Source organism: Eulemur rufifrons, chromosome 4 (assembly GCF_041146395.1).
Source record: "Eulemur rufifrons isolate Redbay chromosome 4, OSU_ERuf_1, whole genome shotgun sequence".
Lineage (NCBI taxonomy): Eukaryota > Metazoa > Chordata > Mammalia > Primates > Lemuridae > Eulemur > Eulemur rufifrons.
In genome coordinates, this window is record NC_090986.1 from 24,051,613 (window position 1) to 25,089,039 (window position 1,037,427).

General features: G+C 37.7%; 3 protein-coding genes and 2 pseudogenes across 3 annotated transcripts; 3 read left to right on the forward strand and 2 right to left on the reverse strand.

Moving 5' to 3' along the window:
- Positions 1-4,557: 4,557 nt before the first annotated feature.
- Positions 4,558-681,123, reverse strand: HS6ST3 (heparan sulfate 6-O-sulfotransferase 3). Its single transcript, XM_069467086.1, has 2 exons — positions 680,420-681,123; positions 4,558-5,266 (listed from the first exon to the last, which is right to left on the reverse strand). Exons 1-2 carry the CDS (start codon positions 681,121-681,123, stop codon positions 4,558-4,560), a joined length of 1,413 nt encoding a protein of 470 aa, XP_069323187.1.
- Positions 381,059-381,114, forward strand: LOC138383089 (U7 small nuclear RNA; annotated as a pseudogene).
- A 36,263-nt stretch (positions 681,124-717,386) lies between the features above and the next one.
- On the forward strand, positions 717,387-922,661 carry UGGT2 (UDP-glucose glycoprotein glucosyltransferase 2). The gene is made up of 39 exons (XM_069467087.1): positions 717,387-717,622; positions 727,238-727,320; positions 735,108-735,238; positions 735,706-735,818; positions 745,694-745,868; positions 763,945-764,041; positions 765,557-765,626; positions 769,059-769,159; positions 775,076-775,175; positions 776,713-776,773; positions 788,266-788,357; positions 794,706-794,856; positions 822,204-822,323; positions 823,176-823,261; positions 823,852-823,987; positions 828,340-828,471; positions 831,807-831,971; positions 832,317-832,440; positions 832,536-832,634; positions 835,168-835,262; positions 846,979-847,185; positions 851,939-852,070; positions 857,335-857,459; positions 857,988-858,083; positions 863,828-863,930; positions 866,677-866,756; positions 869,684-869,873; positions 873,699-873,857; positions 874,208-874,293; positions 886,762-886,846; positions 890,556-890,641; positions 893,088-893,183; positions 894,200-894,284; positions 894,677-894,859; positions 896,566-896,726; positions 897,377-897,491; positions 902,361-902,477; positions 906,699-906,825; positions 922,429-922,661. Exons 1-39 carry the CDS (start codon positions 717,465-717,467, stop codon positions 922,449-922,451), a joined length of 4,545 nt encoding a protein of 1,514 aa, XP_069323188.1. The 5' UTR covers positions 717,387-717,464; the 3' UTR covers positions 922,452-922,661.
- On the forward strand, positions 917,676-920,028 carry LOC138382864 (ATM interactor pseudogene; annotated as a pseudogene).
- A 6,440-nt stretch (positions 922,662-929,101) lies between the features above and the next one.
- On the reverse strand, positions 929,102-1,018,953 carry DNAJC3 (DnaJ heat shock protein family (Hsp40) member C3). The gene is made up of 12 exons (XM_069467658.1): positions 1,018,762-1,018,953; positions 1,001,526-1,001,636; positions 987,447-987,571; positions 985,743-985,817; positions 967,294-967,446; positions 965,253-965,434; positions 964,657-964,776; positions 959,568-959,673; positions 959,363-959,483; positions 935,248-935,380; positions 934,269-934,417; positions 929,102-932,451 (listed from the first exon to the last, which is right to left on the reverse strand). The coding sequence occupies exons 1-12, from the start codon at positions 1,018,841-1,018,843 to the stop codon at positions 932,294-932,296; spliced, it is 1,515 nt and encodes a 504-aa protein (XP_069323759.1). The 5' UTR covers positions 1,018,844-1,018,953; the 3' UTR covers positions 929,102-932,293.
- Between the last annotated feature and the right edge of the window lie 18,474 nt (positions 1,018,954-1,037,427).

The window sequence follows — 1,037,427 nt, forward strand, 5'->3', positions numbered from 1 at the left end:
GAATAGGTTTGGGGTCAAATGGGGTGTTTCAATGTCTCCCCTGAGTCTGAGTGCTTCTTGGCCTCCCCTGCAACATCGCCCATTTCTCGGGCATTTCATTCCTAATAAGAGACCCCTCACTGCAGGCAGGAAGCTGAGAGTCAACGTGACCAGTCTTTGGTGTTTTCTAAGTCACTGCAGTTTCACACAAAGGTAAGGGAAGATATAAATCAATAAAGATTTAGATTTCATATTTTTGCAATTCCCAGTCCCATACCGATGCTGAGCAGCATAAAGTAGCAGGAAACGCTACAAAGTCAAAAGACTGGGGCTCTGAGCAACTTTCTTGCTAATGAATTAGAATCTTTGAGACATCTCTCAGCATGCCTGATTCTCCATTCCAAACTATCAAATGGAATAATGAATAGAGGTCCTATTTAACACACAAGATTTTAATGAAGATCAAATGAGCTACTAAATGTAAAAATGCTTTAAAACCCATTAAATGCTATACAAAATGACAAATTGTAATTCTATCCTTCGCAAAATATATGATGAAGTCAATGACATTGAAAAGACTTGAAATATTTTTTGATTCCCTTTTGTGTTGGATAATGATAGTTTTTAATCAGCATTTTCACATTGTTTCTTTAATAATAGGACTCCCACACTTATCAAGGCACGTGACAACCAATAGTAAAGACACTTCCTTCTTTGCAGCTAGATGTGGCTGATGTCTAGGGTCTAGCCCTTGAGATGTGATTGGAAGCAACATGTACAACTTCCCTTCACTTCCTCTGGCCTATTGGAAATGTACATGAGATGGCAGGAGCTATGGCAGCCATCTTGGTCCAGGAAACAGAGGCTGCACATTAAGATGAAAGAGTAACAAGAGGGCCTGGGCTTCTGCAATGTCACACACCAGGGCTATCAAACCAGTTTGTCCTTCAATCACAGAGAAACAGCTTCAATCTTAAATTACTATTATTTTGAGTTTCTCTATTAAAACCACTGATTGGGAATCCTACCCAATACATTCATATATTTAATTTTAATGATCTATTCTAACCTCCTTGCTAGGTCTATCTTGGCAACTTTCTTCCCAATATTATTACTATCTCCACTCAGACTTTTGAAAAAGTTACTTTAAAGGCATGACCAAATGCATCTTCGTATTTCAAACCTCTGATCGAACTGTTCATGACAAAGCTACCTCCTTTAGATGAGAAGGAACAAGTCTGTATAATTTTTAATAAAACACATGATATCCCTCACTGCTATCTGACACTGATTGTTAATATTATCAATTACTGGGGCAAGTATCCAGATAATTCTCAGGGCAGTTTTCTCCAGGTCCCAAAAAGCTAGAAGGAGACAGAATAGTGTGTATCTTAGTCCTTAATAAAATTTAAACACACACACATGCACATACACACACGTACACAAAGACACTTCATCCCAATGTGTTCACTGGCATTGCCATTGCCAAGAAAGGGGAAGGCATATCTGTCTGGGAAATATAGGGGTTGATAAGATTTAGGAACCCCTGGGGATTATTTTTTTCTTTTTTTGCCTCTCTTTGGGCTTTTGACACTAATGTATGTAGAGCTGATTTGGTTTGGAACTTGAGGCTGCTGACTTCCATGGATCCGCAGGCCCAGATGCCTTTCGCTGGCATCACTTCCCTGGCATCACTCCGCGTGTAGGTGGGCAGTCAATTTGCAGAGAACAAACTGCTTCCCTACCTCTCCATTTCTACCAACATAGGACCCCAGGGATATGACAAGCTTGCTGCTTTAGAATGAAATGATATGAGGGAGGAAGCCCATGTCAGTCTTTTTAATTTGCTCCACACTGGCCTAGGGCCAACACAAAGAGCTAGTTTCTCCTCTGAACATCCCTATACCTGGTCTCCAGTGGAGCACCACACATCACACCTTCAGCAGAAGGCAGTGGAAAGCCTTTGATATAAATCGCGAGGTGCCTAAGGAACAGTGTGGAGTTAGCAGGAGCTACCTCCAAGTCTCTGCTATGCATGAATTCCCTGCCAAAAATGTAAAGTGAGTTAAAAAGAAACAATTCGAGTGCTTTCTAACTTGTTTTGATTTTCCACATGACAAAACACTGGGTTGTTATTGTGTGTGCATGCGTGTGTGTGTCACAGTGGCAGGCAGAAGGATAATTTGCAGCCCTGCTATTCTAGGCAGAACATTAGATCCTAAGAACAAAATGTGAAGGTAGAGAGAGAGAGAGAGGGATGCTCACTAATCCCAGCCACAATCCCCCTTCCCTCCCTACTTTAGGAACAAATCATCGGAAAGGGAGACACAAATAATTTGTGAGCCTAATCTCTACCAACTAACAGGCCATATTTACTTGGCCTCCTTTAAAACTCACCCTTGTGTATGGCTTAACAAGCACAGCTGCCTGAAAAGTCATCACTCTCTCAGCTCATTGATGGGTCAGTGATGTGGGGGGCGGGGAGGGGGGGTAGGACTGACCCAAGGCAGCACAGTGCTGGGTCACTGTTAGCTTGTTGCTGTCACAGTTGTGCCACCCAAATGGATTACAGACAAACACTTCTGGGCAATCACAGATGGCTTCTTGCATGATTGGCAGGAAGCTTTAGGCAGCATGACCCCTTAACCCATAGGGACAACGTGATGGACTACAAAGAGCTTGCACCTTGCGATCAGCTAGACCTAGCTTACAATCTGCAAGGAAGCCTCCTGCCGTCTGCGGGCCTCACCTTTCTCATCTAAGAAATTGGGACTAACTCTACCTACCTTGTTGTGCAGAATGTATTTAAGGTAAGAAAAGGGCCACCCTTGGTTCCTGGCACAAGGGAGCCACCCAATAATGTCTTCCCTTGCAGCACAGATGAGCCAAGGGCAGTGAGGGAAGTCCCTCCAGAGCTCTGTTTGATGGAGATACTTCTCCTCCCCGCACCCCCCACCGTGCAGGTCGACAATCCTTGAACGCTTGTGGGTTGACTGACTCAATCCCAGAGAGAGTATTCCGGAGGCTGAGAAGTGGCTTATATGTAAAGCTGGCTTAAACATCAAACATGTGGGATATCAATGAAATAGGCTTTTCAATCTGATTGAGGAGTTTCACTCATTTTGCCTTCAGCTCCTTGAAGGGATTGATCAGATCAATCTGTTGTGAAACTTTCCACCTGCTCTGATCCGCCTAACAAATGCTCGGCAAAGGCTTTCTCGTCCCCCTTCCATATTTCTTCCTTATTATTCAATTACTTTCTTATGATCGTAGTTGTGATTGGGAAGGGGTGACACTAAGGGGCACTTGGCAATGTAGCACATTTTTTTGGTCCAGTTTTAAACACCCTAGCCTGATTTGTTGGCAGCAGCCACAGTCTGACAACACATAAAGATCATGTAGAAAGACAAAAAGCTATCAGGCTGGAGATATTCAACATGTTGGGAGGTAGAGTCTGTCTCAACTCCTGGGATAACTGTCCCATTAACAGTGTTCCACGTCTCCTGGCCTACAGCAGAGTTATTATGCATTTAATGACCTCGAATATATTTTGTATACACGCTAGCTAAGCTCCTATTCTTTAGGTCCAGTTCTTTTTAAACACCTTTTCCTCTGTGGTAGCAGAATTTCAAGCCTGGCAGAACCATATCAGAGAAGAAGACTGCTCTAAAGATGTTAAACTCTGGAATATTCCTTTAAAAACTCAAGTTCTGTAGCCAGTTTGGAAATGTTAGACATATATTGACCCTCCTGATAATTTTTCTCTCTCTTAATTTTCAGTCATTACTCACATTGAAAATAAAAATCCGTAAAGTGTGATTTCCTTAGGCATGAGCAAATCAGCAAGTTTTGCCCTAAATGCCCCCACCAATGTTCGTTTCTCAGGAGCCACAACCTCCCCTGTCCTTTATCCACTCCCTGTTCCCTAAAAGATTGGGGGTCGGGGGTAGCATGGCTTAGGATGTGGGTCTCTAGCAATGGTCAATAGTAGGGTCATTTTGTTTAAAAACAACAGCAACAACAAAACACATTACTTTTGTTTTAAATCACAATCAAATAGAGTTCAAAGATGAGAGCCGATGGCCAATAAGGGTTGCCATAAAACCTCATCTAAGGGCTGAAATGTTCTTCCCTTTCTCTCTCTTTAAATATTCTCATGACGGGACGGAGACAGTAGGTCATGGACCAGTCTCAGCAGAACATCCAAGCTGTAATTTGGGTTTTCATGTGTGCTTCTGTGGGTCCCAGTTACCCAAACTATCACTTCTGCTGGTGCAGAGATCACAGGGAATGTTTCCTTTTTGATGCTTCTCTCCTTGACCTTCCAAAGTGGTCTGTATTGGATGTATTCCTACCCTATTTAATATCACTGATTGAAAAATGTCAAGAAAAACAAAAGAACAAGACGGATAATCTCCAGCTGGATAAAAATGCAGACAAAGAGGAAGCAAGTGTCCAAATCAAGCACATACAGCCAGATGTCCTCAGAATGGCCCAAGTGCTCCAAGGTAACGCAACAGAAGGTCAGCGTGCCCGCTCATCCTCCCCTTCCCGAGAGAGAGAGGAGAGGGCAGGGGGTCACCATCTCACCACCTGGCTGTTGTAGTCCTCAGTGACAGTCCCCTCTGTGGCCCCATCCTGTTTCGGCCACCGGTGGCCCCTGTGCTCCCGCTGCAGCCTCCGCTCCTCCCGCCTCTTTTGGCGGTCCCTCTGGTGCTCTAGCTGCTTGGTGTGGTGGTAGCGCTGCTGGAAGAGATCTTTTGCATACTCGTAAAGCTGCACGTCCAGGAAGTTTAGCTCCTCGATGCGTTGGCGGGCCCCCTCGTTGATCTCCACGTTGGAAGCCCGCGTGATGTTGAACTGCGTGAAGGGGGAGATGAACTTGAGGTTGAATGTCCTCTCAAAGAGAAACTGTGTCTTCCTCTGGAACTCGGTGAGCCCGAAGAAGGCCATGTTCTTCAGGTTGTTCTTTGCGCTCTGCAACAGGATGGTGTTTCTTTCACTCTCGTTCATGAAAGTCAAGTTGTAGCAGCCCACCAGGCTGAGGTCGGCCAGCATGCGTACCTGGCGGTTGTTAGCCAAGTTGTAGCTGCAATCCATGAACTCCCGCAAGCTGACTCCAGACCAGTCGTCCCCAGGGTAGCAGGTGGGCAGCTCATCGGGGGTGGGGCTTCTTCCGTCACACATATGGAGAGAGGTTTTCCATGTGGCCCCTCTCTGGACGTGTTTCCACTCACTCAGGTAACGCGACACTGGATCCCGCAACATTGTGATGTAATAGAAATTCCTGCAAGAAATTAGAAGAACAGTGTCAGTAGTCGAAAACTCTAACAGGTGGATTCTGAACTTCTGTAGTTTTGTATCAGCATTGAGTCAATGGGCTCTTCTGCTAAATGTTCATGTGGGATTGTTTGCCTGGATTTGTGCCTGTCAGGTGCATGTTTTTCCACGGTGATGTATGGACTGGTTTTCAATACTAAGTCTGTTGGCCTTTTCCTCCCTGATGCAGTGAGGGGAAAGTTGGGGTAGGAGGAGTAGATTATTCATTCATGCAACAATTATTCACTGATAAATTACTACTGGCAGTAACAACATTTTACATTTAGGGAAAACACCATGATTTTAAAATTTATTACTCATCTGCTATTTTATTTGATCCTTACAATAAACCTATGTAGTAGATGGGATACTATTTGACAGGGAAATGTGCAAAGAGGTTAAGTGATTTATCCAAGTCATGAAATTAGAATTGACAAGACTGAAACCCAATTTTCCTTAATCTTATCTCATTATACTGCTATTCTGGATTATGACATGGGTGGGGCTGGGGAAAGATGGGTTGGGTTTGGAGACTAAGCTTAACTGAGCACCTGCTATATGCTAGGAACTGTGCTACATGCTCTGTGGATGCTAGCACAGATAGTCCTTAACACAGCTTTGCCAAGTGGGTTTTATCATTATTTCCTTTTTTGTTTGTTTGTTTTTACAAAATCCGAGGACACAGAGGATCAGAAGAATGAAAAATAGAGCCCAAGATCCTAGAGTCCTAGAGAACTTAATACTTGACCTGAAATCGACTCTAGGTCTATTTGATTACAAAACTCTTTTCCTTTCCTGAGCACCACATGGGTATTTCCAGAACTAAATTTTAACTTATATTTACTGAGTGCCTATTAATTGTCAGGTGCTCTGGGTATTAGAATAATAGATCTTATCTCATTCTTATCTCATGACATCTAATGGAATATTGAAAAGAAATATATTTTTAAGTTGTTATCTTCCAAATGACTACAGAGATCAGGAAACCTCTGGTTTAAAAGGGCAAGAGAAGCATAAAGAGGTAGAAGGAAAGCTGGAGATGTTGAGAGATAGGCAGAATAACAGGAGGAACCGGAGGAAAGTAAATATTGGTTCAAAATAAGGAAAATTCTTCTTAGAATTTGAGCAGCCTACCAATGGAATGGGCTTCCCACACCAACCCTGTCACCAGGAGTGTTTGGGCAGAGACTGGAGGTCCACTTGCCACAGAACCAAACTTCATAGCTTAGCCTCGCCTACCTTAAACGTGCTCAGAACACTTACATTAGCCTAGAATTGGGCAAAATCATCTAACACAAAGCCTATTGTATAATAGAGTGTTTAATGTCTTGTATAATTTACTGAATGCTCTACTGAAAGTGAGAAACAGAATGGTTGCATCCGTACGGTTTCTACTGAATGTGGATCGCTTTTCCACCATCATAAAATTGAAAGATCATATGTTGAACCCTCCTAAGTCGGGGACCTTCTGCAAATTTAAATTGAAGGATGTTGTAAACTTGCATAAAGAACTGAAAAAAGAAAGTTGTAGGGGATGGAAAATCTATCTGGCCCCTTTATTCTCACACTACTCATCTTCACTTCTTAGTTAAAGATTGAATTGTGCTGCTATAAACATTCGGGTGCAGGTGTCCTTTTTATAGAATGACATTTGTTCTTTTGGGTAGATGCCCAATAATGGGATTGCTGGATCGAATGGTAGGTCTACTTGAATCTGTTTAAGGTATCTCCATATTGCTTTCCACAGGGGTTGCATTAGTTTGCAGTCCCACCAGCAGTGTATGAGTGTTCCTGTCTCTGCATCCACGCCAACATGTATTGTTTTGGGACTTTTTGATAAAGGCCATTCTCACTGGAGTTAAGTGATATCTCATTGTGGTTTTGATTTGCATTTCCCTGATGATTAGGGATGTTGAGTATTTTTTCATATGTCTGTTAGCCATTCTTTTGAAAAATTTCTATTCATGTCCTTTGCCCACTTTTTGGTTGTTTGATTTTTTCTTACTGATTTTCCTGAGTTCTAAATAGATTCTTGTGGAAAAATAAGCACCACATGTACTCACCAGCAAATTGGTTTCCCTGATCATCACCTAAGTGCACATTTAGGTGCCACCAACTGGGTATCGGACAGAGGTGGAGGGTGGGGGGAGGAGATGGGGGTATACCTACATGATGAGTGCGATGCGCACTGTCTGGGGAATGGGCACGCTTGAAGCTCTGACTCGGGGGGATGGGCGGGACATGGGCAATATATATAACCTAAACTTTTGTACTCCCATAATAGGCTAAAATAAAAAAAAAAGAGGTTGAGGCTGTCACATCACGACGAGATCTAAGTTGAAGAGAGCTGCTTTGCCACCCCACTCCCCAAATGGCTTTGGTAAGGAAATTTTATTGTTGCTTTAAAAGGAATGATGAGGAAAGAAGAGGGGAAAGAAAATTATGTCACATTTTGAGTGTGTGTGAGAACTAAGTGTCAACGGAGACAAAAAGAAGCACAACAGAGGCTAAATCAATGGAAAAGAACACTTTCTTGATTCCCGAGGAAGAGAACCTAGCCTGTAGAGGAGCTTGAGAAATATACCAGGAAAGAATAAATTGTTGAAGGCTTATATTAGATTTAAAGGAGATACTTCATCTTTCAAGTCTAACTAATCACTGACTATCCCATATAGGGAAAATACTTTTTTAAATATTTGGGGGCAAAAGTTTTTAAGTTTTTTAAAAAATTGTGACAATACAATTTTTACTTAGATAAACTTACTGAAACGCTTGGATGCCAAGTGCTTTCGTATAGCCTAGTGCCTAAGACCCTTGATGTTGCAAACTTACTAGATGCCAGGCTTGGTGCTAAGGGTATAGCCCATTTCAAAATCCTGTGAGGTGAGTGTACGTTACAATTTCTTTTTTTCACTTAGTGTTGAATAAGCTAGGATTTGGAGAGATGAGATAAGCTACTCAAGGTCACACTGGTAGTAAATTACAGAACTTGGATTTAATCAGGTTTGACTTACTTAAAAAAATGATCACTATGTTATAAAGAGAAAAATCTCATATTTTATAGGAATAATTCAACCTAGTGCTTGTTCAACTTGGCCAAGCTAATCTGTGTAGCAAAAATACAAACCTCGTAAAAGCAAAGAAAAAAAACAAGGAAATTATGGGTGCAATATTTTTGATTCTGCTTTTTAAAAGGAATTGATGAATGGTAATATTTAAAACTATGCATTTTCTATATTCTGTTATTTTGACCCTCTAGCCTTACCACTAGATAACCAGACAGTTTTGAAAATATACTAAAGAAACTTTAAAATCTTATGTAATACTCACTTCCCTTTCAATCAGGAGGAAGAATTTATTGAAACCGTTGCCAAGGACAGATGAGCCCGAGCTCTTGCTTTTGACAATCACCATCTTACACGACTCTGTTGTCTTCCACTGTGATGGAATGACAATTCCATCAGTGGAAGAAAATTTCCCAAAAGGTCAGTCGGGAAAGCAGAAAATGACTGACACTGCTTCTGGGCTCCATAAGGAAATATTGACGATAAAGTTTTTCTCAGAGTGGATGTTACTATTGTTGAATATGATATGACATGTCATTATTAACCCTGCTGTAGTCCTATGCTGGGATTTATTCACATTTCAATTCTACCAGCAGAGACTGACTTTGTTTCACAAAACAATTGCATAATAAGTATATAAATATAATAATGATAGTATGATTTAGTGGGTGAAGGATGCCAAATGATTTAAGAATTTAAATCAGAAAGATCTTTGAATTGGGTCAAATAAGACCACAAATGGAAAATTTCTAATTCCCCTGTTAATTGGACAAAATAAAAGACACAAAAGGCTTTAAACGAACAAACAAAAAAAAGCCTATGGCAATTAACTGGTAAGTCTCAATCTCAATTATGTGTCTCAGATTTGACATGATCCAGATTTTTAAAATAATCATAGGGTTGGACGATTTGGGGGCTGTGAATTACAAACGTTGGTGACATAAAGATTTAACTGGAAACTGCTGGAATATGAAGGAGAGGCTTTTGCCTCACTTTGGAAAATTGGCCATAAAGCTTCTGGTATCTCCATTCCACTGGAAATCTACATAATCTCAAAGCTGACTGAAACTGGTTTAAGTTTAAAATGGTCCTGATTTCAAATTGAACTTTATTCAGTTTAGCATTACATTAAACAATGGCTAGCTACATTGAGGGTGATATTTACATGAGCAAAATTAAGTCCCAAATGTCTTCAAGTTCTACTGGGTAAAGGGGCCCACTTGAAACTAACACTGACATCAAAACATAGAAATGTACTAGTGGAACATTTATGATGATGAAGTACAAAGTCATCCCACCTTATGGTTAGGGACCCAAGTGGCTAAAAGCATTCGGGAATTGCATTGGTCAGACATATTCTTATGTATGTTTTGTTTGTTTAAGTCCTGCAAAGCAGCCAAAATAGAAAGTTAGAAAAATAGTAAAAATAAACCAATAGGATTGAAGAACACCCAACTATTGAAGAAAAATCAATTGAAAATGTGATTAATTAAATCATTTTTCTCATTCTCTGTTTTCTTCCCTCTGCTTTCGTTTGCGTCTCTACTTTCAGGCAGAAAACTACAAAAATGATGTTTGGAGAAATGATGTCCAACTATATTTTTGCACCCATTTACCATCTCCATTTTATCCCTCCTGTCCCTGCCACCCTTCTCACCCACCCTGTAACCATCATTTTACTCTTTATGTCTATGAGATCTACTGTTTTTAATATTTAGCTCCCACATACGAGTAAGAATGTGTGAGATTTATCTTTCTGTGCTTGACTTTGATAAATATGCCTTTCTTTTCTCTCACTTAACATGTGGTTCTCCAGTCCCATTCATGTTGTTGCAATGGTAGGATTTCATTCTTTTTTGTGGCTATATAATAGTCTATCATTATATGAACCACCATTTCTTTATTCATTCATCCATTGATGGGCACTTAGTTTGATTCTATATCTTGGCTATTGTGATAGTGCTACAGTAAACTTGGGGGTGCAGATATATTTTCTATATACTGATTTCCCTCCTTTGGATATATACCCAGCAGTGGGATTGCTGGGTCATATGATAGCTCTATTTTTAGTTTTTTGAAGAACCTCCGTACTGTTCTCCATAGTGGTTTCCCTAATTTACATTCTTACCAACAGTGTAAGAGGGCACCTCTGTATCCATATCCTTGCTGGCATTCGTTATTGCCTGTCTTTTTGATAAAAGCCATTTTAACTGGGGTGAGATGATTTGCATTTCTCTAATGACTAATGATGTTGAGCATTTTTTCATACCAACCATCATCATTAACAAGTTTTGCTTCAGTTTCACGAATCTTCTCCCAACCACAAAACAATGAAAACTCATCATCTTCTGCTCCTGTAACTCCCAATCCAGTCTCTAATGAGGGGACTCAAAGGATTCAGTATTACTGAAATCTGCAACTTTATTTTTTAGGTCTTATTTGTTCAACAGCACAATAGAGGGGGAAAATCATTTTTAAATGGCTAAAACAAAGAATAGAGAGGAAGGACTAGCAGCACCCAAGGGCTACTGTGGCCAAGACAGAGGACCTTCTGTTCCTTTTAACTCAATCTTCTAAGCCTAGACAGAGCATCACTTGTTCATATATTTGTCCTTATAGTTAACCTAAACTCTCCCCAGATATAGAGAAAATGAAGAACTAAACTATTATCCCCCTTTTCACCTATCCATTCATTCATTTATTAATTCTCCAAACTTTAATTGAGCCCATCTATTTAGCAAGCACTGGGGCCCTAGGCACTGGGGACTCAACATTTAATAACAATGCCCTCAGGAAGATCTTGGGCAACCAGCTGTTTTGGTAACATGAAAGAAATGAGAGCTACTAAGTAGGGAAATGTTCTTCCCATCTCCCTGGACCAGAACAATCCCAAAGACAGATGACTTTGTTCAGCTTGGAAACAGATTTTCCATTTACCACCTACGTCATCAAGAGCTTGGGTGAATCCACTTAAAAATGTGTGTGAAGCACTTGCTGCACTTTAGGATTGTCATTCTTATGGCCACAGTGTGATGACGGCAAATACTTGTGTATTCAGAAAAATGAAGGAACAAGGTGCGTGGGTTAGTCCAATAATCACTTTAACTGATAATTACCACATGGGCCATCAAGGCTTAGTAAAGTTCCATTTGTTTAAAAGGAACACACATTTTTCCATGGCTGGTTTAGAACCACTTTTAGTATCTTGCTCTGCTGTAGTCATATTAAAAATTTCTAAATACAACACAAGGGCACTCCTGCCTTCTCTCACTCTGGAGGCCTTTCCATTTCCTGCGCCCACTGGTGTGCTGCTCATGCTTCCTGGCCCAGGGCAAGGCTCACGTCCATCTTCCCTGACTTTCCAGCTTAGAGGGCTTACCGCTTCACTTACCATACTTCTAACTTGCAGGTGAAAGCCCTGGCCACATCCACCCCCTACGTACCTTCTTGATAACTGTACCTTAGGCCTTGTGTCCCAAAGCACCTCCTGCAAAGTCCTGCTCACAGCAGATGTCCAATAAATGATTGTTATGTAAAAGAAAATTATCACTTATTTCTTAAGTGTATTTTATAACTAAGGCTGATAATTGCCTTTGATAAATATGCCTTTCTTTTCTCTCTTAAAACTAATCTGTTTTTTAATGTCTAAAATGTATGCAAAGAGAAAAAAATATATAATCTTCTAAGGCACCTGTCATTTGATGGCTGATGATACGTAGAGAGAGACAGTCAACACAGACTTAGGGCAAAAAGTGGAATATTTCCGATAACAGGCAATTAGTTGCAATGAGGTTTATTTATTTATTTTTAAGATTAAACTTACTGGGTTTCTTCCCTACTGTTTCAAGAACCTATGTTTCACTGAGCAGTTTATTGTAGAATTTGTTCCCTTCTTTAATTAGCAAATCATTTAATTAATACATGCTTGCTGAGGGTTTGCTATGTGTAAGGAACTGCTTTACGGAGAACATAAGAAAAAAAAAAAAAAAGAATAAAATGCCCTCAAGTATTGTTGGCACAGGTGTGCTAGGGTAGAAAAAGACATTAATTAGGAAGTTACAGAGGTAAGGAGGGGACAGAGAATAGTTAAGGGAGCTCTCTGTTCCGGTAAGAATGCACGAGAGTGGAGAGTGGAGAAGCCTGACTAGACCAGGAAGCTCACCTTGTATATTTCACCAAACATTTGTTTAATAAGTGAATGAATGGAAAGGAGGGTATAAACTGGAACAGGATGTGGAGACCATGTTGTCACTGGCTCTAAATGCAACTGTGAGTTGCTAAAATAGGCAGTGTTGATTTAGAAAGATTCATTCAGCCTGAGTATTAAAGATGTACCACAGTAGGAAGAGACTAAGAGTGATTCAGCAGCCATAGTAAGAGACCAGCAAGGGAAAAACCCAGAACTGGTTGTGTTGATGAGACAGAATCAGGGACCGATTCAAGAAATAGCTTACACCCATCTGTCATTGCTTCCTCCTTGTCCCTGACTGTGAGCTTTCTCTACACTACTTTTTCCACCTGTCTATTTCCTTCTATTGCATCCTCCCCTTGCAATACTGTGGTCAATAAGATGCAGGACTAGTATCCTCATCAAATGGTGGAATGAGGAGTGTGAGCCACCAGAATCACTTTGCCAGTGGTGATGAAGAAAATAGTCACTTTTATAAGGCTATGACTTGCCTACCCAATGAGAACACATAATGAAAGAATTTACAAAAATGCTAGGTTCACAGAAGTTTAATAAATATATTCCTTCCACCACCAGCTTAATTCTCATAAAATGAAGCAACAAAATTAATAGCTCCATACTTCACAGTTTAATGCATTCATAAAAACCAGATCGAGTAGGAACTCCTCCTTCCAGCCTCCTCTGACATCCTCAGGGGAAGAGATTTCTCCCCCTGCCCTGAAACCTGAGTTCTCCTCATACTTTATTTTCATTCTGGTGGCCAGTAAAATGTCTTACCACATGAACAGCCTTTATGCAATGAGAGAGGGAACCTTGCCTCACTCACATGTGATTCCCCACAGCATTAAATACATGACCTTATACATCATGGATGTTCAGTTGTTCCATGTTTGTGGAATGAATAAATATATAACATTTATAAGCCACTCTTTCAGGGAGTCTGTGATCTTGTGAAATGCACGGGAAAGAATAAATTTCTCCTAATTCCTCTTGCCCTGAAGACTTTGAAATGAGTTTGCCCTATATAACCAAGTTTTGCTAAAGCTCAGTGTCTCACGAAGAACTTCGTGAGCTATCGTAAGGCGTAGACTTGGGGCATCTGAAGGAGAGTGTGGGTCCTCACCATAGAGGATGCATAGGTTTAAGACCAGTACATCCTAAACCTAAACTGATGCATGCATTTTTAAAAAGTGAAACTTAGCTGCTTCTTCCCTGCTGTGCTGTGTGGTGGAGTCATTCTCCAAACGTTCAGAATGGAATTAATTTCTTGACTCTCTTTAGTGCCGCACGCTCGTCGTTATCTCAATAGAGTATTGTCTGCATTATACTGTATCTGATGGCGTGGGGGATTGCAGCAGCAAGAGCTTCGCAGTCAGACTGCCCTTTGACACAGCGATGAAAAGACCTTTTATTCAAGCCTTAGAAATAAATTAAGGAATTTAAGAATGATGTCCTAAAGAAATGGGAAACTGGAGACTATGAGTGCTAAGTAGCATAACAAAGAAATTGAGGACGCCGAGAGTGGTGTGTGTCAGGGAAATTGGTTCCAAGGATGTCCAGTATTGTGAGGAGAAAGGGGAGACACTTGCCTGTTGTTCTCTTACCTCACACAGAGGCCATGCATTGTGTCACACCAAGCTGCCGTGACCCCCTCCCTCAGCGTGACTTAGGAAGCAGCCAGACCCCTGTGGGCAAGGCATTTTTATTTCACCTACTACCCAGAGATCTTGACTCTTTCCCATTGGTAAGACAGAGAGAGAGGATTCCTACAGGAGGAGAAATCGCCGCAGCTCTCTCCTTACTTGTGCACCTGATAACTTTAAACAAAGGAGAATAATTTGGATTTAGCTGGTCTTTTTTTTTTTTTTTTTTAATTATTGACTGTCTTTCCTCCAGTTAGAAATGCAGTACCTTGTCATTATGAGAAATGTGGGAAATGCAGAACAGTAAAAATGAAGAAAGTAAAAATTACTTATAATCACTTCACTCAGGTATAACCACAGTGAAATATATATATATAAATATATATAAACAGATCCGAGATCATCATGTATGTTATTTTTTAAACTGTGTTTTTAACTTAAAAATATGTTCCCATTTTATTTAATATTCTTCCATAAGAGCATGTTATTCCATAAGAGCATAATATTTCAATTATGGATGTGCCATAGTTTATGTGAGCAATCTTCCAGTTTTGGACAAGGAGGCACATTCTATTTTGGGGAGGTTATTACAAACAAGAATCTGATGAACATCCTAAGCCATGGATATTTACACAGAAAACTCCTGAGTCAAGAGAATCGCTCTGATTTCATTGTCAAAATGCCTAAATATAGTTACTGCCAATGTATTCGACCACAATCAGAGTAGGAGAGGACGTGGCCACTCCACGAGGCCTGACATTTTTGGGCGCAGGGGACATGGAAGCCACTTAGAAGCCAAGGGAGGGCCGTGTGACAGTCTCTGCTCCCCCTAACTGGACCAGGAGGGTGCCCTGCAGGGAACACAGGCCTGAGAGGGACATTGCAGGACAGCCGGGTTGGGGTTTGTGACATGATGGTGGGGAAACATTTTCCAAAGAGATGTGTTTATTTTTCATTTAATGAACAGCTGGAATATCAAATTAGACACTAAACATTTGTGGAATCAAATCCCACTCATCAGGGCTGCAGCCATGTTAAAGCCAACATCTGGATCAGAAAGATGGAGGCCCCTCACCCCATTATATTTGGTGCCAGTCCTCGAAGAAACAGCCTCTTGGGATGAAGTCTGCCTGCAACGTCTCAGTGTCAGCTAACTTTAATTATGGGAAGCCACACATGATACTGAACCAACCAAACAAAAGCATGAAATAAGAAGCTTCTAGAGGATACAGGTCATTTCTCAGTGCTGATCAGTCGACCCCCTATTTCCTAAAGGAAGAGATAGTATTTATCAATAAGATGAAATTTTAAATCTTGTCACGTCCCTGCCTTATAGTGACAGGAAGCCTATGAGCATCAGACTCACTAAAATGCCACGATTTTCGGGTGGTTGTCACATTTGCTTTCACTTTTCCCCAAGTGGCTGCCGCAAGAATAAATTTCAGGGAATGCATGTTCCAGGGGCTTGTTTTTGCTATCTTGCTGAGTACAGTTCCTCCCAGTACAGTTTCAAATGTGCCAGAGAGGGTCCTGCTCTCATGCATTATTCAGGCACTTCCGTGATTATTTGGTTCAGAGGCGCCCTGCTCTGCGCTGCATCACTGGGATTTGGGCACGAGGACGTCTCAAGGCGTTCTGCGAAGCTGTGGTTTATGCATGCGGGTATCCACCTGATGCCTGGAGCCGCCCTGGAGTGAGATAAGGCCCAATTCAGTCTCACTCGTGGCTCTAATCCCAGCCGGGCAAAGCAGAACACCAGATAGTACACTCAGATTGTGTTATCAGGCTCTCCGTGTTCAGCCATGCTCTCTTCCCAGCTAATTTCTCAGGCGCTGCTTTTAGGGAGTGTGAGGATCACACAAGGTAGAAACGCTGGGGTGTCTCCATTGTAATTGTTTAGTGCTGGCCAATTCGGACAGGAAAAGAAGTAAATCAGGATATTTAAGAGCAAGGCATGTGTTCCAATATTTAGATCTGTCTTTGACAGCATTGTCTCAGATTTTGGTAAACCATCCAAGAATGTAAAAAAAAAAAAAAAAATCAATTCTGTCTAGAATCATCTGTTTTTGGATTTTCCTACATTCTGCTATCAGAACTGGGCAATCATTTAGCATATTAAACAAAATACCTAAGCGATCCTAACCTGATTCTACTTCTTTCCAACTCTCAAACAAAGAGTGCCTCAGAGGTCATCTCCTAGATGATGACTAAGAACAAAGCTAACTAGGAAAAGTTCCATGTGAAAGAAAAATTGATATCAATAACTAATAATAATAATAGCCAACATTTGTTGAGTACATACTATGTCCCATTCTAAGTGCTGTGCTTGTATTAACTGATGTGGTCATCAAAACAACCCTTTGAGTTACATAGGCTTTTAGATGGTGGCTGTAATTGCACAACGTGATGACAGTTTTGACAGTTTCCTCCATCTTCTTGTAAAAGTCAGGCTGTCTTGGAGATGCAGTTTGTGACTTAATGGTGCAGTAGCCCAGGCTTTGTTGAACTCAAAGCTCCAGAGGCAAAATGAGCATCTCAGGGTGAGGGGTTTGTGTTTACCCGCGGGAGGCAGCAGGGGATGAGAGCGGGACAGTGCATTGCAGGGCCAGGGCTCAGTCCAGTCTTAGCCCAGGAGCACATGAGTCCAGAAGATGCTCTGGATATTTATAGCTTCAAGAAGCTGTAGAACAATTTTTCTGAGCACAGCACACCCACAAAACTGCATAACAAATTTACATGTGAGGAAAGGGTATTAGAGACAAGGGCGAACGGCTGCAATTGCATTAGTTTTGAACACTCCCAAGGAATCTAGAAGCCAAAGGCTATAGCAATCTCAGAACAATAAATGTAGGAAATAGCTGTGCCAGAGAATTCAGATAAAGCCAAAGCCTGTGCAACGCCATGGTTCTCCTTCTGGCTTTCAAGTAGATCTTGTTTTTAATACAATGCTCTAAAGACTCAGAAAAGTGTTCAAAGAAGGTTCCTGGATCCCGACGTTGGCTGTTCCAAAGCCTTCATTCAGGAAGAAAAGATTCAAGGAAAGTATTGAACTCTACTCATTTGGACAAAGCATGAGTGTACAATTTCAAGCATGCTGAAAACTCCTTTCAAAATACAGTGAAAAGAAAATGGATTTGAAGTCAGAAAGATGGCAGTTCCAACTTCAGACCCACCTCACTTCTGGTGTGACTTGGTTAGCTTATATATATGACCTCTGGGAGCCTTAGTATCCCCATCTAAACGGCCAATGTATAAATGCTTATTCCATAGGGTGTGGGAATTACTGAGTAAGATAACGAGCATAAGGGACCCAGCGGTAGCTGGTACACAGCAGATCCTCGACATACGTGAGATGCTCCACACTTCACCATTCTCCCTCTCTCCATGATTACCAGAGCCTCAGAAACCATCCACATATAGTGAAATTTTAAATATTAAACAAGCTGTGTTAATGAATGTTAAAAACAGCCTATAGTGCTTTTTTATTTGGATAACATTTTTTTTTAAGTTTTCAAAATACTTTCCTCACCCATTATTTCATTTTATCCTCACTACAAGATTGTGTCAGAGGCAGCAAAGGAGGGATTCTCATTCCAATTTGCAGATGAGAAAACGAATGCCCAGAGATATAAAAGGATTTTCTGAAGGTCAACAAGTAAGGAGTAGCAGAGCTGAGACATCTCTTTTCTTCTTCAGCTCCTGTACTTGTTTAGCTTATTTATGTAAACGTATGTGTTGATTATGAACTTCATGCTAAGCACTATGCCAGGGACCGTTGTGCAATCACACAAGGCAGCCTGACCTCAAGGAGCCAAGTCATCTGTTGGCTGCCCTACACGGTCTCATTTTGCTCTAATATAGTTAAGAGTTAGAAAGAAAAGGTGAAATTAGCACTTTATTCTACAAGTTTGGAGGTTTCACTGATATGTATATTAGCTCATTTTCTCTTTGAAACTGACTGAGAAAGAGGACCCCCTGAGAATGAGCCAGAAAGGCCAGAATATTTCTGGTATTCTTCCAAATTGTAGAAGAATCATTGTGAAACAATAAACTCTTATTTTTAAGTAGGCAGTGTGGTGGACTTCAGTCTGGAGGCACACAATGTCTGGTGGTCTCTCTTCGTGATGCCAGTAACCACGGATGATCATTCATTACGGGCTTGCAAAATAGTGATATTCTAATTCCATCATTTCGTTTTTCATTTATTAACTGCGTGCTTCTGCAAAGAGAAACTTTCCCTTATCAGCTATTTAGTACTCTGAGGTATTGTTCATATAGGAATGGAAGAGGAATGTTTGACTCGTTTTATTTACTGGTTTTCAAAGTAATGGGTTGCTTTCCTAGAGTCCTCCAAAGGAGATTCTTGTTGCTGTTTGTTTTTGTTAAATAGCATTATAAGCTCGTGACTCTAAATACTTTTTAATAAGTTTCAAAACACTGCAGTCATTATCTTTACTGATGTTCAAATTACCTAGTTCGTGGCCAATGGGAGCTTATTGAAGATGGATCCTGAGTCCTTTTCATACAACCTTTGTAGCCTTTTATGCATATTCTTAAAGGATCTTGCAAAAGCATTATATCAAAATAAGACCAAGAAGGATGGTGTTAGAGTTTGAAATTTTCTGCAGTTCCTGAACAGCAAAGGGATTGTTGCTTAGCATCCCACCTTGGCCAGCATTACCTGAGCACCCATCTCCTTCCTTACTCGCAACTAGGTGGTGAAACCGATGTTTGTGCTAATTGCACCTGTGCATTGAAGGCAACGTGGAACAGACATCAACTTTCAACTTCACATGTTCTATCTAGGCCCAAGCATCAGGGGTTTCCCCTCTCATTTTTTCTTCTCTTTTTCTTCTTCAGCTCCCATCTGTAATGTTTTTTTCCATGCTAGGAACAACAGGCAGGGCTAGCAATTCATTTGTGACTAGATGCCAGTTGTCACTCCACAAATTCATCTAGAGGAAACCAAATTATGCTGGAAATAATGCAGAACCCTAATCGGGTTCTCTCCAAAATCCACTTATTCATGATAATTAGCAAGAGTTCCTTCCAGGAGCCCAGCTGACCACATTGGGCCCTTGAATGGGATCTTTCAGCTGCAGTGGGCTCCAAAGCACTGCTGCAATTCTGCCTAATTAATAAAGCAATGGCAGAAATTTAGAAAAATATATGCAGAATAATTTAAATCTCTCAGAAAAAATCAATTTGTTCTGTCTAAACTTTGCCTTGGGTGCTCCCTTCATCAATTCAAGTGTGAAGCACAGTGACCTTAAATTGCAAATATTTTTCTTCAGGCATGATTGAAGCATCAGAGAGGTAACAGCTTTCAACATTCATTTCTTAGAGATTTTTAAAACAGCCAAACGAGGACACTTATTTTCCCACTTTTTGCTACTACATGTAAATCTGAGTAAATAATCTTAAAGATTCTCAAAGTAAATGTAGCTTGGGGCAGCTAGAGGTAGCTTTTTCATTTGTGTAATCAATACGTGTTTAAAAACAGAGGGCGGCATCCCTTAAGAAACAGAATAATGCAACTGTAATTCTCTTCCTTGGTGAACTTCCCTAAACATGCCCCTCTGCACTGATTATTTCTCTTGGTGATAATCAGAAAAAAGTCAACTATTCTTTTAAAATTGGGTACCTGCTACCATCTCTGCATTCTCTGTGGAAATGGTTTGTATTATGTTGATGCTAATCTAAATTTTAAAAAATTCAACGCATAAAGCAAGCAAATAGATATAACCAAAAGAAAAGAAAGGTGGGTGGTTGGGGGGAAACCCATCAGCAAAAAACAATGAAAAGCCAGCTAAAAGCTTTTCATTGATTTTCAGTTTAGGAAGATTATAGCCACAAGGGGGCTCTCGAATCTTCCCAAACACTAGGTAAGTGCTGAGAGCTGTTTTTCTAGTAATTATAATAATTTCCACAAATCAATATTACCTATTAATGTACGTTACAGAGACAAGCTACAGACTTCTGACACTTTACACTCAAGTTAAAGAGAGAATTTCATATAAAAATTCAAGGGGCCCTCAGTGATTGTAAGTCAAAGCCGAAATTAGTTGCACCTGTGATTTCCTGTGTCTGCTCTAGCATAAAAAATCCCAACACTGCAAATTTCATCAAAGGTTAAAACTGAATTTGAAGCACTGTGTATATAATGGAATACATTGACCTCCAGTGGATTTTAAAGGCTGTCCGCCTCCTTCTGCCGTGTCGTGCATCCCCCAAACAGCCATGGAGGGTGACGCAGCAGCTGAAAGGCAATGACCCTTTCCTGGGGCAGTGGGAAGTTGCAGCAGCCATTAGTTCTAGAGGTATTCAGCACCTGCTGAGAGCCTGATGGTGCTGAGGGTGTTTATAGCTTGCACCACAAAAGACACCACGCGGAATGCAAGAGGGTGTTTTAATTTTCTGTTCAAGCCAGTAGATAGGGCAGAATCTAGTGCCACACTTAGGCAGATATAGGAGGGTTCAGCAAATAAGGACAGACTGGAAATGCAGCCCCAGCAGAAGAGAGAGAATCCTGACTGTCTTCCCTACCACAGGGAAAATGCAGGAACCAAAGGTGCCCCCCAAACATTCTATCAGAGTGGTTAAAACACCAAAATTGCCTTTGCACAAACTCAGAATGCCTCTCTGTGCTTTGATATGAAATGGCTTTTTGATGATTGCCTTTTCTCTAATCTAATGGTAAAATAGTCCCAAAGAGAGGCAAGGATGGGTAACAGTTTTCTCCCACAGGGCAGGAGCACGTCTGTGGCATTTCAGGGATGAGATCCGTCTCCTTCTGGACAGCTTGGTCTCCTAGAACCCAGCCCCTCGCATAGGGGTAAGGGGGATGGGGCATCTGCTGGGGCCGTACAATTGTCCTTCCTGATCAGGGTCTTCACATGTCATGTTCCAACGTTCGTTTGATTTTTGAAATTAGGAAACATCATCGTAGAGCAAATCCCTGGCTCAGGAAGGCCAGGGTTCTGCCTCTGACTCTGGCGCCCAAGAGATGTGTTCTGGAAAGGCAAAGTTTTCTCTCATGAAATCCTGCCTAGCTTGGCACATGCCCCAATACAACATGAACTAAACCTTGATGTCAACTCCCTGGATTTTGAGCCAGTGCTTCTTAGAGTTAGTGGTTCCCCAAGTTTAATTCCCAGTTGAAATAAATAGCAATAGCCCTTCTTAATTTGTCTCAACCATTTCTCTTTAGAATGTCAAAGGTGCCTTCTAGGATTCGAGGAACAAGTCTAGTCTGGTCTGGACTTCCATCTAAATCCTTCCTCTTAATCACTTTATAAGTCACTTTTGTGCCTTCCAGCATCTGATCTGGAGTATTTCTCTCATTCAAGCACCATCAAATGGTGACCTTCTAATGGGGCCTCCCCTGTCAGAGCACACCAGCCACAACATGGGGGTTAGGTTTAGTCCAGGGCTTACGTGTACAGACAAGGACCCTCTGCTCAGTCCCGACTCAGAGTCCTGCCCCTCCAGAAGGGCGGCCAGGACTGACCCTTGGAGGAGAGGGGCAGGCAGACAACATGCATAAACACCCTGATGCTTAACAGCTCACAGGGCATTTTGTTTTTGGACAAAGCACATCTAGTCAAGTGTAAGCATATTTCTTTAAAATAAATTTTGACCTTAAAAAAAACTTATGTAACTTAAGATTATAAAGAGGAGCAACTTCCGACCTCTAAGCAGAATGGAAAGGTTGGTGTTATAAAGAAATTAAGTGGTCTCCTCCTGTACCATCCTCCCCCTTCCAAATGCATCCGGTCACAATAGCATTTGACCAGGTGAAAACCAACGAGCTGCTCTCTGGAGAAATTAAATGATTAAATGACCTACTGTAATGAGGTGGGGTTAGGCGTGGGGCTTCAGAGGACTAGGCTTTCTCAATTAAGAATGGACCAGCCTAGGTGCTGGTCTTTGCTAATCCGTACAAGCCTCATCATTGATATCCCACTGAGAGGTGTTATGGGGTGAGTTGTGCACCCCACAACCCTGCCAAAAAAAGATGTCTTAACCTCGTGTACCTATGAATGTGACCTTATTTGGAAATAGAATATTTGCAGATAATCAAGTTAAGATGGGGTCATTAGGGTAGGCCCTAATCCAATATGATGGGTGCTTTTATAAAGAGGAAATTTAGACACAGAGACAGGTACGTCTGCAGGGATGACGACAATGTGGAAACAGGGAGAGAACACCGGTTAGGAGGCGAGGAACACCCAAGGCTACCAGAGCTAGGGGAGTGGTCTGGAACAGACACTCCCTCACAACCCTCAGAAGGAACCAACCTTGCTGAAACCTTGACCTTGGACTTCCAGATTCCAGAACTGTGAGAAAATAAATCTTGGCTATTTAGGCTACACAGTTTGTGGTACTTTTGTTACGGCAGCCATTGGAAACCAATACAAAGGATATATTTATTGGAGTAACAGATGAATATATGGCAGAGGAGACCCGTATTAGCTACTCACATTAATGAACCTAGTCTTGATCTATAAATATGAATGGACCATCAAGGATTACTAAATATTTGAAGGAAAAAATGAATAAACAGAATAACTGCCTGGAAGAAACAGGGAATTTAGGAAACAGAAGACAGCTTTTAAAATACTATTATGACTGTCCCAAGACATTATTGCATAGATTAAACAAAAACAGGAGAATAGGAAAAAGAACAAGAAAGGAATGCTTACAAATTAATTTACCTTCACATATATGATGAGCCTGAAAAAAAAAAAGATGAGATAAATGGGGGAGGGAGACATGTAAAAGATGAGAAATTAATTTAAGAGACAAAGAGATGGATTCTGCAGGTCCAATACCCATCTAGAAAAAAATTCCCCGTGGAGACTAAAGAGAAAAAAACAAAAGAGAAGAAATAATAAAAGTAAAAACAGAGTATTTCCTAAGTCTGACAAAAAGCGTGTTTAAGTTGAAAAATCCTGTGGACCTTAAGGAGTTGAAATAAAATTTTAGAACCCCAAAGATAAAGAGAAGTTCCAAAAGCTTCCAGAGAGGAGGAACCTGAAAAGAGATTAGCCACATGGAAAAAAATCAAATTGCCAATAATCTTCTCATCAGAACTCTGAAGTCTTGAAATAATGGATCAGTGGCTTTAAATTTTCAAGGAAAAATGAATGTAAATGTTGAGTTGTATGCCTAGCCATATTATCAATTGTGTACAAGTAAAATGAAAAATATTAATGTGCTCAGAAAATTTGCTTCTTCTATATGCTCTGTGGAAAAAGAAAATTATATTTTCAAAAACATCCCAGCATAAGTAAGAAGGAATCCATGAAATAAAGGGTAGGGCTCTGAGACGCTGAAATTAACACAGTCTGCAAGGAGAGGATTTATATGGATGACAACTCAGACAGCTTTAAGAAAATACATGTGAGAAGAAATTGTTTGCCTTTCAACAAACACCAAAAATCATAGATTGAATATGCTAGGAAATTAATAATGAAAGAGGCATACAATTCTTCTCTCCATAAGGTAAAAGAAATACGATTAGTAACTCCAAGAAAAACAAAAGGCTGAAAGAGAAAGTTACAACCAGATATGAAGCAAACTAAAACGTGGCATTATTTTAAGGACTAGATGAAGCAGAAGAAAGTAGAATCCATCTGACCCTGGCATGGGTTAGGGGAACCAATGAACGTTCCATTTTTTGTCAGTCCAGTCGCACCACTTGTGAACATTTACATGGGCACATTATGCATGTTGTTTATTGGCTTTTTAATTTTTCATTTTTAGAATCATCCTAGAGAACAAGTCCAGAAGTCTATGCTGCATGGAAGGCCAGATGTCAGTGTTCAAAAGCCTCACAGACAGAATGTCAGGCCAACAGACCCCGGGGGTAGAGTGAATGGAGGGGGTTGCTGAGGGAACTAAGTGCGCACTAACCTCATTTTTCATGGTGGAGAGTCAAGGCTTTTGGGGGCGATAGAGAAGGAAATAAAGCATTTATTCCTTGAGTAGCAGATCCTTGTTGGGCCCCAACAGAGCAGAGGCAGGAGTGGACACGGCACAGCAGTGAAGAGACTGTGGTCCAGGGGTCTCACCCCTTGTCGTGCAGTGACAGTGACAATATCAGTGATGGGTGCCTGCACAGAGCACGTCCTTCTCAAGAAGGGGTGTCGCATGTTGCTGCCTTTTGACACCATTCCATTCAGTCCAAACTGCATTTTGTGGGACAGATTCTCCTACAGTTGGATGTAGAGTTTATACCAGACTCTTTTTTCTGTTTTTAATATCTTCCTTCCAATTTTTGCTTTTATTCCTTTTTCTCAGATCCTAAGGTAGCTGTTCGGTTAGTAAACCTGCACTCTGCTACTATCTTTCTGAAGGTAAATTGCAAAATTGATCTTGATACCCAACTATCTCTGAAGCAAGGGCTTTAAATATAGTTGCTCTGCCAGCCCAGAAATATGATTAGAGAGCAGGCAGAGCTGACCTCACAGGGGCTGTGATCAGAGCATCAGAAGGAAGCGGGCCCTGCCATCACCTGAGTCTCTGGTCCTCGGAGACTCTAATGATAAGAAGCTGATAACCCTATACCAGATTCCTACAGTTTCAAATCATCAAGAGTCAGTGAAAACATGGAACTTTCCAGCAAACCCTAAATTAGGTATCAAAGATATGTCCCCATTGTCCAACACCAATGCCTAAGGGGTGTGTGTGTGTGTGTGTGTGTGTTCACTTTTAAATACAAAGAAAATTCCTCATATCAGGAAGGGGAAAAGACACTATAACTGGTGGACAACTTTGTAATGAGCAGTGTAACACTTAAGAGTTGAAGTAACAAGTATCCCAAAGCTGGAAGAATAGAAAGTAACTGTTGGCAAGCTAACAACTGATGGCAGGCCGACTGCCCTTCTGTGTAGATCACCACTGTCTTCATAATTCTTAGTTAGGGGGAGTCATGTTAGCATTGGATTACAACAAAGATTTTATTACTAGTGAGGAGGGAAGAAAAGTTGAAAGGTTATTTTAAGAGTCAAGTTCAGAATTCCTTTCAGGAGAGCTGGTTTGCTCAGTAGCATATTTACATCAGTGTGTGTTTTTATCTGGAAGAAGCTCTGTGCTTAGAGTGGAAGAGCTAGGGCCCGCTTAAAGCAAGGACTCAAAAACTTTCTAGAAGGAGCTAACTTCCATTTGGAGGCAGGAGAAGTAGAAGGGAAACAAAGGCTGTGAGAAAGAGAAAGGTGAAAGCATGTGGGGAAATACTGGCCAGCAAGAAATCTCTGGTGACAGAGCAGTTGAGAGATTTGGAGAACAGAGATGACCAGTTTTATATAGTAATAAACTGATTTCTGTGTGATTACATCAGGTAAGTTCTGCCAAGCCATCAATAAGGTCTGCTATACAAACAAACACCTTGTGCAGGTGGTAGATTGGGGTAAAGGAGGGAAAGAGATTAAGTTCTTTAGCTGGGCCAGGATTGAGCTGTTACTGAATTCAGGATGTCAGTGTCAAAGATGACCTTGAACAGAAATGAAATCCGCACAGATCACAGAAAATTAGGGGAAGGTAATGTGCCCCCCACCAGTCCCCAGGCCTTGATTCTAACTCCACCACCCCAGCCCACCTAGTAGACTTCAGCCTCACCCCTACCCCCAGCACATCCACTATTTGGCCAAGAATCCCTCATTACCTAAGTCTGTTTTGACCTTATTCTTTCCGATCTAATAGAAATTGAGTTTGGTGGATTAGCTGTGATTTGGGCAGGAGACCCAGCTATTCCTGATTCTTCCATCTTCCATCTTTGATTTCAAGCCTTCCTATATTAAATAATGCTTTATTTTGGTGGTAAAACACTAAATTACAATGGTAGGTACAAATGGCTATTTGTTATATGTTCTCTACTTTCTAATTTGTTTTTAATGAGGTCTCCTATTCATGTTTTTCAATTCATTAATTCATTCAACAGATCCTTAAATACCTACTATGTTGCAGCCACTGGATGTTCTATTCTACATAATAATTCCACCTTTTTGTACTTTGTAATAAATGCATTTGCTTCCCAATATAGCAAAAGTTGAATAACATTAAGCTCTTCTTTGATACTCTTTTCACAAATAACGGCGCTTTTCCTATTTACACAGAGCTCAAGGCATTCACTGACATTTTCCAAAGATTCTTTAACACTCCAGCCAAGTGGGTGAAAAAGAATTGCTATTCTGATTCAAAGATGATTTAGGAACTGGGCCCAAATCATATCAGAAGTAGAAAAGCCCTTTAAAAATAGGACCATTTCTTCTTGGTCCTCCTGCCAAAGCAGTGCAGGGCATAGTCTCCTCATGTTGCCTTATCACTTCCTAGCTCACATGCTAAATGGAGAATTCCTTTGCAGACCCGAGGTAAGGAACAAGAATGGCTTTTCATTTCTGATGTTGGTTTTACACCAGTACAAATGTTCATTTTACTTCATTAATGAGAAAAAGATTCATGGTGTCAAGGGGCCTTCTACTCCTGCTACAGAACATGGTTTCCTTATCACTCGTCCTAAACAGACCCGCTGGAGTTGGGAGGTCTCTAGAGAGCTTGTTTGTGAAGGGCTCCTATTATTGGGACTTAGCATATTGTTCACAGCACAGAGGGCTGGAATGAAGACCACAGGAAAACTTGAATTATAATTTCTTATTTTTGTCCTAACACAAGTTAAAGAAAAATCGACTAAGCTGTTAGGCTACATTTGTTGTTGTTGTCATTTGTTTTGTGTTTCGTGGGCAGTTTCCCATCAGGTAAAAGCAAAGCAGATCTCCTCACCCCTTAACACACACCCGAGCTCCAAGACAGTGGCAAAGACCCCACAATTAGGACAATTCATACTTTACCTCTATTTTCAGCTCATCTAGAAATCCATTCTTAACACCGCCCTAAGATTTGCTCGTTAGACAGCTGCAAGCTTTGACACCATTTACTTGAACAAATTATTTAACCTTTCTGGAACTTTCCTTATGTATAAATGGTGATAAAAATAGTGCCAACCTCAGATGGTTTCACCTGGGAGGATTCACTAAGACACAAATTGGAAAGTTTAGCACAGAGCTGATCACGCAGGAAGCACTAAGTAAAGGTCAGCTATTCTCACCATTCACAAAATTTTAGGGTAATAATGGTATTAATACCTAATAACACCCCAAACAAGTGCCTTTTATGGAGCACTTGTGATGCACCTGGTGAAGAGAGGAGATAGGTCTGCTTCCTCCTTCTCTCTTCTATGCCTTTGTCTTCCCCCCTTACAGAAGGAAGGAGAAGGGATCTCTACTAATGTTGGTTAAAGCCCAGGACAAAATGGAGCCATGGTTTTCTGATACGATGGGCTACTAAACCTTCAAAACAAGTCACCACGGGGGGCTCCCCTGAACTTGCTTCTTTCATGCTGGGGATGTAGGGAGCCTCACTGTGCCCTCCAGCTCTAAACCACATTCTCCAAATCCCTTTTTACCTGATTTCAGCCTTGGAGGGTATTGGATTCTGTCTCAGCCCCTAATCAAGTGGAACTTCAATTCCTGTTCGGCACTTTTATTCCCTTGGTCAAGGAATTGTAGTGCTAGCATTCTTGTGTACTGGCTATAACACCATCATAGCAGTACCAAAATCTCACTCCAAATCCCTGGCCTCAGGCCCCGTGCCAACCTGTGTGGAAATATAACCTCAGGTAAGCCTCATAAGCCTCAGGGAGGAAAGTGTCATTATCTTCACCTTTCAAGAGACCAAAGAGGTTACAGCTCTTGTCACAGAGCTGGTAAGTGTTACAGCCAGCACGGAAATCCAGGCCTGTCTAACTGCAAAGCCGGTGTTCTCAAGTCTCAGATAGCTCTGCCTCATATGGGGAGGAATTATAAGCGCCAGGGAAACCAGATAAATAAAACACAGCCCCGCCCACGCAGAGCTCACAGGCAAGTCCCGGAGCTCACAGTCAGTATGGTGTCCCTCCCAGTGGGACTTGCTCATCACCTGCATGTCCCGAGCTGCTCCTTAATGTGTGGGCTCCCCACCCTCCCCCACCAGACTTGCTGAATCAGAACCCTTCGGCCGTGGACTTGAGGATTCTGCACTTGTCAATGTGTCGCCTGGCCATTTTTAAAGAAATTAAAAGTTGAAAACTACCAGTTCCAATTTTAAAAGTAAAAAAACAAGACAAGATGCAAAATAGCATATATTTTTTTTTTTTAGGAAATCCTCCTAAAATATTTATCCATAAGAGTGTTCTTTTTGCCAAACTTATCTTTCTAATTTCTCAGCCTGAATCTTTTCTGAGGTTGCTTAAATCCACCAGACATAATTCTTAGTTAGGGAGAGTCATGTTAGCATTGGATTACGACAAAGATTTTATTACTAGGCGCCACTTTAAAAAAGAAGAATACATTATTACAGGGCTAACAAGAACCGTAACTCAAACACGATGAACGTGAAATCTAAGGTCCAAGAGCCTTCCCCGTGAGGCTAAGATATTGGAGGCGAGTCTGTGAATTCTCTCCAGAGTGACATATATTTTGTTTTGCTCTGTTTTGGTTTGAAGGAGGGTAATGCCATCAGTTTAGAGAAACTTCCTGTCCCATCACATCCCATCTGCACCGTGCAGTAGCCTGACTGGGCTCTTTTCATTCCTGTCCCTTCTTTCATTCCCAGAACGTCTCTTTCCTATTCATCCTCGCGTTAACTTCTTCCACCTGGCCTCTACTCAAAACCAATCACAGGCTCCTGAAAGCAGTTCCGACTTCTTCTAAGACTGACATGTGAAATGCACCGCAATCTGGGCTGCCTCGTCTCTTTTGTAGAATCTACTTCTTTTCAAAATTAAGCTTTTCAAAGAAATGACTTACTTGTGACTCCTACATTCCCAAAACCACCCTTTCACTTTTGCCTTTTCTCCTACAAGTGCTGAATCAGTCAGAATAGGCTGAGTTACCTGTGGTGACGATACAGCCCCTCACGCTCAGTGACTAAACACAACCAAGGCTTATTTTGTGCGGGTCCCGTGCCTATCCTCCGTGAGCCTGGGGCCAGCTCCCTCTCACGTACTACAGTCAGCCGACCACGGGCCGTTTCCAACACTGCTGCCCACCGCGCCGGAGAGCAGAGTGAGCTCTGGAGAGACTCACACAGGCAGTTACAGGCTCTGACCTGGAAGCGACACACGCCACTTTCACTCTCTCCTCTTCCGTAGGAACTAGTCACGTGGTCCCACCCAACCACAGTGGAGCCAGGGCTACAATCCCACCAGGGGCTCACAGTCATGCCTAACAAAAGCACTTTTTCAAATCCTACTGATACCAAAGGCTGAGCTCAAATGCGCCCTCTGTTGCTTTTCCAGCGGAGGAGGCCCAGCTGGATAGCAGGGCTCTCTTTTCCTTCGTTCTTACAACTCTTACTTTCTGTTCCATTTCTTCAGCACTGTCTAATCGAAACATATTCTAAGTTATTATGTCATGTATATATGTCTTATGTCCCCCGAGGCCAGAAAGTGAGTCTTTTTGGAAGTCATCCACCTGATCTACCACAGTTAAGAGCACATAATAGATATTTAATAGCATATCTAGGCATTGATTGCCTTTCTAAATTACAGCTAAAATATGGCATCTATAACACTACACTTTCATCCTGTACCAAGGATCTATATGCTCACTGCACATTAGAGCTTTGAACTCCTTGTTTAGTTCGTTAAAATTCTTAGGATGATCATCTCAAATACTATTTCCTCAGTTGCTTTGTAAAGCATTTTCAATTTATCAAACACTTGTTAGATATTTTTTAAATGTTTTGCACGTATCCCAAATGCATAGGACAGTGACTGACCAAAAAATAAGCCTCTGATACAGATCTTCTGAATAACTCATTCTATATCCAAAAATGACCCTAAACAAAGTAAATTCATTTTACAGATGAAGAAATTGATTGTGGCTTAGGGAAGTCTGGCAAAGTCCGGCAAACAATGGAACCTAATATTCTTATACAAAAGAAAGCTTCTTGGATCAAAACGATTAAAAGGATATTGTTTTGATTTAAGGTAGAATTTATATTTTAGAAACTTTTAAGCTGTTATTCTTGCTGGGTTTGTCTTAGCAATCAAGAAAAGCCAACTCTAGCTGGCTTAAGCAAAAAAAGGACATTTGTGGGGAGGGAAGAGGGAGCAGGTAGAGAGTTTGTAGAATTGATGAACGGACTAAAGAATTAGGCTTGGAAGGGAAAATCAGGATCTAGGGAGCAAGGCACAGGTGCAGCCCCATGGCAGGAAGCCTGCGGAGGAAGCCACCCCTGGGCTTCCTCCCTGCTGGTCCCGTGCCTGCTGGACCTACACCCACTGCAACTCTCTGGCCACCCTGACTCTCCCTTGACTTGTGAGTCACTGCGTCAGGAACATGTGGGCTGCATCAAGCCTAGCCACGCCTTCTCACGTTTTGTGTCACAGACGCCTAATTGTATGAGATGGGACCCCGCCTCCCCCATACTGGGAACCCTCAAAATATTCATAAGAAGAGCAGCCAATGAAGCAAATTTCCAATGCAATTATGTGGAGTTGATCAGACTGTGTGAGCTGGACTGATATTCCTGACCTCAAATCAATAAAATATGATCAACACTTGTATCAGACCTAGAGTGTAGAAGGTGCTTCCACATAAATTATTCTCAGCGGGTGGGTATAACTGCCACCCTCATTTCACAATGAGAAAACCGAGTCTTGGGGAGGTTGCCTGACTGGACAATAACACGGAGTAAGTTACTGGAGGAGGACCCTAAACTGAAACCTTTCTCTCTCCAGGCTCTGTTCATTTTATCGCATTATATTGCATTTCAATCCATATTGGAATTCAGGAAAGGTGAAAAATGTATTCATAGACGGGAGCAACTTTTCTTTATTTAGAATGCTGCTCCCCAACTCCTTCTTATGCAATGGTGTAGACAAGAATCATTCTTGTATATCCCATGGGGATAAAGGAATGAGGCTGCTCAGGGCCAGTGTTCCAGTTAAAACCAGGCTCTTCTAGGCTCTACAGAAGGCTGAGGGCATCAGTATTTCAGGTCACGCTGTTGGGAAGCTCTGATTTATAAAATAGCTACATAAAAATAATTATTATAAAAAGCAGTTTCTGTGAGTATATTACTAACCGACATAGCCTGTAAGCAGGGATAATCCCCCAAACACTAATTTCACAACCACTATGGTCCAGACTGAGTGGTCAGGGCAGAGAATGGCATGTCAGTACTCATGCAAAGCTCAGATTTTCACAGGAGGGACAGACGAGTCAGCAGGCAGTCACTGTGCAGTGTGATGGAGCCACAAGTCAAGAGATGCCGGCAGCCACCACATGCTGGAAGAACCAGGGAAAAGATTCTCCCCAGAGCCTCTGGAGGGAGCACTGCCCTGCCAACACCTGGATTTGGGCCCAGTGATACTGATTTCAGACTTCTGCCCTTCAGATCTATGAGAGAATAAATTTCTGTTGTTTTAGGCCACTAAATTTGTGGAATTTCGTACCACTTGAGATATAGTGTTTTATTGTCAAATTGGGAGCAAGAAAAAACAATTGAGAGTGGAGCAAATCTCAGAATCCCTTTCTCAGTATGCTTATAGGTTAGAATTGTCTCAATATGAAGTTATTCGAGACGTGGGAGGTGGACAGAGGCAGCAGCAGTTACCCTCTGAAGTCACCGTCGGTTAGGTGCAGAGGTACAGGCCCTGGGTCCGTGTTTGTGCCCCCTCTTACCCACTCTGCACCCAGAGCCTCTTGCCAACAGCTGGCCCTGCTGAATGAAGCACAGTGCCTCTGGACACACGAGATCCTGTGCCAGGAATCTACGGAGCCAATGCATAATGCATGAGTGGGCAGCAGCCTTCCGTAGGCTTCTATTCCAACCACTGTCAGGGTCCCCATGTCAGCTGCACATACCTTGCTTATTCCTACATTAAATTCCTTAATATGCACAGTGGTTTTGCTTCTCTGATTGGCTCTTGACTGACCCATATGGATGAGCTGAGCTAGGCCTCAGCCAAATGCACAGGGTCTCAGCTAAGGTGCCAGATGAGAGGCAGGGATGGCTAAGTGCAGGGTCTGCATGTGGGAAACGAGGGGTGAAGGAGAGGTCTAGGAGGACTCCCAGGTTTCTGCCTTGGGGTTGGGGTGTGGGGCAAGACACATCAGTTTCCCAGGGCTGCCATGACAAGGTACCACAAATTGAGTAGCTTAACAACAGAAATTTATCATCTCACAGTTCTGAAGGCCGGAAGTGGAGATCAAGGCTTCAGCAGGGCCACACTCTCTCTGAAGGAGGGGAGGGGTCTGTTCTGGGCCTCCCTTTTGGCTTCTGGTGTTTCGCTGGCAATCTTTGGTGTTTCTTGGATTCTAGCTAAATCACCCCAATCTCTGACTTCAGTTCCCATGGGGTTTTCCCTGTGTGCATGTCTGTGTTGAAATTTCCTTTTTTTTATAGGGGGCCCACCCTGCTCTAGTATGACCTTATCTTAACTAATTACCTCCAACAGCCCTATTTCCATAGAAGACCACATTCTGAAGAATTGGAGGTTACAACTTCAACATATGAATTTTTAGGGGACACAATTAACCCATAACAGGGGGACAGTGATTTAGTGAGGAGTTCGGGAGGACAGATGGGGGAAATAGAGTTCAGTTTGTCACATAATTGGAACAATAGCTGCCATTGTCTTTTCGGATGCTTGCACCAGGAACTGTGTTCATCACCTTGGGGCTCTGGCTCCCTTATTATTCGTAAATGATTCTTACCAGGTGATTAGAATTAGCATTTCCACTTTCCAGAGGCTCAGAAGTTAAGTCATAGAGAATTTAAGTCACTTGGCCAAGGTCCCACAGCTAATGAGGAGCAGACGTAGACTTTGAACCCGGAACATTTCTGATCCAGAACCCTCATTCTTATCCTCTATGACCTTCTTCCTGTGAGGAAGCCCAGGAAAGAGGGTATCTGACGCAGTTGTACCAGATGAGGATACAGATTTGGCAGATATTGGCTTAGAAAAAGGTTGGACATGTTAGAATCTGTCCAAATCTAAGAATATATAAATCTCACTCGAGATTGGATAGTCAGCATTAAGCTGATTCATAGTTCATTTATCCCATGTGGGTATCAACCCTGTCGTTGCCACAGGCTACACATGACAAACTGATCACCAAGAATACTGAAGGTTCAGTGGCTGCTTTACTGGTGGAGATTTTTTTTTTTTTTTTTTACTGACCCAGGTAAATATTTTGTAATATTTTCTTTAATATGTTTTTTCCAAATGGATGATTGTGGCCATAACCTGACTAAATCCTAATATTCTTTCTAATTTGTACTTAAATGACATTTCCTCAGGAAAGTCTTCTCTCACTGGTTCCCACCAGGAAGGAGATACACTTCCACACACGCCCAGTGTCCACCAGTCTATCCTATCATGGTTCTACTGTGCTTTATTTTAATCACTTATTTAATTATCAGTATCTATTACTAGATCATATACTCAGGGATGATAGAGGCCAGGCTATTTTGTTTCCATTATGTCTTTAATACATGGCCATGGCCAATACAGTTTCTACGAGTGCAGGAATATATAAATTAACTGAACTTTGACTACACATTATTCTAGGACTTGGAAACAATTCAAAATTGTTTTATAGGGAATATTTTGGATCTGCCCATGGATATTCTATGAGTGAAGTTACCTGTTTGCTTATTTGTCCTTGTTAATTTCCACCGCATTTATGAGATGGAATCAATCCCACCTCTAGTAGTGGACTGTACTTGACAAATGATACAGACACCCCCAAGTCCAGGTATTTGTTAGGGAGCACACATACCTACTAAAAGCCCTGAAATAGAATATGATGAACATTGCTTTGAGGATGGAACTACTCATGCCTCTAGATACCCTAAAATATATCTTTGGGTTAAGCCCGAACATCAGAGTTCTACATACCTGGAACAAAATTGTGTAGCTTCTTACAGATTTTTTTTTTTTAACTGAACTTCACTTGGAAATAAATGTAAAGGAACAACTTTATGTTTTTCTAATGCTAATTCAATTAGTGTCACCATAAAGATATTTTGGGGATATTGGTCACTACATTGCAGTGTGAACTCTTGTTGGTGATTCACAGAGAATTATCAAGTCCCATATTCTATTTCCTCTGTAAAAATCTGTTTATCATTTGGTCAGGTCTTGGTTTCCCTACCTGAAAGATGGGGGGGTAATAAGGTATCTACCTCGTAGGGTTTGAGAGAGAATGTTAAGAGGTTAATGCCAACAAAATGCCTACTTAGCACTGTGCTTGGCATATGCTAAACAACTAATAAGTATTGGCTCTTTGTCCCATCATGACTATCATTTTCATCATCATTATCTCCATCATCATGATCATCATAATCTTCCTCTTTTGGCAATTATGACCAGACAGCTCCAAGGTACATTCATAGCCATCTCTACCAATTGAAATTGCTTTTTGTCCAAAATAACTTTAGCTTCCTTTTATTTTTTCCAACCCTAATTTTTCCCTTAAACCAGTTTTCTCATCTACATATTTCGAAGTTCATTTTTGTGCATACTTTTAGACACTGGCTTACAACCTTTGTGAAACAAGGTGAGCTATTAATACATACATACGTACATTAGTTTTCCAAGGGGGAGATGGATCACAGAGAGGTGAAATGACTTGTACTAAAAGTAGCAAAGGAAGAATGATTCCTATGTTCTAAATCTTAGCTCTTGGCTTTTTGTGTCTAGAAGACCACTGAAGCTTCTCTTTCGCTGAACTTTTACACAGTCTCATCAAAGAGTTTGATGTGGTTTCTATCGTATTTCATGCTGCTTATTGTTGAAATGAAAGCTTCCTTTCTTACTTGGCACGGAAACTGCATTAAAGGAAGGAAGGACCCTGAGAGAACAGATCACAATAGCTGGGTGTTGGGGGGAGATCGCTGGAGTGCTGTGTAATGCCTAGGTAACCTAAATATCACACAGTGAATTGATACAAGCTGGGATTTTAATATTACTTTTAAGGAAAGAAAAAGTTGATCTCTCTTTATTCCCAATAGTTGCTGTGATTAATCTATGGGGGTAAGAAAAGGCAGCAGCCAGAGACAGAGCCCTGGAGGATTTATGGCTCTGTATATGTAATAAGCACAAGTTTATAAATACATTAGTAAGCCCCAGGCTTCACCCTTAAAAACTCAAGGCACCTTCCTCCTCCCTCTTTATACCACATGGCCTCAAAATCCACATAAAGGACATTTGGGGCTGCCACCTGCACCAACATTTCTCTACAGAGATTGGCTTTTCTCTTTTCCAATAAGTTTAGGTGTGTATCTTTCCATCACTACCACTACCACCCCAACCTCTGGCCTTACCGGATTTGGTAACTCCAAATCATTTGTCTTGGCACAACAGAACTGGGAACCCTACGTGGAACGCTGACACAGGCAATTGTTCCACTGCTCTAGCACACAAGTTTGTAGACTGTTAGCCCACATTTTAGCTGCTACCCCCAGATCCCTGCCAGATTCAACTAGAGTCAGAAGGAGAGATGGGTCCTAAATACTTTTCCTTCCGATGAGCTGCAGGCTGTTGTGGGCCAGACCCACCTTACTCCCACAGTCTGTCTGGTTCCGCCGAGCACGAATTGTGTTAGAAATGTCTTTTTTGCACAATCCCTCCCCTCCCCAACACACATACCATCTAGAGATATATTCCACACGATTTACTAAGTGCTACTTAAGCACATTATGGAATAGAAACAGAATCCCAGTTTTCCTTCCCTGCTATTGAAGACTTCAGATGCTAGAAGTACCCATGTCCCAGCACAAAACTCCTTGCCTCCCACTCTCAGTATTGGGTCTAAAACTATAAACAAACCAACAAACAAATTCAGGCAAGATTTCAAATTTGAACACAGGGCTTTTTGCCAAGAAATACTGAGTTCCAAACTTGGCTTTAACTCAGAGTCTCTTTTTGGTTTTAAAAGAGAAAAACAAAACAAAACCCATTTTCTCATCAATTTGTGCAAAGTCATTCTCACCTGCCCCTCTGGGTACTGTGAGGATTAATGGCTTCTATTTCCTAGTAATACCCCAGTTCCTCCCCGGTAGTAAGTTAGGGATATGGGCCTATTAGCTGCAAATGTTGCTCCAGTGGCCTTAAAGGATTAATATACCTCCCAAAGCCCTGAACTTACTGGTACAAATCTGGCTCAATGACTTAATGGGCTAATTAGTTAATTGTCAACTCTGCAAAGATGAGAAGTGTTATTATTTTACAGTTTATTAAATTTTCAAGAATTAACAACTATAGGGAGTAGATGCTAAGAGGGTTTTAAAGAGGCTAGAAGATTTTGATATGCAAAACTGGCGTCAAAAACTCTTGTCCAGCTCCCACTGGGGGATTGAGGTGATGGTGCCATGAATTGTATCCCATGGGTAACTCTGACAACCACAGCAGTTGGGAAGAGATTGGAATCCATCCTTTAAAAGTCCTTTTGATGTGAGAGTGCCTGTCATAAAGTAAAATGAAAAGTCAGGGTAGTAGAATAATTGTCTGTTTCGTTGTTACTGGGCATGAGCGAGATTAGGTATTGATGTGTGAACTGGGGCAAGACTTGATCTACAGCACAACTGAATATGCAGAATGGTTAGGTACTTTATAGTGAGGCTTTATAATGTCACTTGAAAATGTGGTTTATGTTAGATCCACAGGAAATGTATTTGAAAATCTGAATAGTTTACAAATAAGAGTCAAGTGAGACCAGTGCAAGGCATCTGAGTCACAGATACTATTCACAAGCAAAATTCATTGAAAGATGTTCAACTCGTTGGTTATGATCAGAGGTTATATAGCTCAGACAACTTGTTTCTAAGAAGAAAACTTTAAAATTGCATGAGCGTCTGGATGATTTGGGAATGTGTTCAGTGCCGGAGCATACCAGCACATTTTGAAGAATTGAAAGTTTTACACAGAACAGTCGCAGACCAAATGATGGATAATTAAGCTTTCGTGGTACCACAGGAAGCATGTTTAATTTAAGACTCTTGCCAACACAGTAGCTAATGAGACTTTCGGAAAAAAAGTATGTGTAAAGAACAGCTGAAAAGTTTTTCCTCACAGAGTGAGTTTTTGTTAAAAGAGAAAAAAAAAAAGCTTCAGAATGGAACACACAAACACAGATGTATAGATATGTTCATTGGGCCTGAGTTAATCTTTGAAAAATGAAGTAGACTATCTCGGGGCTGTCAGCACAACAGTCACTCTTCCTACTTTCACTCTGCCCAAGCTCTGATTTTTTTCTGGTTTCCACTTTTCCATGAATCAGGTAAATCCTGGTAGATCTAAGCCATAAATGATGGATCCGCTGCTGCAAACGACTGGTTTACAGGTGGGTACAGAGCCAGTCTTTCAATGAGATGGGAGAGAATGTCTACTGGGGGCTTCTGCAAGTTTTCCTTCCTGATAAATTGAAATAAGTCAGAACTGCTTCCTCTTCTGTTGCTGGATAATGTAATTTGAAGTGCTTCTGCAACTACGCCAACCGTCTGGCAAGGATAAGGAGAAACAGCCTTTCGATGAAGTCAGCACAGAGAACAGCAAAACAGAGCCTGAGTCCTTAATGACATTCCCAAGCTACTGATCTTACTGTGACCGACCTCTGGACTTCTGTCCATGCGAGATGACAAATTCTGTTATTATTTATTCCAGCTCTCTCTGTTGTTTGCTGCCAAGACATTCTCAAGAATCCAAAAGAAATGGCCATGGGCTGCCCCAATCCCTGTTTATGTTACATGTATGATTCCATGTTTATTTAGAGCGCTAGCAAGAAGGACAGGCATGGGGTTGCGTCCTGAATCTACTATTGACTATATGAATTTGAATATGTCTCTTAAACTCTTTAAGCCTCAAGTTTTTTTTTTTGCCCCAAAAGGGACAATAACCACTATCGTATAAGGCAGTTTATGAGATCAGGTAAGAGAATGCTTGCAACGTGTGGACTCTCAATAAGGATATCTAAAATACAAACAAACACTCACCGTTTCAAGGCAACTCTGACAGCTGTTATCAAATAGGAAAACAAATCAAGTGAGAAAATAAACACCATTCGAGCAACAGGATAAATAAACCTAGAAAGACATATGGTATATTGGGCAGCATCTGTGTATGGGACTCAAAGCCGATGTTTTTTACACCGAATCTAGAATTAAGTGTAAAAATATCAGTATTTTTTTCTCAGCTCTTTTAGGAACATGAAATCTGAGGGGAAGAGCCTTTAGGAACCTGGACTCTGAGAGGAACTCAATGTTCTGCATCCCTGAGATTGTCAGAGAAGCATTGAACAAGCAGACTGAGATGGTGCCGCTCATGATGTAGGTAGGAAAAGAACAACCTGAACGTGCTAATGCAGAAATCAGGAGAAGTGTTCCTGAGGGACAGAGTGCACAACAGTGTCGCACACTGCTAAACGACCAAATAGCCTGAGAACAAGGAAGCGAACGTACGGATTTCTGTGGAGGTGCGAGATGAAAACATGATTGGATTGGGTTGAGGAATAAACAAGGTCTGAGAAATCAGGGAATAGCTATATCCATCTTCTATACTTTACTAGGATAGGATAAAAAGAAATAGACAGTCAATAGAGGGCCACCAAAGGTGTTTTTTCTTTCTGTTAAGAAGGAGATGACAGAACATATCTATATACTGATGGGAACAGGGCACAAAAAAGGCAGCAATTGATGAATCAGAGAGAAGGGAGATGAAGGCAGGACTCCAGTTCTCGAGAAGGGGAGATGATGATGAACTATTTGGCCTTTGGTAGGATCTGGGAAACATTATTCTTTAAAACAAGATGAGCAGTGAGGAGGGGCAGACAGACGCAGCTATGTTGGTGGATTTGGTGATGGGATGATTTCTTTCCGTTGGCTTCCAACATGGGCAATATGATATAAAAATCAAAAGATAAAGAATTTCCAAGCAATGGAAAAGTCTTATACATTTACCTTGCTCCAGATTTCAAAGTTTTGACCTTGGGATAAAAGCAGAGAATTCTGAGGAAGAAGAGTAGAATTTGTCTCTAATTAGAGAACCCTCTAATTGTTCAGACACTGCACTGCTTAGATGAATAGTTCCTTTAAAATAGGTGTAGTATAAATGCTTTGGGACGGGATAGTCATGAAGTTAACAGGAAAATCAATTCTATTCTCTGAACATTGTCCAAATACTTGGTGGCAGCACAATGTGATAGAAAGAAAACAACTTGGGGTCAGAAGAAATGAGTGGAACTCCCGGCTTGATAACAGACACACACCACATAATATTTAGCAAGCATTTTACTTTTTATGTACTTCACTTTTCCTACCTATACATAAAATTATTACAATAATAATTTGCATCTTATATGTGTGATATGAAAATAAAATTATATGAGAATAGTAATAATGATGATGCCCTGAGAATCATAAGGGCTATTACTTGTTGGATGTCTACTATGGGGCAGTAATTCTAAACTATTCTCTTTCTCTCTACATAGATATATGTATAATATGTGTGTGTATATGTATACACACACACATATATACAGATATATATGTGTGTGTGTGTATATATATAGAGAGAGAGATTTTATACACACACACATATATACACACACATACAGTTACGAGCTGAATTGTATCCCCCCCACTATTCTTCTCCTTTTTTTTTTTTTGTGGTAGAGGCACTCACTATGTTGGCCAGGATGCTCTCAAACAGCTATACTCAAGTGATCCTCCTACCTTAGCCTCCTAAAATGCAGGGATTATAAGCATAAGCCACCATGCCTGGCCCCAAAATTCAAGCGTTAAAGCTCCAATACTCAGTACTTCAGAATGTGACTGTATTTGGAGTTGGAGACAGAGTGGTTAAGTTAAAAGTCTGTTAGGGTGGGCCCTAATCTAATCTGACTGTGTTCTTATACAAGGGACAATTTGAACACATAAAGAGACAGTGGGGGCAAGAATACACAGAGAAAAGACTATTTGAGGACACAGTGAGAAGGTGGCCATTTGCAAGCCAAGGAGACAGGCCTCAGAACAAACCAACCCTACCAACACCTTGATCTTGGAATTTCAGCCTCCAGAACTCTAAGAAAACAAATTTCCGTTGTTTAAGCCATCTAGTCTGTGGTGTTTTGTTACAGCTGCCCTAGCAGATTGCATATGTATACACACACACACACACACACACACACACAGACCTCTCTTGTCCTTACCCTAACCCTACCAGGTGGGCACTGCTATCCTCGACTTACAGATGAGGGCACTGAGGGTCAGAGATATTAAGTGACTTCCTTAAGGTCACACATGGCCCGTAAATGCTGACAAAATGCAAAGTAATTACAGGATCCCTGTGATAATGCGAAATATATATTTGGTCTTCGTCCCAGTCTTGTGGCATACAAATCCTAAAATCCTTGGACTCTTCAAAGTGACAAGTGTCTTTCTGAATGCCACCAAGTGGACTGTTGGCTGGCAGCCCCCAGGTAGCTTCAGGATGGGGCTGAACACTGGAAAGACCAAAGCATGATTAGAGGTTGTGTGCAGCCCAACCCCCAGTGTCAGAAGGGTGAAGGGGGGCTGAAGATTGAGTTATTTGGTTTATTCAATTCATGCCTACATAATGAAGCCTCCATTAAAACCCAACAGGACAGAGTTCAGGGAGCTTCTGGATAGCTGGACACAAGAAGCTTCCTGGAGAATGGCCCACCCGGGGAGGTCATGGAAGCTCTGTGATCCTTCCCACATCCCTTGCCCTATCCACCTCTTCGTCTGTATCCTTTGTAATATCTGTTATCATAAACCAGTGAGATGTTTCCCTGAGTTCTGTGGACCACTCTAACAAATAAACTGAACCCAAGAAGGGAGTTCTGAGAACCCCAATTAATAGGTGGTCGATCAGAAGCACACATAAAACAAACTGGGGCTTGTGACTGGCATCAGCATGGTGGGGGACAGGCAGTCTTGGGGACTTGGGGACTTGGCATCAACTTGTGGGGTCTGATGCTATCTCCAGGTAGATCGTGTCAAAACTGAATTGAATTAGAGGACACCAGCTGCTTTCTGCTGCAGAATTGATCGCCTGCTTGTTAGTGAGGAGAAATACCCACACACTTCCTGGTGACCAGAGGTCACAGAAGTCTTCCGTGTTGACTGCTGTGGGGTTACAGTAGAGGAAAAACAGTTTGTTTTTTTCTACATAATCCCATTTAAAGGTAATTTTGAAATATTAAAGTCATAGAAACAGAAATTTTTAAAAAATCCTTTAATTTGTTTCCCATACCACATTCTTAAACAGATTCCTAGTTAATGTGTTATAATTTCATAGCTCTGTTGCTGTTGTTTTCAGAGCTCCAAGACCACTATCTCTTCAAGGTTTATTAGAATTTTTAAACATCCTTCTTATTGCACCTTTTATTGGTCCCTTATTGCAATTCTATCATTCAAACTCAATTAACCAAATTGTTTATTCTTTCTGCCTTTGTTTTCATCTCAGCTGGAGTTACTCCAGGGGTTTACAGCTTGCCAGTTTTGCAATGAAGTGCTTAGATCAGAACTCTGAGCAGGACCCCGTTCACTGGGACAGTACTGCGATCAGATGGTGCTTATATCAGTGCAGCCCGGACCTCACAGCTTTGCAAACATCTGTGCTCTCTGCTTTACCCTCCAGCATTTCACTTCCATTAAAAGTGGAGCCTAAAATCTCCCTTGTGCATCCTTGCCTGGGAACTGGGTGACTTCCAGGTGAAGGGTCAATAAATATAATTAAAAGTCTCATCCAACTGGATCTCTTTCTCTGAGTGTCTTCCTTTGAAGGGCCAACCCTCTCCATCTCATAAATGGATTTTTTAAAACATGAGGGCTTTGAAAGGTGGCAGATGTCCTCAGCCTATTGATTTGCATAGTATGATGTCTGGGAAGTTGTAGTCGGAGTCCTCAGGCTCATAAGGACACACCCTTACATGCAGAAAGTTAATAGATAATGTTCAGTGCATTCTCACCTGACCAATAGTCCTCTACTACAGAAATGCTCAGACACTCACCTCTCCTCTCAGACACATAATAATGTCATGAGATATTATTCCCAAGAGGAAAAACAGTGGTAGCCAGTTTCTTGAAGAACTGTTGTATAACATGATATTTCTTTGTATTCTTGCATTTATTAGTCCTATTTTTGACAATAAACCTGCAAGCTGCCAGTTGTGACTTCTCTCTTATTATTAAAGAAACCAAAGTTTGGCAAATTTAAGTAATGTATCCAAGGACTCATAATTATATATAAAGTATCTAAGATTGTTTCTCTATCACCAAGGCCCATGTCTCTTCCCTCTATTAAATTTTCTCTCAGCCAATCATCACTGACATTCCAAAAATATGAGATTTCTTTGGAAAGTTAACCTTTGAAACGTCATTAAGGTGAATGGTGCTTCCTCATCCCAACAGCCAGAGCTGCTCTTTTGCTTTAGAAGTCTAGATGTTCAGTGATCCTTTGAATTATTGGTTTATTGTCATATTATTCAAAAGAAATGACAGTATGGTTCATTTTAAAAATTTCTTTTGCGTCTCAGGTTTTGCCAAGATCTGTTTATCGCTGTCATGTGGAAAAGGAAAATATGATGAGACTTGAAATGTTCAAATGTGAAGCTTTCCTTTTCCCATTCAAATAAGGGCCAGCAACAAATCACCAGGCAAGATTTCATTTTCAATGATTGACTTAGACAAACTAAAGGCTGAATAAATTCTGGGTAAATTAGATGTGGTGACTGATGCTTAAAATCTGTGAATCTTAATGCTTCTAAAGGTAACAGACAGATTGGAAACAGATCTTCTATCAATACTAATGATAACATCAAAGACTGTGATGATGGTAATTTGGGCTTATGGTGCCTTCTTCCTTCCAGAGTTCTCAAAGCTGTCAACAGATGTATCAGGAAACAAAAGCACAGCTGGACACGTACAGTGAGCACGACTGTGCTGGACCACTATGCTTCACCTCCAACAAGCAGTGCCTCAAGGAAGTTCGGTCCCTTGCCATTTGGTGAAGATTGCAAAGGAGAATTCAGGCAGATGGTTGTTGCCATGGGGATAAGAGTAGGGAAAAAAGCTCTCCAATGGAAGCTGGTCTCCCAACATAAAACCCTTTCCTTTAGATAGGATTCTTTTTGGGCTCTCTGGGGGCCAGGCTGGAAATAGTTTGCAAAAAGTCAGAAATGTGAATAAATGAGAGCATAACTTTTAAACATACTTTTATAGTTACATTCCTACTGAATTTTTGTTTGAAAAATATAAGGCAGATATTAATTAATGAGAACTATAATCACCATATTAATAGAATTTTGGTAGCTTATTTAAGAGAATGATGGTGGGATTCAAAAAGACTAGTTTGCAAATTCTGCTACTGCCACTTACTAGCTGTGTGGCCTTGGGGAAGTGACTTAACCTCTTTTGTCTTTAGTCTCCTCATCTGTATGATGGACATAATTGTGTTTAACTTACAGAGCTATTGGAAGAATTAAGAACAACAATAAATATCAAGCATATTTCAAGTACCTGGCCCAGAGACCACATTAAAAATTATAGTTCTTAATATCAAAATTGATTATGAATATTATTATAGTATTGTGATGATAAGACTGGGTAAAAATGTGATCAGACAGTTCCAAAGGCAGGTTTATAACATATACTTTCAAAGACAGCAAAGAGAATGAAAGAGAGTGAAGGGTTTGAGAGATAATAAAAGGGCTTGTGCTGGAATGACTTTGACATAAGCAGATTTTTAGGGGATGAAGTATTTTAGAAAAAAAAAAAAAACTAAGCTGAACATTTTTTAAAACCGACACAGTAGGGTACCAAGGTGGAAGTCACAGATGAAAATCAATATGCTTTGCCAAAAATATAAATAAGAAAACCCATCAGCTGGAAGAAGCATTGCTACAATGTGCATGTTGCTTCCATCTGGAAGAAAAATGCTAGAAAGAAACTTAATATTCATGACTGACACATTTTCTTTGTACTGTCAGTCAGCTGGAACCAAACCACACAGCTGGTTAGAAAGCCCATCTCTACTTCATGTTTCATCTGATGACCTTATGCATCAAATCAAGAATTGTGGGCTGAAACAACACTCTTTATCCTGGTTTATTATTTTCAGAGGATGGTATAGTGACCAAAATCTGCCACAATGTAACCTGTTTTCCTTTCTTTATCTTTCAAGTTCTTATCAGAAGTCAACACCAGAATTCAAGAATATAAGTCCAATTATCAACCCCCAAAATAAGGGAGAAAAATAAAATACACCCTGGATCAAATATCTTCTTTGCAGGCAAAGTAATTTGTCAAGTGGAAGATTTACCTTTATTTTCAGAGCACTGAAGTTAAATACAGATACGTTTAAATCCATGTTTTAAAAACTTGGCCATAAATATTCAGGAAATGTAAATGTTAAAAAGAATTTTCATTGTTAAAATATGCCTATTTTTTAAAGATTGTAAATTTCTACGGTCAGATCCTACCTTTTATGATACAGTTTTCTAGAATTCCAGTCTGCACAGAGGAGTATTTATCAGATGTGTTTTGCACATACATATAATTGTAAGTTCAAGGTTTGTGATTTTCACCCAGGAGGTGACTGTCCAAAGTTTTACTGTTTAATCTGTGATCAGTGATTCACAAAAGGAATTGGCGCATGAAGGATGACACTGATGTGTCTGGACTCTTAAGAAAAAAGAAAATCAGTGGCCCATTGGCATTTGTCTGAGAGCACGAAAGGTCTCATAACTGCAAAATCAGTAGAAACAAAAAGCATGCCTAAATCTTCCTCAATGATTCCCTTCTTCCTTAGCATGTCACAGTATTCAATCAATAAGAAAATATTTGGGTGATGACAAAACTAAAATAAAATGCATCGGTATCTTTAAACAATATTTTATAAGGGAGATAATTCTTAGAATCATATCAATACCCTTATTCCCTCCTGAGGGACTACATAAAACTAGCATATAAGTCCCGGAGCATTGTAGTAGAAATAAATCTCTAGCTCTTTAGCCTTCTGAGAATTGATTGCAGATTTATACATTTTTGCTTTTTGGTATGGAGCATACTCTAAGTATCCCAGGATGACAGAGTGTGGTTGTGATCCTGCGGTATGAGAGATTTAATTAGACATCAAATGTGCACTGCCTAATGATGGTTGTTTAAATTATCAAGGTGCACACTGCAATCCTCCAACCCACAAGCCAGAAGGAAGCATAAGGTAAAAATACAGTAAATCCCCTTTTGACATATTGGATGCAGGGAAGTATCCTGTTACCATTGGTGGGCTCACCGCTCACCAACTCTCCTCCTCTAATAGTCTGGGCCGTTGTGTATTTCACAGATGACTGCTGCTTCTTTCCTGTCTCCCAACTACAGGTCTGCCTGCCACCACATTCATCAATTTAATACCTTGGCTAATTTCGCTCCAGAATAATGTTTCTGTTTATAGAAGTCTGGCCTCTGTGGCAAGCGACAAATACACAGGGGTTTCCAGGGAGCAGTGATAATGGATGCTGGGATGGCGAGGAGAGCCTCTCCAATCAAAACGCAGCACCCACTTCCATTGCCTTGTCAGTCCTCGCCCTGGCAAAGTGGTGATTAGAACCCTGCTGTGTGCAGCTGTTCTCACTGCAGCCCGGCAGAGGGAGAGGATGCAGAAAGGGCACCTCATTACCAGGACTTTGAGACCGTAAGGGAAAGAATCACATGAAATGGATCCTCTCGATGAAAGGTCAGGGGCTACCAGGGTATGTCAGTGAGGCACAAGCTCACTCCCTGCTCAGGGCTAAGCAATTTGTCTCATTTCCCTTCATCCTTCTAACTTATAAGGCATGGGCCACACATGACCAAAGAGAAGCAACTCTGAGTCATCTCAACAAATTGGTGTGGTGCCGAGAGGGAAGGAAAACTCGCTGATTAGAGAAAGATTGATGACTATGAATGTTTCCCAGGTATAAACCATCTGGGCAGGTGTCTTTTAACTAAGATTAATAAACATATGTTACCACAAGTTTCTCATTACAAGAGGCATTGACAACGGAGAGTCAAAATTTTCCAGTCATACTGCCAGGCTGCTACGGAGCAAAAATCTCTCTCCAGGTAAACAAAGCCCAGCACTAGCTCAGATAGGAAAAGCTGCCCTGACTGCACCTGAAATATTTCCTCCCCAAAGTAAACAGTCCTCCTTCTTTCTGCAAAAGCAAACAGGGACCAGAGGCCTCTCTGTCTAGGCCAAAACACAGGTTACAAAATGTCCTTTCAACTGGCTACCTGTACTCATCTGAACCAAAAGCAACATCCTGGCCTTTATGGTAATGTCTGAAGCCAAGTAAGAGACTGTTTTAGAGGCTCTTCTCAAAAATTTTGGTGGCCAGGGGACTAGAGAGATCAGCAATTTCCAAGGGCAAATATACAAAAGTTGAAGTCTATGGTGACAAATACAGAATGTGTCTCAAGGAGCACCAGAGGGGCCACACGGTCAATTTAAAATTCAGTTTCTCCCAGAATGTCAAAATAGGCTAGGGCTGTGAGCTCCCGAGAAGCCATTAGTGCCATCGTTTCGAATTCAGGATCAAAGTATATTTCCATTCTGCAGCTCACGTGTGTAAATCTACCACTGAACATTAGTTTAAATCTTGCTGTGAGACTGCGGGCAATCTCTTTTCACAAAGGCTGCAAAGTGCTCAGAAAACAATCTCCTTGTGCACAAAAGATAATTTTTAATTTTTCCATTTGCTTGAACTTGGAATGAAGTGACTATTTTTCACTTTAGAGCTAGGGTAATGTGTGTGCATATGTGTGTGTTTAAAATATGCATATATATGTACATAAAGGTATATGTATATATACATGTACATATTCTATATAATTCAATATATGTGTTACCACACATATAGTGTATATGTATATACTATTTATATATAAAAATATATAAAGACACCAGGAAATAAGAACCATAATGGTTTGCCTCATAAAACCAGTATGTCAATGAAAAGGCAAACCCTTAATGACTTATAGGGAGTCACCATTAATTGAAAACAGTTATCAGGAAGAGAATGTCAAAGAGCTAAACCACATGGCATCACTAGAGGATGGCACAAACTGTGAACTCTGAGCAGGTAAAAGAGAAAGACATACAAAGGAAAAGGTGGACAGTGTTGTATTGTCAAGATACAGGTATTCTTTCTTGCTCTACCTGGTCACACTCATAAAAATTTCTCACATGAGAATGACAATAGGTGTTATTTCCCAAATTATGTACATTATTACTTTTTATGGCCTGGCATAGTTATGGCAAATAAGTTTCATCCCATGTGTCAAGTGTGATGGTTTGGTACAGCTACGCAGACCCTTGTGTCTAGAAAAATTCTGAGGGTACCGCTGGGCTCAGAGAGACCAGGGATAATCAGGAAGATGGAGATGACACAACATGTACTTGCTGTGTCTCACCCTATACCTAACACGTACTTATTAAATGTTTATCATTGCTCATGAATAATGGAAAATTAGCATGCAAGACACCAAATGATCAAAGGCCAGAAGTTAGGGCATGGCGAAAATCAGCACAGCAGAGAGAAGCTTCCTAATGAAACAGGTTCATCAAGGTTCAATAATTTGGAAAAAATGATTTCTTCTGCATGAGGGAGTCATCTCTCAACCTAAGCAGAATCTATCACAAGTTGCAAAACTTGAGGACCTGGTACTAGAAATACCCACGGAAGGCTAAAGATAAAAGAAGCTTCCTCAGAACTGAATCTAATATCAGCGGAGGTATCAGGGTGGAAAAGACCTTTAATAACACTAGTTTGTGATTAACAGTAAGAAATGAAGGAATCAAAGTGCACGAGATCTCTTGTAACACTACAGAGATATATGGGGAGTGGTGCATTCAAGGGAAAGGTAGGTAAACATTTGTCAGAATTCTGTGAGGAAATTAATTCATGAGGCAGACAAAGAAACTCTGAATCAAGGCTGGTGTCAGAATCACCTGCAGAGGTGACTGTCTATCAAGCCATATTATGCAAACCTTCGTGCACAGAACTCAAGGATGTGCATTTTATGTTCTTCCCAGAATTCTTATGCATAGACAGTGTTGAAAACCACCAAAGTTGAACAGAATGTCTTCTGAAGTTCAATTTGGATAGATAAGATTTTATAATAAATAAATAAGTAAATAAATAGAAAATCACGTTTGTCTGAATACTTGGCATAGTACTTAATGTGCAGTAGGAACTTAAAAAATACTGGTTGAATCTGAATCTTAAGTTAGAATAATTTCAGACTTTCTGATTTTCAGTTTTCCCCTTATTTCCCACATCATAAATATTGCATACAGCATGTTACTTGACATGCAGAAAGAACTCAATAAGTATTGGTTGAATTTGAATCTTGGGTTAGGTTTCAAGACTTTCTAATTGTAAGTATTGTCCCTGTAGAGTGAGTTCTTGGGACTTCCTAATTTTATGTTTTCCATCATTTCTAACAATGACTATAAAAGTTGCATGTAGTATAGAAGAGGTGTGTGTGTATGTGTTTTATCAGGCAGATTAAGGAAGGAAAGTGGACCTCAACATATCACCAATTCAGTGGAGAGTTTCCCAATATGTTTTTGCCTCTGGTTTCTCCTGGCCTGCATTGAAAAGCAGCCTGAAACTCCCAGAACTACCCACTGGGCACAAACAGAAACACCTCTAATAGGAGCCCACTTTTTATTGTCCAAGGAGTGGGAGAGGAGGCCCTAGTGGGTAAGAGAGAGTGGCGGGGGGTCACTTTTATTTTGCTGTTGTTGTTATTCTCTCCTGCCCACACCTCCAGGAAATATTGTGGTTTAGGCAATAGCCTGAAATGTGAGAAGGGAACCCTTCCCTCTGACCAGAGAAATTGTGGTCCTAAGAGCACGGGAGAGAAATCCCCATTGGTTTTATTTTGCCACTTGGTCCCAGAGGCAGATGCAGTCACAGGAAGTATGTGACAAAGGAGCAAAATTAACTCCTGGGTTTCTCCCCCAGAGGCCATGAAGGGGTGGCCCTGGGAACAAGAGAGTATAAGGGAGACCCCAGAGAGGAAGAAACCAACTAAAGTGATCCCACAAAGTTGTGTATGAACTCTGGGTCTTACTACTGAGCTATGCATGAATGATTTAAATCTAGACAGCATTCCAAAAGCTTTGAGGACTAATCTGTGGTGTAGACAACTGCCCAAGACCCACACTGGCCACAAGGAGGCCCATGTATGAAGCAGATTCAAAGAACATGGAAGATTTTTAAAAAAGAACCACAGCCCACAGAAGGTGGGTGGGAACTTTTGGCCTAAACACAATAAAGTCAATTTCCAGCTAAATAATTTGTTTTAAAAAAATCAAAATTCTTCATATAGTCTCCATAGAATCCCATAATATAGTATTCCAAGTGCCTAGGGCCATGTCCTAAATTACTCAACATATGAAGAATCAGAAAAATCTCAACATGTCCCAAGGAAAAAGACAATCAAGAGATGCCAACCCTGAAATAAAACAGACATTGGAAATGTCAGGCAAAAACTTTAGAACAACTCTTATAACCATGCCACAAGAAGGAAGAGTGAATATTATAGAAATGAATGGAATGATACAAAGTCTCAACAGAGATATAGAAGATAAAAGAAATGACCAAATGAAAAGTTTAGAATTGAAAATATAAAAGCCTTAAAAAATACAATAAAACTTACTGGGTGGACTCAATGGAAGAATGGAGATGACAAATAAAAGTCAGTGAACTCGAACATAGATCAATAGTAAGTATGCAATCTAAAAAAATTGGAAAAATTGAAAATTGTGAACAGTGCCTTGTGTGGACCCATGGGACAATACCAGAAAGTATTATTAGAAAACTTAGAATCCCAGAATGAAAGGAAAATGTGTGGTGCAGAAAAATTACCTGAAGAAATAATGGGTCAAAAAATCTTGAATTTGATAGGAAACAAACATAGAGATTTACGAGGTTCATAAATCTCAAGCAAGATAAACTGAAAGAAATCCCTACCCAGATGCATCATAATCAAACTGCTAAAAACTAAGGGCAAAGAAAAAATTCTTAAAAGCAAGTATAGGAAAGTGTTGTATTACATACAGAAGAAGAATCATTCAAATGGCTGTGGGTTTCTCATCAGAAACCATGGAAGCCAGGAGGCAGTGCAACAGCATTTTTTAAATGTTGGAAGAAAAGAACTATCAACCTAGAAGTCTATTTCAGCAAAAATATACTTCAGTAATGAAGGTGAAATAAAGACGTACTCAGAAGAAGGAAAACTAAGAGAATACATAACCAGCAGACCTGCTGTAAAAGAATAAAGTTCTTCAAAGGAAAGTGAAATGATCTGAGCAGGAAACTTGGAATAGAAGTCTGGTTAATATAATAGACTATTTTTCTCATCTTATTCTTTAAGTATGAATGATTGATTCATTAACCAATGGATTTAATAACCATTTTAGTGATAATTGAAAACAAAAATTATAACATTGACTGGGGTTTCAATGTATATAGACATAATATATTCGATGGCTACAACATAAAGGGAGAAAGGCCAAAGGACCTCTATGGTGGCAAAATTTGCATATTCCACTTATGTGTAATTAAGTAATAAAATATTAATTCTAAGTAGACTATAAAAAAGTTAAGTATATATATGTTGTATTCCTGGACAAACAGTAAAAATCAATACAAAGAGAAATATTTAAAAATTCCATAGATAAAATGGAATAACAGAAAAAGATTCAAGTTATCTAGAAGAGAGGAGATATGGGGAAAGAAAAGATTGGAAAACAAAGGGAACAAGAAAACCAAAAAACAAAGAAACATGGTATATCTAAATCCAAGCATATCACTAAATGTAAATAGTCTATACATTAATTAAAACATTAAAAGAGAAAGATTCTCAGAATGGAAGATACAATTATATGCTGTCTATAAAAAAACCTACTTTAAATATAACAGTATAAGTAACTTAAAACTAAGAGGATAAAAAAAATTCATGCAAACACTAATCAAAAGAAAGCTGGGGTTGTTATATTAATTTCAGACTTCCAGAACAAGAAAATTACCAGGAATAAAAAAGAAAATTTCACCATAATAAGAGAGATAATTCACTAAGAATTCATAATAATCTTCAATGTGTATATACCTAACAATAGTACTTCAAAAACCACGAAGCAAAACTGATACAACCAAAAGGAAAAATGAGCAATCCACAATTCAACTCATTTTTCTCATTTACCACTGTGACAAGTAAACAGAAAATAAGTGGGGATATAGAATTGAAAACACCACCAACCGATGGATCTAAATGACGTTTTTAGAATATTCCATAAGAAGCAGCAAAACTATGTGCTAAAAACTACAAAGGCTGATAAAAGAAAGCAAAGAATTAATAATTGACCTGATATACCATGTTCATAGATTAAATGACTCAATCTAGTTAAGATACCAATTCTCCCCAAATTGATCTATGCATTTAATGCAATTCCATTCAAAATCCCAGGAGGATATCTTGTAGATACAGGCAAGCTGCCACTGGAATTTAAATGGAAAGGCAAAATAGCATAGCAAAAACAATTCAGAAAAGGTCAATGTTGGAGGACTCCTATCTGAATTTAAGGCTTACCATAAAGCTATAGTAGCCAAGACTGTGTGGTTTTGGTAAAGGGATAGACAATGGAACAGAAAATAGAACCCAGAAATAGACCCACACAAGTATGTTCAACTGGTTTTTGACAAAGGTGAAAAATCAATTCATTGGAGGAAGGATAGTGTTTTCAAAAAATGGTGCTGGAATAACTGGACATCTTTAGGCCAAAAACTGAAACTTGACCTAAACCTTTTTATACAAAAATCAACTAAAAATGGATCATCAACTTAAATATAAATGTAAAATAAGAAAATGGACAGATGAAAACAGGTAAAAACCTTCATGACCTTGGGTTAGGTAAAGAGTTCTTAGATATGACACCAATAGCATGATCCGTAAGAAAAATATTGATAAATTGGACCTCATCAAATTGAAAATTTTTTCTGCAAACACTGTCAAGAGGAAGAACAGACAAGCTACAGGCTGAGAGAAATTATCTGCAAATCACATGTCATTCAGAGAAGTTGATTACAAAAGATATAAAGATCTCTTAAAAATGCAATAAGACTATTCAATTAAAAATGTGCAAAATATTTGAACAGACACTTTAGTAAAGAAGATACACAGATGAAAATAAGCCTATAAAATATCTTAACATTATTGTCCATTCAGGCAATGCAAATTGAAATCACAATGATATACTAGTACACATCTGTTAAAATGAATAAGTACATGGATACATACACGCATACACATATATACATACACATTAGAATGGCTAAAATAAGTACATACATACATAAATATACACACATACATACATACAATCATACATGCATAAAAGATAATGCCAAATGCTGGTGAAGATGGGGAACAATTGTAATTTTCATATATTGCTGGTGGGAATGCAAACTGGTACAGCCACTCTGAAAAACACTTTGGCAATTTCTTAATAATCTAAACATGAATTTACCAATCCTGTAATAAGAACGACCTGACCCAACCAACTTACTCCTAGGTACCCCAGAGAAATGACAACTTATGTTCACAGAGAAACCTGTTCACAAATATTTATTGCATTCAATCTGTAATTGTCAAAAATTGGAAACAACCCAAATGTCCATCAACAGATGAATACATAAACTGTGATACACTCACACATTGGATTATTACTCATTCCTAACACAGAACAATTAACATACACAGAAAATTGGATAGACCAGAAGGGAATTATGCTAAGTGGAAAAAAAAAAAAAAAAAAAAAAGGTCTGTCTTAAAAGGATCCATATTGTGTGATTCCAGTTCTGTGACATTCTGAAAAAACAAACTATAGTGATGGAGAACAGATTAGTGATTACCAGGGGCTGGAGTGAGGTAAAGGTTTGGCTAAAAAAGGGGAGCATGAGGGAGACTTTGGGGGTTACAGAGTTATTCTTCTGTGTCCTGCTTGTGGCGGTTGTCACAGGAATCCACACATGTGCTAAAATTCATAGAATTATACATCTAAAATATCAATTTTACTAATATGTAAATTTAACAAACAAAAAAACTTAAATCTTTTTCTATCATATGTCAAATTATCCTAAATTTGTAATATTATCCCATGCAAGTATGAGATTCCTTTTGTGTGTGTGTGTGTCACCGCTGTGTGGAACTCTGTTTATCTCTGTAACCACCCACTGGAGGTCCTAACAGCTTAATAAAGGAACACATGCTTTAGGGTCAAACCTGAATTTAAATGCTTGCCCCAAAACGTTACCTATTTATTAGTGAATATTTACTGAATACCTGCAATGTGCTAGGCACGTGCCAGGTTCTGGGAATAGAAGGATAAATAAAACAGATGTTCTGACATTAAGGAACTTACAGTCTTGTGAGGGAAACAGCCACTAGGCAGACAAGCCCTAGCTTACACAAATAAAGATAATTATATACCATGGCAAATGCTATCAGGAAAATAAACAGGGTGATAAGCTAGAGCAGAATGGGGCAGGGGCTGCTTTAGTTAGAAGATCTGGGAGGAACGGGACATTTGAGACCTGAAGGATGACAACAACCCATCACGCAGAGGCCTAGGGAAAAGGCATTCCTGCTGGGGAAACGCAAGTGTAAGGAAGCAGAGTTAAGAGAGGGCCCGGTGTGTTGCAGAAACAAAAAGAGAGGCAGCATGGCTGGAGTGCTATGAGGGCTGGAAGGGAGAGAGGTGACGTAGCTACGTCCTGTAGAGCCTCATAGGCCGTGGCAAAAAACCTGGTTGGTTTTAAGAGCAATGGGAAGCAGCCATTGGTTTTGTTGTTGTTTTTATTTTTTTTTTTAAGCAAGGAGGTGGCCATGATCTGGTTTATATTTTCAATGTGAACTTTAGGAAGTTCTTTTAACTCTCAATTTCAGTTTCTGCATATATTAAGTGGGATAATACTTACAGAACAGTATTTTTATGAGAATTTTATATAGAGAGAAGTCTAGAATTGTGCAAGTCACATAGTAGGTGTGCAATACAATATAGGCTTCCTTTCTTTCCTTGTGTCTCTCTCTGCTTGTGTGTGTATGTATCTCTTTGTTGCTTTTCTGTTTGTGTGAGTCTGTCTGTTCTGTGTCTGCCTTGTTGTTAGGAGTCCATCCTGTCCTTATTCTGTCTGGCCCTAGAAAGAGAATCTAGGCAGGTCCTTAAGCACACGGCACAAGCACATGCACAAGTGTCTTTGCCCACTTGCAGTAGGGGACTGGGAGACAGGCAGCTCAGATTCTACTTGGTTCAACCATGTGAAATGCCTCTTTTTGGAGATCACAACCAGTAGAATTAGGTTCAACTGGTTTCACGTGGTTCAGCTTTGCCGCACACTAAAGTGTGACCTTGACTGATCTGTTTCTTCATTTGTTGAAGATTAGATTATTTTTGACACCCATTACAGTGCTATAGTCTGTGATTCTAACCAAGTCCATGTTCGCCAAATGCGCACCCTTTCTCACTAGTACAAGTGAGCATCCATCTCTCTTCACACTGTCTCTATCACTAGAAAATTGCTAGAGGTTTTCTTTGAAGTCACACCACCATTATAAAAAAAAAAAAAAGAACTTTTCTGAATATCGAATTCTACATTAAAAACATTCAATCCCTGTTATCTTTTTATTAGGAACATTTTATGGCTTCATTTTATGGAACTCTATTTCTTTATTTTTTTATTGCTTGCTAACATTGTCTAAGCACACACGCATGGAACACTGTTTCTATCACTTCCTTGAGGATGGGCTGGATAGAAGGTACAAGGGAATTAAGAGAGTCAAATCTAACTAATCCAGCCAATTCATATGGTTCTAGTTTGCATGTTCAATTTGAGGCACCTAATTTATAGTTCCTTGAGGATAATATATAACATCCATAAAATGCATTTGGAACAATATTTTTAGCTGAGTAATTAGTTGTTTGAAATAGAAATTCATTCTCTCTCCACTGCTTTCTAAGCAAAGCCAAACCATTTTATATGTCCACAAAAAGAATGACATTATCATGCTCCAGGTGAACACCATCCTAATACAATCCCACAACATTGTATGTGTATGTGCATAACCTATGTTAGCATACGCTATTTTATCCACCTGTCTACCTCTCCATTGACAAGAATAAAAAGATAGAAAATAAAAAGCTTTTTAAAAAGTTATAAAAGGCTCATTTCCTGAAAAGCAGATTGCAACGTCCTCTCTTTCCTCCCTTTGTTGCTACATCTATCTATTCACCCCACTTCTTAAAGCACCAACTTTCAGCCAGACAGGTCAGGTAGGTAGGTCGTATTTATTTCTGAAGGGTTTTCATTACTGTCATTAATCTTTCCCCAGATCCTCACGAGGAGATGAAGCAGATATCAATACAAATAAACACGCTACTTATTTATTCATATCAAAGCTCCTTTCTTCTCAGCAGGAAGTGAATTTCAGCTTCAGTCTCCAATCTCCCAGTGGCGCTCAATCAAAGGGCTACAGCCGGAAGAGCTCAGAAATATTAAGATCAAGAGAGGCCTCCAGGACCTCGTGTCCTCTGCTTTTTCTACTGAGCATTTCTTTCTTCAGGGTATTGTTATTAAACCCGCCGGGAAGCGCTGGGGTGCAGCATGGTGAGAGTTTCTGAAGATCAATGACACACCAAATATGATGGTTTTAAGGCACTCTCTTCTCAAACTAATCAATAACAGCTTTCATGTGATCTTGTGATGCCAAGTTCTTACACACATCACTGCCAGGATCTGTTTAATCACATCTTGTCTTCCTATTCAAGAGTTCTCATTACTGAAAATTGCATCAGTCATCCCCCAGGAAAGGAATTGGTTTATAGCATCTCAAATTGCCTGGCAAACCTGCATTGGCTCCATCCTGTCCATGAACTGGGGTATCAATGGCTATGCCATGAAAAGACACTTTTCCTGCTCACACAAGACAGAAAAAAAAAATAACCTTTATTTTTCTAATACCCCATCGTTGGGGAGGGGAGGGGACACTGGTAATCAGTGGTAAGAGTCACAGTTTCTTATTAGAAAAATAAGAAAACTGTTTTGAATTTGAAACTTCAAGACAATAACAAAAATTAAGACAAAGTAGAGTGTAGCAGAGGTTGCTGCTGTTGTGTAATACTAAACTATTGGATAAAAATGAAAAATTCAGCCAGCCTCTTGATGTTTAGTTTGTAGGGTGTCAAATGCCATAATAGAACAAGAGGTAAGGAAAGCAGAGTCATAACTCAATATGGGGACAAATCGGCTCAGTTCCAGAGCACAAAGAGCCTTCTTTAGCTGTTGGATTCCTAGGAAAGAAATGGTCCTAACACACAACTCAGTGCATTGAGGCAGTAAGGGACTGGTCAATCCCATACATTCTGTTTTTATATTTTTGTGTCCTGTCCATGTATCTGTCTACGATGATTCATTCCCAAGACTACTTGCTCCTTCAACAAATATTATGCTCTATTTTGTTCTCATTTGATCCCATGGCTCGAAATAATGTACTCAACTTCTTTATAAATTATTTCAGGTCTGATGTCTCTGCCTGTTCTTACAGATCACTTCCCTGAAAGATGGGCTTGATGAAAGGCACAAGGGGATTAGAGAAAGTCTAACTAATACAGTCAGTTGATACGGTTCTAGTTTGCATGTTTGATTTGAGGTACCTCAAATTGAAGTTGGATTTCCAGCTTCTCAGAATTCATCTTTCCTGCCACAGATAGTGTTTACTCATTTCCTTCCCCTGCCTCTCTAATAGGGACCCAGAATTTCCCACTTGAGGTATTTGCGGGGAGAGGGAGCTTTTCCTTTCTCTACTTAGAATGAGTGCGTTTAAGGGAACATCGGTCGAGCCTTAGAGAGGGCACGGTGTGTGGGCAGGAAGGTTCTCCTCCACGCAGCCTCTCTCTCTCTGCTTATTGGTGGAGTTACAGGCTGCCTAAATTAAACTTTTCCTTGTAAAGGCATATCCTGTTCAGATATTTATATCTCAGTATGGATAAACTAATGGCAAGGACATGTCGTGAGAAAGCAGTGCACGAGGAACTTAAGGGCAAAAGAAAGCGTACATCACTAGGGTCATAAAAGAGCACCAACTTCGCCAACTGTCTATGCCAGCTCCGTTTCTGCAGAGGATGAGTTGCCCATTTCCAGTCTAAACCCTTGTTTAATAAAGCCTCCCAAACTCCAAACCTCCCATAGTACGTTCCCTGTCTTAGATCCGGCAAATGGCCGCTTAGCAGCCCACAGTGTCACATCCCTGTGCAGGGAAAGACTTCAGACCTGAAGAGGGACAAAGAAAGTTGATCTTATCTCACATTCATGGGCTGCATTCACCGCAACCGTTTTGGAGAACGTGGAGAAAACTGGCAGGCCATAACTCCGGGATGATTTTTACTCCCTTCAGTTTCTTAAATAATTCAGTGGCCTTCTTTGCTTGAACATTAACATATATAACCAGAGGAAATTGAGGGCAGCCTTAGGGCTAGATTGGTAAATTGATTATGTTCTCTGAAGAAAACCATCAGACTCTGGGAAAAAAAAAAAACAGTTTAGCTGAGACAAGCATGAAAGTTCACAATCAATACGGATGCTAATATATCACAAAATATGCCTTATCATTTCTATTTGTTTTCATAACTGATTTCTAAGTCATCTACAACCATTCCTGTTTTGCACGAGAAGTTTACATTAAGGCTAAGTGGATATTGGACATGAGACAATTTGGGGGGAACGTATTTATGAAAATAAGATTACTTTTTCAGGGTTTCAGTCCCTGATTTTTCCTTCAAGGTTTGACAACTGACTAATAATAATGCCAATAAACACCAACAATAACATGTTTGTCATTCCATTCCGCTGTAATAGCTAAGTGGAAGCAATTTTAGCTAAACATGATCATCTCTTGAAAACAAGATTTGGATTTACAAGAAATGAAAAAAAGATTCACGTTTCCCCTAATAATGGGAAAGAGATTATCTTTGAGGCCCAAAGACAACATAAGTTGTTTTGAATTGGGCTTCATCTCATTATTGATATATTTTCATTTGCTGAACTGCTGCAGAGTTATGATCTGCCCTGGTTTCCTGTTGAGAGTTTTATCTTTCCATTTTTATAGTACATGCCTTTTCAAAAGAGTAAACTTCCAGAGCAATTTGTTTAAGGAGATACAGCTACTGAATATCAAGATCATTGAGAAACTGCCATGAATACATACAGCTTTTCCAGAGAACAAAGCTTTGCTGCTGGCTCTTCAACTCGGATGGCATTTTGGAGGGTTTGGCTCCAGGCTGCTATGTAGAGTTGGGCAGGTTGCTCACTTCACAAGGGCATCTGGCCAAGGGGGAAAGGAGACCGAGGTCCAGCCCGTGCACTGCTCACTGAGCCATGTGCCCTGGCATAGGGCTGCACCCACCTGGAAGAAGGAGTGCCTCTTTCTAATTCACACGGAGGCACTTTATGGGCTCGTGGCAGCCCTATTTAGCTTGGCAGCTAAAACGAAATAGGAAAACTCTAAAATGTTAAGATTAATTTTTGCTCTGTAAAGGGCAGGAAGAAGAGAGTGTCTCCACAAGTAAAACAGGGACACTGGAGAGAGGGAAGGATGAACTTCTTCATAGTCAGACAGGCACAGCTCTATGCTCCCAAAGACAGTTAATCAAAATTAACTTCTTCTACACCAGCAGTCACCAACCTTTTTGGCACCAGGGACTGGTTTCATGGAAGACAAATATTCCACGGTGCTGGGTTGGGGGTCGGGGGAGGCAGAGCTCAGGCGGTGATGCAAGCGACTGGAAGTGGCTTTAAATACAGATGAAGCTTCACTTGCTCACCCCCCAGTCACCTCCTGATGTGTGGGCCCCTCCCTACCTAAGTTTCATGGAAGACCATTTTTCCATGGATGGGGGGTGGTGGAGCTCTGCGGCCCAGTCCCTAACAGGCTGTGGGTTTGGGGACGGCAGTTCTAGACTCAGTTTCCACACCAGTACATTTGGTGTAATAATGTTTACACATCCAGGTAAAGTGTATAAAATAGTAGCTGGCACTTAATAGACCTGCAATGCTTGGCAGATGTTGTTGTTGTTGCTGCTGCTGCCGCTGCTGCTTTCTTGGGCTGCAATCCCTTCCATCGCCTTTCTTCCCAGTAAGAACATCGCGCTGCCAGAACCAAGCTCATCTGCATGTATGTGTGCAGCTAAGAGTACTCAAGAGGTGAGGACACTAGCTCAAATCCACTCTGTCTTCTGTCCACTGTGCATATATAAGAAGGAGGCAGAGCTTTTGACTCTCCCTCAAAAGCAGTTAGAATGTGCTGCAGAAGAGCTGACTTATTCTCATCCTGGAAGAGTGTTCTCAGCCACAGGTCTGAGGGGAGCCTGTGAACCCGCATAACTACAGGAAATACTCGAGAGCTATGAGCCTTTGCAGTTCTCTGAAGAGTGGGTCTCTAGCATTCACTCAGTTCTCAAAGTCCCCCATCCAAAGGTTAAGAACTACAGCTCTAGACAAAGGAAAGAAAGAGGAAAGATTACTTCTGCCTTGTCCCAGAAATGGAGTTCTTATCTGGAATGAATGTGTCAAGAACTGCCTTGTCCAGCACTTTGCCTCCTATTTATCTCCTTTTATAAGACTCGAGCTGTCCAACTAAGGCTGCTGGTTCTTGCTAATACAGGAAAATCGGTCCTCACTTGAGCTGAAGCAAATGCTTGGCATAATATCAAGAGTGTTCATTGTTGCTTTCTACGTGGGCTGTCAGTCTCTCTGCAAGGATCCCCAATCCCCACTACCCATTTTCTCTCCCAGATGCTTAGTGCCTGATACCTGTTTATCTTTTCCTTGGGTACTTCCATTCTCCCCTATTCTAACTGATTACAGCTCCAGTTCCGAGCCCTGCCTTAGCAATGGAGTTCCAGGCCTGCTGCTGAGACCAGTCTCCCCACCCAATGTCTCTGCCCGCTCTGCTTTCTGACCTCCTGGTCCTAGGTCTTGGCCCTAGTCTCCTGCCCTACTCGCACTGATAGGACCAAGCTCAGGATTTTGAAAATAGTCATGTCATTCAACCATACATTCCAATAACAGCATGTGCCGTCTGGGACTGACCAACGAGCCACAGGGTTATGACCCATCTTGGCTTTTTTCCAGTTTCTCAACCTGAATTGTGATCTTGGTAAGCTAGACAAGGATTCAAATGCCTCTAAAGAAAAGCATTATAAGTAATAAAAGTGGTTTTTAAGGAGCAAGTATACCAGCTGAATCTTGGGAAAAACCCAAAGCCAAAGAGCCATGAATCGTCTCACTTGTGTCCATTGATCTGACCTCATGTTCACTCTCACATAGTGTGCAGATCACTCCTCAAGTCTACGTTTTCATCTCTGCTCTTTTTACATACGTGCATTTCCAACAACGATCACATCCATCCTGGCAAGGATGTTCTGCCAGCTCCTCAGATGCAAAATGCCCAAACTCTCACTTCACTGTCTTTCTCCAAAATGACCTCCAAACTCAGATGCAGTTTTTTACATCGTAGTCACAGGGATCTTTCTCAAATTCAGCTATGATGTCATTGTTGACTATCTCAACAAGTTTCAATAACCTCCCTTCTCATAGGACAAATTCCCACAGATTGAATTCTGTTTTCATTCTCACAGAAGGAATTCTAGCAGATTGAATTTAAACTTCTTCCATTCCCATAGAACAAATTCCAAATTTCTCCAAATAGCATTCTGTACTATAACCTACATGAGGGGAAAGACCAAGCTCTAGCCAACACTACAATAACTTTCAGGGATGCTCTCCTGGTTGAATGCTCATTACACACCCTTCATAAACACTGTTGTACCTGTATACTCAGGTGAATGTCTTAACATCCCTTAGCCATTGTTTATATGTAATGCTCCTAGCACTACGGTTCATGGAAGATGCTTAATAAATATCAGTTTATTTTCTCATACCTGTGCTCTTAGGATAATTTTTCAGTATATAATTCTAACACAGAATCTTTTATTTCTTCCTGTTTATGTCTATTGTAAATATATTTATATTACAATATTCTGAGAATTCAATAATCATGGCCCCAAAACTACATGGCTTTTCTGTTCTGGGGCTCATCTTCTGCCTCTGTCCAATATATTAATAACTTTGCTCTTCTCTTTGCTCTTCTTTAACTGAGTTTGTTTAGAGTACAGAAAGCACTGGGATCTATGATCCACGTTGCTGGTCTGCAGTGGAATGAGGCATACCACAAACTGTATTACAATAAGGCAACCCTCTTTGCCTCTACAGGTGAGTCACCAGACAGGATGGGTAGGAGGCCAGAGCCAGCTGGTCCAAGTTGCACCAATTCCGAGAGCCCTACCCCTGCCAAGTTTCACTCCCCACTGGGGTGACTCTCACTTCGACTTCCCGGCCTGCACCAACAGCTGCCAGAGGCATTCTATTTCCCCTATAAAACTCTGGCCTACTCTCAACCCCAAATATCTTCCCTTGCAATCCCTTAGCAAAGGTGAAACACTGTGAAATAGAAAAGAAAGAAAGAAAAAAAGAAAGAAAGAAAGAAAGACAGACAGACAGACAGACAGACAGACTGGATACAAAAGAACATAAATACAACAAAGAAAGTCCAAGAGTTTAGAGGCATAAACTGAGTCACAGTTATGCCACATAGATCTGTGGTATTTCACAGTATTTCATAGTCCCTGGTCAGCCCTGTTAGAAGTAGAAGTTAAGGAGATGAGGGGAAGATGGCCTCCCTGGCAAAACACATTTTATCTTTTTCTTTTGGCACTTTCTGGTAGTCTCTTTTCAGGTCGATGCCTAATCTATTCAGGATTTTTTTCAGTCAGGTTGTGATTATGAGTATCAAAGGCAGTCATGTCAGGATCTGCTAACTGCCTGGGAGAGAATGGGATGCCTGCTGTGTAGCAGGACAAAGCTGCCAAAATCTCGGAAGTCTTGGCACCTTGCAAGAGGAGATAGCGCACTTTGTTTATTACAACATTCCTAAAATGTGCGTATGTTTTCTCAATTCTGGGATCAATAGGTTCCTCCTCCCCTACCCCCTCAGCCATTTTTGGTCTGCTTATTTTATAGTTCTGTGAACAGTAGGGTGATTGCATCATTAGAATCCTTATCTAGTTTCCCTGAATTCTTTCAAAAGATGCCTCTTGCTTTCCATATATCATCTTATCTGCCTGACCCAGCAAGACCCCTTATGCCAATGGACTGACTGCCTGCTATAGTGATGCCCTCCTTGCAGAGACAGTAACTGATTAAACGTGTGCAACCTCACCAAGACTACCCTTGATGGAGCACCTGCTCACCTACAGAGAAGACCCACAAAGGGTGACCATAGATCTAAAAATGGATTCCAACGCAAGCTTGATAAAAGTGAGTACAGTTTCAAACCTCTTCTACTGAATTCTGATGGTTACTACCCAATAATTAATCAATCCGTAATTCAATATCTATTTATCAAGGGCACACTGTGCCACAGAATCTACTAGCTTTCTTCTAATATCTCCTTTTATTTCAACTCCACTAAGAAAATCAAGCACTCTTTGTTTTGCATTATAGTTTTCTATATATTGCCACAAACAAAATTTTGCTTTATAAAACCACTATTCATGTCAAGTAAATACAAGATCCAGTTAAGAATCATTTTCCAAAAAGCAAACATGGAAGTAGAACAGGAAAGTGTTAGGTCTGATTTATATTTGTCTAAGTTTCTGTTTATTTAAAACATGAGAACATGCCAGCATTAAAATACACTCAGGAGAAATTGTTTGAGAATTGGTAAATGGCAAAAAATAAATAAATAAAATAATCAGGATCCATTTTCAACTAATAGGTCCATCCACGGGAGCTCCAGACTGGCTTCTACAAATAACTAGACTGCATTGGTCAGGGAAACCAACATTCAGAGCCAATAGCTGTGCACACGTAGTTCTGGGTGATTTATTATTCTGTACAGTAAATGGCTGGGCCATAATTCACAAGCTGAGAGTTAATGAGAATATCTGTCCCTAATACCCATAAGAAAGATAAGGACTGGTATAATGTGGTTTATCCAGTACTTCTGAGCCTTTCAAGGGCAGGAGTGAAAGCCACTGACAGCAAAATGCAAAAAGAAATATTGCACTGACCTACAGACTTCTTCCTCTGCCATCAAACCAATCCATGTGTAGAGGCATTAAGGAACAATTCATTCTGAATAACCGCTCCCAAATAACTAGATTCTTTTAACTTGCTGGCATAATTAACTTAATGACGTAATTGTGTAGCTCCAAATAAGAAAGGAGTTGAGTAGGGGTATTAATTTACTTCTTCCTTATAGCAAAACTAGCATACGTGCACACACACACAAACACACACACAGAATTAGGGGTGAGAAACAAATTAAACAGGGGAGACGTCCCCCACAAGACTAATTGTTTATCAGTTTATCTGCTTTTACTACCAACCTTTCGAAAGTAAATATATGCTGGGGGTTTCATCAAAGCAGTAATAAATATTAATAATTACCAATTGATTAGAGGTTTTAAATGGTCCTTCTAAAACAATGTGTCAGCAATAGTCAGTTCCTAGCAGGCACAGAATGGATGTCTGCATTAATGGCTTCTCCTTTGTTCGGAGTTTTAAAGTCAGGGATGTTCTCAACGGTCTATCCTAATGGCTCTCTAACTCTCTCTGCTATTTCCTTAAAGGCAGCTAAGATGTCTTGTAAAGAAGATAAGTGTCACTACCTTGTGCTGAAATGAACCTACCAAATCCCTTGCCTTAAATAAAAGCAGACTGTGTGTGTGCACGCGCATGTGTGCTCACCCGCGCATGCGTGTTCTTTTAGGTGCCTGGTCGTGGGGTTATCAGGGTGGGCCCTTGAGCTGGGAGCAGCTCTCTTCACAGTGACTCACAGACCAGCAACATCAGCATCACTTCAGAGCTTGTTAGAGATGAAACAATTTTCAGGTCCCTCCCTTTGCCAAAGTACTAAATCTCTGGCGTGGAGCCCAGGAATCTGTGTTTTACAAGCTGTCCAGGTGATGTTTTCTGCTCACTAAAGTTTCTGAAGGATGGGTGTAGAGTTTTTCTTGATCTAAAGAGGACAGCTCAATATTGTGGTGTGAATAAAGTGGGTATAACTAAGCAGACAGCAGAGACTAAACAACATGAATGCTGCATTTTAGATTGTATAGAAACGGCTCGCAGGATCGATGGCATCATTTGCATGCTAACTGAAGAGTACGTGCGTTGCTTTTTTCTGAAGGGCATGCTTGTGGGATCCCAACAAGTGAAGTGGTATGAAGAGTCTTTTTTTCCCCCTCCTGCATTGCGGTTTACGTGGCAGGAAGGAACTCATTCTGTTCTAAGTTTAATCACACTTCAGTTAGAGTACAAGAAATGGAGTTTGAGTATTTCATGTTAAAATTCTATACCCTAACAACTGTGTCTGAGGAGAAATGAAGAAAAAGCTAGATAAGAATACAAAAGTGACATAGTCAGAGTTTGTGATCATTTCCTAAGAAAGGCTTATGCATGTACTTAAATGTACTGCCTGCAAAACGCAGGCCCCAAATCACTGTTGGCAATTACTTTTTTGCACGGTCAACTAGCTGAGGGAGTGACGCTAAGCATTCTCCCCTCCGCATACACAGTATTCATTTCCTTTTCCCTTAATCCATTGCTTCAAAGGCAGTTAAAAGCGGTGTCTGCATGCTAAGCAAGTGTGACCTACCTTCCAAGCATCAGCGAGGTAAACAAAGACAGGATGAGGTTGGAGCTAGTGATTGGAAAAATAATGAAAGCATTCTTCTTTTCAGGCTCTTGGAAAAGAGCTTGAGTCTTTAAGACTCTACTGTGTCTGCCTGAATGAGAAGAAAGAAAAGAAAACAAGGTGGTGTGACCTCGGGGATGTTTTCCTTTCCAGTCTCTGGCCCCATTCTTCCTGGCTAAAACCGGGTAGAAAAAGTATTACTGCTTCCAGTTGGGGCAGAAGAACAAGAAAGTTACCTGAGTTTAATATTAGCGCCTTTCAAGGACCCAAGACACCCCCGGTTCTAAGCCAGGCTTGGTAGATGGGTATCTCTTCAACAAAGAGACACTTTTCTTTTTCACTTTTAGCTCAGAGTACAATTTCTTACCCACTTAGCAATGAATTTCTGGGCTGACGGAGATTTGGGCTGCTTGTGAATTTGGCTGGCTTTGTGTTACAGCCTGCATTCCTCAGTTTCTGGTCTAATTTCTTCATCCTGATCCATCCTACATGGCATCAGCCACCATTTATCACCAAACAACACCAAGACCTTCAATGGGCAGAAATTTTGCCAAAACTGTATTTCCCACAGCATCCACAAACCCAGCTTTATTTCAGGGTTGCAATTCAAGAGTTTATCAGACCACCAGTGAAGCTGTGTACAAGATGCGTAACAGGTTTCAAACGGGCAAGATTTTTATGTTTTTGAAATTCTCACCCCAGCACACACAACAAAGCCACAGTTTCATAATTGCTCAATATCACACATTTTTCCAAACCAGTGGGTAATGAGAACAAGATGGGCAGAGCTTTGATTGAGACATAGGTGACCTCCATCTGCTTAAACCTGAAGGATGGATTGATCGCATGTGTGTACGCATGAGTGTGCACAGATATGTGCATGTCAGTGTAAAATTCCACAATTAAGTTAGTCACATTGTATTGCACATAGGAGGCATTTGGTAAATGTCTGTTTAATGAATTATTGAAAATAGCTATTGAATACTTGTTATGTAACTAGCACTGTCCTGTCATAGAGATGAAACAAGGAGCCCATGGATAGGATTTTGATGTGGGGCTAAGGATTCCAGGTATAATGAAGTCACTGTAGGCTCACAATTAGTGGTTATTTATTAATAATAACTTAATAAAGTATCTCAAAGACTTTGATGAACAGGTGCACAATATATAGAAAGAAAGTAATAATTATGCTCTGCATAAAAATACGCTAAAGTTGAACCTGTTTAAGGCAACTTACTCAGAGATTAGGTTTGCTCAAAAGCGAGCTACCCTTGAAGTGAGCCTGTTTGTTAAGTATATCAATTCTTTCAGATCAGAAAGATTGTAACAGGACAAAGTTATTACCATGCATAATTTCTTGCATGCAACTAGAAGAGGTCTCAAATAATCTATCGGAGGGCAAACATTGTAGCTGTGGATGGCCTGGTAGCTATAAATTGTGTTTTGATGACAGAGGGGAAATTATTTTCATCAGAAAATAAAAAGACTGAAGCTGGTGCAAGGTTGCCTCAGAAATATGTCTCTGTGACACCCCAAAGGAAGCTTATCCTTAGAGAAAACTGCAATTCTTTTGATGGATTACAAGTGAAAGGATTCCCCTTAAAGATGTTAGAGACTTTCCAAGTCCCACAAACAATTAGCTGCAATCATGTAATCAGTCATATCCAAATGTTATCCCACCTAGGCTCATAAAACTTCTACTTAATGATTTTGTCAGGCAACTTACCCTCAGGGAATTTCTGCCTGAAGAAAGAAGGGGCAAAATAGACATAGCTAAAAATCTTTCTAGTTAAGGGATTGAAATAACAAGCAAAAGACAATTAGCACATATCATCAGTGCTTTGGAAATTTGCCACATTCAGGATTTTAAAATTTCCCTTTTCAAGATGATTAACACCATACCGTCACATTTACTTTTCAAAGTATAAACAGAAATTCCACATGATATGATTTTTTAAAATCATTTGTTTTATTTTGTAAACTAAGGTTTATAAATGTTTCTCATGGGATAATTAATTGCTGCCGTTTCATATACGTAGTGAGAAAGGAGAGGTAAATTCTAGTCTCTACAACTTTAACCACTATTTTTCTTACTCTTTTTTTTTTTCTTACAACTTCAAGGCTACCAAAAAAGAATGGATCAGAGATCAACTTAATATTTCTGTTTGACTGACAATAGGTTCTACTGCCCATTTATGCTCCAATTTGTACAAGAAACTTTGGAAGAATTTACCTCATACAATCAAATAAAAATCAACTGCTATCGTGATTTCATTAACTGTAATAGCATTTATTACAGTGTCATTTCTACATCTCAGATAAAGCTTTTATCTCAAAATAGAATGTGTCCTCATCTCTTTCTAAGACCTGTTTCATAGTAAAACACCTGCCAACACTCATAAAAGGAAAAAAATGCTCTTTAAAACTCTGAGTCTATATTTAGTATACAAAGCTTTTGTTGAATACATTACCATATTCTTTGTCAAGCACTTGGTTCCAACATATAAGGTGAATATAAGAGAGGTATACTATGTTAGATGAGAGAGAGAGAAAGAGAGAGAGAGGAAAGAGAGGGGAGAGAGAGAGAGAGAGAACATGTGCTCTGCCCACAGAAAATTTCAAGGGTGAAACCCAAGATGGTAGTCCAAACCCAAGAAAAGACCCGGGAAAAATCACAGCATGCTAGTGCCAGAGAAATCTTACATTCATCTAATCTAATTCTTTCCATCTAGCAATGAGAAGGCTAAAGGTGAGAGAGATAATGTGTGGCTATTGAGTGCTTAAAATATGGTGAGTGCAGCTGAGGGGCTGAGCTTTTAATTTGACTTTCTATTTCAATTACAGTAAGCTCCCAGGGCTAACACCTGCCCTATTGGTCAGCTCAAAGTCTCTTCCCGCATATGCTTCTCTTCGACTGGGCTTAAAGACATGGCCAATGGGTTAAACTCAAGAGAATTAAGAAGGCAAAAGTCATTCACAATTAATGAAATCCACAGAACCTTCTGAAACCAATCACAAACACAACAGGCATTCCAGGGCAAAGTGATCAATAAATCAAAGACCAACAGAAAAGCACAAATACTTCGGAGGATTTAAGTTCTTGCCGTGGGAGCTGAAAGGATGAGGGAGAGTTGAAGGGGCACAAAAGAACAGCCAGGGAACAGGTATGTCATTCTGACCTCTCGGGGAGCAAGGATTCTGCCTGAGAGGGAAGTGTGAAGGAAAGCTTGTCTAGGTGCAGTGAGTGATCAATACAAAGGGACCACTAAGCAGGACGGTGGCGTTGGAAAGACATAGGCGATCATCCTGCCCATTTACTTTCTGCATCACGCACCGAATCGATGCCAGGAGGATGAGTGGGCAGTGGGCGCTAATCAAGTATATAGGATTTTTATCGCTATGTTAGCAAGTTAGCGTGTGACCTTGGGAAAGACACTTAACTCACTATCTCTCTTGCTTTATCTATTTAAAGAAATGATAATGAGACTTGGTTTCAGGTGTTTTGGGAAGCCTGAGATGAAAGTGTAAGATATAATCATCACCTTGTTCCTCTTTTCCTTTTCCATCAGCCCCATGCTTCCCTCTCCAGTTAATAAGACTCTGTCGCTTTCAAACCACGGTCTAGTTTCTAGTTATAGAATTGTTCTTTGAAAACAGTCCAGCTTAACACTTTTTAAAGCTTCGTTGGAATATAACAATTGGAGCTAAAATTAGCGTTCACATACGCGGTAGAAAAGGCTTGACAATATTTAACGGAGGAGCACGATTATGTGAAGAAGTCCTCAGAATTTAAAGAGGTGAATGTGAGTAAACGTTAAATTCAGAATACTATGAACCGTTCTTAATTAAGCTACAAATGACTACGATTCTGTAGGTATAATTGCAAAGCCATGGTCAATTTTTTCATTTCTACTATTTTTCTGCATACCACAATGTTTTTTGAAAATCTGCTTAATTTTCTAACTTCAAGCTTACTCAAGAATAATTATGCCTGAAAAGCATAATGTGTTGCAATATGACTTGTATCTTTCTTTTTTGTCCAAATTTTTCGTATTTATTTTTTATTGTATCTATCTAGAAAAACTCTATATATTGCTTACTATATATCCAGCACTATACTAAGCAGATTACAAATATGAATTCATTTAATCAGCAATGTTATGAGGTAGGTACCATTATTACCTCCAATTTGTATCACGGAGCTCCTAATGGTGGAGCCGAGATTTGAACCCAGGAAATCTGGCTCTCTTAACCATTAGGTAATGCTGCCTTCTTTTATAAATAAATAAATATTTAACATATAAAACATATTAATATGTTATGTAAATACATTATATATTACATAAATACTTAATTTATATTAAATATGTTTATATTGTGCTTATACTAATTATGAATATATTCATATCAAATACATATTTATAGTAATATGCATATATTTGTATTAAATATTTATATATTTATGGCAAATTTTAAAATAATCTTTGTAAAATTGATTGGCTTGAAAAACTTTTCAGTAGGCCACATTTTATTCTCAGGGCTGCCTCCCCACACCCTCCGGCTGGCTCAGACCTCACCTCCAGAGAACCAGAACGGGCAGTGAGCCCCTCATCTCATACATGGGAGCCGTGTCTCTCAAGAAGAGTTAAATCACCCTGTGAACAAGAACCACTCGGGGAAAGAAAGCTGGTTCCAGTCTCTCTTTTTTATTTTACTGTTTCATTCTTCCTGAAATTTGAAGAGCAGAAATGGAGAGAAGACAGACTAAAAGGACGGAAAGGGGAGGAGACACATGAACAGGAGAAAGGGCCATGGCGGGAACAAGGGCGTGTAAGGAAGACCCGTCAGCCTTGCAAAGCTTCCTAAAGCGTTCAGTTCTCACAGGGTAAATGCTATAGAATTTTCATTTACATGCATATTATATTGTGAAAAGACACACATAATTTTTCAAATTGCTTGATTTTATTCAGTTCCATATTTTTGAGATACATTTACACTGATCACAGGCACACACACGTACACACATACAGAGCATTCATTTTCTGTCATTTCATTGTGACCTTGGGGGGAAAGAGATGTACACTGCTCAGTGCTCTACCTTGAACTCTTAGCCTAATAAATAATAAATAAAAAAGTAAAAATTTATAAAGCGTGAATGAGTATAGAATTTTAGTATGTGTATATACACACCTAGCTGTACATTTACTATATTTAAGTATTTTCTATGTTTTAAAGTATATATGTGTGTAAACTAGATTAGAATTATATTGCTTTCAATTAAATTCTGTAGATATTTAGATGTATATATCCTCAAATCAGAGTAGAAGAGTTATTTAAAAATGTTCTAAATATTGAGTTTGTTAGGACATAAATTCTAAGCCTTTCCTATTGCATTTCCCCAGCAATGGAAGGTGAGGTTTTCAGTGGAGCTGATTTCTCTTGTGGGCTGGTTCTGTGTAGACTCCAGACGGAGCCTTATTCTCCGGTCTTCAGATGTCCTTGCCACATTGTGAGTAACAGTAACAAAGGATTATTCGTTGGCTCAATGGCCTTTTTCAAGACTGCTTCTTTCTGGAAGAATAAGGTATATTTGTTTGAAGACCAGCCTGTTCTCCAACCACTCAAGTCACTGACTTTGAAGAATGTGTAGTTACCGCATTTACCCTGTGAGAACTGAACGCTTTAGGAAGCTTTCCAAGGCTGACGGGTCTTCCTTACACGCCCTTGTTCCCGCCATGGCCCTTTCTCCTGTTCGTTGATCTCCTCCTCTTTCCGTCCTTTTAGTCTGTCTTCTCTCCATTTCTGCTCTTCAAATTTCAGGAAGAATGAAACAGTGAAATAAAAAAGAGAGACTGGAACCAGCTTTCTTTCCCCCAGTGGATCTTGTTCACAGGGTGATTTAAGTCTTCTTGAGAGACACGGCTCCCATGTGTGAGATGAGGGGCTCACTGCCCATTCTGGTTCTCTGGAGGTGAGGTCTGAGCCAGCCGGAGGGTGTGGGGAGGCCGCCCTGAGAATAAAATGTGGCCTACTGAAAAGTTTCTCAAGCCAATCAATTTTACGAAGATTATTTTAAAATTTGCCATAAATATATAAATATTTAATATAAATATATGCATATTACTATAAATATGTATTTGATATGAATATATTCATAATTAGTATAAGCACAATATAAACATATTTAATATAAATATTTAATACAAGTTAAATATTTATATAATATATAATGTACTTACATAACATATTTAATATATTTTATATGTTAAATATTTATTTATTTATTTATAAAAAATAATGAGAGCCAGATTGCCTGGGTTCAAATATCAGCTCCACCATTAGAAGCTCCATTGCTTGGACAAGATTCTTAACTGCCTTTTGCTTTAGTTTCCTCATACAATACTATATAATGTTTATGAGAACATACAAAATAAAATTATGAAGATATGAACTAAGACGGATGCATACCTAATTCACATGAGTGAGTGCCACTGGAGAGGAAGAAGATTAGATTGCGGAGGGGCACACAGTGGCCTTCAATTCTATTTTTTCTTAAAAAGTAATAATATCTGAAACAAATTAAACTAGCTGCTAATTCTGGCTGGTAGACACATGGATGTTTATATATTTCCTTAGTTGAAAATATATGGAATAATATTAATGGAGAAAACAAGTAGGATATATACAATCCAGCAACAGAGGTAAGAACTGTCTCACCCAAGGGAGTCCCCCAAACTCAACAGAGAAAAGAACTGTCTTACCTAAGTAAGCCCCCAAAACTCAATGAAATTATAAAATTACAAACCAAAAGAATATTAGGAGTTAACATAGGAGAAAATTCTCAAGATAATTAATTATATAACTGCTTTATGAAACAGCTGGACCAGTTGGACCCCACCATGCTCCTTGATAAAATATTTCAGCACTTCATATATACAGAGAAAATCCTAAAAGTTTCCAGAGAGAAAGGACTGGGTTCCTTACAATGAAAGAGGAAAAGACTGACATTAGCCTTTTTAGCAAGAGCATCGGATGCTGAAAAGTAATGAAGTAGCGTGCCTTCAAAGGGCAAAGAGAAAATAAATTTTAATATAAAACTATGTACCCATCCAGTCTACAAATGGAGTGTGAAAACAAAGACAAAGCACACTTCTAAAAGCACAAAAACTCAGTAATTTTATGACCAATATTTCCCATGCTTAAAAGAAAAAAATTCTAGAGATGTGTAAAAAATTAAAAATTAAAAATAATAAAGTAATTTAGCAATATGGAATTTAAATTTAATAACAGAGGATCCATTAAACTGAGATGTTTGAATGATTTTCCTTCTAGCAATTTCATGAGAGATGATGCATGATTTAACGATGTTAAAGTATATGATTATATTATCTTCACTATCCATTGAAATACTCTTCTTGGTTCTACAATGAATAAAATTCCCTTCTGTAAGCTTAATGCTATAAGCACAGAATTTAAAATAATATTTAAACTTTTAAAATCACCCCTTAGACAAAACATAAAATATTTAACCATTTTTACAGAACAGAATGTAAATATTATAAAGCTTGAAAATGCAAACATAATCATTTAAATTAGTACATAGAAGTACAATGGAGAGACAAATATGAGTAATAAGTTTGTCAACTTTCATGCAGGGAGTCAATAATTCTATATAAAGTCATTAAATCAAGTAGAGATATTAAGTAGAGGTAAATAATTATTATATATTATATAATTATTTATATATTATTATAATTATATAATTATTATATAATTAAATACCTCTACTATTAAGTAGAGGTATGTAATTAAAGTCATAATTGTAACCATAAAAAGAGAAAACATTCTGTAAGTGCTTATATCTGAAGATTGAGGAAGAGAGGCTTTTATTTCTAACTTTAGATCCTTACAATTAAAAAATATTTTTCCCATGGTAATGTATTACTTTAATAAAACCAATTTTTTTTTATTTTACTCTTTTGTTTGTTTGTTTGTTTCTTTCTTTCTTCCTTTATTTTTTTTTTTTTCCCCCAGAGACAGAGTCTCACTTTGTCACCCAGGCTGGAGTGCAATGGCCTGATCATAGTTCACTTTAACCTCAAATTCCTAGGCTCGAGAGAGATCCTCCTGCCTCAGCCTTCCAAGTAGCTGGGACTACAAGTGTGCACAACCATTCCTGGATAATTGTTTGATTTTTATTTTTTGTAGAGATGGTGTCTCTCTGTGTTGCAAAATAATTGACAACTTCGATGAAATAAACTTCTTAAAAACAACTTTTCAAAACTGACACAAGAAAAATAGAAAATTTAGCTTCAATATACACTAAATGAATTAAATTCATAGTAAAAAACCTGTCTATAAAGAAAATTCCAGTCTCAGGTAGATGAACTGGTCACAATTTAAGGCAAAAGTATCAATTTATACAAAATGTTTTAGAAAATAGAGGAAAAGAGTATACATCTCTATATATGTTATGAGGCCAGCATAACTTTTGTTACCAAAATGTAACAAAGATGTTTCAACAAAAGAAAATTTGAAATCAATATTTTTCAGGAACATCAATACATCATACAAAATACTAGCAAACTGAATCCATGACATATAAAAAAAGATAACACATCATGAACAAGTGTGGTTTGTTCAGAGAATGGAACACTGGTTTAACAGTTGAAAATCAATCAATGTAATTCACTATATTCATTAAATAAAGGAGAAAAAATTATATGAGCCTCTCAATAGATGCAGGGGGAAAATGACAAAATTTAAAATCCATTATTGTTAAAAAGTCTTAGTTGTCCATATGCTCATGCCTGTAATCCCAGCTCTTTGGGAGGCCAAAGTGGGAGGATTGCTTTAGACCAGGAGTTCAAGACCAACCTGAGCAACACAGCAAGACCCCTGTCTCTACAAAAAATAGGAAACTTAGCTGGGCATGGTGCCACACACCTGCAGTCCCAGCTACTTGGGAGGCTGAAGCAGGAAGATTGCTTGAGCAGGAGTTTGAGGTTGCAGTGAGCTATGATGATGCCACTGCTTTCTAGCCTGTGCAACAGAGTGAGACCCTGTCCCCAAACACCTCCCACCAAAAAAACAAAACAAAACAAAACTTCTCAACACACTTGGAATAGAAGGGAACTTCAATCAGAGAAAGAACACCTACAAAACCTGTATAGCTACCAGCATATTTAATGGTAGAATATTGAAACCTTTCATCCTAAAATTAAGAAAAAACATAGCACTTTTATTTAATATTTTATTAGAGGTTCAAGCGAGTAAACTAATTAGTAATAGTATGTGTATGTTTTGTAAAAACCCAAATATTGAAAAGGTAGAAATAAAATCATTTCTATTTGCCTACAATCTTCCCAAGTAATCTATAGATTGCCTCTAGAATTAATTTATGACTGGTAGAGAGATTTCAGGGATCCCCATAATTTGCAAGCCCCCCAGTAATTTGCGTTACAACCTCATGTAATTGGCTCTTCTTATGGGCCAACCCAGTGACTTGCTTCTAACCAATAGAATGCAGCAAAGGTGTTGGGATGCCACTCCCTTGATTACATTACATTAGATGATGTGATGGGGCACGATTTCTGTGATTACATTATGTTATGTAAGACTCCATCTTGCCAGCAGACTCACTGTAGAGTCTTTCCTTTCCTGGATTTGAAGAAGCAAGTTTGCATGAGTTCTACAGCCAAAAGAAAATGAATGGGGCCATCAACCATGAGAGCAGAACTAATACAACATGCACATAGCAATGTCACAGAAGACAGGACAATTTAGAAATTTCAATTAGATAAATATGCACTTATGCAGAAAACAAGTGAAAAATGAAATTTGCAACTATTTCACTTATAATAGCATCAAATGACAGAAAATTCTTAGGAATAAGCTTATCAAATTTATGAATTCCATAACAGAAACAAAAAAACTATACTGAGACGAGATTTTAAAATGATACACTATGCCTATGCATTGAAAGACTTTATTTTGTTAAGATGCAATATTTTCAAATTGATCCATAGATTAAATAAAATCCCAATCAAAATACCAGCAGGCTTTTTTTTTTTTTGTCAGAATTAACAGGGACTCTAAAATTTATATGGAATATATCAAACTAAGACTATAGTGTTTTTAGAAGAAAATGTAGGAGAATATTCCTGGAACCTTAAGTATGCAAAACTCTCTTAGAGTTTGAAATACACTAAATATAAATTATTAAGTTCAATTTCATCTAAATTAAACATTTTTTACTCTTCAAAATAGAACATTAAGAAAATAAAAATGCAAGCTACAGACTGGGTGAAAATATTCAAAATACATAGATCTGACAAAGAACATGTATGCAGAATACACAGATAACGTTTATAATTCAATACCAAAAAAGAAAACATAGCCCAATTACAAATGGGGGAAAGGCTTAGACACTTCACAAAAGAAGATATTGAATTGGCCAATAAGAATATAAAAGTGTGTTCAACATCACTGAACAATAGGAAAATGCAAACTAAAACTAAAGTTGAGATACCATTTCACACATACTAGAATGGCTAAAATGAAAAATTAATAGCCCTCAGGTTGGTGAGAATGTGAAGCAAATGGGACTCACACCCTGCTGCTGGGAGTGTCAAATGGTAGAACCACTTTAGAAAACTGTGGTGATTTTTTTATCAAGGTGAACATTCACCTACTGTGTGACACTGTAATCACTCTCCTAGGTATTAACCCATGGGAAATGAAAGTATATGTCATAAAATGACATACATGAATGTTCTGAGCAGCTTTATTCATAACAGAAAAAATGACAAAACCCCAAGTGTCTAATAATAGGGAAATGGGTAAAAACGTTGGCTTACACTTCTTCAATGGGATGCTCCTCAGCAACATCATGAGTGAACTATTGATATATGCACTTGCCTGGGTGATTCCCTAACACATTATCTTGGGAAAAATAAGGCAGACACAAAAATCTGTTAACTATATAATTTGATTTATATCATGTTCATGGATAGGCGAAAATAATTTATGGTGATCAAAATTAAAATAACGGCTTGTCTACTGGTGGTGGGAATTGACCAGAAATGGGCACAAAAAAACTTTCTGATATGAAGAAAATCTATATCTTAAGTTAGGGTTGGTTCACAGATATATGTACATTTATCAAAGATTGACAAATTATATACTTGAGATCTGTACATCTCACAGTCTTAATGTTAGTGCAATTTAAAGAAAAACTAAGAAAGTAAGAAGGAAACATGCCAACATTAGAGAAAATGATCAGGAAAAAACAAATGACAGATTTAGACATAGAGATTGCATATGTTAGAATTATTACTACGATATATAATATATATGTAAATTATACCTGTAATGTAGTTTGTAATATTGATAGTATGTAATGAGATAAATAGAAAGAAATCCATTTTTAGACATATTTTAGTGGAATTGAATGATCCCAAAGAAAAAAAGACATCCAAAAGAAAAAGAATACAGATCACCAAAAGGCAAACCAATTAGAATGACTCCATACTTTAGAGTCATGAATTTTATTAGAAACACAGGAAGCCAGAGATAAAATATTTCCAATATGCTGAGAATTAAAAACTATCAACCTAGCGCTATATACCCATTGAACTTTTATGAACTTTTCTCTCAAATAAAGACATCTTCAGGCAAACAAAAATGGGATAGAAAAGAAGGGAATGTGATCCCAGATCATTCTATGGAGTTATCTTGCCCTTATTACTAGTACATGAATCCTGTGCAAGACAGGATAGTTGCAGACCAAGCTCTTCCAAGGCCATAGACTATCCTAAACAAAATATCAGCAAACACAACCAGTTGTGTAAAAAAGATATGACCATCTAGCATTAGGTATGCTTAAACTGAGTTTACCCCAAAATTACAAAAGTGATTTGGTAGAAGTCTTTAAATACAATTCACCACATTAATAGGTAAAAGGAGGGAAAAAAGAATCATAAATTCTCTCCATAGATGTAGAAAACCCGGTGATAGCATTGATTTATTCATGACGAATATTATTAATAAGCTATAAATAAAAGGGAATGCTTTTTCCTCAATAAAGTGACACTCCAAAAGCCTGGGTGAAAAACATCCCTAACAGTAAAATGTTAAAAGTAATCACTTCCAAGTCAGGAGCAGGACAAGTATGTCTGCCATTTGCTTCTATTTGTGTTGCATTAAAGGTCCTTGCTTGTACAGTAACATGAAGAAAAGAAATTTAAGAATATAAAGACTAGAATAGAAAAAAAAACCAAAAAACAAAAAAAGGCACTTTCCACAGATGATATAATTATCTCCACAGAAAATGCAAAATAATTTATAGAAATGTTATTAGAATGAACAAAAGAGCTTAGCAATTTGACTTAAAATAAGATCAATGCACTTAATTTTTACACCATCAACAATAATGGAAAAAATACAGTTTAAAAAATAGATAACATTTAAAATAGCAGCAGAAATACACAGTATCTAAAAACCTAACACCAGGTGTAGAAGACCACTATGGATACAATTGTACAAATGTATTGAATGACACTAAAGAAGTCATAACTAAAGAGAGAGAACATATTCAGGGTTAGGTAGGCTCACTATCATAACAGCTACAATTCTCTTCAAATCCACTTCATCAGATTTGTTTTGCTTTGTTTTTAAGAAACCGGCCCAGATAATTCTAAAATGCATATAAGAAGTCATCAAGGCAAAAACTACTGTAAAAGATTGTTAGGTTGTGAGAACTTGCCCTACAACACAGATTTAAAGTTGTAGCAATTAAAATATTGCATTAATAGTATTATTAAAATGATAGATAAAAATACCAATGAAACTGAATAGAGGCCAGACAGTTGATTTAAGACAGAGATGATGGACACAAATCTCTAGGAAAAGATATGTATCTTCAAGAACATGCTCTGGGACAATTGGTTAGTGACAGGTAGGAAGAAATGAGCTTTAAACATTACCTTACACCGTTTACAGTATTCTTGGAGTTTGGAAAGAATTTTTAAAGGACACAAACAAACAAAACATAAAAGAATTAATAGATAAATTTAATTACATTAAAATATAAACTTTAATCATCAAGAAACATAAAGAATGAAAGACAGGCCCCAAACTAGGAGAAAATATTTATAACATATATAACTGAAAAAGTATCTAGAATATGTACAGAAATCTTAAATGTTATTAGGAAAAAGATAAATGATTCTGTAGAAAAATGAACTAAAGACATGAATAGGCATCTTACAAAGTGGGAAATTCAAATGATATAAAACACATACTTTTGAATGTTCGACTCAGTTATTAATCAGGGAAATGCAAAATAAGATCATAGTGAGATTCTATTTTATACTCACTAGACTGGAAAAATAAAACTGTCTTGTACTATCAAGTTTTGGAGAGGATGTGGTGCAACAGAAAACTTGCAACACTGTTGGTGGATGTGTTTAAACATTGGGAAACAATTTGACATTACCTTGCACACCTATACATGTGGACACCCTGAGAATGTGCAAGGCCATTATACAACGGTAGATGTTCAAGCATGTTAGTAAACAGCAAGTCCTAGCAAAATGCTACAAATATCTCTAATATCCACCAACAGAAAAATGGATACACATGAATTTAGCACATGAATGAATCTTAGAAACTTTTTGAATGGTAAAAGCATATCGAAAATTATTACACCCACTGTGATATCATTATATTAATATAATCTCACAAAAGAACAATAGAGTATTTAGGGAAACTTAAGTATTAAAACTTTTAAAAAATAAGAAATGATTTTTTAAAAAGTCAGAGAGTAGTTACATCTGAGGAATATTCAGGGGCATGTGGGAAACCATAAAAGTGGCTTCATCAGTATTAGTAATAATGTTATTCTTTGGTGGAGAGAGTCTTTGCCTTTAAATTATTTGTGTGAATTTCATATGAAGATATATAAAATAATTTTTAAAGAAGGAAGCTACAGTATGCAATATAAACACAACAGAACTTTTTCTTTCTTAAATACAACATTGAAGAAAATCATCTCATTACCTATAATTAGTTACATGTCTGCTGTTTTGGAACATATTAGGAATCTAGGCTTTACTTAAAAATGTGTCCACGTATATAAATTTTCATGTGTATACAGTATATTAATTTTCTAAAGTTGCCATAACAAATTACCACAAACTTAGTGGCTTAAAACATCAGAAATTTATTCTCTCACAGTTCTGGAAGCCAGAAGTCTGAAATGAAGGTGGTATTGCATCTGTGCCGCCTCTAAGGGCTCTAAGTAAGGTTCTGTCCCTTGCCTGGTACAGTTTCTGGGTGTGGTCACCATTCCCGGCCTTGTGGCTGCATCACTCCAATCTCTGCCTCTGTCTTCACCCGCCCTCTCCTCTGTGTCTCTCTGACTTCCCTTTGCCTTTCTTATATAATGACAAAATTGGATTCATGACCCACCCAGATAGTCTGGGATAGTCTCCTCTGAACATCTTTGACTTAAATATGTCTGCACAGACCCTATTTCCAAATAAGTTCATAGTCACAAGTTCCAAATAGGCATATCTTGGGAGGAGGAGTACCCTTCAATCCATAACAGCAAGCATATGTGTGTATGCATGCGTATATATATATATATATATATATGCATACATATATCTACATATACTTTATTTTAAATATTATTTTGATACCTCAGAAAACATTCAAAACATATAAGGGGAAAAAAGAGTTACTGTGATTCCTTTAATGCAAATATTTAATATATGGATAGGGCTGGGCGCGGTGGCTCATGCCTGTAATCCTAGCACTCTGGGAGGCCGAGGCAGGCAGATTGTTTGAGCTCAGGAGTTCGAGACCAGCCTGAGCAAGACCCCGTCTCTACTAAAAAAAAAAAAAAAAAATAGAAGGAAATTAGCTGGACAACTAAAAATATATAGAAAAAAATTAGCTGGGCATGGTGGTACATGTCTGTAGTCCCAGCTACTCGGGAGGCTGAGGCAGGAGGATTGCCTGAGCCCAGGAGTTTGAGGTTGCTGTGAGCTAGGCTGATGCTACAGCATTCTAGCCCAGGCAAGAGTGAGACTCTGTCTCAAAATATACATATACATAAAAATATGGATAAAATAAACAGAGACATATGAAAATGGTATTGACCAGATTATGATTCTGTGTGGAACAAAATAAGCAATTTTAATTTTATATTTTTCTATATCATGTGAAGGTGTTTTCATGAGACTAATTTTTAAAAGCAAGAAAAAAAGTTAAGCTCTTTTCATTTTGAAATCAAAATGCTAGTGACACGTTTCTTTTTTATAGTTTTAAATCTTCACTTACATTTCAGCTTAGGCTGACAGAATTTTAAAGGGAAGCTAATGATATTTCACAGTTTGATATGTCATGGCTGGTCTCCTGCCTGTTGGGCAAAGTTTCCAGTCTTTCTTGAATGTCTACATGGCTAATCGCTTCCTCTCAACGGCAGGCATGGGGTCAAACTTATATCTGAGTCTAAGGACAGTGGAACATTTCTTTTTTTGAAACAGATTCTTTTTTTGTCAAAGACATATAAAGTTTTTTAAGACACTTATCTCATCAGCAATCACACTCCTGTTTGTCTAATGAAAGAGTTACTGGGAGGTGTGACATATGGCTTTATATTCATTTCACTGTCAAAGACAGACAGCCGTATTGAGGATGGGTTGTGGCTTGTCTAGGCTACCTGGCGAGGAAGGGGAGGTCTGGAATGGGACCAAAATCATGGCCACCAATATTGTGTCACTGGAGGCTGCCACAGTACAATATCACGTTTCTTATAATCCCTGCTTTTCTCTGGGGCTTATGCAAACCCTGGTGGCATATCCAAAAGATGGTAATTTTTTTCTTGGGCAGCGTAACTATCACCTTGTGACTTTTTCGCCAAACGCCAGCCTGGCATTCCTTGGTAACTGCTACCAGGTCCCTTCAGTGGCCCCAGGGTAATTTAAATATGTGAATGAGGGAATTGTTGATTATTTCACGTGTCTTCCTGTTAAACTGATGGCATTGATTAATGGCAAGACATTTGTGGGAGATCTCTGTAGTTACTAAAAACTCTTTAAACAAAATAATATCTTCTTCAATTTAATTATATAATACTATACTGAGTGCCAAGAATTTTAAGTGTGATGTGTTCTCATGCCTATGCATTAGGTAATTGATCAATTTCCTTATTACTATAACTAAGGGTATTATTAGTTAAATGATAAATTATTGTTATTATTATTATCATTTAGAGACAGGGTCTCACTCTGTTACCCAGGCTAAAGTGACACAATCATAGCTCACTGCAGCCTCAAAGATCTGGGCTTCAAGCAATCTTCCTGCCCCAGACTCTTGATTAGCTGGGACTACAGGCATGTACCACCACACCTGGCTAGTTTTATACAAATTGTTATTATTATTTGTAGAGATGGGATCTTGCTATGCTGCCCAGGCTGGTCGTGAACTCCTGGCCTCAGGCAATCTTCCAGCCTCAGCCTCCCAAAGTGCCGGGATTACAGGCATGAACCACTGCACCCAGACCAAATGATAAATTAAATGTAGCAAAATAAAGCTAAAGAGAGCAGAGAGGCAAATTTATGAAAGATAAAAGTATAAAATAGTGAAATAGAAAACTAAAAGACAGGAGAGCTGAGTAATTAAAGTGTGAAATATACAAAGTTTTGGCCAATTTAATAAAAAGAGGGAAATATAAATATTAGAAAAGTGACATTGTACAGATAGGTGATTTTAAAAATGTGAGAGAATACTACGCACAATTTTATACAAGTACATTTTAAAATATATGACAGGGACAATTTTCAATGAAAATACAGATTACCCAGATTGGCTCAAAAAGATTTAAAATACTTCAATGGACAAATGACTGCAAAAGAAATTAAAATTTAGTCAAATATCTATCTCTAATTTAGACTATAAACCCTGATAATTTTATAAGCCAACACCAAAAATAACAAAGCAATGAAGAATATTTATCTTAAACTATTCCAGAGTTTAGAAAAAGATGGAAGGTTTCACACTCATTCTACAATGCTCGTATAACACTGACTCCAAAATTGGGCTAGGAGACCACTCATGCACACACACATACAATATAAAATTAATCTCTTTTATGAATTAAATGCAAAAATCCTAAATAAAATATTAGCAAAATAAATCCATGAGTTTACTGACAAATTGTGTGTTTATATGTATAATGCTAATTATATGTACATATATAGATATAATTATATACATAATTACACATAAATAACATGACATACTGTATATGTTACATTTTTTTCACTTAAAATGTGAAAAAATATTTTGACTTCTTATCATCTTCAACAACAGTAGTTTATTAGTTGCAAAGTATTTTGTTGAAATCACCACTTCAAGGCAAAATAAGAAAATAATTTACTTGTGCTGAACACAGAGCACATTTGCAATGGTATTTGGGGGGAAAAAATCCTAAAACCTGACAATTGTTCATTTTAAGTCAGTTTCAATATCTCCTCAAATAACTGTTGAATCAGCTGTTGATTTTCTACTTTAGTAAGAAACAAACACAGCAGAGAAAAAATGCAAAGGGAGAGGCTATGACAGGTAAGTCTGATGAGCCAAAAGGCTTTAACTGTTTGGGCTACTTATTTCCTAAACTAAAGGGTAATAGGGAAGGCAAGAGTTAAGAGACACAAGGAATTTGTAAGGTGTTACCAGGTGCTAGTATACATGAAGACAATAAAAATGGCAAGAACTTGTACCATTATAGGGCATTTTAGTGCCAATCAGACTGTACTGGCTGCTCTACAAAAGGAGGAAAAATCATGATTATTATTCATTTTTTAAACATTTTTGAGAGTCTACTACAAGCTAGGCAGAATAGTAGGCAAGACACAGTCTCTTAATGAAGCGTGAACATTTACGCTGCAATGCAGAAGGCCAGGCAAAACATTTATGAAAAAGAAGGCATCCAAGGAGGGTATGCAAAGATTGCATTTAAGATATTTGCAAACTAGCTTAGCTCTGAGTGGCTAAATATTGTACAACTGAATGAGTTAGACTGATCGGTCCTGCATAAGATTAGCCATGGTTAACTAATTAGCCAGGACCAAGAGCTCTTCTCCATATTCACTGAGGACTTTTGATCCTGGGCTTGAGGTCTTCCTCCCCAACTATCTTAAAAGGTTGCCCTCCGATTACTCCCCTTTTCATAACACCCCACATCTTGAAGCACAGGGGTGCACCAACCTAACCCAAGCCTTGTCTAGCAAGCATGGGATTCCAGTTTCCCCACCACAGTGATTGGTCCAGGGGAGGATACAGGCTCCAAGCAGAGGTATAGACAGTCATGTCCTGGGAGTTGTACGTGGGCTTTGTAAGACACAAGTTCTCTTTACACTCGGCTGCAGTAGGAAGTTGGAAATCTGGGGATGCCCATGGCCATGTTCCATGCCAGATGGAAAGTGCTCGTTTGCAATAGCAGGGGATGAAGTAAACACACAAGTGAAAGAGACTGGCTGACATGAGAGATGGATCAAGAAAAATACCCTACATCATATGTGAAGTGAGATTCACCTCCAGCCTTCTCACTTACATGAGCCAAAGAATTTTATTTTTGTGTTAATTAAAATTCCTGACACTTGCAATCAAATGTCCCCTGACGATATCTCCCTAAAACCTACCCTACTTCTGAGAGACTTCCATATGGGAGTGATTCACGCATCACCATTTTTTGATCAATACTATCACCAGTTCCCTTGAGCCACTCCAACCACCCATTCCCACAACCACAATCAGACCTTTCTCATGACCCAGAAATGCCCCACTATGAAATGCTATCCCCTAATATCCTAAGTTTTATTAACTATAGAGACATACATATTCATTAGTAGCTGGGTTATGGAAAAATAAACAGCCACAGATTGTATAACATAATTAGATATAAAGTCTATTAATTATCAAGTTATAAAAAGCATCATATAAATTACACAAATAAAATTAGCTATGAAGTTTTTAAAAGATTCTTCTTATTTGGGGTAGTAATATTTAAAAAAGCTCAAGTTTTCTATATAATCTCTAGCTAAGCATATGGGATATAAAAGAATAGATCTTGTAATGATTTTCATTGCACCTATTTTAAAACACATGGTATTCTTATATATTGATCAGTCTTTAACCAAAATAGACAAAAAGGAAAACCGTATCATTCCAATACCTCCAAAAGCTAAATATAATTGATCTTTTTTTTTTCCTTCCTATTTCTTTCAGCCTTATGCTGCATTTTTAGGAAGCATGTAGAATTAATTGAATCTGATGAGCAACTGAAATGTTCTGAAATGGCGTTGGGATAATAGAGAGGTAAAGAGCTGGGCCACTGTTAATCATAACAACATCCCACTTAAAAGCTGGAATGCATCAGCAATCTGCTGTTGCCATATTGATTTTACTTAGCCCTTCTGGATGGAATATCTGGGAGATTTTCCAATGTAGAATCAAGACAGATGGTAGGGAGGTTGAGAAAAAAAATAGTCTCGCAGTATAATGGAAGTCAAAGCAAAGCTTTTTGAAAAATATTATTATAATTCCCTGACAAACAACTGACATCAAACCAAAAACATCTATTAGTACTATGACAAAAATCAATGGCATAAGAACCTTGCAGCCTTTAGTGACGTTCACTAGTGGTTTACTTTTTATCAATGAGATTAGATCTTGCAGGACCATTGATATGATGGCCATATAGGTGTGTTCCTAAAATCACTTTATAAATCACATGAGATAATACCATTAATAGATTAGTGCTTTAGGGGATATCTTGACCTAAAAATGAAATCTTTAAAGTAACATTTAATTACAGAGCAAGTGTTTAAATGTTATACATTTAATTTTAAAATGATTATTCGCACTCATGAATCAAACATTTACAATGATGTTTCATGATTTCATATGGGATCAATATAGAAGCCAAAATTATGTTATTCTTGAGATGCAAAAAAGATGGAAACCCAGTCTCATATGGGAAGCACATACACTTTTCTTTATTCTACCCAAAGCACTGAAGCAACTAGTGTAAACTAGTTAAGTATATAGTTACTACATTCTACATTCCTCGTATATATCTTTCATTTACCATCCTTTTTGATCCTGGCATCTTTAGAATTTGGGGAGAAACAAAGGTAACTGCTATTTTATGTTCTTGTTGAAAGAGATGGTCTGGTGAAAATAATAGAATTTTGGGGTCAAGAGTTTTAATCCAATTCTGCCACATATTAAGTCTATGACCTCAGATAAGTTACTTAACCTTGTTAAGCCTTCAATTCCTCAATGCAAAATCAAAATTATATTAAAAATGTTAAAGGTTATTAAGAAGGTTACATATTAAATACATAATTATATAAAAGTCCCTGGATTAGTCCCTTACTTTTCCTTAATCTTGACAAGAACATACACTCTCTTTAGAGTTGGAGCTGGATAATTTTTAAGTGGGGATTTTTGCACCTTCAATGAGTCTAATGCATTACTTGGGTATAGTCCTGATTATGACTGATATCACTGGGGTATTGACTCATTGCTAATTCTATTTTTTTAACTAGATAATTTATGACTGCAAGGAAAACCAGTTCAATCAGAAACTGCTTTCTACAACACATTGGCTGGGTTTTGTCCTTCTGTAGCAACGGGAAATCCTGAACACGAAAGCAAGGCACCAGGAATAAGGTCAAGTGCGTAGATGTGGGCTCAAGAGGAAGTTTGTTTGCACATCATGGCCAGCAGCCAGGCAGCTGCAAGGATAATATTGGAGTCAAGGCAGAAAGCTTCAGGGGTGCGTTTCCAACCACCTCAAAGTGTGAGTCAAGCTAGAGCCCAAACTATTAATAATTTAATGCACTGACATGCATTCCGAGGTATTGAATATGCATGAACTTGTAATTGACCCCTAGTGGAAATTCTTTGCCCTCCACAAAGAAGTCTGGTCTTGGCCATTTTCTCCATGCCCAAGCCAGTTTCACTGAGGGCACCTGTGACTCTCTCAAGGTCACTCTCAAGACTTTCGGTACAGTGTCAAAACAATGCATGGTCTCCAGCCACGCCCTGGCACAAAGCTCTTGGAGGCTTGATGACCTTGATGACCACCCCTTTTAAGTGGTCATGGAGTCATGTATGTCTTTATGAGATGAGAGGTCATCACTTTTACAGCAACGTGGCTGGGCACTGCCTTAAATCCTAACGCTTTGTCACTACCATTGTTTTGCACTTTATTTGTTCTCTTTTGCCTCTTGATTTCCTCCAACATCCTCCTTTGTAGTTTGAGAAGTAGGCTCAGGTTGGAGATAGATTAGAATAACCGAGGCTACAATGTTTAAGCTAGCAGGTGCATTCGAAAATATTTATTTAAATTTCCTCATTTTTGCAAATGTCAAGAGGTCAGGTGACTTGCAGTGACCACAGGACTAGTGTTAGAAATTGGAGCAGAATTTAGATATCTTGAGTGGTCCTTTGTCCCTAAGAGGTAATATGTCTTTTCTTGAATATGAGTGAAACAAATTTCTGGGCACTTAGTAGGGCTTTAGAAATAAACGTTGGGTTCCTACTTGTCCAACAAGTAATTGCCATGTAAAATATCTGATCAGTAAGAAACTGGATTTTTCCGTGAAGTTGACGTACAGTAGAAAACAATTTGATTTATAGGTCACCATGTTCTCCTTGTGTCTTCGGATTCGAGAATAGTAAAACAGCACAAGTCAGTGGAAAGAGCTTAAGCAACATGTGCTGGCAAATACGTAAGCGACAGATTTGGTTTTGATGGGCAAATCTGGTCACATTTTCCCTTTTCGTCTTGGCTACCTTGCCACCTCAAAAAGCTCTGCCCTCTGGACTACAGTGCGTTTGCTTATGCAAAGTTGATATTAAAAATCTGGTTCATCCAAAGAGGAAAAAGATGATTGTCACAAGGGGAAGGCTTCTCAGAACTGAAAGCAAGCTGCTCCTTTCCAACTGAAAATGTCAAACACTTATTCATACGGTTCTTACCAGACTTGATTTATATGAGCAACTGCCAGTCCTTAACCTCCCCCTCACAAAAGTGCAAATGGGAAGCCTGTTTGTTCAGCCATTAATATCACGTTAGTTTTGTTTTATATCCTGAATAGAAAATCATTTCTTCCCTCCATGTGGGAGTTATTGATTTACCCTGTTGTTTGCTTTAAAATCTTCTAGTTTCTAAATATGCTTGTTGTTTACCTGTGGTGTTGTAAAAAATATGATTATTTTCTTTATGGTTTTCTAGAAGTTTGGCTTTAAAAACATAAACATTGCTTATAACCTGACTTGTAATTTGAATTCATATTCTCCAAGCCCCGTGGAAAATTATACTCTTTATGGAAAGAGGAAAAAAATCAAAATAAGGTAAAATTTCATTTGTATCATGTTTCCAAGTGATAATGTGTCTTATATATTGAAATCTATGCATTTTATGAAATACTCAAATTTTTAAATTTTTTTTTTACATTTTTGCATTTACTAGATGATATGTGACTTATAGAAATACTCTTTAAATGAGAATTAACAGGAAAAAGAACATGTATAATGTTGGGGCAGATTAAAACCAAGATTCAAGCGAAAATTTTAAAAACAAAGAAAAAGAAAAAAAGAACAAGGTTGGCCCCACAGAATGAGTCACTTATTTCAGAAGGGGGAATCAAAAAGCATGATTTATGGTACCACACTCCAATAAATCATAGCCAGGAAAAAGAGCTGTAAGGTACAAAATATTTCCTGTGATATGCCTCTTCAAGCACCAGATTGATAAATCTTCAAAAATTAGACCCTACCCCAAATGTATATGACAACAGAGAGCCGTCTTGGAATCTTTCGATTCAGAACACCCTCATTGTCAAACTAACAAAGAAAAGACCACAAGCTGTGCCTTGGTTTCATTTCATGCAGCACAAGGACTAAGAGCTCCAGAAAAAACTACAAAGACACATGCCCCCGTTTCCTCACTTCAAAAACTAATAGAAAGAGGAGTTATTCACTAAGCAGGATTTCCATCGCCATTATGGATTTTACTCACAGTGTGCGACGCTCCTACAAGAGAAGAATAGGGGATGCTTAATGACCATGTTCTCCAGGGAAGCCTGGGTCATCTTAGGGATTCTCCTTCCCAATACAAATGCGCAGTCCAAGGACTGCCGGCAAAGCCAGAGCAAGTCAATAACAGGATCGCCCAAATGACTGCTCAATATCCTGCCTATTTTTTGAGCACAAATTTGAACCTCTCAACTTTTTTCTAGCTCATTTTTTCACATGAAAGGACTTTCTTTTGAGGAACTCTTGATGACTAACTCAGCAAAAAACAACTTGAGACAGCCTTTGTCAATCACCGGTTAGACTCTAAGGAAACTCATCGTATCCCCTAGTATTAATTAATAAAAGCAGACCTGATGATCCCAGGTTGGCAAGGAAGCGCAGAGGGCACTGGAGATTCTTTGGCGGGCTCACACTCATCCCTGCTGCCATACGAGGAAATGTATTACCACTTTAAAAAATCAGCCATGTTTCCTACAAATCTTGGAGGATAAGAAAAAGGTTACAGCGCATATCACCCACCTCCAGAGAAGATTCTCTCACTACCCCAACACTGGCAGTCTGAACTGGGTTTTATTGAGGAAGTTGCTAGTTCTCAGCCATCCCTTGATTAAGATTTCACTGGACTGAGAGTGCAGTTTCATGATGTTCAGGTTCGTGAGCTATCGCGAAAACTGATAGGATGTAATTTCCTACTGAAACTTATTTCAGATAGAATGTGTCTTCAACTACAGCATTTTAATAAAAATGAAATTAACATGTCTAATTATAGAAATATAAATTTATGTTATGGAAATAAACTTATAAATTGGCATTTTGCTATGGGAAGAAAAAGACCTCAAAATTTAAAACAAGCCTGAATGTTCAGCTGAAATATCATGCACCTGAAATCGTGGTATTTAATTATGTGCTCTTGTTCCTTTACAATGTGCAGGAGTCGGAAATCTTACAGCTACGGGTAGCAGAATAACCCTCAGCCACAAGTACGTTTATTGTTAACATTTGTCTGGGATATTTTTTGAATCCTTTCACTTTCGATGTTTCTGTGTCCTTATGTCTTAGGTGTGTCATTTTACATGTGTCACTAGTAAACAGAATATAGCTGAATTTTGGGTTTCTTTTATTCAAAATAATACCTCTAAATTGAAACTAGAGAGTTTGACCCTCACACCTATTGAGTTTATTGATATATTTGGAATTATTCTAATAATCTTACTTCATTATTCCTATTTGTTCTGCTTTTAACTATGTTTATTTTTTTTTCTCCTTTTCTGCCATATTTGGTATTGAAAGTTTTAAATTCCACTCCCCTACCTTCTGCCACTGGTTTGGATGTGACACACTCTCCCTCTATTCTTTAATATATTTAGTAGCCATGTATATTGAGGAAGATTTGCTCAAAGTAAGTGAAGCACTTTGTACATTTCTGGTACATTTTTACCATCATTGTAACTCCCGCCGTCACACACTCCCTTTCAATAGGATGCTGGTATAACTTCAAAGATGACAAAGCCCACTCTTGCTTGCAGAGACGGGATATTTCATTAATCTTGTGAAACCAAAGAATCACATAGAAGGCAGTCAGAGCATGAGTGGGAAAAGGTAAAAGAGCGAGTATAAACATCATGCTCTTGTATTTAGTCTGTGCTGAGTTCATCCAGCCATCCACGAATTCAATGAGCAGACCTTTGTGGGGAGCCTCTCATGCTGCAGACATATGGCTTGTTAATAAAATCAAACTGCTTTATTTCTAAGGAGTCTGTCCTCACTGACTACATTGTACATGTCAAAGGAACAAATACTTTATCTTCTTTTTGTTTTCCATCCTCTTAATCAGAAGTTCTCAAACCTTAGTGAGCATTAGTCACAGGGCAAAGCTTGCCAGTCAGTGAGGATACCTGGGGATTTGCATTTGTAACAACACTCTCTCTCAGATGAAGTATGATCACACTTGGATGGCCTGTCCTGTCAACTGCGATGACAGGAGCAATGATGCTCCATAAATGTTCACCATATTGAGGTAGGTAGTCGCACTAGAACAAAGCGATGTAGAATTCTACAAAAAAGCTGTTCACATTAAACCAGTAGTTCAGGTATTAGTCAAGAAGGCCTTGGCAGTGTGGTGTGCAGAATAAAAGTTAATCAAAAGTAATAATGACCATGGTTACATTTTATCTTTATATTAGTCTTATTCATTTAATCCCATAATGTTATACCAAGAACCTGACTCTTTCAAAATCATCTCTGGCTGAGAAGCTCTCAAAATAGATTAAGCTAAGTAAGACAGCAAGAGAATCTTCGGGATTATGAAAATGTTGCTCAGTGGCAAGAAGAAAAAAAGAGTGCACATTAAGAGATTACAAGACTTTAATAATGCCACAGAATGTCAAATGGCAGCCAATTATACATTTTTCTAAAAGAAGACATTTCTGGTGGCAGTAAATTGTTTTCAAGACAAAAAGTTACTTTTAAAAATAATAAAGAATGGATTGTTTCCCCTTGTGGATTTATATTTCAGTTGAAAGGGAAAATGCTTAATGCTAACAAAGTGCCTTTGCTTAGCAACATCATAACCGCTACCTCTAACCTCCCACAATTACGTGCCAGCTAGGATCTGCCACTTGTTTAATCAAGTGCTTGTTCTGCCCCAGCCTCGCTGCCAGAGACTCTGAGTTGGTCCATTTTCTGAGTCACTACCCATCTGCCAGCCTAGGCTGACTTCTGTTTCCTCCTTGGAGGAGAAGATGAAATCTTGCTGTGGCTCAAGCGCTAATTTGACTTTGATCTCAGGAGCCATACCTTTCTGAACACTACTTTTCCACAAATTCTCTTAAAAAGTAGAGCAATGGAATTACAAAGAATGAAGTGGTGATGGAGAATATCACTGACTCTCTTCCTTACTGACTTGTATCAAATAACCACATGACTAGCAAAGAGCGTCCAGAGCAGAGAGCGTGATCAGTGACCCCATGTAGGCATGGAATGCTTCACACCATGGCTTCGAAAGCTGTTACTCCATCCCAACGCACAGCTGAGATAAGAGCCTCTGCCTAATATTTTAAAACAGGTCATAAATAATTGAATTAGATTGTTTTAAATATGTAACACAAGCATAAAATTCAGAGGTTGAAAATGTGGGGAATAAATAATAGGTTTCCCTTCTCTACTTGTCCCCCAGAAATTTAGCTCCTCTCCACAGAGGAGCCTTTGTGTTCACTCTCTTGTGTATCCTTCTGGAACTATGCCATGAACATATAAGGTGCTGATAACCCTTTCAGCAAATATTTATTGAGCACTCAATATGTGTCAAGCATTGAATATGGTGCATATATCAGTGAACAAAAGAGTCGATATTCCATGCCTTGAAGGAGTATGCATTCTAGTGTGGGGAGACAGACAATGAATAGGATAAATACACTAATTTTCAGTCTATTAGAAGATGATTATTGCTACAGAGAAAGAAATGAAACAGGAAACGGGGATAGGGAGACTTGGGAACGTGTAGAAATAGGTGGCAAACTTTAAGGGTGATCAGAAAAAGTCTGACAGACACAATGACATTTAAGCAGACTTGAAGGAGGAGAACCAGTAAGTTCAGAATGTTCCTGAAGAGCATTTGGGAAGAATGAGTTTGCCAGCAAACAGTGAGAAATGGGAACAAGGTCCACAGTGGACCAAATCAGGCTGGGATTTGTCATGGTAATAAACTTGGCTGTTATTCTGAAGGAAGTAGGGAGGCATGGGAGGGTTTTGAGCAAAGAGTGATGCGGTCTGACATACATTTTGGCAGGATTTTTTGGATACTTTGCTGAGAATAGCCCGAGGACGAGTCAGGGTGGAAAGACCATTCACAAGAGCATTGCAATAATACAGTCAGAACACAGCGACTGGTGGCTTAGACTGGGATGGCAGGGGTTGGTGAGAAGTGGTCAGCTTCTGGATGTACTTTGCAGGCAAGATCAACAAGAATAGATCATGGCTTGGAGGTGGGGATGTGGGCTGTGAGAGGAAGTCAGGAGTCAGGGGTGACTCTAAGGATTTTGAAAGAGTGGCAGTGTCATTCCCTGAGGAGGGAAAGACTGAAGGAGGAGTGAGTTTGAGTGCAGGGGGACGAGAAGTTCAGTCTTAGATATCCTCAACTTGAGATGCTTATAGATAGCAAACTGGAGATGCTGAGTAGGAGGTCGGATATACCAGTGTAAAATCAGAGACTAGAACTGAGCTGAACGTACAAATGTGAGAGTCAAAGGCATGATATTTGAAGTTGTGAGAATGGAGGAGAATCCCCCAACACACACACACACACACACACACACACAAGCAAATGTAATAGAGAAGAGAAAGGGAGTGGAAATGGAGCCCTGGGATCCTCTAACATTGGCAGTGAAAGAGGCAGGAGTAAAAGCAAAGAGGCTAAGAAGCAGCAGCCATGGGAAAGAGGAAAAGCAGTGTGTGGTGTCCTGGAAGCCAAGGGAAGAAAAATATTTCAAGGAGGAGGCATGACAATTGTGTCTAATGCTGCTAAATGATTTACCAAGATCACAGTCAATGGTAATATTGATGAGAAGAGTTTTAGAGGGACAAAAACAAATTAAAATGGATTTAGGAGTGAGAAGTAGAAGAGTAACCAGGGAAAATAAGTATAGATTAGCTCTTGAGGAGTTCTGCTATAAAAGAAAGTCAAGAAAAAGGGTAGTAACTAGAGGAGGAAATATGAGGAAGGGATTTTTTTTTTTTAAATAGGAGAAATGAAAAGCTTTTTTGAATGCCAACCATAATGATCTAATGAAGAGGGAAAATATAAGTGTGTGTTTCATACATTTATTTTGTTGCATATATGATACATAAGTTATACACTAAACTCAATTTTTTTCCATTTAACTATAGTATTTCATCAAATTTAAGTTCTCACCAACCACAAGACACATATTATTATTTTTCTATTATGAAAGGAAAAGAAATTCTGTCATTTAAACCACGAAAGGCCATTATTTGAAAGACACATCCTAACTTCAAAGATGTTAAACTGTTTAAGATTAAAACAAAAAGTGCCTCTCACGAGCAATGAAACTTGATCTGCACCTTGGAGATATTTTTCCATCCCAATACAAAGAGAACAGCACCAGCGCAGTCCATTGTATCAGTGTACCAGAGCTTCCTAATCCCAATCTCTTTTGATAATGAGTCACTTACTCTCAATTCTTTGATGTTACAGAAATGCTGCAGTCCGTATCCTTGTGCATGCTATTCATCTTTACCATGTGTAAACGTATTTATAAGAGAAATTCCTGAAAATGCAATTGTAATCTTGTGGATAATCCAAATAGCTGTGTGTAAAGCTTTTGCCAGCCTCAGGCCATGTCTGAGGATACCTGTTAACCCACCCCCTCACCGAACAGACGATTGATCAAATATATTATCTTCAGTAATATGGTGTAGGAGGCAGAAGAGCCGCCTTCCAGAGGTGCCTACATCTTAATCCACAGAACCTGTGACTATATTATTAATACTTTCCGTGGGAAAAAGGACTTTGTGATTAATTTAAGGATTTTTCTTTTCTTTTTTTTTTTTTTTTTTGACCAAGTCTTGCTCTGTTGCCCAGGCTAGAGTGCCGTGGTGTCAGCCCAGCTCACAGCAACCTCAAACTCCTGGGTTCAAGCGATCCTCCTGCCTCAGTCTCTGGAGTAGCTGGGACTACAGGCACACACCCCCACACCCAGCTAATTTGCTAATTTTTCTATTTTTAGTAGAGATGGGGTCTCACTCTTGCTCAGACTGGTCTGGGACTCCTGAGCTCAAGCCGTCCTCCCGCGTCAGCCTCACAGAGTGCTAGGATTACAGGCGTGAGCCACTGTGCCCAGCTTAATCTAAGGATCTTAAAATGGGGGGAGACCATCCTGGAATATTAAGGTGGCCCAATGTAATCACAAGGGTCCTGTAAGGGAAGAAGGGAGGCAGATGACACAGAGAAGAGAATGTGAAGGGACCTCTAAGAAGCTAAAAAGGCCAGAAAATAGATTCTCCCCTAGAGATAATAGCTTTATTGAAATAACATAGAAACTTTCCTCTTTTTTGCATACTCTGAAAGAGTTTGAACAGCACTTGAGTTTTCCCTGACTTAACATTTCAATAAAATTGTGCTTTGAAATCACCTCTTTCAGAGAAATTTGTCTGTATGGACTTTCTACATTTTATATTTCCTGGCAAATGCATCCTCCTCATCCATATTTTTCATTGCTTGTATAGAGTAGTCTCTTAGGATTCTTCTAATTTCCACTGCATTTGTACTTATCAATTTTTTAGAATTTTAATTTCTTTTTTCTCTGTTTAAGTTAACTAATAACTTGTCTTTTATTTTTGTTAACCAGCTTTTTGGTTTACTTACTAGGTGAATAATTTTTCTGTTTCTAATTAATTAAAATCTATTTTTATCCTCCTAATTACTACTTTGCCTTTCTTAGAAGTTTAAATTATATTTCTTGTTTATTAGTGAATTATTTAGTGCTGTGATTTCCTTTGTAAAGCATAACTTTAGATGTATAAGTTCTGGCATATCATGCTTTCATCAATCTCTTCTGTATATATTACAATTTGGGTTTTGATTTCCTTATTGTCTCCAGGGGTGTGAGAGAGAATTTTTTGAAAATTTCCACATGGCTATGTTTTTAATTGTTTTTAAATACTTATATTTTAAAATTTCTCCTTTCATTAAATTTGATCAAAGAATGTTTTTGGCTCTATTTCAGCTTTGGAGAATTTGCTAAAGTTTTATTTATGGCCAGTATATTAATTTTTGCAAATGGTCCTTATGTATTACTACCTGAAAAAAAAGATATTCTCTGTTTTGGGGGTAGTGAATTTGATATGTATACAAATTAATACACTTTGTTAATTATGTTATTTAGATTTTCTATACACTTAATTATTTTTTTCACATTATGTATGTTGATGACCATAATAAATAACCTAAGGTCTCCCATTTGCCTTATATTTATGATGATTTTCATAACAATTTTTGATGCTGTATTATTTGGTGATCAGAAACTCTCATTGGAAGAGCTTCATTGTGAACTGCACTCCATATCTTTACAAAGTGTCCTTCTTTGTCTAGATTTGGCCTGGATTCAAATTAATATACCAACGTTGTTGGTTGTTGTTCATGCCATGCTTGTGTTTGCTTCTGCCTGGGGTGTGTTTGCCTATCCTGTGACTTCTTCCTTTTGCTGGTCATTTGGTTTTAGGAGTCTTCCTTTTACACAGCATACAGGCTTTGTGTTGTCTAAGAGTCTTTACCTTAGCTGAGTGTAGACAGCTCAAACCTATTTTTATGATCTATCTATCTATATCATATACTAGATATATCATATATCAATGTATCTCCACTTTTACTGATTTTAACTCTAAATTTTAATTGCTTAGTATATGGTAAGAGCACAGTTTCCATTCATTTACTGCAGAGAACTCAGGACATTTGGGGAAAGGTAGACAGGGCCCGCTCTTAAATGCCAGGACTGAAGATCTTGGGTCTGTCCACTTTTTCTTTCTCAGAATACGACACTCTGTTTTCTGACCCAATATCCCAATATCTTTCCTATGTTTTGAACAAGGTTTTGTGCTTAATATTCCCCCTCATATATGTTGATGCCTCCTTTATAGTGGATACTTATAATGACAGTGGGTATAGGTAACACCTATGATCAGAGTTATTGACGTTTCCATGCTGATGACTTTCCAACGTGCTTCTCAGCATTTCTGGACATGCACAGTTCCCTTCCCTTACTCTTCTCCCATACCCAACACACAAAACACATCAGCACTCCTTGGATTTTTAAAATAAAAATAATTTTGCCCTTAGAGATTTTGTGTTTTCCTTTTTCTTTCAGTAGGTGATTTTTTGCCATTTATCATCCTAGGCTCTTTTAAAAAAAAAATTGTGCCAGTAAGTAGGACATTAGAATCTTTTGGCTAATGCTTCCAGCTGAGCAGTCTACTGCATTCTACAATTGAAGGCCTGATGACTTTACTGTCTTTGTCAACTTAGTATACTGTGTTCCTAATTTGAATGCATATAAATGTCAAAATCTAGCGTCCAAAATAGCCCTGCAGCATCTCAACCTTCAGCTTTGGGAAGAATGTCAGAGATTTTTCTGGAAGATGCTTCTTAACTGCTAATGATTAGCACCTCAAAGCATGAAGGCACTCATGACTCCTCATCTGAAAAAATACCCATTAGCAGCAGCTACACTGGTGTGTGTCAATGAAGGAAAGCAAATTTCTCCAGACACCGTGTCCTGGTGAGAGAATCAAACGGTGGGTGTGCCGTCACTTGATCACTCCCTGCGTTAATGCTGCTTCAGGCGTTGCTCATTTCAGCTTTGCATTAGCAAATAATCTTATTAAAGAGATGCCCACGATAACGCTGATTGATGGAGAGGAAGCATGCCTGGTTTAAAATACTCATAATTTATAATCAACTGTGCTTTAACAATGTAAAAATGTCATTTAAAATGCTGTGTATATTTAATCTATTTCTGAGGGAGCAATTACATCTACATGAAATTCTAATGATTTGAACGTAATATTCATCAAAGGATTCTCCATTTTAATTTCAGATCCCTCCACTTTAACAAATAGTTACTTTAATCTATGAGAACTGTATTCTTGAATACTCAATGATTATTAAGTGTCAGAGTCTGGATAACGAAGGTGGGACCAATGTAGGAGCAATCATAATTTCACCATATCTCACTGCTAGACGTCTTTGAACAATCTATTTTAAAAACATTGACTTAGGAAGAAAGTCTATGACCAAGCTGGGAGCAAACCATCTTTCTTTTTTCTTACAGCAATCGTGTAGAGTATTTCCTTCATCCAGAAAATATTTTTGATTACTTCCTGTGTGTTGGGAAACGTGTTGAATACTGCCGCTGTGTGCTGAAATAACAGATCAGTTCTCTGCCTTCAAGAAGCCTGTGGTCCAAGGGAAGTGGCCAGATCAAAAACAAATAAGGGATATGGATTTTATTTCAAGGGCAATTAAAAATTCCTGCAAGGTATAAGCAAGGAAGTCGCAAAATCTGGTTTGTACTTTCAAAAGATTAAATCTGAATGCTCTATAGGTGGTGAACTGGAGGAGGGCTAGGCTGAAACAGGGAAACTTAAAGCCCATGCAGTAGCCTGGGGGCAAGGCTGTGGTGGCAGTGAGTGGAGCTAAGATGTATCAGAGGCAATGGGTCTAGTTATTGAGTCAATGTGGAAGAAAGAGAGGAAGTCAATCAAAGTTCTCTCCTAGGTTATTGGCTTGAACAATGGGAAAGAGAGAATCATTTTTTTGTGATTTGGGAAATAGGGCAGGAGTTAAGCCCAGAGCCAACAATAAGCTAAGAGTTTTCTCAGTTCTTCACATTAGCTATGGAAGTCACAACACCTCATCCAGTAAAGTGTCATTATACCCATTTCATTGATGAAGAAATCCCTTTAGGAATTAGATAGGGTTACGAAAGCATTGATTAATATTAAAGTTCCTATAGAATATATATAGTACTTAGATATCTTGCTAGTTTTTATTATCTACATTAGCACCTGGATAAATATTCTATATAAACCATCAAAGAAATGTAGAATCCTTAAGTATTTAAAATGACTAGAGAAAGTAGCTAAACACTGCTTTTGAAAGTCAGGCACATGTGGTACATTAACAGAATGAAGGAAAAATCATATAATCATTTCAATAGAAGCAAAAATCATTCGACAAAAATTGAACAACTTTTCATGATAAAAACTCTCAGTAAATGAAGTATTGAAGGAATGCACCTTAGTACAATAAGGGACATAGATCACAAACCACAACTAACATTCTACTTAATGGGGAAAACTTGAAAGTTTTTCGTCAAAGATCCAAAACATGACCAGAATGCCCACTCTCACCACTTCTATTCAATAGAGTACAGGAAGTCCTAGCCAGAGAATTAGGCAATAGAAAGAAATAAAAGGCATCCAAATTGGAAAGACAGAAGTTAAATTATCCTTGTTTGCAGCTGACATGATCTTATACATACAGAAAAACCCTAATGCCTTTACTAAAAAACTGTCAGAAATAATAAACAAATTCAGTAAAGTTAAAGTTTACAAAATCAACATATAAAAATCAAGTGTTTCTGTACACTAACAGTGAACTATATGAAAAAGAAATCAATAAAACAATCCGATTTCCAATAGCTACAAAAAATAAAACAAAATGCTTAGGGATAAATTTAATCAAGGAGGTGAAAAATCTCTACACTGAAAACTATAAAACACTGATGAAAGAATTTGAAGAAGACATAAGTAAATAGAAAGATATCCTGTGTTCATGGATTGGAAGAATTGATATTATTAAAATGTCCATTCTACCCAAAGTGATCTATGGATTCAATGCAATCTTTATCAAAATATCAATGATAGTCTTCAAAGAATAGAAAAAAATAATCATAATATTTATATGGAACCACAAAAGACCCTTAATAGCCAAAGCAATTTTGAATAAAAAGAACAAAACTGAAGGGATCACAATCCAATACTTCAGAATATACTACAAAGGTATAACAAAAATAGCATGGTACTGGAATTAAAAACAGACCCATATACTAATAGAACAGAATAGATAACCTAAAAATAAATCCACATATTTAAAGCCAACTGGTTTTCAATGAAGGCACCAAGGACCAACAATGGGAACAAGACAGTCTCTTTAATAAATGGTGCTGGGAAAGGTGGATATACATATGCAGAAGAATGAAATTAGACCCTTATCTCACACCATATACAAAAATCAACTCAAAATGGATTAAAGACTTAAATGTAAGACTCAAAACTATGAAACTATTAGAAGAAAACATAGAGAAAAAGCTTGATGACATTGGTCTGGGCAATGACTTTTTTGGATGTGACTGCAAAAGCACAGGAGATAAAAGAAAATAGACAAGTGGGATTGCAACAAACTAAAAACCTTTTGCACAAGAAGGGAAATAATCAACAGAGTGAAGAGACAACCAACAGGATGGGAGAAAATACTTGTAAACTTTACATCTGATGAGGGGTTAACATCCAAAATATATAAGGAACTCAAACAACTCAATAGCAAGAAAACAAAAAACCTGATTAAAAAATGGCCAAAGACCTGAAAAGACATTTCTCAAAAGAAAACATACAAATGACCAACAGGTATATGAAAAAAATGTTCAGCATCACTAATCATTATGGAAATGCAAATCAAAACCACAATGAGATATGATCTCATATCTGCTAGAATGGCCATTAACAAAAAGACAAAAAATAATAGTTTGGAAGAAGCAGTGGAGAAAAAGATGTGGAGAAAAAGGATGTAGAGAAAAGTCACACCACACACTGTTGGTGGAAATTTAAATTAGTATAGTAATTATGAAAAGCAGTATAGATGCTTTTCACAAAATTAAAAATGTAACTACCATATGATCCAGCAATCTCACTACGAGGTATACATCCAAAGGAAATGAAAGCAGTATGTCAAAGAGATATCTGCTCTCTCATGTTTACTGCAGCCCTATTCACAATAGCCAAGATATGGAATCAACCAAAATGTCCACCAGTGAATAAATGGATAAAGAAAATGTGGTATATACACACCATGGAATACTATTCAGCCACAACAAAGACGGGAATCCTGTCATTTGCAACAACATGAATGGACCTGGAGGACATTACGTTAAGTGAAACAAGCCAGGCACAGAAAGACAAATACCACATGATCTCACTCATGTGGTGACTATAGTTAATAAAGACATATTGTATTCTTAGAAAATGCTAAGAGAGTAACTATTAAGTATTCTCACCATAAAATTATAATTATGTAAGGTAATACATATGTTAATTAGCTGGATTTAACCATTCCACAGTATTTATATACTTCAAAATATCATGCTGTACATAATAAATACATATAATTTTACTGGTCAGAAAAACAGTCTATCACAAAAGACATTTTTTTGGTAGGGTTAGGGAGGACCAAACACAAGAGGATAAAGGTAAGGGCTGCCTTGTTGACACAATTGATTCTACTAATGTTTGTCTAGTGCTTATGTCCAAGGCAATCCACAAGATTCTGAAAGATTAATAATAAAATTAATTTTAAATGGCTGAATTTTAGAAATATATGGACAATTATAAAGTGGTTAGCAAATCCTCAAAAAAAAAAAAAAGAAAACTATAATAAAGGCTAACATGTTGAGCTGCAAGACGATGACCAGAAGAGAGCCATGGGAGTGGGAATGAATGTCAGGTTCGGTTTGAGCTACAACTTTATTAATGATCTAGAAAAAGACCTACATTAATGAAATTTCCAGATGACACAAAATAGGGAATTGTCAAGCTCACCAGTGAAAGCAGAGAGATAATATTATGTGCAAAGGCTAATAATAGCAAGAAATGAAGGTTAAGTACACAGAGAAGATATAATTGCATGAAACTTAATGGCCTAGACTTCTCCACTATGCAATTCAGCCTTGTAACAGAAAAACACCTGTACTCTCTAAACCTATTTAAATTTTAAAAAAAACATTGTATTCTACATAAAGAATAAAAATTCAAAAAATAAATAAATGCTAATTGAATTGAGCATATATCAGGGGTGAAAGAAATCAGTAAAACAATAAAATTCAGAGACCAAGGCACCATATATATAGAAAATGAAGAGGAAATTGGAAAACCAATTGCTAACCAAATGGACTAAAGATATTTTGTGTTGTTTTGATATAAAAAGTATAAGTCATTTTAAAAAGCCTCAAACAAGTGCTTGAAGCAGAAGTCAAGACTAAAAGAGTTCATTGAATTAAGAAATCTTAAGCCATCTAGATCCTGTTCCATCTCCCTGTTTTCTTTAATTCAGGGTATAGGATGGTCCATGACTTCTCTCTGACACTTTGAAGGCAGAGCCTCTTTTTGCATCCACATCAGGGGTGAGATGATGTAAGGAAGGACAGGACTACTTTTTAAAGTCATCAAGTGTTCTTTGCTTAGAGCACCTCTGGAGATTAGATTCCAGCCCAGAATAGGCATTTTACTTAATACCCTAAAGGAGAGACACGCCCACCCCCCACAATGGGCACTGTCATTAACCACCACAACTGGAAACCTATTTTCCTCTCTCTCTCTCTCTCTCTCTCTATCTCAGAAATACTATTTTTATTATCTAAATTTGTCCTTGGTCAATGAAAGGAGGCTTCAGGCTTTGTTCCTCAAGCATCTCCTGTGAATTCTTACAGGAGGGATTCACAGTGCTTGATAAGGCACATATTACTCACCTAAAAATGAAAGCTTGTAATTTAATATTAGCAAGACTTCTGGCTCTTTACCACCTACACCAAATGGAGGAGGAAGGTCATTTCCATCACCACTAGCACTCTGCTTTATAATAGTTTGGTTGGAAGCCGAATGGTAGAAGGCACTTCATTTAACAAGATCCAGAGAAAAGAAGTGTGGCTCTCCCTTGAACATGATTATTTTTCATGTATCAGAACAAGGATGATTGATTAAAATTAGGATTGTGGGAAGATTCCACATTAACTGGGTTCTCAAATAATGCTTTTCAACATTTGAGCTTGTCATACAATGAGAATGTGACAAAAAAGAGGGTGAGATCTTTGACCTTGTAACTCTGAACAAGACTCACTATTATATTAATATTTTGCATAATGCAACACTTAGAAAATTACTCAAGCAGTGGGTGAGTAGAAGACAATGTTCAGAAAAAATATTAAATGTTAGAAAAAATAACATTTTCTTTATAAATATTTAAGGTGTTTCTTGAATTATGTTTAATCTCAATTCCAGAGTTTCTGTCTCATTTATATTTTAGGAAGTCAGAATGATGCCATGGAAAATAACCTAATATAAAACCTGAATCCTGAATTTTAGATATGAGTCTGACATAAATTAGGTAAATGAATGTAATATTGAGCTTTTTTATTTATTAGATAAATATTTATGGAGCAACAACTGGAAGTAATCTCTCTTACCTCTGAACTTATATGATGCTAAAAGTGTACCTCATTTATTTATTTTGTATTTTCAATATTTACATGCTTGTTCTTCCTACTTTCTTTTACTCATGTATCCAACAAGAATTTATTGAGTGGGTACATTTTGCCAAGCAGTGTGATAGGTGGGCATTGTCCTTGCCTTCAAGAAGTTTACAACCAGTGGAATAGACAGAGAAGAAAATAGAGAATTGTAAAATCAGCCTAACTGGAGACATGGACTAACATGATTGTATAAGATATTAATATACAAAAGGGCACCTAATCTGGACTTGGGCAGTCAGGGAGATTCCTGTGGGGATGGCAGCTGAACTGAAACATGAAGGATGTGTAGAGATTAGCCATGAACAGTATACATAATGCAGGTGTTCCAGGAAGAAAGAGCATGGGAAGAGGCTGAGGTGAAAGAAAGCATCACTCTTTGAGAAAAGAAAAAGAAAAAAAAAATTTATTAGGGCTGAATAACTGGGCATCATTGGATGGCACTGAAGTGAGAAAAAGTTGCCAAAACATGAAGTATGCGGTAAAGAAAACAAGGCACAGATCACTAAGTAGTTTTTGAGCTAAGTTGGTTATTCTGCCCCTTTCCTGGGAGGAGTTATTTCTTTTTTGTGGGTGAGATGGCTGTTAAAAGAGTGTATGATAAGAACAATATGATTATAATTTTTATTTTATATGGTAATAAGCACTTTAGCTTCAGTATAGAGAACAGACTGTAGGAGGAAAAGAGCTCAAAGCCACTGTAACAATCTAAATGAGCAGCAACGGTGAGTTTACCTGGTGTAGTGGAGTTTGAAATGTTAATGATAAATGATAGTGATAGTGATCGCCATAAGAACTAATGCATATTGAGTATTTCCTATGTGCCAGGTACTACGATGAATATTATTCATGCTTTTTCCTTTTATTATTCACAACCATCCTGTGAAATGGGCACCATTATTATCCACATTACAGATGAGAAAACCAATACCTTCTCACAATCTTTTACTTTTGTAGACAAATATATATGACTTCATTTATTAAGTTCCTGGTTTTATGCCAGCCGATATTAGGTGCTGAGTAAAGAATAGTAAAGAAGATAGACAATGTTCCCTTCCCTTACAACCGATTGAGAAAAAGACTTTAACCAAGTAAGTGAATAAAAATCTTAAATAGTCATGATAATGCTTTGTAGAAAAATACAATTATAAAATTACGTGGAAAAGGGATCTAAGAGAAGTTAGCAGTGTGCCTGATACCACCCAGAATAGTATCAAAGTAGCAAAGAAAGCACTTGAATCTAGACCTATCCACTATACAGCTGTGAACTTAAAACAGAGCTCTGAGCAGCACACCATGTGAAGTACTGGCTGCCATGTAACATACAGAGGAAAAAGAAAAGAATAACTTCAGATTTCTCACTGAAAATAATGAAAATGAGAAGACAATGGAATAACAAGCTTAAAGTACTGAAACAAAAAAGAAAGAATAGCCAGAGCTAATAAAAACATCTTACAAAAGTGAAGGTGAAATAGTCTTTCAGTTATACTAATGACAAAATAATCCATAACCAGCAGAACTTCAATCCAAGAAATGTTAAAGGAAGGCATAAGGAAAATTATATTAGAGGGCAGTATGATTTGACATATAGGAGAGAAGAAGTAAAGTTGTTTTTATTCACAAGTGACATTATTATCTATGCAGAAAATCCAATGGATTATACAAGAAAAGCTACAATAATAATTGAGGCCAGCAAAGTTGTGTGATAAAAGATCAAAATTTAAAAATGCATTAGTATCCACATACTAGCAACAAAAACATGGATTTGAAATTTAAAAACAGAATCATTTATAATATCACAAATAGATTAATATAAAATACTTGGGCATCAATCTGACCAAAATGTGGAAAAGCTGTACACTGAAATCCACAAAACATTTATGAGAGAAATTAAACGGGGAGTTGTATCATGGATAGAAAGAATCAATCTTGTTATGATTTCAATTCTCCCCAAATTGATCTATATATTTAACACAATTCTAATCAAAATCCCAGCAGGAGCTTTTGTAGAAATTGTAAAGCTGTTCTAAAATTCATATGGAAATGTAATAGACCTAGAATATCTAATCCAACTTTGAATAAAAAGGACAAAATTGACAGATTAACGTTACATGAATTAAAGATTTTTTTATAAAGCTACAATAAGCAAGGCAGTGGGGTATTGGCATAAAGACAGGAAAATATATTAAAGAACACAGAAGAGTCCTGATTCTCTCTCTCTTCTTTTCTCTTGATAGATGGATAAATAATTTCACACAATCTCTCTCTCTCTCACACACACACAGAAAATTCAGTGGAGAATTCTCTTCTCAACAAAGGGTGCTAGAACAAATGGATATCCCTAGGCAAAAATAAACAAATCCTAAATAAATGACCTGTCTACATCTTGTATTTATACCAAAATTACCTTGAAATGGATTACAATGCTGAATATAAAACCTAAAACTCAAAACTAATAGAAAAAAAAGCACAGGAGAAAATCTTTGTGTCCTTGGATTAGGTGATATTTTCATAGATATGACCAAAATTATAATCCATCATATTAAAAAAAGATAAACTTTACTTACTCAAAATTAAAAGATTCTGATCTTTAAGACATTGCTAAGAGAATGAAAACACAAGCTAAAAATTCAGGGAAATTCATAGCAAATCACCTATCTGACAAAGGATTTGTATCCAGAATATACAAAGCACTCCCAAAACTCAAGTTGTTTACTCAGAAAGTAAACAACTCTATAAAAATAGTCAAAGATTTGAAGAGATACTTTAGTAAAGAATATACATGAACAGTAAATAAGTGCATGAAAAAAACTCTCAACATTTTTAGCCATTAGGGAAATGAAAATCAAAAGCACAATCACATGCCACTATGCATCTATTAGATACTTTGCACACCCAAGTGATGGCGACAGTGTGGAGTGAGTGGAACTCTCAGATGCTGCTGGTTGGAATATTAAATGTTATAGCCACTTAGGAAGACAGTTTGGCAGTTTCTGAAAAAGTTAAACATATGCCTACGATATGATCCAGTCATTCCATTTCTAGGTATTTATTCAAGAAAAATAAAAACATATGTTCATGCAGGGCTTGGATAGAAATGTTCCAAGCAAATTTATTTATAACATCCCAAAACTGAGAACAACCAAATTGTCCACCAGTAGGTGAGCAGATAAACAAATTATGATAGATCTATACAGTGAACTATCACTGAGCAATAAAAATGAACGAACTATCGGTACACACAAAATATGGATGAATCTCAAAATAATTATGCTGAGTGAAAGCAGCTAGACCAAAGAAAACCCCACAAGAGTATACAGTTTACGATTTCATTTATATAACCGTCTCCAAAATGCAAACTAACCTACTGTCACAGAAAGCAGATCAGTGTCTGCTGGATGAGCGTGGGAACAGGAAGCCAACAGAAGACGTTACAAATGACACAAGGAGAGTTCTGTGGGTGATGGATATGTTCACTGTCATGACAGTGGTGATGGTTTCATGGTGCATACATCTGTCAAAATTTATGAAATTATACCCTTTAAATATGTGTAATTATTGTATGTCAATTATGCTTCCAGAAAGATGTTTTTAAAAGTTACAGATATGATCAAAGACTCCCACCTTATCCCATTTCCCTCCTGCCTGCGGATATGTAATCACTATTAAAGTTGGTATGTATCTTCTCAGTGCAGTTTTTAAAACTTTTTCTACGTTTTTGTGTACCCATATAATATATACTACTATTTTGTGTGTGTTAAGTGTTCGTCAATGTTAATATAGTGTGCACATTAGTTTTTATTGGCTTTAGTCTCTCCGGAGTGTTGTGAAAGATATATGAGCTTCACTCGTGAAGCTGAGGAGCCTGCTGGGAAGAAGCCAACAGGATCCCAAGAGGGAGATAAAGCAATGCAGAAAAAAACTTTTCTAAAATGAAAAAGAGAGACTAAAAAAAAAAAGAAAAGAAGAAGAGAGAAAAGACGTAATGAAGAAGTTGAAAGAGAAAAGGCTAAGAGAAAGCCCGGTAAAGTATTCCACAATGAAACATCAAACGAGTTCTAAAATCATAAAATAGGAATTAAAGGAATTTAAGATGAGACCATTAAAAAGATCTTTAAGAGGCTGCCGGAAATGAAAAGTAGGATAAAACAGAAATGTCATGTAAAATGCCTTATGTTACAAACTGCTGGTTAAACCAAAATCATGTTGAAGAGGAGAGAGAGAAAAGGGACCTGCCAGGAAGGGTATGGGGAGGAGGTTGTCCACAGCTTGGCTGTAAATGCACCGCAGGATTTACCCAGTAAGCCCAGACTGGAAGGTTAAGAGCTGCAAAGAGAGTTTAGAGGTGCCAATAAAAAGCAGATTGTGTTAAGAATGCAACATTTAATTGACAGCTTTATCAGTTAGAATTAGGTTCAGCTGTAGGTACCAGAAAACTCACTGTAATAGTGGCTTAACAAGGTGGACTTTGGTTTCTCTCTCACAAGAAAGAAACTGAGGCATAGGTGGCAGTACAGGGCTGGAAGGCTGGCCCCACACAGTAGTCACGGTCACACCCAGGTTTCTTCTGCTCATCACGCCACCAACCCTAGGGTGATGCTCTGCATCATGGTCCAGGTGTGTCTGCTGGAAAACTGGATGGAGATCCCAGGGTAGACCAAGAAATAAAGAAGAAAGAACAAAGGGTACATGCCCACTGTCTCCTCAGGTTTCCTGGAAGGTGCCACCCAGAACTTCTGCTCTCATTTCATTGGTCATAATTTTGTATCATGACCATACCAAGCTGCAAGGAAGGCTGAGAGATGTGGCCATGCACCAGCTAAAAATCAACGTTCTGCATTAAGAGAAAAGAGAGTAACAGGGGCATTGGAGGCACAACTAGCAGCAGTCTTTGCCACAAAGTTCCTTAGGTTAAGCACTCTTGCACACACGTGTATATTTCAACCTTCACATACACCCTACAAGATAGATGCGATTATTTCCCATTTTAGAGGTGAATAAAATGAGGTTCCAAAAGTTCAACTAAATTATTGAAAGTCACAGTAGGATTAAAATCTAGATCTGTCTGGATCCAAAGCATATGTTATTTTCACTGTTAAAAATAGAAAATTTAAGAGTCATGACCCTGGAGGGAAGGTGTCTCGAGAAAAACATAAATGGGAATTCAGAAAGGAAGCAGGTGACCCAAGCAGAATGATTAAAGACTTTATGAAAAACAGCACAGTAAGGGGACGATTTCACGAGGTTGTTTTTATAATATGGAATTGAAAGGTGATTTCTATGGAACATTTTCGACTTTTGCTAGTGAAAACCTGGGCTCCTAACATATATTTTGTATAGGTTCACCATTCCTTACTTAAATGCTAAAGCCCCAATCTCTGAAAACCAAAATTTTCCGCTAAATCATTTTTTGGCAAAACTTGATTTAAAGTGATGTGAGCCTCTTTATATTTCAGTTATTTTGTATGACTATTCATAAGTTTTGTTGTACCAACGTTAATGAACTTTGTTGCAGGCACTGCCACTGCAGCCTCAGAATGCCATGTCCTGTATAGCACACACACAATGTTATCCTGAAGTCTGTTTTGCTTAGAAATATATCTGTCTCTATGATTCAGATAAGGTAACACAGACTATATAAAAATATTTCTACTATTGAAAATCAAATAAGGTGATACCCGTGAAAGTGCTGGGGATGACTTGAGAAATTCTTACGTGTAGAATATATTATTATTATTAGTCCACGGCTAGATTGGCTGGCTCATTTGCATTTAGCTCAGTAAATCAATAACTGAGGTGTATTTTCTTCCGTGAAAAGAACGTGTCTGTAAATATACCTTGAACATAAATTTCTTAAACATTATTATTATTAGATAACTATTGTGATTTATGCAAACATTCTAATTAACTTGGTCCAATTTGGCTGTAGAAAAATCTTCCTCAGAGACAACACTTTATTTGTGGTAAATCCCTGAAGACTCCTGACTGGAACACAAATCACCCACGCACCAGAGGAGACGCAAATATGAGGTCATTAAGTAGATAAAGATATAAAAATGCTGTGCCTTGTTCTAAAATAATATGTCTAAGCACCTCGCGCTCAGGTGATATGCACCATAAAAGCGCATAAACATCTTGCTTTTCAGTAACAACAGGGGTGATCATTAGCCATGGTGTAATCAGTATGGGAGGGTTTTGAAGAATTTAAAACTGTGCTGAGGAGTCTCCTTGTGAATTCACTATTTCTAGGTCTCCACTATCTACTCACTATGAGTCTTTCTGCAAATTGTATGATTTTTCTCCAGGTTCCTGCGGTGTTTATCATTGCATAGTAGTTCGTTGAGCGGTTATAAAGATATGCAAGGAAGAGAGAACAGGAAGATGTGCTAATGGGAATTGTTCTTTTAATGACACCTTAAACATGCGGTATGAGTGACATAAAACGCTATTTCCTAAGTGAGCAGCAAACTTCAAAATACCGCAGAGCACATCTATGTCATCGTCTTAGGAGCCAGAGGCCCATCAAGAGAGAAGGATTATAAACAGAAGAAGAAAATCTTTATTTCCATATTGCTTTGCACCAACAGATGAAATTTCCTTTCGGCAGTACGTGTTGCTTTCATTTCAAGATGAGGATAAAGGCAAAGGATGATGAAATAGCAGCAAAACAGGATCTCAGGAGCTGAATCAGTGATGATAACTACAGCTAACTGGACAGGGTAGCTCACTTTAAAAGTTAGAGAGAAAGTGGAAGACCACTAGCATGTCACTGAAAAGCTTGCTATTTGTTCATTTTTTTTCCCTGACCCCATAAGCCTCCAAAAGCAAGTGAAAGCTAGTGCCAAACCCACGGATGGCAGGGGAATGGGTATGTGTGTCTCCGGGCTTGCTTCCCTCTCTGGGTGCTTTGAAGGGGCTAACTCAGACCTAGAAGAGGCATCCCGTAGGGTTAGACCCTTCTCCTTTCTGGACTTAATTACCACCTACTATATCCAAGTTGCTATACATAATACAAAAAGGGGGACGATAGCCTTGGTCTTGTGCAGCTTATAATCTATTTTCATGAGATCAAAGTACACAAACAAAACAAATTCTACAGAAGGCAGTGCACGATGAGTGACAACTGGGTCTCAGAATCTATACACAGTACAGGCATTTAGAGGAGGTGGAGATTATATGAGACTCATCTTAGGAGTCCAAGAAGAAGAGAGAGTTATACTTAATCACTGCCTTCAGTGTCCAGATGACCTAAAGAGGAAGATGAGAGAGAAGAGGGGTTGGGGGAAAAAGCAGGTGAACTAAAACTGATGCTCTGGCATCTGGAGCCTGCAAACATACACACACCCCACAATTTGTTAGCACCTTGTCAGTGAGGGTGAGAGAGCACCCGTTTGGCCCAGGGAGAGAAGTGGCGGCCTGTGCACGTGTGAGTTCTTCAGCAGATAGGGGAGAGGAGACAGAGACAGGAAATGAGTCCATCAGAGAGACGGGGCTCTCCAGGCAGTCCAGGGAGTGGGTGGGAATTCTTGTTCTGTGCTTAACTCAATCTCCAAGCCAATTTAGTGGAAGATAGATTCACAGTTATAGGTAACGAAATAGGTGCTAAATTATTTAACTACATTTTCTTTAGTCCTGCGAGCAAGAGCACCATAAACCTGTAGAAAGACATCTGATTCACTGAAAAAGCTGAGTGCAGATCATATAATGTAAAACAGTAATTATGCTGGCAATTACTCATTTTAAAGTCTAAGCAAGATGGCTTTAATAAACCACAAACCACATATCACCAATAGTCTCCTTTTTATTACAATAAAATAGCACTTTCAAGCTTGTAATTGCTTTATAGACCTAGAAATAGAATGTTGATGAGATTATTTCCACCGGGTTCAAATATTTATGAAAATACTAATTAATAATTTTAAAAGTCAAAACACAAACATCACACCCCAAAGCATGAACTAAAACAGGCTCTCTGGCTTTTTTTTCTGTTGTCTTTAAACCAAGGATAAACACTGTTGATTTAAAGACATTTTCTGGTTTTTTGAAGTAGGAGCTTTTTAGCTGACATTTCAAAGATTGTGTGAAGAAATCTGGATAGTACGTACCTAGACTATTTCTAAAGGAACAAGCTGCTTTATAAAGGTCTATCTTTACTAAGGCTTTTTTACTAAAAAGTTTTATTATTATTTAAAGAAACATGTTATAGCCGGAAGGAGAAAAGGTGATAAAAAGTAAAAGAGAAAGGACAGAGATAGTTGATGCATAAAGTGGGAAATAGTAGCCACAATGGCCAACGCAGGCATTTACCAAATACAGGCATCCATTCATCCGTTCATTCATTCTCCCATTTAACACATTTTAATTAGGGCCTCTTCTGTGACCAGCATTATTTTTTGAAAGTTTTATCAGTTATTATTCAATTATTTTTCAAATTAAATCTTACACCACATTTAACTATCTAAAACAGATTAAAGAGGTATTTTATGAAACTAGATGTATGTCATAAGTTGAATTTTATAAACCTTATTTTATACAGTAAATCACTAAACAAATATGGTTATTTTGATGAACACCTAAATTAGAAATTGGTAGTTATAGAGGTCAGCGTCCAATTTATTTTTTGCCCTTTTTGGTTGTTGTTGTTGGTTCCATCACACAGGAAAAAAAAATCTTGACTCATGCTGAAAAGGACTCACAGTTGGTAACAGTTCCTTAACAGCATGACAGCATGTCCTATAATCTCAGAATACTCTTCAATTAAAAAGAGATGGAAGGAAAGCTTTGATCTGAGGTCTGCACAAAAATGATTTAACCTGGCATTTATTTATAGATTTACTAGGTCACCACTAGAAATATAGCGGTGAGAAAACGTTTGCTACCCTCGTGGAATTTAAATCTGGTGGGGGAGATAGACATTAAACAAAATGAATTACACAGATGATTATTTAATAATTATTGCAATAAGTGCTACAGAGTGCTTTGCAAATGTGCAGGTGTGATGCTGAGCCAGACTGGGGCATTTAGGAAATCTCCTGGGTTGCATCATCAGCTGGGTGTGGAGGGCTGAGGAAGAGGGAGGGGTCATGAACCCCTGAGTGCAGTTGGAGACAGGGGGCCCTGGAGTGGAGTAGGTTTGTTACTATTATTTTATCTTGCAAGGGAGGGGGAGGGAGTCAAATATGGGAATCTCCAACATGTTAAAATTTGGACTATCACACTTCAGAGTATATTTTATTACATTTTTAACATAGAGCCAAATGAGCTATTAAAAAATGAAAATTTCCTGCACACACGTGGAACTGCTAAAACACCTCTATGGGACCCTCATGCAGTCGTCTTGTAAGATAAGTTCTTCGGGACGCACACCAGAGTCAAGCCCAAGTTCACCACTCCTGGCTTGACACTAGGAAAGTTCTGTCTCATTTCCGTGTTTTGATTTCCTCATGTGTGAAATGAAAGCAATAAGCCCCACCTCATGGAGTTGTGATGAATAAATAAAATTAAACATGAAAGGCACAGTACTTATTAATTAACTGCCACGTGATACATGTTATATTTTCATTTCTTTCTTTTTTCTTTTTCATCCCTCTGCAAACCAGGAATAAGGATACACACTTGCAGGGTTAGCATGAGAATAAAGTGCCCTTCTTTATGTGAAAGTATGTAGTATGAGGTATATTCTCAGAAAGTATTAGGAAGAAAATAAACTGGAAAAAAAAACCCATGAGACATACGATACTTCACACTTTCCTGGGACCAGACACTTTTATTCTTCTCACAACCTGCTCCCTCCGAGAGCATAATCTATCAATTCGAGAAGGGCCAATGGGCTACTCATCTGCCTACCTAAACACTCAGGCACTGGAATGCACTGTAGGAGATTTACGTCATGCAAGTGGACGGCAAAATCATATGGTCTGCCACAAGGGCGTCCCTACTCTATAAAACTATACTTTCTTTCTCTTCCTTGACTACATCCTTTTTCGATTTATTGGTTTAAAAACTGAGTGGTATACACTGCTCACAAATTACTCCTGGATGTTCACTGACATCCCAGGCACAAAGGGCTAGATATGATCTTGCTGCCCGGTTTCTGTGCAATTTCCCATCTGAGCTCCACACTTCGCAGGTCTCATTAGCTGCTGGACCAGAATGTCAGTCTCCTCTGAATGGAGGAAAGTGACAGTAGGCATTCTTCCATTACAGTCCGGCGTGACTTCACTCACTCCCTTCCTGGCTAATGCTGGCTTTTACACTTGGCCCGCTTACCCATACTAATGGAGGAACCAAGAGCATTTGCTATATTTACCTATGTTTTTCTTTTCCTTTTCACTTTACTTGTACTGTATGCTCTCTCTTAAAAGTCTGAAAACCCCCTTGCGTGCTTTCTGGAACAAGAACAGAGATAAAATAGCTAGAGACAGGCATATATTTAGATAGATGGATGGCTAGGTAGATAGCTAGATAGATAACAGATAGTGTTGTGGGCAGATTCCAAAGACGCCCCCAGCCCAACATCCCCCTGCCTTGGTTATTCAATGGAGCATTAATCTAAGTGCTGTTGTGAAGGGATTTTGCAGATGTAACTGCAGCCCCAGCCGGGCCTGATCTAATCACAAGAATCCTGTGAGCAGAGAGCTTTCTTCCACTGGTGGCAGAAGAAAAGTCTGAGATTTGAAGTTTGAAAATGAGGAGGCTCCATGAGAGGAAATGTAGGTGCCCCCTAGGGCCAACCCCTGGCTAACAATGGACAAAACAATGGTGTCAGATTAGGTAGTCACTTGGGTATGAGCAAGGGAGGAGGGGACAGAAAAGTGAGTCCACTGGCTCAAACAAACAGCCCTTGAACGAACAGACCTGAGGGGAAGAAAAGAGCCATTAATTTCCCAGCGCTGCACAGGTACAAAGCAACCTTTCCCAGTTGCATTATATCACAACTGCAATAGGTTAACATTATGGTTTTGATCCCCCCTTGTGGGAAAAACAGGGGAACTATGAGTGAGAACAGAATGAACACTGACTGCCCAGCCTTCTTTGACTCGAACAAAAAACAACAACCACTGGGGGTTCCAGGCAGTTGCTCTTTCTGAGCCTGCCCACTCCCCTTCCTGGGAGTGTGCTCTCACTTCTGCACAGAGCTTTTGGAAGCCTGGCGGCTTCTCACTCAAGAAACTTGTTGCTATCGCTGGGTCGGTCCAGTGTGTGTCCTGAAATTCCTTCCGCTTCCTTAGGAAGAACCTTTACGCTGGGGACAATGGGACCTCATTTCTTCAACCACAAAGAAGCAAATTTTGTCCACAATCTGAATGAGCCTGGAAACAGATTCTTTCTTGGGGCCTCTAGAATAAGAGTTCAGCCCAACTGACCCCTAGATTTGAGTCTCATGAGACCCTAAGTAGATGCAGCAACATAAAACTAATTAGATTAGATAGAGAGATAGATAGACGATACATAGATATTGCTGTCAGCATTTTGCATTAATTAAAATATTAGAGAGTTGAAGTTCCTTAGTGACATGTCATAGAACTGTTCGATCATAAGTCAAGGTCAAGAATACCCTCTTGGTTATTGCTACAGATGGAATTTAAGTTATGCTCTTGGTTGCTATTTCTTCAAGAAAGATTTCAACCCCCGTTTAATATAAAGCCAAAGACTCAAAAACTCTTGTAATTTAAAGACAATGGGTTATGCTTTCAAGTATTTTCTTTCTCCTGGGCTTCAGACTTCTAGTAGGTGATTTGAGTTATCTGTTTGGATTAATTTCTACCTAAAAAGAATCTTTCCTAATCATTTCAGCCCCTCAGTGGAATACTTGATATTATGGGACATTTGAAAAACTTGAGGACATAATAATGATAGGTAATTCAAGAAATGAAAGCAATTAAAATTTCCAGGAGAAGCAAAAAGCAATATGAGAAAAAGAATAAAACCACGATTCACTGTTAAACGTGTTTTAAATCACTTTTTAAATAACCACAATACTATAAATATTCCTTACTGATTTTGATCTTTTAGAGTTACCTCAGAGACAAAGCACAGAAGATTATACTGTGATTGTGGAATGGAATGTAGATGTTATTAACCTGAATAATGTAAAAGCACAAAAGAAAAAGTCTCAGAGATGGAAGTGAATGTTAAGCAGTAAAATGCCCCCATCTTAGAAAGAAGAGGGATAGGAAATACTATCTATAATTGATGGAACAAGAAATTGAGATTTAGGTATAGCATGTTTCTTAAAACTCAATCTGAACCAATAAAAGAACTAAAAGTCTTGTTATGACTATGTATAAAAATTGCTGTGGGGAGGTAGAAAGTGGTATAAGTGAGCACAATTATCAACTTTTATCATGGGAAATACATGTTTCAATTAGTGGAATATTCACCTTAACTAGAGACAGAACAGTAAGTGCTAGAAGAAACAACTAATGGTAGTTAATAGTTGCCTCTGGGAAATGGTGCAAAGAATGGACGGGAGTCTGGAAGGGACCTATTATGTTCTTTTAAATTTTAGACTAGAACTATTTCAAGACTTCAAAAAAGTATAGATAATAACATAATAAATATCCAAGTCTACTCCAGATTTATCAAAGTTAGTATTTTTCCATATTTGCTCTAGCTTTTTTAACTTAAAAAAGTTTTTAAAAGGTATTTTTAATTAAAAAAGTAAAATACAATTGAAGAACTCAGTGTACTTCTCTAATCTACCATCTAGACACTTTTCCTACGTTGAATAACTAGCTTGACATTAGTGTTTCATTCCTGTGAATGTTTCGTTTTTCCCTTCATAGGTATATACTCATAAAATACATAGTGTTTTTTTAACTTCACAACTGGTTTGCCATTTTTTCCTGTAACATTATTTCTTTAAGATTTATCAGTGTTGATATATGTAGCTCTAGTCCATTTGGGATTTTTATTTGTTTGATTTTGTTTAGCATAGCATGCTATGACAACTCTACAATTTATTTATTACTCCTTCCATTAACAGACAGTTGAACCAGTTTGAAATCTTCACTATTATAAATAATCATGAATATCCTTATACTTCTACTTATGTATTGATATACATGTGCAAGGGTTGTTCTAGGCTATGTAGCTAGCATTGAGTTGCTAGAGAGTAGGGAATGCACGCCTTCAACTTTACTACATCATGCCAAATTAATTTCTGAAGTAGTGATATCGGTTAAAATTCCTACCAGCAACACATGAGTGTTTCTGTTGCTTCCCAAACTTTCTAACTCTTGGCATTCTCAAACTCTAATTTTGCACACTTGATAAGGTAAAATGGCATTGCTTTCCTTCATTCTGCCTTTACTTGATCATAGTAAGGTAAAACATCTTTTCATATATCTTTTGGACATTTGAGTTTCCTCTTTGATGATTATCCTACTTCTACCATTTGCCCATTTTTCAATTGTGTTGTTTGTGGTTTTGTGGTAATACTTAGAAGTTACCTATGTAATACTAATCCTTTGTTGTATATACATAAAAATGTTTTCTAGGTTATCTTTCTACTTTGTGTATGATGTATTTTTATATAGATGTTATGCATTTTAATATGTTTAAATGTATCAATCTTTTCTTTTAAGGTTGGAATGTTTGTACCTTAAGAAATCTCTCCCTGCCCTGAGGTCATACAAAATTCTCTAATATTGTCTTCTAAAAATTTTAAACTTTTTTGTTTTCACATTTAATTATTTAACCCACATGGGAGCTATCTGGGACATAGTGTAAGGTAAAGGTCTAATTTTATCCTTTAAATTGGATAACCAGTTATCTCAGCATCATTTGTTGAACAGGCCAATTTCCCCCCATTGGTTTGTGTGTTACCCCTGTCATACCAAGTTTCCATCAGGTGAAAGACGTTGCTAGGCTCTTTGCTCTGCTCCAGTAATTATTTACTTTTTATCATTAAGTCTTCAGAAATATTTATTTTACCACACATGTATATTCACTTCAAAAAATAAATATTAATAAAAATAGAAAATCTAATCATTTTTCACTGTAGAGAATTTTTTCATTTTTCTTTTGAGGTTTTATAAGAAAAAAAAGCACTTTTGTAAAACCATGTCTGGCTGCTCCAACAAAGCACTACCCAAAGCAAATTACTTTTAGAAATAGTCACAAAATTGTTGAATGCATATGCCTTAGAAAATATATTTTATTTAAAACATTGGGTAAATTACTCAGTAGCATAATCTCTTCCCTTGGTATAAAATAAAATTCATATATGGGAGGTGTTCAGAATCTATTCTTGGAAAGGAGTTAAAAATGGGCTTAAATGCATTTTTTTGGAGCCATTAAGCCTTGCCAGGTAAATAATGTGTGTTTTAAACATCTCTGAATCTATATTTACAGTCCTATGATAAATGGTAATGGCTCCAAAGAGAAACGTTAAGATCTAATGGACATTTAAAACAGCCCCTCAATATGTATTTATGCAAGGGATCCAAGGAGACTCAAAAGCAGTTTAGTTCTATTTGATCAATGGCAATCAATGGTTTTGAAAGATGTAGAATATTTAGAGTCCATATTTAAAACTCCCATAACAAGCAGTCCTACAAGCTTATGGTTATAAATTCTTCTTTGTAGCTTGGGGCAGATGTGGAATTTTGAAAATATCCCATTAACATCAACACCAAAAAAAGGCCAAGAAAATTTAGCACAGAAAAAAGATGACATTTCACAATAGTAAAGTTGTGGTACCAAACAAGAAGAGATGGTGCATCTTTTTATATCCTCAAATGGATTTTCATTTTATGTTACCCAGTAGGAGTCATTTTGAAGACAATTTCTTCTGAAAATAAGTTTTGAAGCTTTACTGTTTTTAAAAATTCCATTTTGATTCAGTTTGCACAGGCCTTGGTTTCTATTTCTGTTCTTTTTTCCCTTTAGAACCACTTGTATTTCCATTGCATTGTTTGAATGAAAGAATCGAATCACACCTACTGAGTTCTTCAGATGCACTGGGTGTGTGGGGAGGGAGCCATAGAACCAGAATTTGCATCAGATTCTTGGAAAGCCTTTCTTGGCTAAAAGAGTGTCAGGAAACTGTAGGAGACTTTTGGAAGCCACCCAACAGTTGCCTATTGACGTATGAAATGAAGTCACCTTGACTGCTTTGGATGTTAGGCCAACTATTCTTACCCTGGAAAAGTTGCTATTTGACATTCCTGATGCATTAAAATGCAGTCCTGGTGGCTAGTTCATTCATTATCTTGCTGTTTGGCCTCAAAACACCACCTCTCAACCCCCACCCTGGAATAGTAGGGACCTTATGCTTTTGCTTCTATGAGACTGGGATCTCATTGAGTTCAGCATATGGAATTCCAATTTAACAATGTGTTTCACCCAGAAACTCAAAATTCCATAGCTCCAAATTATCAAGTGTTGTACAATACATCTGTTTCTTTCTTTATTGGTCTTGCAAGTTCTTACAGGCCTTTAATACCAGGAAGTATTTACAGAGATACTGATGTCAAGACAGATGAGTATGTATCTCTTACATTATCATTCATGTCCTAAAACCCCATCTAATTCTCTCTGCCATTCACCTCAGTTTGATGCAGCCATTTCTCACAAATCTAGGCAGCCTTCCCATGATCTACAGGTCACTGGGTAAAGTAAAGAAAAATTAGCACTGGTTCATACAATGGATAAGAAATGAAATCAGATCACTCTTGGCCTATGTATCATTGGACAAATACGCCATATTAGAGCAAAGCATGTGTTATCCCAGAAAACTGGAGTCTACATAATACAACATATTTTATATACTACGCGGCAGAGAATCATAGGAAATCCTAATTCACAGACAGAATACTAATTGACCTGCTCAAATTATCGCAATTATATTCAATGTCATTCTTTTTATAGAACATATCAGAGATTATAAAATAGTTCAGGTTGATCATGGTCTGGATCATAAAATCACAATGTAGAAAAATAAATAAACACGGACCCATAAAGAATAACCCACAGGGACAGTGTGACACAAAATGTATTGGGAAACACATGGAAAGTCTGGAATGAGACACGCAATGACATAAATAGAAAATATGTGGGAAGGCAGCCCCTGAAAAAGTCCTATGGATATGCAGGTGCTTAATTGATGCTTTGGATGGTGGCATAATAAGGAGAAGCTCCTTAGAAGCTAGGAGAAAAAAATATATATATATGTGCACAAAGAGGAAACTAATGAGGTTCATAGAAGGACACAAAGTGACAAAGGCCAAAAGGAGTGAAAACAAGCACAGATGAGGACCATCTTGTCATAATCACTCATATTCTACTTTCACACAAAGAATTGCTTAATAAATTTATATATTTCCTACATAAAAATGACTCATCTAGATGTTAAAATGTTATTTACTTATTATTTTATTATTACAGATTACTGTATTAATAAATTATGCATATATTTAGGAAGTTATACATTATGCATCATTAGAGTGCCTAGTTACTTTATTGTCACCAAATTATGATGCAACTGCTGACTGCTAGGGTGTTCTGGCTGGCCAGGCTCTGAGAAGTTGGGAGGTTGGGATGCTCAGGCCGGGCATGTTGGGACTTATAGGCTGAGGTGTGGTCACCTGGCAGGGAGACAGGTCAGGCTGAGGTTACTGGACAGTGTAGATACAGGGCTAAGAAAGATGCAAAAGATGAGTAAGGAACACAGTTGCTCCCCTCACTTTGCACCAGGCAGGTTACACATAACGTAAGTGCAGATGGAGGACAAACTTAGGACAAAAAATAGTTTTTTCTTGGTAAGACCAATCAGGTTTGGCATCACTAAGAAGCCTGAGAAAAATATGCTATTCTAATACCAGCATGGTCCATCCAGGTCCAACTTGCTAAGTCCATTCTGAGATCGCTCCTATTTCTTCTTAAGAATGGGGTCAGTTAATTTAGGGCTGCTTTCCCAGGGCAGAAGTTGATTTACCTCCCACCCAGAATCTTCCATGACGCCCTCATCACTCCTAGTGAAGCATTTCTCTGCACACAGATGACATCCTGGTCACCAGGCCATGAGCAATAAAGTATCACATCAGGGGCCTCTCAGCTTGCATTTCTGAGGGGCAGGCAGTTGCCTTAGAGACAGCACCTGCTCAGGAGGCAAAAGCAATGACTTAGGTCCCCCTGCAATTTTCACGCCTGTTCTCTGGGGGACCCATGACAGCAGGGTCAGTCTGCTTCTCTTCATGGCAAGAGTGGCTAAGGGTAGAGACTGTGCCTCGCACTTAGTAGGTATTTAATAAACATTTACTAGATAGTGGAAAGGATGAGTTAGGTATTTAACCTGTGCATTTACTTGCAGAGAGAATTTCCACTGTTATTTGTGTTCACCTGAGAAAGTCCAAGGCCTGATGTAGCCCAGTTTTATCACTTTAGTTTCTGGGCCTGGAGGCAGCCAGCTCCAGGTAGGCTGTGCTCAGGAAGCCCTCCTGTGGGGTGTGGGTGCAGAGACACCCAGAGCCAGCTGCCTTTAGGCAGAGCTCCGCTGAGTCAGGCCCCCAAATGAATGTGGCCAGTGCAGCCTAGCACCTGCTTTATGCTTTGATTTGTTAATTTATTTTTTGATGACATTGCATACTACTTCATTCTATTTTCTTTGGCTGTCTCTTTTGGCCATTTTCAGAATCTTGAGTTATACATTTAGTAGGCCATTTTACATAGTAGGAAAATTGGAATAGTAGACATTACAATAGTAATACAACCAAGTGATTATTTACTGTGCAATGGGATTTATTCACCTACCTTACCCACCATTCCTTTTCCAGTGATTGAGAAGCAGCACACAGCAGCCGTTAAGCACGTGGACTACAGATGTGGGTTCAAATATAGCTCTGCCACCGAGAGCTTTTCTTTGAGTTATACATTGGTGTCTTTACATCTTCTCCAGGTTACAAAATGGTAATCATAATAAGCAAGATGATGGAATTTTCCATTTCACTTTACCACTTCATGTGGATATTCAAATTAAAAAGTGTCTTGAAATGCCTCACCTTGAGTAACCTATTTGACATTTATTAATTGCTCACTGTCTAAGCCAGCCCAGGCTGCTGTAAGAAACTACCATAGACTGAGTGGCTTAAACAACAACATTTATTTTTCATAGTACAAAGGCTGGAAGTCTGAGATCAGGGTGCCAGCATGTTCGGGTTCTTGGTACAAGCCCTCCTCCTGCTTTACAGACAGCCCCCTTCTTACTATGTCTCCCATAGAGCAAACAGAAATCATCTCTCTCTGGCCTCTTCTTACAAAGGCACTAATCTCATTCATGAAGGCTCCACCCTCATGGATATTTACTTTCCAAAGGCCCCGCCACCAAGTACCATCACAATAGGGGTTAGACTTGTGACATATAAATTTTGGGAGGACATGAACATTCAATCCACAGAGCTTACCATAGGGCAAGCCTCCAGGGATATAAAGATGAATAAGACACTGTTGGCACTCAGAAAATAATACTCCAAAATGAAGGCCTCAGAAGCAGCCTCAAAAGCAAAAGTTTTTCTCTGACCTTCTCCTGCCCTCCTGTCTCTCCGTCCCATTCTTCCCCAAGTCTAGCCAAGAAACTAGAATCCCTCTTCCCCAAGTCAGCTCATAGAAACCAGAACCCCCTTTCCCCAAAGCCATGCATAAAACCTGAAGATATTACTCTTACTTTCCCTCTGCCTTTATGTGTAAAAACTGGTCTTAAAAAATCCTCTGATCTACCTTGCTTGACTGCAGATCATAAGACCCCCATTCCAGGGAGAGTCTTGTCCCATACCCAGAAGGAAGGAATGACGAGGCCAAGAAGAATCTAGACAGGCCTTTTTGGCCTTCCCCACACAGTCTCTTAGCATTAGATCATACACTTTTTGTACAATCATATTTCTACATATTTCTGTCCATACTTTGTTGAACCTAAGCATAAGAATGGACAATTTCCCCCGTATCTTTGGTCTTCATTCTGAAAGCTCTCATAAATTTGTATGCCTTTTCTCCTATTAATCTGTCTTTTATGACTTGATTTTTCAGTGAACCTTCAGGGGGCAAAGGGGAAGCTTTCCCTTATCCCCTATAACACAAGTCCTAAACTCAAAGAAATTGTGTGTGTTTGTGTGTGTGTGTATGTTTGCATGTTGAGAGTGAGAAAGAGAACATAAAAGAGAGAAAGAGAAGAAAAGAAACAAAAAGAGAGAGTGTTCAGGAATAGGATGGGGAGAGGGGTATCTAAAATCATTTTTTCTTCTATCCTTTCTTCTATCCTATTAACAACCAAACAGCACTCATTTTGCAACATCACCTTGCCATTCCTTTGTCCTCCATTGGTGGGCTTATCATTTTGCATCTTCTCCACAATATGCTGTGTCAGAGAAGTGTCCCATAGATGAGCTGAGGAGAACTGTGTTCCTCCCAGGCCAGCAGGCGTGGTCTGGCCAGGATCCTTGGCATATGCTTCCTCTGTGGACCCACATTTCCCTGGAGCAAATTAGGTCTCAGGCTGTGCATGAGGGCTGCTTAGTTATGTAGAGGCCTGGCCTATATATACAAAGAGGACTGGGGCTCTATGACGAGGGGAACGAGAGAGGACAGTAGCAGCGGTGATGAGAAATAGGTGAAAGATGTGCTAAGCAAATTGAATATTATTGATTTCATACATCAATATTTTATGACCTTCCTCCATGAGACAATTGGCCTGGCAGAGGCCAGACAAAGAGACCAGGGTATTCTCAAGTTGGACTATCCACGCTTTGGAAAATCAGAATGCTAATATTGAAAATTCCATGATACATGCTATAGATCCGAGGTCCAGATTTTCATATGGTCTTGTATTTTTTCAGAAACCTAATCCACAGCTACTAGCCACACTGAAGTAATTATGGAAAAAGAGTAAGGTGGCTTGTTACAAACTGCAATGTTTATTCATTTTCCACAAACATACTGTGAAGTTGAGAACACATGAACGAGAGTCCCAGAATAATTTCTGGCTGCTGTTTTCTTGGACTCATGACACTAGCAGTTAGTGCTTTTCTGCAGGATGGTTGAAAGGTGCACAAATCCAATATGCCCAGGAGCTACTGCATTAGATTGCCTAACTTTAAAGCCCATCTGGTATGCCCCTATTCCTTTGCAACTCTTATTGACTGGCGCCGATTATGCCATCAGCAAACAGTTCTTCATTTAGATCATTAATGGTCAATAGAGGGTCTGTGATGGTTCACGATTAATTTTTCATTCAGAGGACTGGTGTTGAATATTTTTCCTTTGTTTTATTGCATGCTTCGCTTGGCTCTTTATGGGAAAAGGAAGAAGAGTATGAAGTACACAAATCCCAGATTCTTCCTCCATTCTTCCTACATGTACATGAGGATTTCCAAGGCATCTTTATATGAGCTGAGCACACAGACTGCAAAAGAGAAAATATCTGGTGTATACAGCTCCCAGTGCACGTATGCGAAGGCCAGAAGGAAGTGCAGTCAACATGAACACTGCCACCATCTCTGCCTCAGTGGTTCTCCAGTGTCAGTCCTTGGACTTGGGCCTGGATGGATGCCTCACAAAGTCATGGGAACGCTTCAAGATGCAGATTCATGGGTCTCACCTCTAGAGATAGTGATACAGTAGGTCTGAAGTAGAGCCTAGAAATGTGTGTGTGTGTGTGTGTGTGTGTGTGTGTCTAGCCATCTTTAAATATTGTTTTTTTAAAAACATGTGTCTCTGGGAGACACAGAATGTTGGATAGGGGATGGCAGGAGATGGCGGACTGTGGGGGGCAATGCCCAGTCCTACATTTCTTGCCCTGAGAAACTCGGCTCTCCCATACTCATATAATCCCCTCAGGAAAACAAAAGCCCTGTAGTCAAATAGGCCCACCATCCTGAGATGAGAGCTACTTGACCACTAGTTGTCTTCAAAGCCTGCCTCTTGGAAGCCCAACTACCACCCCAAGTAACTCATCACCTATACTTCTTAAACCACATGGCACTTTCCCTGGTAAATATATAATTTTCCCATGCTGTTACATTTTCAATGATGTTTCAGCTTCCAGAGATTCTTTCCATGCCTTTTTGTTTGGAGACTCAGGCCACAATAACAGCTCTGCCTGCTCCTCAGTCCATCACTGGGAGTAACACATGACTCCGAACACAGCTTTCAGGAGCTGCCTGGTCACTTCTGGGGAATATGATCTTGGGGTGAAGAGCAGTGTGCTCATTTCCCGTTTGCTCTTTGGGGATAGATATATTTTAAAAAGTAAAGGGAACAGGTAGAAACGGTTTCACTACTTACAAAGAGTAAAAAGACAACTCAAGATAACGTTTTGTGGTAAGTACGGTGAAGGAGCCAATGGATTATTCAAAAACAAAAGATCAGATGATCCTGGACTTGACAAACCTTGGTAATAAAAATGAAACTGGCCTTTATAAAATTAATAAAGGTCCACAAGGTGACAACTGTGGTAGGGAAACATATATATATAACCAGCCATTGTTCTCGAGCTTGTTCTCCTATAATTGCTTACTATTCAGGAGTCATATAGCTGATGGTCATAAAGATTCTTAGCTTTCTTCATTGCTCCCATAGACATCACCCTTGTGAACCTAAGGCTAGGTTTTGTGATATCTCCTAAGCCCTGCATAGCTGACCCACCCAGACCAGTGGCCCATCCATACCAAGGAACTTACTCAATTGGTCTTCTGACCCCACCCAGGAACTGACTCAGTACAAGAAGACAACTCTACACCCCTATGATTCCACCCCAAACCCAATCAAACAGCAGGCTCAATTGCCTGGCCCTCTGCCCACCAAACTATCTTGAAAAACCCTTTCTCCCAAATTCTCAAGGAGACAGATTTGAGAAATTCATCCCATCTCCTTGCATGGTGCCTGTGATATTAAACTCTTTCTCTGCTGTAACCCCTGCTGTCTCAGCGTATTGGCTTCCTCTTGAGCATTAGGCAATGAACCTGGTTGGGCTGTAAAAAAAATAAAGGATATTCAGATATCTAGGAGAAAAAGAAAGTGAGAGGCAATGAGAAGTGTCTGTCTCTGTTACCTTCCCTTGGATAAAATAAGCAAAAGTTTAGTGATGGAACCCACAGCTGGAGATGCAGTGAGACCAGAGTCCCCTGTGCAGGAGTGCAGAGGCCAGCGGAGCGGGTGGATGGAGCCTGCACAGGCTGCAGGGAGAGAGCAGCCCCTGACTGCCTTGGGCTGATGGGAGAATATGATTTTTCATGCCCATTAGATTCCCCTTGTGCTGCAGGCTTGCTTTGGAAAGGAATACACAAAGCAACATTCGAGGATGTGAAGCATGGAAAGGACAGTGGAGCTTGAGCCGCAAACCACCCACCTTCGAGTTTCACACCTGGCCTCATGAAAGGGCCATCCACATTTGGGTGAGACGGAGGAACAGAAACAATGAGAGGTTGGGTGGCCCAGTGAGTCCCAGCATCTTTCTTTGCAGCATGCTTATACAATTTCTGATTTCCAACACTGCCAGAAAGAGAAATATGTCAAAATACACTATCTTATGAATGATATCACCTGGAAGAATTTGAGTAAAAATCACATTGACAGAAGAGTTAACCTGACTCATACTATTTTACCTTTCTAAAAGTTATCCTTACTTTTGTTCATGCGAGATTTATAAAGTCCCAGGAGACTGGGGAAGAGGGAGGAATGATCAGGCAAAACAAAGGATTTTAGGCCAGTGAAACTATTCTGTCTGATACCATAATGGTAGATACATGTTATTATATATTTGTCCAAACCCATAGAATGTGCAACACCAAGAGGGAACCCCAAGGTAAACTGTGGACTCTGGGTGATGGTGCTGTGCCCATGTAGGCTCATCCACTGTAGCAAATGTACCACTCTGGTGGGAGATGCCAGCAGCAAGGGAGGCTACACATGCATGGGGGCAGGACATATATGGGACATCTCTGCACTTTCTGCTCAGTTTGTCTGGGAACCTAAAACTGCTCTAAAAATAAAGTTTATTTTTTTATTTTTTATTTCAGTATATTACAGGGGTACAAATGTTTAGGTTACAAATATTGCCTTTGCCCCACCTGAGTCAGAGCTTCAAGCATGTCCACCCCTCAGATGGTGCATGCTGCACCCATTAGGTGTGAATATACCCATCTCCTCCTAGAGTCTCTTAACAAAGTGATCTCGTTTAAATGGTTTCTGAAAAGAGACCAAAGAGCTCCCTCATGGAATTTGAATCCCTGGCAACCTGGACCCTTAACAGCTCCCTGCATCCCTGCTAGAGAACTCAAGTTGCCTATAAAGCATAGTTGCAGGCTCAGACACTTAGGAACCTGGGTGAATTTCTACTCCTTCCAGTCCTCTGACTCCATCTCCCTGTGGCCCAGTGTTCCAGGTCTCAGAGTTTTTGTCCTGCTCCCTCACATACCTGGCTTCCCCTCTGCTAAGCCCTGTGAGACCAGCCTGGGCCTGGTTTCCTACTTTTCAGTCCAGACCTCTAGAGCAACATCTCAATTCCAATATAGAATTTTAAACATTGCTTCTATATAAATTCAGCAATCTTAATTTCTGATTTTTGCTCCTCATCAAATTATAACTTATTAATCTATAATTATGTTCCCAACTGAGGCATCCATATAAATGTGGCAGATCTAACTACTGTAGGGTGTTTAGGGCAGACTATACACTATCCAGACCAGTTCCACATTATGTGGAGAGAACAAAAAGACTTCCAGGTTGGGACTTATTCTAGAGACAGGGCACAGCACTAAAGGAATGTCAGGTGCAGAATTCCAACTGCTCTGCTCTAGGTTGTTTATAAGTTGACCAGAGACAGGGCTCACTATCTGCCGATATTATGACTCACTGATCTCTATTTGCTTTGGGGCAAATTATGGAGCTGCCTGAGATATTGGGGTTAATTAGGAAGTGCTTGCCTGGGACTACTTTGGGGCCAAGGACAAATAGCAACATGTTTAAGCCAAGCTCTTACAAAACAGAAGATAACTAGAATCCTTTGTAAAGTGCCCCGGTAGTAACATAAGTAATCCCAACAAATCCAGCAAACTGAACATAATGGAGCGATTGTCAGTAAGGAGTGGTAGCAATGATGCCTGCGAATTTACTGCATTCTCTTTGTTATTCCCACTTTAGACATATGAAAATATTTGCAGCAATTTTATGCTGAACAAAAAGCAAGTGCTCAATCAGGCTAAGTGCCTCTGATGAGAGCACAACATTATTTTCATTCTCCATTTTTAATTAGGATGCACGAGAAAATTACAGGTTGCTTCCTCTTCTCACAACCTTAACAAATGTAGATGAGCAGAGCTGCTTCTCCGGTTAACACTAAAAGTTCTCAGTGCCATTGGTTAAATACAGTTCTTAAGCAAGCTGAGTAAAAGCATCAATGATGGGTAATGCCAATGTCAATAGATCATTTAGAAAAGTTAGTCTTTAGTGGAAGCTATCTCATAGATACATATCATTTGCTTCTTAGAAGCAAACACTCTTCCTGGTAACACAGCTTTTTCTGCTCAGTATTAAAGTTTGATTTTAAAGTTAATGTAAACAATTCATAGAGTACATATGTCCAACATACATGAATATTTTAGATCTCCAAGAGACTGGGCTTTGGAGAGCCTATAGGTCCATCATTTTATTAGACAAAGAAAGAAATCTTAGAGTAGTTCAATGGGCTAGCCCAAAGTTACAGAGCAGAAAACAACAACAATAATAACACCTTATGCTTTATTAACTTCTATAGTTTAAAAACACTTTGAAGTGTATTATTTCTGCTGTGGAAATTGAGGCTTACAGAATTTAATTGACTTACCCAGGTCACTTAATCCCTTCATTTCTCACCCCCTTTGCTCATGTCCTGCTAAGATGCCTTGTGAGCTTGAATATTCACAGTATTTCATGTGAGATATTCAAAAACTCCTTAAAGAGGTTTAAATCCAGTGATCTTACTTTTCTTTCTCTTGGACATCTTTCTGAAATTAAAAGATTGCACCCTCCAAAGTTCCCTCTTTCTGTGCATACAATTAATCAATTAATTCATTTTGTGTATTTGCAATAGAGAAATGGACAGTGGGCTTCATACAGCTGTACTGATGCCCAAGGTAGTACCAGCAAGAAAGGAGTGAGTGATCTTCACTGTACCCCAGTAGGTTCGACATTAGAATTTAGAAGCATGGTAAAAATATATTATTAGTTAATGTTATTCATTTGGCTCATTTGCATACTCATTGATAGTATTTCCTTTAAAAAAAATGCCAACTGAACTACACAGACATATTGTCCCCAAAGTTCCACTCTTGATATGGGACAGCCACAATGGTTTGCTGGGAAAAAAATAGAGATTATGAATAAAGGCAGGGAAATCACTACAGAAAAACCAGATTCCTTTTGCATTGTCTTACTGGGATGGCCACAAACAGCTCTTGACATAAGGGGAGTGGACAACATCCTTTTTAATGGTTTCTTCTACATCTATGATTTTTCCCCACAACTAAAATGGAACAACAACAACAAAAAAAAAAAAAAACAAACAAACAATGTTTCCTCTAATTGACCTCACCTATATATTTAATTTCGTAAATGTTGCACAGCCATCCCACTGTTCACCTCCACCTCCTCCTCCTCCTATCCTCTCTCAGCCCATCAGCCTTCACCCAGCCTCTATCTTTACACCTGTCGTATATGCTATACAATGTTTCTTTGAGCTACCTTGGTTTATAGGTCATTTCTTGCATCTTTTTTGTCTCCCTCATTAAATGATAAACAATTGGGCTATTGGAACATTTTTTAAAGCCCACTAAGTACCCAGTATACAGCAGAGTGCTCTGAGTATCAAATTTTGACTCACTTTCATTCCCAGCGCTGTGAACTCCATAGTGTTGAATTTTATTTCTGTGCCCAGGGGGGGAAAAAAAATCTAAGGCAAGTTAAATATGTATATTTAACCACTTCCAATAGTTATTTAAAATCCAGCCTTTTCTAATTTTATTCTTAAATACCATAATTAGGATCTGTCTATACAGAACGTAGAATCTCAATGAGCTACCGCATTATTCGATTAGTCATTCTCTACATCTTCAGACCAGTAATTAACATTTCACCTGTCTCAAATTGAGCATAGTGCCTCAGATGAAATGAAAACAAAGTGAAAGCCTGGTTTTAATAATACACCGTGCCAGTTGTCATTATAGAAATGTTGTGACTTTGGTAAGTATAGTACTTCTTTTGTTAGATGATAATTCTGATTGATAGATCAACCCAACTATTTAAAATAGCTGATTATTATCCAACATGTTTCTTCTCCCAAAATCAGCTAAAAAAAATTGTTCTGCTTATGAAGATGATCAGAACAACTCCATGAATAAATCCCTCACCCTTAAATTGTGACGCTGTTATTCTGAGATCAATCTCCACTGGCTGAAATGTCACTTCCGGTGAACTAAAGGAGACCCGAATGTCCCAATGCCCTTGCCCTCCATGAGTAAGGAGTTTACACTCATTAAGTCATTATCAAGTCTAAGGATTAAATCTAGTGAAATAAGAGTGAATCATTCACTGTAGGAGAAGTGTGCCATCTATTTTAGGCCAGAAGGAAACAATTTTGCAAATGACCTTTTCCAGTGCGACAGGCATTCCCTTTGGAGCCAGGGGGAATTAAGGCCTATTTCTCCTTGCTGCGGAGGTGGATAATATTTCCTCCTCTCCCACACAGACCTGGATTCAGTCAAATGACAAGAAAAGGCCTTAACTTACTTCTGTTAGCATGAAGACTAACAGATTAGTTTAGTTTTCATATATAAGATAAAAATCAACATCCACAAAAATGTCAACAACAGACATGATGGCTGTTCACATAAAAAAAAAATTTAAAAGGAATAATGTGCTAATAATGCTTGGCACATAAACAAGCAAACACAAAATAAATGCTCAGGTCCTGAGCAAGGGAGAGATATTTTAGGACCACACAAATGAAAAACATTTTAGGGGCCTAGATTGCCAAAAAATTCATTGGGATTCCACAAAACTAGTGTCACCAAAAAGGCTAATGAAGTTTTAGCCCATCATTCAGTAGAAATGAAGGATTTTTACAGAATTATGAAATAAACTTGCACTATTTAGCACTGATTAGGCTATATGTGGTATTTTGTGTTTGCTTTTGTGTATCACTTTTCATTTTTTTTAAATTTCAGAATATTATGGGAGTACAAACATTTTGGCTACATATAATGTCTTGCATTTTTAAAAATAAAAAAACATATTACACCAGTCTCTGGAAAATATTAGAGAATAATATAAAAACACTCCAAAGACAAAGGGAATAACTATTCCCTCCACCACTGAAAGATCACCATTAGCTGGTAGAATTTTGGTTTCAAAACAATTTTCCCTTACACTTTTAATGTAAAGGCATTGTAGCATTGTCTTCAAGCATCATTGTTGTTGATTAGGATGTCCTTCAGAGGTGAGCTGCACTTTTGATAAAATTTTCTATCTGGAAATTTTTAGGATATTTTCTTTATTCCCACCGGCAATGTGTGAGAATGACTATTAAACTATCTGAGGGGCAATGACAACTTCAACATGTGGAGACTGTCCATCACAAAGAATAGCATTAGAAGATGCCTTATATTCAGAAATACTAGGGATGATTGACCTAGAGAAGACTCAGTGCTACATGAAAGTAGTCTTTAATATTTTGCCTCAAAGAAGTCAACTAGAACTAATGAGAAGAATCTAACGAGAGAGCGTTGGCTTTTTTGTTGATTTTTTTTTTTTCTGGCCAACATAAGGAAGAACATTACATAAAAAATAATTTTTAAAAAATCTACAAGAATACTCTTAGATGAAATGAGCTTTCTCATCACTAGATATATTCAATCACTTAGCTAGTATGCTATCAAGCATCAAATAGCTGGAACATTTGGACCAAAAGATTTTTAAGGACACTTTCAACCCTGAGTTTCTATACACCTGTGTTTCTGTGAAAGTTAGTGTGTGTGTAGGTGTGTGCGTGTGTATGTGTGTACCCACGTTTTGAGACATCAAGTTTTGTTGGTTATTCCCACCCTCATAAAATTTAAAACTATGAACAGGAAAAAAAGATATGTGTCTGCAGATATGAGAAGATATGACCACTCAAACTCAGCTGCCTTTAGAGTCTGAGGTCTGCAGGTTATAAACTGTTGCTGAGAGCAGCAGTAAATGTGAATTAAGGGTCAAAACTGGGCCCATGTAACTTTAATTTAAAGAGGAGTCTCTGTGACAAGGCTAGAGCCAATTCCCAAAGGAAAGATGTTCAGAGTTTGAGAATGTGAATATGAAAGTGTTCCATTCTGGCTTTAACCTTTGTGAAGAATGGTCTCACACCACTCTGCCTAATTTCCTGCTGGGTTCTGCTCATAGTCAATCATCATTTTACCATGAGAATAAATAGCTGAAACAATTTGGATTATGCAGTAACACCAATGCAACTATAAAGAATCTGGCCAAGTTAAAAAATAATGGCATAGCAAAGTCATGTACACCAGACATTAGAGAAGGTTGTTCCGTATTCAGTGATGATCTTGGGATCCATTTGTATATTTTCATTAAGATCAGGTAAAACAGTACAATCAGCACTTTTTACCCATCACCTGTATAGTAGCGAAAGCAGCCTTAGCTACCTAAAGAGAAGTAACAGAAGAAGGGTGAGTTTCATCATAGAGAACTAAAATGAAAGTGTGAATTGGGATTGTACATGAACATCAACCCCTGGGGGTCATTGTACCTGAGTATGAAGCTTAAGTTCTCAAATGAGGATCATAATTTAGCCACAAATGTCCTTTTAAAACAAAACTTACAATGTGAGCTTGGTAAAATATAAACTGTACAATGTCCCTCAAATAGCACATTAGAAAATGCACCAATCTAACAACATATTTTCTCCTACACAGTAATTTTTGATAGTAGCAATTGGATTTGTTTAATTCTGAATGCAAGACATAAGAGGATAAATAAAACACAAAAGAATTAATAGAAGACCAAAATTAGCAAACAAGTGAATGGAAAAATATACATTTTTTTTTTTTACAAATTCGACCAATAATAGCTATTCCAGAAAAAGAAAAGAAATGAAAAATGAACATCTGTTATTCTATGAAGCTTTATTAATATTCATATAGAAATAAATGCTGCTGAATCATTCAGTATGGAATCTTAATGTAGTTTAATTATTTTCATCTTCAGGCTTTGCACAAGCCCCCTGAAAGCAATCTGTGATTAAGGTTCCCAACAGATTTGGGAACATAATAGTGGCAAGTGTCCTTGAATATACAGTCGGTTCTCTGTATCTGTGGGTTCCACATCTGTGGATTCAACCAACCACAGATTGAAAGTATTTGGAAAAAATGCATCTGTACTGAACATGTGCAGACTTTTTCTTGTTATCATTTCCTAAACAATACAGTATAACAGCTACTTACATAGCATTTTCATTGCATTAGGTGTTATAAGTAATCTAGAGATCATTTAAAGTATATGGAAGCACGTGTATCAGGGACTTGAGCATCTGCAGATTTTGGTATTTAAGGAAGATCCTGGAGCCAATTCCCCATGGATCTCATGGGATGAATGTCCTATGAAATCAGCAAGGCCCCCAAAGCTACATAATTCTACAGAAATGAAGAAATTATTTCTTTCCTAGAAATACTTCTTGTTTGAATGAATCTAAACATTTCAATCTTACCTAATTACCAAGTGATAAATCTTCAACATTCTAAGATTAGTCTTTCACTTAGTCATAACTAACATGATTTAGTTATAGCAGCTGGAGTGTAAGTACAGTGCACTATATTTAGGCTTATGCTCAAGTCTGAATGCTATTTCTCTCACTTGCAAGTTGGGAGTCACTGTTTTTTCTACTGTAGAATGGGCACACTGATACCTACCTAATAGTGATTAATTGGCATAAGAGTTAAATGGGATGAAATAGCGCTTTGATTAAGAGCTAGCTAACAACAAGTATTCATTTAAGAGTTTATTTCTTTAGGGTACGCATCCACCAAATTTGCTATTTCTCCATGCTGAGTGAGTGCTCAGGTTGTTCCAATGATGTAGGATGAGTCAAGGAAAAGCAAGAAAAGGATGGGAAGAGAAAGGAAGGGGGAAAAAAAGGAAAGGAAGAGAAAAGAAAAAAAAAGCAAAGAAAAGGAAAAAAAGAAAAGAAAGGAAAGGAAAGAAGAACTGCTCAGAGTTGTCTGAGCTGGCTAACCATCTCTCAAAATGGGCTGGGCCAATGTTGCCATCTTACAAAGTCAAAAACCGAAATCATAATCTTTATTTAAATTCCAACCACTTGCCCTGCCCTTCTGTTCTCCTCTGTAAATAACTGCCAGTGGTAAGAAAAGACACAACAGGGTTCTTCCAACTGGTCAACACTTTAGAGAGACTATGAAATTCAAAGGCATGAGGGCCAGAGACATATGGAAGCTGACTATTATCTTCTAACACAGCAGTTTAAATCCCTTATCTTCAGTAGCCTGTCACCAGAGCAATCATTTACACATGGCCCTCTGACAATGTATCAATCATGAGGCAGCTGCAAATTAAATATTTTGGCTGAAAACACCCCCTCCTTATGTCAGGACACATTAATTTGAAATAAACATTTTGCCGAGATGTGAAATGAAGCAGATCCATTAAAGGCTACTAGTCATGTGTGTTGATTTATTACTTTCTGCTGTGGTATTTGCCGTTGTGCAGACATAGCAGTAGTTGACCAGATGGATTCTCTATGGGACCGGGAGCAAACCCGAAAGCACTGGGCCTGCTGTGTGCCAAGGCCTGTGCTGGACACTTGACTTTTTACATTTCTCTATCAGAATTGATTAGGTAGGCATTTGTTCCCAACGTAGCGACTGAACATTTTTAAAACTATCATAGCCAAGCAGTGACAAAAAGAAGAATGAAAGCCATATTTAGATTATTTTCTTATATCTCCTGGGTGTGTTCATTTCACAAGTGATAAGACAGACCTTCCCCTGTGATCAGAATGGATTTTCTTATTTCCCTAGCCCTAGGTAGTTTCCCTGCAAAGCAATGATCACTGCACAGAGGCACTTTTATGAAAAGTGATCAAAAACTTCATTTCCCCAAATTTAGAAGTCCTTGACAGTGCTTGAAGCGTAATCTCTGTCCAGGCACGTAGAGGTAAATATTACAAGGTTCAAAGTCAAGAATACTTCCTTGGCATTCATTCCCTCCTTGCCTGGGAGACGACTGATCTCAGATGATCCATGCAGGTCCTGGGGCACACACTAGAGAGGTCTGTGTTGTATTTATAAGATATCCCATTATCTGGTTTCAAATACCAAGTCAGGAGAGAGTCATGCAATAGTGTCTAGAAAAGCTTTTGTTATGAAAACTCAAAATACCAATCTATCAAACAAAGATGACTTGATTGCATTTGGAATAGTAAATCATACACAGCATACTATGTCTGCATATAAATTATAACCTGAGTAATGAAACCAAATGTTCTCATATTCTTGCACTTTTGCCCACAGTTTGCAGTCCATCAGTTCTTTGTTTCCAGTATTTTTTAAATGATAATTTTTTCCTTTAAGTTTCTATTTCATTTAATTCAAAAATTCATTCATGCTTTTAAACCTAATTGTGCATGGATGGAATGGTATGAAACCCAGGTCTTAGCTCTGTTCAGTCCTTAGAAGGTGATTCCTGTGCCAGCATCCATCACGGCTTTTCTTCACTGCAATTTAAAACATGAGCATTTAAAGGACACCTAGGGCCTTCTTCAAAATGGGCCAATCTTTCCTACTTGTACCCCTCTGCTGTGAATCTCCCATCAGTCTACGATGTAGCAAAGTTGTCGATGTTAATACAATGTCAAAACCGGACACTGTGTAGTAGAATAAAAAAGGAGCTGCCCATGGCCCACATCACACAAAGTTAATATATTTCTTGACAAACAAACTTCAGGAAGCTGAATAAAGAAAGAATAGCCAAGGGAGCAGCCTCTCTCTTTTTTTTCATATCTATCTGTCTCTAAAAGGCAACCACAAGTTGTCCTGTATCCTCAATGCTTATGAAGTAAGTGTTCTTATTGCCATATATCCATCAACTACAAAATTACCAAAAAAAAAAAAAAATCAAAAATTGCAAACACAGTTGGTGATCCTGATGACCACGCAACAAATTAACACATTTTTTGGAGACCCTCTTATCATGTGTAAGCCATGAATGTGCGCCTGTCCTTTTTTCTACTGGTAATACAGTTGGGGTTATGGGGCATCTGCATAAACGATACCAGAATATAGTGTATCATAAATGTTAAATTTATTACAGATCAATATTTTAGGAGTTTAGATGGGGGCAAGATACGGAAAACAGAGAACAGCCTGGACTTTATTGTCCTCCAAATTTAGATTTAAATCCTAGTTCTCCGACTTACTAGCTGTAGAGAGGTTAGTGGTACCCACCTTCCAGGCCCCTAACGAGGAGTGGAAGTGGCAGTAATTTGCTGGGTGCTGACTATGTACACTGTACTAACCTTTATAGACACCATTTCATGAAATCCTCAGAACATTCCTGTGAAGATTGTACTTGATATGTTCATTTTAAGGACAATGAAACTAGGACTCAGAGAAGTTAAATAACTTGCCCCAAGTCACACAATGGTTAAGCAGCAGAACACAGTGAGACCACAGAGCATGAGTCAATACCCACTTCTCTATACCATCTCACCACTGGCTTTCTAGCCAAATACATGGCGCCTAGCACAGGGCCCAAATAACAGGTACTCCACAGATGGTGCCTCTTTGGACGGGGCTGATAGGAAAGGCCTCAAAGAGGACAGATATTAAGCAGTATTTTGAAGCATAAGCAAGATTCAAACAAACAGCAGTGAGGAGGATGATCAAAATGAGGGGCCCTGGGTCAGGGAGGACTGGCAACACATGGTTAGCATACCTAAGCTGACCACGGTGGCCAGACAGAGGATATATCCCTTTGCAGGGTAATAGGCCACTTATTTAATGAAGATTATAAATATATTCCATCATGCTAAATAGGTCACCTTAGAGGAGAAGGAGTTCCCACACAACTGACAGATTCATAAGTTCAAGAAAAACTCATTAACGAAAACACTCTTAAATTTAGAGGCTGTGAATTTGACAGCTGAGGGGGTTAGAATAAACCTCTATATCAAGTGAGCATCTTGTCTCTATTCTTCCTTCAGCACGATCCTTCATAGGACCTGTGAAGGTGCAGGCAGCGATTAAAAGCAGAAGGAAGAAAGCTCTCTTCGCCTGCTGTCCTTTGGATCCAGGCTAAACTAATCCTGCCTCTTCACGCTACCAGTTGGAAGAAGTAACGTAAATCACAAATATCAAAATCCATTTAAAAAAATAAAACAAACTCATAAAAGCACAGCATCCAGTGGGGCTCCCTCAGCCTAGCTTAGTGCCACCAAGGGGAGGTTTGAAAGGCATTGGTTGGCAAATTTGGAGCCAAAGTTAGCGAATTCCTTTCATAGATTTATTTATTATCAAAATTATTCAAATGAAGACTAAAGCAGTGTTTGTCTCACTCATTGTGTTAGCCAGGTTTTAGTGAGAAATTGCAGTATGTCAGTCATTATGCCTCATGGGCTTTTTCGCCTCATTTGTCTATATGCCTAGAAGGACAGAGGGTCTCAATTTTGACAACCCCCTAAACTTTTACTACTCTATTCCCAGTGCCACCCACCACCACGCCTGCCCTCATCTGCAATAACACTTAGATACATCTCGCATCCAGCCTGCAGTGTGTACTGCCTCCTGGATTGATGCGCACACTACCAGATCATTTTAGAGATGGAAAGTGCTTCCAATTTTTCAGAGATTGGCTGATATGTGAGTTGGAAATATGTAATCATTTCTGCCCTTCATTTCCTACAAATCTAAGATACCAAAGTGAGCTCAACTGTGAGCATGTTTAGAGACATTCTGCATATTGTAGTCATTCTTTAAATTCACCCTGTCTAGATGTGTTACAAACATAAGTTGCCCAAATTCAAAGTAATTGACTTTCAGCCAACTGTGACCAAATCACACACAAAAAAGAACACACCATGTGTTATAGCACAAAAACCCATCCCAAACTCAGAAGTTTCCACCGCGAGAAAACTTTTAATAGCCTGCCTTGAAACCACACAAATCTTCTGCTGTGGAAAAAATAATTTATTCACTGGGGGTGGAGAGTGTAAATCTGTCTCACTGCACAGATTATTTTTAACAGAAGTATTTTGTATATTTGTTATACTGAAAATATTCACAAAGTGAACATTTTGCCATCATATTTGTAAAAAAAAAAAAAATAAGGGTTCTTCTGGCTTTTTCAGTATATATTTGGTATTTTCTCAGTATTTCTTTAACAAAAAAGGAGACAAGGGAGCCTGAGGAAAGGGAGAAACAAGCATGCACCAAATAACTTACACTTTTATCTCCAGTGATTATTAAATACCAAAACCCACATTTTAATATATGTCTGATTATTACATGCATCAGACTGTACAATGGGGAATAGCATGAAAAGTAACTGTAGACCATCGATGCATAATAAAATGTATCTGAAACATATGGCCGTGAATCTCATCCCTCTTCACCAAAGTAATACAGGGTTATCTTCTAAGGCTCCTTCTACAATGGTGAAAGGAAGCTCCATAGCTGTACAGAGACCATGATTAAAGGACTGGTACAAACAAATGACATTTGAACTTTTCTTGACCTTAAGAGTACTTGCTTTGTCAGTAACACTTTCCATTTTAAAATTTAGCTGCATAGATCATGAACTTCTTGACAAAGTGCTATCTTGATCATTCAGTGTCTTAAGGATGATAATATTATTAGATGCACTAAATTCAAAGAGCAATAATTAAAAAAATGATGATCAAAACTTCTCACACGAGCCTAGCCAACACAAGATAGAACACTGAAACTGTTGAATAGGTTCAGTTCCCTTGCATTCAACAGAAACTACAATAACTCAAGACATTTTTTAAATGGCTTTGGCCTCTGAGCTGTACTAAGCACCATTTCAGCACTCTTTACACAGGTAATAAACTATAATTATTAAGGGGAAATAAAGACATTGCTGTGAAATAAACCACAATCTGGTCTTCACATCAATAAAAATATCTTTTCACTTGTGACAGTTATTTTCTTGACTTGAAAGGTCATCATTTGCTTGAATAAATAGGCGAAGAGAAAGCTTTCCAAGCGGTGTTTGTAAGGAAAATGAGACCCCAAATTGGAGGAGACGTGAATGGTAATGAGAAAGTGTGATGATGAGTTGTGTGAAACTGCAGGCAAATGCCTTCCTCCCTGTATGAAAATTTAATGATGGGTTACTTTTCCAGTGAAAAAGTAATAACTTAGGTGAATAAAGTTGTACACTCCAAAAATGAAATTATTTTCAGTTTTAAAATATAACCCCAAAGCTATATACCTGTGATTTTGTCTGTCACTGTCATTAAGTGAGCATCTAAAATGCATTTTGAACATCTCATTCTCTGAATTACTCTCTGGCCCTTATGATTTGGTAGGGAATCTAAGCAACATGACAGGAATGTGCATCACATTTCTCAGCTCCTCGGAAGTTTCGGGAAATTATTCTAGGTAAATGAGGGAAAACAGGAATGAAATGCAGTTGCTGTTCTCTTTCCCATTGTGTGTCTGTGTTTAAGAGATGATATATTTTCCACTTGACATATAATTCTACTTCATTTCCCTTTTAGTCTCATCGTGAAAGAGGTATACTGTTGTTGTGTGGCCATAACACATTTACATTACATTCCTGTAGAATGGAACGTTCCAGCTACATGATGCCTCAGATTTGTTGATGCTCAATATATGTTCATTGAATTAGTGAATTAATGTCATGTTTATTCTCTATGTAGTATCTAAGACAAATACATGATGGTGGTATGAAACCTGACCCACCATACAAATGCTTGATCAGAACCATAGATATGTGTTTATGATATAAACTTGAGTATGGCAACAAAATATAATGTGGACTTTGATCTTTCATATTTCCATGACAAATATTTAAGAGTTAATACTCCTTCCACAATCAGTAGTCCTATTTCTCTCTTTTATATGGCAAAAAGATGAGGCAATAAGAGAAATAAACTATCTGCATATAAATCCTTTTGACTTAAGTAAAAGAATCGATATCTGATCTACTTAATGTCAAAATGAATGGTCTGACCTGCGTTATCACTTTTCTTTGGTTTATTTTGGAATCATGGCAGAGAGAATAATAGTTAAATGATAGTTATCTATTAGAAATAGAAGACTGTCAGATTAAGAGAACCAGCCACTGCCAAATAGGTCATTTCTCTATGCTGTGTGCTGAATACTCATTTTATCTATTGATCATTTTTTCACCCATATGTCTTTGCTGGAAGCTAAAGAACAAAATCATAAATGCTTTAAAAATAAGTTTGTGTTGTTTATATACATTATATCTATATTTATTCTATGCATTATATATGTATGTATTATACACACACCTATACACACACAGCATGTTTCTCTACTGTCACTGTCCTCAGAAGTAGCTCTTAAAATGCATCTAGTAACTTCTTGCTTGAATGGGTCTTCTGCTGGCACCCTCGCTGTCATATGCCACTGTGAAATACATTGTAATTGGCTGTCTGTTTCATGTCGTAGAGCTGGACTTCCCAGTGATAACAGGTTAGGGCTGTCAATTCAAGTATCAGGAGAGTGAAAGGATATTGAGTGCAAGGATGACAACACAATGGGAACATTTCAGATCCAGAAGTCATTCAAAGTTTGGTCCTCTAGCAAGCAACAGGCTTGCAATGGGATCTATGTCTAGGATCAACTGGCCTGCCTCCCATCCTTCACCAATGCATGTGTAATGAGGAGTTTGTTCCTAGGCTTGAGTTTTGGAGAAGCCTCTAAAATTATGCACACAGGTCTCCCAGCCCTGATTCCACTTGCATTCTGACTCCAAGTGAAGACTTTCTTTCAAAGGTATTGGATGTCAACCACTAATGCCAACATTTAAGTTAGGTATTTAAAGCAGTTCAAAAATTAAACATCTCCCAATGCTTCAGAACATGGTGTCTCTGGATTCAGAAATGTAGTGTAAAACAGACCAACTTTTGAAGCATCCAAGTAGAAAAAAACAGTGAAAAGATACATTAAAAAATATTAAAATACAAAAGAGAGAAGAAGAGAAAAGATCATTTATTTTACCCAGATTCCTAGAAATTATATATGGTAGAAAATATAGAATATTTTTCCTCTGACCAAATAGTTCAGTTATTGGGGCAATGCATCTATGTGTGAAATCAGTGTTTATCTGTGCTACTCAAAACAGCTTTCTGCAAAACTACAACTGCTTAACTATTTCTCAATAAGTAAATGTTAAAGGACTTGTAGAAAGTGACTTAGCTCTCAACTTCACCTTTTAGATTTCCCCGTATACAAAGATCATTTGAATTAGAGAGGCATGCAGAGTAATTTGGCACTGAAATACCTACTTATATTTAAAAACCAAAGACTACCCTCCAAATCCATCTAGCCACAGTTTAATTGTTTTCAGATTCTAATTTTGTGATTTGTAATTTTCTTACCACAAAGTTTTTTAAACTTAAGATACAAGAAATTGTATTCTAGTATGCTAAGGGACAAAGGATTTGTTTTGTTTTTGTTGTTATCATTGCCAAAGTCTTTACCCCCTACAAAAAAAAATGCAAGCAAATAATACTTGAGTAACACTAATAGAAATTAAACACATAATGAGAGAATATTTCCCAAGAACTGATGATTATTTTACAACAATGAAAGGGCTTTGTCAAATAAACCAAAATCTATTACTACGGATGGCTACCAATCCTCTTTCTACAGTGCTTTGGCTAGCACTTGCTTGGAACAAAGTGACAACAATAAATGAATTATAAATATATTAAATCAATGATGAAATAATACCTGCTAGAATTCATGTTTTTATAATGTCTTAATAAACATACAATAAAAAAGAGACTGCTTTGGAGATTGTCTCCATCAGTAAAAATTCTGCCAAGGCACATCCAGGTTTAATTAAAACATCAAAATGTGGGAAGAGACACAATTTGACAGATAAATGTGAATATCATGGCATTGTCACTGAGCTTTTCTAATGAGATTAGATTCCTTCTTTAATTGACATTTCCAACTGAGGAAATAAGACAGATTTAATGGGAGCAGTTATATATAGCTGGACTGTAGCTGGATGAAGGAGTGTTTGACATTTAAATATCATAAACGATATATTATACACTCCCATCTCTAACACACTGTCAATAGTAAGAAGGATAAGCAGATACTTTAAGTATACAAGGAACAGAGAATAGCACAAGTAATGCAAATAAATCTTTTGACAACACTGTTACATCAAATCTTCATGAAATAACTTTTATTCAATGAATGCAAGGTCTTATATAAAAAAGGAAAAGTCTCACATAGAATCCCTAAAGGTAATTTATTGTTTATAAAAATGAATAGGAGGATCTAAAGTTGCTTTTGAAAGCATGTCAATGATTTTCTTTTTCCAATAATGCTAATAAGGTGCTTTTCTGGAATTATGTTCATTTGGTACTAACAAAAGACATGGGAAAAATCCATCAACTGATGCAAGATTGCATCACGGTCTAAACAAAAGAAATAAACCCATCATTTATTTTAAAATACCAATATAAGAGCTTCTTTCTTTATTTGCCTTTAATGAGGTTTCCACTATGGATTCACCTTAAGCACTTTAGCTTAATGAACAAAATTTGCTATTATGAAGTCTCTTTTGTGTCAGGTCTATAATCCAGGAACTGCAGCTCCAGGATCTACTGCATTTAGTGCCATAAGAGTCACTGGTGGCCTTTGGAGTCAAAGCCATTCTCTTACATTTGCCCAATTTACAGCTGGAATTCCTCTGATAATTCAGCATGTATCAAAGAATCATTGTTTTCCTACAAATCTTTAAACATAACTTCATAGGAACAAAGGGTGGACTAAACACAGAAGAGGAATAAAACATTTAGCTTCAGGAGGCAAGATTTTACTAAGTATGGTGAATACCAAGAGAAAAGAAATGATATGAAGATTGTTTGCTTTGAAAAGTTATTATGCTGCCTAAATATTTATGCACACATTTCAGTAAGTTCAATATGTATTTGTGGACACAAAGAGGGCATATATACATTTATAAATACATAGATGTCTGAATATGGACAAGCATACTTAACGTCTAAACTGAGCCCTGGTCTCGGAAGATTTTTCAGGGAAGAAAAATAATTAGTAAATTTATGAATTGTGTTTTATTAGCTCCCCAAATATTTATGATGTACCCACTATGGTCCAGACACAAAGGTAAATAATACGTTTTCCTTGGCCTTCAGCAGTTCAGTCTATGCAATAGATTACAATATATCCAAGCAATAATTTCAAATAGACCCTTGATTGTGCCAGGTAGACCCTTGATTTTGCACAGGCTTTGCACCAGGGGTGGTACTTGAACTGAATACTAAAGGACGAGGAAGTATTTTTCACACAGATGGTGTGGAAAAGAAAGGAGAAGAGGACATTTCCGGATGAGGCATGAGAGAAGAAGGACTATTCAATAAATGGCCACAGTTCAGCAAATCCAGATTTAGTGGTTTCAAAATTAGGCTGCACAGATTCTCTTGCTGCACGAAAAAGGGGGAGGGGGAAGTAATGGAATAAATTGTGCTCGAGTTCCAGACCTCCACCCTGGAGCTCAACCACAACATCCCAGTTTTATTCATTTTCCATATCAGTCTTTAAATTGGATATTCTTTGAAGAAATATTCTACTGCTAAGAAAATACATTTTAAAATGATTTCATTAGAAGCACTCAGTCCATGTGGAATGTATGAAGGATGGCACTGAAGAGAGTCTAGGTTAATTAAGGGCCTTGCATGCCCACCCTCTGCCAACCTAGAACGGTAAGTCCAATGAAGGGCATAGTCAGGTAAGGGATAGGATCAGTTTTGATTTTTTGGAAGGTTAAGTCCAGTAGCAGGAGGGTTGAGGATGATTTGCAGGGGCCGGGTGTGTGTGGAAAGATGGAAGCTAAGAGATCATGAAAGGCTACAGCCAAGGAAACCAGATGGAGAGAGGTCTTGCCAACCGTTTGAGTGCAGGGGATGGGAGAAAAGGAGCAGTCTCCACCCATTTCCCAGATCTGACAAAGGTCACGAACAGACATAATTGCTTATTTTCCTGGCTGAGCATGACAGGAGCTAAAAAAATGAATAATAATAAAACAATAATTGCTTATTAACAAAATAGTCTCACCTTGATCAGCATAAAGCATATTGTTTGTGGCAAGTTTTATTGCCAACATTTATGCTTCAAACCAATCCAAACAAAATTTATATGATCAAGTGTTATTCTTCTTGTTAGAGCCAGAATTGTGGAGAACCCTATACGCAGAGTCCACTATTTCAACTAGGCAAAGGAGCCAAATACCTACATGGCACATTCTTGAGGATTTTAGGAAACAACAATTTAATGATGTTAAGTAGTTGTTTTCCCCCATTTTACTGATTTTAAATTGGAGGCCCATAACACTTAAATAACTTGTCCAATGTCATGTAACTAGTCAGTGGTGAAGCCAGCATTCCCAGCCACGTGTAGGTGGCTCCAAAGCCATCGTGCTCTTTCTCCTTGCCCTCCTGCCTCACCTGCCTGCTCCCAACTCTCCCCTCATGCCTGTGATTCCAGCAATGACTCTTATGAAGTATACAGTTCCTTGGAAATTTAACTATCCCTGGAGTGGGAAGAAAAATTGTCCAGGGTTGGAGGAGGAGACATTTATACCAAGATGGTGGGTCAGCCCCTAGTCTTCTTCACAAGCTGGCCTGTGGGGGCCACATGGACATAACCCAGAGCTGCAGTCTCATCTCTTGGGAGTATGGTGGTGTGACACCAGCTGTGCTAGCACATTGTCTACACCTCTCCTGAAACATGGTTTGCTGTACTTGGGTAACGGAGGTGTCCCCTTCCCATCCTCTAATGACACTTAATCCAAATTCATCCTCTCTAGCCCTCTCAGAGAAGTCCAGTGGTCTCACAGAGCTTACAAATGTGGGGATAGGGGACAGATTGCCATTTTACCCATTTCCATACTGCAGGGGCTGGGCTACAAGGCCATCTCTTTAGGTCCAGGGGAGGTTTCTGACCATGTGCTGATGACATGGTGGTGTGACAAGGTTCCTACATGCCATCAAGTAGTGCAGAAAATGGTTAAAAGGCCAAGGACAGTGACGCAGCCTGCTTGGGTCAGTTGTCCCCCAGAGAGAGATGCTAGGATGGGCCCAAGGTCTTTCAGAGTAGCTGTCCCCCATCCATAAACACTGGCACCTCCCAGGTAGCAAACCTGTCCCAGGGGCTGTGCTGGGAGGGGCTCAGGGTCTCTTTCTTTGCAGCCCAGACTGGTACCCTTTTTCCTTCCTTTGACTTCCTTCCCCATGTTTCTACCACTTTTGTTTTTAGGCTTGCAACAGAGCCTTTGGGGTCTTGGCACCCCTATTTCTTCTTATGCCCAAAGTCGTTGGACAGACTAAGGCCCTCAAGACCAGGGCCAAGTCTCTTGGATGTTTTGATCCCATTACTGCATCTCAGCACATACCAGATCCTTAAATGTTTGATGAATGAATGTGTGATGTCTACCTCAAAGAGCAATCTGCTGCATGCGGCACTGTTGCCACAGTAACCAGCAGGCAACCTCCATGGAGGAAGGTGTCTGTGGGGGCAGAAAGCTGGGGGAAAGAGCAGCATTCCAGTGAGCTCTTCCAACTGAAACAAAAGCAAGAACGCTGGAAAGACGGTGCGGACCTGCACATGCTGGGGAGAAACTGTCTTTGGCTCACCTTGTGGCAACTGCTGAGGCAGGCGGGAGTGTGATGTGCGGGTTGTGGCACGGGATGAGGAATGGGAGGGTAAATAAAGGGGACCAAATGCGCGTGTGTGAATGTGTTTATGTTATCGTTTCACATTAAGGAGCTACACAGTCGCTGGGGGCTGGGCAGTTAGAAGCCCAGGGTCCCAGTCTCTTGGGTTAAGGCAATACGAATGCGGCTGTGGGCTTTAAACAAACTTTCTTAGGGAGTATTAAGGAGATGCTCACGTTTCTTTTCATTAATTCATTAACTAACTAGTTCAGTCATCAGCCAACTTTTGACTATTACGTTAGGATGCCAGGATGCTAGCATCCTACAATGTTGTCGATGCCAGGAGCCCAGAGACAAGCGCTGGCCGTATGCAGCCACCTAATAAGGGAACATGTTGGTATTGGACTACTGTATCACCATGTGGATGGGAAATAACAAGCAGAGAAAAATTTTGCTGAGGCAAGCCAGACAGTGAGGGTGTAGTGACTCAGAGAGCGGGCCCGTGGCACTAATTCCCCTGGTTCCTACAGGATTGACTTCTTCCTTCCATGACCAGCTGAGGAGATACATGTAATTTTCCTATTATCTCCGCACCCAGGGTGAGTTCTGGGTTGACGTTTTAATGCATTGTTTTATAAATAATGAAAGCATCTGTCTGAAATTCTCCCCACTTCGTTCCCTATGGAGACCTTCCTCATGCTGTAAGGGCTGTACAAATAGCTGAATTGATAAGAAAAATAAAAAATAATGAACTGGATAGTATGGTAATTGGTAGTCACGCAAATAATGAGGTGAATCAGAATCTAAATCTAAGCAACACTATTATTATTGCCAATTCTTCACATTGCTTTTCAGTCAAGAAGGCCAATCTTGCTTTTATTTGGTTTTAAATATTAGTCATAATGCTATACTAATGGTCTTGGTTTGAATGTGTCCCCTAAAAAAGCATGTGTTGGAAACTTAACCCCAATGCCACAATGCAACAATGAGGCCACCAGGGCAGAGTGAATGGATGGATGCTGTCATCTTAGGGGTAGGTTTGCTAGGAAAGGACAAGTTTCACCCCCTCGTGCCTCTCTCTCACTCTCCCTCACCCTTCTGCCTACCACCATGTGATGACACAACAGGAAAGCCCTCGTCAGATGACAGCCCCTTGATCTTGGACTTCCCAGCCTCAGGAATCATGAGCCCGTAAGTTTCTGTTCATTATAAATTACCCAGTCTGAAGTATTCTGTTATAGATGCACAAAATAGACTGACAGAAAATATGTATTAAAGATAGGAGTATTACCAAATATTATATGCCCAAGTTCTAAAATTATTTCTCTAAATTAAAGAACTCAGTATGAAACAATAAATAAGTAAACATTTTGGCCAAGTACAATATTTGCTGAAATATCAAATAAGATTTATTTGAGTCTAGTATGATTCAAATTCAAAAGGAAAGAAAAGAGATGTAATCAAATATTTACAACACAATGTCATAAGACATATAAGAGAAATGAGTGCAAAGCAACATGGGCACAGCATTGCTAATAATATCTTGAGAATAAATCTTTTTATAAAAGAAATACAGCTCAGGGAATTAAAATGATATGTAATCTTCTTTTTCAATTTAATTTTTCTTGAGCAAAAATTGTGTGAGATATATACACATATACATATATAACATATGTGTGTATATATACACACACATATGCATACACAACGTGTGTGTGTGTGTGTGTATACATGCATACACAACGTGTGTGTGTGTGTGTATATATACACACACATGCCTAAATGAAATTTAAGATGCCAAGAAATACGAATGACCATTGTAGGGAGACCAGCTACTGACATCCTATTAATAGAAAGGCCTTCCATCAAGCCAGATACCACATCTGCAGGCAAAAAAGTGGAGGGACACAAACCAATCAGAATGCAATGGACAGAAATCTGACTCATTTACCTCCTCTTTTAATAGTATTTCTTATCTTTTGTTTCATCTTTTTTGGTAGAGAAAATGTATCCTATCAAAATGCAAACGAACCTAAACAACCTGCAGAAACCTTTGAATCTCAAAAGACAACAACATATATATTCTTACATTTTACTTCCATATAATGTAACCTAAGGCCCAATGGATCTGACAAGTAATTATTTCCTTTAATCTGGAAATCTCCCCATCCACCCATAGAGATGACCCTGGCTCTATCCCAGAGATTTGCTGCACACGTGGTGATGTAGTAGGTATTTGAAAATAAGCAAGTAAAAAGCCAACTTTTCTCTACTTACTATGACATTGACACTCCTCCTGTTTCTAGTTCGCTTGATGAGATTTTCTAACTAAGCACCAAACCTGCTGATAACCACACCCAAGGAGAAGGTGCTGGAAGAAGCAAAATAACTTTCTGAGGAACAAATCACAGCCATCGAAATTACTCCTTTGACAGAGCAATGGATCTTACAGATGAAAGGGAGCAGAACGTGCCATTTATCTTGACTTCATAAGACTTGTCAACTCTTCCTGGTCTTTTCTGAAGAAAACATTCATAAATAATTTAGAAAATTATGACTTAGACCTCAAACACTTTGAGGTAGACTCCCATAACCTGGCACTGGGGACTTAAAAAAAAATAGTTATTTGTATTTTTTGGGATGGAATGGGGATCATAAAGCCATCCATCTGGGAAATGTGTTGAGCCTGGTCCTACCTACAATTGATATGAGTGGCTCATATCTTGGATAGTTCAGTAAATATCCGTTTGTTTAATGGAACTGTAATGGTAATGAACATGGCGTGGATGTGGCGGTGATGGTGTTTGCAACCTGAAATTCAATTTCTGGTTCAAGCGGCTCTGCCCACAGACAGTCTGTTAGGGGTTAAATTGTGTCCCTCGAAAATCCACAAGCTGAAGTCCTTACCCCCCAGTACTGCAGAATGTGTCCTTATTTGGAGTAGGGTCTTTAGAGAGCTAATTAAAGAAAAATGAGGTCATTAGGGTGGGCGCTAATCCAATATGACTACAAGTGTCATTACAAGAAGAGGAGATTTAGACAGATCTGCACAGAGGGAAGACTGTGTGAACACACAGGGAGAAGACGGCCATCTACAAGCCCAGGAAAGATGCTTGAGAAGAAACCAACCCTGCTGACACCTTGATCTCAAACTTTCAGCCTCCAGAACTGTGAGAAAATAAATTTCTGTTGTTTATGCTGCCCAGTCTACTTTGTTATGACAGCCCTAGCAAACGAATAGGGATCCCTGTTCCAAGAAGTGGCTCTGGGCTGCCTGTGGTACACAGGTGGCTCTTCCTGGACCAGGGATGAGCAAGGGACCTGAGGGGACTCATCAATAGGCTGACTGACCCTATAAGGTGGCCAGGAGCACAGGTCGCTGCCCAGTCGGGCAATGGTCGTGAGCTTCCCAGCCAGGCCAGCTGGCTTCAGGAGTCCCACTGGTGGATAAAGTGGATTGACGGTCAAAATAAAAAGAAGGATGCAGATGCACAGAGAAAGAAGTGACAGCACAGGGAGAGGCCACGTGGGCTGTTAGTGGAAGCTGGAGAGAGAGGTGAGTCCTTTAGGCTGCTTCGGGCTGATTTCCAAGTCTGATTCTAATCCTCATTTAACCTGCCAGTAATTTCTCCGGGCCTAACTGCTTTTGTTAAAACACTTTTATGTAACTAGATATCCAGAGAAGACTTAATCTTACGTTGTTTTGAAATTAGGAAAACTGTTATTTCAAATGGTAGAAGGTGAAGCTTCCAAATTGAAAACTGGATTAGCCTTTGGGAGAGAACCCTTTATTGGGAGATTTTCATTCTGCAAATATGAAAACATTCTCACCCATTTTTTTCTTGAAGAAGCCGTATACTCAACGAAATAACCCAAATACCCTTTCTTCTGAATGAAATAGAAAATAAATGTATCTTCTAGTATTAGAAATTGAGTTATGTGTATGTTATTCCCCTCTCAAAATGAAAAAATATAGTTTCTAATTTTTTTCTAAATCTGGGTTTAGATATAGATTTAGGGAGATCAATTTTAGAATTAAATTTACATTTACAATTACCATGTATACTCAGGAAGTGTATTTGTGCATGTGTGTTTTGTTTGTTTCTGTTCACATTCTTGTCCAAACATTAGCTCTGCAAAGATCAGGAGTGCGGACGGAACTTCTGCGACGAAGGCATGCAGGCCTGAACTTTTCATCCTCTACACTGGAAGGAAGACTGGGCATGGCACAGCAAAAGCTAGAATGGATTATTTGGATGCTACATTTACTGCTATTTCAGACCAAAGTTAAACATGGTAAGTTGAATCCACACATTTATCTCTGCTTTCTCTTGAAACATGACAAAGAAAACGGTCAAGGAATAAAAAGGATCTTCCTCCTACATGCCACACATTTGTATTTCAGCTCTGTTTTCAGAAATTTTGTTGACGTCTTTTGCTTGCTGTGTTTGCCCCTCCCATCCTCAAGAAGGAGATCTTTGTGAGGAACGGAGATGGGGCCAGACCAAGAGGTGAGCAGCTGGGCACTGCTGACCCACACAGAGGCTCAGAAACGGGAGGGGTCCTGTGTCTCTAAGGCACTTCCTCCATCCTGAAGAAGGGATGTGAACTTTGTGCTGGGACTGAATGGGAGTAATGTGAACTCAGGAACAACGAGTCCATCTGAGGGCCAAGCAAGAGAGGTCTAAGAGAGGGGCAAAGTAGAAGGCGGCTTTCAAAGGAGGAGAAGCCCTGCCCCTTGCCTCACCCTGCTCCCCAGAGTACTAGCAGCCCAGCTCACACCCCGAGGAGAGGCTTGAAAATTTCTGAGAAAAAGAACTTCCTACACACACACACACACACACACACACACACAAGACGTAGAGAAATTGACATTTGAAGATCACTCAGCAAAAAAGCTGACTCATTTTGATCACACTTTAAATTTGTATCACCTCACTATTAAGTATGAGCAAACATGCAGACATTTGAGGCAATCTTCCCACATGAAAGAAAGAGGTAAAAACAAACAAACTGAATTTTTTAAAAAACTTGGAAAAAAAGAGATAATACAGAAAGTTTTAAAAAACCTAATTAAAAACATCCTCAGAAATGAAAAAATACTGTGGTAATGAAACAAGAATGGGATGCCATAAAGAAGAAGAACACTATGGTAGATATTAAAATTTTAATATCAGAAATGTAAAATCAATAGGACGATTAGAGGATGTAAGATAAGTTGGAGAAATATCCTAGGAACTGGAACAAAAAGTTCAAGAAACAGAAAGCACAAGAGGAGATATAAGTAAATCAGAGACTCTACCTAGGAGAACCTGGGAGGGTCAACAACTGACTAGTAGCAGTTACTTAAAAAGAGAACAGGAAAACTATAAGAGACTAAAGTTCAAAGATCAATAAAGAAAATATCCCTGAGATAAAGTACACGAATTTTTAGATTAAATTGCCCTTAAAGTGCCTACAAAGCAAAATGATTGACAAAGACTAACACCAAAACACATCATCTTGAAATTCAGAGAAGAAAGCATCTACTAGCTAAGAACAATGAAATACTAGTTTTCCTCCCATATATGGCTGAATAATGGCTACCCAAAGATATCAGTTCCTAATTTCTAGAACCTGTAAATGTTATCTTATTTGGAAACAAGGTCTTTGCAAATGCAATTAAGGTAAGAATCTTAAAATGAGGAGGTTACCCTGGATTGGCAAGTGGACCCTAAATGCCATCGTAAGCATCCTTGTGAGAGAGGCTAAGGGAGATTCGGCACATACAGAGGAGAAAATGATGTGTAGATGGAGGAGACAGACTTGAGGATGCTAATCTTGAAGACTGAAGTGATTGGGCACAGACACAACAATGCCAGTAGCTACCTGAAGCTGGAAGACAAGAGGAGAGGTTTCTTCCCTAGAGCTTTGGAGGGAGCATAGCCCCGCTGACACCTTGATTTCAGCCCATTGACACTATTTCAGACTCTGACTCCAGAATGGTGAGACAGTAGATTTCTGTTGCTTCAAGCCACACAGTTTATTGTCGTTTGTTACAGCAACCAGAGGAAATGAACACACCTCCAAAAGGTCAAGACTTAAGAGTTGCATCAGGATTCTCATTAGCAAGACTAAAAGAGAGAATAGCTTGGAAGAAGGTCCTACAATTCTCAGGGGAAACGAGAAACGATTTAAAATCCAGAATTGTAAACCAAATAAATTATCAGTTAAGTACAAGGGTAAACTAGAGTCATATTCAGGTATTTAACATTTTAAAACAGTTATGCTCTATGCACCCTTTCTCAGGAAGCCACTGGAGTATGAACCTCCATCAAAATGAAGGAGTCAACCAAGAAAGGAGAGGGTTGTGATCCCGGAAATGGGGGAGCCAACGTAGGACAGTGAGGAACGGCTTTCTCAGGCTGAAGCTGGAGGACATGGCTGTAAAACAGTCACAGAGTCCAGCTGAGCCTGGAAAGGGAGGGCTTTAGGAGAGCTGTTGCCAAGGAAATTAGTGGGATGTGGGGACGACCTGGTATGTTAGACTACACTGACGGGACGCTGCAGTCAGTACTGTCAGAACATTTGAGGATGAATTAGTGATGGGTACAAAAACTAAGCAAAGAAACAAAGCAACTGTAAGCTCTACATACAACAAAATATAGTACACAAAAGGAAATATAATGCTTTTGTGGATCAACTGTGAACAATACATAGTAATAATAAACACTGACTGACCATCTGGTAATGTATCTGCTTTGGAGGGGAGCAGGAAGTGTGTATGGAGGGGGGGGGTCCAAGACAGCAAAATCTCCATAATCCAAACTGTGGAGCCCATGCATAATTTTTATCATGACAAATACGTGGCAATGTGGGCATGGTATTTTGAAATATGAGTATAAATGACAGAAGAAAAAAACATGTGAAAGTGGCTACCGTCAGGGGGCAAATATTGCAACTGCGGCTGGCGGGGCCAGAGAGCATTGATTTCATCATGTCATGTAATACTCTTCAACTTTGAAAACTATTTTTTGTTTGTTTTTAAGTATTACTGTGTTAAAATATTTTTTAAGATTGAGTAAATCATAATTTGGTGTTAGGAACTAAATCGTGTCCCTCCAAAACTCACATGCTGGAGTCCTAACCCACAGCACCTCAGAATGTGACCTTCTGTGAAGATGCTTTAAAGAGGTGATTAAACTAAAATGAGGCGATTAGAGTGGGCCCTAATCCAATATGACTGGTGTCCTTACAAAAGGGGGAAATTTGATCACAGACACACACATGGGGAGAACGTGAAGGCCATCTAGGAGGCCAAGGAGAGAGGCCTGGAACAGACCCTCCTCCCACAGCTCTCAGAAGAAACCACCCCCGCTGACACCCTGATCTTGAACTTCTAGCCTCCAGAGCCGTGAGAAAATAAACTTCTGCTATTTAAGTCCCCCAGTCTGTGGTCCTTTGTTATGGCAGCTGTAACTCACTAATGCACATGGCAACCAAATCATGGTGATTGTCCTATTTAGGACATGGATCCAAAACACGTCCTTGCAGTTAGTAGGGCATAGTTTCAGTCGAACGGAATTGCCACTGTCACTCACATTGGGAAGAGGGTTAAATCCTGGTACAGGACATGAGCAGTCTTTGAAATACATAAGGAAGAGGAGACTTCCTTCTGATTTGGGTTCAAAAGAATTTGGGGGAAAGTGAATGCAGACATTCGAGCCTGTCTACAAAGTTCTAATAACACTTGGAGCATTCCCAGCAATGAGGTGAACTAGCTACCCCCTACCCATGGGGAGGCAGGAAGGAAGCTGGTCTAGCAAAGATTCTCTGGAGGTCAGGTTTAGACTGAGGGAGTCTCTTCTTGTCACAGTTGTAAGTTATCCCTGAATGCTCAGTAAGTCCTGCTAGAGTTCATAGCCTGTTCTTGGTTGCACTGGGGGTCTAATCCCAGGTATCAGAAGACATGGCCAAGGAGCAGCTAGAGTGGGATATCAGGGGTGGACCCCCAAAGAGGACAGCTATGCCCACCCAGCAGGAAACACTTATAAGGCCCCTGGCTGCACATACAGCAAAACCTTCTCCATCTATTAGCCAGTCATTGGACAATGACCATTTGGCACAACAGGCCTCTTCCAAGGGCCAATGGGTTGTTTAAAGGCATAAGAAAATATTTCATTCCACGAAACCAAATTTGATTCAAAAATATAAAAAAGAACAATTCAATATTTTATTTGATTAAATCTCTAAACTTCCCTCCATCGTACCCATACAATCTAATAACCATCTAATAACCACAGATGAACTCTCTCCACATGAATCTAGGATCAATACTCCTCTCGTGTACTGGATACCATCTCCTCCGTGGTCCTTCCTTTCTCTCCAGCGTCATCATTTCTCCTTTCTACTGAATTATTCCTACTAAGCATACATTCCTGCTATAAGACCTCATATCTTAAAAAAATTAACTCTTGATCTCATGTCCCCCTCTGTTCTCGCCCTGTCTTCTTACCTTTTTACTTTAAACTCTCTGAAAAGGATGCCTATGTTCACTAGCTCTGCTTTTCATCTGCCATTCTCTCTTGAATCCACCTCAAACAGACTTTTGTTCCTATTACACCACGAAAATTGTCTTTGCAAAGCCAACGGGGACCTCCTCTTTCTCAACCTCAACCTCTAAGCAGCATTAAACACAGCTAGCCACTCCCATCTTCTTAGAGCATTTTTCTTTATTTGGTTTCCAGGACACCACATTCGTCTAATTTTTCTCTTTCATCTCTGACCTCCCTTCTCCTCAGTCTTCTTTGCTGATTCCTCCGTCTTTTCAGACTTCTAAATACCCTGGTGCCCCGAGGCACTTTCTTTATTAACTTTGTTTTCTACATTTACCGCTTAGGTCATCTCATCCAATTCCATGGCTTTAAAAATAATCTGTAAACTGATGGCTCTCAAATTTAAATTTCTAGCCTCTGTCTGTCTTCTGAACTCCACATCGGTGTATTTTAGGCTGCTTAAGCCTCAATTTCCTGCTCTTCCTTAAAACCCCATTTCTCTCCTATTTTGCTGTGTCTTAAGGAACAGCAGCACAGCTGACTGCATCAGTATAGTCTGTGATGACAATTTCCTACCACTTTTGCCTTAGGACAGAAGGTCTTTATTACGTACCTCTTTTATTAGAGAACTTTTCCAACTTTTAAACACTCTCTCTTTTAGTGCAGGATCCAGAGTGAAATAATGAAAAAAATATATAAAATTAAAAGAAAAAAGTGCTAAAGAGAAGAAAAAAGATTACTTCTACCCAAGAATAGGAACGTTTAAGGACCCATCAAATCCTGCATATGCTCTGGTTCCCAGCTCTCCAGAAATTAAACAAGATAAGGGTTTAAGCCATGGCTGGAGAGACTGAGGGAGGCAGGAGGGGAGGCTTCCTCAGTGTGAGCTGGGACGGGTCCTCGCTACAAATGGGCCACTGAGAAAGGTCCTTGTGCATCTTCCCTCCAAACGCTCACAACACTTGGGTAGGCAACAATCTGTTCTGGAAAATTTCAAGACTTGTCCTCCCTGGAGGGAGGAGGAAGGATCCAATTCCCCGCTGAGGGCCCATACAACTCCTAGATTTACAGTTTTCCAGTGCACCATCCCATTGCCACCACTCTCTGGCGACACAGTGCAGTGAACACGCAACATGAAACCAGTCACCATCTGGACCTTTCTTGGCCTAAGCAAACTCAGCAGCCACACAGGGCTTATCCCTAGGAAGATGTTCACACGTGTGTGTCTCCAGCACGGTTTATTTTATTTTATTCTAATACACAGTGCCCTTCAAGTTTCCTTTCAAGTCTCCCACAAATAACAGGTTTTAGCACATCAGGTGATATTTTGCTTCCTGAAGCATTTAAATTAATTTTCTATTACCAATGCAAATGTGTACTTTCCAATTTACCCACTGCACAATAAAACCTAATTTAAAGCAATTAATGTTCATTAATGGCCCCATCTGCATGTTTATCGCTTTATCCTTAAATACTTGAGACATGGTATCCATATTTTATAGCTCACTTCTTATCAGCAAGAATTCTTATCCTCAAGGGTAAATGTAAGACTGATGTGGGAGGATATCATATCTTTATAGGAAAAGTATATTGCCTTTCTTTTTTTTTTTTTTTTTTTTGAAGAAGCTAGATGAACAGGTTGAATGTGTATAATAACAAATGTACCTAATACAAAAAAAAAAAAAAAGATTTGTACTAATGTGCCCAGCTCTCTCTGTTGTCTTCCTCTTTCCTCAGAACTGGCACAACACAGCAGTGACTACACACCGTCAGTTCTTCAGCCTCTTGTTAGGATTTTGCCAGGAATGGGACGGACCGCAGCGGCAGGAGCCCTGTGAGGTTTCCCTATCTTGTCACCATCAGAAGGGCACTGCCTTGTAGGGAATGGACAGGTGAGCCAGCAGGTCTTACTATATCTCGAAGTATTTTGAGCATGAGCTTTAGCGTCAGACGGCATTGCTTTGCCACTTATTAGGTATATTAGTTGTGTGCCCTTGTGAACATTGTCTAATCTTTTTGAATGTCAGTTTTCTCATCTTGCCTGATTAGGTTTTTCTCAGGACTGAATGAGATCATATGTTGAAAGATAAAAGCATGTTATGATGAACAGACCTAGCTCCACCGGACCGTATTGCCAGGGTTCACATCCTGGCTTCACCCCTCACCAGTTATGTGTGTACGATTTCTTTGTGCCTTGGTTTTCTCATCTGCAAAATGGGCATCATAACAGTATCTATAGTATCCCAAAGGGTTATAATGAGGATTAAAATGAGTTAATATGTGTACGTTGCTTATAACAGCGCTTGGCAGATAGCAAGGACTTGGTGAATGTTAGGGGGAGAAAAACAAAAAACAGTAGGTACTTTGGAAATAACAGCTATTTTTATTAAAGCTTTTCCCTGGAGTCACAGTCTGTGGTGCTAAAATGTGGCTTCTGGGCTTAGAGACAAGATTCCTGGCACAAGGGCACAGGCAGGTGGCTTTTTCCACCACCCTTTCTCCCAATCTATGGGAAGGCATAGTAAGTGCCCCTTCTGTGACACTGTTATGTCTAAAGCCTGACAGCCAAGTGCATGTATAATTCTTGCAAAAAAAAAAAAGAAAAAGAAAAAAAGTCAATAATATGTTTACACCATTTTAACAAGAAAAGCACATCAGTTTGGATGAGATTTTTTACATATAATATTGGTGAACAAAGATCAACCCATCTGATTTCTCTATTCCTAAAACAAAAAAGAGTTAATAAATGTTTCCACATGGGTGGTTTCAATGAAATTTACATTTACGAGTCATTATCATTTTGGTGGAAGGCAAAATGATACTCGGCTTGTCACTGGAGGGGCAGATGGAGATGGAGTTTAGGAAGATGACAAGCTAGCTGACAGAAATGAGTAAAATTTACGTTCCTACCAACCTAATGGCAAGCAATTATTTCTCAACCAGGATAACAAATGTGCTTTTTTATCCTATAACTTGACATGTGTTATAGAAGTTTCCAGAAGGCATATTTTCTGTAAAGAAGTAACTGCTTCTGTATTCAACATTTAGTACAAGAGTTTAATTGGATACTGACCCTTTCAGAAGATTTTGTTACAACTTAGATATTAAGAGAATAAAAAAATCTACCTGAAGTTGTCTTCTACTTTCTGTTACCTGTTTCTCTGTTTAAATATTGCCTTACAAACATAGTTTTACTTCATATTCAATACCATTTACAGATTTTGGCATTAGCAAAATATAAATTACTCTATGCACAATCTGTAGGCATACTATTTTATGAGTATCATAAATAAAACAAATACAAGTGGGACATTTGGTGTTTATCTTGGCTTGAAAGACTATCTTAGCATGAGAAAGACATTTTTGATTCCATGATTAAATAACATCCTACATAATAAAAATGGGCAAATTTTACTAGTGTAGTTCATCACAGATGACATTATACAATTAAAATGCATTAAAATAAAATATTAAGACAAGTTAAATGTCATAGTGTGAATTTTGAATGTTTTGACTTATAAATTTATTCTACATAAAATAATAACCAAACTAGATGCACTCTTCTACATATAAATTGCATATCTTGAAACAAACGATATTTGTATGAGTTATTTTCATTTGCTTATTTTCATGGAGGCATAAACTATAAGTAATATTTGATAAAGAAATAAAATTTTGAAAATTAAGGTACACAGAAAGTCCAGACATGTACATTCACAACCTGGTTGTGGTAGAAATGACCATACTTATCGAGTTCAAATCCCTCATTTCAGAAATAAGGAAGCCAAAGCTCAGGATGTTGCTGTTACATTCTAACTGTGGTACAGAAGAGCAATGGTAAAAAGAAAAGGAAAATATCTTTGACAATTTAAAAATCATGCCTGTAATCTTAGCACTCTGGGATGCCAAGGCCGGAGGATCGTTTGAGCTCAGGAGTTCAAGACCAGCCTGAGCAAGAGCGAGACCCCCATCTCTACTAAAAAAATACAAAAGAAATTAGCTGGACGACTAAAATTATATAGAAAAAATTAGCCAGGCACGGTGACGCATGCCTATAGTCCAGCTACTCAGGAGGCTGAGGCAGGAGGATCTCTAGAGCCCAGAAGTTTGAGGTTGCTGTGAGCTAGGTTGACGCCACGGCACTCTAGCCCGAGCAACAGAGTGAGACTATGTCTTAAAAACAAAAAAACAAAAAAACAACAAAAAATAATCAACCACAACCCTATTTTAACAGTATAATAATCTTAATCTAATAACAATAATTAACAAATAACCCTATTTTACTAGTATAATAATCTTAATCTAATAACAATATTGAAAAGTATAGCAGAAAAAATCAGTATGAATGTGATGCCTTGCAATGAATGGATGATGAACTTGTCAGATCCAAGGGAAGAGAAGAACAAAGACATAGAAAAGAAATAGTATCAAGGACCTACTATATACCCAAATCATGGTAACATTGTTTACTCAAAAAGACTTAGTTTAAAAATCTATCTTAATCACTAGTCTGTGTCCTTGGGCCAGTGAAGTCCTGTGGGTTTCTGATTCCACATTTAAAACTGGAGGTGGTAATAACTAGAGCTCTCACAATGACTGAACAGAATAGTGTACGCAAAGAATCAAATTATCCATGCAGTACAGTAAGACTATATCCAACTCTTGGACCTTCAGACGTGTTCTGTGACTTCATGTTTGTGATCACACCATGCCACAGGGTCAGCGACAGAGCTGAGATTCAAATCAGGCCTGTTTCCTCCACAACCCAAGCTTTTCTCCTTCAAGACCTTTGTACATTTTGGCCTTTCTGCTAGGCATTTTTCCCTACTCCTCTACCTTAAATCTCTAACTGCCTGCTAACCCTGTTCAACCTTCAAAATTCATTTACATACAACTTTTTCAGCAAATTGTCCCTGTGTGCTTCTCTTATATGTTCTTTTAGCATTTTGACATTTTTTAATGCTGTACTTATTAATAATTAAATTTAGTTAATTATTTTCCTAACTATTTTTGAGTACTCTTTCTCTCCTACACCGTAAGCTCCATGAGAACAAGGGCCGTCTCTCCATTGCTAACCATCATGTCTCCAACCTCTAGCAAGGTATGTGACACAATGTAGACATTCAAACAAAATGTTGAAGACAGCAATGAATGCATGGATGGCTAAATGGAGAACGAAGAGGAGCCTTGACTTGGCAAATGTTTTTGTTTGGCTTTGCTTATGAATAAGAGAATGTTGAACCAGAAAAACAAGAGGTGGACAAATATAAGATACATTAGAGATATTATTATGAGAGATGGGGGTAAGGTCCCTGAGAAAATCAGGGGACTTGATCCAGGGCATGGAAGTAAGAAATGCCCAAGAAAAGGAAGAGGAATAATTCTGACACTGTAGCAGGAGAGAAGATGGAGGGATAGTTGTAGATGCAGACATATTTTCAAAGGAGATCCCATCACAGATACTGTATTCTGTGTAAAGTTGGAGGTGGCATTCACATGTCAGAGTGAGAGGAGGGAGATGGGGTTGTGAATAAAATACCTAGGAATATATTTAACTAAGGAGGTAAAGGACCTCTATAGGGAGAACTATGAAACACTGAGGAAGGAAATCGCAGAACATGTAAATAGGTGGAAAACCATACCATGCTCATGGATCGGTAGAATCAACATTGTTAAAATGTCTACACTGCCCAAAGTTATCTACAGATTCAATGCAGTCCCTATTAAATTACCAATATCTTTTTTCACAGACATAGAAAAAATAATTTTACGCTTTGTATGGAACCAGAGAAGACCCCGTTTAGCAAAAGCAATCTTAAACAACAAAAACAAAATGGGAGGTATTAATTTGCCAGACTTCAAACTATACTACAAGGCTGTGGTTCTTAAAACAGCCTGGTACTGGCACAAGTGCAGGGACACAGACCAGTGGAACAGAACAGAAAATCCAAATATAAAACCATCCTCATATAGCCATCTAGTCTTTGACAAAGCAGACAAAAACATACTCTGGGGAAAAGATTCCTTATTTAATAAATGGTGCTGGGAAAACTGGATATCCACATGTAGAAGACTAAAACAGGACACACAGCTCTCACCCCTCACAAAAATCAAATCACGGTGGTTAACAGACTTAAACCTTAGGTCAGAAACTATTAGAATTCTAGAAGAAAACATAGGAAAGACTCTTATAGACATTGGCCTAGGCAAAGAATTTATGAAGAAGACCCCTAAGGCAATCACAGCAACAAGAAAAATAAATAAATGAGACCTCATCAAATTAAAAAGTTTCTGCACAGCCAAAGAAACAGTCACAAGAGTAAACGGACAACCTACAGAATGGGAAAAAATTTTTGCATACTACACATCAGATAAAGGACTGATAACAAGAATCTATTTAGAAATCAGGAAAATCAGCAAGAAAAAATCAAACAACCCTATCAAAAAGTGGGCAAAGGACATGAATAGAAATTTTTCAAAAGAAGATATAAAAATGGCTAACAAACATATGAAAAAGTGTTCAACATCTCTAGTCATCAGGAAAATTCAAATCAAAACCACAATGAGATATCACTTAACTCCAGTGAGAATGGCCTTTATCAAAAAGTCCCAAAACTATACATGTTGGCATGGGTGTGGAGAGATAGGTACACTCATACACTGCTGGTGGGACTGTAAACTAGTGCAGCCCCTGAGGAAAGCAATGTGGAGATACCTTAAACAGATTCAAGTAGACCTACCATTCGATCCCGCAATCCCATTATTGGGCATCTACCCAGAAGAACAAAAGTCATTCTATAAAAAAGACACCTGCACCTGAATGTTTATAGCAGCACAATTCACAATCACAAAGATGTGGAAACAACCCAAATGCCATCGATTCATGAATGGATTAGCAAAATGTGGTATATGTATACCATGGAATATTACTCAGCTATTAGAAATAATGGCGATATGACATCTCTTTGGTTCTCCTGGAGAGAGCTGGAAGCCATTCTATTAAGTGAAGTATCCCAAGAATGGAAAAATAAGCACCACATGTACTCACCAGCAAACTGGTTTCCCTGAGTGCACATTTGGGATTAACACCAATTGGGTATCGGACAGAGGTCAGGGCTGGGTGGAAGGGAGGGGTGCACACCTACATGATGAGTGTGATGTGCACTGTCTAGGGAATGGACACAATTGAAGCTCAGACTCGGGGGGATGGGGAGGCATGGGCAATGTATATAGCCTGATCTTTTGTATCCCCATAATGAGCTGAAAAACAAACAAACAAACAAAAAAAGAGAATGGGAGAAGGTACAAGTGAGAGACACAGAACTCCCAGGAAGCATCGAGCATTCAGCCAAAGTTATAGACTATGACTTTTCAATGTTTTTAATCAACATTGGCTTGGATGGTATTTTCTACTGCACTACACAGCAACTGGGGTCTGGGAGACGGAAACACAGATGGTTAAACTCAATATAAAGATGACAATGATGATTATGATGACGACAATAGTGACAAACATTGAAACATTGACTCACTGGTTACTATGTCAAGCACCGTGCAAAACCGTTTCTATGGATTTTCTCATTTCTTACACACACACACACACATACACATACACATCCATACTGTATATATATCTATATTTTACAGATTAGACACCTGAGGCTTCTATACAAATTTATTAAAGTATAATTTATATACTGTACCATAAAATATACCTATTGCTTATGTAGCACTAAATGATTTTTAATAAATTTATTGAGTTGGCAACCATCACCAAAAGTCAGTTTTAAACCATTTTCATCATGCCAAAAAAATTCCCTTGAGCCTGTTTCCATTTAATTCTGCTTCAACCCCTAAACCTCAGGCAACCACTGATCTGCTGTCTTGGTAAGTGTGCCTTTTATGGATATCTCATAAAAATGGAATTATACACTATTAGAGATTGTTTCCTTTTGTGTGGCATCTTTCACTTATGATAATGTTTTTGTGGTTCATTTATTTGGTAGTATGCATCAGTATTTTGTTCTTTTTTTATTACTAATAGCATTTAATTGTATTGATATATCACATTTTGAAATTGAGGGACTTAAGGATTGGACTATTTATTAATAATGCTGCTGTGAAAATTCATGTACAATTCTTTATGTGAACATATGTTTTTTATTCTCTTCTGTTGATTCCTAGAAGTGAAATTACAGGGCTGTGTGGTAAGGTTATGTTTAACTTTTTATGAAACTGTCAAAATGTTTTCTAAAATAGGTGTAGAATTATATATTCTCATTTGAAATACATGATAGTTCCAGTTTCTCCACATTATCACCTACACTCTGTCTTCTATTTGATTATAGTCATTCTTATGAATATATAATGGTACCTAATTGTGGTTTTAATATACATTTCCCTGATGACTAATGAAATTCAGTATCTTATTATGCATTTATTAGCCAGTTGCATGACTTCTTTGGTGGAATGTCTATTACTCAAATCTTTCGTTCATTTTTAATTAGGATTTTTTTCCTCTTCCTATTGAATTGTAAGATTTCTTTTTGTATTCTCAATACAAATCCATTATCAGATATATTAAGCCCAGTCAGTGGCTTATTTTTTCATTTTCTTAATAATGTATTTTGAAGTGCAAAAGTTTTTCATTTGTTTTTCATTTTTCTCTTTTAATGTTAATAACTTTAATGTCATTTCCAGGAACTCTTAAGTTCTTAGAATTTCTAAGTTCACAAAGATTTCTTCTGTTTTTTTCTCTAGAAGTTATATAGGTTTAGCACTTATATTTAGGATTACTATTTATTTGGAGTTAATTTTTTTGTAAGATATGAGGTAAAAGTCTTAAGTTCTTTTTTTCCCTCCATACATGGACACCCAATTGTCCAGCCCCATTTCGGTTGTCAAAAAGATAGTTTCCCTATTGACTTGCCTTGGCACATTTGTCACAGATCAATTGACCATAAGTCAAAAGGTCTTACTTAAGGATCCTTCATTTTGTTTCATTGGTCTATATGCCTATGCTTATACCAATGTTTTGATTATATAGCACTATAGTAAGTTTTGCAAACATGTAGCTAAGTCCTCCAAATTTTTTATCAATTTAAAAATTATTTTTCCTTTTCTAGTTCCATTGTATTGCCACAAAATGTTTAGGATCCACTTGTCAATTTCTAAAAAAAAATCATCTGGGATTTTAATAGGGATTAGGTTGACTCTATAGATCAATTTGAGGCGAATTATCATTTTAACACTATTGAGTTTTCCAAACCATGAACATAAAATGTTCCTCTATTTATTTAGATTTTTAATTTCTTTCAACAATATATTGTAGTTTCAGTGTGCAAATCTTGAACTTCTATTGTTCAATGTATTCCTAAGTATTTAATACTTTTTGATGCATTGTGAATAGAATTGTTTTCTGAATTCTTTTCCAAATTTTTCATTGCTAGGATATAGAAATATAATTAATTTTTTAATGTTGATCTTATATCCTTAAACCTTGCTAAACTTGTTTATTACTTCTAGTAGGTTTGTTTTGTGAATGGATGGATTCCTTAAGATTTTTTTATCTTAAGGATAAGATATGTTATCTTATATAAGATTATGTTATCTATGAGTAAAAAATTTTTCTTCTTCCTTTCCAATCTAGATGCCTTTAATTTTTTTCTTTTCTTTTGTTGTTGTTGTTGCTGCTCTTTGTCTCATTTTACTACCTGGAAGCTGCAATACAAAGTTGACTAAAAATGGTAAGAGCAGACATTCCTGCCTGTTTCTGATCTTGGGGAGGGGGGAATATTCAGTCTTTCACCTTTAAGTCTGGAGTTAGTTGTAGGTTTTTTGAAGATGTCTTTTATAAGGTTAAGGAAGATTTTTGTATTCCTAATATGAATTATTTTTAACAGGAGAATTTTCACCATAAATTGGAGTTACATTTTTATCAAATTTGTTTTTTGTGTTTATTGAGATAGTCATGTTGTTCTTGTCCTTTATCCTATTAATGTAGTATATTACATTTTCAGATGTGAAATCAAACTTACATTATTGAGATAAGTCCCATAAGGCCATGGCATATAACCCTTTTTATATGTTACTATATTTGTTTTGTTAATATTTTCTTATGAAATTTTTGTGTTTAGAGGGATATTGGTGTGCATTATTATTTTTTCTTTTTTTAATGCTTTTTTGTCTGGCTTTGTTATCAGGGTAATTTTGGCCTGAAAAATTGAAATGAAAAGTGTTTCCTCTTTATCTATTCTCTGAAAGAATTTATAAAAATAGGTATTTCTTCTTTAAATATTTGATAAATGCACTAATTAAGACATAAGAGCTGGAGATTTTCTTTGTGAAAAATTTTTAGATCACAAATTCAATTTTTTTCTTGCTCTAGGTCTTTTATGATTTCTATATTTCTCTTTAAGTGTGTTTTAGTATTAATAATTTGTAAACATACAATTTTCTGCTCTAATCTTTATTATATCTTTCCTTCTCTTTGCTCTTGATTTAGTTTGCTCTTCTTTTTCTGATTTCTTAAGGAGAAAGCATAGGTTATGAGGACTGGAAATTTTCTTCTTTGGTGACAGAAACATTAGGGTTATAAATTTGCTTCTAAGTACTGCTTTAGCTGCATTCCATAATTTTTATCTATTTTACTGTGGTGTTCATTTAACTCAAAATAGTGTTTCATTGCCTTGAGTTTTGTTCTCTGATTCATGGGTGACTTGGAAGTGTGTTAATACCCCAAAATTTGGCATTTTCCCAGCTTTCTATCTGTCATGGACCTGTAATTTAATTTTGTTGTGGTCAAAAAACATACTTTATATTATTTTAATTTTTAAAAATGCATTGAGAATTTTTGTGTGGACCTACATATTGTCTATCTTGGCAAATATTCCATTCCAAAAAAATTTGTATTCTGCAGTTCTTGAGTGAAATGTACTAGAATGTCAGCTTAGTAACATGGGTTGATAATATTGTTCAGTCTTTTATACCCTTGCTGATTTTCTGTCTAGTAACTTTTTATCAGCTGTTGGAGTGAGGTTCTGAAATTTTTTAGTTTTCTATTTGTCCTTTCTGTTAGTTTTTACTTCAAGTATTTAAAGGTCTCTGTTATTAGGTAACTATACATTTATAATGTATCTTTCTAATGCATTAACCTTTTAACATTATGAAATGTTTGTCTTTGTTTTTAATATTTATTATCTTATGGTTTATATTATTTGATATTAATATAACTATTCTAGCCCTATTATGGCTACTGTTTCATTAAACAAAAATCATTGCCAAGCCCAATGTCATATAGCTTTTCTCCTATGTTTTCTGGTAAGAGTGTTCAGTTGCAGGTCTTAAGTTTCAGTCTTTAATTCATTTTGAGGGTTTTGTGTGTGTGTGTATCTGTATGGTAGAAGATAAGGGTCAAATTTCATTCTTTTGCACATGGATATACAGTTTTCCCAACACCATTTATTGAAGAGACTAAGACTTTTCCCATTGTGTATGAACAAATATTGACTAAAATAATTTTATATTTGTCAAACTTCTATAATTTATTGATAAAAAACATGTTTTGTATAAGAATTTATAATTTGCAAAGCACTTTGTGCCCATTAATATGTTTTATTCTTACAATAATTCTGGGAGGTAGATGTTATTATGTCCAAATAACAGCTGAGAATTGTTCTGTACAGTTGATACATGGCAGACTCTTGACTGGAGTTTGGTTCTTCTGATGTATTAATACATTTTACACTATATAACAGAAGTTTTCTTCATTAAAAATTTAATTATTTTGTTATTCCTATAGCTTTTGTGTGGAATGAGGATGTATAATGATTTAATGTACTTAGAGAAACAAACTTAATAATTGAGTTCACAAGCCATAAGGGATTAAATAAATATTAGTGCATCTATAAATTAAATCCTATCTATCCATTAAAAGTGGCATTATGTTGAATGCTTATTGCATAAAACTATAACCATAACATCATAAGTGGAAAAAAGTTATAAAAGACTACATATAAACAGAAAAGACAATCCAGAAATAGATGCACACATATACAGTCAATTGATTCATGATAAAAATGCCACTAAAATTCAATAGGAAAAGAATTTATTTTTAATAAATGGTTCTAGAGCACCTAGATATTGATATGAGAGAAAAATGAAACATGCCCCATTATTTCTCACCATATTTAAAAATTAATGTGAGATGAACCATGAATCTAAATGTGGAAAGAAGCAATAAAATTTCTAGCAGAAAACATGGTATCTTCATACCTTGGGGCAGAAAGCTGTTCTTTCATTTGTATGCAAAACAATATCCACCAAAGAAAAATAATAAATTTTAGTTCATTAAATTTAAAAAGTAATTTATTAAAAGATAGCATGAAGAGACTGAAAAAATAATCCACAAACTGAGTGAAGATGTTTATAATACAAATATCCAACAAAGAGGTTATATATAGAATATATCAGGAATTCTTACAACCTAATTTAAAAAAGACAAATGAACTTATTTTTTTAATTGGACAAAAGATTTTAAAAGGTACTTTGCAATAAAAAATATAAAAATGACAAATCGACAAAAATCAATCACTAGTGGAATGCAAATTAAAATTACCACGCAATACTACTACATCCCCCATGGAACAGCTAAATACAAAAGACTGGTAATGCCACTTGTTGGCAAGAATGTTGGGCAGCAGGACCATCCTATCTTACTAAAGGAAGAATTAACTGGTGGATCAACTTTGGAAAATTGCCATTGTCTACTCAAGCTACATATACATTTACTCTATGATCTAGCAATCATACTTCTAAGCACATGCTCAAGGGAAATGAGTGCATATATCCATCAAAAGACATGTACAAAAATGTTCACAGCAGTCTTATTCATAATAGCCACACAGAGAAAACAACCCAAACATTTATTAATAGAATAAAGTGTGGCATACAATAAAAGAATACACAGCATTAAAAAATTAACAAATAACAAGTACCAATACATACAACAATGTGAATAAATCTCGCAGACATCATGTTGAGTATCCAGACACAAAACAAGTTTGTATGGTACAATTCCATTTATATAAACATCAAGAATAGGCAAAATTAACCAATGATGATAGAAGTCCAAAATCATTACCTCTAGTAGGAAGGGGTACAATGGAACCTTCTAGAATGCCAGAAACATTCTAAACTTTTTTGGGGGCATAGGGGGACAGAGTCTTTCTCTGTTGCCCAGGCTAGAGTGCCATGGCATCAACTTAGCTCACAGCAACCTCAAACTCCTGGGCTCCAGTGATCCTCCTGCCTCAGCCTCCTGAGTTGCTGGGATTACAGGCATGCACCACTATGCCCAGCTAATTTCAGAAATATTCTAGATTTTGATGTGATAGTTACACGTAATGGCCAAGTCAAGTATTGCCTGAGTTTGAACGTGCTTCCTTATGGCCAATGTCTCCTTCCTTGCTGTTTTATCATGTTAAAGTCTGACTTCAGCTACTATCTGTGGTGTGCTGCCTTGTTCCTCACCATTTGTGGAGGTAATTTTGAATACTGAATTTTCACTGGTTAAAACAAGTTTTAGAACAAACATTCTTCCATCCCTCTCCTTTCTCCTCTTCTTCCACTTCTGCTGCCATGTCAGATTCTGAAAGATCCCACTGAGCCTTTCTGGTGTTAGTGTGACCAGAAATACTGGACCAGAAAGATAATCCACCATAATCAAATGGGTGTTATTCCAGGGATGAAAGGATGGTTCAATATATGCTAATTAATAAATGTGATTCATCACATAAACAGAATTGAAAACAAAAACCGTGTGATCATCTCAATAGATGCAGAAAAAGCATTTGATAATCTGGGTGATGGGCACACTTATAACTTTGACTAAAGCAGTACAAATCAATCCGTGTGACCAAAACATTTGTACCCACATAATATTCTGAAATTTAAAAACAAGCATTTGATAAAATGCAGCCTTCTTTCATAATAAAAACTCTCAACAAATTGGGCATAGAAGGATCATGCCTGGCAACTTCTTTTCAAAAGCTCTTCTGAAAAAGCCACCAATAGCATCTTTAAACCACTAGCACTCGCAGAAAATCATTTTTAAAACTTCTAGAAATTTTTATTTGAAATAATGTTGGCAGGACACACTTGGGCCTATGTGTTCTGATCTTAAACATCTTAAAGGTGAATGAGTTCTAGGTTGGTAAGATAGTGTCATTTTTTCTTTTCTTTTAAAAAAAATCTCCTTGTTATATTTATAATTTTGCTTTGCAACAAATAAAAAATAAGGAAAGAATATGTCTCTTTTTGTTTGTGCTAAATAAATATTAGGGTGGTGATTCAGCCTTTGTTCATTTCTTGCTTTGTAATTTGATGCATGTCCCAGGGAGAAAAAAAGATGCATATGCATTCTCTCTCTCTCTCTCTCACACACACACACACACACACACACACACACTTAAAAGAAGTCAGAGTAATCCATTTAGCCATGACACATACAGGTTTCCACAACCTGCATCTGGCGGTGACACATCTCAAATATGGCTTTAGAGAAAACCATAAGATTATTTTGTGTATAATTTCATTAAACAAATCAGTTTGATACAAAATTTAAGTTTAGAACCTGCCTTAAGCTTGGAGCTCAGGAATGTCAGTCCTGGTTTCTCAGAATAGCCACTTTGTTGGAGGATCCCACCATGATTCTTACACCACTGTTTTTGTGGCTCCTTTTCCTTCTCCCCTCCTCCATTCCACTACAGAAGGACTCAGAGCGGAGCAGTGGCAGAGGCAGAAAACTTTAGTGTGCTCCTGTCTTTGAGCCTTAAGGCTTGGTCTTACACACACCTCTTCCAGACCACCATATTTTGCTTTCATCATCTTTCTAGTTCTCTGGCACTTATTCTAGTCCCAAAGTGAGCAGAAGTTTGAAATGTGCTCAGAATTAGTTCCAACAATGTAGTTCTAATCTATGTTTTTGAACATGAGTGCACTACATAATAACTTCTGAACCTGAACTTTTGATTTGTAATAGGAATAAAATGAGGTTTCCCTTCATGAATGAATGGGTATGTGACATAATTGGAATCTTGAAAAGCATCCTGAGAAATCATGGATGTAAGGCATTATTGGAGAGTAAATCACCAAATTGCTTTAGTGGCCTGCCTGACTCAACTGAGCATATAACTTTAGACCTGGCATCTAGAACCATTAATGTAATTTATTTTTCTCATACTTTGAAAATATCACATTAGTTATTTTTAATAATGCTTCCTCAAAGGTAAGCCAAAGATAATCTTCATAATTCTCTTAGGTGATGAACAAAGGCACAGAAATATTAGTCCAAACTGGAAGCTCTTGAGGGGACTATATATATTATGTTTTATACATTATCTAATTTCTTCTTGGCAACCACAGATTTTGAATTATAATTGTGGTAATCATGAGAACAATGAAAATGAGTGACGTCTTTTACGCCCATGAACTACGCTCAGCTGTGGTTCTTGACATCCACAACCTCCTTTCTGAAAGAAGATGGGGAGCCCGGTTTTCCTCAGCATGAGCAGTAGTGATATTATTCAACAAAAACTCAGAATTTTGTTTTCCTGGAGATGGCTCATCCCAGATATATCAGAGAGTCTTCAAACAATCTTGTAAATAAAAGAATGAGTTCTTTTACACTGGCTTCTAAGAAGACCATAACTATTTTGGGATACATATAAATGAAAAGATATAAATAAAAATCATCAATCCTCCATTTGACAGCCTCACTCACAAGTTTTGAGTAAAAATTCAAAATGATGATGGTATTTCCTGTTGCATCCACCCTGCTGGAAATAAGGTAGTTTCTTGTGCATTCCAACACTTCACTATTCCCCACTGAACTGGAGTCTGACACACGTTTCTAACACATCTGAAATGTCCCCTGATTTACCCTCTTTAAGGAAAGTTGACGAGTGACTTCAGGGGTTCACTGTCTCTCTGGTCCCTGTCATCAAGAATGTGTTAGATTGAGAAGTTCGGTTGAGCTGAAAAGCATAAAATAAGGAACTAAGGTGCTCATTTTGCTCTCCCCTGACAGATACTGGCAGAGAGAAAATATAAACTTAACAATGTCCTAAGGGCTCAGGTGATCTTTTCCCTTCACTTATAAACACCTTAAAAATAAGGAAAATCTCTGGTGAGCCAGCCAAGAAGTTTCTTCTTCAACATCTCATAATGTAAACTCTTCGGGGGAAAAATTGGTACTGCCCTTGTCAAGATAAATAATCACTTCAGACATGTTAACTCCGGGCTCTTTTTTAATAGTGATGGCTTTAGGAACAGGCATGTCTAGTATGTGTGAAAGCAATGCAGATAAGATGTGTGTTTTTAAATTGATGATTAAAAATGAACCATAGAGAGTCTGGTTCACTGTAGATTTCTTTATTTCAATCAGGATATTTGTTTTTTACAAGTGGTGGTTTTGAAAGCAAAAAATTCAAAAGATGCTATCCATTGCCTAATATTCTTTGTTTCTTTGGCAGAGAGTGGAAGATAAAATCAAACATACACTGTGAACAGGCAATTGAGGTTTTCCAATTCTCAGAAAGTCCCTCTTGGTTCAAGACTGGGCTGAATAATAAAGTGAAGTTCTCCTGCCTTTGTATCCATACCAGAAAAGATTTTAGCAAACACAAGTCCTCCAACAACACGGACACTAAATATTTTTAAATAAAACATTTTCTATTTTCTTGCAGAGCAAAATCATCAGAATTTGGTCATCAATTCACTGATGACTATTATGGTATGATTTGAATTTTGTGAAGAAAATAAGAAAATCCTCTCCCCTTGCTCTACAAGTCCTCCTTGTTTTTATAGTGTGTCTAAAGAGCAACCAAAGATGAGGTTGAAGATGACCCAGCAGCACTTTTTAAAACGTCCATTTGGAAAGTAACAATGAGACCTAGTGCCGCCTGCAGCAATGTTCTCAGAACACTTTTCCCCAAAAAGGTCCTCAAAAACTGGAGGCATATAATTCACATCACAGATTACTAAACACCTAGGTTACTGAATTCAATCTTCCTTTCGAAGAAAGATACAAAACAATTTGTTCTGATGCACTGTACAGTGAAGAACAAATAGGTGAGATGCTTTCAAGCCATGAGCCTGTATATCCACAACTCAGTACAAGGTTACAAGGCGATGATGGTTGTTTTAACCATCATCTCCTTTTATTGTGCTACCGAGTACACCAAAGCACAGTCATATCCTAAAGATCGAAACCCAGAAAGCAAGAGGCAAATCGAAGGAAGCAGGAAGGGAGGGAAGGACATTAGGAAAGGAAGAAAGGAAAGAATAGAGGTAGTGAGGACAAAAGGGAGGGAGGGAAGAAAAGGAAGAAAGGAAAGGACAGGAAAGGGAAGGGACTGTGCACCAGATTCATATCCATATCTATGTACACACACACGTACACATGCATACATGTGCATACACCAGTATACAACACAGATGTGTGTTTGTGTACATCTACATCTATAGAGACTGTATTATATATAATAGTAGAAGTTTAATGTAGTAAAATATATATGTACATATATGTATGTGATATATATGTATAAGGTACATAGTAGAAACAATATAGTATATTTTATATACACACAGATGTGTGTGTTTATAGTATATGACTGTATTATACATAATAGAAGTTTAATACAGTAATATATATACACATACATATGTACGGTATTAAGATTCTATATGTCTGATATGTGTCATGCCAGAAACATACAGAGTCAAGCATGAATACATTCATTCATTCATGCCACAAACATGAACTGAAGACTTCGCTAGTAACAAAGAATGGGACCACGTACTCTGGGAATAGAGAGCCACGGTTAGAACGTGATTCCTGCAGTCCGAAGGAACTCCAATTTTAGCGGGAAAAAGCATGTAAATAACTAATCGAATACCAAGCAGTATGAAGCAAGTGCCCCGACTAGATACAACCAGATGCTGAGGAGGACTGGAGGAAGGGGAAATACTATGATATGGCCCACGGCTAGGAAGAACATAGGAAAATGTTTCTTCATGGAGATGATCTTTAGCTCATTTTCACAGCTTGAGGAGAAGAGTTCTGCAAGCCCATAGAGACACATGAGCCACGGCGTCTGATAAAGAGGGCATAGCATGCTCAGGAATGCGATTCGATTCAGGTACCTCGAGTGCAGGGTGCAGTGAGGGATCCCAGCTGCAGACACCGGAAAAGACAAGATTGTCTATGGTCTGGATGCTGCACTGAGTCTAGACATGAGGATAGGGCGGTCACTAGTATGGACATGATGATAATGTGGAATAGAAGACATTGTAACCAATTCATGAAAGATAAATATAATTTCTATAGTCAGAAGTGAGATGAAAAAGAACATTCCAAGAAAAGAGGATGGCATTAGGAAAGGAGTGGGAATAAGAACATATTATGTTGATTTTAGGAATGGATTAGGATAAGAAACATTTGCTTACTTTCTAGCACATAGTAGGGGTTCAGTACAGATATATTGAATGAATAATTCATGCTACAGGCTATTCCTGTGATTTAGTATCTCAGACTAAAGTTAATAGGGACTTAGGTGGTAGGTGGAATCTAACAGAATGAATGGAAGACAGAACTATGTACCTCTGTTGAATAGTTTTACCAGACTTAACTACCCACACATAGCAGGTCTTTGCAGGACAAAGTACATGCCACAAGACTTCCTGGCCCACCTGTGGCCACCGTTTGAGCCTTCACACTCTTTTGGCTGCCCCTGCATCATGCTAGTACATCAGTCCTCTGACCCTTCAGCTCCACTCCCTGTTTCAAGTTAAGTTTCCATATGCCTCTTGGACTTACAAGTAAGTTCTTCCTTCCCAGTTTGACATCCAATGCTCATCCTTGTACTCTTTCTGTTCTTGGTTGTTCCAAGTACACACATTCCTCATCCCAGTCTCAGCCCCTGGACCAAAAGTGACCCCCAAAGTGACCCACTTGTTCAGAACTCACCCTTTTCCCTGAGTCCCTTGGAGGTGACCCACCAAGAAAGGACTTGCAAGAGGAAGGACTTCAGTATAGGCTGGATATCGGAAAGAAATGAAAATCAAAGAGGAATTGCCTTTGCAAGCAGATCATTCACTCATAGATATTTACAGAGTGTCTGTTTTGTGCCAGTCACTGCTCTTCGAGCTTGACATAAACCAGAGAACAAAAGAACCACCATTCCTGCTATAGCGCAGCTTAACTGCTAGACACGACGCACAATAGTCATGACAGATATATAAATTATACAGTATGTTTGAAGATGTCCGGTGCTATGGGAAGGGCAGAGCAGGGTGTGGGGCCTGGTGTGGAGGGAAGAAGTGGGAACAGGCTGCCATACCGCCCGGACTGTCAGGGCCGGCCCCACCGGGAAGGGGAATTCGCCAAGTGAGCACCCAGGGAAGAGCATTTTAGGCAGAAAGAATAACGAACAGGAGCACGTCTGCAAGTACAGTAAACAGCAAGAAGGCTACTGAGGAGTAAGGAAGAGGGAGTATGGTAGGAAATGAGACCACGGCAAATCTGGGGCAAATCCTGCAGTATTGTATAGGCCATGGGAAGGACTTTGGCTTTTATGCTGTGTGAAATAGGAGCCATTGGAGGACATGAGCTGAGGAGTGACACGATCTGACCTACATTTTTAAGGATTATTCTGATTATGCATGGAGGAAAAACTGTAAAAAGGCAAGGATGAAAAAAAAAGGGAGTGAGAGGGAGACTCCTAAGAAGCTTTTGCAGTAATTCCTGTGGGAGATGATGATGGTGCCACCCGGACACAGTAATGGACATGGTGATAAGTGAGCAGAATCGAGTGATATTTTGACAGTAGAACCAACATGATGATTTCTTCCTGACAAATTGTCTATGAAGTGTAAAGGAGAGAAAGGAGTCAAGGAAACTTCAGAGGATTTTTTTTTTTTTTTTGCCTGAACAACTAGAAAGATGGAACTGCCATAAAGTGAGGAAGACCGTGGGTCGGGTAGGTGTGTGGGAAGATCTGGAGTCCAGTTCAGCACATGTTGAGCCCCCTGACATGTCTGTGAGATTCCCAAGTGGAGATACTGAATAGGTAATTGACTACAGGGGTCTGCAGAGAGGTCTGAGATTGAAATACAAAGTGGGAAGTGTTCAGCATATAAACTGTAGGTGAAGTCATGAGCCAGGATGAAATGACCAAATCAGTGAGTGTAGATCTGGCAGAGGGAAGAGCAGGAGCAAGGACTGGGTGCTGAGGCACTGAGCATTAAGACATTAAGTGGAGTGATGCTGATGTCCCTAGGGGAATAAGATAAAAATCTAAGTGTGGGGAGAGATGGTCGGTTAGAAAAATGAGTTCTATTTTATGCACATTGTATTTGAGGTGTAACTGTGCAATTCAGGGGACAGCCAATGCTGTGCTGGTAAATATTTATCAACCAACTCCAGAGGAGGGAGGGGAGTGTAATTTATAGTATCTGCCTATTTCTCTGGTGTAAATACTCCATCATAGCTAACTTTAAACTACCAACTTGAAGGCACTGCTTTTAGTGGCAGCTGGAAATATAGAACTGAAAATCAACAGGAGATTTATGAAATATATTTTGAGAAATCATCTCTAGGGAGGGGTAAAAAAAGCCATGGGAAAGGTTAAAAATCTTTGGAGGATATAGGGTAATAAAGAGGAGAAAACCAAAGGCAGGATGTGGGTGCATATCCATATTTAGGGGCTCAGAAGATTTTCAGGTAAAGAAAGAAAAGTAAGAAGCTAAATTCCAGAATGGTTTTTCAAGCTAGGATCATTTTGCTACTGTTGCGAAGTATTTTTTCTTTGCTTTTATTCTACTTTTTTTCCCCCTGTGAGAGGAAAATATATCAGATTCAGATAAGAACTTTTCCTTTTATCCTTTCAGAGAATGGGCACAAGTTCTTCATCATAAGGGTGTCATCTTGAACTTTTTTAAGAATAATTTTTACTCACTTTCAGCTTTCCTTAAAAATATATGTCATTATGACATCTACATACTCCAATACATACACCATTTGATTTCCCAAATGGTCAATGCAGTTTCCAAGACTTGCTAAAAAAAAGTTTTTTGTTTAAGCCAGCTGGCCTTTGGTACAAGACATTGCACTTAAACAGCCAGAAAGGCTGTTACACTAACAAATACTAAAGATGAACAAACAAAAAGCCATCAGGACAGCATGAGTGCATCTAGACAATTTGCTTTTTCTTTGTACAACTTCAGTGATGAAGAACAGAAATCAAAGAGTATGATTAATTTTTAATTATTTAGACACAACTCATGTTAAGGGTAACCAGACATATGATATAACAGCAAGACATATAACTTTTTAAAAGCTCTATTTAGATTTAAATTACAGCATATGTAGGGTAATCATATTTCTAGGATTTTCCAGGGCAGTCTCATTGTTCTTATAAATGTATTTGTAATTGTCAAATAAGTATTCTGATTTTTTTTTCACTTGAAAAATATGAACACTGGTAGCAGATTTGCCTTGAGCTAAATTAAATTTAGATTCCACCCCTGGTGTCAGCTGGGTGGTGCAGAGAAGCCCACCTAAAGCTAAGAATTCTTGTGGAAAAAGCACTAAAAACCTAACCCACACATTCACTGGGTCTGTTCTCTCAGGAAAGCTTGGCTAGTCTTAGCTTGCTGTAATACTAAATGTTTTCACAAATTGCAGTTGAATGTTTGCCCTAGATCTTAGAAGAGGCCCTGAATCTAAGGAGCACTGAGTTCTCAGGACATTGAAATTATGACTTGAAAAGAAAAAAAAAGCCATTTATTAAATTTTTCTCCTACTGAAAACCCAGTTGAAGATAGTAAAGCTCTTCTAAAAGGCAAAGCTCTGTCTCACGGTTTGGGGTCCTTGTGCAGTCTCCCTCAGGGCCCATATGTGAAATGAGGACAATACGGAGACCTATGCGTTCACATAATTGATCCACTTTCATCCACATAAAGGGATGAGAAAGTCTCAAATTATTAACAGTCCAGTGCTTTTACAGCTCCCACCTACCGTGCACTTATCACTTTCAGATTTCCCCTAATTGAATTACTGAGAGCAGACCAAATGACCTTAGTTGTCCAAGCACTATTTATCACTTTTTATTTCAAATGAATTACATTTTTAAAAGAAAATATTCTCCTAATTTATTTTCCATCTTATAGTAATTATATCTTTATCGTCTCAATTTTTCTGTGACTTTTCTTTTCAAGAAATAACTATTAACTTTTCAACATAGTCAGTGACCTTGTTTGGATGACTCTGTCCCCTCAGGTGACCTTGAAGCAAAAATTATAGAAGCATCAATTGGCAAGTTCAACAGCATCCAGCAAAGTATGAAAAGGGTAAGAGCTCTTCATTTCCCAGCACTGGCATTCATCATGGAAAGACACATAAAAAGAAAGGGCAAATTCCAATGACATGCATCCAATAAATTGGAGATTCTTGTCACAGTAAACGCCAATTCAGCAGTTCATAATCACAATGCATAACATGGCTACATTACTTATTGTTTAACCCTCTATACTGGGGCATTTATTACTGGTCCTTCCTTTTTTTTTTTTTTTTTTTTTTGCCTTTGTAGCCTTAAAAATTCCAGGTTTTATCTGCTATGAGATTATCTTTCTGGGTCTGTTGAATTTCCTCTTGGTTATTAGTAGCAAATATTTTTTGTAATAGCATCCAATCAAAAATCATAGATTTAAAACATCGGAAAGGTTTCTTAGTTCCAGGTAGACCATTGTGCGAACAGAACTAGAGGGGAAATAAACCAAATTGTTTATGAACTATTTTCAGTACAAGAAATTCAGAACTTCTTTTAGCAATTTGTGTGGCATTTCATCCCCTTTAAACTGATAAATGGCGTTCATATTCCAAGTAGCATTCAAGATGGATCACTCCTAAATTTATTTATAAACTAAAATGGTATAGTTCAATACAGGCTGCATCAGTGTCAATAGAGTGTTCACATTATGTGATATTTCCTATTGAATGTGTTTGATTTGTTTCAGATAATATAAATCCTCTAACTGAAGTGCATGTAATAAAGTCAAACACACTTAGGGAGATTTCTATGCATGTCCAGTCAATATTGTATTTCACCTAGGTGAAATGTGTGAAGTGGAGCAGTAACATGGAACAGATGCTGGACAAAAGGAGTCACTTTATGGGGTTAAAGTCCAGCTGACTCCTATAAATTCCATTAGACAGTCACCCAGACTTTTGGACCTTAATTTCCTCATTTATAAAGCTATTTCTGAAATCATATGATCCTAGAAGGTCTATATGGCTAAATGTAAACATCAGATTAACAGGATTTTGCTCTCAATTCTCCTAAAACAAAATAAAAGAAAACACAAAAAACAGGAAAGGCAACAATAAGAAACCTGGCTTTAGTGTGAACCTGAGATGGTGCTGAATTTTGCACGTTTGCAATCCTATGCCCCAAGCATTGTGAGAGTATTCATCAGAAGTGAGGAGCACTGCAGGGTTCACTCATGTTCTGATACTAGTAACCTTATTAAACCATACATTTAATTTTTAAAAAAGTATCTTTAGGTCTCTGAATCCCTTCCTGGTTTATCTCTAGTGACCTAAGCACATATGTTAGAATTTGAACAGTTAGTATTTCTGGTACAGTATTTTTATTCCAGGTTATAGGACAGAATATTTACTCCAACTAAAACAAATTTTTCTTTGAGATCATCCTTCAAATAATTGTCATTTATGAAAGCCATTTTATCTCTGCATAAAGTTCCATGGGAAAAAAATTTCCAGAGGTTTTTTTTTTTTTTTTTTTTTTTTTTCCCTGAAGCGTGGTTTGTCTATTTGCCATACCACCAAGCAAACAAGAGGATCTGACAATTTTATTTCCTTGGGTAACATGCTCCTATGACATTTCTGATCCTAAGGTACAACCATGGGTTACTGCTATTAATTTTCATATCCTATCTTGAGTTCACTGACTGCATGTTATGAAGCCACATCCCACCACATCCCACCATGAATGTCAATCAGTTTCCTAGGCTGCTTCTACTCTCTGCATGCTACATCCCCATCCCCGAGGCAGTGCCCTAATCATCTCACATGAGCCCTGGTAGATCTCGATGCCCACAGGCAATGGTGGACTCTAAACTAAACCCACAAACCAGACTTAGGTTTACTGTCCGTATGATGCCATTTCAGGTATTTCAAGGGCTTCCTTGACTTAAAAACATAATTCCACTTTTCTTACTGATGCTTCAGATACCTTTAGGAGAATCAAGACATTTTCGACTCAGTATACATTTTCCTGGGAGAAGTTAACATATGACCCAAATCTATGTCACAATTGATTAATATCTAATTTTTTTCCTGAGAATGGACATGAATAGGGAGCCCCACTGGCAGCTGAAATAGGACAAATGCAGTAAGAGGAAGTAGAAGATACAAAATAGTTTGCTTCCTTTGTGCTTCATTATAATTTGTAATATGATAATAATAATGTTCATCTCATGAGGTGGTTTAGCTAATTGATAACAATAAACAAACATCATTTGTTGAGTCTTTCAATAGCCATGGGTGGCATCAGTGGAAAATACTGGTAAGGACATCCAAAAAAACTCTCCTCCATAAAAGCAATGAAAACACTGGGAAAAAATTATCAGAATCTACCTTTTTGGAACTCTAGAAATTAACCCAAAGGCTTGCAGCAATTCACAGAGTCCTCTTCCCAGAGAATTGATCATTATTCAGCCTGTCTTGTGATTCTCTAGAAGATCCTACTCACAAGGCTGCTTTTATTTTACCTGACTTGAAGCTCACCCAGTGTAAAAAGCCTTATTTTTGTGTGGGTGCACATGCACACACACTCACAGATAAACACAGACACACACACAAATCAGAGGCAATTGTTTAAATTCCACCTATCTGAGGCAGCAGATAAAAGTTGAAACAAAATACTAAACAAAAAACTTAAAAGGAAAATCTGGGTAATAAGATGTTCATAGGAGGCTTTAAAAAGCCTCCATTTATTCCTGGAATCTAGAAGCCACGTGCATGTTTAGGAATGTGCATATGCCTGAGGATGTGTGCATGCTCAGGAAGATCTAAGAAAGTCTGTCTTCTCACTAGACTTGAGGTTCTGTGCAAGCAGAAAATAAAGGCTAAGGAGGAACAGGCTAGCTGAGTATTGAAAGCATTCTGCAGTACACAGAGTGCTTACCAAAGACTGGGAGACTTATTAGTTCCAGACATTTAAGGAAATTTCTGTCCAAATATTAGCTGACCACTAAGGTCACCCAGCAGGGACTTCAGTGGGTGCATAAAAAAGAATACAGACTTCACAGAAATTTCTCAGAAAAAAATCACTAAATAAACAAAAAAAACAGCAACAAATCCTGGGGAGTGAGTAGAATCTAATTTCCAATGTTGCCACATTATATTAGTTAGTATATTTGGTTTTCAACAAAAAAATTACAAAACATACAAAGAAACAAGAAAGTATGCCCTATACACATGGAAAAAAAAACAATCAACAGAAACTGTTCTTGAAAAAAGCCATATGGACTTACTGCAAAGATTTTAAATCAGCTATCTTAAATGTGACCAAATAACTAAAGAAAACCATGCTATAGAACTAAATCAGAGTGTGAGACTGTTGTCTCACCAAATAGAGAATACCAATTAAAAATATAGAAATTATTTTTTTAAAAAAGAACCAATAAAAATTCTGGAGGCAAAAAGCAGAATAATTGAAATAAAAGATTCACTATATGTCTCAACAGAAGATTTGTGAAGGCAGAAGATAAAAATTAGTGAGCTTAGGCCGGGCGCGGTGGCTCACGCCTGTAATCCTAGCACTCTGGGAGGCCGAGGCGGGTGGATCACTCGAGGTCAGGAGTTTGAGACCAGCCTGAGCAAGAGCGAGACCCCATCTCTACTAAAAATAGAAAGACATTATATGGACAACTAAAAATATATATAGAAAAAAATTAGCCAGGCATAGTGGCACATGCCTATAGTCCCAGCTACTCGGGAGGCTGAGGCAGTAGGATCGCTTAAGCCGAGGAATTTGAGGTTGCTGTGAGCTAAGCTGACGCCACGGCACTCACTCTAGCCTGGGCAACAAAGTGAGACTCTGTCTCAACATTAAAAAAAAATAAATAAATAAATAAAAAATTAGTGAGCTTGATGATAAATCAATTAAAAATAGCTAGCTAAGGAACTGAAAGTAAAAAGAATAAAGGAAAATTAAAAAAGCTTCAAAGACCTGGTAACACCATCAAGTGAACCAAGATACATAATAGGAGTCCCAGAAGGAAAGAAGAACTGGCAGAGGAAAGGAGCAGAAAGGATATTCAAAGAAGTAATGGTTGAGACTTCCTGAATTTGATGAGAAACATTAATCTACATATCCAATAAGCTCAACAAACTTCATGTAAGATAAACTCAAAAAGATCCACACTGAAACACTGTAATCAAATGACAGAAAGTTCAAGAAAAGAAAGAATCAGAAAGTAGCAAGATAAAAGTGACTCATCATATACAAAAGTCCTCAAGATTAACAATTTATTTCTCATTGGAAACCATGGAGGCAAGAAGAAAGTAGGATGATATATTAATAATTAAAGTGCTAAAGAAAAAAGCTATGAACCAAGAATTTTACATTCAGCAAAACTGTCCTTCCAAAATGAGGTAGAAATTAAGACATTCCCAGATAAAAACTGAGAAATTTTATTTGCTTTGTTTCCTGCCCTATAAGAAATTCTACAGGGGAGTACTTCAGGTTGCAATGAAAGGACACTAGACAGTAGCTCAAATCCACATAAAGAAATAAAGAAAACTGATAAAGGCAACATCATAGGTAATTTTTTTAAGGTATAAGTATATTTTTAAATTTCTTTTTATCATATATGATTTAAAAGACAACTGCATAAAGTAATACCTATAAATCTGTGTTAATGGGCACAAAATGGGTAAAAATATAATTTCTATGACAGTAACAGCACAAAGGAGGGAGAAAGAAATGAAGCCATATAGGAGAAAAGATTTGTCTAGTACTGAAATTATGTTGATATAAGGTCAAATTAGATTGTTACAAGTTATGATGCTAATTGTAATCCCTAGGGCAACAACTAAGAAAATAACTAAAAAATATAACAAAAGAAATGACAAGGGAATTAAAATGGTACACTAGAAAATATCTATTACAAAAGAAGACTTTCATGGAGAAGATATTAGAGATATAAGACATATGGAAAACAAATAGCAAAATGACAGATGCAAATCCCACCTTATCAGTAATTATATTAAATATAAATGGATTGAATGTTTCAATTAAGAGGCAGAGATTGGCTATGGATGAAAACACATGGTTCAAATATATGCTGTCTAAAAGAGACACACTATCAAAGATGTGAAAAGGTTGCAAATAAAACAATTGAAAGAGATATATCATGCAAACAGTAACCAAAATAGTACCTAGTGGTTATACTAACATCAGACAAAATAGACTTTAAACCAATAATTATTACTAGAAACAAATAAGGACACTTTATAAAGATAAAAGGGTCAGACGCATTAGAAAATATAGCAATTTTAAACATATACTCACCTAACAACAGTCTCAAAATACATGTAGTGAAAATATAGAACTGAAGGGAGAAACAGAAAATTTAACAATAATGGTTGGGAACTTTAATAACACACTTTCAATAATGGATTTAAAAAATTATCAGAGGACTACAAAGAAAGCAAAAATCTTGAACAACTCTATAAACCAATTAGACCTAATAGAAATATATTGAAGATTCCACTCAACAACAGAAGAATACACATTCTTCTCAAGTACACATGGGACATTCTCCATGATAGACCATATATTAGGCCATAAAATGAGTTCCCCAAATTTTAAATGTGTATTGCTAAAGTGGAATGAATTAAAAATCAATGACCAGGAAATCTTGTATTTGTATACCATATTTTTATTTAATTCTCAAAAGTACCCAATGATTACGTGTGATGATTATCCACTTATTACAAATGAAACTACAGTAGAGAGGGTATATAAATTGCCTAAAATTAATTATTAAGAAACAAAGGTGCAGGTTAATCTTAATGTCCTTTTCATGTTTGAGTTCTCAACTCAAATGTTGCCTCATTAGAGATATTTCCCACCTAATATATACAAGGTCCCTACTCTAATTCAACCTCATAGCATCCTATTACCCTTCTTCAGAGAACTTTTCACAATGTGAAATTTTATATTTCTGGGGCTGAAGATGAACAAGTGGATAAAATAAATAGTGTGAGCAACTCATCCCAGTTTACTTGAGACTTTCCCAGAGTTGACACTGAAAGTCCCAAGTGCTGGGAATCCTCTCAGTCCTGGGAAAACCAGGGTGGTTGGTCACACTAAATAATACAAGCTACAAGCGTTTCTTCACTGATGCCAGACAACTGGGTGTTCTCTCCATAAATAAGGGCTATTACCCAGGAGATAAGAGCGCTCTGACCCTCTCCCTCAACAACCCTAAGTGGCTTGTAAACCAGAAGTGGATCTCTGTATCAGCCCAGTATAAGGCACCTTTTTCAGGCACCATGAAAACACCGTGTAGAAACAAAACAAAGACTGCATTTTAACCCAGGTTTTGAATAAAAACAGAGACTCTGTGAGAAGGTACTAGCATTTCAAAAGGAAGGGAGAATGTATTACTATTTGTTTATTTTGCTTCCTCCCAGAAGCTATTCAGTCCATAAGGGCAGGGGCCTCATGTTTTTTGTTCACCACTGAATATAGAGCACCTAGCAAATCCCTGGCACCTGGAGATTATTCAATAAACATTGGTTGAACCGAAGACCATGTGACTTCTAAGGCCTTGCTCTTAATCACCATCTTCCTGCCTTGTTGAGCTCTTGTCTTCACAGTATACAAGCGAACAGAATGAACTACTTGCTATATTCCAGCCTTGATGTTATTTCAAGTGATCAACGGAACAAGCTTTTGAAGTAAGTATCCCATTTTTCAGATGAGAAAACTGAAGATAAGAGACACTGAATAACTTGTCAAAGACCTCAAAGTTAATCTCTATTTCACATATATGTGCTGTATGTTTTCAACTCTATCATCCTGGCAGCATGAATTATTTCTAGATTCACACAGTGTGGAGAACAAAATATCAGGTGCTCTACAAGTGGTCCTTACACAGAACATTTTTCCATGCCTGCTCCCAGTACTGTTTATCATACCAATCTGTAAGCTAAATATCTCTCCTATCTGACATACAGGCAGTCTCAGTGGGTAAAGTTCAAACTAACACAGAGTCATGTAAGGCAACGGTCATGATAATAATAACTTTTGAATTCCTATCAAGCACCGGCAAATTTTGAGTTCACAAATAATATAATTTCCTGATGTTTTTTCTTCTTCTAATTTCTTTGAGGCAAACAAGAAAAGCATTTTCATTCTTTTTCTAAAATTTTTATGTTATTTTCTCTTTGTTCATAACCAATATGTTTCTAAAAACCTCCTTTTTTCTTTTTTTTGAAAAGAATCCTCAGGTGTACATGTGTGATATTTAATATAAACTCCCTAAAGCTGAATATGATTTATCTTCAAACAGCAGCATGGAAAAGAATAGAGCAGAAATCTTCAAATATATATATAAATTAAATTCATAACTAGCTTCTACTGAACTCCTGCCCTTGTCAACTCCTTTAAAACACAATTTCCCAAATGCCACTGCTTTCTGGGATGCAAGGGAGTAGAAGAGAGTACTTTTATTTCATTAGATTTATGTCAATTCCATTCTGAGTTTCTAGCAATAGGGACTCCTGGAAAAATATGTCGAGCTTCCCTTCAGAGCTGGGCTGCTGTGACTTGGCACCATGAAGCACCAAAAGTAAATACAGTGACTCACAATGTGTTCTGGGCCTGAGGGGCCTGAGAGATAGCTGAGAAATCCATTCGATTTGCCCAGACCCTACCTCCGATGGCATGCTGCTGATTTCTCAATAGTCAGAGCCGCAGCCACAGCCAAATTGCACGCTCGGAGCCAAATCCTCCTCTCAGCTCCACGTAGGCAACTTCGTCCAAAGTCGGTAGGTATGGAGTGTGTATCTCAAAATGACGTCTGGCAATAGCCGCACTTAGTTCTCTTATCAGCCACATACTTACTACGCAGTAAGTGCCTTTCTCCCAATTTCTGCGCAAATGTGAGCCTGTTTGCTATTATCAGATGGCAGTGCTTGCTGTACCGTTTCCTCACTTTTTAAAGCTTTTTGTGTTTTGCCAGTCAGGAGCACATTTTGCAAGTCCCTGGCAAAGGCAAGTGTACTCTCTTCTTGGCTCAAACATTCGCAGAAGCCAGATGAAAGAAATGGCTCCCCGGGAAAGCTTTGGATTTCATCACACCGTCGATGGAGTAGTCTGCGCCTCCGCAGTCGGGTTTTTAAGGGATTGTGTTTCTTTAACTGAAGAAGTAAAAGTACAGAAGAGGGTAAGTGCAGAAAAGAGCTGAAGCTGTAGATCACGAGGAGGATGTTCTGATCCTCCCTGGGCTTGCTTCCCACAGGCTGAGTCGGCGGTTTCCTATCCTGTGTGCGGTCTCATCTCACGTTCCGGTGGGGGTGAAATTTTCCAGGTACACAGGTCTCCCCCCATCCAATGTGAGCTCCCTGAGGCAGGGCCAACACAGCATTTGCCTCTGTATTTCTGGCATATAGTAGAGGGTCTGCCTACTCTGTATTCGGCTCTGCAACTCCTTCATGGAGAAGATGAGGCTGCAGAGCCTTCCCTTGAGAAACGTAGATTCTGGTCAGGACCCGAGTGCATAAGCATGATTCTTGTGCACAATGGGATTGGAGGTTACATAGAGATATAAACAGGGTACTAAAGTGAACACAGCAAGATGGGTATATAATCCCGGTGGTATAGCCAGGAAGACTACTGGGAGAAGACCATGTCAGAACTGAGTCCTGAAAAATAAATAAGCACTAAGTCATGAGTTGGTGGAGAGGGGAGGGGCTTCGAGGCAGAAGGGCGTGGAATAATAGCAAGGGTGGGTAGGGACTTACAAGCAGTTTACTCTGCAAATTTCAAGGGCTACGCAAGGAACAAGCAGACCACCAAGACTGGAGAGGTAGGCAGTGTCTGGGCAATTGGGGACTTATTTTTAAAACTTTATCATTTATGAGAAAGAAGGACATAGAAAGATTTTAATCATAAGAGAAACAGGCTCATATCTGTCTTTGAAATAGTTTAAACCTGGAACATAACAAAAGGAGTGGATTTTATTTGTACAGGACTGAAAACAGAAAACCCAACTAGAAGGCAATTTTAATAATATTGGTCAGAGAACATGGGAGTCTATATTAGGGCAGTGTTATTAAGACTGAGACGCAAGAAATATTGACAAGGCAGAACTGGAAGGATATTGCGCTTGGTTAGGGATGGGAAGTGAATGGCTTGAGGTACTCATTGGCCCTTGGGCTATGTGAGTTTGAAACTCAGAGAAGAGTCAGAGATTACGATTGAATTATGTGACTCATAAACCCACAGGAGCAGAAATAATCCTTGAGAGTAGATGAGATTTCCTACAAAGAATTTGTTAAAAGAGAGAAGCAGTAGCTGAGAATCTTTGGGAAGAAAAGAACACCATTTAGGGGGTAAGCTGGGAACTGGGTTCCTCTGAAGGTGATGGGAAGAGATTTCAGCGACATACATGTGAGACAGTGTGAGTTCCTGGAGGCTCAGTAGTGAAGATTTTCATAGAAAAGGTAGAAAACAGCGTTAATACCACACTGCAGTAGACTGAAGCCAATGCAGAGCAATGTCTGATCTTTTTGGCAATAAGGAAATATTAAAAGACTTTTCTAGTGGCAAAGACACTCATGCATATTGTTTAATAAATACATGTATCAATGAATGAGACTAAGCCTTCGGAGACTCTATTACCTTAGAATGTGAAGAGCGAGGCTTTGTTTGTTGGACAAAGGTTGAGTTTCAAAGGAGCCCAAATCTCTACCTTTAAAAATCCTTATTTAGTAGTGGTGACACAAAACACGCCATTCTGTCTCAAGCTTTTCTTCTTGACTTCTCTTCTCCACACCTCCTTGCCATGCACATCGGCAATGACAAGTGAGGCAAGCACTCAGGTGCAAATGTAGAACCCAGGGATAGGCTCCCCTCTTTACTTGTCACAAATAGGTCTGCTGTAACAAAGTGCCACAGACTGGTGGCTTATAAATAACAGACATTTATTTCTCACAGTTCCGGAGACTGGAAGTCCCAGTCCAGGGAGCCTGTATGGTTGAGTTCTGGTGAGGGCCCTCTTCCAGTTTGCGACTGCCTCACGTGGCAGATGGAGCGCTAGAGAGCTCTCTGAAATCTCTTTTATAAGGGCACTAACCCTACTCACAAAGGCTTCATCCTCCTGATCTAATTGCTGCCCCAAAGCCCCACCCCCAAATGCCATCCCATTGATTAGACTTCAATATATGAATCCCGGGGGAGAGGCAGACACAAACATTCAGTCCATGGCATCCACTTCCACATTTACATGTATATTTGGGGTCACAGGTGGGCATCAAGAATATCAATGAACACTGGAAACATCAAGAACTAGATGCTACAAGGTCACAGTTTTAGTACCAGTTCTTTCATTGTACTCAGTGCCTACAGCTAAATCCATTATATCTCTGGGCCCCAATTTCCTTATCTTTGAATTGAAGTGATAGGCTAAGAGACTTCTAGATTTCTAGTTTTTATTCCACTTTAAAGTTTTTCTAGAGTCTCCATTCTCTAATGCCTTTGGAGCATGTCACATTCAATCAGTGCTCAATAAAGGTTTCAGTCCCTAATCCATCCTTTTGTGACTAAAATTGTTATTCTTAAAGCAAACAGAACTGTGTACTGTTTGTTCCTGAACCAAGCTGAGATTTATTTTGTTTTGTGCAGTTGCTCTTCATTTCTGCTCTCCCTGTTGTGCTGGTACATATGCCTTCACTTTATACTCCTGCCTTCCTATGTGCAAGTCTGAGGAACACTAGTCCCTGCCAACGTGCACACCCATGCTGACTGGTTCATCTAACGGTACTGGAATCCACTCCCCCGTATTTCGACTCACTGCAGGGACGAGGCACACTGCCAAGTTTGCTACTTCCAGCGTTAGAGGCGTGACAGGAAAGCAAGATGAAAGAAGAGGGAAAGGATTAGAAGAGGTTCTGATTACAAGTGTGGCTTGCAGCACAGTAAGAAGAGCAACACGAACAAATGACCTGGCTGATTTCACTGTAAATATACACATTGCATTCACGTATTCCCAGATTTTTACATCTACTAATGTCTTGCCTGGTGTATTCAGATGATGCACCATATGGACAGAGGTAATGTTTTCCTTAATCCTTAGTGTAGTGTACAGCATGAACTATCAAAGTTCCATCACCAGCACCAACCATAAAAAGAAATGGTATTGCCACTTAAAAACAGTGACTCACTTTCAGTATGGAAGCTGCTAAACACTGGAATACTATTTATGCTACATACTGTTATCAGGCAGTAGTTAAATGGCAAAACCATTGATCTCATCTTCCTTCACTGATATCATACTTTGAAGCCCTTAATGGTAGCCTAAATTCCCTGCGTTTCCAAGGGTTGGTGCTTTGGGACTTCCTTGCAAAGGTATTTAAAAAGATTGAGTTGCAGAAAACAAACACTGTTTTGAAAATCAGAAATCAAGTTATATTAGCGGATATTTTGAGGCGCCCAAAACAATTGTTCAGCAGTTGATATTCTTGAATTAACAGAGCTTTCTGTTAGGTCCTGTCTTAGTCCATTCTTGCTGCTATAACAAAATAATTTAGACTGGGTAATTTATAAAGAACAGAAATTCATTTCTTATAGTTCCGGAGGCTAGAAATCCCAGATCAAGGCACTAGCATACAGTGTCTGGAGAGGTCCTTCTTGCTGCATCCTCATATGGTAGAAAGAAGGGCAAAAAGGGCAAAGGGTTGAATGCTGTGTCCTCACATAGCAGAAGAGATGGAAGGGGAGAACTCACACTCTGTAGCCCTTTTATAAGGGCACTAATCGCACCAATGAGGGTGATGCCCTCATGGCCCAATTACCTCCTAAAGGCTCCACCTCTTAATACTGTTGCTTTGGGCATCAAACTTCAATATGAATTTTGGAGGGGACACCAACGTTCAAACAAACCATAGCAGGTCCAATCAATGGAATGGCCCACTTACCCCTACCTCAACTAATCTGAGCTCTGCCTTGCATGGATTTCCAGATATATCAGCATCAGGCTCACAGAATGGCAGCCCTTCCCCCTCTACTTTGGCATTCAGTGTCTCCTAGTTTAATTTCAAGGATGTTTCATGAACCTCATAGCACTGGTTCTGACATTCTATCATTACTGCAAATGTTTAAGAAATATGTGACATCCCTACCAATGTGAATTGAAATTAATTAGGTTTTTGAGAATTTTGCAATATTATCTGGAGAAAACGTTGAGCTGATATTTAAGAAATATGACAGATAGCCAAAGTGTACTGTAGTTAATTGCATTTTGGGAATTTTGCAACATGTCTGGGATATCAGTAGATAACCATGAGATGATACAGGCTGGAGCTGAGAATCAGTCCCTAATGATAGCAGAATCTTTCAGCAGAATGACTGGTCATGATGGTTGTTGTAGAGAACAAGAAACATGAAGTAGGCAGCGATCTATTTTTCCACACAAACCACATTGTTTATTCTTAAAACCTTTTCGTTTACCTCATTAAATTTTAAGACTAGTAGACAAAGTCAGTGTCTTCTGTTATCAGTCTTTTGAGAACAAAATTTACAGCATTTATGGCTGATAGTTCATGATAAAAAAAAACATTTATTATTCCAATGCTCTTTGATCTAAACAGGGCCAGAGGCTTTTAAACTTTTATTTTTAGAAATAGAGAACAATTTATAGACAATACTAAGGTACAAAGGGGAGGAAAAGTCCATAATCCAAGCTAGAATAAAGCCACTCTGAACAACTTAAAAGTTCTTGGGAAAAGATGCACTGTTTTGTATGTGCCCAACCCTGTCCTTGAAACTGAAGGTGACTGTGTGAAATACTGTCACCACCTTCCCAGCTCATTTGATTACAACCCAGTTCTGTAGACCCTTATTTTCTCCTAGGAAATTAGCAGCAATCTATCCCTATGCATTTGCACTTTCACATGGAGAATGTTTCTGCCTTTACGTTACATTGAAGAGTACTGAAACCCATTGATTTCTAATTATAATGATGAGCTGTACTTCTAAAAAAATGTAAAACTCAAAATTTTAATTTTTATTTATATCCCTATTCTAGCAGGCATCATAGTAAAAGCCAACTTAGGACTTCCCATTTCTGAAAATCTACATGTTTTCAACAACCTTTCCTTTGAAAGCTTCCAAAAGATTAAATAAATATAATCATTTTTAAAATTTATACATTTAAAGCCATCTCTGAATTGGTAAGACAAGGAATCCAAAATGAAGCCAAACCCCACGATGAAGTGAAATCCAAACCCCAGAAAATTAAGCCAGCTTCGATGCATCAGATGTCCTGAGGATACTAGCCAAACCCTGTGATCTGGACTCTCTGTTTGGATTCATGAAAACATCCTTGAAATTAAACCAGGAGACACTGAATGCCACAGTAGAGGGGGAAGGGCTGCCATTCTGTGAGCCTGATGCTGATATATCTGGAAACCCATGCAAGGCAGAGCTCAGGTTAGTTGAGGTAGGGGTGAGTGGGCCATTCCATTGATTGGACCTGCTATGGTTTGTTTGAACATTGGTGTCCCCTCCAAAATTCATGTTTGGATGGTTTGTCAGGGTATGAGAGGCAGGAGATAGTGAAAGCCGGCTTCAAGGTGAGGAACTTCATAGGGCCCTACATAAAGCTGAGACCCCAAAGTGGGAAACTAAATGATAAATAATCTTCACTTTCAGGGAAAGAGAATAAGGGAATTTGCCACTAGGTATGAGAAAAAATACATCTCCCCAAGAACTAGCAATGATATGTTAATCATTATGAGGAATAAGGAATTTTTAACCCACACTCACTTTCTCTGTGGATTGGAAACCTAAAGCATAGAAAATAATCAAACATATATCCAGTGGTGGTCCAGGACATCCTTTCTAGAGAAACTCAAAATCAAGCTGCAGAGCAAATAGTTCTCAAAATAATTCTAAGAAAAACAAGGAAACTACAATTAAAAAACCACAACACACACAGAAACAGTACACCAAGAATGAGAGACAGCAGAATGGTCTATGAATACCTCATACCCTGAATACATATGTAGTCATAATATAACAAAAGTTTTAACATGGTCCAAGAAATAAAAGAAGTCTTGAAAACATGAAAAAATAATGTATTTTAAAAAATAAACCAGTTTTTAAAAGAACACTTTGGATGTATTAAATATTTTTAAACAAAATTTAAAATACAGTAGGATAAATTAACAGTAAATTTAACACACTGAAGAGAGAATTATTGAATTTGAACATAGACCTGAAGTAATCAATGCAGAGAAAAAAATATTGGAAACAGAAAATAGTGGAAAAGAGAGATTAGACTGAGAAAGTTTGAAATGGCATTTTAGGGGAAGCTAATAGGTAAAATTGGGAGGAAAAACATTGAAAAAGGTCATGATTAATAGTTTCAACAATTTTTGAAAGACACAAGACTTTAAATTCAAAAAGCTTAATGGCTTCCAGGTTGATTAAATGGGAATAAATCACCTCTAGAAATACTGAGAATGAAAGTATATAACACTGAAAATAAAGAACAGATATTTAAAGGAACTAGCAGAAAAAAATGAATATCACTTACAAAAGAACAATTATACTGATGGCTGACTTCTCAACACAATAATAGATGCCAGAAAACAGTGTGTAATGCCTTGACAGAAAGCAACCATCACCCTAGAATTCCATATGCAACAAAACTAACTTTCATGAACAAGGGCAGAATAAAGACATTATCAGAAAAGCAAACCTGTGAGTGTTCATTACATACAGACTATCTCTAACAAATTCTAAAGGATATGCTTCAGGAAGAAAGAAAATTAGTCCAGATGGAAGGTCTGAAATGCAAGATTGGTTCTGAGCAAGGATACTGGCACATATATGATAAATACAAACAAACAATGATGTATAAAACAGTTTAATTTGTGAGAATTAAAAAAGAACAAAAGTGGAAAATAATAGTATATAAGTTGAGAGGGTAGTGATTACAATTAAAGCAACTTGGAAGGAACTGGAGACCATTATCCTAAGTTAAGTATCTCAGGAATGGAAAAATAAACACTGCATATACTCTCTAATAACTGGGTGCTGATCCATGCGTACACACAGGCACAAAAAGATGTAAAGATCATTGGAAGTCAAGAATGGGGAATGGGGAAGGCAGGAGGGGTAAAAACCTATTGGGTACAAGGAACACTATTCAGATCATGAGCACACTAAAAGCCCCGACTTAAGCATTATAAAAGGTATCCATGTAACAAAAATATTTGTATCCCTTAATATTTTGAAATAAAAAAGTTAAAGCATTCTAAGGTTTTTGAATTATTTGTAATGAAAGTAAAATAACGGCTAACTTTAAACTGTGCTAATTATGCATGTTAAAATATCCACAGTAAAAACTAAAACATAGGCATAGAGAGTAAACTTCATATGTATACCATGGAATATTACTCAGCTATAAGGAATAATGAAGATACGACATCTCTATGGTTCTCCTGGAGAGAGTTGGAACCCATTATATTAAGTGAAGTATCCCAAGAATGGAAAAACAAGCATCACATGTACTCACCAGAAAATTGGTTTCCCTGAACATCACCTAAATACAAATCTGGGAACGACACCAATTGGATATCAGACTGAGGTGGGGGGTGGGGGAGGGGATGGGGGTATGCCTACACTATGAGTGCATTGCGCACCGTTTGGGGAATGGTAACGCTTGAAGGTGCTGACTCGGGAAGGGGGGTGGGGAAGGGAGGGATATATACCTACATGATGGGTGCAACGCGCACTACCTGGGGAACAGACACGCCTGGAGCTCTGACTTGGGGGGAAAGGCGGTACAGGAGCAACATATGTAACCTGCAATTCTGTATCCCCCATAACAAGATGAAATAAGAAAAAAAAAAAATAAGTACACAGATAAAATTCAAAAGGAGGCCAAAAGTGAGGAAAAATTTAAAAACAAGACAGGACACAAACTGAACAAGAGAAAAAGGTAAAATAAGATCCAAATGAAATAAACTATCCGGTATTTTAAAAGAAGATGATAGAGTAAACATATATATACACAAACACACACAATCTGAACATATGAAGATGCAAAAGGATGAAAACAGTGATGCCAAACAAATACTAACTCAAAATATCACAGAGAATAGACCTTAAGGGGGAAAGAAAAAGTATGAGGAAAGATAAATAAGGTCTCTTCATAATTATACAAAGTTTAATTAACCAATTAGACATAATGATTTTAGACTTACATGAAATGTAATAATGTAGCTTTGAATTATATACATTGAAAATTTACAGGCACTCAAGGAGAAATTGACAAATTTACCAAAATAATAGGATCTTTAAACACAATCTCTCACTAATTGATAGATTGGGCAACAAAAGCCAGTAAAGAGATAAAGATTTGGAAAGTATTAACTTGTTTATTAATAAATAGACCAAACAACACCAGAATACACCTCCTTTTAAGAACATATTTATGAAAATTGCCCACATGAGAGGCCTTTAAAACATATTTCAATATATTTCAAAAAACTGGTATCATGTAGGCTGTATTCTATGAACATAAAATAATTAAGTTAAAAATCAAAAACAAAATGATATCTAGGATAAGAACTATATATTGGAAATTTCTTTTAAAAACTCATGTACTTCTGAAAAACCCATGGATCATAAAGGAAATCATGGTGGAAAATTTTAAAATAAATTGCTGAATGATAATTAAAATACTGCATATTAAAATTTGTGTGATTAAGCTAATAAATACTGAAAGAAATTTATAAGGTTATATGCCTATATTAAAAAGGTGGAAATTTTTAAATTCATAAACTATGAATCAAACTTAAAAAGTTATGGAGAGAAAAACAGAATAAGCCAAAATAAAGAACAATTTATAATAAAGAACAATAATTATAAAACTAGAAAACAAATATACAATAGAAAGGACCAAAATGCCAAAAGTTATTTCTTTGAAAATACCAACAAAATGGGCAAATCACTGATAATATTAATGTTGAAAAGAGAAATTGCACAAATAAACGATAACTGAGATGAACAAGGAGATATAACTTCAGATACAGAAGAGATTTAAATAATGAAAGGATATTAGAAACACATTTATGCCAATACACTTGAAATCACAGATAAAATGAATAAACTTTTAGAACATACAACTTACCAAAACTGTCTGAAGAAAAACTGGAAAACCTAAATAGTAATATAATCATTAATGCAATTAAATTCATAGTTTAAAATATTTTTATAAAGAAAATATCAGGCCCAAATAACTTTACAGAGAAGCTTACTAAACATTCAAGGAATAAAAAATAGAAAGGATACAGAAACTCTTTTAGAAATAGAAAAAGCACATACTCTTTAACCTTTCATGAGAATAATATAACATTAAAACAAACAAAATAAAATAGAGTATAAGAAAATAAACTAATGGACCAGTACAAATCATGGATATACAGTAGTCCTCAAATTCCTAAATAAAACATTAGAAAATAAAATCTAATGTGATATTAAAAAGATACCAGAGCCAAGTTGTCTTTACTCTATGAATATAAGATTGTTAGAAAATTGATTAGTTTACCATATCAAAAGATTAAAGTAGAAAAATATGAATTTTACACAGATGCATAAAACCACTGGTTAAAATTCAATATACATTATGATTAAATTAAACAACAAAATATCTTGGTGATGATAATAGCAAAAAATACCATTTACTTATTAGAGGAGCTTTGCAAAAACATATAATAAATATAATATTTTGAAAGTATTAACTTAGAGGTCAGAACTGAACAAGGATGAATTCTATCACCCTTTCTTTTAAAAATCATTGGATGAGAGGTCTGCCTACAGTAAGAAAATAAAAATCCAAGAACCAGAGTGGAAAACACAAACCATCCTCATTTGCAAAAGATATGAATGCATTCATAGCACACAAAAAGAATATACAGATAAAGTGTTATAATTTATAAGAGATTTTTTAGCAAGACTGTTGCATACAGAATAAATATTCAAAATTATCTGTATTTCTATACTCCAGCAACAATAAAATAAGAAACATAATTTTTAAAATATACTATTTAAAATAGCACCAATGTTTAGTACCAAGAAATAAATCTAGCCAATGATATTTAACACTTTTCTTTAAAAAACTACTCATTTTAAATAAAAAACTAAACTCAAAAAAATAAAAATTAGATAAGAATGTCAATTTCATGAATAGAAAGACCCAATATTATGAAAACAGAAGTTCTTCTCAAATTTTTTTATAACCAAGTAGATTCAGAAATATATGGAATATTACATGATTAAGAATAGCCAAGATATAACTGAAAAAAATAAGATAGACTATTTGTCCTACCATAAATCATTATATATTACTATGATAACAGTACTTGCTATGTTACATAATAAGACAGTAAAGTACTGGTTCAAGTACACTTAAATAAACCAATAAAATGTATTGAGAGCTTTACAACAGATCCATAAATGCATGGAAACTAATAACTGACAGACTTGTTTGCAAAGCTGTAGAGAAAGGGTAGACTTCTCAATAAATAGTGCTGGAAAATTAGTTTTCTATGTTAAGAAAATGATATTATATTCCATACCTCATACCATACATAAAAATCAAATCTAGGCATGTTAAAAGACAATCTAGGAGAATTATCTTTGTAAAACTGCTGCAGGGAAACATTTGTAGACAATACACAAAAATGGCAAAATATGAAGGAAAATATCGATAAACTGAACTATGGTAAATTAAGAAATTCTCTTTACAAAGAAAACCGCAAAAAGACTAGTAGAAATTGGGGCAAGTTCTTTGCAACTCATATATGTACCAAAAATTAGGATCCACAATATATAAAGAATTAAAAATTAATAATAGAAACATAAAAACAGGCAAAAGTCACAAATAAGCATTGCACAAAATAAAATATACAAAAGGCTTACAAACACAAAAACCTACATTCAATCTTACTAGTATTATAATTAGGAAAATGTAAATTAAAAACATAATGAGATTGATTTAATACCTAAATAGCAAATACTAAATGGGCAAAATTTAAATATTAAATTGGCAAAAATTTTAAAAATTGAATGTTGGAAAGAGTATGGAGCTATGGAAACTTTCATACCATTCAATGGCATATTCTACAGTTGTGCAAATGATCAATACACCAGCTGCACACACCAGCACGGTGAACCTAAACACAGCACTGAGAAAACAAAAGCGAGTTAGAACAAAATACCATATTATTCCATTTATGTTAAATCCAAAACCAGGGCAAACTGAAAAAGGTTTTGTTTATGGTCACATATACATATGGAGGAATACAGAAATTCATTGTTATTAATAATACAAAAATCAGAGGTGCTATCTCTGAAGGAATTATGGTTTCTATGATTAGATAAAAAAGGCTTCTAAGCTACTGACACTATATTATTTCTTAAACTGGGTAATGGTACACAGACTTTAATTTTATTATTATTCTTTAAGATATCTATACAGGATGTCTCAAAATTGCCATACATAGGGAAAATGGGAAATTGTAGCTAAATGTACCTTTATTTACAAAATATTCATTACAAATTTTTATGAATATTTTCCTTTGTAAGGAGACTTTTGGGACACCCTGTGTGTGTGTATATATGCATATTACATATGCATATATACAATATATATCATATATATAATATAATATATATATAATATATATATACACACCCCTATATATATATAAAAACATATACATAGGTATATGTATATATATTACATATATTCTTTTAATGGAAGTGAGGTCTTTCTGAATAAGAAGTGTAATTATGCAATTTTCACCAGCCCAGGGCCATTTCCTATCATGGAACAAAATAGGCGCTAAATAAATGCTTGTTGAATTGAAATAAATTAAAATATGTGTAAAACAATAGGCAAATATGTGACGTCAGCCACTTTGAGTTGTCCAGCTTGGCCCTGCTTTCTTGGCAACAATATCCCACTTTTCATTTGAATTTCCATTCCTTACCTAGGCAACCTACATGCTGCTGGGGAAGGCGATGTCAGTCTCAGCAACTGAGATGAGTTCTGATTGGTTTAAGACAATCAATATCTCCCAATCCTTAGCAACACTGTTGAGTTAATGAAATATGAGCCAAACAGATACAACAAAATAGAAGAAAAAAACTAGGCTTTCTGAAAGAGCTACTCAGAGAGAAACTCACCCTGTTTGTTGGACATGAACAAGACTGGCAAAATATCCCTGTCCCTAGAAGCCACCAGAGCCACCTCAGTGACACCTAGAGAGAGAGCTTTCAATTGAATCCCAGAATAGATCAGAGCCAGCCCTTCTGGCATGTCATTGACTATTTCCTCTCCTGGGTCTGGACTTCTCAGTGTCCATGAGCACATGGGTCAATTGATCCAATTCCTTACACTAAATCAACTAAATCTCAATATCTCTGTCTCTCCACACACACAAACACACACACACATATTCTATTCATTCTGTTTCTCTGGAGAACACTAACACAGCTTGCTACAGGACACTTAGAAATACCAAGTAAAATATAACAAACATCCTTTTAAGTGACTAGCTGAGCCCATAGAAAGGGAAATCTCTCGTCAAAGTGAGGTGACGAGAGTGAAGTCATCCTCCCCAGAAGCATCTAGGCTGATAGGTGAGGGATGGAAATCCAAACGAAGAGTAAAATGAAAAGGAACTGAAGACCGGAGCAGAGAGGCAAAGCTGGGCAGGGGGTTGGTTGCCATTCTCCATGACCACAAAGCTTGCAGTTCTAGCTCATGTGGACATAGGAGGTGCTGTCTTTGGTCTGCAAAAAATCAGAGAGCTGTAACTGGGTCCCTCTGTAAAGTTTAAAGCCTAACACTCTGAAAATTTTGCATTAAGAATATATATCTGTCCCTGCCCCTCAGCACAAGGAGATATACAGGGGACAGGCTGAATAAACGTTTCTCTGAGAAAATATACTTAGAGATAACCTCTCAAATAGATTCAGGGTCTTTACTATCGATAAAACAAAAAGAAGAGATCTTTAAGGATTTTGGATAATAGAATTATGAGATCTAGAATAAAAATTAAGTACATTTAAAATGATGGAGGACATAAAAGGAGAAATGGAAATTAGGCCAAAAGGATAAGTGCTATCACAAAGCCAGGCAGACCTGAAAGATAACCACCTGGAATTTCTAGAAATAAAAGAATTAAAATATAAAACCCCAGAGAGAGATTAAATAGCTAAATAAGACCCATCTGAAGATAGAATGAGTGAACTAAAAGACTGACATAACAAAATTATTAAGAAATTAGGACTGAGAAAAAGTGTGTAAAATATGAAAGAATTAAGAATTATGAAGGATACAATGGAAAGGCCAACACTTAATAGTTATGAAATTGTAAAGAAGCTATATTTAATATGCAAGCAAAGTGAACAATATGGAGGGCTATGGGAAGGGGCAGAGGTAAGATATTTAGTGATTTTTTTAAAGCTGCTTGATCAAATCTTGCCTGAAGCCCTTTCCATTCTTTGACTTCTCTGTTGTTAGCCCACACATTTTCTTAACTACTAAACCCCATTTATGTTGAACATTTTTTCTTTGCAAACTAAACTTTCTTAAATGTATGAGTAGTAAGAAAATAAAAGTTAGTTCCACTGAGAAAGTAAAAAGATATACCTGGCCATTCAACAAGCTGGAATAATAGACACAGACAAAGCTAGATGACAATTCAACAGAAAACAATATATCTTCCAAGTACATATTACAGCTATAAAGTGTCACAACAATCCCCCTTTTTGGGTGACTATTGCTTTTTTACTTACTGAGATACTTTGTTCTCTAAAATTACAAACTATCAGAAACTTCGTTTTTTTGGAAATTATATCAGTAAAAATGAAACATCCCATTCTGGACCATACCTAAGTCTCTTTGACAAAGAAATCAGCCTCAATTTCAAATCCAGGTGTAGAGTTTCAAATAAGGGGTTTCTGGACACAACATTCTACATCTATCTTAACCGTGTAGTTTCCAAGGAAACAGGACCTTAGATCCACTTCACAGTCCAGACTTAATGTTAAACCCTTTGCACACAGCCCCGCTTTGCTTTGAGCCTATCCAAACACCGCTTTATTTAAATTTCACCTTTACTTCATTATCCCTCAAAATCCTATAATAACCTCTATTTTTCCCTTTGTTTGGTGAGACACCCCACAATTCCCCCAGCGTGTGATCTCCCTCATTGCATGGTGCAGGAAACCTGACTTTGCTGAATAAGAATTCATTTCTGGTGATCTTAGGGCTGATTGGGCTAGGACAGGAAATGAGGTAAAGCAAACCAAAAAACTAATATATAAAATTATATTTGCAGCGTTTGCCTAAAAGTCACACAGAGAGGAACACCAAGTAGATAAGAGTAATTAGAATAATTTGATTGGTCTGAAACTAAACAGAGAGGGTTTTGGTTGGTGATAACCTCTTGGAGAAGGCCAGTCCTGAAGAGAGAGGGAAAGAGGTTCACTCAGGCCCCATTAAGAACATGGAACAAGAGTCACCGACCAGTGTTTAAGGAAAATAACCCCATTTCTCCTGTTTGCAGCTGCACGTGCAATGCTAGACAGGGAGCGTTCCTTGTTAATTGCAGGCAGGGCAGCCCATAAAGCTCCCAGGCAATTCAGCACAGCCTAAGACAAGTGCCAAAGCACACCCTGGGATCCAGCTGCCTCCTGGGTCTAGGGCTGAGCTCCTTGGCTGTATTTTCAGCAGTGAACTGGCAGCCATAAATGTCAAGCCCTGATCAGCATAATCCCTCTAGTTCTTCAGCTTAGTTCGCCGTGAGTAAAGGTGGCATCAAGAAGATTTCCTATTTTGGAATACAATAATAATTGCTGAACTCAGACTGGCATGATATTAGCAGCATTAACGTTATCTATGGCTTTTATCTCCAGCAGGTTAAAGATCACTGAAGCATTTGTGGAATTAGATTTCTTTGTAATCAAGACAAAATACAATATTTCAGTGTCTTCTCTGATTGCTAGACAACATGATCTTTTAGGTAGGGGAACAAACAAGAATATGTCTGGTATAATGCCACAGTAAAAAGAAAATAATTAAGAAATAAAGATAGTGCTCTGAGGCCCTCTGTGTAAGAAATTGCCTGCCGTCCTCTTGCCTTCTTCGGGTTACATGGCTGCAACCTTGAACATCAAATGTAAGGCAGACATTCAAGGCCCCGGTAGGTTCCTCACAGTATCTCGAACTCAGCATACTTGTATAAGTAAACACTGAGGAAAACAACACGTAAGCTAAGCAAAAACTGCACTTGAAATAGCTTGAAAACTGCTCTGCACCTAACAGTCCATTTTCAGATGACTGTAGCCTCCTGGGCTCTAGCGGTCCATTTATACATTTTCCCAAGCATTAAAAACAAATCTATTTTCTTGACTAAACTATACTGCATAGAAAACCATCAAAGCAAAGGGATACAGGGAAGGTTCTAAATCAAATATTGGGAGATTGTTTAAAGAGACAACTTTCTTTTACAGCAACAGGTTTTGGTGCTTTAAATAACTCAGGTCAGTCATGCATGGGCACCCCTCATTCCCAATGAATAGCCTCATCACCAAAGTCAATAAACTTTGCAGAGGATACAGAGCATACCCGTCTGCCAATCTCTACAGGTGTCAGCCTGGCCTGACAAACTTGACAATCAGCTTCTTAGAAGGGGAAGGGATCTGCCAATTCACCTACCTGTATATTTCACAGACAGGAAATTTTAAAATGTTTCAAGACCCAAAGTTTGGTTGTTTACACCGATCCTGCCATTGATACGTTGCTGGGGCCCGCCACCTGTCAACCTTGTCCAACCTACCCAAAAAGGAAGCTGTAAGGGTGCATGTGCTATTACTGTAGAATATGGGATATTAAAATAAAAAATATTCCAGCTCTTTGATTTCTTCTGATTTTGTGGGTAATACAATAACCAGAATGAGATAGCTGAAACCAATAAAATCTGATTTATAGCATTAAAGGCAATCTTTATAGCACTTATTTATGGTACATTACATCTAAAATCCAATTTCACAGGCTGCTGTTTGAAACTTTCTGTTCAATCATAAATACACTACATACACTGCACCTCAGCACCATAGAGTTAGATTATATAAATGTCTGTATCCCCAGAAGGTATTAAAATTCGGTTACTATGGTGGTGAGTGAGCTTGACAGTAATTTTCCTAACCAACTCTTCAACCAAAAAGATACAGTCAGCATTTGATAAATACTGAAAATGCTAGCACTACCCTCATTAAACCAAAATTTTTAAAAAAAAAAATTATTGAGATAACTCTACATTCTGGAATAAAATTAATTGAAAAGAAGTCATAGAAAAATGGGCTAATTGATGATACTGAAGGATACTTGTATTAATGTAGTGAGGTACATTTTCAAGCCAATGAGCAAAGCCCTTCCTTGTACGACACCATTGATATTAACAGGAGAAACATGGCTAAGTCTATACATGCTATAGTACTTTGAAAATATAACCTTAAGTGTCTACATTCACACACTTCAATGGAGAAGACTATATTCTGTTCAATTACTATAATCATTGTCAAAGAGAGGGCAAAGAATACAATTCGACTTTCAAAGAACTGTCATCTGAATCTTAAGCAATTTCACATTGGTTTAAAAAGGTTTTTGCCTTTAAAAAACATCCAACTTTCCATATGCTTTGCTTGCCAGGTATTAGATAAAGGCAAGTGGAGAAGCTGGAATCTTCTCCTGACCTGCAAAGCACACACACTCTTGCTTTATGTGAGATTACACCTCTCAGTAGCTAACTTTTGTTTCCTAAATACAGTTCAACCTCAGGGTTGTGCCCAAAGGCCTACCAGAGGTCCATCACATGCGTCATGTGTTATATTGGTAAGTTTTCCAGAATATAAGGCAAGGCTCAAATGTAAATGATAAAAAGTGGCAGGAATAGTGAACAGACTCAATATCAAAGTAACTAACACGTATTAAGCCTCTAGCATGTGTTAGGCATCGTACTATGCCAGGAGTACGTCCGGATTCTGTGGGGCCTGAAGCTAATACAATTTGAGGGTCTTCCTTAAGTTAAAAGAATATAAATTTCAAATACAAAATTAGGTTCCAACTTATCATTTATCAGGGACCTGTGCAAGTGAGGGCCCTAAGGACACTTAAGAATACTTGAGCTTCCTTAGCAACGTGGTGAAAGCAACTCTGGTTCTTGTTTTTCGTCAATCATTTCTAATCCTCACAACAGCTCAGAAAGGCAGGCATTTCTCTGAAGATAAAGAACCCGAAGCTCAGAGGGTTGCCCAAGATGACTGTGGTGCGAATCTGCTTATTGGAGCGCAAGCCCAAGTTTGGCTGACACACAGACCCATGTATGCTGTTGAGTTTCAGTTTAAGTTAATTGAGATTTGTGTTGTGTTACCTGGACTTCCCTGAAGTGAGATATTATGCTTAGTTATTTTAACCCCCAGAGAATCTTCCATTTCAATCAGAAAGCCTGAGGCGTTGGTACTGAAACTTTAGTATGCATTGGAATCACCTAGGGGCAGGGGGGCTTATGAAACCAGGTGGCTACATTTCATCTCCCGAGTTTCTCATTCTGTAGATCTGGGTGGGGTCTAAGAATTTCCCGGGTGACATTGATGCTGCTGGCCTGGGACCATCCGTTGGCAATACTGTCCTAGAGAAACTCAGTTAATTCCAGCATCTTATGCATCCCTTGTCTTCCTCCAGTGAAACCATAATTAGTACAACTAGGCTTACTTTTACCATCTCAGCTAAACTGGAGCTAAACCCCATCCCTTCGTGAAAGCCTTGGGCTGGATGAGCAGCAGCTGGAATCCAAAAGATGCTGAGAAGGGAAAAACATTAGTGAATGATTGTGTTGGAAGTACAGACTGATTCTTAAAATGCAATTCGACCACCATAAATTCAATATATTTAAACTAGCTTCACTATTGCACAATTTAAAATTAAGTAACTGTAGTTAATATAAACTCACAGAAATACTCTAATTTTTCTGTAAAGTAATAGAAAAATAGAATCAATAAATATGGAGAGAGGCCAAGGAAAGGGATTCACCATGTAGGAGAAAAAAAAAAAAACTAAGAGACTAAGGGAATGAAATGTCACTTGAAATTGAGTTAGTATGGTTTAATCAAGGTATTTAAATGCATTCTACAATAAAGTACAACTTACATTCTGTATTTAAGTCGGATTCAATATAATAATGATGGACTTTTATTACAGGATAGCTATTCAGTGATGCCTATGAAACGATTGTAGACAAATTATCTTCATGACATACTACAAAAGTCATATCCATAAATTAGTTTAAGATGCCAGCACTAAGTATATAAAGGTTCGGAAGGCTTCAGTTCACTTTGAACTCTTATGTCTCTTGAACACATTTATGGAAAGAAGAAATGACCTTTTTATCACTATTATCTCGTGAATTATTCTGTAAGAAGCATCTTGTGTATTTGTCCTTTGGTTGGAAACCTATGAGGGCCTTGGGTTATTCAACAAAGATTTACTGACACCTACTAGATGCAAAGGAAATACAAATTGATAAGATACTGATGTAGCCTTCAAAGAATTAGCCAACTTCTCTTTATCTACTTTACTTGAAGAAATGAAATAAAATTAATACAACTATGTAATAAGCCATCTCAGAGATATGAAGTAATAATTTGAGCTTTGGGGTTCATGAAGCTCTTTTTCTGATAGTTCTCTGTAATCTATAGAAATGGATGGTCAGAGATCCATAGTTTTCTCATGTAGTGATCCCTGTATTGGAAAACAGACTAATTTCTACAAAACACTAAAAATATGGGCCTGGTTAGAGTATCTTCTGGCCCTACGAGCAGAGGTTCATAGGTTGGGTTTGTGTACATTGGCATCTACATAGGAATTGTTGTAAAGAGTGGAACCTGGGTGCAGCTCTCATAATGAGAAGGAATTAATAGTTTTACCAAGTAGGAACACAGATTTTCCAAAAAGGAAATTTCTAAGGAACTGGTGATAAAATGTATCTTTTATCTAAAATCTATCTATCTAAATAGATAAAATCTATCTAAAATCTTTAATCCAAGATGATATAAAAGCAAGTTTTGCATTTCCCTAAAAAAAAATGCACCATTGGTGGCAATAAATCTTAGCTCTGATCTCCAGTCGATTATCTAGTTTAGAGATCAGTACACAAGAAATCAACGAATTCCCAACAATTACCATGGGACAAACATGCCTTTATATATGAGATTCGATGAGAAAATGTATATATGCTCTAGAATATCAACATTTGATACCATTCCTGCTTTCTAAAATGGCTTCTATAAGTTTTCGTACTCCACATTTCATAGGCAGATGGCTTAGAAAATACTGTCTAACCAAAAACAAACAAACAAACCTTTTCCTAGCCAATGTCAACTGCATTTCCAATAATCCACAATATCTGAAAATAATTCTTTTGATCCTCTCTCTAGATTTTTAGCAGAATACTGTTATTTACTATAATTAAACAAAAGCAAATCTCCCTAATAGATGCAGGTGACTTCAATGGAGCAACTGTCTTACCAATGTAAACTCAGGTCATGTGTATCAAAAGGTACCAGTGGGGAGATGAAGCCAGCATTTGGTACAGCCCATGTGAAGAGATGTGCCCATTTGTAGAATGCCTAGGATGACATTGTCCAAATGCACTTTGTGTCACAAGGTCGTAAAACCTTCATGCTTCAGCAGAATCTTTGAACAGATTTCTTCTAATGGTTGTGTTTATTCTGCTTCATTTACTTTTGAGTTCACATCAAGTCTCAGAAGTTCAAACTAGAAGGGAGGGACCCTAGAGATGATTTAGATTCTTCCCTTCCAACTCATTTTCAGATACGATTTATTGAGACCCAGAGAAGTCCAGTGATATGTACAGGGTCTACACCCGGGTGATAAATGATCCATAATTGACGGAAACCTTGACCGTATGACCTCATCCACTGATGTTGCTCTCATTATGCCACTTGATCAATGATCTCACATGCTGCCCTGACATCTTTTCTGGAATTATGTGCTCTCAATAGCTATCTGCACTCATTGCATCCAGTCATTTAAAGGGTGGGTAAAAAGAGAATCAGGGACTTCTACATGGAATTCTGAACTAGCTATCCTTTCTGTAACTCACAGGACTATTGCTAGGATCAACCAAAACAAAGTAGGTAAAGTGTTAAAGCAATAGGCTTTGTAAACTATAATGCATGATACAAATGTAAGAAATTTTCAAAATCATAAAACCTAAGATTATGATTTATGTTGTTATATAAAATGTTTTTAAAGAAAAACCTAGCTGTCTTATTAAAGATGTATGGAAGGGTGGATGTGGTGGCTCACACCTGTAATCCCAGCACTGTGGGTGGCCAAGGCAGGAGGATTGCTTGCGACCAGGAGTTTTAGATCAGCCTGGGCAACATAGCAAGATCCTATCTCTACAAAAATTTTTAAAAAATTAGCTTGGCATGTTGGCACATGCCTGTAGTACCAGGTAGTTGGGAGGCTGAGGTAAGAAGATTGTATGAGCACAGGAGTTTAAGGTTGCAGTGAGCTATCATGATGCCACTGAACTCTAGCCCAGGTGATAGAGCAAGACCCTATATCAAAAAAATTAATTACTTAATTAAAAATTTTAAGAAGATGTATGGAATATCACAACATGCCTATGCCAAATTTTACCCACAGATAAACTGATTGGATGCATTTTAAAGATATATCATAAATAAATATAAAGAATAATCTTACTACAGAAATGTATCTAAGATGGAAACAAACCTGAAATTCAGCCAAATTTACACAGCATTTGTAGAAATTTTGTTGCTTTCTAAAACTATACCAAAACATCTATTCTAAGAGGAAAAAGTTAAGTGAAGCCATAATTTCACATTTCCATAATTAAAAGGAAATACATTTTAAAGTGCCTGTAAAATGATAACACATTATTTTCTGTCAGCAATTTTTATACATATGCAGTTATGAGCCTTCAATAGTCTTGTAGCAATTTATGGAGATAATAAGAAATTGGACTTTCACAAATTAATAGACTTTTTCTCCATGAAAGACCAATTCATGGAAAGATTCACAACAGGAGACATTTCCATCATTCGTGCTTTTCCCTCTGTCTAGAAAGCCTTTGACCCACCATGTTAACCAAAACCCTCTGTCCCTACATCACCCCCAACTCTGTGTTGGTTTTACAAATTCCCAGTAACCTTTTAGGACACCCAACATCCTCTCCTCCACGAATCCCTTCTTGTCACTTCTCCCTCTCTACCCAGTTCTCCACACAGATAGCTCTCTGCTCCTGCTGTCCCCTAGTGCTAACTTTTGCATTTGCTAGTCTGTCTCCTAGACAGTGAACTCCTTAGATGGAGAAATGCCGTGTAGGCCTTTACACTCACTGCCTAGCACAGTGCTTGGCACTGATCATGATCAATATAAGGTTGCTTGGTTTGATTCAGCTAACACTCCTCATCAAATATTTTATTGACTATTTCCCACAGTGCAATTAAAAGGAGGAAATTTTAGAGACAAGCTTTCTTTTGATTAATTGGCTAGACTCAGCCAGTGACCATAAGAAAAAGCAGTCAAGTATATAATATTTAGTGTTTACTGCTGAGTTTACAATAGCTGTGTTTTAATAGAAAATGGAATCCTGCAGACCGATTTTAAAAATCCACAGAGCTTTAAAAAAAAAAGAGAGACTTAAATGATATTCTTAGAAGAAACAGTATATGATAATTGAATAAAAGCAAACTTTGTAATTGTATCTTCCTATATTTCTATCGGTGTCTGAACGTGACAAAGAAATACTGTATCACCACCTCAAATTAATATGTCCAATGTTTACTTATTTATCATATACAGAGCCAGCCCACATTCTATAACATAATAAGTACCAGGGAAACAGCAGATAGTGAAAAAAAAACTTAGTCTTTGGTTTCAAAAGACAGTAAAACTTGTGGTGGTGGAAAGGCCAGACTGCGTAAGTTTAAGTCCCAGTCTACCACAAAGGAGCTGTGAGATCTTAACTAATTTACTTAACCTCTCTGTGCTTCAATTTCCTAGTCTATAAAATGATACTACCTATGGCATGGGGTTTTTATGAATATTCAATGAGTTAACACTCGTAAATATCGTACAAGAACTCCTGGCATATGTGAAATGTTTGACAAATAAAATTTCAAGGTGCATAAATTCTACCAAAGAGAGACAAACATGAAATGAATAGCTATCCAATAAGTCACGTGGTAGTAAACGTCGTGAAGAACGTAAGGCAGGCAAGGAAATAGCAGAGAAAGGTAGTTTACACTGCTCTTTTAGACAAGGTGGTTCCTCTGGTAGTATGATTTTTGAGCAGAGACTTGAGTAAGTGAAGGCGGAGGTCTGCAACTTGCTCTTGGAAGAACATGACAGAGAGAGGGACCAACGAGTAAAAAGGCCCTGGGGAGGAAGACTGCGTGGAGTGTCAAGGGACACTAACTGGCACTGCAGATGCAAAGCCAAGAGGAGCTGAGTGGCAGGAGGCCAGGTCAGAGTGGAACAGAGACACTGATCACACAGGGCCTTGTAAGTCACCGTCAGGACTGTGCATTGTAGTCTGAGAATTCAGAACAGAAGGGGAACTTCATTAGACGTCTGTTTTAGCAGGATTACCATGGCTGCTACGTGAGAGTCCACGATGACTGTAAGAGTTTTGGTCCAAGCCTCTTTGAACAGTGGAGCTGCTAGCAATTGAGATATGCAAACTAGGGGAAAAACAAGTTTGAAGCATAATCACGACTTCAGTTGTGAGCATTTTAGGTGTGAGATGTCTATTATATGCCCAGTAAGCCATAGAATGTCTAAGTCCGGGATAAGGGTGGAAAGCCTAGAGCTGGAGCTAAAGTGACTATATCCGGAGGTAACTTTTGAGCCATGAAATTGGGAATGAGTGGGGACACATGAGTTAGGAGAATCAATTACTCAGCATTAGAACATACCTACAGGGAGAGGTGGAGAAGATGCAGAAGCTCCAAATAAAGACCCTAATAAGGAGGAGCCAGTGAGGTTGGGGTAACCCAAGCAAGAGAGGGGTCTGGGTGCCAGGGAAAGAATGTGCAGAGAGAGCACAGCTCAACCAGTCAAGTAGACTCTCAGGGCCCAAGCAGGCACCTCCCCTGGGCTTCCTATTTCAGTTCATAGCTGCAGTAACATCCCCGTACTCCAAATAGGAGACATCTTCACCAATTATTCCTCCCATTCTTTCTCCACCACATCTGCCCTAGCAATTGTACATGCCTAAGTTCTCCCATGTCAAACTCTCTTTCCCTAAAACCCTTAGACTGCATTAAGTCAGACCTCTATCATCTCCTAGATGGACTAGTCAGGGTAGTAACTGCCCACCAGCTTCCACATTGTCACTTCTGGAATCCATTCTTGCAAATGTCATCAGTTACTGTCCTGCCACAGGCCAGACCATTTTCCTCCTCAGACACCCTCGATGACCTCTGCCTACCTTGTCAGGCCCGGTCCCCAGGTCTTGCCTGTTGATGCCTCAGTCTGATCTCCAACCTTTCTGTCCATGCTCTTTCTGCCCCAGCCAACCTGAACCCTGAATCTAGTCCCACAATCTTCACAATTTGGTGACTTTTTTGTGACATTCTTTTTCCTGGAATGCATTTTCTCCTCTTGTATGCCTAAGAAAAGTCTACTTAGTCCTTCAGTGATTAACGCAGAATCCCAACTTTCTGATGGGGACTTCTCTAATACTTCTTGGCAGAAGGCTTTGGGCTTTGTACTCTTGTCACCCATATTTCATTTCGCCTTAATTATTTTGTGTAGTTGTTCACTTTCTTGTTTCACTGAATAGACTAGAAGTGCTCTGAAGGTACAGATCATATCTTGCCTATGTCACTAAGGCCATGGTTCCTAGCACACTGACTGCATTAAATAGGCATCCCTATTTTTGTTGAAATAAAATTAATATGTTTTATCTTAAAATTATCCTTTATAAAAACAACTACATAATCTCTCCAAAGCTCTCTTTAAAATGTTAATTTTATGATTTTGTTATTTTTATTTCATCAAACAAATACCTATTTTTTATTTTCTTCACTTATAAAATAATAGGTAAATTAGAAAAGAAGATAAAGGAAAAAAAGGAAAGGAAAAAGAAAAGAAAAGGAAGAAAGCTAACAATGAAAATGAGAATTGAAGTGTCTCTGGTGTTTTTCTTGTTTTTAAGCCTGATACATTTCTTTGGCTGATCATATAGGTAATACCCTTGAGTTTTCATGATAAGATTAAAAAACATTTCTATGATATCCCAGTGTATAGTTCAGGCAATATGCCTGAAGTTTTTATTTTTATTATTTTTATTTTATTTTTTATTTTATTTTTTTTAACACAGCTACAAGCTTCTCTGGGGAATGAGCTATAAAGCGAAGATTTGGTACTATCTGTCTCTTCCATTTCAGAAAACTACAAATTATGTGCTGTGAGACATGAAGAAGTAAAACATTGATTGTATAGCACATTTCCAAAGAGAAGAAGGTATTCTAATTAGCATGATAATCAACACAGGCCTTTTCATTGGAACAAATAGCATAATTAAATATTCTTTATGGATTTTGATAAACATACTTTACTTTCTGATGGATTTCAAGCTACTGGTGCTATTTCTCCCTTCTGGACACCAAGGTATACAACTAAGGCAAAGGAACAAAGGAATAAGCCAACATGAATTTAAAAATTACCTATCAATTGATTGATTACACAGGGGAATAATACCGGTTCCTGACACTTCTGGGCGCTGATAAGAATAAATCCTATTAGCGGCACTGGAAATCTTTAATGCCCCGAGAAATCCTCTAGCATTTTTTATATTCATGCATAAGCTTTAGTCCTCATCCTAAATTTTTGCTTATAAAGAAATAAATAATTATAGCTAGGACAGGAACCATTATATGAAATAGTTACCATTTATTTATTGAGCACAAACTCTACCAGGCATGGAACTAAACATTTTATATATAAAATATTAACTTTTACAATAACCCAGAAGTGTAGCTAATTTTAAACCCAAATACATAAATTGAAGCCTGGAGCGATTAGGCCATTTCTCCAAGACCACAGAAGCCATTAAGCGCAGGAGCTGGGATCTGAACCCAGGCTAACTGATAGCAGAATCCATGCCCAGAGTCATGCCTGTTTATTAGTTCTATTTTCTGAAATCCTCCCATGTGCTTGTGTCCCCTGCACTGTGTCATCACCAGGGGTACAGCGATGAGAGGACAAGCACAACAGCTGCTCTCATGAAGCTCCCCTCAAAGCTCCATTAAACAGAAGGGAAAATGGCTCTTATCACATAAGCTTCCTTGAAGATTTAAGGAGAAGGCTGTATTGACCTTCCTAGTTCATTTTCCATCATCAAATTTTATCAGAGACATTAAGGTTTTGTATATTTTAAATTAAAGCATGCTTTAATAGAATTATTGCCATTAAATTCACAGGTAAGTTTTCATAGAACATAATGATTTTTCCTTTTATATTCCTGTTTCACAATTAAAGAAAATGTTCCTATGATCTTGAAGATATATAACTCTACCTGAGAGGACCCACTGATCGATCAACTGGCACACGTTGGGAGACAGCATCAGTTGAGGTTTTAGTCTGGGCGTTGCCTTGACTGACACAGTCCTCTTCTATAAGATATGCATCATGTGTGTGCCCCACTATATAATGCATTGTCATCAATTATCTATGCTTTGTTGTCCCTGGAAACACTGTGCAGTATCATTTCTCTGAATGCAGGTTTCCCAAGACATCCAGAGTCTGTTTCAAAACTAAATTTTACAAGAATGGGGAAAAAATGAAAAGTATATAAAAATCCTCCAAGGTACAACCAGCAGAGCAAACCTCTCTTTGCAATTTGGTGCCATCCATCTAAGTCATTTTTATATTCATATTCCACCAAACAGAAATCCTTGACTTTTTATATGGGACCATTTATAATAAAATATTGACTCATTAAATTTTTCTGAGTTTCTTTTTTGGTTGGTCTTTAAATTTTAATGGAACCTTCTCTTGAAAAAACGTATAATATATCATCTATTTTACACATTGGAAAAGAAGAATCCCAATTATACTCGATACTCTGGTTAGCAATATGGGGAAAAAATTGGATGTAGGAAATCGTATGAACAATGTGTGGGGACCAAGAGACTTAAATATATAAAAGTATGTGATAGTTTATAGGAAAACTCTATAGAGTAGATAAATAGTTTTGGCTTTAATTCACCTACTCCAAAAGGAAGAAGATATAAATGAAATCTCATGGGATTAAAATGTGTGCCTTTAACGTAGTTCACCTATTTTAGACATAACGATTAATGAGATCAGTCATAATTTTCAGAATTTAGGCATTCTTTCAAAATAATATTAATGTATTACAGGCTCCTCTAATCCATAGGAATATTGTTACTAATTATTCACTATTCTTTACTCTTTATCTTTAAAGGGAATAATATATCTCCACTGATAGGTAAGAATACCCTCAGGTCCCAGAACTGATAAGAACTGAAGTGGAAGCTTTTCAAAATCTGTTGATAAATTATTTAAAACTGACTTAGCTGGAAAATCACCAGAAGAGAAAAAAAATTGACAAATGATGTAGAAATCTTAAAAATCATCAATACTAGAATATTTTAAAACCAACTTGCTTTTCTTCTTCACCTCTCACTACACACATCAGGTCTCCAAATGTCAGCTTGGACCCTCTGGTCAAATCCTGTTTTAGGGAATCTACTTATGGAAGTGGCACAGCAGGCATTAAGGAAGCCATTAAACCAACATCTGCTCCCGGACACATGAACCTTAAATGGCCTGAAAGCATACAACATGCCATGCCAACTTAAGAGAAATAAAAAGACAGAAGCAATAAAAAAGAAACAAAGTAAAAATACACTTAAATTAAATTTTAATTAAAATGTGTGCAGATGTGCGTGCACACACACTAATACATTCAACTTGTTTTAAATTCATAGCATTGAGTACAGAATTGGAATACTATAAGCTCAATTCTGATAATGACATCTGTTTTACATTATTTTTAAAGAACTAATCCTTATACTCTTTTTGTCAAAGTGTTATATTATTAATATCATGGATGTCATTTATATCTCTGCAACCCTTGATCATACAAAGGTTCTTTCCTTGTTCTTTCAAAATAATCCCCAACAAACATATCTTATAAAATAAAGATATACATCACTTAATATACATTGTCATCCCAAAGAACTGAAATTCTTTTCCCAACACTATGACCTAAAAGATGCTGTCAGCATCTCCATCTCCAAAATACACTTGAAATTAATGAAAAATTGAATTACACCCACTGCCTCTATTTTTAAAAATATTTTTACAAAGTCGCAAATTGTTTCCACTCAGTAAAAATGATGGATTATTCTACAGTGTAAAAAAATTAATGAGCAGATGGAATACAAACCCATTATTCATTAAAATATTGCACTGGGTTAATTCAGCAAATAAAAATGGAGAATAGAGCAGATGGCCATTTATAGTTCTCTTGATTTCTTAAACTACTTCTTTACAGCCAGAAACTGCTCCTATATTTAACTTGAAATGCACAGCTCTTACCATATGCACAGTAAGCAAGCATTCATGTGACCTCATAAACTTTTCATATAAAACAGCAATGATTTTTATGATTTAGTTAAAGGAACACTATACACTTACAGAGTAAGTTATTCCCATATTCCCAGTATTCTGAAGATAATTTAAATTTCCTAGACTCAGTAGATCCTTGCCATCATTATCTGGTCTGAAGTAGGTTCAAGTAGGCACATGGGTAAAATTTCACAAAGGAAAGTGATCAGCTTTGTTATAAACTCTGAAGAGTGCTAAGCATACATGAAATTATTACAGAATAGGTGGTGTTTCTCTTATGGCAATGCTTTTCATAAACTAATCCTGTAAGTTACTGCATTTGAAAAAATTCTCTTCTTACATAGAGAAAATGGAACGCTCATGCAAGTAAATTGAATCAACCATTCTGGAAAACTGTTCAGCAGTGTCTATTGTATCTGCATACACACACCAGATGACCCCGCAATTCCACTTCTAGGTATAGACCCCACAGAAATGCATACATATATCTACAAATGACATGGATATGAATATTCACGGATGCACTATTTGTAAAAACTGAAACCAATACAAAACCAAGATAGAATCAATAAATACAATGTGACATATTTAAACAATGGCATAATATGGGTAATGAAAATGAGTGAACTACTGGAAGAAGAACAACACGGGTGACTATCACAAACATAAAGTTGAGCAAAAGAAGGCAAACACAAGAGCAAATACTGTATAATTACATTTATATGAACTTCAAAAGTTGGTAAGATCACTCTGTAATGATAGAAATCAGCATAGTGGCTGTTTGGGGGAAAGTGGGAATGATGAATGAGATAAAATGGGGCATGTTTAGCCATGTTCTTTTTCCTAACCTGGGTGATTCTAACATGGGTAGATTCCTACTGGGAAATGCATTGATGAAAGAGCTGAAGGAATATGGCAGATTAGGACTCTCCAGCAATCATCCCTATACAGAAACAGCCATATGAATAATTATACATGCATGAAAATACCATCACAAAAGCTAAGAAAACCAAGTGAGAGATCACGGTACCTTGTTATAATAATAAGAATCGACACATTGAAGAGAGTCACAAAGCAAGTTTTATACTGCCCATCTCACCCCTCCTCCAATCCCAGGCAGCACAGTGTGGAGAGAGATACTGTGTGCTTGGGGGGAAAGAGAAGGAATTGAGCAGAGGACTTTGACTTGGATCCCAACACTGGGCCTGATATAGTAAAACTCAGTAGCAAGTATACTCCCTATGGCCCTATATTACAGGCTAGTACCTGTGGACTTAGGCTCCAGACCCACCCCTCACCATGAGAAACCACATAGCTTCAGTCTCCAGGTTTATGTGGTGAACTTGATCTCGGGGCCACAACACTGCTTGAATAATTTTAGCAGCTGCAAGCTTCAGATAGCCTTCAGCTACCTGCAGTCCTCAGCAGCCCTAGGCTTCTGGTGTGCCTTAGAACAGTGCTGGCCATATCTGCCACAGGATTCTGGCAGTGTCACACCAGCTGCAGTGGTCCCCAGGCTTCTGGCCTCCTCCTACACCATGCCTGCTGTAGTGAGCCCCAGATTTCTGACATGCCCCAGCACTGCACTGGTTGCAGCTGCTTTTGGAATTCTGGTATATCACAGTGCTGTGCCTGCTGCAGGGTTTTCCCAGACAAAGCCAGTCTATGAAGACTTGAATAAGTACCTACAGCTTCAAATGCATAGACATCAATGCATAACCACAAGGATCAAGAACAATCAGGAAAGCAGAACATCACCAAATAAACAAAATAAGGTGAAAGTGACTGACCCTAAAAAAATGCAAATGTACATATTGTTGGATGAAGACTTCAAAATAACTGTTGTAAAGAAGCTCAGTGAACTTCAAAAAGATACACTGAGATAATTCAACAAAATGTGGAAAACAATAAATAACAGAATGAGAAATTTACTAGACTGAAATAATAAAAAAAAAAATCAAACAGAAATCCTAGAGGTGAAAAATACAATGAAAGAAATGAAAAAATGCAATAGGGAGCATCAACAGAGAATTGATCAAGCAGAAAAAAGAATCTGTAACATTGAAAAGAGGTTATTTGAAAATATACAGTCAAAAAGAAAAAGAAAAAAAGAATGGAAAGGAATGAAGAAAGCTTACATAATTTATAAAACAGCAAATATTCAAGTCATTGGAATATAAGAAGAAAAATGAAAGATAAAGTGATAGAAGGCTTATTTAAAGAAATAGAGGTAGGAAAATTTCCAAATCTGGAGGAAGATATAAGTATTCAGAAACAGGAAGGTCAAAGGTCTCCAATTAGATAAATCCAAATCAGACTACACTAAGATATATTATAGTCAAATAGCCAAAAGTCAAAGACAAAGAGAGGATCTTGAAAGCAACCATGAAACAAAGAAGCAAGTAACACATAAGGAAATTGCAATAATATGTCTAGCAGCAGACTTGTCAGCACAAACCTTACAGGCCAGGACGGAGTGAGATGATATATTCAAAATTCTAAAGGAGAAGAAACTGTCAACCAAGTATACTGTAGCCAGCAAAACTGTCCTTCAGAAATTAAGGAGAAATACTTTTCAACATAAAACAAAAGCTGAGGAAGTTCATCACCACCAGAACTGTCTTGCAACCAATGCTAAAGGGAATTCTTCAAGCTGAAAGAAAATGATGGCAGTGAGTAATAAAAAAATATCTGAAAGTATAAAACTCAATGGCAGAATTAAGTATAAAGTCAAATTCAGAATATTCTAGTACTATAATCATGATGTTTAAATCACATATATCTTCAGTATAAAGGTTAAAAGATAAAACTATTAAAATAATAATAGCTACAGAATTTGTTAAGGGATATGAAATTTAAACAATGTAAATTGTGACATCAAAAATTAAAAATGTGGGAGAAGGGGCTGTAGTAAAAGTGCATAGATTGTTTGTGTGTGTGTGTGTGTGTGTGTGTGTGTGATCAAAGTTATGATCAGCTTAAAATAATCTGTTATAACTATAAGATTTTTCTGTGAGCCTCATGATAACCACAAAGCAGTAACAAAGACACATGTACCCGAATGTTTATAGCAGCACAATTCACAATAGCAAAGATGTGGAAACAACCCAAATGCCCATCCATACATGATTGGATTAGTAAGCTGTGGTATATGTATACCATGGAATATTACTCAGCTATAAGAAATAATGAAGATACGACATCTCTATGGTTCTCCTGGAGAGAGTTGGAACCCATTATATTAAGTGAAGTATCCCAAGAATGGAAAATCAAGCATCACATGTACTCACCAGAAAATTGGTTTCCCTGATCATCACCTAAATACACATCTGGGAACGACACCAATCGGATATCAGACTGAGGTGGGGGGTGGGGGAGGGGATGGGTGTATGCCTACACAATGAGTGCATTGTGCACCGTTTGGGGAATGGTAACGCTTGAAGGTGCTGACTCGGGAAGGGGGGGTGGGGAAGGGAGGGATATATACCTACATGATGGGTGGTGCAACGCGCACTATCTGGGGAACAGACATGCCTGGAGCTCTGACTTGGGGGGAAAGGTGGTACATGGGGAACATATGTAACCTGCAATTCTGTATCCCCCATAACAATAAGATGAAATAAAAAAAAAAAAGAAACCTATTGTAGAGACACATAAAATAAAAAGCAAGAAATCAAACTATAATACTAGAAAATATCACTTAGCCACAAAGGAAGACATTAAGAGAGGAAGAAAAGAACAAAAGGGCTACAAGACAACTAGAAAACAATTAACAAAATGGCAGTAGTAAGTCATTACCTATAATAGTTACCTTGAATATAAATGGATTAAATTCTCCAATCAAAAGACACAGAGTGGCTGAATGAATAAAAAGAAAAACAAGATCCAACTATATGCTGCCTACAACAGATTCACTTCACCTGGAAGGACAGATCAATTAAAGTGAAGAAATGGAAAAAGATATTCCATGCAAATTGAAGCCAGATGAGAGCAGGGATGGCTATACTTCAATCAAATAACATAGACTTTAAGTCAAACCTGTAAAAAGAGACAAAAAAGGTCTGATAAATGGTCAATTCAGCAAGAGGCTATAACAATTGTAAATATATATATATAACCAATATTGAAGCATCTAAATATATATAGCAAATATTAATAGATCTAAAGGGAGAGATAGGCTGCAATACAATAATAGTGGGAGACTTCACCATCCCACTTTCACCCATGGACAGATCATCCAGACAGAAATCAATAAAGAAACATCAGAGTTGAGCTACACTCTAGAGCAAATGAACTTAATATACAGATTATTACATTCAATGGCTGCATGATATATATTCTTCTCAAATGCACATGGAATATTTTCCAGTATAATCATTGTTTGGCCACAAAACAAGTCTTAACAAATTTAAGAAGCTTTAAATCATATCAAGTATCTTTTCTGACCACAATGGTATGAAAAGAGAAATCAAGAACAGGTGCAACTTTGAAAAATTCACAAATAAATGGAGATTAAACACCAGGCTCCTGAACAACCAACATATCTATGAAGAAATTTAAAGAGAACTGAAAACATTTCTTGAGACAAATGAAAATGGAAACAACATACTAAAACCTATGGAATATAGTAAAAGCAGTGCTAAGAGAAAAGTAATAAAACCTATATAAAAAAAGAAGAAAGATCTCAAAAAACAACTTAATGCTAAAACTTAGGGAACTAGAATAAAAAGAAAAAAGTACACCCATAGTTAGTAGAAGAAGGAAATATTAATAATAAACATCAGAGCAGAAATAAATGAAATAGAGACTAGAAAAACAATAGAAAAATCCATAAAACTAAGAGTTGGTTTTTTGAAAAGAAAGAGATATCAACTTTAGCTGGATTAACTAATAAAAAACAGAGAGAACACTCACATAAATCAGAAATGCAAAAAGAAGACATTACAATTGACTCAACAGGAACAAAGACTCATAAGAGACTACTATGAACAGTTATACACCAAAAAATTAGATACTTTAAAAAATGGATAAATTTCTTGATGCCTACAACATACCAAGGCTAAAGTATGAAGAAATAAAAATCTTAACAGACTAATAATGAGTAAGCAGATTGAATCAGTAATAAAATCTCTCACCAAAGAAAAGCCCAGGACCTGGTGGCTTGACTGCTGAATTCTATCAAACATTTAAAGAAGAACAAATACCAATTATTTTCAAACTCTTCCAAAAATTGAAGAGGAGAGGATATTTACAAACAAATTTTATGAGGCTAGCATCACCCTGATACCAAAGACAGACAAAGGTGCTATAAAAAACCCCCCAAAACTTTAGGCTAACCCCCCTGATGTATGAACATAAATGCAAATGTACTCAACAAAATGCTAGCAAACTGAATTCAACGTCACATTAAAAGATTATTCACCATGACCCAGGGAGGCAAGGATGATTCAATATATGTAAATCAATAAATGTGACACATCACACTGACAGAATGAAGGGCAAAAAGCATAGACTCGTTTCAATAGATGCAGAAAAAGCATTTGACAAAATTCAACATCTTTTCATGATAAGCACTCTCAATAAATTAGTCATAGAAGGGATGGATTTCACACAATAAAGATCAGAGATGACAAACCCACAGCTAACATTATACAAAATGGGGAAAAGCTTTTCCTTTAAGATACAGAGCTAGATAAGGATGCCCACTCTCACCATTTCTATTCAATATAGTACTGGACATCCCAGCCAGAACAATTAGGCAATTAGGCAAGAGAAAAAAGTAAAATGTATCCAAATTGGAAAAGGAAAAAGTTACATTGTTCCAGATGCCATAATCTCTCATAAATATGAGATTACTTGGTAGAAATAATAAACAATTCTGTAAAGTTTCAGGACACGAAACCAACATATAAAAATCAATAGTATTCTATACACCAACACCAAACTATCTGAAAAAGAAGTAAAGAAAACAACCCAATTTACAATAGCTACAAAAAATAAAATACTTAGGAATAAATTTAACCAAGCAGATGAAAGATCTCCACATTGAAAACTGTAAAACATCGATGAAAGAAACTGAACACACAAATAAATAGAAAGATACACTATGTTCAAGAGTTGGAAGAATTAATATTATTAAAATGTCCATACTACATGCTATGTTTTGAATATGGTTTGTCCCAAAACCCATGTTGAGGCTTGGTCTGCAATGTGACAGTGCTGAGAGGTGGGGGAACCTTAAGAGGACTTTGGATGATGAGGGATCCACCCTCATGGAGTGATTACTGACATCTCTCAGGAGAAAGGGACCTCTTGCTCTCACAGCACTGGATAAGTTACTGCAAGAGTAGTTTGTTACAAAGTGAGACTACCTCTTGTATTTGGCCTTTTCTTGGCACATGCCCACTCGCTGCTCTCACAGGTACTCTCATCATGTGATGCCATCCCCCTTGTTATGATGCAGCATGAGGTGCTTGCCAGATGCAGTAGCCCAATCTTGAACTTCCCAGTCTGCAGAATAATGAACTACATGAACCTCTTTTCTTTATAACTTACCCAGTCTCAGATACTCTGTTAGAGCAGCACAGAATGAACTAAGACACTACTCAAACCAATCTACAGATTCAATAAAACATCCTTCAAAATACCAATGATATTATTCATATAAATAGAAAAACAATTCTCAAACATTCATATAGAACCAAAATCGAACTTGAACAACCAAGCAGTTTGAGCAAAAGAACAAAACTGGAGGCATAACACTACCTGACTTGCTATAAGAATAAAAACAGCATGGTACTGGCATAAAAATAGACACATGGACCAATGGACCAGAATAGAGAGTCCAAAAACAAATCCACACATTTTCTTGTAATTGACTTTCGTGCCAAGAACACAAAAACAGGTAAAGAAGAGTGTCTTTAATAAATGGTGTCAGAAAAATGGAATATCCACATGCAGAAAAATGAAATTAGACCCTTATCTCACACTATATACAAAAAATCAACTCAAAGTGGATTGAAGACTTAATTGTAAGACCCAAAATGTAACACTATTAGAAGAAAGCATAGGAAAGAAACTCTAACATTGGTGTGGGCAATGGCTTTTTGAATATTACCACAAAAGTTCAGTAAACAAAAGCAAAAATACACAAATGAGATTACTTCAAACTCAAGAGCTTCTGCACAGCAAGAGAAACAATAAATAGAGTGATGAGACAATCCACAGAATGAGAGAAAATATTTATAAACCATGCATATAATAAGGGATTATTATCCAAAATATATAAGGAACTCATACAATTCAATTGCAAAAAGATTTAAAAAATAGGCTAAGCACTTGAACAGACATTTCTCCAAAGAAGACATACAAATGGTCAAGAGGTATATAAAAAATGCTTAACATCACTAATCATCAGGGAAATGCAAATCCAAACCACAATGAGATGTCAACTCACTCCAGTTGTAATGGCTACGATCCAAAAGACAAAAGATAAGAAGTGCTAGTGAGGATGTGGGTAAAGGAACACCCTCATACACTTGTTGATGGGAATGTAAATTAGCATATCCACTATGGAAAACAGTATGGAGCTTCCTCAAAATATTAAAAAATAGAATTGCCATATGATTCAGGAATCCTACTACTGGGCATATGCCCCCCAAAAATGAAATCAGTGTGTCAAAGATATCTGTACTCCCACATGTGTGGCAAGATTATTCACAATAGCCAAGATTGTAATCAACCTAAATGTCCATCAATGGATGAACAGATGAAGAAAATGTGGTATATATACACAATGACATACTATTCAGCCATTAAAAAGAATGAAATCCTGTCATTTGCGACAACACAAATGAATCTGGAGGACATTAAATTAAGTAAAGTAAGCCAGGCATGGAAAAACAAATACCGTGTGATCTCACTCATACAGAATCTAAAAAGGTTGATTTCATACAAGTAGAGAGTAGAATGGCTGGGGGTTGGGAGTTTGGGGAAGTTGGGGGTAGAGGAGACATGCTGGTCAAAGGGCACAAAATTTCAATTATACAGGAGGAATAAGTTCAAGAAGCCTATGTCAAAATGTGGTGACTATGGTTAATAATATATCATATTTTTGAAATGTGCTAAAAGAGCGGATGTAAAGTGTTCTTGCCACAAACATGATAACAGTGACAGAGAATGGATATATTAATTAGCTAGAGTTAGTCACTCTACAATGCATATATACTTCAAAATATCATCATGTTGTACATGGTAAATATATACAACTTTATCTGTCAATTTAAAAAAATAAAAAATGCATTGAGTTGCATATTTATGATTTATGAACTTCTTAGCAGTTACTGCAGACTTTAATTTACAGTTTACTTTAGAAGATAATTATACACTATGAAAGAAAAAAATCCTGTATATCAGTGCCAAATATAGTCCAGAAATTATGTCATGATTAGTAGCAAGTATTATATTGCATCACAGTTAATGCAGTAATATAATACAACAAATATTGTCTAAATAGATACTTTTCCATAAAATTTTTCAAGCTCCGTGTTCAAAGAAAGTCCTTAGTAACTTCCTACTGATATAGTACCACATTGTAAAAGACATGCACTGTTTTTCTCAAGTATTTGACCATCTTCCTTCTGCTAAGAATACCCAAATTCCATCTCTGAAACTCCCTTCCTCCATTCTCCTCCACATGGTTTGTGGCCAGTGACACTATCCCCACCTCTGCAGGTGAACCCTGTGTGGATCAGCCAGTGTTTCTCTCAGAGGTAATGTTCTCATTGGGGCAGGGCAATTCTTTGTTCTATTGGACTGACCCATGCACTGTAGCATGGTTAGCTTCCCTGGACCTTATGCAAGATGTCTATATCCTGTAGGGCCTGTGATCCAGGATATTGGAGTTCAAGACTGGTCTTCTCCGTAACGCACCAAAGCCAAGAAACCAGGGATAACATCTTGTTCATTGTTATTCCACCTAAGCCTAACAGTGTCTGGGACATGGGAGCTCTTCAATAAAGGTTGTTTGAATTTGGCATATATTCAAAAAATGTTCATTGAGCACCTCTAAGTGCCAGGTATGATTCTAGAAAATATTGATACAGCAGTAAATAAACAGACCAAATCTTGCACATTTTAAGTTTTCCTTCTAGTGTGAGAGAGAAAAAGAGATGATGTGAACAAGTAACAAATGCAAATAAGTAACTGCAGATAGTCAGTCTGAAGTGCTGTGAAGTTAGAAAAATAAGATAATACGATAGAAATAAAGTGGAAGGGGCTGATGGCTTCCATGATTCTCAACCAGGGATGATTTTGCCCCTGAGGCCATTTGGTGACGTCTAAAAATATTTTTAATCATCATGAATGGGGGCATCTAGTGATTAGAGGCCAGGGACACTACTAAGAATCTTACAATGCACCAGATAGCCAGTCGTCCCCAGTGCCAAGGTTGAGAAACTCCACTTTAGATAAGAGTGATCGGGAAGACCTCCTAACAGGGAGGTCCTACCGGAGTTGAGACTTAAATGACAATAAAGAACCAGGTGAACAAAGTTTTGGAAAGAGACATTCCAAGTTAAGAGGACAGCAAGGGCAAAGCCCTAAGGTGCAAACAAGTTTGAGTGGTTTGAATAGAAAGAAGAGTAAAGGGGCTGAACTTGCCCAGCATGTACATTCAAAATGAAGGGGGCTACAGAGCATGGACTAGATCATTGCAAGTCAAGGTAGGAAGTGTGGGTTTTATTTTAATTACAAAGGGAAGCCATTAAAAGTTTTAAGTAAGGAGGTGACATGATTGGTCCAGAAGTCATTAAGAAATGACCCTGACTGTTGTGTGGTGAGCGGTGTACAGCAAGGCAAACGTGGAAACATAGGGGTGTGCTAGAAGACTGCTTCTGTGAACCAAAACAGGATGATGACCTGGAATGCATCCACGCACAGAGCTGCTAAATAAATACAAAATTCCTGTTAAATTTGGATTTCAGATGACCAATGAATAATTCTTCAGGATAAATATATCTGATGCAGTATTGGAGACATACAAAAATTATTTGTTGTTTATCTGAAATTCAAATTTAACTGGTATTTCTGCATTTTTATTTGCAAAACAGCAACACTATACATGCATGAATGGACAAATATTTGCATATGTAATCATAGAATGGTACATATTTGGAAAATGAGCCAATCTACTATATTTCCCAAGTTCAAAAATGAAAAGTTCTGCATAAATGATCTCTATATGTGGAAGAGGAATGTGGACAAACATATATTGTTCGTACAGGAGATCAGTTAAGTACCTAATCAATTTTGACATTTATATCTCCCTCTCACTAGTTCAAAATTTCTAACTAGCTTCAGGATATCCCCAATATCTCAGTGAAAGCTGGAACACATAATAAATTGGTTCTCATTTCCCCCTAAGCCAACAACTTTCCATTTTCTTTCCCCATCAACCTGGAGCCTTATGTTCAAAACCTTGGAGCAGGCTTCTTGTCCATGAATTTTATTTTCATATGTGAACTAATAACATTTCCAAGTTCTGTCAATTCTTTGGGAGTTCCTCTTAAATTAGACCCTCCTTTATAGTTTCCATCGATCCACTTTTGTCTATATCTGATTCCTGCCAATTCTTTGCATGGTTACCAAGATCCTCTCTCATTCCCTGTCACCATCATATCAGTCTCAGGTTTAAACCTTCCAATAGTCCTTATCATTGTGCAGAATTGTAAACTGGTCATTCTTGGGCTATATCAGGCCAGCAGATATCTTTAATTTGGCTCACACAGCAGTTTTAAAAAATGAATCATCATTTAACATTAAGAGCATTTTCTTTAAAACCTTGGTGTCTGGATGCCTTTGAAAAATCTGAAGATCTGGCCTCATAAAACGTGCGTTTGTTCATGGCTACAACACATGGAGTGGAATAGAAACTTTTCTCTTTAGAGAGAAGTTATGTCTGCACTCGCTTAGGTGACTTGGCTGGCACCTGAAGTTATGACCAGAATTGGATTACATCCAAACGTCTCTCCAGCCAGCACTGAAGACCTCCATAAGCTTCCCTGTTCCCCACTTCAGTCCAAACTCTCAGTTCAGTCTATGGCCCCAACAAGCTCACTTTTGTTCTCTGTTCTATTGGCTTGGTCTTTCTTCCTACACTGCTAGTAGCCATGAAAGCCTGAATCCGCATTTCCTCTTCTTCCACCCAGATTTTTGTCTTTATTTTGACATAGTTTTTAAAATTGTTTTTGCACAAAACTCACCAACATTGTTCATTACCTTGCTTTGCTTTCTGAAAGTTAACATGTGTATATTCTCTAGGTGTTGTTAGGTGCGTACCTCATCTCACCAAGACTACTGTGTCAGCTCTCTGAGGACAAGAGCCTTTTCTGCTACTTCTTCTAGCAGTTCCAGTCATCCAAAAAGCACTCAAGAAGAAGTTGTTGCATGAAATGAGTATACTACAATCTAATCAGCATATAAAGAGAAAAGTGAAGGAGAATTTTTTTTTCCTTTTTCAAATGGTATACTAGTATGGTTTGAAACTGGTAATTTTTCCTGAAATCAACTAATAAAAAAAAATAGCATGCAAGAAATATAAATTAAGAAAGCTCTTTTAAAGTTTCTGTTTAAAGTAATTTGATAAAGCCCCTCTATTAAACCACACTATCTCATTTTATTTCACAGATAAATTTGATTATATGACGAATAAAAACTAAAACTTTCATTCATTTTGCTTCTACTTCTTATGAGATTATTAAAACTCAGAGATCTGATTTTCCATCATTTTAGAAAGACTGATTATTTAAATGTTAAAGACTTGAAATAAAGAAATAAAGCATTCTGTGGGTTTGTATGTATTCATTAAAACATAAAGGAATAGATGAGAAGCCTGAATTCTAAGAAAAATTTTCTGACTATGCAAGTAGATACCAAAATCTATTTAAACTAGTACATATGAAACAGTGAGTTTTAAATAATTTATTAAAAAAGAATAAGATTTAAAGAGAGAGATCCAAACCGATATTTGCTTAATAAAAAAAATCTTTCTATACAATAATTACCTTCAAAGAAAATTTTTAAAAGGTTCAAAGTCAAAAACTAATTAGTAAGAAAGCCACTCACACTAGGGATTAGCAAACAATCTGTGTTTTCCTAAATCAGCCCTTCTTGATGTGTTGTCAGGCTCACGAGGCATAAAAAATTTTAAATGGACTTACTGCTGAGAACTCATCCATAAGGTACAACCAATTTGAAAAAAAAAAATATTCAAAGTATTGAATAAAGTAGCAAACATGCATGACTTAGCTGCTTTCATCAGAGTTGGTTAGTGAAGATGAAAATTATAATGTTATAGACAAATCTTTTAGGAAAGGCTCATGTTAATATGCTCTGTGAAACTAAATGCTGAGTATGAATTACATGCTTCATAACTTCACATGTATGTGGCTTGGAATATCCTTGTTCATTAACAAATAAGAAAAAAAAATTCCTCAGTCAGATTGACTCTTTGGAGGCAGTTTAGAAGAATTTGGGGAAAAAAATATTTATGTAATGACACTAGTTGCTTATTAGACTAAATCCTAAGTTATTATATAGTGAATAAAAGTCAAAGAAAATGTGAAGAATCTTTCAACAGAGAAAATTAATTATCAATGCAAATGTAAGATAGCAGCACTTAATTATCCAAAGGAGATTATATTGTTAATTACCCAGCATATGACTTACTTATGTCAAGTCATTTGTAGAGAATCACACCATATCACATTAGCACCCAGGAAGGATCATAGTGAGTGTCTATGGCTTCTACCACTCTAGAAATACTACCATGGGAACCCAAACAGTAATGTATTCAACTTGTCAATGACAGAGAAAGGGCTAGAACTTAGGCTTCCTAGTTTAGAAAAAAAACATTGATATTTCTTGAATCAGCTGAGTCAATTTTTGTGCCCTGAAGACACCTTGCCTGGCATTGGCTTGTTGATTCTTTTCTCATTTAAATGAAAGGCTAAGCCAAATATTCTACCTATTCTACAAAAGTTTTGAGAGAGGTTAAAAAGGCATTTTGGTCAGTAATATAAAAACACTATTTCCATCAAAAGCAGACTAGGAGATATTAAGCAGGGGATAGGATTAGGAAAATGACTCCAAGACATTCTAACTTTCAACCTTATCTTAATATCTGTAAGCAAAGTGAGGTTTAGAGAGGTGACACAACCTGCTCATGGTTACCCAGCTCATGGGTGGCAGGAATGAGAGTACAACCCCATACACCCACCTAGTCTAGAGTTCTTTTCTCTGTACCTTGTCCTTGAGTTATGTCTTCAGGGAGAGGCTTCATTGTAACATTGAAAATGATTTGTTTGTTGACTAGGATAATCATCATGACAAATACAAATGCAAACACTATACTCCAAAGTCTGATGTAGATGAATGATTTTTGGATTATTTGCTTTTATACAATATGTCTGTCATTTCTCCTTGCAATTATAATGGATAAGGTATAGTTCACCAGGACATTTTTCCAATATGCATTGTAGAAGATGGAAAATCATTGTCTTGGAATATTGGCCCTGTGTCTTGAATGCAATAGTTCATCATAAGCAAACAGAGACTCACAGACTTCAGAGTTAAGACTGGTTTCAAGCACTGAATGAACTAATTCACCAAAGATTCATTGATTCAGAATATTTGGGAGGAATGGGGTATGAAGTGGGGACAAGTGAATTGGTCAAAAAAAAAAAAAGAAGTCTAAAATGAAATTCTTTTGAAGTATACAAATCAATCATTTTCAAGTACAATAAGAAAAAGTAACCACTAAAATATTACAAATATACATCCTGTAGGGCATATTTTAATAACTGAATAATTTATCTGTAATTAGCAAATTATTTATATGCAAATGGCATTGGGAAGTATTTGAAAATATTTTTGCACATTAAAAACGTGCTATTGAATCACATTTATTTCAAAATTTGCATGGCAAACTTTTCTCTACGGAGAGTAGAGGGGTAAAATATAGTCTAGCTCTATTTAAATTTTTGAAAAGTCTCAGGAACAATGCTTTTACTACTACAAGGATTGATCATGCTAGCAATAAGAATTCACATTCACTCCTCATAGCAAGTGTATTCTAATTTGTGTCCCAACATCGCTCTGTGCACTGAGGACAAACAGAGGTTAAGGGACTTGCCCAAGATCTAGCAGCCATTAAATTCTCTAGCCTGGACTAGAATCTAGGACTTCCGACTCCCTGTAACACTCCTCCACGACGCTCTCCCTATGCTGGACCAAGTCCTCTGGCTTCTCACTGCCACGGTCTACAGTTCTGTGGCTTTATGTGTACTCTGACCTCAAAGCAAAAGACACACATGATGCATATGTGCAATGGGGGCTTAACTCTGCTGGATTTCAGGAAGTGTGCATTTCCCTTCCATGGGTAGTTTTCAGCATTTCATGGATCAGTACCTGTGTTCAATACTTTAAATCCTTGTTAATACGAGGTGGGCATAAATATACAAACTGTCTTTGGTTCCTCTGACTCTTTTTCCTAAACTCTATGTTTAATTTGTAAAAGAAACTGAGACAACTATCCTATGCCCTTCTAATGGCAAGGAAAAATGGTAGCTCCTTCTCTACCATGAACATTACTAAGACCTAGACTTGTGAATAATCTCCTCTCAAGCATTAATTCCTGTGACCTAGCTTTTGCAAGGATAGCAGAGACCCCAAAAGAAAGAATCGTGGAGATAAATATCTTAAACAGAGAAATATATGCATGATATGGAAAAGTCTTTCTGCTATTAAGTTATCAATATAGAAGAACTTGACACAGACAGACTTGTATTTATTGTTCAGTAGTAGAATCCCTTTACCTCATCCTATTCCTATTTGTTTGCTAATATTAAGTTTATTATTGACCTTATTTACGTTGCTATAGATGTAATGCTGAACATGGCTCAGTGTGGTTTCCTAGCAGAGAATGTAGCCCCTTATTCTTTGTATAGTATAGAAGGTCAGTCTTGTTTGATGATGTACGTGCACCTGTGTGATGGTCTAGCTGTAGCAGATTACAACACACAGACTACCTGACTGCCTGGTAACTGATCAACAAGCAGAGGTGGCCAACATGCATGGAGAGGAGGACAGAAACCTTGAGCTTTAAATAATACTGTGAGTGGATCAGGTGAGCATTCCTTACATGCTTCCAACAATCCTTTATCATCTAGATTTTTCATCTTCGTATCTCACCATGCACATCCCCACCCAAGACTTCCCGAACTACATACTCATGGTTGCTTCACCAATAATTTTCTTACCACTATTGCCACCATGAATAATGTTTTCTGGCCTAGAATACCTCTATTCTCTCTTCTCACTTCCACATACAGAATTCAACTCATCTTTAAGATTCAGAGAAGCCTCAAGTGAACGTACCCTCATCTATTCAATGGTACTTTGGTCAGACCAGCACTATAGCACTTCTCATAAGGTGCCCCAAGACTTGATTAGCTATCTCACCCATTAGATTGTACATTCCTCAAGGGCAGGGTCACTGTGTTATTCCTTGTTATATTTCTACCACACCTTGGTCACTGCCTTTAATTTTACCCCTGCTAACATGCTTCCCAGAGTCTTGCACATTGTTGGGCATAGATAGGTGCTTGCTGGCTGAACCAGAGTAAGAGTGGCCAATGGACAGCCAGGATTGAAAGGGTGGTTAGGTTTGTGTGCGATGAAAATTCCCCTAAACATAATATGTTGACCCAAAGTCTCAACTCTGATCTGTAATTTAGGCTGCAAACCAGAGTGAATGCAGTTTTGTTCATCCTTTTTAATGTGCTATACACTTGGATTTCAGCCTCGCATTAATCTGGGATATTAATTCCACCAGCACTTCTGATGGAAGGCATAATTTATATCACTGAAAAATCTTTCTGTGGCTTAATATTCAGAGGTATAGGAATACAAATGATATTAAACATTTAGAGGTATGAGTAAAGAAACTGTACAGCGTAAAAATTTAGGGCCAAAATTAAGACCAAAACATTTCACAATTAAATCAGGATGAAATGAATAAGTGTCATAGGTCATGCATTAATCAGAAAGGATGTAAACCAAAACAGAGACACATTTATTGCCTAAAAAATATCCTCAACTCCTTAAAGTGCCTGTAATTATTAATTATTTATAAACACTAGAAGTGTTGACATTGTATATTTTTATAAAATGAAACATAAAATAATAATTTCTCCATGTTATACAATTCCTTCAAGTTACTGATGCAGTTTCGAAAGGATCTTGTGAAGTTTTAGGTGGGCAGGCATCAGTGACCACACAAAAGTGGTAGCTGTCTTATTAATACCTCAATATCCTTGCCCCATTGAATACTCTTTTTGACACTTAATCTCATATACAATATGAAGTGGCCAAGAAAACCTTGAGATCTAATCCTGACATGCCAAAAACTTGCTGAGTGACACCAGGTGAAATTTACATTTTTCTGGGCCTCAAGTTCCCTATTTAAATAAGTGGGCTGGAATAGTCAGTCTTAACTTCCTTTCAACTTGAGTATTCAATCATTTTTATTTCTAAGGTTTATTTGATTTGTTTTCCCTGATCTTACCCCTCACTCAGAGGAAAATGTGGGTGGTATGAGGAAAAAAAAAGTACAATTTTTAGCTTATTTGATAGCTGAAAAGTTCATTTAAATTTGTATCAGCTATGATGCTTCCAGGCTCAAGTAATAGAAAGTTTAACCTCATGCAAAAGTATCTTCTCATATAATAGGATATCCAGAGAATGCATAGGCTGAGGGTTGGATCAATGATATCACCACCATCCCAGCTTCTTTCTATCTCTCTGCTGTGATAGACTTGGTGCCAGTTCCTTCTTTAGCCTTGTAGCAAGGTGGCCGGCTGAGTCCCAAGGGTACAATGGAGAATATAAAGAGCAGACCCATAGTATCAAATTTCCTATGAAGGAATCATCATTCTACTCCCAGTTAACAGCCAATAGTTCAGCATGGTAACTTTTCCTTTCTGTTACATTCCTAAGGTAATTTGGCTAGTAGCTCTTGAACACCTCGTAGAAGCCCAGTAGGATTCCAGAAACTGCTAGTGATTCAATGAAAAGATGCATAAAATAAAACACATTTAGTTTTTCACTATGAAATCATGACTAGTTCAGAAAAAAAATGAAGTGTATCTGCTTTAGAGACATAAAGCAAGACAGAAACATTCTTTCCATGAAGGTAACGCAAAAAGGAGATTCATTCCTTCAGTACTTAAACAATTATTAAATAATTTGTTTGATAATTACCTTTCCCTTAGTCTCTCTGTTCTGTCTTTCTGCAACTCCTATCAACTGAGTGTTGGCCATTTGTATTGATTCTTTAATATTATTAGTTTTGTCCTTCTAGCATCCTTTGTCTTGTTCTGGGAGATTTTCGTAATTTTCTCTCTTATTCTATTGACTCTTTTTTTTTTCAAATGGCATATATTTAAATCCTAAGCATTGTTTCTTATTCCTTGACTGTTCTTTATTTACAGCGTCCAGTTCTTATCTCATAGATACAGTTTTCTAACTCTATGAGAATACTAAATATATACGTGAATATGTGTGTGTGGGGTGGTATCTTTTATTCTCATGCCTATTTTGTATCTATTTCCTCTGGATTTATATTTTCCAATTTGTTTGGTTTTGCTATTTCATGGAGGATGCTTTTTTCAAACGTCTTACAAACCTTGCCCGATAATTTCTGTTTAAGGCTGAGGTTTAAGAAAGTTTGTTGAAGGGGGGCTTATTCTGTACATTGTCAAAGCTTGTTGAATGGTAAGTTTGGAGTGATTATGCTATGAGCTGGCCTTTTTGGGGGGATGCCCATAGATTTTACAATCTTGAAGTCTTTGCACTGGAGCCATTGAATTTGTTTTTCTTAACTCCTGAGGAAGAGAAAATACATATGGTTCCTGGTATGCTAGGAGCTAGGGTCCTTTAATTCAAATTTTAAAGCTTCATTTATTTCCTTTTCAGGGTCTCGTGTCTTCCATACCATCTTCTGCACTTAATGTGCCCTAGTCTGGAGCATCTAAGCTTCAAATTTCTCAGGTAATAAACCAACCCCCCACGCCTCCACCCCCGACCCCTGCCCATGGAGAGGGAAAACAATACTCACATGGCGGCTGTGGGGACGAATGGCACCTGGGACACCCGTCCTGTCCCTTACCCTACCTATTTTGGCACCTGAACATCCAGGAGGCGGACATTTCAAGGGATTCTATGGGACAAACTGGATCACTACTCATTAGTCTCCCCTTCTGTTACCACATATGAGTTTAAATAGCCACTGCTCTGCTAAATTAATCACCTCTCCTCCACTCAATTTCTTCCAAAGTTTGTTCAAATATATTATAAGCTATTGCCTCTTCTCCTGTTCTCTTGGTTCTTGTGGGTAAATGCCCCTTTCATTCCTTTACTCTCATTTTAGAAGGGTTTTAGAAAGGGAGAGAATATAAATGTGTGGGCATTTTCACTATGTCAGCCAGAAGTCCTGAGCTCTCCATATTTAAGACCCTCTTCACTATGACATGTGCCAGTTTCTGTACTGTAGCTGCAGCTGTAATGTCACCATGGCCTCTGACCTTGTCCTTCTCGCATACCACCTGCCATAGCACTTCTAATTTCTTCTCTCCTCAAGAAATAGGTAGGTGGGAGAGAATGCTTTTTATTCTGCAAATGTACCTGGAAAATATAATAGATATTTTCTCATGGATTTAGTAGGAAATTTAATTAATGTAAGTTCTTTAAATAATTTAGGATTTTTATTTATTCTATTATTCATATGTTTGAACACCATCCCAGAGGTCAATCGTATACTTATTTAGGATCATGAGGAATAGCTTGCTTGCTTTAAAACTAGGGATGAGGAAAGATTCAGTGTAATGAGATCATCTGCCATTTCAGCAAATTTAATTAAGGGTCTCTGTATTTTAGATTTGTCCAGATCGTTTCATGGAGAAAGCATCCCCCATTAATTCTTATGACCTTGTGCTTTCTTTTTCTTTGTATTTTCATATGTATAGTGCTATGGTTTTAAAGAGTCACTCCTAGTCAAATAGGGAATTTCTTCAGGTTTTGTGACTAAATGATGCTTAAGCAGTATGTCAATGAGATATTCATTATGCAAGGTGCTAAGGCAAAGCACCCAATGATCTGTGAAGGAAATAGAACTTCATCTTTGATATTTTTAAAAAAGTACTTTCCAAGACATATTATAGCAGTACACCACAAAGGGGAAAAAATAGTCTCAGGTAATTTTATAAGACAAAAGAATAGCAAGTATGTACTATCTTCACTTACATACACAAAAACTGCATGCAGTCTGAGTTTTTCCTAAGCAAAGAGTTCCTGAATAGGTAGAAGAAAAGTTCTACAAAAGGCATTAGCCAGAAGTACTGTGGTAAATTGCCCACTTACTCATGCTCTGTGGAAACTTTCCAAATGCAGTTCACACCATTTACTGAACTTAGTTCATTTTCAATTGCAAGGAGCAACAAAATAGTTTGTTGTTCCTATTTTGGGGGGATGAAAAATGAGTAAGGTCATAAACTAGATATATATCATTATCCCTTATATCTGAAGGGCTATTGCCAATTATATTATTTCCCGTTATCTGCAAGGCAGCAAATAGAGGTGGGAGAAAAGTCAAGGCATTTGCACACAGGCTGGCCATGGCTACACGGCACAGATCTCAGGCTTAAGGGCCGAGGCAATAGGTGAGAGTCGGTGGGTAGGTGTGCGTGACAGACTCATTAGGCTCATTTTTCCTCCAGAAGTGCATCACCCTGGAAAGAGATTGCATCATAAGGAAAGGTGATGAACTCTGACATCAGGCATGCCTCTCCAAACACGGCCATTAGCAAGTCACTTAACCTTGTAAGAGAAACGGGTACGATAATGCATGCTTCACAGGGACTCCACGAAAATTAAGTGACATCATACATGTAACGTGGGCTGTACAGTGTATTGCACATAATTAGGTTCATTCAGGTTCCTCCTTTCATGCTACATAGTGGATCCCAGTCATTACACTGGGTGTCATTATTAGGCTGGGCTGCCGTGCTAAAGACCAGGGCACGTACTCAAAATGCTTGAGTAACTATATAGAGTGACATGGTTCTGCAGGACTATCCCAGGCCCCCTGTACCCACTCACTGCAGCTTCGGCTGGTAAGGCCTCCCCCGCCCCCATGACCAGCCTTCTCTGTTTTTCTTTCTTATATCCGTGAGATTGTTGCTCACAAATGTAACTTGAAGTGCTTTCCTTCCACTGCTGTAAGATTTGTTCAAGCATAAAGGTAAATGTTGAGGATCAGGCAGCTTTCTCAACTTTTTAAAGTAAAACACTGATGGGTCTTCATTCTAAAGGAGCTGACACCAAAATGAAATAAAATATAACAACTTTCAAAGCAAAACTGATCCTGTTACTCTGTTACCATCTACGGTACCTGGGGTTTGATTTCTTTTTAAGTTTTTTTCTCTCCTTTATAATATACCTAAGTGTGAAAGGTTCAGCATTTAAGCAGGAATGGGATCTGAGACAATATGATAGAAATCCAGTCTTCCTAAGCCATAGCCAAACTATGGCATGGGATTCTTTTTATTAAAATCTCTATGTAAGATGATTAGAAGTTTGACTTATTAGAAAAATTAAATTGAGATCAAAAGGAAATATTTTATTGGCTGAATTGCTAGCTAGCTTTCCATCCTTAGGCTCTTTTTCTCTTTCTGCTGGCTAGATCTAGCTTCACCTCCAGGGAGCAGTTCTAGCTTCCTCTGTTTTAGCCTGGCCTCAGAAACCTGAAAGTTTCTATCTGGATCCCTCATCTCAACATTTGCTACTTTCTCCCTCTTCCATCCTTATCTTTCATGAGGAACAAAGACGGCATTTCTTCCAGCTTCCGGAGCTTGGACATACCTGACTCTTCCACCAATCACCTGCTGCATGGAGAGCTCCTACCTCCTTACTTCTGGGTAAAAGACACTGATCCCAGTCAAAACTCCCTCCTGCAAGATGCCTGTACATCATGAAACACACTGATTATTTTACTGGAACACAATCTCTAGGAATGTTGTGTTTTTTTTAATGTTATGATACTGAAAAATGGAGATTCAACTTGCTTTGTTAGACATTTATTTGACTCTAGGTTCTAAAACTCTGCATTGTCTAGAGCAATGTGATAAAGACAGTTTAGAAATTGTATGGGACATACGTATAAATTTACTGGTTAAACATATCTATGATGTTCAGCATATTATTTTTAAAGAGCTTGCATTTACTGAGCACTTGCTAAGGGCTTGGTGCTAAGGGCTTACATAATACAAACCACCTCATTTAATTCTCACAAGGTAACATTATTCTCATAAGTGATTAAGTAACCTGCCCAACACATGGCCACTAAGTGCAATGTACCTCTTTGAACCCAGACACGCATACTCAGGAAACCACACTCAAATGCCAGCACCAGCACCTTCTACCATGAATAATGCACCTGTACTTTATTTAGTTAATTACACAAGCTTCAGGGTTGTTTCCAACTATAAGCCTATGGAGGGTCTGGGATGAAACTTTCATAGACCTCAACTCAGAAATATGCACAAAGGAATCATAAATACATGTGTTTTTATTAGGATGATAATACTTAAAAATAAAATTGTATGAATAGTCGTAGGCAATACTGATTAGACCAATTTAATAAAGCCCCCATCACTACTCCACTAAAAATACATTCTAGCATTTTGATGATTTGATGGAAGATTGCTATATTGCAATTCCCAGCTGCACAAAACCTATTCTCAAGCATGATCATTATAATCTCGTGCTTTATTAAACATCTGAAAAGAATGGCATAATGGTCCTTCAAGGACAGCTCCATTAGGAAAAAAAAATAGAATAATCTACAGTATAATGTGTTTAAAATGCTTTTTAAAATAGTGTTGTCATTAAGGTGATCAGCACCTGGGTTATTCTCACTGAAACAGCCTGAGTTCTGCTTGATTAAAGAGACAGCTACAACCCCTTTTCCTGGCCCATTAAATGAACCAAAGATACAATCTACACATGTCTTCCTGTGGGTTAGTTTCAAGAGGATGGAAATCTTCAAAAACCAGTCAGTGCAATAAACTAGGTTGGGAAATAGAGGGAGTGGAATGATACATAGCTTTATTGACCAATAAAAGTTAATTGACTATATATATTCTCCCTTAGAAATTGGTTAAAATGGCCCCCAAATTCAGTTTGGTGCTAGTAGAACTTTCTTCTGAAGTCAAATATGACTTTTAAAAAGCACGCACCCACCATTTTTCATCTTTTCTTGGCCAAAATTATATCAGGTAATCAGAATGAATCATGCCCAATAGTTGATGAATATTCCCCAATCGGTGTCTGAAATTACAGGTAGAACCCTACTGTTCTGAAAAAATAAATAATAAGGTTAATAAAACTTACTTTTCTGTTATGACTAGAGATTAACACTCACCTTTCTTGTCTATACCATTTTAAAATTCTCACCTCAACAATATTAAGATTCTTGTTTTTCAGATAAGGAATATGACAATTGAAATGATTGTGCTACTCACCTGAGATTTCATTCACACTAAATGGCCCAAAAGAGGATTCCAAGCCAGGTCTTGAAACTGGCCCTGGGCTCGTCCTACTATACTATCTTTTTCACGTTAAAAGTTCTCCTTTACCTGGCACTTGTCACACTGCCCAAATTCTCCAGAACATTATTACGTGCCTTGTAAATGAATCGGTAAATGGTTTGTGAAAAATGAGCCTCTTACGGCTCAGCAGGCAGCGAGCAGTGATAGCTGTTATCTGCCTGCTGTGAGACTTAGGGCAAGTTAGTAAATCTCTCTGAAACTTATTTTTCTCTACTTTAATATCAAAATAATAGTACATACTTGCTCTTGAGAGAAATCAATAAAATATGTTAAGAGAAACTCTCTCAGAACTTGGCACATAGTGAGTTCTCAAAAGCCACCTATTCAATATGCGTCTCAGTGTGGGCATTATCAGAACCTAGGTGATAATTAAAGCTGCGAATGTACCTTTTTTTTTTCCCAAAGATGGGGTTGTTGGAGGTAAAATAAATGGAGAGTAGATTTGGATGGCACACTCATTTATAAAATAGGAAATTAAAGAGCATTGGGGAGAAGATAGCGATAACGAAAGAGCAAAAAAGTAAAGGCTAAGGAAAAATCACAAGGAAGAATTTAAAGAAAAATAATGACACCTGCACATACTCACTTATCAGCCTATGAGTGATAATTGAAGGGCCTAAAGCAAATAGAGCATTTATATGCTTATTTACTCCTCCCATGTGCCCTGTGAGATAGCTCTTATTGTTGTTGTCATTTTACAGAAGAGTAAACTGAAGGACAGAGAGGTGCAGTATCTCACCCAAGGGCACACAGCCAATAAGTGACAAAGATGGGATTTAAACCTACCTACATGATGAGTGCAATGCACACTGTCTGGGGAATGGACATGCCTGGAGCTTTGACTTGGGGCACAGGCGGTACATGGGCAACGGATGTAACCTGAAATTCTGTATCCCCCATAATAAGATGAAATTAAAAAAAATAATAATAAAAAAATAAAATTATAATTGTAAAAAAAAAAAACAAACCACCCAACCTTGGCTGTCTGACTCCAAAGTCAGCACTCTAATTACTGTGTTGTTCTGCTCCGGGTCTAAGCTGGGAGCCAAAGGTTGAGTGGGCACTGAAAATACAATACTCAGTTACGGAGCTAGGGGACATCCGCCATAGTATACACATGAGTATACTATGGTTTGGATATACCTGGCCCATTGCAGCAGACGCCACTAAAGCTTGGGATGGCGAGATCACAACGTAGCCATCGTTATTCTTCACGCACTTACAAAGACTGTTGAGGGATCACTTAGGTTGAGTGGTTGTGGCTGAAGGACACCCAATTTTCCCAGAAATCCAGGCTAAACTTTACGCATGCGAGGACTGTCCTTCCGTTGAAAGCTCATGGCGGTCTGGGTGTGCCAGGCTTCCTCATCAGCGTGGTATCTTCCAGGTTTCTTCTGAGGCTATTCATCACTCTCCTTACTCACGAGACCGCCACCTCAGCTCATCAATTGGTAACTGCGTAGGCATCTTTCACCTGTTCCTACCACACAGGCCCTAAGAGGCAGAGCCCTTCAGTGCTGGCTCCAGTTGGAAACAGTGCAAACCTGGCTGTACCACTGCTAGAGTTCTGTGACCTTGGATAAGGCATGTAACCCCTTGAGTACACCTAAATCTATGAAAATTGGTACAAGGCCCACCTCACAGGGTACTTCCAAAGGTACAATGAGATTACACATGTGAAAATATCTGGTTCTTTATAAACATTTGTTGAACCTAGACTGTAGTAGAAAACATTACTTATAATCAGTTGGACTGACTGTTTCAAGAATCTCATGTTGGTGAGTACATCTCAACTTTAAAGATGACCTATAAATCACATGGATTAAGTATTTCAAAAAATTGGATGTGACATCAGATATAGGACCAACAAAGGCACTTTGTTGTAGCCTCTGCTGCCGACAAAAATGAGTGCAGCCAAAATATCCCAAGGCATTAATATAGGTCATTAATGTCATTTTTAGCATTGGAAATCTGCTTTTCTGTCAGTTTTATGAGTAATGGCTCGCCCGTGCCTGGGCCGCGCTTACTATTGTTCACCCTTCTCATAGAAGTGGATGGTTTGGAATCTACACAAAAGAGTTGGTACCAGAATCAGCATAAAACCTGCTTCGTCTGTATCACATACTCCAATCAAGCCTCATCAACCAGGATTAAAATACATTCATCTTTTCAACACAAATAATTTTCTCAATGAGCCTGAAAGTACACCCAAGCAGGGATTTTAAAAACAAAAATTGTCAAGAGGCAATTCCAATTAACAAATTTGGACATAATAAGTTCTGGCCAAATCTGAGAATGATTATGGAAATTTGAAGAAGTTCATTTAGGTATAAATTTCTAGGAATGGATTCCTAAGAATGGGTGTAAAACCTAAAAAAACATATTGCTTATGCTGGAAAGGAAATTTAGTTTAAAGTTGGGAATATAGGGGCCATAACTTAAATGATCTAGTTATATACCTAATTAGTACAAAACTAGCATTAAAACCGAGGTCTCTTTCCTCCACTACAGTATTTTTGTTTTTGTTTTTGTTTTTGTTTTTTAGGTAGTATAAACACAGGGGCATGAAAACCTAAGGCCATTCCATGATTTTATGAACAACCAGGCCCCTTCTATCCTAATACCATGGAAAGGTCAGCTTTACCTCTCTCCAAATTTAAAAATAGCCTTAGGAAGGACACATGATCAATAGTAGATTGATCAAAAATTCATTTCCACTATAATAAGAGTGGTCAAGATGCAAGAAACTAAAGCTTAGGGCCACCTTGATCTTCAGACCTTCAGACTCCTCCTGAAATCCCCCATTTCTCCTTAATTCATATGCACAGGGAATAAGGATGTGATGATCTGTGATGCTAACTTAAAGTGGCTGAGATTCTGAGGCAATAAATTGTTTAAAGTAATTTTCCTGCTAAAAAGACCAGAATTTATTGTCTCTCTCTAGCATTTATTGTCGATGACATCTGTGAGGATTTTCAGACAAGAAGGTATTGTCTTCCACATCTCCCTCCGGTTCAGTGTACTGTATTCCATTCGGGACTTTCTTTTTTTTTTTTTTTAAAGAACAATCTGTTTAAAATGACTTTATTAATTTATTTTGGTATGTTTTTTCACATGTCTACAAATTACAGATCATAAATTTTCTAATAACAAATCGTTCACGGAGCTCTAGGCAGAACTCAACATGAGCATCTAAATATAGACGTGGTATTTACATCTGCACCCAAGTAATCCATACATAACATCAGCCGTATTTGCTAACACCAAGAGCATGTGGTAGATGAGCTCTGATGACACCAAAGACAACGCAGCTGTAGGTTTTCCAGCGTCAGGCCTGGTGAGCTCTGCAGTAAGGCTGTAATTTTACTCTCATTATACATCTCTATCTTATCTCACGGTTTTCTTTAAAAATATCTATTTAACTTGCAGTTTAAGGCAAATATTTTCTGGGAAGTTTGCACTAAGTCCACTGTTCCCTTCCAGTAAACTGTTTGACCACTGGTCCTGAAGAATTAGGTCTAATTTTGTTTATTTCTTTAATTGAGAAATAAAAATCATATATATGTATGGTTTCAAAACATCAACATGATGTTTTGAAACATGTATACACTATGGAATGGCTAACTAACATATGCATTATCTCCCATACTTCTGCGAGTTTTGTGGTAAGAACACTTAGTCTATTCTCTTAGCAATTTTTAAGTATATAGTAAGTTGTTACTAACGATAGTCACCATGCTGTACAATAGATCTCTTGGACTTATTCCCCCCTGTCTAACTGAAATTTTGTATCCTTGCTGTCTAATACTGTTTGTTTGCAAATATACACACAGCAATCTGCTGTACTCTGCACATTGTAAAACTTTTCAATCGCCACACTACAGTAAATTCCAAGTGCCTTTTCCTAGCTCATGAAGGGAAACACCTGAGGGAGGGTGGGACTATGATGCTGTATGCCCTCCTGGAGGGGGCGTGGGCTGCTGGCGACAGAGGAGGAGCTCCTATGCCCACAGGTGGAAGGGAATGGGCCTTCTTGCACAGGATCCTTCCTTTGTCTCTAAGAAGACTGTGCCCAGACTCCTCCCTAGAGACTGAAGAACCAAAATAAAAAGCTATCCAGGCATGGTGGCTCATCCCTGTAATCCCAGCAATTTGGGAGGCCAAGGCAGGAGGATTGCTTGAGGCCAGGAGTTTGAGACCAGCCTCGGTGCCATAGTGAGATCCTATCTCTAGAAAAAATAGAAAATTAGCCAGGCATGGTGGTGCATCCCTGTAGTCCCAGCTAATTGGGAGGCTGAAGCAGGAGAATCATGTGAGCCCAGGAGTTTGAGGTTCCAGTGAGCTGTGATGACACCACTGCACTCTAACCCAGGCAACAGAGTGAGAGTCTGTCTTAATAAATAAATAAAAATAAAAACTTGTTTATGCAGTGAACACTGGTTTTGTCATAGTAAAAACAGAGGACTTCTGTCAGGTTTTTTTTTTTTAGCTATTCACATTCTGAAAATGGACATTAATAAATGTATGTACTTGTTTAGATATAATACTCTTAGTCATGTTAATTGCTTATATATTTTTTAAATAAATATAGAGCAAGGCATGATACCTTCTCCATGAAACTCTCATCTTGGCTTGACAATACACTCTCCTGGGTCTCCTCTATTCTGAATGATCATGTCTGTTTCTTTCTCCAGTTGCTCATTTTCCTTTTGTGCCTTAAATGAGTATGAGATCCAAGGTTCTGACCTCTCTTCTGTCTCAGTCCCTAACACATCTCCTGAGCTGTGACACCACATTCTAATTACCTGAACATGTTCACATCTATTTCCAGCTAGCTGCCTAATCAACCTTCTATTTGTACTTCAGTCTTCTGCATTCATTACCTTGCCTAGCCAAATGCACGCCCACGCAATGCACACACACACACACACACACACACACAAACACACACGCAGAGGAAGGACTCCTCCTTCTAATTTCCCTAATGCTGTTTGTTGGACCAATATTCTATGGGCCAGTCAGATTCAAAACTGCAACCATCTGTGATTCCTTTCTCTTCCTCATCAAATTGTTCCCATCACAGCACTTCACAGTGGTGTCATAATTGCATATGCTTTCTGACATGGCTTTCTTCTTCAAGAGCCCATTTAATTTGCCCTGTGTAAAACTAAGCACCACTTTCACTGTATTAGTCTTATGCAAAAAATATTCAGGAAGGCTCTGGAGCTACCACAAGAAGCTTCAATGTAACGTAGTGGAATTTATCTAACATGGAAGGCTCTACCAAATGCGGGTGTGTCTGTGCCTGGTGTCTGTCCATGTCAGACATGTCTCACCTTGTCTCCTTGTTCTCCTAAATGGCAGCAAACCTGCTCTTCTCTCAGCCTTGTCTCCTTCCTCTGCACCTACTGAGGGTCTATTCTCCTCCAAGGCTCAGCTCAAACAATATTTCCTCTGAGAAGCCTTCCATGAACATGCCTGGGACCCTCCCTCCCTGCCCCTAGACTGCTGCCTCTAGACCACTCATGTCCTCACATAGTGCCCTGACTTGGGCTTATTTGTACCCTTGTCATGCCTCAGCACCATAGTGTCAGCACCTTGGAGATGGGGACACTGCCTTGTTGACCACTGGAGCCCTCCGAGGATTCAACACCACACCCTTGAATTGATACACGGTAGGTGGCTCAGGAAGCATATGCTGAATATTGAACAATGAGCACTTGAGGCCCTGGAAAGTAGAGGGAAGAGGCGCCGTAAGCCAGGAATGGAAGGATCACACTGACTAGAACTGATAAGGGATAAGGAAACAAACTGCATGTGGGGAATCAGATGAACTCCTTCAAAAACACTCTGCGTTTCAGGCAGTGCACTATCCCCAGTGACCCTAAGATCCCACACCCCAGAGAGAACCCGCTGACCCTCTAGATCAGGCTTGTCCTTTCCCAGCCCCTACCACACTGCTCTCCCTGCAGCTGGACAACTCCAACCCCTGTTAGACTCTAAGGGCATTTTTTACAAGTTCTGCTCTGAATCTTTATTTCAGCCATGATAACTGGACCTATCTCTTCTTTCACCTACACTCCTGTTCTAGGATTCCTTTGCTTTACAAAAAGATTTTGCCTTACTAATCTCCCCTGTCCTCAGCCCCCTGAGCTTTGGATTTTAATTTGTGTTTCTCAGTACCATCCTCATACCTCCTGCAGCATATACCTGTACCTTTGAACCTCAGCCAGGTACCTTCTGCCTGCTGAAGAGACCTTGATTCCATTGTCTGTCCCCTATACAACCACTGCCGAGCTCCACCACTTGTTTAGATGCCCCTAGCACTCCTTACTGGGAAGTTCTCCCTTGTGCTAGCTCTTGCTGGTCTGGATGTTTTACATTTGGCAGCCCCACGAGACATGCTGCAAGAGTGGGCAGCTGGATGCACATCCACAGTACCCATAGCCCCCAGGTGGGAAGGTCTGAATTAGGGCCCTGGACACTTACCCTCTGACCTTTCTGCTCTAGTTGACCTGGCTCTGACCACAGATATGACCACTGGCAGAAGGCCAGCTGCAGAGAATCCAGAAATACTCAGAATAAACAGCATGCCACCTTCAGAGCAGCCAGGGTCAGCTGCTGCCCATAGCTGTTCTTATAAATCAAAATCCAAGACAATGAGACCAATGAGACCTGTCCTCAGGTGATCCTGTAATGCTTTGGTCAGAGAAACACAAAAAAGCTTCAGAAAAATGAAAACATTTTTAAGAGGAAAGACATTGAAAATATCGTCATAAGCCTCTGCACTTTTTTAACAGGTGTATAGCATGCATCTAAGCAATAAATACATGCACTTTGAATTGCTCCAAAACCATGGAAATAAACCAAATTTCATTTTTAATGCATGCGATAAACTCTTTCCCTAGGACATCAGTTAAGACTTTTCAAAAAATAACAGCTGAGTTATTCTGTATTCCTATAGCTCAGAATAAATAGATCAACTAACTTTAAAGTTGGCAGGTTTACAGTTCTCACAGAGAAGAGAAATTAAAGCCAAACTGAAGATAAAAAGTAAGTATTTTTATATTTATGAAGTCTTAAAATTACAGAGCTGAACATACAAGGTCAATACCGAGCTGGCAGAGAGCTGAAGCTGAATGTTGCCTACATTAGCCTGATTTCCTCAAGTGAGGAAGTGTGCTCTGGGGGGTGGCCGTGTGCACAGCTCGGCAGGCGGAGGAGGGCTGTGGCTCTGAGGCTCTGGGCAAACTCTGCATCCTGAGTAAACATTCACAGTTAAATCCCCAACTCAAGGCTCTGGCTAAATCCCTTCCTAAAATTAGGTCAGAATGTGAATTGCGAAATACAGTGCTCTGTTGAGTATTTACAAATTACGGTGACTTTATTTGTTAATTATTTTGTGTTTATTTTCCTGTGTACTTGGGTTTCCTATCCCCCCACTCCCCACCCCCCCCTCCGACTGTAAACTCTACAGGACAAGATCTGCACTTTCCTTGTCTATAATCCCAGTGTTGAGCACAATGCCGGCCACATGACAGTTTCTCAATAAAAATTTGTTGAATGAAGGAACACATTTTTATTCTCACTATGACCTCCTCAAAGCAGCTCACCAACCCTAGCACCTATCTCAATGCTTAGGATGAAAAAAAACAAAAAAAAAATCCCACTTTGCTTTTCACTAAATATAGAAGGTCATCCAAACACTGTAATTGAAGGTATGATTTTCAAAGGTAACATTTTATTTGATCACAGTGACAGCCTGTCTCTAAAGCATGAGAGAGAATATTAATCTTCCTTGTATTCATTTCTCTGATCACTAGAAATTTATTAACATTTAATTGTCTTGAATTTGAATTTGGTTTTCAGGAAGCTTCAAAGAATTAGCATACTCTGAGTAAATCCTTGTAAGATATTAATTTTTTATCTCAAAGGATAGTTAATTTAGGTTGTTTACATGACAGATTTGGACAGAGTTAAAGGTTAAATTCTACCTTTGAAGTCTAAAGATAATTGACAGTTGATATTAATAATTTTATAATTGCTGAAACTGTGATTAGAATTGTCTAAATACCTCATGTTAGTAAAAGTGTCATATGATTCCTACTTGCTCTCCCTGGGAGATGACCTGACTTTTGAATTTTCATTACACCTAAAATTATCAGCTTCCAAACAGCATTTATGAAAAGAAATTAACATAAACATTTAAATGAGGTTTTTCTGAAAAGTTACTTGCTCATACAAAATTGAAAGTCAACAATGAAATTACTTAAATTAATCATTCCTTCATTCATTCAACACATAATTATGCTAAGTTTTGGGGATACAAAAAAAAAAGATACTGTCCCTATCTTTAAAGAGCCTAGTGGAGGAATCAGATTTTATGTGTTGATTTAATAAACACTGGTGACAAAGATGACCTGACTTGGATCCACATTAGGCTTGAAGCCCCGTGAGGTTGGGAGAAGATCTATACTGCTCACCATTGAATCTCCAATACAGAGGCATAACTGTAATAAGTAGGTATCAATGTGTGATGTTTTCCAAGGCACTGATGTAGTAGAAAGGCAAAAGTGGAAACAGAACAACACACAATGTGGCTGAGCATGGTGTCTCATACCTGTAATTCTAGCATTTTGGGAGGCCAAGGTGGGAGGATCGCTTGAGCTCAGGAGCTTGAGACCAGCCTGAGCAAGAGCAAGACCCATCTCAACCAAAAAAAAAAAAATAGAGAAATTAGCTAGGTGCAGTCCAGTGGACCTGTAGTCCCAACTCGGGAGGCTGAGGCAGGAGGATAGCTTGAGTGTGAGGTTGCAAAGAGCTATGATGATGCCACTGCACTTTATCCTGGGCAACAGAGTAAGACTCTGTCAAAAACAAAACCAAAACCAAAAACACCCACAATGTGACAAGCTAGATAATAAAAGAGCGTACACGTTGCTTTAATGCCTAGAAGGAATGCCTAAGTCTGTCTGAGGAAGTCGGAGAAGACCGTTCAGGGCAGACATACTGAGCTGCAGTGTTGTGAATAAGAAGGGGTGGGCAGGAGGGAGTAATCCAACAGAATCAACGGCAGAGGCCATGGCATGGAGGCCTCAGAGAGCATGGCAGCTCAAAATCCACAAACACTTTGGCACAGCTGGCCAAGGGTGAAGAGTGTTGTGGACACACAGTCAGGATTTTTCTCAGGCTTTCTCATAAACTTATTACCCAGGTAAATACAGTGCTCCTCAAAGTAATCTAAGTGGAATATTATTATGTTACTATCGTTGATCTTTTACAATTATTTAATCAAAGGACAGAGGACGTTTGACTATAATTTGCAAAGTTTAAGTGCCCTTTCCAAATATTAGTATTTTTGATAACTTTCGGAAAAACAGTTTGACAATTCCTACTTAAGCTTGGAATCAAGTCAGAGCCACAGCTGTTCCTTGACATAACAAGGATTTAACATTCTAATCTTCTGTACTCTGATAAAGCCAGCTTCAAAAACTCCAAACCCACCACCATTTCCCCCAAGTCTGATAAACTATCTCAACTGCATACTTAGAAACACAAAGAAATTAACACTTGCATCCAACCAGCACATAAATGGTGGTTGTAGAAGTTCTTTATTTTGTGTACAAAGCCAGGAATCATTTTTATTGCATACCTCAGAAGAATAAAACCAAAAAGAACTGGAGGATACATAAAACCAACCCTCTTTCTTTGGGATAAAACTGTGGGGGCAAAGTGAAGAAACAAAGTACAGTGGGGTTCACAGAAGGGCAACCGGGCTGCCAAGGCAATCCAAACTCAGCTGTGTGAGGAGCGACGGAAGGTATGGGATGTTTAGGTCAAAGAACTGTGTCTCCAGGGTAATAATCACAACCGTCTTCAGGTGTTTGTAGGGAGGGCGCGAGGGTTAATTTTACGTGTCAACTTGATTGGGTCATGGAGTATCTAGATATTTGGTCAAACATTATTCTGGATATTTCCACAAGAGTGTTTTTGAAGGAGATTAACATTTCAGTCGGTAGATTGTGGAGAGCAGATTGCCCTCCCTAACGTGGGTGGGCCTCATCAAATCAGTTGAAGGTCTGCACAGAACAGAAGGCCGACTCTCTTCGCTCCGAAATAAGGGAGGATTCTCCTGCCTGACCTGTTGGTCTTCAAACTAGAACATCAGCTATTTCTGGTTCTGCAACAGTCTGCCAGCCTTTGGACTCGAACTGTCAGCTCTGCAGATTTTGGACAGGAACCAATTCTTCATTTGATAGATAGATACACACACACACACACACACACACACATGCGTGTGCGCGTGCGCGCAATTATATATCTCCCATTAGTTCTGTTTCTTTGGAGAACCCTGACTAATATAGAAAGGACTTGGAGGGGGAAGAGTATGAACCAACATGCAAAATTAAGAGAGTAGGAGACATTTTTGGGTGACAATGGATGAGCCAGTTTCCATGAGTTCTTACGGGGGTATTGCATAGTAGAAGATGGAGAAGGTAAATTGGGGCCACAGGAGTGATTCCTGCGGGTGTTGGCGTCACTGCATGCCTCCGAGTCAGGGTTGGGGTGGAATTAGCATGAAGCCATAGGAAGGCGTGTCTGGATGAAATGTATAAACCAGCCATCATGTGAGGAAAAGTGAGCTCCTCTATAGGAACCCAATTTTGAATCAAAAGGTTCTGGAAAACATGTTGAGTTAAAAATTAGATTGGCCAGGGGGATCAGGGGTGCGGGGAGACAGGAGCAGGGGAAGGAACACTTAAAGCAAAACAAAATTATTAAACAAAATGTAAGAAAATTGAGAGTTTTTCCTTCCATAAACATTATACTTTTGCAACTTTTGCACTTTTCTGCATTTTTCCTAAATAAAGCTGCACAGTGAAAGAGAATTGTCATGACTTCCTTGGGTGCCTCTCTGACAGCTTCATCTTTCAAGCAAATCTCTAGGATAAAATAAAAAGGATTCTTAGGCCTTAAAACACCCACAGTACTGTAAGTCCTCTAAGCCAGGAACAAACTACAGACCAAGCAACGCTAAGACCTAAAACTGGAACCTCCCCTATCGTAGCAGATAAACACATTGCTCTTGTAGATACACTGGCCAGACCCCAAACAACTCACACTGCAAATGAAGAGGAGGCTAAAACAATCCAGGCGGCAGCTAAAGCAGTGAGAGTGTAGAAAGAGCAGAATTAATTAAAATGCTCTGCAGAAATACCTAAGCTGAATTCTCTTTATCTCTTTCTCTCTCTCCTTCTCTTTGTAGGCCTTTCACTGTTTTGACAAGGAAACCACTAAGATGAACCTTAAGGAAAACCATTCTATCATGTTTAAGCTTCAAAAGCAATATTATGAAAATAATAAACATCAAATTAACAGGGCACCTCTAAATTAACTCTAAGGAAAGATATTATTGATGGTAGGGCTATTTCCAGTGCCTTGTAAGGAATAAAGAAATACTAGGCTGGACAAGCCTATAATGGAGGAAAGAAATGCTAGAATTGCTGATGGTTTTGCTATTAACTAATTTTCGTACCCAGTTAATGTGCTCATAGCAACAATTACCTAAGCCAAACCCGAATGTACCTCAACCTTTACACATGCCCTGTACCATCCATTTTGTTATCTCTGGAGTTAATTTCTTTCTTTCTTTCTTTTTTATTTTATTTTATTTTTTTTTTTTTGAGACAAGGTCTTGCTCTGTCACCCAGGCTGGAGTGCAGTGGCCTCATCATAGCTCAGTGCAACCTCAAACTCCTGGGCTAAAACAATCCCCCTGCCTCAACCTCCCAAGTAGTTGGGACTACAGGCACATGCCACCATGTCCAGCTAATTTTTCTATTTCGTGTAAAGATGGGGTCTCACTATGTTGCCCAGGCTGGTCTCAAACTCCTGGCCTCAAACAATGCTCCTGCCTCGGCCTCCCAGAGTGCTAGGATTACAGGTGTGAGCTATCCAGCCCAGTCGGGGGTTCCTTACAGAAAATATTTACTATTGCCTATGAGAGGAGCTCTTCCCAGTATCTCCTCACTTCCAACGGCTCCCCACAGCATGTGTCGGTCACAGCAAGCTTTCACCTAACTTACTCCCATAAAAGAGCCAGCCCAGTGGTTGCCAGAAACAATGACACCACAGGACTTTGAGAAGTAAAACTCAGATGCTATACCTTTTGGCTTCTCTAATTTACTGTTTTCTCTCTGGCATCAGGGGAGGGCAACCCAGATCGCATTCTCCTCCTACTATCATTTGCAGAGGAATACACAAGGAGTGAACAGCTAGAACAACTGTGGACATTGCTGTCCCTCTAGGAATTTTCCTTGCATGGTCCCAGGCTGATGCTAAAATATGTATTCTAGGGTAAATGCCCATTGTGACTTGGGAGTTTATTTTAAATTGAATCTTTAATATGCAAATGTGAGATTCACCTGGGGCACCATAAGAATGAAATCTATCCTCCATCCTGTCTTGCGCTCTTACATTAAAGGGAAGAAGAGTAATTTTTAACACACCCCTACGATGGTTTTATGCAAATTCTTCAAGCTAGGCAAATTATTTTTGTGTTAAAATTTTTCAACCCCATAAAAACAGGAGTGAATTTATGTGGCATTTTAAAACGATGTTAGGCACATTGTAAAGCTATTTCATCTCATTTATAAAGAAGAGTGAACATAAAAACAGGCCATGGCATAATTAATAGTGAAATGATTTACAGCACCAACTCCTTCTCTATACATATTTATGTATTTTCTGTAGTCTGGTGCAATTTCTTCCCCCAGACCCTCAATCCCTGCCCTTGCCATAGGAGAGAAACGGTATCAGATATAAACACGGAGCTTCAATTCTCTCTCTCTCTCTCTCTCTCTCTCTTACTCATACCACACACACACACACACACACACACACACACACACAAACACTCCTGTAATTGTTCTCAACATTGGTTGCACACTAGAATATTCTGAAGGGGCCTAAAAAATACTAAGATGTGGTTACACTTCCAGAGGTTCTGCTTTAATTGGTCTAGGGGACATCCCAGGGCATTCGGATTTTTAAAAAGTCCCAGGTGAAGCTAATGTACATCCTAGATTGACACTAAAAGTATTTCAATTTTATTAGGCAAAGCTCAAATGTAGAATTTAAATCACCACTGTGATTACATAAACTCAGAGACCATGTTGTATGGTCATTCCATTTCTAATTCACCCTGCAATTTATGATTTACAGCAAATTCAACAAATATTTCTTAAGTACCTACTATGCACCAGGCCCTATGCTAGGCCCTGCGGATACAAACATAAATATGACAGCCGTGCTTTGTCTTTACAGAGCGTAGAGTTCAGCAGATATTTCTGGGCTGCTTTTTCTAGTTCTTGCATCTCAGCTGATGTTCTTAATATCTGTGGATGGTATCAGGTGTTTCTTGAAGTAGGTATTGGATTTTCCTACTTGGAACCTCTGTTTTTACATTTGTTATGAATACAGATGAAAACTAGTGAACTTATATATCTTTATAACAGCAGTGAGAACATAGATGATAAACTGATTTTTGAAGCTAATTAACATTTCAAAGAATCACCTGAAAGATAAATAGGAAACATTATCTGCTTATGGAGATTTGATCCTCTCTTCCAAGGTGTATGAGAGAAATAAAAGTCCAGCACAAACTTTATACCACCAAGCTTAAGATAATAGCAGTCTGATCTCCATCAGAAGTACTGAGACACATTGCTCTTCTCTTGCCCATAATCATTGATTTCGGTTTGAGTATAATTTGAGATAAGCTCTGAAATATTTCCTAAGCTTTTCAAAAGAGTAGTTTTAACTATGAAGGCAGTGCATAATAGTAAATATGCCAGCATCATTTGTAGAATGACGTCATTTAATTTCTCTTGACTGTGTTCATCTGAAAACTCTACTCACACTGGTCTGATGAGGTAAATTGAAATAATTGCTCCATTCTTACATGGGAGAACACGAACGCCATGAGCAGAGTTATAAAACTCACGATGCAAATAAGTAGCAGCAATGTGAACAAAAATGGACTTGAAAGATAAACCAATTTTAGTCCTATGTAGAACCCACCACAACTTTCTCATGGCTGACACAAGCTGCATAAATAATGCCAGTAAGACTTAGATAGCATTACACAGAGACGTTCTCATACATTTCCATTATATATTCAGCAACGAAGGAGCACATTTTCCCTTTTTTGAGTTAACAATGAACCATTTGATTCTCTCTAGAATATCAATTTTGAAAGAAGTTTCTTTATTTGTATAATTTTCAAGTATGTCTTCTAGTACGAGCTCCATTTCAAAGCAATACATCCGTGAATTTCTAACAAGGTTCATTTTTAAATAGTATAATGAGCCAGATTTTCTCCAGTGCTCAAGTCACTCCCCAGTAGTTGCTAAGCAGGCTGGTAGGGGACCACATACCATGTTCCATCAGATCCACCAGAGGATATGGCGCTGCACAAGCTGATGCAAATGTTATGCACAAACAAGAGGCTAGGAAGACGAGAGACTCGAAGCAGAAAAATATTTGTACTTTTGATTTTTCCATATTGTGAAAAAGGAAGACTAACAAAGAGTTGTTGCAAAGATCATATTAATAACTTAAATAAAGATAATGCATAGTGATTTACATTTTACAGATCTGTTCCAGCCCCTACTTGATCATTTTCAGTGACAAAGTGCTCACCTCTTTGCTGAGTAGCTGATTCTATGGTTAGACTATTAGAATTCCTATCTGTCTTCCATCAGTTCTCTTGTAAAACACGGTTTCTACCAACTCATTCGTCTACGCACTAGCTCTGTAAATATTTAAAGAAGATTGTGTCTACTATAAGGCTTCTCTTTCTGTGTTAAATTTCTCAGTTCCAGCAATGGTTCAGCATAGTATACAGTTTTCAGATGCCCTTCCATTGGAGTCAACCTACTTTGAATGTTCTTGGGTTTACAATTACCCCTGTCATGGAGTTAGTCCCCCAGTTAGACACAGCATTCCAGACTTGAGTTTACCAGTGCAGACGTCAGTGGGAATATATGCTCCCATGTTCTGGGCATTTGCCCTTTGGTTGTTATGCCATGCTGTGGATATAAGGTGAGTTCATGGTCTACTGACACCCTCAGGGTCTTTTTTCACATCAGCCGTTGTCAAGTTTGGTCTCCCTAATGCTGAACTAGTGCAGATAAGGTTTAGAATTCAGTACTTTATATTTATTCCTGTCATATTGCATATCTGTTGTTGAAACACATCATTCCATCCTATTAAGAAAAAATTTTGATTCTGTCATCTATTCTTGCCCTGGCCTATTCGCATATTTTTTAATAGCTCATATGAAGACATGTTTTAAAATTGATCTGCCATCCTTCATAGTTTGTGTCAAGCACAAAACTTACAAGTATGTTTTCTATGTAACTGTAAGGACAATGGATGACACTTTTCTGGAAAGGGTAAGATGTTACTCAGAGAGAGGAGTAGATCCTGAAACTGATTCCCTTCACACAAAGATTAAAAGACAATGTCCTGGTCAAGAAATTGGCTTGGCCTCAGATTTAAGGGGGAAAATACTAGTTGTAGCATTTCTGTTCAATATTTGTATAGCTAAGGGATGGCCCCTATGGAGTAGGTAGTCCCTTTAGTAGTTTCTTCTTTTATTAACATATTGCTAAAGATTCCCGTGTAAAGAGCAACACCTGAAAACCAAGGAGGTTCATGATTCCCTTGCTGTGGGCAGCGGCATCTGTGAAGATTGTGCTTCTCTTTCTCAGCCCTGTCTGTCTTGGAGAGTTCTTAGGGCTGAGTGGCTACTTGGATTCCACGATTACCCAGTGGATGGCAACCAAGATGAACAGACATATTGCACCAGACACTGTCAAGGAAACCTTGACCCAACCAGACCTGGGAGAAGAGGGTGACTAAAGTCTTCTAGGAGATTATTCTAGACTGCATAAATCAGGTGTTGAGAAAGGCACTGCTGGGGGGACACCTTGTCCCGGATTGTCTACAGTGGAGAGGGGAAGAGAAAGAGATTCCTGCCTGTGTGTGGTAGTGGCATTCCCTAAATGGAGCCAAACTATGGATATGTGAAGATATGGGTATGGATATGTGAATGAAAAAGCATAGTGTTTTTTTCTTCATAGCACTAGTTGCTTTCTGAAAGAATCTTGCTTGTTGGATTATTTTTAGTTGCCTCTCTGCTACCACCAGAATACAGATTCCCATTTGAGCAGGAGAAACCATTGTACCTTCTTTCATTGTCTTAGCATCTAGAACATTGCACAGACAGGCTCTCAGTTACCACGTACAGCTATTATATAAAGACATGCGAAACACGTACTGAGACAGGGCAAAACTTGAAAGTGGCAAAGGACCTATATGTCCCTGAGAAAATCCCTATTAAAGAAAGACAGACCCTTAATAGTCCTTTTATCTCTAGAGTACACCAGAATGACCTTGAGGGGTGGTCATGTGAGCACTAAAGGGGTGGGGTGGTAGAGGTGAATGCCATCGCTTCTACATTTAGCATTCCATTGAAGTTCATGAACAAGAAGACATAGCAAATACAGGGGACTGTAATTAGGAGCTGTCAGCAAAGGTCCAGGAGTGAAGCCAGTACCCCTGATTGCATTAAGAATATGAGAACAAGTTCCCCTTTTCCAAATATGCCAGAAAAGGTTGACTCTTGAAAGGGTGGGAGGCTACTAATTTGTTTGGTTATGTATTTACATAATTACAGGAAGTACCAATGGGACTACAGATATCTTTTAGGTGTCATGAATCTAACATTATATATGCAGGTGTTTTAATAAAAAGAGTCCATCTGACTCTATTATTATGCTATCCAATTTCTCCCTACCCACCAAAAGTGTGACAGAAAAGTTGCTAGTTATCTTAATAAATAAAGATAAACTGTGTCTATGGTTAATGGTTTTTCCTTTCATCTGCCAGACCAGTAACCCTATCCATAAATGTGGGGAAGTAACTTTGTCATGCCTTGTTCTTAATGAGCCAGGGACCATCTCTTTCTCATGTAATCGCCCAGAGATAATTTATTAAGTATTTATTCCAGAGGATTTCTTGCCCTGGGGATGCTTGACTCAAAAAGATTTCAGATCTATACATATGCATAACTAATCCACAGGAGGTAAAATTTTTTGGATCCAATCATAGCAAAAAAGAAAGCAAAACCAAAAAACGCTCAGAAAATGTGCACTGTGTCAAACTTCACACCCATAGTGTTATATTTCAATTGATATAAGAAACGCGATTGCTAAATCATGGAACTGCTTCTAAATCAAACGATACAATGAGTTGTAGTCTATCAAGAACATCACCCTCATGAATAATTTAGCACTGATGAAGATAGCTTTATTTTTGGTTGACTGTTCTGGGCATCACAGTTGCAAGCCATGGCATAATGGGCAAACATTCCTGTGTATTCCACGAGGTCACACAGCATCAGCTGATTGGACGAGGCACCTCCCATTTGGCCCTGGGCAGACATTATATCATCTCATTTTCACGGGCTTCTCAGTAAAGTTATTCTCATTACATTTTGCATTTTTACAGCACCTGTAATCATAGCTCCCAGGCACTATACATTGTTAATTTATTACAGCCATTTCAATTTTGATAGTTAACTCTCAGGTCTCCTTATGTGTGAAGGTCTAAAATCAGCAGAAAGAACTGAAACTCTTAAACACCCAAATCACGGTACATTCTCAGGAACCAGAAGACCTGGTTTTAATACTGGTTTTTCCATTAATGGGCTCTATGACTCCAGGAAGTCACTCCTTATTTCTGGGCCTCGGTCTTCTCATGGGCAAAATGTCAGGCTTGGACTAAATGGCCTCTCATATTCTCCCCAGCCCTAAGATTTTTCTGTTCTGTGTATCAGAGCTCTCAGGAGTAAGTGTGACATATATCTGTGCATAGATATAGATTAATCTGTTCCTGAGGTCACTCTTATTCTATACGCTTTCAGTGTCCCATCCATCCTGGTGCTGCCAGCTGACAGCTCCTTGTGGAGGACTCCATGTCAGATCTAATTCCAGAAGGTCCTCAGAACCAGAAATAAATAGGGATGCCTCGGGCTAATTTAGAAGTCCAAAGCTAAGCAAAGAGAAGTGATTCCTTTATGAAATTTATTTTAGAACAAAAATGGTTTGCAGAGCAAAGTGAAGGCAGTGGCATTAAGTTACAAGAGTGTGTTAGTTTGTAATTAATGGCATGGCTTAAAATGTCAGTTTAAGAGATTATCCTCAGCGAGGAATCCATTAGCCAAATTTAAACAATGCTGATCTGGGCCCCTTTGGTTTAGGAGGGATTGGGGATATTGGGGTAGATGGAGGGAGGGTTGGAAGACATCCCTAAATGTTTCCTGCTCTTCACATGCTTATCATTTAGCAGATAAAATGAATCTAACATAAGTGAAGCGACAAGTTAAAATAGAAAAAGGAAAAATGTAGAAACTCACAAGCACATGATAAATATTTGGACATTTTAAATAAGTTTTATATCCAAGTGCTATTAAAAACCTTAGAATGGACATTCAAGGAAAGGTAGAATTTGTTTTGGAAAGTGCCTTAGAAGAAATAAATACAAAACATATGTTGAAAACTGCCTGGGAAGAAATGCAATCAGGTTGAACTTGCCAAAGGGTCAGTTATGTATTAAGGTTTAGAGCAGCACTTACCATGCTGCAAGACTCAACCTGCCAGAAAATTTCAGAACTTTACCTGTGAGTTTTCAATGTCATGTTGCCATAAAAGAGTTCTCTGTAGAGATGGAGTTTTAGCCAGCTGCCACTGTCCTCTTGCTGGGCCTGTCAATGACCTATTCTCAACATTCTGTTCTTATTATTCATCAGAGAGATCCTGAGAGTGAAGGAATAAAGAAGATTCTCATATGGAGAATATCCAGTCCCTGGGCTACAGGAAAATACCAAGCACATTTATTGTGCAGGCCACAGGGAGAGGTCTCAGGTGGAAGTGGGCAATGGGAAATGCAAAATCAGAACAGTAGTTAAGGATATTAACAGGGAACTGAGAGAACAAGTGGATGGGTCAAAATACACAGCTCCTGTGGCTTTCTGAACCTAGGAGCGGTTAGTTGGGGCAACTCAATTATTCACTAGGGGGTTTCTCTTTTCAATTCCAGGAATACGATAAAATGGTAGAAAAACAGTGAAGAACTACTTAAAAATAAAGAGACTTTAAAATGAGTACCCAGATTGAGTTGTGCAAATGCCTTGGCTGGGTTGAATTTTGTAGTCAGGTCACATGGTATATACATATTTGAGCTCAGATTAAAGTTTACAGAGAAAGCCAGGGAAACAATGAATGCTAGGATAGTATATGAATGGATAGGGGCTTTTTCTAAGTTTGTAATTTCCTTATTTTCTCTCTGTTCCTATTTCCCAACCAATCTGCTCAAAGTATGAGGCAACTACTCTGTTGACCATTTTTTTCTAGATGGACTGGACATAATTCTCAGTTGAAAAACACTTCCCTGAGAAATCTTGAACAAGTAAGCCACTCTTATGCCTGAATACTGTCACAGCCTACAGAGACATTGGAACAGGAAAAATGTTTAGACCATGCAAAAAATACAGAACAAGGGCTCTGCCCAAATGGAATTAATAGACAGTTGGAGACGTAGGATCTCCTCTGACCCAAGTCTTCTGAAACCTACCTCACTAAGAAAGAGTGGAACTGGTACAAATTCCACTGAAAAAGTGAAACTAGTAAATATTTATAGAAAACAAGATTTTTCCTAATTTGTCTTGAATTTTCTATGTGGTCTAAATATTGCTAAAAATCTATTTCTATATACTCAAATATTTCACTAGGATATTTTTTAAAATAAAACTTTTATTCTTTCAAATTGGTTATAAATTTATAGTGCAATAGAACAATAAATGATTATTGTTATATAAGACAATATAAAGGCATGGCCATTGCTTTTTTATTTTTCCCCTTGAAGTCTGATTAGAATTACTTCGTAAATTATTCACGTATTTTACTAGGACAATAAAACAGCATCTCTTTCTACATGAATCACATTATTTGCTTGGAGTTAAATGTTTTGATGACATGCAGGGCATGGTACCTCAAGCTATGAATAGTGTTTGGTTCATCCTGTTCTGAAGTACGCAGCACAAGCATCACAGTTGCATTAGCATCTGCTTCATCTGCATCCATTATACACGAAACATAACCTTTAAGGTACGCCAGGCCTTCGGTAGCATTGTAAGGCTGAATGGACAAGTTTATTTATCTCACGCCCTCTTCCTCTTCTGGTATCCTTTTTAACCATCACTATCCACCTGCAAACAGAGGCAGACTCTTTGCTAGTCCCATTTATAAAATAGACTTCTGACACCCAATCTACCAGCAAAAATGTGTAAGTCCTAGCATTGGTTTATTAGTGTCCATGCTTTTTGAGACACCTTAATGAAATTAACCAATCCCGGCTAAGACTATTTTTTTTTCTGTCATATTTTGTCTAACATTTAACCATGTGAGTCATACTCTACTAGGAATAGGTAAGTCAGTAATATAAGGATGCATGAAACATGTCTCCTGTCCTCAGAGACATTTACAGTCTTACAATCTATACGGAAACAAGCAAATGCATATAAGAAATGGAATGAATGGTTTGAAAGGGGAGGAGGGCAGTGTAGAGAAATAAATGTCTAATAGGGGATGAACGTGGAAGTAGTTACAACCAGGTGTGGAAACCACTGTTCAGTCATGACCGACACTACAGAGTCTTCCTCAGGTCTTGGATGCAAGAGAGAAGTGCTTTAATCTAACTACCAGTGTATGAGCTTTGCAAAGGATTCTCACATCTTACACAGGGCAAAGTGCCTGACAAATCTTTAAAGAATTGTTATACCAATGAGAAGAGGCTATAAGAGAAGACCACCAGATATAAGTGGGTAGAAGATTTCCTCCCAAAAAAGTTGGCATACTTCTGAAATCACACAACTTTGGTGGTTTCTGCATGGGACAGCCTTCTCTTGCAAAAACATCTCGGGGGGAAAGTATTAGTCATCACAGACTCTTTGAGACCCTTCAAGACCCCATTCAACCTGGCTGTTGCAGAATATCCTGAAAACAGGCCTAGGGTGGCGGGCACCAACCTGTCCCTTGGAGGACATAGTTTTCCACCATTCTCAGTCAGCTGAAGTCGGCATCGTAAGCATGATTTTGACTCTCCTCTCTCCAACCACAGACAGAGAAGAGCCACAATCTCCAGCTGTCTAGGAAGAAACTAATGCCCCCAGCTAAGAATGCCCTTTATATTTGATCATTCTGGATCTGCACAGAGTTTTTCTCTAAACATCCCTGTGTGTGTTATGCATGCGGAGAGAGAGCATCTTGTTTTTATGTTGTCTGTAATAAATTATAAGTGTAACAGCGGGAGCTTTTTCAATACTATTTGTAAATGCAGCCAGAGGCTATTAAGTGATTGGTGTATCAAATAAATATAATTAGTAAATAGCAAAATAACATGTTTTGTAAACTGCCTTTGGAAATATGTGATTAGACCAAAGACAACGATTTCTGCCAAAGCTTCTAAGTGTTTCCACAAGATACCAGGAAAATGCTTTAACAATTTTCATAACAACTTCAAAAAATGTTCATGTAAGTCTGCTAAGAAGGTAGACAGTACTTAGTCTCAACTCCTTTTGAATGCTTCATGTTGAAAATATAAGCATGGGTGTGTGCTGAAGTGTACATCGTAATTTTTCAGCGGGATTAAAACATGCTTGATTATTGACTATAAGTTTTTAAATTGGCATTTGATGAAGTTAAAAAGGAGTTATAAATATAACTCCAAGTGCAGAGTGCTCTCAGGCTCTAGAGTTATTCTCAATTAGTAACACTTTAAATTATTCCAGCAAGTCAATCAGTTTGGAGGGAGGTGAACTCTTCCTGCCCTTCCCTCCTGGCGGCATTAGGAAAGGGGCTTTGCTCCTTGATAGCAATGTGCTTCTCATTGTCTGGCAATGGACAGGAGTCATCCCAAAAACCCACTGATTCTTCCCCTAAGAGATACTTTTTATTTGTTCCTAAATCATATTCCCTCGTCTCATACCTAATTTCTCACACCCCAGCCTCTCTCCCCCTCTACATTAATTACTCACTTTTATACGTGACTTCCTGGTAAAGAACCTCAAATGGATGTCAGTGCACATGCATCAAGCCCCAAGTTTAAACCCTGCCTGGCTTTCGAGATTCTCCAAACGTTTAGCCCCACCCATAACTATATAACTTAATCTTCCACTAATCCCCAGTCAAACCTTCTTCTCCAGTTAGGCCATTCTGCTTAGTGTCCTATTCTTGGACTCATGTGTCCACTCTACTCCCAGATACGTCTCCCTTCCTTGCATCATTCAGGATGCTCTGCCTACCTGCCCTTGAAGGACTAGAGATGGTCCCACTAAGTCAGGTGTCCCCACACGCAACCGAGCAGGCCCTACTTTGAAATTCTAAGCCTTTATGATCTGTTCTACATTCTCTTATATCCTGTTCCTGTATGTATGGCTTTTTCCTTGTCTGCCGAGGCAGTGCCAGGACTGGTGCTGAGCAAAGCACATGTGATGATGATGATGATGACGATGATAACAATGACTGTAGCTAACATGTACTGATTCTTCTTTTATGTGGAGGCCCTGTGCTAACCAATGTTAATAAATTATTGCATTTAAACCTTGTAACAACCACACGGGGTACATACAATTCAATGCACTATTTAAAGCATGAGAAACTGAGAGCAAAAAAAGTCAATGGAATTAGTCAATCAAAACTGAATTTCAAAGAAGTAGGTATACATAATTACCCTGGAGCTATTTAATAATACAGCCAGTGTATACATCTGGATTGCTTTCAGAAATAGATGGCTCTAAATCCTACAATCAGAGCATCTGACTGAGTTTGATGAGCATTCATTTGCTCCCTCATTTATTTCATACACATGAATTGAACCCTGCCTGTGTGCCATATGCTCATTTCTAGGTCTGGGGGGATTAAAAATAAAATCAATACAATACGGTCCTTGCCCTCAAACAGCTCACAGTCTTTGCATTCCACGAAATTACATCTGCCATCTTACTCCCCATAAGCTGGAACCTGGGGAAGAATAACGTGCGATGCTAGAGAAGGAAGATTTTTAACACAATTGAGATTCAATAGTCATTTTGGGGGTTTGATAAGCAATGCCCGACAGGGAAAAGAATAATGAGAAACGAAGGAAGTGTGTAAGGAAAAGATAGATTGGGCAAGTGACTGTGAGAGCTCTAATAGAAACTTCTGGAAAACCAAAGACCAAGTAAAGATTTCCAGAAAAATCATCTCTGGACCCCTGAGACAGGATGCTAAAGCCCATATTTATCTGTCCGCAGCAGAGGTATGAATGCCTGCAAAGACCTCAAGGCCAGATCCAATGGGACTGTGCTTCTTGTCAGTCTGGGGGCCTCTGGGGATTACTTTAATACTGAGCACTTAGTCATCGTGTTTGATGGCTTCGGTGGCCTAATTTATCAAGGATCTATAGTTAAATTTAATTTTCATGTGAGTGGAGGACAGCCATGGCAGCCGGGCTCCTTGTTGCTGATCTGCCCCTGTTGATGTCTTCTGAAGTGGAAATGATGGATGCCACATGTTCTGGCTGTGATTAAATTTGCTTTGACAAAGCAGCATGGAAATCTGATTTTCAATAGACTTCTGCATTCCACCTAGTGCTGAGTAAACAGATACGGAACATAATGCGTGCATGGCTGTCAGGCCGATAGCTAATTCATTGTGCCCATCTAATCAGGCTGTCCATTAAATTATTATTTGTCAATAACATGCAGGATCATTTTTGAAACTCTGAGGAATGAGAATCTTGTTTTTAAGTAAATAAACGTGAAAGGCTTGTCAGTGTCCAGGGTTTTTTCCTAGGAAGGTCCAAATAACTCATCAGTCTCTACGTCTCTACTCCCCTGAAGAATCAAAGCACCATTTAAGAAGTTTTTAGCTTCACTTCACTTGGCTCCCATTTCAAATGCAAGCAACATCATCCAATTACAACAGAGAATGAAGCTACAAACATTGACACTTTAGCTCCCCGGTTTCTCTTTAAAGGAGAATGAAGCAGAAAATCACATTAAGTATGCATCTTATGTTAGAACTTTTAACCTCCTGCCTACAAACACTGTGTGCAGACCACCTCCTGGAAAAGGCTCCCATGATGAGGAAACACTGAGAGAGCTGTCTCACCAAGCAAGCAAAAGTGGCCGAGAGTGTGACTGTCAATGCTGTCCCCTCCCATCCTCTTTTGCTCCATCAGTGGTGAAAGTGCACAGTCTGGGATCCTTGTACTCTTAGGAAAGATCCTCTTTGTTATCTTGGCACAACTTTTCCCCCTACGGCCCCATTCCCAAATTCAGACTTCCACCCACTCAGTACTTTTTACTTCCTGAAGTTCAAGACAAGCGTTTTCTCACCTTCTCCAAGCCTTTTTTAGAATGTCTTGGGCTCTATGTATGTGTATAAGAAACAATAATAGAGGAGATCAAAGATGGCGGAGTGGTGGTGACGGCCTGAATCTGCGCTCCCGGGAAGGAAGGCATCGATCCGGACCTGCCACAACGCTAGAAGACCGCTCCCACACAGGAACAGCGGTGTGAATCCACGGAGAATCAGCGTGGGACAAACAGAGCGAGTGAGGTCTGAGGTGAACGAAAATTGGGAACGCGGGACAGACACTAGCCAGCGGAGCGCGGGTCGGATACACCGGCCCCCAGCCGGGGCGGGTGCAGCCTCTCGGGAAAGCGGCTAGCCCTCCGCTCCCAATTGAACAGAGCCCTGACCCAGGCCAGCACAGAATCACTGAGGGATACGTGGCGCATTGGAGACAGGAGGCTTTTTTTGAGAAATTACCTTAGAACCTGGGGGATCTCAGCTGAGACAGCGCTTGGCGAGGAGGGACGGATCTGCCCCAGGGCGGAAAAACACAAAAGACTCCCGGACAGCAAATAGCGTTGTACCCCGTGCTGCCTTTTTCGGCAGTTCTCCAGCCGGTCACCCCCGGTGCGTGTCCTTGCTGGCCAGCCCCCGGGCAGTGGCGGTCTCTGCCTGCCGGGGAGCCGGTCCCCTCCAGCCCCGGAGCATGGCAGGCGCCATCTTGAAAGCGAGAGCGAAACGGCTCGGGAGCCAAAAAGTGCCCAGCGGCTCTTTCTGCCCGTGCTGCCTTTTTCGGCGGTTCTCCAGCCGGTCACCCCCGGTGCGTGTCCTTGCTGGCCAGCCCCTGGGCAGTGGCGGTCTCTGCCTGCCGGGGAGCCGGTCCCCTCCAGCCCCGGAGCTTGGCAGGCACCATCTTGAAAGCGAGAGCGAAACGGCTCGGGAGCCAAAAAGTGCCCAGCGGCTCTTTCTGCCCGTGCTGACTTTTTCGGCAGTTCTCCAGCCGGTCACCCCCGGTGCGCGTCCTTGCTGGCCAGCCCCTGGGCAGTGGTGGTCTCTGCCTGCCAGGGAGCCGGTCCCCTCCAGCCCCGGAGCTCGGCAGGCGCCATCTTGAAAGCGAAGGCAAAACCGCTCGGGAGCCAAAAAGTGCCCAGCGGCTCTTTCTGCCCGTGCTGCCTTTTTCGGCGGTTCTCCAGCCGGTGACCCCCTGGTGCACGTTCTTGCTCGCCAGCCCCCGGGCAGTGGTGGTCTCTGCCTGCCGAGGAGCCGGTCTCCTCCAGCCCCGGAGCTCTGCAGGCGCCATCTTGAAAGCGAGGGCGAAACCTCTCGGGAGCCATAAAGTGCCGAGCGGCTCTCTCTGCCCGGCGCCCTCCGCTGGTCTCTGAACCAACGCCAGGAGTGCGGGATATGCCGGGGCCGCGCTCGGGGTGAAGGGGCAGAGCTGCGCTAAGGCAAAAAAAAAAAAACAACACGAACAAGAAGAATAGGCTCGCCGAACTGTATATTTTATTCTTGGTAAATTTCTTCTGGGTTTTGTTTGTTTGTGTTTGTGTTTGTTTTTGGTTTTTTTTGGGTTTTTTCTTTTTTTTCTTTCCTTTTCTTTTCTTTTTCTTTTTTTTTCCGGCGGCGGACAGCCTTGGCGGGCACCTTTGCCCTCTGGGCCTCTGGCTGCCGCGCCTTTTTGAGCGCGGAGGTTGGATCCCCACCACCCTCGGAGCTGTGCGGACGCGCAGACGCCATCTTGAAATCCACTGCGAAACCGCCCGGGACCCAGCCGGGCGGGCGTGAAGGGGCGGAGCTGTGCTAAGGCGTAAAAACAAAAACATCTAATGGCCGCCGGACCCAGCCGAGCGGAAGTGAAGGGGCAGAGCTGTGCTAAGGCGTAAAACAAACAAACAAACAAAAAAACATTGAGTCGCTGAATTATATACTTCAGATTTGTGTATCTTTCTGCCTTGCAGTGTGGTGAAGTGCTATGTAGTTTGTTTTTGTTCATTTTTGTTGGCGTTTTTGGTGTTTTTTGGTTTGGCTTTTTGCGTTTCTTTTCTTTTTTTTTTTTCTTTTTTTTTTCTTTTTCTTTCTTTCTTTTTCTTCTTTTTTTTCTTTTCTCTTTCGTTTTCTCCTCTTTCTTTTCTTTCTTTCCTTTTCTTTTTTCTTTTTTTTCTCTTCTCTTTCTCCTCTCTTTTCGCCTTCTAACTGGGGACCCACGGTGAGCTTCGGAACGGGCCAGGTCCCTGGCTCTGGTACATACCGGATCCTGAGTAGTCACCCCCAGGGCCGGAGATCTGCGGGCACGCAATTGCCACTCTAGGGCCCACAGCCAAGTCACTGCGGAGCAATAGGGTACCAAGAGGCTCCCCGGACGGCCCTCTCCCCTGGTCCACGGACCTTATATAGGATCCCTGCCCAAGTGTAAACACTGAATACTTCTCCAGAAGCGAGAGTGTGGAACCTGATCCCTGGGGACATTGGGCCAAGACAGACTTTTGCCCATGGGAGCTACAGCAACTGGGGCGCTGAGCAAGCAAAGTCACCGTCCTCTCCCCATAGCTAGTATCTTGCCAGCAGATAGAGTCAGAAACCTCCCCTATAGAGGAAGAACCAAAGGGAAACAAACAAACAAACAAACAAAGAGAATTTCGGTCTACTATTAGTGTGGACCCTGCCTGCCTTCTGAAAGACCACAACACAGTGTCCTAACTCACCAAAGCTGTCCTGGATCACTCCAATCCTCTAGGATTGGACCCATCGGAAGCAGTCCCCCAACGGAAACAGAAAAATCTCTGAACAATACACAACAGTCTCCCCCTCTTGCCAAAAGAAGCAACATACCTAGACTGTTTCACAGCCTAAGAATAGAGCACAAAGAGTCCTGTTAACCAGACTAAACCTATAAGTAAAGATCCATCGACAAATCTAGATGGGAAGGACCCAGCGAAAAAACACGGAGAGCAAAAAGAATCAAATGGAAAGCTCATCCCCAAAGAGAAATACCAGCTCCCAACCATTTGACACAAACCAGACTCAAAACACCAACATGTCACAGGAAGAATTCCAATTATGGATTATAAACAAGCTGAATAATATACAAGAATCAATGGATAAACAACACAAGGAAAACACACAAAAAATACAGGATTTGGAGGAAAAATTCACTAAAGAAATTGAAATATTGAAGAAAAACCAAACTGAACTCCTAGAAGTGAAGAATTCACTCAGAGAGCTACAAAACACTGTGGAAAGTCTCAAGAGCAGGGTAGATCAAACAGAGGAAAGAATATCAGAAATTGAAGATAACTCCTTCCAACTAAATAAGTCAGTCACAGAGATAGATCGAAAAAGTAAGAGAAATGATCTGAGACTTCAAGAAATGTGGGATTATGTGAAGAAACCTAACTTGAGAGTTATTGGCATTCCTGAGGGTGAAGAAGATAACAAGCAAGGGTTGGACAAGCTATTTGAAGACATAATCGAGGAAAATTTTCCAGGCCTTGCCAATACTCTAGACATACAGATTCAAGAAGCTCAAAGGACCCCTGGGAGATTCATAGCAAATAGGAAAACACCACGCCACGTAGTCATCAGGCTGACCAAAATATCCACTAAAGAGTCACTTCTCCGAGCTGTAAGGAGAAAGAAACAAGTAACTTACAAAGGAAAACCCATCAGAATTACGCCAGATTTCTCAGCTGAAACCTTACAAGCAAGAAGAGGTTGGGGCCCCATTTTCACGCTTCTGAAACAGAATAATGCCCAGCCTAGAATCTTGTACCCAGCTAAGCTAAGTTTTCTATACGAAGGAGAAATCAAGACATTCTCAGATAAACAAAGGTTGAGGGAATTCACCAAGACAAGACCAGCCCTCCAAGAAGTACTCAAAAGAGAATTATACACGGATCAGCACAAGAAAGATCCACGAATGTAAAACTACTCAAGAGCTAAAGATCAAATTCCAGATACCACAATGGCCCAGGAGAGAAAACATCACAATGAAGTTCTACCCAACAAGCTGAACAAAAAACTGTCTCACCTATCAGTTTTCTCAATAAATGTGAATGGCTTGAACTCCCCGCTCAAGAGACATAGACTGGCCCAATGGATAAAAAAATACAATCCAAGTATCTGCTGTCTTCAAGAAACTCACCTAACCTGCAAAGATGCATTTAGACTGAAAATAAAAGGATGGAAATCGATATTTCAAGCAAATGGTAACCAAAAGAAAGCTGGTGTGGCAATCTTAATTTCCAATAACTTAGCTTTCAAACCAACAAAAATAATAAAAGACAAAGATGGCTACTACATACTGATTAAAGGCACAATTCATCAAGAAGCCATGACTATACTCAATATATATGCACCCAACCTAGGTGCACCTAGATTCATAAAGCAAACCCTACTAGATCTCAACCAAATGATAGATAACAATACTGTAATAGCTGGAGACTTTAACACCCCACTGACAGTACAGGACAGATCCTCTAAACAGAAAATAAACAAAGACATAATGGACCTCAATAGAATGCTAGAACAAATGGGCATGGCTGACATCTATAGGACATTCTACCCAAAGTCCACAGAATATACATTCTTCTCATCAGCTCACGGGACATTCTCTAAGATTGACCATGTCCTAGGACATAAATCATGTCTTCAAAAATTCAAAAAAATAGAAATTATACCATGCATCTTCTCAGATCACAGCGGAATAAAAGTAACAATGATCACAAACAGAAACCCTCACTCTTACTCAAAGTCATGGAAGCTAAATAACCTTCTCCTGAATAATTATTCTATAAAAGAAGAAATCAAGATGGAAATCAAAAATTTCTTTGAATTAAATGACAATGGAGATACAACTTATCAAAATCTATGGGATGCAGCTAAAGCAGTCCTGAGAGGAAAATTCATATCCATAAATGCCTATATCAAAAAGACAGAAAACATGCAAATAGACAACCTAACGAATAGACTCAAAGAACTGGAGAAAGAAGAACAGAACGATCCCAAACCCAGCAGAAGGCGAGAAATTACTAAGATCAAATCAGAACTAAATGAAAAGGACAACAAAGAAACTATAAGGGAAATTAATAAAACAAAAAGTTGGTTCTTTGAAAAGATAAACAAAATAGACACACCTCTGGCTAGACTAACCAAGAGCACAAAAGTAAAATCTCTAATAACCTCCATTAGGAACATGAAAGGAGAAATCACAACCGATGCTACAGAGATACAAGATATCATCTATGAATTCTACAAAAATCTTTATGCACACAAACTGGAGAACGTGGAGGAAATGGACAAATTTTTAGAAACACATAGTCTTCCCAGGCTCAACCAGGAAGAAATAGAGTACCTGAACAGACCAATATCAAGAAATGAAATCGAAACAGCAATAAAAAACCTTCCCAAAAAGAAAAGCCCTGGTCCAGATGGGTTCACACCTGAATTTTACCATACATACAAAGAAGAACTGGTGCCCATCCTACATAAACTATTCTCCAATATTGAGAAGGATGGAGTTCTCCCCAACACGTTCTACCAAGCCAATATAACATTAATACCAAAACCTGGAAAGGACACAACAAAAATAGAGAACTACAGACCAATTTCCCTCATGAATATAGATGCAAAAATTTTCAATAAAATACTAGCAAATCGAATCCAAGTACTTATCAAAAAAGTAATCCACCACGACCAAGTGGGCTTCATCCCCGAGATGCAGGGGTGGTTCAACATACGTAAATCTATAAATGTAACTCACCACATAAATAGAAGCAAAAACAAAAACCATATGATACTCTCATTAGATGCAGAAAAAGCATTTGACAAAATTCAACACCCTTTTATGATAAAAACGCTTAACAAAATAGGCATTGATGGAACCTACCTAAAAATGATACAAGCCATATATGACAAACCCACAGCCAACATCATACTGAATGGGGAAAAACTGAAAGCACTCCCACTTAGAACTGGAACCAGACAGGGCTGCCCATTGTCTCCATTACTTTTCAACATAGTATTGGAAGTCCTTGCGAGAGCTATCAGGCAAGAGAGCAGAATCAAGGGAGTCCAAATAGGGAAGGAAGAGATCAAACTCTCACTTTTTGCTGATGATATGATGTTATATCTGGAAAACCCCCAGGATTCAACCAAGAGACTCCTGGAATTGATTAACGAATACAGCAAAGTCTCAGGCTACAAAATTAATATACACAAATCAGAGGCATTTATATATGCCAATAACAGTCAATCGGAAAACCAAATTAAAGACTCAATACCCTTCAAAATAGCAACAAAGAAAATAAAATATCTAGGTATATACCTAACTAAAGAGGTAAAGGACCTCTATAAGGAAAACTATGAAACACTGAGAAAAGAAATAGCAGAACTTGCAAATAGATGGAAAAATATACCATGCTCGTGGATCGGAAGAATCAACATTGTTAAAATGTCTATACTACCCAAAGTGATCTACAGATTCAATGCAATCCCTATTAAATTACCAACATCATTCTTTACAGACATAGAGAAAATAATTATACACTTTGTATGGAATCAAAGAAGACCCCGTATAGCAAAAGCAATTTTAAGCAACAAAAACAAAATGGGAGGTATTAATTTGCCAGACCTCAAACTATACTACAAGGCCGTGGTTCTTAAAACAGCCTGGTATTGGCACAAGTGCAGGGACACAGACCAGTGGAACACAACAGAAAATCCAAATATAGAACCATCCTCATATAGTCACCTAATTTTCGACAAAGCGGGAAAGAATATACTCTGGGGACAAGAATCCCTATTCAATAAATGGTGCTGGGAGAATTGGTTAGCCACTTGTAGAAGACTGAAACAGGACCCACAGCTTTCACCTCTCACAAAAATCAAATCACGGTGGATAACAGACTTAAACCTTAGGCGTGATACAATCAGAATTCTAGAAGAAAATGTAGGAAAGACTCTTACAGACATTGGCCTAGGCAAAGAATTTATGAAGAAGACCCCCAAGGCAATCACAGCAGCAACAAAAATAAATGAATGGGACATGATTAAATTAAAAAGCTTCTGCACAGCCAAAGAAACAGTCCAGAGAATAAACAGACCACCTACAGAATGGGAAAAAATTTTTGCATACTACACATCAGATAAAGGACTGATAACAAGAATCTATTTAGAACTCAGGAAAATCAGCAAGAAAAAATCAAGCAACCCTATCAAAAAGTGGGCAAAGGACATGAATAGAAATTTTTCAAAAGAAGATATAAAAATGGCTAACAAACATATGAAAAAGTGTTCAACATCTCTAATCATCAGGGAAATGCAAATCAAAACCACAATGAGATATCACTTAACCCCAGTGAGAATGGCCTTTATCAAAAAAACCCAAAACAACACATGTTGGCGTGGGTGTGGAGAGACAGGAACACTAATACACTGCTGGTGGGACTGCAAACTAGTGCAACCTCTGTGGAAAGCATTATGGAGGTATCTTAAACAGATTCAAGTAGACCTGCCATTTGACCCAGCAATCCCATTACTGGGCATATACCCAAAGGAAAAAAGGTCATTCTGTAACAAAGGCACGTGTACCCAAATGTTTATAGCAGCACAATTCACAATAGCAAAGATGTGGAAACAACCCAAATGCCCATCAATACATGATTGGATTAGTAAACTGTGGTATATGTATACCATGGAATACTACTCAGCTATAAGGAATGATGAAGATACAACATCTCTATGGTTCTCCTGGAGAGAGTTGGAACCCATTATATTAAGTGAAGTATCCCAAGAATGGAAAAACAAGCATCACATGTACTCACCAGAAAATTGGTTTCCTTGATCATCACCTAAATACAAATCTGGAAACGACACCAATTGGACATTAGACTGAGGTGGGGGGTGGGGGAGGGGATGGGGGTATGCCTACACAATGAGTGCATTGCGCACCGTTTGGGGAGTGGTAACATTTGAAGGTGCTGACTCGGGAAAGGGGGGGTGGGGAAAAAAATATGAAACTATTGTTTTAAAAAAAAAAAAAAAAATTTAAAAAAAAAAAAAATTCTTTAGGGACATTTGTAATTAGAACACTTCACTAGGCACTTGAGAAGACTTGTATAGACAATTGTACCCTTGCTCTGCTTCATTTACAATCAAAGAGAAAATTATCTTATAGACCTACAGAGAGCAAAATGGTGAATACGTGAGTTACACAAAAGAGCAGGTGTTAGGAAACACTGGCATAATTTGGTAACATAATATCAAATTATAAAATAAAACCTAGTTCAAAGAAAAAAAAAAAAAAAAAAAAAGAAACAATAATACCTGATTATACTAGTGTAGATACCGGGACCTAGCTGAACCAATAAATGGCTCTTTGCAGGAACCATGGAATGAGAATACAGAGACTAAGCCATTCATTTGGGGGAGCTTTGCTGTGAGGTTTCACCAACTTGGGGGTGAGGCCACCATTTCAGGGCATTCATGATGGGTCATGTATAAGTGGGTTTGTGAGTACAGAAACTGGTCTGGGGAGGGAAAAATATGGTGATGATAATGTGGAAGATGTGAAAGGTGTGCATTTTGAGGTGAAAAGAAGATTGAGGGAGGAAGAGAAAGAAAGGGAACATGTCAACTCCCATTTCCTCTAAGCCTTATTATTTTTTTTTTTTTTATAATTTTGTTCTATGAGGTTCCTCTGAGTCCTTGACATAAAGTCCATTTTATTCAAGGTAAAAAAAAGGAAAGAAACAATTATTCCCCCTTTTTAGATACCTCTTGTGCCCCATCATACAGGAATTTCCCTCTCTCAGAAGTTTCAGGGAATTAACATTCTCCTTTTAAGCCTATTCCTCACCCACCAGTCCCATAGTCACCAAAATATTTCCCAACAGAACCCCCAGAGTTCAACTATTTCCTTATTCCTAAAAAGCTGAAAGTGTGTGCCACATTTGCATGTCCACGCTAGTTGAAAGAACTTGAGCAAGTTCTTAAATTCTGTAAGCCTTGTATTTCTCATTGGGAAAATACTACATATATGAAGGTACAGTTGTGAGCATTAAATGGAATTATGTATGTATATAAGAAACAACTATTCCCTCTTTTTAAATACTTCTTGTGCCCCATCATACAGGAATTTCCCTCTCTCAGAAGTATGAGAGAACCAATTCTCAGTTTTCTTGCCATAATCCTTGCTACCTTCCCAAGGAGAAGGGTGACTGCACACAGAGGCCTGGCTGTCCTTTGCCCGGCCTGGGATGGGCCCTACCCCTGCTGGGGATGGCCTGTGGCTGGGGTATCTGGAATGGGGGCAGTTATTTGTCTAGTCTGTTGGCCTCTGGAGGGAGGTCTGTTTTATTCAGCAGAGAAGGAGAAGGGATCACATATTGACCTCAAGTCCAAGCTGTGTGCTTCCTCCATATATACCTGTAATAAAACTAACATCAGACAGCTGTATTTATTTCTCAAAGTTAAAGGACTCAGGGAGAGAGACAACAGGAATTATTTCTTACATATATTGCCCCAATAATGATGACTGTCACGCATCAGAAGTTGAGTAAATTTCTAGTGGCTTTAAAACTGTGTCAACCTCTAAATATTTCCTAGTAAAGAACAATAAATAAACAGTAATTCTATGAGATAAGGAGTGGTGGTGACAATTGCTGTTACTATTGTCTCTGTCTCATTTAGCCTTCACAACACCCCAGGTAGGCAGGTAGGACAAATAAAACCTGCATTTCACATGGGAGAAAACTAACTTTCATAGATATTTGGTGATTTTCTCAAGTTCACAAAACTAGTAAGATCCAGAATAAGAAGACCCAGGCTTTGTACCACCCAGTCAAGTGCACTTTTGAAACCTCACTGCACACTGCTTTCTTACTTTATGTGTGTGCAGGAGGGCGGGATCCCTGCAGCAGTTCTGAAAGTCTCTTGTATTTCTCAGGATAAGCTTTCTTTTCAGCTTCTGTGACCTCAGGCCATTGTGCTACTTTCCTTACTTAAAGTATTTTGTTGCCAAAACACTTGCATCCTCAAAGAAGCTGGAATTCCCATGTTGCTTGTTGGAAAGATGCTCATGGATGGGCCGAAGACCCTGTCCTGACCAGACGGATGGTCCTGGCTGCAACAGCACTAATGAGTCACAGGCCACCCTCTGCCCTGCTGCCCTGCACTGGGAAGAAACAGCTCAAGGTTTAATATAATTCTCATGAATTGAAATTTATGCTAACTAGCATCCAGCCAACACAAAGAGGGGATGTTCCCAGAACACTGATAAACTTTGGGCTTATAATGATCTTGTAGTAACTATTTGGAAAAGAAACAAATCTTTCACCACATGTCTGAAAGGCAATCAATGAACATCTGTAAAATATGGTTTAATCCAAGGAAAATCCCATTTTCCCAAATACCAATTTGTCAACAAACCAGGAGAATTTGAATCTCTCAGTGCCTGGCTATGGGGGACAAGTTGGGGAGAACAGGGGCTTGCAAATGTTTGCTTTGCTACAAATAAATTCATTGTTTATTAGGAGAATAACTAGCATAATTATGAGGGCAGAGAGAATGGGGAGGGGAGGGAAAAAGCAGAAAGAGATATAGTTTAATTGGCAAAACAAACAAAAACTAAAAATCCATCATATTTTCTTAAATTATTTTACAAATCTTCAAACCATAAGACTTGAAGATCAGTGATCAGTTCTTAGTCTCATGGCCTGGTACCCTCCATTGTTCTTGGGTTCATGTGATTCCCCAAGGTATTGAGACAGAGAAACCTTGGATACACTTGGCCTTGTTATCAGCAACCTCTGGGATAGCAGAGGGGAGAAGTGAGTGTTAACATAGGCAATTTGCTCTTGGATGGTTAAAAGATAAGATGGATCCTATCTAAATTTATACTAAAAGCAATTCAATAGAAGAAAGCCATTTATGGATGCAAACATATACACTGTGATTTATCTATAAATTAAAAAGTTAAAATCACCTAAATGTCTTAAAAGGAAAATTCATAAATGAAATTATGGCACATTTGTTTTGTAGAGTAATGAAGAACAGGAATTGATAGTAGGAAAATGTGTGCTCTCTTTGATTCTAACTGATGCTATTCGCTTCTGTGACTATGCTTGCTTTTAGTTGTTTAATAAATATAGTTAATCAGAATGAAAAACAGAGATAAGAACAAAGGTAACTCCATGATAGGCTAGGCTTCCTGGATGTGAGAAGCCTAGTTCTGCTTCTGTATATATAGCTTGCTGGCTTGGTGCTTAGCGTAAGTGGAGCCATGGCAGGCTTCACTAAAGTAAAGGAAAACAAAGCCCCTGGGAGGTAACTGCAAGTTGCTTTCTGATAAAGGGCTAGAGAATCCAGGTGCCCTCCAACCAACTAAGTAGATAAGAAGAACAAGACATGATCAGCGCATGAACGGCTTGTGCAGGGCGTGTGTTCCCAGTATCGCTTGTAACCAAAAACTAGAAGGTATGCAACAACAGCCCCCTCCCCGTCAGAGACCCTCCTCTTCCCCTGGATGACGTTAACTACAACTGGCGCCAGTGCAAAAAGCCCGAAACTTAGAGTCAACAAACCTAAAGCCAACGCAATCAGCCACTTCTAAACAAAACGAACAAATAAACTGAAGGGGGATAAAGTGCAGACTAGTGTGTCGTGTGCAGACTAGTGTGTCATGTGCAGACTAGTGTGTCGTGTACAGACTAGTATGACATGTGCAGACTAACGTGTTATGTGCAGAATAACGTGTCGTGTGAAAACTAGCATACAGAAAAGTATAAAAGCCTAATCTTTACCCCAGGGCAGGGTCCTAGTTCCTGGAGAGGCCACTGCGTTGGTGCTCTGAAATTTGGACCCTGGCCCTGGGGCTAGTTAATAAACTCCTTTGCCTTTTTGCAGCCTCAGTGACTCTGCCTCTCTGTTCCTGGGGCTAAGGGAAACCGGATCTAACAGTAATATGCAAACTTGAAAATGACAGTCATGAAGATCAGGCCTCCACAAGGAAAAAAGACCACCGAACAGTGAAGAATATAAAATGTAAGATCACCATCATGTCAATTATGTAAATTCATATATGTACATGATCAAAAGGCAGAAAGGCATATGGATAAATAAGAAGGAAGCTGAATATTACAGACATCTGAATCATCAGTCAATTTCATAGGATTTACCTTCTAAATATATTCTGAATCCTATGCATTCTTACCACATCTACCACGACTACCCTCATCCAAGACTCAATTTTTGAGCATCCCAACTGGCCTCCATATACTTCCTCTTGCAATATATTCTTGTGTCAGTAGCTACAGTAATATTTTAGATATAAATTAGGTTTTGTAATACCCCATCCCTAAGTTCTACCTATCGCTTTGCATTATACCTAGCATACAATCCAGATTTCTACCTCTAGATCAGCAGTTCTCAATTTGGCCTCAGGGACTCTTAAAATTCCTATAAATTACTGAGGACCCCAAAAAACTTTTGTTTATGTAGGTTATATCTATTAATATTAATGTCTATTGTATTTAAAATTAAAGCTGAGAAATATTAAAAACATTAATTTACTAATTTGTTTATAAATAGTAATAATAAACCCATTTCATGTTAACATAAATAAAATATTTTTATGAAAGGAAACTATACTACCCTCCCACAAAAAAATCAGTGAAAAGAGTGCAACTGTTTTATATTTTGCAAATCTATTGTCTGGCTTAATAAAAGACAGCTGGATATCTCCTTCTGCATTTGCTCTGTTTGGATATGTTATTTTAGTTGAAGGATATGAAGAAAATTTAGCCTCCACAAATATGTTGACAAAGGAAGGGATATTTTAATAGCATTTTCAGATAATTGTGGATATTTTTCTTCGTTACTATATTACCAAAAGTGGTTGTGTCTTCATAGTTAGAGGCAACATGCAATCTGAAGCTTTATCAATGGACTTTTTGTATCGTGTTGTGGTAAAATACGTTGCTCTATCTTGCACTTTGAATGAATCCTTTACCCAGAGATGATCTTTGATATTATGCACTGGTCATTGGAAACTATTGGTTCATTGAGTTATGCAGAACTTTTAAATGTTAACATATTTCATTACATAACATCAAATAATCACATTTATTAATATAACCACCAATCTCATCAGTAAAGTCTCTAAGTATTGGGTACCTGCCTAGCTTATAGGGGCTGATACAGGTTTTTCAAAAAGTATTGCTTGGGGTGATGGAAATCCCAATTACCCTGATTTGATCATTATACACTGTATGCCTATATAAAACATCACATGTACCACATAAATATATATACCTACTATGTACACATAATAATTAAAAATATTTTTTTTAAAAAGTTTTACTCTTCTCTTTAGAGCTAGAAATTTATCATTAGCAACAAATACTGCCATCTGTTTTCCTTGAAGTGATCAGGCTCACTTTCAAAGTGACAGGTTCATGTTTGAGAAAGTGTCTGCTAAATACCTGAGTCTGAAAAACCATAATTTGCAAGACATTTATTTCAAGTAAAAATGATGTTCCACAAAAATCACTGCCAGTTAAGCTCACAATTCAATTGCCCCAGCACTTCTCCTGGGGACAGACATTTATTTGGGTATGCAGCAGAAGTACTTAACATGTACTTCTCATTTCATTAAAAGGAATGTTAAAAAGATGTGTACTCACAGCTCAAGACTTAATGCAATTAATAATCTCACTGCTTTATCAAGGTCATTCTTAAGTGAACCTGGCATTATGTGGACTGGTCTTGAATAGCAATGAGAAGACAGTGACTCATAGAGTTTAGCGTCCCCGCCTAAGAGGCACTAGGGCTCCACCCTCGCCTTCTATCATCAGTGCAAATATTAACACAGTAAAATGGTTTTGACCTTGAGGATGCCCCTGGCAGGCCCTGAGATCCCCAGGGGTCTGTGAAGTACACTTTGAGAACAACTCTGCCTACTTCTTCACAGCATCTCTTACCACTTACTTTCCCACCTCACTCTGCTCCAGCCCCGTGGCTTTCTTGCTATATCTCCAACGCACTGAGCTTGTTCCTGCCTCAGGGCCTCTACGTCTGCGGTTTCTTCTGCTGGTGATGCTCCTCCCTGAGAAGTTCACCTAGCTTGTTCCTCCTCCTCACTCCCAGTTTCTGTTTGAGTGATATCTCCTCCAACATGTTTTTCCTATCCCCGTGTCTACAACAGCCTCCATCCTTCCCAGTAGAGCCTCAGAGAATTCTCTGCTCCCTGATTCTGCTGAGTTTCTTCACATCACTCATCACTAACTAGAATTACATTATGTATTTATTTGCTTACTTGTTAATTGTCCGCTTCCCTCACTAAAATATAAGCTCCATGAGAGTTAAGACATTGCTTCACTTTCCACTACAGCTCTAATATAGCACTCAGTAAATACTTGCTATCTGAATAAATTAACTTACTTTAAAAAAAAATCCCTTAAATGCTATTGCTATGGTATTTTTAAATGAGTCTTCTAAGCCAGTGCTGTCCAATAAAAATATAATGTGAACCATATATGTAATTTTAAATTTTCTTTTTTTTTTTTGTTTTTTTTTTTTTTTTTTGAGACAGAGTCTCACTCTGTTGCCCAGGCTAGAGTGAGTGCCGTGGCGTCAGCCTAGCTCACAGCAACCTCAAACTCCTGAACTCAAGCGATCCTCCTGTCTCAGCCTCCCGAGTAGCTGGGACTACAGGCATGCGCCACCATGCCCGGCTAATTTTTTCTATATATATTTTTAGCTGTCCATATAATTTCTTTCTATTTTTAGTAGAGATGGGGTCTCGCTCTTGCTCAGGCTGGTCTCGAACTCCTGAGCTCAAATGATCCGCCCACCTCGGCCTCCCAGAGTGCTAGGATTACAGGCGTGAGCCACCGCGCCCGGCCTAAATTTTCTGATAACCACATTAAAAAAGTAAAGAGAAACAGTCAACATGATTGAATAATCTGATTTAATCCAATATATCAAAAATACAATAATTTCAACATGTAATCAACATAAAAATTATTGGGATGCTATACTTTCTTATTTTTCTTATTAAATCTTTGAAATCTAGTGTGCATGTTACATTTATAGAACATCTCCATTCAGGTTAGCTACATTTCAAGAGCTCAATAGGCACTCAGGACTGGTGGCTCCTGTACTAGAGGGTATAATCTATGGAAAGATGGGAAGAACACTAATCATAGAATTTTCTTTCTCCCATACCTAATGAAAAGGAAAAAAATTATGAACAGTAGCTTGTAATAATAACAAAAACAATAATTACCAGTATCGACCAAATAAGGGAAGAATCCAACTCAATAACATGAGTTTTGCAAAAATCGTAGCCATGAATGAGGCAGAACATTTTGTCATAGTTCCACACTTCTAACCATCCCCAATCCAACTCCTACAAATGGAGCTAGGGGAAGAAGGTGAGTCACCAATTTCCTGAGAATTTCCACTGATACCTCCTAATTTGGAGAGGAGGAGAACAAGGAAGTGAGCCCAGCCCTTCACTATCCCTGCTGGCTCTGAGCAGAAATAAAATAAATTAGAGAGAATAATTCTAAGTCTCCACACAGCATCCAGAGTGACCTTTCTGAAATGCAATTCCGATCATGCCACTCACATACTTGAAATCCATCGCTGGTGCACCTCATCCTCAGGATAAATTCCAAGCGTGTCGGCCGCACATCACACAGGTTCATTGTGAAGGGGGGCCCCTCTGTCCTCCCCAGATCTTCACCCACCTTTGTCTTCATCTTCATCTTCCCATGTGCATCATACACTTTGACCACACCAAACAAGGTACAGTTCCCTAAATTAGGAATCTCTATACCTCTAGCTGAGCCGCTCCAACTGTCCAGAATACGTACCTTCCCTTTTCCTGGCTAACTCCAAAAATCCTCCAAATTCAACTCAGCAACCTACTTAAGACCTTTCCTCTTCACCCAGTTTGTCTAATGATGCATCCCTGTGTTTACACAGTGCCCAGGAATGTCTGTAGTTTACACACGCACAGTACAATAACTGTGGCTTTACTTATATATCTTGCTGACTAAGGTACAAAGTTGAGGTCAGGAACAATGTCTTTAATTGTTTTATCACCAGAGCCTAACGTAATGCCCACTTCATAGTTTACATAGTAAGTAGCTATAAAACAAGTGAATTAATATGTTTAGACTTCTGTCATTTACTGGTTCTCATCACACTCATAACTACTAGGTACACTATAAAAGAAACTTGATAATGAAACAAAAACATTTTTACTAGGCAGAATAATAATTCCATTTGAAGTTTTTTTTAAAGTCATGGATTATTTCGGAAATAATTAATAGCGATCATTAAAGATTTGAATTTGAATGTGTTATGTGCATTTGTGCATCTGTGCGTGTGTGTGTGTGTGTGTGTGTGTGTGTGTGTTGAGCACTAAATCATCAGGAAAATGTCCAAAGCTTTTGCCTCAATATACTACCAGTGCCTAGTACAGCCTGTTGGCTGCAGAGGTAAGAACTGATCTCCCTGGGGAAGGACAAGAGCAGCCACGTAGTTCAGAGTAACCAGGTAACCAGGAGGGGAGGGGAGTGAAACAGACAGCGGATGAGTAATTATAGAAATACACCAGTCCCTAACCTGCCATCTGCATCCTGGCAGGTGCCAACAATGAGCAGCTCAGAATTCACCTCTAGGCAAAATAAACTAAGTAAACACCACCCCTCCCCTTTTTCTTTTACAGAAATTAAGTCATTTGCCTATGGAAAACTAGTGTGGGTGGAGAGAGGGATTGAAAGTCAACTTGCCAGCCTATTTCACAACCAAACACCTTAAACTAAACTGATGCGAAAGGAAACATCATTCGGGTAGCAAATGAGGACTTTAAAAAAATGAATTATTATCTTTGTAGAGGTTCAGAAAATATTGCCATCAAATTAGAATAGGATCCTATGATAAGAACTCATATGTGAATAAGAAAAATAATATAATTATCCTTTAAAATTATAAGCATATAATCATCAAAATAAAAATTAAGAGAGATAATTTTTAGGAAATTTCCTAGAGTAGAGACAGAAGAAAAGGAGACATAAAACATGAGGTAATATTTAAGGAAGAAAGAGATTAGATTTAAGAGGGCCAATATTGGTTTTCTGCTGCCATAACAGAATAGCACAGGCTGGGTAACTTATAAAGAAAAGAAATTTATTTCTCCCAGTGCTGGAGGCTGGGAAATCTCAGAGCATGGTGCCGGCATCTGGAGAGGAAGTTCATGCTGCACCACATCATGGCAGAAGGCATAAGCGAGTGCATGAGACAGAGAGAGGGATGAGGGGCAGGACTCACTTCATAACAACACACTCTTGAGATAACTAAGCTGCTCCCATGATAATGACATTAATCCATTTATGAGAGCTCTGCCCTTATGATCTAGTCACCTCTTATTAGGCCCCACCTATCAACAGTGGTGCATCAGGGACTAAGTCTCCAACACATATACTTTTGGGGGACACCATAGCAACAGGACATAATCAATAAAAAACAGGAAAAAAGTTAGTATCAGATGAAAATAGAAAGATCTTGTACCTTGGCACATCCTTGTGAGATGTCAAAGCAATGAGGATTAGCATAAAATCCTAGGAGTGTCCAGAGTAAAATAAAACATGGAGATTATCTACAAAGTAATGAGGGTTAGACTTTTCACGATCAACACTAGATGTTAAAAGGCAATGGAACGATGCATTCAAAGTACTGAGGGGACATTCCGTTTTGCTAGAATGCTGTGCCAAACCAAATTATTGGCTTAGTGTGAGGATAAAACATTAACGTGCTCAGGGATTCAAAGACTCAGAAAATCTTCGCCCCAGGAACCCTCTTTCAGAAGTTATGAGAGTATGCACTCCAACAGTGAGACCTGCCTTACTTGTCTTATTAAAAATTGCAACCCTCAATAAAAAGATATGAGCTGTCAAACCACAAAAAGACATGGAGGAGCCTTAAATGCATTTTGCCAAGCAAGTCTGAAAAGGCTATTATATACTGTATGATTCCAACTATATGATATCAGGAAAAGACAAAACTATAGAGACAGTAAAAAGGTCGTGGTCACCAGGGTTTTGGGGCAAGGGAGGGAGGGATAAATAGGTAGACACAGGATTTGGGGGACAGTGAAACTGTCATGCATGATACTATAACGGTGGATACACGACATTATATATTTGTCAAAATCCATAGAAGGTATCACACAAAGAGTGAACCCTAGTGTAAACTATGGCTCTTAGTTAATAATCATGTATAAATATTCATTCATCAATTGTAACCAGTGTAAATTCTGTACATTCTTCTCACTTGTTCTATAAACCTAAAACTGCTCTAAAATGTAGTCTATTCATTAAAAAAAAAAAAAAAATTGTAACCCTCCCGCCACCAGCCTGCTGGTTTCCTTTACCCTCATCTCCTTGGTTTTTGTTTTTTTCCTGCTTATCACCTTCTAACATGTCTATATAATGTACTCATCTTTGTTGATTACATTTTCCTGGCTTTAAGAAAAGTTCCACAAAGATAGGGATTTTGTTTTATACACAAGTGTATCACAAGTATCCAGAAGGGTGTCTGGGACATAGCAGGTGTTCAAAAAATACTTGTTGAATAAATATAAGAACAAAGTAAAATTTAAAAGATGTAAAGAAAAATAAGACCAGGGATTCCTGGAAACAGGAGACATTACCCAGGATATTAGTGAAAGTTGCTCCCTAAATAACACAGGGACACAGACCTGGAGAAAACCCCAACCACGTTGGACAAGAGAGGGGTGGGCTATACAAGAAGAATGTCTTAAGATATAAAGTCCATTCAGGAATATAAACAGAACATACACATATACATACACACACATACACACACACTCAGGTTATTTTTAACCCTAGCAATGCGATAAAATGTTTTTTAAAAGGTAATTTAAAATGTACAAAAAATAAAAAATAATTTAAAGTTAGTTAAGAAAATCATAAGAAATGAAATAAAACATGGCATGCTTTTGAACATTTAATATCATCCTTCAGACGAGAATGCATTTGATCTTGAAGCCAAAAATATTCTCTCCTAAATAGTATAACATTAGAGGTATCAGCTCCCATATTTCTACAAGGATAAATCGCTATTTGATTCTTCATTGGACCACATTTGCATAATCATAATAATATAGAGGCTGATAACATATTTTATAATTTTAGAATTAAACTTATAGACAAAATAAAATATTTACATTATGGCTTCAGAAGGCGGTAAAAATTTATAAATCTTGACAATATTAAGAAAATGGTAAAGCCACCAGAATTTGGTAGTCAGAAAAAGAGATGGAGAAAAGTTTAAAGATGTAATTTCTCTCTGGTTTTGTTGTAAGGAATCATGAAATATTGTCTAAATGTGATGGAACAAGGAATAGAGGTTCAAATAGATTATTACAAGGTAGCCAACAGAATTACTAAATATATTAAAACAATCATCAGTGTAGAGAAGCAGAAGGAAGGCAGGCTAGGGAAAATCAAATAATCCTTCATTTTTCATATATAAGGGTCAAAAAGTAACATCTACATTTTCCAAATTAAGATCTAAGTGTATATGCCTGTAATTTAGCATTACGAGGATAACCACCAGCAGAATCAGGAACTTCCATTTTCAGAACAACTTTATGAGGTAAGTGCTACTATTTTGCCTACTTTATACAGGAGGAAATTGAAGCACAGTAAGGTTAAGTAATTTGCCTAAAGTTGCACAACTAATAACTCACATAGGTGGGATAAAAACAAGTTTGTGCTTGCATACGTTATACCATACTGCCTCCTAACCTATAAGTGGACAAATAAATGTTGTGTTCCCAAATAAGCTTAAACTGCCCAAGGGCAGAACCATGTGTTACTCACCTCTATATACCCTATGGTAGCCAGCTCACTATCCGCCTCATCACTGGAACTCAACAAATGCCCACTGGTTGAGCCACACCCAGAAACATGCATCCATTTGGTCCTCTGTTCCCCAGTGGTAGGTCAGCACACATAAGAGTTCAGTTTAGATACAGTCATTCAAAACATGGAGACAAGTCCTAGCCTCCAAGTAGGTAATTTCTGTCATATAATTTAGGGGAAGTATATAGGTCACTGAGTGGAGCCATAGTTCTTCTCTAGGAGACATACATGAAACACTACACCAACTGCCTACCAAGCAATTAGGAAAATGTTGGAGTCAATGAGAACTGAGAGGATCAGTCATTAAGAAAGTGATTCAAATGCAGCATTAACCTTGGCTTAGACCCAGAGAATTCCCCAGCCTTTTCTCTGCCCTGCCCCTAAGAACACATCTTCTGAAAGCCAGGGAGAATGAACTTCATTACCTTGTGCCAAGTAAATAGCTTTTAAACAAGTGTTTTATCATTTCAGACAATTTACCAATAAAAAAGGGTAAAATAGAATGTGCATATTTGGTTCATAAACTCTGTATCTATTCTAAAGTCGTTTCAGCCAAAATGTGAAAATAAATGTTTTCTAAAGGCTTGTACATAGAAAGGATAGGAATAATGTTCCAGAACTTAGAAATCTGTCCTTTTTAGAATTAAGTGAAACGATTTTAGCATGAATGCTGCTTCATAAAACAACTTGAAAACTCTAAGATGACTTTGAATAAAGGATAGGCATTATAAAACACACTCTAATAAATAAGAAGTTCAAAAATTCTTTTAGACATTTCCTTTTCACCTGATCATTGCTTTTAACAGGAACACAATATAGATGAATAATTAAAATATTGCTATCTTATTCCAGACATTCTAATGTTGACAACTTAAATTTCAGGTTAGTTCCTCATTTAAGAAAAATAGTTACTTATACCTAGCAAGCAATAAAATAGAATGCTTGCAAAATTTATTTTTACCATCTAGGAGGTGGGGAAGAGAAGTGGTAGTTTCGTACACAATATTCTTTCGTGATTTTTTTTGTAAATAATTTCCAAGTTGCTATAAAAGTTACTGAAAATACCACAGAGATCAAATAAATAATACTTCTTTTATGAAGAGCATGCTCTAAGCAAGTAAATTAACTAGTACTATTCCAACTGCTTCCCAGAAAAAAGGGAATAAGAGTGAGTTTGCTGTCATGCCTGCTACCTCAGATAAGACATATTTAATATTTGACTGGCCTTAATCAAAAAGAAATTCAGAATGTTCAGGGTCTCCTTGCTTTTATTTTAATAAAAGTCTCTCTCTCTCTCTCTTTTTTTTTTTTTAATAAAAATCTATCTAGAAAATGGTGCCACCTCCAAGGAAAAGGAAGCAGTTCAAGGAAACCCAGACTGGTCAGCAAAATAAGAGGCTTTAAGACAAGTGCATGGGCCAGCCACTATAATTATCTAAGTTTCTATGTTCAGGAAAATTTAAAATCCCAATGTGGTAGATTGGATTTTTGTGGGAGGCCTGTTTTTCTCTGTCCCATTGTTGTCAGGTGGGCCACATGGTTCTCTCTGGCCAATGCAATGCAGGTGGAAGTGATGATATACCAGTTTTGAGGAAGGCCTCTTGCCCCCTGGGACCTGTCAACCACTGCCATGAAAACAGCGTGCCCAGGTATCTCGCTGGCCTTAGAAGAATAAGAACCATGTGGGGCAGATCTGAGCCTCTCCATGACTTTGAACCAAGACCAGCTGAGTCCAGACCTGATCGCTGAACCCCAGACAACCCACAGGTCCATGTGTGAGAAAAAAATGCTCCCTGTTCCATGCATTTAGATTTTGGGGTAGTTTGTTATACTGCGTTGTTATGGCAATAGCAAAGGTTAACACCTAACAATTTTGGAAACTATTTAGATTGTCAATCCACCAAGAGTAGAGTAAATGCAATTCTTTTAAATGTATTCATTGAAGTTCTAATGCAAATTACTACTCTGAACCAATAAGGGTTCTTCTGTTATTTTATCCTATGCATAGAAAACTGAAAATAGAAATTAAATCTTTATTCAAAATAAAATAGAAATTTAAGAGCATTTAACTTTCAACAAAACATATACGGGATGGAGAATGTTTTGCTATTTGTAACTACCCAGAGGAATACTACTCAATATGTAATTATTTAATTGATAAGTATTGAGCACCTGTTGAATGCTTAATAGATGCTTTGAAAATAGAGATGCGAAGTATAGGTTAAGTAAACAGGGCATTGTCATCCACAGAGTAGGTATGATATAAATGTTAATGTTGTTACTATCTTCATCATCATTATCTAGACAAACAATAGAATGTATTATAATAACAATGCAATACAATAACTGCTAAAATGGAACTCTGCAGAGAATCGCAATAGGAGTGCACAGCACAAAGAGCCCCTGTTGGTTTTAGGGAGTCTGAACAGTGTCTCAGAGGAGGTCACATTTAAGATGAAAGGATGGCCGGGCGCGGTGGCTCACGCCTGTAATCCTAGCACTCTGGGAGGCCGAGGCGGGTGGATTGCTCAAGGTCAGAAGTTCGAGACCAGCCTGAGCGAGACCCCGTCTCTACTAAAAATAGAAAGACATTATATGGACACCTAAAAATCTATATAGAAAAAATTAGCCGGGCATAGTGGCGCATGCCTGTAGTCCCAGCTACTCGGGAGGCTGAGGCAGTAGGATCGCTTGAGCTCAGGAGTTTGAGGTTGCTGTGAGCTAAGCTGACGCCACGGCACTCACTCTAGCCTGGGCAACAAAGTGAGACTCTGTCTCAACAAAAAAAAAAAAAAAAAAAAAGATGAAAGGAGAAGAATAAGTAAGGGTTTGCAAACACAGGAGCAGGGAGGGAAAAGGCATTCTAGCCCATATCAAAACATAAATGTGCTCAGCATGCGTAGGAAAGAATGAATCAGAAGCAACTCTACTGAAAGGTGAGGAAGGCCATCCCCTCAAGCCTACTGTTAGCAAGGACCTTGCTAACTCAATGCCTCAAATTATGGTCCAATCCCTACATTTGGACTAACAAAGTCCTAGCAGACTATGTACTCATTCAATAAATAATAATTGTTCTCTTCAATTCTTATAAAGGAATGACAAGAAACGCCACAGACTTTAATCTTTATTAGAGCTGCATGCTAGTGGTATTCATCAACTAACGTATATTATCCCTAAAGTTAATGTGGGCTCCAGCGAAGGAGTATAGTGAGGCCAGCTGCCACACCAACTGCAAAGCTCCTACCTTCCAGGCAAAATTGCACATAAAGATGGATCGAATTCTTGACAAATTCAGAAAAGACACTCTGCTTTTAGAGCATAATCATTGTTGCCTTGAGGTAGCTCTGACTTTCAATTGCTAATCTCGTTTTTATTATAAATTACTATTAGTTTACCTTCATCATTATTATACTTTTCCTTTGCACTGCTTGCTACTAGACAACATCACTTGCATGCCTAATAGAGTTTCAAATTTAACTTGTCAAGATTCAAACTCTTTGATTAATAACTCCTCTTAAAAATAATCAAGTAAATAAATAACAGATACCTTCCTCGGGGTTACTGTATTAGTCTACTCAGGCTGCCATGACAAATACCACAGACTCGTGGCTTAAACAAGAGAAATTTATTTCTCACAGTTTTGGAGATTGAAAGTCCAAGATCAAGGTGTCATCAAGGTAAGTTTCCTTCTGAGGTCTACTCTCTTCTCTTGGCTTGTAGTAAGCTGCCTTCTCGTTACGTGTTCACATGACCTCTTCTACGTGCACACCCAGAGAAAGAGTGGTCTCTCTTCCTCTTCTTAAAAATCCATGAGTGCGATGCGCACTGCCTGGGGAATGGACACGCTTGAAGTTCTGACTGGGGGGGATGGGGTGGGGGAAGGGGATGGGTGCACACCTACATGATGAGTGTGATGTGCACTGTCTAGGGAATGGACACAATTGAAGCTCAGACTCAGGAGGATGGGGAGGCATGGGCAATATATATAGCCTGAACTTTTATACCCCCATAATGAGCTGAAAAACAAAAAAATAAAAAATAAATAAAAAAAAGAACTGGGTTCAGAGAGCTTCCAAATAGCTGAACACATGGAGAGTCCTAGATTGTGGTGCACCCAGAGGGGGCATGGAAGCTCCCACCCCTCCTCACATACCTTGTCCTATGTATCTCTTCCATCTGGATGCTCATCTGTATGCTTTGTAATATCCTTTATAATAAATGGCTAAACATAAGAAAAAAAAATCCACCAATCCTATCAGATTAGGGCCCACCCTATGTACTCATTTAACCTCAATCACTTTGTAAAGGCCCTATCTCCAAATATAGTCACACTGGAGGTTAGGGCTTCAGCACATGCATTTGAGGGAGACAAAGTTCACTCAACAGCAGCTACCTATAGTAAATGGCATCTCCATTCACCCCAAATCAGACCAAAAAAAAATCTAGAAATAGAACTCCTTTCAAACTTTCCTATCTCACATCTAATTAATCACCAAATCCTGCTGGCTCTACCTTCAATACCACCTTCAGTATAAAGTTCCAGTCCAGTAAATTCTACCCCACTGTACTCCCATCAGCCTAGTCCAGGCTGGCATCATCTAATCTCAGGACTATTACCACTGCTTTCTATACATCCCCCATCCCCTTCCACCCCTACCATCCTAGAACCTATTCTCTACACAGCAGCCAGAGTAATCTTTTGAAAAATAAGTCATATCCTATCACCCCCCTCCTCAGATCCTCTGCTGGCTTCCCACCCCAGAGAGACGGAAATCTGAATCCTTGTCATGTCCTGCAAGGCTCACGGCCAGGCTCCTGACACCCTTCCAACTGTATCTCCTCCTACTCTCCTGCCACCCACCCCACCATAATCACACTGCACCCTCAGTCTTTTCTATGCACTCCTAGAACATTTCTCTCTTAGGGCTCAGTACTTAATCTCCCCTCTTTTGGGAACTTTCCCTCAGATAGTCACACGTCTGTTTCTCCTTTCATCTCAACAGTGCAGGCCTCTGCTCAAAGATGTCCTCCTACAGGACTACTTCCCTCATCACCCTATTTCAAATGCCTGCTTACCTTAGGTTGTTCCCATAGTACTTTTCATATCGCATGATGTTATATACTTAAGTGTTCATTTGTTTATTATCAAACTACCTTCACTAAAATAAAAGCTTTACAAGGCAGGGAGGTTCTTCTCCTTCCTCTTCTTCCTCCTCCCTCTCTTTCTTCTCAGTATATTCCCTCTGTCCAGAATAGTACCTAGACCATTACATCTATTGAATTAATATATATTAGATAAATGAATGGATTTGGGTTACTAGAGGTTCTTGGTTAGCCTCATAATACACAGTGATGCATATTGCATCAACATTATTATAACCTATAATTTTCCAGTAACTAACCTTTAAGGTATCTATGGGCTATGCTTCAAAGGTAAAGTATCCAATTCGCTACTCCAAAACTAAAGATGCAAATCCAAACGTACCATCTTCTCATTCCTGAACTGAGGATAAAAATCTAACACTCCACATTTGCTCACACTCTATCACTGTCTTGTTTCTGTTAAGTTATTTTTCCATTGGAAGCAGAATCTATGAGCATGGACCACAGACAAAATGTGTAAGAACCATTCTGCTAAACTGTAACGAACAAACTCTCAGCAAAAATGACAATGGATAATCATTGATAGTCACACCTAAATATGTTCATATTTTATTGACACAAAGTATGCAATATACTTTATGAAGACATCTGCTACATAACATAAAGCCCAGACCAAGAAGAGGGACCACATAATAATAGACATGAATCTCCTCAGACCTCCAACAGAACACACGTGTTCTCCAATAAACCTATATAGTCTTGAAAGGAATATATCAGGACCCTTGGCTTAGAGTAAGGAGATCTAGAGTCGCGACCATATACATGAAAGGTGGGGGATGATTCTGCCACAAATAGAGAGCATGGAAAGTCAGGGAAAGCTTGCTGGAGTAGAACCCATGCCACACATCTATTTCTAACTGTTTGCCACCCAGCTCTTCCTCACAGAGATCATGGCATATACAGCAGAGAGGACAGACATGCAAGAGCCACATGACAATAGCAAGTTGTCATGGCCTAAAGACTTGCTCTGAGCCGTAACAACCTCTTGAACTCCTAATCCAAGAGAAGCATTTCTAGTAAGATTGAGAAGAGGCTTCAGATTGCTCCAGATCTCCTAGCATCCTGCTTTCAATGACCAATGTGTTTTCCTTCAGTAAATAACTGTCCCCATTACCACATAAGCAATAATTTTAAAGGATCCAGTAGCCCACTTGTGCTTAAAATCTTAGAGAAAAGGGGAGTAAAGGAAATAAGCAAAGACAGTTGGGGTACACACATTACAAGAGGCAATACCCAAGGAAACAGAGGCAAAGTACAGACACAGTCATGCACCTGATAGCGACAGTTAGGTCAATGATGGATGGCATATACGATGGTGGTGCCACAAGATTGTAACAAAACTGAAAAATTCCTATCGCCTAGAGATGTTGCCCTGAGAAACTGACCGATGAAGAGTTGTTGGAACTGGAACAGGAACACATAGCTGAAGAAGAGGCAAGAGAAAAGGAGACTACGGCAGAACTCCCAAGAAAATTCACAGGGAAGGGTTTACCACAAGATTCTGTGAACCTCAGCAAGCTCCTTAAAAAGTTTGAAAACATGGATCCCAACACTGAAAGGTTTTCATTAAGAGAGAGGAATTTTCATGGTACATTATTTGCTGATAAACAAAACTATGATGAAACAAAGAAACAAAACAAGCAAACCACCATGCTGGACATATTTCTGAAAAGAGAGACACCTTCTCAAGAACTACCTTCAAGGTGGTTCAAGAGGTCCTTCAAGAGGTATCCAGAAAAAGCCATTGCTATCAGAGCAGATGGCAGCTCAGTGTATGTTACTGGCCCTGAAGACCTTCCAGTGGGACGAGATGTGGAGGTGGAAGGCACTGATACCAATGATCCTCACCTTGTGTGGGCCTAAGCTAATGCGTGTGTCTATGCCTTAGTTTTTAACAAAAAAGTTTAAAAAGAAAAAAAATAAATAAATAGAAAAAAAGCTTATAGAATAAGGAAAGAAAATCATTTTCGTTTTTGTTTTAAGCTAAGTGTTATTTCAAAAGAATCAAAAGTTTTAAAAATTTTTCTTTAGAAAATAAAAAAGTTATAATAAGCTTAACTTTCTAAGTAAGACATTTCTTCAATTTCTTATTGAAAAATAAAATTTTTTAATAAATTTAGTGGAGCCTAAGTGTACAGTATTTATAAAGTCTAAGTAGTGCACAGTAATGTCCTAGGCCTTCACATTCACTCACCACTTGCTCACTGACACACCCAGAGCTACTTCCAGTCCTGCAAGCTCCATTCATAAGAGCCCTATGCAGGTATGTCATTTTTTATCTTTTATATTGTATTTTTACTATACCTTTTCTATGTTTAGATACACAAATAACATTGTGTTAAAATTGCCTACAGTATTCAGTACAGTCACAGGCTCGTAGCGTAGGAGCAACAGGCTATGCCATCTAGGTTTGTGTAAGTTCACTCTATGATGTTCACACAATAATGGAATTGCCTAACAACAAATTTCACAGAATATGTCCCTATCATTAAGCAACACATGATAGTTCTCTGCTGCCTCAAAGAAATTATAGACAGTATGATGGCTCTAAAGAAAAGAGCTCAAGAAAGAGATACCAGAGTTCAAAGAATATTTAAGACAACATAAGGAAATAAAAAGGAAGGTGGCAGAGGTCAGACAAAAAGGGGTAGGTAAAGATACATAAAAGGTTACAAAAATTAGAATTAATACACATTTAAAAAGTCAGAATCATGGAGAAAATCACACAAAAAATGGAAACTAGCAAAGATATTTAAATGATTATGGCAGTACACATAGACATAAGAAAGAGAAAACCCCAAACATGAAAGAAGTGAATGGGAGAAAAAATAAATTCAAAAAACGTGTTCAAAGATATGATAGAAAAAACTTTCCCGAAATAAAGCCTCTTTAGATCTTGTCCCAGAAGAAAAAAAAAAAAAACACATAAAGATCAAAGCAAAAATATATTGTGGAAAATCGTTGAACTTCAAAGATAAGGAGAGACATTATATAGATATCCAATAAAGAGGGGTGGGGGAGAAGGCATTTAAAAGGGGAAAAATACAGTTTGATCTTAAGTTTATCCAAAGCAACACACGTGGCTATGTGATAGTGCATTAGTCCACAAAATTTCAAGGAAAAGAAAATTTGTTTTCAATAATGTTAGAATAATCCAATTGGAGTAATAAAGATATTCTCAAGCTTATAAAAACCAAAGGAAGACAAACTCCATAATGCTTTCCTTAAAATCTTTGAGCAATACCATCACTGTTCCTGTGCTGGAATACCTGCCTATACTATAAGAAACAAAAAAAAAATTAATGAGAGGTTAAAAATCAGAAAATATATAGAAAAAATCCTTATTATTTATAGATGATATAATGGCCCCCAGACAAAAAACAATAGAATCAACAGACAAGCCCCTCGAATTAATAAGAGGGTTCTGTAAGGTTGACAGATACAAGACCTACTTATAAGACCAGTAGCATTTTCTACAACTACTAGAAAATCTAATTAATTATTAAGAAACCATTCACAATAGCAGCAAACTTATCAAATGTATAGGAATTTAAGAAGAATTCATGAGTCCCTTATGTAGAAAAATTATAAACCTACTAAAGGACCTAGAATAAGATATGATAGATTGGTAGCTCATACTCTTAGATGGGAACAATGGATATTAAGTAGTCAATCCTTCTCTAATCAATCTAAAATTAAGTGAAACCATAATCAGAATTCCACCTGGGTTCTTGGAAGATTGTGATAAACTCATCCTAAAACTTATTTTAAAATTTTGATGAAAGTTCCAAGAACAACCAGTTCAACATTACAAGGAAAAACAGAGACAGAGCACTTGCCCTAAGAGATATTTTTAGAACACACCACAGTCACAGTAATATATACAATATGGTACCGGGGCAGGAAGAAGTGTTTCAAGATATAATTATATATATGAGATGAAGTTGGCACTTTAAGTCAATTGAGAATAAATAATGTTGGGAAAATGGTCTCATTGTAGGGATAAAAATAAAACTGTGTTCTTATCAGGGTATACAAAAGTGAATTTCAACCAAATGTGGGAATTAAAACAATGAAGTTAAAAGCAAAATGATGTAGGAGAAGATTATCATAAACTAGGAAGATCTAAGAAACAGAAGAACTTCTTAAACATAAGCACTTCTTAAACATAAGCCTCAAGCCTTTGACACACAGCAACATTGATGGATTTGATTAAATTAAAAAATAAGTATTTCTGTTCAATTGAGGACACCATGTGCAAAATTAACAAACAAACAAAATTGATAGATTGGGAATTGTCCACAATCTGACACTAAAAAGGAAATCATATCTAAAATTCCCACAAATCAAAATAAAACACAAAAATAAGAAACTTGATTTAAAAAATGGGGCTGGTTGCAGTGGCTCACGCCTGTAATCCCAGCACTTTTGGAGGCCAAAGCGAGAGGGTCTCTTGAGGCCAGGAGTTAAGACCAGCCTGGGCAACATAGAGAGAAACCTCCTTTACAAAAAATTAAGAAACTAGGAAGGCATGGCGGCACATGCCATACCCATAGTCCTGGCTACTCAGGAGGCTGAGGTGAGATGACTGTTTGAGCTCAGGAGTCTGAGGCTGCAGGGAGCTATGATCAAGCCACTGCACTCCAGCCTGGGTGACAGAATAATCTTCCATCTTTAAAACAAATAGAAAAATGGGCTAAGTATATGTTCAGGCAATTCAATGAAGGAAGAAATCAAAACCTAGCAAGCTCAAATTCATTAGTATTTAGAGAAATTACAGTTCAAATTGCACTGAGCCATTATTTTAAAGCCATCTGATTGGGAAAAATGAGACAGTTGCCTAATGTTGGCTTTTGAAGTACATGAGGATACAGAATCCTCATGCACTGATGGTAAAGCTTACACAGCTACAGTCCTTCTGGAGCACAAACTGGCTACTAGTCAAGTCTTTCACATGTACAACTCTGACCCAGCAACCTCTATGTATAAATTCCTAAGAAATTTATACATTCTCACTCAGTTGCATGAGGGTCATACGCAAGCATGTCTATCTCAGCATGGTCGGTGGTGGCAGAAAGTTGAACACAACCTAGGTGTCTACGAGTACAGGCCTGAAAATATAAAACATGCAGAGAAGTACCCTAAGGGTAAGGTGACACGCATGCATCTCAACATGCTGCTGGGTCAGTTCCAATGTATGCTTATTGTCCAGGTGCAATTATTAATAGGGCCCTTTTCACCCTCAAATGTGTCCCATTTTAGACAATAAGTTACACAGAATACTATGCAGTGGTGAAAGCAACAAACTAGATTATATATTCAGAAATATGGATAAAACCTACAGATATCACATGAAGTGAAAAGAAATTTAATGAGGGTCTTCACACAATGTTGCTTATGTAAAAAACACCGCATGTTTTACAAGGAAGCAAGCACATATGCACCAAATGCATGAGATACACATCAAATACATTAGAAAGATTCTCTGTGGGGTAGGGGTGAGGAGAATGACATTGGGGAATAAAAGAGAACTAATAATAACAATGACATAAAATGATGCTAATGAATTTCTTAAAAGAGGGATTGTGTCACATGAAGTAAGGAGCAGGAACGATGCATTCGATAGAACTGAGGTTCAAAATTATGCTAGGGTGGGGGTGAGGCGGTGGCTACTGCTTAACACTGGCTATTCCGTAACAGCCAATTATGGAATAAATCACAGCAAAAAACTAAAATTGGAAGACTTATAGTAGAAAGACTTGAGCTGAGCACTGTATTAATTGAAATATCCAACAGCAATTACGAAACCATGGGGATTAATATTACCCAGCAAAAGGTAAATGCCATCAGCCTTGATAATGCAAAACATAATCATGTAACTAATAAAAAATAGTGGGTGGTGGGTACCAAAGGGTACAAATGTGCTAATTTCCTCATCTTCCACAGCAGGAAGTCAATAGATGAAGTCAAAATTTCAAACATGTAGGTGTAATAAGCATTGTAATTTCAAATTTTAAAGTTCTTCATCATTCTTATTCTTAACCTCAGACACTTGCAGGTTCCAGTAGTTTTTTTTTTTTTTGTGAAGGACTTATCTGAATTTCAATTCCTTTAGGTTCAGTCAGCTTCTTTTGTTAACTTCAAGTCAAATTCAACTGAATAGTTAATCTTAAAATCATATACATAGTATAACACATTATAAAGTTACTTGGATTTTATTTTTATCAATCTCTCTACCTATCTGCTTAGAGCAATATCTTAAACGATGCTCATCAATTGTTGATGGTGATAATATCTGAATATGTTCACTTTCCTTGTCTTTTTTTAACTGTATAAATTTTTAAGATGCTTGTAACCTTTTCACAGAAAACATGAAGTTAATATTAATCAAATGACAGAAAACAGTGAGGACCTGGTGACAATGACCAGAACCATTCTTATTAGCCATTAGGCTATCAAAAAGAAATACATGATCTATGCCATGATTTGCCTGGGTGATATATCAATTGCAGGACATTGAAGCAAAAATGTTATTCCGAGCCAGATCCTAGTAGGAAAACCCTACATCCTCTTCCAGTGACCAGAGTTTTCTTCTTAGGATCTCAGAAGGGCACAGCCCACACAGGGTCTGGCCTTACTCCGCTGCTCATTACTGGAAAGGCAAAACCACAAGGGACAGTGAACAGAAACAATGTCAGGTTTGTCAGTGACAACCAGGCACTCTCTTTTCCGCTCAGGACACACATCATTCCATTTTATATTAAAAAGTAAGATTGACCAAAACGGTGCCCAGGCCTGATGCACCAAATCGCCACACAGAATTCTCCAACCGAGCCTGCAGTGTAGCGGTCTTTTATGTCTGCAGTTATTTGAGTTAAATGAAGTCTGACTTATTCCCACATGGAAATAGAAAGAAGAAACCAATTTTTTTCAGTCTATTAAATTTAATTCGTCGTGTATGTTTCTCTTCCTTATCAGCAGTTCAAATTAATTTTTCTCATTGTCAACAGACTGACAGTCTCACACTACTTTAAATCCAAGCACACAATATTTGTGAAGACTATCCATACCCACGGGCGTGGAAAACAACATGTTCATTCCATTAGGTCTTAGCAAGGCTCTAACAATGACACAAAATAATTTATCCCTAGACGATCAGGTACAGCTGTATCTAACTCCTCCTGTCAATTTCCATTTCCGCAGCAGGAATTATGATGTTCTCGGGAGAGGAGTGATTGGTTTTCAGTTACACACTGCTACAGGTGGAAGTCATCTGAAAACCATAATGCCAGCATATGGCTAACTTGTGTGGCAGCATAATGATATTTGTATGTACCTTATAAGTGCTTATCCAGGACTCTGACAATGTAATCACTTTCATGAGGGCAGAAATAACATGGATCTCACTCCATTCACTGATTGCATTGAGCACTGAAATAATAATCACCACGTAAACGGAAGGGCGGCATTCAACAGGAAAATAAGTGACAACTGCAAAAGATGGCTTCTTATCCTATTTAAGAGATGAATTAATGGCAGACACAACTTGTAGAGGCAGCCTTCCTGGCAAGTTTCCCCACTCGTATACAGTGTGTAGTGGAAATATTTTTTTGCCAGTTTAAAATCAGGAAGTGTTCCTGGAATCAGAAATACGCATTCCAACATCCTCTGCTTCATGTTTTCATCTGCAAAATGAGGATGCTGAGACTCTCATTCTTATCTACTAAGGGTATTTCGAGGACAAATGGAAGAATAATGTGAAAGTGGTTAGAGCTTTTGGAAGAAAAGTTCTCTGTTAATTCAAGCTATTACTATTATTATCACCACCAACTACACAGCGGTTTCAAATCCTAAATCTAAAAGCTTTTTCAGACATCTATTATTCAAATCTTATTTTTAAAAATCTCTGCATTATTTAGCTCCTTATTAGAGGTGGGTAAACTGAGACCTAAAAGGAATAAGAAACTTCCTCAAGGTCACACACTAGCAGAGCAGGTAAAGAAGCAGAAATATCGATTCTGGGTACCTCTCACAGAAACAGTGGCAAAGTGAACCATTAATATCAGAAAGAGCCTGAACCAGCAGCTTTTGAATTTAAAACAATATCCAATTAAAAGCACTACTACAGCAAAAATCTGAAAGAAAAGCCCTTTGCAGAAAAAGTATGATAAAACCATTTTCCACCATTTCCTTAGTTATATTTCTTGATGTGACATCTATTTTTTATTGAGAGTATACAAGAAATGTACATTTTTTCTCTGTGTGCTTATGAAAGGACTTTTAAAAGAACTTCAAAAATTCTTTCATTACATAAGTGCAGGTCTAACCATGTGAAATTGTCTTGATTCACAATACATTTTTAGAATAAATGAAGGCAAGTAAATATCTTCTTGCAAACGTATTTCACTCAATTCATTTCAAGTGTTTTCTGAGTACTTTGCATATGCCAGTATTTCCCTAGGTGACAGAGAGAGAGTACAGTTGTAGGGAGATATGAGTCCAAAAGGTACGTTTAAATTAGACAGAACCACGGCATGAATTAGACAACATACTCATTCCATCCCGTAGAACATTCCATCTCAGCCTGAGCTGAACTTTGAGAATTCTTAGGAATATCTCCCAAATGCAGAGCCCCACCTACAAGGGTTCATTACTGGGAGGCATGTGGGGAGAACAGGCTTGCTTTCATAGCCTGCATGCAGTTCTCATTAGTGCTTTTGAATTTTAGAGGAAGCCTGCCTGTTCATATTTTCTTGCATGTTTTTGATGGATTTAGACTGCAGCCTGCCAATCTTATCGGAATTCCCCATGTGATTACACAGGATGTAAAGTAGCAATTACAAAGGAATAAATTTGTTCCACATTAAAGATACTTTCAGCTGCTTTGGGTGAAGATTTAGAAAATTTTGGAAATGTTTCCACTGTGTTGGATAAGCCACTATTTACACCTCACAGGAAGGGTGCCACCAAAAGTTGGTACTTGAGTATGTAATACAGTACTTTGGGTCAGAGTTTTCTCATTTGGGGTAATATTTTCTGAAAGTGGTAGGAAGAGAAGCCAGACTTTTGGTCATTTACGATTTTGAATTTTAGTAGTTTCACTTTGAAATTCTAATATTATTTTTATTACTGTTACATAAGAATTATATAACAGAATTTTACACATTTTATGTAATTTTATAAGCTATTCTATCACCACTGAACTTCTCATAACTTGTGGTCTGACATCACAACACGCTCATAAGAAAATGAGCCTCATTTTCTAAGGCGGAAGGGAAGGTGGTGTTTAATTATGTCATGTACCCTGGGTACTAGGTCAAAGCATCAGAGAGCAAGGAATTCATCAAACGTCACTAAGATGCAGGTCTGTGCCACCCAATCATTCTGTACCAGAGCCAATTTCTCCCCATCTTTCTCTCTCTGTTAACTTGTTTTCTTTTTGTGCCTCCTTATTTCTGATTGTCTCTCTCATTCCTTGTTTCCTTTTCCTGTCTGCATCCTAAGCCTCGCTGAACCCTGCCTGCAATATTGATTGCTAAGCAATTACTAATACCTGCTCAGAGTCAGCTTCCATTACCTGCCGTTTGCAAGATTTCCCACAGTACACCAGCTACCACAGCCGCTGGCCCCTAAGAGAGGCAAAATAGCATAGTGGTTACAGATGTGAGTGGTGCAGAGTTTGGTGCCTGGGTTCAAATCCAGCCTCTGCCACTTACCAGCTATGTGCCAGTGGGCAAGTTACCTAACTTTGCCTTAGCTCATCTTCTGTAGTGTGGGAATAAGAGTAGCAACTACTTCATAAAAGCCATGTACTTACTGAATGTTTGTGTCCCCCAAAATTCATATGGTGAAACCTTAATCCCCAATGTGATGGCATTTGCAGATGGGGCCTTTGGGAGGTAATTAGGTCATGAGGGTGGAGCCCTCATGGGTGGGACTAGTGCCCTGATAAGAAGGGACAAGAGAGAGCTTCCACTCTCTGTCTCCACCGTGGGAGGATACAACAAGAAAGCAGTCATCTGCAAACCAGGAAGAGGACCTCACCAAACACCTGACCTGCTAGTGCCCTGATCTGAGACTTTACAGCCTCCAGAACTGTGAGAAATAAAGGTTTGTTGCTTAAGTCACCCAGTCTATGGTATTTTGCTATGGCAGCCCAAATAGACTAAGACAATATGGTTTCTGGAAAAATTAAGTGAGTTTATAGACTTCAAACATTTAGCACACGGTATGGGACATAATAAGTGCTCAATAAATGTGACCTAGCATTACAAGTCCAGACCCTCTCCATCCTACTCTGGCTGGTTTCTTTGATGTTCTAAAACACAGCATGCTCATTCACCCCCATATGATCCCTATCCCACCAGGCTGGAATGCTGGGCTCCAGTTATAAATCCTACCCTTCCAATTAGGCCCACCTCCTCCAAGAGCTGTTCCTGGAATATGTCAGGTCATGGTGATCTTCCCTTGAATTCTGTGTCATTTACACTCTCATGTTCTTTCATTGTTAATTAGATACTAGAGTCTAGTGTGTTTGTCTTAGTCGTTTGCAGTAAAGGAATACCTGAAGCTAGGTAACTTATAAGGGAAAGAGATTGATTTGGCTCACGGCTCTGCAGGCTGCACAGGAAGCGTGGTGCTGGCATCTGCATTTGGGAAGGGCCTCAGACTGCTGCTGCTCATGGCAGAGGCAGAAGCAAACAGGAGCAGGCACCACACAGCAAGAGAGAGGAAGAGAGAGGGGAAGGAGGTGCCAGGCTCTTTTTAACAATCAGTTCTTGCCTGAACTAACAGAGCAAGAACTCACTCATTACCTGGAGGACAGCGCCAAGCTGTTCATGAGAGATCTACCCCCATGACTCAAAACCTCCCACAAGGCCCCACCTCCAACACTGGGGATCAAATTTCAACATGAGATTTGGAGGGGACAAATATCCAAACCATATAAGTGTTGCTCCCTAATTTTTTCCTGTGCATTCATGTTATTGTCATTGCTAAACGCCAGGCCAGTACAGACCTATACCTTACATGAAAGATCTGACCAATGCGTAGTTCCAAACATGTGTTGATTCACTCCTTTGTGAACATTCCACAGGGATTTGCTGTGCCTTTAACGGAGGAGTAAGAGGAGAAGCTTCCCAACTTTTCTCTTTATTTTTATTTCATTTAGGGTAAGCAATTAGAAAATAAGCTATAACGCAGGAGGGATTCAGATCTTCACACAAAAAGCACAAAAAATCACTCTCACTAAAAGCACATTTAAGATGAAAAACTCTTTTTTGGCTAGTCTAGATGGTGGGGCTGATGTGTATGATTTAGTGAACTTACACTCCAGTTGCATTCAGCTGACCTAATCAGGAATTCCCCCTTGACAGGTGGTCACACACACCAGTCTGAACACCATATAGAGGAAATTCTGTTAGTTTTTCCTTGGTGAAATTTATGGTTTGTTCATCCACACGAAGGATGTTAGAATTGGGATCTCATTGGTGTTCAAGATGTGGGGTTTGGCTAAAATATTTTAGGTAGGTAGGTTACACTCATACCTTGCATGAACAGGTGTAAGCATTACTGAGGTCCATAACCTACATCCTGACGGATAGCGTGTGTTCCTCTTCCATACATGGGCATTAGAAGACCTCCAGTTGCATAAAGCCACCTACAGAAATTTCTACGAAATCCTTACTTTGGAATATTCTACATCTGACTCCAGTGAATCTTTCTCACAAGGTCATGGTTACGGCACCTAAAAGAATGGAGAGCTGGGACTTCACCAAACTTACACAGCATGTTGTGCATCTCCTTTGTTCCAGCTTGCTAATAAATAGGTTCTTTAAATAATAATAGTTTTTAAAGGCTCATTTGTGAGAAAATGTCAGGACTCTGAACTACTCCCCTCTCCATGCTGGAATGTCTGATCTATTCCCAGTTAGAGTGTCCCAAACTGTCAGATGAAAGGAAAGAATGTGAAATAGACTTACAATGCCCAAGCTAGGATATGCTGGCACTTTACTAAACAGAAAGTTGTAGAAATCAAATCCATCAATCAACTAATATTTACTGACTGCCTGGTAGCTGCCCAGAACCATGAAACTACAAGATATTAGAAATTGGTATTTCAGATATTACCTAAAATAAATCTCCAATTTGGTCAAGAGCAGGAAGCCAACTGCATACTGCCTTCTACACAGTGAGGTTAGGGTACCCGAGGGCTGCTAGAACATTATTATTTATTATTCCATCTTTACTTAAAGGAGAAAAGTTAGATCTATTTGTGGCCTTACCCAATAGTCATGATTTATGGCCCATATATTTGATTATAAGTCTAAAGAGAGAAGAAAATGGTAGAACAAAAGTAAGAGTATAAGGGACAACATGAATTAAAACTTATTGTTCTTGAAATTTTGCTTCATTCACCACTATGATTGTAAACTAGATAACAAAAGTTTTGTCATGCATATGTGTCAAAGATCATCTTCACAAGTTGGCCGAAGTCCTAAACAACCAACAAATGTAATGAGACTCATTTGCTGTTTTATAGGACTTTCGATTCCTACATTCTTCGGGACTTTTCATCACATCAGAAATGTAATAGATAAATCAGGAAAGCAAGAACTCATCTGTAACATGTTGGTCTTGCTTTGGAAAGAGGCAGCATGCAAGGTAGATGGAAGGAACCCAAGCTCTGTGGCAGAACGTGGTTCCAATATTGGTTCATGGAGCACCTGCTCAGGGCCAGGCTCTGTTCTGAATGCTTTGACTGTATTAATCCTCACAACTGCTCTATGAGGTAAGTTACTAGTGTTATTAATATCGCCATTTACAGGTAGGGAAACAGAGCACAGTACAGTTATTAATACACAGCATGCCCAAGGACAGCCACTAATAAGTGCCATGAGCCAGAACTTGAACCCAGAGAGTCTGGCCAGAATCTATTCTCTTAAGCACAGCATCCGCTCAGAGGATGTAATGAAGTTTAACGTGAAAAAGTAAATTACAGTAGTAGGCACTCAATACATTTTACTCCGCTTTCCCTTATTTAGAAACCAATTTTATGTGCTATGTGCTCAAAGAATTGACACCCTTCTGTTAAGCAAACAGATCATTAGGTTCCAAACAGCAGCATAGGCACAATACGCTAATGAATAATCTCATCACCAAAGGCATCAGCAACTTGACAGATGTGAGTTGTAGGATATCTCTCTCTCTCTCTCATCCTTTCACCTCTACCAAAAGGCATTTATAGTCAGAAGATATGTGGGACATATTTTTTCTAATCCTACTCATCTCTTCCCATAATTCCTTCTATCCAAACTTTTACTCTACCAAAAAAAAAAGAGATTGCCAAGACGCATCATAAAACGTAATCCATTTCACAGCTGAGGGTGTCTACAACTGGTGAAAGCACTTTAACGATACGGCCACTCATTTACTCTTTGCAAGCCAACTATGTTTTATGGTTCTAATATTATTGGAGAGTTGCATTTTAATAGATTTCATGTTGACCCAATACAGTAGCGCCACATCTATGAATAAAAACTCCCTCTAAAAACCATCTGCTACTGAGGGCTACTCTATTAAATATGGGTTTTCACACCGTTCCCAGGATGGCAGGCTGACTTGTGGATGTGCTGTGATGGATTCTTCCTGAGCATAAGAAAGTGATCGTCACTGGGGATCTACAGCTCAGTTATGTCCTAGGACTTCTAGCTGATCTAAAGCAGTTTATCCTGCAGTCACCTCCTCTCTCATCTAGATGACAGCAATAGCCTAACTGCCCCCCATCTGCCTTTCCCCCACTTCAGTCTAGTCACAACACAGCAGACAGAGGATCTTGTTAAAGCAGAGGTCATTCTGCTCACAGCTAGATTGCCAAGAAAATTGAAAACATACATCCTGACAAAAACTTGTACATGAATGTTTACAGCGGCATTATTTATAATATCCAAAAGGTGGAAAAAAGACAAATGTCTATCAAGTGAGGAGTGGATAGACAAACTATGGTATATCCTTACAATGGAATATTATTCAGCAATAAAAGGAATGAAGTGCAGATACCTGCGGCAACAAGGGTGAACCTTGGAGACGTCGCGCTGTGTGAAAAGGAGCCAGTCACAGAGGACTGAGTATTCCATGATTCCGTTTCTACAGAGCGCCCAGTACAGGCAAAGCATAGAGGTAGAAAGTAGATCAGTGGCTGCCGGGGGCAGGGAGGAAGGTGGGTAGAGACTGACTGCTAATGGGTATGAGGTTCCTTTTTGGGGTAATGAAAATGTTCTGAAATTAACGGTGATGTCACACACCTGTGAATATACTGATACTACTGATCTGTATACTTTAAAAGTGTGACCTTTATGGGATGTGAATCGTATCTGAATAAAGCTGTAATTTTTTTTAAAAAAAAAAGCAAAACATAGAAGTCAGAGCCTGTTCCTTTTCTGTTCAAACAATCCAATGGGTCCACAGCCCATTCAGCGTAAAAGCTGGTGACCTTGCAGTGGCCTCCCGGGCCCTACGTGATCTGCCCTCCCACCCACACTCTGGCCTCATCTCCCTCTGCTCTCGCCTTTGCTCGCTCAGCTCCGGCCATGCTGGCCTCCTGGGCCTCCTTGGACAGGCACACCCTTGCCTCAAGGTTTTACCCAGGGTTTTACCCGTGCTGCCCAGAAAATGATCACCCCAGACAGCCACAGGGTCCCTTCCCTCACTTCTGTAACATCTGTGCTCAAATGTCACCTTCTCGGTGAGGCCTTACCCTGAGTACTCACTTGAAACTGCTGTCCTTACCTACTCACCTCCCTAATTCTACATCTCTCGTCCGTACTGCTTTTAAACCCACTAAATAACTTACTTTGGATGTTTACTGTCTGTCTCCCTCTGCTGGAAGCTCCTCAGGGGGAGAGATTTGGAGCTTTTTTATTCACATGTGCATCACCAAGGCCCCAAACAGTGCCTGATGCATATGTGCTCAATAAGCATTTGCTGCAGAAAGAAGTGAACAGCCTTTCTGGTTTAATTCCCTTCGACACAAATGGTCCACACTGACCTGAATGATTAAAAATTCTAAGAATCCAGATTATGAGAAATCGTATGTAACATACTCTGTTGTGCCCAGATTACTCGATCTTTTCTAGCTGCCACTCGATATTCCCAATCACAAGTTAGAAGGAACAAGGTAGGAAGGAGATTTAATTAAGCTCCAACCAAATAAACCAAATAAGAACTGGGGACACTAGCTGAACAAGAAGGCATGATCACTGCCCTTGGGAATTTCATATTTCATTATAAAGGATAAAAGTTGAATAAGTAACAGTACAAAGGGTGACTATAGCTGGGGGAAGATACGTCACAGGAACTAACCTCTCTAGATCTTCAGGGAATATAGTTAACAATAAACTCATAAATAAAAATATCAGCAGTGAGAAATGCTATGCAGAGAATCAAAATCAGGTGATGTCATAAGGGCTGAGTGGTGACTTGGGGTCAATAAGGAAGGTTTCTATCAGAAGGGGACATGTAAGCTGAGGTTTAAAAGACAGGAAGAAGCCAGCCAAAAGAGGCCCAGAGGTGAGTGATGCCAGGGCTCAGAAACTAATACCCCCAAATATGGCACTTTGACATGCTGAACTAAAGAGAAAGGCTCCAGGTCTCTATGATCCCATCCCACCCTCCAGCCCCTATTTCTCAATCCTCTGTCTCTCTCAAAGCACAGGATGTAATATTTCTCTGAAGTTCCCTTACCTGCCTAAATCTGAACTCACCAAGAAGAAAACAATTGCCTCTGGTCCTCTCCATGAATTTTTTTTTTTTTTTAACTGAACTCACTTTGCAGAAAGAAAGGCAGAAGTTTGTCAACACACTCAGACAGACTTGTCACAAACTATTGTCTGCTCTGCAGGCAAACAAGACCTTATTCCAGGCCACTGTATGTTCTTCAAGCCCATTGAATTCCCCTAAAAATCGTTTACCACCCCTCTAAAATCATCCGCACTTCCTTCATCTCCCTTTCCCCTAAAAACGCATCTGCACCCCATTGCGAGGTGAGGTAATCACTCTGTGACTCCTCCCCGTGCATGTTAATAAATTTGTATGACTTTTCCCCTATGAATCTGCCTTTTATCAGCTGATTTTTAGTGATCCTACAGTGACAACATGGTGTGTTCTAGGCACTCGAAGGTGGTCAGTAAGTTTGTGCCTAAAGCCATCAGAGGAAGCAACGTGTCATAGGGCTGGAGAGGTGAGCAAGGGACAGATGTTAGCCAGCTCTGAAGCCTCATTGAGAATTTTACAACATTAATCTAAGGGCAATGAGAAACCATCTCAGGGGCGAAAACAAAACACAACTGACACAATCAGATTTTATTTTCAAATGATGACCCTGAGTGCTTTGTGGTGAATAAATTGGAGGGGTCTGAGCACAGAGGCTGGGGGAGTAGTTAGAAGGCCGTTGTAGTTGTCTACTCAACCAAAGGCGGCTGCTTAGACTGTGGTAGGGTCACTGCGAAGGAGCAATATGGCATATATGTCGGAAATATGTAACTTAAATAATAAGGTATTGATTAGATGAGGGTCAGGGAGTGATTTAAAGATGGTAATAATTATGCGACGATCTGGAACACCTCACTGTGTGTATTCCACATTTCTCGGGGTGGTCATGAGTCTGCAGGATCAGAACTCACCAAAGCAGGTAGTAATATTAGCAGACCTACACCCACCAGACTGCAAGGTCTGGAATTCATCTATGGTTGAGCTCAGGGCACATATACCTACCAACGGCTCCCTTCTCCTGTCCTTTCATGTTTCCCTGATTGATTCCCCTTTCTTCCATTCAGATTAGAGAGCTGCCCTTGGTACCCTAAATAATTCTTGCTACCTGCCACCTGTCCTGGACTGGTGATGGCAACTCCTTGCTGTCTTGTCCCACCCACCAGATGAGATCAGCTTGGGCACTGTCACCAGACTGGGTCAAGTCCAGATTACTCTGGCTCCCTTAAACACCACCACTGTGGAAGTCATCAGCACCACTGGATTGGCCCTGAATCTGTGTCCGTGTCCTAAATGGCAGGTACATCTGGCCCTGGCTTTCTTTCCAACTTCCCCAACTAGTACCTCTAAGGTCCTAACTAAATTTATTCAAACTGACATAGGTGTCAGCCTCTGTTTCAGTGTCTGTTGCTGTGTAATAACTTACTGTAAAGAGCAGTGGCTTAAAAAACAATATATTCTCCTAATCATTCTGCCATCTGGGCTGAGCTCAACTGGGTTGTGCATTTTCTACTCCATGTGGTATCTTCTGGGGGTGGAATGTCTGAGATGGCTTCTTTGTTTGTGTGTCTGACATCTCCCCTGGGACGGCTGGAAAAGGTGGGTAGGGGGTGGGGGAAGGCAAATCTCTTTCTGCTTGGCTGCTCCATGAGGCCAGCTCAGGCGTGACGGGCTCAAGTAGTCAGATCTCTTCTTCGGTAGCTGGCTTCCAAGAAGGAGGAAGATCTACAATGTCACTTTCATCACATCCTTCTGGTCAGAGCCAGTCAGAGACCAGCACATTCGAGGAGAGACAATACAGATTCCACCTCTTAATGCATGGAGCAGCAGGACTGTCCAAGGAGGGAGGGGCTGGGGGCGGCCCTCTTTGGAAATAATCTCACAGAGCTCCCAGGGGAGTTTCTAGGAACTTCAGACCTTCTGCCCCCACACTCCTCACTCCATTCCCAAGAAGAACGAAATCTCCCCAAAGGCCGTGATAAAATGAATATCAAGGATAAAATGTGACCAATGTAGTTGGAGGTGGAGAATCTGGGAGTGGGATAAGAGGATTTAGACGGGAGCACAGTTCCTGCCCCTGTGGCCAGCACCCCCTTGGCTCACCACCCTTTCCTCTCACCCTCCTTCCTCTACGGGGCCAAACAGAAAGGGGCCGCCTCTGCTGACAAGTCCCTCTGCGTCTGCCCATTGCCCTTGCAAGTCCCAGTTCCCCAGGGAGGCTCACAGCCCAGGAAGCCCCAGGCAGGCTGCTCCTGCCTGCTTGTGTGGGACACTTGCGCTGGAGAGTGACAGGAATCACTGCCCTGTTCCTGATGGCAGTGGGAAGATGAGAATACATCAAAACCTTAATGAGTTAAAAAAAAATGCTTTGCTCAAAAAGTATATTTTTCACAAATCTAGGATTAGCGGTATGCAAAGAGATATATTCAAGAATACTGAGATTCAGGTCTTGGCCACACATTTACACAACGAATAATTTGTGGCCCTGCAAAGTCACATCAATTACACTCCCCCTGCCCCAGGCTAGAATGATATTAGAGTCTTCATTAAATGGCTCTTTAAATAAAGAGGCAATATGCTCTTTTCATTAAGCTCTTAATAATCTTAGCTTGAACAGGACTCAAGAAATTACTAAAAGAAGCCATCAACAAAACAAGAACAATCTTTCCACTTACTCCGTGGCTATTTTCCTCATCAACTCTTTCCACTTAACATGGAACACCACCAGCTCTCAGGGCTTAAAGCACTGTTAAAATTCTAAAGAGGTAATGGTAAGGGAAAGGTGTTTTCTCCTAATGAAGTCTGTTATGAAATATTGGTAAAAGGGAAACCACTAACTAGCCAAAAAATAAAAACAAAAGGAGAGGTATATTTCTTACAAGCGGCAAGAGCCCTAGAAACAAAAATCCTCATGACATAGCATCCTCTGTGCTTGTATTGCAAGAGAGAGAATTTCTCTTTCCATTAACAATTTCTGCAGCAATAAATTCTTGAATCCATTTGATAAGAACTGAGTGTTAGAAACAGGGTGTGTAAAAAAACAGAAAAAATTCCCTCTGGGTGAACATGGAAAAGGGGAGAGTATAATATAAGGGAGGAGGAGTAAAAGAGATGTCAAAACAACATAAGAGAAGAAAAGAAGCTAGGCAGATAAGGGAGGGGAAGAAATCGGGTGAAAATAAGAGTACGAAGAGGGTCAGAGCAAAGTAATTGGGCACACTGTTGTGTGCAGTGAAACTAGATCGGTCTCAAGGGCAAACATATTTCTAATTATTCTTCCTATTGCTGTATTCCTTAAGCATGTATCAAAGAGACGTCTTGCAGAAAGCTCTCCCCAAAATACTATTTGTGCCAAAGCCCAGATTATGAGTACATCCAGTAGCAAAACAGCAGTCAGCTTCATCCCATTACCACTTTGTTAATACCACACACTAATTGGGTGTGCTCAAGAGCACATGTTCTCTTTTTCTTATCCCTTTCCTCGTGTGTGTGTGTGTGTGTGTGTGTGTGCGTGCGTGTTTATGTGTTTTTGATGGTTTTGGAACTCTATGTTTCGAAATTTCCATTGGCACATCATAAAAGTACAAATTCCTGGACTCTACGTATAGAGATTCGGATTTAGTGGGAACATGGTCGTTCCAGGCCTCTCTAATTGTCACAAGCTCCAGAGGTTATTTTGGTACATCACAAAGACTGGAAATCATTGACAAAGTGGAAAGACTTGAACAGAAATTAAGGACATTATGTTTGAGTCGTGACTCTGAGCTATTGGCTTAGAAGTAACGACCATGAGATTTTAGGTAATTCACTTAACCGTTCTGCAAAAATTAGAATACTTAGGCCTTACATTTGTTTAAAATGTGAAATATTGACATTTATCCTTTAATAAATCATGACATTTCTCTCATAACTTTTTATAGCTGTCTCTTTCTATCATTCTACTACTCTGATCTCTCCAGCACATGTTATTTGAAGTTAAAAGGACATAATCATACAAAAACAAGAAAGAAAAAACTTATCCTTTTTTCATTGCCTTTTAGCAAAGCAATACCATAGTACATTTAATATCTTGCTATTGAGGAAATATGTAATTCACTTCATTCATCAAGATACCAAGTTTTCCCTCATCATATAAAAAGGTCAAGAGGGTAACATTAATTTATTTTAACAGATAAGTGCCAGTACCACTCCGAACAAAAGGCACCCACCCCTATGCCACACACTGTCACAGAGAAATACGATAACAGATGGAATGGCTGTGAAGAATAAATGCAATAGTGCATCACATTAAATCCTGTAAAACATTCTAAAACATAAATGATTGTCATTATTTGGACACACCTGTGTAGCAAAGTGCTCTATCAAAGATTTAACGTGTGATATTCTTTTATGTTTTATTGAGAGGGACATTAGAGAATTACTTTGAAATCCTGGAGGGACACCTTGAAAAGGATGACTATAGAGGCCCCCAGCACCACTAAGGTAACCTTCCTCCAAATGACGAAATGTCTGGAAAATGGGTACAGTCAGATCTTTTGCATTTTAATAACAAAAAAGAAAAGCTGCCCAACCTCTAGGTGTATGTCTCCAGGAGCAGAAAGAGAACCGTGGGTCTAGTTCTGAAAAGGCACTAAATGAGCTGAATAGCAAGAAACATGACCTTGAGAAAACAAGTGAAGGACTTTTTCTGAGCGTGACTCTGAGAAATTAAAGTTGTCCTCGCTCGAAAGTCAACATTGGCAGGGTGCCCTTGGCCAGTGTGGAGATGTGAATTAGTGGCATCTGTCGGAGCAGAGAGCATGATTTTGTCAACAGCCACCAACTTGGCAGCTGCAAGCAAGCAATAGCATTAGCAAACTGATGAGAATTCGGTCTCTCTTCCCTTATAACAGAAATTGAACTGACCTCTCAGCCCCTGGTTGGAGTGGGTAAGGCCTCTGGTTTCATGGACATTTTAAAGGAGGGAGGATCCCCGCCACTATATTTCCTGTCAATATGTAAGAAGACTAAACTCAATTTTAATTTGTGTTTAAAAGTCATGGAGAAGATCAAATTCAGGTAGATATCCTCATATATATATTAAGGTCTCAGTAAAGGCCATTCTTCAAAAAATAAAATTCCACTGTAAGAAATGGCAAAGACACTTTGGGACTGATTGTCTTTCTGTAGACCCTGGGACTAAATATCTATAAGGAAAAAGAGAGATGTAGAATGCCCAGAAAGGCAACGTACTCAGTTATTAGGGGAGAAATGAAAGATTTGCACCCTAACATAGGACCAGATCAGGGGCAGGGAGGAAGATGTACCTGCAACACAGAGTATATCACACAGTAGCTCTAGGCCCACCTCCTGGAAAACTGGTATATGTTACTTAACAGAACAAATTTTGAAATAAGACGCCAACTTCTCCAAAGTTGGCTGAAAGAACGGAGAGTCCTTCCAGTTGCTGCAAAAAGTGTCACTGTCTGAAGAATGGGTGAACTAAACAGCAGAAGCCAGGAGAATGAACCCAGCTCCTGGAGGATGTGGACCAACCAACCAAAAGGCAGCATCTGTGGAAAAGGAGTTGAGATGTAGCAGCAGTATCCAGCAGAACAACATCATCAAAACCTACCTACAGTCCACAAGCTAGAGAGGAAGAGAGTAATGAGAAGGTTTTATCCTCTGTAACATAAATATTCCCTTGAAAAGAGCAGTCAGGAAGATAACCCCTTTCCCCATAAGGGGAGCTGGGAAACATCCACTAACCACTCAATAACAAAATTTGGGTTGAGACGAGATCTAACCCCTCACTCACTTTCCGGGTGGAAGACCATAAACAAGAGCCAACAAAGCTGTCAGAGAGATGCTAGAGGCACACCCATCGGCAAAAGTGGCTGGAATTGAGAAAGCTGGAAATGGCAGGACAATGAGCACTGGCATCATGACCGTGGCTTTGCTGAAGGGTTTAGTGTGCAACCGAGCCTGGGGGAGGCCATGTGTATGTGGGCTGGCTAGTGGGGAAATATTGCTAATAGCTAGGGTGTAACTTATCATCAGAACTGGCCCAGCGGGGCCCACATGCCTATTAGAATACAAGATGGGGATATAGTGTGGAGGTGGCAGATAATCCATTTACCAAAGATGCCCCATGCAGGAGCAGACAACTGGGAACCCCCATTTTTAGCACACACCACTCAAAGTCCCGTAACCATGCATCTGCTCTGTTCTGGGTATCTATCATGCACATTAATATTACAATGGGAAAGTTATCAATAACCTCAGATTAGGACAGTGCCCTTCTTCCCTTTGAAAACAAAACATCTCTCCACTTTGCCTGCTCTTTTGTTCATGGCAGTATGAAATGTGTCTCCGATTCCCTCCGACCTGCCACAGAATACAGACGCAGTGACCACGGGAAGAAGTACCAGATGGTATGCATATGGCTTGGGGAACAGCTTTCAGCAGTGGTCACTTTGCTTTTTTTCAAGCTCTTCAAAATGTGTTTAGTGAGCAGAAAATAATGGGATAATTCCTTCAAATAAATGGAGTCTCCCTTGAACTTAATTAGCTAAAGTATGTTGTTCAGATTAACATGGGTCTTCTCCTAAACTGGTTCAAGAAGGCAAATTATGTTAAGAACTATCATATACCCTACGGTCTCCCAGCCTGATTATCAAGGAAGTTGTTCCAGTAAGTGTTCAGAATGGCTCACGAGCAGTCTCAAGTCACACAACCATGCCCCAATACACAGTAGCAGAAAAGGCCCTGGTGTGGCTCACCATAGATGGCTCCCTCGGGCCGTCCAGATGTGACTCAATATTGATCCCTGGGACAGCAAACAGCACAATATGCTCTAAGATTTGAAGCAGCATAGCCCAACTGTGCTAATACAATAATAGAAACAGAGCGTGGGGTTATCAACAAGTTTGCCTACTACCCTGCAAATGCTGTGAAAAGACCTATATTTAATGCATTACCACTCTGTAGATATTCTAGGGAGTTCTATTTATAGGCCAGATGATACAGGCAGCTCAATAAAATATGCCTCTCAAGTGACATCATAACCATCGAATGCAATTGTTTGGCATTTGAGAAGACAGAGTCTGTAACCATGTCATTTAAATGTCCTAAGCATTTTCAGCACTGTAATACACATATTAATATTTTAAATGCATGCTTAGTCTGGTCAATGCAAAACAGTCATCTCATAAATCTTTCAGCATTATAATACTGTTTTCACTTTAATCATTTTAATGTTCCTAAAACTCTGTCCTGCACATTTATTTATATTTATGACCCTTAAAAATACACTGAAAATGCTTGTTTGTGGTTGGACACCTTACTTCTTAGGACCTTTCAGTTTACTCTCTGAGGATTAAGGTGGTGTGCACATGGTCTATTTTCAGGAATCTACCAGGAAAACACATGTCAGATGCCCTTATTATCTTGTACACCATAAACATGTAACAGTTCTAGATTTAAGGTTCTGGGTCTGAACTAATTATGGATGCTCTCCTATTCAATTAAGCTCAGCTGCTGCTGAATCCAAAAAATATTTTAAAGAATGAAAGTCCAAGAACTGGAACCACTGCTTAGAATGATTGCCTATACAACGGAAAGAACTAACCCTCAGAAATTTAATGTCTCTGTCCCTACATGAAGCTATTTAATGCCTCTCTGGGATTCTTTAATATGCAAAGGAAGGCTCAGAGATAAGTGTCAGTGGAAGGGCTGGATGGAGCTAATTTGCTCTACATAAGAAAATACAGTGAAATGTATTTTTGCACATAAGAAGGAAGGGGCAGAAGCGAGAAGAAGGAGTAGAGAGAAGAAACTTTGGCTGAGCTACGTGGAGGAAGACATTTTAAGAATCGTGTTATCTGACACGCTAAGATATAAATATACTCTTTTCCCCCAAATCAACAAAATCTGCTCCCAATATATAAGAAGTGTAAGAGCAAGTGTGCGTGCATGCATGTATGATTTAAACAAGTTAATAAATATAAAATGCTCACCAATGCCTGGCACATGGGAAACTCTTAAAGAATGTGAGCTCTTAATGTGATTCATATTCATATTATTTACCATTTAAAACCTTGCCTCAAGAAAGAGACACAATATTACCACACACATAAGCAGTGCTGTTAAAAATGACTAATTTTTTAAGTAAACATAGAAAAATTTTGAAAATAAGGATTTTCACCAGGGACTAGGGTGACATAGTTACTATAGTTAAACACAAAATTTAATTCTAAGTTTCTAGTTGGTAATCAAAAATAGAAATGCAATGTTTTTGTCTTTTACTAACTTGAGAAAAAATAAATATATGTTTACATATACAGAAAAATATTCCTGGCACAAAATCTGGTGAGTTCATTGTGTGCCTTGATAAATTAAGAGCCACTAATTAACGTGATGAGCAATTTACTAACTAGTTTGTTCTCTAAGTAGTCATTTTGCTATAAAAAGCCGGGGTAAAGCCGAAGATGCAACAGTAAATCATAACTTCAAAGGCTGTTTTGCGGGGACAAAAGCTAAGCTAATAGAGGCTAGAAATGCTATTTCCTCTTATGTCAACAAAATAAAAATATATTTTAGAGCACCTAAAAGAGTGGCTTGGTTAGCATATACATTGTAATATTATTTATTTTTCCTCACAAATATTTCAGCATATCACATATATATTACTAATCCACCTCCTCAGTAAACAAGGCACATATCCCCAAGGACCACACACACACTGTATTACAAGGGTTGTACCATGGCGCATATACATTCTTAACAATTTTTTATTTCTATTTTCACCAAGATGTAAAAACAAAACATGCTTTTTAAGCATCTCAGCATTGTTTGGTGAGTGATAAGAAACATATTTGCATGTATTAAAGGCTAAGATTGAATGAATGGAATAGAAGAATGAAGTGGAACAGTGGTCCCCAACCTTTCTGGCACCAGGGACCAGTTTCATGGAAGATAATTTTTCCACAGACCAGGGGTAGGGGTGGGGAGGACAGGGGAGGGAGGCGGAGCTCAGGCAGTGATGCCAGCAATGGGGAGTGGCTGTAAACACAGATGAAGCTTCACTCGTTCATCTGCCAGTGCGGCCTGGTTCCTAAGTTTTATGGAAGAAAATTTTTTATGGTGGGTGGGCAATGGAGCTCTGCGGCCTAGTCCCTAACAGGTTGCAGACCAGACCGATAACAGCATTCATAGTGACCAAGAAGATTATTTTAATTACATCTGTGTTTCCCCTTAAAAAGAAAAACTATCATAGCCATCGTAGTAATTTATCACCATGTAAAAGATTATTTGATTAACAAAAGGTTTCATGGCCCAGTTCTACCCACCAAGTGCATTTGCCTGATCTTTACAAATAGCCAATTACTTTATGGAGAAGAAAGTAGAGAACAAAAGCAGCTCAGCTCGAAAATATAAGGCAACATTGCCAATGGGCTCTCAATCAGAAGTTACAACATAAGTCGATGGAGAATGATGAATCAATTTATAGTCTAACTTTCAGAAACTCATTGCTCTTACTAAAATGCATTGTTATACAAATACCAATTACACGATTTATTCCATAGGACAGGGATGGGGGGCAGTGGGGGCAGTGGGGGCAGGCGGAGCTCAGGAGGTGATGTGTGGCCCAGTTCCTAACAGGCTATGACCAGTGCAAGGCCATGGGCTGAGGGGGTGGGGAGTGTGTTAGGGTTAGTGTGTATCATTAATAATTTAAAGATTTCATCTTAGAGGCATCCTAAGAGATACCAGTTTTCAAGTTTAGGGGCATATTCTCAGCCCACTAAAGTACAGCAACAGAAAATGTTTCCGGACAGCTATAACTGAGCACAGAAGAAAATATAAATAGCAAAACTGCTCTTTCTTACCTGTAACGCAGGAGAGAAGAAGCAGCCAAGTTCACCGGGTTCATACACATCCAAAGAGAGGAAGCCAAAGAGGGAGGAAAAAAGAAACAAAAGGTCATTTTGGATAAAACTAAAATGTGGATAACAATAAAAATGAAACATTTTTCAAAGAAAACCGTTATATACAGAAAGCTTCTGATCGCATGGGTTTGTGAAGTCATTTTTTCCTGCCAAATAAACTTGAGTTCATTTGTATGTAATGTGGTTGACCACTAGACACTCTCAGGTGGTGCACAGCTGTTTCTGCTCACAGTGATAGATGGACACAACCGGTCTTACATTTTGAACACAATTCGACGATACCTCTATTGCTCCAATGAGTATGCGTTACATTATCAATGTGCACACACTTTCAGCTGCAGGAACCCTGCAGTTGCATCCAAACACATGTTGAAAGGGGATGTTAAGCCAAATATGAACAGTCTGAATGTGACCCAGGATCTAATCCTTTGTTTCACTTTGTTTAAATATTGATTGCACTTCTAAAATATGCTAAGAGCCTATTCTAGAAGCCATAGCATATAGATACCAAACATAGCCTTTGCCCTTTACCATATAATATTCTACATGAATGTGGCAATATAAATGGGTATAATTGGAGACCATCAATGTGTTATGAATTTGAGATCACCAAAAGGTTCTTCTGACACTGGCTCCATCAACAAACATTAGTCCCTGTTAAAATTCAAGTTTTTTTACATTGCAGGGATGTCACATTTAGAAGTAAAATCTAAGCACAAACCATTTTCTAATATTTTTTTAGCAGTTGCCCATAAAGTCTCTAAGGCAATGAGATACACAGATCATCCCAAGCCAGCAACAACTCAGCATGTGCCCTGGAAACCCTCAAATATGCCCCTGCCATTTTACCTTTCAAAACAAACTATCAGGTCCCTCTTTGCCCATGGTAAATAACATTGCTCTATTAGAGTTTTCTTGCTTTTTTTTTTTTTTTCATCTTCTTAATCATTTTATTTTATTTGGAAGCAGAAGGAAAATTCTTTTCTCACACAAAAGAAATCAAATTTCCTTTTCACACCTCTACAAAAACAAACAAAAAAACACAACTGAAATGGGTATGAGATACTTCACAACAAACTGATAATAATTGAACAGGGTCCAGCCTTTTCCTCATTCACCTTATAGGGATTATTTCCAGATAAAGTCTTATCACTTAGGGTTCCCAGTCAGCCTGTCCCTTTACCCTACTTTTACCAGAACTGGCACTCCCTAAGATGGAAATTTTGCTTTTTTTTTTTTTTTTTGTCTTTAAATTTTCTTTTTTTTTTTTATTTTATCTTGTTATGGGGGATACAGAATTGCAGGTTACATATGTTGCTCCTGTACCGCCTTTCTCCCCAAGTCAGAGCTCCAGGTGTGTCTGTTCCCCAGGTCGTGTGCATTGCACCCATCATGAGGTATATATCCCTCCCTTCCCCACCCCCCCTTCCCGAGTCAGCACCTTCAAGTGTTACCACTCCCCAAACGGTGCGCAATGCACTCATTGTGTAGGCATACACCCATCCCCTCCCCCACCCCCCACCTCAATCTGATATCCAATTGGTGTCGTTCCCAGATTTGTATTTAGGTGATGATCAGGGAAACCAATTTTCTGGTGAGTACATGTGATGCTTGTTTTTCCATTCTTGGGATACTTCACTTAATAGAATGGGTTCCAACTCTCTCCAGGAGAACCATAGAGATGTCGTATCTTCATCATTCCTTATAGCTGAGTAATATTCCATGGTATACATATACCACAGCTTACTAATCCAATCATGTATTGATGGGCATTTGGGTTGTTTCCACATCTTTGCTATTGTGAATTGTGCTGCTAAAAACATTCGGGTACATGTGTCTTTGTTACAGAATGACCTTTTTTCCTTTGGGTATATGCCCAGTAATGGGATTGCTGGGTCAAATGGCAGGTCTACTTGAATCTGTTTAAGATACCTCCATAATGCTTTCCACAGGGGTTGCACTAGTTTGCAGTCCCACCAGCAGTGTGTGAGTGTTCCTGTCTCTCCACACCCACGCCAACATGTGTTGTTTTGGGTTTTGGAAATTCTGCTTTTTATGAAGTCTGACCCAACGGCATTTTTGCTACTGAATAATACTAGTCATCCACCAGGTGTGGTGGCTCATGCCTGTAATCCTAGCACTCCGGGAGGCCGAGGTGGGAGGATCACTTGAGCTCTGGAGTTCAAGACCAACCTGAGCAAGAGTGAGACCCCACCTCTACTAAAAATTTTTAAAAATTAGCCAGGCATGGGGGGGGGGCACACCTGTTGTCCCAGCTAATCAGGAGGCTAGGCAAGGCAGGAGGATCTCCTGAGCTCAGGAGGTTGCAGTGAGCCACAATGATGCCACTATACTCTAGCCAGTATAACAGAGCAAGATTCTATTGCAAAAAATAAGTAAGTAAGTAAATAAATAAATAAATACTAGTCTTCCCAGCTTACTGCCTTTACAACTCAAAATGTCATCGGTCAGATCAAGGCTGTTCTACTTTCAAGCTCCTGAATCACTGATATTAATCACACTGCACCTCCAATCTATCTATAATTCAAGAGCTCTTACTCTACAGAGAATCAACAAGAAAGTACATACATTTCTAAAAAGAATTTGAAGGCTATAAAGTAGTATAGCCTATATGAGCTAAGCCAACATAAATCCATTTGTGTTAGTAACACTAATGTTTATTTATATATTTCCTTCACCTGCTCATTTCATTAAAGAATACCCACAAAAATCCTACAGCTAACATAAAGTCAGGAACATGGCAAGGATGCCCCCTCTTACCATTCCTTTTCAACATGATACTGGAAGACCTAGCTAATGCAATAAGACAAGAAAAAGAAAAAAGGGTATACTGGTTGGGAAGGAAGAAATAAAACTGTCTTGGTTCACAGATGACATGATTGTCTATGTAGAAAATCCAAAAGATTCGATGAAAAAAACTCCTGAAACTAATAAGCAATTATACCAAGATTGCAGGATTTAAGGTTAATATATAATAGTCAATTGCTTTCATACATACCAGCAATGAACAGGTGAAATGTGAAATTGAAAACACAATACCATTTACATTAGCAACCCCCAAAATGAAATATTTAGGCTTAAATCTTATAAAATATATACAATATATGAGGAAAACTATAAAACTCTGATAAAAGAAATCTAAGAAATAAATAGAGAGATTTTTCATGTTCATGGATAGGAAAATTCAATATTGTAAAGGTGTCAGTTCTTCTCAGCTTGATCTATAGATTCAATGCAATCCTAGTAAAAATTCCAGCAAGGTTTATATGGGGAGGACCCAGATCAAAACTACAATGAAAAGAAGTCAATCAAAAAATGGGCCAAAGATCTTAACAGACACCTCACCAAAGAAGACATACAGATGGCAAGTAAACACATGAAAAAATACTCCACGTCATCAGGAAAATGTAAACTAAAATAACACTGAGATACCACTAAATACCTAGTAGAATGGCCAAAATCCAGAATAAATACAACACCAAATGCTGGTGAAGATACAGAGCAACAGGAACTCTCATTCATTGCTGGTAGGAATGCAAAATGGTTCACCTGTATTGGAAGATACTTTGATAGTTTCTTACAAAATTAAGCATACTCTTATCATATGATCTAGTCATTGCACTTCTTAGTATTTACCGTGAGGAGCTGAAAACTTATGTTCACATAAAAATCTGCACATGGATTATATAGCAGCTTTATTCATAATTACCAAAGCTTGTAAGCAACCAAGATGTCTTCCATAGATGAATAGATAAACAAACTGTGGTACATCCAGACAATGGAATTAGTGAAATATTAATCAGCAATAAAAAGAAAGGAGCTATCCGGTCATGAAAAGACATGGAGTAAACTTAAATGCATAGCATTACTAAGTGAAAGAAACTGGTTTGAAAAGGCAACTTCCTGTATGATTCCAACTATATGGCATTCTGGAAAAGGCAAAACCATGGGAACATAAAAAGATCAGTGGTTTCTTGGGGGTATGGGGGATAGAGAGTTGAATTGATGGAGCATAGGATTTTTAGGGCAGCAAAACTATTCTGTACTCTACTACAATGATGGATACATGTCGTCATATATTTGTCCAAACCTACAGAATGCACCAAAAGTGAATTCTAATGTAAGCTAGAGTTGGATGTGGGTTACATAATGTGTCAATGTGGTTTCATCTATGTCAGCAAGTGTACCACTCTGGAGGGGGAATGTTGATAATCGGGAGGACTATGCATGTGTGAGGTTGGAGGGTATATGGGAAATCTCTGCACCTTCTGCTCAACCTTGCTGTGAGCCTAAAACCGCTCTAAAAAGTAAGGGTCCCCTTTGGATATGATTATACCAAAAGTGAAACCCATGCAAATTCATCTTTTTAGTTTTACACTTTTCTATAGATTTCTATTTTACCTACTTCTCCATCTTCCTTTTTTTTTTTTTTTTTTTTTTGAGACAGAGTCTCACTCTGTCACCCCTGGGTAGAGTGCCATGGCAGGATCATAGCTCATTGCAACCTCAAACTCCTGGGCACAAGCCATACTCCTGCCTCATCCTCCTGAGTAGCTGGGACCCCAGGTATGTGCCACCATGCCTGCCTAATTTTTTCTATTTTGTTATGGAGACAAGGTCTCACTCTTTTTCAGGCTGGTCTTGAACTCCTGAACTCAAGCGATCCTCTCGCCTTGGAATACCTAATTTTTTATATTTAATGTTTGACTGAACTTGAAATGAGGAAAGACCACAATTGTATGCAACTGATGGAAAATCATTTTGATAACAGGTCAGAACCTAGACAGATTAAGCTGCCTCAACCCAGGAAATGACCTTAATCAAATCACTTGATTATTATGGGCTTCTAACAGCACTGCTGAGAAGACCAAATAAAAAGTTAGTTCCCATAGGACAGACAATGCTCTATCCAAGCTGAGCTTTTGGGAGGGTGGTGGCAGGGAGCAAGAATGAGAATCTAAAGAGATTGAAAATTATTGTCATATGAGCAGAAAATGCATTCTGTTTGGTTTTAAGGAGCCAGATTTGAAAGCTAATGATCTCAGTATCATAACCAGTCTCTCATTCAGTCTCTACTGGGAGTTATGGCAAAGAAAGCAGATTGAAAGATGAAAATAATGAGCCTGCATTTGCCCCAGGAGAAAAACTCTGAGGATCAGTGTCATAGGTATCTAGCAAATGCCATCGCCAGTGTAGAAATAGGTAACTCTCTGGGTTGTTATTAATAAGAATATTTATAAAGCATCCACAGCGTGTGAGAGATGCAAAGGACAAGAGTGGAAGCAGTGGGGAAAAAAAGGGCATTTTACTGAAACTTTCAGCAGTAGTCAGGGATCCCCCCGCCCATTTTTATTCTTTTATTTTTGGAGTTAAGGAAGCACAGAAGGTCGAGATTTAAGAACAAGGAAGTGAGCATGTTGTGAGAAGGACAGAGGTGAGTAGGGCACAGAGAGAACAAAGAAGGGAAGAAAGAAGCAAAGGTGAAGGAGGGGAGAGCCTGGCCAGAAACAGAGAATTTCGAAAAATAATTAGTTTCCCTTCGGAGCTCCAAAGGGCTTTCCAGTTTCCAAAGCACTTCGCACACATGATTTTATCCCGCCTCACATCATGCCGGTGACAGGCAGGCAGGGGTCACCACCCTGATTCTTCTTTTTCAGCTGCCACTAGAGGCTCAGAGAGGCTGCAAGTGGGCCAGAGTCCCTGAGCGGAGGAGCAGGAAGGAGTTGCACACTGTTTCCGAAAGCAGAATGCACGTGGGGAGGCCCCGCAGGAACAGCAAGCTTTGAGGTTGCTGGAGCTGGGGCCCGTGTAACTGCTGGCATTATTACCAGCCTAGGGGTTAAGCCAAGCTGCTCTGGAAGAGGAAAAATCCTCAGCCGGCAAAACAGCACTTCATCGAGTCTTGTTTATCTACTCTTAACTCATTTTACAAATGTTTACTGCAAGCCTACTATGGGCTTACAATACAGAAAAATGGACCCTGAGTCCTCCCGAAAGGAAACACACCACTTCTCTCAACATTTACATGGGAGGAAAAGAGAGAAATAGAGCTCTTATTTATGATTGCTTTTTTTTTTTTTTTTTTTTGAGACAGTCTTGCTTTGTCACCCCAGATAGGGTGCAGTGGCATCATCATAGCTCACGGCAACCTCAAAATCTTGGACTCAAGCGATCCTCCTGCCTCAGCCTCCCAAGTAGCTGGGACTATAGGCCCACACTACTGTGCCAAGCTAATTTTTCTATTTTTAGTAGAGGCAGGGTCTCGCTCTTGCTCAGGCTGGTCTTGAATTCCTGAGCTCAAATGATCCTCCTCCCTTAGCCTTCCAGGGTGCCAGGATTACAGGCGTGAGACACCACGCCCAGCCCTGATTGCTTTTTTTAATCAACAAACACATTTTTTAAAATTCTCACTTTCCATCATAAGCTTTTCTCAACAGCCTTGACAAGAATTCTAGATCATGTGCTGTGAGATTTCAGAGAATTCATCTTACTTTGACTCAATTGGTGTCTTGAGGCAGAGGACAGAGATGAGTACAATGTACTTGCTGGTTAATTTAGATCCTGAAATTTATTATGCAGAGGAAATCAAGAAATTCTCAGTCCTATCAAAACCCTAAATTCCAAGTTATAAATTAGAAAATAAAGGTTTTTACATGAAGAAGATATTTTTGCAATTAATCTTGGGAATGAATCTAAACAAAATACGTCCAAACCACCTAGTATACAATTCTTTTCTTTTCCTTCTTTTTTTTTTTTTTTTTTTTTTTTTGTTTAGCACATCACTATTTTCAAGTAGATGTAAACATTTCTTTAGTATCTGGGCATGGTGAACCCCAGAGTATACTGGGGCCACACTCAGATCAACCCACAACCTGCATCAGTCCACACTTTCTGATATTGCACTGAACTTCCATGCCAACCACTTTTTAAAGAGAATCTGACACCAAGATTGCAGAAGCCAGACAGGAGTGAGTATCAGAGAGTAGCAGCTGGAGAGAAGCCTAGAAAGACCTAGTGATATGCAAAGAAACATTCTAGGAAACATTCATAGCATCTTTACAACAAAGCAGCCAAATTCATGAAAGCCACTAGAACATGCATATCTGCCCCATCTCAGGAATCATCAGTCCAAAACTTGGAAAATTAAACCCAGAGATTCTTCACAAACTCTACTCCTTTCTCTGCACACACACACACACACACACACACACACATATGTACACTCTTAAATTTTTAAAGTGGAGAGCTTTCTAGTCCTTGTGGTAGACAATACTAGTGTTTTCCTGTATCTGGAAGGTTTCTCACTCCTGAGCACACAAAAAACCATACTTCTCAGCATTCCTATTGTTGTCATTGGGTGTGCCCATATGACTAGCTCTAGCCAATTAAATGGGAGAAAATAGTGGGTCCCTTCTGTAATAAGGTGAAAAACTCACACGCAATTCCCCAGCTGCCCTCTCTCATTGCCGTGGTGATTGCAGAGCTCTCTTATTGAGACGGAGGTAACACAAGGTTGGAGCAACTGCATTGCTGAGCATATAGGATGATTACCCCGAAGAGTTGCTTAATCCTACAATGAACTCTGTGTGAGACCGAAATAAGCTTTTGTTAAGCTACAGAGATGTGGGTCGTGCTTTTTATAGCAGTATAACTTAGTTTAACTTGACTAATACAATCTGCTTGTCCATATTATTAATTACCAAGTTCTCTTAATTCTATCTCATCAATATTTCTCAAATCCATCCAATGCTAACCATTGTCACTACCTTAAATCAGGTTACCATTCCCTCTTGCCTGTATTGATGGGGCAAGTGTCTCTGGTCTTGATCCATTCTAATCCATTTTCCTGTACAGCCAGAGTCATCATTCTAAAGTTCAAACCTGAGCCTTTAATGTTTTACCTAAATCATTCAACCGTTCCCCATTGCTATAAGGATAAAATGCAAACTCCTTCCATGGCCTTCAAACCCCTCCATAATCATTAAACTTTCCATTCTCATCTTTTGATATCCCACTCTTTATGCTTTAGTCCTATAACTACCTGATTTCTCTGGAACTCCCAAGGTGTATGACTCACTGCCCCTCTTCCTGAACACTGTTGTCCATCTGCCCAACTTGCTCTACGCTAATTCCTTAGAAACCTGTTTGGGCAAACACCTCTTTCCCTGGCTTTTTAAGGCTTAATTGAGTGTTATGGAGTCAACCTATGCTCATTCCCGTTCCTGGTCACTACTCAGTATGTGTAATTGCCTGTCACTCCTCTGCTAGAGGGAGAGCTCCTTGGCACACACACTATTTTCTAGTCATCAGTCCATTCCCAGGGCCTAGCACATGGTAGACCTCTAGTAAGTATTTGTCAAATGAATGAATGAATGAATGCTTAAATCCAATGTGCCCTTCTCCTGGTTTCCCTTCTCAGTGGTTCTAAAGGCACAGAACAGAAGGAAAGAGAAAGGACTTGCGAGTCAAATCAATGTCTTTGAATTTTTCCTCTACCCCTTGGAAACTGTGGAACCCTAGGCAAATAACCTAGTCTTTCTTATCCTAGCCCCCAAGTCTCCATTTATAAAATGGGAGTAATCCTATCTCCCTTATGGATATGTGAAAATTAGAGCTGTGAACATAAAACAGGCACAGCGTGAGAGCCACCAAACAAATGCTAAATATAATGTTTGACATAACATCACTCTTATTATTATTGATCATAAAAAACTAGTCTGACGGCAGAAATGGAAATGCACTTACTTGGAAGGGAGATCAGATTTCATTTGAAGCAAGAACAGTGTAAACAATTAGACTGGAGATGAGTCTACGGAACTCTAAGGGGATAATGGACTCCTACTCGGCCTCCCTGCCAGCTTCCACCATCCTCTTCATCCCTTATATTTCTGTGTGGACATTAATGTTTAAGCTACTTCGACATTTCTTCCCTTTTTGCCACTTAGGACTCCTGCCAGCCTTCCCTGCCTTCTCCATGTTCTCTTCTCTTATCATCCTTCAAACCCTGCTCTGCACGTTTCCCTTTTTATATCTCCAGCCAAAAAGAAAGCAGGCAGTTAATGAACACAAATGAAACTGAGCAATCTATCCTCGCTTAAAATATGAAGTCTTAATTCCAGGTCTTCAAATGTTTGCATCACTTATTAATTCCACACATATTGATTGAGCACCCACTGTTCGAGGCCTGGGGCAATGAGCTAGGTACTATTTTATTCTCTAAGCAAACATGAATTAGTTACAAACTACTGGCCATACCTAATTAGAATAAAAGTTCTTGGGAGAAAAGTTAGTCCCCTTTCTTGATACTCCAGCCTTCTTGATACTCAGGCAGAGAGGAGTTTTGTTTTGTTTGGTTTTGTTTTTTAATGAAGCATGCAGCCAATTGGTAATACAATATTTAGTTTTCAGTGTACATGAGCCTTGCTTTTCAAATCATGAAAATCAGTTGCTCCTTTGATTGAACCAGGATGTCAGGGCATGCAGGCCTGTCAGTTCTCCTCCTCTAAGAACCCAAGTCTACAGATACCTAAGTGTTCTAATCTCTTGAACCTACAAATCTCACAGGTGTCCACAAAGTACAGCCATTGTCATCTATTAAAAAATACAGCAATTTTGAATTGTTTGTGTTACTTGCTGTTGTCATTCCTAAAGGAGTTTGATGACCAAAAGGCAAAGTCTATTCACATCTCTTTCTTATTCCACTATTCCATTCCCCCCTCCAAAGGGCACATCGTCTAAACTAGGTAAGGAAATAGGACAGTGGCCGTATCCTGGTCAGGAAATCCAACAGCTCATCTCCCAGCTAGTGCAGGCAGAGTGCGATCAGAGAGTGGGGAGTTTGGCCTCTGCGGGCATCTGGGTCCTCATGAGAAAACTGGAAAGAAATGCTACATAGCCAATGTTTTACTAAAAGGAGTTGATTTTAATAGCAACACACAAAGTTAAAGAATAACCTTTTCCAGTAATTCATATGCCACATTAAATAGTCAGGACTTTCAGGAAATTCCTCCTTACAATTTACTTCAACCCCTCATCTATGTAAGATGCTCTGAATTATTGAGGAACTGAAGGACACCATCAACTCAAGGTGTTGTCATCCTTAGCTTTCTCCACCAGCCTTTTTTTTTTTTTCTTTTTTCTTTTTTCTTTTTTTGAAATGGGGTCTTGCTCTGTCACCCCGGCTACAGTGCAGTGGTGTCATCATAGTTCACTGCAACCTCAAACTCCTGGGCTCAGCCTCCCGAGTAGCTGGGACTCCAGGCGTGTACCACCACGCCCAGTTAATTTTTCTATTTTATGTAGAGACAGGGTCTCACTTTTGCTCAGGCTGGTCTTGAACTCCGGGCCTCAAGCAATCCTCCCTCCTTTGCCTCCCAAAGTGCTGGGATTACAGGTGTGAGCCACCAGGCCCTGCCAACTCCACCAGCTTTTGATAATCAACTTTTCCTCAGGGATTGGTTTCCCATCATTAACAGCACAAACATATTTTCCTTTTCTATGATTCAAGAATGCTACACCACAATATCCCATCCAAGTGAGCAACAGTTGGTGACATTCTCAAGATCTAATGTCACCACAGGTAGTAAACTGTCTCAAGGAATCATTCAAGTCTTAGTTCTCTGTCCCCTTCAGCAACCCATCCATCAGATTTGTCTACAAATGCCCAGCATCTGTCCAGGGAAATTAACCTAATTTCTATCTGTGTTCTTGCAGTGTGAAGGCTCCAGCAAGGATGGAGATAGCTTCTTCTTATCATGTCCATTCATTTCAGATTTATTCCTTAAATTTACAGCTTTCACCAGCGATGAGGATGGCCCATTCGTCCCTTTCAACAAAAATATAGCTACCTCTTATTTTCAGGTTGTTGTTGTTGTCTCTTCAAGTAAAAATTTACCAGCTGCCAAGGTACCTGTGGCTCTCAGCAGGTAAGCCTGTGTTCTTCTAAAACAGCCTGATTATGAGCACTGACAGATCAGGTGGATTCTTTATTTGTTTGTTTATTTGTTTGTTTTCATGGCTCTTCCTGCCCTTCCTCCATGTGAGAGTTCGGGGATGAGGTTAAGCCAATTATCATAAGCTCCATTTCAACTTGCAAATTCCTCATTTTGGCATATGACCACAGATGTCTGTTTGGCTTACTGTGGTGACTCCCAGGTTTACCAATGGACACAGTTACAATGGTTCCAACTGATTATTTTTTGACCTGCGACCATTGTTGGATGAGTTAAGGCTCTAATTAACTCACACCTACCATTAGCAAAAACAAATTCATAACAATTTAGAAGGTTTTTTTTTGTTGTTTTTTTTTTTTTTTTTTTTTTAGTACTGGTTGCTGGGAAATGCAGCTATTTTCTCAGAGCTGAATTCTGGCCAAATAGCTTCTGCTGACATGCTCCTTAACAGACTACTGACAGTCAAGGGACAGGCGGACGTTTCCAGGGAAATAAAAGAAACTTCTGAAAACTAGCTTGAAGGACACATTATATATTTATTATCAAGCAACTAACCCATTATGCTTGTATTAGTGCCCAAGGCCTTAAGGAAAACGTGCATTCATAGAACCTATTTTAATAGCTGCTATCAACCTCCTGTCATCCCTGTTTAGTGTGCCCAGAGGTATGGACACATACTGTCCTGTTGCAATGTACTGTTTAGACCACAGAGCAGGCTTCTAAGTCATTGCCCATCTTCTTGATCCAAAACCAAACAAGTGGAAGACTGAAGAGTAAGGATAGTGTGGGGAATGGAAAACGTTTTGAATCCAAGAATGTTCAGGACTCTTTGGGCATCAGAGCAGGAATTTCCAAATGCAAAATACACATTAAAAGGTCTATTTAGGGACAAAATAAAATAGTCTCACTGGTGGGAGGATACAGTTGTATTTTAGTGTCGAACTTTGCTTTTTCTACTTGGAGAAATTCCCGTTATTATCTACTGCTTCTGCATAACGTAATCTGTTGCAATAGCCAGCCAACAGAAAAAAACAGCGTTTTCAGTTCTCATCTCAGCGTTGCACTCAACTTTCTGTTTGATCTTATGCAATTTTTGAAAATGTCCCACGCCTTAGTTTCTCATCTGAAAATTAAAAATATGGAGAGCAATCCAAAGATTGTTTGAAAGATATAATTAAAATGAGTCTAGCTAGAGACAGTCATTTTCTGATCATTCTTTTTGCATTATGTTGACCAAGCTTCAAGCCTCCCTGGGGCAAACAGTCCAGAGAGGTCATTTTTGGTGGGAGGATTTCTGATTTCTCTTCATGGTAGCCAAATTATTGTTCTACCTATTGTGGTGACTGAAGACAAGCAAGAAACTCCAAATTATTAACTTATTACATAAAACTTGTATTACTGTATATTAAAGGCTATTTTTTCTTTGCATTCTCATAAAGACATCAATGCCATAAATTTTTATAATCCAGACAGCCCTCTTACATCCTAAAATTTGACCCACACACATTGGGCACTGCTTTTTTCTCAGGGACCCATACTTGCTCTTCATTTAAGGAAGCTGTCACCATTCCTTTATTTTTTATTCATTTTCTATGCATTTGAACACGATCCCTCCAGTCTCTTAGCAAACCTACTTTGTCCTAACGCCATCACCCACCAGCCATCCTTTCCATAAGTCACTCCCAAACATCAGGAGCCAGCCTCATCTTCCCCAAGCTCCAGCCTCATCTCCCTGTACTCCTCACCGAACCTGACACACTGCCATCACTAACAACTCCATGTGATTAAAGGAACCATCACTTTCAGTGCTGTGCTTAATGCGGAGCAGTTAACATTAAGATGTGTCCAACAGGGGAAAAAAATTGAGGGGGGTTCATAAAATGAAGAGGATTCATTGACCAGCAAAAATCAATGAAGCAAAAACAGACCATTTTCCTCTCATCGATTTTCACTGCTCATTGTCTATTGACAGCTGTCCCTGCAACTTTCCACTCCTTCTATGGTTCCTGGGAAAGCCACGTGACAACAGAGGAACACTCACAACATTTGGCCGGGCCCTTCCCATTCCACCAGGTTAAAACAATATACTGGAAAGAAATTCACCCAGAAAAAAAAACAACTCTAGTCTCTCACTTAAGAGTACACCGCAGCCAACGTGTTCCTGAGGTATGTTGTCCTCACTGGTTTCTGATGAACTCACGCTGCAGCCTTTGCTCAGTGGCCTCTCGACTTTGGCCAGCCAGTTCTCCGTTATGCTGTCCTGTGGGAACCAAGACCTTCCCTTTCTCAGACTCAACCTCCCTATTTCAGAGAAATCGCATTTTACAGAAAGTGCCATCCATCATCTGCAAAAGTCAGGAAGCGTAAGTCCCTGCCAAGAGCAGGGACAGATATTCTGAGTAATTGGACGCCGTCTCTGTAGACCTAGCTGCCGCCCGAGCAGCTGGAGACAAGAGGTGAGATGACGAGAAACCTTCCCCAGAAGAGGATGCGATGCCAGACACTTCAGATTTCATCTCAGAGGCAATCAGGTGTGTGTCAAACTCCCTACCTATTTTTAAAACAGCACATGCATTCTAAAACAAGCCACCATATACTTTTTTAAGAAGTTATTTACCATGGTGTGTCATGCAGTCACTTAGACTCTAGAGAAGGTTGGCACGAGAGCTCAGATAAAGATAAACTCATTTTGATGCATGCCTGGAATATGGAGGAACTCAGCCCTGGCTACGTTCATCACCTTTTGTTTTTCTAGTAAGAAAATAACCTAATAACGACTAAGTCCCCATTCCTTATTAGCATTCCACTAGGGGTACCCAAGGCTGTGCCTTTAACTACATATCAGTCAACGGCAGGGCAAGAGTGCTCCCTGTGTAATTAAACCTGCCCAAGTTCAGGCAGACACTGCTTGGCAAGGTAGTAGTTTTGAAATATTTACAAGGTGGTGCAGAAGAACACACATTTGGTTTTGGAAAGGGACTTAGAGTCTGAGCATGTGCTTATAATACTAAATATCTGGATGCTTTAGGTGAAAGAATAATACCTACAAAATTAAGCCAACAGTGATACATCGGTTAAGGTCTACCATCTCATAACTAAGAAATAAGATACTCCTAACAAAAGCTTACTGTGTGAATCCAGTGAATGAGTCATCCTAGAAGTAACTAACCCCCACTCTTTGCTTCCTTCTTCCTTTCCTCTCCTCTCTCCTTCCCTCCTTCCTTCCACCTTCTCTCATCTTCTCATTCTCCCCCTTTTCTTTCACGAACATCGACTGAGTGGCTACTAAGAGCCAGAAACTGTGCTAGATACCAGGGACACACAGTTAACTAAGGCATTACTATAGCCCTTGAGGAGCTGACAATTCTATTTGCAGGGACAGACAGTTAAAGCAGTGATATAGCACAGAACAATAAGTACCATGATAGCGATAGGCTTACATGATTACAATGAATGTTTAGGTTTCAAGGTCAAGTTCAGATTCTTTACCTAGGTATGCTGGGTTGCTAGGTAGGCAACTGCCTCTGGCTGATCTCTCTGCAGGTACAGTTGGCTCAAGCGAAACGGAATCTCTGTTGAGTGTGGCATGTTGTTTTATATCTTCTCACATGCTGTTCTTTCAGACTTTTCTCTCCTTCTTTATCTAGCTTACTCTTTAAAACTGAAGTCAAGAAAATACTTCCCCCAGGAAGTCCTCCATGATTCCATTAAACACACATCGGTGCCCCTTCTCTGTGCCCTCAGCATCTTGCACTAGCACACCTAGCTAAAGAATCTGAATTTTACCTTGAAAACTAAAAATTCATTGCAATCATGCAAGCAATCTTGAGCTATGGTAGATTGGATTCTTGTTCCCAATCCTTACTCCCTCCCTCTGCCACGTGAACTTCTAATACAGTGGAGAAGATAAGTGTGTACATTTTCAGCCCACTGACATTAAGCTTGGCCCAGTCTCTGGCTTTACACAATAGGATGTGGGTGGAAGTGACAATGGCCACTTTTGAGCCCAGTCCTTCAGAAGCTGCCCGTGTTCCCATGAAGGCTCCTGCCGTAGAAAAGCAAGCTCCAGGTAGCCTCTGTCCCTTCAGCCCAGGTCCCTGAAGGAGCAGACACAAACCTGGTTGCACCAAACCCAACTAAGCTCAGCTCAAATCAGCCAAATCTCAGCTCTTACAGACCTATGAGTGGGGAAAATAAACACACATTGTTGTAAGCCCCTGAGATCTGGGGCAATGTTTATTACCCTGCCTTATTGTAGCAATAGCTGACTAACAGAAGTATTGAGTCCATTCCCCACTCTCTAATCCCTGCTCTTTTAACCAAAATAAAAGGTAATGGTCAACTCAGACTTCATAAGGAACTCATTTTAGATAAAATTAACTCTTTTGATAAGGACAATATATCATATTGTGTTAATAAGGAAAGTATATAGAAATGTTGAAGCTATTCTGGATAAAATCACTTTCTTGTAAATGAGGACTATGGTCTTTTAAGAGTTTAGATTGCTTATGAAAATGAGAAAATATTGGCAGAGCATTGTTCAATCATCCAGTGGATTTTTAAGTGAGCACTGAAATAGACATGTCCTGGAGGGACTGCCCAGCTCATGGTGCCCATCCTCTGTGAGTGGCCCATGGCAACCAACACCCTCAGGGTGCAACCCTAAAAGCCATGTTTCTACCACTTGCCTCTGCTCCCTTGGCATAGAGGACCAGAACTAAGGATGTATAAACTCAGAGGACATAAAGGGAAGCCAACAAGAAGGAAAGCTGGTCTGAAGAGGGGAAAAAATGGGGCGAAAACACAGAAAACAGCAGAAGCCAGTAGTTATTTGGCCCCCGAAGGCAGAGGACATCCAAGATAAATTGTCTTGGTTCTTACAGCTGTCTCTTCCTATTCTCAGTCCTCCAAAGCCTTTCGGCACTTTCTGCCTTTTGACCCAACATGTAATTCTAAGTCATAATAATAAGTTCTCCTTTTGCTTAAGCTTGAAAAAGGTTCTGTTACGTGAAACCAAAAGAAACTGGAAAACATATTTATATGTCTCCTGTGTGCCATACGTGTGCTAGACACTAATGATATAAGGGAAACAGGTCAGACAAATGAACAGATATTTTCTAACAGTTTCTAGGTTATGAAAAATTACAGATGCTATTTCTTTTCCAGACTTGGAGGGGTCCAGAAACTCCTATTGGAGGAATTGATATTAAAGCTGAAACCAAAATGATGAACTGGAGATGGCTGGATAAATAGATTATCAAAGAGATTATAATCAACAGGGTCAAATACCATCTAGGTGGGCAGTAAGTGGTCTGAGTAATGGCCTCACAATTAAGCAAAAAAGGGCATTGGCTAATATTGAGAGAAATTTTAGTAGAGTGGTGAGGACAGAAGCAGGACTGCAGTGAGCTGAAAAGAGGAGTGTGAAAGTAGAAACCAGCGTAGACAACTCTACATTTTCAAGACACATGACTCTGGAAGAGGCAAGGTGGTTAGGGGCGGAGTATCCAGGATTGACTCGAGAAGTTTTGTTTTATTTTGTTTGTTCTTTTGTCTAAGTGGGAAAGGCTTCATATTCCAGACATGAGACACAGGATGACATATCTTGAAGCAGATATCTTTTGTGGCAAATGATGACAGAGGGAACAGTACAATGAAATCGGGAAATAATGTGTCAAGAAGATAAAGACAGTCCATTCAGAACATGCAAATTTAGTCAAACTAAACTGTTCTTATTATAAAATAACTGCTCGGGAGGAAATTATTTGGGGGGAAAAATGCATTGCCATCCTTAAAAGGAATGCCTGAAAACTAATTACTATTCCTAACTTATTCATCCCCAATGCCTCACCAACATGATCCTTTTGTAATAGATTCATATTTCAAAGTATGGAATGAAAAAAACATGGGCCAACTAGCAATGACACAGAGACAATACTCTCAGGTATAACAGCAAGGGGAAAAGTGAATATGAGGAGATTATTAATACTACTAAATTAAAGGGTTGGTTTCCTTTTACATCTCTCACTTTCCAAAGTGAACTTAATGTATATTAAATAAATAATTGAAAATTTACTTTGTTTTTTGAAGAATCTTCTACATGTATGTGGCATAATTTGATAAAAATTTCCCTTATTAAAATTAACTGTTTTTAAAGACAGAAAAATATTAACATGGAAAGAAAACTATCCGTTATAAAATAATCAGAGCACAGAAAAATTTAAAAAGTGTTGCACCAGCATTTCTTAGACCAGTAACTGGAATGCTTTTAAGCCACTGCCATTACCCCTGCAACCACTACCATTATTATCATTACTACCAACACCACCATTACCATCTGTACTACCACCCACCATCACCACCACCAACACCACCATTTCTACCATCACCATCACCAACACCCCCACCACCATCACCACCACCACCACCATCATCACCACCACCAGTACCACCACCATCACCACCACCACCACCACCACCACCAGTACCACCACCACCACCACCACCACCAGTACCATCACCACCACCACCATCACCATTATCACCACCATCACCACCACCACCACCACCACCATCACCACTACCACCATAATCACCACTATCTCTGTTTTCATAAACACCACCGTCATCACCACCACCAACACCGCCACCATCACCACCATCACCACCGCCGCCACCACCACCACCACCACCACCATCATCACAATTTCTGAACCATGACTTGCTGTTTGACTCAGTAATTTTTTAAAAAGTCTTATTCAATTGAAACCAAATTCCAGGCTACTTTTGCTCCTTAACCTCCTTTCCTGTTTGGGGTTAATCAATATACAAATGCAGGCCAGAGACAAGGGTAGAAAGGGGAGAATTAAGCCTCAGAATGAAAGGTAGAGGAGCTGATTACCAAGTAGCCATGTTGCCATAATGACCTACCTCCCCTCAAAGCGCACTGGCCTGCTGCAGGAAGGAATTCTGAGGAACTTCCAAAAATAGCATGTGCAGCCAGGGCTTTATTTTTAACGTCCCAGCATTGATCAAAAAAAAAGGAGGGGGGGGATTCAACTAAGCCAATGATGGAGAAAACTAATTTCATGGTAAAATAATTCTAAAATGTATTTAAGGTGCACTGGCAAGACCATTTTCAAAGAAATCTGCATTACAAAACATGCATGGGAATTGAAGACTCCATTCAGACAACCTCCAGCTGCTAAAGAAAAACTGTTATTCTTTAGTTCTCTCCCACTGTTTCCTGTAAACAATTTTATGAGGGAGAAAAAGCTTCCTTACCTCATTGGCCCTTGTCAAAAGAAAGGCACAGCGTGGGGTAAATATTTTGTTTTGTTTCTTCCATTAGCAAACATTTCTTTTCTTTAGTAAAAGACATGAATAAACAAGAAGAAAACGATGGTGCTGAAATTATTTACTAACTTCCTTGAAGGAGATCAATATGGAAAGTCATCTAAAATGGTCTTTTTTTGGTCTTGCCAAAGAAAGGAGCTCAGTGAAGGCATATCTTCCTGTGAGCTGTTGTTTAATGCCAAAAGATCCAGAATAGAGATTTTACTCCTTAAAAACGTCCAAAATTCTATACTATGGCTTCCATGGCATCCATCAACAGGGCTCCACAGAATTCAGACGGTAGATTTTTCTCATTGTTTATGATGATAATGCCCTGTCCCAGCAGGTGTGTGTTGGGTGGACTTAAACTTGTAGTGGGAACTATAATTCACCCACAGCCTTGCATTAGCATGTTTTTTACTTTCAATTTCCTTGTTTTCCTTGCAGAAAAAGGAGAGAGGATTGATGTTATAACATCATGATGTACAATGTGCATATGTGCATGTGTATGCGCGTAACCTGTTAAATGTTAAATAAAATTCAAATGACCACACAAAGGAATTCAATTAAATGATCATATAACCAAATAAATGTTCTATCAATTCAATTTTCATGTTCATATTCAAATTCATTTCAATTTAAAGACACTCGTTTCTTCCCTTCTAGGACTTGTTATAATTTATGAGAAAAAATGCCCATTCAAGGTGCCTAGCACATCGTGCCATACATTATTTGTTCATTTGTTTCTAAGCTTGATTTGTCGTTTTCTTAAAATTAAGGCTTATTTATTTAGGATTGTGTGCAGCAATTTCTGGCATTCTAAAATGCAAATAGCTGCTTGGAAAAGTCAACAATAAAGTATGTTTAAAGACAACAGAAGTTTTAATCAATGGGAAACACAGCCCTTCGGTGTCAACATAAACACAAGACTGAATAACATTAAACACGGCACCCTAGGATGAGGGGTTTAATGAACTCAGTTCCAAATTCCCGGGTTACTGCCACCATGGTGATATTGAACAGTGCTGTTCTGTGTCCACACCCAGCCCTTGCACTAACCTTGCACTCTGCTTTATTTCACAGTAACGTTGAATGCCACATGTTCAGTGGGTACACACAGTGGGTTAAGAGTCAGTCGCCAGGTTTTTAATTGTGAGTGTACCACCTAGTAGTCACATGACTTTGGGCACATGATTTTTCCTTCCCTGTCTCAATTTACTCATCTACCAAATAGTGCCAAATATTAATAGTATCCATGTGATATTGTTGTTATAAGAATTAGCTCAGTGAATGGGTGAAGAATGTTTATTATACAGGAAATGCTAAATTAATGCTGTGTTTGTAATTATCATTTATTATTAACATGGTTATCTGTCCCTTTAGATTATAGGTTCCTTGAAGAAAAGAACCAGGCTCTGCACATCCATGTAGTGTGAACAAGCCTTGTGCATGGTATGTGCTCCAAGCATTAAACCTATCTAGTGTCTGGTTTTTATTAGAAATTCTACTGAAGTAAAGATAAAAAATGACCAGGGGCACAATTCTAAAAGAATAATGAGAATTCCAAAAATATCCCGTTTTGCAGCATGATCTTGCTTCTCTTTTCCTGTGAGGCTAATTAAAGAGAAACGGGACTCAGGACAGATTTGAGCAGAGGATGGTGCCAAGTCCTAAATGGCTTTCATGCACCCCACGTTGTCCTGCAAACTTTCTCTATCACATTGGCAATGCTGAAAAGAGACCTTCCCATTTAAAGGCAAACAGAACACAAAAAGAGTTGGGAAGTGTAATCAAATTTGGAAACTTCTAGGAAACAAGGCTGGAATCTGTATACGTGATATATTGAACTCAAGCACAGCAGACTCAGAGATAGCAGGGAAGGTTGTAATGTGTTGCCATGGGAGTCAGAAAGGACACACAGGAAACATGCAGGTAAAGGTGAAATGACAGAAACAGAGGAAACTATCTGCCAGTGGTAACTTGGCTTCAGTAATACTATTTTTCTAACTTTTTCCCCTAACATTTCTTGCTAACTAGTATAGAAAAACTGAACTCTACTCAGGGGATACACGCCCTCTTCTAAAGCTGTGACCAGGAAGCTTTCCTATGGGATACAGGCACTCTTCTCATCACAGGAGATTTCCAACTTAAAACTGATATTATAGCCCATGTCTTTGTTTTTAGTTTTGTTGAGGTATAACTGACAAGTGGGATTTGTATATATTTAAGGTGCACAATTGCTGTTTGATATATGCATACGTTGTGAAATGACCACCACAATCAAGCTCATGAACAACATAGCTGTCACTTTACTTAGTTACTGTTTTCTTTCTTTCCTTCCTTCTTTTTCTTTCTTTCTTTTTTTCCTTAAAAAAGAAAAAAAATTCCTGACATTTGTGACTACATGGACAAAACTAAAAGACATTTACTAAGTGAAATAAGCCAGACACAGAGAGGCAAATACTGCATGATCTCATTAATATATGGAATCTAAAAGAGTCGAACTCATAGAAGCAGAGAATAAAAGGGCGGTTGCCTGAGGCAGGGAGGGAGCAGGGAGAGGGAAGGGGCAATGGGGAGGTGTTTGTCAAAGGATGCAAAGTTTCATTATGCAAGATGAGTAAGTTCTAGAGACCTAATGCAAACATGATGATTATCATTAATACTGCATTATATACTTGGAATTTGCTAAGAGGGTAGATCTTAAGTATTTCTTGATTCTACTGTTAATGGACATTTGGGATGTTCCCATGTTCTGCTGCTGAGACTATTTTTGTGAATGTTTCCTGGTGCAAATCCACAAACATTCTGTAGGGATTCCACTTAGTAATGGCATTGCTGGCTTCATGAGTTATGTCCAAGTGTTTACAGGAATAGTTACACCAATACCTACTCTCAACAGAGGTAGATAAGAGTCCCCAACTACAACCTTATCATTGGTGTTATCCAACTTCCTAATTTTTGCCAATCTGGTAGGTGTGTGTACTAATAACTATTAAGTTGGAGCATCTTTCTCATCAATTTTGCCATTAAAGTTCCTCTCTCTCTCTGTGAGAGTGTGTGTGTGTACTTGTGATGTGTCTTGACAATATAATATATTCACTATTAGATATACATTTATTGTAGATTTCATACAGATCCCCTTTATCAGACTTCATTATTCTCCTAGTTGGCTGAGAATTATTCTTAAGTCATAAATAAATGCTGAAGTTCATCAAATTCTTTTTTTCTTAATTTATTTAAAGTTTCTAAAAACTCTATAATGAGTGTACTAGGTTACACATATTATATTAATCAATTTCCTAATATTAAATCAACTTTGCCTACCTGAGGTAACACAACTTGATCATGACACACTCTCTTTCTTAGATGTATCTGGATTTTGTTTGCTACAACTTTAATTTGATACCTGCATCTCCTTTCATGAAGAGAGTAAGCTATAATTTTTACTTTTTCTAATCTCCTAGCCAGGTTTTCATATCAAGGTTATGCTTGCCTCCCATAATGGGTTTGGGATTGCTCTCTCTTCCTTCTTGGGAAAAGTATGCATTAACATTGGCGTTACTCGTCCCTCAACTAGCTGGTAGAGCCACTTGGCTCAGATGCGAAAGTTCAATGTCTCATGGATTTAGCAGAAAACCTCAGGGTGAAAGCCAACTTTGGAGCTCATCCATCTTGCAGAATTCCAGCTTTTGCTGCAGTTTTGGCCTCTTCAGATTCATCCTTTTTGTGTTAGCTCAGCAATGCTGTTTATTAATAGAAGATTTTGAAATATATTTTCACCACCCTGTGGTTATTTAATCAGGTAGTCTTTCATGCTACCAGAAATGTATACCCTAGGGGCTGTGTTCATCTAGTAACATTTGACCTGTCTTTATTTCTAGGACCACATCTACTCAAGCCCACCATTGCATCTCTGGCATATAGTAGAGGTTCAGGTAATATCTATGAAATGAACAAATAAATACGACAACTGCATTAAACATTTTGTTGTCATCCTTATCACTATACATTATGATTGTTACTAACAAGTGTTAGTCACTCTTGCTAAACTGTCAGCTTTCAAAGGATATGAAGCTTAGAATTTTTATGTTTATATGTTTATGTATCCTCTCATCCCCAATGTCTAGCACATAAATATATTGAATAAATGAGCAAACAAATATACAGATAAATCCATCACTGTAGTTAACTTGAATATACGTAGGTTAAATTTTACCCAGATGCTTTTTCATCTGCTATCAAATTGATAATTAATGCAATGCAGGGAAACCAAGATGTAAATTATTGAATTCTGCAGCAAAGTAAATTTACTGTCATTTAATTGGGTATATCTCCCATTTTGTAGAGTTGCTTATGTAAATCTCAGATAATTAAAAGCCTACAGTGAGTTGTACCATAGGACTTATGATGCTTTTTTGTTGGTTTGTTTCTGTCTCCAGGCAGCTTGTTTTTGGCAACAGATGTCCAGCTCACAAGCGTTATTTGAACCTAAGTTACACTTCTTGACAATATGCTCTGAACCTCACTATTGAAAGAGAAAGAAGTCAAATAGCTCCATGCTGGGCAGGCACACTGCCAAACTTCTCTCCTTAACTGAAAACTGCCTACAAATAGAATTTAGAGTCATATGAGCTGTCTAATTCTTGAAGCCACCATTATTTGAAGTAATGGCCTCACACAGTCTACTACTAAGTATAAAGATATCAAAAATCAATAGCAGTGCACATGTATTTCTCTGAAGAAAAACCAAATACATCTGTAATAACTGAAAGAATTAAGTCTTAAAGGGTGTATAGATCAGGCCAGTAGCTGACATGACCCAGCTGTCTTTAAAATTTGAAAACACCAAGGTAACTTCCTAAAGCCGAGAGCTCAGAGAAGATAAACTAACAATATATTTACAAAACATTATGGAATCTTAAAGAAAATATAAGAGCCCTGAGAAGGGAAAAATCTAAGATAAAGCTTAGTTACCAAAATAAAAGAACTTTTTCCTATATATAAAACCATCAACAACTTAAACAAGTAGGAGAATTCTGAATGGATAAATTACTTTCACAGTGTAAATTCATTTAATTTGCCAAATTCCCAGTAAATATCTGATAGTCTGAGGGCAGACCCTTCTATCCATTGTTGGGTTTACTTTCTGCTCTCAAAGACATAATGGCACAGTGGCAGGATTCAAAACACAGAAAAATGGTTCAATTCTGGGGAAAACAACACCCTTTTGCAAAAATTATGTTTTGCCTGTTGTGTTGTATGTAATATCTTGGCTCCATCGGGAGCTCCAAGTAAAAGATTCTAATAAAACTCCTGCCTTTAATAACTTCCATAAAGTGAATTTAGCTACTCAAAAGTGTTTAAAGTAAACCAATGTGCTCATTAATCATCATTACACTTACAAGGAGAGTCAAGCAAATAACCTTTCAAAATGTTTCTCAGGTCAAACTTCAAATCACTCCTACAACTTTTGAACACTGAATTTTAAAATGTGGTTTACAAATATATGCACATGCTGTATCCAGTTAATTACAGCAGATCGTAATTACTATTATTCAATTCATCATTTTAAAGTTACAAAAGAAAATGTGAATACTGATCAACCCCTCGACAACTTGGAGGGTGTCATTCTCGGAAAGAAGCTATAGTCACTGGTGTACCTAGAGCTGGGAAAGGAACATACTATGCAATCTTACCATGAATTGTTGAAAAACGAGAGAAAAATTAAAATCATTCCTTTATCCCAATGAGTGTGTAGGAATGAACACGTGGCAACACAGCAATGGTAGAAGTACCAGAGTCCATCGTCATTCAAAATTGCATGCCTACCCCAATATCAGGGACCTGAACTGACCTACTAGGAACTGTACCTATATTTTCAGATATACTCAGTATTTCCTCATATTGCTTTGTACTCTATCCTGAAATGAGAGTGACTTTCCATTTCTTTAGACTTTTCCCATATGATGACCAACATGATCTTCATTATAAGCAACTCCAAGATGATCCTGATATACCGTTTTTGAGGTCATTCATATCTTTGGGGGTCAGAACCAGATAAAGCGTATACGCTTGTCTTCCTTTCCTTGAGGACTCTTATAGAAATGTATTTATTTTTCCTCTTTCTTTATGATAAAACTGTAAAAATCAAATGAGTATGAATTATAATCTCAGAAGAGCACCTACCGCCACATCCCAGTGTCTCTCCTGCCAGGACCAATGACAAATTGTGGATGCTCCCACCCTCCCACCGTTTAGCATCGTCTCTTTCTTTACAGACCTCTTCATTTTTCATCAGGGGCTACTGCAGTCTTCATTTCCCTGGTGGTTTTAATAATGTCCCAGCCCTCTCAGAATAGGTATAGCAGGAAATGGAAATATGATCTGGGAATTTCAAATCTCAAACTGCACTTCAAAGATCATTTTTTTTTTTTTTTGTCTTGAGAACCTGACAAATGTAACAGATTAGGCAGAACAGTCTCTTAGAACCTATTCCAAATGTTAAAAAAAGAAAGTCAAATCAGAGCCAGAGCACCTTGACTATGAGATGCAGCTGCTTGTCAAGGCTTTGTTCCTTCTCGATTACTTGCGACCCCTTTGAGTGAGTCCAAACTTTATTTTAGCATTCACAGAAATGGCTGCATTAGAAGAACTGAGCAGAAAATATCTAAGAAAAACTTCTTTGGGTATTTTGTTGTATGATGGAAGCATCATAAATCAGACATAGCACAGCCAGTCCATACACTTTATATCATTTTTTACCACAAATATGATTGCATGAATAAATGCTTAAAGTAGAAAAACATAACTTGGCATTTCTAATATTCAGTATATTCTTGATTCCAGGTTATCAACCAGTTACCCTCGTGCATAGTTTGGACTCAGTAAATGTTTTTTGTTTGAAAAAGGTAAGATGATAGTATGAGAATGCAGAATGCAAAACAGTAATTGTGCTCACCTGGGTAATGATAAAAGGAAAAAAAAGCACTACATGCTAGTAGGCCAATGGGTCATATATATTTTTTATCCTATTCTCCCCCAGTTCCTAAAACTATACACAATACTACTGGGGTAAAAGCTATCTAGCAAAATCGGGTAGAATAAGAGTTTTATCGGCTAGCTACTAAAACCAGTATCTAAGATCCTCTTAGCATTCTTATTGAGGGGGAAAAAAAAAACTGCAAAGAAACACTTGACATGGTTAAAAAAAAAGAGGAGGATAAAGAAAAACAAGTTTTACTGGGAAAAATGCCTACATGCAATTTATATCGTAAGTAAAATATTTTAAATCTTCTTACTCGAGAGTATGTAATGATGAGATTTCCAGGCCTAAATTAACAGAGCCACTTCTCCTTGATACAGAAATAGGCTCCTATTGATCAAATTCAGCAGAGGGCAAACTAAGCACTCTTGTCTGCCCATCTGTATGTGTTTTGCCAGCTCAGAATTTCCCTAAAGAGGAACAGAAGTGCTTGGAATCAATACTGTCCAATCCAATTTTTTTTCATGGCTATCAAAGAGAGTTCGGTAATTAAGAAGCAATTCCATTAAAATGTCTAGGACCTATACCATAATCAACAAGGACTCAGATGATTTTCTGTTTCTGAAATACTATTTGTGTGTTCACTTTGTATATCACATTTATGTAGCTGCCACATTGTCACCAAGCAAATAACAATTTTCTCTTTCTACCACCTGAGAAGCCAGAAGTTGCAGGTTAAGAGAAATGACTTTATGTTGTTTGAGGTTTGAGATCATTTTAAAGAGGACCATCTTGGGATGATGAAGTTTGTGACGTTAAGCACTTTTATAATTTAAGCTGTTTGCATTAAGTATTTTAAAGATAAATGTCAATCCGGCCACATTCAAATGACAGAAATTTTTCATTTAAAGAATAAATAAGTGTTTGGCCCCTGAAATATACTTTAGAGCAAAAACAAATTAAGAGCAGAGATTCTAATCAGGGTCATTCAGCTAATTGTAATCAGCCTCCGTATAACTGATAGAATTTGAAATCATACAGATCAACATTTTTGTACCTTATTATTTTACTACTTTATTAAAATATTGCAATCAAAAATTCTAGAAATTAAAAATCATTTGCATATATTAAAGATTGTTATGGTAATAATTCAGAAAGATTAATTTATTTTATAAAGATATAATCATTATAAATATGTACACTGGCTACATTTTCCCCAAAGAAAAACTCTAGATAGCAACCAAATACTTAATCTGAGAAAAAAACATATTTAAAATCAGGACTGCATAGTAAAATCCATGACTTATGCCAACAAATTAGACATAAATATAAGTTAAATTTTATAATTTCATATAAATGACATTATTGGAAAAAGTAGATTAGGGCAAGAAAACATCCACTTAAATACCACCATCACTGGGGAAAAAAAGCTTTTGCAAAGCCCCTAATTCTGTAAGTCACTTTCTCAGATAACTTCATAATAAATTAGACAGAAGTGAAACTGCCTCATAGGAACTTAAAGTCTAAGGTCATCAGGGCTGACAAAGTTAAGGACATGTATGATATATACACATAATAGATATTAACAGAATGAATAAATAAGATTAAATATTGTATAAATTATCACTAAGAAAAATACACTTACAACTAAGGAAAATGCATTTAGGGTAGAGGGCTGCCGGACATTCAAATCTAGATATAGTGGGACCACTGTGTCTCATCTGAAAACTGATTATAAATAGATAAAGCATGTTCTAAGGCCAGGCACGGTGGCTCACTCCTGTAATCCTAGCACTCTGGGAGGCTGAGGCCGGGAGGATGGTTTGAGCTCAGGAGTTCGAGACCAGCCTGAGCAAGAGCCAGACTCCATCTCTACTAAAAATAGAAAGAAATTATATGGACATCTAAAAATATATATAGAAAAAAATTAGCCAGGCATGGTGGCGCATGCCTGTAGTCCCAGCTACTTGGGAGGCTGAGGCAGAAGGATTGCTTGAGCCCAGGAGTTTGAGGTTGCTGTGAGCTTGACGCCACAGCACTCCAGCCTGGGCAACAGAGCGAGACTCTGTCTCAAAAAAAAAAAAAAAAATAGATAAAGCATGTTCTGATTAATCTACTCTTCTTCATTTTTACACAGCAGAAATGATTTCTACTATAACCAATTGTCAAAATCCTGATATACAGCTAGATCAATCTAGTCTTCTTCAATATTATGTAGCAGTAATTATAACGAAGGGGTCCAAACACTGATTATATTGTCATTTTATAACTGGGATACTTACTGTATTCATTCTACAAATGAATGAATAAAAATTCATTCCCAAATAAAAAGACAAAAACCAAATTTTTTCTTTCAAAATTTACCTAGAACAGTCGAGTTTTTATAATTCCGTTGAAACTTCAGAGTCCAGCTAAACACACACCTAATAAAAAGCATTCAGCGAAGTTGACTCTTCCACAAAGGATAGCATAGCTTCATCACTCTTCCAGGAACAACTCAGAGATTGTGAGTATTCAACTCAAGAGGCCTAGGTTTAACCATCAGCTTTTAAAAGACATTTAGTTATTTTTCCACACTAATTCCATTGGCTTGGTTACTTCTGTTTCACAAAAGCATAGGCTTTCTGTTTCCATTATAAAGCCAGCATCAAAGAATTTGAAACTGACCTGAAATGCAGCAGATAACCTGAATATGAATAAATAGTTCACACTGGTTTACAATTAAGGCAAAATTCTCAATTATCTACCCATTAAGCTTTCATTTCAAAACAATACCAAAAGTACTGAAAATAGCCAATTACTCAAATATAAGGCTTATAAGCGCCTGATTTCTTTTAAATTTGTTTTATCGATCAATTAATTGCTAGAGGCACAAACATATTGCCTACAGTAGATACTCAACAAGTATTTAACAGACAGACTGATGCTCAATAATCCTCTTACAGTGATGAAAACATCATTCTTCACAACGAATACTTAGTGGGGATCCACTTTCCCTGTTAAGATTCCTTGCTTTATTGTACTACATTCTACACATCATACCAAATCAACGAATTTTAAAGCAAAGTGGTCTTGGTTAATACACACTGGTAAAATTAGTAGTCAGACTGACAGACAAAAATGTAGAAGAGAAAGCTGAATTCTGATCCAGAAAGCAAACGAGAAATTTACATCACTCACTCTCTCACACACAGTAATTCCTCTAACTTCAATTTATTTCAGTATATCAAGGATATTGTACACTGCTCTACTTGGCTGACATATTTTTTAGAGTTCATTCAATAATATCATTCCCTGGTAATAACAGAAGTGGTAAAAATAAAGCAAGAAGCAAACCAGCTATTAGACCCAAAGTCTTAAAATGCCAGTACTTATAACTATTCCTAACTACTGTCCTCGTGATGTGAGGATTCTACTGCCCACAGTGACTCACAGTCAAACTGACTGCAAAGCTGATTTTTCCAATGCAAATGCATTTCTGTATCCATTAAAAAACAATCTAAATGTTTTAAGTTGTAAGTGGAAAGATCTGCTACTTTAGCAAACACCCGCCCAAGTGAAGACAGAGCATCACACATGAGCAAATTTTAGTGTTATAATCAATGCAACTTAAAAACAGTGATCTGACACATATTTAGTATTATGAATAATCATTGTGCTACATGGTAATTAGAGATAAATGCTAAGTCGTTCACATAAATGACTACAATTAATGTTAGGTTTACACAGCAAAATCAAATTTTCATAGTACTACATTTTTCATTAAATTATCCAAAAAAATCAATGCCTGCTATCATATACAGTCACTCTCATACTCACATTGAAAAAGCAAAGTTCCCCAGTCCTAGTCCCCCATGGCTGGTGGATGCTCCCACCCTGCATCAAAGTAGACCCGACCATGATATCATTAATGGCCCAAAGCTGAGGCACACTGGTTCCTAATACATGCCCTGATTTCCAGACCCTTGGTCTACAGGCTCTGGGAAAGGACCTAGTGCAACAAATTCAATCCTAGCAGCATCTACTGCCCAAAGAGCCAACACTAAGCTAAAAGAAGCCCTCGGCTCAGAGGGCCAAGGGTGGGGTGGTGGTGGTGAGAGCAGGGAGAGAATCTTCCCTTTTTGTGTGAACTTCTCTTAAGGATATTATACAATTCCTTCCAGTGGTGCCCAACAGGGCAAGATAAGGGGCATAAGATAAAGGGGAGAAGACTCAGGAAGGGAAGTGTAGTTATCTGTAAGAAACTCTTTTCCATATCAATGTTTTGTTCAAACCTTACTCTTTTAACTCTGGCCAGCAAAAGTTGGCCAGGAAATATTTCAATTTTTCAGACTATTCAGAGGTGGAGGTAAGAAAGGGTTTTATGTGCTAGGGATGCTGTGACATCTTAGTCCATTTATGTTGCTATAAAGAAATACGTGAAGCTGGGTAATTTCTAAAGAAAAGAGGTTTATTTGGCTCACTGTTCTGCAGTCTGTACAACAAGCATGGCGCCAGGACCTGCTTCTGGTCAGGGTTTCTGGAAGCTTTCATTGATGGCAGAGGTCAAAGGGGAAGAGGCATGTCACATGGGGAGACAGTGAATAAGAGCTGGGGAGAAGGTGCCAGGCTCTTGTAGACAACCAGCTCTGGCTTGAACTAACACAGTGAGAACTCACTCATTACCAAGGGCAGGGTGCCAAGCCATTCATGAGGGATCTGACCCCATGATCCAAACACCTCCCACCAGGTCCCACCTCCAACACTGGGGATCAAATTTCAAAATGAGATTTGGAGGGGACAAATATCCGAACTATATTAGATGTAATATTAGTCTTCCTGTCCATCTGATTTCCAGATGTGTGGTGACTTTCAGGCTTTTTAAATGAGGAAAATAATCAGTAGCTAATTAGATAGCTTGTAGCTGCAATAATACTACTATCCTAGAACCAGTTTTCTGCTACCTCCAATGCTACTGAAAGGACACCACGGGTGCACGATTTGGGGAAATGTGGATTGAGGCAGGACCTGTTTATTTTCACTTGGCAATACTGAGACATAATTCTCCATGGTGTTTCTGCATATCTTGTAACAGTTTTTGTGCTGGCCTAATCTTTTAAGGGTGATTAATTATATGGCAAACAGCCTTAAAAGATAGTGTCTTCCTCCATGATAAATGTTGGTCAGATTTACATATAGTCCATTGTAAAATATTGGGGTTTTCTGTATTCAGGGGTCCTCAGCTGTGTCACAAATCCTTATGTGCACAGCATCCACCAAGGCTGCTCCTCATCTGCCCCATGGGACTTAGAGATGAGAGGCAATCATGAAGCTCATACCATCTGTCATGCCATGAGTAAGAAGGTCCTTTGTCTCTGACCAAAGGGCTCATGTTTTTGCCAAAATCCATAAAACTATGGCAGGCTAACTTGTTAGCTTCCAAGTCGGGTTAAATCCCATCACGCAATTCCTCCCAGGTAGCAGGGTAAAAAGTTGATATGAATTCTCTAACACACACATACACACACATGCACACGAAAAAATATAAAGGAATGTCTTATCCCAGTATAGGTAGCTCTGATGCTGAAAGGAGAATAAATAGCCCAACAGAAAAGAACTTCTCCAAGACCTTGGGGACAGCCATGTTTCCCTAAATAACCTAACAGTTCCCTGTATTATATATTTGAAAAATGTATATTATTTTAAGACACAAGACTTTATTTTTGATTCCTGATAGAATAGATGGTAATTCAAATAAAGACATTCAGAAAATTAAGATAACCTTCTTAAAATTCACATTTTTAAAAAGAAAACAGCAATGATATTGAAAATCAGATTTATTATTGCCCATATTAATTTGCAGTCTGCCTACAAAATATTAACATTAAGCTCAATTATTTTCATGTCAATGGATTTGTGTCCATATTTTAAGGGGAGTAAGGAAAACTTTATAATTCCTTGAAATAAGGAAAAATGTCTCCTTCAACACTTAGGTTACTACTGCTCAGCTGTGTCATTTGTTTGAAGCACAAACTCAATGATATCATTCCAAAAGATGGCAATTTAGCCCCAAGTTCCGAATCTCTATGAATTTAACAGATTTACTATATAGATGGGCTGAGGGTTATGTTCTCCTTGGTTAATTAACGCTCTTCAACACTTACTTCTGCATCACATAAATGCCAGTAAAAAGAGTGAAAAATAAAACTAGATGCAAATTTTATGTTCATTGCAATGTGAAAATTAGGCCACAGAAAAATTTCTGGCTGGGTTCAGAGTTTTCTTGTGCCAGCTAGAGCCTTGGAAAAATGTTAAATTATTTTTTGCCAATTCAACAGAGGTAAAAATGATCACATAAAAACCAGACTAAACAAAAACAAGTCAATGAGGCTGCTACACATAAAGCTTTACACAAATGAAGGACTGTCAAAACATTTCAAAATGTCAGAAATTCATTTAGAAATTTATAGTATCTTTGAAAAAGAAAAACCTCCTGGTATAAATTTGCTTTTCTGTAAATTTAATCCCAACCTCTCATTATCACAAAAATATCTTCTCAATTTCTAGAACCATATCTATAACATTAATTTGGAGAGTACAAGCGGTCTTGCCAGTGCTATATCCCAAAGGTGGCCCACTTGATTACAGTGTTTGAAGAAGATGGCCTAGAAGGACAAAACTGTACACAAAAACAATCAACCCTGAACAAGACAGCTTTTCAGAATCATTTTTAGACATGCATAAATCAGAGATGTATTTTTGTTAGCTAATCGCTACTAACGAGGCTTGAGTAGAGAATTCAAACTTCAATGTTTAGCTAAAATTATGAAATGCAGCATCTGAATTAAATTAATATCATTGCTTGGAAAGCTAAGATAAAGCGTTTTACATTTTATAGGTTTAGTGCAGACACTCAAGGTCAGATAATATGACTGTGTGTTAACTGTTAGACTAGAGCAAAACTGAAACACAAAGAGGTAAAACCATTCTTGCCAATATTGAAAATTCAAAATAAAATTCATTTTGGTTTTTTAAGGATAAAATTATATTATCAACATCTTTTTTTTTTTTCAAAAACACTAGAAAAGTGGGTAATGTGGCTACCTACCATCTATCCCCTAACATCAGGTGATTTTTAATGTGCGAGAGGAAATAATATTCTATGAAATATGAAAAAAGCCAGAAATAAAATAGGTATAGCTGCTGCTCTAAGAAACTAAATCTGTTTCTGTAATATCGGATGGTCTTTTGACAGGGCAAAAATTGGCTACTGGTTCCAGCAGAGGCCTTCACGTAGGGGTTCAAAGAGTCCCCATTACGATTTCACAAGCCATAGCCGAGTGTTTGTCTAACACTAGCATATTTGATACTCACCCAGATTATGATACTGTTTTGCCGTATCATAATTTCACCTCTTTAGCAGAGATGCCAAATGCTCTATGACAAGCTACAACTGCACTTTTGGCCACATCTATTTCATAATGAGCAAAGATAGCCTCTGCCTTTTTCTCAGCAAAGAAAATATTGCTACAGCATAATTTCTTATTAATCACAGGCACAGGCTCTATGGACACATTAGCCAGAAACCACTTGGGCAATTTGTATACTCAAGACAATTACCTCAACTTCTTTGTGAAACTGCTAAATATTTGTACCAAAGAATGAAAGCGAGATGGCCAGTCTCCAGGGTTTGGAAGAAATACTCAATAGTCATTCAAATCCCAGCCAGAAAAAAAGCATAGAGGTAGGTAAGCAGGGGTCTCTATTGAACACAAAACATTTAAAGACATCTTTATCTAAAAATAAACAGATCTCACAATAATTCTATAAAAAGTCAACTATGGTGAGATTTTTCACAAACATCGCTGTTCTGCTGAGATGAATAGACAAGTTTTTAAATAAGTCTCAAAACAAACCATAAAAGTTCCAATGGCAAACACCAGTGGGAAAACAAGAAAATAACAGTACATCAAAAAGGGTCATAAAACTGATAAAAAGTCAATTGTATATCCCCCCCAAAAAATGACTTTGTTCAAGCCAACTCATTTATAAGAACTACCTAGCTCTTGGAGAGCAGGTTTTCAGATTCACTGACCTACCACTGAGCAAAACATTTGTTTGAGGTCAGCAAGGCAAGTTCCACATATAACAACTAGTTGGGTCTTTGAAAGCAAAAGGCATAAATATGTGGAAAGGACAGGAATAAAAATTACTCTCCAACCTGAGGCTGTTCTTTGATGTGTTTTTTTTTAATCCAAGGTATATACTTTATCTGCAGTTTTCATAAGTCAAATTAGGGTTTTAGCAAGCAATATAATGTAATCCATAACACCTTTCATCTTACAGAAATTCTAACTTTCAAAATCTATCATCATTTTTTACATAGGAGAAGGGCAACAGAAGCCAACCAACATTGCTCAATGTCTTTGGGAACTGTTCCTAAGTAAGTCTATTGTGATAAATAGCCAGATAGCCTACCACCGGCACTCTCTTTCATAAGGAACATATATATTGTTATAGTCTTCTGAAGACTTAAAGTTATACACAGATTATATACATATATATATATATAAATATATACATAAATATATATATAAATATGGATATGTACATTTATGTGTGTATGTATATGAGCATATACATATATGTATATGTATACACATATTATGGGTATGTTCTCCTAAAGATAAATATATTTATTTATTTGAGATTTAACATGCGCTCACCCTACAAAGAGATCCATTTAATAGTGCTATTTGTTAACAATAGAGCTGTTGTCCACAAGGTAGGGTAGAGTAAGGGAGATGGAAGATTGGGTCACAAAAAGCATCCTTCCTTATAGAAATCTGCAGGAACTGTAATCATCTGGTAACAGAGGTATAAATTTTATTTCTCCCAGACTGGCATGGTAGATGTTATAAAGAGAGCCTTAGCAGTATCTTCCTGGGGTGGATGGGGAGAAGGTTGTCTTTTTGGAGTAATAGTTTATGGTCAGCATGACCATTCTAAAGACTTACAGATTATGCTAACTCATCCAAAAGGTGAAAAAAAGTGGAAATAAAACCATACCTCATCCAAAAATACATGCTCATTCTGTGGCTGTCAAGGTGCGAAGCAAGATATGTAAAGATCAACTAAGCAAATATTCTCATAGTCTTAATAGAGATAGGCAAACTTTCAATACAACCAACGTGCTAGAGCACAGCTGTGGGAATAAAGAGGAAGAACACTCTGTCGGGGAGAGATTAGGTGGGAAGGTCCCCAGGGAGATCTTCTAGAGTTCAGCCTAGAAAGTCAAGTGGAGGCAAAGGAAGAGAAATTGCAGGGGCATTAGATGAAAAAGGCATGGGCCAAAGAGAACATGATTTGTTAGAAGCACAAGTGGTTTGGGGTGAATAAACCTTTTTACTTTTTTTTTTTCCCCATATTTTGAGTACCACAGTAAACAGTGGAAATACCCAGAAGAAAGCTGTGTTCAGGAGAGCAGTGAGAAAAGAGGACTGAAAGTCAGGCCAGGGGTGGACTGAGATGAACATCGGGTGCCAGTACAAGTATTTTGGTCTTTAGTTGTAGGTGATTTAAAAGCCATGGAAGAATTGTGAACAAGGGGAAAATATGATCATACTTGCTTGAGAGCGAGACAATTTGGTGGCAAACATAAGGATGGTGACATGGCTGATTAAATTAAAGAATAAATACAATTAAGTGGGTCAATACAAGAGGCATAGAATTTAAGACAGCAAAAGGTATGTCTAGAGGGCTGATTTTTAAAGGTAACCCAGAAACTTTGTGCCAAGAGAAAAAAATGAGTTACATAATTCTCAAGTTTTGGGGCCAGAACTAAAGATAAGATTTGGGAATAGTAATAGCTCTGACTTCAACCAGCTGCACTTACTATACCAGGGACAATTAGTGAATTCTCCACAGTGATAAAAGTGGGTTGCATGTTCCAGGAGAAAAGCATCACCTCTTCAGATGATGACAAGAGGGAAATGAAGAAAATGCAGGGCTCTGGAGAGAGGAGTACCCAAGGGCAGGTCTTCTGGGAGCTGAGGATGGGGACAAAAAGGGGACAAAGAGGGGAGGAGGCAGGGTGAGGAAGGGGCTGGCTTTGGGCAGTTATGAACGCAGAGAATGCATGAAAGCTGAACACCTTGTTATGTCAGTGATCTGCGCCTCCAGGAATCCCTCAGCTGATAAACTTGTTAAGTGGGACTAAAGTTGAAGTTGATATTTTGCTAAGCCTAACTGAACAGAATTGACAATGGACCAGATTATTGCAAGAAGATATGATGAGTGATTATCGGAATAGTCCAGATATTGAGGGCTGTAGCTAAAAAGTGGGCAAGTTAGAGATTAAAGAAGTAAAAGAAAAAAAGGACTTGGGGACACGCCTGGAAAAAAAGAGGCGTAGACATGAGTGCACTTCCTGGTTTCTGGCTAGATAATAAAGTCCATGATAGTCTCACTAAGTAAACTAATGAATTCAGGAGAAGGGACAGATTTTGAGGGCAAATTTCATTCCTTTCTAGACTTCAGTTTCCTTATGCATCTACAGAATGAGGGCGTTGCCTTGGTGCGCCCTAATGTCCACTCCAGCATTTATTGTCTCTGTGAATAAGAAATTCATCAAAACATTTCACTTTCAACTAATGAATCCCACCCACACAGCTCTCCTGGACCCATTGACATGCTTATTCTTTTCCACTGCTGTGGCTATGTATGAACTCAGTAAAACAAGAAGAAAAAGAAAAAGAAGAAGAAGAAGAAGAAGAGGAAGACGGAGGAGGAGGAGGAGGAGAAAGGGAAGGAGGGAAGGAAGGAAGGGAAAGAAGGAAAAGAAAGAAAAGAAAGAAAGAAAGAAACAACCAACTAGGGCCTGGCACAGTGGCTCATACCTATAATCCTAGCACTTTGGGAGGCTGAAGCAGGAGGATCCCTTGAGCTCAGGAGTTCAGGACCAGCCTGAGCAAGAGCGAGACCTCATCTCTACAAAAAACAGAAAAATTAGCCAGGCACAGTGGTGCACACCTGTAGTCCCAGCTACTCGGGAGGCTGAGGCAGGAGGATCGCTTGAGCCCAGGAGTTTGAAGTTGCAGGGAGCTATGATGATGTCACTGCACTCTAGCCAGGGTAACAGAGTGAGATCCTGTCTCAAGAAGAAAAAAAAAAAAAAAAAAGAAAAGAAAAGAAAAAAGAAACAACCAGAATAAGAATAATGAAGCCCCTTTTATGAGAAATACAGCTAATCTTCATAGCTTAGCTTTTGGGGATCTAAATGGTATATTTTAGCTTTTTAAATATAAAAGACAATTGCTTTACACTTTAGATCTTAAAAGTAATTGAGATGAGTTTAAAAGAAGTTCTTACTGTGAGACATTTTTTCTAATAATAATAATGGATAATTATTATTAAGAGATTTACTAAATTCTAGTTACCATTCTAAGTACTGTTTGTATAATATTTTCATTAATCTACACATTAAAACTATAATAAAGGTAAAAAAAATAAAAGAATAATGAAGCCTGGTTCAAGGCTGTCAGGAGTGCCAAACAGTCTCTCTTTTAAGAGGGAGGTCACACTACAGACCTTATCAATTATTTTCCCTTATCATTGTGAGAAGGAAAAAATACTTCCACTTGTAACCCTGAACCAGTCTTCTCACATACAAATAGCTCTTTCTTTATTAAATAGCAGGAATCATAGAAAAGCATTCATATTTGAAGGTGCTCCCGTTGGGTATATCCATATGCATAGTAAGATGCTGCTGATAAATTTAGCCTCAGTTTACTGATTTAAAACATCATATGCCTAAAAAAATTTTTTTAACTTACTTTGGAACTCATTTTTTAATAAAATGTATAGATGTTAAGATTGATATCCAACTTACATGAATTCCATAAACAGAATGCTTTACTTAGAAAACCTAATATTATAATTTTTAAATTATTACTTTTACCAAAGTGATAGGAAGGAAAATATTTAATATATTGCATTCTCATGGGGCTTATTTTAAGTCTTTAATAAATATCACTTTGATACCTATGGGTTTTAGTTGCTCTTTAAAATGAGGAGACACTTTTGGGTTTACCAAAATATTCATAACCTACAAGACTTCATTAGACTTTTTTATAGTATTAATATTAAATATAAAGGAACAAAACTCACTTGGTTGTCATATACTCTGGTTACCAACACTGAAGTCAGGCATTCCCCAACACACTATTTGCCCAACTGATTGTTTTATTTCATAAAAAACATAATAGCTTCAATGTTTTCTTCTTCAGTAAACACAAGGTAATATCTGGTTCAATGCTTTTCAGCACAAAATTACACTGAAGAAAGGCCAATGTAATAGGTTTGACCTATTATTTTTACCTATTTCTTTCCAATTTCCACAACCTATTGTACCATCAAGCATCTCTAATGCAGGGTAATTCATTTCTGACTCTGCAATCGACCCCTAAATATGCTGAGGTCATTCACTACATTAGATACCCCTATTTTTTTTAACAACTTCTCCTTCCACTCAGATCATGCTTTTATTTAGACAGAGCGCAGTGTGTTCTAAATCTTCTGATCTTCAAAGAATATGTTTACAAGATTCAAGTGCAGTTTGAAAGTAAAAGAATAAAAAAAAAACTTTAAAAGTGCTGTTTCAGCTGATGCCATCCATTCAGTCTGTAAGAAACTACCAGATGAAACCTTTGGTTTCACATCACTATCCTGAGAGATGTCACATATATAAATAGCATAGTAACAATATCTGTTTTATATACCATATAATTGTATCCTTTATGATGTTCAAACCCTTTTATTGCCCATAAAAAGGTGAATTCTACTAAATATATTCCTACATAAGAAACCCTATCATTTAGGTATCATACTGAACCCAGAAAGCAAAGTATAAAATGTCATTTATGTACAAATCCATTTGTGTTCCATTACAAAAATAAAAATTTTAAGCTTCTAGCATTAAGAAATTAAGATTGATTACTTAATTATTAGGCTGTTGGCGAGACTCAAATTTTGTTCACCTTACAGAGACAAGAGTAAGACCTCACTGTTTAAGTAAATGTTAATTAAACATGCAGTGCTCATTAGTGAGAAGTCTTTGTCGTAATAAAAATCCGCTTTTGTTTTGTTTCCACATCAGAGTTCATTCCAGATAGTCAATCAGTGCCTCGAAAGCTACATGCCATTTGATACAGGCTACTCCTCTGGTCATTCCCAAGAAGACATAAGGTCTAACTCTGTCAAATTATATAGTGCTTCAATCCCATACCCTGGCGACATTAGAGAATTTATGTTTTAATTTCTATCAAAATACACATGCCCATGATTTAAAATCAAGTATCCCAGAAGGATCTATAATAAAAAGCAGAGTTCCCTGGCCCACACTCTCCTCTTCTCCACTTCTCCTCATCCCCGCCACCTCTCAGCTTTTTTCAGCTGTTAAGGAACTCTGTAATACAGGAACAATAATAGTGCAATTAGTTCATAGCAAGGGTTAAATTAGTTTAGATATGTAAATAGTTAGAGCAGTGTCAGGATTGTAGTACACACTATGTAAGTGTGATCTGTGCTGATGATTAATTTTGCAGTATCGGGACCAACAATATCAGGACCTAGGACAGTTCTATTCTGCCCTGGAACCAGAATTAAGTCTTTGCCAGCAGGTCAACTCCAGAGGCTGAACACTAATGAAGATCACTTACTTTATAGAAACTGGGGAAACTGTTTATTCCTCTATTCAAGCAACAGACATTTTCCAGGTGCCTAGTCTGGGCCAGACACTCTTCTATGAGCCTGGAATGGAGTGATGAACAAGACCACTGAGTGCTTATGTTCTGGTAAGAAAGAAACAATAAAGAGGTAAACAAATAAAAACACTATTTTAAGTAGAAACTTGGGTTAGGGTTCCCCTGTCATGCCCTATGATTTTTGAAGCAAAATTTCCAAAGAATTATTCCTTTTGTTTGTTTACAGTGCTCAAAATTAGGCTATATTTTAGTTTGCTTCATATTCATATGATACATTCTTGTATATTTTTCCTTTCTTTCTTCTTATTGGGAGAATTATCCCTTTTTTTACCTTACGTTGCTCAATTTCCTATTCATTCTTTCTACTGATTCAAATTCTTTCCATTATTCTTAAAGCTGACTAATCTCCTAATCTAATTTGGGATAGTCATATGTGGATCGTGACTTCCTTGTGAAGCTGTTTGTTTTTCCTAGGGTTTCAGTTTTGTCTTTGTTTTTCTTATGCTCTATTTCTTTATCATATTCTCAAACTTTTTTTTTACTGCCAGTTATACTTTTTATTACATCGAATCCATCGTTTTCCCAGAATCCTCCCTCCTGAAACTCTCTTTTCTTCTCTCCCATCGGGTCTCCTGGGTGTGCTACAGAGATGTCATCTTGAGACTTTCCTTTCCCGCTCCTTTGGATGCATTGTTATTTGAAACCCATCACATTTTTTTTTTTAATTTTCAACCTCTTTTTTGCTTCTGTGCATGCTCAAGCAATGTTCTAAGGAAGGGTACACATCTGCAAATGAATTTATTCTGGCCTCCTGATTGACAATTTATCAGGACATAGAATTCTTGGCTGAAAATCCTTTCTTTCATTGATTTGGAAGTCAATGTTCGAGTGCCTTCTAGGATCCACTGTGCTGATGAGCAGTTGGAGAAGTGGATCTTTTTCTTTTCTTTTAGGTAATAAGTTGAATTCTCTCTACTTGGCCCTGGTGTCCTAAAAATCTTTGATACTATCACTCTGATCAGCTCTCTGTCTTCTCAATGTGAAAACTTGTGACAATTTTTAACTCTGGGAAATGTTTTTACATTATTAAAAATTTATTCCCATCAACTTTTTTTTTACTTATTAATTCCTAGAATTCCTATCACTTGAATATTGAACATTTATAGATTGACTTCTGTGTCTCTTCTCTTTCTCTCACGTTTCTTGTCTCTTGTCTTTTTGTGCTGTATTCCTGCAGATGTCTTAAAATTTAACTTCCAAATCTTCCATTGTATTTTGTATATCAATAATAATATTTTTTATTTTTAGGAGCTCTTTTTTATTCTCTGATTATTCACTTTTATAGCATCATGTTCCTGTTTTATGGGTGTAATATCTCAAATCTCTCTGAGGACACCAATTATAACTTTTTTGTTTTCTGTGTTTTCTGAACTCTGAATCACCTGCTTCCTTTAAGGTTAGTTTTTCCATGTTTTTGGAGGTTTTCTCTGTAATGTTGAAGACCTTCCTCAGCTATCTTGGGCTTCTTTATTGGTCATTCATAATAATACTAGCCTTTGTGTTTATGGGCAAGGCTTGTCAACTGGCAGATTCCACTTTAGGGTGAGCAAGTGAGGAACTTGCATTGTGCCAGGGGCTCCCCAAGTACTACTGGGTAGAAAGCTTTATTCTGTGGCACAAATCTTACCATTAATTTTTTAAGCCCTTGTCTTAGCCACTGTGGGCTGCTGTAACAGAATACCATAGACTGGGTGGCTTATAAACAACAAACATTTATTTCTCACAGTTCTGGAGGATGAAATCCAAGATCAGGGTGTCAGCATGGTCAAGTTCTTGGTAAAGCCCCTCTTCCTGGTTTTCAGAGAGCAGTTTTCATGTTGTATCCACATATGGTGGAAAAGAGCAAGCTGGCTCTCTGGCCTCTTCTTAGAAAGGCACTAATCCTAATAAGATTCCACCCTGAAGACATAATCACCTTCCAAAGTTCCCACCTCTGAATACCATAACCTTCAGTTAGGGTCTCAACATACGAATTTGAAGAGATAGAAACATTCAGTCCATTGTAGTCCTTTGTCTGTTTTCTTAATCGACTTGATAATAAATTCTGGAGGAAGGTGGGATGGTGTAGGGATTAATTATTCTACTTCGTGGTCCCTGTCTTTAGCTGCATTTCTCACTCTCAACCATTTCTTCTTATAGTCTCTTAGGCTACAGTCTTACTGCAATTCATTAGGTCAAACCACTGTAGTCTCCACTGCTCTGATTACCTCTCAACATGTTTCCATCTTATATCATCCAGAAATTTGTAGAGCTACACGGAAAGCCCCCTCCCTTCTCTTCACTTGTATGTGATGATACCAGTTTTATTCCTTCAGTGTTATATCAATAAATTCTCAGGAACAAGAGGGGATAAAAGCATGGGCAAGCCATCTTGGACTAGGAAACCTCTCTGTTCCTAGATAAGGGAAAAGTAACTTTAAAGTTAACCTTAAGGGCAAAAAGAAGACACAGACAGGCAACATCTACCTGAAGAATGCTTACTGATGTAAGTGGAGCATATCAATATGTCAGCCCCAGGCCTTGTGAAATTGTCCCAATTTGCCATACTCAGAAGAGAGCTCTATCTATTTTATTTTTGTCTGTTTTATCTACCCATCTAAAGCAAAAGAGAAAATTGACCATTGACTACCCAAGATGACCCAGACTGGCTGACATGCAATTTATCACATAACCAGAATCCTCTTATTTGCAGAATCACCTAATCAGGTTTTTATGGCAGATCTGTTAATAACATTGCTTAGTCACATAACTCTGTACCCTTTATGCATGTATCTCATTTAGGGCCAATAGTCATATCATGCCTATTCTGAACCAGACATTGTTGCAAGTATTTAACATAACTTAGTCAATCCTCACACAACCCTACAAAGTAAGGATTCTTATTATTCACCAGCACAGGAAACTGAGGCACAGGTAGGATAAATAACTTGCCTATCATTACTATGAAGTAAACAACACACAGTCTAGTTCCAGAATCTGTGCCCGCACCCGCATGCACGCTTCTCGCCACCATGATTTACAATTAATTTATTTAAATTGTTTTAAAAGCCATTAAACATATGTCCCTTTGAAGTTATAGTTATCATTTTATTTCAACATGACAAACAAAATCATCTTGCTATCATTTAAGACATTACTACATCCAGTCTAAAGTTAATACCTTTTTGTACTTTGAGAAACACTCACACATATTATTATACCTGGATAGATCTTAATAGCAGCTTTCAGTAGGTGTTATTACATGTTCTAATAGATGAAGAGGACAAGGGCCACCTGGTGACAGAGCCAGAACTGAAACCATAGTTTCTGGTTCCTATTCCACTGTTCTTTCCACTAAAAGATGGGACCTACACTCAAACAAAAGATTTAATTGAAGATCTCTAGAGGCCATGTATAACCATAATATTTTAAATCAGGAAAGACCTCAGAGTCACCTGACCATACAGATGATTTCTCAAGATACTTAAGAAGTTTCAGTAGACTCACCTACAGGTGTTATTGGCCAGGAACAGTTCATGAGGTCTCTGAATAAAGTCAAAATATTTTTACTAAAGTGATGCTCACTCTAAGCCCACTCCTCTGATTAAGAAATATTAATAACATTGGAACGCCCGAATTAGCTACTCTGTGATGAGCCACAGTGGATCAAACACAAGCCAAGTGGAGAGAGAGACAGAGAAAGAGAGAGCAAGAACACCAGACTAGACGTTAGGAGACATGGACAGAGATTCTTTTTTTTTTTTTTTTTTTTTATTTCATCTTATTGTTATGGGGGATACAGAATTGCAGGTTACATATGTTGTCCATGTACCGCCTTTCCCCCCAAGTCAGAGCTCCAGGCATGTCTGATCCCCAGATAGTGCGCATTGCACCCATCATGTAGGTATATATCCCTCCCTTCCCCAACCCCCCTTCCCGAGTCAGCACCTTCAAGCGTTACCATTCCCCAAACGGTGCGCAATGCACTCATTGTGTAGGCATACACCCATCCCCTCCCCCACCCCCCACCTCAGTCTGATATCCGATTGGTATTGTTCCCAGATGTGTATTTAGGTGATGTTCAGGGAAACCAATTTTCTGGTGAGTACATGTGGTGCTTATTTTTCCATTCTTGGGATACTTCACTTAATAGAATGGGTTCCAACTCTCTCCAGGAGAACCATAGAGATGTCGTATCTTCATTATTTCTTATAGCTGAGTAATATTCCATGGTATACATATACCACCTACAGAATGGGAAAAAATTTTTGCATACTACACATCAGATAAAGGACTGATAACAAGAATCTATTTAGAACTCAGGAAAATCAGCAAGAAAAAATCAAACAACCCTATCAAAAAGTGGGCAAATGACATGAATAGAAACTTCTCAAAAGAAGATATAAGAATGGCTAACAAACATATGAAAAAATGCTCAACATCCCTAATCATCAGAGAAATGCAAATCAAAACCACAATGAGATATCACTTAACCCCAGTGAGAATGGCCTTTATCAAAAAAACCCAAAACAACACATGTTGGCGTGGATGTGGAGAGACAGGAACACTCATACACTGCTGGTGGGACTGCAAACTAGTGTAACCCCTGTGGAAAGCATTATGGAGGTATCTTAAACAAATTCAAGTAGACCTGTCATTCGATCCAGCAATCCCATTATTGGGCATATACCCAAAGGAAAAAAGGTCATTCTGTAACAAAGACACATGTACCCGAATGTTTTTAGCAGCACAATTCACAATAGCAAAGATGTGGAAACAACCCAAATGCCCATCAATACATGATTGGACAGAGATTCTTGTTCCATGCCTAACCTTGTGTGTGGCCTTAAATAGGTCATTTTATCTTTCTGTACCTTAACTGTAAAATAAGAACTTCACATGAGGGAATGCAGGATGATGAAACACTAAGTCAGAACCTAAGGATTTTGTCAGAATATGGTTAAAATTCATGCATGTAGTAAACCTTCAAAATGCCCTTGTTTCACATACCAAAAGTGAAGGGGAAACTAAATCAAATTATTAACACAATGAATAGAGTGTATTAAGACACAAGTACCAGCCTGAAGTGAAAATAGACATCAATCCCTGGACACAGTGGAGTATATATTGAATGAATGAACAAGTAAGAAATATATGTTCAGAGCAGTGAAACTCTTAAAGATGAATGTTGCTGACATTTGTAAAGAGTAAAAAGTCATGACATCATAACAGAGTGTTCCCCAGTGAGTTCACTGTTAAAAGTGTTACTCTTCCCTAATACAGGTTGGAGATTTCCAATAAGATTTGTCTATGCCTCTGACTGTCAAAGGAATTTACTGTGCATTTACACAGGCGAGAAAGAAAAATCAGAACACAGAACAATCCTCATACTTTTTTAATATGAAGAATATCCCCGGTAAAGTTAGTGAGAAAACAAAAATTTCCCTAAAATAATTTAAGCACGTTTTCATTAGATATATCAAACCGTCATATTGTGACGGTTTTCTCTTCCCGAGCATATCGTGAACTGACTACACCAAGAAAGATACTGAATAAGAAAAGGCAAGGCTTTAAACTAGATTAATAAATCTATCCTTGCATTCAAATGTCCCCTTCATTTCTGAAAACAGATATTGACAGCCCAGCTTCCAATTACTGTTTTCAACCCAAATAGTCATAAAGATCAGAGTTATCAAATCCTCTGAATTTAACTCAAGAAGTAAATCTCCCTCTGTGTTCAGTGGTCCACAAGCCCCTCTGAACTAAGGATGCGGCAGAGAAGGTGGGAGGAGACTGGAAATGAGAAAGAAATGATAGTATTTTCCTTGCTTTCAGAAAACGTAAAATCTTCGAAAGCAAAGCCTCAAAGGAGACAAAACATTGAAGAAGCTGAATAATGAAATGAAGCAGCTGACACTCAGCAGGTAGTGAGCAACCTCAGTGAGCAACATGAGCAACCAGGGATGGAGGACGGATAAGAAAGAGATCTGTATAAATGGGGTGGTCAGGGAGATCTCCAGGAAGGAGAGAAAATTAGCAAGATAATGGGCCTGATTTGGATGTGCATGAAGGGGTAGGAAGGCATCTTGAATTGGTTCTGTGAAGATCAAAACTAAGAGGAGTTTAGTAAACAAAGAGGAAACACCACAGGGTGGCTGAGGTTGTTTGAGAAGCACTCAGATGACATATTTGGTAGCTACTATGGCCTTCTAGAACACTTCCCTGAAGTCTGTTCCCTCAATGAATTTGTGAGAAAAGCAAGAAATGTTAAAAGAGAACAGTTAAAAAGAAAGAAGAAGGCTTTTTTTTTTTCTTTTTAACATTCTCTGCCTAGAACCTTATCAATAAATATATTTAAGTGTCTACTATTGTTACAGGGTTGTATTAGTTTGCTAGGGCTGCCATAACAAAATACCATGGACTGGGTGGCTGAAACAACAGAAATTTGTTTTCTCACAGCTCTGGAGGCTGGAAGTCTGAGATCAAGGTGCCAGCCAATACGGTTCTTGGTGAGGGCTCTTCTTCTGGCTTGCTGACGGCCACCTTCTCACTGTGTGCTCTCATGGTCTTTTCTCTTTAACATACACGCCTCATGTATTTCTGTGTGTCCAAATTTCCTCTTCTTATAAGGACACCAGGCAGACTGGCTCAGGGCCCACCCTAACAGTCTCATTTTAATTTAATCACCTCTTCAAAGGCCCTATCTCCAAACACGATCATACTCTCAGGTACTGGGGATTATGGGTTCAACATATGAAGTTGTGGAGGGAAACAATTCAACCAAGAATATAAGTGTATAAGCTTGTAAATCATTAGGGAAATGACACTGATAACTGTGTACAGTAAGGTGAAGAAAGCATGATACAATAGACACATTTATGAATGTAAACTTTAATTTTAAAATATGGATTTTTACAAATGTACAGATAAATACATCCCAATATAAACTTAAACTCCAAAATCTGTCAAGACAGAAGAGTTACCGATTTGGATCAGGAAATGATAATATTGATATTCAACGTCTCCTCTAGAGGACCGATGAAATATCTCAATAGATTAAGACTTTTTGTTAAAACAAATGACTTTCCTAGAAAAATGTAAAGCAGAGTGATACAGTAGATAGAGCCATGGATTAAGTTTTGGGCATTACAGCTTCTAGTTCCAGAAACATCCAAAGAGAATGAGAAAGAGAAGAGGGAGTAGAATTAGGAAAAAGAAATATCTTAGAAATCAAAGAGATCGGAGACTTCCAGGAAAGAGAACACAGCCATGAACCCACAGTTGTGAATAGAATGGATAAATAAAGCCTGAGGAGAATCTCTGACATTGCACTTTGGAATAACTCATGACCTTCGGGAAAGCAATGTTAGTAAAGTTCAGATCATTAAAGACAGATTTAGTAGTTCGAGGAGTGGTAAATGAGGTACAGAGATTGTGTGATTTTTTTTAAGTCTGACAGAGAAATATAACAGTGGCTTAGGGAAGAATGAACAGAAGGAGTTTTGTTTTTGCTTTTTTTTTTTTTTTTCCAAGAAACGGGGTCTCACTTTTTGGCTCAGGCTAGAGTGCAGTGGTGAGATCACAGTTCACTGTAACCTAGAACTCCTGGGCTTAAGTGATCCCTCCACCTCAGCCTTCTGAGTAGCTGGGACTGCAGGCACGTGCCAGCACCCCTAGTCAATTTCTTTCTTTTTTTTTTTTTTTTTTTGTAGTGATGAGGTCTTGCCTTTGTTGCCCAGCTGGTCTCAAACTCCTGCCCTCAAGCCATCCTCCCACCTCCCCCTCCCAAAATGAGTGCTGGGATTACAGGTGTGAGCCATGGCATCCAGCCTTTCCTTGTTTTTTGTTTTTGTTTGTTTATTTAAAGATGAGACTACAGTTTGTTAACAGGTTGAGGGAAAAGACTCTACTTAGTTAGAAGTAGGGTGGAAGGCTCAAAGGACCAAGGAAATTCTCTATCTATTCCTTTAAGCAATGTATGAGAGCTTCTTAGCACTGTTCTTGTCACTCCCTGTCTTGGAGGACTTATAGATTAATTGAGATACAATGACTCTAAGTTATTTGTTTTAGGTCATACATCCAAGGGCAGAGGATACACAGGGAAACGAGCACCTAAGTGTTCTGTGGGCATCTGCAAAGGCCTCGCAAAGGAGGAAGGTCAGAGCTGAGGCCGGCAGAAGGGTAGTTTGTCAGGCTAACAAGAGAGAAGAGGCATTTCACAGAGAAGAATCTATGCAAAATCAAAGTCACAGAAAAATACAGATGGATCCAGGAAGGGGATTCCCTTGGAAAAGAAGGGAGACAGTTATATCTTGGAGAGGAAGGAAAAATGAAAACATGGAAAAAAAAAACATCAAGTTTTGAGAATGAATGGAGTGTAAATGAAAAGAATTTATAACTAAAGCCTCCGTTATCTCAATTGTCTTCTGACACCACATTAGCTGTTGGTCAAATTCAACCTTTGCGTTTTGAACTTTTACTTTTAAAACTACCAAAGTACTTCAAGGGGTTGTTTAGTATCAAATATTGTCCCCCTCGGGAAAAGAGAAAATAATATAGACTAGGGTTGAGGGTAATGAGTAAGATTTCAAATTTACCTAGGGAGAAAGGCAAAAAACTTAAGTCAGGCAGAAAAAAGTGGTTTTGTCCACCAAGACAAACAGCTCCATTATAGGTACAAACGGGTATTATTTGATCAAGGAAAAAGGCACCGAATCTAGAATTCTTTCAATAAACCTTTCTCATAATTTATGGAGAGAGTTAGTCAAGGGACTAACAATCTTACAGGAGAGATAAAACATGAACAAAAAAATATTAGTGTACAAATTGGACTATGATAACCACACAAAAGATAAAGAATATTAAGTCCTCATAAAAGCAATCAAAGTAAAGTTAATCTTAACTAGGGATCAGACTATCCAGAAAAGCTCTAAAAGAACAGTGGGGACTTGGGGGGGGCAAGCATGGATCTTGGCAGAGTTGTTAAGGTCAAGACCTGGTAGGAGAAGAGGCAGGGCACCAACACCAAGAAAGAACTGTGACCTGGAGCTCTCTGTGAACCCTCCTGATGCACTTCTGAGCTGGTCTCCAACTCTGGGTGGCCCTAACCTGTATCTAGAGGCCAGCAAGTCGTCCAGCTGGAGGCTGTGCTCGAGAGAGCCACTTGTCTGGACAGTTAAGCCCAAGGCCAAGGCAGCCACTGGTCAAAGAAGGCAGGGAGTTGAGCCATCACTGTGATAATTAGTGTTGATGAACAGCAAAATAAGAAGAAAAACCTGGGTGGTGAATTAGGCTGCTAGGACTGCTATAACAAAATGACACAGGCTAGATGAGTAAAATAACAAACATTAATAACTATTTCTCACAATCCTGGAGGCTAGAAGTCTGAGAGCAAGGTGTGGAGTCAGCAGGGTTGGTTTCTTCTGAGGCCTCTCCCTGTGTCTTCACACGGTCTTCCCTCTGTGCCCTCCTGTGTACAAATCTCCTCTTCTCATAGGGATACTAGGCTTTTTTTTTTTTTTTTTTTTTTGGATTAAGGCCCAATCCCAGTGACCTCATTTCACCTAATTGCGTCTGGCTTCAAATGCAGTCACATACTGGGGTTGGGACTTCAACATATGAACTTGAGGGGACACAGCTCAGCCCATAACAGGTGGTAATTACCGGATTCTTTTACAAATACACAAGCTGATCAATCTTCTAATCAAAATTTAGTCAGAGGCCTACTCACCCTGCTTTAGAAAATACATAAATATTTGGATGATGTTCTCCCCTGTATAAAGACACCACCTTGCTCAGCTGAGGAACTAGAACACTTAAAACAATCCTTGCTATTGACTGCTGCTTATCAGAACTGAGAATTGTATTGTTATTCCGTTACCAGATAACAAACAACATAGAACACAGTCAGTGAAAAACACTTCTTCTTAAAAAGAATAAATTTGGTTTGTGGCTTTAGCTGGTTCCTAGCTTCATTTTTCTTACTATTTATTAGCCAAATAGGCCTGCCCAGGATTTAAAGTCAAATAGGAGGGGGAAAATTACCACACACTCTTCACTTATGATTTTCAATATTTTAAAAAGAGCATAAAGACCTTTTATTTTATACATTTGCCAGTAATTGTCTTTATAGTTTTATTGGTACTAATTTCATACAGCTCATTTAGAATGTCAAGCCACATATGCAACAGAGTAATAAAGTTATTATTACTTCATAGAGATATAATTATAAGTAATTTTGAATCTCCCATTTTCGTCCTCTCACTTTCTCTTCGTTTCTACTCGCGTTTTATAAGAATGAAGATGAGTTTGCTGACCTTTTGCTAAAGAACATTTAGTATGAAGAAAATGAGGATTTCATCCTGATTGAGGCCTGTGAAACTTTTATTTTCTAGCTCCATTAGCTTTTTCAGAGTAAGTCTGATTATAATATTACAAATAAACTTCTAAATTCAGAGAACTCAAATGCCACAAAACAGTAAATAATTCAAATGATACCAGACCCCTTTTAGCCAATGAACTATGTTTCAATACAATGGTTTTTGCTTTTATGAACAATGTACTAGAGACGATATTACTTAAAAGAATTTTCTTTCAAAAAGATAAGAGGAAAAATAAAATTTCTCATTATTTGGTAAAGATTTGATGACATACATCATTAAATATAATACCATAAAGTTTCTCAGTATTAGGTAAGCAATTTAAAATATGTAGTAAACGTAATCTATACCACTAAGGTAATTTGCTTATTTCTACAGGCTTCATTAGCTATAGCTCTGAAGGGCTTTGTGTATCTATTCTTACATAAGAGAGCACCCTAGCTAGCCCAAGGTAGCCATTAGGTATCATTTTGGCAAATATTTTAGTTCCAAAATAAAGGAAAAAAGGAAGTTCCTATTTCTAGACCTTGTTCTGGGGAGGAGCCAGAATGACACCCCCTTCTGGTGGGAGGGATTACAATTTGAAGTCTTAAAAGGGTCTGAAGGGACCACTCGGTTTGAAGCTTATGCTGTGAGGAAATAAAATGGATTACGTGGAATGTACCTTCAGTGCTAACCATGTCTTTGTTCTGGGAAAGACACAGGTATAGACCATTGAGTTATGCAGGCATAAAACAAATAACATATTGTACAGTGGAAAGTTTGAGGATCTGGGGCTTGGAGGAACTAAGTTGCCCCGCAAAGGATGATCTATGTAATAGGCAAGAGTTGCATCTCTAAGCACAGACGTCTCGTTGGAGAATAAGTGATTGTCAACTATTGCTTGTCCTCATGGGCACATGTGTGTTTTATTCAAGCTGCTTGCTCATATAAGCAGAGCCTGAGAACATACTGATGGTGGGAGATCTTTAAAAAGGTACCAGACTAGGCTTGACAAACCTCAACCTAGACTGTCCAGCGGAAGTCTAACACATGGCATTAGGTAAAAATGAAATCCACAGATGCTGAGAAATGTATAAATTGAAGGACTTAACCTTTGACCTTGTAATTTAGAAGAAGATGTGAGGAAGACATTTAGTAACATAGGACCTTTGGGAGGGAAAGGTTAAAATCACACCCCTCTGGTAGAGGCCAGGCCTGAAGGGATTGGGCCTTCCCAGAGTCAATCACTCTGGAGAGACAGACAATGATATTTGGAGGGCGGGACCAAACAAGGAACAGGAAGTTGGCAAAAGAGACCCTGTGATCCACTGGTGCGGTGGTTCACACTTGTAATCCTAGCACTTTGGGAGGTCGAGGGGGGTGGATCGTTTGAGCTCAGGGGTTTGAGACCAGCCTGAGCAAGAGCAAGACCCCATCTCTAATAAAAATAGAAAGAAAATTAGCTGAACAACTAAAAATATATAGAAAAAAATTAGCTGGGCGTGGTGGCACATGCCTGTAATCCCAGCTACTCTGGAGGCTGAGGCAGAAGGATCACTTGAGCCCAGGAGTTTGAGGTTGCTGTGAGCTAGGCTGACACCATGGCACTCTAGCCCAGGCAACAGAGTGAGACTCTGTCTCAAAAAAAAAAAAGAAAAAAAGAGACCTTGTGATCAACCATGGCAACATTATACAGCTGAGCAGAGAAGCAGCTTCAGAATAGAACAGCTGAATGAACCTATAACCTTTGAGAGAAACCATAGCTAGTGGCCAACGGGAAGTTAGTCTCAGACAGGCAATTCCTCTGGACCATCCCTGAACTCTTGCTGTAGGGAATGACTAGAAGTCCGCAGTGGTGAAGAAAAGAGCAGGATCTCCTGAGACAAGCACAGGGGCAGTGGTACACCAGTAGGAATCCGGGTGCCAACTCAGGCAGACACTTGGGATGCAGCCTCTGATCATGGGAACAGTAGGGGCCATCGCCTTAGAGCTGGAAGTCAGCTCTCTGCTGCAGAATGAAGGGCCAGACAGTGCCCAGCATCAGAGGCTCAGGGAGACACCAGCCTGCAAGATATTAAATAATGAGAGTTCACCTATTACAGTTTGCCAGGCAAAGGGAGCAGACTTTGAATTCGACTGTTAAATGTGACATCATTTGTATTCCCCAAGCTAGTGAGACCTGGGAGATGTATATGTTACACTTAAAATAAATAACTCCTATGAAGCCAAAGATTAGGTGTATTCTAATCTCATAAATAGAAAATTGAAAGATTGTGAGATCTCCTCAAACTAAAAAAGGGCAATACCCCAAATTAGGACTCGAAGCTTGCAGCATTCACAGCTATGCGAAGACACTGGCTGCAATGTTGTCTCAGAGGATGAACACACAGCAGGCACACTAAATCAAATTGTGAAAGCACAGTGATCAACGTCAATTTGGAGTCTATGTATGAGCCCCTATATTTTATCATGCCTTTCTGTCAGGGTTTATTATTTGTTAAGGGGTTTAAGTCTACAATAGAAAAATATTTCTGAGAAATTCAGTAACACACAGTGGTTAACCATAGCTGAATTTTATAAACTATGATTTGTCAAATAATTCATGCTTTTTCCCAAACACAAGCCCCTACATTATTCTGACAGCAAAAAAGAGTTTACCTATTCCCTATAATTTTCTATTGAACCTACACCATGTCTGCTTTACCTGAATTCTTAGAGGGTTAGGAATTTAAGCCTAAAAATCACTTTGTGATAGAAAATGTAAAGTCTTACAGCTAAAGGCACTGAAAATATCATTTCCCTGGACTTCAAATAATACCATATATACACTGGTTCAGGTTAAGCAGAGAACACTGTACTCTTTGGACATGTCTAGGGAATGAAATTATACCAGGGAGAAAGGAACAATCGATCAAACTAACAATTATTGGGCAGAAAGATCTGTTCTAAATCTGCTAAATTTAGATTAGTAAATCTGCTAAAATTACATATAGTAGCTTATTTAGTCTTTTTTTTTTTTTTTTTTTTTTTTTTTTTTTTTTTTTTTTTTTTTTTTTTTTTTTTGAGACAGAGTCTCTCTCTGTTGCCCGGGCTAGAGTGAGTGCCGTGGCGTCAGCCTAGCTCACAGCAACCTCAAACTCCTGAGCTCAAGGGATCCTCCTGTCTCAGCCTCCCGAGTAGCTGGGACTACAGGCATGTGCCACCATGCCCGGCTAATTTTTTCTATATATATTTTTAGTTGGCCAGATAATTTCTTTCTATTTTTAGTAGAGACAGGGTCTCGCTCTTGCTCAGGCTGGTCTCGAACTCCTGAGCTCCAGCGATCCGCCTGCCTCGGCCTCCCAGAGTGCTAGGATTACAGGCGTGAGCCACCGCGCCCGGCCTAGTCTTAAAAAAAAAAATGAGGCCATTCGTGTTTCCATAGGGGTTAAGTTCCTTGCCCAAGATTTTACAGCTGAACAGTAGAGCTGGGATTTAAAACAAATGCATCTCACGCCAATGCCAATGTTCTTCCTAAAATATCATGCTTCTTCCATTTGTAACCTTTCTGGTATTTAACCACTGCTTCTGTCAGGAAATTTTTATTCTATTCTAATCTGAATCTCATTCATGGCCATTTAAGCCTGTTTACTTGAAATCTGTTCTTGTAAAGTTTCGAAACAGCTGGTCACTGTCCTTGGTTTAAGAACTCCCTCCCATACAGTGCTCAAAGATAATTAAATCCCCCATCAGCAATTTCTTCTTTTGGCTGAATAAGCCCCTTTCAATGTTTCCTTAAAAAAATTTCTGTACCTTTAAATATCTTGCAGCACCGCCATCTCACATTGCCTTTTACAGCTGGAATACTGGCACGTGATTTCCTTCCAGTCATTTATAACTGCAAGGACCATTCCCGCCCCACCCCCACTGCGTTCTTTAACCAACTCTCTTTCTATTTACTGCCTAAGCAGCTCAGTTCCCCCATTGAGCATTTTGTCCTCATTGAGCATCATTATGTTTGCTGTGACAGTTTTCTCCAATTTGCTAAGAAGCTGCTTCTACTTCAAAGGAGCACTGCAGATCACTTACCATCCTGGTAAAATCTTTTGCCTCTTCTATTTCAGTGTATGTTCCTACTTCATAGGCACCTGGTAGGGGATGAATGCTCCCCACTCTAATTCACGTGTTGAAGTCCTAACCCCCAGGACCTGACTTTATGTGGAGGTAGAGCCTTTAAAGAGTTAACTAACATTAAATGAGGTCATTGGGGTGGGCCCTAATTCAATGACTGGTGTTTTTATGCAAAGGAGAGGTTAGGACACAGACACATGCATAGAGGTAAGACTATGTGAAGACCCCATGAGAAGATGGCCATTTACAAGCCAAGGAGAGAAGCCTCAAAAGAAACCGACCCAGCTGACATGCTGATCTCAGACTTCTAGTTCCCAGAACTCTGAGAAAATAAGTTTCTGTTCTTTAAACCGCCCAGTCTGTGATACTTCTAGCAAACTAATACAGTACCCTATAATTTGTTTCATTTCCCTAACTCTATTATTAATTATGTAAGGAACCCCCCAGATACCAACATCATGCACCCCCAACACTGAGAAGGGTACATTCCTTCTGTAGTATTCTTGCACAAAATGCCAAACTCAACATATCTATGAGTAGGTATCAGGCAATCCTAAATTGAGAGGCATTCTACCATAACAGTACTCTTCAAAGTGTCAAGGTCAGGGAAGCAAGGAAAGACAGAGAATTGCTACTGATTGTAAGAGACTAAGGAAATATAAAAACTAAATGCAATGTGGGACTCTGGATTGGATCCTGGAACAGGAAAAGAACCTCTGTGGAAAACTGGTGAAATATGAATAAAGTCTATACTTCAGTTAATACCATTATACCAATGCTGATTTCTTAGTTTCAATAAAGGTGCTGTGGTTATGCAAGATGTTAACATTAGGGAAAGCCAGGCAAAGGATATATAAAAACTCTCGGTTCTATTTTTGTAATTATGAAATTATTTCAAAATAAAAAGTAAAATAATATGTACATGATAATATGATGTATCATAAATGTATATTATAAATATATAATAAATGTTATAAAAATAATACATACTATAAATAATAATATAAAATTACATAATAAAATAACTAATAAATCACCACCAGAGGCAAAAAATCACATATTTTATCACTCTGAAGTATCCTCTGAAATAAACTCTATATTAAAAAAAGGAGAAGAAAAAGAAGGAGCTAGCATTCGTTGATATCTACTGGGTGACAGTCCCATGCTGGGCATTTGACAGGTGCTACCTTATTTAACCTTCACAACAGCACTGTCATTTATAAAATGTGACATCTGATAAAACAGAAGCTCAAAAATATTTACGTGACCCATCCAAGGTCACATAACAAGTGATAGACTGGAATTCCAGACCCAAGTCCATTTAATTCCGACACGCGTTTGTTCTACTGGTTAAGTAGGAATTTATGTGTCCTCACCAACTATACATTCACCTAATTATATCTGTTCTAACCCTGTGGATTCCATTCTTGGCTGAATATTGAAATCACCTGGGAAGCTTTAAAAATTCCTGATACTGAGATCCCACCCCCAGATTCTGCTGTAATTGTTCCAGGGCTTGATTGGACTTCAGAATTTTAAAACTATCCCCCAATATTTCAAATGTGTAGCGAATAACAACTCTACTAATGTTATCAATAGTTACATCATACAAAATGAAACTAAAACTTTCGCAAAATACAGGGCAGCCATATTTATCATTTACCTAGGAGTAAGCGTATATCATCAAAATCAATTAAATTCAACTTGTGCAATATATTCTTTATGGAAACAACAAGGGAAGAAGAAATTCTTTAAAGGACACATGGAGAACAGAGACCAGCTTTAGAAGGGCTGTCATTGCAGCTAATTGCATACAGCACCAAGAACTTAGAGGCAGTTGACTTAAGAGATAAATCTCAAAGCCCTTCTAATGCAAAGAAAGTAGCAATCTTTTGACTAGAAGTCAAATGACTTACTGTCTCAGATTTTAATTTCCTCTGGTCCCTTTAAAATGGCAAAGGGAAACTATCAAGCTATGTAAGACTCTAATTGAAAATAAACATTTTCCTACTTTTGAGTGGAATTAAAGCTGTGAAAAACTGAATAGCTTCAAGGTGAGGAATGAAACAGAAAACGGCAGCAAGAAAGCTGCAGTGAGGGTATTTGGAAACCATTCTGTTTGCTGAATTGTCAGCCATGCAAGCACTTATAGACAATTACAACCTTAGAAAACAAATAAAAAGTGTGTAAGTAGGCACTTTGATGCTTCTTCCTAATTATAGGGTTTACGAGCTGGATTCAAAAAACACAAATAAGAGGGAATGCGAACAATAGTAACCCTGAAATGAGGTTATGAAGCTTATTAGCTTTACATAATTACACAGCTGTGACAGGTTGAAGAGACCCCCACCTAAAGCACAGTTCCTCCTCTCTTTACTATAGGGTCTTACAGCAAGGGTGCCACTTTTTTACTTTAGCTTTTTTAAAAAAATGCAATTTAGGTTGAATCATACGGAATTGCCAATATTTGACCTAAGAAAATGGCAATTTCATATTTCGAGGTACCATATGGAGATCTCCTTCATCTCTCTTGGGGCTCTCAGGGGCACTGACTTATTTTCTGTAGCCTTTGAAACATCCATAGCACCAAGCACAGTGGTGTGAATAACAGAGCATGCTTTAGTAAAGGCCTATGCAATAAATGAAAGAAACTCACCTACCCATAAGGAAAAGCTGTATTTCCTAATATTTAACCTATTGAAAAACCCTGGAAACCACCATGTGTGATATATATATCTCTCCCAAGAAATTTTCATTCTGGTAATTGGCCTGGATAGGAAATCACACCTGCAATTCAGCTGACAGTCTGGGGATAGCAGAGAATTATAATCTACTGTCCTTCCTGATGTGTTTGTGCAGGCCTACGGGAAGGGAGTGGGGTTAGAATCTCTCACCATACTTGCATGCGTGCACACACACACACAAAGAAGGCTCATAATTAACTGTTTTACTTACCTATGACTTAAAGGTGCTAATTGCTGATTTTGCAATTTTTAGATCTAAGAAAGGAAATCTAGGAAAACAGGAGCAAGACACAAGAACAACATGAACAAATACTTAGTCATCTTGAATTTTTGGTAATAAAACCTGTGTATGATTTCCTTTATCATGGAAACATTTTATCCTTAAAAAGCCAAATACGGACTTAATAGATTTTCTCATGCGTGCTGAAGAAAGATTTCTCTAGGAAGTTTAATTCAAAAGAAGAACTGCAAATCTCTCCAAGGCTTTAGGTGGCAAATTCAGAATATAATAATAAAAGCTCACATTTATTTAGTGCTTGCCATGTTCGCTGCGCTAGCTCTTTATGCATTTTAGCTATTTAATCCTCACAACAATCTAAAAGGCTGGTACCATGTTTATGCCCATTTAACAGGGAGGCTCCAAGATGTCGTTCCCCCAAAGTCACATGCCTATTAAAAGACAGAACCTGGGCTCTACCCCTGATAGTCTCTCCCCAGAGCCAGCACTAATACTTACTATTCTCCCACCTTAGGTGGGTAGATCAGAACAGCCCACCAGGGCTTCTGTCCCTTTATCCCAAGAAGATCTGCTGCAAGTTTCATTCATAATAATATTCCAGAATTAACCCATTTGTACATTATTTTGATACATATAATAAGTTAGCAGCACCTATCTTGAGTGTTGCTCAATGAAAAAAAAGCTACCAATCTTACATACAGGCATGAATTATAATTTTCTTTTATGATGCAATCACTTCTAATGGACTAAATGTTTATGTCCCCCCAAAATTCATGTTAAATCCTAATGCCCAATGTAATGGTATTTAGAGGCGATTATGAATGAGATCAGAGCCCTTATAAAGAGATGGGAGACAACTCCCTCACCCGTTTGGCCTTGTGAGGACACAGCAAGAAGCCACCATCTAACAAAACAGGAAGTGGGCTCTCACCAGACACCAAATCTGCCAGCACCTCAATCTTGAACTTCCCAGCCTCCAAAACTGTGAGAAATAAATTTCTGTTGCTTATAAGCCACCCAGTTCACAATATTTTGTTATAGCAGCTCAAACGAACTAAGACATCACTTTAGGATTTATTGTAAGTACATTCTGTAAAAGGATGTTTGTCAAAAACCTAAAGATGTGCACATTTAATGTGTAGTGTATTTCTAAATGAAATACTAGCAAATGACATCGGGGTTTATAAACTTTTTAATTTATGTGATCATGTTTTGTGTTTGGAAGCTGATAAATCAAAATCATTTGCAGATATAATCACTAAACAGGAATCAGTTGGACTCAAGTTTTATCACAATAAGAATGAATATAAATTAAGATGTATTAATTTTAATTGGAAATATTCTATTGTTATGGAATTCATTTGTTTGGTGCTATCAACTGTGGGAAGAAACTTATCTCTAATAAATGTGGTCATTGTAATTGGATTTCATATTACTGAACTAGTTGGAGAATGATGATGCTTTATAGGAAACATACACTTGTAATATGAATATGAATAGTCCCTGGGGTAGTTTTGAATCCAGTCTTTATGAAGTGTAAAATTGGGATAACAGGCTTAGAATATTTAATGCATCTGAATAATTTGGATTATTGCAGCCAAGATACAACAGCATGTTTGGGGAATGAAACAAGTTTGGAAATTGTGTTATGCAGTCACCTGGAAGTCTGCAGACGCCTCATAATTGGTCTCCTTAATTCTATGTTAGTCACCTCCTCTGGTCTATTCTCAACACAGCAGCCAGTCTTTTCCTTATAAAATGTAAGTTAGATTAGTTCCTCTCTTGAAGTACACTGTCACAGGAGAATAAAATATAAATCCTTACAATGGCCAACAAAGTACAGCCTCCATTCTGTACCAGCCACATCAGCCCCATTGCTGGGCTTCAAACTTGCCACGTGGGCTCCTATCACAGAGCCTTTGCACCTGCTGTTCCTTCTGCCTGTAATGCTCTTGCCAAAGAAATCCAAATGGCTAGCACTCACTTCATCCAGGTGCCCAAACGATACCTCCTCAGTGGCCTTGCCTGTCCACACCATCTCAAAGAGTTAGTCTCACCAGCCAATCGACCCACTTTATTTTTCACTACACTTTTCACTACCTGAGATTATCTACCTTTTTTGTCATTTCATATTTTCCCTGCTAGAAAATAAGTTCACTGAAGAAAGAGATGTTTTTTTGCACCCAGAACCCAGAATAGTGCTAGATACATAACAGGAATTCTTTAAGTCTTTTTAGAATGAATGAATGAATCAGACTGAAAGTCTACGAATGAATAGTCCATTCTGATTTAAAGCAAAACACAAGAATTAGAAGGAAGATTGGACCTCCTCTTCCTCATGGGGAGCAGAGTTTTCAGATTCACAGATTCTATCTGCATGATCACTTTGCGAAAACCTAGAAAACCTTTGGGAAAATGCATGGGCCCCTAAAACAAGAAAAGAAGATTTTTGCACTTTTTCTATTCCTCATTGATGATTTTTGTTTCAATCATCTATTTATTTCATTTTAGTACTGTTACTTACTGTAAAATATTTATGCTTCCTTTAATGTCCATATTTAAAAGTATGTTACTTATGATGTTATAATAGTATTACATAAGTTAGGAAGTAGGGTTAGATGCTTAAGAAAGTAAAAAGGAGAAAACATGTTTTAAAAATAAAAGATAGAAGAACTTATTTTTTATTATTACCTCTTGCTGGTTTCTTGAGCCCCTCCCCTCAATTACATGCTTTGTTACCTTGCATTTAATCCCAAGAGTATACACATGCCTCATTTAGAGGACAAGAGTAGGGGGTGGTGGGTACATTCCTAGACATGGGAGTTCTAAGGGAATTATCTCTAATGCAATTCATATGACATGAAGTTATTAAATCCTTTTCCCCATGGAGCTGCATCACACAGTGGCAATTGCTCCTTCATCCTCCTCAAAATCTCCTGATATTAATATTATGACATACTTTCTGTCACAGTTTCTTCTAGACACTATTCTTAACTGTTGAACATCCTGTCCAGTTGGGAGTGCTAAATATGTACCCTTCCTAGTGCCAAAGAAATTCCATCAAGCCCCAATTTCCTGAACATCACTTGGAGAACTCTCAGGGCACTATAAAACCCACATTGCAACATCCAGAACGATACTCCTGCTTTCCAAAAATGTTCACCAAGGTGCAAAATACATGATAGAGAAGCCACTGCAGATCAAACTACATGTGCTGTAGGACCCACTGAAGTCAGAATAACTCAGTGGCTGGTTAGCTGAGCGAGTTTGCAGTGTGATGTGCTAATGCAGTCTGGCCAGGAGTGTATAGCACAGTCTGCCACAGCTCTTGCTATCTGAGAATGTGTGGCAGAAAGTATACGTTAACACTGTGCTGTGATTTTGTTTTAATTACAAAAATACTTCTAAGATAAATACTGCTAAAATGAATCAGTGTTATTCAGGGAAGCATGAAACGTGCAATATATTCAGAAGGAGGTGATAATTATTTCATGAATGATAAAACAAATTATGTAAAGATATGAAAAGCTGAATTGTGGAGTAAATGAGCCAAGGCATGAAAACATGTGTTCATTCAATAAAACTTTACTTATCTATGGGCCAGATACCTAAACTTATAAATTGGACACATGACAATGAGAAGATATTGTTCTTAACCTCAAAGCGCTTGTAATCTAGCATGGAAAATAGGTAGGCAAACAAACAATATGTTGACTGTTTTCCTGTAGTTGTTTGGAAAATATGATGGGAACATAGAGGTGGAAGGCATCAAATTCTTCTTGGTAAGTGAGGAACTCCTTTACTAATGATTGCTGAGATAAACCCTAAGAGATGAGTGCAGGTCACAGGGTGAATCAGGCACACAGGGGCTCCAGAAGCAACACCATGTGCCAAGGTGAAGAAAAATGGTACATTCAGGTGACTGCATGTCACTGAGTATCCCAGAGGTCAGATCATAAAAGGCCTATCTACCAAACTAAGGAGGAGCCTGGTCTTTAGTGTAAAATGAAAGTTATCAAAATGTTTTAAATAAGGGAATATAACAATCAGATTTGCAGTCCAACTTTAACAGACTATAAAGCACTATCATTGTTTTTCTCCTTCCTGAAAATCTGGGGCATTGACAATGACTGAAGTTCTCCACAAGGAAGAGAGGAAGTCATGAATGAATGGGTGATGTAACGTTTTAAAAATCTCTCTTCTCTTCTTTTCTAACTGTGGTACTAAAGCAATCCTATTTTTCCAGGATCTTTCGGTGAAACCACCCAAACCCTGGTATTTTAATCATTCAGTGATAATTGATACTAACATTTGTTGTTAGCTTTAATGTGGAACTCTGATTCCCACTTGTAAGTAACCTCCAGAGGAGTCATCATAACTGAGGGTCTAGTGTTGGTCAGGAACTCTGAATAAAGCATCCCAGGGAGTAAATGATTTGTGCCTGCATTTTCATAAGAATAGGAGAAAAACAATGCTAAATTGCATGAAAGGTCACAGTGGAGTAGAAGAGAAGGCGCAGCTGGAACTAAGAAAATCAGGGTTCAGAAAACATTCTCATTCTCTACCCATGTGAACCTCAGCAGTGGTTCTCGCTTTCCCTATTTCACTGCATCCAGGCAAAGTGGGAATAACCATACTATTCATTGACTATGCAGAAATGTTTCCAAAAACAAATAAAAAACATGCTTATAAGTAAAAAGCATGAAACATCCATCTATATGGCATTCCTAATCTAGGGGAGGAACACCTGTTCATCATATTGGTGTGATAACATACAGAGACATATAAAGTACAAGCATGGACACCATGATGATAAAACAGTTGTCAATCTGATATTATTGCATTTAATCATCAATGATCAGCTGTTTTTAAATACTTAAAATATAGATTGGCCACGCACAGTGGCTCACGTCTGTAATACTAGCACTCAGGGAGGCCGAGGCAAGAGGATTGCTTGAGCTCAGGAATTCAAGACCAGCCTGAGCAAGAGCAAGACATTGTCTCTACAAAAAATGGAAAAATTAGCTGGGTGTGGTGGCACATGCCTGTAGTCCCAACTACTAGGGAGGCTAAGGCGGGAGAATTGCTTGAGCCCAGGAGTTTGAGGTTGCTGTGAGCTATGATGACGCCACTGCACTCTAGCCCAGGTGACAGAGTGAGACCCTGTCTCAAAAAAAAAACAAATATATATCTATATATATGTATAAAATATATATTTGTTGCTATAAGGGAAGATCTTCCTCAAGTATTCATGAAGCCAGCAAAATAAGTAAAATAAAGTTTTCAAATAAAAATTCCTCATCTACTAGAGTCTAAGTGACATGTTATAGTACATTCAGTAAATATATCATTAATCTGACAATGAAACAAGATGACATGAAGGATGAGGGAGGAGGATAAAGAAGAGATGCACAAAGATCCCCAGAAAAGTAGGCGTAACACAAGAACCCTTCCAAACACAAAATTGGACCCTGTTTTTCTTCAAAGAAAAGGATTGTGTAGGGATTATATACCATAGATCCTCATATTTAATATAAATGCAGAGACTCATCAGGCAATTCCCAGCACACTTTCCCCCTGCCCAGCCAGCATGAAGGTGCTCAGAGTACAAAGGGCCAACTCAGGCAGGTACCAGCTGTGTGTGGTTTGCTATTTGTTGGAGGACTTAAGGAAAGTCCAGCAGGAGTAGTCCATAGGCAACCTGTGGCTGTGAGTTTGTACCCCAAAGTTATATACAGGATTTTTATGAATGATAAAGTAACCCCTCTGTGATGGGGTTGAATTGTGTCCCAATAAAAGACATGTTGAAACCCTAACCCTTGGTACCTGTGAATGTGGTCTTATTTGGAAACAGGGTCTTTGTGATGTAATCAGTGGAGAGCAGTAGAGTGGCCCCAATCCAGTAAGACTGGTGTCCTTATAAGAAGAGGGAAATGCCAGGTGCACACAGAGACACACCGAGAGAAGACAACCAGGGGACGATGGAGGTGGAGAGGAGAGTGATGCAACCACCACCCAAGGAAGGCCAAGGATTGTTGGCAAAACCCCAGAAGCTAGAATAGGCAAGGAAGGAATCTCCCCTGCAGGTTTCAGAGGGAGCACGGCCTTGTTGACACCTTGACTTTGGACTTCTAGCCTCCAGAACTATTGACAATATATTGTTGTTTTAAGCCACTCAGTTTGAGGTAGTTGGTTGTGATAGCCCTAGGAAACAAATACACTATCGTATACAAATCCATCTATCTGTCTACCTATCTCTCTCTCTTTCTCTCCCTTCATCAATCTATCATCAAAATACGCCAAACAGAGCTGCCTTTGCAAGTGCGATAGCTCGTACTCCAGCTTTTCTCTGTCTGGCCCAATCAAATGCAAAATGGGCAAATTTGCTCCTTTGTTTTATTATGTTTTATTCTTTAATTGGCTGTTCCATTTCCTCCCCACGCTTTTACGCAGCTTCGGTATTAAGGTCTCCTGCTGCAACAGACGCTTGAAGTATGGTTTCCCATCAAAATAGAAAAGGAGCTCATAATTAGTGATTTACATTTGTTGACTAATTACATTTTAACTGAAAAGCATTCACACTAAATTGTTACAACTGAATATTTTTTATGATCTTTTCCTTGCCTCTATAATTACAGAATGAAAGGTTTTTCTCCTCAATAAAAGAAATTTCGGGCATCCGCCTATTCAATTGACACTGGGGAAAAAAAAAGTCTAACTTAAAATTTGTAAAAAGCCTCAAGACAGTTAATCAATGGAGAAGGCATTTATCGGGGAGTTTCATGCTCCTGGTGCTGAGCTTTAGACTTCCAAAGATGCGGACATGCGTCAGGTCCCTTCTGCCTTGAAAGGACAGCCAGTCGGCTCGGAAGGGTTTGATCTTGGAGAAGCGAAGGCCTGCAGGTTTCTGACGTGTGGAACGACTCAGTGAAGCCCAGAGTTATCCACAAGAAGCAAGAAACTGGCACAAAACAGAGCATGGCCCTGCTACCACCCCGTAGAGCTCAGACAGCTTGTTTTCTTGTTTTCACACACTGTCACTGCTTGCCCCCCCTCTGCCAAGCATCTTCTCCAGCTCGGTATTCATAGCACCTGGGACATAGCTGGTTACAATGCACGTGTGCGGACTGAATCATTGAACCACGTGCATCTCTTACGGCACCAACCCGGGTATAGGCAGACAGAGGAGCCCTGGACTGCTGAGCCCGCCACTGGAGAAGACAGGGCTTATCTTGCTCCCCTGCTTGGAACCAGAAACTCCATTTCCAGGCTTTGGATGACAGCTCATCCAAAGATAAAGCTCAGAACTCACTGAGAAAGACAGAGGGCACAGTTTAACGTGGATCATACATACAGTCAATCCTTATTATTTGCAGATTCCATATTTGCAAAATAGCTTCCTCGCTAAAATTATTTGTAATGTCAAAATCAATACTCAGCTCTTGCAGTCACGGTCATTCGTACAGCATGCTCAGCGCAAATGTTCCCAGCTGAGGTGGAACCAGGCTACTCTCCACCTTCTTGTTTCAGCGTTCACACTGCCAACAAGTACCCTTTTCATGGTCTATTTAGTGCCATGCTTTTTGCATTTTTGTGCTTTTTGTTGGTCATTTCACTATTTAAAATGATCTCAAGCACGCTACAGTGCTGTCTGGTAATTCTAAGTGCAAGAAAGCTGAGATGTGCCTTATGGAGACAATACGTGTGTTAGATAAGCTTCATTCAGGCATGAGTTATCGTGCTGTGGCAGTATTAATGAATCAACAAATAACACATATTAACTAAGCACAGGCAGAAACTTCAATGTATGTTCTTCAAACAGAAACACACATAAAACAAAGATATGTATCGCACAATCGGTGAGAATGTTGTGACCAGAGGCTTGCAGGAACCTAAACCTGTATTTCTCCTAGGAGCAATTAGTATTCACTAATTCAATGTTCACAGCAACTCTACAGAACACAACTACCACGAATAATGAGAGTAGATTATATGTGTGTGCGTGTGTCTGTGAAATAGGTTATATATACACATATATGTACATACAAATAAATTTATTTGCTATATACTATGTTATGTGTGTGTGTGTGTGTTATATGATGTTATAGTTTTTTCACTAAACTGGGCCCTGTATAGATGGTGGTAAGCAAAACAGATATGGCTCTACTTCTCATGGCCCTAAAAGTCTAGTAAAGAAGTAAAAGATTAATAAACAAGCCCCTTTGGAGTGCTACATTGAAAGCCTCATTCTCTAATCAGCTTCATCAGCAGTAAAACTTGATGTTTTCCTTGTCTCTGTTGGGTTCCTCTCTCTTCCTCAACTGGCTATGAAGCGGGGCAAGGAAGGAGAGTGTCGCATTAGGATGCAAGCTCATGAGGGCAGGGAAGCCTGTCTCTTTTGCTCTGAACCCCCAGCTCCTTGCACAGGTACCTTGTACACAGCACTCAATAAATGAATGAATTTATTGATCCACTAAACACACCAACAGCTGGTATCTGCAAAAAAATGGAGAAGCAAACTGCAAAATAAAACTGCAAAATGTGTTCACTTATCTGATGATAATTCATCCAATTCCTTCCCCCTTGCTAAGAATTTCTGAACGTGCTCTGGCGGCATAAAAGTCACCCCATGCCTCTCTGATAAGCAAGCAGCCAGGCCCCCTAAGGGACAGTGTAAATTAGTGAAAAAGCTATAAAAAATGCACTTGGCTAGTTTACAGTTTTAAAGAAGGATTCTTCTTGTGACTACCTAAAACCTTTATGTTCTTCAATCAATCAATTTATTGAATTCAGTCACTCAATAAATTTGGCCTGTATGACCAGCAACAAAAATGCTTTAGCATTTCAGAGATGATCAATAATAGAAAATGCCATCAAATGAAAACATTATGCACGAGTTATTTTTGTTGTTGTTTTTGTTCCTAACCCTATGCTTATTGACAGCAAAATTTCTACTATTCTAGCTATTAATCTTAGTATTGGGCCAGGTAGGGCATTCCCCAATCCAATCCTGCAAATGATTAAAATACTTAAACAGAAAAAATTTTTTTCAATTGACTGCAAATATATTTTAATGCATGCATCCCAAGATATTGGCAACACCAACTGGATGAGAAGAGGCAGTTTGGCCAGGTGCCATTTTGCCACTAACTAAAAAACCTAAAGACCGCTCTGAAAATCTCCTAAATAAAAAAGCAATCTAGTTTCTGGCAAGGAGATCAACAATGGCCATTTCATATAAATGAATCTGTCATGATTTCATTTGCGCACTAGCTCGATCATCCAAAATAGCAGAAACAGCAGGCCGTGGTGTGGCTTTTCTTTATCTGTTTTTGATAGACTGCTTCTCCTTTTCCTGCCCCAAATGATGACTGCCACCCATGAAAAACTGTTCTGTGAAATTGCAAGAAAATTATTCTCAATTTTAATAGTCAACTAACTTACCAAAGAGAAATTGTACCTTTTATTTTGTTAGTGCTTTACAGATTCCTAACACGAGATCAAGTACAAATACGATCTTCCCTTTATATATCTTCATCAAAATAAGATAAGTGGAGTATGACAGGCTATAAAACACACTCTTTGCTTATTGGTATGCCCACCTGTTCCAGATCATTTGCAGAGCTGCCAGTAACGATAGGAAGTGGCATAAATGAAACATGTCTTTTTTTTTTTTTTCAGTAAGATTCTCTTGCAAGATCCACAGAGAACATCAACCATTATTTTCTAAAGCCAATCAAAGGTCTTCCGTGCCGATGTGCACATCTAGACAGCTATGCAAGCTGGTCTTATTTCCCCCAACTCCAGCTATCCCAGGCACGTGGTGCCTAAGCTGCTTCATTAGGCAGAACCAGCAAAGATAGCCCTCTGAACTGGTGTGCCCTTCATTCCAAATAAAAGAGAAGCACTTCATTTTTTTTCCTTCAAAAGGCAATGAAAATTGCTGTAGCTTAGCAAGAGGATAATGGAAATGCATCACTAGGCTGTGAGAGGCTTCAGAGTTGTATTACACTGTGTCCCTTTCATGAACACGACTTGGGACTCCTCACCGATTCCTGAGATTTCACCCGCAAAGATGACGACTCTACATCCCTCCCTCTCCTCACCAACTCCCACCCCATCTGTACCGAACATCATGTTCCCAGAAAACTTCCCTCAGGAATTGTAATTTTCCAATTAATGTTATACTGTGAGAAGATTCAAAATGGTTGAGCAGGTCACTCCATTCCCTAAAGAACCATAATTGTAAGACAGCAGTGCCCGAGCCTGAATTTTCTCAGTTATCTGTAAAATATCCTATTTTAAAAGCTACCTTTTTGAGTAACTATTATGACTATAGGGGCTAAGTTAGGAAAAATAAAATTTTTTGAATCCTTAAGAAATGTTTTCATTTTTTGAAGAAAAAGGGAGTTTCATTTCTTGCTCAAATATTACAGGGTTCTAAGAAAACCTCCATCCTTCCTTATATGCCATTTTTTTGGCACCTAAGATTCAATTTTGTGCAAAATAAAAACAAGCCTATATTTACTGAGTGAGAAATAGCACTATGTTTAGAAAGAGCACTAGGGCTGAGCGTAGTAGCATACACCTGTAGTCCCAGTTACTCAGGAGGCTAAGATGGGAGGATTACTTGAGCCCGGGAGTTCAAGACCAGCCTGGGCAACATAGTGAGACCCCATCTCAAAAAAAAAAAAAAAAGCACTAGAACATGAATCAAGGAATCTGAGTTGAAATTAAAATCACAAAACTAGCTAATATTTGGCTTTGGGTAAATATACCTCTTTGAACCTCATACTTTGTATATATGAATTAAAGGTTCAGACTAAATGATATTACGATCTCATCAAACTTTAAAATTCCATTATTCTAATTGGCTAAGAAACAGTGTGAATAAAAATTATTTAATTGCTTTATTTAAAATTTAGTAAACCACAATGAAATGAATTTTCTTTCTGGAGGACTGGCCTAAGTAAAATTTTTATTTTTTAAAATGTACCTCTTTAATATAAGTTATCAAAATACTTCATTTCATAAAGGTATGACTAACCAAGCCCATTAGTTGAGAATGTAACAAACTCAGCAAAATTTGCCCTGTGGGTTTAAAGAGACATTGGAAGGCTCTTTCACATTTTGGACATTGCCACTCTCTGAAAGGAATTTGGCTACTGTCTGGTTTAATTTATGTAACACTTTGTTGCTTGTGTTTAACATAATTGCAAGCACCATACGCAGTCATAATCAAAACCTAAGCTCTAATGTCTATTTTTCATCTTATCAAAGCCCGGCTATAGGAAGAAAGAAATTCCACCATGGATTTTGGTAAGTCAAATGCTAAATGGCAGCAGTAATCAAAAGTATTCACAGGACAATTATATTAAGTATCATTAACTCATAAAGTCCTAGACTGATGATGTTTGCAAATCTTAAGAGAGATTTATACCCAAAACACAAATCACAACAATTATCACATGACATGTTTTCAAGCCTTAAATATCCACCAAATATTTCATTCTCATAACTGTAACCTTTATAAGCAAATACAAGAAGGATTTGACAACTAGAGCAAAATCAAACATGCAATGAATATCTGAGTGTTGTTGAAATTAAATAGTGAAGACTTCTTAAAATTAAGCTTTGTTGAAATATCCTGTATAAATTCTCAAACTTAATATTTTGTAAAAATTAACAGATAGTTTAGAAATTCTTATCTTGCTTGCATAAGATAACGCATTGGTTTTCTATCTCTTTCACCCCCAGTTTCTTTTCTGACCACGTGTTTATTGAGATTATCATTCAAGCCACAATAGCATCAGTTTATTTTCTGATTATTCTAAAGATAAAATAATGTGCTTTAACCTATTAAATTTTACACTGTTTACATCCATTCACTTTATTTCCACAGTACTTTATTTTCAGAAGTGTTTACAAGGTGCTAGTCACAAATTTAAGAACTAATTTGTCTGATCAATGAATAATACTCACGGAAAGATGAAACAATATTGAGTCCAAAGCTGATATCTCAAAATCTAATTGAAAAAACAATGTCATCTGATAATGACAGTGAAACACAAAAAGCATCCTTTCAAAAAGGTGATTCAAATAAGAGTGTGCTCACATAACGCATGTCTGCAGTGCATTGATGAGCATGTTCTCCGGCCTGAAACATAGGCAGTCCATTTTTACTCTTGAGAGTCCATAGAAAGTAACAGAGGAAGAGGGTGATTTGGGAAAGGGTGGGAAGAGGAGATATCACACAAGGGTCCCCCTATATTTCATTCTCTCTTCCTTCACTCTTTCTTCAATTGTTCATTCAATAAAGATTGACTAAACACTATGCCTAAGGCTTATATGTCCACATGTGTATGTGTGTGTACACACATACATATATACACAGCTACATTATACATGCAAACACATATTCTGAAATGGAAATTTGTGGATTTTAATGGAATTTATTCTCTGTAAAAACTGTTCTTTTCAACTTCAGTTGGAGATGTTTCTACTGCATGTCTACAAAGTACTGAAAGAAGGAAATTGAATAGAAACCATTCAATACTTTTCTCACTCATCTTCTCTGTGGTTTTTATACTCCCTTATCATGCAAATTCTCTTTCTTATGGCTTCTATAATAGCACACACTCTCTCTTGATTCTTCTCTTAGCTATGTGTCCACTGAGCCTATTTCTACCCAAGCATCTTCTGAACCCATCTCATTCTCTAAAAGTCAATGTGTCTCAGAATTATATCATTCTACCCTCTTTTTCTTACCAAAACTCTCCCTAGGATGTACGCTCATTCCCATCCTTGACTTAGAAAGTTTATCTCCAAACGTGACCTGCTTTCTGGACCCCACAGACATTTTCAATCTGCTGCTGGACTTCTCTTCTTAGAAATACCACACACACCACCTTTCTCTGTGTCTTAATCTGTTTCTCCCTCTCCATTTCCTATCTGTACCAAAAGTTTCATCATTCCCCTCATGACTCAACCCTGAAACCTCAAGCCATCATAGATTCCTTCCACTCACTCATCCCACCTTCTTCATTGATCATCTAGTTCTTTTGTCCCTACCACTGTTTATATTTCAAACCTACCTTTGGTCCATCCCCACCAGCACTTCCTTTGTTCATGTCCTTATTATCTCTCACTTTAATGTCTGGGATATCTAACAGATGGCCCCACCTCTCATTGGGTTTCCCACCAACCTGCTCTCCAGGTCGGTGGTGACTGGACTTTCTAAAACACAAACCTGAGCATAAAACCTAATTTGGCTCCCAACCTTGCAAGATGAAGTCTTGGCTCAACACAGAACTGAGACCTTGCTCACTTTTCTGCCCCATCTCCTACCATCCCCTCACAACCTTCCTTGGCTCCAGTCTCACCAAAATTCTTGCATCCCCAGAATGTATCATATAATGTCATGCATCTCAGCCTTTGCAAGTATGTTTCCTCTCTTATGTTGTTCTTCTCCCCATTTCAGCCTATGCATGTCCTAAAATATTTCTCATGAAAACTCTTCCAACTCCTGTGTCTGGTCTAGATGCTTTCTCCTCTGCAGCCACCTGCTCCCTAACTAGCAGTGGGGATACAGGAGCAGCAGTTTCCTCACTGGCCCAGATCATTGAGGAACTCCCTTCACTGAAGGTTGTTGTTGGGGTCTAGGGTGTATTCTACTCTTCTCCAGCTAAAATCCTTCTTTCATTTATTAAATTTTAAAAGTGGTTTAATTCTTCAACACATAAATCACTTTAAAAAATAGATTTTATTTGGTTTTCCTGGAATAACTTGAAACCTAGGTGGTCTTCACTTGGTTGACTTTTTTTTTTGCCAAAATTCCACCAGTGTGATGGTGAGGTCAAAGAACTTTAATCTGGACACTCAATACACTCATTCCAAAGTATGAGCTCCAGGGTTCACATACAATTTCAGACTGTGTAGCACAGCATTTTCTCATTATTTTTTTAAAATTTATAATCACCTATCATTTCTTAATTGTAGAGAATTTGGAAAATACACCTTTCCTAATGTAACCAGAATTAGACCACCATGATTAGCATTTAGATGTATTTGCTTCCAATCTTTTTATCTATATTCCTATTTTAACAAAATGATATTATTCTCTATGTAAGTGCTGTTTATTTAATACAATGTTGCTAGGCTCTTTCTATATCAATAAATATTATATCTAAATATGGCTAACTAATATTCTATTAGATGTAACTAGAAAAATTTGGCTAACAATAATTATGGTTAACAAACCATAGTGTTATACTACCCTATAGAAAATTTTTTTCCAATTTTTTACTCTCTGAGGTAGTACTGCAATGAATACCCAAACTGTATATTAGAGTGATTTTTTTTTCACAATTTCTCCCCAAGACAAAGTATTTTTTAATCCTTATCAATTTGATAGATTATATTAATATAAGGCATGTCATTATGGCTTTAATTTTTATTTCTTTGAGTATCAATGAAGTTGTACATGTTTTTACATGCTTATTGCCAACTCCATTTCTTTGCAAAATTGCTTCTTTATTTCCTCTGCCTATTTTTAATTGCAAAATTTTTATCTTTGTTATTGATTTATAAAACACTTTATTATATTATATGTAATATCACATTATATCATGGATCTTAACTTTCTGATATGTATTTCATAAGTGTTTTTCACAATTTACCATTTGGTTTTCAACTTTTTACATAGTGTATTTTAGTTCTTTTGATTTATAAGGCCTGTAAATATTTATGTAGTCAAAAGCACCATATTTTCATTGTTGTTTCTTTCACTGTTTTATATATAGAATGTCTTTCTCTATATGAATATGAGTAAAATATTACCTTATAGTACTGTCATTATTTCTTTTTTTTTAATTTAACTCTTTAACCCACCTAGCTTTTATATAGGCCTACTGTTTGAGGTGGGACTAGAACATTTTTCCCACTAAAATTAACTTCATCCCTACTTATTGAATAAAACTTTATTTTTACACTTACTTTTAAGACCATGTTATCATAGACTATTTTATTTTACACAATAGATATTTTTAGGGGCTTTCATATTTTCAGACCATACTTATTTTATATCCTTGAATAAGTCAGTTCACTTCTTTGCGTCTAATTCCATTACCTGCAAAACATAACTAGATCTACTTACAGATCATTTTAAAGTTTAGAGATGATTCATATGAGATGCTTATCATAGAGCACATGGAAATTCAGAAGCACCCAATAAACAGAAGTTCCTATAGAACTTTTCAAATATTCAAATCTTATTCCACCATCCATAGCTATGTGCAATATAAGTTTCTTACAGACAAGGACGATTTCCTATTCTGCTTTTTATGTTCCACAGCATCTAGCACAGTGTCTTGATCTTGCTAGGTCATCAAAAATCTTACTTACTGATTTAAGGAATTAGCACATTACTCGGTGATACATTTAAAAAATTATCAAAGTGAATACAACCTATCTAGCCATGTGTTTCAGAATCAATTTTGTTTTCGGAACCTCAAAGCAATGAGTTACTTATTTAACAAATAATTTTGAGCATCTAGTCCGTGAAAGACACTGTGGTAGGAGTGTTACAGCGCTTTTAGAATTTGTCTAGCAGGTTCTCACTGGAAGAGACCCCCCACCACACACACACACAAAGACACTATGCTTGGTATGGCGTATAAAAAAATGAACATCTGTTGAGCCCCTAATATGTGCCCAATATTGGGCATACCACATGGTCTTCCCCATTTAATTGCCACAACTCTATAAGGTGGATACTATTATTATTCCCACCTCACCAGTGGAAGAACCAAGACTTCATAAAACTACCTACATTTAATCAGGTAGTGAATAGCTGAGCAAAGATATGACCCCAATCTATCCAAGAGCCAAGTTTAAGGTCTTCATCACTATCACCCTTACATACTGCCCAAAGAAGTATATAAGGATGTAAGAATGGTTGACCACTGGAGAGAGAAATTACAGTTTATACTTCATCAGATGAAATTGATAGAAATTTTACAAATAGCTCTCCTCTTTAAAAGCTTAAAAGTTCACAAAGAAAATTTTAAGCTGCAATATTAACAGATTGTTTCATTAAATCTCAATGTTAACAAATATCTTCATTTCAAAGACATTCCCTGGATTTAAAATCAGATCCCTTAAAATAATGTAACTTTTTGTAAGTCACTACGTTGTAGGATGTTAACACAAATATCTAGAAGCTGAACTGTAGAATATTTATTTGGATGCAACTTCCATTAAAAACATAAAAGTGTATTTCAAATGTACAGTTGTATATGTATCTTGTCTATAGAACATGTTTAATAAATGTGGACCAAATGAGTCACTATGGAAAGAGAACACAGGGGATGTTCTAAACATTTTTATCTTCCCTCCACAACATCCCAAGAAAACAGTATGGACTGTGTCACATCAAAAATCTATTTAGAGAAATTTCTGACAGAAGACACTAAATATCTGACACATAGCTTTATCTAACTCAAAGATCTGCATTCTCCCACCCCCTAAGGCATGAAGACATGCTGTGCTTAAAAAAGTTGTCTCTGTTGCTCTTTTACATTTCACAATTCTTGTTACCTAAAAAGAACACTAACGCATTTTAAAAAAAATCAAGCCATTCCAAGGAAAATTGAGAATAAATACAGCATGAGTTCCTACCTTACTGTTAAATTTGTCTAAGTCTATGGACAGCTCCCTGGTTGTGAAATGCAAACAAATAGCTAAAACATTCTGCTAATTCCAAAGTTCAAATGCAAAATGGATACACACAACACTTTAGTGTTCTAGTTTATAGCTCATAACAATGGTATTTTCATAGACAGGAAAACAAAGTACTATAATTTTATGAAACTAAGCAAAATGAACAAAAATAGATAATGGTTGTATTCACTAGTATTTGAGAATAAAGAAATCAGTATCACTGAGCCTAAGAAAAATGCTGTATGTCTTATACTCCTTGAAGTATTGGTTACATGTTTTTGTATTGTTTTCATATTAAGGAGCTGTCATAATTACCTGCATGTGACACCAGATTAATGTTTGAATAAAAATATCAAACTGATTAGAAAATGCTGAGACTGTAATTAAACTGAACTAATCCAAAATAACAACAGTTTAATGCCATTAGTATTCCAGTTCCTTAAACAGTTGTGGTACCTAGCATAAAAGGATTACATATTTTAAGGAAACTACATTAATTACATAGCTGAAAAGTGGCTTAGAAAAAAATTCTCCAAAGTCTTATTGAACAAATGTGAGAATCTTATTTCCTATTGTCCTATCTTTCCAAATTTCTAAATTTTACTTTCTTATGGGGAGGACGGAGGAGTAAACTGGTTCAAAACTCACCCCTCAAAGTTTATGAATTTGAATGACTCTTAAAAGAAAAAGACCATACACACCAAAAGTACTTGCAAGGAAATGTAAACAATCCTCTGAAATCTACTACTCTTCAAAAATTGTCCCTTTTTGCATGGCCAGGTCTTTAATACCAGCAAAAACAACCATTCCAAAAATTCTTGCTTTGCTATGCCATACGTAATGTTTTTGCATAAGAAAGGAATGTGATACCAAAAAGGAGATAGAAAATGTAGAATGTAGGCCGGGCGCGGTGGCTCACGCCTGTAATCCTAGCTCTCTGGGAGGCCGAGGTGGGCGGATCGTTTGAGCTCAGGAGTTCGAGACCAGCCTGAGCAAGAGCGAGACCCCATCTCTACTAAAAATAGAAAGAATTATATGGACAGCTAAAAATATATATAGAAAAAATTAGCCAGGCATGGTGGTGCATGCCTGTAGTCCCAGCTACTCGGGAGGCTGAGGCAGTAGGATTGCTTGAGCCCAGGAGTTTGAGGTTGCTGTCAGCTAGGCTGACGCCACGGCACTCACTCTAGCCCGGGCAACAGAGTGAGACTCTGTCTCAAAAAAAAAAAAAAAGAAAAAGAAAATGTAGAATGTACTTCATATTTAAGAAAAAAAATCTGTAGCATTCTATCAAAACAGATTATTATTAAAAAGTACCCATGTCTGGCAGAAAGCTCCCGAATCTGACTTTATTCCATTAATTGATGTTCCTTGAGCATCTATAAGAAACAAAGTGTGGTTTTAGATCCAGAAGGTACAAAAACGGAGAGATGAGGACCTCTCCTCATCTCCTAGGAGTTCCCATCAATCATGACCAAACATGATAATATCGTATTTCTACAGGTAGCAATAACTTCATATTGTTCACCTCCCAACAAAATTAACATTTGTTAACATTACAAATGCCAATTGATAAAAAATTTACACAGCTGTTTGTATGAGCTAAGTTTTCAAATGTTTGTATAAATGATGATGTATATGGACATAAAATATAGAACTAGCTCTAAACTTGGCAAAAAGAAAAAATACATATACGAAATTTGGCCACCTGGGTGATTTCCTGCCCTTGGGTCTCCCTGGATATCTAGTACTAAATTTTATTACCTGACCTAATTTCCCCCAACATGTCACTCTCCTCTGATTGACTGTGGGTTAGGGTGAGGCTTTGGCTGTTCTTAAGATGTTGACCTTTTGCTAGCTTCGTGGTTTGTTGATCTAGTTGATGCCCTAGAACTCTCTCACTTTCCTTTCTAAATTTTTCTTCTTATATTACTCTGCAAAACGTTTTCTATTCCTCTCATGCCATGACTCTCACTTACTGTAAAATTTTTCCCTAATTCTTCATCCCACTGACAGGTGAGAGTCTGCAACAAAAGGTGCAGAAAGATATCAGCATGCTCTTTAAAATGTTAAGTAATTTCTCTCACTGTCATCAACTAAAGAGGAATATTCAGCCAGGTCTTTCCAGGACAGAGGATTCCTCTTGAGAGTACATTAGGCTCTTTGGGAAACTACCTTAAAATATTTGGGTCACACAGTATGCACTAAATTGTGTCCTAGGGGGATGTAAGGCACTGAGTATCCTCCAGAGGAATCCATCTTATTCCTAGGGAATAGCAGGGGTTTTTTAATCCCAAATAAAATGTGATTTGAAATGAATTGTGGAGGATAACTTTCTCAGCCCCTTATGTGGAATTTGGAAAAAGAGTTGAATGTTAAAACGTATGGACTTTTAGAAATGTTTTATAATTGTAACTCTTCTCATAAGAACAACAGATGCTGAAAGAAATCACTATTCCACAGAAACAGTTCATTTTAAAATAAATCAATTAGAAGACATTACTGAAGACAAATAAAAATATCGAGACATTTCTCATTTATATTCAAAGCTAAGGATTAAGGAGAACAACCCAATTACTCATCCAATCTGCCCATTTAAGTACCTGTCAACTAACGGGATTAATATGCCTTATGTTTATGGAATTAGGGGCAGTTCTGTCACAGTCTTTGCCTGAGAACGATTAACAAACACATTTTCTAAGTATGTAGTAACATTTCATAGCTGTCAGTACTGTAATGACCCTGATACGAGCTAATGAAAGTGTTCAAACTTCACAGCTATATTGTACATAGAAGGTGAAGCCTTCCCCACCCCTACCCTCACAGAAATACAGTTGCTCCCCCACACCTAAAAAAAAAAAAGAAAGAAAGAAAGAAAAGAAAAGAAAAGGAAAAAAAACCATAGTTGCTTCAAATACCCAATTCATAAAAACTAACTATTCTCATGGGGACTTTTTCTCCTTGAAGAGATAAATTAAAACAAGTTTAGAAAGGAAATGATTAAGTCACAAAAGTGTAAAAATGTAGAGAACTACATAATGTAGAATGTGAGTTACTAGAGATACCATATGTAGCATCTGCAAATGATTATCACTCTCAGATGGTAGCAACACCTGCTTTGGCTCTGGTTTTGGTGTGAAACTCTGAAACAAAGGTATTGATACTTCACCCAGTCTAGTTGAGGATTAAGTAAACCATTTTGGCAGTAATTTCCTTCCAATGACAAATGGAATAAATACATAATAAATGTGCTACACATATACAAATAGTTTGATTTAAATAAGTATTCCAATCATATAAAAATAATCAATAGTAGAAATAAACAAACCCATTAGAAATTGACAAAAGACTTGAACAGACACTTCACAAAGGAAGATGTATGCACGGCTGATAAGCACATGAAAAGAAGCCCCTCATCACTGGTTAATGGGGAAATGGAAATGAAAACTATAATATAATGGGATCCTCTTCATGACCGCTAGAATGGCTAAAACTACAAAGACTGGTGAACAACTGGAAATGTCATACATTACTGATGAGAGTATAAAAGCAGTAAAACCATTTTGAAAACTGTTAGTCTATTTCTTTAAAACCGATTACATATACCTATCCTATGAACCAGTGATTCTACGTATGCCTAGCTAGGTGTCACCCAGTGAAAGGCAAACATACATCCACAAAACGGTATGTATAAGGATATGTTTTGCCAATTTTAATTCATAACAGCCCCCAAACTGGAAACAACCCACATGTTCATCAACAGGAGAATGAATAAACAAATTTTATATTGATAGAATACTGTTCAAGAAAGGAAAAGATTGAATGACTGACACAGGAAACGACATGGGTGAATGTCAAAAATATACTGCAGAAAAGATTCAAGACACAAAAGAGTTTGTACTCTATGATTCCATTCATCTAAAATTCTATCAAAGGAAAAACTGATCTTTGGTGATAGAAATAAGAAAAATGGTTTTCTCCGAGGCATGGGGGATTAATTGTAAAGGAGTATAAAGAACTTTCTGAGTTAATACAAATGTTCTATTTAGTGGTTGGGATGTGGATTACATGGGTATATACAGTTATCAAAAGTCATCAAGCAGCACACTTTAAATTAAATGATACCACAATAAAATACAAAACTAAAACTGATCAGCCACATTAATATTAACCATTCCAAATCAATTAATGACAATAATTAAAACTTACATAGTATTCACTATACAGCAGGCTATTCTGAGGTCACTATGATCTCACCTAATCCTCATAACAATTTCATGAGGTAAATGCTATTGTCATCCCCATTTTGTAGATGAGAATCTGAGCAGCTAACTAACTTGACTCCAGGTCTCAGAGCTTGTACATCATCCATACCTTCTAAGGACATTAAGTCAACATATCTTAACATCAACTTTGAAGAGTCCTCAAGCAGTTCAGAGTTCGGGTTGATGAGCTCTTTAATTCGGGAACTACTAAATTAAGATTGCATGAGGTTAAATGATGCATTAAGTCCTGATGAAGTAGTCCCAATTCATGAATGTGTGTGCTTGTGACAAATAGGACACTCAATAAATAAAGCTATACGAAACTGAGAAAGAGGAGTTCTACCAAGAGTCGCCGAGCGCAGCTTTCAGACTGTCGGGGCAGGACAGATGGGCATAGCTCTGGAGGAGTTATCAGTCTGCTAACGGTCATCCATTTCAGGTCCTGACACAGCTGACATTTTGATTGGTAACTTGGATGATGAAAAAACATAGAATGTTTTATTAAGTCTGTATTGACATCCAACTTGGAGGGCTTAGAGGGTCAGACACAGTTTCAAATGACCCTACGAGTTGGAGTTAAAAATAGAATGATGTTCAGTAGTAACAAAGATAGGTCTTTTCAATTAGGGAAAGAAAAAAAAAAGGCTGTAAGGATCAGAAGACAAGGAAAGCTTCCTGTTAAATAAAAGAGTTACAAGACACCAAATGAAAGGAGGATGCAGCCTTTTCTAGACTCTCCCTGTCTCCTCACCATTTTAATTACTTTAATGTTTTCTCTGTACTCCTGAAAATAAACATTTAGCAATCAACATATCTTAAATTAGCAATAGATTCATATTCAAATAATTCTATTTTCATTCCAGGTAGGTGTGGTTTTAAAAAAAGATTTTTATATTTTAGCTGTTTATACTGTTCATTTCCATCTTCATTATCTTGAAAATTAACACTCCAAGTCTGGGTCTAACTGGGGATAGGGTACTCTTAGAAGGAGGAAAAGAGTTACTAGGAAAAGAGGAAATGCCTTGAAATCTTGACAGAGTATAATTCAAGGATGTCACAGTGACAAAGATGTGAGAAAAGGAACAAATCGTGCAAACCACATGTATTTTCCGGCTCTCCAGTTTGCCAGCGAATTACTCTAATCTCCCAATTCCAAAACCGCAAAGCCCTGCGCCATTAGTGGAATCTTCCTTCAGCCATTCAGTCCCAATGCCTCCTCTCTTGTCACTCCTCCCCTGTGGCCTTGTCTTCCCATCAATATCCCTTGTCTGATATGTTCCTGTTATACGGTCTCTCATTACAGCCATTACCAACTCCCCAGGTCCCATCAACAGTGATAAGTTCCTGTTATCACCTCTCTAATTATATCCATTACCTACTTCCTTATCCACACTAACCAATTAATTCATTAATCAGTTAACAAACATCAAATTAATACCTATCAGGACACATTACTAGATATTATGGAGTATAAAATGGTATATAACACTCTTCCTTAAACCCAAGGAATTTTCAGTCTGTTCAGGGAGCGTGTGTGTGTGTGTGTGTGTGTGTGCGTGTGTGTGTGTGATTTCAGCACTGCTGAATTAAAAGGTGTTTGACTGTGCTCAGGCATTTGTATTCATCTTAATATACTGTAAAACATACTTTGATTCAGTACTGCTGAAATATCTCTCTCTCTCTCTCTCTCTCTCACACACACACACACACACACAAATAGGCTCACTGAACAGAGGCAGCTCCCATTGAAAAGGTAGAAGACTTGAGCTTCCCTCTCCGAAAAAGGGAGAAGGGCAGGGTTCAACCATTTAGTGAGTTGTACAAACAAAATCCAGAAGTAAAAATGGTTAAGATCAGTCACCCCTGGAAAGAAAGGGTTCTGGAGCAAATGGTCCCAGGACCAAAACAGAAAATTAAGCCAAATCACTGAGGAAAGGCCTTGAATATCAGGGAGTACAGTTTTTATAAATACTTATTCTGTAAGCATTATGAGCCAATGACAACCAAAATATTGCATCCTCTGCAGTAAACACACAAACAAACTTATTAAACTTGGGTCTCTTGGTCCTAAAACCCAATCTACTGATGGCCCTTGGGAAGAGGGAGAGCATGACCGATAGTGCCAGCTGGTGGACACAGGAGACTCTTGGACACCTCCAGGCCTTCTAATCTGTCAACCAGTCAGTTGATTTTCCATACTGGATAGGGGTTGGGTTTAGGCCAAACTTTCAAATATTTTCTTCATATTTATACAAAGAAAATTTGGGCATTTCCTGACTTCTATAAATAAATGATATAAGAACATTTATATAAATTAAGACCATTTTTCAGGGCAATCTTATAAAAATCTCAATGAAAACTTCATAATGCAGAGAGGCAGTGTGATGTAGTATAAAGAGATGTGAATAGGAAGTAGTCAGGAAATCTTTTTATTAATCTAAACTTTGTTACAGACAAGTTATTTGTGATTAAATTTTCTCATGTATAAAAGACTAATTCTAATGTCTCTTTGAGTCTAAAAGGGTCTGTTCTATCTCTATCATCTCATATGCAATAATTAAAAATTATGAGTAGCCCTTTAAAAAATTTAAAACTAGATTTTATTTTGCTCTAATTACAAATTCAAGATATAGCTTAATGTGTACTTACTAATGTGGCAAAAATTGGTCAAAGATGATAGGCAAGTATTCAGAAACTTAAATTCGTGGGCATATTAGTTATCTACTGCTGTGGAACAAACTATCACAAATCATCACAAATTTAATTGCTTAAAACAACACACACTTATTATCTGGCAGTTTCTGTGGGTCTGGAGTCTGGACACAGCATAGCAGGGGTTTCTGCTCAGGGTCTCACAAGGGTGTAGTCCAGGTGTCAGCCAAATTCCATTCTTTTCTGGAGCTGAGGTCCTCTTCCAAGCTCATGCGATCACTGGCAACATTCAGTTTCTGAGGTCCCTGCCTACCTGCTGGATGCCATGTCCGGAACACCCTCAGCTCCTACAGCTGTGCTAGATGCTGTCTGCAGGGCCTGCAGAAGAATCTCTCACTCCTGTATGCTAAGACAAAGTCTTATATAGCGTAGCATGTCCACAGGAGGGATTTCCCATCTCCTTTGCCATATCATATCAGCTAGAAGCAAGTCGTTAAGTTCTGCCCACTGCTCAAGAGCATGACTCAGTGGGGGTCACCTTAGGGTGTGTTCCCATAATGGGAAATGCAAAACAATGGGAAATGTTACAACAGCAACCTAAGTTCCTTCAGTCAATTAAAAACTTTTTAATGGATAATTAAGAACTGAAAGTGAGATATGGAAGGATGCTATTGGAGACTTTCTTATAATAGTAGCCATGGCAAGAACAAGAGTAGAGAGCAGCGTATGTTCAGCACTTCCTATGCAGTGTGCTTTGTACACATGTTATTATATTTAACAGTCACAATGACCCTATGAGGTAGGACTATCTTCCTAATCTTACAGTAAGAAAAGTGAGGCAAAGACAGGTTCAGTGGCTTGCATAGGGCACACAACTAGCAAGAAGCAGAACCTACTCAAAACCATAAACTCAGATTCCTGGACAGTAGCAAAGGAAATGTCTTCTAGTTTTGTAAACCTAGTACTTAGGTTACTCAGCAAATCATTATAGGCTTGAGTCTCAGTTTCCTCCTCTGTAAAATGGGGGAGAAAATGATGCCTGGTCTAGATACCTCATAAGGTTGTTGTGCATATAAAATGATGATGAGATATGCAAAGCATTTCACGCAACAGCTGACACACTGTGTTTACCAACTGGTGTCACTGCTGTCCTGTTGTGCGAACACTAAAGTATTAGACATATGAAAACACAGGTAAGGGCACTGAACTTAATGGCTCTTTATGTTTTGTTTGTTTTTCTGGCAGGAAATTTTCAGGATTCTTTAGTAATCAGCCCACTACTTTTATCTGGTTAAAAGGCCCTGGAGGCCAGAAAGAAGAATAAATATTCCATCTATCTTTCTATAGCAAAAGCAATAAAACTTTTGCCCACAAATAAATTGAAATGTAAAAGACATTTTTTAACAATTCACATTGGTAAGTCAAAGAAGTGGACATTTATATGCTTGATAAGAATGTTTGAGTTAACCTTTGTTAAAATATAAAGTATTAAGATGGACAAAAATGGATTATAAAAATGGATTATACAAAGATTGAGTAGATCAGAGGAAAAAAAAGATCTTCAGAAATATTTAATAATATGGTATTAATAACAACATTACAGGACATTACAAAAGCTAAATCATACTTAATAAGGCTATACCATGCTTTAAAATTAGATACCTTTATTATAAATTGTCTAGTCAAAAAAGGACAGTTATTTCTGAGACTGGGGTAACTATATATATAATAATAATATCTTTTTGTAATTCCTTGGCTTTACCTTTGCCATGCACATGCTTTTTATTTTTAATTGCTTCTAGTCAAACCAATGCTGTCACCATGTGTAAGTTCTGAGTTACCCATAAGGAGATACTCCCAAATAGGACATCCCCTGTCCCTGCCCAAGAGCCACCTATAGTGCAGAGGCAGGAAGGACACAAGCAGTGCTGTGCTGGTCAGTGTTTAGCAACTGATGGGGGTTGTCAATTTCCATGGCTGATTTCAATCTATCAATGGGATGTTGCTGATGTGGCAATGGGAAGAGGTGGCTGCCATATACAACATGCTCCCGGGGAAAAGATCAAAAAGAAGCCATCAAGGGAACATCAAAATTCAACTTAATGTAGTACAATCTATACGTCTCTATGCTCAGGCCCTGGGATTTCTACACTGGGCTGGGCAAGATTAATTTGGGAAAACTAAAAAATGTATGGGATTTTTCAAAGTGAAAAATTTGTTAAATGAATTGAAAAGAATGTAATTAAGTATACTAGATATTCTGTAAATGTTCTCCAAGGTAATCCTTGATTAACCACAGGAGGTAGGTATTGTCTTCTCCATTTTACAGATGAGAAAACAGAGGCTCAGGCAAACGTCCCCATAAGTGGCAGATTCTTTCATTCGCCCATCTCTTTCTTACTTCTTCCCTATTTCTCCTCTTTTCTTTCTCCTTCCTTCCTTCTCTCCATCCCTCCCTCTTTCCCTCCTTCCATCCTTTAATAAATACTCACCTAGTGCTCACTATGTCCAAGGCAGTGTGCATACATACCCAGTATATACCAAGTATATAAAAGTAGATAAGTACTGTAAACATAAAAATCCTGTCAAGGAATTGACACTATTGGAACTGGGAGAAGACAGGGGTCAAAATAGACCCATAAAAATAGTTTTATGAGATAAGTTCAATGACAGGACAGCTGTGTGATGGGAGCGTCGAGCTGGAGCACCGGAAGGAGTGTTACTGTCTGCATCTACCACGAAGGCAGCATCAAAGCCAGGCCTCTGAACACTTTCCTTTAATTCACTGCTAGGGGCTCTTTGACATATTGGAGAAAAAAATCACATGGATGGGACCACAGAGAGAGAGAGGAGAGAGAGACAGAGAGCACACAGAGGGAAGAAAGAACATATTCCTACTTTAACAGCAAACTTAGTGCTGGAGCACCTACTTAGAATGGAGAATAGAGTTCAGTCTGCTACTAAAGATAAATTTGCGTTAACTAGTTTGTTTTCTTCCAAAGTAGCAACAATTGCAGTTGCTAGAAACTTCATGGGAATGCTGTAATGCTAATAAACACCCTCATTCTGATTCTTCAAAAGTACTACAAAAAATTATAAAATATTATTCTTATTACAAAAAGATAATTTATCTTTCAACTCAGATGCTGGAAAAAGGAACAGAGTTTCCCCAACACCCTCTGGAGCAAACAGAAATCTTCTGAATAATACAAGTGCATTAGCCAAAAGCTTTTCTTTTCAGAAGACCACAAAGTAATAGATGAACAAATGAACACTTAATAGATCTCCGTGGTGTAAATAGGAAGAGGTGACAATTATCTTCACATTTCAGCCACCTTCACCACTTAATTTTTTTCCTACAGTTAATAAAATGAAATAATAAAATATATCCATTAGTCACATAGCACATAAAACTGAAGGATTCTGAGTATATGCTATTACAATTTTCTCACCTTTTAGGGACATTTTTCTCTTTAAAAGATCCAAGCCTCACTTTGTACAGAAATCAGTTTGAATTTGCAGCACTCTTACACTTTTCTGTATCATAGCATTAGACAATGTACCATAAGGTAGGGCACAAATTCAAATTAAAAGGATCACACTCTAAGCTCTTTACTGCAAAGATTATTGGCAATAAGCTATATTCATGCCTTTGTTTCATGTTCTGCACAATGAAGATTATACAATTTTATACAAATCATATTTCTACCAGATATGTACCATATCGCCTCTAAAGTTCATTTATCAAATGTTAGGTGTTGTTTTACAAAAAGGAAACCACACTGACTTAAAACTGAGACTACAAAAGATAGAAGAGCCCCCACCCTGTCCAAAGAGTCTAAATGAATGTAGGACAGAAGTAAGGATGGGAAAACAAACTTGATCCCTTCCTAGCTTGAAAGAGTGGCCCATTTCCCTCTATCCCAAGTCATATTATCCCCTTAAATACTCTTGAGTATCAGCTGTGGATATTCTATTCTAGAAAAAAATTGAGAAAACTGGCTGAAGCTATCTCTGATGAAAGCACTTCTCTCCACAGGGACCGAAGGACCACAAGAGTAGTTTGGAGAAGTGCAAGAGGTAAAGGAGCCTCAGCTCCGACCAGACATGTGGTCTCCCTGCTTCCCCAGCGCAGGCAGTAAACAGAGGAAGTCATAGAGCACAAAGGTCACAATCCGCCAAGAGAGATTGAAAATGCTGGGGAAAAAAAAGCATATTTCGATTTCTGTGTTTGCCTGGTCATTTAAAATTGATACCCTATCAAAAATTTCATAGAACCTATGACACAGATCATTCCCCCCCACAATAACTTTCATTATTGAACAATTTTCTGGCATCATCAGCTAAAAACAGTCACTAGTGTCTTGATGCCGACCCACCGGCCTCACCCACCAAGAAGAAATATTGTACTGTTTAAACTCTGGGTGGCTCAGTTTCCTCACCCCATCTGTACAACTTTATTTTTAACTTGGAAGTTCACAACTAATATTTTATAAGAGATGACAGGAGATTTTATTCTTGTTGTCTCTAAACACGTCTATCTTCCTTCGTTTTCACAGGCTCTGCAGACCAAGAGTTCTTTTTCCAAAAGAGAAACTTTGCATTCTTACTATCACAACTAAAAGTAGTCAAAAAGCAATGCCGCACATTTTAAATTCTTAAGTGCTTACCTCTTCCTTCTTTGGGAAGTGAAATCAAGACTTTTACTGGCCACCAAGCAACATTTTTATGCTGTCCAAGTATTGCCAAAAATATATGCTTGTCTACAGGCATTATTTCAAAATTTATTAAATCAGTATGAAGGTAATAAGTATTAAGAAAGAACTCAGCCTTTCAAATCAAAGAGAAATGAAACGACACTTTGTTTAAACCATTTGCTTTTTACGTTGTTAGAAACTGTACAGCAAATCTTCACACATATGGCAGTTTCCTGGATTACGGTAGCCTCCGATCTGGGATCTCCCTAGGTCTCCTCTGGGGTACAACCCATTCTTCACACTGCAGGCCAAGGGATCCTTTCAGAACCAAAATATGCTAATGTAAACATTATGTTTACAACCCCTGAATGGCCTCCCACAGCTTGTAGGATAATGAATAAAACCATCAACATGGTCTGCTTCCTCCCACACCTCCAGCTTCTTTTTCCTATTAGTCTCCTGATGCTTACTGCTCTTTAGCCATACTAGTTATTTTCAGTTCTTTAAATGTGCCACTCTCCATCTTGCCACAGGGCCTTTGCACAGACTGTGCACCCATTTGATATAATCAAAACTCTCTCCCAACCCCCATCCAACTTCACTCAACAACTCAGCTCCAACTAATTATTTTTTCTTTTTCTTCTTTTTTTTTTTTTACAAAATCAGTCATTTTTTTTTTTTTTTTTTTTTTTGAGACAGAGTCTCACTCTGTTGCCCAGGCTAGAGTGAGTGCCGTGGCGTCAGCCTAGCTCACAGCAACCTCAAACTCCTGAGCTCAAGCGATCCTCCTGTCTCAGCCTCCCGAGTAGCTGGGACTACAGGCATGCGCCACCATGCCCGGCTAATTTTTTTTTTTTTCTATATATATTTTTAGCTGTCCATATAATTTCTTTCTATTTTTAGTAGAGGTGGGGTCTCGCTCTTGCTCAGGCTGGTCTCGAACTCCTGAGCTCAAACGATCCGCCCACCTTGGCCTCCCAGAGTGCTAGGATTACAGGCGTGAGCCACCACGCCCGGCCAAAATCAGTCATTTAATTGTGAGAAATTCTTTTAAATACCCTCTCATATATATTTTATGAGCAAAAAATGAGATATGCCAGTGAAAGACTGTAAAAATGATAAAAAGCTGTAAAAAATTAAGGTCATAATTACTTCTAAATATTTTTCAGGTCATAAAGAGGTCCCAGTGACAGGAAGAGTTTACTTATCAAAATGATACCATTTACATGTGACTTCCAGTGAAATTAGGGCCACTCAGAATGTTTTCTTGCTTCGGAGCAGGCATCCATTTGGTTTAGAAATTGGACTTTTGACAGCCTGCCCCAGTATGAAATGCCTGGCGCCTGGTGCATTGTGAGTGTGTTCCTTCCAGAGGCGGCAGGGTGGCAATCTAGGAATTGGACTTAAATATTATCCCCATTCGAGTAAGGGAATTCGAAGAACTGCCAACTAATTCTTTGGCTCTCAGATCATGTGTCACTTTTTCAGAATGCCATCACTTCCTTTAAACCAACCCTCTAGGTCAGCTGTCTTTGTTAACAGGCTTTCATGAAATTGTATTCCTCTCAAGTCCTATTTGTTTTATTATTGTGGTTAATTATCAAGGGGCCACCCTAGTTGTCTAGAAGCTCTATTAGAACAGGGGCCTTATCATATCCCTGCTCATCTTAGCATTTTCATTACAGACCACTGTGACTGGTTCCCAAGAGATGCTCAATAATTATTTAATGAATGGATTAATCAATTAATCTTGTCTTGTTTGGTTTGACCAGGTCAAAGGATCAGACAATAGTATAGCCTAAGTGGAAATTTGGAAGGCAGTCAGCTTATAGGCATGGATCAAAGCAATCTGTTAAAAAACCACATAGCAAAGATTTCATAAAGTATTGTTTCTTTCTTTGAGGTAGGGTGTAAATAAAGATGTCAGAAAGAGAAAAAGGGAGGGAAGAGAATGGACAGAGTTGGAAAAGCAGTTGTTGCAGTAGACAGTGGGCCTTACTCAAGTAATACTGCAAATACTTTGCAATAATGTATCTAAACATTTGTTCAACATATTTCAAGTTACAGATAACATTTCACAGCCATTATTTCACTCTTTCCTCTTTAAAATAGGATGACATAGGCAGGGTAGATATTATTCACAACCGTTTTATAAATGATTAAGCAATTTCAAGGAATTATTTCCCTAAGAGCTCAGAGGAAAAGCCAGGGCTGGAACCAAGTTGTCAATGTCTGGTTTCCTTCTATTCTCACACCCCATGCTAATTCACAAGTATGTCTAGTTACTTAATCTGAGAAAATATAAAAACAACTGCCGTGATTTCAAAAAAGGAGTTTCAACGGGTTTTCTCATTGAGACTGTTGGAATGAAACTCTGTCCACTCCTAAACCATTCAACTTGGGGGAGAGAGGGGAGCTATGGATGCATTTCATTGATTAATTTGTCCTTCCACCTAATACTTACAGTCAATTCTCATTATTTGTGGTAGTTCTGTTCTATAAAGCCACCGCAAACACTGAACTAGCAAATATTGAATCATTGCTGCTAGGAGGAGAAATACAGGATGAAGTTCCTAGGAATCTCTGCTCACAACATTTTCATTAACCAATATCTTGTTTTAGCTGTGTTTCTGTTTAAAGACACCTTATTTAATATATATTTTTTTTTATTTCAGCATATTATAGGGGTACAAATGTTTAGGCTATGTATATTGCCTTTGCCTCACCCGACTCAGAGCTGCAAGCATGTCCATCCTCCAGACGGTGGGCACTGTACTTATTAGGTGTGTATATGACCCTTCTCCCCCCCCAGCCATCATCCGTCCAACACACGATGGATGTTATTACTATATGTGCACTTAAGTGTTGATCAGTTAATATCAATTTGATGGTGAGTACATGTGGTGCTTGTTTTTCCATCCTTGTGATACTTCACTTAGTAGAATGGGCTCCAGCTCTATCCAGTATAATAAAAGAGGTGCTAGATCACCATTGTTTTTTGTGACTGAGTAGAACTCCATGGTATACATATACCACATTTTATTAATCCACTTATGTTTTTATGGGCACTTGGGTTGTTTCCACATCTTTGCAATTGTGAAGAATTTCGAACAGGCCAATACATATTTTTGATTCATTAACGTTGAATTCACGGCCAACAGCATTATAACTTATGCCTAAATGAAGCTACTCTGACACATGTATTTTCTCCATAAAACCTTCTTGCACTTAGGAATGCTAAACAGCTCTTTAGCCTGCTGCTTGGAGGCCATTTTATACAGCACAATCAAAACAAAAAGCACAAAAATGTGAAAAACGTGACACTAACCAGACCACGAAAAGGACATTGTTTATAGTATGAGAGCTGAAACAAGAAGGCAGAGTGTTGCCTTGTTCAACCCCAGCTGAGAACACACACGTCTGGCAACTCAAATTTTTGGCCATTCCACAAATAACCATGAAGTGCACCAGTATTGATTTTGGAGTTTCAAATAAATTTTAGCAACTAGGCAAATTTTCAAACAAGGACTGTGTGAATAATGAGGATGAACTATATTTGAGTTCCACGAAGCAAAAAGTGATGTGAATACACAGTATACACACACACGCACACACACACACACACACACACACACACTGAGACTAAAACATAAAAATGAGAATGCAGTGCTATCAAGCTAGCACAGAGGAAGAAGTACATCTCAAAGATAAAGGTGTTTGCTGGACTCGGTGGCACAGAAGAGGAGGGGAACCAGAAGAGGAAGTCCAAAGGTTACATGAGTAGAGATGTGTGATATGGCCAGGTATCAGGGGTCAGGCTGGCAGAAAAGATAGAACACAGGGTGAAGAAGCAACGGACATCATATGTGGATGCTCTAGAGCTTTCACCTCTCAATGAGGGAAATCAATGACAGTTGCTAAGTCATGGAGTAATTGAAAATTTAGAAAAATAACTTGGTGATGTTAAGAAAGCTCAACTGTATGGGACCGGGAAAGGGAGGCAGAGACTGGTGGCCACTTAAGAGGCTGTGGCAAAAGTCTGCCCAGAGGTAATATAGCCTGAATTACAGCAGTGGGCCCAGAAGGGTGAGGAAGGGGGCACATGTTGGCTTGTACTTAGGCAGAAACCAACAAAATTTGGTGACAGATTGAGTATGGTAGATGAGAGACAAGGAAGAGTCTGTTGAAGATTGGACAAATGATCTCAGAATATTGCATGGTGCCTGTCTTCATCAGCTCTGTCTGCTATTACTATAATGAAATACCATAAACTAGGTAATTTATAAACAACAGAAATTTAGTTACAGTTCTGGAAGCTGGAAAGTCCAAGACCAAGGCACTGGCAGATTCGGTGTCTGGTGAGTGCCTGCTTCCTGGTTCATGAAAGGCCCCTTCTCACTGTCTTCATGGGGAAACAAGACAGCTGGCAGGGGCCTTTTTCATAAGGACGCTAATCCCATTCAAGAGGGCTCTGCCCTCATGACCTAACCACCTCCCAAAGGCCCCATGACATTGGTGATTAGATTTCAGCATAGGAGTTTTGGGGAGACACATTCAGATCATAGCAAATATGCTTAACAATGTACCACTACTTTTAATGTCTATGAGCCCTTACATGCAGACTGAGTGCTTTTGATGGACGAGGATCATTCAGCTCATGCTATTGGACTGGATTAAATAGACTATGCAGTATTTTGAATGATACTGAAATTACAGATAGTTTTAAATACAAAACCTTAGGTTGTATCAATACTAAAGATATTCTTAAATCCCACTGAAATTAAAATGACAAAGAAAAGTAAATTAATTTGCCCTGAAGAGATATTGCCATAGATACTACAAAAAAGGGTAGGAACTAAGAAAAGAAATTACAAGCCAAGTTCAAATGTGACATTTTGCGCTTCTGATGACCTCTTATCTGCTTCCTTTCTGAGTTGGTTCTCAGTAAGCATAAAATTATTTAAATTTTCCATTTTCTCCTGGAATGTGGAAAGAGCAATGGCCTAAGGTACAGGAAATCAGAGTTCAAATCTTGATTCCATTGCTATCATAATCTTGGATCAATCCCTTCGGCTATCTAGTCCTTAGTTTCTTCATCTATAAAATAAAGAGTTTCAGCTAGATGATTTTTAAGATCTCTTCAATTTCTAATAGTCTTTCATCATCGTGCTAATTGTCTAAGAGCTTAGATATTATATACTTATATTTTCATACATAGTGCTTTTTGGAGAGGAGACTTTGGGGAACTGCAATTCACTAATTATCTTTCTAGGTAAATGCCTAATTCTTTTATGCTAGGTCTTCAAATTAATATGTTTGATACAGAGAAAAATATTTCTATTTATACCTACTGGGGCAGGTTTTTAAAATAATTAACAGCTATTTATATCAACTTGGTATACATATTTATTTCCAACCTATGAGTTTATTTTTTAATAAATGTTATTGTATATATTTGAGGTTTACAACATGAAGTTATAGGATACATATAGATAATAAAATGGTTACGATAGCAAAGCAAATTAACATATCTATCATCCCATATAATAGTTACTTTTTTTATGGGGATAGCTAAAATCCATTGTTTAACAAAATTCCCTAATCCAACACAATTTTATTAACCATAGTCTTCATGTTGTGTATTAGATCTCTAGATTTGTTCACCCTCCATATCTGCTACTTTGTATCCTTTGACCTACATTTTCCCATTTCCTCGCCACCCCCCTGCCCCTGGTAACCACTGTTTTATTCTCTATATCTGTATATTTGACCTATTTTTAATGAGTTCATTGAATATTTAACCAATCCATAAGATTTCCACAAAGTTTTGCCAGCTATTTTAGATTAAGAATATCACCAAGGATAGGAAGCTTGAGGAACTTTTATTAATAAAAAGTATAAAATCAATAGTATTTTTTCCTTTTTTTATTGTCAGAAATTATAGGTATAATCATATTTTTCATCAGCTCTAGGCCTACGCACCCATTCTAATTTGAAGGATTGTTTACACAACCTGCTTTGTTTGCAGAAGCCTATGAAATCATTTCAATTAATTATTCCTTATAACCCTTTCTTGTTCAGTAAATTAATATTGCCTTAGCATATTCATGAAGAATATATTTATTAGGCATAAATGTGATGCCAATCCTTCAGAAACTGTATGACACACCATCCTGGTAAACATTAAATTCTTTTAATTATAATTCATGGACTCTCTGCTCTTAGAACCATATCCAACTTAATGTTCGCATGACTCAGTACAGTTATTTTGGATATCCATATAGAACTCGTTCCCACTTGCTCCATGATTAAATTCTGTAAATGCAAATAAAATACACACTAATTTGGATGTGACTGAAAGTATATGTTTAAATACCTTGAGGTTTATTTTCCAAAAATCAAACCACAAATAACTCTAAGACAGTCAAGGCAGACCAGAGGGTAGCTGACAGTTTAAAGGCCAAAGTTGGCCAAATGGTTGTTTTATACCAGAACTGGTGGTAAATCCATTGCTGAGGCTCTCAGGCTCTAAGGCTCAGAGACCAAGACCACACCAGATGGTTGGTAATCAAGAGACCTGGCACCGTCACCTGCAAATGGCCCTGAAGCACAAACTAGGAGAAAAGACAGGCTTTGCAGATCTCCCTGTTAGATCATCATGCATAGCTGCTGGACATTGGTTGATCCAAAATAAATAAATAAATAAATGAACAAGTGAGCAAACAGTGATAAATGAAAGCTTTGATTCTACATGAGAGAGACCATATTTGAGGCCTTAGGGTAACTGGAGTGATCTAGTTGGTCCACGACTATAAACATGTTTTTCTCCAGTATAGAATTAATGGGGTACAATGCAAAATTTTAAAGCTCTTTATAAAACACCAGCCTCCCCACTGGATTCTGTTCAGTCTACAGAAAATCTGGCTGTATTCTAATCTCCTGCATTCCGAGCTACCTTTTTTGATCTCCAAAAGAGAAAAAAATGTTTTTACCAACAACAGATAATAAATAGTCCATAAGGAGGATTATTCCTATGCAGAGCAACGTGATGGTTCAACCATATAATCCTATATGTAGAGAAGGGGTAAATGATTAATTTTTCAGGTATGGATTATTTGCTTTGAAGATCATCCATGGTTAATTTAAAAATCAGAATCATCCAGCACACTCCTGATTATCTTTCCACAGTGTTCAAGTTTGTACTCAGGGAACATAAACTGATCATGGTCTTAGACAAACGTAATAAGGATGATATAAAAGGATGATTTTCAAAAGTCATGTAATGCATCCCAAAGCTATATATTAATGTATTAGCTATGCCACGGCTCCGTTTCATTGCAGAAGGCTGTCAAGAATTACCTTCATTTGAAAAAGAGGCAAAAGCTTTAAAATAAAGAAGGCATGACAAAAGCAGAATCGACTCACAACTGTTTCTTAAGCGCTTGCCTTGGGTCTAGCACAGTGCTGGGTGCTGTAATGAACAAGAAAAAAATTTGTTGGAGACATGCATTTGCCTTCAGGGAACTTAGTTTCTTATTGGACAAGAAACTTCACATTTTAAAAATTATGGCATCTTATAAGGCTGAGCATTAGTAATCAAAGTAAGCTTGCAGTTTGTAAATGATAGTGCCATAAAAATTCAGGAAAGACAAGACCATTGTAAGCAGGGTTAATTAGAGAAGATTCCCTGGATGTCATAGGGCTGCCCTACAAGGAGAATTTTCTACTTTCTTTATGCACCAGATCACCTGGCACAATGCATGGATCACATAATAATTTTCTGAATTTAACTGAACGGAATATAAGGCTTGCATTAAAAAAAAAAAAAAAAGGAAATGATAGAATATGCGAGCCAACAGAGCAACAGGAGGAAAGAAGAAAAGATGAAAAAAGTAACAAATCAATATTATCTACATAGCATTTTTGCTAAAATGCTTAACTTGAACATAATCATGAGGAAACCATTAGACAAATCCAAATAGAGGGAAATTCTACAAAACACTTGACATGTGTTCTTCAAAAATATCTATGTTACAAAAGACAAAATATCATTCAGGAGTATTCTAGATTAAAGGTTATAAAAGAGACATAACAACCTAATGCAATGCATTTTCTTGATTATATCCCGAAGGGAGCAAAAGCGGCTACAGAGGGCTTTTCCCCCAAAAAATTAGAGAAATGTGCATGTAGAGTATATCTTAGATAATATTACTACCTCGATGCTGAATTCTTGGGTATAATAACGGCCTTATGGTTGTGTAGCGGAACGTCTTTGTTTTCAAGAGATGTAGTTGAAGCATTTAGAGGTGATGTATCATGTCTGCAACTTAGTCTCAAAAGGCTCAGGGAAAAAAAATCTATAAATAAACACACACCCACAAAGAAAGAGATAAAGCAAATGTGGCTTTGGTGAATCGCGGTGAAATAAATAGTTGTGGGGAGAGAAATAATGAGTCAGATGGGACCAGAGTAGGAGGTGAATGGCACTGACAAGTGATGAGACTGGGGCTGAGCTGTGTGAGCAGGGAAGAATTGAACAACTGATGGAGATCTTTGAATTATAAAATGAGGAACTTGACCTTGACTTGAAAAAACAACAGAGACACTGACTTCACAGTAGTCTTTGGCTTAAGAGTAAAACAATGACTTTACATATCAGGAAAACAAATACAGTCATACTAGGTAAAAAGCAGTAGAAAGAATAAGCTTTGAAGGGTAATTAGAAGAGTTTCTTGCAATAACCAAAGGGAGCAAGACCACATTCTGGCTACATATTCTCACAGGATCCCAAGCCTCCACCACAAGTATTCCCAATAAACAGCAAGCTTCAGGACAACAAGGACTGTGTCTGTCTGATTGAACATTAATGCCCAGCACATATACAAGAATCAAAGGGAAACAGTGACAAACAGGGGTCAAAGAAGAGAAGGAGGTCAAAAATGCCTTTGATGCACCCCCATGTTCATTGCAGCATTGTTTACAATAGCCAAGATATGGAAACAACTTAAGTGTCTGTTGATGGAAGAATAGAGAAAATGTGATATATATATATATATATATATATGTGTGTGTGTGTGTATATATATACACACACACATATACATGCACACACGAGCGCTGGAATATTGCACAGCCATAAAAAGAAGGAAACTTTACCATTTGCAATAACATGGATGAACCTGGAACACGATATGTTAAGTGAGATAAACTAAGCACAGAAAGACAAACACTGAATAATCTCACATATATGTAGAATCTAAAAAAGTCAAACTCATAGATGTAGAGAGTGGAATGGTGGTTGCCAGGGGCTGGGGGTTGAGGGAAATGGAAGATGCTGGTCAAAGGGTACAAACTTCCAATTATAAGGTAAATAAACTCTAGGGATCCACATTTTTAAATGCCTGTGAGATTCCCAACATGGCAGGCTGTAGGAGACAGAAAGGTCTGAAAGGCTTGCTGGCTTGGGGTGAAGATGTCATTCTCCACGGTATTTCAGGTGAAAGAATGCCAGCAAAATGGAGAAGTCCCAAGTTATATCAGAAACTGTCTGCTGCAACAGTTTTTTCCCCCAAATTGCTTTTGGTGCTGCTTTGTTTAAAATACAGTGGATATACTTACTCATATAATTGATGTGTCTGACTTCCTGTCAAATCAATATTTACTTATGCAAATCAATCTTGTTGCTTTGTCCCTGGAGGCATGTGGTCAATCTGTGTCACTATAAAGCAACTTTCCAGGTTTCTTCCTCCTCTGGGTCTTTTTCTTTTTCTTTTCTACACAGTTTACTCCTGGTCTCTTCTTTTAATATTATGTAATGTTTTCTGGTTTAGATTTCAGTTTTTACATGTAGATGTAAAAGATGTAACATGATTTTACAGCCAAACCATGCTAACACTATGGTTTGTATATTTTTCTGCATGCACTACATGCGCGTAAGGAGAACCCAGATTTGAACCCTGAATCTGCTGTCTACTAAAGACTTAGACAAGTTACTTAACTTCTATAAAATGGATGTAGTAATACGCACTACATACACACTTTAATTAAAGAAGATAATTCTTATAATACCTGAAAAATAGTAAGCACTCAAAATATAATTCTTGTTATTATAATTGTCATTATAATTAATTTTATTTCACTATAGAAGGTAATAATTCTGTGACTAATGATAACATTACTATACACTTACAGATTAAAAGTGCTTAAGAGATGGCCAAAGAGCTCCAAAGAATGAATTTAGAGGACCATTGTCCAAACCCTCTAATTCTATGAATGACAATACAAATTAAGTAACTTCTTTGTAGTCACACAGGCCATGCGTGACCCTATCTACTGGTCCTTCCAAGGTCTTCTGTCTTCCACGCCAGGGAGTGCTTTGTCCACTTCCTCACAGTGCTAGCAGTCTGGGAAGATCTGGAATTACTGCTAAAGTCCACTGTGATTGTGACACATTCCTACAACCAGTGCTCTGCTGCAATGTGGATGAATTAGCAAAGAGGCATGTTATTTGAGGTCTTACAGACACGAAAAAGTTGCTGGGGCAGAGAGAGACTCTATCTTTTTAAAAGGCAGTAGAGTGTCTTTTCACAAATACTGACTTACATTCTTTCTTTGGAGCTAGAACTTCTCCAGTGGGAAAACTTATTTTAATCTCAAAAGAACCCCTCTAAGAGCCCTTTTAATTATATGAATCCAAAACAAGTCCCCAACACTTCCTCTTTGGGGTATACAACAAGACTGTTGACTTAACCAGATTCTGAGGTTGGGTTAATAAGTGGACGAAATCACTTTGTCACTCACCCATAGCTACTGGTAAATAAAAGTTGAGGTTGTCAGAAATAAGTTTTACACACTTGCATCTGAGGAGTCTCCTGCGATGGAAGGTGCTGAGAACACAAAATCTCAGCTCAGTGTTACTGAGCCCTGGTGCCTTAGCCCTGGCTAAGGCCGACTGGAGAGGCCCCTGAGATATAATTCACCATAAGGAAGAGGAGCTCCTCTGACCAGGCCTAGCACCAGGTAAGGAAGGGACCGTCCCACCACAGCCACAGCAGTGGACAGGCCTTAGCAACAGTAAAAACCCTCATTGGCAGAAGAAGCAATACTCCCAACTGCCTAGACTTCCCAGAAGACACGACTAATGAGCACTGACCTTTTGTTTTCAGTAATCACCTTTGACACTGTTGTATATAATACAAAGGTAGTTCCTGAGGAGGAACAAAATGGGACTTAGGGCAAGTACGGTCGAGCTCAGAACTATCACTTGAATATTAAAATAAGTATGATGTTATGTAGTCAAAGCCTGAGAGACCAAGGATATCTCAGTCTAACTCCAAATGAGGTTATATTAATGGTGAGACCCACCTATGGCCCTGTCAGAGGTTCCTTTCCACAAATATAACTTGAGGATCCACATAGCCTCCTCTCTACATGGCTCATTTCTGCCTCACGTATCTCGAGGAATCCTCAAGAAGTGTCCCCTGGGAGCCCTTCACCACAACCTCTGCACTGCCCTGAGCCACCACCTGCCCTGGACTGCCTTCCACTGAAGGTTTTTGCTAGGTTAGGCCCCTTAGCACACATGAATCGGATGGTACGAATATATACCATGGTATGTAGATTGCTGGCCTTTCACTCCTAGTCTGTAGCTTCAGCAAGATCATGCTGGTATACACACACTCATACACACAAATAGACAGAAAAAATATTTTAAATACGTGTATTTATTTTTTCACTTTCATATGATTATTCATTCCCATTAAAAGAATGTACCATCAAAGAAAAAAAATTAAATTATGTTAGTCCTAGAGTGAGGAAAACAGGGAATATATCTCCTTAATTATATAGCTCTTCATAACTTTGACATTATTTGTCAGATGCAAATATTGATCTGAGAAGTAAACCAGCATAATCAACTAGAAACATTAACGGATGTCTATTATCTACAAGGTAAATTTTATTATATTCATCCTTTGCTGGAAGTGCACACCCCTTGGGCTTCAATTACTAAAGTGATATGACTAAGTTTGACAGGTATGTAAGTTATATTATTGCAAATCTTACTAAAACTCATTATTTTTCTATATTGACACATAATCCTTGACTCTAAAAAAAAAAAAGAAAGAAAGAAAGAAAGGAAGAATGTTTTGGTAAGAATATAAGAATGACTTTGAATTATGTAATGGAGTTTACCAAAATATTTTTTTTCAGAACATTGTAATCAGAATATCTTCCAAATCATGGTCAATAATAGCATATCTAGCCTGTAGTCCCAGCACTATGGGAGGCCAAGACAAGAGGATTTCTTTAGGCCAGGAGTTCAAGACCATCCTGGGCAACATAGTGAGACCCCATCTCTACAAAAAAAATAAAAAGTTTGCTGAGCATGGTGATTATGCACTACTCATGAAACTGAGGCAGAAGGGTCACGTAAGCCCAGTAGTTAGAATTTACAGTGAGCTATGATCACATCACTACATACTAGCATGAGTGACACAGCAAGCTGGTCTCTTAAAAAAAAAAAAACTAATAGTTTATCTAATAACACTCCATATTTATGAAGTATGTAGTTAATAAGACATATTCATTTAAAGTCATCTCTCTTTTAGAAAGGAAGAAAGAGTGTCGCAATGAAATGAAAGTGAATTTCTCAGTTGCAGAGTATGGTATAAGACCTAAAGTAAGGTTCAATATTAATGCTTCCTTGACCTCTGGTAAAACTGGGAAGGCCTTGAATGGCCTCACAATAAGTTTCCCTACCTACTCTGCTTCCACAGAGAAGGTCCTCTAGCCAAACAACCCTCCTTATCAAAAGGACCAAGCACAGTTCCTGCCTCTCCATGAGTAGCAGGTTTCAGTTCCTTGTCAGTCTACAAAATTATTCACACAAGCCAATCACATCCTCCCATGGGAGCCAGGAGATGCCCCACACTCTTGACACTACAGAGGCTGCCTCCCACAGCTCCTGGTTGTTCATTCTGTTCCTTCATCCAGCCCCTGTGTGACCCTGGGTGGGCCTCCTCCCTTAGACTGTGAGCATATGTAACTAAGAAACTGCTGCTAGTCTCATTTGCCTAGTTCCTGGTGTTGTGTGTTAAGCCATCCCATAACCCTAGGGAGGGAATTCCTTCCCCACCGATGGTAACGAAAAGGTGATCAAAATACAGAGGAAGCATGTGGCAGAGCAGGTGATCCTAGCCAGGCTTCTGACTCCACCACTGCTGCTGTTCCACCGCTCCAGAGCTGTCCCACCGCGTGACGACAGTTAGCCCCCAGTGAGAGTAGCCATGTGTCAGACTCTGTGCTGAGCTCTTCCCATGTAGTATCTCATTTAAGCCTCACAATGATCTTGTGTGGTAGCTACTATATTCTTCCCATTTCACAGACAATGAGATTGAAGCTCAAAGAAGTTGGGTAACCTGGTAGTGTGATGGATCTGGAATTGCAGGGTCTTCACTCTTAACCCCACCTCCAAAAGAACCACTGGCCTTCGAATGAATGAGTCCACCAGTAAATGGATTTTACAAACAATCTGTCACCAGGTGAAAAGAGTTGAAAAACATAAGTTTAGAAACACAAGCTTGGGTTTACAAAGGTTACTCTGATTTCGGTTCTGTTAACCACCTCTAAGGAAATGGCAATGTCCACTGAGTGCATAAACTGAAGGTACGTTTGCCTCAAGCATGAATAAGAAAGAGTAGCACACATTTCATATAGCACTACCCTCTACAGTCATAATTTTTATTAAGGATTTAATATTTGAAAATAGCTTAGTATTATTTAGGTCCTCTTTTTTTCCTATGCTATACTAATTTTCAAACACAGATTTAATTATATGAATACACAGTGACGTGTCCAGCCCAGGCTCTCTGCTCAGGCTTCTTGAATCCGGCTTCCGTGCCTCCATCTACCTGCTGAACATCTCAGTGTCAAACTTGGCACGTGCACTTTGACCATGGCCTTCCTGAAGCAGACTATTATCCGATCGCAAGTAGCGACCAGGTCTTATGCATTTCTTTTTTATATCATCAGCATCTAACCCACTCCTTTAATGAATGTTTTTTTTTAAAATGAATAAACAAATATAAAAGCAAAAATTGTCAAGCAATAAATTATTTAAGAAATGTCAAGGTATTACTAATTACTTTATTTTGTCCGAAACTATTTCTGCATTTGGTGGGTAGACTTTTTCTGAACATTCTGATAAATGTCTTTAATAGAATTTATAGTTTTTATATAAAGCAATAAAGAAGTTCTCTACAAACAATTTTTTTAAAATGTGTCATCTTAAAAAAGTGCGCTAAGTTGAAATGAATATCTGTTATGCAATTCATATGTCATTTCTGAACAAAAACACATGCACACATATAAGTGCAAGGTTAATGAACTGAAATTGCTCATGACCAACACTGAAATAGAATTTCCTATGAAGCAGTGAGTGAGCTCCTTGATGCAAATATTAAAAATGCTCAATGACTATTATCAAGGATGTGGAAAAGAAATTTTCTGCCTGAGTTAAGGCTGAATCTAACCTCCCTCTCAAAGCAGTTTTAGTTATAATACTGTATGATTTTACAGAAACCCCAAACATCTTATCATTGTAATATACAGTTGTAGAATTTCTTCCTTTTTTCCTCTCGACTCACTGCTCAAAAAAAAAAAAAGCCTCATCTATGTACTACTAGGATGTTTCCACAGTTCCAGAAATATTTCTAGAAAAAAATATTTGATAAAGTGCAGCCTCATCACAGGCAATATTTAACCCAATTCTCAGACTTGAGTTTGTAAGAATCACCTAGGGATGTTATTAAAGTACAGATTCTAAAGCCCACTACACACTGCACGTCAGAGATTATAACCAGTAGATGCAGAATGTGGCTAAGAAATCTACATTTTTATTGGGTACTGCCTAATTTCAGGATTATATAAACAACACTTGGAAAAACACTGCCTCAGAAATTGCAAAATCAGTTGGAATAGTGTTTTAGTAGGTTTGGGCTGCTATAACAAAATACCACAGATTGGGTAGTTTATAAACAGGAGAACTTTATTTCTCATGCTCTGGAAGCTGGGAGGTCCACGGTAGGGTTCCAGCAGATTCGGTGTCTAGTTAGGGCCTGCTTGCTTGGTCATCACATGGGGAAGAAGCAAGGTCTCTCTCGCCTCTTTTATAAGAACACTAATCCCTTCCATGGGGACTCTACCCACACCACCTAATCGTCTTCCAAAGGCCCCACATCCTATAACATCGCCCTAGGGGTTAGGATTTCGACATATGAATTTGAGGGGACACAAACATCCAGACAATAGTAAACAGAAAACTTAAAATTTAAGACTTTTGTTAGACTGTTTGTGGCAATGTGCAGAACGATATTGGGGGAAAGTGGCTGCAGTCAAGAGAACCTATTACAATAATCCAGATGGAAATGTATAAGGTAGAGTTGAAGAAGATGAGAAAGGAGAGGAATGGAAACAGAGTGGTAAAAAATTTAAAAAAATAAAAACATTTAAAATGTTTGATGTTCATGAGCTAAATCAATAAGACTTGGTGATTCAAAATAGGCCCAGTGCTGTGCAGAGAGTTGGGGTGAGACCAGGAGTAGTGACGGACAATTTTCAATTCCCGCTGCAAGCTTTGGATATGGACCAGCTGGAGATGCCACTAAGTGAGAGAGTTTCTGATTGTCAGTGAAGGTGGGGAACTGTGAGATGCAGCAGGGACACTGCCCGTCCAAACAGCGTGTTTGCAAAAATTAGAAAAAGTCACAACTTTTTAGGTAGAAGTATGCCTCTGAGCACAGCTTGGTAAACGAACAGCTCCTTTGGGCAAATTAGAAGATGCCCCTGACTGTGACAGCAGACACAGCCCTGTGCCAGGGCCCACAGCTGGGAACAACAATAAGAGCTGGATTTAAGCCCCATTTGCCCCTCAACTAAGGGGCCCTCAGACAAAGCACATGCAGTTGGCCCAGAGAGACACTAGCAAGATTGAGGACATGGCCTTGGGAATGGATGGATGAAGCAGAGAAAGGGAAAGTCACTGGGTAGAATGATTTCCAGGAATCATGAGATAGATTGTTGGGTGGGTTCCCTACATACATGAGGAATTCTTCTAAGATTGTTTCCCTGAAACACCCTCTATGAACCTCATAGAGGCCCTCACCACCTCTTCTGATGCTTGGTCAGATATTACTGAAGTGAAGACCCATTTGGGTGGGGCCTTTGTTCAGGATCCATAGTCGCAGCCACAGGTAACTTCCCCTAGACTGCAGGAATGGCGTCTCATTCACGGCTGGGGCACCTGGGACAGCACCTGCCGCGCAGTTCCATGATGCCTAAAGCCCAGTTTGCAGTAACAGGCTTCACCTCACGTGTGGAAACATGATTAGGGGGTCTCTGTTCTTGTTTTAACGCTTCCCCAATACCTGTTAAATGACACGAATGAGACTAAGTTAATAAATGACAAATCAGCCTATTAATCCCATCAAAACCCAGGAAATACAGTAAAATAAACTTCTTTGGGAGATTTCCTAATTTAGAAAGAGAAAACATCCTGCTAGGCATTTTATTCTATCTATTTTTCTGTTATCCCAAGTCCTACTTTGACTAACTCTAGTTACAAGTTATTTTGCATACCTGTTCTAGATTTTCCCTCTTTCTTTAAAAGTGTTACATTTCTATCACAGTCACTTAATTTTCTTGTTCTTTTGATAACGATGTTTAATTTGTTTTGACTGGGGGTGCACATCAGATGGAAACAGCATCAGCACCTATGTGCTAAGTCTGTGACTTAATGTATCATTTGGTTCATTATTTTGCAGATTTTGCACCCATCATAGGAATGTTGCTTCTTTAATTAAAGAAAATATCTCAAGAATTACTGCTTTTATTTCTTTCGTACAACTGCTATTTGTTAGTGTTCATAACTCTGTGACTAGGAGATCTAATTAAATACAGCAAAAATACTTGAGAACTACCACCAATAATTATGTTGTGTATGGGTGTATTTTTGCTTTTAAAATTAAGTTACATTCTCTTTAAAAGGAACAATCCCTTAACTTTCAAAAGACAAAGTTTCTAAGGAAAGGGAGAGCAGAGAAAAGGGAAGAAATAAGTATTTATTGAATACTTACTATAGACCAGTCATTTACAAGATTTCTCATGACATCCTCACAATAATTCTGTGAGGTTAGCATTGCTCGTCCCATTTTATAGGTGAGGAGCTTCATAAAGATTAAGTAACTTGCTGAAGGTCATAGATAATATCATAGTCAATAAATGTCATAGATGGTGGTAAAGCTAGATCAAGGATTCAATCACTGGTATGTCAGGCTCTTGCCATGCTACCAGGCTTGGACAGTTTTGAAGCAATTCAATTTTTTCTTAACAAGACACTACAGTCCACTTTGAGAACGCGAAATACTAGTGTCATATGAATGTGACACTAAAAAAACAAAGTTATCTCCAAACTGAATCACTTTGCAGTCTGCTTGGCATGACAGATAACACAATGACTCCCAAGCATTTATCTATTTACCAAGGGTTGCCTACAATAATATGGAGTTTACAGTGGCAGATTAGCATCTATAGTCAATAATCCAAAAGCAGTTTGAGATATCAATCCATGAAATGCACAAGAGGTACTTGTAGCATATTCGCACATTTGTTCTATAAAACATAAAACACACGTGTATCTTAGTTAAGCCATAGAGGTACGTTTATTTTTCTTTACTTAGCTTAGTCCCTAGGATATTATTATCCACCCTTTTAACTCCATCTGCTCCTACGACTGGAGTCACACCACCTACTTGGTAGAAGCCTGGATGATGTTGATCATTCGAAGTTCCATATGCTTCTGGGCCATGGTTACCATATTGCCTGACTTGCAAATCTCAGAAAACAAATTATTAAGGAAACTAAATGTTAGGAACTCAGAGCACTGAAAAAAAAAATGTAAATAAATCCAGGTAGAAATGCTGGCTTAAATTATCACTAAAATATATCCTTAAAAACATACACACAGAGAGAAGCTTTTATCTTCCCAGGGCCTTCAGCATCACTAATTGGATGCTAATGTCACAAACAGTAGTATTTGTAATGAACATCTTCACCAGTAACATCTAACTTGTCCATGGGATATATTTTCCACATCAAGTAAATTCCAGCATTCAATTTTCATTCAAGGTCAAGTGTAGTTAGTATCTTCCAATTTTCTAGAGTTTAGGTGGCACATGTTAATTGGCTTTTATCTCATGTTGAGAGATATTAATAAGCTATAAAGACAAATAATTGAGAACCAAAGTAAACACCCTGCTATACATACTGACCCAGGTCACAGGCTTGAAGATAGAGATTATTAGAGAGATGATGATAATTTATTAAATGTGCTTTATGGAAGAGCAATTTAGCTGGTTCAGGAAGATGAATTCATTCATTCAATGAATTTCTTGTGTATCTATCTATATACTTCTCTAGGCATTAGGATCCAAAAAAAATAATCCAAATAAGATTCCTATCCTCAAAGCATTTATATGCTGGGGTGTTGAGCGGAAGTAGACAATAAAAAGAAGATAAGGCAGCAAGATTATTACAGGTCATGATCTGGACTACAAAGAAAATAAAGAGAGTAACAGGCAGTAACTAGGAGTCAGAGGTGAATGGGTGAGGAGACAGGTGTTTACGGAGTGATGAGGTGACGCCCACTGAAAAGGTGGCATTTTTTCTAAGTCTTGAATGAGAAGGAACAAGGCAAGAGAGGAGCCAGAAGAAAGGTGTACAGAGCAGAGGGAAGAGAAAGTGCAATGACTCTGAAGCAAGAAAGAGCTTTCCCCGCTAAGGGACAAGAAGGGATGCCAGTATGGCTATAGCACGGTAAGGAGGACAGTGACCTGTGATGAGGTCAGAGAAGCAGGGACGGACCTCCCAGGGCCTTGTTTGACATTAAAGGCTTAGAAATGATAAAGAGAAGTAAAAGTTTCTTGTACCTTGGTGGATATATATAATTAATGCAATCTATCTGAGCCAGCTAGTGAGTTAGAAGAAAATAATATTAATAAAATTTTAGAATGGAAGGGGGTTTATGGACTATCTATTCCAGTTCTTGTTTCGTAGATATTGATCAGGAGGTGCAAAAAGAGGATAGAGGGTCAGTAAGGAGGGATTCAGAAGTTCTTGTTCTCAGATATCAAAGGACCTTTGCATGATGCCTGCAAGCTTATGGTTTTGAGCACTCGATACCCTATTGCATGGCTTTTTCCTAGTCCTTGTCCCATGGCATACATCTAAGGGCTGAAGAAAGCTACTCCAGCTCTTCGCAGAAGATGGAAATTAAAAAGAACAGGAGAGTGGCACCACATGCCCACAGGAGGGATATCTTGAAAGTCTTCAAGATTTGCTCTTGCTTAGACCCACAGAAAGAGACAGGGACAAAGATTTGGCAAATGCTATAAGAAGGAGAAATTTGATGAAATTATGAGAAGTGGAAAATCCCACAAGGTAAAATAACCTTAAGTAGCAGATACTAATAGGTAAAGCTGGAAAAGACATGAAGTTTAGCCAAGCATGGTGGCTTACACCTATAATCTCAGCACTATGGGAAGCCAAGGCAGGAGGATTGCTTTAGGCCAGGAGTTCAAGACCAGCCTGGACAACACAGTAAGACCACATTTTTGCAGAAAAATTTTAAAAATTAGCCAGATGTGGTGGCACATGCCTGTAGTCCTAACCACTCAGGAGGCTGAGCCAGGAGGATTGCTTGAGCCTGAAAGTTGGAGATTTCAGTGATCTATGATCGTGCCACTGCACTCCAGCCTAGGTGACACAGCAAGACTTTGTCTCAAACAAAAACAAAAGACATAAAGTGTGCCAGAGACACAAAATAAAACTATTAAAAAAATTAAAAATAACTTTAAAAATTAATATTATAAAAATTTTCAGTCATTTATTGTCAATTACGTTGAATTCTCTTCCTAATATATTTAATGCCCTTTTCAGTTCTTTATTGACTAATCAATATAAACAAACAAGAATACTATAAAGACTAAAACAATAATATAATAATATAAAGATACTTGATAGAATATTTAACTGAGGAACAGACTAGTAAGGGTTAAGACAGGCCCTCTCTTTCTGGAGAGACAGAGATGGGACTGGTCTAGTCAAGGTACTTATCTGCTTGCTCAGAGGCAAGAAACCAGGCCAAATAACTTTGTCATGTTGCTTCTTAAAAAACAGCTATTTTGTTCACCCTGAATGCAGAGTATGATTAGCATGGTTAAAAGTCTTAAAAAATGGAAAGTAGATTTGAACTAACATCATGACAAAATAAGATAACTGCAACTTGGAAGTTGTGATAGTCAGGCATAGCAGTGCTTTTAATGTCGATATCAGTATGTCAGGCAAACCATGATTTGTATACCCCCGGGATTACATCAGGAAAAACCCAGCCACTTACTTCAATCAAATTGATGAGAACAGACATGATTGAAATAAGCAGAGAATGCTTGAGGAAGAATTTGCTTAACGCTCACAGCTTCACATAAAACAGTCCTCTTACATCTCCTTAAATCACATATTTGTTAACACCATGAACAAAAATCTAAACAGCCCCATTTCCAAACTGGTGAGAAATGCAAGTAATGACACACAGAAAATGGAAAGGTTATGCTTCAGAAAGCTTCATGCCAATGTTAGATTCATAAATTATTTAAGCAACAATCACCATATTCTTCTTACTCTTTTTATTTTAATAAAAATAATATATAGCTCAAATCCTTTCAAACAATATTTATAAAAATGCATATATAGTCCTATTCAGTGTCTACATACACTATGTATGCTACACAAATATTGGAATATTTGAAGATCATGCACTTCAGTTTCAGGAAGGCAAGTGTCTTTAGTGGGTTGAATGGTGGTCTTCAAAATGATATGTCCACAAAGTAAGCCCCAGGAACCTGGGACTGTGACACTATTTGGAAAAGGGTCTTTGCAGATATAATCAAAGATCTCAAGATTGGATTACACAGGTGAGCCTTAAATGTCATGACAAGTGCCCTTGTAACAAACATACAAAGGATAGATAAGGAAAGCAGGAAAGGCCATGTGAAGATAGAGACAGAGGTTGGAGTGATGCAGCAGCCACAAGCCAAGGAATGCCTGGAGCCAACAGAAGCTGGAAGAGGCATGGAAGGGTTTGCCTCCAGAGAGCCTTCAGAGGGAGCATGGCTCTGCCAACACCTTGATTTTGGACTGTGTTCTCCAGAATTGTAAGAGAAACATTATCTCTTCAACACAAGAACAAAAGGAGAAATTCAATCAAGAAATAGAAAACATTTAAAAAGAACCAAACAGAAATTCTGGAGCTGAAAAATATAATCAATGAAATAGAAATGCAATAGAGAGCATCAATAGCAGAATTGATCAAGCAGAAGAAACAATTTGTACACTCTTCAATAAATGCTGTTGGAAAAACTGGATATCCACGTGCATAAAAATGCAAGAAAATAAAATTAGATCCTTATTGTACATGAAAGAACAAAGTAGATCCTTATCTTATGCTACACAGAAATATTAACTCAAAATTAATTAAAGACTTAAATTTAAGATCTAAAAACTTCAAACTTCTAGAAGAAAACATAGGGAAAAAGCTCCATGACATTGGTCTGGGCGATGATTTTTTGGATATGACACAAAAAGCATAGGCAACAAAAGCAAAAATAAATAAATGGGACTACATCAAACTAAAAAGTTCCTACACAGCAAAGGAAACAAGCAACAAAATGAAAAGGGAACCCATGGAATGGAAAAAAAAATTTGCAAACCATATATTTGATAAGGGGTTATTATCCAAAATATATGAGAAATTTATATAATTCAATAGCACCCCCCCAAAAAAAACCCCAAAATAACTGTATTATAAAATGGGCAAAGGACCTGAACAGACATTTTTCCAGAGAAGACATGCAAATGGCCAAGAAGTATACAAAAAATCTGCTCCATAGCACTAGTCATTATAGAAATTCAAATAAAGATCACAATGAGATCTTCATACCTGCTAGGATGGCTATGATCAAACTGTCAAAAGATAACAAGTATTGACAAGGATGTGAAAAAAAGGGAACCCTTATATATTGTTGGTGGAAATACAAACTGGTGCAGGCATTATGTAAAACAGTGTGGAAGTTCCTCAAAAAATTAAAAACAGAACTATCATATGATCCAGCAATCCCACTTCTAGGTATATATCCAAAGGAAATAAAATCACTATCTCAAAGGAATACATGCACTCCCATATTCATTGCAGCATTATTCACAATAGCCAAGATAGGGAAACAACCTAAGTGTCCATTGACAGATTAAAAGATAAAGAAAATCCATTTCAATGTATATGTATTAGAATACTATTCAGTATCATGCTATTTTTTTAAAAAAAGGAAATCCTATTTGTGACAATATGGATAAAACTGAAAGACATTATGCTAAAAATAAGCAAAAGACAGCACAAAAGACAAATATTGAATGAAATGACTTATGTGTGGAATCTTAAAAAGTCAAACTCACAGAAACAGAGAATAGAAAGGTGGTTTCCAGGTTCTGGGGGGTGGAGGAAATGGGGAGATGTTGGTTAAAGAGTACTAAGTTGCAGGTATAAGATGAATGAATTCTGGATACCTAATGTACAGCATAGTGACTGAAGTTAAAAATTATGTGTTTTATGCCTGAAATTTGCTAAGATAGTAGAACTTAAGTATTCTCATCACACACACACACACACACACACACACACGTAACTATGTGAGGTGATGGATATGTTAATCAGCTTGATTGTGGTAATCATTTCACAGTCTATATGTGTATCAGAACATCACATGGTACACCTTGAATATGTACAATTTTTATTTGTGAATTTTACTTTAACAAAGCTGAAAAAGATTTTTAAAAAGATATTCAGTAATCAGGTAACTGCAAATTAATAACACCATGAAATAGCAATTTATATAAATGAGATTGACAAGAAATGTTAAAGGTTGATATTAATATGATGTGTTCATAATATGGAGTAGAGTAACATGTAACCCCATATCCGTGAACAGGATGACTAAATCAAATTGTGCTATGCTCACACAAATGGAATGTTATATAGCAATGAAAATGAATAAAACAGAGCTTCACACAGCATGAATGATTCAGAAAAAATTTTAAGTGAAAAGAGCAAACATAAAGATAACATAACATAAAGTACAATATCATTTATAAAACACTCAAAATCCAGCAAAACCAAACACTGTAATGTTTAGTAATGGATGCATAGAGTAATAATAATAACTATTTTGAAAAAAGGGAATGATAAAGACAAAATCCCTCATGCTGATTGACCTTGAGGGGCTCAGTGAACATGAGATTTTAGAAGAACATAGCAGCAAATTCAACAGCAATGGTAACACTCTTGTTCTCAAGCCAGATAATGGGTTGATGGGTTTCCATATTATTATTATACTTCATAATTTACACATATGTTACAAAATTTTTTATATATAGAAAATATTAGAAACTTTTTAAAGGAAAAACTAGGACACAACAAATGAACTGACAAAAATTTCATTGTTCTAAAGGAAGAAAGAAAAGTTGCGTGTAAACAATTACAAAACATTGCTGCTAAAAATAACTTTCACTATAGACTTGTGTTTTCAACCCTACCTGTATATTAATATCACTTAGGGCAGTAGGAATTTTTTTAAAACAGCAATACCTGACCCCACCTGAGACCAAACAAATCAAAATGCATGGGACTGGAAACCAGTCGTCGGTTTGTTTATTCTCTTGTTTCTGTCTTTACCGTTACCAGATGGTCCTAATATGCAGCCAGAGTTACAAAATGATTGATTTAGAGCAAGCTTCCTATTTTACGTTAAGAAACTGGAGCCAGAGAGAAGTGACTTGCTATATTAGTGGAAAACTCAGCCTTCAAGCCATCCACTAAACTCATCAATATAATTATCCTGTCAGGAAATTTCACCAAACTTCTACTAAAACTAAAAAAAGAGGCGGAAAGAATACAGACTCAGAAAAAGATCTCTTTCTGAAAATAGTCACCAACACCCTGGCAACCTAGCCCTCCCCAAAATTTTTCCAGTTGAATAGTACATACAGTTTCATCTTTTTTCCCTTCCTTCCTTGAATGAGAGGAAAAAAACCCACCCTGCCTTATACCCTCTGCCCCACTTTGTACTGATCGATGTGCAGCAAAGCCCAAAAATCACCCTGAAGAGGTATCTACCAGCCTCACCATCATGCTCATCAGTCTTGTCGTGTGTCTGCTGCTCAAGTGACAGAGGCCAGTGAGGTGCTAATAAATGTGCAGGGCTTGCTAGAAGGAGCAGAGATTAAAAATACGGCTTGCAGCATCTTTTTTCCCTAGGCTTTGCCTGGCAAGACTTCAGTGGCAGCTCAAATGATGCCAATATCATGGGATCCCAAATTATACTCACAGGGTGTCATCAGACAGCTGTTAACAATACCTAAGGCAATTGGGTATTTTAAGGCATCTGCTTTCTGCTTCACCAAGCAGAAAACTGGGGGAGGAGGAGGTGATCCTCTGATTCAATAACCAAATCTCCTTCCGCCCACTCTCCTGTAAGTCGGTTCCAAAAGGGAGTCAACTGGTCGCTGCTTGGTAGTTTTGCTCAGAGCACTATCTGCCCCCTCTAAGATGCTGCAAGAGGGTTAGCCCCCGTTAAAGGAGGATTTGGCTTTTGTTCTAGAGGAAGAGATGAATCTACAGAAATGCACTGGGTCCACATCATCCTATCAAGTTTATTGATGCTCACACACCCCCAACTCCCACCCCCCGCCCCCCAACATCAAGGAGATACCATTTTTCTCTCACAGACTTAACCCTCCTAAATCCAACACAGAGTACAATGTGATGGAGTTTTATGTCTCTCTTAGATTTCAATGATACTAAGATAAATGTTTCCTGGGGACAAAACATGTCCTTTACACATTTACCACAAGAAATAGAGATTAGGAAGTTTGTAAAGACTTGGATTGTTAATTACATTAAACATTGGCATGTGTCCACAGTTTCACATGAATCTTGAATCTTTACCCAACCTTTCCAGAATCATAACTAACATATTGTAATATAATCTCCTTTCATTTCCCTTATGAATCCAGAATGTTTTATCTAAACTCAAAATAAAAGAGAAAGAGGAAAATAGATGGAATAGTCCCCAACACAGACAAATTCTAAATAATTGATAGTTGACTAAGGAGAGAAAATACATAAATATGAATGACAAAAATTGAATTCTTACTCCGTTTTATTATGTTTCTGTTAAAATGATGAATTATGCTGTAGATACTGAATTATCCCATGTAATTCAAAACGAAGGAGAAAATTATGTTTTTTTAAAAGCTCTGAATATCAGACTTGCTGGCTAGAGTCTGGATTAATGCTTATGATGGGAGAAGTCCTTTTTTCATCGAACAAGTCTACCAGCTGGATTAAAAATATGTCCTCTTCAAATATACAGCGAAGCTTAATATAATAGGCATTTATACACAACATTCTTTGCCACAAACCAGCCTTCCTTTTACTACTGAGTTCCTGAAATTTTTGTTCTATAATTTATAGGCACCTCATCTTCAATCCAAATCAGGTGGCCTTATGATTGGAAATTCCTTATTTTGGAGTGGGTAATAGGTTTCAGCCTGCAAGTGTAGAAGGAGAATCTAGATTTAGTGAACTATTTATGCATAATAAGGGACAGAGAAATTCAGAATGTCTGGGAAAAGCAAAACAGAAGTGCCCGCAGTGCCAGGCTCTGTGGGGTGGAATGCAGTGGGGTGAGGACAGGGGTGATGCAAACTTGGGGAACCTCAAGCAAAAACACATGGGGAATTTGGGGGGGTTTGGAGTGAAATATTGTGCTCTGTGAACTCTCTGACTTCATTCATTCACAAGGGAAAATAACTGTAAAAATCATGAAATGAGTTTTCACCAAATTATCAACAGAAGCTTGCTGAAAGACAGTGCTGCCTGCTCAGTGTGGGTGTGAAGTCAGTCTTTACTAGCAAAAAGAAAGGGTGGGAGTGTGGACAGCAATCCTGGCAAATGGATCAGGCTGGAAAACATGCCGGGTCTCAAGATAAGCCCATCCAGTGGGGTTGGATGCGACCTGCCCACTCCCTCCATGGTGACTCCCTCCAAGGCAAACATTCTGAGCCATCTGCACCAGCAATAATAATGGGTGACATGTTTTCTCCTTTGCATTTTGCAAAGAGCTTCAAGGTTCTCTCCTGTACATCCCTTTCACCTTCATCATCATTAACATCTAAGAAGTGAACTAGCACTAAAGAACAGAAGGAAGAACCAATGAAGAACTGAGAAACAAGAAATTAGGAGTTTATCTAGGAAAGTAAGCATAGTAAGACTGTACCCAGCGTCACAGTCAACAGCTATAATTTGAGTAAGTTGTGGATCAATATTTAATTAAACACATTAAGCACAGGGAACAAAACGCGCAGATATTAGATTTGCAAGAAGTGGTACAAAAATAAATTTGAACACTATCATGCCGAAATCAAAGGATTTAAAAATGCAAATCCTCCTTTCATCATTCATTTTTCAATAACTATTTGTTCTTATAATGTCACCATTATCTAAAAATATCATTTCAGGGTTATATAAAGTTTTATCATATAGAGTTGAGATATTTGTTTATTTCAGCCTTTCTTCTACAAAAAATATTTTTTTAAATATTGTTTTCAATCTATGTTATAACAGATATCTTCTTTTCTATACAGGAAAATGCAAATCATAATTATTCATGGCTTGGTTTAGCAACTTATTCTTTAGAGCAATTTTCTTAAGTGATGGTTCTCAGACGACTCACATCAGAATCATCTTGGGTGCTGATGCCTGGGTCTCACCTCCAGAATTCTGAGGTAATGGGTCTGGGGTGCAGGCTGGGAGTGGGGATTTTGAGAAAGGCCCTAGATGCTTGTGAAGGGCACCCAAGATCAAGAACCATTATTAGCCCAGACTCACTGAAGAAGGATTTCTGGGCATGTGCCCTTAAAAATAGGGTCTTACAAGGTCCCCAGGTGATTCTTAAATTCAATAAATTATAAGAATATGAAAATTTTTCTTTGAATATACCTGAAAAAGTTTCAAAGATACTCAAGTGTATATAAACATTCAATATCCTCTACTCCTTTAGTACTGCCCTAGGGAAGGAGCAGGACTAATTAAGTAGATGTGATTATTTTAAACACCTCTTTAGAGTGCTTTAGAGCTTCCAAAGGATTTTCTTGTAATTTATCTCATTTAATATGACAACAATCTTGTGAGGTAGTATTACTTTGATCCTTATTTTTAAATATTAGCAAAGTTAGGTTCAGGGCTTTTGACTCACCCAAGGTGAATTAGCTAGTAAGTAGTGAAATTGTTGCACAAAAATCCTGATTTTTTTTTCCTGGAAAATATGCCTTTTCCATATATGCATTCATGACCATATTTTCTAGAAGAAAACTATAGTTCCTGGTCTGATAAAGGTACTAAACTTGAAAATGTTCATGCTTCATACTCACAGCCTCTCATTAATCTTCCTATTTAGACAGCCACAAATAATAATGTTAGAAACAATAACTTTACATAGTGCAAACTACATGTTACAGCTGACACAGGTGTTTTCACAAAGAAGAATCACAGAATACAAATAGTGTAACAAGTACAATTTTGAATTCCTTATTATTATAAAACGTTTGCTTTTACCTATGACTCCCAAGTGCCCAAAACAGAGCAGAAAAAGAGAAAATCCAATGAATTCTTATTAAATTAGGTCAGTCCAGCCTAATACTTGCACCGTACCTCATACCCATCCATTGCCAGCATGGCAGGTTTGCATGGAAAAGTGGACAAGAACACTATGAGAACATTCATGAGCACGAACACACGCTATTAGATTAAGCCACACCCAGAATCTCCATGTCCAGTGCCTCATGTGGCACAGGGGTGGCATGTTCTGAAAATCAGTGTGTTAGGGAGGACTGTTTGAGAGTCAGAGTTGAGTAGCGGGGAGGGAGTTCCTCCTCCTAGACCAAGCCAACTCCATCTACACTATCTCTGCCCAGACTTCTGTCATCTGACACATGGACATTCTGACTCAAAACCTGACCCTGGTAGGGGTGGAGAACCTGTGGCCTTGGGGCCACACATGGCGTTCTGGATCCAAATTTTACAGAACAATTCCTTTTAATAAAGGGATTTGTTCTGTGAAGTTTGTATTTGGTCGAGAGGCTGCACTTGAGGATCTGGAGGGCCACATGTGGCCTTGAGGCCGTAGGTTCTCCACCCTTTAACCCCACTGGATCACTTTGGAGGGAAAGGAAGAATCTGTTTCAAAGAGTTTGAAGTATGCCTTTAAATAAGTTCTTATAACATCCAAAAGATACTTTATTAGCCCTGGCAATTCTGTATTATACAATACAGCTTCTGTTTACTACCTAGAAGGGAGATCATAAATGAATTGTAAAATAAATTGAGATCATCTGTTCCTTCCTCTTGGTCTGACAAAATCCTGTGTAATATCTGGGACGACAAACAGCCATTGACTTAAAACTTTAAAATATTTTTCTTCCAATATTATTTTCTCTTGCTTTTTTATTGTGGTAAAATATACATAACACAAAATGTACCATTTTAACTATTTATAAGTGTACAGTTCAGTGGCATTAAATACATTCATAACATTGTACAACTAGCACCATTATCGATTTCCAGAACTTGTTCATCTTCCCAAAAGGAAACTCTGTAGCCACTAAACAATAACTTCCAGCTCCCTCGTCCCCACAGCCCTCTGTAACCACTATTCTACTTTTTGTCTCTATGAAATTGACTACACTAGGTACTTCATATAAGTGGAATCGTACAATATCTGCCCTTTTGAGTTTGGCTTGTTTAATTTCACATAATGTTTTCAAGGTTCATCACTGTTGTAGCATGTATCATAGTTTCTTTCTTTTTAAGGCTGAATAATATTCCATTGTAGGTATATACCGTGCCTCATTTTGTTTATCCATTCACCTGTTGATGGACATTGGGTTGTTCCCACCTTTTGGCTATTGTGAATAATGCTGCTATGAACACAGGTGTACAAGCATCTGTTTCGGTCTCTGAATTTGATTCTTTGGGGTATATGCCTGGAAGTAGAATTGCTGGATCATGTGGTAGTTCTATGTTTAACTTTTTAAGGAATTGTCAAACTATTTTCCCTGGTGGTGGCACCATTTTATATTCCCACCAGTGATGCACAAGGGTTCCAATTTTGCCACATAGTCATCAGCATTCGTTATTTTCCTCTTTTTAAAAAAATAATAGTCATCCTAATGGGTATGCTTCCAATATATCTATAAATTATGTTCTTTCTTCAAGCATGTTGAGTAAAACAAATTCTTGATTCATTCAACTGACCCACTATTCACCAAAATAAAAATTAAAAGGGCTATTTTATGAGGGTGGATATTTCTTTTCTTATATTTTTTTCATTTCAGTTATAATTTTTAACAATAATTCCAACAAGGAAGGGGGGAGTACAAAGTGGTCACTTTTTTCATTTCTAAAAATATATAAAAATTAATTACATAATATGTATTGAGGACTAACAATTACTGGATAGAATACATACAAATAAAAAGACTTTATTTTCTTCTCATCCTTTTCCTTCTCATCTTCCTTTCCTCTGTCATCTATAACCTAATAAAGTATCATTATAAAAAAAAAAAAGTTCTTAATTTTTTGACTTTTCCATTCTCTTTGAACCTTGTGATAAAGGGATATTTCATGGTGATGTTCTGCTATCGGATAAATGTAACCACACAAGTGTTTATAAAAGATAAGGCTATAAGGAAATAATAAGAAGCTAGTATGGATTGGTATAAATGCCTTTGGATTTAGCAATTTGATTTCACTTGGAAATTATTATTTTTCGTTGTAGCAGAGAAGGCTAGCTGTCTACCAAAATCCTTTCTCCACTTCCAATTTTCCCAGTACTTTTGCAGCTATGTGTGGCCATGCAATTAGCCCCTATTGATGAAGTCTGAGGAAATAATGTGTACCACTTCTGAGACAGTTTCTTTTCTTTAAACTTTAAATTTTGAAATCACTATAGATTCACAGGAAGCTGAAAAAAATAAAAAATGTACAGGAAGATTCCATAAACCCTTCACACACTCCTACTGCTAGCAACTTGCAGTACTATAATGTAACATTAAAAACTGAAAATTGACATTTGTACATTTGTACAATCCATAGAATGTATTCAAATTTATGGGCACTCATTTGTGTGTGTGTGTATGTGTGAGTGCATGTGTGTGTGTGTATAGTCCTGCACACTTTTATCGCAGGTATAGCTTTGTGTAACTGCCACCCTAATCAAGACACAGAACTATTCTGTCACTCACGCCTATACCTTTATAATAATGACCTCTCTCTCCCATCCCTAAGCCCTGCCAACTTCCAATCTCTTCTACTTCTACACTTCTATAATTTTGTAGTTTCAAGAATGTCTTATAAATGGAATCATACAGTATACAACCTTTTAGGACTGGCTTCCTCACTCGGCATGACGCCTTTGAGAGTCATCAAATTTGTTACAAATATCAATAATTTATTGCTCAGTAGTAGGCCATAGTATGGGTATATCACAATTTGTGTAACTATTAACCCATTGAAGAACATCTGGGTTGTTTCCAGGTTTGGGCTACAGTAAAGCTGCTGTGCAAATCACGTACAGGTTTTTGCATGAACATGGGTTTTCATTTCTCTTGAATAAATACCTATGACCTGAGCATTTCAATACATGAGTATGCCTCCTCCACTTCTCTTTCCCTTCTCCCAGCAGGATTCAAGTAACAACATGGCACTAGGGATGACAGAAAGTGGCACAAAATGGACGAAATCTGGTTCCTGAATTACTGAGTAGAGAAGAGCCTCCTATTGCTCAGGAATACACACCTTGGACTGTTAAATAAGGCAGAGATAAGCTTTTATTGTGTTTGGGTCTATCTGTTCAGCAGTTTAGCCAATCCCATCTAATATGACTAAAAAAAACTAAACAAAACCCAACTAATACAACACATTCTAACCCAACAACTGAATATATTTTCTGTAATCAAATTACCTTCGATAAGAACAGTTTCTTTTCAATTTTTAAACTATTTTATTAGAGATCTTTATAAACATTATTTACTTTTCAGAAAATAAAATCATCTTTACGGCATCATCACAGCAGTAACATTAGGTTGCACAGCTAATCTCTACATTAAATGATCCTCAAACAGAGGGGTTTGTTCAATTTCTTTGTTTTTAGATTGCCCCCTCTCATGTGTACTCTTCCACTGAATTTAAGAGGCGGCAGCGTCTGCTCATTTCTTCCCCAGCACAGCAGTTCTCAAAGTTAAGCTGCATCAGAATCTCTGGGAGGGCTTGTCACAATCAATCAGATCATGGGGCCCATTCCCAGAGTTTCTGGATTCATCTGCATTTTTAACAAGTTTCCCAGGTGATACTAAAGCTGTTGGTCTGGGAACCACACATTGAGAACCACTGACTTAGAAAATCAGAAAAATAAACTTATGTTTTATTCAAACAAGTGCAGCAAGACCCTGAGAGACTACATGAGGGCCTATTGAGCCAAAGAAGTTGCATGAGATAGACTCGGTAGCACCTACTTTGGTTATGGATGAACTGGGTTTTGTCGTTATCTTGTTGGCTGTTTGGTTATTTTGTAGGTTGGTTGGTTGGTTGGTTTTTCACTTGCTTCCAAGATTTCTGATGAAATCTTGACAGTCAGATCTTGAAGGTCATCTAATCTAACCTCTTCCAAAAGCAAGAAACTCCTCTATACCGATAATAAAGTAAGCAAGTAGCCTACGCTCTGTTTTAGTATTTACAGGGATCAGTAACTCACCCTTTTGTTGTTTTCAAATAGTTGAGTCTGTCACATGGGAAAAGTCTAGTTAAGTGTCACTTTACTTTAAAAGAATGTGAATTAGGATTCAAATTCAGACATGAGAGAATGAAACCATCTTAGCTTTTCCTAATAGCCTTTTAAATCTTCTTATATTTTTTCTATTACACATGATTCAGAATAAGAGGAAATAAAGAAAATCATTTAAAAAGAGCCAAAAACATTTTATAGTGAGATCAGCAGAGCATTGTGTGTAAGGGGTCCAGAGCCTGGATTGGAATCCTGGTCTTCTATTTATGTGTCATGTCAATTACTGTTAGCCTGGACTTCCTCACTTGCAACATGGGGATATAAGTGTGCCCCGTTACTCACAGGCATATCAAAGCAGATAATGTGTATCAAATCACTCTCTAAATTGAGACAATCAACTTGTTAGCTATTAATAACCTAATTATTAATAGTATCCCTATTATTTAGTGAATATACCATTCTTACATAGCACTTCCAAATCTTAGTCTCTTGATTAATCGCTCATAAATATCTGGTATATAAATGCCCTGCTGCCCCTCCTGCATTTTTAAAATAATAGAAAAACAATATAAATTAGGGTGGTCTCTGTCTCTTGAGAATTTCAAAATAGCCATAATATTCCTTGTCTCCCTTAACCTCTCTACAGCTGCTCCTAATGATGGTTGCCCCAATCTTAAGTCTACCTCGCTATCAACAGTAGCCTAGCCTGGCAGGATATTAGCAGCTCTTTCTGATAATGGGCGACTAAAAGTTTTTCAGCATCCTCCCCTGGCTCATTCTGCCTGTAGTAAATATCAGAGATTTGCCCTGCTTCTCTTCTCCTTTCCTACAACCAGCTTGAAGTCTAATCTTTCCCAAAGCCCTAGAAAAAAGTCAGCATTGACCTCATTTATCCTGTACTCCGACAAAGAAGTAAGACATTTCCCCTCACTCTCCTATTTTTGTTAGTAGCTCCTATAAAATATCCAAAGGGTGTCCATCCTTTTGGCCCAGATGCCAAGGTACCCTGAGTCTTTTGTATCCTCCCTACAAAGTGGAATTTCTTTTAACCTCCAACCTCCTTAAAGCTCCCAGGAAGGTCCCTAGCAGCTGATCTTGTTGGATTGTGCCAGCACCCAGTCCTTCAAGGACAGGTCTAGTTCCTACTCTCCCAGACCCTGCTCCCAGCTTAGGAACAACCCCCGAGCTGGCCGAGCAGAGTGTTCACTTCATCATCCCTGTCCTGTCCTCCTGAAGTGGGTTCTCATTTTCTATCTGGACAACCTAGACTAAGTCACTCCCCAGACTTGCCCTTGGATCTTCAGCCCTGTCCAGTGGCAGAACAGGGGTGGCTGCATGTCCCTATTCCTGCACTCCCACACCCACTCCTGCTTTACCAACAGCTTCTCTTCGCCAAGTCTTTCCTTGGCCCAGGTTAGAGGGACTTTACCAACCCCTGCTCTCCAGCTAATAGTGGACAGAACTGTTCTGCAACTTGCTATCTTTGGAGGTATTGATCCATTTTCTGCTGCTCTACCTTATTAGGCCAGATCTTCTGGAGTCTTTCACATTCAGACCAATGGTATGAATAATGTCAGAATCTGAATAATGTCTCCCCTCCCTTCTCCATAGCTCTGTGTGACAAGCAAAATAACTGGTGGCCATTCCTGAAAACGTATGTGTCCATGACAGAACCTATCGATTTCATTAATAGAAGCCTTGTTAAAACCCAGATAGGCTCTATCCCCAGAGTTTCTGATTCATTTAAATCCCTAATGAGTTTCCCAGGTGATATGGAAGCTGCTCATATGAGAACTATACTTCTTTAACACAGTAATGGTTAAAAAAAACAAAATAGCTTTAATGAGAAACCAAAGTTTTCCAAAAGTGTTCTTATTAGTTAATCCACCTATATAACTAGATAGTTTTCTACATTCCTACACAGGAATCCAATTCGATAATTTTAAATGCAAATGTGTTTTACGATGAGATGTCCAAATACTCTAACGGCCAGTCAATTGTGGAGTACAAACAAATCCCACGAAATGTACAAGGAGGTTTAAGAGGAAAAAAGTGACCATAGGTAGAGGCTGCTCAAAAGTATATTCATTCACATTATCAATCATAATGTGTTTGCTTCTAGTAAGAATGAGAATCCCATTCATGTTACCAAGTTAGTACCCGTCCCCAAACATTGTAATTGTCTCCTAAATGTGAAGATGAAGTAGCATCAAGGACCTTCTTCTTTTTTTTTTTTTTTTTTGAGACAGGATCTCCCTCTGTAACCTCAAACTCCTGGGCTCAAGCAATCCTCACACCTCAGCCTCCCAAATAACTAGGACTACAGGTGCATGCCACCACACTTGGCTGACTTTTTTATTTTTTTGTAGAGAGGGGATCTTACTGTGTTGCCCAGGCTGGTTGAAAACTCCTAGTCTCAAGCAATCCTCTCACCTGAGCTTCATAAAGTGCTGGGATTACAGGTGCGAGCCACCACACCTGGCCAACCAAGGACCTTCTAGAGCAGCCACTGAAAGTAATAATAGCCATTAATCCATATTTAATATTTTTCTTTTCATTTTTGCAAAATTTCAATCCCAGAGAATATTATAGTAAATATCTGTGTGCTTTTTCCCTAGATTAACCAATTACTATATTGCCACATTAGCTTTCTCTCTGTCTTTCTCTCTCTATATATATACACACATACATATGTGTATGCATATACTTACATATCTCTTCTTCCTTGCTTAACCATTTGAAGATTGGCTGCAGACACCATAGTACTCACCACTAAATATTTCAGCATACATCTTCTAAAACAAAATATTTCCTAAATAACTACAAAACCATTATTACAACTAAAAAAAGGAAATTTATGTTAGTTCTACATACGAGGTCTGTCGGAAAGTACCCAGCCATGCAATATGAAAAATAGAGACATTTATTGAAGAAGATACAGGATCCAGAAAACATTGTTCATAGGACAATAATGTCTCAGTCCCCTTCAAAGTAGGCACCTTGGGACCTCACACAGTTCTGCCAGCATCTCTTAACCCAACCTGTGCACATTCAACAGTCTCAGGTGTTCTGCTTGTTGCAGTCCTTCCAGAATGTGGATCACTTTCAACAGAGTCTCAACCATCTTTGAGGTGCTTGTGTCACACTTTTATTTGTGCTGCACTCATTGCATTGTCCCTGAAAGCCTTCTGAATTATCCAAATAGTTTCCGTGGAGAAATGTTCAAGCTTAATGCAAAATTTGATGCAGATTCGCTGCTGTATTCGCTCAATCATTTTGAATGTGACGGCCACACGGTACACAAGCTCACTGAACAGCGTCTAGCACCCCACTGACTGGTACAGTGACGTTGTCATTGTTCACACATGCGCATCCCAGTCCACTCTCCTTGGCTGCCAGGTTACATCTTGATGTCTCCCATCCCAGCCTCATTATATTAACAATGGCTGGATACTTTCTGGACAGCCCTCATATATCTAAAATATAGTCCATATTCAAATTGTTCTGATAATTCCCAAAGCCCAAAAATGCCTTACTGTTTTCTCTCTTTTCTTTTTGTTTTTAATCCAGCATCCAAATTCCATGCATTGTATTTTGTTGTTAGGTCTTTCTAATCTTTTTAATTTAAATATTCCACTGCTTTTTGTGTGTTTCATGATATTAATTTTTTTAAAGAATCCAGGCCAGCTGTCTCTTACAACATCTCACTTTCTGGATTTGTCTGACTTTTTTCTCATGATTAGATTGGATTTACCATGCTTGGCAAGAATATTACCTTGGTCATATTACATCCAATCCGGAGACTTGGAGTACAACATTGTTCCACTACTGGTGAATCCCATGGATAAAGTGACCTCCATTGTAAAGGCACATTTTTTACTTTGCAATATATACGTAATCTGTGGTGACCTATCCTGAGACCATGCAGATATCCTGTGCCCCACCACCTTTCTCCAAAAGGTTTAGTATTCACTGATGATCCTTGCCTGATTAATTGTTAAGCTGGGGGTTGTAACACTCTGCTTTTATTAACCTACCTTTCTTCTACAGTTATTAGCATTCTTCTGGGGAAAAAAGGGGATTTTCCTATATATACTATATAGGCATACCTCCTTTTATTGCATTTTGCTTTATTGCACTTCACAAATACTGCTTTTTTTTTTTTTTTAACAAATTGAAGGTTCATGGCAACCCTGGATAGAGCAAGTCTATCAGTGCCATTTTTCCAACACTGTGTGCTCACTTTGTGTCTGTGTCATATTTTGGCAGTTCTCACAATATTTAAATTTTTTTCATTATTATTATATCTGCTATGGGGATCTGTGATCAGTGATCTTCCATGTTACTATTGCAATTGTTTTAGGGCACCACAAACTGCACCCATATAAGATGACAAACTTAATCAATAAATATTGTGTGTGTTCTGACTGCTCCACTGACCGGCTGTTCCTTCATCTCTCTCCCTCTTCTTGGGCCTCCCTATCCCCTGAGTCAAAACAATACTGAAATTGAGCCAATTAATAATCCTACAATGGCCTCCGTCTACAAAGGAAGAGTTGCAAGTTTCTCACTTTAAACCAAAAGCTGGAACTGATTAAGCTCAGTGAGGAAGGCATGTTGAAAGCCAAGAGAGACTAAAAGCTAGGCCTCTTGTGCCAAATAGTTTGCCAAGTTGTGAATGCAAAGGAAAAGTTCTTGAATAAAGTTTAAAGTGCTACTTTAGTGAACACACAAATGATTAAAAAAGCCAGACAGCCCTATTGCTGATATGGAGAAAGTTTTAGTGGTCTGGATATAAGACAACATTCCCTTAAGCCAAAGCCTAATCCTGAGCAAGGCCCTAACTCTCTTCAATCCTATGAAGGCTGAGAGAGGTGAGGAAGCTTCAGAAGAAAAGTTTGAAGCTAGCAGATGTTTCTTGATGAGATTGTAGAAAGAAGTCATCTCCATAACATAAAAATATGAGGTGAAGCAGCAACTTATGATGTAGAAGCTGCAGCAAGTTATCTAGAAGATCTAGCTAAAATAACTGATGAAAGTGGCTACACTAAACAGATTTTCAATGTAGACAAAGCAGCCTTATACTGGAATAAGATTCCATCTAGGACTTTCACAGCTAGAGAGGAGGTCAATGCCTGGCTTCAAAGCATCAAATGACAAGCTAACTCTCTTGCTGGGGGCTAATGTAACCGGTGATTTTAAGTTGAAGCCAATGCTCATTTACTATTCTGAAAATTCTAGGGCCCTTAAGAATAATGCAGGCCAGATGTGGTTGCTCAAACCTGTAATCCTAGCACTCTGGGAGGCTGAGGTGGGAGGACTGCTTGAGGTCAGGAGTTTGAGACCAGCCTGAACAAGAGTGAGAACCAGCCTCTACTAAAAATGGAAAAATTAGCCAGATGTCGTGACATGTGCCTGTAGTTCCCACTACTTGGAAGGTTGAGTCAGGAGGACTGCTTGAGCACAGGAGTTTCAGGTTGCTGTGAGCTATGATGATGCTACTGCACTCTAACCTGGACAACAGAATGAGACTCTGTCTCAAAAAAAAAAAAAAAAATGCTAAATCTATTCTGCTTGTGCTGTATAAATGGAAAAACAAAGCCTGGATAACAGCACATCTGTTTATAGCATGATTTACTGAATATTTTAAGCCCACTGTTGAGATCTACTGCTCAGAAGAAAAGCTTCCTTTCAAAATATTACTGCTCATTAACAATGTACCTTGCCCAACCAAGAGCTCTGATGGAGATGTACAAGGAGATGAATGTTGTTTTCATGCCTCATAACACAACATCCATTCTATGTGGATGGAGGAGTAATTTTGACTTTCCAATCTTATTATTTAAGAAATACATTTCATGAAGATATAGCTGCCATAGATAGTTATCCTTTGATGGATCTAGGCAAAGTAAACTGAAAATTTTCTGGAAAGGATTCACCATTCTAGATGCCATTAAGAACATTTATGATTCATAGGAAGAAGTCAAAAGAAGAACATTAACATGAGTTTAGAAGATGTTGATTCCAACCCTCATGAATGACTTTGCAGGTTTTAGGACTTCAGTGGAGGAAGTCACTGCAGATGTGGTAGAAATAGCAAGCAAACCACTGCTAGTGGAGCCCGAAGATATGACCAAATTGATGCAATCTCATGATAAAATTTGAATGGATGAGAAATTGCTTCTTATGAATGAGCAAAAAAAAAAAACAAAAAACAAAAAAACGATTTCTTGAGATGGAAACTACTCCTGGTAATGTTGAAATGACAACAAAGGATTTAGAATATTCTATAAACTTAGTTGATAAAAAAGATCAACTCTAATTTTGAAAGTAGTTCCACAGTATGTAAAATGCCATCAAATAGAGCACATGCTACAGAAAAATCTTTCATGAATGGAAGAGTCAATCAATGCAGCAAATGTCACCATTGACTTTTTTTAAGAAATTGTCACAGCCACCCCAACCTGCAGCAACCACCCCCCTGATCAGTCAGCACCATCAACAAGACTCTCCACCAGCCAAAAGATTATGACTCGTGGAAGGCTCAGATGATCATGAGCATTTTTTAGCAATAAAGTATTTTAAATTATGTATATACACTGCTTTTTTAGACATAATGCTTTTGAACACTTAATAGACTACAATATAGTATGAACATAACTTTATGTGCACTGGGAGGCCAAAAATTTTGTGACTCACTTTATCACAGTATTCACTTTATTGTGGTGGCCTGGAACCAAACCCACACTATATATGAGGTACGCCTGTGTGTGTGTGTGTGTGTGTGTGTATATAAAATCACTATAGACACATGCTCTTACTTTTTATTTAATGTACTTTAATCCATTATTATAACTATTCTTTTTTGATGTTCAAATTGTCCAGATTTGACTAGTTATAGTTACTTCATGCCAACTCCTAGAGGTGGACTCATTTTAACCTTGGTTAATTTTTGTTTCGTCACTTAAGTCATTCAATGGACTTTAATTTTAAATTAATTTTGTTGATTGCTATGGGAAACTATTTACATAATTTAGGTAGTTGGGGAAATTATTGCTCATCTGATAGTAGCTTGAATCAGAATAATCTGGGATAAAAAACTTAGAAATATTAATAGATACTATGATTATTTGATAGTAAGTAGTTCTTAAATTCAATTACAAAGGAGTTTATTTCAGGGCATTTTATTTATTAAAAAACTACTAATGCTAAGAGTAAAGTAGTATTAAAAATTAACCAGAATCTCTCAACCCTTACATTACCTTTTTTTCATTCATTTTAACTTACCTCTGCAATTTACATTGTTCTAATAGCAACTTATTTTTCAGTAGGACCAGACATAAATTTGAAGTTATATGAAGTTCCACATCATCTATCATAAAACCAAACCCTACCACAGATTAAAATTTTTAATTATTAATTAATTTATATTACAAAAGTAGTATAGATACATGTACCAAAAAAAAGAAAGTCAAGGAGAGCAAAATGGAATATAATGAAATTAAGATTTTTCTCAATCAAGACCCCCAATCTCACTCCTCAAAAGCATCTACTCTTCCTGGTTTCTAAGTTTCCTTCTAGAAACTTCAAATTCAAAAAAAATAAATGTGGGTGAATCCTTTGTTGATGCTGTTGTTAAACAAATGTGAATTTACAGCAACCAGTGATCTGCATTTGACTGGTTCCCAAACTGTATTTGAGTAACTTTTCATATCAGCACATCTCTCTCAGCTAACTCTATTTAATGAATATATGCATAATTTTTCACTGTGTAGTTAGGCCATTATTTATTTAACTAGTTCCATATTAGTTGACAGTTTCCATTTATTTGCTTATTTTTTACTGTTTCAAGCAGTAGTACAACATTAACTATGAATATCTTTGGGCACAGGGGAGAGTATGAATTTAGAATAACTAGTAGCAGAATAACTGGGTCAAAATATCAGAGAATATTTTATTTTGAGAGATATTATCAGTAGTGTGTGAAAGTTACCTCTTCCCTTATGCCCTTAATAACACTGTGAAGTACCAAAATTTTAATCCCTGCCATATTTCAATGTGATAGGTGAAAATTAAGTTTAATTTCTTTAAAGATGAGATCGGCATTTTTCATATACTTATAAATTCTCTATATTTTTGTCAATAGCCACCTCTTTGCAGCTTTTTATTGAATTATACATCTTTTCTTAGAGATTTTAAAAGAACTCTTTATACATAAGGAATTCAGAGCTTTGTCTGCTGCATAAGTAAAAGTATACCTTTTACCCTAGTTTGTTATTTGACTTCTGATTGCATATGATACATTTTCTATATGTAGTTCACATTGATCATTATCTTTCTACATGACTTATTGGTTCTAAAGACATTTGCCACTTGTTAGAAAAAAGTTTGCTAACATTTTACTTTTATTCTGTTGTATTTTTACATGTTAGTTCTTTATTCATGGAAATTTGGTGTAAAGAATGATTAACTCTAGCTTAATTTTTCCTCAAATGGGGAAACCAGGTAGTCACAATATCATATATGAAATTGTTCCCACTAATCTGAAAAGACTACCCATATTTTACACTAAATTCCCATACGTATTTGAACCTATTCAGTTCCATTCATTCGTCTCCCTATTGGTGTACCAGAACTATTTTCATTACTGTAGTTTAAGTATATACTGGGTCTAGTTGACAACCTACCCTCTTTCCCCTTAGAACTAAGGATTTGAGCTATAGAGTCACACACCCTGAGTTCAAATCCTGGCTCTGCCACTTACTGCAGGAACTTAGACAAGTTATTTAAATCTTTCTGTGTGTCCATTTCCTCATCTCTAATCGGGATAATGTTATTATTATCCCCACAGATATGTCAGGAGACATAACTGATATAATTTGCACAGAATGCTTATAATCATGACTGGTAAAGAGTAAGTATTTAATTTATGTTAAGATTTTTCTTTCTAGAAAATTTTCTGGCTATTCTCAGATTTTTGTTTCTCTATATAAAGATAGGGATTGATTTGTTGATTTTTAAACCTTTTGTGGCAGCAGCCTCCAAGATGGTCACTAATGACCTGTGACTCCTAGAATTCATGCTCTTGGGTAGTCTCCTCACACATTAAATAGGACTGACCTGCGTAATCAATGGGATATTACAGAAATAACAATATGTGACATTCAAAGCTAGGTCATAAAAGACATTTCTGCTACCACTGTACCCTTTCCCTTGGGTCTCTTGCTCTGGAGGGAGCCAACCACCCTGTTGTAAAGACACTGAAGCAGCCTTTGGAGAGTCCCACAGGGAAGAAACTTACATCTCCTGCCAATAATCATTACCATGTGGGTGAATCATCTTGGAAGCAAATCTTCCAACCCATACCAAGCCTTCCAACAACAGCAGGCCTGGCTGCAACCTCATGGGAGACTCAAACCCAGAGCCACATAACTATGCTGCTCCCAAATTCCTGGCACAGAGAAATTGTGTGAAATAATAAACACTTATTGTTTTAAGTCACTAAGTTTGGGCTAATTTGTTAAGCAAAAATACATAACTAATATGCCTTCCTATTGGCAATTTTACTAGAAAGCCATTGAATCTATAGACTCATTTATGGAGAACTGACCTCCTCACAATATTGAATACTCCTATCCAAGTAGAACTTCTTTCTTTCCATTGATTCAAGATTAAAAAAAAAAAAAGTAGATATTTTAAGTCTTGTTCATCTAGGTCTGTCATATTTCTCTTATTATTTTTGTTGCTCTTATATTTTCGTCCATTTTGTTCTTTAAATTATGTTGATACCATCAATGTTAATGCTATTAATTTTCTATTAATTTTGTATCCAGCTAACTTGATGAATTCTTTTTGCTAGTAGGTAGATAATTGATTGTTTTGGATTTTTCAGGTGTGAAATTATACCATATGCAAATAATAATTTTGCCTCATATTCTCCATTTTATAGTGATTATTTCTTTCTCCTTTGTAATTTCATTGTTTGCAGTAATAAATATTATCTCTAAAAATATATTATGGTAGGAGACATTATAAACCATCAGTATTTATCAGTTTGATTTCCTCCATTATCCTGAATATTCTTATAGTTGAAAAGATTGTCACCTTCCCCAGTTTGGTTAAAATGGTTAACATTTTTATTTTATAACATCTCATTTTAATAGAAATAATTAATTTTTAAAATTAAACCAAATCAAACCTTGCATTCAAGTTCTTAATAACAGATGAAAAATGTAAGAGAGAATATTCATTGTTGTCATAATTCATTATTTTTTATTTATTGTCCTTAATCCTACTTGACCTTTAACCAAAAGACTTAATTATCCCCTAAACCAGGAAAAGTGGAAATTAGAACTGCAGAAACAAATAAAAACATGCTTATAAATGAAAAAGGTTAAAACTGAAAGGTAGCAGTATCTTGGCCTAGCTTAGGGGAAAAAAAATCTTCCCAAATAATTTTTCCTTTTAATTACTTTCAAAAGTAATCCACTTTCTGAAATATTTGAGAAATAATTTTCAAGATGAAACTGGATAAGGAGGAAGCACTTTTGAGACCCAGGAAAATGAGAGAGCCACAATGCAACTGATAAATTGATTTTTAATATGTTAGAAGCTTACAAACCCTCTCTCTTCATTGTGTTGCACTAAGGGAATATACTAGCAGGTGTTAAAACACCCTCCAAGGATTTTCAATTTAATTATTATATCCAGGTGAAGAAAGGAAAGCCAAAATAACAACTAGGTAAAGTAAAAGGTTCATTATTTCCTAGAGTTCTTTAGTGTCAATTTTCTCCTTATCTATCTGTAATAGAAGAACATCTAGCACTTTATACTGAAGGCAAAATGAGCATATAAGTTTACACTTGTAGACCCCACATTTTATGGATTCTAATTCTAGAAACATATCTTGCATATAGATGATATTTCAGCTTGAGAAGACCCTTTTCTATGCTTTACAGACAAATGTTATGCCAAGACTTTCTGAAGTGACTTATCACAATGCCAGATTTATAAACAGGTTTGATCAACACCAGCAGAATCATCTTACACCAAACATTTCAGGATTTACAGGAGTACAAACCGTGACGCTATCATGTAAGCTGGCTTTTTCTGTGCTTAACTTGGAACCACTGACATGTTCAGCTCAAACCTTTTCAAGTCTCAACATCTGTTGTGAGCATGATGAAAAACAATAGACTTGGGAAATTGGATTTATTTCAACACTAATTTCAGTGGCCTGGCTTAATGTAGCTACAAGATGCATATGAATAATACCAGAAACAAGAAAGACTAGTTAATTTAGGCAAGGAAATTTTGTGATTGTTGGGACTCTGAAGATTTGGAGTCGACACTTAGGACTTTACAAAGTATTCTGTTCTAATACCCAGGGATGCCTTTTGGAGGCACAGTGTAAGATATGTCCCATGTCTTAGTCAATGACTAAGGAGAGAGAGCTTCAACCTTACTTCATATACCATCTGAACTGGGGTCATATGATTTCCTTTGAAATAAATACTTTATTAATTTCCTGTATTCCCTATAAGAACTCTAGTCAACATTTACACCAAAAACATTAATTGGTTTATATATGAATAGATTCTTCCTAATTTTTGCTTCATAAACATATCAAGGTGTTGGCATTAACAATTTAACCATATTTTCTTCATAAAAATGATCTCTTCCTCTTTGACTTCTGCTGAACTGAAAAGAACAAAGTGTTTAAAATGTTTGCCTTATGTTGCAATAAAGCCCAACAACACATATTTGAAAGATAAACTTGCTTTAAAGAAAGATGACTGGCAAGCCAAGATTTGTGTTAAGCTATACCATCAAAATACTTTCAGAAATGGAGCGAATCTCTATACTCTCAATCTTCATGAGGCTCAAGTAGGATACAGCTGGATATTTTCTTTTTCAGAAAGTGTTGTGACATTCTATTTAAATTTTTGAAAACGTTATGCAACACTTTTGGAGAGATTTGTTTGGAAAAGGACAGAAATAATCTTAAAGAACAATATCATTCTAAAGCAAATAAATATATGAAAAAACATAATAACCTCCTTAAGAAGAATATAATGTAGGACACACAAACACACTTGACTCCTGACTTGCTTATTTCAAATTATGGAGAAAAGCTAACAACCTGAGAACAGGTTGTTTTGCTTTTGAACTTTAACTTAGCAGACCAATCTCTATAAATAACTCAGAAAATGTTAACTGAAAATTATGCTAATATTTTATGATTATTGCAAATTCAGAAAAAAAATAGAATCAAACATTAGATTGCAGGTGAAATCAAATCTTTCATGTAAGTTTACAAACTTCTGTTTATGGGAAGTGTAACATATAGAATATCACCAGTCAGTCAAATACAGAGCATTCCAAGATATAAATTGTCAAGAAATTTTAATTTTGTAAAACCCAAACTTGTTGAATGTCTTTCCCTGTTGGTTGTCTGTTTTCAAGACATCCCTGACTTTCCCTGGTGACATGATTAGTAAAACTCAGTTGCCACATGTGACTAAGGACACTTTAATTAGTTATTGGGCTTTTCTTCACTGTTATTCCTTTTTGAGCAAGAAGTCCAACCTTCAAGAGCATGTGTGACCTAAAGAGATCTAGATGAAAAGACATTGGCTACTCCAGGAAGTGCTCACAACTTTGAAGTGTGCCTTGGGAAATCAGTTGAGATCTTTCTGAAGCCCCGCTATTCCAACAGTCCCGGATGCTGGTTCTCTGAGTAGCAAAATAGATGCCTGCAGTCCTTGTGAGGACAGGTTCAAGTCCCTCTGTGAGGGCACCTTTACAACACAACAATTTGCAATTTTTTCACGGAATCTGTAAGTACACATGTTGGTTTCAGTAACCTTGACAAACAGTTCTTCGGGGAAAGAAATGCTGTGGAAAGCATATTTGCCATTTATGTTACCACCAGAGTTAAGTTTCATCTTACATGGTGAGTCATTGATCAGTACTGTTTCAAATACTAAAGTATTTTGAGGCACATTCCCTCAGACTTTCTAAATATGATACAACCCACGGTTTTCAGTGTTATGTGAATTGCCAACACTTCCTGATGTAGAGTAATTGAAACTACAGTAATAGGTCCTCAATTTGGCTCTAATGGATTTTAAATGTTACACCTTCCTAGATGGCCTTCTCCCTTGCAGAATCTATACTCAACACCTTTGCATTTTCCAGTAGAGTGCTGCAGTAATACTAAACAAAAGTAAGTGTTAGTGGTTTTCCATGGAGATTTTCCAGGGCTAGCATCTCGTCCTATATTTTTGCTGACTCCATTGGTAAGAATTCTCTGATTTCTTATTATTGGTATTTGAACTTATTTCTTCACCAAATATTTACCGAGTGTTTACTCTATGCCAAAGAGTGTGCTAGGTGCTAAAGAGACAGGATGAATAAGTGATTTATGTCCCTTGCTTTAATTGACCTGAAGCCTACTGGGAAATGTCTATAATTGAGCAACAACTCTGCAGCACGAGTGCTCTGGAATGCAAAGCACACAATGGGGCCACCGGGCGTAGTTATGGTGGAAGGGGCAGAGTGAAGAGGGGAAGTCAGGCAAAGTACCTGGAGAGAGCGTCATTTAACTGGGGTCTAATGTGTGACTGGGAACAGAAAGATATAGCAAAAGGCAACAGAGGATAGAGCAGAATTTTTCCTAAGCACAGAACACATATAATGTGTTCTGTTCCCCTGAATTCTAAGGCCAAAAACAATGTGCCATCACTGCCCAACACCTTTTATGATTATGTTATTAATTTCTATTAATGTTAATATTGGTTCATTCAGAAAGAAGAAATTTATTATATATTCCAAATATTAGGTGATCCTATGGTATAAAGTTTTTAAAAATCTCCCAAATTGTAATGTAGGAATATGTATATAAGGATGCTTTTCACCAGGCTACTAGTTTCATTTATGAAATTCAATTTTCTGAACAATGACTGCGGAAACGATGATAATTTCATCAAGCCTGGATCTGAAAAGAAGCAACAAAAGACCAGCATGAGGTATAAACGAGGCTGGGATGAATGGTCAACCATAACATGCTTTTGTTGGCAACGCCATATGTTTCATGACAAAATGGAAGCTTTCGCAGATAAATTCAGGAAAGCAGGCTGCATTCATTATCTATTTCTGCGTAACAAATTACCACAAAATTTAGCAGCTTGAAACAATTCAGGCTTATTATCTCATAGTTTCTGTGGATCAGGAATCCAGGCACAATTATCTGGGTCCTTTGCTTCAGGGCCTCTCCCAGACTGCAATGAAGGTGTCAGCCAAAGCTTTGGTCCTAGCTGTAGCCTCCACTAAGGAAAGACCCACATCCAGCTTATGTAGTTATTTGCAGGATTCAGTTTCTTACTGGTTGTTGGCTGGGGGTCACCCTCAGGTCCTTGCCATGGGGACCTCTCCAACATGACAGCTTGGTCCATCAAGGCATACAAGCAAAGGAGGGAGCTTGTAACCTAATCACGGAAGTGACATCCCCTCAAAGTGACCATATTCTATGTGTTATTAATAGAAGACAGCTACTCTAGGGGAGGGGATTGGACAAGACTGTTAATACCAGTGATCACTAGGGCCCTCTGAGAGTCACTCTGCCTTTCAGGCCGATTCACCGTCCACTCTTAGTGTATTTCAGTCAGTGTAGAACGTGCTCAAGCTTTAGCACATTTCCAATTCTCTAGCAGGAATATACAAACACATAATTACAGTACCTGTTTTTCTTGCCTTTATTATGTTTTTAACTAATATGTAATATGGTCACAAGCACAACTGGTTCCAACAAAGAATTTTGCCATAGATAAGTAATCAGATGTACCTTACTCTCTCCACATAGGATACAAATGAACAATGTAATACAGAATTGTCCTCTAGTACACATGAAGGGAACAAGAGAAAATGTAAATGATAAATATGGGTGTGGTGAAAATGGATTCTGCCAGCCAAATAAAATTCTTACACAACTAATGGTTTTTGAAATCCATTAGCAACATATAATAACATCTTCATACTGTTCTCATAAATAATACTGGGCACTAGATATATGCACACACACTTAAAAATTAATCCAGTCACAAAGACAAACATGCCTTAGAAAAAAGCTGTCCAGTCCGATAACAGCAATGCCCCCAAAAGGCAACAGGAATAGGAACATTTCAGGTAAATTGCTAGAGGCTATGTTTTGTTTTCTAAGAAATTGTACTTCTCAAGGATTGATGATAGCCTTATGAAAAACAAGGAAGTATGAGCTCACTTTAAGGAAGCTTTCTCCTGAATGCTGCCTAATGCAACACAAATATATCTATAAAACAAAACAAAGGCAAAATGTCTCTAGCACCCTTCAATCTAGCATGTTTCTCCAATGTTGCCTTCATCAGTGCTGTGGGTGATATTATTGCTAAACCAAATGTTTCTTCAACATGAAGCCTGAAGTTAATTTTGCTAGAAATTGTGACCATGTTGTATTACTTTGTTCAAATCTGATTCTCACACAATTGAGAAAAGAATTTCCTGTTCTGTCCTTATTATTTATAGGTGGACAAGCCAATCATAAGAAATAAAGCCAAAAGATCATGCCATAAGATTTCTCATCTATCTATGAGCAAAACAGGCATTCACATAATATCTCAATCGGCAGGCTCATCACAGAGATTCATAGGATGGCATTCCAGAAAACCAACAGTGTTCACAAACAATGACCTTCATTAAACAGAAACATCCAGTGTGAAAGTAACATCAAAAGATAAAAATTGAAATACAAACCAAACACTTCTTTATAATAGAGGACAGTTCAGGGTTAGTGTGTGCCACTAACCACCACAGGAGAGAGAATAAATTTAATAAACATATTCCAAAATGCAATATACCCACTCACTATGTTTAAAAAGTAACCAATCAATAACAAAGAGAAAGAACAGCAGCAATGCACAACCAAATCTATAAATATTCATCAGGCAAGATAGTGTTGTATGATACAAAGGTTATAAGTGTTGGTGTCCCAACTATCTATCAGCTACTAACTGACCTTGGAAAGTCTAACTTTTGAGACTCAGGAAAATAAAGACAACTGTATCTATCTCACAGAAGATACTGAACCATCTTTTTTCTCCTACTTACTTCTGTAGTTTTATTAGTTTCTTTCAATCATAAGTAAAATTTATGAGTAAGAAAGGATTGTATTGATTTTTGAAGCATTAATTAGACAAAATACTATTGTCTCTGGGACCAACAAAAATAGTGCCTTTCTCAGGACAACCTTATAGAGTTCTTATGAAGTTTAAAGTGTGATGAATAACATTTTTAAAGAGCTTTGTTCTGGTACCTACATATATACATTTATATAACATTCACTGTATAGGTATATGTTAAATATTAATAAAATGAAAATAAAACAATAAATGGACAAGTAAAGATACTAAAGAGTGGCAGGGAAGAAATAAGGGAAGTGGAAAGACAAATAAAAGTATTAAAGTTGGAAGAAAAAGACAACGGGAGGAGTGATAGGGAGAATAATATCCCCCCAAAAGATGTCAATGTCCTACCTCCAGAACCTATAAATATGTTATGTTACATGGCAAAGGGGAATTTAAGGTTGCTAATCGGCTGCCCTTAAAATAGACAGATTATCTTGGATCATACAGGTGGGCCCCATGTGATGAAAAGAATCCTTAAAAGTGGAAAAAGGAGGCATAAGAAGAAGTCAGAGTGATGCAACATGAGAAGGGGTCAACCTTCCATTGCCGGCTTTGAAAATGGAAGGCTGCCACCAGCCTAGAAACATGAAAAGTCTCTAGAAGCTAGGGCAAGACAACAGATTCTCCTCAACAGCCTCAGAAAAGAATGCAGCCTTGCCAACATCTTGATTTGAGCCCAGTGAGACAAGTGTTGGACTTCTGACTTACAGATAATGCATTTAGTTTAGGTCATTAAGTCTGTGGTTATAGCAACAATAGGAAACTAACTCAGGAGGGGTAAGGTGTAGCAAGAAAGCATATCATTCTGGCAAAAAAAGAATAGACTAATGAGTCTGGTTGTCATTGATGCAGAAGAGTCAGAAATCCCTTCCATCAGTACATGATTCCCTTCTGATAAAAGGAAAGTCTGCCTGACACTTTAGCTAGTGTGGCTGTCATGCCAAGACCGTTTAAGAGAGGCAATACAATACGGACTACAAAATACAGACATGAAGTCAGAAGACATGGCATTTAGCCCTGAAATACTTAGCAATACTTTCTAAAATATATCAGTTATCTCCAAATTAGAGTCACAGATGGAAACATTTCTTCTTGAATAACACAAAGCCCAGCCATAGTGAGAAAAGCAGAAATGTGCCCAGATAAATGATCTGCAGTTGACACAGCATGGCTTCTCTCTAGATAGGGTGAAATTTTTAGCTGATAATTAAGCACCAAATGAACCATTTGAAAATTTCAGTGCCATGAGCAGAGGAAAATTAAATTAAATCCGAATTAACATATTAGGTCTGGGTTGAGTAAAGACAGATTATTGCTTTGTCTGGAGTCTGTCTTGTTAAGGAGAAGCTATTCTTCAAAACATCCAACTCTAAAACACAATTGATAGGATGACATTAGCAAATAAACATGATAATTGAATCATTTAAGTTCAAACAAATGTGCAACAGAATGTTCTGTTGGTTACAAGGACAATGCTTCAGGGGAACTATATGAATGTGTTTGGTATTCAGTTCAACTCAACACATACTGTCGAGCCAGGCATAGTATTAGATGACTAGACTTTAAAGCTGAATAAGACAGAGTCCTGAGCCTTCCTGGAACTCAGTCTAGCGGAAGGAGATGTGGTAGACAAATAACAAACAATGTGCAAAGAAACACAAATTGACATCAAGTCTCCAATCATAAAAGTCCACGAATGGAAAGAAACCATTTGCCCATAGATGCCTCAATCTGTGAATGACAAAATTTAAGGACAACTTTAAATCAATGAGTTCTTAATATTATTTTTATCATAGATCCCTTCATAGATCTGATAAAAATCATAAACCTTTTTTTTTTTTTGAGGGGAAAAGGGTTCAGTTGTGGAGAGAGGATAACAAATACAAAGGTAGTCACACATAGATACATTCACTTTTGGGATGTTCACCTGAGCCTCTCATTCAGAATATCTTATATCAACTGAAGATATGGACATTTTAAATCACTGCTAAATATGTACATTAAAATAGGCATACAAAATTAACCCTTTACAGTAAAGTTTATTAAAAATTTTAACACTAATGGTAGAAGAGGGTGAAAATGCATCCCATAGAGTTTGGGAGCTCTACTTTTAGCAAGCAAAACATATTCTCAAAGTCTCCATTTTTAATTTTAAAAAATCTATAAGAATTTTTATCGAATTTCATAATATTTCTACTTTTTGTTATAAAAATGTTTTATTTACCATTTAAGAAATACTTAAAATAGCCCCTCAACCTCTATTTCTCAGCCCCCATATCTCTCCAAAACAAAATTTCCAGTAAAGTTGACACCCCAGGTAGATATGGTATGTGTCATATTCTCCCTCAGGCTTCACAACACCCTGGGCACATTACCGTATACCCCCAGGGTGGGAATACCCTAGTATGAAAAGCACAACGTAAGAAATTTGTTAGAGTGGTTCTTTCATGGAAAGGAATTTGTACCTAACATAATTTACAAAAAGATAATTGATTTATATATGGGCTGCATCGTATGTGTTAAAAACCATCCACATATATGCATGTACATGTATTTATAAATTGCTTCATTTTAAAACTCACGTGGTACAAGTTTGCCTACATTGAAGAAAAATTAGTCTTTCTACAAAATGAAATATGAGCCCTTCATAATAATAGGAAAAAAGTATGCCTCAGGTTAAAATAATTTTTAATTGGATTAAAATTTTGATTTGTTTTTGGCCGGGCATGGTGGCTCACATCTGTAATCCTAGCACTCTGGGAGGCCGAGGTGGGTGGGTCGCTCAAGGTCAGGAGTTCGAGACCAGCCTGAGCAAGAGCGAGACCCCATCTCTACTAAAAATAGAAAGAAATTATCTGGCCAACTAAAATATATATAGAAAAAATTAGCCAGGCATGGTGACGCATGCCTGTAGTCCCAGCTACCCGGGAGGCTGAGGCGGTAGGATCGCTTAAGCCCAGGAATTTGAGGTTGCTGTGAGCTAGACTGATGCCATGGCACTCACTCTAGCCCAGGCAACAAAGCGAGATTCTGTCTCAAAAAAAAAAATTTTTTTAATTTGTTTTTAATGTACATTGCAAAAGTAATTTTAAATTAACCATATTAATATTTTATACCATTTTTGAAACATTGCAAATGGTTTTCAAAGCAATGCATCAGATTTTTCTTCTCCATTTGAAAACTGGCCAAATTCTGTAACAGATCTAAACAAAATGAAGAATATTTTACAGCTTATTTTTATTCCATAGAAAATGTATGCCATTTCCCTCCAACAGTGTAGAACCCTACTTAGGAATAAATGGCTGATTTTTCCCACATACAACCAGACTGAATTTCAGTGACTTTTTTGTTAGTTTAGCCATTATGTCTGAGAATAAAACATCCAACATTTCTCTAAAATATAAGCTAGAAGCTAAGAAAATCCAAGACTTTTTTTTTTTTCGTGACTATTGGCTTAAGAATGAAATTAATGATAAATAGATATTTATTCAAAAACATTTACTGACCATCTATTATAGAGAACACTACATTAGAGGCCCTGAGATGAGAAAGCTATAAACTTCAGACACCCAGGCAGAGTGTAGGGTTTGATATGAGAAACAGACATGTAAATGAAAGGACCCCAGGGAGAAGTACTGGCGTGCTGAGGAAACCTTGGCCTGATTCTGAAGGCCCCAGGCCAGTTCATCCAGCTCTCAGCATCTCAGCACCTAGTGGCACTGTGCCTGTGTCTGCAGTGACATCATCATTAGAGTCAGGGTCCACGTAGCCACCACTGACCACCCTCTAGGCCAGGTGTTCTGCTAAGCACTTCACATACGCTGCCTCCTGTACTCTTCATGTTAACCCCATGCCATAGGGATTAATGTCATCCCCACTTCATATCTGAAGTAAATGTAGCTTAGATAAGTTAATGTGCCCCAGGGTGCACAGTGTAAATGACAGCTTAGATTTGTACCCAGCCCATCTATTTCCAAATCTCCCACCAGGAATCAACCACCAATCACCCCTCACGTGCAAGGTGTCCTTTGGGTTGTGCTGCTTTTGTTTTCATATGTTGTATTAGTTTCTGCACCCAGTTCTCAGTCCAGGACCTCTGGGGAATATGTTATCCATTTCTTAGGTCCACATGAAGTTCTCCAAGATTCAGCAACATGTGACTAAAAGATAAATTCTTTATTTCCAACATACCTAATATACAATAGTCAATATGGACCCAATCGTGGCAATTTTTAAAATTAAAATAATAAACTAAGTCAGAAAAGGAGAGAGGCTGGAAAACACTACACAGAGCTTCCCAGTCCACCTTACAAATCAGACCCAATCAGGCAGAAAGAGCCAGCACTCTCTGCTCTGGATATGAGAGTTTGTTCTTTATCAGCAAATTTGCCAACCCTAGTTCTCTCTGGAAAGACCTTCTTGGTCCTCTGTCTTCCAAAGTCCTGTGGTTACACCCAAAGGAGTAACCTCCCTGTCCACTGTCCTCCATATCCACACAGATCCCACAGGTCGATCCACAGATGAGGATCAAGGGCTGCTTCCCAAGATGTGGATAAGGATGGTAACCTGCTGTTAGCACCAACGGATGGGGAGACCTGAGGACTGTGTCAAGGGCTGGACAGTCAGAAACTATACTCTGCCGGCTGTAGTGTCTTTGGCAACCCAGTCTGCAATTACTTAATAAATTCCCGGCTTATTTGGTTCTTGGATAGACTTTGCTTCTGGGGACTCCAGTCCCCCTTCCACAGGCTCCTGGGCCCTGCTGTTGGCTTTCACTTTAATGGCCTCTGCTTTGGGACAATCAGAAACTGTAGCCTTGGGCAAGGAAGCACACCTGCCTTTCACACTCTTTACTATCAGATGTGATCGCCTTACAGGGGGAAACACTTAATGAGAGGAATGTAGGAGATCCTGAGAGCTCAGGCTTTTTTCTTTTGCCCCATTTTCTCTCCCTACCTGTAGTTGCCTTAGAAAGAGAATTTGGATTTAAAGCAACCAACACAGATTTTAGGCTCTAGGCTAGACAAAGATTTAAGTTCATCAGCAAACCTGCCAGCCAAACCAGTTCTGCTCTCTTAACAAAACCAATTCTTGTGTGTGTTTTTAAAAAATAGACCACTCTTAGCTCGGTCTTTTCTCTTTCTTGCAGGGTATTACCAAAGTCTTCATGAAGAAGCAGAACATTCTACATCCTAAATTTTCCCTCTTTCCCTAATATTCCAGCCTGGGTAGGCACAACATCTATGTCTCACAGTACAGCAGGCAGAAGTTTGACCATTTTGCAAACACATAACCACGATCACCAACTTTGAACCTACAAAGGCCCACTCTCTACCCTCAACTACCCAAGATCTTAAAAGCAAGGAGCCTTGTTTTGAAAGAGAATTTCAACGTTACAGCAGGTCCTCCAGAAATGTGACAGATGAAACTGGTACGGGTATCACCACTCCCTTCTGAATCCCACTAAATGACAAGAAAGGGGTACAAAGGCACAGCCCTACAACTATAAAAAGATCAAAGACAAATAGACCAGTGTAATGAACACATGAGGAAGCTGACACCGAAGCTGGCAGCCCTGAAGCCGGAGACTTCATACCCCAAAACCCCAGGAAGTAGAGGCAGCAGGAATCTCCGAAAGTGGGGAACCACATGGACAGCAGACAGATGGTAATACGTGTTGAAAGAGGCACTGAGGTCTCCAGATCTGCTGTCTAGGTCTTCCTGGCTGGGTGACTGCCCCTTACCTGCTCCAGCAGAAAACTGGACGATTATTCTGCAGCGACTAAAAGAAAAGGACTTGGAGCTCAGGGACGTGCTGTACCTGAAAAGCAGGGATAAGTGAAAACCTACAGAGAGGACTGTGAGCCACCCCAAGGTCCTCTTCTCTCGCTCTCTCCCGGAACACTGCAGCCAGGCAGGTATCTCCCCTGTGAACTGACAGCCCAAGAGGAATACCCACACACCCTGAAGTTGGAGATCCTTCAGCAATGTGGCTCACCAGTCATTTGCAGGGTTTCAATTAGCCTTTTTGTGTCTCACCCTTAGACAGGAATTGCAGCAAGACCACCAAACACCTGAGGAAAGCCTCTAGAAAAACTGAGGCCCAACGTAATCAAAATAAAACAGGAACCTAGAGATATCAAAGATGATGGAGAAAAAAATATTTTAAATTCTATTTTAAATATCCTCAGAGAGATAAAAAGCGTATGACATTTATAAAACAGAAAAAAAGAGGCTATAAAATGTTCAAGAAACAAGCACTCTCAGTGTTCTGATGTCCACAAAAAAAGGATTAAAGAAAATTAAGATATGATAGCAAATAGCACAAATGAAAAAAATTACTTAAAAGTTTGGAAGATAAAGTTGAAGAAATCCTCCTGAAAATGAGTTAAAAGTTAGAATATTGGATAAAAATTATAAGAAAATTAGCAAATCAATCCCAGAGGTCCTACTTCTAAGTAACAGTTGCTCCAGAAAAAAAAAAAATGAGAGAAAATAGAGAGGGGGGAATTATAAAAGAAAACTATTTTTTTAATCCTTCAGATTCTAGAAGATGAATTTATAAAATGAGAGAACTCATTGAATGCTCAACTATAAGGATGAAAAACATCTGCCCTGATGCACATCACTATGAAATATCGAAACACTGGGAACTGCAATGTTCCAAGTGAGAAGATACAGGTAAGGTTAAACATAGTATCAGAAATGAAAATAGCCTCGGGTATCTACTTATTAATAGCAATACAGCAAACTATAAACAATGGGAACAATTGTGAGAGTAGAAGAAAATTTTACATCCCAAGAACGATTTCTCCATATGATCCTAGGGACTGTGGAATACAGCTGACAGCAAAATCCAGAAGAAAATTTTTTAAGAGAAAAACAAAACTGATAAATTATTCCCCGTGTTTGAATGTTAAAAAGAGATTTGTACTTCTGCCAGAGTTGAGAATGAAGGAGTGACTGGTCATAAAAAATCGATCAAATGAGCAATGAGATAATTATTAATTTCAGGAAGAATAAAAGGTTATATACTTATAGCATACTTCTTGGTTCACCTGCAAGTAATAGTTTTATAATATTACAACCCCAAAGAAAGATCTAATAAGACTATAATACTGAAATAACTTTACATGTTTGCATATGTAAATTTAGGATGAAGATATGAGGACATAAGAAACCTAAAATCTTACCTTTCTTTTATTCCAGTGTATTAGTTTGCTAGGGCTGCCATAACAAACAGCACAGACCAGGTGACTTAAACAACAGATTTTATTTTCTCATAGTTCTAGATGCTAGAAGTTCAACATCAAGGTATGGGCAGGGTTGGTTTCAATCTGAGGTCTTTCTCTCTCTCATGGCTTATGGATGGCTCGTCCAGTATCATCACATGATCTTCTCCCTGTGTGTTGGTGTCCTAATCTCCTCTTCTTATATGGACACCAGTCAGACTGGATTAGGGCACACCCTGATGGCCTCATGTTTACTTAACTGCCTCTGAGAAGACCCTGTCTCCGAATAAGGTCACATTTTAAATTACTAGGGGTTAGGGCTTAAATATATAAATTTGGTGGAGAGACATAATTCAGCCCATGACACGCAGTAAGTCAGGAGATAATATCCAAAACTAAAAAATCTTATTCTTAGAAATATGGAGGCAAATAGTTGAAGAAGCTCAAAGAGTTCAAAGTATTTGTCTCTGAAAAATGGGAATCTGATGAGCAGAGGTTGGGCGGGGAATTGCTTTTCTGCTATAAGTCTTACAGAACTAGGTGTCCTCTTTTTATAAATCAAGTATTTAAATATGATAAAAATAAACTAATTGGGCTGGGCACGGTGGCTCACGCCTGTGATGTTAGCACTCTGGGAGGCTGAGGCAGGTGGATCGTTTGAGCTCCAGAGTTCGAGACCAGCCTGAGCAAGAGCAAGACCCCGTTTCTACTAAAAATAGAAAGAAATTATATGGACAACTAAAAATACATAGAGAAAAAACTAGCTGGGCATGGTGACACATGCCTGTAGTCCCAGCTACTCAGGAGGCTGAGGCAGGAGGATTGCTTGAGCCCAGGAGTTCGAGGTTGCTGTGAGCTAGGCTGATGCCACGGCACTGTAGCCTGGGCAACAGAGTGAGACTCTGTCTCAAAATAAATAAATACATAAATACATAAATAAAAATAAACAAATTGGAGTATTTCAATATAAAAATAGTTATGAAAATGTGTATAATCATCAAATACAGTACATATAATATCATTACCAATTAGTCAAAATTTTCAACTTCTTATCAGTGTCTTAGGGGTACAATATTTTATGACATATAAGGTATAAATATCTAAGAAATGGTGATAAACTCACCAGAACTCACAGTATTTTAAAATGTAAAACACTTAAGTTTATTACTTCCTAGGCAGCAATAATCTAAAGAAAGACTCGTGTATATAAAACATCACAAGATTATTCTACCACTGACACACATAAAATGAGTCTTTTTCTTTGTATTCTATCTATTTTTTGAGAAAACAAAAGGGTGAATCATGCAAGCCATTAATATTCTATCAAAGAGGACCCTGAAGGCTGGAGGAAATCAACTCTAAAGAGGAACACTACCCCAACCCCCATCTAATTTATAAAACTGTGCTCTGTAGGCGGGCAACTTAGTCAACTGTGGCCATGTGTACCAGCCAAAACTGCCCCCTCATAGACTCCTCATTCCAGAAGTTAGAATTGCCATGGAAACATTCACCCCAGCTATAGCTAAAAGATACTGCTGTGGGCAGTAAGTAGAGTCCTATTTACAGAGGTATCAGAGAACCACAGCCAGAGCATGAAAAAGGGAGGCCAGCTCTTTTAGGACAAGCTCTTGTGCTGCTCAGTTGTCACAGCCATCAGTCACACATGTCATGGGGGCCACGACCCCACCAGGCTGATCGCTGAGGTCAGTTCAAACCACTGAGTGACTGGTATGGTATTTATAGTAAACACACCATCACTTGGGATGCCCCACCTTGGTCAAAAACAGGTCTGGGTGACTCCAGAGACTTTTCAAGCCCTTTCAATCTGCAGGTGTTCCCGCGACACCTTATACTGAAGGTGGTTTCTGCCTTCTCCTTTTGCATGGTCCCAGGCTCTCCTGATTGCGGGAACAACCCCCAATAGGCACATGACATCTTCTGCACCAGCCACCCCCAGTGAGTAACAGCAAACACCCTCCTCAGGTCAACAAGATCCTCGGCCTCCATGGGACAGCAAGATGCCCAACAACTGTGCACAGCCCGACTTGCACACAAGTTTTGGAAGTTGTTTTCTAAGCTCTTTAAGTTTCTTGAACAACCTTCCTCCCCTCCCTTTCACCAATAGATGGCAGGGCCAAGAAGAAGTATCAACTATATACTTGAAGAGTAACTATAAGGAACTTATACCTACTATAATATAATATACTATATATACTATACCAACTATAATATGGCCCCTTTTTTAAAGGGCTGCCTTGACCAATTTGAGTTCCTGGCTAGAGGCCAGTCACCTCCTCTTTTTTCATAGCTAATTAAGGTCATATTCCAACTACTTCCCTATAGGATTCTCATACTCTGGGCCACTATGTACCCACCCTAATTGCCCTAGTGCTGAGTATCAGATATCTAGGGACAGCTCCTCTGTCCTAGAGCCTGAAGAATTATTTAAATAAGCCAATCCAGAGAAAACTCTCAAAATCTCACTCGGCCCAGCTGACCCCTGCAGTTTCAACTTGCTGTGACCCTATCCCTTGGTGCAATCTCCTGTGTGCCCTGCCTGGCAGCCTTCTCCTATTTGGAGCTGTAATTACCAAAGTGTTCTGCCTTTCATCTATCCATGTGTCAGTGTCCTACCATCAAAAGAGCCTTTAAGTCTTATAAAGCACCTATCCTAAAAGCCACATCTTGCAGAATTTGCTTATAATGATTCCGTGCATCTTTCTCCTCCATATATAACTATGGCTGCCACCTCTGCCTATTTCTCCTGCAAATCCCAAAATTATCGCTATTACAAAAGCTTGTCAGCATCTGGGGAAAGCTACAGACTTCCCAAAAGCCCTCCATACCATCCAGTACTACAGACCTCCAAGAAGAGAGGTCACCTTCCCTTTGTCTTGTACCTGACTTTTACCATAAGTCCTAATACAGACAGACCTAAAAAGTAATTACTTTAAGTTAATGATCTGCCAGGAAAGGACACAAGTTATTTGGTGAAAACTACCTTGCACCCTGTATTTTGAAATATAAACATGGAATCTTTGCAGAGTCTCCCTAGCCTTGATTCTGAGCTCTGCTGTCATGATGTGCAGTGATAGTTCTAAATATTAGCCTATGCCCCAAAATAAGCACCAGTAACATGCCTACATGTCCATATCCTTTCCTTAAGTACAAGTAGTCAAATAAATGTCCACCTGTGTGTCTTAGCCCATTTGGGCTGCAATAACAAAATTTCAAAGGCTGGGTAGCTAGCTTATAAACAGCATAAATTTATTTCTCACAGTTCTAGAGGCTAGGAAATCCAAAATCAAGTAGGTGCCAGCAGATTTGGTGTCTGGTGAGGACTTGCTTTCTAGATCACAGATAGCACCTTCTGGCCATGTCCTCACATGGTGGAAGGGCTGACCTAGCTCTCTGAAGTCTCTTTGAGTCCTCATAACCTAATCACCTCCCAAAGACCCCACCCACTAACACCAGCACACTAGTGATTAGGTTACACCATATGGATTTTGAGGGTATACAAACATTCAGACCATAGCACTATGTGTTACTGATAGAACATATAAATAGACACTACACAAGTCAATGCACATTTTAGATACTAAGCAATCCTCCTCCGTACAAAATGGGAAATGCTTTCATTTTGTTTAGTTGCAATTCCTTTAGTCATAGTGGCATTCTTCAAGTTCCACAGATTGAGCAGTACTTTTTCAAATGGGATCTCCAAGGAGGACCTTTAACAATTAAAAGAAACTACAGTCAGTAGTAGAGGAACACAAAAAGACTACCTTAAGCAAGAGAACATTTCAAATGATGCCACAGACTGGACTGAATTCTCAGAAAATTTACACAGTCTACCAGAGCCATATATATACACCCAAATCTTCAGCACTTTTCTGTGTTATACGAAATCATTGTGTATCTCTAAGTGTAGCAAAGTTTTAAGCTATAATATAAAATTTGGGGAATAGAAAACCGAAACACACCAAAAAAAAAAAAACTGAAATATGTCAGAGATGTTTAAACTTACAGATCTTCATAAATAGAATAAATTACATGTTTTTCAATATCATTTGAGTATAGTTTTCCCACTATCTTTAGACTATAATTCACTTAGTATATAAGGTTCCCTCCAAGTTCATTATCACTATGGAATTTTAAGCCACTGATCTCTTCTTAGATCTTTTCTTTCTTACAATAATGTCAAACTAAATTAAGTATTTTAAAAATATAGTTCTGCGTATATATTACCATATCTTAAGATGCATAACGAATACAGGAGGGAAAAGATATTTTAACATACAAAACCATTTCTTACCAACATTAAAGTCTGTCAATTTAAATGAATTTCACAATATCTCAAAAACTTTCTCAACAAATTTAAATGACCAAATTTAGCCTCTCAAAGAATAAACCTTTTCTTGTAGACTCCATTCATAGTCCCAATAGCTAATGTGAAATGTTTAAGATTACAGTCGTCCCTCGGTATCCATGGAAGATTGGTTCCAGGACCCCCCAAGGATCCCAAAATCCTCAAATGCTGAAGTCCCTGATATAAAATGGCATACTATTTGCATATAACCTACATACAACCTTCCATATGCTTTAAACCATCTCTAGATTACTTATAATACCTAATATAATATAAATGCTATGAAAATAGTTGTACTGTATTATTTTTTGTTTGCATTTTTTATTGTTGTATTGTTATTTTTTACTGGTTTTGAGGTTTTTTTTCTGAATATTTTTGATCTGTGGTTGGTTGAATCCTCTAATACAAAACGTGCAGATACAAAAGGCTGACTGTATGTAAAAATATTTCCTTATCTCAGAAAACTCTGAAGAGTATCTCATATATATATATATATATATATATATTGCATCTCTAAAGCTGTATTTATCAAAAGTACTTCTTAAAGTAGAGTGTTAAAGACTTAAATATAGTCTGTCACTTTATTTGTAAAGTTAGCCCTCTATATTATGCACATAAATGCTATGGAAAACAGTATGGAGATTCCTCAAAGAACTAAAAGTTGACCTACCATTCAATCTAGCAATCCCACTACTGGATATCTACCCAAAGGAAAAGAAGTCATTTTACCAAAAAGACACCTGTACTCAAATGTTTATTGCAGCACAATTCACAATTGCAAAGATGTGGAATCAACCCAAGTTGTGGTCTATGTATACCATGGAGTACTACTCAGACATAAAAAGGATTAATTAATGCCTTTTGCAACAATTTGGATAGAACTGGAGACTGTTATCCTAAGCGAAGTATCTAAAGAATGGAAAAACAAACACCACATGTACCAGCTATTAAATTGGAACAACCTGATGAACACACATGTGCACACAGGGAAGTAAAATTCAGTGGAAATCAGGGAGGGTAGGGAGGGATTGGGCAAAAACCTACCTAACAGGTACAATGAACACTATTTGAATGATGAGCACACTTTTAACTTTGACTCAAGCATTACAAAAGTGATCCATGTAACCAAAAACATTTGTACCCCCATGATATTTTGAAATTTTAAAAAATGCTATTTCTTTTCATGAAATATCCGAGAATGATATAGTATATACCATTATTTTACTAATGAATAAGTGATAGATGGAAATTTTCTCTAGGTAATTAAAATCTAAAGCTCTGGGATTTAAATAAATTATCAGTCCTAAAATACTATGCCCAAGCTATATATGATAATAAAATGAAAATAAGGTAATGCTGCCATGATTAAGCACCACAAACTGAGTGGCTTAAACAACAGAAATTTATTATCTCACAGTTCTGGAGGCCAGAAGTCCGAAATCAAGGTGTCAACAGCGTTGGTTCCTTCTGAGAAAGAATCAGTCCCAGCTCTCTCCCCTAGCTTCTGGTAGCATCAGGCATTCCCTCCCTTATAGGTAGCATTCTCTCTGTGTCCCCACATCGTCTTCCTCCTGTATATTTCTCTGTATCCAGATTTCCCCTTTTCATGAAGATCCCAGTCATACTGGATTAGAGCCCACCCTAATGGCCTCATCTTAACCTGATCATGTGCAAAGACCCTATTTCCAAATAAGGTCACGTTCACATGCACTGGGAGTTAGAACTGCAACATATCTTTAGAGAGTGGCATAAAATTCAACTAATCAGGTACTAACTAAATATCATGAAATCCCATAGCATTTGCCATCTCTTCCCTTAGAATTCCTTAATTTACCAAAATTAAGGAAAAGAGCACCTTATGCCCCTGTCTTAAAAATATGTATGAGACCATCAGTCCTATTTGGTGAAGCTATTAGCCACTCAATAAAGCTTCTGAAGATGTTTACAGAAGGAGTTTCCATAACTTTTGTCAGCCTATTAGCGCTAGAGAGCTGTCACTGTCAGTTTCCTCTCTGAGTCTAGCTTACTACCCTCTATTGCTGCAAATCTTCACGGCTAGCATAGCGCACAAGGGATTAATCAAGTATCAGGTTTCTCAATGTGGTTCATTTAAAGGAGACTGGTCACCTCATATCCTTTGTGGGAAGAGGCAGGTTATAATAAGAAAGAAGAAGGCCCAATTTAAATCCACGTGGTCTTCATGCAACAACAACTATTATTGAGTGCTTATCATGCCAGGCACTGTTCTTGGCACTGAATGAAATGGACAAAAATTCCTGCCCTTATAAAGTACATATTCAGCTGATGGGGGGATAGGAAATAAACAAAATAAGATGTAAAATATATAGCATGTTAGATGGTTATAATTGTTGCACAATATAAAGAAAGGAAGGAAAATAGAAAATGCCAGAAGGCAGCAGATTGCAACTTTAAATAGGTTGTTCAGTGAAGATGACGCTGAGTAAAGACAGGAAGGAGGTAAGCGAGCTGACATCCAGGCAGAAGATACAGGAAGAGCAAAGGTCCTCAGGGTGTGTGCTCCAGGAACAGCAAGAAGGCCAATGGGGCTGGACAGAACTCACTAAAAGGGTCCCTAGAAGACCTTGTGCAAGAGAACGCCTTGATCTGCGAGACTGTGGTCGCTGTGCTGAGAGTAAAGTATAAGGAAGAGAAGGTGGAAGTCATGAGACCAGTTAGGAAGACTAGGGGGCAGTTGTGAAGGTTGCAATAAGTAGTCATCCTCTGGATACGTTTTGAAGATAGAGATACGGGATTTGCTTAAAGGTTGAATTTCAGGTGTCAGAAAAGAAAGAGGCTAAAGATGAATCAAGTCTTTTAGCCTGAGCCACTAGAGGATAGTTTCCATTTACTAAGACAGGGAAGGACTTCAGAAGGAGTAGATGTGAAGGAAAGTCCAGATGGTTGTTTTGAGGGGTTGAGTTGAGATACTCTATTAAGTACCTAAAAGAAGTCACTATATATGCAATTAGGTATGTGAGGAGTGACAGAAAGATATGCAGGCTGGGGATATTGATTTAGAAGTGTAAAATATGGGTAGTATTTAAATTCATGAGCATGGATGAGACCACCAGTGGGAGAAATAGAAAAGGGGTCCAAGGACTGAGTCTTGCCAGCACAAAGAGATTGAACGGTGAAGGGAAACTAGCAAGGAAGACTAAGAATCAACCTAGAGTAGGAAAAAAACCAGGAGAGTACGGTGTCCTGGAAGCCAAGTGAAGAACGTGTTTCCAAATGGAGGAAGTGAAACTGTGTCCAATGCTGCCCTAAGGCAGGCAGGGTGGGGACTGACGGGTGGGCACTCGATGTAGTCAGTGGCCTTGACCAATTGGTTTCAAAGGAGCAATAGAAAGAAAGTCTGACAGTAGTGGGTTAGTGAAAGAAAGGAAGGAGTAGAATGGAGACAGTAAATTCTTTTCAGAGTTTTACTGTACGTGGAAAAGAGAAAGACAGCAGAAGCCTGAGACTGATGCTGAGTCAAGCAAGGCTTTCTTTTTTAAAACGGGGAAGGAAAAAACAGCATTTTCAAATGGGGGTGGAGATGACCAAATAGAGATGGAAAATTGATTATCCAGGTCAGAAAGTGGGAAATTCCTGGAAGAATGTTCTTGAATAGAGAAAACAGTAGAAACTACTCATGAGGCTGAGGGATTGGCGTGGCATAGATGGAAAAACATTTGCCTGTGGTAACCGTAACAGCGGCAGAGGATGTGAGTGGATAGTTAAGATGATGGGAGTCTAGAAGTTCTTTTTTGATTACTTCCATTTTTTTCAGTGAAGTGGGAATAAATTCATCATCTGAGAATAAAGATGGGAGAAGAATTACTGGGCACTTGGGGAGAAACGGTATGAAACAGTCGAGGCAAGTATAAAGTGAGTGCACCAGGGGAGTGTGGCACAGGCTCATTTGCGATTCCTGGTCAGGACTTCAAGTGAAGCCTGGAAGTGTGGCCGTCTGTCTTGCCCCAGCCACACTCACCTCCATGGGTGCCAGTGAGAGCAGGTACTGAATCCACCCCGGACTGTGACATCATCAAGCAAGTCCAGTGAAATGATAGAGGAGCAGGAACACTGAGGGAAAGGGCAAGATAGGGAATAAAATGATCACCTATGGGGTTTACGCTGAGAAGGAGGGAAGTGAGAGCCAGTGAAAAGGGGGTGGTCAATGGATCATAGCTCCTAGAGACATTGAAAAATTACTGGAGTCAGGTTACAAAGAAAGGAAGTTGGAAATGTAGAACATGATGATCAGAAGATGAGATTTTTGAAATTCAGAGGCGGAGGAGGTGAAATTATTAGTAAGATCTAGGTTAGACTAGCTGAGGAAGACTGGAGGGAAAAATAACCAGAGGAGGAGTGGTAAAAAAGGAAGTGAGAGGCCAGAATACCTAAAGGATCATTTTCGAGAACACTGAGATCGCCAAAAATGACGACAATGTTGTAAAGTGAGACAGGGAGGTAGAGGCCACACCTTTAAGGATTGAGAGGGAATGACAGGAATGACGTGGAGATAGGTAGACAACTTCAACATGGAGGGGTCATCCATGATTTCCTCCAACAACATAAAATTCAAAGCAGAGGGACTGAAGGATTTATTTTTCTTAATATCCTGTTGCAGCCAGGCGCAGTGGCTCACACCTGTAATCCCAGCACTTTGGGAGGCCAAGGAGGATCACTGGAGCCCAGGAGTCTGAGACCAGCCTGAGCAACACAGTGAGACCCCATCTCTACAAAAAATTAAAAAATTAGCCAGGCATGGTGGCGCATGAACAGTCTCAGCTGTTCAGGACATTAAGGCAGGAGGATTGTTTGAGCCCAGAAGTTTGAACTGCAGTGAGCTATAACTATGCCACTACACTTCAGCACTCCAGCCTGGGTGACAGAGAGAGACCCTGTCTCAAAAAAAAAAAAAAAAAAAAAATCTTATTGTATTAAACAAGAAAGCTGAAAGAAGACAACCTTATAGCACTTCTTTTTTTATTTTTTTTTTTTTTTAAAAAGGTTGAATTTACTAGACAGAGTAAAAAAAACCCAGCATGCTGATTATTCATCATAATCAGGAAGGGATGAAAGGGAGTAATTGTGCAAGGAATAGCACCTGGACCAAGGAAATCACCCTTGCTGCTTGCACCAGCCCCAGGAAGGGGTCAGAAATCCACATCGCAGCATACAAAGGTGTGAGACAAGTGTCAGTCTGACCCGAACCAGCATCCGGACCACACTGATCTGACAGGATGGGCCTTGACACAGAAGCAGGCAGCTCTGTGAGGACGCAGTGCTCCCCAAGGCACTGAAGACAACACACTGGCCCGAGGTCCAGCACATGTGGGAAGCAGCAGTCCCAGCAGCCTCTCTCTTCCCTGACCCTGAAGATGCTGGGCCAGCTCAAAACCCTCCACACCAGCTGCCAGGCCATGCTGGGGCCAGCAGCTGCTAACAGTGTTACAGTCAGCTGAAATACCGTCTTGAGGAATAATAAATAAGACACACTCTAATATGGAGAAAAATTAAAGTGGAAGTCAACACTGTGGTCAGTCTTAACCTGATCTCAAAGATAAAAAGGCCCATTTTCAAACCTTCTGTGTATCTTTGTCAGCTTTCTGTACACATTCATACCTCAGCACAGTCTATTTCCATCACAACACTGCTACATACAATTGTGAAAAGTGAGTAGAACTTATTAGAACCGAACACTCCTAGATCTCAATGAAAACTCTGGTGAAGGAGACGACATAATGCAAGGCACTGTGAAGCTTCAGAATCTCTTCCCCCAGCAGCTCAATCTGGTGTCAAGGAAGACACACAAATGTACTTGCAGCCGTGAATGAGAAGGAAACAACATTTCAGAATCCAAAGAGAGAAGAATATAAGACGAGCAACTTTCTAAGAAAACAGTGTGTGAAAGATCAAAGTGTTCATGTACGCACAAGAGTGACTTTTCAGGACAAAGGAAGGAGGATTCCATATGAAGCTGCGTATGAATTCTCCAAGATGCTACATCAGACAGTTCTCTGACAATTTTTTTTATCTTCTCTTTTCCACCAGCATGCAAAGAAAAAGGAGTCATTTGAAGAGTAACTGAAAAACCCACCACCATGGAAGCACTTAAAGCCAATCTCATCAGAAGCCAAAACCACAGACACATATCTGATGTCCACAGAGAACAAAGAAAAGCAATTTCTGAAGCAACAATCTCGTTTTCCCAGTATTCAGAGAGCTCTAGTATTGGAAAATTTTCTGACTCCCAGGAAAGAGCTATAGAAAGATTGTTCTCGGGTGCTTTACAACCAAATCCTAAAGCGCACCTGCAAAACTCGTAATAAGTTTGCTAAATACGGTTTCTGATGTTGACACTGTAATGTTGAGGCTAAGTATAGATTTTTAGTCTAGTGTAGCTCAACAACAAAAACCCAATTAAAAGCCAAGGACATGGAACAACTGCAACTCTCATACACGCGGGTAGGAATGGAAAAAATAGTGCAGCCACTTTGGGAAATAGTCTTGCAGTTTTTCAAAGGGTTAAATACAGAGTTGTCTATCCTATGACCCAACAATTCCATTCCTAGGTACATAACCAAAAGAAATAAAGACATATGCCCATACAAACACTTGTACACGAATGTTTATAGTACCATTATTCATAATAGCCAAAACATGGAAACAACCTAAATGTCTGTCAGCTGATGAATAGACAAGTAAAATGCGGCATATCCATACAGAAGAATATTATTCAACAATAAAATGGCATGTTGATACATACTACCACGTAAATGAACCTTGAAAATGTTGTGATAACTTAAATGTAAGTTAAAGCCACTTACAAAGGGTCACATATTTTCTATTCTGTTTTTATGAAATGTCCAGAATAGGAAAATCCATAGAGACACAGAAAGTAGATGGTGGTTGCCAGGGACTGGGGGATGTTGGAGAAAAATGGGGAGTGACTGCCAATGGGCATGAGGTTTCTTTTTGGACTGAAGAAAATGTTCTAAAATTGATTGTGATGGTTACACAACTTTGTGAATATACTAAAAACCATTGAGTTGTACACTTTAAATGGATGAACTGTATCTCAACAAGGCTATCATTTCCTAAAAGCTAAGGACAGATATTAAGGCAGAATTAACATTTCCTTCGTGAATATTTGTATGTCAAAAGTGGGTTTTTTTCTTTGGCGGTCATTGTTAGAACTTATAGACTTAACAGGTGACCAACATCGAAAGAGTGATTCTTTGTGATTTACGAATTCCTGTCCATTTTTTTTTTTTCTATGTTGCTTTATATATAATATAGAAAGTAGGGAGAAAAGAGAAGGGGGGTAGGCGTGTTTGTTCTTATGAGGAGAAGAAATGTCCAGGAGCCAGAAAAGTAGCATCTGCTCCTGCTGGCTGTGACTAAAATTAAGCTCTAATTTAGTTTTCAGCTAAAATTATCATAATTGAAATAAAACTAACAAAAACTGGATGTGACTTGCAATTTTCTCATCATCTAGGGTAGAGGAGGCCAAATGGTAACTTCAGAATAATGGGCTCCTCCTCTGAAGGGCGTCCTTGTGGTTTTGAGTGGACAAAGACCTTCCCTAACTATCCCTCTACACATCATCTTCAAAGATCCTCCAAATCCATGATAAATAAGTTGTATTTGGAGAAAACCCAAGGGCACAATGGAGCTAAGCACCCTGGGATAGTTTGGAACTTAAGGAAATTGTGTTTTCTTTGTATTTGACTCTTCTTTTTTTGTTCTTGCTTAAAGCAAGACTTTCATACACTCACACATACACACAGCATACATGCTCATGAACATATGTAGCATTTCGTGTATGTAATATGTGTGTATGTATTTATACATGCATGCATATATATAATCTTATACACATATATACATATATAAATAATATTATACCTTATACCTATAGTGATCCACAAAAACTGGTTTAAGAAAACAAAATAGCGGCCGGGCGCGGTGGCTCACGCCTGTAATCCTAGCACTCTGGGAGGCCGAGGTGGGCGGATCGTTTGAGCTCAGGAGTTCGAGACCAGCCTGAGCAAGAGCGAGACCCCACCTCTACTAAAAATAGAAAGAAATTATATGGACAGCTAAAAATATATATAGAAAAAATTAGCCGGGCATGGTGGCGCATGCCTGTAGTCCCAGCTACTCGGGAGGCTGAGACAGGAGGATCGCTTGAGCTCAGGAGTTTGAGGTTGCTGTGAGCTAGGCTAACGCCACGGCACTCACTCTAGCCTGGGCAACAGAGTGAGACTCTGTCTCAAAAAAAAAAAAAAAAAAAAAAAGAAAACAAAATAGCACTTCCCATGAATTTGTGCTCCAAATTTGTGTTCAATACAAACTGTAAATATTAACACAATAATGATACTTTTAAAAATACAACCATAAGTGAGCATTCCAAGGTTCTGGAGAGAAGCCAAGTGCTGAAGTATAGCTGGTTTGCTCCACAATAGTGTCAACACCTGTATTTGTTACAAAAGGAAAAAAGGGAACTCGATCTTACACAGAAAACCTACTGACTTCACACACGACTTCGAAAAAGTCACATCTCTCTTGGGTATCTATTTTGCCTATTCAAAGGACTAGCAAGCTTGCTATTGAAAATGCAGAGGAATGTGAATATCCTCAGTTGAAAGGTATGAAGTCTGTGAAAATACATATAATCATATGATTAACACAAAGTCCTTTTTAAAAAAATGGCATTTTTATTTGTTATATTGGGTGACAAGGAGAATCAAGTAAAAAGAAAATTAATGAATACAAATGGGAAAATTGCATTCTATATAATATAAAGCTTTAATTTCATCATGAGCTTTGAATAGAAAGATTTGTTGGATTTTTTTTCATTATTAATCTCTGAAAGAGGATCCTATATTAATCTAAAAACCTAAATGCAAACTTGAAGCAGAGTTATTGTTCTAAATATGAATAAAGTGTTTAAAAGCATATTCTGACACTCTGAGTAAAAGATCCCTAGCTTTAGGTTAAATAATGTCTTATGTTCATCCTTATTTATCCTGCAACTATTAATAATAATTGGCTATATTTAAACTTTTCTATTTTCACATAAATGATGATGGCCTGTTTCTTCAGTTTCTTTGTAATATCTTGGGTCACAACCAACCAATATCAGTTGTCAAGATCTTAGAGAAATATGTCTGAACCACCCAAGAATAATTAATCTAAATCCTTTGTGCAGACACTGGGTGTAGTATGTTATGAGTCACTGATTTTCTCCTCTACAGTTGATATATTCAGCAAGAAGAAAGACTTTGTGTTTAGTAACAATTGTACTTTATTTTTTCCCAAGGTCAAAAACATTTAGGTAAGATCTGTTCATCCACAGATCTAATGCTAGACTTTGGAAATTAAAGACTTTCTGATATTCTGCTTTGTTAATATTGGTGTATTTTATTTGTTTTTGCTTTTGTTGACTAATTTATGTATTTACTGTAACTTGAAATATAGCATACATATTAAAGAGCATATGAAAATGTATATGCACAATTTAAGGAACAGTAATAAAATGAAATATTTACATCTGACTTCCAGACCAATAAACACAGCATTCCCATATGCCCCCAAATTATTTTTATTACCTTTGCATGTAACTTTAAACAATACATACTTTAGTTTTACCTGTTTTTCTACTTTATTTAAAGGAATAATACTGAATATATTCTCTTCTGAGATTTATTTCTTTCACCTCACAATATGTTTTTGAAATTCATCCATGTTGATGAGTGTGGCTATGTATTCTTCATGATATTTGTCTATTGATTACATAAAACATCTACCCCCTCCAAAGTCATAGAGATTTATTTGTCTCTTTGGAATAGAGAAGCATTAACCTGGCAATGCTGAGTTACAATCAAAGATTTCAAAGACATGATGCAAATACTTATCTACTTCTCTCTCTCTCTTCCTGATGATGGAATAGATGAGTGATTTTTTAAGAAAAGATGTGCAAAATAATAAAGTTAAATTTCTTTGTACTGCTGGAATACAAATCTCCCAATATCCTAGTAAAATGTATTATAGACAATAACTGCTTTATGTGAGGGTGTTTCTTTGTGGAAATTAAGTGAAATAATGAATTTCATATCTAGGTTGATGTGGGGAGAACAAGAAAAGCAAGCGTGGCACGTAAAGATGACTCTTAAACAGCTAACTCTGTGAAACTGGGAGGCTGGGGACAGAAGTTAACTTGAGAATCACACCTGTACTCCAGCCTGGAAATAGTCGAAACACTTGAGGAGGATTTTGGACATATGCTCAATGTGCGATGATGGTTTAAGTCAATCTTATCTTCAATTAAAGAGTCAAGGAGACTCCAAAAGACATCTGGGTGGGTTAGAAGAAGAATATATTAACCTCTTTCTAGTTCCTATTTGAGATCATCATAAAATTAGGGAACAAGGCAAGATTATGAACCATAAGGTGCTATTGCAGTGACGTAAGTTAAGAAAGTAATAGGAGTTCAGAAGTGGAAAACATCTGTGAGGAGTAGCATATCTGAGGCCATCATGGGAGACATGAAATTTGTATTAGACTTGGGAAGAATCTGTAGCACTGAGGAAGATGGGCAAGAAGAGAGAAGACATCGTTGGGGTTAAGTGGAAAAGTACTGCATAAACTAAGAAATATAAATGAGAATTGTCTAAGACAGAATGAAATCGGTGATAAATGGAGGTATAAATGATATGGGGAGATCCAAAGGGAGGGATTAATTCTGTCTGACAGCAAAAGTCTCTAAAAAGGTGGCTTTGGAGTCTTTATTTTATTTTATTTTGTTTTTCTGAAAAAGTTTTTATTTCGCCTTCATTTTTGAAAAATATTTCCACTGGATGTAGAGTTCTGGATCAACAGCTTTTTTCTTTCAGTATTTTTTCTTCACATTCTTTTTTTTTTATTTCAGCTTATTATGGGGATACAAAAGAATGATAGGATTCAAATGGGCAGAAAATAAAGGAGAATTTCTGTTTCTCACAGGATACCAGATTAAATAAATTTCCTAAAAATGTTGGTTACAATTCTTTTTAAAAAGCCCATTCTACTGAACAGCTGAATATGAAAGACAATAAGAAAATAAAGGAAATCCTAATATAATAGAAAGCAAGAGCCAGAAGCCAAGGTGCTAAACAGGTTCTGAATCCAGCAACTACCCCGAGGTACTTGCCAAATCCCAGTAACGTGGATGGAAACAGTCTATAGGCAAACACTACCCAAAAGGAAAATGATACTGCTGTTTATATTAACAAATACATGTTAAGGCAATAAGTAATTTTAGCAAGAAAGATAAGTATATAACACTAAAAGATTCAATTTCCCAGGAAAATGTAACAATTCTAAACATGTATATGGCTAATAACATAAATGCCAAATAAAGCACGATTTGACAGAATGAATTAGAGAATTTAAAAAATTCATTATATTAGGAGATTTTTAACAGAGATCTTTCACTAACTGATGACACAGAACAATAACAACAATAACAAAACTAAAACAGACTTAAAACAATTTAAATGAAATCAACAAATTTAATTTATATGTAATTTATGATTATAAAGTTATAAAATGAAATATGTGCATATTTTAAAAGATGGATATCATACTATCATATTTGCTGACCATAACGTAATCTAGTTAAAAACTAATAACAAAGAAAACTCAAAGAAAATACTATGATTCGTGATTTTTAAAATATATAAATAACTCATCAGTCAAATAATGAACCATAATGAAAACTGGAAAATACATATCAAAATCTGAGATATTCAACTAAAGCATTACTTAGAAAGAAATTTATAACCTTAAATGTTTGCATTAGAAAATGAAGAAGGGCTGAATATTATTGGGTTAAGCAGATAATTTAAGAATTTAGAAGTTTCACAGAAAAAAATCCAAAGAATCCAAAAGGCAACATTGGCTCAAATTATGCAGGGCTATTAGGGGGCACCAAGGAGCTCTATTTTACTCTCCAGCTAACACAAGTCAGTGTCCTTTTTAGGAGGGGACAGATGTTGTATCAGTTAGGGATCTTTGTGTGGTAGGTGACCAAAAAAAAAAAAAAAAAAAAAAAACTCAAAGTGAATTAAACAATAAAAGAAACTTACTGGCCAAAGAAAATGGAAAAGCTAGCAGAAATTTATTTATGTAAGAGCTTAAACTATATTCCCAGAGCTCACTCTCTCTCTCATCTTGAAGCCCATTCTCCTACACATTGGTATTACTGTCAAGTTTTACTTGGTGGCTAGACAGTTGCCAGAAGCTTCAGATTCACATCTTGGATTTACCCAGCCCCAGAAAAATCTCATTCTATCTCATTTGCCCATCTCTGAACCAATTGCTCTGGACAGGACATTGCAAAATGTACTATTTGTAGAGGACTGAATCACATTCACCTCAAATATATATGTGTAGAAGAGAGAGTATAGTTTCTCAAAGGAAATCTAGTTTATTTTAACAAGACAGAATATGCATGCCTTCCAGCCAAACACTGAGCATCCATTTCAACCTGCTTTAAACCCATATTGCATGACAACAACTCTGGTGGTACTATCAAAGAGTGAGTGCAGTGGTGGCCTCTTTGCTTTGCATAAGTTCATCTCCCACCTTTTCCTCTTCCCTTAAGACTTCTGGAGAGTGTCCCCTAAATACCAAAGTTTCAATTTCATGCATTTTGATAACCTGAGAGTTATGTGTATGCTGCCATTCCAGTTATAGAGGCTGTGGCATGTGAAACGAGAGGACAGAAATGAACGAACACATAGGATATCACATTACCAAGGTTCTTCATTATACCTCATGAATCTACTGCCCCTGACTATTCCCTAAGGACGGTTAGAATTCTACTCATGGCTTACAAGGCTATGCAGATACCTGGATCCCTTTCATAAATGTGGTACATAATATGGTTCTACTTTATAGCTAAATGTAAACTATAAAAACTAGTTATCAAATTCATTCATCAGGGTACTTTTTATTTATTTGCCCTCTTGACATCATTAGAGTAATCTGTACCTGAAGTCAAATATTTTTGAATTTCCACTTATAAACCTGAATTGCATGACTTTCAAGGGTTTTTGTTTTTTTGGTGGGAGGGGGTTAGGGGGCATTCAACGCACATACTGGGAAGGGACAGGTGTAGCACAAAGCAACAGACAACATTTGCTAATAACCCTCCAGCTTCCAAGAAAACAAAAACACATTTTTATAAGTGAGCTGTAGTTAAATGAATATCAAGGGTAGCACTGTAAAGGGAAAAGAGAGAAGGAACTCAAAAAATGCGCTATATAATGTTTAAGGGTGTGGAGAGTATGTGGATGTAGTATGTGCATGTGTTTTCATGTGTGGGACGGGGTGGGGGGAGAGGCAACCTTAAATCCTCGCTCACTGTCTTTACTAATTTTATGGATAATATGGGCACCTCCTGTCCTTTTCATTACTGGTTGCTAGATTTAACTTGTTCTTCCAGCCCACCTATTTTCTGAATCCCTCCAACCTCCTACCTGTACCCAGAAAGTTGAGACAACCCTTCTACCTGCTGCAAACCTAAGACTCTTAAGCAAAGGATAGATTCATTGGCAATGGAAGCATAGGGCTCTCACAACAGAATGATAAATTTTATTTCAATAATGTTTAAATTATTCTAATATTATTGAAGCAGATTGCTCTCTCTGATGATATATACATACACATATGTGTGTAAATGTGTGTATGTGAACACATATGTTTATAGTTAAATGTTTGAAGAATGATAATCAGAATGACAAAATGCAGAGAACAACTTCTAAGAGAAATAATTTTTGAGTACTAGTCATTATACATATTTGTATATGTATATGTGAGTATGTGTGTGTGTGTGTGTGTGTGTGTGTATACACATATGGATTTGAAGAGCAGATTTTAATAACCCAAAGAATAAAATAAGGTCTTGAAAGATCCACCCAGGAAGAATCACTGCAGACAATTTGAGGATATCTTTCCTGCTTCTATTGTATGCATTTATAAACATATTTTCTGTATGTGAAATGTATTTAATTATAAACTATATGTGCAGTGTACATAAATTTTGTAACCACCTCTCCCACTATTAGCTATTGTTTTTATCTAAAAATATCCTGCTCATTTAAAGGCTCTTATTATAGTCAAAAATAAGGACATTGATATATTTTAAAATTTTAAAAGATTAAATATTGAATAGGAACAAGTATTTAATTTTTTATCGAAATTTAAGTCAAGTGATAAAGTACAGAGAGGACATACGACAACTGACAAAATCTGGACTTTGCACCAAAACACCTACTCTTTAACTCAGTCATTTTAAATCTTGTTTAAGTCACAGAGCTCTTTGAGAATCTAATAAAAGCTTTGATCCTTTCTCCAGAAAACACACATGCATGCAACATTTTGCAAACTATTTCAAAGAGTTTGTATTAATATTAAACCTATCTATGGAGCCCCAGTGGACTATATAACTTGATTTAAGTACCCCTGGTATATGTGAAAATTTTTATGCTAAATAAACTAATTTTATTCAGCATAGAAATTCAATAAAATATTTCAAATAAATAAGTTAGCACCAATCTCTTAAAATGGGACATTTAAATTTTTATCACGGTCAGAAATGAAGTCATTTTTATCATCATTGATGTTGACTGTCACCATTAATTAGACAATACGTATTGAGCACTATGTGCTATGCTCAGCATAGAACCAAGCAGATGCTAAAGTATTAAATGCCATTCCCTCCCTCCTTAAAAATATAAGGCTGGCTAAGTGAGAAAAACAAATAATAAAAACCAGAAGGTGGTAAACACACTAAATTAAATGTAGATGAAAGCACTATGGAATCCCAGTGCGTAACCTAGAACAATATTAGAAGAAAATCTGAGGAAATAAATATTTGCAAACTCTGCCAAGTGTGTATTTGATCAGAAAATTCACTTAGAAAATATCTTAAATTGTTTTTCTGCAGTTGGAGGCTGTGTAAATATTTTGTACAAATATAGAGGAAACATGCCAAATATAATTTCTCCTTTTCCCACTAGACAAAGGTAATTTTCCTAATTTTCCCAGGAAGTTTCTCCATTTCCTATCGGTAAGACTCTCCTCCGTCAACATGTGTATGCAATTTTCCCATCATAACCGACTATATCATGCATCCCACTAGACAGCAAATTGTCATGGACAGAATCTTTGCTTCCCAGAATAGAATGCATATTTATGAAGCTGTGAGCTTGAAAAGAACAAGCTAATCTTAACCAAACATGGCTGTTGAGAGGGGTTCTTGCTGGATACCAGACTCTAGAGTGTACTGGAAGAAATCAGAATAGAATGAAAATAGAAACAAATGAAAATGGTACCTCAGAAATTACATTCACCTCTAACTTTCCAGAGTTCATAAGATGGATTTAAATAAGTCTCGCACTGTCTTTTACTAAGCCTACCGCCTGATGTAATATCTACTAATTAATTACAGTAAAGAAGAAACCGTGTGGATTATTTAAATGACCATTATATCCCATTTTTAAACCACCCACAATTAGGGTGCCTTATTTTGGATACTGTGTTGCCTATATTTTCTGTTTTCTCACATTTTACAGCATTGTCTCAGTATCAGCAATAAATATTTTCTGTCTAATTATAATTATTTGACTAAGAAGAAGTGAAATGAATCTCAGTTACTCTTCTAGTGAGATAATGAATACCACATTCAACGATCATCTCAAATGCTTTCAATGATGCAGTATGTAAGGAGTTGATTGTGTTCTTTTAATGTAATGTCTAATGTCAGTTAAGCAAAATGGAAAACATCTAAGGAATTCATCCTCTAAATACAAGAATAACTATTTTCTTAAAGATTGAAAAATATCTGTGAAGTCTGGCACGAGCATTTTAATAAATACTTTATCTCATCTTACTGATCACCATATTAAAGTGGTAGTTAAATGTTATTACTTTTCAGTATTGATACCCTCAACTCTTCATCTTAGCTCTCTCTTTAAAATAAATTAGTTCTTCATTTCTCAACAACTGATGGAAGTAATATAAATCCAAAAAGCAGCAATTATGCAAAAACTGAAGTCAAAACCGTTTTCTTTTTTCCCCCACTCTAACAGCTTGTAAGCATAATTAATCAAATCAAGCTTCCCTCTCATCGTGGAGAGCTGTAATTTCAAAAAGCAAATTACAGCATCTCTCCAATAGCACACAGAAAGTACATTAAGAAAATATATATATGAAGTAGTAGTTTGTTCTTGGTGATAAATTTTATTTTATTAAATCCCACTCAGTATCATGAGCTAATATTCCCATTATATTTACTGCTCATTGAATGAGATACCTTATAATTACAAATTTTGAATAACTAAAAATACAATATATTAAAATATATCCTATGTCACAATGAATCCATCAAAAGAACAAAATTAGTGAATGCCACATTATTCGGGAATAATCTCAAATACATCTAATGTATTTACATTAATATTAATAAGTATACTTTGCCAGGCTTTTTTTTTTTAACAGACTTATCACAAATGTAAAAAAAAAAGTAGCATAAAAAGTTAAAACTGTCCATAGTGGTCCAAAATGTCCACAATTAGGATATTACCTAGTTCTAGTGAGATAAGGATTTTTCATTCCCCATTTTTCCAAGAATCATTTAATAATTACATAAAATAACTCCATTGTTTGCAGAAATGTGTGGATATTGTCCATTCAGTTTTGAAGACATATTATGTCTAGGCATCCAAATATTTGCCGAAGATTGTGAATACAGGAAAAACAATGAAATAGTAATTTGCTACCCAAGACATGATATTAGAGAGTATTTTCTTTTATTGAATCATATCTTACAATCAATCCCTCCTCTTTCTTAAAGCCTTCCTAGACTAATTGAATGTAGAAGAGTAACAGAAATTTCATGGCTTACTACCACTCTTTCCTATATAATTATTCCCCTGAGGGTTATAATGCTATTAAATCATTTATTTGATATATGAATTCTTTTAACATTGATGGAGCTGTCTGCATTTCCTTTGTTTTTGTGCGAGTCAAATGTTGCCTGTATATTTTGCACCCAATCCAGGACCAGCTCCAGATAAGGCACTTTCCAAAGCTGTTTGTTATAAATGATGATGATGAAAATTATTTGTTAAAGTCAAGATTTCTTATCATCCAGAATCCAGTTTTATAGGGAGGTGAACATATTTTCTCTTAAAAGAAAAGAGCTAATTTATTTGAGTTAAACACTTCCTGACAGCAATCCTAGAACACGAAAACAAGCTGTCAACATGCACACAGGAGCAAGAAGGGAATCTATGCAGGGCATGCAGAGAAACTGACGCAAAAGATGAGACTTTCCTGGGCAGTCACTGGGATTCTTCTGGGCCTCCTGGAGAGGATAAAGGACTTAAAGAGCACTTTTACTCTAAGAGGGACAGTACCTAATACACCTTCCTGTGGATCATTTGAAGCAAAAATAATTCGAACTAATTTTAACCAAGGAGCAATAGCAAACCACGAACTAAATACCAATTCATATCAAAGCAAGTACCAAATCAATCTTGAATCAATTATGTATGTCCAAGGCATATTATGTACATTATGTATATTCTTGTGGAATATATGTAAATTGCAGTACAAATAATTAGTAATTATTTTTATGTATATCAATTTCTGAGGATATTAAACTACTAATGATTTATGTTAGATTCTAAAATGTTACATATTATTTATAAAAATGCAATAATATAAAAAATTATTTTCATATGTATTAGAAATTCTATATCTAATATGTATATTTATACAGTAGAATCTGTACTGATCCTTCCACATAAATTGTATAATTTGTGCAAACACAGAGCTGTCTAAAACTTGAGAAAAATAACCAAGTTAGAAAACCCCATAAATGATGCCTTTTATATGTTCCTTGTAGTTCAACAAAAATTTGCTATCAAAGTATATTGCCTATCAAAGAATATAAAGATTAAAATATTCATGAAGTGCCTTGAAACTAAATATTTACCTAGGGTATAAATATGAATTCTTCAGAAATATTTATAAATATATCAAGCAATTATGAATGATAATATTTGACAACCAAGTTTATCATTGTCAATAGTGTTCCTATAATTATTTTTCCAAATAAAAAATCCATTAGGTTTTCCATCCATAATAAGATCCAGGTGCACATGCCCACAACCTAGAGACAGGAATTAATTTTAAAGGAATTATTAGAGACCTCTAATCTCATGATAGATAAATAAATGTGGAAAGGTGTAAATATGGAAAACTCAGAGCAGGAAAATCATTAGACAAACATTCAGTAGAAACTCTCCTGGAGCTGAGCTTTGAAGCCTTCCAAACTATATGTGTTACTCTCTTCTTCCCCCTGCAATCAATGAGTTCGCAAGTGTCCTCAGAAGACATCCCCAGCTCCAAAATGATCCTCCCTCCCCCCACTATCATCAATTGTTCCTGTTAACTAAGGCAGATCTCCATTAGATGGTCACTTGATTCGACATTAGACCTTGGCATTAACGTATAACAAATAATTTAATGCTCCTTAGGTCTAACCACATCTTTGATGCAAAGAAGGGCATTTTAAATCAAATACATGTCTAATTGAAGAACTAGGAGGAAAACATTTTAGAAGCAGAGGTGACTCTGGCGCCTCTTGCTGTTTATTCTGGATGAGATGCAACTCCACCCTCAACATAATCCACCAAGGAATATAATTCCTCAATGACTAATACAGTAACATGACGGCCAATCAGAATGGAATCTGCATAGGTAGAAAACATGTGCCAAAGTTGAATATATTTGAAAGCTGCAAATCACATTTTTAAGCTATGTCTTCATAATTCTATTCATGAAAATCTTCAGTGAATCTGATAAAGTAATTACAAAACAAAGTGAAAAAAAATCATGGTCAAAATAAATGCAAAACCCTCACTCAGTCCGTTCACAGATTTATTTATATATTTCACCTTCATCTTTTAAATAGTTATAGGCCATCATATTACCTCAGATTTCAGGCCTCTTTCCTGTGCGGTACAGGACTTTGTTCCTTTGATTCTACCCTTGTCCAGAATGTTCATCTCTCTCCATTTTGTTCATGTTCCTTGAGGACATGGACTCCTCACTCACAGAATGCCATGTGCAATAAATATTTGTTATTGAAACAAATGCAGCATTTCCCCCTCAGTTAGAAAGCGGACTAACCATTTTGCAAAAAAAAAAAAAAAAAAAAAAAAGCAACACTAGCCCCTTCTTCCTACAAAACTAGCTTGGAGATAGCAGTTTGTAGCCCATAAGGTCTGGACACAGGGGAATGACAGCAGCCCAGATCCCCAAGGTCCTCACTAGATCTAAGCTTCTCTGATTCTTCAATAAAAGAGTCAACTTGGATCTTGATCTTTCCTGGCCCTGCAAATTTAAAAAATCATTAAAATAAAGTATGGATCTTAAGGGAAATTTATGCATCAAAATGTATGTGAAATATTAATATTGAACTATATTTTCACTGAATTCGTGCATTTTTTTAAATGATGGAAATTTCCAATTCAACATTCTAGAACAGGGGTCAGAAAACTTTTTCTGTAAAGAGCCAGAAAATACATATTTTAGATTTGCAGGCCACATATTCTCTATCACAACTACTCAGCTCTACGACTGTAGCATGAAAACAGCCATAAATAATATACAACTGAAAGGGTATGGCTGTGTTCCAATAAAACTTTATTTACAGGCCAGATTAGGTGTGAGGGCGTGGTTTGCCAACTGCCATTCTAGGACAACATCATAGAAATATAGAACCTTAGAACAAGAGGCAGCAGTATAAATTATCTAGCTTTTTCAAATCATAATTATTATACAATAATATTGTCCTTTGAGAAGTACATAAACAACATTTTATTGAAGAAATTTTTGAAATAAAAAGGATAGAAATAGAAAGCAAAAGTCACTTCTAATCTCTACTGTAAACATTTTAGTGTTTATTCTTGCAGTCATATAAATCTCATGTCTTAATTTCATATTTTTTCACATTAAATATGTACTTTCTTGCAAAGTAATTATTATATTCCATATGCAATTTTGTGAACTATTTATCTATTTAACAATAGATAAATGTTTATAAATAACTATGTATTATTTTCAGAAAAATTTACTCACATCCTTAAACAATCTTCAAGAATATTTCCAAAGGCAATGTAATTTTATCATCTGAATATGTAATAATTTATTTACTTAGTCCTCAATACTGAGCATCTCTTTCCAGCTGGTATGCTATTATAAATGACCAGACATTGGATTTTTTGTACATAAATCTGATTACTTCACTATGGTAATTATTGTGAAGTCAAAAAGTATGAAAAAATTTTTTTTAATTTTGTGGCTTTTGATACGTATTGCCAGATTGTCCTCCTGAGAGACTTTTTCAACTTATACCACCATCAGTAGTAAACTATAATACACACAGCCATGCAATCTTGTGATGTTCTTTTTCTTATTTATACTTGCCAATTTGATGAGCTTGAAATGCTATCACATTATAGTTTAACATGCATTTCTTCCATTAATGAAAAGACTGGACATTTTTCTTAATTTGGGAAAATTATTCCTTATTTTGAAAATTTCAGCTTTTATTTGAAAGACAAGGAAGATAATGAGGTTCAAAAAGGTTAAATATTGTCTCATGGTCACAAAGTTCAAGAGAGACAAACCGAGGACTAGAACTGAAGTCTTTGACTGATAGATCAAAGCTCTTTCTTTCCATTGCACTGTTATCCCTGACTTCCCTCTACAACCTGTACATTTGGATCAGTCTGATGGGGCTCAAAAATTGTTTTTAGTTCATCATACTACTTAGGGTTTAAGTGCAAGATAATCACTAAACTTTCTTTTCCCTTTTTTCTTTCTCTTAACAAAGCATTTCAGACCTAGGTCTACTATAAAGGCAAATTTTATAATGAATTGTTTTATGTGTTCTCTTATTTAATTTGTACATGAGAGGAGGATTAAAAGTTAACATTTTGCATAAAAAATACATCAAAATATGTACTTCCAGTGCTGTATGGGTTGCTTACTGAGATAACCATACATCTTTGTTGGCTCAGGGACTGACACAGCTTACATCTCTTGTGCAGCATAATAATTAACAGCACTCTCTTTCACTCTCAAAAATTTTCCCATTTGGAAGAGAAGGCTACTCATAGGTGTACTTGAGAATCATTACATAGATAAGGCAAGTATCTTTCTTCTAGAACTCTAGACTTCAGTATCTCCTTTCTATGGTACTTCTGGTATTTTTTTTTTTTTCCTTTTAAATGGAGTCAGGGTCTTGCTCTGTTGCCCAAGACAGAGTACAGTGGTGTCATCACAGCTCACTACAACCTCAAACTCCCAGGCTCAAGGGATCCTCCTGCCTAAGCCTCCTGAGTAGCTGGGACTACAGGCATGCACCACCATGCCCAGCTAGTTTTTCCATTTCTTGTAGAGATAGGGTCTCGCTCTTGCTCAGGCTGGTCTCAAACGGCTGACCTCAAGCGATCCTCCCACCTAGGCCTCTCAAAGTGCTAGGATTACAGGCATGAGCCACTGCGCCCAGCCATATTTTTCAACATCTGTGCAAAGCATGGTCTAATCAACATTCTCAAAAACATTTCTCATGAAGTCATTAAATTCTTACTAATATTAAAAATCTTTCAAAGTAAGTTAAATTATTAATTTTATCATTAATTACTTTTAGTTTTGCAACCCAATAAAGCAAACATGATTATTTTATTAAGATACTGAGGTATATATTTTTTATATTTAAAAAACTGTCTTGATTTAAAAAAACCCAGATGAATAGTTAATATTAACAAATATTCATCTTCTCTAAATTTTTTTTTCATGAAAGAAAGAATAATCTCTTCCACTGATTTAAATGCTCTGGAAATTTTAACTTTGTAGTTAAACTTCTTCACATGATAATTTGGAATATTTTAGTTCCCTGGATTGGATTATTCCATTTCTACCTTCCTTCAAAACATCAATGTCACCATGATTTTTTTCTTCAAAGCAAACCTGAGTATGCCACTCTGCTAAACACTTCCTGAGTTCCTGGTAGCCTTCATGCTAAAGTGCAAACTTCATAATTTGGACTTGCTGCCTCTATAGACTTACCTTTCAACATTTGATCCAACACAAATATCGTATGTTCTCTCATACTGTTGTGCTTTTCATACTCTGCCCCATTGTCCTGGAATGCCCTTTGCAATCACTTCCATCTGGTGGCCATTTTCTCTATGCCTGGTGACTTTACATATCTTTCAAGACTTCGCTCATTTGACACCATCGGAAGCCTTCTATGGATCAAGTATCACTTCTGGAAGGTCCTTCTCTGCAAAATCCTGCATAACATCTAACACATATTTATTCAGCTTCTGCCATGTGCAAAGCATTGTGCTAGATGCCAAGAATGAAGCAGTGAATAAGACAGATGCAATCCTACTTTCATGGAATGTTATATTCTAAACTTAAATTATGTTGCCATATTTTCATTCTTGCTTTATTTGGTTACCTCAGCCAATAAATTGCAAATTTCATGCAAGCAGAAACTGTCTTGCCTTTGAATTTCCCAGTGCCTCAATTCAGGCTTGGAAATTAGTAGGAGTTTAACCCACCATGAGAAATAACCCAAAGAAACATGACATCCAGACTTCTAGTTCCCCTAGCATAAAAGATTTAGAAACAATTACTGAAACAGAGGGGTTGGATGAATTAACTATGTTCAAACTTCTACCTTCCTTGAAAACTTAAATATTCCAAAATATATTTTTCTCTACTACAATTAAACTTACAGGTTGAAAAGGTATATTGCTTTTCCCTTGTCTCCAATGGGTATTGGTAATCTTCATTTTTTTCCTGCAATATGAAATTTCTTACACTGAATTCCAGGTGTTTAGTAGAAGTGAAAGCTGCACCACAAAGAATAGGTACTCAGCTTGATTTTTTGCTGAGCTGTTACTTTCTGCTCTTAAAATAGGAAGAGGACACAAAGGTCAAACACGATAACCTCATTCCTGGAGACAGGTCAACTAATATATATAAAGTTGAAATGGAGTTCAGTAATAAAAAAAATTTGCAATTGCTGTAGAACAATTTGGGTGCTTCTTTATCTTGATTTAGGTAGCAGACTATTAGAGATGTCTCAGGATTCAAAGAGTGTGCACAGAAGAGGGCAAAGCATTCAGCCTCAGAGGATCCTCTATGAAATGAACAAACACAAACCCGTGTGTTTGATCTAAGAAATAGTGTACTTTGCCAATGAGCCTAAGGAGAAAACATACCTTACAATATTTATTTTAGCAGAAAGCCTTCTAATAACCTGTGACTGTAGATTTTTGCCTTTCACCTATTTGCTTTTCCCATCTCCTAATTTCACCATTTCCTTCCTCCCATCACATGCTATGTGCTCTATATGTGGGTGTATACACACCCTCTGTTTACCTCATTGAAACTGTCTATTTCCTTTCTGTTGAAAATCCTGACACCTTAGCATTTAAACACAGCCATAAAGAATCCAGGCAATAACCACTATTAAACAAGATACCGCTCTATATTTAAATCTAACAAACTTGAGCATTTGAGCAATTGTCTAAATATATCATATCTAACCAGCTAAAGTAAGAAATTAATCACTTCCCCATCCTAATCCAGAATTCATTCACGGAAGAGACAAAACAGCAGATTTCTCTAAGAAATTTTTATTTAAAATAGCTATAATTTGGGAAATAGTTTGTAATGAAATGTTTAGGCTTGGAAATAAGTTATGCTATTCATTTACTCATTCAAAATACATTTTTGGTACATGTACAGTATGTGAGATTGTGTGCTAGGCACTGTGTGGAATAGAAGAACCAGAATCAGCAATAAACTGTGAGCAAGGAGCTCCTCCACCAGTAGGCGAGATCATGAATGCCGGTAGAAGTGATGACAAAGTGTTCCGGGAGGCTAGATGAGGACATGGGCACTGCACATTGTGGGCATCAGAAATGCCTTCATCGGGGACATAGCTTTTGTCTGGATGCTCAAAAATGATTACAGAGGAGAACTATATTTAGAAGAAAGAGCATCGGGCAAGGTAGGGAGCAAGCAAAACAAGGCACAGAGAATGATTCCATTCGCACGGACCACTCAGGGAAGGAACGCTGTGAGCACTAACACTGGCAAAGCAGGTTTGAGATGCATCGTGGTATGCACTGAATACCGAGAGCTTTTTTGCTTTAGCCTACACTCTGTGGGGAAGCCACTGCAGGTTTCTGACTAAGGATTCAGAGTTCAGCTTTGGTTTAATTAATTTCTTAGGAGAAGCAATATTTCTTCCCCTGAGAAGAGTGTCAGAAAAAGAAAATAGATGAAATATAGAGAAATGTAGAAGTAGACAGGGGCGGGGGGGGGGGGGCGCAGTTTAAAAAACCACCTTAATTTTTACCGTAAAATAAAATGGTCTTGCAGAGAACAGGTAGATAAGGAAGAGGCTAGCAAATTATGCAGAAAGGGAAAATTCATTATAAGGACTTATGGATTTATTAGAAATATATTAGATAAGAGGGAAGGCAAAAAAAAAAAAAAAACCTGGAAATACAGTTTAAAAGGAAAATAGGGGTGTGGATGCTGCAGGCCATTGAACAAAATACTAAGGAGTCTGACTGTAATACCACACACCATGGGAATATAACAAAAGGCTTTTAATTGGCTTGAGACCTGATCAAGATAACTCTAGTAGCAGTGTTGAGAATAGAATGGAGAGGAGATAAACTGGAGACAACAAAACTAGTTTGTAGGCTAATGCAATAAACTAGGTGAGACATGCTGATGTTCAATTAATTGTGTTAATAAATCAAGGCATTATCAATTTAAAATATGGAGAAAGGCAAATCTAGCAAAATTAGAAAAAATATTAGGTAGATAGTGAGGGATTCTGGGTCTTCTAGGGATGAAAATGGGCCCCTGTCCTGGTGTTGCCCCACCTTAATCCTGTCCCTAGTGACTGCCATACCTGGGGGCGGAGGGAATACCCTATGAATCTGCCAATCGGAACTTAGCACACCATCTGCAAAAGAATGCAGAGGACTCTCTAGCCAAGCAGCATAGGTAAGATAGAGTCTGGAAAGTGACCTAGAACAACTGGCTTTCAGAGAGGCTCATGGGAGATCCACATGCATAGTAAGGCTCAGGTAACATGACTCCCAACTGTTCAATCAAAGTGGTTCCATGGTGACTTCAGAGCCACCAGGGAGGTCCCAATCCAGACACCATAAAACAAGATCCAGACCATAACCAAGGTCTCTCTGCCATGACAAGGGGTCCAGTCGTCATCTGTGGCATCTGTACCTTGCTCTGTAAACCTATATCTTGCTCCTGCTCTATAATCCTAGCTTGCTCCCCCTCAATAAATTTCACCTCATGCTTGCCTTACTTTGGCATGTCTGGTCATTCTTCAGCCAGGAGCACACCAAGAACCGAGAACACAGAATGAGATAGCTAAACCCAGCAAAAATGTTCCTGCTAAAACATCTGAATGAAACTATGTAAGATTAAAAAAGATATTTCATATTATAAAAGAGATAAAACCTGGAAAATTGGAAAACACTTGAACCTATTCACTCAAAGGGGGCAAAAAAATGAATTTCAGGGTAACATAATGGTGATCTCATTCATTTAAGGTCATCTTAACAGCTATGTAAATCATAAATTATTTTGTTAATTTTAAAACATACAAAAAAAAATAGCCTGGAAAATGTTGGTGTTTTGTAAACTCTAGGAATTTTGCGCCAGCTTTTCTCTCCATTGCTCAGCATTTCACAATCTGCAGACCATCACTTTCCCAGGAGTCTCTTCCTCAGAGTTAAAAAAAAAAAAAAAAAATTAGCCATTCCAAGAACTCATTCTTAAATTCCAAAGTCTAAACTTTCACCCAAGGATTCAATATTAAGCTACAAGTAATGGGAACAGATGTTCCTCTAGGGAAAAGCTGATACTTTTGATTGTAATATTATAAACTTAAAGGAATAACAGGCTTACTTGGAGAATTCCTTTTAAGAATGTAGGGTATAAATGGAAACTCCGTAGCATATGGGTCCGTCTGGTATTTAAAGTTCAGGGCAGTGCTGTCAAGCAGAATTTTCTGCAATCAGGCAAATGTTCTATATTCGCATAATCCGATGCAGGAGCCACTAGCATGTGGCCATTGGACACTTGAAATGTGGCTAGTGTGACTGCAAAACTGAATTTTGATTTTTATTGAATTTTTACTTTCATGTAATTTTAATTCCTTAAAATGGAAATAAATATTATCTCTGTTAAAAAGTAAAAAAGGAAACTATTTGAGATATTATTATCACCAAATTTATAAGGTTTAAATGGAAGCTACATACGGCTAGTGGCTCCCGTATTGGAGGGCCCAGGACTAGACTAGAGTATGGGCACATGCTTGGAAATCCTATCCCAAAGATTTGATAACAGCAGCAAATTCTATTAACATGTCTCCCAAGGAAGCAAAGTAGGCCCTCCATTAGCAACTTGTTTACTGGAAACCAAAGCCCCTCCTATTTGTGTAACTATAGCCATTCCTGACTGACAATCAGCTAATCAAACCATAATGTTTCTCATTTCAAACTCAAGTCAGCAGCTAACATCAGACATCCTTGTTAGTGTATGCTAATGCCTTCCATTTGATACTTACTAGACACCAAAACTGTCCACAGAACAAAAAGTATAAACACAATGTTCAATAAAGCCTGGCAGGCTTTTAATAAGACACATGGGAACATACTAATCCAGAATTTTGTAGGCAGATACTTCATAAAAGGTTAATCAAAGTGCTGGGCAATGTGGGAACATCTGCATTGGACTCAGCACTTTTCTTTTTTTTTAAAAAGAGCTCAACATCTGTATAGGCCAGAATTGCTCCATGGGGAGAACCCTGAACCTTAAAATGGAAAGATTTGCAACTACATCAACTGTTGTTATGTTAACACGGCTTCTCCTCAGCAACCACTTCTAAATCACGATGACAGAGAAAGAACACCTCTATGCTCTGATAGTTCATATTTTTCTTAAAAAAAAAAACTTAAGAGGTAAGCATAACCTATTATATAATAAAGAAAAATAATGAGATATTATCTCTGTTTAAAAGCTAGGAAAGGAAAATATTTGAGATATTATCATCAAATGTATAAGGTTTAAGTAGAAGTATTTTCATTCTATTATATGTAACCTGTTTAAAAGGTACAAAATACCTAGGATGGCCATCTGGTGAAACAGCTGGAAAGTAAAGCCTGTTCATTGATCATCCTCTTGTGATTGTTACCACGGCCCTAGTCTTAACGGCATACTAATTATTTTTTTAAAAACTGACTATAAAAACCCAGTGGTTTTGTTTCTTGCTAAGACTCCTTTAAAATAACTCTAATTTTATTCACACAACGAAGGAAGGAAATTTTAAATTATAGAGAATTACAGCAATGCTATTAAGGATTAGGCAGGGTTTCCATCACACGCCTTCATTCTATATTGCATTTACATAAACACACTCTCCTCATTCAGGGAAAAAAAACCACTTTCATTACGAGGATCTACATTTTTATTATCTAAAACATACAGTACATAACATAAACATATTTTTAAAGAATCTAAAAAGGAAAGTTACCCTACGAATAGTCAGAGATAATAAAGCAACCTGGTTTAGTCAATTTTCTATAAGTAAATAAACTTATAATTGTGGCCTTTTTCACAAAACTCTAATTTGAATACTATTTTCACCAATTCCTTTACCAATCTATATTGTTCTATTATTTTTAAGTTAACTCCTCTGGGAGGAGAAAATGACTTTTTTTTTTTCTTTTAACTTAAGATATTGCTTGTGAACCAAGAAATAATACTGTAATAACTTCAGCCACACTGAATTATTACTTTATACCATACATTAGGAATATAAATATACAGACTTATTACCTGAAATATCAACAGAAGGGGTTCAAGATATCTATAAAGAAACTGCTTTGAAATTAACCTAAATGTTGTTTTGATAACAAATAGTGATCATAATATCAGTTCCCTAAATAACTATTCACATTTGAATAATGTATATAAATAATTCTCTGTATAGAATCTTGCCTAGAGACAAAAAGGAACAAATGCCAAAAACAGCTTTACCAAATCCATCTAACTAAGCTTGAAAACCCAAGAACATAAAGTCATTCCTCTAGACATTAATAGTCCTGTTGCTCACTCCCTAAGCCACAATGGATCTATAGATCTTGAACTATAATTTAAAGATACTGCCACCGCCATGCAGCTTCAAGACTCTTGAAAATGCCAAGGTAAGGAAGGTACATGAACAACTAACATCCTCTATCACCCTCCTTCCTCAGCCTGGGGGATTTCTAATGGAGATAAGGTGGCTATCAGTGTCCTGTGAACACCTGGATATTTCAGCCTCTCCCATTCCACATCATGAAGATAGTGGTTTCCAGACAATTTGCAGTTCATTTTCTTAGCAATATTTTCCAGAGATGATACCAAAATTAACCCTAAACTGCTTAAGAGCTAGTTGTGCCATGAATATCTGAGAATCATGGCTCCATAATATTGTTAAAGGAAAAATATTTAACATTTATTAAATATTGCATTAATGGCAACATAGTGATTCTGGATAATACTTCCATATAGGCAAACATATGAGGGGGAATTGTGTATATACAGCTGTGTGTCTATTATCCATGTGTCAGTTTACATGGATATTATATGCATTATATGTCTATATGTCTGTATGCACACATAGGAGAGTTTCTTAGGAGAGTCATCTAGAGGTCACTTTAAGATCACGATATTGAAAATATGGTGTTCTCTCTCCTTACCTGAAGGATCCTCTGAGAAGGGTAATTGTTTATATCAAACTAAGTGATGAAATCTACCAAGCACCCTTGCTCTGAGCTTCAAAAACAAGGCATGAAGTCATAGGTAAACTCTAAGTATTAGAGCAGAAGACCGTCAGTAGCCAGCCCCGACCTTCAGAAACTGTTATTCAAGTTGCTATTTTATTCTGAAGGAATAACAAATAATAATTGTTAGATAAAAATTCAAAAACATATTTGATGCTTAAGCTCCTAATTGAACCTTATTGTTTAATAATTTTACAAATTTTTCTTGCTCTATTTCAGGGCACTATTGTTTCATAAATATCCTTATTATTTTTTACCTATAATAAAATCTTGATTTGGGAGCAGAAGATATCATACCTTCTTAATATCTCTATAGTCCCTCATTTCTAAATAGAAACTGTAGGATTCATGATCACCAAAGTGCATCACCCATTAGTTGTAAGGATAAATCCATGACTTGAAAATTAGGACCTGGTAATACTGCATATAAAACCACTAATTCATGTTTAGCATAACTTACATTGCCTAAGAAAAGTTTTAAATTATTTACAATTTTCATTCCAAAATTTGAAATGGAACAAAACAGAAAATTTTTCTTTCTCATTTGATAATTAGGAAAAAGGTTAGAGTTATCCTAATACTATTGCTATTTATTCACCAAGTTGAATTCTGCATTACAATGAATTCTCTTTGGGAACAGAGGTTTTATCTCTCTTGGTCCTCATTGCCTATGTAGTATCTGGCACAGTGTAACCTCAATAAATATTTGTCAACCTACTGACTATTTAGCTAAAGTGCTACATTTATAGTTTTCTACTTTCAACAGAAATTCAACTAAAATTAAGAATTTAAAAATATATCTATTTCTTTCTTTAAATTCAAAAATGTCCTGAATAACAAAAAATGGTTTAACTATAAAAAAAAAAAGCACCTTTAATTTACATGGCTGCTTTCAACAACAAACATTTGGACAGACATAGTCCCTCCAATTCATGATAATCATTCCACTGTTCAAAAAAGGATTAAATTCTAGGATTAAATCCTTTTTTGAACATTCCATTGTTCAAAAAAGGATTAAATTCTAGTTTACCAAAACTAACCTTGTTAAAATAAAGTAACCAGACTATCATTGTTTTTCAGGTTGAGATGCTAAATTAATACCAAAAAAAGTCAAAATTAACTGTCACTTTAAAGTAATGTAAACCTTCTAAACACATACACATGCACACCCACACACACACACATACACACACACTCTCTCTCTCTCTAATTTTTAAAGACTTCACATTAGCATTATATGCTAGTATGTCCTAAATTCAATTGCACAGAATATCATTCCCACATAAGTTAGGTGTTTTATAATAAAAGTGTTCTATGGTACAGGAATTATAACGTATTTCAGAACTCCTCTTAGATATTTACAAACTCAGAAGTCAAGGTTTTCTGAACATATTTAATCACAGAAAAAACATTTTTTGCAGCACAACTCTGAGCATCTTATCATACAGTTTTCCATGGAACACCAGTCTGACAAATGAGAAAAACAGTATGTACTCAATAAAGACTTCACAGTATGAACAACAATGTGCTTTTTTGCCCAAAAAAACAATCATTAGTATCTTCCTGGATGTTGAATCAGATCATTATTTTATATAGATTTCATTGGAATAGAATCCTGACTAGATGAGATTTTCAAAATCAATCACATTTTTGTTTTTGTTTTGCTAGTGAAAGGTGTCCTTACTAATAACCTATCTCACAGAGGAAAATAAACGATCAAACAGAAAGTAAGGGAAATAAACTCACAGCACATAATTGCCCCTTTGAAGAAAAACTCACAGCACAACTACCCTTGAGAAGATTACCCCTTGTTTAATTAAAACACCTATGGCCTAACTTGTTATCTCCAAGAGATTTAATCCACACCCTTGCTCACCTGGGTTTGCAACCCACAAGTAAAGCCCAAACACTTGAATCATTGCCTCAGACTCTGCTTTCTTGGAAAATATACATCAAAAATATCTTCTCAAGCTATGGCCTATCTATTGTCATTGTGGCATCTGGCCGTATACAAATATTTTATTTTTATATAGCCAAAAGTGTTTTCTTTAATATAATAGCTTCTAGATTTCTTGTCTTGGTTAGAAAGGCCTCTATATCCTATATGTTTACACATGGACAATTAATTTTCTTCTTGAATTTTATTTATCAATTTAAGTCTTTTACTCACCTGAAATTAATTTTATATATGTATGAGGTAGTGGTACTCATTTATTGTGACTGCCAGTTGTATGAGCACTATTTATTAAATAAATCATCCTTCTCACAGTGAAATAAAATGTCAGATTTATCAAAAATTGTTTTCATATATACTATTTCAGAGTACTTATTCTAGTCTACTAATCTAACTTTGTTCTATTCCCACATAATATTGCTGTTATTATCACCATTTTATGGTATGTTTTGATACCTAGGGTAAGAAAAATGGCTTTTCATTATTCTTCTTTTTCATATTTTAATTTCCTCTCAGACATTCATTTCTCCTACCCTTGAATTTTTTTAATTCAATTCCAAAAACAAATCAAGATTCTAAATGAATTTGTACTGAGTTTATGTATTACAAATACAATATTAGTCCTTTTATTTGTTTATGCCTTATTTCATATCCTTCAACACTATTTTATAATTTTATTCATCTAAATTCTGTGACCTTCTTGTACAATTAACTTAGGTATATTATATTTTGTGTCATTCTTATGACTGGAATATTTTTCCTATTTCCATTTGTAAGTGACTATTAATAATATGACAAATGTTTTAATATTTATCACATCCCCAGGCTCTTCATAAAGTTCAATTCTAGTCATTTTTACCAGCATCAGGGGATTCTAGGTATATAAGAAATATCTTTAGGAAAAAGAAGTTGACCTTACCCTTTTCTTTATTTATGTTTATAGCTATTATTTTATTTTCCTGACGTTCTGCATTTACTTCAACCTACAAAACATTGTTAACAGTAACTGAAAAAGAAGGCAATTTTTTCTCTATCCTGATTTCAGTGGAAATGGATTTAGTGTTAAACTTCTTAGGATGATGTTTGCTGTTGATCTTAGTAAACAGTCTTTATCATACTGAAATATTTTCCTTTTATTCCCATTTGCTTAGAATTTTTATTAGAGATGGCTGCTAAATTTATCAAACACTGTTTTCAGTGAATGTAATCGATTTTTCTCCTTTAATTTGTTGATGCGGTAAATTATATTAATAGATTTCCTGATACCTGACCCATCTTTATATTCCTAGACAGTAACCCTAGCTGGTCATACTGCATGTTTCTTCTTATATATTACTGTATTACTGGATGCTAGCTGGTAATATTTTGAATAATCTAGTCTAAAATACAAATTTTTAAATAATCCCAAGAATAAATTATAAGAATCTATTTAAATCCAATAATTTTTAATAATTTGTTTAGAAGTATAATAAAATGTAACACAAATTACAATAACAAATTTATATGTGTATATTTATAACAAAGGGAAAAGTCAACAACATAGAACATAATTTTCAGATCAAGTTCAGAGAGCAATTATGTCAGTGGCTCTCAAATTTAAGTAAGGGTCAAAATCACCCTTAGGGGTTGCTAAAAAAAATTGCCAGGCCCTACCCCCAAAGTTTCTGAATCAGCAGAGCTGCATGAATCCCCAAGAATTTACTATCTAACAAGTTCTCAAATGACAGTGAGGCTTCTGGTCCAGGGACTACATTTTGAGAACCACTGCTATATAGCACACAAAGCTTTAAACTTGCTAATTAAACTCTGAAGCTTCAGCCTCTACAACTGCAAAACAGAGATAACCATCATTCCTCATAGGATCACTGTGAGAATTAGATAACCTAGGAAATGCAAAGCATTTAGCACAGAGCCGGAACACAAAGCAAATAAATGTTAGTTGCTGCTATTTTTTTCACTAAAAAATAAAGAATTAAAGAATAAGAAGGAAGGAGGAGAAGGAAGAATTAAGAGCTAAGGAGAAGGAAAATTAATGCAACGCCCAAAACCTGCTATTTCCCTTTTATGACAATATTTTACATATGAAACTAATTAGTAGAAAGAAGAATTAAGAATTCACTATAGTAGAAATATTCATCTCTTTATGAAGTGGGGATAAAAATATATTATAATGATTTTCAGCATTGAAATTTCCTGAAAAGAAAAATAAAATAAATCACCAATATTACTTTAAATTTGATGCTAGGTATTATTCCATTTTAAAATTTTCAGTAAATTACTTTCCACATATAGCTTGGTATTCAGTAATGACTTATATTGAGCTATATGTGGATAATGTTCTTCAAAGATCTTAAAATAGCTCTAAAAAGATAAGGCTCCTTAAGGATCTTAAAATTGCCAAATATTAAAATATTTTAAGGTGTTATATGAGACTTTCCTATATACTTTTATGGCTAAGACTACTTGGAATGAAGTAAATCAAATTTATCTCATGGATATTAAACATTTAGAAGTACACCTTAATAAAAAAGATTCATTTAGATTTTTAATTATGAATTCAACAGGGACTTCTAAGATGTTATATAGAAGCTCATGTGATTTACTTTTATGGGAAAACACTGGGAATCAGGGAATATGGCTGCTAGAGTCAACTTCCACTACGTTGTGTCGTGGCAACAAAGATCTCCTTGTGTTCCAAGGACCCCCAGAGGAGCAGCCCTGCCCTGGCATTGCAGCATGAGTTGCTGGGGAACTTCTTTCCCAGATCTCCTTCCCTGCCTTGCTCAGCAAGGCCTGGCAACTCCTCCCTCAACTCACACACACACACCACCTCTCCTCTGGCATAGTCAGGGGTAGGTATCTATACTATCCTGAAAACAGGAGCACTAGGCAAAAGTTTACACACCCAGTGTTAAAACCCCCAGCCTTCCTTTCGACTCAGCTCCCCGAGGAACGGAGCCAAGCATAGACAAGCATGTCTCCCATCAGGAGAGTGAAGGGCCTTTTCTGCAGAATACGAACTGCCCAAAGAAAAGACTTACGGATACTAAGCTAAATGTGTAGGATTAATATTTCCTTAGCCACAACCAATGTGCACTTTTTGGAGTATATCCTATTGCATATCTTTGTTGGTATCTATATATCTTTCTGCCTATAGACCTGGATATTCTATTCATCTGTGTTTTAAAGGATGTCATAGTCTACCGCTACTTGGAACCTGCTTTTTTACTTAATGTATTATGAACATTCTTACAGGATGTTATCTATTACACAATAAAATTTTAAATAGCTTTACCAACAAGCCCCACCTCTCCATACACACCCCCAGAGCCTTCAAACATTTTAAGTATACAAAAAGAGGAGTAATTAAGGAAGGAAATAGGATAATGATCTATGAGAGGGATTTAAGGGTTCAAGAATTAACAATTAAATAGTTAAAGGAGAGAAAAAGGGAGAGAGTTCAAATAAAGGAGGAGATGGAGAGAACTAACTGGTTAAGATACCCAGAAAGCAGCTCAATCTGTTCTCTGAGATTGCCACTTGTCAGACAACATCAGCCATCTCTGGCAAGCATGAAGCCAACACCAAGGTGAACACAACTGAGAGAGAGAAGGGGAGCAAGAGAGGAGATGGAGAGAGATCTGATAACTTGATTAAGCCCCTGGACCTAGAGAACCATAAGAATTTGCCAGTCATATGAGCACAGAAATTCATGCTTTTCCTTAAACCAATTTGAGATAAGTTTCTCTCCATTACCATGGAAAGACACCTTGCCCTTTAAATTAAACCTCACCTCTTCTATCCCCAAAACAGGCTACAAAAACTCGCAAATCCACAGTGCGCCTACCAAATTCATCATTATTTAGAGCAACGGTAAATATTGTGTGAAGTAATTCATGACTTATTCCTCAGAACACCAATTTCTCTCACTAAGGCAGACAACTATTAGAACCTAAGAGCCCCATTCCCTATTTTATATCCCTTTATTAAATCACATATAATATGTGACCATATTTTCCATTTTCTCAATGGCTAAATAGCTCTTCTTAAAATGGAAGGCGATTGTAGTTTTATAGCTTAACATCATGAATTCAGAAGTAGAATAAATAGCACTAAGTAACAAGTATCTTTGTGAGTCTCTCTGGAAGTAAAATTATTGCTAAATAGTATATCTTTAAGATGATCAGAAGTGTCAGCTGCTCCTTGAAATTTATGTGCTGGGGAGCACGAGGATGATAAATCACTTACATGTCAGAGTTGTAGCTCTTTCAGCCAAACCGCACTGAAGAGGTGCTCAAAGTTCTGTCACATGGCTTCCCGTTCCTTCCTTACAAGTTGATTATCTCACACTATTTAGACCTTCCCAGAGCCAAAGTTTCATGAAGTGATATGATGAAGTGATAAAATGCAAGACTAATAAGTCAAAATATGTATTCAATCTTAAAACGCTAAGATATAAAGATATACATTATCAACATACATTATCATTGCCTAAAAATCCCAGTTTTCAAAGAAAAGTTGACCAGTATCTTCTCTATAGAAACCAGGGGAGAAAAAATCCAACCAAAAGCAACAACAGGAAAACCCTGGTTTCATATTACCCTAGGGCTTCTAGATAGGGACATTGTTCATCATTGCTCTTAGGACAAAGGGAACCAGTCCCATAATTCTTTTCACAATCTCCATCTTTGCATTAAGATGTGGGGAGAGAGAAATAAATTTAATGAAAATGTATGTTTTCAGGAAGGTATGCCTGCATTTAATAAACTATTTAGTTTAGAGTAAGGCAACATCTATTCATTGTGAACACCTGTACACAGGTTTGTTAGCCAAAGTGTGACCTACAAACCAGCAGCAGGAGCAAGATCTGGGAGCCTGTAGAAAATGCTGAGCCTCAGGTCCCACATGGACAAACCGAATCAGAATCCGTGTTCTAACAAGCTCCCAAGGTGATGTGTGCACATCCAAGTTTAAAAAAGCACTGCTCTATAAGGGAAAAGTCACCAAAATTTCTTAGAAACATAATTTTGTCCAGGAAAAAAAAAGAAGTCATAGAAAAATTTAAATATACATAAATACCCATTTTGAGATTACAATATAAATGAAACTAAGTGGTATATTGTTTAGTGATTCAGACTTATAGGATGAAACTATAAATTAAAATGCAATTTAGCAATTTAGGACATTGATCCCCACAGGGGTGTGGGGATATCCAGAGATGGAGTAGGCAAGGAGGATGAGACTGATGCAATAAGGTCATTCTAGCTCCTAATTGAAAGGGTGGAGTCACAGGTGTCCCTGTTACTATGATGTGACATATATTTTGTATATTCAAATATTACATGATAAACACTTTCAAAAGTGAGGAAACAACCTCATTAGAATGAAAATAATGTTTTTTCATCATAAAATAACAGTGTTTGATGGGCCAGGTATATGGAGAACTGGAAAGGACTTCCTTAGCAGCCTTATAGAAAGTTACTAAGCAAGAAGAACAATGATTGAATCCAGATGGGAATAAAGAATGCTTTATTATTTAATACTTAGGAGTGGAGAGGTAACAAATACTAAATACACAAATAAATAAACTGATAGATCAAACATTTCTTTGCATTTTTCTAAAAGGAAAAAAAAAAAACCACTCTCTATCACCAACATCTCTCTGAAATGAGAGAAACAAACAATGGGTGTGAGATAGCAGATGCTTGGAGCACAATGAGGAAGAGATATTCAAGAGATGCCAGGCCAGTTAGTTATCAGAGAATTTTGAAACTGGGGACAGCTGCGGAGTGAATGGGTTTTCCAGCCAACAGTGACGCCCTCAGGTAAGCAGGCTTATAGTCCTTATTTGCAATTTTGCATTAAACAATAACTAATTTTAAAAATTCATGCTCACAAAAGCCCTTTGAGTAAACCTTGAATTCTAAAACTCTGCTTGCAAGGAAAGCAACCCGACTGAGCAAATATGCAGGTTTTCATGATACACATCCTAACCTGGATATTGTTTCACAAATTTGCTTTCAGGTCTGGTGCCTCATGAGAAACTGAACCCTGGATCCCATGTTTTTCATAAAAACTCTACATAAGAATTTACATATTATTTAACATACATGGAGTACCCTAATCCTGAGGAAAGGGTAAAGAAAACACTAAATACTGAACTTAGAAGAAGCTAAATATTTTCTTGAGATATGGTACTCAAAAGATGTAGGTTAAATTCCTGGGATCCCATTTCATGGGAACAGAACAACCTTGGGTGGGTTGGTTCACCCCACTGACCCTCATGGGTTCCTCTCTGGTTAACTGAGTATACCAAGCTCTTCCCTATCCTGTGGGCCCACATTCAACACACCTGGATGTATCTCCTGAAACATCTCATCTGATCTGCACCTACTTCACTATTTCTTGCCTCCTTGGACATTGACCTTGACCTATTTTAAGTTCATGCTTCTACCAAAGCACATCCAGCTGGACTCCTTCTAGCCACCAATCTTGAATGGATTTCCTGGCTACTGATTTCTCTCTCTCCCACGGGATACTAACTCCAGAAGGGTCACCTTCTCCTTCCACCTCTGTTCCAGCCCTTATCACACCTACGCCTGATTGCCTCAGAGAGAGGACACATGTCATGCCCTCTTCCCAGGCTCATTGTGCAGATTAATGAAGATACTAGATGTGAAGGCATTCTAAAAAGTTTAGAATAGTTACTGAAAAGAATTAGGAGATTAAAACACAACAGAAGCTAATCTATCAAAAGGATTTATAAAACTCATTAAAATTCAAATAAGTGCAGAACTTTACATACTTACAAGCATTATCACAATTAGAGGTCCTAAGTCTAGCTACATCACCAAAAGGATCCACTGGAAAATCCTTATTAGAGATCTTCTAAGCTTTTACTGAAGCATTGACTGCAGATAATCTTGCCATGAGGACAGCAGATAGTCATGCATAATATGATAACCCTAGCTACCTAATGCACTTCATGAGGGAAGTCTGTTTTTACAACTATACCAATGACCATACAACTAACTACTACCAGAACCAGAACTAGAATCCAAGTATCAGTGTAAAAATATTTCCAGTAATTTTACTATGTCTAATAAATATTTCTGAATGCAGGCAATTGAAACGGTTCAGACTGGTGACACTATCCTATTTTTAAAACCATCAGGACAATAGTTCCACAATGGCCCTCAGAATCCTATTGTAGTGCTAGAGTGATACGACCTGTATTACTGGTCTTTCCCCTCCCAGTTTTCTAAATCATTCTTACTGTAATTTTACCTATTTTCTTTTGTTGATACCAAAAAAAAAAAAAAAAAGCATGCATAGTTTCTATTCCTCATCTCTTCAATACTCATATTTATGAGAAATTGGCTGAAGGCAATCATTACCCTTAAAGATATAAGTTCCTGTTGCTACACTGGAATATGTTAAAGAGAGCTGTCCTTAATCTAACCTATCAAAAGGATTTATAAAACTCATTAAAATTCAAGTAAGTGCAGAACTTTACATACTTACAAGCATTATCACAATTAGAAGTCCTAAATCTAGCTACATAACCTAAAGGACCGACTGGAAAAATCCTTATTAGAGATCTCCTAAGCTTTTGCTGTAGCATTGACTGCAGATAATTTTGCCATGAGGACAAGAGAAGCAGCATTGTCAAAAACCAATACCTCCAATTCAGAGCACCTGTCATTATTTCGATTTGAACCTTAAGGTAGAATTAATACTTGTTTTATAAAGATATGGTATATTAATATGTGTAGCTTGTCTCTCTGGCATATGTACCTCTTATTCTATCACAGTATTAGTGGCTGCCCCAGAAAATGACCATCACACTGAGGCATAGCAGCATGAATTTTGCATAGGCCACAAGGCTCCTTTAAGATAGACTATACTAGACCTATCCTCTAGATTTCTCTCCAGCTGAAAATACATCCAGCAGGTTTTGTGTTATATGGTACAAAAGAGACAAAAACATAATTCACTTTATATTGATTACAAAATATATACTCTCTTCAGAGAGTTTGAACTCTCTGATTGTTCAAACAATTTAGTGAAAATCTACTTTTCTGTTTCATTTGTTGTTGAATGGAACACATCCTGAATCTGTCTCCTCTTCTTTCTCTACACTTAGTCCCTCATGTTGAAGGCAATCATTTCATCGGTTTACAATACAGTGCCTGAGAGATTGCAGTTACACATCACTTCACTGATAGGAATAATAAACGCAGAAAGGAAAAATGGTAGATTTTTTTTAAATGTACAGGAAAAAAAAGGTCTCATTGGCGATTTTTTGGCAAATATATCATCAACGACTGGGACATATGACTAAGAAGAAATGGTTCAATTCTTAAAGAAAATATATTTCATCCCAGCCATTAACCACCAGGTAAGAGACTTGTCAAAAAAGAAAATTTCAATGACACATCACTTTGGCAGAACCATCCAGGAGCTAATACTGTACACAAAACAAGCTTTGTGTTGACAGACAATAAGAACCTGCCAGTGTAATATGTTACCAAGCTACTGATTGAGGGCGCCAAGGCAAAGCACTGGCAAACCCACAAGCCATGCCCATACAGCTTCATAGACAGCTGACGCCACAAGAACAAAAATTCACAGCCTTTTAGGGAGTTGTGATCCTTTGCCATTTTGTATACGATTTGACCATTTCTTAAAATGTACTAGATCTCTTGTAAAAGAAAAATATGAATAATCTTAAATAATAAAATTATAGTAGCACAAAAACATGGTTTTATGAGGTGAGACTGAGAAGAGACCTCTAAACACCAAACAAGTACAGACACAATTCAGAATTTCCAAACACTGACAAATTACTCCCTATATAGAATGAACAAAATGTACTGATCGAATACTAATGACTACCCTTTTATGTGACATTCAAAAGACAAAAGAGCAGTTATGAGATAAGGAAGGCAAGAAAGAAGAATGAGAAATAAAGCAGGTAAGAAAGTAGATTGACAGATAACAAGCAGCAGAATTCATTAGCAGGAGTGGCCATGGCTGCGGTCTAGATAAATTCTACCAAGCTTTTAGTTCTCAATTTGGCAATTACCCTCTGAAACAAACCATTTTACCCTCTCCAGACAAGATTAGATGTTCCTGATGAGTGTTGTCATAACACCCTGAAACTTAACCTTTGTATCAGTTATAATTTTTATAATTATTTGTTTAATGTTTATATTCTCCTAGCCCTCAACCATAAGGCCCATAATGCTAAAGACTATATATATGTTGTTCCCTACAATAGTCATACCCAGCATATACTACATGCTCAATAAGAATTAGAACAAACAAATTCAATATCATCATTAATGTAACAATCTGGAGAGGCAGCATAATACAATGAGTAAAGGCAAAAACTCCAGGGCCTGACTGCCTGGATTTGAATTCTGTTTCTACCATTCACCATCTATGTGAACTTTGGCAAGGCTCTTATCCTCTCTGTGACTTTGTTTCCTCAGTGCAAAATAAGGTTAATAATAATACTTTCTTCACAGAGTTATGGGAATTAAGACATCAATATTTGTAAAGTGGTTAAAAGAGTAAATAGACATATTAATCACTATATAAGTATTAGTTAAATAATTATATTTTCTAAAACTACATATGTAAACATAGAAGATAGCATAAACATATTTTTCTTGGTAACTTTTCATTTTTTCCTATTGATTTAAAGGACAACTGCATAATTATAAATGTGTTAATGAGCACACAATGTATACATGATGAAAACAGCATGGGGCATGGGGAAATTAAATTGCTGTTAATCCAAACCAGATGATTATAAATTATGATACTATAACTCAAAAGCAGATACTAAAAGAAATGACAAAAGAATTGAAATGTACCCTAGAAAATACATATTTAACAAAAAAGAAGGCAGTAATGGAGGAATAGAGGAATAAAAAAGACAAGATATAGAAAACTAAAAGCTAAAAACAATCTCTGCTTTCAATTGGAATGTTCAATCCATTTATATTTAATGTAACTACTGATATGGTGGTATATATATCAAAAGAAATCTGGAGTGACTATACTAATATTAAGACAATAATTTTTTACTAGAGACAAAGCATATTTTATAACTATAAAAGGGTCAATACATCAAGAAAATATATCAATTATAAACATATATAAACTTAACAACAGAGTGCCAAAATACATAAGCAAAACTGACATAAATGAATGGAGAAATATACCAATTAACAAGAATACTTGGAGACTTTAATATTCCATTCTCAATAGTGGATAGAACAACTAGATGGACGATAAAGAAACAGAAAAATTTGCACAACACTATAAACCATCTAGACCTAATTAACAAGTCTCAATAAATTTAAAAGGATTCAAATCATATGAATGATTTCAATGTGTTCCCTGACCACAGTGAAATTAAATGAATAATACCTATAACTTCATTCACTCTTTGACATAAGTAGAGACACTCTGAGAAGAAGAATTGACAACTCAGTTTCACCATGTTAATCCCCATCCAGGGCTACTGGTCATTTTCTTCCATAATATGGAATGTACCCCTCTACCCTTTTGCTGATTTAAATTCTATCCCATCTATATTAGTTAGGATATAGGGTTAGCTACTCTAACAGAGAGACCCAAAATAATGGCTTAAGCAAGTTATTAGTTTATTTCTCTGACATATATTAAATAAAATTCTTGGCCGGCAGGACAATTCTCTTGACATTGACAGGGATTCAGACTCCTTCTATCTTGTTATCTGCCATGTTCATACAACTCTATCATGGTCCAAGATGCCTGCTCCACTTTCCAGCTATTTTATCTCTGCCCCACCCAGTAACATGGACAGAAAGGAGTAAGGGGTAGGCATATTTCTTGCCTTAATGGTATGACCTAGAAACTGCACAGACATTTCTGCTTACATCCCATTGGATAGAACTTGACCCCATGGCCACACTTAGATGCACTCAAGCTTTTTTCCCGTTATGAAATTACTTTATGTATAATATATACAGTCAACATGACACATTGAAAGTCAATTATTCTCTGATGGCTTCATATATATCTGTTCCTCCATTTATAGTGTGAGGTCTTTGAGGATGGGATCCATAACCTAGGCTGCTTCTCACTCATTGTTCTGCCTCTATGGTGCCTGGTACATTGCTGGAAATGTAACAGCCATTATATTATTACTAGATGGTTAAAATAAAACAGGTATAATACCTGAAGAACACAAAATTACATTAACATTTCAACAAATGTGCTCTGAAAAGGTGTTGAAAATGTGATTGCTGAAGCTCATGAGTAAATTGATAAGTTGTAGCTCCTCCAAAATACTGCTGAAATCATTTATAAGCCTTTGAATAAGGTTAGATAACCTATTACTTATATCATTGTAGCTATTTAAAAAAAACTATGGTTAAAATTACAGCTGATTCATTTTATTCACAGCTGATTAATTATAAGACTTGATCAAAATTAAGCAGTTGATGTGAAAATTCAAAAGAAATTATTGATTCTTCTCATGAGCAACAGCCAATTAAAACAGTATGGTGAAAGACTGCTCTAGTTTCTTAGTATTCTAATTTTGGATTTTTTTCTCTTCAATTTTTTAAACAAAGAACATTATATAAAGACTTCAAATTAGCTCCTGGCTTTTCCTATTCAATATCAACCACTTACTGAGTGCCAATCATTTTGTTGAAACCTTCTTTAAAAAGGAGTTTTGCCAGTGGCACAGCAAATGAAAAGGGATGATGAGATAATCGCAAAAGCAAAATCTTACTCCGGTGTGCTGCCTTTTCTTCCGTGATGAAAACCCCACAGGATATTGTTATGTGGGAAAAGGACATGATGATTCAAAAGACCAGAAACTGTTTCTTGCCACACAAGCAAAATACAAGACAGCCCCCAAAACAGCTTGTATGTGGATTTTGAGTAAAGAAGTTTAGGGTATTGATTGTCATAGGTCTTGAATTTCAGATATCCTACTGGCAGTTCTACTCCTAGGGGAAAATTGAAATATAGAGCTTACAGTAAGTGTTTATATAAATGGCAGCTTTCCTAGATGGCTCTCCTAAGATATGTTAGCCATCTCTTAAAATGAGTAAATAAACAGAGTATCTATTATTAAGTTAAAAATTTAAAAATTGCAAGGCTTATCAGAATTAGTTCATGCACTGAAGGTTCCTGAAGTTTCTATGTAATTCATTTTCCATTCCCAAAAACTGAGTGCTTTCTCCTATATATGACAGCAATTCAAACTATCACTGTCATGTTTTTAATTATTATTATGAAAGCAGTATTACAATATTGAAAGAAAAAAATTCACCAATTAATATACCATATAAATATAATTATTTTCATATCTGTGTTCTCTCCCAGCTTTTATTCATGTTTTTTCATGGCTATAATTGTAGTATAAATATAATTTTATGTTCTACTTTCTTCATTGAAAATTAAAATAGAATTTGTGACATATTAGCATTGATATATAATCATCATGGTTGTAATTTTAATGAATGCATATATTCTATTTAATTAGTATAATATACCTAATCATCAACCTTTTCCAAGGACATTTGAAAAATCTATCACTTTTCTGAAGACTTGCATTTGTTTTTTGTTTCAAAATATTACAAGGGTACAAATGTTTTTGGTTACATGGATCACTTTTGTTATGCTTGAGTCAGGGTTATAAGTGTGTACATCACCCAGATAGTGTTCATTGTACCGATTAGGTAGGTATTCGCCCATCCCTTCCTCCCTCCTCCCTGATTTCCACTGAGTTTTGCTTCCCTCTGTAAACATGTGTGCTCATCAGTTAGTTCTGATTTAATAGCAAGTACATGTGGTATTTGTTTTTCCATTCTTTAGATACTTCACTTAGGATAATGGTCTCCGGTTCCATCCAAATTGTTGCAAAGGGCCCTAATTAATTCACCCTTATTAATGTCTGAATAGTATTCCATAGAATACATCTACCACATTTTGTTAATCCACTCATGAATTGATGGGCACCTGAGTTGATTCCACATTTTTACAATTGTGAATTGTGCTGCAATAAACATTTGAGTGCAGATATCCTTTTGATAAAATGACTTCTTTTCCTTTGGGTAAATACCCAGTAGCGGGATTACTCGGTCAAATGGTAGGTCCACTTTTAGTTCTTTGAGGAATCTCCATACTGTTTTCCATAGAGGTTGTACTAATTTGCAGTCCCACCAACAGTGTATAAGCGTTCCTTTCTCTCTTCATCCATGCAGTATCTATTGTTTTGGGGCTTTTTAATAAAAGCCATTCTAACAGGGGTAAGGTGATATCTCACTGTGGTTTTAATTTGCATTTCCCTGATGATCAGTGATGTTGAGCCCTTCTGCATATGTTTATTGGACATTTGTCTATCATCTATTGAAAAGCTTCTGTTCATGTCTTTTGCCCACTTTTTAAGTGGGTTGTTTGTTTTTTCCTTGCTGATTTGCTTGAGTTCTTTGTAGATTGTGGTTATTAGGCATTTATCAAATATACAGCTTGTGAATATTTTCTCTAATTCTGTAGGTTGTCTATTTTCTCTGTTGATTATTTCCTTAGCTGTGCAGAAGCCTTTTAATTTAATCAAGTCCCATTTGTTTTTATTATTGCTGTCATTGGGGTTGTCTTCATAAATTCTTTGCCTAGGCTGCTATCTAGAAGAGTTTTTCCAACATTTTCCTCTAGCATTCTTATGGTTTCATACCTTACATTTAAGTATTTTATCCATCTTGAATTAATTTTTGTGAGTGGTGAGAGATATGGATCCTGTTTCATTCTTCTGCATGTGGCTATCCAATTCTCCCAGAACCATTTATTAAACTTTTCCCCAGTGTATAGTCCTGTCTGCTTTGTCAAAGATCAGTTGGCTGTATGTGGATGGTTTTATACGTGGGCTCTCTGTTCTGTTCTATTGGTCTATGTCTCATGTTTGTGCTAATATCATGCTGTTTTGGTTACTATAGCCTTATAGTATAGTTCAAAGTCCAATAGTGTGATGCCTCCAGATTTTTTCATTTGTTTAAGATTGCTTTGGCTATTCAGGCTATTTTCTGTTTCCAAATGTAGTGTAGAATTATTTTTTCTAGATCTGTGAAATATGAAGTTGGTATTTTGATGGGGACTACACTGAATCTGTAAATCACTTTGGGCAGTATGGACATTTTAACAATGTTGATTCTACCAATCCATGGGCATGATATGTTTTTCCATTTGTTTGTGTCATCTGCAATTTCTTTCCTCAGTGTTTTGTAGTTCTCTTCATAGAGATCTTTCACCTCCTTAGTTAACTATATTCCCAGTTATTTTATTTTCTTTGTGGCTATTGTGAATGGTACAGAGTCTTTGATTTGAATCTCAGCTTGACTGTTACTGGTGTATAGGAATGCTACTGATTTGTGCACATTGATTTTGTAACCTGAGACTTTGCTGAATTTATTCATCAATTACAAGAGTCTCTTGGTGGAATCTTTGGGGTTTTCTAGATATAAGATCATATCATCAGCAAAAAGTGATAGTTTGACCTCTTCTTTATGAATTTGGATACGCTTTATTTCTTTCTCTTGCCTGATTGCTCTGGCTAGGACTTCCAGCACTATGTTGAATAGTAGTGGTGACAATGGGTACCCTTGGGTTGTTCCAGTTCTTACTTGTAATGCTTTCAACTTTTCCCCATTCAGTGTGATGTTGGCTACGGGTTTTTCATATATGGATTTTATAATTTTGAGATATACTCCTTCTATCTTGAGGGTACATTGAGGGTTTTTATTATGAAAGAGTGCTAAATTTTGTTGAATGCTTTTTCTGCATCTATTGAGATGATCATGTGGTCTTTGTTTTTACTTCTGTTTATGTGGTGAATCACATTTGTTGATTTATGTATGTTGAATCATTCTTGCATCCATGGGATGAAGCCCTCTTGGTCGTGGTGGATTATTTTTTGATATGCAGTTGAATTCAGTTTGCTAGTACTTTATTGAGGATTTTCGTATCAATATTCATAAGGAATATTGATCTGTAGTTTTCTTTTTTGTTGTGTCCTTTCCTGGCTTTGCTATCAAGGTGATACTGGCTTCATAGAATGAGTTGGGGTGGATTTCTGCCTTCTCGATATTATGGAATATTTTCTGTGGTATATGTTCCGGCTCTTCTTTATAGGTTTGGTAAAATTTGGCTGTGAATCCAGCTGGTCCAGGGCTTTTTTGTGTTGAAAGCTTTTTTATTACTGCTTAAATCTCATTGCTCATTACTGGTCTGTCCAGGAGTTCTATTTCTTCCCAAGATTGACTCGGGAGCCTGTGTGTTTCCAGGAATTTGTCCATTTCCTGTACATTTTTTAGTTTATATGCATAGAGATTTTTCATAGTATTTGCAGATGATATTTTGTATTTTTGTGGTATCATTTTTAATATCTCCTTTTTTACTCCCGATTAAGTTTATTTGGGTCCTTTCTCTTCTATTCCTGGTTAATCTAGCAAGAGGTCTATCAATTTTGTTTATCTTTTCAAAGAACCAACTTTTTTTTCCATTGATCCTTTGTATTTTTTGTTTGTTTTCCATCTCATTTAATTCTACTCTAACCTTAGTTATTTCTTTTCTTCTGCTGGCTTTGGGTTTGGCTTGCTATTCCTTTTCTAGTTCCTTGAGAGGTGTCATTAGATTGTTGCTTTGTGGTTTTTCTGTCTTTTTGACGTAGGCAATTAAGGCTATAAATTTTCCATTTAGGCCTGCTTTTTCTAAATCTCATAGATTTTGATAACTTGTGTCCCCTTTGGTGTTCAGTTCAAGGAATCTTATCCTTTCCATCTTAATTTCATTATTGACCCATTAATCATTCAGCAGCAAATTGATTAATATTCATGACTTTGTGTAGAATTGAGTGTTTCCCTTGGAGTTTATTTCTAGTTTTATTCCTTTGTAGTCAGAGAAGATACATGGTATGATTTCTGTTTATTTGAATTTGTTGAAATATGATTAATCTTGCAGAATGTTTCATGTGCTGATGAAAAGAATGTATATATATATATATATATATAGTAGTTTTGGGGTTAAATGTTCTGTAAATGTCTGTTAGGGCCATTTGTTCTAGAGTCCTGTTAAAGTCCATTGTTTCTTTATTTATTTTCTGCTTGGATGATCTGTCTAGCTCTGTCAGTGGGGTGTTGAAGTCCCTGGCAATTATGATGGGGCTATGTATACCGTTGCTTAGATCTAATAGAATTTGCTTTATTAATCTGGGTCCTCCTGTGTTAGGTCCACAAATATTTAGGATTGTTATGTCTTCTTGTTGAAATGCTTCCTTTGCCATTATATAATGACCATCTTTGTCTTTGTTTACTTTTGTTGATGTAAAGTCAATTTTATCTGATATGAGAATGGCTATACCTGCTTTCTTTTGGTTTCCAATTGCATGAAATATTTTTTTCCATCCCTTCACCTTGAGTCTGTGTGAGTCCTTGTGGGATATGCATATTTCCTGGTGACAGCAGATACTTGGCTTGTATTTTCTTCACCCATTCAGCCAGCCTATATCTCTTGTGTTGGGGATTCATACCATTCATGTTGATTGATAGAATGCATATGTGGGATGCTGTTATGTTCATCCTGTTTGGTAGTAACTTATTGCTTTGTGCTATTTTTTATGTGAGCTCTGAACTTTGGTTTTTTGGTGATTTTACACTTGTGAATATCTATTGTGCTGACCCATGTGTAATGCAGTTCTGAATATTTCCTGCAGGGCAGGTCTTGTCTTAACAAATTCCCTTAGTATTTGCTTGTCCAGAAAATCTTTATTTCTCCTTCACATATGAAACTTAGTTTTGCAGGATACAAAATTCTAGGCTGGCCATTGTTCTGTTTAAGAAGACTGAAGATGGGGCCCCAATCCCTTCTGGCTTGTAAGGTCTCCATTGAGAAGTCTACAGTTTACATGATGGGTTTTCCTTTGTAAGTTACTTGATATTTTCACCTCATGGCTGGCAGGAGTTCCTCCTTCATGTTGACTTTGGCTAGTCTGATGGCTATGTGTCTTGGTGATTGCCTCTTTGTGATGAATCTCCCAGGTGTTCATTGAGCTTCTTGTACATGGATGTCTAAATCTCTAGCAAGACAAGAGAATTTTTTCTCAATTATTCCCTTAAATAGGCTTTTCAGCCCTTGTGCATTTTCTTCTTCACCCTCAGGGATGTCTTTGATTCTGATATTTGGCCATCTTACATAATACCATATTTCTTATTGACTTTGTTCATTCCTCTTCATTTTTGACTGAATGATTTAAACCAAAACAGTTGTCTTCAAGCTCTGAGATTATTTCTTCTGCTTGGTCTATTCTATTCTTAAAACTTTCCACTGTGTTTTGTATTTCCTTAAATGATGTTTTCATTTCCAGAAGTTCTATTTGGGTTTTTTTAAATATGTAGATCTCTTTAGTGAATATTTCATTCATTTCCTGAATTGTTTTTCTGGTTTCTCTGGATTGGTTTTTCATTTTCTCTTGGACTTCATTGAGTTTCTTTACAATCCATATTTGGAATTCTTTATCTGTCATTTCAGTATTTTGATTTTGGTTGGTATCCATTGCTAGAGAGCTGGTGTTCCCTTTTGGAGGTATCCTTTTGCTCTGATTTTTCATACTTCCAGAGGCCTTTCACTGATTCCTTCTCATCTAGGACAGCTGTCACCTCTTACTTTGGATTTTCTTTTGTTTAGATGGGGCTTCACACCCCCACACATACTTGTAAAGCAGCATATACAGCATGTGTTGGGAAAGAAACTTTGTCTTTTCTTGTGGGTGCTTTGGTGGCAATCTAGGCTCTGGATGGATGCCTTTGTTATAGATATCCTTAGTGTAGTGGTTTTCTCAGTTGCTAGTTGTTTGTAGGCTCTAGGAGTGGTAAGCTATGTGTTTGGGCAGATTTCCGTCTCTCTTTGATGAGGGAGGATGGAAGGTCTTTGAAATCCTTTCTCTTTCCTCAGGCCTGTGGTCTTCTTAACAGTGTGAATTGTATTGGCATGCCCAATTTAATTGGTGAGACAGTAGATGGTGCTTGTGGGTAAGAATCAACCCTACCCTGTATGATCTAGTCAGCAAATGTTGTAAGAGTGCTATGCAAATTAACCTCCCTCTCAGTAGGTGGCACTTGCCAGAAGGAATAAGCTGCATTATTGTTTTGGGGACCTATGACTGGCTCTAGCCCCTCAGGAGAAACACTCAAATGCCCCAGGTGGTGGGTAGGGCCCTAGGACTTCCAGGTGAGTCCTTATTCTCTGCCACAGCAAATGCAGGTGGTGGAGTCAGGCTGGGTGGGGATGGGTTGGGTAAGCTTCCCCTCAGGCTCCACAAAAGCTGGTAAGGTAACTTTCAGTAAGGGAGAAAGATCTGCTCCCAACTTCTTGGAGAAGCCACCAGGGAGGCGCTGAAGTGACCCATCCAGCCAGAAAGTCTGCTAGTACAGGCAGGGCCATCTGAGATCCACAAGTTGGCTGTCAGGAGAGGGTTTCACTCTTAACCCCTACTCCTGGTCTGCAGTGTTCCTCCAGCATCTACCTACAGGCAGAAGCTCTAAGTAGCTGAGATCCCCCATAATGGCACTGTGGGCTGGGAGGTTCCCTGTCCAGGATCCTGCCCTGGGCTTAGTGTGTGGCCTTCCTATGGCGGGAGGGCTACTCCACGAGTACGCTGCAGCTGGGACCCACACTGTGCTCTCTTTTCAGTTCTGCCTACATGGGCTCCCTTTTCTCCAGAGATTAGTACACAAATCTCCCCTCGATGTACCTGAGCAACACAATTGAGTCCTGGGGTATGGGATCTAGCCTGTGGCCCTGTCCCCACATTCTCAAAGATCAATCTCTGACCATGCCAGGGAGAAGTGTGCTGGGCCTGAGTTGCCTGTGGGGTGCTTGAGCAGGTTTGATTTCCCTCCACTTCAGGGTGTGCCCTGGTCTGCTGGAGCAGCCAGGCAAGCAGTACTAGGGAGGGCCGGTGAGCAGGGAGCTCACAGTCTCAGCACCCCTTAGTCCTCTGCAGATCTTCAAGAGGAAAGGTTTGAGTCCCTCTCTCTGTGGAAGTCCCAGTGGTGCATACACCAACAGGGGGAAGCAGCAGCTCCTGAGAGCCCTGGCTCAATCTTCTCTCTAGGTAGCCAAGGGTGAGGTAGGGGAAGGGGAGAAAAAGAGTCTGGATGGAGGAAACCTACCACTCTGGTCATTTCTACCCTCTCTCCAAAAGGCATCCCGCCTAGAATGTCCAGGCTGTGGGGTAATGCAGATCCCCCAGGACCCCACTGGCCCCCTGTGGCTCCCACAGTCTGGGCTGGAGTTGGGAAATGTTTGTGTGGGAACAAGCAAGACATAAATTGAGGGGCTAAAGTATCACAAGAATGGAAAAACAATCACCACATGTACTCATCATCAAATTGGTACTAATTTATCAACACTTCTGTGTACATATGGTAGTAATATTCATCAGGTGTTGGGCAGGTAGTGGGGAGGAGGAGATGGGTATATTCATACCTAATAGGTGAGGTGTGTACTGTCTGGGCAATATATGTAACCTAAACATTTGTACCCCCCATAATATTCTGAAATAAAAAAAAAACTGAGGGGCTAAAGCCCTCTGGGGAGGACACAGGCACATGGTTGGTGGAGAACAATATGGCACCTGCCTTCTTTGCTTGGGTCTGTGGTGAGGGAAGCACCCTAAGGGGGCTTGCAGGCTGGTGCTTTGTCTTCAAGAAGCTCCCAGTTCTCTGGCAGAAGCAGCTGTTGGACTCATGAGGGCAGAAAGGCTCTCCAGCAGTTCAAGAGCCTGCTGACTGCCAGAGATATGAGGGATGGAGAAACAAACCACTCCACCTACCCTTCTCACTGGACTTCAAGCCTCTTGGGGGTTGTCCTCTGCCAATATCTTGCTCCTTCTTTTTCTGCTCTGAAACTTCTTCTCGTGGAATCTCTTGTAGGTTCTGGCATTTCTCCCTCAGAATTACACCCAATCTATGATTGTTTGTTTGTTCCTTTCTTTTTCATCTAAAGCTTTTCCTTCTTTCTGAGACAATCCGGCAGCTGGTATCTCTGGTCAGCCATCTTGTCTCTGCCCAAGACTTGCACTTTTAAAAAATTCTTACTTGGAAGCCTAAGAGCTCTAATCTTTGTATTTGCATTCAAACAGCTATTAAATAAGGTGATATTTACTGAGCACCTACTAGGGGCTCCACATTGTGATAGAAGTGGTGAGAAATACCCAGAAGCGTAACACATAATCTATAGCTGCAACCAATTTATAACGTAGCAAATGATATAAGACAAAGACAGAGTATGAAACTCAACCACAACTTCAGAAGAAAGCTATGTCCCTGTGCTATTCAAGGAATGCTTCACTGGGTGGGTTGGACTTGGGTAGAACTTTAAGTATGAAGAAAGTGTTTCAATGGGTAGAGAGATATAGGAAGTGAATTCCAGAAAGTAAACAGCATTATTTTTGAATATGTCCAAACAGGGGCTTTGGTAAGAGTGACAGAATCTGTCCCAGGCTGAAGCAGGATTGGGTCTGTAAGCATACATTTCATTCTTTCCAATTGTGGGAGCAAATGCAATTCAAAGACAGAGAATTGAGTAGGTGAGCAAACTCACTCTCTTGAAAGTGTTCATCCAATAAGAATGAGGAGGAAGTTCTAGCCTCCAGAACCATGAGACAATAAAATTCTGTTGTTTAAGCCACCCAGATTGTGGTATCTTGTTACAGCAGCCAAAGCAAACTAATACATGGTGCTTGTTCAAAATGCAGGTTCCTGAGCCCCAGGGCAAACCTAAAACCAGAATCTGTGGGTGTGAGACCCAGGAATCTACTTCTCTAAATTGCCCCAGATGATTCTGGCACACTTAAAAGTATGAGAACCTTCTACACAACCTATATGAAACATTAAACTATAATACCACCATAGAATTTTCTAGGAGAGATTAGCTAATAAAGATTATAGAGCTTATTTTCAACAGAATTCCATATGTCATACCTCCAGTGGAATAAAATAATAAACTTCTGTATAGCAATGTGTACAAGATACTTTCATGTGCTTTACTGGATTGAATCTTCACAACTGGGAGCTTTATCAGTCCCATTACCTAAATAAAAAAATGAGGTTTGGAATGTTTACATGTTGAGTAACACACAGTCAGTCAGAAGCTGAGCTAGAGCTTCCAGCCAGGTTTGGGTACTTGCTCAAAAAACGTTTGCAGGGTGTTGAAGGTCAAAGCCAATGAGGGGAAGGATTAGGGGATGGGATCAGAGAGTGGCATTATGGCTTCAGATAACTGGCCTGTTGGGAGCAGGGTACCAGTCAAGGTAGTGTTCTCGGTCCAGCTCATGGAGCAGGAAGTAGAAGTGGAGGGAGGAACAAGGCAGGAGTCCTGCCTCTGGAAAATAGTTGGCTGCTTAGACAACTGGTCTGAACCCTACTGAAACCCCACGAACGGGAAAAACTTCTAAGCCAGCAGCTAAAGGCAATCAGAGGCTATCAAGGCATGATGGGGACAGCAGGGCATGATGGGAAGAGTGGGCAGGTCCAAATGGAACCAGACCAACTAACTCCTGCCCCACACCCACAATCTTACATGCAGGCTGTGCTTCATAGGCATGGAGAGGCTTTGCAGACATAATTTTATGTATGCTTTGGAAATTAATTCAGAGCCACCACCGCCAAAAAAATTTAAAGAATGTTACTGGCATTTAGATTATTTAACTTCACAGCTACTGACATTTCAGAAAAGTCATGATTGTCAACTTGAGCCTTACACAAAAGCTGAGAAAAACAAAGGAACACAACTTGAATAAACAAAGATTTCAAAGAAGAATGCTTTTAACCAAAATGATAGCTTATGGATATATGTTTTACTCCTTTTACATATTCAATTTTCACTGTAGGTATATAATCCATTCTTCACATAATGTTGGCAACTGGAGGAAGTATGAGGAAGTGTGTTGTGATACTTTGACTTTAGAAACATTATTCTGTTGATTAGAAATTTCAATAGAAATGGGGAAAATGAATACATGGAAATTCTCTGAAAATGATAATGAAAATGCATTGCCTGTTGCTGTATGACTCAAATTCCCCAAATAATTATTGGTAGGGCCCATTGCCATCTAGTTGTATAAACATAAATGAGCCCACGATAACACCCAAAGCTCAAAGAGTAATGACAAAGGTGGAAGAGATGGTCTAGTCAGGCATGAAATTGATTTTATAATAACAAATATCTGTTGCCTTCTATGTGCTGAGTAAATAATTCTGAAGCAGGGGGTAAAGATAATAAAAACAAAATCATTAACTGCTTCTACTAAATCAAACACAGAAAGAAACCCATTGTCATGTTGACCCTGAAGCCTGTTTAATGGCTAATTAAATCAATTATTTTCATCACGACACAAACCTTAATCATAGGTATACTCAGAGTTGTAGGAGAGTTTGGCTGATAACCTTGTTGGCAATAGGTTTTCTACTATACTTCCCCAAATCTACATTGAAAACATAGGTAAGGCAGGAGAGGGGGACAAAGGGGACAAGCCCAATGCTGGAGCCTGCAACAGAATCACAGACCCCACAATCTGACCTTTGAAGGCAGGCTTAAGTTGATGTCATCTAACTCTTTAATTGTTGTTGTTTTTCTAAAGGACTAAGTTAGCTAATTACGGACAATAGAAGCTTATGGTCAACTTTAAAAAGTCACTTTGAATGTCATTATGTCATTTATGTTCCCACAGCTCCACTTGGTCGATTAGAATATAATTCTACTAAGAGCAGCGTTTCTGGTTCAATGCCCAGGTGGGTCAGTTAGCTTTATGCAGTCCCTTGGCCCCACAACTCATCATTTTTCCAGCTAGCTATTTCCAAATGTGAGACTTTTATCCAAAAGGAATCACAAAAGAAAATATAGAGAAAAAATGTTAGAAATTTTTCCAAATTCCAGCAATAACCCAAGAAAAGCTCCAAGTAAGTGCTTTGTTAATGGTGTCTGCACACATCCATGAGCACACATAGAGTAAATACCCATGTTTTTGTCTTCCTAGCACCCCACTTTCCTCCTTCTGGAAGCTGTTCCTCTCCCCAGTCTAATGTAGTTCCCAGGGAGACTGCCTTGGTCCTACATGACTCAACCTCCTGGCCTCAGCTGGTTGGTTAAGAGGTTGACATCTTTCCAAACCTGAGCCAAACAGAAATCCTTGCCTGGAAGTTTTGAAGTTGGATTCAGAGAACATGTATAAATCTGTCCTTCTTTGAGGATGGAAACAGTTGGAATTTTAGAATTTTGGAGCTGCTGGTGACATTTTATTTCCCCATGCAAGAAAGTTGGTCTTAGTAAGAAAGAGGGCAACAAAGTGACTATAATCAATAAGTTAAGTATACTTTAAAATAACTAGAGGAGTGTAATTGGAATGTTCCTAACAAAAAGAAATGATAAATGGCTGAGGTGATGGATACCCCAATTACACTGAATTGATTAATCCACATTGTATGCCTGTATCAAAACATCACAGGTACCTATAAAGATATACATGTAATTATTATGTACCCATTATAATTAGAAAAAAAAAAAAAGGCTGCCACACAGAAGTAGAGACAGAAGGTAGAAGAGAAGGGCCTGGCAGCATTTGGTTCCCAAAATCTGATTGTTCCTGAGGTTCAGCTCCATCTGTACCCTCTCATTGTTTTATTTTTTAACTCTTTGTTGGACTCCAAGTGCTGCTAAATTCCTTTGTTTTTGCTTCAACCATTTGAGTTGGGTTTCTGTTATCTGCAACCCAACTAATACAAGCACACTCGTTTAAAGGCAATCCAAAAAGAGAATGTCATCTTCAGTTCTGGCACTGACTTCATGCATCAGTCAGAACAGGGAATTATGCTGCAGCAAAAAACAACCTCAAACTTCAGTAGCTTAAAGTAACAAAGGTTTCATTCTAAGTGACCATATATCCCTGTTTACCCAGAACAGTTCCAGTTTATGCCTGTTGTCTCAGCCTCCTCTTAGCCTCAAAAGTGCTCTGATTTGAATGAAAAATTATATTGTCACCCTATTGATTCTTATTTTTGCTACCTAGTCATCACATGGGACCCAGACTGATGAAGTAGTCAGTATCTGGAACACTGCCCAGCAATGTAGTCAAGGGGAAAAAAAGAGTTCTAGTGTCTTGAACTAGCAATTAAATGCTCCAGACTAGAAGCATTATCTAGAAGCATCATTTCTACCAACAACTCATTAACCAGAACTAGTCACAGACCCACTTCACAATGAAGCATCCCAGAAGGGCTATCCTACCAGAAGGCAAGAACTTGAATTATTTGGTAAGTAGCACAAATGACTTCCAAGCTCTAGCTCCTTTTATCTGCATATCAGTTTTCCTACATGTAAATCCACAGTTCCTAGTCTTTCTAATGGAATATAATGTGGATCTTTAGATTCGATTCTATTATTTTAGTCTGTGCTTCCTTTTCTAAATTTAGCTCTTTGACAAGCTGCATTATTTCACTTGATATTCATTGGATGCATGTTTGTTAGACATACTGAGAACTCTTGAAGGATAACACAATGAATAAGACATGATCCATTCCCCCAGAAGCTTAAAGCACTTCTTAGTATTCTTTAGGGTATTTTTTGGCTCATTGTAGTAGTAATTTACTAAGTGATTCCTTTAAGAACTGCCAGAATTAATATCCCTACGGTATGGTTCACTCACCTGGTAAGACCTACCAAAGAAAATCGCAATGCAAATTTAATATAGCTTATTCTCCCAATTTAATTTTAACTGTATGGCTTATATTCTTTTGCAATGAAAACTCTGATCTTAATTAAATACGCATAGTGCAGAAAACCCTAATATAAAACACTAGCAATGCCCCTTACATAGAATTTACTTTTACATTATAATTACTGGAACTCCCTCCCCCATCCAGAATTTTCTATCTACTACTACTCAAGCACTCAGAACTTAACCATCCCTGTTATGACTAAAACCGAAACCATATCAAGATGTTCCTATTTCCTTTACTTAAATTCTAAACAGGAACTAGGAAAGAAGAATTCCTATACTCATCACCAGAAATACAAAAGCAAAAAAAAAAAAAAAAAAAATGTGGATCTTGCACCAGAATTGGAACTTAAAATGCATTTTCTCATAGAATATTCTATAAGGTGGTGAGCTATTACATTATTTGTGCTATATTTCAGCACCATTGTGAGTGAAATGACCAGTCTAGACCAGTCTAGAGACCTCACTACCATTTATATCGTTGTCATTAGGCAGAAATATGTTTTAAATTCCAAGCAACTAAGTTACACATTAACTTTCAGAATACTAACTATTTCTTAAGTCAGGCTTATCTGAATGCTACAGGTACTAGGTCAGGATAATTTACTGAGATGTCCAAATAAATCTTTTGCTTTAAAGTTCATCACTCTTATCTTGGCTGTGTTGTAGACTTTCAAGACCTTGGCTTCTGTCATTCAACCAACAGATAATGAGCACTCCATACGTGCGAAACAGCATTCTAGGTGCCAGTACCATGTTAGTAAGCAAGAGAGGCAGACTGTCTATCATTTCTGCCCTTGTACAGATTCTACGAAATGCAGAGAATCCTGAAACTACAGTCTTCAGAATGCCCTCCCTGCATGGTGACAGGTTGGAGTCATCCAATGGCAGGTATCCATGTGGGATTTGGACATCTCTGGCTGCAGTTGTAGGCAGACTCATGGGCAGAAGGCTAGTTCTTGAGAATCCTTAAGATCAGCAGCGGCAGTTCCCACTGAGATTGGGAGATTCTCTGAGACAGCTTCTGGGTAAATTCCTACATGTCATCTGCTCCCAAGTGCCTGCTTCCATGACCTTCCCAGATGGTGTTCAAGTCTCTAGTTCCTTGTATGAAACCTTTCCTATTTGGAAAACCTAGGTGGCTTCTGTTGTCCCACCCCAAAACTGACTGATACAGCAAAGCAGACACAGTCCCTGCCTGTAGGAGCTAACATTCTCACGGGGAATACAGACATTAAGTAACTGATTATACACCTAAATATGTGATTGTCAGTGGTGTGTTGGAGCCAGCTCCTACAAGTTGTCAGAGCCGCTAGCTAAGTTTTCAGGAATTCTGCACAAGCCAGTTAATAAACACAGTCAATATTTAAAATTATGTTATACAAACTTTTAATTAATTATATGGAAAATAAAAGTGATAAGTACTTTAAGCTCACCATTTCCTATTTTACTGTTTTCTGGGCTCTTGAGTTGTTTACCTGCATATCTGCATCTGTCTGGTGGAGATTCTGTGTAATAGTTTGCTGCTGAACATCTCTTCTCAACTGCACGTTCAACAACATGGCATTGGTAGCTTGATATCCCCAGGCCGGGAGTAGTTACGCCATTAAAATTGGCCAACAGGACAATCCAGGGCACTTTTCTTCCCCCCATAGAACCGGTTGTTAAACAATTACCAAAATATCACTGGTAATTGTGATATGTACCAGAAATATAAGTATGTAATACCATGACCTGAGGAACGCTGCTTCAGGAGTTTCAAGGAAACTTCCTGAAGGAAGTGACGCTTGGAGGAAATGGTACAAGCTGGCTAGGTGAAGGGGTGGGGGAAGAGTATTCCAGGGGAAGGAAAAGCACGTATGAATTCTGTGAGGAGGGAAAGATCTTGGTCCTGGCAAAGAAGTGAAAGGCTGACAGAGAAAGGGTATGTCATTTAGCTCCATTCTGTTCAAGCTGCCTTTTTTTCTTTCTTTTTTTTTTTTTTGCCAGTCACCATCATCTGCCTTGTAGTGTTGTCATATATGCATTTCTCTTCTCTGTCACTCAACAGACAATTTTGTTGCAGACTTCTTTGCCTTTTTATTGCCAGGTACCTAGCACAACTCTTTACATACTCTGAGCATACGTCTAAATGAGTGATCGAATGAATCCTCATAACACTCAGCTCAGTAAACACGAACGGTCAAATCCCCAGAAACGAAGATAAAATTCATAATTTAACTTTTTTAATTAAATTACATTAAAATAATAAGTTTTAAATCAAAAGAGACAATTTAATATGTATGCTCACTGGCTGTAAGTTAGAAAAATCAAAACTTAAATAACTTACACATATTCAATATTAAATAATAACAGGTATATTAGTCTGCTCGGGCTGCCATAACAAAATCCCATACACTGGGTGGCTTAAACAACAGAAATATACTTCTCACTGTACTGGTGTCTGGGGAGTCCAAGATCAATGTGCCAGCAAGGTGGATTTCCTTCTGAGTCCTCTTCTCTTGCCTTGTAGGTAGCTGCCTTCTTGCTATGTGCTCACATGACCTCTTCTTTACACATGCACATACTCAAGGAGTCAGGGAAAGGGACAGGGAGAGACAGAAAGAGATGGAGAGAGAGCGCTCTGGTGTCTCTTCCTCTTCTATAAGGACACCAGCCCTATGGGATCAAGGCTTTACTCTCATAACCTCATTTAACCTTAATTGCCTCCTTAAATGCCCTATACTCAATACAGTCACATGGGGGATTGGGGCTCCAATATATGAATTTGGGGGGATATAATTCAGTTCATAGCAATATGGTTTACTATACAAACATATATCAGATATTTGGTTCAAGAATATAGTAATTCAGAAACTCTTCCAAAATTTCATCAGTAATCATGATAAACATTACTGGATATAGACGTAACATACTCTCATATTCTATAAAACTGAATGACACCAACTTGAAATGGTATGATTTAGTTATACCATATATTACATCTTATATTTATATATAATTTGACATGAAAAATTTGAAGTAATACAACCCCCCCAACACACACACACACACACACACACACACACACACTTTAAAAGCCATCCATGAATCACATCCCTTCAAAGCCGGCGGCTGAGTAGGTTGACCACTGATAACATCTATGCCATTCCCGCAAGGCAGCAGCACTCTGGCTTGTAAACAGAAATATCAGAAATAAAAGTACCCTACAAACTGCACTTGACTTTATAGCCTAGGAACATTCCTGAATGATTTTGTAATCATTGTACTGTTATTTTAATGTTCAGTGCTATTATAATTTATAATTATTTTTATATCCCATAACAATTGCCCAAAATTCACTGAGTGGTAGTGCTGTTCAACATGCCCCCAAATCAAGAGCCATGGAATGAAATTAGATGTGATGAAAAGCTATGAAAAGGGTCAAGGTCTTACGGTTTATTTATTCATGTGTTATTTTTATGTTATTTGATAAACATAAAAAGTATATTTAAAAGTAAAATTACACACATTTTTGCTAGATTTATGAAGTCTGGGATTGCATCTCCCTGCATTAAAATTTATTGCAATAGAAAAATCAGTGTTGAATTGTGTGAGTTTTGAAAAATGCAAGGTCTTTATGAACCGATTCCTCACATAAAATGCAATCACTTTGTGTGTACTGCAACTGAGAAGCATCAACAGCTTATTCACAGGGTGGGGGAAGGCTCTGTGCTGCTTTCCATGAAACATGCACTCCTGCCTGGTCAGAAATGTACATCTCTGTGATTACTTAAATAATCTGTAATCGAAAACCTGTGTCCCTTTCCTTGAATTAGCACCAGGATGGAATTGATATGATATCAGGAATTCTAGACCCAAAGGCAAGTTTTCATTAGCTCTGGCTGAGCTTTCAATCTAAAGTCAGTTTTCCCAAAGATTATTCAATATGTGAGACACACCTCCATCCAGAATCATTAATGTGCAGTTTTGCCAGGAAGCAAGATGATCTGATGTCCTTTGCAGTCTGATAAATGTAGGTGATTGTTGGCAGTTCACAATGTCGCTATGTTAGATTTTATCTTTTCTTTGAGCCCAGCTCATCTGTTCTAAACAACTACCTCAGCCACTTGGAGAACCACCTGATAAGCCTTGTTGGTCTCTAGCTCCCTGCATGCAATCCCTTCCTCCCAGCAAGACTTATCAGAATGCAGCCAAGGACAACCAAACTGTATCCTTGGGTCCCTGTGGGAGCTCCTATGTATTTGGCTATCTGTCCTAAGTCCTAATTCTTTTCCCCAGACTCCACTTTCAACTCGTCCCTTGATAAGCCCATTCCTTTGGATTCTTTCATGGCCTAAATACTGAGAATCTGTTCCATGTCCCAATCCTTTCTATCAGCAAAGCCCTCACATGTTAGGCCCCAAAGTAACCAATATTCCCTTGCCCCAACCTCTCTCCCACAAAAAAAAAAGATAGTGATTTTTCAGCCTAGCACAATTTCTCATCCAAGTGGGAACCACCATGCAAATCTTATAATACAGTGCTTATATAAAATCAGCCTCATACTTTAAAATTTACAGTTTATATTAGCATAAAGAAAATTAAAAGATGCAAGCTAATAGTTGGGTTCATTATGGTATTTAAAGTAACTATATGGTATTACTCTGCAAAGTGCCTTGGCAAAGCCTAACAGATTTTTAATAACATAAAATATTCAAACAATTCAAATAGTCAGGAGAACAGATTTTTCTCCTTTCCCACTGAGGAAAAGCAGGAAGAAAATAGCTTAAGTTGAAACCAGAAATTTATTACATTTAAAGACTTAGAAACTTTTACATAGGATTAGGTAAAGAAATCTAACATATTCTTTCTGTTAATGTATAAGATGAGAGATGCCAATCTTTCAGGAATGGTTAGAATAGACAGCTCAGGAGAGTCAGACTGACAACCCTTGAATGAATGAATGCCTAATCAAAATCTAAAGTAAATATGTTAGTTAAAATGTATTTGTTTTAGCAAATACTCACAATTATTGAAAGTAAAAGGGGTCTTAGAAATCTCAAGGGATGTGTCCATAGTCAGAGAATTAGTACAAATCTAAAATTGGGTCTCCCTGTCCCATGTCCTGTCAATTAAACAACCACAGAAGTCTGCCACCTGTTTCGGAAAAAAATGAACCAAATTCAAGTGAAGCATCAATGAGTAACATAAAATTTTATTTTCAAATTTTCATTGACACCCATGTACTGTGTGAATCCTCAAGTGGGAATAACAAGGAGTAAGTTGCTGCTTTCTGCCCTTCAGCCCAGACCTCTGTCCCAGCTCATCTCAGAAGCTTTTCACCCAACTTCAAATCCCCTTCACAAATGATTCTCCATCCTCTGCATAATGTGATGCCTGGACCAAACTCTCCCAGGATCCGAGTCAGGAATGACCACACCTTTCCTAACAGAAGCTTGGATCCCCAAAACTGGTAAACATGGATGGTATTCTGATCTGGAATACCCAAGGAAGGCAAGTTGGCAACTTATATTTCCCCCGAAACATCAGATGATTCAACGTATCCAGCACCCTGGGACCCAATGTTGGCAGTGGATTCAGAATGAACTAAAACGCCTCGCGTCTACACTTGCTAACTATTGCTGCGCTGCTCCTGCATACAGAGTAGTGTTTAACCCTCTGGACTACTCTATGAAGTAGGAATTATCATCCCCATCTTATATAATAGATAAGGAAAAAGACATAAAAAGGTTAAGAAAACTGCCTAATATTCCTCAGGGATCTGAAGCCAGGTATTTTTATTCAGCTGGAAGTGCTCCTTCCACTATATCTTGAGTAACCATGGAATTCACTGGACAACTCAACAGGGTGACAGTCTATTTTATCATCCAAATGAGAACCCTTCTAAAAATGAGAAGCCCTTGATAACAAGAATAACCTGGCTGTGCCCTGGGCAAGAGAGGAGGAAGATCACCACAGGACTGTCCACTGACCCCTCCCTGCAGCACAGCAGGTCTGCAAGTTCACCATAATCTTAAATCCCTCCATCATAAAGCTTTACTTCTTTTGGATCAGCCTGTGTGCCTGTAGTTCTTAAATTCTTAAATAGGAATTTTTACTTTTCACACTACAAAAATAGCTGGAGTGTTTCAAGGGATGCTAAGTGAATCAAAGTCAATAGTGTTGTGGAATGTTAATTAAATTAGGATTGCTTAAAGAAAGTTGATTTCTATTCAAAATTTCCAAGGAAGAGTAAACCCTTTTTCTGTTCAGAGTAATATCAATAGTGCTTTGCAGGAGGACTGAGACACAGGTGGAAGCAGCTTGGATGCTAAGACCCCAATTTCCTACACAGTACCACAATGTCATTCTGTATTTATATAATGGCTTTGGATTGGAAATTTGATACGAGGGGGTTATTAGCTGGGGAACTTCTTAGTGAATGGTAGAAAATGTCAATTCCCACTTATTACTGCTTAATTAGAACTTTTTAAAAGTTATTTTCAAATTTCAGCATTTTGAAATGTCAACTGGTAACACTGGCAAATAATTTTTAAAAAGCTGTACAAACCAACCTTATACCTTTGCCTTTTAGAAACAACCCGTGGTGACACTGGGTTGCTTTGGAGAACAGCAAAATCTATCATCTGCCCAGAGTTCACTTCCCTATACTATAAAATAAAGCTGGGGAAAGGGCTTGAACAGAAGTTACATAGGATTGAGCTCAGAGTCAACCAGTTACTTTCTGTTTTCAGCCATCCGTGAGGGTCGGGTTCCACTTTATAGGCAGGGCATCTTTACAGAGAGACCAGGTTGTTCATTATTTGGAAGTACTAGAAATAGGAGTGATCTAATTTGCTGTGGTCCATGGGCTATGTGAATCTCCTCCCAAGTGTGGACGAGCCAGGGCCAGCCATAACACTGTCCTAGAAATCTGAGGGTTTTCTGCAGCAAGGGCACTTTGGCCTTTTGTTGGATTGGCACTTTGTTGGATAGCTTCTGGAATCACCTTTCAGTGAAAGCTAGTTAAAAAATAGCTCTGCATGAACAAAAGGCATATTTTCTTCCATGATTTTTATTCTGGAGTTCTCACCCATTACCTTGCTTCCACAACTCTTCTAGTGTTTGCACCACCAGTCCAGGGAGGCATAGTGATACCTGCATAAATATGGAAGATGAATTCTCAACATTCTTTGCTACGAAAACTACATTGTCTGAGATTAAAACAGAAAAAAATATTATCATAGGCAGGGGTTTGTGTTTCAGGTATGATGTTCACCCTGCTGTGCCCAGATGACCATCCAGATGAAGCCATTAATTCCCCAACATTTTCATTTACCCAGGCGTGGGCAGGAGCATGGAGGTGCATCCCTCACCCTGGCTGGCTCCTGTGAGGTGGGACAGGGAGGGGTCCCCACACCCAGGAAACCAGGCTCCATTTTGAGGCAAGACATATGGCTACCATTACAGCGAATTTTCTCACCCCTAATAACTTGGAGCCCTTGGTCAAAAAAGCTATCCCCTCTACTACCCAGGAATTTGTTAATCAAGAAAACATTGCAAATCACAGTAAAACATCCAGATCTAGACCTAGATCAGTAGTTGCTACTCTTGCCCAGATCTGTCTTTTGTAAGCCAATATTCTACTCCATGTAATTTCTGAATCTTGGCTTCTGCTATCTATAATCTATACTCACTCTTTTGTGATTCATTAAATACTTAGAACGATGCATCACAGGCACTAAAAATATCATCATTTTCTGAATGTTTGTTCACATTTCTTGAATAATTTTCCACCCAAACTCTACTGATGTTCTTATATCTTAAGGAGAAAAAAGCTAGGGCTGGGAAGCTATTTGCAAACACATCAGTATTTTCCAGCAGGAGGTAGTATTCTAATTATAATAAATATTACAGGGTTCATCTATTTCCCATTTATTACATTAATGTGGGCATTTATATCCATTTTTCCTTCCTTTGTGAAAGTTAAGCCAACTTTGGAGGGCAGACTGAGAAAACCTTCTAGGTCTCAACCTGGGGTCCTCACATTCTCAATGGGACCAGTAACAGAACTTGGGGAATCCATTTATTTGGATAGGAAAAAATATTTCATCTTTATTTTCTCTATCTCCAATGAAAATTTAGTATATCCTTGAATTATTAATGTAGGCCACATGTCTACATAGCGTTAGCCAAACTTCTGACTGTGTCACCAATAGAATTCACACATATTTTCATTTCACATGAGATTATAACAGCTATCTTGCAATACTAATTATATATTCATTATTACTTCAAAATCATGATACCAAAGACATCTACCTTATATCACATTTTTATTTTGCAGAATTTTAAAAACAGTATTTTAATATAAATGGTTTCTTTTGCAATCCTGTGTATTTTATTTTATGCACTTAAAACATTATTCTGAGAAGTCATCCAGAAACTTCTACAGATGAACAAAGAGGTCCAAGGTACAAAATAGGTTAAGATTCACTGTTAGGCATTCATGTTTAATAATATGAATAAATTCAGGGAAGTCACACAAAATAAACAACTTTCTACACTCATATTTGATAATATGTGCGCTATTTTGAGTTAATTGCAGATTTTAATTCTGACTAGCTCTATTTAGGTATTAAATATGAAATGTCCGATTTCTAATCAAAAGTGTAGTTTATTATATCTCAAACAAGAAGCAGTACAGTTAATGAAAGTATGCACCTAAACTATTAACACAGTTTTACCATCTTAACGGCAGCTTGTTTATGCCAACAGTGAAGAAGCCTGGAGAGCCAGTGGTGATGAAATCATAAAAGGCATTTTCCACAGCTTGTTGAGAATTGAATATTTTTCCTTGCAAGAAGTGGTCCAAAGCCTGGAAGAAGTGGTAATCAGCTGGTGCAAGGCCTAGTGAATACAGTGGATGACAGAGAGTTTCCAAGTCCAGCCTCTATAGTGTGAGCAGTGTTGTTTGTACAACATCTGGTCGATCATTGTCTTGCAAGAGGATTGGCCTGTCTCTATTGACCAATGCCGGCTGCTTAATTGCAAGCATCTTCATCGTTTCATCCAATTGGTTGCAGTAGACATTGGCTGTAATCAATTGACCAGGTTTCATGAAGCTGTAGTGGATAATACCAGTGCTGGACCACCAAATAGACACCATTAGCTTTTTTGATGAATATTCGGTTTTGGACTGTGTTTCAGCACTTCATCTTTATCCAACCACTGTGCCAAACGCTTGCAATTGTCAAAAGGAATCCATTTTTCATCACACATAACAATACCGTGTAGAAATGTTTCGCTTTTATGTCGTGACAACAAAGAAAGGCAAGCTTCCAGATGATTTTTCTTCTGACACTTGTTTAATTCATGTGGAACCCATCTATCCAGCTTCTTTACCTTGCCCATTTGTTTCAAATGGTCCAATATTGTTGGAATAGTAATGTCAAACTTTGCTGCTAATTCACACATAGGTTGAGATGGACTACTTCCACTACAGCTTTCAGCTCATCATTAACCACCTTGGCCTCAGGTTGCCCACGTGGCTCTTTTTGAAGATTAAAATCATCAGAATGGAACTCCTCAAACCATTTGCATTCATTAGCCACATCCTTCCCAAACACTTCGTTGATATTTCAAGCTGTCTGCTGCATTGGTTCCATGACAGAACTCATATTCGAAAATAGCACCAATTTTTGACTTATCCATGGTTTCACAAAAATTGCTCAAAAAAATTTGAAAGATAAGCACAAGCAAAACATGTATTTCCAAGACTGAGGATGTACCTTCACAATAAAAATAAAACAAAAAATGTCAAAGTGAAACGTCAGGGATATCAACTGTCAAACTTAGTACTTAAGGAAATAGGACATTTCATATTTAATAACCTAATAATTCTTTTTTTCTTTTAAAACTCTTTTTATTATGTTTTGTTTCAGAATATTATGGAGGTACAAACGGTTTGATTACATAAATGGTTTTTGTACCATTTGAGTCAAAGTTATAAGTGTGTCCATCTCCCAGATAGTGTGCATTGTACCTGTTAGGTGTGAATTTACCCATCCTCTCCTCCCCCATTTCACCTGCTTGATTTCTGATGAATGTTATTTTCATATGTGCACATAAGTGTTGATCAATTAGTTCCAATTTAATGGTGAGTACATGAGGTGTTTATTTCTCCATTCTTGCAATACTTAGAAGAATGGTCTCCAGTTTCATCCAGGTTAATACAGAGGTATTAGTTCACCATTTTTTATGGCTGAGTAGGACTCCATGGTATACATATATCACATTTTATTAATCCACTCATGTATTGATGGGCACTTGGGTTGTTTCCACATCTTTGCAATTGTGAATTATGCTGCAAGTGTCTTTTCTATAAAATGTCTTTTTTTCCCGTTGGTTAAATACCCAGTAGTATCTCCACACTACTTTCCATAGAGGTTGTACTAGTTTGCAATCCCGCCAGCGGTATATGAGTGTTCCTATCTCTCCACATCCAGGTATTCTTTCTTGAAAGCTGAAGAGAAAGAAACCTTTCCAGCTCTCTGGCAGATGCACGGTACAATAGTCAGGTGAGTTGGATAAGAACTAATTTTGGCTCTCAGTAAACCCAGGATGGATATGTAACTGATCCTGTTGCCCATGAAGACCGTTCACAGAGAATTAATCTCATTTTTGTGTTCTTTGCTGCCTGATGTTTTATTTCATTAAGTTTGGTTAAAAACTAAAACAATGTATTGTGTGAAGGAATGATTTTGATCTAGGTTTGGTCACAATTTTCTCTATTTTTCCCCAACAATGCACATGGTGTCCTCAGACACATAAGTCACGGAAGGCAGAAATATTCACCTAGACTCCACATGGGTTTCAGACTCACCCACTTAAACCTTCTCCCTGGCAGTTCAGCCAAAAAGTCCAGCAGACTAATACAAAAGATGCCTCATCCCTAACAGTCTTTAAAAAATAGAAAACATTTGCCTTCTATTCCTACTTTTCTTTATAATTTTCCCCTGCTAATGTGAATTTTTTTTCACTCTCATTTAATTAGAGCCAGATAGTTAAATGGCCCTTCTCAATTTTCTTTGGATAAAGATACCTAGTTGTGATATTGTGATTATTGAAACATTCTTGAGTGACAGTTGTGATTCACTAGTCTGATAACCTTCATTCAGCCCAGATAAACACAACAGGGACAAACACTCTCACTGTCATGGTAATGGACATTCACTTTCTAAGAGGATTCTAGAGCTTTCACTGTATCTTTCTAAAGGCAGTTGATCCTCCTCCTGGTTTCTTCTATAAGAGCTTGGGTTCAGGTGACCTTTGTGCTTGCTGTAAATCCCTGATGCATTGACCAGACTGGGCTGAGGTGGATTAGTCTAGAACCATAAAATACCCTTATCTTCATAGTCAATGTCAAAAACAAAAACAAACAAAACCAGGAACCATATTCCCTATGGAGCCACAGCCTCTACACACTGTTATCTTTATTCCACTCACCAAGCTTTGGAGAACATTTAAATTTTTTTTTTTTTTCAGAAACAGATTTTTACTGTATGAGAAAATAGGTATCAATAAGCAGCAGGAAAAGGAAGCATTCTGTAACAGCTACTGTGGAGGCAACAGCTATCCATGTGGAATAAAAAAAAAATTTAAACACATAGAAAGTAAGTCACAGAAAAAGTAGTTGAAAACAAAATAGAATATTTACCCCAAATGTAGAGGATATTTACTAAGAACTGAAGGTAGTATATAAAAGTAAAAGAGAACAGCATTGTAAAGACTCTAAAGTTCAACTGTTTCGATCTCCTGACTCTGTAAATAAGAAAGGTCGGCCTAAACAGGTCGAGTGACTCATGCAAAATCATTCAGCTGGAGAAAACAAGTTTTCTGTGCTTTTTTTCACTTCACCATGCCATATCCTGGCCCTCAACTATAGAACAGCTACATTTTTATACTTGTGCACATTTAATACTAAAAAAAAAAAAATCTATTATCAAGGGTATTTACCAACATTTTAAAAACAGCAGTGTACAACCAATTTTCTTTTTTTATTCACAGCTCCATATGTTCTTTTTCAATTTGTACTCTCTTACATCTTATTTTAGCCCCCAAAATTTCAAGCCTACCATTACTTACAAATATATACCTAAAAAATTTTGCTATTTTAAAGTGTTTATATTAGTTTTCAACCACTAAACAAAAAATCAATGACTGTTATTTGTTATTAAAACTTACTGGTATTTATTAATTTTTGTGAAACTAAAAATAAAAATTTTAGGATACTATTCAAAGATATTTTTTAAATAATGAATTTTTAAAATTGAATAGTCTTTCCCAAAAAACATTATATGCCCAAACATATGAATTTCTGTTCTTATAAAATACCATTTGGCTTTTACTGGGAAAAGTCACCCATTGTAAAGGGGATTAAAGGAATAGACTAAACTATAAGAGAATTCACTCAATGAAAAGAAAATATTTAAAAGGTCATTCAAGGTAGGATCCTTGCAAAGTAGTGACCAAATGTTTCAAGGAAGGACATCAAAGGGTCTTCAGATTTAGTAAATTCAATGTTTTGCATTGTTTGGGGCGGTAGCAACAAAAGAAGATACAATAAATAAAATGTTCAAATTCTTGGCTCATTTTGTGTATCTATAGAACTCAGAAGGAAACAATATAGTCATCACCTAAAAGAGGGTACCACTAAGAAAATAATATTTTATGGAAAGTATTGCTATGTATCCAAATTATGGTTTAATATAGCCAATGGTTTAAATTTTATATTGTAATATAAATTTCATTGGAACTAATAAACAAGAAACAAAAATTTCACCTCTCCTCTTTGTCTATGGCTACTCTCCGACAGAGATGCTAATCAGTTTGCTTTTTTTCCCCCCAGTTTAAACAACTGCAGGTAGAAAAAGGAAATGTAAAATGGATGGAAAATCTAAAACTTAATGATTGAAGTTTAGTATTTGTAAGGACATGAATTAGGAAGAACTAAAGAAAATTTTTAAAATGATAAGTTAGAGTTGTGGCTTTCACATGGTAAAACACTATCTTTAAAGTTAAATTAGGATATTATAAGAAAATATAAAACATTTTCCATGTCTCTTCAAATACAGAAGAATCACTGATACAACTAAAACTAAGATTGGATTTCTCTAGATTTTACATGCAATTAGTCCCATAGTCCTGCAGTCCCCAACCCCCAGGCTGCAGACCAGTACCAGTCCATGCCCTGTTAGGAACCAGGCCGCACAGCAGGAGGTGAGCGGCAGGTGAGCCGGAGAAGCTTCATCTGTATTTGCAGCCACTTCCCATCGCTCCCATCACCACCTGAGCTCTACCTCCTGTCAGATCACTGGTGGCATTAGTTGCAAGAAAACAAGATCAGGGCTCCCACTGCTTGTGCATTATAGTGAGTTGTACAATTATTTCATTATATATTACAATGTAACAATAGTAGAAATAAAGTATACAATATATGTAATGTGCTTGAATCATCTGAAACCATCCCGCACCACCCCCCACCCCAGTCCATGGAAAAATGGTCTTCCACAACACCGGTCCCTGGTGCCAAAAAGGTTGGGGACCACTGCCATAGCCTTGTCATTCTTGTATCCTAAGATCTTTGGAATCTATCCCATTGCTCTTCACAGAGCCACTGTGCACTTCCACATCCTCCTCTGTTCTCCCTGTTCTCACCACCATTGTCACCTATGGCAGCCAAAGGAGCCTTTCTAAATCTGGGCCTGTCAGTCCTTGTGTAAAATCTTTCAAAGATTCCATCACCTTTAAGATGGTTCATGATTTGTCTCCACCCAGCTTTTCACCCTGGGTCCTACTCCCTGTGCACACATGCAAGGAAACACACACACACACACACACACACACACACACAGATTTCCAGATAAGTTATTAATAAAACGCTGGCAGTTTACAGAACACATGCTTCCTCCTCCCCCTAAGTTCTTGCACATGCAATTCCCTCTATGTAGAATGCCCTTCCCCTCACTCTATCTGCTTGGTGGCATTAAGTCAAATATCTCTCCTTCTGTGAAGCTTTCCCCAGTTAGAGTGAGGCACTTCCTCATTTGTACAGACTCTAAAATGCACTCATTATAACATATATTCTCCCTTTCTAGTTTATAACCACCTACAGGGAAGGGACCATGCTATGTTCAGCTCTATTTCTCAAGTTCCGAGCATAGTAACTGACATATAATAGCTAATTAATGGTTGATGAGTGAATGGATTTAGTTAGATCATTATTCATTCATATTTGAATAAATATCCATTTAATATCTACTATAGGTCAGTTACTGTGTTGAGTCCTGGGGATATACTAATAAAAGGCAAGCTCTCTATAATCAAGGAACAATCTAGTGAATGGTGGGTAAAGCCAAGAGCCTACACCAAGTCCCCACTGCATCACACATGATCTTCTGTAATCCTTACTCTATTATGAGGGGTCGTCAGTCCCATTTCACAGGCACAGAGACTGTAACAAATTATTGAGGCTTATACAAGTATTCCCAGAGCCAGAATTGGAATATAATTCTACCTAACTCCAAAGCCCATACCCCTTTATTCTGTTTCTTTGTGTTTTTCTAATGTTTAGACTTTTTTTTTTTTTTTTTTTTTTGACATCTGACATGAGAACTGGAAACCAGATAATAAGATGACCTTGTTCAGATCACTCTGTAGCAGTGATTCGGAGACCATTCTATCCAGGATTAGAAACTGTCATTGCCAGATACTGTGCTGTCAGTTCTATGAATGTTTCCATTTTCCTGTTTCATTCAAAGAACTCAACAATAGACATACTAAATCCAGTATGGTCTCATCCAGACTTCAGTAAAAAACTATCATTTCAAAACCTCTAAGTCCTGAGGCTGGACCACTGCATTTAACTGATATAGTGAATTGCCAAAGTCAAATGGAATTTAATATTTTATGACAATGATTAAAATATTGATGATAGTAGTGACAACAGTAACAACACTGAAAATGATTGCAGCGTCATTCCTGCAAAATTCAAGTGCACTCAAATAAAGCAAAGGAAAAATTACATTTGTCTTTTGGGTTCATTATATCCAATAAACTACTGGCTCTTGTAACACAGAGATTTCTATCTTAAAATTTCCTGTGTAATGTATTTCCTACTGTTCTTCTCTCTATTACCCTGGTGATGTCTATAGCACTCACTTTTATTTTATTCTTTACTCCCATTTTTATGCCTGTGAGCATTTCAAACCTAATATCACCAGCACCTGATTACAAACATTTATATAGTTCTTACTGAGTATCATGCACTGTTACAAGCATTGCACAAGTATTAATTCATTTAATCCTCACAACAATTCTTTTAAGTAGGTACTGTTATTATCCCCATATTATTCATGAAGAAATTGAAGGGAAAAAATTAACTAATTTGCCAAGGGTCACAAAATTGATAAGTGGGTAAAGCAAGGGTTCAAACCCAGGTAGTCTGTCACTAGAGTCTTTCCTCTAACCACCAGGTAGGCTGCCTTTCGGATAGATACAACAGTCCATATATCATAACAAACTTGGATAGGAATATCAGCATGGATCATTGGAAAACTGCAAATAATCTATGAATAATCTCTGACTTTGAATCATAGAGCTTTTGCATTCAGGTGCTACTGCTAGACTGTAATTAAACTTCTATAGATACACAGTAGACAGATGGTAAAGGCTCTTCTGGGGCCAGAGGTAGTAGAATTAGGAAAGAGGAATCCTCTACTCTCCTGATAAATCCATTAATCTCAAGGTCCTGGTAACTACTCAGTTAAGTACAGTGAAGGGGCTACTGTAAAGTGAAGCCTTCAGAAGGATCCCTTAAACTTCTGAGAAGGTTCATCCTCAGGAATAAGTTCACTCATACTTTGATTGCAGTTACGACATTAATTCATTAGAAACAGGAAGTCATTTTGAGAAATTCTCCACCTTAAATTAAACCAGATCCCAAATGAAGCATGTCAACAATGAATAGGGTGACCATATATTCCTATTTCCCAAGACCATTCTGGATTTCACCTATGAATTCATAGGTGTAAATGAATTCATTTACGGTGTAAATATTCACAGCACACACTTTTGCTCTCAAAAGCATACTGGTTTGGGTGATAAAGTATGCTGCAACCTTCACCATGGATAACCAAGGGTTGCTTGTAACTCTTAATACAGGGGGGAATTATTTCTGCGGATGAACATGCACAGCTCTCTAAAAAATCTCTAACCCTACCATATCTGTTTTAACGACTTTCACCTAAAATTCAGTTCTATTACTAAATCACCTCAAAAATCCTAACCAGAGAAAATTAACAAATAAAAAAAATAGTAACTATGTAACAACCTGTGTAAAGCCCCATACAGGCATGAAAGAGGAGTGGGCCCTGCTGTCCAGGTGTGCACCAGCAGCTAGTTCAGAAGTGGCTGAAGCTCTACAGCTGGCTTCTACCTCACAGCCAGAACCGTACTAACGCTATAAGCACACTACTTAAGCCTCACGGCAACCCTGTGACATGGGAATCAGGACCCTCTATAGGAAAAAGAGAAGAACCAAGGCTTGGAGGTCACTGTTGAACTGATCAAGTGAATTAATAAATTGAACATTGTTGAAGGTGAAATGTTTCATTCCCATCCCGACCACATGTTTGAGATGACGGAATGTTTCAATAAATCCATGACAGACTCTTCAAGTTTCATACACCCTTTGCTTTCATTTATTATACAGTGAAACTCTATTTTCCTTCTAGTACTAATTGCAGTGTGCATGTATCATCTGATGAAACACTGTGGCCTGATGGCACTATCACTGTACGGCACCATTTGTGTATTTGAATATTTAGTTGATTTTTTCTTTTCTGTTTTATAAAGCAGAGTAGAAGACAGAAAAATGAAAGTGCTAATACCAGCGCTAACACAATTCAAGGAATGCATGCTATCATTAAGCACAGCAAAGCAAGACATCAAAAGCTCCTGGGGCATGGGCTGGTCAATTGAATTTATTTGTGAAGGCAACAGCAATTATCTAATGACATATATGAAATGATAGAACTAGGGTTAAACATTGTGTCTACAATTTGAGGTACAGGTATAGACAAAATTGAGAGATCTGTGAGATTATAGACTAAGAAATCAAAATCAGAAAAGCATTAACTGAGTCAGATGCAAAGTGAAATTTGGAAATCACTGGAGCTATTGATATAGATAAAGTTTTCTACAGATTTCTCTGAACAGATTTTATGTGGTAAGTCCCCAGTAAAGTTATAATGGCCTGCTGAATCCCCTAGAAAATTATAACTAGAAAGCCAGAAAGCCTGCCCCAATGTTAAAATACATATCTTCTGTCTTCTAAAGTTACATGAAGTTGAGAGACTGAAAATCTTAGATAGGAAATTATTTTTAAAATAAATTCACATTACATGTATTTTTAATGTTTAATATAGTCTTTAGTATCTGAGACAAATACATATATTATAAAATTTAGAAGGTAAAACCTAGGCCTAAATAACATACCTGATGCCATAATTAGGGATTTCATCATATTTTCACTTCTATGGGATTGTCCCTCCTCAACTTCTTGCTGTTAACCTGCAAGTCTGTATTACTCAATTGTTGTACGTGATTTCCATCCTTGTTTGCAGGAAGACATCATGTAATAAAATAGGATAACGTAACACCTATTGTGCTCACAGTAAGCTTGCAGCAGGTAAGGGAGGTCCCATAGCCCTAATTTAGAAGATCAACTCCCTGTGGATGGAGACTTGCTTATCTCTGCATCTTCAATGTCTAGTCTTATTCCAGTTGGGTAGCAGATATTAATTACCTATTGAATAAATTTTTAAAAGAGCCTAAAAAAAGTTAAGACTACTTCAAAAAAAAAAAAATATAATGTCTTTTCTAACCTAACTTTCACCATTTACTTTGACTCACTCTTTTCACAATTGGTTTTTAAACAGCTACAATCACCTATAATTCTCACTGAATGTTGGCTTTCTACTCACTGCTATGGAGAAAGCCACAAGGTCAGGAATCAGCCTAGTCAGCTTTTTCCTTCAGGTTTTTCAAAACATACAGCCTTCTCTTTTCTGGAACAACTTGAAGTTCCATCTTCTAAAGCAAAATTTTTCCTTTTAGGTAAAAAGTCTTCTTTCTTTGGTTCCTCTAAGCTAGACAGTTTCTGAGCCTCTCTCTCGAGTCTGTTCTTCCTTTTGAGCTTTTCTGTATCTTTATACCTTAGAAACCTAAAATGACATCACTTCATCACTTTCCTTGGCTGATTCCAGCTGAGCTCTTCTAGTAGGAACTGTGAAAATTAACTACAAATTGTCTTTTTAAAGGGCCAGGCTTTTTGGACATGATAGGATAGATCACTAGGCACAGATAAGGAGGGCTGTCCACTATGTACATGCCAAAGGAAAATGTACATTATACACCAATTCACTCTTTTGTGGAAAAATTGTATTTATAACCTATACACGTCCAGAAACTAAAAAGATACATTCCAAATATAGGAATTAAGGATAAGACTTGCCCTTTTAACTTTATACATTTTTGCAATGTTTGAAATGTCAATAATAAGCACATATTTCTTTTGTAATTAAAACAATAAAGAAAAAATGGTCAGTCTTTTTCAGTATGAAATGCCTTCTTTTTATAAGGTCCCACCCCAGAAACTAAAGATACAAAGATAAATTAATGTGGCCCCACCTTATAAGATCTCATGATCTCAGGTAAATGGATCAATACTATACTCATTTTGATCTGGATGCAGAAGAGTAAATAAATATTAGCCATCTAATAGCTAAAAAGAAAATAATTTATTCACTGGTGCCACTAACTGCTGTCGGAGGGAAGGTAAGGGAATTTAGAGTGAAAAGAAAGATGAAAAGGCAGCTGGTGGCATGACATCAGCAAGATGGTCTCATCCCTCCTCCCTCCTCCACAGAAATACCAATTTTGGCATTCACCCATGGACAAGAGTACTTTATGGGAGCCCTGGAGTCTAGCTGAGGTTCCAGCACACTAGTGAAGCAAAAAATCTGAGAGAGGATGTATTAAAGAGGGTAAGAAGAGCAGTTTCACTTTACTTGCATCACTTCATCCAAGGTGGCACAGTTCAGTGCCAAGAAAGACCCCGTTGGCCCATGATTTCTTCCATAGAGGAAAGTAAGAGCAAATTGAGAGCCCAACTTCCCCAGCCTTGCAGGATGCCACCCAAGAGGCCCATTTAGGTCTTGTCCCACCTGGAATACTGAAGTAATCAGCACAGCTGAATCAGCTGGGGACAGCTAGAGGAAAGGAGTAGGGGAAGGAGTACACAGTAATTGGTGTGCAGTTCTCAAAAGCCAACTGCAGATCCTACTAACTGGCTAACAAACTCTACCAAGAGGCTACTCATGAAGCTCAAAGATGACTCATCTGAGGACATGCCTCCAACCAGCCAACACACACCCCAGCACTCTATATATCCTCTGTGGGCAACACCTTGCACATCTCTAAACATGGCCCACAGAAGCTCCCATAGTCAACACATGGATCTCAACAGCACATGCATATATTAGCATCTAGCTCAACTCTGATGGTTTGGGAGAAGGTACACAACCTTGAGCACTTCACAGTACTGCCCTAGGGTAAATAAATGGGGAGCTCTTGGGACTAGACTTGGCTTTGCTGGATCAAGAGAAAGCACAACAATTCTAAGACTTGCCCAGTATGAGGGAACAAGAGGAGTGGAGAGTGGGAATCCATAGAAAAGGTCTAAGGAACACCCAGAATTGACAGCTGGGCTCACTGGTGAGGATCTTCATCTCCTGAAGCCAGTCAGTAAAGACTGGAAAAGATGACTACTTCTTCAAATGCAAAAATTTCAACACAAGACTTCAAGGAACATGAAGAATCAAGCAAATATGACATCACCAAAGGAACAAAATAAAGCTCCAGTGACTGATACCAAAGAAATGGACATCTATGAATTGCATGACAAAAACTCAATATAATCAAAGAAGTTCAGTGAGCTAAAAGAAAACACAGACATCTTAACAAAATCAGGAAAAAAGTACATAAACAAAATGAGAATTTCCATGAACCATAAAAATAGAAATCATAAAAATATAGAAACAAACCTATATTCTGGAGCTGAAGAATACAATGTCTAACTGAAAAATTCAATAGAGAACTTCAATAGCAGACTTGATCAAGTAGAAGAAAGAATCACCAACTTTGATGACAGATCATTTGAAATTATCCAGTCAGAGATACAAAAAAAAATAAAGGAATGAAAAAGAGCAAAAAAGGCCTGAGGGAACTTATGGGATTCCATCAACAAACCAACATACATATCACAGGACTACAAGAAGGAGCAGAGAAAGAAGCAGAAAGGTTATTTAAAGAATTAATGACAAAAAGAAAATCCTCCCAAGCCTGTAGAAAAAAATGAACATCCAGATGTATTAAGCCTACATTAAGCCTAAAGAACTCCAAATAGGTTGAACATAAAGAGGTCTTCATGAAAACACATTATAATCAAATTTTCCAAAGTCAAAGACAAAGAAAATTTTCAAAGCAGCAAGAGCAAAGTGAATTGTCACATTTGAGGGAAGTCTTATAAGACTATCAGATCTTTCAGCAGAAACCTTGTAGGTCATGAGAAGTAGGATAATATATTCAAAATGCTGCAAGAAAAATACTACCAACCAAAAATACTATACCTGGAAAAGCTGTCCTTCAGAAATGAAGAAGAGATAAAGACCCTGTAAGACAAACCAAATCTGAGGCAGTTCATCTCATCTAGTCCTTCATTACAAAAAATTCTAAAAGGAGCTCTTCAAGTTGAAACAAAAGGACACTAATCAACAAAATGAAAATATATAAAGGTAAAAAACTCAGTGGTAAGTATATAGTCAATAGCAGAATACTCTAATACTGTAATAGTGGTGCATAATCACTTTAACTTGAGGATAAAAGTTAAAAGACAAGACTACCAAAAAATAATTATAACTACAATAATTTGCCAATGGTTACACATATAAAAAGCTGTAAATTATGAGATAAATAATAGAAAATGTCAGAGTGGAGTAAAGATGAAGAGCTTTGTATGTGATAAAAATTAAGTTATCAGCTTAAAATAGACGGTAATAACTATGAGATGTTTTATGCAAGCCTCATGGTAGCCACAAAGAAAACACCTATGGTAGATACACAAAACACTAAGAGAATGGAATAAAAACATATCACAACAACAACAAAAAAAAAAAAAAAACCATCATTATTAACAAAAGAAGACACCAAGAGAGGAAGAAAGGGACAAAGGAACTAGAAAACAGTCAGAAAATAATTCACAAAATGGCAATAGTATAATAACTCTTTACCTACTAATAATTATTTTTAATGTAAATGAGTTAAATTCTCCAATCAAAACACACAGAGTGGCTCGCTGGATAAAAAACAAAACCCAACTGTATGCTGCCTACAAGAGACTTACTTCAGCTTTAAGGATATATATAGAAGGAAATTGGAGGGTTGGAAAAAGATATCTCATGCAAATGGTAACCAAAAAGAGAGTAGGAGTAGTTATACTTAGATAAAATTGACTTTAGTCAAAAACTGTCACAAGATACAAAGATGGTCATTATATAAAGGCAAAGATGTCAATTCATCAAGTGGATGCACCCAACATTGGACCACCTAAATATGTGAAACAAGATTAACAAAACTGAAGGAAGAAATACACAGCAACATAATAATAGTAGGAAACTTCAAAACTTCACTTTCAACAACAGATAGATCATGCAGACAGGAAATCAATAAGGAAACTGTAGACCTGAACAACACTACAGACTAAATGGACCTAAGAGACATATACAGAACATTCCAAGCAATAGCAGCAGAATATATGTTCTTCTCAAACACATGAAACATTCTACAGGATACAACATATGTTAAAAACAAGTCTTAACAATTTTAAAAAGGTTAAAATCATATCAAATATCTTTTCTTTGACCACAATAATATGAAACTAGAAATAAATCACAGGAAGAAAATTGGAAAAGTCACAAATATATAAAAATTAAGTAACACACTCCTGAACAACCAATAGATCAAAGAAGAAATTAAAAGGGAAATCAAAAAATATCTCAAGATAAATGAAAATGGAAACACAACATACCAAAACTTATGGATGCAGCAAAAGCAGTTCTAACAGAAATTTAGAGCTACATAAGAAATGTAAATTGTGTATATAGAAGATTTTATTGGGGAGATGAAGGCATTCATATTGCAAAGAATGTAAACAACCTAAATTTGACTATCAAACCACCCTGTCCTTACAAAGTCCTTTGGTCTTTTCTGCTAACTCTGTTTCTACTTCTCTGTAAGTTTTCCGGCCACTTCTCTGTCTTCCCTCTCCTTCCTCTCACCTCCTACTCCATTTCTCTCCTTCCCTTCCAATCTCAAGTCTCTGTTCATTATGCATTCAGGGTGATTTAGCTTCTTTTTTTCACCTTATCTTCTGACAATCTTTTTTCTCAGGGTCTCAATTTGCAGTAGCAAATAGCAATGCATTCTCCTAAGCAAAGGCCATTACCGCCTGAGAGGGATTTCTGGGACCCAATGTTAAGATAATACATTTCCTCCCTGCTATGTTATATTCAGAGTGGTATTGGGACACAAATGTAGAAAAGCAACTAGTTGGAAATGGGATACAAGAGGATGAGAAAGAGAACAGGGTTTGAGATAAAGAGTCCAGTTCCATCTCCCCAGAGATTGGTATCAGAGGAATGAAAATCAAAGTCATCTTCAGAGGAAAGAATCTTACACCAGAGGACGATGACCTTTCAGAAAACAGGAGAAGGAAATGGAGCCAGCAATGGAGAGAACTGTCAAGAAATCTATGAAAGGTTATAAACCTAGTGGATGATAGAAAAGATGGCCATATCAATTACACTAGATGGAAGATGAAAAGATTTGTCATGCAAAAGATTTCAAGATAAGTTTACTATTATAATATAGACTACTATGTAGGTATGTTTTCTCAGAACAGAAATATAGGCATGCCTCATCTGAATTCAATTTTTTCTTGGAAAATGTGTTACATAGCAGTTTTCAGGTGGTTAGGAGCCTATCATCTATTATTTTAATTGGGAAAATTAATACGTTCCCAATCCATCTATCCAATTTCCCCAAATATCAATAAAATACTTGTAAACGCCTATATAGCAATCCAAATCCACCCAGAATTTCTGACTCATATAAATTAAACCATTTGAAACACCAATTACCTAGTTCTTTAACATATAATGAACTCTTTGGAGGGTATGTTTGTATGCAGTACACAAAAATTCTTCCTTACAATAAAATAGGAATTATATGTTCCTTTTACATGTGCAAGGAATTTACTGTAATATAAGTAAACGATGACAAAATATGTAGATACTAACAGTTCTATCTAAATTAGACCCTGGTTGGAAGTGCTCCCAGGGTCTTGGCAGAAGTGAGCTGAGACTCAGGAAAGTCCCAACTCTCTTAGAAAAGGATGGGGAAGGTCATAGAGATCATTCAAACACTTTTAAACAACCTGAGCAAAGGACATAAGACGGCAACCCACTCGTACTACATCCTCTTGTCTGATCTCAACAACAACAAAAGGTTTTTGTTAGTACAGGCATACATGTTGATTATGGCAAGATTTTTATTCAGTGAGTTTGGGGTTAAAGTGTCTGCAAATCCTTAGGGCAAATATTTGAATAATGAGAGTTTACATACTGAGGAACATCTGTGTACTTTAAAAGGAAAACAGACTATAGGGAATTAAATGATTATCTTAACTCTTCTCATATTAATTCTGAATTAAATCCAAATTTTGAATTCTGTGTCTAAAGGATTACTGTAATATTACAGAGTTGACATGAGTGAGAAGGTGTGTTGGAAGCACAACTAACCCTATCACTATAACCTTAAGATTACATGAAATTACATAAAATTTAAAGGGTCCTGCAAATGAACTGAGTATGCTGAAATACGAAGCTGCAGTAGACAGTATGTATAACACACTAGGTTTCCAGAATCACAAAAAAGAGCCACATTAAAAATAAACTCTGTTATGTTGTCATGTTGATTTTGCCAGTTCAAACACGCACTGCAGAAAGAAAAGAAAGGAGGGAAGGAGGGAGGAAGAGAAGGAACAAGAGGGAGGGAGGGAGGGAGGGAGTGAGTCAGGGAGAAAGGGGCTGTATTAAAACAGGTGCTTCCCACAGCATAAATCCTGTTGCCACCAAGAGGAAAAGACCCAAGGCCTGGAGAAGTGTCCTGGGATGCAGTACAGAAGAGAAGGTTCTTCTGGAAGAATTTTCTTGAAAGCCAATATTTTAAATGTTACCAGAGGGAAAGGAAATGTCTGATTGGCTTTCCAAAATGTAGCTCTCTCAGCCAAGGAATAATGAAATACAAAATAACCTCTCTAAAATCTGTCTAAATCGCTATACATCCTCACATAAATGTGAATACTTTACTCTGTCCTTGTTTTTTTTTTAATGCAACACAGTCCTCCAGATTTGTTTTAAGCAGACACTAAGCGAAATCAATTACCATTCTCAAGGAAGAGTCCCATTGAAAAATTATTTTTGAAGCCTGTCACATCCTTTACACTAGCTGGCCCATAAAGTTATAAATCCTCTCCCCATGGAAATCCGGCCCATCGTGAGGAAGCAGCTAAAGTTCTATGCAATCCAATCTTCTGTAGGGATCTGAAGACAATTTCACTCTTCTGTTTTTAAACATCTTGAAAAATCCTTACATTTGCTTGAAAGGGCAGATTGATGTTTCCTCCACATACACAAAAAAGGAAACACACACAGCATATTTCTGGAATTTAGAGAAGCTACAGGGGCAATTTCTCTGGTAAATATTTCAATCAAGTCTATATTTGTAAACCTTTTTTGAAGTATCTGCCTTAAAATCATGTAATCTAAAAACTAGAGTAAAGCAATCATTTCAATAAGCCCTGATTCCACAGGACTGCCCCCAGGCCAGAGAGAAAAGGTAGCTGCCTAACCATTTTTTAAAATAACCACTGCAAATGTCCTTGATAATGTATTTCAATGTTTCAGCCTATTAGCATCAAAAAGTTCATCCTGATAGCTAACCTAATTTTCTTTTATTGCAAAGTAATCTCATTCTCGGGCAGAGAGGGAAAAAATGAGTGAAGAATTCTGAGTCAGTGGACCTGGTTTTCATGGTCTAGTTAGCTACCTTTCCTGCTAGTTATGAGTCTGTTTTCTGTTAAAAAAAAAAAAAAAAAACAACTAGGTCTTTACAGAGATGGTTCTCCTCTAAGAAAGAGAAACTAACTGGTTGTCACAGGACAAAACATAATAGCCATTCATATATGTATGAGTGTGATATATATTATTAAATTTAATATATAATATATACACAATATTTTAGATAGGTTTCTTTTACTAAGACTGACTAACCCTAACTTTTTTAAGATTTCTAAAACTCGATTTAGTTTGTACTTGTAGAGAATAATAATTTAAAATATTAACTAATACAGTTTCTCCTTCTACATTCCCTATTAACCCAGGTTGCTCCTCTCATCCTACATTCTTGAAATCTAGAAAACTGGTAGGCATTTGGGGCCTTCTATTTCAGAGAAGAATCAAATAGGCAAATTTTTTGACTTTTGCATCTAAAAAGCCAAGGGCCTGGCATGAACAACAGACTTACTCAGAAGAATATGCTGTCTCCTAGCCTGTTTTCCAGCCCTACCAGGAAACTACTTGAGTTTGCATGGGGTGTCTAGGCACCCTAGATAAGCCCAGAGGGTACCTGATGGAGGAAGAGTGGGTCCAAGGGCAATCTGGACCCTGTAGACCTTATAATCAAAATAAGGCCAACTTGGCACCAATCCGTAGGGACCAACCAACAGGGTTGAGAGAGAGAACCAGAGTGTACCCTCATGTTTTAACACCTGCAAAGTCCTTGGAAATCAATTGGAATCAATGAGAAAATGGAAACCACAAATTGACTAAGGAAACTGTGAATTGACAGCTATTACCTTTAATTGTCAAAAGACTTGAAGTGAAAAAAAAAAAACTGTTACATCTATTGGAGACCCTAAAGTTGTGGTCTTTATGCCATACCCCTCGCACTCTGCTGTGACTCAATTCTCTGAATCTTGCGTAAGTTGTGGGTTCCAAGTTCCACACAATGGCAGACAGACCAGCTCTAAGTAGAGTCCAAGAATGATCCCATTGTTTGCAATTATTGTATGTTCATTCAGAATCAGCACTGGAAGCTTGATTTTGATAACCTAAGATGATTTAGTAATAACACACAAAATTAGAGGCACAGTTGCTGATCATTCAACTAAGTGGGTTACGAAGTAAAATTTCACTGGTGCTGAAAGAGATTAAAATTTATGTTCTATATACACTGTGATGTCCAAGCACAGACATGTGAATAACATTTAAAGTTAATAAGTATTAGCAGCAACAACAATTTTATTTTCAAACATAGTTATACCTGCCTTAGAGAGAAAATACAATATATTCAAATTTGACTTAAGGGAAACTGGCAACAGTTCATTATCTATGTATGGAATATATCATATTTGGCAGACTTCTGTTATAGGCCACCCATACATTTCAATCCCTGGAAGAATACACCTCAATAATTAGCACTAGAGGCTTCAAATTTCAATTCTATTTCTTCTGGTAAAAGTTCAAAACTAGCTTGTATAATCCTGTTCCCAACTGTGAATTACCTAAAGTTAGGTAAAGAACACAGTTATTTTTTTTTTCTGTTGATTAATACCAGAATAGATGGAATATATAACAACTCGGTTTGCTTTGTATTGTGATAGGAATAAACATTTCTGATTCATCGTGATGACATCTCCTATTCCCTTAACTTTTGGAAAATCAATTGCATCAGTTGGAAGTAAATTAGCACACCTTCTTGATGGCTGGTCATAATTACAGAAAAAAAAAAAAAAAGCTTTCTTTTCCTATACAATAACTTCAGTCTACAAATGCTTGCAAGACTTTCTATTACAATACTGGTTTCAATGTGATGTGTTTATTTTAGTCATTACAACAAAGCAATCGTTTTGCCAACTCTCTGCCTATTCAGTACACCTATGAGGTTTTCTAATCTCACATAGCTGCAGTTCAAAAATCTGCACTACTGCATTCCTACCATTGCTTTCACAATGGTGGAGGCAAAAAAAAAAAAAAAAAAACCCCTACAACTCTGAATAATTATTGTTTTTTCATTAAACCTGAATGTAAGGGTGATGTAATTTCCCCAAAGGAATGGTTAAACCACTGTGCTAAAGTCAAGACTAGCTTTTTAAAACAGCTTTATTATCTTCCTACATTCATTTTCATTTAAACAAATTAAGATTCTCAAGAGGCCCTTTTTTAGTTTGTTTATCCTGAAGGCCACAACTCCCAGCAGAAAGACTTACCGGAAGGAAATAAAGACGCTTCCAGAATCTAGGCAAATCCCCTCCCCCTCCCCCTAGAAAACCCCAAAAAGTTTCTAAGGGACTAGTTGGTACAGCTAAGCCAACTTATTTTCAACTTAAGTTCTCATATAAGTCAAATATAAGTGTGATAATGTTAGCCAACTTGATAAGCACCCCAGGGAAAATTTAAACTCATTTTTTTAAAGAGCATCTAATACCTTCCAAAGAACTCTGAATTTGTACGTAAAGATGTTCGCACTTAAAAGCTGTTGTGACTGGATGTAGCTGTCCCACCCCCAGGGTGCTCACAAATTTAAGTGATTGTCTAATTACACAGCAGCAGCTATTAGCAGCCTTGTCAATTATTTAAAACTCTGACAGCTTTGTGTTGTTCCAAAAAGAGCAATCCTATCCCCAAAGGGCCAATGAATAGACTGGTATTATCAAGGTGGTTGAACAAAAAGTTTCATTAGTCAAAATAATTAACAAATGTGGTATATCCAGCTATCTTGCTGTGGCTGAATATTATGTTGAATACCTCAAGACTATCAAAGTAGTTTAAAATATGATCCTTGCCCTTAAGAAGCTTACAGTATGCTAAGAAAACAAAGAACACTCAAGAAATAATTATCAAATAAAGTTGAAATTTTCAGCACTAATATTTGTTATATAGATTTATACTGTCCAATGCAGTAGCCACTAGCTATATACGGCTATTAGCACTTGAACGGTGCTTAGTCCAAACTGAGATGTGCTATAAATGTAAAATATACACTGGATTTTGAAGACTTAGTACAAAAGCAAAAAGGATATAGAATACCTGAATAAGTTTTGGCATTGAACACACGTTAAAATGGCAATGTCTTGTATATATTGGGTTAAATAAAATATATTACAATTAATTTCAACTTTTTTTTTTACTTTTGTAAATTTGGTTACTGGAAAACTTAAAATTATATACATGGTGTAATACCACATATTTTTCATCCATTCATCTGTGGATGGACATTTAGGTTGTTTCTATACCTTGGCTATTGTGAATAGTGCTGCAGTGAACATGGGAGTGCACCTATCTCTTGGAGATACTGATTTCAATTCTTTTGAATTGAAAAGAAGCAATCCAGAAGAGGAACTGCTGGATCCTATGCTAATTCTATATTTAATTTTTTGAGAAATTGCCATATTGCTTTCCATAGTGGCTGCATCATTTTACATTCCCACCACCAGGGTACAAGGGTTCCAATTTCTCTACAACCTCACCAACACTTGCTATCTCTATTATTCAGCTTTAAAAAAGAGAAAAATTGCCCAGGTGTGGTGGCTCACACCTGTAATCCCAGCACTTTGTAGAGCCAAGGCAGGAGGATTGCTTGAGGCCAGGAGTTCAAGACCAGCCTGAGCAACATAGCAAGACCCTGTCTCTACAATAAATTTTTTAAAAACAGTCAGGCATTGTGCCACTGCACTCCAGCCTGGGTGATGGAGCAGGACCCTTTTTCTACATTAAAGAGAGAGAGAGAGAAAGATCCTGCCACATGCTGCAACATGGATCAACCCAGAGGATATTATGCTCAATGAAATAAGCCAGTCACAGAAGGAAAAATACGGTATGATTCCACATACATGAGGCATCTAAAATAGACTCAGAAACAGGAGTAGAATGGCAGCTGCCAGGGGGGCTGGTGGAAAGGGGAAATGGGAGTTGCTGTTTGACAGCTATAAAATTTCATTTAAGCAAGATAAGTTCTAGAGATCTGCTGTACAATAATACAATGCATGAATAAGCTCTATTGTACTAGGCACAATAGTTAATATATATTATTATATTATTATAGTTATTACTAATATATTAATATATTGTGCCTATAGTTAATAATACTGTATTATGCATTTAAAAATTTGTTAAGAGGGTAGATCTCCTGTTAAGTGTTCATACTGCAATATAATAAATAAATAATAAAATAATACATAAAATAAAATAAAATTAATAAAATATGATAAACTTACATATGTGGCTCGAATTTCTGGTTTACATTCTTTCTCTCCTGAACAATCCTGGTATGGAGTTTGGAAAATGTATGGAAAGGATGAGCTTTCAAGGATCCAGAGGACTTTGATTAATGGGGTTAGGAGAGAGACGTGTTCCAGGCAGGAGCTGGAATGCTGACTTCTAGGGGCAGAGAGGAGATTGGTCTGGAAGTGCATTTGAGGGTTTGGATATTCTGGTTGACATCAGGTGTTGGGGTCCCACACAGGGGCAACATCCTTTTCCAAACCTCTCACCTCCTTTCTGGTGCCCTTTATAAGTAAATTGTCTGTGAGACATATCACAGGGGCATATAAGGTAAGTTCCTAAAATCTTCATCAGGAAAGTGAGAAGTTAAGGTTCTATCTGCCATTCCCAAAGGTGACCTTGGGTAAATGATGTATCATCTCTGCCTCTGGTTATCTCCAAGGCCCCTTAATATTACGTAATTTCTAATGTTTTTCATAATGCATATGTCTATCCACTGACTTTAGGAATTTCTTATCAATAAGTGCTTCAAGACAATCCCATACCAAACAGATTGATCTCACTCTAAAATCGTGGTCAGTCACCCTTGAGACTGGCTCCTCGACCATCAGCAGATGCTCCTGTTCTCTGCAGCAGCTAGTTCAAACCTTAGACTCTGGACATCCTTCCTGACCCTCCCTGCACTCTCAGATGGCCTAAGCTCCAATCCCATAGAGACAACCTACAGACCCATAGCTGGCAAGTCTTTTCTTGCTTCCTTTTCTTCTTTCACAGGTGAAGGTGGAAGGATCCTTGAAAACTGATGCTCCTGATGATCCAATCTATGGCCTTTTCTTTTTTCACCTGACTTCCCTCCCTATACCAGTGGTCTTCAAACTCTTACGATAATTTACCCACTAAAAAAATTTGAAAAATCCCTCTCATATTTTTAAGTGGACATCCAAAAATTACTATATAACCTTACATAGGATATCACTGGCAAAGAATACAATTGCTTCCATTTTGAAAATTTTATAACAACACTTACAAATATAATCATTACTTCATTCTTTTGGATATGTCAAATGTTTAAAATGTTCCCACCTTCATTCAGTTTAAAAAAAAAATACATGAACAAGCTCTTCTTTAACATTAAGAAATTCTATATCATTCCCTTTTCTCTTTGAACTTCTGATTCTGTTCTACTTCTCCAACAAAATTTAAACCCAATATAATATATTTTATGCTTGAAAATCTTTCATTGATCACTTTATCACATATATCTACAAAAAAATATGTTGGTAAATTTAATTTTTTTAATCTCCTGGGATCATAAAGTTCTAAGTGATAGATTTGTTCTGGATTGAGTTATAATTAAATTAGCATTAAATACAATTGATAAATGCAATGTAACATATTTTATATTTTGCACAATATATATCAAATTATATAAAAGAGAATTGACATCAAACTATTAATTAATTAAAATTGTTTTGATTTTTTTCTAATTATTTCATGGGTCCATGAATAATATAACTTATTGAAAAACTGAGACAATGTTCTATACCAATTTATTCTTATTTTTTATTTTTTATGTAGAAGGTTTTTTACATAAATAAGCAGATAGAAATGGAAGTAGTTTTATTATAGCAACATCACTCAATGCTTTAAACTCCTAAGTTATATGCCAAAAATCAAATAGTGATCTAGCATCAAAAATTATTTTTAATTATCTATCAGCTGACAGTTCTATTAGGCATCCCTTTTATGAAAAGCCAAAAAAAAAAAAAAAAAAAAAAAAAGCCCACAAAGTACCTGAGTTGCAAAAAGATTTATTACTCTTTCATTTAAGTCGTTCACTTTTCCGACATAAATGCTATCACTTCCGTGTGGAGCCCAGGGAGGCACTGCACTTCATATATCAGGCCAGCCCACTCTCCTGAGATTCAGAACCACCTGTCTACCTACATATTGGCCATTCTAACTCATAAACATTTCCTGAATCTGTCCACTTTTCTCCATCCCTGCCCCTGGCCTTACGCAAGAAAAAGTCACCATACTTTCTTAGCCTCAAATGCCATGATAGCATCCTAACTCATCTCCCTGCATTCAGTCTTATTTCCTTCCCACCCATTCTCCACACTGCAGCTAGAATGGGTAAAAAGATAAAATAAAACTAGATCATGTCCTGACCCTCCTTAAAATCTTCAGTAGCTTTCCAGGTTTAGGATGAAATACAAGCTCCTTTATTACGGCTCACAAGGCCCTGCAAAAGTGTTCTCAGCCCATCTCCTGGACTCATCTCTGCCACTTTTCATAACACTCCAAGCTCTAAACAGTCTAGACATCCTTTCATTTTTCAAAGGCTCCAGGACCTACAAATATGCTCTTTCCTCTGTCCCCTCTGCCTAACTCCTGCTTAAATAAAAGGGTTAGTTTAAATATTACCTCCTCCAGGAAGCCTTCTCTTTTCACCATGTTAGGTAAAAACCCAGCAGATGAATGCTCCCATGGTACTTTTTAAAAAATATACAATGCATTATTATTTACTACAGTCACCACTCTGTGCAGTAGATCACTAAAGCCTATTACTTCTGTCTTACTCAAATTTTGTACCCTTTGATCGACATCTCCCTTTTCCCTACCCACTCCCCTTCTCCTTCCTGTGGTACTAATTCTTCTATCACAGCACATATCATATTGTCACTAGAGCAACCTGTTCAATGCTTCATTTCACTTTGAGACGATCAACTTTATACTGCAATGACCATATCTATCTTACTTTTATATACCTAGTACTGAACCTGAAATATTACAAGTGCTACATGAATGAACGGTTGGTGAGTAAAAAATGTTTTCTTATTAATCCATAACCAAAATTTCATTATCAGTATATTCACCATTCCCTGACTCCAAATTTGTTTGAAGGCAAGCTCAGAGTTCCTTTCTGATGACACATAAAAGCATCAAATATTCCAAAGTGACTAAATAAAGAGATCTAGGCTCCAAGGGTTCGCTTGTCTATTATGTTAAAGGTGCTGTTGGGAAAAAAGCTTGCTCTCTTTTTGATTGTAGCTTTTACCAGATTTAGATAGAATTGTGTCAGCCATCTGCATGGATCCAGTTAGGAATTTCATTGATTTAAAGGTTTTTTCTCCCTCAAATGTTCTAAAGAAGCTTAAAATAGAAGTTATTAATTTCTGACAAATTTCTATATACTATATTTGTGTCTGCCCTGCCTCTCATATATAAAAACTCTTTGTGTGATAACATTCATTATTTTTATCTGCATGCTCACAGTAATTGACTATTAAGTATTTCAGATTTCTTTTGTTCAGTAAAAATTAGCAAAAACAAATGTTTAATTGGCTTTAATAAAACAAATGAGTGCACTGCAAAAAGCATCGTATTTGCTAAGAATACAGTTAAATCATACTCTCCAACAGTGTTTTCCTTATTAAACCACCCATTACAATTGCTTTTATGGACAGCATCTTTCATATAAAGTAGTGCAATGTGATAGGCCAACTGCTGCTAAATTATCGATTTCATTTATATAGCCAGATGAAGGGATGCCTTTCATATTAACGCTGTAAGGCATAAGACAATCACCAAGGGAATTCTCTGATAATCAATAAGCATTAGTACTGTAAATAATTAACCTTCATATTAACCATTTCCATGGCATGCATTCATGTAATCACTGGTATATATATAGATGCTGAGGACCTAATAACTGCTCAAACTTTCTTAGCTTCAATGACTTTGTGGTTTCTGTTCTGTATTCTATTCTGAGTAGTTTCGTGAATGCTATTTTTGAGTCAGGTTGCCTGAGGAGATTTGGTAAGGATAAGGTCTCTCCCATAAGGCACAGAATACTAAACTCCCAGCATTCCTTCCTCAGATCTGACCACTGCCCTATTACCCCATTCTCACAAAGATAGAATCATTTCATCATTTTTCCAGTTTTAAATCTTGCTGCTGTATTTTCCATTTCCCATGTTGTGCTGCCTATCCTGGGTCACCCAGGCACACGGTAATCATTTTACAGCCTGGGTCATTTTTATCCTTTCTCTTTACATCAGCACCAAATAGAATCAACACCTGGCAAATATCTGTCTATTCATTTGTTTCACAAATATAACGAAAGCATAGTATCTACTATGCAAAGCACTCTTCTAGGTACTGGGGTAAAACGGTGATTAGAGGAGACAAAAATTTTACCTCATGGGGCTTCCAGTCTTGAGAGGAAATATACGATAAACACATAAATACACATAATTCTAAGCTGAACGTGTTTGCTACTGTGCTGAAGAATAATGCTGGAGAAAGGAGGTTGAGGAAAGCCTCTCTAAATTAGTCACATTTAATCTAAGACCTAAAGAAGGAGGTTGCAGGAGCAAAGGGGAGAGAAGCACAGAATGAGATTGGAATGACAGACCCAAAAGAGCCTTCTGGGCCATAGTAAGGAGCCCATAGTTAATCTAAGAGGCAAAAATTGGATTTGACTTGAAAAAAGAAAGCACTGTGACTGACAAATGGATGAAAAGAGGCAAGACTGTGCGGGGAGGCTCAGTCCAAGTAAGGCATGACATAGCTCAACTTAGGATGTTGATGGTACAAATGGACAGCAGAAGGTTCTGAGATACATAGAAGGTGAAAGCTATAGATTTGGGTGACAAATTGGATGTGAGAGGTAAAAGAAACAAATTAAGGATGACCCTTAGTGTTCTTCCCCAAACACCCTGATAGGCGGTAGCAGTCCTTACTGAGATAAGGATGACTGAGAGAGGCACTGGTTCAGAGAAGGATGGAATCCAAGGTTACATTCTGGACATGTTAAGCTTTACAAGCCTGCAAGACAATCAACCAGGGATGTCGAGATGGCAATTGGGGATTCACAGGTAGAGAGCAAGATCTATCGGAGAGAAAGTGTAGAGGGAGAATTTTAAAAGGCCCAGGTTTAGCTGACAGGAACACCAACATTTTGAGGCCCAGTAGTGAAGAAAACCAGGAGGGTCTAGTGTTAAAGAAGCCAAACTGAGTGTGTTTCAAGAAGGGAAAGGTCAACCGGATCCAGTGCCGAGTACAGCATGACAACAAAGAGCTAGATGTGCCCAGTGAATTAGGCCATATGAAGGTCATTTGTGCCCTGGACAAGAACAGTTTCAACTGAGTGTTGGGATTAGAAACAAGAGTAGAGGTAAAACATTAGAGATAGTATGTGTAGATAATTTTCTAAAGAGGGTGACTACTAAGAAAATAGGAATGGAGCAGATATTGGAGAGGAATATGGGGTCAGGGATTTTAGTTTTGTTTTTATGCACCAATCTGGTAGTAAGGAAGATATCAATGATGCAAAAAGAATGAATAAGAGAAAGAAACCAGTGGAAAGTAAAAGAACTGGATTTGACAGGAGGAAGAAGAAGAGAAGAAGGAGGAAGAGGAGAAGGGAGAGGGATATTTTCCCTACTGTAGTAAGAGGGAAGAATGATGCAGGTGAGTGAATAGACTTGGTTATGAGAAAACAAATAAGCATCCTTCTGATGACCTAAGAGGCAAGGTCCCCAGCTGATAGAGAAGTGGGAAGAAGAGGTCTGAAAAGATTTGAGGGCAGCAGATGACAGGACAAAGCCATTTCAGGAAGTGGGAAAGTAGCCTACTGGAGAAGTATAGTAAGATTGCAGTTTAGCGCTAACTGGCTATTTGAGGTTTGTGATCGTGCATTTAAAATTAAACCTTGGCACCTCTTGTGTGTTTTTTCTCTAGGAATATTCAGCTGCTTGGGTGCTGGCAAGGAGACAGTGAATGACAGATTTATAGTGTCAGAGTTTTTCTAGAAATAAATAACAGAAGAAGAAAGGTAAAAGAAGTTGAGGGCTTTTGCAAGGGAGTTATTACGGGAGGCAACCAGGGACTCTAAGTTGGGTGTGGAGGGAAGTGAAGAGAGGGTAGTGGGGGCGATGAATGGACAATGAGGATGTATTGCAGGGGGCAGGAGAAGAGGTGACTGTCTGCAAAGGTAAGGCAACCAAGAGCCCAGGGCCTTGAGTAGATGGGTGTCAAAGCCACTAAGAATAATGATAGGGTTTGGGGAAGTGAATAAGATTATCAGTCAGGAGCTAAAATCCTGGATGACCAGGAGATCAGTGAAGGACAGCAAGGATTTGGAAGTGAAAGTGGTCTATCTATTTGGAATGTCTTGAAAAAAAACAAGAGAGAACAAGGGAAAAAATAATCTATGCTCACTCCCTCTTTATTTATTCAACATTTCACTAAAACTTTTTATTGGATTTTTGGATAGAAACAGGAATTTATGTATCAGGAAGGACCCTCCCATCTTACGTCCACTGAAACCAGTGTGTGGCTTCCTCCAAGCTGGTTCAGAGTTTGGCCCCAAAGCAGCCTGTCCTGCTCTTGAACTCAGGCAATGATGCAAAAGTAGTTTCTGTTTGATGGCGCTAGAGAGAGGCCACCCTCAGATATCAGGCGATCACCACCTACTCTACATAGAACAAACCCTTTTTCTCTGACAGCTCAATCATAGTACTTCTTAAAAGCTACATTTCCAGACCATCCCCTAATATGCATTTTTCTACTAGCAATCACAAATAATGATGTAAATCTAGTACCCAGACATACATGTTTTTTCCCACATTGTACAAACTGTTTGGGAAACTGTCTTCCTACTTAACAATATAACATAAATGGTTTTTCAACAACATTAAATATTCTTCTATAACATGTTCTTAATAAATGCATTCTATCACATTGGATAAAGCAGCTGAGAGGTATTTAAGCAATTTACTATTTTTGTATGTCTAGGCTGTTTCCCAATTTGGGATATTATAAATAATGCTGTAATGAACAACCCTAGGCATAAATCTTTTAGGACATCTCTAATTATCATTATCTGTAACAAATCTTTTAGCATAGTATTATTTAGAAAATGGATGTGTTTAAGGTTTCTGAGACATATCATCCAATTGTCTTCAGAGAAAGTTTGTACAATCAGTATCTAAGAGTTCCCTTGTGCCTTGCCAAGCCTGGGTATATTCTTTGTTTCTTTTCTTTATTTTTAATAGATGAAAAAACAGGGACCCAAAAAGAAGAGTCTTGTTCATAAATCAACATCCATTGCAGAACCTGGGTGTGCTGATGTGCCACAGTCTGTCCTATCCAACACACAGTAGGTAACAACATTTATCCTACACACGTCCCCTAAAATGCCTCTCTCTGGCTTCTTCCTGCTCCTGTATCCGGAATGCAAATTATCTTCCTGGATATCATTTTGACCATGTTAATCCTTTACACAAAATCCCCCAAAGCTCCCTGGATTAAATTTAAATTCCATCACAAATTTTATTTCCTATTTACAGACTTGCTCAGACCCCCTCCCCAACCTTCTAGAACCCAAGTCATTATTAGCTTGCTGCCCAACTTCTCCAAATCCCCCACTCCTGTCAAGTTTAATTTCTAGATGAAAGCTTCCAGGTAAACACAAATTGCTATCACTTCATCTTCTTCTATTGTATTTCATTATCTCTTTTATTATTTTCCCAATTTCCTTCTCTGTTTTCGCTCTTCCTCATAAGCTGGTTTTATTTTGATTTGTTAGGTATCTTTTTCAATCCTCATCACTGTATCTCTTTCCATTTCAGATTTATTTTGCTGGAGCTCCTCAAACTCTGGTTTATTTCTTAGGTATTTCAAACCCTTTATAATAAGATGAATGCTCTATATTTGTCAAGTTCAAAATTATATTTCCCACTGGCTATTGCTTTCAATAGGACAGTAATAGCTACCATACAAAACTAAAGGAATAAAAAGAACAAAGAACCAATATTGCAACACCGCAATATCCCACCCATTCCAGTAGACCTGACAAATCTTTTGCATATAGTATGTTATACAGCTTCAGGGCAAAAAAAAATAAGGCTTTTTCCTGGATGGACAATCCACTCTTGCTAGCCTAATTGTGATCCCACTTAAGGTAGGAAGGTAAAACTTCATTCTATTATTATTTCTTGTTTTCCAGTTTGTAAGGAAAAGAAATATTTCCACACCACAATTAGAGGAAAACACATTCTCTAAATAAAATTAATGCTTTATTAAGGGAAAACAGATGTATCAATCAGGCAATTGTCATTCAAAAACAATGCTTAACATCCTTCCAAAAGCATAGAATTAAACCTCTCACAGTTTCTTGTCTGGTATGCATAAAATAAGCAGACCTCTCCTTTGGCCGACCAAGGCCACACACAGTACGAAAGCTCCTAGGCCTAAACACCCCAACACATCCACCTTGGGAGCAAGTTTGCTGATTTCTCTCCAAACAACTTTTTTACCCAAGTTTCAGCCAGAACCCCAGGAGCAGTCAATAGTGCCTCTGCCACTCCTCCTTGCTTTGAGCACAGCCCCAATGGAAATCATCTTGAGGCACCAGACTTTTTTCCCATTCTTGTCTTCTTACTGTTCCTCCCTTCCTTCCTCCTGGTTCCTCCCACAGCCAGGCCCCCTCCTCTTTTCCCTGGGCTCTCTGGAAACACCCCTGCTCACCCCCACTCTCCCCAACAATCCCATCCATATATTCTCAAGCTCCTCTCAGAGCACTCAGAACTCTCCACTACCCTCTCCAGATCCTGCCTCTTCTAAGGGTTGGTTTCCCCCTTTATCCCTCTTTGGCAGCAACTAGTCATTCTCTCACACCCCACACACAAGCATTCCTGTGTGATATTTTCTCTGCCATTTCCAAATCATGACTTTTCCACCCTTATATGACACTTCTCCTCAGAGACATGTGACCTCTGCCTACACATCCCCAATGCCTTCTTTTCCTTGTATTATAATCCCATGATCATTCTCACAATCAGGGACACTTTGGCATCTGTCTTTCTCTGGTCTTCAACTCCTAATGTCCATCTGAACAATTACTTAACAACCCACACTGACAGCCACTGTTGAGCAGTGTCATATCTCAGGTTACTGACCTTTCTCAGGCATCTTATACTCTGAATTTAAACTCTCAGAACCTAATCCCCTCGCATTTGCTTTTTCTCACTCTTACACCTTACCCCCCTCTCTCCAGTCTATGTGCTCTGTCTCTTTCCAAATCCAGGACTAGTCAATATGGCGCCTTTCTGCAACCATCCCACCACACTGCCCTTCAGTCCAGCTGTCAATGTGCATCCCTCTTACATCCAAGCAGACAAACACTGCTGGAAACAAGCACACAATCATTCACGCTGGTGCCGGCAACATGTTTATTTCCAACTTGAGGGGGAACAATACCTTTTATTTTCCCCTTATGATTGGTCAGTCCAGAGGCCAAGGCTGGTGTCAGAAGGTCTTACCCCTCCCATATGCTCTATCAGCACTCTTCATCAAACCCCACCCTCTGCATAAACATACAGTCTTAGCAGAAACAGTAGGAGTATGTAAGTCAGCTTCTAGAAAATGTCCTACTTTCTGGCTACTCAAACTCTGGTGCATGGACCTATAGCATCAGCATCACCTGGGATTTGGGAGTTTGTGACCAATGCAGGACTTCGAGCCCCATCCCAGACTTAATGAATCAAAATCTGCATGTTAACAAGACTCTCAAATGATCAAGAAGTACAATAAAGGTTGAGAAGCCCTGCACTGGCCCCACCTGCTCACGTCTCCCTTCCAGCACCTCCTTCAACACACACACACACACACACACACACACACACTTCCCAGGAATCACAGCGCTTCACTGGGGTAGCCCCCTTTCTGCTCTCCTACCTGGCTGCTTCCATGTTACTTTTCATGACTCTCTTTCCGCCTTACCCAGAGTAGGTGGTCTTACCACTGCTTATATAGACAAGATCCATGTGGGAGCTCCCTTAGCTTATTAATCCCCAACCTCAACATTTGCCAGTGTCCACAAGTACCCTGATCTCTTTCTGTTCATCTTAGGTTCCCTCCATCCAAGTTAATCACCTTCCCTGTCCCACTCCTTCAGCAACCTACTATATCATGAACCCATCTGTCTTTACTCTCTCCTGGCCCCATCTTCTCAGCCTGTCAACACACTCAGACACTGCCCATCTTTTACAAAGCTTCTCTTGACCTTGAGTCCCCCTATAATCACCACCTTGTCATCGTATTTAACTCAGTTTTCTGGAAAAAGGTCTACACTCATGGCGCCCTTCCTTCATTCCCATCCACTCCTCCCTTGGCATCCATACTGCTCCTCTACTCCACCCTGTACATTGGCTTTCACCAAAATTCCATCCCCAGGATGGGGCCTCCTCTTCTCACAAGACTCAGCCACCCAGCCTTGTGTCCTCATCTCTCAAGACTTTGACTATAATTTCATGCTGCTTGACTCCCAAATCTGCATCTCCAGGCCCATATTTCACCCAGAGATCTGGATAATTACATTTAGAATTTCAAATTCAATATCTCCAAAAACTGAATTTAGCTTTTCCTACCAAATCAATTCAGCAACCCCAAACTAGTTGATGAACATATCATCTCTCTAATTGTCCAAACCAGTACGTGAAGGGTTTTCTAAGATTCCTCCTTCCCCTCCTGCCACCTTCTCCATTTCCAGCCTGGCTACCTTTCTAACTTTTTGTCATTTCTCTCATGAATTAAAACGGTGGGTTCTTAACTTGTTTCCCTGCCACATACTTATGCCCACTCCAATCCATCTTCTACACTGTGCCCCAAAAGATAACTAATCTGATCCTATCACTACTCTGCTAAGGGTCCTCCAACAACTCACTGTTACCCACAAGGTAAAGTTTCAACTCCTTAATATAATATTAATGACCTTTCAAAATCCTAAACTCTGATACCTTTTTGGACTCCTATCTAACATATTATGCCTATGCTCTAACCATGTTGAGTTACTTGCATTTCTGGAACATACCCCATGTTTCCCAATGCATGTGCTGTTGAGAAAATTCTTCTTGGTTAACTCCTACTTGTCTTTCAAGACACAGCCCAAATGTTGCCCTCCCTGTGAATCCTCCTTTGTCATATCCTCCCAAGCAGAGTTAAGTGCTTCTCCCTGTGTGCTCCCCTTGCAAATTATACACCCCTTTATTTCACCATGTATCGCCTGTGGTACTAATAGCCTAAAAGGGGCCTCCTCTTGAGATAATGAGCCCCTAGAAGTCTGACATTATGTTCTATTTCATTATTTATGTTCTCAATACCCAGCTGTTAAGGACTGAATGTCTGTATTCCCTCCCCCAAATTCATATGATGAAGCCCTAACCCCAAATGTGATGGTATGTGGAGGTGGGGCCTTTGGGAGGCAATTAGGGTTAGATAAGCTCATGAGGATACGGCCTTCATGATAATATTAGTGCCCTTATAAGAATGTCTTCCTGTCTCTCCCCACCATGTGAGGACACAGCAAGAAGGTGGCCATCTACAAGCCAGGAAGAAAGCCCTCACTAGGAAACAAATCTGCCAATATCTTAATCTTGGAATTCCCAGACTCCAGAACTGTTAGAAATAAATGTCTAGTGTGTAAGCCACCCAAAGTATGGTATTTTGTTATAGCAGCCTGAACTGACTAATACAACGGCACAGTTCTTAACTCACAGAAGGTGGTAAGTGATTATGGAGTGACCAAATGTACACAGAGGAATGAAAAATGGCATGTTCTGTCCAACACCAAAGTGACAGGATTCACAAGAGAGAAAAAAATCAGTACCTCTCCTGGGTTTTACAACATGGAACATGGCACACAAATGAAGCATATAAATGATTGTGCCTTTTGGTATATACATGGCTATACAAAAGAGAAAAACTGGATCTTGAAATGGTTAAAGTTTTGGTTCCCTTATTATAACTTAAAACCCTTCCTAAATTCAAAAACCATCTTCTGCCAGATCTTGTGTGAGCTGCACGTCCCTCAGGACATCTGCCCTCTCAAGGTTTTCTGCCTATGCACATTGCTCCCCTCAACCCACACCATAGTCCTCTATGACAATGGTTGCTTCTTAAGTCATCCCCCCACCTCTCTGGTCCCTCATTCTCTTCTTAAGTCATCCCATCCTCTCTCTGGTCTCTCAACCTCATTCTGGGAATGGTCATAGAGTTAGTAAGGTTTGGGTTTTAGTATTTAAGTCCATTCTGTTTTAGAATACTGATCTGTTTTTATGTAACTGACTTGTTCTCCATGTGAATGAAAAGTTCCTTGAAGGTAGGAACAGTGCTTTACTTACCTAGCACAGAGTTTCATGGAATACACCAAAACAGGAGTTGGCAGACTACAGCCCATGGACCAGCACTGGACCACTACCTGTGTTTGTATGACCACAGGCTAGGAATCTTTTTATATTTCTAAACTATTGCATTAACAAAGAAGAAAAATATTCATATATGAAAATTATATGAAAGTTCAAATTTTTTTAAAAAATTTTATTTACATAGATTTAGGAGGTACAAGTGGTTTTTTTGTTACATGGCTGAATTTCACGGTGGAGAAGTCTAGCCTTTTGATATACCCATCACCTGAATAATGTACACTGTACCCAACATGTAATTTTTCCTCCCCCTTCTGAGTCTCCAATGTCCATTAAGTCACTCTGCATAAAGCTTTATTGGAACATAAGCACACCTGTTCATGTATGTATTGTCTGTGGCTACTTTCACACCACAACTACACAGTTAAATAGCTATGACAGAGACCATACTGCCTAGAAAGCCTAAAATATTTACTATTTGACCCTTTACAGAAAAAGTTTGTCAACCTCTGCATTAGAAAGTTGAGGCAACTGAATTTAGTTCCCCTTCTCCCCCCTCAAAAAAAGTTTTAATGAGTAAATAGAGAAAAAAAGAGAAATAACAATTCCTCCCTTGGAGTACCCAATTGTGTAACTGTTCATGACAAAATTTGATGCTAAGAGACCACAAAGCAACAGGAATTAAGAAGAGAAGGTCATGTCCCTGTGTCATTTTGCACCAAAAGTCTTTCTAATTGTGAAGAAGTAAGCAGTGAAGCCATCCTGCACATCCTCTACTAGACAATCTATACTGAAATTAATGTAAGAAGACACAAAAGAGCTTTGTTTCCAGCAGTTTAAACCCATGTTGTGCAGAAGGAATATGAATCATGGATTGGAAACAATGAGGCTTCTTGTCTAATTAATCATTTTTATGCACTTGTCTCTCACTGCAGGATAGGGATCAGTTTTAAAAAATGACCTGAAAGAGCTGAAATTTCCCTAGCTGCCTTTGCCTCCTGAACCCTGTTAATAAATGCAAGCTAAAGCCAGTGGTGTCGTAGCACAGAGGTTCTTTGATCAAACAATGGGAGATGCAAAACTTGGAAACTTGACCAAGTTAATAAAGCTCTGCCGTTACCTCACTGTAGCATCTGTACTTGTCTGGCCAGGACCATATAGGTGCCAATGCATTAACTCAATCGGCTTCCTACCTAGAATCTCAGCTTAATTAGGACCATTTATCAAAATGACACCTGTTTTAGAGGCCAGATCAAATTGATTAGCATTGTTTTGCTGGATCTCCACAAATGCTGTTAAGTATCTACTTTTAGAGCAAAAGATGGGTAAAATAATTATCCCAAAACTTGTAGTAAATATAGTCTGTTAATGAGAAGAAATAGACATGATATGTGAAGAATGTCCATACTTAAAAAGGTTAAAACCATATCTGTACTTTTGTATGAAACCTGCAAAATATGGGATCGATTGTGCAAAACTAATGTTTTAGAGCATATTTTTTTTTCAAGAGGTTGGTCAAAAATACCTCCAGCTTGTGTCAAGATAAAGTGACTAATCCTTACAACCATGGATTTTACAAGCCACAGTTTAAAACATAATGAAAATATTTATGCAGCACACTAGCCTGATAAAGTCACCATGGAGCATCAAAAAGCTACCGACTGCCTAAAGAATAATCAATTAATGTGAATGATGTCAAGATTAGCTGGCTCCTATCAATAATATCCATTGTTAAAATACTTTGCCTGTATCATATCTGACATAAATATTCTTTCATATCTTGGTTTAATATTTTCATTTTACAGTATGTGTGTGCCATAAATGTGCCTTCATACCAAGATGTCTATCCTAGATTAAAGGCCCCCAAGGACATAACTATGCCATTACATTTCTTTAAGCTGAAAAATATTGCACTATATACGAAAGAAACTGGAACCACAGAGTGTGCTGTTACATTTAAATGGCATGTGTTAGAAGAGAGTTCACATATTTTGATAAAGAAAAATACATAAAACCATCACCAGAACAAAAGCTGTTGTATTGTCTTAACTTCTTCATCAAAATCCTGAAACTCTTCAAGGTGTTTCCCCTTTGAAATATACATAAATCCATTCATTGGTTGTTTTCAAATGTTCTAAATTTTTTAAATTAGCACATCAAATCCATTTTTAAGAGGGCCAGACCCTCTCCAAAACCAGTCATCCTACACTAACGTGACACTTCCAGCTGTGTCTTCACTTAAACCTGATTATTTCCACTACCACTGAGGGCAACATAAGCCCAGAAACCCAGCAAAGAGCACTTTATAAAGATCAGCCAGTCATTGGCAAGACCCAATTCCTAATGCCATTATCCCGGGATTCTCCACAATGAATGATGGTAAGCTTATCAGCTACTTCTCTGTAAAGTCTCCTTGTTCTTTTAGCTTCTCCCTTTTTTTACCAACTTGGATTTTCTGTTTTTGATTCTTTCTTAAATCTTAAGACATCTATCATCAGTTTTATTTGTTCACAAGAAGAAAGTATAGAAATGAAAACCAAAAAATCTGGGTAAATGGAGCTGTCAGACAGAAAATCATACAGATCATATAATTAATACAAGAGAAGAACAGCAATCTGTTTGTAAATCAATGATTTACTAAAACAGGAAAGTGAAGTCCTTAAAAAAACTGTTTTATCAGTGATGTCCTGATGCAAGTGGGGGTGGATACACAAGAACTTTAACATAAACTGCTTTGCCACTTCCAGTACTATCACCTGCATTAGTGAAAAAAAAACAAAAAGAGGCACATATTCAACACGATTATCTAAAGTAATCCTACCTATGCGGTGAGAAAAATATTAGAAAGTACGGTGCTTGTTTCTAGTAAAAATGTTCCACTTTGAAATAAACACAACTTTTAGAACATTAAAGTCTGATGTTTCTTCATTTGTGGACTTTGGAATGATTTGGGAATGATTTGATAATCCATTAAAAGATTTCCAAAAGGAATATACCCAGTAAAACTCATTGTTTGCACCTCCTACTGTAGGTGATTTGTAATAACAGCAGTAACATTTCCACATACTTACTTACTTCCCCCAGATAATTTAATTAGGCCAAACTCGATTTGATGCGCATTTCGTTCTCAAATGGCTTTGCATATGGGTGTACCCGTCAGGTGCAACCAATTAAATCTACTATCTACAAAGGATGTTTGTGATCAAAATTCACATTTTATATTCCCAAAATACTTATGATGCTTGGAGGAAATGTTTTATTCTTAGTGACTCTCTCAATTGCCAACTTACAAGCTAATATATTGCTGTGCATAAACCATGCATTCAACTTCAGAATAATTCAATTACCCTTTGGAAAAATTAAACACACTACCAGTAACAATGCAAACATGCTCCATTTAAACAAACATAAAAGTCTTCCCAAATTATTTAAGAATGGCCTACAAGAAATCTAAGTAATGGATGATGGAGCAGAAATTCACTTTCAGAGAATGTAAGATTCTTACCAGAAGGATCCTGTAGAAAGATCACTGGTCTAGGGCATCACAAAACAATTAGATGTTTGGATCAAGCACTGCCTATTTCTAACCCTATGTTTTTTATCCTAAAACAAAGATCATTTACATTCTGCCTAGAACAAAAGATGGTGAACATATACAAGTACGGTTGTTTTGTTAATTTCCAAAAGATGCCAAACAGCTCATCTCAAATTACTGAAGTTAGAATTTGGTGTAGGCTTCAAGACTCTTCCCTGTCCAAACCAGCAGTGCTAACAGTGATGGGGCTCTGGGGTCTCATTTGCAATCATTAGCCTGAAGAACCACAGGATAACTGAAAGCACCGCAGAGGCTAATATCCTGACATAGAAATTAGAACATCTTGAAAACCCACAGGTAACATGTAAAGGAGTTATGTATGCCACTAGGATGGACGGCTGGCTGCTATCGGCTGAATCCTGCGCCTATATATTCAGTTAATTTATACTCTGCGAAAGGACAGAAGAGGCGAGGAGAAGGGAGGGGAGGAGAGGGCAGGGAAGGGGATAAATGCCTGGAATATTTTCCTTAAGATTGTATAAAGAACTAGCTTCCATCTGAAAGAAATTGCCCATGACTTAGACCAGAGGTCCCCAACCTTTTTAACACCATGAACCGGTGTTGTGGAAGACAGTGTTCCCATGAACAGGGTAGGGGGCATTGCCACCTCAGCTCCACCTCGGATCATCAGGCATTGGATTCTCATGGGGAGTACGCAACCTGGATCCCACACATGTGGAGTTTGTAGTGGGGTTCATGCTCCTATGAGGGTCTGATGTCACCACTGATCTGATGAGGGGCAGGGCTGTGAGTGATGGGGAGTGGCTGTGGGTGCAGGTGGGGCTTCACTCGCTGCCCTGCTGCTGGCCTCCTGCTGTGAGGCCCAGTTCCTGGTGCTGATCCACAGCCTGGGGGTTGGGACCGCAGGCTTAGAGACAGATTGGAGTTCCCCAACTAGATATCCAAGATGGTATTTTTGATCTTTTATGGCAGCAACTCTCAAGGTCAGTTATATAGTTACTGCCAAAAATTGTCAAGTATATGCTATTACAACATTTAAGTAATCTTCCTTCTCCTATCATTCCCCTCCAAGTTAGACACAAATAAAGGAATAATCTAAAAAATGAAAGACAAAAAGGATTTTTCCCCACATCCATTCCAGAAAGAACATTCAAGGGGTTATTTTGTGTCACCACAAAGTATAGCTATTCTGTTCTGAAAGCAATTGCTCTGGTCCATCCATGAATGTCAATGCTAGAGATGGTTCTTGGGCTCAGGCCCAGACTCAGACATCAAAAAGATGCTTTGTGTATGTCAACCCTGCCAACATCAAAGCTGAAATTAGCTGAATGGTGTCAGTGAGGGCTTGAGCCACCATGGGGGCAACCGTATTACAAAGGGCATTGGAACATGTTGTCCTGTTCTAGACTCCGGGGGCTGTGCCGTCCAACACAAGGAGCATGCCGGTATGCATGAGGCCACCTCATCATTTGCTAAACAGCCACTGTCACATTTCCTATTGCAGACTCATCTTCCTGTCTCTCTCCACTTCCCTCCTCCAACTTCACTCACGGCTTCTCCCATTCTTGTCCTGATTGGATTACACAACTGACATACTAATACTGAAAATTCAAACTGAAAAAGAAAAATTATTTTTTTCTTTCATGAAACAACGTGTTCCAAAACAAGCATAGCTTGCAATAATAAAGGTTACTTAACACGCACAATATGTCCTATAAATCATGAATAAATACTAAGGCATCTTATGGGGTCACATTCCATTTCTAAACAAAACATACAACACTATCAATTTTGCAGTTCCAAGATATAAAGAGACTACAGAAGCTCCTCATTTGACACCTTTTACCAAATTCATATCCACAGACTCCATTGAAGTATACATATATATATACACAAGCTACAAGAAGAGTCCACAAAAGAGTCCTAGCATTAAACTGTGTGAGCTAAAGCATGCTCTCAAATGAAAAATTAATTTCTGAAAGGAAAGGGATGGAAATCCAAAAAATGAATGGTGTAGAGGTCCTAAGTTTTAAACTGCCTAATTATTTATCTAAAATTCACTAACACACACAATAATTCTCTGTAAATAAATTCATTCTGATTATTCCATTATTGATGCAGCCATCGGGGTGATTACTAATTGTTTAGGCTTGAATAATATGCTCCTATTTAAAGAGCCATGCTCTTAGGAGAAATCCCCTAGGAACAACGTAAAACAACTAAGCCCATTTACCTGGTGTTATTTTGGTGGGCAATTTTCATTAAAGAAAGGCCCTGCTCTTAGCTTATACTCATCTTGCTACCTCCGTGCTTGGATATTGACCTTGCCCTCCCTATTTTGACTCCGGTTTTCTCTGAGTTTTACTATGTTCTTTAATTTCCTGTGGTATTAATCTTCAGCCCTGGGAAAATGAAGTTGATGTTGTAACACAAGAAATGTTGCTCATCACCTTTCAACACAGACATCTGTAGCGTCTTATAAAGTCTGGAAATTATTAAAGCCCATTTCAAGGCTTTTATTTACTCTGTGTCTTATGTGGTTTGTGCCTTGTTAAGAAAGAAAATCAATTTATTCCCTGTTACATCATAAAGTGGCTAGGAGGGAAATCATATTTACTGCAGCATCTCTAGATTGTCTTACGAAGTTTTAAATAAAGAACTTGATTGATGTTTTATGGTTACCCACGGAAAAATAACCTTGATTTTATCCAATCGCACTATCAATTTCATCACCTGTATTTCAGAATTTGAACAATTTTTAAGTCTACATGCTACAGTTTATAGTTTAGCCATCTAACATTTATTATAAAATTTAAAATAACATTTAATTCACCATACTAAAAGAACATTTAATATTTTAACTAATGTTGATTGATTTTTTTTCCATTTTGATGGGGAGAATATAATCATATTTTTCAGTCACCCATGCTAAAGTGACAACCTCATGTAAGGGGCCGTGTCTCATCTTTGTATCCCAGCACCCCAGTCTATATAATCTTCTACATTGCTTGCATCTTACAACCTGCTGATAAAACTCTCCACTGTCTAGGATCCCAGGGGGCCATGTGTCAATGGTCTCTTTCCCTCTCTTCCATGAGATCTTTGGAACCAACTCTTAGCTTGCTAGACTCAGGAGACCACCAGTTCACCCCTGCCACTCCTTGATGTCTGCACCTTATCTGACCTCTACTGTCTGTTGAATGCGCTTTATTAAGGGCATTTACCTGCGTCTGTTCCCCCAAATCCTACATCCTCCCCACCCCACTGCAGTTTATCAGAATTCAGATAACACTCACTCAAAAAATATTAATTGGAAACTACCACAAGCATTGTTCTCAGTGCCTGGAACACTGTAGCAGTTAAGACAGTCAGAATCCCCAGCCTGAATTCTGCAGCTCTAAATAAGCCATAAGCAACAACACAAATAAATAAGTGACAATGGCAGGGGGGTGGTGATCACATAGCAATGTTCCAGGATCAGTACTTTCACTACTGCTTTTCCTCTACCAATTGATTTGAGTAATCATCATATTTACCCCACACAAACAGATAATTATTTCCCCAATAGACTCTTCCTGACCATAACTGCTCTCCAATCAATCAAAAAGCAAGAGTGTCACAAACTAGTTTCCCCATCAACAAAGGGGCACCTGTTTTCCCTATAAAAAAATTAGTTTTTGGTTTTGTTTTGTTTTGTGGGGGAAGGAGGGCAGAGGGAATATCTGAGACACAGAATGGTAAATTTTCTTCTTTGTTAGCTATTTCTGTCCATTCACTGGAGCCAACTATAAGATAATAATTGAGATGTTCAAATTTTTTAATATGTTAAATTAAGTCTATCAGTGAGGGTAGTGGCAGGAAATAAAAGGAACATTCATATTGAGTCATGTGAGAGAGGCTGAGGGAAGGCACTTCTTACAGAGACGAAGCAGGTGCAGGGGAAAGAGGGAAAGCACAGGGATGGCGCAGTGTCCTGACACCAGTAACAGCAGCGCTGTCACCACCACTGGGCCTGCAAGGAAAGAGGATGAGCCTGAAGCCAGAGAGGGCTGCCTGATGGGAAACATCACCTTGGATCAAGGGGCACACCCAGCTCTTGACACCTTTGACTTCACTTCCTCCCTCCCTCCATCACCTGCTGTTGCTCCCACTGGTCAAACTCAACAGTAAGCAGGGGCAAGAAATGCCTTTGTACTGTCTATAGGGGTCCACTTCGTAGGCATTAATGGTCTAAATGTTTGTGTCCCCCCCACCAAAGGCATATGTCGAAGTCCTGACCCCCAATGTGATGGTAATTGGAGATGAGGCCTTTGGGAGGCAACTGGGATTCAGTAAGGTCATGAGAGTGGGGCCTCTGTGATGGGACTAGTGCTTTAAAAGAGGAGGCACCAGAGCTTGCTCTGTCTCTACCTTCATGTGCCGAGAAAAGGCCATGTAAGGACACAGCAAGAAGGCGGCTGTAGACAAGCGAGGAAGAGAGCCCTCATCAGGAACCACACCTGTCAGACCTTGAACTTGAACCTTCCAGCCTCCAGCATTATGAGAAAATACAGTTTTTGTTTGTAAGCCACCTGGTTGATTTTATTTCATTATGGCAGCTCAAGTCAACTAATACAGCAGGAGACAAAGCAGGAGGAACAGGTAGAAACTGTATCTAGAGAGTCAAACAGTACCCAGCACATGCAGATGTGCTTTATAAATTAAAAGTTATCAACAGCATGGATCAAAGCATAGGCTGGTTGATATTTAAATTACTAAATTCATTCAGACAATGTATTACTGCTAGATATGTTGTTACTGATTTTATTTTAGCCACCTAAAGATAGAAGGTCTCCTTAATTTTTTTTCTTTTTTTACTGGTCTACAAATATCATGAACAGTCAAGTAAAAGCTTTTAAAGGAGTTGACAAAACGAATGCTCATTTGTGCTCCAGTGTTATTATTGTTTCAGGAAGTATTTCTTCATATTTAATTTCTTAATGCAATTAGTGTTCTGTAGCAAACTGTCATGGTTTCTGTAACCACACATTCACCCCAAACAGGATACTTCAACCCTGGAGCATTAAAAAAAAAAAAAAAAAAAAAAAAATTAGAAAATCATGACATTGTCAGACCATATTAATTTCAACAATTACAGAATTAAATTCATGAAACCAGTGGGACAGCCTTAAAAATTTACATCATATGGCTCAGCTATCTAATATATGAATTTATAGAAGCCCTGGGCCAGATAAAATGTCACAAATTTATTAGGGGATATAAAAACTATGAGCAGGGAAAGAAGTTAAAACAAAGTTTCTTTAAAGTTTTTTTCTTTAAGATAGTGTCCAAATGAAACACATCCTCACAAACAACTTGCCTGGTTCAAATAAACTGATAGTTTAGAGAAAAGGAGAACCATCATTTCTAATTAGAACCATTTAAGTGGCAGAAAAAGGAAAGGTGACTTTTCTGCAAGATAACCGCTCTCCTTCACAACCTTAAAAAATGTGCTTTCCTTTACACTCAAAACCCAAGAAGACAAATCAAAAATTTTTAAACTTTAAATATGCTTGAAAATTACGTATTTAAAAAAGACCTTCCAAAAATATTTTCCCTCCAGATGAACTTTCACAAAAATCTTTAAAACGTATCTCATATCACATTTATCATCTGCAGGGAAAGGATGACAAATAAGATTTATTAAGCAACCACTATGTGCCAAATTCTATGTTGGTTGCTTTCCCTATATCATCTCATCTTATCCCAACAGCCACCCTCCAAGACAGACATTACTTTCCTCGTCTTATAAAGGAATATCCTCCAAGAGGGAAGAGTGCAGTGCACTTGCACTTTATCTCCAATTGCTAGAGACTAAAAAAGCCCCGGGGACTTAGGAGGCGCTCAATCAACAGACATTCTTAGAATAAATGAATGAGTGGATGAATGAATGATGCTGCTAGAGTTTCAGAATCCAACTCACATTAATGTGAGCTTGGGTCTGCCTATCCCCGATGTCCATGCTTTTATCAACATGTTTGAAAGGACAGAGTTCAAAACAGTCACAGGAAATAATCACTGTGAATATTGTTCTTCTCAGGAAACGCAACCTCTGTTGCCTACAGCAATGTGTTTGTATTAATTAGATGGTATTCCACCTTTACAATCCCTTAACAAGGATGGTAAAACTATATTGGAAGAGAAAATGGGCAAACAGAGAAGGAAAGAAAAACACCAAGAGTTTAATAGTGGAATGACCTAGGGTGAGCTCTTTAGGTGGAGGTAAGAGAGAATAATTAAGAGAGTAGATGTTGTGTTCTTACCAGGAATAAAAATGAGAAGTAGGTGAGGTAATGTATATGTTAATTAACTTGGTTAAGCCATTCTACAAGGTATGCATATTTCAAAATATCATGTTGTACACCATAAATATATATAGTTCCTGTCAGTGTAAAAATTAATTTTTTTTAAAAAAAGAAGGTAAACAAGAATAAGACCATCTGTGAGCCAGGGAAGCCATTTGGTTAGTGCAGTTCTAGAAACATATGCTGGTATGCAGGGGTGCTAACAAGGGGAAGATGTACAGGGACCTTCCAGAGGGGATGGCTGCTCCCAAGGGCACCTTCGTATGAAAAGACGCACCCCTTTGCGAGAATGGCTTAGGGAGTCACCTGCACCTTGTGGGAAATAGAAAAGGGCACATGGGACTCTATCGTGGGCAGCAGCTCTAGGTTCTGGACTAAACACATGCCCTGAGAATCAGTGTGAGCTGGGGGCTGGAAGGCAAAACAAAGCTCGTGACAAAGACCGTCTCTGCCAAGAGCAGTGGAAGCCTCGATGAAGAAATGATATGAAGAAATGATGGTGCACACTCTGTCTTGGTTCAGCAGCAGGAATGCCCATCTGCTCAATGATGGACAGCAACAAAGTATCAGCGAGCACAAGAGGAGAACACTCCGAAGCTTCTTAAACCCTAGCCCTTACCAGCCGCCCTTCACAAAATCGTCAGACCAGGCCTCATTTCCTCCTTGAAGTTTCCATCGCTGACCAGTTCCTGACTTAATGCTTTTAAACATATCCCTAATGCTTGTCTTCTCCCCATGTGGCTGTGAGCGATTGGGCTCTGACACTCGGTGACTGTCATGTTCCCGGAGGATCCATGACATCCTGGAAATAGCCAGATGAGCAGACAGGAAGATAGCGTGCATAGTCCTTCTCTGCCAGACCTCTTCCCCTGGCCCCTCCAGGTCTTCCCAGCTTCTCCACCCTCCTCTCCACCCTGGAGACTGACCTGTCAGGACTGAAGCAATGGCTCTCTTGTCCCCCACCTTCTGGTTGGGTGGCCCTGGCAGAAGACTAAAAGGAAGGAGGAGAGTGAGGCCTGGCTCCCTCCATGGGAGCCCTCCAATTGCCATGTCCCTCGCCTGACACTCATTGGTCCTCTCCTCGGGTTTCAGCAGCCTCCCCGTTCTCTCTGCGGACACAGGGATGCTGAGGAGCATCGCTGCTGCCCGCCCCAAGTCCTTGAATCATTTGTGGATCTTCAAACCTGCACCTACAGAAGAGTCATTTCATAAATAAAGTCACCTTGAATTCTTTTAGTTTGGCAGCATCATGCTTTCTTACCTTTCTTGCTGCAACCCAGACTCATGTAAATTTATTCATTCACTCAGCAAATATTTATTAAATGCCTACTGTGTACCAAGCATTATTTTATGTGCTGGAAATATAGGAGTAAATAAGATAAACAAAGAACTATACACACACAACACTTATACACATATATACACATGTATATACATACACATGTACACATATATACACATATATAGTCACAAAAACACACATACATACTACTTCTCTGCAGTATAACACAGTTATTAACAGTACAGTACAGATTTTGAAGTTATACTACCTAGTTTCAAATTCCTGCCCTATTGACTAACTGTAAGATTCTGCCAGAATTCATCAAATCTCTCTGTGATATAGTTTATTCATTTGTAAAATTAAAGATAGCTGGATGGATTGATAGACAGATGGATATTCAGACAGACAGGTAGACAGATAGACACACAGAGAGGACCCACTTCATTAGGATGTTGAGAGGATTAAGTGAGATAATACAAGAATAGCCCTTACTGATGAGACCCTATAAGCCCTGAGTAAATGCAAACATTTTGTATTATCTCATGGAGCTTCCATGCCAATGAAGGGGGAGTAGATGAATAAGAAAGGCCTGGGTTATGCCATAAGCAGGCCATGATGACCTTGAGCACAGTCCTTTGAATCTCAGAAATTCCATTTTCTTACCCCATTAAATGAGAAAAATAAACTCTATTTTGCAGTTTGGAGAAGAATTAAATCAGATGGTATATGGGGAACAGTTAGTGCAATTATGTCACCCAATAAATGCTATTGTCCTCTATGCCTTTACTTCTTAATTCAGATCCCTTGCTTTTTAGAATTGATATGATGGTCAAAATTGGCTGCTTCTATATGGACTGCGGGGAAACCACTGGCTTCCATCTTGCTCCTTGACACCCTCTTCCTCGAGTGAGGCAGGAGAAAACAGGTGATCCGAGGAGCAGATGAGCAGGGTTACAAGACACACATGCTGGGGCTGCAGGTGGGGTGCAGAATGAGAGAGAAGACAGACGGGGGACACGGCGACTTCCATCTGCAGGAGCACCGGGGGAGTCAGGGTCCAGGGGCAGGAATGCAGACAGCAGAGAAACAAGGCATGCAGACAGAAAAGTGACTGTGCTTCTCAAGGTTTTTTTCCCCTTCTCCTTGTGTTTTCTCTTTATTTTTAGTAAAATTTGCTTTGAAAATTATAACCTTTGTGTGCTAAGCGAAAACCGTAAATGGCAGACTATCCATGCTTTGGCCAGGATACTAAACGGCAACAGTGGGTACCTCTGTGGCAGGAGAGGTGGCCTGAGATGGAGACAGCTTCCAGCCCTCCCCAAGGGTAGCTGCTTGCCAGGTGGTGTCTACCCCCAACCACTTCTCTCACCCCCTCGCACCCCACAATGACATATTTCTTAGACAAAGAAAAGTCTAAAGTAAATATGGTAACACTTTAGCTTGTGCTAATCTGGTTGTTGAGTCATGGGCATCTCTTGTATTATGCTTCTTTTCACATATAAAATATTTTTAAAAAATTAAGAAAAAAAATCCATCCTTAGGAAATAATCTGAAACTTAAACAAAGGAATAAGCACAAAAATATTTCTCTAAATATTAATTATCAGAGAGGGGTAAAAAAAGGAAAGAAACTATCAGTGGTCAATATTGAGGTGAGGGCTCGGTGAATTATGGTACATCCCTTCAGTGGAATATTAAGCAGTTGTTAAAAGGACTGCTTACAGTGTGGGGAGGGGCCTGCACTGTGTGAAAAAGTAGAAACAAAAATTTATATGCAATATAAACAACTAAAATATGCTAGAATGTCAGCATTGCTTGCCCAGAAATTGTACAATAGCAAGAGTTAACATTTACTTACTATATGATAGGCATTATTTTATGTTGTTTATGTATGTAAACTTGTATAATTCTCAGAACAACTCTACTCTAATAGTAATTAAATACTATTACGATCCTCATTTTACAGATGAGGAAACTGAGAAGTTGAAGAACTTGTCGAAGTGTACACAGCTAGCAAGTGACAGAAATGAGATTTGAGCCCAGATAGTCACCTCTAAAAGCAAGCTCTTAGCTACTATGCTATACTACCTCCCATATATAGCTACCAATTGCCACAGGTAGTAATCATCTCAGTTAGTCCTCACAACAACCCTGTGTGTAGATATTAGTGACCCCATTAAAAAGACGAAAAACTCAGCATTAGAGATGGCCAAGTAATTTGCTCAAGGACACAAAGGCAGGAACCAAGAACTCAAGTCTCACCCATAGCTCACGTCCTAATCATGATACTATACATTAATTCTACTTTGTACTATTTTCTAAATCTTCTACAATGAGCATATATTTTTATTTTGATAAAAAATAAAGGGGAAAACACAGAAAGAAAAAATCCAAAAGAAGAAGCTTTTTATAATAAAGAAATTTAAACTACAAAGGAATATTACATTTTAGATTTAAAAAATTAAACTCCCATTTTATGGCTTCCCTTTAAGTCTTTTTTAATATTCATTTTTCACAGTACTGTAGAAGAGTACATACAATTTTATATCCCAAGAAATAATTTTGACTGGTAACACCTGGGAAAGACAACAATTCTTCATATGATTGGTTGGATAAACCCACTGCCATCGGCAGTTCACATCTAGAATTCAATTTAATGGAATGACCAATGATTTTCTCTCCAAGCTATCCAAGTTGTGTCTCATTACCCATTAACAACCAAGAATTACTAATCACTGGGTGAGCTGAAAGCCACCCATGAGCACATTTCGCATCACAAGAACAGAGCCCCTGTCTCTTCCAGAACACGGCTGACATGCAGGGCCAAAAATTGGACAAAACAGGTCCATACCTGAAGCTGCTGTTGTGATGCAGACACTATGAAACAGAGATACAGGGTCTGAAAAGCAAGCTGCCTTTAACACCATCCTCACTTCATCTGGAAACATTGCTTCCTTTCTAAACACCCCTGTGGTTAGACAACTTCACTCCCACTCTGGTAAACTGAGTCTCATGGTAGAGAAAGGGTGACAGAAGAGGTGGGGATTAGATAAAATCTGTCAAACAAACTATATATAGGCTGGCACCAAATATCTCCCACTGCTTAATTCACATTCTAAGAAACATGTCTTTTTCTCAGAATTCAGTTGTATTTGAATGGTCTAAACCTCAAATTCTTAATTTTGCTCTCAAAGTAATAATGGTCACCTTCATTTACTTTCAAATATTATAATAAACCTCATTGCTTGATTTCCTTTTTTAAAGTTTAGAGATAGATATTTCTTTTTTATAAATTTTTAATTTTTAATTATGGGTACATAATCATTGTATATATTTATGGGGTTAGAGATATTAATAGATATTTCTACCTGTGGGCTTCCTAATTATGCTAACTGGAGAGATATTCAGGTCACAACAGGGTTACCTACACACAGATACAGCTCAGTTAAATTTCTACCAATTCTGAGTCCGCAAAAATGTACACCCACAGCATTTAACAAACTCCTTTAAAATAACAGTTTGGGAAACAGGTGGCCCACCCTTAGAGATTAATCTGGTTAATACAGGCTTATAAGCAATAAAGCTTTTCTTAAAAAATATAATGAGATGATAAATTTTATTTGCAACAACTCCAGGGGTCTGGAGGAACAGACCACCATGGCAGGGTTACTCCCTTAGAAAGAAGTGCTTAGAGAGGAAATGAGGTTATACCTCCTGGGAGCTATGTGAGCAGCTGTAATTCCTTCTTACCACAGCCCTCATCCACCCCATCTTCAAATGAACTCTTTCCAAGGCTACTAGCTCACAAAAATATTGAGTGTAAACGGATTTTTTGTAGAAATGGTCAACAGGTGGAATTCTGAATCCTGGCCTGATTGATACAGATTTATAAACTATTGACACATGGTTTATATGATTATAAAAGTAGAACATATTCACCAAAAAAAAACCTACAAAAATGAAAGGGGAGAAAGTAATACACAAGGGCTGGAAAACTTATTTCATGGAATACTGGAGGAAAATATGCCTGGCCTGGTCAGAAATCTTGATACCTAGACACAAGAAGCACACAGAACTCTTGGGAGACTCAATGTGCAAAGGCAATCACCACGTTATGTAGTTATTAGGCTGACCAAAGTAAACACAAAAGAAGCAATTCTTTAAGCCATGAGGCGAAAGCAGCAGATAACCTACAAAGGAAAACCTATCAGACTAACTGCAGACTTCTCAACTGAAACTTTGTAAGCCAGAAGGGACTGGGTGCCTATCCTTAATCTTCTAAAACAGAATAATGCCCAACCTAGAATTCTTTATCCAGCAAAATTAAGTTTCATCTATGAGGGAGAAATAAAGACCTTCCCAGACAAGGAATCACTGGTGGAATTTGCAGAATTTGCGAAGACCAGACCAGCCCTACAGGAAGTACTCAGACCTGCATGACACACTGAACAGTGCAATAGACACTCGCCAAAGTAAAATCACTCAAGAATTAAAGCCTAGAACCTGGACTCCATGATGGCTCAAGGAGTAAAACAAAACAATAGAATTTCACCCAACAATATGAACAGAAATCTACTTCAAATTTCAGTCCTCTCAATAAATGTGAATGACGTAAACTGTCCTCTGAAGAGACATAGACTGGCAGAGTAGATAAAAATCCACAAGCCTAATATCTGCTGTCTACAGGAAACACATCTAACCCACCAAGATGTCTTCAGGCTCAAGGTCAAGGGATGGAAAACAATCCTCCAGGCAAATGGAAGTCAAAAGAAAGCAGGGGTAGCTATGCTTATTTCAGATAACATAAGCTTTAAAATAGCAAAAGTAAGAAAGGACAAAGACAGCCACTATATATTGGTGAAAGGGAAGATCCAACAAGAAGAATTAACAATTCTTAATATTTATGCACTCAACTCAGGAGCACGCAGTTACATAAAGCAAACCCTGTCTGATCTAAACAGCATGATAAACTCTAGAAGAGTGTCTTAATGACCTTGAGTTAGGGAATGATGTCTTAAGCAAGAAACTAAAAGGAAAAGATTGATAACATAGATTAATCAAATGTAAAAGGCAAAGATATCATTTTTAAAAAAAGGTAAATAGAGAAGCCCCAGATGAGAAAAGATTTCTGCCATACATATAACAAAGGATTAGAACCCAGCATACATAAAGAATTCTTACCAATCAATGAGATAGATGTACATCAAAAAAGGCAAAAGCTACTACAAAATAATTTGCTGCAGAAAAAACTTAAATGATCAATAATCACATGAAAAGATACTTAACCTTATTAATTGTCAAGGAATGGCAAAGGAAAATACAAGGTACTATTTTTTATGTACTACACTGACAATTAAAATGTGAAAACCTGACAATACCACTGCTGGTGAGGATATGGAGAAACTAGGATTCTTACACATTGCTGATGCAAGCATAACTTGGACAGCAATTTGGCAGTATCCAGTAAAGTTAAAAAGGTGCATGCCCTACCACCCAGCAATTCTACTCCTAGTTAGATGCTCTGGAGAAAAATCTCCCATGTCTGCACATGGAAATGTATACTGCCTCACTGCCGGTACTGGGAAACTTTAAATCCCCATCAACAAGAGAAAGGATGAATCAAATCTGGTAAATTCCTACAATGCAAAAGTATAGTGCAATTAAAATAAACTGTATCTATATGTACTAATGTGATCAATCTCCAAAACACAATATACTAAGCTAAAAAACAGACCTTATAGCATGCATGATAATGTCTTTTATATAGTTTTTAAAAATGCAAAACAATCCCATTTTATGTTTAGATGTGTATACATATACAGGAAAAGTATAAAAATATGCTGAAAATGATCACGCCAAATTCAAGCTAATGATTGCCTCCGGGGAAAAAGCCATGAGACCTAGGAGGAACTGCAGGAATCCTCAACTGCAATTGTTAGGTTTTCTTTCTTAAATTGGGGAGTGGGTATACAGGTGTTGTTACATTATTCTCTGTACTTTTTATAGGCATAAATATTTCACAGAAAAAACAGAGAATAAAGAACCTCACTGGCTAAGGTAGGTGCAATGGGTAAAATAAGGACTCAGAGAGCTATGACACACATACTCTGTAATAATATTTCAGTATCAAAATGGCTAAACTTATCCTTTGGGACCCATTTCCAAAGTTAATACACTTTTCTTATCACTTACGGTGACTAAATGTACATATCTTAAACACTTATGCACTAGATCTACATACTAAAGTGATTTCAGGAATTTTCCTAGTTTTTTCTCCTTTTGTAGAAGGGCACTGATTTTGAGGAAGACAGGTACACACTGATGTCCACTGTACCCTGATACCAAAATGTCCTGCACCGAGGCAGTCAGTTACAGGCCACAGGGGAAGAGACACAAACTCACTTCCCTTGGTCTTCACCTCAGTTGTCACAGCACAGATAGGAACAAAAGAGACCTCACAGAAGCACAACGTGGAATCTTTAAGACTGGACCAAAAAAAACAGTTAAGAATATATCCCAGCAAAGTGAGAGAAAAGAGCAAAGGAACACAGGAACCACAAAAAAGGGTAATAAGTGTGGACACCGCAGGGGCACATTCCACTACTGAATCATTTCCTTTTTATGGCTACATGATGGAAACCATATGACAAGTACATATATAAGGGAACCAACATTTTAAGGAAAATCTGGGGCTGTCTTATGAAAACCGCAATGGGTTAAATTAGATTTTTTTTTGAAAAGTCAATATTTGGATTTGTAAGGTCCAAGATAAGCCAGTACAAAATAGCATAAAAATCCCCTGACCTAACTCACAGTTTATACATTAAGTCAAACCAAAAATAAGTTATCAGCTGCTCTGTCAGTATAGAAAAATCAATATTTTCCTATCATACCATCTGCTTTAGCGTTGCAAGTTAATAAATTTAGCTGGTGAAATTTTCTTCTCTCTTTGGATTCTGGAGAGAGAAAATATATTTTCAATAGTTAATCTAGTCACTCACTATATAGAGGAATGAAAAGTGAAATACTATTATTTGAACATGTGAGTTTGCCATATATGGTAATAGAATTCTTCAACCACTGAAGTAACAAACCTGTATTATATCTATAATTCAGTTCACTCCATCCCTAGTCTTCCTGCTTCCCAAATTCCTGCCCTCTTTACCCCACAAAGGGTATATCAGTCAATCAAGAGGATAAAAATAACACAAACACTAGAAAGTAACTTAGAATTTGGGATCCACTTTCAAACCTGAATACATATTGTTTTTGTCTGAAAACCTACAATTCACAACATCTATATACTTTGAACACATATGTATTAAATACAAACATATCCACAAACAGATAAGATTCAGAGAATTTTCCTAATTTCCTCTAAGTTTTAGGAAGACATTGCTATTGAAAGATATAGGCACACACTGAGATTCCTCATAGCTTGATAACACTTCTCTTCTGAAGAAAGTAAGTTAAATATGATCTTCAACTTTTAAACCATGGGCAAATAATACTCAATAAAAATAGACTTTCATAAGAATTTTCAAAACAATGAAATATATATTGAATACCTACCATGTGCCTAGCATATATAACGCCTTCATCTTTTCTTATATGTGTTGCTATAATACCCAAGCATAGAAACTGATGCTGGTATTTCAATTCAATTCCTCTTTTACAACATTTCAAAACATTTCAAAAATTCTACAAAAAAGTTTTCTTTTAATTTTTACTATATATATGTGTATATGTGTATATATATATATATATGTTTTTGTCTATTTTTTGTTTTTGAGACAGAATCTTGCTCTGTCACCCTGGGTACAGTGGTGTCATCTTAACTCACTGCAACCTCAAACTCCTGAGTTCAAGAGATCTTACTGCCTCAGCCTCCCAAGTAGCTGGGACTACAAGTATGCGTCACAATGCCCAGCGAATTTTTCTATTTTTAGTAGAGACGGGATTTCGCTCTTGCTCAGGCTGGTCTCGAACCCCTGAGCTCACGCAATCCTCCTGCCTCAACCTCCAAGAGTTCTAGGATTACAGGCATGAGCCACCATGCCAGGCCCTATTTTCCTATTAATGTGACTGGCAACAATTGACCAGTCAGATAAAAGTTCCTTTTGATGTAAGTTTTTAAGTTAGTAGAGTATATCCAAATTGACTGTGGTTTGAGAAATTGTGAAATTAACAGAATTTTTCTGCTTCTGGTATACTCTGTGATATTAAGAAAATTGCTCTACCTTTTCTGTAACTTTCCTTCCACTTCCCATTTATCTCATCCTCCGGGATTGTTGAAAGTTAATGTCTATAAAAGGTTTTGTGTTTTCTTGACAAAAAGAGGGTAAGTGAGAGAAAAGCAGCAGTATATCATTGCAATGTGTGGACATTTAGGTGAGTCCATACAACCTGAATGTAAAATTTTAAGTTTCCCAGAAACACAACATAAAGGCAACTACCTATGGTGCCATACTTCCACAAGAAAATAGCATCTTCTTTATTATCTTTTTTTTCTAGCAGAGAAGAAAATAAAGATTTTTGGAATAAGGATATATCTAATAATATAATAGAAAAGATATTTAAAGGGTTTAGGTATTCTCATACCATAAAAGACATTTAGGTGATCCATAACTCTATTCTCTGAAAACTGGAGAAACTAATCCAGTCCTGAAAAGTGCTAAATGAGATTCAACAAGCCTATGGTACACATATTTATGTAAACATGAAATGAAGGGGCAAGTTGAGCACTGTAGTCGTGGGCAGTCAGTGGGGTGACATGGGCGATACGACTCCAGAGGTGCTGCGGACCATGGTTTGGAGTTGGTGCTGTGGAGAGAAGGGCAAGGCAAGACTGGCTGAAGATTGGTAGTGGTTAAGGTTTCCAAAGGCCAACAGCTGGAAGTTTATCTCACCAGCCAAATAATAACTATAATACTAAAAATAGAAATAACAATGATGACAGTGACACTAACAGGCAATTAAGTTGGTGTCATAGGAAAAAATACATAGAAAGATAACATTTGTTCTCCTTGACTTCTACTAAGGCTGTGGGGGTGTGAACAGGGGATTGCTGAATAATCCAGGCCCCCAAGATCACACCTCAGGACACGCCAAAGGTGAAAACGTTGCCTGTGACTCCACCGTGGACGTGCACTTCCTGGGAAGGTTGTAAAGAAAACTCTCTTCTCTCTCTAGTTATCACAAGTCGGGTGAAGGATGTTCAATGTTTGAAATTTTAGCAACATGAAAATATTTTTAAATGGAGACATTTTGGCTTACATTTGTCACTTCCTTAATCCCTAATATATTTTCTGTTTCTGAAACTTTTTCTTAAAATTCATGCCACGTATTTACATGGGGGTTAGGCAGCTCGTGTTTAACCTGAATAGCAAAAAAAAGTCCACGTAGGGAAAAAGCTATATCCCATCCAAGGAAGTATTCCTTAAGACCATCCATTCATTCATTCAACAACAATGTATTGAGCATCTACTCATTCTGTAGCAGGGAACAGGAACAAGAGGAACTGTTCTCACAGAGGTACAATCTACAAGGGGGAGGCACAAAAAGAACACACAAATAAAAGTGACATTTTTAGACAGTGATAATTAGACAAAGGGAATGAAAGAGGAAAGTGTGATCAAGTCTAGGCAGGAGGTGACAGTGGAGCCAGTTCTTGGACAATGGGGAGGCAGCAGGCATGCTATGTCTAAGGACAGAGCATGGCCAGGAGCTGTAACGGCAAGTACGATATCCTTAGGCTGAGTCAAGACTAAAATATTGGAGGAAATAAAAGCCTGGTGGGTGGGTAGCATGAGAAGTTGAGGAGATGGCAGGCTCACATGGGAAACCTGTAAAAGGGCCTGCTATAATGTTCCTTATTTGGCTATAAATTCTCCCAAAAAAGTATCAGCTACTTTTACCACTAATCAGACCCACTACTCTTAAATCCATCTATCCTCATGCCTCCTTGTTCATAGCAGGTGATGGGCTTGGGGAATAGTCTAGGGGAAAACAATAACAAAGTGTTTATTTTCTTACTGGCAACCAGCAAACAATTGGAAGTATCAACCATACGTTACACAACGGTGCCCCTATATGCCATGTATTCCATGACCTCAGAACTTCCCCACAAAATCCAGCATGGTTGGGTGGCAAAAGCACTAGCCTAGGAGTTAAGAGGTCTTGTTCTAATATGATCCTCAGTTTGCTAACCCATGATTTCTACAAGTTATTTAATGGCTAATTTCTCAATTCCATCACTTGTAGATCAAGGGACTGTATAGATAATCCATCTTTGCATCCATAATATATTACCATATTGATTTCTACATTCCATCTCTATTGCTATAGTCAAATCCATACCCAAAACTTATTTACAGTTGAAAAGTCTATGGTAGTATTGTATCCCAAGCCAAATTAAGACATCAGAAATTATCTCTTACATAACCTTTGAGAGTACATAAACTCATGCAGGTAACAATGCGCTCAGTGAAGCAGTAATTTAAAAAAACAGTAGTTTTACTTCCCAAAAAGTCCTGCTAATTTCCCAAAATGGCTCCTGCTAATTTCCAAAAATGTTCCATAATTCTAAGATGTCTGTACATGGGAAAAGTCTGCCTTGTTATCTGTGATATTAACAACTATTCACAAAATAATTGGAGTAAACAAAAGACAACAAAAATTCTTAGTTCACTTCATATCCTTTTAGTTGAGGATATCAAAGTACGTTATATATATAATAGCAAATAAAATGACAGCCACCATTTAACACTAGCTAATGTTGTGTTTTGAGCAAAACATCAAATAAAAATTGCACACCATCCGTACACAGTGTTTCCTTCCAAACTCAACCACATTAAATAAAAAATACAGTTACTAATTTTCAAGTCCCAACAATAGTCAGCCTAAGTCATCAAAAGGAGAGAAAATATTTGATTCTAAAATATTTGATTCTAGTAAGTCTCTGAAGAATCAGTTGAACCCTAGGAAATTAGGCAGGGTATTAAAATATTAAATATGCATTTCTGGTAATCCCACTTCTAATGATTCATCCTATAAAGATAATTGCTTATGTATGTGCATATCTAGAGAACACAATGCTCACTACAGCACTGCTAGTAATTGCAAAAATTGAGACACAGCCTAAAGATCCATCAGCAGCAAAATAACTCAATAAGGTGTGGCATATACATACAGTGGGTCCTTCGTAGCCATGAAAAGAATGAGTTTTTATGGAATGATGTCTCTGATATATTTTAAAAGGCAAATTGAAGACCAATATATTTATCATGACTGAGGGAAATAAAAACAATATGTGGAGAGGTGGCAGTGCTTTAATATTTTTATTATTTTAAGATTATAAAACTATATATTTTTGAAATATTCAAAAACATAAAGCAACAAAGTAAACTATAGCAATGGTTAGGTGTGTGTCATCTATTCTTTTTTATGGTTTGCCAATAAATGTATTTTTTACCAAAATTAAATTTTATGACACATATTAATCTGACACTTGCTTTTAAGCCTTAATACCATTCTCTTTTAATAGTCACATAACAGTTTATGGTATGAATGGGCCAAAATTTATTCAACTGGTCTCATCAAATATCTAGCTTGCTTCCTTTTTTTCCTTTGATAATCATAGGTAAAATCATTTGTAACATTTTAAGATATGGGCATATATATATAACTACTGTATAGATAATAATCTCTGTGAGCACAGAGGCATGTAGAGGGATTCTGACTTATTTCATTCCCTTATAGAATACTGAAAAAGGGGTACAGTTCTGAGTATTTCTTACTTTTCTGTATTTTTTGATGTATTTTTTTAAATATTTGAAATCTGAACCCTACTTTGAACTGACTTTCACTAGGAAAGTATGCAAGCTTAAATTCACTGCCTGTGTTTCCCTCTAAGCTTCATCCAAGATATTTGGCATACAGTATATGGCTTCTAGCACTCTTCCCACATGAACAAGTTAGCTCACAGAAAGGAGTCCAAGTAAGAAGGGAGTGTGAGGCTCTAATTTGGAAATATAGAAAGAAGATGGGAAAAGTAAATTAATTTTAAAGCAGACTAAATCTAGTCTAGGACAGTTTAACAGCACAGTATTTGCTATAAACTAAATGTTGGTGTCCCCTCAAATTTCACATGTTGAAACCTAATCTTCATTGGGATGGCATTAATATTTGATGGAGGGTGTCTGGGAAGTAATTAGGTCATAAAGGTGAAGCCCCCATGAAGGGGATTGGTGACCTGATAAAAGAAACCCCAGAGAGCTCCTTTGCCCCCTTCCACCCTGTGAGGACACAGAGAGAAGGCAGCTGTGTGTGAGTAAGAAAGAAGGCCTTCACCAGACACTGTATGTACCGGTGCCTTCAATACCTTCAACCTGGACTTCCCAGCCCCTAGAACTGTGAGAAATAAATTTCTGTTGTTTATAAGCCCTATTCTATGGTATTCTGTTATAGCAGCCCAAATGGATGAAGACAGATTTTACATTAACAATGTCTGGATAAGGAGAAACATGGCTGGCACTATAAGTAAGAGGCAGACAGTAAAATGAACCAGTGAATGAATGAATGAAATGATGAACTGAATGAATAAATGGAAAGAGGCTTTTTATCATACATCAATCTCTTGCACCTTCTCCAAGACCTGGAATGAATCTGAGTCCTAAGTTCATCTTTTGGAGCTTGTCACACACTGGAAAACATCTCTGAAAAGTTAGAGGTACAATATTAAAGAACAGAATTAAGAATTTCCAGAAACTGGTTCCACATGTTCCATGCTGTGACCTGAGTAATTTCCACAACAGGCAAGTCAGTCCTAAATCCCCAGCAAATGGAGGTGGGATGGGACTATGTAACCTTTGCGATTGGTTCCAAAATTTTTGAGAGGTGAAAATTCCTTGAGAGCTGTTGGGGTGGTGGAGATGAGGAAAGACAGTAACACCATCAGAGCTGCCTGCCCTGTCAGGGGAGTCCCGGCCAGGCGCAGCCAGAGAGGGATGGGAGTGGTTGCTCCAGTTCAGCTTCCTTGGATTGTATCAAGGATGCTGAAGCGCAAATTGTCACCAGGCAGTGAGCAGGTACTGTAGCATGGTGGGCTGGAGCAGATGACATGCAAAACCACAGAGAGACAGTACAGTGTTGACGGTTGCAGATGATTAGGGCGGGGAATAGGGACAGAGGGATTTGATGAAATCAGTGCGGTGACTTAAAAAGGAAGTGGATCGCAGAGAGGATAATAGCCAGAAGGCATTAAAACCTTTGATCAGGAATTTCAAATGGATAGATATGAGGAGTACCTGAATAAGAAAAATACCTTTTCCCTCCACCCTTTCATCGTTTCACAGGGCATCAAGGCGTTAAAAAACAGTTCTCTGGTATGATTCATTATAAAAAGTTTCATTGGTGCCAGATCAATTCATTTTTTAAAAGACATTAAAAAGAGGATATAGAGGATAAAATAATCTTTTATTGCCACTGCAATGTATCACGGTAGTCAGCAATATGCAGGTGTTAATCTTAGAGTGCTTATTTTAAAACAGATCTATATTGGGATGGTTTGGATGTTCAAACTCGTCACAATTTTAATTTTGACTAAATGTTTTATTGTATTTCACAAGATACAAATTCTTAATTTTAAGAGCCCAATTCCTTTGATACAAGCATGCAGTATTTGGCACAGATAATCTATTTCATATACACACATACAATATATAATACAAACAAGTATTTTTCTGCATTTACAACACTGAACAAGTTCAACCAATATATAGATGGAAACCTAGTGCGTATTGGAAAATGTAACAAAACTGTGCTACTCTTATTACCTAATAAATATTAAATAATCCATCCTCATCAATTTCATGAAAAAAGGTATTCATATAATTCTCACATGGTACTTGCTGAATGTTATAAAAGCAAGTGATACAGAGTCTTCAGTTCATTATTTAGGATCTTTCCATTCAGATTTAAAGCTTATACTCTAAGAAGAGTGCTAACCTCACATATTATATGGTTCATAGAGCCACGTACCTTGAGCACTGGAAGAGATCCAACTCAATAGGAATGAAATTTTAATGTAGCATCATTCATGCAATGGCACCAAAACATAACTCTCCATGAAAAATAATGGATTTTTACTTTCTGTATCAATTTTTTAATGTTTCTATTTTGCAAAATTTCTTGTGGATTTTACAAGTAAAGACCAATATTAGTTACAGAAACCTAGGGTGGAAGATATCATTATTCTAACCAGCCTAATCTAGGATGGCTTCCTCCATGCGAGGAATTTAGAAATCTGAAATGGAAGCTAATTGAAAAGCAGATCAGCTCTCATCTGAAATTCTGACGATGCCATTTTGCAGGCCAAGCTTCCTTTTAGGTGAGGAATTTCACCTTTTACATTAGGTCCCAAATCGATCCGTCTATTTAGCCCCCATCATCAGAAATTCTGAGACATACCAGAGCTCAGAGTGAAACAGGTGCATCTGCATACAGCCGTCTAAGGGATGCACACCCAGTCCCATGCACAGCTGGGATGTAGTAATAGATGCTTGGCAGGCTGTCATTCATCAACTGTGTCTCTAATCTCAGAGATAACCAGGCAGAATACCATGGCCACCTGCCATGAACTCACAGCCGTAAGTTTTCCAGCCTGGGCTTTGTTCTGCCAGGCACATGGGTAGCACTAGAACACATACAAAAAGGGATACTGGTATCAGGCTAGGGACGAATGAAAGTTACAGTTATATGTGTGTGTGTATATATATATATATATATGTGTGTGTGTGTGTGTATATAGAGAGAGAAAGAGAGAGAACAAACGGCTAACTTGTATGGAATTTGAAATGAGAGGCATGCTGGACATGATCTAAGGTATATTCTGTAGTCATCTACTCAATAAATACAGCCAAGCATTGTTCTAGGTACTTGAGATATATTAATCAGCAAAACCAAGATTCTTGCCCTCATGTAGGTTGGGGGAAGACATAGCAAGAGATATAATAAATGGTAAAATAATGCAGTTATAAAATGATAGGGAATATGGCAAAATGAAATGGTAAAGCAGAGTAAGGAAGACTAGGTATGCCAAGGTTTTGGGGGGAGAAGGGGAAAGTTGACAAGTTACAACTTTAGATAGGATAGTCAAGGTGGGCCCGACTGAGAGTGTGAGACCCAAGCACAAACTTAAGGGAATTCACCATGTAAATACCTAGAGGAGGAGCTGTCCAGGAAGAGGGAATGGGCAGTGCGAAGTCCCAAGGCAGGAGCATGGCAGGCCTGCCAAAACAGCAAGGAGGCCTATGTGACAAGTCAAGACAGTAGGGGAGAGAGTGACAGGAGCAGAGGTCCAAAATATAAGAGTCATATCATGGGGGCCTCGAAACCACCATAGGCGGATGAGATTCTACCGTGATAAAAGTGGGCAGCCACCACCAAGCCAACTATTAGTGTTCCAATGGTTAAGTCCACCTTTTGGTTCCACCCAAGAGTATGGAGGATGGTTTGGGGACATTTAGGGCACAGAGCTGAATTATCTTTGCAAATGTAGGTTCTAACGCTTTATCTTAAGGGAAGTTCATTTTAAGTGAGAGTATGGAACTAAGTATGGTCAAGAACTATAGTCTTGAAGACATTCTATTTGGAGACTTGAAACACACGGATTCATTGTCAGTGTCAAAAATATTTTCCCACTCCTAAGAAAGAACACAGAAGTCTGCTACCAAGGCTGTTGGCTATTCTTGAGAAAGTTTAATTTTAATCTTATTCTCATTTGGCCTGGTAGCAAACTATACAAAAAAAAAAAAATCATATGAAACCAGAATCTGCATAACCTTTGACTATGACCCTGGCTAAAAGCCGTTCCCAGGCTTTTCTCTAGCCAAAGAATGAGTAATATTGTAAATGGGTTGTTTCCTAGTAGGCCTATCTTCTATAATTCAGGTCAAATTTTAAAATAAAGTATATTACAATTTGCCAGAGCCTAAGCCTTGTCTTAAAACAAGTTATAGTCTAGCTTTTAAAATTAAAAATGAAATGAAATACACAGAAGCAATGCAGAAATCAGAACCCCAAAAATCAATAGATGTTTAATGGTTCTCATTTCTTTATAGCTAATACTCAGCTATTAAACGGAATTTAATGCTGACTAGGCACTTGGCTTCCTAATAGCCTTCTAAGTTCCATCCAGTGAGCTTATAATTAATTTTTTTAAATAATGTAACTGAAATCCCAGGGAAAAATATGTAATTATCAAGAGATCCTCTATGGTTGTTCTTTTTTTAAGTAAAACAATCTATACCATATATACAAAATCTCACTTTCACTATAATTATTCCACAATATATGTGGAGAACACAATTTCATGTTGCCAAAGTCCTATTTTTTTTTCCTTTGAGACAGGGTCTCACTTTATCACCTGAGCTAGAGTGCAGTGGTGTCATCATAGCTCACTGCAACCTCAAACTCCTGGGCTCAAGTGATCCTCCTGCATCGGCCTCTCTCCCAAGTAGCTGGGACTACTGGTGCATGCCACCATGCCTGGCTAATTTTTCTATTTTTTGTAGAGATAGGGTCTCGCTCTTGCTCAGGCTGGTCTCAAACACCTGGCCTTAAGCAATCCTTCCACCTCATCCTCAAAGCTCTATTTTAACTCTATAAAGCACATTAATTTATAGATTATTAGTATTTATATGTACATTGGCCCTAAAAGCTAAAGAAGGTTTCTGTCATCTTTGGATCACCTGTCGTGTCATTGACAATGAACCAGTCCTCTGTGAATCACATAGATCCATCCAGAGGCTGCACAGAGAAAGAGTAAAAGAGACAGCAACAAAAGCCTCAGCATGGTACAGAAACACTGGTCAGAAAGTTGCATTTTCAAGCAAGGAAGGCACTTCCTAACTCTGAAAAACAAAGGCTGTGAGGGGACCAGAACCTGCCCATAAGGGGAGCAGCAGGGGAGGCCGTGTCCTTGGGGACCAGCTAGGTTTTGATTCGAGCTAGGGAGATGGGGAAAGATTTGGAGACATGGAAGGAAAAGGGAGAGAGAAATGTGGAGGATTGGCTCATGAAGACAATAGTTTGGGTGTGGTAAGTGACCAGAGAGACTTGGGTTTGTAAGAACTAATCCAAGAAAATAGGAACGTGGAGCATGAGTAAATTTAGCCCCATAGTATTCGGGTGTGATGAACAATCAGACTTGAGAGGACCCCACCGTGTCCCACACTCGATGTCCAGCAGCTATGGTGAGAAGGTAGGCTTTGATTTCCCAGTGGTCAGTGCGGTGGCAGCTGGTAGCAGCAATATAAGTCACGTGGTCCTTTGCCAGAAAGCCAGGTTGCTTTCATGTCTGGTTGGCACTTCCCAAAGGTGGGCCCATCGCTGTCCCCCTCAATGGTCTCCTGGTCCATGGAAGCCAGGTAATGAATGGGTGAACTGCTAGTCCCGTGTTGATGCCCATATTCTAGACCCAGTGGTGGCTGGGCAACCTCCCGGTGCAGGAAGTGTGCTGCCCATCTCCTTACACCCGGAGTCCTTAGTGTGGGTTCTGTCTTTTCCTTGGGACCCTGGGCCCGCGAACAGATTTTATGGAGTCTGTCTGATCCTTCACTACTGCACTGTCTGTCCCTGTGCCTTTTCTCTCCTACTTTATATTTTATTAGTTTCCTTTTACATGTTGTTTTGCTTAACCGTAGACTTACATAGACTTAACTGTGTTTTGTTGCATACATTTGTTGACAAAAAAGATAAAATTTTATTTATTTTCTTTTCTCTTTCTTTTTTTTTTTTTTAAGATGGGTTTCCCTATGTTGCCCAGGCTGGCTTCAAACTCCTGGGCTCAAGCAATCCTCCTACTTCAGCCTTTCGAGTAGCTGGGATTATAGGTGCATGCCACCATACCCAGATAGAAGTTTCTTTCTTTCTTACATAAATGTATTCTAGGGAGGCAGTTCAGGGCTGATGACAGCTCCACGGTGTCATAGGGGATCCAGTTTCCTATCTCATGGTTTCCACCCTTAAGACATCATGTCTGAGTTGCAGGCCAGAAGGAGGGAAGTCAGAATGGAGCAAAGCACCCTACTGAGTCAGATCCCTTTTTTTTTTTTTTTTTTTTGGATTTTTTTTTTTCCACTTCGAATTCTTAACAGCTATTGCCTTTATTTTATTTTATTTTTTTATTTCAACATATTATGAGGGTACAGATCCCTTTAAACAATGATCTCAAAAGCCTCACACAACAGTTCACTCACAACTCATCAATAAGAACTGTTACATGGCCACCTCTAGCTGCAAGGAAGGCTGGGTAAAGCTGTCTGCCTCAGATGGCAACATGGGTACCTAAATATTGGGGGTTCTGGAACAAAGAAAGAGGGGGAAATTGTTCCTGGGTGGAAGCCAGCTGTGTGTCACTGGTGACCCTCTTGAGGAAGGTCCCTCCATGATTTCTGCTGCCCACCCAGGACAGCTGTCCCTTCAGTGGCAGGAGCATGCTTCAGAGTGAACGTTGCACACCAGTGTCTTCCTAAACTCCTGCTCTGAGCTGCACAAACAGCTACCAAAACCATCGACCACTGTCAATATGGTCCTCAAAACCCAGCAAAGCATTCACCTCCTATGGCCTTGAGAATTTATTCATTCTCTCTATGCTGTTGTGTATCAACTATACAAAAGAATACTAAATACCTACAGTATAGGATGATTGGGATTTCAGTCAACACAGTACCTTTCCTCTCCTGTCTGATTTACCTTCCAGATAGCAGAGAGCAGAGGAGACATTCTGAGGGGAGACACTTAGGGAGAAGCCAGTCAAAAACCCAACAGACTATATCACAATCCAAACAGGCAAGGCCAAGAGGAACAGACCAGCTAAGAAACCAAAGTGATGAAGATGGCAGAAACCACATAAGAGGAGAGACCTGAATAGGAGGTTGGGAGATGGGTCCCTAGGAATTCTATGGGCCACTGGTGGTGGCCACCTCAGCCTACTGCAGACAGGAAGCAGTTAATGTCAGGACATGTCATAATAAATCATTCTTCCATTTCACTCTGTAGTCCCCAACCCCAGGCTGAGGACTGGCCTGTTAAGAACTAGCTGCACGGCAGGAGGTGAACTGTGGGCAAGTGAGTGAAGCTTCACCTGTCTTTACAGCGGTTCCCCATCACTCACATCACCGCCTGAGCTCCACCTCCTGTTAGATCAGCAGTGGCATTAGATTCTCATAGGAGTGCGACCCGTACTGTAAACTGCACATGCAAGGGATCTAGGTTGCACACTCCTTATGAGAATCTGATGCCTGATGATCTGAGGTGGAGCTGAGGTAGAGATGCTAGCACTGGAGAGTGGCTGCAAATATAGATTATCATTAGTAGAGAGGTTTGACTGCAAAGAGATTATAATAAATCAACTGCTTGCAGACTCATATCAAAACCCTATCAGTGAGTGGCAAGTGACAATGTAATAATAATAGAAATAAAGTGCATAATAAATGTAATGCACTTGAATCATCCCAAAACCATCCTCCCTGAGCCCCCAATCTGTGGAAAAATCGTCCTCCATGAAACAGGTCCCTGGTGCCAAAAAGGTTGGAGACCGCTGCTTTCACTCACATCTGTGCTCTCAGGAACATACTGGAAGAGCACAAAATTATGCCTTACACTTCAGGAAAAAGCACACAAGTAAAAGTGGATCTAAAATAGAAAGAAATCATTTGGTTCCTGGGATTTATGAACTCAAGCCTACTCTTAAGAACAGGAAAAAAAATGTTTTAAACTAACATTTATCGAGCGCATAGTTTACTATGTGCCAGGTACTGCTCGAAATGTTCTGAGTGTTTTATTTCATTTACTCTCATAATAACTTCATGTGAGAAATACAATAATATCCCTGTTTGGCCAACAAGGGAACTGAGGCACAAAAGAGTATGAATTACTTTCCGCTGTCTGTGAACACTAGGCATGATTAGGGGTAGATAATAATTTCAGAAATAGTGAGGTGATGCTTCTTAGGTGCTGGCTTTACAAGAAATGCTACAAACTGGGTGCAGGACGTTGAACACCATGGCGAGGAGCTCACACCCAACCTTATAACCCTGCAAGACAAAGTGCAGAGTGATCACCCGGGGCCGTGTTTTACATCAAGCAATACAGTCCCACACATAGCGTTGCTTGCAGTTATTCACGACGAGGTCGTCGTTCCTTCCTGACAGAATTTATGCACACACTTGAAGATATGTAGGGCCATGAAGATGGATTAAGCATGCCACTGGGACTGCGCTTATGCACAGAGACAAGAAGATGCTCTGGAAAGGATAAAATATTTCTGCAAAGAGTTTTTCTTTTTTTTTTTTTTTTCCCCAAACCTTCGAAGCTATATAGTAGTTCCTTTTATCAAGCAAAAGCTCAAAGATGGCATTAAAGATTTTCTGTGTTATTCATTGCTATTTTCAGGAAGCAGGGAAGTCTGCAAAAAAAACATGTTCTATCTTCCAATTTGACATCCTCAAATAATATAATTTCCTCCGTGGGTCTGTTAATGTTATTTTTGTTTCCCTTTTTAGTTTTGACATTTCAAAAAAGAAAATCCTTGAAACTAGCAGACAAATCTTGAACTAGTAAGTAAAAGCATCATTTTTCCCCCAACATATTGCTCTCTTGAAAGAAGTCATAGCTTTATACCTGAAATCAATAAAATTGCATATTAAAATAACCATTAAACATAATATTCACATTAATTCCACGAGTAGCACCTGACCTCTAAGTCTAATCAATAACAAAGTGTTAATTAAAGTTTGGAAATGAGATCAATTTACCTAATAGAAATGATAGATAACTGTTATAAGAAAAGCTAAAGGGAATAAAAAGAAAGAAGAGGAACATAATAAGATGAATCTAAATAAGTCGAACTCACATTAACAGAGAGTAGAAAGGTGGTTGCCAGGGGTAGGGGGTGAGTGACATGTGGTCGGGGGGCGGGGTGCAGATTTTGGTAAAGGATACAAACTTTCAGTTATAAGAGGAATAAGTTCTGGAGATCAAATGTAAAGCTTGGTAACTATAGTTAATAATAATATATTGTATACTTGAAATTTGCTAGAAGGTAGATCTTAAGTGTTTCCTACCCCGCCAGATATACACAGAAAATGGTAACTATGTGAGGTGACAAATGTGTTAATTAGTTTGATGGTGGTAATCACTTCCCAATGTCTATGTATTATCAAGATATTACATTGTACATCTCAAATATATATAATTTTTATTTTTCAGTTATACCTCATTAAAGCCAGGAGGAAATAAATTTAAACATTTTTAAATTTTTTAAAGATAAATTTTCTGGGTCCCAAGATAAGTCTAGAAAATAGAGAGCTCCATACTTCCCTGGGTTTATAACTGACAAAAATTCATCCAAAGGAATTATGTTTAAAAATTTATGTTATGCTAAAAAAAAGAGACCAGCGCTACATACCTTCAAATGCATTCCGTCTATTTCACACATAGCCTTTTGGTTTGGCTTCATTGCAGTCAGGTTTAGGCAGACGCAATGTATTCCCTGCAAGCAGATTTCTGTGTGCTCTCGGTTTTACAATATCATATACATAATGAGAGGAGGACACCAGGGAAACAGCTGCAATATGTGAAATGGCAGCAAATAAGGGGGACCAGGGCTCTGGGAATGGGCCGGGGAAAATATCTACTCATAGGACTGTTGTGCAGATTAAAGGAAAATTACAGAAGGCTCTGAGCACAGTGCCTCACACATTGCAAATGTCCAATAATTCGTGTCTGTTGTTATTATTACTGAAAAGCAACAGAATTGTTCCTAGAGTGCACATTTTGAAGCTTCATGGATTCCTCAAGGAGTCCCGCTTAATGAAGTAGCAGATTACCAAATGTATTAATTAGCTCTGGTGGCCTGAAACAGTTTATTCAATTTCCAAAATAATAAGATGGCTAGAAAGGGGCTTAATGAAATCCCATAAGAAACTTCGCTACCTCTCTTTCTAAATGCTCTGTACACTTGTGCGATATATACTCAAATATTATCAAAGCAACTACCTACCAACTCTAAGACACAGATGAGGTCATTATTATTTCCAGCTTCTCTCTCTCTCCCTCTTCCTCTCTCTCTCTCTCTCTCTCTCTCAGAGTTCTTTTTAATTATCTGTAACATCTTCTCCAGTTTTGAAGATTGTGCGCATAATCAGTATCACCCTAAATGTTTAAGACATATCCACAACACAATATCTGACCTCTTTAAATTGATTGCAGTCTGAGAGTTCAGCACTTTTGTTTATCCTTAGTTTCCCCCATCACCTGTTTCTCAGCTCTCTTACAAAGCTTGCACCAAAGCCCCCTTCCCTTTTCTTCTGTCTGACTCAACCACTTACTCCTCATGTTTCAGTTATTCACACGACCTTAATGACATCTCCAAGTAATAAGAATCGAGTATCCCATGGGAACTGAAAGTGCTGATGAGATGGAATTGAATTGTCAAGCAATGTTCCTTCCGATTTCTTTAAGCTTTGAGTAGATGATTCTACCCCAGCAATAAAAACCTGAACAGTTTTGCTTTGTAACAGGATAGAGGTGAGAAAATCCTTTGGGTTCATCAGATCCCAAAACCGAAAACTGAAGAAGAGAGATCTCTGAGCCACAGCAACCTTGATTTCTCTCCTTTGGCTTTGAATGGAAGCCTAGAGCCAACCCCATCAGAAGGATCAGAGAAGTGCCAGAGATAGGGCTGGCGACAAGGAAGTAATGGACTTGGCACTTCTGTAATCTGCTGAGATGATTGGCAGCAATCAAGGAGGCTGATGGACACTCCACGACCTCTCCCAAGACTCTTGAGAGCAATAATGCTTCTGGGAGAACTCAGAAAAAGTCCTTCAACCTGTCTTCATATGGTGCCATCTTTCACTTCTTCCCAACCTTACACTCATTCTAACTGAATAAATTTCTATACCTATTTACTATCCATCTTGCCTTTTCAAAGTTGCCATATATGATCAACTTTTACTCCTTGATGAAAATATCCACATCTGTACTTGAGTACTAATAATAACAGTGATATATTTGCTGGGCACTCCTTTAAGCACTTTCATTACCTCCTCTAATCCTCACAGCAATCCTGCAAGCTTGATACCGGTTGTACCACTCGATAAGAGTGTCAGTAACTTGCTCAAGGCCACAATTAGTAAAAGGCCAGCATCAGATTTGAACCCAGGTCGCTGGATCCTGAGCATGTTCTGGGTAAGTAACGTGGCAAAAGTCATGCAGTGGGTAAAAAAAGTCAAACTCTGGTGTCGAGAGGCTCAATGTTCACTGCACACTGAGTTGCCTCTGTGACTTGAAGGATGCTCCCTTTTTCTTCACATTCGCCTAACCCTACTTATGTTTCAAGAAACAGATCAGGTTATACCCTCCCACTTTATTTAGCTCAGCTACCTTTTATACAGCACCTTTTATTTACAAAGCACTGGCTGATCCATAGGGAAAAAGTTCCTCTTTCCTCACATCCTTGTCCCCTTGAATCACATGTATATATTCATTCAATCAACAAGAGTTTTAAACATCCACTAGTGCAAGGCACCATCCTAGGCCCTTGAGACATGACAGTGAATAAGGCAGACAGCTCACACTCCGATGGGGAAGACAGATGAGTAAAATGGAATGATGCTAAAATGGGAGGGAACAACATCAGAGGCAATAAGTGCATATAAGATAGATGATTAAACCAGACAGGGCTGTTAGGGAAGAAATATTAATACTTACACTAGGACTTGGAGGAGTAATTGAAGCTATCCAGGGGTGGGAACAGGGAAGAAACAGAATGTGCAGGGACTAAGCATGCCTCGTCTTGGCAGTGAGTGAGGCTGTGATATATTCAGAGAACCATAAGTATGTAGCACAGTAGGGCTGCAAGATGGAGCTCTCGTGTGTGGGTACAGCAAGGAGAGGAGGGGTTGGAGCAATTGGAGCAAGGCAATTAGAAGTACTCAAGGTCTTTATGCTGAAATCGACTTGATTGAAGCTACATTTTAGAAATATCACTCTGGCAGTGAGGTGGAGACCAGGCTATAAGCGGGAAAGCCTAGAGGCATAAAGACCAGCCAGAAACACCCCTGAATGGTGATGGTGTGCACTGGGCGTGTGGAAGTAGGAATGTAGCAAGGTGGGTAGAACTGAGAAATTTTTGGAAAATAAAAAGAGAGCATCACAGAGACTGATTGGATATAGGAATGTGGAAGAAAGAGGAACCAAGGATGATAAGCAGGCTTCTGGCTTGATGGTGGGGTCACACTAACAGCTTCTTGTTACATTTGGATCACATTTGCTGCAACCTTCAAGGCCCATGATGTCTGGGTCCATCCCAATCCCACCCAGCTCTGTGCCGCTCGCCAGACTGGCCTTCTTTATGCTCCTGAACACATCAGCTTGTCCCACCTTCACACGTTTTCACTAGCTGCTCCCTGCATCCAGAGTAGTTTCCCCAGAGCTTCACATCCCTGGTGCCTTCCTGCCATTCAGGTCCCTACTTAAGTGCCACTTCCTCAAGAGGCCTTCTCTGACCACCTTATCTTTTACGTTATTTTTATTTTTCAGTATTTCTCACTCACTATCTGTACTTCCTTTGTTACTAATATTTAGTCTCTGCTTTCTGCTGTCTACACAATTCTAGAGTATAAGCTTTATGAAAGCAAGAAGTTTGTTTTGTTCATTGCTGAATCACCAACACCTTGAGCAGCACCTAGCACATGGTAACTACTCAGTAAATATTTGTTGGGTGCATAAAGTACTGAAGAAATAACTGATTGCATGAATGCGTGGAGAACTCACTGGGAGAGCTGGTTTGGGAGGCATAAGGAATTCAATTTTAACATGAGGTCCTAGAGGCATATAAACCAATACAAGTGCAGGCCTACATCTGGAAGATAATTAATATGCAGCTCAGGACAGAGTCTGTGCCTGAGAATAAATCCAGTCACCACCATGCAGATGATAATTGAAGTCATGGGACTGAAGAAGAATGCCCAGGCAGAGAGTGAGTAAGAAGGCAAGGAAGCCAGCACCTGGAACGGTACCTGGAACACAGTCTAAGTATTTATTGTACAAATTAACACACTGGCTGTCACACTAGAAAAAAAAAATTCTTTTCCTTGGGGCCACAGTGTCTTATTATGAAAATACAATAAAAACTTTGAAAATAAAATGATCCTTTCTAATTTAATGAAAAATTTGTTATTTTTTATTGTTTTCTGTGTGTGAGTTATATGCAACTTGAAAAATATTTCTTGTGGCTCCCAAGATGAAGAGACATGTGAATTATATATGCTTCCTGAGGCCCCAGGCTCAAAACTAACATGAGTTAAATACAACTCACATGGCAGTTAGTGTGTTAACAAATGAATGGATGGATATGTTTTAGTTACTTGCAAACACATCTAATCCTATAAAACACTATATAAGTTTCATTTAGACATCAACTTTAGACCATTTCTTTTTTTTTTTTTTTTTTTTTCCTTTTTTGTGAGACAGGGACTCACTCTAAGGCCCAGATTGAAGTGCAGTGGCATGACCATAGCTCCCTACAACCTCCTACTCCCAGACTCAAGCAATCCTCCTGGTTCATCCTCCCAAGTAGCTAGGACTACAGGTGCACGCCACCATGCCTGGGTAATTTTTTTATTTTTTGTAGAAATGAGATCTCGCTATGTTGCTCTGGCTGGTCTCAAACTCATGGGCTCAAGTAATTCTCCCACCTCGACCTCCCAAAGTGCTTGGATTAAGGTGTGAGCCACCATGCCCAGCTCCATTTGTCTTTTTAACACTTAAAGCCTACTACATGGTTCAGTAAATCACCGAGAATTCACAATATATTACAAATTTTTATCATCTGGATCCAGAAGATCTGAGTCAACATAGAATGGATTGCACTATTGCTCACAAATATCCACTCTCCCCTCCTGCCGCTGTCCCCGCCCCCCACCCCATGGGATTGGCCATGCGACTTGTTTCAGCCAATGGCCTGTGAGCAACATGATGTACATCACATCATGTCCTGGCTTTACATCTGATTGTGTAGTTGATTCAGTTTCTAGGGTTCTCACCCACTGTCATGAGATACGAGCTGCTCCTCTCAGTCTGGGTTCCAGAATGATAACATGAATCCCAGCCATCCAGCAGCCTGGACAGAACCACAGTCAACCCACAGCTGCAAGTAACATGAGCAAGAAGCAAATGACTGCTGGTATGAAACACTGGGACTTGAGGGTTATTATTGCAGCAAAGGTTGACTGATTCTTGGACTTCAAGGAGACATTAAATGCCTCTGGGATGGAAAGAAGGGAGTACAGACCTCAAGACAAGGATCCCATAGACAAATTCCATGTCAAATGACTCTGTTGAAAGATAGGCCTGCACCCCTTTTTAGAAGAAGTTCAAGCCAAGAGGATGTAATTTTTAACTCACCTAGTGGAACATGCCCAACTGAAAATTAATGGGTGAATAATCCAGGAGTTTATATTCATTATTAAGTAGATACAATTTGAATCTGCTATCGTAGACTCTGTTATGATGCCCCCTGGCTTATTTCCCCATCTTGTGCTTGGCCCCCCACTTACCATTTCTGTTTTGAATTTTTGAGACTACAGTTCATAAGCTCCTCTGAAAGAAAACTCAATAAAACTATAAACAGAAAGAAGCATTAAAATTAAAATAATGATAAGAGTAATCAATTTTCATTTCTTTTACAATCCTATAATTCCTATAGACTTAATCAAGTCATGAAATTTTATTTATAGAAAATTATAGATGAAGAAAAATGAACAGAAATGCATTTTCCATTTTTGCTTAATTAAAATGATTCCCTCAAATAAGACAATATAAATACCTGCACTTAAAAGCTTATTGTTTTGGGCTATAGCTACATATTTTTCACAATGTGACAATATTGATCTTAATATTTGTGTCAAAAATGAAATGAAATATGAAATAGTATATTTGGAGAAAGTTTTTAAATTAGCATACAAGTAAGCTAGATACTCATATTTATATACTTTAGCCAACTCTTCCAAGTACAAACAATAAATATCATAAATGCAGTCATCTGATAACAATAACAATTACATATTGATAACCATAATGGTAAAACAAGAGGCAAAGAAAATGGGTTAAGAATTACTTTGCAACAATTCACAGTTTAGAAGGGAAGAGAAATGCCAGGACTAATATGTCAGGCACCACCCAAACGCACTTTATATATATATTTCCTTTCATTAACAATATGTAAATGAAGAAGCATGTATATTATCTCTGTTTTACTGATGAGGAAAATGACTCAAGAAGATTAAGAAACTTCACCAAGGTTTTACTTAATTTTCTAGAAATTTTACTCTGATTTTGAACCAAAAATAATCTTATATATAAATTATAAAGAAGACTAATATTCAACTTTATCTAAAAATCACTATAACATACACTAAACTACAGCCAATATACCTAGATATCATACTATGTCAAGTTCTCTAAGGTTTGTTAAATAAAACAGAATATTTTATAGTAATCATCACTTGTGATAGTATTTAAGTGATCGTCCCAGGGAGGTGGGCCAGATGCAAGAGTCCCATGACCCGGGACTCTGGGGGAATGGGGCACACACCAGAAAACAGGCATATACCTGCTTACTACACCAATATACCATAAGTAATTATGTGTATAACCAGCACCACTCTACAAACGAAATGATTAGAACTTGAATGGCTAAAATTTGCCAATTACCAGAAGAGGAACAACATAGACAGCAACCTCTCCTTGGGAGAATATAAACTCATTTACAAGCATTCATTATCAACGGAGAGAAAGAAATGATCACTGAATTCTGCTCCTTGGATAGCAAGCGCTCAGATAGCCACCTGACAGATAAAGAAGTAGCAAACCAAGTCAGAAAATCTAACATGCTCTTCAGCAGGATGCAAGATAGAATGGAACACCAACGTGGCACTGATCTACCAATCAAAGGGTAGTTCCTGGTGTCAAATCCACAATATGTCGAGGTGGTTGAGATTTGGCATAAATAATATATTTATAGTCATGCTTTACCAAGAAGAGTCACATAGTCAATAATCAAGTACTAGAACCTATTATATAACCCAATATGAAGCCATGAGGCACTGTGGTCACAACATGGAAAACGTACGCTTTGGAGTCAGAGAGACTGGGGTCCTGAACTGGCTTTGCCACTTACTAACTGGGAAATCTTAGGCAAACTGCCTTATACTCTGAGTCTCAATTTCCCCATCTGTAAAACTGGAATAATGCCTTACCTTTCTGGCAAAAAATAAATGAGACAGCATAAATAAGATGCATGGCATTTAGAAGGTCCTCAGTAAATAACAGCTATTTATGTTATTATTTGATCAGCTTGGAAGTGGTATTCTCAGCAGTATGTATATATGTATATATACTTATTTATTTTTAAGCAGATGTAGGATAGAAATGTGGGACCACAAAAGTTGCAGCAAGGTAAATAGAGTCCAGGCAAGTACAAAAGACAGCAGAAAAGTTTTTTAAGCGCACACGGAAGCACAACCTCGAAGAGTGTGCTTTTACCTGCAAAATGCTGATAAGCAGCGCTGCTGCCACCGAGGTAGAGGACGTGTGTGAGGATGCCTCACTTGTGGCAACAGCATTGGATAGATTGTGAGAATGAAAGCATGGGCCCCCCATAAATCAGATCTGATCATAGCTAAGAGAGTCTGGTGCCACAAACCAAGGAAAGGCTTTCATAGCAAATTACATCGCAGAAACTGTTAATCATGCAGTGGCCTCTTCAATCACAGCCACCCTCACCGCTAGCATCATCACTGGCAGCATCTAAAGGACGGTAAAATAAAAAATGCCCCATCAGCCCATTGTGAATAAAGGTGAAAAACACACGCTGAGAGTTATGAGTACTCACACGTACACCTAAAAGCAGGACAAGAGACTTATCTATCAGAGAGTCTGATTAGAAATAGATATTTGAAGGAACATTCAGGGGACAAATATCATAGCTTCCCTCTGAGAAGCATTCTACACATCTGCCAACAGAGTCAAAAATAATAGAAAATAGTGACCCTGATGTACACAATTTACTTGGATTTTCAAATATCTTTCGATAAGGCTTTAAGTCCTGGAGTGTTTTATACCCACACACAAAGGTCTCCTTAGTGGAAAGGCATCCAGACATTACTTTGAATCACATCAAACTTTCAAGACCTGACCACAGAACAAACACCGAGTGCATAATAATGTGAAGTCAAAGTTTAAACTTGTGCCATAATTCTCAGCAGGAGAAAAGATACCAGAGGCAGGTTAAAGAAACATTCAGTCATTGCCTAAAATCACGTATGTTATCTCTTCCACAATTCCTGCCAGTAGAGGAGACCTGGGAGGGCAAATGCTAATGAAATCCCAAGAGCTCCACCTTTCTAGGACTGTGAACTGTAGATGAGGGAGCATGTATTCTTTGTTCTCTGAGCCAGTTCTCCTTTCTTTCATTATTTTGCAAAGGGAAGAAGACACTTTGGAGGATCTCATCTGTTTTCATGGACATATGAAAAGTGATGCCCCAAGAAAAATAGCCAGTTTTCTCACTGTCAGGAAAAAAAATATATATGTGTGTGTATATATGAATAAAATGTATATGTATACACACATATACACATGTATGCATACTGAAATATACACATACATATATGTGTGTATATATACATACATATTAGTGTATACATACACATACATATACTATATGTACACATAAATATATACTATACACATATAAAATATATACATGTACACATATATGTATATATTCACACACATATACCTACATACATAAGATACATGCATAAACACACACATACAGTATATAACTTTATTTAGATATACTCCACATTTTTTTAGCACCTTTACCCAATTTAGGGGGAGCAGATGGGCTCTGTACATGTGAATAAATGTTCCCAATTATAAACATCCCATGATAAATACCCTTCCATGACCAAAATCATGTTTGTCCAAGGCAAGCAGAAAGAGACGGTTAAATTCAGAAAGCTAAATTACTTCAAGTACCCTTAGTTCCTCTCTCTCTAAATGCAAGCAAAATATACAATTTCGGGATTAAACAACTGCTACTGAAAAAATGATGTAGAGTGTATGTAGTTGTGTGGTTTTGTATAGCACCCAGGTGCCTAATCAAATAATAATGTGAGAAAATGCAGCAAACTTAGGTAAAACTCATCATGATCACAAAACACAGTGCTAAGAGTATATGCTTTCATAGCACTTCAGAATGTCTGGACTGGTCTCCGCCCTCAGCTGTGGTGCAGTGGAGGAAGGAGCATCCTGCCAAAGACAGAAATAACAGGTCTGCAGCCCTGGGCCTCAGCAGGGGCCCCACCTTGCCAGTCACTAGGTGTGGGTGTTGGAAACGAGGGTCCTCTTCTGTGAAAGGCAGATAATCATACCTACTTCACCGGCTTACTATGAGGCATGAATAAGAAAACATTCTGTAAATGTTAAAGCACTCTACAAACAATAAGGAGAAAAACATAGTCTTTATAACTGCTCTAAAGTGGATGCGACAAGTTTTATTACCCCGATTCACAGAAAAAGTCCATGTGCTCACGTGACAGACAAATAGCATTCTGTGGCGCATCCTAGGTTGCTTCTCTTAAAGCACAATTCCCCGTTTTTATTATGAGTTATTAAGATCATTATATTTTAAAATACCTTTGAAACAAACTACAAATACACAATTTCTTCAAATCCATGTTTTAATATTATGAAGAATGATGTAATACATGTAAGGCATTTTAAAAATGATTTTTAAGCTGTGAAAATGAACAAAGTTTTACAAATATGTATTTTTGTTCATTCAGTCAGTTCACTGAATATCTACCATGTTCCCCACCCTATGCCAGGGCCCTGGGGAGACAGCACGGACTGTGGTGAGATCCCCGCCCTTGTGGAGTTTGCATTCTCCTGGAGAAGGACGTCCATAATCAATCAAACAAACAAGAGAAGGACCTGGTGTGGTGAGTGTGCTGTGGCATATAAACGGCGGGGTGAGACGGAGAATGACCGAGGCTGGGGTAGGAGGCGGGAGGAAGGATGTGTTAAAACAGATGGTGAGAGAGGCCCTCTCTGAGATACGACTTTTGCAGGAAGACTCAAAGATGAGAATGCCAGCCTGGTGAAATAACAACGGAGGAAGAATGATTCAGGCAGATGGAGGACCCAGAGAAACGCTGGAAAGGTCATGGTTGGAGACCAGTCAAGAGACTGTGCCAGGGGAAAGAAGAAAACCTACAGCCACTGTGGCAGAGTCTGACAGCAGTGGACGGAGTGGAGATATATTTAGGGAGTAAAGTCACCGAGACTCAGGGATGGATTGGATGTGTGGGAGGAGGATGCAAATCTTGCACTGGAGCACCCAGGAGAATGCTTTGTAAGTAATCATTAGAACAGGTGAGATTATCTGGTTGGAAAAAGAAAAATTCTAGGTACAATACATAGCATGACAGAAGCAGACTTTTTTAAAAAAATTATTTTTAATTGTGGTAAAATACACACACATAAATATTACCATCTTAACCATTTTTCAGTGTACAGTTCAGAGGCGTTAAGTACATTGACATTGTTGTGTGGTTGTCACCACTATCCATCTCCAGAACTCTTTTCATCTTGCAAAACTGAAACTTCATACCCATTAACACATTAACTGCCTTGTGAGCTGTATTTAACTCACGCTAGTTTTGAGCCCGGGGCCTCATGAAGCATATGTCACTCACACGTCTCTTCACCTTGGGAACCATGTGAACTATTTTTCAAGTCGCATATAACTCACACACAGAAAACAGCAAAAAATAACATATATTTATTACATTAGAAAGGATCGTTCTGGCCGGGCGCGGTGGCTCACGCCTGTAATCCTAGCACTCTGGGAGGCCGAGGCGGGTGGATCGCTCGAGGTCAGGAGTTCAAGACCAGCCTGAGCAAGAGTGAGACCCCGTCTCTACTAAAAATAGAAAGAAATTATATGGACAACTAAAATATATATATACAAAAAATTAGCTGGGCATGGTGGTGCATGCCTGTAGTCCCAGCTACTCGGGAGGCTGAGGCAGTAGGATCGCTTAAGCCCAGGAGTTTGAGGTTGCTGTGAGCTAGACTGACGTCACGGCACTCACTCTAGCCCGGGCAACAGAGTGAGACTCTGTCTCAAAAAAAAAAAAAAAAAAAGAAAGGATCGTTCTGTTTTCAAAGTTTTAATTCTATTTTCATAATAAAACACTGTGGCCCCAAGGAAAATTTTTTTTTCAGTGTGGCCGTCAATGTCTAACTCTCTGTTCCCCTCTCCCCCCACCTCTGGCAACTACCATTCTTCTTCTGTTTCCATGAATGTGACCACTCTAGGGACTTCCCATAAGTGGAATCATTCAGTATTTGCCTTTTTGTGGCTGGCTTATTCCACTCAGCCTAACATCCTCCGGGCTCATCCATGTTGAAGCATCTGTCAGAGCTTCCTTTAGAAGGAGATGTTTTTATGATGATGTCGTGGAAAGAGTAACGGAATGCAAAGCAAAGTCTATCTGGGCCTCAAACTGAAAGGGGTAGAGAGTAGATGCTCCCTCATGGGGTTCTAATTAGAAGGGGATGGGGAATGATACAGGCCTCTTGGGTCCTGGCAAGGGGATTTGAGAAACACCTCCAGGTGCCCACAGCTATCTCCCCTAAGGCACACTGAGCAAAACGAAGATCATCCAAAGTGTTTTTTCTACCTCGAGCATCTAAGTCTCTCCAGGTCACTGGCACCAGCGGGCCCCAGTGGAAATCAATGTGTTTCAGTCCAGCCTCTCTTTCCAAATGTAAAGCTGGCCCTGGACGACAGCAAACGGGAAGAAAAATCAACTGTTACACAAGTTTCCCCCCCCCAGAGGCTTTAACGTAGCACTCTATAATTTCCAAGCTTATATCTTCAATTCAATCATTTTCCAAGAAAATGGAGGTTATCAAAATGATTGTTATTATCCACAACATTTGGTAACAGAAAAACAACAGGGCCACGTCCCAGGTTAGTTTCTGTTGCCATCTAGAATCAGCTTTCAAACAATTTCTATCACTTCTTTAATTCACCCAGGAGGAGTCTACTGACAACAGCCGTCCTCCACAAAATGGAAATCCTTAATCTCCAAACACTTGGACAAAGAAAGAAATTGCAAAAGACTTTGAAAAGGAAGCTAACAATTTAGATTTGACTGACTGGGCTGTCTATTTTTCTGATATTCTATTTTACTCAATTCTTAATCTCACAGAGGTCTTCAGTTCCGAATAGAGCCTTCAGCAATAAGAAGGTGAGACTATGACATTATTTTGCAACTAAGTACTAGTACAAGGAATTATGTTACGGATTTTATTTGCTTACTCACAACAGGTATATTACATTTGACGCTTTACAATCTCCTGCAGATTGCAAAGAATTCTTTGCCTTTATTCACAATAGGTACTGAACAAGAAGAAAAGGCAAAGTAAGGACAATATAGTCCTTTATAATCTGAGGCAGATATAACATCAAATGTAGTGTAATTAAACTAAAATAAAATCAATATTCCTCTTCATTAACATTCTACTTCACAAACTTAAGAATATTACCCATGAATATCTAATTGCAGTTTTCCCTCCTGAAGTTCTATTTTGAAACCTCTGTCAAACTGAAATTGAGCTCCCTGATCACATTAGTGAGCAGAGTTATTTTAGGAATAAAGGATTCTTGTCTTAAATCATTAAGACATTGCCTTTATGGCCCAGCATACTTTTAGCAACTGCTAGAATCACTGTGTCCCAGAAGTCAAAATGAATTGCAGGGTTCAACATCACTTGAGCAAAAGTCAAGGGTTGGCAATACAGCAAAGTCTCAGAAACTCAAATTAATGTAAGGGAGGAATTCACAGAAAGTGCTATTTCAAGAATGTTTTATATGAACAGCATGGTCTAGTCTCAAGAGGCGTGGACCAACAGTCACGAACTCTTAAGTCTGATGTTCTGATTCTTTTGCCAACTAGTTATGTCACTGCATGAGTCCCTGAACTTTTTTGAGGCTGTAGTCTCTCATCTAATAAAATTTCTTCTCCTAACTCATAGACTTAGAGAACAGATAAAATAGGGTAGGTGTATGTGCTTATAAAACCAGAACTTACTAAACCTATAAGGTATTATTAAGTAAAAATAACTACCAGGTGAAAATCCTATGATAGCCTGCAGTTAAGGGGGGGAAAAAAGACAAACTGAAACGAACCAGGACAGAGGTGTGGGTACAAATCGAGAGGCTCTTTTTAGTCTAGAGAAACAGCTTTGAAGGGGCGGGGGTTCTAGCCGACTCCCAAACATTCTCAGTCTAAAAGATCTCACGAAGGTGGATTCTGTTTTAAGAGCGTGCTGGGCAGTCACAGAGTCCTGAAATGGAAGCAAGCCTCTCTCTTCTCGGATCAGCCTTCCAGAACCTCACATGCCTCCTGTGCAGCTGGAGGATGCAGACCCCGGCAAGAGCGCTGAAAAGCACAACTTCACCAGGGCAGGGCTGAGAGAAGACTCGGGTGCAGCTAGATAACCAGGAAGCTGCTGGCAACTCAATGCAAACGAGGCAGAAACAATCTCTTCTCTCCTCAGGAAAATATTTGGAGGAAAGTTTTTCCAGTCATTGCTAACCATGATAATTGCATTTGACATTTTAAGAGCACGACTCAATAGCTAAAACATGTCAATGCAAATGACTCGCAGTAGGAAATATAAATGGCTATATATTCAAAGACCAATTGCTCCTTTTCTGAGAAAGTGTGCCTCCAAAGTTTCTCACAGTTGCAAGTTTAAAAAAAAAAGTTCTAAACATGCACCATGAATTTTGAGTAGGAATAATTTTTCTAATCTAGTACCAAATATTATAGAAAATAAAATTGCTAAATTCAATTATGTCAAGGAACTTACATATAAGATAAAGTATTTGTCTACAACATGCAGAGTAAAATTTAACAACTTAAATTTAGTCTGCCACTACTGTTCCCTAAATAGTAAATGCATATGATAATAGAACATTAATATTAGTACCTTAAGGAGAAAGTTATTTTATAAAATTATGTTATGGTATTAACTCTCCATAGCACCATACCAATGGAGTCATACATTTTTCTTCCTTACACCTGTTTTATAAGTTATCCATATTAAAAAAGAACAAAGAGGAAGGGAGGGAGGGAGAGAGGAATGAATCATTATTATTTGTTACTTTGATACAAGTGTTGTCTTTGGTTCAAATCTCAGACTTACCACTGGATAGCTATGAACAAATTATTTAATGGCTTTAAGCCTCAGAGTCTTAATCTGCTGTAAAATAGACGTATAGAGGTACCTGTTTCATAGAATTGTTGTGAGAACTAAATAATTTACTCCATACAAATGACTTGGCGCAGTGCCAGGTACCTATAAGTACTCAGTCATCCTTATTGTTTATATGTCAAACATTTTGCTATGAAACAATTAATTTTGCTGTTTTCAAGATTTTATTGATATTAAGATCAGCTGAAAAGTTTAATAAATATGTATTAGCCCTTCCTGATTTCTTTTGCTGTCTTTCTAGCAGGAATCCCTAAGGTTTTGTGAATAAAACCTAGTTTTTTCTTTTCAAAAGCAACAACAACAAAGAAAACTTTTATAATTGAGGTGGAAGATTTCTAACAATAATTCTCAGGATCAGAGAAAGCAGGCAGACATAATTTTCACTCTCTTCCTGGTAGAAAAAGCTGACGAATGTAGAGGAAGCCATCAAGCTATGGGCTCAGAGAGCAAAAGTGTAGTTTTAGGCATTTGTTCATCTGCTTTGGAGCCTCTGACTACTGTACCTGAAGGGAGTTTTGTTGGTTGGCTGGTTTTGGGGGTGTCTGTCTGTCTGTGTAGTTAGGAAGTCACATAACTGCACCCTAAAACTAGGAAGGTATGGAAGGTAGAAAGAGTAACACGTAATAAATGATTGCTGCTCCCAATCTAATGGAAGAGATAGACACTAATTAAGATCCAAGACAGACTGTGGTGCATACTCTTTCAGAGACACCAAGTGAGAGACTGACTTAGTGGTAGTCTCCTGCACAGTGGCCCAAGGGAGAGAAAGCAGCCATGAATGATTGCTGCAAGACTCTTAACTCTGTGAATGTAAGAACCACATTTATCTCACTCCCCATAGTATGCCAAGCATTTAGCATAGTGCTTGGTAGTTTGTGGGCACTGATAAGTATGTTTTGAATGAATGAATGACTAAAGAAATGAATGAGTACAAAGTTCTGAGCCCACGGAGTGAAAAGATGGCATTGCCAGGAACTGCAATGGGAAATATAAAGGTGATGCGAGGTTGCAGCAGGGAGAATGGAAAGGACAGAGTTTAGTTACTGATGCAGTGAGTCTGCTGATGTTTTTGCAGAACACAGAGGTAACAGTGACCTTCAGGAATGCAGTCTTATTAGAGTGGTGACAGAACCCGGATTAAACAGGATTCCATCTATTATAATAAAAACATGGTCTGGATTTCTTTTTTAAAGGTACTTTGCCCAGGTCACGCTTGGCACTCAACTCTCTTTTCCATCCACTACCTTGACAGATTTCACCATTTGGTTTTACCATCTTAGCATTTTACTACTCAGTGGAGTTTGCTATTTCCCAGTCTGGAAATTTCACTGCTCAAACCCATTTTTGATTACCTATGTAAAATTCTGAGTTCTCCACACTATTTTATTAATCTGCTAACTTCATCCACTGAGAGACTCATTTATTTCCATAGTGTTAGTAAGTCTTTCCATCTCTTAGTATTTGGCCCAATGTCAATATAATTCAGCTTCTGAAAGTATTCTTTTATATAAAACCTCGTCAATAACTTTTAGTAATCTAAATAAAATATCCAGCCTTAGTTTTAACTTCATCAGACGTGAGTGAGCTCAATGAGGCAGTAGTGTCTTTCCCTGGAGGGTGATTACAACCTTCCCTATTCTCCACCTACAAAGAAGTATTCCTAGTCTCCCAAAGAGCAAGGACATAGCCATTCCTTGGACATCTGATAGGAATGATGCTTGGAAACAGAGAGATTCATTCCATAGTAAGACAACTCAGGTAGAAAGTATTCCCAGTCAGCTGCAGAATGGTAATCAGGCTAATTCAAAGAAAGACTCTTTTAGGAACACTCCTCATCCTCATAGAGATAAGCAACCAAGATATCTGCCCCAAGAAGAAGCATGAGATCTATTCTGCAAAGAATTAACCAAGGCAGATTATAGTTCCAGGGCAAAAGTGGGTGCTTCCAAAGTGAAGGCTTCCTTCCTTTGGCATCTGAACCGGCAGTGCATATCCTGAACATTCTCAAGTAAAACTGACCATTTCAAAGGCCACACCACTCAACATGGAGCCCAAAATCAGCTCTCATAACAGAGAAGAGATGAGGCTTTGCGGCTAAAATGCCCCATTGAATCAGCAAAGAAACCCATGCTGGCTACCTACTTTTAACTCAAACTAGTTTTTTTTTTTAGTCTTTATTCTTTCATATCTACAATTGTGAAAAAATTCCAAACATATACAAAGGTAGAAAGGATGGTATAGTGCACTCCCATGTACCAAACACCCAGCCTCAAAAGTATTAATTCATGACCAATCTTGTACACTGTGTACCCCAACCTGTTTCCTCAACCCACATAATTATGTATCTATAAAGACAAGCCCTTCCCTTTCCAATAATAACCATAATACCAAAGTCACAGTCCCCCCCAAAATCAATAACTCCTTGATATCAACACTCAGTGTTCATATGCCTTGATTGTCCCATAAATCTGCAGTCCCCAACCCCAGGCTACAGACCAGTACCAGTCCAGGGACCAGGCAGCAGAGCTCCACTGTCCCCCTCCCACCACCGCTCCATGGAAAAATTGTCTTCCATGAAACCATTCCCTGGTGCCAAAAAGGTTGGGGAACACTGCATACATGGTCTTATGCATACATATACATACACAAAATACCCTGCCAGTTCAAAACGATACTTCCAATTCAAAACCAAGACTATATAGCTTTACCTGTATTTTAACCTCATTGATCTTGCGTCCCTAACATCCATCCTCCATGACAAAAATCCCAGTCCCCAATAATACTAACAAAATTGCTAATTATCTTTATTATATATTATACAAACAATAGTCTCAGAATACGGATATCAAGACTATCATCAATATATAGCCAGGTGTGGTATCTTAACGCTTATAAACCTAGCTACCTGGGAGGCTGAGACAAGTTGATTGCTTGAGGCCAGGAGTTTGGGACCAGCTCAGGCAACAGGGCAAGACTCTGCCTCTAAACAATTTTTTTTTTTTTTTAATTAGCTCAGCATGGTGACTTGTGCTTGTAATCCCAGCTACTCTGGAGGCTGAGGCAGGAGGACTGCTTGAGCCCAGGAGTTAGAGGTTGCAGGGAGCTATGATCACACCACTGCACTCCAGCCTGGATGACAGAGCAAGACCCTGTCTCTAAAAAAATAAATAAATAAAATAAGAACAATATTATTGCTGAAAACAGTTTAAGATTTTTTGTAGTTATGTTTGTCCTTGAGGCACATCTTGCTAAGGATATATTAATACAAATCACTATGTTTTAAAATACTTGAAATAGTTTATCTCTATATGATTGCATTGCCAACTGAATATACAATCAGATTCATCTATTTCATTTTATTATTGATTTTGTGGGATTATCTTTTAAATTTCTATCTTGTACATATAAAACATGTACATGGTTCCAAAGTCAAATTTTTAAAAATAGCATAATCTTATTCCTTCTTACTCCTAAAGGTAACCTTTTTAATATCATAGTTTGTCCTTCTGTTTTAAAAAATAAAAGCATATGTTTCTAATATAAATATATGTTTATGTTAATATTGCCCCTTTATCAGTAAATAGTATCATACCATAGTATAAACACTTTTCTCCACTTTGTCTTTTTTTTACCTAGCAATGTACCCCATAGATCATGCCATAAAAAACATATAAATCATCTAGTATGCTTTTATAGTACCATAGTACTCCATTCTGAAGATGCCCCACAGTTTATTCAACCAGCACCCTATTGATGGACATTTGGGTTGTTTTCAATCTTTTGCTACTATAAATAGTGCTGTAAAGAATTGTTTTGATCATACATCTTTTTATACCTTTGCTATGTCCTATGAGTAGGCAGCCCTAAATTTTAAAATGTAAACAGAGAAATAAGTATTACCACAAAATTTTAAAATTAAAAAAAACATAAGAAAGACTGAAGGGAATTAAAAACTGATTCCAGAGGAAGTAAAAATAATAAGAATTTTAAACCCTAATTAGTATCCTCAGAGAGGATCAAGAGAATACTGCAGCCATAAAATAAGAATAAACTGTTTTAAAAAAATAAGGCAACAAGAATGAAATTAGACTTTTTAGCCAAATTCACCAGAAAGGCTAGCAGATTAAGTTGAATAATTTCACAAAATATAGAAGAAATATACAAAAGGGTTAAAAATATGTGAGAAAAGTTGATAGGCCTGGAGGACCCATTCAGCTCCTATAACCAACAGAATTCTAGGAAGAGAGAATAAAGAAAGAAAAAAGTAGAAATAATTTTTTTTTAAATAGACAAAAACTTCTCAGGGCTGATGACATTGGACTGAAAGGACCCACCGCATGTCAGACAGAACCACAACCTGACCCAGCCTCAAGAAACTTCAAATACCAAAGATAAAGATAATATTTTAACATCTTCAAAAGAAATAAAAGAAAAACTGTTACAAAAGCAAAGGAATCAGACAGGGATCAGAATGCTCACAATAGCAGATGATGGGGGAAATGTACAAGTTCCCAGGGAAAATTAGTTTAAGTCTCTATATTTCCACTCACCTAAACTTTCATTTTAAATTAAATATTAAATAAGAGGGCAAAATAAATCCATTTACAGTAATGTAAGAACACTGGCATGTATCATATGAGAAAATTACAAAAAGGTCTTCAAAGAAAGTAGTATAGGGGATTCAAGAAACAGTGAAACTAACTCAGCAATCATAAAAAAAAAAATTCAAGGATAGCAAGTGTGCAAACCCAAAATAATGTCTTCAAGATGAGAAGAGATTTCGTTTAGTAATAGCCACAATTTTTAAACTGGAAGATTTAATGGTATGATAAAGAAGGTTTCTATGGCCTATATTCATTGTGTCAACAACCATAAAGCAAAACAATTATAAATTCCAGGAAAAATAGAAAGTTGTACCCAAACACCATGGTTTTGGTTCTTAGGAACTAATAAAGATTTGTTTTAACCACAAAGAGACAGAGAGAGACAGAGAGAGCGAGAGAGAGAAATATCCTTTGACTATAATTAAGAAGCAAAAGTTTAGTTCTGCAAGACTACATTCTTCTCTGAAGGTCAAATCATATAGTAGATTCCATAGTAAATAATATTTGATCATAATATTGTAAACACTGTTTATTGGTTTTTGGTTTTAACCATTTAAATATAATTTAGCAAAGAATCTAAATACATAAATCCCAATAATATAAAAGTGATTGAACTAAAAATGTGGAGAGAGAAAGTAGGATAGAGGTATAAATTAGAAATCCCAAGCAAAAATCCAAAAATAATACATCTAAGCCAGGCACAGTGGCTCACACTTAAATTCCAGCTACTTGGGGGGCTGAAGCAGGAGGACTGCTTGAGCCCAGGAGATCAAGGCAAACATAGTGAGACCCCATCTCTCAAAAAGAATTTTTTTAAATAAAAATAAAATAACATATCTAAAACTTTGGAAGGGAAAGATGTGAAAGATAAATTTCTCTTTCATAAGTTGGATTCAATAGATATATCTAACATTGATAAATCAGGGGATAAACATGTAACCCATTACATATACAGTATTATAAATATATAAACAGAAAAATTTGGAAGTGATTGCCTCTGGGGAGTGGGACTGGAGTTGGGAGGCTGTGTACACTTTTCATTTAACCCCATTCTGTATGTTTAGAATTTTTTCATAATAACATTTTCATTAAAAATAAAATATGAGAATGAATGAATAAAGGTTAGCTGGTATTTATATGATTTCATTTGCAACCTGCTTCCCAGAGCACTGAAGAACTGTCGACTATTCTTATCTCCTGAAAATCTTCCAAGAGTAATGCTAACAGGTGAGAATTTACTCTGATGCCCAAAACACAGATTGACAAGCATGATTTACCTATAGCTAACACATTCCCCTCGGAGCTTGCTCAGCCTCCTGTCCATCACTCTCTTGCTCTTTTCCATTTAACTGGCCATAATAACAATACAAATACATTACTACCCCTGTTACATATTGTCTTTATTATATGATCATTTTTAAAATTCAGGTGAGTGGAATATTTACTTTTCTTTCACAAAAAGAGAAATTAAGTTGTTTAATTTGGAATGCAATCCACAATTGACTTTTTTCTTATTTACCAGCCGCCAATTAAAATGAAAATGATCTCTCTTTCTTGAACTAAATAAATATTATTGTCCTCTGGACCTCATTTTTTTTTACCACCTGAGAATCTATCTCTTCAAAGAAGTCTGCTGTAGTAGGAAAGCCTTGTTTGTCCTCAGAGAAATCATTTTGCTCTACCACACTAGGCAATGTTTGCTTGAGTATTCAATGATTCCAGCTTTCTTGTAATAGATTTTATTCCTTAATAAGTATGTAAATGAGACTGATCTTTCTGTAGTTCTCAAGTTCTTTATAGATAGGAGTTAATGGTAGAAATTCTCAGGTGCTCAGACGCAATGATATATCAATTCATGTACTTTGACAAGTATGTTAATAATTTTATCTTTGAATTAATTGAAGACTCATGTTGGCATAGCATCAATTCCTTGATTAGATTGATCTGAATCCCAGGTAAGGTCTTTACTAACTGTGCTATCACGAACAAGTCACTTAACTTCTGTAAGACTCAGTTTCTTCTTCTGTAAAATGGGGATAACACCCCTACTTTATAGAGTTACATCCCAGACTACTCTATCTAAAATGACATCTTCATCATTCTCTGTCCCCTTTATCTGATTTATTTTTCTTAATTATAGTACATATCTCTATCAGCTATTACTCTATATACCTATTCATTATCACCTGTCTCCAACACAAAATTTAAGTTTCTTGATAATAGGGCTCTGCCTACTTTGTTCACATCTTTATCTGCAGCCCTTAAAACAATGCCCAGTACATAGCAGGTGTTCAATAAATGTTTCTTGAATGAATGGTTGAATGAATATTTCTGAGATGATTAAAATGAGATAACATGTAAAATGCTTGGTGCTTTGGCAAAAAGTAAACACCTAATGAAAGGTAAGTATCATTATTTTTCTATCCCTATTATGTCAATACTGCTCTTTATTTGCCTAATATTAAAAGACAAGGTAAGCAATAACTTTAGAGATTAAGACAAAGAATTTATGTTCTTCTGTCCATCCCTAACTTTATCAGATCTTCTCTAACAATGAAAAAAAATGTACCTGAGCCATTTATGGACAGACCTCTACAATGACAATTTGAAGGAAGCTTGAAAAATGCCTGTAATAGTGAACACTGACAAAGTATTACTGTGTTCCTAAGTAAAGAGCAATAGCAAATGTTTGTTATGAAATCATAGTATAATTGTTAAGAGAAATTAAATAAAAGGAAAGTAGTAAGTGGACCCTATGCTAAATGGATAGATTAGTGAACAAAGGCTGCAGTGTTTCTCAAACTGTGCACTCCAAGGCACTCTGGTGGACTCACAGAGCACCACAAGATATTCTTAATACTTAAAGAAAGCAGAGCCCCATCTTACAGATGCTGCAGGAATTCCTAGCTCAAAGTAGTTCATGGTTTCAACATTAGTTAGACTGCATTATATACCTTTTGATGATGACATATCTTGGCAAAGCTGGGTTTTGGCAGTTGACATGATAAAAGGCAAACATCACATGAAGATCAATGTGGAACGGAAAATGAGGGTAATGCCGTCCAATCTGATTTCAAGGTTTGTGAAGTGTGCAGGGCTGAACAGGTGCACATATTCCATTAGTAAGTAATTGCAGTAATTTATGAATTAAATGAAAATATTATTTTTTCTTTCACTCGTTGTATATAAATTTCTCAAACAGGTATACTTGCTAGGACATGACTACTCAATAAGTTGTTTGAATCTAACTACTTAATAAACAGAACCATTAAATTTGTTTGTTTGTTGTCTAGGAGCACCATGAAATAAATTACTAAGAAACTAAGGGGTCTAGAAAACTAAGAACTCTGCTACATGAGTTACAGAAAAACCACAGTATCACATGCAAAAATCAAAAAACTAAACTCATAATTTGCCAAGAAGCTCTAATATAGTATGAGATTGGCTGGAGGCCCACTGAGAGAAGAATATCGTCAGTGATAATATATTCAAGTAACCAGAGAGGACTGAGCAAGCTTCTTGGACACTGAACCAAAGAGCGTTGAAAAGGAAACTCTCGGAGGGTGTTCTGTTCCGTAAGAACAACCCTGCAGCTTGGGCCACGCTTCCCTCCGACCAAAGAAAGAAAAGACATTTCGAACTACAAAATTACTTATGCAGGACAGATGCAAAAATGAGGGGTGAAAAATGGTAAATGAAGGGGGAAGGAGATGTTTGATAATAAATGTATAGAAATTCAGGATTTCATGTTCACCCGTACCTTGTCCCCAACCACTTTCTCTAAGGCTTCATATTAAAGTAAGATTCACTTTTTAAGTTGACATCTGAGCATTTCCTGTCATAGCTGATTCTAAATCTGTGTGATTGTGGGGTCTTAACTGCTGTGTGGTCTAGCTGCTCCATTTCTTCATAAAAAGGCATCCAACTAATCTGTATGTGGACATACTTAAGGGCCCTCTTAGCAGCCTGACCTGAAATTAAATCTTCCCCAATCATTTATTTAATAATTTAAATACAATCTCATCGGCCTACTTGTGTGGTGGTGGGAGGAGGGGGAGGTGCGGATGTGTTTAAATAATATAAACCCTGATCCATCCTTCCTGTTTCTAGAGATTCGTGCCGTTCCCTCCGCCAAGTCTCTGCTACGTCAAGGCCTCACTTGCTGTCAATTGCCCAGTTAATCATCTTGGTTTTTCGGCTTCCAAAATATAAAAGCTTTTCTACCCCTTCCTGCGCCCATCAGTTATGCAGTTAAATGGGTTCACTGGTTTCTCATCCTCATTTTCCTCCTCCACAGCAACGAGTTCCCCGCGACAGCTCCAGGGAGGCCTTTATCAATCTGAGTCCTGAGGTTTTCCTTACGCATCGGCTTTCCTCCAGGTGTTAGCTTTTGAAAAAAAGCCACTCTCCCACCATTTTTAAACTTCAGGAGATCTGCAAACTTCAGAAAATTCCTTGGCTGCCTCATTGCCCCTGCAGGAAGAGCTCGCTAACTGGATCACACGAAATGACTTATTTTTAGGCAAGAGGAAGAAACTGTAAGTAGGCTGAGCTGCACCGATATCAGGTTGCTACTCTCTATTTAAAGTTTTCTCTTGCCTTGGAGGCAGCAGCCCAGGTTCAAATCCTAGCATCACCACTTATTTAACTGTGTCACCTTAGGAAGGACATCGAACTTTCCCGATTCCCGGTGGCCTTATCTGTAAGATGGTGACAGTAACACCTTCTCCACCTGGTGGTGCAGATTGAATACAGGCGACTGACAGGTAGGACACAGCACCCAGTGTCACTCTTCCCCCTTCCCCTCTTGTGTCCTTTACTCTTGATTGTGTTAATTAACTGATGATCAATTAAACATTTAAGTTATCAATGCCTATTATGTGGTCATAAAACTATACAAGCAGAAGCACTTTAAAATACAAGTCAGGTGGTTTTGTTTTCTTCATAAGCAAGTTCTAATTCTTCTTCACAGCCATCCTCCCACCCTTCAACAATACAACAGGCAATAATTCTACCGAGGTAGGTTATCATGGCAAATAAGAAAACTGGCTGATTTAGACAGATACCCCTGCTCGCCTCACATCTGCATCCACATGCATTTTGAGGGCTCTTCATTGAAAGGGGAGCCACAGCAGGCACGTGCACTATCAAAAACACCCCTGCTGGAGCCAGCAGGCAGCCGGGTCCTTCCCACCCTGGGATTCCAAACCACTCTGGGATTCTGGGCCTTGTAGCTCTGTCAAGACAACTTCACTGGGTGAGGCAAAGTCATAAAATGCAACCAAAATGTACCCTCATAATATCCTGAAATAAAAATAAATTTTAAAAAAATCCAACGCTACCGGTTTTCCTACAGCAATGATATTTAAATAAGGGACTTTGGTTTACAATGGAAAAGACGGTATTTTTCTCAGTCTAAACCGGAATGAGAGAAAAACTCTGCACTGGACATCAAGAACTCTGAAAGGAAACCCCACTTCTCTGACCCTCAGTCACCTGATCTGAAAAACGTGGGCTGAGCTCAGCAAACTCCTCAGTTTCGTTTCAACACTGAAATGCTGATTCTGGGATACGGTTTCAGCCCTTCACACTGCTAGGTACAACAGCAGACCACAAACAAGCATGTGAGAACCACCACCTTTTCAGAAGTGCTCCATGACCATGCCGCTTTCAGCACCGGTTATCCCTGAGAGAGAGGTGAGGGGTGGAGGGCAGTAATTAAAGAAAAAAATAACAGACATGTATTAGGATCAATAGAGCTCTCTGCTCTCTATTCTAAAATAGTCACTTTTAACAACTGGTCAAAGATGTGCCTTTGTGCACCAGAAACATTCAGAGAAGGATTCATGTGTGTCTTAAAGATAACGATTCTCCATATCAGTGATGCTGTTTTCTTTGGGGGCTCAGAAATTATCCAAACTGCTGGCTCCCGTTGCCATCTTTGCTTCTAGACAGCACGTACGTTTCCTCCCCGCATGCCCCAGAGAGTGGTTAATTAGCACTATCATGGGCCCAAAATAAATAGAGACTAGTCTTCACTGTCTAGAGGCCCAGATTATTTTAATATTCTAAGAGTAACCAAGGCAACTGAGTTTAACACAATGTTACTGCCAATAAAACTTTCCAATTTGTTCAATTTTGTAAGTCAGTTATTCTTTCAAACTGAAAAAAATGGTGTTAAGTTTTAATGACACTTGGAAAAATTTTCAGTATTAACTTCCAGCTTTATAATCTAAGCCCACACCAATAAAATCTTAATCATCATCAAATACTTCTCACACATGCACACGCACAGAGTTTATTTATATATCAGAGATACCACATCTTTGGGCATATATTTATCAACAGGCCCAAAGAGAAATTTTCATAAAAATGTTAATGATTTTCATAAAAATCCTCACATACTGCATGACACTTGCATATAACATTTTAATTAATCACCTATTCATGAAACACTTGGGTACTTGCACGATTCAGCATGATTAATGCAGCATTAGTGTGAGGACATAGTAAAGATTATCTAATAAACTCTTCCTCAAGATGCTTCATATTTGCAAAGCACCGCAGCTCAGTTAAATTGACCCAGCGGCCGGGCAGATAACGCTGCAATCTGTTCTGCACAAGATCCGGCCTCTTCCAGCCCTGTTTGACTTAGGGCAGACGAGTCGCATGGGAGATCCTCAGGCAATGAGGAAAGATAGAGCCAGAGCACATGGCACTTTCAGCCCCTAAAAGCCAATTCAAAAATAGATACGTGTCCTTTCTCCTGAACAAATACTGGGATTTGTGATTGCCATAGATGAAAATAACTTGGTAGAGAAGAAGGATGAGTTAAAGATGTCCCTTTCTTAGTAATTGCTACCATTTATTCACACCTAGTATGTGCCAGCACTGTGTACTCTACAGACATATGATACATTCTCCAAAAATCCCTGTAAGATATGTATGAAAAACTCCATTTTTCTGATGGGAAAATGGGAAATAAGACAGGTGAGTGGTAAGGAGCTGCTCCCTTGCTTTTGCAACTTCAAAGACTGCCACCTTGCCTGTCCTTTAAAAGAACCAGGTTGTTAAACATATACTATATCGAGAGATTTCTATATTCCTAACTTATAGGCCTGAAAGGTTTCAGGAGCCTCACTCATCCACTCATCCCCACTCCCTGCAAAGGGCTTAGAGGACAGGGATGTCTTCCTTAGGGTGCTGGTATCTGAACCCTCAGAGACCTGCAAGGCTAGAGCAGTGAGCAGAGGTTAGAGCAGGAAACAGAGCAGTCCAGTGGTCGCACCGTCGAAGGTCAAAGGGTCAGTCACCCAGAAGAGTAGGGAAGAAGTGTGTAAACAATTGCTATGACTTTCTTCACAAGCATTCCATCTACCATGTAGTGGACTTCAGTGGTTTCATGTTTCTTCTGTGTTTTGCTTGATTTTGTTTTGCTTTGTCTATCCAAACTTTTCTTTGAGTGGGTGGTCAGGGGTTATCTCCTGTTATGTTCAGTCTCAGTGAGACTCACTGCCCGACCTCCCATTACCAAAGCCAATGTTGGAGGCAGCTCCATACCCATTACCTAGGGGCCAGGGCACAGATGTGAGAGATATCACCCCCTCCCCATTACCTAGGGGTCAGGGCACAGATGTGAGAGGTATCACCCCCTCCCCATTACCTAGGGGTCAGGGCACAGATGTGAGAGATATCACCCCTCCCCATTACCTAGGGGCCAGGGCACAGATGTGAGAGATATCACCCCCTCCCCATTACCTAGGGGCCAGGGCACAGATGTGAGAGATATCACCCCCTCCCCATTACCTAGGGGTCAGGGCACAGATGTGAGAGATATCACCCCTCCCCATTACCTAGGGGCCAGGGCACAGATGTGAGAGGTATCACCCCCTCCCCATTACCTAGGGGTCAGGGCACAGATGTGAGAGATATCACCCCCTCCCCATTACCTAGGGGTCAGGGCACAGATGTGAGAGATATCACCCCTCCCCATTACCTAGGGGCCAGGGCACAGATGTGAGAGATATCACCCCCTCCCCATTACCTAGGGGCCAGGGCACAGATGTGAGAGGTATCGCCCCCTCCCCATTACCTAGGGGTCAGGGCACAGATGTGAGAGGTATCACCCCCTCCCCATTACCTAGGGGCCAGGGCACAGATGTGAGAGATATCACCCCATCCCCGTTACCTAGGGGTCAGGGCACAGATGTGAGAGATATCACCCCCTCCCCATTACCTAGGGGCCAGGGCACAGATGTGAGAGGTATCGCCCCCTCCCCATTACCTAGGGGTCAGGGCACAGATGTGAGAGGTATCACCCCCTCCCCATTACCTAGGGGCCAGGGCACAGATGTGAGAGATATCACCCCATCCCCGTTACCTAGGGGTCAGGGCACAGATGTGAGAGATATCACCCCTCCCCATTACCTAGGGGCCAGGGCACAGATGTGAGAGATATCACCCCTCCCCATTACCTAGGGGCCAGCACATAGGTGTATGGCCTTGGCTCTGCCAATCCGATATATCGGCCCAGACCAACTCTGGAGCAAAACGGAAGGGGTGGCCAGCATTTATTCACAGCATCTACATAAGTATGTGGTGGCAGCCACATTTTTATCTAACAATATCAAAGTTCTGAGTGTACTGCCCTTGCCAAAAGATGGGGGACTACCTTCTCAGGATCCTGCTGTCTGCATGTTTTTCAAACACGGTTTCTAAGTTTGTCAATTCTTTCTCTGGCCCCTTTGTTAGGTATATCTTTCAAAAGCCCCTCGCCAGTTTTGTAGCCCAGAAATGTCTTTCTCAAGGGTATAGGAGTCATCACTTTGAAACGTAACCATCAAGGCAGACAGGGACCCTATCTCTCAGTCTCTGTGGAAGGGTAGGAGTCTTTGGCAGGTGTCTTGCTCCAAACTGTAAAACTACCTCCTGTTATGAAGATATGAGAAAGTTTACTTTTCCTTAGGATAAGACCAATTAGCCAATTATTCCCCTTCATCCCTCAACCCTGCACCTTTTTAGCTCTTATAAACCTTCTCACCCTTCATTTCAGCAGAGGAGCTCAGACTGTGTTCTGGCCTCCCTCCCCTAGTGCAGTAGCCTTGGACAAAGTCCTCCTTGCCTGTTTAACTTTATCTCCTGCAATTTTTGTTTTGACAGTATTCACTGCCCCTCCCTAAGGAAGGATCATATTCGTTACCCCAGTACACAGGTTTGGCCCATAGACTTGCTCTGGTCACTGAAAAGTATGCAGAAGGGATATGTCTGTTCCAGGCCAGGTGAATGCTCTGTAGTTTGTGGATCTCTTTTTCCCACTACCTCAGGTCTCTCTCCCAGGCAAAGGCTGGCACGTGCACCTGGACTAGCGAGTGAAGGCAACAGAGGCACAGCTCCAGGTGACCCATTTATGCATGTGCAACATGAACAAGAAATACATCTCTGCAGTTGGAATCCACTAAGCTTTAGGGATAGCTTATTAACACAGCATAGACAGCGATTTTGACACACCTTTTCTGGCATTTGGCAATACAAAAGAGACACTCCAGAATGAACCAATTGTCTCTAAAAGCCTGACTTCTCGTATTCCCTCTCATAAACTAAGGAGTCCCCTCGGGCTCCAGAAATCCCCCCAGGACAGGACCCCACAGAAGGAATTCAGGGTAAACCATGGGGCTTTAAAATCAGCATGTTTCCTGCACCAAAATAGGGAGCCTGTAGACACAAAGGCCAACTGTGTGTGTTTTTTGGTTTTTGGGGTTTTTTTTTGATGTTCTTCGAAATACTCTGCTCACATTCCCCTAAAAGAACTTTGAAAAAAAATTTATGAACCTCCTCACATATTTTTAAATTGTCACCCAAAATTTTTCGTAAGTTTAAAAGTTAATTTTTTTGGTTAATGGGAGGTATGAAATATTAAATATTTTCGAAGACAAAATAAGGTGAAGATGAACTTTAACGGAAGTCAGTATTTCATGGCATGCTTTGATAAAATAGGTTTTAACTACCTTACTGAAGAACTCCACTGAATCTGAAAGGAACCATATGAAATATGTATTCATGGTTTTACCTAATGTATCTTTTAAACTTTGTTAGTCCTAGAAAATACAGCTGTTATTTTTAAAAGATTTGGTACCACTAATCTACGTTGCAAGGCCTGGCTTCATCCTTATCAGAAATACACGTAAGATCAGAAAGACGGGAAACCCACAAAACCCACGGGTCTAAGCTTCCTTAATTAGTCATTAAAGGAGCCCTCCTCCAAAACTAATATATCTAATCATGCCTTTCTTTGGTGCATGGGAGGTTTCTAATCCTAGGGCAAAGGTACCACATTAACACTTCAGATGGGTGAAGAATAGGCCATTATTTGTTAAAATGAGGGAAAGAACGTGCAAAGCAGGCATTTCTCAGGCGATTTTAGATAAGAATAAATGTGGAAGTTGAGAATCTTTTTTTTATTTCAGCATATTATGGGAGTACAAATGTTTAGGTTACGTATGTTGCCCTCCCCCCTCACCAGTCAGAGGTTCAAGCATGTCCATCCCCCAGATGATGCACATCACACTCATTATGTATGTATATACCCATCCCTTCCTCCTCCTCCCATCTGCCCGACACCCAATTAATGTTATTGCTATATGTGCACTTAGGTGTTGATCAGTGAAACCAATTTGATGGTGAGCACATGTGGTGCTTATTTTTCCATTCTTGGGATACTTCACTTAGTAGAATGTGTTCCAGCTCTATCCAGGAAAATACAAGAGGTGCTATATCACCATTGTTTCTTATAGCTGAATAGTACTCCATGGTATACAAATACCACATTTTATTAATCCACTCATGTATTGATGGGCACTTGGGTTGTTTCCACATCTTTGTGATTGTGAATTGAGCTGCTATAAACATTCGAAGTTCAGAATCTTGAAAGCAGCATGTTACTGCAAACCCTTAACACTATCCATGCATGAGTACCCTTGGAGAGCATACACACCCCTGTTTGAAGGATGTTTTATATACATGTAAACATAGTTGGCATGCATGTGACAAAAAAACAGATGGGCAGGCTAATTCTCATGGGTGCTTTCTGGATTTGCAAAACAAGCTTGAGCAGAAAGCCTCATCTCATTTGAAGTGACTCTTCCCCAAGAGCAGGGGACAAGGCCTCACTGCAATGGTATCTGCACAGCTATCGCAAAGCACCAGGAACCATCCCTGGGACATCAATGAAGATTGAGAATTGTGTTTCCCAGAATTTGAATCATGTATCTCAGAATGCCAACAAGACCATAAAATGTTTTTCCAGTTTTATACATATTTAAGAGCTCATGGGTAATATATCTAAGCTCTTCTGCTAAAAAGACCCCTGCTAGCAACTACACTTTTGAATAAAGAACTGTCAACACTGGCAGATTCAGAACTTCTACTGAGAAGAATTTACCGCACAGAATGATCTAAGTATATCACTTCACACAGTAGTACTTTAATAATGATATATTCCCATGCTAAGGGGGCAGAAAGGTTTTTTATTAAGCTATGGGTATATTAAATATCATTATAACTATCATTATAAATTAGTACATAGTATTATACTCTACTAGTATGCCATTATGGATGGCATTTTCTGAACAGAATATTATAGTTCAACATTTCATGTGGACAGGCACCAAGGAAAATATCGTATGCTGATCTGGTTTTTAAAAAAAAAAAAACAATTTAAGAGTCACACATCAGAATTCACTGAAATGACACAGAAAAAAACATTGTACTTACATGCTCACTGCCCCACACCCAAAAGAACTCTACAAAATCACAAACTTCCTTCTTTCTTAAAAATTTATAACTATGATGATTCTAGCCTTGTTAGAAGTTTGGGGTCAGATCCTAAAATAAGGTTTTATATATGTTATCAGATTATTTGGGGGAATCTCTTATTTGCCTAACTTAATAGCCATCATGATTTAGTCATATATTTCTTTGGGGAAGGGGATGGCAGTAGAACAACAACAACAACAACAAAACCCCACATTATTGTTTATAGGGAAAAACATTCATAACTAAACACAATAGATAATTAATATATCAGATATAAACTAAACCACATAATCTAAGCACAAAACATGACAAAGAACTGCTAGATAACATAAAATGTATTGCCTTTCATCTTAACTGTAATAAATTTTTAATGGGGCAGACCTCTTTGTATCACAGTCAACTTTGATTTAATAAAGTTAAACCATATAATGCAACAATTGTATATCAAATAGAATTCTTCACACCACATTTTATTGCATTTTCCATTCTATCATACACTTGAAATCCTTCAAGTATTGCCTCTGTGCTCTCTCTTCCCCACCTCTCCTCTGAGCTGCCAGAATTAAAGTTTCTAGTACTGGATAAAAATACCCACATAGATATTTCTCCAGCATCTCTAAATCAAAAGGTCCCAAAACAAGCTGAAATGCTTTGCCCACAGATTTCCTTTTCTTCTTGTGTTCAGGAGCACCATCACCTACCTATTTACTCTCTTGGGATCCTCTTCAACTCTCTCCCACTCTACATCCAGTTAGTGAGTGCTCCAAGTTTCTCACATGCAACCCTTTCTTTTATATTCCCCTTACTCTACTTTCACTCCTTTTTTGTTTTTTCACCTTCTGTTCTTTGATCTCCTTAGAAGGATGCTGGAACTTAGGAATCCATCTGCCAATCACTTAAATTTTCCATCATGTTTTTCATATCTTTATCTCCGTGCCGTATTCTGGGCAGATTTCTTAGGTTGATCTCCCAAATCACTGGTTTACTATTAAGCTGTTTCCAGGCTGTGATATAACCTATCAGCTACGTTTTTAATTTTAATAATTTTGTTTTTTCATTTTCCAAGATCTCTAAGTAGGTTCTTCATAAATGTCCACTCTTACTTTGTAAATACTTGTTTTGGTTCTATAAATGTAGACATTTATTACCCTGCAGATATTAAATATTTTCATTTTGCAGACATGTTCATATTATCCCATTATCTCTGTTTCTCAGGAGCAAACCCTTGGTGTGTTAAGTCATGGTTATCTCTTTCATGACGGTGGCCTTCCTCAGGTCTTTGTAATCCCCTACTGACTTCCTATTTTATATGAGAAAATTTTCCCTGGTGCTCTTACGTGCTTCTGCTTAACCTCATTTGCTTTCTTCTTTTAGCACAGGTACAAATTTATTGATTTTATAATCTTTCCTTTTACATATTCCTCTGAGTTTTATATGGGAAGGGAACATTTCAGAACATGCTTTCTTCACTGACCTTGAACTAAAGGTCTCCCATCACCTGTCTAAGGGATTCTGGCAATAGCCTCCTAACGCATCTCCTTTTCCCCAGCTTCTTAAGTCTGCACACTGCAACCAGTGCTAACCTTAAAGGCTCTGCTAAAGACCTGATAATTGAGTTTGATATTATTCTTTTACCTAAAGAGTAGGAACATGTTCCTAGATCCTCCATGCCAAGAGAAAAAGAACTCTATTGTAGGGATCTTGGCAGAGACTGGAGTCCCATCTCATTTTCCAACCTATTTCTCACCCCATCTCTTCACAAACTCCAGCCTCTAACCATCCAACTACTCAGAGATTCTGTGTAATTTCACATTCCCTACCTTTGCTGAAGCCACTCATTTCATGTCCATGTCCCATTCACCTGTCAAGATCCAGGTAAGACCCTACCATTTCTTCTATGAAACCTTCCATATGTAACAGACATCTCTTTACTTGGGCCTCCATAAGGGATATTACCCACATCTCTGTTAGTGTATTTACCTCGTTCTGCCTTAATGCATTAGAATCCCCATTTAGGTCATAATATCTTGAGGAAAAAGGATATTTATTATTTCTTTCCATATTTCAAGCAGCACCTAGCACAATGCTCAGTATATGATAGGCACCCAACAGCTTCTTTTTTAAACTTGATGGACCTTGCTCCAATACCTAGAAATGCTATTTGGCAAATATACATTTATAAAATTAAGTTCAAGGAATTCATGAATTAAACTGCAAGGCAGTAGAGACAGCCAAACCAGGATTCAGACTTTTAGCTGTGCATTGTAGGAAAAGGAAATGATCTGTTGGAATTTTGAACCTGTACCAGCCTCAAGTACCGCCTCGCTGTCTGAGAAGCCTCCAGTGCCAGCCCAGCCCTCTGGGTTCTACCGCATGCCTGCAAGCCTCTTTCACTGCATTTGCCTTCCTGTCGTGTAACTGCGTGCTCCATCTGCCCCATTAGATTATATACCCTCTGGGAGCAGAGAATAAATAAAAGTGTGTTGACTAAATAAATGCTTAAACACCCCATTTTCCCTCATTTGTCTTCAGAATAGCCCCGAGCTATAAGGAAAGCTGTTGTTATTCTCATTTTCTAATAGGTAAACCGGAGTAAATGAAAGTTAAATGAACTCATGGTCATAGGAGAAAAGAACTTAGTAGCAGAATTTAGGTCTTCGTAAAATCAATCACTTCCTCTCTAGACACGCCTATATAATATGAAGTGTCCACGGTGAGGAGTATAAGAATGGGACAGCTTGGATCTCTTTCTGTAAAGGAAATAACCCTCACAATTGCATAATGAATAAAACTGACCTTTAAATAATCCAGAGAGTTCTGTTTCACCCCTTCACTCAATTCAAAGAGCCTCTAATTATAAACAAAGTAGTCATCCATCCACTGATCAGCACCGCATAATGATTTCTAGGTGCCCAGGGAAAACAGAAGTTAACCTCTTCAGAAAGACTAAAAAGCTAGAAACATCACCAGATTTAGCATATATTAATTTCTACTATTTTCAGCATTTTTCATTATACACAATGTCCTCTACTACAAACAAGATGCTTCTATGAAAACCTCAAATAGCTGTATAGATTTTAAGTCATTGTTGCTATTATTGTTCATTTTATTAGCTATTTATTGAGTGCTTACTATGTGCCAGGAATGTTGCTAAGAACTACATAAATTATCTCATTTAATCCTCATAAAAATGTTATGAAGTAGGTACTACCATTACCGCATTTTAAACATGAGACAACTGGGGCACAAACAGATGAAATGATACATCCAAGGTCATGCAGCTAATAAGATCAAGCTGGAACTTGTTCTCAATCCTTTCTGGTGCCACAGTCCTGGCTCCTACCCACTATGGACACTGTCCCTCATTAGTGTCCACAGGAAGGACATATTTGGTCAGATACTTCCATGTGTTTGACATAATTATCAGGCTGAGCTATATGAAATTACTATTTTTGTAGAGCGAAAAGGGTCAGTGGTTCAACCTAATAGAATGAACTTTAGATATTAATATTCACAGCTTTTGGTTTCTTATTGATGTATTATTTTTGTTTTATATAATACATTTATTTAATGACTGCTGAAGTTATTATTACAAATTACAGTATAACCAGTAAGGCATAAACAGCAGTCAGTCCTTGTAATTCCCCAATTCTGATCTCACACAGTCTGAATATTGATTATATGAGAAACACATTGGAAAGATGTGACCCAGAATTCTCCCCCAAAGAAAACCATTTCCAGATCAGCACATGTGAGAGCCATGGGGAATGATTTGTTTCTGCAAACCTGCAATGATTTATTAGTACAGTATCTTTATTTCCTTTAAAACTCAAACAAAAAGGCTAAATAATTCCAAGAAAAAAGAATAAAATAAATGCCAGCACTGCTCCCTCTGGCAAGAGAGTTTGAAAACCAGGGTGCACCTGCAATCCGCTCTCCTTTTCACCTTCGTGGATCCCTGTGTCTTTCCTTCTTGTCTTAAAGGGAAACGTGTTCTGCTTCTTGAAGAACAAACCCTCCCATTCATGCTCTTTATCCCAGCCTCTGTCACCTCCTCTGGAACCTTCCTCCCCTCTAAGGCAAATTTTCCTCTCTCTCTGTATTAACTGCTCCCTCCTTCCCAGCTTTGCTCTCAGCTCACAAACACGCTCAGGTGGTCTTCTGTACCAGCCGCGCACACATGCAACCCCTTGCCTCAAAGCTCTCTTTCCCTTCTTGCTTTCTCCTCCCTGCCAAAAGGTGATACTTTCTGCCTGTGCATCTCACCTCCCACTCATTCATCATCCCCAAGCCGCCTGGCTCTTGCTGTCACCCTTCTGGAATCATTCTCAGGAATGTCACCAGCGACCCTCTGGTTACTGAGCTCTCAGTTCTCATCCTACTTGGTCTCTCCCTAACTTGTGTTAATGGTATCTCCTCCTTCCTCCAACGCTTTCTCTGGGATTCATTAACACTAAACTTCCCTGGCTCTCTTCCTACCTCGCTGACTACTCTCCAAGGCTTCCTTCTTTCTCAGTCTTATTCACAGGTTTCTTCTTTGGCCCTCATTTCCAAGAGTTCCAGCTTCTCCTCGTTTCTCATCTTGCTCACTCTACTCTCCCCGTCTCTCCCCAATATACCTTTTAAGTGGAGATGCTCCACTTAAAAATACTCAAAAGCTAAACACATCAGCTTTTCTTCCCTCAAACCCACTGCTTCTTTTTGCTCCCAATTTAGACCCATGCCATCTCCCAACAGAAACTGCCATTTTGACATCCTTCCCAACCTTCCTTACGGCCTCGTCTCTCATCACTACTCATGAGTAGCCACGTGGTCATCTGCCACGCCAGAGTTCTCATCCTGGGTGGCCCATAGCTTTGATCCCTTCATACAATTGTTTCCTTCACTTGATATCACCCTTGACATTCAGATTTATGCTCGTGTCACACACTTTGTGAGGCTTTCTCTAATCTTCCTGAGAATGCGCATTTCCTCCTCAATGTTCCCAAAGCACTTTGTGTATACCAGTAATGCGGCATTTACCATACTGGCACCCATGGTACCTTTATATAGTCCTCTCTCCCTTCATTTCTGTGTCTGTCTTCACTGTTCCTTGAAGGAAGGGGCTGCGCTGCATTCCCCTCTATGTCCCACGTAGCTCTGAGCCAGTGCCTGTCTCACAGTAGGTTTCCAAAGACACCGGGTTCCATCCAGCTAATCCATCTGTCTGGTAAAGCTTATATACAATCCTGGTTAGACAAGGGCTTATATTAAGTGAGTTTTTAGCCCTTTTAAACACTAATAATTCATTACAGAAGACAAAAAAATTCAAGAGGTAATTAATATAACACTTTTTTTTTTCTTCCTGAAGTAAATGTTTTCAAAAAACATGACCCTTTAAGGTTCTTACGCAGAGAAGATTGCCTGAACTGAACAAATATAACAGATTCTCTTGAGAACACCAATCAGTTTCCCAAGGCAGCCAACTGCTTACTGCTACTTTCTGGACTCCTACTTTAAAAGTCCAAAATGACAAATTATCTCACAGGTCCCTAGGCAAATATTTCATTGCTTTCTGAAATGTCAGTGCTGATGCCTATTCCTACTCAGTCTTGCCTCGTTTTAAGCCATTAGAAATATCTCTTCCTGCCAGCTTACATTTTGTTTTATAAAATTCTTTTCCTCCTTTCTTGTTTTCCAGGATATAATTTCTTTGATGAGCTTCTGCTCATTTTGAAACCTTGGGGAATTAAAATCTCTCTAATGTCATTATCCCACTGAAAGGCAGGGAGAAGAAATGAACTTCCAAGGAAGACAGCAATAAAAACGAAAACGGGTAAAACCGAAGACTTTTCCAATGGTAACATTTACTAAATGGCATCAAGTACTAAAGTAATAAGAAAGTAGGTTAGCGATTAAAGACCTTATTATCTAACTTTAATCCTCATCAAAGCCCTGTAAGGTAAATGTCATTATCCTTGCTTAACAGATCAATAAACAGAGGCTCAGAGAAGTTTAGTAATTGCCCAGGGTTACCCAGATAATAAATGGTAGCCCCCTGCCATATGTTGGAGTGACCTGACACAATTTTCTAAGGAAAAATTGATCTGCCTGAAGGTGCTCTCTCTGCTCACTGACAGGTGGCTCCTGGCCGGAGACTACTATTCCCAGGAGAACACCAGTCCTATACTCCGCCTGCAATTATGCTCTGCACCGTGCTATGAGCCTTTAATACATTTTTCCATGTAATTACTGAGTGAGTTATGAATGGGCAGTATGATTTATTAAGTTATTATTTAATGAATTATGAATGGCGCAGTAATAACCTTTCCAATAAAGAAATGGAAGCTCAGGACCTGAAGTTAAGAAACTAACCCAAAGTCTCAGAGTTAGTGGAGCTGACAGACCAACCATGTTCCACACACAAAGCCCATGTGCTCAGAGCCAACCCTGCTGCTCCCTTGGACTGTGAACATGGCCAGTGCCGTCCTAAATCAGCAGGATCCTGCCTAGGATTATCCGCAGGAACACAGCTCTACTACTCTGAAGTTTGGTGGTAAGAAATCATATTCAATCCTCACAGTCGTCTAGGTGTTCTAATGCATAGCCTCTGATCTGCCACCTAATCATAGAGCTGGTACCTTTTGCTCTCTGGATCTCTCATAGAAATGCCTTTCCTCACTAAACCACAGTGGGGTTTTCAGAGTTCTCAGTGCGCCTTGTCTGCACTTAAGAAAACAGGAGGGTGCCGTGGTAAAGCACCCACGCTCTGAAACAAGACTGCTGTGTTCCAGTCCCAGGTCTGCCGTTGACTAAGTGACTTGGGCGAGTCCCGTAGCCTCTCTGTGTCTCGGTTTATTCACCTATAAAATGGGGATGATGGCCCTATCTTCCTCAAAGAGTTTCTGTGACTGTTTAGTGAGTTAATACTTGTGAAGTGCTTATAATAGTGCCTGCTGCACAGCAAAATTCAATAAATAGAGCTAGGTATTTTATAGATTGTTAGATGACTCTGTATTGTGAGAAGAGAGAAACAAAAGGAAAATCGAGAGACAGTAGCTTCCTGGAAACTAAAGCATGTTTCAAGAAGGGAAAAATCACGTGCCTACGCGCACTATCTGGGGATCAGACATGCCTGGAGCTCTGACTTGGGGGGAAAGGCGGTACATGGGCAACGTATGTAACCTGCAATTCTGTATCCCCCATAACAATAAGATGAAATAAAATTAAAAAAAAAAAAAAAATCACGTGCCTGATCCTTTCAAAGGTCACCGAGAAAGTGACCTTTGGATTTGGCTAAAAGGAGGTCTTCAGTGACCTTTAAAAAAATTTTTTTCATAACTCTATGACTTATTCACCAAATAATGTAGCATGTTTATGATTCTTCTCTATTTATTCAGAGAAACATTTTTAGAAGATTAAATGTAATCCTAAATTTCATATGTTTTGACAGAAAAATAGTATGATAAATTGCAGATCGAGATAACCTAATTGCACTTATATTGTTGGGCATGAAAGCTACAAGTACTGGGTATATATTGAAATCTTTTTTCTGTTGTCAGGTTTTTATTATTTAAAGTTACTGCCACTCTTAGCCAAAAAAAAAAAAATCCTTAACCTTTTTTAAAGGAAAACTCACCAGAATAGCACAGACATGAATTTTCATTGTATAAATTATCCCAATCAAAACTTGTATTAACCTCTGACATCTTCATCCAAATCCAAGGCTAATTAATACCTATTTAAGCATTCAGCTTTTGCCCTGTGGGCCAAAATAGAGTTGTCTACAAAGCAAGAATATATTTGCCCAATAGTAAATCTCAATGAGGAATGAATTTCTTTTTTATTATTTTATTTAAAATTTTGTATAAAATGAAGCTATAGCAAAGAAAATTTGGAGAATGTAGAAAGGGAAAAAATTCATATCACCTCTCTCAGGTAATCACTACTATTATTTGAGCTTTTCCTTTAAATTTTTTTCATGCATATTTCTATAAAACATGGTATATATATGATTTTATATTCTGTTTTTCTCAATTGACACTAAGCATTTTTCAAGTTGAAACATAGTCTTATCTTACATATATTGTAATACACATGTATTGACTATATAATATATGAGTGAGTGATTAACTTAACCATTTCCATTGTAGTGAACATTAATATTGCTTCTAGTCTTCATAATTTTAAATAACATTGTGATCAACATTTTGTTGCATATATCTTTTTCTCTCTTTGTATTATTTTCTTAGGTTTAATTTCCAAAGGTAGAATTCGGGGTCTGCAAGTATAAATATTAAATATTCATGCAGTTCTTTTCATTTTCTTTTCTTCTTTTTTTTTTTCTTTTCTTTTTTTTTTTTTTTTTTTGAGACAGAATCTTACTCTGTTGCCTAGGCTAGAGTGCTGTGGCATGATCTTAGATCTTAGTTCACTGCAACCTCAAACTCCTGGGCTCAAGTGATCCTCCTACCTCAGCCTCCCAATTAGCTGGGACTACAAGTGTGCACCACCACACCAGGCTAACTTTTTCTATTTTAAGTAGAGACAGGGTCTCGAGCTCCTGACCTCAAGTGATCCTCCCACCTTGGCCTCCCAGAGTGCTAGGATTACAGGCGTGAGCCACCTCACACAGCCTATTTATGCAGTTCTTGATACAAATTCTCAAAGTCAAAAGGCTTGCACCAATTTTACAACCAGTATTCTAGGTGAGTAATCAGTGTTGCTAGATCCTGACTATCTGCATTAAAAAGTTTTCCTATCATAATAGGCTAGAAAGAAAAAAGATATGTACTTCATTGTATTAATTTTTACTTCCCTTATTACAAAGAATGGTTATTTTCCACTTTTCCTTTTCTTTTATGATTCATCTATTCATTATCTGTTCATCTCTCAGAACCTCATTTTTTTCATTGATTTGTATAAAGTCATTTCTTTTAGTCATAAAATTATTTCATACTGAGAATAAGAATATTGGAAGGATCCTTGACATTTTGCTGATGTTACAGTAAGCTGAATAGTGAAATCACAGCCATTAATAGATGAAAATTAAAATATCATAGGAACACTCCACCATTGAATGCTGACATTACTTGAGGGACAATTTGGAGGCTTTAAAAGTCTTTACTTTTCTTGAAACTTACCTATCTGTTACAATTATAGTTATCTTTTGAAATTAAAATAAAGGTTTTTTTTTAAACATAGCATGCCAGCCAATTAAAGATAAATGAATTGTCTTATTCCCTATCTCTCCCCTGACCTTTTAATGCATTGTTGAAACAATTCAATGACTGCAAATAAAACTGATGATTCTGCCACTCTAAAACTGATGCTTACACTAAGTCTCAAATTATCTGACATTACTTAATATTAACATTATTGTTAATTGCTCTTTTCACTGAAAAATCACTGTCAGATAGTGTTTCACATAAATTAATTCATTTTATTCTCACAACAAACCTTTGAGGTGGATATTAGCTTCCCTGCATTATAACTGAGAAAATGTGGGTTCGGAATGGCCAAAGCAGGCCAGGCACAGTGGCTCACGCCTGCAATCCTAGCACTTTGGAAGGCCGAGGCAGGTGGATTGCTTGATACCAGGAGTTCAAGACCTGCCTGAGTGAGAGCAAGACCCTGTCTATACCAAAAAATTAGCTAGGCGTCATGGTGCATGCCTATAGTCCCAGCTGCTCTGGAGGCTGAGGCAGGAGGATCGCTTGAGCCTGGGAGTTTGATGTTACGGTGAGCTATGATTGATGCCACTGCAGTCTAGTCCAGGCAACAGAGCAAGACCCTGTCTCAAAAAAAAAAAAAAAAAAAAAATTAGCAAAGGACATTCAGCAAGTGCATTTAATATATATAGTCTAGTTGGAAGTTCCTCAACTGATACCTCCATTAATAAAGGTTGACATCACTAATTACAGTTTTAAAGTTTAACCTATGTAACTTACTAAAATTTAAAACATAATTTTTCATACTGGTAGTTTTAATAGCAGAAATGGCACTTATGCAAATATTATAAAATTCTCAAATTAAATACTTTGCTGGCTTTTAGCATATTTTGCATACAGAACATCAGGCTGATCGAGATAAACTGTATGTCCTAGAAATTGATCCAATTGCCACATCTACCATTTTCAGAGGATATACAACCCACCTCCCACATTGCAGTGAGAGGGAGAGATGAAAAAACCCAGCCCAGCTGGTGGGGAGGGAGATGGCCTTGGGTGGACACCACGGTGCCATCCCCCGCAGCAGCCCCATAGTGCTTTCGTCTGGAAATAGCACCAGCATCCAACAGATCTAATAGGTTATTTTCTGTATTTGGTTACCTACAGTCTGATTTCTGTTGATGAACTCATGCCACATCACCCTCGCGTGCTCTGATCAGTAACAACTCAACACCTACGATGAGGGCTAAAAGGTTCAAGGTGTCCTAGGCAACCGTGGAGAACATAAAGAAGAGCAAGAACACAGTCTGCCTTCCAGGGCTTTGCAATTCAGGGGTGGAGGGGTGTGTGTGTGTGGGTGTGTGTGTGTGTGTGTGTGTCCACCTGTTCACACATGCACCTGGGGGTTCCAATGAGGGTGAGAGAGCATCCAAACAAAGGAGCTGAGAGATGGTATTTCAGGGGCCACTGAAGACGGGTTGATAATTTAATAGGTAGGGAGGGGAAACAGAAAGCATTTCAATAAAAGCAACCAGTATGAGTTAAACTGAGGATATAGAAAAATGCACAGCATTTTTGGAAAATCATAAGCAGTCAGGTTAGGTCAGAGCACAGAATCTGTATACGAGAATTGTTGAGAAGTAAGAAAATATCAAGAGGGGAGAACCAAGTCATGGATGACCCTGAGTGCCAAAGAGGTAAGCTTCAAAGAAGTAAATTTGAAGAGATTTCAAAGAGATTTAATTCAGAGAAGCCACTGGAGGTTTTGGGGCAAGGAAGCAATAAAATCAGAAATGCACCTTAGAGATGGAATGGATTGCATAGGGAATCATGCAGAACCATATAGTACAGCCTGGTGTTAGGAAATGTAAAAACAAAACAAAACAAAAACTGAGAGAAAAGGCCAATTAGAAATGTTCTCTAGGCTGGGCATGGTGGCACACTCCTATAGTCCTAGCTACTCAGGAGGCTGAGCCAGGAGGATCGCTTGAGCCCAGGAGTTAGAGGTTGCTGTGAGCTGTGTTCGCACCACTGCACTCCAACCTGGGTAAAAAAGCGAGACCCTGTCTTAAAAAAAAAAAGTAAAAAGAAATATACCTAGTATCTCAACTAGAAATAGCAAGTCTGAACCAGAGAGTGGCAAAATAGCAAAAAAGAAATGTGGGAAACATCTTATCCCATGAAGCCTCCCATGGGGCTACCTGGATATAGCGGGGAAAGAAGAGTCAAAGTAACTTTCTATCTTGATAACTGAGAGACAGAAAAGAAATGAAGTATTCAAGAGCAGACTGTTTTGTAAATATATAGATGACTGGATAAATCTTGAATATGGCTACTGGGTTGAATTATGTTCCCCCCCACCACCCAAAAAAGATACGTTGAAGTCCTAACCCCCCTTACCTCAAAATTCGACCCTATTTGGAAATAGGATAGTTCAGCAGATGGAATGAGTTAAAACACGGGGTCATACTGGATTAGGCGGGCCCTTCATCCAATGTGAGAAGTACCCCTATAAGGAGAGAGAGACACACACACAGGGAGGGGTGCCGTGTGGAGACTCAGACACACAGAGGGAAGACAGCCATGGATGGCGGAGGCAGACTCAAGTGCCGCGGGTGAAAACTGAGGAACACCCAAGATTGCTGGCCGACACCAGAAGCTAGAAGAGGTAAGGAAGGATCTTTCCCTACAGGTTTCAGAAGGAGCATGGCCCTGCCAACACCTTTCTTTTGGACTTCTGGCCTCTGGAACTGTGAGACAATAAATTTCTGTTGCTTTAAGCCACCAATTTATTTGTGGTACTTTTGTTACAGCAGCCCTAGGAAATTAATACAATGGTATTTTTAAAATACTATTTACTGGAGGTTTTCTTTTTCTATTTACAAAACAGTCAACTATAATCTCTCTACCCAAGAATAACCACTGATGATGGGTGTAGAGCCATCCAGACTTGGGGGGAGGGTGATTGTATTATAAAAATGGAATTTACATTGTTCGTACTATTTTATATCCAGATAGTCTCATTTAGTGGACTGCTAGTATTATATCACATGGACATCCCATAGTTTATTCAATTTCCTATTGATGGGCATATTCAGTGTCTATGAGGCATCTATTTAGAAATATGTTCAACCAACCTCTATGCCAAACTATCCACATTTCCTCACTCAAATTCCTCTTAACAATATGGAGCATGTTTAGATCTTTATCTTTATCATTAACTTTCTTCACATTCAAAAGAGAGCATAGAATCAAGAGTGCCTGAGGGGGTCCTTCACGGACATCTAGTCTAGGGCAACATGAGAACCAGGAAGTTAGGGTTTCCTGCCCAAAGTCACAGGAGAACCACCGGGACGGGAATCCAGTCTCATTTCCAACACCATTACTGCTCAATGTGCTGTTTTTATGACATAGGAATCATTTTAAGAAATAGATGTGGACTTCCTCTCAAGCTTCTAGATAAAATGTAAACCTTCACTGGAAATCTATCTCTGTTTAACTAACTATTGAAAAAAACTGTAAATATTCAAAATTCCACCACTAGCAGTTTCACCACTAGTGAAAGTAGTTGTCTTCAGATAACATGTCTTTTCCTCCACAGAACTGAGTCATTCTCAGACATTTTAAGAAAAAATATACATTAAATTCCAAACACAGGCATTATTCGGAATGCCTACTGATAAATGACTTTTGTAGTTCTTCATGAAAGTTTTCCAAGTTCTTCAAATCCGTGTAGTTGTAAAATGTAAAGTTGTACCTTATATGCTGTCACAGAAATAATAAAAAGCTGCCGTTATAAGGGAGGATTTGGATAATTATTTTTAAATATCATATATTTTCTTTAATTGACCCAAATAAAATGTTTACTTTTTAAAAATAAGATGATGGCACTGACATGAGTTCATCTTTTAGTTTACTCTTCTCTGATGGATACGCTGAGTCATTGGCAGCTTTGGGACACACACACTGGCCTTTCTCACTTGAAATAGATCTATAATTCTTATTGTGAACACAAGTCACTTTAATATGAAGTGAGGATTTTTTCCCAATGCAGGAAAATGGGAGGTGGCACTATTGTGGCTATAAAAAAAAAGAAAAATGCTATAAAAATTAAGGTACTTTTTAAAAATCATCATGAACTACTCCTAAAATAAAAAATAAACTTTCATCTTGTGTCCTTTGACATAAAGCATAACCAAGCAGGCACTGACAGTTCAGAGTGATCTAAAAATCACTAAGATTAGTTTTCTGCTGTAACAAAAAGGTGTTATTTTTAGCACCTAAGAGCCAGAATCATCAATAATTGGCATTCTAATTTGAAAGTCATCAGGAATTGTTTATTTGTGTGATCTTTGATCAATTCCCTGACAAGTCTAGTTTGTTTCCCTGTCCTTCAACCACATTATTGCCTATTCCATTTTCTAAGATAGGGGCTCTATTTTGTCACAAAGGCAAAAGTTTCTTAAAAAACAACTGAATTTTTATTTTGGTACCAATTCCTGTTTCCCTTGTAGCTGATAAAGAGGATGTGTTTTCTCAATCTTTCTGTCATCTCATACATAACAAAAGAATATTTTGCCCTTTGTGGTATATTTCACCTTCTAGTCACCATGTTTCCTGGTTTGGTTCTTACATGCCATCACTGAAATGCCTTATTTCTGGTTTAATACTGTAATTGGCATTTCAAATCTGTAGCTCTGTGTAGCTACCCAGGTTTCATCCTGTGCCCCTCATCCTCTTGCCACCCTAACAAGTACTTTTGCTTTAAAAAAAATCCAATTTTCACGTGCCCTTCCACTTACAGGTCACATTCTTATAATATATTTAAGTTTACTGAAGTTGACTTTCCTGAAATTCATTTTCAGTAGGTTGCTATTTTCACTTCTTTGGTAGTCTTTGTATAAACTTCAATCTTTCAATGCATTTTTGTAATAAACTTGAGTGTTCATTAAAGAAATAGCTTTGGTATGCAGGTCAAAAGTTGGAAGTAGCTAAATACCAGCACAATCTCCCCTCCCTTTTTGCTGTCTCTATTTTGTCTCTCTCCCCAGACCCTACTCACAAGTATTTCTACCTGATCATGTTCCAAATAGCCTCTCCAACTTTTATACCCATGAACTGTGCTATAATTCTCTCATTAAATATATAGTTTTGTCCAATATGCTCTTACAGTAAGTCCTCGCTTAATGTCTTCAATAGGTTCTTGGAAACTGAGACTTTAAGCAAAATGACATCAACAAAACCAATTTTTACTGTAGGCTAACTGACATAAACAAGAGTTAAGTTCCTAAGGTGTATTTCTGGTCACAAAACATCACCAAACTTCTAAATAAAGACCTAAAACACCTTTAATGTTAAATATTGAAATAAATTTGAGCTATATAAACATTTAAGAAAGATAAATAAAAACAAAGAAGAAAATTATTTACCCAATTTTTGGTGAATCAGTGAGTGACACTGGTCACAGCAGTGGTGGGTAAAATCAAGGAATAGACGTTCGCAAAGCAAAAATTGTTAGGAGCATCTCCTCCCACCAAACAGTTCCAAAACAAACAATAACATGTATAGCGTGCTTGCTGAGCATTTTTGTACTGTATTGTTTATTGTTGTGCCTTTGTGTGATTGTCATATACTTAATGAATTTTTATTTTACAATCATTTGTATTCAATCATTCATTTTCCGACCCACTTACTCCAGTTCAGGTTGGCGGGTGACCAGAACCTCTCCCAGCAGCTCAGGATACAAGGTGAGAACTTACCCTGGACAGGACACCATCCCATCCCAGAGTGCACTCACACACACACCCACAGTCACCCTGACTGGGGCCCTGCAGGCGTGCCAATTCACTGAACATGCACAGCTTTGGGATGGGGGAGGAAACCAGAGTGCCCAAAGAAAACCCATGCAGACAAGGGGAGAACATGCAAACTCCACATAGACAGTGGCCCCGGCCATGAATCGACTTTTTTTTCTCATCAACATGCTAATAAAATGACATTGAGCAAAATGACATTGAATAAAGTGACTTATTCAAGGAACTGCTATAGAATGATGGCTGGTGAGTCTTCAATCTCATGATATGACTTCTTATCACGACAGCTAAAGCCTGGCAAACTCTGTAAGGAACAGTTAGTAAGCTAGTCAAAGGGCACGTTAGCTATGATTTGAATGATTGGGGTAACCTGAAAACCACAGGGTAACATGGGAAAAACAAAACACAGCCTTATTAATGAAAGTGGATTTGTGGTCGGGCACAGTGGCTCTCACACCTACAGTCCCAACACTTTGGGAGGCTGAGGTGGAAGGATCACTTGAGGACAGGAGTTGGAGACCAGGCTAGACAACAGAGCGAGACCCCATCTCTACAAAAAATTTAAAAATTAGCTGGGCATGGTGGCTCGTGCCTATAGTCCCAGCTACTTGACAGGCTGAGGTAGGAGGATGGCTTGAGCCCAGGAGTTCGAGGCTGCAGTGAGCTGTGATTGTGCCACTGCACTCTAGTCTGGGTGACAGAGTGAGACCCGTCTCAAAAAAAAAAAAAAAAAAAAAGGAGAAAAAGAAAGTGGATTTGTTATGAATGACACTCCCTACTAAGTCAATCCTTTATTCTGTGCTCTGTTGATCACTATCAAGAATGACAAAACATGTTTGCTCTCTTTTTAGTTAAAATACAAGGAAGTACCAAAATTTGAGAAAATTAAAGTTTGACTTTTAAAAGGTTCCTCAACTATAGTTAATCACTTTGTTGGCTATTCTTAATCTTTCTGCATCTCAATTCCCTATCTAGAAAATACAATGAACTTTCACTGTGTTGTTGAGGATAGATGGCACAACCTTCTTTTGCAGTTTGATTCTCCCAGTCGATATCACCTTCTGCCTGATTCATTGTTCAAGTCCATTTAACAATTCAACACTATCTAACACAATTGTTTCCTTATTAAAGGTACTAAGCCCTATGTTTTCTGAATTTTCTTAAATAACTTTAAATAAACCATAACATACTTGAAAAACAACTTTTCCAAGAAATTTATTCTCAAAGTGACTACACCTGGGTATGAATTCACTTATAAAATTGCTTTTGTTCCAGGCTACCATGAGAGTCCTGGGAACCAGGATCAGACAGGAATGAGAAGAATGAGACATCACCTTCGTGACATGATTTATAACTATATCTTGAAATGATCCAAATATATATTAGGAAGCATCTATCAAAAGTTTCTGTTCAGTTTCTTTGAACATCAGGGTTTTCTAATATATTTAAATATTTTACTTTTTAAAAAAGAATTGTATTTGTAAGAATTTCAAGATCACATCTAGTCCATAAAGTACCCAAATTGAGATATTTTTCTACGTGACTGATAGGGACAACCTGAAGAAGAAGAGTTTGGATCCCTAGAGCCTCCCCTCACCCCCCAACTGTCAGCTCTCACCGAATTAGGGTCATTTCCTAATTAGGATGGGAATCTTCTATGCATTGAATAAAAGAGATGAGTGCTTTTCTATGTGTGGGGATCACCAGCTTCACAAAATTAGGTAATGGGTTATTATATTTATGTATCAAAACTTTGGCCACTGATATTTCTAATAACTATGTTTCATAATACATTTAGTAATCTTAATACAATCTAGAAATGGGCCTCTAATATTAAATATGTTCTAATAAACTAGAAGACATACTTCAGTAAAAATTGTAAATATGTTATATGCCAGATTTTTAACATAAATTATTATCAATTCTCATAACCACTCTGCCAAACAGATATTTTTATCCTCTGTGAACTAATGAAGAAATAGAGGTTAATAAATTAAACTATCTTGACAAAGTCATACGGTTAGTAATGGCAGATGTGGAATTTGAACCCCACGGTGTCTGATTCCAAAGCTTTTCACTATATCATGCTGCCTTTATTTTCAATTACATTTAGGATTCCCTAAGTTAATGAAAGACACACATACCATAAATTAAAATCAACAGTACATTGAAAACCTGATTTTAACGAACAGCTTTTGGGCAACACATTTTCCAAGCGTTAATAAGAAACACATTGACTCATCTCACTTCTGTTTCATCCAGTGCTCTCCCTCTACCGCCCCAGCCAATCGGGACGTGGCTAAGCACCGACAGGAACAGAAGGTAGACAGCAGCCAGGGACAGAAGAGAAACAGAGGCCCTGAATTATCCACACACCAGGTAGTCATCTCCCAAACAATCACGAGTAAACTGAATTAAATGGTTTGTTTAGAGCATGGCTAGAAAGGGAAAACAATTCATTTTTAATTAGAAAGAACAGTCTTTATTATTTTTTCGGTAAATGGTAATCATTTACTGAAAAAAGGAAAAATGATCTCAAGTACTTAAATCATACTAAGTATTATTTGTAGACAACGTAAATAATTTAGAAATTCGATTCTAATCACTTGTAATAAACCACTTATAAGTATTAAAGGTTATTCTTGAAACTACCTTGTCTGCTTAAAATATATAGTATATATTTATATTTTTGTCTGCCTACAAAAATTATATTTAAATCTGTTTTTAACAGACAAGGGAGGTTTAAGACTGTATATCAGATCACTTGCCAAAATATACAGTGGTGAAGAAGCATTTATGTATCATTATTTTTACTCCAAGTTTTTGTTTTGATCTGTCAAAAAAGTTTTTGAGAGCTCAGTAGATTTTGAGAGCCCATTATCTTATTTCATAGTGATATTAGCTTCATTATGCATGATAGTGAGGCATTCAATGACTGCTATCAATAGGATCTGTGTTCATCCACAGAGACATTTCAAATGAAGTGAAAAACATTTGCAGACTACATTATGTTATGATAGTGAATGATTTTAAAAGATGTCAAGTTCTGCTTAAGGAGTTTTATATGAAATAGCATTTATATTAGAGAAAGGTTGGGGGGGTAAAAGATATAAGTCATCAGAATTTCACTTATTTTTAAATACAATTAAGCTCTCAGAAAGTATCAGCACTTTAACTTTGAAATGTCTTTTTTTAAAGACATTACTGAAATATCATATTACTGTTTCTTAATTTTCTAATGCATCCCTGAAAATGAGTTCACTTTAATAAGTGGGAGGATTGGTGAAGAAAAACAGGGCTATAAGCACAAAAGAAAGATAAAAATACATAATTGCACTAATTGTACTTTCGTGATATACCATAGTTTCTGACATATATATTTACCACATTTATAAACTTCTAAAATAATTCAATGATAAGACATGTTCATGTGCATCAGAATTGTCTTTAGGTACCATTCACACACCTTTTCGCCACAGGGAAATGGAAGTACAATGTATACCCTTCCAGTTGTGCAAAGTATAATCCATGGGCTTGTGAACATTACATTAATAATATATTGAATGTAATACCATCCATTTACATTTTGGTTGAGGACTGAAACACCTGCCTTAGGAGTCATTGACTTGGTACCAGATTCATTTCAATCAGTCTTATTTCACCTTCACTAACCTCGGAATTTGGATGCAAGATAATATATTATTACTTCTTTGTAAAAAGTGTTTTCTAGGAGAAAGATCTATCCACAAGTGCTAAATGACAATGTTACTAAAAATAGGTAAGAAAAAAATGTATAATTATCTTCTTATATTTTTTATAAAATACATTCTTTTGTTAAAAGTGACCCAAACACTAATTTTAATGGGAACTGATAACTATATTGATCTATGCTGTTACTTTCATTTATTTTTAGTGTACTAATAAATGAAAATGAGAATTTAAAATACTCATTTCCTCAAGCTCAAAATACAGTTGACCCTTGAACAATGTGGGGATTAGGGTACAAACCTCCTGCACAGTTGAAAATCCACATACAACTTTTGACTCCCCCAAAAATTAATTACCAATAGTCTATTGTTGACTGGAAGCCTTGCCAATAACATACAGTTGATAAACACATTTTGTATATGTATTATATACCATATTCTTACAATAAAGAAGTTAGAGAAAAGAAAATGTTAAGAAAATCATAAGGAAGAGAAAGTACATTTACTATGCATTAAGTGGAAGTGAATCATCATAAAGTCATAAAGGTCTTTACCCTTTTTTGAGACAGGGTCTCACTCTGTCGCCCAGGATCTAGTGCGGTGGCCTGATCACAGCTCACTGCAACCTCAAACTCCTGGCCTCAAGTAATCCTCCTACCTCAGCTCTCATGTAGCTAGGACTACAGGCATGCGCCATCACACTTGGCTACCCTCCTTGTCTCCACGTTGAGTAGGCTGAGGAGGAGAAGGAGGAAGAGAAGAGGTTGGTCTTGTCTCAAGAGTGGCAGAGGTGGAAGAGGTGGAGGAGGTGGAAGGGGAGGCAGAAGAGGCAGGCACACCTGATGCAACTATACAGAAACTCATTATAATTTCTGTATGACTTTTTTGCTTTCTCATTTCTCTTAAAAACGTTTCCCAATCCTTCCACCATTTGCTTTAGTTTCATTGCCCAGATCACAGAGGGATCCATGTCCTAAAAGAAGTCAAAAGCAGTCTTGAATAATCGGAATTCTGCCAAATTGCCTAATGTCAACCTATTTTCTGGCACTGTTTCTTCTATGTCTTCTTCCTCATCGTCTGGCACTGGTTCAGAAGCACTCATCTCCATTAAGTCATTGTCTGTTAATTCCTCTGTTGTGGTGTCTATTAGCTCTTAAATTTCTCCAAGATTCATACGTTGAATCTTTTTTTTTTTTTGCCATATCCACAATCTCTTTCATGATATCCTTCATTAGCTCTGTCGTCAATCCTCTGGATTCATGCACAACATCTGGACACAGTTTTTTCCAGCAGGAATTTATTGTTTAGGGCTTGATGGTTTTCATGGCTTTTTCTGTAACAAAGATGGCATCTCTCCAAGTTTTCATGATGTTCTCTCTAGGGGGGTTCTCTTCCATAGCATTGACAATCCTTTCCAAAGTACCATGTGTAATGAGCCTTTAAGGTCCTTATGACTTTGAGACGTTGTGTTTGAAGGCAGGCAAGTAGACAGACCACTTTGATGTCTTTGGTATTGAACTCATGGGGTTCTGGGTGGGAGGGGCATTGTCCAATATCAAAGGAACTTTGAAAAGTAGTCTGTTACTGGTAACGTACTTCCTGACCTCAGGAACAAAGCATCAACTGACACCGTCCAGAAAAAGGTTCTCATTGTCCAGGACTTCTTGTAGTGCAACCCAAAGACTGGCAGCTGGTGTTTATCTTTCCCTTCCAAGGCTCTGAGGTTAGCAGCTTTATAGATGAGGGCAGCCCTGATCATAAACCTGATTGCATTTGCACAAACAGCAGAGTTAGCCTATCCCTTCCTGCCTTAAATCCTGGTGCTCACTTCTCTTTTTTACTAATAAATACCCTTTGTGGCATGTTTCCCAGAATAGGGCACTTTCATCTGCATCAAAAACCTGCTCAGGCAGATATCCCTTCTTCTCAATGATTTTCTTAGTGGCATCTGGGAACTTGTTTGCTGCCTCATGGTCCACAGAAGCTGCTTCTCCTGTTATCTCGACATTTTTAAGCCAAATTTCTTCCTAAAATTATCAAACCATCCTTTACTGGTATTAAATTCCCCAGATTTAGATCCTTCACCCTCCTTTTGCTTTAAGTTGTCATATAATGATTTCACTTTTTCTCCAGTCACGTTAGAGTCTACAGGTATGCCTTTCTTATTACAATCCTGCACCCATATAAAAAGTATTTTGCAAAAAGTGCAAAGTTTTCACACCTTCTGGTATAGCTGCAGTAATAGCTTGATGAATTTCCTTTTCTTCTGTTACAATAGTCCTTAAGCTGGATTTATTTATCCCGAAACAGTGGGCAACGACAGCTGCAGATGTCAATCTACTAGAAATATCAAGAAATTCAATTTTTTCTTGGACTGTTGTGAATTTTCTCTCCTTCTTGGTAGCAATTCCAGCATCACTCGTGGTACTTCTATAGGTCTCATGGTGTTATTCAAGGTTTACAATATTGCACCAAACACAAAGAAAAATATGCAAGAACCATGAGAGATCACTTTTTACTGTGAAACACCATTCACTGGAGTGACAAACTGGTGCCACATATGGTCTATAAGTGTGTATGCAAGTTTTGGCAAATTTTAACTTTTCATATTAAATTAGTGTATATTTCATGGTAGGAAATGATAAAATAGATCAGTATCTACATATATTGTATATATTCATAACATATCTTTTTCTTAATTTTTTCAATATTTCTAGGCTATACGGTTCATCTGTGAGTTTTTCAAATTGTCCCACATTTCCAAAAAATCTTCTAATGTATTTATTGAAAAAAATCCACATATAAGTGGATCCAGGCAGTTTAATCCTTGTTGTTCAAGGGTCGCCTATAGATACATGGTTTCATGCCCAAGGACCACACCCAAATAATGCACTAAACTTTACAAATCCTGAGAACAGAGACACCACTCTTTGCTATATTTTTATTTTTCCGAGAGGCATACTAACACAGAAGAGGCAATTACTATTTTGTTGAATTAAGAAGTAAAATTAAATATATAAACTTTATAATCATTGTTTATATTGCACACACTGTAAATCCTACACAAAACAAGAAGATTACTATGTACTCTTTACAATGAGTTATAATTTTATAAAAAATTATAATTTCCTTATCTCTAATAAATTATTTTAATTTATATGTAGATTTTCTTTTTTTGCTGAATCTTTCAGTATTTCAGGAAAAAGGGTTTTATTCCCAACTGACAATAGGGAAGATCAGCTCATCCTTAATTCATTAAGTGCCATATTTTACCCGCTTACATTTGTCAAATTATAGGATTCATTATAACAGGGATATAGAGTTATGGCTTTAGCCTTTTTTGTTCTAATCCTTTTTTCATGTATTCTTTCCTTTGATTTGTGACCTTCATTACCAAGAGAGCTCACATAATGCTTTCAGTTCAGTTCCAGGAGGATAAGCAGTCAGATACTGTAGGAATTATTTTACATACCATAGTTATTAACATGATTACTCAGAGAAAATATATTAATATCCAAAGCACTCCAACACTTGTAGGAAAAAAATGCTTCTTTATCATAATTTTTCCTTTAGCTTAGAGAACTTATGCTTAACCATTTACAGTTTAAATCCCCAAGTGAAAATTTCTTCATCCAAATAGAAATGCATTATTAAAAAGTTCGTTGTATACTTAGATCACCTAATTCACAGCTTATTTTACTTTTTTCTTATTATAAAATAAGCTATTCTTATTATACTAACTTTAAAAAATAGAAAATGGTATAAATTAAATAAGATCGCTCCTAATCTCAAATACCCTGAAATGACCAAATTATTTCAATGTTTCCTTCTTCTTTTTCCTATTTGTGTTAAATGCATTTTGTGTGTGTGAATTTAAAATCAGTCTGTATTTATAATTTGATATCATTTTTTCACCTAACATTATATCATAAGTACTTCCCATGGAATTAAATATTCTTCAAAAGCTTTATTTTAATTTTAACATAATATAAATATGCCATAATTTATTTTACCATCCCTCACTAAAACTCTACAAAATGCAAACTGATATATAATGACAGAAATCTGATCCTTGGTTGGTGGCATTGGGAGAAAGATAAGGCAGGAGAGAAAAATTTGAATGGGATGCGAGGAAACTTTTGGAGATGATGGATATATTCATCATCCTGGTTGTAGTGATGGTTTTATGGCACAAACTTATGAAAATGTATCAAATTTTATAAATTTTAAATACTCCCTGTTATATGTCAACCATGCGTCAATAAAGCTGATAAAAAGAATTTTTAAAAATTTATTATTGCCCAGTAAGTTGGTCCCAATGTTTAGCTATTATAAAGGGGTAATAATATAATTTACCATTTTATTTCGAAAAGCCTATAACTTTGTACGTTTAAAGCTTTTTCATAGATTTGTTAAAGAGACATCTCCATTCCTGTGCAATTCAAAACAGGTTTTAGAAATTACATTAAAATTTTCTGAAACTCATTTTACTAAAATATTAAACTTTCCTAAATTTCCAGAGCATTCTATTGCATCCTATTTGTCCACTTAAGTTTAGAACAAAACCAATTTGGGGCAAAATTAGGTAAACTATTAATTGCTGTCATTACAGCTCTCATATTCACTGAAGACTTTCCATGAGCTAGACACTTACTAGCAATTAATGTCACACATTAATTATCTTCTTACTTGTTTCTTTTAATAAAAATAGTCACAATGAAGTAAATATATGGTAATACTAAGTAATGAGGTCAGGAGGAAGCTTGCCTACATACAGAATTCAAAGTCCTTCGGAAATGTTTCAAGATTGTTCCTCTAGGTTTCAAGAAACAAAATCTCCAGAGGATAGAATGGATAAATTATGTATTCATACAACGAAATGCAATAAAAAGGAACAAACTACTGATACCTGCAGTAACATGGATGATGAACCTTCAAAACATTATGCTGAGTGAAGAAAATCAGATAAAAATTAGTACATGTTGTGTGATTTCGTTTATATAAAAGCCAAGGACAGGCAAAAATAATCGATGGTTACAGAAGTCAGGAAGTGGTTAATCTCTGGGGATGCAGGATGGGGGAAGAAATCAACTAAAAAGGGGCATGGGCCAGCACAGTGACTCAGGCCTGTAATCCTAGCACTCTGGGAGGCCGAGGCAAGAGGATTGCTTGAGCTCAGGAGTTCGAGACCAGCCTGAGCAAGAGCAAGACTCCATCTTTACTAAAAATAGAAAAAAATTAGCCAGGTGTAGTAGCACAGACCTGTAGTCCCAGCTACTCAGGAGGATAAGGCAGGAAGATCATTTCAGCCCAGGAGTTTGAGGTTGCAGTGAGCTATGATGATGCCACTGCACTCTACCCTAGACAACAGAGCGAGACTCTTTCTCAAAAAAAAAAAAAAAAGGGGGGGGCGGGGAGTGCATGAAGGAACATCAGCTGCACCAGCATATACAGTTGTCAAAATTCACACTACACATTTGAGATCGTTCATTTTATTATACATTATTTATATTTAATACATAATTAAAGAAAAGTGGGATAAAATAAATCTCTGGAAAGCTAAGCATTTGGCTCTAAAATGACTCCAATTCAATGCTCCTACCTTTTGTCTAGCACGACCATAACTTTCAATCCATGGATCCTACTGAATGTGAGGAAAACAGCCAACACCTAGATGGCATATAACCAAGGATGACTCTGAGGAGAAAGGATTTCCTTTTCACTATCAAAAGAAATATGATAAAAGCAGATAAGGAAATTCATTTCAAGTGGAAAGTCCCTATTTTGAAATAGACTAATCAGATAATTTGGATATGTTAATTTGTTTCACTGTATTAAACATTTTACTGTTTATGTTTATGTATATGTATATAAATATATGTATATGTGTGTGTCTCACAACATCATGTTGTATGCCTTAAATATATGCAATAAAATGTATTTTTTTAAAAATCCAATTTAAGGTCAGAGGTAAAAATGAACACGAGGCCAAAGGATCACAGAACCTTCTAACCTGCCTCTAACAATGGCCCTATTAGCCTACTTTGCATCAGCAGGCTGTGTGGTTTCACAGTTTTCATATTTGAATTGTTTTTCTCTCAAACACAGCCAAACCTGGCTCCATGTCAACTCCACCCATTGCATCTAGTTCTGCCCTACTTAGCAAACCCCTCTGCCATGACAGCCCTAGGGATATCTGCCAAGAGCAAGCAAATTTTCTTTAAATTCCTCTTATCATTAGACTAGTCACTCAAATGTTCCTCATATAGCATGATTTTTAAGTTACTTTAGCATTCGATTTTCAAAGTATATGTCCCAGGCCAGACCTATGTGTTCTAACCAAAACAGAGAGCAGTTAAGTTCTACTTTCATTTGTCCTTATTTGCACTTGATGTTTTAAAAAAAGAAAGAAGAGGAAGTCTATAGTGATAATCGCAGGCCATGTGTTCCTTGCAATGTGATGAAGGAAGAAGACCAACACGCCCAGGGTTCTATAAACCTGCTAAGACAGGGAGCAGGTCAAACTCAACATACAAAGCAGGCTGAGGCAGAAGAGAGTGAAGGAGCATGACTGTGGTCTCACGAAAAAGCCTCCTTCCAGAATAGTCTTTTAGAAGTTTCTTCAGCAAAGCCAAGTCTCAGGAGTGACGTTTCCCTCTGACATCTTCTTTGAGTAATGTGGCATGGTGTCAAGAAACTTACAGGTCCTATTGCGTGTGTCAGACAGGATGGATGTGAGAATATCTAGGTCTTAATAAACAAATGGCCAATATGGGATGCAAGAAAAATTTTCTAATTCTAAAAGGAATCATTATCACTCTTGGATAAAAAATTTGTCATATACAATTCTAGAGGTATCATGATGACTTTATTTTTCAACACTAAAGGGAAATAGAGAGAGATTCTGCAAACCCCAGAGAGCAACTGTTAGAGACAATCAGGAGAAAAACATCTAACCTCTGTGATTACAGAGGTAAGAATGTCCTTGCAATTTTCATCACCAACAAAATGCTTGTGTGGGTCAGGCATGGTGGCTCACACCTGTAATCCTAGCACTTTGCGAGGCCAAGGCAGGAGAATGGCTTGAGGCCAGGAGTTGGAGAATAGTCTGTGTAACAAAGCGAGACCCCCATCTCTACAAAAAATTTTAAAAATTTGTTGGATGTGGTGGCAAATGCCTGTAGCCCTAGTTACTCAGGAGGCTGAGACCAGAGGATTACTTGAGCACAAGAGTTCAAGGCTACAGTGAGCTATGATTGTACCACTGCACTCCAGTCTGGGCAACAGAGTGAGACCTTGTCCCCCACCAAAAAAAAAAAAAAAAAATACCACCAAAAAAAACATTTGTATATCTGTAATTTTAAGAAATGATAATTTTAAAAATTAAAGGCATAGAATACAACCAGGAAACAAGAAATAAACAAATAACATGAAAGGATTTTGATGATTACAATGCAAAGAACTAGTAAAATTAAAACCTATAAAATAGATGAAACCAAAAGCTCAGAAATAAAGAGAAAAAATAGAAATGGGTAAAAAATAAGAATCAGATTAAAAGAGCTACATAATAAATACCTATAGAAAATTAAAAGAAGATACATAAAGGTAAAACCATGACACCAAAAAGAGGGGGTAAAAAATAAGACTAGTATTAGAAAAAGATACTAAAAATATATAAAACCATAAGCTGAGACATTTAAGAGTATAACTTTAATAAGTATAAAAGATATTTCAACTTTCTAAGAATTAATAAGATAAAGAAAATTGCAAAAGTAAATGGCAACCAAAACAGCAAGGAACTGGCATAAAAATAGACACGTAGACCAATGGAACAAAATAGAAAGCCCAGAAATAAATCCACACACTTACAGTCAATTGATTTTCAACAAAGATGCCAAAAATACACAATGGGGAAAGGATAGTCTCTTCATTAAATGATGTTGGGAAAACTAGATATCCACATGCAGAAGGATGAAATTGTACCCTTATCTCTTATACAAAAATAAACTCAAAATGGATTAAAGACTTAAATGTAAGACCTGAAACTGTACAACTACTGAAAGAATACATAGGAGAAAAGCTCCGTAACATTGGTCTGAACAATGAATTTTTGGATATGATCCCAAAAGCACAGGCAACAAAAGTAATAGACAAACAGGATCACATCAAGCTACAAAGCTTTTCTGCACAGCAAAGGAAACAGTCAACAGAGTTAAGAGATAGCCTACAAAATGAGAGAAAATATTTACAGACCATATATCTAATAAGGGGTTAATATTCAAAATATATAAGGAACTCAAACAACTCTATAGCAAGAGAAAAAGTAACCCAATTAGAAAATGGGCAAAGAACCTGAATAGACATTTCTCAAAAGAAGACATACAAATGGCCAACATGTATATGAAATTAATGCTCGATGTCACTAATCATCAGGGAAATGCAAATTAAAACTACAATGAGATATCACCTCACATCTTGTTATAATGGCTAGTATCAAAAAGACAAAAGATAAGTGTTGATGAGGATGTGGAGTAAAGGGAACCCTTGTACACTGTTGTTGAGAATGTAAATTAGTACAGCTATTATGGAAAACAGTATGGAGGTTCCTCAAAAATTAAAAATAGAACTACCATATGATCCAGCCATGCCACTACTGGGTCTATATCCAAGAGGAAATGAAATCAGTATGTTGAAGAGATATCTGCACTCCATGTTCATTGCAGCATTATTCACAACCACCAAGAGATGGAATCAACCTAAGAGTCTGTCAACAGATGAACGGACAAAGAAATTGTGGTACATAAACACAAAGGAATATTACTCAGCCTGAAAAAAGAAAGAGAGCCTGTCATTTGCAACAACATGGATGCACCTGAGGGGCATTATGATAAGTGAAATAAGCCAGGCACACAAAGACAGATACTGCATGATCTCATTTATATGTGGAATCTAAAAAAGTTGAACTCTAAAGTAGAGAGTAGAATGGTGGTTCCCAGGGGCTGGGGAGAAGAGAGTGACTGGGGAGTTATTGGTCAAAGATTATAAAATTTCAGTTAGGAGGAATAATTTCAAGAGATTTAATATGGTCTCTTATAGTTAATATTATAACAATGTACTGTATACTTAAAATTTGCTAAAAAAGTGGATTTCAAATGTTCTCACCACAAATTGATGAGCATGTAAGGGAATGCATATGTGAATAAGTTTTATTTCGCCATTCCACAATGTGTACATATTTCAAAACATCAAGTGCACACCATAAAAATGTCATTTTTATTTGTCAATTTAAACAAAAATCTTTTTTTTTATCATTAATAACAATTTAATTTTACAGAATCAAAGAGTCTAACAGTATATCTTGTTAGATACAGTATGTCCTCATAATGTATACATTATTTCTTGTACAATGATATGAAATAATATGGGAAATATTCATGATAAATTATTAAGTGAACAATGCAAGTTAAAAACAATAGTTTCATATTTTTTTTCCCACCCCCCCTTTCCCGAGTCAGCACCTTCAAGTGTTACCACTCCCCAAACGGTGCGCAATGCACTCATTGTGTAGGCATATCCCCATCCCCTCCCCCACCCCCCACCTCAGTCTGATGTCCAATTGGTGTCGTTCCCAGATTTGTATTTAGCTGATGATCAGGGAAACCAATTTTCTGGTGAGTACATGTGATGCTTGTTTTTCCATTCTTGGGATACTTCACTTAATATAATGGGTTCCAACTCTCTCCAGGAGAACCATAGAGATGTCGTATCTTCATCATTCCTTATAGCTGAGTAATATTCCATGGTATACATATACCACAGTTTACTAACCCAATCATGTATTGATGGGCATTTGGGTTGTTTCCACATCTTTGCTATTGTGAATTGTGCTGCTATAAACATTCGGGTACATGTGTCTTTGTTAAAGAATGACCTTTTTTCCTTTGGGTATATGCCCAGTAATGGGATTGCTGGGTCAAATGGCAGGTCTACTTGAATCTGTTTAAGATACCTCCATAATGCTTTCCACAGGGGTTGCACTAGTTTGCAGTCCCACCAGCAGTGTATGAGTGTTCCTGTCTCTCCACACCCACGCCAACATGTGTTGTTTTGGGTTTTTTTGATAAAGGCCATTCTCACTGGGGTTAAGTGATATCTCATTGTGGTTTTGATTTGCATTTCCCTGATGATTAGAGATGTTGAACACTTTTTCATATGTTTGTTAGCCATTTTTATATCTTCTTTTGAAAAATTTCTATTCATGTCCTTTGCCCACTTTTTGATAGGGTTGCTTGATTTTTTCTTGCTGATTTTCCTGAGTTCTAAATAGATTCTTGTTATCAGTCCTTTATCTGATGTGTAGTATGCAAAAATTTTTTCCCATTCTGTAGGTGGTCTGTTTATTCTCTGGACTGTTTCTTTGGCTGTGCAGAAGCTTTTTAATTTAATCATGTCCCATTCATTTATTTTTGTTGCTGCTGTGATTGCCTTGGGGGTCTTCTTCATAAATTCTTTGCCTAGGCCAATGTCTGTAAGAGTCTTTCCTACATTTTCTTCTAGAATTCTGATTGTATCACGCCTAAGGTTTAAGTCTGTTATCCACCGTGATTTGATTTTTGTGAGAGGTGAAAGCTGTGGGTCCTGTTTCAGTCTTCTACAAGTGGCTAACCAATTCTCCCAGCACCATTTATTGAATAGGGATTCTTGTCCCCAGAGTATATTCTTTCCCGCTTTGTCAAAAATTAGGTGACTATATGAGGATGGTTCTATATTTGGATTTTCTGTTGTGTTCCACTGGTCTGTGTCCCTGCACTTGTGCCAATACCAGGCTTAAACAAAAATCTTAAGTGAAAAAAAGTAAATGGCAATAGGATGTTTTAACTTAAACCAGAAAGATTTAAAAGAGTTTTTAAAAATATATCCTAAGCAGTAAGTGAACTAATAAACTAAGACAAACGATCTAAACGAGAATAAATGGAAACAGTTTAAACGAATAGAAGAGGTTCTTTAACTAGTAAAGTAAAATACATGTTTCTCTTAGGTGTAGTTAAGGACTTGTTTTGAGTTCAGTACAAAGGCAAATGTGAAGATTTGATCTACCAAGACTTAGGGTTCTTGGCAAAGAATTTCAATATGATTTTAATGGAAAGCTGAGGGCAGTGAGCTGAGAAAAGCCTAGAAAGATCAGAAACAGCACATTTCTCATGGAAGATGCTTACCTAATCCCTGACATCAACTGGCCCCCAAAGGGTTTGCTTGGTGGAGGGAGTGAATGGCATTAAAAATGCAGGTAGCTGAGCTGGGCTGAAAGGCCTTTGGAGGGTTATTTTAGGGTCTGGCAAAATGAGTAAAGCTTGAACATTTCTGATAACTACAGGGAAGGAGCCATCAGAGAGGAAGAGGTTGAAAATCTGAAAGCAGTGATAATTGAAGGAGGAAGTTCCAGACTAGATAGGATAGGATAAAAAGCTCAGAGAAGGCTGCACAGAAATTCATTAAATGTAAATCCTTTTATAAGCAGTTTTTAATGCAATACTACAGAGCTCATGGAAAAGCCCAAGGCTTAACCAATAGGACCAATAACGAATGCAGATTTGGGGATATAGTTGCTCCTGGCATTACATCAAGAGAAAGGAATTAGGGAAAGACAAATTCACAGGATTGGTTAGGTAAGTTATTTTCCCTGCATTGGTATTCACCACATGTTTTTAGACCCTAAAACCTTCCCCAACTAGTAACCATTTCAAATTACAGCATATATAATTAATCACTTTTCCAGAAATTATATTTTGCCTATAGGACAATATAACTCGTTTTAATGGTAAAAAAAAAAAAAAAATATCCTGACTCATGCAAAGAGTCTAATTAACCCCTCAGGCACAGTTCCTTCTAGGTCAATGCAGAGTAGTTGCCAATAAAATTCCCACTGTCTCCTAGTGGATTACAATTCAGGGCCACCCAAGGGGAGGGTGAAGTGGAGAGGGTGACAGCAACCAGCTCCTCCCCAATACCAGACACATGCCCTTCCAACCAAAGCAAAGCAATTCTGCTACTATCTCCTCAAAGCCAAAAAAAAAAAGATTCCCTGCCAAATAAAGTTTGAAAACCGTAGGATAAGTTATTGTGTTTGCCAAAAAGTTACCATCCTTCTCCCCAAAATTATACACTCATTTTTGATGGCAATATATTTCAAACTCTTTGCTGTTATTTTCCCCTCTCCAACTACAGAGCTGGATTATTCACTCTAATACTCTGCATAGGGAATGAGACGTACTGAATTAGTTTGCTAATTAGTTTGCCAGGGTTGCCATAACAAAGTACCACAAACTGCATGGCTTAATCAGCAGAGATGTGTTGTGTCACAGCTCTGGAGGCTACAAGAACAAAATCAGGGGTCCACAGGGTTGGTACTGCTGAGGGCCTCTCTCGCCGCATGTGAGCCTGTCTTCAAATTTCCCCTTTTTATTAGGACACCAGTCATACTGGATTAGGGCCCAGCCTAAAATAACCTCATTTTAATTTGGTCAAAACTCTGTCTTCAAATAAGGTCACATTCTGTGGTACGGGGGGTTAAGACTATGACATATGAATTTGGGAGAACACAATTCAACACCTCATATAAACTATTACATACAAGACCATTACTTAAGATAATAATTCAGATGAATTTTTAAAGATAGGACTAAATGCTCCAAATTAACTTTGATTCTTTGCTCCCTGTCATTCTTGGTTTCATACAAACTAACAGATACACATCCCAGGAACTTGAAATGACCTGACTGTAACACAACCACAAGAATCAGAATAGACTATGTTTCAGTAAATCAAAATCCAATCCCAAATTACATAAAGCAAAACTACAGCACAGGTCCCACCCTCTTAACTTATTCCACATGCCTTAATGCAGTCATCAGAGTATGTGGATGGAAACTTGCCTGCCATAGCATCCTCCTTAAGAAGTAAGAAATGATCTTCTTGCAGAACGGTGGCCAGAATAAACCACTCACAATATTGCCTGTATCACCCCCGACACTGTCATGTTTAAGAAACAGCTTTATGGAGACATCTTAGAAAATGAGACAGAGAAAATTTTATTGCCAGAATTCCTCTTAGGAAGAGCACAGGGGAAAATGATACCTTGATAAACCTCTTGGGATGAAGAAAAAGATGCCAAGCACGTTCACATTTTAAAATGACTGTTATCGTGCTCTCTGCATCAAACAAAGAGGGGAGTGTGTGTAGCTCTTAGAGAAAGGGAATGTTAGTAAGCGGAAAAGAAAGAGGAGAGAGAAGCTGGGGAAGGGGGGGGACTGGGAGATGTAGAGAGGCTGCAGCTATCAGATGTAATTCCCACATGAACCCCAAATCTCCAGTAAACTAACAAATAGAAATGAGGGCTCTGGAGCAGAGCTTTGAAAGGAGCAGAGCTTTGCACCCATGTGGGGAAAAACAATTCAGCACACACTCCCAAAGGAGCCAGCTAGGGAGCAGAGCCTCAGCTGACATCTGGGTTGTAGCTTCTTCCATTTAGTTATCATCTTAAAGCTAACCTACCTTTTTTTTTTATTGATACATAATTGTATAAATTCATGGGTTACATGTTACATCTTGAAACAAGCACACAACATACAATGATCAAATCAGGGTAAGTGGGACAAGATTCACCTGAAACATTCATCATTGCTTTATGTTGGGAGCATTTGAAAACTTCTAGCTATTCTGAAATACAGTAAACTATCGTCAACTATAGTTGCCCCATTGTACCACTGAACATCAGAACTTCTTCCTTCTATTAAACAGAATTACTCCTTCACCAACATCTCTTCATTACCCCTTCCCACCACCCTGACCAATCTCTAGTAGCCACCATTCTATTCACTACTTCCTTGAGATCAATTTTTTTTTTTAGGTCCCATATTTGAGTGTGAAAATGAAATATTAAAAAAAGAGAAATAAAAAAGAAATAAGAATCACTAGCTGCTCTTATAGAAAATTATGTTTTTAAGGTAAAATAAAGTGTGAAAATAAAGCAGTCCAGTTTTCAAATTTAAAAAAAAAAAAAAAAGCTAACCTACCCTGGGCCCATCCTGGTACAGCACTGCTCAAAGTCAGCAACTGTCCGTGAGAGGACATCTATGGGACAAACAATTAGCAATTCCCTGCCCCCTAAATATTCAAGGCCACCACACTGCTAGTGTCCAATGGGACAGAACCTAATACTTGGTCAATTCTATTTAGTTATGAGCACATTCAAAGCTGCTTTTGGAAGAAAGTTTTGATCCTGCCTGTGGGTCCTCCTGCAGCCAGGAAGCTTACTCATTAACTGGAGAATACAGATAAGAGTTTTAAAATTTTATAATAAAATGTTGGCTTTGCTAACTTACACAGTGCCTAACATACAGCAAGTGCTTGGTAAGTGTACATCAGACATAGCTCAGGAAGGTTTTCACGATACAGATTCCCTAACCCCACCCCAATTACACTGACACAGAAATTCAGAGATAGGGTTGGGTACTTATATTTAAGTGATTCTGTTGTAGTGGGAGTGGGGATCTTATTTCAAAACCTCCAGGACTATGGTAGCTGTTACCTCCTCCTGATTCTCTATGTTCTAATACTAAAGCAGTTCTAATTACCAGAACATTACAGGTCTAGATGGCCTCACTTTGATTCCTAAGCAATCAGGGTAGATGAAACCATGAAAATGTGTGAGACCTTGCAAAGAGGGTATTTAGAATAAAAGCAGAACTAAGGACGTATATCTAAATGAAACCAAAATTGGAAGGGCATGTGAAGGATAAGGAGAAGCTGAGAAAGACAGAAAAGGCAATAGTCAGAAAGATAAAAGGAAAATCAGGAAAGCATGATGACAGACAGCTTCAACCAGCAATTAATTAATCACACACAGGAATAGCAAGTAGCCATTGGAATTAGCATATTAGGCTATAATAGCATATGAGGTTCCACCCTCATGGCCTCATCTCACTCTAATTACCTCCCAAAGGCCCGCCTCCTAATACCATCACATTGTGGGGTAGGACTTCAACATAGGAATTTTGCAGGGACACAAACATTCAGTCCATAATGGGTATGAAATAGAGAACCAGGCACTTTGTCATCTTTGAATGGAGAAAATGGGATAAAAATGCATGAGATGGTAACTAAAATTTTAGGTAGAAGTGGGAAGAAGTGGAGATCACCTTGCCAGGCCCAGTCTTCTTGATGCAGCAGAAAACAATGGCCATCTACTGAGAGTAAGGTGGGGAGGTGGTTTAGAGGGAAGTGAGTGACAGGGGAGCCTAGCGAGAGAGATCAACTGAGGCCCAGCTGATGTCATGGCAACAGGCTGACCAGTTGTATGGTTTTCTCCAACAGGGGTCAGCAACCAGGGTCAGGAGGTGAGAAAGCCAACTGTAGCATCAATCCTGATTCCAGATTTGTAGAGGGGGCTGCAGCAGACAGCTAAGTAAAGATACTGGTGAAAGAAGAGTTGAGATGATAAACCACATGGATGCTACTAGATTGGAAAGGAATAGAGGTCAAGAGGAGACTGACCAGCAGATGTGGAGAAAGGAGAGGACGAAAGGATTAATGGTCTACATGAAGTCAATGAGCAGGTATAGTAGAAGCGGAATTATGAGAGACCAGGAAGGAAGGAAGCACATGCATTTAGAGAACTAAAATGATATAGCCATGGTCATTGGCTAACATGTTCTAACAGAATCTTGACCACATGCTGTCACTTTTGAAACTTTTTCAAGAGTCAACTGTAAAATACCACATGAAATGATTCTGCAAATTTTCCAAAAAGTGCAATTGAAGACCCTAACCATCATGTTGCTTATTTTTACCTTGTTTACACTGTGCCTTATGCTTTGTAGGATTTTGGTGGCTTAGAAGGATATGAAAATAGAACATGAGAGAATAAATTTAAAATAAGTAACAGAGATGAGGTTAATAAAGTTAAAGAAGTAAGATGGAACTGGAAATGAGGTTGGTTTATGAAGCTTAATGCTCCTTAAGTTAAGATCAATGCAATAAATTCTTCTTAGAATTTGGTACCAGATAAAATTTTCTCTTGGCCGGGCGCAGTGGCTCACGCCTGTAATCCTAGCACTCTGGGAGGCTGAGGTGGGAGAATTGCTTGAGCTCAGGAGTTTGAGACCAGCCTGAGCAACAGTGAGACCCTGTCTCTACTAAAAATATAAAAAATTAGCCAGGCATTGTTGTACATGCCTGTAGTCCCAGCTACCCGGGAGGGCTGAGGTGGGAGGATTGTTTGAGGCCAGGAGTTTGAGTTTGCAGTGAGCTATGATGACAACAGAGCACTCTACCCTGGGTGACAGACTGAGACTCTCTCTTTTAAAAAAAAGTTTTCTCCTAACACATACTAGTATTTTTCCTATTATTAAACAAGGAGAGTTACTTAACTGATTCCATTTCCATTTGGGTCTTGACTCCAGGAAACTTGGAAATAAATATTTTCCCCAATTGTATTTACTACCTTAATCCAGGTTTTTCTATACTTTGTTTCATTATTTATATCTTGCTCTTTATCTTTGATTTAATGAGGCTTTGGTGGTTTTAACTGCACGCCACTTCATACGCCACTGGAGTATGTGCAACATAAATTAAAAATAAATATTCAGAAATCTCATTCCTAATTGCAGTCCAACTATCCAAGGCTTTACTTAAAATTGCTTAGCTCTATACTTAATTTCAAATCCTGAAAATCATTTCTCAAGTTTTCCCACTCTAAAATCTTTTTTCTGACTTTTCTACATATGGCAAAATGTCACATGGTGAAATATCCTCCATGCGTCTGGCATACCACTACATTTATCAGTCTATGTTCAGGAGTGGAGTGTCATTGATCACATACCATACATTAAACCTATATTAGGTTGTACTGTTTATCAGTACTCCATCCTACCTGCCATTATCTCTATGTATCCTGTCATTAACAGCGTCTTTAATAGCAGGCAGAAAGCCATATGTGGTTAGGTAAGAAAACTGCTTTTTTAAACCATGTCTTAGTGTGGATGACTCATTAGCCCAGCAAAATGTCTTTACCTGGTTATGCCCCCAACATGTAACCCACACACATCTGTCCTAAGAGTAGAAGTCCAGGGCTAACCCCAAACACCATAACTTGCTGCTGTTAAATGCTTATAGGCTTCTAATTGAAAGGGAATAAACAATATCTACTTTATTTTTTCCTTATTTATCTTATTTTAGTTTCCATTAAACAAGGAACGAGAAGTACCAAAGACAGGAGGCAAACTGGTGGGTTCTGTCTTTGGCTAAATGATTTTGTCCACAGGAACCCTTAACACCTAGAATCAATGCTCCCATTCAAGTCCCTGGTGGTCTCCTTGTCCTAAAGGATAGCCCTCTTGAGATCGTTAATAACTTCACACCTAAAACCATTGTTCCTGGCAATTCGGAGGAACAACAGGCTAGAAACTACCATCAAGAGAGCAATAAGCCACAGTTCTAAAAACTATTAAGGAAAGCTCCTGAACATTTTTTTTTTTAAATATCTGGAATAATTCAGTCCTCATATGAAAAATAAGAGAACTTAAAACCATGCTCTTCAACAGGCTTAACCTTATGTTATCAGTCAAACCTCCTAATCAGACCACGTACACAACTAACATTTCAATAAGCTCTGCATTTTTAATTTTCTAAAACAACCAGGTGGTCCTTTTCTATAATACTTCCAAGAGGATTCTCAACTGTACTATTTCAAATTCTCAGCAAACCAGCTTTTCTGGAAGAAGCTTCAAAAGGATTTTTCCATTATGTAAATCCTTCACCTGCATCCTCCACTCATTACAAAAATTAAGGGATAGCTGGCAATCATAGCCAGAATAAGGTTTGCCCTTCTTCAAAAGATACCATGCCAAAACTCCTCTGGGATTAACCCTAGCTTATTCCAGACCCCTTCAAGGGAAGAGAATTTATACCTTACTCTAGTTATACTCAATGCCAGATTTCCAGGAGTGGTTTTCCTCAGTGATGGAAACCAGTTGAGATATTTCTTTAATAGTCGTATAGCTCTCTGCAAGGGTGACAGAAGGGTCTCATGAGTTGACATGAAACAACTGAAAACAAATTAACTACTATAAAAAGCTTCAGCATTGGCTCCAATTCTCCTTTACCAAAACCTTCTCTGATACCCTCAACCAAAAAAAAAAAAAAAAAAAACAAACCCACCCATTCATAAGACTGCCCAATACTCACTTAAGTACTCCATTCAATCCAGATACTTTTTACTCATCAGTTGATGGTAAGAGAGACAATCTGTTGCACTTGAATAATACATACTTGCTCCATTATTCAAAAATACTCAATTCTTCTAAAAAAGATAAGCAAAACAAACAGCATGGATAGAACTCAAGAATTGTTAAGCACAGGTAATAAGCTAATAGCTTAAGAGAAGAGCAATATTCATAGGATGTGTTAAGTAGAGATAACGAGTAGCTCATGAGATACACGCACATCAGAATGTGTTAAATACACATAGAAAGTTAGTAACCTACAAGACATGTTAAAGATAGAATAGAAGGAATGTCTTATGGAACAAATGAGTATTACTCTTTGATTGGAAGGTTTGGAAAGACCAAGTCTTAAGGTAAAACCATAGTTGTCACTCTGGGCTGACAACTATGTTATCCTTAAATCAGCTACCTAACACAGTTCAATTCCAGCCCTATCTATACTCTGCCCCCAAAATGCAGATAAAACCCAAAGCTATTTGGCAAGCTAATTGGCAAGCTAAAGCTATTTGCAGGTTTACTTGTCCTTGTATCTCTGTGACAGAGCAAGCGTGTCCCATAGACACCTTCCATCTGTCTGTTGGGGCCCCTTCCTCAAACCATTCTCATCCTCATAACAACACCACTAGTTTGGATGTAGCGAAGAGACAAGACATACGAACACTGTATAAACCAGCATTCAGGTTGTGGGGTTCCTTTCACCCTACTTGCATACTATCCTAAATGCATTAACCTACCCTCTCTTTTCCCTCTTGATTCTCATTACATCTTTTAAATTGATTTAATAAACCATTTGAATGGGGCATCTTAATTTTGCATGTGAGTCCTTTTGTTCAGTGATTTCTGGTAGTGTATTTGGAAGCTACCAATCATTGCATCACTATAATTTCCCATACAACGTGAGTGGGGAAATACATAAGTTTAAGCAGAAAATACATATATTTGGTTAGGGGGGTTGCCAAGGTATAATCATGAGATTATGTTAACAAAAATACAAGTATAATATACTATAATAGATTTAGAAGAACATGTCTTTGCCTATTGTCTTGGACAATGGAAAATAACAGAATCAAAGACATAGTTGGAAGAAGTAAGGACATATAGGTAAGTATCCAGGCTTTTGAGTCAGAACTCCTGAGATCAAATCCTGGTTCCACCACTTTCTATCTTTGGGCAAATTACTTCTTTTGTTTTTGCTTTTGTTTTTTGATCACCCCAAATTACTTCTTTGTGCCTCAATTTCCTCATCTTTAAAATACAGACAATATTAATAGAACCTACCTGAAAGGGTTATTTTGATGATTAAAGGAATCACTACCATGTAAATCTCTTATACTAGGTAGCTTATAAGAAATGCATTTAAATTTTTTGGCTATTGGGAAAGAAAGAGTGAAAGAGTATAAGCAAAAGGAATAAAGTCTTGGGTGACAGTGGGTTGCACAAATATTACCCTTCATTGCCATGGTAATGAGACTCTCTTCTCATGCTAATGCCAGTATAATGGTTAAAATTACAGCATATAAAGCAATAGTAAGCAACCAATATGGAGTAATATGTAGTCTTGTGAGTGAGTTCCGCTTCAAGGCTGGGATGAATTTTAGGGGGACCTGAGTATAGGACCAAGAATGAGTTCACACGGGGAAGGTTCATTGGGTGGTAAATGAAAAGGGACTCATGGGGTCTAGCAGCTGGAAATCTTTGGGAGCCCAGAGTAGGCTGCCCCTCCAAATGGAGTTACCACAGCTAACAAAAATAAACCAAGTTTTCATGAATGTGTAATACTCTACTCACAACCAGTGCTACCAGGAGGATAGCTTGGACTGGAAGAGAGTAGATACCACTCTTAGGGTGGCTGTTATGAACTGGTTTGGGCTATCAGCTATTGTGACCATCTGCTGCCTCATTTGTTTTCTCCACTCTTTGGTACCATCAAAGAGGTTCTAGCTGCCCAAAGGGAAGGACGATGTCAACACACATTATAACTGAATAGTAGCAACAAGCATATGCCTTTTCTGTAGACATCTCTATTCTACAACTCTCAGGGTGACCCTCACTTCCAATCATGCTAGCCTCACTACATTTGCTTGGCTCCTTAATAAGCCTCTAATAAACTGCACCAAGAAACCCAGAAAACCTACCTGCTTGGATATAGCTCAATTCAGTGTCTAAATTCAAAGCATTAGTAAATCAGTGACTCTGAAATTGCATACTTTTAAAACCCCAAAGGGAAATGAAGGCATTTTTAAAACCTTAGGATGGTTGGAAATATGCTTATAAATAACTTAAAATATTCTTCAGATAGGTGTGCAAATAAATTTAAATCCTCTGTGACCAGTTCTAACAGTATCTGTTTTAGGATGTCTGGGATTTGGAAAATGAAACTCTTGGTGCCCAAGTTTTATTAGACACTTTCCCTATCCAGCCAGGCCAGGGCATACAGATCTTCATTAGCTTCAGAACCTCCTATATTCATACCAGACTTTATCCACTCTCCATATGAGACTGACCTGTTATGACCTAATGTGTAACTTTCTAATGCTTTTGTAATACATGTCCTTTAGATATGTCAGCCTTCCATATTTTATACATTCTAACTGATTTGTTAATGTTAGGCCTCTTGTGTGCCAGAGCTGGTGATGGTTCTGCCAAGCTCTGTGCACAGAAATTAAAATTGAAAAACAAATGCTTATAATTGTATTTTTTATTAGGGGGCACAGCTGCCCAAATCACAGAAGATAATACCAACTAAAATATTTTTTCTTCAAAAAAATTGGCATTTATAGATTTTACCCTATTATAAAATTTGAATAATTCAGAAAAATATGATGAAGGAAGTAAAGTTCAAAATGCCACTAACCAGAGAAAATCAGTTTTAACTCTATGATGTATAGAGAACAAATTGGAAGAATATATATACATTTATATATTTTTCAGATAACAGAAATCAGAGCACACAGGATATCTTTTAACCTGATTTTCAGTTATTAATATATTGTAAGCATTTTTTCATATCCTTAAAATATTCAAGAATAGGCTTTAAATGACTACAAAAACTACACAGTCCCTGTATTAGTTTCCTAAGGTCGTCTAGTACTACAAACTGGCTGGCTTAAAATAACAGAAATATATTGTCTCATAGTTCTGTTCCAGTCAGGTATTGAAATCAAGGTGTCAGCAGGGCCCTGCATCCTCTGAAACCTGTAAGGGAATCTTTCCTTGTCGCTTCCTCGTTTCTGGTATTGCCAGGAACTTTGGTGTTCCTTGGCCTATAGCTGCACAACGCCAATCTTTGCCTTCCTTCTCACATGGCATTCTTCCTGTGTGTCTCTCTTCTCTTCTCCTAAGGACACCAGTTATATCGGATTACAGGACCGTCCTAATCTAATATGATCTCATCTTAACTAAATTACATCTGCAACTACCCTAGTTCCAGTTAGGGTCACATTCTGAAGTACTGGGGGTTAGTACTTCAACTACTTTTCTGGAAGAGACACAATTCAATCCTGAACAGTCCCCTATGGTAGAACACAGGTTTTTTGGTGGGGTTTTGGGAGGGGGGGGTAGTTTATTCGTTTGTTTGGTTTTTGCTATTATATTTAATCTTGTAAATCATCTGTGAAAGTAATTTTAATCATTAGGTAATATTTCTTTCTTTCTTTCTTTTTTTTTTTTTTTTTGAGACAGAGTCTTGCTCTGTTGCCCGGGGTAGAGTGCCGTGGCATCAGCCTAGCTCACAGCAACCTCAAACTGCTGGGCTCAAGTGATCCTCCAACCTCAGCCTCCCAAGTAGCTGGGACTACAGGCATGTGGCACCATGCCCAGCTAATTTTTTCTATATATATTTTTAGTTGTCCATATAATTTCTTTCTATTTTTAGTAGAGACAGGGTCTCGCTCTAGCCCAGGCTGGTCTCAAACTCCTGAGCTCAAACAATCCACCTGCCTCGGCCTCCCAGAGTGCTAGGATTACAGGGTGAGCCACCTCGCCCAGCCATTAGGTGATATTTCATGACTCATTAGTCCTCACAACAATCCTATCCCCATTGTACAGAGTGAAAACTGAGGAGCAGATATAATTAAATAACTGCCTAAGGACATTCAGCTAATAGAACAGCCACCAGGCCCTCTGGCTCACAGTCTTTGAGATTAGTCATACGCTACTGTAGGGGATGGGATAGATCCAATGCAAACTTAATCAAGAGCTCAAAATGATTGATCACTGAGCAATCTGGCATTCTTCATTTATCTCAATCTTTAAGTACTTTAGAACATCTTAAAATCTATTTTCCCCCAAAATTTGTCCTGAGTCTCAATTTTGCTATCCTGAACTCTAATAATGCAACAGTATCTAGCATCCAAATCTTATTTTTATAATTTACAAAGTACATCAATATCTATTATCATATTTAATTCTACTTAATAAAGGGATATTATAATCATCAGCAAACTTAGTAAGAGCATTCTGGAGTAAAATATTACTCTCTCTTTCCCAGTTTTTTAAAAAATGTCTCCTACTATTTTAAATGCCTTAAATAGCTTTCATATCCCTTAAATAGCTTTCATAGCCTGCATTAAATTAATTAAAATTATTTATGCTATTTATACTATTTATGCTATTTATTATTTATGCTATACTATTTATAAGGAGATTCACTTTTATTATATTTTATAGATATATCTGTAGTCCCCAACCCCCGGGTGTGGTCCGTAGCCTGTTGGGAACTAGGCCGCACAGCAGGAGGCAAGTGAGCGAAGCTTCATCCATATTCACAGTTGCTCCCCATCACTCGCATCACTGTCAGATCAGTAGTGGCATTAGATTCTCATAGGAGCTCGAACCCTACTGTAAACTGCGCACGTGAGGTATCTAGGTTCAGTGCTCCTTATGAGAATCTAATGCCTGATGAGCTGAGGTAGTGATGCTAGCGCTGGGGAGCAGCTGCAAATACAGATTATCATTGGCAGAGGTTAACACTGTACTAATAACAGAAATAAAGTATACAATAAATGTAATGCACCTAAATCATCCCAAAACGAAAAATTATCTTCCGTGAAAACAGTCCCTGGTGCCAAAAAGGTTGGGAACCACTGAGTATATGAAGCACTAGAAACTACAGATTCAGTCTATATGCTATAATTGTGCTGAACTCTTATGAGTATAATAGTTTTTAGTTGATTTCTTAGAGCTTTGTAAATACATAGTCATGCATGCATTTAGTAACATGTTATTCATGTCATCCTTTGTATTTTTCCCACTCTTAGTCCTCCAGCAAACATCTCTAATACTGTTAATTAAGAGTATTGATAGAAGCCATTTCAATATTTTTCCTCTCTCTCCTTTTAAAAGTTCTTTTCTAAGTTAGAGGAAATCTCTCCTTCCTTCCTACGGTTTCCATGGTGATTGTCCATCACCTTTTCTTTTGGTGTCTGTATTAGTTCGCTAGTACAGCCATAACAAAGCACCACAAACTTAGTAGCTTAAACAACAGAAATGTAATCTCTGGAGGCTGGAAGTCCAAGATCAAGGTGTCAGCAGGGTTGGTTTCATTCTGAGGCCTTCCTCCTCCCTCTGTGTCTTCACACGGTTTTCCCTGTAGTTGTGTGGGTCTCTGTCCTAATCTCCTCTTTTTATAAGGACACCAGTCACATTAAATTAGGACCTGCCCCTATGAACTCATTTACCTTTAATTACCTCTTTAAAGGCCCTATCTCCAACTACAACAACATTCAGAGGTTTAGTAGATTAGGACTGCAACACATGAATTTGGGGATAACACAATTCATCCATAACCATGCTACTATTATGCACAGATTTATCTCAATCTATTTTCCAGATTCATGAAGTCTATTATATTAATGTTACAGTTTACAACTAATGTAAATCTCCAGTGCTCTAAGCCTACCCTTCTTAGCCTGCCTTGGTATTTTTTTTGTTTTTTTGTTTGTTTGTTTGTTTTTTGGTGTTTTGGGTCTTTTGTGTGTTTTTTTTTTGGTATTTCTGCAGCATTTCCAAGTGCTGCAGTCATTCATCACCACTGCATATTTTTATAGATATTATGTTTTCTTTTGTATCTTCTCCAGTGGATATCATCGTTCAATCTTACCTCTTTGTGATTCTTGATATTTGTTTTCCACTCCTACCCGTGTAAATGCCTGGTCCTGAAAATGTGTTCTTCCTCTTCAGTGTTAAAATATTTTACAATTACACCTGGTTTTCTTTATTTTAAATTTTCATTTGATGTGTTCAAAGGTTATTTTCCCTTTGTGGTATTTATTATGATTTTTGTTATTCTTCTGCTATTATTTTGATGTGTTTAGACCACACGTGGCATCTTACAATGTTAATCCTATTAGAATTTTCCTGAAAGTCCTTCTCTTATGAAATATTCATATCAAAATAGTCTCTTCCATGCTGTAGAAAACAGAATTCATAGGGCTCCATTCGAAATAATTCTCAAAGCATTTGAGGTATGCGAGGCAAGGAGAGCGAAAGGGAAGGGAATTAAATTACTAATACCTACCACATGCTAGAAACTCACAATCTCATTAAATAATCCTAAAAACTGGGTTAAATTATTTATCTCATTTTACAGATGAGTAAATTGAAGCTCAGAGAACTTAGTGATTTTCTCGAGTTCATATATGTAGTAAATGATAAAGCTCAGAGTCAAAATTAATCTGTGTACTCCCAAAACCCAGGCTTTTCCTGTTACTTCATATAAACTCCTGTCTCTCCTTAAATATATTTTTACCTACATCAAGTTTCCCTGAGCCTCTCTAAATAACGATGATGATGAGAACACAAGCCAAGTACCAACATAATCACAATAGGACAGTGATTCACCCGCGTGCACCTCTCTAGCCTTCCTCTCTCATCAACAGTTTATGATGGTGGTGTTCAGGCATTCATTGGAAAATTTACTGCGATGTATCACTTGTTATAATGAGTGAACTATCAGACACATGAAAGTTCAGTTCAATAGTGCATATTGAGCACTTTCTGCATGCCAGACACTGCACCAGTCACTCAGAATACATGGATGAATAAGACGTGCTCATCTGCCGTTGAAAAACTCACGGTTTAGGAACCAAGTACGGAGGGGAGACCACTGAACATTAGACATGTATGGGGTATATTTGCCATGTTGTTCCCTTCTCAAACAACATTCCCCAAGGCACAGTTTCTACTGATTAGGAGACAGCAGGTGCACCTCCTCACCGCCATACTCTTTCCCACCACCCCTTCCCCCCAGCTGGATCAGGGAAACACTTGACTTTTGACTGGTTGATTGGCAATCAGTGGGACCTCACGAAAAGGTCAGATTTTTCTGCCAAAAATACATAGTCAGGCCTATGAGAAGCAAGTGTAAAAGAAGCTAGTAAATGAAGAGAATATGTACTCATGTCATTGAAAGAGAGCTAATCCCTGCTGCCCAGTTCCCCTACGTTGAACAGGTTCTTAAGATTCTTCCTGACACCTGTTGTTCTATTGTCTGTTCTGCCAAGATGTTGCTGTGGCCTGCCAACATCCTTAAAGACAAACAGCACTTTTAGTATGAGCTGGACAGATTGATTTCTGTCACCTGGAAGTAGGTGAGCTCCAACTAATGCAACAATGTAACTAAAATATAATGTAACTATAACTGTAACAGACAAATCAACAGGGTTCCATGTTTGTGCCAAGAAAGAGCTCCTGACCCAGCTTCAAAGGAATGACCCCTGAACCACGTCCTGAAAAACTGTAGGCTGAGCAAACACACGGAAGGAGGGTGGAAGATGAAGCCAAACATAAAAACAGGTCAAGGAGGAAAAATTCCTATAGTTACCTACACTCAGACTAACCATTAAGCCAAATTATCAAAAATTACATACCTGGGAAAGTCAGTCAAAAACATTTATTGATTACCTTCCATGAACCAGCATATTATACAAATGGGTAAAACAGAGTCCTTGCACTAAAGGAAGTCATGGTCCAGTGTCAATGGCTTTGCTCTCAACACAAAGACTTATGAGAAGTCAATATCCATTTAATAGGCCTTGGGTGATAGTGTTTTATGAGAAGAAGAGTGTTTTGTTTACTTTGCAGTTTTTACACCCATTTATATCTTATTAAAAGCAACATTATACTAATAGGTAATACTGACGTATTGCTTTATATATGCCAGGCACTTTCTAAGCACTTTACAAATACTAACTCATGGCTGGGCGCGGTGGCTCACACCTGTAATCCTAGCACGCTGGGAGGCCGAGGCAGGAGGATCGCTTGAGCTCAGAAGTTTGAGACCAGCCTGAACAAGAGTGAGACCCTGTCTCTACTAAAAATATAAAAATTAGCCAGGCATGGTGGGGCACAATTGTAGTCCCAGGTACTCGGAGGCTGAGGCAGGAGGATCGCTTGAGCCCAGGAGTTTAAGGTTGCTGTGAGCTAGGCTGATGCCCCGGCACTGTAGCCTGGGTGACAGAGCAAGACTGTCTCAAAAAATAAAATAAAATAAAATAATTAACTCAAGTAATCCTCAAAACTCTATAAGGTAGGCCCTATTACCTATTATTATCCCCGTTTCATAGATGAGCAAACTGAGGTACAAAATATGGTAAGTAACTTTCCCCAGTCACATAGCTGGTAAGTAGTAGAACTTACTACTTATATGTACCCAGTAATCTGAGAATCCACATACTTAACCACTACTTCATGCTGCTTTTAATAATAAAAAGCTAGAAATGATATTAAAATTACCACACTTTCACAAACAATTTTTTTATTCATTTTATTATGTTCTTTTGTAGAACTTGGCCATAGGGATGCAAAGCTGATTGCTGATTAGACACTATTTTGTGTCCTGTTTAATTTAACAGTGCCTCAAATATTTCATAATATGCTGATCTTCATAATTCTCATTTTAATGGGGGCATAATATTCCATAAATTTGTTGTACCATGGTATAACCATTCCCCCGCCACCCAAATTCCTAGTTATTCCCTGTTTTTTCCATCTCTTTGCCATTATAAACAATGGCGGAACGAATATCTCAGTACATATATCTTCCTTTTTTTCCTTCTCTTAAATTATTTCCTTAGGATAAATTCCCTGGGTTGAGATTCCTGGAACAAATGTTCAAGGGCAGTTTTATGACTCCTGATATACAGTCAGACTACTTTCCAAAACCCAGCAATGGAAGACTGCAAATTTGCAAATGAGCCCATTTTACCATGATTTCATGAAAACTGAGTATTATATCTATATTTGTAACGGTTACTCATTTAGTAGGTATAAATTGTGGGTTTTTTTTAATTTATATTTTATTTGCATTGCTTACTGAAGTGGTTAATATTTTTCTAGTTGCTTACTTACTGAGGTTCTTGATGAGAAAACTGTCTTTATATAAGTTTTACCCAATTATTTATTGAGAATGTAATCATTTTTCTACCAGTTTGAATACCTTTAAGAAAGTCATTAATCCTCTCCTGTCATATTTTGCGTGTTTTTTCCTCAATCTGTTTACCCGGAGTGAGCTTTCCAAGGTCCTGGAAGTCAAGCCACTGAGACACTGCTCAGAGACACCTGGGCTCTGAGTCCAGTTTTTCCCCATAGACGAGGCTGTGCACTAGAGGAGGCTGAGTTTGACTGAAGAGGGCCAGTCATGGTGGCTCTGAACCTATAATCCCAGCACTTTGGAGGTCAAGGCAGGAGGATTGCTTGAGTTCTGGAGTTTAAGACCAGCCTGAGCAATAAAGCAAGAACCTGTCTCTACAAAAAATAGAAAAGTTAGCCAGGCATGGTGGCACATGCCTGTAGTCCCAGCTGCTCAGGAGGCTGAGGCAGGAGGATGGTTTGCACCCAGGAGTTTAAGGCTACAGTGAGCTGTGATCACACCACTGCACTCCAGCCTGGGCAACAGAGCAAGACCCCATTTCAAAGAAAAAAAAAGAAAAAAGACCAAGAGAACTTGCTATTTGTAAACACCTCCTTAAGTTTAAGTGAATCAATTTTTATATAATTCATCCCTGGATGGTGATTTAAGCCCTGAGTATAAAGAGGCTGAGGCACCGATGTAAGCTTCTCAGACTTGGAGAATCTATATATTTTTAATACAGATAAATCTTTCATTTTCCCCTTGTGCTTTTTTTTGTCCCTTCATACGCTGGAAAGGATCATTCTTTCCAAGGTACATGAATATGCCCAATTTTATATTATCCCAAAGCTTATATTATGTTTTCAAGTTTAACTATTGAATTCATCTGGGACATAGTTTGTTATATAATATATGATATAGATCTAAAAGAGTTTGCTGTATTTCTAACTATTGTTAGGAAACTGGCTATTAAATGAGCATTCCTTTCCCTATAGTAGTAACTACTATATCACACATTCAATTCATAAATATAATTGCATCTGTTTCTGGCGCTTTCTGTCCTATTTATGTCTACTTCTAGCTATACATCCAGAGATGCAGTTTAATTATTGTTTCTAACATGGTTTACATCTGGGACTAACTCCCCCTCATCACTTTCCTTCTTCAGTAATACTTTCGGTATCCCGAGATTTTTTTTCAAAATGTTTTAGGATGATTTTTGTCAAGAAAAGACCTGGTAGATTTTTTTATTCTTAAATTTATAAATGAACTTAATAAAAATGTACAATCTTCACAATATACATTCTTCCATTCAGGAAACACATCTATTCGTTCAAGCTTCAATTATATCGCCAATGAAATCTGTTGTTCTCTTTATGTAGGTCACAGCCATCCCTAATGAAGCTTATTTCTAAGTATTTTATATCTTTGTCACTGTAGTGAATGAGATCTTTTCATTATATTCTCTAGTTCCTTACTGTAAATTTACCAAAATCTGTGTCATAGAGCGGATGTAACAGTCTTTTGAAGAATGTTTCTGTATCTTCTGCAAAACTATTGTGAAAACATGGTTCATGATGTCATCCCATGTCCCTTTAGGCAATAAATTCTTTCCAGGGGTCAGAAAAAGGAATTTTTTTCCCCCTGAGACAAACTTAACCCAATGACAAGGGCTAAGTATTTTATTTATTTCTTTCGTTTGTTTTAGCAGCCACGATATTAAAAGCTTAAGTTCATGTTTAACTACAAAAATTAACTAAACCTAGAGGCCTGGCACACACCATTTTCTGTTTCTTTTCATTGGTTTTGGTTTGACTCATATTTTTAATTGTCCTATTTTAATTCTGCAATCTACCTCAAATTATCTTTGGAAGTGGGCAGTTACCCTAGGAAGGTTATGTACCTTAATATGCACATTCACAAGTAATTAAGCTATATGATAATTGAATAGTATTATTCATCTGTTCTTAATTATATGTGCTAAAAATGGAGTAATCAACCTTTTTCCTTCAGGACACACTGTATATCTGCCCCTTTGTGTCCCACTCAAGAAAGCATTAAAGAGCATAAGAGTGATCCTATGTGGTCACCTTGAATCCTCCTTAATTTATAAGAAAATTACAATTATTTTTCATAAACTTGGGTGCTGCTAACATTTTTAATAATAAATTGCTTATGGCACAACTTTATACTGGTCAAGGTGCAGCAAACAGCATGTCATCGAGACACATCCAGGACACAAATAAAGGAGAAATGGTGAAGAAATAATTTCGGAGAAGTTCCTTGACAAGCTTAAGTAAGTTGTGCACAGTTCCTGAGTTACCACTTCTGAAGTCTTCACAGCCGTCAGGGAAAATTAACCACTCTTTATTCTGAGTACTGATCACCCTTTATAATTACACCATTTCCTCCACAGAAGCCTTTCCCAGACCTGCAGGCTATGCTCTGTCCTGTCCTATGTAGCTCTGCACCCACGCCACAGCACACTGCTTTACAATGATCCATTCTGGAGTCTGTCCACTGCACGTTTCTTGAGAAAAGAGACGAAGTCAGATTCACCTTTTTATCTCCAGTGCCTAGCCTGGTACCCAGCACTTCTGACCTCACATCGGATCCTAGATACTGCTTCACACTGCTGTCTCGCATCAAGAAAGAGCTTTCTATCAGCAGCCCTTATCCCTCTCTGCCTGCTCAGGACATGCCATATTACTGGACATTCAGTGTAAGGACTTGATAAATAGTGGTGGTTGGAGCACAGTCCACTGCATACACCTTCCTGTCCTTGCTTTCTTGGGCCACTTTTGGATCTTCATTCCTAGGCCTTCCCTTGGGTCCCTGGACCTCTCTGATACCTCAAAGGCACTAACACCAGTGCAACTTCTTGCACTGCCTCCAACGCTTCTCCAGAACAGAACAAAAGGACATCAGATTCCAAATAAATGTAAGTAGCTTTCCGAATGTGGAGAGAATCAAGCTTTAGACAAAACACAGGCCAACCTATCTATGAATGAGTTCCCTTCCACACATAAGCAATGCATAACCTTTTGGAAACCATAATAATTATCCCCTAATGCATCCTCTTCCCGGCTTATCTCATCAAAACCGCTGGTGGTTTGAAATAATCTAACCCTCTTTTATGAATGTGAGTTGTCTTCTCGAGAAACCTCTATTTCTCAGAAACCTATCTAATCACAAACTGACATATGATCAGCTGAGTCATAGTTTGTTTCCGGACTCTAGGGCTCAGCTCACATCCAATGGTCAGAGTTTATTCCCTGTGAGGTCATCTGTCTACTGGAAAATCTCATGTACCTGGCAACACTAGAGATAAACCTGTCCCTCAGAAGGGAAGCTTTTAGACAAGAGATGCTTGATCCCTTTGGCATCAAGGCTTAAAATTTTTAAATGCTTTTAGATAGAAAATTTTATAAATATTCGTATTTCTTCTTTTGTTTTCATAAAAAAGAATGCTGAACAAAATTTTACAGTTCCTTATTAACTGAGATTATGTAATATAGATATAAAGGTAGTGGAAGTCATAGGATTTAACTCTCATGGAATGCTGCCCTCTGACCTCCTTACTGTGCTGGAATTCCTGTGCCCCTGACAGGATACCGAAGAACGAGGCTTCCGCCCTTCTCTGCAGAGCAGGATTTGGGTTCTTCCAATTCTTTCTTTAACTTCCTATTGCTACTTCTTTTCTATCTTTCTTATTTTTATTCTCTGCTCTCTTCTCTACCCTTTATCACTTTTCTTCCCACAGCCCTGCAAAACTGAACAGCTCAGAAGTCTGACTTGCAGGGGAGTACGGAATTCTATTCCCACAGTCTTCCAAAGCACACATCAGCTGTTGGCACCTTTACCCTGGTGCTGCACCAAGGACCTCCGTTGGACCTCCAACACCAGGCTCTCTACTTTCCTCTTCAGCTCTACTTTATCATCGTTCTTGACTTCAACACTCTCACAGATAATCCATCCCAACATCCGGTCCCCACCATTCGCTGACCTTTTTAGCTCCAATGATCACTCCTTGCCCCCTTCAGGCACTCATTCACAGAGACCATCCAAGGGACAGCCCACACTCCGGCATCTCAATTTCAAAGCCCCTGCTCTCTGACCACTGTCTCCTACAGTCCAGCACACTTATACCAGCACTCGAGCACTCCTAGATTCCACCAACCCTGAAAGACCTCCATCATCATCCCTGATATATAATATTGGCCCTATCATTTTTTTAATTCTTTTTTACTTATTTATTTATTTTTAGAGACAGGGTCTTGCTCTGTTACCCAGGATGGAGCACAGTGGTGTGATCATAGCTTGTTTTGCAGCCTCAAACTCCTGATCCTTCTGCTTCAGCATTCCCAGGAGTTGGGACTACAGGGTGTCTACATGGGTGTACCACCATGCTTGGCCAATTTTTTTTATTCTTTGTAGAGATGGAGTCTTGCTATGTTGTCCAGGCTGGTCTCAAACTCCTGGCTTCAAGTGATCCTCCTGCCTTAGCCTTCCAAAGTGCTGGGATTATAGGCGTGAGCCACCTGTGCCCAGCCCAATTTTTCTTATTCTCTATCACCCACCTTCATATCCTCGCTTATCCCCTAACCAGACTAAATGACATGATCTGGCACTATAAATATTCCTTGCAAACATCCATAACTCCCTTGCTCCTCACTGGGTAAAACTCCAATGCTGGTTAAACCCAATTGTGCACTGATTCCATGTCTCCACCCAAACAGTTAAATGTTGCTGAAGAAAATCACAGAACCATTCTAACTGGACTGATTTCAAATGTATAATCACAGATCTCAAAACAGAACTCAATACTGCCAGACAACTTACTTCCCTAGGAAATGTGTTTGCCCAACTTCTAAGATAATTATTCCCATCTCTGCTCTACTCAAATTTCCGTCCTTCCTTCCCTCTTCTCACACTCTTGGTGAATGACCTTGCTCTGCACTTCATCAAGAAAAGGGATGCAATCAGATTAGAACCACCTCATCTTTCAACCATCAATCCCATCAACCATCCTGGATCTGAACTCAAATACTCGGCTCTCATCTCTGTTAAAAACGGAAGAAGATAGATGAGATCCTGCACCCTGTGATTGTATCATCTCTCATCTTCTTAAAAACATCACTGCTACACTCACCCCACCTTACTTTTCATTCCTGTTAGCATTCAAACCTGGCTCAGGGTCTCTCCCAAGGCTGCAGTGTCTGAAGACTGGACTGCAGCTTAAAGGTCCCTTCCAAATTCACTCACACTGCTGTGGGAAGGAGGTTTCAGTTTCTTGCCAGGTAGACCTCTCTATGGTGCTGCTCAGAACACGACCTCCCCCAGAGAAAGAGGAGAGAAGGAGGGAGAGAGAAAGAGGGAGCGCACGTGCATGAGAGCCCACACCAAAAACAGAATCCACAGTCCTTATATAACCTAACCTCAGAAGTGGCTCTCATCTCTTTGATTGTATTCTATTCATTAGAAAATGAGCAAGTTTCTCCAGGAGAATCTCTCCAGAGATTCCATATCACCGTTATTTCTTATAGCTGAGTAATACTCCATGGTATACATATACCACATTTTACTAATCCACTTATGTATTGATCTGGGGAATGGACACGCTTGAAGCTCTGACGCAGAGGGATAGGGGGCGGGGCATGGGCAATATACATAACCTGAACTTTTGTACCCCCATAATAAGCTGAAATTTTAAAAAATAATAAATAAATAATTAAACAAAAAAAAAGAAAATCAGCAAGAAAAAAATCAATCAACCCTATCAAAAAGTGGGCAAAGGACATGAATAGAAATTTTTCAAAAGAAGACAGAAGAATGGCCAACAAACATATGAAAAATGCTCAACATCTCTAATCATCAGGGAAATGAAAATCAAAACCATAATGAGATATCATCTAACTCCAGTGAGAATGGCCTTTATCAAAAAGTCCCAAAACAATAAGTGTTGGCATGGATGCGGAGAGACAGGAACACTGCTGGTGGGACTGCAAACTAGTGCAACTCCTGTGGAAAGCAATATGGAGATACCTTAAACAGATACAAGTAGACCTACCATTCGATCCAGCAATCCCATTATTGGGCATCTACCCAAAAGAACAAAAGACATTCTATAAAGAAGACATCTGCACTAGAATGTTTATAGCAGCACAATTCACAATTGCAAAGATGTGGAAACAACCCAAATGCCCATCAATACATGAGTGGATTAATAAAATGTGGTATATGTGTACCATGGAGTACTACTCAGCTATAAGAAACAATGGTGATATAGCACCTCTTGTATTTTCCTGGATAGAGCTGGAACACATTCTACTAAGTGAAGTATTCCAAGAATGGAAAAATAAGCACCACGTGTACTCACCATCAAATTGGTTTCACTGATCATCACCTAAGAGCACATTTAAGAATAACATTAATCAGATGGCGGGCAGATGTGGGTGGGGGAGGGGATGGGTGTATACACACATAGTTAGTGCGATGTGCACCATCTAGGGGATGGACACGCTTGAAGTTCTGACCTGGGGGGGGCGGGGAGGAGAGGGCAAGGGCAATATACGTAACCTAAACTTTTATACCCCTATAATATGCTGAAATAAAAAAAAAGAATCAAGTCATTAAAACCAATACTGGAAGTGAAAGGACAAATAAAGCTTCACCTCTTGAAGAGAAGAGTATCACAGAATTTAAGGACATATTTTAACAACTACTACTGTTTAAGAACTTTAAGTAATTCTAAATTTCATATTGAATCAAAACTAGTTTCCTTAGTCTAGCATATTTTCCGAGCCCTCTCTAAACAGCCCTACTCTCAACCCAGTATCACCCCATCTTTTCTGCCAGTTCAAACCCTTTATTACCTATTACCTACCTTGTTCATTCCAGCAAATATTCACACTCTATCTTTTAGCACACCTTCTTTGTGGATGTAAATATTTACAACTCATTTTTTCCATGACTTACATAAATACGATTTCACTCCTCGAGAGCCAGGACCAAGTTTTCTACTCAATTTGCATCCTCCACCGTGCCTGCGTATTAGGCTATGTACAATAATGAATGAATTAATCAATCTAGCTAGCTACAGAAAGAAAATAACTTCAAAATAAAATTAAATATTATATATCACTTGTCAACCATTCAATGTTTTTATAACATTGTTTACATTATAAGGAATACGCTATGCATTTTGCTTGATTTCACAGCTCTAAACCTTTCCCTTCTCTGCCTTCCTCCTCCTATATCCATGTCCTCCTTAGAACCATCTGATTTGGAGGCTCAGTCTGCTTCAATCTCTTGAACCAATCCACACTCCTGACCATGGGTGTAAGGACACTAATTGGTCTAATCCTAGACCTTGTCTCCACTTTGTACCTGTACTTTGATCACTGGCTTCAGCACTGTTTCAAAACCCACTTTTTTGACAGCAAGGCCCCAAATGTCAAAGCATGAAACATCATACCGTGAATCATATGGTTTTCCTTCAGCTTACTGACCTTTCTCCAAGACTCACCCCAGGCCAGGAGTTATGTGTACTATGTCTCAACCTGTGCAAATCTGTCATAACTTGGAATGGATTAGGACCAGGCTTCACATACAAAAACCAGCTCATTACCAAGCAAAAATGATTCTGCCAATAGATCTTATTATAATGCAAACTCAAGATTCTGGAAGATTTTATTTTCTATTCTAAAGTAACTCCGTGCTTTCTTTCTAATTAACTGCAAAACCAAGTATGTATAGAACAATTCAGCAGATTATCACATCTTAAATCAGCTTAAATGAAGAGAAATTACATTCTCAGCTCACTTTCAGGACGTATTAACCTATAGTCATAATTTATATCTGTCATATAAAGACAAAGTCATGAACATAAAATTAAAAATATTAATTTTAGGATAATTTTCTCAAAAAGGTAAAGCAATGAAAAAAAATCCTTTCAAACTTTGATATATGTCAAATCCTTGGAAAAAAAAAGGTTTCCTGATGGTCTAAGGGAAAGACTTAGGTACTTAGATAAGTCATTTATGATATATTATGTCCTGTTTTAAAAGAAACTGCTCATTACTCTAACAAGTTGTTGAGCTGAACGTGTATTTTGCATATTTTCAACTTCATCTTTGTCATTGCAGAGTTTTTAAATGCTCTATGAGAGGTGAATTACATATTCATTGCATTTTCAAAATTCAACTTTCCTTCTTTTTCCATTTTATATCAAGAGTTCTCAATGTCAATGTAAATTTAAATTTACATAGTACAATACTCTATACTTTACGAAGTGCCTTCAGAGTCATTTCCTTACCCCACAACAACTCTTAAAAAGGATACAGAACACATATCCTTATCCAAATTGTCTAATAAATTAGTAAATTTATTTATACTTTCTTTTTTTCATTCTTTCATTTATGCAGTCAACATTGATTTGACAGTCATTATGTGTCAGGCACTGTTCTAGGCACTGATGATGCAGACCAGAACAAAACAAAGTCACCATCCTCAGGAAACTTATATGTTGGCAGGAAGGGATACAATAAATCAGTAAATGAATGAATGAGGAAGCTTAGATTCAAACCCTGTTGCCTGATAATAAATGTAGAGGTCTTTTCAGAATACCACTCTGCCTCCCTGATCCAAATTATCCAATGCAAAAATTCTCTTTGCCATGAATTTGTGAGTTTGATTTCTTCTTGGACGCATCACTCTCTAAGTTTCAAAAAGGTCTCGATTTTTCCCATGCTCTGAAATAATTCAGTTGTCAACTATCAAAACATCATTTAATAACCACCATGTTCAAAGCACTATTATAGATATTAATAATTAGGGAAGAGTACCCCCTCCACCCCCTCCAAAAAAAGAGAAGTAGTGATTGAAAATTAATCTAAAATGAAAACATATACATACCTGGAAAAATACATACCCATGAAGTTTTAAAGCACAAATTACCATCCTGCAAGCACATATTCATTGAATTATTAGCAGTTGTCTGCCTACACAGGGTTTCTATAGGCCAGCATTTCAAATTACTCCCCTTTGCCTGTTTTCCATCTCATTCCACTCACTAGTAAGTTAACTTGTTCCATGTATCATTAGTAATTCATGACTTGCTTGTGAAAGTGCAGGGATAGCACTACTACAGACCTAATACAATGAATATCTTATTAGGAAGAAATTAACAAATGAATTGTTGCCGATCAATAGGTGTTGAAGAGAAAATTACAATGATAGTAAAGTCTAAATAATTTATACACGATATTGATTTTTTCATTACATTAATTATTCTTTATAGCACACATAAGGAACTTGGAAAATAAAACCTTCAAAGCAAAGAAATTTATTCGCAGTGGTGTTTTGGGCTTAAGTCTGGATTTAAAAGACAAAGAATGGGCCATAATAGTTCACAAATATTTTTAAAATAAGAATGCATCCAATAATAAATTGGACACTTCCAATGTACATGAAACACGAAGTTTCTTCATGTTTCAGAAGTTTTTATGCACCAGTATCCTTGATATTTATCAATAGAAATGGTAGAATTGTTCATCAATAAAAATATTAGAAATAGAAATATCCATTAACCCACATCTTTCATCGCATATATGGAAGGCACAATAAAGCTGTATGGGGAAAAAACACCTTCCTTAACACCTTTCCCAGATCTTTTAAGTTAACTGGACTTAAATCTGGTTCAACAGAGTGAAGGTTCCTTAGAACTGATAACTTTCATAGCCAGCACAAAACAATTCCTGAGGCAATTTTATCACGGCAAGTAACTCTTCTCACAGAGACAAGGGCCTGAAGATGATCCTCTTGTTTACAGGCCATTGCTGTCTTTAGCCATGCCATAAAATGGTGTAGAGGGGGGAAAAGATGACCATGTGTAAATGGCAACAATGACAAAGAAGATGCAGGTTGGTATATTCTCCATGGATGACACTGTTCCCAACTACTCCAAATGCCCTCCTATGGACGGGAGAAACAAACTTAACATACACGCACCAATCCCAATAGATGTACTACATACAGACATTGCACTGGATATTGTTTTTGTCATCCATAAATACATGCTCTAAATAGTATTTCACTGATGGTATTTTGGCGCTCAGAATTAAAGCAGTGAATTGATGGTTCTTGTGTCAAGTTTTGTCAGATACCAATTTTATTTAAATATTTTTAGTATCTAATATTAGGAGATCTTCATAATATTTTGCACAGAAAGGTGCATGCATGTATACTTTCAGCATAGCATGTCCCACTCCCAAATACACACGGAAATAGTGTTTAAAAAGTCCTTTAAAATTAAAATTAAAATTATTAGAATAGTCTTGAATGTGACAAAATTTTTTTTCCTTCCCTCACCTTTTCCTTTCAGAGACTTAAAGCTTATAAGTATTACCCTAAAGATTCTTAATGCTCTTGGAAGAAAAATCTAAGCAACAGAAAGCATCTAATCTCATAAATGTTCTTGCAAACTACAGCCAGTTTTACAAACTACTTGTCATGCCTTAATTTTGTTATATAACTGTAAATTTATAAAATGTCACACATAAATATAATATAAAATGTGTGTTGTCTACTGGTGCATCATAATACAAATCTAACTGCTGAAATCTGTCACTATCATCAGCTGATTCTGGGACACTAAGATGACAAATACCAAATTTGGCATTATTTTTATTATTCAGCAAAAAGTCACTTGTCTATGGTAACTGTTCCTTTGTTGAGTGGTCCTTTGCTGCATTCATCATTCTTTAGGTGGAGACTAATGGTCCATGCAGAAAATATGCGGTACAAGTACTAAAATATAGATTATGTGCTCTCAGTCTCATTTATAGAACACAACCAAGGCATCTATAAAAATGAAGTAGAAGAAATTTCAAACAATTTTAAGACATTGTACATGTTAGTGTCCATTTCATCTCTCCCATCCCCAAACCCTAATTCCATTCTCCATCTTTCTCTGCCTTGCTGAAGGCCATGGAATACATCAACTAGCTTTCTTATCCTTTAGCTTCCAAGGGGATTCACTCAGTGGAAGACCACAAAAGGAGATGGACAGGTGGGAGGAGAAAGTGGTCAAGATATGTCTCCCCCCCACCCTTCATTCCTCCACCCCTTCCCCTCTGCCTTGGCTCCATAGTTCTGGCAGTGGCTGCTTTCTACAAATAGCTCCTGTCCAGAAGCCTCCTCTTGGGTTCCCTCCTACCAATGAGACTGTAGTTCCTGCCAGCCTCCAGCCAACAGCAAATACTGATAACACCAATCTCTCCTTTTGCCCCTTCAGATCCAGTGGGGTTAACAGTTTCCCATTGTTACTAGTTACAAGGATCTTGAGGTCGAATGTTGGTTCCTTTATCCCTGTCCGTACCTCTGTAACTAGTCCCTTCAAAATCCCAAAGTGTGGCTCTGTTTGCTGCCAGGATTCTGACTAACAAAACTTCCAATGCTTTAAAACAGCAACATGATACAGAAAACGGTGCCTAAGTAAATAAATGTGTATCATCAGTTGCATTGACATACACTAGCACTCCAAATCAGATAGCCTCCCGGATAGTTGATTACTTCCCATAAATGCACTAATGAGACAAACCACTGCATACAAGATAAATTTCTGTCTTCTACATTCAATATTACCTTCTTTCTGATTCAGTTCTTCCAGGAATTCATTCTTCACCTTGACTACTTTTGTCCTTCTTTCCCTGCTCTGTAGCATTTTTCTAATTTACACCCTACATTATCACTGTCTATTCTCTCTTCCTTGGCATGTCACCTTGTTCTTTACTGTATTGTACGGATCTTACCTTCAGGTTTCCATACACACATTAAGTTACAGCATATCACTGTTTAAAATTATGTTTACTCTTCTTTCTAGGCCTATGTTTTCACATTTGAAGTAGCCCATAAAATTCTGCAAGTTTCTAGAGTCTACAAAATACAGATGCCATCATCCAGGTTTATAGTTATATATCTAGAACCTTTAATTATTTGGAAGAAAGACTCCGTAAATCTAAAAAATAAATACCAAAGACATCAAGGTGGTTAGCATTTATACCCTCTTATGTTTATAAAGTAACTAGAAAAGCAGGAGCAAACATGAATACACAGTGTAAAACGCAAGGTTCTGAAAACAAATGACAGAGTACTTACCAATAAAAGCATGGTAAGATATTAATAATAGCAATGAACTACAAATATTTATGTGCCCACAGGCAACTCATTCAATTTCACTGCAGGATTGCCTCATGTATGAATTTAATTGCATATGTTTAAACATTTTTATTACTGTTTCATTAATTTCCCATAAAAAATAAAATGATATGCTGAAAAAAGTCTGTGAGTTTCCATTCATTCAACAGCATTCATTGAGTGCCCACTGAGTATCCACAGTATCCTAAGAATTATCATTAACTTTAATCATTTATAGCTTCTCTTTTGTATCACAGCTTGCAAGTTCATTTTTGCATTATTCAGGACGAAAGTTCCAGATTCAAAAAGGATAGTATAGGTTTACCTATCATTTTATTTTTATGCAAAATAACATGTATGTCTAAAATGAGTCCCATGAGAAAATAATAACAGCTAACTCTTTCATGATTTCCACACTATGTGTCAGGCACTATCCTAAGAGTGCCACATGGATTATTAATGCTCACCATGAGAGCGTGCTCTTATTACTCCCATTTTCCAGAGAAGGAAATTGAAGTGCAGAGCAGATAAGTGACTTAAACCAGGGTCATATGACAGTAAGTGGTTGAATCAGATTAAAATCCGGGTAGTTTGACTTCAGAATCCCTGCTCTTAAACATTACCCTCCTGACATTCACAAATCAGGCATCAGCACAATTTCCAGTGATTTCTAGTGGCTGATAAGTTTCTCATCGTTTTCTCCAATTTCTCTTAAGAACTTTTTTCCTAATGCGTCATCTCTTTACCTTGTTTTCCAGTATTACAATCTCCAACTACCACCACCTCAACCATCTGGCTTTGACCAGAGGTTTTATATACCTCGTATATACTCCCCACCCTACATCAAAGTTCACATGCTCTCAGTTTAGGCTGACTTTTTTCTAAAGTGAAAATGAATGATGAGATTAACCTTTCCAAGAGGCAAGTACATCTGCTCATATCCAAATGAATTTCTGACTTGCGGCATACTGTCTAATAGGAGAAACCTCCTAAAATGGCCCAATAAGCCCTGGTCTCCATAATTACTTTTATTCCTGTTCTAGGAGTAAATCTAGGAGGGAGCTGGCATCTGGTTTATTATGAAAGGCAACCAGTAATAATTAGAATTTGCACCTCAAATAATAAAGTCATGATACAAAATACCAGATAATTCCATCTTTAAAAGAATACAATCTTCTCAAGTTATTCTTGTATTTTTTAAAGAAAATCTAATCACTGAGCATCTCCTACAGGTTAATCTCTGTGCTGGGCACTTTACATGTGTTTTATTGAGCAACTATATTTGCCAGAGGAAGATATAAGCAAATAATACTATTTAACAAATGTTTACTATATTTCCCAACATATAAATACTTAGCTATACTTTAAACAAAGTTACATTAGCCAACTAAAATCAACACAGAATTTATACATGATACCCACAATCTAACAAACTCAAAAATAAGATAGGCGATTACTACAAAATATTGAGTTTTCCATTAAATTGTTTTCATATCATACCTATTTCTTGGCCCAATAATTTATTTCATGACTCTTAAAATGACATTAGGATTTGCCAGTCTCAATTAAACTGTTCAGTTCATTATCAAGCATAAATAACTTTCAAATGCCTTAAGCTTCTGATTGTCTTTAGTCAAAATGAGATGATAATAATTAACTTTTGGGAATCATAATATAAACATCTAAGATTAAGCAAATCCAAATTGTTGGTAGCTGAATTTACCTAGCTTCTAATTATTACAAGAACATTTCTATTTCTCTAAAATCAACCCAATCAAAAATCCCAAGGTAACTGGAAAACAAAAGGCAGTAACAGTTACTAATTCCAATTATATCTTCACCACTCAAAAACCTGAATGGGTTTAATTTAACCTCTTTCTGATTTATAGCAAATGTTGGTGGTTTGAAGCAGAAACAATACTTGAAGAGACCCCGTAATGAACAAGTAAGTAGATATGGCAGATAGAACAATTTTATATCTCTTTAGTTTTAGACTACACACAAACTTTGTGATAAAAATTAACCTTCTTGGCAGTTTAACAATTCTAATTAGAACAGACATCAAACAGATCATACTTTAGAAAGTGGTACAGGCCATAATATTCTAGAGTCTTTGAAACAGCTCTGCAGCATCCTTATATATTTCAGCCTGCTGTCTAAAGGAAAAGCAATAACCAGAGGATGTTTCAAAGTGTTCTGGTTTTTTGTGGCAAGTTTCATTATATTTTCTCATCTTATCTTTTCATACTTACTATTAAGAAGCAGACAATCTAATACACAAGACCCATTTATTGCTTTTGACCCTGAATGTGTGAAACAGCCTATATCCTCAGACTATGCTTTACCAAAAGTTTCCTTGGTAGAAATGTTTACAATGACTGGAGTACTGACTAGTTCATTTATAATCCTTTTTCCCTCCTTTTCTATGCCAAGGGTAGGAAAGGGGAGAAGAAAGATACCCTGAACTAAGTTTAGATTAGAACTAAAGAACCTTAAAATAAAAGGCCATTCAGGCTAAGCCCTTCACCAGGAAGAAATTCCTTTTACAACATCAGTGGTTAACCAGCCACTCTGAAGGTTTTCATTGCTGGGGAGCACACCACTTCACAAAAGAGTTCATGCTCATTTTAGAGAGTCATAAATTTTATGAAGTTCTTTCTTACTCTGAGCTGAAATCTCATCACTTCTTAGCCCACTCCTATCCCTTTGGAGCATTGGGAGCAAGTCTCCTCCACCTTGCACATCTTCCTCCTTGGAGTATTTGAAGGCAACTTTTATGTCTCTCCTTATTTTCCCATCTCCATGTTCATTAAATATTACCAGTTCTTTTGATTAATTCTCATTTGGCATGGTTTCCAGACGATGCAAATAAATTCAAGGTGCAGTTTAACTTAAAATTTTTCCTGCATGGAATACAAAGAAGAGATCTGAAGGTTTGTTTATTTCTCATTTATTTGCTCCTAGAGTTGACACAATTGGAGAGACTGGCCAGCAGCCGATGGTGCACCCCAGAGCTCTATGCTAGCTCCCCTCTTCCAATAACTGATCTCATACACACACACCAGTCATGGCGGTGGTTCCGTGATACAAGGAGGGTCAATGAACCTCATCTCCCTGGCCACAATGATTGGCTGAAATAAGAATCACGAGTTCTACGCTGAACTAAACAGTCATTCCCCAGGATTTCAAACTAGAACTAGGAAAATGCTTGCTTTCCTTTCGGCTTGTGGGCTGTTAGATGTGAAGGCCATTTACCCATCTCGTGGAATGAGCCAATTTGATAGAATGAGATCAATATGCAAAGGAGTACAGGAATAAATACCTTAAATCTCCAGTTCCAGTCATTCCTAAAACCACCTCTGCCCTACCTTTCCTGTGATATAATTATGTAAGCCAATAATCCCCCTCCAGCTGAAATAAGTTTGAGTTAGGTTTGTATCACTTGCAAAAAAGACTGCCTTATTTAATACAATATCCACAGGGTTCCAACTATCCTAACAGAATCAATGCAATATGGGTCATAAAAGAGAAAAAATTGGCATCCCATCCTACAAAAGGATATGGACAGGATATCCTTCCATCATTATTTAAGAATGTGAGTGATACCAACTTACCAAAGATTAAGGTCAATCTTCCCTAACAGCCTGGGATACAGAGGGCTGACAATGTTCCAAACTCCATTCCCAGAACTACCATAGTGCCTGGCACATGGTAATTATGTGCTTAAGGCACTCTCCACTGTACTTACTTTCCATAGTAAACAGAAGACATGGTAAGCAAAACATTGACTATAAATTATGACAATGAAGACATGAATTCACTGAAGAAACCTTAGGTATATCATTTCACATTTTAAAGGTTAGATTACCCATAAAAATTATATAAGACTAGATTATCTTTTCAGCCTTTTTTTAGCCATAAAATGCTCTGATTCTGTACCTACTCAACAATGATAAAAAGGAATCCTCTAAAGCTCTGGAGGCCAGGCACTGTGACTCACTCCTGTAATCATAGCACTTTAGAAGGCTAAGGCAAAAAGATCACTTGACGCCAGGAGTTCAAGACCAGCCTGGGCAACATAGGGAGACCCTGTCTCTACAAAAAATAGAAAAATTAGCTGGGCTTGGTGGCACATACATGAAGTCCCAACTACTCGGGAGGCTGAGGCAGGAAGATTGCTCAAGCCCAGAAGTTTGAGGTTGCAGTGAGCCATCATGACACCACTGCACTCCAGCCTGGCCAACAGAGTGAGACCCTGTAACCCCCCCCAAAAAAATAAAAAAAAATGATGCTCTGCATCTGGGTATGCAGATAAAGGGAAGACATACAATATTAAAGAAGGAAGTATAAAGATAGTGGCAAAGAATAACTTACCAAAGAAATAATTGGGGGGGGGGGGCGAGGGAAGCAATACAATAATAATGGGAAAAAATCATCAGTAATATTATAAAAGAGGTCATTCAGATGTGATATCTGCCTATCTTATTCTAACCAATTTCTGTGGTCAGAAACTACCTCTGAGCTGGATTCAAACTGTCAGCCTGAAGCTTTGCCCCTTCATGGTCCATATAATCCATATATGGCTCCTGCAACTCCACCACACATTTCTTTTCAGAGTTGGCTTCCACTTCTGCCTTTGGTCCTAGATGTTCCCACCTCCTCTCACACAATAAGAAAGTTTTTCTTATCACCAACAGAATCTATATCCAATTATATTGTGTGCCCCCATCCCTGTTCCCCATCCTGCCCCTTGCAATAAATGATGCCAAATGTCCATAATTTATTGCTTAAGTTTGGAACTTAGGACTCAGTACAAGTAATCATAAAATGGCATCTCTGTAAGTTCAGGTGACCCATTTACACTGAGCTGTTCTAAGAAACTGACCTCAGCTCTCTTTGGGAATGAACACCTTGATTAGGGAAAATATTATTATAATTAACAACTGATATCACAGTATTACTATATGCCCACATATTAAGTACTATATACCAGTATATTATACTATGCATATATACTATGCTAAGCATCTCGCATGCATTGGCTCATTTAGTTCTCACAACATCCCTATAAGGGATATACTGTTATTATTATCTACACTTTAAAGGTGAAGAATCAGAAAGAGTAACTTACTCCTCATTACACAGCTAGTAAGTACAAGAGCCATACTCATCTGACTGCTTGTTTTTATCCATTACATGATCCATAAGGGCACTGATCCCTGAGAAAATACAAAGAGAATGCTTTGGGGGGACCAAAGCAGAGAAAGTGGGAAACTAAAATCAGGGTCTACTTATCAATTTTGCTTAGAGTCAGCCCTATTTGAAGTAGAACCTTGTTCCCATTATGTAGCAATAGATTATCTGCCATTTTGCATTGAGGAAATGTACCCTCCATTATCCAGGCTAATCTAGTTGACTATAGAATGCTGTACACAGACATTACAATGACGGACAACTAATTCAATCTTCTCTGCTAGGAAAATGCTACTGTTAATATCTCTTCAACTTTTTCCCTATAGCTCTTGATGCAGGGCACTTCACATATGTCACAAGCATTCCATCCTTCAGTATCTAGAGAAGAAAAGTAATTGAGAATTACTGGGAAGAAAGAGAGGATGAGGAGGAAAAGAAAGGATTATAAAATGTGATGCAAACAAAATGCTATCACAAAATTTTTAAAAAATAAAATAAAACTAGTCCAGGGTGATTGATCATCCAATAACTTGTGATTCGGGGAGAAATGAACGTTTATAGTCTATTGCTAAACAAAGAAAACAGTTTGATCATGCACTAGAAATCACATGTTTAAGTAGCCAAAGTAGAATTTTCCTACATCACAGAGTAGAGAGATATTAAGTATTTCCTACAGAAGTAACACCTTACTATTAAATACTTGTAATCTATGCAGGATCTGTAGCAGCAGCAGCATTTCATCACTAAGCAAAAATCCAATTATTTTTAGATTCCACATCCTCCTCTAATTCCTCCCAAATCTTCATCCATTCACTAAGACTTTTATACACATTGGTAAAAAAAATAATAATAATAAAAATAATGCCAGCCCCTCCTGGAGAGTAATCAGATGTTCCTATGCAATAATCAAAGTGTCCAGTTTTAGGGAAATGGAAGCTGGGAAGCAGACTAGCAAATTCTTTGGGGTCAATCAGGAATTAATACGTAAGCTCTAAATACAAGGACTACAACGTTGGATGAAATGTAGCAGAGATTGTCTCTCCCTGGAATAATAGTGTTATGTGCTAGGAAGTTTAGAAGTAATACTTAACTGAAAAACTGTATTGAGCTAAAACAGAGCAGCAGGATCTAAAATAATACACTATTAAGAATATTTAAAAGTAAAAGATCCTTAAAATACACTAAAGCCCTCATTCCAAGTCCAACCAGTTTCTTATTCTAACCAATTTCCAGGAAACAGGAAAAGGAGCAGGGAGGAGAGAAAGTATTTGAAAAACTGCCAGAGTAAAAAATCCCATAATGAAATTTTGCTCATTCTGGGAGAAATGAAGTAGAATTAGATGCTTCAGTGGTGGTGAATTCCAGGATCTGGGTGGCTTCCAGTAAACGAAGCCTTTCCATAATGTCAAATGCAAAAGCTATCTGATATCATCATATTGAGCTTGAGCTTTTAAAATTCTTATTTCCTTACACCAAATTGTTTGAAAGCTTTAAGATAAAAACTTCAATAAACTAGTGTTCCAAGCTTTTAATATTTTAGTCCCTTGAGCAAGCATGTCAGATTAATCTCTAAATTGCAATGGGCAGAAAGAATATTCAACCACATTCTTAAGCCCATGCCTCTCTCAAAGGATGTTAATAATACAGGCAGCTTCATTGGCTATTAAGATTTCTAACTTTCCTAATTCTCAACTGTATTACTATTTTTAAAGGGGCGGGGAGGAAAGTCATTCCATCCTGAAAGCAAGGGATTTTACTTATTTTTTATCTTTTATTTCCACTTAGCACCTAGCACACTGCCAGACACACAGTAGGCATTTAACAAAGACTTTTGGAATAAGTTGATGGAATGGCCTGGGGGAGGGGGGAGTGGAAATCTTGCTGAGAACAGCATGAGTCCAAATCTTGGCATTGCTGGACAACAAAGACCATTTCCAGAATTAGGGTTATCAAGGCAGAGCAGGAATTTGCACGTGTATCTTCAAAGCGGCACCAAGAGGATTGATTGTTCCCTGGGCTGGAGAGCAGCCACCCAAGAGCCGCTTACGGAGCGATTATACTCGTCTCCAGCGTCACCGCGCCTGGAAAACTCCTGCCCTGCCTCTCTGCTCTCAGCTCTCCCTGCCTTTCACCGGGTTTGGGTTTCCACTCGCAAAACTTGAGCACGAGATTCGACCTCGCTGGTGTAACCCTACCCCCTCGCCATTCCATGGGGGTTTTCTAGCGTCCGCTTGGAGAGAGGCCACACCGTGCCAGGCGCCAGACAGGATACACAGGATGACTCCAGACACCTTTGAGGGTGAAAAGGGGGTGGCGGGAAGCGGTGGGGGGGTAGGGGAAGAGTGGGTTCAAGACCTAGGTACTATCCAGAGGTTTCTCATCCCTCTCCCAGCCTCTGCACCAACCGCTGAAGATGCGGGAGAACCACCGGCACGCGCAGTGAGCGCGGGGTCGCCTGGGGTCGAGACTCGAGGGAGAGGGGCAGGGAGGCGGCAGGAAGGGAGACGGGGCAGGAAACAGTACCTGGTGTGGCTGTGGTTGCGGGGACAGTCCTTCTTCTCCATGATGGCCGGCACGCAGTTGGTGAGCTCTGTCCAGTCGGCGTGCAGCCCGCAGCTCCAGCCGGTGGAGAAGCGGGAGAAGAGCCACGTCTCCTTCTTGCCGGGCCGGTGGCAGGTGCACTTCTTCTGGCCGGCTTTGCAGCTACAAGGCTGTTCCAGCCGGATGTTCTTTACCAGGTGCCGGCCGAACGTGGTGCCCCCGGTCTTCTGGATGTGCAGAAACACGATCACGTCGCGCCCTTTGATGTTGAAATCCACGAAGCGGGTCAAGTCCTTCAGGGTGAAGTTGAAGCGCGCCACAAACCGGGGCAGGGAGCCGTTCTCAGGGGCCTCGGAGTCCGACTCCTCTTCCTCCTCCTCCTCCTCCTCCTCCGGGTCCCCAGGCTCCTCGTCCTCGTCCTCTGTGGCCGCGGCCCCCCGAGGACCCTCGGGCGGCCTCCGGGGCGGCGGGGGCAGCTGGGGCCGCCGTTCCCACTCCTCGGGCGGCGCCTGTGCCCGGCGGGCGGGACCCGGGGCGGCGGGCGGGCCGGCCTCCCCCGCGCGGGGCTGCTCCCCGAAGTTGGTGCAGGAGCTGGTGCAGGAGGGGGACACGTACTGGTACATGATGACCACGAAGAGGAGAGTGAGCACCGGCGTCAGCAGCCACTTGTTGAACCTTTCATCCATGGTCCCGCTCTCAGGCCGGCAGGCGAAGAGGCGGCGGCAGCGGTAGCGGCGCGGACGGGCGCCCGCTTGGAAGTTTCGGGGACTCCGGGGCGCGGCTCGGAGCCCGCCGCTCCTCCATGCCCCTGACGCCGAGGCGTGCGGCTGGCTGGCGGCCCCGCGGCCCTGGGGGCTGGCGGAGTCAGGGCCTGCGAGCCGAGCGGGGGAAGCGGGCGCCGGCGCGCGCGGCTGCGGCTGCGGCGTGGGGCGCCCTGCGCTCCCGGGGGCGCCCTTCGCGGCCCGCTCCCTGCTCCCGCCCCGGCGCGGCGCGGCGCTCTCAGGCGACCCGCAGCATCCCGCCGGCGGCTCGCAGGCGCTCAGGCGCTGGGGAGCGGGGTTCGGGTCCTGGACCTGCCCCGCGCAGCCGGGCAGCCGGGCAGCTGCGGCCGTGAGCGCAGGGGCCGCATGAGGCTCGCCAGGACGCCGGCCAAGGGCGAAGGCGCGGCCCGGCCCCGCCGACCCGGCTGGCCGCGGGCACCGCGCCCCGCACGCGCGCCCGGCGCCTTTGCCGGCAGGTCTCGGCGGTCCGGAGCTGCGAGGGCGGACGGCGCCCGCCGCAAGTTTGCAGAGCAGCCCCCGCAGCAGCAGCAGGCGAGGCGCCTCTGCGGAGCCGCCTCTCCGGCGAGTCGCACTGCTGCTCCGAGTCTGTCCGCCGAGGCGCAGACACGCAGACACACTCGCACACACAGGCTGGCACCGCCACAACCCGCCAGCCGGTGTGACAGGAGCCCTGCTACCCGCAGCAAAAAAAAAACCTGCCCTAGGTACGGAGCATGCGCCAAAGCCTTCCCCAGCCCCGGAGGAGTTTCCAGGGGAGGAGTCCGCTGCTCCGCGGGGCTCGGAGGAGGCAGCTGGGGGTGGGAATCCCTTCAGCCTGGAGCGAGGAAAGATTTGGCAGAAAGGCAAAGGTGGAGCGAGAAGAGCCCCCGAGGAAAGCGTCGCTGGCGCTGATCTGAGACCTCTGCGTTGGCAGGTTCTCAGTCTGACAGTGGACGGAAACCTGGCCGGCCTTATTTACAGGAATAACACCTGCACGCTGCTGGGAAGACTCACCTAGAGCAGACCACACGGGTTGGCTGTTCCCTTCGTGGCAGGGCAGACTGGCTGCAGACTGCTTTTAATTTCTACCCAAGACATTCTCACTGGTGCTCAAGTTTTACTTCAGTCCTTCCTTAACTACAAACTTGGTGTGTCCAACTATGCAACTTTATTCAAACAGCATCCATTCATCAATTATCCATTAGGCGCCTACCGTGTATCAGGCTCTATGTTCAACGCGCATTTCATTTCTTTCAGCACCAGACAGTCCAGCCCACAACCATGCAGTACTTAGAACATACAAGGAGTTTAGGGGTCACCTCCTAAAATTCATTGTACTAATATGCTTTGAGCTCGTACATGTTCAAGACATTCCTTCCCACCAGTGTGTAAGATAAGACCTATGCTTATCTGTATTTCATAAGTTAAGCCCTTGTTTGTGTGCAAACGTCTTAGGAGGCTTTATTTTTCAAACAGCTAGATTTTGCATTTACACCAAAATTAAATCTTTAATAACAACTTCTGTTTTTCAGATAATGAATATATGTACTGTCAAATTGGAAAAAACTGCCCCACCACAATCCCTAGACCTGCTTGACCTATTTTCCAAGGGAAGAGTGGCAGTGTGTGGAAGGTGGAGACCATACAGTGTGATTCTCTGGCCCAGACCAATGTGTCCCTCCTGGCTACCCTGCCAGTTGCAGTCCACCACACTTGACATTGCACGCCTTCCTGCAGCTCACCTTTCCACCTGGCCTCTTTATGAATCCATGAAGTACCTGTTTCTTCCTGAGACACTCTGCTAATCTCATCCGTTTATCAGAGTGTCCCCTCTGTAGTCATCAATTAAGATCTGGGTCTCTTTCAGAGATGCTAAAGGAAGTTATTTTATTGTTCTAGACAGGTGGAATTCTTCTTAACAAAGCTTCTCTCCCCTGCTTCCTTTCCTGTTTTCAGCTCTATAAACAACCACAAACCGTGCTCTTCCTGATACTGTAGGAGCCCATGTTAGTAAGAAAGGTGTTGGGTAAGATGAATCAGCTTCTTTAAAGCTTATTTGATTCTGTTTCTTTTCCTCTCACTTACGTTTAAAATCCTATTAATGGCATCACATTACACTTCAGAGAAAGAAATTGTGATAAAACAAAAACCCAATAAAAGTCAACAATTATTTCCTGAATGCATCTGGTTAACTTATTTAAAATGTGTCTGTATATATGTGTGTGTGTGCGTGTATCTTTGCTTTAGTTAAGTAAAAAATCATTATACCTTTTATGTTATATTATTTGAGAAGTTTCTCGTTTCCTATAAAATTGCTTGATATCACATGGATAAATATAACCTTTTTAACTACCCAAATGGATAACCAGCATGCTAGTGGTAATTTGTATAGTGGAAAGTGCTTTCCTAGCCATTATCTCATTTACTACTGAGAACAACACTCTAAGGATATAAGAGAGGTATAATATCCCATTTCAAGATGAGGAAACTGAAGCAAGGAAAGCTAGGTGAAAGCAAAGCCAGGATTAGAAGCCGCTAACATCCCTGAAATACATTCCCATCACCACTGAAGAAATCCAATGAACACCAACAACAGAGCCCATAATTTCCTCTTTGCTCTCTTGAGACTCTTTGAATCAAGAGACAGGAAGAGACAACAGAATTGCAATAGGACAATTAAATTATTTTCCCTATCCCCCTGGCTTTAAGGCAAAACCGAGCAATTCTACATCCTGCGGTATTTTGGCACCTAGTCTATGAGTTTACAGAAACTGGAAAAAGACAGTAACAATCATTAAATGATCATGTCATCGTTAAAAGAAATTTGGAGAATTTCAAAAGAAAACATTATAGCAAACAAATATAACAACTGTGTTGCTAACAAAATGTATATTTCCATAAATAAGTGCACCTTTAACACTTTCGAAGAATATTATCCCAGAAAATCTGTTTTTCTTTAAAAATAGTTAATGGACTGCCTCCATTTCCTTGAGGTATCCACAAGGAAAACAATGCATACAATCACAGCAATTACATAGATAATTCAGGCATGTGCCCAAGTGTTCCTTTGCAATGATAGGTAACTTTGGTTGTGTAAATACAGTCTGTCCCAGGTGTGGTCTCCCTATTACAGTTGTGGAACTCAATGTGAACCTAATCAAAGCTCTTAAATCACACAATAAACAGGCTGCCTTATCTACAAGGGCAGACCTCACATTCAGGCAAAAATGAATAGAAACTTTCTAAAATTGAATGCTCTCCAGGTAAAAAGGAAAAACATATTTGCATTCAGCCTACTATAGTTACTCCATGATGACACCAGCTGGCAATTGTTTCTGGCTAACAGATTGCAGCTACTATGAGTCCTACACAAATTATTAAAATAATAAAAATAATGTTTTCAAAGAGCTTTCTTCCACTTCCTTTGCCAGTCTAGCAATGAGCTTAACACTATCTGTGAAGCAATTTGTTCACCTAATTTTATGCCTTAATAAGCTTTACTACAATTATTTTCTTGCCTGATTCTTTCTCTGCCTTAACTTTAGTACATTTCCTCCCTGTTCTCAAATATTCTCAAACCTGTTAACAACATTGCACTCCCCCAGGATTCAAACTTTTGATTAGAACAGTCTCCATTTAATCAAGTTCAATTGGGAGATAAAATTGCATCTCAACTTCTCCATTTTCCCTTTGGTGCCAGAAACTGCCTTTGAGAATATTGAGGAAACCCTGGAGAGATTAACAATCCAAACAATCACAGAGAATAGTTTTGGATCCCCTACATTTGCACAGAGAAATAGATAGATATGAATACCCCTTTCAATACAGATGAAAACAAAACAAATAATGTAAGTCATTGGCAGCATGAATCTCTCCTACAAGAATAGAAAGTGCTCTTATACAGTAAAATGACTTTCTTTTCATTTTTGCAAACAGCCCTCCCCCTTACAAAAGCCCTTAAGCTAATCAGTTTTGCAAATAAACGTAGTAGCTTTCTTTTTCCTTAGGAAGTTAAAAGGAAGACTTTGTATAGTTAGGGCAAACTGCAGAAAGAATTGTGACATATATTCCAGTTCACTAAATGATTGTAACTTTGGGGCAACCATGACCCTACATACCACTTCCCATAAAGTTCTATTTACAAGAACAGTTCATTCTTTTCTTTATTGTAAAACACTCTTAATTCCCCATAGATGGCTGCCTATGGGTGATGAATGGAAACTATCTGTATGCACAGTGTATTCATTAACTCAGTATAGTCTAAGCAGATGCGGTTATCTTTTCACAGTAGGTACTCATTTCTTCAATAAGAACTTGTTGAGTGAGCACTTATGGTATACTGGGTACTGTTCTGAATGCTTTAGATTTATTATTAAACAAGACCAATAAGGACCCTGCCCTCATGCATCTTACATTCTAACAATGGAAAAATAAATGATGAAGAAGCAAACAAGATTCATTCATTTAAACCAAAGATATATATTGAGCCCCTGCTATGTGTCAGGTACTTTTAGGTACTTGGGATACATTGGTAAACAATAAAGACAATAATTTTTGCTCTCAGTTTAAATGCCGGCAGGATAAAACAGTAGGGAAGAAGTAAGAGATATAATGGGAGGAGGGTCATGTGGGGCCTTGTGGGCCATTGTGAGAATTTTACTCTAAGAGAAATGGGAGCCACTGGAGGATTTGAGCATTTTTATAGGGTCCTTTTGACTTTGTTGAAAGTAGACTAAATGAGGAAAAACACAGAAACAGGAAAACCAGTTAAGTGGCTATTCCAGTAATTAGGTGAGAGGTGATGGTAGCTCAGACCAAGACAAAGTGGTTGCAGAGTAGGCGGTGGGAAGTGGTCAGATTGCATGCATTTCAGGACAGAGCCACCAGTGTTTCCTGGCAGATTGAATGTGGGATATAAGATGAAGAGAGGGGTCAAGGATGATGCCAAGGTCCAAGGCCCAAGCAACCAGAAGGATGGAGTTGCCATCAACTGGGATGTCAACTGAGGTCATGACAAGTGTTAAGAGCGGAAATAAGCAGAGTGATATGACAAAGAATAAATGGCAGGGTGGAGGGAGTGGGGCAGTCCTTTCCACTGGGCAGTCAGAAAAGACTGTTGTTACATAGACACAAAGGAGCTGAGTCCTCAAGGCTTAGAATGAACCAGCCATGCCAAACATCCTGGAGAAAAGCTTTCTAAGCAGAAAGGGTGCAAAGATCTGCAATAGGAAAGAGCTTGAAGGGCTCATGGTAGAGAAAGACATTAGAGAGAGAGGTTTGGGGTAAACAGTCAAATTCTCGGTTCTCCTCTCCCCTTTCTCTTCACCTTCCTCTATGCTGATCTAAGCTAGGGAGTTTATGAAGCACCTTTGCATTGACTGAGGGAAATGAGGTCTGGGGGGAAGTTTTCTTTTCCCATGTCCCGCCCCCCAGGTGCAGTGAGTCCCACCTGGACTCAGGTGTAGGTCTCTATTTCTGCTGGGTCTTCGGCTGCCCTGTAAGAACTTCATCTGCCTTGTCCACATGATCTGCATCTTCCTCCACTGAACCTCGAGGCCCTTTCTGTCTGCAGCCCCTCAGCAATTCTGTGGCCTTTTCTCAAGGGCCCATTAGCACCTAAACCAATGATTTTTATTCCCGTCAGACCCAGCACTCGTTTTTATTGAACAAATGTTTTGAAGAAATCTCTTTAATAATCTCAAATTCAGCATCATAAATAATAGAACCTACCTACACACATATTAATAATTTCTCAAAAATTAACATCATGCTCTAATTGTAATGTAGAGGAAATATGAAAACAAAGTAATTAATAAAGTGCTATGTATTTTGACATGTAAATGCTCAGCCCTGAGCAGAGTAGACAACATAAAGGAGTCCTCAGATACTGTGTCTCTTAAATATCTCAAGTTTATGTATAAGAGAAGTAATATCAGAAGCTATTCCTTTTAAAGAAGGAAATAAAAGAACAGAGGTATTTGTGGACGCCAGAATTAAAAATAGTGATGGGACAAGTAAGAACAGATCTGACTTAAAAATAGACATAAGAGAAGAAAATGAGTAGAATACCCTTAATTGAAGCAGTCACATACCAAAGAAAATTAACAATTTTTAGAGTGAAGAAATTGGGGAAGCATGATATTCTCATAAATGAGCTAGGCTTTTTTTTTTTTTTAACATCAGGTCAAAATATTTCTCTATAACATAAAATATCTCAAAAAAATACCTTCTATCTTGAAATCCTACTACACCTCAAGGCATAAGCTGATTTCTGAATGTAGGGCAATATTTGAAAGTCACATGGATTCAAGACAATTTCATCATTGACCCCACCAAATAAATGCCAGAAGACTCAACATGATTGCGAGATATGGACCAAACACCCCCACAGACTACAAACCCTCCCCTAGGCATTCATACCATCCTCATTACACATCTAGGAACTCCCCTGTGAAAATAAGCCAGTTTGGGAGAGATAAAAAGGCCAAGTCAGTACACATTTTTCCTCACTCAGTCCTCAGACTTTGGCTCTTGAGAGGGAAAGCCATATTTTAGAATTTAAAAATGATGACTGTTTTTTTTCTTTTAAAAAGTCTGGTTTTGCAACCATTTGAAATCAAGGTAACATAGTAAGTGACAGTACTCAGATTTGAACCAGGTAGTCTGATTCCAGAGATAGAAAGAAGTGATCCAAGACGGATATTGGTAGCCAAATCGGTACGATTTGCTGACAGGTTCAATAAGGGGATGTGAACAAGGGATGAATCAAAGATGATTCTAGGGTTGTCTTTTAACCTCCTGGAAGCAAGACAGTTCCATTCACTGAAAGGGTGAAAATGAGAAAGAAACCAGTTAGAGGGCGTTCAGGGGCAAAAAGGGTGGATTCTGAGTTCTGCTTTAGAGGAGCTAGGTTTAAAATACTAACAAGATAGCCAAGTGGAAATAGTCAATAGATAGCTAGATATAGGATCTGGAGCTCAGGTATGAATTCTGGACAGGAGATAAAAATGTGGTGGTTTTAATAACATAGGTAACACATGGCAGTGAGTGCTCTATAAATATTTGTTGACAGAATCTGTAAAAAACTAAGTAAGCAATTACGATGGCCCAAGAGAGAAATTAGACCTCAAACAAAAGGAATAGCAATAGAATAGACATTTGAGAAATATTCTAGAGCTAGAATCAATAGGATTTAGTAATAAAGTATGAAGGGGTGAGAGAGGAAGAAACGGAGGATGTCTCAAAGTGTCCTAGCTTGGAAAGCTGCGTGGATAGTAATGTCATTAATATGAGAGGCCAAACCTAGAGGATTGGTGTGAAAATCAGTGTAGATAATTATTCGTTCTTTTAGCAAGTTAAAATGTTTGCATTTTTCAGATAGATTTTGAGCTTCAAAATATTTACAGTACATTTTAAGAAAGCAAGCTTTAAAAATACACTATAATTTTTCTGCAGCGAGACAGATAACCTTAGTCTAATTATTAGCTTCAGAAAGAAAAGTCTAGGTAGAAGCACATTTTGTAAAAACTATTTTCTCTTTCCTAATATTTCATATCATAAATCAGGATGCAATGCTCCTCTTTTCTTAATTGGCAATTTTATCTCTCTCTCTCTCCCCTCCCTCCCCCACCCATATTTGTGGATATATATATTTTTTTAATCATAAGAAATCAATACCTAAAGCAAACTCTACAAGATATTTTAGGTAACTGTGCTTTGCTCCATTAGGATGGCATTTTTCAACAGCACAGAAAGACAGGTGGTCTGAAAGCTCCGGAGAGCAGACTTCAGGTAAAACTCTCACTTTTTTAAAGCATTTAGCACAGTGTTTTGCACTTAGTAGGCATCCGAATAAATGTTTTTTGAATATGTTAGGAAATAAGTATGCTCTCCTTTTAAATTGCCCAATGAGTTTCCACAAACTCCCTTGCTAACATGTGCATAGCTTCAAAACCCTAACACTTCTTGCTTACATTTTATCGAAGATGAAGTGAGCTCTCACTACCCTAGCAAATCATTCAATGTGTTACTACTACGGATAACAACCTTTTCAGTGTGACCTCTGGCTACCATTTAGACCGATGTTCCTAGTGAAATGTCTGATGAATTATATGATACAAAGCAAAATTCTATTACATATATATATGAATACATATATTCATTTGTCAAAAAGACCGGTCACCTTGCCATGAAAGCATATTAGCTACCTGACAAAATATTTTTCGCTACCTTATAATGGTTATTATATAGAATTTTATTATCTTCAAATTTTTTATAATTATTTCTCTTTCTTTTTCCCTAAGACATCAGGCGGTAAACACTCATTGTCCTCAGAACATTTTCATAAAGCGTTGAGTTCTGTTCACTATTGTTCTGTAATAGTTTTCTATTTTATCAAGAAAGCATATTTGAAATGTAAAAAATTCCACAGTTTAATGTAGCTATAAATCTGTCTACCCAAACCCAAGTCAAGTTCCTACTTAGAGCCTTAGCAATGCATGTCTATTGTTATTCAATTAATGAGTATAAGTATTTGTTTTTAAAATCATGTTGTGAAGCTCGTGGGGTTTTTTATCCAATTAATTCTTAATTGTATTCCAGACACTCAAATTCAGCATACTTTTTTGCACAAAAAGTCATTTTGAAACAGTTGCTCTTTCATTTTTCTTCCTTCCATGGACTATAGACGTCTACTGATCACTCTTTCCTGTGAATTGCTCTTAAGCATTTAATGCTAATTCTCCCCAACTATTGTTAGTTAAATGTTGTTCTTGTGATTTTATAAGGCAATGATACATCATTGAAGTGTCTAACTCTAAGGTGCCGTCCTAATGTAGTAAATGCAAAAACATCTCATTCCCCTGGAAAAAGGAAATTGAAACATCTGTCTTTCTGGGTCTTTGTTGTGAGAAGTTCTATTTGCAAAAAGCACAAAATGGCAGAGCAAGATAAAATGATCACGTGTTTCACAGGATGGTTGCTTACTCAAATCAAGCACACCACCCGCAGAGGAGTGTTTTCTTGTGGAGAGTGAAAATGAATATTTCTAGAACTTTGACTACTGTTCTTCCCTGGGTCTATTTTATCAGCTCCCATTCTACCACTTTCTCTCTGCATATTATCTGTCTAGACTATCAGCTCACTTGGCTGCACTCCAATGGCAACGACCTTGCTTCTCACCATACCTCCCCACAACACACACGCACACACACACACGCACACACACATATGCACACGCACGTGCACACATACACTTTCTATTCCTGGCAGCTTTCCATCAGGAAAACTGTTCTCCATCTTCTCCACCTGATGATTCAGTTTACCCTTCCATTCAACTGAAACATCTCCTCCTCTTCAAAGAGATCTGGGCACTCCATAACCTCTATTCCAGGTAAAGTTAATTATTCCCTCCATTATTCAACTTTACCACATTATGTAGCTCTATTACCATATTGTGTATTTAAATTAAGTTTATATGACTGACTCTTATGAAAGACTGTAAGCTCTCTGTCGGGAAGCACTATTGGTTATTGATATCTGTATTGATCTAGCTGAGGTGGGCAGAATGGCAAGGTGAATCTCAGTGACCCTTGCCTTTGTATAATCCCATCCTGTTGAGTGTAGGCAGAAGCTGTGATTATGTTATAGGGCAAAAGGGAGATTATCCTGGTTAGACCTGCCCTAATCACATGAGTCCTTCACAAGTAAAAAGTTTTCTCCAGCTGGTTTCAGAGGAAGAAGTTAAAAAGACACATTCTTATCTATGGCCATACTGTCCTGAATGTGCTCAATCTGGTGAAGCTAAGCAGGGTCTGCCCTGGTTAGTACTTGGATGGGAGAAAGACACAGTCTTGCTCACCTAGAAGAAGAAGCAATAATCATGTTGTGAACTGCCTGTAGGGGCCACGCAGCAGGTAACTGCAGGCAGCCTGTAGGAGTTGAGAGCAATCTAAACAGCCAGCAAGATAACAGGCACGTCAGCTGCACTACCTCAAGGAACCGAATTCTGCCACAAGCTGAAGTGGCTTCTTCCTCAGCATCTCCAAGAGGGAAATCAGCCCAGCTGATGCCTTGATTTTAGCAGTGTGAGACCCTAAGCAGAGAGTCCGGCCATGGCACGCTGAGAGTCATGCCTTACAGAACTGTGAATAAATGGTTGTCATTTGAGCTTTTACATTTGTAGTAATTTGTTACATTACAGTAGAAAACTGTACACTGGCCAAGTACCTGGTACCTAATAAAATATTGGCTGGTTAGTTGTTGGTTGGTTGGTTTGAATTATTAATGAGGGTATGGAATGAAGGAAAGAAGGACAAGAAAAGAGAGGAGGATGAAAGAAATATACTATACTATTTACTGTATTTCTTTAGGCTTTATATTGCAGCCCATTCAAGTACAAATGAATTTTCAGAGAATGAGCAGACACATTCTTGGAATGATTGATTGGCCTTTCTGAGCTGAAAAAGTGTGGTGCTTATGCCTGTTTAGATTAGTTTTTTCTGTTTATGTGTCCTAACTTCCATTCCATCCCTCATCCCTAATCTTTCCTTGACCCTTTTGTCATCCCTGTGCTGACTCCAACTTGTCTGGTGAAAAAGAAAAACAGTCCTGACAACTGTCAGCTGGTAGCTGGCCTAGTTGTTACCAGCTAGGCCATGGTGTTTTCCTGTTGAATATAAAGAGCTTCACATTATGTCAACATCAGGTGAGGACTCTCCGTGGTTATGAACAAGACTAAAACAAGACCACTCCTTAACATGCCGAAACAGAGTTCAAAACAAAGACACTGGCTGGGCATGGTGGCTAACACCTGTAATCCGAGTGCTTTGGGAGGCTGAGGCAGGAGGATAGCTTGAGCCCAGGAGATTGAGACCAGGCTGGGCAACATAGTGAGACCCTGTCTCTACAAATATATTTTTTTATTTAGCCACATGTGGGGATGCATGCCTGTAGTCCTAGCTACTTGGAAGGCTGAGACAGGAGGATCACTTGAGCCCAGAAATTAGAGGCTGCAGTGAGCTATCTTCACACCACTGCACTCCAGTCTGGGCAACAGAGCGAGACCCCATCTCTAAAATAAAATAAAAAACAAAGACACTGTACAACCACAAAATGACCAAACATCTCCCAAAGAATATGAATAATAACTGCTTCTTTTCCAGTGACAACTCTAGATCTGCTCCATTCCTTCTGTCCCCTAAATAAAAGTATTAAGATACCCATTCACCTAATGGGCCTGCTTTCTACGAGCCCCTAATCTAGACCCCTGCTTCTTTGAATCCTTCCTAAAATCACTTAATAAAAGCCCAATGCCCAAATAAGTCCCTCCAAACTCCCTCTTCTCAAGATAATCCATGGTTCCCCATGGTTTGTGGTCTTCTTAGCTCTCACAAGCAATAAATTCAGCTTTGTTTGACTATAGGTATGTTCCTGGGAGTCTCTGGCTCCGTGGGCCTCCACAGAGGTGAGGATGTCTGTGTCAGCCACCTCTTGGATGCAATGCATGAATATTCAATAGTTCATTGTTAGGGCATGTTGAAGTCGAAATAGCTGAATATAAAAGTTTGCATCAAATAGTCAGTACCCTCTTCCCCAAAGCTGAGGGCACTTGAGACTTACCCACAGATGCAAGCCCTCAGGAACTGGTTTCCTTGTCTAATAGTGACCAGAGGCAGGAGACAACTGACTATCACAGTGGTGACTCAGAATCAAGTCAGAATTGCTGCTAATCTGATCATGAGTCACTGTCCAGATTCAGGTTCCCTTACTGCTTCCCCATTGCTGAACCCCCAAAACTCTGTATCCCCAGAGGACCAAGTGCACAGACCTGGAGTGGGGCTCTGCCTTGGTCCTCATGCCCAAGTGGTAAGAATGGCAGAAATTTCCCAAGTAAACTACAGAGTACATAAAGCACGTAGGCTTAGATTAAGGCCAACAATAGTAGTATAACTGCTGTTATTTTTATTTGAGGAGAAACTTAGATTGTAGCCAAGGGCTTTGCTAAGAATAAGGACTTATGGCCGGGCGCGGTGGCTCACGCCTGTAATCCTAGCACTCTGGGAGGCCGAGGCGGGTGGATTGCTCGAGGTCAGGAGTTCGAGACCAGCCTGAGCAAGAGTGAGACCCCGTCTCTACTAAAAATAGAAAGAAATTATATGGACAACTAAAATATATATATACAAAAAATTAGCTGGGCATGGTGGCGCATGCCTGTAGTCCCAGCTACTCGGGAGGCTGAGGCAGTAGGATCGCTTAAGCCCAGGAGTTTGAGGTTGCTGTGAGCTAGACTGACGCCACGGCACTCACTCTAGCCCGGGCAACAGAGTGAGACTCTGTCTCAAAAAAAAAAAATTAAAAAAAAAAAAAAAGAATAAGGACTTATGATAGAATCAGACAGGTAAAAATGTGATGAATAGGACTCAAGATAGGCATGTAAGCTAGGCTCAAATCTGATTGACAATCAATCTAAGTCTGTTCTAAGTGAGCATATAAAGAAAAAGTTGGTAGGGATGGGGGGGGTGAGTCTTTGGGTGTTGATTGCTCTAAAGCAGAGATTCTCAATCTAAGATGAACAATAGGTTGACCTAGGGAGCTCTAAAAAAATCCCAATCTCCAGGCTACATTCAAGATCAATTATATCAGAATCAGGGATCCAGGCATCAGAATTTTTAAAAATCTCCATGCGATTCCAATGTCAAGCCAAAGTTGAGGGCCACTGCTCCAAGCAAAAGACTGTGGCCCTCCTCTTGACTGGCCCTTCTTGCATATAGAAGATCCAGGCTTCTTCAAGTAGGTATTAATTGCTAACCTGACTATTGATTCTTCAACAAGTCAACATGCTGGCCTTGTTCATGGTGGATAACAGCATTGTGTTTTGGGAATCTAAAGGCTCAATAGGAGAGGGTAGTTGTTTCTCTTGGGTGGGATATGGATTTCTCCATGGCCTTCTATTGTTTTCATCAAGTTGAGTTAGAGCCTCAAAGCTTGGTGCCCCCACTGGATTATGGGCTGCTCAGGGGCAGAGTCTAGGCCTTCCTCTTCTTTGGATTAGTATTAATGCCTAGTTAAATGACTAACAGCATTAGAGGTGGCTTCTATAACTGAATGAGTGATTTTTAACTAGGTCTTTCTCATTTTCCTATGCTATACGCTCCACTAGGACTGTAAAGGCTAGGTTACCACACACAGTTGCCATAGGTGATTTGAGCTCTGTGACCACTCCTTTCTACTCTTGTTGGAGCTCCTCAAAGTTTGGTCCTAGGTCCTCTCCTCTTCTCACTCTAAACTCCCTCCATCAAAAGCCTCACCTGTGTCCTTAGCATTGCTCCACAAGCTATATGCCAGTGAGTTCCAGACCTTTCCATCTCCAGCCCAAACCTCTCCCTTCAACTGCACCTGCATGTAGCAAACTCCCTTCTTAACATCTCAATGTGGTGGTTAGACTAATATCTCCAATTCAACACATCCATTACCAAATTCCTGATCTTTCCCTTATGTGTGCCCCATGTCAATGGCAAAACCAACTTAAGCCAGAAACCTGAGAGTCATCCCTGACAATTCTTCTTCCTCATCCCTCATCTTCAATCCACTTTCAAGCCTTATAGATTTTATCTTCTAAATACTTCTCAAAACATTTTTCTTTCCATTAGCATGGTAAGCTAAGGTACCATTATCTACTACTTTAGCTCACAATTCACCCTAACAGGTTTCCCTGCTTTTGCGTCTTTCAATTTATTCCATACCTTGGAGTCATAATATTCTTTTCATATATCTGATCATGTCATTTTCCTGTTTACAATACTTCAATGGCTTCTCATTGCTTTTAAGATAATGATCTAAGTCATTAACATGGCCTTCAAGGCCCTTCCCCTCCCTGCTGCAGCCCCATCATTCTTTGCACCCTAGTTTTATTTTATTTTTTAGGATAGACCACTCATATTACACTTACCTTCTCTTCCCTAGAGAACTTTGCATATACTGTTTCTCTCCTGGGACACAACAACATCCCTGCTAATTCAACAAGTTAATGTCTACTCATCCTTCAGATATTAGCCCAAATTCCTTAGAGAAGTTTTTTAAATCCATTTCATTACCAAGGTGAATCCTTCTCCTATACAGCACTTTCTCTTCTAGCACTATATACATTCCATAACATTTTAGCTATCTTCAGTTATACATTTATTTGTATGACACTTCGTTTATGTGCATCTTCTTTACTAGACATGTGTTCCCTAGGGCAGTGATGATGCTTTCACTCATCACTGTAACCCCATGGGCCAGCATGGTGCCTGGCACACAGTGGGCACTCAGTAAATGTTTGCTGAATGCATAAACCTAGACTTTCTGAATATCCTTGTCCTGCTCATCTTGAGAGACAACTTTTACTCTGTCTTGATGTACATATATTAGGAAGACTGACATTCCCCTTTTGGAAAGAGACAGCCCAATTTGTATTTGGACAGAGGACATATTAAAAAGTCTTCCTGAGTTTTAAGGATGCTTATTTGCTGTGTCCTGAAGTCTCCTTTCTCTCTTCAATGGCCCCTTGTGTCTTAGGTGTGTTATCAGCCTCTATAAACTCTCTAGGGTCCCTCATTCACTCTTTCAGAAGTGGCTTAGTACAAATGTCACTTGAGAGCTAGAGAACAATTTATTACCGTATCCCTAATAGCCTCTAGGGGGCACCAAGAATAATAGCAATTTGAGCAATTCCTCTAAGGAATTTGCTCAGTGTTCTGTAAAATAGCAAGAAGGAAGCAAGTGTGTATAACACCATATGCTACAGGGTTATAGCCATAAATACCCCTTTGCTGTGTTCTGAGACAAGGAATGAGTCCACTCCCCACATTGGCGCAGGCTAAACCTCTCTCCTCAATTCTTTGGTGCTTCCCAAACTCTTTCCCTGGACCATCCATTATTATAAAGGACACCCCAAGAGGTCTGAAGTCCAGTTTAAAATGGCTCACTGTAAATAGCAACTTTCTTGGCAAGCCTTGTATTTTATCTTATAACCTTCATGCCAGTGCTTTGTTTTATTCCATAAAATACTCCAGTATGCTTTAATTTTAAGATGCTTTGCCCACAACACTTGGATTAAAAATGCTACCAAGTAGTATGTTTATCTTGTAGTTCTGCATTACCCTTGACACAACTATCACACTACTATATACACGTCAGTTTACAAGAGGCCGTGAAACTATACTATACTATACAGTCAGCCCTCTGTATCTGTGGGTTCCATGTCTGTGGATTTAACCAACCTCGAATCAAAAATATTCCCCCCTGGAGTGAGCTGGAACCCATTCTATTAAGTGAAGTATCCCAAGAATGGAAAAACAAGCACCACATGTACTCACTAGCAAACTGGTTTCCCTGAGAGCACATTTGGGATTCACACCAATTGGGTATTGGACAGAGGTCGGGGCTGGGTGGAAGGGATGGGTGTATACCTACTTGATGAGTGCGATGCGCACTGCCTGGGGAATGGACACGTTTGAAGTTCTCTCTGGGGGGGATGGGGTGGGGGGAGGGGACGAGTGCACACCTACATGATGAGAGTGATGTGCACTGTCTAGGAAATGGACACAACTAAAGCTCAGACTCGGGGGGATGGGGAGGCATGGGCAATGTATATAGCCTGATCTTTTGTACCCCCTTGATGAGCTGAAAAACAAACAAAAAATAAAAATAAAAAAAAAAAATAATTAAAAACATGCCCCACAGAGATCCAAGAGTAACATATATAAGGCATATTGTCTAAATAGTAAGCAACTTCTGTGATTTTCTTCTTTTTTAATTTTTTTAAATGTTTGGTTGTTTTTAGAGACAGGGTCTCATTATATTACCCAGTCTGGTGTGCTTTTTATTTTTATTTTTATATGTTTCTATTTCTTAAATGAAGAATAGTATTGGATCTTGAAAAACCCATAAACTCATTATGGACAAAGCAATGGCTGAGACTTGGCAACTCTTGACTTTTGACTGAAGGATGCATTGTCTCAAATGAACCTTAAACATAGTTTTAGAATTTGATAATAATTAAATCTTAAATACATCAATTTTTTAAAAAAAAATTATACACACACAGGTGCTTAGAATGATTGTCATCAAAAGGAAATGTAAACTGAATAATAATACCTCCATAAATCGCTCTCAAATGAAAGCCAGTAACATAATATATTTGAATATCTATAGTTAAATACTATTAATAGCTAAGTATTGAATAGCAACACACACACATGCATGAATGCAAACACACACAGCAGGAGGGTTAATGCCTACATCACAAGGAAGCTGTGAGAAAATGCACACAAAAACTTAACATGATATTTTGTATATTATATGATTACAATTAGCAATCACTTCTGCCTTTAAATAAAATTTAAAAAGAAAAACAAAAAAAAAAAACAAAAAAAAAAAAAAAATATTCCCCCCAAAACTGGATCTCTACTGAACATGTAGAGACTTTTTCTTATTATTCCCTAAGCAATACAGTATCACAACTACTGACATAGCATTTACATTGTGTTAGGTATTATAAGTAACCTAGAGATAATTTAAAGTATATGGGAGGGTGTGCATGGGTTACATGCAAATACTTCACCATTTTATATCAGAGACTTGAACATATGTGGATTTTGGTATCGTCGAGAGGTCCTGGAACCAATCTCCCATAAATACCAAGAGACATTTTATATTCAATTTTTAACAGTAATTATATGTACAAAAGTGTATATAACACATATGTACAGTTTTAAAAATCCACTACACAGTTTAAGAAACAAAATACTATCCATACCTTTGCAGCTCCATTAGTGCCTCCTAAATTTCTCTGCTCTTCCATCCCTTCCTTTATATCCCAGAGGTGGAAAGTTCACCTCTTGAACTTCATGTTAGCATTCTGTTTTCTCTATAGTTTTAACACTATACAAATACCTCTCAACAATATATTGTTTATCTGCTTTTTAACTTTATATAAGGGGACTCATCCTGCATATATTCTTCTGTGATTTGCTTTTTCACTAAAGTGTTTTTTAGATTAACCTATGTAGATATATGTGGCTATTGTTCATTAATTTTCTTTGGGATCCTATTATTTCTTCCAAGCAGTGTCTCAAATCTAAATTTCTCTTCTTGCTTTTTGCCAGAGGACACAGGGACAGTATGAAAAGTGAGAAATATGTATGGCCATAAGTATCGATTCTTTCTGCAAGGGAATTATGTAAATTACCTCTAATTACCATGCCAGGTTACTTACATTTCCTGATTCTTGAATAATTTGCATCTGACAATTCCTTTTTTTCATTTAAGACAAAAATAACAGCATAGACCCCCTTCCATTCATATAAAAATCCTTAGAATGTCAGTTTTGCTGTCTTTCACTTTCACACAATTTTATTTTGTAAATACATTTCCCAAATAGATGAGCATCTATTGTAATTTAGTAATTGAAATAAAAAATAGTATTGTCTAAAGGAGTTCTGGATTACTTTTACAGCTTGCTTGTTTTAGAACTATGTTGACTACTAAAATTTGTTATTGCCAAGTTTACCTTTCAATATTGTACTATGGGAAGGAAATTTTACCCACAAAAGAACTTTTAAAAAACAACTCATGAATTACAAGAGAAGACCTAGGTTAAAAAACAAACAACCCACTGCATTTGATAAGCCAGGCATGCACTGTTGCATAAATGTTTACTCAGCATCTACTGAGGACCTGAGTGGGACACAGGGATGAGTAGAACAGGATCCCGGCATAGGAAGGGCTCCCACACTCCAGGAGAGAGACTCGCCACACCACGTGGCTGTAAGACAAGGCTGTGGGTGAAGAGGGACTTGAAAGAGCTACAAACAAAGTGCAGCAATAGGAATTAAAAAGGAAATAATTTCCAGCCAGGGAGTCAGAGGAGGCTTTAAGGGAAAGGTGGCATTTGAGCTTTGGCAGATTAGTAGGATTTTGACAGCCAAGTGGAAAGGAGGAGATAGAGGATTTTGAGGCTGAGAAAGTGCAAGCACAAGGGCGCAGAGGTAAGAATGGGCAAAAAAAGCTCAGGAAGTAGGGAGTACTCTCCGGACTGTAATAGATAATTTAGAGGACAGTAAAGGGAGAGATTCCCATTTTTAAATAATTTTTTACACTGATTATTCTTTGGGTGTCTCAATGAGTCAACTCTGCTCTTATCTAGCGCCCAGCCACATGTGTTTATGTAACAGATGCACACACATGTGAACACACACACGTGCACACACACGCTCACACGAGCTGACATTTTCAACTACTTGATTGGAATTATAGATAAGGGAATGATACTATGCGTCCCATAACAATACTTCCTAAAAATCCTTATTACATTGCCCTTTTCCTCCAGAAGTTCCATGTGCCACTTAGCTCCACACCTCAGCAGAACCCCCAAGCTGAACCTGACCTCCTCCTCCCTCTCCCCTGCTGGCCATTGCCTCTCTTGTCTCCTACCTCTCTCTGAGATTTTTCTTTCTAAATGTCTCCTTTTCTTTTTATCTTGAGGAGCCACCTGGCTTTCAGTTGCTCCAGTTTTTCTCCCTACCCAGCAGGAAAGAAGCCTTAGAGGCTTTAGAAAACAGAAGAGGAGGAAGACAAAGAGAAGAAAGAGGAGGAAGTGGAGAAGAAAAAGAAAAGGAAGGAATGAAAGAAAGGTAGGGAAAAGAGGGAAAGAAAAATAAGAAGCTCCTTTCCTAGAAAGATGGTAGGGCAAGGATACAAAAACTTACACTTTACATTTTTTTCTCTGAACCAGTCACAAAACTTGATTTAATCTCCAGCCACACCAGCTGGAGCACTTAGACCATGTAGAGGAACTGGAGGTTATCAGTTTCCTCAGTATCAAACAACGTTCATTTATATCATGACTTCAACATTGGTACCATTTTTAAAACTCCTCCTCTAATTATCTCAACCATCATTCTGGTTGGTTTATGCTTTATTCCTACCACTCCATTTCCAATAGCCTTTGCTGTGTACATTGCTTTGTATCACATACATCCTTTCTTGATTTTTCCCATGAGTAGCACAGTCAGGCAGACTATGTTTTGAATATTCATGGCTCAACCTGAGCAACTAAAACAGAGAACAAGTAAAACAGCTGTCAACAACACTACAAAATTCTGTTTCTTGGATTAAGACCATAGGATGCACCTGCAGATAAATGTTATTACATCTTTTTTTTCCCCTTTCAGTACACCTATTAAGCAAAGAGATATTGTATCATTGATTCCTACAAACTCTGTTAATAACCAACAGCATCAGGTGCATGCAAGTAGAAGGTAGTTAAACACAACCTGCTACTGCCAAGAACAGCCCCCTTGAGCCTCTCCTACTTAATCGTTTACTCTTACAAACACACAAGACAAGAAAGTCAGTGCAGAACTAATGCAAAACCCGGGAGGCAAAAAGTAATAGGAAACTCAACTACTTAAGCTTCCTAGATCTCTGGAGAAAATTACTTCTAAACAATTACAGTACATTTTGTTAGCATTATCTCCTCCAAGCCAAGAAACAGAATAGGTTTTGCTTAATAAGCAAAAGATAAATCAGAAACAGTAAAATTAAAATAGCAAAATTCGCATTATATTGGTGAAATAAATAATGGTCTATTCCTTTTTCTAAGATCAGATAGAATCTACACATCCATTTGGAAATATGTATTTTCCAAATTCAAAAAAAGTGCTTCATATAATATCAAATTTTAGATAGCTTCAATGGAAGTCTTATCATTATTGGTTGTTAACATCGTTTTAAAATATTTCTCATCCAGATGTTATGCCTAAAAAGGCATTCATTGGCAGAAGTTGACTTATTCGGTATATCAAAGATAACTAGTAAACTTGGGAATCATCAATTAGCAGACTGCTAGCACTTTTATGACTCCTGTTATATGTGCGCTTGTGCTAACCTGAGAAAAGGGATCTTAGCTGTTGCAAGATCTGAAGAAAGCGAGATTTTTATGGAAATTGTTGAGCAAAAATCACATAATCCAAGAACAAATATTCTCTTAGGATGAGAGCCTGGGTCATGTACTAGAAAAAGCACTTGGCTTGGAGTCAGACAGAACCAGTCTCTGCCACTAGTTGAGTAATCTTGATTGAGTGAATAAACATCTCTGCTTCCATAAAATGGAGATGTCCTTCTTGTATTACAGCGGGGTTGAGAGGATTAGATGAGCTGATGTAGGAAAAATGTGTGCTCCCCCTTACCCTCTATTGCCTTCCTCCAGCAGTTAGCATGTTCCAAACATTTGCATTTTCTTGATGAAGAGTGAAAAACCTGTCTCCAGAGTGGAACTAATCTCTACATAATGTTGGAAGATGTTCAAAGAAGCACAGGAGCTTTTTGTGTGAGTATCAGTGTTTGCTTGCTTGCTTGTTGACTCTCTTTGGTGTGGGGCCAAAGGAGGTGGTTAAAGATTGGTGTAAGTTTTAATATTGCCAAAAGAAAACCAGGAGATCTTTTATCTTCCCCTCTCCTCATTCAGGAAGCAAACAGATCGAATATTCAATTGTATTTATTCACAACAGGACAAAGACAGAATGTGACAGCACTGAAGGTTTCCACCTTTGTTTTAAATTCTCCATTGAGATAATAGGATTGGCACCAAGGACATATATGTAGGCTAGAAATTAGATTTTCCTGAGACTACATGTTTGAGGTAAATACCATAGAGCTGAATTCTGTGTGTTCTTTTGGCAAAGTCTTAAAAAACAAATTAAGTACTTGATCGTTGTTCCCTTACATCTTTTATATTTCCCTTTACATCTTTTATAACTTTATTTCCCCCATAGATATCATGAATATATCCAAAGTATTAGATTCAGTAAGATACTCTCCATATTTGAGCCATTCTGTAAGGATCATAAAGATTACATTATCCTAAATTTTTGTCCCATTCCCTAGTGGGACATTTCAGCAAAACATTCATATTAAAATAATAAAACCTCTGTAGGGACAAGTCCTTCATTGCTCCAACAGATGACATTCAGTGCAGAATATGAGGCCTTTGGCACAGATCTTTTTCCAATTTTAACCTTACATAGTCACACATATAATCCTCAATACATCCTTTTACATTTCAAATAGTTAACTTTTTTTCTGAATCGTAGTATGCTGAATGCTTTTATTAAGTTTTATATTATTTTTAATTGTGGTAAAATTCTTTAAAAATTTTGGGCTGGGCATGGTGGCTTACACCTGTAATCCCAGCACTTTTGGAAGCCAAGGCACAAGGACTGCTTGAGCCCAGGAGTTCGAGGCCAGTCTGGGCAACATAGCAAGACCCCGTCTTTTAAAAAAATAGCATTAAGGGCATTTGGGAGAAAAACTGGGAGGAAATTTGAATATGAACTGAATATTTAGTTTAAGAATTGTTAATTTACTTATCTGTGGTTGTGGCTCATGCCTGTAATCCTAGCACTTTAGGAGGCCAAAGCAGGAGGATTGCTTGAGGCTAGCAGTTTGAGACCAGCCTGAGCAAGAATGAGACCCCCACCTCTACAAAAAATAGAAAAATTAGCTGGGCATGGTGGTGCATGCTTGTAGTCCCAGCTACTCAGGAGGCTGTGGCAGGAAGACTGTTTAAGCCCAGGAGTTCAAGGATGCAGTGAGCTATGATCACATCACTGTACTCCAACCTGGACCATAGAGCAAGATCCTGTCTCTAAAACAAACAAACAAACAAAAGTTCCATCTACCAACTGCTCAGCTTTTTCTGAATCTCTCACATTCAAAATCACTGAGAGAGTATGATTATCCTAATGAGCTACCAACTCTTCTCGTGTGCAAAGCCCTCAACCCTAATCACCATTCAGGCTCTTGACAAATCTATACACTGGGGAAAACTGAGTAAGGTCCCCACCTACCCCTTACTCTGCTGTGGCCAAGAGAACTGGGTCGTGAGATATCACTGTAGCCACTTCCACTTATGCAATCGTACGGCTGCTTTGCTTAGCAGGGGACTCGTTCAGGGAATGATTGGCTTGTCCACAACACAAAGAAAGCCCTTAAATATAGACTAAAATTATAAAACTTAGAAATTTATGCCTAATAACTTGAGAATATAAGTTACAAAACTTAAAGAATTCACATGTACACCATAAATCCACCTTGAGACATATTGTGATGTAAATTTAATGTATAATGTAGTGATTCATAACTATCTGTAGGTTAATGTTGTTTAGGGTATCATAATTTTTATTTACATGAATTTTACATGTTTAAATTTGCATATATATTATTATATTATTTCAGTTTTAAAGACTATATGTGTAGTATATATAATGCATATGTGCATTATTATAATTATAATGTGTATGTGTATAATTATAATTGAACTCAAGGGATCTTGATAATGATTTAATAACAGGGAGAAAAATATCAAAGCCAAAAGCAATAAATCCATTTTAATTATATGTGTGATAGCTTGTGGCTATCCATTTTTTATACATATCCATTCATGTGTGCCTTTTATATTTTGCATTGATTTTAAAGCTATTTCTTCAATGTTTTATAATTATGACCCCATGTAATCACCTCAGTTGAAATTTTCCATATTAAAATTAATGGAAAAAGATATAAGATATTCATTTGCGTTGTTGAAAAATAATTTTTACGTGTTCTCCATAATTATGCTCAATATAAGTGATTACATGAGCTCAATGATTAAATGACTGTAGCTTAAATGCTTTGTTTAAAACCATGAAAATGATAACTTGTTAATATAGACTCAATGTTTTTGAGAAAAAAGTACTTAATTCATAACGGACTCTTTAGTCTACCAATTTGAAATACTATGATCAGAGTGTGATTTATGGTATCTCTCAAAGCCTGAATCAAATATTCTGATTGCCTGATAATGTTTGATTTTAGCTATTAGTGAGTTTTTTTTTTTTTTTTTGGTTGTTGTTGTTTGACTGCATTTGAAATATATAAGAATTAGATTTTAATAGGGGTATAAGCTTCAATCCTAATTTGGTTAAAATCAAATGTGATACTAGAACTTACGCAATATGTCTTTCCCAAACTCTCTCGAAATTCTGCGCCCGGAATTTGAAGTGGTGCATTGAAGCAGCAAATGGAGTATGTTACTGCTTGTTTTTGCTTGAGTCTGGTGTAGGCTTCCTTTATACGTGGCATGAGAGAGCCATCTACAGAAAGTTAAGAAAAGAACAGTCTAATACAATAAGAACAGAATGTCTGAGAGTATCTGTTAAGAGAGATTACTGTATGGTGACATGTTAAGCATACTACTGTGAAATGGACACGGGTTTGGAGCCTGAAACAGACTCAAACAACATAAGGCAACTCTTGGAGGGTCTGAAAACCACTGTGTATATGCCAACATGGACACTGGCCTAAGGTCCAAAAAGCACACTGCATTTTATTTGGTGTAAAGCCGATTGGACTGAACCTTTCTGACTTCAATGAGAGGATCATAGCTTTGGCAAAACCAAAAGTGAACCTAGCTTGATCTTTGGTTTTAAAACCGTATGTTCTGGTTTTGTAAAGAAATAAAGGCAAGTTTTACTTAGCTTCAAGATTCTGAAAAATACTTAGGAGAGGCTCTGCAAATAATTAACAGTTATTCAGCCAGATTTACATACTCAAGTCGGTTGTTTCCTGAGCTTAACAGTGGCACTTTAGTATACTAACTCATTTGGGTCCCTATATTCCCAAGTGCCCTAGAGCACAGTTCAGTGTCCTAACAAAGAATGACGGCTCTTGTTCAACTTATGTGCCTGTAGAGTGATTTGCACATGTAGTAGGATAAAGCAAAATTAGTGCTAGATCCAGGGTGGGAAGGAAAGAATATTAAAAATAAAACCCCCACAGCAATTGTCTACTCAAATGTAAACAGATGAAGTAGGTGTATATAGCATGACTTAGTCTATAATGTTCATTGAGACATATGGGTATACTCTTGTGATCTTGGACAGCAAGATCTTGAAAATAAACTGGTATGTAGAGTTCAAATTTGTTACCACTAATGTTAGCTGAATGAATCCTGCTTAGGACTACAGTTTTTTAAAAAATAAAAATCATATTTCTAAGAATTAACAACAACAACAACAACAACGCAACGGTCCAAAAAGATCTGATGTCAGGACAAGGAGAACGAGCAGACATCCAGAGTCTGGGCTGGTAAGCCAGAAACAAACCTAGCTTTGACACACGAAGCACTGGGGCAGCATGAGATGGACTGTTTAAGACGCTCTCTTGTCTTTGAGGTAGTATCTCTCCACGATCACTGTGATAGTTGATTTTATGCGTCAACTTAAGTGGACTAAGCGACACCCAGATAGCTGGTAGAAGATGATTGCTGGGTGTGTCTACGAGGGTGTTTCCAGAAGAGATTAGAATTTGAATCAGACTGAGTAAAGATCACCCTTTCTAGTGTCAGTGGGCATCATCCAATCCATTGAGGATCTGCCCAACTAGCACAAGAAGGCAGAAGAAGGGTAAATTCACCCTCTTCTTGAGCTGGGACATTCACCCCCTTCAGCCCTTGGACATCAGAGCTCTCCTGGCTCTCAGCCTTTCAGACCCCAGGACTTCCAGAGAACCACCAGGTTACCAAGCCCTTGGCTTCAGAGTTAGAGATATACCACCAGCTTTCCCAGTTCTCCAGCTTGGAGATCATGGGAATTCTCGGCCTCCATAACCACATGAACCAATTCCCATAATAAATCCCCTCTTTGATATCAATGTATATCCTATTTGTTTTGTTTCTCTGGAGAACTCTGACTAAGACCATCATGATGCCTAAAATTCTGAAAAGCTGCTACTTGTTTTAGTGAGAATAGGAGTACAACTTCCTCAGAATTCTGGTAGCTCCCCTGTGATTTCTGTTAACTCCTGATTTCCTGACACTTGTTCTGGTAGGGTCTTGGGGAAGTGGCTCTGTGAGCACATTTGTTTCAGAAGCTATCGTGTCATTTTAATCACCAGCTATTTATCTTTCACCTAACTGGACTGTGTTCCTTAAAGGCAGGGATTTTGTAACAGTTTTTTATTTGGTTTGGCTGGTTGGTTGATTTATCACTGACTCCTCATTGGCTTGCTCAGGACTTGTAGTAGGAGTTCAATAAATGTCGAATGAATGAACCCGTGCAGCACACAGCGGAAGTGGCTCCCAGTTATGCCTAAATCTGAAGTGATTCAGGACCTGGGCAATTTGACACAGTAGGCATGAGAGCAGTGCCAAATAAACTAAAAGCTAAATACAAACAACACTTGCTATGTAAATACATCTTCAAATCTCCTAGTTCTTCCAACAAAATTGCTGTCCCTCTGCCCCTTCTATATAGAAACTTTAGAACTGCCATTGGTGCAGAAATAATCAGAATGATGCTATTTAATATAAATGATAGTGAACACATACTGAGGGTATATGCCTGAGGTAAGGATTATTATTCTGCCTATTCTATAGACTCATGCATTCAAAAAATATTGTTCGAGCACTCTCCATGGACCAGGTGGTATGCTATGCCCAGAGGATGTGGTAGTGAAAAGAACAAAGTCCTTGCTCATGAAATTTAGAAACTGAGATGTGAACTTACTCCAAAGTCCATATACTTAGTCATTATGCTGTAGTGAACTCTTATCATCATATAAGGAAAATTAAGTGTGCCTGCGCAGGAAAATTTAATTGTGTAGATAGAATTTGGAAAATAACTGATATGGATAGGGGTTATGATTAATTTATAAACATCATGATACAGAAATGGCACCAAAATGATTTTAAGATCACATATCATTTTTAAGCTCCCCCCTTGCTTATATTTTTAACTTTTTATTTTGAAAAATTTTAATCATTCCAAAACTGTGAAATAGTGCAATGAACTCCTATCCATCTGCATTTAATTATAACAATTTTAACATGTTGTCAAATATACACCTTTTTTGTTGAATCATTTGAAAATGTTTCAGGCATTATAAAACTTCATGCATCCCCTAAAAGTAAGTATCTTTTACTATGTAACCACGTAAGCTAAGTAAATTAACAATTCTTAAACTAAATATCCAGTTCATATTCAAATTTCCTCCCAGTTTTTCTCCCATATGTTCTTAATAGTTATTTTTTAAAAAATAGAGATCCAATCAAGGTTCATCTTTTGTATTTTGTTGTCTGTCTCTGTAATCTCTTTTAATCTACGACAGCCCTACATTTTTACTCCCTAAGTCATTAACCTACAAAAAAATTCAGGCCCATTTTATTGTAGAATGCCCCCACATCCTAAAATAAAAATAAAAAATTTGTTTGATTGTTTCTTAGAATGTTGTTTAACTTGTTCCTCTCTTCCATATATTTCCTGCAAACTAGAATTTAGGTTTAGAGGCTTGGAGAGATTCAGCATTAACATTCTGGCCAAAAATACTTCATAAATGATGTTGTGTACATCTGACTGCACTTCCTCAAAAGGCACACCATAATATCATGCTGTCTCACCTAAGTGATGCTAAATTTGATCACTCAGTGAAAACAGTGTCCACCAGATCATTCTACTATAAAAATACAATTTTCCTTTATAATTAAGAAGTAACCTGTGGGGTGATACTTTGGCACTGTGCAAATATCATATTCCCTCCAAAATCTTACCCAGTGGTTTTAACATCTATTCATGAGTCATGTCTCAATCAAGTATTACATCAGAGGTTTCAAATGATGAGTTTCTGATGGTATTTCTCCTTCTACATTTATTAGCTTTCATTCTCCCACCATCTTCACTTCTACTTCTCTCTCTCTCTTTCTCTCTCATATCACTATAGATCTGTGCATAAAATTTTTAATTCAGTGTACTATAATTAAGTACTGTCATCTTTTATTTCACATTATTATAAATTTGGCTAGTGGGAGCCTCATCAGATTTTCCTGCCTGTTGATTTCCAACTCATCCTCCAACTCCTATTTCATACCATTTTATCTGTGAAGCATTCATTACTAGAAGTATTAATACACACTTTGCCTATTCTCCTATGGGATGTTGCTTATATATGCACTATCACAATTAACATTTTTACATGGTAATTTTTCATAGGTTTGTCTCTCCATTAATCTATAAGGACCTTGAAAGAAGAGATATATTTGTATGTGGTATACGCAGCATAGTGCCTGATGAATATGTATTATGACTGATTGGCTTAGTCAGTGATTTGTCTTGTTCATTTATTATTTTTCTTCAAGTTGGTTCCTCCCCTACCTTGCCTTGGTTCCATACATCAGTTCCCAGCAATCCCTTACCCAACTAAAGCTATAACTGATAGAAACCAATTTTAAAGAATAAATTAACATTCCTTTCTTACAGAAATGAATTGCCTCACAGTAAAAATTTAGGTGAGTAATTTTTGATGAACACTGACTGAAACGGCTTCTAAGACTGGCATGATGCCATTGTCATCAGTGACAAAATGCTGATGTCTTCTTTTACCTTCACAAAACCACAAATGATGTTTCTGTTTCAGCAATTAATCATGGACTAGTCAGATATCACTATCAGAGCCTTTTTAACTGAGCCAACATAAAGAATAGCTAATAATAGTAGTCCATGGAGCACTCTATACTTTCCAGGGTGCCTTTAAATATCTTATTTTATATTCCCCCCAAAACATCCATGTTGTGAGCCCAGACTCAGATATAGAGGCTCATATATTCAGTTATCCATAACCTATCCGTATTTTGATTCCTCACAAGTGCCTCAAACTTAGTATGTCCAAAACTCGTCAGTTCCCCTAGCTCAGTGAATGGCAACACTATTCACCAACTTGCCCAAGGCACAGTCCTGACCATCACTCATACCTTTATTTCTTTACTGAGTCCTTCCCCCAGACATTCAATCAACAAAGATTTTGAATTTGACTTCCTAAAATCTTGAATCTTACCCATCTCCATGTCACGTTGCACCTCAAACTCAGTATGTCCAACACCAAACTCATCTCTTTTCCCTTAAAATCTTTTCCATCTTCTTGGTGAATGAACGACATCTCTCTGTTGTTAACGCTAGAAACTTGTAAGTCGACCAGACATGCATGTTTGTTTCTTCTTTCCCAGCCCAACTCCTCCTGCTTTTGTGGATGCCTCACCCTCCCTTACCTGCACTATTTTAAAACATCTCTTACCTGGTCTTTGGGGTGCAAGTTTATTCTTCATATTGCAGCATAATGATCTTTCTATCACATGTGTCTGGTAGTATACTCCCCACTTTAAACCACTCTCAAAAATAGCACAGAATTACAGTTCAAAATGCAGACAACATGAATTTATTGTGTAAGAACTCTGGTGAGTGGTTAGCTTTGGGGAGAAAGATGTGGGTAATGGGTGTTAGGAGGCAAGAGAGGTGCTGCCAATATGTATTATTTGTTGATGTGGGTAGAGGTTACATGAGTGGTATAGCTGTGTGACAAATTCATTGAGCTGTACAAGTATGATGTGGGCATGCTTTTCTGTATACATGTTTTTCTTCAACTGAAGAGTTAGTTAAATTAAAAAATAATTGATTAGCCAGTTACTCTTCATATCAGGATTGAGCAGCAGCTTCAGGTTTTTTTCTAGATGTCTTCATCATGGTGAGTTTTGTTTTTAATTACATTCAGCACCAAAAGTGTTACGGTCTCAACAGTTCATCATCAGCTACCAGCAGAAAGTCACATACTCATTCTTATTTATTATTGATGGTTGGGACCTATTGATTTGTTTCACATCATTGTGATAATGCTCCCACTCACTGTGAAACTTTGCTCTTCCTATAGGCAACCGTTCATCCACTCTGGGGATGGTTACTGTCAGCTCTCTTTTGTCACCACACTTGTTTAACGCCTATGGGAGGCAGTTTAGTGAGACAGAGAAACATTTTGGTGTCACTAGCATCAATATGCTGATGCAGGAACATCAATATGCTGATACAGACTCAACTCTATGCCAGCTGGTATTACTATTCAACTCTTCCAGCCTGGCTGAATTAGAGATAAAAATGAAAGCCAAATGCTTAAATATAAATCCAGACAAAACAGCAGGGAAACTGGTAGGCAAAGAGTCTGAACCAACAACAGAAATTATTCTGACGTTTTGAATTATAGGAACCTAGAACATAAATTTTAGATGAAGATATGGCTTATTTTATAATAAAATACAAATTGTAATATGGTAAATATACAATATGAGAACATATAATATAATTAAATGTATTTGCAATTTTAGTGCCTACCATGCACTAGCCATGTACAAGGCATTTTATACACATTATTTTATTTAATGTAGTTTTGTATATACTTCTTGTGATGCAGCACAATAAATTACAAAATAGTAAGAAGTTCATCTAAATCAGTACAATTGTTCTTAGAGTTTTTGCCCTCTCTTTCTTGGTGATTTAGTATCCATAGAGCACCCACATTGGCAGTTTAATCTTCAATAGACTCATATATGTTAATATATCAGTAAAATGCACTAAAATACCTAAGCTCTGAACCCAGCTCACTGGTGTCCAGGAGATTTTGTTCTCAACCCAGTCATAAGGTAGCCTCTGATCCCTATTTGTCTGTTGCCTAGCCCCCCCCTCTGGGATGTTTCTGAGAAGGGTCGCCATGTGCAGGCCACCTCTCCTTAAAAGGTCCAGTCCCAAATGTTCTAGATACCAGATGATTCAAAATAAAAAAAAAATCTCTGGGGTATGAGATCAAAATTGTAGGCTAGTGGGTAACAATGCAGCTTGGAAGGAGGAAGCAGGACCACTGAGCTAAAGGTGTTGATGTCAGGAGAGAAGCTTGAACGACAGGAAGAAGAATGTAGAAGACAAAGATAGGTAAAACAGAATTCTGTTGTGAAGCAGAACAACCTGCTCTCTTAGGTCATGCTCCAGGTCCCACTTTCTTCTGGGGTCGTCGAAACTGGAAGTAGTGGGTGACCTTGGAATAGAACTCACAGCTCCCTCAAATAGTACTCTAGCAATTCCAGTTTAGGTTCGGAAATGCATTCACACTAAATTAAAAATGAATGATATCAGACTAACAGTGGAAGAGGAAATGAGAAGAGGGGAGAGAAAACAAATAAAAAAAAAATATATTGGGCCCAAAGTGGAATAGAGACAAAAATGAAAATAAGTAAAAAAGGTTTACCAAATCTGCTAACGTTGTAAAACCTTCTCTCATCTTCTCTGCATTTCTCTGCCCGCCCTCAGTATCTCCATCTGACACAATCTACACAAAAAATAAATTCCCTATCTGATGTGATACTTAAACTGCCTCCATGCTTGTTTCCTTCTTTTCCAGAATCCCCCTTCTTAATTTTAGAGCTGAAATAGGTACTCAGAAGCAGATGAGAAGGTAACTGGGAAGAATGAATTTCCCTGGTCTTTCTTTAGCTAGGCAAAGAATAATCAAATTTTGGCTTTTGAAACGAAGCAAATTATTATTAAATTATATTAAGATCAGTTGCTGGGTCAGGAGGCTTTTAAACCAAAATTATACAAATGATGTAAATTTTCTTGGCTCATGATACTTGATACAACTAATTTTAGACAAAGTGATTTTTAGCACTTCCAGCTGCAAATATAACAGATTCAAGATAACAATTCAACACTAAATTTTGATATTTTGCTAGTTTTGAATTACAGTATTTCTGAAATAAAGGCACTTCTTAACTTACTGCAATTTGACTTTCAAGTCATTAGCATTTGCTTTCTTCAACCAATTAAATCCACATTATGGTACTTATATTAGGCTAGAAGATATTTACTTAGGATAAACAATCCATTTCCTGATGTTTTCCTACAAATTGCCCTCTGGCTTCTACAATCTCACTCCCCCTAGTTTCCAGGCCAACTTACTGCCTGGAAATGAGACACTGAAAGTAGAAAGGATATGTGAATTTATCAAATACAGCCAAAGGTCTACTTAATATACCTCACTGCCTGATTCCTTAGTAACAGAACCCCAATTTTCTTGAGGGAGGTAGGGAAAATATGCCCAGCAATAAAATTACATTTACAGCCTCTCATCGTGCAAGACATGACCATGGGGCAGAGAACTGCTGAATAAACAGTCGGGGTAGTCATTTGATAGGGTCTCTGGGAAAGTTTATTAAATATAGACAAGTCAGTTGACACCCAGGTTTTGCCTTTTGTCCTTGCTCTTTCCTCTTCCTCCTGCCAGGAATATGGAAATGATGCCTGCCGTCACAGGAGCTATCTGTGACGATGAGGTTAAAAACTGTACGTTAAAGATGGCAGACAAGGCGGGTTCCATGGCACACGCATGTAGTTCCAGCTACTCAGGAGGCTAAAGCAGGAGGATCCCTTGAGTCCTGAAGTTCTAGACCAGCCTGGTCAACATAATTCGACACTCCCTCAACCCCTGTCTCTAACAAAAAACAGAAAAAGAAAAAGAAAAAAACAAAGAAAAGCAGATAAATAGACACAAAAGATTGGATACCTTTAGTTGCCAAAGTAGCTGTAGGCTGCTTATTTGCAGTTTCATGAGAAAAGAAATACAATCTCTTACCAGTTTAAGCCACTCTTTTTGGAGGTATTTATACTGTCAGCCCAAGTCAATCTTTTTTCTCTCTCTCCTTTTTTTTGTTTTAAAATTCTCTGACTTGCGGGTGGGGGCAAGGGCAATATACATAACCTAAACTTTTGTACCCCCACAATATGTTAAAATAATAATAAAAAAAAATTCTTTTTTACTTTTTTTTTCCTCCCAAATCACCATCCGCAAGTGCCCAAGTCAATCTTTTAAGTCAGCAGTCCCCAAAATTTTTGGCACCAGGGGCTGGTTTCATGGAGGACAATTCTTCCACGGAAGGGGGAGCAGAGCTCAGGCGGTGATGCCAGGGATGGGGAGCAGCTGTAAATACAGAGGAAGCTTCACTTGCTCAACCCTCTGCCCTCTGCCCACCTCCTGCTGTGTGCCCCGCCCCCCTACCCGCTGCCACTGTCGGCTCCTTAAGTTCAGGAAGGCTTTCACGAAGACTATTAGACAATTTTTTAAGGGGGAGTGGGAGATAAGAGAGTGTTGGGGATTGCAGCGGAGCTCTGCAGCCCGATCTCTAACAGGCCTCAGACTGCTACCAGTCTGCCACCAGGGGTTGGGTTCTGCAATTTGAAGTGATATGTTCAGTTGAAGCATGGACAGAGACCAGAGGAGATTGGTCTGCATGTATACAACTGTGGAAATTATTCCCTTGAGCAACTCATAAATTAGGTCTGAACTTAGTTCCAAAATTTGTGTTTCAAAAATACTTTGGCCAGTTAGGAAAGGGCAAATCAAAACCATAATGTGATGTCACCTCTCCCTCTCTAGCATGGCTACAGCTACTATCAAAACAAAACAGAAAATAGTGTTGGTGAGGAAATGAAGAAATTGGAACCCTTGTGCACTGTTGGTGGTAAAGTATTAATAAAATGATGTAGCTGTTGTGGAAAACAGCAAGGCGGTTCCTCAAAATACTTAAAAATAAAATTAACATGTGATCCAGCAATTCTATCTCTGAGTAGATATTGAAAAGAATTGAAAGCAGAGTTTGGAAGAGATATTTGTATTACCTATGTTCACAGTAGCATTATTCACAATCACTAAAAGGTGGAAGCAACCCAAGTGTCCATGAATGGATGAATGGATGAATGGGTAAGAAAATTTGGTATAAACATACAAGGAAATATTGTTCAGCCTTAAAAAAGAAGGAAATTCTGATATATGCTACAACATGGATGAACCTTGAGGACATTATGTTAAATATAATAAGCCAGTCACAAAAAGACAAATACTATATGATTCTACTTATATGAGTATCTAGTGTAGTCAAATTCATAGAAACAAAAAATAGAATGGTGGTTGCCAGAGTCTGGGGAGAGACAGATTGGGAGCTGTGTAATGAGTTTCAGACTTGCAAGATAAAAAAGTTCTGGAGACTAGCTTCACAACAATGTGAATATACTTAACACTACTTAACTGTACACTTAAAAATAGTTAAAATGGTAAATTTTATGTTATCTGTTTTTTACCACTAAACAAATATTTTGATCATATTAACCATGTATGTAAATATAGATGGTGGTTGTTAGTAGCAAATCTCCAGTTCTTTTACCATCCAAAATGATTAATTTAAAAATTATTATATATTTTACATACTTTCTTTGCTATTTGAAAGTCCCTGTAGTAAAAAACTGCACTAAAAAATCTCATCAAACATACCTGGAGTTAGACATCATAAGCATTTGTGATCTATTTTAAATAAAATATGTAATCTTGTAAGTATAAAACTTGCTGACTTTTAAATAAGAAAACTAAACCATTATTCATTTCATTAAGATTTTGTTGTAATCTTGCCTAGAGAGTAGAAATGTAACAAATTACATAAGTCTCTAAATTTTTTCCAACTGGAATGAAGAGTAAGACTTTTTTGTGTATTTAAGATATTCAAATAAAATATGAGAATAGCTGTTTCTTATAATAAAGGGAAATCTCGAAAACCTACAGGACAGTATTTTTAAAAATCATTTCAGCCATGGGACTTTATTTAGGCACAGAAAATTAAAATTTTGTTATATAACATAATAATTTGGCAGTAACTTAATTTTCACACAGCACCATTATCTGTACAGCCTATGCTGTACATTTAAAAAATTCAAGATGATTTATTCCATTAAACATAAAATTCTTATTATAAAGTACTCATTAATCACTTCTTCCACATACAATGGAAACTGCTCTCATCATCAATTTTCATTCATATTATCCTGAAGTGAATAACTTCGAATTGTATTTTGCTAAAATATACTTAAGTACAATTATATCCCTGAAGTACATGTAGTTCATAGCCAATCTATGCCAAAGGGTTATTGATAATGGATTTTAGAATACTTTGCTGCTCCACTGACTTGAGTAGCCTTTGCTGAGTTACTCAAGTCTTGCATTTTAGTTTTTCTATCTGCACGTAGGAATTATATGTAGAAGGAATCTTAAATATCATTGTCTTGTCCTTTGCTCTGCAGATGAGGACACAAGCCCAGGGAGGAGCAGTCTGAGGAATGTTTCAAACAAATTTCTAGGAAAATACTATGTAAGATAAAAGGTACAACAATTTTATAAATAGCCTGGATTTGATTAATTTTATTCTCTTTAAAAGAGGAGTGTAGCATTCCCACTATTTCGACCTCAAATATACTGGAATGTATATTAATATATGTTTTATTAGTGTCCTTAATAGTAACAGTGCATTTAAGGTGGCTTTTATATGGCAAATAATTTCTTAAAGATTTGCAACCCATCATATATGCTGACATTTAAGATTTCACTGTCAATGTTTTATTTCTTCCATTCTACAATTTCAATAAAAACTCAGTCCAAAAATAAGTGGAAATGAGGAGTTAATTAAAGCAAATACTTGTGAAATATTAATAATATTCATTTTTCTATCATACACCATGGACAGAAATGAAGCTCATTTGCCTTAGCTTTCTGTCTTCCTTGCCATAAAACACGGACTCTTCAATACTTATTGAGCCCCAATAACATGTAAAGTATTGTGCTAGGCACAGCAAGGAATGCCAAATATGAATAAGGTATGTGTCCTCAGGGAATATACCATCTCTAGTAGGAAAAATAAATTAAGTACTGTATGCAAATTCTAAAGTGAAATTTAAGTACTATATAACAGTGAAAATAAAGAGCTTATGGGAATTTGAAGGGAAACAATTTTAACCTGACATTGTGAACATACACAACAGGGTCTTCTAAGGAAGGGGAAGCCCAAATAGAAGGAAATGAAAAGTAGGAATGACCACGTTTTAGCAACTTCAAGAGATCCAGTTTCTCTACAGGGCAAGGGAGGGACAGGGAGGAAAAAAAGCAACAGATTAGTACACCCCCTAAACTATTTTTCCAGGTCTGCTTCTTTTTACCCTGACAAAACAACTATCACCTGTTGGCACTCTTTTACGCCTTTTCACCTGTAATCCTCTAAACCAGCTCTTCTCAAACTTTCATGTACATAGGAGCCACCTGGGGTTTCTATTAAAGTAGAGATTCTGATTCAGTAGATTGGAGGTGGGGCCTGAAAGTCTGTAGGCATAGGTGACGTCTATGCTGGAGCACACTTTTGAGTCGAAAGGCTAAAAACGTGATTCCTAGCCGGCAGTGTCAGCATCACCTGGGAACTTGCTATTAATAGAAATGAATGCAAATTCTCAGGCCTCACACCGGACCTACAGAATCAGAAACACCGGGGTGAGGTCCAGCTCTCTGTTTTAACAAGCAAGAAGCTAAAGTTTGAGATCCATTCATAAGTCACCGGTTTGGGAACATGCTTGCACACAGGAGTCACCCACGGTTTTAAAAATACTATTGATATTATACTATTCAGCCATAAAAAGGAATGAAATAATGTCTTTTGCAGCAACTTGGATAGAACTGGAGACCATTATCCTAAGTATCTCAGGAATGGAAAAACAAATACCACATGTTTTCACTTGTCAGTGGGAGCTAAACAAGGAATACAAATGGTCCTAAAGTGGTGTAACTGACATTGAAAACTAAGAAGGGGGGAGAGTGGAAGGAGGATGAGGGATAAAAAAATCTACCTATCAGGTACAAGGTACACTATTCTGGTGACCTGTTTACTGAAAGCTCTGACTTCAGCATGATACAATTCATCCGTGTAACAAAAAGCACTTGTATCCCCTTTTCTGAGATTAAAAAAAAAAAGATAAAATACTATTGATGCCAAATCTCACCCCCAGAGATTCTCGTGGTATGTTCCGCGATCTGGGCAGAGGCCCTTTTAAAAGCTCTCTTAGGTGATTCTAATATGCAATAAAATTTGAGAACTCCGTGAGGTAGGTTGGTTCTTTAATTTTTACAGGCCTTATTTTCCTCCTGTGTAAAAGGTGGATAATATCCACGTGGTTCCTGACTTCCCTTCCAGATTTTGGCATCTCCAGCCAACCCTAGTTGGGTCTTGGGAGCCCGCCTCCCCGCCCGTTGTCCCACGGCCTCGGCCAGAGAAGCCAACACGCGGACCCACACTAGCATCACGGACGCCGCGTCGGGCCCGCGGGGGCTCCACAGACGGCGCCCCAACACGGTGTCAGAGCGGGACACGCATGCGCCGAGCGCACGCCCGGACCCGGCGCTAAGTAACGGACTCGAGCTCCCTCCACCGGAAGTAGACGGCCGGGCGCCGGGAGGAGCCGGCTGTGGCGTGGCGGCTGCAGGCAACAGGTCCGGGGCTCGCGTTCCCCCTCCGCGCCATGGCGCCAGCGAAAGCCGCGAAGGTGGTGCGGCTGCTCATGGGCTCCACGGCGTTGTGGCTCTTGCTGCTCGGCGCCAGGACTGTCTCCGCGTCCAAGGCGGTGACGGCCCACTTGGCCGCGAAGTGGCTCGAGACCCCGCTGCTGCTGGAGGCGAGGTGGGTGCGGGCCGGGCCCTCCTCCGAGCCCCGCGTGGAGGGAGGGGCGAGCGGGGCTGTGGGCGCGCTGGCTCCCTGACGGCTCCAAAGACCCGGTGTCTGGGCCCTCGCGGCGGGCGTCTCCTCGCTCAGCTTTTCCAGACGCCCTCGCTTTTGGCCCTCTGAGCATCCTCCCCTCCTCCTCTTCTCACCTCTTCTCCCTTCCCGTGCGTAGCCTCTCGACTCCTCTAGCAGCACCCACCTGAAATTTCTTACCCTCCTGCCCACCCCCGTCGTACTTTGCCTCACCTACAGTTTATAAAAACTTCCCTGCTCTGGTTTAATTCATTTGGCTTTATTAGTATTTACAAAAGAGAAAAGAAAGAATGGGAGATGGAGTGTGGCGTTTAATGCAAGCACTTCAACTGAGGTAGGCAGTTCCGTTCAGCAGACAGTACTTAAAGCACCTAGTTTGGTAATGATGACATTGTTTTGTAAGCTCCTGGACTTGCTGTGGGGAAGGCAGCTTCCAACAAATTATTACTTTTCCCGTATCTGTTCCATTGGAATTAATTCATGAGGTATCATTTGCTGTGCAGCAACAAAACTTTTAACTACCGAGATTTGCCCCTTAGTATTCCAGTAATTAAACAGAATTAGAGAGTTATTTCTATTAGCTAGCATGAAGTTTTATACCAGCTGTACTTCTGTCCATTTACCAAAGCAACAGCATGTGGTGGTACTAGAAAGGGACTCTATCACCCCACATTATGTAGTTGCATATATTAGATACTGAAACATTTTTTATTGAATACATGATTCTAGCTTAAAATATGTTTCTTCCAGAGATTGCCTGGATCAGATCCCACACTTCTTCTGACCTTAAGCTGCTTGTTGAAGTGTCTGGCTATATATCTGCCTTAAGAGTAAGCTTAGAGTTGGAACTCTGGTGAGATGCTCCTTAGGGTCCATCACAGCCTAGCCCTAGTCTGATTTTACAAACCTCGTCACTTGTACAAACGGTCCCTGACTTATGATGGTTCAATTTAGGATTTTTTGACTTGACTCTGAGTTTATCAGGGTATTAAATGCATTTTTGAAGTATAGTATAATATTTTCAGCTTAATGATGGGTTTATTGGGAGGTAACTCTATCTAAATCAAGGAGCATCTGTAGTGGGTTGAATGGTGGTCCCCAAAAAGATTTGTTCACATCCGAACTCCCAGAATCTGTGAATGTTACCTTGTTTGGAAAAAAGGTCTTTGCAGGTGTAACTAAGGATCTGGAGATGAGATCATCTAGATGGGCCCCAAATCCAGTGTTATAAGATAGAAGAAGAAAAGACACAGACAAGGAAGGGAAGGCCAGCTGAAGATGGAGTTATGCAGCCTCATGCCAAGGAACAGCTGAAGCCACCAAAAGTTGGAGGAGGCAAGAAGTCTCCCCTAGAGCCTTCAAATGGAGCACAGCTCTGCCCACACCGTGATTTTGGACTTCTGGCCTCCACAATTGTGAGAGAATAAGTATCTGTTGTTTTAAGCCACCATGTTTTTTGGTAATATGTTACAATAACTCTAGGAAGCCAATACAGATTTTGATACCAAAAAGTGGGGTGCTACCTGTTAACAAATACCTAAAAATGTAGAAGTAGCTGTGCAATTGGGCAGAAGCTGGAAGAATTTTGAGAAACATGGTAGAAAAAAGCCTAGACCTCCTTGAAGAGACTGTTTGCAGAAATATGAACATTAAGGGTGACTCTGTTGTGGGCTTAGAAGAGATTAAGGAGCACAGTAGAAAAAGCTTCTGTCATCTTAAAGACTACTTACATCATCATGAACAGAGTGTTGGTAGAATATGAGCAATGAAGGCAGTTCTGGCAAGGGCTCAGAAATAAACGAGGGGCATGTTATTGGAAACTGAAAGAAAGGTGACCCTTGTTATATAGTGGCAGAAATACTGGCTGACTTGGTTTCTGCAGTTTGTAGAAAACAACTTGAAAGTGATGAACTTGGATATTAGCTAAGAAGATTTCCAAGCAAAGTGTTGAATGTGCCACCTGGTTCTCCTTATAGTAAAATGGTAGAAAAAAGAGATAATGAAGGAACAATTAAGGAAAAAGGAACCAACACTTGATGATTTGGGAGGTTCTCAGCCTATCCAGATTGTAAAACTAGGAAACTCAAGAGGTGGGAATGTGTGCTCTGGAGAGAAGGGCAAGGGTCTGGCTGGACAACCATTTGCTGAATAGGTTAGGCATGTGATTCCTGAATCCACTTAGCCATCTCAGCAGAAGTTCTCTATAAAGATGGGGTTATCCAGGAAGGATGTGTAGAGGATCCTCACATAATGATGGTGATCTCAATGAGATACACAACAGCTTTACAAAGTTTTTGAGAATATGTTAGCAGAAACACTGCCAGCTTGGACCAAAAGGGATGGACTGAGAAGAGACAAAAATGAGAGAAGGCTGTTGGACTTCTAAAATTCTACAGGCAGGAAATGGACTAATCGAGTTACTTGGTTGAAACATCGTGCTACCCTTCAAGAAAAAGAAAGAATAACTGAGGACAAAACTATGGTAGGCGACACAAAGGGTAAAGCATCAGGACACCATTATTCTCATGCCTTGAAGCATACTAGAATTTGCCCTGCTGAATTTCGAACCTGGCTGGGACCAGTGACCCCTTTATTCCTTCTAGTTTTTTCTTTTTCCTTTTGAAATTGGAATGTCCATTCTATGTCTGTCTCACCGTTGCATTTTGGAAGCAGATAACTTGTTTTCTGGTTTCACGGGTCCACATAAGGAGGAGAATTTTGCCCCAGGATGGATCATACCCAGAGTCTTACCCATACCTGATTTAGATGTTAAGATTTGTAAATATCATCAGCGCTGGTGATACTCACATGAAATTTTGGAGTTAGCATTGATGCTGTAATAGGTTGAGATTTGGAGAATAATAGATTTTGTATGTGGTACATATGTGGATTTGGGGAGGCCAGAGGGTGGCTTGAATGGTGCCCCCTCCAACCAAAGAAAGGTATGTCCACCTCCTAACCTTTGGAATTTCTTGTGTTAACACAGCTAAAACCTTGATTTCAGGTTTTTAGCCTGCAGAACTGTGAGAAAATAAATTTATCTTGCTGAATAGGTTTGGCATGTGATTAATGTGTAAACTCAACCATCTCAGCAGAAGCCCAGTATGGAGATAGGGTTATCCAGGAAGGATCTGTAGAAGATCCTCAGGTAATGGCATGGTAGCCCTAAGATAGTAATATATCATTCTGCTAAAATCCATTTCTCATTTATACCTTATGTGTGGATGTACCATATCGCTCTCTCTTTGCCTGATACTTTCCCTTGACAAAACTAATATCTTTCTATTATGTCCTCATGACATTTGGTCAACACTTCTGTAGTAATTCTTATTATAAAGTATCATGTATGCTAATCTCTACTGTTAAAATGTGAGCTTCAGAGATAAGACTATTTCTTATTCATGTTTGTTTTGCCAAGGGACAGTGCAAAAATAGTAAGTACTCAGTAATGTTAATTCAATGGAAGGGACTTTTTATAAGGTAAAGTATACTTCAAGCTACTATCAGAATTACCTCTACAATATACCTGACCTTTGGAAACTGGTCTGTGCTGGGATAAGCCATATAGGATGCACAGTGTTACTTCATGTGCCTGATTGTTCTGTTGTAAGCAAATCTAAATTATTAGCAGGTCCTTTGTTATATAAACTAAAATCTTTCTCATTATACCTTTTATCTGTTGATCCTGACTTTGTTTCTGAACCAAGTCTGTTTTTTCTGTGTGACAATATAGCAGACTAAAAGCTTATAAGTTCTTCAACCATTGCACTTAAAAAAAAAATATTTTCTAGACTTCATTATTCTGCTCACCTTCAGTTCATGTTTCTCTTAAATCAGAATTTTAGGAAAATTAGAAGTTGGGGAGAATGAGTATGGAAGAGGAAGAATTGAAGAGCATTGAATAGGTTGAAAGAGCTTGGGGGATCAGAACTGAAGACAACTAATATGGGAGTGAATAAGAAATTTCTGAGAATAATTCTTGAAATACAAAAATTTAGCTTTCTTTTTTTTTTTTTTTTTTTTTTTTGAGACAGAGTCTCACTTTGTTGCCCAGGCTAGAGTGAGTGCCGTGGCGTCAGCCTAGCTCACAGCAACCTCAAACTCCTGGGCTCAAGCAATCCTCCTGCCTCAGCCTCCCGAGTAGCTGGGACTACAGGCATGCGCCACTATGCCCGGCTAATTTTTCTGTATATATATTTTTAGTTGTCCATATAATTTTTTTCTATTTTTAGTAGAGATGGGGTCTCGCTCTTGCTCAGGCTGGTCTCGAACTCCTGACCTTGAGCAATCCACCCGCCTCGGCCTCCCAGAGTGCTAGGATTACAGGCGTGAGCCACCGCGCCCGGCCTAGCTTTCTAACAAAAAACTATAAATACACATATTTTCAATTCAGCCTAAAAATTTGAGTGTTTGACTTGAGTATAGTCCCATGATGGGCACTGTGTAGGAAACAAAGATGAATAAGGTATATTGCCTGCCTGAAGAAATTTATAATATAAAATTTTCTGTGGATGATTATAGGCTGATGAGGCTAAGCTCCTGCAATATATATACCTTATACATCCACTGCATTTATTTACACTGGTGTTGGTCTTGCTGAAAATATCTTTGGACTTCTACTTTAATTGCTATCATACTCTTTAGTATTTTGAAAACACCCTTTATAGAAAAAAGAAATTTTTTTTGCTTTGGCATAACTTTTTTGGAAAAACATTGGGAGTCACACATTTTGTAAGGCAAGTGAACAAATTGGAAATGACAGCTTTTTGTTTTTTGGGGTTTTTTTTTTTACCCTTTTAAAGATTTTTTCTTTTTTTAACACTTTTAAAACATAATATCTTACCTTTTGGAAGGTGGGGAACTGGTTTAGATGGTCTCTCAAGGATGTTTCCTCCTTGAAGATTAATGATGAGTTACTGGCAAATTGCCTCTGAAAGAGATTCCAGAAGAGTTCCAAAAGTGCTTAGAGCAGTGGTATACTGAGGGAATGTTTAAGTGAAAACTTTGTTAAGGTGATTGCTTTGAAAGATACAACTTAGATGTATAGATTCTGGTATTTGAAAGAAGTCTTTTAGCTATGGTCACATAGTATATGCACAATAGCTGTTTGGTCAAATTAATTGAGTTTTTAAAAATTTATTTCAGTGGATTAGGGGGTACAAATGGTTTTTTGTTAAACAGATAAATTGTATAGTGGTGAAGGCAGGGCTTCATCCAAATAGTGTACATTGTATCTAATAGGTAATTTTTTAATCCCTCACCCTCCTCCTACCCTATTGCATTTTGAGTCTCCAGTGTCCATTATACTGTTCTGTGTGTCCTTGTGTAGCCATAGTTTAGCTTAAAAGTGAGAACATGTGGCATTTTTTTTTCTGTTTCTGAGATAATTCGCTTAGGATAATGGCCCCAGTTCCATGCAAGTCACTGAAGAAGACATTATTCACTCTTTTTCAGGGCCGAGTAGTATTCCAGGATATATACTCATATATACCACATTTTCTTTATCCACTCATCAGTTGATGTGCACTTACGTTGATTCTGTATCTTTGGAATTATGAATTGTGCTGTGATAAACATACGAGTGCAGGTGTCTTTTTGATACAATGACATCTTTTCCTTTGGGTAGATACCCAGTAGTGGGATTCCTGGATTGAATTGTGGGTTGGCTTTTAGTTATTTGAGGAATTTCCATACTGTTTTCCATAGAGGTTGTACTAATTTACATTCCCACCAACAGTGTATAAACGTTTCCTTTTCGCTGTGTCTGCAACAACATCTATTGTTTTTTTTTTACTTTTTAGTAATGGTCATTCTGACAAAGGTAAGGTGGTATCTCATTGTGGTTTTAATTTGCATTTCCCTGATGATTAGTGATGGTGAGCATTTTTTCATATGTTGGCCGTTTGTCTATCTTCTTTTGAAAAATTTGTGTTCATGTCTTTTGCCCCCTTTTTAATGGGGTTGTTTTTTTCTTGCTGATTTGTCTGAGTTCCTTGTAGATTCTGGATATTAGTCATTTGTCATATGTATAGTTTGCAAATATTTTCTCCCATTCTGTAGCTTGTCTGTTTATCCTGTTGACTATTTTTTTTTTTTTTTTTTTTTTTTTGCTGTGAAGAATCTTTTTAGTTTTAGTCTCATTTATTTATTTTTGTTAGATTTGCTTTTGGAGTCTTAGTCATAAATTCTTTGCCTAGGCCAATGTCCAGAAGAGTTTTTCTTAAGCTTTCTTCTAGAATTTTTATGGTTTCAGGTCTTACATTTAAGTCTTTAATCCATCTTGATTAATGTTTGTGTGTGGTGAGAGATAGGGATCTAGTTTCATTCTTCTGCATGTAGCTATACAATTTTCCCAGCACCATTTTAGGGCTTCCTTTTCTCAGTGTATGTTTTTGTCTGCTTTGTCAAAGATCAGTTGGCTGTAGGTATGTGCTTTTATTTCTGGATTCTCTATTCTGTTTCATTGATCTGTGTGTTCTACTTTTATACCAATACCATGCTGTTTTGATTACTGTATAATTTGAAGTCAGGTAATGTAATGCCTCCAGATTTGTTCTTTTTGCTTAATATTGCTTTGACTTTTCAGACTTTTCTTTGATTCCATATGAAATTTAGGATTGTTTTTTCTAGTTCTATGAAAAATGACCTTGGTGTTTTGATGGGAAGTTGCATCAGATCTGTAAATCACTTTGGGCAATGTGAACATTTTAACAATATTGATTCTTCCAAAAAATGAGCATGGGATGTTTTCCCATTTGTTTGTGTCATCAGTGATTTCTTTCATCAGTGTTTTATAGTTCTTGTAGAGATCTTTCACTTCCTTGGTTAAGTATATTCCTAGGTGTTTTTTTTTTTTTTTTTTTACAGCTGTTGTAAATGGTATTGAGTTCTTGATTTGATTCTTAGCTTGGCTGTTACTAGCTTATAGAAATGCTACTGATTTGTGTATATTAATTTTGTAGACTGAAACTTTACTGAATTCATTTATCAATTCTAGGAGTCTTTTGGAGGAGTCTTTAGGATATTTTAGATATAAGGGCATATCATCAGCAAACACGGACAGTATGACCCCTTCTTTTCCAATTTGGATGTACTTTATTTCATTCTCTTGCCTGATTGCTCTGGCTAGGACTTCCCGTACTATATTGGATAGAAGTGGAGAAAGTAGGCATTCTTACATTGTTCCAGTTCTTAGGGGGAATGCTTTCAACTTTTCCCAATTCGGTGATGTTGGCTGTGGGGTTGTCATATATAGCTTTTATTATTTTGAGGTATAATCTATTCTAAGAGGAACTCTCAAATCTGTACAAATACATGGAAATTAAACAGCCTGCTGCTGAATGGTCTTTGGGTGAAAAATAAATTCAAGATGGAAATCAAAAAATTTTTTGAATTGAGTGACAATGGTGACACAAATTACCCACATCTCTGGGATACTGTAAAAGCAGTGGGTAAGAGGGAAGTTTAGGGCAATAAATACCTATGTCAAATTAACAACGTAAATCACACCTCAACAAACTAGAAAAACAAGAACAAAGCAAACACAAAGGTAGCAAAAGATAAGAGATAACAAAGATCAGAGCAGAACTCAGTGAAATTGAAACAAAAAAATTAATGAAAGAAAATAGTTTTTTTGAAAAGATAACAAAATTGATAAACTACTAGCTACACTTAACAAGAAAAGAAGAGAGAGGATTCACATAATCTCAATCAGAAAAGAAAAAGGAGACATTACAACTGATACCACAGAAATACAAAAGACCATCTGAGACTACAGTGAACACCTTTAGGTACACAAACTAGAAAAGCTAGAGTAAATCAGTAAATTTTTGGAAACACACAACCTCGCAAGCTTGAATCAGGAAGAAATAGAAATCTCTCTCTAACAGACACAGTAAAAAGTAGCAAGATTGAATCAGTAATAAAAAGTTCCAAAAAATAAAACTCAGAAACAGAGAAATTCACAGCCAAATTACACCAGACCTACAAAGAAGAACTGACATTTATCCTACTGAAACTGTTCCAAGAGATTGAGAAGGAGGAAATCCTTCCTAACTCATTCCTTGGAACCAATGTCACCCTGAAAGCCAAGAAATGACACACAAAAACAAAACAAACAACAGACCAGTGTCCCTACTGAACATACATGCAAAAATCTTCAACAAAACACTAGTAAACTGAATCCAATTGCACATCAAAAAAGTAATTTATCATGATCCAAGTAGGTTTCGTCCTAGGAATGCAAGGATGGTTCAACATAAACAAATTAATAAATGTGGTTTACCACATAAACAGAATTTAAAACCATATGATCATCTCAGTAGATGCAGAAAAAAAATTTGATAAAACTCACCACTGCTTCAAGATAAAAACCTTCAACAAACTAGTCATAGAAAGAACATACCTCAAGAAGTTAACTGAGTGTTAAGTGTTGCTCCCTACTTAAGGTTTTGTACTATCCATATCTTTTTCAGGTCATGTTCTATTTAGTGTTTCCCATTGTTTCCTCTGCTTTTATTTTTTTCCTTTAAGTCATTGATTTGGATACCATTAATAGCAGGAGTTGATTTGAAGTTACTTATTGCCTTAAATTCCTATGCTTGTCATGTTTATGTTGAGTTAATCGGTTTTCTCATTTCCTTTTTCCCCATTAGTGACCATCTCAGACTTACGAGACTTATTCTGCATATGTCTTGGATATTCTTAATACTTTCCATTTATATGAAACATTAGTTTAAGTTTACCAAAGCTTAGAGAGAAAGATAAGGTGGGGAATAACAAAGAATCTGTATCATTTCTTTGTTGGCCATTTTTCCCCTGGTGTAAATAGTTAACTCTGATTGTTTTAGATGTCTTGCGTTTTGTTCTCTACAGAACTAAATAATCTTTCATTTATTTCATTATTTCTAAAGGACTTTAAATGGCTTTGACGATTTTTTTCTTACATTCAGTCTGGAAAAGTGGAACCTTCTTTGGGCTTTAAGGCCAAAGATCTAGTGCAGTGCACCAATTTCATATTAATTTTTTAACTAAGGTTTTTTTCTGCTTTCAATAATAAAAAAGATTGCCTATACAAATAAGTAGTTAAATAAAAATAATAGATAAAATGATTTTTATAAAGTGTTTATAGAGCCAATTTTTGTTTATGGAAAAAAGGCAGTCTATTTTTTTTTACATTTTACCTGTATATAATGTTCTCCATTACCACTGGGTTATATTTCTCAAGGAGACTTCATATGGAAAGATAAACTAAATTATCCACTTTTTAATTTTTGCTAATAATAAGGAAAAGCCAAAAGTAATTTTTCATGCAGTCTTTTCCTGACATGATTATATGCTTCTAGTTGAGAATACCTCAGGGAAGTCTTATTAATTTATTCCCTTTCCGTGTTACAGTAAATGGAAGTCAGTAATTTGACATTAATTTTTGTAGGTTTCTGTTTTGCTTTAAGATATAATTTGGTTCTATAATATAGTTTATATTATCTAAACCATTTTTCATTTTCATATATTAACTGATTACTTTTATTTTTATAATAGTGAATTTATGGCAGAAGAAAGTAATGAAAAATTTTGGCAGTTTTTGGAAACTGTACAAGAATTAGCAATTTATAAGCAAACAGGTAGGTGATGTGCAAATTTTAACTTGTAAGATTTGTATTTATGTGCACACATTTGATATGTTTGTTTTTAATGGTAATGGTTAAGTATGAATGCTTAATTGGGTTAGTAAATCTGAACATTAAATTTGAAAAGATGTTTTAATGGAGACCATTCTAAGCATCCATTTCCAAAAATATAAGGCCTTAATACTTTATTATGAGAACACTCATATAATTAATGTTTGGATAATGTGTTGTAATCAAGAAGAAATCAAAATTGTTGAGTTACAGATTTCTTTTTACCTAGATTTCTTTGAAGTAGTATTCGTTTTGCATCTAGTAATAGTACTATTTTTCTTTTTTTTAATAGACTTTATTTTTTAGAGCAGTTTTAAGTTCATGGCAAAATTGAACAGAAATTATAGAGATTTTCCATATACTCCCTGCCCCCACACATGAGTAGCCTTCCTCACTATCAACATCCCCCACTAATGTGGTACATTTGTTATAATTGATGAACCTACATTGACAGATCATTATTTCCCGAAGTCCATAGTTTACATTAGGGTTCACTTTTGGTATTGTACGTTCTAAGTTTAGACACATTTCTAGTGACATGTATATTGCATTTTTATTGCCAAAATCCTTTTACTCTTAAACTATTAAAGAGATTTTTTAGTACTTAACTTCAAAAGTCAGGTGACCAATATGCTTTTATTTTACTATCTATAAAATAGAGTCAGTAGTCCCTGCTTTTATATGTATATGAGAGTATATATTTGTATGCATACTCACATATGTATATCTTCCTCACAATTGACAAGTGTTTATTAATGTGTTTCATAGGAAAGGTCAATAGATTAAAGGTATTGAAGTTAGGTTGTAGCAGCAGAGGCTAAAGGGTTAGTTATTCTACTGAAAGATTATTTCCTGTCTCTACAGAGAGTAGAGTAGATGACATAAACATGGAATTTCTTAAGAGTGAAATCGTTAGCCATTTGGGCATAGAGAAATCTTTTTACTGTGGGTGATTAAATGGTTTATGATTTTATTCCTGAGTGTAAATGTAAGATAAAAAATAGATTCAGATGTTTTAAGTGTTCATTTGCTGGAGCCTGTTTGGCTCAGGTGGCTTTGAAGTTCAGCAGTTTTATGATTTCACAAGATAAATTTTTAAAAATAAAGGGATCAGACATGCCTTTTATGACATTTTAAACTGAAATATTTCCAAAAAGAAGTAATTTTCCCTTTCAAAACTTTTCCTGAAAAGCTTCATTATTTAATAATCTTTATTTTTTAGTCATAAGAGATGCTAGGCACTGCTTTAGATGCTGGGAATACAAAGATGAATAAATGTGATCTATGTTCTCAGGACTTCATAATATGAAGGAGACAGCAAAACAATAAAGTATATATATTAGATGATAAGAGCTTTAATAGGAGTACGCATAACATGAAAATATATAACAAAGGCACCCAATCAGTACTTCAGAGAAAACAGGACAGAATTTCCAGCGGTCAGCAGTGGAGTTGTGTTTGAATGCTAGGATTTAGCCAGGTGGTAGGGAAGGTAGAAAAGGCAGAAGTAGAAGGTATGGAGGACCTTTGATCACTTAGTTATCTTTACTTTCAAATCATTAGGAAATTACTGTTTGTCTTTTTATTTGTCCTAGTAATTTTAGTTTTGGTAATTGAGGTAAAAATAGGCTAGATTAATATATCTGGTTTTCATGATAGTTAAAAAACCTAACACCAAGTTTTTTGGCTTCTAAAATCCTCAGTATATCTATCCCAAATCTGTTGTTCTCAGTACATGCTTTATGGTCTTATTCAGTGCTATTTTTAATTGAAGAAACAATCTTAAAAATTGCTCTTGTAAATTTTGAACTCTTATTTTAAGTTGCTTAGATATGTCATCATATTTTATATCTAAATGAAACAACATACCTGGGCAATTTGGTGGTAGATCATTAACAAGTTGGAATATAAGAGTTTAGGAGTCCCTAAACTCTTCTTCAAGCGTAAGTTGTAAGAGGTATTTCAGGTGTGTATTTCAGGGTTGAATCTAAAATAAGTTGTATTAAAGTAAGAATTACACTGAAAGTATAATACTGTTGAATTTATTTGTAATGGTAAGAGTCTAATGCATATGTGATACTATTGCTGACCTTGTTAAGACTGGAAAAGAACGATATAAATGAGAAATTACATATATTAACTATCAAATTTTACTGAATTTGTTTTCCACTTATCCTAGAAGAAACATTTTTCAATCCTTAGTTACTTATAATTTCGTAGGTTGTTGAATCTCCATGAGACCCTCTAAATACTCTTTACTGAAGAATAATTCCAGTGATCCACTTGCCTTAAAAAAATTGTAAATATTAAATGTTTAACTTTCTGAATTCAAATACTAGTTTCATACCATTTAATGGGAACACTTTATATTATGTGCCTGCAAACTAAGACCATTTAAACATTGAATTACCTGTCTTAAAAAATTTTTATATGGTTCTGTCAGTTTTGTATTTATTGATGTGTCAGGATTCAAGTGGCATAATATTAACCTAAATAGTTTTTTGTGGTGAGTTAGAAATGTCAGCCGAAATTTATCTGACTTCAAAATCCCTGTTTATTTTTACTTCTCCATGTGCTCAGCATATAAGAATGTCGTTTTCCAAGTCCTTGAAGATTTTAACAGTTTCTATATAAATAAAGTTGCTCATATATTTTAATGGAAAACATTTTCAGAGAATGTTATTACTTTCTTAGTGACTTGTATCCAAGAACCAGGTTTGGGGTAGGAAGATAATTGGAGTTTGACTGTGTCACATTTGAAATGCTTGTGGAATATGCAAAATGTAGTTATCCAGTAAGCTGACATATGAGTGAGAGATTTAGGTAAAAAAAATTCTAGGATAAAGGGTAGGATTTGGAAATTATCAACATAAAGAGGGTAATTGAAGTTTTAGGGAGAAGCCATAGAATGAGAATAAAATAGGGTCAAAGGGCAGAACCCTGAGAAGACAAGTGTTTAAGGGATGACTAGAGGAAGAACACACAATAGAGACCAAGGAAGAGTATCCATAGAGGTAGGTAAAAACCTGGGAAGTGTGAGATCATGAAAGTCAGGAGAATATTAAATGGTAAGTGATTGATCTCATTAAATAGTGTAGACAGAGCAAGTAGTATTATTGTGCACCTTCTTTTTTTTTTTTTTTTTCTTTTTGAGTTAGTATTTCAGTCTGTTGCTCAGGCTACAGTGCAGTGGCATCATCGTAGCTCACTGCAACCTCAAACTCCTGGGCTCAAGTGATCCTCCTGCCTCAACATCCCAGGTAGCTGGGGTTGCAGATGTGAGCCACCATGCCCAGCTAGCACCTGCTACTTTTAACAAAAGAAAAATTATTAATGGCTTTGGTGTGAGAGCCATTTCACTGGTGTAGTAATCAAGACTGCAGTAAGTTAAGGTGTGAGTAGAGGTTGAGGAACTAGAGATAAGTATTGTTAAGTCTTTCAAGATGTTTGACTAGGAAGGGAATAAGATAAATTAGTATCTGGCATGTTCACCAGCTAACCTACTGCTTTTTTTTAAATATGAGAGAGTTATGTATATTAGGTGCTAATAGACAAACATCGAGTAAAAGGTGAGGTTAAAGGTAAAGATTTTGAAAAGACAAAATAATTATCAGCAGATTAGTTGGTGAGCATGGATTTAATTATTTAGAAACATCAACTAACATAGCCCATTGTATACATTTCATAATAGAGATGATCTTGCTAGTTATACATAAGTTACAGAAGTTTACTTTCTATAAACTCCTGAATCCTATATCCATCACTACCTAAGGGACAACCTTGACAGTGACCTTGCAAAATTTTTTATCTTTTATCAGGTACAACTCAAATTTATGTTGACTATCTTCTCTGTTTCCATGGGTGACCAGTCCCCTTTTGACTGATGTAGGCATATTTTAGTTGTGTTATGACATTAATTTTGTTATTTTCTTGTTGGCCTTGTAGCTGTTATGTCTTTATGTTTTTAAAGATTGCATTTCTAATATGTTCTTTGTTAATCTTTTCTGCTGAAGATTAATCTTATTTGCATTATTTTTTGATTTTTGGAGGAAAATTCATAACTCTCAAGTTCTGAGAAATCACCTATAGCTTGTTTTTAGAAGTAGGAGTGAAAGCATGCCTGTTCTCATATGTCAACTATTTGAAATTACTGCATTAAGAAAATAACTGCATAGAATGACAGAACCTATTCATGCATAATATTTATTAAACATTAATTCAAGACATTTATTGAATGGTTGTTTTGTATTCCAACAGTGGAAATGTATAGTTAAAAAGCTAGAAAAGATCCCTGCCTTCACAGTTTATAACCTAATGGGAAGGACAGATTTAAACAATTATACAACGAATTTTTAGTTACACCTTGAGACTAGATCTAGGATGGTATAGAGCTCACTCTTAGACTTTGGGCTGCAATTTCTCCAATTATTTCTTGCTTATATAAAGTTTGATGTCCAGTTGATACCTCATAAATAACTCTTGAAGTAATGGCCCTTGAGTTCTTCACATACATAATTATTTGTGTGTGAATTCCATAGTTGTGATTTATTTATTTTATTTTATTTTATTTTTTATTTATTTATTTATTTATTTTGAGACAGAGTCTCACTCTGTTGCCCAGGCTAGAGTGAGTGCCGTGGCGTCAGCCTAGCTCACAGCAACCTCAAACTCTTGAGCTCAAAGGATCCTCCTGTCTCAGCCTCCCGAGTAGCTGGGACTACAGGCATGTGCCACCATGCCCAGCTAATTTTTTCTCTATATATATATTTTTAGCTGTCCATATAATTTCTTTCTATTTTTAGTAGAGACGAGGGTCTTGCTCTTGCTCAGGCTGGTCTCGAACTCCTGAGCTCAAACGATCCACCCACCTTGGCCTCCCAGAGTGCTAGGATTACAGGCGTGAGCCACCGCGCCCGGCCAGTCATAGTTGTGATTTTTAAGTTTAGAGTCCTGTGGTTTTACTAGAAAATGTTGCAGTGCTGACCATTCTATTAAATACATCTTTTTCATAGATATGTAGATTCATTGCTCTTTTTAATTATGGAGAGTTTTCTTGGATTATGGTTTTCTGTAATTATTCTATTCTATTCGCTTGATTTTCTGCCTCAGGGGCTACAAGTATACACATTATAGATATCTTTTGCCTGACTTGTGTGTCTTTCATTTACTCTTGTTTTTCCCCTTTTCTTCTTTTTATTTCTGTTTCATTTTCTTCACTTTTCCTCTGCATATTCTGTATTTGTCCTCTGTTTTCCATGGTGCCTACTTACCTTTGTGTTACTTCTAATTAGTCTACATTTTCTAGTATTTTTTTTCTTTCTGCTTTTTTCCAGAGCTGTTTTCATCTCTCTCTCTTGTTTTGGTCATTTCATTTCTGAGCTTTTTGTCAAGAATTGTGAAAAGGCTGAGATTTTTACCCTTCTCGCTCGTTTAAAACTTAACTTGCCATAGTTTCAGGGATCAGACCACATGATACTCTTAGATTGTAGCTGACAGACTTCATAACTGACCAAGGGAAATCTCCTGAGTGGGTCATGGCTCCCTTCTATTGCAATAAACTCTGAGACTTTTTAATGTCATCTTTGAAAGGATCTAAAACTGGCATGAGGGACAGTAGAAGGAATTTAGTTATAAGATGCTAGCAAGACGTTGTTTGGGCAGATGTTTTTGAACTTATTTTCCAGTTCTTGGCCTATAACTCTCTCTTCATTTTCTCTTCATTAACAGGCAACAAAATGGAAGACTACTCATTGCCTGATTGACCATAGAGTTTTGTCAGTATTGCTATTCATTCCCAAGGACTTCCTCCATTTGTGTTAATTGGACCATAGGATCGGGTCTTTTGTTCTCCAGAAATTCATATATCTGTCAGCATTCCATTTTTGTTGTCAAATCTGGAAAGTACTATGAAGGATCTGAGCTTTTCCCCTACTTGCAAAGCTAACAGATTAGTTTCATGGATGCTAACAGTAGACTTGAGGCCCCTGGATCAGAGTTAAAATACTTTATTACTTACTTACATCAAAAACAAAACCACAGTCTCCACGTATTTGTGCTGGTTCCCTGAGCTCCAGTTCCCACAGGACAATGTGGAGGGCCAAGTAACACCTGCACCCTGAATAGGTTGTAGTAAAGAGAGGAACTGAGAGTCAAAGGCCCAGCACTTTTGGAGCAAGTAGTAAACATTGTTGCAGTCAGCAAATAATCCAGTTTCCCACACCACCCCCAAAATGTCTCCTTCCAGTCAAAACATCTTTTTCCTTTTCTCAGAAAGTGTTTCTATTGTTACAGTCTGGTTTCAACCATGCTGCTTTTGTCATCCCATTTCACATCGGGGAACCCTGATCCTTAGGGAACTACTCTGCATCTACCCCAACTCTGCTCTTTTGTGTGAGAAGTTTGTATCAGTTGGTAACCCAGTGCCAAGATGTAGAGGTGAAGAAATTACTAGAGAATGTCCAGGGGCCAACTTATGGATGCCTATACCAAAGGGACTCCAGAGCTGTCCTGTTGTTACCTTACCACCTCTGGCTGTCCCTGGAATGGTTTTACAGTTTTCTGACACAATGGCTACAGTGCAGATAATAATTACACCCAGGGAAGTACAGAGAAAAGAAAAGGGCACAGAAAGTTAATTCTTTCCCTGCTTATCCCCATTAGTGCTACCAAGCCGCCTTCAGCTCTGGGCTGTAATACTTTCTGCCCTCTTCCATTCAAGTGATCTCTGTCTCCCCAGGGATGTTCTGTGGAGAGTTTTAAAATTAAATTCCAGGATCCATCCCTCTTCTTTATGTCTTTGGGATCTTTGGAGATGGATTTAGAGGAGGGAACCAGCAGCTCAGGTTAGTTTGTTCCAGTTCCAGACAAGATGCCATTACTCTTGAAGGTCTGGTTCAAATTCAGTCTTCTAAAGCAGCGGTCCCCAACCTTTTTGACACCGGGGACTGATTTCTGGTTTTGTGGAAGACAGTTTTTCCATGGATGGGGATTGGGAGGCACACCGCTGCCTCGGCTCTGCCTCAGATCATCAGGCATTGGATTCTCCTGAGGAGCCCACAACCAGGATCCCTCTCATGCACAGTTTGCAGTGGGGTTTGCACTCCTATGGGGGTCTGATGCTGCTGATGATCTGATGGGAGGCAGGGCTTGCGTGGTGATACAAGCCATGGGAAGCAGCTGTGGGTGCAGGTGAGGCTTCACTCCCTAGCCAGTGACTCGCCTGCTGCGGTGTGGGCGGGTTGGGGTTGGGGGTGGGGCTGGGGACAACAGTCCTAAAGTATTCTGGACGTACTAATTACACTTGGCCATCCACACTAAAACTGAGTAGAATTTATTCACATATGTACTTTAGAATTTATTAAGAATCATATTATTTAACTTTTTGTGTTATTAATCTCCTTTTAAAGTATAGGCAGGGCCAATATCTTGTCCTTGTATTATAACTCCACAACCTTGGAATGAATTAGTCTAAAAGATTGTCATTTCCAAGTAGATTTTAATTGAAAGATTAGTTCACTTGGTCTCATGTTGATTGCTTGGACATTACTGGAAGATCCAAAATGAAGTTAATAATAGAGCAAAGATCTTGATTTTTCAATTTTTCTCTAACACTGTCCATAACCAAACTTAAGATGTGATTATGTGACATTAAGTTAGCTTTGCAGTAAGGGATGTGCCAGTGTGTTGGATATAAAATACTAATGTTGTTTTCTTTTGATTTATTTTTATAGAATCAGATTATTCTTATTACAACTTAATCCTGAAGAAGGCTGGACAGTTTTTAGACAATTTACACATCAACCTCTTAAAGTTTGCTCTCTCTATAAGGGCACACTCTCCAGCTATTCAGATGTTTCAGCAGGTATGTAAAAATCCCCAAACTGTATTTGAGAAAGAGGTGTGCTAGTAACGTACATAGAGCTATTTAATGTGAACATATTTGGTTCAAAATGATCTATAAATTTATAGTACTTGGTTGTATATCATGTCATAGATTATATTATCATTGTTGTCATTGATTATAATATAATTGAATATAAGTTTTATAGTTATTTTGGAAATTATGAGGAAAAATTACCATTGAAATGAACTATAATGAAAAATTTAATAGAATTTTTTAATAACTTTGGAGCATGTATATCCTAGGATAAAGTTTATTTTGTTAAAATATCTCTTAGATTCTACCCACATATAGATTTTTTGCTTTAATTAGAGCAATAACTTAATAGTAGTTGATGAGTTATTTTAATCAAAGTAATGTGTGAGTTTTTTGAATTATATTGTAATTATCAACTACTGTAGTTCTAAATATAATCTTTGAAATCTTAGATTGCAGCTGATGAGCCACCACCAGATGGTTGTAATGCATTTGTAGTTATCCATAAGAAGCACACCTGTAAAATTAATGGAATTAAAAAGCTGCTGAAGAAGGCTACTTCAAGGTAAATTAAAAATAGCCTATAATGATAGAAGTGGTTTATAAAGAGAGAAGAGTTCAAGTTGAAATAGCAGAAATTTCTTATAATAAAAATTTTAATATTCTAAGGTTGTATATGCAAAAATGTGATGTGTATTGAAAAATTTAATGTATCTGAGAATATTTTATCTTGATTAGTTTTTGATTTTAGAATATAAGTTACACCAAAATATCATAAAATATATGAAATATGTTTTATACAAATGTAAATTGTTTTTTGAAATAAGCATGCAAAGTTGTGGATTTATTTGGACTGTATCTCTTTAAATATAAACAACATATGCCTGGGGAATAACAAAATTAATAGTAAAAATATAGATTGAGTTGCCTTTTTTCTAATGTTTTACTCCAAACTTTTTTTTTACTTTTTGTATTTCATTAAAAAAGGCAAATCAGAAGGAGATTATTACTTTAGTAGTGAGTTTTACAAAGTAATACCTACCAGTGTATGTTTTATTGCCTGATAGTTTATACTTTAAAAGTAAGAGTTGTTTCATTAATTTTGAAAGAGCTCTGTATATATTACACAGCAATATATTTAGTTATCATATTAATACTTCTCTCATTTGTTCCAAACCTTTTCTAATATTTTTATACTTCATATTGATTTTAATATACAGAAGGCTTTTATTTTTATGTAGCCAGATTTTTCCTGTGTGTGACTTTTACATTGTTTTTATACTTAGTTTTTCCCAAACCTGATTGAGATTGAGAGATTTTACTAATATTTTCTAGTAGCTTTCTTAGTTTTTCCTTTTATTTTACATGAAACTTTTAATCCATCTATAATTTATTTTCTTTAATCCATCTATAATTTATTTTCATCAAAAGATGAGGATTCAACCAGATTTCTTTTTCTTAGGTAGCTAGGCAATTATTGTATTCATTATATTTATGTTATTAATAGGTCTATTTGATAGCTATTCTCCATTATCTATTTCTTATATAGCTGTGCCGTGCTGGGGTTTTTTTGTTTTTTTTTCTAATTATTTTTTATTTGTTTATATTCATGGAGTACAATTGTAATTTTGCGACACTGATACATTGCACTGTGGTGAAGTGAGAGTCTTCAGGGCATACATCACTGAAGCAATGCACATTGTATCCACCAAACAACATCCCACTCTCCCCACCTCTTTGAGTCCCCATTGTCCATCATTCCACACTCTGCTTCCACAGGTACACATTATTTAGTTCCACTCACATGTGAGAACATGTGTATTTGTCTGTGTCTGAGTTGTTTCACTTAAGGTAGTGGCCTCCAGTTCCATCCATGTTGCTGCGAAAGACATATGCCAATTTTTTATGGATGAATAGTATTTCATTGTGTATATTAATATATACCACATTTTCTTTATCCAGTCCTCCACTGATGGACATTTAGGTGGATTCCATATCTTTGCTATTGTGAGTAGTGCTGCAGTGAGCATACCAATGTAGGTATCTTTTTCATGTATTGTTTTCTTTTGTGTAGATGCCCAGTCATGGGATTACTGGATCAAAAGGTAGTTCTATTTTAGTTCTTTAAGAAATCTCCATGTTGTTTTCCACAGAGGTTTTACTAATTTGTGTTCCCCTCAACAGTGTATAAGAGTTCTCTTTTCTCCACATACTCATCAACATCTGTTATTTTTTCTGTTTTTAATAATAGCCATTCTGATTGGTGTGAGATAATATCTCATTGTGGACCTCATTGTAGTTTTAATTTCTATTTCTCTGATTAGTAATGTTGAACATTTCTACGTGTGTTGTTGGTCATTTGTTTGTCTTCTTTTCAAAAATGTCTATTCATGTCCTTAGCCCACTTTTTAATGGGGTTGGGTTATTTTTTGTTGTTGTTGTTGTTGTTCTTGAGTTGTTTGAGTTCCTTGTAAATTCTGGATGTTAGTCCCCTGTTGGATATATAGCTTCTAAATATTTTATCCTATTCTGCAGGTTGCCTGTTCACTCTTGATTATTTTGATATGCAGAAGCTATGTAGTTCAATTAAGTCCCATTTGTCTATTTTCATTTTTGTTGCCTGTGCTTTTGAGGTCTTAGTCATAAATTGTTTGCCTAGACCAATGTCCAAAAGTTTTCCCTAGGTTTTCTTCTAGTATTTTTATAATTTCAGATCTTACGTTCAAGTGTTTAATCCATCATGAGTTGATTTTTGTATATAATAAGAAATAGGGATCTAGTTACATTCTTCTGCATATGGCAATTCAGTTTTCCCAGCACCATTTCTTAAAAAGGGTGTCCTTTCCCCACCATATGTTCTTGTCAAGTTTGTCAAAGATCAGATGGCTGTAAGTATGTGGCTTTATTTCTGGGTTCTCTGTTCTGTTCCATTAATCTATGTGTCTGTTTTTATACTGGTACCATGCTGTTTTGATTACTATAAACGTATAGTATAATTTGAAGTCAAGCAATGTGATATATCCAGCTTTATTCTTTTGGTGCAGGATTGCTTTGGCTATTTGGGCTCTTTTTTGGTTCCATATGAAATTTAGATTGATTTTTCTAATTCTGTGAAAAGTGACATTAGTATTCTGATAGCATTAAACTTGTAAATTGCTTTAGGCAGTATGGTCATTTAACAGTGTTAGTTATTCCTATTCATGAGCATGGGGTACGTTTCCATTTGTGTCATCTACAATTTCATTCATCAGTGTTTTGTAGTTTTCCAGGTAAAAAAAAATTCTTTCATATCTTTGTTTAAATATATCCCTAGGTGCTTTGATTTTTTTTTTTTTTTCCAGCCATTGTAAATGAGATTGACCTCTTGATTTGGTTCTTGGCTATTTGGTTGTTGGTTATTGGTGTATAGAAATGCTACTGATTTCTGTACCATGATTTTTTATCCTGAAACTTTAGTGAATTCATTTAATCTAAGAATTTTTTGGCGGAATCTTTAGGGTTTTCTAGATAAAAGGTCATATCGTCAGCATAAATAGGCACAACTTGACTTCCTCTTTTCCAATTTGGTTGCTTTTTATTTTTTTCTCTTGATTAACTGCTCTGGCTAGGACTTCCATTGCTATGTTGAGTAAGAGTGGTAAAGATGGGCATCCTGTCTTGTTCCAGTTATTAGAGGAATGCTTTCAACTTTTCCCCATTAGATATATTGGCTTTGGGTTGTCGTATATGGCCTTTATTATTTTCAGGTGTGGCCCTTCTATGCCTAGTTTGTTGAGTATTTTTATCATGATGGGATGCTAAATTTTGTCAAGGGCTTTTTCTGCATCTGTTGAGACAATCGTGGTTTTTTTCCTTCATTCTGTTGATGCAATGTATCACATTTATTGATTTGCATATGTTCAACTCTCCTTGTAACCCTGGTATAAAACTCACTTGATCCTGGTGTATTATCTTTTGATGTGCTGTTGGATTCTATTTGCTAGTGTTTTGTTTAGGATTTTTGTGTCTGTATTCATCAGGGATATTGGTCTGTAGTTTTCTTTTTTGGTTATGTCCTTGTCTGGTTTTGGTATCAGGGTGATACTGGCCCCATGGAATGCATTGGGGAGAATTCTCCTCTCTGTTTTTTGAATAGTTTCAGGAGTATTGGTATCAGTTCTTCTTTGTATATTTGGTAGAATTTGGCTGTGAAGCTATCTGGTCCTGATATTTTTTTGTTGGAAGATTTTTTATTACTGATTCAGTCTTGCTGCTCATTACTGGTCTGTTCAAGTAGTCTATGTCTCCCTCATTCCATCTCAGGAAGTTGTATGTTCCCAGGAATTTATTCATTTCCTCTAGGTTTTCTAGTTTGTAAGTGTATGATTATTCATAATACGCTCTAATGATCTTTTGTATTTCTGTGATATCAGTTGTATTTTCTCCTTTTTCATTTCTTACTGGGTTTATTTGGATCTTCTCTCTTTTTGATTAGTCTAGCTAGTGGTTTATCAATTTTGTTTATCTTTTCATGAAACTTTTGTTTCATTGATCTTTTCTGTTGTTTTTTTTAGTCTGTATTTTGTTTAGTTCTGCTCTCATCTTTTTTTTTTTTTTTTTTTTTTTTTTTTTTGAGACAGGGTCTCACTCTGTTGCCCAGGCTAGCATGTAGTGGGGTCATCATAGCTCACTGCAGTGTCAAACTCCTGGACTCAAGTATTCCTCTATCTCAGCCTCCCAAGTAGCTGGGACTACAGGCAAGTGCCACCAGGCCCAACTAATTTTTTAAAATTTTTTTCTAGAGACAAGATCTCCCTATGCTGCTCAGGCTGGTCTTAAACTACTGGCTTCAAGTGATCCTACCGCCTTGGCCTCCCAAAGTGCTAGAATTACAGGCATGAGCCACCATGCCCAGGCTGCTCTGATTGTCTTTATTTTTCTTCTGCTAACTTTAGGTTTGATTTGTTGTTGTTTTTCTAGTTCCTTGACGTATGATGTTAGTTGTTAATTTGTATTCTTCAGGCATTTAATGCCATAAACTTCTATCCAAGCACTGCTTTTGCTATATCTCACAGGGCTTGGTATCTTGTGTTTTCATTTCTTACATTTAAAAAAATATTTTAATTTCCATCTTTATTTCTTCATTGACCCAGTGATCATTCAGAAGCATGTTCAGTTTCCTTGTATTTGCATAGTTTCTGAAGTTCCTGTTCATATTGATTTCTAGCATTATTCCACTGTGGTCTGAGAAGATACTTGATACGGTTTTGATTTTTTAAAAATTGTAGAGGCTTGTTTTGTGGCTTAACATGTGATCTTTCTTGGAGAACATTCCATGTGCTGTTGAAAAGAATATATATTGTCTTAGTTGTTAGGTAGAATGTTCTGTAAATGGCTATTAAGTCCATCTGGGTTAAAGTCTAATTTAAGTCCAACTTTTTTTAATTGATTTTCTGTCTCTATTTGTGTAGTGCTGTGAGTGGGGTGTTGAAGTTCCGTGCTATGATTACATTACTGTCTATCTCTTTTTTTAGGTCTAGTAATTGTTTTGTGAATCTGGAGGCTCCAATGTTGGGTACATATGTATTTAGGATTGTTATGTTTTCTTGCTGAATTGACCACTTTATCATATGTAATGACCTCCTTTGTCTTTTTTTTATTGTTTGTTTTTGTTTTTGACTTAAAGTCTGTTTTATCATCAGACAAGTATAGAGTGTAGCTACTTCTGCTTATCTTTGGTTTCCATTTGTGTGGAATATCTTTTTTCACCCCTTTACTTTCAGTCTGTATGTATCTTTATGGGTAAGGTGAATTTCTTTAAGCAGCATATAGTTGTATCATGTGTTTTTTATCCATTCTGTCAATCTGTATTTTTTAAGTGCAGCATTTAACCCATTTACGTTTTAGGTCAATATTGATATGTGAACCTTTATTCCTCTCATATTGTTAATTGTTTTCTATTTTTATAAATTCTTTGTTTCTTTTTCTCTGCCTTTTTGTCTTTGTGTCCAAATGCCACTTCACATAAGCATGACCCTCTCTTTTGCAGCTTTAAACTTTTGTCCAAAATGGAAAACTATATGTTTAAATTAAAAGAAATCCTATATGGTCATTATAAAAGAATTCAGATACTTTCAAAAAATGCAAAATAAAAAGGCAAAATGACCCATAATTCTGTTAACAGTTTGGTATATTCTCTTTTCTTCTTTTTTAATGAATATATTCATATACAGATATATTTTTTTAACCAACATGGGTTTGTACTAGAACAAATGGTAGACAAGATATCTTAGAACCTTCCCTCACTAAGTTATGTATCATTATGTGTAAATAAATAAAACCGTAGGCATGCTTTGTCATTGTGGAGCAGGAGCCATATATATTGTTCATTGTATTTCCATCTGACCTATAGTGGATACTCAAAAATACTGTTGAATGAATGATACTGTAATGAAATGAGCTAGTACATTTAATTATCCTACTCTTTGTGATGGATATATAGTTTAGTTTTCTTCCATTATAAATAATGTCTAGTTACACTTCATTGTAAATATTTTTGTTCAGTTATCTTGAATGTTTTCTTAGATAAATTTTTAGAATGAAAATCACTAGGTAAGTACATGTATACATTTAAAATTATTAATGGTACTGTACTTCAAAATTATTCTTCAGAAAGCTGAAGTTTTATACTCCATTGCTGAAATTTTAACCAATGCTAATTTGTCTTTAGTCAATTCAGTAAATGAAAATTGATATTTTTAAATGCAATCTCCATTTTTAAAGATTATTTTTCCTTTTATGTAGTCATCTTCTACTGGTGTGATTTTTCTGCCTATGATATATCTAAGCAGTTCCTCAATCATAAAAGCAAACTTTGAAAGGTATATGTCTGTGAATATGAGGAAGGAAAGTTCTATCTATCACAGACTCATGAACAAATGGTAGAGAGCCCTTGCCTTTGTCTCTGGAAAGTCTATTACACCTCTTCTAATTTTTCCTTTTATATTCAACCTCAGGATTTATCTGCTAGTATTGTTACATTAGCAGCCTTTCCAATTTTCTATGATAGTAAATTCTTTGAAGGAAGACTCTCCCAGACTAATATTAAAATGTATAAAACCTATATAGATTACTAAATGTAATTCTATGATATTAATACTTATTTAATAATATCAGTTTTTTAAAATGATAATCCAACTGATATATGTGTGCCAATTGAGTTCCAAGGTTTCAGTTAAAATTTATGAGAATGATTTTAATAGTTTCATCCAATTTTAGGGTTTTTTTTTTAGCATTTATTAATAGCATCCTATGAAGAATGACAACAAATTCAATTTCTGTTGTTTTACACATTCATGTCTCTCCATCTGTTGCAGAAGAGATTAATAGTGAAGTGGAATCCTACTTATGGTTGTTAAAACTCTATTTGTTTTATGCTTCAAATATCCAAACATTGACAATAACATTCTTAAAATCACACCTTATGTGAAATACCAATAATTAATTATTTAAATAAAAGTGGATGAATGTGTAAAGCGTTTATACTTCAATAAAAAGTTTATTAAAATAAAAAAATAGAAGCATGTACATACTATAAGAGCCAAACTGTAAAATACTATAATGTAAAGATGCTTGAATAATACAGTTTTACAAACTAGAAATAAACATAGTACTTTATATTGAGTATTAATGTCGATATTGATTTAAAACTTTAAGTCAAATAATTAGTGGAAATCTCTCAAATTTTTCTTTTAGTAAGATCTGTTGAGCACTTGATTGATTTTGATTTAAAGTTAACTCAGTAATATTAATTTAGACATTTTTCACATAAAAGTTAATTTATTTTCATTAGCAAGGCTTAACCTATAATATTAAACAAAATATTTATAGAAATTAAGCTTCTCTTTTAGAAGATATAATCTGCACATGTACAAATTTTCAGCTGTATCAGAAAAACTGAGTGCATAATTAGTTACCTTAATTACCATAATTTATTGTAGAAAGTCTGTCTCTAAGTTTATCATGAATATTAAAGGAATGTTTCTGTATAGCATGGTATAACTCAGTGGTTGTCACCAAAGTTTTTTACTTTCTATTAGCTCAAGTAAGCAATGGAATATTATTTTTTAATTTACTTCTTGATAAAAATAGTCAATTTCCATTTTAAATTTTGATTTTGAGAATTTTAATCCTTATTATGCATAGGTTATTATAGCAACTGTGGAAGAATTAAAAAATATAAAGGGAATATTATCTGTTTATATTTACAAAATTTTCTTTACATACAAATCACTATAATAATAAACATGATATAAACATGCTGTGAAATTTGATAAAGTAATATGTCAGTAAGTGAAAGAAAATTTTTTACAGATCTAGTGTATGAAACCTGAGGGAATCAATAGAAAGTGACAAACTTTAGTATGTTTAAGTACTTCTATTAATATTGAATGTATTTCATTTCACTCTGTTGAAGTATGTTCATCTGTTGGGAGGACAGAAACTTTTCCTTTAGTTTTTTTGGTGCATTTTTATATTATACCAAAAGGACATGCTCTTAATAAGTTTTAACTTGTATGAATTCTCAAATTTTAAATTCCACTGTTTCATAAAATAGCCGAAAGGTAATACTCTGAATGTATCTGTGATTGATATTTTTTCAAATATCTAGTTTATTGTTGAAACAGTTATATACAATGGTAAAACATGGAGTAATACAATAATGCATATATACAGCAAAATAAGACTCTTTTACACTTCATACTTCTTTTTTTTTTTTTTTTTTTTTTTGAGACAGAGTCTCTCTCTGTTGCCCAGGCTAGAGTGAGTGCCGTGGCGTCAGCCTAGCTCACAGTAACCTCAAACTCCTGAGCTCAAGGGATCCTCCTGTCTCAGCCTCCCGAGTAGCTGGGACTACAGGCATGCGCCACTATGCCCGGCTAATTTTTTCTATATATATTTTTAGCTGTCCATATAATTTCTTTCTATTTTTAGTAGAGATGGGGTCTCGCTCTTGCTCAGGCTGGTCTCGAACTCCTGAGCTCAAACGATCCGCCCACCTCGGCCTCCCAGAGTGCTAGGATTACAGGCGTGAGCCACCGCGCCCGGCCTACACTTCATACTTCTAGAACTTCTCTCCAGCGACAGTGCTATCAGGTTCTTGGATATCCCACTAGAAATAGTCAGTGTCTGTATGTATAATCATAATTATATAGGTGAGATATATGCCCCTTTTACCATTGATGGTGACACACCATACAACATTTGGTTCCTTTTTTCACTTAATATTCTTGACTGATATTTTAGATAAATGGAAGTTTGCAAGCGTAAGAAAAAAATGATCATTTCTTGAGCACCATGCGTGTGCTTTATCCTTTGCCACATGATTTGCAAGTCATTTTAGCAAATCCGTAGGATACTCCAGAATGTAACTGGAATTTGTCCTCTAGTACAGATAAATAGGTCTGGGAGAGATCAAATAACTTGCCCAGGGTCCCAAAGCTAGTAAGTAGTTAAGTTAGAATTTGAATCTAATTCTACCTGATTTCAAAACCCACAATCTCTTCTTTTTTCACGTTGCATGCTGTAACTGTGTTATTTGTATCCTCTTTTCTTTTATCCTTTATTATTTGTTATTTAAAGGTAGCAAATGATTGAATGATTGTAAAGATCTGAATTCATTAAATAAAAGGTTATTTCTCAGCATCCTCATTATTATGAGCTTCATTATCTCATGGTTTGCTTTCCACCTGTGTAAATTGCTGAAAGATATGGGCTTTGGAATTCCATACACATGAGTTGAAATTCTGGCTTTCTGTTTGATCTTGTCCTAGATATTTAACCTGTCTGAGCCTTAGAAACTTTAAATAGATGATGTAGTTGTGTAATTTTTGTTGTGAACATAGAATTTGCTAATAAAGAATCTAGAGCAAGGCCTGGCAAATTAATAGGATATCAGTTAAAGTCTGTTTATGATAATAGGGCTAGATCATAGGACTTGTGGTTTCTTTGATTATACTGGAGGACTTGATGAGGACTTATTCATGCTATGTACTGAATCTTTGAATAAGATAGCCTTTGTTTTTTAAATATTTGGAACCTGCTTTCAGGAAATGGGAGCTACAATGAAAAATTTTATCCTTCTAATTAAAGAAAATATAACTTTTATTTCATTGAAAATTATGTTGCCATTATATGTTCTTATTTAAAGATAATGAACCTTGTTGGAAAATAAAGTATTTTTAAAATGAATTTTGGGTTAACCAAATTCTTTTCTTCCTTTTGTGTCCTATAGTAGAAGTTACATGCACAAAGTGACCACAGGAAATTTAAGTTCTTTTTCTGTGATTTTATACATTATGAATTGTTTGATAAGCAGAATTTATAAAGTGTCATAATATATTTCTAATATGCTTTTAACTTTCAATTCTCTTAAAAGTTTGTGTTTTGTTTTTATTTTAGGCCTAGACCTTATCTGTTTAAAGGAGATCATAAATTTCCTACAAACAAAGAGAACTTACCAGTGGTTATTCTGTATGCAGAAATGGGTACCAGAGTGTTTAGTGCATTTCACAAAGTACTGTCTGAAAAAGCACAAAATGGGGAAATTCTGTATGTTCTTCGCCACTATATTCAGGTACATGCTTGTTTTTTTCCAAGGTTATTTTGGCTATAGGAAAAAAACCAATTTTATGGCAATTTTCTTACTAGATTTACATAATAATTTTCACCAGAATAGTTATTTAAGATTTTAACACAACAAATGTAAATTTTATGTGGAAAAATACATTGAGATTCTGTCTGTTCTGGGGGTACTATGTTTGTAATTCTTTAATCCCTTATGATATATCTGGCACAGATTTAAAACTTGGATAAAAAAACAAAAGCATATTTCAATAACGTGTAATATTTGCTAGGACTCAAATATAGTTATTTTTAATAAAAATGTATCACAATGAAGAAATCTCATTTACTTGATATACTGATAATATGTACAGTATTAGGTCAAAATGCTAAGCATGGTGTAGGAATACTCTTAAACCTATTTCTTTTGAGAGCTGACTACTTTCTCATTCAGATTTCTGGTCAAATGTGTTATATTGTCCCCCACTCCCCCAGCCTCCCCTGCCTGTTACAGTATCACATTATTCTGTTTTAATGACTTCATAACACTTGTTGCTATATCTCAAATTTATTTCCTTCTTTTAAATTTTTTTATTTTATTTTTTATTTATTCAGGATATTACGGGGGTACAAACATTTTGGTTACATGTAATGCTGTTTGCCCCGCCCAAGCCAGGGCTACAAGTGTGTCCCTCCCCAATACAGTGCATTCGGCTTCATTAGTTGTCCACCCCCACCCCCACCCCACCCCCACGCCCTGGCCCCCGACCGGTACCCAGTGAGTATTACTACCATGTGAACACCTTAGTGGTGGTCAGTTAGTACCAATTTGATAGTGAGTACATGTGGTACATATTCTCAAATTTATTTCTTTAACACCTCTAACACACACAGACACACACACACACACACACACACACGTGAATATAATGGCCATTAGTGGAAGGACTTTGCTTTGTTATAGCTGATATTCCCAATGTGGAAAGAGTGTTTTAATTTGCATGTCTCAAATTATTAATGATTTGCATATTAATATTTAATGTGGTAGCATTACAAATGTACTTGTAAATCACCTATCCATAGCCTTTGCCTCTTTTTATATTGGATTCTTTTTTCCCCTCATTGATTTATAGGTGTTTTTTATATTAATGTATTCTGAATGCTAATCTTTTCTTCCATACTTTACAAACATCTTCTTCTAGTGTATTCCTGGTCTTCTGGTATTTAAAAAAAAATTGTTGATGACATCTTTCATTGAGCAGAAGTATTAACTGGATTACAGTCAAATTTACCCAGCTTTTCCTTAATGATATCCTTCATAATTCATAAAGACATTCTCTTAATTTTGTAAAAGTTAAAGTTCTTTATGTTTTGGTCTTTTACCAATCTGGAATTTATTTGATTATGCTTTAAGATCAAGATGTAATTCTGTTTTTTCCATATAGAAAATCATTGGTCTTCATATAGTTCATTGAACAGTCAATTCTTTATTCCACTCCATAATATACCAAGTTTTCATATAAAATATGTATATGTTTTTATACTCTTTATTCTGTTCTAGGGATATGTATGTCTGTTCTACACAAATATAACATCATTTTAATTGCTATTACTTTAAACTTTATCTTGATACTGGCAGTACAGCTCTGCCTCTTAGTTTTTGTTTTCCTAAATACCTTGGTGGTTGTTGTAGGGTATGTATCCATGTTGATTTTAGAATCAGTTGGCCGGGTTCCATGAAGCATGTTGTTGGGATTTTGTATGGGAGTTAATTCGACTTTTCTGATTAATTTTGGAGAGACTTCTCCTTCATATGTATTGAGATTTGTCTTCTGTAAACATTTTTTATTTCACTATGTAGTCAGAAGTCTTTTGAAAAGTATTATATGATGTACAATGTTGGGTTTCAAAGATCACATAGAATCTTGTGTCAGTTACTACAGTACCATCACATTCACATATAGGAACATGTGTTTTTGTGGGAAAATAAGTTTTCACTTCACTTGGATAAATACCTGGGAGTACTGTTGCTGAACTGTGTGGTAAACTGATGTTTAACTTTATAGTAAACTATACCAAACTGTCTTCCAAAGTGGTTATACCATTTTATATCTGCTCTAGTCATAAAAGAGAGTTTTGCTGTTCTATATCCCAACTATCATTTTTTAATATCAGTTTTTGGATTTTATTCATTCCAATATGTATGCATTGGTGTCTTGTTGTGGTTTTAATTTGCATTCCCTAATGACTCATGAAGTTCAGTAACTTTTCATGAGTTTATTTGCCATCTATATGTTTTCAGTGAATTGTCTATTTCTTTGTTGAGTTTTAAGAATTCTTTGTATGTTCTGAATACTAGTCATTTGTCAGGTGATTTGCAAACATGTTCTACCAGTCTGTGGATCATCTTGTCATTCTCTTAACATTGCCTTTTGCAGCTCAAAAGTTTTTAGTTTTGGTCGAGTCCATCAACTTTTTTGTTTTATGGATTATATTTTTGGTGTTGTGTCTAAAAACATCACCATTCCCAAGGTCATGCACATTTTCTTCTAGAAGTTTTATAATTTTGTGTTTTACATTTAGGTTTATGATGAATTTGGGTTAATTTTTGTGTAACTTGTCAGTTGTGTGTTGAGGTTTATTTTTCTGCATATGGATCTTCAGTTCTTTTTTTTTTTTTTTGAGACAGAGTCACACTCTGTTGCCTGGGCTAGAATGCCATGGTGTCAGCCTATCTCACAGCAACCTCAAACTCCTGGGCTCAAGCAATCCTCCTGCCTCAGCCTCCCGAGTAGCTGGGACTACAGGCATGCACCACCATGCCTGGCTAATTTTTCTATATATATTTTTAGCTGTCCATATAATTTCTTTCTATTTTTAGTAGAGACAGGGTCTCGCTCTTGCTCAGGCTGGTCTTGAACTCCTGAGCTCAAACAATCTGCCCGCCTCAGCCTCCCAGAGTGCTAGGATTACAGGCATGAGCCACCACACCAGGCCGGATGTTCAGTTCTAACATCATTTGTTTAAAAGACTATCCTTCTCCTTTGAATTTCCTTTATACCCTTGTAAAATATAATTGACTCTATATTGGGGTTCACGAGGCCCTGATATAACCAGGTCCCCAGGCAGTGTGCGTTGCAAGAGATGGGAGAGACAAAGACATGGACGCAAAAAGTAAGGTGAAAAGGGTGTGGGGAAGTCAGAGTACCACCAGCATTCCCGTGAGCCAGGTGGCACTGATTGAAAGTCCAGCACCCACTTTATTCTCTTTTTTGTGCTATAGATTACAATGATTTCACATGAAAAGCTCATGGGTTACAATGTGTAGAAGTTTCAAGGCTCCCCATAAAGTCACAAGATGCCTTAGCTAATTACTCTTTTATCTATACAAGCAGGAACATATTACTAATCACAACTGCGCCTTAAGGTATGTATAGAGAGTATCACTGAACTCAGCAGCTGTGGCCCATTTGATTGAGGAACGAAGAGATTAGTACTTCTTACTGGGAGGTTCCCATTAACTGAGGCGTTCTAGTGAAAAAGGGAGGGAAGGAATGCAGCCTGATGTTTTAAGAATTGGAGCCTGACGTCCCTTCTCCTGGGCTGACATTTTGCAATCTTCCTCTACCCCATGGGAAGCTTTCCTGTCAGGCTGCTCCTCGGCTTTTTAGGAATGAGGCCCCTCAGGCTTTGAGGTGGGAGTCTGCTTTGCTGTACTCCGGGATTGCCCCAACTAGGCAGTTAACTTCTGCCCTTATCTCCGGCTCCTGCTCAGGCAGCATTCCTTTGTCTCCTCTCTCCCACGGCCTCAGAAATGGGGTCTTATAGGCCTGTGGTCTTATCCCCATCATGACTCTGTTTTTGTAGCTCTATTTCAGACTCCCCTTTTCTTTGCTGTTGATTTATATGTCGGTCCTTACATCAGTACCACCCTGTTTAATTACTGTAGTTTTATAAGCCTTGAGATCAGGTCGGGTGAGTCCTCCAAGTTATACTTTTTCAGGATTGTGTTTATTAATATAGAGTTCCTTCCCCTCTTCATGTTAGTTTTAAAATAAGCTTGTCTGTGTCTACAAAAAATCCTGGCATTTCTATTGAGATTATATTGAATATGTATATTACATTTGTGAGAATTAACATCTTAACATTGAGTCTTACATTGATGAAAATTGTATCTCTCAATTTATTTAGATGTCCTTTGATTTCTTTCATCAGTGTTTTTATTCTTTTTCAATCTAGTTGCCATTTATTTATTTTTCTTACCTTATTGTAATGATTAAGACTTCCAGTCAGTGTTGAATAGGAGTGGTAAGAGAAGATGTCCTTTTTCCTGATTTTGGGGGAAAGCATTTGGTCTTTCACTATTAAATATTATATTCTATGTAGGGATTTTTACCTTTTTATTTAAGATGTCCTTTATTAAGGAAATTCTCCTCTGTTCTAATTTGCTGAAAGTTTTTATTATGAATATATGTTGAATGTTGTAAATGCTTTTTCTGCATTTATTGAGATAAACTTATGATTTTTCTTGTTCAGTCTGTTAATATGGTAAATTACATTGAATGATATTCAAATGTTGAGACAGCCTTGCTTTCCCTAGATGAATCTCATTTAGTTTTGATGTATTATGCTTTTTATATATTGCTGGATTGATTTGCTTTTACTTTTTTAGGGTTTTTACATTCATGTTCCTGAGAGATATTAAGGTTTAGTTTTATTTTCTTGTAATATGTTTGTCTAGTATTGGTATGAGGTTATTGCAGACCTCAGATGAGTTGGGAGGTATACCTGCCTCTGTTTCCTGTAAGAGATTGATTGTGGTCTTGTTTTTTGTTTTTCTGTCTTTAATGTCATGTATTTCTATTGTAAATTCATTATTTCTTTCCTTTGCGTGGTATAGGGTTTAGTTCCCTCATGTACATCTAATTTATTCTGGTGGTACTTATGTTACTGAATTTAGATCTATCTTTATTGTTTTCTAAGGATTTATTATATATTTCCCTCTAAGAACTGCTTTAGTTGCATTCCACACATTTTTACATGTTGTTTATGTAATTTAATGTTTATTTGAATCAAAATATTTAAAAATTTCTCTTGAGACTTTCTTTTTGACCAGTGAGTTATTTGTAATGTTTTAAAATTGATGTGTAATACATGTACGTATTTTCAGGGTACATGTAATAATATATTCATATAATGTGTACTGATCAAATACAGGCAATTGCGATACCCATCACCTTAAATATTTCAGCTAGGAACATTCAAATTATTCTCTTGTAGCTATTTTGAAATGTACAATACATTATTGTTAACTGTAGTCACCCTACAGATCTGTTGAACACTTAGGTCTTATTTCTTCTATCTAATTGTACATTTGTAACCATTAATTAATCAACCTGTCTGCATCCCCCCACACCCCTGCTACTACCCTTCTAGCCTTTGGTAACTATTAATCTACTCTCTATCTTCATTAGGTGCACTTTTTTGGCTTCCATATATAAGTGAGAACATATTTATGTTTTTTTTTTTTGGCTTGTTTCACTTAACATAATGACCTCCAGTTCCATCCGTGTTATGCAAATGACAGGATTTCATTCTTTTTTATGGCTAATTAGTATTCCATTGTGTATGTATACCACACATTATCCATTTGTCCACTGATGGGCACTTAAGTTGATTCCATATTTTGGCTATTATGAATAGTGCTACAGTGAACATGGGAGTTCAGATATATCTCAGTATATTGATTTTTTTTTTCTTTTGGATATATACGTAGTAGTGGAATTTGTCTATTTTTGCTTTTGTTGTCTGTGCTTTTGAGGTCTTACACAAAAAATGTGTGCCCAGATTAATGTTCTCAAGTGTTTCCTTAATGTTTTCTACTAGTAGTTTCAGAGTTTTAAGTCTTAGATTTAAGTCTTTCATTAAGTCTTCCGTCCATTTTGATCTGATTTTTTTTTTATATATATATATGGTGAGAGGTAAGAGTCTAGTTTCATTCTTTTGCATATGGTTATCAGGTTTTCTCAACAACATTTATTAAGGAGACTGTCCTTTCTCCATTGTATGCTCTTGGCACGTTTGTCAAAAATGAGTTGGCTGTAAATGTGTGGGTTTATATCTGGTTTCTCTGTTCTGTTCCATTGGTCTGTGTGTCTTGTTTTTATGCCAGTACCATGCTGATTTGGTTACTGTGGCTTTGTAGTAAATTTTGAAGTCAAGTAGTTTGATGTTTCACCTTTATTCTTTTTGCTCAGTATTGCTTTGGCTATTTGAGGTCTTTTGTGGTTCAATATGAATTTTAGGATTGCTTTTTCTATTTCCTTCTCTTGCCTGATTGCTCTGGCTAGAGCTTACAGTGTTGAATAGAAGCGGTTACAGTGGGCATCATTTTCTTGTTCTAGTTCTGAGTGGGAATGCTTTCAACTTTTCTTCATTCAGTATGATGTTGGTTGTGGGTTTGTCACATATGGTTTTTTATCATTTTGAGATATATTCCTTCTATGCCTATTTTAGTAAGAGTTTTTATCATAAAAGTGTGCTGAATTTTGTTGAATGCTTTTTATGCATCTGTTGAGATGGTCATATGATCTTTGCTTTTGCTTCTGTTTAGATGGTGAATCAGATTTATGGGTTTACACATGTTGAACGATCCTTACATCCCTGGGATGAAGTCCACTTGGTCATGGTGGATTATGTTTTTGATGTGCTGCTGAATTCAGTTTGGTAGAATTTTATTAAGAATTTTTGCATCTCTGTTCATAAAGGATATTGGTCTGTAGTTTTCTTTATTTTTTGTGTCCTTTTCTGCCTTTGGTATCAAGGTGGTACTGGCTTCATAGAATGAGTTGGGGGGATTCCTTTCTTCTCTATGTTATGATATAATTTCTGCAGTATGGGTACCAGTTTTTCTTTGTAGGTCTGATAAAATTTGGCTGTGAAACCATCTGGTCTGGGACTTCTTTTTGTTGGGAGATTTTTATTTTTGCTTCAGTTTCATTGCTTGTAATTGGTCTATTCAGTCAGGAGTTCTATTTTCTCCTGATTGAGCCTTGGGAGGTTGTGTGTTTCCAGGAATTTGTCCATTTCCTCAACGTTTTTGAGTTCTTGTGCCTAGAGATTGTTATAGTCTTCAGAGATGATATTTTGTATTTTCGTGGTTATCAGTTGTGATATCTCTTTTTTCCCTTTCTGATTGAGCTTATTTGGGGTTTTTTTCTATTTCTGGTCAATCTAGTGAGAGGTCTAGCAATTTTATCTTTTCAAAGAACCAACTTTTTGTTTCATTAATCTTCTGTATTATTTTTTTGTTTTTGATTTCATTTTAGTTCTGCTCTGACCTGTTATTTGTTTTCTTCTGCTGGGTTTGGGTTTGATTTACTCTTCCATTTGTAGTTCCTTGAGGTGATTTATTAGATTGTTGATTTGTGATCTTTCTGTCTTTTTGATGTAGGCATTTAAGGTTATGAATTTTCCTATTAGGAATGGTTTTTCTGAATCCCACAGGTTTTGATAACTTGTGTCCCCTTTGTCATTTAGTTCAAGGAATCTTTTGATTTGCACCTTAATTTCCTTCTAGACCTAATAATCTTCAGCATATAGGTTGCTTAATTTCCATGACTTTGTGTAGACTTGAGTGTTTCTGCTGGAGTTGATTTCTAATTTTATTCCGCTGTGGTCTGAGAAGATACATGGTATAGTTTCTATTTTTTTTTTTTTTTGTTAATTTTTTGAGACATGTTTTGTGACCTATGATGTGATCAATCTTAGAGAATGTTCCATTTGCTGATGAGAAGAATGTATATTCAGTAGTTTTGGGGTAGAATGTTCTATAAATGTCTAGGCCCATTTGCTTTAGAGTCCTCTTTAAGTCCAGTGTTTCTTCATTTATTTTCTGCTTAAAGAATGTAGGGATCGTCTCTGAGCAAGAATTGGCTTGAGCTCAGAGTCAGCAAAGCTGGATGTGCTTCTTGGGTCCAAAGGTCAATGGGTTCAGAACACTCCTTGAGGCCAGAAGTCAATGGGTCCGGACACAGCCCATTGACTGCTGAGTGCTTCTTGGAGCTAGAGGTCAATGGCCTATTGAAATAGACAAACTGTTTCCTATGGCAAATAGCCAAGGTGTGTCTCATTGTCCTGCACGGGTAATGAGGTCCAAAGGTGAGGATGCAAACGTTTGCCTTCCCTTGAGCAATTTCCATAAGAAATGGAACATGTCGCCTCAGGGCTCTAAAGATAGTCACCTACCAGGAAGTAGCTGCTGGACAAAAGGAGTATAAAAATAAAGCGACTGGTGCTTTCCGTACTGCAGTCTTGTGCCGTCTTTGTGCGTCTGTGTGTTTCTTTGTGTGTCTGTATGTATGTTTATGTGTTCATCCCCCGTTCTGTAATCCGGCCGCAACAAAGAATCTTTCCGATTTTTCAGTAGGGTGTTGAAGTCCCTGGCAATTACGATATTGCTGTTTATCACTTTGTTTAGATGTAGTATGGTTTGCTTTATGAATCTGTGTGTACCTGTGTTAGGTATATAAATATTTAGGATTGTTATTAATATTTCATCTTGATGAATTGCTCCCTTTACCATTATTCAATTACCATATTTGTCTTTCTTTTTCTTTTTCTTTTCTTTTTTTTTTTTTTTTTTTTTTTTTTTGAGACAGAGTGTCACTCTGTTGCTCGGGCTAGAGTGAGTGCTGTGGTGTCAGCCTAGCTTACAGCAACCTCAAACTCCTAGGCTTAAGCAATCCTCCTGCCTCAGTCTCCCAAGTAGCTGGGACTAGCAGGCATGTGCCACCATGCCTGACTAATTTTTCTATATATAGTTTTAGCTGTCCATATAATTTCTTTCTATTTTTGATAGAGACGGGGGTCTCGCTCTTGCTCAGGCTGGTCTCGAACTCCTGAGCTCAAACAATCCTCCCGCCTCAGCCTCCCAGAGTGCTAGGATTACAGGCGTGAGCCACCACACCCGGCCTGTCTTTCTTTACTATTGTTGATTTGAAGTCTATGTTATCTGATATGAGAATGGCTACACCTGCTTTCTTTTGATTGCCATTTGCATGGAATATTTTTTTCCATTCCTTTACCTTGAGTCTGAATGAGTCCTTATTGGTTAGATGTGTTTCCTGGAGATAGCAGATACATGGATGTATTTTTTTTATCTATTCAGCTAGCCTATGTGTCTTGAGTGGGGAATTCAGGCCATTCATGTTTATTGAAAGAATTGGTAAGTGGGATGCATTTCTGTTCATCTCACTGGGTAGAACCTTATTGCTTTGTTTTACCTCTTGAGCCATTATTTTATATGGGCTCTGAGCTTGAGGTTTTGGGTGATTTTACACTAGGGAGTTTCTATTGTGCTGATAGATGTATAATGCAGATCTGAGTACTTCCTGAAGGGCAGGTCTAGTCTTAACAAATTCCCTCAGTGTTTGCTTATCTGAAAACGTCTTTATTTCTCCCTCATGTAAGAAACTGAGTTTTATGGGATACAAAATTCTAGGTTTGCCATTATTCTGTTTAAGAAGACTGACGATGGGACCCCAATCCCTTCTGGCTTGTGAGGTCTCAGTTGAGACATCTTCAGTTAGCCTGATGGGTTTTCCTTTGTAAGTCATCTGATGTTTTTGCCTTATGGCTCACAGGAGTTCCTCCTTCATCTTAACTTTGACTAGTCTGATGACTGTGTGTCTTGGTGTTTGCCTCTTCATGATGAATCTCCTGGGTGTTCGTTGAGCTTCTTGTACCTGGATATCTCAATTTCTGGCAAAACCAGGGAAACTTTCCTCACTTATTCCCTCAAATGGGTTTTCTTTTCTTTTCTTTTCCTTTTTTTTTTTTTTTTACTCTTGTGTGTTTTCTTCTTTACCCTCGGAGATGCCTGTAATTTTTATGTTGGGCCTCTTTACATAATCCCATATTTATTGTAGGCTTTGTTCCTTCTTAATTCTCTGTTCTTTATCTTTGACTTGTTTAATTTGAAGGTATTGTCTTCAAACTCTGAGATTCTTTCTTTTGCCTGGTCTAGGCTATTTTTTAGACTTTCTAGTGTGTTTTGTATTTCCTTGAATGAATTTTTCATTTCCAGAATTTCTATTTGATTTTTTTAAATAACTTCTTTAGTGAATTTTTCATTCATTTCCTGAATTTTTTGTGGTTTCTTTGTGTTGGTTTTCCATTTTCTTTTGTATTTCATTGAGTTTACTTATAATTCATATTTGGAATTCTTTAACTGTCATTTCAACATTCTGATTTTGGTTGGTATCCATTGCTAGAGAGCTGATGTTTTCTTTTGGGAGTGACCTTTCACTCTGATACTTCATACTTCCAAAGTTCTTTTTCTAATTCCTTCTCATCTTATTTTTGGATTTTCTTTTGTTTAGATAGGGCTTTCCCCCTTCCCTCACTTGTACAGGTGAGTTTGTAGCATATGTTTCATAAGAATGTTTGGATTTGCATGTGGGTTCTTTCATGGTGACCTGGGTTCTCGATGGATGTCTTGGTTCTAGATATCCTTGGTGTGGTGGTTTTTTCAATTGCTAGTTGTTTGTAGGCTGTAGAGTAGTGAGTTTTGTGAGTGGGCAGATTCCCTGTCTCTGTTTGGTGAGGTAGGATGGAGGTACTTGAAATCCTTTCTCTTTCCCAGCCCTGTGGTCTGCTTAATGGTGTAAATTGTAATGGTATGCCCAGCTTAATCTCTAAGCCAGTAGGTGCTGCTTGTGGGTGAGAATCAACTACACCCTGTATGTTTGAGTCAGTAAATGCTGTGAAGGGTGTGCAAATTGACCTCCATGTCAGTAGGTGGTGCTTGCTGGAAAGAACAAGATGCAGTGTTGTTTTTGTGTTCTATGACCAGCTCTAGTCTCTCAGGAGGAGCACTTGAGTGCCCAAGTGGTGGGTGAGACCCTGGAACTTCAGGTGAGTCCTTATTCTCCACCACAGCAGAGGTAGAGAGCAAGGCTAGGCAGGGGTGGGTTGGGTGAGCTTGCCCTTAGGCTTCACAAAAGCTGGCCAGGTATCTTTTGGTAGGGTTCAAAGGTCTGCTGCCAGCTTCTGGGGCAAGGCTACCAGGGAGAGGCTGAAGTGGCCTCATCTAACCAGAAAGTCTTCTTATGGAGGCAGGGCCATCTGAGATTTATGATTTTATTGTCTAGAGTGGTCCTCACTCCTCTCCACACTTCCCTGCTCCGTGATCGATTTCCTGTTGGCATTTGCCAGCAGGCAGGCGCTCAAGCCAGCTGAGCTCCTGCACAACTGTGATATGAGCCAGGAGATTCCGTGCCCATGATCCCGGTCTGAGCTGAGAGCGTGGCCCTCCTGTGGGGCAGCAGTGTCCCACAAGCACGCTGCAGCTAGAACCCACACTGCACACTCTCCCTGATCTGCCCATATGGGTTCCCTTGCCTCCCAAGACTAATGCACAAATCTCCCCTCCATGCCCCTGAGCAATGCAATCGAGACCTGGGAGTATGGGACCTGCCCTGTGGGCTCATCCCCAGGTCCCTAAAGATCAGTCCCTGACAATGCACAGGGAGAAGCATGCTGGTCCTCAGTTGCCTACGGGGTGTTTAAGCAGGTTCAATGTCCCTCCACCTCTGGGGTGCTGTGCTCTAATGGAGTCACTGGGAAAGAAGCACCAGGGAGGGCCAGAAGACAGGGAGCTCACAGTCCAAGCACCCCTTTGTCTGCTGCGGGACTCCAAGAGGAAAAATCTGTGCCCCACTCTGTGTGGAAGCCTCAATGTTGTAGCTCAATTGTCTCTCTTGGCAGGTGCAGGTGGAACAGGGGAAGGGGAGAAAAAGAGTCTGGATGGAGGAAAGCTAGCACTCTGGTTATGTCTGTCTCTCATTCCTGGAGGCCACCTGCCCAGAATGTCCAAACATTAGAGTCACACAGATTACCTGGGACCCACTAGACCCCTGTGGCTCCTGCAGTCTGAGTTGGAGTTGAGAAATGTCTGTGTGGGAATGAGAAAGACAAAACCTGAGGAGTTGAAGCTCCCTGGGGAGGGAAAAGGTGCAAGGTGGCTAGAGAAGCAATATGGCACCTGCACTGCCGGCTTGGATCTGTGGAGATGGGAGGTGCTTCGGGAAGGGTGCGAGTCCAGTGCTCTGTCCACAAGAAGCTCCCAGCTCACTGGCGGCAGCAGCTTCTGGGCTTGTGTGGGCAGAAAGTCTTTCCAGCAGTTTGGAAGTCCACAGACTGTCAGAGATGTGAAGGAGGGTGAAACAAAGCACTCCACCTACCCTTATCACTGGACTCCAAGCCACTCATGTGTTGATCTCGGCTGATACCTTGCTCCTTCCTGTTCTTCTCCACCCCTTCCCATGGAGTCTTCTGAAGGTTCTGGCACCCTTCCCTCAAACCCATACCTGATCTCTGTTTGTTTGTTTGTTTGTTTGTTTTTTCTCTTTCACCTAAAACATCTCATTTTTACTGAGATACTCTGGCAGCTAGTATCTCTGGTCAGCCATCTGGCCTTCCTCAAGACATTCACATTTAACGTGATTTGATATTGTTGGTTTAAAAATCTGTCACTTAGCTGTCTGTTTGTGTTTATTGCATTTGTGCTTTGTTTCTCAGTAATGTGTCTTTCTCTGGTTGTCTATAATATTTTCTCCTTTTCAAGAGTTTGAATATGAGATTCATGGGAATTTAGCCTGGTAGATATTCTCTGAATTTTTTGGATGTGTGGTTGGGTAGCTTTCACAGATTTTGGACCAATATTTTTCCCTGCTCCCTGCCACCCCCACTTCCATTCTCTTTTTCTTCTCCTTCTGGGATTCTGATTATGTCTACATTAGAACATCTGATCTTGTCCCACAGGTCCCGAGTGTTCCATTCTGGTTTTGTTGTTTTTGTTTTTTCTTTCTTTCTTCACCATTTTTTCTCTTTGAATTCAATTTGATAATTTCTATTGACTTGCCTTCAAGTTCACTGATTCATTCTTTGGCCATGTCAGGTTTATGTATGAGCCTGTTGAAGGTGTTTTTTTTATTTCTATTACTATTCTTTTTATTTCTAGCATTGCCATTTGGCTCTTTCTTATATTTAATAGTTTGCATATATGTGCTAAATTTGCTTCTCTGACCATATATGTTGTCTAGCTTTTTCATTAGAGCATTGTACATGTTAATTTTAGTTATTTTTAGTTCCCTGCTGATAGTTCTAACATCTTTTTTATATCTGATTTTGGTAGTGTTGATTACTTTGTCTCTTCAGACTTTTTTTCCCTAGCCCATTTGGACAACTTGTGATTTTTTGTTGTTGTTGTGGCAAGAAAGAGAGGCAAATAATTTCTTGGTGCTGATTGAAGCTACCTTATAATTTCTCAAAGTAGTAATACATGATTGTAGAAGGATAAAAAAAAATGTTACCAGTATTTATGAGCAAGGTAGGCATTCTTTGAATTAGAATTTGTGAGGAAGAATCTGTCATCCCTTTCTTTCTCCTTCCTTGCATGTTCATTGGATGCTGTGTCTGTTTCTGAATTGCTATGTAACAAATCTTTCCAAAATTTAGTGGTTTAAGGCAGTTAGGACTTATTATTTCTGTTGATTCCGTGAGTTGGAAGTCTGGGCATTTCTTCTTCTAGTCTCATTCATTCAGTAGTGGCCGTGCAATTATAGATTAGAGCTTGAGCATTCAAGTTATTCTCACATAGTTGTGTGACAGTCAGTCCTGTCTGGTGGCTGGAGTTCCTTGCTTCTCTTCCACATGGCCTCTCATCTTCTAGTTGTTTAGACTATGATTCTTCACATCATAGTGGCTTAGGGTACCAAAAAAAGAAAGAGTAGAAGTTGCAATGTTTCTTGAGCACTAGGCCCAAGAGCTCATACAGTGACACTTCTCTCACATTGTATCAAGCAAAGCAAGTCATAAGGCCAGCCAGATTCAAAAGAATGAAGAAGAAATAGACTTAGTTTCTTGGTGGGAACTGACAAGGTCACATTGGAAGGGGGTGTGAGCATGGGTAGGAGTTACTCATTTGTGGTCATTATTATAATAATCTTTTGCAAATGCCTGAGTCAGGCACTGTGTTCAGTGCTGGTGATGGAAGGTAAATAGCTTATTTCAGTCTCTTAATTTTGTTTTCTATATTTTAATAATTTGTGATGCAGTTTCACTGCATTGATATCAGTCCTAGGGGAGGACTCTAATCACTTCGTCATGTACCATGCACTGATATCAATCCATGCACCAGTATCAATCCACTTGCATGAGTCTGGTGAGACAGAATGCTCACATAGTAAGTTAAGCAAACTACTATTACTCAGAGATAGCCAGCAAGGGATAATAGAAGTCTAGGATTCATGGCGAGCTGTTCCCCTGAGGCTCAGCAAAGCTGCCCAGGACAGATGGAGTCTCATGTGCGCGTGCTCCACATTGCACTGCAGCTGAGGGACCCTGAAAGCACGTTCTCCCTGGGTTTTATACCTGGGGACAACTTGACAAGCTGGATGAAAGCATTGTAGGACATCAGGACATCCTGTACAAAGAGGGGTGGAACAGAGCCCAGCTGGTCTGGCCGGTTCCTCTTTATTTCAGGATGTTGCTTTCCTAGCACATCATTCTGCAGTTATTCTGAGAACTACAAGTGAGAAGTGGCGAAGAGCTGGATTGCCAAGGTCTTCTGGGGACTTGTCCTGCGATAACATCATATAAATGGTTTTTTTCCCTAGTATTCTTCACTATTCTCAATTTAATTGTTCATTGGTAATTTTGAATGAGTTATTGCTATTTAGTAGAAGTGGGAAAATCTTAGTAAATATTCTTGAGTGTGTTGGCCTGTAGATATTTGCATAATCCACATAAAGATTATCTATATAGAGAAAATTATGAATGCGTTGGGTGTGTGTATGGTTGTAAGTAATTATACAAGTCATTAATTCCATAAATATTTGAATGTCTCTGTGCTATGTACTGTTTATATAGCAGTGAGTGAGATATGAAACAATCCTTATTCTCAGAGAACTTCAATTTTAGTGGCAGAAGATATAAAACAAATAAATACATTTATATTAGGTGCTGATAAAAGTGTTTTAAGAAAAAATAAACATGAAAGAAAAAAAGGATCAAGAGTCCTGAGGCTAGAATGTACACGCAAAACATTTTATGTAGTCTAATTATCTTATACCAGTAATTCTCAATCCTTTTCCCAACTGAATTTTCCAGAAGGATAGATACATTCCTATCAATAACTGTTATTCCTATCAATAACAGTGGTAGCCTAAAGCTATGATTCTCTTACGAGTCGGACAGAGATGAGAGGTACATCAGAAATGGGAATGGGAGTGGGAGATACAAGTAAAGTTGAACCTTGAACAACATGGGGGTTAAGGGTACCAACCCTCCATGTAGTCAAAAATCCACGTATAACTTTTTTTTTTTTTTTTGAGACGGGGTCTTGCTCTGTCACCCAGGCTGGAGTTCAGTGGCCCCATCATATGTCACTGCAATCTAAAGCTGCTAGGCTCAAACGATCCTCCCGTCTCAGCCTCCCAGGTAGCGGGGACTACAGGCATGCACCACCACGCCTACCTAATTTTTCTATGTTTAGTAGAAATGAGGTCTTACTCTTGCTCAGGCTGGTCTCAAACTCCTGGCCTCAAGCAATCCTCCTGCCTCAGCCTCCCAAAGTGCTAGGATTACAGGCATGAGCCACTGCGCCCGCCTATGTATAACTTTTGATTCTCCCAAAACTTTACTGCTAATAGCCAACTGTTGACCAGAAGCCTTACAAATAATTAGTCAATTAACATATTTTATATATAATGTACTATATTCTTACAGTAAAGTAAGCTAAAGGAAAAAAGTTATTAAAATCATAAGGAAGAGAAAATATATTTACTGTTCATTAAGTGGAAGTAGATCATCATAAAGGACTTCATTCTCATCATCTTCACATTAAATAGGCTGACGAGGAAGAGGAAGGGTTGATCTTGCTGACTCAGGGTTGCAGAGGTGGAAGAAAATTCGCATACAAGTGGACCTATACAGTTCAAACTCCTGTTGTTCAAGGGTCAAGTGTATGTTTATCTTATTAAGTGTACCCCCAAGTGATTTTCTAGGGGTGTATGCCCATGTATTGAGAATCCGTCCAAAGTTATTCTTTGGAGAATGTGACCATTAAATATACTTTTGTGAAATCATATCAACCAACTATCTGGGCACTTAGTAGCTTCAAATTATAACCTTCTATTCAATGAATGACATCTTATGTGTTCAAAGTAGTTATAATGTAAATCTAGTCAACATGTAATTCTAATAAAAAGTATACTTATTTATGCTACCTTTTGAATATATGCCTTTTTGTTGAATGAAGAAATATAAAAGTGAAGATTTTTTTCACCATTTGATTTGGCTTATGAGCATTTTGGTGTGCAAATCCAAACTTAACTACAATTCAAATTTTATATTAATACATTTTTGAATGGGGAAAATACATACGAATTTTATAAACATTTTTCTTTCATTACTGAGGAGCTAATAACTCCAGCACTGATAATGGAAATTGATTATACGAAATTGCATTTCTTTTATGAACTGGAACAAGATATGTAGCCTTATAGCTTTGATTTGCTTCACCAACAACTGTCTTCTGAGTGAATATTCAGGATGTATTTTTAAATTGAGCTGTATGAAATTAAAAACTCTAAAAGATTTTCAAGTTTGTCAGATTACTACAATTATAAGTAACCCAGTTTCCACATGCTATCTTTCATTATACCATGTGCCTGAGAAATCAGTAAGTTAAATTTTAGTGTCGGCAGCAATAGTAAATACTTGTCTACATACCTGAAGCTAATTCTTACATAGTCTTATTTGGAAATAGAACAGGGCAAGGAATAGTCACCCTTGTTGTATAGGTATTTTTAAGTCTGGGGTAAAAGTTTAAGGAGGAGAGAAGAGAATAAAAAGAATAAGGGTGCTGCTAAGGTTCTCCTTCCCTCCAGTCTCTATCCTTTTCCCTGTCATGTTTAGGACTGCAGAGCTGCCCCTCTGTGCATCTGAATTAAGCAAAGACTCATAGCATCTTCCAAGGAATTTGCTGAGCACCAGGTAAAACTGGTTTCCTAAGCCCTGAAATAATATGCCAGATGATAATGGTTGCAGTACCACTGACAAGCATTTCAGTCTGGAAGCTGGAAAGAACCTTAGACATCTTCTAAAATATTATATAAGCCAGGTGCAGTGGTGCATGTCTGTAGTCCCAGTTACTCAGGAGGCTGAGGCAGAAGGATCACTTGAGCCCAGTAGTTTGAGGCTATAGTGCACTATGATCACACCTGTAATAGCACTCAAGCCTGGGCAACGTAATGAGACCCCATCTCTTAAAAAAAAAAAAAAGTATATATGTATATTCATCCAGGTTGCTTCCTTTTGAATAAAACATGGTGACTTCTCTTGTTTGATGAGGTAATCCCTAGAAGTATATTTTTTGTTTACCTTTTTAGGTTCCAAAATTATGATCATAAATATTTCAGACAACTCAGTTTTAGTCAACGGTAGCCCCTCATTGCAAGAACAGATATTAATTTTTGGTATTTGGTATATTTTAGTCATTGAGAAACATGAAAAGTTTAATCAGATTTTTCAGGGCACTGAGTTTTTTGGTTTCTTTTCCCCCTACTTTGCAGTATTTGCTTTTGGCAATACTCTAGTTGTCCTATATCTGGACAACTATTAAATGAATAGCAAATCTTGTGGAAGTCCCCCAAAGTAGTACAGTTTTATTGAAATTTGTCTGTAATGGATCCTCTATTAATTAACTGATGGAAAACATAAGAAAGTCATCATGGTATAACAGAAAAAGGTCAAATATTTTTTCATTTTCATTGTAAAAATGTAATTAAAGCAGTAGGGTTATGACAAAGTTCTTAGAAAGTAAAGAATATCATCAACCAAATACTAATTCCTTGATAGACTGTGTAGAGAAACAAGAAAAGTCCCCCAAATATTTCACAGTGATTAAAAACCTTCAATATTAGTAATTTACCCTAATGTCTTAATACACTGTTGTACTGAATTTAAAACAAGATATTTGACTAAATATTTTCTCTTTTTATAAAATAAATGTGTTTGAACAGAAACCAAGTTCACGGAAAATGTACTTATCTGGGTATGGTGTGGAGCTAGCAATTAAGAGTACAGAATACAAAGCATTGGATGATACACAAGTTAAAAGTAAGTTATCTATCTTAGTACTTGAGTGAAATGAAAAGTTGGAGGCTTACATACTTTTGTTTTTAAACAGTTAACGATTATAATCCTACATGTGTTCATTTGAGGCTGGAGATGGGGTGGGCATGTTCTTCCTTAGTTTGGAATTTAAATTTAAGCTGAAAGAAATGTATTTGATATTACTATATTCTCAAAACTTCTTTAAAAATAGGAAATGGTTTCAGCCATAAAAAACAATGAATTCCTGTTATTTGCAGTTACATGGATGGAACTGAAGGCCATTATGTTAAATGAAATAAGCCAGGCGCAGAAAGACAAGTATTGCAACGTTCTTACTCATATGAGGGAGCTAAAAATTACAATAGTTGAACTCAGGAAGAGAGTAGAATGATAGTTACCAGAGGCTGGAAAGGAGTAGAGAGTGAGGAATAAAGTGGGCATAATGGGTACAAAAACATAGATAGAATAAGATCGATCGAGTATTTGATAGCACAACAGGGTGATTGTAGTCAACAATAATGTATTGTATATTTAAAAATAACTAAAAGAGTGGAATTAGAATGTTCCTAACACAAAGAAATGATAAATGCTTCAGGTGATGGATACCCCAGTTACCCTGACTTGATCATTACACGTTGAATGTATCAAAACATCACATATACCACATAAATATAGTCAACTACTATTGTGTACCCATAATAATTAAAAACAAAAAATAGCTTTTTGTTTTTAATTCAGTTTTTAATTTTGTTCAAGAACAAAATTGTTTTTTTAACCTTATCACCCTAAATTTATTAAAAATAAATATTTGCCCAATTAATGAATAAATGAATGAATAGGAGAAAAAGGAAGACTAAATCAAAGCACCCAAGATTTTTACTTGCAGTCCTAGAGATCCAGAGCTTCAAAAGAGTAAGAAGGGGGAAGCATACTTGCTGAGTTGTGATACTCTAATAGAGAGCAACCCCATGCTGTAAGAGGTCACAGTTCTTATAATCCCAAATCACCCTTCGCATATTCCACTTACTGCACTGTATATTATAATTACTTGGTAAGTAAGAGAGAAGGGAAATGACTATAAAATATTAAATCTTTATTCTTTGAGGCTGTGAGTTTTGGTGTCTTTCTAAAGATTCCTTGATTATCTTTAAAGGTATTGGAAATACACAAGAACTCATTATTTGTTAGTGTTTAGATTTGCTGCCTGACTTAAAAGCTAAACTCAGCATTTATTGTAAGCCCTTTGGCTTATTATTTCTGGTTATAAAATAGAATTTGACTGTGAAATCATCCATAGAGCATTTATTGTGGTCGCTAAATATTTACTAATCAATCCAAGCCCATTTAAAAAGAGCACACTCAGGAATACAAGCCTGTACACATGCACGTATATATATTAAAACGAAGTAAAATAAATGGAATTTCACTTCATTGTGAGTTCTTCTAATTTTTGATTACATGTTCTCTTCCTAGTCTGAAATATTTTTGTTTTATTTTGTTTTTGTTTCCAAAATATAGCTGTGATGAATACTATACAAGACAAGACTGAAACAAATGAAGTTCAAGGGTTTCTCTTTGGAAAACTAAAGTAAGTCTGAATTGAAATGAAATTGGTATTACTATACCATTTTGTTTTTAAAGAAATGAATTTGATATGCTGTTTTACCATATGTTTCACCTTGTTTTTTTATGTATATAAAATCGTTTTTATTTATTACAAAAATAACACAACTAATGTCAAAGAACTACGAAAAGCGAAAAAGCACAAAATTGGAAAATAACCACCACTAATTTCACAACTGAGAGATAACCATTGCTCTCATAATGTTTTTGGTATACAGTGTCTTTGCAGTCTTTCTGTGCATATTTGTATAGCAACAAATAAGTGCTTACATAGCATATTGTTTTTCACGGTGAAACCATATTATCCAACTGCTTTTTTCACATTCTGTGGAATATTCCATCATTTACTGAAACAGTTCCATAGAATGTGACTTTAAATTATTTCCCTGCTTTTTCATTGAGTTTTTTTGTGTACCAATTTATATGCATCTCAGATTTTCCTTAGTGCAAATTGCAGAAAAAAAACTGATAAATCAAGATATATGTACTTCTTGAAATTTTTGATACTTCCAAATTTTCCTCATAAAATTGTACTAACATGTACACTCACTGCAGTATGTGAATGTATCCATTTACCAGACAAAACTTTACTAACCACTGATACTATTTTTAAATTTTTGTCAGTTTAATAGGTGAAATAGTATTTCTTTTTCTTTTAAATTTTGTCTTTATTTCACTGGACTGAACTATTGGTAATTTATATTCAAGAACAGTTAACCATTGGCAATTTATTATTCCAAGGTTTAACTTTTTTTCATGTTTATTGGCCTTTGAATTTCTTCTTGGGTAAATCGCTTATTCCTAACCTGTGCTCATTTTTCATTTTTTTCTTGAAAAGAAGGGAAAATATTTATTTTCCTAAATTTCTGTGCCTCAGATTACCATTTCATATGCAATGTCTAAGTAGTCTTTCAAATATTAAAGTTGTTACCCCTTTTTTTTCCTGCTGTACTGATGGAAGACAAGGAATAGGATGGTGAGTGCTCTCTGAATGCTCATAAATGGGGGTGGCTGTAACTTCATGTGCTGTTTCCCTTATTTACAAGAAGGGAAAGTTTGTTATTCCTTTTTGCAGGCAAGATTAATTAAAGTAAAGGAATGTTTTTATTAGCACCTAGTTCTTTTTCAGTATTACAATTATTTATGAAGGACTCCAAAGTTGGTTTTGCTGATGATGAGTAGATAACTATATAGAGCAAGGGAAACAGTTTTGGAGATTATGCTAATTTATACAGATAACTGAGTTATACTTTTGAAGTATATTGGCCAGTATACTTTAGTGGCCTTAAAAAGTTAATACATCTTCCAAGAAGGATTTATTCTAAGTAAGATATTTATTTAGTAGTTAACAATACATTTTTATCCCACTTTCATCTGTATCTCAACATCTTGTAATTTATATGTCTTTTCTCTCTTAAATATAACTTTTTATAAGAATAAATTGCATATCCTCCAGAAATCCCTTAGAACTCTGGGCTGTTCATTTTTTAAAAGAGATTAACACTCAAAGTTAGTTCTTTCACCGTGACTTAATTCATTGCTCATGTCAAAGTAAAAATCCTTTGCTTTAAGGTATTGTATGAATAATATATATGTTGCCGAATTATATAAAAAATTTTAGTGTTGAAAATTATTAAGATTATTGTTAAATATGAAAAATAGTATAATATTTCTTATAACCTTATTATCCTGTAACTTAAAATATTGAAAAAGGAAGGGTCAGAGTGAACTTTTTTTAGGAAGAGATTCTGTTGTACTTTCACTATGAGAGCAATCTTAGCCTTGATTTGTTTTCAAAATGTGGTCCCACATTATGGTAAACTTACAAGATATTGACACTATAGGACATACATTTATTTTAAAAGGTGAAAGATTTATATGATTTGAAGAGAAATAATTTATATTATATTTCAGAGTATATTTTAAACTATAAGATTATGCATTTCTGTATATATGTTCTGTATATTTTTTATTTCGCTTTTTAAAATCTTCATTTCTATTGACTTTGAAAATACATGTTTTATAAATTGTGCTGATAGCTAAAATTTTTAAATCTGAAATGTCACTATGTCATGATTTCTTGAGTGATAGAGGAAAGAAGATCATGGTTTAGATTATATGTATAGTAAATGCCATTCTACTACAGTATTATTTGGCTTTCTGTAAAAGATGTTTAGATATGTTTAACAATGGGCAAAATTATCTTATTGTGTTTTATAAGAATCAGAGATGGAACTTGTCAGAGTAAACTCTAAGATTGTATAAGAAGCATTTTTGTCTTTCCTTATAAAATACTTTTAGTTTTAATTGTAAAAGAAAACACTTGCAGTTTATAAAATATTAAGTACATAGCAGTGAGCTCCCTAATCACCAGTTCTAGGACCAAAATGTAGGGATGGTTGGTGTCGAGGTTCTTCCACCACCACTTCTGGAATATCTAGGGAAGTGGCTATTAAAACTTTAGTTTTACAACTCACACTGATGAGCCCTGCCACAGACTTTCTGATTTAGTAGATCTGGGGCAAGGCCCCAGCACATGTGTTTCTAACAAGTTCTCAGGTGATGCTAATGCTGTTCCCCTAGTAACCACTCTTTTAGGGTTGATATAAGAATTAACTTCTTGCCTTTCATCTGGAAGGAAACATGAGATCTGTTTTCTAACTCGAAAAGAGATTGGGTGAGATATTTCTCTACTGTGTGTATTCTGGAACAGGCAAGGGAGGTTTGTTTGGGTTACTGTTTATGGTGTGCTTTCCAGTTGTGCATAGAGATTAACAGCTAGTCAGCAGAGAGTACAGTCCTGCTAGTATAGTGTTTTAATTTAAAACTGTGACACAGCACAATTTCTTACCAGTTAAATATTTGGTGGTGGTTATCCTTTCTCATCAGTGGTTCCTTGCCTTGAGATAGCTGCCATATAAAGTCTCTAAAAATATTTGTGTGATGGTTTTCAGTCACTCACATTTTACGTCCAACCTGACACTGAGAGAACCCAGGACCCAATTCATGATAAAAAAAAAAACAAAAAAAAAAACCAAACACCAAAGTCCTCCTTTTCCCCAGGACTTTAATATGTTAAAAAAGAAAATGTTAAAAAGTATATAGCAAAAAACTTACTATTCTGCCATCATCTTTGCATTCCTTACAGGTAATGTTAACAATTTAGAATATATCTCTCCAGAATTTTGTTATGTATTTGTATATATATTTTGAAAAGGAGGCATATATCCCTCATTATTTTTAATTTCTATGGATATAGCTATGTCACAATTTATTATCTTGATGAACAATTAGTTTGTGTCTAATTATTTGGAAGGATTAATTTCAAAAAGATACTATTTGTATACTGATTTGTATTAGATGATGATAATTAACATTACTTAATATTTTGATGCAGAGAAATACATCCAGCTCTTACAGATAATCTGACAGCATTCCAAAAATACTTGATTGAGAGTAACAAAGAAATGATGCCTCTGAAAGTCTGGGAACTACAAGGTATAGTATTTTGAGCTACTTTTATAAAGCATTTTGCTAACTGATCTCTGTTTTGTTAAATAAGCTTTTATATAGTATGATATGGATTATTTTATAAACAATAATTATTAATGATGTGAATAATATAAATTATTACATAACTCTTTGTAGGAACACATACTTAAAGGGTCATCTGAGAAGTTATATTTTTATATTTGTAAGACTTAAAATTATATGAAGTGTAGTTATTTGGTATTATCTAATCATTTAAAAATATATACTGATTTATCCTATAGCTTAGTCTCAAGTGTTAAATCACATTTCAGGGAATCTATAACATTGATTAAAAATCCTATTAGGTCAGGAAAAATTAGCACTACATCTTAGTTTTCTTCTCTTTTAAATTTAGATCCTGTTAGACCACTGAATGCTTCACTGATAAATTTTTAATGAAAACATCAAATGAGAGGACATGCAGTTTTTACAAATTGAGAACAGCTTCTGTGCTAACAACCTATAGGCCGATATTTAGTGAACAAAATTTAGTTTGGATTGAACTAATTTTCCTTTGTTATTATTTGTAATGATTTATTTGGGCATGAGGATATGTCATTTTTCTGCATAATCTATAACTTTTATTACATCTCTTACCAACCTTTTTCATATAACAGCTTTATTGAGATACAATTCAAATACTATTTAATTCACCCATTTAAATTCTACCATTCAGTGATTTTTAGTTTATTTTCAGAGTTCTGCAACTGTTACCACAGTCAATTTTAGAACATTTTCATCAGCCCAAAAAGAAACTAGCACACTCATTAGCAGTCACTCCCCATTTCTCCCCAATTCCCCAATTGTAGGCAACCACCAATCTACGTTTTATTTTTAAAATAACAACTAAAAGGATATTTATCAGGAGGTTCTTAATAGAATAACTAACATATAACATACAAATAATATTTTATATTTCACCTGGATTATAGTTTACAGGTCCTTTTATATAAATGATTTTATTGACCCTCACAGTAAGATTCTGAAGTAAATGAGGTTACCTCTCCCCCCATTTTATAAATAAACAATGAAATTTAGTAGTTTGATGTGCCAGTTACTATATAGCTAATAATAAAGGTTTAGGGTTCCAAGTTATGTTTCTTATACCTTGGTGCCATATGGTATCAAGGTGGACTTTATATATACTTAATGGATCTTTGACTATCACATTTTACAATTATAGCACAATGTACAAGACCCAGTCTATTAAGGTTCTCTAACTTCTGCTATACTTTACTTGCCTAATACAAATGTTCTGTCAACTAATCCCTGTATCATTACTTAACAGAAAATCATTCAAGAGAATGAGATGTTTAAGAACATTATTATGATAAATTCACTATAAAGAATCTACTTCTTTGAACTGATAGAATCTATTCTCCTGGACCACTCTGTCAAACAGTTTCCTATTTATTATGTCTTTTGCCTCATCCAGACCTCATGCTGGCCCTCTTTCATTACACCACAGCCATTGTAGCTATTCTTCTATTTAACATAATGATAACACTAACTGAGGCAGTAGGGTCAGATCCATTCTCAACAAGGATACTAGGATAATCTTTCTAAAATGAAAATCTGATTTTGTCCTTGTGTAAAGTCAGCCAGAATTTATCACTTATAACCCTGTTCAAATAATAGTCTTACATTAGTCAGAGTCCCCACAGGAAAATGTTGGCACACACAAACTAAGAAAGTTTAATAAAGAGACTGTTTACAAAGACATAGGCATAGTTGAGGGAAATCAACAAGGAATGAATTCTCCAATTCCAGTACTAGCAACTAGAGGAAAACCTTTACCATCCCTAATCTTGAGGGAGCAAGAGGAAGGAGTGTTACCAAAACTTGGAGAGAGTGTATGGAGAGATCTGCCTGACAGAGCAGTAGCCCTTGGTATGGGGACATGGCTCTCCCACTGTGACCTAAGAAAAAGGGAGCTGGGTGGTAACTATCCAGTCCTTACTTTTTTCTTACATGTTGATCTCATGTCAGTGACTAGGACTGGCTAAATCTAACCAGACATTTGAGGTCAGGTAAGTAATTGATGCAGTTCATATAGGTCAGCCTTTTGGGGCCCAGAGTAGGATAGAGTGGTGTGGGTCTGGAAGGAAAACAAAATATCCAGCTCAGTCCTCTAATGTGAGCCCAGAGCAAATACTTAAGGAGAGACTTGAACGTAAGAAAGGGTTGATTACCTGCTAGCCAAGTCATTTGCATCAGTCCTTCTCACTAAAGGACTGATTTCATGTGCATCAATTAAAATTGTTAAATCCAGACTTCTTAGCATGGTTTGTGAAGCTCTTCTCTAATCTTTCACTTCCTTCTTTGGCTCATATACCATCACTCTCCTATATGAATCCTCCTGTCGGTTTGACAAATTATGCTTTCTTCGTAACTTTCCATAGGGTCATTTGCTCATTTGATTATTCATTAATTTACAGAACATATTTATTGAATACCTACTATGTTTGACTTTCAGGATACATTGATGAGAAAACCTGATAAGTTCCATACCCTTTGCAGCCTAAATTCTAGTAGGTAAGATAGATAGTAAACAAGAAAAACAGTGAGTTAAATTATCATGAATTGTGTTAAGTGCTAGAAAGAAAATAAAAAGTACTATAATATAGGATATCATGGAAGCTAAATTAGATAGGATGTCAGGGCAAACTTCTCAGAGGAGATTCCTCTTGAATGGAAGCCTTCTCTCCCCTTAAGTATTAACACATTTACATGCACAGACCTGCTTTGGGCAAATTCCTTATCCATTAAAACTCAATTCAAACATCTCCTTTTTATGGAAACTTCCTTAACTTTCTGTCAAGATTATAGGTTCTGTGTCTCTGCTACCATAACATTTGTACATATCCTTGTTATTACAGCATCTATCTTGGATGGCAATATAGGTAGATATTATTTGTTATAAAGGTTATTTTGAGGTTCTAACATAATACTTCACACAGATTAAGAACCCAATAAGTGATTCTTTATGAAGGAGGAAAGAAAAATGGGGGTGGGGATGACATCATTAATGGGAATTCAGCTAAAAATGATGAGCTGGTAATTATGAGTAAAGCAATCTAGAGGTCTTAGCCAGAGCAGAGAGGAATAATTGTATTCAGCCGGATAGAAAAGAGCCTTAGGGTACAAAGAAGTTGGTTAAGACGGTAAGGAGCAAACACAGTTTAGACAAGTCACAAAACAATGAATAGGAGCCCAGGTAAAGAAATAAAAAAAGGCCAGTAATCCCTATTGAGATCATTTTGATGACCTCTGGAAGTTTATTTTAAAGACTCCCCTGCTACATCCTTAAATCTTCTTTTTCATTAAGGTGGAGTATAAACAAATAAATATTTGTAAGCTCCCTTGTATTTATATCCCCTCTAAAGATTACTTTCCTCCCATAAATTAAGTCTGACTTTCCCTGAAATTCTTTCCCATGAAGGATTAGTTATTCCTGTGTTCCCTACAAACCTAAGATCTGGTTAGAATGAAGTTTATAGTGAGGCTTATTGTCTGCCTTTCTTTCTGACACCTCTTCCATGACATTTCTATTCCTTCTGGTATTTCTTTGCCATCCAACTATGCTATCCTCTATTATTCTCCTCACAATCACTTTTCATTTGCTAGGTTATTGTCTCACATCCATCAGGGAATCTATAACTCCAGCATCCTAAATCTGTCATCCTACAATACTTCAGAATGCATGTGGGCTCCAGCCATACAAGTCATTAACCTTGGCTCCTTTCTGGAACCTTAATCTGCATTTATTTCAGCATCCCCTTTACATGAGTATACTTTGGGCTTTATAATCAATAAAAACTTTTCCAGCTCTAAAATCTAAAACCTCCAGTATTTCAGCTTGAGAACAACTCTTAGACTTCTGGCTCACCCATTTCCTTACTCTCACTAATCTTTGTTCCAATCTATCGATTTCTTCTGATTTCACTCCTTGTCCTAATTCAGTTTATATACACAAATCCATAATTTTAGATGCCCTCTTTCTAATATTCTCAATTCTCTATCTTAGATCCTTCTTTATGTCTCAATCTTAGCGTTTATTTTTTCTTGTATTATAATTGTTTTAAGCCTCCTTCAAAATGTTCTCCAAGGGGCTCTTGCGTAATTTAGAAAATTGTAAATGATGGGGTGTTTTTGAAGTCTTAAAGCAGAGTATGCATAGTCAGCTTAGTTTTAATTGCCTCCCTAATGTCTTTGTAAGATGTATTTGAATGGACTAGAAACAGAAAATCTAGTTAGACATCAATGAAATAGTGTAATGAGAGATTGAACTATGACTATGGTAGAAGACATAGAAAGGAAGGCTTGGATTGGTAGGTATTTAGGAGGTGAAATGGAGTTAAAGATGATTCTAACATTTCAAGCTGTGAACCTGAGTTGAGAGAGTATAAAACATGTAAGTGAGTTTGGGGGTTGAATGTGGGGCCCAGAAATAATGAGACCAATGTTTAAAAAGTGATTTAAAGTGATTGTGAGATATCCAGATGATTAGGTTGAGTGGTAAGGTGAATATACTGTCCTTAAGCTGAAAGGAAAGGATTCAAAAAGTTGAAAATCTTAGCATAAAAATTTTTAAACGTGGGGTACTATGGGTACGGAATGACAAAATTGGTATACCAGGAGCACCTGGTATACCAGGTGTTCTTCCACATGTAGAAAGTAGAACCCATGAAGAAGACATGGTGGAATGATGAGAAATGGAGAACAAATTATAAAAGCTGAAGGAAATAGATTTTTAAGAAATCTATTTTTTAAGAAAGAGAAAATTATCAGTACTTTTTATTGGTAGGAAGTGATCCTATTGCAATAAGTTCCTAGTAAGATAAGAACTAAAAGTGTCTGTTGTGTTTGGCAATTAGGAGACATTAGTAAGCACTGATAGTACTTTTGTTGAAGTATTGGGGGCTGGAACCATATTGAGGTAGATTGAGGACATTCCATTTGAAGTTAACTCAGCTAGTATGTGATAGAGCTAGAATTTGAAGCCTAGTCTATTAGATGCTACCATTGCATGGAAGGCTACCTTAAGATCATCTTTTTATAGACTTTGACTCTAGGTGGATTCTTCATTTCTCTCTGAGAACATGGGAACAACACTAGCTTTGTTATGCTAAACTGGCTATTTTACTAGTATTTGATAAACTAGAATTCCACCTCTAGTGAAATGCTAGAAAAACAACATGCTTCACTATTAACTGAAAGAATCCAGTTTTAAATCTTTTCTGACTTGACAAAGTCATGAGACTAAGGTTACTGCTTCTGACATATTTGAGACTGACTGCTGACTACAGTTAGCCACACACATTTTTCTTGCTATAGAACAGTTATTTCAGTTCTATAGAATATATAACATAATACTAAGTATAAGGCATTATTTTTATTTCAGCATAAAGGGAAAACAATTGTTGAAAGAGAAAGTGAATGTTTCTATTTACAGAGTTAAACATACTGGGTTTTTCTTAAAGTTCTTTTAGAACTGGCTCTTCAAAGCTCTTTTTTTCCTTCTCTTTGGTATTCTTCTTATCAAAGCTTTTTGTTTCATTTAAGTATAGAAAAAATAGCTTTGTGTCAGCATTTCTTTTTATATTTCTCTTTTGAAATTATACTGTAATTTGGGGAAATCAAATAATAGGCATTAAATAACTACCCATTCATAAAAATGTAAAGTTTATTTTAATTGGATATAAGTGATAGCTTTCCATTTAAAACTTTTTCAGAATGCTGAATATAGTAGTGTTAACCATGTTTATATATGAAAATATGGGAAGAAGGATTGAGTCAATTATTTAAAGTACTTATAAATGTCTAAGAACTTTATAGAGGTCTAATATTATTGATACTGCCTAATGATATTTTTCTTTCCAGATCTTAGTTTTCAAGCAGCTTCTCAAATAATGTCCACTCCAGTTTATGATGCCATTAAATTAATGAAAGACATTTCACAGAACTTCCCCATTAAAGCCAGGTATATTACAGTTTATTGGTTTCATTGTAGCCAGAACTCTTTCTGTTAAATGAATTGTATGAAAATAGCTGTTTTAATTTAACATGAAGATGTCAGTTAATTCTAGTATATATAGCTTTTATGAAATTAGGGCCTCTCTTCATTGTATATGTTGGGTTTTTTTAGTGGAACAAAATATTGGCTTGTGCGTACATTTGTGTATGTACTATAAGGTAGAACTCTTGAGTTAGAGGCAAATGGAAAGGAAAAAATTCTATAAAAATTTTGTAAACATACATAGTAATCTAAGAAAAAGCTTACTTAAGCAATAAATACGGGAGTATTTTTTTTCTTTCCCTTCTGGAGAGTGATGAAAAGTATTGTTCTAAATAAGAGATCTATGCCCCAAAATACTGTCAAATCATATTCTTGCCCTTTCAGATACTCTGTATGTATAGCTACACTGCTGTTAATTAATGGTAGCTTTTGAAATCATTAGATAAATACAAATAAAGTAAAATAATTTTAGTCTTGGTTTGATTAGCTCTATTGATGTTAGGTCAGTGTAATTGTTCAGAGGTTCTGATTCTAAACTCTACTCAATCTGTGGTCATTATAAATAAAAATTTGCAAAATATGCTAACATTGCTTAGTACTAAATGATAGGCTTGAGCATATCTCTAAAACCACCTGGTAGACAATCGGTAAATATTGGTTGAAATGAAATAATTGCTAAATGAAAAAATTTGCATTATTAAATTTTCAGCTGTAATTTCTCTCAACGCTGCAAACCTTTAAGAGATAATATACTTTTATTTTAGACTATCTCAAGGTACACTTTTCTGCGTGAGTTTTTCTTAAAGTAGAACTTTGCATTAACAACTTAATTTTTAAATCATTTTCTTCTATTCATAGAATTGACAGATATGTAAATAATTAGGTATTCTTCAGAGTTATCAAGTTGAATACTACACACTTGATCTTAGCCAAAAGGCCGAGAAGCGATAAGTTGAATACAGTCCATAGGAATTGCATTAAAAAAATTTCTGCTGTCTTTAAATTATAAGAGAATTATAAAGTCTTCAAGAGTGTTGATGTAAAGTTAGTCAATATTGTCAGTATTTCAGAACTTCTAAACTTTGGTAAGATCCCACGCTAACCAAAATTCTTTATTTGCAAATATTCTGAAGATAGCTTATTTTCATTCACATATACGATGACATTGGTAATTACATACAAAATTTCAAAAATAGTTTTTTCAATCAAGTATTAATATTTTTAAAAACTAAGTATCTAGTAGTAAACAAGATTTGGTAATACCTACTACATACAATTAGTGCACATGGAATTTTGAAAGTCTCCATTCCACCTGAATCAAATACTCTTGTCAAATGAAAGCCACAGTACCATTGTCAAATTAAGCCATATGGAAATATATACTTTTCAGTCATAAAGCATTTGGCATTTGTATTTTCTTATCCAGAGTATTACTTTACATTGAATTATAGATTAGTCCTAAACATTTAAGGAAAAACGAATTATATCTGTATTTTTCCAGATCTCTAACAAGAATTGCTGTAAATCAACATATGCGGGAGGAAATACAAGAAAATCAAAAGGTTTGTTTGAATTCATTTTTTTTTTATTTCAGCATATTATGGGGGTACAAATGTTTAGGTTATATATATTGCCCTTGCCCCACCTGAGTCAGAGCTTCAAGCATGTCCATCCCCCAGATGGTGCACACTGCACCCATTAGATGTGTATATACCCGTCCCCTCCTCCCCTGTCCCACCTGCCCGACACCCGATGAATGTTACTACTATATGTGCACTTAAGTGTTGATCAGTTAAAACCAATTTGATGGTGAGTACATGTGGTGTTTGTTTTCCATTCTTGGGATACTTAGTAGAATGGGCTCCAGCTCTATCCAGAATAAAACAAGAGGTGCTATATCAACACTGTTTTTTGTGGCTGAGTAGAACATATACCACATTTTATTAATCCACTCATGTATTGATGGGCACTTGGGTTGTTTCTACATCCTTGCAATTGTGAATTGTGCTGCTATAAACATTTGAGTGCGGATGTCTTTTTTATAGAATGTCTTTTGTTCTTCTGGGTAGATTCCCAGTAATGGGATTGCTGGATCAAATGGTAGTTCTACTTGTATCTCTTTGAGGTATCTCCTTATTGCTTTCCATAGAGGTTGTACTAATTTGCAGTCCCACCAGCAGTGTATGAGTGTTCCTATCTCTCCGCAACCACGCCAACATTTATTGTTTGGGGACTTCTTGATAAAGGCCATTCTCACGGGAGTTAAGTGATACTCATCAAGGTTTTGATTTGCGTTCCTCTGATGATTAGAGATGTTGAGCATTTTTTCATATGTTTGTTAGCCATTAGTCTATCTTCTTTTGAAAAGTTTCTGTTCTTGTCTTTTGCCCACTTTTTGATAGGGTTGTTTGATTTTTCTTGCTGATTTTGCTGCGTTCTATATAGATTCTAGTTACCAGCCCTTTGTCAGTTGTGTAACCTGTGAATTTTTTCTCCCGTTCTGTAGGTTGTCTGTTTGCTCTCGTGATAGTTTCCTTGGCTGTGCAGAAGCTTTTTAATTTGATCAGGTCCCATTTATTTATTTTTGTCATTGCTGTGATTTCCTTTGGGGTCTTCATAAATTTTTTGCCTAGACCAATGTCTGTGAGTTTTTCCAACATTTTCTTTTAGAATTCTTATAGTTTCATGCCTTAGGTTTAAGTCTGTTATCTGAATTCATTTTTTAAAAAATTTATCCCACTAATAGTACCATTTGTGAGTTTGGATCTTTATTTTCATATAAAAAGAAAATGTTAATTTGTGCTTTTTTGATTATTAAAACAGTTTAGGTTCTTCTGTTTTTATATTGTGTATTGGACATAGCATATAGTCTATGATTCTAGCTAATCTTTCCAGACATATCTTCTGTTTATTTTACTCTATATTCCAGACTTTCTGCCATGTAGTATGGTTTTCTTCACAGGATAAAGAATAAAGGCTGTGAGTTAATTATTCTGTTTCTCATAATTAGTTTTGCTGAAAAGCTTGTGAGGAATCATTGTTAGGCCATTGGAACATTACAAAATCCTATAGCAGATAGAACACAATTGATCAATACTTTGATAAGATTCTGCCAAATGGTCTCTTAAATAACATATAGACCCCAAATGATCCTATGTTAATACTTATAAATTGCTTACACCACTGTCTGGCTTCATTACATAGAACTGGTTTAACTTTAAGTAATATCAGACACATAGCAGTAGGAGTTTATTTTTCTCATATAAAAAGAAGTTTCAAGGTAGATGTCTTTTTAGTGCTCCAGAGTGTTAGAGAATACAGCTGTGGAAACATCTTGGCCTTTCTTTTGTGATTACAAAATAGCAGACAGACCTCCAGACTTATCTGTATCAGAGCCTTAAAGAGGCTAGAAGGATGGTGCCAACCACATTCATCATCACTAAACCTTTCCTGGAACATGTCAACATAATTTGCCTTCTATTCTCATTAACCAGGATTTTATCCTGTGGCCATCCCTAGCTGCAAAGGAGGCTAGGAAAGCTAGTGTTTACTTTCCTGATAATCAAAATAAGCAGAAGAGAAGTGGGCTAGGTATGGTAGTAGGTTAGCAGCCAACAGTTCTTGTCACACTGAGACAGGGTAAGCTATCAATAAATGTCAGCTGTTTTGACGATGACAGTCAACTGCAGTAATGATAATGAAGAGGATGCGTAGTTCATTGGAGCACAGGTGTTAAGAACCACAATACGTCATTCCTATCTGGGACATTCTTTGTCTCATTGACCACCTTACAAATTCTTCTTTACCCTTCAAAACTGAGTTGTGTTATTGGTCCTTTCCGTAATTTTTCTAATTACTCTTACCATTCATCAGGCAGAATGGATTGTTTTCTTCTGAGAATCCCTTTGTTTGTATAATGCTACCTGCAATAAGAAGGAGGAGAAGGTGGGAAAGAAGAGAGAGGAAAAAGAAATGAATGTCAGGGTATCAGTAGCTGTACACGATCAAGTTTTTTTTGTCATTCATTTAACAGCCCAAAGTAGGTGTTCTTGGTCATCAGAGTTTTCCTCCATGTGGTGCTTTGGGTCCAGAGGCTGAAAGATTTCATCAGAGTAAAGAGGAGATATATGGTAATAGAAGAGAGAGATAATTGCAAAGACTGAAGATTCCAAATCACCAAATGTGATAATTTCAAAGGTGGCATTTGAAAGGCAATAGCAGTATCACTTGGTGGCAAAGTAAAAAGACAAAGTGACTAGTCATTTGGCTAACATATGAGAATCTTAGAAAGACTGGCTGCATTAGGTTACTCAACTTAAACTTTGATCACTGTAAGTAACCCTCAAGCTAAGAAATCTGGGGAGCTCATTTTGCCCCTTGCACATCAAAACAGTCTCTCCTAATGTCTGGTCCAAGAAAATTTAAGCTGTTCATATACGGTTAATCAAAAAGGTAAAAGTACTATATCCACATAAAATACGTATAAGGGGGAAAAAGCAAAATTACTTTGTAGATGAAGAAACCTCATTAAGCAGAAGAAAATTGCAACACAAAATTTGGACATATGATTAAAAAGTTAATGAAACTGAGAATCAACACAAAATGTAGAAATATGGTAACTCAGATTTAAGATGGATAGAGAATAGAAGGCGATGCCCAAACAAGAGGATGTGAAACCACACTGGAAGAACTTTTCAGAGGTATGGAAAGTAAAGATAAAGCCATTTCAGAAATAAAAACTGAAATTTATAAGTGACACCAAGGAGAAATTACTTTAAAGAAAACACAGTAGAAAACATAGTACATAGACATAAGAAATGCAAAGAAAATAAAAAAGAAACGAAGAAATAAAATGAGTTCGTGAGAAAAGTGAGAGATAAAAGGCAGGTAGAGGAAATCCAATATACCTCTACTGAATCCCCTGAAGTCGACAAATCAAATGGACAGAACAAATGTTTAAAGCTAAAATTAGAAAATTTTTCTGAAATAAAAGGTAACGTGAATCCATACATGAATAAGTTACTGGTTAACTGGGAAAATTGACTTGGAATGGTCAAAAACAAGATGTAGGCTATTGAACTATATAGAGAATTAATTTGTACATTTAGTAAAAGAACATCATAGGAAAAGAATATCGGACTGGCATCAGACTTCTTAAAAACATTCACCACCATAAAATAGTAGAGTTCCACCTACAAGATATTCAGAGAAAGAAAAGCTGTCCTTTAAACTTTCAGGTACATATGTGTACGTAGACTACAAAGAACATTGTATATCAAGAATTCAGGGAATATTGCTCCCAGGAGCACTTCCTGAGGAATTTCGTCCAGCCAAGAACTAATTGAAGATAATTTGACAAAGTAACTGGCTATTGGGCATTGCAAATGTTTAAATGTGAACTGAAACAAAAGTGACAGAAAGGGTGATAGTGTAATATGTAAATAGTCTAACTCCGACATGAGGAAATGTTGCAACTAATGAAAATGAGGGGAAGAGAAAAGAGTAAATTTCCTGATTGCCTTAACTGTAATGACTTAGGAATCAAAGGATATGATTTAAAACTGAAAAATCAATCAGTGGAAGCTTAAACGCATTTAAAAGTACATAGTTAATACTGAAAATAAGATTATTGAATAAAATTGGGCTCTGCATGAAGAAGAGGCAGCAGGAAGAGGTTAAAAACTAATTTTATTTTTTTGTAACAAAATCATTAAATATCATTTAAAGAAAGATAGCAGAAGGTATTATATGAAGACACACATGTTTAATAGTAACCAGTAGAACAAAAATCCAAATCCTCCGCAGTATGAAAATAACTGAATGCACAAAAAAGACACCACCAAATTGTGAATGACATCTTAAAAATACATCTAGAGGCCAGGCACAGTGGCTCATGCCTGTAATTCCAGCACTTTGGGAGGCCGAGGCAGGAGGATCACTTCAGGTCAGAAGTTCAAGACCAGGCCGGGCACGGTGGCTCACGCCTGTAATCCTAGCACTCTGGGAGGCCGAGGCGGGTGGATCGCTCAAGGTCAGGAGTTCGAGACCAGCCTGAGCAAGAGCGAGACCCCGTCTCTACTAAAAATAGAAAGAAATTATATGGACAACTAAAATATATATATAGAAAAAATTAGCTGGGCATCGTGGCGCGTGCCTGTAGTCCCAGCTACTCGGGAGGCTGAGGCAGTAGGATCGCTTGAGCCCAGGAGTTTGAGGTTGCTGTGAGCTAGGCTGACGCCATGGCACTCACTCTAGCCCGGGCAACAAAGTGAGACTCTGTCTCAAAAAAAAAAAAAAAAAAAAAAAAAGAAGTTCAAGACTAGCCTGGGCAGCACAGCGAGACCCCCATCTCTACAAAAAAATTTAAAAAAGTATCTGGGTGTGGTGGCTTACACCTGCAGTCCTAGCTACTTGGAAGGCTGAGGCAGGAGGATTGTTTGAGCCCAGGAGTTTGAAGTTGCAGTCAGCTGTGATTGACACCACTGGACAACAGAGCAAGACCCCGTCTCTTAAAAAACAAAATCTAGAAAGAATAAATACAGAATAGAAGAATGACAATTTAAGCTAACCATATCTGTAATAGCAATCAATGTAACTAATACTAATGAAAATTTTGTTTAGATCCTTAGGCAAAAATTCCATTTGTGTGAAATAAAAACCCTTGTAGTAACTCAGAAATACTAAAAATGAAAAGACAAGCAAAGGTATACCAAGCAAATACTGTGTTACAGGACTAGTGATCTTAATATCATGGAGCCAAATTCAGACCTAAAAACATTAATGAGCATAAAGTGGCCGTTTATGATACTAATGGCTGTATTCACAATGAAAATATAGCAATTGTTAATTTTTATCCATCAAAACACAGCAGCAACATTCATAAAACAGAAACCACAGGTGCTAGAAGGAGAAATCTAGTTTATCTTTCTGTCCGAGACTGATGAAGTAGTAGTGAAAAAAATAAGTAAATATATAGAAGACCGAACAACATCAAATTTTAGATCCAGATAATAGAGAAAATATGCCTTTTTTGAATTTTTTTGAATAGTAATTGCAAAAAGTTTAGAAAATAGATATAATAGGAAAAATAATGCTTTCATCTCTACGCAAACTAGAAATCAATAACAAAATAGGAAAAAAGAGCTGATTCACATAAAATTTAAAAACTTTGTTTACTCTTAAGTAGAAGGGAAATGCACATCAAAATTGTGTTTCTTGATAATAGCATTTGAAAACAAAATATTGGTACCTTTGGGATACAAAACAATATTCAGAGAAAAGCCTTAAATCTTACATCAATAAAAATAAAGGATAAAAATAAATGAATTAAGTATAGGACTGAAAAGTTAAGAAAAGAGCACTGATGAAAACCAAAGGAAAGCAGAAGAAATTAATACAGGTAACAATTAATTAAATGAAAGGCAAAAATAGTAAAACTAGTAGATTTAAATTCAAGTATATCAATCAAATGAGATTTATTTCATTGGTTCAAATAATGGTTCAACATTAGAAAATGTTTCAATGGTTCAACATTAGAAAATTTAATTATATAATTAATAATATCATTAGATCCAAATGGTAAAATTGTTATATCTCCATAGATGCTGTAAAGCATTTTATAAAATTCAGGACGTATTTCTGATTATAGGAAACACTTTAAGGAAATTGATTATACATCTTTAACATGATTAAAAGTTGTATACATGTGTGATTGTGTTTATCTTGGCTGAAAAACCATCATCTTACCAATGGGAAATACTCTAGGCATATTCACTAAAATCAGGATCAAGACAGTGAAGCTCATCATTATCACTGTGACTTATTTTTATATAAGAGTTACTAGTAAATATTATTAGTTAAGAGAAGTATGTTAGAAATATAAAAATTGAGAGAAAGTGAGGCATAAGAGAATGGGAATACTACATTACAAAAAAATCAATTTTGAGTTAATTTGTAACTGTAATCAGAACCTAATAAAAATACTGAGAGGTTTTTTGCCCTTGAAACTTGACAAGTCTAAAAATTCATATGAAAAAATAGGCAAATGCTACTCTGAAAAATCAAAAGAGTGATAAGGGCCTTCCCTTGGTGGACACCAGCCTGGACTCTGGCTATACTGTTGACAACTAGAGCTCTTAGGTCCGTGCTGGCCACCTGGCTACCCCAGCCTACTCAGGGCCACTGAGGCCATCGCTGCCATCGCTTTTTCTACCTCTCAGCCGTTTGGAATTAGCAGTGAAACAGTTTTGAAACAGTCTTTGACTACAGAGCAAGAAATATTGAACTTAATCAGTAAACTAATCATGATACCGCAGATGGTCTTCTTGATCACCTCCTTCTTCCAGAGCACGCTGATAGGAGAAAGACAAACACAGTAAGGGCTTTCATGAAATTAATCTAGAGTAGCTGTGTTTGGACTAGCAGTCCGTGTTACCTACTAGCCCATGGAATATGTGAGAAATAAGTAAACAAACTGGAGTTCCAGACCTACGGAAGAGGGTGCTTATGACTGGAAGGTCTCGAAGTATTCATTGCAATTGCATTGCACATGAATTGACTACTTGAATGCCCTGTAAATATGCTACTGTTGCAGCATCTCATCCATGCACACCAAAGAGTGCATTTCCTGCAAAACATGTAAACCCAAAAGTTCACATGAAAATGAAATAGTAGTGGTCTTTAAGTATGTATTAAGATCTGTCCTCACTCAAGAGAAATACAAATCAGAATTAATCTCCAAAATTACATCTGTAAAACATTTTCTTTAGAATTTTATTTTCTCTTATTCCTTATCCTAAAAATAAAAAAGCTTTCCAGTAAGACTTAGATCTGATTTGACTCCAAATTTTTAATCTCAGACAATGAAACTAGACCCCTATCTCTCACCATATACACAAATAAAATGAAAATTGATTAGAGACTTAAATGTAATACCTGAAACTATGAAACTGTTAGAATAAAACATTGGGGAAACACTTCAGAACCTTGGTCTGGGCAAAGATTTCTTGAGTAAGACCTCAAAAGCACAGGAGACCAAAGCAAAAATGGACAAGTGGAATCACATCAAGCTAAAAAGCTTCTTCACAGCAAAGGAGATAAAGTGAAGAGACAACTACAGAATGGGAAGAAATGTTTTCAAACTATTCAACTGACAAGGGATTAATAACCAAATATGCATAAGGAACTCAAAAGGAAAAAATCAAGTAATCCAATTTTAAAATGGACAAAAGATCTGAACAGATATTTCTCAAAAGAAGACATACGTGACCAGAAGGTATATGAAAAAAGCTCACCATCACTAATCAGAGCAATTCAAATCAAAATCACAATTAGATAGCATCTCACTCCAGTTAAAATGACTTTTATCAAAAAGACAAAATAACAGACGCTGGCAGGGATGCAGAGAAAGGGAAACGCTTGTACACGGTTGGTGGGAACGTAAGTTAGTACAGCTGTTAAGGAAAATAGTATGGAGGTTCCTCAAAAAAGTAAAAGTAGAACTAAAGCACGATCCAACAGTTGCACTGCTGGAGGTACATATCCAAAAGAAAGGAAATTGGTATGTTGAAGATATATCTGTACTCCCATGTTTATTGCAATACTATGCATAATAGCCAGGATATGGAATCAGCCTAAGTCTCCATTAACAGATGAATGGATAAAAATGTGGTATATGTATACAATGGAATACTGTTCAGCCATTAAAAAGAATGACAATCCTGTCATTTGCAACAACGTGGATGGAATTGGAGGAAGTGAAATAAAGCAGGACAGAAAGGTATTGCTTGTTCTTACTTGTAGGTATATGATGGAATACTATTAGCCATAAAAAAAGAATGAAATCCTGTCATTTGCTGCAGTATGAATGGAACTGGAGGGGCTTGTGTTAAGTAAAGTAAATGAAGCACAGAAAGACAAGTATCACATATTCTTACTTGTATGTGGTAGCTAAAAAAATTGATCTCATGGTGGTAGAGAGTAGAATGATGGTTACCAGAGGCCAGGAAGGTTAGTAGGGAGGGGAATATAAAGGCGGTTGGTTAATGATTACAAAATTATGGTTAGATAGGAGGAATTAGACCTAGTATTCAGTAGCACAATAGTTTAACTATCGTTAACAATAATTTATTGTATATTTCAAAATAACTAAAGGAGTAGATTTAGAATGTTTCCAGTACAAAAAAAATGTTAAATGCTTCAGGTGATGGATATCCCTGTTACCCTAATTTGATCAGTACACATTGTGTCCTTGTGTTAAAATATCTCATGTACCCCACAAATATGTACAACTATTTTGTGCCCAGAAGAATTAAAAATTTTTAAAAATGTTAATTTCAGAATGCATATAGTTTCACCTTAGGAACCTTCAGACATCTTTAAAAGCCATTTTACCATTATAAATCTTAACCAGTCTTCTGACAGCCAATCAGTTGGGATTTCTTTAGCTTCATGTAATAGCCCAGTCTTTGGGTTGTTAAAGAGATACATTGGAATAAACTGTTAACTTTGTTTAAAAACAATGAGATTATATTTCTCTGTGTGGATTTGCATTTATTTTTACACCATAAACATAGTATAAATAAAGGTAAGCCCCAACCCATGTGAAGAGAAGTCAGAGGCCATGAATTCATATGGAAGACTTGGTCTTCCTCCACCAGGAATCAAGGTGAGGTAGACAAAGTTTCTATGCTGTTTCTGCAGGGTTTTTTGTCTTTATTATTTTAGAGACAGGGTCTTATTCTGTCACCCAGGCTTGAGTGCAGTGGCATGTTCATCACTTACTGTGGCCTTGAACTCCCAGGCTCAAGGGATCCTCTTGCCTCAGCCTCCTGAGTAGCTGGGACTACAGCCACATACCAACACACCTGGCTAATTTTTTTCATTTTAAAAAATTTTCTTTAGAGACAGGGGTGTTGTGTTGCCCAGGCCGGTCTCAAACTCCTGGCCTCAAGTGATCCTCCTACCTCAGCCTCCTGAGTAGTAGGAATTATAGGCAGGGGCCGTCATGCCCAGCTTGTTTTCTTTTTTTTTTTTTTTTCCAGCTTGTTTTCTAATTCACCTTTTCACTGTGAGTATGGCACTTCTTTACGGTGTGCACGAAGAGATACTTGGTCCTGTACCCTGTCCTGTGTGGCTCCAAGGCTTTGTCTCTTGTTTTTCTGAGATTGTCCCTTGAAAGCCCAAGCATTAGGCCACCTAGGAAGCTCTGAGTTTCCTCAGGGCAGAGATCTCTGTATTCATATTCTAACTTTGGTCTGCCCTCAGATGAATTCTTTACTTTCTTGAAAGTTGAGCCTCATTTAGGGGACATTATTAGTATTTTAATCTAGCATTTTGGTGCTTTTCTTTTATTAAGAGGATTTTAGGATCTTTGGTTTATCATATTGCTAGATACTGAATTCTTACCCCTTATTTAAGAAATACCTTAAATCTTACACTCAGGCTAACTTGCCAGGATTTAAGGCTAGCCAACTGAAACTGGAGGAAAGAGAAGAACTTGTAAGCACCCATCTCCAATAGACATACCTCTTCTCTCTGACAGTGTTTCAGCAGTCAGGGTCACCCTGTTCCATCTCTTACCTGTTTTTTAAGCATCTTCTCTGTTCAAGGCACTGGGCCTGACATTAAATAGTCTTGAGGGAGTTAGCAATTTTGTATGGATTTCTATGTTTGGTGGACTTTCTATTTAAAACTGAGATGCACTAAAACAGAAATGAATGAGTTTCTGGATAGAGCTTGAGTCTGCAAGTTTGGGGGGGAAACAGCAGGCAATATGAATTCTCTAGACATTCGTAGATTGTGCAGTTGGAATGCAGATTTCTTTGAATAAGTTATCTATTTGATTAAAGGGCACAGAAGTAGCTAAAAACAAGTCAAAGTTTTACCTGTAAACCTTCTCATGTTAGGGTTTAATCTTTTCCCAGCATTCCGTATAAAGCAAGTAGAAATATTTTCTGTCCTATTACAAATTTAGTTCCTCCTCTCCCTTCTCTGTATGTAGCTCACCTGTCACATTGAGTGATAATCATACAAAAAAATTCATATTTGTCACGGTTTCTCTAAATCTCTTTGAGTTAGTTGCCTTTCCAGAATTATTTATACAAATCTCTATCATGTCACTTATCATATGATGTCATTGAAATGCACTAGTTATCACTTACTTTTCCTCATAAACTGTCTTGCCTACCCTGATAATAGTAATAAAAGCTTTCATTTGTGAGTGCTTTATATGTGACTAGCCATAGCTATATATTACCTTTAAACTATAACAAATCTGTGAGAGAAATATAACGATTCTTATTTTACAGATGAGGAAATTGAGTGTTATGAAAGCTAATTGAGTTTGCTCAAATCTTACAGGTAGTAAGTAGTAAGACCAGGATTTAAACCAGGTCTGATACTTAACACTATGATATTGACAACTGTGCTGTGGTGGCAAGAACGTTACCTTTTTTACTTTCCTTACTGCTCTAGTGCCTACAGTTATTTCTGGCACATAGCTGACACTTAGGAAATGTTCACTGAATAAAAGATTGTGAAAATTCAAACATGGCTTTAATGGAAACTAAAATGAATTTAGAGTGAGCTCCAAATATCTACACATAACACCAAAGTTTTACTTCTTGGATATCATTGCTTGAAGAATAGGAATGTGTCAGCTATCAAATTGTGTATATGCATGTATACACTATATAAAATGTAATAGGTAAGTAATCATTGTAGCATTAGAACTTTATGTATTGTAAAATCAGAACATTCAGGTATTGAATTCTATCTCTAACCTCTTAAGATTCCCATCACTTAGATCAGGGATGGGCGTACTGCTGCCTGTAGGCCAAATCTGGCCTGCCACCTATTTTTATAAGTAAAAGTTTTATTTTTTGTAAAGATAGTCATGCTCATTTGTTTACATATTGTCTAAGATGGTTTTTTGTGCTACAAAGGCAGAGTTGAATAGTTGGAACAGAGACTATATGGTCTGCAAAGCCTAAAATATTTACTCTGACCCCTTATAGAGGTAGTTTGTTTAACTATTATTTTGGTCTATTTCAAGGACCTTCAAGATAGATATGAAATTCAGCCAGGTGATGCTCGTCTATTTATAAATGGCCTTCGTGTTGATATGGATGTTTATGATCCTTTTAGGTAAGTATTATTGACATAAATTATGGTTTATATAAAGGTAAACACTATCCTGAATTTAGCATTTGACAAAATGCAAAGAATCACTTTAAAACAAACATGTGTTTTTGATTATGGGAAACAACACTCTTATTTTGGTACTCTACCAAAATGAGCAAGCCCAGGTGTTTTAGAATATCACATCTGGGAGAGTGTGGAGATACTTGTTCAGATGAATTTTAGACCTGTACTTATCTCATTATTCTAAACTGCTTATCCCATTATTCTAAACTATCTTTCATTGAAGAGTAGGTTAGTGATTTAGCACAGAAGTTCTTTGGGACTGGACTGAGCAGCCAGGGACCTCTACCTTCCACATGGGAACTGAAAGCAACATGAGCTGTTTCTTCAGAAAAAAGAAATTAAAGCCCAGCCTGGTGGCTCACCCCTGTAATCCCAGCACTTTGGGAGACCAAGGTGTGAGGTTCACTTGAGGCCAGGAGTTGGAGACCAGGCTGGGCAACAGAGTGAGACCTCATCTCTACAAAAAATTTTAAAACATTAGCCAGGTGTGGTGATATGTGCTGTAGTGAGAGACTGAGGCAGGAGCATTGCTTGAGGCCAGGAGTTCTTGGAAGAGTGCAGTGAGCTAATGATCGTGTCTCTGCATTCCAGCCTGGGAAACAGCAAGACCCTGTCTCTAAAAAAAGAAAGAATGGGAAGGGAATGGGGAAGGGAAGGGAAATTAACAAAAATTTGAAGTGCTTATGTCCATCAGAAAGGAATTGTTTTTTTACAAAACATAAACATTATGAAATTCATAGGTTTTTTTTTTATGTCAGAATATTATGGGGGTTACAAACGTTTTGGTTACATGAATTAATTTTGTACAGTTTGCATCAAAGTTATAAGTATGTCCATCACCCAGATAGTGTGCATTGTACCCATCAGGTGTGAATTTACCCATTCACTCCTTGTGCCCCCACTTGCTTGATTTCCATTGAATTTTCTTACCACATGTACACATGAGTGTTGATCATTTAGTTCCAATTTAATAGTGAGTACAGGTGGTGTTTGTTTTTCCATTCTTGCAATACTTCATTTTGGAGGATAGTCTCCAGTTCCATCCAGATTGTTACAAAAGTTATTATTTCACCATTTTTTTTTTCTTTATGGCTGAGTATCCATATACCACATTTTCTTAATCCACTCATGAATTGACAGGGCCTTAGGTTGATTCCACATCTTTGCAGTTGTCAATTGTGCTGCTATAAACATTCGAATGCAAGTGTCTTTTTTATAAAATGTCTTTTTTTCCTTTGTGCAAATACCCAATAGTGGGATTGCTGGATCAAATGGTAGGTCTACTTTTAGTTCTTTGAGGTATCTTCATACTACTTTCCATAGAGGCTGCACTAGTTTGCTGTCCCACCAGCAGTGTGTAAGTGTTCCTTTCTCTCCTCATCCAGGCCAGTATCTCTTGTTTTGGGACTTTTTGATAAAAGCCATTCTCACTGTAGTTAGGTGATACCTCATTGTGGTTTTGGATTTCCCTGATGATTAGAAACACTGAGCATTTTTTCATATGTTTATTGGCCATTAGTCTATCTTCTTTTGAAAAGTTTCTGTTCATGTTTTTTGCCTACTTTTTAATGGGGTTGTTTGATTATTTTCTGGCTGATTTGCTTGAGTTCTTTGTAGATTCTGGTTATTAGCCGTTTATTGGATGTATAACAGGCAAATATTTTCTCCCATTCTTTAGGTTGTCTATTAGCTCTATTGATTGTTTCCTTGGCTATGCAGAAGCCTTTTAATTTAATGAGGTCCCATTTATTTATTTTTGTTGTTGCTGTGATTGCCCTTGGGGTCTTCTTCATAAATTCTTTGATTAGGCCGATATCCATAAGAGTTTTTCCAACCTCTTCTTCTAGAGTTCTTATAGTTTCATGCCTTAGGTTTAAGTCTGTTATTCATCTTGAATTAATTTTTGTGAGTGGTGAAAGGTGCGGATCCTGTTTCAGTCTTCTACATGTGGCTATCTAATTTTACTAGAACCATTTATTGAACAGGGATTCTTTTCCCCATTGTATGTGTTTGTCTGCCTTGTCAAAGATTAGATGGCTATATGAGGATGGTTTTATATCTGGGTTCTCTGTTCTGATCCATAGGTCTATGTCTCTGTTCTTGTGCCAGTACCATGCTGTTTTGGTTACTATATTCTTGTAGTATAACTTGAAGTCTGGTAAAGGGATGTCTCCCAATATGTTCTTTTTGCTTAAGGTTGCTTTGGCTATTTGGGGTCTTTTCTGGTTCCATAGGAAGCATATAATAATTTTTTCTAGATCTATAAAAAATGACATTGGTTTTTTGAATGGGGATTGTATTGAATCTGTAAATCACTCTGGGTAGTAAAGACATTTTAATAATGTTGATTCTGCTGGGCCATGAACAGGATATGCTTTTCCATTTGTTTATATCCTCTGGGATTTCCTTCTTTTAGTGTTTCATAGTTCGCCCTGTAGAGGTCTTTCACCTCCGTAGTTAAATATATTCTTAGGTGTTTTATTTTCTTTGTTGCTATTGTGAAAGGCATTGAGTCTTTGATTTGGTTCTCAGTTTGACTATTACTGATATATATGAATGCTACTGATTTGTGTACATTGATTTTGTAACCTGAGACTTTGCTGAACTTATTTATCAATTCCAGTAATCTCTTGGCAGAATCTTTGGGGTTTTCTAGATATAAGATCATGTGGTCAGCAAAGAGCAGTAGGCTGACCTCTTCTGTCCCCGTTTGGATGCCCTTGATTTCTTTCTCTTGTCTGATTGCTCTGGCTAGGACTTCCAGCACTATGTTGAATAGAAGTGGTGATAGAGGGCAACCTTGTCTGGTTCCAGTTCTGAGTAGGAATGCTTTCAGTTTTTCCCTGTTCAGTATCATGTTGGCTGTGGGTTTGTCATATATGGCTTTTATAATATTTAGTTATGTTCCATCTATGCCTATTTTGTTAAGTGTTCTTATCATAAAAGGATACTGAATTTTGTCAAATGCTTTTTCTGTGTCTATCAAGAGGATCATATGATCTTTGTTTTTGCTTCTATTTATGTGATGAATTATATTTACAGATTTACATGTGTTGAACCATCTTTTGCATCTCTGCGATGAAATCCACTTGATTGTGGTGTAGTATTTTTTTGATACGCAGCTGAATTCGGGTACCTAGGATTTTATTGAGAATTTTTGGATCTATATTCATAAGGGACATTGGCCTGTAGTTTTCTTTTTTTGTTGTGTCCTTTCCTGGCTTTGGTATCAAGGTGATACTGCCTTCGTAGAACAAGTTGAGGAGGATTCCTTATTTCTTTATGTTATGAAATAATTTCTGCAGTATAGGTACCAGTTCTTCTGTGTAGGTTTCTTAAAATTTGTGAATCCATCCGGTCTGGGGCTTTTTATTGTTGTTGTTGTTGGGAGATATTTTATTGCTGCTTCAATTTCATTACTTGATATTGGTCTGTTCAGTGGTTCTGTTTCTTCCTGATTGAGCGTAGGGTGGTTGTATGTTTCCAAGAATTTTTCCATTTCCTCCACATTTTCAAGTTTATGTGCATAGAGATTTTTATAGTATTCAGAGATGATATTTTGTATTTCCGTGGTATCAGTTCTGCTAACTCCTTTTTCATTTCTGATTGAGCTTATTAGGGCTTTTTCTTTTTTGTTTCTAATTAATCTGGTGAGAGTCCTGTCAATTTTGTTCATCTTTTGAAAGCACCAACTTTTTGTTAATCTTTTGTATAATTCTTCTGTTACTGATTTCATTTAGTTCTGCTCTGACCCTAGTTATTTGTTGTCTTCTGCTGGGTTTGGGATTAGTTTGCTCTTCCTTTTTCAATTCCTTGAGATGATTCATTAGATTGTTGATTTGTGATCTTTCTGTCCTTTGGATGTAGGCATTTGTGGCTATGAATTTTCATCCTGTGACTGCTTTTGCTGGATCCCACAGATGTTGATAACTTGTGTCTCCTTTGTCATTTAGTTTAAAGTATCTTTTGGTTTGAAATTAAAGGATGCAAGGTGCTATCTAGTATCTTAAGTCAAAAAATAATTCTCAAAATTGCTCAAGGGTATAATTAGGAAGGCTTTTCTTTATCATTGGCCATTCACCCATAAATTAAAGTCATGAGCCAAAGAGTTATTTTTATAGAGAAACATAAAACTACGTTAGGCCGGGTGCGGTGGCTCACGCCTGTAATCCTAGCACTCTGGGAGGCTGAGGCGGGAGGATCGCTCGATGTCAGGAGTTCGAGACCAGCCTGAGCAAGAGCAAGACCCCATCTCTACTAAACATAGAAAGAAATGATATGGACAGCTAAAAATATATATAGAAAAAAAAATTAGCTGGGCATGGTGGCGCATGCTTGTAGTCCCAGCTACTCGGGAGGCTGAGGCAGAAGGATTGCTTGAGCCCAGGAGTTTGAGGTTGCTGTGAGCTAAGCTGATGCCATGGCACTCTAACCTGGGCAACAAAGTGAGACTCTGTCTCAAAAAAAAAAAAAAAAAAAACAACAAAACAAAACTACTTTATAACTTAATGTTTGAAACATAAGATGAATTTAGCAAACATAATACTTTAGTTCAGATATTTCATTTTAATTCACTTGAATATACTTTTATTGTACCAAAATTAATAAAATATTTAAGTTCCATTTTCTTACCAATTTGAAAATACATAGGAAAATATATTGGAAAGACTGAGAAGTAGGATAGTTGATTTGGAACTAACTGTTGTTTTACACAATATTTTTTATAATTTTATCTCAAATGGAGGTTTTCTCTTTAGTTGAATCCTTAGAACTAGTATTGGAAAAATAATAACCTAAGATATATAGGATAAACTATACATAGAAAGAGTAGAGAAGTTTTTAGGTCCTGACTTGTAAATTTTAGGAGAACAAATTATATCTGTCCTCAGGAGCATGAAAGCAGGTTTAAAAGGAGGAGTGCAATGGTATCTAAAATTTTAGAAAGTGTTCTCTGCAGTGTGTAGGCAAATTTTCATAGCAGCAACATGTTCATGCATGCTTTAGATAGTCTGTAGGTTACTCAAGAAATATAGCTCCGTTGGCTCTTCCACCTGGTGATTAGACATCTGGAGGATGTGTGCTACATTTCTGTTCTTCATTGATGTGATCACTAATTATGGCTATTGTGATTCCCTTAAAGGAGAAAGAGAAAATATGTGAAAATATTTATATCTTCTGATGTTTTTGAGGATAAAAATCAAAAAGTTATCAGAAAAAGATCAGAGGATATGGTATAAAATCAATGTAAAGAATATATGAAAGAAAACGATAAGGAAATAGAGGAAGGAAAATGTTATATTACATAGACATTATTTGGAGAGAGGTCTTGAGCAACCAATACTTCAGAATTGTCCATTTGGGAAAAAGAAAGGGAGTAAGGAAGTATTTTGTGCTGCCTTCACATCTCCTGTCAGTCACTGCATTGCTGGGTTGTGGAGAACCAACACCGTGGCCCATCAACATCCCTAGGGGCCCTTTTCCCTCTGATCCTGGTGGTAGTGGGAGAAGTCTAAACCTCCATGGGTCAGGTCAACATTGGTTGAATAAAGGTCTAGATCTCACCCCCAGGGAGGCTGAGACAGTAGAAACATGTGGCAGTGACTAGGGCAATGACAGGTTAGCACTGATGAAATATGTAAAGAGGGTCTTATTTATTCACATTTGAAATTCTAGCCCATTAAGGAGCCCCTTATACATCTTTTCCTCTGAATAGTCACCTCAGCCATGGACTTGGTAAAGAGTAGTTTAAAGATTCAAATTCGCAAACTTTTTGTCAGTAAGATTATTTACTGTTGATATCACTGTTTACAGTAATACTTTAAGGTATATCAAATTATTATATGTAATAAGAAAATTTAATATGTGTTCCAAACATATGTGAACTTTAATACTTTAATGGGGCTTTCCCTGTACTGAAATTTTATACATCTTATTTTTGTAGTCGGCTTAGCAAAAGAGTTCCCTAATATATTTTTTTTCTTCATTTTTGGCTTGTTCTGGGCTAATGATATCCTCACTACTTTGGTAAAGAATACAATATTTTTTGTTATCTCTTAAATACTAATAAAGTTTTATTACCACTAAAAATAAAAGCATATAAGGTTACCCTGGATAACTAATTAGAAGAACTATTTGTCTTATCTGTTAATGAGTTTAATAATATATTTTCCTGCTATTAAGAAAAATAATAAAACTTGTTCCTAATGCTTGAGAAATGTATCAGACTTAAAAAGATTTTTTTAATTAGCAAATCAAAATAAAACTTATTTCTTTTCTTTGAACGTAAAGTATTTTGGACATGCTGAAACTAGAAGGAAAAATGATGAATGGCCTTCGCAATCTGGGGATCAATGGGGAAGATATGTCCAAATTTTTAAAATTAAATCCACCTGTTTGGGAATATACCGATGTATTAGATATTCGGCATTCTTCTATAATGGTAAGTACTCATGTAATTCTTTATTCTAAAACCTTTAGTATATTTAAGGCTTAATATAAAAGGAAATTTGGCAGGCCTGAGAATAAATTTACACATTTTGGAAGATTTCTCAATGAAAACAAAAAGTAAAAATATAGACACATCTCTTCTCCCCTTTGCAACTTCCTTCCCCTTCCTCATATTCTCTTTATTTCCTTATAAGAACACCTACTCTCTCTTATTCAGTATCTTTTCCAACTTTAAAGGTAAAAACCAAACAACAAGAACACCAGAATAACCACATGAATAACAGCAACAATAAAACACCAGATATGTAGTTAAAAATCTGAATGTGAGATAACTTGCGTTGGCCTCATGATGTTCTGGTCTGTGTATTACAAACTGAGTGTTTTTTTTTGAAATCTGATCATACCATCCTCTCTTGCTTAAGTACAAAAGTAATCTTTAGTATGGCCTATGAAGCTGCAAATGGCCTGCTCCCACCTTTTCTTAGACCGTGAAATATTCTTTTCACCACTTTCCTTTATCTTATGCTTGAAAAATACTTTTTTCTTTCCCTATCCAGTTAAGTGTTGACTACTATTCTTTTTTCAGACTTCACTTCAAACAGTCCTTTCTGAAAGAAGCTTTCCTTAACAATCCAGTATAGTTGTTTTTTAATAATACACATTGTGTCAGGGAGTCCTCTAAAACTATCTTTTGGTCCACTGATTTGCTAGAAGGACTTGCAAAACTCAGAAGTTGTTACGTTCTTGGTCATGCTTTATTAGGGCAAAATAATACAAAGTCAAATCAGCAGGAGTGCAGTCCAGAGGTAACCAGGTATAAACTTCCAAGAGTTCCTTCCTATAGGAGTTGTATAGAACATGTTTAATTTCATGTGTGACAATGCATATAAAGTGCTACCTGCCAGGGAATCTTGCCTGAGCCTTGAAGTTCAGGTTTGTGAAAGGGGATCCATCATGTATACACACAATGGCTCTCTGTACCTGCCCTCAGTCAGTAAAGCTCCAGACTCTCAAGAGGAAAATTAGGTGTTCATTATAATTCACATTGTTGGTACAAACTCTCTATATGCACTGATGGAACTACTACATCATGGCTCAAGAACCTAAGGGTGCAAAACACTCTTAACAGTCAGAAAATCCCAAGAGCTTCATTCCCAGAGCCAGCCAAGAGATGGTCATGAAAACAACCCCTTCTTGGGATGTCCAAGGTGTGAGCAACTCAACAGAGTTAACCCTTTCATAGACACACGTGTGTGTATGTGTGTATAGTATGTGATTCTTCATACATGTATATACCTGTGTGTGTATGCACTTATACATATGTATTATATGGCAGAACTGTCAATTGCTTTGTATACTTCGCACAGTTATAATTTTACATTTTTCCTGTGATGCCCTGATATCTGTTTCTTACTAGACTATATAAAGTTGTTGAAGGTAGAAAGTTTTTTTTTTTTAATTTCAGAATATTAGGGAAGTACAAACACTTTGGTTATATGTATTGCCTTTGCACTGCCTGAGTCAGAGCTACAAGCATGCCCATCCCCCAGAAAGTGCACACCACCCCCATTAGGTGTGAATTTACCCATCCCCTCCACCCTCTCCCACCTGCCCAACAACCGATGAGTGTTACTTCCATATGTGCACATGAGTGTTGGATGAATTAGTGCCAATTTAAGGGGTGAGTACATGTGGTGTTTATTTTTCCATTCTTGTGATACTTCGAAGGATGGGCTCCAGCTCCATCCAGGATAATACAAGAGGTATTAGTTCCCCATTGTTTATGGCTGTGTAGTATTCCATGGTATACATATACCATATTTTATTAATCCACTCATGTATTCATGGGCACTTGGGTTGATTTCACATCTTTGCAATTCTGAATTTTCCTCCTATAACCATTCGTGTACAGATGTCTTTATTATAGAATGTCTTTTTTCCTTTGGGTAAATACCCAGTAGTGGGATTGCTGGATTAAATGGTAAGACTACTTTTAGTTCTTTGAGGTATCTCTGTATTTTTTTCCATAGAGATTGTACTAACTTGCAGTCCCACCAGCAGTGTATGAGTGTTCCTATCTCTCTGTATCCACAGTAGTATTTGTTGTTTTGGGACTTTTTGATAAAAGTCATTCTCACTGGAGATAAGTGATATCTCATTGTGGTTTTGATTTGCATTTCCGTGATGATTAGAGATGTTGAGCATTTTTAATGTGTCTTGGCCATTAGTCTGTCTTCTTTTGAAATGTTTCTGTTCATGTCCTTTGCCCACTTCTTAATGGGGTTGTTTGATTTTTTCTTCTTAATTTTCCTGAGTTCTATATGGATTCTGGTTAGCAGCCCTTTATTGAATGTGTAGCATGGAAGTATTTTCTTCCATTCTATAGGTTGTCTGTTTGGTCTAGTGATAATTGCCTTGGCTGTGCAGAAGCCTTTTAATTTGATCAGGTCCCATTTATTTATTTTTGTTGTTGCTGTGATTGCTTTTGGGGTCTTTTTCATAAACTCTTTGCCTAGGCCAATGTCTATAAGAGTTTTTTGAACATTTTCTTCTAAAATTCTTATGGTTTCATGCCTTAGGTTTAAGTCTGTTATCTATTGTGAGTTGCTTTGAGAGAGAGGTGAGAGGTGCAGATCCCATTTCAGTCTTCTATGTGTGGCTGTCCAATTTTCCCAGCACCATTTATTAAATAGGGATTCTTTCCCCCAGTGTATGTTTTTGTCTGCTTTGTCAATGATCAGATGGCTATATGAGGATGGTTTTATATCTGGGTTCTCAGTCTTGTTCCATTGCTCTATATCTCTGTTGTTATGCCAGTACCATGCTATTTTGGTTAGTGTAGCTCTGTAGTATAGCTTCAAGTGTGGTAAATGGATGCCTCCCAATTTCTTCTTCTTTTTGCTTAAGGTTGCTTTTGCTATGCGGGGTCTTCTCTGGTTTTATACAAAGTGTAGAATTATTTTTCTAGATTTGTGAAAAATGGTGTTAGTATTGTTAGTGAATCTGTTGATCACTTTGGGCAATATGGACATTTTAACAATGTTGATTCTACTGATCCATGAGCATGGTATGGTTTTTCATCTGTTTACTTCCTCTGCTATTTCCTTCCTCAGTGTTTCATAGTTCTCCCTGTAGAGGTCTTTCATCTCCTTAGTTAAATATATTTCTAGGTGTTTTATTTTCTTTGTTGCTATTGTGAAAGGCATTGAGTCTTTGATTTGGTTCTCAGTTTGACTGTTGTTGGTATATATGAATGCTACTGATTTGTGTACATTGATTTTGTAACCTGAGACTTTGCTGAACTTATTTATCAATTCCAGTAATCTCTTGGCAGAATCTTTGGGGTTTTCTAGATAAAAGATCATATGGTCAGCAAAGAGCAATAGTCTGACCTCTTCTGTTCCTGTCTGGATGCCCTTGATTTCCTTCTCTTGTCTGATTGCTCTGGCTAGGACTTCCAGCACTATGTTGAATAGAAGTGGTGATAGAGGGCAACCTTGTCTGGTTCCAGTTCTAAGTGGGAATGCTTTCAGTTTTTCCCTGTTCGGTATCATGTTGACTGTGGGTTGTCATATGTGGCTTTTATCATTTTTAGGTAAGACCCATCTATGCCTATTTTGTTAGGTGTTCTTTTCATAAAATTGTGCTCAGTTTTTTCAAATGCTTTTTTCTGTATCTAATGAGAGGATCATATGGTCTTTGTTTTTACTTCTGTTTATGTGGTGAATTACATTTAGGAATTTGCATATGTTGAACCATTCCTGCATATCTGGGATGAAGCGCACATGGTCATAATCGGGTATTTTTTTTTAATAAGCAGCTGAATTCGATTTGCTAGGATTTTATTGAGAATTTTTGCATCTGTATTCATAAGGGATATTGGTAGTTTTCTTTTTGTGTTAAATTCTTTCTTGGCTTTGGTATTAGGGTGACGTTGGCTTTGTAAAATGTATTAGTGAGGATTCCTTCCTTCTCAATGTTGTGGAGTAATTTCTGCAAGATAAGCTACAGTTCTTATTTATAGGTCTGGTATAATTGAGGTGTGCAACTATCTGGTCTGGGACTTTAGGAAGGCTTTTTATTAGTGCTTCAGTTTCAGTTCTTGATATTGGTGTGTTCAAGAATTCTGTTTCTTCCTGATTGAGTCTAGGGAGGCTGTGTGTTTCTAAGAATTTTTCCATTTCCTCCACGTTTTCAAGTTTATGTGCATAGAGATTGTTATAGTCTTCAGAGATGATATGTTGTATTTCCATGGTATCAGTTGTAATTTCTCCTTTTTCATTCCTGATTGAGCTTATTAGAATCCTTTCTTTGTGGTTCTGGTTGATCTAGCAAGAGGCCTGTCCATTTTGCTTATCTTTTCAGAGAACCAGCCTTTTGTTAATATGTTGTATAGTTGTTTTATTATCAATTTCATTTAGTTCTGCTTTAATCTTAGTTATTTCTTTTCTTCTGCTGGGATTAGGGTTTGTTTGCTCTTCCTTTTTGAGTTTTTTGAGTTGATTCATTAAATTGTTGATTTGTGATCTTTCTATCTTATGGATGTGGGCATTTATGGCTATGAATTTTCATCTCGGGACTGCTTTAGCTCTGTCCCACTGATTTTGATAACTTGTGTTTCCTTTATCATTAAGTTCAAAGAATCTTTTGATCTTAATTTGTTCTTGACCTGAGTATGATTCAGGAGTAGGTTGTTTTGTTTCCGTGACTTTGTGTATAGATGAGTACTTTTGTTTGGAGTGGATTTCTAATTTTATTCCATTGGGATCTGAGAAGATGCTTGGAATAATTTCTGTTTTTTAAACTTTTTGAGACATGTTTTGGGGCCTACAAGGTGGTCAATCTTAGAGAATGTCCCCTTAGCTGATGAGAAGAACATATATTCAGTGATTTTGGGGTAGAATGTTCTGTAAATGTCTGTTAAGCCCATTTGTTCTAGAGTTCTGTTTAAATCTATCGTTTGTTTTTTTATTTTGTATTTGGAGGATCTGTCCTATGCTGTCAAAAGAGTGCTTAAGTCCCTGGCTATTATGGTGCTGCTGTTTATCATTTTGTTTACATGAAGTAAGATTTGCTGTATGAATGTTGGGTGCGTAAGTATTTAGAATTGTTATGTTTTCTTGAATTGTTCCCTGTACCATTATATAGTGATCATTTTTGTCTTTCATTACTTTTGTGGATTTGAAGACTAAGCTATCTGATATGAGAACTGCTACTCCAGTTTTCTTTTTGTTTCCGTTAGCATGGAATATTGTTTTCTGTCCTTTCACCTTGAGTCTGAATGAGTCCTTGTGGGTTAGATGTGTTTACTGAAGATAGCATGTACTTGGCTTGTGTATATTTATCCATTCAGCCAGCTTATGTCTCTTAAGTGGGTCATTCAAGCCATTCACATTTATTAAAAGAATTGATAAGTGGGCCAGGAGGGTAGATTTCTGTTCATCCTGTTGAGTAGAACTTTGTTGCTTTGTTTTATCTCTTTAGCCATTGTGGTAGCTTGCCTTTGATCTTTATCTTTTGGGTGATTTTACACTGGTTACTGTTTATTGTGATGGGCCATGAAATATACAGCTCTGAGTACTTTATGCAGGGTAGGTCTTGTCTTAACAAATTCCCTCAGTGTTTGCTTGTCTGAGAATGACATTATTTCCCCTATATATATGAAACTTAGTTTTGCAGGACACAGAATTCTAAACTGGGCATTATTCTGTTTGAGAAGACTAAGAATGGGACCCCAGTCCCTTTTGGCTTGTAAGGTCTCAGTTGAGAAGTCTGAGGTTAGTCTGATGGGTTTTGTTTTGTATGTTACCTACTGCTTTTGCCTTACAGCTCATAGAAGGGCCTCTTTCATGTTTATTTTGGCCAGTCTAATGACTGTGTGTTGTAGTGTTTGCCTCTTTATTATGAATCTTTCAGGAGTTCTTTGAGCTTCTTGCAACCAGATATCTAGATTTCTAGCAAATCCAGGCAAATTTCCTCAATTATTCCTTCAAATAAATTGTGCAACCCCTGTGTATTTTCTTCTTCACCCTCAGGGATGCCTGTGTTCTTACGTTAGGCCTCTTTACATAGTCTGATATATCTTGTAGGCTTTGCTCATTCCTTTTATTTCTCTGCTCACTCTCTGTGACTTTTTTAATTGAAAGTTGTTGTCTTCAAGCTCTGAGCTTCTTTCTTCTATCTGATCTAACCTGTTCTTAAGGCTTTCCACTGTGTTTTGTAGTTCCTTGAATGAATTTTTCGTTTCCAGTAGTTCCATTCGATTTTTCTTTAGTAATTTAATTTCTTTAGTGAATTTTTCATTCATTTCCTGCATTGTTTTTGTGTTTCTTTGTGTTGAATTTTTATTTTATCTTGTATTTCATTAAACTTCCTTGAAATCCATGTTCGAAATTATTCTTCTGTCATTGCAATATTCTGCTTTTGGTTGGTATCCATTGCTGGGGAGCTGGTGTTCCCTTTTGGGGGTGACCTTTCGCTCTGATTCTTCATACTCCAAAGTTCTTTCACTGATTCCTTCTCATCTGGAACAGCTGTTACCTCTTACTTTTGGGTCTTCTTTTGTTTAGTTAATGACACAACCAGTTTAATCTCTGAGTCAGTAGGTGGTGCTTGTGGGTGAGAATCAACCACACCCTCTATGATTGAGTTGGTAAATGTTATAAATGGCATGCAAATTGACGTCCCTGTCAGTAGGTGGTGGTTGCTGGAGGGAACAAGCTGTACTGTTGGTTTTGGATCCTATGACGAGTTCTAGTTCCTCAGGAGAAGCACTCTAGTGTCCCAGTTGTTGGCTATGGCCCTGGAACTTCCAGGTGTGTTCTTATTCTCCACCACAGCAGAGGCAAGTGGAGGAGTGAGGGTGGGTGGGGTTTGGTTGGGTTTGTCTGTCCTCAAGCTCCACAAATGCTATCAAGGGGATGTGCAGGGGTCAAAAGTCTGTTCTTCACCTCTGGACAAAGCTGCCCATGAGGGGTTGAAGTGGCTCCACTCAACCATAAAGTCTGTGTGTGGAGGTTGGGCTGAGATCCACTATCTGGCAGTCTGGAGCAGGCCTCAGCTTTTTTCAACTTTCCCCTATTCCATGGTTTCTCCTGGGCCTCTGCTGGTAGGAGGACCTCAAGACAACAGAGCTCCTCCACAACTGTGATGCAGGCAGGTAGGTTTCCTGCCCAGGATCCTGGCCTAAGTGGGAGCGCAGCTCTCCCATGGGAGGAGGGGTGCCCTACCAGCCCACTGCAGCTAGGACCCACACTGCACTCTCCCCCGATCTGCCCCTGCAGGCACCTACACCTCCCAAGACTAGATCACAAATATCCCCTCTGTGCTCCCAGGTACTGCACTTGAGGTCTGGGTTCGGGCTGTCCCCGGGGCCCTAGAAATAAATCCCTGACCATGCCATATAAGGATGCTGGTCCCATGTTACCCATGGATGCCCAAGGTGGTTTGATGTCCCTCTGCCTTGGGGCCTTTCTCTAATGGGGCTGCCAGGCAACAAGCAGAAGAGGAGGAATGGTGGGCAGGGAGCTCCCAGTCCAAGCACCTCTCAGTCCACTGCAGGACCTCAAAAGGAGAGGTTTGAGCCCCACTTCCTGTGGGAGCCTCTGTGTGGTGTCTCAATTGTCTCTCTTTGCAGCCATAACTGGGGTAGGGGCAAAGGAGAAAAAGGGACTCGGTGGAGGAAAGCCAGCAGTCAAGTCTTACCTCCGACCCTCTCTCTGGGAGGCAGTCCGCCCAGAATGACCGGGCTCTGGAGTCACGCAGAACACCCTGGATTCCTGTGGCTCCTGCAGTCTGAGTCGAAGTTGAGAAACGTATGGGTGGGGATAAGTAAGATGGAACCTGAGGAGTTGAAGCCCCCTGGGGAGGACAAAGTTGCAGGGAGGGTTGAGAAGCAGTATGGCACCTGCTGTTTTACTCGAGTCTGTGGGGGCTGGGAGCCGGGTGCCCTGTTTGCAAGAAGCTCCCAGTTCACTGGCGGCAGCAGTGTCTGGGTTTAACCCAACCTGGAGGGTGGGGTCAGGGCCAGGCAGGCAGGAGGCGGCTAGGGCCTGGAGGGCAGGCTCAGGTGAACAGGCCACAGACTGTTTCTTGGGCACAAGGATCCTGCAGATACCAGTCAGACACATAGAGGACGCAGCTCTCATTGTCCCACCCAGAGCCCACGGAAGCAGCTACCTGAGGCCTCTAACGGCAGAGCCTGCTGCGCCCCAGTGTGTGAGCACCCCAGCCAGAAGGGGTGAAGCCAGAAGCAAAGGTTCTGACTGAGGGCTCTGAAGTTGGGGCCATACAAATGACTTTCCAGCTGAACCTGGAGTGTGGGTTCAGGGCCAGGCAGGCTACAGGCCTCCTCCCAGGCACAAGGGACCCACAGATGCCAGGTCAGACATGCGGGTGTTGCAGCCTTCCACACCCCAGCCAGAACCCCTCAAGTCGGCTCCGGTTGCTCTCTGGTCAGTTCCCGTGCCCAGGTCCTGCTGATCTCTAGTAGCAAGGTCAAGTTCCGGGGTACAGCTCAGGGAAGCCACAAATCAGTCTAGGCCCTCCCCAGACCAGTGTAGTCCCAGCATGGTGCACCTGAGAGTTCAGGATGGCCCTGGCTATTGCCTCTTCTCCGCAGAGCCTGTCGTCTAGTGCAACGGCTCTGCAACAACTCAAGGCATGTCCGTGTATGAGCGGGTAGCAAGTCTATCGGGGTGGTGGGTGTCCTCTTGCAGGTTGGATCGCACTGCACCGGTAAGGTAAGCAGGAGTTCTCTAATCATTGTATAGGTATCTCCCCATCACCTTTTTCTTCCCCTGCACTGAGTGTCCCGCATTGCTTTTCTGTAAATTCACAACACTGCTTCCAGAGTGAACGATCTGCACATGGGCAGCTGCCTGCACTCTTCACCTCCTTCCCTGGGAGCCATGAGTGGCTGGCCCCTACTAGTCTTACATTTGTTTCTGACAAAATTTGAAGGTAGAAACTTGATCCATTTTTTTCTGTTACCATTATGTCTGTAGATGAATAAATATTTTTTCAAACCAACATAAAACATTATTTTTAATGATGAAACTCTGGAAGCATTACGTTTACAACATGATCAGTATAATTATCATTAAGATTTAACATTATAGAAGGTATAACTATTGGAAATGCAAAAATGAGAGTGTAACATGACATAATATAACTAAAACTTCCCAAGGAAAGCCATTATAATTAATAAAAGAATTTAGGAAAATGGGTTTGAGGAGACATTAAAAAGATCAAAAGTATATCTTTCAAAAACCATTTGGAAGACATATTCATAATAACACAAAAACAAATACTCTAAACTACTATGAAATAATATATAATAATCTTAATAACTGATAATAGAAACTGCAGCTTAACTGAGGGAGATGTAAATTGGCATCCCAGTTTTAAAAATTATAGCTGTGGTGCCCTTAAAATGGTCATATATTGAGCTACTAATTTCATTTCTGGAAACTACCATAAAGAAAAAGAAGGAATGGGAAAAAAATATTTATGACCAAAGATACATTTATCACTGCATGTTTTTAAAACAAAAATGTTGTAAATTGTACTTTCACACAATCAAGTATTTTAAGACACTAAAATTGTTTTGCAAGTATAACCAGAGATAATGGCTGTGTTACAGTGTTAAGTAAAAAACAGAATTATATGATGTAAAAATGTGGACAGAGGCTTAGAAGGAAATATATCAAAATGTTGAGTTATTTGTGGTGATGTGGTTAACGGGTATTTTTTATTTTTTTCTTCATGCTTTTATGTGAATGCCAAACTTTTAACAATGGATATGTATTACATATTTATGTGATTAAAAAAACTTTTTAAGGGGGGAAAAAACTTCACTGAACTTCTTGCTAATTGTTTCATATAAAAATTTAAAGGATTGCCTCTGTAGTATCTCAGTTATTATAGTTACTTTTGTCTTACCTGAACAACCTTCCTGCTTATAAATTTAGTCTGCTTTCTCAAAATCATAGGACCAGAGCAGCCCCAAGCAAATGCCATATTCCCTGAATATGAGAGAACACAGACTCAGGAAAAATAACAAATTATTAATTAGTTACCATCCATGTTTTCTTGAACACTAAGTGACTTGTCATAAATGTTCATTACTATTTTGTAATACTCTTTAGATCATATTCTGTCACTGGCTAGATTTTAATTTTACTCGGATATCTTTAAGCTCAATTACAGATGTCTTTTCTAAAAATGTTGTGTCAGAAAAAGAAATGACCATGTTTTATTAATCTTAATACTTTGACATGTGACTTTTAAGCATTTATGCTTTTTAGCTTTTGTAGAAGAATACTGGGAGTGTGAGTGACACTGAGAAAATGAGGGAAGTAATTTTCAAGGCTATTCTAGACATAGGAAAGATCTGTAAAGAGACCTTCCTACTCTGTTTTTAACATAACATCCTAGCCTCTCAGATTGACAGTGGAGAACAGTCACTTTGTGTGGAGAGGAATAGTTGGACTTTTAAGCCCTGGTGCTGTTCGCATTGTGCCCATTCTTTGCAGAGTCCTGTTTCCCTGGGCTGTCTCTCACAGATTCTGGCAAGCCTTCACATGTCTGCCTCAGGAGGTGCTCTTCCCTTCTCTGCCACACTGCTACTTTCAGTGGACTCTCCCTTCATAGCAGTGATCAGACTGTTAACTTGATAATACCACCGTAGGCCTGAAACCCTGGGAATTCCAATCCAGAAATTCCCTTACAAGCAGTATAGCCGGTCCTGGAACTCACCCCTCATAAAGTTTCTGCCCCACCCTCATAAAGTTTCCTATTCTCCTATTCAACTTTTCAATACCCTCTGGAGGCATTTTTTTCCAAGAAATTTGTATCTAAGGTTGTCATGAAGTAATTTTTATTGAAGTAAAATATATGTATCGTAAAATTTGTTTTTTTAACCTTTGGTGGCATTAAGTACACTCACAGTATTGTATGGCTATCACCACTATCTATTTCCAGAACTTTTTCGTCATCTCGAACTCACTTTGTATGTGTTAAACAGTAAATCCCCATTCCTTTCTCCCCCAAGCCTCTGGTAAACTCTATTCTGCTTTCTGTCTTTATTAATTTGCCTATCTTGATACTTCATTTAAGCAAAATCATACAGTATTCTTTTGTGCCTGGATTCTTTCATTTAGCATGATTTTTTTTAATGTTCACCTGTGTTGTAGCTTGTATCAGAATTTTGTTCCTTTTTAAAGCTGAAATATTCCATTGAATGCATATACCATACTTTTTATCCATTTGATGGTTGATGGACACTTGAGTTTTTTCCACCTTTTGACAGTAATGGTGTGTTATGAACATGGGTATACAATTATCTGTTTGAGTTTCTGCTTTCAATTCTTGTGGATGTATACCTACAAGTGGAATTGCTAGATTATATAGTAATTCTGTCTCTAACTTTTTTGAGGAACTGTCAAAATGTTTTTCACAGCTATTGTACCATTTCTCATTCCTATCATCAGTGCACAAGGCTTCCAGTTTCTTCACATTCTTACCAACTGTTATAATTTTCTTGTTTGGGGACATTTTGGGTTTTTTTTAATTTAATTTTATTTTTTGTAGAGATGAGGTCTGGCTATGTTGCCCAGACTGGCCTCAAACTTCTGGCCTCAGGAGATTGTCCTACTGCCTCAGCCTCCCAAAGTGCTGGGATTACAGACATGAGCCGCCACACCCAGCTTATTTTTTGAAAATAGCCATCCTAATGAGTATAAAGTAGTATCTCATTATGGTTTTGATTGCATTTCCCTAATGACTAGTGCTGTTGAGCATTTTTTTTCATTTATCTGTTGGCTATTTGTATATCTTCTTTGAGGGAATGTCTATTCAAGTCCTTTGCCTGTTTTCATTTGAGTGATTTGTTTCTTGTTGAGTTGTAGGAAGGAGTTCTTTATATATTCTGTCTATTAGTCCCTTATTAGATACAGGAATTGCGAGTGTTTCTTCCAATTCTATAAGTTGCCTTTTGACTATGTTGGTAGTGTTCTTTGTAAACAAAATTAATTTCGATGAAGTACAATTTTTTTTTTTAATTTAGTTGCCTCGGCTTTTGGTGTTAGATCCAAGAAGTCATTGCCAAATCCAATGTCATGAAGTTTTTTCCCTAGGTTTTCTTCTAAGAGTTTTATAGTTTTAGCTCTTACCTTTAGGTCTGTGATCCATTTTGGGTCAATTTTTGTATATGGTGTAGAGTAAGGGCCCCACTTCATTCTTTTCTATGTGGATATTCAATTTTCCCAGCATCGTTTGCTGAAAAGATTATCCTTTCCACATTGACTTGTCTTGGTGCCCTTGTTAGATATCAATTGATCGTATGTGCAAGGATTTATTTCTGGGCTCTCTATTCTGTTCCCCTGGTCTGTATATCTGTTCTTATTCTGGTACCACATTGTTTTGATAACTGTAGCTTCATAGTCAGTTTTGAAATCAGGAGGTATGAGTCTTCTAACTTTGTTTTTCTCTATCATGATTGTTTTGGCATGTTGTTAAAATTTGTTTCTTACTCTGTTTTGTTATTGCCTTGTACTCCTATCTATGGTTTAAGTATCTTGGTCTCTGAGTGCTAGATAGTGTGCCCAGAATTTAACATGAATTCTCATTTTATTCGCACAAAAAACCTGTAAGAAAGGTATTGTTAGCATCCCCCTTACTCAGATGAAGAAACTGAGATACCAAGAGTTTAATGATTTGAGCTCATGCTCTTAACTGTGACATCATACCACTTCTTAAATAATTACTTTTACTGTAGCAGTTTAAACATTTCCTAGAATTCAAAAGAAATAACATTTTTGTAGACTTGATCTTAAAATTAAGAAGTGCGGTGAGAGCCAGGTTCTAGGTCCTAGGTCATTAACCTTCACTATGTAGAAGTCAAGTAGCCTGCATGGGCCTCAGTTTCTACAACTAGAAAGCAATGAGATTTAACTTCTGAGTCCAGATTTCAATGAAATTATATACATTATTACTAAAATTAGCATGATTCCAAGAATCTATAGAGATACCTGACAAGCTTTCTCTAGCTAATCTACTTAATCTAGAATATGTGATTCACAATTTATGTCTGACTAAGCCTCAAATAGCAAATGAAGCAACTTAAGCTTTAGAGACTCTACCAAGCAGGGAGGAAAAAAAGAAAGTTTCTACCTTTAATAGAAACCAAAAAGAACTAAATCAATCTTTGTTATTTCAGTAGTCCCTAACCTTTGAACAGTTGGTGTAGCCTAATACTAACAATGATAATGATAAAAATAAGTGATATTTTAAAGTTTTGTATTTTATAGAGTGTTTTCACTGATCTCATTCAGTACTCATGATAACCATCTGAAAAGGCTTGCTTTTTGTTGTTACCCTTTCATATACAGACAAACCTTATTTTATCGTGCTTTGCAAATATTGCATTTTTCACAAATTGAAGGTTTGTGACAACCCATTGTTGAGCAAGTCTGCCGCTGCCATTTTTCCAACAGTGTGTGCTTATTTCATGTCTCTGTCACATTTTGGAAATTCTCACAGTATTTCTTGCTTTTTCATTATTATATCTATTATGGTAAACTGTGATTAGTGATCTTTGATGTTACTAATTGTTTTGGGGTACCATGAATCATGCCCATATAAGATGGAGAACTTAGGGGATAAATTGTGTGTGTTCTGACTGCTCCATCAATCAGCTGTTCCCCCATCTCTCTCCCTCTCCTTGGGACTCCCTATTCCTTGAGACCCAAAAATGTTGAAATTAAGCAAATTAATAACCCTAAATTGGCCTCTAAGTGTTCAAGTGCAAGGAAGACTCACACGTCTCATCTCTCACTTTAAATCATAAAGCTAGAAATGATTAACTTAGTGACAAGGCATGTGGAAAGCCAGGATAGGCCGAGGGCTGGGCCTCTTTTGCCAAGCAGTTAACCAAGTTGACAGTGTGAAGGAAAAGTTCTTGAAGGAAATTAATATTGCTACTCCAGTGAAACACAAATGATGAGAAAGTGTGAAACATTGTTGCTGATATGGAGAAAGTTTGAGTGATCTGGAGAGATCTAACCAGCCACAACATTCCTTTAAGCAAAAGCCTAATTCAGAGCAAGGCTTTAACCTTCTTCACTCCTAGGAAGGCTGAGAGATATGAGGAAGCTGCAGAAGAAAACTTGGAAACTAGCAGAGGTTGGTTCATGAGGCTTAAGGAAAGATGCTGTCTCCATAACATAAAAATACGAGGTTTTGAAACAGCAGGTGCTGAGGTAGAAGCTACAGCAAGTTATCCAGAAGATCTAGCCGAGATAATTGATGAAGGTGGCTACACTGGACAACAGATTTTAAACATAGGCAAGACAGCCTTCTATTGGAAGAAGATGCCATATAGGTCTTTCATAGCAAGAGATGAGAAGTCAATACCTGGCTTCAAAGGACAGGCTGACTGTCTTATTAGGGGCTAATGCAGCTAGTGACTTTCAGCCGAAGCCAGTGCTCATTCATTCTGAAAATCCTAGGGCCCTTAAGAATCATGTTAAATCTCTACCTGTGCTCCAGAAATTGAAGAACAAAGCCTGAACGGCAGCACGTCTATTTATAGCATGGTTTACTGAATATTTTGTTGAGACCTACTGCTCAGATAAAGATTCCTTTCAAAATGTTACTGATCGTGGGCAATGCACCCAATCACCCAAGAGCTGGTAGAGATATACATGTTTAGTGTTTTTTTCATGTCTGCTCACCAACATCCATTCAGACCATGAATCAACAAGTCATTTAGACTTTCAAGTCTTATTTTATTTAAGAAATACTTTTCATAAGGCTATAGCTGTTACAGATAGTGATTCCTCTAAGAGATCTGGTAAAGTAAATTGAAAACTTTCTGGAAAGATTCACTATTCTAGATGTTGTTAAGGACATTTATGATTCATCGGAGGTCAAAATATCAACATTAACAGGAGTTTGGAAGAAGTTAATTCCAACTCTCAGGGATGACTTTGAGGGTTTCAAGATGTCAGTTCTGTTAGTTGCTGGACTTGTAGGAGAAATACTTACTAGATAGTATTCCAAAGGCCTCTCAGTGTGTGTAGGTTTTTGTGGGTCTGGCTTAAATAGTTCAGATGTTTCCTCCCTGAGGCTACAAATTGGATGTGATTTCAGCAGAAAAGGTCTTCACTGAATCGTAAAAGGAATCAAAGTATGAGATTCCCTAGCCTGTGCAAGAAGATAGTACCCTCATTATTCATTACAGTCAATTGTAGCAAGACTTTGGTCCTTAATGTCTCATAGTTTTGGCAGTATGCCATGAAATACAACCCCATAAAGAGGAATAATCATTTACTCTATAGCAAAAGGGGCTCTCTGGAGAATTATAATTTAGGTAACAAAACGAAAGGCTAAATTTCTTCTGAGTAGCTAGGTGCATAGTTGTTTGAGCTGAATTCAAACCAAATAAGGTATCTTATTAGATAATTCATTGAGTAGTCTTTCCTTTTTAAAATGTCTTAGAATGGTGAAAATTGTACTGAACTTTTTAATCACAATCTTGAGGTCCTGTGTCTAGTTTTTTGTGACCTTTAAAAAGTCATCTTCACCCTCCGATCTCTGAGGTACCCTTAAGCTCAGAAATTTTATGATGTTCTTAAAGATTGAAATCTCAGCTCACCTGCCAAAGAGAGGCAGTAAGAGCTTAATTGACTTATACCTTAGAGTCAGACAGACTTAATTAAGTCTGCATCCTGGTGTTATCATTTCCCAGCTATGTGATCCTCAGCAAGTTACTGAACTTCTTTGAGCTTTAGTTCTCCTATCTATAAAATGGGTGGACAATTATTTCACAGTTGAACTTTGAGTATTAAATAATGAAAAATACATTTAAATCATATAACAATTCAGTCCAGTAGGAAATTAATTAAAACCAGAGGATTTGTTGTGGTCTGCTGTTAACTTCTCTATTTGAAATAAAATAATTATATTTAAATAAAATAACATTACCTATGAAATAATAGCTAATCATGTTGTAAAAGTATGAAAGGGAAAAGCAGTCACCCAGAGTCCTGCCATTCAAAGACAACTATTAGTAAACATTTTGTTAATTTCTTCCTATTGCTTTTTCTGTGCATCTGTTTTTTATCCAGTCGGTATAATTTGCTATATGAAATTTTGTATTCTGCCTCTTTTCATGTATCTGCAAACTCTACATAGTCATCTTTTTTAATGCTCATAAAAATTGCCTTTTATGGATATAGTTCTGTTTTTAACAGTGTTTTGTCTGTTAAATCCTTACATTTTTCCCATTTCTTTACTATTACAAATAATTGTGATGCACCTTTATGCATTTCTTATTTCCTTTTGATAAATTTTCACATACTGAAATTTGTTCCAAATTTCAAAAAATATATGCATCAATTTATTCTCTGAATAGATTCACAGATAGTAAATATATAAAACCACATTTTGTGACACTGTCCTAAATGTGATGGAGATAGTCCACATGTGTTGGACTGCTACCACTAATGTTGTACACATTAGTTTCTCCTCAGATGTGTCTTTACAAATAGATATTGTTGTCCTACTTTAAGCATTTTCCTGCCTTATTTAATTACAGAAGTCATAAATATATTCCTCTAATGGGAGATTTAAATAGAAATTTGTACTCATAATAAGACATATATTCAATTCAATTCTAAAGGTATTAATGGATTACACCGGACCTCTAATCCATTAACCCTGATTAATGCCAAGTTAATGGTAATTTTTATGACAACTAGGAAATGTTATGGGTGAAGATTCTAATCCCAGAAAATATTCTTTCTTAGTCATCTGTATAGGTATTTACCAAATGTTGGCCCTAAAATAATACATGGTAGTGAAAAGTCCGGTCACATTATGAGTTGTTGAAATTTAAAAGGAGAGGCCAGGCACGGTGGCTCACACCTGAAATGCTAGCACTCTGGGAGGCCTAGGCAGGAGGATCCCTTGAGCTCAGGAGTTCAAGACCAGCCTGAGCAAGAGCAAGACCACACCTCTACTAAAAATAGAAAAAATTAGTCGAGCATGGTGGCGTGCTTCTGTAGTCCCAGATACTTGGGAGGCTGAGGCAGGAGGATTGCTTGGGCCCTGGAGTTTGAGGTTGCAGTGAGCTCTGATGATGCTACTGCAATCTAGCCAGGATGACAGAGCAAGACTCTGTCTCTGGAAAAAAAAAAAAAAAAATGAATAGGAGAATCTTTTCCATTGCTAGTACCACATACATGATAGAATATAGTTGATTTAGATGGTATGTAAAAACCATCTCATTATTTTCAGGTTAATAAGGACTCTTGATTTTGTCATTGTGACTTAAAGATACTCAGTTTTCAATTCCAAAAAAATTGAGAAATATGTATAATATATAGCTTCTGATTGTCATTGATGTGCTATTTTAAAACTCCCAATCCTATATTCTCTATATTGCTTGTGTTAAGAGACCACTTGCTCTAGACTTAGACATTTTATAAATCTCAAGTAAATAAATTTAAAGCAATTTTTTGAAGGAACAAATAGAAAAGCTTACTTGTTTTCAATAGCCATTGAATTGGATTGTTTGGATATTTGATTAGAAATTCCATCCTAGATGAAATTTTATCACATTGTAATGAAGCATTATTTCATCTATTTATAGCTCTTCTGTGAACAGACAGCCTTATATTTTGGGAAAAATTTGTATAAAAAGATTAAAAAATAATTATAACAGAAAGTTATGATTTTCTAAACAAGAAAGATATAATCAGATTGTCTGTGTTGCCAAGACATATACTGAAACACCAAAGAAGAAATTATTTATAAACTATATAATGCATTCTTGATTATAGGTAGTGTTATGAACTATGAAGAGGTGAAATTCTAGTTTTTCTTGCAAGCTAACAAGTTAGCCTGTGACAGTTTTATGGATGCTGGCTGAAGAGATGGAACTCCTGGGTCAGAATCAAAGGAGTCAGAGACACAGGAATAGCAGTAGGCAGAGTATCAGCATTTGTGCCAGGTCCCTGAGGCTGAGTTCCCACAGGGCATCATGACGAGGGCCAGATGATACTTGCACACTCAGTGGGTTGCATTAAAGGAGAGGAGCACTGAGCTTAGGGAACCCAAATTTTATAATAGGCAGTAAACATGCCTGACCTTGCTCCAGAGGAACTCTTCACTACGTAAACATCCTTGAAAAGAAAGTCTGGAACCAAGACAGTGATTGACTCTATTCATAAAATGTGCAGAAATGTGAGGGCCTATGGAGACTTGTCTTCCAGTAAGTCAGTGTGTGGTTGTCGTTCTGGTGAAAATTGACAAAAAGCACCAGTGGACATTGGCAAGCGATCTAAGTTCCTTTAATGTAGGTAAAGGCTGCAGCTAATAGAACGCACAAGCCTGTAGTGTAGGAAACTCAATAGCACTGTTGGTCAGAGGGACAGGCTTCCCTACCTTTCAGTTTCCAAGGTGCTCAGCCAGAGCTACAGCATATTGTTGTTCAGCTTTTGTGTATTGCCCTTGGACACCTGGCAGTGGGAATGAGTGGGCTAAACTCATGAGCCCATTTCTCCTGGCCAAACTCTATTCTCTAAGAGGAAGGGGTTACATTCTTTTGTCATTTGTCTTACAGAAGGGGAACACCTTTATTCAGTTTGTATACCCACAGGTGTTACAGTTTTGCAACTTAACAGAAAAGGACCTTATGGGTGGCAATAGCCCAGCACCCAGCTGCCAGTGGTACCACCTGATTAGCATAAGGATCCTATCTAGATTCTTACAGAAGTTTGCCTTTCCCACTTTTACCAGGTTTTTGTTTTGTGTTTTGTTTTGTTTCATTTTTTACCCTTCTGACCTGTTGCAACTTTTCTGCAAACCCTAGTTTTCTACCTGTCTGTATATCAGGTGCAAGTAACTTGTAAAGAATGATTTTCAGCTGCACCACAGCTTGCTGGACACAGACTTCAGGCCTGCCTGAAATCTCATCCTATAATTCATTCACTGTCCCAAGATTCCTGACATACCATAGGAACACAGTATTTTGACTTTTCAAAACGTTTGCTTGTACCTAGGGCAGAACACAAAACAAATACTTATCATGATTATTTATGATAGCAACTAGTTCTGCCCAGTGAAGGAACAGTATTGTAGAGTAAAGTAGTTCACATTTCTTAAGTAATTCAGTGATTTGTTCTCTATGTTCTCTTCTTTTTTTTTGGAAAACATCAGGCACAGACAATTGTTGTACATTACAGATTGAGTATCTTTTATCCAAAATGCTTGGGACCAGAAGTGTTTAGGATTTTACATTTTTGTTGGATTTTGGAGTATTTGCATATACATAATGAGATAACTTGGGGATGGGACCCAACTCTAAACATGAAATTTATTTATGTTTTATATATACTTTATACCAATAGCCTGAAGATAATTTCATAAAATATTTTTAATTTGTGCCTTAAACTAAGTTTGTATTTACTGAACTATCAGAGAGCAAAGGTGTCAGGAGTGGCATTTTCTACTTGTGGAATCATGTGGGTTTGTATTTTGTAGCATTTCAGATTTTCAGAATAGAGATGTTCAACCTGCAGTGGAGTTGACTTATCTCTTGAGTGTTGTGTTTAGGGACTTTCACAAAATACCAAAAATTCTGTTTAACTGTAGTAACTAATTTAGATGCTAAAATAATCAGTATATGGCCCCTGGCAGCCCTTTCTTCAAACTGACCTCTTTATCCTTTGAACACTACTCCCTTCTGACAGGTTGTCCTGCAGATCATCTTGCCTCTTTTTCCTCCAAATGTGCAACTTCCTGTTCTCCAAGGCACCAACTATTCATTTACCAAGTGTCTTTTGGTGGAAAATAGTACTCAAGACCAGTATCTGGTCATTAGATGTATACTTCATATTGTTTTGTATAAAATATTCAGAGTAGAGAAGAGTCATGAAAAACTGCTTTTCTCTTCACAGAGCAAGAAAATACCGTCTTATTTTAATAGGGCATGTATTTATGTTGATAGTTTTAATTAACCTCTACCTTTACTTCATTTCTCATTTTTATGAGAGTCTTCAAACCAGTTTCCCTGTTTTAATTAGTTTTAATATGCCCTGTTATATATTGTCTTAATAATGTGTTCATAGGACAGTTTTGGCCCTCCCTCCCTTACCCCAACAAAGTTAGAAGTCTCTTTTTTGACTCTTTGCCTTAGTGCCCTGGTATTGCCTTCCAAGTATGCAGGTTCAGACTATCCCCCTTGTAGCATCATTTGCCTTTAAACTATCTGAAAAGAAAAAGAAATTGTAATACCTTTCCTAAAGAAAACTAAAATATATACATAAATTTTCATAAAGTTAGACAGTAGCATGAAGGGAACAAAGACAGATTCAGGTTTTTTAGACTTATCCAAAACTCTTCTTTTGCTTTTCACTTTCATGGTAATAGTGTCATCATTTACCTTTTATCACAGCCAGCTTTAGTGTTGAACTTTCACATAAAAAACATGTTCATTATCACACTATTGTAGCACTCAACTTTTTTAAATGGCAATTAAAAATGTCAGAAAATACAACCAAAATACTGTTAAGAATCATAATCATAATGGATCTTTAAAGCTTAAAAATTCCAAGTGTAATAATTTCTTTAGGTACATATTTTCATTACATTGTCTTGATTCAGTAAGAGTCACCCTACAAAAGACAAAAGACATTTGGATCATAGCATATTTTCACTATGGTTTTTATATAGTTGCATTACATTTAGATATTCCCCCCGTTTACTACTAAATTATAGACACTCTTGATCAATCCTAGAGCTTTTTATTTTTGCGTGAACATGGACAATTTAATAAGTTTTATTTACAAAGAGTAGGCTTGCTGACAATAGTAAAATTTTTGTGTGAATGAAGACATGTCAGCCTCCCAATTTCATAATCTGTGATACTCATACTATCTTCATACAGGGAAAACCCCCCACAAACTTGCTTTTCTCTTGTGACTTGGTAATAGGTTCCAATAAAGTTCATAGATATAGAATATAGGTGGCCCTCCATGTTTGTGGGTTCTACATCCCTGAATTCAGCCAACCGTGGGTGAAGATATTTGAAAAAAGAAAACAAAAAATAATACAAATTAAAAGAATACAGTATAACTATATAACATTACACTGTATTATTTATTATACATAATCTAGAGATGATGTAAAGTATATGGGAAATTGTGAGTAGGTTATATGTAAAAAGTCTACCATTTTATATAATGGACTTGAGCATCCTTGGATTTTTGTATCCTCAGGGGATCCTGGAAGCAATCCCCCATGGATATTGGGAGGGCGTGTTGTGTGGTTTTGCCAAAATCTTAATAGGCTCACCAGGGATTATGTTGTCACCTTGGACTCTCGTACAGCCAAAGGCCATCATTTGTTTCTTTTTTGTTTTTCCCCTTTTTTTTCTTTATTTTCTCTGTAGTTAGAAGTGGCTAGAGTATTACTTCTCAAACTACCCATAGTGAAGGAACAGATTTTTTATCCTCATCTGTTACCAACCAATATGTTGTCCTACTTTTATATATTTTGTGCTAGATGTGACACACCATAGGAGTTCATCGAACCCCAAACTGGCCTATACTGTGTTCAGTGAAATGATTACTATAAGTTGCTGAACACTTAATTTCTGTACTCATCTCATAGTCTAGTAACAGTCTACAGACCACATGTTTATTTGCACTGTACTTGAGGGTCACATTTTGTCTATTCAGGTGCACTTGCTTTTAGTCAGGAAAAGCAGGACTGCTTAAAGGTTCTGTATGATTCCTAGCTCCATTGGGAATGGAGTACAAATTGACCTTACCACAGGGCTGCCAAAGTCTCACCCTCAGCCTGCTTTGGATCAAGACAAGGTCTGCTTCCCCGTTGACTCATCTGTACTTGTATCTTCCTTTCTTTCTTTTACTCAGACTGGATAATCTCAATTGACCTCCTTTCAAGTTTATTAATTCTTTCTTCTATTTGCTCAAATAGGCTGTTGAGCTGCTCTAATTAATTTTTCATTTCAGTTATACTTTCGAACTGCAGAATTTTGCTTTGGTTCTATTTACAATTTTTATCTGTTTATTGATATTCTCTTATCTGGCGAGATTTTTTTATGCTTTCCTTTATTTAGAAATAGTTTCCTTCAGCTCTTTGAACATATTTTCAATAGCTAAAGTAAAATATTTGTCTAGTAAGTCCAATGTCTATGTTTCCTCAGGGAATATCTATTGATTTTTTCCCCCCATATAAGATCATCTTCATTGTCGTGCCTCTTGATTATCTCCTTCATTTGAGTGCCTCTTCTCTTAATTTTTGTTAAAAACAGAGTATTTGGGATATTATAGTGTGGCACTTCTGTAAGGTCAGATCTTGACCCTGTGCAGAGTTTGTTGTTGTTGCTGTTTGTTGTTGTCTTTGTTCTTTGTTTAGTGACTTCTCTGAACTAATTTTGTACAGTTTATATTCTTTGTTACGTGCGGCCACTGAAGTTTCTGTTTGCTAGCTTTGTGATCTGTAAAAAGATTGAACAGAGATCAACTTAAATGCCTGAAACCAAAAAATCTCCCAGTCTTTGCAGGGAGGCTCTGTATGTGTGGCGGGTAAGGGAAGAGGGGGTGGCATACATTTAATACTCAGCCAGGAAGCTTCACTTCCAGCTTACACAGAGCTTTAAGGTCAGCCAGAGGTGAAAGCTTAAGGCCTTATCACATCTTTCCTGAGAATGTGCAAATGCCTGGGCATGCCCATAGCCTTCTAGAATCCAAGGAATATGTCAGAACTTCTCACAGGTCTCAAAGCATCTCATTTCCCAGCCTTTCCCCACTAGTTTTTTGGTGAGTCTGTTATTTGTCCCAACTGTTTTCTGTTGCCTCAGGCAATAGTGACTAAAAATATTTGCTTGTAAATATTTTCTACAAATTGGGATAGCAACTTTAACAGAAGGCAAGTTGTGAGTTAGGCATGATAAAGGCAAGTCTTTTCTTCTGCACAGCCAAGGAAATAATTAACAGAGCAAATAGACAACCTGCAGAATGGGAGAAAATATTTATAAGCTACATGTCCGATGAAGGACTAATAACAGAATCTACAAAGAACTCAAGCAAATCAGCAAAAAAAAAAAAAAAAAATCAAACACCACCATTAAAAAGAGGGCAAAAGGCATGAACAGAAGCTTTTCAAAAGAAGATAGACAAATCATCAATAAACATGTGAAAAAATGCTCAGCATCACTATCATCAGGGAAATGCAAATTAAAACCACAATGAGAAATCACCTTACTCCAGTCAGAATGGCCTTTATTAAAAAGTCCAAAAACAGTAGATACTGGCATGGATGCAGAGAGAAAGGAACGCTTATACACTGTTGGTGGGACTGCAAATTAATACAACCTCTATGGAAAACAATGTGGAGCTTCCTCAAAGAACCAAAAGTCGACCTACCATTTGATCCAGCAATCCCACTATTGGGGTATTTACCCAAAGGAAAAGAAGTCATTTTATCAAAAAGACATCTGCACTTGAATGTTTATTGAAGTACAATTCACATTTGCAAAGATGTGGAATCAACCCAAGTACCCATCAATTCATGAGTAGATTAACAAAATGTAGTATATGTACACCATGGAATACCACTCAGATAATAAAAAAAGATGTCTTTTGCAACGATTTGGATGGAACTGGAGACCATTATCCTAAGTGAAGTATCTAAAGAATGGAAAAACAAACACCACATGTAATCATTATTAAATTGAAACTAACCAACGAGCATACATGTGCACAGGGGGAAGTAAAACTTAGTGGAAATCGGGGGGGGGGGGGGGGGGGGGGATGGGTAAAAACTTACCCGACAGGTAAAATGAACAATATCTGGATGATAGGCACTCTTATAACTATGACTCAAGCATTATAAAAGTGATTCATGTAACTAAAATTATTTATACCCTGTAATACTTTGAAATAAAAAGGCAAATCTTTTGAACAGGTTTTCTAGGGATTCACCAGACAGTTCAAAACAAATAATTACAATTCTTTCAGAATGAGGTCCATTCTGTTCCCTCCAGTACTTACTATTGAGAATGCAAGCTGTTATTTTCAAGGCTATTGATGAGCTTGAGAGCAGGGAATGACGGTAGGGTAATTTATAACACCACAAATCTCACTTTTCTTACCAAGATTCAGCCATTTTTCATGAGTAAGCACTCTCAGGGTTACTGTAAGCTTTTGGTTAGTTTTTATATTTCTGAAGAAGTCGATCCTATAGGTTTTTCCAATTTTTCCTTCTATAAAAGGATGGAATTTTAGAATTTCTTAGTCATTTTAGTTGATGTCACTCTCTAAAGAAAAGAAAAAAAAAAATGTGAATATAAATCTTGTAAGTTCTTTGTTTCTCCCAGAAAGAGAGTCATCCTCCAACAGCGTGATCCATTTTGTATTAATTTTTTCTTGACCTGTATGGCTCCGTGGACATTGAGGAGATCATCTTATAGGTTTTAATTTATATATGGTATTTTTATTCCTTTTATTCAATGTCTTAGGAACTCAATAGATATCGTAGCCAGGGTTATGACCAATAGAACTAATGAAAGTAAATTACTGGAATATCAATGCCAGTTCTACATGCAACTTTATGAGGCCACTCTTCCAGTTCTTGTTGCTGCTTCTGTATATTCACTTGAGACCAAAGAAATGGATAGTTCAGTCCCCCTAGCCCTATTCAAAGTGATTTCCAGTGTTGTCTTAATCCTTCACAGTGGATGAGGATAGCACCTCAATCAGTTTACCCAATATCCATCCTATCATTAGGTCATTGCTGTAGTTTTTAACTAGTTTTTGTGATAAGAATTCCCTAGGGCAAATGGAGATTCCTAGGGCCTGTTCTCAGATTCTGATTTAGTAGATCTGAAGCAGGGCCAAAGAATCTGCATTTTGAATAAACACCCCAGTTTATTTTGATCCACACCAAAGTGTGGATCACTACTTCCCATTGTTAATCAAGCTCAAGGGGAACTGCTACATAAGCTTAAGGCTAGTTTCTCTCTTAAAATGAGAAATATGACTGACCACCAAGGGGATCAGATATTCACATTCTATACTTGATGCATTTTTTCCCCTTTATCCTGGAATTCCCATAGAAAAACTGTTAATTAATACAGACACTACCAACTGATTCTATGGAGATTTCCCATTAACAAGGGATTCCTAACATATTGTGAGGATCCATAGAACTTGTTCCCATTACCTTCACATCTCAGCAAGAATTACCTCAGAAATGTAAACAAGATAGACTATGACAAACTTTCTCCAGAGAGGCCAAAATTCTCCCATCTACCTCTGGACTAATAGGACAAATTGTAGAGGACATAAGCTAATCCCAGATCCTCATTATTCTTGTTTACCACTAAAATAGAAATTATTGCAACTTTACATTATTATCCTTACTCAGATGTCTTTAGACATCTTAAATATATCCAATGCTGATTTACTCCCTCTTTACTTTTCTATCCCTTCCCTGGAAAAGCCTACTTCTTTTGGAGTCCCTATGCCAGTCAGTGTTCAGTACAGTCTTTGTGTAACCCATGAATTACCCTAGATTCGTCCCTCTTACTCATCTTTCTGTGTATGTGTCTCTTAATTCTGTCAACTTTTCTCTAAAATCACTGCCTCTGACTTGGTTCAGCTCACAGTAAACTTTTGTCTAGATTACTATAGAAGACTCCTAATTTCTTCAAGTATTGTTTTGTCCCAGTCTTTCTCTCCTCTCCTCTTTGACTTTTAGTTACGTATTTGCTAAACCTTTTTCCTGTGTTCCTCATCTCTCTCACACTTTGTTTTGGTTTATCTTTTTTTCTGTGTACTTTAGATAATGTATGTTATATTGATCTGTCACCCCTGTTTAGTAACTAGATTAGTTTACTAATCCCTGTCTCTTCTCTGTGTCCAGTCTGCAATTAAAACCATCGAATAAATTCTTATAGTTCTTACTTAGAAATATTATGTCTTAATTCCTAAATATCCCTTTGAATCTTTTTTATAGATTTTAGTTCTCTGTTAAAATTTTCTATCTTTTCATCTATTTTTATGCTTTTTAAAAAATTAGTCATAGTTATTTTAAAGTCCTTGCCTAAGTTATGTTTTGGTCTCTTTTTAATGTCTTTTTTTTATCTTGGATTTCAATGTTTGATCCTTTTCTTTTTGCATGCAATTTTTGATTAGAGCCAGAAATTGATGAAAAGCTGTAGAGGCAGAGATTGTTAAGGTTAGTTCTGGGAGCATGAGTGCCAGGTGTTCATATGCATCCGTTGAGGCTTGTTTTTAGGCTTTGTGAGGGCTGTTCTATTTTGTGTTTGTCTTCTAGAATCTGTCCCTACTGGGTCTCAAATGAAAGTCCACAGTGTTTAGTACTTGAATTCCACCTTGAACTCTGATCTGTCTTCTCAGTACCATGTTATGGATGTGGCTTCAACCTCTTAGTTTCTCTTTCCTCTTAGCTTTTTTTGAGGCATGTTGTCATGTATATGTGCAGTTAGGAGTCAGCAAATGACTTGGGAGGACTTTGTATGGAAATTTGTCTGGTTTCTTTCCTGCAGTTTCCTCCTCTCCAGAGGTCTCCTCAATCTCAAATCCCAGCATTTTGGCAGCCCTTACTTTGACTTCTCCTTTCCAGCCCAATATGACTGTCACTTTCTGTTTGAACACTGTGCCTCCAGGCTGCAATTTGGAAAAGGCCCCAGGGATAAAGTTGAGGTGAATGTGGAGCTTGCCTCTATGCCTCCTGCTTTCCAAGATTGTAACTGCTCACTTGTTGGTTGTGGGTTGCTGCCCCCACTATGTGCCTCTAAACAGTGGTTTATATGTTTTCTCCAGTTTTTATAATTTATTAGAACCAGACATCTAAGGCCTTGATTTTTAAATTTTACTTTTATAGCCATTTTACTTTCCTTACATCCAGGCCTTTAAATTGAGAGGGGAGGTAGAGGGCCTTATTTACTGCCTATAATTAAGACTAATATTCATCTCCTTACATGATTTATGGAGAGTAATTTTTATACAATTTTATTTTATAACATAAAAACAAACACGAGTGAAAGAAGTTGTTTTTGAGGGAAGGCTTAATGTAAAAGGCTACAACAGTAAAAACTTGTTGCACGTAATGAATTCCTTAATTTAGAGAATATTCAACTGGCCTCTATATTTAATCAGAAATATAGAAAGTCCTGTGTATATTTTTACTTGTCATTTGATATAGTGAAAAATCTAACTTTGAGAATGATTTAAGTGTTATCTTAATATAGTTTTCACAGATTTATGGATTCTTTTCTAGTGGATTAATAACTTAGAAACTGATGGTATGTATGTTTCATGGCCTACAAGTTGCCAGGAACTTCTGAAACCAGTATTCCCTGGAAGTATACCAACCATAAGGCGTAATTTTCATAATTTGGTGAGTTCTATATTTTGACTATATATCCTTTATAAACATATCACCATTCTTTTTGTATTACCCTTCTGTTGGTGAATAGGCATCTGAGTTGTAAGGAAGGAAAAATTTGCCTGATGCAACAAGCTTGAAGTGGCATGGCTGACAGGGTATCAAACACTAGCAATGTCACATAATCTGCCTCTTATTAATCAGCCGTCATGTCATTTTATAATACCAATATTAATGTTACATTTACATTTCTCAAAGGAATTTATGATAGAACTTTTCTTCATTCTATATTATAAACTAATGATTAAAGTATAGTACATTTCAGGGAAAAATACATAAATACCACCTTGTCATCTATGCATATAGTATTAAATATCCAAACAACCTTTTTGGAAATTTGAAATCTGGAGAAAACACCTAGGACTTTATTTTTTTTTTCTTCACATAGTAAGAGAATGTCTTATTTGCTAAAACAAACTTGAGCAAGCAGTTATGTTAATGCTATTTTTTTGGTCAAAATTCAATTTCCATTTCCTTTTTAAAAAATTTATCACAAAAAGTCCAATGAACATCTAGAATAAGGTATTTTGTTTCATGTAAAAAAAAATACTTTATGCTGTGCTTCCAAAACCAAGATGAGTAATCTGCTATTAAATTTCATGTATAATTATATTTGGAAGTGTAGCTTTTAGGATTCTTTCATAAATTCTTTGTTATATATATTTCTCAAAATTCTTTGGAATTACTAAATTTCTTACATTATACCTTGAATTCCATACTTTTAGCTAAAAAATTAGACTAAACCCAAATTTCATGAAAATTCTAAAGTGTTAAAATAGTGATTATATACTGTCTTTCTTTTAGGTTCTGTTTATTGATCCTGCTCAAGAATATACCTTGGATTTTTTAAAACTGGCTGAACTTTTTTATTTTCATAAATTTCCTCTTAGGTAATTATCAATTTATAACATTAGACTGTCAACTGAAGGAAATCTATTGATGTTCATATTGTGTTACACAGAGTATTAATGTGGAACTCAAAGTAATGGTTAGCCTTAGTGCCTGACACAACAGAGCTGTGTGTTACAGAGTGTTACATACCTTTATGATAGACTCTGTTAATCAAAGCTATGTGATAATCTTATTTACCCTGTTACCTTCCTGAGAGAATGATCTAATCACTCTGGACACTTGTACAAGGGTCCATCTCTGTCTCCCTGTCTTAAGAGTACATTGACCCTTTTTGTCCAGAAGCACATGGTCATTTGATAATGTCACCACTGAGAGAGAGAGAGAGAGAGAGAGAAAGAGAGAGAGAGAGATATTGACGTCTTACGAGAATCCAATAGCTATGTGAATGTTGGTGAATATGCATTACAATCAAACTTTTCAAGTAATTATATTAAAATATTCCCCATTTTCCCTATCTACTAATACATTTCCTCCACCCAGATGTTGTAGTCTAATAATATTTAAAAATAGTGGTTTATCGTGATTCAGGAGGTAGTTGTGACATTCCTTATTCATCTTCTTTTCCCAGAATTGGTTTTGTGTTCATTCTTAATACATATGATGAAGTTGATGGAGCAGATGATGCTGGAGTTGCTCTTTGGCGAGCTTTCAACTATATTACGGAAGAACGTGGTGAATCAGAAGCATTTATTTCTATAGTACATGTGAGCATATACACTAAATATAATTTCTTGTATAATTTTTATATTATAATTGTTTATTATAACATTTCTAAGTTTATGAAAACTATCATGGGGATTAACATAGATGATGAATTTTATTTTTGCAACTCCCTACTGAAGTACATAATATTGTCCCAACTTTATAAATTAGGCAACAGAAGCTCTGCCAAAATATATGAATATAGTTAGTTTAGCTAACCAATAAAGGAATTTAAGTTGTATGTATAAGTTTGGATGAGAACATATTAAAAGAAAATGATTATTCAAGTAAGAATTATTGAGCTATGTCTTGGATAAAGTCATGAATAAAGTGATGATGGCCAAGTTAAATATTTTAAATGGTAAAGTATATAGACACTTTCTAGGGAATTTCAAAGAAGGAGGATATCAGTTAGTGATAGCAAATTGTGTGAAAGACTTAAGCTTTATACTGAGTGTGACAAAGATACTGTCTAAGAGAAGTCAGAAATTGGTAAGAACCTGACTAAGGAAAAACAGATAGAAAAATGAGATTATTTCGTAATTGAGGTTTTAAAATTCTATTGTGGCTCCTTGTGGAAATATGAATGTATTAAAGAGCTATTTTGTTATTATGAAGAAAAGTCAAGGGGTAGCTTAAAAGATAACTTGTATTCATTTTTGTCAATGAATATTATAACAAGGAATGATTCCTCTTCAAACTGAGAAAGAAATTTTGAAAGCATTATAAATTTCTTACCCTACTACTGTGGCTCCCAGGAAAATCATGAAGTACTTCATTAATTCACCGAACTCTAGGATATAGAAACCACACTTCAGTGAGTTAGGGGTAGAGTTTGCTCTGTAAAATATTGCAATGGAATATGTGTCGATATTATATTTCACTGTATTAGTTTTACTTAGTGGCTTATAAGGGACTTAGTCAAATTGATTTTTATTAAGATCCAGCTACTGGCCGGGCGCGGTGGCTCATGCCTGTAATCCTAGCACTCTGGGAGGCCGACGCTGGTGGATCGCTCAAGGTCAGGAGTTCGAGACCAGCCTGAGCAAGAGTGAGACCCCGTCTCTACTAAAAATAGAAATTATATGGACAACTAAAATATATATAGAAAAAATTAGCCGGGCATGGTGGCGTGTGCCTGTAGTCCCAGCTACTGGGGAGGCTGAGGCAGTAGGATAGCTTGAGCCCAGGAGTTTGAGGTTGCTGTGAGCTAGGCTGACGCCATGGCACTCACTCTAGCCCGGGCAACAAAGTGAGACTCTGTCTCAAAAGAAAAAAAAAAAAGATCCAGCTACTTTATTGTAAAAGGATCAGTATGATATTCAAAACTAAGAAACCTGAAGACATTCAGAAGCTATCTTTACCTAGGTTATCTTAATTATCAATATTGAATCTCTCCTGTAAGCATTTTGTATCAGACATTAATTTGCATGTGATGGCAAATAATCTACGGCATTCAGCACAATGCTATATAATCTCTTGGAAAACCAAATTACATTTGAAACCATAGGGTTCAATCAAAGCAATATAGAAGTATTAAATATGTGACACAGCATATAAGTTGTAATAAACAATTAGAAGCAGGAGGATAGGGAAAGGGAGAAATAAATGAAGAAGAAATATTTAGAGAAAGCATATTATGTGCTCACTTCGGCAGCACATATACTAGAGAAAGCATATTAGAATCCTCTGGGATCTGTAGTGTGAGAAAGTTGGTAGTTATTCAAACTGTGCTTATGATCTCCAGATTTTTTTTATCCCATAATCTCATAGAAAATCATATTATTGAGCCAACATTCTGTTGGGAGTGTACTGTGTCCTTTAGATGACTCGGCCTCGTTAATTTGGAATAATTTGAACAAAATATAGCTTTTTAGTAAAATACGTGGATTATAAAATCCCTTTAAAACTATTTCATTGCTTTCAGTGAGCAAACTATCTGATTTAAATAATTTGAAAGTATCCTATCAGGAGAGAGGTGGAATATAAAACCAAAATAATAATAAAAATATATGAAACTTACTGAAATGTGATAGTAAAAAAATTTCAAGTACTATAAGTTAAGCCAACCCTATCTGTAATCATATTAGGTGTGAGTAAATTAAGCTTAAGCATATTAGAAGAGTAGATATAAAAAGGGAGAAAATTGTACACAAAGCAGATATTTAACAAGTGAAACCTAAGGTAGCAATAAAATATTAGGGAAAATAAACTTTAAGAAAAAGTACCAATTTGATTGATTTGATTTTTGTATATGGCAAGAGATAGGATCTAGTTTCATTCTTCTGCATGTGGATATTGAGTTTTCCCAACACAATTTGTTGAAGAGACTGTCCTTTCTCCAATATGTGTTCTTGGCACCTTTATTGAAAATGACTTTACTGTGAAGGTATGAATTTATTTCTGGGTTCTCTATTCTGTTCCATTGGTCTGTGTGTCTGTTTTTATGCCAGTAACGTGCTGATTTGGTTACTATATCTCTGTAGTATAAGTCAGATAGTGTGATTCGTCCAGGTTTGTTCTTTTTGCTCAGTATGGTTTTGGCTATTCTGGGTCTTCTGTGGTTCTGTATAAATTTTAGGATTATTTTTTCTATATCTGTGAAGTATGTCATTGACATTTTGATAGAGATTGCATTGAATCCACAGATTGCTTTGGATAGTATGAATGTTATAGCAGTGTTGATTCTTCCAGTCCATGAACATGGAATATCTTTCTGTTTTTTGGTGCCCTCTTCAATTTCTTTCATCAGTGTTTTATAGTTTTAATTGTTGAGATCTTTTGCGTCTTTGGCTAAATTTATGCCTGGATGTTTTGTTTTATTTGTGACTACTATAAATTGGATTATTTTCTTGGTTTTTTTTTTCAGATTGTTCTCTTTTGGCATATAGAAATGCTACTGAGTTTTTATGTTGATTTTTGTATCCTACAACTTTACTGAACTTATCAGTTCTATTCTTTGGTTGAATTTTTAGACTCTTATAAATATAAGATCATATCATCTTCAGACAAGGATAATTTGTGTTATATGGTTTTTTCATAGCAATTGTTCATTTTTTATGCCTCATAACATATATGTTACATGTATTACTTTTTGCTCACTAAATTACAATTAAAATTTTTAAAGTTAATAAATATGTAAGAAGATTGAATTGTTATATGTCTGAGTACTTTATGCAAGTTATTCTGGCTATTTTATAGGAGTATCTAATATTTTCAGATGACTAATTATTATAGTAAGTAGTAAAATGACTGATCTCAGTGGCTATTTTTGTTTTTTCTCAGTGACTTTTTATATACAACTTTTGCTTTATTTAAAATCTCACTTTTGTAATCTCTGTTTATGTTTTATAAAAGGCTGGACATTTTTTGAAATGTTATGGTCATAGTATGCTATACTTTGATATGAGGAGAAAACTTGCCCCTAAATTGAGAAGCTCATGAAAACTGAACTCTGCAGTCTAATTATATACCTGTACCTCTTCTTAAAGGAATAGGTTACAAAGTTTACAGTGATAAAAGGAGAGCAAATAATACACATTTCTTACTATGAGTAATATAATATGGGGATCCTGTCAGCCACAATATGGAGATTATCTCTGGCAATAATGATTTAAGTGAATTGGGACTAAAAATATTATTAATTGATATGTCAAAATGGTGCCTAATGGCATTTGTACTTACTAGTTGTTCCTTCTATTTGTAAGGTTCATTCCCCAGAATGTCTTAATGCTAGTTCAATGTTTATATTAATGTCTCAGCGCAGTCATCTACTCAGATGCCTTCTCTCTAGATACAAAGCCTAAAACAGTACCTGGGTCATATAGAGGTCCTGTAAGTACTTAGTAAAGGTAGAAGTGAAAAAGAAGATTAGGGGAGTAACAGGTTACATTCTGCAGCTGTGTTTAGAACATTTGAAACTGGGGGAAGAATGAAGGTGCAGAGAAAATCTAGTCAGGGTATTTACTGAAGAGCAATGAGAAATGAAAGTAAAGCATTTCTGAAATAAGTCATTTTAGAATATTTATCCCATACCTTATTAAGGAAAGATAATCATTTTATTAAGAATCACTATGTCTGGTTGATCAAAGTAGAATATAACTTGTAAATTTGTTGTGATATTTTTGAAAGCTATAGAATATTTTTAAAACCATTTTTATTAGAGGATGATATATTGTATGGTGAAAATTATATTTGTATTTCTGTGTGGTGTATGTATATATAATTAGTATGCTTAGAACTTACAAATAAAAAATATGTTCTTTATTTTACAAATCTATCTACATGCTAAGAGAAAGAAAGAAAACTAATTGGTATAAGAGGAAAATTAATTATAATATCTCTGTTTTCACAGATGTACCAAAAATTGAAGGGTCAAAACATACTTACTGTGGATAATGTGAAGAATGTTCTCCAAAATGAATTTCCTAATGCTGGTATTTGGGATATTTTGGGAATTCATTCTAAATTTGATAAAGAAAGAAAGGTAAGTTGGGATATTATGTTACGTGAAAAAAGCCAGGCACAGAAAGACAAATGCCTCATGATCTCCCTCACATGGAATCTAAAAAAATAGTGGAACTCACAGAAACAGAGGAAATAGTTGTTACCAGAGGCTGGAGGGTAGGGGAATTGGGAGATGTTGGTCAAAGAACACAAAATTTCAGTTAAGCTGGAGAAGTAAGTTTAAGAAATCTATTTTACATCGTGGTGACTATAGTTAATAATATATTATAAACTTGAAAATTACTAAGAAAGTAGATTTTAAGGTTTTTACTATAAAAATAGAAGTACGTGAGGTAACGCACATGTTAATTAGCTTGATTTAGCCATTCCATAGTGTGTACATATATCAAAATATCATATTGTACACCATAGATACATACAAATTTTACTTGTTGGTTTTGGGAAAAAAGAGGTAAACAATTAAAGACTCAACCCAGAAGACTCAGAGAGAAAAGAAAAAACAAAGGTAACATCACAAAGAAATTCCCAAAGAGAAAGAAAAATAATACACAAAAAAATTCCCCAAATTGATGGACAGAAGCCTTCACTGGAAGGGACCCACCAAATATACAACACAGTGAATAAAAGAGGGATTCTCTGGGGCATGAGGAAAGGAGTACTTTTCTGAAGAAGTGATATTTAAGCTAAGTCCTGAAGCAGTAAGGGAGAGTTAGAAAAAAGAAAACAAGGAGGTGGTAAGAGATACACATTCCAGACAGAAAAAATGTTAAGAGGTCCTGATGTGAAGGAACTAAGAGAAGCTGGTATTGCTGCTATACAGATTGCAAGCTTATGTTGTCTTTGTGTCACGGGGGGAAGTTGAGGAGCTGAGGCTGGAGAGGTAAGCACGGGGTCCGATTACACGGAGTCTTGCAAACAATATTTAATGTAAACTCTTATCAGTAGAAGACCTTGGCAGTAGTGAAAACCCTGAAAAGGAATTAAGCAGTGAAATGACAGTGACGTGCAATTTTTTTCGAAAGAGCAGTCTCCATTGTTGAGAATGACTTGTTGGAGGATAAGAGTGTGTGTGGTGATACGGATTAGAAATGTGTGGGTGAGAGATGTAAGAGAGGCTATTAGGCTTTTGGAGGAAGTAGAGGCAGAGAAAAATGGACACATGTGAGTTAATTAGGAAGTACCATCCAGGATCTGCTGCTGGATTGGATAGAGTAGAGGGGCATGAGAAGTTGTCAAGGATGACTCTCAGGGTTTAGTTGAACGACTCATTGGGAGGGTCATGCTGCCATTGCCAAGCTGGAAAGGAGTGGAGGAGATACAGATGGGGAGGTAAGATCAGAAGTTCAGTTTTTCAGTAGGATTTGAGGTACCTGTGAGACTTATAAAGAAATTAAGAAATAAGTGATTAGATATGTGTTCTGTAGTATAAAAGTAGATATCATTGGCTTATTTGTAGTAATCAGTTTTTGGAATGGCAAGATTGCTTAATTGGAAATCATAGAGTAAGAGCAGAAGAGGGCCTATGTTTCTAGCATGTACATCTTTCTTGAGGTCCAAACCTATGTATTCAACTTGCTTAGTGGATTGCCCGTAAGTGTCTTAAATCAAAAGAACCTAAAACCAAGCCCGTCATCTTCCCTTTTACCGTTAACCTTTTTTGCTTCTTTATGCCCATCCTAAAGCATAGGTAATATCACTGTTCACCCAGACCACCTATGTTGGAAGCCTGATAGTCATCCTAAACTAATTATTTTCCTTCACACCCTCCCAAACAATAGATCATCAGGTTCTGTCAGTTCTACCTGTTAAATATTTCAGAACCTATTAAATATGTTAGAAACTGCCTCATTCTCCCCTTGCCTATTATGTCTAATTTTTTTTTTTTTTTTTTTTTGGCTGTTGCCTTTTCTTTCCCATACTTGTGCATTAGCCCCCAACCCAGTATCCCTAGTATGTGCTCTTCTTTTACAGTGTTGCCATTATGTTCTTTTTAAAATAAGCAAATCTGATCATGTTATTTGTCATGAACCCCCATCCTAGGTAGAATTGACCATTACCTCATGTGTACCCCCAGGATACTATATTCACACTTACTTTTAATGTATCCGTATCTCCCTCTATTAAACTATAAGTTTCTTTAGAATAGAATTTCCTTATAGTTTATGTACATTTATAAGCTTAATACACAGGAGGTGCCCAATAAATGCAGAGATAGTATGGTACAATGGTTGAGAGTTCACACACTTAGTCAGACTTATATGGGTGCAAATTCTGGTTCCACAATAGTAGCTATGTGACATGGGAAGTGATTTAATCTGTCTTTCCGTTTTGTCATCTGTAAAATCGATTTAATAGTAGTACTTCTTAGATTATTTATGAAGATGTTGGCATAATAATCATAATACTTAGTATTGAATATCAAATGAATGAATTTCCCAGTCACTCTTTCTCTTTCATAAGATAAAATTCAAATGTTAAGGACTTTCATGATCTGGCCTTGGCCTAAACTCCTCTGACAGCTTTCCCCCCATATATCACACCCCATAAACACAGCAAATTTGCATTGCCTAAATATGCCATATTCTCACTTCCCTTCTAGTCTTTGCTATACTGTCTCTTCATTTGGAATGTCTTTTTCTGCTTTATCTCCCTGGCAAATTTTTATTACTCTTTTAAGACTTTTCAGTATCATTCCCTAACAGAAAGAAGCCTTCTCTCATCCCTTCCTCTCCATACTCAAACTTGCTTAGATGCTTCTTCTCTGGATCCCCATAGAACCTTATACATGGCTACATTTTGTTTATATATCTGTGAACCCCGTGAGGGAAGAATTTCAGCTCTGTATTCACAGTGTCCAGCCTAATGCTGGTGGCATGATTGAATAAATGTTTATTGAATAAATAAATACAGAAATAAATAAGTCTCTGATGCAGATAAATGTTTTGGTTTTTATTTTTAAGTAAATGTCTTACTCTAAATATGGGCCAGGAAGGCCACCCACTGCTTGTTTTTGTAAATAAGGTACTTTAGGGACATAGCCATACTCATTTGTTCATTATCTGTGACTACTTTTGCACTGTAACATCGGAGTTCAGTCATTGTGGCAGAAACTAGATGGCTCACAAAGCATAAAGTATTTACCGTCTGGCACTTTACAGAAAAAGTTTCCTGATTCCTGCTCTATGTAGGTAAATTATTTTCCTTTAAGAAATGTTTGGAAAAGACAGATAAAATTAGCAAATCTGACCTTTTTTCTATGGCATATAAAAACGTGTTTATGTCTCTTCTTCTTATATATTTCTTTTTTAAACAATCATATTTTGTCTGCCACTCTGATATTTTTTAACTGAATAGGCTGGAGCAAGCTTTTATAAGATGACTGGCCTGGGTCCTTTGCCTCAAGCTCTTTATAATGGTGAACCCTTTAGCCATGAAGAAATGAATATTAAAGAACTAGAAATGGCTGTTCTTCACAAAATGATGGATGAATCTCTGTATTTACAAAGACAAGTCTTTATGGTAGGTAAGCGTTTATGAGAAAATACACAATGAAGGATATTTATAAATGATATTTTTGTATTTATAATTTTTTTAATTATGAAAATTTGGTAAAAGTTTTCATCCTGGTGATTTAATAGTGATTTAAAAAATAATAATTAAATTTATCTTGTGCATGATTGCATCAAAAATTGCTTAATTCGAAAGAAGATTCTAATTTTTACAAGAAAATGTATTGCAGTAATCCTGAATTGTATATTATTGATCTATATTAGATTAAGTAATCTTCAGATATATTATTTCTATGATTTTAAGACATACATATGAAGTGCCTGTATTACCTAAATAATGTTTTTGTCATTTTAGGGCACCTTAAATGATCGAACAAATGCAATTGATTTTCTAATGGACAAGAAAAATGTTGTACCCCGTATAAATTCTTTGATTTTTCACACTAAACACCAGTACCTTAATTTAATATCTACATCAGGTAAAATAATCTTCCATATACTGCTTTACAAGTGCTTATTGAGTTGTTAATGCTTTATTAATTCATTATTTAACATTTAATATGAAATTTTTCAGTAACTGCTGATATTGAAGATTTCTCTACTTTCTTTTTCTTGGATTCACAAGACAAGAGTGCTGTAATTGCAAAGAACATGTATTATTTAACCGAAAAAGGTAATAAGCACATTTTATTTACCTGAATTTATTCCTAAAGTGATAAAAACTTGTAATTTTAGTAAAGTGCTTGCATAATAAATTTGGATAATGTTGCTATTTTTGATGAGAGGCCTGGGTTTCAATTTGAGAGTTTGTAATGTTTAAGATTCAAGGATTGTGCTGAGAAAATGATGCCTCCTATTCTAATTAATCATCATGTAGAAGGGGTTCATCTTAGTTTTTCGCCTTTTTTTTTAAAGTAAGCTATTTTCACTTTTAAAGACAGGAATAAAACCTTTCCAAGATTATATAAACTGATATGACACATGAATAAAAGAACAATTCTCAAATCAAAGAAGATAGTAATTCTGCATTCTGATTAAACATCTAGATGTTTTGCTTAGGGTGGGAGTTATAATCAGAGGAGGGGAGACAGGAACACGTTTGGAAATAAGGATTTAGTCTAAAAAGAGAAGCCTGCAGTGGGACCACAGCTTTGTTAGGGTACAATTAAATATTCAAATAAATCAGATAATTAGAATTTGGTTGGTTTTTGTTTTACTTTGTTTTCTTTGGACTGCTTTGCTCTAGAGATAAAAACAAGAGCCAGTATGTACAAGATAAAAAAAAGACTGATTTTGGTCTCAGTATAGAAGCAGTAACTTTCTAACAGAGTGATCTAAAGATGGAGTGAACTGTGTTTTACAGGGTAAACTTTTATATGTGAGAGAGATTTAAAGCAAAGGCCATACAACCAGTTTTTGAGAATGCTGTAGATTAAATCCAGGTTTCAACCAGGTGGCCCCTAGATTACTTTCTAACAGATTCCATGATTTTATGTTCATAAAGTGGTCTGTCTATAAGAAATCTAGCAAATAATAAAATATAATGCAGTTCTCTCCTGAGATATTCATTTATTTCAAAATATTTGACTATCATTAACTTGGTCTAATTTCTATCACCTTGCTCTATTGACATTGATACAATTCTCTTTTCAGAAAAATTTGAAAACTTGAAATCCATAGAAGAAAATATTTTAAATTCTAAAGTCACATTTAAATGGGTTTAATTTCATCCAGCCTCAGCCTATAACACCTGATATGATACTTGTCTGGCCATCATTAAAATGTATAGAAAAATTGGTCCTTTAGACCAAGTAACCAATTTAAAATAATTGTAAAAAATTTGCTATACCAAAAATTTACTCCTGCATAGATTTGAAACTACAGTTATTACCATAGTCGGTAGTTTCTAATTATACAAAAAGTGGTTTTGGTTAATGAAAAAAAAAAAAGTAACAAAAAAGATAGCATTTATTCCACTTGTAACCTTCAGAAGCAACTTAAGAGTAAGGCAGTAACATATTCTTTTCAAAGAAGAAAAGTAAAGAATTCCAATGCCTTCTTAATGTCAATACTTTCACCATCACTGCTAGTAAAATGAGAAATATTTCAGAAGTGTTAAATAAATTTCTCAGAGCTCTACTATTTCTTTATACATTTACATAAATTAAAATAAGAGAAAATTAGGTTCTCAGTTAACATTCTTTTAAACTGCAAGAGATTTAACCAAAGGACATTAATTATAGGCTAAACCACCCTTCTTTCCTTCTTCCCTCTCTACACTCCCTCCCCTTTTCTCCCTCTCCTTCCTTCCTTTCTTCTTTCCTTCCTCCCTCTCTACACTCCCTCTCCTTTCCTCCCTCTCCACCCTCCCTTCCTTCCTTCTCTCTCTCTCTCTGTCTCTCTCTTTCTCTCTCTCTCTCTCTCTCTCTCTCTAATATGGGGTCTCACTATGTTACTCAGGCTGACTTTGAACTCCTGGCCTCATGCATTACTCCCACTTTAGCCTCCCAAGTAGCTGGGACTACAGGTGCAAGCCACCATGCCAGGCTTATTATAAACCAACTTATTCTGATGCCCAGAGATATTTTTGAAATACAACCCAGGACCTGATAAATATGTTTCTATTTATTCTTCCCTATTTCTTCCCTATCTCTCTCACATATAAAAGTTTACCCTTTAAAACATAGTTCACTCCATCTTTAGATCACTCTATTAGAAAGTTACTGCTTCTGTACTGAGACCAAAATCAGTCTTTTTTTATCTTGTACATACTGGCTCTTGTTTTTATCTCTAGAGCAAAGCAGTCCAAAGAAAACAAAGTAAAACAAAAACCAACCAAATTCTAATAAACAGCTGAAAAAATATTACTGTTTTTTATATCTACTAACAAACATGATAGTGTCTGCTTTTACATATATGTGGGGCATAAATATCAATTTTTTTTTTTTTTTTGCAAATGTATGTAGAAGGTAGAGTTTTGCTTATCAACACTGGGAGTTTTATATAAAGCTTATACAATGAATTACTCTTCTAGCATTTTTATATGTAAATATGTATGTGTACATATATAATTTTTAGCAGTATTTGCTTATTTTCATAAATGTTAATTTCAGCATATTTGTTTTATGTGTTAACTGCAAATGTTCCCCTGCTTTTAGTTTGATTTTAAGAAGAATTAATTTGACTAGACTATTTGAAACTTTCAGATGACAATGTAATTTCTGCGGTCACTCTCTGGATTATTGCTGATTTTGATAAACCATCAGGGAGAAAATTGCTTTTTAATGCATTAGAGCACATGGTGAGTGTATAGTCTTACTACAGAAATTTTTGTTATAATTTCAAGAAAGCAATATGAAGAATATGCGTTAAATCTTTATTTCCCTCCATGTTAACATTTTAGTTAATTTGATTAAAACATGGTACTAGGAAGACTCAGATTCAGTCTCCATGTAAAACAGGTAACACTGCCCAGGAAAGTAAAAACCTACCTGTCTTCTATGACTCATGACCTATATATTCTCTGGTAGCCCTTGTGATCAGACATACATGCATGTCTAATGTTGGTTACGAGTAGGCTATTAAAACAAAGTGAATAATTCTAGAGCCTGCTACTACCTCGGTGACCCCAAATCTACTATTTACCAACAATAGCTAGTAATAGAAATTTTTTTTTTTTTTTTTTTTTTTTTTTTTTTGAGACAGAGTCTCACTCTGTTGCCCAGGCTAGAGTGAGTGCCGTGGCGTCAGCCTAGCTCACAGCAACCTCAAACTCCTGAGCTCAAGGGATCCTCCTGTCTCAGCCTCCCGAGTAGCTGGGACTACAGGCATGCACCACCATGCCCGACTAATTTTTTCTATATATATTTTTAGCTGTCCATATAATTTCTTTCTATTTTTAGTAGAGATGGGGTCTCGCTCTTGCTCAGGCTGGTCTCGAACTCCTGAGCTCAAACGATCCGCCCACCTCGGCCTCCCAGAGTGCTAGGATTACAGGCGTGAGCCACCGCGCCCGGCCCCAATTTTTTGTCACCTAATTAAGCAACACTGTCTCTCCCTGATTGTTCAAGAAAAACTAAGGAAATTTATCTTACTGAAGAAAATTTTAAGCCTCAAGTCAACCTCAATTGTCTCGTTATTAGATAATTACATACCAGTATACTTCAGGAAGATACATTTCTGTATTTGTTCAAAAGTACTCTTTTATAACCTTCTGTATTTTTAAGGAAACATGTAAGTCTATCTAGATAACAAAAAAAACACTTAAACATAAACCAAAATATTTTATGAAAATTTTTTATATTAGCTAAGTGTAAATGTTGCTGTATAACAAATTACCTCATAAGTTACTGGCTTAAAACATTGAACATTTATTTTCTCACCAGTTTCTGAGGCTCAACAATTCAGAAGCAACTTAGCTCAGTGATTCTGGCTTGGATTCCTTCATGAGAATGTAGTCAAGATTTTGGTTATAGCTACAGTCATCTGAAGGCTTGACTGGAGCTGGAGGATAAGTGTCTAAGATGGCTTGCTACCTGCCTATTAGCAGGAGTCCTCAGTTTTTCACTGGCTTTGAGCAAGGCATTCCATTGCAACATAGACCCCTTTTGGATATTGCTGAAGTATCCTCACAATTTGGCAACTGGCTTTCTTCAGAATGAGTGCTCTGATTTGTGTACATTGATCTTGTAAAACCCAAGACTTTGCTGAATTTAGCAATCACTTCTAGAAGTTTTTTGGTGAGATTTCCTAGATACAAGATCATATCATCAGCAAAAAGTGATAGCATGACCTCCTCTTTCCTGATTTGGATATGCTTGCTTTCTTTCTGTTGCCTGATTGCTCTGGGTCAGACTTCCAGTACTATGTTGAATAGAAGTAGTGACAGTGAGCACCCTTGTCTTGTTTCAGTTCTTAGGGGGAATGCTTTCAACTTTTCCTCCTTCAGTATGATGTTGCTTGTGGCTTTGTCATATATAGCTTTTATAACTTTGAAATATGTTTCTTTTATGCCTAGATTGTTGAGGGTTTTTATCATGAAGGCAGTGCTGGATTTTATCAAATGCTTTTTCTGCATCTATTGATATGGTGGATAGTCTTTGTTTTTGCTTCTGTTTATGTGGTTAATCACATTTATTGATTTGCATATGTTGAACCATCCTTGCATCCCTGGCATGAAACCTACTTGATCATAGTGAATTTTTTTTTGATGTGCTATTGAATTTGGTTTGCTAATATTTTGTTGAGGATTTTTACATCTATGGCCATAAGGGATATTGGTTTGTAGTGTTTCTTTTTTTGTTGTGTCCTTTTCCTGGCTTTGGTATCAAGGTAATACTGGCTTTGTAGAATAAATTAGGGCGGATTCCCTCCCTCATAATGTTATGGAATAATTTCTGTAGAACAGGTACCAGTTCTTCTTTGTAGATCTGAAAGAATTCAGCTGTGAATCCATCTGGTCCAGGGTTTTTTTGTGGGAGGGGATTTTCTTATTACTGCTTCAATCTCACTGCTTGTTACTGGTCTGTTCAGGATTTCTGTTTCTTCTTGATTATGTCTTGGGTGGTGGTTTGTTTCCAAGAATTTATCCATTTCCTTGAGGTTTTCTAGTTTATGTGTGTAAACATTTTCATAGTATGCACAGATAATGTTTTGTATTCCTGTAGTATCAGTTGTAATATCTCCTTTTTCATTTCTGATTGGGCTTATTTGAGTCGTTTCTCTTCTATTTTTGGTTACTCTATCTAGAGGTCTATTGATTTTATCTTTTCAAAGAACCAACCTTTTTATTTTGTTGATCCTTTGTTTCCATTTAGTTTCCATTTAGTTCTGTTCTGAGCTTTGCTATTTCTTTTCTTCTGCTGGCTTTAAGTTTGGTTTGCTAGTCCTTTTCTGATTTCTTGAAATATGACATTAGGTTGTTAATTTGTGATCTTTCAGTGTTTTTGATGTAGGCATTTAAGGCTATGAATTTCCCCCTTAGGACTGCTTTTGCTGAATCCCGTAGATTTGATAGTTTGTGTCCCCTTTGTTGTTTACATTGAGGAATCTTTTGATTTTCAACTTAATTTCATTGACCAAAGGATTATTCAGCAGCAGGTTGTTTAATTTCCATGATTTTGTGTACGTTTGAGTGTTTCTCTGGAATTAATTTTTAGTTTTATTGCACTGTGGCCTGAGAAGATGTGTGGTATGATTTTGATTCTTTTTAATTTGCTGAGACATGTTTTATGGCCTAAGATATCACTCTTGGAGAATGACCTTTTTGCTGATGAGAAGAAATTATATTCAGTAGTTTTGGGGTAGAATGTTCTGTAAATGTCTGTTAGGTCCATTTGTTCTAGAGTCCAGTGTTTCTTTATTGATTTTCTGCTTGGATGATCTGTCTGGTTCTGTCAGTGCGGTTTTGAAGTCCCTGGCAATTACAATGCTAGGGGATATCTCTTTGCTTAGATGTAGTAGGATTTGCTTTATGAATCTGGGAGCTCCTATGTTAGGTGCATATATATTTAAGATTGTTATATCTTCTTGTTGAATTGCTTCCTTTACCATTATATAATGCCCATCTTTGTCTTTCTTTACCATTGTTGATTTAAAGTCAATATTATCTGATATGAGAATGGCTACACCTGCTCTCTTGGTTTCCATTTGTATAGAATATTTTTCTCCATCCCTTCACCTTGAGTCTGTGTGAGTCCTTGTGGTTTAGATGTGTTTCCTGGAGACAGCAGATATTTGGGTTGTGTTTTTTCATCTATTCAGCCAGTCTGTGTCTTTTAATTGGGGTATTCAGACCATTCATGTTGACTGTTAGTATTGATATGTGGGTTCTGTTCCTCATGTTAGCTAATACCTTATTGTTTTGTTTTCCCTCTTATGCTGCTGTTTTATAAAAAGCTGTGAATGTTAACTTTTGTGTGTTTTTACACTGGTGAATATCTATTGTGCTGTTCCATGTACAATGCAGGTTGGAGTATTCCCTGTAGGGACAGGTCTAGTAGTGACAAATTCCCTTAACATTTGCTTGTCTAGACAGACTGTATTTCTCCATCATTCATGAAACTTAGTTTTACAGTATTACAAAATTTTTGGCTTGCATTTATTCTGTTTAAGAAGACTAAAAATGGTGCCCGAATTTCTTCTGTCTTATAAGATCTCCAGTAAGAAGTCTCTTATTAGTCTGATGGGTTTTCCTTTGCAGGTTAGTTGTTGCTTTCATCTTGTTGCTTGTAGAATTTTCTCCTTCATTTTGACTTTAGCCAAATTGATGACTATGTGTCTTGGAGATGTCCTGTTTGCTATGAATCTTCCCGGTGTTTGATGACCTTGTATCTGGATATGTGAATCTCTGGCAATACCAGGCAAGTTCTCCTTAATAATTCCTTTGATTAGATTTTCCATGCTTTTTGCTTTTCTTCTTATCCCTCAGGGATACCTGTAACTGGTATATTAGTTTGCTTCACATAGTCCCATATTTCTCTGTTTGTTCATTCTTCTTTATTCTGCATGTTTTACTTACTGGGTTAGTTGAAGAGCCTTGTCTGAAATGCTTTTTTCTGCCTTTTGTTGAAGCTTTCTACTGTATTTTGGAATTTCCTTTGAAATTTCCTAAGTGACTTTCATTTCTTTAAGTTCTATTATGTCCTCTCTTATGTTGTCTAGCTCTTTAGTGGCATTTTTCATTGATATCTTGAAATTTTTTTTTGGCTTCTTTTTGTTGATTTTCAACTTTCTCTTCAATACCATCCATCTTATTTGGCATCCATATCCTGAATTGCATTTCTGACATTTTGACAGTTTCATTTTTGTTGGGGTGCATTGCTGTACATCCATTATAATCCCTGGGGCATGTCAAACTGTTGCTGTTTTTTTGTTTGTTTGTTTCATGTTGAAGCTCCTTTGCTGGGAACTCTCCTACTTATTGAGAAGAAGGAGAAGTCCCTAGATGATGCTTTTGTGTCCTACTCTGGATGATTGACCTGGCAGGGGAGCTGCAGGTGCACCGAGAGCCTGTAGTGCAGCTATTCTGTTTTATATCATTCCCCTTTCATTGTTACAGTTCAAGGCAGTGCTGGATGACCTTCCTACGGAGTGGTGGGTTGCTTCCCAGGCCACTGTTGGAAGCTCCAGTTCGGAGCTGGGAGAGACCCTCTTCATGGAGGCTAGAGTTGCAGGGGATTGGTCTGCCTGTGTCTTCTCACGGAGATGACAGTGGCAGCTAGAAGAGGCTATCTAGGCAGTGGTCATTGGTGTCTGGCTGTGAGCCTTTGCTCACAACGGGTCCAGGTGTGATGGTGGCTCAAGGCTAGTGGGTCCCTGGCAGTGTTGGACTACCAGGAAGTTACTACCAGGTGGTCAGTGGCAGCCTTAGGGGCAGAGCTGCAGAGCCCATGGCAGCGGGGATCCTCACAGCTGGTTCTGAGGGCCTGGTGGCAGCATTGCTGTTTTCAGTGGCAGAGACTCAGGGGCCTGCAGCTGTAGAGGAGCCTTAGGAGAGGAGTCATGGGCCCAGGGGCAGCAGTTGAGCCTTGGAGACTGGACCTCAAGTCCCTGGCAGCCCTGGATCCAGGGGCGGAGCTGTGGGTTAGAGGGGGGCTCGGGGCCCAGGGGCAGCCCTGGAACCTCGAGGCAGAGCCATGAGCCATGTAGCAGCAGTGGAGCCTGGGGTGGGTGGAGTCTTGGAGGTGGAGCCATGGGTCAGCAGCTACAGTGAAGTCTCAGGGGCAGGGGAAGAGTGGAGGGCAGCACTGGAGCCTTGGGGGCGGAGCCACAGGCCAGGGCTTCGGAGCTGGAGCGTTGGCCTTGGAGGCAGCTGAGAATGCATTTTGAAGTAACTTCTTGAGATAGGGCATATTTTCTAGCTTTTTAAATCTGAATATGTTTATTGTTGCTACTTTCTCATTCTTGAGTCAGAGTTTATTTTTCCTCAAAACCAAGTAAAAATTGCCTCATAGATTTTATTTTTTTTTATTGCAATCTGAATGATTTTACCTTTTTTTCTCTTAAAATTAAAAAAACAATATTTGTAGGTATTAATAGTTTTTATTAATTTTTTAAAAGCACACGGCCTTTGACATTTGCAGTAACGAACAGGTTTTTTTCCCCAATTTGATTTCTATAATTATTTCAAACTTATTTAATCTAGTTTTTTATATATTGCCTCTTGCCTGTCATTCCTGTCTATCGTTTCTCTTTTTTTAACCCATCTTTTTGTCATTTCCTTTGCACTCTGTAATAGAGACTCTATTTGTCATCTAGATCAAGGGCAACAAACTTTCAGCAGGAAATATTTTATGCTTTGCATGCCACACATGGTCTCTGTCACATATTATTTTTTCTTTTTCTTTTTCTTTTTCTTTTAAAAATATAACATTTTTAGACTAGACGACCAGATAAAAACAAGCTCCAGGTGGGATTTGGTCTATGGGCTGTAGTTGCTGACTACTTCTGAACTAGTTCATTGACTGAATTACCTGTGTAATTGATCTTATTTTTATTTTTTCCAGTATTGAGTTTTTATTCTCTTTTTATTTCAGCCAGATTGTTTTGAATTTCTGCCTTTATCTCACTTGAGCTTCTCCTTATAGCACCATGGGGCTTTTTTTTGGAGGCCATGTTTTCATTGGTACACGAAATTCAAAAGGCTAATATAATGAGTACTTACATACCTAATACCTAGATTTAACAGGTGTTAACATTGTGCCTTACTTGTTTTATCTAATTATTTGTTGAGGATGGAGAGCAGCAGGAGGGGGGAGGCAGCTGTGATCTAGATCGTTTTAAAGTGAGTTGTAGAAATCAGATTATATCATCTTTTAGTACTTAAACAAGCTTGGCCCAAAAATAAGGATATTCCTCTACATAACTACAAAACCACTGTAACATTATTGGCACTAAGTAGGTATTACATTTTCTCTAGTTGTTCCCACAAAGATGTTTTTCCTTTTTTCAAACCAGGATCCAAACAAGTTTTCCACAGTGCATTTCATGCAGTTTCTTTTTTTGTAGAACTTTATTGTTCTATTGTTCTACAATAAAGTTCTACAATAAACCCCACTGTTTTTTCCACTGAATTTTTTCCACTGAATTTTTTTTCATTTTTTTAAATTGATGCATAATACTTCTGCGTATTTAGGGGGTACATGTGATATTTTGATACATGCATACAATATGGAATGATCAAATGAGGATATTTAGAATATCCATCATCTCATTTATCATTTCTTTGTGTTGAGAACATTGCAAATCTCTTACAGCTGCTTTGAAATATACCATAGATTATCGTTAACTAAAGTTATCCTACATGCTATCAAACACAGAACTTATTTCTTCTAATTGTGTTTTTGTACCCATTAACCAACCTCTTTTCATCACTCTTCCACCCTTCCCAGCCTCTAGTAGTTATCATTCTACTCTCTACCTCCATGACATTCACTTTTTTAGCTCCTTATGTATGAGTGAAAACATGCAATATTTGTCTTTGCATGCCTTATTTTACTTAACATAATGACCTCCAGGTTGATCCACTGACTTCTGAAAAAGACCAAGCTAGTTATTTTGTAGAGAAATCCCACATTCTGAATTTCACTAATTGTTGCCTTATAGTATTTTTAACTTGTTCTTCTAACCTTTATATTTCCTCTATACTGGAAGTTATGCTAAAGCTTAAACATTTTTTGGCAAGAAGACATCATGGATGATTCTATATTCTTCACATAGCATCATATCAAGAAGCACATGAATGTCAGGGTATCTCATTATACATTGCAAGTTTAAAGTAGGGCTGGTTCAAATCTCCGGTAATAAATGTTGTTCTAATACAGATTAAAATAAATAAATAAAAGAAATTATAAAGTAGCCAAATATCTACTTTGTAAATGTGTTTTTCCCTTGTTCAAATAGGAATTGTCTCTCGGGTAATGTTTTGGACACTGTGTGAATATCCTGTTGCCCACAACCTTTCACTTAATGTTTTTAGGATCTATTGATGATGCTTACCTAAATCAGTTGTTTTATTATAGTTTTGGTTGCAAAAGAGATTACATTAGCTGGTATTCATCTGAAAGAAAAGATTTTTCCTTTATCAACCAAAGATGACATAAAATTCTTCCTAAAATCCAGTGAAAATTCTTTATTCTTTACATCTAGTTACTAATTTTCAGAGAAAGCAGGTAATGCAGTAGTCACCTCTATTGATGGAAAGTACCTTTTTTCTTTTATTTTCAAGTATTATTTGGTTCATTTTTTTTTTCAGTGTACTTCATATACATTATTCTTTTTGATGCTTACCGAGTCCCTCTTTGGCTCATGAATCCCTTCAAGTTGACTCTTGTATCCTTGTAACACCCGCCAAGTAGTCCCAGAGCACTTTCTTGCTTTCTAACAAACAAGATGTCCCCTTCTCATCTTGTATTCTCCCTGACCAAGATCTATAATCTACCATTTCCCCAAAGAGTTCTAACTCCTTTTAATGGGAAATGGTAATTAGAAAACCAGATCTGGGCACTAAGGGTGCTCATTGTTACTAGGGTGTCATTACTTTCAGGCGATTTCAGTGGCCAGAATGTAATATATGTGTTTCACAATTTTTTTGTAAAAAAAGCATTTTCAGCGTAATAATTTACCTCTGACCAGAGGCTCAAAGTATATAAAGCAGAACTTGACAAAACTTCAGTGAGAATCATATAAAACCATGAATCTTTACTATGAAATTTTAACACACTTTTCCAGTGAACAAGTAAAACCAGCACACAGAAAATCAGTAGGATGTATAGAAGATTTGAATAACAAGATCAGCAAACTTGACATAATGGACAGTGACAGAAAAGTATTTTTTTGTAAAGCATAAATGTAACATTTAAAAAACATTTGTAGGCCAGGCATAGTGGCTCATACCTGGAGTCCCAGCACTCTGGGAGGCCAAAACAGGAGTATCACTTGAGGCCAGGAATTAGAAACCAACCTGGGCAACATAACAAGACCCCATCTCTACAAAAAGTAAAAAAAATTAGCTGGGCATAGTGACACACGCCCATAGTCCCAGCTACTTGGGAAGCTGAGGCAGGAGGATTGCTCAAACCTAGGAGTTCAAGGATGCAATGAGCTACAATCATGCCAGTGCACTCCAACTGGAGTAACAGAGTTAGACTTTTGTCTCAAAAAAAAAAAAAAAAAAAACCAACTTAAACTTCTATCAAGGAAGGTCAAGAAAAGGGAAAGATACAGATAGGAACATGAAGTAATGAAATAGAAGACAAGCATATAGTAGTTATGGTCTACAACGACAGAAGTTGCTTCTTCCATAAGACGAATAGAATTGATAAAACACCTGGTAAAACTATTCAAGAAAAGTAGGGAGTAGAATCAGTCACATGACAGAGGTAGAAAGAAGATATTTTTAATTATCAATGAAATTAAATCTGAAATTTAAACTTTCCAAAAGAGAAAACTCCAGACCCATGTGGTCATGGTAGTGAATTATACCAGGTATAAGTCTAACATAAATTTTTTTTGAGAGAATTTAAAAGTAAACAATATATCCAAACTTATTTTACAAGGCCAGCATTACTTCAAAACTGAATGCCTAAAAGGGCATTATATAAGAATGGAAAACTATAGGCCAGTCTTACTCCTGACCATAAATGCAAAAATCCTAAACAAGTACAAAAAGTAATAAACACTATAAAGATCAAAAAGGAAGAATTTAAATTGTCACTTTGCAAATTGTTACACAGAAAATACATATATATCCACATATAAATTACTGGGATTAATTTTTTAGTTTGACCAAATTGTTCAGTACCAGATCAATATACAAGAATTCTAGGCCGGGCGCGGTGGCTCACGCCTGTAATCCTAGCACTCTGGGAGGCCGAGGTGGGTGGATTGTTTGAGCTCAGGAGTTCAAGACCAGCCTGAGCAAGAGCGAGACCCCGTCTCTACTAAAAATAGAAAGAAATTATATGGACAGCTAAAAATATAGAAAAAATTAGCCGGGCATGGTGGTGCATGCCTGTAGTCCCAGCTACTCGGGAGGCTGAGACAGGAGGATCGCTTGAGCCCAGGAGTTTGAGGTTGCTGTGAGCTAGGCTGACGCCACGGCACTCACTCTAGCCTGGGCAACAGAGTGAGACTCTGTCTCAAAAAAAAAAAAAAAAAAAGAATTCTATTTATAAGAGTTGCAACAAGCAAATGCAGTTTAAATAAAGATATCATTTATAATAGTATCGAAAATGTCAAACACTAGAAATAAATGTAACCAAATATGTTTAAGATCTTTATAAAATAAAGTCTTGAGAAAAAATACAGAAGTCCTACATGAAAGGAGGGATAAACCGTAATCATGAATCAGAAGACTTGATATTGTATATATGTAAATTCTCCTAAAATTAATGTATGAAATTGCTTTATTTCAATTCCAATACAAATCTCAGCGTTTTTTATGGAAATTGTCAAGCTCATTTGTAAATTGCTAAATACTCTTAAAGCATAGGGAAAAGGGATAATTGCTCCATTCGATATCAAGATCTTTTATAAAGTTACACAATTAAAGACAATTTGGTATTAGCATAAGGATAGAAAAATAGGGCAATGGAAGAAGGATAGAGAACCCAGAAATAGAGCCATGTATGTATTAACCTTATGATAAAGCTGACCTTATGGAATAGTAAGGGTGGTCTTTGAAACTTCCTGTTTTTCATATCATACACAAAAATTGATTCCAGTTAGATTATAGATCTATACCTAAAAAGTGAAACAATAAATATTCTTGAAGATAATATAAATTATTTTTATGACTTCAGAGTGGAGAAAGATTTCTAAAACAAAAGCCATCAGGTAAAATATGAATAAATTGAACTACATTAAAATTCAGAACCAACTACTTTCCATCAGAATATTCCATCAACAGAGTACAAAACAAGCCACAGAATAGAAGAAGACATCTGTACACATATAGCCAAAACACTCAAGTCTTAGAAATCAAGCCCCTATAAATCAGGAAAAAATTATAATCCAATAAAATACTGGTAAAGGATTGAACAGGCAAAACAGAAAAGAGGCCAGTGAACATATTAAAGGATATTTAGTATCATTAGTGATGAGAGAAAAGCAAATTAAAACTCTGGTGAGATATCTTTACATATGCACCAGAATGATACCAATTTAAAAGTCTGACAATACAAACTGTTTCTGAAGCTGTGAGGTAATGGGACTCTTATATAAAGAGTGAAAACTAGTACCAAATATTTTGAAAAACTGTTTAGCATCTTCTAAAATTGAAGATGTGCATATCCTGTTTGTAGGGCTCTAAATTGGAAAAAGCTCAAAAGTCCAACAACAATAGAATGGTTAACAAAGGTATATTCATACCATTGAATTCTGTATAGTACCAAAAATAAACTAACTGCAACTACAGAAAACAATATTGATGAATCTCACATTATGTTCAGTGGAAAAAGAGCATAAAATAATACATACTGTATGATTCCATTTAAATGAAGTTTAAACTGGATTAAATGTTTACAATGCAAGCTTAGGGGGTAAACAACAAAGAAAAGCAAGAATATAAGACTGTTACTACAGATGACAGGATAGTGCTTGTCTTTAGAAAAATGTGAGGCTATAGTAATTGGCAGGGATATGATCGATGACTTTGGATTGCTGGCAGTGCCCTATTTCTTAACCTGGGTGATAGTTTTATGGGTTAATTCACTGAGCTCTACATATTTGTTTTGTGTATTTGTATGTGTGTTATTTCATATTCTTAATAAAAGAGGTTAAATGTTGCATTACAAAAGAGTCTATGCAAAGTTGAGAAGCAATTGGAGTTAGTAAAATGATTGATTTTTAGGCTATTTCAGTGGTATACCACATTGAGTACAGTGAACATAGAAAGGCTTTGACAGTGAAAGATGGTGCATGGTAAAGTGAACAAACATCATGGGAAAGAAAATATGTTCAACTGTAAAAAGGTATATAAGATACTGGTCTTTTTAACCTATAAATGTGTTTTGCAGAGAACAAGTGTTCATAGTCGACTGGGGGTTATTTATAATCCTACATCAAAAATAAATGAAGAGAACACAGCTATTTCTAGAGGAATTTTGGCAGCTTTTCTTACACAGAAAAACAGTTTTTTGAGAAGCTTGCTAAGGAAACTGGCAAAGGAAGAAACTGCTACAGCTATTTACTCTGGAGATAAAATTAAAACATTCTTTATTGAGGTCAGTAACGATTTGTTTGAAATACTAAGTATGTGTTACATATTTCAAAAGTATAAGTCTGTGTACTTGGAGATATTACTGAAAAAACATAATCAACTGGGGATAATAAACATTCCTTTTATAATAGGAAAAGATAAACATTAAATGATATGACTTTGCATAGAGGCATTGAACAAATAAAAATTTATATGTTAACTATGTCATGATTCTTGAAGGTGATGGCATTCTAGTTAGGATATGTACGTAAGTGAAGAATTGAGGGTTCAAGCATTATGTAAATAATTCTAATGTATTTCACTGAAGGGATCCAGTATGGGAGAAATTTTCAAAGATGATCCTCTGGAAGAAAGATTCATTATCCATTCAAAAAATATTTGTTGATCATTTACCAGACAATGGTGATAAACTTGTGAACAAGGCAGATAGAATCCCTGCTGTTTGTGGAGTTTACATTGTTGCAATAAAGGCAGACAAAATAAGTGGTCTTAGGGAAAAAAATAAAGAAATATAAGAGGATATATAGTTTGAGGGATGTCATTTTATTTTATTTTATTTATTTCAGCATATTATGGGGGTACAAATGTTTAGGTTACGTATATTGCCCTTGCCTCCACCCCCCCCCCCCCCCCGTCAGAGCTTCAAGCGTGTCCAGAAGGATGTCATTTTAGATGGAATGGTCAGGGAAGGCATATCTAATTTGAGCAGAGCTCTGAATGAAATGAGAGATCAAGCCATGGGAAAGTCTGAGTGGAGTGTACCAGGGTTCAGGAACACAGCAAATCTAAAGGCCTGACCCAGAGACAATCTTGCCAAGTCTGAGATATAGACAGAAAATCATTATGGCCAAAAGAGAGTGAGTGATGTGGAGAGAATAGGAAATGCAATCAGAGAGTTAAGTTCAGATATTACAAGCACTTGTAGGATATGGTAAGGAATTGAAATTTTTTCTGAGTATGTTGGGAAGCCATTGAGCAATCTTAAGGAGGTAAATAATCCTAAAAAAGATGACTCTGGGCCAGGCATGGTGGCATAGGCCTGTAATCCCAACTACTCAGGAGGCTGAGGCAGGAGGATTGCTTGAGCCCAGGACTTCGACATCAGCCTGGGTAATACAGTGAGACCCCATCTCACAAAAAAAAAAGAAAGAAAGAAGTCTCTGGATGCCACTGAAGATTTGAGTGGAAAAAACATGAAAAATTAGAATGCTATTGTAGTAATCTAGGCAAGAAGTAATGGTGTCTTGAACTATATAGTAGTGGTTAGAGGTGGTGAGATGGTTGATACGTAGTATTTTGTGCAAGTACAGTCAACAGAGTTAACTGATCAATTGTATGTGACATGTGAAAGTAATCTCCTAGGCATTTGGCTTGAACAGCTGGAATTAATGGTGGTATCTATTTTTGAGATGGAGAAGTCTAGATGAAGAGAAGATTTGGACATAGGTGATCAAAAGTTAAGTTTTGTACATGTTAAGTTAGAGATGCCAGTGGGACGTTCAAGTGGAGATGTAGAATTGACTATTGAGCAATGAGTGTAGAGCTCAGTAGAGGACTGTAAAGTCATCTTTTTTTTCCTTGAGAATCAATATGGTAGTCATCAACATATTGTATTGTATTTAAAACTGAGAAATTGGATGAGATTACTAGCAACTGAGTCAGGGAGATGAGAGGAGGGAGGACAGAAAAGCTGAAAACTGAGCCTTAGAACATTCCAAAATGTAGAGGCACACATGAAACAGATGATCCAGTAAAGGAGACAGATGGAACGGCCAATGAGTTAGGAAGATAACCAGGAGAGTTTACTATCTTGGAATCCAGTTGGAGAAAGTATTTCAGCAAGGGAGTGATCAACTATGCCAGATATTCCTGAAATAAGGCTTTGTACTTGATCATTTTATTTGGTAAAATGGTCATTAGTGACTTTGATAAGAACAGTTTCAGTGGATTGATGGATATAAAAGTGAACTAGATTCAAGAGAGAATGGGCAGTTGGGAAACAGAGACAGTGGGTATGGGTAGCTCTTTTAAGAAATTTTCCTATATAGGGGAATAGGGCTGTAGCTAGAATGGGACTTGAGGTCAAGAAAAGATTTTTAAATTTGGGAGATGTCACCTCTTTGTATGCTAAAGGAAGCAATCTATCGAAAAAATGAAGAAGGATGATAGAGGGGAGCAAAGTAGGAACAAAGTTCTTGAGTAGGTAAGAGGTGCTGGGATCTAACACGCAAGTCTGTTGGTCTTAGTAACAGAAATTGTTCATCCATTTTAACCAGGAAAAAAAGTAGAATATATGAGTGTAATGCAGAAGAGTGTATTTATTTAGTGGTAACAAGATGAAGTATTTCTCTTCTGATTGCTTTCACTTTCGAAAATTGGATCATTAGCTACGTATTAGAGTGGGGATAGGTGTCCTTAGGAGTTTGAGGAAAGAGAAGAAAATGTCAAAATTTTTCTGTTATTCTTAGTCTGAGAAAGTGAATTAAATACATTAGTGAAGGAAGATTTTTGGTCATTGCTGAGGACCCACTTGAGGTTAGTGATCATAAATCTAAAGTAATACCAGCATTAGTTGCTTTTCTCCAACTGTATTCTACTCATTTGATCCAGTTGCAGAGTTAGCAGAGTTGTGTTTAACCAGGGTTAATGTTTTGCGAGGTGACTGACTGAGGGAAAGCATTCAAGGGCAATAAATGTGGGAGGCTTCGTGTTACAGTAAAGGACTCTGGGATATAACTCAGGAGGAGAATTATGCCATGGAAAGGATGACTGACAATGAATAAGTGATAGGATCTGTGGACTGAAAGGTTGAGTAATGATTGATCTGGGGATGGGGGCAGGTCAGTAGGTTATGGTCAGAGAGGGATGACCGAAATGGGGGTTTTGAAGGTAAGGAGGACTAGAACTACACAGTCCAGCACTGTAGCTGCTGGCTGCATATGGCATTTTATACTTAATTAAAATTAAATACAATTTTAAATGCTGTTCATCAGTCATACTTGCCACATTTCAAATCCCATATAACCATCTGTGTCTGTGCCTACCATATCAGACAGTACAGGGGAACATTTTCATCATAACAAGAGCTCCTAGGAACTTGTTAGAAATGTAGAATTTAAAGCCCCACCCCGGTTCTACTAAAGTAGAATTATCATTTTAACAAGGTACCTAAATTGGTCTTTTGAGATTGATATTATAAAATGAAAGATAGGATATTTCTATTTTAAACAGTATTTTTTTTATTGAGCACACCAAATGGGGGAGTTCAGAATTTAATAAGCATTTTATTTCATTTCTTTACTGTTAAATGTTATTTTATTTTGTTGAGACAGGATCTCACTTTGTTACACAAGCTAGAGTAGCTAGGTAGGCTGAGTAGCTAGGACTACAGGCATGCGCCACCACGCCCAGCTAATTATTTTTTGTAGAGACAGAGTCTCACCATGTTGCCCAGGCTGGTCTTGAACTCCTGGCTTCTAGTGATCCTCCCACCTCAGCTTCCCAGAGTGCCAGGATTACGGATTGTGAGCCACTATGCTTGGCCTAAATTTTATTTAGATTGATACTCTCTGGCATTTTACTAATTCGGTAATCCCCCTGAAATTCTCAAGAACAAATACTAAACTATATCACTTGTAACAAGACTTAATCATATTGTAAATGATTTGGCAAAAGAGAATTGTTTTTTTTATTTCAGCATATTATGGAGGTACAAATGTTTGGGTTACATATATTGCCTTTTCCCCACCCAAGTCAGAGCTTTAAGTGTGTCCATCCCCCAGATGATGCGTACTGCACCCATTAGGTGTGAATATACCCATCCCCTCCGCACCCCTCGCACTTGCCCGACACCCAGTGAATGTTATTATGTGTGCACTTAAGTGTTGATCAGTTAATACCAATCTGATGGTGAATACATGTAGTGCTTGTTTTTCCATTATTATGATACTCCACTTAGTAGAATGGGCTCCAGCTCTATCCAGGATAAAATAAGAGGTGCTAGATCATCATTGATTTTTTTGTGGCTGAATAGAACTCCATTGTATACATATACCACATTTTATTAATCCACTCATGTATTGATGGGCACTTGGGTTGTTTCCACATCTTTGTAATTGTGAATTGTGCTGCTGTAAACATTCTAGTGCCAATGTCTTTTTTATAGAATGTCTTTTGTTCCTTTGGGTAGATGCCCAATAATGGGATTGCTGGATCAAATGGTAGTTATACTTGTAGCTCTTTTAGGTTTCTCCATATTATTTTCCACAGAGATTGTGCTAGTTTGCAGTCCCACCAGCAGTGTGTGAGTGTTCCTGTCTCTCCACATGTATGCCAACATTTATTGTTGTGGGATTTTTTGATAAAAGTTATTCTCACTGTAATTAAGTGATATCTCATTGTGGTTTTGATTTGCATTTCCCTGATGATTAGAGATGTTGAGCATTTTTTCATGTTTCTCGGCCGTTACTCTGTCTTCTTTTGAAAAGTTTCTGTTTATGTCCTCTGCCCACTTTTTAATGAAATTAAATTGAAAGGACACCCCCAAAGAAGAACACCAGCTCTCTAGCAATGCATATCAACCAAATTCAAGAGAATTCTTTTTTAAAAAATGTTCTTTTAGAAGAAAATAATACCTCTTAAAAATCATAATTTAGTATAATTTCAAATTTTATACTAACATTAAAGGAGGTTTGTTAAGAAAATTAATATATTCAGTGTTCTCTTATTAATGTCATTATTCTTACCTTGTGCTTTAGGGGATGGATACGAATACTTTTGAGAAAAAATACAACACCGTTGGAGTGAATATTTTCCGAACTCACCAGTTGTTCTGTCAAGATGTACTTAAATTGCATCCTGGGGAAATGGGTATTGTCAGCAATGGGAGAGTAAGTAGAAAAAGTAATTGGTCCTTTTTCTCAGTGACACTGTAATGCATGGTTTCAGACTTTTTTCTGTCACAGTTCACCTGAGACACACACAGGATGGTGCTTCTGTGCTGACACTAGACAGTTCAGCATAAATAAAATGGGGGCATGACACACTACTTGTTTCTTCACCCCTTCTCCCATTCTATGATAACAATAAATGCAGGTAAGGAAGAATGTTCTTTGTGAGTCTAGCTCTTATTTTGTTCTAGTGTAAGTATTAGAACAAACATCTTGGTACACATTATAACATTGTGATTGAGAACTACTGTTGTAGTTGGCATAGTAAGTACATTGTTATATCTTTTTTCTTGTTCTTTTCTCTAGTTTATGTTAAATGAGAAATAGATATTTTTGTAAGTTTTGAAGCATAAAATAGTTTAAATTGCCATGTATTATTTATTAATCTTTAAAAATCACTCTTACTCTCACCATCATAATAAAATTTACAGTTAAAAGTTCATTGATTTATCTTCCAACCCTTTTTCCTACCATACATAATTCTGGTTATTTTAAATACATGATTATATCATGGTTCTTTCCCTTAATATATCACAAACATTTTTTTGATTAGTTTTTATAGACACATACAAAATAGTAGATAATATCTATGTATTAATATTTTTAGTATAATAGTCTGATTTTATTTCTTACAAATTATTTAGGTAAAAAATTCAATCTGATGCTTAGATTTATTAAGAAATCAACGAATGCAGTATGTTTGATATATCTCTGGCTTGAATTATCAAGTTAAATATCCCTGCATCATCTTCAGAGTTCTGCTATTAATGTTTTCTTTGTTTTCCATATCTTTATGAACTCTGTTCACCTGTATATTAGATTCGGGTTCATTTTTGTACAGTGCTAGTTTACAAATCTGTGACAACAGCTGCCATTTATTATTATAAAAAGTATTAATGAATTTGATAGTGAGCTAGGTAGAAGCTCAGAAATGACATTGCCTTTTTTCTGTAATAGTGGCTTTGGGAGGAAATACAGCTTTTAAAAACAGTTTTAAAATATATGGCTATCTTTGTCTGTGTCAGGCATTTTAAGGGATAAAGAGAGAAAAAAATGGCACCTGCTTTATCTGGCACCTTACCTTCCCTACATTAGGAAAAGGCTACCCTATGTGTTCTTTATCATTGTTTAATATATTAACATTGTTTAATATATTCACATAGTGTTATTAGTATTAATGATAAGTACTTGATATAGTTATGATCAATTTAGTTCTCATAAACATAAAACTATTTTTATATCTCAAAGCAAAACTGTTTTGTCCTCATTTTTCTTCAAACTGGTCAAAAAACAAGATATTAATTTAATACCTACTGCGAACCAAACATTATTCTAGGTTCTGAAGGTACAGCAGTGAATAAACTTGTTTTCATGGGGCTAACATTTTGATGGGCGGAAACAGACAAAAACCAGTATCCATACTGTTAAGGTGCCTTAAGTCTGTTTGTGCTGCTGTAACAATATACCACAGATGGTATAATTTATAAATAACAGAAATTACTTTTTACATTCTAGAGCTGGGAAGTCCAAGGTCAGGGTGCTGGCATTGGTGTCTGGTAAGGGCTGCTCTCTGCTTCTAAGATGGCCCTTTGTTGCTATGTCCTCACATAATGGAAGGTGGAAGGGCAACAGAGCACTCCCTTCAATCTTGAGCTCTTTTATTACAAGGAGGCCGATCCCATTCATGAGGGCAGACTAGGTAATTCATAAAGAATAGAAATTTGTTCTCTCACAGTTCTGTAGGCTGGGAAGTCCAAGATTAAGCTGCTGGCATCTAATGTGGGCTTTCTTGCTGCATCATCACATGGCAGAAGGCAAAAGGGTAAAAGGGATGAATGCTGTGTCCCCACATGGCAGAAGAGAGCAAACCCACTCCTGCAAAGCCCGTTTTATGGTGCCATTAATCCATTCATGAGGGCTTTGCCCTCATGACCTAAACACCTCCCATTAGGCCCCTATCTCCCAACACTGTTGCATTGGGGATTAAGTTTCAACATATATTTTGGAGGAGACAAAAACATTCAAACCATAACACATTCAGACTATAGCAGTGTTGTTTGGACAGAGAACCGAAGGAGATAAAGGAACAAGGTTAAAAGCAGAGAGCAGCCCTTACCCTGTCAAATATCTGGAACCAGGGACATTCTAGGCAGAGGGTACAGTAAATAGAAAGGTCCTGAGGCGATGTCTTGTCTGTGAATCCTGTCTGCTATTCTAGGAATAGCAGGTAGGAAGACAGCAGACAGGAGGGAAGCTCAGAGAACAGTTAATAGCTGGTGGCCAGACTATAGGGTCTTATAGACAGTTTAAGGACTCCTATTTTACTCTGAGTAAGTTCGGAAGCTCATAGTTCTGGGCAGGAGATTGACATCATTTGGCTTATGTTTTATTTGGATATTTAGATCACTACTGGCTACTATATTGTGAATACACTTAAGAGAGCCAGTTAGGATGTATTGCAGTAGTCCAAGTGAGAGATGATGGTGGCTTGGACCAAAATGGTTCTAGTGGAAGTAGTGAAAAGTAGATGTAGGACATATTTTTGCAGAAAGAGTAAACAGGAATTACTGCTAGAGCTAGTGTGAGATGTGAGAGAACTAAGTAACTGGCAGAATGGACTTGCTATGGATCAAGGTGAGGAAGACTGCAGGATGGGTGGTGTAATTCAGGAGGAGTGTAAGGAGAAAAATAGAGAATTCAGTACTGGACCTCCAAATAGTCTTGCTGAGCAGACAATTGAATATGAGTTGAATTCAGGGGAAAGATTGGGACTAGAGATAAATATTAAGTCAAATTATGTTGACATTCTATGTTGACTAATAGAAAAATGTAATTTTGATTATACTTTTATTTGTAGAACTACGGTTTAAATAGAAAAGTATAATATATTGGAAAATAAGTACTGTAGTTTGTGAGCTATAATGCAGTACTTAATTACTTTGTCTCAAAAGTAATTCTGAATAAGATAGTTTAATACTCGCAATAAGTATGACATTTCAGCATAAATCTCCATTCTGAACCTGTCCTAATGTTTACATTAGAATTGGAACATAATCAAAGTTAAAATTGTTTATAAATGATCAACAACTAGGGTACAATGATGACCTCATAATTCCTTAAAAACACTGAAAAATTTAAATGTATATATTTTTAATAAATACAACCCTAAATAATGCCATTGTCATAATATTATTTTTATCACACATGAAAGACATGGGGTAGCAGGGAGTAGGAAAAAAAAGGCAAGATCTTTTTTTGTTCTATAGCCAAACAGATGTGGATTCAAGTCCCAGTTGCGCCATTAATTAATAACGTCTTTGAGACTTGATTTATTCATTTGGACAATGAGAAGGGTAATAATCTGTTTACAGGATTGTCAGAAAGATTAAATATGCTTTTATATGTAAAGCACATGGAAGGGCCCCAGACACAGTAAATTTTTAGTAAATATTAACTGCTGTTTTCCTCTTAAAATACTTGAAGGCTATCATGGAAAACAGTGGGTACACTGGTAGAATTAATTTGTGTTACACTAGATAAAAGTCAGTATAGAATCAAAGCCAGTTGGTCAAACTTGCATGACTGGGGAGATATTTTTTGCTCAGTATGGATGAACATCTAGCCTGGTTTTCTAAAATTTTAATGAGCTGTCAAAGAAAGTAATGCATTTCTGTTACAGCAGTTATTCTGTATAACTGGAAAATCACATTTCTAAAATGTTGTAAAAAAATATTTAAGTGCCAGATAAATTTTATTGTACTATTACGTGATTTTCAGGTTTAATGTTGTTTTTCCCAACTTGGACATTATGTGATTTTTATACTATTTAAGTTACTTCATTCCACAAATATTATATTCAACTTTAAATAGAAGAGCTAAGACACTGAAGCATCATGTTTCTCCCAGCTATTTGGCACTGTACTTAACATAGGCAAAATAGAGCTAGTTCTCTGGTGAGTTTAATCAGTAAAGATAGCCAATCTTATTAATCCCTTAAATAATTTAAGACTTTATTTCTTTATTCTAAGTTATGAACAAAACTGCCAATGTCACTAGAGGTAATATAGATAAAATTCAACTCTTCTAAGCTTGCCAATTCATACTCCAGAAAATGTAACATTGAATATGCTTTCAAACTTACCTTAAAACTTACATCTTAAGGCAATAAAATGTTTACATGAGTACTTTTAGTATTACAGGGCTCATTTTTTGTGTTTTTAAGAGCCCATGTTTTATATTTAGGGTGAAACGTGATACTTGTTTAGTTGAGATGCCAACATTCCACTTAATGTCACCTTTGATATGAACAAATAATAGATTCAAGAATTACACTTCAGTTATTTTTAGAAAATATTAATTGCAGAAGCAGATGAAGGGGAAGTAAAAAAATCTGGCCGAAGTCATTATATTCTGGTCTTTTTACCAAGAAAAAAATATTCTGGTTGACATATTTTCTAATTATATGTCATTAAATATAATGTTTTATACATAAGACTGTGCCAGTCTACATCAGAGCTTTGTGTACATGATACGATGATTGCACGTATTAGTTTCCTCAGAAAGCACTTATGGTAGGATTGATGGTGGTTGTGATAGGATAGCCATCCTGTGAAATTGGATATGTGGCAGTTTGACAACTTCTCACTCTCTAGTTGCTGGTGACCTTCCTATGCTCCAAACCATTTATATAATTAAAAGTTATATAGTTAAAAGAAGATTGCTATTATTATAGTAATTATATGATTTATCTCTTGGTTTTTGCTAATATATGGCTGGCTTGTGCATTAATTCATATATATATATAATGTGTGGACTATACTTTATAGATGAATATGAAAGAAAATTGAAATTAAAAGTCTTATGAAATATGAACAATTGTTTTCATAATTGAATTTAGAATGAAAAGACGTAGGTATTTGGAAGCATCTTAATATATGCTTCAAAGTAAAACTTTCTAGTGGAAATAATTTGCTACTTTTTTATTTTGTCACTTTGATTTGGGTGTTTATAAAAATTTTTATTTATACCATCAAAATGAGAAAATATTTTTCTTTGTTTCCTGGTGGATTTAGCAAATGGTGGGATTAATAGCTACCATATTTTTAATCTCTAATCAATTTTACTTAAATGTCTATTTGATGAGGAAATATTTTTCCTAAATTGATATCTTCTAGAAGATATACAATAACTGTTTTTATTTTAAGTTCTTAGGACCTTTAGGTAAAGATTTCTATGCAGAAGATTTTTACTTGTTGGAAAAAATAACATTTAGTAATTCACTAGAGAAAATTAAAGGCATTGTTGAAAATATGGAAATCAACTCAAAGAAGTAAGTATTTAAAATCATAAGATCAAATTCATTTTTGGGTTTGGTATTTTGAGTCTAATGTTTCTTTTTAAGATTAGAAAATATTTCAAATATGTGGACAAGTAAAGATATAATAAAAGACATAGAAAATATAAAGAAATAAAAGATATCCATTTACTCACCACCACCAAAGTGTAGATGTTAATGTTTTCTTTGCCTTGGATCTCTCTTTGTTTCTTACTCACCCACCCAATTCTCCCTCCCGCCCCAAGAGGTAATCATTTTCCAAAAGGTTACCTAAAGATTGTCTGCATGGTTCTTATATTTGTGTTTTTACTTTTGCTTCTTGTGTAAATATCTATTATCACTGTTTATTGTGAATATTTTGACTTTTTTAGAGAAATACTGTTATATTGTAGATCTCTTTTTGCAGTCTGCTTCTATTGGAGCTTTACCAAGTTCATGTATACAGAGCCTTTCTCAAGGCATTAATTGTAACATGAAGTATGAAACTTTCGAAAAAGCTCTTTGTTTATCTTGTTTACCCAGCATGAGTGACCTTGTTATGAAAGTTGATGCCCTCGTTTCCTCTTTGCCTAAGCGTGCATCACGGTCTGATGTCACATTTCTTAAAGAGAATCACAGGTAAGAATGTAATAGTATCTTTTTCTGGTTTTTTTTTTTTTTTTTCAATGTATGCTATAATCATTGTTTCCATTTGTTTTCATAATGTGGTAAATTTTGAAGTAGAATTAAAAATTTAGAGAATAAATGTATTTGACAGTGTTAGGGAAAATAAATTCCAGTTGTATATTCTAGTAAATATAGGATGATATATATATGATATGATATTTTAAGTAACTTATACCTAGTATAATTTGTCTTATTCTTAATGTCTTTTTTTCATGCTTGAAATCATTTGTAATTTTGGTAGTATGTCAGTATAATCATTATAAATGCTATCTTTATGCTTTCAATGTATGTAAGACTCAGTTACTAAAAAGTTCTGATTAATTCATTGTAGGGTTACCTGTATACCAAGTTGTCTGCATGTATCTTAGGAAATTTCAAATTGATAGTATTTTACAACAGCCTGTCCCAAATTGTGTTCTGTAGAACACTGCTCTGGGATGTTGACAGATACAATCTGAGAAGTAAATTGTTTTCTGATTGAGTAAATTTCAGTGGCACTGAATCTTCTCCTTTTAGAGATTATCAGTGTGTATCAACATACTAACCATTCTGAGAATTTATGCCATTAAAAGAAGGCAAAGGAAAGAAAATTTCATTTTTAGTTAATCCAACAATCAGGTAACTTATCCATGGAACACTTTTTGTCAAAAAATTATTATCTCACAAAAATTAGGTTTTGGAAGATAGCCATCAGAGAAATACTGTTTTAGAATAGTAAACTGTTTATAATTTCTCTTTATAACACAGCTCCTCTAAGACTTAAAATGCTGACATATTCTTACAGGTTTTTTTGACTTTATGGTAGGTACAATCTTACATTGCTTGTGTTTACTATTTGAAGATAGCACATGCTTCAGCTGTAGAATAGTCTGTCTTTTAGTTATCTTCACACATGTACAGTATTATCATCCTTAGAGAAAATTACTTTCTAGAGAGGAATTATATAACACTGTTGGGAATGAAATTTTCATTTATTTTTTTCAGATAACTGAGATTCAATACTTTTAGACACATTTAATGAAATTCCTTTTACAAATTTCTTTCATTTTTTTAAAAATACCACATGGGAAAATAATTTAACAAATTATTCAAAACTATCATTGTAAATATTAATTACTGTACTGTTCAATTAAGTTGTATTTAGGAATTTTGACATTTGGAACTATTTACTACCATATTAAATGTCTGAAGCATTTGATCTTTTATAGTTTATTGTCATAGTTTCCATCCACTTCCTTTCTCTAGCTTGCCCATCCATCAATGTGTCCTCCTACTTTCAGCCTGCTGCCTTATTTTATAGAGAGGAAAGGGTATGATGTGACTTTGTGACAGTAGTTTTCAAGTCTCCAAATATTTTTGTTTATTTCTGGGACATTATAAATATTTATAAAGGTATATGAAGTATGTGGATGTTTATGTGTTGGGGTGCTGCATCTGTGTTTGTACAATAACATGTACTCATCTAGTGAATCATGCGAAGTCAACAAATTGCCATTTTTGTATTCATGTATATAATTTAAGCATTCTTTTATTATCTATATGTTTACATATATTGCTGTTATATGTTTATCCAGCTTGGCTTAGGTTGTGTGGCATAATATGAGCTTTCTTTAAAAAAAAAAAAACCCTAGCATTTCAGTCCTAATCTGCCACTTAAATAGTCTGATCTCTCTTAGCCTCAGTTTCTTAGCTATGTTTTCTGTAAAATATAGATGATGTGTTCCCTACCCTTTAGGGGGTTTATGAGCTTCAGGCATACTGCCTTGTATAAGGTAGATATTTAATACACAATAGCTGTTATTTGTATTTGTTACACAACTAATGAGGTACCTGTAACATTTGGAAATAAAAGAAATAAGATTGAACCTGAAAGTTAAACCATAAAATCAACACACATGAATCAAGAAGGTGATGTGAACAGCTGCCTGAAATGGAGGGTGCAGGTCAGTGAGACTTAATGATAACCTGGTGGAGGATATTGATTTATTAAAGAAACAATGACTTTGTAGGATTGTACTTGTGTGGGAAGCCTAGGAAAAATGGAAGCACATTAGCAATGCTGGACTGTATAATCAGGATTCAATCAGAGCAGTAGAACCATTATTTATACATGAGCACACATGTATGTGTGTGCACATGTGCATGTACATGTATGTATTTATATGTATATGGAGTGCACAGTGAAGAGTTCGTAAAGGGTTTGTTTATAGGACTTGACCTTACACAGATATAGGAGCAGGTTAAGCAGTCTCTGTAAGGCTACTGACTTCTCATACTGGAACTTAAAGTTTACAGGACAGGCAACTAAGAAGGCAAGATGGCTATAAAGAGGAGGGATTAAGAGCAAGTGAAACCCCACAGGGATTGACTGACACCTTTTCAGCCCTGTTGCCCCTGACCCTGGCTATGCAGTGGGTATCCTGCAGAAGATGGGAGTCCTCTGTTACAACACTAAACACACAAGCATGACCAGGAAGTCAGAAGACAGGAGGGTGGGTCCAGGGAAAGTTGAACAGCTGTAGGCCTGGCTGCTACCTCCGGCCAACAGGGTGAATCAGCAGATCAGTAACTAATATTGTAAGTTGCAAAATGGCTGCTGCTGCCTTTCTGCCCTCTAAATCTCTTGAGAATCTCTCATGCCCCCTCACCCCAAACCAGAAACATTTTGGAAAATGTAATTGGGCCTAGCCAAGTTGACACATTATAAAGCCACTGCATGGACCATGGGTCTAAGTATTTCCTCTGCCAGGCGCAAGTGGTAAGATAAAAATAAAGGGCAGTTTAACCATTATCGTGTGCCTGATTCTTTAGTGGTTTCTAAGCCCATATCTCTGTTAAAGTGACTTGTTAATTATAAAAGTAGTAGCTATACTGCTTTTCTTTGTACTACTAAAGATTCTCTGAGCTCATTCAGGTATCTTACAATTATCACTTTTAGTAATTTTCTCTAGAAACACCACTTTTAATCTATCAAAGAGTTTGCTTCTGATTCTTTCCTATCAAAGAAAATTATAAGTATAGTTTCTATGTAAATTTCTACATAAAGTCACACACTGTTATTTAATTTTAGAAAATGTTGGTAAACCTTTGGAAATTGATATTAGGATAATACAATATACCACAAAGAAAAGCAAATACTTCAAGTCCCTTCTCATTTGAATTTATGCATTATCAATATTATTTATATAGTTACGTCTGTATATTTCATGAGCATATGTATACTTTTATAATTATAAAAATATGTACTCATTTACAGCTTTTTAGTTATATATATTCTATATATATTTAAACACAGCATTATATCTTTGCCATTCTGCTTCTGTATCTGTAGGGAGTCATTTTATAATACTAAAGAAATTTGTTAAAACAATTATTATGAATCTATTGCTGTATTAATATATTTAATTGTTCCTAATGTCTCCTTCTAAAATTTAAATTATAAGATATTTAAATTTGACAAGGTAACAAATTAGAAGCTTTGCAAAAGGGTAGGGGTAAGTTGAAATCAGAAATACAATGAACAAGGAGAAAGCACAGTTACATTTTTTTCTTACCTCTGAAGGATCTCTGTTGACTATCTGAATTAGCCTATTCCCTTCCCTCCAGACTGTGTGAATTTGATATGCTTCTAACATCTTTGCCAAAGGCAAAAATGACAATCCTAACCAGTCACTCCATCATCCCAGGAACTTACAGTGACAATTGCAAGTTGCATGAGAGTGTATGACACTAAACATATCGAAGAGGCCTTGTAGACTGCTGCAGTAATGCCCTTCCTGCATGCCATGAATTTTGCTAGCCCTCATTTTTCCAGTTTACGTAATTCCTGAAGTTCACGAGAGGAAAACAAACTGGTTGTTTCGGTGAAAATCACTATTCTTAGAAGAAGGAGGACACGGGAATTTCTCCCAGGTGTCTTCATAAGGAGGATACTATATAACGAACTGTGTATTCAGCAACATCCTTAAAATAGATGACTTGTTTTATAGATTGATAGCATCATAGCAGAATTCATTTCAGAGCTTTCTGTTGCTAGGGCCTGTTTGAAATGTGTTTAGCATATCTGTAAGAGTTGAACTACATATACATCAAGTAGTCCTTCACTATTTTTTCTGACCTAAGCTTTAATTTATTTACTCTCAGTGTGCTTGACATTATTCTTTCTGGCTTATGGCATGAAGTGTTTCAATAGTTTCTTGGCAATTGAATACAAAATCCATTACCTTAAATAGGTGGTAGAGGTAGAGTTAGCATCTTATTGTTAATATTGAATGAGGAAAAGGACGTTGTATTCCATTCTTAAGTCAGTCAGTGTAATACCTACTAGTAGGTTCTAGATTCTGCTCAGAAAACTGTCTTGAATCTGCACCAGTACACATATAATTAGATAATAGGGACTGTGGAATACTGATTCATACAACCTCACAGAATTAGCAATAGTCTGGGGAAAAAAACTTAAAGCAGCAGTAAACAGATACATCCTGAAGCCGTAATAACATATCATAAAGCATACATAAAATGACCAGTTTTGAGTGGTGCTATGATTGTGACAGTTATTTGTAAAATTTTCACCAAGATAACTGAAGAAAGGAACAATTGTAGAGAGTCACTTTAATATCAGAATATCTCATCTGTGGCCCTTATTTCTAGCGGTAATCATCTAGCAAATCTGTTGTCTGACTCTGCCACTCTTATTTTAGCATAATTAAGTCATGTCAACTGCATGTAAAATAAAATGTCTTTCAATTTTCTATTTAGGGGACCCATATTTGAAGTAAATGTTTACATTAGCTTTTATTTAATTGCTGAGGAATTAATCCTCTCACTGCAGAAAGCCTTTCTGTACCAAAGAAGACTAATATTCCTGTAACTTTACATGTGTATCTCTTGATTGGGTGATCTTTTTTCCTTTGTAATATGGAAAAGGTATAATTCATTCATCCTATATCTCAAAAATTATTTCATATATGATTACAGTGTTAAAAGAGTAATTCAGTTGGAATCTTCTGTACTTTTAATCAAATACATACTATTAACTTTTAAGTATATTAAATGTAGAATTGATTATCTCCCACCGGCCTTTTCTGTACTTTTAATCGTTTTCCAGTTTCCCTTTAAAGATTAGTCCATCTTCTAATTTAGAACTTAGATCAGTGAAAGACACAATGGAGAGGATGGGGGAAGGAGGTGAGGAGAGGAAGACTGAGGTCAAAATAAAGTCTGATAAATTTGAGTGTTTTTATTCCTAAACTTCTGTTATGTTGTTTTTATGAAAAACTAAATTTAGTAAAAGTATGAATAGTTTTATCATTCTCAAATCTGAGGAAATATATTCAACTAACACAAAAGCATCTTGGCTTTATTCTTTGCATTGTGTGATCTATGAGAATTTTGAGGGCCTAAAATTATCAGAGTTGTTACTATAATAGTATCTGTCATTCCTTGAGAGTTTTTTAAAATCACTCATTCATAAAATCTTACTTTAATTTTCTCTAATTCTTTCGAGTTTTGTAATTTGTTGAACATAAACATTAGATTTTCAAACTTAGAATTTATTGTGTGAAATAACCAGGATTTCTTTTGATCTAGTGAAAAAGCAATTTATGAGAATATATATAGCTAAGATCATGATTTATTAGGTATTTATATAAACTTAACCCATTATCTTTCTTCTTATTTATTTTCTGTTTTCGTAGCATTATAAAGATAAACCCTCAAGAGAATGATATGTTCTTTGATGTCATTGCTATTGTTGATCCATTGACGAGAGCAGCACAGAAGATGGCACAGTTACTGGTTGTAAGATAATATAAATTAGACTAAATATTTTTATTTTGAAATTTGTAATCTTTTCAAGTCTATTTTCAAATATAATCAAATATTTGTGCTTTTGATTCTTTATTTTACTTCAGCATTTTAGTAGATTGGCATGTTTCAATGTAGAAATGAAATGATAGAGCTACATATGCACAGGGTTTTATGGCAGTGTCAAGGTCAGGTATTGCTATGGACTGAATTATATCCCACATAAAATTCATATTTCAACATATGAAATATGTTTCAATGAATTTTAAGCCCTAACCCCCAGTGTGACTATATCTGAAGACAGAGCCTTTAAGAAATAATTAAGGTTAAATGAAGTCTTAGGGAGTGATAGGATTGGTGGCCTTAGAAGATGAAGAGAGAACGCACAAAGAAGAGGGCATGTGAGCACACAATAACATGGTGGCCACCTACAAACCAGAAAGAGAGCTCTTAACAGAAACTGAGTCAGCCAACACCTTGGTCTTAGAATTCCTAGCCTCCAGAACTGTGAGAGAAGAAATTTCTGTTATTTAAGCCACTCAGTCTGTGATACTTTGTTATGGAAGCCTGAGCAGACTAATACAGGTGTGTTTCCTGTGTTGTGAGGGATAGCGTTTAGAGAAGCGAAGCTTAAGCTTAATTAAATGAAGCTTAAAGTACAATAAGTAATGTTAGCCAAACAGGTAAAGCTGAGGGGAGGGGGAACATAGAGGTTGTATTCAGTAGGTTTGGCCACTGTAAGAAAGGCCAAATTAACAGTACCTTCAAAACTGAAGTTTCTTTCTCTTGTCTAACAGTCCAAGCGTAAGCCACCTTGAGTTGCTAAGGCAGCTATACACAGTGTGAAGGACTCGGGCACTGCCTGTGTAGCCGTTAAGTCAACATGAAGCACCTACTATCTCATGGTCTGAGATCAATAGTCAAGCTCCTAATATCGTCTCTGTATTTCTGCCAGCAGCAAAGAGAGAACAAGAGTGCAACCCCAAAGTTGGACAGATTCTGTCCCATATCACTTCTCACTGACCAGAATGTAGCCAGTTATCTGGCTACACTTAATGACAAGGGAGGCTGGGAACTATGGCCACAAGCCCTGTGTAAACCTGAAAATTCTTTCACTAAGAAAGTGGGAGAAAATGAATGTTAGGAGACAACTATCAGTCTCCAAAAGGACATTACGTGGTTTACCATTTTACTGAGAATTTCAAAGATTCAAATTATAACGTAACTTTCAGTAGTTAAAATTGAATAAGCTAGTTACATTAGAAGACTGTTTTTCTAGTGATGTTCAAAATTTTGGAAACTTTTTGTCCCTTGGCATTTGACTTCACTTTTGGAAACAGGCAAAAGTAATTGGATATTAAGTCTAGTGAATAATGTAAGTGATCAAGCTGTCTGATACATGGTATATATTTTATTGAAATCTCAAAATGCAGTTTTTCTCAGAATTTAGTTTTCACTGACAAATCATATTGGAAAAAGGGAATTATAAGTGTCTATTATAAATGTATTTATTAATGGAGACAAATGATTTTGGAAAGACTGTCATTCTAGCTGTTCAGTGTATGAAATGATTAGGACAAACTTAACCCCATAGCTGATTTATCCCTTCTTTCTCTAAGCATTTGTTATACTATCACATTTGTACTTCTTGAGATATACTACTCAGATTATAATTTATAAAACAGTAACCAGTAATTGTAGTAAGGAGTGGAGCTAGCATGATACTCTTTAGTATGGAAATTCCCTATTCCTATGGAAAGTCATTAATCAGAAAAAAAAAAAAACCTATTACATTTGAAAGTTTTTATGTAAAGGTAGAATTTAGGAAGAGGAAATATGAAATTATACAGAGATATAAAATATAGAATTGCATTCTGGTTTATATCGTCGGTAATAATAGCATACTTTATTTCTGAGCAGCTTTATTGCTTTATAAATAGACAATTTATTGAAAGAAATAGGTAGTGTTTCATCTGACACTTGAGAAAACAGTGGTTCAGTGACCTCCATAGTAGCAAATATGACAAGTGATAGAATGGGAATTAAAACTTGAATCTCTTAAATCCGTAGTCTGTGTGTTCTGATGCTTCATCAGGACTATATCCTTTCTGTTACATGTATCTGTTTTATTGCTTCTCCCTTTACCTGTATCCTTTGTTGTCTAATAGTTTTCAAATCTTCACTGACTTTTTTCCTGTCTAGAGATGGGGACTATCAAAATTAATAATCCTTCCTTTACTTCTTATGTTCCAGGGAAATAAAAAGCAGAGAAAATAGAGTATTTTATCTGTAGCTAAGAACTTTTCACATCTCTTAAAATGTAGGGTGAAATTCCAGAAGAATCAGGGTACCCTTGCCAGTGTTGTTGTGAGGTCACCACTTTGTATTTGCAGATCAAGGTTCTAATAATTATTTTACTTGTTCTTCAATACTAAGCAAATTTAGATACTATGAAAGAAAGTCACTTTAGCCAAAGGCAGGCAGCATAACCCTGGGGCATTGAAATCAACTGTTTGGGTTTAAATCTTACTTCTGCCATGATTTACCATTTGACTTTATGCAGACTACTTAATCTTTCTATATTAAGTGCCTCAACTGTAAAAGTACTACCTTGGAGGGGCGTTGTGAGGATCAAATGAGATAATGCATATAAAGTGTTAATGCACTGCCTGCTACATAGTAAACGTACAATAAATGTTATTAATATTTAATATCAAATATGGGAATTATTTTCTAATAGGTACTTGGCAGGATTGTCAACATGAAGATAAAGTTGTTCATGAACTGTAGGGGTAAGCTTTCAGAAGCCCCTTTAAACAGGTAAGTCTGAGTGAGCATAATTTCATTTTGAAAGATTTGCAAATGCTAAGAAGAAAGAGGGCAGTTGTTACTAGACCTATTTTTTTCCTTCACTAGATCCCACCCCAAAATAGATCAGAATTTCAGTTTATTGACCTTAATTGGTATAATTTTGATATATAAATTAAAATAGCCGAATTCAGTAAATTGATCCAGTCTAATTGCAAAATTAATATGGATTTATATTTATTCATAGGTATGTTTGGAAATATGATCTAGGAATACCTATTTAGAAATAATATCAATTGGAAATAATGTTGAATTAAACCATTTTTGGTTTAGCTATATTTTCAACACTAAGTGCTAAATTATTAAACTAATCTTTATTATATCATCACATTTACTATTTTAGGTATTATTACAGGATTCAATTAGTTTAGAAAAATCTGTCAATGATATAGAAAATGTTTATCATTATATACAAATATTCCTCATCAATACTGTTCTGTTGAAATAACGTTGTTTCTCAAGAGGGGACAAAATACAACTTTCCTCTTCTTTCTGGATCAGAATTATCATTGTGAGCCACTCTTACTGATAGGTTACTGATAGAAATATTCAATATCTTTCGTGTGTCATTGGGCAGAGAAAAGGGTATGCACCATTGTACTAGTATAGCTTTTTAAGGCTTGTTAATGTACTTTTTCCTGTGTAATTTAATTACATAACTCTAAACAAAAAATATATGCAGACACATGAGACAGAAAAGTAGCATTCAGTTAATACCTTGTTTATTTTTCAAATTGCATTTGTTATAATTGGCATACTGTAGATTATTACCTTGAGCAGACATTTAAACAAAAGTATTTTTAATATTTGGAAAGCAATAAAATGGAAAATGTAGAAAATCTAAATGGAAGTTTAAGGTTTATTCATTGCCCCCCTGAGACTCTAGTCATCATATCTCGTTCAGTTTTCGTGGTTCTCATTTATCGTTTGTATTTCAAATTTTATTACATGCCTTTCTAACTCTGAACAAAAGCTTTACATATTTTTAGCTACTAATTGAAAGTATGTTAATTACAGGAATGGGAGACCTCTCCATGGTGTCTCTGTAAAGCTTTCTATATTAAAGAGTAGGAGTACTGAATATATAAGCAAGCATAATCTGCTAGAAGAGAAAGATTTGAGTTCTCTAGGTGAAATAGTAATATACTAGATGAAGTATACAATTAAGGTATTTTTTAAACCAATAGTTTAGTAGAATCTTATTTACTCAGTAGTATGTATCAAGCAAACCAGTATACACGTTTATTCCTAGTCCTTTCCTTTTAATAAATATTATCTCGTTCTTCTCAGAGGGAAGAGAGGTTATGGGCAGGAATTCCCTCAACTTTTTGCTCTTATCTCGTATACCTCCCCAGCCTCCTGTGTTATAGGAGAAGAATGAAGTATCTCTTTTTTAGGTGAATATTCCCTCCCTGTTTTAATCCCATGCTTTCCCATTTATTCTGGATCCTTGCTTTATCACATATTCTCTCTGTTCCATATCTTTAATCTCTCTGCCAGCCTTTTTCTTTCAGTCTTTAAAGTTATTCAATTCAAAAAAAAAATTGTTCCCTTAACTTGCTCTCCTCTAGAGACCTGACTTTTCTTTCTCTTCTTCACTCCTTCTCATCCAAGCTTCTTCAAAGAGTGGTCACACTCTCTCTTCATCTCTCATTCACTGTGCGTTGTACTACACTTGGGCTTTAACTTCCTCTTTGCCACTGAAATTGTTTTTATTAAATCATAAAGAAGTTGCTATTTGCAACATCCATGAGATATTTCTTCCTTGACATTTCTGCTGCATTTGACCTTAGTGAGTACTTGTTTTATACATTTACTTCATGACTGTGTTCTCTCCTGTGTCTCTTCTTACCTCTCTCCTTCTCCTTCTTCTTCTTCTTTTTTTTTAAAAAAAACCTTATTCTGCCTATCTGCATAGCATGGCTCCCAATGATCACCACTGCCTGGGATTCAGAGTCTATAAATTCTCCTGAAGTGAGACTAGTGACATGCTTCTCATGAATAAAATATGGCAAAAGCAATGGAATTTCACTTCTGCAGTTAGGTTAAAGGACCGTGACTTTTGTCTTGCTGACATTCTCTCTCTCTGATTCTTCTTGTGTACTTCTCTGGTGAAACATGCTAGAGATGTCTTGTGGCAAGCAAGCAGTTTCCAGCTAACCACTAGCAAGGAACTACAGCCCTCATTCAGACAGCCCTTGAGGAACTAGATAAGCCTAGAAGTAGATCCTGCCCCTCTTCCACCCTGTTGAGCCTTGAGAGAGTTACAGCACAGCTGACACCTTGATTCTAGTCTCAAAATAGTGAACGTCACTATTCTCAATAACAACTAATTCTTATTATACATGATATGGAGGGGTAAGATCAAGATACAGTAAAACTGCAGATAAGTCTAAAAGCTCTATTAAGCAGCTACTTTCAACTTAATCCTGTTTGTTTCTGATTGAACTCTTAAAATTGGTACTATAATTTCAGCTTGAAATCACTTGCTTTCTGACTATCATTTCTCTTCATATTATTAGTGTGGTACGAGTTAATAAAATAGCTGAAAAATAGGCCATGGTCAAATTTGAAGGAGGATCAGTGAGTAACTATGGATCATAAACTACTGGAACCTGCATAAGTCAGACCTATCTTAAAGAGATTCTAATCATGTTCATTAAGAAATGATTAACAAGAGTCTATGTCATACATAGTCTTAATAGTAGTGTCAACAAATAATTGCCTACCATCTGTAAGCATTAACTCTTGTGTGTTTTCAGTCTTTTTGATTTAAGACTTTCTGGTTATATTGTTAAGCCATTTTCAATTTTAAAATATTTTAAAAGAAAAAAATCTTTATTTTGGTCATAGTATGTATTTTTACGTTTTATCAACAGCTTTTACCGTTTTGTTCTGGAGCCAGAACTGATGTCAGGGGCTAATGGCAATCCTTCTCTTGGACCAGTAGCAAAATTCCTGGATATCCCTGAATCACCCCTTCTAACCCTCAACATGATTACCCCAGAAGGCTGGTTGGTTGAAACAGTACAAAGCAACTGTGACCTTGATAATATTCACTTAAAGGATGTAAGTTACTGTGTAAAGTCATATAAAGAGAGAGGAACAGGATAAATTCTTATTAGCTACCAAGGGTGGGGAACCTGTGGCCTTGGGGCTACACGTGTGGCCTTCTGGATCCTTGAGTGTGTCCTTTTGACTAATCAAATTTTACAGAACAAATCCTTTTAATTAAAGGGATTATTAGCTACAGTTCTAATAATAAGCTGAGCAACATCTGAACCATAGGTGGCTCACAGCTGTAATCCTAGCATTTTGGGAGGCTGAGGCAGGAGGATCACTTGAAGTCAGGAGTCTGAGACCAACCTGAGTAAGAAGGAGACCGTATCTCTACAAAAAAATAGAAAAATTAGCCGAGCATGGTAGTGCATGCCTGTAGTCCCTACTACTGGGGAGGCTGAGGCAGGAGGATCGCTTGAGCCCAGGAGTTTGATATTGCAGTGAGCTATGATGATGCCACTGCACTCTAGCTGGGGCAGCAGAGGGAGACACTGTCTCAAAAAAAAAAAAAAAAGCATTGCACCTAAAGACTCTCTAATCATATTTTATCACAGTGTATATCTGAAAGCTATCAGAATACCTGAGACAACAGTGGTGGTTTACCCAGTAAAGAGGAAGTGGAACAAATAAAAGATTGCTAACAGGAAACAGCATGTGACTATGTTAAAAGGCATACAGAAAAATAAATTAGCCCCTTCTGAAATATAAATAATTTTGATATCAGTTTTATTGATGAGACACTCATTACCAATATAATCATTAAAGAATTTCCATTTGATTACCAGAGACATGATGTAGATCCTAAATAATACTATGGTATGAATAAAGACAATTGGATGAACACGCAATTCATCTTAGGCTCAGTTTATTCTGTCTGTGCAGAATATGTGAAATTTATCTTAATATCTCAAACCCTCAAATAATTACAAAATTTGGGGAAAGATAGCATATGTAGTGGAGTATTTTGTCCCCTCTGCAAAACTTAACAATTGAAACCAAACCTTAACAAATTTATAAATTTATGTATCAGAAAATTTACACTACAGGAGTCCCTCTATATCCACAGGGAATACTTGTTCCAGGACCCCCAGTGGATGTCTGAAACCTAAGATAGTACCAAACCCTATATACACTGTTTTTTCCTATATATATAGCACCTATGATACTGTTTAATTTATAAATTAGGCATAGTGAGAAATTAATAATAATAAAAGAGAATAATCATTAATCATATGCCAGCATGACCACTCTTGCACTTTGGGACCATTATTAAGTGAAATAAAGTTTACTTGAAAACAAGCGCTGTAATGTCATCATAGTGAATCTGAGAACCGAGGCGGCTGCTAAGAGACTAATGAGCAAGGACCCGATACGATGTGGATAAGCTGGACAAAGGCTGGATTTACATCCCAGTTGGGAGAGAGGAGAAAGGCCTAAGATTTCATCACACTACTCAGAATGGCACATGTTTGAAACTTATGGATTTTTTGTTTCTGGAATTTTCCATTTAATATTTTTGTGCCACGGTTGACCATGGGTAACTGAAACCTCAGAAAGAGAAACCACAGATGAGGGAGACTGGTGTACCTTGTGGTCTTCAAACCACCAAATCATTTAATCCACTTCCTTTCACTTTTCCTGGATTCTTGCCCATTCTCAGTCCTAGATAGTTTCTCAAAGTTCAGATTACACTAAAGTCATTAAGTTCAGCCTTCCAGTGTCTTAAGACAAGACACAAGAAAAAGAGGTACTTTATCATTTCCCCAGTGACAAGATATCACTACTAGATATCTTGTCAGTTTAAATCACAGTTTGAGATGTGTGTCAAAGCTTTGCTCACTTTGGAGAATGTGTCCTTGGAATTACACAAAATTATGTTAAATAGCAACAAAAATACTAGAAAAAATAGATTTAAAGATAATTGTTAACAAACTCAAATATTAATCTTTATAATTAAACTTAATTGTTCATTAAAAGAAGATATTCAGCCACAGAAGAATAATATAATTGCTTTTTAGAAAAATTATTATGCTCTCAGTTATATTTGAAAAGTATTAAATTTATGTCTTGTATTAGCGGTTAATATTTAGAACAGATAAATAGAAAGGAAAGATGGAAATATAAACATCAAAAAAGATCAATAGCTTTCATGTTCTTGGTAAAAATAAGCCTTGAAAATAAGTTATAATGTAACTTAAGTAATTTCACCTTTATGAAATTATGAGAAAACTTAAAATGTTCTCTAGAACTCTTGAAAAAGGAATTCGCTATTTTTTGATTTATTAGTTTGAATATGTCAACAGAATTAAAAGTCTGTTATACAAAAATATAAGGACAAGAAAAATTTTCACATTAATATATTATGCAATAAAGAAGATATTATTAGTCACAAACTAGTTAAATGTATTTAGACTCTTCCCTAATATTTATTTTTTTTTTATTTTTAGTGTCTTCTACCTTAATGCATGTGCTATTTAGAGATCTAGAGAGCAGTTGGAAATGAAATAGCTTATATCAAGTATAAACATTGATATGATCTTTAGCTTAATTAAAACCACAGGAACCAATCTGGAAAAAAAAAAGCCAGTTTCTAAGCAGGTATTTGGAAAGTCTATCCTGAGATACCTGGTTGATTAGACACCCTGGAGACAGCATACTTCTTTCTGTAACTATCTTTTAGAAGTTAATGCTTTTATGTTAGTCATATGTACTACTATCTCTTCCTGCAGGCTATCTATGACTTTTAATTTTTTTTATTTCAGCTCATTATGGGGGTAGAAAAGTTCAGGTTATATATATTGCCCATGCCCCCCATCCCCCCGAGTCTGAGCTTCAAGCATGTCCATTCCCTAGACAGTGCACATCGCACTCATGGAACCCATTCTATTAAGTGAAGTATCCCAAGAATGGAAAAATAAGCACCACATGTACTCATCGGCAGACTGGTTTCCCTGATCATCACCTAAGTGCACATTTGGGAATAACACCTAATATTTATAATAAAAAATAAGCTTTACTTCACAATAACTTTGGACCGCAGTATCCATGTCTATAAAGTGAGGGTGTTGAACTGGATCTCTATGATCTTTTTCTAACTTTAAACATTCTCATATTCTGAGACTATCCCATGAAAATCTTTCCATTCAGGTAAGTTGCTATAAGGACTCTGGATACAAGTTAATTAAGTCTATGAAGTTCATCACTAGAATGTTGCTGTAAGGACTCTGGATACAAGTTAATTAAATATATGAAGTTCATCACTAGAATACTGATAATTCACCAACTTATTCAGAATCCAACTAGAGTTGTTGAATCAAATACCATCTTCAAAGAAGTTACTTATTTCTTGTTTTTAAAAGCAGTAAAGGTTGGTCATCACGGTGGTTCACGCCTATAATCCCAGCACTTTGGGAGGCTGAGGCGAGGCAAGAGAATCACTTGAGGGCAGGAGCTTAAGAACAACCTGGGCAACATAGCTGTACCCTGTCTCTGCAAGAAAAATTTTTAAAATAGCCAGGTGTGGTGGTGTTGGCTTGTAGTCCCACCTGCTTGGGAGGTTGAGGCAGGAGAATCCTTTGAGCCTCGGTGTTCGAGGCTCCGTGAGCTATGATTGCACCACTATACTCCAGCACCTGGGTGACAGAGCAAGACCTAGTCAGGAAGGAAGGGAAGGGAAGGGAAGGGAAGGGAAGGGAAGGGAGAGGGAAGGAAAGGAAAGGGGAGGGAAGGGAGATGAAGTTACTGACTAATATTAAAATAATCACATTTATTTATTAAAAAATTTGTATTATGAGGATTACTAATACCAAAAACAATGACATGTTCCTTTCACAGACTGAGAAAACTATCACGGCAGAATATGAACTGGAATATCTACTACTTGAAGGATATTGCTTTGATACTATGACAGAAAAGCCTCCTCGGGGCCTGCAGTTTACACTAGGCACAAAAAATAAACCTGTTGTGGTTGATACAATAGTGATGGCCAATCTCGTAAGTATTATTTAATTGATATTTAATTAGACATTTTGGTGAAATTCTCTAAGTTTTCCTAATCGTAAGATGGCATAATCTTTATTCTGCTATTGCTGAACAGTTTGCAGAAAACAAAATTGAATCCTTGAATAAGATAAATAAAACATAAATGAGAATTATACTTTCATAATATGCTTTTTACAGTTTATTATATAATAAAATCTCTTTCCTTGGAATCAGTTTATAGAATTTATTCATTTCCCAGTTAGTAAGCACTTTCTTGGATGATTCATGTATAGTCTTTCATGAACAATTGGGTATGTTTTTAGTCATATAACTCAATGATTATTTTTTTCTTATCTTAAAAGGGATATTTTCAGTTAAAAGCAAACCCAGGTGCTTGGATACTGAAGTTACGCCAAGGAAAATCTGAAGATATTTATCAAATAGTTGGGTGAGTTATACAGGCCACTTTTAAATTTTTACATGTAAATACATTTTTAGTGTGATATAACCCAGATCATCTAAACAATAATTAAAATGTTAAGATTGGGTTAGGTTATGATGTCAGCAAGATATCAGAATAGTACTTTCTAGCACTCATTCCCCCCACAGAAATATCAATATGAACAACTATCCATGCATGAAAATATCTTCATAAAGAGCTAAGGAAACCAGGTGTGAGATATTGTAACACCATGGTATGGCACAGAATTAAGAAAAGACACATTGAAGACAGTAGGAAGGACAGTTTTACATTACTTGCATCACTCCTCCCTCAACCGAAGACAGCACAGCACAGCTGTCACAAAAGAGTGAGATACCCTTCACTTTTGCTAAACATTTAAAGAAGAATTAATACCAATCGTTCTGAACCTCTTCCAAAAAAATCAAAGTGGAGAGAATACTTCCAAACTCATTTTGTAAGGCCAGCATTACCCTGATAGCAAAGTCAGATAAGGACCCTGCAAGAAAAGAAAATGACAGGCCAATATCCCTGATGAACATAGGCACAAAAATCCTCAACAAAATACCAGCAAAGTGAATTCAACAGCACATAAAAAGGATCATTCACTGTGATGAAGTGGGATTTATCCCAGTGATGTGAGGATAGTTTAAAATACACAAATCTATAAATGTAATATACCACATTAACAGAAGGAAGGACAAAAACCATATGATCATTTCAACAGATGCAGAAAAAGCATTTGACAGAATTCAACATCCTGTCATAGTAAAAATAAAAATAACTTCCAGCAAATTAGGATAGATGGAATGTACCTCAATACAATAATCGTCATAAATGACAAGCCCATACCTGCCAATCATGCTCAAGGGTAAAAAGTAGAAAACTTTTCCTCTGACATCAGGAACAATACCAAGATGCCCACTCTTAACACTTCTATTCAACATGGTACTGGATGTCATAGCTGGAGCAATTAGGAAAGAGAAAGAAATAGAAGGCATTCAAATTGGAAAGGAAGATATTAAATTGTCCCTCTTTGCAGATGACATGATATTGTATATAGAAAACTTGAAATAATCCTCTATAAAAACTTTTAGAACTAATAAATGAATTGCAGTATACAAAATCAGTACCATTTCTATATGCCAATAGCAAACTCTCTGAAAAAGAAATCCAGAAATCAATCCCATTTACAACAGCAACCAATAAATAAATAAATAAATAGGATGCCTAGGAAAAATTTAACCAAGGAAGTGAACTATCTTTACATTGAAAACTGTAAAATATTGATGAAAGAAATTGAAGAAGACAAAAACAAAAGATAGCCTGTGTTTATGGATTGGAAGAATTACTATTGTTAAAATGTTTAAACTACCCAGAACAATCTCAAGATTCAGTGCAATCCCTATCAAAATCCCAATTCCATTTTTCACAGAAATGGAAAACATAATCCTAAAATTCATATGGAACCACACAAGACCCACAATAGTCAAAACAATCTTGAGTAGGCAGAACAAAGCTGACAGCATCACTTCAAAATATACGACAAAGTTGTAGTAATCAAAATTGCATGGTACTGGCATAAAAACAAACACATAGGCCAATGGAACAGAATGCAGAGTCCAGAAATAAATCTACGCATTTATAGTCTGTTGATTTTTGTCAGGTATGCCAAGTACACACAATAGGGAAAGGATAGTCTCTTCAGTAAATGGTACTGAGAAAACCAAATATCCACATGCGGGAGAATGAAATTGGACCCTTATCTCACACCATGTATAAAAATCAACTCAAGATTTAAACATAAGACCTGGAACTGTAAAACTATTGGAAGAAAATATAGGGGAAAAGTTTCATGACATTGGTCTGGACGATGATTTTTTTGGACATGACCTCAAAACACAGGCAACAAAAGTGAAAACAGACAAATGGGATTATATCAAGCTAAAAAGCTTCTGTGCAAGAAGGAAACAATCAACAGAGTGAAGAGACAGCCTGCAGGGTGGGAGAAAATATTTGCATACCATGCATCTAATAGGGGATTAATCTCCAAGATATATAAGGAACTCAATAATAAGAAAAATAACTTGATTAAAAATGGGCAAAGAGACTAAATAGACATTTCTCAAAAGAAGACATACAAATAGCCAATAGGTATATGGAAAAATGGTCAATATCACTAATCTTCAGGGAAATACAAATTAAATACACAGTGAGATATCACACCTGTTTGTGTGGCTATTGTCAAAAATACAATAACAATTTTTGATGAAGGTACAGAGAAGAGGAATCCTAGTACACTGTTGATGGCACCATAAATTAATACAACCTTTATGGAAAACAATACAGAAGTCCCTCAAAAAATTGGAAATAGAACTCTACCGTATGATCCAGTAATCCTGAGTCTATATATTCAGAGTCTATATTCAGTGTATTAAAAAGCTATCTGTATTCCCATGTTTATTGAGCACTATTCACAATAGCCAAGAGAAGGAATCAACCTAAATGTCCATTAGCAGATGAAGAAATAAGGAAAATGTAGTACATATACACAATGAAATACTATTTGGCCTTAAAAAAAAAAAAAGGAAATCCTGTCATTTTCAACAACACAGATGAACCTGGAAGATATTATGTTAAATGAAATAAGCTACTCACAGAAACACAAATATCTTATAACCTCACTTAATGGAGACTCTATAATAAAAAAGTTAAACTTACACAAGCAGAAAGTAGAATGGTCATTACCAGGGGTTGGGGTCAGAGAGAGGAGGATTGGGGAGATGCTACTTGATAAAAAAGTTTCAGGTAGGAGGAATAAATTCAAGAAATCTGTTGTACTACTAGACTATAGTCTATAATATAAATTATATTCTATACAATATAGAATGTATTCTGGAAAATCACTAAGACAGTAGCTTTTAAGTGTTCTCACCACAAAAATATGTGTGGTAATGCATATGTTAATTAGCTTAGTTGGCCATTCTGCCATGTACATCATGTTGTACACCATAAATATGTACAAGATGACAAATTTTAATTTGTCAATTTTAAAAGGTTCATTAATTACAAAAAGGCTCAGAAATACTGTCACTATAAAACACAAACTACTTATAAAACTGACATTTGTTTCTATATTGTTTTATTTCATAAAAATATAAAAGGTATGCCTAAAATATATCTTATTCTTTATTGTCTTTTACTTAAAATTTTCTGTAGACTTTTCCATGCACTGGCATACTTAATATATTTATCAATTAATGACAGTATAATATGTATTATATCTTGTATAACAAAGCTACTATCCCTGGGTTATGTTTAGTTTGGAATTAGTTTCTTTCACAGAAATGTTCTTGCTCACCAGTGAGCCATAGTAGAAAGCAGGGATCATCATACTTCATAAGGAGCCAATAGTAAATATTTAATGTTTATTTGAGGGCACGTACTGTCTTTGCCAGTTATTCTGTTTTTTTATTTTTTGTTTCTTTTTATTACTGTTCTTTCTTTTCACAAGCCTGTGCTTTTCCTTGAAATATTCTATTTTTAACAACCATTTTAAAATGTAAAAATTATTTTTAGCTCAGGAACCATACAAAAATGGGCCACTGACCTGATTTGGTTCACTGGCCATAGTTTGCCAACCTTTGATAAATTCTTTTTTATACCCTTAATATCTCCAAATTTCATTTATTTCAATAAATACTTATTGAGCACCTATTGTTATGCCAAACATTGTGCTCAACAAAGATATTATAAGGGTGGATGTTATTGTATCTTTTTAATCACTCTTCCCCCCGCCCCCCGCCTTTTTTTTTTTTTTTTTTTTTTGAGACAGGGTCTCCCTCTGCTGCCCCAGCTGGAGTGCAGTGGCATTATCATAGCTCACTGCAACCTTAAACTGCCTCAGCCTCCCAAGCAGCTTGAACTACAGGTGTGTGTCACCATGCCTGGCTAATTTTTCTATTTTTTGTAGAGACAGGATCTCACTCATGCTCAGAATGCTCTTTCCCATTTACTCCATGCTGTGGCTAGCTCATAGCATCATTCAATAAACATGCTTAATGATTTATGCACACAAAGCTAAGAATGCTTAGTTCTGTGATAGGTGGGTAGAGGGAAGTCATTGTTGACATTAGAGATGAAGATACTACCTCAAGAGAGTTTTGAAGAATTAACAGGAAGTTACTAGGCATACCACAAACAGAACATTCCAGGAAGAGGGTGAACATGCTAATATGTCATCTAAAACTTAGAGGGCCACATGTGTTTTAGAATTTAGGATTTTTCAGATTTGGAAATTTAATATAGTACACATATCATATATTATGACATAGATTCCAGCAGGATCTGAAAAAGCTCTTCATTAAGCAAACTTTTGCAGAGCATGTGAATATTCACACTAAAAGGATATATAAATGACTATACAAGAGGATGAAAAGACTGGGAGGAAATCTTTGCAAACCATGTATGTGACAAAGACTCTGTGTATTAGAATATATAAAGAACTGTCAAAATTCAAAACAACCTGACTAAAAATGTACAAAAGATTCTAACAGACACTTTACCAAAGAATATATTAATATATGGACAGCAATTAAGTACATAAAGTGTGCTTAATGTTATTAGTTATTAGGAAAATGCCCACTAAAACCACATCTATTAAAATAGCTAACATTTTTAAAAACTGACAGTACCAAGTGTTGATAAGGTTATGGAGTAACAGGAGCTTTTATTCACTGCCATTGGATATCCAGAATGGTATAACCACTTTGGAACAATTTAATAGGTCCTTAAAACTTTAAATGTAGACCTACCATATGATGCAGGCATTTCACTCATAGGTATTTACCTAAAAGAGAAGGAAATACATATCCACACAGAAACTTGAATTAATATATTAATTGTTCATAGAAGCTTTATTTGTAATTGCCAGAAACTGGAAACAACCCAGATATCAACAAATGAAGGAAAAATAAAAATGTCATCTATTCATGTAATGGGATACTACTGAGGAATAAAAATGAACCGCTGATACACATAGTGACATAAATGAATCTCAATACTGAGTTAAAGAAGTGAGGGGACAAAAAAAGAGTACAGTAGTCCCATTGGCTAAGTAGTCCCCCTTATCCGTGGTTTTGCTTTCTGTGGTTTCAGTTACCTCTAGTCAACCACAGTGCAAAAATATTAAGTGGGAAATTCCAGAAATAAACAATCCATAAGTTTTAAGTTGTGCACCCTTCTCAGTAGTGTGATGAAATCTCATGCTGTTTTACTGCATCTTCCCAGAACCTGAATCCTGCCTTCGTCCAGGTCTCCACAATGTGGATGCTACCTGTCTGTGAGTCACTTAGTAGCCATCTCACTTATAAGAAAGACTGTCATGGGATCACGGTGCTTGTGTTTGAGTAACCCATATTTACTTCATTATGACCCCAAAGTGCAAGAGCACTGTGCCTCATTTATAAATTAAACTTTATCATAGATAAGTATGTATAGGAAAAAACAGTACATACAGAATTCAGTACTGTCCATGGTTTCAAGCATCCACTGAGGGTCTTGGAACATACCTTCTGCAAATAAGGGAGGGGCTGATGTACATACTATGTTTTTTCTTTTATAAGTTATAAAATACTATATAATATGAACTATAGTGACAGAAACCACTTGGGGAGGCAGGGCAGATAGGTAAAAGCTGGAGGAAATATTGGAGATAAACAGTTGAACAATACTGTTTTGAGAGCCCCCAGCTAAATTTGGGTTCTAGTACCAGAGTTGCTAGCAGCCCTGCCCTAACAGGAAGTGAAAGGCAGCTAGACTTGAGTGTTTGCAGTGTACCTTTCATAGGATACTTCATCTGGCAGACAACCTAATGCTTAGTTGTCTTACCTGTGACCAGGGTTTCCTCACACAGGAAACTTTATCCTGGCAGGCACCCTTGTGACTCTTGCCTGACCCATATCCAGTTTATGCCTGCCTGACCATTGCTCTGGCTCTGGGAGCCAGCCTTGCGTTCTCCTCACTATCCCAGAGAAAACTCTGTCTGGGATAGCCCCTGGTTCTTCCAATGGAAGGCACAAATTCAACAGGCTACCACTATGGGAAATAAGTTCAAAGATTTGTAGTCTTTATTTCGTCATTACAAAAGGGGATAATCCTACCTACCTTGTGAGGTCTTGATAAGGGCTAAATGAGATTATCATCATAGAATGCAGTGTCTTGCATATTGAGTAATTGTTCATTTCCTCCCTACTTATTCCTCCTCCTTTACAAATTATAATTATAGAATAGCACATGTGTTATATAAAACTATATAGTATATTAGGTTCCATTTTATCTTCTTTATTAATATTATTTTCTGTCATAGCCAGTCCATAAAGATGTTTTAGGGAGAAAATAGACCCTGAGGTTATATTTTAAATACCACTAACATATTAGGGAAAACCAATTTTTCTCATTCATAGTTAGACAACTTTTGGCAATAGAAATTACTTCAAATTTGTTTGTATTACTTATAAACAATAAAACCATAAACTTGCCTTAGTCATATTTACTTAATTCCACATGTGCTTAATGTGTCACTGGTGGCCGGGCGTGGTGGCTCACGCCTGTAATCCTAGCACTCTGGGAGGCCGAGGCGGGTGGATCGCTCGAGGTCAGGAGTTCGAGACCAGCCTGAGCAAGAGTGAGACCCCGTCTCTACTAAAAATAGAAAGAAATTATATGGACAACTAAAATATATATATACAAAAAATTAGCCGGGCATGGTGGTGCATGCCTGTAGTCCCAGCTACTCGGGAGGCTGAGGCAGTAGGATCGCTTAAGCCCAGGAGTTTGAGGTTGCTGTGAGCTAGACTGACGCCACGGCACTCACTCTAGCCCGGGCAACAGAGTGAGACTCTGTCTCAAAAAAAAAAAAAATGTGTCACTGGAAACCCAAAATGGCAAAAATGCAAATGATGCTACTCTATAATAAAAATTTTTTGAAACTAAAATATCAGTAATGAAAAAGAAGTTAATATAAAATATGACAAAAATGGGCATTCTTTTTCTCCCAATTCATGATTTAATTTTAATCGACACTACATTTATATTTAGGAAAAATATTCCTAAAACATGCTGAAAATCTAAGCTAAAATAATATTGACGAGTTTCTGAGTCCAGATTTTAAAGCCATGGACTACATTATTTGATATTTTTTAATTTGGCTTTCCATTTATTAGGCATAAAACCCATGTGTGTCCTTTCTATGTCTGTCAGACTTTTTGTAATCTTTAACTGCATATCATCTGCACATACTAAGTGTTGGTTGTTACATACCTTGAATTCAAAAATTCTCAAAATTGTCTCCTAGAAAAGGAAATCTTTGTAGTTCTATCAAAATTAGGCAAAGCCTCCTCAGATTTTCCTAATCAATTGTAGAGCATATAGGATACTTTATGTAGCTGTCTTCAATGTTATTATGCTAGACTTTTCACTTGAAACCTGTAGAAAAATTTTTTCTGCCAAATTAGTACTTGTACATTAATTTTAGCTTCATACCCTTTGAGACTAAACAACTTCTCCTGTGTTTTATACAGGAGGCAGGAGAGGTTTCCATTTTTTCTCCATTTATTTGAGCTGGTCCATTGTAAGCTAAGTTTGTATCTCTGGCCCCGGCACTGATTCTTTATGGAGCACTTCTGTGGGCTATTAGAAGTTCTCTGTTGCTGCTTCTCACTCCCCTTTAATTTCCTGGTCCCCAGTGGGGAATCTCTATTCCAGTTAGCTGCTTCTGACAACATCTTTAGTCTCTGGGCCTCTGGTGCTATGCTAATAGCCTGTTTTTGCTCAGGTCTCCTCAGCATATTGGCAGGATACACAGCTACCCCAGGGTAATAACGAAACCAAATATCTCTCCTGCTTGGCTACATTGATCTGTGGAAAATGCTTACACGTCACTTGTCCACCAAACTCTAGGAGGAGTTCAGGCCAGTTGTGAAGGTAGTAAGCACTCTCCTGGCCCCTCGATTAAAACAGTAGGTTAAGGCTGGGTGCAGTGGCTCACCCCTGTAATCCTAGCACTCTGGGAGGCAAGGCAGGAGGATCACTTGAGCTCAGGAGTTCAAGACCAGCCTGAGCAAGAGCAAGACCCCATCTCTACAAAAAACAGAAAAATTATCCAGGTGTCATGGCATCCACCTGTAGTCCCAGGTACTTGGGAGGCTGAGGCAGGAGGATTGCTTGAGCCCAGGATGAGGTTTCAGTGAGCTGTGATGAGACCTCTGCGCTCTACTCTAGGTGGCAGAGCGAGACTCTGTCTTTAAATAAATAAATAAAACAAACAATAGGTTAGTCCTTCTCAAATATCAAATCCTAGTCCATAGTACACTTTAACTTTCCCAGACATGTGCCAGACACGTGTCCTCTATGTGTCCCAGGTTGAGAATACGTATTGCAAAGTGCTTTCCCCTTAAAGTGTCTACCTTACTAAGTTTAGAATTAGAAGGTATATAATATTCCTCCCCATCCTTCCCCAGAGGGTATAGGGGTAGAGACTCACAGCCTTGCAACTGTGCTCTGCAAAGAAACTTCAGCCTTCATCTCACACAGTCCTATCTATGAACTGTTTTTATATTCTCAGTCTCCCTGAGGGGCAATCTGCATATAGTGGGGGGATTGGGAGTGGATGGCTGTTCATACTTTGGTGTCTGGTAGCTGTCTCACTTGTGCCTCAGTGGAAGCATTCTAGCATGCTTTTACTGTCCTCCACCCCATATTCTCTTTAATTCTTTATCATCATATTACTGTTAATTAAATGTAAATGTTACCAAATTCACTGTTGATCATAGTTTTTGTATGTCTCTTCATTTTCATTTTTTACTGGGGTGGTCCCTTAGTTAATTTTTTCTGATTTATATTTATACTGTGTTACCAAAATACCTAAGACTTGGCAAATTATAACAAACATGAATTTATTGACTCACAATTCTGAAGCTGGGAGTTACAAGATTGAGGGGCCAATATCTGGCAAAAGCCTGTTTGCTATCTCATCCCAGGAGAGAAGGCAGAAGGGCAGGAAAGAGCAAGGGAGGGCTGAACTTGTTCTCTTACAACCGCAAGCACCAATCCCACCCATGAGGCTGGAGCCCTCATTGCCTAGTTACCTCTTAGGAGTCCCACCTCTTAATAATGTCACAATGACAGTTAAATTTTCACATGAGTTTTGGAGGAAACATTCCAAATGTAGCAGATGGCTGACTTCCTATCTTATCAGAGAAAGATTTAACACAGGGAATTGGGTGCTTTTATGTTGTGTTAGGAGGGATTGGAGGAGCAAGCTCTTGAGGAGGGCTGGCTCCCAGGAATACTTGCAGAACGCAGCCAAGGAACTGACTAACCAGATTGCAACCTCTCCCATGATCCTTCTGCACAGCCAAAGAAACTATCATTAGAGTGAATAGACAACCTACAGAATGGGAGAAAATATTTGCTTTGTACACATCCAATAAAGGACTGATAACAAGAATCTATGTAGAACTTAAGAAAATCAACAAGAAAAAATCGAACAACCCCATCAATAAATGGGCAAAGGACATGAACAGAAACTTCTCAAAAGAAGACAGAGTAATGGCCAGCAAACATATTTAAAAAACGCTCAACATCTCTAATCATTAGGGAAATGCAAATCAAAACCACAATGAGATATCACCTAACTCCAGTAAGAATGGCCCTTATCAAAAAGTCCCAAAACAACAAATGCTGGCATGGATGTGGAGAGATTGGAACACTCTTACACTGCTGGTGGGACTGCAAATTAGTACAAGCCCTGTGGAAAGTAATTTGGAGATACCTCAAAGAGCTAAAAATAGAAATACCATCGCAATCCCACTACTAGGCATCTATCCAAAGGAAAAAAAGACATTCTATAATAAAGGCATCTGCACTCAAATGTTTATAGCAGCACAATTCACAATCGCAAAGATGTGGAAACAACCCAAGTGCCCATCACTACATGAGTGGATTAATAAAATGTGGTATATGTATACCATGGAGTTCTACTCAGCCACAAAAAACAATGGTGATCTAACACCTCTTATATTATCCTAGATAGAGATTGAGCCCTTCCTTCGAAGTGAGGTATCACAAGGATGGGAAAACATGCACCATGTGTACGGGCCATCAAACTGGTACTAACTGACCAACACTAAGGTGTTCACATGGTAGTAATACTCATTGGGTGCCAGCCGGGACGGGTCAGGGGAGGGTAAAAACCCACAACTAATGGAACCTGAACACACTGTATGGAGAAGGGACAGGCTTATAGCCCTGGCTTGGGGGCAAATGCATTACATGTAACCAAAATGTTTGTACCCCCATAATATCCTGAATAAATAAATAAACAATAATAATATAAAATGAAAAAAAAAAAAGAAAAGTGAGAAAACAAATCAACTGGCTCCAGAAAACTGAGCAGTTACACACTGGAACTCTGATACAGAAAACCTCTATGTCAAGCATTAGCACATTGCCCCCACTCACTTCTGAGTTCCAAATCACATTCAGATGTATCTGCCTGTTCAGGATAATCTAATTAGCAACCAGAACCATAGCTGTAAGAGACTCTAGGAATAATAACAACAAAAAAGAGTTTGGCTTTCTACTCCTAAAGTATGTGCTAGAAGGTGGGATGTTGCCTGCCACTTCATAATATACGCCACATTTCCACAAATAATTCTTTTCCAGAAATATTAGTGGTGTATTCTTGATCCTCAAAGGCCTAAAATTTTCTTTTACCTTTTTATATTATTATAGCTTTCCTAAGTAACAGCATTCTAATTTTCTTCAGAATGCTTGAAACAAGGCTTTATCATTGTTCTTTACCATTCAGTGTTTTCATTGAGAAATAAGAGGCCTGTCTAATTTATTTTCTTTTATAAAAATTTAAATGATTTTTATATTAGAATTCCAGGAAACACATGTATGTATTTTTTAATACAAGGTTTTTTAAGTTATGCTTTCTGACACATGGTAGATTATTTCGTTTTGAAGTAAATAGCTTTTACTGAGATATAATATTTTCTCGGATCTCATTGAGAATATAAATTATTTGAATGCTCCCCTTTTTCTGCATTAATTCCTTATCAATGAAATCCATTTTCTTTGACTGCTTAGCTTGTTCCCTTCATTTGAGCTGCTGAATTTCCTTATATATCCAGTGGTTTTTAGTTACTTAGCATTGTTGATAAAGATCTGCTAGTATAGTGGTGAAGAGCCAGAGTACCCAGGCTCTGTTTGGATCTGGGATTAGTAGTTGTACTCTTCTCAAAGGATGGTTGTATAGATTAAATGAGTTAGCATCTATAAAGTGCTTAAAATTGTGCCTGAAATAAAGTAGGAGCTCATCATCACTATTACCTCTGCAACCTGGTGGGAGTGGAGAGAGGTGCTGTAGTGCTCTGCTAGCTGCCTCTACGCTGGTCTCAGTGGACAGTAGATTAAACAGGGAAAGTTGCCACTGCCCTTTAGCAATGTTTTACTACATGTGCTTGAGAGTTTGTAAGAAATTTGACATTTCTGCTATGTAAGTTGGAACCCTTTCTGTTTTCGACTGGTAATTGTTGGACTGGGCTCTGCCTTCTACTTTGGTTTAACCACCTCAGTTCAGGAACTGGGAGTAAGAGGGAGTCAAAGGTATGTGTTGGTCATCATAGTGCTGGTATCCCCCTGTGTTCATTTTAGAAAAATGTTAGATATTGTGTTATAAATATGACTGAACTCAAAAGTAGCTACTCATTTATCTTTCCCTTTGACAAAATTGAGTTTTAAATATTTTTATGATAGAATTTTTCAGTTCATAGTGAGACTAGTATCAAAAAAATTATTGAACATGGCTGTCATATTTGGTTTGTTTAAGCAATTTTGAAAATTAGAGAATGAACTGCATTATATGTAATATAAAATAGAAACATTCAAGTAATAAGATGGACATAAAAGGCACATTTTATTCTCATTAGTTTAACAATACACTGTAGATTTTGACATTTGAAAATGGCTGGTGAATATTGAAAAGTTGTTGGATAGTGTAGAATTCCTTTGTTATATAAATGACTTTTAAATCTAGGAAATGTTTCACATTTTGATTTTCATTATAATGTGTCAGGTGAAAGATTTGACTTTTGTGATAACCTTGGTATACAACAGCAAAGATAAACAATAATTTGAACTTTCTGAATGATTAGGCAGCATTGAATTTAATGAGTTATCTTTGTACAATTTTAATTTGTATTAAAATGTATTGAATAATTTTGAAAAATATAGTGTATCATAGTATAACTTAATTGACCATAGAAATGGCAAATATATACACAAGTGAAATTGTACTTATGTTTATTGCAAAATGAGTTTATTCTGTTTTTTATGCCATCATAATTGTATGTCTGTTCTTTAATTATAGACATGTTTTTCTATTTTTAGGCATGAAGGATCTGACTCTGAGCCAGACCTAGAAGATGTCGTTGTTGTATTAAACAGCTTCAAAAGCAAGACACTGCAAGTACAAGTGTGTGAGGCAGAGCCTTTTTATAGGCTTTGTTCTTAATAATAAGAATTATCTTCTTTATCTTTAATTGATTAGTTTTTATTTTATAACTAATTTACAGTTTTACTACCCAAAATGTTGTATTTGAACTCAGGCAGTAAAAGAAGGAAGAGGATTAAGTTCATGAAGGAAAAGCAGAGCTTGAAGATAGAAAGAATGATTTTTTTTTTAAGTTATAATAGATCTATTGTATCTACTATATATGTGGCCAGATAATGTTTTTAATCCAAATTAGGCTTTAGAGGTGAGATTAAGAATGCAGGTTGAAAGTTAGTCCTAAAAAGAAAAAGTGATGTTTCTTTCCTTAGAGAGACAAAAGAAGTTTTTAAATGATGATGTAGTTCTTTTGGACCAACCTGTCTGCTTAGAAATAGTAAAAATGTTAGATGAGATGTTTTTTTAAAAATCTTTTATTTTAATAAAAGGAATTGATAATAACACAATAGTAAGGATACTAAGGAAATACAAAACCACAATCAAAGGGAAATAAGAGCCTAGTAAAATAAGCAAGTACAGCAGCTTCTCTTGGCCCAAATATGCTGTTATTTTCCTGGGAACATTTGTCTGTCTGGACACACTTGAGCCATCACTTTGATTTAGTTTGGCAGATTATGGACCCAGCAGTTAAAACCTGACCCTCTCTACAATAAGCTGGCTATATCTTCAGGGTAAGAATGAACCATAGTAAATTATCTCTCACAATCTTAATCCAAAATTGTCTCACTTAAGTAGGCCAGGGAACCCTGAGCCTTGAATTGGTCCTAAAATATTTACAGATTGATAGGCTATAGAGGAATCTGAGTATCTGGCAGAAACATCTACAAATCTCTGAAATAAGATTACAATAGCCTAAGCTGCAAATCAAATTTTTCAAGTATAGAGGCTAGCACATGTTTGAAGATAACCAAATACACAAAGAAAACCAGCAGAAACAGAGAACATACATACAGACTCTATATATTAGAATTATTGACACAGGCTCTCAAACAACTGTGCGTACTATGTTTAAAGAAATAAAAGCTTGAAAATAATTGCAAAGAACAGGAAACTAAAGTGCATATCAGATTTTTTTAAGTAGATCTTTGGAAACTGAGCAATGTAATACCAAAATTAAGAATTCAGTGGATGGCTTTAACATACCTACAGAGGGAATTAGTAAGTTGGAAGGTAGACCGAATAATTATCCCAAATGCAACAGGAACAAGAAAAAAGGAAAATACAGCAGAGGATATAAACCACATAGAGAACAGAGTGAAAAAGTCTAAGATACCAGGAATGAGTTTAAAACTGGTTATTCATCTCACTAGCTGTATGACCTCGTAAGATTACTTAAGCTCTTTCTGTGTCATTTTCCTCTTCTGTACAAAACTGGAGTTAACATTAGAACCTACCTTATAAGATTTTTATGAGGATAAGAAAAAGCACTTTATGAGTATTTGTTGAATGAACAAAATGAGTATAAATTGAGTTCTAGAAGAGAAAGAATGTGGTGCAGGTAATATTTAAAGCAATAATGGCTAAGAATTTTCATGAATAAATGAAAGAGACCAATTACAAACATTGTGCAGCCTAACCATACCTAAATCCTTCAGTTATTTTCTAATAACACAGTTTTAGCTCCTAACCGTCCATCTCTCAGAATTACAGCAAAAGACAGAAAAAAGGAAGGAGAAAAGATAAGCAACATAGAGGATCAGCACATGTACTCCAGTAGCCAACTAAGAGGAATTCCAGAAAGAATAGAGAAAATGAAGGAAGGAAAGTGTGCTATAGCTTAAAAAAAAGAGAAAAACACTCATGTCAGAAGGGTCCACAAAGAGCCAGGTGCAGTGGCGCACCCCTGTAATCCCAGCTATTCAGGAGGCTGAGTGGGAGGATCACTTAAGGCCAAGAGTTCGAGACCATCCTGGGCAATATAGTGAGACTCCCATCTCAAAAAATGAAAGAGTCCACAAATTACCAAGTAGGATGAGTGAAAATATCCCACATGAGGTACTAATAGCTACTAAGGAGAAAAGGCAGGTCACTACAATAAAATAACATTAATACTAGCATCAGACTCTTATATGTAGATGTTAAAAGACATCAAAACAAAGTTATCAGTGTTCTCAGGAAAATTCTTTTGAACCTAAGATTATCTAGCCAAATTCTTAATCAATGTGAAGGTAAAATTGTTATTTTCTGAAATGTGAAGATTTAGAAAAATTATTCCTCATACCCCTTCTTGAAGATATTTGCCAACACAATGAAGATGAAGACCAACAAATAAAATAGTAGTATAAAAAATAGTGAAACTGGGCCAGGCGTGGTGGCTCATGCCTGTAATCCTAGCACTCTGGGAGGCCGAGGTGGGCGGATCACCTCGTGGTCAGGAGTTCGAGACCAGCCTGAGCAAGAGTGAGACCCCGTCTCTACTAAAAATAGAAAGAAATTATATGGACAGCTAAAAGCATATATATATAAATTAGCCAGGCATGGAGGCACATGCCTGTAGTCCCAGCTACTCGGGAGGCTGAGGCAGGAGGATTGCTTGAGCCCAGGAGTTTGAGGTTGCTGTGAGCTAGGCTGATGCCATGGCACTCTAGCCTGGGCAACAAAGTGAGACTCTGTCTCAAAAAAAAAAAAAATAGTGAAACTGATCTGTAAAACAATGTAAAGAAAGTCTGGAAACAGGCAGCTAATTGTTGAGCTCTAAGAAAAATGTCTTCAAGAAGACAGGAATCCCAGGCAATTAGGTAACATGAGTACTAAACTGGAAAATATTAGATCTGTGGTAAAGAAGACATATGTGTGTATCTCCCCCACAAGAAAAAATAAAGACAATAAAATTCTAAGAAAAAATACTTATCTATTGGTGGAATGTAAGAAAGGAGAATTCATTTGAACTAGCAAGAGTCTCCCTATGAGTGGCACATAATGGTCCTGTCATTGTAACTATACAGAGGAAATACAATTTCAGTAGCCTTTCAGACTCCAATGGTTAGTATTTACATTGTCATAATAAGCAGTATTTACTGATTTTCAAGTTTTAGAATCACCATAGCAAAATACATAAGATACATTTATGTTTACTGAACTAAATGTAAATGTTACCTATATTTACAAATGCTAGAGTAAAGGCTTAACTAATGTAAATTAGGAGGCAGAGGGAAAGGGTAGCAATATTAGTATCTTTATCTTAGAATATATAAGAGAAACTGTTGGAATTGTTGGAATAAAAAATAAGGAATTTAAATATTATTTAAAGTTACAAAAATACTCAGTAGAAGAACTAAAGATAAAGATATCACTACCAAAACTTCCAGACAAAGAGGGGAAGAGAAGGATAAGTAAGCTACTCCTCTGTCATCCCAAAGAGTGAATAATGTCTAAACTCTGTGAATCTAGAAACAGTAGTAATGTGTGTAACATTGGTAAATCAGTAAACACAAGTGTAAGCACACTATTTAACAGTATGGATATAACCATCAAAAACTAAGCAAAGAAGTTGAATTGATAGTTGAAGACTAGATTGTGTCTATAACATTGTGATGCCTGGCTTTGTTTACTGCAGCTATCTATCTTAGATTTCCAGGGATAATCTTGCCCAATCTGTTTCACTTTCTAACTATGTAGCATAATATTTAAAGCTGCAAAATTCTGAAAAAAAATTTTTTCCCATGCTATCTAGGTACAAAAAAAAACAGACAAAATTAAGGAAGATATCCTTACCGATAAAGATGAAACACAAAAAGGAGTGTGGGATTCCATTAAAAGGTAATTAGTAATGAGTATTTTAACATGTAACTACATTGATCAGGAATCTAGTATGTGGAAGCCCTGTAGACAGTAAAAATTTAAGTAAAACACAGATCCTACCCTCTAGGAGGGATAAGATAAATACATAAATGTTACTACTGCATAGAAGATAGCAAACAGAAGCTGTAAAACAGCTGAAAATAAAGTATTGTACAAACCAAAGGAAAAATAGAATATATCCAATTAGGAGGAGCCTCAGGAAAGACTCCTTGGAGAAGCATGTGGCTAAGATGTGTTTTAAAGACAGGATTTCAGAAGTTGGAGATATTAATGGAATGAAAGTATCTGCTTACATAAAGGCAAAGAGATTGGGTATGTTCCTCTAAGAACAGAAAGTAGCCCAGCTTAGCTGCAACATTAAATATAATAGGGAATCTATAAGTTAGGTTGGGACCTATATTAGTTATATTGTTAGTCAAAAAAGGAATATATTGTCTCACATATTCTAAAGAATCCAGTAGACCTGGCTTTAGGCATTTGGGTGATATGGTCTGAAAACTGTCTTTATCTCTTAGTTCTACTGTTTCTGTGTCTCCTTCATTTTTAAATAGGCTTTTAAAAGTAAAAGTTTATTGTGTCCAGTGGGAAAAACTTGCCTCTCTCTAAATAGTACCAGCAGAAGTTCCAAGGCTAATTCATTGGTCCAACTATAGCCCTGTGTCCCAAACTGAACTGATTACTGTGACTCTGATTGACCAAGCTTGGGTAATATGCCTACCTCTAGAGCTGATATGAAGACCTGTCTCACCTAAGCCTCATAGAACGAAATTAGACAAGGAATGGTTTTCTCAAAAATACCAGGTTGTCTTTTCTAGAAAGAGAAAGGGTATTAAATAGTCAAAAACAAAAGTTATCTTCTGTAGATCCACATTGTAGAGAACTTTGAAAATCTGTTTTAGAGATTTGAACTTCATTTGAATTATGATGGTAAACCATTGATCATTTTTATAAAGATAAGAAATAGGAATGTTAGCCAAACTAGACTGAACAACCTAAACTGATTTTGTTGGAGCAGTCAAATGCACCTTTCCTCATTATGGATTTTGCCCAGCTTAGGCCTCTTTTTTTATAATTGACTTCTTGTTTGGTGCAAAGAATCATGTTACTGTCCAAGTATGTGCATTGAACTAGCTACTGATAGAGAAAGGATCAAACCCACTCATTTTGAGATTTGAAGAGTAGGTATGTTTGGCAGGGCATAATGAAACAGAATCAGGCAATTCATTAAGAATAACTGTCCAGGAGTTTCCATTAAAACCAGAAGGTAGTGACAAGAATGAATAAAGGCAAATGTTAAACTCTGGTTTAGCCACTTGCTACACAAAAAAGGATAACCAAAAATAAAATAATGCTTTCTTAGAAGGAGAGATAGTAAGTCTTGGGGACTTTAACTGCTCTATATACATATAGTATTGTGTATCTTATAATACTTTCACTTTTTTATCTTAGTTTTAGTCTTAATTTAGGGTGATTTTTTTTTCTTGCCACTGAGTCAACTGCTTTTCTTATTGGGGATTATAATAAAAGAAGATTTGAAAAATACTTTTGTCATAAAAATTTATATTTGACAAAATATCTTCCGTGATGATTATAAATTGTTTAGTTTACCAAATTGTAGTTATTTCTAAATATCTGTTTATATAAAAATGAGATTTTTTGTTAAATTTTTAAATGTGAAGAAAAGAAGAAATTATACATTTTGAATACCCCAAGTAAAAGATTCAGTACCTTTTGTATATGAGACAGGGCCTATACAAAAATGAGATGGGACTCCTCTGGGTCTAAAAAGTAACAAAAATGACAACTGTGCCCAGATTAAGCTACCACAATGTAAATCAGTGAGTGGACATGGCTCCCCCCTGCTATCCTTGTTCCTCGTGGAGGTCATCCAGTGTGTAAAGATCTCGATGGCCTGCAGGAGGGGAATACTGGGTCAGATGAGCTCTAAATTGTAGGTGGATTTTATAATGCTTGGGGGAACCCATCAGCAGCACTCACACCCCCATGTTATACCACATGAGTTCTTGCTGTACCATAGTTACACACTTCTCCATTGTTTCTTCCCTAACTATTGGCTTGTTTAAAATTTCAGTATGTCATGGCAGGGTGTAACTCATTCTTCCTTCTCGAAACAACTTTTGGCACTCACAGAGATTCAAAGATACTCATTAACCTGGAGACAATATAATTGCAGTCTATGTTACAAACTTTTAAAAAATTCGTAAAACTTCAGGTGATAGTGTCATATGTTTTAATATTAATAATTCATAATTTTGATAAAAGTTTATTTACAATTTAATAACTACTCACTTTGAAAGGTATTTTTATTATTTATCAAATTTAATATTTAGGCATAAAAAGTTTGCAGATGTATATTAAGGAACTTTCAATTTTTTATTCCAAGTTTCACAATAGGTTTGCATAAAGAAGACAAAAAGAAAAAAGATGTTCTAAACATTTTTTCAATTGCTTCTGGCCATTTATATGAACGCTTTTTAAGGTAGGTATTTTTTTAATCTATTTTGAAAAAGTGATACATTTACGTGATTCAAAGTTCAAGAAAAATAAAGGAATGTGCAGTGAAAAAATATCTACCACCTCTATTTCCTTGATACTCAGTTCCTTTCCCCACAGGAAACCAATGATGGTATTTTTATATCCTGCCAGATATATATATATATATGAGGAAATACATATTTTTTCTGTCTTTTAACTCCTGTTTACCTAAATAGTAATAAAGAATATACTGCTTTACACTTTGCTTTTTTTAAACTTACAGTTATGAAGTTAGTATATTTTTTAAAGGCAGTGAAATTTCATGAGTTTAGTTTAATTTGGAATATTTGTTTTCTTTAAGGCTAAAAAAAATAGACATATTTTGTAACAAGATGATAGGTAAGAAAAAAATATATATGGTAAATTGTCCTATTCCAGGAAAGAAATACCTTCTTTTATAAAAAGTAGGAGGGGGATAAGAAGAGAAAAGCATATTTCACAAAGTACAAAGGACTCTCTTTATAGAAGGATCACAGAGAATGCCTCAAAAATGTTTGAATTGTAACATTGATATTTTAAAATGAAACTTTAGATGCATTTGTATCTTATTCATTCAGAGGTCTAGGATAGCAAACCAACTGACCCATCCAGTGAATTTATCAGTATAGACGGAGCATTCAATTCTTCAAGTTTTGTAGACCTAATATTAATCAGACAGTAATAGAGCTGAGATTAGACTCTCTTTCAGCTAAACAAGACTATGTCAGACTAGCTTCTCTGTCAACTAGAACAAATAGAAACCAATCAACTTAGTCTATATCGGGTATATGTATGTATTTCCATCATCATATATTATATACTTGATCAACCATAATATTTTAAGATATTTCAGTTTATTTCTCCACATTTCATAGTTAAAAACTTCTAATTCATACCTTTAAATATTTAAAAGCTTTTAAAAAGCAGTATGAACTCCTGTTAAATGTTAACTTACATTGGGTTTAATGTTCTTTTATACAGAATTATGATGCTTTCAGTTTTACGTAACACCAAAACACCAGTGAAATTCTGGTTTCTAAAAAATTATCTCTCTCCAGCATTTAAAGTAAGTATATTACTCTTTTTATAGAATGGTTAATATCTGAATAGTAGGTCTTCCAAGATCCAGAGACTTTTCTTTATAGAGTCAAATTTTCTCAAGTCAAACATTGGTAATAAAAGTATTATTTTCTTTAATAAGCTTGCTAATTAATACAGTGCACGTAGTTTTAATGACATTAAATTATATAGTTTTGTTTGTATTTGTATTTTAATAGTTGTCAGCATTTTCATATTTCTCATTAATAAAGTTATAGTAGTATTTAGACATTTTACCAATTAGTTTATAACAATTTATTGTAAATTCTGCCCTTTTTAAATGTTAATTTTTTTCTCTAAAACAAGACTACTTTCTCTTCCTCGAATATATTGTTTGATTTTGTGTGTGTGTGTTTTTAGGAGGTAATTCCTTACATGGCTAAGGAATATGGATTTCAGTATGAACTAGTCCAGTATAAGTGGCCCCGTTGGCTCCATCAACAGACTGAAAAACAAAGGATTATTTGGGGTTACAAAATTCTTTTCCTTGATGTCCTTTTTCCACTAGCAGTGGATAAAATCATTTTTGTGGATGCTGACCAGGTAATAAGATTAACTGTTGTTTTGGTAGGACTCAAACTTTTTTTACACTTCTATCTTAATGTAAGGAATTAATTTATGTTGCTTGTGTTTATTATCTTTGTTGCTGTGCTATATAAACATTTAAGACATGATCATGATATGTAAGCAAAATACCACTAAAAACAAACTGTCAGAATTCCAGGAGAAAATTGAAGGTATTGTATTAATAAGAAGTACCATTTATTATTTAGGACGTGGAAGATTTCTCTCTGAAGTAGTAGTTTTTTAAACTTGGGGATTAAAAGCAAAACAAATGCTTATATTAGTAATAATAAGAGGAGTTACATGCATTCTTATGAATATAAGCTATTAATATTTATTTATAATTAACTATCTTGCTACAAAAGTTAGCAGTTACATACAACTCTCATTCTTCCAATCTTCAGCATTTTTTGGCATTCATCCAATAACCAAATTCTCATCACTCTACCACTGAAGGAAAAGAATGTTCTAAATTTGGCTAAAAAACAAAATTAAGGCTCTGAGCTTTAAAAATTTATATGATATGTCCAAAAATTTTGACTTTTCCACCCTTGCATTGCTTTTTTAATCATTAGTGAAAAGAAATTTTTTAAAATATACACAATTTCTAAGAACAGTAATATGTAAATTAAAATATATTATAGCAGGGTGTGAGGGCTCACACCTATAATCCTACCACTTTGGGAAGCTCAAGGGGAAGATCACTTAAGGCCAGGAGTTTGAGACCAGCCTGGGCAGCATAGCAAGACCTCATCTGTACAAAAAAATAGAAGAAAATTAACCAGATAGGGTGGCACGCACCTATAGTCCCATCTACTTGGGAGGCTGAGGCAGGAGGATCATATAAGCCCAGGAGTTTAAGATTGTAGTGAGCTACAATGATGCCATTGCAGTCTACCCTAGGCAACAGACTGAGACCTCGTCTTTAAATAAATAAATAGATAGAAATATATTATAAATTAAAAGCATAAATTAGAATTTGTATGTGTAGGAAAAAGTATATTTTCAAGTCTTATAATTTATTTATATTCTAAATTCTTATTATTTTATACTGTGTTCCAAATTGATAAATAAGCTATTATAATAAATAATAATGAAAACTAAGAAAATAGGGAAGTATAGATGATAAAGTAAGCATTTCCAAACATACTGTCTAATAGATTTCTTTCTCCTACCTTCCCCTAACATACACACTGATATTTTCCCAACAGGCTTGACTCTATTAAAAATATAAAACATACATTATTTCATTACAGCTATTTATAATAATCAAGAAACTTTTCCTTATGATTCAAACTAATATTTGTGAATATACAATAATGGTGATTTAGCATGAAAATGATTTTGAATTATTCATACATCGAGAAACAAAGAGCTATGCGCTTATATAACATTTAACCCCTTCCCCAAATGTATGCTATGTAAAATACTTTGCTTACAGAATATTCTTACTGGTCAGTAAGACCACTGTCATATAGACTAGGAAAATAAATTGTAAGTTTCTTTTAATCTGTAAGGACAAGAGGAAAAAAATTAAAATTTAGTAAATTCACACTTCATGAAAGCATTGTGAAGAAAATGCAGCTGTGGTATTTCTGCAATAGGGTATGATGATTGCAAATTCCCATAAAAAGGGCTCATGTTATTTTACAGTCTTCATGAGAGACACTATTTCAATTATTTAGATTGTGAGACATGACCTAAAAGAACTACGAGATTTTAATCTGGATGGAGCTCCTTATGGGTACACTCCATTTTGTGATAGCCGCACTGAAATGGATGGATATCGTTTCTGGAAAACAGGATACTGGGCATCACATCTTCTAAGAAGGAAATATCATATCAGGTAAGAAAAGTCTTACTCTTATCTTTTAGTTAATAAATAACATTGAATCACAGCATTCAGTTTTCATAAAAATTATGCAGCAAGAGCAACCCACTTGCATAGTGCTTATTACATGCCACTCACTCTTATAAGGCTGTATGTATATTAACTCATAAAATCTCTGACAACCTTTTGAGATACTGTTATTATCTCCATTTTATAGATGTGGAAACTGAGGCATAGAGCATTTGTTTTACTTGCCCAGGCTTACCCTGCTAGTACATAGCTGAGCCAAGAGTTAAACCCATGAAATATGGCTCACGTATATGCCCCTAATTACTCCAGAAAATTTAAACTTGGTTTGTCAAATAATAAAATGAAGATACTCTCTTCAAAGCTGTCACTCTTTTTTTAGGGCCGTGAGTTTCATGACAGACAACTTGAGAAAACTTGAAGTGACTCTAAAAGAATATGGATACTACCAAATTCTAAGAAACTTCAAACTCCTTGGAAACAGTATTAGACGTTGGGAGCAAATTTATGAAAGGATTAATTATTATTAGATCCTAGGGTATCTGCAGTTAAGTTAATACCATCACTGTAGACATTCACTAGGGGAAAATAAAACTACATAAGCAATGTAGGCTTTCAATGAGTATTCATTTTTGCAGTGCCTTGTACGTAGTGGATCTCAAGAAGTTCAGGAGAATTGCGGCAGGTGACAGGCTCAGGGGCCGGTACCAAGCTCTCAGTCAAGATCCAAACAGTCTTTCAAACCTTGATCAGGTAGGTAAAATGTTAATAGAATAATTTTCAGTACATATACATAGACTGCTCCAACTCTCTGCTTGTCAACTTTAAAATCTTACATTTTGAGCTTCTTTCTCAAACTCCTATCCTTTATGCAATTGTCTAGTGGATATCTCTACTTACACATAATTTTTTTCACTTCAAGCTCAACATTTTTAAAACTAATGTATTTTATCCTCACTCTTCCATTCTCAAACCTCTTGTTTCTACTCTATGCCCTATCTCATTTAGTTACCCTCTTTTCCTTACTCTTGCCCATCCTCCTTTAGACATGCTCAAGTCTCTCACTCTCACTCTCTCTCTCTCTGATCTTTAAAACAAACTCCCTTCATCCAGTGCCCCCACCACCCTGGTATTGCCTTACATTTTCCTTCTCCTCACAGATACCTTTTTCCTCATATCCTGTTAATTTCCTAATTATTGCATCTGAAACATTTTAAACAATCTAAGCAGAAGCAAAAGACCCTGCAGCCCAAAATCTCTATTCTTTTTTCTTATGTTTATTAGAACCATGCATGTTTGTTCATTCATTTATCAAGTATCTGCTGAATACCTACTATAGCCAGACACTATCCTAAGATCCAGGACATCAGAAAACAAAAAAAATGAGGATCCTTTAGCTTGTGATGCTTTCATTCTAGTAGGAAAGTAAAATTAAAAAATAAACAACATGTAAAGGTAATTAATGTTTTGGAGAAAAAAACGGGAAAACATGATTGAGAGTTCAAAATGATGAAAAGGTGTTAAGGTATGCAGTTGTATATTGGGTGGCCATATGTCCCTGCGAAGGTGACATTTAAGTGAATTTCAGATGGAGGTATAAAAGTTGATTATGAAGATGTCTGTGAGTATTGCAGGCCAGAGAGAATATCTAATGCAAAGGTCCTGAGGTGAGAGCAGGCCTTACATGTTTGAGGAATAGCAAGGAGGCTAGTATGGCTGGAATAGAGTATGATGGGGGAGTACAAATGAGGGAAGAGAAGTAACAGAAGGTCCAGGTAATGGAGAAAGCTTAAGCCCTTTGTTTAAAAATCTAGAAAATGGGAAATTATAGGTCAAAAAACTAATGACTTATTGAAGACCCCACTTGAAAGGGACTGATTTTTTTAAAAAATCATTCTTGAAAATTAGGAGAACTCCAAATATATATGTGTATACATACAAAATGGATCTTTTCAATATTGCCAGTTAGTAGGAAACTGACTTGGGGTCCTCAGTAAACCCCAGTGACCTGCCAGATTTAGATTATGAGTATCACATTTTTTGTAACTCTTACTAATTTTATGAATATTTTTTTTAATAAGAAACCCTTAGTCTAACATATAAGTGAAAATCTGTGAAATTTCTCATCTGCCTATTGGTAACTAAAGAAAGGATTCATTTTTCAAGCGTCCAAGAACCATCTGAGGGGTTCTTCTGACACTGCATCACCATATTTGGGGGGTTATTGCTCTTATTCCTGTGCAGTTTGACTCTCACCCCCATTAGTCCACTGAACACTTCTCAGTAAAGTCAAAATATCTTTTTATTAGGTAAAGAGTCTAGCGAACACTTAAATTTTGTTTTTATGTGCCCTCTTTGCAACATGAATGTTTTCCACCTCTCCTTTCTCGACACTCTCTCCACTTCTTTGGCTTCCATAATACCAGATCTTGCTGGTTCTTCTCTTTCATCTGTAGCTTTCCCATAAGAGTTTTATTAGTGAATTACTGTTATTTTTCATTCAGACATTGATATTCTCTAAGTTTCTGCCTTTGGCCCACTTATCATTCTTTACCAACTCTATTGGCAATCCTAAATCCATCCAGGGTTTCAATTTACATATTTCTATTAGTAATTCCCAAATCTTATCTCTGGCTCTTAGCTTTCTGCTGATATCACTGCCTCATTAATGCCCAAAACTTGTCCCAAATTAAATGTGGAGATTCTTCAAGGAACTAAAAGTCAACCTACCATTTGATCCAGCAATCCCACTACTGGGTATTTACCCAAAGAGAAACAAGTCATTTTATCAAAAAGACACCTGTACTCAAATGTTTATTGCAGCACAATTCACAATTGCAAAGATGTGGAATCAACCCAAATGCCCACCAACTCGTGAGTGGATTAACAAGTGTGGTATATGTACACAATGGAATACTACTCAGCCATAAAGATGGATGACTTAATGCCTTTTGCAACTTATTGCAACAATTTGAATGGAACTGGAGACCATTATCCTAAGTGGAGTATCTCAAGAATGGAAAGGCAAACACCACATGTACTCACTACTAAATTGGAACTAACCGATGAGCACACATAAGCATAAAACTCAACGGAAATCAACTGGGGGGGTGGGGAGGGGACAATGAAAACCTACCTAACAGGTACAATGAACAACATTTGGGTGACAGGCACTCTTATAGCCATGACCCAAGCATTATAAAATTGATTCATGTAACCAAAATTATTTATACCCCATAATACTATGAAATAAACTAAAAATTAAAAAAATAAAATTCAAACATGGATAATTATTAAATAAAATAAATCTTATAAAACAGAAAAAGAAAAAGTCAAAAACTCAAGTTCTGTTCCTCCTCCGCCTTTCCCTACATCAGCAAATACCACTTAGCTACCTGTTACAGGTTGGGTTACTCAGGAGACAAACTGACTATGAAATAGAAATTATCTTGCAGGAATTTTATTAGGAAGTACTCTTAGGACCATCACCTATGGGGGAAGGAATGAAATAGAATTGGGCAAACTCTACAAATTCAACAAAGATCTCAGTTGACTGACCCCACGGGGAGCTCTGAAGCTGAGGTGGCCTTTCAGAGCTGTCACAAGTTTGGGTGAGGAGTCCAGGTCTTTAGTCCTTCACTCAACCAATCATTGGATATAGGTTGCCCCAGAAAAGGAAGTGACTTTGAGTGAGACAACTCTTTTCCAAGGGCAGTTCCTAGAGATGGCTGAGACCTGAGGGTTGTCAGGCAGTAGCACTCCCAACAGCTAGGAGAAAAGTTTTCAGATTTGAATGAAGATCTAGGTGCTGCATCACATCATCCACTGTACTGTATGTATGGATCTACCTCTTTCTATGCGTTCAACAGAAAACACGTAAGAGGAAAGTTAGTGGGACAGACTACAGCCCGTACCTCTGGAGCCGGTCTAAAGACCACACTTCCACCTATCATCTCCCTCTACTATCCATTCTCGATTCCCCTAACCTAGTCATACGGCCCAGAACCACCGGGAATTGTGGGGATAACAAGCACTGCTTCTCCAAGAGGGTCACTGGGAGTGATCCTAAGAAGGTTCATTTCTAATTTGCCCCCTTGGGCCCATGTAATTGTTGAAATGGTAACACAGTACCATATACTGGTTGTTGATGTAAAATATAATGCTACATCTAGAGGATGGCTCCTTACCCTTGCAGGGTACTGTCTCCAAGCTAGCAACTCTGCTGTGCTTTCAGTAAACTATTTAGGCCAACATCTTCTATGAGGTACAGTATTTGACAGGACCATGGGGTCTTCTGGTCATGTGCCCTCTGCCACAGTAACTTTGCTATAAATTGGGTCTCTTGGTCTAATAAATATTATTTAGAATCCTGTGACAGTGGATAACTCTGTAAGTCCTTGGATAATGGTGCTGACTAAGTTTCTATGAGCAAGAAAGGCAAACACATGCATAGAATATGAGTATACTTCAGTTATGAAGTTGGGAAGAATCTGTGCCCCTTCCATGGTAAAAGGCATCAAGTGCAGTCAGCTTACCATCACACAGCTAATTGGTCTTTGCAAAGTATAAATCCTATATCAGAAGCTCAGTGTTTGTCTCCACTACTGGCAGCTGTAAGAGCTATATTATCCTAAGTAAGTGGGAGCCCATGTTGTTGGGCCCATACACAGTCTCCATCTCTGCCATCATGTCTACTCCATTCATGTGCTCATTGTATCATTGTAATGGCCAATGACCAAGGCTGGCAGACTTCAACAGGCTACATCATTTTGTCTGCTTAGTCATTTAGTGCTGCTTCTGTGTTGAATGCTTTTTGGTGGATGTTTAACATGAAATACCCAAAGATCTTGACAGTTTGTGCCACCTCCATAGGTTCATCCATAAGCCTCTACCTCAGAATTCTTCCCCTTAATCTTCTTATCTTTCTCTTTCTTGGCCTCTGACCAGTCAAGCCATTCACCACTTCTCATGAATCCATATATATTCTAAACATAGTCTACTTTTCTTTTCACACAAACTGAATGATGAGGTATATCATGTGAAGCAGCTAGAATAGTTCTTAGAAATAAATTCATAGCATTAAGCACAGAGGTTTCTATCTTTAACTTACTAGGGTAATTTGCCAGTCAAGTGTCCTAAAGCACAAGTGCCAGCCATCTTTGCTTAAAAAGCCTTGAGCATACAAAGCATGAAAATATTAATATTCATAGATTACTGTCTCCAGTGGGGCGGTGAAAGGTCACCTCAGAATCTGGAGAGTGTGGTGGTGGCCGACATACACAGTAACAGCAGGCACACTGTGAGCCATTAATCCTGGTGATTCAAGGCAGTTAGCGGTAGTGGGACCTTGCCATTGGGGAGATTGGAGTGGTGGGTTTCTGGGCCTCCCTCTTCATCCCTGATGCTAGGGGTGAAGTCTAGGGGAGGTGTAGGCATAGTTCTAATGCATGGGTTCATGACACAAGATGATTGGATCAGGTTAGGTATTTTAAACTTAAAAGTGTAGAGAAATCTCAGATTTGCATTTTTTAAAGGTCTGTTCAGTCTAAATGACATCTTCAAATTTTTTCTCTCTGACTCTAATTTCTGTATCTCTGTGTTTAAATCATTTTTTTTCTGTAGGATCTTCCCAATAACATGATTTACCAAGTTCCTATTACGTCTCTTCCTCAAGACTGGCTGTGGTGTGAAACCTGGTGTGATGATGAATCCAAACAAAGAGCCAAAACAATTGATCTGGTGAGCATCTGTGTTTTCATTTTTATAGAAGCAGATTTGGAAATGTTCAAATAGAAATATTTTGTTTTACAATGGAATGGCACACATATTACCTTGCTTTTCCTACTGCTCGGTCTGTTACCTGTTTACTTAGGTTGGCAAATACCGGGCTATGTCAGGGGTTACCTGAGACCACTCTCGGATTTGATAATTCCCTAAGAAGATTCACAGGATGCGGAATATAATCGTACTCATGGTTATGATTTATTACAGTGAAAGGATACCCAGCAAAGTCAGCAAAGGGAAAAGATACATGGGGTGAAGAGAAAATTAAGTATTACAAGATTCCAAAAGTCCTCTTTTTGTGAAGTCATACAGGACAATCTTAATTTCTCAAGCCACAAGAAATTCCATAACCTGTGTTAAGTGTTGCCTACCAAGGAAGCTTATTAGAAACCCAATATTCAGGGTTGTTACTAAGAGCTGGTCACCACACAAGCACCCTCTGCCTGACACGCACCAAAATTCTCAACTTCCAAAAGGAATGAGGGTGTTTAGCATAAACTATAATATTTGCACGAGCAATTTAGGCACAATGAGCCATTCCTTTCAGGGAATAGTGGGAACCATCAGAAACTTAGGTTACCAGATGCCAGTCAAAGGCCAACCTTACAAGCAGGCCTTCCTAAGAATAGCAGCCTCAGGCTTGCTCTGTTAACTGTTTGCTGCTCAAGGGCTTTTGAATGAAAGGCCATGAGCTGGCTAAAAGTGTTCGTGGATTAGTTGTCATCTTAACATGTCTTTAGTTTAGTTTTCCTGCCAATGTTTTCCCCAGTAAAGGCAACCAAGATAATTTTGTCTACTTAAATTATCCTATGCATGTTTTTCTTCCTTATTTATTTTTAAGAGATTGTTTTTCTTAGAGTTTCATTTTAAGACTTTAACTGTACTATACAGTTTAACTCTCCTAACATAAGATATTTCAAACTAATTTATTTATTGTCTGTCTAGAACTTACATTCCAGTACTATATTGTCTTTGATAGCTACAAGATAATACAGTTCTTTTTCTTACCATACTGCTTTTAATATGCTAACTTAATGTAGAATAATTGTTTTAAAAAGATCTTCACTGAAGGAGAAGCTATCAAAATGTTATCATTCATACAATTTTGAACAAAATAAGGCAGGAAAATAAAATATAGGGACCTTTTTCAGATACATGTAGAAATATGTATTTAAAAAGTAGCATACCGATAACATGTTAGAATGCAATCATAGGTGATAGAATGTAGCAGAAATAAATGGCATTGTTGGCTAGGCACAGTGGCTCATGTCTGTAATCCTAGCAATTTGGGAGGCTAAGACAAGGGGAGGATCACTTGAGCTCAGGAGTTCAAGACCAGTCTAAGCAAGAGCAACAGCCGTCTCTACATAAATAAAAAAAATTAGCTGTGTGTGGTGGTGTGCATCTGTAGTCCCAGTTACTCGTGAGGCTGAGGCAAGAGCATGGCTTGAGTCCAGGAGTTCGAGGTTGCAGTAAGCTATGATGAGGCCACTACACTCTAGCCTGGGCAACGGAGTAAGACCTTGTGTCAAAAAAAAAAAAAAAAGGCATCATTAAAAGGGAAGCAAGGGAATTTTATAAAGAGAGTCCAATAACATTACTGAATATAACTATTAAGATGTTATTTGAAGAACCAGTGGAAAAGTGTTCAAAAACTCTTGTATTAGCTAACAGGCTTTTGAATGTATTGCTGTGGTCCACAGAGAAGGCTGGAGAAGGTAACAAGGAGATGCTGTATGAGCTACTACAGCCTTAAAATAAAGTTGGTTCTCTTTGGACTTCAAGATTGTTCCTATGCAGCTTATTTTATTTTTTTAATCAAATAATCAAGAGGATTTTTCATGGCGGGGGGAGGTGTTGTTAAGGTTGTGTTGTGACAGATAAGGTTGTGACTCATGTGGTAGTGGTATAGGTCTCCTTGGGATCTTTAGTACTTAGGTTAACATGAGCTACCTTAACAAACCCCTGTATTTCAGTGGCTTCACACTCACCCAAGTAGCAGGCCTAAGTGGTGTCCCCATCGGTGTCCCAAGCTGTGACTCAGGGACTACTCTTCCTCCTCTGTGGCTGTTCCTTCCAGTACAGCAGCCACTTGCCATGTGTGGCTGCTGAGCACTTAAAATGTTGCTTGTCTGAATTGAGATGTGCTGTAAGGTATAAGGTACACACCAGATTTTGAAGACTCAGTACAATTAAAAGAACATAAAAATACCTCATCGCTAATTTTTGTATTGATTACATATTGACTAATACTTTGGATTTATTGGGTTAAATAAAGTATAGTATTAAAATTTATTTCACCTCTTCATTTTATATTTTTATATGTGGATACTAGAAAATTTTAAATTATATATGTGATTTTCATCATATTTCTATTGGATAGTGCTGATCTGGAGGAAAGGGAAAAAAGAATGTGGAGAACAGATCTTGAATCCCAAAGGCCTGGCGCCTTGATGGGAGTTGGTCATGTGGCCATATCTAAATGTAAGAGGAGCTGAGAAATGTCTTTCCTGGATAGACAGCTACTTCCTAGCAATAGCACTACACAGAAAAAGGACAGGTGGTGTAAATGCTGGTGTTCAGCCTGTCTCTTTCTCTCAGAGACACTTAAAAATAAAATGAGAGAACTTGCTATTGTTAGCCAGCTTTTAGTGGGAAATGTTAAGGGAATGCAAAAAAAATCCCAAGGCAACAGCCTAACGGAGGAAAAGAGCATGATTAATAGTATTGAAGGTGGGAATGAAAATGTTTATGACCTATCTCAACTCTCAATTTCAGTCAAGACTTCTCGACAGTAGCATTATTGGTGTTTAGGGCTGGATAGTTCTTTGTTGCTATTTTATGCATTGTCCACTATTCAGCAGCATCCCTGGCCTCGACCCACTAGATGGCAGTAGTACCCCATGACTCCCCTGCCATGACAGCCAAATTTTCTCCAGATCTTGCCAAAGCTCCCCTGGGGGGCATGATTACCCAGTTAAGAAATTAATAGAAATTGTAGTGCACCCACACACATGCACACACACAAAAAGCAAAAACAAAACCCAAAACACAGTGTAGCACAAGAAACAATTAAAAATAAAGAAAATGGTTCTGTTATCTCTTCTCTGTTTAAAAATCATTGCCTGTAAAGTTAATTTCTGCAAAGAAAAATCCTGTTTTCCATTTACTTCAGGAATATACCAACTCCAGAAAAAAAAAAATCCACAGTGAATGAACTGAAAATATTTAGCAAGGAAAGGATTAAGACAACAGGCTCATGGCTCATGGCTAATAGCTTTGCCCTAAGGCAATGAGAGAAGTGCAAGTAGAGGGAATGTCATGCAGAAGTGAGCTTTAAGAAGCTTTCTGTATTAATACTTTGTAAATAGCAAGTGGGCTGCCTTTATAACTGGAAGTTTATGCTCCAGTTATATGCTTAAACTTACGTACAAACCGTTGTCTCTTCTGTCTGAGTAAATGGCAACTCCATTGCTGAAGCTGAAGGTACAAGGTGGGGTTATCTTTGATGCCTCACTTTTCTCACATACCACATCTAATGCATGAGCACATCCTGTCAGCTGTGCCCTCAGAAACATCCCTATCAACCTTCTATAATTTTTACCTTTTAACTTTAATTTCCCAAGAAACTTTATAGTACCACGAAGTAGTTTAAATTGGAACTTTAGAAATTTTCTTATTTTAATTTCTTTTGCAGATAAAGAAACTAAGACACACCCCTGGCCCCCACAGAGTTACTCCCTTGTACAGGTCCTACTAGTGGCGTTGGAACCCTAAGAGCTGAGATTCCATTTCCATTGTTTTTCCACTGTGCCTGTAAGGCAGACTAGTCTGCTATGTTCTTTTACAGAATAGTAATGTAATTAGATCTTTTGTGAAAGCATTTTACAGAATTGTTTGACAAACTTCTTATGAACTATTGGAATATCAACAATTTTCGTTTAAATTTCTGATCGGGGTATTTGTATTAAGCAGTTATTACTTATATAGGTTGCAACTTGTCATTTCACTTGGTCCTGATTATATTAAACTTCCAGTACTTCAAGTATTTAGTAGGGCTCTGCTTTTTATAAAATGTATTTTGTTTGCCCTAGTGACATAGCATTGTCCTAAATTATTTCCTTTATGTTTCCTGGAGCATGGTTTTTCATTAACAAAATTTATTTAAATTTTTAGTGCAATAATCCCAAAACAAAAGAACCCAAACTAAAAGCTGCTGCCAGGATTGTTCCAGAATGGGTAGAGTACGATGCTGAGATTAGACAACTACTAAATCATGTGGAAAACGAGAAGAAAAATGCAAGTAAGTCTTCATCCTGCATTGATGACTGAACCATGTGTTGCATTAATGATACTAGAGCAGATTACATACTCGTTTCATAGTGACATTATTCAACGATTAAGTCAGAATTTCTTTAAGAAAGTCTGTGGCATGATCAAGAACTTTATTTTTGTGTAGACTAAGCTTACAAATTTAAAGCATAGATACAGCTTTAATTCATATTTCTTTGTGGCTGAGTAGTATAACATTAGCCTCCTGACACAAGGTAGAGGTGAAAAATAAAAGGAATGCTGGTCTTTAAGATTACACTGAATTTCCCAAATGTGAAAATCCAAGCAAGCCCTGAAAATTAATAAAAGCCTTACATAGCTAAAACATTAATTAATCTCATGTATAGTACAGGTTTCCCCACATGTTCATGACTCTAGGGTCCTTAGTCATGGACTGGAGAGGGACTTAGATTAGATTTGCTTCCATTTCTTTTAGTAAAAAAGTTGTAGTTCCTTGGCATTTCATTGCCGTACATAAGTGTTCAATAAATATGTGTTGAATTTATTTTTAAAACTGGTATAAACTTCTTGATTCTCTCATAATCTCTTTCCCTGTCAGCGCTGCCTGTCTCTCCCTATCATTCTTTACTCTTTTGTAAAAAGAGCACTGAGTTCCTATTGTGTTGTAGTCAGTATGTTAGAGGTTTTCACTAGGTTATATTAGTTACTCCTCTCAATAATTCTTTCTAGTAGTTACAATATAGTTCCAGTAGTTCCAAAATCTCATCTTCCTCAGCTTTACTTTTTAGGGAAGCCAAAGTGATTACATATAAACTTTCTCATATAAACGTGAAGTTGTATTTCATTTTGACTTATGTTTTCCTAAAAAAAAAAAAAAAAAAAAAAAATGTGGTATGGTGTGTGAGAGGTTCAGTATTTAAAACATGCCCGTGTATATGTCATAATTTAGTATGGATAAAGATAGCATTTCAATCCAGAAGAAAAAAATTAATCTGTAAGTGGCATGATGTAATTCTTTTTAAAGGGAGAGAAAGATAAAAGAAGGCATGAAGGAAGGAGAGAAGGGAAAAAAGCAAAAAAGGAAGGAAGAAAAAATTACCTCACACAAAAATTTTTAAATGCATAAAACAGAGATGAAATGCTGGCCAGGCATGGTTGCTCATGCATATAATCCCAGCACATTGGGAGGCTGAAGTGGGAGGATTACTTGAGGTCAGGAGTTCAAGACCATCCTGGGCAATACAGCAAGACCCATTCTCTTTTAAGAAAAAAAAAAATGAAATGTTTCTCATATCAAATTGGGCAATAGTTAAAGGATTAATAATACCCAGCATTAGTGAGGATTTTGGCCAGTGATCACTTTCATATAACTATATACGTATTACTTGGTGATATTTTGCAATATAAAAAAAGAAAAAAAATACATATACTAGCTGTATAAATTAAGAAAATTTTACAATATGTATAAAAACTTAAAATGTATATGCCTTTTGATCCAGCAATTCACTTCAAGAAATTTACATTTTAAAAAAAAGTGTATATTATTGTTTATTATAGCATTTTAATAATGAAATAAACTGTCCATGAATAGATAGTTGATAACAATAAATATTGATACAAACTATGAAACGTAATACAGCCTTTCAAGAAAATTGAGATAAATGTATTTGTGCTGATAGGTTATACAACAATATTTATCATGATTTACCCCATTTCCATTAAAGAAAAATCATTTGTATGTGCGTGTTTGTGCATAGGTATGTGTATGAATAAGGGAGAGAAGTTTTACAGAAGAGGTCTTAGTTTTTTACCTTAATTTTTAATTACAAATGTAAGACATATTCATTATAAACATTAGATCCACATGGAAGTATAAGAATAAAATTGGAAGTCCTCTTTTACTTACTGAAATCTAAAGAGGCAATCATTTTTCAAAATGTGGTATATCTTTTATAATTTTTACAGAATTCTCTTATTATGTATTGTAGTAGTTTGCTAGGGCTGCTGTAACATAGCACTGCAAACTGGATGGCTTAAACAGCAGAAATTTATCGTCTCACAGTTATGGAAGCTAAAAGTCAAAGCTGAAGGAGTCTGAGGGTTGATATCTTCTGAGGGCTGTGAAGGGAAAGATTTGTTCCATGCCTCTCTCCTTGGCTTGTAAATGGCTGTTTTCTCCCTGTCTCTTCACATTGTCTTCTATTCTCTTTGTTCTGTAAGGACACCAGTCAGATTAGAGTAGGGTTCACCCTGATGACCTCCTTTTAACTTAATTACCTGTGTAAAGACCTTGCTGCCAAATGATTTATGGTCACAATTTGAGGTACTGGAGGTTAGGATTTAACATATGAATTAGGAGGGAACCAAAAATTCATGTTTTTGAACATATGAATTCAACCCATAACGTGAGTGAAGTTGAGAATCTTGTGGTATCTTTAAAGGCTATTAGTATTTCTTCTGTTTTTCACCTGCTTTTTTTTTTTCTTGCCCACATTTTTCTACGGGATTTTTGCCTAACACTGAAAAATACAATCTTTATTTTACAGATTTGTATTGCCACCTTATCATATACTAAATTCTGATATTATTTATGTCATTTGGCACTTTTTATTCTGTCCCATTGGTTTCTGACTATACATGTGCCAATTATACCCTACTTTAATTATTAAAGATTTATAGTATGTGGGTTTTTTTTACAGCTGAATTTTTAATTTTTGTTTTATGAGAACATTTTGCTATTAGTTTTAATGAATTAGTTTGTTTTCTTCAAAGCTACATAGTGGGTATTGATCATCATTTTTTATATATATTTTTTTATTTCAGAATATTACAGGGGTACAAATGTTTAGGTTACATATATTGCCTTTGCACTGCCCATATCAGAGCTACACATGTGCCCATCCCCCAGACAGTGCGCACCTCACCCATTAGGTGTGAATATATCCATCCCTTCCTCCCTCACCATCTGCCCGACACCCAATGAATGTTATTCCTATATGTGCACTTAGGTGTTGATCAGTGAAACCAATTTGATGGTGAGTGCATGTGGTGCTTATTTTTCCATTCTTGGGATACTTCACTTAGTAGAATGGGTTCCAGCTCTATCTAGGGAAATACAAGAGATGCTATATCACCATTGTTTCTTATAGCTGAATAGTACTCCATGGTATACATATACCACATTTTATTAATCCACTCATGTATTGATGGGCACTTGGGTTGATTCCACATCTTTGCAATTCTGAATTTTGCTCCTATAACCATTCATGTACAGATGTCTTTGTTATAGAATGTCTTTTCCTCTTTTGGGTAGATGCCTAGTAGGGGGATTGCTGGTTCAAATGGCAGTTCTACTTTAGTCCTTTGAGGTATCACCATATTACTTTCCACAGAGGTTGTACTAGTTTGCAGTCCCACCAGCAGTGTATGAGTGTTCCTGTCTCTCCGCATCCATGCCAACATTTGTTGTTTTGGGACTTTTTGTTCAAAGCCATTCTCACTGGAGTTAAGTGATGTCTCATTGTGGTTTTGATATGCATTTCCCTGATAATTAAGATGTTGAACATTTTTTCATATGTTGACCATTAGTCTGTCTTCTTTTGAAAACTTTTTGTTCATGTTCTTTGCCCAATTTTTAATGGGGTTGTTTGATTTTTTTTCTTGCTGATTTTCCTGAGTTCTATATAGATTCCAGTTACCAGCCCTTTATCAGATGTATAACATGCAAATATTTTCTCCCATTCTGTAGGTTGTCTATTCACTCTAGTGATAGTTTCTTTAGCTGTGCAGAAGCTTTTTAATTTGATCAGGTACCATTTATTTACTTTAGTGGATGCCGTGATTGCTTTTGGGGTCTTCTTCATAAATTCTTTCCCTAGGCCAATGTCTATAGGAGTTTTTCCAATGTCTCTAGAATTCTTATGGTTTCATGCCTTAGGTTTAAGTCTGTTATCCACTGTGAGTTGATTTTGGTGAGAGGTGCGGATCCTGTTTCAGTCTTCTACATGTGGCTATCCAATTTTCCCAGCACCATTTATTGAATAGGGATTCTTTTCCCTAGTATATGTTTTTGTCTGCTTTGTCAAGGATCAGATGGCTGTATGAAGATGGTTTTATATCTGGGTTCTCAGTTCTGTTCCATTGTCTATGTCTCTGTTCTTGTGCCAGTACCATGCTTTTTTGGTTACTATAGCTTTGTAGTAAAGCTTGAAGTCTGTTAAATTGATGCCTCCCAATTTGAATCAGGAAATATTTTTGAATTCTACCAGACTGACAAAGAACTGGTGCCTGTGCTACAGAAATTATTCCATAATTTTGAGAAAGAAGGAATCCTCCCCAACATGTTTTACAAAGCCATCACCCTGATACCAAAACCAGGAAAGGACTCAACAAAAAAAGAAAACTATAGGCCAATATCCCTTATGAATATATATGCAAAAATCCTCAATAAAATCCTAGCAAATCGAATTCAGCTGCTCATCATAAAATAATCCATCATGACCAAGTGGGCTTCATCCCAGAGATGCACGGATGGTTCAACATATGCAAATTCATAAATGTAATTCACCACATAAACAGAAGTGAAAACAAAGATCATATGATCCTCTCAATAGATGCAGAAAAAGCATTTGACAAAATTCAGAATTGCACCCTTTTATGATAAGAACGCTTAACAAAATAGGCGTAGATGGGACTTACCTCAAAATGATAAAAACCATATACAACAAATCCACATCATGCTGAACAAAAAAAAGTGAAAGCATTCCTGCTGAGAGTGGAACCAGACAAGGTTGCCCTCTATCACCACTTCTATTCAACACAGTGCTGAAGTCCTAGTCAGAGCAATCAGACAAGAGAAGGAAATCCAGGGCATCCAAATGGGGGCAGAAGAGGTCAAACTATTACTCTTTGCTGATGATATAATCTTATATCTAGAAAACCCCAAAGATTCTGCCAAGAGACTCCTGGAATTGATAAATAAGCTCAGCAAAGTCTCAAGTCACGTAATCAATGCAAGCAAGTCAGTAGCATTCATATATACCAACAACAGTCAAACTGAGAACCAAATCAAAGACTGAATACCTTTCACAATAGCAACAAAGAAAATAAAACACCTAGGAATATATTTAACTAAGGAGGTGAAAGACCTCTACAGGGAGAACTATGAAACACTAAGGAAAGAAATTACAGAGGATGTAAACAGACCGAAAACCATACCCTGTTCATGGATCAGCAGAATCAACATTGTTAAAATGTCTGTACTACCCAAAGTGATCAACAGATTCAATGCAATCCCTATTAAAATACCAACATCATTTTTTGCAGATCTAGAAAAAATAAACCAACGCTTCATATGAAACCAGAGAAGACCTCTCATAGCTAAAGCAACTTTATAGTATGTTTTAATATCAAGTAGGGCTTGCTTCCCCTCATTGCTCTTCTTTTTTTGTTTCTTGTGTATTCTTGTTTATTTTTCCATATAAGCCTTAGAATCAGCTTACCTCATTTCAGAAAATTTTCTGGTTTATTGTAGGGAGAGGGGTGGAGTGAGCAGAGGGAGGATTACATTAATTAGTTAGCTTGGGAGAATTGACATCTTCATGAAAACTGTCATCTTCCTGTCTCAGAACACACTCTTTCTATATGTTTAAGTTCAGTTTTGTGTTTGTCAAGACTCATAACATTTTAATCATACAGGTTTTATATATATTTTTTAAGCTCATTTCTGGGTATTTTGTCTTTTTGATACTAGTATAAACAGAATTTTTCTCTTCCAATGTGGTTTCTGGTGGTTGCTTGTACATAAAAAAAAAAACTATTGTTTTCTGTGCATGGATTTTTATTTTTCATGAACTTACTGAATTTTTACATTGTTTATAGTAATGTTTCAGCTTATCCCCTTGGGTTTAAGGGGATACATACATCTTATCCACAAATAAATTTGGTTTTTCCTTTTCCTTTCTAATCCTTGTACCTTACGTTGCTTTTTCTTATCTAATTGCATTAGGTGATACATCTAATATAATGTTAACTCAGGGGTAGTGGTAGGCCTCTTTTTCCTCACTTTGGCTGGCTGACCTTTTGTGTTTATTTATTATATAAAGTAAGATAGTAGCTTGGTATTAAAGAAAAATATCTTTTATCATGTTGAGAAAGTAACCATTAATTCCTATTTTAATGTTTTTATAAAAAAATCAGTTGAATTAGTTACATTTTAGCACCATCCTCTTTAACAGAAATGTGGCCATATAATTTTTTAACTTGGATTATTAATATTATAAACTATATATATTAATAGACTATATATATTAATAAACTATATATATTAATAGATTTCTTAATATTGAATCCTTAGGCCTAATATTGAATCATCCTTGTATTTATAAAATAAACTCCACTTGGGGATAACTTGTTATTCTTTGTATGTGCTGGTGGAGTCTTGTTTCTAATATGTAAATATTTTTCATCAATATTGAATGCTAATTTAAATGGTTGCTAACGTGTAGAAATACAATTAATTTTTGTACATTATCCTGCCCTGTAGCTTTGCTATATTCCCTTATTAATTCTAGTAGTGTTCTTTGGATTTTCTTCATAACAGATCATATTGTAGTTGTTGAGGTCATAGAATTGTCTTCATAATGAATCATGTTTTCAGCAAATAAAAATAGTTTTACTTCTTCTTTTATAATCTTGGTGTGTTTTATTTATTGTTGCACTGGACTGGTGAGGACCTCCCAGTTGAGGTCACACACCCTTGCCTGTTTTTCATCTTAGGTGGAAGACATTTAGTTTTAGAACATAATGTATAATGTCAGCTTTAGGTTTTTGTAGATACCCTTTATCAGATTGAATAAGCTGCCTTTTACTCCTGGTTTAGTGGGAGTTGTTATGAATTGACAATGGAGTATATCAAATGCTTTTTCTGCATCTGTTGAAATATCATATGGTTTTATGATCTTTTAGATAATATAATGATCATACTGGTTGATATTACAATGTTGAATCAACCTTGCATTCCTGAGATAAAGTTCACTTGGTCATGATGTAGGATCCTTTTTATATATTGCTGGTTTTGATTTCCTGAAACTTTATTAAAGATTTTTACATCTATATTCATGAAGATATTGATTGATAATTTTCTTTTTCTTAATGTCTTTGTCTGGTCTTGATGTCAGAGTAATGCTCATCTAATAGAGTGAGTGGGGAAATATTTCCCCCTTTTTTTATTTCTGGAAAAATTTGTGTAAAATTGGTTTTATTTCTTCCTTAAGTATTAGGTGGAATTCCCCAGCGAAGCCATCTGAACCTGGAGTTACCTTGGTTGGAAGCTTTTTAACTATGATTTTCTCTGTTATGTTTAGTTTTTAATTGCATTGATTTCTATTCTGATCTTTATTACTTTTTTCCTTTGGCTGATTTTGGGATTAATTTCCCCTATTCCCCCAGTTTCTTAAGGTAGAAACATATATCACAGATTCTAGATCTTTCATCTTTTCTAAAATCAGCATTGAATTCTAAAATTTCTCTTTAGGTACTGCTTCAGCTGTATTCCACACATTTTGATATGTTGTGCTTTCATTTTAATTTTTTTCTGTGCCCTTTTCTTTAACACATTATTTACATGCATATTTTAAAATTTCACAGTACTTGATGATTTTCCAGATATCTTTCTAATTTGATTTCTACTTTAATTCCATTTCATCAGAGAACATAACTCTGTATGATTTTAATCACTGTAAATTTGACAGCCTGTTTTATGGCCTTGACTATGGTCTATCTTGATGAATGTTTCATGTGAAAAGAGTTTTTATTCTACTGTTGTTGGATGAATTGGTCTATAAATGTCAATTATGTTAAGTTAGTCGCCCGTGGTATTGGAGTCTTCTATATCAGCAGTCCCCAACCTTTTTGGCACCAGGGACTGTTTTCATGGAAGACAATTTTTCCATGGACTGAGAAGGTGGAAGATGGTTTGGGAATGATTCAAGTGTGTTACATGTATTGTGCACTTTATGTCTATTATTCCATTGTAATATATAATGAAATAATTATACAACTCACTGTGGGTTGGGGCCCCCTGCTCTATATCTTTATTGATGTTTTTGTCTGCTTATTCTATCAATTACTACCAGAGAAGTACTGAAATATCTCACTATTTCTGTTTCTTCTTTTAGTTCTATCAGTTTTTGCTTAATGTTATCCGAAGCTCTATTTTTAGGTCCATACGTACTTTAGATTGTTATGTCTCCTTGATAGATTGAGCCCTTTAGCATTATAAAATATCCCTCCTCATCCCTTTATAAGGGATATATATTTGGTATTCCTTGGTCTGAAGACTGTTTTATCTGACATTTATATAGTTCCTCAAGATTTCATTTTTTTATGTTTGCATGGTATTTTTTTTTTTTACTCTTTTACTTATAATCTATCTGTTTTTATATTTAGAATGGGTTTCTTGCAGATAGCAATTGGCTGGGTACTGTTTTTATCTAATCTTAAAATCTCTACTTTTCACTGTGGTATTTACACCAAGCTAGGCAAACTACAGTCTGTGGCTTAAATCCATCCCACTGTTTGTTTTTGTATAGTCCCTAAGAGTAGTTTTTACATTTTTAAAAGAATATTTCATGGTATATGAAAATTATATGATATTTAAATTTCTAGTGTTTCTGAAATTTTATTGGAACACAGATCTGCTCATTCATTTATGTACTGTCCTAGGCTATTTTTGAGCAACAGTAGCAGTTGAGTAGTTTTGATGGAAATCATACAGTGCACAAAACCAAAAATATTTATTTTCTGTCTCTTTACAGAGAGTTTTCCAACCGTTCATTTAAAACATTACATTTACTATAGTTAGGACTATGATGGGATTTAAATAAACCATTTGCTATTTTTCTGTTTGACCTGTGTTCTTTATTCTTTTTATTTTCTTCTTTTCCTGCCTTCTTTTGGGTTTTTTCCTTCAAATTCCATTTTTCTCCACTATTATTTCACTAGCCGTACTTCTTTTATTTTTTTAATAAAGTTGCTCTACAGTTTTAATATTATACCACTTTACATAGAGTGTAAGAGCCTTCCAAAGTTATACTTCCATTTCTTCCTCCTTTCCTTTATGCTGTTGTTGTAATGCATTTTACTTCTATATGTATGACAAACCACACATGTTGTTACTATTTGTGCTTTAAACAATTATCTTTTATTAACAGCTTTATTAAGAGAACTGATATACAATACAATTCACCCATTTGAAGTGTACAGTTCAGTGGCTGTTAGTATATTCAGAATTGTGCATCCATCACCACCGTCAATTTTAGAACATTTTCATTACCCTATGAAGAAGTCCTATACCCTTTAGCCATCAGTCCCCAATTTCCTTATCTCCCCACCCTAGGCACTAATCTGTTAATACTAATTACTACTAATCTACTTCTGTCTCTACAGATTTGCCTAGATTTCACATAGATGAAATTATGCAGTATCATACTTCATGACTGATATATTTCACTTACCATTATGTTGTTAATAAAAGATATTCCTACTGTGAATATCTGTATACAGGTTTTTGTGTGGACATGTTTTCATTTGCCTTGGGTATATACTTAGCAGTGGAATCACTGGGTCGTATGGTAACTCTATGTTTAACCATTTGAGGAACTGTCAGCCTTTTCCAAAATAGCTAGCCAGATTATTTTACATTCCCACCAAAAGTGTATGCAGGTTGTAGTTTTCTCTACATCCTTGTAAACACTTATGTCTTTTGATTATAAATATCAGAGTGGGTGTGAAGTAGTATATCATTGTGGTTTTGATTTGCATTTCCCTGATGGCAAATGATGTTCACCATCTTATTGTGTGTTTATTGGCAGTACCTATACCTTCTCTGGAGAAATATCTATTGAGACCCTTTGTCTATGTTTAAACTGTATTGTCTGTTGTTTAGTTGTAAGAGTTCTTTATATATTATAGATATAAGTACCTTATCAGACACGTGATTTACAAAATTTTCTCCTGTTTTTTAGGTTATCTTTTCATTTTCTTGATGGTGTCCTTTGCATCAGAAAAGTTTCAATTTTGATGATGCTCAGTTTATTTTTTGCTTCCATTGCTTGTGCTTTTGGTACTGTGGTGAAGACACTGTGGTTAAATTAACCCTTAGAAAATGTGGGTTTAAGCTCGTGGGTCCACTTATACGTGAATTTTTTTTCAATAAATATATTGGAAAATTTTTTGCAGATTTGTATCAGTGTGGAAAAACTCACAGACAAACCATACTGCCTAGAAATATTTTTTTAATTAAAAAGCTAGGTATTTTATGAATACATTGATGAGTGCATAAAATATATGTAGATACTAATTTATCATTTACTATGATAAATATACATAAATCTATTATAAAAAGTTAAAATCTATCAAAATTTATGCACACAGACTGTACATGGTACCATTCTCAGTAGAGAGAAATGTAAATGTAAAGATACAGTATTAAATCATAACTGCAGGCCAGGCGCAGTGGCTCACGCCTGTAATTCTAACATTCCGGGAGGCCGAGGTGGGAAGATTGCTTGAGGTGAGGAGTTTGAGGACAGCCTAAGCAAAAGTGAGACCCCATCTCTACTAAAAAATAGAAAAATTAGCCCAGCATTGTAGTGCGCACTTGTAGTCCCAGCTACTCGGGAGGCTGAGGCAGGAGGATCGCCTGAGCCAAGGAGTTTGAGGTTGCTGTGAGCTAGGCTGATGCCACGGCACTCTAGCCTGGGCAACAGAACAAGACTCTCTCAAAAAAAAAATAAAATAGGCTGGCGGCCGTGCAGGAGCCATGGCAGCCTCAGCAGCACGTCAGGTCCCCCAGCTGTCCCGGCGGCCACGAGGGAAGGCGCCGCTGCCTCGGGCCCGTGGGAGCCCCCGGGAGTCCGGCTGAGGGGCAGCCGCCCCATGGCCCCAGCGCCACTGGGAACTCATCCAGCTGTTGGTGGGTGAGCTGTCCCCGGCCATGCGGGGGACACAACATCTTGTGCACCATGCGCGGCTGCGGCAGAATCCTGCCCAGCAGCCAGGCGCTCAACATGCACCCGGTCAAGAGCCACCGCCTACAAGACAGCATAGTAAATTCAACAGTAAGAAAAGATTTGAAAACTGTACCGACATTCTTCTGTTGTCCAATTGAAGGATGCCCAAGAGGCCCTGACAGATCATTTTCTCAATTTTCTCTCTAAAACATCACTTTATGAAAATGCACGCTAAGAACCAGCATAAATGTAGTAGGTGCAGCAATTCGTATGGTACAAAGTGGGACTTAAAGAAGCATGCGGGGGACTTCGGCAAGACCTCCAGTGCACGTGTGGCTGTCCCTATGCTAGCAGAACCGCATTGCAGTCCCACATCCATGGAACTGACCATGAGATCCCTGCAGAACACAGGGATCCGCCTAGTAAGAAAAGGAAAATGGAAAACTGCCTGCAAAACCAGAAGTTGTCAGATAAGACGGTTGAATCATTGAGCAACCAACCAATCCCTAGACCAGACAATCAAGAACTGGAAGCTTCAGAAATAAACCTAGTAGCACCTTTCGAAGATTCTTGTGGGCTCTAATGCCAGAAAGTAGATGCTTGCAACACCTCCAAGATATCCTGAGAAGTGGCTTTTACCAAAGCCCAAAGTGGTGCAGTTTTCTCCTATGCCTGTGTTTGTGCCTGCAGCCAGCTCCTCAGCCCAGCCCGTGGTGTTAGGTATCAATCAGGGCTCTGCCCCCAGCGCTGTGCACTTAACCGCCCTTGTTAATAGGAACCCTGATCCTCGGCCTAGATTCAGGGGCTTACTCTCTTAAGGAGAGCCCACCTCTTTCCAAAACTGAGCCAGTTAGTACAGGTGTTCAAGTGACCTTGGGTCAAAGTCCATCCACTCCTTTACAAGAACTTGGGAACACGTCTCAAAAGAACAGCATTTCATGGCCGGGCGCGGTGGCTCACGCCTGTAATCCTAGCACTCTGGGAGGCCGAGGTGGGCGGATCGTTTGAGCTCAGGAGTTCGAGACCAGCCTGAGCAAGAGCGAGACCCCATCTCTACTAAAAATAGAAAGAAATTATATGGACAGCTAAAAATATATAGAGAAAAAATTAGCCAGGCATGGTGGTGCATGCCTGTAGTCCCAGCTACTCGGGAGGCTGAGACAGGAGGATCGCTTGAGCTCAGGAGTTTGAGGTTGCTGTGAGCTAGGCTGACGCCACGGCACTCACTCTAGCCTGGGCAACAGAGTGAGACTCTGTCTCAAAAAAAAAAAAGAACAGCATTTCTTCAATCAGTGTACAGACAGATCTGTCTTATGCCTCACAAAACTTTATGCCCTCAACACAGTGGACTATCTCTGATTCCTCTTTGTCATCTTGTTCCCAGACTGATTTGTCATTTGATTCTCAAGTGTCCCTTCCCATTAGTGTTCACACTCAAACGTTTTTGCCCAGCTCTAAGGTAACTTCATCTATTGCTGCTCAGACTGCTGCGTTTACAGATGCTTGTTTCCAGTCAGGTGGGGTCTCCAGAGAAACTCAAACCAGTGGGATGCAAAGTACGACAGATGACCATATACAGGTGGACCAAGCTGGAATGTGCGGAGACATTTTTGAGAGTGTTCATTCATCATACAGTGTTGCTACAGACAAGATTATAAGCAGCAGTTTAGTAGCAGAGACAGTAACTCATGGTTTGTTGCCTCAGAATGACCCTAGGACTTTTAAATCAAGATATTGAGAAATCTGCACCAATTATAAACTTCAGTGCACAGAATAGTATGCTTCCTTCACAGAACATGACAGATAATCAGACCCAAACCATGGATTTATTAAATGATTTAGAAAACATCTTGTCAGATAATCTGCCTGGTCAGACGTTGGGTTATCATAGTCTTTTGTCTGACACAAATCCTGGACCTGACACCTAGCCTCCATCTGGCCCAACCCAGAATCCCAGAATAGATTCTGATATCAGAGTTCTTTTCAGCTTTAAATATGCAGACTCAAACTTAAGAGAGTGAACTTAGCACCATGAACACTGAACCAGACTTGGAATCACTGGACATAGAGACCCAAATCGACTTCTTACAGACACCTCTGCTCAGTCCTATGGATGTAGCGGAAATTCTAACTTCTTAGGTTACCTTTCCACTCTGTTGGTTGTATTCTTTCATGCACCAAATTTTTTAGGTTTAAGGTAGTCCCATCTGTCTTTCACTTTTGTTGCTTATGCTTTTGGTGTCATATGCAAGAAGTCATTGCCAAGTCCAGTGTCAGGAATATTTTTCCCTGTTTTTCTTCTAGGTGTTTTATAAGTTTAGGTCTTACATTTAGGTCTTTAATCTATTTTGAGTTAAGTTTTGTATGTGGTGTAAGATAAGGGTCTAACTTTATTCTTTTGCATGTGGATATCCAGTTTGCCCAGCACCATTTGTTGAAGAGACTGTCATTTCCCCACTGAATGTTCTTAGTATCCTGTCAAAGATGAGTTGATCATATACACAGGGATTTATTTCTATATTCTCTGTTCCATTGGTCTTTTTGTCTGTCTTTATGCCAGCACCACACTGTTTTGATTACTGTACCTTTGTAATTTGTTATAAAATCAGGAAGTGTGAGTCCTCCAACTTTGTTCTTTTTCAAAATTGTTTTCAGCATGCCTTATGATTCTATATGAATTTTAGGATTTTTTTTCCATTTCTACAAAAAAATTGGGATTTTGATAGGGATTGTGTTGAATCTATACATCTTAACAATATTAAATCTTCTAGTCCATAAACATAGAATGTCTTTCCATTTATTTGTCTTTTTTGTTCAGCATTTTTTTGTAGTTTTCAATGTACAAGTATTTTACCTTCTCAGCTAGGTTTATTCCTAATTATTTTGTTCCTTTTGATGCTATTCTAAATGGAACTTTTTAATACTGTACATTATATTGTTTTTATATTTTTATGTTCTCTTGTATATTTTTTTTCTTCCATCTGTGTTCTAGGAAAATTCTTTGACTTTATCTTCAATCTTCCTATTGATGTATTGTAGAGGGGTAAATACTTCTTAATTTCCAACAGATCTTTCTTTTACCTGCTAGCTTCTTTTTAATTTTAGTTTGTTCTTATGTTTTCATTGACTTTTCAAAAATCTCTTGAAAATACTAATTAGAATTATTTTAAGTATCAATTTGGTTCTCTTGGTTACCTTTGTTTCCTTAGGGTGAGTTATTTTGTGTATTCATCTTGGTCCTTTTCTTTCGTTATTGGTCTTCCTCAAATACCTGGAGATCTTTGGCTGTTTATATATATTTTAATGTGAAAGATTAGATTGATCAAGTCAAATAACTCATGGGTTTCCTCTGCCTTGGTGTAAATGTGTTTATTTTTCCAGTAGGCTTCTTTCCTGAATGGGAGGGTTAATTAGTAGCTCTGGGCACATGGGCATGGTGTATAGCTGGCAGGCTTGCCTCTAAATGTATGGGCATGGAACAGATCAAAGCCTATCCCACACAGCACCCCAAAAGCCCAAATAAGGGTGCTTTACTCAAGAGCATAGACACCCATATAAAAATCTCTTTCTCTCCCACCCTTTCTCTCTGTCTCTCTCTCTCTCTCTCAGTAGATTGTTCCACTTTTTTTCAAGAATAGACTTCTACTCTTTATATGGGAATAAATACCAGGGTGTCGGTGTCTCTCTGGGATGCAGAAGAGTGAGAGTTGGGTATTGACAGGCACAGCTTTCCCACAGACAGTCCTTCACTTCATTGCTTCGCTGCTGACTCGCCACCTCCTGGTGTTCACTGTTGGGAGGCTCTGCCAGGCTCCTCCAGCAGGAAAGCCAACTTGTCTTAGCTGTATATTCTGGGATGACATTGTTTTAGGTATCTGTATATCCCCATTGCCCATTGCTAGAAATTCATTGGTAACTCTGCCCCAACAACCATTTCCATCATTCTCATTATTGTATTGTTTTTGCCTTTTATATCTATTATCTTTCTGGTGGAATTTAGTGAAGAGAGAAACATAATCTGCCATCTTGAATTGTGGAACAGGATACATTTAAATTGTATTTTAATTAATTTCTCCCTGAAAATAATTGTTTTGAGTTCTCAGTGCTCTTAAATCAGTTAATATGTGACCAGAAGAAACCATTTTGTTCTCTAAGAGTCTTCATTCGAATTGCTGTCACATTCGTGCAGCACTCATGTCCTGAGTACTCTGTCCTCCCATCTTAGAAGACGACTATAAATGTCTTCTGCTGTTTGTTGTTCCATTACATCTGTTAGTATTCTTCTGGGCCTCCATCTGCCGGGCAGGGTGCTATATCCTAGAGATGACAAAGAAAAATAAGTTATGCTCCTTGTCCTCAGACTCATGGGAGCTCACATTCTAGGAGGGTAAAAAGACAAGTAGTAGTTATGATACAGTATGATACCAAAAGGTACAAAGAGCTAATCTCACATTGGATGATGAAGCATATAGGTACTGAACTACCTAACAAAAGGATCCTAGTCAACACTGGTGCTTTTTCTATATCCCATACTTCAGTGACGCTTAAGCTAATTTTATATTGAAGATTTTAAGAACTAAATAAGCTTTTCTCTCCTACAGTTTTGACACATGATGAATTCTAGGACTGGTTTATATGAAACAGAAGGTGAAAGTATGACAAGAAATCTACCGTCTGCTGGGAATTGTGGAACCACTGCTAAGACTGTGTGGATATTTCATTAAGATCAGTGACAGATTCTTCAATTTTAAAAATCTTAATTATTTAAAATACATGTACTTAATGTATTGAATAAATTTAAGTTATATAAGAAATTACCGTGGAGTATTTAAAACTGTGTTCCTTTTTTCCTGATTGCTTAAAAAACACTGGGTTTTCACCAGTTAAAGTTTGGTGTTTTGCCAGATAGCCCAGTAGAAGGAACCTGGCTGGCTGGTCAAACCATCTGCATCCTTTTATATCCAGCTTTATGTGCACCTATATTTCCTTATTCACAAAACACATTTAAAATTAGAGAAACGTACTTTGTGTTTTTTCCTTCTAAGGAAAAAAAAAAGACTTACGGTTATCTCTGAATAATAAAAAACAAATTAAGCCCATTTATACCTTAACTATTGTTTTAAAATGAAAGTAATACTGCACTGTAATCATTTATTTCTCTTAAACCATATGACGTTTTAATCCTATGCTGTATTTGTATTTTTTAATGTTTCTAATTTTATTTCATAAAATGATATTCATGGATATATGAGGTATATGTGTATTCTTTTAAATAAGGGACTGGGTTCCTTACTGCTAATTTGGCATAGCAAAAAAATTTAGAAAGGACTGGGTACTTTTATAGAAACTAAATTAAGGATGCAAACGGTTTGTTTTCCTGTTGTATATTAATAATAGATGAATAAGAATATTAATTGCTTAAAAACTATCCCAACTATTCTAGAATCATAAGATCTCAGAACTAGAGGAGACCCCAATGTCATTTGGACCCCATCCCCTGAAGAGTAATTCAGTAGGTCTAAAGTGAGCTTGGGAAATCATGATTGTCTAAAAAGCTCTCCAGGTGCTTCGGTTGATGAGTGAAGTTTGAGAAACATTAAATAGAGTCCAGTCCGCAGCCAGTGGGCCAGCCCCCCTTGCAAGGCCCTGTCAAGTGGAGCCCCAGGCCGTCTGGGAAACCTCTGGGCTGCCAGGGGAACTCTCTACCTCTACAGACGGCCTCTGCACACTGTCGGTCATCAGCCAGAAGCTGTCTGCTGGCAGTCCCTGCTCTTACTCCTCTGAGTTCTTCAGAACAAGGCTACTCCGTCTGTATTTGACAGCACAGCCCATAGAGTGTTTGAAAATAACTACTCTTTCCTCCGGCAGCTCCGTCATTCTTGATAAGATCACCCACCTTTCCCTCCTCTGGCCATCCTCCCTCCATTACTTGTGTTTGTGAGAAAATGGAGTGTTCTAGTTGTGGCCTACTCTGGTGGAACTGGGTTATTCCCGTGGGTTCAGAGGAGCCTCTGGAGAGCTCTCAGAGGCTGGAGCGCTAAGGTGTCCTGGGGTGGCCAAAGCCATGGTGCTCTCTGGCGCCCTCCGCTCGGCAGTCGGCTGTAGTGCTGCAGCTCGGCGAGAGGCTCTAGGGTTCCAGGTCAGGCCGGCTGCTCCACCCAGCTACCCAGGGGTCCGCGGTGGTGGCTGGGGCAGAAGCCATCATTGACTGTAAGATGGTACTTTGCTTTCCTTTATGAGAATGTTGTGGGGAGAAGGATCAGCTGGGCAGAGACACCTGATTCCCACCCTTGTTGCTAGTCGTCTCCAGTGTTGTGGATTCCGTATTTCATAGGGTGTAAGCTAAAATGGCAGAACAACGTAAACATAGTCTCGACGGCTCCCCTCCCTGTTTGTATCTTGTGATTTGAATGGCTGATGGATGTGTCTCATTTCAAGATGAGCGATACCTTGTATCAGAAAACCCAGATTTATAAATAAGGCATTTCTTTACTGGGAGATATTTTAACAAAATGGCTCATTTTAAAATCCTGTTATGGCAAGAGCTCTCAGTGCATACAAATTGCTGTCATACAAAACTCTCCCCTCTCAGGGCCACATTACATAACTGAACCATGGGTCTAACTTGAGTATTTGGCGACCCTTCAAGATTGACGTGGGGATGCTGAACAAACGTAAGCCAGGGCTTTAGCAATACATTCAGGATCGCGGATTCTGGTTCCCAGGGTCAGGCCCTATCATCAAGTTTTAACAAAAATCAAATCCAAAGGGGGGAAAAACAATTTTCTAACTGTGAAAAGCTAAAATCTCTTTTTCCCTCCTTAGAAAAAAAGTGTCAGAACAGGCAGATTATCTACATGGAGAATTAGGAGAGTTTGAGCTTTAACCATAGTGACATGTGAGTTTTAGGTAGGAAGCAGACCCAGAATGTGAGCCTGAAGACAATCCAAAGTCTTCAGAGCACCTGAGACGCTTAGATACGAAAGGTCTGATTTTGGAAGTGCCCATCGTGTGGCTCGTTACCCCCAAGTTCCTAGAGAACAGTGTAGCTCCCAGAGGGACAGAGTCAAATACTTGCAAAAGGCACCACAGGCCATGTCAGGCCTGTAGTTACAGATAAAATGAGGCTTTTCTTTAATATTAAAAATGTAGTTTGATACATGAGCGGGACTCTGCCCACAGAAATGCTTGTTCCTGTGCCAGGTCTTGACTCCGGTGCCTGAGAAGCAGCCGGACGGGAAGTTACCTCTACCCAGAAGAGGCTTCAGGGACCTGGTAGAACAATTTCAGAGGCGACAGGTATATGGCAAGTCAGAACATCCTTCAGTGGTGAAAGCATCGCTAAGAGAATCTTTGCCTCTGACATAAAACCACAAAGAAGTTAATAAAATTTAACTTCCCACTAATGAACAAATAAGACTTGATTAAAGGATTGACCTGTGTTTCAGACCCATGGTTCCAGAGATCAAGTAAAAGGTGCTAATGGACCCTTGCTCAATAACCAGAGTGTAAGTCACGACCCCAGCCACTGTCTTGCCCACTTCTGTGACTTAATGCACTAAAGGGGGGTCCACTCACGTCTAAAGAACCAGTTGATTGGTTAAAATCTCACCTTTGGTGGCAAAGTGAGGGAGGGGAGACATGAAGGCCAGAGTTCAAATTACAGGCAACTTGGTAATTCCGAGGTGCTTGGTCAGGTGTGCAAGCCCGTCTTACAGCCACGCTTTTGTAAAAGTCTTGAAGTATTATGGTAATGGGATGGCTGTTCCCTGTTTTGTAGTTAATTAACCCAATTATCAAATACAAACTTATATCTTCTGAGAAATTCTAGAGTGAAGCCTCTTAGAAGTTAACTATTAACAGCTATGGTAAAAATCTCAGATTCAGAAAATGATCTTGTCTTCTATCATTGATAATTGCTTGAATTTAAGAAGCTTACTTCAGTTACGTCAGCCCAAATAAGTGTGATTTGTATCCTATCTAATGTGATTTTCTTTAAAAATTGAAGATTTTTATTAGAATTGAAGGAAGAAAAATTACTCAGACTTTAAAGACTGGCTCAAAACCAAAATGCTATTTGACTGGTGAAGGCTCCAGAGTAATTTTTTGTTTAAAATGTGGGGAGAAAGAGATGAGGAATAATTACAGTACTAGCCTGATTGGGTGAGATGCACTTTGAAGTAACTAGAACCAGTACAGTAGAGCAGCTAGTCTAAAGCAGCGGACTCGAACTACTTTCCATAGACCTCAAACCCACCACTGTACGTAGCTTCTGCCTTTGTTTCCCCACATTCTACGTCTATTTTTAAAATGTTTCTCTACATAAGGCCAGTAATGTAGTAGGTCTCCCTAGTATGTCCACAATTCAACAACTATTTCAAATTCAAATAATTTAAATACCTACATGTGTGCTAAGCTGTCCTTTTGAAGTTACTAGACTAGTATAAATGACATTGAGTAAATATTCAAAAGAAAATGCTGTGAAGAGCAAGTGTCAAAGGCCTAAAGAAGTGACATTTAGGCTGAAACCTGAAGTAGGTATAAGCACTGGCCAGGCAAAGAATAATAATGGAGTTTTGTTCATTCAAGAACGGAAAGAAGGCCCATTCTGGTTGGAGCCTGGGTGTACAAGGTCATGCAAGGAAGTTTATAAACCATGTGGAGAGCTTTGGTGATTTGTTCCTAAAATGCAGTGAAGGGCTCACATCCATGAATATAAAAATCCAGAATCACTCAGTGAATATTTTTATGCCTGCATTGTTTACATGTTACATTTATTCATAACATCAGTACTTACTGTAGCCAGTAAAAGCTCTAGATTTGCTAATGCCCTTCTTTTTCATTGCACAACATCCATAATAAATTTCTCCTGATCCAAGGCCCCATCCTATAGGCACGTTGGCATACCACAGTGCGTCCAGTCGGAGGAGGAGATGCTGCTTTATTGGCACAAAATGGTACAGCTGTAGAATGAAGTCTTTCCACTTTGAGGTAACAAAGGCACAAACATTGCAGGAAACAAAATATTGCAACAAGTGGTATATATGAAGTGAAGGAGGATTAATAAAATCCTAAGAGGGCCGGACGCGGTGGCTCACGCCTGTAATCCTAGCACTATGGGAGGCCGAGGCGGGTGGATCGCTCAAGGTCAGGAGTTCGAGACAAGCCTGAGCAAGAGTGAGACCCCGTCTCTACTAAAAATAGAAAGAAATTATATGGACAAGTAAAATATATATATACAAAAAATTAGCCGGGCATGGTGGCACATGCCTGTAGTCCCAGCTACTCAGGAGGCTGAGACAGGAGGATCGCTTAAGCCCAGGAGTTTGAGGTTGCTGTGAGCTAGACTGACGCCACGGCACTCACTCTAGCCCGGGCAACAGAGTGAGACTCTGTCTCAAAAAAAAAATAAATAAATAAAAAATAAAATAAAATAAAATCCTAAGAGAAACTTGATACAGTGAAATGCCTATTTGTTAGAAGAGTTATTCCTTTGCTTTCTCTAAAGCATCCTTCACATAGAGAAAAATCACATCTATTTAAGGAAACCAGTGTAAGGGGGGAAATCCTTTTAACTGTACCAACAAATCACGTGTTGTACTTAAGGTATACCTGTAGGAATCTCCTATAACAACAGGGAAATCTGTGAATACCCCGAAGACTTAGAACAGTTGAAATCCACTAAGAAATGCTGCAAGTAAGTTTCTTCCTTAATGCTTTTTAAAAATGTTCAATTCCAATTTCCTCAGGACTTTGACACTAATGTTCCCAGTGGCCCTTCCAAGCCGAGGCTGCTCTTCCTGGGACTGTCTCAGCCAGAGTGATGCCTGTCAGAAGACTCAACCGCTGCTTTCACAGATCAGGAAAAAGAGACGTGAGTGAAGGTTGGAAGTGTGTTCACACTGCAACCAGAGCTGTCTTCCTGTGTGCGTCATTAGAGATGGAATCCTAGTGTGAGGTAATAAATTAATGTGCATGTTATGCTTCTATTTATCATACAGCCATTCCAAAGGAAGGATTTGCTCAGTAGGAAAAGGTTTGCAGGGTTTAGGGTCTCTGGGGTGTGAACTGTAAGCCTTAAGATGGGGTGGGGAGGGAGAGAGGCTGGCGCTTGCTAAGCGAGAGCTCCTGGGGCTCTGGGAACAGGATCCCGACCTCCCTTCCTCTCCCAGGTCCCAGCAGCCTCACGCCCGTTGCACGTGTTTATGCTGTGTCATCCTCAGACTACGGCTCTCATATTGCTAAGATGTCATTTGGAAGCATTGACTGTCCTGGAAAAGTTCTATTTAAAGCTCGCCTTGAGTTTTAACATACACAGAATGCAGACTTGAGAGGAAAGCTACTTTTATTTGTAGCTGGCAGTCTGAGGTAGGCTGTGGTGTCCTCAGGACTGTGACAGAGTTGCACAAATAGGGTACACAAGGGAAAGTCTTCTAACAAAACCAATTTAAGTGTTAGGTTTTAACAGTATTGAAATGGAAGAACTGTCCCTTTTTTAAGTCCTAGCTGTCCTAGGACTTCGGGGGGAGGTTACGAGATTTTAGCCATTTCTGCTTTTTGTGTTCTGACCTTCCCTATCAACTCATCTAAAGGAGAACCATTTTGTCACCTCAGTCACTGATTTGGGGTGAAGCAAAGCTGGAAATAGATTTCTCCTAAAGTGGACTTTCTTCGAATGTCTTACACGCAAAGACTAAAAATGAATCAAAAGCAAGAAAGTACTGATATGAGCATAAATATTTTTATTAAATGTGAAAATACACGGGCATAAAAATACTACCCATATTTGTAGACATGTCTGAGACCCATTTCAAATAATATTAGGTTCCTTTTTTATTAAAACACTAAGTTGAGATGGATTAAGTTACTTAGTCTTGTCTCATTCAAAACAAATGATAACCTTATGGTAAGAGTAATATTTTAATTTATCAAACATCCCAAATTTTTGCCTCCTCCATCCTCTGCTTTCCACTGCAGGTAAGTGTTTCAGCCACAGACAAGTGCAACAAAACCTGTTACTATACACAAAGCCACGCAGTGGCTAATTTTACTCTTAAATCATTCAACAAATGAGATCATCTGTAAACAAACAAAAACCCGAATAACCCCAACCTCTTAACATCATTTAAAATTACAGGATAAACTGCCACTGACAAAGGAATGATCTGATTTAGAAAAAGGATATTAGTTACTGACACATTAGCATTTGCCTTCCCCCTTTATAAATATGGAAAAGTCAACTACATTCAGCAAAGTTGCATGAATTTCTCTAGGTTATCTCATTGATTTGTACTTAATGAAAACCTTCTGCAAGACCCCTCACCAGTGCCCTGTATCTGTAAGGCAGTTGGCTCCCACACAGACCTGAGGAGCCATTTTTAACTTACACATCTTGTGTGCTTTTCATGGGAAATGTCAAATACAGCTTCTGACCAATTTCATGCCTTTAAAGGTGAAATTTTTCATTACCCACCATGAGTACAAAATGGTGCCAATTTCAAGTTGTGATTTGATTGGCCACCTTTTTGACCTGGTTATCAGTTGTATTTTTCTCTTAAAAAAAAAAAAAAAAAAAGCTAGATAATTTTTAGATTCCATTATCAGAGCTCCAAAAATTTGTTTTCATACTGATTTAAAATAGACTTTTAATACTGACTAAAGAAAAAGACATTTTAAAATTAGTATTACATCCAATTCACATTACTAAACTATTAAAATTGTTTCCAAGTTTTCATCTATTCATGGTAAGAAAGCACAAACTTTCAGAACAGGAATTAAATTTAGTCTCCCTTTTTAGAACAGTTTTATCAATACAATGCTTCTAGGGTGATGTTTAATACTTCTTGCTGTGAAAATATCCACGATGTTGCTCCACTTGTGGAGCTCACCAAAATGGAAGGGCAGAGTTTAAGAACGAAATACAAGATAGCTAAGGCTAGGGTGCCTGATTCTACTTTTCCTGAAAGAGCCATGGGATTACCTGGCACCTACAGTCCCCAAAGAAAAGTGAGAGCAGCCGGCCCCAAACAGTAAAGTGCCCTTTCAGTAGTCTGCCTTTACACTGCACCGTGATGGCCTCTGTCAGGCGGGCAGGAGGGAAGACTGTTCTATCCCTTTACACATCCAGGATTTTTCTCAGTCACTCTGTGAGGAAAGCGTGGAGGGACCGTCCTTCCGTTTGGGTGGACACCAGGGGCTTGCTGATGGCTGTCCAGGCTGGCACTGAAAGGTCGTTACTTTCTTCGTTAATCACAAAACAACAGACTGCAGAGAACGCATTTCCTTCCCTGGCGCTGGCACGTGGCACCAGAGTTTCTCCTTTCTCTTCACTGAAAACAGGCAAGTAACTATCTGCCCATTTCAGTTGTCTAACTCCATGGCAAGACTTCAGGAATAGAAATTATGGTGGTTACAAGTGAAGAAATGAAAATACAAACAAGCCTCCAGGCGGCAGGTGTCATGCAACAAGGCCCTGGATGTGTCTCCCGTGTGGCCCAGCCCTCAACCATCCCAAACACCCTCTGGCTCCTTCTTGTTGGCAACTTTCATCCTCTCCTCTAAATGGAAAGGCAAGTGACTTGATATTTCCTTTTTTTTTTTTTTTTTTTTACTCTGTGTGAAAATTCTTTACTATGGTTCAAAGAGTTTACAGGGACATCATATACAAAAGGAACCAGATTGGAAAAAATATTGCTGTAACTAGGGAAGTAATGAGATTACTAAGTAACGCGTAGACAAAAATGAATTTACCTTGGAAATTATTTTCACACTGGCTCGAACTGAGACACTAAAACAAAATGAAAGCTGCAAGCTGTTCACTGGTTTTCAAAATGCATTGTTAAGTTTATTGGTAGGAAATAGACTCCTAAATAGATGCAAAAAGCACTTAATTGTTTTGCTCAATTCAACTATGTGATTTATTTTGTCCCTCAGTTAAAAAAAAGTCCTTCCCACAAGTTTGAGGACATGACTGTAGGAGAAAATGACTTGTGCTTGGCTGCTGTAGATGTTTGTGGTCAGGATGCCTCCCACAGTGAGTGAAAATGCTTGATTTCATAAAAATAAATTGGAACCTTTAATGCTTAAAATGGTTCAAGGCAAAACCCAAAATCTTTTTGAGAATAAAGGTAGTAATTCTTATCTAAAGTAATTGGCTCAGATTTTAAATGCATCATCAATAGTTCCATAAATATTTGATGTTCTTGATTAAAGTAACACTCATTTTCTAGGGCCAAAATTATCCGGCATATAAAGACTGAATAGTTCGCTTCTTAAATAGTTATTTTCTTAAAACATATCTCAAGAGATGCCCTCTTATCAAATGAAATGCTGTAGCCCGAGCTGACTAAATTTGCAAGGCTCTATTTTCTTCTAGGCAGGAGAACATCTAGCGGCATCAAGGTCTGTTGGAGAAGCTCTGCTGTTTCACCCACACCAGCGACAGGTCCCACACGGGAGTCCCTGTAGTCCAGGCGCTCAGGCCCAGATGGAGGAGGAGGAGGAGAAGCTGCCCCACTCTATTAAGAGTAGTACACATGGCATCTGTGTTTGTTTATGTTGACTGAGCAACTTTACATTTCTAAGCCAATCCTGTTACAGGAAATTCTATATAACAACCCAGAACTTTAGTTGTTTAAAAAGTATTGCAATCTGCTCTTCAGCAATATTATTTTAAATAATACCACTATTATCTGAACCTATTTACATATTACTTTTAATTTGTGTTTAATATTAAAAGGGCCCATAAGTATTTATACTTAAATTCAAGTTAAGTGGTTTTCAGTATTCTGCAGGTACTAAACAAAAAAATATATATGTTTAACATCAATCCAAAGTCTAAACCTGGATACATCAACTACCATTTGGTGGCAGGTCTCCTACACGATGGACTCTGTGCCTTCTTTAGTGACAGCCGTGATGACACTAGCAGAGGTGTAAACGCATGTGCACTAAAGACTTAACTTGCAAATGACTAGACTGACCACATCTCAGCATACTTGTCCCTAAGAACATACAGTTCTAAATGTTCATATTCTCTTTAAGCACTTTGAAACATAACTCAGTCTCATGAAGATTACGGCTCCTGCTTACACATGTAGGCACTGACAGCTACGGCACGGCTGGGAGCAGGAGAATTTCTACGCTGAGAAGAATGCTCCAGTGCAGGAAAATACAGACGACGGGAGCACCTCCCCAGGAGAGCCTGCCTCAGACCACTTCCATCCACGCCCAAATGTGTACGGGCTGCTTTGTCGGAAACAGCCATTCCTCGCCTCTCTGCCTTCGCAAACCCATCAACCTTAAATCTAACATGGATAAGAACAGATTTTTCCTATTAAAACAACTCTTTGGTTATGGACAAACTGAAAGATTTGAGATTTTTTTTTTCATTAGGATCCCAGAACAAGGTTTCTTTGTTTTTAATCTTTAAAAAAATTAAGGAAGAAGAGCAGAAAAACAGTTGGTTTAATTGAAGTGGAATTTAAATCTAAATGGTCCGCCTGAGCTGAAGGGGTTGAAGCCTTGCCATGAGTTCCAGCTTCTGTGGAAAGGGTTGCCGCCGCCTCCTTGTTGGCTCTCTGCATCCAGGGGATCTTCTCCATCGTCAAACTTCTTCCTCATTTCTAGAAAGAAACCAAGAAATTCAGACCCAGGAAATAACTAAAGGGTTGGGGGTGGGGATCAGGTTTGAGGGGCTACTTACTTTTTACTTATCAAAACAGTTGGGCCTGATATTCAACAATCCTGGCTCTCCCATTCCCACCCAGAAGAAACAGACTAGAGAAACACCAGTCACACAGGAGGTGAGGTTCAGGATTAAACATAGGAATTCACTGAAATTCAGGCCCCTGAATCTCACCCTAGAAGAAGCTACCCAAGTTTGGTAGCTACTCCAGGAATTCTTTGGAAAAAATAATTCCAGAGAAAGAGACCTCCAAAAGTCATGCTCTTCCAATAAAGCAGCCACATCACCACCCTAATCCCCCGAAATGAGGTCTGCCAGGCAATGACCTCATCAACCCCCCAAGCATCTAATGAGCTTTCTGGAGTCTCACTAATCAATCTCAACAGCACCAAGGTTCCTTGGGCATGGGGGAAGAGAGGCCCCCATAACCTACAACTCTAGGAGGCGCACCTTTCCTGCTCACTGTGTGACTGACGCCCCCACTGCTGGGCCTCTCAGCCCTGAGCAGAGAAGACAGTGCAGACACGTGGGAGAAGTGGGAAGTGAGGACTGCCGCGGGGATCGGAAGAAAGAGCTAATGTCTTTAGAGCACTTAGAAGAGAGTTCATCCTGAAAATAAGAACAGAAGCCAGGAAAACGGACCTGCAGTTCTTTTCTCAGTGCATGTCTCTGTGCCAGTTGGCTCCCTACTACCTTGAAGCTCTGCTGAAGAGTGCCCCACCCCTAAGAAGATTCCAGACTCCCAGTCGGATAGAGCTGCCCCACCTGGGCACTACACAGGACCAGAGGATCGAACTGTTTAAGGAATATCATAAGCACTCAATATTTGCTGAATAACAAGACACTACTTAATAAGGGAAGGTACATTTCTATCTCCCTTACTGGATTATAAATTACCTGAGAACAAAGGATTATTTAACTTCAATTCCATAGCATAAGTAGGTACTTAAAAAAGATTTGCCAAATGGGAATAAAACTTGATTTCCTTTCTTTTTGTTGAATTTGTCTAACTCAGTTCAGAGCTTCTGCTACCATGGACACGGAAGGCCACAAAAAAGCAGTATCAGCTTAACATTAAATTCCCTCCGGCAATAGCAAAGCATTGTCCAATATTACCTCAATTCCTAGCCTGTCTCCATCTTACTTTCCAGGCCACATTAGTGTTTGACAAAAGATCACATGTATCAATCAAACTAATGATCATTTGATTTGGGGCAAGATTCCTGGTGAACACACAAGACTTCGCAGGCCTGGGCTGGCTATCTGCTCTTCTCCCTGCGAGCAGTGCAGCCTGGCACGCTGTTTCCTCACCAAGCTCCTGTCGGCTTGGTGGAGAGAATTCATTACTGACTGTGAAGTTGGAAGAAACCTGGGAGATACTGTGTTACACTCAGTGTTGGGCTTTGCATATCACAGGTGGCAAAAAAACTGAGAACCAAAAAGTTCTAAGAACTTGTCCAAGTAGAAAAAACATTCAGACTCAGGCTTGCTGATTCCACATTTGATGGTCTTCTCACTGTACCACACACGAGCGTCCCCAGAGTCGGACGAGGGCAGGCATAAAACTGGAGTTCGGAAGCTGCAAGGCCGAGGACCGGTCACCAGCCCTCACTAACCAGCAGTCCTGCGAGGACACCCACCATGCTCTCCACCACCTCTGACACTGCCTCTACGACGGGTCACAGGAGTAAGAGCTAATCTATCATCAGTTCCACCATCTCAAGAGAATAGAAAGATGTTAAAGGCAAACAATACCTGGATCAGAAAGGACTTCTTTAGCAGCTGCTATGTCAATGAACTTTTTCTCAGCTTTTTTCTTTTCTTCTTCATTCTGGAAGTTATCTGGGTGCCACTGCATTGCTAATTTTCGATATGCTTTAATGATTTCTTGCTTTTTAGCATTTCTGCGAGGTGATAAAATTAATAATCACTAGTTAAGACGTGTCCAACACAGGGCCATAAAACTTAGAAAAGCCAGTTAAGATCCCACTGGCAAGTAACAACCTGTTTTTTCTAATAGTTCCAATGGTATCAAAGGCCAAAGATTTGGCAGCCAGTTCTGGATAATCAGTAAAGCTGGTCAGGTTTCTTTTAAGATTATTGGTGCTAAAGTAAAGTACTCTTGATCTTTATAATTTTCTCCTTAAAAAAATTCACATAGATGAATCTTTTAACTCTAATTCTTGGCCTTTAAAAAGATACTTTGACTCTTTGAACCCCACTTTCAATTTTGTTTCATTAGCTTACTTAATATTAGCAAGAATAAAGTTTCAGACTTTTGACTGAAAAACTGATAGGGAAGGTAGATCTTATATAAAAACATCTACCAAATAAATGATATACTTCCTGGTGCCTGCAAATTAATTCTAAAAATACTACTTTACTTTTAGGCCTAGAGAAGGCTCATTTCCTCTCCCACTCCATCCCAACTGAAAGCAAGCTCACTCCTACCTCTCTATGCTTCTTAAAAAACCTAGACTTAGGACCTGTTCATGCTACAGTGTCCTATCTTTGTCACCAACTACTAATTCTCTGTTGTTGCATTACTAGTCTCTACCAAACAGGTTTGCCTATAACATAATTAAAATAGCTTTGTGATGTTAAAGATTGTTAGCATTTAACCTGTATAACTGAAATTACATAAGAAAACGAATCAGAGAAGAAAAAAGAGCAGTTATTAGCTTTAAAACAGTTGATTAAAAATAGCAGTGCAAGTTTTAAATTAGTAATTCACCTTTTTACTCCCAAGATTTTATAATAATCTCGTTTCTGCGACTGTTTCAATAATCTTTGTGCTTTCTCTAGACCTTCCCGAATCTGCTGATCATTTTCATTGTGTTCCTGAGCAGTTTCATAATCCTGAATAGCTGTCAAAATATGTTTAAGATAATACCGTTAAAGGGAATTACAATTGGTTGCCTTTACTTGGCCTACAAAATTGATCATAAAGTCATGCTCCCCAGCCCCTTCACTCTTTTGCCATCAGTGCCGAAAGCCTAAATGATATCACCTTAATGATTTTATTCAAAAATGTATAAAAGCCATAATTAAGGCTGAGGTTAAGTAGCTTATTATGCCCATCCAACAAGAGTCACTGCTGTTTACCTGCCCGCCCACACTGTCTCCCCACACCCTCTAGGTATTTTAACATCAGCACTGTATACAGAGCAGTCTTACCACTACTAAGACTAAAGGGACTATTACATCAGAAAGAGACTGTGGCAAAGAAAATCTGCATGGTCAGCTCTGGGCTGACAGTGCGGAAGAATCTCAGGGTTAAAAAGGGAGCCGGAGGAACCGTAGGCAATCAGGACTGAGATACCCACAGGCTCCAACACCAACTGATACAAACCTGATTTTTGTTTTTAAAGTGTCAATCAAAACACAAAATACATCCCATCCTAGTATGAGAAATCTGGTGACAATCCACATATCTTTTAGAGTATTTTAAATATTTAGAAAATACAAGGCATCTAGATATCTAATACCCTGTAGATAGGACTGCTGACAAGGTTGGCCCCTGGCTAGTGTTTGGGAAGTTGGATTTCTGGAGTATTCCCAACATTCCCAGATAAGAATGGCTCAATACGCTTGAACTGACTGTACAAACCGTATGGTTTATGCTAAACATCGCTCCTTCTGGGAGTCTGGAATTTGGTATGGGCTAGGCAGAAGGTGCCCAGTGACTAGTCCCCAGTAGAAACTCTAACAAGTTCCCCGGTAGACAACATTTCACACGTGTTGTAGAATTTCTCGTTGCTTAAAAAGTTAAGCTTGTCCTGGGTGGACAGCACAGGGAGAGGACTCTTCGAATCTCTGGCCTGTTTTCCTCCAGATTTGCCCCCTTGCACCTGTTCCCTGTGCTGACTTTGCTCTGTATTCTTCCTCTGGAATAAATCTTAGCGCACTGGATACAACTATATGCTGAGTCCTGTGTGTCTTCTTACTAAATCACCAAATCTGGGGGTGGCTGGGAAGCCCGTACACAGATTTTTCTCAATGTTCTAACTGGAGAGACAACCAAAATAGTAGATTGTTCGATTCAAATTCTAGTTTTTATGAAAATGCACATCACTGTGAAAAGACAGCTCTCTGGATAACATGCTTAAACCATTCATCTTAGCAACAGCTAAGGAAGGAGTGTAAAAGGTACCCTGGACAGATTAAAATGATAAAAGATACTAGAGGAAGACTAACAAATTTAGCTAGCCTGCACTACACAGAAAAATGAACCAATTCCACCTTTGGCCCATATGGCAGGGGTAGTCAAATTCCTGTCTCAATGTATTACTATCAAATATTAATATTAAATATTATTGTGACCCTAATCCACAGAGACATAAAATACTTCTTTCAATTTAGTACACAAATAAAACTATCATAAGTAGTAGTGAGGTTTAACTTTACAATTAACACTCATAACACTTAACATCATAGCCTAGAGTAAGGAAATATGCCTTGAAGAAATACAAGGGGAAACTATTTCAATATACAAAATTTTGCTACTTATGCAAACTGTACATTAAAAACATGTTTTCATTCTTAAATATATCTCCCCAAAGCACTCTTTTATATTTTTATTAAAATTTAAGGTAGACATATTTTTCCCAATGTAAGACAAAAATGTAAAAGTTGTATGTTGTTTTCTATCTTCACATGATTGCAAGTAACTAATTGGAAATAATGGATGATATAAGACTTCTCATGGACATAAACTAGATAGATCATCTTTAATCATATTTTCTCAGACTCCACACTCTAAGGGAGAATCTTAAAAAAAAAATTAAATGACACTCAATTATGTTTATCCCATCACCATAACTGAGCAGCTGTGAAAAGTAGAATAAACCAGAAATATTACAGCCTTGGACAAAGAATATCATATTATATATTAGCCAATTCATTTTCCAACCTCTGAATCTAAAATATCTTATCTATCCCAAATTAGTTTCCTTCTATATCCCCCTCTCATTCTTAAGAAGCAATGGGAACAACCAGCTAGAGATGGCAAATAGTAAGGACAGAAGTTTGCTCACCCTCTTTCCCACCGAAATGACAAAAATAAAAAATAATATAACCATGGCAGCACTGAAAATAGCACACCAGAAATTTTCATAAATTTCTGGAAGAGAGGAAGGAAGCAGGATCCTATTAATAATAAATAAACCTAAGCAGAGAGAACCATGATGCATACACACACTGGAAGAAGCCCTGGCAGATTTGGAGGCCATTCTTGTTGGCCAAGGACCCTCAGCTGGGCAAGGAGTAGCTGTCAGGCAACCACCAGGACAGCCTGTGAGGTGACTAAGAGATGGCTGGAGAGTTCTAGCCCTTGTGTATGGGGGAGCTCGCTGTGCCACTAACCCCAACCAGGGCCAGGAACCAGGGTCTAGACAGTGCAAGGTGTGCCTGGGGAGGGGCCCTGCCATGGCCACTAGGACCAGGAAGAGGTGGAGCAGAGCCAAAGGGCACTCGGGACCTCTCAGACCTGGAACAAAAAAGGAAAAAGTGGTCCCACCTAGAAGTTCAACATACTAAAGGACTCTAAAAGTGTTACTCCTCTTGGCAGTTGGACAAGTGGCCTAGGGGACATCTTCTTGTGAACAGGTCCTACCCAGTTAAAGCCTGCCCTGAGCCCCCCCAACACAGAGAAGCACCTGAAAGACAGAAATGCACAGACAGCTACAAGTGACTCTCCCCCTTTCACCCACCAATCCATTAGCAAGTCCTAAGGCAGCTTTCCTTCAACATATAGCCACATTCCCACAGTTACCACTGTGATGCAGGCCGCCATTCGCACAGCAAAATCACACCAGCACCTTCCTAACAGATGTTCCTGGCTTCCCCCCATTCCCCTGAAGGTCTATTCCATATGGACCTTAGATCCTTTTAAAGAGTCCAGTGTATCAGACAACAGACCTCCGATAGAAATGTGCACAATGGAACTCTGATGTTCTCCTCTTGGATATCATACAAAAGAAACAAGGCAAACAGGCAGGGGGAAGCCTGCAAACTCCATTTTCGGCAAAACAATATAAAGAAACTGTACAAAAAGCTCCTAAAAGCTGCTAATATCAGCCATGGATCCAAGATGAGAGGGGAAGCAAACAGAAAACCCAGTGGTAAAAGATCACAGACAATGCCAACAAAATACACTTTCTATGAGTGTGGGCTCACCCCAAAGTGACAAACTGTATCCTTTGCATAGTACAAGGACAAGGACCTCTGGAGCAGACATGGTGGAGGTAAAGCAGAGGCCTCTCTGGAACAGGACAGGAGGAGGACACAGAGAGAATGGCCGAGCAGCCCCAGGCAGCAGGTCCCAGAGAAGAGCAGCAACTCTATGCTCCCTGAAGGTGAGGGATCACTCTGAAGTGCAAAAGATACACGCCTTTCGTGCAGCTAGGAAGGTGGCAGAGGGGCGAGCAGGGCTGGCAGCAGATGACCTGGCCATGGTTGGGTTCAGAGAAGCAGAAGGGAGGGGCTCCACAGGAAAGCCATCTTAGCAGGAAGCAGAACATGTGTGGAAATAGTGAAGCAAAGAGTATCATCATTGTTAAGTACAGAATCCTGTCCTGGCCCCAGCACCACAGACACACACACACACGAAGGAATGTCCCTACAAATAACTAGGGCAGGGTAATCCAATTATTTAAAAAAAAAAAAAAAACAAAGAAAAAACCTGGAACAGCATCAGTTAAAAGATATTTAATTTCTAAATTATATCAGGAAAAGAATACAACTTACCCCAAGCTTGCGTCAAAAAAACAATAGCCAAAGAATACGTGAAAATTCTGAGCAAGTATCATGGTTTGAATTATAAAGCTTAATCCAATCACTTCTATTAAGGATAATCACAAAGCAGAATAGAACTCAGGAAAGAGAGTCTGAGACAAGGGGGAGATAAAAATGTGAGCAGTAAGGACTCAAAAAAAATAAGAACAAATCAAAACTATTGGAGATGCAGAAGTGAAATGAGAAGGCACACAAGGAAGACGAAATGGGAAAAAATTAAGGACCTAACAAAATGAAATGGAAACAGTTCAAAAGAACAACAGAAAACATTACAGCTAAAGGTGACAGGCAAAGGAAATATAATCCATGTATAACTTTTATGCATAAAACCAAACCAATAGAAGACGACAAAACAGATTAAATCTAAGAAAACGTTCCTGAAGTGAAAGATGAATCTAGAGACTGAAAAGGCACAGCAGGTGCCAGGGCAGACTGGCTGAGGATGGTCAACACCAAGACACGTCCAGCATCATTACCAGACTTGAAGATAGAGGCTCTTCGGGTGGCCAGGCCAAAAATAAAAAACCTGGCCCCAGATTTTCCACAGCAAAAGTCAGTCCCAGAAGAGAATGGAGCAATAACTACAAGGTATATGGAAAAGTGTGAGCGAAGAGCTTTATTATCCAGCCAAGCCATCCTGCAAGTATAAAAGAAAACTGTTTTGAACACAGAAGAAATCAGAGAAAATTCTCCCAGGACCTCCTTGAGGAAAAGAAACTACTATAGGATGAACTCACCTAGAGATGGCTAGAGAAACTGCGGCCAAGGAGGGCCTGTACACACTGACTCTATTTCATGTAAAGCCAGGACTACACAAAGCGGAATGTGTGTCCTGACAGTGCAGAAGGGATACAGCTTACAAAACATGGCAGAAGAAAGGGGAGAGAATGACAGGGCAAGTTCATTCATTCATTCCCACCTACTGCAGCTGAAGCAATCAGAAAACATCAGCCACTATTAAAGGTGAGTAATATTACAAAGGCAAGTCCTAAACAGAACTTCCTTAAAAAATTTAAGGAAAAGGAGGAAGCACACAAAATTGTTCCTCACGGTAGGAAACCAATGGATATTGCCAAAGAAAGAAGGCTAAGTTAATAAAACTATAAAAATAACCCAGTACAAAAATGCGAACCTTCCTAAATATCAGGATAGTACACAAAACAATACAGGCCAAATAGCAAAAAGATCAGCAAAGTAGAATGACAGAGTGTAGACCAAACACCTGTCACATCCATAAGTGTAAATGTGTTTAACTCACCTATTTAAAAGAATTTCATATTGGATCACAAAGCAAAACCCAACTCTGAAAGAGACACACCTGGAACAAAGTGATTTTAAAAAGCTGAAAATAAAACTATGGTCAAAGTTTTACCAGGCAAATGCAAATAACATTTAGTTTACAATTTTAACCGTAGATAAATTAGAATTTAAGTCAAAAACAAATGGCAAAAAAGGGGGACTTTATGTGAAAGAGTAGAAATCACATCAAAGACACAGTGTGTATCAAAACAGCAACATTTATAAAGCAGAAATTATAAAAGATACTAGGAGGGACTTATACACACTGGTGGAGCAGAGAATTCTGCCTCTCTGTTCATAATAGAGCAAGTGGACCCCAAAAAAAGCAAGAAAAGGAAGACCAAATGTAAGACAGGGCTGACTGACAGGCCAAACTATCCCAGAAACAAGAGAGTCTACGCTCACTCTTCAAGTCCCTAGGGAAGATTCATGGAGTTGGCCACATTAGGTCAAAACAACAGAACTAGTAAAACCAACATTCTCTGATCAAAAAAACACTAGAAATCAATAATAAATCAGAAAATAAAAGGACCTTCTACCTAGAAGTTTTAAAACTCTCCAGCAACTCTTAAGACAATGAAGAAATATAAAAATTGCAAAAATCTCTAGAAAATAAAAACAATGAAAACACTGCCTTTCAGAACTGATAGGACACAGTTCCAGCAATGCTGAGAGGACAATTCAGGGCCTCAGTGGTTCAATAAACTAAGGGAGAAAAATGAATTAATCACATGATTCAAAGTTAGGAGAGAAAGGTGAATTGTAGGACCAAAACAAATTGATGGAACAGAAAAAGAACAGAACTAAGCCAAAAAGCTGTTTCTTGGCAAAAAAACAATAAAAAACACTTCTACCCTAAGCAAGAAAAAGAAGCTCAAATACACAAAATGAAAAATAAATGAGGCCCATAAATACTGAGAAATTAAAATGAGAGACTGCTAAATTCTTTACAAATAAATTGGAAAACTCAAGAGAACATCTCAACCTGAGCCCAACAGAGACAGGAAATCTAAACAGAACATTTTCAAAGAGAAAGGTGTCAAAAAGCCACCTCCCAATAAGGCAACAGGCTTTCCATAGATATTCTTCTAAACTTTTAAATAGCAGGTGATTCCAATGCTCTTCTAAGTGTCTCTAGAACACTGAAAAATGAAAACTTCTAAATAATTACACTGATCCCTTACCCTAATTCAGTTTGCTATACATAAAAGTCTAGGTTAAAAATCATTTTTCCCCAGAATTTCTGAGAAGTTGCAATAGTCCCTTCTAGCATCAGTGGTATTCACACCACTTTTTGAGGATGTACTTTAAGCAAAATAAAGAAGGAATCCAAGAAAGATGAAGACATTAAATTTCTAAAAAACGGCCGGGCGCGGTGGCTCACGCCTGTAATCCTAGCACTCTGGGAGGCCGAGGTGGGCGGATCGTTTGAGCTCAGGAGTTCGAGACCAGCCTGAGCAAGAGCGAGACCCCACCTCTACTAAAAATAGAAAGAAATTATATGGACAGCTAAAAATATATATAGAAAAAATTAGCCGGGCATGGTGGCGCATGCCTGTAGTCCCAGCTACTCGGGAGGCTGAGACAGGAGGATCGCTTGAGCTCAGGAGTTTGAGGTTGCTGTGAGCTAGGCTGACGCCACGGCACTCACTCTAGCCTGGGCAACAGAGTGAGACTCTGTCTCAAAAAAAAAAAAAAAAATTTCTAAAAAAGAAGACAGAACTACTCCAAAAGGCAGTGAAAGGACTCCTGGAACAAAGGTGTGCAGCAGCCCTAGGCTGAGGCTGGAGCTACAGAGCTGAGGAATATCTTCACAAAGAGAATGGATTTCATTTACACTAACTGTATCATTAAAAATATCAGATGTTCTTAGTAAGACAGGATTCTTCTGGCAAAAAGAAACAGTAACTAGCTTGAGGTGAAGGGCAGCTTACCAAAAAAGTCCTGCTGTAAATGAAAAGGGTATTAAAAATGTGGCCGTCTGGGGAGGGAGGAGGAGGGGATGGGTGAAAACCTACCTAACACAGTGGTCCCCAACCCTTTTGACACCAGGGACCAGTTTCATGGAAGACAATTTTCCATGGGGGGTGGGGGGTACTAGGCAGAGATCAGGCAGTGATGTGAGCTGTGGGGAGCAGCTGTAAATACAGATGAAGCTTTGCTGGCTCACCTAGCCAGAGCTCTGCGGCCTGGTCCCTAATAGGCTGAGGACTGGTACCGGTCCACAGACCAGGGATTGGGGACCACAGACCTAATGGGTATAATGAACACTATCTGGGTGATGGGCACACTTATAACCCTGACTCAAACATCACAAAAGCAATCCATGTAACCAAAAACATTTGTACCCCCGTAATATTTTTAGATAAAAATTTAAATTTTTTAAATACGTAGCTATCTGTGAACAACTCCATGTGTCTGATACCTTGACTAGTTGGTGACATGACTGTGTTTCCTTTAAGATTTCAAACACATAACTTGATCCTGCAGCTATATATTCATACTGCATTAGTCTACTAAATGGCTTTCATTTCCTAACTATCTACAATCATACCTAGAGAACATAATTTAAGTACTACAAATATTTATGTATATCATATTAAAGCTATAAATATAACCAAAATATCCAAGAATACTATACCCTACCAAGAATGAAGGTGAGAAAGAACAGAAGAAACTAGTGAAATCTACTCAATTTTTCCTTTTCTACAGCAGGCAGAAAAAGGACACTGCCTAGACTGAATAAATCAAGACCTAGAGGAAGACATATTTTCATTTGAATTATGGTGGTAACCACCAGAACTAACATCAGAAATTATAAAAAGTGGTTAAAGCCAGGCACGGTGGCACATGCCTATAGTCCCAGATACTTGGGACGCTAAGGCAGGAAGATTGCTTGAGCCCAGGAGTTCAAGGCTATAGTGTGCTATGATCATGCCCATGAATAGCACTGCCCTCCAGCCTGGGCAACATGGTGAGACCTTGTCTCTAAAAAATAAACAAAACAAACAAAAAAAGTAGTTAACAGTAGGGAATAAGATGTTGGGGGGGTGGCAGATACTGTTGCTATTTATTTTATTCTATCCTAAAACTGTGAAATTTTACCATGTACGTGTATTGCTTTTATAACTTAAAATTAAATGATCCTTTTCTTTGTAGAGATGGGATCTCACTTTTGCTCAGGCTGTTCTCAAACTCCTGACCTCAAATAATCCCCCTGCCTCATCCTCCCAAAGTACTAGGATTACAGGCATGAGCCACCGTGCCTGACTCTTACAGAGAAAGAAAAACACAATTAGAAAAGTAATAATGAACACATGCATACTGGAATACTATATAGGTATTAAACTGACAGATGCTGATCCTATTCACAAATGATCATCTTTAACATTTTGGTCCTTCTGGACTTCCTAGGAACATGTGTACATGTGAAAATGGCATCATGATATAATAATCTTTTCTCCAAGTCATAAGATTATCTTTTTATATTAACTGATTTAGATCTACACACTCACATGTGGGCCTTGGACTACTTGCTTCATCTACATAAGCCTAAGTTTCCTTATTGCAAAATGGTAGCATCATAACATGAGCATCTGTTTGGGGTGATGAAGGAGTTCTCAAAGTAGCCAGTGGTAGTGGTCACATGACACTGTGAACGTACCTAATGCCACTTAATTGTACACCTAAAAATGATTAGCATGATAAAATTTGTGTTTTGTATAAATGAGGGGAAAAAGAATTAAAGGAGTGAATGTACAAAAAACCTGTTTTATAAATGACAACTGTAATAACAGATATTAGTTATTGCATTTAAAGGGGTTTTTTCTCGTGAGTAATCATCAAACTTGTAAGTCACAAGTGCTTAGTCATGACTGTTACAGGAAACAGCGCTCTCTATAACACTTTTGTGAAGGAAAGTTTCTGTTTGGAGGTACACTGTCCAAGAGAAAGGGGAGAGAGGCAAGCATATTTGAACAAACTTATTCCTAACACACTGAACACACAGAGATAGCAGGAGAAAATGTAGAAGGCAGCCTTCTGGCCGCAAAAGCCCAACTGCTTTAGTCCAAGATTAGAAAAAGTTCCCAAGAGTATCCAAGCAAGTGAGTGTACATAACTTCCTTAAAAACAATACCAGGTGTTGACCTATTATCAGAAGAAAGCCTAGAGATAAAAAGAGGACAAGGTGAACCAACTACAAGTGAAAGAGTGATGATTTTAAAGCTGAACTAAAAGGAGAAACTGTGTTTCTCTCTAATGAGAGGAAAATTCAGCTGAAACTAAGGAAAAGAGAAGACGCCTTAGGATGCCCTAGTAGGAAAGCCATAAACAGACGGAGCCAAAAAAAGACCTGTAACCAGGGAGGCCCGGCTGCCATCACAGGTGCCCTGAAAGATGCTGTTGGCAGCGTAAGGAGAACAGACCTGGAGGCTACAGTAAGGCTGTCCCTGAAGCGTTCCTCAGGAAAAAGAGGCATTCTTCCTGCAGCGCTGATGTTAGAATTAACTCTGAATAAGGTTCGGAGAACATCCACACTGATAGGTCTTCTCCAGGTTAACTGTTCAAAAGTTAAATAAACTGCATTGGCTGATTCTGACTCTTTGGAAGACCTATAGAGTCACACCTTGAAGAGGCTAAGAGTGACATGACACGGTCTGTCCCTTTCTAGCTCAGAATGGCCACGATTCATTCTATCAACCCAGTGATCAAAGCAGGCAACTTTTCAGAAGAAAGGCATCTTCGACATCTAGTGGCCACAGTGAGTAAACGTTCTTAGCCTGGAGAAAGATACTAACACAGCAACACCCAAAGTGAGTAACTACTGTGTTGAATTAAGAATAAGCATAGTAATGAGCAAAATTGTAGCATATTAGCAAAGAACTTGATTGTAATCCTTGACATTTTTAGTATTTACATATTAAATAAATCACATTAATTACCATTCACCACAGAAAAATCTGACAATATAGATAAAAGCTACTCCCAATTGATCCAGAAATCATGTTTTAAATGCTAATTTATAAATAAGCCTGCCATGCATGGCTTAACACATCTCTGAGCCAGCCATCTCACTGACAAAATGCTATTTTATAAACACTGTCACTTAACAGATCTAGATGACACACCAAAAGAGCAAATATCTAGAGTTTGAACACTTGCAAAATAATATGTTCCTCATATTCTTAGATTCAAGGACAGCTGAAATACTTAAATTTGTATAGAACTTATCTAGAAAGCTCAAAGCTTCCAAATTCTTAAAAATCATATGACATCTTAGCAATATACGAGCAGTCAGCCTTAGTCTGAGGATAACACAGCATAAACACGTGCAACGGGCGTGAGGCTGCTGGGAGAGGAAGGGAGGTCGGGACTCTGTTCCCAGAGCCTCAGGAGCTCTCGCTTAGCAAGCACCAGCCTCTCTCCCTCCCCACCCAGCCCCAGCCCCAACCCCAAATCAGTGCTTCATGATCTTTAAAAAAAAAAAAATCCAATCATTTTATTTTAGGCTTATGGTCTCATGAGATGTAAGTTTCTTGCATTTAACTAAGTATATCAGAGTACTGGTGTCAGATCATTTTGAAGCAGATACTATTTCTCAGTAGTTCTTACCTGGATCTTTTTGGCTATCTATGCCAAAGGTATTGGGAGGTGCTAGCCAAATTGTACTACTTGGATATTTGACAAAATAGTACAATTCTATTTTAAAACAGGTCTTTAAAAATGAATGTGAAAAGTATTATTTCTAATATCACTGGGACACAAAAGCCTCAACTAATGGCTGCATTTCTACTCTGGGTCTGACATCACTTAAAATTTCTACAACTGGGCCAGGCGCAGCAGCTCATGCCTATAATCCTAGCACTCTCAAAGGCCAAGGCAGGAGGATCGTTTGGGGTCAGGAGTCACCAGCCTAAGCAAAAGTGAGACTCTGTCTCTATTGAGAGAGAGAGACAGAGAGAGAGAGAGAGAGAGAGAAAAGAAAAATTAGCCAGGAGTGGTGACACATGCCTGTAGTTGCAGCTACTACAGAGGCTGAGGTAGTAATATAATATGATGTAAAATTCTTAACATTTAAAAAATCCTAGAGTCCAGGTGCAGTGGCTCACGCCTGTAATCCTAGCACTCTGGGAGACTGAGGCAGGAGAATTGCTTGAGCTCAGGCATTTGAGATCAGCCTGAGCAAGAGTGAGACCCTGTCTCTACTAAAAATAGAAAGAATTAGCCAGGCATGGTGGTGTGTACCTGTAGTCCCAGCTACTGAGGAGGCTGAGGCAGGAGGATCGCTTGAGCCCAGGAGTTTGAGGTTGCTGTGAGCTAGGCTGACACCACAGCACTCACTCCAGCCTGGGTGACAAAGCGAGACTCTGTCTCAAAAAAATAAAAATAAAAAATATATATATGTATACCGTGGAGTTCTACTCAGCCACAAAAAATGATGGTGAACTAGCACCTCTTGTATTACCTTGGATAGAGCTGGAGCCCATTCTACTAAGTGAAGTATCACAAGAATGGAAAAACAAGCACCATATGTACTCACCATCAAACTGGTATTAACTGATCAATACTTAAGTGCACATATAGTAGTAACATTCATCGGGTGTTGGGCAGATGGGTATATACACACCTACTGGGTGCAGTGAACACCATGTAGGGGATGGACATGCTTGAAGCTCTGATTCAAGTGGGGCAAAGGCAATACATGTAACCTAAACATTTGTACCTCCGTAATATGTTGAAATTAAAAAAAAAGAAAAAGAAAATGAAAAAATAAATAAAGACTTGTATATAAGTAGTTACAAAATAAATAAAATGATAAAAAAAATTTATAAAAATACTGGAAAATGAGACCCATTAAGAGAAAAGATAATTAACAAATAACAACCCTGAGATCACCAAGATGTTGGAAATAGCAGACGTGAATTTTTGTTTTTCTTGGTACCCACTGGTTATTAACATAGATGTGAATTTTAGAGCAGCTGTAACCATGCTCAATGACATAAAGGGATATATGCTTACAATGAATAAAAATATAACTCTCAGCAGAAAATGAGAAACCATTAAAAGAAAAAATGTGGAATTTCTAAAGCTGAAAATTTCCATATCATAAATAAAACATTTACTGATGGGCTTAACAGCACAATAGATATGACAGAGGAAAGAGTCAGTGAATTTACAGACAGATCAGTAGAAATTATCAATCTGAAGAAAGTAAGTTAAAAAGATATTTTAAATGGAAAAAAGATTTTTAAAAATTAACACAGCCTCAAAAACATGTGAGATAATATGAATGTCTAATATTTTAAGTCACAGAAGAAAAGAAGAAATAATGAAGCAGAAAAAAATATATATTAAGAAAGCATGGCCAAAATTTCCCCAAATTAAAGTTTTTAATAGTTCAGTAGACATCAAGCAGAATTAATGCAAAGAAAGTCACACCACAGAGGAATGTTACTTTCCATTTTCAGTTATTTCAGAAAGAGAAAATCCTGAAAACTGCCCCCTCCAAAATGTTTACAATGACACATTATAAACAGGGGAAGGAAAATTTGAATGATTCCTTGGCTTCGTATCAGAAACAATGGACATCAAAAAAATAGAACATCAGTTGAATGCTGAAAGAAAAACACTGTTGAACCAAAATTTTATATCCAGCAAAAATACCATTTAAGACATTTCAGATAAAAGAAAACTAAGAGACTTTGTCAACAGCAAGCCTATACTGAACTCTAAAGTTCCTCAGGCTGAAAGGAAAGAAAACCTAATGACTCCTCAGATCTTAAGGAAGGAATGAAGAGCATCAAGAATGATAAATGATTAGAGAAACAGAAGTCTTTTCCTTGTTAATTGTTTAAAAACACATTATAAATGATTAAAGTGAAAAGTGTAACATATCAAGTATTTATAGCATGTGCAGATATAATATATATGACAATTATATAGAAAGGAGTATACAGAACTATATAGTTGCAGGGTTTCTACATCTTACATGAAATGGTACAGTATTAATTCCAACTAGATGGGAAAAGGAAAAGACGTATATTGTAACCTCTAGAGCAACCACTGAAACACTCATGCAAAAAGATAAAGCAAAAAGCAAACAGAGAAATTCAGATAGAATACTAGAAATATTCAGATAATCAAATGATGGCAAGAAGGGAAGTTCAAAGAATCAAAAACAAAAGGGAAAAAAGAAAACAATAGTAAAATGATAGACCTAAATATAACCTTATCCATAATTACATTAATACTGATGAACTAAACACTCCAAACAAAAGAGAATTATCAAAATTAATTTAAAACAAAAAAGTTCCAACTATATGATGTCTACAAGAGACACACTTTACACATAAAGACACAAAGACATTGAGGCCGGGCGTGGTGGCTCACGCCTGTAATCCTAGCACTCTGGGAGGCCGAGGTGGGCGGATCGTTTGAGCTCAGGAGTTCGAGACCAGCCTGAGCAAGAGCGAGACCCCATCTCTACTAAGAATAGAAAGAAATTATATGGACAGCTAAAAATATATATAGAAAAAATTAGCCGGGCATGGTGGTGCATGCCTGTAGTCCCAGCTACTCGGGAGGCTGAGACAGGAAGATCGCTTAAGCTCAGGAGTTTGAGGTTGCTGTGAGCTAGGCTGACGCCACGGCACTCACTCTAGCCTGGGCAACAGAGTGAGACTCTGTCTCAAAAAAAAAAAAAAAAAAAAAGACACAAAGACATTGAAAGTAAATGGATGAAAAAGATACACCATGCAAGCAATAAGATCAAGGCAGAGGCTTTATTAATATCAAATAAACAAAACTTCAAGAGTATTGCCAGTGATAAACAAGAATACTGCATGAGGATAAAAGTGCAAACTCATCAGAAGAGCTTAACAGTTATAAATGTGCAGGCTGCTAATAGCATGGCTTCAAAAGGCACAAAGGAAATATTGACAATATTAGAGAGGAAAATTCACAATCTCCACAATAGGTATTCAAAGACCTTAACAACTCTCCCCTCAGTAACTTACGGAAAAACTAACAGACTATTAACAACCAACAACTGCAGAATACATCTTATTTTCAAGTATACATAGAACATTTAGCAAAACAGATACCATGCTGGACCACAAAACAAGTCTAAATAAATTTAAAAAGAAGGAAATCACATACAGTATGTTTGTTTCTTATCACAATGGAATTAAATTAGAAATCAGTAATAAGGTACCTGGAAACCACCAAATATTTGAAAATTAAACAAAACACATCTAAATAATCCATGCATCACAGAAGAAGTCAGAAAGGAAATTAGAATATACTTCAAATTATAATGAAAGTAAACCAAAACTTTCTGAAAGGGGTAGCTTTATATGCTTATATTTGAAAAAAGAAAAAAGACCTTAAATCAATAATAGTTCAACCCTAAGAAGCTAGCAAAGCACAAAGCAAACCCAAAGTAAGTCTAAGAAAGGAAATAAAGAGTGGCAATCAATCAAATAATAATGAAAAAAATAGAAACCATTAAGGAATCCATAAGTTGGTTCCATAAAAAGACCCACAAAATTGACCAAACTCTAATGATCAAAAGCGGAAAAAAGAAAACACGTATTATCAATATTAGAAAGGAAACCTTTTTCCTTTCCTTTTCATAAAATATTCCTTTTACAGATCTTACAAACATTAAAGGAATAATAAGATATTATGAACTTCATGCCAACAAATTCAGCATTGAAGAAGAAATGGACAAATTCCTTAACAAACATAACTTATAAAAACTAACACAGATGAAACAAAAACTATTAATAGCCTTATGGTGATCAAAGAAACTGAATTTGTCATCAAAACCCACCCTACTAAAAAAAACTCCAAGACCAAGATGGTTTCACTGGTGAATTCTCTCAAACTTTAAAGAAGAAATAATACCAATCTTTCAAAAAATAGAGGAGGAGGGAACAATTTCTAATCCATTGTTTGAGTCAAGTATACTCTTAACACGAAAATCTGACAAAGACATTACAAAAAAGAAGTTATAGAGCAATATCCCTCATGAACATAGCTGCACACTTCTTAAAATATTGGCAAATCAAATCCAGCAATATCTAAACCCCAGTCCAGAGATTTATCCCAATAATTCAACGTTGATTTAACTTTAGAAATGTCAGTGTAGGGCCGGGCGCGGTGGCTCACGCCTGTAATCCTAGCACTCTGGGAGGCCGAGGTGGGTGGATTGCTCAAGGTCAGGAGTTCAAGACCAGCCTGACCAACAGCAAGACCCCAACTCTACTAAAAATAGAAAGAAATTATCTGGCCAACTAAAATATATATAGAAAAAATTAGCCGGGCATGGTGGCACATGCCTGTAGTCCCAGCTACCCAGGAGGCTGAGGCAATAGGATCGCTTAAGCCCAGGAGTTTGAGGTTGCTGTGAGCTAGGCTGATGCCACGGCACTCACTGTAGCCCGGGCAACAAAGCGAGATTCTGTCTCAAAAAAAAAAAAAAAAAGCAATGTCAGTGTAATTTACCACATTAACAGAATAAAGGAGAAAACATGTAAATACATAAATAACTTCAACTCAATCACAAAAAAATAAATTTAAGTGGGTAGGCATTTGAAGAACACAAAGTTAAGATATTTGAACATAGAAACAACACATGAAAAAGCATTCAACAACTTTAGTCATCAAGGAAACACATATTAAAGCCACAGTCAGATATTAATACATGCCAAAATGTACAAAATTAAAAAGACTGACAACACCAAATGTTTTTAAGGATGTGGAGCGACTGAAACTCTCATTCTTTATTGGTAGGAGTATAAATTACTTCAGAAATGGTCTAGCAATTTCTTTTAAAAGTAAGCAAACACCTTATCCTATTACTCAATAATTCCACTCCTAGATATTTACACAAGATAAATGAAAACATGTCTAAAAAAAAGCCTTGGAGAATAATGTTCATTGCAGCTTTTTTTCATAACTAAAAAATCAGCTGAAATGTCCAGTTATATGAGAATGGGTAAACAATGTGTGACATATTCACAAAATGGAATTCAACAGAGAGAAAACTAATGGTGAAATACTGAATGCTTTCCCCCTCTTTGATAGTAGAAGAGAGATACAGTGCTGCCAGCCCACCACCTGTTTTTGAAAATAAAGTTTTACTGGAACACAGCCACGCCTATTTGTTTGCGTATTGTCCGGCGGCATACTGCAACGGTAGAGCTGAGTAGTTATTACAACAGAGGCCACGTGGTGTGCAGAGCCTCTATTTACCATTTGGCTCTTTACAGAAAAAGCTGACCAACTTCTGCTCTTTGGCAATAAAAAGGAATAAGCATGTAACAATATGAATAAGTCTCAAAAACAAGCTGAATGAAAAGAAGCCTTATACAAAAGAGTACACACTATATGATTCTATTTATATTAAGATCTAGAATTGGCAAAACTAATCTATGAGAAAATCAGAACAATGGTTGCCTGTGAGGGGTGGGATGGGGACTGATTGGTAAGGTACAAGAGGGTAAAGTAAAGTTCTGTATCTTGATAGGGTTTGGGTTTGACAAAAAGATTCTCCCCTTTGACCAAACCTTCAGTCAGGCTCTAAGTCCTCCTTCCAACTAGATCCTGACTTTAGTCCTCCCTTTCTGTCTTTGTAGAATCCAGTTTGAGCAAGAATCCTGCTAAGTCATTTTAGGAACCCTCCTCCAACCCCCAATATCTAAGCGCATTCCCTCATCCCCCACACTCCTTATCTTAGCACCCTGGCCTGCCTTCAGCAAAAAGTCTGTTCAGTTGGTCTAGCAAGAATCCCCTTTCCCTCTGATGTTTCTTCCTAGTAACTTTTGATCCACTGACCCCCTACCCTGCTCCTTGGCTGAAATCCCCACTTGTCCTTGCTGGAGTTGGAGTCAAGCCCAATTTCTCTCCTCCACTGCAAGACCCCACTGCGGTGGCCCCACTACCTATTGCCATGGGCCTCCCTGAATAAAGTCTGCCACACTGTCTTTTAACAATTGTCACGAGTAATTTTTTTTCTTCAACAGGTTGCCTGGGTATCAGAACTCAGGAATGGTATCCCTAAGATTTTGCACATTTCGTTGTATCTAAAATTATCCCCCCAAAAAGAGAGAAAGAACAGAAAACAAATTCCAATCAATGATATGCAAGTTGAAGTATGTGGAGAAAAGTGAATCAAACAATTTTTTTTGAAATACATTTAAAAAAGATAGAACTGATGGATAAATGGAGGGACAGAGGGACAGATAAATGTGATGAGGCATAGTAAAATGTTAACTTTAGTATCTACACAATGAGGACATCGGTGTTCACTATAAAATTCTTTCAACTTTTCTCTATATTTGAAATTTCTTATAATAAAATGTTGTGGTGAATGTTTACCTGCTGTGAGACTGTCATAATATAGACAATGAAAATAAAAAGTTTTCAACATATTCAACCTTAAGACAACAAAGGGGAAAGTTCTTATAGCCAAAAAACCATGACACAACCTCATTGTAAGCACAGAGGTAAGAGCCATAATCTATTTGATAGTAAAGAGGGCTGAACAATTCAAATGCTCCCATTGATGTAATTACATTAGACCACGTTCTAACACTGGAATCTGAGGGCAAGCCCACCATACATTTTAGGCTGATTTAAACAATGAAAAGACATACTATGTTTAATTCTACACATAGGGGACATAATTTGCATGCACTCCAACCGAATCTGGTACATTAATGTGTTCTATACACCTGTTTTGTTGACTTTTTCTTCTTTTTTTTTTCTTTTTAGAGACAGGGTCTTGCTCTGTCACCTGGGCTGGAGTGCAGTGGCATCATCATAGCTCAATGCAGCCTCTCATTCCTGGGCTCAGGCGATCCTCCTAGCTCAGCCTCCCAAGAAGCTGGGACATAGGCATATGCCACCATGCCCAGCTAAGTTCTTTTATTTTTTTGTAAAGATGGGCCCTCACTACATTGCCCATCCTGGTCTCAAACTCCTGGCCTCAAGTGATTCTCCTGCCTCACCTGGACCTCCCCAAAGTGCTGGAATTACAGACGTGAGCCACCGCCCTGGCCTTCTTTCTCTTTTAAAAAAGCTTTTCATTACTTGAGGTCACACTTGTTAATCATATCACAATCTTGTTAACAAATATTAATAAAAAGCCAAAACAAAAACATACCTGTGACCAACTTCCTCTATCCAAACCTCCCCTCTGTCCTAGCCAAATGTGTATGTCACTGTTGGGAAAGGCAAAGGAGCCTTCCCCACCCTGCCTTCTGGGTTTCTGTATCAGCTATGCACCTGCAGCGTCCTTCCTGGCCTTTTTTCCTTAGTACTTTTTACTTCCAACACTTTGACCTTTTCATAATTTGGAAATTAGCCTCATGACATATCTTTTTCTGCTGAATAATACTGCTTGACTATTATGGCTGTTTCCTATTTCCTCACCTACATATGAAGCTCATGGATTCACAGAGATGGCACCATGGGGGCACAACGTTCTGCCAACTGCTCTGCCAGGCAAATGTACTAACCCCACCCAGTAGGTAGCTGTGTAGTCTTCCTTGTAACCATGCACTTTTCAAAAGAAATGAGAAGTCTACAGCTGTGGCTAAGAGGCCTGTGTGTGAATGAAAGCTGCAGGCATGATTTTATAGTTCATGAGCTATACAGCCAAAGGACTTCATCAATTCACATGCCACAGCCCACTAATTGTCTTTGCAAAGGACTAGCCATTTTTATATTCCAACCACCTGCTTCCAACTCATTAGTTGAAGCTAAAGTAGACACACATATTTCAAGATTTGTAAGTTTCAGAAATATCTACTTTATAGATTCTGATATGTTCATGGTTTTTATGATTGGCATATAAAAATATCAATATATAAGCAGCCTCCAATGTATAAAGCCAAATTTTGATATGATCCTAAATATAACCAGCAACAAAAAACCAATCTCTTCTCCTAACCATAAATAGAAGCCAGGGACCCCTGGCCAACAACCTTGAAAAAAATCAGCAGTCGTGAGAAATCTGATCCGCTAAGAGGGAATGGTCTTCTTCATGCCTAGGTTGGAGCCCTGTAGCCCCAGAACCTTCTCCCCCACCTTTTTTTTTCTTTTTAGACACACACGGGGCTGCCCGACACATGTGGTGGCACAAGCACTTGCCTGCAATTCAACTACTCAGACTCCTTTGGGTTAAAAATGTTTATCTCATAAGGAATGGAAACCAATCAATGTTTTATACAAACATCTTAAATTTGACCACTCTTAGTAAAACACAGCTGTGTTGGAGGCATAGGCTTGCCAATGCAAGGAGGTAGTATGAATTTTGAACACAGAATACTTTTGCAGGACAAGACAGGCCTAGGTAGCATCGCTAGGTAGAGTCCTAGGATAAGCAAGAGGGCACGGAATCTGCAAACAGAACACCACCATAGGATGTCAAAGACAAACTTTACCTCTTTCACAATTTTACCCAGCCCTTCATCCAGAAAAAGTACTCAGCTTGGCTCTTGTTCTCACAAATTCTGGATATTATTAGTAATACTAAAATAACAGCTATGTCAAAGAGAGTGCACACAGTAGTCACAAGTTAGACAAGGAAGCTAGCTATCCCATATATGTTTGTGCAGAAAAGTCAATCCAAGTTCCAAACAACTATCCTGAAAATGAGTATAGTAGAAATGATTTATTTAGAAGTCTCCTAGGAGCACTGTGCTGAATATGTTCTGAGCATCATCTTTATTTAACAGTCACAACAATTCTATGAGATTTGTACTATTCTTATTCCTATTTTACAGATAAAGAAAGTAAAATATAACAAGTTAAGTGACTTGATTGAAACCATATAGCAAAAATAAATGGCCCCCTCCAAAGAAGATATACAAATGGCTCAACATCACTAATCATTATGGAAATACAAGTAAAAGCCAAAATGAGATTTCACTTCATGGCTATTAAGATGGCTACTAAAAAAAAAAAAAAAGTTAAAAAATAAATAAATAAATAAATAAAAAATAAAAATAAAAGTACTGACAGGGAGGTGGAGGAACTGGAACCCTTGTGTCCTATTGGTAGAATCGTAAAATGGTGTAGAAAATACTACGGAGATTCCTCAAAAAAGTAAAACTAGAACTACCATAAGATTCTGCAATCCCACTTCTAGGTATATATCCAAAAGAATGGAAAGCTGAGTCTTGAAGAGATATATGCACACCCATGTCTACAGCAACACCATTCACAACAGCCAAGAGGTAGAAACAATACAATAGATGAATGAATAAACAAAAGTGATATATACATACAATGGAATATCACTCAGCCTTAAAAGAAAAGAAAATGCTGACACATGCTACAACATGGATGAACCCTGAGGACACTATGCTAAATGAAATAAGCCAGTCACAAAAAGACGAATACTGTATGATTCCAATTATATGGAATCTACAGTAATCAGACTGAGAGAAGAATGGTGGTTACCAAGGGCTAGGGGGAAGAGAGAGGGGAAGCTGTCATTTAATGGGTATAAAGATCAGATCTGCAAGATGAAAAAGTTCTGAAGATCATTTTAACAGCAATGTGAATATATTTAACTCTAGTGAACTGTGCACTTGCAAATAGTTAAGATGGTAAGTTTTATGTTATGTGTATTTTACCATAATTAAGAAATAACTGCATACAGCCAGACTCAAACAGCCAGGACTAATTCTAAATTTCATGTTCCACTAAGACTTTTTGTAAATAAATATAATCATTCATTCAGCAAACATATAAGTGCCTGCTATGCACCAAGCACAAGTACCAGGAATGTATCAGTTAATAAAATAGACACAGGTCCCTGCCCGCACATAGCTTAAGTTCTAGCAAATATAACTGCTTATCTAACAAGGATACCTGAGTCATCCCTATGGTCAAAGGAACTTTGCCAAAATTTTACATTCCTCAGTGTCAGTTGGTTCCTCTCAAAAGCTATGAAAAAGATGGTATGTAGAGATCTGAAGAGTTTCACTTCATTTTTCATGATCTCAGAGGCATCCTCAAATAATAATCTTACTTTACTTACTTTCTAATGAGTATGTTTTCTAATGAGTAAAATTACATGTTTCCTAATAATTCTATAAGCCCCAAATAATAAATCTCCATGTTCCATTATTGACTAACCTTGACCTACTGATTCTTTTTTCATTATATACCATCATTTTAAATTAATTTAAAAAAGATAAAACCAGTAAACAAAAGAATATGGAAAGCCTTCACATTCTATCTCAGTATTTCAACTAGACACATACTATTAAGGTTATTACTCACTTACATAATTTACTAACCTTCTGATTTGAATTCAAACAAGTCAGGTAATACCTGTCAGTTTCAGCTATACAGGCCGGCCGGCTGGCTGGCTGGCTGGCTTGCTTTCTTTCTTTCTTTCTTTCTTTGGCATGTTTAGAGACCTGGTAGCTTGTTCTCACTTTCTTTTTTTTTCTTTCTCCTCTCCTTTCTCTGAGTGGAATTACTTAATTTCTACACTTGTGAATCAACTGTTTTACTCTTCTAAAACTATGATTCAGAAAGACCCCCCCCCCATGTATAATCAAACCCTGCTCTTTGAAAATACAAATAAACTCTAATTTGGAGAAAATTTTTTAAGGAAAAAACATACTGCAAAGACAGATCAATTATATTAAATTAGCATTAGCACCTTTTTCTTCAAGAATTAAGCTGGGCATTGTGGCTCACGCCTGTAATCCTAGCACTCTGGGAGGCCGAGGCAGGCGGATTGTTTGAGCTTAGGAGTTCGAGACCAGCCTGAGCAAGAGCGAGACCCCGTCTCTACTAAAAATAAAAGAAATTGTATGAACAGCTAAAAATATATATAGAAAAACTTAGCCGGGCATGGTGGCGCATGCCTGTAGTCCCAGCTACTCGGGAGGCTGAGGCAGGAGGATTGCTTGAGGCCAGGAGTTTGAGGTTGCTGTGAGCTAAGCTGACGCCACAGCACTCTAGCCTGGGCAACAGAGTGAGACTCTGTCTCAAAAAAAAAAGAATTAAGTCATCAAGTTTCCCTAAAAATCAAGTCAGTTTAATATTCAAGTTACAGAAGTATCTCTCAAATCATATTTAGCAGCCTATAAGAGTTAATCTTTTTTTAGGCCGGGCGCGGTGGCTCACGCCTGTAATCCTAGCACTCTGGGAGGCCGAGGCGGGTGGATCGCTCGAGGTCAGGAGTTCGAGACCAGCCTGAGCAAGAGCGAGACCCCGTCTCTACTAAAAATAGAAAGAAATTATATGGACAACTAAAATATATATATATACAAAAAATTAGCCGGGCATGGTGGCGCATGCCTGTAGTCCCAGCTACTCGGGAGGCTGAGGCAGGAGGATCGTTTAAGCCCAGGAGTTTGAGGTTGCTGTGAGCTAGACTGACGCCACGGCACTCACTCTAGCCCGGGCAACAAAGCGAGACTCTGTCTCAAAAAAAAAAAAAAAAAAAAAGAGTTAATCTTTTTTTAACAGCTAAGCTTATTATATTTTTCCACAGTTTCTCTAACTTCACAGTTGGATCTGAGGGTTTACATACAGATGACAAAGTATGTTTGATGAAGAATTCCAAAAACTAACTGAAATGCAAAATCCTAGAGTAAAGCCATCTCACAGAGTGAACACAGTAGTTCAAAAGTGAAGAGAACAAATATGCTAAAAAGTTATCTTCTATGTGGACTACATGCCTTATTGAAGCATTCTTATGAATATTAAAACTTATCATTTTGAGTGCATATATTTCAAGCTTCATTCAGACCTCAAGATCTGAATGCCCCACAAAATGTCCCACAAATAGTAGTAACCAGAGTTGTCATTCCCTGGAAAATGCTTAGAAACAAGATTCTTTTTAAATTGGGGAAAGCAGGAAAAAGGTACTTGACCAGTCTGCCTTTAAAAAGAGTGCCACCAACCAAGTTTCACCATTCAAACCATTTAACTGTAACCGAAAATCACTTTTTATTTAAAATGTTCTACCTGATTTGGAACAAAAACTTTGCAATAAGGGTTTATAAGGCTCATTTCTTTCTTAAAAAACCATCTCACTTAAATGTTCATAATATAGTGGCACATGAAAAAAACTACAAAACAATATATATAAAAGGATTCTATTTTTCAAAAAAATGTATGTTACTATATATGCCTTAGTTATCTTCCAGAAACAGGGCACTGCCTTTATTCAAGGTCCTTACATCTAGCAGGAATCTCTCTTGCTACTTCGACTTGAACAGATTAGGGTAGCAACTATCCTAATGTTACCAAACAGCCTGGGGGCCACAGAGAATCATTTTATATTAGGCATATATGACATATATGTATGCTTTCTGTATATATGTATTATGCATACCGTGTCTATGCACAAAATATGCGTATATATGCATAAAATATATAGTAATATATGTACATAGACAAAAATCTGGAAGGATATAAATCTGAAATGAACAGTGACTACCTCAGGGTGATATGAGGTTTAAAATTTAAATTTTCTATTTTGTTGTCTTTCCTAACTCGTCTACAATAAAAGCTAAAATTTTTATTTTTACATTCCACTGAACTTGTTTCAATAGCAAAACTCTTTCCTCACACAGTATACTTTCCAAGTTCTACAAAGGAAAAATAATTTGCGAGTTCTTTGCCATTTTTCTAAAATTGTCAAGGAAGTTTAATGTGACAATTTCACATAATCAACTTTTAGAAACTGCAAATCAAATTCCTTAAGGATTTACCTTCATCGTACATTTCTTCTATTAAATAGGCCTCTGCTCGATCTTTCAGAGCATTCACATTGTCAGGTTCCAACTGTAAAACTTCAGAACATATTCTAATAGCTTCAACAGGCTTCTCGTCCTAAAAGTTAAATGTGAGAAAATGATTTATGGTTGTTATTCCACATGTTAAGTTTTTACATTTCTAGGAACAAGTCAACCATACCTTAGAAAAGCAGTGGCAAATCCTTTCTTTTGAACGAATTGTATACTCAGCAATGTTTGGCTCTGTTTTCATGACAGATTCATATTTGCTGGTGGCATCTGTGTATCTATTAAATGAGGAAATCAGGATAAGCAACAATGAAATTCTATTCCCAGAGCTATAGGAAGACACATAGTCTTCTCTTTACTATGTGTTGCTTAACCAATTCAACTGGATGAGCACATGCCTTGAAACACTGCTTCTGCCTCGTTAATCTAGAGTAGCACAGAAGGTATGCTCTATAATTAAGAATCAGGAGATAAAACACATGACCACAGCAGATGTATATGGACAAATCAAAGCATACCCGTGAGTAACAATCAAACCAAATGATGAATTTCTTTACAGAAAAAAGCCCATGATTTTAAAACTGAGTAAAACACTTTGTTAAAGTATGACTTACACTGAGCACTTTCACTAATACAAATTTCTTGGTTACTACACACTTTCATGAAAATAACAGAGCCCATTACATGCCATTTTATATAATAAAGTCAACATATTCACAACTAAGGACCATGTAATTCATACAGAAGGAACTCTGCTTAAATTTTCCACTTTGTAAACTTTCTAAGAACAATAAAATCTATTTTAGCATTTTCTTTAAACTGGTAAAAAGTGCTAGTCATGTTATATACTGTTACTTTCCTCAGTAATGGCAAACTAAAAGATGTATTTATATGCCAATGTGGCACATTCTTCCTAAAGTGCTGCAATCTGCACATGTAAATGCTGATGGATTAAATGTTTAAGTTGGACATTTCAAACAAAAGCTAGCTTCTGGGAAAGTGGAGATGTACTTTCCCCAATTCGTCTAGCTAAGTACAACTAAAAACCCTAGACATAGTTTATATTTTTATGTGTGTGCGTGTGTGTGTGTGTGTGTGTGTGTATATATATATATATATACATTTTTTTTTTAATAGAAGACTTTAAAAGGAGAAGAGAAGAAGGCAGACTAGCTTAGTCACCTCAGGACCTGAGGAACAAAATGTTGGTAAGTTCCCTGGTGGTTTTTTTTGTTTGTTTGTTTCATATATCCCAGACTTGGAGCTGAAGATTTCAGCAACACAGAAATGCCAACAGGTACAGAACAACAACAAAACAATAACAAAACAACAACAATAACAAAAAACAACATAAGTCTGCTCTCCCTAGCCAAAGGACCTGGAAAGGGCAGCCCAACAAGGCAAAAAACTGTTTGACAATAACAGCTCTACTCCAGCCAAACACTACAGAGAAAATTATGGCCCCATCCCCACCAGTGGTAGCAAAGGCCAAGAGAAGAACCTAGACTTCCTCCTTAGTGAGGTGGTAACAACGTTCCCATACACCCCTACCAAGGTAGTGTCAGAGAAGGCCAAGTTGGGAGCTGGACTTTCATCCATGTAGTTAATGAGTCCCCACCCCATTCCTCCAGTGGTGTCAGTGGAGATTGTGTGAGGAACCAAAACTCTCAAATGTACCAAGTGGTAGCAAGAAGTGGACCCTGCCCCTGGAGTAGCAACAAAAGTAAAGTAGGAAAACTTCCACTTCCATCTACTGTAACAAGGTGGTGCCTACCTGCCACTTTGTTAGAACAATGTCAGGAAAAGCCAGCCAAAACAAAAGGTTTAAGTAAAAATCAGTCTTACAAAATGAAAATTCCAGGTTTCAATTAAAAAACCACTCACCAATTAGAGGCACTCAGGAGGCTAAGATGGGAGGATGCCTTGAGCCCAGGAGTTCAAGGACAGCTTGGGCAACATAGCAAGACCTTATCTCTAAAAAAATTATTATTGTTTTATTTTTTATTTTTTTGAGACATGCTCTTGCTCTGTTGTCCCAGCTGGAGTGCACTGCAATCTCAACCTCCTGGACTCAAGTGATCCTCTCACCTCAGCCTCCAGAGTAGCTGGGACTACAGGCAACCACCACTACGTCTGGCTAAATTTTTTCTTGTTTGTAGAGATAGGGGTCTCACTATGTTGCCCAGGTTGGTCTCAAACTCCTGGCCTCAAGTGATCCTCCCACCCCAGCCTCCCAAAGTGCCGGGATTACAGGCATGAACCAACACACCCAGACAAAATTATTTTTAATAAAAAATAAATAAAAATTTAAAAACATCACCACTTACCATACCAAGAGCCAGAACAAAGATCTCAAACAGAATGAGAAGATAATCAATAAGTGCCAAAAACAAGAGAACAGAGATCTTAGAATTATCTGACAAAGATTTTAAAGCAGCCATTTAAAAAAGGAGCAATTACAAACATGCTTGAAACAAATGAAAAAAAAATAGAATGCCTCAGCAAAGAAAGTCTCACCAAAGAAATAAAAGATATAAAGAACCAAACGGAATTTTTAGAACTAAAAAGCTTACAAATGGAAATAAAAAGCTTCATTGAATGTGCTCAACAGCATAACAGAGAAGACAGAAAAAAGAATCCATGAATTGAAACAAAAGAAATTACCAATTTGAATAACAAAGAGAAAAAAAGACAAATCCCCACCACCCACCTCCAGCACAGCCTCAGGGACCTGTGAGGCTATCACAAAAATCTAACACCTATGTCATCATAGTCCAAGAAGGAGAGGACAGCGAGCTAAAAAAATAATGGCTGAAAACTTCCCAAACTTGAGAGGGTATAAACCTACATATTCAAGAAACTAAGTGAACTCCAAATAGAATAAACAGAAAGAAATCCATGCCAAGACACATCATAATTAAACTTCTGAACACTAAATACAAAGAAAAAACCTTGAAAACAGTCAGAATTTGTCACCAACAAACCTACCCTAAAGGAAGTTCTCTAAGCAGAAAGGATAAAAGATTAAACCTTGAAACATTAAGAAGGAAGAAAGAGTGTATCAAAAAGACACCTGCACTCAAATGTTTATCGCAGCACAATTCACAACAGCAAAGATGTGGAATCAACCTAAGTGTGCATCAATTTGTAAGTGGATAAAGAAAATACACATACACATACACGTCATATAGCAATCCCAAATGGGAATATATCAAACAACAGAACAGTTAAGAGGGTAAAATAATAAGCTAATGAGTAGGAGAAAACATGTGCAAACTACATATCTGACAAAGGACTAGTATCTAGAAAATCTAAAGAACTCTCAAAACTCAACAGTAAAAAAGCAAACAATTTAATTAGAACATGGGCAAAAGACATGAAGGAACATTTCACCAAAGATGATATACAGCTGGCATATAAGCACATGAAAAGATGTTCATCTTTAGCCATTAGGAAAAGTTAATTAAAACTACAATGAGATATCGTAACACATCTATCACAATGGCTAAAAATAAAAAATTGTAACAATATCAAATGCTGTCCAGAATATGCAAAAACTGGATCACTCATACATTACTGGTGGGAATGTACAGCCACTCTGCAAATCAATTTGGCAATTTCTTATAAACTAAACCTTGCAACTACCATACAGCCCTTTAACTGCATTCCCGGCATTTATCCCAGAGAAATGAAGACTTATTTTCACACAAAGAACTGTATGTGAAAGCAGCATTATTCATAATAAAAAAAAAACTGGAAATAGCCCAGATGTCCTTCAATGAGTGAATGGTTAAACAAACTACGGTACAGCCATACTATGGAAACTACTCAGTGGTAAACAGGAAGTAAATATTGATACACACAACAATCTGGATGAATCTCCGGAGAATTATGCTGAGAGAAAAAAAGTCAATCCCAAAAGTTTACATATTATACGATTTCATTTATATAACATTTTTGAAATGACAAAATTATAGAAACAGAACAGATTAGTGGTTGCCAGAAACTAAGAAAGGGGTGGGGACAGAAGGGAAGTAGGTGTGGCTATAAAAGAGTAACACAAGAGGTCCCTATGATGGAATTATTCTGTATCTTGACTATACTAATGTCAATACTCTAATTGAGATATTGTACTATAGTTTTGCAACATGTTGGGAGGAAACTGGGTAAAGCATTCTCATGATGGCAACTTACAAAGGTTATCAGGAGGAGGGGACTCAGAGCCTACCTCCTATTAGGCAATATTGTGTGCAATGCCCTCTACTCTCTTCAACCCTCATGCCTTGGCCTACAATCCCCCTAAAAACATCACTCACACAGACACAACCTCTTACTTTTGCCAATTCCTACTTATTCTTTAAGATCAGGATTTAAGTATCTATCACATTCTCCAAAAAGCTTCTCGTTTTTTACTCCCGGCCTTCACCATCCTGGCTTGGATTTAATACCCCTCTTTGGTACTCACATTATACTCTGTACATCCTATCACTTTGGTATCACATTATCTTTTAGTATCAGTTTACATGTCTGTCTCCCACACTAAGTTATAAACTTCTATTTATTTATTTTTTTATTTTTTTATTTTTTTATTTATTTTTTTTTTTTTTTGAGACAGAGTCTCACTCTGTTGCCCGGGCTAGAGTGAGTGCCGTGGCGTCAGCCTAGCTCACAGCAACCTCAAACTCCTGGGCTTAAGCGATCCTACTGCCTCAGCCTCCCGAGTAGCTGGGACTACAGGCATGCGCCACCATGCCCGGCTAATTTTTTTTTGTATATATATATTTTAGTTGTCCATATAATTTCTTTCTATTTTTAGTAGAGACGGGGTCTCACTCTTGCTCAGGCTGGTCTCGAACTCCTGACCTCGAGCGATCCACCCGCCTCGGCCTCCCAGAGTGCTAGGATTACAGGCGTGAGCCACCGCGCCCGGCCTATAAACTTCTTAAAACAAAAACTATAGTCTAATTCATTTCTGTGCCCTCTCTGTACATAGCTTAGTGCCTGATACAAGAGATACTAAATAAATGTTTGGTATAACATAAATAAATCATCTGTTAAGGATACTATTAAGTTACAAACATTTAAACACTTCCTTAATCTGAAAATACATAATTCTGGAGTTTTGCTAAGGCCCAGGACTATCTAGAATACCCTACCCTCCGTGGCTAAGGAGTAAAAGAGCAAGAAGTTCAGCTGTTCATTTGTGCCCACAACCAGACACATAAGGAAAGGAGGGATGGTCAGGACAAACATACTCTTACCTGCCATCTCTGATGAGCTCTTCAGCTGACTCAATCAGCTTATTAAGCTTCTTTACTTGTTTATAGTGTGCAAAACACCTTTTATGATCCTGGTCAAGTTTAAGACATTCACGAACTTCACTGTTCATGTATTTAAAAAAAGGAAAATATCCCAAGTCAAAATAATCAATGAGTAGTTTTCCATATTAAATACAGAAATCACAATAAAACTATTTTTTGTTTGTAACAATTAAACAAAACATACTGGGACTTAATAATTTACTATATACACTTTTATGTATGACATTGTACCCTGTACACATTAACTCAAATTAAAATGACTTATGTAGAGTTATACATTAAACGCTCCATTTTGCTTCTGCAAATGTAACAGCTACCCTGTTTATTTTCATAAGCAGCTTCATGAAAATAAGCTATGTGGAATTAGAGTAACGTGGGGATAAGGGAGATAACACAAAATCTATAAATATAGAATATAAAAACAACTTTAACCACAATAATTTTATTAATTTAATGTTAAAATTTTAAAAGATGGGGCTATTATCTTACTGCCAACAATAAAGCAAAGATCAGATGTGTATGTCACTAGAACTGACCTGAGGGACAGTTCATGGTCTCCTAGTTGGTAGTACAGTGTGCTGATTTTATAAAATGCCTCAGTATTGTCATTCTTCAATTTAGATGCAGCTTTTAAGTCACTTATAGCTTTCCTAGGTTCCCCTTCTTTTATAAAACATTCAGCCCGAAGTTCTCGTAGTTCTGCATCCCAAACACAAACCTTGAGAAACAAAAGAACTAGACTTTAAGAAACAAACAATAAATTATGCACAATCATTGTTGTATCCCACGTATTTTTATCTACATATTTATCAACATAAAACATCCTCAACTAATGTGATGACATATAGTGTAAATAGTATTTAAAAGTCTGATACAGGGCCGGGCGCGGTGGCTCACGCCTGTAATCCTAGCACTCTGGGAGGCTGAGGTGGGCGGATCGTTTGAGCTCAGGAGTTCGAGACCAGCCTGAGCAAGAGCGAGACCCCATCTCTACCAAAAATAGAAAGAAATTATATGGACAGCTAAAAATATATATAGAAAAAATTAGCCGGGCATGGTGGCGCATGCCTGTAGTCCCAGCTACTCGGGAGGCTGAGACAGGAGGATCGCTTGAGCTCAGGAGTTTGAGGTTGCTGTGAGCTAGGCTGACGCCACGGCACTCACTCTAGCCTGGGCAACAGAGTAAGACTCTGTCTCAAAAAAAAAAAAAAAAAAAAAAAAAGTCTGATACAATTTAAATGTGACAAAAATGTTGTGGCAGAATAATTTCTCAAAGGATATCTTAAATAAATACTAATGAGGAAAGAGATATATATAACAAGGTCCTTTTCCTATCCGCTTTAATTACATAATTCCAAAATGTTGAAAATAAGAAAACACACCATTTACTATTACACGGTTGTTTCCGTGAAGCACATTTGAAGAGAATATTCTATTATCAGATTTTTGTGCTTAATCAATTCTAACTTCTAGTCAAAAATAAAATCCAGGCTCTAAATTAGCAAAATATTTTTATTCTACTAATAACTAAATGAAATTCTCTTTTGTAAAATGTCACCTCCTTGAAATTAAATCCTCAAATCAAAAAAAGAAAGAAAACTAGAAAAACAATGTGAAAAGTAAGGGGGGTGAGGCTTCACATTTCTATTTTACCAAAAAAAAAAAGTTCACAAGTTTTAGGAAACACACTAGTATTTTTCAAAATATAAACCCAAAAGCTCACCAATAAGGCCTATGGAAATATCTTTACATAGTTCTTAGAGCAGTTCTAATCAACTTTTCACATTCATGAAGATAGCAAAATCAACATTATACACAAATATGGACAATAAGCTAAATCAAAATAGCCTAACTACTGGAAGGTAAAAATTAAAACTTTGTATTTCCTTAATAAAGCATTAACAAAATAATTTAGTAACAAACATGAATTCCACTGGACTGTATCACGATATCCTCTGTAAAATTATCAAAGAATTATCTATTCTACATATATCACAAGTTTACTGCCAAAATTAATTGAAACTGTACATCAAAGCTCTATGAAATGATAAATAAAAATTATGACTGCTTCCATTTGAATATTTTAGTAGACTTTCTTCTTAAATTATTTGTCATTAAATCCTTCAGAGGCAAGGAAACCTAGATTTAGAACCCTCTGGATTCTATCAACTCTTTATTTGCCTTCTTCCCTAGAAACTTCTCACTCAAACCACTCCTCTTTCCTCTCAAACATCACTTTTCCTTCTTCTTCAACCAACTCTTTGATCTTTCATCCTGTTATCTAACCACTAGAGTTTCTTCCCAAAAAAATACAAAATCAAACCAAAACAGCAAAGCAAGCAAAAATATGTAGCTCTCACTCCACAGCGCATTCAGTACATTTATTAAAAACTTCAGTCCAAATTTTGTTCTATATAAACACAATCTTTTACTTAAAAGCTGAAACTCCAAGGACCAATATGATTTTATTCTGTCTAGGTTTTTTGTGGAATATAACACATCAAAATGTATAAACATGCCTGACAGTAAAAAGCAGTAAGTGTCAGGCTGGTCAGCTGCACTATCTCAGAAACTTACCTCTAAAATCTTATCAAGGAAGGTTATAGCAGCAGTATAATCTGCACTTTCAAAAGCCTCAAGTGCTTGTGAACGCAAACGTTGCATTTCATCAGATTTTATGAGTTGAGACTGGGCTTCCTTTTCTTCATTTTCACTTGGATTAGATTTGAGCTATAAGAATAATAAAAATTAAATTAAGCAGTATTTTTAATCTCTTAAATTTTATACCCATAATATACACAAACATCCGACCATTCTAAATATTTAAATTAACTGGGGAAAAAGAGTGAAGAGACACTGGCAAAACTGGCTTGTCTAATGACTTGCTTCACCATAGGAGGCATCGGTGAAGGCATCTTTATATCCACTGACATGGTCCACAAGAGTGGTTGATCGAGACTCAAAAGACCTGGATCCCCCAAACTTACCCGGAAGCAATATATCTTGGAATGTGAAAGGGTAGAGAAGAATGGAGTAAGGAAAGCACCTTGCTCACTTTCTTACATATAGTTCTGCAGAATAAATTAATTTGAGGTTTATTTATTTCACCTTCTAGTTATATTTCCTAAGTATTTACTTTTAAGTATAAAACAATTTTATCAAAATAATGAAAAATGTAAGGAAATGAAGGAAGGAGGCAGTTTTTTTAGAGGTTATAGAATAAAATAAGATTGAACACCAGAGGGGTTAAAGTACAATAAGAAAGGAAGAATTTATGAGGAATATAAGACAGTAACACCTTACTAAAATAAAATGTTCATGACGTGGTTTTAAGAGGTCTGCACAATGCCTCTTTTTAAAATAACTTTATGAAGGTATAATTTATATACCATAAAATTCATTCATTTTGAGTGCATGATTCTATAATTTTTTAAATAAATTTTACCAAGTTGTATCATCACCACAGTTTTAGACCATCTCCCCAATAAGATCCCTTGTTTTTGCCTATAGTCCAACCTACTTCCAACACCGTGCACATGGACTCTTAACAATTTCTTCCTCCAGTTGGAAAATCTTAAGCTTAATGTCTCAGAAAAGCCAGGTGCCTACACTGGGAGGGAAGAGGGACTTTTTTAAGATTATAGTTTATACGTAACAATACTTAAAATCTAGTATCCTTACTAAGATGGGAATTGTAATTGATGGGTTCCAATTTTGGGTGAGGTACGACAAAGGAAGTTAACTCTAGAAATCTCTCTCCTCAATGGGTCAATTATACTCCACTCCCTTTTGATGGCTTCATTTTTAAAATATACTCCTCTACTTACCTGGTGGGAGAGAACACTCCAAATGAGAAACTGTATGAATATTATTTCTTGGTGAGGGCTCTATATTTGTCCATTTTGTTTTTTAGAATATTTTAGATATTCTATTTTGTCTGTTTTAACCCTTGACTTTTGAAGAATAGGTCTGAAAGTATTCATAGGTAATTAGGTATTGGTAACCTCCACTCACTCAGGACTTTCCCTGAATGACTGAATCATCCAGTTTTAAGGGTGTTGCTCTGGAGCCATGGCTTGCTTGTTTATGTTTTCTCTTCCTTAGTTAGGGTGGTCTTGAATACTTCTGATAGATCACACCGGAAGGCATATTAATGTGTGTGCGCTGTCACTTTGCTGAGAACTTGTTTCCTATATGTATGGTATTGATCCCTTTGTACAGAATGTATTAGAGACTACCTCTTCTGGATGGAATTTGCATCTTTTTCTCCTAAACTTTAGAGTCTATATATTTCTTCCACATAATTTGTCCCTGTTGCAATGTGAGGGAAGAAGCCCTAAATCTCAAGAGTAATGATGGAGGGCTCAGGATGTATATCGGGTGTCAGACAAAAGGAATGGGAGAGAGGGAGGGAGCTCAGTTCCTTAGGGCCAGGAGAGAGGTGGGGAAGGGAGAGAGAGGATTCTTCCCCCGAGGTAGGAAAGGAGTCAGAGAAACAAACTAAGGACTTGCTTAGAACCATGGAGAGTTTCAAAAAGGGTTAAGTGAGATTTGTACTCCTATCACGAGGCTAATGACTCCTCCAGCCATCCCCTCATGTTCTAGGACATCTGCATGTAGAGAATGTCCTGTTGGTACTTCCCTTGCTCTTCTTTTTTTCATGTTTTTGACATCCCCACCTCTCTTCCTTGGGGCTGTCACATTTCTGACCCTTTCAGCCAAATCTCTTCCTATGACACTATTTTATTTCTTACTTCTCACCATGTACCCTGGTAACTGAGCCTCTGGATGAAAACTCGTAATAGCTATGGGATGGGGGCATGTTGAAAGAGATGACCTGCGCTCTCACATGACTGCATCTCTACTTCTAGCACAAATGAAAACAGTAGCTGGCAAGTGTGGTTAGCAGCCTTCTCCATGCCTTTCTGTAATGCTCTCTCCTGGAGTGTGGGCTGGACCTGGTGACTCCTTTTAATGAACAGAATATGACAAAAGTGAGTGGATGTCACTTCCTAATCACTTGTGATTAGGTCACAAAGCACTGTGACTTCCATCTTGCTAGCATTCTCCCTTGCCATCTCACTTGCCTGCTCTGATGAAGCAAGCTGCCATGCCGTGAGATGACAGGCCCATGTGAGAAGGAACCAAGGGAACCCTCTGGCCAATAGTCTAACGGCTCAAGAGGAACTGAATCTTGCCAACAACCAAGCAAGTTGACGAGCAGATCCTTTACTGCCTAAGCCTTCAGATAATGCTGCAGCCCTATTAACACCTTGAGTGTAGCCTGCGGCCCTGGAACAGAGAGGATCCAGCTAAGTCATGCCCAATTCCTAACCCCATAAACTGTGAGAAAAAGCTGCTAATGGGTAATCTGTTATCCAGCAACAGACAACTAACACAGTAGAAACATAGTATAGAAGTTGTGCCATTTCTCAGTGGCTAGGCTGTAAATACTTCTAAGCACAATTTTGTACTATTAATGTTTTAAAATAAAGTCTAAATGAAAAATTAATTAGCCTCAAATCCTGACTTAATCACTAATTAGCTACATGCTATCTGCATTTTCTTGCCAACAAAAGGGGGATAGTAATACACCCTCTAGAGCAGCAGTCCCCAACCTTTTTGGCACCAGAGACTGGTTTCAAGGAAGACAATTTTTCCAGAGACCACGGGTGGAGGGGTAGGGTGTCGTCGGTGGGGGCGAGGTGGTATGGAATTGGTACAGAACTCAAGCAGTGCTACGTGGCCCATCTCCTAACAGATCATGGATCAGTACTTGGCCTCAGCCCAGGGGTTGGAAACCACAGCTCTAGCGTTGTCATCATTGAGAAATTTAAAAGGTATTTATGTAACATATAGCAAGTACTCCAAAAAGTGCTAATAAACACTTCAAAAAGATGCTCAACTTATTTCCCATTATGTTATCTATCAGCCAACTTTTTTTTTTTTTTTTTTTTTTGGAAACAGTGTCTTGCTCTGTCACCAGGGCTGGAGTACAGTGGTATCATAATAGCTCACTTCAACCTCAGACTCCTGGGCTCAAGTGATCCTCCTGCCTCAGCCTCCCAAGCAGCTGGGACTATAGACACACAACACCACACCCAGCTAACTTTTCTATTTTTTGTAGAAACAGGGTCTAGCTCTTGCTCAGGCTGGTCTTGAAGTCCTGGCTTCAAGGGATCCTCTCAGCTTGGCCTCCCAGAGTGCTAGGATTACAGGCATGAGCCACCTCTTCTGGCCCATCAGCCACTTTAAACTGGGTACCCTCTATTACAGTTATAGCAATTAAGATCCTAGAATAATAGAATTTTAATTTGACTTCTCTGAGGTCAAAATAAAATTAAGACTTTGGCATAAAATACATTCACTGAACTGCTTATTCCTCAAGAAATTAATATTTCCAATGCAATTAAACTTAGTTATGGTTTTGGGAATAAGCACATACTTAAATTTTTCATTTGACATTATTTGTTATAGAAAAATATGTAACGCTTGAGATATATGCAGCAGTTTCCAGTGACTTCTACAATATGCCTTCACATATTCTTTCTGCAGTCTTTGTGAAGGACACTATTCAAAAATAATACTAATTTGGTCACAAGAAAAAAACAATTTTTAAAAACAATTATATACAAGTCAGGGGGTGAGTGACTGAATTAAATCCCTCTAAGATCCTTGTCTTTTGATTATCTTATTAAGCATGCCTGAGGCAATGACTAAGAGTAGAAGACACAGTATGTTTAACAGTGCAGGAAGGACAGGCTAAGGAAGGAGAATCTCCATCAACTGGGGAAGAGGGAAATCGGGAGGGAGAGAAGAGTGAACTGACAGAAAAGAAACAGTTGGGTAAATAGAACCCAATAGAAATATACACAAAAGACATAAAGTGGCATTTCTCACACTAACCAGGTTAGCAAAAATTGCACTGTCTATTCACACCAAGTGTTGCTGAAAATGTGTAGCACCTAGAACACATCTATGCTGCTGGTGGGAATATAAATTCACACAGCTACTTAACAGGACAGTGCCAAATTGCTCTGCCCATTAAAAATACCCATAGCCTTCAAAGTAGCAACCACCCTCTGAGGCCAGATACTCTACAGGGGTGATTCTCAAAGTGTGACCCAGGAAACTCTGGGAGTCCTTTATGCCCTTTCAGCGGTCTGTAGGAACAAAACTATGGATGGCTAGAAAATAAAGAACCCATTCAAAGGGCAAGATAAACCATTGGACATTATTGTAAAAGAGAATACTGAAAGTTCATTGATGAGGTTTCAGAGTCCACACTGCAATTAACCCCTATGCTCATTAGTGGAGTTTTGGTGGAACATCAAAGAATAATGCTCATAATTTATCTAAAAATAGTCTTCCTTTTCCAACTGCATATCTGTGAGGCCACCACATTATCTTCAATATACTTCAATCAAAACATAAATCACAACAGATGGAATACAGAAGCAAATATGAGAACGAAGTTTTCTTCAATTAAGCCAAACATTAAAGAAATTTGCAAAAATGTGAAACAATACCACTCTTAATAGTAAAATTTTTGGTTTTGAAAATAGTTATTTTTACACAAAATTTATTTATATTAACATGAATTAACTTAATTAAAATTTATTTCTTAAATTGATTTCCAATATAGTAAATACTGGTATATAAAGCTCTTTGGAGTCCCCAATATTTACACTCCAATGAGATAGAACTGCTGTCCCAGAGGGACTCAGCGTGTGCAAGGAAAATGGACAAGGATGTGCGCTGAACCTGATACACAGAATGAGCTCAAATATTTAATTCATAAGCAAGCCCTACCAGTAATGAAAGAGGAAAATATAAGGACATAGCTAATGTCCCCGAATTGTACCACACAAAAAAGTTATCGTCAAAATTCCAAAAGACTCTCGTTTCATCAGTTTTTGTTTTGTTTTGTTTTTTTGAGACAGAGTCTTGCTTTGTCACCCCAGCTAGAGTGCAGTAACATCATCATAGCTCACAGCAACCTCAAACTCCTGGGCTCAAGCAATACTCCTGCATGAGCCTCCCAAGTAGCTGGGACTACAGGTGCGTGTCACTGTGCCCAGCTAATTTTTCTATTTTTAGTAGAGAAGTCTAGCTCTTGCTCAGGCTGTTCTACGAACTCCTGAGCTCAAGCAGTCTTCCCACCTTGGCCTCCCAGAATGTAAGAATTATAGGCCTGAGCCACTACACCTGGCCATCAGGCAGTTTTTAATCAAACCAACCTGTTATCTCGAGTCCCATCTCCTCCAAGCTTCCTGGAGAGATCACCTTTCCTCTAAATGTTTAAATCACTCTAAGAACCTCTTCAAAATGGACGTAACCTAAGAAATCATCTTGCCCAATCAACTTTCACTTTTTATTTATTTATTTTTTTTTTTTGGAGACAGGGTCTCACTCTTTTGCCCAGGCTGGAGTACAGTGGCAGTGATCATAGCTCAAGCCATCCTCCTGCCTCAGCTTCCCAAGTTGCTGGGACTACAGGTGCACGCCACCATACCCAACTGTATTTTAAATTTTTTGTACAGAAAGGGTCTCACTATGTTGCCCAGGCTGGTCTCAAACTCCTGGCCTCAAGCAATCCTCCCACCTCAGCCTTCCAAAATGCTGGGATTACAGGTGTGAACCACTGTGCCTGACATTGAGTCTCACAGACAGTAAGCAACTTGCCCAGCATCACACAGTTAATCAAGAGAAAAACTGAGGTGGGTCTCCCAACTGTGGCTCTTAATCTTATCCTGTTACCTAGAGAGCTTATATGTCAACATCTTACAAGTTTCTCTGCACTGTTAATCTTGTACATGTTTAGGACTCATTTTCTCCAAAAAATGTAAACTGCTAATGAGCAGGACATATGTCTTAATATTTACTTTGCATATCTACCAGAGGTGCTTTCTATTTTTATTTTTTATTTAATACTAAGAATATTACCCCTGAGCTATGTTTTACTGTCTCCAGTTTACAGATAAAGAAATTAATTGATTATATAACTTGCTGTAAGTCTTCCTTAAACTCAAACTAAGGTCTCTATCTCTAAAGCCTATGCTTCAGATGATGATGATGGAGATCCATCACGATAGCAGAAAGCATTTATTGGAGCTTTCTATGCTCCAGGCACTACTCAAAACCAAACCTAAAATCCTAAAAGGGCAGATTGGATTATCTCCATTTTACACAAGAGGAGACCATGGCTCAAAGTCATTTCCAGAGCCTACATTCTTTTTTTTTTATTTCAGAATATTATGGGGGTACCAATATCTAGGTTACATATATTGCCTTTACCCCGCCTGAGGGGCATGCTACAAGCATGCCCATCCCCCAGACACTGAGCATCACACCCATTAGGCATGAATATACCCCTCCCCTCCTCCCCCCCACCTGCCTGACACCCAGTGAATGTTATTACCATATGTGCACATTTAAGTATTGAGCAATTAGTACCAATTTGATGGTGAGTACATATGGTGCTTGTTTTTTCATTCTTGTGATACTTCACTTAGTAGAATGGGCTCCAGCTCCATCCAGGATAATACAAGAGGTGCTAGTTCACCATCATTTTTTTGTGCAGAGCCTATATCCTTAATGATTCCCTCTTACATGTGCTTCCAACATCAGGTGTGCAACTACCTACTTGTCATCTCTACTGGGACCTTTAAATAACCCCTCAGCAATAAGGCCAATGTGGAATTCCATTTCCTGCCTCCAACCCATTGCTCCCCTCCGCCATCGCTCTCTTCAATAAATGGCTCTACTTTATTACTTAAGCCAAATCTTAGGGGTCATGATACATCCCTCTTTCCCTGATGTAATAGTCTGACTCCCTTTTATGGCTGACATCTTTTAAGCCTCAACTCTCCCTCTTCCTCTCTGGCCCCACAGCTGAGCAAGCTGATAAGAAAGCACATTTCAATCTCTCTCTCAAAAAGTATGAATCTTAAAATTGATGGAGTCTTACCATCAGCTAGTCGGCATGACTGTACCTGCACAAAAGTGGTCTAGCACACTTCAGTTGTGTTATGGGCATCGTTGGTACTACAAATAATGAGTTTAACTGGCACTCAAAATCTTCAAGAAGTTAATGTATGCAGAAAAGCAAAGAAGAGAACAGTGTGATGTAACAAAAATGTATATCTAAGTCTCAAACTGCTCTTTCTATAACTATAAATTTAAAATATTAAGTTAAAAGAAGGCATTATTTAATTGACAGTATTTATTCTTTTAGTCAGTACATAAAATAATGGTGTGTCTTACAAAGGATGGCTCTTTACATTTAGTGAATTACAGCATATGGTCCATTTAGTGAATTACAGCATATGGTCCAGTATTATATCTGATTCAATGAAAACCAGAACAGTTGTCTGAGTCATGGCACAAAGTGCTACCTTTTATAACCAAATTTATTACATGCCTTTAAAGATGTACTATTTCTTTTTCATAAAAGTTCACAATACTTTGAGTATTTTTAAAAAAACCTGTTATTTCTGAGTTAGTTATCTTGAAAGAATATAATGATCCTTTCTGCATTAAAAGATCAAAGATGAGGAAAAATGCCTACAGTTATGCTGATACATAATAGATTTATGTTAATTTCAATTGTTTACAATTGATACAGATCCACAAACTACCAGTGGAACTTTACCAAATATCTGACCAGAAGTTGACACTTGATTTAAAAATTAAATTGCAGTTGGCAATGATATTTACCTATACATGGTTTCTCATCACAATCAAAATGCAAGTTTCTAGCTTTGTCAAAATAAAAAATAAGGAAACATGAAATGAACATTTAACTTGACCTTTTTTATGTTTGGGTCTCATGAAACACTGCCTAAATTTAAATATTTTCCACATAAGCCCAAAGCATGGATAGCAAAGATACATAAAACACTGAAGAACAAGAATAGAATCAGTTTAAACTGCATTTAGTAAAGTATGTTGGATTTGGGATAAAAAGGAAGAATTCACAGACTACAAATTATTAAATGAGTTGCTAAAAATCAGAAAGTTTTTATAGGAATAAGAGTCATATTTCCTCCACCCTAATCTCCCCGCTAAATATCTTCTCTCTGGGGCTCCCTATGTCAAGGAATAGCATGGACAATTTGAACAATCCAGAAACCTGGGCATCATACTTAATTCCTTCTTCTCTTTCACCCCAGTCAATGCATCTCTCTTGATCCATCTCCTAAATGTGTACCTGCTCCTCTCAATCCTCACCTACACTAGCCTACTTTTTGGCCTCCATACGGTTACTTTTGGACTATTTGCTGCAACAGCCTCATTAGCAGACTCTGCTTCTACCCTAGTCTTCTTCCAATCTATTTTCCAGAACAGCCAGTCAATGTTGCTGAAGCAAAAAACTGTTTATGACACTCATAAAGTAAACTTTCAATGGCTATAAAGAACCAACTAATGGCACTGCATAGTGTCCTCTTTGCAAACAAGACCCCGCTAATCCGTCCAGTATTCTCATACTCCAGTCTTACTGGAGCGATCACTCACTTCTAAGGTGCTCTCTTACCTCCGGCTTTTACACAGGCTATCACCTTTGCCCAGATAGTCCTACTACCCACATTGCCAACACTGATGCATTCTTTTAAGATTCAGATTTCAAGCACATAACCTCCTTTAGGAAAGCTCTTTTTGACTCCAGACCCCCCAATCTCAGCTAAATTAAGTGACTCTTCCATACGTTCCCAGAGGACCCAATCATAGCACTTATTATATGATATCTTATTTGCCTGATTAATTCTTATCTTAGTATCATCTCTTGGAAGGGAAAGACTAGCTTCCTAGCAAAGAACGTGCACTCAAACACTTGCTGAACTAACAAATGATCTCGGATCCTGTTTAGGACTAGGAGAGCCGTATGGACCTTAGGTTGTTCTTGTACGCAGGCAACCCTCACCACAGCTGAGTAATCCATATACAGCGCATAACAAAGGATGAGATTTTCATTAGGGCCAAAAAAAAAAAAAAATTAAGCCTGTTCGAACTTTTGTTCTATTACCTAAAATGTAGCTGAACATATCTACCTGGTTGTATATAGTACTAATATTAGTAAGATGAAATCTTTAGTACATTTTATAGGCTGGTAAATGATCTTAATACAAAAAGCTCATTTAACTAAGAATACATAAAACAACCAAACTATATCATTTATATTGACAAATCTTCAAAAATGAAGATATGAGAATTCTTTCACTAGTAAAGACAAAATGTAATCATAACATAAAATTGATTTTTCAAATTAGACCCAGAAATCATTCATTTTATGGTATCAACAATAAAGGCAGGATTATGCCATCTATTCAACTTCTATGCTTCAAATTGAGGAAAATGAGGTCCTTAATATCAGTTAAAATCACTTCCAAAAAATAAAATACATATGCACTTTTTTAAAAATGTAAAAAATATGTACAGTATCTGTACATTAAATTCCAAATTGCTGATAAAAGAAATCAAAGGAGTCCTAACTAAATGAAGAGACATACTATGGTCATGGACTGGAAAAATCAACATAATAAAGATATCAATTCTCCTGAAATTAATCTATAAGTTTATAGCAATTCCTATCAAAATATCTGCAAGACTTTTTACAAACATATCTAAGTTATTCTAAAATTTATATGAAAAGGCACAGGTCCTAAAATATCTAAAACAATCTTGACAGAGAAGAATAGAAGTGGGGAAAAATCACTTTACCCAAGATTAAAACTCACTATTGTTAAATAAGGTGGCCATGAACCTGAGTTTGTCTCCATACTTTCAGTCCCTACTTAATGAACTACAAACTAACTTAGTAAGTAAATAAACTGAAATCCTAACTTTAGACTATAATAAACAGCCAAGCCTCAGCCAATAATAAGCAGCCAAACTTCAGCCAAGCACAAGTAGCCCAAAAAAGGCAAAGGTAGAGCTGTAACCAATCAAGCTGTTTTTGTACCTCACTTTTGTTTTCTGTCTATAAATACTCATTGCCTACACTGTGGGGCCCAGCTCTCTGAATGTTTTCTGGTTCTGAATATTGTCCAATTCATCAGTCATTCTTTGCTCAAATAAACTCTGCTAAATTTAAATTGTCAAAGTTTTTCTTTTAATATCATCTAGTTATAGTAATCAAGAGAATGCAGGAATGGCAAAGGAACAGATGCATATATCAACAGAACAGAAAAAAGAATCCAGAAATAGACCCATACAAGTAAAGCCAACTGATTTTTGAAAAACGTGCAAAAGCAATTCAGTGAAAGAAAGAAAGCCTTTTCAAAATAAGGTGCTGGAGCAAAGAGATATCCAAAGGCAAAGCAAATGAACTTTGACCTAAACCTCACACATTATACAAAAATTAATTCAAAATAGATCATGGACTTAAACATAAAACTTTCAGAACATAAGAGAAAAGCTTTAGAACCTACAGCTTAGTGAAAGTTCTTAGACAAGACACCAAAAGCACAGTCCATAAAAGTAAAAAGAAATTGAATAAATTGAACTTCATCAAAATTAAAGAGTGAGGAGGGGCTTCAAGATGATGGTTAACTGCAGGCATAAGGCAGTTGCCTCCTCCACAAAGAACCAAAACAGCAAGCATTTCATCACACTTTGAATAGATCATCTAAGAGAGAACACTGGAATTTAAAAGAGAAGTGACAGGAAACACCTAAGGGAAGGAGAGGGAAGTGAGGTAGCCTGCTTGGCCAGGATTGGCTGGGAGCCCAGAAAGGGGAAAGGGACCCCAGTGGTCTACATTCCTACCATGGACTTCTCCAATCCTGGCCACAGGAAAGGCCCTAGACCCTTGTGTGCCCTGACAGTAACATAAGGAGCTGCCTAGAGAGTGCACAATGGCATTTCTCCAGAGAGGGAGCTCATGCTAGGTCCCACACACACACACACCTTCCCACCCCTCGGTACTAAGCAGCTACAACACTGTGCCATTTTGAGAGCCCAGTCCCCACCAGCCTGAATCCTGCCCTGAGGCCCAATACCCCTTGCATCTCCACATCCCTGGAGCCCCACTGACATTCCCCACCCATGGCTACTGCCACAGCTAACTGCAGCCACTGCCAAGCTAACTGCTGCCACCGAAGCCAAAGCACAAGCCATGGGCAGTGACCCCTCACCCCAAGCAGTGGGGCCTCTGTGCATTTTAAAGTGCTCTGAGGATAGGTTCCCCTACCTGGAGCTACCACCTGGGGCCAAAGTACATTTTCCCTAAGCCCCTGCCTATGGCTGCTGCCACTGAAAGAAATCCCACCCTCCCCAGCAGCCAGGCTGACTCATAACTGCTATGCAACCACCCAAGCACTCCACCAGAGGTCTGGGAATCACTCTACCCTACCCCACCACAGCCAGTGCCTATATACACCACCTGAGGTGGTGAGGGGGGCTGAGGATAGGTCTATGCAGCCTGGATCTGTACTCTCTAAGTGCCCAAGTTTGTTACTGGGGGGTGTGGGTATAGCCCTATCCAGTCCACCATGGTTAGCACCTGAGCATCTTCCCAGGTACCTAAGGATGGACCCACCCAGCTTGCCGCTAGCATGCACCACCTGCAGGCCTGGGGACAGGTCCACCCAGCCCACTGTAACCACTGCCAATACCACTGTGGACCACTCGGGATCCAAAGGGTTGTCCTGTGACTGCTATTGCCATTGCCCACACCATGCCTGCTGCCCTGGAGTCTGAGGACCCACTCATCTGCCCAGCCCATTGCTAACACTGCCAGCACCCAGGCAAGCCACCTGGAGGCCCAAGAATTGACCCACCTAAATCCACTAACACCAGTGCCAGCATACGCCACCTTGGGGCCAAAGAACAGACATGCTCAGCTTACCACTGCCCCCACGGGGGGCCAAGGACTGACCCACCTAGCATACCAGTCCCCAGCAAAACCTTACCATAGCCTCCACTAACAACCACACCCTAAGCCACTGAAGAAATCACAGACACTACTAATGCTGATTACAGATGAAGTAACAATATGGAGACTACACATAAGCACTCTGAATTGAAGCCAAAGTGCCCTACCCAACCAACACCATAGACACACCTTCAAAAAAAAGTCCTCCTGTGCAAAAGCAAATCCAAAAAATTGAAAGAAGCAACTATTACACCATATGTATGGGTATAAATGTAAGGACATAAGAAACATGAAAAAGCAAGGAAATATGATACCTCCAAAGGAATGCAATAAGTCTCCAGCAACAGATTCCAAAGAAAAAGAAATTTATGAAATGCCAGAAAAAGAATTCGAAATGATATTAAAGAAGCTCTATGACATACAGAAGAGCACAGGTAAATAATACAAGGAAATCAGAAAAACAATTAAGGATATGAATGAGAAACTTACCAAACAGATAGATATCATAAAAAAGAAACAATCAGAAATCCTGGAACTGAAGAAATGAGTGAATGAAATAAAAAATATGTAAGAGAGCTTCAACAATAGACTAGATCAATCAGAAGCAGGAATTTCAGAACTTGAACACAGGTCTTTGAAATAACCCAGTCAGATGAAAATAAAGAAAAAATAATGAAAAGGAATGAAAAAAGCCCATATGACATATGGAACACCATAAAGCAACCAAATATTCAAATTTACAGTGTTCCACGAGGCAAAGGGATAGAAAACTTATTTAACAAAATAATAGCTGAAAAGTTCCAAAGTCTATCAAGAGATTCATACAACCAGATATAGGAAGCTCATATATCCCCAAATGGACATGATTTAAAAAGGTCTTCTCCACAGCACATATTAGTTGCACTATCAAAAATCAAAGACAAAGAGAGAATTCTAAAAACAGCAATAGAAAAGCATTATAAGGGAAACCCCATTAGACTAACAGCAGACTTCTCAGCAGAAACCTTACAGGCCATAAGAGAACAGGATGATATATGCAAAGCAGTGTTAGGGGCGGGGAGGGACACCTGGCAGCCAAGAATACTATATTCAGCAAAGTTATCCTTCATAATTGAAGGAGAAATATAATCTTTCCCAGAAGAGCAAAATCTGAGGAAATACATCACCACTAGACCAGTCCTACAAGAAATGCTTAAGGGAGTCCTAAACCTGGAAGCAACAGGATGATATCTACCATCATGAAAATACAAGAACATATAAAACTCACCAGTAAAGCATACACATAAAGTTGGAAGAGAAAGGATTCATAAGGTACCACTACAGAAAACCCTCAAACCACAATGATAAATAAGAGAGAAAGAAAGAAAAAAATATACAAAATTTCCATAAAACAATTAACAATGTGACAGGAACAAAACCTCACATATCAATAACTACCTGAATTTAAATGAATTAAATTTTCCTCTTAAAAGGTATACACTGACTGAATGGATCAAAAAAAGAAAACATGGCCGGGCGTGGTGGCTCACGCCTGTAATCCTAGCACTCTGGGAGGCCGAGGTGGGCGGATCGTTTGAGCTCAGGAGTTCGAGACCAGCCTGAGCAAGAGCGAGACCCCATCTCTACTAAAAATAGAAAGAAATCATATGGACAGCTAAAAATATATATATCGAAAAAATTAGCCGGGCATGGTGGTGCATGCCTGTAGTCCCAACTACTCGGGAGGCTGAGACAGGAGGATCCCTTGAGCTCAGGAGTTTGAGGTTGCTGTGAGCTAGGCTGACGCCACGGCACTCACTCTAGCCTGGGCAACAAAGTGAGACTCTGTCTCAAAAAAAAAAGAAAACATGATCCAACTATATGACGCCTACAAGAAATTCACTTCACCTGTGAAGACACGTATAGACTGAAAGTAAAGGGAGAGAAAAAGATATTCCATGCAAACAGAAACTAAAGCAAGCAGGAATAGCTATACTTAGATAAAACAAACCTTAAGTCAAAAACAGAAAAGAAAAAACACAATGAAAATCATTATATAATGACAAAGAGATCAATTCAGCAATAGGATATAACAATTCAGCAAGATCAATTCAGCAAGAGGATATAACAACTCTAAGTACATATGTACCCCAACACTGGAACACTTAGATACATAAAGCAAATATTACTATTCTAAAGGGAAAGTTGAGGCCAAGCGTGGTGGCTCAACACCTGTAATCCCAGCACCTTGGGTGAGTGGATCACTTGAGGCTTGGAGTTCAAGACCAGCCTGAGCAACACAGCAAAATCCCATCTCTACAAAAAAATTTAAAAACTATCCAGGTATGGTGACACACACCTGTAAGTCCCAGGCACTTGGGAAGCTGAGGCAGGAGGATTGCTTAAGCCCAAACATTGGAGGTTGTGTGAGCTATGATCATGCCACTGAATTCCAGCCTGGGTGACAGAGCAAGACCTTGTCTCAAAAAAGAAAAAAAATTCAAGACTTTTTGTTCTATAAAAGATAGATTGGAAAAGAAAAAGAAGTGGCAATCTGTGTAAAAAATTGTTACATAAGCTCAGAATGCTTTCAAACCAATTCTTGGGAGCCAACCAGAAGACTGAGTGACCCAGGTATCTGGGTGGAGACCTGAGCTGGGAACAGGAAGATGCTCCTGGAAGGAAATTACATAAGATAACAACATGGAGAAGCAACCCCAGGACAGCAGGAAAGGCCTCACCACAGAGAGGTCTCCCTGGCTGTCAGGCTGCTGCTCACCATGGCCCTCATGAATACACTTTTCTACCTCTGTCTTGTTCGATTTTTTTTATTTCCCCTCAACATGTCACTGTGGACCCTAGGCACTGTCCCTGTGGTTACCCTGTGGTTACTTGAGAGTGGGACAGATGAAAAACTGCTCACTAGGGCTGTCCTGTAAGGATCTCAGAAGAGAAGTGAGGCAGCTAAAGAGTATTGGAGAAGGATCTGTGAAGAGATTAAATTTGGGTTCATTTCTGAGCACAATCAAAATGTCAGCCCTTAGGGAAGCAATGTGGCATTGTGTGTTAGGAGCCCTAACAGCTGTTTCTACCCTTGAGCCTAGTAATCTCACATCCCGGACTTTATCCTAGTAAAATGAGCCAAAGGAAGGAAAAAAGCTAAATGCATTAAGAAGTGATAGAAAACTAGAAACAGTAATTTTAGGGGAATACTTAATTAAATTACAGTACAATCACTTGATGGAATATTCTGCAGCCATTAAATATAATTAGGAACCCTATGTAGCAACATGAAGAAAATCTTGTCATAAGTGAAAAAAGATACATAATTGCATAATATACTATTTTCAATTGTAAAATTATAGATTTATGTAGAAAATACAAAACTGGTAGAAATTGTGCTTGAGCAAAGGACTATGGACAATATTTTCTTGTTCTTCAAACTTCGTGATGGTATTATACTGATTTTTTTAACATTTTTAATTGACACATAATAATTGTGCATGTTTATGGGGTACACAGTGATGTTATAATGCGTGCAGTGTGTAGTGATCAGATCAGTGTGATTGGCATGTCCATCATCTCAAACATTTATCATTGCTTTGTGTTGGAAACATTCAATATCCTTTCTTCTAGCTACTTGAAAATATATAATATTTTATTGTTAACTATAGTCATCCTATTGTGCTATAAAACAACTAGAACTATTCCTTCAAAAAAAACAAGCTACAGACTGGGAGAAGATATTCCCAAACCACATATCAGACAAAGTATCTAAAATATATAAAGGATACCTAAAATACAATAGTAAAAAAAGCAAGCAAACAATCCAATTAGAACATAAACAGAAATTTCACTGAAAAAGATTTACAGATGGCACATAAGCACATGAAAAGATGTTCAACATCATTAGCCATTCGGGAAATCCAAATTCCAAATTAAAATCATAATATAACACTATATACCTATCAGAATGGCCAAAATAAAAAATAGCAACAATACCAAACGCTGGCAAGGATGCAGAGAAATATAAAATGGTATGGTCACTCTGGAAAGCAATTTTTGATTTCTACAAAACTAAAAATGTAATTACCATACAACCCAGCAACTGTACTCCTGGGCATTTATCCCAGGGATAATGAAAATGTATGTTCACCCAAAAACCTATACAAGAATGTTCATAGCAACTTTATTTGCAATAGCCAAAAAATGGAAACAACCCAAATGTTCACCAACTGATAAACAGATAAATGTGTCATACACATACTGTGGAACACTCAGCAACTAAATGGAACAACCTAAAAGATATATGTAAAAATCTAGATGAATCTCCTGAAAATTATGTTCAGTACAAAAAAGTCAATTCCAAAAAGTTATATAACATTTGAGTCCATATATATAACATTTTTGGAATGTCAAAATTTAAGCAATGAACAAATTAGTGATCACCAGAAGTTAAGGACAAGACACGAAAGCAGGGTGGAGTGGAAGCGGGTATAGTTATAAAAGGGCAACAGGAGGGATCCTGTTGGTTTCTTGTCTGTGGTGATGGATACACGAACTAACACGTGTGATAAAGTGTGTAGAACTGAATACATACACAGAAATGAATACTATTAAAATTGAAGAAATCTGAATAGACTGGTAGATGTTTAAATGTCAATATCCTCGTTGTAATATTGTGCTATAATTTTATAAGATGTTGGAGGAGGAAACTAGGTAAAGGGTACCTGGGATCCCTTTGTATTATTTCTTAAGGCTGCATGAGAATCTACAATTATATCAGTAAAAATTTTATTTATACAGATGCACATTCTTGTTGAAGATTCCCTATAAAACAATAGTGAGGGCAGTTTTAAGAACACACTAGCAGAAACATAACTGCCATAGAGCAATCTAAAAATAGAAAGTCCCCCTTCTTATTTCTGAGAGTTTTAATGCTGATCACAGAAAAGACATTAACCCAAGACATACCCAAGGTTCCAAAATTTCAGTTTTCCAAAAGGATATATGCAATGCCCAATAAGGATTAACTTGTGCTAAAACTATATCCTAAATTATGTTATTTCTACAAGGCTACTCTAAAGTTATGAATGGAAAAACACCTTAATAGATTTAAGCATTTGCAAGAAGCAGAAACACTTTCTCATGTTTTATCATTCATTTAACCACTTGGACATATGTTTATGCAACACCTGCTCTGATCAAAGGCCTGGGCTAGAGAAAGGTTACTCCAGCACTATCACCTCCCCACCACCCAGTCTACAGCCTGCTTTCAAGCATCTTCCCAAGTAGGAGGGAAGATCAGATAAACATAAAATGAAAGCCAATTTTATTGAGACCATGAGACAGCTTCTGATTCAATACAATTAAGCCTAATGTTTTTTGGATTTATCTACAGATGACTATTATGACAAGGGTTATAACAATGTTAGAAATTTTAGTTTTGTTTTCATAGTGGTTATCATCATAGTAATTAAGCATCTCAATAAACTATAAAAAGTGCAAATAATGAACAGTGGGTTATATGCCCTTTCTAGATCACTCCAGAAACAAATCCATGTAAAATAAAAATGCTGGTCTTAAAACAAGCCAAATGCGGGCATATAGAGATTGGCTGTCTCTTTCCAAATCATTTTTTAGTATATACCCTCTTCAATGACACATTTTCTATAACATTCCCCAAACAAATGCAAAGCACTTTACGCTTCATAAAGCAGCCATAACGACGATTGCAAAATTCCATTTTAGGAATCTGTTTTATTATTCCTCTCAAATCAAATGATGGGTTTCCAAAAAGACATATACAATGCCCAGTAAGAATTAATTAATAAGGACTTTAAGAATAGTTAAGCTGACATTTTTAGATTCTCATGGAGGACAAAGAAGAATAAGTAAACTGTATAAACTGAGTTAGGACTACATAACTATTGTGTACACTTTACCTTCCAACTGTTAACATGGTTCTTTGATGTCTGTCACCAAATATTAATTCAGAACCTGTGATTCTTACATACATAAATCAGACTATTTTCTATTTACTTATTTTCTAAGACTATTTACTCAGCTATAAAATTACTATTAAATGTCTTAATACAAAAAAATTTAGGTCCAATATGTTCCCTCAAAATAACATTTTCCTACAGCCAAATATAAGTTGAACTTAACTTACCACTTTTTTAAAATCATCTTCTGCTTCGTCGAGTTTTCCTTGTTTGAGTAATAAATGACCTCTCTGTAATCTTGCCTAGGGAAAAAAAAGAGGAGTATCCCGAGTATTACAGATTTCTAAATTTTCTTTAAACACAAAGGACAAAACTAAATAAGCTAATAAAGTTATTAATAAATATTTATTTTTCCAATGCCTGTCTGACTTGACACTGAGAAGAATTCCTGGAACCAATGAATATGTATAATTTTTGTTAAAGTATGCTTTCTTAAAAATACTTTTGGCTCTACCCAAGAAAACTGAAAACATATGTCCACATACAAACTTGTACTTGTATGTTTAAGCAATAGCCAAAAAGTGAAAACAACCCAAATTCCTATCAACTAATAAATCAATAAATATGATATATTTATACAATGAAATATTACTCAACCACAAAAAAGGATTGATATATGATATGTGTTACAACATGAATGAACCTTGAAAACATTATGCTCAGTGAAAGAAGTCAGACACAAAAGGCCACACATTATATGATTTCATTTATATGCAATATCCAAAACAGACAAATCCATCATAAGTGGTTGCCAGGGGCCAGTGTGGAAATGAGCACTGACTCTTCCCTTTCAACATGCATCAGTTTCTCCCCCTTTATCTCTGATATTTCTCTTCTTCTAATGTGTGTAACCCCATTTCTTCCAAGAATACCAATTCTGAAGACCAATGACTACCAGAAAACAGAAAACCACACTGATATTCCATTAACCTTATGTTACTTTTATAGTATATAAAATTTCCCTAATCCTCTGTTAACTGCACCAATGCACATAAAAAGCAAGATTAAAGTCACTTCAACTAGCTAACTATCATAATCTTAGAAAGATGAGCCATTTAACCTTTGTGAAAGGTTGTGCTTAACTGTGTAAAGTAAATTCAACAAATATTTGACACTTAGAAATTCCATCTAAAAATAATAGTAATATTCCAAATCAAATATTCACCCCATATCTAATCAGTTACCTCAAATCCTTTTTGGAATATAACAGGAAATAAATAATGGTTACCAAATTAATTCTGAAACTATCTAATTGGTAAATGGTTCTGTCAATTCTGCCTCTGAGAGCCCCGCCTCCATCCCACTGCATCCATCCCTTGTGCCTGTGCACACCTATGTCATCACCATACCATTGAGCAGCCCATCATCAGGATATCCCATTAGATTACAAGTTTCTCCTCCTCTGAAGCTTGTGTGTTGGTTCCAGGGGATGACCCTGCTAATTCAGCATTGCATCCTCACCACAAAGCACTGCTCATTTGAACAATCCCCTTTATTTTCCCAGCTACAGCCTGAATTGAAACTGTTGTCAGTCACCTGACAGACTCTTAATTGGGCCTCTTACTCAACTCATATCTCAGCCTCTCCTCTTGCTCTGCCCTACATCCTCCACACAGATTTGCCTTCCTAAAACACAAAGGTCACATCACTGCCAGGCTTCTGAAAAATCACCTAATGTATCCACTGTCCCTCTTTTGCACAGACCTTTGATTCTAGGGACTTGAATTTCTCTTGTTCCCCAGGCCACTACCCGACAGTAGCTTTGATATCCTCTAGTTATGCCTAGCATGTCAGTCCTCACCTTATGAAATAAATTACCTCCCCCAAATCCCCCTTAAGTTCCCCTTTAAAGAATGTTTGGAGACACTTACTGCAGTGAAATCCATCTTTAATTCAATCACTTTAGTTAAATCAGGAAGTGCAGCTTTTGATTTGCCCATAGCTAAAAAGACAGTAGCTCTCCGATAGTAAGCAATATAGTTATCAGGGTCACCATCTAAAAATTAAAAAAAACAGTTATTAGCCCTCAATAATTTTTTTTTTTTTTTTTTTTTTTTTTTTTTGAGACAGAGTCTTGCTTTGTTGCCCGGGCTAGAGTGAGTGCCGTGGTGTTAGCCTAGCTCACAGCAACCTCAGACTCCTGGGCTCAAGCGATCCTCGTGCCTCAGCCTCCCGAGTAGCTGGGACTACAGGCATGCGCCACCATGCCCGGCTAATTTTTTCTATATATATTTTAGTTGGCCAGATAATTTCTTTCTATTTTTAGTAGAGACGGGGTCTCTGTCTTGCTCAGGCTGGTCTCGAACTCCTGACCTCGAGCGATCCACCCGCCTCGGCCTCCCAGAGTGCTAGGATTACAGGCATGAGCCACCGCGCCCGGCCTAGCCCTCAATAATTTATTTGACAAAACCAAATTAGGTGAAAAGTGAGTTTACAATTCTATTAAGAAAAGCAGTAAGAAAAGAATTTCTTCATCAAAAAGGAGTAATGTTGCTAGCAACATCACTGCAAATAAATCTAGAATAGAGGTTTGCAAACTATAGCCCTTGAGCCAAATCCAACGCACAGACTTCAGTTAAGAATGTGTTTTACATTTTTGTGACAGCTTATGCCTTTAATCCCAGCACCTTGGAAGGCCAAGGTGGGAGGACTGCTTGTGGCCAGGAGTTCAACAGCAGCCTGGGCAACACAGTGAGACCTTGTCTCTATAAAAAAGAATAAAATTAGCTGGACATGGTGGCATGTGCCTGTAGTCCCAGCTACTCAGGAGGCTGAGATAGGAGGATCGCTTGAGCCCAGGAGTTTGAGCCTACCATGAGCGATGATTACGTCACTACACTCCAGCCTGAGTGACAGATTGAGATGCTGTCTCAAAAAAAAAAAAAAAAAAAAAAAGTTTTTTACATTTTTTCAAAGAAGAAAGGAAGGAAGGGAGGGAGGGGAAAAGAAAAGGAAGAGAAGAGAAGAGAAGAGAAGGATATTAAGACTATATGGCCACAAAGCCTAAAATATTTATTTGGCCCTTTAGAAAAAAAGATTGTAAACTCCCGATCTAGAATATTGACTGTATGCAACTCATAACTTTTATAAGTATACAAGTCAGTCTTTGTCTTTGCTGAGATTGTAAGTAAAATACTTAATAACGTGAACTAAGCACTCATTTACAAGATTTTAGAAATTTATAGACTTTCAACTAAATTGATACATTTAATGTGCAATCTCACAAACTCTAACAAAATGGCAGTGAAGAAATAAAGGTACAAACCACAGGACAAAGGAGGAGAATGGAAATGAGAGTGAGACTAGAGACGGAGAGTAGAAAAGTTAACTATTTGAAAGGAAAGGAAAGTTAGATTTTTGAGTTAATTCTATTCTGCTCAGCACCTACAAAGTAGAAAAAGGAGTGAATTCAACTAGAAATATATCAAGTCTTACAAAGCAATGTTCTTAAAAAATAATTTGTAAATATAAGCATAACAAGAATTTTAAAATGAATTCAGCCATCTATCTAAAAAATATAAAATATTCATGTACTCAGATGTTCATCATTGTAAGATTTACAGTTAAAACTCCCTAAAAGTTCAACTCCTGAAGGTTTTATCATTTGAAAAACATTACAATAGGGGACTTTATATGGCAGGATAGTAGATAATCATTCAAAATTATGGTTCTGAATAGCTGTTAATGACACTGAAAACTACCTGAAGTACTGCCAGGGAAAGGTGGGGCAGAAGAGATTAGGCTACACAACCAAATATGGAAGAAGATATACAAATAGCCAATAAGCATATGAAAAGATAACCATCACTAATCATTAGGGAAATGCAAATAAAAACCATACTGGGATACCACTGCATACCCATTAGGATGTCTATTAAAAAAAAAAAAAAAAGATCAAATCACAACTTGGTAAAAGAAAACAAAAAAATAGATAAAGAAAACAGCAAGTGTTGGCAAGGATGTGGAGAACTTGGAGCCTTTGTGCACTATTGATGGGAATGTAAAATGGTACAGCCACTGTGGAAAACACGATGACTTCTCGAAAAATTAAACAGAGAATTACTATAAGATCCAGTAATTCTACTCCTACGTATATACTCAAAAGAACTGAAAACAAGGTTCAAAGACAGATCTGAACACCCGTGTTCATAATAGTATTATTCACAATAGCCCAAAGGTGAAAACAACCTAAATGTCCATTAATGGAAGAATGGATAAACAAAATGTGGCATATACTGTACATACAATAGATTATTATTCAGCCTAGAAGAATAAAATTCTGCTGCATGCTACAACATGAAGGAACCTTGAAAACATTAAGTGAAATAAGCCAAGACATAAAGAGAGAAATATTTTATAATTCCACTTACATGAGATATCTAAAGTAGTCAAATTCAAATAAAACAGTGGTTACCAGGGGCTGGTGGTGCAGGGGCAGAAATGGGGCACTACTGTTTAATAGGCACAGAGTTTCAATTTGGGAAGATGCAAAGTTCTGGAGATGGATGATGGTAATGCTTGCACAATAATATGAACATACTTAATGCCCCTGAACTGTACACCTAAAAATGGATAAAATGAAATAGAAAAAATTAGCCAAGCGTGGCAGCATGCACCTGCAGTCCCAGCTCCTCGGGAGGCTGACGCAGGAGGATCACTTGAGCCCAGGAGTGTGAGGCTGCTGTGAGCTATGACCATGCCCCTACCCTCACGCCAAGGCAAAAAAGCGAGATCCTATCTCCAAAAACACAAATAAACAAAAAATGGAAAAAATGGTAAATTGTGTTACATACATTTTACCACAATAAAAAAGTAAAAGAAAAAGAATGAGAAAATCAGAAAAAGAACGTTTAAAAAAAAAATTAGGCATTTTAACAATAAAAAAACTTTTTTCTTAAATCTAAAAACAAAAACATATGATCCCGGCTAAGCATCACTGAAGTTTCTTTCCTGATCAATTTCCCTTAGAAGACACGAGAAGTCACTAACATCTAAATAGGGTATTTCTTACAAAATATTGTATTTAGCGTGAGGAAAGAGAGAAACACAATAACTACGTTTAGAGCATGTTTGATATAGAATATTTTTGGGCTCAGTTTATATTTTATTTGAAAGTACAATAAATTAAAATTTTATGGATATAGTCGGAAAACTGGCCATAGAATGTTTTGACACCTAAGGATTACTTAAACTTAAGTGACTGCACCTGAGAGCAGAGGGCACGTCACTGCATGTCAACAGCAGTTATCTGGGCAGAGACACTGGGCTTTCTTCTTCATATGATCCATACATTCCAAAATGTTTCACAATGAACATGGATTACTTTTACATTCATTAATTTAAAAGAAAAATTAAGTTCTCCATGGTTTATTCATACCAAAGAATAATAAATACTGGAAATAGCATTATTTATGGCATGAAGTTTACTTAAACACACCTCCATCATCTTCATATGTCCAAATCCTATTCAATTTTGGAGGCATGGCTCAAATGACTTATTTGATTACACACGTGGAAATAAACTTTCCATTCTCTCAAATTCCATAACATTTTATAATATATATCTCTTACTGCACCTACCTAACACGTATCATCAACTTTTTATAATATACAGTCAGTCTCCATATCCGTGGGTTCCCCACCTGTGGATTCAACCAACCTCAGGTTGAAAATTTGAAAAAAAAAAATTGTATATGTACTGAACATGCACAGACTTTTTTCTTGTCATTATTCCTTAAAAATACAGTGTAACAACTGTTTATGTGGTATTTACACTGCATTAGGTATTATAAGTAGGGATGACTTAAAGTATACCAGAGGATGTACATAGGTATATGCAAATGCTACTACATTTTATATCAGGGACTTGAGCATCCACAGATTTTTGGTATCCACAAAAGGTCCTGGAACCAATCCCCCAGAGATACTAATGGACAACTGTTTCACATCTCAGCCTAGAGAAAAAGAATTCTTTGAGTGGTAGATTTATGTCTCATTCATTTTTGTGTCTCCAAAGCACCTGGCCCACAGTAGGTACTTAAATGAAAGGAAATGGAAACAAACTCCTGATATCTACAAAAAACAACACTTGAATGTAAACTTCAGCCAACACTGAAACCTGCCTAGGACGTGGCAAGGGACCTAAAAAAGTCAGCAAAGAAATGGCTCCTACATAGATGTGCCTTACCAGGATATTCAAATCATTCTCCCACGTGAAATCTGCAATGACATATTCAAAAACTGGAGTAGCTTATTTTGAACTCTGTAGGAAGTTCACTCAAGTAAAGGAGAATGCTTACTGCTAGCTTTGGGCATTTTATCAAGAAGGCCCTTTCAGTAAAAGTCACCATGAACTTCTATTTGGAAAAACCTGACCATTCCAATCCATAAAGAAAAACCTCCAAAGAGGACTATGTATGACACAGCTTTTGTGTTAAGTATCTGATTATACACACATAAAAAGTGTCTACATACAGTATTTCTGGTGTGTTCACTTTCACCAATTTTACTATTCAGTTTTTAGGTATTTTAAAGATATGAAATGGGAATTGGAACCCCAATTTATAACACTGAACCTACAGGGAATTTGTGGTACTGTGAAATATATATTTGGTCTTCTTCCAGTTTCCTGACATACAGCTCTGAAAACGCTTGGCATCTCCAGAGTCATTTGTTTTTTTCTATACTAAGGGGATGCCTGGTGGCTGGGCCCCTAGATAGCTACAAGATGGCAGCTACCTACCAGGAGAACCAACCATGTGATCAGAGGGTTGGAAATTTCAGTCCCACACCCAATCTCCTTGGTGGGGAGAAGGGTTGAAGGTTGACATGGTCAAAAATGGCCAATAATATAATCATTCCTACATAATGAAGCCTCCATAAAATCCCAAAAGGACAGGGTTTGGAAGAGCTCCCAGATAGCTAAAAGCGTGGTGATTCCTAAAGGTTGGTGCATCCAGAGAGGGCATGGAAGCTCCTTGTCCCTTCCAGTATGCTTTGCCTTATCCATCTCTTCCATCTGGTTGTTCATCTGTATCCTTTGTAATACCCTTTATAATAAATCAGTAAACAAAAATGTTTCCCTGAGTTCTGTAAGCCATTCTAACAAATTAACTGAAACCAAGGAGGGGGTTGTGGGAACCCCCATTTACAGCACATCAGTCAGAAGCACAGGTAAAAACAGCCTGAGGCTTGTGAATGGCTTCTGAAAAGGGGGGGGGGGGCAGTCTTGTGGGATTGAGCTCTCAACCTGTGGGATCTGACGCTACTTTCAGGTAGGTAGTGTCAGAGTTGAATCAAATGAGAGGACACCCAGCTGCTGTCTGCTGGAGAATCTGTAGGATTGCTTCACACACATTTTGATGAGCAGAAGTCACAGAAGCATTCTGCATTGTGAAAATACAGTAAGAGAAACTGAGTTTACTTTTTCCTATGTCCTCAGCATTTGTATCAGTGAAGTGGGATTAGCTAGAATGACCTTGACTCACATAAAAATATAGTTTTGAAAAAAAAATGATAAAAGCGTAGTGAATAAAAAGGAACCTTTGATTCCTGGGTGGCCACGTGGTCACCCATGGTATGAAGCAGCAGCTGTGCTGTGCTGTGCTGTGCTTGGTTACTAAAGGTAAGCGGTGAGAAAGAAAAGCAGCTTTTTATGGGAGGAATGTGAGCCCCTTTAAATCACTAGGCCCAGAGAGGCACTGAAAGCTGACAGCAGTCAGGTCCTTGAATAACACAGTTTCATTCAACATGATTTCATTATAACAATGAGGGGGAAAAAAATCCATTCCCAGCCAGGGCCACTGAACTATCTGTGTGGAGTTTGCGTGTTCTTCCCACCATGAAGATGGGTTTTCACCAGGTACTCTGGTTTCCTCCCACATCCCACGGATGGCAGGTTAATTGGCATGTCTAAATGATCCCAGTCTGAGTGAGTCTGGTGTACATGAGTGAACACTGGGATGGGATGGCATCTTGTCCTGGGCTTATTCCTGCCTGACATCCTGAGCTGCAGAAGAGGCTCAGCCACCCACAAACCTGAACTGGAATAAATGGGTTGGAAAATGAATTAATGAATACAAATTATCATCAAATAAAAACTCACGAAGTAGACAATAACCATACCAAAATCACGACAATAAGGGACACAGTAAGAAAGTGCTCAGCTAGCCACCATGTGTCTTACTGTTTTTGAACTGTGTGGTGGGGGGAAGTGCTCTGACAATTTTCACTTTGCAAACTTTCATTCCTTAATTTCACCCACAACCACTACGACCACCATCACTGATCACCAAAAACTGGGTAAATAATTACCTTGCTTTTATTAATCTTTCTTTAATGTATGTATAGCTCATATTTATTTCAATGTTTAATATTAGAAGTAATTGGGGTCTTTATTTAGAAGTTTGGTGATGTTTTTGTGACCAGAAATATGCCACAGGAACTAACTCTTGTTTATATCAACTATCAATTTAAAACTGGTTTCATTAGATGATGTTTTGCTTAAAGTCAGTTTCCGAGAACCTATCAATAATGTTAAGGGAGGACTCACTATAATGTAAAACCAAGGCCTATTGATAAAGGTCTAATGGAAGCCACAATTAGGAACATAAGGGTTGATGGAATTAAGGTAGAAGTTTATAGGAAAGTTGGTACATTTGAACACGTTTCATGTGAAGTGGTTCCACCCCTTTTACCTGGCTGTATTATGGGGATAGACATTGTTATCTGACTGGGAAATGTTTCTCATGCCTAGTACTACGAAACAGAGGGCATGTACATCTGCCCTTAAAGCAATTTTACTTGAACTTGCTAAATGGGAATCAGTAAGATTGCTGGAGCCCACACAGGGTAGCTGGAGTGCTGATATGGACAAATTCTGTTTGATAGCCCTGTATGGAACCTATACTGGAGCTTATGGCAAAGGCCTGTGAGCACCTCCCAATGATGATTATTGGGACTTTCGACTAGAGTAATCTCATTGGAGACAAAATTTCTGGCTCGATACTGGGCACTGAGATTGCCTCAATGAGTAAAAGACATAAAATAATCCTGAAACCTGAAATACTCACGATGTCTTAGATGATGTCAGAGAAACACTCTAAAATAAGGAAGGCAGCACCCAGAAAAGTTCCATAATAAAATGCGAATGGGGCAATGCAAGGAGGCACCCATTATATTCATTAACAGGGAGCCTCTTTTCCTCTAGTTCTGACTCCAGAACCATGTGAGGAGCTGCTAGATTCTACAGTACCCTATAAACAAACAGCTCTTAACTGACAAAGAGCTCCTGAGTTTGTGAATGGCAGTTCCAAGGTGAAGACATAAAATCCTATTTGGAAGGATGACACTGTGGTCAAAGGTGGTAAAACAAATCAACTCAGTGGGCTAAAATGCACACTGTTTTCCCAACAGTGATAGAAGAACTGAATAGGGGTAAAAGCATCTATGATTGGGTTTTTCCTGACTCATGGGCAGTGGGCAATGGCCTGGCTACACAATCAAGAGGGCAATGGAAAACTAGCCTAATAAACAGCTGTGCTTGTGGGGCACAGCCCTGTGGAAATTTGAGGGATGCATTAAAGTAGGACATGTCCATGCTCATCATTAGAAACCCCTTCCAGATTTGGAAGGTGATTAGAATGGACAAGCAGATATTGTCATGTGCTCCCTTGAGATGGCCACCTGGGTCCATGAAATGAGAGGATATGGGGGCACTGCAGCAGCACAGAGATGGGCTGCCTCTAGGCATGTTCCTCTTGCACTCTCTGAGGGACAAAATGCCAATAAAATCTCTTTGGCAGTAAAAAAGACAGAGGCTAGAGATGCCTATGTGGCAGAATTCCTGGTCGGAAGGCCTTAAAAATAGCTAGCAAGTGAGACTGATCCTGGGGGGGGCTACAAATAGGTCCTGACATGAACAGTGACTCAGGACCAGGCTTTGCTACCCAGTGGAAGACGAAAATGCCAGAAGTGCCATAGACAAACCCAAATAGAAGATGTTGCACAGATCTGGATGGCTGACCACTATTTCTCTAGATCAGGTAACACACCATGCAGCCATGTGTCTAGTAATAGGCAAAGGGATACACCCTCAGAGTAACAGCTTCATAGAGAAGTGAATAGGCAATTAAAAGACTGGTAGTCTCACATGGGCAGGGAGGCATAAAGGGCTGGCTTACATATCTTCACCATGTGTGCTCACACTGAACATGAGTGGAACTAAAGGAGTTTAGTCCCTGTTTTCCTGGTGGATCTGGGGAAGAGAGGATAGAGAAGGATGCTGGCGTGATAATGCAATTCTTGCCAAACGAGGTGTATGTTCGTATAATGACTATAATTCTTTCTTCCCCACATCACCTTCAATTTTTTTTCCTAACTGATGTAGTGGTCATAGACTAGGGCTACAACTATAAGTGCTAGAAGCATGTATGATTCCTAAGCAAAAAACTGTAACTATTATTTTTTAACTTCATGTCAGAATTCCCAAGGACCTGGCAGGGGGCCAGTTGTGCCTTTACCCCATCTGGCAAAACTGGGGCTAATAGTGAATGCAGCTATATTGCCTGATGGTAAAAACTAGCCTACTAATTTTTACTTGTGTAACATTACCCTATCTGAATAGCAGTGGACTGAGGAGGAGGTAGTAATATTACTGCCTGCAATCCAGACCAGCACAATGGCTGAAACTAATATCCTTTACAAAGGTGAAAAAGTTTGGTTATTAATGGAGAGAAGAATAGTATCTGAGGGTAAGGTAAAGAAATAAATGGTTATGAATTAAAGGAAATCAACATTGTATTAGTACCTTGCAAGAGGCTAAGAGCAAGAGACAGCACCGTCTCTTAGCTCAACTCTATCGGATGCCTGAAAGGGTGAAGCTATATGTTTGCCGAAACCACTCTGTTTTTGGAACCTGACAAGATTGAATAGAATCCTGCAAACCTGAGTGGCCTTGTCCTGGGAGACATTCTCATGCAATATATCATGATGGATTGGACTTATTAGTGACTAAATGTGATTCTAGTAATGTGCCTGTCTCCTTTGAGTTGTGTATCCTCCTTTTGATGTAAGGGATCTGTGTTTGAAGACCAGAGCTGGGCTGTGATATTGTAAAGTATATATTTGGTCATCTTCCAGTTCTCTGACATACAGCTCCTAAAACCCTTGGAAATTCCAGAGTCATTAGTTCTTTGTATACTACTGGGATGCCTGGTGGCTGGACCCCTAGATAGCTTCAGGATGGTGGCTGGCTATCAGGAGAACCAACCATGTGATTAGAGGGTTGGAAGATTCAGTCCCACAGCCAATCTCCTTGGAGGGGGAGAGGGGTTGAAGGTTGAGTCAGTCAACAATGGCCAATGATGTAATCAATCATGCCTGTGAAATGAAGTTTCCATAAAAACCCAAAAGGACAGGGTTTGGAAGAGCTTCTAGATAGCCGAAAATGTGGTTTCCTGGAGGGTGGTGCACCCAGAGAGGGCATGGAAGCTCCTCGCTCCTTCCCATATGCCTTGCCTTACGCATCTCTTCCATTTGGTTGTTCATCTGTATCCTTTGTAGTATCTTTTATGATAAGCCCATAAATATTAAGTGTTTCCCTGAGTTCTGTGAGCCACTCTAACAAATTAACCAAACCCAAGGAAGAGGTTGTGGGAATCCCATTTATAGCCCATTGGTCAGAAGCACAGGTAAAACCATCTGTGACTTGTAAATGACTTCTGAAGTGAGGGGCAGTCTTGAGGGACTGAGCTCTCAATCTGTGGGATCTGAGACTACCTCCAGGGAGACGATGTCAGAGTTGAATCAAATGAGAGAACATCCAACTAGTGTCTGCTGGAGAATCTGCAGGATTGCTTCATGAGGATAAATCCCCACACATTTTGGTGACCAGAAGTCACAGAAATATTCTGCATTGTGAGAATATAGTAGGAGAAGCTGAGTTTGTTTTTACCTTTATCCTCAGAGAATCAAATGACAATAGTTAAACACACAAATCAAGAATCAATTTTCTTAGAGGCATGGGGTCATTTGCACAGTAAATCAAAATAGCCTTTCCTGCCTCTTCATCTTAAAATACCAACAGTTCCTAGAACTAGAGTCCATTCCTACATCATTGTGCATGAGGTAGCAACTGAAAGAAGAATTGATTTAAGAAATTCATGCTTAGTTTTTCACAATACAAGATTTGATAACCTTGAAAATAATCACTTTTCCTATTGTTTATCTAATGTACAATACAGTTCATTACATAAAGTATTTGCAAGCCTATATACAGAAACACTAGATTTCACTTAAAACTACATAATTCAAATCCTTATACTAGTTTATTAGAAATTTGAAAATGGTAGATGGTTTAAGGTCTACTTGGAATCCTAAAACTATCAAACAATTCAAATATAAGAAAATTAGCCCTAATAAAAATAATACAACTTGTATCTAAGAAAACACATCAGAAAGTAAATTATAAATGTAAATGGTGGTAGTGCGAGGCAGAGGAAACAACGCCCTTGCCTGAATATGAAAAATTTTTTATTCTTCCTCCCAGCTAACCCAACTCTACTCCTTCATTCATTCAAAAATTTACTGAGCACCTAACAGAGATTAAAATAATCATAGCACAGTACTCAAGAAGTTTACAATCTTTTGAACCGGAATATGACATTTAGAAGATTACTAGAGCACTCCTTGTTTCCTTCTGTCTAAATATGAACAGTAACATTTGTCCTCGTTTCACAAGTGAAGCTCAAAAGGGATGAGAAAGCACTATATTTAAGTGACATATAAAGGTAAAATATGGATTGTGGTTTTTGATTCAGCAAAACAACGTAATACTGGTTTTCTCACCAAGCAAATGAAGAAACTTATTTTAGACATGCCCACCATCTAATCTACCACTTTAGACATTCATTCATGCCACATATACCGAAGATGCTACATAAAGTCTATCAAATAAATGATTTCAGACCCTAGGATTCATTATCCCCATAAGATCATGTTGCAGAAATAAGAGGCAGAAAATGCTTCACACCTGCATGATAGTTTTCACTAATGATAAACCTAAAGAAAATTTGTGTCTGATTACTTCATGACACTGAAATACATACAAATGTATCAGATTATTTGAAAGCGATAATCACCTCCTTCCTTAGATTACATTGTTTCCAACAGATCAAAAATATTTCCCAATCAGTGCCAAATCTTAAAATTCCTCCCAAAAATACATTTATACTGAGGCAGGAGGATCACCTGAGCCCAGGAGTTTGAGGTTGCAGTGAGCTATGACGATGTCACTGCACTCTACCTGAGGTGACAGAGCAAGACTTTGTCTCAAAAAAAATTTATATGCCAGATGTAAAAAATAAATTTAAACTAAATCACTGATAGATCTATATCACAATATGAAAACAATTAATTATGCTGCTATTGCGTTTTCATACATAAAGCTTTTCTTGTACAAAAATGTAATCATAAAGCATACCATGCCCAAGTAATTTTCAAAACGTACCAAATAAATTTTTAAAAATGAAAATGGAAGAAAAGTGTCAGAACCATAAATAATATCAACCATGGCATTACAATAAAAAATGATCTGTTGATACAACAGGACTAGCCAAATTATTTCACAAACATCAATTTTGTAATCACAGAAGAAACTAAAGAACTAAAATATATTATCATATTTAGAAGTTAAGAAGTATAAACATTTTAACAAATGAATAAAGATTTAATGAACTTTTTCTATAGTCAGTTTAAAGCAATGTATTAAAACATGGATGATATCTTAAAGAATCACCTTACATTTAAAACCTCTATGACCTACAGCAGTAAGTACATAACTTGTTAGTCTAGAAAGTCAGGAGACCTGGACTACTTCACTATTACTGAATTACTCACTGTTAGTAAGAGGTGCTCACTAACCTCACTGGGTTACCTGAAGCAGTTAACGTGGCCATACTAAAGATCTGATATTTGTTAAAAGAAAAAGACAATTGAACTACAGTCTACAGTTCTTGTCTAATAAACACACATCTCATAAGAGTTTCAAAAGACTGTTAATATCCCATCACCATCTACTGTATTATTTCTATCATATACAATTTAAACTTTATTTTCTATAATTTGTTATGAACAATCAGTGTTTTACATAAACTGATAAATGTTCTTAAGCTACACTGGTCTCCCTCAGAAATTATAATGTATACCCCATTTGAGAATCACTGCTACCTGCCAAATCACAATGAACAAAATGACACTGCTATTCAGATTCTGAATGCACTAACAATGTTTCACATGCCCCTTTTACTGAATTCCACCAATAAATTACCATGTTTCAGCATTACTCATTTACACCTTTCAGTGAACACAATATTTTACTGGGTATTTGGGGAAGAGCCATTCAAGAAGTCTTCTATTGCAGTGGTAAAGCTAAGGAAAACCTGGCAGTCATTTAACACTGCTTTAACAATATGCCATAGCCCTTGCTGTCTCTGCTAAATATGAGACCAAAAAATCAAATAATAAAGTATAAGATAGGTAGAAGATATACATTTCTGCAGATATTCTTGTGGTAGTAGATAAGAATCAATATTTTGTTTTAAGACATGCTTTTTCTAAGACAATAACTGAAAAAATTTTAAATTACCATGCTGCAGCACTGAAGACAGTTTGAATCACCAGAAGTAGTATAGACTTAATGATGTTGTGGTCATCCAGTAAATGGCACTTAGTGAAAAGTAACTTGTGCAAATTGTGCCAAGTAACTACCACTTCTCAAGGCCTTCATGATAGAAACTCCAGTTAGAAAACTCCATTAACATATCAAACCGGTTTTTAGAAAAGTCTTAATTTTCAGAGACACAAAAATTAGATTTTTACATACTTTACATGTGTGATTGTACCCTATTTTCAAAGAAACATTTATATCCATTATTCTCATCTAATCTTCACAGAAATTCCTTTGGGTGGCATGGTGAAAACTGCTGGGAATTTGCAGGTAATTTCTTTAAGGCTACATTTGCTTACATAACCAGACCAATGTCACAGGATTCTGCATAGCAAGACCAAGACTAAAATCTATGTTTCCCATTATTCCAGAGAGCTAATAACAGCAGTAATAAAAATCTGAGCTTAAGAAAAAGCATGAAAAAAAAATTGTTAAATCAAAACCTAACTATATTTTGTTTATATAGTGAATTATAACAACAGGATGATAATTCTTCTGGGGACACAACTGTATCTTATTAAAAAATGCACCACCCTCCTTGACAGTTAGGTTGTTGCTTATTCACTCTTAACCATCTCAAATCACAGTGAGAACATATAAGTAAATAAAAAGGGACTATGAGGAAAGTCAATGTCAAAAAGCCCAGCATAAAAGTTTATGCAGTGACTCGTAAGAAAATCCACTGAGCCCTTAGAACCTATTTATTCTTGTCATCTCACTTCTCACAGTTCTAATAAAAACCACAATGATAGTTGATGCTACAGACAGACACAAGTAAGCAATAAGAGGTAACAGCGTAGGGGCAGCTGGAGTTTGACCAATACTGAAGAGGTGATGAACTACAGATCTCCCAAGGGCATCAAGTACACAGACTGATAACCCAAGTCATTGAGAAAATTAAGCTGCATTCAGTGAAATTTGTTTAAGAAGGCAGAAACTATATAACATATTGAGAAAAGTTTTTTGTCAAAATTATCTTGAGTTATTCTTGGTACTTAAAGCAGTAAGCCTCAGTTACCAGGAAAATTCTCTCATGTTAGATACATACACATTCAAGTGTTACACATTTATTTTATTAATCTATTTTACCCAAAATCCCCCAAATATTTTTAAGTTTTATTTAAACATGAAATAATATTTAAAATGTTGTCAAAAAAAAGAGCTATTAATTACAATTTACTAAGACAGCCACTGAGTGGTGTGGGTTTGATTCCATGATACAAACCTACTGCAGCATGAAACTGAGATAAAGCATCAGCCAGCTGTCCAGCTGCAAGTAATTTCTTGCCCAATTCAAGATGTTTCTCAACATCTGCATTTACTCCACATTCAGCACCTAAAAACAAATTAAAAGATAATCAGTTAACTTTCCACAAACCAAGATTTAATTCTAAAAAATAAAATGTTTAAAAAAATAGTTATCTGGTTCAGTCATTTCCTCAGATAAGTCACAGAAGCTGAAAAATGATAAAAAGTAACAATAAAAAACAAACAGCACTTCATTTAATAGAGCACCAGAAGCTCAAAAACACATCCATATCAACCTAATCAGTCAAAAGAATATAACCAGTCTACAAAATAAAAGGGAAGGTGCATAACACAGAAGTAGTAAAAAGATTTTGAACAATAAAATTAGAATTGCTTTGTTAAGCTACAATTTCACCTTAATGAATAGTACATAGTCCACTATAATATTCATATATTTATTGAGCACCTATAACATGCCAGGCACAATTCTAGGTATTTGGGATAAGTGAGCAACAGACAAAAACCCCTGCCCCTCACCCCATCCCAGTACCTGACATTGTGCTGGGAGGAGACAGACATGATAAGAAAACAAATTACACAGTATGTTAGGTACAAAGTACTGCGGGAAAAGTTGAGCCCTGTGAGGGGTCAGCAATGTAGGGGGGTGGGGGCACTTACAGTAGTAAACAAGATGGGGAGAGGGCAGGCCACCTTGTGAAGCTGGCATCTGAGCAAGGCGTGAAGGAAGGGAGGAACTCACCATTACAGACAACTAGGAAAACAGCTTCCAGGAAAAAGGACCAGCTAGTGCAAGGGCCCTAAGTCAGGAGCATGCAAATAAGTTCCAGAAACAGCAGGAAGGCCTGGATGGCTGCAGAGGAGCCAACAAGGACAGTAGTATGAGGTCAAAAGAAGCTGAGGTCCTGATTACATATAGCTTTGAACTTTACTCTTACAGAGGGAGCTATTGAGGAATCTGGAGTAGAATAACATGACCTAACTGACTGGCTCATTATCAAAGTACTGCCTCTCAGCTCTGAATCCATCCACCAGTACCTGCACTGCAATAATGGGCTGGACTTTGTAAGCATTTCTCCTTTACAGTGAGCACAATGCTTTGTCAGTAAAAGGCACCGAAGGGACATTGCAGGAAGAACACTTTCTGGGTTTGCTTGCTGCATTTTACTTTTTTCTGGCTCCTGCTACATGGTCTGTCATGGAAAGGACATCTGCTGCATGGTGTATATGGAGAAGACATTGGTGGTACTCTGCCCTCACCATATGCTCAGGGGTCCAGTCCCTCAGCCACCTGGTAGCTTTGGCCCAGGCTCCCCCTCCCAACAAGGTCACCACATGCTGCAGGCTTCACATCCACAGCAGTATCCTTATTCCCCTTATAGGCCAACCAGCCCTGGCTCACCTACATGTGAAAGGATTGTTTTCTGCTTGCCCAGTTACTATGGACCAGCTCTAGCACCTGCAACTCAGCAAACTTCTCCACCAGCCAACTTGGGCTGCAACTATTCCTTTTCCAATAAAGTCTGAACCCCAGCCTGAAGGAGGGGCCCCTCTTCCAAGCTAACCCTTCCTTCAGACTGTCTCTCAGCTCTAGAATATCCTTTAGAGTTCTCTTTACATTTTCAGTTACCCTATCATGACTTAACAAGTCTTTATATTAAACTTCCTCTTTTTAAATGACTGTATGGTTTCTGCCTCCTAAATGAAGCCAGACTGATACACAATTGGTACTGGGAGCAGTCCCAGGAGATAAGCCCACAAAATGGGATTTGAGGACTGGTTTGGTCATGCCCGTAAGCTGGAGTGCAGTGCTAAGCTCCTTGCCAGTGGGAAGTGAGATGCTAGTAATCCACAGTAGATACTGGAATCACAATTAATAAAGCTATCACTTGTGGTTTACTGAAATAAAGTACTAACTGAAGCACATTTTGGAAGCCAAAGTGGCTGCTGCACTTTACTGTAATGACAGAAATTCTGAAAATAAGGATTGTGATGTGGGTAGGTTCTTCTGAGTGCACTAGAGCACCTACAGAGAGAAAATACGCTCAGATCTAACCCAGCCCAAGTCATGATTTAAGAGCTGATTTTACTGAACATCAAATACAAAATTTAATTGTCAGTCTTGCAGAATTAAAAAAAATATTCAAATTCATGGTCTTACCAAGTTTCTCCTTTGGAAGTTATGGCATAGATTGGTAAAGAATGGGGTTCCTTAAATTTGGAATGGGAAAATTTGTTTGGACCCAAATGAAACTGACCAACTTAGAGCCTCCAAGTCCTTCTGAGCCTCTGGTACCAGAAGTAGCTTGTCCTCCCATGTCTTAAGAGACAAGTCTTCCACTGCTTAAAAACCCTACGAGACAGCCTTACTTAGAGCAGATGCCTTGAAAAAGGATGCTCCTCCTCCTCAAGACCCAGCCTAACCACTCCCATTATCACTAACCCATGTCAAACCTTGGCAGGCTCAAGAGAAACAAGTATACACCATAACCCAAAGGAAACAGCTTAACATACCAAAAGAATTGCAAAGCTTTGGTGATAAATTAGGAGAACCCCACAGAACATGTATGGGAATGGATTCTAAAGGTGCTAGACCAAGAAGGGTGAAATATAACACTACATCAGGTCCAACTCATTGGTGTGTGCACACTTAACTAAAGAGGAGGTCAGCAGACCGTTTTTGTAAATAAAGCTTTACTAGAACACAGCATGTCTATTAACAAATGGCCCACATTGTCTATAGCTGTTTTCACGCTACGGAATGTAGTAGTTGTGACAAAATCTTTATGGGCTGTGAAGCCTAAAATATTTACTATCTGACCCTTCACACAAAAGGTTTGCCAACTTCTATACTAGAGATCCCACATTCAACACGTTAACTCACACAGATGGAGGTGGCTCTAACAACCAACTTTCTTGGTCGGCTGCCTGAAACTTAGACTCAACAGTGGCCTACATTTAATAAGGCTGAGATTCCAAAGCTTCCCTAGCATAGTAAGAGGGAAGGAACGTTGGACTGGATTTATTAAGTGTCACCCACACACCAAACCCCCACTTTATGTTCCATGAGGAAGCCTAGAAGATGCTCCCTTTACTAAGGCACTGAGAAATGCATCAGCAAAGGACCACCTGCAACCTTTTAAAAACTCTATGGTCACTCTCCTTTGTAGGACAGGTATAACTATGGGAAGACACCACCACTGAGATGAGCTTACTGATTTCAATAGGGATGACAGGATCCTGAAGTAGCAGAAACTGAAGTACTAGCACTTAACCATCAGAGATGAGGTGTGCACATCAACTGCAAAAGGCATCTACTACAGAGGAGAATCTTAATAATCAGGTAGATAAAACAACATGCTCTATGAATGTCACTCAACTTCCTTACCCATCATAACAGTGCTTGTACAATGGGTCCATGAACAAAGTGGCCATGGTGGCAGGGATGTAGGATATGAATGGGTTCAAAAGTAGATTAGTCCTTACCAAAGCTGACCTGGCAAAAGCTACTGCTGAGTGTTTAATCCGCCAACACTGGAGGAGACCAACGCTGAGTTCCCAATACACCACCATTCCCAGGTGAGTGGGGTGGGGATGGGACAGCCAGTCACCTAGTGGCAGATTTAATTTGGTTCTCTTCCATAATGGATCACATTCTCATATTCTGGATATGAATTTGCCTATAATGCTTCTGCCAGCACTGCCGCTCATAGACTCACAGAATGCATTAACCACCATCACAGCATTCCACATAGCACTGTGTCTCATCAAGGAACTCATTTCATAGCAAAAGAGATGCACAATGTGTTCATGCCTCCCCTCCCGCTCCACTCCCTAAATTTCATGAAAGACAATTTTTCCACGGATTGGGGGGAAGGGGTGGGGTGGCAGAGCTCTGCAGACCTAAAGTATATATGGCAGACAACTGAATAAATCTTGAGAGTAGATCTCAAAGAGTTTAAACTTCAGGCTTGAATACCACCATTTGCTGAAACAAAGAAAGGGGGTGGGGGGAAAACCCCAGTTACAGGGAATAGGCCAGGAAAAGCACTGAAAACAAGGGTAGGATTTCTTATGCAGATGCCTTCTCCATTTAGTCACCTCTCTCTTCCTGGTGCAAAGAGGGAGATACCCTTACAAATAGAGATTTCTTTCAGTCTCATATTTTTGTGGGACTCCCATGTATTATGTGCATACACATATAATAAAAATGACTTCTTTCCTCCTGTTCATCTGTCTTATATGTCAATTTAATTCATAGCCCAGCCAAAGAACCTAGAAGGGTAAGGGGAAGCCATTTTCCCCTCCCAGACAGTCTGGCAACCATGAAGAGATCTCACTGGCTGGAACCCACTCACTACTGGACAGCTGTAGCTGTAGGATTCTCGAACTCGTGACATAAAGCTGGCCAAAGGTAAGAGTTCTTACCAAGTCAGCCTCCTGGATCTCTAACTGCAGGGTTGGGTCAAAGTGAGAGTGGTTAAGAATCTCATTGTCTTTTTCCCTTCCTAAATTTAGATTAGCAGAAGAAAACATTTGTGTGAACTAGTTCTTGTACAGTAACTCTGGTGTGTTTTTGGTGTGCGTACTCTTGTTTTCTGATCCCTTCCCACCCAGAGATGGTCACTATTTTCCTTTGTTTCTATCTTTTGTGTCACTAGTCATAAGGAGGAGAATCATAGGGTAGAACACAGCCATAGTCCTTATATAAGCCTGTTGTTTGAGAAAGCCTCAAAGAATAGTGAGTTCACAGTTCTCACCAGACTGGTGCTGTTTAGACAAATTTTCCTATGGATCCCCAATACAAATAACCAGATGAGGTTCTCCTTTCATCTTTTATGTCCTGAGAACTTGGCTTTGTAATAAGTGAGAATATTCTTTCTAGTCCCTGCTAGCCAGCGGGTACAAGTGTCGGCTTGCATCAGGCAGCCAGCTGAATAGGCTGGGAGCCTGAGATACAAAGTGATGAACAGCATTCTCTTTGTCCCACCATGCCAGCTCTCAGGGGAGTTTGTCTTAGTAAGAGGTCCTAGTCCCTAAGGGTGTTTGTTGTCTCAACCTTTGTTGCTTGGTTACTAGTGGGACGCTCCCATCCCAATAGCACTGTCCAATGTCCCAGATTAGCAGGTCTGTTACTAGAGGTACCCAATTTTTCCAAGTATGACTGCAGACACTGTTTTCACAAACACTATCCTTACTGCCTATGGCAAGGAAGGCCTTTGATTTCTTAGGCTAACTCTGGGAGTGAAATTTTCAGATCATGGGGGCTGCTTTTTCTGTAGCTGTTTTGGAACACCACTTGTGTCCATGGTAAAGATTTATTCTAAGCCTTAGAAGTTACCTCTGGGTCTTTCCTATCGATATTAGAATAAATATACTATTGAAGATCCTATTCATCAATGGCCAAATGACGGATCCTTTGAATTGGAAAAAACTCCTAGTTTCAAAAAATATTTGAGAGAGCTCTTAACCTAACATCTGTCTTACAGGTACCTATGGGAAGACTGGCAGACAGAGATCCTGGGTTGGGGAGGTCACAAGATTATCTTAGGTGGATGGGACTGCAGAGATGGAATGGAGATGGGACAATCAGAATCATCAACAGTAGTTGAACAGCAATTGCCTGAAGCTGAGAACCCACCATTTAAAAGCTCTGTATTTCTGCTTATTAGGAGGACAATGGCATCTTTAGACAGGCATCACCGTTCTCCTCATTTGCTTGCAAATTAATGAACTTTTCTTTCCTTCTCCTCAAACCACTTGTCCTTGTTCTCCTGATGCAGCCGAACAGAAGACATGTGCCAAGCTTTTGGTAACAATATCAGACTAAGAACAAAATTTAAAATTCACATCTACCACAGAGTCTCCTTCTCTGCCCTCTTAAATTCCCATTTACCCCCAACTTCCTGACCCTGACTATCCAGAAGATCTTTTGGATCTCTGGGCTTCTGCTTTAAACTCCTCTCCACAAAATCCAGTCCTATTTCCTTAGCAAATTCCTGTAGCTAAGAGAAAAACTCTTGGAAGACTTGGTTTGAACTGTGACTCAGTGTTAGGAGTACCCATTCATTATAGATCCTTTCCTTCCCATGGCCAGCTATTGTTTTCCTGTTTGTCTCATTTGCCCATCCTGAGAACTTAGCTTGGCTTTCTACCTGTTGTGGGCAAGTCGGTTATCAGACCTGCATGTACAGGTGGTCAACCAAAAAGTTGGGGCCCCCAAGAATATGGCCAGACAGAAATGTGGGTTACACCCCATTTGTAGCTAGTATACTGACTGTTGTCAATTCAGGAATTTGTCTAAGTCTTTCTTTTTTTTTTTTTTGCTTTCTTTAGCAGTGGCTCTGAGTCTTGAGAGGGCTGCATCTTTTTGCTCCCTCTTTGGAGATATCTTGTGCATCCATGGTTAAGCCATAAAAGGCTTAATGGTTTTGGTCTTGAGTCATTTAGTAGACATAGTCTAAAATTTTGGTTTAAAAGTTTAGTTTCTGATATTCAGAACCTGACATAAAGGTGTTTTTAAGGCCTTTTCTACTAAGCTAACATGGAATTGTATCCTCAAAGAGAAAGAAAATTTATTAAAACATTCCAAAGACACACAGGTCTAAATCTAGAACATAGGAATCTTTTGATTTCCACCTTATTTGGAAATCTGCTCACTGATATAAAAAGCAAACTGAAATAAAGTTGGATGAGTGGGTCAGCCCCTTGACTTCACTGATGCTGCAACCTCCCCAAACTAAGATTTCAAATTTCCAATCTTCTGACTTGGTACACCAAGAACAAAAACTGCCCTTTTCCTGACGCCCTATAAGTTGAAGCTGGATGACTTGACATGAACTTCAGAGAAATCAACACAACAGCTCACATATGGACAACCTTCATGTCTGCCGCCCTGTGGGCTACTCAGACATTGCTAGAGACATTCAAACTGCAAAAGATGCTTCAAATCCAACATCTGGAAATCTCATCGGGCCACCTACTAGACTCAGAAACTGGTTTATAGTCTGCTCCAATCATTAACTTTTGTTTTTCTTTTGTTCCCAGAGAAATGGTTCTTTAATGTGTTATGGGACAATCTATGAATTCGTTTCTGGACTGTGAAACTTCTTGGGAAAGTTTCAGACAGGGCAATATTGGGGCTCAGGACATACCATCCCAAAATATACCACTTAAGAAATCGTCTTGTTCTCCACTGCATCCCCACTGCTAGAGCCATGAGTGCATTAATACTTGGTCTATTTTTTATGGATGGTGAATCCTTTTGAATCCGTAAGAATATCAATTATATTCACTTTTAGATTTTTCAATTTGTGCCACTAATTTTGTTCCCTTAATTCTTATTTGGTGTTAGTTTCTTTAGGAGTTGGTTTTATGATCATCTTTGTGTTTCACAAGCGCTCATTGCCAATCTTTGAATATTGATTGTGAGGGGAACACTCAGAGCACTGCAACCACCTCCATACACTCATAAACATTTAGAGTTCCTTGTGTAAAATACAAAAGATTATTCATCAGTCATGTAAAGAGAAAGATATGTACAGAAATCATGATAAAAATTATACTAGAGAATAAACTAGTGATCAAATAAGAACAGTGAAAGTGCTGTGTGTGGGTTACGGAATGACCCAGGCTTTAAGTTCCAAACTGAAATGCTGATGTGACATTAGGGACAATTACAGGGGCATGGTGATGGGCATCTGTGTGTTGTCAAAATTCAGGGAGATGGAAGTCTTTGAAATAGCATGATGACTTCAAACATTTTCCTATTACATTTTCTCAAAGAGATAATCAGATCAATGTATTTTAATAGAGGATTGCCTGAGGAGGGAAGAAAGTGGGTATGAGATAAACCATTGGTCCAAAAGAGGAAAATACTTCCTTTATCCAACCATAAAAATGTCTAGCAGGAAAGATATAAAATGAAAAGAATTAAGAGCTGGATACTTATGTGTCTTAGTTCACTTAATTTTCACAACCCCCAAAAGTAAACATCTTTCATACTTTTATAACTGAGGCTCAAGGAAACTGAGGCTCACAGAAGTTACCCATTCTGTCCAAGGACTCACAATGACTATCATCCAAAAGTTCAGTTTTCTTTTTTCTTTTTTTTTTTTTTTTTTGAGACAGAGTCTCACTCCGTTGCCCTGAGTGTCAGGGCGTTAGCCTAGCTCACAGCAACCTCAAACTCCTGGGCTCAAGAGATCCTCCTGCCTCAGCCTCCCGAGTAGCTGGGACTATAGGCACACACCACGACACCCAGCTAATTTTTCCATTTTTTAGTAAAGACGGGGTCTCGCTCTTGCTCAGGCTGGTCTCAACCTCCTGAGCTCAAGCAATCGTTCCTCCTCAGCCTCTCACAGTGCTAGGATTACAGACAAGAGCCACCACACCCAGCCCAAAGTTCAGTTTTCTTTTCAGCACAGTTCACAATCCTTTTTCACGTAAACCAGGATAAGCTTTCCACAGTTACTCAGTCTTGGATGCTTCACTCACTCACAAGTTGAAGTTGGATTGCCCGTCATTTAATGTGACATTTTAGCCACATTGTTTCCAACCTCACAGGATGAACCTGAAGAATACATTATCTACAATGCTCTTTGACCTACTACGTCAAGTCATGTCACACTCACCCCAGAGGTTGAGTTACTCTTCAAACTAAATTTCTCTTGCCTTCCAGGATTAAAAGAGGTATCCAGCATTTATCTGTTCCTTCAAAATAAAACTCGATCTTTATGATGTTGTAATTTTATCCAATATAATTTCCATTTAAACAATAATATCACTTTCTCTATAAAAATTTCCATGACACACCCTAATCATCCAGAGAGAATTAATTATTATTCTTTTGGTGCACTTTGGTCACATTTCTATAACAGAAATTGCCACAGTCTAAGAGTTGGTTGTGTAGACCCCTCTGTCCCCACAAGAGATGTACTTCCTGAGATGTTCCCAACTCCCATCTTACCTTCTTCCAAATCCAGCTCCCATGCTGCTGCCAGAGCAATCCTTTCAAAATGCACTCCGGCTAAAAATTCTGCAGTGTTTTCATATCACTGGCTAGATTCAATCTAAATCCCTTCAGATATAAAGGCAAATATGCCCTTTCAGAGTGAAGTCTCATGGATGTGGGCCCAGCCTCATCATCTACCATTCCTCCACCTTTCATATTCCTATATCAAAATGAACTGGTTGTATTTCCCTGAACATACTATGTTCTCATGCCTCATCCCTTTGCACTTGTTGACCCATAAAATTGCCTTCCCCACTTGCCTACTCGGAAAATTCCTACTGACCCATCAAGATTTTGCCCTCAAATGCTGGCTCCTTTATGAAACCTTCCCTAACTTTGTTGTTGTGACAGCTGGGGAGAAAGCTCCTTCTATGGTCCTACTGTACATTGCACCTCCACACTCACAAATTCATGACTTCATTTTGAAATTTCACTGTCTCAATACATTGCCTTTCATAGTTTGCCTGCTTCTCATAGCCCCAACCCCACAACACTGATCAAAAGCAAGTTTGAGAGCAGGAGCTATCTTCTTCTTTATGTCACCTAATTCAGTACCTTGCACATATTGGGCACTCAATATTTGTTGAATGAATTTAACTATTTGCCTTTTTACTTATATGTATTATAATTTATGAGAATAAAATCTAAAATACTTAACAATTATCAAATCAAACATACAACCAATGATTCATAAAGACATCTGTATCTGAAAAAATAAATTATTTGTAAATTATCAGCTGATTTTGCAAAATATCAACTTTATTTGAGCCACAGATAATTCTTATTCCTTTGCCACTTGGTCTATAAACATTTTCTCGGAGATAAAGCAACCAAACATCATGCCATTTCCCAATCAGCATTAAACAATAGGTTTCTCCCTAGACAAGCATCAACCATAGGTCAGCCAAGTAAGCAGGAAGAGCAGGGAAAAAGTATAATAGCTAACTATGTCTTTCACTGAAATTAGTGTTAGAAACTGTTATATTTTGGAGAGAAGAGAATAATTTTTTAAAACTTAAAGGTGAGAGGCTAAAAGTATGATGTGGTAAGAGTCACAATTAAGATTGGAAAATCCAAATTAAAGAAGGCAGGAACTGGTAGTCAAGATACTAAGGTTCAAGTTAAGGCCAGGTGGCAGACCCAGACCAGATAGCAATCCCAGAGATGGTTATTCAGGTTGAAGCACTTAGAATGTAAGGACTGAGGAAAACCCTAACGTTACTCTGCAAAAGAACACAGGGCTGAATTCAAGACCCTAGCAAGGTAGGGAAGAATCTGGAAGAAGTCTTGTAGCAAAAGCACAAAAGACAGTAGAATCCGGCCATAGAAAGGTAGGGCAGGAAGTTCAGCATCTGCTATGATTTGAATGTCCCCTCCAAAACTCATGTTGAAATTTAATTGCCATTGTGACAGTATTAAGAAGTCAGACCTATAAGAGGTGATTGAGTCATGAAGGCTCTGCCCTCACAAATGTGTTAATGCAATTATTGTGAGATTGGTTTTCCATGTGAATTGCTAATGAAAAGGATGGGTTCAGCCCCTTTTCTCTGTCTCATGCATTTGCTACCCATTCTACCTTCTACCATGAGACAACACAGCATGAAGGTCTCACCAGATGCTGGCACCATGCTCTTGGACTTCCCAACCTCCAGAACCACGAGCCAAAGAAATTTCTGTTCATTATAAATTACCCAGACCCAGGTGGTCTGTGATAGCAGCAGAAAACAGACTAAGACAGTATCTTACCAATTACATAGTCAAGCAAGGACCAGCGATAAAAGTTCCAATAAAAATACTGAGCTGGAGACCTTAGACCATGCTTATAAGCATCTCTCACCAATGACCCTGACCTAAAAAGTAGTTTAGTCTACACAGCCAAACTGAAAGGAAGAAAGGGCTGAGTAATCAATGATATGCATTTGAACAATGCATCAAAATCTTCCTAAGTGAACTAGGCAAACAAGATCTATTGTAACCAGGTGTTTTAGTCCATTCGGCCTGCTATAAAAAATACCATAGACTGGGTAATTTATAAACAACAGGAATTTGTTGTTTACAGTTCTGGAGTCCAAGATCAAGGTACCAGCACCATTTGGTTGTCAAGTGAAGGCTCACTTTCTGCTTCAGAGATGGCGCCTTGTTGCATTCTCACATGGCAGAAGGAGCAAGCAAGCTGGCTGGAGCCTCTTTCATAAGAGCACTAATCCCACTCTTGAGGGTGGAGTCCTCATGACTTAATCACTCCTCAAAGGCCCCACCTCTTAATATTATCATATTGTGTGTTAGGTTCCAACACATGAATTTACAGAGGGGACACCAACATTCAGACCATAGCACCAAGATTGTTTTCTGTACTGCTGCAATTAACTGTGTAGACATAAATGGTGTAATGGGATTTCTTGCTCAAATTTCAACATGGAAAATAAATCCATGCAAAACACAGCTCAAAGAGTCAATTTTACTCATCCATTTAAAAAATACTTATTGCACATCTACTTTATGTCAACATGTTTTAGATACAGAGACAAGGGCCTTTTCCATGAGGCGGAATAAACATACAAGAAAAATAAATGAGGCAATTCAGACAGACAGTGTTAAGTTTTATGAAGAAAATACAAGTAGGTAAAGGGAGAGTATTAACTGCAAGAGAGAGTGTTTTTTACATAGCATGACAAGAAGGCATCTCTGAAACATTAATGCTCATTTGAAGATCTCAGGCAAGAGTCAGACTGTGGCAATAGGAAGAATAAAGGCCCTTAGTCAGAAATAAGCTTGGCATTTGGGAGTAAAAGAAGTCAATGCAGTGGCAGCCTAGTGATAGAGGGGAAGCTTATCACACAAAGAGGCTGGAAAAGTAAACAGAAGTCAGATATGCTAAGCACTGCAGTACTATGGGAGTAATGTGTTGTGGAGAGAACAGAAGATGAAGCAGTACTACCAACAAGTCTTTAAAGTTCTGCTGTCAAGAGAAGCAAAAATACAGGTCAGTAGTTGCAGGGACAAATGACATGAGAGAACAGTTTAAGACGGAAATGCTACAGCACATTGGAACGCTAATGGCAATGATCCAGCAGAGGGGAAGGAAGTAATGACATAGAAGAGAAACAACTTGCTATGTTCTGAATGTCTCCCAAAATTCATGTGTTGAAACTTAATCTCCATTGTGGTGGTATTCAGAGGTGGGGTCTTTTGGGAAGTGACTAAGTCATGAGGGCTCTGCTTGAGGGAGAGCCCTTCTACCTTCTGAGGACAGCATTCATCCCTTCTACCACATAAGGATGCAGCAAGAAGGCCCTCACCAAACACAGAAGGCTGGCACTTTAATCTTGGACTTCCCAACCTCCAGAACTGTGAGAAATAAATTGCTATTGTTTATAAATTACCCAATCCGTGGTATTTTGTTATAGCAGCACAGACTAAGGCACAACTGTAGGAGGAACATTTTCAGAAGGTGAAAGGAAATAGAATCCACGGCATAAGTACAGAGATTAGATTTAGTCGGGAATAGAGATGTTTTATGCATTTTAATATGAGAAAACGTAGCAGAGTGGGTACAGATGTGGGCAAGCTAGTGAATTTTGAAGTAGAGAGAAGAGGAAATTGCCTCGTGATTTCATTTTCTTAGTAAAGACAAGGTCTAAAAAAATGAGTTAAGGGAAGAGAGGAAAGGGGTGTTTAAATTCGAGGTTTAAGGAAAAAAGAAATATTTGAAGTACTGATTTTCAAGAACAAACATACTAGAGAATTGTAGGAATGTTAGCAGTATTGAGTGTGCTTTTAAGATTGAGATTGTTTCCTTATAATGCTACTAATCAGCAAGGTTGTCTCCATTTTTCTGCATCTGTGTTCAGCTGTGAGGAACAACAAACAAGTTAGCCAAGTTAGATTTAATAGGTGTTGGGTTTCTAGCAGATGAGTAAAGCAAAAAATTAAAGGGGTAAGAAAATTAAAGGGCATTTGCAATGAAGTGACTACAATGCTGGACCACTAAATCTAAACTGAGAAAGAAGGGAGAGAGGACATGGATGCTTCACAAATATATGTTTTATTCTCCAAGTGGGCTATAAACTCAAAAGCAAAAACCATGAGTTTTATACTATGTATACTTCACCAAAGAGCAATATAGTTAGTGTAAGACTTTGCTGACTGATTAAATGAATCTTCCTATATTCTAGAACTCCAAATGACATGAACTCATCAGATTTAAAAAAAAATTTTCTAAAAGTTTCTAAAAAACTTTCTAAAGAAAAAGTTTCTTAAGATTATGAAAAGAAAAATAAATATATGACTGAATGTTTGAGTTCTAACGAGCAGGTGACTAAGTTCCCATAATATTTCCATAAAAACAAAGATTAACTGCTGGACATTAGTCAAAGGAAGACCATGGCAATAGAAATTAAACTTAGCCACAATTAACTTCATATGGGAAAATTAAACCTAATCACTACAGGGCATCCCCTCTTAGAACAACTCCTAGCCTACAAAATGAAAACAACTGCATTTCCAGGCACTCTCTCAGCAAATGCTAACTAGTCAGGTGAACTGGAACTTTTGACACTACTGCTATTACAGCCTATCGTATTAAAGAATTTAAAATAATTCTAGAAGCTATGTGACCATCTCCTATAATAATTTCTATAAATTACTTAAAGTCATTCATTTTTGCCACTTTATTTATTCTTTCCATATTTATATAATGTCAAGGAAATCCTAGAGATAACAAAACATACTTTAAGTAGGTTAGGTTCAAATAAAAATTATCACAATCCTTTGTATGTATAGATTTTCAACTATTCTGTTCCCTATGGCCAAAACATATGGTTTAATCAGTTAAGTTCAGTGAAATAAAGAAAACTGGGTCCAGATAGCACGTTTAGGAAGAAAAAGAGATAAAACTATTAACAGAAAAAAAGTTTGGTTCCCAAGCTGTGTTCCTACTCAAGTCACCACATAGAACAAACCATTAGCAAACAACTGAAATAACTTCCTTATCTGAAACATGAGACAAGTAAAGCAGATACTACTAAAGTTTTCTTTCTACTCCAAAAATTCTATTTCTAATCTAGTGCTTCGGACTTCCTTCTCTCAAAGACCTTTGAGAAAGGGAGTGCTAAGAGTCAACCTTTCAATTTATGAAACATGGATTACAATTAACAGAAAAGTTTAGAAGAACACAAGGACAAATATTTCAAAATCACACACAAAAAAAACTAGGCTATCTAAGCTAATTATTGATAATATCCTCCATCCTATGCCACTGTTTCACATTCACTCTTCTCACACCCATTCTCCTTTATTATTTTTAATAAATTTGTGTATATTTGATGTTTACACCATGGTATTATGTGATACATATAAATGGTAAAATGGTTATAATAGGGAAGCAGATTAGCATATCTATCATCTCACGTACTTTTTATGTGACAAGAGCAACTAAAATCTACCTATTTAACAAAAATCCTTAATACTATATAATTTTATTAAGCCTCAGGCCTAGTAGTGTTACCATCTGACCTGAATGCGTCTTGGAGAACTATGAGGTAAATGAACCCAGACACAGAATTTATTTGGAAAAACAAGAGCTAACAGTTTGCAAATTCAAGTCAGAGGTTCTTTCTTATCTTTATATCCTCATCACCAAATCAAGTGTCAAATATACAGCTGACACCTAATTTAACTTCTCTATATAATTTATTACACCAGTGGTTCTCAAAGCATGGTCACCTGGGATCTTTTTAGAAAGGCAGATTTCAGGCCCCATCTGAATGTGAAACTCTGGAAGTGGGGCCCAGCACTCTGTGTTTTAAAAAGCCCTCCATATGAGATTCTAACGCACACTCAAGTTTGAGAACCAGTACACTAAACCCATCTAGTGCCGGGCACGGTGGCTCACGCCTGTAATCCTGGCACTCTGGGAGGCCGAGGCAGGTGGATCGCTCAAGGTCAGGAGTTCGAGACCAGCCTGAGCAAGAGCGAGACCCCGTCTCTACTAAAAATAGAAAGAAATTATATGGACAACTAAAAATATATATATAGAAAATTAGCCGGGCATAGTGGCGCATGCCTGTAGTCCCAGCTACTTGGGAGGCTGAGGCAGGAGGATCGCTTGAGCCCAGGAGTTTGAGGTTGCTGTGAGCTAGGCTGACGCCACGGCACTCACTCTAGCCTGGGCAACAAAGTGAGACTCTGTCTCAAAAAAAAAAAAAATAAAATAAACCCATCTAGTGACTAACAAAAACAATGCTGATTTTTCTCAGCTGCCACCACTGACTTACAAATGTTTAGACTCATATGATGATGTCAACCACTTAACTTCTGTCTCCAGCCTGTACACTTGATGAACTTTAATAAAACTCTTGGAGCCTCAGTTCCCTGATCTGTAAAATAAGGATAATACCGCATACTTCCATGAATAAGAAATGGCTTATAGAAAGACTACTTTCTTTTTTGCTCTATTACCTGTACCAAGTCCCTGCTACTTACACAGGCAATGCTCCTAAAGAAGACAGCACTCTGGCACTCCTCTGAGAAATGTCACCAATCCCTCCTACACAGAAAAGCTCTCTAATGATGTTTTCTTATATTAAACAGACAGACTATACCACAGGAGGGAAATGAATGTTAAAGAGTCCTACAGAATGACATACAGTACAGCAATTCTAAAAAGATCCACAAGCTAGTGGAAAAAATACATTACACAAAAGTGTGCTCCTCTGTAACTTGAAAAAAAACTGCCATTAAAGAGAACATAGGCAACTTTCTCAAGTGTCCAAAATAAATCATTATTGATAACTGAACGTAAATACTACAGAAGGGGGAGGAATTAGGCATGAGAAATGCAAGAAAACTGGAATATATGACCCATATTAAAGTGGTCCAGGCCTTCAAATTCCAGTTCCCTAGATTTTCTGGGGCAGCCTCACTGTCAAATTCTTTGTCCCAATATTGTCACACTACATGTTCCAGTTTTGAGCTCAAAACAAAAAAAAAAAAAAAAATATGGTCACCATGGGAACCAAAAACAAACAAAAAAAACCACTGCCATAAATGAGACCTAAAAACTGGAGAGTATTACTTTAAAAAAAAAAAAAAGTTGAGAACTTTGAGAGGATTTCACTGTAAACAATTCCCAACTTTAGTTTCTCACTCCCTCTGAATGAAATATTCAAAGGTTTAATTGGACCTCCTTGACACCCAGCCCTTTTTATGAGAATGAAAACATATCAGTGCATGTGATATGTCACTATTCTCGAATATTTCGCACAGTCACCAAGCTGGGAGCATTCGTTATATTGGCACTTTCAGCTTTAATTCTTACTCCTCCCCGCTGACCTCTAAGATGGGACAGCCCTCTATTTTCGCTATTCTGTTGGAGTAGCCTACATTTCAGTCTGTAGGGCTGAAATTACATTTATGCGCCCGTATCTTTTTAAGGGAACACTTTTTCAGAGCACTCGGAAAAGTAAAGCCAGCCTAAATCCAATGACACCATGCTGGGAGTTGTAAAACCACAAACTCAGTGCCTAGCCCTCCGGGAGTTGGAACTCCAACACCGGCCCCTCAATGCACCAACCTAACAACTTCTGTACCGGACAGTGTATCGTAATGGAACGGTTACTCACTTTTTTTAGTAGTCCACGCGGTCTCCTTCACCTCACCCAGCCGGACATAACACCGCTACCCCTGCCCAGGAACTCCAAAGCGAAAGAAGTCTTTTCCTTTGGGCCACCTTTACTGCCTCCTCGCAGCACCACTGACCAACAGTGTCCCCAGGCGTCAACCAAGGGTCCCTACCAAGGCCGGGACCCGACGGCTGCCCAAGTTCCGCGTCCCAGGACGCTCCCGAAGTCGCCGCCCGAAGCCCCCGTGCCCTGCCGCGGGGCGCGCGGCGGCCACGCTACCCCCAGCCTCCTCGGACGGCAGCGGCCCCACTCCTCACTCCATACCTGCTGTCCCGGCCCCGCGGCCCTCTGGTCCCCTCACCTCTTCGCCACACAAACCCGGAACCGGGCGCCGGCCCCCGCCCAGGCGCGAGCTCAGGCCCAGACCCGGCCGCGGTCTCCCCCGGCTCCCGCCCCACCTCCCGAGCCGAGCCTAGACTCGCGACCGGGAGCAGACGGGGAAGCGCCGGGGGCCCTGACCCGAGAACCCGCTCCCCCAGCTGTGGCAGGGCAGGTCTCACCTTCGTACTGCAGATCCACCAGAACCAGCAGGAAAGGGAACACCGAGCCCAGCCGGCTGGTCACAGAGCCGGGGGCCACCATGTCCGAGGGCGCGGAGGGTGAGGAGCAGGAAGGGTGCGCGGCCACCAGCCCGCGCTGGCGCTCAGGGTGCAGCTGCGCCCGCCAGCCGTCGGCTCTCGCTCAGGCCTAAGCAGCGGCTGGCGCCCAGCGGAGGAAAGCAGCGGAGGGCGGGGCCCGGACGACGCTACGCCCCAGAGCGCCGCCACCGCCCAATCGCCTTCTTCCTGGTCGCTCTCCTACTGGGCTCGCCGGGGTCGTGGTTCGCGCTGATAGGCTGCAGAGGCCACCGCCCCGCCCCGTCTCTGATAGGATAACGTGGAAGCACGAGACTAGGCTGCGTCCGTCGGTGGTGGAGCTGTCAGAGAACTCCAAACCGCCGCGGCGGACCTGAGGGAGGCAGCCGGGGCGTCTGTGAGGCGGGCGCCCAGTCCGCATGCGCAGGCCGCGAAACCCCTTTTGGGCTGGTCCAGGATCTCTGGCCGGCTAGTGGGGTGACTTGAGCAATCTGAGGTTTACCGGTGTGGTGTTTGGAAGGGGCAGCCGTCGCTTCCGGAATGGAAAGGCCAAATATGGTTCCAAAAAGTCCAAGGGGAGCTTTAAGGCGCCTGGAATTGAGGTCTCGGGATGAGCCAGTAAACACCACCTCCCTCTGAGCGTCTCGGAACAAACATGGACTGAACAGTAAGCAAGAAACGGGCAGGAAAAGCCGGGGCTCAGTTTAGAAAGGTGATGTGATGGAGGTTAAAGGATTTCAGGGACAACCAGAAGTACCTAATTGACCTAAGGCAGGTAAGTTACAATGGCTTGGAAACTTGGGAACCACCTCCCCCTGACCGTCCAGCAAACCACTGTGTCCGGAAAAAAGAGTGATTCTGGAAGACTCTGAAGAAGAGACCAGAGAGGCACGGTGGCTTAAGAGGGCGAGGGGTTCTTGAGAATGCAGCCAATGTCAACTCTGAGAAAAAGAGAACTGTTAGAACGGATCTTGTATCTTGGACTCAGCAGAGGAAATTGAAATGAACTTGAACAAGATAAAGTTACTCAATTTGGCATTAAGCTTGTTCACAGCTATTTCCTCTGGCATCCCCCACACATACTATGCACCAGCGATGTTTTACGTGGAATAAAACAATGAATTTTTTGTGTTGAGCACTGTCAAGTGTGTACTTACTACTTTACCAATGAATATTTGCTATCTTGGAACTAGTTCACGCTTTAGAACTCATTAATTACTATAGTGAATTTGTGATTTCCTGAAGATATACTAAGGAGCTTAAAAGGAGAAAGGCATTTATTCCGAAGGGAATTATTATTAAGGAAATGGTTTTGAGAAAGAAAAAAAAACTGAGTTCCTAATTAGTTGTGGGAAAGGCAGCATAATACAATGTGGAGAGCAGAGGATTCAGATCCAGGAAACACCGTAACTGGTATGTAAGTTATCTTCATCTGTAAAGTGGGTATGATCCTGCTAGTCTCAAAAGTTTGTTTTGAGGTGTCATAAAGCAGGTAAAGGTTCTTGTGAATTGTACAGTGTTATGCAAATGTTACTCATGGTTGTAACAAAAGCGGAATAATAAATAGACTCCTTCAGAAATTCCTTGGAAATTTTGTTTTTTGGCTTGCCCTTAGTATCACAGGGCAGTGTGAGTGAAAAAAAAAGGAAGATGATTTCACTGTCCACTGTCTACTAGTGAAGACATCATGCAAATGAGGTACTGTGGCCAAGGTAACCAACAAAAATACTGAACATGGTGAGAAAAGAATTTTATAAACAAAATGCAATATTCCTGGACTACGAATTATCACCAAAATCCTGCCTATAACTCTAGTCTTAAGGAAAAAAGTAGCAGAGCTGAAGAAGTTCTAAGGATATAAATTAAAAATTATTAAGGAGATGATAGACTTTGTGTTACAGAAAATAAAAATAGCTAGGGTCTTCAGTGGTGAGTGATTTTTAAACATTTACTGGTCAGTAACATAACTGAATTCTGTAGTATTAGAACTAAGCTTTACAAAGTATTCCTTGAAGGAGCTAATTTACAGCAAAGAAGGTAACATTACCTTAGAAAGAAATGTACAAAGCTAAAATTATGTATATAATGCTTGGGAATGTTTCCTCCAGTGTTTATCTTTGCATGATTTTCAGCAGATGACTCTCACCAATAAAACCAAAAACCAAAGTAATCCGGAGATTGTAGGAAAAATTACTATAAATACTGTTTGTATTTCTCAGCATCTGTTTACAATCTTCTTTGAAATTAAACATTAAATCTCTATCACCTATTACAACAGCAAAAGACTTAAAACAGTTGTAGCGTATTTAAATAAATTATGATATATCATAATTAAAAAGATTATATAATTTTGAATAGGTTGATCTATGCCTAATTGACTGGGAAAAACAAGTTGGTAGAAAGGAGTGGACAGATCTAGAACACATTTTGGAGATAAAAGACATAAGATTTGCTGATGGATTAGCTATGGGGAGAAATAAATGTTCAGAAGCAAGTAGAATACTTATAAACATCTTTTTATGCCAAATGAAAAACAAGATAAGCAATATTATAATTAATACAATGAATACTGCAATATGCATCCTTCTACATTTATCTTTACAAACTTGTGCTTTTGTTTCTTCTTTTTTTTCTTTTCCTGCAACCTCAAGTTCCTGGGCTCAAGGGATCTTCCTGCCTCAGCCTCCCGTGTAGCTGGGATTATAGGCACATGCCACCGCGCCTAGCTAATTTTTCTATTTTTAGTAGAGACGGGTCTTGCTCTTGCTTAGGCTTGTCTTGAACTCCTGACCTCAAGCGATCCTCTCACCTCAGCCTCCCACAGTGCTAGGATTGTAATTATATTTCTATAAAATGGATTCCTAAAATTAGGATTGCTTAGTCAAAGATTGCACACATTTACAGCCTGGGCTATAGTAAGACCCCAACACTAAAAAAATTTAAAAATTAGCTGAGTGTGGTGGCATGTGCCTGTAGTCCCAGCTACTCAGAAGGCAGGAGGCAGGAGGATCATTTGAGTTCAAGAATTTTAGGTTACAGTGAACTATGATTGTGCCACTGCACTCCAACCAAGGCAACAGGGCAAGACCGTATCTCTAAAAAGAAAATAGAATATGGAAAGTGGAGAGGGGAGTAACTTTACAATGGAGAAACCAATCTTGGCTAAGTGATCAGGGTTAATATCAATAAGTCATGTTGCTATGTTGATATCATATACCCCCAATATGCTACAATGAGAAGAGCAATTCATCTCTCAGCTATTCTTCCCAAAACGCTATAACCCAGTCTAGTCTAAACTTGAACCAAAAAAGTCACATAAACCAAAATTGAAGGATATTCTATAAAATACCTGATCAGTATTACTCAAAACTGTCAAAGTCATGAAAAACAAGGAAAGATTGAAATACTGTAACAGACTAGAGGAAACTAAGGAGACTTAGTTGATGGCTGAATGTAGTGTGCTGTCTTAAACTGGATCCTGGAATAGAAAATGGACATTAGTGGAAAAAAACTCGTGAAATCTGAATAAAGGCTCAAGTTTAGTTAATAGTAATTTACCATTGTTACTTTCTTAATTTTGACAAATATACCATGGTTATGAAAGATGATAATAGGGGGAAATAAATGAGGGATATTCAGGACCTCTGTACTATCCTTATACCTTTACTCTAAATATAAAATTGTATCAAAAATAAAAGCTTATTTAAAATACCATAAAGAGTCTGATTATTTTTAAATCACCTGCCATGACTCTTTTGTTTTGTGTTTTGTGTTTTTTGGATTTTTTTGGAAAAAGGATCTTGCTCGGTCACCCAGCTAGAGTGCAGTAGCGTTATCATAGGTCACTGCAACCTCAAACTCCTGGGCTCAAGTGATCCTCCTGCCTCAGCCTCCCCAATAGCTGGGACTACAGGCATGCACCACCATGCCCAGCTAATTTTTCTACTTATTGTAGAGATGGGGTCTTGCTCTTGCTCATGAACTCCTGGCCTCAAGCAGTCCTGCCACTGCCTCCCAAAGTGCTTCTCTGTATATTTATGTCCAAACGAGTTTTTCTGCATCTAAACTTTTCCCCTCCTCTTGCAGAAGGAAGAGAATTAGCACTTTACAGAGATGATTTAATAGTTGCCGAAAACCAGCTCTTCTTTCTCTCTCTGTCTTCTTTATTGTTGTTGTTGTTGTTGTCATCGTCATCGTCATTTAATTAATGCCCTTCTCTTTTCCCCTCACTTTGGAAATTATAGGTTACTTGATTTTAAAAATATCTGTTGTTGCATACATACTCTAGTTATATTCTAGTCCAGCTAATCTATCAAAATATGTAAAAGAAAAAGTTCATATACTTTCTTTTATTTTTAAAATGTGGACAAGTGTATTTAAATAATGGCCTGTATTGTTATGAGACAAAAGTTTTGAAACATGATTTAAAGATTCTTCAACATTTGGTTCTGGAATACAAATTTTAAAAATTATATTTTAAAAGGTTCATTTAATATTTCTGATAAATAGATGAATCTTTGGACAATTGGAATGCATTAATAATGCTCATTTAAAGGCAGCTTTCCTTATTTTATTCTATGAAATTAACTATAGTACAACATTGTATTTTATATACAATGGGTAAACCCTTCAAAATTTAAGCTTTCTAAATTTCTAAATTAAATGAAATAATGACCAATATCTTTAAAAAGGTTTGATCTTAGAAAATTCCTATAGCAACACAAATCAGAAGGACTTATTATTTCCAGATTCTCACATCTAAATCCAAACATATAAACAATTGCATTAAGTTTAAATGTTACACACATAATAATTAAATGACAGAGATTGTCAAAATGAATTTAAAAAACAACTTCAGGCCGGGCGCGGTGGCTCATGCCTGTAATCCTAGCACTCTGGGAGGCCGAGGTGGGCGGATCGTTTGAGCTCAGGAGTTCGAGACCAGCCTGAGCAAGAGCGAGACCCCATCTCTACTAAAAATAGAAAGAAATTATATGGACAGCTAAAAATATGTATAGAAAAAATTAGCCGGGCATGGTGGTGCATGCCTGTAGTCCCAGCTACTCAGGAGGCTGAGACAGGAGGATCCCTTGAGCTCAGGAGTTTGAGGTTGCTGTGAGCTAGGCTGACACCACGGCACTCACTCTAGCCTGGGCAACAGAGTGAGACTCTGTCTCAAAAAAAAAAAAAAAAAAAACTTCAATATAAGCTGTCTACAAGAAAATGATGAACCTTGCATTATGGTCAAAACTCACATTATGGTCAATTGATTTTCAGTAAGGATGCCAAGACAATTCAATGAGGGAAAAAATAGTCTATTCAACAAATGCTGAAACCACTGGATATCTACATGCAAAAGAATGAAGTTGACCTTTTGCTTATACCATACACAAAAACTAACTCAAATTGGATCATAGACCTAGATGTAAAACCTAAAACTATAAAACTCTTCGAAAAAAACAGGAGTAAATCTTCATAATCTTGAGTTAGATAAAGCCTTAGATACCACATCAAAAGCACAAGTACAGAGGAAAAAATAGGTAAGTTAGACTTCATAAAAATTTACAATTTGGGCTTCAAAGGACACCATCAAGAAAATGGCTGGGTGCTGTGGCATACACTTGTAATCTCAGCTACTTGGGAGGCTGAGACAGAAAGATTGCTCAAGCCCAGGAGTTTGAGATCAGCTGGGGTAACATAGCAAGACCTTTTCTCAAAAAAAAAAAAAAAAAACCAGAAATGGGAGAAAAAAAGTTGCAAATATAAGTCCCCTATATTTGATAAAGGACTTAAATCCAGAGTATAAAAAGAACTCTTCTGACTCAAGAATAAAAGAGCCCAATTTAAAAATGAGCAAAGTATCTGAATATATAAATACATTTCTCCAAAGAAGATATAAAAATGGCCAATGTTACATGAAAAGATGTTCTATATCATTAGCCATTAGAGAAATGCAAATCAAACCACAATGAAACCATTTTACACTGAAAAGTTTCAGTTTTATAAGATGCAAAAGTTCAGAGATCTATTGCCAACAATGTGAATATATTTGACATCACACTTAAAAATGGTTAAGACAGTAAATTTTATGTTATGTATTTTTTTTTTACATTTCAGTGCAAATGTGGAAAAATACATTTAAAAAAAGAAGAAAAAAATGGAGTGACTGATTATAGTAATACCAGACAAAGTAGAGTTCATAGCAAAGAAAATTATCAGTGACAAAGAAGGATGTTACTAAGTGATAAAAGAGTCAATTCTCCAAGAAGATATAACAAGCCTAATGAGACGCACCTAACAACAGAGCTTCAAAATACATGAAGCAAAAACTGGCAGAACTGAAAGGAGAAAGAGACAAATTCACAATTTAGTTGGAGACTTCAACACTCCTTTCCTAGTGGTAAAATAAATAGAAAATCGGCACAAAAAATCTGAAGAACTAATCATCAATGAACTGACTCTAAATACACTTACAGAACACTCTACCCAACAACAGCTGAATACACATTCTTTTTAAGTGCATGGGGAACATTCACTGAGCTCATATCCAGATCATAAAGCAAACATTAACAAATTTTTAAAAATTGAAAGCATACAAAGTACATGCTCTGACCATAATGCCATTAACCTAGAAATCAACAACAGAAGGGTAATGGGAAAATCTCCAAACACTTGTTAATATACTTCTAAATAATCCATGGGCCAAAGAGGAACTCTCAAGGGAAATTAGAAAATATTTTGAACTGAACAAAAATGAAAATACAAAATACACAAAAAATACAAAAGAACACAAAGCCCAGGGCAGTATCTTTGAAAGTAAGATAGCTCCCTACAAGAAGTGAGTAATGTATCCAAACCTACTATCTCCATAGATGGTCCTGTGGTTGCCCAGGCATGGAAAGAAAGGTAGAGCATGGATCCAGAAGTGATGCATGTTATTTATATTTCCATTGTCTGTAACCAGTGACATGACTCCACATAACTTCAAAGAGACTGTGAAGTTTGTCGCGGCACACAGATAGTCAATGAGCCCTAATATATCTGCTATAGGTAGAAGATTATCATTGACCAGGGCAGTCATGGTGAAAATAGAATTCATAGGATTTGGGATATATTTTGGAGGCAGAACCAACAAGACTGCTGATAGATGAGGGATGGGGGTGGAGGATGGTGAATGAGGCCTGATTTGTGAAAAGGATCCAGTCATTTTAGGACCCTGACAGAGGAAATAGTAAGTGTGAAGGCTTTGAAATGGAAACAGTCTTAGTGTATTTTAGGAATTGTGTGCTACAGTGTAATAAACTTAGGGGACAGTGGTATGACATGTCAAGAGGTAGGCAGGAACCAGATCATATAGTGCCTTTTTCCTTGTTAAAGGAAGTTTAATCTTATTTTATTGAAAACAGGAAGCCACCAGAGGGTTTGAAGCAAAGGGCTGACATTAGACTTAGTTTTAAAAGAGAGCATTCTGGCTGCTGTATAAAATAATAGATTGTAGAAGCATAAATAGTGTGCCCAGTTAGGAGGCTATTGCAGCAGTCCAGGTGAAAGATGACATGGTGGCTTGAACTATGGTGGTAACAGCAAAGATGGAGTTAAAAAGAAGCAAATGTATTCCTCATGTACTATGGTGGTAACAAATGGGATAAATGGGAATGGCAACAAGCGAAGAATCAGAAATAATTTCTAGATGTGGTTCAAATAACTAACTGGTATCATTTCCTGGCATGAGGAGGTCTGAGGAAGAAAGAGGAGCTATAGGGGAGAATGAAAGCCAAGAGTTCTTTTTAGCCATGTTATATTTGAAATGCCTCTTGGATATCAAATAGACAATTGGATTTTTGAGTGTGGAGTTCAGACAAGAGAATGGACTGGAGCTGTAATGTCAGGGAGCCAAGTGACTGGATGAGATCACCTAAAGAGAACGTGAAGGGAAGAGGAGACTACAGAGTTGACCAAAATGGAGGAGGAAAACCAGGATAGTGTGGTAGCACAGAATATAAGAAAGAAAGTAGTTCAAGAAAGAATGCTATTGCGAGGCTGAGTAAGATGAGAATTTAAAAAGTGATCTCTGGGTTGATGACCTTGTTAGAGCAATTTTACTGGAGGACTGAGAACAAAAGTCAAATAGAAGTTGGTTGAAGACTAAATGAGAGGTGACGAAGTGACTACAGCAAATACAGGCAACTTTCAAGAAGTATTTTTAACTGAATGTACACTTAATAATGGTTAAGATAGTACATTTTATGTATTTTTACCACAATTTTTAAATTTAAATTGTGATAAAAATGGCAAAATGGTGATAATTGTGTGTTAGAAAATTTCTATTCTAAAGTGTTGTTTCAGAGTATTGCTTGAAAGGCAGCAAGGCAATGAGGCTCTACTCAAAGGAGGGTGAGGGTCAAGGAAAGGTTTTTAAAACTTTTTAACAGTAGATTTTATAATATATTTGGCAATGACAATGATCTAATAGAAATCCTCAGTGATGCATGATGATGTTAATTTAAGAGCCAATCCTTGAGAAGTGGAGAAGCAATATAATCTGAAGCATAACTATTGGGGCTCACCTTTGATAGTTATCCATCTAATCCCAGCCTGAGCAGTGACTCCTGACTTCTTGTTCAAGCTATTCTTACAGCTATAGCACAAGAGAAAAAAAAACAAAAACAAAAACAAAAGACATGGAAAATGAAAAATGCGTATATATCGCCACCAGAGGTCACTGAAGGCCAATTCTGCCTTTTGATTAGGCGAAACCCAAATTGATAGTCTTTAAAATAGGAATGTGATAACAATTATTTTCATATAATTACTGAATCATGTAATTAGATGGTTACATATTTTGTTTCCCTGTTCTCAAAATAATGATACCACAATGAAATGTACAAATAATTTTTGAGAATATAGGAAATATGCAAAAAATAAATTTTAGTAGAAGGCAACCACTTTATTGTAAATTGCCAAAAAGCTAGAACCTACCCTGGAAATCAGCAAACATAATATGTTTCATTACCACTACCACTCAACCTAACTTTAGCAGGTAAGTTTTCTCTTAAATCTGTGATTGTGTTTTTTCATGTTTTCAATATAACAAGCAAGACTGAAAACACACATTAAAACTAGTAAAAAGATAATTTTTTAAAGTTTTATATTCTGTTACAGAAAAAAGAAAGATACTGATAAATTATATTTTTCCAAGGATTATGCTACTTTTCCTAGTAGAATGAATAATGCTTCATTTTATCAGGTTATCTTCGTTCAGTTAATTACTGCTTAATTGCAATCCAAAAGTATAATCTAAATTTTTTTTTTTTTTTAAGAGCAGAGTCTTGCCTTGTTGTCCAGGCTGAAGTACAGTGGTGCAATCATAGCCCAGTGCAACCACAAACTCCTGGGCTCAAGTACTCCTACTGCCTCAGCCTCCCAAGTAGCTGGGACTATAGGTTCCAGCCACTGTGCCTGGCCAATACATTTTTTCTAACTTTTGTAAAGACAGGGTCTCCCTATGTTCCCCAGGCTGGTCTCCAGCTCCTGGCCTCAAGTGATCCTCCTACCTTGGCCCCCCAAAGTGCTGGGATTACAGGCATGAGCCACCAGGCCTGGCCTAAAAGTATAACCTAAAATATTTTTGATAGCCATTTGGATTCTGAAAGGATCAATTCACAAGAGGGCACAAATGGTTCTTTTGTTGAACCTCTATTACAAATTCATAGCAATGACATGTAAACTAAAATGAGAAAACAGACAAACAAAAGGGCCTAGCTAGAGTCTAAGCCAAGATAAATATTTCCATGGACTAGAAGTAGGGGGAAAAAGCCCAAGAAGTTGTGTGTAAGCAGAAGCCATGGGAATGCTTGCCTATGATTTAGATCCAGAAAGGGACCAAAAGTAATCAGAGCAGTCTCCTTGTTCTCTTTTCTGCTTGAGACTACCACCAGCAGCAGCTCTATTATGGCTGTGTGTTTACATGGATTTGTAGAAACCCAGGAATGAGGACTCCAGCTGCTCCTGACTGGCTCTGCAACATTAGCCTGGAACTGCCATTTATAAGGTAGGAGAGAGTGAGCAGAGAAAGAAAGAAAAGTGGAAAAACCAAAATGCAAATAAATAAAAACTGACCTTTCCACTCAAAATGGAACTGCAAAATAACATTTCAAAACATATCAAGAACAGTGCTAAGAAAGACAACAAATCAATTAAACCTAAACTCACTTGAGATAAAATTATTTTATACACTAAAGATGCTTACAGACAAAGGTAAGGAAATAACATCTTTAAATACAAGGAAAAAAGTATGGAACAAAGCTTGCATAAATGAAATAACAGGTAGATGTAAAAAATAATTAATATCCTATGGCTGCCATAATAAATTACCACAAACCGGGTGGTTTAAAACAACAAATTTATTCTCTCATAGTTCTGAAAACTAGAAGTCCAATATCAAGGTACTGTCAGCACCATACTTCTTCTGAAGGCTCTAGAAAAAATCCTTCATTGTCTCTTCCTGGCTTCAGTTAGTTCCTGACAATTCTTGGTGTTCTTTACGTAGTTTGTGGCTACATTACTCTTATCCCTGTTTCCATCTTTGCATGGCATTCTTCCTAATGTCTCTGTGTATCTTCTCCTCTTCTTATAAGGACACCAGTTATTGGATTTATGGCCTACCTAATGCAATATTAACAAACAATATTAACTACTCGATCCTTAACTAATTAATATGCAAAAAACCCTATTTCCAAATAAAGTTACATCCTGACATTCTGAATGGACGTGAATGGGGTGGGGGAGATACTATTCTACTCACTGTAATAGGAAATAATCTTGGAAATTAAAAAAGCTAGTCCCTAAAATTAAAAACAATTTTTTAAGAACCTAATATTAATAGTTGGGATAAACTCTAAAACACAAACTGAGAAAATAATTGGAAGGCTTTTTTTTTTAACATATCACTATTAGAAACAGACCAAGCTCATGCAAAAATCTTTGTAAGGATTAGAAAATCCTTAGTAAATCTGAACAAAATTTATTATTTATTTATTGATTGATTGAGACAGAGTCTCACTCTGTCACCCTGGCTAGACTACAGTGGTGTCATCATAGCTCACTGCAATGTCAAACTCCTGGGCTCCAGCAATCTTCCTGCTTCAGCCTCCCAAGTAGCTGGCACTACAGGTGCACATCACCACGCTCTTGCTCAGGCTGGACTTAAACTCCTAACCTCAAGCTGTCCTCCCGCCTGGGCTTCCCAGAGTGCTAGGATTACAGCCATGAGCCACCTTGCCCAGCCATAGCAAGCTTTGTCTAATATTTTATCTGACAGTTATGTATGTAGATTAAGGAGAGAGAGAGAGAGATGATAATAATGATCTGCCTGGCAAATAGGAAACATTTTTTTTTCAAGGAACACTTATGAAACCTACTGAATACTAGTTCACAGATAATTTTTACAAATTTCTAAGAATGGTTATTATATGTTCTATATTCTTTGACCATAATGCTATTAAATTGGAAGTCAACAATAAAGTTTTCCAAGTCAAATGTTTGGAAACTGAAATGTATTTCTACACTGCTCATGATAAAGACACAATCATCTCAAAAATTCCAAATCATGCAAAACTAGATGATAATGAAGATAATACGTTATCATAATTTGTAGAATGCAGCTAAAGCAAGTACTTAGAGGGACAGGCAGGGCCTTAAATGCTTTCATTTAAAAAACAAAAAAAGGAGGAGGGAACAAATTATACATTCATCTTAAAATGATAGAAACACTATAGAGCAAAAATAAAGAAACAGAAGGGAATAAATAATGAGAAATGAGCAGAAATTACTGATTGGGTGTAGGAAGAAATATCAAGGATCTAAACCAAAAAGCTAGTTACTGATAGAAATAACTCCTACTTTCTCTCTTGATCTCCCCCACCCCTCCTTTTCCTTGGGAAAATAAATAAATTTTTTACTTCTTTCTGTCCTAAACCCAGTGTGAAAATTCTTTCTCCGCCTGCTGTGAACACCTAGTAAATTTCCACCCTTTCACAAACACCTCAAAAAATTTATCTCCCAGGCACCCTTTCTTAAGAAGCGGTTATAGGATGTGCTATACCAAAATGAGAGAGTAAACTTAGATATAAGAACGTGAGGCCAGCTGTGGTGGCTCAGGCTGAGGTGGGAGGATTGTTTGAGGTCACGAGTTGGACACCAGCCTGGACAACAGTGTTAGACCCTGTCTCTTCAAAAATAAAAATAAAAAAATTAGCCAGATGTGGTGGTACTAGCCTGTAGTCCTAGCTACTCAGAAGGCTGAGGCAGGAAGATCACTTGAGCCCAGGAGTTCGAGGTTACAGTGAGCTATGATCAGGCCACTGCACTCCAGCCTGGGAACAGAGGAAGACCTTGTCTCTTAAAAAAAAAAAGAAAAGAAAAGAAAAAGAAAAGAACATGGGATATAGGAGCTTAGTAGAGCGGTGTAGGAGTTCATAAGAGAATGTGGAGGCAGGGCTGGCCTCAAAGGCAACCGGGGCAGATTGTAGTAGAGTAACTCAAGAGACAGACAAGTTGAGGGCTGTCATCACTAAGATGCCTGCTGTCAATCTATCACCTGTTTTGTTTTGTTTTTAAATTGAGATTAAATTAATATAATATGAGGTGAAACATAACAAAATTAGCCATTTGAAAGGGAACCATTCAGTGACATTTAGTATCCCCAGTGTTGCATAACCAACCCCTCTATCTAGTTCTAAAACATTTTCATCATTCCAAGAGAAAACTCTGTACCCATAAGCAGTTACTCCCCATTTTCCCCAGACCCTGCAACCACCCATCTGTGTTCTGCAGCAGTAGTGAGTTTGAGGATTTTGATCAGCACCAAAAGGAAAAAGACATGACCACAAGGTGGCAGTGGCACCCAAGGAGTTTTAGGTGGGCAGTACTTTGACAGGATTGCCTGCCACAAGAGGGGACCTCTGTCACATCAGGAGACCTTCTAGAGACACAGGCATGGGGGCCACAACCCAGAATGAGGGGAGGACAAGGAAACTCCCCAAGGAGAAGGGGCTTATGTGAATAGGTGAAGTCACTCTGTAGCAAGGTGGAGAATCTCTGGGTCAAAAAGAGTTCTAAAGGGCAGCTATGGCTTGGGGTCATTTAAAGACCCAAGGTTGTCTTATCAATGGCTAGTAATGTTGTGCAGTTATGTGGGGTATACAAAGCAGACAAGCTCTAAATGGCCAAAAATATGCTTACTGGGGCTATTTTAAAGCAACTGGATGTGTAAACATTTTGGGCTTTTGAGCTAAAGTTCCTAGCCTGCTGTGAAGAAGTAAAAAACATATGGGCCAATATACAAGGACATCTTTTGGCTTGTTTATATAACAATATCTATGGATTTACCATTCTGGAATTTCATATAAATGGAATTATGCAATATTTGATCTTTTGCATCTGACTTCCTTCACCTTAGCATAACATCTTCAAGGTTTATCCATGTTGTAGTACATGTCAGGTGCTACATTCTTTAAAAAAGAATTTCATTCCTTTTAAAGGCTAAATAATATTCCATTGTATGGCTATACCACAATGTGTTTATCCATTCATATCTGTTGATGGACATCTGGGTTGGTTCCACCTTTTGGCTACTGTGGATAGTGCTGCTTTGAACTGGAGAATAAAACATGGTTCACGCTTGTCCTTTGCTTGTCTGGACCATCTATGGGTGCAGTTCCTGTGTTTCCCTTTAGGTCCTGCTGTGTGGATCAGCTGAAAGCACTCATTCACCCCACAGAAAAGTTCTGCTTTGACCATCTCCTGAGAACTTGGTGTAGGCCACAGTGAACTCAAAACCAGAAAAAAAACACAGGGCAGCCTCCCCACATCATATTTCTATAACATTCTCAGTCTCCTTCCTTGATGCAGTCAGCCCCACAAATAGGACTCACTCATGCTAACATCTTAACAAGGGCTCATAAACTCTCAGAGAATGTGGCCCCAACTATGTCCGAGGAAAGGCCTGTCTCTGACACATGCTGGACTTGGCTTGAAAGTGCTAATCAAGGTCTATATATCACATGCCACCAAGTTTCTCCTCATATCACCCAGTCCAGGCTGGGCAAGCTGTGGTCCATCTTCCTGCTAGCATCTTATTTTGTTACTGAGAGGAATCTGAGACTACAAGGCCAGGTTTGAATTTAGAGTTCTTGGACTCTCGGTCAAGCTCCCAGGCAGCCCCCCTTCTCTTCTCACCTTGGCACCCTCCCAACCAGCGAGGGGCCTTGTGTGCATGGATGTGTATCCTCCAACCCAGACGTTTACGCTCCTTTAACACTTCTTGCAAACTGCTGCCTGTGGCTGCCCCATGGGTCTAACCAGAAGCAGCACAGCCCACCTTTGAGAAGATGGCCCTGAGAAAGCAGCCCATGAAGGCTCTGGAAGTTGGCTTGGACAGTTTGTTCTAGGTGACAGGAACATGGTCTAAAAGGGGCACAGTCTAGGAGACAGCCTGGTCCCTTAGTTCCTTGCACTTTTCTAAAGGACCTGTTTCAAGGTGGTACCGACCCACATACTCATCTAACTCAGCCTTACACAGCTGCTTGCTCCTCAGTGTTTCAAAAGTAAGTAACAGAATATTTAGAGATAGACACCTAGAGTGTGAACTATAAGGAAACGCAGGGGAATGATTAACCCAACAGTTAGGACAAGAGTTATCTCTGGGAGGATGGAGAGGGATGCTCATAGAGGTGCAGAGGGTGGCTTCTAAAATGCTGCTTAACCTGGAAGCGGGTATACAAGTGTTCATTTTATTATTATTCTTTTATATATGTATATACATAACCAAGATTAGATATCCAAAGTGAGAATATGAGGCAAAATAATAATTAAATAATTAATTAGACAATACCTGGCTAATGTCTTTTGACATAAAGGTGATAAAGAAAGAAGGGCAGAAATTACATGTATTGTCTGATTCAATACCTATTAATTATTTTGCCTCATATTTCTACTTCAGATATCTAATCTTGGTTTTACTCCCATAAGATTTGGTAATGTTTAATAATAAATAGATACCATGTTAACCACCACCCCTAATTTCTGCCTCAGTATTATATTCATTTTCTAAAACCTCCTATTTTCAAACAAGAGAACTAGAAACAAAAATTAGACATAAACTCAGCTACAATGCTGTACTTACTATACAAAGTGCTGAATATTTTTATTTATCTTTTTAGGAACATTTCTGTCTTCAAAAGATGAATATTTTATCTGAGGATTTACTACGTGCTCCACATGCTGGAACACTTGAGGTTCTCATAGTCTGATGGACAAAACAGATACCTCAATATTTTAAAAAAGTTTGATGTGACAGTTGGTATAAGTGGTGTGTGCAAAGGATCAAGAATGTACGGTGGCTGCTAGGCCATGCCAAAGTCAATTGGTTCAGCTAATTTATTCTAACACTACATCTGTGTGGTAATACACTGACAGTGGGCAATGGGGAATACATGATACTTAAAGGGTATATTATCAGATAATACTAATTCAGCAAGCATCACACACACGCAAACACTGAAGGCTATAGAGTACAGATTTTGGAAAGCAATGGCCCTATCTACCTCCTAGTGCCCGAACTTTCTACCTAGAAAATTTTACCCGTAGTACTTAAAGGATTTTTATTGGCATCTTGAATATTCTTTCCAATTCAAATCATTTACAATTAGCCAAATTTAAAATCCCACCATGGCTGTCCTAGGCCTTATGATTTCAAATGAAGCTAAAGCAAGGAATTCAACATAAATACGGATTGAGCTATTATTCTGTTTGAAGCCTTCTGCTAAAGTATGGTACAAGGTTGATTCAGTCAGGGAGAAGCACAAGGAAAGGCATTTGCAGACAACAGTGACATGTTGTCTAGTAAAAATTCTTTGGCTATCCCTTTCAAATTTAAGAACTATTTTTTCCTACAATAGAAACTCAAATTTTACAAAAGATGCACTCGATTTTCTCAATCTGGGTCAACCTCATGGTTGCTAAAATGGTATATACAAGTACTTTCTAGACTACTCATTATTTAAAAATACTGAATTTTGCCCCATTGTCAGACAACTTGTTCCAATTTTAGGTTAAAGAAATAGGAACACTACTCCTGGCCCGCGACATCTCCCGCCAACTCTCACTAATTTTCTAGCAACAGAGGTCCATGCTTTTTCATCCGAAAGTGGGCACAACAGGAAGAGACGCAGAAACCTACATGGGTTTCAATCCTAGAGTGCTCTGTCAAAAAGTCCCTAGTTTTCCACGTCACTCAAATGCAGGGGCTGCATTAAACAGCCTCTTCAAGCTCCCTTGCATCTGCAGACTTCTGCGATTAAAACGCATCTTATCTTGGAAGAATTCACGTAAAGTCCCTGCAGGAAATGGGTTGCTGAGGCCCAGGCCAACCACAGTGTGGGAGCGAATCCGGTTTCTCTTTGAAAAGCCTTCCCGGGGTGAGCATCCCGCGCCTGCAACAGAGAGCGCCCCGGCACCACGTGTCTGCGCCAGCTGCCGGATTGGCCGAGCGCATTTTAGCTCTGCGGTCTAGACCCGCGCGGTCCCGCCCAGCTGCCAGAGGAGCCTGGAGGCGGAGGGAAGAGGCCGAAGGAAGATCGCGGAGGGGAGGGGGGCGGGAGGGGGGTGGGGGATACCGAATCGTCCGCGGCCGGAGTCTGGGAGGACCCGGAGCGGCGCAGGCGACCCGTCTCGCCACAACTTGCCCAGGCGAGACTCACGTTTCATCCTGCACCCTGCAAGAAGGAGCCGGCCCGCCTCTCACAGCTCGGCAGCTCCTTGGCCTCTGCGGGGCCTGCCTGCGCCAGCAACGCCCCTAGGATCTGGGTCCCCTGTGTCGCCCCCGTCCGCTTGCAGCGCCCGGCATCCGCCCAGGAGCGCGCAGCTGGGGTGAGCCGAGACCAGGGATGCACCAGGCGCCCGCGGGAGCCGGTGGTAGACCAGGCATCTCAGTGCCCGCGAAGCCGGGCCCTCCGCCCGCCTCTGCTTGCTGCGAACCGAGCCGCTGCAGATCCAGCCGGGGTGGCTGCCGCAGCCCCCACTCCCTGTTGCCTTCTAAGAAGGGGCGCCGAGGCCCCAGAGGAGCCCGCATCTCTCGGCCTTTGTCTCTGCGGGTTCGGCCGGCCGGCGGTGCCATGCTCCCGAGACGGGAGGCGCAGCGCAAATCTGGGGACCCTACCCAGGATCGGGGAAGGAGGGAACGAGAAAGCGTGCCCCCTTCTTAATGTTCCGGCCATCTTGTGACCGAGATTCCACCAAAGGGGGCAAGGGTGGCCAACAGCTCAGCGTCCCAGTCTGGAGTGGTGGCCGCCAACCGGAATGGGCGCCTCGGGCCCGCGCGCCTCATTGCCAGGACCGCAGTGGGGGCGAGCGGGCCGCCCCCACATTCAGCTCTTGGCTCAAAGCATAGGTTAATGATCTCTAACAGGCCAGAGGCAGCGAAATAGAAGGGATAAGGGGCCGGGAGCTGACATTTCCTTAACTAAGCGCCTAATTCGTTCTATGTTTTTTTATTCACGTGGTCATTCGGCAAATTCTGAACGCCGCCTCCGTACTGGTCCTGTGCTAGGTGCTGGGGATACATCGGTGAGCAAGAGAGACCACGGCCCTTGTTCCCGCTGATCCTGTAGCCCAGTGGATGGAGCCCAGAGTCCACAGACCTGCCAGGTCGGTGTCCTGATGCCCTTAAACGGAAACTGAGCCCTAGGGGGTGACATAATTTGCTCTAAGTCAGGCAGCAGGTAACTGGAAGACTCAATCTTTGAACCATCTGTCTTTAGGACTTTTATGCTAGGCTGTAGTGAATCGTTAATAGTTCTTTTTAATCTAAAGGCCCATTAAAAATTATTTGTATGTATGATTTATATGAAGCCATAGGAAGTGCATGTTTTATATCCTGGATACTTTTGTATGGGTTTGTTTCTGGTTCGCAATATCTGGAAAGTGCTAACAATATTTGATATTAGAACTTTGCTTCCAGTTACTCTGAATTGTATTTTCCTTTCTTCTGTTCATATATTTGACTGTTAGGAAAGAAAAAAAATTTCCTGATGGTTGGTCTAAGCAGGGACTCCCCGGTGGATTGAGGAATGTCTGGCTTTTCCTCAGTTTATCGATATCTGTGTTAACCACTGGTGGCCCCCAAAAGACCCAAAGAATGAGAGGCCTGAGATCTACCAGTTGCTGCTAAAAGTATTTTAGCCTCTCCAGAAAACAGAATGCAGCCTCCAGCCAAGTTTGTAAGGTAAATACCGTGGCCTTGTAAAACTTGATGGTAAAACTGGTGGTTAAAGTTCCCCTACATCTGTTTTTGTCTTCAGTGTTTTGAGAATATATCCTTTTGAAAAGACATGTATCACATATTTGGGGAAGTTTTTTGGTTTGTACTGTTATCAAAATGTTGTCTTTAGGCTGCCAACACATAGAAGAAGACTCCCCTTAAAAAGCATCTTGGATGTAAGAAATATAGAAAGCCTGCCATCAAATATGATTAACTACAAATTTAATTGTGTAAACGTGCTTGAGGTTTAACAAACAAAATGCAACCTTAAT

Coding starts and splice junctions, on each gene's coding strand:
- HS6ST3 (XM_069467086.1), bottom strand. CDS start 681,123: ATGGATGAAAGGTTCAACAAGTGGCTGCTGACGCCGGTGCTCACTCTC. Junction 5,267..680,419: donor CGCAACCACAGCCACACCAG/GTACTGTTTCCT, acceptor AATTTCTTGCAG/GAATTTCTATTACATCACAA.
- UGGT2 (XM_069467087.1), top strand. CDS start 717,465: ATGGCGCCAGCGAAAGCCGCGAAGGTGGTGCGGCTGCTCATGGGCTCC. Junction 769,160..775,075: donor GAAAGTCTGGGAACTACAAG/GTATAGTATTTT, acceptor TTTTCTTTCCAG/ATCTTAGTTTTCAAGCAGCT. Junction 902,478..906,698: donor GAGCCAAAACAATTGATCTG/GTGAGCATCTGT, acceptor TTAAATTTTTAG/TGCAATAATCCCAAAACAAA.
- DNAJC3 (XM_069467658.1), bottom strand. CDS start 1,018,843: ATGGTGGCCCCCGGCTCTGTGACCAGCCGGCTGGGCTCGGTGTTCCCT. Junction 987,572..1,001,525: donor TCAGTTTCATGCTGCAGTAG/GTTTGTATCATG, acceptor TTTAATTTTTAG/ATGGTGACCCTGATAACTAT. Junction 964,777..965,252: donor GACCATGAACTGTCCCTCAG/GTCAGTTCTAGT, acceptor ATACATGAACAG/TGAAGTTCGTGAATGTCTTA.